The sequence below is a fragment of the Lissotriton helveticus genome, chromosome 4_1, assembly GCF_964261635.1.
Source record: "Lissotriton helveticus chromosome 4_1, aLisHel1.1, whole genome shotgun sequence".
Lineage (NCBI taxonomy): Eukaryota > Metazoa > Chordata > Amphibia > Caudata > Salamandridae > Lissotriton > Lissotriton helveticus.
Window position 1 is genome coordinate 1,742,643,245 of NC_136063.1, and position 1,153,433 is coordinate 1,743,796,677.

General features: G+C 42.9%; 1 protein-coding gene and 1 long non-coding RNA gene across 3 annotated transcripts; both read left to right on the forward strand.

The window, feature by feature from the left end:
- Nucleotides 1-110,317: 110,317 nt before the first annotated feature.
- KLHL4 (kelch like family member 4) lies at nucleotides 110,318-914,369 on the forward strand. The gene is made up of 11 exons (XM_078688422.1): nucleotides 110,318-111,161; nucleotides 463,915-464,088; nucleotides 556,287-556,423; nucleotides 603,930-604,126; nucleotides 697,493-697,705; nucleotides 707,748-707,934; nucleotides 758,227-758,451; nucleotides 870,577-870,739; nucleotides 879,187-879,399; nucleotides 901,033-901,204; nucleotides 913,499-914,369. Exons 1-11 carry the CDS (start codon nucleotides 110,743-110,745, stop codon nucleotides 913,559-913,561), a joined length of 2,163 nt encoding a protein of 720 aa, XP_078544548.1. The 5' UTR covers nucleotides 110,318-110,742; the 3' UTR covers nucleotides 913,562-914,369.
- Nucleotides 914,370-1,054,498: 140,129 nt separating this feature from the next.
- LOC144827676 (uncharacterized) lies at nucleotides 1,054,499-1,056,292 on the forward strand. Of its 2 annotated transcripts, XR_013610300.1 has the most exons (5): nucleotides 1,054,499-1,054,594; nucleotides 1,055,074-1,055,158; nucleotides 1,055,379-1,055,473; nucleotides 1,055,592-1,055,705; nucleotides 1,056,229-1,056,292. It is a non-coding gene; the product is annotated as an uncharacterized LOC144827676 (long non-coding RNA). The 2 variants fall into 2 exon arrangements; XR_013610301.1 differs by lacking the exon at nucleotides 1,055,074-1,055,158 and having other exon boundaries at nucleotides 1,054,530-1,054,594.
- The last annotated feature ends 97,141 nt before the right edge of the window (nucleotides 1,056,293-1,153,433 follow it).

Below are 1,153,433 nucleotides of genomic sequence, written 5' to 3' on the forward strand. Positions count from 1 at the left end.
ACATGTGTCAGTTTCCCTGGATCCACAGAGGCTGGTAGAGCTCCTTAGGCTTACTTCCACGGGGCCCAGGCCCGGGGTGGCACTACTTGGCAGTGTAGACACACAGATAGCAGAGTCCAGGTGCTGTGGTTGAGGTTTTTGGAGCCTTCAATCCCTGAGGCTCATTCAGGGGTCAGCCAACAAGCACTTGGAATCACTCTGGGATCCTGGCAATAGGGCAGCTGGCAGGTGGTAACCACAGCAGGGTAGCAGTCCTTCGGAGCAACAGTCCAGCAGAGTGGTAGTCCTTTCAGCAGCATAGCTGTCCCTCTTCCTGGTATCAACAGGTCCAAAGGGGTACTGAAGAGCTGATGTCTGGGGTCCAATATTTAAACCCAGTTTTGCTTTTGAAGTGGGAGTAGCTTCTAGAGGCTTGCCTTTGATGTGCACAGGTGCCCTGCCTTCCTTGCCATGGCTCCAGACTAACTACAGGGTGCATGCAGTCCTTTTATGTGGAGGCAGGGCACAGCCCATTTATGTCGAAGCTCCTCCCTTTTACTTGTGGCACACAAAGCCCAAATGCCAACTACACGTAGTCAAGTGACCCATGGACAGGCTATAGGCACCAAACGGCTAAGGCAAAAAGGTCAAATTTCTAAAAGTTACATTTTCAAAATTGGAATTGAAAATCTGACTTCATCATGAGTTAGATTTTTCATTACTATTCTAAAGACATCAAACATGAACTGGCTACCTGTTTCCATTTGGAAATTACAGCTTAATAAATGATATAAGGTAACTCCAGTGCTATCCTATGGGAGCAGTAGGCCTTTCAGTTGTGAAAAACGAATTTAAGATTCTTTTTACTACAAATTAAAAGTACTTGTCCTTCTTGTTAACTACATTGCACCCCACCCTATGGGCTGTCCATGTCCTACCCTAAGGATTACTTATATTTATTTATTTATTTATTTATGCGTTTTTATATGGCGCGGCCTTACCAGAAGGCGTCAGAGCACTTGACACAAGGAGCAGAACTCTTACATGAGGATACTTATATGTATTAAAAAGTAAGGTTGGGGCCTGGCAAAAGGTTTTTTTGCAAGGTCAAAATGGCAGTTTAAAGCTGTACACACAGGCTGCAATGGTAGGCCTGAGACATGTTTAAAGTGCTACTTAAGTAAATGGCACAATCAGTGCTGCAGCACACTAGTAGCATTTAATTTACCGACCCTGGGCGTAGCTAGTGCCACTTTACTAGGGACTTACATGTAAATTAAATATGCCTGTTGGGGTTAAGCTAATTCTACCATGTTCAAAGGAGAGGGCCAAACAAAGTCAGCAAAAGGGAGGTCAAATGCAAAAAGTTAGGGGGAAAACCACGCCAAGGATGCCAGGTCTAAAACTAAGGTATAAGGATATTCTGGACATATATCATTTCTTTTAGCAAATGCTTTATGATTATGTACAGAGATATGGTATTTAAGATATCAATCTTATTTTTAGATATCCACTACAACCCAGTAGACATCCCTACCAGGAGCATGACAAGTCAGAATGGTGATATCCAGAGTCTCTGCTCTCTCGCTTATCTCATTCCCCCTTCTTCGGATCTACTGTTAACCATCATTATCCTTTTGTACATTGTTGACTGTGGATATGGAGAAGTGCAGAACAGACCATCTCTGTCATTGAATCAGCAATTCAGATCAGTGCATTGTGACTAGTCTGATAAAGATAATAACCACCATCTATAGTGCTATCTTGTGGAAGATATAGCATTTCTTCTCAACACATATTGTGGCAGGGTGTTTCAAATATCCTGTGATGGACAGTTTATGCTTCAACATTTGAAATCATAGACATTTAACTGTAAATTTTAAAAGCTCCTGGCTGCTCTTACGATTTTCTGTATTTTGTTCACTATGAAACACCACACAATGGGCCTCATTACAAGTGCCCCAAATGTGAGGATTTTTATTAGGGGTGTGTGAAATCAGCATTACTTGCTTTGTGTAATGACCTGAAATTTCAGGAAGATTACATGAAATTAGGCATAATTATAAAAAAAGCACATGTGTCATTTACCTCTATATTTTAGAGCAAAATGCGCACTCACATCAATTTTTGACGAAAAGGCATATTTAGTGATAAGGAACAGCATGAAAAACCAATGGCAGTGTGGGTTATTCTCACCCACTTGCTGTTAACTTTAAGGGGATAGACATGCCATTATGCAACGTGGTTTTATTTCAGGAATTTCATGTAACAAGCATATGCAATCCCCGAAATTACACAAATGATGCCAGCATGATTTAAATGTTGCCTGATCCTACTTTTGTTCACACACCTGGAGTTAATGAAAATGAAGAACTACTGTGGAGTCATTAATTCTGTAACTGATTCCTCCAATAATTCCTCAATTTACCCTTTACTTTCAGTGGCAGAAACATATCCATGATACATCTGCAGATTTGAAAATTCCCAAATGGACAGTAACTGCCATTACCCACCCCACCAGAGTTAAGTTGTCCCTTTTAAAGAGGGCCTATTTGTGAAATTTATTTATTTATTTATTTATTCAGAGTTTTATATAGCGCGAACAAGATCTTTACAGATATCAGAGCGCTTCACAGAAACAGGGGGTGACGATAGCATGAGGGTGACGCGATATAATATTGGGTGCAATATAAACTTCAGTAGCATGATCGGATAGCAGTCATGTTCTAAAAGAATGTCAGTAAACAATCAGATAAGCGAAAAATAAAAGACGATACTGAGTCTTACATACAATTACGATAAAAATCAGGAGAACTTATACTATAAGTATCTAAAAGTTACAGGGAGCAAGGGGAAGGGGTCTCGATATACAGTAGGCTAACATGAATAGTCTAATAATAGATATTTAGTGAGCAGCATAGAAGGATCGACTGACCATCATGTACTTGTGGCAAGCAAGAGGAATAAACAAATCTAGGTCATGCAAAATATGACATTATTTGACATTAGACAATCATGAAACCAGTAATACCCAAGCAGCATGAAAGTCAATGATGTTACTATGTTAACAGACATATTGAAAGAAAGCAGACCTCCATATGATCGAGGTCACTTACCTTACAACATGAAAACAGAACAACACTCAATGCAAGCCTTCCCAGTGTTGCTGCCGAACAGACTGCATTATGCTCAAAATACAACACAACATCTTCTCTGCAGCTTCGCCAAACTGAGCCTGGTTTCCTCAACCTCACCAAGCAGCACTTTCTTTTGGTACACTACCTGCTGGGATGAGAATATAACCCCCTGTCCTTAGTGTTCGACTGCATGTGAAACTGAAATCCTGATTTCATTTTGCAATTGACATCACACTAAACTAGCATGTGTGGCGAGGCCTAGGCCAGGATCTGTCCTCTTATCTGGAGGGGAGCACTAAATGTGTCCTCATAGTAAACAAGGGACTGCTTTCCATACCTTGGTTATATCACGTAAAGCAGTGATGTCAGCATACTGTGTTTTTAATCTATAGTTTCACCAGATATTTTCATGTGTGATGAATGCAAACTACTAACCGACTTTTGTAAGTTCTGTTGTTCTGTGAAATCCAGAACCTTGCACTGATATTATGCGCTCATGTTAATGCCAGTGTGTGTGCGGCACACATGTTGCACATGTATAGTAGAAGGGCTCTGTGTTATGTGAGACTGAATACTGAGGCCAGTGGATTATATTTCAGATTCCCTGATTAAGAATGGTACAAGATGGAAGATGAGGACAGCTTCCTCCAGACATTGGAAGTTACTGAGACACTAAAGTGAAGAGGATGACTATATGGTTCCCTTTAGAAATCACATGTGGCATTGTTAGAAAAAGACTGCTGGTTATTTCTTATTGCCCATTGTCATTTGGTGGAAGGTAGGGATGAGGGTACAACTACAGTTTCTGTTGTTCAAGGTAAGGACGTTTGAATGCAGAGTCTGCCTTTTTATGTCTGTTCTGATGCTCTGAAATACTTTATTGTAGGATTAATTAAAATCCTTTACAAAAACAGAAGAAAATACAAATTAGAAAAAGTTTAAAAATAAGATGCATAAAATCAGAATAAAACAACAAGAAGTTAAAAAGCAATAATGCTATAAAGTGAGTGTACATAGGTGACTTTGTAACAAAAATAGACCGTTTAGAAACCGCTCATGTGAATACTGCTTTGGGAAGGCTGATGACATCTAGGTGCAGAGACATTGCATTACTTTGTTTCTATGTTGTGGATACACCTGTTGGAAACATATCCCAATGCCACTTGCTGTGAACACCATCACTTTTCACAAAGATTGTGTCATTACAAAATGTCTGAAATTGACATTCGAAAGTGAGCAATCCAACCTAGTTCTGAAGCCTCGTACAATGGATACAAGACTTTGTCTATAAAGTGTGCATAAAGGAAAGCTACAAGTAATCCCACCTGTTTCAAACCTCTTCTTGACCAAGGAAGAGTGTGATCCACAGAGTACTTGAAGAGGTGCTGTCCAACTAGTGCTGGTGCCTACCTGGCAGCCAGTCTCCTAGAGGTGAGACAACATCACTTAATGTCAACAGTTTTAGCTGGAAGAGTGGAAGAGAAGGAGGAGTGGAGGGTCTGCCTAAAAAGCTCAGATCCCTGCCTGCCTGGAGAGAGGGAAGATGTGTTCCTGAACCTCCAGCAGGAGAAATTGTCCAGGAGGAGGAGCTGGCCAAATTCCTCGTGTGAGGAACCTCAGAGAAGCTGACAATAGAGGAGAGTGATCCTGGAGTGACCTATGCTATAAAGTGGTACTTCCGTCTTGCAGAACAGTTTCTGACTTAGATGTATCAAGATTGTAACAGAGTGTATTCTTGAGAAGCCAGGCAGTCCATTGCAGGAGAAAAACAAACTATTTTGGAATCTTTGCAGTACACCTGCTAAGTTGAAGGGGGAATCGCCATTCCATTGTGTACCTTTCTGCTGCAATCTTGAGATTTTTCTTTCTTTCTCCAATTCTCTTTCCTTCCTTTTCCTCTCCTTCCCTCCAGTTTTCTTTCATTTCTGACCCACTCCTCCTGTCCATTTCACTTCCTTTTGAGTTCATCTTATGTTTTCCTTCACAAACTCCCTGGTCTTACATTCTTCCTCCACCTTAGCTTTCTAGAGAGCCAACTGCAAGTTCAAAGTTTCATTTATTTTTAACCTTCTCAAGAAGATAACTCTTGGATTGGTGATAGTGCTACCTTTGAAAATGGGGGTCTATTTCTTGGGGGAGGTCACTGTAAAGGGATTATGGCATCACACTCAGGTTGTGTCTTGGGAAAACTGTTCTAAGAGGCTAAAAGAGCCTCATTCATCAACACACCATCCCTTGGAATTTAACATGGTATCTACCCCAGAATGCATGACCATTTACTCCTTACCACCCAGTTTCCTAACTGAGCCTTAAATAAACTAACAAGGACCTCAAGTTTCTTGTTGGTGGGATCCCTCCACCCTTTTTACCAAAACAGATACCTTAATAGGGTGTTGTGGTCCAATTTCACCAACCTTTGATCTGGCATTGTACATGTCTTATATATATTTTATTATTATGTTTGAGAACATTGGAACTGACACTGACGGAGCTACATCATCTGTGCTGACTGTGGCAGCTGAACCTCAACCATGCTAATTGAGAACATTTTCCACTGGTGTCCTGGGATCTTTCCTGCTACAGTGCTGTGAACTATATCAAGTACAAACTTTTTTATAATTGACTTCGAGGGTCGTAACGGAGAGCAGTCCAAGGTTTCTCGGGTAGGTAGTGTGAGGGTCAAGAGTTCAGAATTCACTACTCAACCAACATACACAACAACATTGTCTTCCAGCACCTCAGAAATGTACAGGATTATGGCTAAACTAAGGAGTGTGCCATGAAAAGCCTGAACAGGTCCTAAGGATAGTGGGTTACATTGGAATAATACAAACCTTTACTGGGCTGGGCTGGGCTTTACACGGACTGCTTAAGGGAATAATAACTCACATTATACAAAGGACTGCAAGTTGTTGTAGGTTTGTGCTGGACACTTTTAAATGTTTCATTTTCTATTTTCTATTATTTGTTTTTATTTTTTATTACTACAATTTTCAGTTTACTGAATTTCCAAAAGTGGTTTTTACGTAATTATATTTGAATTTAGTGTAATATAATAGGTTTGTAAAGTATCTAGGGCCAGATGTACGAACCTTTCATTTATCACCTCGCAATTAGCGACTCATTGCAAGTCGCAAATTACGAGGCGCCTAATGAAATGTAGAACAGTGTTATTACACTGTTTTGCGATTCCCATTGGGATGTATGACGTTACAACGCATACTTTTACAACGCCTACCTTTACAACGCGGTTTTTACCACGCATACCATTACAACGCATAATGTTTTTAGGCGCTGGATAGTGAATAGTTTAATTTACTATTCCAACTCCAGTCCCCGTGGATAGTAGGGAAGGTTATTGGATAGTAAATTAACCTATTCCCTATCCTAGAGCGCCCCCCAGAGCAATGCGTTGTAATAGTTTGCGTTGTAAAAGTTGCGTTGTAATGGTAGTTCGTTGTAAAAGTTTCGTTGTAAAGGCTGTTTCCCTCCCATTGGGGTGGCAAATTGGCAAATTGAGTCAAGTGACCCATGGACAGGCTATAGGCACCAAACGGCTAAGGCAAAAATGCCAACTTTCTAAAAGTTACATTTTCAAAATTGGAATTTAAAATCTGACTTCATCATGAGTTAGATTTTTTCATTACTATTCTAAAGACATCAAACATGAACTGGCTACCTGTTTCCATTTAGAAATTACAGCTTAATAAATGATATAAGGTAACTCCAGTGCTATTCTATGGGAGCAGTAGGCCTTTCAGTTGTGAAAAACGAATTTAAGATTCTTTTTACTACAACTTAAAAGTACTTATCCTTCTTTTTAACTACATTGCACCCCGCCTTATGGGCTGTCCACGTCCTACCCTAAGGATGACTTATATGTATTAAAAAGTAAGGTTGGGGCCTGGCAAAAGGTTTATTTTGCTAGGTCGGAATGGCAGTTTAAAGCTGCGCACACAGGCTGCAATGGTAGACCTGAGACATGTTTAAAGTGCTACTTAAGTGGATGGCACAATCAGGGCTGCGGCACACGAGTAGCATTTACTTTACTGACCCTGGGCGTAGCTAGTGCCACTTTACTAGAGACTTACATGTAAATTACATATGCCTGTTGGGGTTAAGCCAATTTTACCATGTTTAAAGGAGAGGGACAAACAAAGTCAGCAAAGGGGAGGTCAAATGCAAAAAGTTACGGGGAAAACCACACCAAGGATGCCAGGTCTAAAACTAAGGTGTAAGGATATCCTGGACATATATCATTTCATTTAGCAAATGCTTTATGATTATGTACAGAGATATGGTATTTAAGATATCAATCTTGCTTTTAGAAATCCACTACAACCCAGTAGACATCCCCACCAGGACAATGACAAGTCAGAATGGTGATATCCAGAGTCTCTGTTCTCTCGCCTATCTCATTCACCCTTCTTCGGATCTACTGTTAACCATCATTATCCTATTGTACTTGGTTGGCTGTGGATATGGAGAAGTGCAGAACAGACCATCTCAGTCATTGGATCTGCAATTCAGACCAGTGCATTGTGACTAGTCGGATAAAGATAATAAGCACCATGTCATGATCTGCCTTTGACCTGCATAAAGCGCCTACATGAATACAAGTTCAGCATTGCTTAATGATTGCCATATGCGATTATTTGACTACATGTTCCACAATGCCTAGCGACTGGGAGGAGTTGGGTAAACTATTAAGGTGGCCATTTTTGTGCTGCGGGTTGTCCGTGATTTTGCTACCCCGAATTTGGATCTGTGTTCTAGGTACTGTTCGAAACCGTTTCAGGAGTCCTGGTGTGCCTACACGGTATCTTCTGTTTTATGGATTTTACAAAAGAATAGAGAGGTGCACTCGATAAAGTCAACAGCATAAAAAGTTCATTGATTATGTGAGTCTTCTGTTCTTTCTTTAATGTATTCTTTATTTTCTTCGGTACATTCCTACCACAATTGGGAGAGAAGGCAACCGAAGAGATATAGTGTGGTTGAGGATCAGGGGGATACCGAAAAGATATTGTGTGGTTGAGGATCAGGGGGATAAGTGTCACAGAAAATGTGGTCAAATTGACCGTGATCAAGATGTGAAAGAAAAGCGTCAGAGTAACGGTACCGTCACTAAAACCGCCTCAAGAGGCATAGGGGATAGAATATAATCATAGAGATCCTCAACCACACTATATCTCTTCGGTTGCCTTCTCTCCCCAATTGGCACGGGTTGGTGATTGTATCTCATGCCAGACTACACGGTTGGAATTTGCATTGGGGTAGGAATGTACCGGTGAGGGTGTACCTGCCTCCACAATGAACTGGCAAGCATGCCATTTGATATGTAATTTTAATATAATTAGGTCTATTGGTATAGTCTTTTAGACGGTCTCAATTTGAATTTTGTATGCTACTTAGACTAATGTTGTTTTAAATTTTCACTTAAACACAAAACAAACAAAATGCTTATGCATGTCAAAATCTTTTTGCAGCCCTGACGAAATTCCCAAGGCACGAAAGGGAATGAAACGCGTTGGCTGTGCCTGTGTATTTTAAAGAAAATAAAGAATACATTAAAGAAAGAACAGAAGACTCACATAATCAATGAACTTTTTATGCTGTTGACTTTATCGAGTGCACCTCTCTATTCTTTTGTAAAATTGCTCTGACGGACATCCTTGGCAGCGGATGGTGAGAGTGGCTGCACCACTAGTTACTTGGAAACACAAAAAAGTTGATGTGCTAAACCTTGGTCTGCTGCTGTGTGCTTTGGTTTATTGTTTTATGGATTTTGTCAACGTTCGGCGGCTGCTGGACGTCCTTGTTTCATTCCGGGGAAGTATTGTGTCTTGACGGAGACACGAGAGCAGCTGGTTGCTGTCAGCTGTTGCTAGCGTTTGGCAGCTGCCGAGTGCCTCCCTGGACTCTCCCGTGTTTTGGCTTAGACACGAGAGAAGCTGTTTGTTTCAAAGCCTTTATTAAAAGCGTTCAGCGGCTGTTGAACGCCTTCCTGGAACCGGTTTCCTTCATTTGCGGAAAACAGGGGTTCAAGGAACGTGTTTGCGGCTGAGACACTTCTCCAGCAACAGTGGAGTTGCCTGATGTGTAAAACCAACATTGGAATCCATGGGTTCTTTTTCTATGCTGAAATCAGCAAGTGTTGTCTGATTAACGTGAGTACTCGCGTTCTCGACTGAGACGCGCTTCGATGTTTTGTTGCATTTGACTGGACAAAAAGAACTTGGCAATTAATGTTAGTGGAACTATATATTCGGGACTTGGTTCTATTTAAGGATAAAGAAACTTGTCAGTTCTTCCTTTGATTGGAGTCAGTCGTGCAAGACTGTTATTGACCTCTGGATTCCTCCACGTTTATTTTTGTCCCCTTATTTTTGATGACTTTGAAGAAAGGTTTTCTTTTCAGTTATTATTGGGAAGACTGGATGGTATGCATGGAACTAGAGAGAGGTGATTATAGGTGCTTGGTGTGCTGAACCCCATGTATGATTGCTTCTTTTTGTTTATGTATTACAGAAGCATATGTTAGGGTATAGAGGCGTTTATCTGATACCTACCAAGAAAGAGGAGGAGAACAGTCCACAGCTAGTCGACTTGGTAGGTGGTGTTATAGCAAGAAATGAATGAGAGTAGTTAGTAATTTACTGTACTTACCTTTGTGTGTTTTCTTCTTTTCTCGTTTCAGCCTCCCTTTCCCGTTCCAGACCCTTCCTTACCTTTCCCTCGCCTGATTTCCTTTATGCTCTGTGTTACAATACAGTCAGAGTGTAGGGCAATCTGGAGGTGTACCCCTTTTAAGCATCATCCTGATCCTGAGGAAGCCTGGTCGTGAAAGAATATTCTTCCTCCCGGTCAGGGGTGTTTGGAAGATGGCCACTATGGAAGATGTGTTGCATGCTTTGGGTTTGGTGCAACAAGAGTTAGAAGCATCACTGCCTGAAACTGCCGCATTGAGAGAACCTTTGGACAGACAAGCGAGGAATCCATTTGATGCAACTACTATTGTTTCCCCTATACAAGTCACAGTGTCACCTCCCATACCTTTGGCTAGTCTGGAACGATATGCTGGTGATCCTAACAAAATACAAACCTTTCTAACTCAGATAGCGTTACATTTTTCATGTAGACCGGCCTCATTCCCTACTAATATATCCTGAGTCGCTTTTGCTATATCATACCTGACTGGGGATGCGGCAAGTTGGGCTGTGCCATTAGTGCGTAATGATGATCCGCTGTTGACGGTTTGGGATGACTTTCGTAGAGAATTCGAAAGAGACTTTGATAGGCGAGCTACTACACTTAGGGGTCCATTATGATGTCGGGCGGATTGCCTCCGCCAGGCTGGCGGTAGCCACCGCCGGCCTGGCGGAGGCAATCCGCCCGACATCCATTGCCCAATTCCCCCCCGCCACATTAGGATGGCGGGGGGGGACCGTTGCGGTGAAAAACACCGCCGCCTGTTCTCCGCCCCGGTCGCCTTGCGGCCGGGGCGGAATGTGTTTCATATGGTGTCGGTGTCTGTTAGACACCGCCAGCCATATTACCATGAGCATATTGTCAGGCCTTTCGCCACGGAAAGGCAGGCGGTGATTGCTGCGGGGGCCCCCTGTGGGCCCTCAGAGTAACGGCCAGAGGGGGGTGGCACACGGGGGGTACCTGTGGTACCCCCCTGCATTTGCATAATCGCAGCGGCAGGCACCGCGCGGTGCCTGCCGCTTCGATTATGCAAATGCGTGCATTTTGTTTTTCACATTGTGGCGGGCGGTGCAGTGAGCACCGCCCGCCACAATGTAAACTTGAGGAATGCGCCCGCCACTGTGGCGGGCGCATCCTAATGCCAATGTCGGGACCCCCGCCCTTTAGGCGGGCGGTCCCGATCTCCGTTGGGGTGGCGGGCGGACTAATTCCGCCCGTCATCCTAATGGACCCCTTAGTGCGGATATGGAGCTGTTGGGGTTGTGACAGGGCAATAAGGAGCTTGTTACATACATGACTGGCTTTAATAGGTTGGTAGTGGAGACATGTAAATGTTTTTGTACTTGTATAGCGCACAGCTACCCTCAGTGGGTTTCCCGGCGCTTGTGCGAATACCGCAAGGGAACCCTTCCTGGCTTTCCCTGTGAAGTGTCCACTCCTGGGTACTCCCATGGTGCAGACCAGGCATCCCTCGCGATGTGGGGGCCGTTGTGGAGACTAAGCAAGCTATTGCCCAGAGTTGCAGCGCGGGACCCATGATCAGAATAGGCACTGAGACGAGAATTTCCAGTCAGGGGAATTAACGAGCCCGAGACCCGCCGAGGCGGTAATCGAACCCTGGTCCCTGGCCAGAGCTCTGCATCGAGGTCTGACTGCTCTAACCATTGAGCCACACTTCTCCACATCCTGGCCCGAAGAAAAAAGAATGGCCTTATATTATCAGGGTCTGAATGAAGACCTTAAGGACGTGTTGGCGCAGATCGATCCTCAACCCACCAATTGCACTGACTTAATACATCTCACTCCGAGGTTAGATCATCGCATGTCTGAAAGAGGAGGAGAACGCAAGAAGGGTGATAAATTTGGAGGGGGTTTGGAAATGGCGGGACGCACCGGGATGAAAGATGTGGGTCCTGAGCCTATGGAGAAAGGGGCCGTTAGACCTCCATAGACCATGGCAGAGAGGGAAAGCAGGCGTGCTCAGGGTCTCTGCATGTACTGTGGTAGAAAGGGGCATTATGTCCGGGAATGTATTATGAGACCAAAGAAGAGTAATCCCTTTTCCCCCGGTAAAAAAGTTGCAGTAATGAAGGCGATCGAAAACCCTGTATGTCCGCTAGAAAGTAGGAAAGAACTGACAGACTTTAAGTCTTCCCAGGAATGGAAGATACCTTCTTTGGAGGTTTCCAAATGTAAGAACACAGAAACACATATAGTGTTATCCATGTTGTTGAACACTGAACATAATAGTCATCCGGTATCGACCATGATCGATTCCGGAGCTACTGGAAATTTTATCGACCAAGGACTGGTGGACAGATTGGGGTTAGTGAGAGTGCCGACCTTTAAACCTGAGTTAGTCTTGGCTGTGGGTGGCACGCCGTTGAAGTCAGGCCCCATTATTGCACATACTGAGGATCTGGAACTCGTTATGCCGGGGGAGGTAAACAATCACAGGGAGATGATTATGCTAAACATCATTGAGGCTCCTCAATATGAGGTGATATTAGGTATGCCCTGGTTATGGCAACATAACCCTTCCATAGATTGGAAGAATAAATCTGTTGGTTTTGAGTCAGAGGGGTGTGTGTATCATTGTTTGCAGTCTTCTATATCCCATGTGTCCTCATTGGCCCAAGCTTTTACCATTGCTACTGCTGCGGAAAAAGAAGTAGAGTTCCCTCAGGAATACACAGGTTATCATGATGTATTTAGTGAGGTGAAAGCCGAAACTCTTCCCCCACATAGAGAGTACGACTGACGGATTGACTTGGTAGTCCGGGCAGTGGTGCCTCCATGTAGGGTGTATGCCCTGTCAGTTTCAGAGACAGCTCATTTGAAAAAGTATCTGGAACACTTCTGTTCTATAGGTTTCATTCGTTCCTCATGCTCTCCTGCAGCCTCGCCGCTTTTTTTTTCATTTCGAAAGCTAACGGGGAATTGCGGGCGTGCATTGATTATAGACAACTTAACAAGGTTACCATCCGAAATCGATACCCACTTCCACTCATCCCCGTCCTGCTGGATCAGGTTCGGAAGGCTGCTATTTATATGCGCCTGGACTTGAGGGGGGCCTATCATCTGGCCCGTATCAGGGCAGGTGATGAGTGGAAAACGGCGTTTAAGACTTGTTTCGGTCTTTATGAGTATTTTGTAATGCCGTTCGGGCTTTGTAATGCCCTGGCGGCATTCCAATTCTTTTTGAATGACATCATGAAAGAGTACCTGGACCACTTTGTTGCCATATATATCGATGACCTGTTGATATACTCTGAGTCCTCAGCCCAGCATGTTAGCCATGTTCTCATGATCTTTCAGAGGTTACAGGAAAACAGCTTATACTGTAAATTAAGCAAGTGTGAGTTTGATGTGGATGAGGTAGAGTTTCTGGGAGTGATCCTTAATCCGAAAGGGTTCAGAATGGCGGAGAGAAAGGTGAAGGCGGTTCAGGAGTGGCCAGTGCCTATGACTGTGAGGGATGTCCAGTGCTTCCTAGGGTTTTCAAATTATTACAGGTGGTTTATTTCCCGTTTTTCACAGCTAGCATCTCCAATCTCTCGTTTGTTGCGAAAAGGTGTTCCTTTTTCTTGGACACTTGAAGCCTCGGATGCTTTTGAACAACTTAAATCAGCTTTCAGCACTGCTCCTATCCTGACGCATCCCCAGATGGATGTGCCCTTTGTAGTGGAAGCAGACGCTTCCGATGTGGCAATCGGGGCGTTTCTGTCGCAGAGAGATGAACTGACAGGCCAGTTGCATCCTGTAGCGTTTCTATCGAAAAAACTCAATTCTGCAGAAGCTAATTATTCAATCGCTGAGAAGGAGCTTTTGGCAGTGAAGAAGGCGTTCCAGGAATGGAGACACTATTTGTGGGGTGGGCATCATCCGGTAACTGTGTGTTCCGACCATCGTAATCTCCAGTACCTGAAAACAGCACGACATCTGTCTCAACACCAGATGCGTTGGATGCTCTTTTTCGCAGAGTATGAGTTTACCATCACTTTCCGTCCAGGAGTAGAGAACAGGAAAGCGGACTCGTTATCTAGACAACTGGATTCAGAAAGTCATCATAAAACAGATCCACGGCCCATTCTCTCTCCAGAGGTGGTGTTGTGTTCCATACAAGTGGACCAGTTTTTGGAAGTGGTGGCTAAACATCGGCCTTTGCAGCAATGGAAGGAGTGGGCCGCTGCAAACGTACATCGTTCTCTCAAACATGGCTTGCCAATGGTGCTAAATCGACTGTTCCTTTAAGTGCACGCCCTTCGGTTAATGGCTTTCAACTGGTGCCATAATGCATTGGTGGCAGGGCAGCAGGGTCATCAGAAGACTGTTCATGCGTTACAACGTCACTTCTGGTGGGAAGGCATGGCAAAGGACGTGAAATTGTGGGTAAACCAATGTGAGACATGTGCAAGAGCAAAAAGTGTTCAATTGAAAGCTTCGGGTTTGCTTATGCCACTTCCGACTCCCTCCAGACCATGGCAGGTCATTAGCTTGGATTTTGTGTTGGGTCTGCCTTTGGATAAAGGTAGCGACGCCATCTTGGTGGTAGTGGACAGTTTTACAAAAATGGGACATTTTATCCCCTGCAAAAACCTCCCCACTGAATCTCAAACCGCACAGTTGCTGTTAACCCAGGTGGTTCGTCTTCATGGAATCCCTCAGGTTATCATCTCTGACAGGGGTCCGCAGTTCATCGCCAGGTTTTGGCGTACTTGGTGTAAGGCGTTGAATATTTCTGCTGCCCTATCGACAAGTTTTCATCCGCAGTCTGATGGCCAGACAGAGAGGTTAAATCAGACCTTGAAGAAGTATCTGCGCTGCTATGCCGATGAGGCGGCGGACTCATGGGTTTCTCTGTTATGGCTGGCCGAACTGTCATATAATAACGCTTGGCATTGTTCCACTGGTGAGTCACCATTTCGCGCTAACTCCGGTTTCAATGCGAACACTCTGCCTGTGACAATCCCGAGTGATGTGATTAACCATCCCACGGTGGCTGGCCAGGTGAAGGCTCTTCTGAAGATCCATAGGAGGATGCAGGTGCATCTGGATAAGGCCAAGGATACATATAAGAAATGGGAAGACAGGCATCGGCGGGAAGGTCTGGTGTATAAGGTGGGGGACCATGTGTGGCTTTCCACCAAGAACATTAGTTTTCGTCTCTGGAGTATATTCCATCCTCGTTTCATTGGGCCTTATACCATAGTGCGCCATGTGAATCCGGTGGCGTACAAGCTGAAACTCCCGGCGTCGTTGAGAATCACCCGGTGTTCCATTGTAGTCTGTTGAAACCTGCTCGATCGGCTCACCGGAAGGCAGTTCCTCCGGTTCTCCGTGACGGGAACCTGGAATATGAGGTACGTCGGATTTTGGATTCCCGCTTCCGGCAGGGACACCTGTGGTTTCTTGTGTCGCGGAAGGTTTACGCTGCTGAGGACAATTCGTGGGAACCGAGCTCTGGTGTCCATGCCCCTCTTGCTATTCGCCGGTTCTATGCCCGACATCCGGAGAAGCCTGGTGTTAGGAGGCGCTAGAGAGAGGGACATACTGTCATAATCTGCCTTTGACCTGCATAAAGCGCCAACATGAATACAAGTTCAGCATTGCTTAATGATTGCCATATGCGATTATTTGACTACATGTTCCACAATGCCTAGCGACTGGGAGGAGTTGGGTAATCTATTAAGGTGGCCATTTTTGTGCTGCGGGTTGTGCGTGATTTTGCTACCCGAATTTGGATCTGTGTGCTAGGTACTGTTCGAAACCGTTTCAGGAGTCCTGGTGTGCCTACACGGTATCTTCTGTTTTATGGATTTTGTCAACGTTCGGCGGCTGCTGGACGTCCTTGTTTCATGCCAGGGAATTATCGTGTCTTGACGGAGACATGAGAGCAGCTGGTTGCTCTCAGCTGTTGCTAGCGTTCGGCAGCTGCCGAGCGCCTCCCTGGACTCTCCCGTGTTTTGGCTTAGACACGAGAGAAGCTGTTTGTTTCAAAGCCTTTATTAAAAGCATTCAGCGGCTGCTGAACACGTTCCTGGTACCGGTTTCCTTCATTTGTGGAAAAGAGGGGTTCAACGAACATGTTCTCGGCTGAGACACTTCTCCAGCAACAGTGGAGTTGTCCGATGTGTAAAACCAACATTGGATTCCTTGGGTTCTTTTTCTACGCTGAAATCAGCAAGTGTTGTCTGCTTAACGTGAGTACTCGCGTTCTCGACTGAGACTCGCTTCGATGTTTTGTTGCATTGGACTGGGCAAAAATTACTTGGCAATTAATGTTAGTGGAACTATATATTCGGGTCTGGTTCTATTTAAGGATAAAGAAACTTGTCAGTTCTTCCTTTGATTGGAGTCAGTTGTGCAAGACTGTTATTGACCTCTGGATTCCTCCACGTTTATTTTTGTCCCCTTATTTTTGATGACTTTGAAGAAGGGTTTTCTTTTCAGTTATTATTGGGAAGGCTGGAAGGTATGCATGGAACTAGAGAGAGGTGATTATAGGTGCTTGGTGTGCTGAACCCCATGTATGATTGCTTCTTTTTGTTCATGTATTACAGAAGCATATGTTAGGGTATAGAGGCGTTTATCTGATACCTACCAAGAAAGAGGAGGAGAACAGTCCACAGCTAGTCGACTTGGTAGGTGGTGTTATAGCAAGAAATGAATGAGAGCAGTTAGTAATTTACTGTACTTACCTTTGTGTGTTTTCTTCTTTTCTCATTTCAGCCTCCCTTTCCCGTTCCAGACCCTTCCTTACCTTTCCCTCGCCTGATTTCCTTTATGCTCTGTGTTATAATACAGTCAGAGTGTAGGGCAATCTGGAGGTGGACCCCTTTTAAGCATCATCCTGATCCTGAGGAAGCCTGGTCGTGACACACCATCTATATTGCTATCTTGTGGACTGACACTGACAGAGCTACATCATCTGTGCTGACTGTGACTGCTGAACCTCAACCATGGTAATTGAGAACATTTTCCTCTAGTGTCCTGGGATCTTTCCTGTTACAGTGCTGTGAACTATATCAAGTACAAACTTTTTTATAATTGACTCCGAGGGTCATAAGGGAGAGCAGTCCAAGGTTTCTCGGGTAGGTAGTGTGAGGGTCAAGAGTTCAGAACTCATTATTCAACCAACATACACAACAACATTGTCTTCCAGCACCTCTGAAATGTACAGGATTAAGGCTGAAGTAAGGAGTGTGCCATTAAAGGCCTGAGGATGTATGATGTTACAACGCATTCTTTTACAACGCCTACCTTTACATCGTAAGTTTTACAATGGATACCATTACAACGCATAATGCTTTTGGGCGCTGGATAGTGAATAGTTTAATTTACTATTCCAACTCCAGTCCCCGTGGATAGTAGGGAAGGTTATTGGATAATAAATTAACCTATTCCCTATCCTAGAGCGCCCCCCAGAGCAATGCGTTGTAATAGTTTGCGTTGTAAAAGTTGCGTTGTAATGGTAGTTCGTTGTAAAAGTTTTGTTGTAAAGGTTGTATACCAAAGCCTGAACAGGTCCTAAGGATAGTGGGTTACATTGGAATAACACAAACCTTTACTGGGCTGGGCAGGGCTTTACACGGACTGCTTAAGGGAATAATAACTCACATTATACAATGGACTGCAAGTTGTTGTAGGTTTGTGCTGGACACTTTTAAAAGTTTAATTTTCTATCATTTGTTTTTATTTGTATTACTACATTTTTCAGTTTACTGAATTTCCAAAAGTGTTTTTTACGTAGTTATTTTTGAATTTAGTGTAATATAATAGGTTTGTAAAGTATCTAGGGCCAGATGTAGGAACCTTTCATTTATCACCTCGCAATTAGCGACTCATTGCGAGTCGCAAATTGCAAGGCGCCTAATGAAATATACAACAGTGTTACTACACTGTTTTGCGATTCCCAATGGGATGGCAAATTGGCAAATTGAGAGGCTCATTAATATTAATGAGCCTCTCGCAATTTGCAAGCCCATTGGGAATTCCAGCCCTCCAAGGGATGGTTGCCTGCTGGGCTCAGCAGACCACCATGCCAGGGACTGTTTTTTAATAAAGCAGCTTTTTTTTAAAAAAAATGCAGCCCATTTTCCTTGAAGGAAAACGGGATGCATTTAAAAAATAAAAAAATAAATGTTTTCGTTTCATTTTTTGAGTCTAGGCTGTTGACCCTGGGACCACTGCCTGCCCTTAAAAAATATTTTTGAGGACAGTTACAAAGTGGAAGGGGTCACGTTGGGCCCCTTCCAAATTGCGACTGCATTACCACCCTCTTGAAGAGGGTGGTAATTTGTGAGTGTTTTGCGACTACAATTGCGGTCACAAAACATTCACACATAGCAATGCGGACGCAATTAGGAAGGGAACACTCCTTCCTAATCGCAAATAAATTGTGACTCGCTATATAGGAATTGTACATGGCCAACAGTGATTTTGATTGTGCAAACAGGTTCGCAAACCCGTTTGCTCATGCAAAATCACATTGTACATCTTGCCCCTAATGATTTATCATATGTAATAATACACCTTTATGCTCAGTGATGTATGGCTTTGTGTGTATAGTTATTGAATAATATGAATCAATGGCCAGTGGGGGTATGTATATGGTATACACAAAGACATGTTCAGCAGCCCATCGCTACAAAGTCTTCATTGAATTTTTAAATGTAGCCCTGTCTTCAACCTCCTCAGTTCATTGTATGGCTCTCCATATTCCAGCCCCAGGGATTCAGGCTATAGAGTTCCACTGTCTGGAAAAGCTGTCCTCATGCTTGAATTGGTGGCATGCTAAATCAGTGCATCCATATGGATACTACTGGCTTCAATCCTCGACTCACAATGCAGAAATTCTTACTCCCATGCAGGTATCACGGTCCAAAATACACGCACAAGAACTCAACATACAGATTTAATGTCAGCTAAAGTATCTTGATGACAGTATGAAGGTGCGCGTGGTGCACTGCTCCAAGTCACAAGATGAGTCCTAGGGAGTATCAGAGTCTACGCTCTGTTGGTGCTAATAATTCATTTGGGAGGCCGCAGAATGAACATAGTAGACTCTGGGCACATCTTTTGGTGTATGAGGACCAAAAAAAAGATGAGTCTTAGGGACAGTCTGTAGTATCTTCAGATTTGTACATATGTTTCGGTACTCCTCTTCATCTAGCTGCTCAGCCAGTGTGAGTGTTCCGGGTAGAATGCTAGTGTGATTGACATGAGTGGAATGCTTGGGTGCCTGGTGTGAGTGTTTTCAGTTGGGAGATGGGCTGAGCAGCTAGGAGGTTGCTCCTGGTGGGGCTACTTGTTCCAGATCTCTACTTCCTGTATTTAAATTATGGACTTAACTCATGGACTTATGGACCTTCTACTTAACTCAGCTTCATCTGCCTCGGCTACATCATTATATGAATATATGGACTAACACACTACATATTTCTTGGCGACGATCTTGAGGAGACTTTCCTGCCCACAACGTGCCATCTAATAGGAATTGGGAATATCCAGTAACGAATATGGAACAAGCAACTAGTATCTCAAGAAGAAGGAACCTCTACAAGCACGCAAAGTAGCCCCACCAGTGTCAACTACACCGGGCAGCCCTAACCCAGGCATGTTGTCATCAAAGCGGCAAAAAGGACTGTCTACAACATTAAGCTTTAAAACATGCCAACATCCTGCAGAAGAATCTACGCATCAAGAAACGTCTGCAGCGCTTCTCGTAATCTCTACAGCGCAAATACATTTGTCTACAGTTCCACTAACATTGTTTACACTGCCAGTACAAAAATATGGTAATCACTTGCTGTTTTAGTTTCTGCCTCTTGTGCTTTATCAAGAGATTCTGTTTGGCGTTTGTCTGTGTACAAGCTTTTGAAGTCTCTTCGTGTGGGATTTGAGGTGATTTTTCTCTCCAAGTTAACGCACCACCGTCGTTAAAAAAAAAGTTGGACTCTGCTTTTGTGTTAGGGTTGGTGTTCACCTATATGGACCTGTCTGCCTTCCACCCTGCTACGGATATGCCATCAGGGAGAGTTTGTTACAGTTTCATGGTTTCCAACACTTTGTAATAATGATGCCTCAAAACGACAGTTGTCAGCGATTAAAAATTTTAAATGGGCTCTTCCATCACACCTTACCACGTATGCCGCGCGGAGCCTTTCTTCAACCTTCGGTGACGTTCTCTGGCTTCGTGGTCCTTGTGGCTGCCTTAGGACGTTTTGAAGCAGGAGCGCGCCGTGAGCCACTCGGCGTGCATCTCCTGTGCGTCCCTCCATCTTGTGTTTGGTGGATCAAGGCTTTCGACATTGATTCACAATGGAAGTGGTGAGTTTTTTTTTCCGATGTCTTGCCAAACTTTGTCAATTAAGTTTTTCTTCAGTTCAAGTTTGGATCATCTTCGACACGATGTGTAATGTAGGCGCAGCACCGGCTTCATTTTTCTGCACAGGTGAGAGAACGAGTTTTTGTGACTGAAGCATGACATCGGGTGCACAGGTCTTTCACCAATTACTCCCAAAAATTCAGGATGTCTAATTTCAGCTGCATTGACTTGGATTCAAATACGGGTAGAACTTGTATATTGGTCTGTTGATTCTGGTGTATTACAGATTCTGTATGTGTCATCTACTACTTTTACACAGTGTCTTCTCTAACTTCGTGTGACGCATCACTCACCTTTCATGTTTGGACTCCCTGTCTCTCAGGATTGCGTTTTATCAAGCTTCGCGTGCTGCACCATTCATTTTCACTGTTTGGACAGTCTGTTGCTCGTTATCTCGGTGACAGGCACACCTTTGCCAGTTTTTCATATAGCTCGCTGTGTTGTTTTATAGTACATTTAAAATGTTTTAAATTGCACAAATTCAGAAAATGCTGCATAATTCTAACGTCATGTCATATTTACGTTGGTTTTATTTTTCTTATGTTGGGTTATCTTACCCTCATGACTGAGCTACAATGTGGTGTTCATGCATTTCAGATTTTGTATCCCTGTCTAGGGATGGGAGTGGGTTCTCAGTCCCATTTCCTCTCATTCACAGTTTGTGTCAAGGGGGGTTTCCCTTGTCAAGTTTGGGATGGGTGTCTGCCCCTTTTCAAGGTCTATCCATGCTTCTTTGCTGTTAACCCTCAAGTTTGGGTTGTAGGGTGATAATCCCTTCTCTACATTTCATGTAATTTCACCATTCACTCTGTTGTTAACCCTTATGTCTGGGTTATAGGGTGATAATCCCTTTTCTACGTGTGTTGGACACTTTGTTGTGTGTCATTTGTGTGTAAGTCGCCCTGCGCGTCATTTTCTAGTGTGTCTAGTGTGTAAGCCGCCCTGCGCATCACTTTTCATTGTCGTGTGTAAGTTGCCCTGTGCATCACGTTCTCTTGTTTGTGTAGTTGTTCAATGGCTCACTTTGTCTTGTGTGTGTAAGCCGCCCTGCGCATCACCTTGTACTCCTACGTTGTCTTGTGTGTGTAAGTCACCCTGTGATTCACCTTGACTTTATGTGTGCGTTTGCCACAATGTGCTGCACCATCCCGTGTTGCGTGTGTTCTTGGGTTTCTGTCCCTTGTTACACCTTCAATTATTTGGTTATGGGTTAGCCCCATATTTTCTCAGTCCCTCAGATGAGGGGTGGCATTTAGGGTTTCTTTTCCTTTTGCCACGGTCTCCTTTCGTGAGGACCTCCTCTTCATGTTAGGTCTTGCTCACTTGTTATTGTGAGTTTTTCTTTCTCCCTTCACATTTTTGTTCAGTAGTAAAGGAGGAGGATAGTGTTAGTGTTTACTGTCTCTTTCTTTCTTCTTTCTTTTGTTGTTTGTCTGTTTTCCCTCTAGTGCTGTGGTGTCATCCTCATCCCTGGGTTTATGGATTTCTTATTTCGATTGTTTATTCTTACTGTGTATAGTTTTTCCTCCATTGTTATTTTCTCTTTTGTTTTTCATTTCGAGAGGAAGAGGATAATGTAGTATCCTAAGATTTGTACATATGTTTCTGTACTCCTCTTCATCTATCTGCTCAGCCAGTGTGAGTTTTCTTGGTAGAATGTTAGTGTGATTGACATGATTGGAATGCTTGGGTGCCTGGTGTGAGTGTTGTCAGTTGGGAGATGGGCTGAGCAGCAAGGAGGCTGCTCCTGGTGGGGCTGCTTGTTCCAGATCTCTACTTCCTGTATTTAACCTATGGACTTAATAAACCTTCTACTTAACTCAGCTTCATCTGCCTCGGCTACATCATTATATGAATGTATGGACTAACATACTACACAGTCCTAGGCCTGTCTGTGCACAAACAATAGATTAGTGTCATACCTGGCCCAAAATAATAGGATACTAGATTTGCATGCAGCCAGTCACTCGTGGCAGGGGCACGAGCCTAATAACTATGCAGGGGACAATCCTATCCTAAAAAGCTTTCTGCATGACCATCATGCACACTAATTCTTGTGGTGTTATCCAACTATGCAGAAAGTTTGGACCATGTGCTCCTTCCAGGCTCTCAGTTCCACATCATGCACTCTTTCATTCTTCAAGGTCTCCTGCTTCTGTGGCTCTGGGTGGGTGTGGTGTTCCTTCTCCTGTTGAGCTGTAGTCTACTAAAGTTCACTCAACCACATGTTTTGCTGCATAACTGAGTGTCATAAGCACAACAATCAATCAATCGGCCATTGAATCAAATGACATTGCATGACAGGCTTAAAGTAGTAAGGGTGTGTGATAGTCATGTATTTTGCTATCACGTAATTACGCAAAATGTTGGCAAAATTACACAAACGACAAATCTGTTACTCAGTGCTATATTTTAGCACGAAATGTACTAGAAAACTTTTTTTTCTAAAAATAATGCAAGAGAAAAGCACCACGAACAACAGTGGCTCAGGTTCCATTGTTCTGGTGCATGCACGTTATATTTTACCAGGAATAATGCATTCGCTGCAAATGTTTACTGAGAATGGTGCATAATTATGGGAAGTGGCGTAATGGCACCTTCAGTAAGTAACACGTAATGTGAAATTCCCAAAACTACGGGAATTTGATCTGCGGGATTTAGGGGGCCTATTAGCAACAACTTGCAATAATTATGGCAAACCTTGCTTAGCGTAAATATTTTTTATCTCCTCCTATTGCTGGATTTTATCGTGGAGATAACGTAGTATTACCAACGTTTATCTCCAATGCGATATAAAATCCAGCGATAGAGGCGAAACCCATGTTTAACGTGAGATTTCCAGCAATAAAAATCCTATCGCTAAGGAAAATCTCGCTAATAGGCAGGTGGGGACTTAGCCGTAGAATCCACCTCCCATTGACTAATATGGCTAAATCAGGTTTTTACCAGGTGTAAAATCCTGGCACTAATCGCGGTTAGCGCGTTTTTTTATCACATCGCGGGTATTGCTAATAGGCGATAGCTGTGTCAGTCGCTAATAGGTTGAGTTCGCCTACTTTGCATGTCATTAGCGATAAATATCGTTGACATGCAAAGCGGGCCCCAAACCAGTCGCTATCGCCTAAAAGCTCTCGCTAACTGCTGTTAGCGACAGCTTGCTGATAGGGCGGTAAAAATATCGCCACTTTAGCGGGAAAAAGTCCCGCTAAAGCGGCGATATTGCCCTTGCTAATGTGCCCCTTAATTTTTACTAATGCCTAACAAGGAGGCTGATATAATTTCCTTGGACATTACCCAATCAGGCGTCATTCATGTTTCAAAATCATGCTTTGTCTGATCTTAGAATCTCCAACTCCCCCTTATTCTTATTTCGAGTGACAGAATGCTCATCATTTGCCCTAACAATGCTCTTACACCCTTAAACCCACCCCACACCAAGAACCCAAAATGTCTTTCCCGGAGCCTCTACAAACCCATATGCTGTGCTCCGACTTCTAAGTGTTTGTGGTCCTTCCACTATCAGACACTAGCTGCCATCAATCATACCTCTCAATCTGATATTTTATTCCTTCAGTTGTAACAACCCACTCCCCATCGCGTGGCTTGCTTGGCTTCTTGACTGATCACTTTTCCAGAAATACCTGTAGTTGCAGGTGAAATACCTCGAGTCGGGAGCTATAGCTTACAAGGATGTGTGACTTAGAGGCTCTGTCAGGCAAACAAGCGCCCCAGCATACTAAGAGAGGCGTTAAGAGTTAACTAGGCTGCATCATTGTAACCAATTGCTCATATCTTTTTAGTGATTATTTCTCCAGCACTGCTTATTTGGCAGGCACCTTTTCATTTGACACCTCTGAGGCATATATTACCTGGGAAATCACGAGAGAAAGATGTCTCTGTCGCACTGTGCTTTGTGTCCGCAGCCGCTGTGAGGCTGTCACTGTGCGCCGGCCTGTAAGTACATTTGGAGGATTTCAATTGCTACCGTACGCTTGTGTCAGCTTTTTAAAAAGTTAATTAGAACTGCCTTTCAGCACACAATGAAAGAAAACTGTTTAGCTTACAGTATTATTTTATTCTGACCTCATTAAAAAATAACGTGAACGTGCACTGCTAGGAAATCTAAGCAGCTATAAAATCGTTTGTCTGCCCACATCGGAGAGTGGAAACAGAGCTGGAGGGCAGCTGGCTAAAGCCTTGGAGAGTTGAATAATGTTCAAGAGGGGCCCCATTAGCCTATGGTTGTGAATGGTGGCGCAAGAGAGTAAGGATCAGTTCAGTTCAAAGACTTTATTCGGTTATATAACATTGATAACCATGAAAGTACATGAAAACACATGTTTATACACAATTTACATACTGTAGCACAGTTGAAATATATATAAATTGTTAAAAACCTTAAATTATTAAAAACCATAGACTCGATACAGTAATCTTTAAAACATTATCGATTTTCTTGAGTAAAAAACATTTCTGAGAAATATAGAGACAGATGCTACCGTGAATATATCTCCTAATTTCCTGATAGCCAGAAAGGCTGGTCGGCTTTGTCTGAGGTTCATATATTTTAAAATTGGCTTAATCCACCTTGCCCTCGGTACTGAATAAAATGTACAAAAAAATAAAATATGAATATCCGATTGGGTAGATATTTCATCGCAGGGGCATTTGCTTATATTGTGTGACCAATCATTATTAACAGGGAAGCTCAATGTTCTAAAAAGAATCCCAAGTCTAAAACGTAGCAACAAAAACTTTTCATGTTCCCTCAACCGCAAGGTTAGGTATGGTTGAATAGACTGCGAGATTAAAATCGATTGATGAGACAACACTGTTTTTTTAGTCAACTCAGTTTGATCTCTTAGATTCGTAAGATACATGATACAAAGCCTTTTCTATTCCTTTCTCGGGGTATTAACCATTGACAAAGGGTCATCATAAAATTTGGGATGATTAATATTACCACAAAAGCTTTAAATGTATCTCAGCCAATTTCATTCGAGAAACACCCTCCAGTTTTAGGGCGTCCCCTAGTATAAGACGGTTAAAGTGACATTCATTAGTAGTCCAAGCCCGGTGCCACAAGAGAACCGTCTGGATTCTAATGGTGTCCTCAATGTATAGCATACCAAGTTTCGCGTGACAGTTATATGTAGATGTACTCTCGGGCGTGGTTAACAGGTATCTCAAAAAGCTGTTCTCTGTCAGCTGCAAACTACTGACATTAGAGATGCCCCAAATTCCCGCACCGTAAGTTGCCACTGCTACACAGCTAGTTTTATAAATGCGTAAGAGCTCATTAACTGGTTACTTTCCCTTCTTTTTGGAAAAAAGTTTAAGGGCCATTATTGATTTAGTAAACAACATATTTCTCCTCTTGACTGCGATGTTCCAGTGTCCTGTGCAGTCAAACACAATTCCTAAATAAGGAAAGGTAGAGACAAAATCTAGTGGCTTAGAGTCAATGAACATAGTTCTTTTCTGTTGCTTGGTTTTAGCGCCGCAGTTCATAGAGAAGGTTTTGGTGCAGTTCACCTTCAGATCCAAGCCGGTCATGAAGGTGGAAAAGGAAGTGATCATAGATTGCATTGTTACGGGGGTCCGTGCCATCAGAACGGCATAGCTTGGCACCTCATAAAGCATGTGAACAGCACAAAGTGTCAGTGCTAATTAAATACACATCACGAGCACAGAGAGTAACTATCGTTTTCTAGATTTAAGGCTGCAGTGACACTATGAAGAGCACCATACAAACGGCATGAGCATGGTCACCTTGGGACTTTTCGAGTACACAAACCACAATGTTTGTACTGTTATGTGACTTGTGTTGTCTTTCTGTATGTTTTCTTTTCTTCACAGATTCATTCGGCTTTCATTAATGCTGAAAGCTCTACTCAAACCGCAAGTCAGACCGGTTTCTTTACACCACAGGTTAGGGTGCGCCTTACCGTGTGAATACCGCCGTGGTGCTTTGGTCATGACGAAAGCCTCGCAAAAGGTGATTTGAGGCAGAAACATGTTGCCACCCTCCTTTTTCTACACCACAGATGTATCTGGTCAATTTAGCAAGTTTCAGAAACATCCACCACACTGCTTTTAAGTAGTGCCTAGTTCTCCACGAATGAAGTTTGTTTACGGACGAACAAAGCATTTACGGACGAACAAAGCACTTTTTAAATCACTTTCACTTTTTCACACTTGCATCACCAAGAAAACCCGCTCCGCTGTAGTCAGGCGTCGTAGCACACCAGGGAGGCAATCGGCCTGTCTGGTGGGAACCCAATGACGAAGCATGTCACCAACTAGGTTGGTGTGTGAGGGTTCTTTTTACAAACAAGATTGAACTCTTTTGCCGGCTCTTCTTTTCTTTTGGTTGCACTCTTTTGTTGTTTATTTGATATCACCATTAGAAGATCAAGAGTGACTCCTTATACTTCTCCCTCTCTCTCTGGTTGATTACCTATAAACTATGTAGACATGCATGTCAACACTCAGGTAATAAAAAAGCATGGAGTATAACCATCTAATTATACCAAGAAGATGAAACATACACTAGCTTGTGTTTTACATACACATGTTTGTCATCGCTATAGATGATACATCCACAGATCTAAAGAAATGAACACATGAAATCACATTTGCTTATTATCTTGGAATACTTGCTGTGTGCTTTTATGTCAGGGGTACAATTCACTTGGATAACTTGCTTTCTGCTGCAGGACTGGCAGACAAAACTTGACTGAGTCGAGCTGAACAATGGAAATTGGGATGAGTGCATCATGTCCTGTTCATTTAGAGGAGCATAATATGATATGATCTCATATTTATCATAAAATGTTTATTCAAGAGAAAATGAATTTGTTCCTTTTGTTTCATGCTTTCACAATTGCGAGTAAGCATGCAATGGTGTTGTTTGTTTTATTTATATTTCACATAAGCTATTTTTATTTTCAATAAGTTGTATTACGATTTGCATCAATGAATACACGCCTTCCAACACTTCCCATTTCTAAGCATTTTGTCTGCATTTGTTCTGTTTGAACATTTTGAGCCTGAGGTAAAATTATTTTTGAGTAGGTTTACTATTTTTTGCTATTCACAAAGAAATAGTATATTTACAACGGCGGAGTCTCTGCCAGGAGTGTGGAGGCCCACAGTGTATTCTACTTTACTAACCCACTGTATATAGAAGCACGGCAAACATTTCGTATTTGAGTAATTGTTTCGTGCACACTCTGACAGGTTTCCGAAAATCTTGAACATATGCTACTTTTAGCTCTCTGTCATTTGTCCACGGCTTGATGCACGCAGCCTGCGTCATATTTGTTTTTTTATGGACACATCGGTATTCATAATTAATTAAACACAAACTTCCGGCGTCCACGGGAAAGTGATGGCGCTACCAGTGAATGGATTGCTGGGGGAGATAACAATAGGATTGTTTTTGCAGACAATTGGCCAGGAAGCTGCAGTCACCAGAAGTAGAGACAGCTGGAGCAAACACGCCTGTTAATCCAGTGGCACATCACAGCAAGCTGACCTTAGCATCGGTGCGGAATGACTGTGATGGATGTGCCCTGCTGCAGTACTCCTGTGTGCCTGCTTCCCTTCCATGGTGGAAACTGGGCCATCCTCCTGCGTGCAGGCAGGGGCTATGCTGGGTCCCGGAGAGGAGTTATGGCTTTCCATGTCTCTCAGGTTCCCGTGTATCTGGAATACTCCCCACCAACGGCTTCCTATGGTCTCTTGGTGACATCACTTTGACCTGGACAGTCTTATATGGCACAGAATGGAGATGGCACGTGCTAAATATATATATATATAATAATAATATCCAAGGAGGGTAGTCTTTTGTTCTATTTCCTCTACTTGTGTTTTTACGATTAAGTAACACATTTGCGAGTTGCCTTGTTCCAGGGCAGCGGTGTCTACAGGTGCAGTGAAATTGGCTCTGATCTGATGTTAAATGATGTTTGAACTCTATGGAAGACACCAGCTGAAGCTGCATTATTTTTTCTCGTTGTTATTTTTTTATCGTATAAGATTTGTGCCAGCCCCAGTCGCTTGCCGGTGATCTTGCCAAGCTCGGGAAAAGTCTCCAGAATGTAATGCTCCTGCCTGTTTCCAGCAATAGACATTCATGCGTTGATTTTCTTGGACGACTTGCTGCTGCTAGACTGCGCATTCGTTTGCTTTTATTCATTTGACTATTACTGGTGTGAAGCTGCGTACTGTGGATTTTTACTGGGCCAAGTTGTGCGCAGATGCAGGGTGGCTCACATTGGCATTAGGCGTCGCTTTCCTGTACCCGATACCACTCAGTTTACAACGGGTCTCCACTTACAAAAAACCTTAATAATGTTAAAATGACCCGCCACATCCCTAAATGCCGATTGTAGTTTTCTTTGCCCTCTATTTTTACTATGTTGTTTTATTTCATTTTTCGAAAGGGCAAACTAATATCAATTTTGGCTGCACGACAAGTATGCCATCACTACACTCATGTTTGTCTCTCGTGCTTCAGATTAAACAGTCCTTTTTGTATGAAAACATTCATAATAAAGAGGGCAGTGACGGAAAAGGCACAATATGTATAGATGCTTAATTCACCTATCGCTAATTTGACCACATATGACTGTTTTGAGCAGCTAAATCTACTATTTTCTGTCTGAGAAAAAAACATTTTTCGACCTTTTTGGGGGTATTTGTTAAACATTACTTCCTTCAATTATAAACGGCCCATTCGAAGTCATGGTGTTTGCAAGTTTTTCCACTAGTGTATGGGTTTTCTGCATTAATTTTGTTTGGGAATTGCAAATTGATAGCTTTCAACATAACGTTCAATGTGTATTTTTTAAGGATGAATTAACTTGTCTTTAAAATACACAAGAATGTATTTTGTGCTTTGGCTGACAGATTGGTTGAGATGGCACTTAAGTCGCTCACTCTACGCTATAGCTATTCTATGCCTGTATTTCAAAGGGCAAATTGATGTCTAATGGGTTCATCTAAGTGTAGGGTGCCTATGGGTACATTCTGTAGGATGGCTGGAAATGGGCACACATGGAGGTATGAAGTTCAAGATAAGGGTTTGATGGGATGTCCAGAGATGCAGGCAGTATGCAGGAAGCAAGTGATATAGCAAAGGCATTTTCACTCAACACGTCCTCTATGACCTTAGGAGAAGCCACACAGAGATCTCAGTATATTAAAGCCCTCACATGTTCTTTCAAGCTTAGGTGCCCTTTGGTCACAACCGGGAAAATATGGCACTAGATAGTTCCTGTAGATGTATCAACTTCTTCAAAAAGTAGTCTAGGTTAGTGGGTAATACACAATTGGCTGGCTCGTCTGTTTGGTCTTCCCATGTTCAGGAACTAATGAGTACATGGCCGGGATATGTTAGATCATAAAATAGACAATAGATTTAAGAGCAGTGCCTAATCAAAAGCATTACCAGTCTTTTCCCACTAATGTGAGCTTATACTGTTTTGTCCCATACATGAATACTTCTTTGCTGTCTGCCAGGATGGAGCCAGAGCATGCATTCTAAAAAACAAACCCCACAATTTTTTGAGTTGGTGACCTGTTCTTTTAGACAAAATCACCAAAATCCATGACTTCAATTTGAGAAAATCACAACCATTGCTATAACCTTTACTCATCACACCTTTACTCCAATCTGCATTTCATATGTTGTACAAAGTAGCCAAGGAGATGTTGAGAATGCAATACACTGTCCAACCTGTCTATGGAGATATGTCCTGCTGCATGTTTAAGTTAGTCTTTCTACCTTTTGTATCCAAACTCACATCTATGATTGATTAATGTCTCCTTTCCCAAATAAGTCATTCCCGCTTTCTAGAAATACGTCACCTTAATGTATTTTCTCAAGAAACCATTGGCAGCTCTAACGATCCTAACTAACTACCAGTCAATCTTCGATTTACCCTACCCTAGTAAAATATTTTAAAGGGAAATTACAAATCAACACCAAAGTCATGTGGATCTTACTCACATGCTGCATGAACATGAATCTCGATTCAAGCCTCCTACGTGGGCACTGCACCCACTTTAGCTACGGCCAGAGAATAACTTGAGCTCTCCTTGGATAAAGACAGAAACTCAGTTTCAGGCTCCCCACTCTGCTAAAATCCTTCACTGTTCAACCACAACATCTTACTGAGAATGCTGTAGAAGTAGACTGGAGTGTCCAAATCTGCCAGTGACTTTTTCCAACCCTTTCTGGGATCAAAGGCAGTCGTTTTGGAAGGATTGGGGTCATGGAATTATTTTCGCACAAGGTGTCACAGAGAGTCCCATTTGATTCACTAAATTCCTTTGTGCTGTCCAATATTTTCACCCTTTAGAGATGTCTACAGCAACAATTTGAGATCCTGGAATAATAACAAGGACGAAGGAGGGTATTAACTTTCACAATGTTGGAAATGCAGTACTTTTTGAAGTACAGCAAGTTTCACTGCAGGCATTCTCAGCTTACCAGGGCTTAATTGGGGAAATAATAAGTTATGGTGTTTAAGATTTCTCAGAAGCCCAGGGCCAATTATCGAGGTTGCTGAATACCAAGGCAGTGTAGTTTTGATTCCACTGCATACCTCATTTTTTTAAATCATTCTCTTCCTCCTTTTCTCTTTTTCGCGCTCTTGTTTTGGGTCAATGTCTAAATAGGAAAAGTAAGGTCTACATCCTAAAAATGAGTGCACTTTGGCCCCACCTGCAACTAGAAGTTCAAATAAACGCTGGGACTTACACCTGTTAACTGTAGCTCAAGGTGATAGGTTTTTCTCAAGATAATTGTGAGTACATTATTTTTAATTACCACCAAAACAACATGAACGTCAGGATTTTAAACAGTAAAATTCACAAAGTAAGTAATATAAGGAAGAATAACAAATATGTCAAGTAAAAAAAAATCAGATCAACAAATACCTTTAAGAGGATCATGATTTATAAACGTTTTACAAAAAATGTTGAAAAGTGCTCATAGAAAACAATGCAAAAGTCAAAGTCACTCTAAGTCTCTGGGGCATGGGTGTTCGGGTCTTAGTCAACATTTCACGCAAATCGTGATGGAGTGTGTATCTGAAAAGCCTGGGGACTTTAGCTCAGCTAATAGTTTTACCTTCAAAAGGATCCTACCAAATTAATGTCAAATTCCTCCACTGAAGCGAGGCAGGACATTATAGCTGGTGGGGTCCATGAGGCCTGACATGCTGCATTTGAGGTCTCTCTAACAATTCAAGTTTTGGTGCAGAATGTTCCATGCTACCAACATTTAGGGGCTGATTCACAAACATAATTTTGGTATTTTACAGACTACAAGTTTAATTTTACTAATAGTAGTTTTACCAGGGTTCAGTACATAACAAAATAGATCCGTCTTCTCTGTTGTAGTTTGTAAATACCCCAAAAAATTGTAAACGTACACAAAAGTGTAGGTTTACCTTGGTGAATCAGACTAGCAGGCACCCTCAAGATCACTTAACTGCATTTTTCTGCTGTAATGCTTGTTCTAATTTAGTTATACTTCTGGAGCATGTAGCCATTAGGCGGGCCAAGACGTCATGCTCGCCAACGAGGGCTTCCCAAGGCGACATACATTGCATTTAGGGTGCAGATGCCTTTGCCCATTCCTGCTGTCTTGATTCAGATGTATTTAGTTTTTGGGAGTTAAGAACCCTCTAACCTCATAAAACTGAAAGCCGAGGCTATTCAAAACTCCACAATGTGAGAGATCTGTTTTTGGTGGTTTTGCCAAAGCCTCGAACTTTGCTGCAAAATACTCACAACAGGACAAACAAGGAAATCTTGCCCACCAAGGGGGCACATTGGTCAGATAGCTTCACTATCTTGTTCAAGTCACCAAGAGGATACAAAATCTCCCAAGACCAAACTTTTTCAGTAACTTAAAACCACCCTCATGGTCTTTCCCAAACACACCAATTGCTAGGAACACTTTCTATGGTATCAGTTAATACATGACAGAGGGAAGTGACAGATGTAAGTATCAGCCGCGGTCGGTAGGGGAGTACCTGCCGGGGCGGTGACGTGGGTAGGGGGAGGGGCAGGGTGGGGGGTAGTAATCTATGGATAATGGACGTTTACAGGTAAGTAAACATATACATAAATCAAACAAATTTCGTTGTGCGAACTGCATCCCTAAATGCAATGCAGTGCACGCAACCAAATTCGTTTGATTTATGTATATGTTTACTTACCTGTAAATGTCCATTATCCATAGATTACTACCCCCACCCTGCCCATCCCCCTCCCCACGTCACAGCCCCGGCAGGTACTCCCCTACCGACCGCGGCTGGTAAGTATGCTGAATCACTCTCCTCGCAAGCATTCAGCTAAAGAACGCTCCTAGCTATTCACCTACTTATTTTTTTTAAATTCCCAGCATGTTTTTATCTCCCTAGATCTGCAAAAGAAAGCCTAGCAGGTCTAACTCTTTGAAGTACTTATAAAACTCAGATGCAAGAGAGAGAAGGTTTCAAGGACTTAGTGCCCAATTTAGAGTTGGTGGCGAGGGTACTCCATCGCAACAGTGACATGGTATCCTCTCTGCCAAACTGAAGGTCCCCCCACCTCATTTAGAGTAGTGTGAATACAGTGAATACTACTCTGTCTCTGCCACAGACACATGCCTCCAACGGCCAAACAGACTATGGAGATTCAGAGCTCCTGAGAATGCAGCCAGACTTCTGCCATTTTGAATGGAAGCCTCTGGGAGAATTTGCACTATGGGCCCGATTATGATGCAGTTAGGAAATCTTCCCAATCGAATTGGTTTGGAAATGGTTTCCGACCGGCTCGGATCAGGAGAGTCCGACAGACCGAGACTGATGCACCCGGATGCTTCGAGATATGATATGTTTGGACTCCCATTGACTTCTATGGGAGCCTATGTTCCTAACCGCATCATATTCTGGCCCCCAGTAGGGAACACACGTTCCCGATCCAATTCAGAAGCAGCAAATGACGTTAGGAGGCCTTCCTAACCACATTGTAATCAGGCCCTAGGCGGGAATGCTTTCCTAACCACATCGTAATCAGGCCCTTAGTTGAAACAGGAGGTTTTGAAAAAGAGGGTTGCATTTTGGTGGGAATTCTGCCAGGATTGGGCCTCAGGAAATCTTTGATCACTGCCTAGTGCTTCTCCAAGGCCTTTGAACCTTATGCCTAGGGGGAGTACTCTCAGAAATCCGTTTTTTGGAGGACCCTGGGCGACTGCACCTTCCAGCTCTTTTCTCACCTAAAGGAGTTCACTGCGAAGAATGTGTGTGATGTCGTTGTCACATTAGGCCTGGGCAGGAACACCACCATTTTACCTGTTTATGTTTAAACTTGACATTTTTTCTTGAATATTGACATTTGACACACTTTTTGCTTGCATGCTGGTATGGATAATGTTCCATGAAATAACATTTAGACATCTTTGTAGGTACATTTTCTGAGGCTAAAACATTCTGTATGAAAGCTAAAGTTCAGTGTGCAAAATTATGTTGTTTATAATTGTTCGCTCGGTGACAGCTTTGTCAAGGTTGAAACAATAAGACAACATGGCTGGGGCTTCAACATGGCAACATGGGTGAGTTTTAATATATAAATGACATCACTCTTTTGATTAGTCCGTAGAGCATTTCGCTGACACTGTCAAGGCCAACCCATACCAGAATTCTAGCCCAGCTGAATCCTGTTTACCTCCTGAAAGGGATAATGCCCAGCTCTGACGGGCTCCCTGATGACACTTACCCACAGGCAACAGGGAGTTAGATCACCCTACAGGGATGCTGGCAGATTCACCCGCCCTAAGGACACTAGGATAGGGAGCGCTAGGTAGGTAGAAGCATACATAGCATTACGCATAGCTGCAAGCATATACTCTATGTAACAGCACAATGGTTGAATTGTTCATCTTCTTTCCCATTCTCATAATTCTGACTACTCAGTCTTGTTTCTTTTTATTAATTATAGCAGTGCACTCATTTTACAAAAGAATTGTAGAACTTCAAAACAAATTGAAATAGCACCTTGTGCATTTCTTATGGATCTATTTTGGTATGCACAAGTTACCAAACAAAAAGTTTCTAGAACTATTTCCACAATTTTCTTGGGGAGTGAGAGTTGTCAAGTTCTGAGGTTGCATATACCGCCTGTTACCATGCTAGGTTAGGGGTATGGATGGTGCACTGAGAGCTAGCCAGGACTTAAGCCAACATATCCTGATGGCATGAAAGGACTCTGTCTCACACAGTTTTGATGTTTATGTTGTCCAACAAATACACAGTTTTACTAAGGAAGAATGTACTGTATGACAAAACGGAAAGCAAGTGACTCTGCGAAGTTGACTGATCAAATAACTACTTATCTTGGCAGTGCCAAAATCCCTAACCTTTTACTATCTCAGGACTTGAATCAACATTTAATGGAATCATCCAATGACATTGGCATCTGCCTCCAATCCTCAAACTACAACATACCAACACAAGGGACCTTTATGCATGGGAGGCCTAATAGGGAAAACAGATTCTTAATGGAAGAATTAGAACATCTTAATCTCAGGGCCTTAATGGAAGATCAGTCGACAACACTCCTCCAGTGGCAAGCTTTTACACAGAACTAACAAGCTTGATTTTAGGCTATACGCTTGTTAGTTTCTCGCTGTTCTCATACGTAACAGGCTTCAGAATGGGAGACAGGGGGGAGAGCGATCACCGTCCACAAGTAATCCCTTCAGCAGCCACTGCTCGGTCTGGCATACATTTTGCCCTGCACAGGCTCAAGCTACACGATAAATTATAAGAGGATTAAGTACACAGTAGAAAGCATAGAGTCCTTAACAGACACAGCAATCAATCTATTACTCACACAACCATTTGAAAAAGACCTGATACAAACCTGGGAAGGCTTCACCACTAACCTTAGCAATTTGAAGGCTATAGAAATAAAAATGAGGAGTTCTCCAGTTCCCTCACTAGAGGAAAAGATGACTAAGGCTCAAAGAGTGCAAATAAAAACCTTAAGAGAACGATAGACGGCTTTGTAAGATCTCTGCGACATGATCCAGGGAATACACTGCTCCTTTCATCCCTGTGGCAACTAAGAATCAAACTAAAGAACAAGACATCTGGGCAAAATTATTGTACAATATAAAGCAAACGTCAGTGATCGCTTCTGGAAATCAGTAAACACAATTATTCACCCGCATCATGGAGGACTTATTTCCTATATTTTTGAGGATACCTGGGCAAGCTACTTAAATTACCACTTAAATAGTCAAACCATTAGTCTGCCTAAACTAGAGCAGAGTAGAGCAGACTTGGACAAACACAGTCAGCAGTGAGTTTGTTTACGTGGTGTTGAAAAGAAAGGGTGGTGTCTGTGATGACTCCTAGATTTCTTGCCTTACTAACTGGTGCTGGGAGGGTAACCAGTTCTGCCGGCCATCATTCTGAGGACCAAAAGGAAGTGTTTTTCCCCAAGAGAAGTACCTCGGTTTTGTCCGAGTTTAGCTTAAGGCAGTTCTTGGCCATCCGTGAGCTGACACATCTCATGTACTCCTTAAAATTCTGAGCTATTTTTGGATAGTTACTAGAGATTGATACAATAATTTGGGTGTCATCCGCGTATGACACCAATTCATACCAATGGGATTTGATCAGACGTGCAAGAGGAGCAACGTACAAGTTAAAAAGGGTGGGGCTCAATGATGAGCCTTGTGGCACCCCACAAGGAAGCTGGAAACATTTGGATTTCTAGCCACCTAATTCAACAAATTGTTCTCTGTTTAGCAGGAAGGATTTGAGCAGTGCTAATGCTAGGTTTTCTACTCTCACTACCTGAAGCCGCTGAATCAGAATGCTGTGGTCCACCGTATCAAAGGTGGCCGATATATCTACTAGTACTAGGACTGCAGATCCTCCGTTATCGACCGCCAATCTGACTTCCTGCGTTGCAGTAATCAATGCCAGTTCAGTGCTGTGTCGGGCTCTAAAGCCGTATTGAGTGGGATCCAAAATGTGATTGTTCATGATGAGAACTGTCAGTTCCTGATTCATATGTTTCTCTAGTACTTCCGCCGGTAAGGGTAGCCTGGAGATAGGTCGATAGTTTCCTGCTTCTGTTTTATCAAGGTTATATTTCTTCAACAGGGGTGAAATTGATGTTTTCTTCCATATTAAGGGGAAGATCCCTGTTTCTATGGCGAATTGAGGACTTTCGTGAGTCGCACGTCAATTGACTCCACTAACAGATGTGTTATTCGTGGGGGCTAGGGATTGAGGGGGGAGACGGATTTTGTTGCTATTAGAAGCTTTGGTGTTTGTTCGTGATGGAGTAGTGTAAAGTTAGAGAAACAAGATTCAGTGATATTGGTTACGGAAGTGGGCTGGGCTGGGGTAGCACATGTGACGACAGGTTGGGAACCCTGGTCTTAGGACAAAGGTATCGTAGATGGTACTAACTTTCTTATGGAACGAGGAGGCCAGTGTATCACAAAACATTTGGTCTCTTGTGTCATTATTAGTCTCATGTATTTGACTAAGTTTCAGCCCTGTTGCAAAAAGCTCATTTGAGTTATTTTTTGCTCCCTCAATTTAAATAGCTGATTTTAATTTTTTTAATCAGCTATTTGTATTTTGCCAGAGTTAACTTCAATATTTCCTTGTCTTTAGGATCATAATATTTTTGGCAGCGTCTTTTGTAACTGCAACATTGTCTTCTTGAGATCTTTAGTTCTTCAGAGAACCAAGGTTCAGTTGGTCCTGTCCTGCTGATTTTCTCCCTGTTCTAAGAGGGACTGTGGTGCTGGCTGCTGCAGCTATCCAGTGATGGTATTCTGCAGAGGCAGCATCAGGGTTTTTTGTAAAGCATGGCTTGTTTTTATTCAGCTGTGTAGAATAGTCGCTACTATCTAGCTTATTCTATTGATAGCTTGATACATTGCTCACAGGAACATGCCGAGGGATCATGGGTGGGGGAGGGGTGAGGGTAAACTTCACTGCATGATGGTCCATCCAGTGAAGTTGTATGGTATTATAATATTTCAGCAATGGACAGTCTGTAAATATAGCGTCTAGGAGGTGGCCTGCCCAGTGGGTTGGGCCAGTCACCATTTGCTCCAGACCTGTACTTGTCATTAGGTCAAGGAGGTACTTAGAGTAATTAGCAACGGGATTATCTAAATGGAAATTAAAATCATCCAGAATGGTAAAGTTCTGAGATTTTATTTTCAATTCCAGAAGTTGGCTCAAGGTGTGTAGAAAATGTGTTCTTGAGTCTGGCCGTCGGTAGACCAGTATTCCATTAAATGAGTAAACATGGCTGACTGACATTTTAAAGAGAAGCACCTCTGCTTCCTTGTCTAATTTGGTGTCTTTGAAGGATGCTTTTAGGTGGTTTCTGTAAATTATTGCTAGTCCTCCTCCTTTTCTGCCAGGGCGATCCCTTCTGGTTATCGCAAATCCTCGTGGGACTGCAGTCACCAAGTCGGGACCTGATGCCTCATCTGCCCAGGTTTCTGTGACAAATATTCAATCCACGGTATGGGAGTCAACAAATTGATTACATTTTAATTGATGTTTAATTAGTGAACGTGCATTTAGTAGTGCACATGACAATCCTTGGGATGATTTTATCTTATGTGCAGTGAGCTTATTCCCTGGTTGTACAGAATGATCCTTATATATATATTGGTAGGGGCATGCTCAGTATAGCGCTTACACTTGATGTCTGAGAGCCTGAGGTCGCAGTATTGACAGATCTGCTTCCTCGTATTCTTTGTGCCTCCTCAGATTGGTGAAACAACGGATACTAGAGCACAAAAGTACTTTCCATTGTAGAAAGACCAACACAAATTTAACGAGACATTTCGTTGCATTTAACCATCCACCTGAGAGTTTTTCCTGGACAGTCCTAGAGAAACCTTACATACGATCACATGTGAGAGACAGAGCAAAGTTCCTTTTTTATCAGAGAACAGAAATGGGTGTTCAAACTAAGCAGTGACACCAAAGGCCTGAATGACACACTTCCGTGGACTATGTTGTGATACATCTAAGCAGTACTAGTCAATTTATTTCTGGTGGTACTCAAATACATACAAATATCATACCCCGCTGGCCAATTTTAGATAGCTGCAGGATGAGAGTTAACCACTCAAAATAATAATTTCTGACCCAGGACATGCCCATTTTGCTTTCTTTTCCTTTTCCTTAAAAGACTATCCTTCAATATGAGAAAGAATAGTGGTAAGGAACCATCATAACTGTTAGCATTGCATCGTTCTCATTATATCAAGATTGACAACTACATAAATGGGTTGTTAGATCAACTAATCCCGCCAGCAATTTAATCATATTCTGAACCTAATAGCACAGCAGGGAGTGTCTAGTGGAACAAGAATGCTGTGGAGCATTATTGATTACATGTAGTAGTCATGCACTAGGAAAGAGCTCTTTTAAAATCTAATTAAAATCATCATGGTGGACCAGGTTTACTTAAACATGACCTTGGATAGTATGAAGTTTGACACAAAACATAATTTTATTATCGCGGGCTAAATTTCCTAAACATTAATATCAGGATTCTTGTAGATTTACAAAACACTTAACAGTACATTGTAGCTCGATTTGCGATCGAACTACGGGACCGCCGAGTCTGACGTCATCCTGTAGTCCGTCGCCTAACGGTGACGTTGTGCGGTGAGCAGACGCGCTAAAAGGATCAACAAGATGGTGCCTCGGGACCTCCCACACAATAAGGTGGAGCCCGAGGCACCGACGGATATGTAAGAGACATTGTGTAGGCTTTAAATGCGAAATACTTTGCGCTAGCACTAATGCGCAAGGCGCTTCTGTTAGTGAGGATCTCTTTTTCGGGACTTTGTGTGCATAACGCTAAGCCCGACGTGCAGCAGCGGAGATAACTTCTAACCGTGGGAAGATTGGTCCGTTTATCCGTGTGTCGCCGAGTACACTGATAAACAGATTATTTCAAAGAGGGTGTTCTTAGTGGATACCACGAGACAGGTCACTCTCCACAGAGGTGACACCATCGTTTTTTGAATAGTGCATAGACAGCAATGACTAATAGAGACACTGCATAGTATATACCATAGTCTACTACAACAAACCTTAAAGTGGTTTTACTAGAGCTATATATATATTAGCAACAACACCGTGTATAGGACATTCAATGACACACATCTTTAAGTTAGGCTTTGATAGGAAGGTGGGTCTGTTCAGTCGTTTGCCAACGTGTAAAACAGACCAACAAATATATATATATATATAACTTTTCCCCTATAAGTCGACTTTGGCAGATACCATGAGATACGCGGTAGGTCACTCTCTACATAAGTGACACCAGCGTTTTTTACAAATGCAGAGGCGGCAACTAATAACCACTCTGAGTGATACTATCTGTATAGCGTATACCCAAGTTCACTACAACGAATCTAGTAGTGTCTAAATATACATCAGTAGTAACACCGTGCCACAGAACACTCATAGATATACATTTTTAAGCTAGATACCGTGGAGTCTATAGGTTTGGCCACAGGATGAGGCTACCTGTTTGGGTTGTTTATCTGGGTTTGAGATCGAGAGTGATGGTCTATATAACGTTTTTGTATTCTACTCCTTACTTTGAAGAGTTTGATCCCCCATGAAAACGTATTCACCTCATTTACAGGGCGGGGTCTCACACACCTGAGTGGTTACCGGGTGAGGTGGGGTTGATACCTCATATAGGACAGGTGAGTGGACCTGTTGTTGTTCTTCTTCTTTTATTAAACAAACCGTTGAGATGAGTATATAATTGTAACTGAGTAAATAAATACATTATTGCCATGTTCTGGTACAATTTATGTGATATGTGTGCAAATTCTATCTTTTAGGTGTGACAATCACTCTGCCTATATGCAGGTAATATGTCAAGTCAAGTCAAAAAGGCTTTATTTCGATAAAAAGTTATCATAAAAGCTTCACATAAAATTCATGAATACATTTAAAAGAACCAAAAATAAACAAAGTACAAGAAATGTATGCATAGACAGTTCTTTAAAAAAAAAAAAAAAAAAATTTCAATGTTTTTAAAAGCGATCTCTTCATTAATTATTTAAGAAAGAATTAAACAATTGAATTAAGCCTTTTGGCTCTAATGGACCAGGCCCATGATAAAAATTTGGCAAGAACACAAACATAAGTGGTACGGCTATCAGACATTAGTATGCGTATTGCGTCTGAATGACACCTAGTGCCCAGCTGGCGACATAAATGTTTAAGCCATATCTTCCTGGGTAAGGTATACTCTCCACATTCGAACATGAAGTGCGCCACTGTCTCTGGTCTAGCTAGACATACTGGGCAAAGTTCTGCAGTTTGTGCAGGCAATTTCCATCATGAAGAAAAAGCATACAAAGGTAGTGTTCCTGCTCTGAATTTAAAATAAAGTGCCCTATCAAAAGGTTTTTCAATAACGTCTAAGTATAGTTCCCGTTTTGGTAGGTCCTTAAACTTCAAAAAATCTTCAGTGAGTCTGCCCAAGGAAGCATTAGTATTCCGTTGTAGCGCAATCCAATTCCAATAAAGTTTCTTGAGGGTTGCCTTTGGGGGAGAAGATCTATTTGCCCACGCATCACTTAGGCCCAGATTGAATAGCAAGGTTTTCATGTCACTCAGCCATTTAATTTTGTGCCACCCTGATAGTGACATGATTTCTGCGAGGCCTTGCGCGTATTTACTGAGTTCGTGCACTCGCCACAGTCGTGCCCATAGTAGAAGTGGGCGAAGTTTAGCTAAATCGTCGATAGGGGGACAACCTAGATCCAGCATTAGTGGGACCGTAGGGGTACACTGAGGGAGTGACATAATCGCCCTACAGAATTTCTTCTCAGATCTTGGCAAATCATTGGTAATAGATGAACCCCATAGCTCCGCCCCATACAGAGCAGAACTAACCCCTTTAGCTGCATAAATATCGAGGACAACAGCTATTGGTCTAATTGCGCAGGAGCGTTGTTCTTTCAAAAGGGCTCCTGTTATCCTCTTATGGGTTAATAGCATTTTGTCAAGATGTGGGGTCCATTGCATTTTATGGGATAAGCGAATGCCGAGGTAGTCAAACACTTCTACCCTCTCCAGAGGTTCTGCGTTCAGAGTGGGGGAGCGTACTGTTTTTTTTGGGGGGTTCAACACAAGGTATTTCGTTTTGCCCGTATTAATTACCAGGCCCCGTTCAGTACAGAAAGATTGAAAGTTGTTCAGAAGCCTTTGAAGACCTATTGGGGTTTTTGATATTAAAAGCGTATCATCCGCGAAGAGAAGGGTAGGTATACGTTCTCCGGCCAGGGATGGTTCATCTGAGGGATGTTCCCGAAGGTGCTCAACCACCCCGTTGATATAGAGGGAAAAGAGGGTGGGAGCTAACGCATCCCTGGCGGACCCCTCTCCCAACCGGGATACTGCTAGTTTTTTCCCCTCCTGAACCCCACCTTATCTGGGCAAAACTATTATCGTGGAGCCTGACAAGTAATGAAAGTATATGATGTGGCAACCCCACATCGGCCAAGACTCTCCACAGGGTCTCCCTCGGTACAAGGTCAAAGGCAGTCTTTAAATCGATAAACGCGAGATAAAGACTGCCTTTGCCTATAACCACGACCTTCCAATACACCATCATCAGCCTAAAAGCTTGTTCAATTGTCCCAGTACCCACTCTAAAACCTGCCTGGTAGTCAGAAAGGATTTTATTTTCTTCTATCCAGTCCAGTATTCTGACCAGTAGAACCTTGCCGACTACTTTTTGACTAATGTCCAGCAGGCTAATGGGTCTATAGTTGGACGGGTCTTCTCTGGCGCCTTTTTTAAAGACAGGGACCACCTCCGCCCCTTTCCATGATGAGGGGATCGGAGCACCCCTGCAGATGGCAACAAGTAGGCAGTGAATAAGTTTCCCCCACTTCAGGATGTCTAATCTCAAAAGGTCACCAGGAATACCGTCGGGGCCAGCGGCCTTTTGAGGCATGATGGTGCTTATAGCATACTCCACTTCTTTTATTGTGAAGTCAAATTCTTCGGGGTAAATACCCCAGTCTGTTTGGTTCGTTGTTAAGGCCACTTCCCTCCCTTCAGCATCATTGGAAACATCAATAGTAGTGTGATCATCTTGGCGGGAGTATAGCTTTGAAAAGTGGTTAACCCACGCCTGACTTGGGATGTTGCATGTTATAAGATCACTATCTGGCCTATTTCTGGCTCTAATTGTATCCCAGAAACATTTTGGATCTTTTTTGAGGCTAGCTTCTTTAAGAGTATACCAGTACTCCTCTTCCCACTCTTTTTTTGCGTGTGCCAGTGTTCTCTTATGCTCTTTCCTGGCTGTCTGAATCAGTGATTGGGATTTACTTTTAACGGCCTCTAGTAATAGAGACTTTGCCCGTCTGCATGCTGGAGTATACCAATCATGCTTTCCCCTGGGTTTGTGATGAGACGAGTTCCTCCCTGCAGAGCCCCTTACCCAAAAGACTTCACCTATGGACTTGACAGCTGCTTCGAAAATAGGTGTTGCCCTTTCGGTTAGCAAGGCTGGGTTAGTGTTATCTAATTCTATTTGTGAGGCCATAAGTAATCCGTCTATGGTGGAAAGTTTTGCAGCATCAGTGGCAATTTTATTCCACTTTAGACGTCTTCCACAGGAAGAAACAATGGTTTTGTATGGGCAATTAAGTGAGGCTATAGATGCATTACTAAGCAAGGGATTCGTTAAGGATAAGGAAAGTGAATTGTGGTCGCTCCCCACAGTAGGTATAACTACCATGTCTTGGACCAGTCTCCAAAGTTTTAGGTCCAACAGAATATAATCAATCCTTGAGGAATGATCAACTCTGTTGAACGTAGGAGCATCCAGGCGATCTGAAGTTGTACGACCATTCGTAGCTCTTAAACCAAACTCTAGTGTCAGCGTATTTAGCTGTATTGCGCTACGGGACCATCTTTTTATCGGGGGGATAGTGAGTGTAGGGATACCCCATCTGCTGTCATACTCACCTAGGTCTGAGATGCCCTCCATAGGGAGTGGCTCATAGGTGCAATGAAAGTCACCTGCTACCAGGGTATGGTCAGCTTCCGCATGGTCTCTAAGTTGTGCTTCGAGGTCAGATATCACCAAAGAAATACACCCATTTTTTGTGCCTCTGGCATAGATATTATATATGGCAAGGGATAAGCCCCTACTAGGATTAGTTAATAAGATTCCTAATATATCTGGGCTATTAACCTGCCTAGATGTTATACAGCAGTTAAGGGAAATGCTTACCCAGATAAGAAGACCCCCCGAGGGACGTCCCTTCCCATGCGTAGCTTTCTCAGCAGGGACAAAATGGGTTACAAATCCAACCCGATGGAGCGGTTCAATACTCCAGGTCTCCTGGAATAGGCAGATTTTGTGTGCCTCAACCAAATCGTTCCATTCAGGTAGGCCCAATTTCCTATGAATACCTGCAAGGTTCCAACTAAGGATTTTTATTGGTTCCTTGACGGGTTTACTATTATTATTGTTAGTTTCAGTAAAGCTTTGGGATTCCAGGCAATCGCTTGCCAGCATAGAAGGTGTTTGCTGGGTTGTGCTAGTGACTATCATGGTTGGAGGATTAGAGCACGTGGGTTGTAATACAATCAGCGCGCGCTCCTCATCGCCCCAGTTAAGGTCCAAGTATGAGGTGGTAGTTTCCTCGGAAGTGAGTCAATCTACCTCGTCAAGGGCGCAAAATCTATTCCAATGTGCAAACTGGGATAAAGAAGGGTCGAATACAGGGGGGCCTTGCCAGGGTGGCTGGCAATGTTGGATAGTATGGTGGGGAGCATATGTATAAGCCCCATTGGTTGGGAAGCTAAATCTCGGAAGTTGTTGTCTTGGTGCCACTGGGTAAAAGTAAGAAAGAGGAAATGGGTGGATTTGGGTATTGGGTCCGCTACTGGGTGCGTTACATATGTAATTTACTACTTCTATATCCCTGAAATTAATAGTTATAACATCCCCTGCTATAGTCTTAGTGTTTCTTCCAACCCACTCTCCTCTTCTAACTGCAAGTATTTCACCATACATGTTTTGGGGTAAAGGTCTATGTAGCTGAAGCCACTGTGCACATTTATTTCTCAGCTCAAGAAAGGATTCCCTTCTTCCCTCCTTGAGAGGTGGTACGCCCGCTAACACAACCACAAAGGGTGAAGCCTCCGGTGGCAAATTGATTGTTTTAAAGCGAACTGATCTTGTCTTTGGCTCTTGAGTTTTAATTGGAGAAGAGGCTATTGTAGCATTTTTTCCAGTGCTTTGAGCACCCTTCGCTGATTGATTGGGCGGTTTACTAGTACCCAAATCCTGTTGCGTCTCCGGAATGGAGCCAATAGTGTTAGGATTTGAAGGAGTAGCAGGAGGTTTTCCCCCAGTTTGGATCGGGTGTTGAGTAGCTGCTCCTGTGATTGCTGAAGGCAGTTTAGGCTTAATGGGGGCATCTTTTGATGATTTGCTAGTCGTTCCTCCCAATGACACCCCTTTCGAATTTCCTTGAGAAACTGTTGCCATATTTCCGCTTCATTTATGTGAGCAATAATCGTGGCTTCAAGATCTGATTTTAGATCAGCTACCATGTTTACTACCCAACACGGTATGCCTGGTGCGGAGTTGGGAGCGGGAGTCACTAAGTTATGGTTCCGTATAACATTTTTGGGCTTTTTCTTTGTCATTGGTTTGCTATTTATAGGACCTATACTCCCTTTTCCTGACAATAAGTTACTTGTCGATCCATCATCCCTTGTGGGGCTTAGGTTAGGTGGGGTATTTTGCGAGCTCCCTAGTTGATCAATGAGAGGTTGTCCACACGGAAAATTGGCAAATGAGGTGCTGACTCCAAGGCTTAAGTCCCGCTCATCATTAACATCCTGAGGTAAAGCCAAGGGATCATCTGCTACCTCCTGGGAGTCAGACACAAATATTGTTGGTGGCAAAGATAACCTCCTTTCAGTATTAGCAATTGCGGAAGATACAACCCCTATAGTCTGTTGTAACATGATATCGATTGCAGTGAGGGTAGGAACCGGTTGCGGAGTAGGTTCTTTTAATCTAGTTTTAGATCTTAGAACAGGCATTCTACCGGGTTTCAAACCTTTCCTCATACTGTATCAAGACAAGGGGGTAGAGTCAGTGAGCGCAAAAATGTAGAGTATTAGGATAGTAAATGATCCTGACCTTTATAGCTTGGTGATCGAGGTGAAGGAGGGGGGCCCGACCTGACCTCCTCTGACCGATGAGGACCGTAGAGGACCCGCCCTTTGCCCGGGCTTCGCTCCGGGCATCCCGCTCGCGTCCCGCGACACTGGGGGCTCGCTGGATTTGTAGCCCCTCCTGGCGCGTCTAGCGCGTCAGGGAACGCGCCGCCGCAAAGGCTGCCGGGATTTGGAGTCCCGGAGCGGCGGCGTGCCTGGTGGCGGCGGTCGCTGTGGTCGTTTGGCGTGGATCTTCAGGCTGCCAACTCCTCTTGTGACTCGATCCTAGTATTCACTCACTCAGGTATGGATTTGGATTTGCAGGTAATATGATAAGCACATAATTACATGTTTTATTGTATGTTTTCACGTATGCAGTAGCTTAATGTCAGAAAAGGTCCTGAAGAAAGCCTCGGCTACTATCCCCTGAAGGCTGAAATTAGTCGACCACTTCTTTACAAGCAGTGACATATTTGGTTAATGTTGTTTATGCAATTATTTTATTAGGTTTGTGAGAGTTGTTAGAATAAAAGGTTTTTCTCCCACATATCCTTTTTAGATCACCACGTCACTTGCACTGCACTTAATTTTTCTTCCATCACACAATTGAGATACCCTTCAGATATATCAGCAGATTCAGCACTACAGGTTACTGGTGTTTTCTTCTGTGTTATTACATATAAAGGTCACATAGACCGATGCAAAATTCACACCATATCATCTCTTGTTGTGCTGAAGAGGTTGAATGGTGAGTAAAGAAGGATATCCAAATGATGACACTGGCCTTATGTGGCAGTTGATGGAAATCTGACTGATTCACAATGGTCTTAGAAAGATGGTTTATGGTAGTTTTGTCTCTTTTTCTTTGTCGTTTTCTCAATGGTTTTTAGAGTGACCTCCAGATTTTTATGTATTGTGTATAGTGGAATTGGGGATTGAATCTGGTGAGGATGGTAAACTGTCCCTTAGACCCTTGTCCCCTTGTGGATGTGTAGAGACCTCCTAGGATTGGGCCAGGACATACCGGAGATCTGCTTGAGAGTGCCAGGAGCTTGCCTCTATTGTAAGCTATTGTAAGGGTCATTTTGTCTGAAGAAAAACCAGCAGCGTTTCTGGCACTAAGCGTGACACGAGCGCGGACACGTGCCAAAGGCAAACCCGTCTGTGCCTGTCCGATGCGCTTCCCCTCAGTGGGAGTTTAAATAACCTTCCTGTCAGGAATGGAGCGTCTAGAGAGGCAATCGACCTAAAATGGCGGCCGTTGCACGCTGGTTTCAGTGGTGCTTTGCCTGCCTATGTTTCCCAGCTCCCTCCATAACAATCGGCTATTCAGAAGCCATGGTGGACCGGGGAGAGGGACTTGAGAATTACCCTAGGTGAGCAATCAAAACGATGGACGCTCGCAGATCCGCATTACAATTAAAAACAGTTTAAAAAATGCTTAAAATTGATAAGTGGAAATAACGAGGGAGATGTGCAAATTCAGCAATGAACCTGGCAACAGCGGGGTATGACAGCATTAGTGCCTGTGTGCTACATTCTGCTCTGTTAATACTTTTACACCCCCCCACCTGGGTACAGGTGAAATTAGGATCAGGATCTCATCTCTCAAGAAAAACAAAATCAACAAAAGGACCTCAAGCAAGGCTGCGCTGCGGTTGGCTCCTATTTTATTTAATTTATTCATGGCAGACTTACCACAGACACTTAACATCTGTAACTCCCACGCGCCCAGCCTGGGGCTATGACTCTGTCCAACTTATTATACGTGGACGATGTAGTCCTGCTCAGCCATACGTTAGTTGGCTTGCAACACCTCCTTAATGGACTGCAGGAACACGCAGAAGAAAATTTAGATTTTTCACAGCCTGCTGGGCAGAAAATCTGGATTTTATTAAGGACACAGAGGCTAATATTATGCAAATCTGCTTTATTATCACAGCTCAGTAGCAACAATTGAAGAATACAGAACTTCAATGAACATTCTGAGTAAGAATAAACGGCCACATGCATCATTGTTGCCGTTTGCGATTCCTAAATTGCGAAAATTAAGGAATCGCAATTTAGAAATCGCAAACGGCAATGCATGAAAAAATCGCAACTTTTTTTGCGATTCCTTATTTTTCCTTAATTGTGATTCACAATTTGCGAATCGCAATTACGGAAAACCTTCCCATTGATTCCTATGGGCCAAAAGGCCCATAGGAATCAATGGGAAGGCATTCACATTTTGGGATTTTCAATTTGCGAATTCACAAAATGTGAATGCAATTTCAAGGGTGTAGGGGGGGTCCAAAGAACCCCTCCCTGCACCCCTGAAATTTAACTTTAAATGCAATTTACACACACACATGCCCCAAGGACATGTGTGTGTGTAAATTAAAACTTTCAAATATGTAACTTGTGCATGTTTGAAAGTTTTCGGTAAATTAGCATGAAGTTCAACTTCATGCTAATTTACCCCTTCCAATTTGCGAATTCGCAATTTAAAAATTATCATGCATTGCATTTAAGAAATCTAAAATTGCGATTTCTTAAATGCAAACGCAATTTTAGAAATCCCAACATGGTTGCGATTCCTAAAATTGCGAAAAGCATGATGCATCCAAAATTTGAGAATTGCATTTGCAAACGGCCGAAAATTGCAATTCGCACCGTTTGCGCATGCAATTCTCAATGATGCATGTGGGCAAAAGTTCCTTAGAAACCATCTCTCATCCTTCTTTGTCCAAACTGCGAGGAAAGATCAACGTAAGATAAACTTGAGGATCAAAAGTTGAAGATCCAAACTCCATAACCGAAATCCAGAACGAATTTATTCTGAAAGAAAAAAGTAAACATCGTAAAATCAGTCAACTGGGAGGGTTTGAGAAAAAAGAGGTGGGATAATATTAGCCTCCGTTTCCTTAATAAAATGCAGATTTTCTGCCCAGCAGGCTGTGAAAAATCTAAATTTTATGGTACGACACGGAGGCCATATTATGCAAGTTTAAAGTGCACTAAGAACATTATCAATCACATTAGGTATTGGTTTGAAATAACATGCTTTAAACATACTATCATTTGACCAATCTGCAGCCCTAAGGATGTCTTGTAACCCTCCTCCTAAACAAAATCCTTTTGAGGCTGAAGCACCTCTTATGGAATGAGCACCAAAAATGGATACATCAACACCACTTTCATGCATAACGTTTTTAACCCACCTGGCTAAGGTTGGGGAAGAGACTCCCTTATAAGGGAATCTATAAGAAATTAACAGTTGTGATTCATTCATCCTTAGATGTTTTGTCCTTTTCTCATACTCTTTCAAACACTTGACCACACAGAGTCTATCATTCGCAGATAAAAAGGGTAAGAAAATAGAAGAGGACAAGGTGTTCGTTCTTTTCTTTAGGTAAAAGCAAACTCCTTCGGGTTGAAAAGCCCTACTTGAAATGTCTAAAGCCTTAACGTCTGAAGTTCTACGGAAAGATACCAAACATAAAAAAACAGTAATTTCACAGTGTGGTATATTTTGGGCCAGGAGGGTTTATAACCCTCATGCTTCTCATCATCTTTTTAGTTAGAAGATTTTGTCCAACTGATATTCCATTAATTAAAGAATGACCTGCTGAGATTGCTGATCTATAAACATTAACAGTTCTGTAAGACAGACCTGAAATAAAAAGATCTGAAAGATAATTGATAACATTAACTAGATCGGTTGAAATGGGATCGTAACATCGTTGAATGCACCAGTGAACCCATTTGTTCCATGCCAATCTATAAGCTTTCCTTGTGCCAGATGCCCATGATTCTGAAATGAGTCTGAGAGCATTTGACAAAAGTCCAGGGACTCTCCGTTGTCTCCTGAAATCTTCCATGCCGTCAGAGTTAGAAGGTTCTGGTCTACAAGGGGATGTGTATGACCCTCTGGATCTAGGAGGATTTCCTTGAAAGAAGGAATCAAAATTGGAAAATCTATGCTAATTTCCGGAATGATTGGAAACCACGCTTGGGATCTCCAAAGAGGAGCTATCACAACCATGCTCTGTTTGTAACGTCGAGCATGAAGGAGAATGCGAGGGAGCATTGAAAAGGGGAGAAAGGCATAAGGTGCTAGGTTTGTCCAGTCTTGCAAAAAGGCATCTACTTTCATGGCTTGAGGGTCTGGTCTCCAACTGAAGAACTCCTTCAGATGGGTGTTTATACGGTCCGCAAACAGGTCTGTTTTGAATGGGCCCCATCTCGACTGGATGGTTAGAAACACATTCCTGTTCAGTCTTCAGTTGCTGGAGTCACTGAAATTTCTGGAGTACCAATTTGCAACTTTGTTTTTCAGTCCGGGAATATGTTCCGCTACAACTGAAATATCTTTGTTCAAACAGTAGTTCCAAAGGCGCGTCGCTAAGTCTGTCAAATCTTTGGAGTGAGGGCCGCCCAGTTTGCTGACATAGCGAACTGCGGAGACATTGTCCATTCGTAAAGTTACCTAGCATTTCTTTGAATCTTGAGTGAAACAACGAACCTCAAATGAACCTGCTAGTAACTCTAAGCAGTTGATATGCAATTCTTTTTCTTGTTGGGTCCAGCGACCCCCTGTTGACGAGTTCCCACATCTTGCACCCCAGCCTTCTAAACTCGCATATGATTCTATTATTAAATCTGGTAGTTCTCCGAAAATGGCTCTTCCATTCCATGCCTCTAAATTCTTGAGCCACCATAGTAGTTCGGTTTTTGATTCTTGGTCTAATGAAATTAGTTGGGAGTACGATCCGTTGGATCTCAAGTGTCTCGATTTGAGTCTTTGTAGTGCTCGATAATGTAGGGGTCCTGGAAATATCGCTTGGATCGTGGAGGAAAAAAGGTCCAGGATTTTCGCCAGATATCTCAGGGGAAAAACTTTCAAAAGAAGTGTTTTCCTTAGTTCTTTTCTCACTTTCCTCACTTTGTCGCTGGGAAGACGGAGTTCTGTCTTGACAGTGTCTACCAAGAAACCTAGGAATTGGATCTGTTGAGAAGGAATTATACATGACTTTTTTAGATTTATGACAAAACAGAGGTGTTGCAAAAGGCGTATCGCAAGATCCGTATGGAACAAGACAGTCTTTTTTGACTGGGCCATTATAAGGATATCGTCGAGGTAAATAATCATCCTCACTCCCCTTTGTCTCAACCGAGTCGCGATGGGTCGAAGTACTTTGGTGAAACACCAGGGGGAGGATGAAAGGCCGAAAGGGAGGCTGCAAAATTGATATAAATGGGCTTCCCATGTAAATTGAAGAAACCTTTGATGGGGTTTCCAGATAGGTATCGTTAGGTATGCGTCCTTTAGATCGAGTCTTGTCAACCAGTCCCCTTTTCTTAGTACGTCTCTTAGGAGGTGAATTCCCTCCATTTTGAAATGCTGGTAGACCACCCATTGGTTTAGTTCTTTCAAATGTATCACCGGTCTTTGCTCTTTGTTTTTCTTTTCCACCAGAAATATATTGCTGAGGGAACCCACAGAAAAGCTCTCGATGATTGCGCCTTTTTTCAATAGTTCTTGAACTTCTTGAGAAACTAACGTCTTGTCCTTGCCAGAGAAGGTGATTTCTCTTGGGGTTTTTGTCTGAAAGGGGGTGTTTATAAAATCTATTTTGTAACCCTTTACCGTATTGAGTACCCACGGGTCTTTGGTCACCAAATTCCAGTTCCCAGCAAACTGGAGTAGTCTCCCTCCCACCTTTGAAGGGGTATCTGAAGGGTCTGACAAGGTTCTTACCTGCAGAGAAGGAGCGTTGTCTTCTCTCGCCTCTGAAGTTTCTTCCACGGGATCTTTGTCTCTGGGGATAAAATTGTCCAAAGTTGCCGGAGTTGTTGGTGTTGAATCTGCCACCTCCACGAGACATGAAGGGTCTTGAGTTTGAGTTCCCCCGGCCGGGAAAACGACCCCGCATTCTCCCGGCCCGTGTAAAAACACGATCTTGGAACACTCTCTTTATATCTTTCTGTGACTTTTGTATAGAGCTAAATGCTCCGACATATCTGGCCATATCTTTTATGAATTCTTCTCCAAAAAGAAAACCCTGAGTATTTTGGCCCCTGTCATTTTTTGCTAGCTCAATTAGTTTTGGGTCGATCTTAAATAAGACCCCTTTTCTTCTTTCTATAGATAAAGCGGTATTGGCATTACCAATTAGACATATAGCCCTTTGGACCCACTCTCTTAATTCTTTAGGCCGACTTGTCGGTCCTCCAAATATGCTGTTTCCGCCATCTCAAATATCTTTGTTATTGGGCCAATTGAGTCTAATAGGTGGTCTTGGCAGGACCTAAGGCCTTTATCTAGTCCCTTTCAAGGGTCTCGAGAGGTTTTAGAAATAAATGCTACCACTTTAGGGTCAAGCTCAGGTGTTGTGGTTATTTTATTAGACAGGGAGGGTCTGGGACATTCTGATAGTAGCCTTGCCCTGACCTCTTGTGGGATTTCCCTTTGTAGCCAGAATGAGAGGTAATCTCCTACATGTTGGGAGGGAGCCCACTCGGGGGACAGAGGGTGTTTAATCAAGAGTGGGTCGAACATAGGATCTCCAAAAAGGTCTAATAGGGCCATATTTTTCTCTAGGACCTTAGATGTCCCATCTGAGCTCCCTGTTCCCCTTTTTTGTGCCTCATACTCGTCGGTATTAAATTCAGACGAATAAGATAGATCTATCTCTGGATCTGAACTATCTTCGGAATCAAAATTGATAGGGGGTTCTGGGCCTTCATCTTGCCCGAATGGGGTGCACGAGGCACCATTCTTGTCACCACCCCGAGGGCGTGAAGGGGCGGAGGTGGTCTTAGGTTTCTTAGAATCTTTGCGTTCTTTTCCTCCAATTGCCCATTTTTTGGAGCCTTAACTGCTCCTGACTGATTACCGCTAGTAGAAGGGCGCGGGGATTGCAAGGCTTCAAGCCTCTTGTTAATGTTTTCGTCAATGGAATCAAGGACCTTCTCAAAGGCCTTGTTACCTAATTTTTCTAGTTGTCCCTCAATGTTAGGTATAGGGTCTGACATGTTAAAGTCTTACCCTGAGTTGTGGAGTTAAGATAGTATTATGTCCACTTATTGATTTAAGAATAAAATCTCAAAGGTATTAGATTATTAAGCTCTTTGCAATAAAAAACGCTGTTATTTCTTGAAATCCGAGGGTGTGTGAGAACAAACTGTCACTCGATCGAGACAGTATTTGATCCCAACATCCTAAAATGGCCGTTCAGTAAAAATCATATACTGAATGCCCAATCACCTAAAATGGCCGCCACGCACGTAATACGCGTGCGTCGGCCGTTGCGAAGGTTAATTTCTCGAATCCGGCCCCTTCCGAGTGAAGTTATCGAGGGGCCGGAAAATTAGGAATGAATGCGGGACGCGTGGCATGGTAAACATGCGAGTGGTAATGGCATAGTCCGAGCGCGTTTATGAGGGAAAGAATCACGGAGATAAGCGCGTTTAACCGCGATGTGCGTGCATGTATTTAAAAGACAACAAGCATTGAAACCGGTCCGAAATAGAACCGGAGAGGGGCATTTTTTGTGAAGGGTGTAAGGAAACCGATCATCAAAAAGAGGGAAGCGCTATGAAGTTACAGGCATAACATGGTTATTCAAGGTTAGCTTAAACATAAAACATACAATAATCGATAAGACATACAATAAATCGATAATTATGACCCTCTGTGATCTTGTAGGGAGAGGTTCCCAAAGTAGTAGTTTCCCATAAGGTAAATATACTATCAAATAAGAGGTAATTAGTAAAGTAAGTCAGAGGATAAGGAAGAGCTACTTATCTTTCTGAGCAGCAGCAACAAAGAAGGTTGAGAGATGGTTTCTAAGGAACTTTATTCTTACTCAGAATGTTCATTGAAGTTCTGTATTCTTCAATTGTTGCTACTGAGCTGTGGTAATAAGGGAGATTGCATAATATGGCCTTCGTGTCGTGCCATAAAATTGCCTTTTAATCAACATGAAAAAAACTAGAACTATGACAATTAACAGCAAACGAAGGAAAAGGCACCTCTGGCATCTGGGCGTCACACGTATTGAATCAGCAGAGATTTATAAGTATCTGGGTGTCCACTTAGACAAAGAACGATCATTAACCCATCATCAAGTAGAGATCAAACGGAAAAAGATGATTCTTGTCTTAACTATGAAAAGTGTATCAGTCAAACTACTGGGTCCAATGCTGAGCCCTCTGTTAATGGTAGCACAAGCTAAAATCCAACCTACAATCACCTATGGTAGCGAAGCTTTGCAAGGGAGAGATGCCAATCTTTTAGATAAAACAATAGTAAAAGCATGCAGAACTAAATTCAGCCTCCCGAACTATACCTCACCAGTGCAAATAAGACTAGAGTGTGGCCTGTTAAAGCAAACTTGGGCCAGATATGGAGCATACATCAATTGCTGGAAAAAAATTAGAACATCAACCCCTAAATCACTAAACCTTCTTCTGTGGCAAGATCTCCAACAGAGGGAGAATTCCCCCGCAAGAATGTATCGTCAGGAGGCACTGGCAAACACAAGCTTATCTTCCTTATGGAACACACAGTGCCACCATTCAACTCTGAAGAAATTAGTCTGGAAGTCGCTGACAAAACAGTTACTGGTGGAGGATAAAGCAGCTTTTTCAGCTAGAGCACATGCCTGGATGACTCTGAATTCTTATAAAACCTTAGCCCAACAACAATATTTCAACCTGGGCTATCCAAAAGCACAGAAACTAACATTCTTAAAGCTACGTCTGGGAGTGATACCATGCACACAGCATCTGCCACCATGGAAAAGGGTGCATATTTTTACAGCATGCAGTTTGTGCAAAAATGGCCAGGGTGACATTATCCATACCGTTTGTTCTTACATAGAAATGCTTCAGGAAAGGAGGCAACTGCTAAAAAAAACTTTAATCAAAGGGAATTCAGACAAGGCGGCAAGCAGCTCTCGCTTGCAGAGATCCAGTACTACCACAATTGAACTCCAGATTAGTCAGATTTCTTGAAGCAGCCAGGGCCAAAATGCCAAATAGTCACTAATGACTTTTTCTTTTTTTCTGGGGCAATGGGTCCATTGGACAATCTATTTTAATTTCTTAGAGGGAGTAGCATTTGCTGGATTGATTGGACCACTTACTGTGGATGTTCTTGGAATGTTTAATTGGTATTTTTTAACCTGTTAGCAATGGAAGTGTTTTTATAATTTAATTATGATTACATTTTATCATTGCGAATTAACCTTTCATACTTGGTTTTCTTCTTTCGTATGTATGCAATGGTTTTAAGTAACTCTGCAAAAAATAAATAAACTGAAACTGAAACTGTATGACATGGCACCACCAACATTCTAGCTTGGGTTCTTATTTAATGGATCGCCTGAGTAGTTTTCTTTTGTGTACCCAAAGGCCCTACTCAACAAATTACTGGAGACCTGCAAGTCATTATCGAGACATATTCAGTACCCATATTCCATTTGGATCAGGGTGCTGCGTTTGCCTCCAGGTCTTACAGAGACACCATGGGAAAATTGTGTGTGACTGTGCAGTACTTCTCCTGCTATCATCCCAAGGAAACGAGGTAGTTGAGAGGAAGAACTGGGACTTAAAACAGTCTTTACAAGCTAGAGAACTAGGTTCAAGTCACAGTTGGGTTCACCACCTGTATGGGATCCAGAGAGACCTAAATAATCTGCCTACAAAATCTCTGGGTGATCGGACTCCCTATAAGAACATGTTCATGTTTAAGATGTGGGTTCCAGGCCTTGATAGTTCCAGTATAGTGGCGGTGGAAATGCCTTTTGAGATAAGTTAATGTTTGGATGTTTTACAGGACCTGAACAAGTTCAGAGAACCTCCAAGCAGCGTCCAAGAAAAGCATTCTGCCACTGATGAAGTGAAGGAAGCGCCAGCAACTCCTGGTTGTATTCCAAAGAATGGTGATTTGGTCCGGAAGAAAATTGTTGACAAGGTGGAATTTGGAACATCCTACAGCACCTGTACCTATCCTGGCTGTTGAAGTTACCAGAACTGTACTTTTACTGCCCCTTGTTGGTAGCAAACACAAGAGATTTGTGTCTATTGATCACACCAAACCAGATCATGTGGCCTGTTCTACATAGTAAGCCTCGAGAATTACCGGGTAGTTACTGCCTCCTCTCACTACCATACAGGAAGTCCTGTTAACATTTTTGACTGATGAAGACGTTTCTTCTCCACGGCTGGGGACAGCTAACACTTAAGTATCACTTCTTCCTGTTACACCAACAGATACCATAAAATCATCATGTACGGAAACACAGTTTTCAATTCTGCAAACAGTCAGTGATGGTATCTACCACACTGTTCCTCCATTAGAGTCATCTACCAGTTCTACACAGCTACACAAGCCTCCCTCTGGCTCCTTTGTCAACTTTGATGACTTCTCTTTGGATTCACCAGACACAGATCTACCTCCACATCCCCAAAGAAGAACATGTGAATTTTACATTTGGCTCAAAAAGACATACTTTATCCCTCCATGGAAAAAACATTTCGATTATAATTTCATTACTTTTCCAGTTCATCTGGATTGGTTTTGGGACTGTCTTTTTCCTGCTTCTGAACGGACACTATCTCCCAGAACGCTCTGCTGTTGAACTGTTAAACACTGTTTTGAAGCCTCATTCTTCATAACACAAAGTGCCATGAGACCTTTCCATGGTGAACATTTTAACTGTTCTGGTCCCTGGTGGAATTGTTTGAGATAAGGTATCCTAAGATATATTTAGACAGGCTAAAAGTTTACAAATACCTTATGTATTTCATATTTCTTTGAATGATTTTCACTCCTGGCACTATCTCCGACAATTTAGACATTAACAGTGAATGAAATGCTTGCTGATCTGGAGCATTACACAGTTTTTAATTGTAAAGAAATGTATGATGGTGCATCTAATTAAGATTAAATGTTCTGTTTTCACTATTATGGTCACCATTATTTACATAAAGCAAGTACTCCACATGCTGTATTTATTACACACAATGGGAACACTCCCCTGCACCACCACAGGGTAGCTGAAAAACATTTGCATATTGTTCTGGTCACAATCCACCTCACCCAGAGTCTTAATATTATAAACTCACAACTTCGTGGGCGAAGAAAACTTTGCTCACTGATACCAAATTGATTTATTCTGCATATTTTATTTTAACATTTGTCTATACAAGGATTTGACTTTTGGAAAGGCAATGTCAATTTAAAATCCATATGGGGAATTTGAGATTGGCAGGTTCATGGGAACAAAACTGTATTTAGAGTATGCCTTATTCCACACAAAATGATTATCCCAAATAAAACTGCAGCAGACATCCTGTCGAGGTTTGGCCAAGAAAAAGGATTTTAATAAACCAAGCCTTCCCATATTTGCATGCTTTGTGAATTGGCAGTGATTCACAAACTACACGGAGGACACCTTTGTCGACATGCTTAGAAATGGGAGATACAATTCTTCTTGTGTCAATCAAGAGAGATATGGTTAGTGTGGCAGTTAGATACCAACAGATGTCGGGCATGTTTTCTTGACATCACGAAAGGGTTTAGGATAAATAGGCCAGACCTGCGTTACATGTAGACAGAACATGCAGGAGTGGTCACAACATACAGCATTGGAAAGTTGTGTCTAGACTGGCTAAAACATTCAACATTGTCTGAGGTGAAAGTTCACCTGTCTCTTCTTTTGGATGACATGCAATACAGGATTTTTGTTAGGTCCTCAAAATTCATGTAAAAAGTGCTTACTGTATGCAATATACAATGCAGTGTGGAAAGTTTCACAGCAGGAGGCTGCTGAGAGACTACATGAGATTGACAGAGCAAATTTAGAGAAGACTCTCGCAGTAGTTTACAATGGCATGGCTACATTATCCACCACAATGAATTCCCTGGGTAACATTGTGCTCTCTGCTATTGACATCATACAGAGTAACAAGTCCTCTTTGCAACATGCACAAACGCAAGTTAGGTCTATTATGCTACTAAGTAGGACTCTACTGACACTGCACACTGGTCGCATTCCATGGAAACACATGAATGCCATTAATTTGTCCTTTCCCTAAAACTTCAAAAAGGAACAGACCAAGATCGCTAAGAATGACATGGCATACACTATGTTACACATAGAAAAGTTAGAAAAATTATATTATCATTTACTGTTTGAGAAGTGCCTAGTGGATGCTGGATAATACACAGGTGTATTTCTCTGCCTGTCTCAACCTTTCACTTCAAATACTGCTTGCAACAACATCAAGTAGGCAGATATAAAGCTCTAAGAGAAGGGTTAGTACATGAGGCATGGATCCAACTTTTTACTTATCATTGTAGAAATGGTGCAACTAAGGTCTTTCTTAGCGGCCCTAACTGCGAGAATACTTTAGGCCATTATCTAGTTTGCAAGGACTTTACACTCCATGGAGCATGTAATGTGCCCAAGGCGAAATTGTCATGTTATCTGAAAAGTACCAAAGCTGCTATGGGTCGCTCAGCATTCAGATTGCTCTCTAATAGGAGTTATTTGGTGCTGAATAGTCGAGATTGCTGTAGGATGAGAATAAAAATATTGCATATGGTGATGGTTTCTGGGGTCATGACCTGTTGTGCACACTAGTACTGTTTCTAACTGCCTGCACAGTTAGGGATGCAACAATGTGGACTTCAATACAGATTTTGAATGTGAACTTTGATGCTTTACGGAAACTGAAAACCTTATTGTTTCAGAAGGAAGTAGCCTCAACATCTGCACAGGAGATGTTTGCTCTACAGTTGCAAGGTCTTCCTCTGAGACACATTCACTACTTCGCACCAATCTTCCACACCATTTTGGACCATTAGCGCACCACATTTTAAACATTTCCATTACTGTGGGGATAGCACACTTTTTTAAATCAATTGACTCTGAGTTGGTTAGTACCTTCCAGGCAGTCTTCGGAGTTATTCGATTTTTCATACACTCCATGCTTTGAAGCATTTTGGTAGGCATGCCGCTTGTCCTGGTCCTGATCGTTGGGACACAGATTTTTATCATATTTGCTCCGCAATCCATGTTCTGTCATGCAGCTAAATGGGGATGGCACTATCACATGTGCTACTGTGTCATGAGAGATTGACACCGTCCTTTGGCACACCCTTGCATCAAGAACTTAAAGACAAGTGGTTTTTGTCCTTTCGGCCTGTCTGGCTTCCCTGTGTGCAGCCCATATTCCCCTGTCAGCTGGGCACTTTCAAGTGTGCCCTGGATGTATGGTTTGGGATGCAGCTGATCCATTCTGTGGACATGACACTACTGGTGGGTCATATAAAGAAGCACCTGTACAGATGTACTACATGACTGCTGCTGCTTCAGAATGCATATTATAAGCATTCCTGGAATTCTTAAGCACCTGATGATGTGGATCCAGGCTTTTCCTGGGCTGATGCACTTCTGCCTATTACTCCTTCAGTGACTGTTGAGGGGGTTGGATTTGAACATATTTGTTCCCAGTGCAGGTAAGCGCAGTGGAGTTGGTTGGGAGGGTGGAAGTTGATATACAATGGGATACTGTTTACTATCCCGTTGTATGTCGATTTACACCCCCAAATCCACCACGCCCCACCACCCCAGCACCCCACCACACTTACCTGCAACAACCACAACTGTGTGTTCCATGGAGCTGGTGAGGGGGGTACAGCACAATCATGTGAGCTTCTGGGAACAATAATGTTTTGTCTACTCCTCAGAACATTTAAACAATCTGGCAGTTTCGAGTAGTGGTGATTTTTTTATTCAGCTATTTTTTTTAGCAAAATTGCTTTTAGAAATGAAGTGTTTTATTGACCGTTTTTCTACTACCTTTTTGAACATACATTTTGGTTTCTATATACTTTTAATATTAAAGAAGCACAATTTTTGTATGGTTTTAGATTTTATATTAAATATATATTTGCAGCATATATTTTAGAAAGCTTTTTAGTTGCCTCACGTCCAAGGAGTGGGTGTCATGTGCATGTGGTCACATTAGGCCCGGGCAGGAAGACCCCCATTTTACATGCTCTCATTTAAACTTAACATCTTTTCTTGAACATGGACACACTTTTTACACCAAGTGGATTTGTTCTGGTTCATGTTTGGAGCTCAAAAAAGTTTAAAACATTTCTAAGTGGCACTGGTCCGGAGGAAACGTTTTAAATCTTTTAAATCTCTCTTCTAGTGCCCACACAACCATAGGGTTTACTTCTAAGGCCCCCGGGATCTTAAAGGGTACTTAAATACTTCCTGAGTGTCAGGCAGAAGCCAACAGCAAATTCCAGTCCAAGGTTTAGTTGCCACTGGTCAGCATGGAATTTACAGGAAATGCAGATTGTTTTGTTTCCTGGAGCCACACAAGAGGTCAGGCAACTGACACTTGGAACCTACTTCTTTTTCCTAGGTACAAGGGGCAGTAAGTCCAGTCCTTAAGGGCTAACCTCAGGTGATAGACAACAGGACCAGTCCTCTTCTGTTCTTCTGTAAGTCCAAAAAGTGTCCAGGGGAAGGCTGGGTGATAGTCCAGCTTTGTATGGTTTACCTGCCTGTGGTTAGGGGACCCTCTAAGATGCTACTAGTCCCTCTGTGAACAATGGAGTAAACATTCCTATGCCATGGCTTACCATCTTTTTGTCAATAATTTCTATCTGTTTTACTGCAAACAGGTTCCAAATGCAATGTGACAGGGCAATCCTAAGATGCCTGTAGTCTTCAGCCACACTAAGTTTGGACTATGAATGCTAGGATCTGTAGGAGAGTGGAAATCATACACATCCATCAACGACTAAAATCCAGTTTGAAGAAGGACCTTTGCCCCCAACAACCTAGAAGGTAGAAGTCTGGTAGGGCAAAAGTAGGGTCCTTCAGCACTAGAAAGCAAATTCATAAGAATCTTCTTAGCAACCTGTTTGCTTCCTTTTTAGGACACATATATTTTACAGGTGCCTCAAACAGACCTATCCTTCAGAATTTGACACTGTGGTATCAACTGGAGGGGCACATTCCCCACCCGTCCGCTGAGCAGAAAGGAGTCACCCCTACTCATTCAGGTCAACCTGTCAATCACAGGGTCTTATTGTGCAGTCCTAGGGGAATTTCACACCTTATTCAGATGGAGTACGAGCTGGCAACGGCTGGAGAGCTAATGTAAATAAGCTTTAAGGAACTTCAGGAAGGAAAAAGGGAATGTTTGGGATTTTTCAAATCACTATTAAAAATAGTGTTTTCATTATTATGACAGACTATACCATTTCAGAGAAAGCAGACTTAATACTTTAATCTATACTCTGATTCTTTACACAGGACAGCTAGGCCTGTCACAGTGAAATCAGGTCCTTGTCACTGTAGGGACAAGTTAACATTACTTTTGTAAATATTCCACTTTTAAATACCATACACACTACCTTGTGGGCTACAAGGCCTATAGACTGGTGATAGCCTGATATTAGAAACTGAGGTTTTTACTCATTAAAATGGGTAATTTAACAGCTAACATTACAGGTTTTACAGTGCAGCAGTTAGTATCCCATGGCAGACATGAAGGTATGTTTTCCTTGTCACACTAGAGGATGGCACAATAAGTGCTGCAGTCCACAGTTGGCATTTCATTGAATGGAGGTTAAGAAATCCAACCGAGCCATTCCAAGGAGAGGTCCTGAGCCTAGATGGAATTCCAGGGGATTTGTTCAAGTCTGAGGTGGATGTATGGGCCCCCCTGCCCATTCAGCACTTCAATGCAGCCACTAGAGGGAAGATACCTACTAACTGGAAAAGCACCATCATAGTACCAATTTTTAAGAAAGGGAGTGGGACTAATCCAGCCTGCTATTGTCCTATATTCCTGGTGGACAGCAAAGTTAAGGTTCTGGGGATGGTTTTGTTGGATCGTTTGGTATTGTGGGCTAATGAGGAGAACATTCTCACAGAGACCCAGTAGGGGTTTAAGCCTGGCCGGCGGACAGTGGATCAGACCCTTAACCTTATGTTGTTGACAAACAAGTATACCAGAGCAAAGGGAAGGTAAATCAACTTCGCCTTCATGGACTTTAGTTCAGCATTCAATTGTGTCAAATAAGATAAGTTGTGGGCTGAATTTGGGTCCATGGGGGGTCGAGCGGGCCATGCTTTTTTTCCTGCAAGCCCTCCATGAGGACACGGCCAGATTTGGATCAGAGGGGAGTGCACTTCATCTCTGGATTTAAAGAGAGTTGTGCACCAGGGGTGTATCTTGGCCCCCTTTATCTTCACTCTATATATCAATGGTTTGGACGTTGCCTTGTTGGAACAAGATCTAGACAGCCCATTAGTAGGTGCTCACAGTTTACCAATTTCTTTTATACGCGGATGATGTTGTCCTTATGTCTAGAACTGCCAATGGGCTTCAATGATTGACAGAGCTGTATTTAGGGTATATGGAATGTGTGAACCTTTCCACAAACCATCTCAAATCCCATGTGATGGTGGTGGGACATAGGGATACCAGGTAAAAAGCTTAGTGTGAAAGGGTCACTCCATCTGTAGGGTAGAGCACTTTTTCTAACTGGGGATTCTTTTAGATTCCAGGTTTTCTTGGCAACCACTGGTGAAGAAATATTTGCTGAAACTTAAATCAGCCTCTGCAAGGGTTGCCCTTTTAGCTAGACGCTTGGGCCAAACTAATATAGAGGTGATGTTAAAGGCCTATAAGTCTAAATGAGTGTCATTGTGCTACAGAAACAAATGATGGATGGAATGCAGTGTAAATCATACATTTAGCCCCAGTCAAGAGATCTAGGTTAAATCCATTGTTCTTTTGCTTGCCATGCCACCCCAGTTTAGACCCAACCATATGCAAATCAGTCTTGACCCTGTCCCTCATGGGAACAGTCCAGACCGAACTACCAAGCCAGGTCCTCCCTGGACCAGAAACAAGCATCCTGCGACCGGTTTCTGGGTATTAACCTTTATCAGCCAGGCCAGCTTTAATCCAGTGGCACAGTGAGCAAAGGATCCACTTCTGAGCATACCCATCCCACATAGTGTGAAAAGTGCTACGCAAACAAATGAGAAACAGAATGCTGAGTAAATAATACATTCACCCCCAGTCAAGAGATCTGGGTTGAATCCATTGTTCTTTTGCTCACCATGCCACCCCAGTTTAGATCCAGCCATACGCAAATCAGTCTTGACCTTGTGCTTCATGGGAACAATCCAGACTGAATTGCCCTACCCTGATTGGGAGGGGTATGCCCAGACATGGTTCCCAATGCTCTCCATTTTAGTATTTATTTATTTATTTATTTATTAAGCTTGTCAAGCGCGCTGCTACCCCTAACGGGGGGGTCCAGGTGCTCGGATAAGCGGTAAATGCGGGTACTCATAGAAGGCTAAGAGTTGGAAAATAGCCAGGTCTTCAAGTCACTTTGGAAGATAGATTCAGATTCAGCCATCCGCAAGGACAATAGCAGGCTATTCCGTGCTTTGGTCGTGATCACTGTGAAAGCTCTGCAACCCATTCTGGAGCAGCGAAAACGGGGAGTTACCAAGAAGCGAAGATGGTTTGATCTGAGTGAGTGGTTAGACTGAGCATGTTTAATTCGAACTATAAGGTGGGCTGGGCCCTGACCCTGCAAAGCTCTAAAAGCCAAAACCAGTGACTTAAACTGAATGTGCCTGGTCACTGGAAGCAAGTGGAGCTTCTTCAGGTAGGGAGAGATCGAGCGCGGTGTGGAATGTTATACATCAACCTGGCCACCTCATGCTGAACAATTTGTAAGCGTTTGATCTGGTAAGCAGGAGCCCCAGCGTACAGACTAGTTAGCATAGTCCAGATGTGAGGTGATTAGGGCATGAACAATGGTCCGGCGAGATTCCTGAGGTAGAAAAGGTTCAACTCCAATGGCCACCGTAATAAGGGTGGAGGAGGGTTTTTTGATTAAAGAACAACACCTCAGTTTTATCAGAGTTGAGTCTAAGCGTGTTTAGTGCCATCCAGATGGAGATATTGCACAAGCAGCGTCTGAAATTTAAGAAGGTTGCTTCAGAGTGGTCCCTAACTAAGAACACCAAAAGAGTGTTGTAAGCATAGGAAATCACTCTGACTCCATAAAATTCTGCCACCGAAGCCAGAGGAGAGAGATAGATATTAAAGAATAGCAAGCTCAATGCGGAACCCTGAGGGACTCCACAATTCAGTGGTTTCACCTCCAAAACAAATTGCTGAAGGGAGACCTGTTGAGTGCGACCATTTAGAAAAGATCTGATCCAGGTTAGAGAGGTACCATGCCACGCCAGTCAAGCTATCCTGGCTGATGAGGGCTGTAGGCCCAAAACCAGTCCAAGGATGTTTGTTTCCAGTCCAGGGAGGACCTGGCCTGGCAGTTCGGGCTGACCTGTTCCCATTGGGTGCAGGGGCAAGACTGATTTGCATATGGGAGGATCCAACAGGAATGGCATGGTGAGCAAAAAAACAATTAATTTAGGCCCAGATCGCTGTACTGGGGTGAATGTATGACATTGTTCTGCATTCTGTCCATCAATTGTTCTTTTTGCAAATGAGTGTCATTGGTCAGCTATAGCTTTGAGATTTGGGATAATGTATCGTGTCACCAGCTACAGGTGGTCGAAAACTCTTTTCTCAGGGGCCTCCTCAAAGTTCCTGCAAGCATCCCCTCAGAAATATTGCATGAGGAAATAGGCATTGGTTACACAACAGACTGGATTCCCCTTCGTCCCCTGACCTTCTGGCTATCAGTCTGGTTGAAAGAAGATCTCTCGCTTAATAGGTACTTAATACATGATTGTGTGGTGTTGGAAGGAGCGATGAGTATATCTTGGCTAGCCTATATGAAACTTGCTTTTAAGTCTTTGGGTAGACCTGAGCTGTATTCCAATCTTGAAGGGATGATCAAGAGGGACATTCCCTCGGTAAAACAGTGTTTTTTTGAAAGGACGGCTTCGGAACGGGAAGCCTTAGCCCTTCATAAGATTTCCTTCCAACAATTCATTGTCTTCATATTATAGGAGGCTTTGATTGCTCTATATGATATGTTCAAAATGTAACTGGCTGCACCACATCTTTGTCCGGCCTCCACTGTTGAAAAATAATTTTATTCAAATGCGGCCAGCTTTCTACTTTCTCCAGATGTTACAAAAACGCACTATTTGTTACTATTTAGCCTGTTTCTTTATCAGGGGTTGCCAATGGGTGCTGAAAATTAATTAGAGAGTCAAATACACCAGCCAAGGATTAGCCAATTTACACATATTTAGCGATCAGAGCACATGCACTGGACAGCACTGCCTCAGTGTGCAGAGTCTAAAAACAGCAATAAAATTAATTTAGTGAATTGGGATGACCACACAAAGAGAGACTTTTTCTTGCATCCAGCATCAGTAAATATTGGAAATTAGTAATTTTTCTGACTTATGGATTCCAAGAAGAAGACACTGAAGCTACTGGAGAAAGGTGTGACTAGGGTACTATAAGTTGCCAGTGTGTCTCATTTAAAGCTTTTTCACCCGGCATTTGATGATACCACGTGATTTCTGAAAACCAGCTTGTTCCCATGGAGTTCTAGTCAGCTACAGGTTCTATCTTGCCTCACTGGAGAAATCCAAGAACTAAAAAAGTGACAAAGTCCGGTTTAAGCACTAGAAGCCAAGGAAATAATTAATCCCATAACTGAAGTGACCTGGGCATCTAACAAATCTGACTTTGTACCACTTCAAGATTTTGCCATCAATACTGAAGGCTTCAGTATGACCGCATTCTGCATCTGACTTCATTAAGGGCCACATTCATCTTTAGCATCCTGTCTTTCCCCACTGGAACACACTGAGAACCAGAAAAGTAACAAAGCCCCAGGATAAAAGCTTTACTCAGTGGGACACTCATGTTGTACCAAATCAACGCTCCATCGTGGCTGGCCTAAAATCAGGCGTAGCTCATGATCTACCACAAACATTGAGCTTGATTTGTATTTCTATTTCTTGCTGCCTTTGCCCTAAATCGTTAAAAATCCATGTCTTTGTTGTAACTTACATTTATTCATTTAGTAGCATTTTGCCTGTTTAATTGATATTAATTTTAAGAAATTGGTTTGAATATTGTATTGTGTTCTGTTCTTAACTTTGATGTTGTTTTTCGCTGGGGAATTGCCTCATGCTTGGCTTGTGTACTGGCTACCAGGGACTGAGCAAATCATCCCATTAACTTGTGTGATATTCAATTTTGCTTCCATTGGTTCAAAGGGTCATCTGCTTTTGCTTCCAGATTTATAAACTACTTCATGAAAGCAGACACTTGTGCTTGTTTACTAATTAATTGATATGCTAAACTCCTGCATATTTCTTTGTGTTGTGGTCTTAATGTATTCTGTCTTTTTGTTGGCACATAACAGTACTTTAGTTGAGGCCACCGATCATCAACACTAGATTCTGTTTGATGTACTTGTTCTGATTTCAATTGTCACAAAAAATCCCTGTATTTTGTAGCAGCCTTAAATTACTGAGGGAAATAATCTCTAAGGGGTTTCTACAAAGAATATATTAAGGGGCGAACTCAACAATGAACCAATGACAGTAAGCAACAAAATTTAACTGTGATTAAGTAATAGGCATATACAAATGAATACAAAATCAATTTGTGATTTATTAGAACCTCCCAACTGGGTTACAATCTAAAATAAATTAAAAACAACTAAAAGAGCCTTTTTGTGAAAAGGTCAGAAATTCAATCTATTTACACTATAAAAGTTTATCAAGACAAATGAATGTGCAAAACAAGTCGACGCGGCGTTTCGGTGTCTTTCAATCTTTACACCTTCATCAGGACAAACATATGTATTTCAGGGTATCTATAAGTTAAACAACAGAAGTTTAGTGTCATTTTATGTCTAACAATTTCGTCACCACAGTTTGCTTACTCTTTTTTTTGGACTGTATTACATCCCCTTAAGGCTATCTATCACCATACGTAGTAACCAAATATTGCCTAAGCAATTTCTCGTACCCCACTTTTCTACAACTGTTCACTGTGTTAATATTAATGAGCAAAGTCTGATACCTGCAATGTGGTTACAGACTCAAGTTTAGTCAATATCTTCAGTTATTTTCTCTTGGCTTGGACTGGCTTATGATGATTGAGTCACACTTGGAAGCTATAGAGAGTATAAAATGATATGTTATAGCCCCAGATCATGTAAGTGACTAAATCTTACTTCTTGATGTCTGAGTGGCTTTAATATTCTCGATGGGCCATTTACCTCTTGATTATGCCTCAGCGTTTTCACATTGCACGGAGGAACCACCGTGCATCAGTAAGACAGGATCTCTCAAGTCTGGAATTATATTTGATGTCCTGTGAAAATAAATACATGCCTTCCCTCAGTTGCTATTGGAATGTAAGAGGCAAAGAAGAGGGAATTTATGGGGCAAGAGGATCAGGTGGGTATTAGGCGGGGGCGAGTGCTTATAGTCCCTCCACAGTGTACTCACCAACTCAAAATTGGTTAGATTTGCCGGTGTGCTCTTTGAATTATGCACCTCCACTTTGTAGTTTCATTATCAGGTCAACGATATCTATGAGAAAAAAGTTTATTTCGACCTGGTCAATATAATGTTAATTCTTCGATTGTTTACTCAAAGTTTTAATCTTTTCTGGGCTCTATATTTCTATTTTGAACATTTCTTAGTTTTTTTAAACTTTAGTGTCATCAAGAGACTTGTATTCTCGTGTATTTGGTTGACCCATTGTATTGCCTCATGAGGGATACTTCTCAAATTTACCCCGGACATGGTATAGTGAGCATAAAACTATTCCTCAAAATGTATGTCCTTCCCACTGTTTGGCGTGTCTATCTTGGCCAGAGACAGTTTTTTAAGAAAACAATTAAATTTAAGGTTTACCCTTCTGGGGGGTTGAAATACCCATTTTCCTTAAACATAGGGGCTCCTGTTCTCAAAATGGTCATAGTGCTACCCTTTCATACTTCCATTAAGTCAAGGCCCTCTCTAAACACATACCTGTGGTTTCTTAGCCGGCCTCCCTGTTCCTCCGTGCGTTCCCCTTCGTGTGGATTCAAAGGGTAAAACAAACTATCTGGCACTGCGTTTTTATGCTAGCTCTGCTCGTCTTAACCCGGAAGTTGAACTCAGCTCTCTATAATGCGAGGCTGTTTTCGGCCAATACCTCGAGTATATTGGGTTTCGGTTATTCTTCTGCTGATATTACACTTAATTGTTTCACCATATCTTTTTAAAGATATATTTAGGCTCTTACTTATCGCATTCGCGAGCCGTCATCCCGGAAGTACTTCTCGGGCAGCCTCGGGGATAGTCTAGTAATTCAAGTCTGTACTAGACATAATACATCCCCCGATCCTATCAACTGATTATTTAGACAGCTTCGCTATTCCGCTTTCATTGCATTATTTTTTCGATTACAAATATTTCAATCGAAATATACCGCGGCCATCTTAGAATGGGAAATTTAAAGAGGAAGGACTAAACAGTCACGTGGGTTGTGTTAGAACGACCTCGTAGATAGTTTGGTCAAATTGGATAGGGAAACATTTGCGTATTCCTCATCTGCCATGATGGTGTGTTTATATACAGTTTGTCACATTACTCAAATATAATAAAACATGTACATATCATGAATAAAAAATATTTTGAATAGAAAAAAAAATTCTTTAGAAATTACACATTGGAAATTACACAGTGTATTTGGTAATGCAAGAGCTATTGAGTTTTTACATGCCCCATATCTGTGCACTAAATATTGTCGATATTCATACATACATGCATACATTGCGTCACAATTTATATCGAGCAGGGTTTTCAATGCAGTGATTTAATAAAGGACTCAATTATCTATGGACCGAACCATATCAATGTTACACCATTAAAGTATCTCATTGGGTAATACATTCCATATATATGCATCATCGCTTGTCAAACATATTGGAAGAAATAGATCCAACGTCAAGTTTTCATTCGGCGACTATTTGGTCAGAACAGAATGGAAAGCTAACAGTGCTCGATCTACCGATGGTCAATTGACAGAATCTATAATTGATACACATATATTATTCAGCATTGTTAATTACATGAGTCACTTTATACAGACACAAACCAATTTATAAAAGACCACCAGTTTTACTCCAACATTAGTAAGCTACAGTTTCCAGTTTTGTATCATCTGTCTGACCATCTCAGTTTAATACATGAGTCTCTGTTTGTCATATTATAAAATAAGTCTCTCCCATTCCTCTTTGTTGTTCAAACCGGTTCTAAAGGTGTTAAATAAGGACATATAAAATTGTTCCCTTTTCTTTCTTTTGGTGGTATTATCACCACCTCTTATATTCTGAGTGATGGCTTCCACCCCACACCATTTTAAATCATCGACACTGTGGTTCTGAGTAAGCCAATGTTCCACTAGGGGGGCAGTTTTTTTCTTAGTGCGAATTGCGGATTTATGCTCCGTTATTCGTGTTCTGATCTCCCTGGCTGTCTCTCCAATGTAGACTTTGTCACATGGACATCTGATCATATAAATCGCGTTCTTGGTCCTGCAATTTATAAAACTTTTAATGTTATGATTTATGCCATTGTGGGAGATAGTGTTCCCTTTTAATTGGGACTCACAGTTGGAGCACATATTACAAGCAAAGTTGCCTGTTGGGAGAGGTGTTTTTTGGATTGTTGTGTGGGCTTGTAATATGTGCTCCAACTGTGAGTCCCAATTAAAAGGGAACACTATCTCCCAGATAAGTATAATTTGGAAAGAGACCTACAAGGGTTTTTTTAGGAAAATAAGACTCCATGAGTTCTTTAAAGATAAACCTCCAAGAGAGGGCCCTAGCAATAAATCTGGCCTGAAACCAAAGTCAGACTGGACTCCAAATATAAGCATGGTAAGCAAACAAGTAGATCTCTTTGAAAGAGCAGTAGAGAGTAACATCACTGATCTACTAACTCATCCAATTAAAGGACCGGGCAACATGAACAGGGAAGAGAGATTAGCTCTAAAAAATTTGGAAAATATTCAGAACCTGACGATCAAACCAGGTGATAAGGGAGGAAGCATAGTACTCATGCAAACAGAGGAATATAACAATAAAATGATGCTCCTCTTAAATAATTCTGAACATTATTATAAATCCAACAGGTCAGAGTGGGATGCATTGATCCATAGGGTAAATACCCTCCTCAACTACGCTAAGGAAGATGAAATCATCTGTACGGATGAGTACAAATTTCTTAAAAATGAGACTCCGGTCATTCCTGCCCTATATGGGCTTCCAAAAGTACACAAGAATATAACTAATCCCCCCATGCGGCCCATAGTGTCCAGCATTAATTCTATAACTGAACCCTTAAGTAAGTACATAGACAGGTTTCTCCAACCCATTGTTAAGAACCAGAAAGCCTACATAAAAGACACCACCCATATGATTGAGAAAATAGAAGGCATACCATATAATTCCTCAACCCAATGGCTGGTAACTTTAGATATAGAGGCCCTCTATACAAATATCCCACAAGATGATACCATCAAAATGTTAGAGGGCCTACTAAAAATAGGGGACGAGGATCTTAACGACCATTCAACCTTCATTATAGAATGCGCAGAAATCATTTTAAAAAATAATATTTTTTTATTTAAAAACGATTTCTTTAAGCAAATCAAAGGGACCAGCATGGGCGCAACCTGCGCGCCGAGTCTGGCCTGTCTCTACGTGGCAGCCTTCGAAGAAAAACATATATACAATGACATGGCACCCTTCAGTGAAAATATAACATGTTGGTCGAGATACATCGACGACATTTTTTTCATCTGGAGTGGTACGGAGGAGACATTGATTGAATTTATTGCATGGTTAAACTTAGGCGATCAAAATCTGAGATGTACCTCAAATTACAATAAAGAGACCATTGAATTTCTCGACATCAAGATTAGAGTAGAAAATGAAGTCCTAGGGGTAGATCTTTACACAAAACCGTCTGATAGAAACACCCTTCTACATTATAAAAGCAATCACCCCAGAAGTCAAAAGGATAATATACCATTCGGACAATTTTTAAGAATAAGACGAAATTGTAGTAATATTAAAGACTTCGAGAAACATGCCAGTACTCTATCAGAGAAACTAAGGAACCGAGGATATCCCAGGGGTCTAATTAAAAAGGCGTACAAACGCGCAAGATATTACAATAGAGAAGCGCTGTTTGAAAAAGACAAACAGAGGTCTGACAAAACGAAAGACCAATTAATCTTTGTGACCAACTATAGTGTGGCTAGTAATAAAATAAAGAACATCATTAATCGCAACTGGTCCCTCCTAAATAACAGACAGGGAGCAAAAATTCCAAAACCAATGTTTAGCTTCCGCAGAAATAAAACTATAAAGAACTGTTTGGTACATACCTTCAAAGAGAACAAATTGGAAACCCACACAACAATCCAAAAAACACCTCTCCCAACAGGCAACTTTGCTTGTAATATGTGCTCCAACTGTGAGTCCCAATTAAAAGGGAACACTATCTCCCACAATGGCATAAATCATAAAATTAAAAGTTTTATAAATTGCAGGACCAAGAACGCGATTTATATGATCAGATGTCCATGTGACAAAGTCTACATTGGAGAGACAGCCAGGGAGATCAGAACACGAATAACGGAGCATAAATCCGCAATTCGCACTAAGAAAAAAACTGCCCCCCTAGTGGAACATTGGCTTACTCAGAACCACAGTGTCGATGATTTAAAATGGTGTGGGGTGGAAGCCATCACTCAGAATATAAGAGGTGGTGATAATACCACCAAAAGAAAGAAAAGGGAACAATTTTATATGTCCTTATTTAACACCTTTAGAACCGGTTTGAACAACAGAGAGGAATGGGAGAGACTTATTTTATAATATGACAAACAGAGACTCATGTATTAAACTGAGATGGTCAGACAGATGATACAAAACTGGAAACTGTAGCTTACTAATGTTGGAGTAAAACTGGTGGTCTTTTATAAATAGGTTTGTGTCTGTATAAAGTGACTCATGTAATTAACAATGCTGAATAATATATGTGTATCAATTATAGATTCTGTCAATTGACCATCGGTAGATCGAGCACTGTTAGCTTTCCATTCTGTTCTGACCAAATAGTCACCGAATGAAAACTTGACGTTGGATCTATTTCTTCCAATATGTTTGACAAGCGATGATGCATATATATGGAATGTATTACCCAATGAGATACTTTAATGGTGTAACATTGATATGGTTCGGTCCATAGATAATTGAGTCCTTTATTAAATCACTGCATTGAAAACCCTGCTCGATATAAATTGTGACGCAATGTATGCATGTATGTATGAATATCGACAATATTTAGTGCACAGATATGGGGCATGTAAAAACTCAATAGCTCTTGCATTACCAAATACACTGTGTAATTTCCAATGTGTAATTTCTAAAGAAAATTTTTTTCTATTCAAAATATTTTTTATTCATGATATGTACATGTTTTATTATATTTGAGTAATGTGACAAACTGTATATAATAAACACACCATCATGGCAGATGAGGAATACGCAAATGTTTCCCTATCCAATTTGACCGAACTATCTACGAGGTCGTTCTAACACAACCCACGTGACTGTTTAGTCCTTCCTCTTTAAATTTCCCATTCTAAGATGGCCGCGGTATATTTCGATTGAAATATTTGTAATCGAAAAAATAATGCAATGAAAGCGGAATAGCGAAGCTTTCTAAATAATCAGTTGATAGGATCGGGGGATGTATTATGTCTAGTACAGACTTGAATTACTAGACTATCCCCGAGGCTGCCCGAGAAGTACTTCCGGGATGACGGCTCGCGAATGCGATAAGTAAGAGCCTAAATATATCTTTAAAAAGATATGGTGAAACAATTAAGTGTAATATCAGCAGAAGAATAACCGAAACCCAATATACTCGATGTATTGGCCGAAAACAGCCTCGCATTATAGAGAGCTGAGTTCAATTTCCGGGTTAAGACGAGCAGAGCTAGCATAAAAACGCAGTGCCAGATAGTGTGTTTTACCCTTTGAATCCACACGAAGGGGAACGCACGGAGGAACAGGGAGGCCGGCTAAGAAACCACAGGTATGTGTTTAGAGATGGCCTTGACTTAATGGAAGTATGAAAGGGTAGCACTATGACCATTTTGAGAACAGGAGCCCCTATGTTTAAGGAAAATGGGTATTTCAACCCCCCAGAAGGTTAAACCTTAAATTTAATTGTTTTCTTAAAAAACTGTCTCTGGCCAAGATAGACACGCCAAACAGTGGGAAGGACATAAATTTTGAGGAATAGTTTTATGCTCACTATACCATGTCCGGGGTCAATTTGAGAAGTATCCCTCATGAGGCAATACAATGGGTCAACCAAATACACGAGAATACAAGTCTCTTGATGACACTAAAGTTTAAAAAAACTAAGAAATGTTCAAAATAGAAATATAGAGCCCAGAAAAGATTAAAACTTTGAGTAAACAATCGAAGAATTAACATTATATTGATCAGGTCGAAATAAACTTTTTTCTCATAGATATCGTTGACCTGATAATGAAACTACAAAGTGGAGGTGCATAATTCAAAGAGCACACCGGCAAATCTAACCAATTTTGAGTTGGTGAGTACACTGTGGAGGGACTATAAGCACTCGCCCCCGCCTAATACCCACCTGATCCTCTTGCCCCATAAATTCCCTCTTCTTTGCCTCTTACATTCCAATAGCAACTGAGGGAAGGCATGTATTTATTTTCACAGGACATCAAATATAATTCCAGACTTGAGAGATCCTGTCTTACTGATACACGGTGGTTCCTCCGTGCAATGTGAAAACGCTGAGGCATAATCAAGAGGTAAATGGCCCATCGAGAATATTAAAGCCACTCAGACATCAAGAAGTAAGATTTAGTCACTTACATGATCTGGGGCTATAACATATCATTTTATACTCTCTATAGCTTCCAAGTGTGACTCAATCATCATAAGCCAGTCCAAGCCAAGAGAAAAGAACTGAAGATATTGACTAAACTAACACAGTGAACAGTTGTAGAAAAGTGGGGTACGAGAAATTGCTTAGGCAATATTTGGATACTACGTATGGTGATAGATAGCCTTAAGGGGATGTAATACAGTCCAAAAAAAAGAGTAAGCAAACTGTGGTGACGAAATTGTTAGACATAAAATGACACTAAACTTCTGTTGTTTAACTTATAGATACCCTGAAATACATATGTTTGTCCTGATGAAGGTGTAAAGATTGAAAGACACCGAAACGCCGCGTCGACTTGTTTTGCACATTGATTTGTCTTGATAAACTTTTATAGTGTAAATAGATTGAATTTCTGACCTTTTCACAAAAAGGCTCTTTTAGTTGTTTTTAATTTATTTTAGATTGTAACCCAGTTGGGAGGTTCTAATAAATCACAAATTGATTTTGTATTCATTTGTATATGCCTATTACTTAATCACAGTTAAATTTTGTTGCTTACTGTCATTGGTTCATTGTTGAGTTCGCCCCTTAATATATTCTTTGTATAAACCCCTTAGGGATTATTTCCCTCAGTAATTTAAGGCTGCTACAAAATACAGGGATTTTTTGTGACAATTCTAATTCCCCCTCCCTGACATCCGTCATTAGGGGATCCTCCATTTTTTGAGCCTTGTTCTGATTGCACAAATTAAGTTAAGAATACCAACTAAATATTTTAGCCACCAATTTCAAATTCCATCACATTTACAGAGCATGTTAACATTTTCAATTTTCAATTTTTATTTTTACTTACTTTACAAAGCTGTTAAAATTATTTCTTTCCAAAACAATATAGCAGAAGCCATGATTAGGTTTTATAGATCCCCATGGCCTACACGTCACAAATTAAGAACCGCTTAATAAACTCATATTTACATAATACGTTTACCCAAATCACTTTACTACGAAGATATGAATACACTTTTATTATTACCCAATCAATATTGTTCCTTTTTTCAACCAATCCTGCATGGATGAAATGTTGTATTGCTCTTTGAAGAATTCAAACCTGTAACTTGATGATCAAACACAGATCTCAACAGTGACCACTTAGCTCCCACGTGGTGTGAAAGCCGCATATGTGTTCTACTTCGGAATTGATCAGGGTGAGTGGCCCACAAGTCTATGTCATAGCCATGAACACCTAGCTATGTGTACATTGAAACTGTTTTATAATATTTGCCATTGAACCAAAAAAGGATAATCATTTTCTTTTTTGGAGGCCTACTGTTAGAAATGGGGGTCTCTCGTTGGCGTTAGTATGCTCCCTGTCCAAACAGGAACCTTTCCTTCTAGTCAGGGTAAGGGAGTTACACACAGAAGATACCCCCTACTCACTACCATGGTAGTTTGGCATGAGCAGTCAGGACTATCTCAAAGGCAATGTGATAAGTATTTGTACAAACCACACACAGTAACACAGTGAAAACCTACAAAAGGACACCACACAAGTTAAAAAAATAAACAACCTTTATTTAAACTAAACAAGACTAAAACGACAAAAACACAACATACATAACAAAAAAGATCACTTTTTAAAGGTTTAAGAAATTCTGACTATAGAACTCTATGGATGTGGAGGCTTTACACAAAGTACCGTTGATGCATCAGACTCCACAAGGAGTTGGCCTAACAGCTAGAGCAGTTGATCTAAAATATGGGGAACCGGGTTCGAGTCTCGGCAAGGACACGCAACATCCTCTGATTCTGGGCAAATCACTTAATATCCCTCTGCCTAACAAAAATGAATGTGTCCTCATGTAACGCAAATGGTGCTTGTATAAAGCGATCTGATACCGGATACCTTCGGGTCAAATTTGCGCTATATAAAACTCTGTAAAGAATGAAATTAAAAAAGAGCAGCAGAGGAGGGAAATGTGGGAAAACACAGAAATGCATCAGTTCTTGAGTTCCTGGGGAAGCAATGTGTCAGTTCTGCTGCAAGCAGGAGAAGTGCTATGTCGGTTCCTGATGGTAAGGAGAAGAAATGCATCTAAATCCAAAGACGGTTCTGGTCTGGTGGTATTGCCGTGGAAACCTTAGCACACAGGTGCGATGCCTGGAAATCCGGATGCACTGGAGGTCGATGCGGCAGTGGCAAACAAGCCCTGCATCGATTCTTTAAGCTGCACAGCAGGGCCTACTTCGGAGTGAGTGCGGTGGTCTCAGACGTCAGAGACAAGGTGCGCTGAATTCAGTCTGTGGTGGTTCTTTGGGCCAAGAACAAGTGCTGCATTGATTTCTTGGCTGCACAGTGGCGGTGCGTGGAAACTTCTCACACACAGTGGCGCTGCTTCGGGAGAGCAGGCGCTGGAAAGGGCAGTGCATCGATTTTGCAGTCTTTTCAGCAGGAACAACCTCAGAGGGCCCAGAACTGGAATTGCCGTAGCTTGGCAGTTCAGAACTCCCAGAAGTGGAGTTCAGGGATGCTGCGGGTAAAGTCTTTGATGGCCCTGAGACTTCCAACTGGAGGCAAGCACACATAAACCCTTGGAGACCTTTGGAAAAGCAGGATTCAGAAGCAAAGGCCAGTTCTTTCCCAGTCCAGAGACAGAATCAGCAACTGCAGGCCAACCCAGCAAGCAACACACAGCATAGGGGCAGTACTCCCCCTAACAGCTTTTCAGCTTCTTCTGGGCAGAGTCCTCAATACAGAAAAGTTCTGAAAATATAGGGTTACATCTACAATACTTATACCCCTTTTGGCCTTTGAAGAAGGCAGACTTCAAAGGAAAGTCTTTGTTGTCCACACGATCCTGCCTTGCACTGCCTTGGCTGCAGACACACTACAGGTGGGTGGGGACAACATTGTGAGAGGTCAAACACAGCCCTATTCAGGTGTCAGTGGCAACTCCTCTCACTACTCAAGCTCAGAAAGGCCCATCAGCCTTGTGATAGGCCATATGGATATGCAGGGCACACCTCAACTCCCTTCTTTGTGTGACTGTCTAGAGTGAATGTACAAATGACAATTTGTCAGTCTAAGCCAGACATTGATTCCACCGGCAGGCAGAGCCACAGGGTGGTAAAGCAAGCAAAGTCCCACTTTCTAAATGTGACATTTTCAAACACACAGTTTAGAAAACACCTTTTTGAAAAGATGTGTTTCTAAATTCTGAGCTCATGGAGCCCAAACTCCAAATTTCTAGCTTTTCCCAATTTAAAGTTACACTTGTAAAACATTGCAAGGTAGCCCCAATGATAACCTATAGAAGAGGTAGTCCTTGCTATAGTAAAAACGATATTGGCTGTGTTTAAATATCAAGACATGTAAAACACACCCATGCATGTCCTACCTTTCACATACACTGCCCCCTGCCCATGGAGGTACCTTGGGCCTACCTTAGGGGCGCCTTGCATGTAGTAAGAGTGATGTTTTGGGCCTGGCAAGTGGGTCCACTTGCCAGGTCAACATAGTGGTTGAAAACTGCACTGGCAGACACTGCAATGGCAGGCCTGAGACAAGTGTACAGGGCTACTGGTACTGTTTCCAGGGTTATCCCCAAATCTTTTGCTCTTACCTCTATTTTTCCTGACCTGTTTTTCTTGGCTTTAGGACTATGGGCACGTTGCCACTGCTAATCAGTGCTGAAGTGCACATGCTCTCTGTGTAAATTGTGATTATGATTGAACATCCATGATTGGCATATTTTATTTACAGGTAAGTCCTTAGTAAAGAGCACTGAGTGTGTCAAGGCCTGTAAATCAAATGCTACTAGTAGGTCTGCAGTATTGATTGTGCCAACCACATGAATAGCCCTGTAAATGCATCTCAGACCTACCACTGTAGTGTCTGCATGCACAGTTTCCAACTGCCATGTCGACCTCACAACTGCACCCACTTGCCAGGCTCTAACCTTCCCTTCTCTTACATGTAAAGCACCTCACAGGTAGGCCCATGGTACCCCCATGGGCAGGGTGAAGTGTATCTACTAGTGTGTGCTACCTGTCCTGATAATGAAATACTGGCAATTTTGTTGTCACTATTGAAAGGATATCTGTCCCGTAGAGTAATGTGAGTTGCTTTGTAAACTCTTACAGGTAACAGTTTCCATAGGGACCAGATGGAGAAGTGGAGTTTAGTCTCTCTGAACTCAGCATTTAATAACTCTTTTGTTAGAAATGGGACCCCTGGCTGGTCAGGGCTCGCGCCAAAGTCAGTCAGAGACCACCACTTCCACGTCAGGGCAAGGGAGTTACACGCCAAGATAACCCCTGCTCACCCCCTTGGTAACGTAGCATGAGCAGTAAGGCTAAACTCAGAGGCAATGTGAGTTAAGTGTTTGCGCACGCATCCCCAGCAACAACACCCAAGGCCTACCACAAAGGAAACTCCACACAAGGTTATATGTAAAAATAGCCTTTGTATTATACCAAAACACATTAGATAAAAACACACACTTTACAATGTGCCAACAGGCACGGGCAGAATTTGCAGGGGATATGTACAAGGCAGGGTCACATTGACCACTGTCAGGAATAGGCACTTTTAGAACTAGAAATACTGTTAGATTCAGCACTTAGAACATAGAATATAAATCACTTTAGCACACAACCAGTAACTACTGGTAACCGGTAAGTATCACCTACGCAACCCTAACCACCTTAGGAAAATGTCACGCAGGAAACTAGTACCTCACTAACAACACCTGTACTAGGAGAAAAACAACCACCTAAGTATCACCATACATTTAGGGGTATAGGCATAGGAACAAAACACATGATGCATAACCATACATTCAGCGGTGTAAGGAACAAGGCACATGATGCATCAAAACACATTCAGAGGTGCAGCACAGGAGAACACAGGATGCATAAACAACACATTCAGAGGTGTAAGAACAAGGAACATGACGCATCAAAACACATTCAGAGGTGCAGCACAGAAGAACACATGATGCATAAACAACACATTCAGAGGTGTAAGAACAAGGCACATGACGCATCAAAACACATTCAGAGGTGCAGGAGAAACACAATTGCGCATAAATCATATTAGCCACAACCCGTGGCAGTCCCTAGGCCAACTGGCCTCTCTAGGGCTAGGACGCCCTGTGTAGCAATGTCAGGGGCCTAAACGGAGCAGCTGCCCACTAAGTGCTGGGCAGCTGGAGATGATGGGTCCAACGTGAGAGCCTCGCAGGCTCTGAACCACTGAACTGCCCCCTGAGCCTTGTGGGCTCTTCAGAACAACTGTAATACCCCCTGAGCCTCGTGGGCTCTTCAAAACAACAGTGGCGCCTTGAGCCTCTCGGGGCTCTGCAACTACTGTGGCGCCTTAAGGAGCCTCTCTGGCTCTGACCCAATATGCCCCCACGAGCCTCGTGGGCTCTCAAGGATAACGGTGGCACTCACGAGCCTCTCAGGGCTCACCAAAGAAAATATGCCGCCCGAGCCTCTCGTGGGCTCAAAAAGCAATGGGGCCTCACAGGGGCCTCTCGGCGCCCCCCCCCCCGCAAGGACTCTGCCACTGGAGGGGGGGCCCCTAGGTTACTATGTTGACCATTTTATTAAAGAATTTGTGCCAAAAACCCAATGCTAAGTAAGGGATAGCATGGGAATGATCAATTTAATAGAGGACTATCCCTTTGATCCCACATCTGAGGTAATGTGTGGAATCACTTTATACTAATATTCCTCAAAGAGATTCTCTGTTAGTTATGGAATGAATTCTGGATACTAGACCACGCCCACACACAGTACCGACTTTATTTATTTTGCAGTTACTCGAGATTTGTCTTACTAAGAATTTCTTTGTATTCGATGATCAGTTCTATGGACAGGTGAGAGGCACGTCCATGGGAGCAATGTTTGCTCCCAATTTGGCAATCCTTTATATGGACTTCTTAGAGTGCCATCGCATTCTTTCGCCTGTGAATCCCTTCCACAGTGGCATTACTGTGGAGGAGATACATAGATGATATCTTTTTGATATGGCACGAGTCCACTGATCTCCTGGTACAATTCCAGCATTGGCTTAATAACAACTCTAATGGCCTGCAATTCACTTTAACTACTAACAAACAAGAAATCCCTTTCCTTGATATAAACATTATTCATAACGATGGGAAGTTGGTCACAAGCCTCTATCGCAAACCAACGGAACGGAATACATTACTTAGTTATCAGAGTCATCACCCCCGTGCTTTGCGCGATTCCCTTCCATTTTCCCAGTTCCTTCGTCTTCGAAGGAACTGCTTTCATAAGGAAGACTATTTTAGGGAAGCTAACATCTTGACTAACAAATTGTCCGTGAGAGGCTATCCTAAAAAACTGATACGACGATCTCTCAAAACGGCTTGGTATTGCCCTAGGGAAACACTGCTTGAACCCAAAGAAAAAAAGACACAAAATCGCATTGTATGTGTTACCACATTCTCTCCAATTTCAAATGCTCTCAAAAAAAGCATAAATAAGCACAGGCATACCATCAATGTAGGCATTCTGAATCTCGAGCGCCCTTTATTCGCCTTTAAAAAGTCTAAAAACATTAAAGAGCATCTTGTATGAGCAGTATTGCCATCGGCAAATAACAGAAATACTCTTGAAGACTTATGGGGGCTCCCTCGAGTAATTGGGCATGTAAAATGTGGCGCATGCAGCGTCTGTGATAGTACAATTGAAGGAAAGGATTTCCTGTTTGAACAGATCATTTTCCGAAGACAACACCTTACTAATTGCAACAGTTCTAATGTAGTTTATGCAATTTTCTGTCCATGTGACTTAAAATACATAGGACAAACAACTCAAAAAGCAAGACTACGAATTGGACAACACAAGAGTAGAATTCGGTGCAGGACACCTAATGCACCTCTTGTGGACCACTTTGTTGAAAAGAACCACAGTGAATCTGAACTAAAATGGACAATCATCGATGCCATAAAAAGCCCTCCAAGAGGAGGCGACTTGGGTGCCCTGCTTAACAAAGAGGAACTTAAGTGGATCCTGAGACCTAAAAGTATCCATACTGGGCTAAATCGCATGGAGGATTGGACCCCTTTGTTATAAGGACAATTGGTTGGACCCATTGGATGGTTCTACTGGATGTACACTCTGGAATATGGCTCCTGATACACTTCTGAATTTTTGACTGTGTCGAAATGGAAAAATGTATGGAATTTGTTCAGATCTTGAATAACACTTGCTCACCCCTTTTGGATTGAGCCTTGCCTTGTTGGAATTCGCAATAATCTTTATATGTTTTTTTGACGGATATGCATGACAACTGTATAATATTGCTTTTCACTTGGGATTGTTTAGGATTGCTTTTTTCGGAAAATAACTCTGGAATTACTGTTTGTGTATTGTGAAATGCCAATTCATGTGCCAAAAAGTTTCCTGCTATCTTCCTGTTGATGGATGCAAATTTTAAATATGCACTCATGATACACTTATTCCACACTATCTATCTGTAATACGCTATTAACTGTCCTTCTTCTATTTCTTTGGTCTAATCACTAGTATCCACTCCAATATGGCCGCCTTTTTGGAAAAGACTGAAATAGTTGCTCGGTTTCAATATGACCCTGATTGGAGCAACGATTTTCAGCATTGCTGTTCTTAAGGGCCACTAAATTCTGGCACACATTCGCTTTGCTTATTTCTATCCATTATCTCCTCCTTTTACGATGTTTTAAAGGCATCTTATAAGAGGGCCGCGCTTTTACGCTACTACTTTTGCGTGTCCATTAGTCACATGACCGCGGATCACGGATATGTTTTTTTTTTTAAAAACAGCTTTTCCGCTAGCGGTCACGAAACGAGCATTTACTCGATCGCCTTACAGACCCCCCATTGCGGCGGACTTCTGTAACACTGCTGGTAAGCTTCAGGAGTCCTTAGCGGGTTGTCAACCTTCCGGTTCGATAAATATTAAGTTTTTTGGAAATAGACCACTTAGCACTTGCTAAATTTATTTTGCCAGGTATCTTCATTGCTTATGACCGGCCACTGACCGTAATATGGGTAAGCACATTCACTATAGATGCCTCCTTCCTTTCTCTTTAGTTTCAGACCGTTTATTGATAGCCCGCATTTTTTGAATTCTAGGACCTGTTCCCCAAATTTGGAACGGTGAATTGGTAAGCCCCTTGAAATTTTATGTTTACACTAATTACCCCCTATTTATTCAAAATTAGGACCATATATATGAAATAAGCTCCCGGTCCCACCTTTGTTATGTAGACGACTCTGTCCCCCTGCTTAAACATCGAGGTATGCCCTTTCGAATTTTGAATAGAATGACACTTCAAGGGCGATCACGGCTGTTTCCTTATACATTTCTTCTTTTCACCGATTCATGTCTATTTTGTTTCGAGACTTTCGGTAAACGGTATTTCCTCTTAGCACCTTTAACATTTCATTCCAGTACCATTCTTCTTACACGGCGTACTTGCTGCACTATCTTTCTGGTTATAGCATGCACCTTAGAAGGTTTCATGGTATTTCGTGATTATTTCTCAGGATCACTTGGGTCTTGCACGCGCTCAAACTCTCCTTTGTAGCTATGTCAGATTTTTTAAAATACAATATATGATTATGATTTACTCTAAGATGTTTATTGTTCTCCCCCCTTTTTCTCCCCTTGCATTCTTTATTTTGGAATGTTTTGTTTCTGTAATGGTTTTTCCCCCCTTCCATTCTTATTTTTGAATGTTCTGTTGTTGTAATGTAATTTATATTCTGTTTCTGTACTTCTATGTTGGGCAACTAATATTTTAGGCATGCATCTATAAGTCCTGATGATGATCTTAAATTTAAAAGGATCGAAACGTCATTGACATTTTACACTTGCTGATTGATATAATGTACTGGAAAGATCACAAAAAAGTGTATTTTTCATATTATTGTCTGTTATAACTGTGAAATACTTACAGACTGCCCTTCTTTGCCTTTGTATGTATGTCATTTGGTTTTGTATATGTGATAGCTGGACACAAGCTGTGTCCCGCTTGGTAAATTGCTCTACTATTTTTGATATATATTACCATTTATGCTATTAAAAACCTGTCCGGCTGGACAGCAAAATATAGATTTCAATTTTGGTCTATATTCACTTGGATTGTCCTATCCTTGTTAATGTTTGGGACCATTGTTTTTTTAAACACGATATACTCCCAAAGGTCCAAGACCAATTGCTACTTTTGGGTTCCCTTATTTTCTGTAATGACTGGATGGGGGGCGGGCACCGGCAATGTGACCCGACACCCACCCCCCTCCTAAAAACACACACTCACCGGCTCTGGGGCGGTCTGCGGCTCTCTCCTCAGCGGCGGTAGCGCGTGGCGGGGCTCTCTCTCCCCATGGGAGCCCCGCCTTCACAAGGCGCCCGCTTCGCTTTTTGATCTTCACCTGGTCCCCCATCTCGGGACCGGGACTTAGGGTGAAGCCGCAAGGCTCCGGGACATTTTTTCTCTCCGGGGCTCCCTCCTGGTCATGGGAGCCCCGCGACATTTGGCATCCTGTTCCTGGCGGCCCCGGGGCTCTCCCCAGCTCATGGGAGCCCCGGGCGGCCATCACTCGGCCCGCCTTCCTTTCTCCAGCCGGCGGCGTGCAGCCAATCGTGGTGCGGAGGCGGGCGGGACTTCCTGGAGCAAGCGGAAGTCCTGCCCCGCTCCAGGCTCCCAGCCGTCTGACTTCCTGTTTCGCCGCAGCGGCAACTTTCCTGAGGCATAACGAGGCACCCTCGAGGTGGAACCACAAACCAGCGGCAAGGTCCCTGGCGGGGTGGACACCTGCCAGGGGACTCAAGAGGCCGGAGTATGGCCACAAGCGGCGTGGGTAGCCGCGAATGTGAAAATAAAGCGCTCGGAGCGCTAGGGGCTCAATACAGCGCTTCCAGGCGCTATGGGCTCAAAAGTAGAAGCGCTCCCAGTGCTAATGGTAAGATAAAGCGCTCCCAATCGCTAGGGCAAATAACAAGTGCTTCCAGGTGCTTAGAGAAGGAATCAAGCGCCCCCAGGTGCTAGAGGAACAAAAAGTCCAGCAACAAGAGTCCTTCAGGGGTCTAGGACATCAGCAGCCCAGCGGCTGGGCAGGGTCCAGGGAGGCAAGCCTTCCCCTGGGCCCCAGCAGCAGCATGCTCCTGGTAGATTCGAGTTGGAAATAAGAAAAAATTGTAAGGGGACACAGCCCCTTATTATACTACTAAATCCTTTGTCTGGATTCAGGGTGAGGGGGCAAATTCAGTCGCAGCTGGTTTGTGAGCACTCTTGATGTGCTCAGCCCCTCACTCTATTCACTGGCAGGGCTAGGGTCGTTAGACGCACCACAGGGGGCGGAGCCAGCATTGTGTGGGGAAAGCCCAGCCCTATTCAGGACCCAGGTGCACCACTCCCTCACATCACACATGCTAATCTCAACACTCACCACCGGGCAGACCCATCATGACTCATGGAGCCTGGCACGCCAGCCAGCTCCAGCCAATCACACGCCAGCACAGTCACTGCACAGACAGGCACACTTTTAGAAGTGGCACTTCCATATTAGACACAAACATGCTGCACGCATCATTGCGCAGCATTCAATCACACGGGTCCGCACATACCAGACTCGATCCTGCACACCCCACGCATCAGGAACTACCAGGGACACATACATTACCCATGCATTCCTGTGGCAGAGCAGGCCTATCTCACCACACGCACTCAGAGTGCGCACGCACTTTCCACTGGGATACAGTGAAAGTGCGCAGAAACCAAAAATCACCATCATGTCACAATTAAAAGCAAAAAGTTCAGGGGTGAACCTGCCAGAAGGGCCAAGTCCAACAAATTTTATATTTAACCATTCTGTGTGCCTCTGCTATTTTGTGTATTGACTATCTGTGTTTGGAGTGACAGGGGCTGGGGATGTGCATTCACTGTAGACTGCCACAAGGGGGGTTGACTTATGTCCTGCCTTTCCTGTGTGACTCAGAGCTGAGCTGAATAGACCTTGGTTACATTTAGAGTGGTAGGAGGAGTTTCACTTACACCTGATTAGGCAGTGGTTCCTCTGCTCAATGCTGTATCCACCTCCAGTAATGATGCTGCACTAGAAAGGGGGGTCCGTATAACTCTGTACCTAATGCCGCACACTTCGGGGTCAACGCCATACTTTGGATTATTGCCTGTCACAGCGTCGATACCAAAGGGGATGATGGGTGGAGCGTTTGAGCAAATTAAGTTTGGTGAGTATTTGATTTGCTCAAATGTTCCGTCCATCATCCCCTTTGGTATCGCTTTGTACGCCCTAAGTTGGCAGGGTATGCCCAGACGTGGGTCCCTTTCTCACTGTGCCACTGGATTCAAGATATCCTGGCTGATGAGGGTTATGAACCTGAAACTGGTCCGGGGATGCTTGTTTCTGTTCCAGGGAAGACATGGCTTGGCAGTTCGGGCTGGACTGCTGCCATGAGGCACAGGGTAAGACTGATTTGCATATGGCCATGTCTGAACTGGGGAGGTGGAGTGAGCTAAAGAATGATGATGGATTAAACCCAGATCAGTTGACTGAGGGTGAGTGTTTGATTTGCTCAAACGTTCCGTCCATCATCCCCTTTGGTATCGCTTTGTTCGCCCTAAGTTGGCAGGGTATGCCCAGATGTGGGTCCCTTGCTCACTCTGCCACTGGATTCAAGATAGCCTGGCTGATGAGGGTTATGAACCCGAAAACGGTCCAGGGATGCTTGTTTCTGTTCCAGGGAAGACATGGCTTGGCAGTTCGGGCTGGACTGCTGCCATGAGGCACAGGATCAGACTGATTTGCATATGGTCATGTCTGAACTGGGGTGGTGGAGTGAGCTAAAGCAAGATGATGGATTAAATCCAGATCAGCTGACTGGGGGTGAGTGTTTGATTTGCTCAAACGTTCTGTCCATCATCCCCTTTGGTATCGCTTTATTTAAAATGATGGCACTGCCACCTTTTCTATACTCCTTGCAAAACACACCGTACGCGATTGCCGAGGCATACTACAAAACAATAGATGGGGAGGTCAGGAACCTACTCTGCGATGGTAAGCCACCTCGCATTGCGGTTCAAAAACTGGTCAGCGGATGGTATGATTGATGGAGAGATCACTCTACCTAACATCCAAGCATACTATTGGGCCGCGCAGTTATGTGTCATTAATAAATGGATGCAGCACTCACAGGATGAGCCGTCCTGTCAAATCGACTGATGGCTGATGGGCACCGGGTGACATAGAAAAGCCCTATAAACAAACCTGAATGATCCCCCTATGGCACAGAGTTACCAAGAAACTGGGTTGGAATAACAAGGTAACTTTAGCTTTGTTCCTTTGGGAAGCAGAGAATTTAAGGAAATTGGGCAGATGCCAGGGCTTTGATTAAAGGGACATTATTGGAATATCAAAAATATGTGATCTATGGGTAAGGGGGAATGTAATCTCTTTTTGAGACTTAAAGAAAGAATATGAACTATCTGACAGGGAAAAGTTTAGATACTTACAAATACGACATGCTTTAAGGGCAGCCGTGCAGGCTGAGGATGAAATACAGGAGGCCTCGCCACTAGAAGATAGACCCCTGACAGGCTACATAGACAGAAGGGCCACTTCACTCACATATCAGAAAATAATAAATAATCTACCTGATCCATTTCGCCATCTTCGCGAGCACTGGCAGACAATGTGGGAAACCTGGAGGAAGTAGACTGGCGTGATGCATTCGCTTCCCCACATGAAGTAGCTATCTCGTCAAGGTTAAGACTGATCCAACTAAAAATACTTCATATAACATAATTCTCCTGAGCTACTCTGGCAAAAATGGGAAGGAGAAAGGAGACAGGGTGTAGAAGACTTTGTGGGCTAGGGGGCACATTTTACCATACACTGTGGGACTGCCTGGCAATTAAGATATACTGGGATACAGTGGTGACCTGTATACATTCAGTGGCGGAGATTTTCAGTCATCCCCTAAACTATGTTTACTTAACATATGGTAAGCAGCGGATATGATCCGTATGGAGCAACTTTGGACCACTATGGGACTTATAATTGCCAAACGAAATGTAGCTCTGAAGTGGGGAACGGTGGAGTCACCAACCCTGTTGGAGTGGGAAGGAGATATGGATTGGTGTATGAAAGCTGAAAGAGCAGTATATACAAGTAGAGGGTGCCCCTGGAAGTGGGACCGGATTTGGGGAAAATGGGATGCTCAGAGGGGCAACATTTGCATCTCGCCCTCAGTTCAAAGGAATAGTCACGGGGATGAAAGGAATGATAGTGAATATGCGATGTTACATCCCATGCGATACATCGCATCCCATTACAACGCGGTTGTTACAACGACCGCGTTGTTACATCGCATACCATTAAAACACAAGTCGTTACAGTGATCTGCTGTAGAGGGCGCTGGATGTTGGAAAAGTATAATTTACTATTCCAACTCCAGTCTGTGCAACAGTAGGGAAGGTGATGGATTTTAAATTCAACACCTTATGCCTCCGACAGCAAGTCGTTGTAACGACTTGCGTTGTAATGGTTTGCGGTGTAACAATGCGGTCGTTGTAACGACCGCGTTGTAATGGCATGTGATATATCGCATGCGATGTAAAGGATGTCTCCCATGATAGTAATGTGAACGAAACAGAAATGTAAATGGTCTTGCTATTTAAGAGGAAAGAATGTAAGCCATATGTTAAGTTTGGGGGTCTTTAGTTGGCACAGGTAGGTACTTGTGACAAATAGGGACCCTTGCCTCTAGTCAGGGTAAGGGGGTACACTCCTAAAATAACCCCTGCTCAACCAGTTGGTAGCTTGGCACAAGCTGACAGGCTTATCTCAGAGGCACTGGGTAGGGCATTTGTGAACACATACAGTAAGCAAGTGACAACACTACGGATGGACACCACACAAGGTATTATATAAAAAATAAGTATTCTTTATATAGACTTATCACAAGACCACAAACAACAAAAATCCACAATACTGTACTTAAAATGGTAGTTTTAGCTTAGTTCTCTTTAGTTCTTAAAATGTAACACTTTTGAGTCAATGTACCTTACGATGTGTCACGTTTCCACAACAAAAGTGTTGCAGAGGCGCGTGTAAGGCAAGCCCGTCTGCACCCGTCCGCGCTCGGCCCAGGCTCAGGGCCAGGAACCCTGATTCTTTGCTACCACACCGCCTGATCTATTGTAGCGATTCTTTGAGGGAATTAGACCCACTAGGGGGCACGGCTTGTTGTCTCAGATTTCAGCCGTGTATTGAACTCGAGGCCATGGCAAAGTACTGCACTGACTGCTGCCACTCACTCCCCCAGATCCTGGCACTTCCCTACAATTCTTTGGCCAGGGGCAGAATGGAGGCAAGGAGGCAGGTAGGCAGAATCCGATGGTCAAGCCTGAGTTTAAATGCCATCTCTTAAATGCCAGATCACTAGTTAAACACAGCGCCAAATGCTCCCTGCTTATCGAGGAACATAATGTCAAGATGGACTGACAGTGCTTCAGGGCCTGACATTGTTAAAGCCTCTCCCCCAGAATTTCTTTGTCATACGCTAGACAGACCTTTAAGGAAAGGAGGGGGCCTAGCTGTTATATATCACAAAAGCCTAATGCCCTCATTTGCGGCTGCTTCTAATGCAGACTGTGAGGCACTATCAGTTAGTGTGAGTTATGCGCCGCAAGATACGTTCAAAGCTATGCTCATTTATCGACCCCCAGGCCCCAAAGGTGTCTTTTTGGAGTCTATGAGCTCATTGTTGGAGGAGGGGTTCTGTGCCAAAGCCTTTACCATCTTGGGCGATTTCAACTTTCATCTTGAGGACACCTCCGACTCAGATACCTCCAGACTGCTGCAAATATATGGGGGAGGGGTCCTTTCGCGACGGTTACAAGGCCCGACACATAAGGCTGGCCACACGTTAGACAGAATCTTCACAAATTCCTCAAGACTTTCTGTTTTGGATATATTGCCACTCCCTTGGTCGGACCATGCTGCAATCATTTTTGCTAGTGCTCTGTCCCCCACCAAAGTATCTAACTTGAAGCCCAGGGAGAAGATAGCCACACGAGCCTGGAAAAATATCAATGGTGCTACTTTGACAAAGCTTTGATAGACTCGATTCCTAATCTTCCCTCTAACATAGAGGAAGCCACAATGGCTTTTGAGGGTTGGATTGACTCCGCCTGCCACAGACTGGCACCTGTCAAACGGTGCTCTCCTAGACGTGGACTTTCCTCGGCCCGTGGTTCTCTCAGAACCTACAGGACCTGAAATCAGAGTGCAAGAGGCTGGAGCGTCTGTGGAGAAATGGGTACAGCCTGACTAACAAAAAAGCTTTTAAAAATAGTCATATAGCCTATAAAAAAATACTTCAGGAAGCAAAAAAAGCCTATTTCTCCCAACAGATCGCCGGAGCAGAATCATCGGTGAAGGAACTTTTTAGAACAGTGACTAATCTCACAACTCCCCCCAAACCCACTACTCATAGTAGCCCATAATTCTGTGACTTCCTAGCTTCTTTTTTTCTAAACAAAGTTGAAGTCATTTTCTTCTCTTTTTGCAACAAACAGGATCAGGCTAGTGATTGGGCACTCAGGTCTATTGAAACTAACCACCCCCCCAAGCTCAATAATTTCACACCATTGGGGAATAAGAAGGTTAATAATGTATTGATGGGTTGCAGATCGGGCTCCCCTAAAGACCCTTGCCAAGCTGTGGTAATGAAAATCTTGTTGATCATTATCTCTAACACCCTAACTTCCTTACTTAACCAGATAATGGGGGCAAGGCACTACCCTATTGCTTGGAAAACTGCGTTAATCCTGCCACTTATAAAAAAAAACAATTTAGATCGCAGTGATCCCAATAACTATACACCCATCTCCCACCTCCCCTTACCTGCAAAAATGTTGGAGAAGGCCATGAACATGCAATTAAGCTTGTTCTTGGAGAATAACAACATTTTGGACCCTTCTCAATATGGGTTCCATATGGGTCATAGTACGGAGTCAGCTTTGATTAAAGCTACGGAGGAGGTGTGCGAGGCGGTGGACGAGGGAGGCTCAGCCATTCTGATCATGCTGGATCTGTCATCTGCCTTCGATACGGTCAATCACGATGTTTTGATGAATCGTCTATCGAAGGCTGGGGTCCAGGGTGTCGCCTGGAACCTAATAAAATCTTTCTTAGCCGAGTACAGACAGTAGATCTTGGTGGAGATAGATCTAAACCATTTTCCCTCCCCTGTGGGGTTCCACAAGGCTCCTGATGCTCTTTAACATTTATATGAGACCACTGGCTGCCCTTCTAAGATCTTTTGGGCTATTGTTAACCTCTTACGCTGATGACACTCAAATCGTGTTATCTCTGCAGAGAGGCAAAGAAGCGGAAAAGGCCCCAAGCTGCCACGACTGCATGGTAGCAATAACCAGCTGGATGTCTGCCAATTGCCTGAAGTTGAATGCAGGCAAGACAGAGGTGATTCTTTTTGGGAACAGTCCCAACCTCTGGTCTCCAGCATGGTGGCCCAGTGAAATGGGCCCCCCGCCACTACCTGCACTGAAGTTTAAAAATTTGGGAGTGATTGTGGATAACACTCTCACATTTGGGGACCAGGTTAGTGACGTGGTGTCTACCAGCTTTTTTATTTTGAGAACACTGAAGAAAATAAAACTCCTCCTCACGGATGAAACCTTCAGAACAATTGTATCAGCCCTCATTCGGTTCCACCTGGATTATTGTAACAGCTTGTATCTGACTATCAATAATAAACATCTTAACTGATTACAGATGGTACAGAATGCGGCAGCCAGGCTGATTACAGGCACCACAAGGTTTATGTCGGTCAGAAAGGGACTACGCCACCTTCACTGGCTCCCAATTAAGCAACAAGCCCAATTCAAGGCTCTCTGCATGGTTTTCAAGGCCTTGAGGGGGACTGGCCCGGAAGATCTAACAAAACGCATCCAATGGTATGTCCCCGGAAGAACATTGCGTTCAAAGGACACAAAGAGGGCATCCGTTCCAAGGGCCAAAAAACCTAACTGGGGTGGTAAAAGAGAAATCACACAAGGTTGTATTGGATATAGTGTTGCACTTCAAAGAAGATGTGGTCAGATACAGGTACAAATTAGGTAATTTTGCTGTATAACTCAACAATTCTGGTAGGTGCCACTCAGAGTAAGATAACCCACTACCCAGAGTATCAGTTGAAACAAGATACGGAGTGACTTGTTCAAAGTATACAAGAGAAAGAACCCCAGCACTCTAAATATTTTGTGTATAATTTGCAGATAAATTGTTACAGCAATGAAGGCACCAAAAGATAATGAGAGAAATGTTCTGTCACAGGAATTATGCATAAAAAACAGTGATTTATTTCCTCATAAACACATAAATAATTTTTCAAACAGTATTGACATTTACAAAGAATAGATTCTGTAATGTAAATAGAAATCCTGTTCCTTGTCTTTGTAGCATGAAAACAGCCAACGTGCGTTGCGTCACCACCATGTCTACCTCAAGGCTATAAAGAATAAACATGTATACAATAGTTGACACATGTATCCAGAAAAGAAAAATCCAAGACCTCATCATTGTCTATTAAGACAGTATAAAACATAATAGAATAAGTGAGGGGGAATTAGTATCACACATAAAGGAAAGAATGAAAAAGAAGAACACCCAGAGCAAGAGAACCATGAAGTGTGGGAACGCCGAAAAGATAGGTGGGACTTAGCGTCACATTGCTTCAGTAATATGAAGCTTTACCAGGTATAGAAACCTCTCCTCATAAAAGACTAGCAGAAAGAGATTTAGATAGGTTAAAAGAAGAACCATGTATGTCCAGAAACACTAAATATAGCTCCAGAAGTGACCCATAAACCGAAAGCGAATTTGAGCAGAAAAGTATAGTAACCTTATATTGTAGCGTCATTTGAGCCTCCAAAATTGCTCTCACTTTGACTTCAAAAATCTTGAACTATTGGCAATCCTTTGTCAAAACTAATAGCGGACAAACTGAAATTATAAAAACAGACACAATTAGTGCCAAAATGACATTCACACGAATATGAGCCCATAGTCAAACATCTAAGGTGTAATTTATATCTAAGGAAGTTCATTCCCAATGCTTCAGATCCTATCGTGTTTAGTTCTGTCCTAGGCACTGAACATTGACGTTGATTGTTTGTTGTGGAGCTGAGACCTATTAAAAATAAATTAAGGTCAGAAAGTTCCTTCGCGATTTAAGCTGAAGTACTTAAGAATAATCTCCCTATTATCAGAAATTTACTCACAGTCTATCAACTTGTAATTCTTCCAGTTTAAGTTGTTTTATAGATTTAGAACTCAGATTTCAAACATATAGTAAAGTTGCTAACGGAGAACTCCTGAATAGCAAGAAATAATAAATCACAGAACAAAACTTAATTATTGTAACTTGACTACAGACCCCGATGCAATAACATAGTCTTATAGATATCAGGACTCATATTGTCCCGATAGACTTACACCAAAAAACAAGTTCAGATCTGTGTTGTGGTTGTCCGTCCCACAAAGAAAAAAGGTCCAGATCTTTGGTGTATCATGGTAAAGCCCTGTGATCTAAAATAAATCAATAAATACGTTGAACCTTCAGAATAAAAAGCCACAGGGGAGATCCATGTATACAGTACATGTTTACTAAAAACGTACACTCGTGAAGTAGTAGTCTTTTCTTTAGTCAGATCAGGAAGTAAGAAAGTTTCAGTATTTCGGGTCCTGTAATAAGACCCTAAGTGTCAAAAAGATGTGAGACAATAAGATTCATGTACAGGTTGTTGGGTCAAACTTTTCGGGACGCAACTGACTCAAAATTTCTACTAAACAATAGCCAACAATTAAGTGAATGAGGTATCAGGCTGATCAACGCATGATAAAACATCTTTCATATTATGCGATTCTTGTCTCATAAACACACGCACCTTATTTGGCAAGTGTGAAAGGTAATGATACCCCTCTGAGAACTATAAATACACAATTAAAATCAGGTGCACATAACACAGTGTTTGTGCCCAGTCTGTCAAACTCAATAGATAAATCCTCCAATATCAAAACAAAGGTCAATAGTCACGTACGTTAACACAAATAATCTCTACGTTATGGAACTCCATCCCACATCAATGTTAGATATTATGTCTGACTTAGACATCGTACCAAATCTTAATCTAGTTAGCGGTCTCAAACAGAAATCCTCCTTCATACCGCCACTTCCACCTGATAACTTGGTTGATGCATTTTACCAATCTGTCACTAGTGACTTGCATAAACTAGAGGATGCCTCTGTACTCTGTCGCAAGTCCCCTAAATTCAACCTCACAAGACAAGAACATCAGGCCCTTAAGGTACTTTCCAGTAACACAGATGTTGTTATAAAGGAGGCGGATAAGGGTGGAAATATAGTTATAATGCACCATACTGACTATATTCAGGAGATTGAGAGACAACTTTTTGATGGATTAGCCTATACCAAACTTGTGAGCAATCCAATGAATGAGATGAAAAGTCTAATACGAGGTAAACTAACGCATTTCAGAGCTCAAGGACTCATCATAGACATTGAATACAAATATCTTTTCAACTCCTCCCCCTCAGCTCGGTGCCTGTATATTTTGCCTAAAATCCACGAGCCCAGCAGGTTCCCGCAGGGGAGATCAATAATTTCTGGCATTGGTTCTCCCACTGGGTGTATTTCTGAGTTAATTGATGTTTATTTACAGCCGCTAGTACACAATCTACCTTCCTACCTCAAGGACACTGGGGATCTTCTCAACAAATTGAAGGATGTGGAGTGGACAAATGAATTCACCTTAGTGACGCTAGATGTCAGATAACTTTATACATGTATACCATTGGAAAAGGGACTGCATGCCTTTAGTGAAGCTCTTTGTCAAAGGGATGCAACACTCTATGAACACACCCTTATGACACTAGAACTGACCCACCTGATACTAGAAAAGAATGTGTTTTTACACCAGAGTGACTGGTACAGACAGGCTGTAGGAATCGCCATGGGCTCAAAGTTTTCGCCATCATACGCACATTTGTATATGGGGAACTTTGAGCGAAAACATCTTTGGAGAACAGGCCCCCCAGAAGTTACAGAACACATTATTTATTGGTCACGTTACATCGATGAAATTTTTATGATTTGGTCAGGAGACGGGGCGGGTTTACTGAGACTTGTGGAACATCTTAACAACAATGAATACAACTTAAGTTTCACGCATAAGTCCAGCACACTTGAGATTGACTTTCTTGATGTTGTCATATACATAGAGGACAACAGGATCATGTCCAGATTCTTCAGGAAGGAGACAGCGTGCAACTCTGTCTTGCATGCGACCGGTGCTCACCCCAATTCTCAAATCAATGCCATCCCAATGGGGAAAATGACAAGAATCGGGAGAAACTGCAGCGATCAGTCTGTGTTTCTCTCTGAGTTGAAGAACTCAGAGGAACTCTTTGTCCAAAGAGGATATTCGCAAAAGGCCAAAACATGAATTTTACAAACTCCTAGAGACTTACTAATAACACCCACAAAAAGAGAAACAAACGTAATAGTGATAACAAATTGGCCTTTGTCACCGGCTACAATACTCAGAGTCACGAGATCTATAAAATCTTACATAGACATTGGCATTTATTGCAGTTAGACAACTCCCTATGCAAACATATCACAAGGAAACCGAGTGTGGCACACAGGAGAGGCACCACCTTACGCAACAACTTATGCCCGAGCTATCTTCCACTGTTGAGACAGACTGTAACTTGGCTAGTACCAACCAAACCAATAGGTTCTTTCACATGCAAAAGTGCAGTGTTTGCCCTTATGCTTTGAACAAACTTGTCGACTTCCAATACAACACACCTATCAGACACCGTGTACGTGAGTTCATAAATTGTAACACCAGATATGTGGTTTACTGCCTAATCTGTGTAGGTGGACTCATCTACATAGGCAGCACACTATACCCCCTGAAAGAGAGGATTCAAGAACATATTAGGGCAGTCCGAAATAACAACACAGACTACCCTTTCACAGTACACTTTAATGAATCACACCCCCTGACCAGTATAATGGGTGTTAGGTCCAAGGTATCACCCAGACGCAGTCGAATCCTAGAGGAGGAGACCGACTTTTAAGTCTACGCAGGTCAGAAACCCAATGGATCATTAAATTGAGAGCAGTGGAACAAGGTCTTAATTCCGACAGGGAGTTACATGTGTTCCTATCTGAATAAGTTGTTCTCTATAGCAGTATGTATTGTATATGACTGGGATAGGGCCAACCTAGGATAGAGTCTGCGATTGTGAGATCAGGCCCTACCAAGAAAATCCAAACTGTATATACCTGTACAAGACTGTAGAAAGAACTAATACATGCTTGTAAAATTAATTCCACCATGAAAATCTGAATTATTTGTATTTGTGTTTAATTGCAATAAGAACTAACATACCAGGTCATTGTCAACCAGATCTGTTTGAGTACCCATGAGATTGCAAAATGTCTTGAAGTAATATATTAAGTGGCTGTTAGGGGTACCAATAACTTAAATATCGATTGTATGAGGGATGTTCCATTGATGTATGTAAAATATTGCCTTTATTTTTTATGAGGTTATTTATGCCCTGTTACATTGTGGCTGTAACATGAAATTAACACTGTCAAAAAGATTTCAACATGTTTAAACCTGTGTGTCAGACTATTCCTCGAATATATATGTACATACTTCATTCGCACCTCTCCCCTCTGGTCTATTTACAAAATTCCCTGGTATCTTACTCTTTCCCCCTTTTCTCCTTCTAGATACTACACTCTCTTGTCACATTTGTATACATTTTCCGCCCTATATATGACCCTTGAACATAGCTTCCCAACCTGGGGTTGGTTGGAGATTGGCAAGCGTATACAATTTGTTACGATATTCAGGGAAGTGTTAAGTGTAGATAATGGTAACATCACTCCCAAACTAAACGCTATGTGGTGTTACATATACTTTTACCTTACACGCCATGAATTCACCACTTAAAAATGGCCGCATCTTTATACCGCTACACACGAGTCCAGCGTTGCTCTCTATGTATGCCAAAAGAGCAGACCGACGACTACTTCCGGGTTACTATGTTCATTTAAACCTGAGCGCGTCTGCACTCTCGGGTACTACGGGTGACGGTTGGACAAGGACTGCTGTGCTTGCCTCTTTACATCTCTACAGGTGAGTGTGGCTGCTCCCTTGTCCCCTAATGGGGTTAGAGTCTCATGGTTACGGTTTCGGTTCATTTGTGGCCGACGTCCTAACATTGATTTGAATGTGTGGCAGCAGATTTACTTTTGCAACGCTTTTTACTTGATGGCATGTTTCTGAGCCCCACGGGAGGGACGCTACTATTTCCTTAATGACTGTGTGCCTCTTTTTATTTTACTGTGTTGCTTTGTTTTTTAACACTATTTTTGAGACATATAGTTTTCCCTCACATGACCGAGGATTAATATGGAGGATGGAGTTCCATAACATAGAGATTATTTGTGTTAACGTACGTGACTATTCCCCTTTGTTTTGATATTGATGGATTTATCTATTGAGTTTGACAGACGGGGTACAAACACTGTGTTATATGCACCTAATTTTAATTGTGCATTTATAGTTCTCAGAGGGGTACCATTACCTTTCACACTTGCCAAATAAGGTGCGTGTGTTTATGAGACAAGAATCGCATAACATGAAAGAGGTTTTATCATGCATTGATCAGCCTGATACCTCATTCACTTAATTGTTGGCTATTGTTTAGTAGAACTTTGGAGTCAGTTGTGTCCCGAGAAGTTTGACCCAACAACCTATACATGAATCTTATTGTCTCACATCTTTTTGACAGTAGGGTCTTATTACAGTACCCGAAATACTGGATCTTTCTTACTTCCTGATCTGACTAAAGAAAAGACTACTACTTCACGAGTGTAAGTTTTTGGTAAATATGTACTGTATACATGGATCTCCCCTGTGGCTTTTTATTCTGAAGGTTCAACGTATTTATTGATTTATTTTAGATCACAGGGCTTTACCATGATACACCAAAGATCTGGACCTTTTTTCTTTGTCGGACGGACAACCACAACACTGATCTGAACTTGTTTTTTGGTGTAAGTCTCTCGGGACAATATGAGTCCTGATATTTATAAGACTATGTTATTGCATCGAGGTCTGTAGTCAAGTTACAATATTGAAGTTTCTTTCTGTGATTTATTATTTCTTGCTATTCAGGAATTCTCTGTTAGCAACTTCACTATATGTTTGATATCTGAGTTCTAAATCTATAAAACAACTCAAACTGGAAGAATTACAAGTTGATAGACTGTGAGTAAGTTTCTGATAATAGGGAGATTAGTCTTAAGTACTTCGGCTTATATCGCGAAGGGACTTTCTGACCTTAATTTATTTTTAATAGGCCTCAGCTGCCCAGCAAACAATCAACATCAATGTTCAGTGCCTAGGACAGAACTAAACAAGATAGGATCTGAAGCATTGGGAATATGCTTCCTTACGTATAAATCACACAGTAGATCTTTGACTATGGGCTCATTTTCGTGTGAATGTCATTTCGGCACTAATTGTGTCTGTTTTTATATTTGCAGTTTGTCCGCTATTAGTTTCGACAAAGGATTGCCAATAGTTCAATATTTCTGACGTAAAAGTGAGAGCAATTTTGCAGGCTCTCATGTTGCTACAATATAAGGTTACTATACTTTTCTGCTCAAATTCGCTTTGGGTATATGGATCACTTCTGGAACTATACTTAGTGTTTCTGCACATACATAATTCTTCTTTTAACCTTTCTAACTCTCTTTTTTCAAGTATTTTATGATGAAAGGTTTCTATACCTGGTAAAGCTGCATATCACTGACGCAATGTGACACTAAGCTCCATCTATCTTTTCGGCATTCCCACACTTCCTGGTTCTCTTGCTCTGGGTGTTCTTCTTTTTCATTCCTTCCTTTTTGTGTGATACTTATTCCCCCTCAACTATTGTATAGATGTTTATTCTTTACAGCCTTGAGGAAGTCACGGTGGTGATGAAACACGTGTTGGCTGTTTTCGTGCTACAAATACAAGGAAAAGGATTTCTATTTACATTACAGAAACTATTCTTTGTAAATGTCACGACTGTTTGAAAAACTATTTATCACTGTTTTGTATGCATAATTCCTGTGACGGAACGTGTCTCTCATTATCTTTTGGTGCCTTCATTGCTGTAACAATTTATCTGTAAATTATATACAACATATTTAGAGTGCCGGGGTTCTGTCTCTTGGGGCGGTAAGAGCTTTGTCCTCAGAGCCACCACGGCCTGGAACGACTTTCCATTCTATCTAAGGTCTGCAACGGAATTCCTATCATTTAGGAAAGGTTTGAAGACATGGTTTTTTCCCATCTGTTAGAACTGGGGGTCTCTAGTTGGCCGGGGTAGGTACTACTGTCCAAATATGGACCCTTGCTTCTAGTCAGGGTAAGGAGGAAACCCTCTGAGATAACCCCTGCTCACCCTCTAGGTAGCTTGGCACGAGCGGTCTAGGCTAACCAAAGGCAATGTGTAAAGTATTTGTACCAACACTCACAGTAACACAGTGAAAACACCACAAATTTAACTCCACAACAGTTTAGAAAACTAAAGGTATTTAATCTAAACTACAAAAGACCAAAACAACAAAAACCAACAACACAGTTCAAGAATATGGTTTCAAAAGAGTTCTTAAGGTTTGCGATAGAATTCTCTAGGTTGCGATAGAATAATCCACAGATGCGTGAAAAGTTCACAGTTGCGCCATGTTTACTCCCAGTACCTTTTAGTTGCGACAAAGTTCCAAAAGCAGAAGCTGGTGTGGTGGAAAACAAGCGATGCGTTGCTCCTGAGACCCTGGGGAGGCGTTTGCGACAGCCCCACTGCAGCAGCGGGCGTGTTGCGACGAATCCGGTCTGTATGGGGAGGAAGGCCACTTGTATGGATTCCGGTGCATAGGTTCCGTAGGAAGTTTGTTCTCGCAAAAGGCACGATGCGACGATCTCGTAGGGGCTGCGACGATCTCCGGGGTGACGATGCGCAATCCAGCGGTGATCCTCTCTTTTGCAGCTCCTCGATGCGATGGTTCTGCGATGATGCTCGCAGCGACGTGATGCGGTACGCAAGCAAGCGGTGCGGCGATCTCACCCAGCGACGACAGGCTCTGCGACGACACTCGCAGCGATGTTCGACTTTCCCGCACCGGTCTGGTGCGTCCCGCAAACAAAGGATGCGACGGCTCTGGCAGTGGCGTCAGGCGCTGCGACGATCTCGACCTTCGTCGCGGTGGGAAACTTCTCGCACTGTCGGGGATGCGCTCCGCAAGCGAGCGATGCAACACTTTTCAATGGCAAAAGTCTCTCAAGCTTAGTTTCAAGCTGCCCAGCACAGGTAAACTTCCAGAGGCCCCACAACTGGATCAAGCACTCTAGGAAGGACAGAACTCTCTCAGAAGAGTTCAGGGAAGCTGGGGGTGAAGTCCTTTTGTTCCTGGGACTTCAGAACAGGGAGCCAGCTCTTCTCAGGCCCTTGGAGATTCCTTCAAGACAGGGGACACAGCACACTAGCAAAGTCCTTCCCCTCTCCTTGGAAGCAAAGCAACAGCAGGTCAGTCCAGCAGAGCAACAGCAGGACAGTCTTCCTTCTTCAGATTCAGCTTTCTCCTTGGAAGAGGTTCCTTCTTGATTCCAGGATGATCTAATTTTCTGTTGTCAGGGGTCCTGTACATATACCCCTAAAGTCTTTGTTCTCTCTGTGCATGTGGGCCCTGAGCCCGGTCTGAACCAGTTCTGGGTGTTTCCTGAGTACTTTGTTTTGCTGGCTTCATCTTTCCTTTCAGAGTGAGGGGCAGGGTCCTCAGCCGCCCAGCAGGAGGTGGAGCCAGCATTGTGGATGGCAGGCACAGCCCTATTCAGGCCCAGGTGCTAACTCCTCCCACCACTCCAGTTGCAAATGCAGTCATTCAGCCTAGGGCTGACTCAGCCAGCCTCCTGGGGAATCCCCAGCCCCTGTCACTCTCAAACCAGACAGTCAATACACAAACAGGCCCAGGCACACAGAAGGGTCAGACAAGAGAACAGCAACTTTCTAAAAGTGCTGTTCTCAAACACAGGATTTAAAAACAACCTTTCCTAAAAGATCTGTTATTGAATTCTGAGTTCAGGGATACTAGATACTTATGTCCTATCTTGTTCCTATGGAAAGAAATACTGGAAGCCACTGTAGCCAGCAGTGGCAGAGTGTCCAAAGCATTTAACCAGCAAAAACGAAATCCAGCACAGCATCAAAAATACAGGAGGTAGAGGCAAAAAGATAGGGGGAAACCACGCCAAAGATGCCAGGTCTAACACCATCCATCCCTCTATTGCAGGAATGGATGCTCTCAGGTAGACAGTGCTCAGCGCCAGGACACCTTTGGGTAACAGTGCGCTTTACAAACTCATATAACATAACATAACAGAGATGAAGATGCGACAAAGATTTGGTGCAAAATAATAAAAGACATGAAGTTCTTCCTGATGCGGCACGCTTCTCCAATGTTGCGAGAAGTCTCGACTCAATGCGGCAGCTGCAGTGGCGACACCCTTGTTCAGTGATGCGATGACAGCTGCTTCAGCAGTGACTCTCTTCTCCGATGATGCGAGATGCTTCCGCTTGATGCGACAACTGCAGTGGCGACACCCTTGTTCAGTGATGAGACGGCAACAGCTCCTGACAGCGGCACGCTTCTCCGTGGATGTGAGGTGCTTCTTGTGATGCGGTGCAATGCGACAGCTACAGCGGCGACATCCTTACTCAGAGATGCGACAGCAGCGGCTGCAACGGCAACATGCTTCTTCCTCGAAGCAAGACGCTTCTCCTGAGGAGGTGCAATGTGTCAGCTACAGTGGCGACATCCACGATGCGACGGCAGCGGCTGCGATGGTGACACGCTTCTTCGGGGTTGCGGGAAGTTTCTTGAGATGCGGTGCAATGCGTCAGCTACAGTGGCGACATCCACCATGCGACGGCAGCGGCTGCGACGACGACATGCTTCTCCCTCTTGAGTCGCACTTCCAGCTCCTTGCGACATGCAGTCCGTCAAAAGGCCCAAAACAGCAGCAGGCACTTCCAAAGAACTCTGGGGAGATGGGGTTGAAGTCTGTTGTCCCTGAGACTTCAGCAGGAGACATGCTCTGTTCAAAGCCCTTGGAGATCCTTCACAAGTTTAAATAAAATAGACAAAGTTCCTTTCTCCTTCCTTTGGCAGTCAGGCAACCACTGCAGGCCAATCCCCAAGCAGCACTTCAGCTTAGGGATAGTCTCTCCTCAGTCTCTCTGGTTCCACTCCTCAGCAAAGGTTTCTTCTTGTTGTCCAAAAGTGATCTAAATACTTGAGATCAGGGTCCCAATACTTATACCCCAAAATCCTTTGTCCTCTGAGGGCAGAGGGGCTTTGCCTAGTCCAAACCAGTTCTGGAGCACTCTGTTTACATGACTCCTTCTTTCCTTTCACAGTGTAGGGCAGAAACAAAGCAGTCATTTATGGAATCACAAATTCATATATTAATTTACAATAGGTAGCACTTGTACTGTGGCACTGGATAGCAGTGGCACAGTGCCCAAAGCATCTAACACCAGCAAAAACACATGAGGCAACAGCAAAAATGGAAGGGAGACACACGCCAAGGTGCCAGGTCTAATACCATATATTGGTTCAATAATGTGGTGATCTATGTTTTCTGCTGTATTACTACTGCTGGACTTGGCCCTTTTTGCAGGGTCATCCCCAAATGTTTTGCCTTCCTCCTGTATTTTGTCTGACCTGTTTTTGTTGGTTTTATGACTCTGGACACTTTACCACTGCTGATCAGTGCTAAAGTGCATATGCTCTCCCTATTATAAATTGATGTATTAATTAGTGATTCCATGATTGGCTGGTTTGTTTTACCTGTCAGTCCCTAGTACAGTGCACCAGGAGTGTCCAGGGCTGGTAATCCAAATGCTGCTAGTGGGCTTGCAGCACTGGTTGTGCCACCCACAGAAGCAGCCTTGTAAAATGTGTCTAGGGCCTGCCATTACAGAACCTACGTGCAGTCTGGTACTGCCATGCTGACTAAGCAAGTGCATCTACTTGCCAGTCCCTAAACCTTCCCTTTTCTTCATGTCCGACACCCCTATGGTAGGCCCAAGGGCAGGGTGCATTGTAAGTATAAGATAGGACAAGCCCTGATGTGCGTGGCATGTCCTAATAGTGAATTACAGCCATTTTTGTTTTTGACTATTGCAAAGCTACCTGTTCTCCATAGGCCAGAATGGGCAGTTAGATTATGACATCTTATAATCCTAACTGACTCAGGAAACATGGTAGAAATTTGAGTTTAGTATGCCTGAACTCAGAATGATAAAGACATATTTTAGTGAAGTTGGTTTTAACATTCTGTGTTTGAAAATACCACTTTTAGAAAGTAGGTATTTTCTTGTCTAATTATCCAAGCCTGCCTCTGCTAGGCTGTGTATTCTTTGTCTGGAATTTGAGTGACAGGGCTGGGGGATTGTAAGAGACAGGATGAGTCAGCCCAGTGGTGAATAGAGAGATCTGCATCTAGATGGGAGGGAGGAGTTGCACCTTGGACCTTGACGTGCACAATAAACGGTTATATAAATCTACCCAAATCAGTGCAATAAAGTAAAAACAACTATTCTAAAAGAGAAAAAAAGAGAGATATTGCTTTAAGAAGATGTGTGTCGCATCTCTATACATGAACAGGGTATATGTGTATAGTCTAGCCATCAGTCCGAATAGGTCCTGAAATAAAGAAAAGGGAATTCGGCAATTCAAAGCCCAGAGACCTACAGACAGTGTGTAAGATCTCTGTATACTGATTCAACATAGAATACATGCGGCCGTAGGTCATCAAGGTTTAATAGCTTAGACTGGGCATCGGAAAGTTGGCACAGGGGAACGTTGGTTTGTAATCTACTGCTCAGGAAAAAGTAGATCTGAAATATATATCCAAGGAAGGGATATCCATGCCGATAATCACTAAGCAGGCAGGCCCACAAAAATGTGTGGGGAAATTGTTCTAAAAGAATGTACAAGAGATCTTAACATGTCATTCCTAAGCTGATGTGCTAATCTTTGTATATATCTCAGGTTGTTACTACCCATACTTTTTCTTCATGTAATCCCTTACGAACCGTATCCAAAGATAATACGTCGAAACACCGATTCAGAGATATAGAAAAGACATCCATTAATTTCTTGAAAACATGTAGGTTACAGTTAGACTTTAAATCTACTCTTGGTGTAGGTTGCTAAACAGCACGGACCATTATATCTGTACTTGTGGTGTTATCTATTAGGTCTTTGACCAGATCTTGGGAATTTCTGTTCCTTGCTCTTACTTTTCTCACCATCACACCTATGAGGTCTCTGATCAAGATGTGGAGTCTGAAGGTTCTTTGAGTGGTCACACCTTATTATTATTTTTCTAGCACATAAACGTATGTTCTGAAATGAGATAACAATGCTCCTGGCTCTAGATATAGCACAGAAATTTATATACTTATTGTATTATTGCAGATATCAAGAACCCCCAGTTTTAATTGGAATTGTATGTTTTCTGCCCTATTGAAGGTGATTGCATCTTGCTTTCATGGAAACGTGCGTAGGCCAACTACACACATCTGAGAATTCCATCTAGGAATCAAGTCAAGAAAAATGATCATTCAAAAATTAAAATGATGGACTGATGCCTTTTGAATGTACAGACATAGAACAAACAGTATCTTTGTAATAGCTTTTTGTCGCAGATGTTTTTTTCTCTATAAATATGTTTGCACAGTATGAGAGCTGGTATGTCTGAGAGGAATGAACGGTGAGAACGCCTGAATGAGAGAATGTGTTTGATTTCACTTGAGTTCTCTATTTTTTGTGGGGGTTATTGAAATAATAACTTATGAAGTTGTAAAAATATTTGATGTTTTTCCCTCATTTTCACATGTTATTGTAAAGATTTATAAATCAATTTTACCCAAAAAAGAAAAAATAGATATATTTATACAAAAAAAGAAAGAAAAAATGCATTTTGAATAATAAAACACAATTTAAATGAAAGTCACTTCTTCTTGAAATTTTGTATCTGCGCTGTATATTTGAAATTGTTAGCAGAGATATAACCAATTGGTAAATCAGATAGGTCTGACAAGAGGTTTTGCATATATTGTGTACCTAATCCCCCTCCTCTTGTACCTCAATGAAATAGGGGGTACCTTAGCTATATAGCATTCCAGCAGAATTCTACAAAGAATTTCAGTCACACCTATTGCCTTTTTATTCAAACTTTTTACATTTTTTGGCTCCACAGGTACTACCTCGGGATCATTTACAGAAGCTTTAATTATAGTACTTCTGAAACCAGATAAAGATCCCACTCTTGTGTCTAATTATCGTCCTATTTCTTTAATCAATCAAGATTGCAAATTATATGCTGAAATACTTGCTTCTAGACTAGCCCCCATATTAGATTCTATTATACATCCTGACCAATCCGGATTTATGAAGAATAGATACTCTGCTAATAATACTAGAACTCTATTGAATATTATTGAACAAAACTCTACCCTTTCCTTACCCTCTGGAATTTTAGCTTTGGACGCTGAAAAGGCGTTTGATAAAATTCACTGGCAATTTTTATTTTCGACATTGTCATCATTTAATTTTGGAAATAATTTTATATGCATGATTTCAGCTTTATATGTGGCCCTTATGGCCCGTTTATTTATTAATGGCCAAGTATTGAATCAATTTTCACTTTTTAGAGGTACACGACTGGGATGTCCTCTTTCTCCTCTGTTATTTTTCATTGGTATTGAACCGTTTCTTATTTCTATACGAAACTCTGATAATATTAAAGGGATCAACATTAAGGATTTTATTGTAAAAACCCTTGCCTATGCAGATGATGTGCTTCTATGTGAAAGTGATCCTTTAGTTTCACTCCCATTTTTAATGACTATTATACAAATGCATTCTAATGTTTCTGGTTATACTTTAAATACCAACAAAACAGAATTTTTTTATCTTAAATGTCTATTGCACTCCTGATATCCTTCCAATGCGTAACATTATTTGGCAAAAAAATAAGTTAAAATATCTTGGAATCTTATTTTATTCTTCTGTCAAATCAACAATAAATTTAAATTGTGATTTTATTTTAAATTATATTAAAAACAAGACGTATAAATGAACGTCATTACACCTTACATGGTGGGGCAGAATGGATTCCATAAAAATGACTATTGCTCCCAAAATCTTTTATACTCTAGCTATGATCCCTGCTCAATTTCCATTAAAGTTTTATAAAGATGTTGATACATTTTTATCAAAGTATTTATGGAACAACAAATCTCCTCGTATTAGTTATCAAAAATTAAAAATGCCTAAGCATAATGCTGGTTTTGGTATCCCAGATGTTTTCCTGTATCATAAAGCTTTTATTTTAAAGCAAAGTTCATTATGGTTTAATCACTCTACTTTACATAATCTTCCTGCATGGTGATGTATTGAGAGGTCAAAAGTATATACGTTCCCTTTACCTACTCTGGTGTCCATGTCTAATAATGCCTCATTTTTCCAAAAATCAGTTATTATTAAATCCACTAAAATATTATATAACGATCTTGATTTAATTTTTCTTGTTCCCATGAGTAAAACTAATGAATTATGTATTTGGTATAGTAGTGTTATCAAACTGAATAGAAATATTAGTTTCTGGTTTTCATGGATTAAAGCTGGTATTTTCTATCCTAAAGATGTTTATTTCAATAATACCTTTATTTCTTTTGATTTGTTAAAAGCAAAATGTGTTTTATGTAAATCTGATTTTGTTAAATACCAATATTTATGTAATTCAATCTTTGATTCCCTTCCCAATGATATTCCTTCTAATGCTAAAGCTGATTTATCAATTTATATTCAAACACTTTCTATTTCATCTCACAGGGTTTCTATTTCATATTAAAAATTATCTGATACTTTAGGTAGCAATTTAGAAATGATTTCAAATTTTTGGAATACTGAACTTTCACTTTCTTTATCTATTGATACATGGAGGGATATTTGGCCTAATAGTATATCTGGTTGGCTACCTATTTCAATATACCAAACCAATTCTTATATCCTATACAATCGTTTATGGGCACCATCACGTTTATATAAGACAAAACTTCTTCCCACTCCAGACTGTTGGCATTGTAATTTACATATAGGTACATTGCAACATATGCTATTTGATTACCCTTTAGTTTGTAAATTTTGGTCAGAAGTATGGGACGTTATAAAACAGATTTTCGATATACACATTGACGTCTCTTATCAATTATTCATATGTAAATCCATTCTTATTTCAAAGAATTTACAAGATTTGGATTGCAAACTTTTCAATTTCTCAATCTCAGCAGCATTAAAATCAACTACTTTTTGTTGGAAGGATATATCTTCATTATCTGTTCATGCTTGGTCCTCATGGGTTATTTTTACCAGAAGAGGTGCTCAATTATCCATGAATGGGATTACTCATAACTCAGTTTCTTATCAGTATTTTTGGTCACCAATAGATGTATATTTATCCTCGTATAATTGTATTTATTACTTTATTTATGATTATTAATCCAAAAAGAAAAAGTTTATTTGTACTGTATGTTACAGCAGCTGCCTGTATGTTTGATGATTAATTATATATTTATTCCCTTCTCCCTTCCCCTCCTTTCCCTCCTTTTTGTTACATATATATGTATTTTATCCAATTACCTATTGTATTTTTTATTACTGATGATTGATTTATACTTTGTTATATAGGTATTGCTTTACCAAATAATGCTATTTTTGTATTGTCTTTATTAGTTGATTTTATCTAAAAATGTCAATAAAATAATTTGAACACAAATTGAAATGAGAGTGTGAAAGGGTATCAGAATTGGAAATTGTGATGTTTGTGCACTTTCTAAAAGTGACATTTTCAAATACACAACATAAAAATGATATTCACTAAAAGATTTATTTTTAAAATTCTGAGTTCAAGAAGACTAAACTCAATTTTTCTATCTTATCCCAATGGAGAGTTCTGATTGTAAAATGTTACATAGCAACTCCCATGTTAAGCCCATGGGACAGACACCCTTTCAATAGTGAAAAAGGAAATACACAATATTTCACTATAAGCACATTTGCCACACACCAGTACATGTCCTACTTTTCACATACACTACATCCTGCCCATGGGGTACCTTGGACCTACCTGAGGGGTGCCATGCATGTAAAAAAAAGGAAGGTTAGTGGCTGGCAAGTGGTTGCATTTGCCAGGTCGACATGGCAGTTAAAACTGTGCGCAGGTACTGCAGTCGCAGGCCTGAGAACCCTTTGAAGGCTACATGTGTGGGTGGCAGAATCAGTGCTGCAGTCCCACCAGCAGCATTTGATTTATAGGTACTGGGCACCCATGTGCACATTACTAGGGACTTGGTAGTAAATCTTATAGGCCAATCATGGAAACACCAATCCATTCACACAATTTACATGGAGAGCTTATGCACTTTAGCACTGAATAGCAGTGGTAAAGTGCCCAGAGTCCTAAAACCAACAAAAACAAGGTAAAAACCAGGAGGTCAAAAAGCAAAAAGTTTGCGGTGGACCCATTAAAAAAGCCAAGTCTAACAGGATCAATCTGAAAATCCAACAGAGCATGCAAAGTGTGTGAAATCAGGATGAGGTGCCCGTGTGAACTTGTTGTTTCATGGTCAGCTGGCTGTTGAGGATGATGCGGAGGTTGCGTGCATGGTCGGGTGGTGTACGTGAGGGTCTGAGTTCTGCAGGCCATCAGCTGTGGTCCAATGCAGAGATGTTCTTCCCAAAGAGTAGTACCTCAGTTTTGTCGGAGTTGAAAAGGAGGCACTTTTCTCTCATTCATTTAGCTTTGTTAATCATGGTGTTGCAGAAGTTGTTTTTGGAATTTGAAGGGTCCTCAGTGAGCGAGCAGGATCAGTTGAGTGTCATCTGCTTAGGAGATTACGTTGAGTCTGTGGGATCTGGCGATGTCTGCCTGGGGGGTCATGTAGATATTGAACAGGGTTGGGCTGAGGAATGATCCTTGGGCTACACTGCAAATTATGTCTTTGGATGAGGAGGTGAAGGAAGGCAGGCGGATGCTCTGTGTGCATCCTGTGAGGAAGAAAGTGATCCACTTGAGGGTATGCCTACACTGTGGAGTCTGGTGATGAGGATGTTGGGGAGACTGTGTTGAACGCAATGGAGAGGTCAAGGAGAATCAGGACTCTTCTTTTGTCATCAGTGGCGGCAATCAGCGAGGTCTCAGTGCTGTTGTTGGCACGGAATCCTGATTGAAAAGCGTCTAGTAGGTAGTTTGGTTCCAGGAATTCATGGGCTTCTGCTTGATGGCTTTCTTGAGAACTTTGGCATGGTACGGGAGCACTGAGATTGGAATGTAATTTTTTAAGTTGTTGGGGTCAGCGGAGGCTTTCTTTAGGACCTCTGACGTCTGCCTGTTTCCAACTGTACAGGAAGGTTGCTCCTCCTCATCAACATGGTCACTGAGCTGCTATTTACTCGAGTCTGCACTAACATTGAAAAGATGTAAAGAAAACAGGCAACACATTAAGTTAAAGAAAGGAAGTAACTAGGGTGTTTTGCACCGCTTAACTGTAGAAATACCTTCATTTTTAATTATATCTTGCAGCGAAAGTGTAAAAGTATGGTAAAGTCTGTTTAAAATTCAAAAAGCGTATTTCATTCACAAGCAGAACTGTTTCACCTTACTACATCAGATTATATCCGGGCATTAAGAAGTTTTTTTTCTTAAAGTGATATTTTTCAAACAGGAATTTAGAAACATTATTTCTTCATCCCACTCTAACAACAATGCCAACAGAGAACTAAGAGGCAAGTCGGTTATTATGTGCTCTCTTTGGGTGCCATGGGTTTCTATTATACATGAACAGCATTATGATTTATTAAATCAAACACAGGAGATGGTTTTGTACAGCGCACATCCTCAAGAGGTGTATTTCAAGGTCCTCCTATATGATAATGAAGAAAAAGACTGGAAAGTGAAATAAAACAATTGACTAGGGTCACTCTGTTTGGTTAAGTGGAAGAGACGAGATTATTCCCAAGATTCTGATTTCACATTGTGCAGGTAAAACACTAGGGGCCAGATGTAGGTAGAATTGATTTACCGATTCTTAATTACCGAATTTTACCGATTCGGTAATTAAGAATCGGTAAATCAGAGGGGTGGAGATGTAGGTATTCCAGATGTGCTGGAATACCAAATCGGAACAATTCGGTATTTACCGATTCGGTAAATACCGAATCGGTAATGCCCATTCATTCCTATGGGCTTTGAAGCCCATAGGATTGAATGGGCATTACCGATTCGGTATTTACCGATTCGGTAAATACCGAATCGGTAATGCCCTTTCATTCCTATGGGCTTTGAAGCCCATAGGAATGAATGGGCATTACCGATTCGGTATTTACCGAATCGGTAAATACCCATTTTCACAAGGGTGCAGGGGGTGTCACTTTGACACCCTCTGGCCCCCCCAAAACAGGCTCGGGTGCCATGTGGCAGGCATACATGCCCTAAGGGCAGGTCTGCCTGTCATATGGCATAGGTGTGCATGCACACATGTGCATGCACACCGGAATCGGTATTTTACCATCAAATTGGATTTGATGGTAAAATACCGATTCGGTAAGGCTTGTGGGACTCAGAAGAGTCCCACTTACATCTCAGATTTACCGAATCGGTAAAAATACCGATTCGGTATTTTACAGAATCGGTAAATTTACCGAATCGGTAAATTTACCGATTCTGTAAAATAATGCCCCTATATACCATTTCTGAAATACCGGTCGGTAACGGCCGAAAATACCGATTTTCGGCCGTTACCGACCGACCTACATCTGGCCCTAGATGTATATGCCTCGCTCCCCCTACACCCACCTCAGGGCCAACCCTCGCCCGTCAACCTGCTGGCATCAATGCGTCCCTCGGTTACATCACAGCCCAAACTGTGTGGCCCCTGGGAAAATGTTTGCAAGTACCCATGCTTTAATCCATCGAGCAGCTTCACATGTAATCAATGGTCAAAGAAAACAAACAGAACGTATGGAACGCAAACTGATAAGCTGGAAGCATGTAGATGCTAGTTTCATAATTGCATTAAAAATGGTATATTCCTAAAGTGTGTTGCTTTATGATCTGTACTTAAATCATCGCTTTCCACGTGCCATCGATGGGATAGCGCTCTATATTTACACAAATGCAGAATAAGGCGAGAGAGACATCGTGCTTGCATTGCGCATTATCATATTTACGTTCCTCTCAGGAGGTGGCTTAACACGTGTGACGATGTATTACGCCGCTACACCTGATCGTAAAACACGTTAAGATTCATAAGCAGAGCACTCCCCAAACCATTTATTATACAACTTCCTAATGCGTTTTCCATGCAAAGTACGTTCTAATTGGAAGGCGCGAAAACCTGGAAAGCCTGAAACGACGTGAGTGACTGTGAGCAACGATTTCTCGATGAATCATTAGGGACATTTGCCGTGGCAGAATGTGCGCAGTATAAATCTCTGGCGAAGCGCAGCCTGGTGTATTAGCCGGCGCGAGCCCCGGGGAGCGCGTGTCCTGCCACTTTGTTTCTACGCGTCCTCCTGCATCTCTAAGTCGCCGGCTCACATCTCCCGGGATCCTGTGAGAGGGGGGCTTTGTGTGTGAGAGCCCGTGTCATGGGGCTGCGAGAGAGCGCGCTTTAGCAGCCGGGCAGTGTTATGGGAGCCGCTTTCCTGTGCTAAGCTGGTGTACTTGTTTCAGGTCTGACCTCATCATCCTGTCAGTATGGGTTCCCACCTACACAGCAGCGGCTTAGCCTCGGCGTGAGGGACTCACGGCGCACTAGCCAGGGAAGCGAGGCTTCAGCACCGGAGAGAGACCAGGAGCCCAAGTGACAGTAACAGAGGCACTATTTCCTCCCAGAGACCACTCTCCGCTGTCGCCTTCTTTCTTCCTCATGCAAAGATGTCTGTGTCTGGGAAGAAAGAGTTTGATGTGAAGCAGATCCTGAGGCTGCGCTGGAGGTGGTTCAGCCACCCCTCTCAGGGCTCCGCCGGCACCGGAGGCTGCCTGCAGCAGGAAGGATATGAGCACAGAGGCACTCCGGTTCATAGCCGGCTGAAAAGCCATTCGCGGGACAGGAATGGACTGAAGAAAAACAATAGCCCCGTCCACAATATACTGGCACCGGTGCCAGGGCCCACCCCTGTGCACCACCGGGCCGTGCCGTCGTGGCCCCCGCAGAACCTCATAGAGCACATCCAGGCCAGCGAGGAGACCCCGAAGAGCAGCGCCGAGGAGCCGCCCGACAAGGAGGCGCTAGACAAAAGCAAGCCGGACTCGCAGCTCATCACAGATGCGAATCCAGATGTGTCTGCTGAGAGGTAGGAGGCGTGCGAGGCTCCGCCGAGAAAGATGTACTGCAAAGCTCGCCGCCAAATAAATCCGCTTTCTGTCGCGGCCCCCATCGATTGCGCTTTATATACATAAAACAGAGTGCAGCGCAATCAATTCTCTTGTAGGAAACACAGATTACTGGCCATAAAACTCCTTCATCTAGCACACTGTCCAGAAAGATAGGACATTTGTGTATATTTGTATTGTCTACTATTCTTTCTATGTTTAAAGCGTTGCATGCCTCTAGTCGACTCACCTGCTTCACAGCACTTCACTCCTCCAAGGGAGAGAGCGAAGAAAGGGACGAAGTAAAACATGCAATGAAATCCTTTACGTTACAGTGTCGTTCACGTAAAACCGCATTGTATATTTTAGCATTTGTTTATTGGTATTTGGTATATTATTAATAAAGTGCTGGGTGATTCTATGTGACTTCTTCCGAGTACTTGAATAAAGAAGGGGAATCCCACAGGCAGGGGTTTTAGATAAAACATACCATGGAGGCCTTTTAAGATTCTGAAATTTTCAGATAGAAAAGTATTATTCATTTATTTATATTTATACAGACTATCTCCAGGAGCATAAAGTAAAATGAGACACCACGCAGAATGTGAAGAGGGACCCCCGAGTTTCCCTTATCTCACAAATATTCATTGGCCTTGGTGGGCGAAATGCCGCACCTGTGAAGGATTTGGGGACCCTTGAAGGGTTATCCCCCCTCACGCCGCAGAGGTCTATATTACGCCCCAGCATTTCTCTATGGAGCTTCTTGTGTTCAGGTGATACACATAAGAGAGTAACTCGAGAGGGAGAGCTTCAATTGGAGAGGACACATGCTGCGCTAATATTACCACAGCATATTTCGCATCATTCTAGATCACCTGTTAAAAGTGCTAGAACCAACACCCCATCACCTGACCCTAATAGAAACCCTCAGTCATGTTTCACTTCGATTTTCCAATTCAGACTTTATTGGGCAACGTACTTTATGAAACAAGTTATTTTATGGGGTTTTTTCTCCCCCAAATGGCTCAAAGCTGTCAACATCCTCCCCTGTCCCTTAGCCAGCCACAGTGTGCTGTTCCACCCCGGTTGAAGTTTTCCTCTAACAAGCTGTGACAGCCCGGCTGCAGTTAGCTAGTCACAGCGAAGCTCCTGGAGGCTGCTGTCACTGTGCAGCAAGCGCACTCTAACACCCGCCCCTCCACCCATCAACCAGCATCAATCCCTAGCACGGCATTGTTCTTTTTCTTAAATGTTTATATCCTGTCACCAGAGCGCGAAAGGGAAAGATGGACGGCCCCGTGCCGCGCGCAGGAGCTGGCGTTGGGATCGCGCGCTTGGCGACTCTCTTATGGGCTGCAATTAACCTTGGAACTGCGAAATGGAGCGTCCTGGCTGGACTTTAAGCACGGGTGACCCCGCAGTTGGTCCGCTGCATCGGAGGCTCGTGATCATGTCTGCAGCGCAGACAGGGAGAGGCTGTTCCGGGAGAGGACCCCTTAATGTATGGAGATTAGAGAAGCCAGATATATAACTTACATATTAATTAAACACGGCACGCGACAAGTAGTTACAGTGATTCGACCCTGGGAGACACCGCACAGTAGTAGGTGTAATTGGGCGCACATGTTAGTCATGCATCTGCTCCCAGGTGTACACACGGAGCTCAGGTGCCTACAGAAATAATGGTGCATTTAATGTTTACATTCCTTATACTGGTGTTAGGATTTTCCGAGCGCAAAACAATGTCCCGCTTGAATCCCATGTCCATGAGGGTCTCACGGGCATACCCTCGTCTGAGAAGGAGGGGGTGTCCTGGACCGCGTGGGCCCATTCTTATGTTCTTCCAATCACAGTGGAACTACATATCTGCATAACATTTTTGGCCAACTACAACATATACAGTCAAATAATGAATATATAAAGACGTACACATTAACTTCTGAAGTCCAACCTGAAACAACAAAAAAAAAAATGAAGGCGCAGAGCCGTCGGACAAGAAGTTTTTCTTTGGCATTAACTGAAAACGTGCGCGATATTCAAGAGGTGTCACAAACCCATCCGAGTAATGAAAACATAATGACGTTCATTTTAGAGTAAGTCTGATCCTGGGAGCACGGCAGAGCTGGGGCACGGGCCGCCGCTCGTGGGGTGTGAAGCGTAAAATGAAGCGGCCGCACGAGCGCCCGGGCTGTCATTAGTGCAGCCAGCACCGCTGATGAATGTAATTAAGGGAGCTGCTGTGCGCTCGGCCTTGAAGCTGTTGCTTCGCCTGCACGTGCTCCCCCGCCCCCTCTCCGAAACCAGGTGGTGCTGCGCGTCGTCTGCAGGTCTGAGGTGGAGGCGCAGCCGCTGCACATTCACATCCGGGTGGCACGAGATGCCACCGCACAACCGCCCTCTAATTGTGTGTCATTAAAAATATCCGCAGCCAGATGTGGTTAGGAAGCCTCAGTTTACCTCGAAAAGTCACGATGTGTGAATTTGTAACTGATAAAGTATGCAGCAGAAAAATAGCGTGCCGAGTGATGGGTCCCTGAGTTCCACAAAAGACATCACACAGGCAAGATGCCACACACCGAGGAAATATTTGTGATAATCTCACAAAACCAAGTAAATCGCGTACTTCAAAGAGTTTTCCCAGCTGTGGCTGAATTTCGGATTTTCAAACTGAATTTTGCAGGTTAATTTCAGCGGTACCTCTGAAAAACAGGGGCCCTGAACGGTCCCAGAAACAAGGCTTGATATACGCACATTTTGCTGTTGTGTTGTCAGCGGTGTATAGGTGCACAACAAAGTGACCACATGCCCACCTCTGCTTATGCAATGACATCAGAAAGTCCCAATGCACCACTGGCCTCTACAGTACTTCTGCAGCAGTACTGCAGTGCTCCGAGACAGCTCAATACCTGCATTTACACGAGGCTAATAGTTTGCATGACCTCAAAGAACGATTGGAAGCCGTTATTGGCATTTCTTAACCTTTCCCTAAATTTGTGGTAGTTTGCGGTGGTTATAAATAATCACACACCGGAAGTTCTTGTCAGACCATGGCCAAGATGTTCCGAGGCCTCTGCTCCCATCCATCTAAGCCCATCTCTTACCATTATGGCACTAACAGGAAGTACGCTGTCAGATAGGTCACGTGCTCTCCTCCTCGTGCATCCTGCCTGCCTATAAAATGTCTCATCGGCAGTGAGGGTATTCACAATCTGCCCCTCGCAGACCAACCAGGAGGGAATCTCCGTGTACAAGATAGATTTTGGCCGACGTTTAACCATTTCAAGTTCTAGTTATCAATGACTGTTATTTGTGTAAACTGGGCATTAGGCCATAAGCTCCTCTTTCTTTACTTGCCACATTCCTCTGTCACTTTTTTGCCTTGATTCTTTGTGGACCTGCACGTCTGTTTGTAGCATTGGGTCACTGCCTTGCTGCTTGTTCCGGATTACCAAATAGCCAAAGTAAGCACCGGCCTGTGGGCCCCACACCTCTTAGGGGCCCATGACAATGGAGCAAAATATAACTTCAAGTACCTAAACCAAAGACATCAACTCCACAGAACAGTTTGCCTCTTCAGATCTCATTTTCTGGCAGCTGGCAGTTTGTAAAAAAAACAATCCGATGCATTGGTTATTAGGAGACCATTTTGGGGGGGGGGGGCGAAATTTCAACTGCCTAGGCATAGCTGGCTGTCGGTAACAAGTGCATGCCTACAGATTACTTTTCTGTCTCTCTTGGTTAGACCTCGAAAGAGGATTCACTGTAGTTGAAGCCCGCCCCTGCATGGCTGTAGCTTACTTTCTCACTCATCAACAGGACTCTGTGATCTATTAGGATGCTGGCCTTTAGCCTTCCCCCACCCGTCCTGGAATGATCCCATTAAAGGACATTCACACTGGCTGCCTGTAAACTGTCTGTGCTGGGGGCTATCACACTGTTGTTTCTGGGTGGATCCTTTGGCCCAGATTTACTAAAAAGTCCCTGGGGACAGAGAAGCATAAAAGTCTGCAGCGCTTAGTTGTGCAAATTCGAGAAAATTGCACTGCACCAAACTTACAGAGCTTTGCATGCCGATGATGTAATTGGCCAGTTCGCACAACAGGTCTTCTAGTACACCACAATGATTTGCATCATCTCTGTGTAGTCAAGGCAGTTGTTTCGTGTGAGATTTGTATTTGAGGTACACCTTTTCCACTATAACCTTCTATGTACAGATAATCACCAAAGGGTAAGCCATGTAAAATGTGTAATTTCACTGAAATCACGTTACGCTTGAGAAAATCACACAGTTTTCCACTTGTTGATTTGTTTTAGCCATGTTTCATTTGTGCTAGGATTTCATGCAATGCCAAGTCATGCTAGTTAAGTGGATTTAGATCTTGTAATCTAGTTGTTAGTAATTATTGCACTCCTTTCAGTCACAGCTTTGTTGCTCAGGACACGTATTGTGAGACCTTATGGCTAAGTTTCTCTCTTGTTTGCCCCACTGAAAACAACTGGCATGAATGCCTGTGTTTGGTGCATGCCATGGGCTGCTCTTTGGTGCCTTGTGGATGGGTTCTGCAGAGACAATTCAAGTAGGTACAACCCAAAATTAATATACAATGCAAGAGTCTTTCCCCTCACTCCTTTTCCTGCTATTACACATCTTTGTACCGTGGCATGAAATAGGATAAGAGCACAGATGTGGGCACTCTGCATAACTCCAACAGCTTTACACTGCATTTCAACACTCTTTCAAACACTTTTCCATGGCCTTATGTGCTAAATAATCACTAATGCGCTTCAAGACCTTGTGAAGGATACATAGTTCTAAATAAATGCAATTACATTACAATTGCAAATTTCACTTCCTATGGATGTTCCCTGTCACTCCTAGGTGAACTCCTAGTAATTTCCATGATTGCTTATACAATACCCATTGACTTGGGTAATTCCTGGGAATTCTCCCTCCGACAGACCAGTTCCTAGTTATACTCCCCTGCACACACTACAGCAGGTTGTATGATACATATTTGACATGAGTTGCTGCTCTGCCACTACTGGGTAGACGTCCACCAAAGCCCTGGTTTTGGAAATGATATCAAATCATGGCCCTAAGATGGAATGATGTGTCCATGTGCATTAAAACAATGATTTGAAAGGTACAGCAAAAAAAAACTAACAACAAAAATGAATCATATTAGATTACACAAATATAAGATACAAATGTAACATAAATTTGCAAACAATCAAAAGGATTAGGATTGGGGTAAAAAAAAATGTGGTCAAAGAGACGTTTAGGATCATATTTAGGTTATGCTTTAGAATAGGGCCTGAGTTAACAGTACAGTGTATAAACTAGTGTCACAGTAGGCAAAGGTTTAGGATTGGGATAAAGTTAAGCATGAGGTAAAATATTGGCTTTGGTTATCTTCAAGGGTTTGGTTATGGTTAGGGTTAGAGGAAGGGGTGGTTTAAGGAAAAATGTTACTGTTAAGGTTGGACAATGGATTTGTGTTAGGATCGGGATAAGGATTATGGATGGGACAAGGGTAGGATGAAGGTTAAATTAAGGAATTGGTTAGCAGTTAGGGGTATGGTAAGAAAATTACATGTCTATGAACAATTCATTAATGTAGTGCTAAATCTCTGATTTTGCTTGTGTATATTTTGTATTTTTGTAAATATGCATGCCACAACAGTTTCACTACTTTTTTGTCAGTTATATTGTAATATATTTTTTGTGTACAACTTCAATATATGTGAATTAATTCTGGAATGTACTTTTCTTATCTCCTGTGAGGAATTTCACATGCATTTGTCTTGGTTACTATTGGAGCTAAAAAGAATACAAGGTTTAATACCCCAATTAGGGTCTTTGTTGCTTTACGTTACTGGTCAACTTCTTTATACGACCAGGATTATATCCAGCTTAATCGACTTCACAGAGGTGGCACATTGATATATGTCGCTCAACTTTATTAAGGTAATACATAACAGAGTTTAAAAGCCTTTGAATTTTGTAAGCAGTTTGAGATGGTAAAAAATTGCAGAGAGGGCAAGCCCATAAAATCTTTACAGATTAATGTTTGCTTGTCAGCACCAATAAGAATATGCAGCTCTTTAAAAACCATGCACACAAAACTGTAAGTTAAATGCACTTTTCATTCATCTGATGCCTTTCTATGAAGAACTCTGTCAGGCAAGATAGAAACCACAATCAGCCCTAGCCAATTTGTAATGCAAGCCTCATATTGTAACAAGAAAGCATAGGGAGTCTGACCCTCTGCAGCAGTGTTTGGAGTGGGGTCTTTGCATAATCAGCACATCCTCAGTGCAAATCCTCCATCTTCCGGGCCTAGTGGTTAGCTCACAATTCCAGTAACTCATCAATTAAGACATAAATACTTCTCATTATATTGAAAAAAGTCTCAATCCATTTATTGATGAACAAAAATGCATGGTGCAAATCGCAATAAGTGATAAGGTGCTGCCTGTCATGTTTTGGCCCTTAGTCTGGCGTTTGTCAAAGGAAACGTTCAGTCAGCATTTTTGGTGCATGGGTAGAGGATGTGTCCACTTTATCAAAGGCAGCTAAGGGAGCTCAGAGCAAGTGCATGCTTGTTCTAGCAAATTATCTCACATTGTGACTAGGGTTTTTGCATTTGAGGTGGTACAGACTAGAATGAATTTAGGATTTTGTGAAAATATACACGATCCTAGAACTGGGCAGTGAATACTTCTTTCAGGATTGCAACGTTCAAATAGAACCCTTTAATAAGGTAGTTGCTGGTGGGATCTGTTTAGTCAAGTGAGTTTTTCACGAGGTGCGGAAGATGAGTGAATTCCTTCAATGGGGCAACCCATTGCAATAGAAATCACTATATGAACCTTGCCACTGGGTCAGATAGGTCATCTGCTAGGGCTGTGCAAATGAACAACAATACTTCTAAACACTTGGTGTAGGGTGCCTGACAAATTACTTTACACTATCAACATAAAAACAAACATACAATTAGCAATTTATGTAATTCAGCGAACCAAAATGGATGCCATACCAATAATCACATCACTGCAATTATACTTGAATGCAGATTAATCAAGTTATTTAGCAGATCAGAAAAATGTTTAGCAACGTCTCGAAAGGAAATTGGAGTTTTACACTACACATACATAGTCACATATGCTGCAGCAAGATCAAAATCTAAATGTAAACAAAAACAATAATTCACTTGCTAAAACTGTAATAAACTTAACCAGAACAATATTGAATACGGATTGCAAATTGATTTTGCGTTATCGTTCTGTTTAAATAACCAGGAAGGGAATACATATATTTCACTGCTTTTCAAACCTAAAATAATTGGACTATAAAGAAGGTAGTGTCATTTGTCTCTGTTTCTTTGCATGTAGACTGCAAAGGTGAAAAATGCATTTACTCCTTATTCCTAAGTGCACACATATTTATGCATTGTTCACTGGTGCAAAATCTCGTTACTTTAGTCCCAATTTTCTGAAGTTGTGGACATGGTGGAAAATATGTTTTGTAGTATTTTTGCCCCTGTGTAAGAATCAGGTTTGATTGTGAACAATCACCAATTTGTGCATGACCTCAATGACATCATAATTCAACTTGGCTTCAGAAAAAATACAAAAAAGTAACCAAATTATTAGAATCTTACATTAAAATGAACCACATGACACAGTGTTTCAGTGTGCTTCCTAATTGCTATGATAATTATTGTATATAATGCGCCCTAAGTTAAAGAGAGATCACAATTTGGAATTTAAAACGGGTTAAAAACAAATGCGAACATGCTTGAAAAAAGGAAATAGCACATAAAAAATATCTCAAAACTTTTCTTGCCTCTAAGAATTCAGGTTAGGTTGATGACAAAGAATTCTAACACACACCTGTATATGTATCAACCGGTGTTTTACTACTGTCAATACCGAGCAGCAGTACTTTTTTAACGTGAAAGGGAGAGTGCCTGCACTTTTCAGCACTGAAGCAACATATTAAATCGGAGAGTATATGCACTGATTCTACACCCATCATTCTGTCTTCTCATTCCAAACACGTCTAGATGTCTGACCTGAACGCCCATTGGTGCTGGTGCAGAAAATGCACCTATGACATATAATTTAAATGTCCTATCTGGGATCCAGAGTATGTTTACACCACCCACGTATATGACGAAACAAATGTCTGCGAAGAGCACCACTGTACCCTTGAAAAGTACCTTTGGCATATAGAAAAACCTGTTTTTTATATATTAAAATGTCACTCCAAAAGGGCACCTTGTAAACTGACAGAGGAGGTTGCTCATATATAAAAACTGGGCACATTACATATTGAGGTTGGTGTTAGTGTGCTTTCAGAGTGGAGCAAAACCTATAGGCCATTTTATTGTGAATACTTTGTTGTGGTTTTTCCCCTGAACAGGTCATGTTCCGCAATGCTGGGGGAAAATGCTAGAAAATACTCCAAAGTTATTTTTTACTCAGTGTTCAAAATCTGAATTAATGGTCAAATCAGAGTTTTGAAAAAAGAAGTGGAAATGTTGCTTTCAAGAAGTATACTATGTGCGGCCTAAGCCAAAAGTGGCTTAAACCAGTCTCTGGCACACAGCCGCCCCTGTGCTGGAATACAGATTTTTGGATTGTAGAGTTAAAGATCCTGCCATAGATGGAATAATTGCCTACCTCTTAGACCAGAAAGAGCAGATGGGAGCTAATTGGTTACTCTTTAGTAGATATTTATTAACTGGAAGTGGACAGGAAAAGTGGACAGAACAAAGGGCAGCTATAGTACTACCCCTTTTTACTCAGAAATGCCAGGTAAGGTTTTGGGATGGGAATGTCTCCTGTATGATGTACAGTCATGTCCTCTGCACTGTGTGCATGAACTGCATGCACCCATGACACTGAATTTTGATTTTTGATTATCCCACACAGTAATCCCACATGCATGCATTCACCTAGTCTGGTCTTTGACGACTATATGTTCTGGACAATGACCAAGTATACACTCTCATAGTGATAGAGGGATACAATCTCTGTTGTAAATTTCATGCTTGGGGCATGATGGTAGAAGAATAGCATGTTAGGTGAAGTATAGTAAGTCATGAATGCACACATACAGGCCCATTCTTTTAAAGTTCTGGTGCTCACGATAAACTCAGAAATCTGAACACAACATCCAATGCTTGGTACATGTTTGCTATGATTGATAGTGTGTCATGCACAAGTGATGTGGGCCTGGGGGTTCCATTTTGGAAGATCACAGCCTGGACCAGTGTACAAGATAGATGGAGGAGAAGTTGCTTTCCCCAGACAACATATATGTATTGCTGGCATCTGCTAGATGGGATGGGGTAACATCAGATGCTATAAAGAGGGAAGAGGAGGCAGATTTTCCTTAGAAGTGCCAGGGTACTTTCCTGTAATATTGGGCTGTAAATGACTAACTGCAGCTGTGGTTAGGTAAACAGCATGGGGTACAGGGTGAGGTCTGCATTGTCTATTCATTGTTAAAGGAGTTGTCCAAACGGGTCACAGGGATTTCCCCTACAGGAGACCTGGCTAGACAGATACCTGGTCCCTAGAAACCTAACCTAGACTAGACTAGACTGACGAGGAGGAACTTTTTTAGCACTTTCAACAAGGTGGGACTCAGGGCCTGATTTAGAGTTTAGCAGATGGGATAGTCTATCACAAACATGATAGATAGCCTGCGGTTGGTCCTCTGTATTACAAGTGCCTTAAGAATATTGAACTTATAACCCAGTGGACAGGATATCTGTCACATTTGTGATCGAGTCTCTCATCCACCAAAGTCTAAACCAGGCCCTTAGTCATTTTTTCTACCTCTTGAATGAACAAAGTGCTAAGGCTTGACCCTGGGTGTACCACCGAAGGCGGGCATGAAAACCAGGTTCATCCCACTTGGAGTTTTTCGCTATGCCGAAAACTGGATCAGCTGGATCTTGTGGTGAAAATATCCAGGCTTGTGGAGCTCTGCCCAGCTGCAGCTTCCAGCCTGCCCCCACTGAAGAATTATGACTTTAAAAAGTCACTAAGTCTAAAGGTAAATCCTTAGAACAGCAAATCCATCTGACCCATGGAGCGACCTCAGTGGCTACAAAACCCAGATTTGTCCTGCTCTATGTGTTTGGCATGAAAACCAATAGCTTCGACTGGTACTCCATGATGGCTTACTTAACTACATTTGACCATTACCTACCAATGCTTTGATTTTGAGTTCCATTTCAGAGACTAAAGCTAAAGATAAAAATATTGACCAGGGCAAGCTGCTTGTAATATCCAACATCAATTCCATTGCCATCAGCCTGAAATCACGCCTATGTGGTGGTCAACAATGAACATTAACTTGCCTTGTGCGTACGTTCTTTGGTAGTTTCTGCCGTAAAACTTTGAAAAATCATATTTTCGTTTCTTCCTAACCTATTTCAGCGATCTTGGTGTGTTTTCCCTCATTAACGTTTTACCTATCTTTCTAAATTGGTTGAGGAATGTTTTTGTTTTGTATTCTTTTCTTTACAGTTGCTTATACTTCTTGAATTTAACACCGTTTTCACTTGGAAACTGCCTGCTGCTTGTGCCACTGCTAACGAAGTCTAAGAATAGATTATCTTAGAAATGTATTTTGACCTAACTTGAGTGTTTTTTTTAAAGTTGGTAGAGGTACCCACTAGCAAATTAATAAAGCATCCCTAACACTTGTTTTTACCATTTATCTTTTACTATCCTTCTGCCTCACACTCTTGATAATGAACCTGGGATCCACAATGTCACTACAATTTAGAATTTCTGCACCTTCTTGTAACCATTCAGCCCTGCTAGCCCATTCTAACCTGAACAATGGCAACATTCAGCTGGTCTTTTACAGACAAAGGACATATATGGTGCTTTCCCTCGTGTTTTTTCCAGTGGTTCTGTGTTCTCTTATCTGATACAAACGATAGAGCTTGGAAGTAGACTTCAGACAGCTACTAAGGGACAACGTCATTTAACCAGAAAAGACTTTAGTTCAGTTTTTCTATTTGCAGGATTGATAATGTATGAAATATTTTCACAGTTAATAAGGAAGACAGGTTGGCTATACAGTTTCCTGAATTCCATTTTTGGTGCTCCCCTATGAATCACTTCTTTTACAATATGTTCTGCTCTTAAATCTACTACAAATGAGATGGGAGAAATATGCAAAGCTTTTCTAACGCATCCCATCGTTCTGTAACTATGTAAATCTCTGCTTCACAAAGGGCCTTAAGTTCTTTTTTGTCTGTCCTCCTGATTGTAGAGGTGTGAGATGAGCTATCTGTGTGAACCAGCAACTCTTCCCCAAAGCATCCAACCTCATGTACCTCATATTGCTGCCCACCAAACATGCCCACTCTTGCAATATCTAGACCCGCACATGCAGCTCGGCCACCTCAACTCAACATACTGCCTTAATCCTCCGATCCTTTATTACGATGCATTTCCTCTCCCTCCTGTCTGCCCACTATCTCTCTTTTAGCTCATTTTCCTCCTTTCAACTCTCCTGCTCAGATTTTATCCTCTCCATAGACTTCCTCTTCAACTGAGTGCTGCCTTTTCTCTCCTGTCTCTACTGTAAATCCTGCATTGCAAACGTGATCTGCAACGTAAGCAATACATTCATTCATGCACTGAAGTCCGTCCCTTTGATACTCCCATATTAGGGTCTTCAAGTTCAAGTCTGCCAATGCCTCTCAACCCTGTAATCCAGCCCTTCACTAGAAGACTGGGCCCTCGCAATCAGCTCTGCGCCTTAATCCTGAGCTGGAACCACCCCTTCAGCCAGGTCTAGTAAACCCCTGTTTTTTCTGATTAAGCCAGCTGTTTGAGACATGGAATTTAATTTAATTTTCGAATCAGGCAAAGAAATATATATATATATATATATATATATATATATATATATATATAACTCTCACCTGGCAAATACATATTGCCAGAGCACCTGGGCCCTGGACAGACTACTTCATTCTAAAAGTATTTTCTTTCGATTCCTAGGGGGACCAGTATTGGCCTGAAGTTAAAGTCTCTTAAATATATTTGGTTATTTTGAGAACCGTCACAGTGCCACTTTTATGTGCGCCCTGATGTTTCAACATGGTGATTAGGAATGCTTTACAAAAACCCCAAACTAAATTAATAAAAAAAAATACAGTTGGAAACTGTTAGACTTGGCATCTTTGGTGTGGTTTTCCCAGACTTTTTGCTTCTACCTCTTGTATTTTTGATGCAGTGCTGGATTTCGTTTTTGCTGGCTTAGATGCTTTGGGCACTTTGCCACTGCTGATCAGTGTCAAAGTGCAAGTGCTCCCTGTGTACATTATGATTACAATTGGTTATCCCTAATTGGCATATTTGATTTTCTGGCAAGTCCCTAGTAAAGTGCACTGAAGTGTACGAGGCCCTGTAAATCAAATGCTACTAGTGGACCTGCAGCACTGATTGTGCCACCCATATGAGTAGCCCTGTAAAAGCATCTCAGACCTGCCACTGCAGTGTCTGTGCGCTGTTTACTAAACTGCCATGTCGACTTGGCAAGCACACCCACTTTCCAGGCCCTAACCTTCCCTTTTCTTATATGTAAGGCACCCCTATGATAAACCCAAGGTACCTCCTGGGCAAGGTTGCAGTGTATGTGAAAGGTAGGACATGTACTGGTATGTGTGACATGTGCTGATTGTGAAATCCTGCCAATTTAGTTTTTTAGTATTGAAAGGTTATCTTGCCTCATAGAATAGAATGGGAAATGCTTTGTGACATCTCACAAGTGTAAGTTCCCATTGGAACAAGATAGAGAACTAAAGTTTAGTTTAGCCCCTACATGTAACACTAGCAACTCTCACACAGTGGACCAGCTACCCCCAATTTCTGAGGAGGAATTTCTTGCCTTACTAAAAAAGGTGGGCTCTGGCTCACCTACGGACTGCTGCCCCCTCCCATATTCTACGTGAGGTTTTTACTGTTTGTCCCAAACCCCCCCTGGCACTTCTTATCCCTCTGGCTTGGCCAGGTCCCTGATTCCTTCAAAACAGCCGAAGTGATACCCATTTTAAAGAAACCTACTGCGGACCCCTCTCTTATGAGCAATTTCCGTCCCAGCACCCTGCTCCCCTGCCTCAGTAAAGTACTTGAGACCTATGTCACCAACTTCTTGAGCTTATTCATTGAACGCACCCAGTTTCTCGACCCTCGTCAGGCTGGGTTCAGACCGGCCCATTCGACTGAGTCAGTCATCTTGTCAGTGATGGAGGAGTTGAGGAGAGGAGCGGACCTTGGGATCAGCCAGCCCTTGGTGCTTCTGGATTTGTCGGCGGCCTTCGACGCGGTCGACCATGATATTTTGGTCGACCGTGTCGGCGATGCCGGCGTCCGGGGGCCGGCTCTGGGCTGGATTCGCTCTTTTCTGAGCAACCGTCATCAGGCTGTGCGTCTTTCCAACTTCTCAGCGGATGAGCTCAAGCTGTCATGTGGCGTCCCCCAGGGCTCCTCCCTTTCCCCCCTTCTTTTCAATCTATACCTGACTCCCCTTATTCAGGCTCTGCGGGGGTGCAATGTCACTGCATTCAACTACGCTGATTACATCCAGCTGGTCTTCGATATTGACTCCTGCGAACAATCTATTTATAATTTCCAGTCTACCTTATGTCTCATCAGTAATTGGATGGAAGACAACCACCTAAAGCTTAACCCCGACAAGACCGAGTTGGTCTTGTTCGGAGGTACTTCCAATCCCTGGAACTCTAATTTTTGGCCTTCTGGCCTTGGTTCCCCTCCTTGCCCTGTCAATTCAGTAAAAAGCTTAGGAGTTATCATTAGTAAGGACCTCTCCATGAAGCCTCAAATTAGTGCCGTGGTATCTTCCTGTTTTTTTCATCTCCGGAAAATCCGGAAGATCTCTCGATTTTTAACCACGGAGGCCCTGACCCTGGCTTTGCTGGCCCTGGTAGTCTCTAGAATTCATTACGCCAACTCCCTCTATGTTGGCATCCCGGCGTACCAGCTGAATCGTCTTCAGCTGGTGCAAAATCAGGCCGCAAGACTAGTCTTCCATCAACCTAGACACTCCCATGTTCGTCCCCTACTCAAATCCCTTCACTGGCTTCCAGTGGCCAAACGCAGCGTATTCAAACTTGGCTGTCTGATTTTTAAAGCCCTGGCCGGCCTTGGTCCTGTTTTTATATCTTCTCTTCTCCATTGTTACTCTCCCTTGCGTCATCTCCGCTCTTCTCACTTGGCCCTTCTCACCATCCCCACATTCAACCGAAAAAAACACGGTGGTCTAAGATTTTCATTTCTTGCCCCGTCTCGGTGGAATGCACTTCCCCGGAGCTGTGACTCACTCCCTCTTATCCCCACTTTAGATCCCTTCTGAAAACTTTACTGTTTCGTCAAGCCCATGCATAAGCATTTCCTTTTCTGATCCTTATTAAATCCATTATACTGTCTTAAAATGTTGTCCACTCTGTGCTCACAGCGCCATGAAACCGCTTGGTGTAAGTGCGCTATAAAAGTACTTTTAACATAACATAACATAACATAACATAACGTAAGTTCCCATTGGAACAAGATAGAGAACTAAAGTTTAGCCTCTCTGAACTCAGAATTTAATATCACATCTTCTAGTAAATACATTTTTTTAATTGAATGTTGAAAATGCCACTTTTAGAAAGTAAAAAGAACATTTGATTGACAGAATTCAGAACAATGTCATACATTCACCCCAGTACAGAGATCTGGGCCTAAATCCATAGTTGTTTTGCTCCTCATGCCATTCCAGTTTGAACCCAGCCATATGCAAATCAGGCTTGACCCTGCGCCCAATTAGAACAGTCCAGTCCGAATTGCCATGCCAGGTCCTCCCTGGACTGGAAACATGCATTCTAGGACCGGTTTTGGTCACTAGATTTTCACTTGAGGCCAATTTAGAGTCCAGCCCTTTTAACAAGGAAATTATCCTGTTAACAGCTTCTCGACCCTTCGAAACTACTATTGCCATCATCCATGAGCCTTTCTGACTGCCAGTACTCCTCTCCATTATAGGAGCCCTATGTGAGTATCCTTCTTCCTTTTCACTCCCACACGGTGCACACCACACTATCTGACAGTCATCTCCAGGTGCCCCTTCATTGCTAGGACCTGATGGGACCCCACATTGGTAAGTGGGTCAAAACGTCGTAGACTATTTGAAGCAAACCATTTCTCAGCTACTATTATTATAATACTAGGCTGCATACACATATCATGTATTGATTTAATGGTCGTCTTTGTACATTTTGAAGAAAACTTGTTTTTATGTCACAAATCGTCACAATCTTGAAAGATAGGTTTTACAATCACTTGGGACACCTTGCACTGGATTTAAAATAATGTGATTACATTATATAAACAACATATTTTCATACAAAATTCGATTCGTGTTATGTGCCTTTTCGCTTTCAGACATCTCTTTGCCTTCAATTATTGTGATTGTGCAATTATATATTAAGTATCACTTGTTGATTAAATTAAGCTAGAACATGCCAACATTTATTTTTATTTTGTTTTTTAATGTTTGAAACATGAAAACCATATATTCTGCAGCATCAGGATGGTGATCTCTGCTTAGATGGGTCTCCATTGCTGGTCAAGGATATTTTATCATATTTGCACTGCATTGGAAGCCCTCTTTACATGGACCAACACAACTGCAGGCTAGTCAAATAAATTGCTGCAGTAATCATGCAGAAGAAAAAGGGGGCAGAGCTATACCCTCTTCCCCAGACACTTTTTCTTTTTTGGTTATGGAATGAAATCTAGTAAACAGACATGGCTGACAATAGTCAAAGCTAAACAGGAAAAGCAAATGCTACATGTGAACAAGTAGGCTCCAATAAGATGTAACTCAAACTCAGTAGAATATATAAGCTTCACAGAAAGAGGCTAAACTTAGAAGTCTACTTTTAGAAGTCTGGGGGCATCCTTGGGGACCTTAAAGGAAGCCTTTCAGTGAGAGATGAATTGCAGATCTGTTTCCCGCTGGAAACTTGGGAAAGCACTTTCTGAAATATTACAGATGAATCACCGAACAAAAAAAAGAAGCAATAGATGCTGAAAATAGAAGCAACCATAATTAAAAAAATTGCTCCAACCCGCTTCACTGCAAGTACATTAAAGATTCTAAAAGCATACTCAATAAAAATGTATGTTTGGAATATTCAATATCCAATTAGTGTTCTATGAGAAATTGTCAGTTTTTGCATGGTCAATGGCATTTTTTTTGTTGCTGAATTCTAATGCTGGTTTTGAAGCTTTGCACACTGAGGCATTGCTATTCAGTGGCCAGTGCACATGGTCTGATCCCTAAAACATGTAGAAATTGACTAATACATGACTGACATCCTAAACTTTTCCGTAAGGCCATAGTATATGTTGCTGAAATATAGTCAAAGCATGAAAAGTTAAATGCCACCTCTGGTTGCAGCACTTGTGTGCCATCCACTAGTCTGACAAGTTAATTATGGCTACAAGCCTCTCATTAAAGACTGATTGCTGCATTGCCAAACCTGCAGCTGCAGCTCAACCTGTTAAAATAGCCCTTTTGAGTGCATAAAAAGCTCTTCTATAAAACTAGTAAGTCACCCCTAAGTGAGTGTGGTGAGTGGACAGTGGCAGTGTCCCTGCTGCTTGTACGGCGTGAGCACTAGCTGTGGTGCGGTTTTAAAGCTGAGTTAATAGCTTTTTAAAACCTGATTTTAAGAGCGATATTGAGCTCATTCATTAGCGAAGGACAGTGGGAGGAGAGCGATCCGGCTCCCTCGTGTGCTGTGTTATTATACTGCGGGCACGGCAGTATTGCCGAGGTCTTGGGCAGCTAGCCTGTTTGTGGAAGGTTAACTGGGGGCAGTGTTCACGGCTAAAGTCTCCTACCTGACGGCAGTGGCTGCAACATCACGCAGGAGGGCTGGGCTTGTTTTCTTCCTTTCCGCCCCTTTCTGACGTCGGTGACCAGCACCGTTCGCGCAGAGGGCGTGGAAGGTCCAAGACAAACCCCTGGTCAAATGGGGAGCATGGTAAGATGGAGTAGAGATCAACTCTTGGCTCTACGTAGTAACACCCCTAACGTGTGCCTGCATAGCATGAGAGTGGAGGTGGACGTGGACTGCAGGCATTGCAGGTTTTGCTGCAAGACGAGAAGTAAGGGGAAACAGGAGCACACTAGCCTAATCTGTGGGTTGCTGAATGTGAGATCTTTGCGCAAACATAGATTGGATGTTTACGACTTGCTCACGGAGAAGCATTTCGACCTTCTGTTCCTCACAGAGACATGGTTGGATGGGGACTCCGCCTCAGATGTAGTTGAGGCCCTACCAGAAGATTAGGCAAGATAGGCTATTGGGCAGAGGTGGGGGCATAGCCATTGTATTTAAACAGCCGCTATGCTGCCAAATGGAGCGAGCGCCAACCTCTGATAGTGAGGCAGGTGCTTTCACCAATAATGTGAACGGTGGCAATACAGTGAAGGGCTTCCTGATTTACCGGCCACCTGGTCCCTATACTAGGTTCATGGACAGTCTGGTAGAGGGCAGTACTGAGGCCGCGCTACGTAGAGATAAGTTCCTCGTGCTAGGGGATCTTAACATCCATCTTGAAGATCCCCTGGACAGAGGGGCAGTGGATCTCTGTCAGGAACTACAGGCCCTGCAGCTAGATCAAAAAGTAAAGTTCCCCACTCATCAAATGGGCCATTTATTGGACCCGATATTCGCCAACTGGGGGGAGGTAGAGGTCAAAGATGTCATCCCAGTCCCCTGGTCGGACCATGATCTGGTGCCCTTTCTTGAGCGGGATTCCTGGCAGCAGAGCAATGGAACAGGCACCCCTTAACTATCTCAGCCGCAAATGGACAAAATGGACGGGAGGGGAGCCGGGGGGTGAGGATGTGGAAACAGCCAGTCACAATCTGACCAAATGCATTATGGAGGCATTGGACTGCACGGCCCCTCTATGCCGGAAGAAGGAGGGCCACCGTACTCAAAGAACGGCCCGTGGTACAACGATGAGCTGTGGGCAGCTAAGGCGGAGTGCAAGCGTTCAGAGAGGCAGTGGTGGGTGGGCTTTGGGAGCCAGGTCAAACAAGAATATCTAGCAAAGAGGCGCATTTACCATGGGAGGATTAGGAAGGCTAAAGCAGCATACTATGCTGATAAAATCAGGGAGGCAGAGAACTCCGCGAAAGAACTGTTCTTGATTTATAAGACTCTTTCGGTTGTAAAGCCCGCTGGTGTACTAAGGGAGTACTCGGTGGACTCGTGCAATCGTATCGCTGATTTCTTCGCGGAAAAAGTCTCTAAAATCTACTCCTCCTTCCCTAGCCAGACCATAGCAGGATCCGAGTTTGTTGAAACTCCTAGGGAAACCGAGGGCCTACATGTACTGGCAAATTTTATTACTCCCCCTCCAGATGTGCTGATACAGATCTGTAGGCTGGTAAAATAGGGTTCCCCCAGAGATCCGACATCCCCTAAACGTCTGGCCGATAGCCTCCCACTTTTGGAGCCCTACATTAGGCATCTACTAGATGTCTCTTTTAGGACCCATTCCGTAACCAAAGACTGGAAACAGGCAGTAGTGCTTCCCCTGCAAAAGAAGCCAAACATTAGCTTCGAAAAATTGGAAAATCTTCGCCCAATCTCCCTTCTACCCTACATGGCCAAAGTGGCGGAGAAGGCCGTGAATATGCAGCTAATGGAGTTCGTGGAGGAGGCAAGCCTCCTTCACGACACTCAGTTCGGATTCCGGCCCCGGCACTCCACTGAGTCGGCCCTACTTAGGGCAGTTGAGACCATGAGGCAGGGGGTGGATGAGGGCCAAACCAAGGCCTTGATCCTGTTGGATTTAAGCGCAGCATTCGACACTGTAGCTCATGCCACCTTGCTACAGTGTCTGAATGAAGGTGGGATCTCTGGCGCTGCGTTGAAGTGGATCCAGTCCTTCCTGACAGATAGAGGTTTTCAGGTCAGGCAGGGAGACTACTATTCGAGAGTGGTTGATTTGGGTCAGGGAGTGCCCCAGGGGTCATCTCTGAGCCCAACTCTATTTAACCTGTATGTCTCCCCAGTGGGTACCATAGTGGAGGGGCATGGGCTTTGCATAGTGTCGTATGCCGACGACACGCTGCTGGCCATCTCCCTATCGCGCGCGCCCGGTCTTGCTGCAGAGAACTTTAGAGTTTGCATGCAGGAGTTGGCAGCCTGGATGTCTGCCAACTGCCTAAAGTTAAATGGCAGCAAGACAGAGGTGCTCGTGGTGGGGGGAGGCCCGTCCATGTGGTCGTCGGCATGGTGGCCATCCTGTCTGGGGGTGACACCTACACCGTGTCAAGAAGCCAAAAATCTTGGTGTATGGCTTGATGCTGACCTCACATTCGGACCCCAGATTAACCGAGTGGTGGGGGTATGCTTCGGCGTCCTAAAAAGCCTACGGAAGATCCTTGATTTGCTTCCTGCGGAGGCCCGTAGGATGCTGGTGCATGCACTGGTAACAGCGCGACTGGACTACGGTAATCTGCTGTATCTGGGGGCGACGGGAAAGAACATCAGTCGTCTCCAGGTGCTACAGAATGCCGCGGCCCGTCTGGTTTTGAGATTACCCAGAAGGTCGGCCTCAAGGGAAGCGCTCCAGGCACTCCATTGGCTCCCAGTGAGAAGTCTTATCGAGTACAAGGCACTGTGCACATGCCACCGCATCCTACACGGTAAGGCGCCGATACCGTTACGGGACCTGATTTCTCGCTATGAACCATCTCGTGCCCTGCTCTCCACCGGTGCGGGGCTACTAAAAGTCCCCAAAGTAAGAAAGGCTCGGATGGGGGGCAGGTCCTTCTGATATCTGGCAGCCAGAAGCTGGAATAGACTGCCGGGGGAGCTGCGCCGGGAGCCATCTGAATCCAGATTCAGGGTGAAACTTAAAACCTATCTCTTTATCCGCTAGACTTTCACTGACATTGGCCGCATGATTCTGTCACTCCCACTTGTCACAGCGTGGGGACACGCCGGTGCGCGTAACCAGGCACTCTATAAATCTCCCTATTATTATTATTAGGTAAGCCCCGGAGCCCACAAGGTAGAGAATTTTAATTCTAGCTTGTCCCTACAGTGACAAGGCACTAAAGCTATTTTCACAGTGGCAGGGCTGCTATCCTTTGTAGAGTGCAGATTAAAATACTAGGACTGCTAACTCATTAGAAAAAGTAATTAAACCACTATTTTAGTTAATAAACAGCCAATTCAATGGTGAAGTTGGAATTTTAACAAATAAATATGAAGGATAAGTAACGTTGAGTAAGTTACCCTTTGCCTGCCTGAGCTTTCAGGAGGCCAATTTGCAAACAACCAGCCAGTGCTCAGTCTTGAATGAAGTATGCTGAACTGAATGACCAGAGATGAGTTTTCAGGGCTCAATAGAATTTACAGGGTGGGGCTGTGCCCACCTGTTGATACTGCAGTGTCATTTTCTGCATGATAGGTTTGTGTGATGCACATGAAAAGGTGTTCTGCCATTTAAAAGGAAAAAAACAGGATTCTAGGGCATTTCTCATGTATTGCCTGTCCAGTTGCTGAAGGACTCAGCTTTTGTCTGACAAGACTTGTCTCTGGGTTTGTTGCTGGCACAGTACCTGCTTTAAACTAGATTTTATGTGTGAGATGTGCCAGAACACTAGAATTACCTTAGCACACTTGCTACACACACCCATCCCTCAAACCTCAACTTTAGTGAAGTGTGTCAAAAGATATTTACCATCTTAGATTTCCCTTCATACATGAGATTTTGGGCTTCTTTAAAGTAATGCAAACAGTAACTATTGCAAAAGCATGTAGGTCAGGTCCTGGGAACATTTATTCCATAGGTCAGAGAGGAACTAGGAGTGTATTAAGGTTTGAGACACCCATAGACTGATGAACCCTACAAAGCTGGACCATCACCCAGTCTTCCTCAGAACACTGCTTAAGCTGCTAAGTGATAGCAGGCCTATTGAATCTGTTGCACTTGGCATCTGTGACCTGTGAGAAGGACGTGAAGACTTGAAACCCAAGGACAGAAAGATGTCCAAGGATCAAAAGACTAATACCCTGGGCAACTCCAGGAACACAAAAATCTGAGGAGAACATTTCGGTTAAGAACCCAGCTGACCAGTGGCATCTGGAGCTGAACTAGACTTTGTTGTTGTTCTTTGCCTGACACCCTGAGAGTCTCTAAGTGCTTTGCCTCAGGTCCTTGCGGTCTTGGAACTGTACTCTTGTGGTTGTTTGAGCACCTGAAGCAGTTGGAACAGTTTTTGAAAACTTTTTCTCCAGAGCTTCAGAGTTTCTAGGAGATCAACAAAAAAATAGTATCCAGCCATCAGTTTCTCAGTATCAGATTAAATGTCATGTTTGTCTCACACGGAGAAGAGTTTTTCCTCAGAAAGCAACAGTCTTTTTTCAGATTGGGACTTAGAAACTTTTTTAAACTTCTCTACTTCCAATCCCTCACACGGCCAATCTACTTGATGTGTCCGATTTGTGCTTCATCACGGTTGGCCTCAAATCACACTTAGGGCCCCCAATCAATGACTTTTATTGACACTTTTTGCTTTGTACTTTTTTGTTGATATTTTAACTTCTAAATGCTTTACACATTTTCAGTAAGTTAAGGCTGTCTGCTCTGTGCCATAGTTACCTGGGATTGAGCTCACGGTTAAACTACTGAAACATTGGACTGGACCTACCCAGATAGTGATTTAATACATATGATGGATATAAATCCAACCTAACAAATAAACCACTTTCTGATATCTTTCAAGTAGGGAGCCTTTTTATTGGGCAAAGCTCCAGTAAACAGGGTGGTCTTTACTGTTGAAAAAAATCATATTAAGGATGGTGTTAGCAAGGGGCTGCTCTCTGCATCCAAAAATCACTGCTCCCTTTTAAAAATGGGTAAGGAAAATTTCTACACGTGGTGGCTCATTCAGATTTCTCATGATTGAGCAATCTGGGGAGAGTGTAGACGTTATTTGCATTGATGCTTAAGGGTTTGAATTTAAAATTGTTTTACAAACTATGGTTAAGAAAGTAAAATTTCAGTTGAAAGTTCTAGCTACTACATATATCAACCACTGCAGATACCAAAACACTTGTGGAAGACATTATGAGTTTGTCATCCGGTGAGCATACCTTAACCCCTACACACACAATAGATATTGATTATCATTGAGAGCAGAAATGCAATTGCTTGATAAACCAATGCAAGTGTTAAAATAGGAAGTACAGAGAAAGAAAACAAGGAGCAGGTAGAAGCTGTTTGATCCATACAGTCTAAGAAAATTGAAAAGGTGAAGTGTGGAATGGATCCATCTCAGCCACTGGTGATTCGTCTGAGCCACATTCCAGTTGTTTATTTTCTTCCTCACTGTACCGCTGCAGACAGGCTCCAAATTGTATGTCAATCAGTCCTGATCCTCCTCCACTATGGCTCATCCAGCTCAAACTGTCAGGCCACATCTGCTTTGGATGGTAATAAAAGGAGAATCAGGCCATTTTTGACAAAATTTGCAGATAGTAATTTCCAATTGCTAAGAATTATTGAAGCATTCCATCCAAAATGTCTGTGTTATTCAAGAGGATGCCCAGAAATTAATTTCGATCTTGCTAAGCCATACAATTCATGATCTACTTCACTGATAAGGACAAACAAGATACCAATCAGAAGTTGAAAATGTTCCTATTTCAAGAGACTGGCCTAGCAGTGCGGGCTAAAATTAACCTTATGTGTATCCAAGACGGATTTGCATATCATTGAAAACCGTATTTAATGGCCCAGATTAGCTAAACATAATGGCATAAAGGCAAAGCAGAATAATTATCAGTGGTGGAGATTAATTGAAGCAATTCATACATGAATTTTTGTGCTGCCTAAGCATTCAGTCTTATAGAATGTTACAGATATTCTTTGAAAACATATTTTAGGTAACGAAATGCAATGTCTATATCATATTATCTTTGAAGATTTTAAAGTTCTCAGCATTAAAATGCATCATACTGCAGTTGTAAACCATTCAGTCCAGCATGACTTGGTACCACTCACGGAGCAAGAAGTAATGTGTGGTGGGGTTTTACAGAACCTACTATACCTCATGACTGTTCAAAAGTTCTTATCTATCAGTACAAATTCCAAGCCCAAGCAATTTTCTCTTTTCAAAAATATCTTACCTGTTAATATAGTAATTCCAAAATAGTTTCAATTGCAATCAATGGCAATGCGAGTTAACACTATAGTTTTTTAGACCATACCATTTTGTATACAGCTGAATTGGTGGGTCCGACGTGTCAAATGTATAAGGATGAACATGATGAGTGAATTATATTATTAGTGGATTATTTTATCAACATGGGAACATTTTATTTCCTGGGTCAGGACACTGTTTTTTTCCCTTCTCTATAGTTAGCCCTTTTTTCTACTTTTCTCATAATGCAGTGCATGGCACACAGTGCGTGGAGGTGCGTGGGGGCACTACATGTGCCCCCTGGGGAACTTTCCAGTGGCGAACAATGGAAGAAGGCCCTTTTTAGGGTCTCAAAATCCGATTCCGACAGGCTTTTTTTCTTGCAGTCTTTCCGACATGAAAAGGCTGTTCGAAAAGGATATTGTAATCCCGATAGTGGTGCCTGCCTCAGCACCGCCTCCATTCGGGATTGCAATTTTGACCACCGCCCGACAGGACCCCTGATCCTGTCAGAGGTAGCGGTCTTCTCCCCGACCATTTAGGGTCCGACCACCTGGATTGTAATCCAGCGTTCTTACCGGTGGGCCGTTGGTGGTGGTCTGACCGACATCATAATCAGGCTCTTAGAAAACCCTACTCAGTTTTCAAATCTGGTTAAATGCTGTCTTTATTACTCGCAAACACAAGGAGATGATTAACGGAATGCTGAAACATTTCAAATACTCACCCCCAGTCACAGCTCTGTGTTGAATCCATCATCATTCTTTAGCTCACTTTGCCACCCCAGTTCAGACACAGCTATATGCAAATGAGTCTTGACCCTGTGCCTCATGGGAACAGTCCAGCCAAAATTGCCAAGCCATGTCTTCTCTGGACCGGAAACAAGCATTCTGGGACCGGTTTCGGGCTAACAGCCCTCATCAGCCAGGCTAGCTTGAATCCAGTGTTAAAGTGAGCAAAGGACCCACATCTGGGCATACCGTGCCAATTTGGGGCAAACAAAGCAAATACAAGGAGATGATTGATAGAGTGCTGAAACTTTTCAGACAATCACCCCCAGTCACAGATCTGGGTTGAATCCATTATCATTCTTTAGCTCACTTCGCCACCCAAGTTCAGACACAGCTATATGCAAATCAGCCTTGACCCTGTGCCTCATGCGAACAATCCAGCCCGAATTGCCAAGCCATGTCTTCCCTGGACCCGAGACAAGCATCCTGGGACCAGTTTAAGGCTAACAGCCTTCATCAGCCAGGCTAGAATGAATCCAGTGGCAAAGTGAGCAAGGGACCCACGTCTGGGCATACTTACTCGGTCATTGCAATGTCTGTTATAGGATTTGGAGCAATAGGATGCTTGTGAAGTACAAAGTTCCTGTGTCTGATCCAATGCTTTCCTGGAGCTGGTGGTTGCAGGTCGAGCCCACTGGCCCTCATTTGTAGGTAGCAGTGCTTACTTGAACTCATTATACTTTGATCCAGAGCAAGTGAGAGAAAATACAAAATTGCAAAAAAGGAGAAAGATGAAGACAGTAACAAGGGAAGAAAGTAGGTACAAAAAAGAACCTGCTAGAGTGAGATAATGAGGCAGGGAATATCTGTTGGTGGATGAAAGCGGCATGATGTGGAAACAAGCCTGGGCAGCATGGAATTTGGCATCCGGAAATTTTGAAGTGCCAGCTGTGGGGTTCTGAACAATTTCTTAGATCCTGACTCTTATTCATTGATCATGATCACAGAAAGGGCTAACATTCTAATGATCAACTTTTAGTGGAAAAGGGAATCATGTCAATGCTATGGGCAAGTTTATTTATTTGTGAAAATATGACTGGTAATTGTCATAGCAATGGATGATTTATAATAATGTTATTAAATAAGGAAAAGCTATATGTATGACATTTAATTTCTAATTTGGTTGCTAATACTTTCATCTAGGCCAGGTTTTAGAAATACTGTCTATTGAAAAATAAATTTCCATGACTGCCCATTGGCTGAATCTAGTAGCGCTACGCTATGTCACCAGAAGAGAAGATTCCCCCTTTAAAGGAAGTGATATGTGATGTTATGTGTGTTTGCAATCAGTTTTGTTTAACCTGAAGCACACCCTTTCCTTCTTGATGCTCAAGTGTATTGCTTTCTCATTTTTGGCGTGCAACACTCCTGTGCGCTCCGTCCCAAAATAAGCGCCAGCATTACAATGAGTGAATTTTGTGAAAAAATAATTGCGTGTCACAAGGAGTTGCACAGCGATATACACATCAGTAGACAATATTAACACGCACTCCATAGTTTATCCAAGTTAATCTAGTTTATTCCAAGGTTTCATTCTTTTTTAACCATCACGTCAAAGGCAAAAAAGTTTCCATGCTTCATGCATCTTAATACGCTGGGATTGCCCATATTAGTTTTAAATTTTAAAGGGGTTCTAGCGCGATGTTTACCAGGAGGGCGCATCGAGTTATGCGTCATGGGAACTGGGAAAGTTTCAGCGGGGAGTTTAAAACTGTAGGATGGGGTCGTGAATATTTTGTTAAATGCCCTTTGGCGCATTATGTTTATATTATCGAAAGGGACACAAGGGAGAAGGGTTGAAATGTTTCGTTGTAGACTTAATTCATATCTGAAATGTTAGTTGAAATATATATTGATTTATATTTTTTTAAATACCATAGATGCCCCCGAAGAAAGTTGTAGGGACCGAAATGCATTGGGGAAAAGTACACGTTTGAGAATCATGAAGTTTCAGCACTTGCCTGTGAATAGGCCCAGATGGGCAATCTCAGCGTATTAAGATGCATGAAGCATGGAAACTTTTTTGCCTTTGACGTGATGGTTAAAAAAGAATGAAACCTTGGAATAAACTAGATTAACTTGGATAAACTACGGAGTACGTGTTAATATTGTTTACGGATGTGTATATCGCTGTGCAACTCCTTCGTGACACGCAATTTGCATGTCACAAAATTCACTCAATGTGTGTTTGCAAAGCAATCTATCACCAGCATGGGTATTCTGGTGCTGAACGGTTAGACGGGCCTCGTCTTGAGGGTGGGTGTTTGAGGGGGGTGGTTACCAGTGGGGCAACCGAGGGACTTGTAGGTTTTATTTGCAGAGAAAGCAACATGTTGATGCTGTTTTGTACTTTAATTGGAATTTCTTATCTACACCTTAACTTTAATTTAGACCTATTCCTAACTTGAATTTCTCTTTATTCTTCTGAGTGGTAGTGCTATGTTATTTATATGGTACTGACTAGAGTCTTCTGATACCTGCAACAATGAATGACACTAAAGTATATAGCGGGGAGATCCTTTCACACTTTGAAACTGAGGATACCAGTCAGGTGGCAGTCCTAGGAAAGCCCTTTTTCAGCAGCAACTATTCTGGGTGGTCTCAATGCCTTTAATGATAATATTATTCTTCCACCTATATCACTTTAAGAGTTCTAGAGAAAAGACTAAAAATCGTTTGATTAAGAAAAACATTAAAAAAAACTGCTTTCCGTCATCAAAATATGAAATATTTACACAAATATAACATTTGTATTATACTGTAAACACCTATACAACACAAAGGACCCCTATTTAGAGTCCAGTTTGGACTCAGCAATCAAAACTCAAGTTCTTAGAGTCAGACTGCTATATATTCTAGGCCTGGGTGGAGTTCACAGAGTTCTGCTACGCAGAATTGTGTGAGTAGTGACAAAAAAACTCAGTCGGGCTACATGAAGTTTGACAAGCAGCGGAGTGAGGTAAGTCGTGCTGTTCGTGCTGATTTTTCGCACTATGAGTTTGTCCTGTGCTGTAAAATCAGTGTGAAGAACACCACGTCCAGTACAAGATTGCAGCAGCTTCTTCAGCATGAGCAGCAAATTTCTAAACAGAAGCAGTCGCCACCTGACGCAGTGCCCGTGTTGAGAAATCTTGCCAGGGGGTGGTCTAGTGTTGGATTTTTCTCTCTTGCATTTGCCTACTTAACAATGGAATTTTTCTAAACTTTACGCTCTGCGCTAACCGTGGAGTGGGAAAACCTCTGCAAACTCCGCTAGCAGAGGGGAATTTTACACTCAAGCCTAATAATATATTCCCAAACTGCAACGGGAAGGATCTTGACTACAGCCCTCAAACAGTGGCCTGTGTAAACGGGCCGCTGAAGTACTCGAGCAAATCCTTTGTCTCTGCTCCTATGTAATGAACTTGAAGAAGTATCTAAAACCAGGGTTCCTAGCAAACGCTGTAAGGACTGACAAAAATGTCATATACATGTGTTTCCAAAGCCCAACTAATAGACATTTCGATTGTACAATAACATTTTTCACTGCATCATTTGCACGTGCACAGACAGCAAGAACATTAAACGGCATACCACAAAAGCACTATGGCCGATCAAAGTATATTATATTCTACATTTATAGCGTGTTCCAGAAGTTAAGGACGGTTCATATGTAATTTTATTTTTCTCACTTATTACAAATAGTTTTAATGACCAGGTACTAAATTATTTACCTACCTACATAAAGCTTAGCATATACAGTAAACGTATTGACTAAAACTGGTCCAGTAGTGAAACCGCCATTGCATTTCTGCAGGTGCATGTTTTTATTGGGCAAGCAGACCAACTCTCACTCCCAACTTCCTGCACCCAGAAGTCCAAACAGTGGCTGGTAAGTTTCATTACAGTTTAAAATGCGCAGCTTTGCCTACATTAACGTCGTGTGTAGATAAGCAATCTCACTTAAAGAGCAGAACAACAACTTTGGTGGTGCATTTCTAGTCATCACATTTGATTTGTCAGTAATGTTTTCAAGCAGCGAAACAGTCCCTCAATTCCTCTGTAATTAAATTGTGCATTAAACATCTCCATTTGAAATTAGTTACAATTACATCAAAAGGTATTTAGCCAGGATCCTTTCTTACTTCCATGCTGTGCAAATGATCTTTCAATCCCGCTTTACCTTGATTAGCGAAAGTAATAATATTGTCAAATACGCAGATCACAAATGTTCTTTGCAGCTCAACGGACAGAAGGTAAAATCTCACGGTCATGGTATCAGCAATGGATTCAGGTTTCCTAGCTTTAGAAGAGCAATAAAAAGCAGTAACTAGGGGCTGTAGAAGAATAGAGTCTCCGGCGTTTGCTTTCTCCCTCCGGCCCCCACCTGGTCGCTCCACTCCCCCCATCTCTGCCTGGCTCAGGTGCTGCATTTTAGCCGGGCCAGTTTGAACGGGCTTTCTTTCAATATATCTGGCTCTTAAACTCTAGTATTCCTTTCCTTTACAGTTATGGAGCTGCCCCTCAGGGGGCTGTGTCTGCAAGAGGCTTACAACATGGCTTTTCTAAGCTTTCCTTCTGAGGATTCTGGGGGGCGTTGGTCCATGCAGCGCTGGGAAGCCTCCTTGGGTGGCCATGCCCTTTATATATTGTAGGAATAGAAATAGTTTTACCAAATTGTGTAATCCTTTGCAAATCGGTGTGTCGCCCTTTAGCCCGATTCTCTTATTTGGCAAAATTATTTAAAAAAAAAAACAGGTTGGAAACAGACTAGCTCCCAGGATTAGAAGCTATGCAAATGCTGGTCATTTAGATGATTTATGACACGTAATTTGTTCCAAAAATCGCATTTTAATCCCATGAATGGTCTCTCCGGTTCATGCTAAGGCCTCCAGGATATGATCCCTCTGCCCACTGTGAAATGATGCTTTCTAGTGACTCAACCAACGGCCACAGGCACATTTCACATCTGCAAGTGCGCACATGAAACGCAGCAACCTGCCAAAAGAATACATAATACACAGGTGTTTTCACTTGCGCGCTAATTAGGTTTCTCTTTCCCCACATCTGCCATTCACGGCGCCCCTTGGCTCTGGCTATCACCCTGTATCGTCTTTTAAGACAGGATCAGTGACTTCTAACTTTAAATTATTAAAAGTGGTAAAGGTGTGAGGATTTTCTCCCCTGCAATTAACTTACCACGTATACTTTTGGGCTTTTTCGTACAATTCCAATCTCTAAAGTGCCCATTAATACAGCGAGTGGCTGTCCTTGCTTGAACTTGGCACACTCTTCTCTTTCCCCGAGGACAGTAATAATTAGGTTTTCCGGGCACATAATCTCTGGTATGGTTTGAGCATCAAAATGGTGTTCGGATTCAGAACTAAACCTTGAGGTCTGTTGGCCTCCCGTTTAGCGCATTTCTGTAATGCTACTTGAAGGAGTCAAGTGAGCGTTGACTCCTTCACCAGGCTGTTAAACCCTTGAAGTCCAGGGAAATCTATTTCTGTAGCAAAGCTGGAGGCTGGGTACATATTTTTAAAGAGCAAGCCTCATTGTCTTTGAACGTTGGTCAGGCTATGTAAAATCTATTTAAAGAAAAAACGAATGCATTACTATATAAAAGGCAAAGCTAGAATTTTAAAAAAGAAAGCTCATGGTTAGGTTTGGGGGAAAGTCATCAGCACAAAAAATTACACTGCATGTACCTTCACACATAAGGGCAACTGGTCAGTAGACGTTATAAAGTAAAGGGCAAAGACTTGGGCACATAGCGTTATGTATTTGGAAAATCCTAGCAAAGAGAAGCAGCACAAATGGCACAGGGCAATGGTCTAGGGCAGGCTTCTCCAGCGAGTAGCTCGTGACCTACTGGTATCTCTCCAGCTACATGTTGGTAGCTCTCCTATGAGCCATTTCTAAATTAGAATTGTTTGCTTGGTTTTGAATAAATATACTTAAAACAAAATTGAAATATGTGTTTTCGAGATGAAAATGTGTGTATTTTGTTGGGCTAACAAGTGGATGTTTGGAGGAAAAAGGATGAATATTGAATTCCAAGCTTCTAATCGTTGACTTGGGTTACAATAAACATTCAGGATGAATGTGTACTTCACAAATGCATGTTATGTTATATTTAAATCTGATCTTCGAGTGATAAATCATGCTGTGTTGTGGAAACTTATTAGAAACTTAGCGCACTACAGCTATGGCTGTTCTGTACCAATTATGAGTTATTCCAACCTGATAATGCCATTTTTACATTCCTGATGTCAACCCTGCCTGATGCATTGGGGTGATGACTGCTGATAATCTTGCATGCATGCCCAATAATGTGATCTTGTATGACATGGTCACTAGAACAACACTGATAATATTAGTAGCTCCCAATGATTTTCACTGAATATAAGTAGCTCTTATTACAGAAAAGGTTGGAAATGCCTGGTCTAGGGATATGATTACTATGGTAAGGCAGGGGGAAGTGTTATCAAATGGCTCCAAACTGAAGCTGAAACTGTTTATGTCTGATCTTAACTCTGACAGTAACATGTGTCATCTCACATGATGCTACCTTATGTAATATGATATCAGCTAGATTCACATGGTTCATGGTGGCAAACTGATAACACATGAAGCACAAAGAGAGTTGGAAAGACCTCATTGAGAGCACTCAACCAACCTACACATGGTTGTTTGCCCCTGAAACAATATGACCTAAATATTGTATTTCAGTGACACTGAAGGCACATTTCCCCTTTTATACTTTCAATACCATCTTTTCCAGCACTTTCAACATTGTATCAATCCTCTTGTTTACTAAATGGTCTTCACCATTACGAGAATGTTATGCTGAAAGGAAACCCTTCCTTCCCTCAACCATGGCATGCATCATTATCCGCTGATGCTAAGCTGTCCAGCATTAGAAGAAATGGAAAAAAAAATCAGGCATTATGAAAGTGGTGAAATATCTAATTTTGTGTTTGTTAAAACGACTCTGTGGTAGGTTTAAATTAGGTCCAGTTTCGATAGTATGCATACAGAGAATAATATGATCACCATACCATATATTCTCGTCAAAGATTCACCATCCACTAATTATGTCATTACCCCCAGGTCCCTTATGTCCTCGTCCCTTTCCTTACTATGTGGAGATAACCATCTCCCGACAGAAAAAAAGATCAGAAGAATGCTGGGACACTAGCCCCACCCCTCCCACCGGTAGTACATAAGGGGTACTTACCCAGCATTCCACCTGTACTTTTTTTCTGTCTGTCGACAGAATGGTCTTGGATGCTGGTGCTGCTCCTGATCCTGCTGGTACAAAAGGGGGTGGTGATGGCACAGGGTCAGACTGATTTGCATATGGCCATGTCTGAACTGGGGTGGCAGAGTGGGCTAAAGAACGGTGATGGATTAAACCCAGATCTTATGACTGGGTGTGAGTGTTTGATTGGTTCAGATGCTCCGTCCATCACCACCACCTTTTGTACCGGCTCCTGCTGGGCTGGGGTGGCGTGCGTTTCTTCTCTCCTCCCCCCGCCCGGCTGTCTGGCTTCGTGGGCGGGGGGTGTTTTTTCTGTTGGTCTGCCTCCCGGCCTGCCGGGCTTGCTGGGAGGCAGGGCTGTCCCTGGCTGGAATCCTGGTTGCCGGCCCTTTGCGGCTGGTGTGCCGCCTCCCGGTTGCTTCTGGGTCGCTGAGCGTGTCTTTCTATGGCCTGGCCGATTGGAAAGTCGCGCTGCGCTGGATGTGCCTTTGGGTTTCCGACGCTGGATGTTGGTGTGGGGGTCTTGTTCCTGTTGCGACCCCCGCTCCGGGTAAGTCCCACGTAGCGGTGTTTTGTTTCCTTGGGCTGGGTTCTGCAGTTGTGGATCGATGTTTCCCTGCCGTGCCGTGTACGTGTGGACACACGGCTTTCCGCTTCTCACTCTGCGTGGCTGTGTCATGGGCTGCTTCTTCCTGTGTACAGAGTGCGGGGTCAGTGGACCATTCCTGTTCATGCGCTTCAGCGCTTCTCCTGTGGTACTGTGCCTATATTACTGACATTACAGTGCTTTGCTGTGGTTTGTGCCCTGTGTTCCTGCTGTTCTTTTGCAAGCAGTGGTTGTCTGTCAATGCTTCACAAACACTTGGGAAAAAAACACAGTTGATGGACAGAATGTAGAACAATGTCATACATTCACCCCAGTACAAAGATCTGGGCCTAAATCCACCGTTTTTTTGCACTCCACACCACCCTGGGTTAGACACTGGCTATATGCAAATCAGCTCTGACCCTGTGCCTCATGGGAACAGTCCAGTCCGAACTACCAAGCCATGTCTTTCCCAGACCGGAATCAAGCATCCAAGGACCGGTTTCTGGCTATCAGCCTTCATCAACCTGGATAGCTTGACTCCAGTGGTGTGGAGAGCCTGGGACTCACGTCTGAGCATCCCCAGCACACTCAGGGTGAAATTGCAAAAAACACAGTTGATGGACAGAATGTAGAACAATGTCATACATTCACCCCAGTACAAGGATCTGGGCCTAAATCCATCGTTTTTTTGCACTCCACACCACCCTGGGTTAGACACTGACTATAAGCAAATCAGCTCTGACCCTGTGCCTCATGGGACCAGTCCAGTCCGAACTACCAAGCCATGTCTTTCCCAGACCGGAATCAAGCATCCAAGGACCGGTTTCTGGCTATCAGCCTTCATCAGCCTGGATAGCTTGACTCCAGTGGTGTGGAGAGCCTGGGACTCACGTCTGAGCATCCCCAGCACACTCAGGGTGAAATTGCAAAAAACACAGTTGATGGACAGAATGTAGAACAATGTCATACATTCACCCCAGTACAAGGATCCGGGCCTAAATCCACTGTTTTTTTGCACTCCACACCACCCTGGGTTAGACACTGGCTATATGCAAATCAGCTCTGACCCTGTGCCTCATGGGAACAGTCCAGTCCGAACTACCAAGCCATGTCTTTCCCAGACCGGAATCAAGCATCCAAGGACCGGTTTCTGGCTATCAGCCTTCATCAGCCTGGATAGCTTGACTCCAGTGGTGTGGAGAGCCTGGGACTCACGTCTGAGCATCCCCAGCACACTCAGGGTGAAATTGCAAAAAACACAGTTGATGGACAGAATGTAGAACAATGTCATACATTCACCCCAGTACAAGGATTTGGGCCTAAATCCACCGTTTTTTTGCACTCCACACCACCCTGGGATAGACACTGGCTATATGCAAATCAGCTCTGACCCTGTGCCTCATGGGAACAGTCCAGTCCGAACTACCAAGCCATGTCTTTCCCAGACCGGAATCAAGCATCCAAGGACCGGTTTCTGGCTATCAGTCTTCATCAGCCTGGATAGCTTGACTCCAGTGGCGTGGAGAGCCTGGGACTCACGTCTGAGCATCCCCAGCACACTCAGGGTGAAATTGCAAAAAACACAGTTGATGGACAGAATGTAGAACAATGTCATACATTCACCCCAGTACAAGGATCTGGGCCTAAATCCACCGATTTTTTGCACTCCACACCACCCTGGGTTAGACACTGGCTATATGCAAATCAGCTCTGACCCTGTGCCTCATGGGAACAGTCCAGTCCGAACTACCAAGCCATGTCTTTCCCAGACCGGAATCAAGCATCCAAGGACCGGTTTCTGGCTATCAGCCTTCATCAGCCTGGATAGCTTGACTCCAGTGGTGTGGAGAGCCTGGGACTCACGTCTGAGCATCCCCAGCACACTCAGGGTGAAATTGCAAAAAACACAGTTGATGGACAGAATGTAGAACAATGTCATACATTCACCCCAGTACAAGGATCTGGGCCTAAATCCACAGTTTTTTTGCACTCCACACCACCCTGGGTTAGACACTGGCTATATGCAAATCAGCTCTGACCCTGTGCCTCATGGGAACAGTCCAGTCCGAACTACCAAGCCATGTCTTTCCCAGACCGGAATCAAGCATCCAAGGACCGGTTTCTGGCTATCAGCCTTCATCAGCCTGGATAGCTTGACTCCAGTGGTGTGGAGAGCCTGGGACTCACGTCTGAGCATCCCCAGCACACTCAGGGTGAAATTGCAAAAAACACAGTTGATGGAGAGAATGTAGAACAATGTCATACATTCACCCCAGTACAAGGATCTGGGCCTAAATCCACCGTTTTTATGCACTCCACACCACCCTGGGTTAGACACTGGCTATATGCAAATCAGCTCTGACCCTGTGCCTCATGGGAACAGTCCAGTCCGAACTACCAAGCCATGTCTTTCCCAAACCGGAATCAAGCATCCAAGGACCGGTTTCTGGCTATCAGCCTTCATCAGCCTGGATAGCTTGACTCTAGTGGTGTGGAGAGCCTGGGACTCACGTCTGAGCATCCTCAGCACACTCAGGGTGAAATTGCAAAAAACACAGTTGATGGACAGAATGTAGAACAATGTCATACATTCACCCCAGTACAAGGATCTGGGCCTAAATCCACCGTTTTTTTGCACTCCACACCACCCTGGGTTAGACACTGGCTATATGCAAATCAGCTCTGACCCTGTGCCTCATGGGAGCAGTCCAGTCCGAACTACCAAGCCATGTCTTTCCCAGACCGGAATCAAGCATCCAAGGACCGGTTTCTGGCTATCAGCCTTCATCAGCCTGGATAGCTTGACTCCAGTGGTGTGGAGAGCCTGGGACTCACGTCTGAGCATCCCCAGCACACTCAGGGTGAAATTGCAAAAAACACAGTTGATGGACAGATAGCCAGAAACCGGTCCTTGGATGCTTGATTCCGGTCTGGGAAAGACATGGCTTGGTAGTTCGGACTGGACTGTTCCCATGAGGCACAGGGTCAGAGCTGATTTGCATATAGCCAGTGTCTAACCCAGGGTGGTGTGGAGTGCAAAAAAACGATGGATTTAGGCCCAGATCCTTGTACTGGGGTGAATGTATGACATTGTTCTACATTCTGTCCATCAACTGTGTTTTTTGCAATTTCACCCCGAGTAGGCTGGGGATGCTCAGACGTGAGTCCCAGGCTCTCCACACCACTGGAGTCAAGCTATCCAGGCTGATGAAGGCTGATAGCCAGAAACCGGTCCTTGGATGCTTGATTCCGGTCTGGGAAAGACATGGCTTGGTAGTTCGGACTGGACTGTTCCCATGAGGCACAGGGTCAGAGCTGATTTGCATATAGCCAGTGTCTAACCCAGGGTGGTGTGGAGTGCAAAAAAACGATGGATTTAGGCCCAGATCCTTGTACTGGGGTGAATGTATGACATTGTTCTACATTCTGTCCATCAACTGTGTTTTTTGCAATTTCACCCCGAGTGGGCTGGGGATGCTCAGACATGAGTCCCAGGCTCTCCACACCACTGGAGTCAAGCTATCCAGGCTGATGAAGGCTGATAGCCAGAAACCGGTCCTTGGATGCTTGATTCCGGTCTGGGAAAGACATGGCTTGGTAGTTCGGACTGGACTGTTCCCATGAGGCACAGGGTCAGAGCTGATTTGCATATAGCCAGTGTCTAACCCAGGGTGGTGTGGAGTGCAAAAAAACGATGGATTTAGGCCCAGATCCTTGTACTGGGGTGAATGTATGACATTGTTCTACATTCTGTCCATCAACTGTGTTTTTTGCAATTTCACAAACACTTGGGAGCGTGGAACCATGTGAAGAATGACGGAAAGTTGTGGGAGTCCTTGCTACGCACACAGTGTCATGTACATGCATTTTAACCTGTTTATGTGTGTGTATGATGAGTTTCGCTCTGCTTGCTTCCCCTTGTGCTGTTGCCTGCCTAGCTTTCTGCCTCCATGCGGGATCCGGGGGCCTGGTTACGCAGGGCGAAGTGTCTGGTACTGCCGGGGTTGCTCCTCATTCACTCCCATGTAATAGCTGGTTGGGCTTCTGATGTGTGCCACGTTGTGCATCGGTGACTCCTGGAGTTGTCAAGGTTTGGACCCGGGGCCTCGTCCATGCGTGGCGTGTGCTCTGCCAGTGTGCTATGTTCCCGCTTATGCCCTTCAGTGTTTCCTTTCTTGGAGTTGTTGTCTTCCAGATGATAGATCCTTGCTGTGACGGGCTGAGTCTCTTCTGATGTGCAATGCCTTGTTGGTGTAGGACTTCCAAGCGGCTGGTCTGCTTTCTGCCTCTTGCGCTACTTGTGAGATGCAGTGTTTCCGGCGGCTTCGTTTGGTGTTGGAGACGGTGCTCTTGCTTCGGGATCTTGGGTTTCTGAGCACGTCACTTTGTCTTGCTTGTTTCTGTATTACAATTGATGTGTGGGGTGAGCTGTTTTTGTGTGCTCCCTGCTGTGTGTGCTTGCTTTTGTGTCGCCCGTGGTTGTAGCCTTGAGGTTGCGCTCGCGCCTTTGCACCATGTGCCTGGGTTGTGTGTTTCATGTCTGCCCTGAGTTCTGGCCTGGTGGGTTGCGCTTACAGAGCGGGCTCCCATGTTTCACCGGTGGTGTTTTGCAGGTCTTCCCTTGGTCTCCCGGGTGGCATGCTGCTCTCCGTTTCTTTCTGTGTAGCATGCTTTTGATTTGCCTACACTCTGGCTGGCAGGGAGTCCGTCGTTGTTGCCATGGAAGTGCTGTGTTTTTTGCTTCATGTTCCTTGGGCTGCTGAACCTTTTCAGCGGGTGTTTCGGGCTCCTCTGGGCTGGGGCCTGTTGTTGGGCTCTACTCGGGTCCTGTGTTCTACCCCCATTGTGCCTTTGGCACGGGTGCTGTTGCTATTGTGTTTCCCTTTGTTACTTCAGGACTGTGCTCTGTCTTCTCAGCTCTGCCATTGCCTTTGTGGCTGCCTTGGGCTGCCTGTTGGGGGTGGCCTTGTTCCTGGTGGTGTTCCGGCCTGCCTTCCGGGTTTGCGGGGGCTGTGGCCTCCGTGTTCCGGTGGTTGCTCTCTGGGTCCTTTGTGGGATTTCTCGACCTCACATGGGCTTGGCCTTCCCTGTGTCTCGGGATTGGTGCTCTGGGGTCTGGTGCCTCTGGGGGACTCTGCCTGTGGCTTTTCATGGATGATGTGCCTGTGGCTGCAGTGCCGGTTGTTGTCTCGGTCATCCTGCTGCTGTTCTGCCTCTCATGGTCCCTTTCCATGTTGCCTTTTTCTGCGCTTATTCGCGGTTCTTGGCTGTGTCCTGGTCCTGATTGTTGCGGTCCTGGTTTCCATGTGACCTTTCCTCCCTGGGGATGGATAGTCTCCTGAGTGGGGTCGCCCGCTTGGGTTTCTGGTTGAGGTTGGTTTCTTCTTTTTCTGCCCCCTGGGCTGCTGGTTCTTGGCGGGCTCTGTGGTGCAGGTCTGACCTCCTTTCGGGGTCTGTCTCCCTTTCTAGTGTGCTTGGGTTGCCCTGCTTATTCCTCTCTGTTCCTCGCTGCTGTGTGGTTTTCTGGGTGCCTCGTCTGTTCTAGTGCCTTGGTGACTTTTGGCTTCCCCTGGGGTGTCTTGTGTTTGGCCTCTTGACTGTTGGATTTGCCTTTCCACCCTGCTTCTGCTGGTCTCGTCTGGTTTCAGTGGTGCTGCTGGGTGGTCGTTATTTGGTGCCTGGATGGTTTCCATGGGTTCTGTTGGCCTCCGCTGGGTCTCTTCTGGCCTGCGGTGTTCTTCTCCAGCTTGGTTCCCTGAGTTGGGGCAGGGGGTGTTGTCCCTGCCCTTTCTGGAGGTTCTGTTTGCCGGTGTTGTGCTTCGGCTTTCCCTGGGCTCCTGTTGTTCCGGGGGCCGTGTTTCGGTGGCTCCTGGTCTGCAGGCTTGCAGTTGCTCTGCTTGTCCTTTGGCCGTTGCTTCTTGGGGTTGCCTGTTGCCTTCGCCCTTCCTCCCTGTTGGCTTCTGTTCTTGGCTGGTCTGCTGGTTTCTGTTTGGTACGACCTGCTCGGGGTTGCCTGGTTGTGCTGTTGCTGCGGTCCTGGACTGCCTGCTGGGACTGTGTTGATGGTTTGTTGGGTGGCCTGGCACTTCTTTGCAGGTGTCCTTTCTGCCTGTGGGGGGGCTGGTCCCTCTGCTGTCAGGTTCCAGTCCCTTGGGGGTGTGGTGTGTTCCTGCTGTTGTGGCATCTTGGTTCTGGCTGAGCCTGTTTGGGTCTGTCGCCCACTCCTGTTTTCCCTGCTTGCCTCCTCTTGGGATTCGTTTGGGTGTCACCGGGGCTGTTTGCTCTCCGGCCTGTGCTCTGCTGGGGCCTTCCCTTCTTTGGCTTTCCCCTGGTTTGGGTTGGTCCTTCAGGTCCTTCTGGTCCTGTGGGTTGCTTTTGGCTTCAGCTTTGGCTTCCCGGCTGTGTCCTCGGTTGCTGTTTTGTGCCCTTGGGGTTCGTACCCTGCGCATGCCCTGCCTTGGGTCGTGCCGGGCTGTGGGGTTTGGTTTTCTGGTGCATTCCTCCCTGGCTTCTGTTGCTTCTGCGGGGTCCTCTGGGGTTGTTGACCCTCGGTCCCGCTGGCCTCTGTGTTTTTGCCCTGGCCTTCTGCTTGGGCTGTTTGGGGTCGTCTCTGCCTGGCCTTTCTCTGGTTGGGCTTGACTGTGGTTGTTGTTGGCTCCCTTTGAGCTCCCTTGCTATGGTCTTGGGTTCTCCAGGTCGTTTGTCCATCCAGTTGCGCTCCTTCTCTGGTGTTCGGGGTGTGCCTTCTTCGGGCTGTTGCTTTCTGCTCCGGTTTTCTCCGATTTGGCTGGTGGTGTGTTATGGGTTCCTGTGGTTCATCCTGTTCCCTTTTCCTCTTTTTTTCCGGGTCTCTTTGTCCTGGTTGGTTGCCCTTGTTGGGTCTTGCTGCTCGGGTTTCCTGGAGGTGATGGTTCCCTTTGGTGCCTTGTTTCCTCCTCTTTCGACTTGGTGGGTTGGCTTCCGGGGTTTGTTCTTCATTCCCTGGTGCCTTGGTTTTCCCTCTTTCCCTGTCCGTGGGCTCTGTCTCGCCTTCCGGGCTGGGTGCTGGTGGACTGTCGGCTGCTGCTGGCCCTTTCTCTTGTGGCCTGCTGGTCTTTTGTGAGGATCCGGGGGTTTGTCCTCTGTTCTCTCTGGGGTCAGGTTGTTTGCTTCCCTTCTCTTCTGGTTTGGTCCTGCCCTTGGTGGGCTTCTCGGCCCTTTTGTTTTCCGGGGTCGGCTTTGGTTGTGACTTTGCGTTCCTCTGGCCCGCTTGTCCCCTGGGTGTTTCTTTTCTTTCCGGGGCCTGGGTTTGGCTGGCGTGGGTTCTCTGGGCCTGGGTTTGGCTCCTTTTGCCCGGTTCTGGCTTGCTGGCATGGTGGCTCTTGGCTTTTCTCTTTGGCTGGCCTTCTCGCTGTTGTTTTCCTCTTGCCTATGTTGGCTTGTGTGTCCATGTTCTCCCCTTCTCTGGTTGGCTGTGGGGTGTTCCTGCTATGGGCTGGTTGGCCTCTGTGGTTGACGGTCTGGTCGTCTGGTTGTGCTCCCGTTGTTTTGTTGGGTGCGTGCTGGATTGATGGTGGTCCCTCTTGTCGGGGGCTCTGCTTGGGGTTTCGCCGGTTCTGCCTTTTGCTTCCTCCGGTTGCTGCCTTGGTGTGGTTTCCTGGGTTGGCTTCTGTTTGGTTTGGGAAGGCCGGCTTTTCTGCTTTGGTATTCTCCACATAGTAATGAATGGGATGAGGACATAAGGGACCTGGGGACAATGCTCTATTACTTACCGGTAATCTTCATTACTCCGGGTCCCTGTTGTCCTCGTTCCATTCATACGACCCGCCCTCCTTTCGGGATGGCCAGCCTTCCTGTTGGGGGCTTGGTTGTTCAGGTGGAATGCTGGGTAAGTACCCCTTATATACTCCGGGTGGGAGGGGCGGGGCTAGTGTCCCAGCATTCTTCTGATCTTTTTTTCTGTCGGGAAATGGTTATCTCCACATAGTAATGAATGGGACGAGGACAACGGGACCCGGAGTAATGAAGATTACCGGTAAATAATAGAGCATTTACCCTCGGCAAGGTTTGACCATCCACTTAAATGGTACAATAAACACTGCCAAGATTTATGCAGATACACACGTTATTGTTGCCTTTGCACACAACCACAATGAGGATCAGCCAAAGATTGCCCATGTTCAATGACGTCTTGATGGCTCACTCCACGGATTGCTGACATAGAACGCATTATTGTGATGGCTACAAATGTGTAAAAAGAAAGACTGCCACAACAGTCAAATATTAGCAGAATCCGTGATTAGGAGGGTTCCATGTTCACCTTCGAAATGCAGTGAAAGTCCAGCTTAGAAGGTGGCTACCTTTCACAGATGTTCTGTCTGCCGCCAGGAAATTGCAAATTGAGGAGTGATAACAATCAGTGTGGGTTCTTAAAGGGCCCACATTTCCACTAATAAGAGCACAGACGCTAATCATATGAAGAAATTTACCTTTATTGCCCCCTACACAGAGGGGCACAGTGCTGTAGCCACCAAGACAGCTGCCTGAAACTGTCCATCAGAAACCCAACTGAAAAACATAATAATTTGTTGCTCTATAACACAATCTGATGATGTCATAACACCCCACAAGCAAACATAACGCCATAAGAAACAGCAGTTACACCTTCCAGAACAAACTGATATTTCTATATTTTAAAACCTTGTAGAAAAGCACATTGTCGTTCAAGATGCACTGATATATGATAGAATAAGGATATTTCTAGAGTGCAATCAGCTTATGTAATGTGTTCATGTAAAAAAATATGATAATGGTTTAACAATGTGAAATTATCGCTTGGAAATGTAACAGTTTGACGTTACTCTTCTCAAAACATTTAAAATGCTCACAACTTTAATAGAGTACACATTCAAAAAGGTTCTAAAACATAGAATATGTAACTGGTGCAGAAAAAAGAAGTATTGCCATGAAAAGGGGCATTAAGCAGACAAGAGGAACGGGACAGACAAGAACGAGTGAGAGAAAAAGAGGTGTCTGTTGTTCACGCAGGGTCATTTGGGTACAGTGAGGATTCAATTGGAACATATATCACACAGAATTATATTTCACTATTAGTTTGTCAGATTTTGGAAGTACTTAATGAATATGGAAATGGCATTAAGACCAAAATACCATATTTTCCAAGGCGTCTAGCAGTCAACTGCATTCAAGCCAACTATTAAGCATTTGCCTGGTCTGTGCGCCTTAAAGGTGGCATTTATTAATCTGTGTTTTCCAAGTAGTTCAACCAGAAAATCGTTATCCATCTCTATGCAATTGTATATAAGCCAAGAATCGAATGGCTTTGGTCTCCCATATCAAATTATATATTTCAAAATAATGATGCTACCTTTTTATAATTGAGTATAGATCTTAACAAACACAATCTAATATTCTGTAGAATTGTTTTTCCAATCATGTCTTTGAAGGGTATTGATTGCAAAACTGATCCAATTATATTGGTAGTGCTGTGGTTTTTATTTCTTTCACAAACAATAAGCGTTTTTGAATGAAAAATACACGCCAAAAGTGCAGTAAATATACCATGAAGACTTCATTGGTTTGTTGTGCTATTTGTTTTTAATTTATATGATTTGGACACAATGCACACATTTGTGAGTCAGGAGACCCTAAGACTTTGCCACCCACTGATATGATATACAATTTTCAGAGATATTTGTGTAGAATAAGTGTATAATTGTCGGTGGAACTGAATGTGATAAGCATGCTAATAAACATTATATTCCTTTCCAAAGACACTGGGCAAATGTTTATGTGCGTTCCCTATTATGTTCATTACCAAGTTATTATACTTTAGATAGCTTTGGCTTTAGCATTACAATTTTGCTGCAAATGGAGGTGAACTAATAGGACCTTTGTGACCTGCTGCACTCACACAGAGGCTACCACATAGCTGCCTCACAGCTCACATCCACCACATATTGCATTGCCCATGACTACTGCTATCCCAATAGAAGCACATTTTATGCTTTCCTTGAAACTTGTCTACCACCAAATTGATATTTTCCAATTTAAAGCACAACCTTATCTTATCTGCTGTGTTCGGCCTCCATTCATTTGCCAGTGCCTTAGGTGAATCCTCCATCTTGAAAAATGTCTATGAATCCTTGAGATCACACTTAAAAGTTCTGTGTTGATTGGTGTACTAAATAGCTAATCATGTGTATAATCAAGCACCTACAAACCTTCACATATAATTCTAAGCAGTATTTGTACCAGAATACAGCACTGAGCAAAGGTCGAATAGATGTCTTTGCTGCTTAAACTAAAAAATACTGGTCAGACATAGTGTTATGCCCCCCAAAAAAACACACAATCCCTGGGCATTGAACATTCAAAACATTAATATGGTATGTAATGGGGATTAATTGCAAAAGAACTTTCTTCAAAAGCGAAACATTAATTTACCTCTGAGACATCAGCATCAATTATCTCAAATTATAAGGATAAGAACAAAATCACCAAAGCATTCACAATACAGGCAAATGCAATTTAAAAAAGCAAAACGATTATATGGACGTCCAAATAATGAACGGGGCATCATTAACCTTTAATGTGACGTTACTTAAGAACTGTCTCCTTTGTGGATTGCACATATAAGTGTTGAGTGCAACAACATTTTGTTAGAATACAAGGAAGACTGAAGACATGATATATTTTGTTTAGGCTGTCATTTTGAGTTTTGTATGCACTGTGACGTTTCCCTTTTCTTTTAATAAGTGCTCCAGGTACTTAGTATGTGGAGCAGGAAATACCAAACATAAATCTGTTGCATAATTGTTTGAGAAGATGGATGCTGATGTCCCGGAGGTAAATTAATGTTTCACTGAGGAAGAAAGAAATTTTGCAATTAATCCCCATTACATACTGTGTTAATGTTTTGTATATTAAAAAATACAGCACATGAACAAAGTGGAGCCATATAAAATAGAAAAATATACGTGATAATAATGCATAATAGGTTTATTTAATGATACTTGGAGTGAGACGAAGAGTCTATTCCAAACTGCTTAGTATATGTAATATGGTGCAATAATATCTCACAGTGGAAATTACTACTACTGCTATGTCCCTTGCAATTAACACCACTCACTGTTTATGTAATGTAAGTGCTGAAAAACATGCAACATAAGTCAAAGAGTAGATGCAAGCATTAAGATATAGCATAAAGCATGAGGACTTAATCAGTAAAGATTGTAAAATTAGTTAAGTGCCCCTCTAAGTACATTGTAATGTATGATTGTACTGACTTTATATGAGTTAATAAGGCAACTGGCATTATACATGGTTGTTATGCATGCACATAAAAGCTGTGGTCAACATTCTCATTGCATGCATTTGTAGAGTACTTAGTCATACGAAGAGTTTAGAACTCCCTAATAATGTTGTATTATGTTAGTATAGGTTGCATGTGATATAACTGAAAAACAATTTAATTGAATACTATTAGAGAGAAACCATTTCAACTACAATGTTTAATGAACATTTACTGGATGAATGGCATTTACCATTTCAGATACCATTTCATTGAATATCTTTTTTTTTTCAAAATTGGATTTTGCATGCTTATTTTTTAAGGCATAAATGCAAATGGTTGTTGTTCTCAGTTTCAGAAACATTTTTGTTGGAGGCATTTATATCAGTGCTTTACTTCAAGGGAAATTATTTTGGATTTATATATTTTACATTGTCCAGCACATACTTAAGATGCTTTTAATTCGCGGATCCCTCGCCACTCCTAAACCCACCAATCCCTGACCCCTTCTGAACCAAAAATACACCTATCCCTGAACTCTAAAACCACTCAATAACCCTACACTTCACCTATTCCTGAACTCTAAAAATCTCTATTTATGTACAAACCCCAACCACCCAAGAACCCTTAAAACCCCTCACTACGCTAAACTCTACCCAACCCTAAACTCTAAAAAATATTCTCCACCACCCCTAAACACCACACATCTGTAAACCCTACAAGCCTCTCCCCACCCCTATACTCCACCCATTCCTTATCCTATCTTTTTACACCTAAACTAAACCCATCCCTGACCCCAAAACACCCATCATCACTCCAAAATATCACCCGTCCCTGAAGATCCAAAAGCCTCTTACTTCCCCAAAATTTTACCCAAGTTTAAAGTGAGTTTGGATTATTCCTTAATTTTACCTTTCCTTTAAATTATTATTTTGTTTTATTTTCTTAAAATTGGTTTTCTTTGGTTTGGCTTTCTCAGTTTTCATTTTTCCATAAATTGACATTAATCAACTTGGCACATCTATATCTGATCTACACATATTTGGAAGCTTTTTGGTATAAACTAACCATCTTAACCTGTCTAGCATGTGATATACATTGTGAAAAATGCAAACATATGCCACATTCCCTAAGTGACTGATGATGATGTCAATACTGTCAAATGCTGCCACTAATTGTGAAGTTATGTGGCATATCATTTGCAAAGCTAAACATAACAAATTGCTTTTAATGGCTTTTAAGCTTTTCAGGGAAATAGACACAAAATATATTAACAATAGTGGTTCATATTCCAAATTTTAAGGCAATGTTCTCATTCTTATTTTCCATACTTTGTGTGAAAGATGAAATTCCCATAAATTTTTAAGTTCAGCCAAAAGCAGTGCTTGAAAGGGCTGATAGTCCCAATCTAAATTTTTCATACCAAATATTTCGACTCTAATCATAACAGTGCATTGTAATAATAAAAAATCCAAACAAACTGTCCAGTTGATTCACTGTCATTGGCGCAATCATCATTCACTACATAAAAAGTAATACAAAAATGAGCATTCCAAACCCATTTCTGTACAGACAAAAGGTACGTTTTAAGACTGCAAACTAATGCCTTTTTCTAAACACACCTTCTGTCTGGCAGAGCATAACACCTTGCTCTATTCATTTTATTGCAATTTCAAGCAACCAAATGTCAGAGTGCAGAATGAAACTTATTCTTTTATGTACTTTTGTAAAAAAAAATGTTTTTTCAAAGCCAAAATAAATATGTAATACAAAAATACAACTAACATGTATTATGGTCCATCAAACCCATCTTGTGGTTTTAGAGACAGCAAGAAGTTGATCAGCATTCTAATTAATTAGTTACCGTCATGCCACCAGAACTGGCATACATATCCATCCATGCATGTGTCCATCCATCCATCTATCCATCCATCCATCCATCCACCCATCCATCCATCCATCATACACGCATCCTTGCTCCTACAGCCCTACCAAGCATCAGCATCGTGTGTTCAGGAGATCTTGGTGTTGGGTAGTCCACAGTGATGTAATGTACAATGGTTGAGCCCCTCTGCAGTCAGTTTGTGACGAGGGGCCCCTGAGTCTCCCACATCTCACAGATATTCTTTGGCCTGGGGCTGCACAGTGGGGTCTTGAAGGATTTGGGGCCCCTTAAGAGTTGCCCCCACCCCACACCATAGAGGCTGCAGGGGCCCGTGTTATGCTCCAGGTAGTCCAATGTATACAACATTTATCATTAGTAAAATGAAACAATGCAAAGAGCATAGAGAAAAAAATGGGACGTTCAGGAGAGTTAAAGATTTATGATCAGCAAAAAATAGGAATTTGTGATACCACTGTGTAAATTATTGGTAATGCAAAGGCTATATACTCCTGAAGGCATCTCTCCAAAAGGATTAAGAGTAGCTAGCCACAGTAAATAAAGTGCTGCAGAGATGATGTGAATTCTATATTAGGATTCCTGTGAGGAAAAAGACTAATAACTGTACAGTGTGTAATAAGAAGGGAAAGGAAAGGCACAAGAAACAACATAATCCCTCCAAGGATTACATACCATGCAGAATATGATCATATTACAGCTAAGGTAGGGTTCGAGGAAAGAGTAATAATATACACAGCAAATGTTTAGGTGCAACAAAAGAATATTTTAGGTCCAATTCACAAAATTATTTTATTCTTTATGTATACGTTTATGGCTGAAAATTGCTCGATTTATGTTTGCTAGGAGAACATCTTTTTACACTTGCATAATTATTTAGCACAATTACTGTGTACAAATACTCAGGTGTAAATCCCATTCAAGAGGTGGGAGCAGAGTGCAATATACTGTAATTTTACTTGTTATTTTCTGAAAGGGAACATGACACACTCAGTATCTGTTCCGCTCTGTATTTCAGTTAGATCTTGACAAGTCTTGGCAAGTCTAGGCAAAAACAAAACTATAGTCACCAGTGTGAAAAATGCTGCAGAAAAACCTAACTAAAATACTGTGCTGACACTGATGACATTTGAAACCAGACACCTCAGTGTTTCTATAGTGCTTGAAAATGGCTTAGACATCATCAAGGATATGATTTAATTCAATCATAATATTTTGAACAGTCAAGTGGTGCTCGCTGCAGTTGAAACAGTTGGACCGCAGCGAGCATAAGAGAGACTGGTCTGTAAGTGGAAGGATACTCAAAAGATAATTTGTTTTGAAGCAGACAAGATAACTACCGTTTTAAATTCAGTAGCTACAGTACTATTCATGAAGAAGTTGTTCAAACGTTTACAAGGAGCAGTAGTTAGCTCCTGAGTCAGGTACCTAAGAATGCTAAGGGCACAAATCCATGGGCGAGAAGTCTCTATGATATTGCAAAAATAATAGAAGTTAAGATTGGAGGAAAAATGAAAGAGTAGTTATAGGATTAGGGGAGGTTCAAGATATGGCAAAGCTCTCGTCCCCAATAGACTGCTAATAGTCTATAATTTGTTACAAAATAAAATGGACAGATCTTCACAGAGTTGGTGGAAGAGCGCCATCAAATATTTGCCAAGGCCAGGATCAGGATAAGAATGTTCTTAAATGATTTTAAAAACAGCCCTGGAATTGATTTTAGCCAGAGCAATCTTTGAAGAATAATATGCAGAGGGTGTCTTAGTCTTTCTGTAGGTACAAAGAAAATTGTCTCTAGGAATACCTAATTCCACCACCAGGATCTCCTGGCATGTTTGCACGTTTGCGTGAGCGTGAGGAATTGCGCAGGGATCCATGGGGCTGCTGCGAATCTCAACGGCTTGAAACACAAGGGAGAACTTGCTTAACCATTTAGTACAAGTTTCATTATTTAGGTGACACTCATTGCCCAGTGGTGGCTAATCCAATTTAGTTTCTTAGTGACATTAGACATCTTGACATTATGCCAATACAAAGACACGAAGGTAACGCTTGGGCATCAAATTGGCCTAACTGAGAAAAGAATGGGAAACAAAAGAATAGAGAAGCGAGATCATAAAGCAGGTCTGATGAAGCACTGAAGCAGAGGAGGACGTGAATTGGGATCAAAATCAGATCAATGGTGTGTCTGCCACATGCATAGGCTCTTTAATAAGTTGCAACAAATTAACTGCTTCTTTCAAATTAATTAAGTCAGTGGCAGAAACATTGCTACCTTCCTCCTACTAACCAATAACATATTCTAAAATGATAGGAAAGTGAGAGGGAATGAAAAAAAGAGATTTAGAGATAACTCGAGCTGTAGGGTCATAATGTTCTGGAGAAGGTTCAGGAATTGTGAAACTGCAGTACTATCCTTAAAAAGTATGGCAAGGTCACCTCCTCTTTTGTCAGAAGTCTACTGCCCATGAAGGAGCGAAAATCGGCAGGGAAAGACTACAATATAGCATACTCGGACCTCTCTTTCTTCCAGGGCTCTGTCAGGAACAAAACTGCAATATTATCCGCCAAGTGAGACAGAAACACACATCTAATTATAATGTCAGAACAAAGTATTTTTGGGGGATCAATAGAAAGTGACAGGCATAGAGTGTTGTCTACATTACTTTATGATTTACATATTTGTCTATGCATGGGGCCCCTGCATCACACATAGAAATTGGACAACTATACTATTTTCAAGAAGTCAGCAAACAGCACAACTCACAAATACATAAATCTAAATTGATGAACGATGAGACCCACACAAAATATAAAGATTTATTCACTGCTGTGTATTCTATTCCTAAATAGAACCCATTTGCCCTATAACCATCATTTATCTTGTAATGTTATGTCTTGAATACACGAATGGACACTAATTTTGTGCCCAACCACACCTACTGGGCAGAAATGAAACAGGCTCACCACTGTTACAACAAATGTAGCATTATTACTATCTCAGATAGAGCTTACATTCCAAGGCCCAGCTAAGGATCAGGGGCCAGATGAATGAAATCATTTTGCAGCGTTTTTTGCCGCAAAATATGTTGCTGTGTACTAAATCCATGTTATGATTCAGAAAACCTGTCCGAATCCCAGAATGGGTTTACAAACTCATTCCATACCACAATTAAGAAGGGGCCTGAGCAAAGTTCCCCCTTATAATTGTGCATCTCATTGAGAAGTATTAACGATTTGTAACCGCAATTGTGGTAAGAAACAATTGTAATATTGCTGACTCCCAAAATGAGTTGCTAAACCATTTGCAAAAGGGAAGTTGTCCTTGAATGAGGATAGCTTTCTATTCAGGAATTGTTTCAGCTGGCTAAGGAGGAGCAGGCAGTGTTTTCCTGCTCTCCCTGGTGTATACTCAAACAGAACATATTTTAAGCAGCACTGTTTCTTTAAACAACATTGGCCGATTTAAATAAACTTCCCATTTGGCTGGTCTCTTGCAGGGCACATCCCTGTTTTTGTAGCCAATTACACAAGGTTTCAAACAGCCAACTTCCTAAGTAATATTCATTAGACAGGTCATAATGCGATCCCGTGCAACTGGAAATTTTGCACTGCAATCTATTGCTACATGATTCACCATGCAAAATTACAGAGCTTTTTCAAAAAGGCAGTGCTCAATATGCAACCACTATATGTAACTTGTAATTATGTACATCGGGCCCCAAATCAGTGACGGGCCCCTCTGTAGAATACGCTCAAAGGGGGCCCAGTGAACAGTTTGGCCTCCCCTACACTGCAAGGACCTGCTCGTTAAGGCAGTGTGGGTTTCCCAAGAGTTTAATTATTTCGTATTCCATGTTGTTGCATGCATTATGCAAGGCATGCAATGGCGTGGTGAATAGGGTGAGGGGTCCCGTCGCTCTGCAGGGGCTGCGGGGGCCTCCGATATACCCCTACCCCAAAGATGCTATTTTAGCCAGGGAGAATTTTATTTTTCAATTCAATCAACAGTCTATTTAACTCAGTACTTGAATGCAGTTGAAAAAATGAGAATCACCTTACTTTGTAGTATGAATAAATTACAGATATCCTACACCCCTAATTTCTAAAACAGATATTCAGTTGACTCCCAGTCTTATGCTCGATCTATAGTGTGTTGAACACTTGATATTTCTCTCCCAACTCTCCAATGTGACCACCATGCTCGCGGGTGAATGTTTGGTTGAGAATTGTTTTCCATCTGATAAACTATTTTGAGCTACTGGAGTTTTCACCTTCAGAGCAAGCTCATCACAAGATTGGAGCACATCTCCAGCCCAATACACATGCCTCCATCTCTTTCTATGTTGGATAGATGGAATCATTAACATGTCCCTATATAAAGCAAGATGGAAACCTTTAAATTGATCTTACCTCTCAGTGTTTCAGGGAATCTGCGGAGTCACAGAATTAATCTTGGGACCATAGAGCCTTAGTAGGCAGGGACTGAGTTATCCCACCACCTTATTTCCCTTGAGCCCGGGACCGACTAACTATAGTGTCTCACTTGCCCTCCTACCCACTCACAGAGGAACAAGTGATTAGACACCCAAGAGCACAATACTCCTGATGCTCTCAGGAAATGCGGTGACAGGACACACACTTTCACTCTCACACTCGTACTTGTCCACAATAAGATCTGACAGAGACACAGGAAAAGTTTAAAATATTTATTTTAACAATCGTGCTCTAGTATGGAGTATGCATACCACAATAAGTAAGAAAATGCCTAATACAAATACGATAAGCATAGAAAGTAATCAATAAGTCATAAAGGTAGCTGTCATGATATTAGACGGGGTAAACTAAAACCCCTCCCCTTCTACAGAAGCAAATTGATTATATATCAGAAGATCCCTGGGTGTTTTCAGCAGACACCATGCCTTAGCATGCACAGATGAAAGTTCTACAACTCAGGTGTAGTCACGATCTCCTCTCTGTAAATCTCTCTCCAAGTATGTGTTCTGCATGTCTGTGCACACTTTTATGACAAAAGCTGCGTGTTCCCAAACAACAGCTGCATTTGAGTGTTTTCTTTAGGTGCTATAGCCGGACAAGAACAGATTTTGTTTGACCTTGTCTATGGTGTTCAAACTAAATCCCAGGAAAGAACGGAACGCAACTCAACAGCAGGTTTCTGTGTGAAAGTACAGATTGGCAGAAAGCAAAATAAGTTTGTATAGTAACGTGTGAAAAGCAGAGTACAGCTTACAATGTCCCCAGGCTAACATAGGGAAAACGACAATGGGCCTGCATGGGTCATATGACATTAGGAGCCATCACACTTAAACCACCCTCACAAGTTCATTGCAGCACAGTTTGAGACCATCTTGGCCCCTATACACTACAGCAAAACGTCCATTGTTATTTACTTATCTGAGTATTGACAAATCACAAATATTCACCTATACACGGTTTCTTGGTGCACAGTGAGATTAACAATGCCTGTTCAAGTGCACTGTAACTAGAAGAGCCAGGGTTACAATGTTATGCTAAAGTGTACCAGAGGAGGTTATGGTTGAATAAAAAGAGGGATGGGTTTCCAAAATATTGGGGTACCCACTCTGAAGGATCAACCTTAGCACTTTGTTTTACAAGACTATAAAAAGCGAGGAGCGAGATCTCAGAAGTGTCAAATGCGGAGAGCGTATGAAAATATTCCTACAGAGCATTAGTTATTTCTTTTTCATACTAGATTCACTTTATACGAATGTGGCCTAATGGCTAGGACGGTCGACCTCAGACCTCGGACCTGGGGAACCGAGTTCGAGTCTCGGCAGGGTCGCTCAACAATCTGTGATTCGGGCAAATCACTCCGGGCCATACGTATGAAGGCAATTTTCCTATCACAAACACAGAAAAATTCGGCGTTTGCGATTGCAAATCAGCAGTGTCCAATGTATGACACAAAACACCCCTTCCAAAATAAGGAATCGCAATTTTTGCGATTCCCAATTTTGCGATTCCATTTAAGGAATCGCAAATTGTGATTCCTTAAATGCAATGTAAGAAGCACAGAAAAAGTGCAATTTGGACTTAAGGAATCGCAAATTACCACCAACTTCAAGTTGGTGGTAAATTGCGATTTCTTTGAAAAATGCACCTTTTTGCCTTTTTCAAAGTGTCATGTGACTCACATACATGCCCTTAGGGCATGTATGTGCGCTACACCTGCACCCATGCTCATTTCAGGGGTGCAGCAGGATGTCCTTTTGATACCATGGCACCCTTGAAATTGCATTCTCAATTTGCGATTCTCTAATTGAGAATAGCAAATTGAGAATGTCTTCCCATTCATTCTTATGGGCCTCTGGCCCCCATAGGAATGAATGGTGGAGGTATTCCTTAATTGCAAATCGCAATTTGCGATTAGCAATTAAGAGATATGTAGGATTAGCAAAATGTATTGCAAATCCTACATACATAGCGTTTTGTGATTCTCAAATAGCGATTCGCAAAGAAATGCTATTTGAGAATCGCAAATGGACATTTTCATACATATGGCTCTTAATCTCCTTGAATCTAACAAAAATGAATTTGTCCATCTGCAATGTAACTGGTGCTCATGCAAAGGGCTCTGATAACTTCGGTTCTAGGTCACGCTATATAAAACTCCACAAAAAAATTCTGCTAAATAGAATATGCTGGTTATTTGGGAGCCTGTGTGAATGGCATTCGAAACAGGGGCTAACTTTTTCAGGTTTAATATCAGTCTCCCAGTTGCATTTGAATTTGCTCCATTATTCAGATAGTTTTCTTCAGAAGCCCCAAATAGACTGTTACTTTGACTTAAGGATCATAGATATTATGCAAAATGTATCATTAACACCAAATAGGCGTCTGGTTTAAAAAAAAAATCTGATGTATCTACACCTAGAATCCTAAATCCACGTTTGCAGATTTGAAATCTAGTGCAGATATCAGATTATTAATAGGACATTAGCATCAAAGAATTAACTTTTTGTAGATATTTAAGAAATACGCACATCTTTTAAAATCAGACAATATATTGAAGATTTGTATATCTTCATATCATAGTGTAATATTCTTTAGAACAGAAAACCTTAGGGTTCAATTAAGTAGGAATCTTTCTACCCACAGTGTTACTAAAAAAACTGGGGCAACAGAGTCAGAGAAGCGCAGACTTTAGCAGGAATGGCAAATAACTTAATTTTAGGACCTTTATTAATTACAGACGTATGTGTATAATGCAATGGTTGTATGGTTTGTTGTATGGAGGTTGCACAAGTAGACATTTACAATAAAACAATTATGTAATATATATGGGCCACCAGTAAAGGAGAGGTGGTATCTTGTTGCTATTTATTTCAAATAATATGACAAATCATATTACAGTTTACTAATATATTCTGGTACTTATCACCCCGAAAGATATCTTAGATGTGGTAATAGGGAGCTGAGGGATGGATATACAAAGACATTTAGTGGTCACAAAGCCTGTGATTTGCTAAATCACAGTGTTTGCCCACGCAAAATGGCTTTTTAAAATGTATTACACCTATTGTAGGCTTCTGTAACAGGGTACCAACCTGCTAAATGGGGTTAGAAAGGTACAACTAATTACACTTTGGAAAGGGGTGTGTTTACTTCGTACCTTCCAAAATGCAATTCTGAATGCAGCATATCAATAGTTTGGGACAAATTGTTTTGGGTGCAAATCATACAGAGGTTGCATATTCCTCTGGGAGTCAAAGGAGGGAGCAACCCATTCGCAAAGAGGGTTTTTGTGTGACTCCTTCCTATTTGCAAATGTAAAGAAAGTGCTTTTGGCAGTGGTCACTGGGACAATCAACCATGCGCCTGAGGAAATGCATTTTATGAGTTGCACTTTCAACAATAAACAATTTGGGAATGCGAGAGGATGAGATGATGGGCACTACATGGATTGTTTTATAAATAACAGCCGTCTATTTATTCTCAACTCTGGTACTGAAGTCAAGATAGAACTAGACAAACAATTGATCACGATGAGTTTCTGAGGAAAAAGCAAAAGGACATATATATCCCAGAATGCTCAATGAAAATAAATACGATTTAATCAAAAAGGCTATTTGCAAATCCTATATTCAGCTCCAACTATTAAAATATCAAGGTTTCTCACTGTTTTGATAATGGAAGGACTGGGGCTCATGCACTGTGTTTGGAATATCCTTCCACCCTGCTCTGGCTCCAGCTTGTCTGGGACACAAATGACTAGTGTGAAACCCTTTATGAGTGTGCTGAGACAAAACCTTTGTGATGTGTACGTGCAATCGGTGACAGCTCTCCACCTATCAAGCCAAAAATGGCCCATCCAGTCAACATCTATTCCCCCTTTATCTCACTCTCTGGGAGCAATTCACAAAGGCCAAGTGTAAGATACACCTAGTCATGTGGCCCAAGATACATGCACCTTGTGCTTGAGACAACAACATGTCAACATTTCTAAAAGTGGCATTTTCCGAATTTTGATTAAAAAGAGGGGTTTAAATTACAATTATTTATAATAATCCACATTTGTGAAGCGCACAATCACCCGTTAGGTTCTCTGGGCGCTGGGGGCCGTCGGGAAGATTAAGCAAGCTATTGCCCAGAGTCACATGGTGCTGGACTAATCTGCCGCCGGTGCCAGGGATCAAACCGTGATCCCCAGCTTCCGGAGTCAGTTGCCCTGGCCGCGGCGCCACACCTCTTCCTTTGGACACCAAACATGATATTCCCACCTGCTCCGAATTTAAAGTTATAAAGAATTAAATGTAATAAGGTAACCCAATGTTATCCCATGGGTAGAAAGGCCTTGCAGTAGAGCAAAATGAATATAAGAGTTTTTCACTACCAGGACATGTAAAGGTTAAATGTACATGTTGAATATTTTTAAATACACTGCACCATGCGCTGTAGGCTGTTAGGGGCCTTCTCTAGGGATGACTTATACGTCATATATATTAAAGGAAAGGTTGAGGCCTGGCAAATTTGCTGCGTTGAAATGGCAGTTTAAACTGCACACACAGGTTGCAATGAAAGACCTGTAACATGTTTAGCAGGGCTACTTGAGTTGTTGGCACAATAAGTGTTACAGGCCCACTAATAGCATTTGATTTACATGTCCATGTACATGTAGTACCACTTTATAGGAACTTAGAAGTGAACTAAATGTGCTAATTAGGTGTGAGCCAATTTTACCATGCTTAAAGGAGAGGGCAAAGCACTTCAGCACTGGTTAGCAGAGGTAATGCACAGAGAGTCATAAAAGCTAACAAAAACGCAGAGAGGACCAAGACCAACAGTTGTCAAAGGCAATGACAATGTTGATGGCAGCATGTATCATAGGCAAAGAGAGAAAATGCATCATGTTAAATAATGGCCTTTATGCTCCCAGCCTAGCCTGAAAGTAATGCTATTTTACTTTGCAATCTTACTGTTAAAAAGACAGCACACTTCTGATTTTGAAGTCAGTGCATACATAGATATATGCTCCTACACACACTGGGTCAACCCTTATATCCATCTAACTAAAGAGTGGTGACAGAGAGGGGAGACATTGACAGTACAGTTTTATTCGCTTAGATCTACTACCCTCTTGCAGACACTGGAACTCAGCAGCACGCGATCAGTCACACATGAAATGGCCTTTGAAAACAAAGGAACAAATGTCCCAAGCAGTACTCAGCAAGTCTTCAACTATGCATCTGCATGTTTGATTCTATCACTTCACTTGAATGTTATTTTCTTGTTCAACGGCAAGCTATATACCAGTAAAACATTTTAAGAACAACACTGATCTTGCTTTCTTTTTTTCCACCCGGTTTCCAATGCAGTGACAGTCTACATGCTTTTATTGGATTATTACATACCTAGTTTTTTATTTAAATGGGTCATCCAATGAATAATATCACAATAGATGTTGACATTAAGTAACTTTCTAGAATGTCTATTAGGGTTTGTTAGTGATTCATTAAAGAGATGGTTATTCTCTATGCATAATGGTTGTGTAGAAAATGGGTTCCAACCATTTATTACCCTAGGATGTTTCCTCATTTGACTACCCAGTTTTTGGACCTTTACGTATAACGAGTGTGAGAAGCTGGCCTGGTATATGATGTTCACTAATGTAAGTGGGCGCCTTGCACCATTTCAGTCAACCCTTATGGTGATTTGATTGGTCTTAGACACCCTTAGATGCTCTCTCAGTGGTAGCTGTGCAGAATAGTCTCCAGGCTTAGTTCAGTAGGAGTTTAAAGCAGCTTGTCTTACCAGAGTATAATTTTATAGTAAGGGGGTCAGTGCAATGCTCCTTCTTTACCATTTTGGGGAAGAGGGCGTGCATGGGGCCACCTCCCTCAAGCACAGATTTGTGCCTGGGGACCCCAACTTCCAGAAGAGCAGTGCATCAAATGTATGCTCCGATTCCCCAGGGCTACTATGAATTATTTTGGTTGGATGTGTTGCCAATGTCTTAGGGAGGGGCATGCCATTCTTTCATTGAGTTGGTGGGAGCAGAAAGGAACTACTCTCGCTATGTGGGAGCAGAATATCAGATGTGTTAGCTTTTGCTTGCTGCACAGGAGGTGCACACTCATGCAGGAATCCGACTGACACCATGGGTGTCTTTGGGCTCCTTCTAGAGCCCCCAACAAACAAGTCTGAGAGAGCCTTAGTGGACCTGGGCACCCAGAACTCAAGAGAAAATATGGTGCATTATGTGGCTTATCAGGAAAAGTTGCTCCTTTATTATGCATGCTGCGAGGTGAGGGATTGCCCCATAGGCACCTGCGTACTTTCAAAAATCTAAAATAATGGACTCAAGGGGCCCCCAAGAAGGGACAGGATCATTACCACTGGGGTTTAGTGCTGTAGGAGGGTTACTGGAGGTGCAACCTCCCACCCGAAGAGTTTTCTGAGAAATCTCCATGAGTTTCCTGGAGTCTTATAATTATGAACCCAGGAGAGGCTTTTTATCATTTCAAAACTCACTGAACCAGTGATTTTGAACAAGGACTCTGGAGGGTAGAAATATTTAGTCGTTGGTTATACAGATTTAGTTGCAGCATAATCAAAGTAAAAGAAAGACTCAGAAACATATGTTTTCAACCCAATGCAGTGTTGACAATGGTGATAGTTAACAATGCAAGGTTTTCCCCATGTATTGAATGTTGTTGACTTTTAGTAATTTAGTTGACTTGAATGGTGGGTTATTGATATTGCCCCATTGATTTAGTAGTGTTGTAATGGTGAAAGATAACATTCCAAGCTTTTACTGATGTTGTGATAGCCTGACACAGTCAGTAGGCCTACCTTAGTGATGACACCTTCTTAAATAGTGATATTACTTCTAGTATAGGTGGTCGGGGGATATTGCGATTATATGATTTGTAGCCAAAGAAGGGTGTACCATGATATTAGGGGTCGGCAAAATTGACGGAGTTTCATTCTGCAGAATCATGCAAATTTACATAAAAATTCTGCGATAAGCCGCAGAATCCTGCTGCAGGGGGAAGCGGGCCTTTGGTTCTAATTTCATAGCGCTAAATGCATCCTCCATGGAAAAATGGATGCAATGGTGCATTTTGCTCTATAATAATATCGCAGCCAAACATACTGAGTGGTATGTAGTACTTTCTAACTGCATATATCACTTGGCAGCCTTACAATACTCTGCAGTGATTAAAAGTTAATTATGAGAGTAATCAAGTGCGCCTAGAAGTATGCAGTGGTTTCTAGACACCACTGTATACTTTAATTCTGTCAGCAGAGCAATGGAATTTAATTAATCAAGTAATTCTGCATTACAAGAGTAACGTGGCATTACTGAAAGTCCACTGACTCAGTCGGACGAATTAAAACCTCCACCCAGGCCTACATAATATGAGGTTGTCACCAAAGGTTTTCCTCCTGCCTGATTGTACATATTTGTAATTGCATGCACAGTATTTGATAGTGAGGATAATAAAATTGCTTTTCCATTTTTGAAAAGAAAAAGCACTGACTAGACAATGAACTATTGAGGGTTGATTCCGAATACTAGTGAGCTGTGGTCATAATCCCACACAATCTCCACTGAGTAAGCACCCTATTGCTCTACTTCACTACCCTGAGAATGTCAAGTGCTGCAACGGGGTACTTGGTTTCCAGCAAAAAGACTTTTGTGGACTTACTACTTGTGTGAAGGACTCACATCCTTTGCAACTAATAACTCAACTTGTATAGCCCCCCTTCTGTTATGAGCTCATCGGCTTCCTCCAGTCTTTTCATCACTTTGTCTGAATTGCAAGGCAGCTGCAATAACGAGACAACTTCATAATCTTAATGAATAGCTGATGTACAAAAAAAAACACTGTACGTCACGCTCTGTTGGAAAGAAATGGATACAATTACGTCAGTATTCTAATTTTGTGAGTTGATTGGGAATATGCCTTACTGCAGGAGTGAAGACTGAATGGATATGTAAAGCTCCAGCAGCAATGCAGCACTGTAGAATTACATGAAAGTGCGCTCCCCCATGCTTATGGGATTCACAAATTCTATCATTTAAGTAGCAATGAATTACGTGTCATTTATACTGTTTTTATTTTCAACACATTTTACACTTTTGCTGTGAGTTACTCGTGTCAGATCAGAGAGTTGTTCATATGTACACATAGAAGCACGTAGCACAGTGGTCCAAGTTCTTATTCAATCAAGCCTAGACTACAGCAACTTTCTTTATTTAGGCAGCCCACTATCAGTTGTCAAGAAATTGCAAATCATTAAGAATGCTGTAAAAGAATACAGTTTAAGGCACTCTGTATTGCACATCGCGCAAAAGACAATTCTGGTTTGCAGAACCCCTGTCAACTCAGCGATCCCAACAGTGCCAACAGAAAATTGAAGTTAAATAATCTATGTCTCATTGATGTCCAGAGAATCAAAATAGCCAGAGGCGGGAATCGTTCGTTTGCATATGTTGCTCCAAAACTTTGGAACTCCCTAGTGATCAGCCTCAGGAAAAATAAAACCCTCTTCGACTTTAGAGAGCAATTAAAAACTCATCTATTTACCTAATCAGCCCTCCATGTTTATGGCCAGTCAGTGCTTGGAAGACTGACTCTGGGTAGCCATCGCGATTTACAAATTTGAAAAATAAAATATGTGCAGAATCATGTAAAATACCATATACATTTTGTACATTTAGACAAATAATCTATTACATCAGACATATGTGGGTAGAGGAAAGAAGAACAATACTATTTGACAATATGGATCTGAGTCACAAAGATATACATTTAGACTTAACCCTATGACAGATAACCCAGAAACCACACGTAGATATTCACACTATGAAGGATTTTTTTACATTTCCTCAACACTCATTAGTAAAGCTGTAACATGCTCACTCTATTCTGCTCCCCATCCACACTCACCCATTATATTCATAAACAGTAATTAGTTAACATTTTACAATAACTGTACATGTGCAAAAAACATGAGAGGTATAACAATTGTAGACTATTTTATTACTTGTAGCATTTTATATGATATATGTATGTATATATATATATATATATATATATGACTAAACTTCGTCCCACAAATCACCACGCTCTCAGACAACAAGTAAACGCCACAATTGTGCACAATTTGACGAAGCCCGATGGCGAAACGCGTCTTGTTGCTGTGAGCGTTCCAACATTAAACATCTTGGTTGGAACCACCCCTGCGTGTGCTGCATTCTTTTGGATTTAACATCCTGTGGATTTTTGGAGCTTGAATATATATATATATATATATATATATATATATATATATATATATATATATATATATATATATATCCACAACACCACTTTGCCACTTTATGTTCACATAGATAGGAGGTTCTTCGACTAAATTCTAAGGGTAGTAAAAGTGACATTACATAATATAGTACCTTTATAACAGTTAAGATTTAACTGTCTTTTCTACTTTGAGTGCTGAGCCTTTTTAATGTTTAAGGCACTTAACACTAAGGCTTTCACACTTCTTTTCATCAACGATGTCCCAGAGTTTGTGGTTTTCCCTTAAGGAATTGGAGAGATAGCTCTAATCTAGCCAAATTGTTGTTTGTTTGTTGGAAAAATGAGAAAGAAGTGATGTGAAAGAAAGCATATGGGTTCCCTTAAAAATTGCAGTACAAAAGGTTTGCTGTAAAAGGATTTCCATCTTTCCAGCTTTCAAGGACGAGAAGAGTTGTAAACGAGACTCATGTTTCTAACCATCATTTTTGCATTCTTCTAAATGTTAGTCTATTTCTATTTTTTTGCAGTTTCAACCTACTTTTTGTGGTTGAAACAGGTGTGAAACCCATGGGCAAATCCCAAAAACTATTTATGAAAAATTTCCAACATTCCAAATTTAGCTATTGTTAATTTACGTAAACTGCTCATGTTTACCAAAATAAACGAATCATTGAAATCAAAACATAATGAAAATACATAGGAAAGTATCACAATTTATGACGGTTTGCTCTGTAATGTTTGCGCCAATGGCAGGTTTACAAAAGTACTATACGATTCCTCCAGTCAGACCTTTCTGGTTGCAGGAATATGTAGAGTTTGCGGGTTGTCCAAAAATACACGATATTCAGAGCCAACAACTAAGGTTCAGCCATTAATGCTTTCTCATTATAACTGACCATGCAGCAATTCATATGGTAAAAGACATTAACATTTCCTGTCGATAAATTATCTGTTTTGGAGATGGGATAGCTGCAGTATTTAGGCCCGGTCTCAGCCACCACCCAGGGAAACCTACCAAACTGAGACATTTTTGAAAATCTTGTGAAGTCCAGGGTGGTGTGCTTTGCTTGGATTACATGAAGTCTTCTTTTCCATAATGCCTGGCAAACATCAAATGTTGCCTACAATTTTTTTATAAATCCACATGTTCAGCTGGGGCAAGGCTTGTTGTGGAAACTACATCAAGCTAACTGTTTTTTCTTGCCAAGATTAATTTCTTTTCCTGTTACTACTGCCTTCATGTCTTCTGAGACCATGGTACCACTAACTGCAGTTCATGTAAACATCCTCAACATTTAAATAAATCAAACGAATTTCGTTGCGTGCACTGCATCCCCAAATGCAATGCAGTGCGCGCAACGAAATTCGTTTAATTTATTGAAATGTTTACTTACCTGCAAACCTCCATTATCCATACATTACTAACCCCCAACCTGCCCCTCCCCCTCCCCACGTCACCGCCCCGTCAGGTACTCCCCTACCGACCACGGCTGGCCACCACCCCACCAAAATCTTATAATAGGGCCGTAAATGTAGATCTGTTTCAGGTCTCTGGCAGAATATCGATTCCAACAATATCGAGGGACATAAATATTGTGTTAAAAATGTCGGTTACAAAAATATTGTTTCCCTATACTTATAATGGCAAGTACAAAATTTCGATTCACACTCATGTCATTTAAAAATATACAAAACTATCATTTTTAATATAAATAGTTAAAAATAGTACATCTTAAATATTTTCATATATAACATTAATAGAACATAAATAAAATAGATTTCAGTAACATTTAATACTATATATAAATGTAATTTTAAATATACAAATATACACTATTATTAAAAGTATGTTGTATATTATACTATTTTTAATTTACTACTAAAACAAATCTATATATATATATGTATATAAAGAAAAACATTAACACATCAAAATTTTAAATCAATTAAAAAATTAAATATCAATTTTTGTTTACTAAAAATATTTAAAAACTCATTAATACAGACAAATATGCATTATATATACACAATTATTATAAAATGAAACAAAAAGTGTGTATATATATATATATATATATATATATACAACACGAACAGATGGCGTGCTTCTGCCGCTTGTACGGCGGGCGCTCGACAGGATCGCCGATCCTTCAAATATAGTTAAGAAAACTGGTATGGTCCTATATGTAGAAACCAGAGTCGAGGCCCAAATTAAGTTTTAAGTGCTCAAGGTTTAATTGGCAAAAATAAACAGCCCCAACGCGTTTCGAGGTAAGCCTACCTCTTGGTCACGGGTGGAGTAACATCATTTCGCCATACTTTTAAAGTAAACACCCAGATGCATTCTGTCATGCATCACATGCCCATAGACACGGAAGAGATACTACAATCGGGCTACAATGTATCATGGTGTTTGTTTACACAGTCATTGCAGCTGTTAACGTAGTATCTCTTCCGTGTCTATGGGCATGTGATGCATGACAGAATGCATCTGGGTGTTTACTTTAAAAGTATGGCGAAATGATGTTACTCCACCCGTGACCAAGAGGTAGGCTTACCTCGAAACGCGTTGGGGCTGTTTATTTTTGCCAATTAAACCTTGAGCACTTAAAACTTAATTTGGGCCTCGACTCTGGTTTCTACATATAGGACCATATATATATATATATATATATATATATATATATATATATTCACTCAAAAAACTATAAGTTTTAGTGGTGTTATAGTTAGCTGGACATTTTACTCATACAAAACCAATGAAATTGCTCCTATATAGTTAGTTGTACTAACTATATTTCGCGCACCCGCAATCCACTGCTGATGATGTCACATATTAGATCATTCATGACATGGTCAGTGACATCACTGATGACATCTCAAATGACATCACTGATGACATCACTGATGACATCACTGATGACATCATCCAGTGAATGTGGTTTGCTTCGTTATTTAACCACTTGGATGCTAAGGTACCTGATATTCTCCCATGTAATTTCCATTGAAATCAATGGAAACTCCATGACGAGCTGAGCTCGTCATGAGCGTCGAAGGGGTTAAATATGCATTATATATATAGCAATTTACATTGAAGAATGAGTGGATATATATAAATAAATATTTGGATGGAGGATTTAGTAGCAGTGTAATTGACTGTTTACTTGACCAATTTATAATGTCTCACTAAATATAGTGGATAGTGACTGAACTGTGTGAATATCTGTATCACTTTGTCAGTTGTTGTGTAAACTGATTCTACAGTTGGTTACTAGCTATGTGAAAGTCTATATTAGTTATTGATTAGTTAACTGAGAATTTGTATGGGAGTGTGAAAGTGTGTGTGGTTCGGTGGGGGTGTGTGACTGTCCAAAGATGTGTGAATAGTTGATTCAGTAGATATATGAAGTTAAAACTACATGTTCTAACAGTTTGGGTGAGGGAATCTCTTTATGGGTGTGGTGATGAGCAAATATATTTCTCAAAGGTACAGGTCCAACAAACTAGAAAAATAAAAGGCAGTGTATGTGTCAGTTGTTGTATATAAATAAGTATACATAAGGCACAATGATTGTGTGAGTGACTGTATGGATAACTGTATACTTGTAATAATGATTTTATAATTCACTAAGTATAACTTACCATCTAAATGAATAGAAGAAGTGGTGTTTGTATAAGTGTTTTGCTAAGTAAATATGTAAGTATGATCCATTGTTTGCATAAGTGAGTAGGATGACTTCATATGTGAATAGGATGCGTGCTGTTGTTTAATGTCGATATAGATGTATAAGTATTTTTGATAGTGTTCTATTGTTCATTGACAGCATGTATGAGTGAATCCATAGGTAAGTGATTAGATGTGTGTATACATCTATGAATCACTGAGTGGATTTTTAGATACTTGTATTGCTGTGACAATGGATTTAAATATGATACTCTGTATTTTACAAACAGTGATGAAAAATTGTAATAGTGTATGAAAAGGTGTATGTGATTGTCACGTGGATGATGTCATCAGTGATGTCATCAGTGATGTCATTTGAGATGTCATCAGTGATGTCACTGACCATGTCATGAATGATCTAATATGTGACATCATCAGCAGTGGATTGCGGGTGCGCGAAATATAGTTAGTATAACTAACTATATAGGAGCAATTTCATTGGTTTTGTATGAGTAAAATGTCCAGCTAACTATAACACCACTAAAACTTATAGTTTTTTGAGTGAATTTCAAAGGTTTTTTTAAAAACGAATTCCTAACTATATAACTCCTGAAACCTATGGTTTTTTCAGTGAATTTCAAAGGTTTTTTTAAATGCGAATTCATAACTATATAAGGCCTGAAACCTATGGTTTTTTCAGTGAATTTCAAAGGTTTTTTAAATGCTGATTCCTAACTATATAAGGCCTGAAACCTATGGTTTTTTTCAGTGAATTTCAAAGGTTTTTTAAATGCTAATTCCTAACTATATAGGGACTGAAACATATGTTTTTTTCAGTGAATTTCAAAGGTTTTTTAAATGCTAATTCCTAACTATATAAGGCCTGAAACCTATGGTTTTTTCAGTGTTTTAAAAAAAAAATTGATTTGTTAACTGGCTTATTAAGTGTATCTTAGTGAATACATATATTAGCGAGTAATGTTTAAATATTTAAATATATGCATGAGTGATGTAATATGTGACGTCATCAGCAGTGCATTGCAGACGTGCAAGTTATAGTGAGTCCAACTAACTATAACGTGGGAATTTCAATGGTTTTATGCAAGTAAAATTTCCAGCTAACTATAACTGGTGTGAAACCTATGTTTTTTCAGTGAATTTCAAAGGTTTTTTAAATGCTAAATCCTAACTATAACTGGTGTGTAACCTATGTTTTTTTCAGTGAATATATATATATATATAAAATTTCTATGGCAAAATGAAACCCCTCATTTTGTTCCTTTTCAAATTAAATGTATTAAGTGTTACCACTTTATTCCAATCAAGATGACTTCAGGTGTGCCATACTTTTGTCATAAGTAAGACTGTTAGCATTCTAGTTGTTCTTTAGAACACTCTGGGACATTCTGTCATTGGACTATAGTTGGGCTACATCTGACTGATAATTGGGCTACATTTGTTTTTTTTTGTCTCTGGTGGCCATCTTTGGGCTACATTGGGCTACATTTGGGCTCTAACATATATATAGCCCAATGTAGCCCAATATATATTTTTTCAAAGTTAATTTTCGTAAAAACCACTGGAGCATATATCTTGAGATATAGCAAAGGCACATCGGGGTACCAGTCCCTACAATTTTGCCAAGTTTGGTGGAAATCCATTCAGCCGTTCGGGCTAAAAGTGAGTCCAACCGCCCTATGGAAATTAACATGGGGAAAACACGTTTTGGGACCCCCCTTTTATCTCGTCCCCCGCTTGACGGATCCCCCCGAAACTTTCAGGGAAGGAGCGGAGCACAGCGAGGCAAAGTTAAGGAAAATTACAGGCAGATCGCTCATTCGGCGCCAAAGTTATTCCCAATAGAATGTTGCAGATTTCCCATGGAAAACGATCCTAACTATAACTACCTTCTGGCAACCGCCAGTAGGTAATATATATACATATATAAACATACACACACACAAAATATATTAAAATCTGGGTGTGATACATATACTATACCAACTGCAGTCTGTGCAACAGTAGAGAAAGCATTGGACTCCATAGGGGTAATATTTACTATTCCTACTCCAGTCTGTGCAACAGTAGAGAACGCATAGAACTCCGGAGGGTTGAAATTTACTATTCCCACTCCATTAATTGTAAAAGTAGAGGTGTAAAATGTACTAGTCCCACTCCTGTCTATGCAACAGTAGGGAAAGCATTGTATTTCAGGAAAGAAAAAATTACTATTCCTGCACCAGTCTTTACAACAGTAGGGAAAGCACTTGCCTTCGGATTGGTAAAGTTTACTATTCCCAATCCAGTCTAAGCAACAACAGGATAAGTACTTCACTTGTAACATATACCATATGGAACGTATTCCTATTCCCTTAACAAAAATATACAACTCTTAATATAAACTATAATAATTAACCCCAAAAAATATATGAAAAAACAACATAATTACTATCCAATGTAATAATGAATCAATTAAAAGAAATTGGCCTTTATTTATTACTTAATTTATTACACTATACAACCTAGCATCCCACAGTAAAATAAATAAATGTAACAATTACCATAATAGCTAAATAAATATTTAATAAATTAATATGTAATCAGTTAATTCTTAAATCAATTATGTACTAATTAATTCATAATTAACCCCTACTGACCCTTCAAACTGCACCTAACAAATAAATAAATATAATATAATTACACAATTTACATAATTAATAATCAATTAAATAGTCAGCAATAAATTAGTAATTATTAATTATACCTAATTAGCTTCCCATTTTACATCCTACAAACAAGCTGACAATATAAATTAGTATTATAATTACATTACCTGTTTTAATCAGTTGAAATATAAACAACAGTAAAAAATATTATTAACAATTATACAAACAATAAACCAGAAAATAAATGTATAAACTAACATACAAAAGTTATTAAAAAACTATTTCTTTATAACTATGGGGGTCGGAAGCATCGTTTCGGGCATGGGACCATCAGACAAGGTTTAGGTAGTCCCAATAGCCCAATTACAAAACGATCACCGTGCAGGTGGTCGTAAACATGCCTTTTTCTATTGTGGCTTGTGCTTCAGCCCTGAAAAGGGCTGCAACACAACCGCAACAGACAGAGAGTCTCCTGGCCTCATAGCGGAGGCCCCTTAGGGTCATGTAAATGCTGAGGGAAAGAGCCATCCTAATCTCTCTGGCAGTGCCTCTGCAGGCACCGCCCCCATTGTAGGGATTGGGATCCAACTGCCGCCTCGACTGGCCGTCTGAGCCTGTCGGAGGCAATGGTCTTCCCCAGACAGAAACTGCCAGACAGACCACCGCCGACGAACTGTCGATGGCGGTCTGCCTGACATCCTAATCCTGCCCTATATTATTGAAAATGATATTTACAACAAAGATATTCTTGAAAGCGACATTACTTACCTAAAGAAAAAAACACTAAACCAAAAATAACATTGATATTATTGACAATGATATTCCTGCATTACGATATTATTGTGTCACAGTTTTTTTCTGATATTTCTGCATCCGATATTTCAAAATCCATATTTTGGCCAAACACCTCTGTTTGATTAGCCCAGTCCACTAACAGTCTCACTTCATCTCTGATTATCCTTCCCATGATGAAGACTCTGACTATGTACTGATTTCATTAACCACTTCTATTGCGAAATGGACTGGTGGTGTAATATACATTCTCACCTCAAGATTGTGGCTATAAAGGTGTTCCAGAATAAGGGCTAATGTACTGCTTATTAAAGTGCCACTATTTGGTGAATGTCTTTGAGAACCAGAAAACGTATTTTTTTAAGGCTATCGTAGCCAAATACATCACCAATTATATTTGAATTTAGTGTTGCCAATCTGTATCTCTTAGTATCTTTCTCACTACAGTTAGTATGGCATCTTGCAGGATATTAGTGTAATGTGTAATGGGACTCTACATCCATGGTTATCAAAATGTCATTATAGGTGTTGAAAGAAAGATCCTTATTTATGCTGAGTACAGCTTGTATGTTCTCATGGTTTGATGGCACAGTCTTAACAAAAAGTCGCGAGAGCCAATCATAGAACTGTGACAAGTGTATGTATGAATCCTGTCCTGGATACAATTTGCCTGTCGGTAGTGGACACCATCCTTAGGAATCCTGGGTAGATTAGCCGCTGTATGTAGGTGAATCAACCACTGTGACTGGAACTTTATCTCCACTCAGAGTGGATGTCAGAGATATTCCTGAGGCAAACCAACCATCACTCTAATTTTCCAACTTTTGAATGGAGCAAAGAGGCTATGAAAAGGATAACCTGGCTTTTTTCTAGTCCAAGAAGTACACTGCAAGATGTGTTTTACTACCGGGGTCCAGTCACTCCCCTTCTCGACTGTGAAATGTACTTGTGGTCTCTAACTACAGCGCGGAATGCAAACTGGAAACTTTGTAAACCAAAACACTGTGAAGATACAATGCATTGCTTTGCATGCGTTGTAACAAACCACATGGTAATTGTATGTGTTGTAACGGGACATTTGTTTATAACTATTTGGAAGCGGGCTGCAGATAAATGGCAGGCATCAGCAAGCGTCTCCGTGCAAGCGTCAATCAATAAGCTGCATCCATCAGGAACATGACTGTTGGAGGCGCATGGGCAGTGGTATCATTTTATGAGGTAGCCCATATCCCCTGGGAACTGTGTAAGCACGTCAGTACAAAGACATATCTCTAAAGGGATGTATGGCTGTGGATGATTCAGCCTGTGCTACAATGGCAAGAAAGCCAAATAAATCTGAGTCAGTGATTATTTTTAGTCTCACTGGAGGAGGGATGGAGAGTTTAGTTTGAGCCTCTGTTAGATGGGGATAATGATTTATTGTGCTGGGAAGACCAAAATGTGCACATACATATAAGTACAGAGGGCTTCATTAACAAACACATATATGACCAAATTAGGACTATAAATACGAATACTTTATGCTTGCAAAAGTTATACTGTACTTACGATGTACCTAATTTACACATGCTTATGTTTTCTCTTAATTTGTTGACACATCCCATGGTGTGTCAGGAAAGTGACTGGGGAACCCCATACAAATGTGTCACTCGGGTGTGATGTTTTGCTTTACACAGCCCGTATAGGTGCATCTCCAATGTTTATTTGTACTCTCCATTACAACCAGGTCTTTTTGTAACTGCTGCAGAGAGTAGGAGAAGGAATACCAATCCCTCCAGTCAATATTTCAAACAATAGGAATTGTAATCATAATTACCATACATTAAATAGCAGTACAGGTAGAATTAAACTCCAAATGACGTGACTGAAACCTACTAATGGCAGATGGGAAAAGCCGTTTCGAATGTAAAAGGAAAACACGGTTGACGAGGTGAAATGAATAATGTACAGAACTCCACTCAGAAGCACTCTTTTTCCAGAGGGGTGGCCTGCTGTATTATATTGTAAACTTACCTTACAAGAGGCGCACGCCGCCGCAAAACGAGATGGACCCAAAGAGCCTCCAATGGATATAGAACCTTATTGTGAATTACTGTTAATAGGTTTCTAACGCTGAACTGTAGAGCACTCTTCTGGACAAGTGATTGTAATGAATTTATTACAGCCCATCACATACATTGGCGCTCTGGTAATTTGTGTCCGGATTCATAGGTCATGTTTTTGTGTCTTCGATTACTTTTATCAGCACAAAATATAAGAAAAGCATTGCTTCTGTAAAGAGCTACGAACTTTCCATCCGACTGACTCATTTTTCATCGATAAATGGAGATTCATTTGACTGAAACTGCAGCGCTCGATCAAGGGATTAGGGAAGACGCATGCCAGCACGTGAATGTAAGGAGTACACCTGGAAATAACAGGTGAATCATCACAAACGTGAGCATAGAATTACAGCAGAAAGAACGTCTTAATACGACTCGGGCTCTCCTATGTTATCACCGATGATGTTTAATAGCATTAATAGGTTGACCAGTGCTTGATTAATATAACTATAAGCTCTTTTTTGTTGAAAATTAAAAACACAACAAACTGCTTCCTTTCCTATAGGCTTACATTGCTTCCCCCTTCCCCTAGCATTACACTGCCATTAGTGAGGAACCTAGGACTGATTACGAGCACGCTGCCAAATCACGGGGAGGATTGTCAAACACCTAACTGTAACTCACGAAAATATTTGACTAGTACTTAGAGCTGCGACCAGCTTTTTTTTTTACCAGTACTGTCAATAAAACAGGTTCCCTGCCTTGAAAATTCTCTTACACTTCTTTATTTTCAAAATATTCATGACTTTCTTGGTAAAACACTCAGGGGCATATTCTCAAGTCCCTATCGCCACGGGAACGTCACTTTTTTTGACGTTCCCGTGCGATAGGGCCAGAGCCATATTCTCAAGGCAGCATTAACGCACTTAACGTGGCTTAATGCCACGTTAAGTGGCTTAACACTGCCTTGAGAATAGGGCTCCTTAACGCTACAGTTAGCATGAAAGGGGGCGTGCAGTGGGTGTTGCAATGGGCGTACCACCGAGACACCCATTGAGTTTGACGCTATCGCCTATTATCAAAGTTGGTGATGATAGGTGGCAGCACGAAACTTAAGACCTAGAAAAATCAGGTCTTAATGTGGCTAAACGAGGAGAAAACCTTTATTTCTCCTCGTTTTTGCTTTTTCCATATGTGCTGCATGTAGCTGTAGCGATTCAGAAAGGGGGTGGTGATGGACAGAGCATCTGAGTTAAACAGACCACTCATACCCAGTCAAAAGATCAGGGCTTGATCCATCACCGTTTTTTAGCTCACTGCACCATCCTAGTTCAGAACCTGGCTATATGCAAATTAGTCTGATCCTGGCCCAGTGCATCATGGGAACAGGGCAGACCAAACTACCAAGCCAATTCTTTACTGGAAAGGAAACAAGCTTTCGGGGACCGGTTTCAGGCATTACAGCCGTCTTCGGCCCGGCTTGCTTGAATCCTGATGGTGCAGTGAGCAAGGGACTCACATCTGAGCATACCCTGCCACTCCTATAGTGGCCAAAACGATTCAGAAAGGGGGTGGTGATGGACAGAGCATCTGAGTTAAACAGAACACTCATACCCAGTCAAAAGATGAGGGCTTGATCCATCCCCGGAAGCTTGTTTCCTTTCCAGTAAAGAATTGGCTTGGTAGTTTGGTCTGCCCTGTTCCCATGATGCACTGGGCCAGGGTCAGACTAATTTGCATATAGCCAGGTTCTGAACTGGGATGGTGCAGTGAGCTAAAAAACGGTGATGGATCAAGCCCTGATCTGTTGACTGGGTAGGAGTGTTCTGATTAACTCAGATACTCTGTCCATCACCACCCCTTTTTGTAATTATTTTGGCCACCATGAGTGTGGAAGGGTATGCTCAGACATGAGTCCCTTGCTCATTGCACCATCAGGATTCAAGCAAGCCGGGCCGAAGACGGCTGTAATGCCAGAAACCGGTCCCCGGATGCTTGTTTCCTTTCCAGTGAAGAATTGGCTTGGTAGTTTGGTCTGCCCTGTTCTCATGATGCACTGGGCCAGGGACGGACTAATTTGCATATAGCCAGGTTCTGAACTGGGATGGTGCAGTGAGCTAAAAAACGGTGATGGATCAAGCCCTGATCTGTTGACTGGGTAGGAGTGTTCTGATTAACTCAGATACTCTGTCCATCACCACCCCCTTTTTGTAATTATTTTGGCCACCATGAGTGTGGAAGGGTATGCTCAGACATGAGTCCCTTGCTCATTGCACCATCAGGATTCAAGCAAGCCGGGCCGAAGACGGCTGTAATGCCAGAAACCGGTCCCCGGAAGCTTGTTTCCTTTCCAGTGAAGAATTGGCTTGGTAGTTTGGAATGCCCTGTTCCCATGATGCACTGGGCCAGGGACGGACTAATTTGCATATAGCCAGGTTCTGAACTGGGATGGTGCAGTGAGCTAAAAAACGGTGATGGATCAAGCCCTGATCTGTTGACTGGGTAGGAGTGTTCTGATTAACTCAGATACTCTGTCCATCACCACCCCCTTTTTGTAATTATTTTGGCCACCATGAGTGTGGAAGGGTATGCTCAGACATGAGTCCCTTGCTCATTGCACCATCAGGATTCAAGCAAGCCGGGCCGAAGACGGCTGTAATGCCAGAAACCGGTCCCCGGAAGCTTGTTTCCTTTCCAGTGAAGAATTGGCTTGGTAGTTTGGTCTGCCCTGTTCCCATGATGCACTGGGCCAGGGACGGACTAAGTTGCATATAGCCAGGTTCTGAACTGGGATGGTGCAGTGAGCTAAAAAACGGTGATGGATCAAGCCCTGATCTGTTGACTGGGTAGGAGTGTTCTGATTAACTCAGATACTCTGTCCATCACCGCCCCCTTTTTGTAATTATTTTGGCCACCATGAGTGTGGAAGGGTATGCTCAGACATGAGTCCCTTGCTCATTGCACCATCAGGATTCAAGCAAGCCGGGCCGAAGACGGCTGTAATGCCAGAACCGGTCCCTGGAAGCTTGTTTCCTTTCCAGTGAAGAATTGGCTTGGTAGTTTGGTCTGCCCTGTTCCCATGATGCACTGGGCCAGGGACGGACTAATTTGCATATAGCCAGGTTCTGAACTGGGATGGTGGAGTGAGCTAAAAAAACGGTGATGGATCAAGCCCTGATCTGTTGACTGGGAAGGAGTGTTCTGATTAACTCAGATACTCTGTCCATCACCACCCCCTTTTTGTAATTAGCATGTAGCTGTAGCAGCACACATGGGAAAAGCAAACTGGCATTTTCGGTTTGTTAATGTGCAGGTAGGGACACCTCCCTGTGCATTAACAAACCTCCCTGCTCGCAGACACCCTTGCGCTCTGGGGCAAGGGTGCCTGTTCTGGCGTCAAGTCATGAGATTTAGTGCTGGCGATTGGGGAAACGCCAGGCTGCACCACATTCTTGAGAATATGGTGCAGCCTGGCGTTTTCGAATGGCTATGAGAGGCGTTAAGCCAAGGAGGCTAACACCTCTCACTGCCACTTCTTTGTGAATATCCCCTCAGGTTATTACTTTGAAAGTGGTATGGTGAAATCATTGGGTGAAAAACAGTGTGATACCAATTATGAATAAACGATAAAACTTTTGTTGGGACAAGAATGGTCCCTTCATGTATTAGTGTGATGTGCACCCCTGTCCCCAGTTCACCTCAGTACGTGATAATCCCATGTGTGTCGTGGGGCCTGTTTGAAGGACTGAGGCGCAGGGAGAGTCTCGGTGGGGCACATCGAGTGCACTCATGGCCGGCTTTAGAGCTTTTGGTGCCTGGTGCGACAGTATTTTTTGGCGCCCTCACACCACATGCCCGCCTCCTCGGATTCCCTCACTTTCACCGGCCAAAAGTGTCCCCCATCGCAGCTCCCCCACCTAAGGTCGGCGCCCCATACACAGGCCAGCGCCCAGTGCAGCGGCACCAGTTGCACTGTCCTAAAGCCGGCCCTGAGTGTACTCCTCCTCTGCTGAGTGGTTGCTGGTCTCTGGTCAGGTTGAGAAATGACAGGAGGCGTGTGTCAGAGCCGAGGATTGAGAGTGAAGTCAGTGAAGGAAGTGTGCTTGAGAGAAGGGCATGAGGGCGTGAGAGGTTGTGAGGAAGGGGAGAATGATTTCAGTAGGAAGTTTCAAGATCGAAGGCATAAAAGAGGATGAAGAGGGATATCAAAGATATAGAACGGCTTATGCTAGGGGAAAGCAGCAAGCGGTATTCCACAGGCAATTTAAGCCGCCTTATTTATACTCCAGTAGAAGCTGCCAGCTTTAGTACATTACATTATTTTCTGATATGACAATCAAAATGATTTTTTCCATAATTTATACACGAATTTCACAAAACAACAAAAAACTCCTGTCCGCGCTGTTTACAAACGTTTTGTAATTTACTGTAAAACAATACATTTGTAATTTTGCTCCTGTCTAGTTTTTACATTGGTTTAATTAGTGATTTATGCCTTTGTAATTAAAAATCTATATATATAATAAACAGAAGAAGGGCCCTGCCTGCAAATATGTTTGCCAGCATCATTTTGTGTCTGTTGTGCATTCTTGTTGCCTGTTTTTTAATATTCGATTAATTAACTCGTGATTATCTATTCCGCACCTTTTTTATTTTGAAGCATGATGCTTTTTAGTCTTTGTAGGTGTTAGCTTTCATGCCTTATCGAATAGAAGAACAGAGGTAACAGAACAGAAAAGTAAATTAAGGAACAAGCGGTGCATTATTTGGCATTCAACCTTTAATCAGTGGGGAATGTGTGGGATGTTCACACTGCAGCACGTGGTAGAAGCTCTGTTCAAAAGAATGTACTTGATACCAAAATTACACAAAACGAAATTACCATCTGTCCAATCCGCAGCAAGCCTCTGGTAATCCATCTGTGGTATGCACAACCATATGTCTTTCTTACAAATTCGACGCCTAAACAAGAAAAAAGATGTATAGCAAAACTAATGGACACATTTTAATTTCTCATGCATTTTTCCTAAACCACATTTGCATTACTGTACCTGCTCTCCTTCTCATCCGCGCCGGGAAATGGATTGCAGTCTCGAAATGAGCACTTGAATCAATCCCAGAAAGTCGTTTGCAGGTAATTCATTTGGGTTCTGAGCATGAAATGAAGTTTTATTTTGATGCAATCATTCTGAAATGTATTTCTGCAGTCTACAACTAGGTACAGCGTGCAAGGTTGGATTTCCTTTTTGTGTATGTATGCTGCAGCATTGCAAGAACATTAATATCTGCTATCTAGCTAAATTTATTAGATTATCGCTACCTAACACGTGATAAATCCCGACTATAGTAATCACTGGAAGACGATGCTGAATACTAAATAGCTGTATTTGCACTCTATTACGCTTTGAAACAAAACGTCAATGTAGAATACATAAGCAGTATTATTCAAGGGAGTGGGCTACCATAGGCAGGTATTGCCAGGTTGGAGATAGAGAGCTAAAGGAAAACTGTACCACTTCGGTCAATATCTACCTGGGGGGGCACTTCCTCTTTTAAAATATACTGCTATTATAAACCAAAATCTTACAATTTGGGGTGAAATTCACAAAATTGATTGTAGGATGCTATCTTTTTTATACCACTATTTAGGAGAAAGATTCCAAGACGCATACCTAATAGGTATATTTTCGGTGATTAGTCTTTGTCATATTTGTTCTTTTAAAATGGATTGCAGTGAATGCCTGGCTTTGATGGTCACAAAAAAAAGAAACATGTAGGAAGGGTGTGAACTAACCATAGTCACAATCTAAATAATTTTATTGGTGGTGAGCACTCATTTTTGGAATCATAGTAAATTGTAAGATGATTTTACCATCAAAAAAGCAGATCTTCTGCTGGGATGTTATGATTATGAACCACAACATCTCACATTTTTTCATGGAAAATATGGTTAGTGCACCTGAGGCTGAAATGAGGACACTCTTTCAATAAATTCACAAATATCTTCCTCATCCATGTCAGAAAAAAGATGCTGCTTAAAATCCAGCTAATAGGCCCTAACCTGGTTGACCTAAGGTGCTGCATAAGGCTTGTTTTCCTCACTAGGCATGCCTGGAGGGAGAAAGGGGAACAGCAGAAGCCTTCTGGGAAGCTAGTAAACATGGTAGGAATCGCTCAGGTAAGGCACAATGAGGCACAGTGAGACTCCTGTTGTTCTGCATTGTGGCATTATTTTCAAATGTATCTGAAGTCTTACACATCTGAGTATGCTAAAATATAAATTGGGTAATAATCCACTGGGCTCCCTGTGAATCAAATCTGGATTCCTGCACAAGGAAAAAGGTCAGGGATGCGGGCAACAAAAAAAAACGCTCTGTACCTCTGCAAAAAAGAAATTAATTCCTCCTTAAACTAAAGGAGATAACTGCTCTGGAGTAGAAGGCCTCAACCATATGGAAAAATGTGAAACCTCTCTGCTAGTATTGAACTCTCTCAGATGTACCAGATTACATTGGATTCAATGTTAGTAACCACCAAGAATGCTGGGGTCAGCCAGGGAAATCAACTGTTTCAAGAAAGAGAAACAGTTCAATGGCATGACCCTAAATTCCAGTCCTGAGATAGCATTGCCGCAATAGCTATGTCGGGGAATAAGGAAGGGAGCAAAGAAGGGGCAATTATGGAGGGGACCCAAGCCAATGGTTGGACTCAAGGATTCCAGTGGGTATGACAAGGCCCATCAATAATGACATTTGTATGGGGGACAGATGTCAAAGGCAGAAGACTACTATTCCCCGCTGGTATCAACCCTGAATTCCACCCGTTTACAACAAATCCAACCAACTCTACTGGAGCAGAGGCAGAACAAGTCTTTGATAAAGCAGAAAAAACTGCCACAAAGTTTGTTGGGGTGGAAACAGTGCAGCTGAAAAGGGCAACAGTCCAGTTGGGAGGGGGATCAATTGGTACTTCAGTTAAGGGATCAAGACTCGGGGCAAATGCCTTCAATTATGGAAAGTGTAGAGATCTGACCCAACCTAGAAATTTACCACGGCATCCCAACTGACTAGAGAAGCTAGAGTGCCACATGACAGATATAAAGATAGAATCTTTACTTCTGACCATTTTGGCTGAAGTTAAGGAGGTTAAAGCTTGTCAACACTCTTTAGCTCATAATCTGGGTAATAGGATGGCAGAAACTGAAAATAAAATGTAATGTTTTGGGATACAATTTAAAGTAAACACAACTAGAATATTGTATCTTTAGGGCAGCCAGGGTGGGCTGTCAAAAAATAACTATATCATCCAAAAGTAGCTTGCCTCTGTGAAACAGCAATTGGGGGACCAAGAAAATTCTTCAAGTAGGTCTTAGCTTAGATTTCTTGGCATGCCTGAAAAGGAGGAGGTGAATGATTACATGGGCAATTTGATTAATACTTATCTTTTGAAAGGAGCCACAGAGGTTTTGACTGTTACTCATGCACACCCAACGTAGATTTTAGAATGCCGGGATAGATCCCATCCTCATATGGTACTGATGAACTTTGGAGCTTACAGGACGCATGAGAAGATGTTGAACTGTGCAATAAAACAAAGAGGCATTAAAAACCGAGGTGGTTTTGTTGAACAGGTTTTCCCTGTTATGTCCTTTGAGACCTCATAGTGACAAAGGGAATTTCAGCAAATGGTACCCTTATTCAAAGTAGCCAGTGGGCAAGCAAGGATTCTAAAATACTCTAGATTGAGAACTCTGTTTAATCGGAACTTTAAAGTGTTTAGTGATGTTTTGATTGAATAAAGGAATCTTCATGAAATTAAATCTAAGAAATAGTGATGGGTTTTGAACCTTTTTGGTTGAAAGTATAAGAGTACCTGGTTTGTATTTTAAAATGCTTAAGTTTAATTTGTATGTAAGGATTTCTTTGGGGGGAGGGATGGTCTATGTAGGCCAAAGGAGGGAGTGGGGGATGTGCTCTGGCCAAGTTGGATCCCAAGCGGGGTGCAAGAATTGCAACTCTTGTAGTTAGGGGGACACCGTAACAGGGAGATGTGGTCCGGACAGGGGTGGATGGTGAATGTGTGCTGGGGTGCACTGTTTGCAGGGGGGACAATGTTGTAACCCAGCAATATGGCCATGACAGAAGGTGTCAGGCACAGGGGTGTGGATTGGTGATGATTTGAATGCAGCAATTGGTGGCTGGCACAAGTTTGTGGGGTTGGGGAGGTGTGGGACACCATTGCTTCTTGCAATATTTGGCTGAATAAAACAAATCAAACTTGAAATGTGGAGTGCAGATGGCGGCCATTTGTTGAAGTGTCTGATTTCAGAAACTGAGCATGTCTAGTGGGGTTCCTGGCTGGAACTGTAGAGAAGTCTCCTTTTTTTAAATAATGTTTTATTGAGCAGAGTTATCAGGAATCAAACAGAATTAATAAAATAACAAACAATGGATTAAGAAATACAGATTTTGATTTATTAAACAACACAAGCAACATAAAAAAAGAAAAAAAGAAAAAAAAGAAAAAATATATACAATCAAGTTCATCATCAATTCAACAGTCAATAAAATATTTCCAAATCCGAGCAAATTTCGTAGTTGCCCCCACTCGTTTATCATAAGCTTCTTCAAAAATCTTAGTACATTTCATTTTCATATGCCATTTTTCGAACAAAGGTGTTTCAAGTGATCTCGAGTTCTGTAAAATGAATGAGCGAGCTACCAACATTGAAAATGCGAGGAAATGACTCTCAGTTTTCATAAGAATTACCTCCCTACTAGTTATCCCAAACAGAACCGCTTCTACTATAGGTTCATATGTTTTTTTAATCGCACTACTAAAGTATTCAAATATTTTCTCCCACAATGTTATCAACTTAGGACAAAAAAAAAATAATATTGCGTCAGCCCCTTCTGATAAGGTACCGCAACGAAAACAGCTATTTTCACCCTATGGGTAGATTTTATTCAATGTTTCTGAGGTATAGTATACCATCCAGTGAGCAAGAAATGCCATTCTTTTAAAATTAGAAGCCCTCGGTACCTTATTTCCTGTAATTGAGGTGTGGGACACCATTGCTTCTTGCAGTAATGGGCTGAATAAAACAAATCAAACTTGAAGTGTGGAGTGCAGATGGCGGCTATTTGTTGAAGTTTCTGATTTCAGAAACTGAGCATGTCTAGTGGAGTTCCTGGCTGGAACTGTAGTGAAGTAGGGGTATTTATCAATTTTAATGCTAGCCAGTGTCTACTGAATTGGTCCCAAGGGGTGGGTCAAGGAGGGAAGCGACATCTTAATTGGTTACGTGACCCTCATGGAACATAGGAGATCAGGCCAAGTTATAAATCCCTGGTACCAGCGTCTCAATCGACTTCGCGGCTATTCTCCCTGCTTCAACTCCAGGCACGTAACCAATTAAGATGTCGCTTCCCTCCTTGACCCACCCCTTGGCACCAATTCAGTAGACACTGGCTAGAATTAAAATTGATAAATCCACAATAAACACACGAGAATATTTTTGGTTCCCCTTCCAATTGAGCTAATTTTAGAGCATCACTTGGGCTCTATGTCGTACTACACCAATCTAACATACCGACTCCGAAGACTTGCCCTTCTGTGGTAAATAAATAAATAATACCCTATTTTTGAATGAATAAATGAATAACAGATAGCTCAATAAATAAGAGTCAAGATTCGAGGTAGTAGGAGTTTTGCAGGTTTAATACAGCATAAGGACAGGAACAGGATGACCTGCACGGGAATAGGATGGCAGCTGCCGGGGACAGGATCGGGAATGACGGCGTCTAACTTTTAATAACAATACATGAGCATATATACATAACGCAAACACATAGCATTACATTGCAATAGGCGTAGCAGTGGGTGGAGCAATAGGCGTGACGTGTAGCAGTCGCGAAAGATAAGGGTGAAAAGAGGTGTAACAGGGCGTATTCATAGACATGTGATGCAAACGTAACAGAATATGTCATGAATGGGGCGGAAACCATGGAGGGGGCTACCTGAGGAGCCGGGACCTCTAACCTGATGGTGCGCGCAAACTAGCAATGACCTATCACTAGGAGAAGCTGGGGGCTATGAACTCTGTGCTAGGAGCAGAGACTGAAGTCTGGAGAGTCAGGGCGACATGTACCTAAGCAGTATCTAGTATCTGATGTTTAGAGAACATGTTGATATAAACTAGAAGTCAGGAGGGGAAAGGCTAACTTGATTCTAAGACTGGACCATGCATTATTCTACATGTAGTGCGTGATGAAGAATATTGAATGACCATTAAATGCAGTGTTTCTCTAACGTGGAGACGTGAAGGCTAGACAATGACGGAAACTATCGATGCGATTCAGTAGCTTTAGGAATGTAGAGAAGGAGGACTGAACTGATAACTGAAATCATAACATATTCTTGGCAGACTCAGAGGCAGAGCCAGGGTGAGCCGGGCACTGCGAGGCAGGAAGTAAGTGAAGGGTCGAGGATACAGGTGGGGGCTGTATCGCTCCTCAGCGAGGGTTCAGGAGACAGAAGCCGGATCTGGTGTCCGGGCCCTTTTGAGGCCTAGAAACGGGGACCTTTCAATAGAATAACGTGCACACTGAGAAGCGTGGCAACGTAGTTTTACATAGGCCTGATATTCGTAGTATTCACGAGAACTGGAAACTGGCATACTAGAGGTGGACACAACTGTAATTGCGTCATTAATCGAACATAGGGAATGCATATGCATATTTAATCATGCACACATAACATATGATGGATGACACGTAGGGACACAGAACATGGCAAAATTTACTTTTCCACATTCCCTCCTTGTCACTACGTTTCCATCAGGAAACATCAATATTCATGATACCATCTATCATTTCATACAGTATCATTTGCTCGTCTCGAATTATCCTGGAACGGGATTTAGAACGGGGCTTGGGACTAGGAATACAAGAGGTAGCACAAATGCCGCAAATCGCAGGGCCACATTGTATACAGAGACAGCAGCTGAATATGATCGCTACTGCAATACCTAGAAAGGACAAGACTTTCCATCCCCAGGCGGAAATTATATTCCAGAACCAACCGGACCATGTCCAGGTGCCTGGATCTTGGTGTAACAGATGGGCAATTTTATGGAGTCTGGTTATAGCTGAATAAACAGACGGCGCATTATTTGGAATGAAAATGCAGCAACTAGATCCGATGACTCTACAGGCCCCGCCCCTATCGGCCAGTATGACGTCAAGGACGAGACGATTCTGTAAAACGACAAATCTCATAGCAGATTGCTCTTCGGTTAAGTTACCTAGAGCAGAGGCAGTCTCATTGACTACAGCTTCAAGGGTTCTGGTTAACCTACGGATTAGTTTACTATTCTGGATAGGTCCTATAAAGAAAAAGAAACCTCTGTTGAAATCTGTATACTGTTCTAGAGCAGTTTCAGTATAATCGACAATTGGGGACTCCCTTCTATGTCTAATGTGTACTAGATGTGTGTTTCTATGATAATCAGGTGGGGCTAGGAAAACTGGTGGCAGTAGGAAGGCAATGTAACAGGTTCCCTCCCAATCGAGGGGCAGACGAACATATGCAGTTTGACCACAAATAAAATAAGAATGACGTGAAGCTTTGAAAACAGATTTCCCACTGTCACTATACTTGACAATAGTAGTACAATCACTATGTCCTACGTATACAGAACCATAATTTCGGACACATAATTCACCTTTGACTGGTAGTACTGAAATAGCAGGTAAATCTGGAGTGGAATCAGACTGAACATTCAAGACCATGAAATTCGAAGAATAATTACCTAAATTATACACTTCATTTTCTAGATCTAACCCGGTTCTGTGGGGGAGACCTTGCTTGTCTGGAAAACATGTACTGTTAAGAAAAGACATATCTGTTGAGGATGACGTTAACGTGGACCATGCTCCACACGAACCATTATGTGAAAAAGGATAAGGAAAGAGTGGCAGAACTCCCTTCGGTATCTGGAAAGGGGGGAGTCGACCACATACCCAACAATTAGTGGCATTGCTGGTCTGATGTGAGTAATGTAACATGCGGATGAAAGAATTATTTTTCATAGCGAGGCGGTAAGAGAGTTCATGAGGAGGCAGATCACTAAACGTGTGCTCTACTGTAGCATTAGCAGACTTATTTACATGAAGAACTGGGAAATACAAGAAAAATGCATAACTGGTGCAGGAAATCATAATGCTGAGAAACAATATGAAACATAGAAAAACGATACATCGAATAGAGTTTTGACTAACTCTCTCACTATGGGGGTCTATTTTATACATGTCAGAAACAGTCTAACCGTTTCACCTAGGGGAGGACTTAGACAATCAAACTGGCTGACTTATTTTACTAGACCGGAGTTTCAACTTATACTCCTGTTGCGGAGTTTTCTCTAACAGGGGAGGGTTTGTAGCAATGTCTTTTGCGGGACAGTCCTTGAGAACAATATTTTGGCAATCCTTCAAATCCTGGGAAATGTTCTTTGAGACGGGTTTCAGTCCATAAAACTTTTTTATATGCGAAAGGTGCACCCAGCCTTTGCGACCTTCCAACTTCACGGCTGTACGGGTGGTGAGGAGGACCTGTCGGGGCTCCTTCCAGCGTGGCTCCAGCGGACTTGAGCGGTCAAAATTGCGGACAAGAACCATGGATCCTGGAACGATTTCATGCGGTGCCACCTCGGTATTGTCTGGAAATGCGGCGGCAACCTGTGAACGACAAGAGTTGAGGGCAGACATCAAGGAAGCTAGGTAATCTGTCAGCATATTACTTGAAACATCGGTAATACTTCGGGGTCTAGGAGTACCCCACATGTTAGGGGGGCGGCCGAAAACGACCTCGTACGGGGACAGACCTGATCTGGAATGTGCGACCATGCGCATATAGAACAAGGCAACTGGCAGAGCTACTAGCCAGTCCACACCTTTCTCTTTACACACTTTAGCGATGCGGATTTTCAGGGTCTGGTTATGTCTCTCTACGAGACCGGCTGCTTCAGGATGGCGTACACAATGGAACTTCCACTGGTACCCTAACAAAAGGGAAACATGCTTCATCAACTCAGATGAGAATGGCTGGCCGTTGTCAGAATATACGACTCTAGGGAGTCCATAACGGGGAAAGAACTCACGAACCAACTGCTTGGCAGTGGTCGCGGCTGTGTAATCTGGGACTGGATATGCTTCTGTCCACCTGGACAAAGCGCATACAACTACAAGGACATACTTGAAACCTCGAAATCGCTCCATCTGAATATAATCCATCTGGAGGACTTCAAAAGGGTGGTCAGGAGGCTGGAATCCACCTTGTTCCACCGGGACACTTTTACCTGGATTAAACTGACAACATATCATACAGGTACGGACTTTTTGCTTGGCTGCAGCTCGTAAATGCTTGTTGAACCAAATGTTCTGGATACTGTCTAACATAGCTTTTTCTCCTAAATGTGCTGGACTATGTGCGGTATTAATAATGACTTGAACCATTGAGTCGGGGAGAAACCATGTGGCTCTACCCTTCGTTAACCATCCTTGATCTGTCTGGACCCCTCCTTGTTCGGACCATTTCTTGATTTCATCGGGAGTAGCGTGTAACTGGATATCTATGACATCTTGAGGAGGGTCCTTAACTGTCATGCATGTAGTCGGATCTGGAGTGTGTGTCATGTTAACTGGAATGTCTGGAGTCTGTGCTGTAAGCTTGGCTGTGCGATCTGCTAGATCGTTACCTTGAGAAATGGTGTCAGTAACTTTCGTATGTGCTTTGCACTTCATGATAGCGATAGATGTCGGTAAATGTATGGCATCTAACAGAGCTTGAATAAGGAGACCATGCTGAATCTTGGTTCCATGAGAAGTCATGAAACCTCTCTCCTGCCAGAGCACTCCAAAGTCGTGTACGACTCCGAATGCGTAGCGTGAATCTGTGTAAACATTAACTTTCCGGTTCTTAGCGTGTAGGCAGGCTTGTGTCAGAGCAACTAGCTCTGCTGCTTGAGCGGACAGGGTGTCAATACGGTGTGTTTCAATAACTTCAGTGTCAGTAGTCACTGCATACGCGGCGACTAGTTCTCCTGTACTTGTTCTCATACATGAACCATCCACATAAAGTGTCAGGTCGGGGTCTGGTAACGGAATATCTGTCAGATCTTGTCTTGGCTTGGTCGTAATGTTAACTACTTCCACACAGTCATGTGTGGCAGAATTCGAAGTAACTGATGGTAACAATGTAGCAGGATTTAAAATGTTGCAGCGTCTGATTTCTATGTGTGGCTGGAACAGTGTCAATTCATAACCTGTTAAACGTGCAATTGTCAAGTGCTGAGTTTGTGTTCGGTTTAAAAGAACTTCCACGGAATGTGGAACTTGTACTGTCAAGGAATGTCCTAATACTATGGAATCACTTTGTCTGATAGCTAGGGCTGTGGCTGCAACTGACTTGAGGCACGCAGGCAGAGCCTGGGCTACAGGATCTAATGTGCTCGAAAAATAAGCACAGGGCTTGTATTGTCCTGCTTGATCTTGTGTGAGAACAGATAATGCTGTACCTTCCCGTTCAGTTACGAAAAGTGTAAAAGGCTTACTGTAGTTCGGTGTCGCTAGAACTGGAGCTTGGCATAGGGCTTTCTTTAACTCATTGAAACTGAGTGTATGTTCAGATGTCCAAGGGAGGACAGTCGATACGGCTGCCTCCTGTGTCGTTAACTGTATCAGTGGCTTGGCTAGAAATGCATACTGAGGAATCCATTGTCTGCAGTAAGAAGTAAGGCCGATAAAAGCACGTACCTCCTTCTGGGTCTTGGGCTGAGGAAGACTCGCTATTAACTGGATACGGTCTGGTGTCAACTGCCTACCCCTCTTGGACAGTAAGTGTCCTAAGTAGACCACTTGCTGGACACAGAATTGAAGCTTCGAAGGGGACACCTTGTGCCCCATCTCGGCTAGGAAATACAAGACTGTAAGGGATGCTCGCTCGCAAGCACGTTCAGAACGGGCTGTGATCAGTAGATCATCGACATACTGGAGCAGGGCAGTGTCAGTTGGCATGTGAATGTTGTCTAGTTGTCTCTTGAGTGCTTGACTGTAAATACTAGGGCTTTCTGTGAAACCTTGAGGAGCTCGTGTGAACATATAGCTCCTTCCATTTAAACAAAATCCGAAAAGGAACTGGCTGTCTGGATGAATAGGGACACTGAAAAACGCGTTCTTGAGGTCGATTACAGTAAAGAACGTGGCTTCGGAATCAATGGCTGTCAATAGGGAAGAGATATCTGGAACGACTGGGTACTGAGGAATAATACATTTATTAAGTTCTCGTAGGTCAATCACTAATCGATATACTGGGGGTGCATTTGGATCAGTACGTTTCATGACTGGAATGATCGGAGAATTGCATACGTTGGAGTCAGTTTCTACAACTACTCCTTGAGCCATGAGCTCGTCAATAATTTTGGATAAGGCTGCTACAGCCTCAGGTGGCAATCTGTACTGTCTGATTCGTGGTAACACTACACCTGGCTTAAGAGTCACACGATAGGGTGTGATTTGCATATAACCAACATCAGTTGGACCTTGCGCCCATAGATGCTGCGGAACATTAGACAATCTGGGATCAAAATCTCGTAATACATAGTGACCCTTAAAGTCACGTAGAAACAATCGTATTCCCTCTGGGGAACAGCATATAACTGCACCTAACTCTTTCAGTGTTTTAATGCCTAATAGGTTTTCTGGACATGACTTAGTAAGTAACAGATCAGTAGTGCGGGACAATGGACCTACTTCTAGAGTAACTGGCTTTGAAATTTCATTTACGATAGGTTTTCCTGAAAATCCAAGGGAATCATTTCTTGAGCCTGAGAGCGGAGCCCCTGGAACTTCGGCGTGACTAATTGTGGTCCTACTTGCCCCTGTATCAATCAAAAACTTTCTGTCTTTCCCTAATACTTGACTGTGAACATAGGGACCTTCTTGATCTACAGGTATCTCGATGAGAGGCAAGCCTACCTCCCTCTCTAGGCTGTTTCATGAATACTGTTGGTACTCTGGATACTCAGACTGTGCATACTGGTACATCTGCTGTGTAACTTGCTGTGTTGCAGCGATAGGCTGCGGTGCGGTAACTGTCTGTGGTGCATTCTGTGGCTGAGGAGTCTGTGAAACTTGTTCTTGTCTTTCTTTAGTCTTACCGGTAGCTATATTATGTTTCAGAACTGCACACTCATTTATAAAATGACCTGGCTGTTTACAATAATTGCACTTCCCTTTAACAGGAGCTGCAGGATGACTGGCTTGATTTGGACCCCTCTTCTGACTGTCTTGAGGAACAGATTGTGCAACTAGTACTTTCATTTTCGTGTCTTTCATACGTTTTCTCTCGTGTTCTTGTTCTTCCCTGATCCTATTCTGGTGGTATTGGAGCATCTGCAACATCTGGGACGGGGTATTAGCTTGCCAGGTACTTTCGACTTTCAAAACTCGATTTTTAATTTGTGGACTTGAATTCTCGACTAATTTAGTAACAAAAAGGTGAGGGTATGACTCACTACTTGTCTTGAGGCCACTGTTGATGCTAAAACATTTCTCAAATCTAGAATAAAAATCACTAATATCTTCGTCTTGTTTCTGTTTACAGGCTGAGATTGCATCCCAGTCTTCTTTTCTAGTTGTCAATAATCTAGGTAAAACTTGTATTAATAATTCTGGTAATTCTTTACATTTCGCTCCAAGACCGGTACCTGGTACTCGTGCCTTATCTTCAGCTTCTAGAACTGCCCAATCGATCTTTTTCTCTCCCACCTCCCATTCTTTTTCCTTGAGCTTTTCATACACCCCTGCGGGCAGCAGAACTTTTAACATTTTAATTATATCTGGATACGTGTATTCTCCCATACGGAGCATGTCTTTTAATTCTCGATGGAACCCTGCTGGATCTTTATCATGACAGGGGATTAATTTCTTCATCTCTAGGAGTTCCATCTTTGTAATCGGAGTGTAAACAAACACTCGTTCTAGTTCGCCACCCGTTCCTCTAACTGGGTGGACTTCTCGTAACGGATTCTGTCTCTCCATGTAAAATGGTTTACTTTCTGGGGGTGAGACATGAACAAAATGCGGGTTCAAAAACGTTCTATATTTGTGACGCTGTTCTAGAATGACACTAATTAAGTCGGTACCTAAACCTTTCCATCTATACTGGAGTAACTCGTTCAGGATATCATGTAACGGGCCTGGATCAGAGTGCTGACCCTCATACAATGTAATGAGGTGCTGAATCATATACATACCCGCCAGTCGTTGCTCGGCTGGGGGCATTTTCAGAAACATTTGTGCCACTATTTCGTCTGGAAAAGTGGTAGAATCAGTAATCCATCGGACTGCTGATCGGACTAGTTCTTGTTCATGCATGGTACTCAACTCACTGTAACCGATTCGTGATTTCAGAATGTGATCGGTAGCTTGAAACACTTGTTCTAGAGAACCTTGTTCTGGTGCTGGATGATGAAAAATAGACTTGTGTTCTAGGCGTAAATGGCGATCTGGAAATCTAGATTTTCCTACATACGCTATTCTGTCGGGATTCTCGTCCTCTACCTCTTCAGTATCAGAGTTACTTTCTTTCTCGCTTACTTGTGCTGCTTTACGTTGATCGTGTAACCTTATTATTTCTTTACGAATTTTCTTGTACATACTGTCCATAGCACTGATAGTCTTGTGCTTACCCTCGGCTATACTATTACTCCACTTTGTCAGGGTTTTCATTTCAGCCGGATTTTTGGACGGGTAATCTTGTTCTCTTATTAGACAATTAATCAGAAACTTTAATATCATGAGCTGGGTCTCAGCTTTCCTTTGGGACATGACATCACTAATACTTTCTGGATCTTCCCCTGTACGGATGAAACAATATATTCTGTCTAGATCTTCTTTCATATTCGGTAGGGTGACTAGATACTCGGCCACATTTCTTACGCGTAATGAATATAAAACCATATCATCCTCGCCTGGGACTGGGTCATAGCAGCATTCGGCAAGGGATTTTCTTATTTCTGCAACAGACTGATGTCTGGGCGTACGTTGTGACGCCTGCATATGTAATTCGGCTGTCGTTAAACGCTTATGTGGCGGCGGGGTTCGAGGAGGACCTCCTCCTGCGGCCCCTAAACTAGAATCATCAACTGATGCTTTTCGTCTTTGCACGGCAGGAAGTTGAAATGCGGGCTGGACCTGTATGGCGGGCTGGACCGGGGGTACCGTAACAGGTACTCCGGTGTCTGGAGGAGCGGGAAGTGCCTGATTTACAGGGACTGGCGGAGCGCGAACAGGATTTGCATATTCTGGGACTGTGTCGTCCAAATAGGACGAAATAAAAATATCAGCTGCGGTCTGTTTGTGACGTAACTTGGTCGGAACTAATGGTGGCGGGAAATTACTAGATGTCTCTGGGGTCGCTTTTGGCAAGCCCTTGGCAAGAAGAGGATACATACCCTTAATGAGGGCATTCCTCTGTCTGTCTGATTGTTCAGTTCTAACTCGTTCACCTATCTCGATTAATTCTTTTTCTTGTGCTCGTTCCAAGGATTCTCTACTTAATTCTGACTTTCTGATTTCTTTTTCGGTTCTTTTATGAGCTTCTTTGCGCCATAACTCGATGGCATCTTTCTGTGACTGTCTGGCTTTCTTTTTCCATAATGCCTCTTCTACTCGCATGATGCACTCGGCATCCCATGTACCCGATACGGGCCATCTATACTTTTCTTCTAACTGTTTGGTATACTCTACCCATAAATCTAGATACAGTATGGCGCTTATGCCATGCTTCTGATACATAAAATGACCTGGACTGTCCCTAGGCGGGACAGGAACTGCTGCTTCCAGCAGACCCTTTCTAGTCTTTAACTGGCGTAACTTAGAAAACAAGGGCATGACTGGACTGTAATCTAGACACAATACAATACACAATGAACACGATACTTATTCCCCATTCATACCACGACATTAAAATACATGAAGAACATTTAAAAATAACAGTTCGAACAGAATACTACCTGGAATACGGAACACAGAATACATGAATTTTCTCGAGAACAGAACTGACTAGAACAGGAACTAGATGCACTGCTGAAACAGTACGAAACTTACCGGTCTCATAAAGAGACACGTCAGGACCCGCATCCACCGAAGTGGACACTTCGTTTGTGGGTCTGTGTACCACCAACCCACGGACCAGAGTCAATTAAATTGACCCTGTCTAGATACTACCCCAGTAACGGTACTCACCGGGCAGCAAGAACGGAAGGCCTCAGACTGGACGGGACTGCCTCGACGTCGGACGGACGAACTTCGGACTTCTGTTACGGGTGGGACTCCGGATACCTCGGACCTTGAACTCTCGGCTTGGGCTCTGGTCGGGACTCGCCACGTTCCTCCACCGTCTCGTCTGGATGCTGGACCGCCTCCTCCGTCTCCTCCGTGGGCCTGAGGGATACTTGAAGCAGAAATATCTGCCGGTGCGCAGAAGAGTTCCGTCACGACTGCAGAGGGTCAGGGGGTCGGCGTGGCTTCACCGACGCGTGGGGAAAGGGCAAGTCCCTGTTCGGGCGCCATTATGTGGTAAATAAATAAATAATACCCTATTTTTGAATGAATAAATGAATAACAGATAGCTCAATAAATAAGAGTCAAGATTCGAGGTAGTAGGAGTTTTGCAGGTTTAATACAGCATAAGGACAGGAACAGGATGACCTGCACGGGAATAGGATGGCAGCTGCCGGGGACAGGATCGGGAATGACGGCGTCTAACTTTTAATAACAATACATGAGCATATATACATAACGCAAACACATAGCATTACATTGCAATAGGCGTAGCAGTGGGTGGAGCAATAGGCGTGACGCGTAGCAGTCGCGAAAGATAAGGGTGAAAAGAGGTGTAACAGGGCGTATTCATAGACATGTGATGCAAACGTAACAGAATATGTCATGAATGGGGCGGAAACCATGGAGGGGGCTACCTGAGGAGCCGGGACCTCTAACCTGATGGTGCGCGCAAACTAGCAATGACGTATCACTAGGAGAAGCTGGGGGCTATGAACTCTGTGCTAGGAGCAGAGACTGAAGTCTGGAGAGTCAGGGCGACATGTACCTAAGCAGTATCTAGTATCTGATGTTTAGAGAACATGTTGATATAAACTAGAAGTCAGGAGGGGAAAGGCTAACTTGATTCTAAGACTGGACCATGCATTATTCTACATGTAGTGCGTGATGAAGAATATTGAATGACCATTAAATGCAGTGTTTCTCTAACGTGGAGACGTGAAGGCTAGACAATGACGGAAACTATCGATGCGATTCAGTAGCTTTAGGAATGTAGAGAAGGAGGACTGAACTGATAACTGAAATCATAACATATTCTTGGCAGACTCAGAGGCAGAGCCAGGGTGAGCCGGGCACTGCGAGGCAGGAAGTAAGTGAAGGGTCGAGGATACAGGTGGGGGCTGTATCGCTCCTCAGCGAGGGTTCAGGAGACAGAAGCCGGATCTGGTGTCCGGGCCCTTTTGAGGCCTAGAACGGGGACCTTTCAATAGAATAACGTGCACACTGAGAAGCGTGGCAACGTAGTTTTACATAGGCCTGATATTCGTAGTATTCACGAGAACTGGAAACTGGCATACTAGAGGTGGACACAACTGTAATTGCGTCATTAATCGAACATAGGGAATGCATATGCATATTTAATCATGCACACATAACATATGATGGATGACACGTAGGGACACAGAACATGGCAAAATTTACTTTTCCACACTTCATACCCCTACTTCACTTGAAGCCAGACTCTGGCCCCTGAAAGCCCAGAACCACTTAATCTGCTAAGTTTATCCTGCTCTAAGTCCTTTGCCATCAGTACCAATACCGAAGCACGACCAAGATTCTCACTATAGAATTAAATGCTCACACAGTCCGGATGATGATCTAAAATTACAAAAGATCGAAACGCCGTCGACCCCCTGTTGGAAATCCCTCCACTTGTAACTATGAATATGCATACTATGATTAAATATTCATATGTTGCCCTATGAAGCTTGCTCCCAGAACCGATTTGTTCATTTGACTAAATAATATTTGACCTTCTGTCCCTGGACCTTTTTCAGGCCAACCCTGAACCACTGTATTTACCATAAATACTTAACCCTAGGTTCGCTTTACGGGGTACCCTTGTTTTCTCAAAACAAACGTACTAAGTATTTGGGCATCAGTTCAGCCCTTCTACCCTGTTGGTGGTTCATCACAATGTCAGTGGCAAGTTTAATAATTACTGCACTTTGGAAATCAGCCAAACCACCTAAGCTGCAAGCATGGTTGAGAAAATGAATTGTGATACCCTAAGGTGTTGGTGTATGCAAAATGGATACGGAAAGGAAGTCGTTTTTTTTTAAAGTTTGGAAGTATTCCACAACATTTATTAGTAGTTAAAGTGGCGGGGGAAATAAGACTCTGGAGGTTGAGATCCGAGTGTCTGAAGTAGATCTCTGTCACATTTTATTGAAATAAAACTTTAGCATGGTCTACTTACACTGCCCGCACTTTAGAATGTGGCTATTATGGAATATTGGTTGGAATTAATTTGTTGCAGGAGGATGGAAGGTAGTGATTGTAGGCTGCTTCAGTACATTTATGTTCTGGAAATTTGTTTGTAAATCTATTGTGAAATGTACACGGTACAGGTGGCACTTTTGATACCGAGGGCTTAATTTGGATGCCAGTCTGAGCGCCAAGGACAGCCTGTTTGTGCAGTCCAACTGCCGGATTATGGTACTGGTGGTACAACCAATTGCTGTTTGGGGAAGACCACTTCCTCCCACAGGATCCAAGACACCGCTGGGGTGGAGGTTGGAATCCTATCCCTACAAAGAAGACGGTGCATGGCATGCCTCGCTGTAGGGATTAGGATGCCCCTTTCTGACAGAAATGGACTTTCAGGGCCCCAAGCAGGTCCCTGTCCCCTGTGGGCCACTGCTAGGTGGCCTGGGGCCACATGTAGCACCCCACACAGTGCATGGATGTGCATAAAGAGCTTTTTTCTAGTGCGGCTTGTGCTGTGGCTCTTTTCCTGCACCACAGCTTAAGCCGCTGTAAAAGAAAGCACTTTCCAACTGCCACCATGGTGCTCATATTGTAATAGGGTAGGTAGAACTGCTGACTCATTGTCGGACAGTCTCCTGCCCAATACCTTAACATTTTTCAAGATCATTGCTGCAGAAAATCCAGGAACACAACCACAAAGGTTCATCACTACCTATATTACGGAGCATACTAAGGTACGAAAAATTCTTCAAAAACATTGGCATTTGATAAAGAATGACCCTCACTATTGGATCTATGGTAACAAGTAGATGCAGATAACTTTTAAGAAATCTAAATCCATAAGAGACCATCTAGTGAATAGTGAATAGTGATTTGGTGATAGAACAGCCAACCCCAATATGGCTAATTCACAAAGAAGGCTTTGTAAAATGCACCAATCACAAAGAATGTAAAGATGGGAAAAATAGCACGAAAATTATGAATCCCTTTAAAAAACCATCCAAATTAAGGGCCATCTAACATGCAAAACCAGCTTTGTGGTGTATATACTGGAGTGCACATGTGCAAAACAATATGTGGGGAGCACAATGCTTCCGGTGCACAAGCGTATATTAGAGCACTTAAGAGCCGTCACGATAAGGATCGTAGCTAACCAGGCGTCTGCCACTTTGAAAACATTCATCAAAGTGACCCCACTGATTTGACATATAGCTGGTTGGCGCATGTCATGAGAGAAAAATAGGGGGCGATAGAGAAAAAGAATTATGTAGACTTGAAACCTACTATATATTAGAATTAGACAGCAAGAACCTTGAGGGTTTAATATGGATGAGGAAATGTACACTTTTCTGGATTAGCCTACTCCCTACCTGCACCAGCCAAGAGTAACTTTATATTATTTTATTTTTTTCTTTTAGTATTTTGTATGCACTAACACATCTCTCTTTAGGTATTACATAGAAGCACATATGAATTAACCCTGGGCGAAGCACTACGCTACGCTCGCGTAGTTCGCGAAATTTGTGCAACTTCAAACTACGCGAGCTGCACGTAGCACAGTGCGAACACCCGTAGCGCAGCGGTCATTTTTTGCTTGTTCGCGGTCCTCAACGTCATGTTCGCGACCGCGAGTAAGCAAAATGACATCCCGGCGAGATTCTCAATGCGGGGAGGTCAGGTTTCTCATTGCGAGTGGTCGTGCATGCTCGCGACCGCTCGTGATGAGAAACTACCAGTTCGCGTTGAGAAAACTGCAGCTCGAGTAAAAATCTACTCGAGCAGCAGAAAACTACAGCTCGCACTGTGCAAGATGCCGTTTTCAATGATTGCACAGTGCCGGATGCTTGTTCGCACTGTGCAATCATTGAAAATGCCTCTTGCACACTGCGAACATGCTACTACGCAGTTCGCTCAGTGCTACGTGAAGTTTGCGTAGTGCGAAGTGCACTTTGCGTAGCTTCGCGTAGCGCTACTTCGCGAACTACGCCCAGGGTTAATATGAATAGCTTTCTTTTACTTTTTAAGCACACATTCTATAATTAAGTAACGCTATTCTGGCTAGCACAAATTAAGGTGGGCTGTTGAATATTTCTCACCTACTTGGGTTATATGATTGATTTAAGTATTATTAATAAAAGTTGTGAAATATATTTAGGTACCAGCTGTATACATAATTGGAATATAGCAAAGCTTTGAATGTTATGAGGCTGTCTCACATCTATGCTCTTGCACTCTATGTTTGTCAGTTTTAGCGTCTCATGTATTTAAATTATTGATGTGCATTGTAATAAAACTTTGTATGGTTTGAAGCCAAGTTGCTTTGACATGCTACCAATTTAATAATGAATTATATAGAACATGCTATGGAGCATTTGTTCAAAGTTATAAGATGGGGCATGAATTAGCAACAGAAATATTCTAGTTGTACCTTTGTTAGTTTCCATGAATTCTGTTTTGACCTTATGATATAAATGTAATGTGTAGTGGCGCTCCTTAGTCGTTAACCAGGTTGTAAGCTACAACCAAAACACGTTGACTAGCGCTCACCCAGAATAAAACCTTTGGGATTCACGTTGGAGTGCGGTGCCTGTTTGTCTGGTTTGGAAGAACGAGGTTTCTGATATACACGTGGAGTCGGTGGACCCCTCTCCATGACGGCACCACCGGATGATATATGTATGTGTATCAATATTAATTTAAAAATAAATACTATTGAGAAAAATAATAGTCAATTAAGAAATTGCTATTCAATTATTAACTAATCAACATCCCATCCTATACCACTACAAACCTTGCAAAATGCACCTAAATTTTAACTTAAAAAAGATGCATTCCATAATTTATTCCACATTTATAAATCAATTAAACACATATTTGTTAATTTTTATAATAACCAATTAACAGCCTAGACCCTTTACAAAGATAGCCATCCACAAAAAATATATTTAAAATAATTACATATTTTATAATTTACATATTTCAAAATTAATAGAATAACAGCTTACAAATAATAATAAAAACAATCATTGCATACCTTCCCACCCTATACCCTACAAACCTAGCATTTCACAACTACAATTTTAGGAGAATATTTCAGTATAGCACAGTTTACATCATTAAAAATCAAATACAAATAAAAAATTAAGAAATCATTAATTATTTCTTAATTTCTTACCCTAATCCCATACAAACCTAGCAGCCCGCAAACATAATATAAGTAAAATAAATAGGTATTCCATTAACATAATTAAAATGAATTAAATAATGAACTACTAATAATTAATTGTAAATTAATTACTCAATTTACTTCCCACCCTAAACCCCTACAAACCCTACAACCCACAAATTAAATATAATGAAAATAAATCATTATATAGTTTACAAAATAAATATTAGTCATAATTAAAAAAAGATATTACATAATTCATAAATATTATTAACTAACTTCCCACCTTATTCCCCTACAAATTCAACAACCCACAACACTATAAATTACCCTAAAAAATTAAATAATGCATTCCAAATCACTCAAAAGTACAGCTACATTTTAAAAGAAATTTCAGCTATATAAACAGTAATAACAAATACAATTAATATATAGTTAAAGCACGTTCAAATGACCAAAGAAAGATATTTTTTACCACTATAGTATTGAAAATTACATTGAAGAAAATTGATATTAAAAATATTACTTACCTAAAAAAATGATAATCTTGTCAACAGTATCTGTGCATATCAATATTTTTGCTTCACGATATTTATTTTCCCATGTATCTGTCTTGTGATATTTTTAATCTGGTATTTTTTCCAAATTCCCTTCTGCAGCGTCACCACAGTGTTTTATTGAACAACTAGACTGTTCTATATTTGTGATACAAGTGAGGCATTCCGAAATTGTAAATTGTTGGCATATGAGCTTTTGAATTTAAACCCTTCCTGATGGAGCAGGATGAAACAAATGAGCATTAAGAGGTTAATGCATTTATGAAACCAGTTATTTAAGAAAATGTAATGGGGGTATTTATTTCTAATCAGATATGGCATACTTCATTTTAAATGGCTAAAATTAGTAAACAGGAGAGATGTCTACTTTAGTCTAGCATCCCCTTGCGCATTTGTTTCCTTAGAGGAATTATCATCTCTGCTGTTTAACCGCATGCGCGCTAGCGGTTTTTCCGCTGCGCGCTGCGTTTTTTAATTTACCGCGTTACGTGACGAGCTCAGCTCGTCATCCGCGTAGGGCACGTTACGCTCATGACGAGCTCAGCTCGTCATCCGCCCCGAAGGGGTTAAGAAAACCTTGATTTTAAATTAATGACAGTTTGGCATACCTCAAACATAATGGTTCCGATGCTACATAAGGCACTGGTGGGATGTATGTCGATGCTTCACTCCAATTATTTTGGACGATTTTTGTGCAATGTTTTTACTTAGCATGAACCATTACTTCGCAAGTTTTAGTGGAGTAGTGTGGCTCACTGGTTAGAGGCGGCAGGCCTGAGAGCAGAAGTCAGCCTGGGACCAGGGTTCAATTCCCGACGTGGCAGGGTCGTGGACCTTGGTCAGCGGACTCGATAATTCTCGCTTCGGTGCTTACTCTAATCAGGGGTTCCACTCGGCAACTCTGGGCATTAGCTTGCCTAATCTCCACAACGGCCCCACCAATTCCGGGGATGCCTGGCTCCACCTTGGGGACTCCCAGCAAGGGACCATCCCACAGGGAAAGCCAGGACGGGTTCCCCAGAGTTATACAGCGCCGGGACGCCCCGTTGCTGGGGCAGCTGTGCGCTTTACAAGTATACTACATTTACATTTACATTTACATTTAACTGTGCATGCATTTATAACACAAATGGTTAGAAATGTACTTTAAATGCTTTTATTCTGCATTCTATTACTACACATAGCACTACTACATTTTTTTTCCTGTAATGGTTTACGCTAATTAAAAAATAATCGCACTAAAATCATGCGAAGGGCTTTAGGATGGGAGAGTTTTTCTTAAAATCGGCTATTAACTAAATAATCGTGAATTATAAAAAGTATCCTTGTCTTTAAAACTCACATATTTCATACATTTTTCACAATTAATATGTCCTTTGCCCTTTTACAAAGTTATTTGCTCGAAAACAAAACATTTTTTATAATTAATTTAATAATTTATCCTGTGTACATAAATCGAACATACAATGTATATATTATATATATTATTATGTATTCGATTGGTAACGTCTATATGTTTTTTAATACAATATCTTTTCAAAATGAATTGTACATCCTCCTGATATTTTTACACATTCTCATTAACCCATAAAAATCTCAACACTACCCAAACCCTCACACACTACACTACCCTACACTACTGAAACACCACTACACTGCCCTAAACCCTAATACACTACCCCTACATGATCTTCCCCCTTCCGCCTGCATGGACCCTACACTCTAACACTACACTTGACGACCCCCTGACACTACCCTAAACCATAAAACACTACACTACACTACACAAACACAACAACACTTCCCTAAACCCTAAAACACTACCCCCTGCCCATCCCTTCCCCTCCCCCTACCGACAGTCCTGTCCCTACTCCCAAACACTACCCTTCTCAACCCCGTCACTACCCTAAACCCAAATTACACTACAAAAACACAACCGTTAAACACAACCCCCTGTACGACTCAAAAAAATACACTGCCTCAGTTACCTCTCTCAACTCGTGGTCCCTCTCTTCATCTTCACTCTTGGATCTACTCTTCTCCTTCTTCAAGAGTCTTAAGAGCAGCATGTCGTTGTTGAGAAATGGAAGCACCTCCTTTTCCAAACAACGATGTGGATAGTCTGCAAAGTATTTCACTTTGCGAAGTAACGGTAATTGCGTAGTAACAGCATGCTAAGTAAAAGCATGCATACTAAAAATTCCTGCAAACTAAAAAATATGCACTAATAGTAAACCGTAGAAATGCCTGCAAAGTAAGAGTAGATTACCCACTGAAAGTTGCCAGGAAGAAGCACTAATGGAATGCATGTAGAACAGGAAGCACACAACAGGGGACTGGTAGTACTTGAGTGTGAGTATTAAGCTTTGTGTGTATTAAGGTGTGTGTGAGTATTAAGGTGTGTGTGTGTATTAACGTGTGAGTGAGTGTTCTAAGGTGTGTGTGCATGTATTAAGGTGTGTGTGAGAGTATTAAGGTGTGAGTGTAAGTGTATTAATGGCCGGTAGATTTAGTGAGAAAACACCTTTGGGATAGTCATACAAAAAATGTTGTGAAGTGATAATAAATAAATAAGGCCAATGCAATATTTTCCTGAAATTAGTTCTCGCTTTATTAGAGGTTGAGAATCTCTATCAAAATTTTACAGGGTCCTATTCGGAAATCAAGGGAGGCACAAGTGAAGTGTAAAAATAAACTGTAAACTAATTTTAAACAAAAGTACTCCAGATGAGTTCAATATGATGTTGGGCATATAATAACAAATGACACAGTTAAAGCTGAGTTATCCCAAACCAGCAGTGGTGCGCGGTGCAGGTTTCAACATAGGCTTTCATGGTCATGCAGAAGCAACCAAAGTTGGCAAAAAAGAGGTTTGAGTTTTATGTATGGAGTGAGAACCCAGGAAGATATCTATATATGGAGTATTGTGTTGAGCCTCAGTAGTTGGCAGAGTTCAGCTCATTGTTAGTGATGCTTTATGGCGCGGTAGTGTATGCGGAAGATAGGCAACGACTCTTGCAGAAGGAAGGCAAATGAGGCTGAGGAACTCTCTAGATTGGTAACAGTTAAGTTCGGTGTAAATCTGTTGCTTAATTTTGAATCAGAAACTAGATACAATATCATGTCTTGTGGTAATATATGCAAAACACACAAGATGATGGATGGAATGTTGCACAATGGCAAAATATTCACCCCCAGTCACAGATCTGGGTTTAATCCATCGGTATTTTGCTCACTAAGCCACCCCAGTTCAGACATGGCCATATGCAAATCAGTCTTGACCCTGTGCCCGAATTGCCAAGCCATGTCTTCCCTGGACCGGAATCAAGCATCCTAGGACTGGTTTCTGGCTATCAGCCGTCTTCAGCCAGGATAGCTTGACTCCAGTGGCGTAGTGAGCACAGGACCCATGTCTGGGCATACCCTTCCCACATAGGGTGAACAGCAAAACACACAAGATGATGGACGGAATGTTGCACAATGGCAAAACATTCAGCCCCAGTCACAGATCTGGGTTTAATCCATTGTTATTTTGCTCACCAACCCACCCCAGTTCAGATGTGCCTCTTCTGCTTTAAAGTACATTTATAGGCCTGTGCTGCTCAAACAGAATCTAGATGGTGGAGTACCACCTGGTTGGGACCACCTGTGTTAAGGCTTTAAGTAGACTCTTTTAGCACACTGATTGATCCTGTGATGCTTTTGGGTTTTGTGTGCAAATCCTGCAAGATGACACGGAACAGAATGCAGACTTCTACTTTCTTTTTGAGAAAATCCTGTACAATTAGGTGGTTGCAAGGAGCTGAACATAGCACTCTGAGTGATATTGCATCCACCATGATTTTGGCTAGTGCTGTGTGAAGTTTGTGTTTTGTCTTTCGCTTAACTACATGAAATTTCAGCAAAATTGTGTGTAATTTCACGAAATACAAATCCGTCATTTCACACTATATTTTCTGTGAAATGCATTCTTGCATCAATGTTTGGAGTGAGGACACATTTAACGAAATCACTGTGAATAACCAAAAATAATGTTTTGTTATTCTCGTCCCTTTGCAGTACATTTTTACCGCGAATGTCATGTAATTACACAAAGTGGCACTACAATGTAATTTAGATAATTTTGCATAACAAGCATAATTGTGCATCTGTGGCACAGTGATAGCTGAAAAATAAGGCCGGCTTGGAACCTTTCTATTCGACTTGACCCTCACAGAAGGGTCACCCCATACTTTTTGCCTCCACCCCTCCTGTTTTCTGAACCCATTTTTTTGGGCTTTTAGGACATTGTGCAATTTACCACTGAAAACAAATTCTAGTAATTCTGCTCTCTCATTTAAACTATGTGAAATTGGCTTGCACCCAATTGGCACATTTAATTAATGTTTAAGTCCCTAGTGAAGTGACTACATATACCCAGGGTCTGTAAGTTAAATGCTAGCAGTGAACCGGCAGCAGTTTTTGTGCCACTCACTTACATAGACTTTTAAAATATGTCTCAGGCCTGCCATTGCAATCTGTGAGTGCAGTTTTAAACTGTCTTCGCACCTGGCAATGCAAACATTTTGACAGGCCCAAACCTTTTCTAATACACACAGGTCACGCCTAGGTTAGGCCCTAGGCTAATACAGCCCATAGTGCAGGGTGCAATGTATTGAAAAAGTTGGACATATACGTTTAGGTTTTACATGTCCTGATAGTGACAAACTCTTAAACTGCTTTTTCACTACTAGATGGCCTATCTTTTCCATAGGATAGCATTGGATTACCATTTTATCTTCAATAAGTGCTAACATTTGATTGGAAGAAGGCAGTAATATCGAGTTTGGTGTCTAGATTATTGCAATTTAAAAGCCTCTTAAATGTTAAAGTTCATTTTAAATCACAAGTCTGAAAATGCCAATTTTGGAAAGATGGCACTTTCTTGCCCTAACTATTTGGTGCAGACAGTCTGCTCCTGGGTTACATGATTAGGTGCATACAGCAGTTCGCCTTTATGTATTCCTCAATGACAGCCACACAATAGAGAGACTGGGTGGTGGCAGGCTGAGCCATCTAACCAGGATTGGGGCGGCTCCAAAAGATTCTCCAACTTCAAATGGGATACCAGATATAAACATAGGACCCTCCGATTAACATTTTAGTTCCCTTCTGGACTTGTGGAAGGATTCCCAGAGGAATGCCCTGATATCTGTGGTCTGCTGTGTACTTCAGAGGACTGCCTTGCTGCAGCCAGAGGACAGCCTTGCTGCACCAAAAGGACTGACTTGCTGCCTAAAAACTGCCTGCACCATTAAGGACTGCCCTGCTGCTTGAGACCTGCTATTCTGCTTGTACCCAGGACTAATAGAGTGGCAGGGGGTACGTTAATATATGTTAATAATATTAACATCATTTCAGCAGCTGCTGATGTGCTGGAAGAGCTACCCCTAACTCCGCAAACTCGGGAGGCTCCAGAGCAGGTGCTGAACTGACGTTAATATTATTAACATACCCTCCACCAGTCCCTCGAAGGAGCTAGTGAGCCACCCAATTTGGTTTGGTGTACTAATAAGGTACCTCGTTGCTAGGTTGCTTAAGTGATTGGTTTACACTTGACACTAAAGCTGTAACCAACCCCTGTGTAGATAGTATACATTTGGTCCTGAAGAATTGCCATGTGATCCTCCGGACACATTAGGCAAGAAACATGTTGACCACTAGTCCATAGCCACCACTGGTGACACATTTTTCTGATTTAAATTGGGACCAGTGGGCTCGCTGATTAAAATTGATTTGGAGTACCACTGCGCCCCATTTTAGCCCTTTCTGCACAACTCCCTCACACCTTGCACTCACATCTGCACTACGAGGCAGGATGAAAAGATCTCCGATAAAGAGCCCGTCATAGGGTGCCATCAGGCATTGTAGCATGGCTCGAGATGAAGCATGACACCCAGCCGGGTGTGTGAGGGACCCAAATCCCAAAGTGGGAGACACCCTGTCCCCACCAAAGGGTTACGGTGTTAGACCGCCCAGGCCTCTTCCTCTTCTTTTCTCTCTAAAAGAAACTAAATACCATAGTTGCTTGCTTGATGCCCCCGGGGGCACGTATGCTGGAACAAGCGCCCCTAGTCACTCCCATTTTAGAGATATAAATACTCCTGACATGAGCCTGAGGGACAGAAAAGGCTTTAATCATCTTGAACTTGCACCTGGACTCAGCCTGAGTGAGCCCTGACCCTCCAGTCCATTGCCCTTAATCCCACATGGGCCTATCCTACACCCTTTCAGTCAAATTCTGGGCAATCCAGCAACAAACAAAACAAAGAAAAATCCAAAAGGGAATAATAATGGTGCCTGCTGTCCTTCAAGCATCAAACATTGTGCCAAGTGCTGCACTGAACCACTTGATTTTCCCCAAAATTTTAAAAACTCCACTGGTGGATGATGTAACAGAGAAGGCACACAAAGGATGAGTGACACTTTCACTCCAGAATGCAAATCCAAAATCACCACAGCCGCAACAAAGGACAGGAAGGAATCTTCAGTACAGGAAGAGAAATTTGATACCGTATGTACAGTAGACTCACTCTCTATGGTACTTTCATGTTATAAAAAAATAAAATAAAAGGTGCATTTCACTCACACAAGAAATACCCACAACGTCCACTCAAATATAAATTCAACTCAAAATTCGTTTTTATGTTTTTTAATGTCATTATTGGTGGCTGGCGTTTGCTTCTTTAGCATCATTCCCCATGCTCTTGCGATAAAACTTTTACACAAACAAAATCTTGGTGATGTGGCTTAATGGCGTGATCTCGGCCATTATGCAGCCACATCCTTAATGTGGAATAGTGGAAATTATGCAAGCTTATCCCAGCATAAAGGAAATTTCAGTTTGGGTCAGTGTACACTTATTATAGGAGTTGGTGCTTAAAAATCTGCAATGCATAAACCGTTTTAAAATATTTCCTATGTGTTAAAAAATAATCAGTCTACACGCACGTTTTGAGTATTCGCTTAATGAATGTGTAATTTTGCAAGACCAGCTTTAGAGTCACAAGGTTCTGCGCCATTGAGAATCCACTTGTTGGCAAATAATTTCATTTTCAGAGTACTAACATCATGCGAGAACATACAGTTTTGATGATCAGATATCAGCAACTGTCCTAGGATTATAACATAATTTAATGATAAAATGTAAAGTGTGAAATATTGTGCCTTATTCAAAGTACTCTCGATTGTCTTGTGTATTAATAGAAATATGTCTGGAAATGCCGACTATTTTAACGAAATGATCGGTTCATTTCGAAGCAATATTGCATTCTTTAACTATTGCTGAGCATTTTATTCAGATATTACCCACTCCATACATACTGGATAACGATAATTATTAGCACAAGTAACACCATTTTCATATTTTTTTGCAACTCCAAATGCCAAAGCCTCTTTCCTGATCACATAAATAGGTAGGGATGAGGACGTTTTCGCCCATCTCTGTCTCTATTGGATGATGCAGAAGATGCATTAAAATTCCTTCACCCACACTATTTCTTCCAACACAACAAAGATATACTTAAAGAAAGTTACTGATCAGAAAATGTCTTTCATGATATCCCATGAGACTGTAAACTGCCTGCCCAATCATTTCTTCAATATGCAATTACATTCTGATTCGGAACTCTTTGTGCCTTTGGACTACCATCACTATTATGCAAGTGCTTTACGGGTTGACATAATTTGCAATATTAGCAAAAATCACAGTCTCATAATTTAAATCTCTTTGTAATCAGAACAAAGAAGCGGATGTATCAAAGTGTGCAATTTTTCATGAAATGGAAATTGACTATACATTTTGCTGTAGGCCCGGCCGCAGACCATAGGCTACTCCCTTGTAGATCAATAGGAAAATACATTTTCTTTTGAATGTTTTAAAAAGGGAAGCAGAGGGTGCTTTGCAACTTATGTATTGAGGAACTATCTACATAGCAATAGAATAGGAATAGACAATTAGGCTTATTTTTATGAACAAGCTGGTTGGTTGCGAGGTACGTATTTGAGAAGTTATTGCTGTGATCAATGTAGGCAATCAGCTTTATATCCTAACTGCTGTGTGACATACATTAACTGAGAAATGTGTGCCACGGTTTAAGTGTAGGTTGCATTATTCGCCTCGAGAGCAAAGAAATTGCTGTCAAAGGCTCTTGAGTACTTTTTCTGCGTTTTTATACTTTAAACCTCTACTCGGGAATGAAAATGATATAATTAGGGGTTGCAACACTAAAGCTAAATGCATGGCACTCACTTGATTTAAAACGGGGCACCCACTGATTTCTTAGTGTGTCTGTGTATGTAAAATATGTCACAGACCTCCTGACTGCTTCTGTCCAACAGTTTAACAATGGGAAAACCTGTTTGTCTCACTTTGCTGACCTTCTCGTTACAGAACATCACATAAATTGTGGTATCTTAGTAAATGTGGTATCTCCCTGAACTGATTTTAACGTAGATAAAAGTAAAAATGAATGAACAATAATTTGCAAGACAAAAAGCTAGGCGTTGGGACCTTGGTGAGAGTGACACTGAGTTCACATGCACAGGTAGAGTACGTGCCATCAGAGGGATTTTAGGATGCTGGAAATGCACTACACTTTAGCAGGGCAGATCCAGTCAAAAGGTCACAGGTTGTAAAGGATTGAAATGAATCCAGTCTGAACTGCTAGGACAGGTACTCTCCAAGTGGGAACGGAAACAACCCCAGACCTAGTTTCACCTTATTTCGATCTCAACAATGAGAAATGGCTTGTTACCTAAGGCTTTGTGAGCACACGAGCAATGCACTTTTGATGTCACACTGAGGAAAACAAAAAAAAGATGATGAGTGCAATGCTTCAAGGAATCTGAGTAATTGAGAAAGTGATAGGTGCATTCCAGACCATATGTATTGCCCTCTGTGTTATTTTAGACCTGGTTCTAAGTTTAAAGTAAATGTCCTGTAAGGAAAGTAGAAACCTGAAAAGATCTAAATTTTGGAGCCTTCTTGTGGAAATAGCAGTGTTAGCTGCCTTGCATTTATAAAGAAGGCAGTTTTCTTCTAAAATCCTTAAATAAATGTTTGCTGCACAAAAGTGGACCCTCAAACTCTAAGGAGCATGGAGAACAATAAACTCTATACCCTCTCCTCCCTCTGACGTCACTGCTCCAGTCAAAAGAAGCAGTTATGTTGGTAGATATTAGACCTGTCAGCCTTAGGGTGGTCTTCCCTGAAATGTTTTGCCTTCTTTCCCTGTTTTTGCTGGCCTTAGGACTCTGTCCACTTTACCTCTGCTAACCAGTGCAAAAGTACATGTGCTCAAACCTTTAAAAATGGTAACATTGGCTTATCCCCCAATTGGTATATTTAATTTAGGTATAAGTCCCTGGTAATGTGGTACCATGTGCACCCCAGGCATGTAAACTAAATGCTACTAGTGGAACTGCTTTTACCAAAAAGAGGAGTGTGGCCCAAGCGGACAGAAGTGGGGTGAGGGCCCAAATGCTTTACAGAAAAGACAAAAACCCACACTTCAATGAATTTCACACCATGTAATTTGGGGATTTAATCACGTATTCTTTTGACTAAAGGTTTTTCATTGTAAATATTGGACACTAAAACTGTCATGGTCATTACGTTTAAGGCTTTGATATTTCTCTTGACTAGAGTGATATTTGTTCTTTTTGATAAAATTGATGAATAAAACTGGCGCAACTAATCGCCAAGGTAAACATATTAAATAGTGTTTATCTTTTTTCATCCCCAAATTACATGGTGTGAAATTCATTGAAGTGTGGGTTTTTGTCTTTTCTGTAAAACTAGTGGAACTGCAGCACTAAATGTGCCACCCACTTAAGTAGCTCTTTCAAACATGTCTCAGACCTGCCATGGCAGCATGTGTGCTCAGTTTTAAGCTGCCATTTCAATCTGACCAAAAAATCTTTCGCTAGGCTCCAACCTGCCTTTATAATACATATAAGCCACTCCTAGGGTACACCCTAAACAGCCCATAGTTCAGGATGCAATGTATTTAAAAATGTAGGACATATACTTTTAAGTTTTGCATTTCCTGGTAGTGAAAAACTCAAATGTGTTTTCCACTATTGGTAGGCCAGCTTCTCCCATAGGTTAACACTGGAGCTACTTTATTACATTTAACAAGCTGTAACTTCCAAATTGAAATGGGAAACATTTTGGGCCAGATGTAGGTGGCCAAATACCGAGCGGTACCGACTGGTATTTGGCTGAGTGCAATGCAGGTGAGTTGAAACCTACTTGCAAAATAAGGAATCGCAAAATAGCGATTCCTTATTTTGCTCTTGCATTTAAGGAATCAGAAATACTGATTCCTTAAATGCAATGTACGTAGCACTAAAAATAGTGCGCTTCAGCCTTAAGGAATCGCTAATTACCACCAACTTCAAGTTGGTGGTAAGTAGCGATTTCCTTTACAAAAGTACTTTTTTGCTTTTTTAAATGTGTCATGTGGCACACATCCATATCCTTAGGACATGGATGTGTGCCACATGTGCACACATGCACATTTCAGGGGTGCAAAAGGCTGTCCTTTGGACACCCTGGCACCCTTGAAATAGCTCCTGCTATTAGCGATTCGGTAATACCAAATCGCTAATAGTTAATATCTTCCCATTCATTCCTATGGGCCTCCTAGCCTAACGAATCTCAATTACCGATTTGTTATTAAGTAATGTTAAGGAATCACTAATATTTTAGTGATTCCTACCTACATTCAATTTAGCGAGTCCTTAATAGCGATTCGGTAAAAATCGCCATTAAGGACTCGCTAAATTGAAGTTACCTACATCTGGCCCAATGTGTTTTTTTTAAACTGTTTTTATTGTTTGCATTGATATGCAACTGAGTGTCAAGAACAATGTTTACAGCATTGAATTATCAATATTCCCTTATTATCTTCATCCCCCTTGCCATAGGTAGGTCCCTTCCCTCCTCCAAATCTTTTTATTATATTTTTTATTGTTTTTGAGCCATAAATGCAACACCATAAAATACAATCGGCAAGGAAGAAAGAGAAAAACAAAAAAAGGAAGAATATAAGTAATAAGTCAATTGGATACAAGTTATTTATTAAAGTTGGAAAGATAAACATAATTCCACTATTAAAAACGAATTAATACTTTCCTAATTCAACTAGTTAGACCAAAAAGCAAAATGACTAAGATATATGTAAAATACTATATAAATCTGTAATCAATAGGGGAGCCATAATACAAAACAAATATGAGTATACTAGAGTGGCAGTGCCTCATTAGTCCCTTTAAAGGCTAGCCCATGTCCTATTAAGTTTTAACCAAGAAAGAGACCCTCTGGCCCATCTCGTATACCTGTCCAAGTAAAGTCCACATCTCGCAAATACTTGGCCAGCCTTATTAATCCAGACTCTAGCAATGCATAATCGGGCGCATACTAAAATGATACTTACTAACAAGCTCTCGTGCCCGGCATCATCACATTTGGTCCCCAAGCATATTTCCTACTCAGTAAGCTGATAATTTTGACCCCAAAACGTAGTAAGGATATTGGAAACTTTAGTCCACAATCTATTGAGCCCCGGGCAGTTGATAAACATGTGCCTTAAGTCAGCTGCATATAGTTGGAATTTCTGACAATATGACTTGACGGAGGATCGAGATCCTGCCCACTTAGCTGGTGTGTAATGCAGCATATAAATTGTACGATGCTGCTGTAATTTTAAGTTAACAGAGGTTACTGCCCTATCCAATACCCCTATTGACTCCTGTACTTTCTCAGCCGCTATATCAGCCCTGAGAATCCGGCTTAGTTTGGTAGCTATTTGCAAACTATCATCGTTAGCAGCTGCTAAAAATTTCTGATAAGCCGCACAGATTGCGCCACAGCCAAAACTCTTATATATTCCTGAGTATTTCTGATGAGTTTGGCAATACTAATAGCTTTTGACCTCTGATGAAGTAATCCCTGATTTGTAAGTACTTGAAAAAAGTACTCTGCCTTAATCCAAACTCAGCTTTTAATGAGCTAAAATGCCGAAACCCACGTTCGTCATACAATTGCCCAACCTGATTAATGCCGTTTTGTTGCCACCCCTTCTCAATCATATCATGGAGTATATCAGGGAACATAGGGTTACCCCATAGCGACGTATATTGATGTACATGGGGCAATGAGTATTGTTTGCAAATATCCCGCCAGACCGTAGTAATATTTCTGACCATCTTGCACTTAACTTGTTTAAAATAATTCGAGTCAGAGGTCTTATATAACAGAAACCGAATCGATGGACCGAAGGCTTACTAATAGAAAACAAACGCCGATTCTGCTTCCGTTCTGGACAGCAAGCCCCTAATCTGTCTGAAAAACGAAGCCTAATAATAGAGCTTGAAATCTGGGAGCTTAAACCCCCCCTTGTATATATGGTAGTTTCATAAGCCAGCGATCACTCCTAGCAGCCTATACCCACAAATAAAGCTACCTATGGCACTGTCTAATCGTTTAAAAAAAGACTGAGGAACCTTTAAAGGTATCAAGCGAAATAAATACAAAAATCTAGGTAATACATTCATTCTAATTATCTTGCATTTTTCATAAATTCTAATAGGAAGCTGATTCCAACTACGCAATTTAGCCAGAAATATTTTGAGTAGTGGCTCATAATTCAAAGATACAATGTCATTGACTTCGCTATTAAGACAGACACCAATGTATGTAGCTCTTTGTGTAACCCCTAGTAAGGGAGAGATATTTTCAGATTGAAAGTTTAGAGTTGTTTTTGTCTTGACTGCATTCAACTTATAGCCCAAAAAGAAGCCAAATTGTTCGACCTGTAGTATAATATTATCTATAGCTTTTCCAGGATTAGCGGAGAAGACTGCAATATTGTCTGTGTACGCAGAAACTTTAAGTTCCACTCCATTAAGAGACACTGGGGGAATCCCTCTATCCTGTTGCAAATGCCTTATAAACGGCTCGATGTACGAAGCAAACAGCAAGGGGGACAGTGGGCACCCCTGCCTAGTCCCCCGTTGGACTGTGAAACAAGCAGATGTAACACCATTCAGTTTAATAGCTGCTACCGGCTTCTTATACAGCTTCTGCGCTGCAGAGATAGACTGAGAGCCAAGTCCACATGTATGCACAATTGACCAGAGAGCTTCCCAATCAACTCTGCCAAATGCCTTTTCTGTATCTAACATAATCATCCCTACCCATTTATCAAGTTTGCCAGAGACATCAAAGGCAGTTATTGCGGTACTAATATGAGCTGTTGTATCTCACCCAGGGACAAAGCTGTGCTATTGTTCCAAAACTAATTTGTGGATTATAGGAGCGAGACGTGTAGCCAAAATCTTCGAGCAGACTTTGGCATCAGCATTAATTAAAAATATTGGCCGATAAGAACTTCTATCGTCACTTGGCTTTCCCTTCTTAGGGAATATGACAATATTAGTAACACTCCATGAGGCAGGTACCTCTAGTACTTCTATATCCTTTGGTAACTCTACAGCTAGTCCTCTGTTGATTTTAGACCTAACTTTTAAAAGCCAAAGATATATTGCCTGTGCCATCGGATCCCTCGCACCAATTGACCTAGCATGTTGGTGTTCCAAGTCTAAATATTCCTGATGATCCAGCTCTACTACCACAATTTCCTGCTTATTTTGTGCCAAGACGAACTGTAACAGCACCCCCCTAATAAAAGCTTTCATACAATCCCACACTATTGAGATATTAGGGGTTCCCAAATTTGTATTAAGGCATTCCTTTAATATCCCTCTTGTGTGGTTAACATATTCGGGCATAATAAGTAAGTGTCTGGGAAATGAAAAAACGCGGACTTCCTTTCTAGTACCCAGTTGTTTCTGCAGCGTTAAATTTACGGGGTTGTGGTCAAATGTAATTCTGGGACACACTTCTATACAAGCGTTTTCCAACAGGGCCCGTTTAACAAAAATCATATTGATGAAGGAATATTGCTTGTGTGGGTAAGAATAGAACGTATACCCTGGAAGTGATGGGTAGAGTATCCTCCAAGCATAATCAAGCTGATGTATATGTAATAGTGATAATAAAGCAGCCCTATTCTTGGTCATTCTAGCCCGTGCTTTACTATTAGCAGTATCCATTTTAGTGTCCATAATACAATTGAAGTCTCCCATGATAATCAAATCCCCGGACCACCCTAGTAACTCAAACCTTAAATCATCAAAGACATCAAGGCAATCCAAATTCCGCCCATAAACTACACACATCGTAACCTTATGCCCCGCGATCAATAACTGAGCAATCGTCCACCTACCCTTGGTGTCAGCTAATGTTCGTAATACGGTACCTGCTCCCTTCTCCAAATCAAAGCACATACAGTTGCAACTCTTTTCCATATTTCGCAGAATTTACCAGATGTTTCCACTGCCCTTCCTCCTCCCCATAATACCTGCTGCGTCAACCCTCCAGTTCAAAAGGTCCCACCACCCCCAGTTCTTCATTCTTCTCTTCAGTTTGTGAAGTTGTTACACTCTCTTCCTCAAACTTTACACCTGCCTTCAATTCCCCTGCTTCTGCCTCTGCCACTGGAGGGTCTCTAAGAGCCCCGCCCAGAAGTTCAGACCCTCCCTCAGTTTGTCAATAATCCTTGTCAGATATGCGTTTTCTCAGCCAGGGTCCATTCAATTGTGTCCCTGCTCCATAAGGACACTGATGGGATTCTCTGCCCCAGCCATCCTATTGCCATGCATCGCTTGGCAACTACCAGCACCAACTGTTAAAACTTTCAACGTATCGCATCTCTCCAAGTCTTCTTGATTATACCCAGGAGACATCCTTTTGGGGTCTCATCTACCACAATACCAGTCACCCTCTCTATTCTCTCCCTTACAGTTGTCCAAGGTGCATGCGCTGTTGGACACAACCTCGCTATGTGAAGAAAGGAGGGCCACACCGCCCACATCACGGGCAGTCTACAGCCTTGCCTACATATGATCTGCTCAAATTGTTTGGTGTCAGATAATTGCGATGTAGATAGTTGAAGTGAATCAACTTAAACCTGGCATTGTTGGACACACATCGGGTAGGTGCACAAGCCTCCTTCCATTCTTTGTTAGTCATGTCTTCTTTATCATCCCACCAGGCCTGCCTAACAGGAAAGCTCCTTTTACCATGAACCCTTTTAGTGTACCCCATAAAACAATGACACAGAGTGCCAAGCATCATCAATCGACAGTAACAGCAGCAGTGTCTCCGACCAGCAGAGGGCTTCAGGAAACTCCATCCCGATCTCCTGGATGGTACTGGCAACTTCAACATGCTGCAGAACTGGCCAGGCCCTATTGAGAACAATGAGCAAGCATTCTCAAAAGTTATCAACCGCTCATCTGGGTATGATCTCCCAGCTTCTTGCAACCCCCTGCTCTCCAGTGAGCCAACAACATTGATACAATTAAATGGCACCAATGACCAAAAGCTCAGCTCTCTCATGAACACAGGTCATTTTAATACCTTGCTAATCATCCTTTCCCATATCCCCACCTCCTGATGCACCAGGTAGGGGAAATGTCCTGGTATACTAGCTCTGCTAATCAGTAATTACTAATAAGAAGTGGTCCAGCAGTTGTCTCAGCAGCCCTTTTTCCCAGTTATCCTCCACCATGACCCACCGCACAACATGCTGTAACTTAGTTGCATAATAATACAGCAAAAGATCAGGCAAACCCATGCCCACCTCATCAAGATCTAGAGTAAGTGTTGCCAAAGCAACTCTGCTCTGTTTCCCCACCCAAACCAAGTAGATAAAAATATTATCTAGAGTTTTAAATATGATACCTGTGATTGTGAGCAATGAATTCTGCACAATGTGCAGATATCTGGGAAGGAAAACCATTTTCACAACTGCTATCCAACCAGCCACTGAGAGTGGCAACATGCTCCAAAATGTAACATCTCACCAACCCATCCAGCATCTTCCTCTTGTTGCAGCGCGACGTTACCACCCACCCCTTGTGCCAACATTATCCCAAATACCGAAAAGCATCCGGTGGTCAACCGAGCCTCAGCTAAGGCAGCTCTGGACCAGACACTGTGCACAGCGCCCCCAATGGGAAAAACATCATCTTGACTCTATTGATGACCTTTAGCATAGCCACAGCTCCAAAATCATCCAATATGTCCAATAACAGCAGAAAAGGTGCCCTGGGCCTCCTCACGTACATTGTCACCCTATAATGATAATAAGTGTATACTATCCCCAACCTGCATTCCATAGTCTCTCATTTCACTCTGAATATTCACCGCCAGAGACTCCGTAGCCAATGCAAACAACACCTGGAAGAGAGGACAAACTTGCTGTGTGCCCATCTCCACCGCCCACTCCACCAACACCAGTCCATCGTTACGCTCCCTATCTTGAGGTGCACTATACAGTAGTTTTACCCATCTAGAGTAGCCTGGCCAAAAACCCATCCATTGCAGGACCTGAAGCATATACATCCAATCAAGTGTATTGAATGCTTTCGCGATTGCCAACATACACCAGAACTAACTCCTCTGCTAGCTTCCACCGAATTCAACACATGTGCCAGTCTGTGTAAATTCATAGCCATACTTCAGCCCAAGATGAAGCCACACTGATCCTCGTGAACCAGTGCTTCCACTATGCCTTGCAGAGGCTCTATGAGGATCTTGAAGGGCGCCTTTAGGTCTGCATTAAGCAGGCATCAGGATCTGAAACATTAGCCCTCTCAGCTTCAGGACGATGCAGGATGATGCAGGCCACTCCTTCTCTTAGTGTGGGAGGTAGCTCAGCCCTATGTTTTGCTTCCCTATAGAACTCCAACAGTGGTTTTGGTAACAAAGCTGCATAGACCTGACAATATTCCACAGGGAACCCGTCTCCCCCCGACGTCTTCCCTTTAGTCATCTTCCCCAGGGCCTCCATTAGCTCATCAAATGGAACTCTGCATCTAGTGCCTCACAAATCACCAGTGGGAATACCAGTAACTCTAAGCAATTCAGATACTCAGACACTGCATTCTGGCTGGAAACCCACTCTACACTACACAATCCTGCTAGATGTGCTTTGAGCACACAATTAATCGACTTTTGTGTATTTGCCAGCGTCCCATCAGCCATCTCAGTGACATAATGGCGAACCTCCTGTCCTCCCTTTTGAAAAACCATACAAGCGGACTAGTGATCTTGTTTCCCTCTCTGTTGATCCTCTGTCTGTATTCCTTTTGCGTAAGCGCATCCAGTCTATCAAAAGTTTCCCCAATCATGCATTGAACCATCATGACCTCTGTTCCCAAAGCTGGGTCCACGGCCTGCAGAACTGTCAACCTCCCTACCAATGTCGCCACTTCCCCATTCAACTGATGCCCAACATCACACACCTTTCTTATGCAGTACCCCCTCTTGACCTTCTTCATCGCCACCCACTCATTTGCTCTACTAGCCATCATGCCCCAGTTGCGGGCCATATACTTTGTCAACACCACACCCAATGCCTCCCGGAATGCAGAATCCATTAGGGCATCAGGGGGCAGTCTCCAGTAACAAGGGTCTCCCCTCGACCTCCCACCCATCAACTTTAGCAGTAAAGGCGAATGGTCTGATAAATATGGCCCCACTATTTTTGCAGTTCAGACCATGTAGGCTATTTCTTCAGTGCCCAGCGCTCTGTCCAGCCTACTGTAGGTACCATGTTTTAGTGAGTGGCATGAGTATTCTCTAGACGCCAGGTGAATCGCCCCCCCAATGTCCAGATTCTGCACTAAGGTGCTCAGCGACTCCACGATAGCTGGCTTCGTTGAGTGCCTCAGGGGCTTCCTGTCCAACTCCCAAACTATCCAACAGTTAAAATCACCCACCCACCCACAGTGTCCTGGTGGCCATGTCGTCCATCAACAGGCCCTGCATTTTCAGATAAAAGTCTCCATCATCTGTGTTAGGTGCATACACATTCAAAATACAATGTTCCATACCATCTAAAGTTCCATCCACCAAGACGTGTCTGGCACCTGGATCGGGACTCAGAATATTGCAGCCTGAATAGGACATGAGGAGCCACCACAGTGACACCCTACATGCATAGGTAGAGTATGTTGAGGACTAATACTTACCCCTACACTTCTGTTTCAGCTTACAGTCCTCTGCATCTAACAGAGGTGTTACCTGTACACATGCTATGACTACCCCATGTCTCTGCAAGTAAGTCATCATTCTGTGTTTCTTTACATATCCCCCTAGTCCTCAGACATTCCAAGTGACTATCTTATAACTTTGTGCCATACCACCACATCCTGGTCTGCCCAGGACCTATCCCCCACCCAAAGCAGTGCCCCATATCTGTCAACTTGCAGCACCTTGGCACATCACATACATCCTAACCAGCATCTTTCCCCCACATCCCTCCCCGGATAAACGCAACACAACACCAACACGTTGTGCATATCCGCCATGTTCAGTTAGCATTGCCACTCCGACCTACCCCTTCCTATCCCCTGAACACTTGCCTTTTCCCAAAGGGCTTACATCTATCCAGTCTCTAGCTAAATATGAAGGAGCTAGATAACACCCAGCAGGCCTCCAAATCCAGAGAGGAAGAGACCGAACAATGATCCACACTCCAGCTGCCCTAACATTGCCTAACTGAGCATCTCAGTAACCCACATCATTGCTTTCACTCATTCCTACCTCTACCACCACATGCCATTTTTTCATGTTCTAATGTTCCCCCTTCCAGGATAAGGTGCAGCACCTAAACAATTTAAATCAGACAACACTTCTAATCACCAGGCAGGACCAACACCACCATTCCCCCCTCCTTGCATTTGTTCACATCCAGCTCATGTTTAGTGGCTTTGGAATTGTAATGAAAAATCTTTTTTTATGGTGAAGTCGGATTTTTTATAACAATTTTGAAAATTACACTTTTAGAAAGTTGGCAAAATTACCTGCCTTAGTCATTTAGTGCCTGTAGCCTCTCTCTGGGCCACATGACTGGGTGTAGTTGGTAGTTGGATTTGGTGTATCCCTCCTAGACAGCCACACATATAATAGAGCGCTTAAGTGTGCCCCTGCACTGGCAGAATGAGTGGGTGCAGTGAAGCACAGCCTCACTTCCACCTGAATAAGCTGGGTCCTGCATCCATACAAAGAATTGCATAAACTTTGTAATTAGTCTGGATCCAGGGAAGGGGAGACGGGAAACCTATGCACTTGAAGTGGAAACCACTAGAAGCTTCTCCCACATCAGAGGAGGCACCATATATAAATATTGGAACTCAGACAAGAAACATTCAGTACACTACTGGACCAGTGAAAGACACTGTCAGGGAGAAGAAGTGCTGTGCTGCTGAAAGGACTGATACTCTGATGGACTTCTGTCCTGAAGGGCTGTTGTCGGCTGTGCTGACCTGCTGCCCTCTCACCTGGGTGAGAACATCTGGATCTGCAACCTGTACCCAGGACCAGCAGAGTAACTCCAAGGGATAGACTCTTGTAATAAGCACCTGGACTCTGAGGCTATTTGTCCTACCCTACCAAGTGGTCCTGGACCCTTGGAAATGGGCTTGAAGGTGTTCTGCCAGCCCATATGTGGATCTAGTAGAACCTATGTATCGCTTCTGCTTTGAGTAATCTTTGAGTGTAATAACTCCACATTAATCTCAAAGCCATTTGTGGAACCGATGCATCAGATCGGCTGCATGATGTATGATCAATGCTAGACTTTGCCTTTCAAGTCCTCGTTGACAGGATCCTCAATGACGAATCAACGCATCGCCTTAGCTGCATGACACATCTTCGACACTGGACTTCACATCACAAACTCACCCCAAAAGAATCCTCGACGATGATGCTAAGCGTCTCATCGCATCCTTTCCTGTCCTAGGAACTGACTGAAAGCTTCGGCTGTGCAATGTACCTCGAAATGGGACATCAAAACGCTCCACAACCAATATTTAAGATACTCTTGGTCAATGGGCCCCTGTAGCAGTCCCATGTTCCATCACAGTCAACCTAAACTTGTGACTTTGTCCTGTTGTAGCACGGCCAGAGATCCACAGTTGTGCTTTGTGCTTTTTAGCGCTATTTACACTTAAAACTTTAAAGTTTGATATCTCTCGTTGTACTGATTGATATTTTGTCATTTTGGCCTGGTTTACTTGTGTGTTTTCACTGTGTTACTGTTTGAATTGTTGCACAAATACTTTACACATTGCCTCTAAATTAAGCCTGACTACCCTGTGCCAAGCTACCAGAGGGTTGAGCACGGGTGAATTTAGGGTTTGCTTGTGACTTCACAGCTGACAAAGATTGTGGTTCTTGCTTGAGTAGGTTTCACCCCCCATTCCAAATCAGCAACCCAATTTCTTACAGTAAAGATAAGAAAGGGTGAGTTGTAACTATTCCATGCCCTACTCCACCTCAGTATTCAAAGTGTTTTGAGAAAGGGCTTGGCTTTTATCTTTAATTCGTCCCTTACGTTCAACAGTTGCAGCTCATTTACTGTCATCAGTGAATCCACTGCAATTTAACCAACCATCTTGTGGTGAATCACACCAGACAATGACAGAGATGCCTCTCAGGTTCTACTTTAATTTGACCATTTTGCAACATCTGGGGACCTTTGGAGATATTAGCACCAAATCCATTTCAGGCCCTAAAAAGTCGAATATTATGACATCATACTCATACAGAGACATATGGCTTCATTACAAGATTCCTGGATTTAAATATATAGGACCAGGGGTCTGAATCTCCAAGTCTGACTGGTATTACCCACACACAAACATGGGAATTAAGAGTTATTGCCCCAAGAATGGAAATACAAGGTCCAAATCTGTCTCCCCGCCCAGGAGCCATTCCATTTCCAAATCCACTGGGTGCCAGGTCATTATTGAGGTGGGTGGCCGGGGGAATGAGTAGGGGAGAGCAGGTGAAGGGAGGGCATGCTTAAGGAATTACGGTGCATCATGTTTAGGTGCAGAGAGGGCAGGTATTTGGTGAAATAGCTACCCCTACACCCACAGTTTCACACATCAATTAAGGTCCAGTGTCTCAGGGCCTACAGCTACCTGGTTCAGAGTTACCAGACATGGGATTACCGGGTCTAGTCTTTGAAGACATGCTAATTCTGGATGAAGAGACACTGGAAAGTTGGAATGCCCCACTCGAGATTACCAATCCAGGCCACTTCTCATGAAGTCCTTTATAACACAATATTTCTTTCATTTATTAGTTTCAATTATTAATTATTTTTGCAATATAACTGGGCAAAATATTGCTTCCTAAGACTGCATTTTGGAAACCCATATTTGCACTGAATTAATGTCAGTATTTTACATTTTGGTAAGCAATTGAATGACTTGAACTTCATCCCCTTCAGATGTATTTTTTTTTAAAGGCTTAATTAGGAACCCAATCACCAGACACTGTAATACCATGGGTGCAACTACATGAATGGCACTCTAGTTAGTTCGTTTTAGGTGTACATTGTTATATTTAGCCAAAAGACTTCATATATATGCATCCCGCTGCCTTCCTGTTACCGGACTATAAATCCAGCCCTTGCAGATGCAGATGTGTAGTGGTCACCCAAAACCTCTACCCCTGACAAATCTCTCCGAAGCTTTTGTTGTGCAGCTCGCCAGTCTCCCTTCACAGTGATAAAAGGTCACTTGAGGCATACTATGAAGGCGCTGCACAGTGACTCCACACCAAAAGGTTCCCTAGCGGCAGGGCTAACATTCCAAACACCCCCGGCAGTGCTCAAGTCCTAAAAAAAGAAGTGGGAGGACGCTCTAAGTTAGGTGGTGTCACCGGAAGTGACTTCACAAAATGTAGTCCCCTCTAATTATGAAAGGTGACAAGGCGATGGGGGCAGGTTGAAAGGGCAAAGCAGAATGTTTACCTTGGAATTCATCACCGTAGGGGAAATTAAAGCTGCGATTGCTCAGTGCGTATTTATTGCCCACAGTAAAATTGCCGGTCTCCGTCAATAATGGGGAATACATACTGACCTTTTCTAATATATGGCCACGAGCGCCCGTCTAACATACTGAACTGCTCCATCAACGTGAAACAACTTAAAGAGCTCTGTTAGGCTTCTCTCGACAGTAGGAGGTGAGGTTTGGTGAGTGCTGAGCGCGTGTGCAGGTGCAGACTCGGGTACTGGCTCTATCTTTTGGGCAGGGGGGACGGCGTCCACCCGGTAAAAACCCAGTAAAATAAGTGGGGGGACGCCATCCACCTGTGTGGTACCCCAACTCGAGCCCTGACCCCCGGGATTAGACTGGGGAATTCATTGATGATATGGGAGCAACTGCGAATAAACCAGGAGCCCCAAGGAGAGAAAAGAAGTGAGGAAACTGACCTGAATCACATCCTCAAAGCCTAAGCTGGAGCATGGCCCATTGAGACCGAACCAGGCAAATGGGGCAGAGGCGGGTCCATAGGGTTCTGTGAGGCAGCGAACCAACCAACACTGTGTACGCTTCCACGAGTGTACCTATTCAGTGGCATAACAGAAAACTATGCCTCCCTCTAAAATTTGATGAAGGTTCCTCCCAATTTTATATACGTGGACTACCTCGGTACGAATAAGAAGACCATCGGTAGAGCACAATTTTGTCCATGGCCAGCTAAGTACATTTTTTGTTACTTTTGCCACTTTCTTGTCAAGCGATGACTTATTTATACATTTCTTTAATGTTGTGCCATTTAAATATTGTTGTTAAAGAGTCGAGGAATTAAGAGACAGTTGGAAAGTCAAAATGTTAATTCTATTTTGGAGTCTAAACTGGAACAGAATAGAGGTAAACTATCTTCTAAAATGTATTTTCACCACAAAGCATGGTCATACACTGTGTCAGTGTGTGATTTGCTAGTTCACCCATGCTTAATCATGCCACGCGGCAAGGTACTAGGTAGTGTGCTGTCGTTTTGTTCAAGCAGCAATGCCAGAACTTTGAGAATAGCAGTGAAATCAAAAAGCTTTTATCTGTATATTAGCTGAGGTTCATATAGTTGAGGTACATGTGTTGATGTAGAAAACAAATCTTATTAAAGGAAACGGTTGTCATTTCAGTTTATGCTTGTAGTCCTATGCAATATAAAAGTGCATATTATAAATTATTTCAGGTAATAATTTGCCAATTAATGTTATTTTGACAACTTCCTCTCAGTGTAATTGTTGCCGGTATAATTCACATGTTTTCTCGCGTTGAGATGTGTACGAAAAGGTTGATCAAAATAGAGTGGATACACAGACAGGTTTAGAAATAAAGAGACGTGAGAATAAACAGAAAGCGCAAGAGAAATAAGGACTTTTCCACGCACCTTGCATCAAGCCACTAATTATTTTTGGCGGTGGAACAGAGCACTGTTTAGTTTGTTAAAGTAAATATTTATTTACTGTCACCGCCAAGGGAAGAGATTTCTGAATTATCTTTGCACACTGCAGTCTAGTAAAGCAGGCAGCTCGGTGGCGACAGATCTACGGATTTTTCTGAAGTATAATGCGCCGCTTTGAAGGCGTGTCATAACACATAAGGGCTGTGTAAGTGAAAGTGGCCAAATATTTTATTTGTTCATTTGACTAAGTGTGCGTGTGTGACGTCACTTCCTTAAAGCAAGATAGCAAAACGTCATCTAGACTTCTGTGACACCCCAGTGAGGACAGCAACAGCAGTGCCTTATGGACAGTTTCGAGAAGGTGTGCAATTCTGCGCGGGCCATATTTTGATCTAGTCCTGTTCCTTTTCCCAGACCCACAGACTGGCATTTTTGTGGCCTGGCTTGACAATGCAGATGTCACCAGGCACTAATGCTAGCATCACTAGAGAGGGGAGCACATGTTGAGAGCCAGGAGTACATGTTTTGATGTGGCAGAACTGTGGGCTTCCACAAAAAGTCTTTTCCTCAACACAGTTGTAATGACTTTTTGTATTCAGCTGCCTAGGTTGAACTTTAAGGGACACGCACATGCCATTAGAATGCTATTGATGTGTCTTAGATAGCAAGATAATTGATGTTTTTCTCTAGAGGAAGCATGAATGGGAGGAGGGCAGTCATTGTCATTAACCTACATGGACTTTTAGGTCTAACTTGACAATGAAACAATCCCCTGACCTTTAAACTTAACGCCACCAAGACGGAGGTCATTATCTTCGGTAGAGACAGCGGGCTCTGGGGAGACCAATGGTGGCCTTCTGAACTGGGTCCTGCTCCCACTCCTGTAGCCGAAGTCAGAAATCTGGGCGTATGGCTTGATGATAAACTGTCCTTTATTCCTCACATCAAGCGTGTCGCTGGAACATGTTTCGGCGCTCTACAGTGCCTACGGCCCATTTTTAAATTCTTTGACGCGGACACCAGGCAGATTATAGTCCAAGCTCTGGTGTTGACCAGATTGGACTATGCTAGCTCCTTGTTTCTGGGTGTGAATCAAGCTGAGCTAGCCCGCCTTCAGCGGGTACAAAACGCGGTGGCCAGGATGCTGGTCGGCCTTCCTAAATTTGTTTCTGCTCGCCGCACTATCCACGACCTTCACTGGCTCCCAGTAGGCCAAAGAATTAAGTTTAAGGCTTTGTGCCTTACTTTTAAAATTCTTAAATTGGCCTCCCCTCCTATTCTTGCCCAGACTATTTTCCACTATGTCCCCTCAAGAGCTCTTCGGTCTGCAGGGTCTAACTTAGCCATTATTCCTCGCTTTAAAAAGTTCAGAATGGGTGGACGTTCCTTTTCGGTGATGGCGGCTACACTGTGGAATTCTTTGCCTGCATCACTTCGTTCCATCCCAGATCTGTTTCAGTTTAGGAAACTATTAAAAACTCATTTATTCTCCTCTGCTTAGCTTTACTGCTACCTGGTTTTCTCTGTTGTGTTGTGTGCTTCATCTCCAAAAAGCGCCGGGACGCCTCTTGGCTGCGGCATCTGTGCGCTATATAAAATAAAATAACATAACATAACATAACATAAACCTACACTAATATTATTCTGCAGCTCTTGGTTTACACACACAATACATATTTATTCCCATGCTTCTATTGGCCCTTTTTGCAGGGTTATCCCCAACATTTTTGCTTTCCTTCTTTATTTTTTCGGATCTGTTTTTGTTGGTTTTAGGACTCTAGGCACTTTACCACTGCTATTCAGTGCTAAAGTGCATGTGCTCTGTCCTTTAATCCCGTGGGCTTGAAACTTCAGTTTTACTACAAATAGGTCACCCCAAAGGTAGGGCCCAGGTAGCCATGTGGGCAGAGTGTTTTGTAGGTAAAAGGTAGGTAATGTGCCTTCATTTTGTGGTATGTGCAGATATTGACAGACACCATATTTCATTTTTCAGTATAGTGAGTGCTGCTCCTTTCATAGGTTAGCAATGGGTATTCCCTTAACATTTTTAAGAGGTCAAATCTGATCTGAAAAAACGTAGCATTGCCATATTTGATATGTTTGGAATAGTGGTGATAAATCCTGCATATTGCTGTAAGTGGATTTTTTATTACTATTGTAGAAATGCCACTTTTAGAAAGCGGTACAAAAGGGGGTGGTGATGGACGGAGCATCTGAACTAATCAAACACTCACACCCAGTCAACAGATCTGGGCTTAATTCATCACCATTCTTTAGCCCACTCTGCCACCCCAGTTCAGACATGGCCATATGCAAATCAGTCTGACACTGTGCCTCATGGGAACAGTCCAGCCCGAACTGCCAAGCCATGCCTTCCCTGGACCGGAAACAAGCTTCCGAGGACCGGTTTCTGACATTTCAGCCGTCTTCAGCCTGGCTTGCTTGAATCCAGTGGCAAAGTGAGCAAGGGACTCACATCTGAGCATACCCTGCCAACTTATGGCGAACAAAGTGGTACATAAGGGGGTGGTGATGGACGGAGCATCTGAACCAATCAAACACTCACACCCAGTCAACAGATCTGGGTTTAATCCATCACCGTTCTTTAGCCCACTCTGCCACCCCAGTTCAGACATGGCCATATGCAAATCAGTCTGACCCTGTGCCTCATGGGAACAGTCCAGCCCGAACTGCCAAGCCATGCCTTCCCTGGACCGAAAACAAGCTTCCAAGGACCGGTTTCTGACATTTCAGCCATCCTCAGCCTGGCTTGCTTGAATCCAGTGGCAAAGTGAGCAAGGGACTCACGTCTGAGCATACCCTGCCAACTTATGGCGAACAAAGTGGTACATAAGGGGGTGGTGATGGACGGAGCATCTGAACCAATCAAAAACTCACACCCAGTCAACAGATCTCGGTTTAATCCATCACCGTTCTTTAGCCGACTCTGCCACCCCAGTTCAGACATGGCCATATGCAAATCAGTCTGACCCTGTGCCTCATGGGAACAGTCCAGCCCGAACTGCCAAGCCATGCCTTCCCTGGACCGGAAACAAGCTTCCGAGGACCGGTTTCTGGCATTTCAGCCGTCTTCAGCCCGGCTTGCTTGAATCCAGTGGCAAAGTGAGCAAGGGACTCACGTCTGAGCATACCCTGCCAACTTATGGCGAACAAAGTGGTACAAAACGGGGTGGTGATGGACGGAGCATCTGAACCAATCAAACACTCACACCCAGTCAACAGATCTGGGTTTAAACCATCACCGTTCTTTACCCCACTCTGCCACCCCAGTTCCATCATTTGTTGTTTTTGCATTTGTAACCCCGAGTGGGACGGGTATGCTCAGACGTGAGTCCTGTGCTCTCCATGCCACTGGAATCAAGCTATCCTGACTGATGATGGCTGAAGCCAGAAACCGGTCCTAGGATGCATAATTCCGGTCCAGGGAAGACATGGCTTGGCAGTTCGGGCTGGACTGTTCCCATGAGGCACAGGGTCAAGACTGATTTGCATATGGCCATGTCTGTACTGGGGTGGTGTGGTGAGCAAAATAACGATGGATTAAACCCAGATCTGTGACTGTGGGTGAATGTTTTGCCATTGTGCAACATTCCGTCCATCAATTGTTGTTTTTACACTTTTAGAAAGCGAGTATTCCTATGTGCTTATGACTCTTTGTGTTTAGCAGTCAAACTCAAATCCATGTCTAGGTCAGCGTAACAGCTAGGCTTTGTGTACACTTTCCAGACAGCCTTCACACAGGAAGGGTTGGGTGTAACAGGGTTGCATCGGCATTCATTTGAATACTAAATAGTCTTCCTGGGCTTGGAGAGAGGGAAAACATCATTAAGTGTAAGTACTTAGTGTTCCTCTGTTGCACACCATTGGTGGTTGTAAAAACCTTATTGAATTAAAAAAAATCCACAAATCGATTCGAAATGTTTTAATTCCAAAAAAGTCTCTTTTTTATTGATTTATTGCAGATCATCATAATGATACATCTCATGTACGATTTTTTCTTCATTTAAACATTATTTTTGAAGTTCCAACACTGTGTATGGATAATCCCATGGATAATCCCAATGCAATTCGAGTTAAAGACTCTTCATCAGGGGACTGTTTATCCAAAAAAATAAAACAACATCTAAGGGCACAGGGTAGAGTTACCCAAACCGCTGGCCTTTGCTGGGCAGTCCAAGAGGGACCACCCTTATGGGTCAAAGTGCAAAAACAAAGTTTTCACATCAACACAGACTGACAGTACGCTCGAGGAAGTAACAAGGGAGTACTGAGGGAGAAGAAAAAAAGCAGCAAATGAAACCCTCTTATTGGTTGGTTCCATAGGGCAGGGATCAGTCTCACGATAACAAACACTGTAACTGGCTGACCACAGTACAAAGAGAAATTTTACAGCTGCTACTTTTGGTCTGAGCGACTCTCTCCCCATATCCTGAAAATGACAATAAAACAACATATCATAGGGCAGTGTAGTGGTTAAATGGACCACCCCTTGGTTCAAAGTGCAAAAAAAAAAAAAGTTTAACAACACTGAGGCCCCTTCCCTGAAAATAATCAAGGAAGTACAGCAAAATTACCACAAGATTACTGTGGGACCCAAAAAAAGAAAGATTTGAAAAAGTTTGGTGGTTGTCCATTGGTGTTGCACGGCAGGGGAGTTGGATGTTCTCTTTGCTTAGGAATAGAGTCTGGCTCCAGGCCATGTCCTGTGCCCGACCCTCACTGTGTAGTGCTACAGACTGTGCACTCCAGGCAGTTGGGATAGTTAAGTTTGATATATATTACATATTACTACACTCATGGTATGTTCTATAGTATCATTGATGACATCACGGATGACATCTGAAATGACATTATTATGCATAGCAATTGTGCAAGTTATATTTATTTCAGTGAACTATAACTGATTAATTTCAGTGTTTTTTTGTTTAAAATTGTATTTATTTCAACAGACAATGTCACCTATATATAACTTTTATTTAACCTTTGGTTTTTTCAGTGAATATATAGGACTTGATCAACCTGCTAATTACTAAGTCAAAGGCTGTTCTCTCTTTGCATGCTAAATGTAATTGTGTTTCTGTTAACTTATGTTCTTTAGTTTTCTATTTCTGTTGAGATTAATTCATAGAAGAGATTAAATATATTCCCTGGTGTCAAAGTTGGACAACAAATGTTGATTTTTCCTTTACATTACTATATACATGTTGATTAGTATCTACATTTAATTTCTCCAAAACGTAAGTTTCTGTACTTTTATCGTCATTTTCCCATGCACTAAACCATAAATATTTTTTTAGTAGCCATTTGTTCTATCGTCAAATCTGTTTTTGAGATTCTGCGCTCATTTGTTTTATCTGCAGACTCTATTTTTTTGTGGCAGATAGTTTTAATTTTCGAACACATTTATAGGTGCCTATTTTGCTTTTAACATATAGGAATTGTGTTTCGGGGTAAATAAAAAGACAGCCCTCTGTTCTTTCAGTCAGTCATAATAACTTTATTTCGATTCTTAAAAACAGAATCATAAAAGTACAAACATAGTATATTACACAGTTTAAAAGGACCGTACCATTATGTTTACGTCCTTAGGCATTATTATATTACCACTAAGTAATTTACAGATATATTTAAAAAGATCACATATATTAAAAGAAAGAATTTTAATCAGTACAAATGCAATTGGTATTGATACCAATCTGTGCAGTGTTCTCATAGTAATAAATCAACAAATATTCCATGATGATAATCAATATCGATTTCTAATAATGCCACTCTAATAAAAAATAAGCACAGCATTGCATATTGCTGGGGTTGATAATGAGAGTAAATGTTCATATCCCTCTTTATAGTTGCGAGATCCAAAGGATAACAAAACCGGCCTGATAAATCGGTTTCTTGGATCTTTGCACAAAAAACAAAAAAGTACAAGATGGACAGTATTTTGAGAAACTTTGTTATTACAGGCACAAAAGGGTAAGCTCTCACACCAACCAACTTGCTTTGGGAAAGCAAATAAAAAATGCAGTGTGTTAAGACGGAACCTGGTCAAATAAAAGCGCCATTGTTTGTGCCCTATATATGAAAGGTAAGGTTGATGCTGCAACCTTCCCCTGTGGTAAACCGCACTCTCGCTATTTCTCAGCACACCTAACCTGGTGCGATAGGCCTCTTTAATTAATAGCTTTGTCTCACTACCAACGGACTCAGGATTCGAGAAAATATGACCCAAATCTATCTTGGAAAAAGTTTCCCTGACATATGATAGCCATGGGTTCTTCTCGAAATGCTCAAGCTTGAGGCAGTCTTGTAATATTTCCTTTGTGAGTTTCAAATCATCCGAACTCCAAACCTTGTTCCAAAGCAGCAGGGGGGAGACATGGATGATGTCACTCACAAATTCAAGGCCCACCTCAGTATGGCAGAAGATGTTGGAGGTACCTGTTGAAACACATAAAAGGCGTTTTATGAACTTATTTTCCATAATTTGAATTTTATTACAGGATTGCGTCCCCCACACGCCCGCACCGTATGTTGCAACTGGGATACATTTTGCTTTATATAGAGATTTTAATTCTGCAACCGGCTTCTGGCCCAATTTGCTAGAAAAACGGAAAATGGCCTCTACAGTTTGGGTAGCCATTTGCACACGTGCTGATACTAGAGGATCTGATACTAGTGGATCCCAACTCAAGGTTTTGTTAAATAAGTTCCCCAGGTAATTGAAGCTGTCAACTTTCCCAATAATTGAGTCCTTCACCATAAGCCTGCGAGATTTTACCCCTTTTGGGCCACAGACCATAGTGAAGGACTTTGTGAAAATGACCCTTAAGTCTAGCCCCTGCATGAAGGTTTCAAAAGCATTTAAGCTAGATTGCATGCTGTTAGCAGTTAGGGTCATTAGAACCGTGTCATCTGCATAAGATAACATCGGTATCTGTTTACCATTAACCTGGGGAAAATCTACACAGCTTTCCTGCAGAAAAGCTTCCAGACCATTGGTGTACAACAGGAACAGAAAAGGGGCCAGTATACACCCCTGGTGAACACCCTCAGTCGATGGTATGGACTTTGTCTTCTCACCGGCCGGGCCAAATCTAATCTTTACTGTTGTGGCAGCATGGAGTCTACGAAGGAGGGTGACCAAAGGCTCCTCAAACCCCATAGACTCCATCATTTGCCAAAGTTTATTTCTACATACAGTATCAAAGTCACTGGTGAAGTACTGGGTTTTTCAGAACCCAGCGGTGCCAGGGACACACCCTAAGACTTCGGGTCCTTCCTGTTTCAGACTACAGAAACTCAGAGTCTTCTAGGTGAAGCCAAAGATTGTGTTTATTGGCTGCAACCAAGTAACAGGCGTCCTAGAAGTACAACACGGTGTATATTCTCAGGAGACTGCTCAATCTTACAAAGCCAGCCTTCTCTTTTTATACAAAATATTATGCTTCAGGCAAACATTCCTTATTTTACAGTAGACCATTCACATATTTTCAATACAAAGAAAAAGCAGAGTCATGATGACAAGCCCATATTTTAGTTTGTTCAGCCCACAATCAATTACCCGGCAAGGCCCAGTATTTTCATCAGATATCGACGAAACCCCAATAAAAACGGGCGCCTCCTCCTCGTAAAGCAAGTCATAAAGAAAGAAACAGAGGCATGTGTGTGTAAGATTAGGAAGGGTTTGTGTGCGATGAAAGGTTTATGGCATGTTGTGCCTTGATACTATCTCGCCCGGCCACTGGGAGAGGAACTGACCGAACAGGTTTGGCCTTGGGCAGTGGAGTCAGCTTGCCCAGGTCGTGCAGAAGTCAGCAAAGGTGTACGTGTCCTTCAGACTCGTTTTTGGCCTTAGTCACCGGCCTATGTGAGGGCAATCACAAAATGGCTGCCGTTCACAAAATGGAACCCGAGGGTTCAGGGCGAAAACTCAGAATTCAGGGTGTTTTCGTCACTCGAATGTGACGAAAATGCTTGTGCATAGTCTACTCGTCATTCTCGGTCTGCTGATATCAAATTCGTCATGATTTTCAGTACCACTCTGGATAAGTCCATGAAGGCCAAGTGGATACAACCACGCTGCCTATTTTGCTTTTAACATATAAGAATTGTGTTTCGGGGTAAATAAAAAGACAGCCCTCTGTTCTTTCACTTTTAATGAGTGGTTCGATAGATTGATGACTAGGTTCTCGTTACATAATGTGCTGCTCTCTTTCACTTGTTACAATTGTGTAGAAGGTATTGCAGTTTTCCTACTCCCTATTCCTGTTTTTCTTTTGATTACTCGCCTACCCTTACCCTTCCTCGACCTTGAGCACGAGCCCTTCATTTTTGATGATTGCTAGTCTAAACATATTAATCTCATTTAGTCTAAAAAAACACCTAAGGGTTTTTAGAAGTTGATGTACTTTATTTTTCACTTAGTTTGATGTCTGATTCGCTTGTTTCTTCGGCTAGCAGTGATTTTGTCATTGTTAAGTCTATGAGATGTTTTTGTTTTAATAGTCAAATCTTGTAAACGTAAAGGTTACTCCGTGAGGTAGGTAGTCCGCTCATTTTGCACAAAATGTCTGTGTTTTTGCATCTCATCTTACTATTTATCTAATCTTTCTTCCATTTCCATTATTAAATTACTTTTATTATTTTATTTACTTTCCTTAATTATGTCCTCTGGAATTGTGATGGTCCTGTGTTTTTCCTCCACATCCATTTTTGCATATTTATTTAATTTCAACATCATATTCTTAGAGCACCTCATGTTGTTCGCACCCCATTCGTGGAACATTTTCGATTTGATGCCTGGATGATTTGACATTGTAAACACTCGCAACCCTCTTGGGACAGTTCAACCTCTATGTTTATTTAAGGTGATTATTTCCCAGCTTCTGTTTAACTCCTTTCTATACATGCGTTGGAACTGTGTAAACATCTGTTGTAATGTCATTGTTTGATTCATATCACTGTCTTTGTTACCTTCCAATAACGTTGTATCATCCATCTTTGTGATGAAACATTCCGCTTTTGTTGAGCGTTTTGTTGCTCTTCCTGCCATAATTCTGTTTTAAGCAGACGACTTGTATTCCCCAAAGGGCTGGTGAAACACTGCTCGTTAATATTAGCACGATATCCAGGCCCTCTTAATTCGTAATGAGGATGCACTTTCAAATTGTTCGGGTCTCTGGGAGTCAGTTTAAACTCGGGTCTCTTCAGCAAAATTATCTGTAAAGCATTTCCTTCGTTACAGCATTCGTGTTCCATTTTTATTACCTGAAGAAACCCTCCCAATCTTTAGTGATTTTGCCGGGTGCCTCTGTTTTCTGAAATACGGTGCAGCAATGTGGCCATCTAATGCTGGCCGTCAGTAGCGGTCGGCAGTAGGTGTTTCTGTAGGGCGGTGACGTGGGCAGGGCAGGGTGGGGGGTAGTAATGTATGGATTACGGAGTTTTACAGGTAAGTAAACATTTAAATATTTACTTACCTGTAAAACTCTGTAATCCATACATTACTACCCCCCACCCTACCCTTCCCCCTGCCCACGTCACCGCCCTACAGAAACATCTACTGCCGACCGCTACTGCTGGCCGTACTTACTGTTATGGCGGTTCGCCAAATGCCTCTCACAAATCCACTCCAAAAGCTGAAAAACGCCACACTCCACGAAACCAAATATCTATTGGTTAATTATTGCATCGGCAGTACAAATTGTCACGTTTCGAACAAGTGTCTTGATAACGGTGGGTGTGCGCTTTGTCTAATTCATTTCTATACCAATAGTCCATTCGATCCATTAAGACGCATTCTGGGTGCTGTAGTTTAATAAGAACTGCATTGCGCCATGTAGTTCTCTCTCCTGATTACAAAGTCAATGCAGTTCATATGTACAATGCATCTATTAATAAATTACTTTGCAGTCAACGAAACTAGAAAGTACTACAATTATTGAGCAAGAATCAGCAGCATTCCTTAAATAATATTTAGTTGGAACATGACGCCCTCGTTAAAGCTTCTATGTACTATTTTACATTTGGTTATTATGCAGTTTCAAGTCAACGCCAGTTTTTTTTAGGCGGACTCTCTATAGGATTTATGTAGGATGAATGTACTATCTCATAATCAGATGTGAATCAATTAATTTTGTTTTTGATTCGTCGATCTATTTACATTGCTGTTGACAGTAGCATTTTATTCTAGGCTTCAAACTTGTGATTTTGATTATTGTAACATTGTTATGTTTCCGGTGTTGTGGATGGAATTATGTAATATTTTAAAATAATCTCATCATTATTTGATTACTATTAAACCTCAATTAGTGGGTAACATATTTTTTTATTTTTTCGCTTTTAAGTTTACGCTCCTCGACCTCAAATTAATTTTGTCTTTAGTGGTTGGTAATTTGGATACTTATAACTTTTGTTTTGATGAGAATCTTTTTTCTAATTACTGTATTTCATATTTTTTATGTCCTTACTACCGCGAGATCTTCCAAAAAGTCAGCTGTGGTCCTTGCAGGTAACAACCGTGGGGCCGGGTAAGGGGGGGATTCGAGGGACAATGATGAGGGAAAGTTAAATATTTCATTTTCCCTCGGATCATCCCTCGAAATCCCCTATTACCCGGCCCCACCGCCAAACCACTGTTACCTGCATGCACCTCAGCTGCAAAAAGTATCATTCATATTCTTGCTCCTTGTTACCAGTTAACTGATATATTTTTTATGATTTATTGCATGTTCGATTTCTTCATTGATTATTACTAAACCTATCACTGTCTGCACATTTGTCATCATTATTCATGCCAAATGGTACATTGGTTTCCAATTAAATAATGTACTTTGATTCAAATTGGCTGGACTTTATCTCCACCTCTTTCTGTTGCTAGAATCATGTCAATCCCATTGTAAGTCATTGTTAGGCAACCTAAGTATGTGTGAGCCCTGGTCAAACAACAGCCAAAACCCCTGGTAGGGCAAACCACAAAAAATAACTAAATTAGCCTGGTCTCAACTCAGGGTAGCTTGGAAAAAAAGAAGTCAGGCTTAACTTAGAGGCAATTTGTAGAGTATGTATGCAGCACACAAACGGTAATAAAATGAAAACACAACATAAGAAAAATCCTACACTAATTTAGAAAAATAGAGTACATTTCTTATAAATTATTGGATACCCAAATGACAAAGATCCAGTCAATAGATCGGGAGTTCTGAATTTTTAAAGATTTAGGTAAAAATAGCAGCAAAAAGCACAAAGCGCCACTTGGTACTATCTGGTCGTTGGAGTCCGAGTAAAAAGTCACAAGATCAGGCTGACTGTGATGGCAGAGACTAAAGAAAGGGACCAAATTAATCCTGCTGAAAGAGTCACCTTCATATTCTAGTGCAAGGAGTTCAGTTCATGATGGATGGGGCTGTGAGGAGCAGGGTGAGTATTGCAGATGGCCGTTGAAGTTGCGTAAAGTACTGACCGGCTGTCACTGTAGTGCAAAGATTAGGAGTCATGGATTGTCAGGGTTGGAGCTTCATACTGACGGTCACCATGTAGCACCCGTTGGTAGTTGGTGCTGGCAAAAAGGTTTTAGTGCAAATTGTCCCATTGCAAAGAGCCCAAAAACTTCAGGAGAGTTCAACTGAGGCTACACTGAGTACCTGGGCCTGAGGGGCACCACTTGAGGATCATGAACTTACTCCAGCTTGGTCTAGGTGCTGGTTTATGATGGTTGTTGTGTCCCTGTAGCTCTGAACAGGGGGCCATCAGACTAGCCCTTGGAGTCGCTATGGTAGACCTGGATTCAGGTGAAGTTGCGGCTTAAGCATTAGGGCTATCCTCTGAACATTCAAGGCAGACATCAGGAAGCAAAACAGTCCTTCTGGGTGAAGCAGAGCAGCCTTGTGGAGTACAGAGCAGGCCATAGGAGCAGGCATACCTCTTAGAACCTTTCCAGAGGTCCAGAAAGTGACGTGAAGAGTGGGTTTCAGGGCGCTATTTTTACACCTGGTGCCTTCTTTGAAGTTGGGAAAAGTTTCTAGAGGTTTTTGTTTGAAGTGCTTGGAATTTCCTGACTCTTCTCCACTCGCTCCAAGCTGGCAGCAGGAACAATGCAGTGGTAAACAAGCCCTTTGTGTGAAGACAGAGCACAGCCTATTCAGTTGCAAGTGGTGCTGTGCACAGCACTGCCCTCCTGTCCTGCCAGCATATGGCACAATCAAGCACCCTTAATCTATCTTTTGTGTAACTATCTGAGAGGAATTCACAAAGTCTAACTGTCAGTTACGTCCGGTCATGTGGCCCAGGGGAAGCTGCAGGCACTAATTGGCTATGGGTAGGAAAATGTCAATTTTTTTAAAGTGCAAAAGAAACAAATTGATGGACTGAATGCTGGACAATGCAAACATTCACCCCCACTCACAAGGAGCTGGGTTTAATCGATCATTCTTTTGCTCCCCACACCACCCCAGTTTGGACCCAGCCATATGCAAATCAATCTTGACCCTGTTCCTTGTGGAGACAGTCCAGCTCGAACTGCCAAGCAAGGTCCTCCCTAGACCGTAAACAAGCAGCCTGGGACTGGTTTCAGGGCAACACCCTTCTTCAGCCAGGCTAGCTTGAATCCAGTGGTGTAGTGACTCAGATATGGGTACCATGCTCTCCATGCCACTTTAGTCAAGCTATCCTGGCTGATGAAGGGTGAAAGCCCGAAACCGGTCCTAGGATGCTTGGTTCCAGTCCAGGGAGGACCTGGCTTGGCAGTTCGGGCTGGACTGTTCCCATGAGGCACAGGGTCAAGACTGATTTGCATATGGCTGGGTTCAAACTGGAATGGCAGGCTGAACAAAAAAACAATGGATTTAGGCCCAGATCTCTGTACTGGGGTGAAAATATGACATTGTTCTGCATTATGTCCATCAACTGTTCTTTTTGCATTTGTCACCCTGAGTGGGACAGACATGCCCTGACGTGGGTCCCGTTCTCTCCATGCCACTGGAGTCAAGATATCCTGGCTGATGAGGGGTGAAACCCCCAAACCGGTTCTAGGATGCTTGGTTCCAGTCCAGGGAGGATCTTGCTTGGCAGTTCGGGCTGGACTGTTCCCATGAGGCACAGGGTCAAGACTGATTTGCATATGGCTGGGTTCAAACTGGAATGGCATGGTGAGCAAAAAAACTATGGATATAGGCCCAGATCCCTGTACTGGGGTGAATATATGACATTGTTCTGCATTCTGTCCATCAACTGTTCTTTTTGCAACTTTTTTAAAGTGGCATATTTGTAATTTTTTTTATATAAAATCTGGCTTTACCGCTGAAGAGAATTTGTAATTACAATTTCATAGATACCAAACATGAAATACTAATCTGCCTGAATCAAACCGTAGCACTTATTAAATGTAATAAGGGAACCCAATGTTATCCTATGAGATGGATGGGCCTCACAGTAGTGAAAAACGAATTCAAAGGTCTTTCACCACCAAAACATGTAAAACTTAAAAGCACATTACCAACCTTTTAATCATAATGCACCCTGCCCTATGACTTACCTGGGGCCTACTTTAGGGGTGGCATATGTAATAAAAGGGGAGTTTAAGGCTTGGCAAATAGGTTATATTGCTAATTTATATTGTCAGTTTAAAACTGCATTCAGGCTGCAATGGCATAACTGGGACATGTTTTTAAGGTGATACTGAAGTCAGAATGTGTGATGGTAAGATCTTTGTGCCCTGGGGTAACACATTATTCAGAGCAACATCACTCATTTTAAAGCATTGAAGAATTGTTTAGATGTCTTCACTTGTTTGTAGGCACATATGATAGTTTTATAATGTTTATAACTTCCCTCACTTTATACCATGATTATTGCACAATGCATCAGTTTTCAGCAACTATCCAATGTAGGAAATTCCATTTTCCCAGTACCAGCACTGCTATAATTGTTCTTTGTTGTTAACTCAGTATGGGAGCCTCAACCCCAAGTAGAAAAGAAGATACTCTGATATTTAGTTCAAAGGTTTTCACTGAGAAGTACAATGCTCCTATGTGGTGGTGACAGTCTCTCTTTAAACATTTTAGATGCTTTATTTGTATTCATTTGGCTACCTATACTATTAGTCCACTCCATTTTCCATCAGGAACTATGCTGTACCTTTGTGCACGCAGCTCAAAGTTCAATTTTCACAGTAATTGGTTGTAGTATGAAATGTGAGTCCCCTGCTGTGCATTATAATGTTATTGCAAGTCACAGAGGAGTTCTTGGAACACATTGAGGAATGACGCCAAAAGTTGAGTTCCTTTTGTAAGGTCATGGAACCGGAAGTGACTTGCAATATCCTTATAATGTATAGCTTGGGCACTTTATTACTTATAATACATGGTTACACCATTCAGATAAAACCTCTAGTGCAAAATTTAAGACCCAAAAAGCCTTTAGATATTTGTTGCAAATAGATCTTCAAAGCAATTTAATCCGAGTCAGATTTTAAACAACACTGTAGCTCAGAACGTGTAGAAACATGCAGAGAGATTCTAACTTTCCTAAAATGTCCTTGTGTGTATAAAATAAACACGTTGCCATGATGTCAGAACTCAACTGTAATACGTTATTATGGTTGAGCAACTACGTTATTTCTTTATTAGAGGCTACTCGTTGTGTCACAAGTCGCCCGTAATAAAGGTGATTACAGATGGCCTTTTACACAGAGACTGCAGGATCCCATGTATTCACATCCTTCTTTCCCAGGTGTTTTGCCTATATTTATGACAGGAATTCTAAATTAATATAGATTCCTTGCTGTGCCTGAGGTGGCAGTAGAAAGAAAGGCTCCTCCTCTTCCCCACAGCCCAAAAATATTTTTCTCATTTTAGGGACAAACGGAATTGGTAACTAGAGAGGCTTCTTTGGGGAATGAAATTAAAATTTCAGTTGCCCACAAAATATTTTTTTCCATTGAAGTTTTTTTTTTAACCACAGTATTCTGCTACAGAGGAGCAGAATCCGGAATAAGGATTACTTAAAGCACAGCAGCCTCAGCGTGTTCATGGAATTCAGACTGCAATACAACAATGCACACAACAAATATGCTGCCTGCCATCAGTGACAGGTGAGAGCCACAAAAGACATGCAGAAGGATCTTTGAATTCACAATACTGGGTTGCTGCTCTTGTTCAGTCGGTGAGGGGTGGTAGACAGAAAACAACAGACCTTTGCAGTGTAAAACAGTAAAGGCGGATGCATAGAAATGTGTCACCGCGTGGATCTCTTGTCTTCGTTTCATAGCTGATAAAGCCAGGCCTTCTCCTTCCAAGGTTCTCTGATGAAGAGGTCCTGGGGAAGAAGAATTAGGTTTAGACCTTCCCTAAAAACATAAACGACGTTCTCTTGAGACATTTATGTCTGGTTTTCTAATCAGTCCTGACAGTATTTTGCTGTCAAATTAGGTTTTGGATTCTGATCCGTAAAAAATGGTTTTGTTTGTCTTTTGTGTCAAACATCTTTTTTCAGCACATCTTCAGTTATGTTTAACACTCCTGTATGCTTCTCAACCCCTAGTTACTCCACGTAATCATTATTTTGTTTTTGAGACATCTGATGCATGTTGGCCAGTTAAGGATTGCCAGGGATGACAGATGCTATACCTGATTTGCTGCTTGTACCCTCGACACTGTTCTATACCTACAACAGACATAGCTAGATAACAGGCTTTTAGTTATTTTCTGTAGTTTACAGCCTTGGCTTTCCTCTGTCGGCTCCTCAGCAAATTTGTTGAGAGAACATTTTGAAATATGGGTTAACCCATTTGAAGTCATCAGGGATATAAGTATCCTTGACATCACTTCAATACCCCTGATATCTTGGTGAATCAACGTCAATGATTGGGTATCGCAACTCTTTAACTTTCATGTTGAAATCAATGGTAGTGTTCTATACCTAACTTCCTCATCAAGAGGAAAGCAAGGGAGGAAATCCCCGTTGACACCTTCATCTATGTTAACATGTGACATGAAAGATTCACTGAGTTATCACCTTCATCATTTGACTGCCATGACCTTTATTGCAAGACCAATTTTTGGCATCCTGCTTGAGGTCCATGCTAGCTTTGTGTGTCCTGAATCTTGTGTTTATAGCCAATGTTTCACTTGTGATCCAACTTAACGCGATTCGCATGGTTGTTATGGTTAATGGAGAGTGGTAAGTATTTCCTAATCCTTACATCCTTTCAGTTTAAACGAAGATCATCACTTCCTGTCTCCATCTGAGCCCAGAGATCTTCCATGGATCAAGCACACTATTACTGTGGCTGGCAGCTCCTGCCTCCTGTTGATCCTCTGTGCACTTCATTTCGTGTGTTTCATCAATTGCATCGGCCTAAAGCTTAGTAGGTGAAGATATTCATTTGTGGAAGGATTTCCTACCCATGTTTTTGGAGACTTTCTTCTAAAACAATGCAAGAGTGAGCGCCTTCAGTAACTAACAATCCAGTTGCCAAATGTACTATAAACCTCATCATTTGCATTCGACAATTAACCAGTATTAGCTCGATGTGATTCTAGTTATATGTTCTGTTCCTCTGTCGTCTGGTCAGTTACTGTTGTCATCTCCGTTATCTCAGGGTGTGTAACGGTAACTATAGGTGCGATGATTTCCATGCATACACGTTTTTGAGTGGATGTACGACGGTACAACGCGTGGTATTACCACGCGTACCGTTACAACTCGTTTTTACAACGCAAGTCGTTACCACAACTTGCGCTGTAGGGGTGCTGGACTTAGAATAGTTAAATTTACTATTCCAACACCAGCCTACGTACAGTAGGGAAGGTGTTGAAATAGTAAATCTACTATTCCTTGTCCTTGAGCGCCCTCCAGCGCAAGTCGTGGTTACGACTTGCGTTGTAAAAGACGCGTCATAACTGTAGTGCGGGGTAACATCTGCGTTGTAAAGGATGTTCCCCTTTTGAGTTGTGTATCTGGCGTTCACAACCAGTCCTAAAGCTTTTCTTTTAAATTATCCCATACATTAATATGTATAAACATAACCTGTTCACTGTTAAAATTGGAAATACAAACTTTCTTCACGTCTAAAATTGTATTGAAAGTTAAAAGTACTATAAATATCAGAAAAAATATAAGATTGTTTGCGTAATTAATGTAAACACTGCTTATTGAAACCGCCTTTTTTTGTCACTTTAGATCCAGAATAAGCATGATGATACTTTGTTAGGTTCGACTTCTAAATACTGCAAAGGTGTATTTCTATGCCAGAAACGTATGAAGATAACATGGGAGAGATGCTTGAAATTGAAATACTGGTTTTTCAATTAACTAACCTGCCGGGTAAGGCATCATGAATAGAAATGTAGGTCTTTACTATTTTCTTTCAACATTTGATGTTTTATTGGTATGTCAAAGGTAGAACATAAACTTACGGCCTTATTTAGTGTTTAGTGGGCTATTTGTAACAGGGCGGTGGTACGTTTGTGACAGAGTATTCCTTCCACCAAAATCTAAATCTAATATAGCCCCTGGTCTTTACAGAAAGCATTAAACTCAGGCAGTTCATTGGTTGATGGCAACAGAGTGAGCCCTTATGTTTCACACACCCTCTTGCAAAGATTGATTGCTTGATGAAATTGTTGTCTAGTGTGAAATGTAGAGAATGGCTAGAGTGCGTTTTAGAGAAATAGAGTAAATTAAAGTACATAAAAAAACACGTTTTTGTTTGGGATGCATGACACGAAGAGTTAAGAAATCTTTAAAGCAGCAAGAACATGTGAAATCCATAAAAAGGTCAATTTTCATTTATTTTCATGCTTCCATGTGCGTAGCTTTCACATAGTCACTTTCAGCTAATGTTGGTATTTTAGGTAGTATAACTGCAAATTCTGAACATGTGGTTTTCAGTTATAATTATAAATACAGGCTTAAGAATCCCATCGGACAAAAGATTTCTGAACCAAAGTCTCAGATTAGATGGAATCCCAAACATACTTCCTGTTTTTTGTTCCTCAAAAATGTCCACCTCCCTGTGCTCCTCAAATCATCAGCTACCTGTGATCCCTTGATGCACAACATCTGCTACACGCCTTGTGCACAACACCCCACACACATCATGCACAACACCCCGCACACCCAGCACTGCCGTGTGCTTTAAAGAGGCCCCATGACGTGGTGTGGTGTGTCCCATCACTAGTGCCCTGAGTCTCTAGTCAATGCTTCCCCTGAGGTGCACCAGCGGCCCTCCACTGCCACAGCACTTTGATCTCCCCTAGTGCCCATCACTGTGCCTGATTCATGATGGACTCCTTTACCTCAGCGCAGATCTTATGCACCCGCAATGGGTAAATGAAAAATACATTTATTAATGAAAAATACTTTATTAAGCGCATGGCTACCCGGGGGCATCCCAGCACTGAGTAGCAGCAAGTAGGGGAGAACCAGCCAGACAAGGGGAAATGCCAGATTTTTAACATTTTACGAAAGGCAAGATGGTTGGGTTCCTTGTGCAAATGAAGAGGGAGAGTATTCCAGAATTTGACGACATTGTAGGAGAACAGACGACCCCCACTTCTGGCTTTCAGAATCCTAGGAATTGGGGCAAGATGCAGATCGTCTGAGCAGAGGCGTCTGTTAGCACGATAGGGCCGAACAATAGAAAGATTGATGGAAGGGCCCTTTCCGGCTAACATCTTATGTACAATGCACATGGCCTTGAAATTAACTCTCCCCCTGATTGGTAGCCAATGGAGAGATTCCAGGACTGATTTCGCCGATTGGCATTTCAGGATGTCCAGAAGATTTCTGGCTGCCCAATTTTGTACCGTCTGGAGTCTTGAGAAGGTCGCGCATGGGGCCCCCAGGTAGAGGGCATTCCCGTCGTCCAGACGCGATAGAATGAGCGCCTGGACCATGAGCTTCCTTGCCTGGAAGAGGCGTAATGAGAGGACTTTGCAGAGCATTTTTAAGATGCCATAGCAGGAGGCTGCAACATTACGTGCTTGGACCTTGAATGTCATGTCTCGATCCAGCTAGACACCCAGGCTATTTATTAGGGTCTTAGGGGGCCAGAACGGGGCCCAGGTTGGCCGGCCACATTGTATTAAAAAATCAATTTAAATATCAAATATTTCTCTGTCCGAAAATAAAGCTGTAACTCAGGAATATCGGGTTAGAGAGGACTTTGTTCACTGGAGGTGCACAAAAACAGGCGCTCAGCTCTGCGCTGTGCCACAAAGCCCATCTCGATAAGCGCCCTGTTGTGCATGGTCACGGAAACTGTTGGTCTGATCCCAGTATATAACTGTGCACAGCTATCTGTATTTTTTGTTGAAATTGTGAAACGGATGTGTATAGTCGTTTTGCCGCGTGCGTGTGTACCTGTAAGGTTCTTTGCATAGACTTTGCAAAGGCCAAACGATTGTCTATCATTGTTTGCTACAACGTGTGCTCTTATCACATTTCAAAGAAAGCCAGTGCTGGTTTTCAGGACAGAGTTTCATCTGAGTAACACGTGGAGGTCAACCATCCTTCAAAACTAGAACTACTATTTTTTTCGGGGCGCACAACATGGTTTTGTGTCAGTATGTTTCACTGACTTCAACTTTGCTCTTCCGGCGCGCGCACAAAAAGGGCGCCAGGCTTTTTTTCAACCCTAGACAACAAATGCACACATTTGGATGCCACTTTCACACCCTTTGACGTGCAATATGTATTTCTAACAGCCTCACGTGCGAGAGGGTGGCCGATCTCATATAAAAGCCGAATTGATTGTGCCAAGACAGGCTGTGTGGGGCCCTCTGTGAAATTCTGTGGTTTGCTTATGGTGCCATCCAAGTGCCACGTCACCGCCTTCTGCAATACAATGCTGGGCATTGTTCCTTTTCATCATATAGCCGCTTTCGACCTAGGACATTAGGCACAGATATCGTGATATCTGCACAATGTATCAGGTGCGCCTGCTTTGTGCACTGCGGTATTTCTGTCACCTGAACAAGCTGTTTCAGCCATAGAAGATAAGACCCCTTATAAATGCAGGGCGCAGTCAGTGCGCTGTGAACCCACGGGCATGTTCTGGAACATTCGTCCTCCTCTTGCCTCGCTAGCAGAGCGGATTAGTCATTATGCCACAGATCAGTGGGGAATAGCAGAATACACGGCCTTGAGAAGAATGCCCTGGAATACAATAGGTCTGCGGCAGAAGGCCTCTGTTTAGTATTGTGCAGCACTGCAGTGTAGCACACTTAAGCAAGACATTGACAAATCCGAGGCTAAATGGATCTGAAGAGCTGATCGAACAGTACTAGAATTTTAAAGGTAGCTAATCTTCTAAAAAATACCTTACTATCTCAGCTTATCTCTTACACCGTTTTATCCTTGATTGCAACCCAGAGCTCTGTCACATGTCATGGATATGTCAGAATTCACAATTCCATAAAGTGTTCTGTTCCGCAACACCACAGTGTCTCAGCCTGTGACAGGATATCCGAGGTAGTGTGTACATGGAAATAGAGAGATAACGTTGTTAACATCCTACCACCATTAGCTGTGATCACGCATTGCATACATTTGCAGTTATTGCATCAAAATGAATATGGTGCGAAATGATGCCACATCAGGACATACTATCCCATTTTGAAGTGTTACATGCTGTATTTGTCCTTTCTTATTTTACAGGAAATGGGGCACCAAGGACTTTTTTAAAGTGAGATCTGATATACGTTTTGCCTGTCACACACCTTTTTACTATTTAGGCTACATATGGGCACCTCCTTTACATTGTTGGTGTTGAAACCTAACCAGTAGATTAGGGTTTCCTTTTTACAAGTCCTTAGGAAATGCCCTAGACCCTAGCCATGAAATATGTTGACCAAACAGCGCAAACACGATACAATACCCAGTTAGTTCACCATTTTTTAAAAATCTTGGCACAGACATATGCCAGGGATAAAAAAATAGTAAACAGGGATTGCCATAGCAAACTTTAACCACATCATCACCGAATCTATCACTCCTTTCATTACCATCAACTAAGGGCATCATCCTTCACTGTGTAAATACAGGGCATGGATGATAGAAAAACAAATGGTGGTGTCATGGAAAGCACTTCAAAACAAGGCAAAGTCTGCTTCTAAGTTCCTGCTTATGGAAAAGATTTTAGGAGTGAAGACATCCCATGAAACCATATGTGATGCTGATCTCATATCTCCCAAGACAATGAATTAGTTAAAGGCACAAACCTACAGCACTCTGGACTCTGTAATATCCAAACAGTTTTCCACAATGACAGTGAATTGAAATAAAATATTCCTAGTAATGGTATACTTAGACTATTGCAACATCATTTGCACAGATTTCATGTGACTTATTGCCAGGCTATAAAGACTTCAAACCAGGGGGTCAGAATTTGCCTTACTTGAAAAAGTATGAGCATATCAGATCTGCTCCAAGAGTAATCCACTGGCTCCCAGTGGATGCTTAAATCAAGTTTATCACATCGAAGGCCCTGCAAGGGCAAAAGGCCTACCATTTTTTGTAACAGTGGTATAGGAAATCTACCATTTCCGCATAATCATATCAGATAATTTGCATTTTGTTGAACTCTGTTTTTGGTGGACTTACAACTCTCTACACTGTTGCCCCTGCAAAACAGGAATACTGTAACATGGTCCCCCTTTCAACATGGTTAAATTGGCTCATGTCAAGTTAATGTATTTAACATTCCCAAAAGTCCCTATAGAAAAAGTACCCAGGGCCTGCAAGTTAAAAGTCACAGGTGGACTGCACCACCTTTTTTGCAATTTAGAGTGGGCAGTAAAAACATAGCTTCATCACTATCTCGTGTAGCCTGACAGCAGCATCTTGAATCCTGCTGTACAGATCTGTCTATTGATGAGTGTGAAAATCTGATTTTAAATATCAAATGTCACATTTAGGCACACCCTGCTGCCCACAAGGTAGGGTGTATCATAATTAAGAAAGGAATGTGTGTGACATTAGAAATGGCTGCACAGATGTGCACTCCTTGCAACCAATGCTTGACAATGCAGAGCCCCACAAAGCCTCACCATGCAGGCCCCAGCACAGACGCCAGATGATGTGAAGCCTCACAAAGCGATGTCTCCCTCCCGATGCGCAAAGCATCGCACCTGGGTGCCAAATCTACTGCAATGCCGGGGCCGCTGTAAGAAACCGGCGCATCACCTCCCCACACTGTAAGAAACAAACGCATCACCTCCTCTTCAGTAAGGAACTAATGCACCCCCCCTGTGTAGCAATAAGGAACCAACGCATCACCTCCCCTGGAGCAAGGAACCGGCAAATCACCTTCCATGCATGTAAGGAACCTACACATCACCTTCCTTGCGGCAGGTTTTGCTTGTGATTTTTGATGCATCCCAGGTACTTTGTATCGGAAGCAACACATCCATAGTTTGTTATGGACAGAACTGTTTTTACCTTTTCAAAGTAATATCCTGATAAATATATGGTGGATTTTTGTGGTTTTGGTTTAGATAACTATTTCATATTTTTTTAAACTAGTGTGGTGTCCATTTGTAGTGTTTTCAATGTGTTACTGTATGTGTGTACAAATGCTTTACACATTGCCTCTGAGATAAGCCTGCCTGCTTGTGCGAAGCTACAAAGGGAGTGAGCAGGTGCAGTCAATGTGCGTAACTCCCTTACCCTGACTAGAAGCAAAGATCCCTATTTGGACAAAGGTGCAAACCATTGCCAACTATAGACCCTCATTTCCAGCACTTATTAAATGTAATAAGGTAACACAGATTTACTCTATGGGAGAGGTAACATTACAATGGTGGAAAAACATTTTAGGAGTTTTTTAGTGTAAGGACATGTAAAATGTAGGCAACCATGTCCTGCTTTTTAAATACCATACACCCTGCCTTATGAGTCTTTAGGGTTGACCTTAGGGGTGACATATCAAAATTAAAAATGAATGTTTAGGGCAGGCAAAAAGGTTTAGTTTGAAATGGCAGTTTAAAACTGCACACACATGCTGCAATGGCTGGCCTGAGACATGTTTTACAGTGCCAGGTTAGTGTTTGGCACAATGTGTGATGCAGTCTTCTAGTAGCATTTAATTTACAGGCCCTGTGTACATGTAGTACCATATACTTCTAAGTAACTACATTCTCTGATCTGCGAATTTAAAGTGCTTTTAGTATCAATACCAAGATATTTTAACTGGTATTCATTATTGTGATGTTGTTGGGCTGGTCTAAGACTCCTTAGTGATTCAAGTACAGGATATCATCAGTAGGGCTGTGGATGCTAATTGACACCCATATTCAGATTGTATTTCAGTTCTTTTGCTAACAGGTTTGTTTTTATAGATGGCAGATGTTAGAAATGGGATTTCTGGTTGGCTAGGGCAAGTGCCTAAGCCAGACAGAAGCAGGGCTAGGGAGTTACACACCAAATATAACCCCTGCTCACACCCTTGGTGTCTTGGCAGAGCAGCCAGGCTTATCCCAGAGGCAATGTGTTAAGCATTTGCGCACCACACTCACACAGCAGCGACACACTAGGCATACCACAAAAAGAAACTCCACACAAGGTTATAGAAAAAAAGCCTTTGAATTATCCATAATACACATCAGAGCATAATCACATATATACAATGTGCCACCTGGCACTAGGTATCTCTGTACAGGGGATTATATACATTACAGGGCCAATCAGGCCACTGCCATAACCATTAGCACACACCAGTAGTGAGAAATCAACACAACCAGTAGTTACTGGTTAAAGCACTTAGCATAAACACATTATGCATAACATCTTAGGCATACATCCTAGATTTACTAGTGCACCACAGTAACACTAATGAGGTGAAAACATCACCTCAGGGCCTTACGCCCCACCAAAACATAGGATGAACCCTAGGACGACTGGCCTTCCTCGGGGCCTGTCTTGGGCTTCCCCGCAATGCCCTCTGTCCCAAAAAGCCACGGCTCTCCTAGGGTTGTGTGTCACTACTTTCCGTACACAGGGCTTCCACTAGCCCCCTGGCCGTAGATACAGCCGAAACAATGCCACAAAAAGATACGCAAACTAATTGGGGGTAGGTTGCAACTCACCCTTGTCTCCTCTCAAACCGGAGTGCCCCCACATTGCAGCTGCCCGCAATCTGGCAGCGCAGCTGTGCAAACCAACAAGCACCCACCGTGTGCCTTGTAAGCCCCTCTTGCTGGGGCATACCCTTGCAGAGAAATATGCACAAATGGGCATCAACAGTGTGCCTTGTAGGCCCTACTCACAGGGGCTTCTCTTCTAGGGTGATCAACTGGCATGGGTGCAAATTCAGGACGGTGAGTGTAAAAATTCAGGACAAAGGTCAAAATTCAGGACACAAATTCAGGACAGGAGGTCAATATTCAGGACAAGACTTCGGGACAAAAGGTATGTTTTACAGACACATCAAAAGAGGTCACGCAATTGTATATAAGTAAACTCATCTATATCCAAACATATTCATCCGTTTGCAAACCTATCCATCATGTATCCTTCCATCCATCATTTCACTCATCCATCCCTCCATACACACTTTCACTCATCCATCCATCCTCCCTTTCACCCTATCCAGCCGTACACTCATCCACCCACTCTTCCACCCAGCCATACTCTCTTCCATTCTGCTATTTACCCTTTCACCCATCCAGCCATCCTTTCACTTACTCATCCATCCACCCAGTCACTCATCCTTCCACCCATTCACCTTTTCAGTCATCTATCCATCCTCCCTTTCTCTCTCCATTGACCATTTCACTTAGTCATCCTTCCTTCCATCCATCCACTCATCCTTCTGCTCTTCCACTCATGAATCCATCCCTTGACCCTATCACTCATCCATCCTTTCACTCATCCATCCACCCATTCGCTCACCGATCTTCCACCCTTTCACTCATCCACCCTTCCTTTCACTCATTATCCATCTATTCACCCTTTCATTCATCCATTCACCCTTCCACTAATCCATCCAGTCATCCACCCAACCCTTCACTTACTCACTCGCTCACATTTTCATATTAATTATGAGCTGAGCCTTTGTCTGCTGAGTTGCATACAGAAAAAGCCCATCAAGAATGTCACCCTTGTTGTAGTTTCTAAAGCAAGGGGCGGGGTGGGGGTGGGGTTCATTTTGCCCATGCACATTTGCAGTCTTAACAAGTGGAAGTCATGAGTCATGCATGATGCACAGTGCCATGACATAAGGTGACTGACATGGTGTTGTTTCCAGGGCTTTAAGCAGGATGAAAAAAGGGGGGGGGTCTCTCAAAAGGGGGTGTTTGATGTAATTAAGGGCGGGCTTAAACACCTAAGCTAAACATCTGTGCTTAGCATAGTGTGCCGCTGGACTGGTATTTTGCCTCTTCTGTCATTGCATTTAGATATATAAAACAATAAGTAATATTACACCTACAACAAGCCAGAACTATTGGCTTTGTCAATGGTTGTTAGTTGCATAAAATAAAAAAACAGCAACCATGACTTCGTTGAATATAATATCATTTTGAAACTGCACTTTTCTAAAATGATGAGACTGAAAAAACTCAAGCCCCTTTTCAACTTGTTTCACCAGCTTCTTTGAATGACCTGAATTCTGTAGCAGCATTTGCGTGTTTGCACATTCCTTCCTTCTAACAGAAAACCTGCTCCCTTGACCTTGGCAGGAAGAGGCCACACATGTAGTGACACTCCAGACTGCCCCATTGTCATTCTGTATGTGACAATCAACCGTAGACATAATGACAAAGGGTGGGGTGGGGCAGCACTTGTGCTCCGAGGAGTGCAAGGTGGCCCCATCAGGGAGCTAAGGCTTCATGCAGGGAACAGTGCTGTTCCCTGCAATGCCGAAAATTACGGACAAAAGGCATCTGTAAAAGGGATCCTCACGGACAACGGACGTGAGGTCCAAATTACGGACTGTCCGTGAAATTTATGGACGGTTGTTCACCCTATTCTCTTCTCTTATTGGGTGGGACCTCCACAGTGTGACCCGTGACAAGAGACACTCTGCCCCCAAGGGTCTCATCCTCTTACTCTGGGGCATTTTCACGGGGCCCCCTGAGGACGGTTCCGGTGGAGGCACCACGCCTCCAAGGAGAATTCATTGGCTGCTGCTTCCTGCCCAACAGGTGCAGGACCCAGAGCAACGTCTCCAACATCGTCGTCTGCGGAAGTCAGTTCCGCCCCCAACCAGGCAGCTGCCGCCTGACTTCCTTATCGCGGTTGCCAGTTCCTCCTACCACCAAGCTGGGGTGGCATGCATGGCTCTCGCCTTCCTTTCAGGAGCCACATCCACGTCCAGATGTCTTCAGGTGTGCCTAGAAATGGCACAGTGGCTTACTGCAGGCTCACTGACGAACAACCTCACCTCCCACTTTCTCTCTCCTTACGTTGTGGGGGTAATCCCCAGCCGGGATTCCTTGCCACTTGAACCCTTCTCGCAGCCCAGGGCCACCTAGCAGAGCCCCGGCTGCAGGACCAACCTTTTAGCCACAGAGGAGAGGGCGCACATGGCCAAGAAGCGCTCCTCTTGTGCTGCACTGAGTGAACCCCCCTCCTGGGGCACTCTGCCTCACAGCACGCACTGCCCCAAGAACAAAGACAGAGAGCATGATGCGTTTCACCAGTGCTGCTGCTGGTCAAGCCCTTGCCAGGGGCTCAACACCTAGGATTCCTGCAGTGCCTCAAGTCCCAAAGTCCAGAAGGGCAGAGCTGGGCACAGGCAGGCCAGCACAAAGGGATCCCCGGGAGACAGCAGCTGGGTACTACAGCGGTTCCTTCTTGCCCAGCAGTACTTCAGCTTTCAGTCAGCACAAAGTTCACCAAGCAAGGATTCACAACCCCAATATTTATACCTCACATGTCTTTGTTTTTCCTCTGGCAAAGGGCTCTGTGCCTTGTCTAAACTACGTTGGGGGGTCACTGGAAAACACATTTACAGTGCACAACAACCTTCTTTGTTAGTGTAGGCTCTGGCCACAGACACAACTCAGGGGGGCGGAGCCAGCATTGTGGAAGGCAGGTCAGTCCTCTTCGGGGTCAGGTGCTACTGCTCCCACTACTCCAAATGCAGATGGGCCTATTCGGCCTAGCGCTGACTCACCCAGCCCCTCTGGAGCCACTGCATCTCTCTAGCCCCTGTCACTCCAGAGCCAGACAAAGACACATAGCACACCAAAATGCCCACTTCTAAAAGCGACATTTCTAGTGATGATAAATCTGCGGACACCAATTATTGCACTATTTCAAACATACCAAATTTGATCATACCAGGAATTACCAATGAAACACATCTCAGGGAATCCCCAATGCATTCCTATGAGAGGGCAGCCTCACAGTACTGAGAAACCAAAATGGTTGTTTGTCACTACCAGGACATGCCACACATTTAAGGCACATGTCTATCCTTTTACCTACAGCGCACCCTGCCCATTGGGCTAGCTAAGGCCTACCTTAGGGGTGACTGATATGTAGGTAAAGGGGAGTCACAGACATGGCACCCACTTTATGTGCCACATCACAGTGGCAGTAACCTGCGCGTGCATGCCCTGCAATGGCAGAGGCCTGAGACAGGTTTGAAAGGCTAGTTTAGTGGGTGGCGCAAGCAGCGCTGCAAGCCCACCAGTAGCTTTAATTGCGCCTTTGTTTGTGTATGAAGAAGAATAAATAATTCAAAACATAAGAAATCTCTTGATCAAAGTTATGAATCTGATTCGTTATATTTTTTTACTTTGTTGGGTGCCACTCTAATTAAACAAATTATCTTTATGTTGGATTATTTGGTAGCTAACATATAGAGGTGGGCAGCAAGTGGACATATTTAATGGCACTTACAGGTGGTGTGGTACAGTGGTCCTTAGCTATGTTTTGTCTCTTTACACATATACTACTGAGTAATAAATAATGCTTTCCTTTCCATCATGTTTGCTATGAAGATAGAAACCCAGCAGAGATGCTATCATTTTATCGTATAGTTTGGCATATTATTTGACTTTAGCCAAAGTCACAGGATTCAACCTACTAAGGATGCTATTTAAGGGAGTACCAAAAGATTTTGGCAGGGTCATCCCCAAGCTTTTAGCCTTCACTCTCTTGTTTTCTGAACCTATTTTTGTTCACTTGTGGTACTCTGCGCACTTTACCACTGCTAACCAGTGCAAACGCGTTATCTCATTAAAACAAGGTAGAATTGGCTTGCACCCTCTTTGCCCATTTAATTTACTTGTATTTACTTGTATATTCCTAGTAAAGTGGCACTACATGTGCCTAGAGCCCGTACATTTAATACTACTAGTAGGTCTGAAGCTCTCATTGTGCCACCCACTTAAGTAGACCTATAAATATGCCTCAAGCCTGCCTTTGCAGCCTGTGTGTGCAATTTTAAACCGCCATTTCAACCTGGAAATTAAACCTTTTGCCAGGCCTAAACCCTCCTTTTTAATACATATGTCAGCCCTAGGGTAGGCCTTGTACATCCAGAGGGAAGGGTGCAGTGTATTTAGAAAGTTGAACATGTACTTTTAAGTTTAACATGTCCTGGTAGTGAAAAACTCTCAATTTCTTTTTTTGCAACTGTGAGGCATACCTCTCCCACAGGGTAACTTTGAAGTTACCTTATTACATTGAATATGTGATAACCTTCAGTAAAAAGCAGGTGGACAGATCAAGTTTGATGTCTAAAGAATTGTAATTAAAGGTCCTCTTTAATGGTGAAGTCAGAATTCCAATCACAATTCTTAAAATACCTTTTTTATAGAAGGGTGGCATTTTTTTGTCCCAATCTTTTGGTGTCTGCTGTCTGTATCCTGAGTCACTTGACTAGGTGTATCTGGCAGTTGGTCTTTGTGTATTGTTCCCAGACAGTGAGACAGAGGGAAGCTAGTTGTTGGCAGGATGTGCCGCTATGAGTTATCGAGGGAGAAGAGCTATCACCTACCACACTTGCACATGACAAAGGCCCTGCCTGGGTATTCCGACAAAGACGTTTGACACTAGTCTATTGTGACCCCAGGGAATCTGGTGCCAGGGACGTGAGCAGAAGATCAAGAAACTGAGGGGGTGAGGAGTCCTTTGGAAGCTTCTCCCACTTCAAAGTGGGCACCAGGTATATATATTGGGCCTCAGACAACAAATCTTCAGTACACTTCTGGACCTGTGGAAGACTCTGCCAAGAAGAAAGACTGCTGTGCTATGAAGAGACTGCCACTCCTTAACTGCTGCCCTGAAAGACTACTGCCCTGCTGTGCTGACCTGCTGACCAGCTGTTCTCTTGCCTGGGGGAGATGGACTAGAGCTGTAAACTTTACCTGGGACCACCATAGTTACGCCAAAGGATAGACTCTTCTAACCAGTGCCTGTACCCTGCAAGTGGTGCCACCCTAGTACTGAACACTGCAACTGTGCGTCCTACTCTGCCAAGTGGTGCCAGCCCAGTCCTGGACCCTGGAAGTGGGTATGAAGAGGCTCTGCAAGCCATCTGTGGACCCAGCAGTACTGACTCATCTCCTCTGCTGAACACCAACAACCCCCAACAGAAAAGCTGCATAGCCTCTGCAATGTAGACTCGCCCATGGCAAGGACTTCGCATCTACTTCTCCGCCCACAGCCTCATCAAAACTACAGCTGTGTGATGCATCCTCAATGCAGGCCTTTGCATCGCAAGCCCCTCATCAATGGCTTCTTCAAAGACGTCACAGGACTCCATAGCTACCTTGGAACCAGTGCATGACGCATCCTTGTTGCAGGACTTCACATCAAGAAGCACCCTTATAGACAACATTCTAGATAATGACACAGGACCTCTCATCGCTGTCTTGCAGGTCCTCAGAACTGGTGCTGCATGACGCATCTTTGACCCGGACCTGACATCACCTCGGCTGCAATACCCATCCTCAATGCAGGTCCTCGCAATGCTCAGCAACCAGGATTTAAATTAATCCTATTCAGTGGCCCTAACTGGGTCCCTGTAGCCGGCCTGCAATCCATAGCAGTGCCGTGAACTTGTAACTTTGTCCAAGTCTGGTGCGATCAGATAACCACAGTTGGAACTTGCGCTTTTTGGCAAAGTGCATGTACATCTTTTGATCTTCCCAATACAAAGTGAAATATCATATTTTGTTCAAGTTATGACGATTATCTCTAGCTACCATTTCAGGAATAAATCACAATAAATCCTACCAAACAAAGCATAAACTCTGAATTGGTGAGGTATGTGACTACTGCAGTTCTCAAACTTCTCTAGGAAGAATATCTTGCATTAAAAAATACCACAGAAATCCATACCTGTTTTTAAAACATGAAAAGAGCTTAGAGTGGCACTAGTACATTATTAAAGCAGAATGTCATTAATTAAAGCTGAATTTCAACTGGAAAGTGCGGTATGAAATTACTGACTAACAAATATATCAGAAATGTAATACACATGAGCAAATATATTGGATTCATAGATATCAGGATCGTAAAAACACAATGGTATGTATGATTACATCACTGGGACAACAGAGAATCAGAGTTGGGGAGGTTTGGAAATTGATCCAATAGTAAAAAGTAAAAGACCAGCTGTTAGAATGTAATAGATGAGCTTTGTAGACAGCATTCTTTAAACTCTGCATGGCTGAAAATGTAACCTATAGGGATTTTTGCATGGTTTGGTAGCGAGGGAATCCCACAGTATACTGTTGATCCTTCCGTAGGTTAAGGCTAGTGGTTAGCCCAGTCCATTTAGAGGTGGAGGAACAGCCGATTGTGCATAGTGGAGCCTCAGCTGGGTCCACTGGCAAACCACCCTTGCCCACAGTATCTTCACCTTTCTAGCACAGAGAGAGACCTACCATATTTAGGATGGACTGTAGACCTAGAGGCAGACTTTCCTGCATGGAGAACCCGGACAGGGAATCATACAGAATTAGAACAAAGATTTGAAAATCACAACAAAACAGTGACATCTCAGTCAACATTTTTTTTTTTTTTTTTTTGTCCTCATACGCCGATAAAGATTTGTGTTTGATTGTACCGAGAATCTTTATGGGAGCTCTTTTTGCAGACACCCAATATAAATCTCACACTGCGAACATGTGGATAGTCAACTCAGTCTCTCACTATTCCAGACCCTAGACTGATCTTCGGGTGGATCATTCTGCAGAAAGGGCTAATCATTGGACAAAGTTGTTATAAACCATCGAGCCAAATAATGCAGGGAGTCCAAAAATGCTTCCTTCTCTTCCATACCATACTGTCCAAACTGAGAGTGTGCCTGATTGCCCTGATCCAATTTACATATATCGGTATGGTGGAACTCACCCATAGTTTACATATTTCCCTACGAGCTAAGACAATTAAATACAAAAATAACTTATTATTATCTCGTGATACATTCTCATAATTAGAAGGAATTCCCCAAAAAATTTGTTGCGTACTAACCTGTATTTCATACCCAAATAGGGCTTTCATACCTTCTTGTATATCAAACCAAAATTCTCTGAGTGCGGGACAGGTCATAAACATGTGCAGGTCATCTGCTTTTTCCAATTTGCATTTTGGACAACAAGGAATAGGCCCCTTCGAAAATTTAGCGAGCCTGGCTGGAGACCAATATACTCTATGAAGAGAAAACAGGTGGTTCCGCTTTAAATTGGCAGGTGAGACTGTAAGATGTAATAGATCAAAAGATACTTGCCATAAATTCTGCAAGTCGGAATCCGGTACTTGATCCCTCCATAGCTTATCTGGGAGGGCAAATTCTCCATCTTCTTCCTCGAGTATTGTCCAATAAAGGACTGATGTTTTAAGTGTTCTGGTTTTCTTCATTAGAAGCTCATCAAGAACAGTCTTGACACCTTTATCCCCTGTAACCGCCTGAGTCCAGCTTTTAATTTGAAGATACTTGAATTTAGATAGGTTCTTGTCTGTTAGATCTGAAATATCTTCCCAGCTTAAAAGATTCCCTCCCGGCAGTAACTGGCCCCATGTTCTAATATTCGCATTCTGCAAAGCGATAGATAGTACATCCTTAGTCCATTCAGGAGAGCCAGGAGAGTCCCATATTGGGGCAAGAGCGGAATAATATGAGATATTCAACGCTCTTCTAACTCTGGCCCACACATATGACATGTCTCTGACGACCTTTAGTCTTACTTTTCAAATCAATTCCCCTCTTATATAAAGCAGCAGAGAACTTTGGTCAAGTGTCTGGGTACCTGATTAATCAATCCAAATCAGAATGTATGTGCTGGAACATTACCTATGCAAACTCTATCCCAACTTTAAAACATCAAATTAGATATTTGGGAATTCAAATCACGCAGGACATAAATCAACTTGCAGAAAAAAATCTCTCTAAAATTCAGAAAGAAATTGAGGAATCCTTGAAAAGTTGGTCACTCTTGCCTCTGACCCTAATTGGAAGAATCAATGTAGTAAAAATGATGCTGCTACCGAAATTAATATACATATTTCAGAACATTCCACTTGCTTTCAATGAAGCCAAACTAAATAAGATTCAAACCAAATGGAACTCCTTTATTTGGGCCTCTAAAGGAATAAGGATTTCTTGGAAAAAGCTTCGCAGGAAGAAAAGCAAGGGTGGATTATGCGCACCAGATCTTAGAGTATATGCCTGGACCCTATTATTGAAAGCGGGATTAAGGTTATTTGACACCCTAGGGGAGACAGAAACAGACTTTATGTTTCAGAACATGTTATCAGAGATCCAGGGAGGATCTAATGCATTTTTGTTTAAGTTTGGAGATATGCGGTACTTTAAAAAAGTAAGACATCTCAGTCAACATTGTTAAACACTAAGACATCTATCTATATTTACAGTACATGCCATTGATGACAACTTCAGTCCCTTCAAAATTAAAGATCTTCATTCTTTATCATGAAGTGACATCAACCAGACATAAAGCATTCATCCCTTAATGAATGTGTCTATGTAGAATACTAGCAGACTCTTTACATATGAAATAACCGAATTGTAGTATCTTCAGGTTAATGCAGAGTGTAACAAATGTCTGATAATGATAAAAACAGGCACATCTGCTTTCTTCTCAGGCACCATTCATCGCATGAAGCAATTCACAAACTATGCTTTTCTTAAAATCATTTTCCCTTTATTCTACCAAACATTGGCTCGAGTTTCTTTCTTGTTCGCCCCGGAGGTTGCTGCCTTGAAAAAATAATCTTCATTATATTAGATAACCATTAGTGCTTCAATGCCCATAAGGATCAATGTGTTGCCTGTTACAGTATTAAATATTAATCCACAATAAACAGAACAGGAATTTTATGTATGAGGCTGGTTCTTGTTCTTTTCCCTCAGGCAAGTCAAATGTATCTCTGTTGTTAGTGTAGCTGCAATTTTCGAAAGTTGAAATAAAAAGTTAAGGAAATGTTAATACTGTAATGCTCTTCTTTTAATTGTTCAATAGCTACTGTTGACATTCTGCAATAAAAATAAAGTGTGCCTTCTGTGCAGACATAATATTAATTTTCAATCTTTCAATCCGCGGACCTTCTGAATTCTTCGTTGATGATGGTTTGACATTATAAGAATGCCAGAGATGGGGGCCTACACTTTTTTGAGAGTCAGGCTAATATGTACATGATTCAGTTGCCTTTTCAGCCAGGGTCACACATAATGAACACCATCAAAATATATAGGAATTAACACCAATATGTACTCAAAAGGCACTCAAAACATTTGAATAGACTGTCTTCCCGATGTTAAGTTAGAAAAGCGTATTCCCTGATTTGGTCAAGCTTATACATATATTATGTCAAGTCCTCTAATATTTTTCTAAGAGTAGGTGTGTTTTACTCCAGGCTAAGGTGACGTGTCTGGGAATTACCATTAGGGAATCACTCCCGAATATTCAGTTATTGTTGACTCCGGAGACAGAAGTAAAACACAACTGCTCATTGAAAAGAATTTGCATGTAGATCAACTGTCTTTTGAAAATGACAATTTGAGTTACTAAATATGCTTTATTTCCTCCCAGGCTTTGCAGTAGTATAGGAAACTAAACTAAAACATTGTGGTGATCAGTGGACTTATAAATAAGAAATGGAGATCACAGCTTCTGGGTAGAACAAACCCCCACATGAAGGCAGTAAGGTGGAGGATGAATGAAAGGATGGGAAAACATTGCGTTCTGAATAAAACATAGATTGCATTAATGTTTTATAGAAAATACAAAGGCGAAGATATGGTGCATGAAAACAGAAATGGAATACCGATTTACTGTGCAGGTGGTAATAGAATAATTCTGATATGGCCAGTTATCAGTCACACGTAACACACAGAGCACCCTGATTTAGTGCTGATATTTTTTTTATTCTTAACAATTACAAGGTCTGCACACAAACACTCAGTAGGGAAACCTCAATTCATTCTTTAGATATCCTTTCTTTGATTAAATATGTTAAAGCATCACTATTCTATACATTGTGTCGCAAAGGCTTGGAGCACAGGCAAGAGTATGGATGCAAAACTCTGTAGTCAATTTTCAGGCTCATGACTTGGATTCAGAAGCTGCAGAGTTTGTGTAGGGATTGCCTGACATTATTGCATTGCAGGCAATGCGTTGGTAATCAAAACAAAATAAAATAGTTATCCACGTTCGACCTACAGAAGAGGTAGAGATGGTCCTGTAATCATTCAGCTACAGTTAGTTACTTCAGTGGCTATTTTTCACCATGTGTTATCAGTTGCAGCTCTGATTGCCGGTTGAGTGATGCAAATGAGAAGAGAACATTAACACATGAATGTAGTTTAAGAAGTTCTTGCTACACCCATAGTAAAAGCATGCAAACCTGGTAATTTATCTATTTTACACAGCATTAACTTTCCCAGTGTTGTAATTTAATAGCAATGTAAACAGCGGGCGCTACTACTAAACAGTTTATTGTCAATTAAAATGTCAGGACTACTTAACTAGAGCCAGAAGTAGGTACACGGACAGTGGTGAATGATAAATCTGTAATTAGCTGAAGAGATTTTACTTTAGAGTAAACACCAGCCAGTCTCGAGTAAAAACCACCCTACCAAAACATAAGCAAATGAAATATTGAGATGCAAGCACGTTGGTAACAAATAAACAAAAATCCATTGACAACTAAATACAGTGAAAAGTAAATGCTTAAGTTAAAATTCAGAGATAAGATGAGGTAACAGTCAGGACATTTGCAGATCATGAATAATGAGAAAGAATAAAGATGTGAAAATCAAAACGAATGCGGCTAAGAAGCAACAAATACTTATAAATATCATTAACTATCACAGGCTGGTCACTAGGCTATATATATATATATATATCGCGCAACAGTTCCGGTATAACGCCAGTCACACCCACGGGTGGTTCGAGGTAGGGCTCCCAGTCACCCAATAATTTCCAACAAGCAATCCATTCGTAAAATATACGTACTCGGAACACTAGAGTTGCTGGTGCACGAAAATTTATTTGGCAGGAAACAACGCGTTTCACCTTTCGGCTTGATCACGTTTCAGCCGTGAAACCAAAAATGTGTCCTTATAATTCATTAAACAAAATAAAAGTAGGACTAATCACCCTAAGTGTATACAAACAATGAGTCATCGTGGCGGCCATGACTAGCAGATGCATGACGGAGTATACATTTCTCATTTATAAATCAATTTTTATACGGTCTTTTCACTCGTAGAAATAAACATTATAAATTCTAAAAATATCTAACAGAATTTCATAATTTTTAACATAATTGAAATATAATCAAATTATTCCGGAAATATACATGAGCAAAGCGCAAAATTGTCGCTTTATATTGATAATATATCAGTTAGTTCATTTCATGAGTTACAGGTCTTAACATGTTTTTCATTTTGCTCAATAAAGTTGACATATTCAAACCCACGTAATGCTCTCAATTTCGGTTGTACATTACCTCCAAAACCAAATGAAAGGTATTTGCGATAATATCTGCAATAGTTTCAAAGAGTCCTTGCCCAAGTGGGCATATCTACACAACTCATTCGGAACATAACCATTATTTCAGTGTTCAATCCAAAACTGCTATGGAAGGGAGAAATATAGCTTGGCTTCCATGCCCAAGTGGGCGTTTAAGCTAAATCCGTGTAGTATCACTTTGTTTGATCAAACAAGCGCTACATTTTTATTTCCAGACTTCAATGTTAGAAAGACAAGTTTTAATCCACTGCCATGGTCCAACCGATTCCATCAATCATACATAGAAAAGTTAAAAATATTAAAATCAGACACCTATAGAGGCAACTGTAGAATTTCTCATAGAATTTCATACTCACTTATTTCATTCAGCAAGGTGCACAGCCAGTTCTTCATTTGAATTTAACCCATTCGGAGTCATACATTCAAAATCAATTATATATCTTGACTCCAATTTGCGTAATACCAGTTTTCTATTCCCACCTCGAATTCCCAAGTGCACCATATATATAACCACCATTCGTAAAAGATCTACATTCTGGAAATGATGGTCATAGAAGTGACGTGCTACAGGGTTCTGTTGATTGTTATTTTTATTTGCCCTTGCATGTTCCATCACTCTCTTTTTGGCTATATGGATTGTGCTACCCACGTACCACCTGTCACATGGGCAGATGAATACATAGATACAATACATAGAGTTACATGTCAGGGACTTGCGGATTGTGAATTCTCTCCTTGATGTGGGAATGGTGAGAGTATCACAATCTATACTCTTCTGGCACGCCTTGCAATTTTTACAACATTTGAAGCCAGCCTTTACATTTCCCAGCTCTTTACAGGTTACTGAATTGTGGCTTAAATCATCTTTTAGGGATTTACATTTTCTGAATGTGATCTGAGGGTTAGAATTTAAGTAAGGTTTTAGATGTTGGTCTGTTAAAAGAACGTGCCAGTGTTTATTAAAGATCCTTTTGATTTCATTGGCCTGTCCTGAGAATGTTGTTATAAATCTTACCTTATTGTCTTCATCATTTTACCCGATTGGGATTCAACAGTTAATTCCTGACAGTGGCATCCGCCCTATTGCAAACCTGTCTGATGGTTCTGTTTTTGTAACCTCGTTCCCTGAAGCGATTGCACATTGTTTCTTTCTCAAGTTCGTAAGCAGAGTCTGTGTTGCAATTCCTCTTTGCCCGTAGCAGTTCCCCATAGGGTATACTTTTTACTAGGTTCCGAGGATGAGAACTTCTGGCACTTAATAGACTGTTGCCCGCTGTCTTTTTGCGATAAAGGCTAGTGTTTACAGTGTGTCCATGAATTTCTACTTGTACATCAAGAAATTCAATCGAGGTCTTATGAATGTGCTCTGTGAATACAAGATTCAATTGGTTGTTATTTAGTTGTCGCACAAACCTTTTTGCTGTTTCTGTGTTCCCATTCCAAATCATAAAAATGTCATTTATGTACCTAAGCCACAGGACAACCTCGTTGTTAAACTCTTCCAGCTGCATGGACACCTGCTCCTCCCACCAGCCCATGAATAGATTGGTGTAACTTGGGGCGAAGCAGGTGCCCATCGCCGTGCCCTGTAACTGTCGGTACATCGTGTCATCAAAGATAAAAAAATTGTTAGTGAGAAAGAAGTGGATCAGTTCTGGCAGCATTTTGGAATGGCTGAGAAAAGAAATAGATCTTGTTTTTAAAAAATGCTCAACCGCTGTCAGGCCTAGATCATGACATATACACGTATATAAGCTACTTACATTAAGGGTTACTAACGTGTATGAAGGTTCCGAATGTATACCTTCAATGATCTTTAGGAAATGGGTTGTATCTTTCAAATAGGCAGGGAGAACGATCAGAAAAGGTCTTAAATAGTGATCTATGTATTGAGAGGAATGTTGGAACATACCTCTCAATACATAGATCACTGCTAACCAGTGCTAAAGTGCATGCGATCTTTCCCCTAAACATGGTTTAAGAGTTGAATCCACAATTGGCACATTTAATTTACTTATAAGTCCCTAGTATAGTGCGCTGCATATTCACAGGGTCCTAAAATAAAATTCTATGACTGGGGCTGCAGCACTGTTTGTGCCACCCACTCAAGTAGCACTTAAACATGTCTCAGGCCTGCCATTGCAGAGCCTGTTTAAGCAGTTTAAAGTGTCATGTCGACTTGGCATTTAAAACTCATTGCCAAGCCTTAAGCTCCTCTTTTATTACATACAAGTCACCCCTCAGGTAGCCCCTAGGTAGCCGATAGAGCAGGGTTATATGTTAGAAAAAGGTAGTACATATGCTTTTACGTTTTACATGTCCTGGTAGTGAAAACTTCCCAAATTTGTTTTTCCCTACTGAAAGGCATGCCCCTCTCATAAGTTAATAGTGCAGATTTCTTATTACATTTAATAAGCTCTAATTTGTAATTGAGAGAAGGAGAGTGGTCAAGTTTAGTACCTACAGAATGGTAATAATAAATCTCTCTAAGTGGTAACGTTGGATGTGTTGTTACTATTCTGAAAATTGACACTTTTACAAAGTTAGGCATTTTGCTTTCCTTAGCCGTTTGTTGTCTTCTGCCTGTCTCTGATCATTGGTGGGATGGGTTACAGCTGGACTTTGGGAACACCCCATAGACAGCCACACACAAATGAAGCCAGCGTATGACTTCATGCATCTTCCTGGGAGGATGGGATGGAGTTGCTGATCACAGCCTCACACTTATACTTGTCTATATTGTGTTCTGTCCACACACAAGAGTTGCATCACCCACTGTAGTTGGTCTGGTGCCAGGGAAGGAAGGAACGACCTCTGTGCACATCAAAGACCCTTCTTTAAAGACACCCCCCACATCAAATGTACAACTGGGTTTAAGTACTGGACTTCTGACCCTACCAACTTAGTACACTTCTAGACCTGAAACCAATATGCCGAGAAGAAATAGTGTGTGCTTAAGAACTGTCACTCTTGGTCTGCTGCTCTGGAAGCCTGCTGCTTCATGGTATTTCTACATGGCTATTGGTACTATGATTTTGTGTGTGTTTTTTTTAATGTGTCTAGTTATAGTGTAAACTAACCTCTCTCTAAATATTGTCCTTTCTTAGTACAGGACTAACAGTGATTGGCTTTGCTGTGGGTTGTGAGTAACTATGTCCTTAGCCTTAATCACTCTCATTTAAATTCAATTTCAGGTTTTAGATACAGCATGATTATATAATTGTAAACATGCTGACCTTTATAATAACAAAGGATTAACAACGAAAGTGAAGGGAGAACAAGTGAACTAAATGTGTTTTTCTAAGGAAATGATTGAAAAAATTAAGGGGTATCAGAAATAATTTGCGCATAAAAATTCCAGTAGCTAAAGCGAGCCAGGTACAGTGTAAAATCACCAGACATGTGTTGGAAGCCACAGAAAATTTCTTAACAGGACGATGATGGACCTGAACAGGGATGGGTTGATCTGAAGGTGGCACCAACTCTAGAGAGGGAAAATAGTTTCCCCCACGTAAATGAGGGAACACTTACCATTGAATTTGTATCTACCACAAGAGTCTTGAAATTTACTATATAAAGAAGATGCTTCAGACCCTTAAGGCATATGAAGGCTCCTTCCTGCACAAAAATATTAACTTCAGGCATTTTTCTCTTTCAATGTGTGTTGTAGAGTGCAGCACACATTGAAAGAGGAAAAAACGAGGAGAAATGACAATATTTATCCTAGTTGCGCCTCGCTACGCAACCCCTAGGGTGGAGTAGTATACTGACGCATTTCCAAATTTACGATTCCTCGTAAATCTGGAAATTTGTCTGGTTCCATGGGTGTTGCATGGGAACACCCACAGTAACACGCAAGGGATGCCCCTTTCATGCACAGTGCTGCGTGTAAAGGGACCATATATACAAGGACAGGAAAAGCCACGCAGGATGGCTTTTCCTGTCCTTGTAAATATGGAGCAGTGAAATACGCCACCAGTATGTTACTAAAAGTGACATACTGGTGGCGCAGAGGTCTTGTAAATCTGCATCAGACAAGGGGAGTGCAGTTCCTAAGGGGTGGAAGAAAGGGGACATAGGTCCTGAAAAAGTGCAAACCGATTCCTCTGGAACATTTAGGCATGAAACATGTTGAGCCCACATTAGTGACTGCCTGGTAGGATCATTGTAGTCCGACAGGGCGTCCAAAATCTTTTTTATTAGGCAGGATCTACCTTACCATTACATTTATTGAGCCTAGGACTGACCCTGACCTTTTTTAGACCACTTCATACGTGCACCACTTCTGATTGCCCCCTTACCCACATGCACCCAACGGCTTCTCCTAAAAAGATCTCCGACAAAGATCCCCGGAAACAGTGAGCCCGTCGAGCATTGCAGTGTCGGCCCGACGAGGAGCAAGGCCCAATGATGAAGCATGACACCTCTCGGGGTGTGTGAGGGCAACATGACAAAAGTTTTGTCTTTTCCCCTTCCCCTTCATTTCACCCCATAGGAACTGCACTCCCCTTGCCTGATACGTTCTCCTTGGAGCCATGAGTGCAGGACCTGCTTAAAGATTGGCTCCTGGTCCAACCCTCTTCTTTTCTTGTAAATCTGCCCCAGAAAGTGTCATTTGCACTCAAATAGGAAATGATATACTCCAAGATTAGAGTTCATTATGTCTGCAGACAGCTACATGTGAAAAGTATATCTCGTGTATTCGTAATGACAATGAATCCTTTTGTATGATTGATACTAATTTCAATTGGTGATAAATTCATTTAATTTTAACATTACTGTATATTTTAATAAAAAAAATAATCCAATGCGCAGTAATTCATACGGCACTGTTAAGTGTGAACATGACAACATTATGCCACAGATGTACTTTTCTTGAGAATAGATTTTGAACTCTCAAATTTGCTCATCCACATATGTAATATGCCAAATATTGATAGTGTTGAAACTCGAAAAAATTCACCGTGCTTGTTTCACTGTCCTGGAAATAGGCTTTCTCTTGCTGTTCAGTATATCAAAAGGAGTCATATAGCTTAACGTCTATCTTGCCATTTTTTTGCTTTACATTTTTCATGTTCCGTGCCCCAAAGTATCAAGGCTGCTGTCCCTCATGTGCCATTCCACCATGATATTCCTTCTTTTATGTCTAACCTTTTGTACTTTTCTGCGAATGGTATGATGTGCCTTTCCAATCTATGTACGTTTAATTAACCTCTAAGCAATTAAAAAAAGGATGTGCTTTCTCCTTCATGCATCTCTGATTTTGTAAAGGAAAACCATTTTGTACTTGAATTTGACCTTATGAGTTGTTCGCCTAGTGCCATCTTTCCTGATAGAGATTTCTGATAAAGGACATACTGTCAAATAGTGCACATGTCTTTGAAGTAATGCAATCTTTACCATTGAATGAGGGTGGATTACTAGATACATCTCATATTCTCCAGCAAAAAAGGTGCTTAAAAGCACAAATAGTTGTTTTGAAAATGATATCTCTCTGGCTTGCATTATGTTTGAGTCTTTGGTATAGAAAACTACGCATTCTTAAAGAGTATATTTCCCAACCGTCGTATTTAATTGAGGCAAAAAAATCAATTCCAAATGCAAATGAAAGACCATATTACGCTATAAAAAGCAATACATCTGTAAAATGTGTTTCCATTATTTAAATGAATTGTCTACAGCACTGAGGACAAAATTAGTTCCTAATATAGTAAAGGTGAGAAATGTTGTTGTTAATTTAGAGTGGTGGAAACCCTACTCAAATTTTTAACAAAATCCTTGCCAGCATGAACTAAAAAAAGTCACTAAGTGTACATGCGCTTAACTCCAGGCGCAGCCCATGCAGATAAGGGCAGTGGGGTAGGTGTGCAGGGTGTGGGGGATTCTCCATACAACGACGAGGGAAACTTAAATAGAAAAAGACCGTTTTTCTTTTTTTTTAAAGTTTTCCTTGTCTTCGTATGTCGAGTTCCCCTCACCCTGCCTGAGCCCCACCGCTCTCACCTACATGGGCCGAGCATGCTTAACTATCTGGTAGTTTTCCACAAAAGTAGTCAGGCTGAACTTTGACGCAATGTGTAAAGTATATATGCAACACTCAAACAGTCATAAAGTAAAAGCACGACACAAGACAACATCCAATACAATTTAGGAAAATAGAGTAAACTGTAATAAATAAAATGATACCATAAGCATAAAAATCCAATAAGTAGAACTTTAGATATAAGTGTTTAAAGATTTTGGTAAGAATAGCGCCAAAAAACACAACACTTCACACACGGTTATGTGGTCGCAATGGACTTGGGGACCATCACAAATTCAGGCTGACCTGTATGGAGGTTGGGTCAAATGCAGGGACTAGGCTTGTCATGCCGTAGAGTTACCTTTTCAAGTCTGTGCGAAGAGCTGCTGTTCGAGTTGGCGGGGGCCATAATGAGCTCATCTGCCTGAAGACCAGGTCGGGCATCACTGATGGTTCCATTTGTAGTATAAAGAGCCTGTTCTCACTGAACCATCATGTTGGCCATTGTCACAGCCTGCTGCTATGGGTGTGAAGCACAGATCTCACTTTGGCAGGCATTGCAGATTATCACTGTCAGCGCAAAGAGCAAGCCCCGCTGGAGCTTCTTTATGGCCGTCATTGCAAACGTCAATTATCAGCGCAAAGAGAACACTTTGCGGTTATAAGTACCTCAAAACTTCTGTATCTTCCCCTTTTCCTAAGAAGGAATAGACTATGATGCCAGCCAATGATCCAGGACCTGGGGCTACCTTTCGGGATCAGGACTTACTTAAGCAGAGACCAACAGCAGACCTCTTGCAGGTCCAGTTAGCACTGGTCAGCTGGGCAGTTGCGGAGAGGCCTCTGTAACCTTGTTGTGTCCTTGTACATAAAAGAGGAGGTAAACTACCTGACCCTTGTAGTCACTTCCAGAGAGCCTGGGGTCAAGACAAGCAGATCCAATCTTCCTTCTTCAGACAGCAGGACAGTCTATCTTCTGAATCTTCCACAGATCTTGGAGTGTTCTGATAAAAGGTTAAGAGGGTGTTGAAACTGGCTCATTAAGATTGGCTGAGGCAAGGTTCTAGGCAGGCATAACCTACTACTCCTGTCAGGGGTGGGTGATAACACTCGCTGTATAACTTGCGTTCACCGTTGGGTAGATTGGCACTGAGTAGTCAGGCAGTCTGTAAAGCATTGTCACAGCACTCCCACACAATAAGTACACTGAGCGTCACAAAAGAGACTTGACATGGGGTGTTTGTAAATACATTTTTTATTTAACACACACTAATACAACACAAGCATCATATACTTTATCCCCAGTACCCTTATGTGTTGCAAAAAATTGCCAGAACAAGGCCTACCATGGCAATCATTCTAATTCTATACAACATCGTTATAGGGTGTATCCCAGTTCACAACAACATCAGAAATGTGTACATACAGATAATTACAACACTTTAAAATTGCCCCATGGGCCAAGGCCGCATAATTTTAACCAATGTCAAACATAATATTCTTTTGGCAAGGAAACAACATGTACAGAAACACCGCCGTGAGATGTAATTCATCACTCCCACACACTCACTGAGCACCGATATGTGGTTCTACGGATATCAGAAAGATCTATGTGGAGTGCACTCACACACACATACACACAGCACCACGATGTAGTACACTGATATCCAGCAGGTCAGTTGATAATGCACTTGCAGACCCTAAAGCCCAAGCCCTCCTCCAACCTTCAGCTGATCGAAACCACCCTACACCCACGAGCTGGAGATAAAGAAAACCTTCTCCCTGACATTGGGCAGATTGCAGCCGAAATCATACTTAGTCAGGGTTTCAGGGAAAAAGATGGGGATCGGTAACAGGCTAATTAGGTGGCAGTCGACAAATGGAGGTTTGGCTACTAGTCCGGAAGTTCGATTAAAGGGGGGTCACGCAGTCTATTGACCTGCTTCTGATCACTCTAAGAAGCGTTCTTTAGCCTAGTCATTTACTTTCACCACTTAGGCCCGATCCAGGCAATACTAGCTGGCAACATGAAGTCATCAGGCTACGTGAAGAGAGGGCAGTTGGTCCGCTGCACTGAGTGTACAAAAAGGAGGAATCGATGAATGGGGTATAAAGCAGGGGAGCCTTTCAGAAGAAGGAGCACCCCATAGGTTACATGTCTATCAAAGTAGCACCCAGGCAATTAAGGCACTCTGGAACACAAATCCGCACCTCCCTGGAAATGAGGCACAATGTCGCACCAGAGAGTTCTGGTCATAGAAAATGCAGAGTCACATACTCATCACATCCCTGGAAATGAGGCACAGCGTCTGGTGCACATTGAGCTGAATTGCAAAAGAAAATTCCAGTCACACACAGTGAAGAGTTATCAATTCTGCACCTCTGTGGAAATGATGCACAATGTCTGGTGCGCCTTAATTTGAGTCGCAACAGACATTTCCAGTCATATACACAGGTGCAAGTTCAGCTGTCCTACACGTGGTAGAATGACACACTGCTTCGGGTATGAACCCACCTCCGAGGGTCCCAACCTGTGAATCAAACACCACACTGAATGAACATGCAGTCCGCATGAGAGATGCACCATTATTGACAAAGCTGGTCACACAGGGTCCGAATCTGCTCACCACTAAAAAGACACTTATGAGTATTTAGGCCCCAAGGTGCAGGGGCCACACTTCTGAGCAGTGCTTTTGGGGCTCTGCCCCAGGTAATCCAGTCTCCATGCACAATACTTATTTCCACACTCATACCACACTCATACCTTGCTAACAGTGAGAATCCTCATAAAGAAACAAGAGCGATCCATATGTCCTTGAGAATTGGTGAGTACTAATAAGCAGAATATAATGTTCACAAGGAACTCATTTAGCATAGACAATAATTAATTCTAGCAGCGATTAGTGTATTCTGCTTGACTCAATCAGCACAAACAGATACAGAATAACCCCTTGCTTGAATAAGGCATTCCAATGTTTTAGCAAAGTATTACGTCAAGGCCAACAGAACAAGATTTATTGTAGACCTCACATCAGCTGAAGTGAGTGTTATTTATTTTTCATAATAAATTTACACATACAAACATAGCATGAAGTATTCACTGTCTGTGTATTTACATTATATAAATTAGCAAATTTGAAAGTGATTTGTGAACCCCGGTGAAGTGACCATAACCAACGTAGTGAGATAAATGTGGTGCTATTGAAAGATTTGTGGTGATGGTTATTGGTAAAATAAAAGAGGAGTCGGTCTGAGATTTTGTAGAATTAAATTCTTCAAGAACAACTAAATGTGTTGTTGGGGCTCTCCCTTTCTAATTAGCCGACAACGTTTTGACCCTCTCACAGTACTGGGTCTCTTCAGGACAAAGATTCTAGGGACGAGCAACTCAGGAGGGTGTCACAGGTAGATGATGTTAGTCCCTTGCTGGTGGTCCTTGATGTCCCTGAGACCTCCACAAGAGGGGGCAAGCCAACAAGCCCTTGGAGAGTGCACTTTAGGGAGCCACACAGCAACTGGTAGTCAGCCCAGGCCACCCACTATTTAGGAAGGGTGCACGGTCCCTTCCAATGGCAGTAATCCTCCTTGAGCACAACAGATTTCTCTGGCAGTGTGCACCATGCAGTTCTGGGATCTCCTGTCCAACGTCCCCACTAGTGCATCTCTACCTTGCTGAAGTATGGCACCAGTAGTTATACTGCAGTGGTCCTCTGAAGTGGGGTGTGGTACGGAGGGGTTCCCTTTGAACCACAGATGTCTCCCCTCCACCTCAGTCCAGTCTGATATGGGGCAGTGGAAAGCAGAACTTAATTTTTTTGTGGGGCCTTGATCTGGCTCCCAGAGGCCGAGGGTCAAAACCTCCCTCTTCCTTTTATCTAGTCAGGGTCTCAAATGGCAGAGGTCTATCACTCCAGTTGCATGCTCAATATTTATAGCTGTTTCTGTGCAATATGCAGATATGCTCCCCAATACTCCATGGTAGACTAGAGTCAAACTAAAAAGCGCACACAGAGATTTCAGAAGAAGTTGCATTTCTAAGCTATTAATGACATATCCTGCTTTACCACAGGAGAGGGTTTACCATTGTGAATCTAATGATAGGAAACATTATGAGGTTACCCCACTGAAAGCCACAATTGCAGCTTGAAGGTATTTAAACTATGCCCCCATGTTAACCAGACCCTCCAGCTTATCGCGATTTCGCGATTCACGAAAAAATCGCGAAATTAGCTCACGAGCGCGATGGCCGCGATATCAACAACTATTGCCGCGATATTTACAGAAAAAGGGTCGGCAAAACAAACAATGCTGTTTCATTGGTTGTGGGCGCACACGTCACTACGTGCCGCCGTCCAGCCGTCCAATACCTGCTTCCTTCTGGTATTGTACACGCGCGAAGTAAGCATTTGGTTTGCAATTACTCAAATCTAGCTTGCAATTCCGAACTGGTAGACAAGAAAGGAGTGATATTATCTAAGCGCTGCTTGTTCACATGGTATGTAACTCATAATCTGCAAACCGGAATCGAGACAGGCTTCACAGGCTTCAGTTAAAATTAAAATATGCTGGGTCACTGCAAGTACTGCTATCAAACACAGTGTTGTTTTAGAAGGAGCAGACATAAGCAGCGCCGTGTTAAGAAAACATTCGCTCGGCAAAAACAGAAGGGACTGCATGGTTTAAATACTATTAAAATAGCGACCCCTGGTGGAAAATAAATGGTTACCTTTTATCGGTTAAATTCAGAAGAGAGCGCGATGAATAGTTGGAGCTAGCTCAGCAGCAGAGTCCTCGCCTTTCATGCATGAGGCTGAGACAAGTTTGAATATGCAAGACGTCCAAGCATGTCAGTCTGACCCTGGTGTCTCCTGTGCATTACACGCTCGCTAGATCATTTAATGGATCAAGTGCTCGATTTCTGAATTGTGGTTCCACCGGACCTTTTACATGTTCTGTTTACTTGCTGTAGGGCATAAGTCCTAAAAAATAGAAGTGGGGTACCAAGCCAGTTGGGCAGTATGCATGTGACATGACGCGTGGCATCATACAGTCCATGACTTCACAGGAAGTGATATCACAAATGACATCAGATCTTCAGACCTCACGTTTTGAGCAGGTCTATCAAAAGTACATTTAAGCGCATTAGGAGATTTTGTGTTGGGTTTGTGCCAAATAAGTGACGCAAACTTGACACAAAATCTAGGCCTCAGCTTATACATTATTTTTTTTATAAACTCAGCAAAAATTACATTGGCAACACGGAGAAATGTGGTAGTAAATCTGTTCTGTTCAATTGGTTGCAAATGTCTTGATTTTAAATTATCCGTTGGGGTTAACACACCTGCTGCAGAGGTCTTTGTGTGCCCAGTAGATCCCAGGGAATAATAATAATGAAAAAACTCTGGGCGTTAACACATTTGGTGGAGAGATCTTTTGTTTTGTCTAACTGCTGAATAATGCTCCTGCTATTGCGAGATAGACTTCATTGCTTGATTTTGTTCAGGAGAAAGTGTCGCTCATAGTCGTTGAATGTCACTCATAATTACACTGAATTTATGAAAATGTCACATATAAGCAATCTGAACTGCTGGGGATATTTTAAGGCCCCTTTTAGTCCATTGGGTTTCAGAAAAGAGGATAGTTTTTAATGAATTTTCTTGCCTTTGCCCACTCACAAAGTGTCACTCATATTGCCACACTTAATTTGCTACATTACTTTCTAGAAAAGCGTTCTAGCAGCAAAGCAGGACTTTCTGTATGGGTAATATTGGTATTGTCAATATATTTTCAATGTTAAAAAGGGTGATAGAAATTACTGTTTTTTAAAATGGACGGGTCCAGGAGGCAGCGGTGCCCCGGCAGGGGTGCATACATAGGTGCTAGAACACCACAGGGGAAAATAGGGCCCCCTCTCATGAGGTGCAGATTGGAGCTGTGCTTCTGTAGAGCTGCAAACACTTTAAACATGCCTGTTTCACAGTGGACTACCTTGGTAAATCAGTTTACATTGATTTAAGGCTGAAAGGGAATGATTACGAGTAAAATAAATTGCCGCAATAATGCCGCTAAATTTCCACTTTTGTGCCGCTAAATTTCCATTTTTGTGCCGCTAAATTTGGAAATCTATGCCGCAATATCCTGGGGGGTCTGGTTAACCTTTGGAAAGAGCAAACCTCATAGGCAGTGAAAACACACATGGATATACTTCACTACCTGGGCATGGAACACACATGTGTACCAGCCCTGCCTTTGACCTACCACTTGCTTCATCCCATAAGACTTATGCTAGGAGTTCTAGTGTTAGTGAAAGGCACCCTCAGCTTTGGTCAATGATTTAGACAGGCCAACCTAAGCATAAGTGCAATAGCGCACCCAATACTGGGTGAAACAGCAATCCTGCAATGCAGATTTACCCTAGGTTTACAACTTTTTCCATGTAGAATAGGGAGTTACTGGGCAAATTAGTATTATTGGACTCATTTTCAATGCTACTTCCTCATTTGGAGCCTTTTCCCTGTGACAGAATCTATCACGTCAGGTCTAACAAATGTGTTGCTGCAACAACCAGTTTACAATTGTATGAGACACTTGAAGAGGAGGGCTTTAAAGTACAAGTATGATGAGTAACTAACACAGTTTTAAAGACAGCGATTAGCAGGGCAGATGTTTCCAAGTCTTTTATTAGAAACCACATTTTCCAGCGTCCATGAGTGCCACTACTGGTAGCAATAATTCACACTGTTAAATTAGAAGCTTCAAAGAACCACCTTTGCTACTCAAGTGGTAATAAATGAAAACTAGAAAAACAATTGTAAATGAGAAGCTTGACATTTGTAACACTTTATTGAATGTTATAGTATCTCTCAGGAAATTGAAGTAGAACTTAAGAAAAGTGATCTTGATTGGCATGTATATGTATATTTAGAAAATTTGGTGTACCAATAGGTCTTGCAGACAGCTGTGCTGTCTGGGCAGACATAAATAAGCTTTTTGCAAATGCAGCACATTTTTTAGGGAAAGTCACATTTTACCTTGCTAAAATTTAAATATCACAGATGTCCTTTCCTGGGGAAGATACAGTAAAGTTTGAGCTGCCCCCCTTACTTTGAAAGGTTAATAGAATTACACATTACAATGTGAGTTTGAAATTTGAAGATTGTTTAGAACAGGAATGGTGGAAACCTTCTCTGTTTCTATGCTATATCTAAGTGTATTTTACATCCAGCTGTATTTGAAACAAATTGGTTGATTGGCATGATACATGTATTGTCCTGTTATGAACAGGACTGTGTACTAACAGACAGGCCTTCTCAGGCATACAAATCAGGGGGCAGATTTACAAGCCCCTTGCGCCACCTTTGCATCACTTTTCCCATGTTAAAAATGACGCAAAAGTGGTGCAAAGGCCTTGTAAAACTGCCCCCAGGTGTTTTCCTGTGTACAGACACATAAATTTAAAATACTTTTGTCATTGTTTTTCTTGGAAACTGACAGAGGGTTGAAGGGGCACTGCAAAGATAGGGGTTAATTTTGAAGTTTGAAAGAAGTGCTCACTCTGTTTAATTCAATCAACAGAGTCCAAAACACATTACCCATTTTGAATGTAAGTGTTCTCCTCACACTCTGCATTTTGAAGTTCCCATTTATGAATATCGGAAGTATTCCCTAAAGTTGTGTCCTAGAACTGAAACACACTCCCTTGATGTTTTTGTTTAGCTATATGAACAATGTAACTGTGCAGATTCATTCTTTGTAATAATAAGGTAAATATTTTTTTCTGAATACACACACAAACACACACACTTAGGGGCAGATTTACAAAAAAGTCACGCTATGCAGCGCAGCCCCCGCGAGGCTGCACTGCGTTGCGTGACAGGGAGGGAGCAGGAGAGTGCCACATCTTCAGAGATATGGCTCCCTCCTCCCCTTTTCCTAGCACCGGCGCTGATTTCAGCTGCTGTGCGCCATGCATACACCTTAGCACCGCAGCGCTAGGGTGTGTGCATGAGTTTAGCATAGGTTTTGTACAGGAAGGGAACCCTTCCCGTACAAAATACTATGCAAGGCATGATGCAAAGCTTTTCCCACTTTGCATACGTGCTGCACAGTGCAGCACGCATGGAAAGTCGGAAAAGCACGGAGAAATGAAGGCATTTCTCATGTAATCTTCTCCTTTGAAGGGGAGTTAACTTTTGGAGCAAAACAATGTTTACAAATCTTTGTAAATATGGTTTTGCGTCAAAGGCATGGGTGATTGCATGGGAACGCCCATGTGCCACCCAGGTAATGCCCCCTTGGCGCAAAGTAAAGCAAAGCAGGGCTTCTCGCTGCTTTGCCCTATTTAGAGGGTGCTTTCAAGCACGAAACAAGTTTGGAGCTGGAAAGAAAATAGAAACCCAAAAAAATGTGCGCTAGTTAGCGTCAATTTTGTCACGCTAAACCAGTGCAAAAAGTTTGAAAATCCGCCCCTAATAACTCTAAAAGAAATGTCAGATAAATCACTAAATTTGAAACCATATCGAGGGTCAAAGCAACATAACTGATCAGCATTAAGGCTTGCAAGTATGGAGGAAGACGCTGCTCTGGACTTCATGGCCTTGTGCTCCTATAATACAGCCTTCTGAACAGAAACGAAACAAGTGTTTTCATACGAAACATGAATAGGTTTACATGTGCTGCCAGGGTAGAAACTACTTGAGACGTTAATGTGAATATACATAAACTTATGAGTTTGCAGAAGTTGTTTACATTTTTCATATCTCCCTATGCCTGTGAAATTATTGTTTTTCTGTCTCTAAATCTGGCTGATTAGAAAGGTCGTATTTTCATATTGGATGGTTTTCGCCCACTTTGCTCCATGAAAGTGCAAATATCCTGCACCTGTAACCCAAAAACGGGAATTTAGAGGTGCAAAAGGCCTTTTTATGCATCTTATTTACACTCAAATCCACATAACCGTAATGAATTATGCAGCCTTCTTCTTTATTTGACATATGTGCTCTATTTTCCCACCGCCACTTTTGCGAGAGATACCATTCATTGGCGAGTTTTATTGGAGGTTCGGTTCATGATACTGCATCTGTCTGCCTGGCAGATTGTGCTTTTACCTGAATTGGGGTGACATCATATGCATTTCTTTTCCTAATACTACAGAGTGCTTGAGAGTTGTTTATATGATTTTGATTTATCTCCTGCTGATAGAATGGAAAATAATTAATAAAGATGGAAAGCTTAATAACAAGAGTCTGGGTGGTGCAAGTCAGATACAGTGACTGTAAGGAGCCATCTATGTAAACCAACAAGGCAAAGGCCACATATATGCACATTTTAATTCATCTCCTTAGTTTGAGTTTCTTTTTATTCCTCTAGGGTCCTTTCATCACTCAGTACCAACATTTCCTTGAATTCTGATAGAAACATTTAATAATATAACTTACATCCTTTGTTTGAAATTTGTGTTTCAGATCTTCCCCTGTGGAAATTCCAACTGTGCACTTACAGATGGTTTCGAGTGAGTTCAAGGTGCATAATTGCTTTCTGATATGTCATAGAGCCATTCATAAAACAAACACCTGTTCTTTGAGCAAGAAGAACAAACAGGGCAAGAAATAAGGGAACACAAAGTTGCTGAAAGGGGATATTCCTTTTAAAGGACGATTTCCCTAAGCCACCAAAGGTGGGAGGCTTCATCATCTGGACTCTCCTCATACCGTGATAGCTGATCATTGTGGGGACTACAACTCCGTCGTTGTGAAGAAGGAGCTCTGCATATTTTTTTTATAGAATGATTTTAGGTCCCTGTGGTGAGCTACAAGGTGATGAGGTATGCAGAGCGTGCAGGTGAAAGTGATTAGAACTGACTCCAGGGTGCACAAGCAACTTTATTAGTGTGCACCCTGGGTAAGGATTAAAACAGACGGAGATGGTAGACAATAATTAGCCCTGCTTCAATGTGTCACAAAAGGTCAACATGTTTCGGCCATTTACCCGCAGCAGCAGTGTACTGGCATTCTTCAGGACCTGTGAATAAAGTGCTACGTCTCCAAAAACAAAATTGCTCATGTGGGGAGATACAAAACCAAACAGTGCTCTACCGTAAAGTCCAGAATGGATCCACTGTCAGCCAACCTGTTAGTAAATTAAAAACAGCTAGGTTATAGTACAGATTAACATGGCAGTTATCCAGTTGTGCCACTGGTAACCCCAATAAATGTCATAGAATAAATCAGTCACCGTGTTCATACACAATTCACCAGGATGTGGGTAATTACTAGTGACCTGGTACACTGTATGTTATATAATCAATCATGACCAGCCATCCATACAAAACGCACAAACAAAATAAGACTTAGCCTCAATCGTAGAATGAGGTAACTCAACTTGGGGATCCTGGCATGGGACTCAGGTTGCACTCTACCCTATAATAGGAATATAGGCGAGAGTAGGAGATAGAAGATGAGGCTCTCATGTACTGGGGCATTTCAAAAGCTACTATGAGGGAAGCAGCATAATGTCATTTATATTGTGACCATCTAATGAATGTAACAATCAAACATGATATGTCCATTAGAACAATGTGTGGGGAACATCCTGATGTGATAATGGTCGAGATCAGTATATTTGTCAGTGGATGACAGATGGCACAGTCAATGCTGGTGAAGACCCACTGTTGGAGACAAACTAGAGGGCCTGTGCAGTGTGTTCTGGTCTGTGGCAGTCCAAGCATGATTAGATTGAAAGTGCTCCTGTCATAAAGTGCTGGTGTATTATCTTATGAACAGGAGGCTAATGTGTGAGGCATAATATGAAGAGTGAGAGCTTAAGCTCAAACCCTCTATCAGTCATAAAAACCGATCAATAGACCATAGTAAGGCAGCAAATGGTATACCATTATAGAGCTATTGGTAGAGATCACAGTAGTGGAATTCTAGCTTGTGGGCTGGAGCATTAATTTATGTGAACATACAGTGGTGGTCTAAAAGCCCAAAAAGACGTGCTGCTTTAAGAAGATGAGAGAACAAGGACAGCAGAATGCTCTCGGCTGTTAGTTTCTTTATCTGGAAGACAAATGTAAGCTCACCACAGGGACCTAACGTCTTTATAGAAAAAGATCCGCATAGCTCCTCCTTCACACTTAAAAGCGTCTAAATGGTGGTGACCGGATTCACTGGTTGCAGGACCCCACGTGGTCTGTTTCATTAATTGTGCTGCATCTCTCTAGTGCAACATGCCAACTACATGCTCGTTGCATGCATTTCCCAATTCATAGGGTCACAGGGAGCGACTCTCGGAGGTGGTGGTCTGGAGCAACCTGAAGCATTGTGCATCGATCATAGGGCCCGAGTATCGACTGCCAAACATGGGTGGAGCAACGGTGTCAGTGCGCACAAGTGGTCCGACTGCCATATTCTTAGTTCAGTGATCATATTGCCTTTGGACTGCCGCAACTGCCGGGGATCCATGATCCCTCGGTGGGAGCGCCGCGGTCTAAGGATCGCAATATGCTGGTGGTGCCACTGTGTCACTACCAAGCATATTAAGACTTTCCTCATTGCTACCATTTTCATGGAACCTGCCATGAAAAGAGTACAGATGGGGAAACTAAGGGGGCCTACAGGGCCCCCTGTTGCCTCAGGGCCTGGGGATACATACATGAACCCTCCTGTGTGCATGCACCCCAGTTCCTGCATGGCATGGACTACAAAGTCCATGCTGTGCAGGAACTTGGATCAGCATTCTTTCGGTGCTGCAGCTCAGAGGCTCACATATAAACCTTTGAACTGAACCACCATAGAACCACTGCACCACACGCAGCCAGTCCACAAAATGACTTGTAATCTGGCGGGCGATGGTCGACTTTGGTGGTGTGGGAGAAGGGTGCTTGCATGGTGTCCTGCTCCCACACAGCTAAAAATTAGGCCCATACCACCTAATTTATAGGGAGGTTCGGAATTGCATCTCTTCACCATTTGTGGCCATAATTGCGTGATGAAACCCATATCAACCAGCAGCAGCCGGTGCTGGTAAGCGCAGTGGGGCAGAGCAGAGGGGATGTCAACAGACGACAGACTAGGAAAAAATTAATTAATTAAATAAATTAATCCTTTTCTGTTGTCTGTCGACATCCGACCCACCCTACCGCGCTTACCTGCACTGACCGCTGCTGATCTCAACGTGCATTGGTCGCTGTGTTTCCTTTCCTGGGAGGTGCAGACTTTGCAACTCATCGTGTTTGAAAACTAAAGTGCCTGATACGACTCATTCCAATGTGCATCAGGTGCTCTGGCTGAATTGCCTAGGCATGTACCGATTGGGGCACATCATCCCATCAAGAGGCTCTTTCATGTTACTCCCCATTCAGCGGTTGTTCCCTTGTTGAACCTCATTCCCGCAGCCAACTGCCCTCTCCACACCTGGCCTCTCCCGAGGACATCTTGGTGCCAGGTAGTAGCGAAAGAGACGGGATGGGATGAAGAAAATGCTTCTGAGACAGTTTGGAGGCGAGTTAAGAGCCGGCATGACTCCTTTGTGTTGTTAGATCTGTGGGTGAACTTCGCAAGTGGCTGCTAACCTTCCCTAACTGAAACTGCTACATATTCCCACCTGGAGAGTGGGCAGAAAAAGGTGTAGTCTGTCTTGTACTTTTGGGAGCACTCACAACTCCAGTTGCAAGTTTTGATCTGATACCAATGATGTTTCACTACAGAAAAGGGCTGGAGAAAATCTCTTCATAGAGACAATTGGCCACACATCACCTCAAAACTTGCAGAAGATGTGGGGAAAAGATTTCGCAATAAGGAAATATTTTTTTCCTGTAGAGAAAATAAGAAAACAAATTACATTGCACTACTGGCTGCAATTTCCCAATTTGTAGTTTTATGCTATATACAATTATTCCCTGTGCAAATGAAAGCATGAGGAATATGTCATAGGAAATTGTAACTAATACACCAGGAAACCTGCACCCATCATAGATTTCCAGGCGAACTTGCAGAAAAATTGCATATTGCAAAAAATCATAAAAGTACATTAAAACAGAGATCTAAATTTCACTTATGTGTGAATCATACCCCTAGAGTTGCAGACAGTTCTAAAGCTTGTCAGCGACTCTGCTTAAGTCGGCATTGTGAATAATTCAGATGATTTGAAATGTAATCTTGGCCTCCTCTGGATAAAAATAAGGGGTTTGGGCTTGCTTTAAGGGGGGCATTCTGTTTACAAAAACATAATTCAGTTACCAGTCCTACATCTTTGACAATCAGCAATAAGAAACATTCTGCAAATGTCATGTTTTAATGACTTCGGCTTGGGTTTTATGACCCATTTTGACATCATTTACCAGATGGGTCCTTTGTTATTTATTAATTTATTTTCTTACTCCTGACAGTACAGTTTAGCTTTGCATGAACATGATTCCGTTTCTTGTTTTGACTGCAACGACATTGTAAACAACATTACAGTACATTTTCTGTGGCAGCAATACAGCCATTTACATTGTATTTGGAGAAGTGGCTTTGTTTTTCCAAGCATGAAACATGTAAGTTTATATCTCAAGCATTTTATTTACTCGTTGTTTGAAATTGAGGACTGAGTCAAAGATTACACCTCAGCATTCGACTTTTGAAGATCGTGATTAAGAGACTCAACTTTTGAGACCCCAAATGGGTCTGAGCAGGTAAAACCCCAGACTAAAGATCCATCTTTTGCAGCATCCATGATCATGCCATATGTCTTGAGCACATCAAGGGAGATGCATTTTTTCAGAAGAGTCAGTGATGAAGGCACGGGGAGGGGTTTCCGATGTTCACCATTCTGTCTGCCAAGTCAATATAGATAAGAGTATTATGAGCTCACATATGAAACTGAATATTGTAAATGAATTAAGTGCTACGTGTAAGTATGAAACAAAAATGATCAGAGGGCAGAACCCTGTAGTACAACCCAAATGCGTACTAAAAGATTTTACATCCATAAATTATCCACAGACATGGGAAAAGGTATAACGTCCACGTTTGGTATATAGACTTGCTTCAATATGCAACAGGCATGGCAGGGCAGCATGGTGGATTTCATTGAGTGTGTGTAACTTCGCCATTCATCGAATTTCCATGTGTAAACAGATATGGGCATTTCCACGGAGAAGCCAGAGGAGTGGGCGGAAAATATGAACATAAGGTTAAGATCCATAGTGGCACAACATTTTGGGCATTCACGGTCATTTGCAATTCATTTCCCAAAGCAATTTACACTTCTAAATTTACAGCTGAATAATCATTAGTGTTATCAGGGCACCTGGTGAAAGTATAACCCACTTAGTAGAAAACATTTTTCATGAAAATGACTATTCTTCATGCGGATTACAGACACATGCCACGATTGTTTGTGAATTGAATACACCTTTCTGCATAACATTTACAAGTTCTATGCTCTTCTTGCAGTAATTGTGAATTAATAAACTAGTCACAAACAATTTCGAATTGTTTCCAGTGTCTCCTTTTTTGCTGCATGTGTAGCAGGTGTTTTGACATTGAACTGTGTACGATCAGTAGAAAAGAGTATTCCCTTCAGCAAAAATACAAACACCATGTTAGAAACCTTTAACCAATTACAAGATGCAAATTGAATCACCATTGCTTAGCTCTAAAGTATAGGTTCCAATACACATATACTATCATCCTTATCCATTAAAGAAAAAAACATTGTGACATATCAAATTTAATTTCCTATAGATTATAAAATGGACTTCTTTAATGTTTATAGCAAATACATCGTGATGTCTTTCATATACACAATATGTGATTCTCAGATTGCAGCTCCTTTTGGAATTTTATTTTTTATTGTCAGCATTTCTGGTTATTACTTGAGAGCAGGGATCAATACTAACTTCATCTCTGGTGTTGTGTTGTCTCTAAGATGATCACATCCTCTCCATGTGTTGGGCAGCCAAATGCTTTCTGCTGAGTTGAGCATGGATATACGTTAACAATAATGTTATTGCTTCCATTGGATCAGAAATGCCAGACATTATCAACAGTGTTTTAAGTATATTCTTGTGCACAGCAGTGTCTCTCGAGGATTCAAGCCATTATTTCTTAATATCAGTGACTATAATGAGCAGATGTTCAGATGGACGAGCACCTTGTATTGATTTTATGAGTCTGTTTTGGAGAGTCATAAGTTTGAAAGATAGTCTAATACTGCTGCCATTTAGATTGTGCAGTAAATATTGCCTGTAGAGTATGTTCTGAATTGTCATGATATGTTTCACTTTTTGTCTATCATACTTTCTCTTGTTTGATTTATTTCACAATGATGAGTCAATATAACTAAACCACTTAACTAACTGAGACTTTCCCTCCCTCAGCTGAGCCCTTTTATTCATGTTGGGGACACTCTGAGCTTAAGCCTTTGGATTTATTTTTCTCCACAAAAGGTATCCATGTCAATTTGCATCCTTTTCCCCACAATGGGTGAGAATTCTAAATGTACACAGGGTTTGTAGAATGCCCAGGATGGGATAGTAAAAATAGGCAAAATGGAAAAAATATTGTTTTTCTTTAAAAAAGTGTAAAACAGTGCTGTGCAAAAACGTGTTTTTTGTTTCTAAAAACAGCACCAACAAAAGGCTTTCTGTGCTAAGATTACCATCATCCAGCTTTCAAGAATAGGTGGAGTGGTCCTATTTTTTGTGGTTTTCATCTACATGAAGTTTATGGTGGAAACAGGTATAACATAAATGGGTGAACATAGAAAGCTATACATTTCTGAAAACTAGACAATATTCTGAATTCAGTATGTGGCAATTTATGTAGACCATTTATGGTTTACTCAAAGAAACACATTCTTGAAATAAAAAAATGATAAAAATGGGAAACAAGTTGCTGAAAGTGTGGTCACTGGGATATTTACAGTTTATTGGCTATCCATAAACAAGCAATACCCAGATCCATCGACTAAGCTTAAACTTAGAATGATTTTTCATTGTGTTCTGACTAGGCTACAATTTCTTTGTTAAAGTCTCTTCAATGAAAGATGAGCATGACACATCTTAAGAATTTGTGAAGTGTGCCAAAATACTGAGTTTAGGAATTGCGATAACTTGTACATCTCGGATTTTAGCCATACATATACTATCATGTGATTCAAAGAGCATTTTGCAAAATATCTTCATTCTTGCACACCAACTTAAATTTGGGAGCAAAAACGTGAGAAAAATTCAATTGATTAGAACAAATGCTCTACAATTTGCTGTTCCCACCCTTTTCCCGATAAAAATAGTACCCCACTTATGTGGGTGGGCCGAGCAGCTGCACCAGAGAAACATGGAAACATCACAGTTTTGCATCAAAATTGATTCTTTTGGGTGATGTTGGCTGCTTCCCAGGGAATCCTACTAAACCCAGATATTTCTTTAAACTAGACATCCCAGGCTAGTCCATGAAGGTGTGACCTGCATAGACTCCACTAGGTTTTCTCTACCAGAATGCCCTGCAAAATTCACACTTCGGCTATTGTTAGACCTGACATCATTGGCGCGAGTCTCCCATTTTTGACGGATTGCCTCCTCTGTTTTGATATGTTTTTGCTGGATTTATGCTTTGGGCACTGTGCCACTGCTAATCAGTGCCACAGTGCAAGTGCTCCCTATGTTAAATTGATATACTGATTGGATTCCATGATTGGGTTATTTGATTTATCTGTCAACCCCTAGTACAGTGAACCATGTGTACCCAGGGTTGTAAATCAAATGCTGCTGGAGGGCTTGCAGCACTGGTTGTGCCACCCACAGAAGCAGCTTGTAAAGTGTGCCTCAGGCCTGCCATTGCAAGGCCTGTGCGCAGTCTAGCACTACCTTGTCGACTTGGCCAAGTGTACCCACTTGCCAGTCCCTAAACCTTCCCTTTGCTTCATGTTAGACACCCCTATGGTAGGCCCAAGGGCAGGGTGCATTGTAAGTATAAGGTGGGACATGCTCTGATGTGTGTAGCATGTTCTAATAGTGAATTACAGACATTTCTGTTTTTCACTATTGAAGGCTACCTGTTATCATAGGTTAGAATGGTCAGTTAGATTATTACATTCTTATAATCCTAACTGACTCAGGGAACATGGTAGAAATTCAAATTTAGTATACCTGAGCTCAGAATAATAAAGTACATCTTTTAGTAAAGTTATTTTAATATTCTGTGTTTGCAAATATCACTTTTAGAAAGTAGGTATTTGCTTGCCTAACCATTTGACCCTGCCTCTGCTGGGTTGTGTATTCCTTGTCTGGGTTTGTGTGTGACAGGGCTGGGGGATTCCAGGAGACAGGCTGGGGCAGCCCGGTGGAGAATAGAGAGATCTGCATCTAGATGGGAGGAGGAGTTGCACCTGGGACCTGAATAGGGCTTGGCTTTCCCTCTACAATGCTGCTCCACCCCCTGTGGCTTGTCTGATGTCTCTGCCCTGCACTGTGAAAGGAGAGGAGGAATACTGTCAACAGAGTGCTCCAGAGCTGTATCTTCCCTCCCCTGTGCTGGCTCCACCTCCTGTGGGGCGGCTGATGTCTCTGCCCTGCACAGTGAAAGGAAGAAGAGAGTCATGTAAACAAAGTGCTCAGGAACTGGTTTGAACTAGGCAGAGGCCTCTCTGCCTTCAGAGAACAAAGGATTTTGGGCTATAAATATTGGGTCCCTGATCCCAAGAAATTAGATCACTTCTGGAACAAGAAACCTTTCTGCCAAGGAGAAAAACCAAGGAAGCTGCAGGAGTTTGGACTGCCCCTCTGCCAGTGTGCTGTTTGCTGGGTTGGCCTGCAGTGGTTGCTTCAAGAGAAAAGAGAAGGAACTTTGTAAAGACTTTCATCTACAGAATATTCTCCATGGGCTTGAACTGTGCTTGCCTCCTGCTGAAGTCTCAGGGACAAAAGACTTCACCTCCAGGTCCCTCCTGAATTTCCTTGCTGGGAATTCTGACTCCAGTCACATGCCACTGGGAGCTGGAAGCGCGACGCATCAAGAAGAAGCGTGTCGCCGCCGCAGCTGAAATCATCGCAACGCCGGAGAAGCGAGCCTCTGCCGCATCTCCCTGGAAGCGTGTGTTCATCGAAGCTGCCTGCTGTCGCATCACCGGAGAAGCGTGACTCTATCGAGATAGTCGTCATCATCTCACCGGAGAAGCATGTTGCAGGGCCTGTCATGGTTTCAAAGTACAGAGTCGTTGCAAGGCTGCCAGGGCGTCATCGCATTGCCGCATCAAGGGAGCCATCTTCTCGCATTGCAACCGGATCATCGCATCGCATCAAGGTGCCATCTTGCGCACCGCAACAGGCCCACAGGCCGAGAATCTATGCATCACCTCCGCACCGGTAGGGCTCACGACGAGTCCCCTACTCTGCGCAAGCTTTGAGGAAGGACGCAACTGTTTCCCCGGGTCACGGAACCGACGCATCTCCCCTTTTGCGAGCCTTTTGTTCACTTTGCGTTACGCATCCAGGTACTTTGTTGAGAACTTTGTCGCATTTACCATCAACTTGAACTAAGAGACTTTAATCATCTTTTAAGTAATCTTAAGTGTAGTATCATGGATTTTTGTCGTGTGTGGTCTTGTGTTAAGTCTATATAAAAAATACTTATTTTTATAAAACCTGTGTTGTGTCCATCTGTAATGTTTTCACTGTCTTACTGTTTATATTCACATATGCTTAACACACTGCCTCTGAGATAAGCCTGTCTGCTCATGCCAAGCTACCAAGGGGGTGAGCAGGGGTTATTAAGGAGTGTAATCCCCTTATCCTGACTTAGAAATAAGGGTCCCTAAATGGACAAAGGTGATAACCATTGCCAACTAGAGACCCTCAGATCTAACAGCTATAATCATGCATTTTCCTCACAATCCTGTAAGGGAAAGTTGCAGAATTGATGCCTACACTTATCCCAACAAAAGATTACCCCACTTGTGTGACTAGGCCTATTGCCCATGACAGACAGACCCTAAAATATATTGTTGAAATATCAAATTCTTGCCATCAAATCAAACCATTTTGGCCATGTATTTAGTAGCGATATTTGGGCATGGGCTTAGCTGATTAATTAGCAGAGGAGTACCCTGAGCTAACTTGGCAGCTCATTCACCAAAACGACTCACTCTGGAAATTTTTTCTCTGTCACATATCTTCAGAGATTAGGTCCTCTTTCTTACCATTGTTTTTTTTTTTACCAGGTCTATTGACCCGTTAGTAATTTATTTCATATTGCTGTGATTACCCTGGTTCAAGCTCTACATTTTGTATTCCACAGTTTGTTTTATGACATCCTTTTAACTTTGGGAACTGGCAGGTACTGAGATAGCCAAATAGATAAATAGGGTTTCTCATTCAGCAGGCTCCTTCCCTCTCACCTAGTGTTTTGAATTCCTAAAGGTCACCAAGGCACTTCCTAGTCCTGACTAGACGCTTGAATTCTGTTAATAATAAATAATAACAATAGGTCCTTTTTAGAGTGCCTGGGTACCCCTATAGGTGTGTCCCAGGGCTAGAAGCCTATAAGTAGGAGTAAAAAGGGATTGGACTAAAGTTGATAAAGTCAGTTTTTCAGGCCTTTACGAAAGATGGGCTCAGATTTCTCTGCACGTAGCAGTGGTGGGAGTGCATTCCAGTTTTTGGTCGCTAGGTAGCCAAATGAGCGTGCTCCCATCCTTGCCCTATTTATCCTGGGTACTTTGAGTAGCTGCGCTCCTGTTGATCTAAGGTGCCTGCTGGGATTGTGTGGTATAAGAAAATGGTGCAGATAGCTGGGGCTTCCCCTGCATGGTCCGGTGATAGAAGCACATAGGTTTGAAAAGAGCTCTCTTTCCAATTGGCAACCAATGAAGGGCATCAAGGGCTTTCGTCATTGAGGCACGTCTTGGAAGGTTAAGGAAAAGGCGTGCAGCCGCATTTTGGATGCTTTTGTAGTTGTTGTATGCAGTATTTTGGTTCACCCAAGTAAAGGACATTCCTGTAGTCCAATTGCGAAGTCACCAGGGTGTGGACTATGATTTTCCTTGCTGATACGGGAACAATGTCTAAGGTTTGTTTTAGCATCTTGAGGGTGCTAAAACATCTCCCAGCTACCTGTCTGGTTTGGGACTCGAAATTCAATTTTGGATCGAGCCACACTCTCAGATTCTTCAAACTGTTTTGGTCATAGGGACAGGCCCCAAACTCTGGGGCCACCAAGCCGAACCCCACAGGGAGGGAGATTTCCCAACGATCATGACCTCCGTCTTACTGCTATTCAAATTTAGGGAGTTGTTGGACATCTGTGAGTCCAGATCATTGAGACAAGAGGAGAACTGTGATGCTGATTCACCTGAGAGTCACTACAAACTGAATCTCGTCAGCATATGACACCATAGAGATCTTGTAGTTATGCATAACATCAGCCAGTGGGCCAATGTACAGATTAAAGAGAGTGGGGCTCAGCATAGAGCCCTGTGGAACCCCTTGGAGGAGTGGCAGAGTTTTAGATCAATAAGGGTGCTGTACAACCTAGAAGCTGCAGTGTTCAGGCAGGACCGCATCCATTTTAGTGCCATCCCATCAAGTCCACATGCCTGCAGATGCTGAAGGAGTAATCTGTAGGACACGGTGTCGAAGGCGGCACTCAGGTCCAGCAGGACTAAGGCCACCGTCTAGCCGACGTCCACCCATTTTCGTATATACTCAGTTGCAAAAAGGAGTGCTGACTCAGTTGAGAAGGATGGTTTAAAGCCTGATTGTGTAGGATGGAGAAGAATGTGTGAATTGATACGTGCCACTAATAGTTTATTCATGACCTTCTCTGCAATTTTTGTGATGTAAGGGAGTAGGGAAAACGGGCGGAGATTATCCAGCAGCTCAGCGTTTGTTAAGGGTCAAAATGTCAACAAATACTGCAAGAAAACTGTCTACTGTTCCATGATACACATGTACACATGCAACTATGGGCCTGTTTTGATGGGTTCATTTACTCACAGTAGATTTTGCACCAACACACCTTTGAAACCTTTTTTTGCATGTTTATTCACTGACTTTTGTGGTTGTGGGTTTCTCACACGGAGGCCACTTTTCCCTTATGGCTTTGCAATGCCAACCTGGACATGTGGTTTATGCTTTGAATTAAACGTTGTTTGTAACTGGAACCTGTATATTGTATTTGTGGTGAATAATGCCAAAGACCGTAATCTTGCTGTTTTATATATGTTATTATATAGTGAATGAGATGAGTTTGGTGTGAACCACTTTTGTTCATGTTGATTACTCTGTCTCACATAGGCATTTGGGTTGCTCTTCTTTGTAAATGACACAGCAAATTCTCAAAGTTAGGCATAGGGTCTCAAGATGGCAGTGGTTAGAACCCTATCCAAATAGGGACCCTCACCCTAGTCAGGGTAAGGGAGTCACACAGCTAAGATAACCACTGCTCACACCTTTGGTAGTTTAGCATGAGCAGTCAGGTTCATCTCAGCGGCAATGTGGAAAGCATTTGTACATACACACAAGTAGAACAGTAATAACACTACAAAATGATACCACACCAGTTGAGAAAAATAGCCAATAATGATATGAATACAACAAGACCAAAACAATAAACATTCAACATAAGCAAGTAAAGATATCACTATTCAAAGGTTAAATAAGTTCTGTCCATAGAAATCTATGGATGCGTTTCTTTCAGCTCAAATAACCTTGAGTGAGTCAAACTACAAAGATGAAACAGGCTCAGCGGAGGTGAGATGCCGGAAAAGCAAGGTGATGCATCGATACCCTAGTCGGTTCCTTACTAACAGGGGAGGAGATACAATGGTTCCTTCCTGCTACACAGAAAAGGTGATGCACTGGTTCCTTACTATCAGGGGAGGTGACGCGTCGATCTCCAGACACACAGCCTTGGTTCCTAACTGATGGGCAACATTGATGAAGAAATCGGTGCCCAGGGAAAATGTGTCAAAAATCCAGACAAGCTGCATCCATTTCACTGCAATGAAGCAGGCACAACAGACTTCGGTGATGCAGTGCTCAAAACTCAAGATGCGGCAGTTCTTCTGACATGCTGCGACAGAAAGCCAGGGCTTGCAGTGAAAGCAGTGGTCAATGCACCAATCGGGAACCATGCTCCGGTGCTGGCAGTGGCGGTGTATCAAAGTTTGTAGTGATGCATTCATAGAAACAGACAGTGGAAGTTGATGCATGGATTTTCTCCTTCAGTTCAACCGATTCTACTTCCAAAGGCCATGGAACTGGATTTCAAACCACTTGGCAAGTCAGAACTCTCAGCAGAAGAGCCCAGGCACAGGTAGGTGAAGTCTTTGATGACCCTAAGACTTCTTAACAGAAGGCAAGCGTCCACAAGCCCTTGGAGAACATTGGAAAGCAGGATACAGAAAGTAAAGTTCAGTCCTTTCACTCCTAGGACAGAAGACACCAGCAACAGGCCAGCACAACAAAGCAACAGGCAGAGTGGCAGTTTCCTCCTACAGCATCTAGCTCTGCTTCCTGGCGAATGTCCTCAGTAAAGAAGTGTTTCGATTTGAGTGTCAGAGGTCCAATATTTATACCCCTTTCTGGCTCTGAAGTAGGCAAACTTCAAAGGAAAGTCTTTGTATTACTCAAGACCCTGCCTTTCCCTGACCTTGTCCAGACACACGCAGGGTGGAGACAGCTCTGTGTGAGGACAAGCACAACCCTAGACAGGTGTCAGTGACCACTCCCACCACTCTTGCTTAGGAAGGCCCATCAGCCTGGTGAAGGATCACCAGCCTGCACAAGGCACGCCTCATCTCTCGTTGTGTGACTGTCTAGAGTGAATGCACAAGAGCCCAACTGTCATCCTAACCCAGATGTGGATTCTACATAAAGACAGAGGTACAGAATGGTCCAGCAAGAAAATACCCATTTTCTAAAAGTGGCATTTTCAAACACACAATTTAAAAACCAACCTCAGGAAAAGATGTACTTTAAATTGTCAATTCATAGCCCCTAAACTACAACTCTGTATCAGCTCCCAATGGGAAATTACCCTTAAAAGATATTCCAGAGAAATCTCAATGTTACCCAATGGGAGAGATAGTCCTTGCAATTTTGAAAAACGATATTATCAGTATTTCACTATTAGGACATGTAAAACACACCGGCACACGGCCTAGCTTTTAAATTCACTGCACCCTGCCCATGGGGCTGCCTTGGGCCTACCTTAGGGGTGACTTACCTGTAGCAAAAGGGAAGGTTTAGGCCTGGGAAGTAGGTACAATTGCCTGTTCGAAATGGCAGTTTAAAATTACACACACTGACACCGTAGTGGCAGGTCTAAGACATGTTTGCATGGCTACTCATATGGGTGGCACAATCAGTGCTGCGGACACACTAGTAGCATTTCATTTACAGACCCTGGGGACATGTGGTGCACTTTACTAGGGACTTACTAATAAATCAAATATCATGGATAAACCAATCACCAATACAATTTACACCGAAAGCATATTCACTTTAGCACAGGTAAACTCTTGCTAAAATCACAAACTTTTCTCAATTTCCTGTGAGCAAAGGCTCGGAAATCTTAAGAGATCCTTAGAATTTCCACCACCCAGTGTTCCCACATTTCTCGTAATAAAAAGGGTGCCCCACTTGTGTGGATGAGTCTAGCCCCTGCAAACAGAAAAGCCCAAAAACACAATGTAGTGTACTCTGCACTACCTAGGGAAAGCTACAAAACTCAGACGTGTCTGAAAACTAGACACACAGGGGAGACCAGCGTGATTTGATGTGTATGGATCTCACTATATTGTATTACTAAGAATTCCCTTTGAGCCTCAAAGTTTGGCTAAAATCACACTTTTCCTCAGATTTCAGAAAGGAAAAGTTTCAAAATTTCAGGGATCCACGAAATTCCTGCCACCCATCTTTCCCACACTTATCACAAAAACAATTCCCCACGTGAATGGCTGAGCCTAGCATTCACAACAGGAATGGAGAATAACTGATACCATATGAGGTCAAAGTGGTCTTCACATGCCCATGGTGTAGTCAGATGAGGGTAAACCTCCCAATCTGCCCCCGGAGGGGCAGAGACATTGTTGGGGCTTTTTTGGGATGGGTGCACAGTCTGATGCAAAATGGGCCACCATAACCCCTTTTATATGTCATACCCTGGCGTCTAGTGGGCTTTTTGCAGGGAAACAACCTTTACAGTGCAGTCATTACATGGCAACATCCTTTACATTGCATGTCACTACAACGCATGTCATTACAATGCCTGTCACTATAATGCAGGCATTACATTGCAAGTCATTACAACGCATACCATTACAATGCATAGTACCCTTACACTATCCAACACTTATCCTACTGTTGCACTCACTGGAGTTAGACTACTAATTATTACCCCTATACTATCCAACACTTACCTTAAATGCGATGTAATTGTTTGCTTTGTAATGGCATACGTTGTAAAGGTATAATGCAATGTAATAGAATGTGTTGTAAAGGTAGTGTCTGAAAATGCAATGTAATGGCATGGGATGTGAAAGAATGTGTTGTAAAGGATGTTGCGATGTAAAAACTGTGTTGTAAAGGCATGCGTTGAAAATGTATGCGTTGTAACGTCATATACTCCTCTTTGCCCCCCAGTGAAGGTTTATTTGAGGTAAATTTGACCAGTAACCCTTCCAGGAAATAGAAGGATAATGCCATTCTTAAAATTGGAGGGAGGACTTTCCCCAACAAAGAGGGACAGCTCTCCCACATGAGTGTCTAGTTGTGGATCACTGCTTGCAGACAACCGTCCTGCAGTAATCCCCAAGCATGAATCCATTTTGCAAAGGTACCTCTGGAAAGGGAACATTGTTCCCTCCCCACCAATAACTGTCTCTGCTAGTCTTGTTGTGAAATGTGTGCACGGTTGACATATGTGAATTCATAGTGGCTCACTATACTCAGAATTATGTTGAAGGTCTGGCCATGTCGTGAACCAGTCCACTGACTCACTTGCAGAACCAAGTCACTGTTTTATGTGTATGCACTATCTATTGTGCATCCAATAAGCTCAGAATTTCTTAGAACTAATGCATGAACTGCAGACAGCAAAATCAGAAATACTGAACCATGATTTCTACTCTGCTTCTGTGCTATGCTAACTACAGCTAACACATTAACTTGGATAAAGTCCAAATGTATATGAATGCATCTTAGTTAGTGTTAACACAAAAAACAGGCACTCAGCTCTGTGCTGCAACAGTGCAACTGTTCATCATCCTTCCCATGTTTTGGACTGGGGAGACAGATAACATGGTGGTGAGCAAGAGCTAAAGCAAATCTCTCATAACAGTGTGCAAAGCTAGTGTACATTCCACAATTTTTCACCATTTTTCCTTCGTTCTTTTGGTTGATAAAAATAACTACCAATCACCCACACACAGTTTATGATGGCCGATGGCATGCTTAAAGCAAAACAGCTGCATGAAAACTTCCTTGTGACCAAGGATGTCTAGAACCGTAGCAAATTATTTTTGCCTGGTCAAAATGGGCAGTTGTAACACGCTGCCTCTGGCACGCCAGTTCAGTCATTCAGGGTTGGGAATCTATGTGACAGAAAAAGATACATTAACAACCAGAAGCACTGTGGCCTCCTAATATGGGTTAGTTTAACCATTATGTCCAGCTTTCAGGTAGAACTCATAGGTCACAGGACACTACAAGTGTTGGGCATTATGCTGTGACACTGGGAATCAATATTGGAAGGGAGGAATTGAGGGTTATCAAGTTAAAAGAAGAATTGGGGATCTCATTTCTTTGTTTTTGCTGGGTGCATGTTAAAGAAACCATTTTACCCATCACCACTCCCCCTTGCCTTTGCACCCTGGGCCTAACGTGCAGAAGGTGCACCTTAAAACCCTGTTCTTCACACATCTCTCCTGCTTCAGTCCTCGCTTGACCTAGGCCCATGTCTAAGTCCAGGACCAGACAGTATACCAAAATCAGCCCTGCAAAAATGTTTAAACAAACCCCACAATGAAGAAGTCTGTGCGTACAATGTAGCCTTGGGGGCATGGTTGAGTCATAGCAGACTATCCTTCTCTGATAACAGCCCCCCTAATCTGCAGACTACCCAGAAAATGTCAGAGTATAAAAAGGTGATATATGATATGCTTGAATTAATCTCAGCCACTGACAATCGCTCGGTCCACATCCCAACCTATCGTTATTTTGCACACCAAGGCACCTCAGTTTGGACCCAGCTGTATGCAAATCAGTCCTCACCCTGCTCCAATGGGAACAGTCCAGCCTGAACTGCCAAGCCAGGTGCTCTCTGAACTTGAATATAAGCAAGCTAGGACGGGTTTCGCCTAACGTGCTTGTTACATGGGCTATCAAAGAAGACTTCTGCTCTCTATTTTCCTTATCTCTGTGATGCTCCCTCTGCACTGCTAATTCAGCCAATTCTTTCTCAAAATTCATACTTCAGAATACTGCAAAATTGATGTAAAGTGGAGCTCCGTGGGAACATCTGAGAGGCAAATGAAGGTACATTTTGACATGTCCTACGGAAGGCACGCAGGCAACTGAGGCGTGGCTGCGGAATCCCAAGAATTCTCTTCCACATACACGTGAACGATTGTGCATTCTGCCTATTACATGCACCTGAAGGCATACACTTTCACTTGTTGATAGGGGGATTCGATTCTCTTTTGGTTGAGATTCATGTATTCCATGTGTAGTGGTGTATTAAATCTACAGCCAGCACTCCCTATGAAAACCAGAAATACATACACCTGTTGAGCCTGGTATTCCGATGCTGCATAAGTGATTGTGCAGTGTACATCACAGATGATCAGCACATATATTCTGTGCTTGTCACGTGGATAGGAGTACAGATGAGCATAGACACCAATTACCCGACTGAATGTGCCAAGAGTCTATCCAGCCAACAGTTTTTGGCCTGTGTGTGCCACAGGACAGCTTTTCGTGCCTGTTGGATGTCATCCTAACGTCTTCCATCTGCCTGTTCAGGGATACATGCATAGTTTGGATAAGATGATGAGCTGGTTGGTGGAAAAATGCTATGGCACGGGTCATTATGTCTGGGAGTAGGGCACTGTGTAGGATGTGATATTATGCGGTGATTCTAACCAGTGCTCTCTGGAGTGCATTCCCACGTCTCCTTGCATCAGTGTGCCCTTGAACTGTTCCTGAGTGGGTGAGCACTTTTATTAGACCCATGCTATAGAAGTTGTGGTACCAATGTGTGCACCCTGCAAAAAGGTGCCAGTAATTTGCCCAAGTGGCATCAGTTTCTCATTTGAGTGGGTCTTACATTTCTATAATTTAGCTCCAAAATATAACACCAAATTAGAGGGTAATGATGCGTGCGCAGCGAGTAGAACGTGCTTTTTCATATCATAAGTAAATTAAAGCACATTTCTACATCAATAAACTCCATCTCCCTTTTAAGGCTCGCTTCTCTTTCGATGGAAAGGTATTCACGCCTTTTTAGAGATACTGTATGTTTTTCCATTTTTTTCTGCTCTTACCTCAGGGGAAGTCATTCCCAGCTTTTCTGCCTCAAGCTCCATTCTCTAAATCCAAGTATCTGGAAGGATAGAAGAAATAAAATGAAGATTGCATTATTTATACGGGTTGCTACTGATGTCATTTTCCCCAAGGACGCTGAAAAAACAAAAATCTAATTATCTATGTCTGTCACTATCATAGTCGCATATTCCACTGAAACCCACATAAAACATGCATCTGGCTTGTATTGCAGAGTTCTTGAATACAATTTCTCCCATTGAAACAGATGCGAACATACCTTTGTGAATTAATGTATTGAAAAGCGGAAAATTAAAATTGTACCCACATACATTGCTGTAATCCCAGAGGTATCCAAGTTTTCAAATAAACGTCTGCAGTGGTATGCTTATTGAATTAATATTCACAGCAAAACAACATTAAACATTCCAGTGAATTGGTATCCACTGTCATTAATGAACTAAATATGTGGCGTATGTAAAGGTTTTTAATGACGTTTAAACACATTTTAAGAGTGAACGGGAAAATAACAACTGGAGCTTCTTTTCCTGGCATCAATAAGAAATGTATCATTTAAAATCTCGTGATGGAGTTACCTACAGCAAAAAACAGACTAATCAGTACTATTTTAGTTACACGAGATGAGTGGTCACTAGTACAAAAGACTGGTTAAAAAAAAAAAGTTCATATACTTCACGAGGGCTCGCTGACTCTTCATGAGAAAATCGAATATATTCGATGAGAGGTTAAATCTGATTCATTTAAATCATCTAACAGGTTGTTAATGGAAAAAGAAACATTACATAGATTATTTTTTCAGAAAATATATCACAACTATATGACCTACACGATTTCTCAAAAGAAGATCAAAAATGCACCTCCCACAAATACAGGTGAACCCTACAACAGATGCAAGGCTAGGAATTAAAATATCTTAACAAACCACTTATGGACAGCCAACAACATAAAGAATTATAGCTGAGTAACAGTTACTGAGATGTTTTAACCGAGAGGTTCAAAGTGATATCAAAAAGACGAGAGCAAGGTTGGACTTGTTATGATGTCACTGAGGACGCTGAGGTCAAAAACATCTCAGCGATTCTCTGTCTAGCCACCTCTAATTGTATGTTATGTACGGCCTCCAAAATGAGATGCCCCTGCTTTCACCTGCTGCATGGGCAGAGGAGTGATGGGAGAGCCATATATACCATGGTCTCTCTCTCCTGACCCAAATGTGAAAATAATGCCTTACCTGCCATCCTTAACAAACCCCCATCCCCTTCTCCCCTGGGTTCTTTACGGCAGCTGTGCTTTCTGCTTTCAGGCAAAGCAGCCAGCCCAGCACTAACAATCACTCAGTGAGCCATGACAGCCTGGCATGGAAGGCCTTTGTGACATAGCAATAGGAGGCAACGAGTTTGATTATAAGCTTGCTATGTCATAGCAGTGAATTACCAGATTTAGAATCTGTTGAAAATAATATAGGCTTCCAATGGAAGTCATTTCTAACAAACTATTTGTCCTCAAACACTCATTGGACTGAACTGGTAGCACCACACGTCATTTCATGATCCTCCATGCCTCCACAATATAATATAGCCTTATAGTCCACTGTAGCAGGCTATACCAGCTATTAAAGGCCCGCTCCAGTGTTAAAGGCCCGAGTCGAAGGCAGGGACTTTAACAAGGGAGCTGTAGTTTAATAGCCTTTATAGCCCAGCTATGAAGGGCTAAAAGGCTATAGAAAATTCTGCCACTAGAGGGCAGAATGTTCTAACAAATAAAAGAAAGGTTTCAGGAAGCGCAAGGGGATTGAAATCCCCTCAGGGTCCCTGAAGCGTTTGTTCACAGCCACAGCTGTGAACAAAGAAACACTGGAATGTTGGTGCTCCGGGCTTATACACGCCATTATAAGCCTGGAGCTACTCCATTGTTTTCATTTGAGCTCCCAACATTCCAATGTTCTAATACATACAAAAGGTTTCCGCAAAGGAGGGGAGAAAAAGTCTATTGAAGACTCTAAGGGCCTGATTATGATATCAGGCGAAACGCAAGTGACCAACCATCGGTTGCGGTCAGCTCGACATCTGCCCCTGCGGTCTGCTCATCGCATTACGATGTGGCCAGTGGAGTCATCGGGTAGCGGGACCGCCTGCTGCTCTTCTGATGGGCTTCTTGATCCTATCGGAGCATCAGAAATGTTCATGATCCCTTAATGATGGCAGAGGCAACATCGGCTCCGCCGTCGGGGTTATGATATCATTTTCTGACAGCCTTTCCATGTCGACCCTTCCGACATGGGAAGGCTGTCAGAAAAAGACTTTGGGAGCCTCTAGAAGGGCCTCCTTTCATCCCTGGCCCTCCACTATGGGGCCTGGGGCTTACCTATGGTGCCCCCCTAAACATTCCTGCACCATGTGGCAGGCACTGCATGGTGCCTACCACACAGTGCAGGGATGTGTAAAAACATTAATTTTACAAAGGCAGCTTGTGCTGCAGGCCTTTTCCACCTGCCGGACAAGCTACTATTGTAAAATGGATGTTTCCGACTACCCTATGGGTGGTTGCATCCTGATTCAGCGCTCAGAACCGCTGACCTATTGTCGGACGGTTCCTTTCCGCAACTGTGTCCAGCAGACGCAAGTCCTTCCGACATCTTAATGAGGCCCTTAGTATCTTAATGAGGGAAAGACTAATTTACCTCCTACAGGAAACTGATCTCAAATCCAGCAAATATTCACCATACAGTGACCTAATGGACGAATATCGTTCAGGTGCTAAAAGGCTTCTGAACTCTTCCTTCTATCACACTAAAGTACAAAAACATAAAATCATATAAAACAGGGTATCCCAGTCCCTAAACATTAAAGCAAGGGAAGCATGAAGACTTGTGAAAAATTTGTGCAATTTAGAAATCCTGCTGGTCCGGGCTATAACATGTCCCAAGACTCTTCAGTGTCCCATACAATCTTCTATCTGTACATTGAACTAATTTGAGCTTGCGTCGCTTGAGAGCCTGGTGTGGCCATGCACCAATATACAGATGGGATACTCTATTCTGAAAATTGCCCTCCTCTGAACACACTGAAAAACCGAAATTGTTTCTTTCAATTCTCAAGATTTTAATGTCTGCCCTCTAACTAAAAATATGCTTACACAAAACTTCTTTTACACAAGTAATGACCCATAGATATTCTAATGCATTCCTCTCGGAATAGCTCCAATTATGTAATTTCAGCTACATGTTTAGAATTTATAAGTGATGTCAATCAGAGAACCACAAAACCAAATTCACAGAGATTGCAACCTTCCAACTGCACCAACTCAGGAAAATAAATTCTTACACAAATGTCTACCAACTGGCGCAGTCTTTAGTCCTAGCACTTATTGCATTGAACCTTGCAATCCTGACAGGCCCCAACAAAGAATTCATAGCCCCAGTCAAACTAGTCCTGCTTGCCACTGCAAGTCTAGTATTACGTTCAAAGCAATTTGACAATGTCTTCACCCACCATATTCAGGAAATCTCCTCGCATCAGGTGGAAGTCAGAAGTCAGAATTGTAAGCTCTATACATCACATATAAGGCAGACTACCTCCAGCAAGTTACAGCCTCCATGAAAAACAGGCCTAGCTACCTCTAAGAAAAAAACAACCATAAGAGGAGGAGTCTGGAACACCAGAATAAATCTGGTGTGCCATTGGACATGTGAATCACCAAACAAGTGAAAACCTAGAGCTAAGTGTTCTCCAGGTGCTCACTAAATCTTTTCTAATCCCTACTCGAAGAACCCAGACCCTCACCACTGTCACAGCCTGTTGTTAGTCTTCAAAGTTTACTATTTGTAAGCAATATCAATCAAACCATTGATGTACCACTCTTCTCTCTGTTAAGTTGTCACTGAGGTGTTTTTATGAATCTGCTACTTCTCTGCAACAGTTGCATTGGGTTTGTGCTCTCTAAATGTATTCATAAATACCTATAATAAATGAATAGGCAACGATAACACTTTACAACAGTTTGGCACAGATAAAAAGCAGATGACAACAAATACATGGGAATCACCTGTAAATCTTAGAAGAAAACAGTGTCCGTTAATAATGAAGAAGCAATTTTCTGTAACAATGAACACAAGCAGCAAGAGCTTAATCATAGCATATGATGTTCATATGATGTGGTTCGGAAAACACTACCATATGGAAGAAGCAATAGTAAATTATTTATCTCTGTTTTTTGTGCCAATTGCGTAGTATAATATCAATTAAACTAATAGCATATTACAGCTCTTAATCAGGGAAATCAGATTTTATGGGAGAACTGCAGCAAAGAGGACATGCTCTGCTTCGCACTCTGACCCTCTCTCTAAGACTATCCAGAGCAATTCAATTCGCATGTTAATTAACGCATACTTATTAAAGAAAACGCTTTTTGGACCGATCTACTCAAGTATCAACGTACCTGCAATGCTTCAGGCATAAACGCAGAAATGTGTTTTTCTTTAATCATATGTTCTGTTTTTATTCTATTCAAGTTGCCTTTATTTCATGGTATTGGTGTAGGCGCACAGGCATGGTCCTTGAATGTCAAGGCTATTATAGTCTCCGGATCGTTTTGCTCCAGGGTGGAAACAAAATCCGGGTGTTCTCTTGCCAGTTTCCAGATGGGATCTAAACTGACTGTAGAGGGCCAGTATAGAGGTCCTTTAAGGATAGGCGAAGATGACCTACTTAATAATACTCTGTGCTGTTGGTGTCCTTAAAAAGCTGACAAAAGGTGGCAACTACAGTTTTAACTAGTCAAGAATGTAATATGTTATAACTGAAAGACACCCTCTTGGTAGATTTTCTTGTGACTCACACTGACAAGAACTGTTGTTTCCTTTTGAGTAGGGGTTCACCCCTTCAACCAGAAACTCAGTCTCCTACACCAGGGGCATAAAAAATGGATATCACTGGTTTTAGTACTCAGACTCATACGCACACAGAATCCTACTACTAAACATGCAATATATGCATACTATATATGCACACACATTCAACATACAAAAAAGATGTCGGCCAAAGTTTCTTAGTTTTCAAATAACAACAGAACTTTATGCAAGAGGGGCGATAGGCACAGATAAAAAAAACAGTCTGCTCAACTATAAGCAATCTCAAAATATGCCACCACCCCCTTATGTGTTGAAACAAATACTTGGATAGCAGACCTCTGACCACTATAATGGTACGCTCCTCCAAGTCAGATGAAAGGTCTCATATTTTCATGTTCATGCTTAAGTCTCTGTGCATAACCAAAACCAGATACACACACAATGGGGCATTCAGTACAGGGGTACACACTATCTTATGCAGGGGTCCTTTGTATCCCAACAGTGGGTTTGCTGCAAAGGAGACATTAAAAATATCCTAGTTTGTATTTTGCCAAGACTCGTGTTCACTAATTGACAACATCCTGTGTTGTGTATACATTCCCTGATTATGTTTGAGGTTATGTTTATAATTCGAAAACAGAGATATATTTTCAGTTTATAATTCGACAACAGAGATATTTTGAAGGATAAATTAAACACATTTGTATTCTACAAGAGCTTCCATAAATCTATCCCCTCCAAGGCCAGTTAGGTATTAAGAACCGCAGCAACGGGAGCAAGCTGTCTCAAACTAGGAAGAGTGCCTGCGGCTACCTGACCCATTGCTTTCCTTATTAAATATTGAATTTGATTGCAAGGCTGAGGGAGACAAAGGCTCTCTCTTCATAAAAAGAGAAATACTGTGGTGGAAGCCGCGGACGAGGGAGGATGCGAGGACTGCTCGAGGTTTAATGGAAGTTCCATTTACCCCTCATCCTGACCGGCTCATGGGGCATTAACCCTCACTTTTTGCTGCCCATGTTTCAGAAATACTGATAGGACTGTAAACTCTATTGATAATCCCATACCACATAGGTAGTACATTGTTTCACTTGTATATACACATAGCACATTCTGTTGGCAACATTAGTGAGTGATTGAGGAATCAGACCCCGTCCTGACGAAGAGGCTTTTAGCCTCGAAACATGTTGACACGGTTAGGAGAATAAGCTCATTGTTAAGCTCATTTTTCTCCGCTACACAAATTTTAACGATACCAGCCTGTGACTAATAAATCATTTTTTGCCTTCACAAGGCCAGGTATCATTTTAAAAACTCACTTTTTCCAATCACCCCATACCCTACTTACACTCACTCAAAACGCTCACATAGCACTTACAATACTAAGGTGCTCCAGCGTAGTCGCTAGTCATAGCACGCCCCGTCCCGCAGCGGGGCGGGAAGACCCCGATGATGAAGCATGACACTAAGGGCCCTTTTGGTGTGTGAGGGTTATTTTAACAAATACTGTGTATGCCAGTCACATCTTGGCATACAGTCAACCTCTTAAAGGTGGACCTTTTTGATTATCTATACCATTTACAGGAGGAGGGTGTGCCCACCTTGGTGCTGTTTAGCACTACCTCTTCAGTCCCCAATTCTGATTTTTGTTGACTTTATCCATTGGTCTGTCTAATTGTCATTCACATTTTGCTTCTGCTCACCTGGGAGTACGACTTGGGGTAGTGGGTCACTCCACTTTACCCATTTGCACCCTTCTCTTTGAGTGATTGAAAAAGCTTGTGAATATTATTCACATTCACTTAAAAATATATATTTTGTCTTCAGTGACAAAGCTCTTTTGGAGAGTGTTTTTTCATTTTGCGTTTGTGTATAAAAACAGCTTTTTATTAGGCTTGCTTTTCTGGTGCCGAGACAAATAGCAATTTATTTTGTCTCTTTGTCAGAGTTGCTGCTAAAAACGTTTAGGTGACATTGTGACATATAGCTACCTGAAATTTGAGTGCTTGGTTGGGTGATGATTGACGGCTTCACAAAAAAGTAATAGTAAAATACCTTACACATCTGAAAGGCTTGTTTTTTTTTTATACCCCACTCTGTGGATATTTTTTAAATGTAACGTTTTTGCAAAGAATATGGTGGCCACATTTAGGTTGTATCTGTTTTCTTTTGTTTTCTTTTTTCTTTTTGTGTCATATACTTGCAATATAAATGTACAAAAACGTCAACATGGCACAGGCAAGACAATGCCAGATCTATTGGCTTTGCTAATGCTTGTTTTCGATGTTTGCGGATAATAGTGTCTAAGCTGTTTCATACAGAGCAGAAACCTCGACAGGTGATATAACAATGACTGTTCTGTCTTCATTTTCATATATACTAATAGTCTACAAGAGGAAGGAATTAAAACCACAGCACATAAACATTCTATTAGATTTGGGTCCTAGGTGTACAACTCATTGCCATAGACTTCTAAAAACAAACAAAAGCTAGACAATCCTTACACTATCTAATTAAATATACAGGTTTCTTTTATTCAGGATGATGAGCAGTTATCACTTGTTGATGAATCTGTTTTTTTACATAGCACCTTCACATAGAACAGTGCCTTCACATAGAACGGTACCTTATAACCCTGGTGCAATCGCTGGTCCTCTCCAGACTAGACTACTGCAATTCTCTTCTTACTGGCCTCCCCAAATCTCACCTGTCCCCACTTAAGTCTGTTTTCCATTCAGCAGCTCGCTTCATTTATGGGGCCAAAAGAAGCGATCACATCACACCGATGTTATCCACCCTCCGCTGGCTTCCCTTCGAGGCTAGAGCTATCTACAAGACCGCTTGTATCACCCACAAAGCCTTGCACTCCTCCTCTCCTCGCTACCTGGCGAATAAACTGAAACTCTCTGGAGGCTCTAAACCTTCACGCAATGTGGAGAATCTACTGCTTGAACCTCCCACTTTCAAGAAGGAGAGAACAATGGCCCAATCCTTTTCTGGCAACGCAGTGAGAATCTGGAACTCTTTTCCACCTCAGCTCCGGACCACCGCCTCCTCCCAGGCCTTCAAAAGGGACCTCAAAGTTCTCCTCCTCCAGAGACACCTCCAAAAGTAATTCACGTCCTCATGTTATTGGAGGAAGACTTCCCACTACTGAAAATTTCTACTTTCCATGACCATGGAAGTGCCTTCCCAGTGTGTTCTTGTGGTTGGAGTGTCTGCCTTTTTGCAGTATTTTCCATGTACTTGTGTTTGGTGCCCTTTTGTAACATGCACACACCACTTTGCCCTTGTATCACACGGTTTGCTACCTCTCACATGTTTTTACCTTTGATACTTGCACAAGTGCCACCTTTGCCTACGTAACGCTTGTTTTTGTGCCTGAGTGTCTAGCACCTATTGCAGTATTATACCTCAAATTATACTTTGTTTTCTCTTGTAACTGCACACTTGTCACTTTTTCCTCTTGTGCACTTTTTACTACCTCATGTATTTTTGGTTGCTCACAATTTTTACTACCTCATGTATTTTGTTTGCTCACAATTGTCACTATTACCTTATGTAACGTAATGTATGCTTTTGTAATCTGTTCTTGTGTAATGTTTCTCATTATGTTTCATTTCTGTTCCTATTGTGAAGCGCTCTGACGCCTTCGGGTAAAGTCCGCGATATATAAAAATGCATAAATAAATAAAAATAAGTGCCACTATTTACACTTTAATAGAAACCCGTTGGCCATTGCTGTTTCCTACTTTTCCTTCCTTGCCCTAAACCCCTCTGCGTACATGTGCAGAAACGATTCATGCTGGAACTGTGCAGGTCCATATCCTCACCTGTTAGGTACTCACCTTCTCTATACCTGGGTGTGAACCTTGTAAAAGATTTTGCCCTGTGCCCTCGTGCTCCAATTCGAGCTCTTTTAACAGGAAACAGCCTTTACAATGAAGCCAGAAACCCACATACATTTACCACGCAGGTTTTACCACGCAAGTGGCACTACCATGCAAGTCTTTAGCATGCAACATTTTACAACATTTACAGCGTTTACCACGCATGCCATTACAACTAATTCTGTTGTAAAGGTATGAATGGTGAAGGCATCTTCATTGTTAAAGTTTTAAAGGTAAGTATGTGATAGTATTAATTGTTTTGAGTATTAAGGGCCTGATTATGATGTCGGTGGGACGAGTGTCCGACCGACACCATAGCGGGAATGAGACCGACCATTAGTCAGCAGTTCCAACCACAGTATTTTGATGGCCGTCAGAAACATCAATTTTTTTACTGCAGTTTGTGTGGTGGCCAGAGAAGGGCATAGAAAAAACATTGTTTTTAAACATCACTGCACCGTGTGGCAGGGACCATGCAGTGCCTGCCACATGGTGCAGGGATGTTTAGAAGGGTAACATTGGTGCCCCCCAGGCCACATACCGGAGGTACAGGGGGTAATAGGGCCCTGCTAGGAGGCCCAAACATGGGCGTCTGCAGGGGGGGACAAGGGGGGCACTTGCCCCTCCCCCCCCTGATCGCCAGTGCTTCCGGTGTGGGCCCAGTCCATCATGCTTTGGAAATGGTGCAATTGTTCCAGGTGGCAGCCCCCTCCATTGGGTGGGAAGGGTGCAAGGGGGTAGCCAAGGAGGGTGCAAGTCAGAGGGCGAGTAGGGTGCAAGACAGAGGGTGAGAAGGGTGCAATGCAGAGGGGAGAAGGGTGCAAGGCAGAGGGGAGAAGGGTACAAGGCTTAGAGGGAGAAGGGTGCAAGGCTTCGAGGGAGAAGGGTGCAAGGCAGAGGGGAAAAGGATGCAAGGTAGAGAAGGGTGCAAGTCAGAGGGGGAGAAGGGTGCAAGGAGGAGGGGAAGAAGGGTGCAAGGCAGAGGGAAGAAGTGTGCAAGGCAGAGGGGAGAAGGGTGCAAGGTAGAGGGGAGAATGGTGCAAGGTAGAGGGGAGAAGGGTGCAAGGCAGAGGGGAGAATGGTGCAATGCAGAGGGGAGAATGGTGCAAGGCAGAGGGGGAGAATGGTGCAAGGCAGAGGGCGAGAAGGGTGCAAGGCAGAGGGGAGAACGGTGCAAGGCAGAGGGGAGAAGGGTGCAAGGCAGAGGGAAGAAGGATGCACGGTAGAGAAGGGTACAAGTTGGAGGGGGAAAAGGGTGCAAGGAGGAGGCGGAAAAGGGTGCAAGGCAGAGAGGAGAAGGGTGCAAGGCAGAGGGGAGAAGGGTGCAAGGCAGATGGGAGAAGTGTGCAGGGTAGAGGGGAGAATGGTGCAAGGTAGAGGGGAGTAGGGTGCAAGGCAGAGGGGAGAAGGGTGCAAGGCAGAGGGGAGAATTGTGCAAGGCAGAGGGGAGAATGGTGCAAGGTAGAGGGCAGAAGGGTGCAAGGCAGAGGGGAGAAGGGTGCAAGGCAGAGGGGAGAAGTGTGCAAGGCAGAGGGTAGAATGGTACAAGGCAGAGGGGAGAATGGTGCAAGGTAGAGGGGAGAAGGGTGCAAGGTAGAGGGGAGAAGGGTGCAAGATAGAAAAGGGTGCAAGGCACAGGTGGAGAAGGGTACAAGGGGGAGAAGGGTGCAAGGGGGATGGCGAGAAGGGTGGAAGGGGAGAAGGGTACAAGGGGGAGGGCAAGAAGGGTGCAAGGCAGAGGGGAGAATGGCGCAAGGCAGAGGGGAGAATAGTGCAAGGTAGAAAAGGGTGCATGGTGGACGTGGAGAAGGGTACAAGGGGGAGAAGGGTGCAAGGGGAGGGGAAGGGGAGAAGGGTGCAAGGGGGATGGCGAGAAGGGTGCAAGACAGAGGGGAGAAAGGTGCAAGGGGGAGGGTGAGAATGGTGCAAGGCAGAGGGCGAGAAGGGTGCAAGGCAGAGGACGAGAAGGGTGCAAGGTAGAGAAGGGTGCAAGTCAGAGGGGAGAAGGGTGCAAGGGGGAGGGCGAGAAAGGTGCAAGGCAGAGGGGAGAAGGGTGCAAGGGGGATGGTGATAAAGTTAAAAATGTGCCCCCCCCGGAAACATTTCTGTGGACGCCCATGGGCCCAAAGTTTGCTTTTAGCCTGTCTTTCTATGGTGGTCCGACCCCCATAGAAAGACTGACCAAAAGGAACATCGTAATCCCTACAGTGGCGCCAGAGATGGCACCACCCTTACTGTAGAGTTTACATTTCCAACTGCTGGGCTGACAGGCTCCTTAGGACAGCAGCAGTTGGTCTCTCTGCATGCTGCCTCTGAACACAGAATCATAATGAGGCGAATGGAATGCAGGGGCAGATGTCGGTCAGAAAGCAATCAACAGTACGTCGGTTGCGATACGACTGACATCGTAATCAGGTCCTCAGTGTTTTATATATATATATATATATATATATATATATACATATATATATATATATATATTCTCCAAAAGTGTCGATCCTTAAAACCAACAAACGTGAGCCGCCACGAAACAACCAGTTTTCTTGCCAAAGAAAGATTTAATTTGCACAGAAATCCAACGCGTTTCGGTAGTTACATCTACCTTGTTCACGGTCAGTTTAAAGCTTACAGAGAACATTATTTAAATTACCCCTATGTACCCAGGACGTTATTATTTCACTTCCGCCCGCAGGGAATTCTGGTCCATGTGGTTTACCTTTTACTGACATCATTGTCAAAGTATCTGTGGGAGCCCCCATATATAAACTTTTCAAACAATAGACTAAAAATAATTAATGTGTAAATTAAAGCCCTCCAGTGGGCTTTTAACCAGAAATTGTTCTCAATGGTCTATTGTCATTGGTATTGATTCATAAATTCAAGTGGGCTATTTTTAATTTAAAGTATCTGTTGCGAACAGAATCATTACCATAAAATGATTATTTTAAGGAAGGGGGGGGAAAGGGGGGAAAAAGGGGATTTTCAGGGTACCAAAGAAAAAAAGGGGGGAAAGAAATCAATTGAATTCAGTATCAAATGGAAAGGAGTAAGCAATGTTCAGAGTTTATAAATGAATGTACATCTCTTCCGACTGGTTCAAACCCAAAGGTGACAAGGTTCGAAAATTCAGGATGTGGCGCGACTCTCTCTGTCTTAAAAGCTTTTCCCGGTGGCCACCTCGATCTGATAGGGACATTGTTTCCAAACCCCAAAACTTCAGGAGTTTCCAAGTGCTGTTATGATGTTTTTCCATATGTCTGGCTACAGCATTGTTTCTGTCCTTGTTGGTAGTTGCACGGACGTGTTGCAGGATTCGTGTTTTTGATTCACATATGGTACTGCCTATGTACCTCAACTTGCATGGGCATTCTATCATATATACCGTATATGGACTTTTGCAAGTGATGAGTTCTTTGATTTTCCAAGTTTATTGGTTGGCCATTGTTAGTTCTTTCATTGGTTTGGCAATATCACAAATTTTACAGTTAAAACATTTTACGAATCCTTGTGTTTTCAGCCACAAAGTTTTCGGTTTGATGCTTTGGAAATGGCTGTGGACCAGTTGGTCTTTTAAATTGGTTGCTCTCCTGTAAGTAATTACTGGGTGGGTCCCCATCTTTTCCCCCCATCGTAGGGTCTAATTGGAGTATCTTCCAGTTTTTTCTTAAGATCTGTGAGATCTTTTTGGATTCTTGACTGTAATCCAATATCAGTCTTATTGGCTCATTTTCCGGGTCATTTTGCTTCACTTTGTTTGTAAGGCAATCCTCTCTAGTTTTTTCCGCTGCTTGTTTCCAACATTTATTGATTAGCCTTGTGCCATATTTTCTATTTTGAAAGCGTTTAATTGTGCCTGCACTATGTTTTTTCCACTCCCGGTCTTCACTGCATATTCGTCTTAGACGGAGAAATTCCCCATAGGGGATGCTCGAGATCAATGAGGGCTGATGGAAGCTGGTTGCTTCTAGGGTTGCATTTGTTGCAGTAGTTTTTCGATAAAGTGTTGATTCCAACTGATTGTTATTAACATATACCTCCGTGTCTAAAAAAGTCACTTTGCTGTTGCTGATTTCATAGGTGAATTTAAGGCACGGTGTACTGGTGTTCAAATAGTCAAAGTATTGTTGGAACTCTGCTGTGCTTCCACTCCAAACGATAAAAAGATCATCAATAAACCTTTTCCAGGTCACTATTTTGCGGGTAAGGTGATGATTTTGATCGTTCCAAGCCACTGTTTCCTCCCACCATCCCATCGCTATGCAAGCATAGCTTGGGCTGAAAGAAAAGCACATTGCGGCTCCATTTCATTGTCTGTATATTTTTTCTCCGAATAAGAAGATGTTATTTTCCAAACAAAACGAAATCATTTCCTATAACATTTCGTTGTGGTTCGTGTAGTGGATATTCCGATCTTGCAAAAAATATTGGCAGGCTTGCTTTCCCAAGTTGTTGTCAATATTCGTATACAGGGCGATTACGTCCATTGTGATCATCTGATAATTGGGTTGCCAAGTTAGTTTTTTTATCGTACAGAGAAAGTCAGTGGTGTCTTTTATATAGGATTTTAGATTCTGGACATACGGGTTGAGAAAGTAATCGATGAAGTTGGCCATTGGTTCTAATAATGAATCCTTTGCAGACAGTATCGGTCTCCCTGGTGGTCTTTTAGGATCCTTATGTATTTTTGGCAAAAAATACATCGTTGCAGTTTTTGGAAAATCCACCACTAGGTATTTCTTTTCATCCAAATCGATTAGATTCTGTGATTCCCAGATGTCAAGTTTTTTGTCAATCTCCCTTTTGATCTTATCTGTGGGGTTCTTAGATAGTTGTTCATAATGAAGGGGGTTGGATAATTGAGACATTGCCTCTATGATGTATGCATTTCTGTCCCATAGAACCACATTTCCCCCTTTATCCGCCATTTTTATTTCAATTTCTTTGTCATTGATCAGTTTCGAGAATGCTGCTCTTTCTTGAGGGGTTAGATTATCTTTGCCTTGGGTTTTGGAGATGTTATACAAATCATGTATCACTGCTTCTTGAAAAATATCTATTTTATTGCCAGGGGGTAGTTGCGGGTAAAATTTCGATTTTGCCTTTTTCTTGCTTGTCCCAGCTCCCAATTGTGTTATAGCAGTGTTTAGTCCAATTTCCTCCCCTTCCTCTGAATTGAGGTTTAATAATGTGAAATTGCTTTCAGCATCTTTGACTTTTAAAGAGGATGTTAATTTTGGAAGCTCTTGGGTTTTTTGAGGTTTGTTTTTCATTTCCATGAAGTATTTTGCCAGTTTGATTTTGTGTATGTATAGATAAAAATCTATTCGTGTTTGGGCTAAATCCATCCTTTTTACGGGACAATAGTTAATGCCCTTTTTGAGTAACGATGTCTCTGCTGGTGTTATTTCTCTTGTAGATAAATTCACCACTTGTAATTCATCCTTTATTTGTTCTGCTTCTGTCTCATACTGCGCGTCTTGGTGCCAATCCTTTCTTCGGATCCACCTTAGTCTCCACCCTCTTCTGGTTGTTGATTTCCTTTTCTCTGTTGCCATGGCCTGCCTCTTCCCCTTCCACGTTGTAATCTTGGCGCCCCCTGTGTTTGTTCCCACTGTTGTTGTTGAAGAACGAGGCGCATATCCCCTAAAAAACGGTTTTTTGCACTGTCTGCTGTTAATTCTTCCTCGCTTTGTTCATTGGAAGTAAGGGAAGTAGCCGAGGACAGGCTGGTGGATGATGTGCCAGTAGTACTTAATTTTGATTTGACAGGATCGTATTTACGAGCGAATGTGAATATGCGTCCCTCCGCATAGTCATTGGCGTCTCTCACAAATTTATATATAAATTTATATATATATATATATATATATATATATATATATATATATATATATCTTTTTCATTTAATGGGAAGTTGGATACAGTGGTAAAGGGCACTTGCTCAGTCAATATAATGACAAAAAGAAATAAATAGAGCAGTGAGGGGTATAAAATAGTGGTATGGTACTTGCCAGTCAACAATGGGCCAAAATTGAAGATTATGTGAGGGAGTTGATAAATAATTCAATGTAAAGTTATAAGCGTTTTTATGAGAATTTTTTGCATAAAATGTCAACATACTAAAATAGAAATGACATTGTGATGGCCTGTACCTTATTAAGCAACATTAATGGAGTGTTATTAATGCAATATAATTTTGCCTATATATAATATACAATGTGTTGGAATTTTAAATGTCCGAAGCAATGATGGTCATGAAATTAATATATTCTCCTGAATGAATTGAATTCAGTTAAGGAAGTATTATTTTTAAGCACAGCTATGCATTTGTTCTACGCAAAGTCTTGTTTCACTATTGATGATCTGTGGCACGTAAAATGAATGACAAGATGCATTCATGTCATGTGATCAAGGCCGCTGGGAAGCTGAAACGCATTATGCGAAAGGCAAAAATATTCTGGATTTGTTTCTGCTTTGTCTAGTCTGGTGGAAAAGTAAAGAGCGATAGTCAAAGGGGTGATGTGTCAAGCGGGGGCCGAGAAAAAGAGGGGATCCAAAATGCTTTTTCCAATGTTAATTTCCATAGGAAACTTTAGACACGGCTACAGCCCGAACTGCTGAATGGAATTACACCACATTTGGCAAAAAGTTCGCGTTGGTCCAGAAAGCACCCTTTTTGTTAAGTGGTGTGTATCTGTTCAGTAGTTCCCAGGAAATATATAGATTTCTCAGATATACAACCGTGGCTGCAGTGGATCCGTGACCCCTCCTGATCTCGTGTTGAGATCTGACTGGCTGCTAACACTTCAAATCAGGAATTATTGGCAGCTATCTTGTACCCAGTCACAAGAAAAAAGATTAAAAGAAAAGAAAATGGGAAAGGTTGAAACACCCTGTCCCACAAAAAATATTTAGGTGGGTGTCGCGCTGGATACGATACTCTCACTGGAATTTGTTTTTTAAACGAAGTGTGGTCTCCTGTGCTTTGTTAAATAAAGGACCCTGGGTGGGCCAGGTCCCGGTGGGCAGTTTATGAGTTAATGTGTGGGTGCCTATGTGGCACCCCCACACCCTGGGGTCCGCCATCCCCTAGGGCAAACATAAATATAAAGGCCGGGGTCCTCAGTGCCGAAATTGGCCTAAGGAGGGTCGCGCGGCCCCCTTTCTTTTTTTTTTTTTAAAGGGTAGCAGGCCCTGGAGGATGGGGTCCCCAGGACCATTAATGTCCAAAGGAAGGGGAGCCAGGCAGCTTCTCTTCTTAGAACATAAAAAAAGCTGGCAACTCACTGGAGGCCCTGCCCCCTTTCCCCACTACTCTGCAAATGTTCCTCCTGCCGTGATGCTGGTTGGGGGGTGAAGTCCCCTTGGCTGCTGATGGTCCTTAGGGGCCAACAAGACCTTCTATTTCCTCCACCAAGCCCCAAATAGTGGAATCGCTGAGAGATGGTCAGAGGTCATGCCCCCTTTCTCCAGCTCTCTGTAAACACGCCTCCAGGTGCACTGCTGGTGGGGATGAGGTCACCTGTTCTCCTGAGGGCCTCAGGACTAACATGGACTTCTTCCCCAAGCAGCATTGTGCCAGCAAGTGTGTTTGCAGAGCGTTGGGGAAAGGTGGTGTGGCCTCTGACCACCGGTCAGCAATTCAGCTGTTGTGGATCTTACTGAAGGTCACAGGAGGGCTAGCTGGCCCCCAAGGACACTCAAGAGCCAAGTGGACCTCATCCCCGAACTAGTAGTGTGCCAGGATGCGCTTTTGCAGACTTGAATATCAAATGGGCGTGGCCTCCCAACAGGTCTAAGAAATTCTGCTGTGTGAGACTTACTGGAGTTAACAGGAGGGGTAGTTGGCCAAAAAGAACATCCTTGGGAGCCAACTACCTCTCCTGTTATCTCCTATAAGTTCCACACCGCGGGATTGCTAGGAGGTCTTTGGAGGCCAATCCCCCTTTAGCACCACTCTGCATACGCAGCTCGTGGTGCACTACTGGCACCTCCTGTAAGTCCTACATAGGGGGATTTCTGAAAGTAAGTCAAAGGCCCAGCCCCCCTTTCTCCACCACTCTGCAAACTTGACAACAAGTTAAAAAACCTTAGAAATTCACTGGAAAAACCAAAGGTTACAGGGACGTTATAGGTAGGAAGTAGGATTTAAAAAACCTTAGACATTCAATGAAAATATAGGGCCGTTATAGTTAGGGTCAGATTTCACTCAAACAAAACCATTGTCATTCAGCAGTTATAGTTAGCTGAGCTAACTATAACTTGCGCCCCGTAATGCACTACTTATTACCTCACATATTACATTTAATTTTAAATTAAATCACTTCAGAAATTATTTAATTGCAGCATGCTGCGAAGCGCAGCCAATGAACACAGTTGGCGATCTGGCAGCCTGGCAGCAATACACCAAAACTAGAGAGCATATATTACAAATGCTCTTGCCTGCTGAAAGCAGACCAGAATTTCTTTTGGACCGAGGGAGCTGCATGTTCAGCAGCTCCCATGTCCAAAAGCAATGCTGGCTCCCGCAGGAAGCAAGGAGCTGGCACGGAATGCGGGGGGCCTTGAGGCTTCCCTTTAGGTCCCTATCAGTGATCAGTGGGTGCACTGGGTGGGTCCAGGGCACCCACAACAGAGGCTGGGGTATGAGGGATGGGGTTTCCATGGCCAAAATCAGCCCAGGAGGGAGGCAGTGTAGCTTCCTCCCTGTTTAAGAAAATTATAAAATAAAAAAAGGGGAAGGCCCCGGGGGATGGGGTCCCAGGGGCTAAAATCGGCTTGGAAAGGGGTTCCGGTCCCCAGTCCAAAAATGCCTGGCCTGAGGGGATGGTGTCCCCGGGGCTAAAATTGGCCCAGGGAAGGGGGGCTGTGCAGCCCCCTTTCCATGAAAAAAGAGAAAAGAAAAATGCCTTGCAATTCGCTGTAGGCCTGCCCACTTTCTCCACCACTCTGAAAAAGGATCTCCTTGTGTGCTGCGGGTTGGGGGATGAAGTCCTTTTGTCCCCGGAGGCTCCTTAGAGGTCAAAAAGCCCTCTGGTTTCCTCCACTAAGCCCCACACAGCGGGATTGCTGAGAGATCTTTGGAGGCTACAGCCCCTTTCATCACCATATGCCAATGCACCGCCTGGTGCAATGCTTGTTTTGGGATGAAGTCCCCTTGGCTGCTAGGGGTCCTTGGGAGCCAACTACCCCTCCTGTTACCTCTAGTAAGTCCTACACAGTGGGATTGCTAAGAGATATTTGGGGCCATGCCCCTCCATCATCACCACTTTGCAAATGCTCCTCCTGGGCACTGCTGGTTGGGAGATAAAGTCCCCATGGTTGCTGAGGGTCCTTGGGGCCTAGAAACCCCTTCTGTTACCTCCAGTAAGTCCCAGACAGTGTAAGTGCTGAGAGCTGGTTGGAGGACACACCCCTTTCTCCACCACACTACAAACCCAACTTCTAGTCAAAAAACCAAAGAAACTCACTGAAAAAAACAAAGTTTACAATGGTATTTTAGTTATGGAATACAAAACGTCTTAGAAATTCATTCTCACTGACCATGTCATGAGTGATATAATATGTGAAGTCATAAGCAGCGCATTTCAGGGGGCACAATTTATAGTTAGCTCAGCTAACTTTAAGTGCTGAATTTCATAAGTGAAACCGGAGTCTAACTATAATGTCCCTGTAACCTTTTGTTTTTGTTAATGATATATATATATATATATATATATATATATATATATATATATATATTTATACACACGCACACACACACACACACACACACAGAGACACGTACGCGCACACACACATTGAGGACTACTTAACTGTTAAATTTTTACCTCGTGTGTGCCTTTACCATACATGTGTTTACAACGAGTTTTCGCAGTAATGGCATGCGTGGTAAAGGCATATGCATAGTAACATTTTCCGTGGTAAAGACTTGTGTGGTAGTGGTGCGGTCATTGTAATGACTGTGTTGTACAGCCATGTGTGGTATGGCTTGCATGGATCCATCATACATCCTCTTTAAACACTCACCTTCGCCCTGGATGAAGCAATGGAAAATGCACTACACACACACATATAAAGCAACGCTAATTTACAGGCTTCATAAATCAGGAGAATGGTTTTTGCTCTAATGTTTGCATATATTTTGGCACAGTATCTAATAATAGTTCAAATACATTTATTTGGGAATACAATGGACTACTGCATTCATCATAGAACTGACCTCTGTGCAAGTGGAACTAGCTTACAGATCACTAGGGGGCATATTATCAAGGGGGTTTATCTCCGCTTTTTGGCTTTAAAAGCCAAGAAAGCGGAGATAAAATTATCTCCCTATTACCAAGCTGTCGCTAACACCAGTTAGCGACAGCTAATAGGAGATAGCGACCATCTTGGGCCCCGCTTTGCATGTCAGTGATATTTATCACTAATGACATGCAAAGTGGGCGTGCCAAGATGTTAGCGACTGGAAACAGTCGCTAACATCGCTATCTCCTATTACCAACTTTTGGAGATATTCGCGCTAAGCGCGAATATCTCCAAAAGCTAACACCTGCCCTGAGCAGTTCTTAGCCATGTTATCCAATGGGAGGTGGATAACATGGCTAAGAGCATTTGCTCGATAATGCATGAATATCGCTGACTTTTCAGCGATATTCATGCATTGCGGGAGTTTTTTATCGCATTTGCGATAAACCTTGCTAATAGCAAGGTTTATCTGCGATAAAAATCGCCGATGTGCGGCGATAATTTTTGTCTCTAAACAAGTTAGAGACAAAAATTATCGCTAGTTGTTGGTAATATACCCCATATGTTTCTGTGGCTAGGCCTGCTACTGTTTGTAAATGGTATAAGATCATGTGTCCAAGGTTTTCATTCCATTTAGAGACTTGGAAAATCTATTTTTTTTCTGTTATCTGTCTGTTTAAAGTCGTACTGGTGTTCTGCATCAGAGTATTCTCTTAAGCTGTCTGCCAAATTTAGTCTCTGACTTTCCATTTCTCTCTCTGATTGGCATGTTCTGCTATGAATAGCTGACTGCTGCAGTGTGAGGCCAGCTCAAGTCTGTGACTCAACAGAAGTCACAAAGCTGTCTTCACGACAGCACCTCCTGCGATTCAGGTTTTCAAAGTGCAAACTGTGCACTGTTAATTCTCATGTGCGTGAAGGAATACACCTAAGCATCAAATTAGTGCTGCACCACTGGTAATATTGACCCTTGATTTGTAATCCATTTCTGTACAAAAACAATCCTGCAGGCAACACTGAAACCCTTGCACCATGGTGCAAGCATGCCTGCCTTGGCGCTAGGCAGCAAATTTTGCACCAGCACAGTGGGAAAGGGCAGGTATTCATCGTATTTCATAAGTACATTTCATTCCTGCCCTTGCGCATTGGCATTAGGGAAGTGCAGCAAGAAGACTTGCAGCGCTGGCCTACCACAATTCCCCATAAATGTGTCCCTAAATGTATATCTCAGATAATAGACAAGCGTCATCAGGTGAACTTCTCACTCCCTGCACTTCAAGGGGTAAAAAAAAAGAATAACACCTACTAAGTGACTTAATAAATGAGAGGCTTGCGCCCCAGAGCATCATTTTTTCTAATGGTCCAGCGACGCAAACCTTGCAAACATATCTATGAGGCCACGCAAAGCCACATTACTTGGCTTTGCATGGTCTCATAGCTATGGATTAGGACAAGGTAGGTCAGGTCGCTGTGTTGCCTTACTCTGAACCAGGGAGCATTGCGGTGTGTTTTCCCATGCAACACCCATGGATTTTGACACTTCCCCTGATTTACTTAATCACCTAAACCTGGGGCAGCACCAAAACCTTATGCCTAAACAGAAAGGAAAAATATGTTTATATCTCCTTGTTTTTTCTTCTTTCCATGTGTGCTGCATTCTTCAGAAAAGGAAAAAGCCTCTTGAGATTGTTTTTGTGCAGGAAGGCACACCTTCCTGCACCCCAGCGAACCCCAGCCAGTCTGCCGACAACCTCACAAAGTGGATCAGCATCTGCGCGGACGAGCTCGCCCCGCTAAGGACCCCGCCCAGCAGACCCGGCAGCAAGAAAGCCCCGTGGTTCACCGACGAACTCAAGAGCTCCAAGAAGAACTGCCGAGCCCTCGAGAAAGTCTGGAGAAGGGAACCTACACCGGACAACAGGACCACCCTCAAGCTGGCCACCCGGAAGCACCACCAGCTGATCCGCGCCGCCAAGAAAACCGCATTTAAGGACCGGTTGGACAACAACGCACACAACTGCAAGGAACTCTTCAACATCGTGAAAGAGCTATCCAACCCCAGTGCAGGAAACAACGACATCACCCCATCGCAAGACCTCTGCAACTCCCTCGCTACATACTTCCACAACAAGATCGCAGACATACACAACAGTTTCAACAACCAACCAACGCACACCAGGACCGAACAACCACCCCCCACCACCACCCTCCACGCCTGGACCCCGATCAGCACCGAAGACACCATCCAAACGATGAACTCCATCCACTCCGGATCTCCGACAGACCCCTGCCCTCACTACGTCTTCAATAAGGCCGACGCTGTCATCGCACCCCACCTGCGAGACATCATCAACACATCCTTCGACACCGCCACCTTCCCTGAGTGCTGGAAGCACACCGAACTCAGCGCTCTACTCAAGAAACCCACAGCGGACCCCACCGAACTCAAGAATTACCGCCCCATCTCGCTCCTCCCATTTCCAGCCAAAGTCATCGAGAAGACCGTCAACAAGCAGATGGCCGCCTTCCTCGAGACGAATGGATCCCTCGACCCCTCACAGACCGGCTTCCGAGCCAATCACAGCACCGAGACCGCCCTCATCGCCGCCACCGATGACATCCGAACCCTGATGGACAACGGAGAAACAGCGGCCCTCATTCTCCTAGACCTCTCCGCGGCATTCGACACTGTCCTCGGATGCTTGTTTCTGTTCTGGGAAGGACATGGCTTTTGTAGTTCGGACTGGACTGTTCCCATGGGGCACAGGGTCAGCGCTGATTTGCATATTGCCATTGTCTAACCCAGGGTGGTGTGGAGTGGAAAAACGATGGATTTGGGCCCAGATCTTTGGACTGGGGTGAATGTGTGACATTGATCCACATTCTGTCCATCATTGTTGTGTTTGCATTCGACACTGTCTGCCACCGCACCCTAGTACAGCGCCTCAGCAACGTCGGAATCCAGGACAAGGCGCTGGAATGGATCATCTCCTTCCTCGACGGAAGAACACAGAGAGTCCGCCTCCCACCGTACAAGTCAGAGGCATCCAAAGTCATCTGCGGCGTCCCTCAAGGATCCTCTCTGAGCCCCACCCTCTTCAACGTCTACATGAGCCCACTCGCGGCCATCGCACGCCAACACAACCTCAGCATAATCTCCTACGCCGACGACACCCAGCTGATCCTCTCCCTGACCAACGACCCAGCCGCCGCCAGAGCCGACCTGCACGAAGGGATGAAAGAGGTAGCCGAGTGGATGACGACCAGCCGCCTGAAACTGAACTCCGACAAGACGGAGGTCCTCATCCTGGGCTCTTCACCCTCCGCCTGGGATGACTCCTGGTGGCCTCCCGCCCTGGGCACCGCACCCAAACCGACAGACCATGCACGCAACCTGGGCTTCATCCTGGACTCCTCCCTCTCCATGACCAGGCAAGTCAACAACGTCTCCTCGGCGTGCTTCAACATCCTACGCATGCTACGGAAGATCTTCTGGTGGATCCCCACCGAGACCAGGAAGACCGTCACCCAGGCCCTCGTCACTAGCCGACTGGACTACGGCAACGCCCTCTACGCCGGTACCACCGCCAAACTCCAGAAAAGACTCCAGCGGATCCAGAACGCCTCTGCCAGACTCATCCTCGACATCCCACGAACCAGCCACATCTCCGGACACCTGAGAGACCTTCACTGGCTCCCCGTCAACAAAAGAATCACCTTCCGCCTCCTCACCCACGCACACAAAGCCCTACACGACCAAGGCCCGAGCTACCTCAACAGCCGAATCAACTTCTACGCTCCCAAACGCCACCTCCGATCAGCCAACCACGCCCTCGCCGCCATCCCCCGCATCCGAAGAGCGACTACAGGAGGAAGGTCCTTCTCCTACCTGGCCGCCAAGACCTGGAACTCCCTCCCAACCGACCTGCGCCTGACCCAAGACCACCTCTCCTTCAGGAAGAAGCTGAAGACCTGGCTGTTCGAGCAGTAGCGGCACCCCCCCTCCCCCAGCGCCTTGAGACCCTACGGGTATGTAGTGCGCTCTATAAATGTCATTGATTGATTGATTGATTGATTCCTGCACAAGAAACAATCCTGCATGCAACGCAGACACCCTTGCATCATGATGCAAGGGTGCCAGGATTGGCGCTAGGCAGCAAATTGTGCACCAGCACAAGGAAAAAGTACTGGAATGCACTGCATTTCATAAATACGGCACATTTCTGCCCCAGTGACGGCTCCTCTGCTAAGGCAGAGAAGCATTGCCCCACTGGGCAAAAAGGAAAAATAAAATGACAATAACGTATCATTATTTGCATTTTATTTTTCCTATTGCATGCAGTCAGTGGCTTGTGTGGAGTGTGGGGCAGGGCTGGTCAGAGTACGGAAGGAGCGGTTTACACTCCCAAAGTGTGCAAATTAGGCCAACCAAACACTTCATGTGCACTTTGCATGTTCCTACCAGGCTGCATCACACAGTCTGGTCATGAACATGCACAGAATCCCTGTTCCCGTCTGAGTGCCAATCCACAGCGCTCAGAACAAACAGAACGCTGCATTGCAGCATTGTGATTGGCTCAGGGGAGCCTGTGTGCAGGTGCTTTTCTGCTGCCGCCGGACTGCAGAAAAGAAAAAGGAAGAGGAGGCAGGTCGGCCATTAAAGGGAAGTGATTTCTTTTGTTATTTAACGCCTACCAACCCTGTCCGGTAGCAGCCACTACTGTTATGCCCAGGGCCGGACTGGCTACCGGGCAGTTGTGTGTGCTGCCGAGCTGGGGGCTAATTTCTCTGTGAGCTGGGCTTATTTCGTTAATGGGGACGTGCGTGCGCTTTGAAATAAAAAAAGCAAAACGAATTTTGTTTTGCACACACAGGTCCCCATCAACGAAATCATCCCCCTGCTCGGCAGGACACACAACTGCCCGGTAGCCAGTCCGGCCCTGGTTATGCCCTTTCACATAGGGCAGAGCAGCAATAAGACTTGCAGCGCAACTCTACGCCAATTCCCCATAGATGAGGACCTAAGTTTGGGTGACTGTAAAAAGCTGTTAAATGAAGAGCATAAATTCAAATTTGATCAATATTTTGAAATATATTTAATTTTGAGTGATATCAATAGACAGAATTATGTATTATTTTCTGGAGACCTAGATATTTGAAGAAAAGCTTTGGTTAATTAATTTAAACAATTTTTGTCAACAGTTTTTATTTAGAGTAAATAAATATTATCATTGTGCCAAATTCCCAGAATATGAGTAAACCTACTTTTAAGAGCCCTTAATACTTGTTCAATTGAAAAATGTCCCATTTGAAATGTACGCTTTACTGTAAAGACATACATATTTATAACAAAACAAAATACCAAGGTTAATTTTATTATGATACTATCATGTCAAACAAATGTACTATGCGAAAGCTGCACAGAAGCTTCTTCAAAGTACTGTGCAGGAGCCCAAGAAGGGAAGATTACAAAAGACTGGCATATTCAGAGACTACTTGCTGCGCAGAATGACCACTCGCTCCAATTTCGTTGATTTGGGAACTTACCCAAAAGGCAGCCAGATTTTCAGGGCTTTCCTCAATCACTGAGCAATAGCAAATTATTATTATTATTATTTTTATTATTATTGTTGTTGTTGTTATTTCAAAAAGATACTAATATTAATAATTTGTTTGTATTTAGTGGTTGATATATGACATTTTTAAGCACTTCAAGTGAGCGGCGGAAATATTGCAGGATATAAAGTTATTCGAGTTCCTGATCTCAAAAGGATAAAAGGATGAATTGGATGTGCAAGCATTTCAACTCATGTCCTGCTGGTCATATATAGACGTTGGTCATACATACATGTCAGCAAAGAATGCTTAATTCACTAAGACATTTTGTAGGCCACTAAGGAATCGAGAACCACCCATGTTATATCCGATGGAGAGCCTGTTTTGGCTTACTGTCTTTAGGTATTATGTCAATGGATGGGTCAGCATCAGACCGTAGGAATAGGAGGCTACTGAACAATAAAGGGTCGGGCTTCATGTATATGGCATAGGTCCGTGAATTCAACACAATGTTTGGTCATGAAATGGTGGTGTGGCATCCGTGACGGTGAAGTGTGATCTCATGGCTGTAATAAATCTGCTTTTCACAAAAAGGACAGATCCTAACTGCAACATCCCCCTTAGGCTGAACCAAGACCCAGCACTCACCCAGGGCGGGTGCTTTTTACCACTTCACCCTTAAATAATATACACTTTTGAGCATATAATGAATGTCTTACCACCCCTGGCACAGCAAGACTTCAACACAAAACAAACAGATTGCAAAAACTCTATCTCTTTTAGAATAAGGCTTGGGGTGTATTACATAATACTCTATAAGAAAGACTATCTCAAATGCCAAATGCATAAGATTCAAATATATGTAGCAAACTATAATCTAAGTGCATGAATTATACAGATTAATACTAATTAAATGTATGAACTACTGATTAATAAACAGGCAGCAACTGTTATAGGATACCTGCAAGAGATCAGAAAGATATATATATATATATATAATTACAGCGCTAAAAGTCCGAGAGGGTAAAGGCTTGATACACGAAACGTTTACCATTAAGGGAGTGTGATCACGAAAGCAAAGCGGGCGGAAGTTTACATTTTCCGCGATAATCAAAACTAAATCTACAATGGCTTCTAATAGGAACCAACGGCGGTATGAAGCAGCAAGCCGCATGTTTACTGATCTCGATTCTCCTGATACCAGCAGTCCTTCTGAGAATGTTAATCAGAGGAATACTGGCCCAAACAAACAAAGTCTTTGGAACACCTTATGGAAACTACTGGTGACAGAACAAAGTAAGTGGTGGGAAGCAACCACACTTCAAAAATACATCGAGGTGAATAGAATACCCAGAGGACTACGAATATATACTACCCCAACATTCACAGACCCTGATCCAGATATGGTGGAGGAATGGGCGGGGAACAGCCATGAATGCTCCATGAGAATGCTTAAAATTCTCGTGAAAGATGCCAACAAACGCTGCGAAAAACTGGCTGAAGAAATCGAAACAATTACAAATCAATTGAAAAGTCTTTACGAGGATGAAAAAGACTTTGAAAGCGAAATGGCAAAATTTGATATAAAGTTGGAAAAACTGGAGAAAGAGATACGGGACAAAAAAGAGAGCAAGTTCCTTAGAGACCGAAACGACTATGAGCAGGGCCAAGTACTGACCTTTGCCAAGAGATATGATCATCTGCGAACAACAATCACTGCACGTGAAAGTACGCCACTTCCCCAGACTGAGGGAATCAGTGCAACAACAGTTCCAAGGGATCCAGGTGATACAAGGGAGCAAACTATCACTCCTAGTATACCAAAAGTACAAAATCCAGGGCTGATGAGCCCAAAAGACAGAATTTTAATGGAATACGCTATGGTGGCCCAGGGAAGATTAACGGGGCAAAACAAACCAATCGGAGGAACAAAAGGACGAGGTCAAGGCGTGAAAGGCGCCGGAAAAAGCAACACAATGAATATTACCAGCATATCGAGCCCAGTGGGATCAAGGACAAGGGGCCAGAGAAGAGGAAAATGATGGATTCGAATACAGTAATCAACCTATCGACCCGAGAGCTGACCACGGCTGAGAAAGAGGTATTGTCTCTCGGATTATCCTTCTGCCCCACTTCCACTTTTGACTATACCCAAAGTCGTATTGATCTTTTTTATTTTACACGTAAGCTGCGCTTAAAGAAATGGCATGCTACGAAACTTACTACTGAGACCCGTGAGCCGGTACAAGTGCCCACCAGTATCACAGGCGCAGATGTGGAAACGCTGCATCTACTCCATGAACTGGAGGGAGACTTGGACACACTTGACAGTCCTATGTTAAAACTGATTTATGATGACATTGATATTGGTTTGAAATATAAGAGTAACTTTAGACCAAAATCTGTATTCTTGCCACAAATAGTGAACGAATCCATTGACATCTTTGAAAAAGCGATGATCAAAGAATTTGAAAGATTGTCTAAATGTAATAACTATGTAAATTGTAATCTAACAAGTATACAATTTAAAGCGATCAAATCTCTGAGTGATGACAAAAATATTGTCATCAAAAGGTCAGACAAAGGTTGAAATATTGTGGTGTTACCTCGTGACCTATACATTAATGAAGGTCTATCACAATTGAGCGACTGCACTAAGTATGAGAAAAGCAGTAAGGCAATCTATCTAGACTGTGTTTCAAAATATACAGAACAACTCAATAAATGGAAGGAGAACGAGTTGATCAGTAGGGGGGAACTGAATTTTATCCTTAATAAACACCCTAAGATACCCGCACTCTATCTCCTACCAAAGGTCCACAAAAGCATGACTGACCCCCCGGGGAGGCCCATCGTATCATCTAGAGGGAGTTGCTGGGAAAATACCTCTAGATATGTAGATTTTTTCCTACAGCCCTTGGTGCAAGATTTACCCTCGTACCTTAGGGACTCGGGCCATTTTCTACAAAAAATCAATGATTTGTCCTGGAACCCCAACTGGCTATTTATGACCCTTGATGTAAATAGTCTTTACACCTGCATCCCCCACCAACAAGGTATCGAAGCTTGTAGACATTTTTTAAGAACAAGATCTATTTCCTACCTTCTTCATACCGAGATGCTTCTCGATATGGCATATTTATGCCTTACCAAAAATTATTTTCTTTTCAACAACACAGTCTACCATCAGCTGCTGGGGACCGCGATGGGGACTTGTTTTGCGCCCAGCTTCGCCTGTCTGTACCTAGGACTGTGGGAAGAGAGAGTGGTCTATCAATCCCAAATATTTGCTACTAAAATTGTACGTTGGCTCCGCTATATAGACGATATTTTTATTGTCTGGAGCGGAAGCCAACAAGAAGCACTGGATTTTGTCAAAGACCTAAATACTAATGACTTTAACCTGAGTTTTACATGTCAGATCAATCCCACCAGCATTGAATTCCTAGATGTAAAAGTTGAAAGTCAAAATAATATTTTAACTACTAAACTGTTTAGGAAAAGTACAGCAGGCAACAGCTTGTTGCATGCCTCTAGCTGTCACCCCACAAACCTAATTAACTCTATTCCAGTAGGAGAGTTTCTTAGAGCTAAAAGAAATTGCTCTAATGATAATGACTACAACAGAGAAACAACCCTTATGAGCGAAAGATTTGGAGAACGGGGATATGGACGCAAATGTATAACTAGTGCCCTAGCCAAGGTAAACAAAAGAGAAAGAACCAGCTTACTTAATTCAAAAAAGAAAGAAAATCAACCATCACCTAATACGATGAGTAGATTTATCACTGATTACCACTGTGATTCCAAAGAAGTGAGAAAAGCACTTAACAAATACTGGAACATACTTAAGCTAGACAAAGACTTAGCTCCTGAAATCTCGGAACATCCCCAACTCACCTTTAGGCGACCTAAATCGCTCAAAGACCTTCTCTGCTCCACTGTTTTACCTAAGACTGTGAAGCAGAGAAATCCGGTGCAAGGTTTTTACATTTGTGGCAGGTGTAAAGCCTGTCGCAACAATAGAAACATAAAAGAAATACAGCTGTCCAAAGACACCAACAAATTCAAAATCACCAAACACGTAACATGCCTGACTGACCATGTTGTATATGCCCTCCAACGCCCCTGCCAGTTAACTTACATTGGCAGTTCCAAACACCAGGCTAAGAAAAGAGTGCTTGACCACATGCGGGCGATAACGAATGTGGATAAACAATATCCTATCGCGAGACACTTTGCGATACACCATAAAAGCAATGCAAATATGCTGTCCTTCTGTGTACTTGAGACGGTTCCCATGAGGGAAAGAGGGGGAGATCGTATTAAGGAGATGAGGAGACTCGAATCGAGATTGATTATTAAATACAGGACGACCCAACCGAATGGTCATAATCTGCATGAAGAACTTAGTGTGCATCTGGGTTAACTTGCGAGTCTAACTGTGTATATATACCTGCTGTTTTTTAACCAAGCACTTTTTTTATCATTTTATCACATTTAAAACAGTCACTGAGTTCATGTTTTTTAATGTTTGGTTTACAGAATTTGTTGGTGATCATATTTGGGAATCTGTTCGACTTTTGGGAGCACCTGATCACATAAGACTGTCTGAATGGACTACTTGAATTGGGAATATGAGCAATCTATGCCCACTTGGGCTTTACTGAAAGAATATGCTGACCGAACTATGGACAGTTTGATGTGGTACTATACAAACCTCGTAAGATAAGCCCACTGGGGCCATATTGGATAATAATATACTTAGAATTAGCCAAGTACCACATATGCCTCAATCAAGAGTATAAACTACTGTTGATAATCCACATATTCCCTAGAATGTTAATTATTCATTCTTTCTGGTTGAATGATTTAATTTATATTGCATCTTGCGTGTTATCCTAACGTTTTTTGCAGCTTCTAAATTTTGTTGCTTAAAGAGGTCTGTCAGTAACGAACTCAGCCCGTAGATATACCGACTAGTCTGTCTTCCATGTATGTGAATTGAACAACATGTGACTGTATATAATGAGCACTTCTTGTTTGGTTTCTGTCTCGTGAAAAAGCAGGTTTCACCTGCGAAACGCGTCGAGAAAGCCATTAAATAAATACGCTTGCATTTCTAAGTGGCCCGGATTTCTTTTCTCAAACTGGAGAAGGTTTTTGGTTGTGTACATTGGGACTCGCTATCCCATCCGAGGCCCGCCTTTGAAAAGCGGCAGGGTTCTATAGCGACTTGTTTGGTTGGATATATATATATATATATAACTTTATTAGCCGAACTGTGTCACTCCGAATGGTACAATTCAGGCTCAGTGGGCATGAGACTTCCATATTCACCCACAGGAATACTCTGAATGAGTGAATTTGGGTGACAGCTTTTTTCTGACCAAAATCTGCCACAGTGTATGGTCCACTGAGAAAGAGGTTTCTAAGAAACACCAAGGTCTATGCCCAACCATGGTTATGCATGTGATCTGACTCATTTAAAACATGATGGAGGGCACTGGTTGACGGTTTATTCCCAGGATTTCTGAGATGAGACATATGCCAGTTACAACGAGTGGCCAGTCTTACATTTTTAGGGGTGCAAGCATGGGCGTAGGAAACACAAAATTTCTGGGGGGGGGCACAAGGACAACCTTGTGGACATTCCAGTGAGCCTGAACAAATCACCCGCTGTGTGAGACCGTACACCCATTGAAACAATGCAATTGCATAGTTTTTAAGTGAAATGTAGAGAAAGGCAGGCATGTAGTCACAGTTTGCAGGTATGCTTTATCATTACTCACATTTACAAAGTAATTACACCAAATGTGGAAAAATCATGTATAGTTTTTCATAGTGCTACTCATAGTTCACTCACACTCAGTTCTATGATCTGCATGGTACACATTTTTGCAGCAGGCACACTTTATAATGAGCTAAAACTTCCGCTAGGCACAATTCCGAACTTTCATTAGTGGGAATATTAAACACCAGATTTATCTTGACATTTTTATTTTTATTGTTGTCTGAAAACTGCCTGATGCACAAGGAAGTTCATGTGCTTAAAACAAAAATTATTTTTAAGCAGAAACGGGGTCAGAGCTAACATCATAGCCATCAATGGGAAAAAACATCTATGTAAATAGTGGGGTGCAATTTCCAAGCAGGCAAAACAATGTAACAGGTTTCTTGTAGATGATTTAAGGGAGAATAGACTTCTCCGCAGAGACTTTTTTGAAATTTCTCGGATCAAATTTCGAAAACACTGCAGACACTTATAGGGCATTCATGTAATATTCCAGTACTTTCATGCTGCCCCAGAGAAATCTATAGTTTCCTAGGAGTAGATCTGATTGTTTTCAAATGTCTTCAATATGAAATTACTCCCACTTTACTAAAGTCCTCATTTTTTCATGGGTGAGTCCCTTATGCCAATGAGTACATTCAATATGACAGTGCCAGAAGTTCACCATGGATACTTCAGTCACCGTCATGGGTACCTCTACAAATTTTCTCCGGTATACAAGGGTCAGCATTTTGCCATTGACACCCCCAATATTCTCTATAGGCTATTCAAAAATTTGAATATATTGCCTAGTCAATGTTTGTTACAAGTATGATGTGAATAAAAAGTGCACTTTCTTAAAATAGCTGTGTAGGACTTCTATTTGGTTTCATGTTGGATCAAGCAGTTATAGTATTGAAAATGAACTAATCCAGGTTCTAACATGTAATATCACAGCATCCAACTGACCTTATGAAATGCTTGACTTCTTCGGTGCTATTGACTTTATCCAGTAACACTTTACATTTTTGTTTTTTTGAGACACAACTTGCAATGAATAAAAAACTATGGGCCCATTATGATTGCGGGTGGAACACCACCGCCGGAGGCTACCACCAGCCTGGCGGTGGCGATCCGCCCACCAAATGTCCCTTGTACTACCCCCGCCATATTAGTATGGCGGGGGGCACCGCGATGAACGGAAAGACCGTCTGCCGCTTTTCCGCTGGTCGACTTGTCAAGTGGGGGGAAAAGGCTCTCAATATGGTGGCTGTGCCTGGCAGGCACCGACATCCACATTAGGGTGTGGCATTTGCAATGCTTTTCCATGGCCAAGACTCCGCCATGGAAAGGCATGTAGTGTTCACATTGGGGGCCCGTTGCGGGCCCCCAGGGAGTTTGGGGGTAGGGGGCTGCACTTGGGGGAGTACCTATGGTACCCCCCAACATTTGCAAGAACAAGGTGGCAGGCACCGCGCGGTGCCTGTCACGTTGTGCATGCCAATGCACAACATGCATTTTGGACATTGTGGCGGGTGCTGCTTACAGCACCACCCGCCACATTGCTCAATATGCGGGATCCGACCGCCAGGGTGGTGGTCACATCCTAATGGGCACAGCAGGACCGCCGCACCTCTGGCAGTCCGTCCCGTATGCCGTTACGGTGGCGGATCGTAATGATGCCCTAAGTGTCCCGGAATAAATCATTGTGGTGGATAGAAAGCCAGAAATGGCTGAAGGTATCACACAATCCTCAATCCCGAAGCCTCGGCCTTAGTCTCCCTCCTTGTGCCATTCCACATTCTCAGTTCATTCTAACCCTCTTGCACCAGCCCAGTTGGTGTAGATGGAATTAAGTAGATATCTAGTACTACGGAAAGAGCAGGTATTCTATGGGTGACACTGTAGAAATATGTGTACATTCATTAGAGTTGTTTGTGTAATGTTTTGTATGGGCACAGTAAGAGTTGTGCTCATGTAAGTGTTGGGTGAAGGCGAATAGTTTGAGTGAATGCAGCATGAGTGGTGCAAGTGTTGGGAGAAAAACATGCAGATGTGAGTGTCAGGTGAACTACATGAATGCAATGTGCTGAGAAAAGTGCATGCAGAGTGAGAGGGGAGGATGCAGGGTGGTGTGAGCAGTGTAAATGTAGGGTGAGTGGTATGCCTGTGTATGGCGCAGGATGAGCGGTTAATGCAGTGATGTGTCAATATGAGTTCTGGCAGACTATTGTCCCTGCATGCAGACAGGATTAAGAGAGTGCCTGTATGAATGCAGGCTGAGAGGTTTGTCCGTGTGAGTGCAGGGTGAGAGAAGGAAGTGCAAGGTACTGGTGTGACTCCAGGGTGATTGCTGTGCATGGTTGTATGGTGTTAGTGCGGGGTGAGGGCTGTGCCCATGTAGCGAAGATGTGCATGAAGGGTGAGCTGTGTGAGTGGTAGGAGTACCTATGTGACTGCACAGTGAGCGATGTTATAGTGTGAGAATAGGATGAGAGAAATGACTGCAGGGTGAGTAATGTGATATACAAGTTTGGGTACGGGTGAAAGTGCAGAGTGGGAGGAATGAATGCATGGTGTGAAATGTGCTTGTTTGAGATTGCAAAGTGAACCGTGAGAGTGACAGGTGAGTGAAATGTCACATGAGTGCAGGGTGAGTGGTGTGCTCATGTATGTGCAGAATGAAAAGCGTGAGTGCATGCTTTGAGTGCAGTGTGATCACTGTGAGTGTAGGGTGAGCTGTGTGCTGATGTGAATGCAGTGTAAGTGGAGGGAAAAGGACATGAGTGTAGTGTGGTCACTGTGAGTGCAAGGTGAGCGGTGTGCTTGTGTGAGCAAAGGATAAGAGGAGGATGAACGGTGGGAGTGTAGAGTAACATCGTGAGTGCAGTGGGATCACTGTGAGTGTAGGGTGAGCATTGAGAGTGACAAGTGAGTGGAGTGTCATGTGTGTGCATGGTGAGCAGTGTGCTTGTGTGAGTTCAGGGTAGGAGGAGGGTGAATGCCGTGAGTGCAGTGTGATCGCTGTCAGTACCGGGTGCACATGAAAGTGAAGGGTGAACGGTGACAATGAGGGTGGAGTTGTCTGAATGCAGAATGTATTCCCAGACATCAAGAGTAACTCAGTATTGGATTGACTGCTGCGGTACGGTTTCAGATATGTTGGACTTTTGCTATTATGGCATCAATCAGGGATGGAGGGTGGATGAAATAAATAATGTGCTGTTCCTGCCACAAACTTTCAGTCTCCTGACTGGGTTTGACAACTGATCGGATTTATCCTGGCACCACTTGTATCCTGATGTCCCAGTCGGTACAAAAATGAAGAAAATTGCCCAAGGCTGGTATTTTTTGCACTTATTTTTGCATACTTCAAACAGCAAATACAAATAGAAACCACTTTTAAATGTGTTCTAGGATGCATTAATGATCCAGGACTAATAATTATAGTTTAAGTTTACTTAAATAAAAGGAAACTAAGACAGAAAAGTCATGTTACAAATGAATACATACCTTTTTATTTACAGCCCTGTTTAGTTTCAAGGAGAGGCCTTTGCAGACCATTTAAACAACAACAAATAATGGCCAGTATTTTTCTTTTTTGATAAGATAGCATCCCTACTCATGAGATGCCTTTTCATGAAATGCATTCTCCTACTGTGGGAGTAAAAATAAAATACAAATGTAGGGATTAGTGAATAGGCAGAGTGGGGACCCACGGGGTACCAGAACCAATGAATAAAACAAAGTCTCCTTAGCTAGTTCCAAAGGGATGTAAATGATCTTTAAAGACCTGTGAAAAACTCAAGTGCTGTGAAGATAAGACTCAAGACACTGCCAAGTGGAGCCCACAGCAACTCACGCTGCAGCAGCTCAGGCTGAGATACACAATCACAGGTAACTGGGGAAAGGTCACAGGTCAGGTTCAGTGAAGTTGACAAATGGTTCAATACAATTAAACGGAGGAGGGATTTCGAGCAAGCTTTAGTTTGGAGGGTTTTTCTGGTTAATTATATCATTTTAGCACTAGCACTTTAGTACAGAGTTATTTTCTGGCTTCTCTGCACGTACTCACTTTAGCTCTTAGAATACATCAGCAGATAAATATGATTGCTTTATCTAAGACGGCTGCTCTGCTTTTTATTAATATAATATATGGGTGCAAGGACACTTGCAGGCAGGCTTTTATGAACAAATACTTTGCATCGTGTCCAATTTCTTCCAAGTGCTCAGTATTCAAGTGTGGTTGACTCGAATGAGTAGAACATCTCTACATTCGACTGGTTAGACACCTGAAGGTTACCCACTTGTTACTAATAAATAAAAGGCGATTGAAAAATATCCCTGCCTTTTTAGATCATTTATTTAGGTATTTATTTATTAATGCATACCCATTGTCCAGTCCCAGAAGCTCCGGTGCACTCTCACAAGCTCAGGCTGCATATATGTGGAACTGCGTATGACATAGACCCCGTAAGTGATCTGAGTAAGTATTGGAAATCTGCCTCACCTGCATTAACTCAACACTATTACAATGCTCCTGGGATGGAAAGTATCCCAACAGTCACTTTAATAAATATTTTGAAAAACTAATTTTACCTGAGACAGAAAACATTACGGGGTATATTCACAAGAATGTGTGATAACTACCGCAAGAGTATTGTAACGCAACTTTCAACATTGTAGCCTATCGCCGAAAAATAACCCCGTGTCATCGTGGGATTCACAAGAAGGTGGTAGCATGCGATTAAAACCAGATAACGTGAAAATCAACGCCACGCCGCAAAAATGCGATACGCGAATGCAAAAAAACATGCGATGAGGCCAACCGCGGTACAGAAAGTAGCAAAAACCAGCCACAGGCCTGTAAATCCCACACGTCTGGCAGAACAATGCACCATAAAAACCCCGGAAAAATACACCAGAAACAAGCCAAAGCACGTAGCAACATGGATGCATCCTGACCCAGCGCGGAGGCCAACTTGAACTCCACAACTCCCACAGACTACCAGCAAGGAACAACAGGGTCGGGGAAGGCCAAGGAGAAGAGGGAGAGGAAGACGGGGTGCAGACCACAGGATAACAAGACCAGCATCACAGAGGTGACAGAACACTACCCGCAAGTGACCCACAAGCAGAAGAATCCAGCACCCCCCAAACAATCACAATGTACACTGCCATACTATCTGCATGCAACCTAGCACAATGCGCCAACATATATGTCAACACAAAGTCAACACGCACCTCCCCTTCACATCGAAGAGGGCCACACAACACCTGCAGCAGAGCACATAATACAACATATCAGTGATGCTGGAGAGGACCACCACACCATCGACACCGATACCCTACAACAGCACATGGATATCCCACCCAACTCACCACCAGGACCCGGACTGCCATGCTACTCAGAGCAGAACACCGAGCCTGCAACAGACCACAAAGCAGGAAGTACCCGCAAGCAGAGCTGGCTCACAACACTTCACCCACCCACACATGGCACCCCAATGGCTTGTGTCAGCATGCCAAAAGGAGGTGGCCCAACAGTTGTGGTAGGAGGCCAAACCCATGGAATGCGAATCAGGATACATACATAGGAGTCTATCACCCATCAGGGCCCACCCTCACCCCACTAAGGAGACCCACGCTGCCATAGAGGCACATGCAGATGCACATTCACAGCACAGAACCACGCCCAGGGGTGCACAATTAGCAGTCACACACCCATGTTAGCTGTGGGTATGACGGCCCTGGCCACTCCCCTTACGAATTGAGTGGGTGACGACAAAGCTACATGTACAAGCTCCAACCCGCCACCTGCGGTGACATGTCTGCATTCAATGTACACTGCACAATGTAAAGTCGTAGGGCCAAGGGCCCACATGCATACTACAAGACCACAGGGACACATGCAGAGATCATGTTTAACTGGCTACAGGCACATGCGCCCAGCCCCTTTATTGGCAGGGTCACATGTACAGTGACACCTGTGCTGGATGTGTGTGGGGTGAGTGTAAGCCAACCAGCACAGAATGTCTGGTGTTGTCAACCACTTGGACATTGGACACCAGTGCAAAAGAAACAGAAAACACATGCAATACAGAGTCAACTGCTGAGCAACATGGAGTGAGCCGGATAAAGTCCAGAGGACAACCAACATGCAAACAGAAATGTCCGTGAGTCGTAGTGCACTGGGCTGTGGAAACTAGGGATGAATGCGCGCATGTGCAGAAAAAGTCTCGTATTGTGTCCCTTCGATTCATTCCTGATGCAGATGCAGTGGTGTGTGTCAGACCTGCATCATCTTCACCATCAACGTCTCAGGACCCCCACACTGTTTGAGGTGACATACCTGCGCAACCGCTCCACAGCACAAAACACAATAAGCTACGAACAATGGCCTGTGGTGCACTGAGTCACTGGCACTTGGAGGGCTGAGCAGGGAATCAGGCCGATGATGACATCCACGACAGGCCTGAGCAACCCCGAAGTCTGCCAGGACCACCGCTTCAACTCTGGCAGATGGTGTTTTGAGGTGCTCCTTGCGGTGGTGGCGTATGCCTCCTTCAGTGATGCGTCATTCGGGCGGTCTGGACTTGCTTTAATGTGTGAGCCCTGGCGGGCCACATTTGGGCCCGGAGGCTGCGTACAGCGCAAGGCCACTGAGTAATGGCATTGATGACCCCAAGGCCTACGCCTCAGGGGCCAGCCTATGTCTCCGGAGAAGGGGTCCCGGACAGGACCAGCACAGAGTTAGTGGCCCAGGATGCACTGCAGCCGGCACAGGCACCCAGCTACGGGACAGTGACTTGCGGTGCAGTCAGATGAGCCATGCGACCTGAACGGGCAACCCTCATTGTCGAGGTGTATGTATCGGAGTGTTTCATTGAGAGTGGAAGGGGTCCTCCAGGACAAGACGCCAAAAGGTTTGATTTTATCCGGAAGCAGCAAATGGAGGAATGGAATGCGACAGCCCGTTGCCACCACCAATTACCTATCAGCTACATGGGGGTAAAAATGGCCCATTAGTCCACCACTGTTCGACAAGAAAGTGTCCATGAATGTCAGGGAACAGACTTAGTGGCACCGGGGCTGGGTGGGGATGCAGACTGAATGATGCCGTTACACTGATATGGACTCCGCCATTGTTGAATCATGACTCTGTGCCCTACTGAGCGGTCAGCAGGGACCCACAGCCACGTGTCTTTGGCTCGCGATGCACAGCGCTAGTGACACCAGGGCAGTTTTCGGTAGTGTACGAACACCTATGTAACAATGATCCTTTTCTCTCCTGCGGATGCAAAGCAACATCCTCTTAGGCCTCTCCTTGCAAGCAAGGATGTGTAATCTGTCTTTGCGTACTCGATCTTCAGTTCGAGAGCAGTGTAGGCCGGAGGCAGCGGTCAGTATGGGTCATTCACTGAGTGTCGCCGCCATAGGTTGGTGGCCCCAGCAGCCTGCATAGTTCAGGTTCAGTGGCACCACATGTTCGGTCACCTCCGTGACTGTGTCCCGGCTTTCGTCCGCACTGAGCCACATCTACCTCTTACTCCACTCCTTGCGACCACTGGTGTGGACTCAGCCATTTGTGAATCACGACTAGGTGCTGGATGTGAGACCTACTGGTCCGCAGGGTAGTCCTGGTCCCTCATCCACGAGTTGCTGGCTGGCGATAAACAGGGGTAGTGGCATCACGTGTCGCCATCTGGCACTGAACAGGGTTAGTGGCAACACGTGTCGCCAGCTGGCATTGAATTTAGTGGCACCACGTGTCGCCGGCTGGCATTGAACAGGGATTGTGGCAGCACGTGTGAGAAGTTGGCCTGGTATATGATGTTCACTATTCTAGTGAGCAACTTGCACCAGTCCAAACATCCCTTATGGTGATGGTTGTAAAGTCAACCTTATAAACCAGCTATCCTAGTGGTAGCATGGGCAAAAGCAGTCTTAGGCTTAACTCAAGAGGGCATGTGAAGCCAGCTGTTTTACCATATGCAATCCCTTTAATACCAAATGAAAGGACACCACACAGGTTATATATTCAAAATATATATATGTATTTATTTCTAAATCAATCCTCTGAACTCTTTATGAGGGCAGAGGCACAAGCGCATAACAAGTAACTCAAGATAACATACAATAAGTTGCACAAATATGGATAGGCCCTGGTGGCCCGCTAAACCATATACTAAAATAGTGGTATAAGAACCACGTCATGAACAGTTGGAAGGCCTAGGGCCTTGGGAATTGCTGGGGCTACACTGGACTAACAATAGTTAGAGAGCAGGAGGCCCTCGGGATGCGTGTGCAGTGTCTAACTGCGCACGCGTGCACACATAGAAGTCAATGGGTGCGTAAAGTTAGAAAGTTAAACATTTAGGAGTCTTCCGACTGGACTAGGAACTAACCACTTGAAACTAGGACACTAGGATAGTCAATCTTCACAGGAGCACTGAAGTACTCACGTTACCTCACCCACAGGAAGCGGGTGCATAGGTCCCAAAATGTGTCGGGTTTCATCGTGGATTCCTATGGAGCCTTGGAGAAAAGATGCTGCAGGCGACCAGGAGAGAAGAGTCCGGTTGGATCCAAGGGCGGATCGAGGATGAAGAGTACCTGAAAGCAGAGGGGACAGAGTCTGGGTCACTAGCCAGTGACCAGGATGGAACCAGGAAGGAACCAGGCGATGTCGGGAAGCAATCAGGTGATGTCGTGAAGATTGTCTCAGCAGCCACGTGGACCAGGAGGTGTCAACGATGACCAGGAGCTGGGCACGGACTGTCCCACGAAGGATCTCGCTGTTGGCGGTGTCGGCTTCCGGATTGGAGTAAACAATCCTTGGCAAAGGCAAACTACAAAGAAAAGAAAGATGGCTTCTTAATCAGACCAGCAAGGTCTGATGGGCTGCTCCTTTTCAGGGGAGCAAGGGCCAGTCTGGAGCAACCAGACCAGCATTGGAAATTCAAGGTTTTGTCGTCACAGATGCCACTAGTCAAAAGGCAAGTGACCGGACAGACGTGTCGAGTAGGAAAATGCAGAAGGGCCCCACGCAGAACTCGTGGAGTGTGGAGGGCTGATCTTCGGTGCAGTTGGTGCTCGGGGCTTCTCAATCCACAATGCACAACTTCGAGGGTGCCTCAGAAGTTGCACGGAAAGCATTTCGCTGGCTTTCCAACATGGCCGGTCCCACGTCTCTCGTCGCCTCCACGGGTCTCAGCTTTGCTGTGGCTGTGGATCGGGCTGTTGGATGTCTGGAAGTCCGGGTCTTGTCAGGCACTGTGCTAGGGCTCCGGCAGGAGCGTCGTCAAAGCAAACCGTTGATCGCTTGATGGTGCCTGCTTGTGCAGGGTGGTCACTCCTTGACCACAAGGGAGATTCTTCAGTCTTCTACGTCGAGTAGGATGTCAAAGGTCTAGAGTTTCGTATCAGAGTTACAGTCAGGATAAATCTAAAGTCTTGGGACTCAGCTCCTACCTATATACCAAATCTAGGGGCTGGATTACCTGCTAGGTCCCTCCTATGGGTGGGACACAGGAAGGGGGTGGTTACACCCCTTTCCCTTTGTCCAGTTTCATGCCAAAGCTGGGGCTGGAGTGCCCCAGCACCGGTTTGAACTGGACTATGCATGGGACACCTTGTGTGCCCCAGGCAGTGTCTCATTTCATTCAGCTCTCCCTGCCCCAATACACTATAGCCTGTCTGGGGTGGTGCTAGCACCTCCCTGTGACAGGAAACCTATTGTCCAAGCCTCCCTCACTGGAAGGACTCCCAGCAGCAGGAGTTCAGACTTGTGTCTGTGGCAGCAGCATCCATTTTGTGATGCTGAGGCTCTGGTTAACTTTAACCGGGATTAATGGAAGTAACATGTCTTCTCCCTCTAGAAGGGTGGAATGCTACCCCCATCACCAGAACTGGCGAGGGGGTAGTATTCCAAAGCGCATGACACCTTACACGACATTACAATTGGGGGTGGGGTCGCACACTACTCACACACCAGCGGGATCGCCCCTAAGGACTGTGGTAAGTGTAGTTCGTGTTCCGCGATGCATCTTCTTTCGATTCTCTGCTATCTTCGCTATCTTCGCCATCCCTGGACACGTGTTTCGGGGTATTTACCCCTCATCAGTAGGGATTAGGCCGTGTTCTGGGGTTGCCGGTGGCTGCCAAATATTGCCAGGTTTAGTACCACTCAGGCGCGCAGGTGCGGGGTCCCAGGCTCGTCAGCCAACTGCTCGAGGGAGCTTTAACATTACAATTGGGGGTGGGGTCGCGCACTACTCACACACCGGCGGGATCGCCCCTAAGGACTGTGGTAAGTGTAGTTTGTGTTTCGCGAGGCATCTTCTTTCGATTCTCTGCTATCTTCGCCATCCCTGGACACGTGTTTCGGGGTATTTACCCCTCATCAGCAGGGATTAGGCCGTGTTCTGGGGTTGCCGGTGGCTGCCAAATATTGCCAGGTTTAGTACCTCTCAGGCGCGCAGGTGCGGGGTCCCAGGCTCGTCAGCCAACTGCTCGAGGGAGCTTTAACATTACAATTGGGGGTGGGGTCGCACACTACTCACACACCAGCGGGATCGCCCCTAAGGACTGTGGTAAATGTAGTTTGTGTTCCGCGATGCATTTTCTTTCGATTCTCTGCTATCTTCGCTATCTTCGCCATCCCTGGACACGTGTTTCGGGGTATTTACCCCTCATCCCCCTTTACCCAGCTCCCTTGAGCCGCGGGCTGACGAGCCTGGGATCCCGCACCTACGCGCCTGAGTGGTACTAAACCAGGCAGATATTCGGCAGCCATCGGCAACCCCAGAGCACGGCCTATCCCTGCTGACGAGGGGTGATACCCAGAAACACGTGTCCAGGGATGGCGAAGACAGCGAAGATAGCAGAAGATCGAAAGATGATGCATCGCGGAACACTCAACTACACTAACCAGAGTCCTTAGGGGCGATACCGCCGGTGTGTGAGTAGTGTGCGACCCCACCCCCTTTTGTAAATTTAAGCTCCTTTGAGCCGCGGACTGACGAGCCTGGGATCCCGCACCTACGCGCCTGAGTGGTATTAAACCTGGCAGATATTTGGCAGCCATCGGCAACCCCAGAACACGGCCTATCCCTGCTGACGAGGGGTGATACCCCGAAACACGTGTCCAGGGATGGCGAAGACAGCGAAGATAGCAGAAGATCGAAAGATGATGCATCGCGGAACACTCAACTACACTAACCAGAGTCCTTAGGGGCGATACCGCCGGTGTGTGAGTAGTGTGCGACCCCACCCCCCTTTTGTAACCTTACACTACATGTTTTGATAAAGCCAAACCAAAGTTAGCAATAACCGCGAGGATTATAATGTACTTAGGAGTATATGGTATTGCTATATCATAGAACAGCTATAAGAACATGGTTCCGAAAGCTGCAGACAGGCTCAGCTCATGCTCATCTCACATAAAACCAAGCACACTGCCTTCAGGATTGTTAAGGCCTGCCATAGGAGTGACTTATAGGTGTACATGTGTCTATATATAAGGGTAGGTATAGGAATACTACACCTAAGGAAGGGGTGATTACACCACCTTGCCCCAGCTGAGTGATCAGCCAGTTGTGTCAGTTTGGATGGCCAGCCAGGGGTGTCATAAGACATGCTGCAGCCCCTGGTAGGCCTTGGGTGCACCAATGCCCTGGGTACCTATAGTACACTGTACAGGGACTCATGAGAGTGACCCAAATCCCAATTGGTGATGTACCTAAAGTACATGGTGCGAAATTTAGAGAGAGAACAGCAGGGCTGTGGGTCTGATTAGCAGGCCTACAGCCACATTAAGTCGAAAACCAGTGAAGCAAAAAGCAAAAAATGGGGTGACCATAGGAAAGCAGACCCTACTCTCCTACAGCACGGCTCACCGGATGGCGTTGTACAGGGTTTGTGACAGCATGTGTCGTAAGATGCCCATTTGGGACTATGCCTCACTGATCGGGGGTCTGGTGCTGTGGCTGCTGTCCCGGATTTGGGGTCACTGCCATTCAGGAGCCAGGACACACTTTCACATATGAGACCCACTGGGCATCAGAGGTTGCCGGTAGAATATGTAAACTAGAAAGGAGTAATGTGTATCTGCATCGGTGGGACAGCGGTGGTCTGAAAGGCTGGCTGGGTCGCAGGTCACATGCTTAGAGCTTACACTGGCACGTGGTTGGCCCTCCATGACACATACCGGCAGGTATGGCAGGTGCACAGGATCTCAGGCAACTCCGCTAATGAGGACGGCGTCAGCCTCGTGGCAGGGTGTGAGACACCACCCTGGCAAAGATGTTGGGCTTTCCGGAAGACAACAATGCCCAGGTCTACGTGCTTTTTATTCACACCCCTACGCTGGACTGGCGTACATCGGCCCATCCCACTCTGCTCACGCATACGGGGGGCGTAACTGGCAACATTTCCGCAAGGACCTGTACTGACTGGGGTGACATGGTTGCGTCTATTGTCCACGACACTCCATACACCAGAGGTGTATGTCGCTGTGGATATGGGTATGTTCTGCATACTGCGGTCTGTTCAGCACATCGCCACCACTCATGGCATTATGTACTTTCCCAATCATCGTTCTACTGCATCCTTCACACATGCCTGGTGCCTCCTCTCCCCACATTCATCTATTGTGTGGCTGAGGTGCCATGCCGTTGATTAGTCATGTTCACGGCTTGCCCAAGTTACCATTATGAGTTGTTCTATGGTGTCTGGTGGGTGGGCATGTTTTTGTGCATGTTGGTTGTGGACTTGAGACATGTGCATTGCCAGAGTTGTGGATTGCATGGTTGTGGAGTTGAGGTGAGTGGGATGCTAATTGGGAAATTGCCACGGGGCTGTGCATTTCTCTTGGTGCCATCTTGGGACGGCTGATTGCTGTTGGACTGTCAGAGGGTGAAGGGATCATGCACATTGGCTGTGTATTTGGAGGCTAGATTGGTGTGGGTCCCACAGTGTTCTGATGTTGCCTGCACATTGATGTGTGCTTCCTGTTGCGCTGATTGTTTGCTGTGTCACCAGGGGGCACAGGTGGGACATGTGTGCAGTGTCCCAACATGTGCATGCATCCGGCTATTGCATATGGTCCTTGCTTGGTTTCCAGCGGTTCCTGCGCATTGAGTTGGCCGTACATGTACTGGGGTGCCAGGGTGATGGTGATGTCCAGGACAAGTGTGGGGGTCTTGGATGTGGCTTGTTGTGAGACTCCGCCGACTCAGTGTTGGTTGGGGTGTGTCAGGGGACAACAGGTGGTGCACAGCCAGCAGCTTGGTGTGGGGTGGGATGTTGGTTGTCCGCTGTGTTGGTGCAGTTGGCCTTTTGGGCGATGATGGTAGGATGCGAAGGATGGTTGCTCCTTTCAGCTTGTAGTGGACAGTGACATTGTCAGATGTTGTGCCTGTGAGGCAGGTGCGTTTCCTGGGGAGCCGCTGTCTTTGTTGGTGCTGCCTCTGTGGTGGTCCGGGGGGGAGATGTGCTGGATGGGTCTTGTGGCCCTCTTGGGTGTCCGTGCTGCGTGTTCATTTGCCCCATAGCATCTGTTGACCTTCCGATGACGCCCTGGGCAGGACTCCCTAGTGTGGTGCAGGCTGCTGTCCGACTTTACACCAGGTCAGAGCAGGTGTAAAATTCTTGCTGCTAACGTGCCTTATCGTGTGTTTTGTGTTCTTATTGACGATCTGTCTGGTTGTTGTGAATGTTGAGGTTTGGTGTTGTTGCGGGTTTTGTCACGGGAATGCCTACTCTGCATCTCATTAGCAATAGTTGCGGGGGTCCTCTGTGGTGATTTTTTTGCTGCTGCTATCACGGGAAAACTGGTGCTGTGGGCTGTTAGCACCTGTTTGTGAATGGTGGGGTAAATTTATCACGACTTTGGCTGCACAAAATTGCCATTAATTGGGCAATAGCCGCTTGTGAATATGCCCATAAGGGTCTTATTCCATAAGGCAAAGGTGCGCTGTTTTGCTCTGTTTGTGTTTTGTAGCAGTCAGTGTAGTTTTGAGAAAGCAGAAAAACACTGGGCTTGTTTTTGGAATCTTCTCGGGCACAGTTCAGATGAAATGGACACTCTTGGTCTTGCAGCATTACAGTTGATTTTCTTGCAAATGTAAAATGGCAAAAAAGACTAGAAATCCTGCATATAAAAATATACAATAATTTATAACATATTGTAACATTATGGAAATATTCTGCAAAGGCAGCGTGCTGTAAATTATCTGATAGAGAAATTAATGTGCTGGAATTCTCTTGTCATAGTAAATATAGCCGCGTAAAACGGAGCTTTCAGGGAAATTCCACAAAAATATAGTTTGAAAAAACATAACATGCTCTAAGCTTGTGATAGTACTCCCACTTTTTTAATACTACATATTAATGGATGATGAGTTTGTAGAGTAAATACGTTTAATTATCATGAGACAAGCCACGAAGGCCAATAATCCGCAAGATATACAGAAGACATTTTTTCAGGGTGTCTCACATTTTGAAAATGTAAATCAAGACATTATGCAATTGTTACTGTTGTTGGTTTAATGGGAGTTGCACAAGATTAATGGCTGACACTCTTATACCACCAAGAGCAAAAGTCCCATAAATGTGTCACTTAACGATTAGCTGTAAAACAGGACTGGTTTGTGCTTTGTGTAAAACATTCTCCGCTGGCCTATAATTTTTCAATCAAGCAGGGAAGACGATTGTGAGTAAAATGAATGCATATTTTATATATGACCTCATTCATTCATTGGTTGCAAGAGCTGGCGCAGGGAAAACATTTAGGGCTTGTTGCTGAATATATGGACCTAATAATAGAAGAATATTTCCGCAAATTATACCTGTTCTTGAGAATTATTATACTCATCATTATATATAAATCTTCCACGAACATTACGTTCAATGTCCTAGAAAAAGACTTCATAAGGTGGGCTAAACAATAATAATAAGCAGCCCAACAGCGAATATATAAACTCATACATCATTCAGAAAGTAATGTAACAGTTGGCAGCACTGAAGTCTGATGGGTTAAGCGATCTCTAAAGATAGTGTATGAGGTACCGAAGCTCAGTCAATGAGAGTTCAGGGCGTTCTGAAAGCACGTCAGTAAAATGTCTCAGAGAAGGGCAATCGTGCATTGCAAATAATGACCGTGGAAAGTGTGTCCTCCAGCTCGCCTGCTTGGCTTCCACACTCTGCCTGCCCCTCCCCTGCACAGAAGACGCACTGCTGCTGCATTACCTTTACGACACCTCTTCCCACCCCCTCCCCCCCAAAACAGCTGGGATTCTTTACTCCTGCATGTCCAAAGCAGAAACATCATTAAGGACTTCAGGGCAAAAAGGATTATTAATTTTCAAATCGGCAAAGAGATTTTCTATTGATTGTCAATCAAGGGGATGGAAGGGAAAATGGGAAGGATGATGCTAGGCCAGAGAGAGGTTGTATGTCTAAATATAATTAGCAAAAATATTGCCTGACAAGAAAGGAAAGGAAAGGACCTAAATATATTTTTCAAAAATATCATTCTTGTTAGCTGTATATTTTGAGTTAGAAAAAAAGCAGGGCGAATATTTTTTGCATATGTTTTTAGGACAATTGTATGCTGGTACCACATGGTTTGGTTGAGGTAGGGGAAATAGCTGAGTGACCAGCGGTGGAGGTGAGGTCTGGCTATTGGGACAGATTATGTTTAGCTTCTCTTTCTTCTTTTAATTATTTAATTCAAAATGCAGACAGCAATATAGCATATCTGAAAATGCAATAGTATATCTAGCAACATATTGTTAAAGAGGCATGAGTTCCTCTTTCAGCAAGGAAGCTAAATGCCCCTGCTCCTTAAAGAGCATGCATTCATTTTGTTTCATAATCATATGCGCTACTTGATTGAAAAATTATAGGCCATCAGAGAATGTCTTGCACAATAAACAAGCAAGTCATGTTTGACAGCTAATCTTTCAATGGCATATTGTACAGGATGTTTCACTTGGTGATATAACAGTATGAGTCATGAATCTTGTACAATTTCTATTAAACTAACAACCCAAACAAACTGCATAATGAGTGACTGTTTATGGTTCATCACCCATCCAGTGATTTTTTTCTTCGGAAACTGAATAAAAAAGTCTCTAGGTAGTTCCATAGCCAGTCAGCCTATCAGATATCAGCACCTACTTGCCATTGAAGATTGAAGATTGAAGAAGTATTTATAAAGCGCTCGAATGCCGCGGCGTCTTGGCGCTAGAGAGACTAAAGAGAGCGGTGCGAGCAGGTCTTAATGCAACGAAAAAAGCCATGTTTTCAGTGCCTTTCTAAAACATAGTTTAGACTTTTGTGAGCGTAGTGTAGGGGGCAGAGAGCTCCATAGTCTGGAAGCTTGATAGGAAAAAGATCTGCCCCCCCCCATCGCATTCTTCTTATTTTAGGCTGGCAAATTAGATCTAGATTGGCTGACCTCAGTGTACGCGATGGCACATATCGAGGAAGAAGTTTGGGGAGATCGTCTGGTCCCATACCGTGCATGGATTTGTGGACCAGGCAGAGGGCCTTAAACTGTATTCTACACCTAATTGGAAGCCAGTGAAGTTCCTTGATGGCTTTGGAGGTTGGGTGGCGATAGGGTAGGTTCAGCAGCACCCTAGCTGCGGCATTTTGAATTGCCTGTAGTTTATTTAATTGTTTTTCTCCTGTGCCCAAGTAGAGTGAGTTGCAATAATCCACTCGGGACATTACCAGGGCAGCCATTACGTTTTTTTTTACGTTGGAGGAATGTAGGGTAAAACTTTCCTAAGGACCTTGATGGTATGGAAGCAGGTAGAGGTTACCTGGTTAATCTGTGCCTTACAGGAAAGCTCTTTGTCAACCAGGAAGGCCATTAGATGACACTCAATAGCTTTATGTAAACATAAAATTATAGGCCCCTATCATAAGTAATTCCTGTTACAGCACATATTGAAATTCAGAGTACCACACTAATTTCCTTACCTCCTGCAGTTTTTCCCTGGTAAATTTACATGCCCACAGTGTGAGTTACCTAGTCATACTTTTGGAATTATGTGCAGTAAGCACCACATTCTGGATGTTATTTCCTATTTTGACTTGTCTTGTCTTGTCATCGGGCCATGTTTTGTTAATGAATAGCAGAATAAATGTTAACAGCCATCTTCACTCTCTGTCTTCTCACTTATGTGTAAATTACATTCATTCAAACAGTCCTTGCAGGGACTTTTTACTTAATACTAAGTACTCTCACTCCCACACATAGCGGTGATTACTTTATTTAATTGCTGATACCAATTAATGTGTCATTAAAAGCTCTTGACTAAAATATATGCCCTGGTTCACTGACCTTTTCCAGATGTAAGCCTGACAATTGCATGAACCAACTGGAAACTGCATGGGATATCCTGATTGTTAGACCTGGCATCTTTTGACATGGGTTCACTTTTCTTTGTGCGTCTGACCTCCTGTTTTTGACTGTGCTCTGAACTTAATTTTTGCTCGTTTTCGGACTCTGGACACTTTACTACTGCTGATCAGTGATAAAGTGCATGCACTCTGTATCTAAAATGTAATGGCATTTGGTTTCAATTGAGAAAAACAAGGACCCCCTGAACCATGGATTACTGATTCCTAGGACAGGGAAAATAATGTTTGAGAAATAACAATCCTAGGCAATCCACATATATAAAATAAACTACAATAATGTGATCAAAAACACTACAAACAATAATTATGAAATACCCAAGTGTGCAAATGTATCTAAATTTAATAAGGAATTAAAAAAGACAATTTATACATTTCATTATAATACAGTACTTAATATGCATTTCCATATAATAAGAACATTAAAAATATATAGTGGCAGGTAGAACAAAATTCTGTATCCGACGCGCGTTTCAGCGTACAACAAACGCCTTCTTCAGGAATTGCCACACAATTCTGATTAAAAAGCAGCAAAAAAACCTCAGTGTGTATCATTTAGATTGACCACTTTGAAGAAAACGACTCCTAACAAAAAGGAAACGAGCTGCAAGTACCTCTTTTATGATATATCAGGACAAAAAATTAGATAATTATCCTGCTGGTAGTTTGAACGGAAGGAACAGCGTAATTCCAATCTATTACCAGATAAAAGGATGTTTCAATAGTATTTATCCTATTGAGCCTGATAAAAACTGTAATAGATTACAAATGGACTTGAAGATGTAGATATCGGACCTTGCGAATGATAAAAAGCGCGAGACTGGAAGGCGTCTTCTAATCACGCTATTCTTTCGTGTTCTGATGCACGATTTCCCTTTATGCCTGATGTGGCTTCTTATTCCAGTACAGATGGAGCCGAGTGCTTCCAGTTAGCTGGCGTTCGTAGGAAGTTGATTTGACCCTAAATCGTGCATCAGAACACAGATAAATACTATTGAAACATTCTTTTATCTGGTGATAGATTGGAATTACGCTGTTCCTTCCGTTCAAACTACCAGCAGGATAATTATTTAATTTTTTGTCCTGATATATTATGAAAGAGGTACTTGCAGCTCGTTTCCATTTTGTTAGGAGTCGTTTTCTTCAAAGTGGTCTATCTACACGATACACATTGAGGTTTTTTCGCTGCTTTTTAATCAGAATTGTGTGGCAATTCCTGAAGAAGGCGTTTGTTGTACGCCGAAACGCGCGTCGGATACAGAATTTTGTTGTACCTGCCACTATATATTTTTAATGTTCTTATTATATGGAAATGCATATTAAGTACTGTATTATAATGAAATGTATAAATTGTCTTTTTTAATTCCTTATTAAATTTAGATACATTTGCACACTTGGGTATTTCATAATTATTGTTTGTAGTGTTTTGATCACATTATTGTAGTTTATTTTATATATGTGGATTGCCTAGGATTGTTATTTCTCAAACATGGCATTTGGTTTCTCCATTATTGGCATATTTGATTTGCTAATAAGTCCCTAGTTCTGTGCACTACACGTGCCCAGGGACTGTAAATCAAATGCTACAAGTAGACCTGCAGCAATGAATGTGTCATCCACCTGAATAGCCCTTCAAATCTGTCTCCGGCCCCCCACTGCAGAACCTTTGTAGGCAGTTTAAACTGCCATGTCGACTTGGCAAGTTTCCCTGACATGCCAGACCTAAACCTTCTCTTTTTCCACATGTAAGGCACCCCTAAGGTATGTCCAATATAGCCCCATGGGCAGGGTGAAATGTATGTGAAAGGTAGGACTTGTACTGTCCTGCTAGTGAAATATAGCCAATTTCTTTTTTCACTATTGCAAGGGTTATCTCTCTCATAGGTTATTATTTGAGCTGACTTGTAACATCTTACAAGTGTAACTTTCAATTGGGAATTTGGGATCTCTGAGCTCAGAATTTTAAAATACATATTTTAGTAAAGGTGGTTTTAAAATTGTGAGTTTGAAAATGCCACTTTTAGAAAGTGGGCCTTATCTTGCTTTACAATTCTGTGCCTCACCCTACCTGTGGAATCAACGTCTGGTTTAGACTGACAGCTGGGTTGTTTGTGCATTCACTCTAGAATGGCACACAAAGGGGTTTGAGGTGTTGCCTGTTCACGGCTGAGAGAACTGCCACAGCCCGTGTTCAAAGCACCGTGTCTTCGACATCCGAAACTCTGACGCAGGCCCCGCATGTGCAGCTGAAGGAATCAATGCATCACCTGCCCACAGCTGGAAGAATCGACGCAGCACCTATTTTGGCACCGCCGCATCAACCCCAGCAAGTCCAGATTTTCCACACATCGGACTTGTGTGCCAAGTTGACACCAACGCTGGGCTTCAGTAAGCTACTGAGGCCAAGTGTCCCGAGAATCGACAAATCACCTCCCCTCGCAGAAGGATACTAATGCATCACCTCCCCTCGCAGAAGGAAACTGTTGCATCACCTCATCTCTCAGTAAGGAACCAACGCATCACTTCCCCTGAGTAGCAGTAAGAAACCAACGCATCACTTTCCCTGGAGCAAGGAACCAACACATCACCTTTCCTGTGAGTAAAGAACTGATGCATCACCTTCCCTGTGTGTAAAGAGCTGATGCAGCGCTGTGCATTCCGGCATCTCAACTCCCCTAAGCCAGTTTTGTCATGTGATTTTGACGCATCCGATTTTGTTTTTGCCTTGTTTGCTTAGATAAACATTCATTATTTTTCTAAACTGGTGTGGTGTGCATTTGTAGTGTTTTCACTGTGTTACTGTGTGTTTATGTACAAATGGTTTGCATATTGCCTGTCATATAAGGTTGACTGCTCATGCCAAGCTACCAAGGGGGTGAGCAGGGCTTATCTTAGTTGTGTAATCCCCTTACCCTGACTAGAAGGAAGAATCCCTACTTGGACAGGGTGCAAGCCACTGCCAACTAGAAAGCCCCATTTCTAACGACATGGTAGGGAAAAGTGACTTTGCCATATAGGTAAACATCTTTTCGTATATGTCACCCCATAAGAGTGTGTTATAGGCCACAGGGTTGGGTGCCTAGTATATACAAATGTGAAGTACTACATAATGAAATTATTATGACCTTATGATGAAATTATCCAAAAGCTATTTCAACCATCTAGAAATAGCTGGATATTCCATGAACAGGCTTATGCGCAAATAAAAGCATATTTTATAACTTCGCTTAGGAAAATGCAAGAAAAATTATCCTTTGTTATTTTTCGCTTAGTTTCAAAAACCTAATTTAATGGTGAAATTAGATTTTTTTATACCTGTAGTGGGAAAGTAACCTTAATAAAAGTGTACTTTATGGTATGAGAGAGAAAATTGGTTAAGAAACAGGTTGTCATTCATCCCCACTTCAAAGAAGGGCCTGATTACGATGTTGGTCAAAGTTGCCTCTGACCGACATCGGCACGGAATCGGACCGACCGACCTGCAGTCGTCGGTCCTGACCACATTATTACAATGCGATTGCACATGGTGTAATCGCACACACTCATTTCCCTATGGGAGCATGTGCTGACGTCAGAAACTAGCTGTCAGCACAAGCTTCCATAGAGAAATGGATTTTGTATAAATCTCTGCACCCTGTGGCAGGTACCACATGGTGGCTGCCACACAGTGCGGGGATTTACAGTGGTCACCATAGGTGACTTCCTGACCCACAACCATAGGCAGTGGAGGCAAGGGGGCTCTGCTAGGGGCCTCCAAAGTATCTTTCCGACAGCGTTTCCATGTTGGAAAAGCCGCCATGGCACGGCAGTGTGAAACCAAGTCATAATCCTTCCGGCAGAAACTCCATCCTAAAGGCATTATATTGCGGTTCCGACTGGCCGCCGGTCTCTTTTAGCCAATAGGAAGCCAGCCGTAACGACCGGCCTGTTTGACTTCCGACTGCCACCATTGTAATTAAGGGGTCGGAAGTTAAACCTGGGATGTTGGTCTGACCGACGTCATAAAAGGGCCCTTAATGTACATTCCTCACTTGGAGTTAACAACCCTACTACCAGAGTACAATGGCTTGAGCTTTGTGCTCAGGAAGGCAGAGAATGTATCAACATCAGGCCGCAAAACAGGCATTAGACACCTTAGAGGGGCAAAGGAACTGTTAAAAGAACAAAGGATAGTTATACTACTTCTTTGACTTGATAATAGTAAAGGGGGCTGTCAGTGACTGCTCCTTTTACTTCTAGGGCCACCCTAGATTTTCTGGCTCCAACCCCAGCACGAGGGAAAACTAGTCTGGTATCTGACAGAGGAGAGGAGACATCATCTGAATAGGGGAGTGTAAGAGAAAGGCAGAGCCTCACCACATGGGAGAACGGGTTAGCCATCTTGGATGTAGGACTTCTGGGAATTTTTGCAGTAAATCACAGAGTAAGTGCTGTAAAAGGAGGTTGTGAAAAAGCTACGATTGGGTGGTGGGAATTTTTCAATCACTGGCTACTACATAGGACTTTCATCTCACTGCCACCTTTTTAGAACTTTTCCAGATTTGGGAAGACAACATCAGAAGAAACAAGACCCCGCTTGAAGACAAGAACTCAAGAATTCCTGATCCTGCTGGCACACAGGGAATAGAATGGCTTTTAAAGGTCAACTAGTCAGCCTCCTGTTGCCTGGTTCAAGTAAATAAAAAGCAGAATAATTTGAGAATCCAACAATGCCCAGCTGACCACTGAGGACTATGCCATGGAGGAGTTTATTAGGTGTGAGAGGAATTCTTCTGCAACAACAACATAAATTATTTTCAGTCAAATAATAGGTACTTTAAAAAAAAAACTAATTGTTCTGCAGTGAAAACGCATAGAAATCGCAACCCAATAAGGAAGTGTATTACTGCAAGTGGGCAAGATGAAACCAACTCTTTTTTCCATGGTGCAGTATGTCAAGAAATTCAGGATAATGAGAAACACATATATTTCCAAAAAGGGATACACTAGTATGTTACTCAAAGCTAAAGCAAGCGGTGGCAAAGTGGCTTAATTTATATATCTGTTATGGCGCTTTATACAGCGAAAAAACTTGAGTTTGAGACCTGTAAATGAAACTGTCAATTCTACAGTAGTATTTAGGCGTGTGGAATTGTAATTATATCAACAGTTTATTGAGTACTGTAGTCGACATAAGGAAAGATGATAAAACACGTTTACTAAAAAGAAAACACAAATACCTTATAGAAAACATCTAAGTTCTTAAAGGAATTGAAAGGAGATCACGGGAGTAATTTTGTCACTGGTGTACTCAATTACTTCGCAGAAGACAGCTCTACACTTTCTCACTAAGCTCCTTTATATAGGTTTGGAGGCTTTCTAAGTTAATCTAGCATAAAAACAGCTTTTCTAGCACTAATATTCAAGTGTCTACAAATGCACAATAAAATCTGTGTTTTCAGATTTTTAAAAAGGAACATTATTTCTAAATGTTCATTTACTCAATATTTGACCCCAATGTTTTTGACATTTCATTGAGTCCTAATTCCTTATCAAGCAGGTTTCCCGGAAGCAGTTAGTTATCTAAATGCAAAGCACCAGCTTTCAGAGATCATTAATATTGCACGCTGGCCAATCAATTCTGTAATGAGTGCATTCGCTGCAATTAATTATATAAGCCTGTCATTTTTAATTTCCATGTGGACACTGTCAGTACCACGCTCACTGAAAGACGGTGCGGAAGGATATTGCGGAGGCTCAAAAACATTATCTTAAAGCTGTCTTATCTTACATTCAAACAAAGACAAATAGCGCACAAAAGGTGTCTGTTTTATTGTCCATTGTTACCTTCATAACACAACACCTGTCTGCCAATTGGCGCTTGAGTGATTAGGAATGGATAAACTGTGGGTCTCACAACCTGATTTGGTTAATATTCCTGCTTATCTTAATCTAGCATGTTTTCTGCACTGCTTGAAATACACATTACTGCTCAATCTGGAAATATCCAAACCGACAATAGGTTATCAATTAACACCAGCTCTTTACACTATATCATAGAAAGTTGTTCAATATGAGAGAGCTTTTGCTTACATTTAGTAAAATATTAAATCTTCAGAAAATATACCACAAAGTGAAGCTCAATGGAAACATCAATGACCAGAGTACATTTTGTGATGATTGTCTCAAGGCCAACAAGCTTAACGGGAGAAGAAGCAAACATCTTGAAATTTCACTGGCTGTTGCAGTTTTCTCTGATCAGGTGCTGTTTTCTTTTTTCTAATGAGGCAGTTAAAGGTTAGCCATATTTGAGAAAATTAGGTCTCTGATAAGCACATTACAAAACATTTCATATTAATGTGATACGTGTATCAACGTGCTGTAGTTTTATGACCTCTGTCATGTAAAAACATCATAGCTTATATTTTTTTTTCTGAGTGATCTTACAAGAAGGCGTTGTCAATTGATTTTTTTTAATTCATTTTTGTCACTAGGTTAATTACTACAATAGGTTTTGGAATATTGTGGTCTGTTCATGAATGAGGCCGTATAGCTCCTGGGGTGCACAATTAACATACTAAACAGGTTATTGAAAATAAATGTACTTATAGATTTGCCCAGGCAGCAAATTATGTTTTATTAGACCATGATTGTTAGACCTGGCATCTTTGGCATGGTTTCCCTTGACTTTTTGCCTCTACCTCCTGTATTTTTGACACTGTGCTGGTTTTCGTTGTTGCTGGTTTAGATGCTTTGGGCACTTTGGCACTGCTGATCAGCGTCAAAGTGCAAGTGTTCCCTAGGTAAATTGTTATTGTGATTGGTTATCCCTGATTGGCATATTTGTTTGACCAGTAAGTCCCTAGAAAAGTGCACTGAGTGTGCTGGTGATTCAAATGCTACTAGTAGGACTGCAGCACTGATTGTGCCACCCACATGAGTAGCCCTAAAATGGTGTCTCAGGCAAGCCACCGCAGTGCGTGTGTGCAGTTCCTAACTGCCATGCTGACCTGACTAGTGTCCCCACTCGTCAGGCCCAACGCTTCCCTTTCTGTGCACATTGGACACCCCTATGGAAGGACCAAGGTAACCCCCTGGGCAGGGTGCAGTGTGTGTGAAAGGCAGAGAATGTACTAATGTAGGTGACATGCTCTGATAGTGAAATACTGCCAATTTCGTTTTTCACTATTAAAAGGCTGTCTTGCCCATAGGCTGTAATGGGGAATGCTGTGTATAATGTTTGCCTGCATATCTTCCCAAAGTAGCAAGATAGAAAATTAAAGTCTGGCATCCCTGAACTCAGAATTTAATATCCTATCTTTTCGGAAGGATGTTTTTTAAATCCTGTGTTTGAAAACAGCACTTTTAGAAAGTGGCTGTTTTCTTGTCTGACCTTTCTGTGTGCTTTTTTGTTTGTGAATTGACTATCTGGTTTGTGAGTGACAGGGGCTGGGGTGGCTCCCAGAGGCTGAGTGAGTCAGCCCTAAGCTGAATAGCTTCATCTGCATGGTGGGAGGGGATAGCACATGGGCCTGAATAGGGCTGTGCCTGCCATCCACAATACTGGCTCCACCTCCTGTTGGGCGGCTGACGACCCTGCCCCTCTCTCTCAAAGGAAAGAAGGAGTCAGGTAAACAAAGTGCTCCAGAACTGACCAGAACTGGTTTGGACTAGGCCAAGGCCTCTCTGCCCTCAGAGAACAAAGAGAATATTGCTATAAAAAGGAATACCCAGGCCTCATAAAATTAGATCATCCTGGATTCAAGAAGGAACCTCTGCCAAGGAGAAAAGCTGGAAGACTGAAGAGGAAGGACTGTCCTGCTGTGTGTTTGTGGGCTGACCTGCAGTTGCTATTCTGACAATGAGAGGGGAAGGACTTTGCTGTTGCTGTGTCCACTTGCTTGAAGAGATCTCCAAGGGCCTGAGAAGAGCTGGCCTCCTGTTAAGAAGTTCCAGGGACAAAAGGACTTCACCCCCAGCTTCCTTCCTGAACTCTGCTGTGTGAGTTCTGACCTGCCTAGAGTGCTTGATCCATTTGTGGGGCCTCTGGAGGTTGTTGCCTGCTGTTTGGGAAGCTGGACAAGAAGAAAGGAAGATCTACAATTTGCACGCATCGCTCGCTTGAGGAGCGCATCGTCAACAGTGCGAGAAAATTCCCATCGCCGCGAAGATCGTCGCAGCGCCTGTTGCCGCTGCAAGAACCGACGCATCGTTCGCTTACGGAGCGCATTGCCCCGGTGGGGGAAGATTCCTGTCGCTGCGATAATCGTCACAGAGCCTGACTTTGCTGGGAGAACCAGCGCACTGCTTGCTTGCGGACCGCATCATGTCGCTGCGAACATCTTCGCAGAGTCCAACGCCAGCGCATCGAGTGGCCACGACAGAAGAGGATCAACGCTGTGCCACGCATCGCCGCTGCACTGAAGTTCGTCGCCGTCCTGAAGATCGTCGCATCGTGCCTGTGCGAGACGCTTCTACCAGGGAACCTGCACCCTGGAATCCATACAAGGTATCGCATCCCTACCTATACAGACTGGATTTGTCGCAACACACCTGCTGCGTGCAGCGGGGTTGTTGCCTTGCCTCCCCAGGGTCTCAGGAGTGACGCATCGCTTGTCACATGTACTTTGGACTAAAACTGACACAACTGTGGATTATTTTGACGCAAACCCTAGAACTCTTTTAAAATCATATTCTTGAACTGTGTATGTTGGATTTTTGTTGTTTTGGTCTTGTGTAGTTTAGATAAAGATAATTTATTTTTCTAAACTGGGGCGGAGTCGGTTTGTGGTGTTTTCACTGTGTTACTGTGAGTGTTGGTACAAATACTTTACATATTGCCTTTGATAAGACTGTCTGCTCGTCCAAAGCTACCATTGGGGTGAGCAGGGGTTATCCAAAGAGTGTATCCCCCTTACCCTGACTAGAAGCAAGGGTCCCTATTTGGACAATGGTACCTACCTCTGCCAAAGAGAGACTCCCAGATCTAACAATGATCTTCTATCTAGGGCTGATTTGGGTCCTATTGGGCATTTGATAACTGACATTAACACAGTAATGTTATGGAGTGTCGTTGGGGGACACAAAGAAAGCATTGTCTGAAAGTATCCAAAGTCATCAGATGCAATGGTTAGTCGTGATGCATTGAAATGAAGATTGACCCTCTGACAAAGTATTGGCAGAGATTTCACCTCATACAAACCCTTTGTCATGTTATTATTCCTCAAAATATTTTACAGTTCAACTTGTGTTTTCAGTGATGGGTCCGGTAAATTTAAAGGGGGAGAGTGTTTGAGAGGTATGACAGCTTGGTTCACCAAATTCTTCCGTAACAATATCAGCAACCTCAAGGAAATCAGATGCCATATACAGCCCACAGACAACTCCGACCCACATGTGCAATAACTCATGGAAAAGGCGCATGATTGACTGCATGACTTAGGGCCCCTTAAGCAACCATAAGCCAACCATTTATAATGGACATACAAAGACCATTATACATCCAATCAGCCACTGTTCGTGCCTCATCGCTGACTAGAGCAGCCCATGGTATGGTAGGGTTGTAACATGCCTTCCAGTGGCAACACTTCCTGTAATAAAGTGACTCATTGTATATGCTAGGAAGTTTCCCCATCTATCTTTAGGATTTCTTTTTCTCTGCTTTTAGTGTCTACCTTCAAAGGATGGCTGGGTGGAAGTAAAGTGCTGGTTGGTTTTCACTATCATACTTCCTACATATATATGCAGTAAATATTTGCATTTAAAAATAATGCATAAGTAGGTAAACAGTTAATCGTATTTGTCATGCAATACACCTCACAGTGAGGAGTACAGAGATTGCTTTAAGAAACAATTTGCTCTTAAGCTCTGTCCATTGAAAATCATCAAGTTATTATCAGTGATGATTTGATACTTTAGGAAATGAATGCACTTCTTTCCTGCCAGCAGTATCATAATCGTCTGCTCATGCAACAGTTTTAGTTGTGCTGTAAAGTGTGTGCTAACACAAATAGTGCTAGACACCTGAAAGGGACACTCTGTTAAATCACAAGTATCCTTCCCTAACACACAGGAATATTTAGCTTATAAATGACTGGAAGAGTCAATAACTGCAAGGAGAGTTTGGTTGACTGAGTAAAGTGTTTTTGACAACGTGTATTCAAGGAATCTATGACGTTATTCCGCAGCCTTTTCCCCCCGTAGGGAAATCGATTCCGCATACCATTTCTCCAATGGTTGGAACAACGATTTGCGGAGGGGGTGGGGGCTGGATGTTGGAATAGTATAATTTACTATTCCATCCCCAGTATGTGCGGACACTAGGGAAGGTGTTGGATTTTGAATCCAACACCCCCTCCTCCGCAAGTCGTTGTTCTGACTTGCGGAGTTATGGTATGCGGAATCACAACGTGGTCGTTGTAACAACCGCTTTGTGACTCCCTGCGTTAAAAAAGTTTTGGGGTAAACGTTGTTTACCACATTCAAGAGTTAATGCTTTGGTTCTATTGTCTACATACACGTTAGAGGCAGCTTTCAATAACAGCTTCGCTAATAAAACTATTTATCACCATTACTCATTCACAGCTACGACCCCCCTGTCAAAAATAATCAACTCAGCCCCTCACTGAAGGAAGTGTTTACTTGAATGGTTCCATGGGGACATGATTTGGTCATGGCAGTCCCTCCTGCTCTGATAGCAGCCGTCTGCTTCCAGCCTAAGGAGGCAAGCATAATGTCCTCGTCTCTGTATACATTCCCTCATAAAGCAGGTACCATGACATTGATTTATTGAAATGGGGATATAAGTTATTTCTACCGTTTTATTTAACTGTACAGTTCTCTCCTACTTGCTTTCTCTTTTTCGTCTCACAATACAGAGAGACACCACCTCTTGCCCTCTTTCACTCTCAGGGAGTTCAGGTGCCATTGAGCCTTGAGCTATTAAACGTGAATTATTGTTGTGGCTTCGAAACCATGGGCTGATGCAACTTGTTAGCTATTGAGAGAGCAGTGGAGACTGGTGGTACAAGTGACAGTGAGAGAAGGAAGGAGTGAAATGAGGAAAGGTGGGAATCGTTTATACTCACGAATCCATCCTCTCAAACAATTGTTTGTGTGTCTAAAGGTTCCCTGTGGCCGTACTGCCAATGAAAGGGTACTCAGGCTGTATTTCTGTTTTGATCACGTATTTACTGTTCGGTTTTGTGTAGATTAAGCGGCATGCTGCTTTAAATGAGTGGGAAGTATATATATTATTTATCCTTTTATCTCTGGTGTAATGTAAAGCATTGCATGACAACAGTAGCAATGTACAAACCCCCATCTGTGATGTGTATGTTGTCTTCCATTCAGACATCTAGGAACACATCATTAATGCAGACATGCCAGAGATGTGTGTAGCTCTCAACCCCATTCAGCCATCCCAAAGTGTAGATGTGTTTATTGAAGCAGATGCCGCGTTCGCGGATCAGTGAAAAATCATTTTGCATTTGTAAAGCTTCAACACTTGGTGCTGTCAGTTTGTAGAAGGGTGTCAAGATTCCAAATAAATGTCTCCTTAAAAGTTATAGAATGTCATTTATTCCGCGTTGTTACTTCGGCACAATGCTGTTTACGTGCCTGAAGAACCGCTGTGGTAAATCTCTTTTTCTAGCTGTGTAGATCTTGTGGTTCTGTTACGCACTGGCCTGGCATATTTGGGAATTATTATATTACAGGTAATCGTATGGATACAAATGATCTGTTAGACGTAGACCCTGTTGTTAATGTCCAAATGTGTGCATGGTGTATGCATCTGTGAACAGCCTGAGTATGTTGTTCACTACAACCTCCCTGCAAAAAAGGCTGCCTTGTGGCAGCAGTGCTGTGTGCTGCTAGTGACACAAATCAGGCTGACTATTGTATTCCATCCTGGTCACTGGCTGAATAGGAACTGGCATACAGGAAGTAAGGGACAGATGTATGAAGCATTTTCTTGGTCACAAACTGCCCGATTCGAGGAATCAGGCTGCTTGCGCCCACAATAATGCTTTTTGGTATGAAGAACCACCAAACAGCGATTCTACAGGTTCGCAGTTTGGGATAACAAAGTGGTATTTTGTAAGGGAGGGCGTCTCTTCCAAAACACGATTTGCAATAGTATGTAATAATGTTTTGCTACAAATTACTGTTCAAAAACATGACTTTTTGACTGACTACTGAAAGGTAATGGTTATTATTCTTAGTATGTAACAACCCTTTCAGATTGTAGAACTACATATTTTTTGTCGGAGCAGGCATTGGTCTCTCAAAGAAAAGGAGAATGCTTTATTTAAAGGCAGTCACAGATATGGTGGTATGCTGAACCTAACAGGACACCGTATCTGTGATGGCTATGAATTTCTAACTGGTTACAAACTGCAATCTACCTCATAATTATTCATGAGGTAGGTTGATTTGCAACTGTTTGAACTTGATCCTTCCTAGGCCTCACAGTGACCTTCTAGGGACTGCTCATTTTAATGTAAAACTATCACACATTAGGAATAGTGATTTCCTAATTTTGATTCACAAAAAAATATTGCAATTAGGAAATTGCTATTGTTAATGTTTGTACCTGTGGTACTAAAACCAAAATGCAGAAGCCAAACCTGAAGTGCTTGTTATAAAACACCATTCCTGTGGAGTACAGGTGACTACAATGGCCAATGCAACCAAAATCAATAGAGGCAATAATAAACGACCAACATTTCCTCTGATTTTACCGTTCGGCATTTCTGGCGATTTATCTACACGAGTCAAGAATTACCAAGCATATTTGTTCTCTCTTTTGTCATCTTTTGTAAATGTGCAGCTGCACTTGCACTCTCCTGTTCTTTTTCCTTCCAGTGGAAATATGTTTTTTGCTTTCGGACAAATTTCTTTACCTATTTATTCTAGCACACTTTAAGTGCTTTGGGCTTTTTTCACTCTTTGCGCAACTTTACAGTACAGGATTTCTTGCACTAAAGTGAGTACATTTAAATATTTTTTTTTATTGAAGTCCTTTAATGTCATTACAAATAAATACAAATATACATTCCAACGTCATTTCTTAAACTCAAAATATTAACATAAGCCTTTTTTGGATAAAGCAAGGTCTATACACCAAACATTATATCACAGCACTTAATTACAATATACTCGAATCATCAAAATCCCTCAAAAAGAAAAATAATTCCTCTCAGATCTAATCAAAAAATGTCCCCAGATCCTATAAAATCTTCTGATCCCCCTACCCGCAGTGCAAAAATCTGCTCACTAGCTTTAACTCGTCTCATCTTTTGTAGCCATTCGTACATGGATGGAATTTGTTCTGTACTCCATTGCTGTAGCAGGAGAGATCTGGCCACTGCCATAGCAATATAAAATAATTTAGCCATCAGATCGGAAAACAAGAGATCAGGGTCAAAACCATATAGGATTAGTTTCTCGTTCACTGTGATTGTGATATTACATTCGATCTGACAATAAGTAAAAATTTCTTCCCAAAATTTCTCAATCTTAACGCAATGAACCATGACATGTGACCAGTTGGCTGGTGAATGATGAGTACATCTGAAACAGTATGCAGAATGATTAGAATACATTTTAGAGATGGAAGCAGGTGTACGATAAAGTAGCCATTTACTAAAAAATAACATTCTCCGCCAATTAGCCCCACGCAATGTACTAAAATTAAATCTATTAATGACTGACCAAGTATTCAAGGGCATTGCGTGGTTCTCCTGATCCTGCCATTTTTTAATTGCCTTCTGACTTAGATCAGCCCTCCTACTCTGAGCGAGACAACGCTTCCAATCCCCAGGTTTTTTATTGGGTTTGATAATTAAGAGTTCATTAATCAATTGACTTGATTGACCTAGCTGAGTAATGTCCAATTGGACAAGAAACTTATGCAGAATATTGTAAGACCCTAAAAGAATAAAGTTCATAGGGATTAATTGTGAAATTTCCACCAAGGTAATCCAAACCCCATGTCTCAGGAAGTCTGAAACTTTAAAAAATCCTGCAGCAGCCCAGTTACCAGCTGGATCTAAGCCTTCCTTGTATAACCCCAATCAAAGGGAAAATGCTGGATAGTAAAGTTGTTGAATTAATAAAGGGAACCGAATATCTTCTAAACAGAGCCTGACGTCTTTTAAAAAACCATAGTAAAGACTAATAACGGACTAATTTAGGGGATTTAAGCACATACAGAGGGACCGGTATCTGAGTTTCTTTACACATTAAATCAAAAAAGAAATGAATATATAGTTTTTTACTATAGGCTTGACACTTAAATCTTGATAGATACTGTGCAAAGTATGCATTATAATAGTCCCTGAGATTTGGTAGGGCGAGCCCTCCCTTATCCAAATCCTCATATAAAGTGCTGAGTGCAAAGCGAGGAGTCTTCTTTGCCCAAATGAAGGCCTTAAACATAGATTCTACCCGAGTAAAAAAGTGTGTACATTGAGTGTGAAAAAACATTGGTAATATTTGCGTATACAAGCAAAAAGATACAAATGTCAATGTTCAACAAATTCACTGCTAGAGACCCATTTCCTTCTTGGAGACATTCATTTTTCCAGGCTAACACTAAATTAGGACTTCTAACAGTTGGTGTATTTTCTGCAGTAATAAGTTATATCTGCAAATATATCTCCTAGATTGAGAATCAAAGGTACAGGACCATTTACACAGGTTAATACATCTGGTATTTTTTTTATGAATTGGACCCTTAGCATTTTGAATATTTTTTAATTTGTGTATTTAAAAATATATTTTCTAATTTACGTTTTTGTTGACAGCTGTGCAGAAACTGCTATGCAATCATACATTCATTGTTAAAATATAATACCTAGTTTTTATGTGGCACCTGCAATTACAATTTTTCTTTTTTTTTGCTTGCACTGATAAAAACTGTCACAGCTCTAAGTTTACCGTCTCCACGAGCTTGAAAAGCTGAGTAGACAGGGATATAATTGGAACCTACAACCTGCAGTTACCCGCAGATCTTATCTAACAGTTCTTAATTTAGGTCGCTAATTTAATGGCCATCCATTACAGAGGTTTTTTAGTTTGCTTAAGAAAAGCAGAAAGGTGGGTTTAGGCCTTCTCAAAGGTAAATGTAACTTGGCCTACACAGAGAAAACCAACTTGTGCTCTGTGAGGAAATGCCTTTCTTTAACAAGTAGCATGTCCCAGTTTTCTACAACAAGAACCCATCGTTGTGAGTTTACAGGGTACATCTATGGTGGAGCAAACGCATAAAAGAATATTTTTCTACATGACAATACACTTTTTTTTCTGATGTGGTTATTAATGCAGTGGTTTCAAATTTTAGTCAGTACAGACACAATAGTGTTCTCTGGAGAGATGTATTTTCGCAATTCACTTGGGTGGTGTCAATATACACTGCAGTCCACATGATATGTAAACCACATGCCTCTAAAGTATAAACATACAAAGTGGGTGTAACTATATTTACATTATGTTTTTGAGGAAGAAGCACAGCCGCTGCAAAACTGAGTGCCCGTATCACAGCACACAGAGGTTCTGATTTAGATCTTGGTGGATGGGTTATTTGGTCACAACGATGATGGATATTCTGTCTGGTGAAATACAACTCCCATAGGATATAATGGTATTTGATTTTTTAGCGAATGGGATATCCATCACTGTTGTGCAGCAGTAACCCATCTGACTAGATCCAAATCAGGCCTAGAGTCCCAATGCCTGTAAAATCTATATGAACAATCAGGGGACCACGAAAAAAACATGCCTATTCTTATACTTATTGTATCCCCAGTTCTGAATGAAGCAGGATTTCATGGATAATGTAGGAGCATGCTGTTTTTGCATGATCACTTCCATTTTCCGTGGACTGATGCTGCTGTTTTTATTACTCTGTGCACTATGACTCTGCTAAGCAGGCCCAAGTGCATGTGCTCTGACTCCTAAAACATGTCAGACTTGGCTAGACTCCTAATATTCATATTTACTTGATCTATAAGTCCATATCACATGGTGCAAAGTGTCCCCAAGGCCTGAAAGTTAAATGTCACTAGTGCCCTGCAGCACTCATTGTGCTACCCACTACACTGGCATTGAAAATCTGATGGTAGGCCTATGTTTGCAGCCTGTCTGGACAGTTTTAGCACTGTAGATTTGACTTGTCAAGATAATCCCTTTTGACATGGTTTTTGACATGGTTAAATCCTCTTTTCAAATATAAATAAGTCACCCCTAAGTAGGCCTTAATGGCCATAAGGCAGGGTACATGGCATTCAAAGGTAGGACATATGAAAATCTTATGTTAAACATCCTTCTAGTGAAAAGGCATTAAAAACTATTTTCACTGTGGCCGAGTTAACGTTTAGCAGACCAAATTACATTTAATTATGTTATTGCTGCCTAGGAAAAACCTACATATTTAATTCTTAAATATTTTTTTAAACAGATTTATAACGTTTTCAGAGATAAGCAGGGTACACATTACAACTCACGTGTATCAGTGGGATATATTACGTATTAACATAATGGTCAGTATATGTCTTCATCATTGAAATTAAATAATATAACACCCTCCCTCCCACATGAGTCAGTACACCACCTCTTCTGTAATAATCAACTGTGGAAACAGAGAATGAGCTAGACCGTTAGGCTTCAGGCCAGGGGAGCGTTCAACTTGGCTTTTAGAGCTAGCCCTTGTCAGACTTAATGAGAGATCTGATCCTAGGCAGGACTTCCACTGTTAGTCATAGAGGCTATCATGGGGATCCCGCAGGGGTACTCGCTGGTGTGTCAGACTCCGGATTAATTAGGCAGTCCGCTAGTGCATTCCAAGCCCGGACACCCTCCATTTTGCCTATGCACCTCTGCACCTCTCTCAGGAGGACTCTCCCATCATAGCCTGCACACTTTATTAACTCCCTTCTCCACACTATTAGTTGTGGGTCTCTTACCATTATCTTATTACTAGCTATCTCACGTCTGGCAAGAATATATCATAAGTACTGAAATCTCCGTTATTTTCGTCTTGGCAGGGTGGGGGAACAAACTTAGTAGGCAATATCTCAGGGTACGCGGGATCTCGTTCCCAATGCACTTCTCAGTCATCTGTATGACTCCCTCCCAGAAAATGTTAATGCACAAAACATATGGAGGATGTGGGCCCTTTCTTCCCTGCAGTGGGGACATGCTGATTCAGGTACATGGAAGAGCCTGCCTATGCATTCAGGTTTCAGGCCAGTATAGTACATAATAATGTATAAGTTGAAAGCATTTGTTTATAGAGACCTTTATTGTCTGTTCCATAATCCTACCCCAGTCTTTCATCTCAATATGGTTATTCAGGTCCTCCTCCCATCTAGTTCTCAGTGTATATAGGGGCAGATGTTGGTCCGTTTGCAGAGCTCTATAAAGTCATGAGACTGTTTTAATGGTGCTTGCTGATAGTGCTATATACTGGCAGCTCTGGGAGGGTGTGGGTACGGTGGTCCCCCCACCCAGTGTTTCTTCATCGCCGCCATATGTCCCCTGCGAAGGAGAAAAGGTGCCTGTGGTAAGTTGAACTCCACTCTGAAGTTTTCAAATGGGAGCAACTCTGAATCCGCTATACAGGTTCCTCAATGTCTGCACTCCTTCTACCACCCATAGGGCCAGTCTCTACCAATCTCCCCCATGCGCGAGTGCATGCAGATGATCCAGACGCATCTCTGCAGAGTATGGAATCTTAGTGTGTATCCTTTGTAGCTCTCTACTCCAGCAACTTGCCAGTGTGCAGAACTCTACGGAGTCATCTAAGTTGGCTCACTGCATCTGGAGGAGAATCCGAAGGAGCTCCCAAAGTGGTGGCACAAAAAGGCCAGGGGTTCGATCCGGATTGCGTCTATGAGCAATACCCTGGATCACCCACTATAGTTGAGCGACTATGTAATATAGCTCAAAATCTGGGACTGCAAGGCCCCCTTACGTTGTTGGACATTGAAATGTGGTTAGCACCACTTCCCGGTGTCTCGTCCCCCAAATGAACTCCATTCTCAGGGTTTTCAGTTCATGAAACTGCCTTCCTGGTATCCACAGGGGAAGTGTAGTAAACAAATAAATGAGCTGCGGGAGAGCCACCATCTTCAAGAGGGCTATCCTTCCCATCACTGAGAGCATCATAGAGGACCTGAAAGAGCTGATCGCATGCCCCACATTGCCCTCTAGCAAGTCATCTCTGGCATGATAGATCGCATGGGGTTCTCATTGCTCAGTTGTCAGATTCACTAGTGGGTCCTCTCTATTCGCCATAGGAAAGAGCTTGGATTTCAGCCCGTTGACCCACAGTCCACATAGCTGACCAAACACCTCCAACATGTCTATGCACCCACAATCTTATGCAGGAAGAGCAACAGGGAATCCGCATATAGTGCTATCCTGTGGCAGTGCCTCGCTATTGTTAGACCCCTAAACGCCCTACCAGTTCTTGCATATGGTGTGCAAAATAATGATTGATTGGAATGTGGCCTGAGTGATTTCCAGTGGCTGAGATTAAATCATGCATTTAATCCATTGTTGTTTTTTATACTTATTGTGTCACAAGTATGTCCAGATGTGGGTCCTATGAACGCTGTATCACTGGAAGCAAGCTGTACCCAGCTGATAAGTCCTTAACAAGGGTGAAATACTTGCCTCCCACCACCTCCAGCCCCCTCTGTGCCTTACTTCCACTCCTTTCTCATCCTGATTTCCTCCCTGCTCAGTCTCTGTAAGTGGTCCGTCAGAGCAGCCTGGAAATCCTTTATGAGGTAGCATTAGTGGGTAACCGCTTTTGTTCACAGCTATTGTCACTTAATTGGCTGCCAATTCAAAAGAGGATAAGATTTAAATCTCTTTGTTTGGTACACGTGCCACAAACAACAAAGACCCCAGCTCATCCAGCATCTTGTAACCCCATTTGTGCCTAATTGGAGTTTGCGTTCAGAAGGTCAAAAACTACTCCTTGTCCCGAAGGTAAAGAAAACAAGTGGGGGTAGTTCCTTTGCATTTCTGGCTTCCAAACTTTGAAACATGCTCCCTGATCACATAAGGCTTAAGAGTTCGTAAGTCAGCTTCAGGAAACAACTCAGAACTCATCTATTCTAGCACTCAGCATGCATATAACACCTGGAGCAGTGGTTTACCAGTGCTGGGATGCCTGTTGGGTAAACATGAGTATTAGACCTGGTATCATTGGCGCGGGTCTCCCTTCCTCTTTTCGCTTCCTATCTTTTATGTTGGCTGGATTAAGATGCCCTGGGTGCTGTGCAACTGCTAATCAGTGCCACAGTGTGAATGCTCCCTGTGTTAAGATGACTGTATGAATTTGGATAACCATAATTGGCTGATTTGGTTTACCTGTCAGTCCCTAGTATAAGTGCCCTGTGTGTGCCCAGGGCTGGCAGACCCAATACTGCTGGTGGGCCTGCAGCGCTGATTTTCGCTACCCACAGGAGCAGCTTTTAAAGTATGTTTCAGACCTGCCATTACAGAATCTACCGGCAGTCCAGAACTGCCTTTGTAACGGTGAGGTGCCCTCACTTCCCTGTCCCTGAACCTTCCCTTCTCACCATGTAAGACACACTTACGGCATGGTGCGTTGTCTGTGACAGGAAGAATATGCCTACGTCTGTATAGCATGTTCTAATAGCGAGTTCCCCTCCATTTCACTGTTTACTATTGTGAGGCTATCCGCTCTCATAGGCCAGAATGGGCAGACTGAGTATTACATTCCATAATTCTACCTGCCCCCAGGAACCTGATAGGAAATTCGAATTTGATATTAGCTTTGGACATTGAGATACATTTTTTAGTAAGGATCATTTGTATATCCTGTGTTCGAAAATGCCGCTTCTAAAAACGAGGTATTTTCCTGTCTAAGCTTTCCAGTAGGTTTTGCTAGTATGTGTATTGGCCGTCTGGTTTTGGAGCAGCAGGGCCAGCTGGGTCAGACATGGCTGGAGAGGGAGATCGGCATTCCGAGCATGGGGAGGGGTGACTCTTTGATCTGAGCAGGGCTGTGCCTGACTAGGTGAATGACGGCTCCACCTGCCACTGGGTGTCCGTTAGCAGAGCCCCTGATTCTCAAAGGGCAGGATGTCACCTCGTAAACCAAGTGCTGCCTGACCCCACCGAACTGGTTCTGGCTGGACTCAGTGATTTGTGAATTTAGGGAACAAAGACTTTTTAGGTATAAAACACTGCGCTGAAACCTTTTTCAAGGGTGTGTTCCTTCTGGATGTCAAGACAAAATTCTGTCCGAGTGAGGAAAGGACTTTGAAACTTTCAGCAAGCTTGCTGAAGAAACTACCCGAGGGCTCTAATTGAGAGTGCCTCCTGCTGAAGTCTCAGGGACATTAGACTTCACCCGGTCATCTATCTGAATTCCTGTGTGAGGAATTCTACTTGCAGGTGAGGCCCCCATCGAGTAATCCGAAGCCTCTAGTTCTACTGTGAGGAATGCAGACTGGTAACCCTTGTTAACTCTGTGTGGGTCACTGCAGCTAAGAGAGAGCTTCTGCCGCTGAGAGCCTACCTTAATTTGAACCTTCTGAACCTTCGCTGAATCTGTGTGGGCCACCGCAGTTAAGAGAGAGCTGTAGCCGCTGAGTGCCCACCGTTGTGCCAGCCTGGTTGAGATCATCTTTTGTCCTGTGGGCCGCCTCAGCTAAGAGAGAGCTGCTGCCACTGATTGGCCACACCTTTGCCAACTTTACATCATCGTGATTTGTTCTGTGGGCCGCTGCAGCTAAGAGAGAGCTGCTACCGCTGAGTGCCCGCACCTTTTCCAACTTTGCATCATCGTGATTCGTCCTGTGGGCTGCCGCAGCTAAGGGAGAGCTGCTGTCACTGAGTCCCTGTACCTTTGCCAACTTTGCATCATCGTGATTCGTCCTGTGGGCTGCAGCAGCTAAGAGAGAGCTGCTGCCACTGAGTGCCCGCACCTTTGTCAACTTCACATCATCGTGAGTCGTCCTGTGGGTCGCCGCAGCTTAGATAGAGCTGCTGTCGCTGTGAGCCCACCACGGAGCTGCACAACAAGAGTCATCGCCACCACCAGCCCGGGCTGCTGCAGCCGCTTGCTGCTGCTGAGAGCCCACCTGTCCCGAGTGCCCGAGTCATTGTGAGTGCACGCTGCGGACCACTGCAGCCAAGAGTTGTGGTCACTGGGAGTCCGCTTGTCACCATTTCCGCTTCTTCGAGAAACTGCGTGCTGTGTCTGGTGCGCAACGGGTCACGTAGACCCCTGCCTTGAACTCAGTCAGTGTCACGTTCTGTGAATATGTTATTGCATTTTTAAATCCATACTGATTTACGTGCATTGTGGCTTGCTAAAATGCTTTGAGAGTCTTGTGTTAAACCTTAGATAAGGATACTTTTTTTGCTATAAATACTTGAGTTGTGTCCTTTTGTGGTGTAGTTACTGCCTCATTATGCATGGTCATAATGCTTCACACACTGCCTCTGAGAGAGGCCTAACTGCTTGTGCTATGTTACCACAGGGTTTAGCAGGGGTACTCAAAGGGGGTAGCCCACTTGCCCTGACTTCGGAAGAAGGGTCCCTATTTGGACATTGGCGCCAGCCATTGCCAACTAGAAACCCACATTTCTAACAATGAGCTTTTTAAATTCCAAGAATAGAATAGAAGTGTTATAGCAGAAAATGTTCCAATTTATAATCTGGTGTTCATGCTAGTGACTCTCAGTGAGAGCCATACATATCATATGGAAATATAGATGGCGAACAGTGAATTACAGGTCGGTTTTTCACCTAGGGTTTCTCATCGCAGCTCAAGTTGTCTATGATGTCTGTACCCATCTATATGTTTATGTGATGTATCGCCTGAAAATCATCTGCCCATGCTTTACAGAAATAGAGGAGTAATGGTCAGCCATTGATAACATTGTGCCCCCTCCCTGTCTCAAATAAAAAAAAATACATGGCCTTGTGCTACCCACTGTAGTGTCCTGCTGGACACGTTCTAGTTTTTCACCCTGTATTACACCCACATTAACACCCACCCATCACAAGCGTCACTGGTCAGGTGACCCTGCTAATAAAAGAGGGTGGGCCCACGTGCCCTGGGCCTGTTCCAGTATCTCACTACTGTGTCCGTGTCCTCCAGCATGTGGGCTTCGGGCCCAGCCCAAGATACTACACCCACCACCACGGCTCTCTGTGCCTTCCCTCCCCGCTGCTGCAAAAGCTGTGCTCCGTGTTTTTTTCTGCTGGTCGGACAGTATCTCATGCAAGGCACTCCTTAACAGAGCCATACATAATCCCTCAACTCAATCGTTGCATTTTATAGGAGCCTCCTTTGGGATCTCTGTGAGTGTAAACATTTGTAATTCTCTTGTTGTGGCAGATCCTTTGAAAAATGTCAGGAGACACTCTGTCGCATATTATTTTTAGGATTACAGAGTGCTTCATCCATTCTAGACAGTAGAAAAATAAATGAGTTAATATTTCTGAAATGATTTTCCATGCTGTCCAGTACACTGTGCAATACCAGTAGGAGATAGGTAACATTACAGGCTGCAAATGATCAGGCAAGAAAACAAATGATCACTCAATGTCTTGGAACCGCTCAGTGGCAGAAAATGCCACCCTCCTTTCAAGCCTGACTCCTAGATAGGTTTATCCACTCAGACAACATCGTAAAAAAGAAGCTATGTTATGGGCAGACATTTTCCTTCACTGCCAATTCCGAATCCGAAGACGTTGGTGCACAAATGTGACACATAACAAATAGGACTTATTGGCTTTTTATGTGAATCTACTGCTTTTTATAACATTCATCATCAAGTGTATTTCTGCATTTTAAGATTAGCACTTGAGATGCAAAGTAGGCCGGGTGAAAGAATCTCAGATGACAAAGCACACCATTGTCTTTTTCGACGAAGGAAGGCAATAAATCATATGCCCTGGAAAACATGTTTGTTGAAACCTGCTGTGAAAAGTGACACCACGTAAAAATCCCCAAGGCTGCAAAATATATACTGTACGGTGACAAATACAGGCTGACATGCACCCTGGGCTTGCAGACTACTACCCATACATTTCGGGAACCTTTCACATCTGGAACCATAAAGAAACTTACAAAGACACAAAGTCCATAAAACTAATAACCAATCCTTCACGAGGAATCATACGGAAGAAAAGCAAATATACGGAAGGGTACTGCATGAACTCGCTGTTCAATGGAAACAGCTATCAGAATCATCTGCTATGTATTCTGAAGATTTCATTTCACATTGTCAATACGGTATTTATTCAGTGGGAGGAGCCTGATGTGGGTACAATATTCTCTGAGCAAAAATTTCCAATACAAATGTATTCTGTTATTCTTACTTCACCGTTTGATATTCTACACTGCATCACACTTCAAGTCAATAAAACGGGTTTATTGAAAAACCTTCACTGTGGCTTTAATTGGAATGGAAATAATATTGTTGGCAGTTTCACAAGGCCGACTCAACACTCCATTTACGACTGAATGAATTGGATAGCTTTATTGGAGCTCCAGTGGCGGGGGATTAGGAGACATTCACAGTGTCAGAAAACTGCCATGATGCTGTCATTAAATTTAAGATTAAAGATGGAAAAAGATAAATTGCTTCTCTCTCAAGGTGCTGTCCATGTTGTTCAGGTCACAAGCTGGCTACTGCGGTGACACATATTCGGATGAAGCCAGGAAGCAATAATAGGTGTAAAGCCTATAAAAGGCCACAAACATTTATATCCAATACTTCTTCAGAAAGATTGACTTCATAGTGAATTCCAATATATATGTACTCCTCTCACCAGCAAACTAAGACAATGCCTAATGTTGCTGTTATGTTTTATTACCCTTCATTTACAGTCTTGATTCTGGCAGTATGTAGGAAGTTGTAGGGATTAACATCCCAAATGTGCGTCTGAGCTTTGAGAAAGAAATAAAGGGACTGTATATCTTTCTGATTAAGAGCTAGATTTCACATCAGAAGCTGTAGCCAGGCGGCTCCCCTTGCACATATATCTGCTTAGAGACTGCAAAAAAGTTAGGTATTAAAGAAGGGGTCGGAAGATGCATGAGCGGACCCGTCTGTAATAGAGATAGAGGTGGTGCACATATAGCACAGATGCTATCCTAACTGGCCTGCCCTCATTTGCATGGGGAGCAAAGCCCTATTCAAATGAGAGAAACACTTTGCCTCTGTGCCCGCGCTGCATTAGGGACACGGGTGCAAAGACACAAAGAAGTAGCACTCAGTCATTGTGCCTAATGAGGGAGCCACTCTTGAGGGAGGAAAAAAGGTCCCCTGGAGCCCCCCACTGCAGGCAGGTGCAGTCACTCACTTTACCCACCTGCGAAAAATCTCTGTACCCTTTCAAAGTGCAGGAAGGGTACCTCCTGCAGTGAAAAATACAGACTGGCTGCTTTAATCAGCTGACCCATCTTTTACTAATGCACAACCATTCAGGCAGCATGAGTTTGTGTCCGCCCATTAACAGTAATAGGGCACAATGATTTCACCTCATGTGTGACTTTGGAGGTCAACTTTGCATTTAGTGTGACATTGCCATTTTATCATATTACTCTGCGTTCTGTGATTTTAATGAAACAGTAGCTTCTTGTAGGCAGTACTGCAACTTCTTGTGGATTCAGTATGGTGTGAGATCCCCTGATAACTGAATGTATGAGGCCTCTGGAGCCTTCGAGGAATATAATTTACTCATGTTATATGGATGTACCCCCTTCTTGCAATTGGTAATGTTAAGTTGCAGTAACTCAGATGTTGCATTGAAATTTACCGTTGAACTGGGATATGGATTGGAGAGAGAAGTTTGAATACAAAAGATGTGATGGAGTCTTCCCAAAATTAAAGGATAACAGCTATATATTATAATAGATGAGTTGGGACGGAAAAGTCACCTGCCTGATGACTCGCTCTCACGCAGTGAGACAGTGCAGAGCCACATATACATTCTCTCATATACTCAGAAAGTAGTTATGTTTCCAGCAGTATCAAAGACAGTTGCAGATACAGTTGCAAACCCTAGTATTCACCTACATAGGCACTCATGTATTCTTTCAGCCACTTACATACACATTTAGAGAGTCATAGAGTTACTGAACCAGACAGTGATATAACAGCATACTTATTTAAACATCTGATCCCAGCCCTAAAGATGGTATCCTACACTCGCTCAGATATATAGCCAAGTACTAACACAACCTAGTCACACATGCAGACATGTAGTTATTTAAGCATGAGTGAGGTCTACTGCTGGAGAGATTATGTCTGTATTTTTAAGTCAGACCAACTACTGTAGAAGGCTTCTGTGCACTTGTAGTGCCAACTTGACCTGGCATGAATAAGCTCTTTGCTAAGTCTTTAGCCCTCATTGTAGTACATATAATTCACCTCTGAGATAGGTTGTTGGCATACTATAAAGTATGGTGATTTGTGCTTAAAATGGAAGAGATGTCATTTTGAGTTTCACTAAGTTACTCGTGCACTTGCAGACCCAATGCCTAGTACTATATAGATCATTCCACCCATAATGCAAGTGATTTTCATGTTCTGAAATGCATAGAGTATCTGTCTCAGACAGCACAGAGGCACTAATGCATTCATTTGCATGCTCAGACACTCGGTATGTTTCCAGCACCATCAAAGACAGTTACTGACACACTTGTATACCCATGTATTCACTAACAAAGGCAGTGAGCTATTTCTTCAGCCAATTACATACAGATTTGCTGAGCCATAGCGTTAGTTAGTTATACAGAGAGTCACATACCAGCACACTTACTTAAACATCCAATGACACTCCTATAGGAGTAATCCTCCACTTAATTAAATATGCACTAAAGTACTGATGCAACCTAGTCACACCAGTTCTGTACACAAGGGTCAGGCCTAGTACTGCAGAGGGTATCTCTGCATTTTTAGATTAGGCCAACTGCTGCAAAAGCTATCTTTGCAATTTTCATGTCAGCTGCACTTGACATGTGAAAACCTTCAAACACAAGGAGATGGTGGAAGGAGTGCTGAAACTTTTCAAACACTCAACCCCAGCTGAAGAACAATGATGGATTCAACCCAGATCTGTGACTGGGGGTGTGTCTGAAAAGTTTCAGCGCTCTGTCTATCATCTCCTTGTGTTTACTTTGTTTGCCCTAAGTTGACAGGGTATGCCCAGACGAGGGTCCCTTGCTCACTTTGCCACTGGATTGAAGCTATCTTGGCTGATGAGGGCTTTTAGCCTGAAACCAGTCCCAGAATGCTTGTGTCCGTTCCAGGGAAAACATGACTTGGTAGTTCGGGCTGGACTGTTCCCATGAGGCACAGGGTCAAGACTAACTTGCATATAGCTGTTTCTCAACTGGGGTGGCGAAGTGAGCTAAAGAACGATGATGTATTTAACCCAGACTTGTGACTGGGGGTGAGTGTCTGAGAGTTTCAGCGTTCCATCCATCATCTCCTTGTGTATGGAAAAGTTTTTTGCCAAGCCTTAAACCCACCTTTTAGTGTACATAACCCAGTTGTAGGTAGTCAATAATATATGGTGCTTTGTGCTGAAAAGATAAGATATGCCCTTTTCAGTTTCATTAAAGTACTCATACACATATAGAACTCTACGACAAGTGCTATGTGTAGTATACCACTGATAATGTAAGTAACAGAAATATTCTCAAAAACAGAGTCTCTCTCAGATGCAGTCAGACAGTGCAGAGGCACTTATGCATTCACTCACATGCTCGGATACTACTTATATTCCCAGCATTAACAAAGGCAGTTGCAGACACACTTACATACCTCTCTATTCACCAACACAGGCACTGAGATATTCGTTCAGCCACTTATACAAGCAGTTAGAGAGCGATAGACTTAGTAAAATGGCCAGTCATATATTATAACTTATTTAACCATCTGATGGCACTCCTACAGGTGGACCCCTGTTCTCACTAAGATACATAGCCAAGTAGTGATACAACCAAGTGACCTATCCAGACAAATAGAAATGTAAACATGGGTCAGGCCTACTTCTGCAAAGCCTGTCTGGGCACTTTTATGTGCAACTCACTTGGCATGGAAAAGTCCCTTGCCAAGTGTTAAATCCACCTTTTAGTACACATACCTCACATCTGAGATAGGCTTTAGATATGCCAGAAAGCACAATTCGTTATGTTTAAAGGTTTCCAGACGTCCTTTTCAGGTTAACTAAATTACTCATGCACTTGCAGAAACCTATACAAAGTACTACATAGAGTACATCACCTGTAATGCAAATGACATATATGTTTTCAATAACATTGAGGCTCTCTATCACCCGTTCACATAGTGACAGAGGCCCTTATACATTCACTCACATATTGAGAAACTACTTATATATGTAGTAGTATTAAAAATGCAGTTGCAGCCACACTTACATGTCACTCAATTCACCAACACAGACACTAAAATATTTATTCAGCTACTTATACAGACATTTCGAGCCATAGAATTTTTAAAATAGAAAGTCATATATTGGCATAAATAATTAAACATGTCACAGCACTCCTATAGTTGGCCTCCTACACTCACTGAGATATGTGGTGAGGTACTGACACACCCTAGTCATCCATCCAGACAAATAGTCCTTTAAACAGGGGAAGATACACAGGAACACAGTAATGGATATGGTAGTACACATAGTGATAGACTAATGCAGACAGTGACACAGAGACATAAACATGAGTATTTATAGAGTATTGTTAGCTATAAGACAACTGTTTATGTTGGCAGTTAAATACTTAACTTCTTCCGTGCTCATGATGACCCCCAGCTGTCATCAGTCATGGTGGGTGTTTGCGCATGACGGCCGGGGGCCGTTCAAGCCACGACCGCGAATGGAATGTCCCAGCACTGTGGTGGAATTTGTGCCGCAGTGAATAGGTTAAAATATGTAGTCTGATAGTATGTAATTGTTAGAAATGGGGGTCTCTAGTTGGCAGTGGCTTGTACCCTGTCTACTTAGGGACCCATATTCTAACAGGGGTAAGGGACTTACACACCCAAGATAACCCCTACTCACCCCTTGGTGGCTTGGCATGAGCAGTCAGGCTTATCTCAGAGGCAATTTGTAAAGCATTTGTACATAAACACAGTAACACAATGAGAACACTACCAAAGGATAACAGTTTAGAAACACATTTATCTGAATAAACACAACCCAAACTGCAAAAATCCTACCTACACAATTCAAGATCTCACTTTTTAAAGGTTCAAAATAGTAAAGGCCATAGGAAACTATGAATGACCACTTTTATCCCAAAGTACCTGGACAGGGGAGGTGAGTTGCCAGAAAAGCAAAGTGATACGTCGATTCCTTACTCTCAGTGGAGGTTATGCATTGATTCATTACTCTCAGGGGAGGTGATGCATCAATTATTTATCGCCAGGGGAAGTCATTGGTTCCTTCCTGCAGGGGAGGTGATGCATTGATTCCTTACTGTTGGAGGAGGTGATGTGTTTATTCCTTACTGTGAGGGAAGGTAATTTATCGATTACTTACTGCAAGGGGAGGTCATGCGTAGGTCTCCGGAAACACTGCCTCAGTTCCCTACTCCTGGCCCACGTTCATGAAGAAATTGGTGCACAGGGACAATGCATTGAAAATACAGACATGCTTGGTCAATGTGGTGGCAGGGGAACAAGTGATGCATCGATTTCTTAATTACAAAGTAGGTGGTGCGTTGATTTTGTGCCATGGACACCAGTGACACAGTGCTTGGGACTCAGTCTACAGCGATCCTTTAGTCGCATGACAGGTGCTGCATCAATTCTTTGACTGCACTCCAGCGATACATTGGTTTTTTAACCCCATGGCGATGCTATGTTTTTTAAAACAGGTGCTGCGTAGTCGATGTGTAGATTTTCTTCATTCTAAGCTGCGAACCACCTCCAAGTGCCCAGAACTAAAATTGGCACTCCTTGGCAGGTTAGAACGCCCAGCCAAGGAGTTCAGGGGCTGCAGATGAAGTCTTTAATGGCCCTGAGACTTCTTAACAGGAGGCAAGCACACACAACTCCTTGAGGAAACATAGAAGAAAGACATCAAAAACAAAGTCCAGTCCTTTCACTCCCAGGATAGAAGCAGAAAGCTGCATGCCATCAAAATGAAGCAGGAAGCAGAGTGGCAGTTTCTTCCTACAGCATCCAGCTCATCTTCCTGGCAGAATGTCCTCTTAGTCCAGAAGTGTTCTGCAGTTATGGTGTCACAGCTCCAGTACTTATACCAGTCTCTTCCTGTGAAGTAGGCAACTCTTCTGCTGACGAATAAGTTCTTTTTGTTCAGATCCGGAAACTTTAGTTTTCGGAGATCTTCTTTCATTTCAACAGGGGTTGAATCCTGGCTCATTCTGAACCGCAGCAGACACTAAAGTTTCACGATCTTAACAAAAAGAACTTACTTGGCAGCAGAAGGGGTGCTCTACATGACTGACGCCTGTGCACCAAGGACGAATGATACACAGGCAGATTAAAAAAGAACTTAAACTGCAGCAGAGGGGTTGCTCCACGCGCCTGATGCCGGTGTACAAAAAAAAAAGAAAGATACACAGGCTAATTCAACGTTCTGACCAACAGTCAAGGGATTTTCTTTTAAAATACCAGAGATGTAGAATCTGTTAGTCCGGTGGCAAAAGAGTCCACATAAACCAGATTACACAAAGTCAAAGCCCTGAAGAGAGTCCCACGAGTGTCACTGGGATCTGAAACGCGTCAGGATTTTCATTCCATTGAGGCATTGACAATTTATGAATGCAAGCAGTGTTGAGGGATATTTAGCGTTGACTCAACCACAGCTTCTCTTACGTTTGTTCCCAATGGCTAGCATCCCTCTAAGGATAATATGAACTCTATACTATGGGAGTGCTTTATGTATGATATTCTTGAAACAACCGCCTGGTGTATTGTTTTGTCGCATTATTTTGAAATTATCTGTATACATTATTTGTAAAGTTGTGTGTTTAGTGTGCTGTCTTTCATGTTCACAACCTATTGTCTTGCACTTGTCTCAAACAAATAGTGTTTTCCCCATTTTAGACTTGTATGAAATGAAAAAAATGACAAAATGAAATAAAGAAATAATGGTTAAATAAATAACTAGGACCAATGAAAGTTTATATCAGCCCTTTGTCTGTCTAAGTAGATAGCAGCACAAAAAATTGAGCTAGGTTCTCTGTCATGCTACTTTAACCAGGCCCTATTTAGCTACTGGTATTCAGGCCTACCCCCTTTATACGACAATTTCTAAAAGTGGCATTCCCAAACACGCAATTTAAAAACCAATTTCACTAAAAGATGTATTTTTAAATTGTAGTTCAGGGTCCCCAAACAGCAATTCTCTATTTCTTTTCAATTGGAAGTTTCACTTGTTCTCTATTTCTTCCCAATTGGAAGTTTCACTTGTAAGTGGTTACAAGGTGGCTCTAATGAAAACCTAAGAGAGAGATAGTCCTTGCAATAGGGAAAAATGAAATTAGCAGTATTTCACTATCAGGATATGTAAAAGACAACAGTACATGTACTGCCTTTTAAATACACTGCACCCTGCCCCATGGGCTACCTTGGGCCTACCTTAGGGGTGCCATACATATAGTAAAAGGGACGTTTTAGGCCTTGCATGTGGGTGCCCTTGCCAGGTCAACATAGCAGTTTAATACTGCCCACACAGATATTTCATTGGCAGGTCTGAGACATGGTTGCAAGACTACTCATGTGGGTGGTACAATCAGTGCTTCAGGAACACTAGTAGCATTTGATTTACAGACCCTGGGCACACACAGTGAACTTTACTAGGGACTTACCAGTAAATCAAATATGCCAATCACGAAGAACCAATTACAGATACAATTTATACAGAGAGCATATGCAGTTTAGCACTGGTCAGCATTGGTAAAGTGCCCAAAGTTCCTACACAAACAAAAACACATAAATAAAAATAGGAGGTTGAAGGTAAACAATTTGGGGAGAACCCTGCAAAAATGGCTAGATCCAACAGTAAGTGAAAGGGAAATGTACTTTTGTTTTTCTTTTCAGGCATCAATTTCTAGCTAAATACAAACAGTTGCAATGCTATCAAAAAGTGAGAAAAGAAAGAAACAACAGCAAGGATGCTAAAACTTGACAAATGACAAACAAAAGGGGAAAAATGCAGAGAACACGATGAAAGAAAAAATAGCTGCTGATAAGAGAACAAAGACATTTCTTAAATTAGTATTTGCAAATTTGGAAAGTCAGCAAATCAAGTAAATAAAGAAAGGAGAAAAACTACATGATATGCTAGAGTAAAACATAAAGCAAAACTGAGAGAATAACAAAAAGACAGAGTCAGTTTAAGGAAATAAGAGGTCAAAGTTCTGTGGTAGAGTAATTCAGAATCTAAGAAGAACAATGGAGAAGTATAAAAGAAGAAAAGGAGAAAAGAAGCAGTCAGACAAAAGTAACAAAGGAAATCTAATTAACTACCAACAGCTTAGTTGCCAAACTGCAGAGAGAAGAGAGTTTTTCTACTTACCACTTTTGAAGTTGTTCAAGCCATGGTGTTTTGAATCAGATTTACTTGGGCACTATGACTGGTACAAATACTCTTTCAACACTGTCAAAGACCACATTGTGTGTTCAGTCATCCCAACCTCCTTACAAATATTAAAAGATGTGATTGCACAGGAAGAAATCATTGCTGCTGAGATAGTCAAGAAGAGTTCACAAAGCAGCCAAAGGTCTGGACCACTGACTCAAGATCATCTTGGAGACCCAATTATTCAAAATAAAGCAGCTACAGCTATGAATGAGGTGGAGAGGGTGTTGCAGCAACAAGTAAGTGTGGAAACAGTTTATTTTCCACAGTTATTAGAACAACTGAACAATGAACAGAAAATATGTTTTAGCAATGATAAAGATAAAATAGAGCATGGATTTCTCCATGAGAAGAAACAATGTGATTGTTCTTAATATAAACAAATGTTACTATACATCCGGGGTCAAGCTGGCACTGGAAAAAGCTTTCTAATAAACGTTATCACTGGTTTTCTATCGAAGACTACAGAATCAAACTTTTCATTTGTAGTAACAGCGCCAACAGAATTAGCTGCACATAACACTAAAGTCCCCTTGGTCCTTCTGAGACAAAATTAATGACACAAAGATAATCGCATAATAAACTGCTTAGTTGACATCCAGGTAAGAACAAAGATTGTCTTAAACTTGACCATATTGCAGCCCACATAAACACGGACTCTTCTGTACCGGCTGTGGCAAACTAATCATAAACAACACAGCAATAGCTACGCACGCCCACTCCTTTAACCCACACTCAAATAACACTCCTCCTAAGAGCACCTTGCTCTGCGTTCTGCTTAACCCAAGATCCTTAATCAAGCTCAGTTTGGAATGTAATCTATTCATGGAAACTCACAGGCCTGCCTTAGCATTCATTATTGAAACGTGGGCTGACTTTGCATGCATTCCAGACTTACTAGAGGCATTACTCAGAGGTTATTCCACCTCCAGATAGGATACACTGAATAAGCGAGGAGGCGGCTTAGTGACTGTCTATATGGGCGAATAAAAAATCAGTACACTACATTGTGAAGTGCTTTCTTTCAAAATTGCACTTACCAATACCCACAACTATACTGGCATGCTCTTATATTGACTGTCTGGTCCTAAGTAAATCTTTTCCAAGGAAATCATTTATCTCCTGGAAGGACATATCCTGTCCACTGATTTCACCATTATAGGTGATTTTAATTTTCACCTAAAAGCATTTCATGATCTGGACCCATTAGCCCTCCTCCAGACCATGTCCAGTCTGGTCTTCCCTTAAATTGTAGAGGGTCCCACACACCAGGAGGGGCACACCCTAGATGAAATCTTTACAAATTACACATCCTGAACCTCCCCTAACATTCTACCTCTAGCCTTTTCTGACCACAGTGCTATCTTTTTTAAACCTACACACAACCCCCCTACTCACAGGCCAACATCCATATCGAGTATGTTCTTTTTGTGAGCCTGGCATAACATTCAGCTGGATCTTTTCTCAGAATAACAAACTACTTTGCTTCCTACTATATCTCGGGCAAAACTGATGCAGCAGCAGTACACTACTTTGCTGGATAACGTGGCACATCTTTTGGCACCACCCAAACTGAGGAAAACCAAAACGGAACAATTCATCATCTGCCTGGTTAACAGTTGGGCTAAAGGCACAAAACAAAGCTCCAGTAGACAGGAGAAATATGAAGGCGAAATTACAATGAGGCGGAGAAGGCTAATTATAGGCTCTGCCTAGTCAATTACAAATATCTAATTATTAGAGAGAAGACCTCCCACTTCACCAGAAAGCTTGACAAAGCAAAAAATTCCTCAAAAGAACTTTATCAAACAGTGACCAAGTTAACTTCTAACCCCTCTAATAAGATTAACCCCAGCAGCCAATCCTTTTGCAGCATCTTTTCTGATTGTTTTCTGCGCAAAGTAGAAGCAGTAGACAATTTATTTTCCTCCTCTATTCCTCACTCAGACAATATTAAGGTCTCCACTGCTGCAACTCAAAATGGGCCTTCATTCAGTGATTTTACACCGCCCACTCTAGAATAGGTCACCAACACACTGAAAGCCACATCTTCTATATTCCCCCATAACCCATGCTGGCCAAGTATTGGCCATCTTGTGGCAAGGACTATTGCCCCTCAGGTCACAGCTATTTTCTGGCTCATGATCTCAATGGGTAGGTATCCTTCCATCAGGAAGACTGCTTCCTTACTTCCACGCAATGCTAGATCTCTAAGATTTCAGCAGCTAACATCCTATCTCATTTCTTTTTCTTTGCAATCAAAGATCATAGAAAAAATCATGAACATCCAGCTGATGAAACATATTTAATCCAATAGTCACCTAGACACCACCCAGTTTGGTTTCCACAGTGGACACAGTAGAGAAACAGCTTTGATCAAGGCTAACGAGGTGATCAGGATGGTGCTCGATCAGGACAAAGGGGCAGCCCTTATCCTGCTTGATCTCTCTGGAGCTTTTGTAATGGTAAATCATGGTCTGCTGCTGGACTGTCTGACGGAAATCAATGTCACTTGTCAGGCCCAGGACTTACTTAAATCCTTCCTATTGAACAGAGAACAGCCTGTCTGGCTGCATGAATTTGCCTCTCATCCTTTCCCTTTCCCATGTGGGGTCCTTCAGGGGTCCTCGCTCAACCCACATGTATTTAATATTTACATCCTACTTTTAGGTGGCATATTTAAAGATTTTGGCTTATCCTTGACTTACTATTCAGAAAACACCCACATCGTCATCTCTTTGAGTGACTTAGGCTTAAGTAATACATTTTGAGATTGCATGCAGGTAGTCAGTACGTGGATGGGCAGGCACCGCCTTAATCTGAATGCAGGAAAAATGGAAGTGATGCTCTTTGGTAAACAAACTTCCTTCTGAACGCCGTCCTGCTGGCCAATAGACATGGCCCCATTTCCAACTACTGCCTCCAAGACCTGCTAATTTGTTTTGATTGACAATTTAAGCTACACAAATCACCTCAATGCCCTCTCCTCTTCCACATTCTTTACTTTGAAAATACTAAAAAAGATTCTCCCATTCATTCCTGTCCACCTCCAGAAAACTCTCAATGCATCTCCAGTAATGACTAAACTGGATTATAGTAATGAGTTACCTCCCTGCACACCAGAACATCCTCAATAAACTGCAAATACTGCAGAAAACTGCGGCAAGACTTCTCTTAAAAATTCCTGAACATCATTCAGTAGCCACTGCTATCAAAATGTACCTTGGCTCCCTATCCGACAGGGGATCTTGTTTAAGGCACCCTGCATCAACTACAAAACACTCCATGGTTCAGGTGCTGTCTTTTTCCAACAAAGTTTCAATTGGTATACCCCAAGCAGAACCTTACGCTCAGCCACTGCCAAACAAATCATTGTTCCCAAATTCAAATGTTCCACCTGGGGAGGAAGGAGATTTTTTCTGAGAGCGACAGTAACTAGGAATGCTCTCCCTCTACACATCAAGAAGGCACCAAAGTTTATGACCTTCAGGAAGTTTTGAAAACCCGTTTCTTCAGTACCAGTTAGTCCTCTGCTCTTCACTTTTCTGCGTGTCTTCTTGAGTATCAAAACTAGCACCAATAAGCCTCATGGTAATCGTGCACTTTAAAAAATATATAATGACATAACCTTAAATCGACTGCTAATGCTATCTGTTGAATTTGACAATAAACTGGAATATAAGAAGTTATCTGGTGAAGCTTGTCATAAGGTATCACGAGTATTGAAAAAACTGAAGCTTCTCATCACTGATGAAGTGAGAATGGTATCAAACGTAATACCTGCCTTCACACACTTAAGAATGCAGTAGGTTTAAAAAAAAAACTATGATGTACTCTTTGGAGGAAAGCATTTGATTGTATTTAGTGACCTACTACAACTTACCCCATAAAAGGGCAACCTGTTTTTAAAACACATGTCCATAATGAAACAAGAAATTCTTTGGGTAGCATTGGCAATGTAAATGCTTTGAATATATGGACCTAGTGCGAAATATGCATCAAGCATCTGACGTGGATTATGGAAATATTCTGAAGGACATTAGAATAGGATTTCTAACACATTTTGCAAAATGTGCTTTAGAGAGTTAACTTATCAAGAAACTATTTCCATCTAACATTTCAGCAGCAGAACTAATGTACAATTCTATTGAAGAACACAAATCCATAGTCTGTTTGATGCCTACACTTCAAGAGTGCTCCAACTTCAACAAACAATTACTAAAACTGGATAAAGAAGATATTTTGGAAATTACATCTGTCGATAAAATGGAACATCAGGGTGTGACAATTGTACTCATAGAAAACTACAAGAAAAACTGGATTCTTTAGAGAAGTCTGTATGCAGGACTTGAATAGCATTTACATTTATGCACAAACAGCAGACTAATTTTGCGACATAACTTAAATGTTGAAGAAGTATTCGTAAATGGAGCAATGAGCAAAGTTATTGATTTAAATATTTTTCCAAATAGAGATCAGGTTGAATACCTGGCCATGAAATTTGATCAGATTGATGGCATAAAGCAGATTGCCCAATGTGTTGTACATTTTTTGTTAGTGAAAGACATATATGTGCTGCACCAGCAGTTTCCACTTTTGCTAACATATGCTGTTAGGGAAGCGGACCACTGGGGGGACGAATGGTGGCCTCCGGAGCTGGGATCAGCGCCGGCCCCTGTCCTGGAACTCAGGAATCTGGGAGTATGGCTTGACCACACGCTAAGCTTTGTGACTCACACGAAGAGAGTGGCAGCCTGCTGTTTTGGAGTATTACGCGGGCTAAGACCCCTGCTGCGATTCTTTGATGCTCCTACAAGACAGCTGGTCATTCAAGCAATGATCATCTCTCGGCTGGACTACGCCAGTTCACTCCTTTTAGGAGCGAACCAAGCCGAGATTCTTCGTTTACAGCGAGTCCAGAACGCGGCGGCTAGGGCGGTGGTTGGTCTGCCTCGAACCTGCCCTACCTCTAACACTCTGCGGTCCCTGCACTGGCTCCCGATAAGCAAGCGTGTCCAATTCAAGGCTCTTTGCCTGGTTTTTAAAATTTTGAGAGAGTTGGCACCCGGGATACTCAATACATTGATCTCTCCCTATGTTCCTACCCGCTCACTACGATCCCTTGGACAGTCCTTGGTGGTCGTCCCCCGTTTTAGACTTAGTCGGATGGGGGGTCGCTCCTTCCGCGTGAAAGCTGCAACCCTCTGGAATGCGCTCCCCTTGGAAATCCGCCTCTCGAATGACTTAATATCTTTTCGTAGGGCCCTGAAAACCTTCCTGTTTTAAAATGTTTCTTGCTTTATTGTTCTGCTTTTTTGTTACTGGACTTAGTGTTGTGTTGTGTTTACCTTTCCCTGCGCCAGGACGCTCCTTCGCTGGAGCAGCTGTGCGCATTAAAATGCAAATAACATAACATAACATAACATAACTGTCTACAAATCACAAGGTTTAAGTGTAGATGCAGCATTTGCTCATATTGGAAGAACTGTATTTAAAGAAGGAATGTCATATGTTGGATTGTTGTGGGTTAGAACATTGTCTGGTTTGTTTTTGATTGATTTTGATAAGAAAGTTAGTGCTAATGCAAGCTGTGTAAAAGGGTAAAATTGGTTAGGAAATGTATATGCTCCTCGTCTAGGTCAATACCCTATTTATGAGAAACAGATCATCTGTCTTAAGTGGAACATTAAAAAAGAGCGTATGGATGCTCAAGAAAAGAGAGAATAAAATGACAATCTCGTAGGTGTTAAGAAGAGATAACTGGAAAATGATGGAGATACTGTAAGATACTAGTTGGAAAACAGTTCAGTTGTCATCTGCCATGCAACTGTTGTTCTCAAATTAATTAATTAATATTCCACAACTAGTAAACTAAATTCAGCAAAAGCCAGATAAGAGATTGTATTCTACACTGTAGCATTAGATCCAATGTTTACTAACTGACAGAACTATGATATATTCCACCTCAGGTATTCAAGATCTTTTAGATATATGTCACGTATCACTAATATTTAATTTCAACAAGATTCACAATAATGTATTATGGTTATGGTTGGAGTTTTAGAACAAGAAGTTGTAAATGTTAATTTATTGGGACTGAGTTAGACATGAAACCATGACTCTAAAGATTGTGATTACTCATCTAGCACTAAAATAAATTGTGAGTTTTTTCTCTATTTAATATTACCAGATTACAAAACTGTGCCTTTTGACAAATTGTTAAAAAAGGCTAATGAAAATATGACCTGCTCAAACTGCAGATCAGATGTTATGTCTACGTTAATTCTAGGAACAACTGAAAAATTCCTTATAGTATTGCTACCACGATGGAGAGCAGATAGTTCGAAATTGGAAACTCAAATTACAAACTTCAAAGCTGGACAAATATCAAGTTTGGGAAGAACTTTTACTAGTATGCTTATCATCTTTCACAAATCAAATGATACCACCTCTGGCCATTACACTGCCTATTTAAAGAGCAAAAGTGGATGTATGGAATGCATTGACATCAACTTCAAATTCAAACCACAACTTCCTTTCAAACTACCAAACTCTTATCTTTTCTTTCTTCAACCAAACTTCTAAGGAGGAATTCTCGATAAAAAAGTAATTTGCAGTGTTTATTATGTATGATTCGTCAGTGTTTTCGACATTATTTGGCCTATTGGGAGTTATGTCTTTAGGAAGTTCTTCAAACTTTAAGAGTCCTTTAATCTTGCAGAACGGAGTTGCTATAACATTTAAATACTAAACTGTCTGATTAAAGTCTGTAACTGGATGGACACAATTGAATTAGAGCAACCTTAAGTTGAAACCAAAAACTGCCTTTAAAATTAAAAATGGTCCCCTTTTGTTTCTTCATCCAAACCTCTACATACTATTAGTGGAAAAAAACTATTGTATGGGATTTTAATTATATGGATGATCGACAGTTTACACAGCATTTGGCCTACCAGTCATGATAGTTTAATAAAGATGCTCAAAATTAAAGAGTGGCTAAAACCTATTTGTTGTATTGTACCAGATATAAAAATTAAAAAAATATTTTTAACATAGGTTTGTTTAGATTAGTTTAGTAACTCCAGATACAACAACTGATTAATGAATTGTAGTAAGTGCAATGAATAGTGTCAGTTATTTATAGTGATGTACTGTGAAGCTTTGTTTTTTTCTTTACAATCTATATGATTGTTTTTTCTCCACTATTCAAGATTTATGCTTCATACAGACCATCATTTATGGTGAAGAAGTATGAAAGCTGAGAGCAGTAAAAAAGGGAAATCATTTTTATACTATAGTATGATATAGTGTTACAGTATTACCAATGTGTATTGTTATGGTTCTGTAATTTTGAAAATGAAATAACATATATTTATGTTCTTTATCTTTTTAAATAACAGCTAGAATTTTACATCTTGAGATGTCTCAAAACAAGGCCTGGGCAGAGTTCTGCTATGCAAACTCCGCGAAGTGCTAAAAAACTCAGCGCAGTTATGTAATCGGCTGAGTGTAGTAAGTTTCACTGCTTTCGCTGATTTGTAGCGCCGGGAGTTTGTCCGGAACGCTAAAATCAGTGCAAATGGCACCACATGCAGTGCAAGAGGGAGCTTCCTCTTTCTGCCACTCTAGTAGATGTTCTACTAGAGCAGCAGCTTCCTCAATGGAAGCAGCATGTTTCTAAACATGAGCGGTAGCGATCTGCAAGGACCGCCTGCATTGTGAAATCGCGCCAGAAAGTGGTCTAGCGTATGATTTTCCTTGCCCGCTCTAGCCAATTTAAATTTGGTGTGCCGGATGAGATTAACACCTTTGCTCCACAACACTTCGCAAAGTTTTGCGAAACTCCACGATGTATGCAGATGGCAGAGTGAAGAAAACTCCACTAACTCCATTAGTGGAGCAGAATTCATCACCCACCACTACTCAAAGTACTTCTTCTACCACTGAAATATTGATTATTTATATCACGCTTCAAAATAAAAATGTCAACAGAAATACAGTGCAGCTGGAAGTTTGAGCATGATACAGTGTTAAACTCAGGTAAACAAAATACCAATTACAACAATTTTGATTAACAAGGGAGAGGAAATCACATGTGTACAAATACTATGGTGTTGGCGTCCGCGCAGTGGACCCAGGTGTTCCCCTGTTTATCCCAGTACCTATAGGGGTGTGTTGCTGTGGTGGCGGAGTGCCACCGGCATTCTGAGTGGTCAGTAAATAAGCATGGAATGGCTGCAATATGTCAAGGGGTTGAGCAGCGGGCAGCTGTAGTGACGCATATGTGTCGCTGTTCGTGTTGCAATAGACCATGCTGCTTAGCCATGTTGTCAATATGGGCGCGTGTTTGCAGCACCAATTGAGGGCAACTTCTATTTTGGCAATGAGGAGCTTAATGGCGACAAATTGATGCCTGGATTTGGGAGGTTCATGTGTGTACCCCATAAGTACCAGCAATGGTGTGGTTGCAAGCTTCATCTCTATCATACAGGAGATTTTCCCAAAGTTTCTCTCCAATATCCTGCTATCTAATCACATGTCCATGTAATGTGTGCAAAGTCTGCTTCTGGAGAGCAGCATCTATGGTAGGAGTGTGGACGGCATGGGTCAATACAGTGTAGTGTGTTTGGCATCACATAGGCCCTCCAAAGGAATTTAAAATTCAGCAGCTTGTGCCGGTGATTAGGGGAATCTCAGCGTATTCGAGTGCAACAGCGACTCCACTGTGAGTCGGAGATGGGTTGTCCCAGGTCGCGCTCCGAAGCTGCCCGCACCCCAGAGACCCGGCTGGGTAGTATAGACACAGCAGTCCTGTATAGTCTGGACATAAGGTGAATCCTACTTTCTCAAAAATCCTAGCCTCTTGACTTTCACGTATTATTGTCTCAATCGTCTCGCATCGTCAACATGGTTTTATCCCCAATCGGGATATGGCTGATCATGTCAGACGAGTGATCGCGTTAATGGATTGGGCTCGAGGGTCCAATACGGATCTTGGAATCACCCTGTTGGATGCCGAAAAGGCATTCGACAGGGTGTCTTGGCCATATCTCTGGGCTCTGCTTCTGTTAACGGGCTTTGGTCCTAAGATGATAGTAGCTTTAAGAGCACTCTATGAGGCCCCATCCTCATGCATTAAAATCGGAGCGAAAAAATCTCTTCCCTTTAGTATTCACCATGGCACCCGACAGGGATGCCCATCTTCACCGCTTTTGTTCGCTCTATACATTGATATCTTTTTAAACAAACTTAATTGCGCGGAGGACATAATACCAGTTCAAGTCGCTGGTACCAGTTATAGAGCTGTGGCTTACGCGGACGAAATTGTAGTTCTCACAACAGATATCCAAGGGGCAATTCCAATCATGGAAGATCTAGCGAACCAGTTTGGTGCCTTTTCGTGCTATAAATTAAATATACAGAAAACCCAAATTTTGTTTGTAGGTCAGAATCCTCTACCACAATTAAATACTGTGCCAGTGGCGACCTACTTGGGTATCAAAATTACGGTTCCAGTTTCGGCTATCCCAGAACTCAATTTGAACCCAGCCTCGAAAAGTGCAAATTCCTCGTTAGAACGTATCGATCACCTCCACCTATCCCTGTTTGGTCGGTGTAATGTTATAAAAATGATGGTTCTCCCAAAGTTCCTATATATGTTTAGGACAATTCCACTAGAGTTCCCCCCCATTTGTTTTAAACAACTGGAAAGAATGGTTGCTAGATTCTTGTGGGGCTATAAACGTCAGCGCAGATCTTCTAAGAAAATGATGCTTCCTAAGACTAGGGGTGGTTGGGGCATCCCAAACTTTTTGTACTATTATCTTGCCTCGGTGTTACAGTTCATCGCCCCGCTGATAATTGGTGAAAAAGCACGAATTACATAAGCCATTCATCTTCAATTTATGAATTTGTAATGGGAGTGGAATGTCGAGGCAGCTTTCTAAAAATGATTGAACCTAGCTATTTAAAAAAAACAAAGTTTAAGACTTTAAAATCCGCATATGGGGTTTGGAGGATAATAAAACGCCAAATGGGGATCGAGAAAATCTTGTTGTATACCCCTCTGTCATCCACTAGCATTTTTCCTTCAGTCTTTCGGGATCATATAATGAGTAGATGGAATAATTCTGGAATTGTTTGTGTAGGGGATCTTTGGCACAATGATCAGTTAATTCACTTTGCGGAGTTACTGAATAAGTATAACTTAACTGAAAATGATTATTTCAAGTATATCCTGTTACATAGTTTTTTTATCACTCTACGCCCGCAGGATCGCTCTGGCCTCCGGAGGATCCTGCTTATTGACAGCATGTTTAGCAAAAAAACGATAGGATACTATTATAATCTATTCATGTCTTCATTTCCAGATGATATTGAGATTCATCAAAGGAGGTGGAACGAAAAGCTGGGTAGTGAGGACACTCAGTTACATCGCATTGACTAACACTATATTAATTATGGGCAGAGCCCGCACGCAGCACTACATGGCCCTTTTTGATTTATATTATACACCTTCAAAAATTTGTAAATGGGGGACCACGGTAGGTACATCCTGCAGTAGATGCGGATTGTTTGCTGCCGATGCACTTCATATGTTTTTTTCCTGCCCTCGGCTGTCCTCACTCCTATCTTCAATCCAGACTTTTCTTACATTATTGTGCGGTTCCACAATTGTAATGACAGGGGAACTGGTGCTAATCGGGGTATGCTCTCTTGAGCTTCCTGAAGGGCAAAGAAACTTCCTATTCATTTCCATGGCAATACTACGGGCTTGCATCACCCAGGAATGGATCAATCCAGATCCCCCCTCTTTTCTCACCTGGAGAGCCCGTCTGCTAGCCACTTATAACATAGAAATGGCCATCTATAGGACTAAGGGTTGGAAAAAAAGAACTTTGGGTGCAAAGCTCTGGGCGCCTTTAGAGCAATGGATCCAGGGGACTCTGAATTGATTCTGCTTAGGCTCTAGGGTATCGCTTATATTTTTTCTTTGTGAACTGTTTCTGAACTCTTCTTTTTACTAATTATATAGATCTCATTATGTAATGTTTTTTTTTTATTGGACAATGACCTTCCTGTTTTTTTTTTTTTTTTGTTGTGCGGTCTGGATTTGTCTCTCTTTTATTGTTTTCATAAACTATTTGTTACTTATGAGTTATCCCCTGCTTACATAAAATGAAAGAATAATTAATAAAAAAAGAAGAAAAAAAATGAATCCCACTTGTGTGTTTGATAATGCCTGTCAGCAGTGGGAATGCGGGAAGTTCAAGCGGGTAACTAAAAATGTTGGCTCTCAAGGCCCTCTGCAGCCTCTGCAGTATGAAATGATCCATTACTGTGGCCTCTCGAATACGGGGGTCTTCCATACGTTAAAAGATATGGCCACTGGGCAACAGGTCTCCAAATGTTTCCAAGTTAAATTTTGCCAATGTCTGTTTTACCAGCATCTCCTGCAGAATGGGGATCCAGCCATTACCCACTAGTTGTAATGCAGAGGAGTAGAGGAGGTGGGAACCAGTTATTTTGAGTAGTCAGTGCCAGGCCCAGCTGGTGGTGGAGAGCGTCTGGATATCATGTGGATCCCATGGGAACCCAACTGATAGTAATTTAGCAAGAGATGCTGGGAGTGCCAGATCGGCCTCCGGCCTGAAGTATGGAAACCTGGCATCCGCGTGATACCAGTGCCTGGCAAAGCTTGCCTGTGCTACCAAGTAGTAAATGCAGACATTTGGCACCCCAAACTCTCCTCTCTCAGACGGCAACATTAGGGTGTCCTAGCTAACCCTTGGTTGTTTACCTCCCGACATCAGCCAAATCATGTGTGTCCAGAGGGTGGAAAAAAAGCTGTTATACAACGGAATGGAAATATTTTGAAATAAGTACAGAAATTGTGGGAGTACCATAGTCATAGTCATTAACCATAGTCAGGGGCAGTGTCAACCAGCGCTCTATGTTGCGTCCCAGCCACTCACTACCAGGCCTTAATTGAGCTGCAGGATGTGATCTGCATCTCTGTGTATGTGGATACCGAGTTATTTAACAGAGTCCTCGCACCACACCAGTGGATACTCCGCCGTACCGCCACAAGGCGCAGCAGTCAACGGGAAGACCTCTGACTTTTCCCAGTTAATGCAAAGGCCTGACAAGGTACCGTACCTGGTAATTTCACAGAGAAGCGGTGCGAGGTTGTCGTCCGGGTGCCGCACATAGAGTATGATGTCATCTGCGTAAAAGGTGAGCAGTAGCGGACCAGTGTTAAACTGCAGGCTGTGATGGCTGTTCTTCTCCTGCAGATTCCGCACCAGGAGATCCAATGTCAGGATGAACAACAGGGGGAGAGTGGGCATCCCTTCCTCATTCCCCGTGTTAAGGGAAATGCAGAGGTTAAGGGCCATTGAGGTGAATACGTGCAATAGGTATTGAATATAGTAATTTGATGACTGCTAGGAACTGCTCCAGCACCCTGAGGCAGCCCAGTGTGGCGTACAAGAAGGGGTACTCAAGGGAGTCAAAAGCCTTTTCCGCATTGAGCAGAAAGGCCACCACCGGGACCAAATATGATATTCTGTGCAGTGTAGCGAATAATGTACAGAGGTTAAGGGCAGTTGACTTATGGGGGACAAATCCCGACTAGGCGGGTGAGATCCTTTGGTCAACACTCAGGGCAAGCTGTGTTGCCAGTATCTTAGCTAGAATCTTATTGTCGAAATGTAAAAGCAAAAGTGGTCTATATGAGCCGCATTTCAGTGGCTCTTTCCCGGGTTTAGGAAGAAGTATTATAACCGTCTTCCTCAGTGTGGGAGGAAGCACTCATGATTCTACTGCCTCCTGATACATATCTATGAGGTATGGGGCAAGGATCGCTTTGAACTTCTTATAGAAGCATCCAGTGAACCCATCGGGCCCCGGGGCCTAGGAGCCATCCAGGGCATCAATTGCTTCAATTACCTTGTCTTCGGTAAAAGGTTTGGCCAGGAATTCCTGATGTGCTTTTTCTAGCCAGGCCATAGAGATCTCATCCAAATAATCCATGTATACCATTGGGTCCCCCGCAGCTCTGGACGTGTATAAGTTAACATAATAGTTGAGGACCTCCTCGTGGACGCCTATGTTGCTGGTTATCCGCTTGCCCTGCCTCCTGTGTAATTTGGCTATATACGTCAGTTTGCAGGTTTGTTGCATCAATCTAGCAAGGGTTCTACCCAGCCGTTCTCCCTCTCCATAGCGCCTTGCCACTGCATATTGGCCCAAGTAATGTGCCTCCTGCTCTGCCGCCTCACGAAACTCTGCCTTAAGCAATGTGTGGCGTTGTAAACTGGGGGGATGTGAGAGGGCAGCATCGCTCTTATTAATTTCCACCAGCTGTGCTTCTAGTTGTGCTAGCATGCGGCATAAGTCCCTAAGTACACCAGTGCTCTTTGAGATGCACACTCCCCTAGTGTACGCCTTAAAAGCCTCCCATAAGGTGGCATTCGAGCTCACAGTGCCAACGTTAAGTGTAAAATAAGTACTCCAATATCGCATCATGGAGTTCTGTTTTAAATAAGGTGTCCCTCAAGGCCATGTTGGGGATCTCCATGGACTTTCAACACCCCCAGCAGGCGGGATTCTCATCTGCATCAGGACAGGAGAGTGGTCCAAGAGTGTAGGGGGGAGATGACTGATGGTGCTGACCCAAAAGGCTGCCGCAGCGGGGAGGAGTCAGTAATCTAACCAGGTCCATATGTTGTGCGAGGCGGAATAGTGAGTGCACCGGTCATAACTAGGGCAGTGGTATCTCCATGCGTCCACCATGCGTCCACCAACCTGTATGCCTCACTCAAGTCTGAAAGCGAGCGCCTGGTTCTGGGCTTGGAATCTAAAGTGGTTGCTGTGCTGTCTCTCTCTAGGTCAAGGAGTAGATTGAGGTCCCCACCCAAGCAAATCTGGTCCGCCCCCATGTGCTCAATTTGTGTATGAATGGATCATCAATATTTGGTGCATAGATACAGACAAGTAATACCGAATGCTCCAATAAACATCCCCTGACCAGCAAATAATGCCCACCTACATCTCTTTACACCGCCACCACCCTAAAGGGTACACACCTATGAATCTGTTTTGCAACCCCTCTGGCATAGGAACTGTAGCCTGCAAAATATCTATGTGCTCCCCAATTGGCGGCCAAAGTAGACTGGGCAGTGGATGCCACATGCATCTCCTGCAGGAAGGCAATGTCCACCTGTTGCCGTTGTAGGTAATTGGATACTTGCTTACATTTATCTGCATTATTGTGACCCGTTACATTCCACAAAATCATTGTAACTTTGGCTTCTGTTTGTAGCCTGTTAACCATAATCTAAAACAGTGTTACATGAATTGCCTGTACCTGTCTAGTCATTGTTGCACTGCAAGAGGAAAATACAAAGGAACCACATTGCCAAAACTTGCGTGAAAGCCCCATAAACCCCCTCCCTCCTCCCATCCCCGCACCAAACTTTGTGGGAAAAACCCAACCCACAACTAAGAAATTCAGGCATACATGAGAAAAAAGCATTCTACAATGCTGTGTCAAACATAGTAAGTGTATCTGCACTAGGGGGTGGCAACGCCACACCATTTCCTCGGTTCATTTGGCGCCATAGCACCTGAGTGGGTGTAGTATAGTCCACCTTGGGTGGCAGCTACTGCAAAATTAACACTGCAGTGAGAAAATAATGAAACGGGCATTGATATATGCAATGGGGCACAGGACTGCCTCTGTCCTTGGCAATGGCATGTTCATTCTAACTGGCAGTGAAGAGATCCACACTTGCACTAGAGTCAGGGATGTTCTGGGAGCATTGTGTAGAGGGTGTTCCCCGCTGCTGCTCTGATCTGGAGTAGGACTGACAGAATTCCTGGGCATCGTGTGGAGCGTCAAGCACACATGATCGGCTATCCACGTCCACCTTTCAACGGGCGGGGTATAGTATCCCATGTCGCAGTCCTAGCTTACGAAGGTTCACTTTCACCCCCATATATTTCCACCTGGCTTCCTGCCCATTGTGGTGAAGTCCGGATATAGGGATATGGATGACCCCTGCCACTCGAGGGTGCCCTATTCTCAAGCCATCCTCAAATCTGTATCCCAGTCCTTAAAATGTAGCAGGTGGGCTATGATTGGTCTTGGGCGGCAGCCTGGGTTGGTGGGCGGTCCAAGGGTGTAGTGCGCGCATTCCATAACAAAAGTAGAAGTAAAGGACTGCTGTCCGAAGAGGTCGGTTAACAGCGTCTCCATGAACCCGTCCAGCAGCCCTGTATTAGTGGACTTCGGTACACCCACTACCCATATGTTGTTGCACCGCCCCCACACTTCCAAATCCAATACCAGGGTGCCATCCTCCAGTTACAACATTCTGCCCTCTGCCATTGTTAAGCACCCTTACAGCTGATCAAGCCTGATGCCCATGATGTCCAGCCTCTAATCTAGAGCATTGAAGCAGGTGTCCAGAGCTTTAAAGCCTGCCCTGAGTTCCATTAACATGGTGTCGGACCCAGCCACTGCAGCTGTTTGTGTTTCGCCTCCCTCCCCCATGTCAGCTTGCTGTGTTTCTGCGTTGCGGGCCTGTGTCTTGAAGGTGAGCTTTCTTTGTTTGGGGTCCCCCCGGACCATGCCCCAAGCCTGGGAGACAAACTGTGCACTTGTATGGATTCATTATTGCCAACAACACTGCATTGGTGGAGGTGCGGTGCGCCAAATCCGGACTCCGACTACGCCCATAGAGTCACTGGTACTCGGCCTGTATCTTCCCCATCTAGTGAGTGTGTCCCAGTCTGAGAAGGTGCTTATGTTGCAGTCCGTGCCCCTACTTCAGTATTAGAATATGGGTCTATGGGGTTGGTGGCCAGGGGCATGTGGATGCCCATTCAGGATAGTGCAAGGCACGGCAGTGGGCGGGGCTCTGATTTAGCCCCACAGCTCCTGGCTAGATGACTGTTCCCTAGGCTCACCCATGGCCCCTGTCACCATGGGGCCTCCGAGGGAGCGTCTGTGGGGCTCACTGGATTTGTGGCTGACCAACTGGGTGCCTCCACTGCCATTGCTTACCTCTCTGCTGTCCAGCCATGTCAGTTGTGGCAGCTCCACTTCACTCGACCCCTCGGCTTCTCACATGGCGGTAGGCCCCTCCTCTCACGGTACTGGTGCAATCTGCTAGCTCCTAAGGGGTCAGGCTACGTGCTGGACGCCTCTACTGCCTCTCCCGCACCATCGCCTGTCTCATTGTTGCGGTGCCTGCCACCTGAGCGGTCGGACGCCAAGGTGTTATGGCGGAGCTCCAAACCTATGAGGCCATTATAGTCGGTGGCTTGGCCACGCCCCACCAAAATATTGATTAGACATTCCATTGGAGAGTGTTTTTATACATGAAGAAAAGAACACTTGGCATAGCTTGCCGCCACTTTGCTTTGCCCATTTTTTAATTATAACTTTCAGTGTAGCTCAGCAAATTTACACTGCAAAACTATACAACAAGGTTGAGCATTGTACAGCCACTGACACAATCACACATACACTGATTACACAACTCATACACCCAGTCACTTATCCATTCAACTACTAACCAACCCACTAACTCGATGACACAGTTAATAGCCCACCATAGTAACGAATACCTAACATACTCAGTCACTTTTCCATGTAAGTACTGACACACCCAATCACTCAGCCATATGTCTAGAAACACATCCACTACTTCATGTAAACAGTAATACATACATGTACTTACTTACATAAACAGCTACTAACACAGCCAGTCAGCTACTTGTACAGCTACTGCCATGCATATTCAATATTACATACAACCACTGACTAAGTCAGTTTTTCAACTATACTATTCTATAAAGATACTCACACACCCATTTGCACACCGTTTCAGACTGTGACACACCCAGTCACACAATGCTGTATTTTTTTGTATGAAATTAACTGATATTATGTATTTTCATTAAATGTTAGCCCTACTAAACGGGAGGGACATTAATTGAATGTAAGCCAGATGCTCCTTTGAAGTTATTAAGTGGCAGAACCACTCTTCCCAGTGGGCGTGGGAGCCAGCTCTCTTTTTTAAACAGTTTCCTGGGATTCGCGGATCCTCTGGGAATATGTGTCCCCTCCACCAGACCAGTGGTATCCCTACCCTGCCTCATATATATGTTTTTACTTTTTTTCAGGAGTAGGGACTGAGGCCGAAGTCTTATCTTGTTGATGTGGTGGCAGGCATTTTAAATTGAGGTCTGTTGGGTCCACAGATCCTCTGCGGTGTGAAATAAAGAAAGGTTTTAGGCTTAATTACTAAAAAAGTTCCAAACGGATTTACATAAAATCACAAAACACACAGTTTCTGGACTAAGATATAGCTTTCTGCCAAATTTGGGTGTAAATTCTAATTATAACTACCCAATGGTGACTGCCACTGGGTATCCTATTCAGTGCCATGCAGTACTGGTTCACTATGTGCTCTTACATAAACGATATATATATTGTCTTATAGACAAGGCTTGTTTTCAAATAATGTATGCCTCCTTTAAATAACTTCCCAAACAAAATAAGCATTGGCAAAGCTAGAAAGTCATCAGCCAATAAAAGATCTATTGACGTTGCCAATGCTTATTTCAAAGTAATTTTTTTATTGCTTTTGTTTCCAGGTCATTGCTTATTTCATGATATAGCTACTACGCACTGCTGCAGAGCCATTTCTTTTACAAAGGTAACAGAGGTCCCTTCTAGCTATTTGGCTAAACTGTGCTCTTTGCGGATTCACAAGTGATACTGATGGAGCATTTTTTTTTTTAATAAACACATTAAAAGCTCCCTTTTACATCTCTGCAGCGCGCAGTGCAATATCTTTCCCCTCTAACTGCTGGGAAACACACTGAGCGAATACGAATTATGCTTTTCAAGTGCCTAACGTTTGTTCGGGTTCATGTATGCACTCTGAAAGTGCAAACACATATTTTAAATTCTCTGGCATTCAATGAATAAATGATTGGGATAAAAAAAAGTTGACACGCGTGCAGCAGAAACCTCCATGTGGTAGAGGTAGAAATCTAATGCCATACACATACACCTTTTTATTGAGAAGACAATTTCCAATGCTAAAAATTAGATAATGAATGTACTCAAAACTGTTATGCAGATTATGGCTGTAACAAAGCTGTTGTTCCATAGGATAAAATATAATGTGGTGTGAAAACAAAGACACACAAATGTACACAAAGGCGAAGAAGTAGAACAAGTTACGATACATTAGATGAAACACTTAATTATATTGGGCCACATGTATCAAGCGTTTTTGCATTCGCAAACGGTGCGAATCGCAAAATTCGGCCGTTTGCGAATGCAAAAACCTTTTTTGGGATACATCATTTTTTTAAAGTTTTTGCAATTTTAGAAATCGCAATTTTTTGCGATTTCTGGAATTGCGATAGCATTTGAGAAATCGCAAATTTTGCGATTTCTTAAATGCTATGCATGATTTTTTTTTTTAATTGCGAATTCGCAATTATGAGGGGAAAAATTACCATGAAGTAAACCTTCATGGTAATTTGCGAAAAGTTTCAAAAATGCACAAAAGGGCATTTTTGAAACTTACATTTTACACACACACATGCCCTTGGGACATGTGTGTGAGTAAAATGTACTTACGTGACATTTTAGGGGTTCAGGGGGGATCCTTTGGACCCCCCCTGCACCCTTGAAATTGCATTCTCATTTTGCGATTCCTTAATTGCGAATTCGCAAAATGAGAATGCCTTCCTATTGATTCCTATGGGCCTTTAGGTCCATAGGAATCAATGTAAAGCGATTCCTTAATTGCGATTCGCACTTAAGAAATCACAAATAAGGAAAATTAAGAAATCGCCAAAACGTTTGCGATTTCTTGATGCATAGGAATTTGCAATTCCTAAATTGCGATTCCTTCATTTTCGCAATTTAGGAATCGCAAATTCCTACAATGATGCATGTGGCCCCTTGTTTTTAAAAAAGGTGCATTATGCGAAAATGTTGTTTTGTACAAAGCATGCAGGACTGCGACTTTCAGTGACCTATTGCATTCTTCAATTTCATTGGTTACTGAAGTTTAACACTATTTGTTTGTGTTTCCCGATACTGCATATGTCTTAATGATTCACTGCAGGCACAGTAATAAGGACATTGACTTGCACATGTATTAAACGCCCCATATATTTACTTTGAACAGCATAATTCATTATAATCCTCCCGCAGTTCATTTACAAAGGGCCTGGTACTCCCACAGTCTGTAATGTGTTTTCTAAAGAAATTAATTGAACTACAAATCCGTGTTGTTTACATGACCCCTATCTCACTAACCTAAGACTTGCAAAGTCTGGAGCTTCTTAAAATACAACACTGCTGGCTAATTTTTCCATTAGTAAGAGGCAAATTGCTCTCTGAATTTCTGATAGACCAGGTTGGCAGATCAAAGTGATGATAGCTCATTGGAATGCATCAGAGCCGCCTTCCTATGTGGGCAGTTTGAACAAGAAGGCAAGACCACGAGATAGGCTGCAAATGCCAAGGTAAGCTGGGAATCACATGAACACCGCTATTAGAAAACGCGATTCTACAACATTACTTAGCTGTCAGAATATTGAACAGCATGTAGCAGAAATTGTTTATTCAAGGGCGAGAAATGTCACACTCTATAAATCAAAATCAGGCTACAAAACATGAAAAAAGATGTCAAATAAAATGCAGTCATAACAATTCATTATGAACCTAACGCTAAACAGAAAAATAGTATGTAGTATTATTCAGCATGCTGTTTCTAGCCCTTTCATCTGTGGACTTCTATTGCTGAAGGCTAATCAAAATATAGATTCTGTGCATCTCCATATCATCATTTGAAGGCTTAACTCGTTCTGCCATGTGTCAAATGTGCAGCATCCACCTGATCAAAGGGGTGTTAAAGCTGACACAGAAACCCTGCTAACATGAAACGTGCTGCATCGATTGCTTGGCACATTTGCTGTAAGCCTTTGTTACTGAGACGTTTAACTAGGTGTGAGGAGAGATCTACACACAGAAAAGACAGGAGAGGCGGATGCAGGGGTCTCCAGCCGTAGGTTTGTAAATAGCATTTTGTATTGTGTAACTGTAGCACTACTTCCCATTGTTGCAGGGATTCTGCCCCAAAACAGATTAATGCGTAGGATTATGAGACCTTTGTGGATAGGGACTGGGTCATCCTACCTCCTTAGTACCCAAAAGCCTAGAACCGACTAGCTATAGTGCCTCACTTGCTCTCCTACTCACTCACAGAGAAACAAGTGATTAGACACACCAGAACACAACACTTCCAAATCTCTTAGGAATCGCGGTGGCAAGACATACCCTTTCGCTCTCACTCTTGTACTTGTCCACAATAAGATTTGACAGAGAGTCAAACAAGTTTAAAATATTTATTTTAACTAACGTGCTCTAATATGCGGTATACCTGCCACAACAAGCAGCAAAATGGATAATACAAATACTGTCAGCATAGCGATTAGTCCATAAATAATGAATGGAGATGAGACAATATAGCCTAACCTCCCTCCCCTTGCATAGAAGTGGTACTATTATTATACATTAGAAGATCTCTGGGCTTTGTATGCAGACCTCATACATTAGCCTATAGAGTGTAGATCTGCATTATAGGTGCTGTCTCGCTCTTCTCCCTGGAAAGGTCTCGCTCCAAGTTGTCCCAAGTTGTCCCAAACAACAGCTGCATCAGTATGTTTTGTTTCGGTGCTAAGGCCTGGCCAGAACAAAATAACAAGGGGTATTTTTTGTTCGACCTTGCTCACAATCTTCAGACGAAATCCCAGGAACCTGCAGACTGTGAACACAGCAATGGGTTCTAAAGGTCATCATAATGGCTATGGTGCTTTCGTGCCTTGATTATGGAAACATAATCTACAATGGCGCACCGGCCTATGCCATACATCGCTTGCAGCTGGTGCAGAACCAGGCTGCCCGCCTGATCTATGGATTGCCCAAATACCATCGTGCCACCCCATTGCTGAAGGCCCTGCACTGGATGCCTGTAAGAGAACGTTCCCTATTCAAACTGGGCTGCCTCACTTACCAGGCCAGGATGGGCACTGCTCCCGAGTTTATCAACTCAACTATCAGCCCCTACTTACCGGGCAGAGAACTTCGTTCAACCCACATGGCACTCCTGACCGTACCCCGCTTCAAGAAAAAGAAAGCTGGCGGGGCAAAATTTGCGGCCCTGGCACCAACGTTCTGGAACTCTCTCCCCTTGGGGCTCCGTACCTCATCCCCTTACTTAGAGTTCCGGAAAAATCTTAAAACTTTTCTCTTTTCCAGCGCCTTTTCTACTTAAAATGCTTTTGCTGCTACCTGCCTGTCGTAACCCTAAAAGCGCCATGAAACCGCTTGGTATAAGTGCGCTCAATAAATGTTTTTAAATTCAAAATTTAAATTCAAATTAATGTGAAAACAGATGTAGAGACTATTGCAAAAGTAAAGTCTTGTAGTAACATGCGCAAAGCAGTGGGCAATCTGCAGCATGCTCAAGCTAACTTAGAGAAAACGACAATGTACCCATGGGCCATGTGACACCATACTACAAATTGCAGTGTACGAATAGGCCATCTAATTTACAGACCTGTAAATACCAGTGCTTCAGCTTTCCTTAGTTATAATCTAAGTCTATCCTTTGGTAGGGACATACTTACATAGGCTCCAGTGGTTTAGCTAGTGTGGATGAGCGTTTATAAAATTAATTTAATCTCTGTCGAGTATAACACATTTTCTGCATTCAGAGATATAAAGATTACTCATTTTGTAAAGGGGCTGCAATCGGTGAGAGACTTAATGGTCAGAAGCCCAGAATATCTGCCTCAGCCACCTGTCCTCCGTACTTTCAGTTGGTAAATAATATTTGGTTACCCCTATTTAGGTTGACCGCTGTTTTTGTCCTAGGCTACTAAGGAGGCTTTGGTCACATGCTTTCTCTTAAAATTGAGTGGCCCTCTACTCATAATGGAGTCCTCACACTGTTGTTATGTCTCAGCTCTATGTCCAGATAAAAGTCTGACACTGGAAATAGTTTCAAGTTTCTTTATTTTTTGCATAGTTAATTAAAACCATTGCAATATTCATTCTTAAAACACAAAATTAAAAATTTCAACAGTGTGATTTCATCCATCTTTGCTGCCTTTTTTTATTTTTTAAAATAAGGAAAGGCCATCTTCAGATAAAACCCAGTTAAAACCCAAAGGTAGAAAATTGTTTACAATATCAATATTAATTGTAATCACAATGAATGTCATTAGGCTGCTGGATACTGTAAGTTGCGGTCTCATATTTTTTAGCTCCAGCCATATATTTCCTTTTAACAAGTCGTATTAAGCATGTCGTACAAAGTTGTCTTCACTTGTTACAGGGATTATCCCTGTACTGCTGGCGGTGACACTGGAAATAGGTTTGGTTGCATATTTTATGCCAGCATAAGACATTCATTTCATGCTAAGCTGAGTTAGTAAAATTTGAAGAAAATCACAGGTGAAAATGTGTATATGATTTCTCTAGTGGAAAACTGGTTTTCACAGAAAATGTGTTGCAAGAAAGAATTTTATATTGTGCCAGGCTCCTACATGTATTTCCTGAGATGCTTCAGTGTGAGGAATACTCTTACATTCTGTTTTTAGGTGCGACATAAGTCAGAGAATTTCACAAACATTTGCACATTTTTCATTAAATATTGCAAATAGAATTATGAATTAACAAACGCATATTAACTGGCAGCCAAAATAAATATTAATGATGAACATAACATATTGTGAGCACATTGTAATATTTAGGCCACCCTGTTCAATTGCCCTGCCTAACATATGGGCACTGTGAACAATGTTGTTTAAAACATAGCCATAAGCCTCTGTCATTTAGATTAAGATGTTGCCTAGAGAGCTAGCAGCAGTTTCATTAGAACCATGTATGATATGAGAATCTACAAATCAGACTCAAACGTATTTTCGTCGATCAAATGGTAATGCTTGTTATGATACTTACAGTGTGAATGGAAATTGCCATGAGGTGAATAAATCTGGGGTCAGATACTGACATTTTTCCTGTTTTAGCTATGTGACGTTTGACATTGTTTTCCTTTTTGATTTGGGTTTAATAAAATAGCCATGAGCTCTCCTGAGTCAGGGTACCCACTATTCAAACTTCCCAATGGGTTGGACTAAATATCTGGCAGTACTCAAGAATTATAATGGGCTCTGCACAATCCCTAGATTCTTGATGGAAGGAGATGGTATGGACAGGGACCCAGCATTTATCAAAAATAGTTCTACTATTACTAAGGTATTTTTGACCAACACAGACTTTCTGATTACTCTGCTCTGTAGCAAGTTATCTTTTTGGACCCATACTAAAAGTTGTTAAAATGCCTTTGAAGCAATTTGGTAGACCTTCATGCAGTGAGAGGAGTTAATACTAGGCAAGTCCTTCCTGTTTAAATTTAGCTAGAATGAAGGCCCCAAGAGACTTCTTGTTCCAAAATCCATTCTGCATGGGCAGGAAACAATTCACATAATATTAAAAGTGGCATGGGAGAGCAAGAGGTATTTTACTTCATTGAGCTATGGAAACCTACCAATGACACACTTGAAATGTGTTTTAGAAATCTATGTGTGGCTGCTGTGGTATGCTAATCAAAACTGCAACCAAATAATGCTTCTTCCTGCTGTGGTCTAAATAACCCCAGTGGTGTTCAGATAAGCATTAGAAGAGCTGTTCCTCTAATTGCTTGCACCTCACATCTCCAGGATCTGATCACAAAAATTGTCCTAGACCACAGAAACCGTTGGAAATGTATGTTTGGAAATATAGGACTGTTGTGGTTCTTTCTAGTGGAAGCTTCACAGTGGGGAGCGTCAAATCTGACAAGTACTTTTCCAAAAGCACTGTGGTATCATGAACCACCACTGAGGCTCTAAGAAATAACTTTTTTGTGGTTATGCTTACTTCATCCCTTTTTATTCTCTGAAAGAAACAAATATATATATCACACGTGTAAAATCTATTTAAAAAGTGGAGGCAATATTAGACACTTTTCAGTTAAAGTTCTTTGCATGACTTGAACTGGTTCATTAACCCTTTTCTAATTATGACATCAGAGATTACCACCGCTCCAATGATCACTGTATGTACACATAAATCAAGCTTTAAACTAAATTGAAGATCACCACTGTAGGAAGGTGGATATCTGACTATGGTTACCCCCAAACATTTTGGCTGGTGTTTAGCTAGTTTTTGACATAGTTGGCCTGGGATCCTGCTATTCAGGGCCCCGGGCTAATTGCTCTCTCCTTAAAAAAGACTCCATGTACCTTAGGTACATACACAATTGGAACTGGTTCACCTTATTGGCCCCTGTAACAGTGTACCCAGGTACCCAGGGCATAGGTGCTTCCAAGGCCTACCAGGGGCTGCAGCATGTATTGTGCCACCCCTGGCCTGGCCTCCATATTTGACACAACTGGCTGATCACTCAGCTGGGGTAAGTCGGTGTAATCACCCCTTACTTAGGTGTAGTATGCCTATACCTAACCTAAAATGGACACATATGTTCCTATCAGTCACTCCTATGGAAGGCCTCATCAATCCGGGAGGCAGAGTGCTTGGAAATATGTGAGATGGTGCTCTGGCATGAGCTGAGCCTGTCTGCAGCTTTCGGAACCATGTCCTTTAGCTGTTCCATGATATTGCCATACCATATACTCTTAAGGGCATTATAATCCTCGCGGTTAAATGCTATCTTAGGTTTGGCTTTATCAAAACATGTCGAGTAAGGTGTCATACGAATTGGAATACTACCCCCTCGCCAGTTCTGGCGACGGGGGTAGCATTCCACCCTTCTAGAGGGACACGACATGTACCTAGCCTGAACACCGGTTAAAGTTAAACAGAGCCTTAGCATCACAAAATGGATGCTGCCACCACAGACACAAGTCTGACCTCCTGCTGCTGGGAGTCCTTCCAGCGAGGGCAGCTTGGACAAAGGGTTTCCTGCCTGGGGAGGTGCTAGCACCACTCCAGACAGGATTTTGTGTATTGGGTAGGACAGGGCTGAATAGAATCAGACATGCCTGGGGCACTCAAGGTGTCCCTGTGCATAGGCCAGTTCAAACCGGTGCTGGGGCTTTCCAGCCCCAGTCCTGGCGCGAAACTGGACAAAGGAAAGGGGGTGTAACCACCCCCCTTCCTGGTTCCACCCAGAGGAGGGACCTAGTAGGTGATCCGGCCCCCCAGATTCGAATAAGAGTGGGAGCTGTGTCCTGAGACTTCAGATCATCCTGAATCAACTTGAAATACAGAAGAAGACTGGACTTCGACATTCTGCTGCACAGAAGACGGAAGAGAATCTCCCTTGTGGCCAAGGAGTGACCACCCTGTGAACACAGGCACCAACCAGCAACTCGACGTCTGCTTTGCCGCCACCTCCCGCTGGAGCCCGAGCCCAGAGCCTGACAAGACCCAAACTCTCAGACTTCTCACAGCCCGATCCACAGTCCCTGCAAAGAAGGGACCCGTGGAGGCACCGAGAGACGTGGGACCGGACATCTTGGAAGACCCCCGAAACGCTGACTGCGCAGCATCAGAGGCACCCTCGATGCTGTGCTTTGGGGTTTGAGAAACCCCAACCTCGAGTAGCCCTTGCATTGAAGATCAGCCCCCCAGCATCTCCACGATCTGCGTGGGGCCCTTTTGCATTGTGCCACTCGACGCGCCTAACCGTCCACTTGCCACGTAGTTAGTGGCCATCTTGGCGACGAAACCTACAACTTTCACTGCGGGTCTGGTTGCTCCAGACTTGCCCTTGCTCCTGTAAAAAGGAGCCCCTGCTCTGACCTTGCTGGTCCGAGTAACAAGCCTTTTTTGATTCCTGCGTGGCTTGCATTAGCCAAGGCCTGTTTGCTTCAATCAAGTTGCCGACACCGCCAACAATGAGAAGCCTGCGTGGGACAGCTCGTGACCGACTCCTGGACGTCTTCGACCCCTCGTGTTCACGTGGCTGCAGAGAGAAGCTACACCTCGACGCCTGTTTGCACCCGACATCGCCTGGTTCCACTCTGGTTCCACGGTAGTCACTGGCTAGTGACTTTGAACATTGTCCCCTCTGCTTTCAGGTCTTCACCTCTTCAGATCCACCTTTGGATCCACCGGAACTCTTCACATCGAGCCGCCTGCAGCATCTTCAGCTCCAAGCACCATCGACCTGCGTGACGAAACCCGACACTACTTCGACCCTATGCACCCGCTTCCTGTGGGTGAGGTAACTCAGCTCCGCCGGTGTTCCCACACTGGTACACACCTCTAGGGTCTGTGTCTAAAGTTTCATCCATCTAGGTCACTCGGAAGGTTCCTTTCTAACTAACTTTGTACTTTTTACGCACCATAGACTTTGCATTGGTGAGTGCGTGCACTTTAAACACTGCACCGAGTCCCGCGGGCCTTTCCCGACTTCTTCACTGTTAGTCCCGAACAGCTCCAGCGATTCCCCAGGCCCTAGGCCTCTTCACTTTCCCCATAGTGGTTCTTATACCACTATTTTAGTATATGGTTTAGGTGGCCCCTAGGGCTCATCCAAAATTGTGCAACTTTTGTGTATTTTAACTGTGTTTTGTTTTAACGCATTTGCTTCTGTGCTCATAAAGAGTATCAGGGATATTTGTAGTAATAAATCCATATATATTTTCAATATATATCTGTGTGGTGTCCTTTCATTTGGTATTCAAGGGATTGTGTATGGTAAAACAGCTTGCTTCACATGCCTTTACAGAGTTTAGCCTAAGACTGCTTAGTCCATGCTACCCGTAGGATAGCTTGTCTATAAGGTTGACTTTACAACCTGCACCATAAGGGTTGCTTGGCATGGTACAAGATGATCACTAGAACTAGTGAGCATCATATACCAGGCCAACTTCTCACAACCACATTGAACTTAGGCCTCTACTGGTGCTTTTGCATGTATGGAACATCTCCAAATGTGTTCATCTAATTCTGAGAACATTTGAACAGTCCACATCAGCCAGCTCAGCAGGCATAACCCAATCAGACTCACATGAACTGGAAATTATTTAAAGGTAGGAGCTAAAATCCTCCAAGAGTCCTAACCCTCATACCCTCTGACCAGAAGACCATCTAAGACCGCCTAACTTTGATTTCTTGCCAACTGTGACAAGTCTGTATGGCTGTCTGTATTGAACACTGAACTTAATGGCTTACTCTTTCTTTTGGTTATGTATCCTTTTTCATCCATATGATTATAACCCTTTGATCAATTTTCACAATAGATTACTTTATTAGTAATTTCTCTTTGAGTACCTTAGAGTCGAAATGTATGTAATATTGTATTTATTGTTGCTTTATTGGTTTATACATATGCTTCAGTCACATTTTATGTTTAAGGAGCTTTGCTGTTCATGCTAAGGTACCAAAAATAAATCAAAGTTACTGTTACTGAAAAATGTTTATCTCTGTTTGGCTGTAATGGAGCTCACTCGCCATTCTGACATGCATATTGAAACGTGTCCTTTCAATAGCAGCAGCACTGTCCTACTGCTGCTTCAGCAAAGTGTTCTTGTGAGCACTAAAATTCTGCATTTATAACAAAAGTGTGACATACCTGAATGCCGTCTTCTTGAAATTAAAGCTGTAAAAGTGACAGCACTTCCTATAGAGGGAACGAGAAAAGGAACTAAATGAGGGGGTGCTTTTTGTCATAGAAATTATGGATAGTGCTTTAGAAAGCTGAAATAAGGACACATTTTGTATGAGTTCTCAAATATCATCGTCATGCATTTAAAATACTGACATGCAGAGTGAAACATACTTCAAATACAAGCAGCAGTTTGTCAATTAACTCCGTAGAAATCATCTGCAGTTTACCACAGTGTTCTAATGAACAATAGTAACGCTAAGATTTTGCATTCATGACAAAAGGGTGGCACACCTAAAACCATTTGGTGGAACCAAATGTGTAAAACATAAAACATTTCTGTCACAGAAATTAAGCTCAGGGCCCTAGAAATCAAAATGAGGACACATTTTCCAGTATCTTCCTCATCCATGTCAGTACAACACGTTCACATGCAGAGTGAAACATCTACATCCAACACCAGCAGCAGTTTGTCAGTTAACTACCTATCAATCAACTGCAGTTTCCCACACTGTTCTAATGAACAGCTAGAGCGCTAACATTTTGTGTTCAAGACAAACCTGAGACACTCCAGAAAGCCATTTTGGAGGAAAAGGAACGACTGAATTTAAAGCTGTTCCTAAGGAGCAGTGTAAAGTAAATGAGCATTGAAATGTTAATTCTTGGTTGAAATCAATCGACAAAAAAATGCAGAAATACACTGAAAAAACAAAGGCTCTAGTGGCCTTATAGTTAGGTGTTGAAATTAAACAGAAACTAACATTAAAAATACCCTAAATCACTGATATATGCTAGTTATAATTTAGTAAATCAACTTTAACTTGTACCCCCCACATTCACTGCCTATAACCACCAATATTATCACTGATGTTTCATCATTCATTAAATGGTAAATGACGTAAAGCCTTCATTGAAGACATCACTTAAGAACAGTATTTTTCAAATACTAATGAGTTCCACCGCCCGAAGGCAATATGTGTGTATATAGGTGACCATTAGTTTTTGCCTTATTTCAGCACCTTTCTATAATATGTGTATATCTGTATGTATGTGTGGGTGTGGGTGTGTATATATATATATATATGTATATATATATATATATATATATATATATATATATATATATATATATATATATGTTAGCTCCTACTGCATTTCGTTCACGCACTCAGTACACGGGTGCTGTATTTGCGGAAAGTGCCGCCGCAAAATATCTTGCTCCTCGTCCTATTGTCCTTACAAAAAGAGACACAGCACTCGCGGGGGGGAAGTCATAGGTTTTATTTCAGACTTCCAAACGCACCAGACGCGTTTCGGCTTGCGCCTTCCTCTGTGGTACAGGGGTATAGCGGCCATAGCCATTTTTTATACATACACATGTGATCACTTTCAAAATTAAACATAAACACTAAAAAAGGACAAATCACCTTTCGTTACACATATAGTGTGGGCGCCATCTTATAATGGTGTGAATACATTATTCACTTAGCCACAGCCTATGTCGCTGTCACTTAGTACTCATTATATCGCCCTGGATAGGCTTACGCCTTTTCTCAAATCTTTTAAGAACGGATCCAGTGATAGGAGTAGATTTACCATCACGCCCTATGATAACATACAGGAGGGCGAGAGCTTTGAAGGATACATTGACAAGGAGTCATTCAGTAAAACCAGTTGTAAAACCCTTTGGAGATCACCCCCCAGGCTTTTACCCATGTGGGAGGTGTAAAGCGTGTAGGAACAGCAAGAAGACACTAACATACAAAGTAGGGGAAAAAGAAATGAAAATAAGAAAGTTTCTAACATGCACGACACCATATACAGTTTACTGTTTAACCTGCCCATGCGGGCTTAGATACATAGGCAGCACCATCCACCAAACTAAAATTCGCATTTTTGAACATCTAAGGGCCATCAATAAGGGAGATGCGAATTATCCAGTAGCGCGACACTATCAGAAATTTCATGGTAGTAACAATGAATTAATTTCCTACTTTGCATTAGACCAAGTTCCCATGAGCGTAAGAGGAGGGGATAGACTAATGAAGTTACGCAGGTTGGAATCCAGGTATATAATAGATCTCTGTACCAAGGCGCCGAATGGGCTGAATAGTCATGAGGAACTAGCAACACACCTAGGTTAAAGGGCTCTTTAGCCTGGGATATTCGGGAAGTTAAAGAGGTTGGGATGCACTCCGAGATGAAATGAGAACAGAATTGCCGATACAATATTGCATTGCTGAGTGAATAATGTAAAATGAAATTTGATGTTATCAAAAGTATAAGTATTAGTATTTGATATTTTGTATTTACAATTTGGATTTATGATTTGGGAAGCACGTTTTTGAGTAATTGAGGACAATGTAATACACAAGCCCATACAGGGCGTAATTGAGAAAAGGCGTAAGCCCATCCAGGGCGATATAATGAGTACTAAGTGACAGCGACATAGGCTGTGGCTAAGTGAATAATGTATTCACACCATTATAAGATGGCGCCCACACTATATGTGTAACGAAAGGTGATTTGTCCTTTTTTAGTGTTTATGTTTAATTTTGAAAGTGATCACATGTGTATGTAAAAAAAAATGGCTATGGCCGCTATACCCCTGTACCACAGAGGAAGGCGCAAGCCGAAACGCGTCTGGTGCGTTTGGAAGTCTGAAATAAAACCTATGACTTCCCCGCCGTGAGTGCTGTGTCTCTTTTTGTAAGGACAATAGGACGAGGAGCAAGATATATATATATATATATATATATATATATATATATATATATATATATATATATATATATATATATATATATATATTTATTTATATGTATGTATATTATATATTACCTACTGACACTTGCCAGTGGGTAGTTATAGTTAGGACCTAGTATCCATAGGAAAAACATTTTTTGACTGGCCTTTAACTTTGGCATCGTTTGAGCAATCTACATGAAATTTTCAAACAAAAGTGTCAAAGTAGATTCTGTGTAGCATGGAATATTTGGGAGTGATCCATGCAGACTGAGAAATAAAGGCACAAAATGAGGGTGCATTTGTAATGTTAATTCCCATAGGAACGTGTTGTCGAAGCTACAGCCCGAACTGCTGGAAGGAATTATACCAAATTTGGAAGAAAGGTAGATGTTGTTATGTGGATTGTGCTTTTTCTTATTTGGTGCAAATCTACTCCTATTTTTTGAGGGAGAAATTAAAGCCGAATAATATAGGGATATCTCTGGCTGTGGATATTTTGCGGCACTTTCATGATCGTCATGGATATTATAGCATGAGCTATACTAAATTGGCGGTCTAGAACTAGACCTTTCATGCGCGTGGCCCCTCTTTTTTGCAGAAATGAAGACCTAACATGTTGACAAATTGCAATACTTATTATTTCAACTATCATGTATTTGTGACACAATGTTGATGGTTCGCTCATACTAAACATAGCTGGGTGTTTAAAGATAGCAAGCACTAGTCTAATATGCACCATTCTAATTAGAGATGAATATAATAGAGCCCGTACATGAATATTATAACTGGTATTGTAGGCACTAGACCGCCAATTTAGTATAGCTCACGCTTTATGACCAGTTAAGTGGTTGGTTCTTCTTGCTTTTCCAGCCCATTATTTTCTGAAATATGACCTAAAATGTTTTTTTCCAGTTTATATATGATTTGTTGTATTAAGCACATTCGTAACTGGAAACCTATGCTTTAATTATATAGAGAGTATACCACTCCAAAATGGCTGATCCATTTACCTTAAGTATCAACAAGCCAGAATACGTGTACCTTTTCACTGTTTGTCAAACTTTTTCCTTTGTTGATGTTTATTTAAACAAGCCAAATGTCATGTTGGTTAACGTGTGAACAAGACACATTCTGTGTCGAAACGCGTAACGTTTTCTGAGAAATAAATATCTGAGCATCCATACTGCTGAGTGCGCGTTATGCTTGCAAGCAAACTGAGGATTATAATTAATCGTTCGGCATTTGGGTTCGCCGAAAAACGTGCCACCTGACCAAGGGAGCAGGATCCCAGAAGGACCTTTCTTCGGAGCAGACTGATACACATATATATATATATATGAGTTCAAAAGGTGGGAGGAGGTGTTTCCCAGGTAAACCAGCGGCATCTGAGGAAGGCGTAAAGCCGAAATGCATAATGCTTAGCTGTTTCCCGTGAATAAAGGCTTCCTGACAAGCACCCCGCTGTATCCTTGGATTACTTGTTGAAGGTGATCGTTGTGTGGATATTTACGCGTCTGCCAGGAGCGCGTTACAAGGACCCGCCTTACAAGTGTCCCGGGAGCTTGCTGGCAAACAAACTGTGGCTTTCAAGATATTGAAATTCTCCCGAGACCGCCTCATGATCGAGCCTCGCAAGTGGCTGCTGTCACTGACAGGCCGTGACTGCACGGGGAAGAGGGATGATTGCACTCTCTTCACAGCTCGGCTTGTTTTGTGTATTGAGGCTGAGGCGTTGGGGGCCCGAGGGACGCCTTAGCACTGCAATTAAGGGGACACCAGCTGCTACACGGCCCCACCTTGGAGAGGCAATCTTCAGCGTCCACATGGACTGTGATCCGGCTGTGGTACTTACCATCGAGATGCACATTGGGAACTGAAGTTTTTACATGGACTGTAGTTTCCCTCGGCAGTTGGGTCAGCTGATCTCCCGCCAACGGGAGTGCCATAATGAGTTCAAAAGGTGGGAGGAGGTGTTTCCCAGGTAAACCAGCGGCATCTGAGGAAGGCGTAAAGCCGAAATGCATAATGCTTAGCTGTTTCCCGTGAATAAAGGCTTCCTGACAAGCACCCCGCTGTGTCCGTGGATTACTTGTTGAAGGTGATCGTTGTGTGGATATTTACGCGTCTGCCAGTAGCGTTACAAGGACCCGCCTTACAAGTGTCCCGGGAGCTTGCTGGCAAACAAACTGTGGCTTTCAAGATATTGAAATTCTCCCGAGACCGCCTCATGATCGAGCTTCGCAAGTGGCTGCTGTCACTGACAGGCCGTGACTGCACGGGGAAGAGGGATGATTGCACTCTCTTCACAGCTCGGCTTTTTTCGTGTATTGAGGCTGAGGCGTTGGGGGCCCGAGGGACGCCTTAGCACTGCAATTAAGGGGACACCAGCTGCTACACGGCCCCACCTTGGAGAGGCAATCTTCAGCGTCCACATGGACTGTGATCCGGCTGTGGTACTTACCATTGAGATGCACATTGGGAACTGAAGTTTTTACATGGACTGTAGTTTCCCTCGGCAGTTGGGTCAGCTGATCTCCCGCCAACGGGAGTGCCATAATGAGTTCAAAAGGTGGGAGGAGGTGTTTCCCAGGTAAACCAGCGGCATCTGAGGAAGGCGTTAAGCCGAAATGCATAATGCTTAGCTGTTTCCCGTGAATAAAGGCTTCCTGACAAGCACCCCGCTGTGTCCTTGGATTACTTGTTGAAGGTGATCGTTGTGTGGATATATATATATATATATACATATTCACTGAAGAAACCAAAGGTTACAGGGACGTTATAGTTAGGCTGACATTTCACTCGTACAAACCAGAGAAATTCAGCAGTTATAGTTAGCTGAGCTAACTATATGTTGCTCCCCCTGCAATGCACTGCTTATGACCTCACATATTACTAATGACATCTCAAATGACATCACTGATGACATCTGAAACCAGTAGTTCACAACACATTTCAGAGAGGGTAGACTAGTTTCAAAATGAACTACAGCAAGTGTGGTTTACAGCACATACTTTAAAGCATATCCAACTCTATTACATTTTTTATATGTACCAGACCTGATAAAACATCTATTTACTAATCATTTCCAAATGCTACCTACTTTTTTCATCTGCATATGCCCTCCACCTAATCACCAGCACACATGCATTTTCACTGTCTTTCATAGTACCAACTATGATATACAGCCGCACCCCTGTCCTGTGTTCTACTCCTCTTTCCTATAAAACGTTTAGAGTGTGGATTGTGGGCCACAGCTATGTCTATTGGGCTGCTTAGTTTGCAAGAAAGATAAATATTACCCAGGACTTGGGTTTGGCTAATGTGGACCTTACTTGATTTACGCAGAGAGGATTTAAGTTTCATTAATTGGCGCCTATGGTTCAAATCATTGTGAATTCACAAGTCCCTGACCTCATGATTGCGCACTGGGGTGGCAATGACCTGGGCACATTAATTGGAGTAGGACTGGAAAACCTAATGAATGATACCTTTGCTAAACTGATGATACTTTTCCCTCACACTGTCTTGGTGTACGGTAACATAGGCCAATGCCAGAAATGGAAGTGGTCTAATCAATTCTGTCCACTGATTGACAAAACCAGGAAGCATGTTAATAAAACTGTTTCTGCTTTCCTCTGAGACCTTAAGATATGCAATCAATGGTGACTTTTTTGCAAGATTAAAGAGTTATTTGCATCATTCTGGGACATTTTTAGGTTAAAACATATTAATATGCAGGCAAGATATGGCCTTTTATTAATCAAAGCCTTCTATTTGTTCCTTTGTTCTAAACAATTGCAGCTTTTTAAAACTGCAAATAACTGTACTTGATTTTTAAAGTATTAAACATATTTAAGCAAACCATTGCATCTTTTGAAAATAAAGAATATATTCTTTAACACTAGTTGCCCTTAAAAGGGCATTTAAATACAATCAATAGTTATAATTTAATAAGCTTGTAGTAATTAACGTGACCATTAATAGAAGAGAACAATGCTTGATAAGAGAAACATGTACACAGTTGTCACACTTACACATTAGGTCTCAACCTGTTCTATTGCAATGCCAAAGGTTGCTCATTTAGAAATGTTAAAGAGACAAATTCCTTTTGTGAAATGAGCTATGTACAATGAAAATATAACAAAAATGCATACCTTTGACTATCTCTGTTTCATTAAAAAGATTAATGTTTTATAACATGATTCACATATTTTGTAGGAATGCTGCTGTTTTGTTAAAAGCTTACTGGTAATATTGACTATGATATAGTTTATAAACGGTAAAATGTGCAACCTTATATGAAGAATTTGCAAAATCCTGAATGCTGACACCTTGAACTAAATTGTTTATACTTTTAGGTTCTGTCATTGTGAAATGCTCATATATGTTTTCCTAGAAGACGTTTCAACTTCTAAATAACTTACTTTAGTTTGAAGGCTAGTCTAGTATTTGTGGAAAAGGTTAGCCATAAGCCCAGCTGAACCTTGCTCGTTATTAGTTGCAATAAAATTGGCTAACAATGTTGATAGTTCATTGTTTCTTGAAGATACAGAGAGGAATAATCTGGTTCCCAGGAAAGCCTCGGACAAACAGTGGATTGAAGAAGACGGAAGATGCAACAGTTGCTGATACTGACAAAATGTGTTTTTTATATAGGCCTGTGTTCCTAGATTAGGAGACAAGACTCTCGTCTCCCAATCATTTTTCTCTTCAATTAATGGTCACTTTAATTACTCCACGCTTATTAAAATATAAGATACCACATTTATTTAAATCCCCTATTTAGAGCAACTAGTGTTTAAGTCCTAAAGTCCATACTTGCAGTGGTTCAGAGGTCTTCGTCCTTCCAGCTAGGCATTATTCTGGTGTCAGAGCCCCAGGTTCAGTGTCTTTTCAAGAGTCTTTTCCTTGTGCAGGGGCTTTAAAGTGGGGGTGGAAAGCTCTAGGAGCTAGGCACCACTGACCAACACTATGGTGCCACATCATCCTTCCAACCTTGCCCTAACCCCCTGCACAGGATTCTGAGGCACTTAAAGATAGTGACTTCAAATGGTCAATAGAAAGGTCCTTAACTAGAACTCCCTCCTCTGCCTCCACATGACGCATCATCCTGATAATGTTTCTCCAAAACTTCAAAGGGGTGGCCACTGCTGTGTTTGGCGCCACAAGTCTTGGCTACCCCCTTCATTTTAGTGAGGCTAGGCTTTCACAGCTTAGGGGCAGTGTGAGCAGGTAATTAACACATGCAGATTTCCTCCTCATCAATTCCTTTCCTAGGAACTAGGTCAAGCACTGTAAATCATGCTATTTGTGGGAGGTCTTTGATCCTCCTGCTGGTCAGCAGAGTAATTAACTTGGTTCAGTAGAGGAAGGCAAAGGCTGGGATTTGATTGTGGCGGAGTTAGGGAAATTTGAACCCTAAGATTGATACCTCAATGGACCGTGAAGGCCTACGTGGGGAGACACTACAGATTTCACATATAAAGTGTACTTGAGTTGAGCATCACAGACGTCCAGTAAGCACTGAAAACCTACACAATGAAAACCCACTTCCAATATAAGGCCTCCCTCCAATCCTTGAAGGGTCCCTTCTACTACAGGCTACCAGTGGGCAGATACCGATCTATTCTATTCTATTTTTGTGGTTTTATAAGTGCAAGGCTACCCAGGGGCCTCCCAGCACTTGTACAAGATAGTAGTCTCACACGCGCAGCCCACACAATTACACACACAGAGGTGTTCATGTGTTTATTTGCAATCAGTCCAGAGCCTCTTACCATAACTGCGCAGCAGCAGCATTATCGTAAAAGACACTGGTAGTTAGCATTCTCATTCTGTTACCATAGAATTTATCATGGCAAAGATTTAGGTGTGGATACTCACACACAATAAGGGACTAAAAACCAGGTAGTCTTATACACAGAGCCAATTGTCTTATAGTGTTTTCACCATACTCATAACTGTATGCTCTGTGGACTTGACATTTTTCATCTATTTACTCACTGTAGTAGCAATCTATCTTGGCCTTGATGACTACAATCATTTGTTTAACCTCCTTATCATCCTCCCCCACCACTATCAACTTAGCATGCTGTAGTTCTAAACTTGAAAGCTCTTTACGTAGACACCGGACTTCACTTCCCTTCTGTTTCTGTTTATATAAGCGATTGCTCAGTGTTTTACTTCTAATTCCTGCCTTTAATAAATCCACACCGTGTTACCGGTGGCAGTGCCCCTCTTTATTACCCAAAAATTTCCAATTTGTAATCTCATATGTTCAAAATATAGATAGAGGGAAAAAGAACAGTTTTCTTTCAAAAGTCCAATTCTGATCTGGCTTAGACAGACATTCTGACAGATCGAAGGGGTTAACTGGGTGGAACCCATTCGCTACACATGCACTTAATTTAGAACATTATCTTGTGGGTACTGCAGCCCATGGTAATTTTGTACTTAATTTAACTTGCATGGACTAAAGTTGTCAGACTTTCTTCTAAGAGATCATACTACAGAAGAAAAATATATTTTAGGTGAAGCCCTGGTATGTTGGCTGTCAGGTAGTAGGAAGAGGACGATGAGGGTGAGTGAATGTTCCTCGCAAACTTACACTGCAAGGAAAAATATTCATACCTGTCAGTGGAAAACAATAGGAATAAGGTGCACACTTAAAAAAAGCACAAGAATGTTCCCAGTGTCAACATGCGCTTCAAAATGAAGGGTCTACTATAACAATGGGACGCATCATTAAATGAGGAGAGTACTCTGCAAAACAATACTGTCTCTTTATGTTAAACTATCAAGGAAATTAACCATTAACCTCAGAGTGTCATAAATAATCAATTTTATGGCAGAAGCAACAACTGTAGTTGCGCACATTCAGAAATGTGGCGGTGCAATAAGCACGTGTCTTTCTGCATTACCAAAAGCATTTAAAACATTGTACAGGAAATTGAAGTAATACAAATTGCCTTAGGATGGCATCTGTAGCTTTGTACAAAATACAGGAAATATCAACAATAACATAAGATAACCAGGCAATTTAAGTACTAGGCTAATGAGAAAAACAATTCAAAAAGACAATTCCTCGTTCTCTGGAGATGGCATCTAAAATCAGACCAAAGATCTGGTTCATAAACAATTAAATTGTTCCATAGCTAATCAGTCTTTCACAATGCGACCACCCAACAAAGAACAAGCATTGTTCTGACATGTAACTGAAAATAGCATATGCTGCTATATGAGAAGGCCCTCATCATCCACCCACTCAGCCATCCATTCATTCGTATGCTCCTGTATCTATTCATCGACTCATTAACTAGTTTTTTCATTCACTCACTTGTTCATCCACAATAACACATACACAAATTCACCAATCAGCGAAGTTGCAATTTCAGTAAAAGTTCAGATCAATTGGTCTGCTGCTGGTCTGTGAGCGGCATGTGAGTACTTCTGGTATTATGAGACTACTAGTCCATCAGGGGTGGGAGTGCTGTCTGTAGTGTGAGACTGCTACTCTGTGAGGGGTACGAAAGCGCTCTCTATAGCAAGACGCAAATAGTCTGTGATGGATGTGAGTGCTGTTGGCCGTCAGAGGCTGTTACTCTGTGAGAGGTCTGAGAGTGCTATTCTTTGTGCACCTGCATGTCTCCAAGGGTGTAAGATTGCTGTCGTTGGTGTGTGACTGCTTCTCTTATGCATTAACAGTGTTACCAGCATTGGGATGCTGCTATTTTGTTAAGGTGTAAGAGCCATCTTGGGAAAAGGTGAATGTTAATCTCTGGTCGAGGGCGTGAAAATGCTCCTGGTAGTCTGGCATTGCTAGTCTGAGAGGGGTGTGAGAGTTGTGTTGCTAGTGTGAGACTACTATTTTTGAGAGTGTAAGAGTGCTGTTGGTAATATGAAACTACTATATTTTTGTGGTGTCAGCGCATTGCTTGTAGTGTGAGATTGCTAGTCTGTGAGGGAGGGAGGTCTGTTAGTAATGAGATTGCCACTCTTTGAAAATGTGAGGGTGTGGTCATAGGTGTGTAACTGCTAGTCTCTGTGTCATGCAAGAGTGCTGTCCAAAGTGTGTGAATGATAGCCCTGGTGGGTATAAGTGATCTGTCTGTACTGTGACTTCTGTTCTTTAAGGGATGTGATAGATCTTTCAAGGCAAACTGGATGGATGAGGTGATTAGGGAATTTACATGCACAAAACCTGGCAAGCATAAGTAGTCTGGATCAAATTGAGCACACATTTGTTTTCCCGACCCGATACCCCATACCCAACCGAGAAAGTATCTCTTTCACAATCAGGGTATCACATGTTTGCACCTTTTCTGGTATTTTAGTATATCACCCCCCAGGCCCTCTCAACCAATTTTGTAATGATCTGCTCGATATTGTGGGTAACCTCGCCAGTCCCCTACCCAATGTCACACTATTGGGAGATTTTAATATGCATTTGGATGACACTTAACATACTACCACGTCAGAACTGGTGGATGTGTTGGTGGCCTTTCAGCTTAAACAAATAGTGGTTGGCCCAACACAGTCCAAAAACCACCTGCTGGACCACATATTTTCTAACACCCAGAGTCTTCTGGCTGCTAAGCCTATTTCACTGCACTGCTCAGACAATGTCTTACTCCTATTTACCTGGGATTTGCAGGACACTATTACACCTGTTGTGAGGACCAAAAAGCTGACCCGCACATGGTCAAAACTCCCGTTGGAGTCGTGGGTGACAAAGTTGGGGAACACCACCACAATATCTCACCCAAATCCTATTAGTGCAAATGATAATCTCAATAAATGGCTTGAGTCAACCCTCACCACTGTACTTCCCAAAAAAGTGATCTACATAAAAATAGGAGCCAATAAAAACCCCTGGTATTCCCCTAAACTATGAGAGCTCAAACAAGCATGTAGAAAATGTGAAAGAAGATAGAGAAAGGACTTTTTAGCAACCTAAATACAGATAAAATCTGCCCAAGCTTGCTATTACCAAGAAAAAATGTAATCGCCTGCAAATTCCTCTATTGAAATTTTTCACATAGCAAAATCGATCTTGACTCCCCGCGCTTCCCTCCCTATCTCTGATAATGCCCAACTTCGGTGTAACCAATAGCAAACTCTTTCTCTGCTGAAAAACACATTTATATGTCCTTTCCTCAGACAATGGCCCAACAAATGGTATTACCAACAGACACAATAAATGAACAGGACTTGTTGGAGGAATTCCCCCACCTGGACCTAACCTCTCTTCTGAGGATTCTGAGCCATTTAAAATCTGGTTCCCTCACAGATCCCATCCCCCTCATTATCCTAAATAGGATCACTGAGACTGTATCTCCAGTTATACTGGATTTGATCAATGCCTCCCTCCTGATAGGAATTGTACCAGCGCTATGGAAACAGGCCATGGTCAAAGCACTCCTAAAAAAAAAAAGAACTTGGACACGGAGGAGTAGGCGAATTATCAACCCATATCTCTGCTGCTGGGTATAAATAAAATAGCTGAGAAGCATGTGAATTTCGGTGACTCTGCATTCCTGGAAAATAACAACTGTCTCCATCCCACACAGACAGGATTTAGATCACAGCAGGGTAGGAGACTGCACTCCTGTCTGTAGTAGAGGAATCTAGAAAAATCCTAGACGGCAGAGGCTATAATTCTGTTAGACCTCAGCGCAGCCTTCGACACGGTAAATCGTTCACAGATGATTCAAAGATTCAGGGATGTGGGAGTGACTGGAGTAGCGCTGAAATGGCTGCAGTCCGTCCTGGAAAATAGATTATTTACCATCTTTGAAGATGAAATCATCTCAAAGCAATTGTCCCATGAATGCGGGGTCCCTCAGGAATCTGCCCTGAGCACCACTGTATTTAATATTTACATGAGCTCTCTGGCAGAAATAGTAACTCCGTTCGGGATACAGATTGTTACATATGCCAACGACACCCAGTTGGTCGTCTCTATCAATAAACAGGATAACTCTGGATCTGGCATAGTGTCTTGCCACAAGAAGGTTTCCAGATGGATGGACAGCTCATTTCTGAAGCTTAATGGGGCAAAGACTGAGGGGCATATTATCAAGGGGGTTTATCTCCGCTTTTTTGGCTTTAAAAGCCAAGAAAGCGGAGATAAAATTATCTCCCTGGTACCTAGCTGTCGCTAACACCAGTTAGCGACAGCTAGTAGGAGATAGCGACCATCTTGGGCCCCACTTTGCATGTCAGAGAAATTTATCTCTAATGACATGCAAAGTGGGCGTGCCAAGATGTTAGCGACTGGAAACAGTCGCTAACATCGCTATCTCCTATTACCAACTTTTGGAGATATTCGCGCTAAGCGCGAATATGTCCAAAAGCTAACACCTGCCCTGAGCAGTTCTTAGCCATGTTATCCAATGAGAGGTGGATTTCACCGGCTGTCCTGCGATCTCGCCGTTGTGGTAGGGGTAGGTGCTTACAAGCTTAGTGCCCCGAGCGAACTAGGTACATTTCTAACTGCTCAGGCCCCACAAGGACAGTCTGTGGGGACCGTCCACCAGGGATCAAGGGGCGGGAACTCACGCAGGATTCCTTCCTGCCTTGACATGCAGGTTGTATACGAAATTTCTTTCAATTAGGTCTGAAATTTCCCGCTAGTTGATGAGCATCCATAGGTCCTGAAGAATTGCCTTACAGGCAAGAAACATGTTGACCGCACCATAGGCGAGGGGCGAACGAGGCCAAATTACCTGACTCTTTGTGCTTCGGTACCCCTCCCTTCACCAATTTTAACGAGGCAGTGAGCCATATCATTAAAGTTTTCTCAATGGACTCTACTGACCTATTTTAATCCTTCACTCACGCTCACTACTGCACTTCTTAGGTCCCTCACACGCACGCATCCATTGGCCAGGAATAAAAGAACTCCGTTAAAAGAGTAGCACTCCGTGCTACCCGGCAGGCATTGCACCGCCAGCCTGTCGCTGGAGCAGGAGGCCAATGATGACACGATACAATCATTAGGTAGGATGGCAATAGTCGTCCAGCCTTTTAATTGTGTGAGGCATCCTCAATTCCGTCAAGGGTTTACCTTATTCCCTGCTGCACGATTCAACCCTTTCCAGAAAGAGAATTACTCCCTTATTTAATTCACTCCAATTCTTTTGGGGAACTCTGTACACACTCTTGATACCCTGAGCAGTTCTTAGCCATGTTATCCAATGAGAGGTGGATAACATGGCTAAGAGCATTAGCTCGGTAATGCCTGAATATCGCTGACTTTTCAGCGATATTCATACATTGAGGCCGATTTTTATCGCATTTGCGATAAACCTTGGTAATACCAAGGTTTATCTGCGATAAAAATCGCCGCAACTCGGCGATAAAAATATCGCCGCTAAACCAACATAGCGATAATTATCGCTAGTTGTTGGTAATATGCCCCTGAGCTCCTGCTTCTTGGTAAATCTTCCCCTCCTAACATATATCCTTTCTGGCCTAGCTGCATGAGCCTACCCCCTGCTCCGAAAAAGCAGATTAAGAGCTCGGGCGTATGGGTCGACTGCAACCTTGATTTTAAGGAACAAGCCCGGAAAGTTGCAGCCAGTTGTTACTGTCTTCTGAGGATGACTAGGAAGATCCATCCCCTGTCACCTTTTACGGCCAGAAGGCCGCTAGTTCAGGCATTGATTCTGTCATGGCTTGATTATGCCAATGCCCAATACTTAGGAGCCCCACACTCCACAACCAAAATATTACATACCGTGCTTAACTGTGCAGCCTGTCTGCTCCTGAACATCCCTAAGCGCCTTTCAGCTAAACCTGCTTTGGCCACTCTGCACTGGCTCCCATTACAAGAGATAGTCCAGTTTAGGCGATGTACATTGCATATAAAGCACTTTCCGGAGAAGGCTCACCAATGATTCGTTCCATGATCCAATCCTACCGGCCCAATAGAGCTTTGAGATCCGAAAATAAGCATTTGGTGGCAGTCCCGAAAATACGACAAACTCGAATTGGAGGTCGCCTCTTCTCATACAATACAGCTAAGCTATGGAACCACCTCCCCCTCACATTCGTCTGAAGTCAAACTACTTGATCTTCTGTAAGCAACTGAAAACTTTTCTCTTTCCTTGATATGCTCGAAGTGTGCCTCTGCGTTACTGTCAGCACTGGGATGCCCCCCGGGTAACCATGCACTTTAGAAATGCTATTTCATTCATCCATTCATCCATTTACATCAAAATGCAGCAGATGCCTTTAAACTTCTAATGTCAAAAAACCACTTACAACTGTCTAACTGTCTAAAGTGGTGAATTAGACCGGCTCTTTCTTTTCAACAATTTTGTGAAAGAGACCCAGGACCAAATTTAGAGTTTGGTGCCATACCCTGCATCTGTCTATCTCATTATTGATGGGCAAAACATATGTTTTCTGTTAACAGAGACCCCATTGACTCTGTTGGTGGAAACATCCTATGACCGCCTGATGTAAGAGGGGACGTCATAGGAATGACATTACTCCACTCCCCTATTTAAGGTGGATGGTGTAATATCCAGCTTTTTCCTGTCTGTCACTTCCAGGAAAAAACAGAAAGAAAAATAAGAATGAGAATAAAAAAGGAAACTTGATCGTAATACCAAAATAAAAAATCCCCAGGGTGAGACATCATTTGTTTTGTTTAGTTTTTCTGAAACAAACTCCCACCACAGTAGTTTGTTTCTAAAAAAAAAGAAAAGGTTTAAAGTTTGGTGAATGGCCATCAAAATCAAAGATGGCCATCCACCAAACATTTTGTACATTGACAGGAACCACCGTGATGGCAGTTGCTTTCAATGCACACAAATGACCACTGGGCCAGCGATCATCTCAGGATGGCCGAGGTAATGTCCGGCATCAACCTGACAGATGGAGTACTGTTTGTCAGACACTAAATCAGGCCCTGTTTCTTAAATTAACACTTTCAGTGCTCTCATTATACGATAAGGCCCTGGATCCTGAAGTTTCTACTTCCCCATCATAGATCTGGATCTAGATTCCTAGCCTGCAAAGAGACTTGGGCTTAAAATCCAGGACTGTCTGAAGATGTAATACATGACATTATGTTTCTTCCTCATTATACAGAAAAAGTATTTGCGGTACATATAATATGAATTCGTCTTCAGAATTCAAACAAACCATTTACCTGGCCCGCTGTATCTATGTATAAATTAGAGTTGTGTATTGTGCTATGTCATTCAGGTTAAAAATTCTAATAGTCTTAATAGTGAGATATTGAGATACTGCATGGTTCGGTTGGGGGTGTCAAACACATGAATATCTCAAATTATTGAGATTAAATAACCCAGAATGGGAATCCCTAAAATAACTTGGGGACATATTATCAAGAAACAGCGTTAAAATTATTGCCGCTTTAGCGGCAGGAAACTGCCTCTAAAGCGGCGATAATGGACTTGATAATATGCCCTTGTGAATTCCCATAGAAGTCCATGTTCTGGTGTGAACATGGGCTTCTATTGGAATTCTCAAGGGCATATTATCAAGCACATTATCGCTGCTTTGGCTGCAGTTTCCTGCCGCTAAAACGGCGATAATTTTAACGCCGTTCTTGATAATATGCCCCTTTGTGGTTTTAATACGTTAATACGACTTCACTGAACATTTTTAATCCAACAGAGTTCAGGAATTGAGTTAAGGGATGAGGGATTCAGCCCTGTTTTCTCTTTGCACTCTGGGTTGTAAAGCCCTGTGCCTCGCTCAAGTCATGATTAAAGTTGTGAATGGTAGAGCTATTAAATCCATATCACCAAATGGCTTAATTTTAAATTATTTTGCCTTTTTTAGCCATTAAGAGAAATTGTGAGAGTGGCGCTTTTGTTCTTCTTCTTATAACAATGGGCGACATGTCCTCTGTAAGGTAGAATATTGTAAGTCCCAGCGTTCATAGCACTGTCTGTAAAACCATATAGGTTTTGCCAATGGCGACCTTGCTTACAACGGGCTGCTGAGTAGCAAAAGTAAAAACTCCAATTCATAGCAGACCACATGTTGTATTGTGAAGACAATAATACATTCAACTTAAATCGAGGGTTCCATTGGTATTATTTCCCATCAAGAAAAATGTTGTAGTAAGAAACACGTGACTGTCAATGACTTGCTTCACAAACAAGCATTGGTAATACCAGTAGGATTGATGATAATGTGCTAATACATGACAACACACGCATGCGCAAATGCACACCCACGTGTCCCCCTTTGGCTGTGCAGCCCACCTCTTTCTTTTCCTCCCATATCTGTGTCCTGTGTTCTATTTAACAAACGTGTTGTGCTGCTGATTTTTAATCACGGAGATTGCAGATCTTATAGCAATGAAGTAACCGCTGGTCGGTTCATAAAAACACAGCAAAGTTGTAGGAAGCACAAAAAGAAGCAAGTTGCACAGAGACACAATACAAATAGCATATGAAGTGTCCGCATGCATTAACACGCTGTAGTCAGTCAGTTCACTTTGCTAATGCTTGTGTTAAATGTTGTCCTACTCTGTGTCTCAAATTAAATCATCATGTAGCACTAAACCACTTCCATGAAACAATCCTCTTTACAATTTGTTATGTACAATTTGTAGCCATGCACAACAAATCTGTTAGAGGGCTGAAGCTGCACATTTTATATAAAATGCGCATATATGCAGATATAAGAAAGAAGAAACATATCTGATAATGCGTTTAGTAAAAGAAACGAGTGAAATAAAATATTTCAAAACACAGTTCATGTAGCAGAATTGACATTGTTTGCTTCCATTCTACTTAAGTTGATTACCGTTTCAGAATGATTTCCAGCAACCCTTCACTTTATGAGCATGCTCCTTTATTTAGTTGATATCTTTTCAGCACTGTGGTGCCAGGCATGCAATGGGCAATTAAGTTCTATCACCACAGAGGAATCAAAATGAACCGTAAAAATCTATAGTACCCCAAGTGGGAGCCTCTGCTATCAAAATGATTAATAGGCTGTCTAGTTCCACCTGTTAATCTATTCGAATTTAGGTATGAACTGTAATGGATGAGGGGACCGATGAAGTTGCTACTGTGCATTGCACCTTACAAATATTGACGAGTGTATTGATTATACACATAAGGCTGTATCTTCATTCCTGCTGAGCTATTTTACACTTGAAGATGTAAAATAGAAGTTCTAATTTAGAGCTTCAGGTACATGTGGGTATATGTTTGACACAATTCTAGGTGTATGAATTGAAACGGCTAAATTCACCTACATTTCTCCTAATTTGCTTGTGTGCCAAATGGCACGTTTTACAGTTGTGATAATTCGTAAAAGCCAGGTTGATAAAACAGTAAATGTTTGTTTGAACGCCTGTGTTTGTGATGTTTTATGATCGATCTGCTTAGGGAGACTTCTATTTGTTTATTAATGTTTCCTATTTAGCTAGAATGCTCCCAACCCAAAGAACTGCCAAATTTTACTGGATTTCCACCTGAAAGGAAATTCTAAGGAGCATAAAAAAAGATGTGTGTGTTTTTTAGTGGGTTTTTGCTTTCTAATGAAACCGTCTAGGGAAGAAAGACAAGCAACCATCACTGCTATTTAATGGATCACCAATAATTCAACTTGTTTCAAACCAGAAGCAGAACAGTAAAGCAAATGCATTACTGTAACCTTTACGACCTAATCCCTCGCTTTCTCTGCCTCGCCCATCGTGCCTCTCACTGCCACAGCAAAAGCCCACCCTAGACAGTCTCAAGTCACTTAAGTGCCTTGTCGCAGCATCTATGTAGCACCACCAAATCTCTCAATTAAGCGTGAACAACAGCAGCTCACCTCCCAGAAGGCTTCTGACTGCATCATCACATTCCTCCCGTGAAGACCATAGAATGAAGATGAAATGGAGACTGTGGTAACTTTCAACAGCATGTAGAATGTTACTGATGCTCAATGTGCACTGAGACGACTAGTGGGTCACAAATAGCACTTCGATTTAAGAATTTGCCAAATTAAACATTTCATATCCCTCCATTGTTTGTTCCATCCAACTAGAGGCAGAAATATTGGGTGCCATTAGACTGCTCGGATTGCCACATCACTTTAATATGGGTGCTGCTATTTTTTTACCTTTTCACAGTGATGAATTTATGTTATGTTCTTATGAAGAAAGTTTTCATCATGTGCTTTTATGATTTATTTTTATATCGAATAAAGCTTGGTATTTACATTAAAAGAAATAAACGTTTAATGTATGAAAAGTGCAAATGTTCATTTGCCGCAAATGGATGTGTACATATCAATTGTCCTCATTATCCATTACAAAACTATTGTCCCATTGGGTGCAGATTTCTATTATCATCTACTTTGGGGTGATATTTGCGTAACCTGTATTTAGTACACACATGATTATCATATATTTTCAGTACAGTATTCTAGTACCATAACACTATGGATACATTAGTATACAGCAGCTGCGCTTTCTGTTTGTTGGGGCTAAGTCGCAGCGTTAGTACTTAATGACTGCCAAGATAATGTGGTGAAAGTAATGTCACGTGAGTGAGGTACCAGTGTTTGTCTGTGACACTGCTTTGTCATGGTGCTAGTTTGAGGTCCTAGGACATTCTCCTGGTAATGTTCAGGTGTAGATACAGAGCAAATTTAAGGCTTGATCCATCAGAGGGTTTTACCAAACAGTGCGTATGAGGAAATATGCAGATAAATGAAGGCAACAGTCACTAGTCTATTTGCCAAATAATGTGTCAGCAAAGTAAAAGCACAAACAGTTATGGCCACATGACCATAATAAAAAGTAAAGCAAACACAAGGAGATGATGGATGGAGTGCTGAAACTTTTCAAACACTCACCCCAGTCACAGATCTGGGTTAAATCCATCATCGTTCTTTAGCTCACTTCGACAAACCAGTTCAAACACAGCCATATACAAACCATTCTTGAGCCTGTGCCTTCTGGGACCAGTCCAACCAGAATTACCAAGCCATTACTTCCCTAGACCGGAAATAAGCATTTTGAGACCGGTTTCGAGCTAACAGCCCTGATCAGCCAGGCTAGCTTGAATCCAGTGGCAAAGTGAGCAAAGGGACCCACGTCTGACCATACCCTGCTGTTAGATTTGGGGGTCTCAAGATGGCACAGGTAGGTACTTGTTACAAATAGGGACCCTTGCCTCTAGTCAGGGTAAGGGGGTACACTCTTAAAATAACCCCTGCTCACCCCCTTGGTAGCTTGGCACGTGCAGACAGGCTTATCTAAGAGGCAGTGTGTAAAGCATTTGTGACCACATACAGTAACCCAGTGACAACACTACAGATGAACACCACACAGTTGTATATTAAAAATAAGTATTCTTTATTTAGACATAACACATGACTGCAAATGACAAAAATCCACAATACTATACTTAAAATGGTTAGCTTAGTTCAATTCAGTTCTTAAGATGCAACACTTTAAGTCAATGTACCTTACGATACGGGACACTTCCACAACAAAAGGGTTGCAGCGATGGTAATGCGGCAAAGTTCCGGTGCAAAGAAAGAAAGACGTGAAGATCTTCCAGATGCGGCACGCTTCTTCGATGATGCGTTGACTGCAGCGGGGACACCCTTGTTCAGCGTTGCGACGGCAACAGCCTCGGCTGCAGCACTCTTCTCCAATCTTTGCTAAACGCTTCCGCGCAATGCAGCAACTACAGCTGCAACATCCAAGATGCGACGGCAGCAGCTCCGACTGTGGCACGCTTCTCCGTGGATGCGAGGTGCTTTTCTTGATACGGTGCAGTGTGACAGCTACAGCGGGGACATCCACGATGCGAATGGAGCAGCAGCGACGGCGACACACTTCTTCCTCGTTGCAAGACTCTTCCCTCGAAGTGGTGCAGTGCGACAACTACAGCCGTGGCATCCAAGATGCGACGGCAGCAGCAGCAACGTCAACACACATCCTCTTCATTGCGAGATGCTTCTTTCGATGCGGTATAATGTGTCAGCCACAGCGGCGACATCCTCCTTCGGATTTATGATGGTAGTGGCTGCGACAGCGACACGCTTCTTTCTCTTGAGTCGCGCTTCCAACTCTTGCGACACGCAGTCCCTCAGGAGGCCCAAAACAGCAGCAGGCACTTCCAAAGAACTCTGGGAAGCTGGAGTTTGAAGTCTGTTCTCCCTGAGACTTCAGCAAGAGGCAAGCTATGTTCCAAGACTTAATTGTTCTCTTCTATTGCAATCTTGGTTCCCTCAATACTGTTCTAAAAATGCCTAGGTTTGATATACACACCAAGACCTTGGAGATCCTTCACAAGTTGAAAATAAAGCTCACAAAGTCCTTTCTCCTTTCTCTGGCAGTCAGGTAACCACTGCAGGCCAATCCCCCAAGCAGCACTTCAGCTTAGGGATAGTCTCTCCTCAGTTTCTTCTTGTAGTCCAAAAGTGATCTAATTTCTTGGGATCAGGGTCCCAATATTTATACCCCAAATCCTTTGTCCTCTGAGGGTAGAGGGGCCTTTGCCCAGTCCAAACCATTTCTGGAGCACTCTGTTGAAATGACTCCTTTCCGTTCACAGTGCAGGGCAGAAAAATCAGGCGCCCCACAGGAGGTGGAGCTAGCATTGTGGAGGGAAAGCACAGCCCTGGAGCACTTTGTTGACATGATTCCTTCTCTTCTTTCCCAGTGCAGGGTAGAGACATCAGACGCACCACATGGGGTGGACCCAGCACTGTGGGGGTCAGGCACTGTCCTATTTAGGTTCCAGGTGCAACTCCTCCCTCCCATCTAGATGCAGATCTCTCTATTCACCACTGGGCGGACTCACCCTGTCTCCTTGAATTTCCCCAGCCCTGTCACTCAAACTCCAGACAAGGAATACACAACCTAGCAGAGGCAGGCCTGGATGGTTAGACAAGAAAATACCTACTTTCTAAAAGTGGTATTTTAAAACACAGAATGTTAAAACCAACTTCACTAAAAGATGTATTTTATCATTCTGAGTTCAGGCATACTAAACTCGCATGTCTACCATGTTCCCTGAGTCAGTTAGGATTATAAAATGTAATAATCTAACTGCCCATTCCGGCCTATGGGGAACAGGTAGCCTTGAATAGTGAAAAACGAAAATGGCTGTAATTCACTATTAAGACATGCCACACACACCAGGGCATGCCCTACCTTATACTTACAATCTACCATAGGTTTGTCAGATATGAAGAAAAGGGACGGTTTAGGGACTAGCAAGTGGGTGCACTTACCCTAGTCAACATGGCAGTACCGGACTGCACACAGGCTCTGCCATGGCAGGCCTTAGACACATTTTACAAGGCTGCTTCTGTGGGTGGCAAAAACAGTGTTGCAAGCACACCAGCAGCATTTGGTTCACAAGCCCTGGGCACACTCAGCGCACTGTACTAGGGTCTGACAAGTAAACCAAACCAGCCAATTATGGAATCAGTAATTCATACAGCAATTTACAATAGGGAGAGCATATGCACTATAGCACTGATCAGCAGAGGTAAAGTGCCCAGAGTCATAAAACCAACAAAAACAGGTCAGACAAAATACAGGAGGATGGCAAAAAGTTCAGGGCTGACCATGCAAAAAGGGCCAAGTCCAACACCTGCCAACTTAGGGTGAAAAAAGCAAATACAAAGAGATGATGGACAGAGTGCTGAAACTTTACAAACACTCACCCCAGTCATAGATCTGGGTTGAATCCTTCATCGTTCTTTTGCTCACTTCGCCACCCCACTTACGACACAACTATATGCAAATCATTCTTGACCCTGTGCCTTAAGGTAACAGTCCAGCCTGAACTGCCAAGCCATGTCTTCCCTGGACCGGAAACAAGCATCCTGGGACCAGTTTCATAATAAAAAGTAGGCACTGCTGCAGACAACATACTTGCATGAATTCTTTCTGCATATTGTTGATGTGCAGTTTTGCCATCTCCCTTAAAGACTGCACTGAATGGGGTGGTGTCTATCTGATGTTGGGTTCTGTCATACGGTTCCTACTTTCGCAATAAGTCTGTGCATTTAGGAAACATAAGCTTCAAAACTATATGGCATTGAGTCCACTCATACCATCAGAATATGAAGATTTAATTCCCGGCTAGCTCACAGAGAGTCATCTGGTATCCTAAACTGATATGGCACCAAATGGTGTCTGCAACCTGAGAATATTGACAATCCTAATTCCCCAAATGAAACTGTGGTAACAGATCTTACCCTTCCGTTAGTAACTCAGGCATGCCCAAAGTGAGACACAAGAGGTAGGCTTATTGACATTTCAAACATTTATTGAACCAATTTTGCTCATGTGTAAAATATGTGTGATGCAATAATTAATAGAATGGTGCAAAACAATGTTACCAGCATTACAAGAATGATGAACAGAATGAATAATTCAACTATCATGCCTTTGCATTAGATTGAATGAACACATATAATTGCACACCTACCTTGTGTTTCCAATGCTATAAAGTATAGCATGTGCCAGAATACCTTAAAGTGATCTAACTCACCATTCATCTGCAGGTGTTTGTCATCTGGAAGTCAGCCGTCCTCTTTAGGATGGTGTTGCAATTCAGCTGGGCTAGAATTCAGGCATGGAGCATCCTTCGATAATCCATCAAGATGCTCCTCTTCCTAAATAGAGGCATAGTGCCATTTATATAATAAATTGGAACCATTTGTTCAGTGCCTGAGTTCTGGTCCTGTTATCATGTTGAATCTATCCACCCAGAGCTGGTGCCAAACGGACAACAAAAATGACATTTTGTGCATTGTACTAAGTCATTGTACAGAATGTTCAAAGGCCAGAAATATGCCTACAAAGAAGTGTAACAATAAGCAGTTCATTTCTGAGTACATTATCATATGAGGCCTTGCAAGCAAATAAGTGTTCAATGTTGTTGTCTAAAAGATGTCAATATTTTCATCATGAGCCTGTAAAATGGCCCAATTCATTCATTTCATTTCATTTCATTTTCATTTCAACTTTACGGCTTTCGGTATGAACAAAAGGCATTTGGTAGTAGTAAAATTAGGATTCCTAACTTTACTACTACTAAACTAAGACAAAATCCTAACTTTATGACTTTCGGTATTCACCAAATGCCTTTTGTGAATACCGAAAGTCCTAAAGTCAGGATTTTGTCTCAGATCACTTTTGTGAATCGGGCTAGAAGTGTTTGCGCCTGGGGCATATGTAACATCACAACAGTTCTTAAATTAACCCATCCAAATACAACATTAGCATTACCATTCAAATTTGGCTACATTAATGTTTTTTCAGAGAAGTGATTTATAACATTACAGCATCCATACAATGCAAATCGGCTAGAATTTTGCCAGTGTTTACAACACTTCCTGGATTTATTGGTTTGTAAAAGTGTCAACTTGCATACTTTCACCAGTAGCTAATTTATGTAGAAGTAGTCACATATTTCTGTTTACCAACAAGTGACTAGTGTGGTGATCGAGTAGTTAGGTACGTCAGGGGAGAGAAATATCCACATGATAAGTGATATATATATATATATATATATATATATATATATATATATACACTGAAAAAACCATAGGTTTCAGGCCTTACATAGTAAGGAATTATCATTTAAAAAACCTTTAAAATTCACTCAAAAAACTATAAGTTTTAGGGGTGTTATAGTTAGCCGGACATTTCACTCATACAAAACCATTGAATATGCTCCTCTATAGTTAGTTGTACTAACTATATTTCGCGCACCCGCAATCCACTGCTGATGATGTCACATATTACATCATTCATGACATGGTCAGTGACATCACTGATGACATCCAGTATGCGCCAGGGGGCTGCATTGCAGAGGTGTAATGAGGCTATGCCCCTTGTTACACCTCTCTGCAACGCAGCCCCCTAGCGTGTTTGCAGAGGGGGAACTAATTCCCATTGCATACTGGGGGTCCCTGGGGGCCAACTAGCCCACCAGGAGCCTCCAGTATGCGCCAGGGGGCTGCATTGCAGAGAGGTGTAATGAGGCCACACCCTTTTTTATACCTCTCTGCAACGCAGCTCCCGTGCATGTTTGAAGAGGGAGAACTAATTCCCCTTGCATACTGGGGGTCCCTGGGGGCCAGCTAGCCCACCTGGAACCTCCAGTATGCGCCAGGGGGCTGCATTACACAGAGGTGTAATGAGCCTATGCCCCTTTTTACACCTCTCTGCAACGCAGGCCACTGGCGCGTTTGCAGAGGGGGGACTAATTCCCCTTGCATACTGGTGGTCCCTGGGTCATATCTGCCCAAACGCCGATATTCCGAACGATTAAAAATGACTTTTCTTGAGAAACATTTGGATTTGGATTATCATGTCCTATACTTTGGAATTTTTGAAAGACTGACTTTGAGGATGCTATAAATTACTCAAATCTGCCCGAATTGTGTGGGTAAAATTGATACCTAGTCACTTTGAATAAGAATGTACTTACGTCTCGTCTAACATTTGGAAGAAATATCTAGTTATATAACAACAGGATACCGACATAACTTGAAGGAAATAAGAACGCCCTGAAGAAGTTCTGTTGTACAGAACGAAATGCGTCGACTGGCTGTGGTACATAAACTTAAGAAAAATAAAAGCATTTGAATATACACCAAGATTCAGCGCTTCAATAAGGACTCTAAGTTATATGATTTGATTGGACTTATTGTGCAAGTGGTGCTGTGCCAAACTTTGGAATATTCTCCACTACTCTCTACTACTTACTCTCTACTACTCCACTACTCTCTAATACTCACTCTCTACTACTCATTCTCTACTACTCTACTACTCTCTACTACTCTCTCTCTACTACTGACTCCCTACTACTCACTATCTACTACTCTCTACTACTTACTCTTTACTACTCTCTACTCTCTACTACTCACTCTCTACTACTCTCTCTCTACTACTCACACTTTACTACTCACTCTATACTACTCTCTACTACTCACTCTCTACTTCTCACTCTCTACTACTCACTCTCTACTACTCACTCTCTACTACTCTCTACTACTCTCTACTACTCACTCTCTCTACTACTCTCTACTACTCACTCTACTACTCACTCTCTACTACTCTCTACTATTCTCTCTCTCTACTACTCACTCTCTACTACTCTCTACTACTCACTCTTTACTACTCTCTACTACTCACTCTCTACTGCTCTCTACTACTCACTCTACTACTTACTCTCTACTACTCTCTACTACTCACTCTCTACTACTCACTCTCTACTACTCTCTACTACTCACTCTCTGCTACTCTCTCTACTACTCACTCTCTACTCTCTATTACTCACTCTCTACTCTGTACCTCTCTACCTCTCTCTACTTCTCTCTCTACTAGTCTCTACCTCTCTACCTCTACCTCTCTACCTCTACACCTCTACCTCTCTCTACCCGCACACATACACATATATATATATGCATATATATGCATATGCATTTATATATATGTATGTGTATATATATATACATATATAAACATATATAATCTGCATATCTATATAAATACAAATATAAATGCATGCATACATATACATATATGCATACATATGCATGTTATTTACATGAAAGTTTTAAAAACACTAATAAAGCAAAGCTAAAAAGCCACCTCATTACAAACAGAATGACTTTAACTTAAACGAGGGCGAGATCTATTGCATTTTCAATGCTTGTTTACTTTGGTTCCATCAAGAAGGCATTCAGATGTTTCACACATTTGCCATAAATTCTGAATGTTAGCACTCTAGTTGCTCATTAGATCACTGTAGTAAAGCTACTGCTCACCAGGGAAGTCTGCTGCTGGTATTCAAAGTGCATGTTTCAGTCTGCATGTCAGAATTGTTTTAATGAAATAGAAGAGGATTTGAGAAGTCACTCAAAATGTGCCCTAATTTTTCTTTCTGAAGCACAAATCATACTTTCTATGGCAAAATGAACCCCCTCATTTTGTTCCTTTTTAAATTAAATGTTTTCAGACTTACTACTTCATTCCAATCAAGATGGCTTCTGGTGTGCCATACCTTTTTCATAAGTAAGACTGTTAGCGCTCTAGTTGTTCTTTAGAACACTCTGGGACATTCTGTCATTGGTCTATACCAGGGCTACATCTGGGTGATATTTGGGCTACATTTGGGCTCTTTTGTCTCTGGTGGCCATTTTGGGAGACTGCATGTCAGAATTCTTTTTGAAATAGAAGAGGATTTAAGAAGTCACTCAAAATGTGCCCTAATTTTTCTTTCTGCAGCACTAATCATACTTTCTAGGGCAAAATATACCCCCTCATTTTGTTCCTTTTTAAATTAAATGTTTTAAGAGTTACCACTTTATTCCAATCAAGATGGCTTCAGGTGTGCCATACCTTTGTAATAAGTAGGACTGTTAGCGCTCTAGTTGTTCTTTAGAACACTCTAGGAGGCTGCAGTAGAACACAAAGGAATCAACTGACAGTCTCTGTCCTTGTTGGATGTACATGTTTTACTGAGAATGTCAGACTTCATTCTCACGTGACTGAGAAAGATAATGTGAATTTACAGAAAATATGCTTTCAGTTTAGCTTATAGATCCCCTTCCAAACCACTGTGGGAAAAGCATGAGATAATAGTTTTCTTTCAAACATGATTCATGATATCTCAGCAGAAGGCCTTTTCACATGGTAAAATCACCTTAGAACACACCACAATTCCTAAAATGAGTAGGGTACCTTCAACAAATGATTATAATGTAACTAAAGTCCTAAACCCCTCTATTAACTACAATGTTTTTTAATGAGGTGCTATCATGTATATTGGTCCCAAGATGAAGTGCTGATAGCCAATCAGATCTCACGATGAGATGTGTGGTTAGGCTCCGCCCAGATATATACATTTTTTTTAAAGTTAATTTTCGTAAAAACCACTGGAGCAATTTTCACCAAATATAGAAAAGGCACTTCTGCGTTCCAGTGCCTACAATTTTGCAAAGTTTGGTGTAATTCCATTCAGTGGTTCGGGCTGTAGCCTTGTCTATTCGTCTTATGGAAATTAACATGGGAAAAACACGTTTTGGGACCCCCCTTTTTTCTCGGCCCCCGCATGACGAATCCCCCCGAAACTTACAGGGAAGAAGCGGAGCGGAGCTGGCCTAAATTTTGGAAAATTACACGCAAATTCCTCAACCGGCGCTAAAGTTATTCCCAATAGAATGTTGCGGATTTCCTATGGTAGCTAGGTCCTAACTATATATACCTACTGGCTATTGCCAGTAGGTAATATATATATATATATATATATATGTATAGAGAGAGAGAGCCATATACTCTAGTTCTGTGAGAATTTGAGAATAACAATTCCAGCTGGAAGTCTGAAAATGGAAACAGTCAAGTCAAATAGGTGCAGTATGTTTTATACATTTGACAACCATTACCAGCTTGAGTTTGGACTATGTGACTGCTGTGCTGTAATTGATGCATTGATTCAGAAAAGGGGGTGGTGATGAACAGAGTGTCTGAATTAAGCAGACCACTCTTACCTAGTCCAAAGATCAGGGCTTGATCCATCACCGTTATTTAGCTCACTGCCCCATCCCAGCTCAGAACCTGGCTATATGCAACTTAGTCTGTCCCTGGCCCAGTGCATCATGGGAACAGGGCAGACCAAACTACCAAGCCAATTCTTCACCAGAAAGGAGACAAGCTTCCGGGGACCGGTTTCTGCTATTTCAGGCGTCGTCGGCCCGGCTTGCTTGAATCCTGATGGAGCAGTGAGCAAGGGACTCATGTCTGAGTATACCCTTCCACGCTTATGGTGGACAAAATGATTCAGAAAAGGGGGTGGTGATGAACAGAGTGTCTGAATTAAGCAGCCCACTCTTACCCAGTCCAAAGATCAGGGCTTGATCCATCACCGTTATTTAGCTCACTGCCCCATCCCAGCTCAGAACCTGGCTATATGCAAATTAGTCTGTCCCTGGCCCAGTGCATCATGGGAACAGGGCAGACCAAACTACCAAGCCAATTCTTCACCAGTAATTGATGCATTGGCATAGACTCTGCAAGACCAGGCTCCGTTTTGTAGTCATCCAGTCATTTACAAGTGATAATATTTTTTCGGAGTGTAATGTGCTATTCATTACTAATGTTCACTAAGGGAGTAGTGCCTCTCCCGCAACAATTGTAATACCATGTCTGCTAGGCACTTGTGCATATATTTGACCATTTAGAGGCATTTAACCTAAATCAGAGCATAAAATGAAGGTGTACTACTATGTCTAGCTAGCATGTACTATGGTAATATGGTGAAAATTGCCTTTGCCCTTTGACCTGAATTAATGCATGTGTGAATAGAAGGTTTTTAACACACTTGCTCCAAGTAATAGACTTTACTGGGGCATGTGTATTTTCATTAGCATGACACAGATGTAGTTGTTCCTCAAAGCTGTATGTTTACCACAGTACCTGCTTATTTTAATACTTCTATATTGCTTAAAATATCTTGACTTGGCCAGTAACTTATTTACCATCAATTGACACCAGGCACCAATAACTTAAAGTTTTCGAATAACAGATCGACCCTACGAGAAATACAAGATAATTAAAAATATATATACCCTGACTCTCTGACAGTTTACACAAATTCTAGCTTATTTGTTAACATCTTTATTTCTCGTAGTTCAATAATTGTTTCTCATCCTAGTGTACACTATTGCACTTCGAATAAGTTGTAGGGATTTGTTTTTTGAATGCATATTAAAAATCTTTGTTCCTGGCCCTGAGACAAAATTTGAGTATTAGTCGGTATCTATGCATAATGAAGATCCTAGTAAAAAAGCCAGTATCTTAATATCAGTACGTGCATTATAAATTGGCAAGGTTCAAAATCTTTGTCTTATATATGTAAACATGAATCAGGTTCTAATGCAAACTAAATATGATATAATTGTTATAAATAACTTGTTGCCATTCCCCTTCCCTAGCTGTGTCTTCCCTACTGCTCAGCCAGGATGAGTGTTGGAATGTGTGATGATGTCACGTAATGCTTGGGTGCCTGCTTATGTCTGGAGTGTCAGTTGGAGGATGCAGGCTTAACAGCAGGGAGGCTGCTCCTGGTGGTGCTATACTTCCATCTACCTATCTTCTACTAAACTTACCCTTGGAAATACGCCTGAATAAACCTATCCTGTTTTATATATCTGGCCATTGGACTTTTATTTACAACAATAATATAATATAATATAATATAATATAACATAATATAATATAATATATTATAATATACTATATTATGATAAGGTACACTATAAGGATATTGAGGGTCACTGTGTTCCAAGGTCATGGACAGGTAGAAAGGCTAAATACTTTTAGGTACAAGGTGAGTTTCTTTTACAGAGTTGGGGTATTTTGTGCCATATAATTTACGCTGGCATGAAGTTTGTGCCTGGCCACCGTTCAGCTATTCTTCCATCACTAGATTGCAGAAGTTGCTGGCCCACTATTCACCCCCACTTCCTGTGCCAGAGTGCGTGAGGCAGTCGAGACAGCATGAAAGACCACTTGTGAGAGCTTGCTCCTGGTCATATTCAGTCTCTTGAAAACCTTGGATTCGGCCCATCTGCTGTCTATGTCTCTCACCCTGTTGTTGCTCTGCGGTTGCCTGCTGATTTCCTAAGTATGTTCTGTGTACCTCCTCCTGTGATTGAGGTTGCGGAACAGCAAAGGAAGGGACCGTCTGCCATTAACAAATATTGCACACAAGCGATATGCGATATTTGCTTGTAGTAAACTAATACAAATGACTTAAGATATATTTTCTTCTTGTAGGTGCTTTCTGATGTGATATCACACCTGTAATAAGAAAATTATCCACACCATGAGATAAAGAGATTATAATCTTCAACTAATTATAATAATATATTACATAGTATGCAGTACAGGACCAGAGCAATTAAATAAGGAAGGTATAAATCACCCACTTGTATATGGAATGCACATGGGTGATGGAAAGCATGTGTCGGCATGCACAAACCATTCTGTTCCTGCATTTATGAACTCGACAATTCTGAAATACAATAGACCTTTGTTTCAAATAGCAATACTCTGGTTAAGTGAAGGTCTTCCCACCACTTCCTGAATGCTGATGTTAACAGTTCAAGGAGGAGACTGAAATTTATGCACTGCACAATGTCCCAGGAGAGGCAGAAAGAAGAGCAATTGATTTTATTTGCGTTCACATCATCTTTGTTTAAGAATTGTCTCTTTTCTTCATCAGCATTCTCTCATTCTTTCTCCTGCCCTGCTCAAAATAACTTTCTCTGCAGAAGAGAGATTCTCTAATTCAGAAAATACATTAATTTGCAGCACAATTCCTACATTCATCCACAAGTGTATAATTATGTAACCTTCTTGAAATATCGAAGTGGTGTAACCTTCAACAGAGGCCGAAGACAAACAAATTAGATGTTTAAAACATGCAATTTAAAATAGTGACAATCATTTACATTACAATGTGTTCTACAGGGCTTCTGCTGTGTTAAGTGGTTGGCTAGTAGTAGGTTCTGAATATTTAGATTAATAATTATATATACATTCAAAACAGCATATTTTTACGGAACAATTTTGAAATTATACATCTATACTCATTTTTTTATATCGCAATTATTTATTAGTTTACACACAATACAGAGTACGTGTTACGTAACATGCACAAAAGGACAATAAACACAGTCCTCTTGCAAATTTCCAAAGAAAAAACACAAGAAAAAAATATAATTAATCTCCCAGCAGTGAAAGAAAAAAGGAGGAACACATGCAATCAAAAGGTATAACCCCCTTCTTTCCCTTATTGTGGCTATAACAGAGATATTAGTCAATAGTATGTAATAAACATGATTAACGTCTTAGGTGATAGTTGGGCTCCCCAGGTCAATCCCCCTGAAATGATGTTATGTGTATGGCTTCGATCCTGTGCTACCTGGTCCATTGTCAGAGGGTTACCCTAATAATATCAGTATCGCTCCATGTATGTAAGAGGTTGTACGGTTCCTGGCATTTTGGATCTGTGTGGCTTCCGCGAGTTGCCTAAGCGGCAAGGATAACATCAGATTCAGATCACCGTATCATATGATGATTCAGAAATGTTTATAGGCGAAGGAATGTACCCAATACCTCCTCAAATTTCTGTAGTTAGTCAATTATTTAATATTTATTCTTTTCATACGAGGCCCTTATGTGCACATCTGGAAGCCATGTTCGGTCGAGGGTAGCATACCTATTTTACAGTGGCATAAAATCTCTCCTTTTGCCACTACCAAAGCCATTAGGAGCCATCAGACTGCATGTTTGGGCATTGATGGCAGGATTGAGGTGTAATGTAGTGATATTTTTATATTGGTTTAACAAGCACATTTACGTGGGCGTTCAGCAAATTTCAGAGTGTATTTGGATGTAGGTAAATGAGTTTCCTAATTGTTTTATCTGAAAAATGCTTTGCTACCACAGGCTTCTTTTTCTGGGAGGGCTCACAGGGGTTTAGTTTCTGGGTAATGACTTCACTGACACAGAGCATGTCAACTCGATTTGTAAACCAAGTCACATGTTGTAGTTTTATTTTATTTTCAAAATGAATTTAATGGGCGCACACATGGTGTTTTTTTTTTGTTATTGGCTGCATGACAGTGATTACGCTTGTGGAGGGGTGCATTAAGTAACAATAATGCAGATGAGCTAGGATGGGGAATAGTTATTGATATGTTATTTGTTTAATTCACAGTTACCCCTGCAGAAGTGCAGCCATTGCCCGAAATGCATTGGGTTATATAAACTGTTGCACTAAGAAGAATGATGAATACCTATCTGTTTAATAGAAAAGCCTGGATAGGCATTTGTTGAACTTGTTGATGAAACATTCTGAATGAAGATGCTGGACTAATATGGATTACTGATAACGAGAGGAAATAAAAGGAATTAATAATGAAAAAATTGTCGGAACTCAGTTGTTTGTGAACTCACTTTACATTGAGCAATCTAGGTTGGGACCTGACTCGGCTCCACTCTATATTTAATAGTAAACCTTTTGCCAGGCCCAAACCTTCCTTTTTAATACATATAAGTTACCTTGAGGTTAGACCCTGGACAGCCCTGAAGGAAGGGTAAAATGTATTTTAAAAAAAGTAGGACAAGTACTTTTAAGTTGTACATGTCCTGGTAGTGAAAAACTCTTAAATCCGTTTTTCTCTACTGCAAGGCTTACCCACTCCAGTAGGATAACATTGGACTTACCTTATTACCTTTTCTAAGTGCAATTTCCAAATGGGAACAGGTTCCCAGTTCGTGTTTGGTGTCTCTGGAATTGTCAAAATAATCCTAAATTATGGCAAAGTTGGATTTTAGTTTACTATTTTGAAAATGCCACTTTTAGAAAGTTGGCATTTTCTTGCCTTGGTCATTTGGTGCCTGCAGACTTTCTTTGGGTCACATGACTGGGTGTAGGTGACAGTTGGGATTAATGTGCTCCTTCTAGATAGCCACACACAATGGGGAGCTTAGGTGTGACTGGATGGGCCATCACTGGCAGGATGGGAGGCAGGTCTGGGCCTAGCGCCACTTACACAAGAATATGCTATGTTCTCTCTCCACACACAAGTCTGCATACATTTTTGAATCAGTGCTAATAAGGAGAAATTGTACTATCTAACAAGAGGATGTATAGAAAGGATTTAGCTTACAAATCATTTTACATCTGTAATAAAGTTTGTAACAAACCCTAAGGTCCTTGAATGACGTTTGTAAAAAGAATAAACAGTGTTAGATCTTTTAAACAGCAGTAGTAATAACAGCAAATGCTGTAACTTTATTTTGACCCAATCTTGGATTTATCATTTACAATTTGAGACACATTTTCCATTACTTTCATTTACAGATAGCAACATTATCGTAAATTCCGCGTTACAATGTTATTCAAAGTGTACAAATTGTCATTTAATAAGGTAAATAGAAACAAAGTGTAAAAGCAAATGTGCTTTATTTTTGGAGTAAGCCAAATATTATTTGATCCTTCTCTTAGGAGGAATGTTTACATTTAACATTATGCCCTGCTTCATATTCATAGTAACAGCTCATGAACTATTTTTTCCATTTTCATTTACTTTATAGTCAAAAGGAACTCCTCGTGCTTTAGTTGCAAAATAAAAAGAAATAAGAGTGTGCAATGTTCCAAAGTCTAAGGCCTCCCAACTTCATACACACTGAAAAATATCACGTTTTACCCAGTGTGACGTAGGTGTATCCTAAACTATAAAAGGGTAGGCAAAAAAGAGGTCTAATTATAGCAGGGATGTACTTTGTCCCGCGTAAGGCTATGAAGCACCTCTTGGAATGAGCTTACCTTCAACATTATATGGGCGCAACACACTTTTTTTTCTCCTATACCAAAATGTCTGGCATCAGGTAAGGAAATGGTGCAGAGGCCCAGCAGCAGCTACTTTGGGGCTTATTTATAGGAGTCTTGCTCATCCAGAGTGTCACTTTTTTTACTCTCCGGCAGTGCACGCCTCTCATTCATATCTATGAGGCCATTTGAAGCCTCTCTGCTTGACTTTGCATCACCTCATAGATAAGTGGTAAGAAAAAGCAGCACAAGCTTCTGCGTTACCTTACTCTGTGCCAAGGAGGCATCCATGTGCATTGCAGTGGTTTTCCCCATGCAATACCCATGGATTTTGTTGATGCCCAGATTTACTTATTCATGCAAACCTGAGACAGTGCCAAAACCTTACGCCTCCCCAGAGCAGATGTAATAAGGAGAATTATTTTTATGTCTCCTTGTATTTTCCTCTTTACATGTGTGCTGCACCTCTCTGGGTTGTTTCTGCCCAGGAATGTACCCCTCCCTACCCACAGAACAGCAATTCTGCCTGCAACAGCGGCTTGGTACAAGGGTGCCTACATTGGCACAATGCATCATATTGTGCCCTAGTGCAGGGGGAAAGGATAGGAATGCAAATTCCTGCCCTTTCACATTGGTGCAGGACAGCTCAAGAAGACAACTCGTGTCACTGCAATACACCAACTACTCACAAATAAAGCCCTGTGCTTTCCTGTTGCCTGAAGGTGAGACATGGGGCTGAAGGGACCTTATGGGTGAATTTACAGCTCCACCTTGCACTTTTTCTGGAACGTTTGCCAGACTAGGGGCTTAGGCTTTCCATTCCCCCACTGTAAGAAATTCAGGAAAAGGTCAACAAAGGTGTCCATTGTTCAGCCCTCAGTAAATCGATAACTATTACATTTGGCTGTAGTATAATCTATTACGTGCAATGCCTACAAACTGTAGAAGTGTGGTATTGCAGAGCACGGGCACAGCTGGCATTACTGCTGGCAAAAAAAATAAGTTCTTGCAGTGCTTTTTTTGCATTTCCAGCCCTGGCATCAACTTCACAGTCAAACGAGATCATTCATACAACATTGAAATCTGACAATTTGTTCAAATTGAATGGCATTTTCACTAAGTTGTGTGCATAGGCAATTACAGTTAATGATATGCGCAGTGAAATATTGATTTGCATTGGGACTAATTCAGCCGTGAACAGATTTAAAACTTTGGAAGTGTTTCATTTGGACGGGGATATGTTTTTTAATCTGCTGAAAGGGCAGATTTTTCACAGGATGCGCTCTGCTGGGTGTCAGCCTGGCACAGGCATATACATGCTCTGCCCTGCACCCCTGAGGCGCTCAGCGGATTGGCAGTCAAGTTGTGTATGAAGGGTTTTTACACATTTATGGATGCATGCTAGTGGCCAAGGTATTGTGACAGTTCTTTCGTTTGCTCATTTTTGTTTTGATTGGCACCTACATGCCACTCAGATGTTCACCTTGACGTGACTGACAGTACTGCATGAGAAGCCCTTTTTCACAGTCATTTAATTATTACCTCACTCATCTATGATGCATAGACGACAAATACTCTTTCCGTGGCCTTTTTGGCAGCCTTAATAAAATCAACACAAAATAAATTGATGCTGGCACATTGAACAGAGCTGTTTTTCCCAACTTGCAACTAATAGAAGTTAAATACGGAATCTACAATAACACTGTCAATGCTGAGAACATCCTCAGAACAAGAATTGCACGGTTAGAGAACAGATATTAGATGTGACAACACCTCTGAAAACACTATAAATGGCTCTTCTAAACTAACATGCTCTGCATCTCCGATTAGGCAGCTGCTGCTGTAGAGGTGTGCAGTTATAAACCCATGTGACATACATTGTGAAGCTAAAATACTGCGTTTTTTAAAAAATATTTTTGTTTTTGAAAAGACAAACCTGCTATAATGTTGTATTTAATGAATGGCATAAGCATCCTGATTGTATATATTAAGCATATATTAAGTTACAGAGGGATTTGTAACAAAAGACTGATGCAGCTGCGTTTTTTTACTCTGTGCACCAGGACACTGCTAACCAGGCTCCATTACAGGTTACCCCTTGGACTTTTTACCTTATTGGCTAGAAAGTGGTCAGGAATCAGCCCCCACTCACTGGCCACTGATAAGCATAAACGTGGCATGCGTGGGCACCTTCGCAGAACACTATTGGACGTCAGGAAGAATGGAAGAAGTAATACACCTGCTGTTGTAGACTGTGTGGAGACCTGAAGAGCTGAACTTTTCGCATTTGTATGCAAGATAAAGAAGTGGCCTCCAAGTGTTGGTTGGCTGATCTCCTGTGTGAGCTACAGGGTCACAGTGAACTACAAGAGGCCTTTTTCTGAAGAGTCTAGATGGCAAATACTGGCTGCACCGGAGTGAGTCTTGACACTCAAGTGCTGCCTATGAGGTCCTGGGACCTTTGGCTGTGTTTAACTGGACTACTCCTAACCTCCCTGAAACTTAAGAATCATTTTCAGCTTGAAGATCTGTGGAGGACTGGGACAAACCTGCCAAGCCGATCTGCCCAAGAAGTGTTGCCGCTGGGATAAAGAAACAGGATTGCACCACTCTGAACTTCTCCACAGCAAATCGGAATCAGCGGGACTTGGCCGAGAAAATATCTGGCCTCATGTCCCCACTGGAGGAGGTGGTCGCTCCGTTCGGGGTAAAAATAGTGAGCTACGCCGACGACACCCAACTCGTCGTTTCACTTACCCAACGGGACCAAAGTTCTGGAACCCTCCATTCATGCCTTGCCGAAATACATACGTGGATGAGTAAGTCCGCTCTCAAACTTAATGGCTCAAAAACTGAGCTAATGCTCTTGGGGCTTAAGATGACATCATTGCCCGACGCCATTTGGCCGGCCTTTCTGGGTGACCCCCCGCCCCCTAAAAGAGAAATCAAAAGTTTGGGAGTGTGGATTGATCAGGACCTCTCATTTAAAGTTCAAGCCAAGAAAACTGCTGGCATCTGTTTTGGCTTGCTTCGTTCAGCCCGTAAGGTCCTCCCCCTTCTTCCCGCCCCCTCTAAGAACCTTCTGATTCAGGGATTGATCATTTCAAGGTTAGACTTCAGCAACGCCTTATATTTGGGCGCTCCTGAAGCTACTTTTAATAAGCTACAATATATCCAGAATTCAGCAGCCAGGCTGCTAACAGGTACTCGAGCAAGGTCATCAGCAAAACCAGCCCTTAGAATTCTGCACTGGCTGCCTGTCCGCGAAAGGATAAAGTTTAAATCCCTTTGTATTGCCCATAAATCACCACAAGGCAAGGGTCCCCCTATTTTGAAAGACCTAGTACTCCCCTATAAAGCTAATAGGGCCCCTTCGCTCAGACCATGAGTGTCGAGCCAAAGTCCACAGAGCGAAAAAGGCGCGATCAGGTGGCCGGCGGTTTTCCATTAATGCAGCAACCCTGTGGAATTCCTTACCGCTTAAGCTCCGAGCAGAAGCTAGCCTTCTTCGGTTTTGAAAGCTCCTAAAAACATTTCTGTTCCCTCAGGGCCTTTAATTCCCCCTCCTGTCCTCAGTAGTCTGGGTGTTTGCAGCGCTGGGACGCTCCAGGGTAACCACGCGCTTTATAAATCCGCTTCCAATGGAGCCTTGCCTGTTGGGGATTCTGAGCTCTGAAAAACAGACTAGACTAGAAAACAGATTTAAAGTTGGCACACAGGTTGCCCGGCCACCTTATTACAAGTGCCTTGGGATATAATGGCACTTGTATTAATGCAGAACGAATATCCGTTACATTTGTGACTTTTGTGAAAGCACCAAAAGTATCCAAGTCACAAGAGGAGTTCCCTGGGTGCGACATTCAAATTTTCCAGCCCAGAGCATTTTTCACCAAAACTAACAGCTTCACCAAGAACTCATCCAACACCTACCATCGCTATGGAACCTCGTTGGCCGCTGCAACAATTAAGACTTCCAGAAAAAGATCTCTCACGAGTCGAACCTGATTAGTGTATCCAATGTGCACTCCATTGAGGTTAGAATAAAATCATGCCAAGATACTGGTCATCTGTGAACATTTACTACCATTGACACTTTGAGCTTTTTGGTGCTACCTTTTCTTAAAACGTTAGGAATTCATATGTTTAGTTGTACTGGATTTTGTTGTTTTGGCGTCATTTTGTTCATTAAATGTTCCTATAGTGTTCTAAAATGGAGTGTCATTTTTACTGTGTTGTGTATTTAACTTTTTTACTGCTTTGTAAGTTAAGCCTGTCTGTTCTGTGCCATAGCTACCCGGGGTTGAGCTCAAGTTTACATTACTGAAACTTTTATCTGGTCCTAACAAGACAGTGACTTAATTACTTCTGGTGGACTACCATCAACCCAAGTTAATAATTCTACGTTCTCACAATAAGGTTAAGCAAAGTACCCATCAATGCCAAAAGCCATTTTGGCAATAAAAGATAGCATTAATAAGTCCACCAGCACCAGTCCATGCTGTTGTGGGGGGGTCTCTTGTCACTTAAAACGTTTTCAAACACAAAAAAAATACTTACAGTGAAGGTGCACCCTCGGAAATAATATACCTAATAACTCCCATCAGTGCTGGGTTTGCAACAATGTCTGGTGGCAGTGACAGCATTTTCTCCAATACAGAAACAAAGGATATTATCGGTGCAGAGGTTTACAAACGTGGGTACATATTTTTTTTAAAATACTAGTTTACCCATCGCGCGTTGCTGCGATCTCCGAAGAAAGGAAATTCAAGGAAACTCGTCATGATAACATTCAATTTACACTGTGTCATTTTTATTGAAACATTCATTTTAATATGGAAAACATTTCAAAGTGCCGTTTTAATTCTATTTATTTATTCGAGTGCTTGTGGATACACGATTTGTTGTTTTTCCGTCTGGTGCGTACATCTGTATTTGAAAGATTATGAGGGCCCTGGGGGGCCGATATTTAAAAAACATTTATGGTATAAACCTTCGCGGGAGTGTACTCAACAACTTCCCAAAGTTTCATGGCGATCGGATGAATGGTGTTTTAATTCTATTTATTTATTCGAGTGCTTGTGGATACACGATTTGTTGTTTTTCCGACTAGTGCGTACATCAGTATTCGAAAAATTATGAAGGCCCTGGAGGGCCGATTTTTCAAAAACTTTTATGGCAGAAACCTTTGCGGGAGTGTACTCAACAACTTCCCAAAGTTTCATGGCGATCGGCTGAATGGGGTTTTAATTCTAAATATTTATTGGAGTGCTTGTGGATACACGATTTGTTGTTTTTCCTGCTGGTGCGTACATCAGTATTCGAAAGATTATGAGGGCCCTGGGGGGCCGATATTTTAAAATAATTATGCCAGACACCTTTGCGGGAGTGTACTCAACAACTTCCCAAAGTTTCATGGCGATCGGATGAATGGTGTAGTAATGCATAAAGGACAAACAGACAGACAGACAGACATACATTTGTTTTTATATATATAGATGGGAGGAACAAGGGGGAAAGGCTTGATAAAGGGAATGCATATTACTAACTAGATGGGGTTTAGGGAAATTGAAAGAGGGAGTTGGGGAGGGTATGCTATTACAAATGCACATTCACAGAAGAGTAAGGCCTATGCTATTCTCAAACCTCTAAAGCTATTGCAGCCCTAAAGTTAAAAAAATCAGGGGCAAGTGTACTCCAGCCCATCCTTGGGGTAAATCAAGCACCACCCACACATCGCTACAACACACTCCGATAGAAAACAATGGAGGCAGAGAGATTAAATAATCAAATAACACGATTAATTACATTATTTCAACATTTTCATTATAAATATATATTTATAATTGAATAAAATTAAAAAAATAATGAAAGTCTAATTTATTATTGCATTTATTACATAATAAAGTTGTACATTTATGTATGTACAACTATATATATGTATTTTTATATATATGTACAACTATATACATGTATGCACAACTTTAATATGTAATACATGTAATATTAAATTAAAATTTAATTACAAAATTAAATGTATCCAACATACAACCATTACTACGTTTTTAAACATTAAATAAGCATAACAATGTAAGTGATGGTACAATTATTGTAAAACAAATTAAACTTTTTAATTAAATCATCAATATATTTATGTTCATTAAATATAGAAAACACATTGAATTTTCCAGTTTTTTCAATTTTTTTTATAATTCCTTTTTTTTTAAATGTTCCCTATTTTTCCCCATAGGGAGATTTCGCCGCAGTGATGGAGATTATATTTTAGGAGGCTCAGGGGACTGATTTGTGAGGGTGGAGATGTACATCTACACCAACATTTAACTCTAGACTTTTTTGTGAATCTACACTCTGAAATGGTGAATATTAAAAATATTTCCACACAGAAATGGTGAATAGCATCGGTCCCCATGTTTCTAGTTCACCATATAGAGATCTGTTGTTTCCCAGCACTTACCACTGTTTTCACCTTGGTCTGATAAAACGTTCATTTTGCTGGATAACACCACATTCCTGTAAGGCTATATAAGTATTTTCCTTGTGTCTCATACACTTTTCTGACTGAAAATGTTCCTTTCCATATTAGATGGTCCTGCTTTACAGCAGAAACAGCTCTGAAAGGGTAATTGGGAACATGGATACGACATTTCATTAATATTAGCAATACCACTGGTGTTATTTTGTATATATTTTCTGAGGCAGGAATGCCTACTAAGGCTGTATGAATCCATATGGAATGCGGAATCTTTTGGAAATTCTACTAAACTACTGTCCTGGCACGGTAAAAAAGGAGAGAGGCTAGACAAATCCAGACATTTCTAGCTAAGCTGACATGACGCTCTTCTTTGGCACTTCTTCATTTTTAAATTGGCTTAGGGACTTCCTTCCTATGAAGAATCGATTTGCTCTACCATATCAAAGCGGAGTCAGCAATTTAGAAGCCTAGTTAGGTGCTACAAGGTGTTCATGGTGAATGGCCTAGGCTTGTCCGCATAGAGAGATTATTGTTCCACCCGGGCTAATTAGTGTTTCTACTGGTCTTCTTGAAGTTTAACTCCAAACTAGAAGTTTCACAAGAAGACTAGTTAGCTTCTGAATAGGCCCAATCAGGAACTTCAACGGCCAGAGATATATGTACTTCCTGGGGGACTGCCCTAAAGTAGTTATTTTAACGTTGTACATATTATGAGTTTCATTACTTTTAAATAAAATACCAGTTAAATATGATATGCCAGGGCCATGACAGATGAAATGTTTTCTTACCCCTCACTCACGAACAGATGCGTTGAAATGGGCACCTAACCAACTTTAGGGCTGCTGCATCAGAAAACACAATGTAGGCAAGGGGCAAAAATATTCCTACCTGTTTGCAGACCAGTATTGAACCACTCATTGTAACAAGAGTACAGATTTTCTTCCCTTCCCCAAAAGGATTATCATTTATGCTCCGGGGGCGGCTTCTTAATGGCTGTACCTGTGAATACAGATCGTATGGGGGATGTGGCTCAGGGGGCAAGGCACATCTGACATCAACAGCTCTCCATCACCATTCTCGCTGCATCACAGGAGCCAATGTGTATCTGTGCTGCGGGTGCCCTCTTTTACCACTTGGAAATCGGAAGCTGTAGCAACAGAAGTGTGGCTGCTCATTTTTGTCAGGGATTTTGCCCTTTGCCAATGGGTTTCCATATTTTTATGAGTGGGGCACAAAGTGCCAAGACAAAAAGTATTTGAAAAATGGCAAATTATTAAAAACGCTAAACCACTGATAAATGACAAGCAGCAGAAATGTATAACATTACCTCAGCTGGGGTCAAAATAGAATCAAACAGTTGATATTAGTTTGGGGTTATGGCCTAATCATAAAAATGGACTGTCTGTCCCTTGATATTGTTGTAATTAAATGTTCTGCTGTTCGATATTCCCAGCCTACAGTAAGACAAGCATGTTGTCTCAGCACTTATTACAAATGGCAACGAGGTGGTGCAGATAACTGACTTGGATCCTTGTAGTCCTGTTAGTCATTGCCACTTCTTCCCTCAGGACAAGGGGTGATTTGCTTCAGCATCACAGGCCATCGTAGGAATAAGCAGAGGCAGCAACAAATACTGCTGCCATCCTTTTCCATCTAAGCAGAATGTCTTTGCATTGCAGGACTCAGTCATAATGAAGTGAGTTTACTTTGGAGATAACCTACTGCTGAATGATGCTGGGGTCCCCACTCCTTCCAGGTAAAATATGTATTGCATTGGGGAATCATTTGTCTAATGGTACATTCAAAAAACAAACTTGTAACTGACGTTATGGCCCTTCTGTCTGTAAAGAAGGCGGTATCAACTTCCCTAAAGAGTAGGGGTTAAGGAGGCACAAATAATGAAGCAATGAAACCCACCTCTTCTGCTACATCATCCTCTTCTTACTCCACAATACTATAGGCAGTGCCATCACCAGAGTAATATAAAAGTTACATTAGGTGATGGGAAGAATACTTGCCACAAGTCTAACCACTTGGAATTCTTGCCACAAGTCTAACCACTTGCAATCGTTTGGGGTAGCATTCCAATCCATTGTTCTTTGCCCACCATTTCACTTCAGTTTAGACACAGCCATACGCAAATTAGTCTTGACCCTACTCCAATAGGAACAGTCAAACCTGAGCTGCCAAGCAAAGTTCTCCCTGAACTCGAACACAATCAACCCAAGACCAGTTTCACCCTTGATTGGGGCTCATCAATCGGATTTAACATGGTTCCAGTGGCACAGTCACTATACCTATTACTATACCTATTTATAATTAATTAACAACCAATTAATTTTCAACACCAAAAATGTAATAAGTAATACAAAAATGACCAATTAAAAATAAATTAACAATAAATTATTTATCAATACTCAAAAATAATTTAAATAATTATTTAATTACAATTACATGACTTCCCACCCTATTCCCCTAAAACCCACAACCCACTCCAAATAGTAAATTAAAACAATTAACATAATTACCAATTAAACAATTAATTAAAATTAATGACCAATTAATACAAAATAATTGCCAATTAATAATTAATTAACAATTAACTAATTATCAATACATATAAATAAAAATACATATTTAGTAAATTACAATTAAATTACTTCCCACCCTATTCCCCTATAAACCCACAACCCGCTACAGAATTAAATTACGCAAAAATTAAATAATATAAAATTCATTACCTAAAAAAATTTAAACATACATTACAAAAATATTATATATGTTTAACACATATACTAGCATACATAACAGTAAAAAAAATGTGATATTATTTAAAACTATATTTTTAATTCGATATTATGGAAATCGATATTTCTTACCTCAATTTCGATATTCTATCCAACTATATTTATTGTAATTCGATATTCTGGGCTCTCTATATTTTTAATTCGATATTCTGGGCAGTCTATATTTTGGATTCGATATTTAGGTTGTTCACCGAAATATATATCTGCTTCTCACTGCATGGATGGAACAAGTGCATGCATCTAGTATGTGACTTTGCGTTGTCCTGTAACACGGAGTCGCAAGTGGTGTGTGAAAAAAGAAATCTTGATAACAACTAACATGCTATTGTGACATCTTTCGGATGTCAGGTGCCTGGTTTCTACGACTCACAACAGATAATCACTCTTTTCTTTATCCATGTCCTTTAGCGGAGTATAGAGTGTGAACCTAAATGCTGAAAAATGCTGTCGTTTTGGACTCCTGCAGTGTTTCCTAGCAACAGAAATCACATGAATGTTCTCAGGACCTCTCCTTTTCCCACCCTTATTGTGTTTTCCTGCTCATGGCTTGAACCTGTGCATAGCACAGAGGAAGGTATTCAGCAGTAGATAGTGAGACATAATGACTTCAAAGACTGCAATTCCAGAGTCAGTGATGTATTCCATTTGTCACATATGTTTAGAGAAAAAACATAGGCCCTGCTACTGTTCCTTTTGTAAACATGTACACTTATTCCATATTCTCTGCTGACTCAAAGCCACCTGATTGGTAAAATGTAGCATGAAGTAAATACACATTTTATGTAAATTTAAATTTGTAGTAATCTAATATTCAACGTCACGTCTTTATAAATGATTTTGGCAAAAGGAAGGGAAAGGGATGTGCATGTTTAAGGGAAACGGCGAAGAGTGTATGGGGTAAAGGAGCAGAGGAAAACAATGAGTTGAGAGGTTAGAAGAGGAGAGAGAAGGAACGTGGTAGATGAGGAGGAAAGACTATGAAAGTCAAAAGTGAGAAAGAAGCGATGGAACTAGAACAAAGATAAACGGTGGACAATAAATGGGAGAAGACCAAAAGGCATTAGTCAGATGCTGGGAAGATTAAAGAAATAGAAATGACTGGAAATGGCAAGACGTAACGAATGCGAGACAAATGAAAGAGAAAGGGGAGAGTCAGTTTGAGGGACAAATTGTGCATCATAGGCAAAGCCAGAGAGGAAATGAGGAGAGGGAAGAAGAGGCAAGGGAAGTAAGTGAAAGGGCAGCTGTTAAATAGGAGAAGCCAAGCATCATGATATGTAATGATACTTGAGCAGAGGGTGGACAGCTGGAACGAGGGACAGAGGGGTTTTATTATAAATTAAAGAAGACATTGAACAAGAGGATACCGGAGAATTTGCAAGGGTGCCTAGGAGAAGAGAAGGAAGAATATTACAGTGATCACACCTGAATAGAAAATCAAGAGAGATTTCTGAAAAACAAAGTAGATGGGTCGGGAGGAGAGAGAAAGAAACTACACGTGGAGGTTGTCTCAAGAGCCTGGTGCAGCAGTGTTTGCCTGGAAAACTGTGCTGAACCCATCGTAATTTGGAACGTATTTCGTTTTTTGAGGATTAAAGTGTTATCATGAAAATCGAAATTTTTTACATAAAATTGTGCCTTTTTTCAGAAGTACAGAATGATTTCAGTGGAATCACGATTTTTAGGAACAACTTTAAGAAGATTTTACTATCAGTTCTGGGTCTGGAGGCTCAGTCATCTAATGAGTCCACTACAGGGTCCAGTGTTCAACCTCATAATCACAGGTTCAAATCCCAGCGGGCCCACTCAGCCTTTCATCTTTTTGAGGTTGATAAAATGAATATAATTAAGTTGGGTAGCAATAAACATCTGTCATTCAGTGCCAAGATGCCCTTGGCCGAACATGTACTTTATAAATACATGTTATGTTATAGCAAACTCTAATGTTTTAATTTTTTTTCCTGAAATTTTCCACACCTCTCAATGCCCCACCAGCTCTTCTCTGGGGTTGTGCACCTCTCTTGTTGCCTCCCTAATGCTGTGTTTTTTTTTCTCACAGTGTATAGAAATTGTGATTATTTAAAAAAAATGATGTATTTATAGATGGCAGAAAAATAATAAATCTTCTTCAGCCAATAACTTTGAGTAAATAATGACATGATTCATGATTTTCTGAATCACATTTTGTTTTTTGTTGAGATGTATTGTATTAATTTTATCCACTGTTGGACCTGGCCCTTTTGGCAGGTTCACCCCGAAGCTTTTTGCTTTTTCCTAGCCGATTTCTGTAACGTGGTGTTGGTGATTTTAGGCCTCTGCGCACTTTTTCACTGTGGTACAGTGTAAAGTGCGTGAGCTCTCTGTGTATGTGTGGTGAGTGACCTGCCCTCCCATAGGAACGCATGGGGAATATGTGTGACCATGGTAGTTCCTGATGTGTGGGTAGTGCAGGGTTGAGTTTGGTATGTGCGAACTCATGAGATTGAATGCTGCGCAATGATGTATGCGGCATGGATGTGTCTAGTGTGGAAGTGCCACTTCTAGGCATGGGTGTGCGTGTGTAGTGAGTGTGCTGGCACGTGATTGGCTGGAGCTGGCTGGTGAGCCTGGCTCCAGGAGTCTGGATGGGTCTGCCCAGTGGTGAGTGTTGAGATTAGCATGCTGATGTGAGGGAGGGGCTGCACCTAGGACCTGAATAGGGCTGGGCTTTCCCCACACAATGCTGGCTCCGCCTCCTGTGGTGCGACTGATGACCCTAGCCTGACTAGTGAATGAGAGGGGTAGCTGAGCACATCAAGAGTGCTCCCAAACCAGCTGCGCCTGGTTTTGCCCCCACCCTGCACCTTTAGACAAAGGATTGTGCTGTATAAAAAGAGGCTGTGACCTCTTGTAAAAGGTTCTTGTTTTTTCTAACTTGAAACTACCAGGGGCGTGCTGCTGCTGGGACCCAGGGGAAGGCTTGCCTGCCTGGGCCCTTCCCAGCCCCTTGATGCCTGGAGGATTTCCCTTACTAGGTTGGTGTGCTACCTCCTTGATGCCTCAGGACTTCTGGAGCCCTGTTCCCCTGTGTCTGCCTTTACCAAGGGTTGATGTTTCCTGAGGAGCGCTTTATTTTTACTGCAGCGCTGTGTTTCCCTTCTGTACTGAGGGAATCCCCCGGTGTGGGGATTCCCTCCTCCTCCTTGTGCCTTGCGGGTGCTACCCCGCTTATGGGATCATTTAGGGGCAGGTGCTACCCCGCTTATGGGATCGTTTAGGGGGCGCAGGTGCCTACCCTGCATCATGCCCGTGTTCCCGATATTTTAATTCAACATTGGTTGGCGGATTGAGGGAGCCTATCCCTCATCTTATCGCAAGGAAAAACACCGCCGCTGCAGGGGCGAACAACCGGAAGTCAGGCGCCCTTGCCCCGAACGTGGACGGGGCCTGCATTCCAGCCGGATGTCCCGCGCACGCCCGGCAGCCTGGAGGGATCGCGTGGAGCGGCCCGGCGAGAAGAGGATGGCGCCTGCCGTTGCGGGGTTCCCGTGACCGAGGGAGAGCCCCGCAGGCGCCAGCAGAAGGTGACTGAAAGCGGAGGGGGCTCGAGGCACATTGCCGGTGCCTGCCCCCACCGCGTGTCCTGGCGAGGCCCGCAGCATGAGAGAGAGCACCCCTGAGCGGCCCAATGAGGTGAGAAGGGCTGGGGGGGCTTCAGGCGGGTGGATGTTGGTCCCTGATAGGAGAAGGGCCATAGTTTTGAGCGGCCTTGTCGTGCAGCGGGCCGCTCCTTCAAAAGTGGGGCAAGTGTCTTGTGGATAGCCCCAGAAACCCTGTAGTGCCCGTGCTTATTCTCTGTGGGGCACATTTTTTTGTTTAAAGAGCCTGCGTGGCTCTACCCGAACCTTATTTGTGTAAGCGCTATTGTGGGCTTGGGGGCATATGCCGTTCTAAGGGGTCCCATGAACTTTCACAGAGCCCGAGGGCTCCAACGGGCACATTGCACCGTTTAGGTGCAATTTGAGAGTCCCTGAGAGGTACAGAGATGGCACAGTGGTGCCAGGCCTTCTACAGCTGCGCAGCACTTAGTGCCAGCTGCAACGTTTAGGCCCTGTTACTGTTCTCAGCTGCCCAGCAAGTAGTGGGCAGCTGCAACGTTTAGGTTTGCGCCGGTGGTGCACCCCTGACTGGAGCTGCATTGGCAGCGTGCCCTGACATTCTGGACACAGGGCATTTGAGCCCTTTCTTGATATGGCCAGTTGGCCAGGGGGCTGGTATTTGGGTAGGGCGCAAGGCCCTAATGTGATTTAACTATGTTTATGATGGTAATTGCCTAATGTGATTTTTGCGCAATGTGATGTTACTATGATTATGGGGTTATTTTACCTATGTGGGTTTATGTCAGTGAGAGTTTACTTCACTGTGAGGTATGCCCCTAAATGTGATTTATTCTTAGGGGGAGGGTCTAATGTGTTTAGACTAGTGAGAGATTGCCTACTGTAGTTATACTGGCTAGGCCTAAATATGATTGCTGCGTAATGTGCTTTGCCTTTATACTTGTGTTATACTTCTAAATGTGTTAATGCTTAGGAGTTTACTTTGCCTAGTATGTTATACTAGAGAGGTTATGTGTCCATGCGTGATCTAGGCCTATGATTATTAGTATTGCGTAGTGTGTACCTACCGTTACCAGTGGTTACTGGTTGTGATCTATAATTGTTATTTGGTATTACAGTTATTCTAAGTGCTAGTTCTACTAAGTGCTGATTCTGACAGTGGCCCACGTGGCCCTGTCCTGGTGTAAATAATCCCATGTGAATATTGCCCGTGCCAGTTGGCACAATGTATATTGTGTGACACTATCTGATGTGTGTTTACAATACAAAAGTTATTTTTATATAACCTTGTGTGGAGTTCCTTTTGTGGTGTGCCTGGGATGTTGTTTCTGTTGTGTGCGTGCGCAAATGCTTTACACATTGCCTCCGGGATAAGCCTGTCTGCTCGTGCCAAGCTACCAAGGGGGTGAGCAGGGTTTATCTTGGCGTGTGACCCCCTTGCCCTGACTAGAATGGAGGTTTCTGCCTGGCTCTGGCGTAAGCCTTAGCCAACCAGAAAATCCCAGTTCTAACATCCACCAAGAGAATAAATGAGCCAATGTGCTCCACTTTCCTCGGGTTACAACCCGGCATGTCACTATTGTGCGTTGCAGGCAAGAACAACAACAAAAGATAAAACAAACACCCTCACCCACCCCTCTCTTCCTCCTCTAAAAACAAAAGGAGAGAAACAGGACCATCTGATGAGAAAAGAAAAACCAAAAGGGAGTGTTGTGACCCAGCAAGCAGATCTCGGACGCGGCTAGGTGCAGATGTAGCGGCGGCAGAAACAGGAGGAGGATTCGCCAGTCTAACCAATCTAAGAAATTTGGGGCAGGTGAGCTCTGTAAATTCAGATGTCACGAGCGTGAAGAGGGGTGCCCATAGCTCATGGATGGAAACCCCAGGATTGGTTAATGAGAGGGAACTCTTCTCCATCCCTAGGATGGACCATAGGTAATGGAGCCAGCCTAATCGTGTAGGGACTGGAGGGGAACCCCAATGTGTGAGGATGTTTTAAACTGCTGCACCTAAAGTTAGTACCATCTGTTTACCTTTCCTAGAGGTGAGCCGAAAGGTGATGGTATTGGGGAGGCCCAGAAGAACATACGCCGGGAATCTCGGTATGTGTGTATCAAAGTGGAAATCTATTTCATCTAGTGTTTGTTGCCAATATGTCCCCAGTTTAGGGCAGTTGCAAAGTAAGTGGGTGAGGGTGCCCAGTGCACCACAGTCCCACCAGCACAGTGGACCACAGGCCCGCCAGCACAGTTTACTGAATTGCAATTTTTAATGCATAGATATGCTGTTTACCCCTTAAAGCCTGCTCTACAACTTTTTAAAACATTCATATCTCAAATAATGCTGACTAGATTGACACCGACTAAAATACAATTTCTGAGTAATATTCTGTTACTATCCCAAGTTTTGTATAAATCTGAGCAGCAGCTTCGAATGTAGGAGTGGACAAAATCTCCTATGGGATCTAAAATCAAAATAATTTTGGGGTTTGCTAATAACTCTGACACCATTTGATGACTCTTCACAAAACGTTCCAAAGATAAAAGTTCATCCACCTCAGCTCCGTCCTTAAAAGTTTAAGGGTGCTCCATTGAGCATGAGCCAAGAGCAAGGGGGTCCCAAATCAAATTTGAGCAGCAATTCCACAAAAATGGCTGAACTGAATTACACCAAAAGGAGACCTGAAATAAGTAAATTTATATAGCCTAAAATGATAAGTGTGAATTTGTATGTGGTTTGAATACGATGCAAGCCAATAGGTCCTCACGAGTTTCAAATCTGATCAGCTTTGGCTCATTGATGAGGAAAGATATAAACTTGACAAGGGACAGTCCATCTTAATTTGGACAATGATTCTAGGTGGTCTAATAGATGTAGAACATCTATTTCTAACCATGTATGTACTTTAAATACATATTTTAGCACAAGTTCAATTCACGTTTTTTTGACCAGTTACATAGAGGCCGATTACAATGAAAAGGCTCCGACCGTCGGTCAGAGCCTGTCCAACAACATCGTAATGTGCCGGTTGGATTTCTTTCTACCTGCCTCATTACAATAGAGGCTGTTAAAAAGGAATCTGACCAGTCATTCCAACTAGCTACTGATGGGCTCGGAGAGCCCGTCCGCCAGTCGGTATGCAGTCAGTAATCCCAAGGGCAGCTTATCTGCCAGAGGAATTGCGATGCCAGATTTCAATAGCCTTTCTGTGCTGGCCTTTCCGACACAGAGAGGTTGTTGGAACTTAACATTGGGGCCCCCAGCAGGACCCCCATGGGTGCACAGCCTCCAGTTGGAGGCCAAGGGGGCACCAATTGTGTCCCCTGTTGATTCCTACACCCCGTGGCAGACACCTCGAGGTACCTGCCATGGGGTGCAGGGATGAACTGCATCTCCTATTTTACAATGGGAGCATGTTTTCCGGCTGGAATACATGCTCCCATTGTAAGGTATAGGAATGCGACTGAACAGTGTTCGGTCATATTCTAATTAGTCGGTCGGGACCAGCGACCGGGAGTCGGTCGGTACCAAGACGATGTTGGGCGGAGTTTCCTCCCCCCAACATCGTAAGAGGGCCCCTAGTTTCTTTCGTAAAATCATAATGCAAGACATAATATAACAGTTTAACCTTTGTGGTATATTGAAGTCCTTTTCAATAGAGCTCTTTGTTATTTGCAATCCTCAATTATGACATCCTTTAAATATTTTCAACCAATAAATCAGAAACAATAAATACAGGTGAAGTAAACAAAATATAAAGACCACAGCCTCATCTATCGCAGTGAATTGACATAGGTGAAAACGTGCTAGAAATATTCTACCTTCTTCATAGTAGTGCACTGTGAAGCTAGTCTTCGAAGCCGTTTTCCATTGTCTTTCTCCTCATATCTTACTCTCTGTGGAATCTGCTCTCTGCACTTTCAGATCCTATCTCCTCTTCTGTATGATCTACAGGTTGCCACCTGGGAATGCATAGGAATCTAGGACTTAAAAGTGTCACGTTTAGGAGACTGAACAATGCTTATCTACTATCTTTCTTGTTGTCTACTAATATGGCAGGACATAAAGTGGGATGCAGGTATAAATTTGGCTATAGCCTTTCATTTGAACCATTTGAACCTGGATCATTAGTGTAATACCCTCCACATGAATCTAGTGGCACAGAGGAGTTTATAGTGGCAGTTCTGCTGAATTAGGGGCCACTTTAATAGTTGTATTTAAATTGGTAACTACATCCAATTTTGCTGAAGCTCTTGTGTCTATAGTGATCAAGTACTTCTTTTTGCTTAATTACAATGGAGCCAGCGACTCTCTTCTTGGTTTCCGCACACCTCTACCCCGGGAATGGGACTCTAGGCAAAATTCTTAAGAAAGCAAAACTTCAGGGGACTTATCTGGGACTGTATTCTACCCGCACTCCATCGTGGTCGGCTTGAACTTTCTGATTTGACCCAGTGCACAGCGACCAGATATTCCCAGTTGGCGCTTTATGCTTTTAGACATTTTGGGGCACAGTTTGCCCGCCATACCAGTGGAAAAAGGAACCACCCGCCATCGGTGTGGGGGTCCCATTGGTGGTATTAGGATGCGCCCGCCACAGTGCCGGGCGTATCCTGCATACTTGACATTGCGGAGGGTGGTGCTCTCAGCACCGCCTGCCACAATACCAAGAAGGCATGTTGTGCAGTTTCATGCACAACGTGGCAGGCATCGCGTGGTGCCGTGTGGTGCCTGCCACGCTACGGGCCCTCAATGGCGAAAACCGCCTGCCTTTCCGTGGCGCCCGCCATAATGCTGGTATGGATGGCGGTGTCTCCCAGACACGCCACCATGTCAGCAGCTTTTCCGCCCGGTCGACTCCTCGACCGGGCGGAAAACCGGCGGATGGTCTTTCGGTCCGTGGGGCTCCCCCCAGGGTTATGTGGCGGGGGGAGAAATCAGAGCGGGCGGAGGTTTTTGCAGGCGGATTGCCACTGCCATACATGCGGTGGCGTTCCCACCACAATCATAATGGACCCCTTTATTTCAGCTTATTCTCTCAAAATTCATAACTCTGGTCCCACATATTGGAGTTGTGTTGCTTTTGTTTGGTTATATTTATTAAATTAGGATCAATTTTTCAAACTTGGTGTGGAATCTTTATGTGTGGTGTTTTAGCTGTTTTATTATTTGGAGTTTCGCACAAATACTTTACACATTGCCTCTTAAGTTAAGCTTAACAGCTCAGTGCCAAACTACCAGAAGGGGAGCACCGGTTAATTTAGGATGCATTTTTGACTTGCCCTGACTAGGATTGCTGTAACTGCTTGACCAGGGCTTGTCCCCAGTCAACCAGGAACTAATTTTCTAACACACTGAAATACAGCTGATTTGCATAAGGCTGGTCCAGGTCTGTAGTCGCACTGTGAAAATAAATGGAGTGCATTGCAGCCCAGCGTTAAAAATACTGGTGTTTGATGTAACTTCAAACTCTTCTTCAATGTTTTGGGTGGAGAGCATGTACTAAGCATAGACACAGCCTTTCAGCTGCACATCGTAATGCAACCATCATGATTTAAACAGTTTCACTGGATCATTGAAATGGTGTCTTCGCATTTCAGAGCAGATGAATTTGTTAATTCACCCTATCCTTGGTCGTACCTTCACACCTGGTAATGCAGTAACTGCAAATGTGAAGCCTTTTAATAATTCTGACAGGAATCTCCTTCCCTTTATATGACCACCTTGCATTTGAACTGTACAATTGTAATTTCTAGTTAATACCTTATCTCGCATCGTTTCCAGTGGTAACATTCCTGGCAACCGCATTCATTTTGAACCTTCACTTATTTAACAAATGAGATGGATCGAAAAAAAGTGAAAGTAAAAATTATTTTGAACTGATTACTGTCTGTGACAAAAGTTAAGCTAGGCATACATCAACCCCCAGCCTCCTGAAGCCTGTCTTTCAGGCTGCTGAATTGCACACAGCTGTGACTTCCATTTGTTGCCAAAAGGAGCCTGGCAATTATCATGCATGGTTCACAGTAGGTGAATTTGCACATCGTCCTCCTGAGCTTTCAGGTAATTAATCTGCATTAGCTAACTACAACACAGAAATAACTGTTATTTCTGTCCTCGTTCTACCAAGCCCACATTTCTCCTTGACACACTATAAAATGGCGTTTGAATAAATGCAACAAATAATTTTAAAAAATGTTTACGGATCTTCCTTTCCTGTTTTATGACAAATGGGTTTTCACACGCCTCGAATTGTCATTCAGTAGTTCTTCCTTCTCGAGGCAGGATCGGTGTTACATTTAGAGAAACCGGCTTAGGATATGATCTCTGTGGTCTGTGTGAAATATAACAGCTAAAAATACCAGACACTGAAAAATATGTAAGCTCTGTTTGAGTTCACGTGTTTCTGCGTGAAAACCACAGGAATAGAAAGCATCCCAGATTAGACATTTGAATCCCTGGTATAGGACATGAATGAGGCAATCTGCGGTAAGAAAATTCCACTTAAGTACCGAGAGACAGAGATCCCGGAGATCACATGAAATACAGGGATAATCAGCCAATCTGGATCTCAGATTTTACGCCATTTTTTCTATTTTCATTTTAAACGGTTAGGAGGATTCGGAATGCACAAAATAAGCACTGTGAAACGGCATTTGTTTTTCGCTTTGATCGGTATACAGAAAACTTAAATCATTCTAATATTCTAATATAAAGTCATAAATACACACAGCATCCAAGATAGCACCTAAACTAGGCGCCTATTAGGCATTGCCGCCACGGAAAGGCATGTCCTGAAGCACATCCTAATATGGCTAGCGGTGTCTGATAGACACCGCCACCATATTAGAGCTTTTCTGCCATGGTCGGAAGGCGACCACGGCGGAAAAGCGGCGGACAGTCTTTCCGTCCGCCGATGACCCCCCAGCCATCCTAATGTGGCGGGGGGTGTTTCCATTTACCGCAGCGGTGAATCCGCATCCTCCAGACCGGCGGTGGCTTCCGCCGGCCCGAAGGATGCGGATTCACCGCAATCCTAATCGACCCATATGTTTGAAACCACATGAGGATTAACATTGGGGCAGTTTGCAACACAACGATCTGTGGTAAAATGACACGTGTGTAGCATTACTGCAGCTTTAATCTGGTAGTTCATCTGGTAGTGGATCACAAATGGGATGTGTTACAACAAGTTTGAACAAAAAGACACAAAAATCGCCTTCTTTGATGTCATAATTTTCTGAATTTGCCGCAAAAAGAGGGACAAGGGGCTTGGTAGGTCCAGAATACAGGCCTCAATTAGATATTCAAAAGCAGAGGTATGCAGTTCCTAAGGGACGCGAGGACCGGAAGGGTTAAGGGGGAGGGGAAAATGGGGATTAAGAATAATGGATGCCAGGTGTTCCAAGTATAAGGAAGGAAAATAAAAATGGAATAGCTCCGATTAGGAGAAAGGGCCCTCACACACCTCAAAGGGTGTCAATCTTCATCGTTGGGCAGCCCCTCGTTGTGCCAGAGCTGCAATGCCCAATGGGCCCCACATGGGAAACAAAAAGTGTGAATAAAAAATAGCTAGAGGGCTCCTCGGTGATGTCCAGATGCAGGTATGTCCTGCGCTTTAGAGGACCTCCAACTGAGTTTCTCTTCCCTCGCCAATTTGCAAGCATCCTGGACGTCACTGTTGGGGTCTAAAATACCTTCCCTATAGGTTTTCTCCGTTAGGTATAATGCACTTTTTTCCTTCTTTCCACATTTTCACCTTCACGCAGGACTACGACACAAGTCCAGACTATAGGGGTCGTGATTTTTACTACATATCATCCCCTTACGTCCCCATAGAGTAGATGAGGATCCCCCGGTCCTCATGAAATGCCATGATCCAACCGGGCGATTTAGGGCATAAAACATGTCAACCATCTCCACCCCACACATATCACTCTGAGCTGAAGCAGGTATCATTTTCTCTCCTCAGCTATGACTTTTGTTGGTTGTTTTTATCCATAGCATAGAAAGAAACCTAGTGAATAAAATTGTGTTTTTGGGAGTCCTCTAGCTATTTTTAATTCACACCTTTTGTTTCACATCTCTACTCACTACACATAGGCCCCCACACTACTTTCTAGCTTCATGTCAGCAACCACAGAAAACCTCCGGCACAGAGCCTCCTGCGGGGCCTGTTGGGCATTGCTGCACCGGCCCAACGAAGAGCTGCCCAATGATAAAGCATGACACCCTTTGGTGTGTGTGATGACCTGTTCTCCTAATTGGGACTATTCCATTTTTAGTTTCCTTCCTTATAACTGGGACACCTGGCATCCACTATCCTCAACACCCTTTTACCCCTCCCCCTTCCTTTCTTCGCCCCCTTAGTACCTGCATGGCTCTGTTTTGCCATATCATTTTCAGAATGGCATAGTGCTGGATCTGTCCAAGATCATGAATCCAGCACCTATATTGGCAGAACAATGGAACCAGGTGACTGCTCAGACCAGGATTCTAAAGACAGAAAGACCCAAAAGGGGCATGGGAAGAAAGTGGGGTGAAGACTACACCAAATTGACCATAACTACTATAACTAAATATGTTGCACATCATTATCAATGGTACGTATATCAACTCTTATTATATGACTATTGCCATGCCTCTCAATAAAACTTATAACACTACCTTCAGGTGGACATTTTGGAACTGCCAGGTGTTTAGGTTCCTGTCTTATGAAGGAATTTTTGTGCATCTGAATAGAGTCATACCATTAGAAATCAGGATATTAAAGGAAGGTGAAAGAGTGGGAGCAAACGTTCATTACAATTAATAATTATCAACATTTAAAACTGCAAAAGCAGAAGTTAAATTATGTTGATCATGCCTGCATTATCAACCAGAATTCTGGTTGCTAACCACAAACGTTGTTTTTATGCCAAATACTTTCCCTAACCATGACCAATTGTTTTGTTATAACACTAGTCTAGCCAGGACCTGGACCTTAACTTTTGCTCCCCAAAACCCAAAACTTGACCCTAGTCATCACCTTGAGCTTAACTGTTTTGAATAGTCTACAATTTCATGTCTGACATTTGTGTTGACCCCAGTCTGGTCCTAACGCTCACCATTACCCTAAACTCATGTTTGATCCTGACCATAACCCCCTTAAAAAACTGACATAAACATGGTAAAAGCCGTGCCTTAAAAATATACCACACCACATTATCCTAATTCTGACTACAACATAGTACTATGATTTGCATTTCTGAGATGTAATTTCCAATTATGTATTGTTTCAGTTTCATGCTTTCACTGAAACGTTTATCTCTAAAATGTACTCCGATAAAATACCAGGCTATCATAGATATCATGGTGGTTGAATCACACTTTCTCATTCCTCTTAAATGGCCCTGTTTTCCATGGTATTTACCCCTTCCCTCTCTCTCCATAGAGCAAGAGACTAAAGACTAGATTAGGGCACTGGGGAAGAGAGACAGCAGATCAGTTTCACCAAATGATCTCTAGGCAGCAACACATTTTCTTTATTTTACTCACCTTTACCTGAAGTCTTTCAAAGTGTACACATATTTTCTTAGATATCCTCCACATGAACCTAAATTCCAAAGAGGTTAATGATGTCACTACACCCACTCAGGCAGTTTTCAGGAAAGAGATATGTCGACAATATCTAAATAGTGACATCAGTATCCGGTAATCGAAAAGGCACTGCCTCAAGATTTAGCGCCTGCCTATCTCAGATAAGTAGATGGATGAGGCTAAACTGTTTAAATCTTAACTCTAGGAAATCAGAGGTCCTTCTCCTAGGCAAAGACAACTCATTATGTTGGCCAAGCTGGTAGCCTCAGGAAATGGGGGCACTTCCCTCACCAGTACTGAAAGTGAAGAACCTGGGGATTGTTTTTTACAATAAAATCAATTATGAAAATAAGGTTAATTCCCTGATTTCATCTCTATTTTTACCTTAGGACTTCTTAGGAAAATGTGTCCCTTCATTTCCTCAGACCTCCAAAAAATTGTTGTTACCATGCTAGCTTAGCTAAGTGTGACTATGGCATTGCCTTATTTATGGCCATCCAGAAAATACTTCTCCATAATCTTCAGATGCACCAGAATGCATCGGCTCAGCTCCTGTTCGGTATACCAAAAAAGTGCTAGGTGTCCCAGGCCTTGATTAAGCTACATTGTCTCTGATTGTCTAAGATAATAGAACTTAAGGCTTTCTGTATAGCTTTTAAGGCACGGCATAACATCGGCACACACTAGTTTCAGGACAGATAAATCTGGTACACCCCATCCCGGAAGCTCAGATCCACTGAAGTTAAGCTGCAAGTGCTACCCAGGGCCAAACGAACATCATAGGGAGGTAGGAATTTATTTCTGGGGACGGAAACATTATGGAATTCTTTTTCCGTGAATCAAAAGAACTGTCCAGACCAATTGTCCATTAAGAAATATCTTAAGACCTGGCTCTTTTGTCACTAGTGTAGCTCTCTTTGTTTTTCTCCACCACTTTCATTCTATGACAGCAGCAGCGCCAAGATGCCACAGAGCATTTGAGCGCTATATAAAATTAAACATCAAGTCAAATCACATCTTGGCATTGGCGATACAATATTTAATTTGCTGCAGATAACATGTATGTTGCCACTTCTGATAATTCCAACAAATAATTTTAGGAGTGGTAAGAGTTGAGGTACAATAATTTCTATATTTCATGACTTTTCTAAGTTCACATTAACTGACACACCCCCTGATCTGGATAGTTTTCCGTAATTTGCTCCGTTAATTATGTATTATCGGCACACTTTGCAGAAATGTATTTGCCCTCATATTCATGATACCCCACACAGTGAACCATGATAACCAAGATTCGCCAAGAAACGCTACCGAAGCAAAGGGAAAATATATATGAAAAGATGTTCAGAGGAAAGTGTAGAGGGAGAGGATGTGGTAAAAGATAGTGAAAAAAGAAAAACAGCCATATTACCAGTAATGTGCGCTCCTCTAAATTAAAACTGTGCATGCACATGAAGTTACAAACTACTCACTCTATACTGTCCACAAATCAAAGTAAAGGTGTGCTAGGTTATAAATGTATGCATCCGATTTGATGTACATATTAGGACATTTAAATGCAAAACGTAGATTAATAAACACGGGTAAAATGCGCTGACAAAAACCTCGATTAGATTAAAGTATATGATCCACAGACCATTAAAAAATACTAACAAAACGGCATTGATCCACAGACTTGACATCAGTCACTCAAACCTGCAGAGCTGACTGCAACTGACAGGCACACGCTTAAGATAGCAGCACGTGTCAGTCATAGGCTGTCCACTTTTACAAATAACAGGTTTTCTTTGCATGCTATAATCAGTTCAAGGATGTCTGTTTGCTCTGCAGTGTTCCTGCTGCCGACAAGGAAAACAGCTGCAGCCCGAGTTAGTGACAAGTGTCCAGCAAACATTGAATGAGCTCGCACTTGTAAAGCATAATATAAAGATGTACCTATCTTTATCTGATAGTTCACACATTTAAACATATTGAGAAGTAAAGTTCAGATAACGCAAACATTTTTATCAACTTTTGTTAAGACTAGGTCTGGTGAAATTTAAATTACGCCCGCATAATTTGCCATTATGCCACATTGTTTAGTTACATCACCGTTCGTGGCAAAATTATTTACATTGGCCACGCCCCTTTGAGAGACCCTCCCCCCAGTTCATTTATCCCACTTGAAGCCCTGCTCCCGTCTCATTCTCAGCCCCTGCTCCACACCAGTTAAAAACTCTTCCCCGCCCCTTAACAACAGCTGTGGGCTATTCGGGTAGGTGTGGGAGGAGTGGAGGATGCGTGTGTTCAGAAGTCAGTCACTGTGTGACACAACCAGCAGCATGGACTGACCCGTGAACACAGATAGGTTCTGCTAGGGTACTATCAAGAAAAGGCCTGCCCTGCTATTGGTCTATGTTATGGAATACGTCAGGCCTTGCTCATGCCATACTTGTGATTGATAAATAACTGAGCATGCCGTTAACTTGCCTTACTCTTTGCTGGCTGCTTTTTGGGCTAAATCTAAAAACTTGATATCACATTAGCAACGAAATTAAGAACGTTTTTTCCTACTGGTCTCTGAGGTGCCACTTCTTGTGATATTTTGTCTAATTCGTCGTTGACTAAACCGCAAGGCATGGTAAATGGATGAGTGACGGGGATGTGTTTATACATTTATCGCCAACCAATAAATGTTAAATACTCGAAGCTGATGTCAGCTCTCTCTTTCTTTTCGCAGATTACCAGTGACAAGCTGTTCGCCTAGTAGAATGAACTCAAATGGCTCGGATGAGTACTTCCAGTCCACAAATCATGCAGAACAGACATTTCGTAAGATGGAAAATTACCTCCAGCAAAAGCAGCTCTGTGATGTCCTACTTATTGCTGGAGAGCACAAAATTCCTGCTCACAGGTAATCTGTTTCAAGTTTCAAAGAATAATATATGTACCATCTGACATTTTACCATTAGAGAGAAAAAGTGAGAAAAAGAAACGTTATTCTGTGCGCTATGGGAACCATGAAAATTGCTGGTCGAATTCTCTCCTCAGTACTGCAATAGATTTGATAGAACTGTAAAAGCAATACGTTGATCCATGGTGAAATGAAAGACTCAAGTTATTTATCTTTTGACATCACTCGATGTCCCCTTGCCGTACTCTTCCCGAACAACCCAGAATTATACCAATGCAAGCTGCAGCGAAAATCAGAGTTATATAAATGTTCAAAGCAAACAGCCTGGGATCTTACAAGCCCATTTATTTCATAGCGAGAGAAGTACCTGCTTGATCTTGCATGATCACAGGGGTGTCTGTGTGCAGAATTGCTTTGTGACCACACGTGGCTTTGCTTACTTGCAGACACATCCAGGGTTGATCAAACATGCCTGGCTGCTGTGTGGCCGCATGGCATGGTTCATCAATATATATATAAGCTGGACATTTTGCATGTCTTACTCTGCAAAGCAGCAAAAGCAGACCATAGGTTAGCAGGGGACATCATATCACAGGCTCTGGACAATCCATGAGCAGAGGATCACCTTCATAGCTCACCTACACCTACCAAAGCTTCTAATCTCTGCTTCAATGTTCTCACTAGAACTGCTGATCTCTGTGCACCTCTCATTAGCTCAAGCTCTCTATAGAGGAGAGAGGAACTTGAGTCTCAAGGCCAGAATAGGGGCAGAGAGTATAGTAGCTTTAAAGGGAGCTAACATACACAGCCATGCCAGAATGCCAGAAGCGACAATCTGGGGAGCATACAGCCACCCCTGAGAAGTTTACAATGTTGGCAATTAAAATCATAATAGACATTGCAGAGCATAAAGGGCCTTGTGGAACAGGTTTAACTCCAATGTTTTCAAAGCAATGTCTTTCTTCTCTAAATACACCTTTTAAGATCTTACCAGAGTTGAAAATCCTTTAAATTCTCACTCTTCATTTATGAATAAAGTCCCTTGATGAGTAACACATGGTAAACTTGTCCAAAGGAGGCCAAAATACATTAATAAACTTTTTAGGATGTTCAGGTAATCTGTGGATGTTTTGATCTGGAATGTTGGTGTGGGTGGGAGCTTGTGGGTGTTCCTGTACGGAACGTGGAATGTGGGTGGGGGGGACAAGTTATTGCCAATCTACCTAAGCCTTACTTCCTTTCAGTGGCTCAAGTTCAGACTCAGTCGGTAAATGTTAGATCTGGGGGTCTCTAGTTGGCAGAGGTAGGTACCACTGTCCAAATAGGGACCCTTGCTTCTAGTCAGGGCAAGGAGATAACCCTCTGAGATAACCCCTGCTCACCCTCTAGGTAGCTTGGCACGAGCAGTCTAGGCTAACCAGAGGCAATGCGTAAAGTATTTGTACCAACACTCACAGTAACACAGTGAAAACACCACAAACTGACTCCACAACAGTTTAGAAAAATAAAGGTATTTTTAATCTAAACTACACAAGACCAAAACGACAAAAATCCAACATACACAGTTCAAGAATATGGTTTCAAAAGAGTTCTTAAGGTTGCGTTAGAATTCTCTACGTTGCGATAGAATTCTCTACTGATGCGTGAAAAGTTCACAGTTGCGTCACGTTTACTCACAGTACCTTTTAGTTGCAACAAAGTCCCAAAAGCAGAAGCTGGTGCGGTGGAAAACAAGCGATGCGTTGCTCCTGAGACCCTGGGGAGGCGATGCAACAGCCCTGCTGCAGCAGCGGGTGTGTTGCGACGAATCCGGTCTGTATGGGGAGGAAGGCCACTTGTATGGATTCCGGTGCGTAGGTTCCGTAGGAAGTCTGTTCTCGCAAAGGCACGATGCGACGATCTCGTAGGGGCTGCGACGATCTCCGGGGCGACGATGCGCGGTCCAGCGGGGATCCTCTCTCTCGCAGCTCCTCGATGCGTTGATTCTGCGACGATGCTCGCAGCGACGTGATGCGGTCCGCAAGCAAGCGGTGCGGCGATCTCACCCAGCGACGACAGGCTCTGCGACGATACTCGCAGCGATGTTCTATTTTCCCGCACCGGTCTGGTGCGTCCCGCAAACGAAGGATGCGACGTCGCTGCGACGATCTCGACCTCCGTATCGGCAGGAAACTTCTCGCACTGTCGGGGATGCGCTCCGCAAGCGAGCGATGCGACACTTTTCAAGTTAAAAAATCACTCAAGCTTAGTTTCAAGCTTCCCAGCACAGGTACAACTTCCAGAGGCCCCACAACTGGATCAAGCACTCTTGGAAGGACAGAACTCTCTCAGCAGAGTTCAGGGAAGCTGGGGATGAAGTCCTTTTGTTCCTGGGACTTCAAAACAGGGAGCCAGCTCTTCTCAGGCCCTTGGAGATTCCTTCAAGACAGGGGACACAGCTCAGCAGCAAAGTCCTTCCCCTCTCCTTGGCAGCAAAGCAACAGTTCAGTCCAGCAGAGCAACAGCAGGACAATCTTCCTTCTTCAGTTTCAGCTTTCTCCTTGGCAGAGGTTCCTTCTTGATTTCCAGGATGATCTAATTTTCTGTTGTCAGGGGTCCTGTACTTATACCCCTAAAGTCTTTGTTCTCTTGGTGCATGTGGGCCCTGAGCCCGGTCTGAACCAGTTCTGGGTGGTTCCTGAGTACTTTGTTTTGCTGGCTGCATCTTTCCTTTCAGAGGGAGGGGCAGGGTCCTCAGCCGCCCAGCAGGGGGGTGGAGCCAGCATTGTGGAAGGCAGGCACAGCCCTATTCAGCCCAGGTGCTAACTCCTCCCACCACTCCAGTTGCAAATGCAGTCATTCAGCCTAGTGCTGACTCATCCAGCCTCCTGGGGAATCCCCCAGCCCCTGTCACTCTCAAACCAGACAGTCAATACACAAACAGGCCCAGGCACACAGAAGGGTCAGACAAGAGAACAGCAACTTTCTAAAAGTGCTGTTCTCATACACAGGATTTAAAAACAACCTTTCCTAAAAGATGTGTTATTAAATCCTGAGTTCAGGGATACTAGATGCTTATGTCCTATCTTGTTCCTATGGGAAGAAATGCTGTTAACCACTGTAGCCAGCATCCCCCATGTTAACCTATGGAGCAAGATAGCCTTACAGTAGTGAAAAACGAAAATGGCTGCCATTCACTACCAGAGCATGTCACCTGCACTAGTACATGCTCTACCTTTTACATACACTGCACCCTGCCCAGGGGGGTACCTTGGGCCTTCCATAGGGGTGACTGATGTGCACAAAAAGAGAAGGGTTAGGCCTGGTCAGTGGGGACACTGACCAGGAGGACATGGCAGTTCTAAACTGCCCATAGGCACTGCAGTGGCAGGCCTGAGACACCATTTTAGAGCTACTCCTGTGGGTGGCACAATCAGTGCTGCAGGCCCACCAGTAGCATTTGTCATCACCAGCCCTGGCACACCCAGTGCACTTTACTAGGGACTTCATAGTGATACAAATATGCCAAACATGTATATTCAATCAGAATAATAATTTACACAGGGAGCACTTACACTCTGGCACTGATCAGCAGTGGCAGAGTGTCCAAAGCATCTAAACCAGCAAAAACGAAATCCAGCACATCATCAAAAATACAGGGGGTAGAGGCAAAAAGATAGGGGAACCACGCCAAAGATGCCAGGTCTAACACGTGTCCCCTCCAGCTGAAAGTGGGGAGAACTGCCCACCCTCTTGGGAGTTCTCTTCACTAAGGCAGAAAAACCTGGACAGACCATCAGCATTGGCGTGTTCTGTGCCAGGGCGGTGTTCCACCGTGAAGTCCATTCCCTGTAGGGAGATGGACCACCTCAACAGTTTTGGGTTCTCACCCCTCATTTGCATTAACCATCTGAGGCGCCTGTGGTCGGTCTGAACACGGAAGTGAGTCCCAAACAGGTAGGGCCTCAACTTTTTCAGAGCCCAGACCACAGCAAATGCCTCTCTCTCAATCGCACTCCACCTCTGTTCCCTGGGGAGTATTCTCCTGCTAATGAAGGCTACCGGCTGGTCTCCTCCCTCCTCAGTGATTTGTGAGAGTACTGCTCCCACACCATGCTCTGAAGCGTCTGTCTGAACTATGAACTCACTGGAAAAGTCAGGTGCCTTGAGCACCGGCGCTGTGCACATAGCAGTTTTCAGGGTTTCAAAAGCAGTTTGGCAGGCGTCAGTCAAGTCAACTCTTTTGGGCAACTTCTTGGAAGTGAGTTCTGTCAAGGGGGCGACAATGGTGCCATATCCCTTGACAAACCGTCGGTAATACCCGGTGAGTCCTAAAAAGGCCCTCACCTCTGTCTGGGTCTTGGGGGGCTCCCAAGCCAGAATGGTATCAATCTTTGCCTGTAGGGGCGCCACCTGGCCGCTCCCCACTTGGTGTCCCAAATACACCACAGATCCCTGCCCTATCTGGCACTTGCTGGCCTTGATAGTGAGGCTTCAACACTTCGCAGAGGTTTTGCAAATGTTCCTCCCACGTGGAGCTGAACACAGCAATGACATCCAGGTATGCGGCGCTGAATTCCTCCAGCCCGGTCAGTACCTGGTCTCTGGAATGTGGCAGGGGCATTTTTCAACCCAAAGGGCATGACTCGGAACGGGAAGTGCCCCTCTGGCGTTGAAAATGCTGACCTCTCTTTGGCCCCATCAGTTAGGGCAATCTGCCAGTACCCCGAAGTCAAATCAAATGTACTGAGGTACTGGGCAGCTCCCAACCGATCCACAAGCTCATCAGCTCTGGGGATGGGGTGTGCGTCAGTCTTCGTGACCGCATTGAACCCACGGTAGTCCACGCAAAACCGGAGTTCTGGAGGGCCACCGGGCGTAGCAGCTTTCTTGGGCACCAAGACCACTGGGCTAGCCCAGGGGCTGCTGGAGGGCTCAATCACCCCTAGTGCCAACATCTTGGAAACCTCTTCCTTGATGCTGGCCCTGACCTTGTCAGCCACTCTGTAAAATTTTTGTTTCACAGGCGGACTGTCTCCAGTGTCCACATCATGGACGCACCAGTTGGTGACTCCTGGGGTCAGGGAGAACAGGGAGGAGAACTGACCCAACACTTGGCGACAGTCACTCTGCTGTTCTGGGGTCAGGGTGGGCGAGAGGACCACACCATCCACTGACCCATCTTGCTCCTTAACTGCCAGGAGGTCAGGGAGAGGATCACTATCCTCTTCCATTCCTGCATCTGTAGCCATGAGCATGGTTACTTCAGACCTCTCAAAGTGTGGTTTGAGGCGGTTCACATGCAAGACTCTCAGGGGCTGCCTGGGAGTCCTCAGGTTAACCAGGTAGGTTACCTCACTCTTCCTTTCCACCACCTCATATGGCCCAGTCCACTTGTCTTGGAGCGCACAAGGCTCCACTGGCGCCATCACCCACACTTTCTGCCCAGGTTGAAATTCGACCAAAGTGGTATTCTGGTCATACCATCTTTTCATTTCTTCCTGGCTTGCTTCCAGGTTCGCCTGAGCGAGCTTCCTGAAGCGTTGTGTCTGGTTGCGGATGGCCAGCACATAGCTGAACACATCCTGGGGGGTTTTCCCACGGGACTTTTCCCAACCCTCCTTCACCAGTGAGAGAGGTCCTCTAACAGGGTGGCCGTACAGAAGTTCAAAGGGACTGAACCCTATGGACTTCTGAGGCACCTCCCTGTAGGCAAACAACAGGCATGTAACAAGACGTCCCACGTCTCATGGGCTCCGCTAGGCCCATAATCATACCTTTCAGGGTCCGGTTGAACCTTTCAACCAACCCATTTCCTTGAGGGTGGTAAGGAGTGGTGAACTTATAAGTTACCCCACACTCCTCCCACAGAGACTTCATGTACTTAGAGATGAAGTTGGTACCCCGGTCGGAGACCACCTCTCTGGGAAACCCCACACGGGAAAAGATCCCCATCAATGCACGGCCCACCACGGGTGCTGTGATTGTCCTGAGAGGGACTGCTTCCGGGTACCGAGTGGCATGGTCCACTAAGACCAGGATGAACCTGTTGCCTAAGGCTGTCTTGGTGTCCAGGGGCCCTACAATGTCTATGCCCACCCGCTCGAAAAGGGTGCTCACTACTGGGAAGGGTTGAAGGGGTGCCTTCAACTTTGTTCCAGTCTTGCCACTGGCTTGACAGGTTTGGCAAGATCTGCAAAAGGAACCAGCGTGTTTTCTCATCTGGGGCCAGTGGAAGTGGGTGACAAGCCTGTTTAGGGTCTTGTCTTGCCCCAGATGTCCTGCAAGAGGCACGTCATGAGCCAGACCTATTAGGAAGTTTCTGAAGCGCTCGGGTACCACCAGCACACGGGCTGCACCGGGCTCAGCAAACTTAGGCTCGCTATATAACAAGTCATCTTCCCAGTAGATGAAGTGATCTCTGGCTGCTCCACCTGCTGCCTGATCTACAGCCTGTTGCCGCAGACCAATGAGGGAAGGGCACTCCTTCTGCGCTTTGCAGAATTCCTCCCTGGAGGGACCACTTTCCTGCTGCCAATGGGTCAGCTCAGGTAAGTCTCCCAGTTCGGCTACCTGTTCCCCTGTAGGTTCCAGGGCATCCCCCTCAGGTTCTGCTTCCTCCTGGACCGTGGGAACGGCTGGGGCTGGTTTCCCGCACCCTCTGCCTCTTGCTCTCCTGGCAGGTCTCTGGGCCACTGTTTCAGGCTCCAGTTATGCTGACTCCCCCCTACTGGCTGTCATAGCACGTGTGGACACACAGATCCACGCAGGCAAACCCAACATCTCCAAGTGAGTTTTGTGTTCTACATCCTTCCATTGAGAACTCTCCAGGTCGTTACCTAACAGACAGTCTACAGGCAAGGCATCACTGACAACTACCTCCAAAAGACCAGAGACTCCCCCCATTCAAAGGGAACACGCGCCAGCTTGCTGAAGCGCACTGAACTGTCAGCTGCCACTACAGGGCGGAGTACACCAGGGATGATTTGCTCTTCAGACACCCACTGACACCTCACGGATGTCACGCTGGCTCCGGTGTCTCTCAGAGCCTCAATCTCCCTCCCATTGATGGCCACCTTCTGCCCATATTTCTTAGTGTTAGAGGGCAGTAAGGTTTCATGGACCACTTCTTGGTCTCCTAGAGAGACAAGGGTCATAACTGCTAGCTCCCCCCAATCACTAGAAACCAAATCCCCTCCCAAAGCTACACTAGCTAACGCTGGGGCACCAGTGGGTGCTTGCTTCTTCTTGGGACATTTTGGAGCAATGTGGCCCACCTCATTGCAGTGATAGCAGGTAGGTGGACCCCTGTTGTCTTTATTGTCCCGCCTGCCCTTAGAGGGCCATGGCTGTTTAGGTTTGGGGGGTTGGGATTCCTTTCCCTGGGAACTATTTTGGGGCCCTTCTGAGAACTCCTTTTGGTTACCCTTGTCCCCCCCACTCTTCTGCTGGGGACCCTGCCCACCTTTGGCTGTGGTACCCACAATTCCTCTGTGGGCCCTGGTACTGGTCCAGCGGTCCGCCTCTTTAGCAAGCTCAATGGGGTCTGTCAGCTTGCTGTCTAAAAGATGCTGGCGCAGCTCTGGAACACAAAGACTACTCAAGTGCTCCCAACTGATTAAATGCAACAACCCCTTAAAATCAGTTACTTTACTGCCCTTCATCCAACCTTCCAGTGCACGCGAGTACGAATTCACATACTCCATCCAAGTCTCAGACTCTCTCTTCTTGGAGTTCCTAAACTGCAGTCTGTACTGCTCTGGGGTAAGGCCATACCTGAGACATAAGGCCTCCTTCATATTGGGGTAGGTCATGGCACCTGCTAATTCTAAGGGCTCTAGAGCACTCCTCCCAGAAGCCTCAAAATGTTTCCACAGGCCCGCCCCCCAATGCTGATCAGGCACACCATTCATCTTCAATGCAATTTCATACGAAGTGAACCAGGCATAAATATCCTCACCCCTATGGTAATTCTGTACCAGGTCCTTGGGAATATATACTTTACCCCCATGCACTGGCTGCGCGCTGCCACCATTAGAACTGGCATCCACCTCCTTGGCTTTAAGATCCAGTTCTCTCATGCTCAACTCATGAGCCAAAAGCAATTTCTTCTCTTCTAAGGCACGGGCATTTTTGCTCTCCTCCGCCGCCTTTTCTACTTCCAATTGCTTCATTTTCATTTTCATGACTTCCAACTCATACTCTCTTACTCTCTGATTTTCTTGTAACTCTTCTGGGGAGAGGCCCCTGCTGGAATGGTTGCTGCCAGCTCCTGCACCTACTTTGCCCACTGGCAAATCTGTGACTTGAAAACTGTTTTCTACATCCACATCATCCTCTCCCTCTTGTGCCTCCCAATGGGCCTTCAAGATTTTCTGCAGCTCCTCCTTTCTGTAGGCGCTCTTTATGGGGCACTCAAACTCAAGGCAGAATTTCCTAAGTTGCTTAACTTTGTATGAATACAAATCTCCAATGGCAAACTCCATCTCTACTTTTGCCTCCTTACTGGGTGCCTTCCCATGCAAAGACATGCTGTATTGAAGAGTTACTCAAAAATAGAATCAAAAATCAAAAACCAGTAGTATGCGGTGGCGTAGTGGTCTGCACTCACTAGTGATGTACACCAATTACTGTGGGTCAAGTACAAATACAAGTTCAAATCCCACCGCCTGACCACCAATGTTAGATCTGGGGGTCTCTAGTTGGCAGAGGTAAGTACCACTGTCCAAATAGGGACCCTTGCTTCTAGTCAGGGCAAGGAGATAACCCTCTGAGATAACCCCTGCTCACCCTCTAGGTAGCTTGGCACGAGCAGTCTAGACTAACCAGAGGCAACGCGTAAAGTATTTGTACCAACACTCACAGTAACACAGTGAAAACACCACAAACTGACTCCACAACAGTTTAGAAAAATAAAGGTATTTTTAATCTAAACTACACAAGACCAAAACGACAAAAATCCAACATACACAGTTCAAGAATATGGTTTCAAAAAGAGTTCTTAAGGGTGCGTTAGAATTCTCTACGTTGTGATAGAATTCTCTACTAATGCGTGAAAAGTTCACAGTTGCGTCACGTTTACTCACAGTACCTTTTAGTTGCAACAAAGTTCCAAAAGCAGAAGCTGGTGCAGTGGAAAACAAGCGATGCGTTGCTCCTGAGACCCTGGGGAGGCGATGCGACAGCCCCGCTGCAGCAGCGGGCATGTTGCGACGAATCCGGTCTGTATGGGGAGGAAGACCACTTGTATGGATTCCGGTGCGTAGGTTCCGTAGGAAGTCTGTTCTCGCAAAGGCACGATGCGACGATCTCGTAGGGGCTGCGACGATCTCCGGGGCGACGATGTGCGGTCTAGCGGGGATCCTCTCTCTCGCAGCTCCTCGATGCGTTGATTCTGCGACGATGCTCGCAGCGACGTGATGCGGTCCGCAAGCAAGCGGTGTGGCGATCTCACCCAGCGACGACAGGCTCTGCGACGATACTCGCAGCGATGTTCGATTTTCCCGCACCGGTCTGGTGCGTCCCGCAAACGAAGGATGCGACGTCTCTGGCAGCGATCTCGACCTCCGTATCGGCGGGAAACTTCTCGCACTGTCGGGGATGCGCTCCGCAAGTGAGCGATGCGACACTTTTCAAAGTTTAAAAGTCACTCAAGCTTAGTTTCAAGCTTCCCAGCACAGGTACAACTTCCAGAGGCCCCACAACTGGATCAAGCACTCTAGGAAGGACAGAACTCTCTCAGCAGAGTTCAGGGAAGCTGGGGGTGAAGTCCTTTTGTTCCTGAGACTTCAAAACAGGGATCCAGCTCTTCTCAGGCCCTTGGAGATTCCTTCAAGACAGGGGACACAGCTCAGCAGCAAAGTCCTTCCCCTCTCCTTGGCAGCAATGCAACAGGTCAGTCCAGCAGAGCAACAGCAGGACAATCTTCCTTCTTCAGTTTCAGCTTTCTCCTTGGCAGAGGTTCCTTCTTGATTTCCAGGATGATCTAATTTTCTGTTGTCAGGGGTCCTGTACTTATACCCCTAAAGTCTTTGTTCTCTTGGTGCATGTGGGCCCTGAGCCCGGTCTGAACCAGTTCTGGGTGGTTCCTGAGTAATTTGTTTTGCTGGCTGCATCTTTCCTTTCAGAGGGAGGGGCAGGGTCCTCAGCCGCCCAGCAGGGGGGTGGAGCCAGCATTGTGGAAGGCAGGCACAGCCCTATTCAGCCCAGGTGCTAACTCCTCCCACCACTCCGGTTGCAAATGCAGTCATTCAGCCTAGTGCTGACTCATCCAGCCTCCTGGGGATTCCCCCAGCCCCTGTCACTCTCAAACCAGACAGTCAATACACAAACAGGCCCAGGCACACAGAAGGGTCAGACAAGAGAACAGCAACTTTCTAAAAGTGCTGTTCTCAAACACAGGATTTAAAAACAACCTTTCCTAAAAGATGTGTTATTAAATTCTGAGTTCAGGGATACTAGATACTTATGTCCTATCTTGTTCCTATGGGAAGAAATGCTGTTAACCACTGTAGCCAGCATCCCCCATGTTAACCTATGGAGCAAGATAGCCTTACAGTAGTGAAAAACGAAAATGGCTGCCATTCACTACCAGAGCATGTCACCTGCACTAGTACATGCTCTACCTTTTACATACACTGCACCCTGCCCAGGGGGGTACCTTGGGCCTTCCATAGGGGTGACTGATGTGCACAAAAAGGGAAGGGTTAGGCCTGGTCAGTGGGGACACTGACCAGGAGGACATGGCAGTTCTAAACTGCCCATAGGCAGGCTGAGACACCCTTTTAGAGCTACTCCTGTGGGTGGCACAATCAGTGCTGCAGGCCCACCAGTAGCATTTGTCATCACCAGCCCTGGCACACCCAGTGCACTTTACTAGGGACTTCATAGTGATACAAATATGCCAAACATGTATATTCAATCAGAATAATAATTTACACAGGGAGCACTTACACTGATCAGCAGTGGCAGAGTGTCCAAAGCATCTAGACCAGCAAAAACGAAATCCAGCACAGCATCAAAAATACAGGAGGTAGAGGCAAAAAGATAGGGGAAACCACGCCAAAGATGCCAGGTCTAACAGTAAGTGATAGAAAATCTTTCAGTAGCATAACTTCAATGTGTTATGGTTTATTGCTACAGGAAGGGAGAGACATTGTCCCTCAAAATTGACAAGTTGTGGATCCAGTTTCACCCACCACATAGTCCACTTCTGGTATAAAGAAAACAATGAAAAAACCTTTCTGGTACTGGCTGATGATGGTGCCCACATATTATTGGCCCTGGTATTAAAGAAAAGTCAGTCAGCAATTAAGAAAGCAACTTAATGACAAAAGCGAATTGTAGTTGGTTATGAAATACATACAAGTAAGGCTGAAATCTAGTCTATATCTATCCGCTTTCTAGTTTAAAATGCTCAATGTCAGAACCTGAGATGTTAAATAATCGTTATATTTTTCTTCAATATTACAGCTGTATTTGGTCACATTAACTGAAAACTTTCCAAGGCTAATCAGTTAGATTCACTTTTCAAGGATACGTGGTTGCACATGATGCATTTCACTGTCTTAAAGATTGTGTCTGAGGAGGAGCTTGGCGGGCATCCGAGATGGCCGCGTGAGCACAGCGCTCTCCGGACCCCCGCCGCTCCCGGCTTAATATCCTGCTTTAATCCTGATTTTTTGCGAGGATTCATATAGAGGACGTTGGGCTGATCTACCTGGACCTTTCAGAAACTGATTTGGACATCGGGTGCCTGAATTATGTTCAATTGAACTTTTGGGCTCCACCCTCGCAGTACGCCCGGGACTGGGTGAGGTTCGGTGGCCGTCTTGGAGTTGAACAACACCGGCAGGGGGATTGGTCTTGCGGGTCCCCTTATTAAGTTTCGGTTTCGTTTCTGCCTCAGACTGGGACACTGGTGAGAGGGTCGGGCCAGAGCTGCGGCCGGGACACGAGTGGGTTGTCTGGCCCTTGGCTGCACTGTTCCTGGAGTGGGCTGCCTCTATCCTGGTGATATCCCTCTTGTAGTCCTTTGGTCCCGGGGCCTCCATTTCTGGTGCCCGGTCCGTCGACCCTGGTGACTTTACTCGTGACGCATCTTCAAAATGGCGGGCAGAGGGGACCGAGAGACGCGCAAGACGAAGACACCGCTGCGCGGGGGTCCGGTTCAATCCAATGTTATGGATCGTTATACCCACTCTAAAGGGTCCCCCGGAGCTGCCCTGCCCGGTCCCATCGCGTCCGATCAAGTAGTGGATGCGTCGACGGAGCCCTCCTTGCAGGACATCATGGGCGCCATTTCTGGCATGAGGGAATCCATAGGCCAACAGTACAAAACCTTGGCCCACAAACTTGACACTGTGGCAATTGAGGTGAATTTGATTCGAGCCAATCTCTCCAAGACGAACGAAAAGGTGAAGTCGTTGGATATCAAATCATCCAGCCTCACGACTGACGTCTCTGATATTCAGACGGAGATTGGCAATCTCCGTAGGGTGAACGATTTCATGACCCGGCGCTTGGAGGATTTTGAGAACAGGGCACGTCGCTGTAATGTTCGCGTGGTGGGTGTGCCGGAGAATCCAGAACCCCACTCGGTTGATCTCCTGGTTGAAGACCTCATCCAGAACCACCTTTCTCCGTCTGGCCTTAGTAAATTTTTCGCAGTGGAGCGCGCACATCGTGTTCCAGGGGGCCAGGGCAAGCCGGGCGCCCCGCCGAGACCTATTATTGCAAAGCTTTTTCACTATAGAGATCGGGACGCTATCCTGCAGGCCTCGCGGGTGAAGGGCCCGGTGGCCTTTGAGAATGCCACGGTGAACTTTTATCCGGACTTTTCCCAACAGGTCCAGAAGCAGCGTATGGGATTTCGTGGTGCCAAGAAGCGTCTTAGGGACATGGGGATGCGTTACGCAATGCTCTTTCCGACTAGGTTGCGGGTGGAGTATAATGATCGTACTTTCTTCTTTGATCGGCCAGATGCTGTGAATGACTGGCTAGACTCCCTGCCTCATCGACCTCCTGAGACTGAGTCCGAAGCCCACCCGGGCGGTGCTGAGGGTGGCGTAGAGAGCTGAACATTTTATCTTTGACTGATGCCTTGTTTTGTATACCTTCTCCAGGGATGTAAGCCTATGTTCCTCTACCTCACATGTGTTTTGATGTATGATCTTTTTCTCGTCATTGGTTTGATCGGGGGGCGGGCGGGACAGAGCCTTTCCTCCTCCGGGGTCTTTGTGTAGAATAGGGGTTCTTGGGCGACAGGCACACTGCAGGTTGGGGTGGCTTTTTAGCTTTTTGCAGGGGTGCAGGGTGGGGGGTGTTTTCTTGTTACCTGGGGGGTGGGTGGTTGGGAAGTTTGTCGTTTGTGTGTTCTGGGTTCAAGGCGACTTTATTCTGTATCTGGATTGCTTTTTATGGTCATGCTCATTGGTGGGGGGTTTGGGCTTTTTCGGGTGGGATGGGGGGTAGCGGGTTGAGATTTGTCTCGTGGAACGTTAATGGTCTGGGAGATCGTATCAAGCGAAGTGTGGTGTTGAAATGTATACGACGTTTATCTCCTGACATTGTTTTCCTGCAGGAGACTCATTTGATAGGCAATGTTTGTCATGCAATGAATAGGTGGGGCTATCGCCTCGTAGCGCATTCGGGGTTTACCTCGGGTTCCAGGGGTGTGGGTATCCTTGTCCGGGCTTCCCTCCCCCTGGCTATTGATGATGTTATTCAGGATGATCGGGGGCGGTATGCTGTTCTTGTGGGTCGATATGAAGGCCGTGCCCTCTCCTTGTTAACTGTTTATGTGCCCCCCGGCTTGCAGACTTCTACCTTTTCAGATTTGGGCCGTGTCTTGTTGGACCTCCCTGATAGTACTCTTTTTCTGGCTGGTGATTTTAATTCAGTAGTCTCCGGTCTCCACGATCGCCACCCCCCTAGGGATACCCCTGCGGCTCAGCAGTGGTTGGGTGGATTTTTGGATACCTTTGGCCTGGTGGATTGCTGGAGGCTTTTGCATCCTACGCAGCTTCAGTACACCTTTCACTCTGGGGCCCATGGGAGTCTGTCTCGGCTGGATTATTTCCTGATGCCTGCGGCTCAGTCCCCAGCGGTGCGTGAGATAGTACACCTGCCCAGGGGTGTCTCTGACCACTCTCCGCTCTGGCTTCGTTTTGAGGTTGGAGTGGAGGCAGTGGGCCGGGTGGCCCCCATTAATCCGTGGTACCTCACCTCCCCCGAGACCCGCACCCTTCTGCTTAAGTCCTTTGACTCGTATTTTCTGGATAACGAGGGGTCGGTTTCCTCTGCTGTGTCCCTATGGGAGGCCTTTAAGACCGTGATTCGTGGGCAGGCCCTCTCCCTTATTGTTGAGGCTAAGAGAGCGAGAAATAGAGAGGTGGTTGATCTTGAGGGGGGGATTTCTGCATTGGAGGAGGGTTTGGAATCTGGTGTCACGCCTGAGAAGCTCCATGCCCTGGGTCTGAAACAATTTGCTTATAAGTCCATGGTCACAGATGCCGCCAAAGTGATGTTTCGGGAGCAAAAGGGTCGTTTGTATGATGTGGGTGACAAAGCGGGTAAATTGCTGGCATGGCTGGATAAGAAGGAGAGAGCTAATCGTGTGGTACACGTGATTCAGTCTGCGAGTGGTGTGAGTGTAACGGACCCGATTGGAATAGTTGACCGGTTTGCCGATTACTTCCGTGTGGTGTATACCCCTGTGTCTGAGAGGGATGTGGTTGACTCTCGCCTTTTGTTGCGTGATATAGCCCTGCCCATTGTTTCCGATTTAGACCGTGTGGCGTTGGACTCCCCCTTTACGGTTGATGAGATAGCTACTGCCATCCGTTCCCTCCGTTCGGGCAAAGCATTGGGCCCGAACGGGTTGCCGATCGAATTGTACAAGTTGCGTCCCGATAGGGTGGCTCCGTATCTTCGCGCCATGTTTCTGGAGTCCCGGGAACGGGGTATTCTCCCTTATGATCAGAGACTGGCCACAATAGTTGTCATCCCCAAGGAGGGTAAACCACGTGATCTTTGTTCCTCCTACAGGCCCATATCTCTACTAAATGTTGAACCCAAGGTGTTGGCGAAACTCCTGGCATCCCGTCTCTTGACGGTCATTAGTGACTTGGTCCATCCGGATCAATCTGGATTTATCCCGCATCGCAACACGGCTTTGAACCTGCGTCGTCTTCACGGCGCGATTGCGGGGGCGGGGCTTCTGACGGAGCCGGCCATTTTGGCATCGTTGGATGCTTCCATGGCCTTCGACACGGTGGAGTGGCCTTATCTTTGGGCGGCTCTTGAGAAATTTGGTTTTGGGCCTGAGTTTATTGGTTGGGTCCAGTTATTGTACGCGGAACCTCTGGCGCAAGTAGTGGTGAACGGTAGGGTCTCGGTTCCTTTAACCCTTGGAAGGGGTACCCGTCAGGGATGCCCCTTGTCTCCGTTACTGTTTGCGCTCGCCATGGAACCATTGGCTGCTTGGCTTCGGTGGGAACCTTCCCTCAAGGGGATCCGCTGGTCTCCGGACTTTGAGGACCGCGTGTCGCTTTACGCGGACGATATCCTTTTATATCTCACCTCCCCGCGTAAATCTCTGTCTGTTCTGTTCGACGTTCTTGCTTCCTTTGGAGCCAATTCGGGCCTTGTTATTAACTGGACCAAGTCCTGTGTATATGTTCTTTCGGGGGTTTTGCCCCCCTTGCCGAGCAGACTTCCGATTCAGGTGGTCCACTCGGGTTTCAAGTATTTAGGGATTTTTATTACGTTGGACCCGACGCTCCGCTTTGAGCGTAATCTCCTCCCACCATTGCTTAGATTGCGCCTGGATGTGGCCCGTTGGCGTAAGCTTCCTTTGTCTCCTCTGGGCAGGGCGGCTCTGTTTAAAATGATGTCCTTGCCGCGATTCCTTTACGCGCTCCAAAACTCCTATGACGCTATTCCTAAGACCTATTTTCAAGAGATTGAGAGTCTTCAGCGGCAATTGATATGGGATGGGCGTCCGCGTATCGCACTCGCAAAGCTCACCATCCCTTGGTATGACGGGGGCATGGCGCTCCCCGATATCAAGCGATATTACTGGGCTTCCCAGTTGTCTGCCATTAATCACGTGATGTTTTCCCCGGGTCGTAATCCTGCATTCGAGATGGACAGATTCCAGCTCCCGGGTGGGGACTTTACTAGAGTACTTTATTCTCGATCGGCCGGGCGCCATCTTGTGGGCCCATCCAAGATCGCAGTAACTGTATGGCGAGCTGCGAATGTGAGTTTGGGGTGGGAGGATCGCTTGACGTTGGCGACGCCGCTTTACGCCTCGGAACGTTTGGGCGGACTTTGGTCCACCAAGGGTTTCGACCGCTGGGATATGATAGGGATTTGTAAGGTGGGTGATGTGTGCTCGAACGGTAGTGTGAAGTCATTCCAGGCCCTCCAGGCGGAATATGGTTTGAGTGGTAGGGAATTTTTTCGCTACCTGCAGGTCCGGCATGCCCTCGCCTCAGTTTTGGGTCCTAATGAGGCCCTGCCTGAATCTTCCCCCCTCGAGGACCGTGTCCTTGATGGGCATCTTCCCGATAGTACTATTTCTCTGATTTACAAGAAATTGATCAATAATCGGGCGGACTTATTGGTCCGACTTCGGGAGACTTGGGTTGGCGATGGGTTGGAGCTGGACGACGAGGATTGGCAGTCGGCACTCTCTTCTCCCAAGGAGGTGGCCATTCCTGCCCGTCTCCGTTTGGTTCAACTTAAGATTCTTCATCGAGTTTATGTCACGGGTCCGCGTCTGGTGACGATGGGCTTTTCTTCGGATGGGCTATGCAAGCGTGGTTGTGGTTTGAATGCGACCTTTTTACATATCCTTTGGGAATGCCCGGCTGTAGCGGCTTACTGGACTGCTGTGCTTGAGGTGATGACTGCTGTGACTGGTGTTGCCCTGCGGCCGGAGCCGCGACGGTGTCTGTTGAATGTGTGGGAGCCCACTGACTACTCTGTGGCCCAGACCAGATGGGCTACCCTGGGATACATGATTGCGAAGCGGGATGTTGCGCAACTCTGGGGCGCTTCCAGGCCCCCTGAGGTTTCGAAGTGGGAAGACAACATGGACTGGTCCATGTTTCGTGAGAAGACGGTTTATGTGGCCAGGGGCAGACCCAGGGCGTGGACGAAGGTTTGGGGCCAGTGGAATGATTATCGTGGGGATGTTTGCACCCCTCCCCTTGTAGGCACTGCTGAGGTTGTCCTATCTCCCTAGACGTGCGTTCCCGGAACCTCCCCATACGGGTTTTTTCTATATTTCCGGTTCTCCCCGCTGCTCCCCTCCCCCCCCTTCCGACTCGATTGGAGCCTTCGGGCTCTAGGTGTGTTCTCCTGATCGTGGACCGTCCCCTCCTTTCTTTGGGCTGACCTTACTTATCGTACATTCGCCTTTTAGTGTTTGTTTTTCTTTTGTAAAATAAAATTCGAGTTGCTCTGTGATATTTGTGGAGCGATGCTTTGTGCTCGAGCTGTACCCGACCGCGGGTGTACGTTTCTGTTTCATGCACTGTGCCTTGTTATTAGCGGCCAGCCCGTGCGGTTGTAGGCCCATTTTTGTACTTTTCTATGCTTGCTCCAATAAAGGTTTTTGGAAAAAAAAAAAAAAAAAAAAAAATTGTGTCTGATACTAGAATCATTCATTAGTCCCTGGTTACTTCTGTATCGGAATGAAAGAAAAACAATCATTGGAAAAAAAACGTGCTGGCCTTTCTGTGCAACATACCTAAGCACAGGCATTCAAAAAGGCTATTCACATGTGCTGCATTCATAAATGCAGTTTGTCACATTAAAGTCCACTCTACTGACTTCGCCAGTGATGGGAAAAAATAGAAAAACAAAGATTGTTTTACGTTGAGCATATATGTAAGAGAAGTGGGAAAGTGAAATATAAGTTGCACATAATATTGTCACTGTTCTTAATAGGTTCCATAAAAGTTTCAGTAATTTAATACTACTCTCACCTCCTGATAGAAAAGGCACAGAGCAGACAGGCTTTACTTAAGAAAATGTGTAAAGCATTTAGAAGTACCAAAACAGGTAAAATGTAGAAAACATAATACAAAAAGAGTTCTACTCCAATTTATAAAATTTGACTAAAAGTTTTTGAACAAAATGACTCTAAAACAACAAAAATCCAACAAGGGTCACCAGAGAAATGAATTTGGTAAAGTTTCAATTTAAAATTAGTGTCAAAAATCATGGACCATGGGCAACTAGAAATCCTAGACCTGGACAAGGATATGTTTATTCCAACTCCAATGGATCACTGGCTTACTTACGAGGTCTGGCTTGGTCCAATCAATGAGTAGCTTTTGGACTTATAACTTATTTAAAGAGAAAGTTGTTGTTGATGAGTCATCAGTGGGGCTAGCTTCTCGCTTCATCTAAAGCGACGCTTGGCTACGGTGGGTTGCTGAGGCACAGAGCCCCGATGCGGTTTTCAACAAAGGTGGGAAATCTCTGAGCGGGCGAAGTCTGTCGTCCATGACCAAGAATGCCTCAACACTGATCAGATGCTGCTCAGCACTGGTTATGACAAAGCTCTCTATGGGGCTGATTAAGATTGCAGTGAACCCGTGATGGAGCGAGATAGAAAACAAAATTTTGTTTAAACTCGTGAAGTCACATTTCCATAACATGAATAATAATATTAATGATTTGTGATATGTCGTGCTAATACAACTTAGATTAAACTTTACACATGGGGGGACTAACATGTGTGCTCATAAACGTGCATAATTGTTGCATCTTTTTGTTCGTGCAAAATAATAAAATAATTTATTGTTTTCGTTTTTGTCATTACTAACTGCTGCAAACTTAAAAGAAGCATGTGCTTGTTTTGCTTTTCCTTGTCTGTGTGATGTCATTTCTACTATTCTAGGTGCATATGAGTCTCATGGAATAACGGAGACTGGTAGATATAAACGCTGCTTTATTTGTTTGCAATGGCTAGGTAACATTTTGATTAATCGGGTGGGTTAATTAATTAGTAAATCTTGGGGTGGATACAGAATCTACATTATTTCTTACATTAATACTTTTCTTGTGTTTGTTTATTACTAGAAAGCTTAAGTTGCCTGCTTTTGGGCCTAGTCACTTGAGTCGCAGAAAAGAGCTGACTTGTAATTCTGCAAAAGTCACGAGACGCCCATTCTGAATTAAAGCGTTTATCAAAGCTGCATTCACAAAGCAAAAACTGATGTGCTGTCATCATTCTGTCGGACATGGCCAAGGTCGAAAGTGAACATTTTGTCAGCCTTAACTTGGCATCCGCGGAAGTTGCTTGAACGTAGTGAGAACAAATTTGAACATTTGTTGCAAACTCAGGAAGCTCCTGGTTTCACGTGGAAGAGACAATGGTCTTTATGAAACATGATCTAATGGAACTTTTGAAAAGTGGGTGACATGTCACTTGTCACTCTCAGCCAATGGGACGTCGAAGATTTCTGAAAACTTTCCTTTGCGTAGTTTAGTTAGCGTAGAAAGGTATAAAAAGTCATGCCCCTAGGGATGGGCTGGCTGCTGCTTTCTGACTTTCCGATGAGGGTGAAGTGCTGTCGGACTTTGCGTGGAGCACGTAAGAATCCTCAAAGAACTTTACTTTAAATTCTATCTATTTAGCTCAGTTAGGGAATTAGGTTTTAGAAATGCTAAACTTTATATATTTACTTTAAATTTGATTCACTTACTTAAATTGTATTTTCTCACATTTCTTTACAATCATGCTTGCTTTATTGCTAATAAAATTCATTTATAAAACTATCAACTTATATACCATAATTTAGTAAATAAAATCTTACTTTTGACAAACAAGCTGGTCTTGGTTATTCAGGAGTGTAGGTTACTATTAGCTAGATCACGTCGCCAATGGTGGTCATTTAAATGGTTAAGTTTTATTCTAATGACAATATTCTTTTCGCAGATGTATAAAAATGTATATAGTTTGTAGATAATGTGTATATAGATTTAATCTGACCACCTGATTCAGTAGGCCCAAAATATGTCAGGTTTATAAATGGGTCCATATTTAGTATAGAATTTTGTTTATAGGTTATGAAGTTGGGTAGCGTTGTTTATGATATATTTTCTATAGGCCGCTGGATCAATTCTCTGGTAGCAGAAATTGATGGTTGCTAAGAGTAACCAAGGTAATATGGTGGTTGCTAAGGGTTACTAAAATATTATGGTATGGAAATAGGATCGATGTTTTAACACATGTTGAGTTCGTTTTTCGTGCTATCTGTAAGCTATACCGGTATAGATTGTGTGGCGAGAAATTAGTCACGCAAGCCATCTGTTCTGTTTGTAGTGATATCGCCGAGTATCACAAGAGGTATCGCCGTGTACCATAGTGTTGTCGCCGAGCAGCACAGTTTTAGGGCTAGGTCTGAATCTTGTAAAGTGAGGGTTTTCTAAGAAATTAAAGCAGCATGAGAATAGGGACAAAGCGCCTTCCATAAAACTCACTGTGATGAGAGTATTAGTTATATCCGAGCTTGAGTGAAGGGTAAATTAGCGTCGGTACATGATTATCTATAAACAGGTGAGAGTCCTGTACGGGTACATGTTTCATATCTATAAACAGGTGAGAGCCCTGTATGGATAACGTCGTTATTTTGCTAACGGTGCATGATTTCTATAAACAGATTAGAGTCCTGTACGGATTTCATGTGTGTTTGAAATTAGGGAAATTTCAGTGTGAAAGTGCGAGTTTGAATTGTATTTTATGTTCAAGTGGAACTCTTAGAACTTTCACTTCGCGGTGGGTTCAGAGCAAAGCGAGTTCATAATTATACGTGTTAGAAGGGTGGGGTAAGGTTACTCTACTAACAATTGAATATTATCCTTAGTGTGAATAGCGCCGTCTATTCCGAAGTGTGGATACTTGAATGTATGTAAACTATCCTAAATAGTGAAACGAACAGATGTTGTCTTTATAGTCATTGTTAAGAATTAATTTACACTGAAAAGTGTTCTTAAAATGGCGCTGTGAAAAGATTTTGTGAAGGAGGGGTAAGCGCCAGTAGTGAGAAACGAGAAACCGCAGCTGCTGTGTACGTCACAGAGCCGCGCTGGGATTGGGTGACCTACGTCACAAGCTATATTCTGATTGGCTCTTGAGTCTCTGACGGCCTGTGAGCTGATTGGTCTTTCGGAAAAACTCCAAATTTATTGGTTGAGCAGAAAAGTGACGTAGCTCAACTGTCATTGGCTTGTTGGTGTGTTTCGCGCACGGATTGGTTGTTTTACGGAACATCCCGGAAATATTTTACGAACGATTTTGTGAATTAGATTTAACTCTTAAAAATGAGTTATCATTTTAAACATGTTGAGAAAAAGCCAACATTATTTCAGAAGTTTAAGAATTTATTTTCACCTGACAAGAAAATCGAAACGCGAGGTGGTAAACTACTTCATAAGTATAAAACACCTGCAGCGTATATGGAAGGTGAATATGGATATCATACTGTCTTATGGTTCGATAGTTGGAAACGCTATACTAAAAACGACGGTGTTTTAACTTGGCCTGATGATGGTTCATTTAATGTAAAAGTCTTAAGAAATTTACGAGAGAAAATGAATGCTCTTGTTCCGAAACCGAGACCAACTCAATTTGAAGCTTTAGTTGAGTGGGAAGACGAGATGTATCAGTTACAAAGAGAAGCTAGTGGAATTAATAGACCTTCTAAAAATCCACCTTGGAGAAGAGAAACTCATGAAGATAGATTGCGAATGTGGAGACAGGGAAACATGAGTGAAGGATTGTATTTAATTCATGAAATGGTAATGGGTACTCCTACAGGGAAATCTATGGAAAGTGAATCTGAGGATGCAGTTATGGAAGAAATATATACAACTGCTAGAAAGAATCAGCCTTTGAGACCTCCTAGATCATGGTCTACTCCGATGGTTTCTACTGAAACTTCACCGAGTGCACCTCCAATTAATGAAACTCCTAAACTTTATCCAAATAATTGTGAAATCATTGAAACTCCTAGAAGACCAGAATTCGAGAATGCTCGAAATGAAGGTAGACATTTTACAATGGCTCCAAGAGCAAGAGAACCTCCAAAAGATTATACAAGAGAGGCAAGAAATGTTGAAGATGTTGATTATAATGAATATTTAAGATCAAAAGAAGAATTAATAAAAAGAATGACAAAAGGCATGGAAGCTGTGACAGTTCCAGTAACAATTGGTCCTGTTCAACCCGTATTTGACCAAAAGGAAACAAACAAAACTGGATTAACTATTCCTTTAAATACAGAAATTCAAAAGGCTGCTGAAAAATTTTATTCAGACTTATCTGAAATAAACTCTTCTAAATCGAGAATGCCTGATTTAACCTTTAATGAGGATTTATCTCCAAAAACACCAATGGGTGCTATATCAGATATAGGGAGTCCTGAAGTCAGGGTAACCACACCAAAACTTGATGTGGCCAAATTAAAAGCGAATATCGAAGAATTAATAATTGGAACAATTGGTCCAGATAGTTTAAATTACTATCGAGATGATGAACTACTGTTCATTTGCAAAAGCATTCAGTGGAAAACGAAAAACAAATATGATCAACTAGAGGATCTAGCAGCAGAACTTGAAATCGATGTGAGTAAACAAAAGAATTTTGCGAAACATTACAGATTAGACTTTTCAGAAAGTGACATCGAGAGTTTAAACTCAATGGGAAGAATAGTTCATATTAAAGATTTGATCGTCTATATCAAAAAGCTAGGAGAACTAAATAAATGGAGAGTAAAATGGACGAAAAAGAAGGAAGATGAAAGATTGGAAAAATTGTCAAAACAATTTCCAATGAGAGAAATTGCAGGTGGAGGATATGTTCATGTCCCTTGGTCGAGACAGGACATTCTGTTATTTACAAATGACTTTCCGAAATTGAGGGAGAAACCAGTTGAGTGGTACAGGCAAGTCGATAGATTTATCAAAGTATCAAAAGTTCTGTGGATTGATTTAGATGGATTTTTTGACATTGTCGTTCCATCAGATCTTTGGACAGAATGCAAGATATCGATTAGTTGGCCAAAAACAGAACCTGAGCGAATCAAAGAAACAGGTGCTCCAAATCCACTTGTATTGGATTTTTATGAAAAAGTAATTGTTTGGATGAAAAACAAAATTCCACCCAAAGAAGTCGATTGGGTTAAAATAGAAAGAACAGAACAGGAAACAAAAGAATCAGTTCATTCTTTTTATGAAAGACTACTGTTAATCTTTAAACAATACAGTGGTTATGAAAAATTAGATGAAAAAGACATGAGCCATTTTGTCTATAGATTTGTTTATGGACTAAAACCTGAAATTGGAGAAATGATCAGAAATAGTATTGTCGGATGGCAATCACTATCTGTAGATGATATTCTAAGAAAAGCAAAGTATTGTAGCGATGAAATAGAAGTAAAACAGAAGAAGCTGAAGGAGAAAGCCATGTGGGCTCAGGTAAAGGTGGCTGAGCAACAGATTGCCAGCATGGGAAATAAGAACACTAATTTTGTTCAAACTGGAAATACAAACCAGATACAAGGAAAGTTTAAAGGTAATAATTTCCCAAAGAAATTTAGCCCAAAGATTGAGGAGTTGAAACAAAGATTACCTTGTTTTAATTGTGGCGAAATTGGACATTGGAGAGACGAGTGTCCTCATCCTCCTAAAAACTTAAAGAATCCCTTATTGAATCCACAGATGCAGAATGGTGTTGACCTGCAGCGACAGCTACAGATACAACAGGGGTTAAACGAATTAAATATTCAACGACAGTTACAGCAACAGCAACAACAACAGGTGAATAATCGTCAAGACCAATTGCCACAACCACCTTTTCCGAATTGTGGGGGAGTTCAAAAATATAATCCAAACGTGGGATTTCAGGGAAGTGAACAGGTAATAAAACCACAAAAACAGCAAAAGCAGCAAAGGGTTCAAATGCAAAATGCTTCACAACAATTTTTATTAGCAGAAAGTCAAGACAGCGATTCTGATGATTATTGTTGACGGTGCCCGAGAGAGGAGGAAGAGTGTGTTGTTGGAGCCACTCTTGAGGTTGACCAGTCTGGTCCTTTTGTAAACGGGAAAGTTAATGATGTAGACATCACTTTTCTAGTGGACACTGGTGCTACCCGTTCTACTGTTAGATCAGTGGAAATTGAAAACCTACCTCTCTCTGGGGATACCATCCAAGTTGTCGGAGTAAGTAATCAACAAATTAAAACTGACTTAACTGATCCAGTACCAGTTGAAATTGGAAACTACAGAGATAAACACAGATTTGTGGTTTGTAATAGTAGTCCAGTAAATCTATTGGGCAGAGACATCCTATGTAAAATGAATTGTAGAATATATTGTTCTCCTGATGGAGTTGAGTTACAAACAATGGAGGAAGATGGTTTATACAGAATGACAATGATGATGATGGAAGCAGAAGAAACAAAATTGTTTCCTGCATTTGAAGAAAAAGATTTACCTGAAGAACTCAAAGAAACAGTGAAATCTGAAATATGGGATTTTACTGGAAATGAGATGGGTCTAATGAAAAACGTAGATCCAGTAAAAATTACATTGAAACAGGGAATAGAATTTCCAAACACTCCACAATATAAAATGAAAACAGAAACAATTGAAGGTATTACACCTATAATTGAAAAATTAATCAAGCAAGGTGTATTAAAAGAAACGGAGAGTAGCTCTTGTAATTCACCAATTATGGGAGTTAAAAAGTCTAACGGAACATTTAGAATCGTACAAGATTTGAGAAAGGTTAATCAAATTGTCGTTCCATGTTGTCCTGTGGTTCCAAATCCAGCAGTAATTCTATTTCAGATTCCACATGATGCTGAATGGTATACAGTCATTGACCTTTGCAATGCATTCTTTACTGTTCCCTTACATCCAGACAGTTATGAAATCTTTGCTTTCAGATTCCAAGGTAAGACCCTCGGATGGTCAAGAATCCCTCAGGGCTATACAGAAAGTCCTTCAATTTTTAACGAATTGTTAAAAAGATCATTAGAAGACCTAGACTTACCTGGTAGATCTACGCTAGTGCAGTATATTGATGATTTGTTAATAGCTGCAAAGACAAGAGAAAATTGTGTAACAGACACAATAATTCTGTTAAATCGCCTTGCAGAAGAAGGACATAAAGTGTCCCCAGCAAAACTACAGTTTTGCAAACAAGAAGTAAAATATCTTGGTCACAGAATTGCAAAGGGAAAAAGACAAGTAACAATAGAAAGAATAAAAATGATTCAAGCAATGTTACCACCAAGAACACAAAGACAGGTAAGAATGTTCTTGGGAATGGTTGGTTACTGTCGACAATGGATAAGTGGATTTTCAGTAATTGCAAAACCACTACAAAGACTGACAAAGTCAGATGTAAAAGATCCAATTATTCTCAATGATGCTGAGATGGACTCTTTTGAGAACCTGAAAAAGAGCTTATGCCAAGCTCCTGCTTTAGGTATGCCAAATTATGAGAAAGATTTCGAACTGTATTGCAGTGAGAGAGAAGGATGTGCATTATCTGTGTTAATTCAGAGACACGGAAATTTAAAGAAACCTATTGCATACTTCTCTGCAGTTCTTGATCCAATTGCAAAAGCATTACCAGGTTGTTTGAAAGCAGTTGCAGCTACAAGTATCAGCCTCGAACAAAGTGAGGGGATCATTATGGGATTTCCTGTGAAAGTTTTTGTGCCTCATTCAGTTGAAATATTACTGACAAGAGGTAAGACTCAACATCTAACAAGTAGTAGATTGACAAAGTATGAGAAAATCATACTAGGAGCAGATAATGTTTCGATTTCAAGATGTTTAAATCTGAATCCTTCTACATTACTGCCTGATTCTGAAATTGTTGATGACATTGAAACAGAACATGAATGTTTAGATGTCATGGAATTCTGCACTAAACCAAGAAAAGACATCAAAGACAGACCTTTGTCTGAATCGGATTTTGTCTACTTTGTAGATGGGTCATGCTTAAGATCCGAAGGAGGTGTCTTAAAAGCTTCATATTCAGTTTGTACAGTCGTAGATGTTGAAGAAGCATCATGTCTTGAAGGAGTTCGTTCAGCACAGGTGGCTGAATTGATTGCTTTAATTCGTGCATGTGAAATATCAAAGGATATAAGAGTTACCATCATTACTGATAGTCAGTATGGGTACGGAGTTGTGCATGATTATGGACAACTCTGGTCACAGAGAGGATACATGACATCAGCAGGATCACCAATTAAAAATGCAGTTTTCATTAGGAGATTAATTGAAGCAATACAATTGCCAAAAGAAATCGCCATTGTTAAGTGTGCAGCGCACACTAGAGGAACTGATTATATTTCCAAGGGAAATGCCTTCGCAGATGAAACAGCTAAATACTGCGCAAGGAAAAATTATTCATACAATCGGGAGAGGAGTAAAGAAACTGATTCAAATTCATTAATGCTAACAACTGTTGTAGAAACATGGCATGAGATTAGAGATTTACAAAATGAAGCAGAAGATGAAGAAAAAGACTTATGGTTAAGATCAGATTGTAGACCACGTGAAGAAGATGGAGTGTGGGTTTACAAAGATGGCAGAGTAGTCTTACCAAATTGTTTGATCGCTGACATGGCCAGATTATATCATGGTCCAGCACATCTAGGAAGAGATTCTATGGTTAGACTTTTCAGAGAAACATGGTTCAATACCAAGTTTAGAACTATTGCAGAATCCTTTTGTCAAAGGTGTTTGTCATGCCAACAAATGAATCCAAACAGAAAATCAGTGGTGGGGACAGGAATAATTGGTCGAGAAGGTGGTCCCTTTACCAGGTTACAAATGGATTTCATTGAAATGCCCTTACACAATTGTTTGAAATATGTGCTTGTAATTGTATGCTTATTTTCAAGATGGGTAGAGGCTTTCCCTACACGACATTGTGATTCAATTACAGTGGCAAAACTAATGCTCAGAGAAATCTTCCCAAGATACGGTTTTCCAGTCACTATTGAGAGTGATGGAGGAAGCCATTTTGATAACAAACTGATGAAGTTAATTTGCGAAGCTTTGAGCATTGAGCAGAAAATACACTGTGCATACAGACCAGAGGCATCAGGAGTAGTTGAACAAATAAATGGAACAATTAAAAACAGAATTGGAAAAATGTGTCTTGAAACAGGTGTAAAGTGGACTGATGCTCTTCCACTTGTTTTGATGTCATTAAGAAGTACACCAGATAAAAAGACAGGTTTGAGTCCTCATGAAATATTAATGGGAAGAGTTATGAGGCAAGCTTTTGTACCTGTAGGTAAACTGTTGAGCATAAATGACAGTGCTATTTTGGATTACTGTAAAAGGTTATCTGATATGGTAACTTCTGTGTCTAATCAGGTGGGAACTGAAGCTCAATCAGATGAAAAGGTTTTGACACATGATCTGAGACCTGGCGATTGGGTCAGAACGAAAGTACATCGGAGAAGGAATTGTCTAGCTCCTAGATGGCAGAAACCTAGGCAGATAATTTTGATCACTACTAATGCTGTAAAGTGCAGAGGATTGAAACGTTGGATTCATCCTAGTCATACTATTCCAGTACCAACTCCTGAGAGTTCTGATGTTGAAAGTGATACCACAGACGATTCTGATTCTGAAGCAGAAGGCGAAACAGAAGGTGAAATAATTCCAGATTCTGAAGATCGACAAGAAAGTCGACATCTGGAAACTGTGCCAGTGAATGGAAATTTGACAAGAAAAGACTTGGAAATAATTGAAATAGATTCTGAAGGTGAAGAGAATCTGTTAAAAGGAAAGATAACTGAGGATTCGGTTGTCTCCATTGAAGACAAAGAAGCAAAACAAAAAGAAGTTTCAGACCAGGAGAGTATCGAAAGGCAGAGAACAAACTCTGAAGTAAGGAACAGAAATCCGAAATCTGGGAAGTTGGGGATAATTGAGGAAGAGGAGGAAGACGAATTACCGAGTACCAGTGATGGAAGACAAAGTGTTCCTGAAGGAGTGAAATTGCCGAATAGAGAAGTTCCTGAGTCAATTGAAATTTCAGACTACGAAACTGAAGAAAGTGACGTGGAAGGTGAAAGTGAAAACAGAAAGAAAAGGACTTGGAAGTCAGAATCAAATAATTCTGAACCAAAGAAGAAGTACGTGAGAAAAGCAGACTACTGGCCAGGTGGAAGATTGAGAGTCAGATTGATCAAAAAGCCAAAAGAACAAGTTGAAGAAATTAGTAGTCAAAAGAGTCCTGGAAAAGAAGTTGGAGTTGGAAGAAAAATTGAAGTGATATCGAGAAAAGGGAAGAGAATAATAAGACCAAACCAAAAATACAAGTCTCCTGAGTGGACTTACTTAGTAATTCCACCTGTTATTGACATATATGATAGTAGTGAAGAAGAAAACGAAATCCAAGAAATTAGTGACAATGATTGAAGTACAGAAATATTAAATTGGCAAAAGGCTGAAGAAAATTTGTTAGTTGACACAAGGTCGAAGAAAAACTGTTTAGTTGAAGAAAACTTATGTATGACATAAGGTCGAAGAAATCTTGTTTAGGGTTTTAAAAAAAAAAAAAAATAAAAAAAAAAAATATTTTAAAAGGGGGGTGTAAATATAAATTTAGAATTTTAAAATTTATTTTAATTTTTTTTTGAGGCTAAAATTAACCAAGAATGCCTTATGTTAAGGAGAGCACTTCAAAGTGTTCTGTTTTTAAAAGATGCTGTAAGATGACTCTGGTGTGTCTGCTCATTTTTAATTCTGCTCTGGTTGGTTCTAGCTGTGATTATCCCTTTGGAAATGAATAGAGAATTACACAAAGTTAACATAACAAGCAAAGCTCTGGTTAGCCAAACTAAACATAGTGCGTCTGCAAAAGTTATTGATCATCAGCCTAACATTCATCAAGATAAATCAATTGGTGATTTCTCAAGTAATACATTCACAAAGCTATTGAGTGAATATGTTAAGGTAATGAATGCAAAAGACTGCTACGTCTGCGTTAAGTTACCTGCTTCTGTTTCTGAGGGAGTAACATATAATATGCTTCCTCTCACTTATGCTGTAACATGTAGTGTATTAACTAGTTTATTTTATCAAACTGGACGTTTAGAATATTACTATTCAAATTATGATGAAATTTTTGCAAATATTAAGATTGATAATGCTTTAAATAAGCATAAGAAAGCAAAACAAATGAGAGAATTTTTCCTTGTTACTAACGAACTCACTTACGAGTATGCTTACAAGAATAATCTAACATGTAAATTAAGTGCTGAAGGAAAGAAATTTTTGAACATGGTTGAGGAGAGAAGAGCAATTTATAAGAGGAATGAATTAGTCAAGCAGACTAAGTCAAGTTTCTGGCAGAAAGAGGATGAGAAATTAAATGGCAAAATGCTTGAAAATATTGCAATTCACATAGACAAACCAGTTAGTGGAAAACTTTGCATTAGAAGAGATAATACACTTTTTGATAATTACTTTGTAGGTGCAAGTAACTGTGAAGATACTTATCAGATTTTGGGAGGTTGGGGATTTAAAGGTGGAAAAGATCCTATCTTTCCTGGGATTTATTTTGTTTGTGGTGACAAAGCCTACTACAACCTTCCAGACCACTGGTATGGAACTTGTTATGTGGGAATTGTTTTTCCTAAAGTGTTTCATGTTGACAGAGATTCAGAAGGATTGTTTAAAATTCATAATTATGTAAATAGAGTTAAAAGAGAAACTTTTACTGAAGTTCTGGGAGATATTTTTCAAGCTGTAATACCTTTTGTTGGTATAACCCTAAATGCAGGGAGAATCAGAAAATTGTCCACTATAGTTGATAGATTATCAACTGACACAGCTGATGGATTTCAATTAGTGAATGTTGAAGTTATTGCAATTAGATCTATGGTAATACAAGACCGCCTTGCTTTAGACATACTCCTAGCAAAAGAGGGAGGAGTCTGTGGCATTTTACATGTACAACATTGTTGCACGTATATAACTGATGAAAGTAAGAATATTGAAATGTATATTAAGAATATTACACAAATGCATTCAGAGATAATTCCTTTAGAAGAAGATGATTTTACTGGGAAACTTTCAAAAAGGTTTCAAGCAATTAAAAACTGGTTTCATGATATTGGAAGTTCAATTCTTGGCAAGATTCTGGCACCTTTGATTATAATAGTATTCATTTTTATTTTGACCAAAATAGGTTGTTTGTTACATAAAAGAAAGAAACAGTTGAAAGAAAAGAAAAGAATATATAAACTCAGAAAAGAAGAAGAAAGAGAGATCGAATTACAGGAGTTACATAGAGAGCGTTATGCTAATTCCAAAGATTATGCAGAAACAGACTTTTAGGTTTACTGATACAAATGAATTTGAATCGATTTCTTAGAAATTTAAATTATCAAAATTTTGAGTGCTGGTGTGGTGATTTGTTAATCACCAGATGAGGGAGTTGATGGAGCGAGATAGAAAACAAAATTTTGTTTAAACTCGTGAAGTCACATTTCCATAACATGAATAATAATATTAATGATTTGTGATATGTCGTGCTAATACAACTTAGATTAAACTTTACACATGGGGGGACTAACATGTGTGCTCATAAACGTGCATAATTGTTGCATCTTTTTGTTCGTGCAAAATAATAAAATAATTTATTGTTTTCGTTTTTGTCATTACTAACTGCTGCAAACTTAAAAGAAGCATGTGCTTGTTTTGCTTTTCCTTGTCTGTGTGATGTCATTTCTACTATTCTAGGTGCATATGAGTCTCATGGAATAACGGAGACTGGTAGATATAAACGCTGCTTTATTTGTTTGCAATGGCTAGGTAACATTTTGATTAATCGGGTGGGTTAATTAATTAGTAAATCTTGGGGTGGATACAGAATCTACATTATTTCTTACATTAATACTTTTCTTGTGTTTGTTTATTACTAGAAAGCTTAAGTTGCCTGCTTTTGGGCCTAGTCACTTGAGTCGCAGAAAAGAGCTGACTTGTAATTCTGCAAAAGTCACGAGACGCCCATTCTGAATTAAAGCGTTTATCAAAGCTGCATTCACAAAGCAAAAACTGATGTGCTGTCATCATTCTGTCGGACATGGCCAAGGTCGAAAGTGAACATTTTGTCAGCCTTAACTTGGCATCCGCGGAAGTTGCTTGAACGTAGTGAGAACAAATTTGAACATTTGTTGCAAACTCAGGAAGCTCCTGGTTTCACGTGGAAGAGACAATGGTCTTTATGAAACATGATCTAATGGAACTTTTGAAAAGTGGGTGACATGTCACTTGTCACTCTCAGCCAATGGGACGTCGAAGATTTCTGAAAACTTTCCTTTGCGTAGTTTAGTTAGCGTAGAAAGGTATAAAAAGTCATGCCCCTAGGGATGGGCTGGCTGCTGCTTTCTGACTTTCCGATGAGGGTGAAGTGCTGTCGGACTTTGCGTGGAGCACGTAAGAATCCTCAAAGAACTTTACTTTAAATTCTATCTATTTAGCTCAGTTAGGGAATTAGGTTTTAGAAATGCTAAACTTTATATATTTACTTTAAATTTGATTCACTTACTTAAATTGTATTTTCTCACATTTCTTTACAATCATGCTTGCTTTATTGCTAATAAAATTCATTTATAAAACTATCAACTTATATACCATAATTTAGTAAATAAAATCTTACTTTTGACAAACAAGCTGGTCTTGGTTATTCAGGAGTGTAGGTTACTATTAGCTAGATCACGTCGCCAATGGTGGTCATTTAAATGGTTACGTTTTATTCTAATGACAATATTCTTTTCGCAGATGTATAAAAATGTATATAGTTTGTAGATAATGTGTATATAGATTTAATCTGACCACCTGATTCAGTAGGCCCAAAATATGTCAGGTTTATAAATGGGTCCATATTTAGTATAGAATTTTGTTTATAGGTTATGAAGTTGGGTAGCGTTGTTTATGATATATTTTCTATAGGCCGCTGGATCACCCGCCACTGGAAGGCTGCCAGTGGCGGGTTCACATCGATCTTGTGGCCGTTTCCTGCCCGCCATATTATGATAGCGGGTTGGGTTCATGGTGGTTGGGAACTCCAACCACCAGAATTGGGACAGTAATCCGACAGACTCGTAGAGCCCGCCAGGGCGGCAGAGGCCCTCAGCATACAATGCATGCTGGCAGTGCCTATCAGGCACTGCGGGTGTGATTATGCTGCTGGATCCCCACCAGCCTTTCTGTGGTGGTTCACCTGCCATGGAAAGGCTGGCGAGGATCGTTTTGGGTGCCCATTGTGGGCCCCTCTTGACCAGGGGAAGTTTGTTTTTGCACTTGGGGGGCACCCATGGTGCCCCCTACATTTCCCTGCACCATGTGGCAGGCTCCACGAGATGCCTGCCATGTAGTGCAGGGAAAAGTAAACATGTAGCAGATATAGCAGATGCGACCACCACGGTGGCGTCGCATCGTAATACCCCCTGTGGTACCGCCGCCTTGTAGGTGGGCGGTCCCCCTCCCCGACGGCGACGGACTGTAGTCTGTCTGCCTTCGTGATGACCCCCTATATTTGGAGTTAGAAAATGTTCTGGAAGGGGGTTTTCATCTGGTGGGGCATACCAAAAACTTTAGGCTGACCGTAGGTTTTACATCCATGGCTGCAGCTGCAACTGTGACCCCGATCTCTGTTCTCCAGGCAGAAAGTTGGTGAAAAGTTCCCAGTTTTTGCAGTTTGGCGTGGATGAGTATACTCTAACAGCCGCCAATGGTTCCAAGACCTCAAGAATAGCACTTGGGGGTCAGGACTCACTCCAACAGAAGCCATCAGCAGGGTCAAGAAAGGTTGAAACTGGTCAGTTGAGCTCTTTCAGGAAAGTGATCTTCTAGCAGCTTGTGTCCCTGTAGCTTACACAACGTCAGCCAACTGACCCTCGCAGTCTATATCTTTTTCCTGGGTACAAGTGAGAGCAGGTCCATCTTTTCAGTCCTCCTTGCAGGTCACAACAGCCGGTGGAGTCCTTCTTCTGTCTTCCAAAGGTCCAGTAGTGGTCTGAAAGGGGTGCACAGGGATGTCACATTCATTCCTGGCACTAGCATGTGGGTGTGGTGACTTCTGGCCCCTCTCTAACCAGGAAGGAAAAATTTCCCTGGGGTAACCCTACTTACTTTTGAAGATGTTCCTGTGTGCCCCACTGCAAACAATCACCATGTGTCTCTCTCTCTACCTAAATCCAAAATGTCAGAACCTTTTCTCCCTAGTGCAGAATGCCCAGACGCCCATGCCCACCATAGAGGTTTGGCCAAGGAAATGAGCAAACCCTCCCCTGCGGTCACTCAAAACATGTTCTTGAACAGATTCTCTCACACTGACATTGGTCCCTGTCTGCCTAGTTAGACAAAAGGTTAGCAGGCCCAGGTGTAAGCTACATCTACCATTGACAGAGTAATAATCCCCGGAAGAAATTAAGAAAGCTGAGCACAGCCTCCAAGCTATCCTGTCTGGGGAAGGTCAACTTCTCCCTACAACCAAGGCCTTTGCTTTAGCTCTGGGGAGCTAATTTACATCTAATCAAGGAGCTATTCAGCTCCTGGGTGACAGTTGGAAGTTCAGGCAAATGGGTGTCAAGAATCTTAAGGCATGTTGAAGATAATTTTCCAAAAGTACCTTTTGTGAAATATGTGTTACAAAACGGACTTAACCAATGAATTGGATATGTAATAAATATTGTGTAAAAGTCCAAGGAGGAACTTTTTTGTCTTGTTTCTTGGTTTAGATAACTTTATTAACTTTATTAAACTGACAATCAAACAATAGGTAGTAGTGTCCCCTTCAGGGAAAAACCGCACATCAAATTAACAAAATGTAGCAAATAGCAAGTACAAGCATGAATAGTAATCAATTGCAGAAATATTGGTGTGCTCATATAGCTACAGCACCTACTACCCAATAGTGCTATCAGCAGGTTCCAAGAAACATGCACATAAATATTAACAAAGAAGATTCTTACAGCACACCCTTATCAGTTGCAATAAATCCAAAATTAAAGGTATTAGATATTCACATTTCATAACATATAGTAATCACTCCCAATCTTGTAGAGGTTTTCAAAGATAATCCACAACCATCTTCCATTGAAAAGTTCTTTTTATTGTAGTATAAGAGCTTCCCAGCAGTTATTGAAGCCAACACGTGTTTCGTCTGTACAAATCTGTATTCAGACTTTTTCAAAGCGCAATGGCAGTATCGTAGTCAGACGGTCGGTCGCATATCGGGTACTTCAAACAGGGTGGTGATCTGTTGTGATTCTCAAAACAATCCTGAGTTTAGATCATAAATCAATATTTATATGTAGTAGCGATTGTAGAGCTATCATATGTCTTCATAACATATCCATATCAGGCCATAGCCCGTTAATCCCGAAAGTCACTTTGAATCGTGTATTCTTCGGACAGCCACACACACGACCAGTGTGCTGGCGATTTCCGTTACTTGTGAGGGGACCAACTTATCAGGGTCTGGTTTCTCGATGCTTGGCTAATTCTGCTGGAACTGGGTTTTATGTTACCATACACGTATTCCATACAAATTTGATTAACATTGGAGCGGACATATTAGGGGACTGCCTTGGAGTTGGCCATGATTAACGGGGTATGGCCTGATAGGGATATTTAAGTATGTATTTTTGAAAACTTTGATAAGTGGTAGGAATTGGCTCTAGCCCCTGTAGAGATTGTCCTGGGAATATCAGCTTCTCACAATGGTAAGATTCCAGCTTCTGCAATGAAAAAAAAAATCTGAATTCCCTAACACTTTTCTGAGAGTCATGCTCTGAAAAGATTTTGTTCTAGTAACCCAGGACCACCCCATACCTAGCACCAAGCAATGCATGTAGAACAATACATTTAAAAATAAATCATTGCGTCCCTAAATCAACTAGAACCAAGATCATGTGTCCATCCAGAGATTGTTTTAGCTTCTCTTTTGGTTCAGAGGAGTTAGGACAACGGGTTGACCTTCAAATTAGCGAGATTTCTCTAGAACGTACAATGAGTGTAAGAAGGAAACAGGATAGGGAGGTAATGAGAATCACTTGAGACCACAGAACAATATGACAATTAGCAGATCACTGTAGGTAGTCTGTTTAGTTTTCCCAAAGTAGCAAAGTAAAACTGTCTCGAACCAGACCTGGTTTTGCCGTTTTACTTTAGTTCACAAACTTATCTCTGCATAATTCCGCAAAAGACATCAACAGAGGGGTTGATAAGTTGCAATTTAAATATGTCACGTCCACGTGCCAGGCATTTTACTGTAATACAGTGGAAGTACTGTACGATGCAAATGGATGATGGGCAGCAAATAGTCATTTTTACAGTGGCACTTACTCACCTATGCTCCTCTGTTGTTCACATGTTTTATTCAATTTCTTATGGATTCCACACTGTTCCTTTTACATTTCAAATACTGTGAAGTTAATCTTTGTTATAATAATTAATCATGTTCTCTTACATAGAGAATTTAGTTTGCAGGCCTTCCAACAAATCACAGTTAATCGACTTCTCATGTATCATAATATCTATTATTGATTTTTAAATTTAGGATTTCATTTACAATCTTTCTTGACCCTATCCCTGTCTCTCCCTGTCACTTCCCTGCCCAGTATAGAATTTACTAACACAGCCTAGCAGGCCTGTTATTCACTATTACTCTTCTATGATAACTTATAAGTGAAACATAAGTCCCTGTTAGACCTGACATCCTTGGATGGTAGTCCGCCCAACCTTTTGCCTTCACCCCTCCTCTTTTCCTGTATTTGGATTTGTTGGCCTTAGGACTCTGTGCAATTTGCCACTGCTAACCAGTTCTAATGTACTTGTGCTCACTTCATAAAATTTGGCAAAATTGGCTTACACTTGATTGGCATATTTAAATCACTTATGCATCTCTAGTAAAGTGGTATACCATATACCCAGAGCGGGTAAATTAAATGCTACTAGTGGGCCTGCAGCACTTATGGTGCTGGCCACTGAAGTAGCATGTCTCAGAATTGCCTTTGCAGCTTGTAGGCAGTTTGCCAGGTCTAAAACTTTCTTTTTAATTCATATAGGTCACACCTAACGTAGGCTCTAAGCTTCCCATAGGCAGAGTGCAGTGTATTAAAAAAGTTGGTCATGTACTTTTTTTATTTTTTTTTATTGAAAAACAAAAAGTAATCATTGGACATTTACAAGGTTACAGTGCACTTAGTAATCATATACAGTAATGTGAAAACATGAAGTGGAATAGTACATGCCTACGAATGGAAACAAGTATTATGGTTAGTATGCCGCAGCAACATAGCCCCACCTCCCTGGACATTCCCATCTCCCCTCCCTTAACTATCTGAATCCGAGTCGCTTTCTAACTGAGGTGGTTCACAAATGTCCCCCCTATATTCGTTCCAGGCTCCCCAAAGTGCCCCCCACTTTTGCAGACATTTCCTATTCAGGTATACTGTCCGTTCGGCGACCATTGCTGAGTCCAAATCCGTGCTCCAGTTTCTTAGCGCCGGTGGCACTGTGGATCCCCAGGCCATGGCCACATTCCTTTTAGCGTACATAATACCTAACTTAGCCCAAGCCTGCTGGTGGTTATTGAGGTCATTAGGCTCCCAGATGTTTAATAGGCACCGTCGTGGCTCAGGGAGCAGCGAAACTCGTAACACTTGGGATACAGTTCTCATTACCTGGGTCCAATAAATAGCAATCACTGGGCATTCCCAAATAGTATGGTAGAACGTACCCTCCTCCCCGCAACCTCTCAGGCAATATCGGTGTGTGGCTCTTCCCATCCTGTGTAGTGTGACCCTAGTGTAATATATTCTGTGTAAAACTTTCAATTGCACAAGTCGGAGTCGTGATGATATAGCAACCTCTGGAGGCGAGGAGAGTGCGGTCTGCCAGTCCGAGTCGTCTAAGTCATCCAGTTCTGTGGTCCAGGTGGTTCTTAGTCTGTCCATGGGATCAGGCATGTTGTTAATTAGTTTACAATAAACTAATGAGGTCGCTTTCTTAAGCATATGCTCCGTAAGTAATCTATCCTCCAGAGGAGTGGATTCAGACAGCTGTCCCTCCGCCGGTAGTACAGAACGCAGGGCGTGAGAGATCTGCAGATAGCGGAAACGTTCCGTTTCTGCCAAACTAAATTGAGCCGCAAGTTGGTCGAAAGTTAGGATTTTACCTCGTCTATAGATGTCACCGATCGTCGAAATTCCTATGTGGTCCCAGGCCTCAAACCCTTTGCTGTTACAAAGTCGGCCGAGACGGCGCGACACCCAGAGTGGTGTCATCTGTGTGATTGCGTTCTGACATTTAAGACGTGCTGACGCCAGGTGCCAGAGCTTCACCGTGTGGGACGTAGGGCCCATCAGGGTAGCTACACTCCGGGGATCATAGAGCATAGAGCGCGGTCATCACTCCCTCAGCCCCTAGGTCATACCTGTCCACCTTGAACGCGGGCTCCGTCTGTGGCGCATGAAGCCAGTCATTTATTATTTTTAGTTGTGACGCCCAAAAATACAACTGGACATCGGGAAGTGCGATACCCCCGTCAAACCACCCTGTCACCAACTTTAGTCGGGAGATGCGTGGAGGCTTATCCCCCAGAGTAGACCAGTGACTAACGCGTTGATGGACTGAAAATATTTCGGAGGCACCAGAAACGGGGCGTTTTCTAGGATATAAATAAATCTCGGCAATGTCATCATTTTAAACAAATGAACAAAATAATGCCACTACTGTTTCACTATTTTTTCTCAATCTTGGAAACCATATGGATTAGACACTATGGTCCATTGAACAGACAAAACTGAATAAATCTTTTTGTTTTATTTTTTCTATTTCAAAAAAGTCATTTGGTTATTATTTCACCAAATCATCACATAATACAAGACCTCCTCTACAAAATATACAAATTTTACAAAAATGGTAACATACACATCTTTACACACTTCAAAGAAAGTTAATTGTTTGGTTTCACACTGGTATCAAGGTATCATAGAGGTAAGAGAAGGGAACATGAGTGATGGAGGTCTGAGTAAGGTTATAACCATTTTCTGTCATGCCCCTAAAGGAAAGTTTTATTCTCCTTTCCCTACAGCTTTCTGTCCTGATGAGAACTCCCCCACCAATGTGAGTTCGAAACGCGTAGACAATTGATGCCATCTAAACAAAAAGGAGGAATTTAAAACTTGTTTCAAAAGTTTATTGATGGAAATTTATTGATTTTTATGGCTTACTGTGAATATTGCAATTCCAGTGTATGTATATATATGTGCATATATATGTCCTGATGAGAACTCCCCCACCAATGTGAGTTCGAAACACGTAGACAATTGATGCCATCTAAACAAAAAGGAGGAATTTAAAACTTTTTTCAAAACTTTATTGATGGAAATTTATTGATTTTTATGGCTTACTGTGAATATTGCAATTCCAGTGTATGTATATATATGTGCATATATATGTAAAAATTTGTTTTTGCTGGGTATGTATGAGGGTACGATTGTGTTTGAACGTCTGAAATTTGATAATCTTTGAAGTGTGTAAAGATGTGTATGTTAACATTTTTGTAAAATTTGTATATTTTGTAGAGGAGGTCTTGTATTATGTAATGATTTGGTGAAATAATAACCAAATGACTTTTTTGAAATAGAAAAAATAAAACAAAAAGATTTATTCAGTTTTGACTGTTCAATGGACCATAGTGTCTAATTCATATGGTTTCCAAGATTGAGAAAAAATAGTGAAACAGTAGTGGCATTATTTTGTTCATTAGTTAATTGTGGCTCAGCCTTACTGTTGGGGGCCCAGACCCAGTGGTGATTTGTTTATCATTTTAAACAAAGCAGCTTTCCCCAACAAGGTCAGCGGCAAGGAATGCCAACGCCTCAAGTCCGCACGGAGTCGCTCAAGTGGTGGCAGCAAATTATGACGGTAAAAGAGCTCTGGACTCGGCGTCACCCATATCCCCAAATACTTGAAGGGTTCGGTAGTAATCCTCAAGGGGCAATCTTTCGGGAGGACAGGTGGGGGCCCAGTGAGGATGAATAACACCGACTTGGCTCAATTGATGGTGTATCCCGAGGCCCTCCCAAAGATCCTACATATGTCGAGGAGAACCATGAGAGAGCGCCCTGGACGTGTCAAGTATTAAAGAATATCATCAGCATATAACGATATGCGGTCCTCCCACGATTCAGTCCAGTTAAGTCCTTTTATCATGGGGTCCCATCGTATCCATGCCGCTAAGGGTTCAAGAATTAATGCGAAAAGCAGAGGCAACAGGGGGCATCCCTGACACGTACCACGACCCAGCCGGAAGTCCCTGGAGATATGGCCATAAACCACTACATGTGCAAGTGGCTTCGTATAGAGAAGTTTGATTCATGCGCAAAATTTCGCCTGGAAGCCTAGATGTCTCAGGACCGTGAATAAATATGGCCATTCGACCATGTCGAAGGCCATACGTGCGTCTAGTGATAGGATCACTGCCGGCTCAGATATTGCTGGGATCTGTGCCATAACCGCATGAATCCTTCTTAGATTTAAAGCAGTGCTCCTGTTTGGCATGAATCCGGAGTGATCCGGATGCACCAGTGTTTCCAGATGAGGGGTTAATCGCGCAGCGATCATTTTGGCCAATATTTTTGCCTCCGCGTTCAATAACGAAATAGGGCGATATGACGTACATTCGTCTGGGGGCTTATTGGGTTTCGGTATAGCTATGATTGTTGCCGTCCGTTGATCCCTGGGTAATTCTCCCAGGGTCAAGCTATCATTAAACATTTGCAATAGATGTGGGGCTATATGATCCGAGACGCACTTATACAGTTCAATCGGGATTCCATTTGGCCCCGCCGCCTTACCCGATTGCAAGGAATGGATAGCCCCCACGACCTCCTCCACAGTGAAGTCTGACTCCAACAGGTCAGCATCCATATCTGAGATGGAGGGCATTTGGATATCCTGAATGTAAGTCTGTGCCTCCTCAGAAGACATCTCCGAGGAAGACGTGTACACCTCCTCGAAATAATCAGCCAGAATGTTAATTAGAGTTGTGGGGGAAGTGTGTACCTCACCGTCAGTGGAGCGAAGTTGTGCTATTGTTCTCTGAGCCCTGTCTTTCTTTTTGAGCCATGCCAAGAGTTTCCCCGCTTTGTCACCCTCCTCGTATACTATGTGTTGAGTGCGCAGGAGCCGTTGTCTGACTTGCACTTGCTGATATTCCGTGAATTCCACCTTTAAAGGCATAATTGTCGCTTAGCCTCCTCAGTAGGATCTCGATCATGTTCGGCCTGCAATTCTCCTATGTCCCGTTCTAATGTCGTCAGGTCTTCCTGCACAGTCCTTTTATAACCGGTCACGGAGGCAATCGCTTGGCCCCTTAGGACCATCTTATATGCTTCCCAGAGGACCCTAGGGGAGTCCACGGTAGCGACATTCTCTTGGAAGTAACATTTCGTGGTCACGACTAGGTCCCGTCTGATCTTGGAAATCTGTAAATAGTGGGGCAGGATCGGTAAAATACGCCTCCGGGTTTTTACCCGAGAGGTGTATACCAGACGAAGCGGGGAGTGATCCGATATACCCCTCGGACCTATCTTTACATCTAGTAAGTGTGGCAAAATGTCAGTTGAAACAAAAAAATGATCTATACGGGACAGGCTGTTGGGAACCCCTGAGTAAAAGGTGTATCCACGCTCCCCGGGGTGTTTGAACCTTCACCCATCCATAAGACCCAAAGCGTCTACATAGCTCTGCAGCCTCGCTCTGTTCCCCCCTGTCCTATTGGGGTGGCGGTCTAGACCCTCATCAATAACTGCCTAAGATAAGCTCGCCTTCAGGGAGCGTGAGCAAGAATGCACTGAGGGCGGGGAGAGCCACTGAGTGTAAGGCAGGGGGAACGTAAACCGATACCACATTAAATCTCTTCCACTCCCATAAGCAAGAGATAGCTGCAAATTGCCCACGTGCATCTTTCCAAACATGTTGCACTATTACGGGAGAATTTTTAAGCTTCAGGATTCCCACCCACCTGGACCCGGAGGATAACTCAGAGTGTTCCACTATCATGTATCCCCATCGATCCAAAGCCTTACATGTCGACCCCACCAAGTGTGTCTCCTGAAGTAGCACCAGTGCTGGGGCCGCTCTACATACATATTGTAACACTAAACCCCTTTTGATTTTGTCCCCAATCCACGCACATTCCAGGTAAGCAGGGTCAGGGGGTACCAGAGCCACTATCGGGGCAACGCTACTTGTCATCACTTCAGCCAGTACCCCGTCTGCCATCATTACTGAAACATCTTTGAAAGCTCATCCGCAACCCACACATGCAATCACTGATTCCCTTGTAGTACAGTCCAAAACTAAAGCACCAAACAAAATGCAACCAACCCTCCCTCCCCCTGAACTTTGCAATCTGAATTTGTACACCATTAATGCAGTCGTGTTCAGATGTTTCGTAATTAGCTCCTCCACATAGAGGTCAGCCGCGTGCCCCTCCGTTTTCTCCGGAACCCCGAGAATCCTGACGTTGTTGCGTCGGGCCCTCCCTTCGTAGTCATCGAGCTGCTGCGCCATCCGAGCCTGTCGTTTTCCCATTTCCGACACTTGTCGTTGGAGCTCGGAGGTATCTTCTTGAAGTGCCGCCATCACCACTTTGAGCTCACGCACCTTCTCGTTTGTCTGCCTAAAATCGGCACGAAGTAGTGAAACTTCTGTCGTCACAGGGTCCATGGATGATTGCCCCTATGGCAGCCAGGACGTCATGAAACGTGGGCTCCTTTGGGTGGGGAGATGACCCTTTCGCGCTATCTTTTTCAGTCCGGGGCGAGTCAGTTTTGTCTCCACCCTGCTGCCACGCATATTTGGACAGCTTCACCTGGGCGTTGTTCTTGGAACTCCTGCTTCCTGACGCCATTTGTTCCTCCCAGCAGGGACCAGCCGAGAAGGCGTGTTGCAGGATATGCGGCCGCACTGCAGCACCACCTCCTAGAGCCTGTGCAATCGATATATGGCCTGCCCCACAACGACAGACCGCCGAAGGACCCCCGGTGCCCCGCAAGGGCCCGGACGCAGCAACCAGCACTGCACAGTCAATGGAGGAGCGAAAAAGGGGGTGCACACAGTTCTCGGCCCAACAGGCCGTCTGGAGTCACTTGAGCAGAGCGGGAGGGGCCGGGGCTTGCAGGAATCCCAACGGTGCCCAACGGGCCCCCAGAGTCCGTTTGCTGTTAATATGAGCCCCAGGCCCTCCCTGGGCATCTTCTTCCGTGAGCAACGGGAGCACTCCAAGCAGTTAATAGAGGTCCCCCGCAGTTCTTAGCAGGGCAGCGCAACCCAGTCTGTCGCTTTCCACCGCCTCAGCGGCGCCGCCTCCACAATCGCCCTCACGTAGGCCGCAAAGCCGGGGCCTAAAGTTGCTCCCGGGTCTGGGAGCTCTGCACCACTGCTTCTGACAATTATCGGAAGGTCGCCGCCCCTTCAGTTCTGCCGCCGGGCCCCCGCAACACCGCCCGGGGCCAGGCCCGCTCCCTCACCTCGCTCGGTGGAAGGGGGCGAAGTTGTCAGAGGGCCGCCCGTAGGGGAACAGGGTCGCACTGTCCTCAGCGCCTCGGGCCGCAATCTTGCGCTGTTCGGGCGTCCCCCACGCTAAGTGCCCGATCGCCGAAGATGCGTCCGCCGTGCCAGAAAGTCACTTCAGAGCCCCCGCAGGGGTGCCTGCCGCGTGGATGAGCACCACAGGAGAGTTTGATTCCGGGTCCGCAGGCTGCAAGGCGATGTAACGCCGCGGGTCGGGAAGAGCCCGTTCAAGCCGCGGCCGTCTCGCACGACCGCCTAGCCACGGCCGCCTACTTTTAAGTTTTAAACGTCCTAGTAGGGAAAAGCTAAAAGATTTCTTTTTACGGGCTCGGCGACGTCACCATTTCGTCAGAAGTGGGGAGGAGCTGCGAGCCATATTGTAGCGGGTTTCTGGCTCGTGCTGGAAAAATTCATCTTTGCTCGTGCATTTGCAGTGCTTTATTTTCTAATCTGAATGGTGATTGGTCCTCGTGGTGCTGTTTTTTTAGTAGTCTTGATGCGATAGGGCATATGTAATGTTCGTCCGCCATTTTTGGCATTTTCTGTGCGGTTTCGCGCACAGCAGTCCATTAATTTTAATTAGGAGCTGTCAGGGTGCCCTTCTAATGCAATCCAGATGGTGGGAGCGCGTTCACCATTCTGCATTGCATGTATCGGGCGCGCGTTCGTCTGCAGCGTGTAATGTGAGTGCTCAGGCTAGCGCGTACTGTAAGTGTTCTCCATCACGCTGTCGCACTGGGTATTCTCGATCACACTACACTGTAAATGGCACTGCGTATTACACGCATACATTGCGCACCCAAAGGGTCGAAACGGGATACCGAGTGTAGCACTGTGGCCCGACAGTGCTTACAGTCGCATGCAGTTTGTGCGTGAGGGGAAACTCCTCCAGGTAACCGAAGTGGCAGTTGGAAAGGGGGGGCGGGGGAAGTCACATGAGTAGAAAATAAGTGAGTGGGTGGCATCTTTTTCCCGCCTGGTGGTACAATAGAGGGTGTGTTGGCCCAACACCCAATCCCTTCCCTCCGATGTGTCACTTATAGCGTCACACCACCTACCCGCACTAAATGAACGTGTTTTGGCGGGGTATTCAAAGCGCTTCCCTCTCTCAGCGCGGGCAGCCTTATTTCTCTAGAACCGATTGTGTAGGTTTAAGGGGCTAAGAAAGAGGTCACTCGTGTCGGGTCGCGGTGCAAGGGCGCATGTAAGGGTCAACATGCATCTAATTATTTTGAGCTCTTAATTGTGATGTGGTCTAGTCGTGTTTCTGAAGTGATACAAGGATTGAGTTAAGGGGGTTCGGGGACTGGCAGTCTTGCAATGCGTGCACTCGCATCGGACACTGAACATGTGATGGAATCTGACCTCATTGTGTTTACCACAAAGGGCTTAGATATTCAAGACTTCTAAGCGCTAGAAACTTTGATGATTTAGTCGTTGTGACATCTCCCCTCTCCGCTTAATATACTGCAAGGCTCATCCAGGGTGCGAAAAACGTCTTAAATGATTACGCTTCCAGGCAGCATGTAGATGAAATTCCCCAAAAGAGCCTTCGCATGGAAGAGGATTGCACCTCTTAACGCACGCAGTCCCACAGCACTGGGCACCCTGAGATCACAAATGGAAACATCCTAACATGAGACATAGGGGGTAATTGTTTGGATGCGTTATTAACATATCATACTTTATAATTAGCCCCGTATCGGAACGTGTATGTTGAGCGGAAAGCTTGTTTTGAAGGAAGAGCGAAATTAGAACCCTGAAAGACAGGCAGCCGAAATAGGGCTAATAACACAGACTAGTTAAGATATGAATGTTAACAAGCGTGAACTAGCGCTAAGAGCTGCATGTTCAATATTCAGTGTAACGCACCACTATTACCCACCTCCACCGCGCGCGCACACACACCACTACAATCAAGCCAAAGGTATTATTTTTTTTAAAATAGCATTTCATTTTCAGATAAAATCCGACGTATGGAAATGCAAACACAGTAATGCTGTACCAATGCGGTAGGTAATCTTAATGGAACAACAGTTTAGGTGATGTTCCAGAATAGAATGAGTAAGGTGTAAAACCAGATGTGGATTGTTCCAGGGCATAGCTGACAGGGCTGTCATCGCGTTTCCTTTGCTTTGTTCTGTTTTCCTGTTGACCTGTTTTCATATGGCGTAGCTTCCTGTCGCCCCCCGTTTCTTTTCATCTCAGTGTACTGCACAAGCGCCTAGATAACCCCCATCCTGGCGGAGTACCCCCACCAGAAACTTCACTTGTTCCTCTTGATCTGTGTATGGGGAAACGTTCCTTCTTCGAAACCAGACAGCGCCTAAAGCCACAAGTAACTACTTCTAATGTCCTGCCCTTTTGAGAATGTAGCGCCTATGGTCCCGAGAGTTGTGCGATTAAACTGCAAGCCCCCACGCTCGGTGTCAGCACTCACTGCATAAGGTTCTTCCCCCTCTGTTAATTGACTAACACTCATAATTCCCCGCCCCCCCTACCGAAATCACTGCCACTCTGGCTGTAGTGCAATACACTAGGTGCTATACGAACAGATAAGCACCCATCCCCTGAGTCTCGCGGCCCGCACAGTTGGACTGGAACCACTCATAACCTCGCCTCTCCTTGTCCCCCCCTTCTATATCACCTCGGATCTCACGGGTTCCCCTGACTGTTCCGTATATGAGCATCTAGGCGCTATGTGACTCCACTCACTGCTAGGCTTGCCCCCGCTCTCACTGAATTTACTGCGCTACACCTGGATACCTGGGAGTGTAGGCACTATATGGCTCGATGGCTCATAGCGCTGTGTGCGAAAGTTCCTTTTCTAGAAAGTGCTGACAGTGAGTTCAGAGTGACAGTGAGTGCAGAGTGAGTGCAGAGTGACAGTGAGTGCAGAGTGAGTGCAGAGTGACAGTGAGTGCAGAGTGACAGTGAGTGCAGAATGACAGTGAGTGTAGAGTGACAGTGAGTGCAGAGTGACAGTGAGTGCAGAGTGACAGTGAGTGCAGTGACAGTGAAAGCAGAGTGACAGTGAGTGCAGAGTGACAGTGAGTGCAGAGTGACAGTGAGTGCAGAGTGACAGTGAGTGCAGAGTGACAGTGAGTGCAAAGTGACAGTGAGTGCAGAGTGACAGTGAGTGCAGAGTGACAGTGAGTGACAGTGAGTGCAGAGTGACAGTGAGTGCAGAGTGACAGTGAGTGCAGAGTGAGTGCAGAGTGACAGTGAGTGCAGAGTGAGTGCAGAGTGACAGTGAGTGCAGAGATAGTGAGTGCAGAGTGACAGTGAGTGCAGAGATAGTGAGTGCAGAGTGACAGTGAGTGCAGAGTGACAGTGAGTGCAGAGTGACAGTGAGTGCAGAGTGAGTGCAGAGTGCAGAGTGAGTGCAGAGTGACAGTGAGTGCAGAGTGACAGTGAGTGACAGTGAGTGCAGAGTGAGAGTGAGTGCAGAGTGACAGCAAGTGCAGAGTGACAGTGAGTGCAGAGTGAGTGCAGAGTGACAGTGAGTGGAGAGTGAGTGCAGAGTGACAGTGAGTGCAGAGTGACAGTGAGTGCAGAGTGACAGTGAGTGCAGAGTGACAGTGAGTGTAGAGTGACAGTGAGTGCAGAGTGACTGCAGAGACAGTGTGTAAGGGTGCAGGTGCACATTGTGTGAGTGTGCAGAATGAGTGTGCAGGATAAACAGTGTGTGACTATGCAGGGTGACATTGGGAGTGTGCGGGTGAGCAGTGTGTGAATGTGTGGGGGCAGTGTGTGAGTGTGCAGAAAACACCACACACACATACACCACACACACATACCACACACACACACCATACACACACACCATACACATATACACCACACACACACCACACACACATAACGCACACACAAACCACACACCTCAGTCTCTCAACACCACAGACTCGTCACCACTCAACACAACCCACTCACCACCACACTTACTACCCAGGCTCACCCCCACAGACTCACCCCCACACACTCACCAGTACACAGAAATGCTTTCACTATCCACAAACACCAACAACCATCAGCCATCTGTGCACGCTTTTACCAAGCACACACCCACCAGCCGTCAGTGCACCCTTCCACCAGGCACACACACCTCCAGCCGGCAGTGCACTTTTCCACCAAGCACACACACCACCAGCCATCAGTGCATGCATCAATTGTTAACGCATCCACAATTAACTATTGTAGCAATCGCAGTATGGTACACTTTACTTTTAAACACATTCATCTAAAGCACAGCATGCAACCATTGGTAAAATTACAATCCAACCCACATAATTCCACTACACACCACATGCACACACTCCATAACACATGGCGAAAAGACATTGCCATTTACAATGCCATTAGCTCAAACTCAAATAAATCCGAGCCCGATTGCATTTCTAATGCTTGTTTTACTTGATGTGAGGCCTATTTCTCTCATAGGATAACATTGGTCCCCCTTATTACATTAAACAAGTGATAACTTTTGTTTAGGAGTAGGTAGAAATGTAATGCTTGGTATCTAAGGAACTATAGTTTAAAATCATCTTTAATGTTAAAGTCACAATTCTAAAAAGACACTTTTATAAAGTTGTCATTTTCTTTTCCTAACTATTTGGTCCCTGCAGCCTGTTTCCTATCTCACATGACAAGGTGAATTTGGCAGTTGGCCTTTGTGTGCTCTTCTCAGACAACCACACAATAGAGGGACTCAGTTTGGCAGATGGGCCAGTCTGACTTGATGGGAGGGGCGAAGCTGTCACTTGTCATACTTGCACTTTAAAGACACTGTGTAAGCACACACACAAAGAACTTCACACTAGCCTATTGTGCCCCCAGACATTCTGGGACCAGGGCAGGATGGTAGGAAAATACAGGCACTTCTGTGCGGAGAACACTCCAGAAATGTCTTCCACTTCAAAGCTGGCACAAGGCATAAACATATAGGACCCTCAGTCCCAATCTTGAGTATACTTCTAGACCTGTAGACACTACAGAAGTAGGACTCCCTACTACTTGAGAATGAAGACTGGAGCTGGTCCTTTCATTTCTGGATATCTGAGTGACTCTAAAGGCTAGTTAGCTGGCCTCCTGTTCTGATCTAAAGGGACACAACAAGCTCTAGGGGCCTCTCTGCAACTGCCCAGCTGATCAGCTGCACTGGATCTGCATGGACCTGCAACTGGACCTGCTGGCATCTGCTGGTGGAATCTGTGATCCCTAGCATGTGCCTCCCAGGTCCATTGGGATGTAGGGTGGATCGCCACCGCCCGAATGGCAGTGGTGATCCACCCTACTTCATACCCCGCCGGCCATCCATTTACCCCCGCCATATTAGTATGGCGGGGGGACCCGTCGACCGGGAGGAGAAGGGGCTAAATATCGTGGCGGTGTCTGCTAAACACCGCCATCCATATTAGCATGGGCAGCGGTGCATGGCTTTCCATGGCGGAGACCCTGCCATGGAAAGCCATGCAGAGTCTGCTTTCAGGGGCCTGTTGCGGGCCCCCAGGGTATTGGGGGGGTGGGGGTGCACATGGTGGCACCTATGTTACCCCCATACATTGTCATGGACAAGGTGGCAGGCACCACGCAATGCCTGTCACCTTGTGCATGACAATGCACCCAGGGCATTCCCAGCATTGTGGCGGGCGGTGCAGTGAGCATCGCCCGGCATAATGCTGGGAATAGAGGATGCCACAGTGGCAGTGGCAGTGGCATCCTAATCGCCGGTGTGGGACCGCCACACCACTGGCAGCCAGTCCCAGCATCGCTAGGGTGGCGGGCGGTCTTTCATCCACCCACCATCCTCATCTGCCCTGTTAGACCTGACATCTTTGGCGTGGTTTCCCCCTATATTTTTGCCTCTACCTCCTGTATTTTTGATGCTGTGCTGGATTTCGTTTTTGCTGGTTTAGATGCTTTGGACACTCTGACACTGCTGATCAGTGTCAGAGTGTAAGTGCTCCCTGTGTAAATTGTTATTATGATTGGATATATATGATTGGCATATTTGTATCACCATGAAGTCAATTGTAAAGTACACTGGGTGTGCCAGGACTGGTGATGACAAATGCTACTAGTCGGCCTGCAGCACTAATTGTGCCACGAACATGAGTAGCCCTAAAATGGTGCCTCAGGCCTGTCACCGCAGTGCCTGTGTGCAGTCTGTGAACTGCCATGTTCGCCTGGTCAGTGTCCCCACTGACCAGACCTAACCCTTCCCTTTTTGTGCACATTGGTCACCCCTATGAAAGGCCCAGGGTACCCCCTGGGCAGGGTGCAGTGTATGTGAAAGGTAGAGCATGTACTTGTGCAGGTGACATGCTCTGGTAGTGAATTACAGCCATTTTTGTTTTTCACTGCTGCAAGGCTATCTTGCTTCATAGGCTAACATGGGGGGTGCTGGCTACAGTGGCTACCAGCATATCTTCCCATAGGAGCAAGATAGGACATAAAAGTCTGGTATCCCTGAACTCAGAATTTAATAACACATCTTTTAGGAAAGGTGGTTTTTAGCTCCTGTGTTTGAGAATAGCACTTTTAGAAAGCTGCTGTTCTCTTGTCTGACCTTTCTGTGTGCCTTGGCCTGTTTGTGTATTGACTGTCTGAATTGAGAGTGACAGGGGCTGGGGATTCCCCAGGAGGCTGGCTGAGTCAGCCCTAGGCTGAATGACTGCATTTGCAACTTGAGTGGTGGGAGGAGATAGCACCTGGGCCTGAATAGGGCTGTGCCTGCCTTTCACAATGCTGGCTCTACCACCTGCTGGGCGGCTGACGACCCTGCCCCTCAATCTGAAAGGAAAGGAGAAGCCAGGAAAAAAAAGTGCTCAAGAGACACCCAGTACTGGTTCAGACCGGGCTCAGAGCCCTCCTGCGCAAAGGGAACAAAGACTTTTAGGGGTATAAGTACAGGACCCCTGACAACAGAAAATTAGATCATCCTGGAATCAAGAAGGAACCTCTGCCAAGGAGAAAGCTAAATCACGGTGACGCCCGAAACGCGTTGAACGGAACTCTTATGGCAAAGACTGGCCCGAGTTTGTTGAAGTTTTAGCTGCGCTGCAAGCGAAAATAAAAACAAGTCTGACACGGATGTGAGTGGGCCTCCAACTGTTGGTGTTCTCTGGTTTTGGATATGTATATATATATATATATATCGAAATACCTGGTGTAGTCCTTAATTACAAAGATACCAGAGTCGAGGCCCAAATTTCTATTCAGTGCTCAAGGTTTATTTGGCAAAATAAACAGCCCCTACGCGTTTCGAGGTAAGCCTACCTCTTGATCACGGGTGGAGTACAAACAAATGCGCCATTCTTTTAAAGTCAAAACGAATGCATTCCGTCATGCATCACGTGATGATAGACATTAAAGACACACGTCCGAGTGATGATAAAATCCGTTTCATAACCAATTATGACAGTCAGTCTTGGGAAGTGAGACGGAGTTTACATAAATTCTGGGATATCCTAAAATTGGATAAAGATCTATGTGGAGTTATACATGATGTACCATCACTTACATATAAGAAAGCAAAATCACTCAGGGACACTTTAAGTACCACATTAATCAAAGATTGTCCTAAAGCTATACAAGGATTTTTTCCCTGTAAAAGATGCAAAGCATGTAAAACGAGCAGAAATTGTAAATCCATAAAAATTTCCAAAGATCAAGTGGCACACAAAATCACTAAACATCTGAGTTGTACCACTGACTATGCCATTTATGCATTACAATGTCCCTGTGATAAATTTTATATCGGCTGCACCACAAAACAAGCAAAACTCAGAGTTTTGGAACATCTGAGAGCCATCAAAAATCTGAACCACCAATACCCCGTGGCGAGACACTTTGCCGCGGAACATAATCAGAATCCCAACCTATTAACATTTACGGTATTGGATTGTGTTGAAAACAAAGAAAGAGGTGGGAATAGATGGCTTGACCTACGAATACTGGAATCTAAATATATAATTAAATATAATACCATCCAACCCACTGGGCATAATCTCGGGGAAGAACTTGCAATCCACCTTTATGAATAATTGGTGCAATATTCTGAAATATGAGTAAACTGTTGTCGCATCTCTGTATAAATTTTCAAACTTTTAAAGTAATATAATTTTAACTTGCACTGGTGAATGTAAAATATATATTTTTCTTCTGGACACACAGGCTGAAAATACATTGTTTCTTGTTGCAGGTTTTGGACTTCAGGCCCACATGGGCGGAATTGAAATAATGGCTTTCAACTATGAACATTGTTTCAGAGACATAAGCCCACTGGGGCGTGATTTATTTTGGTTGTAAATGAAATCATGGCTTTCTACGATAATTATTGTTTCTGAGACATAAGCCCACTGGGGCGTGATTTATTTTGGTTGTATAGAAAACTGGCATGCCAAAATTAAGAATGTTTTGATACCTTTTTCGTAATATCATCAGGATATATGATTACGAATGAAAATACACGCATATATATACATGCAGTAATACTTTATTTTTGAGACTGACATGCCACATATTCTGTATTTGAAGATGTGTTTATGTGTAAAGCCATGAAATACGATAGACGGAAACATTGTTGCTGAAATAGAGTGTGTCTTTAATGTCTATCATCACGTGATGCGTGACGGAATGCATTCGTTTTGACTTTAAAAGAATGGCGCATTTGTTTGTACTCCACCCGTGATCAAGAGGTAGGCTTACCTCGAAACGCGTAGGGGCTGTTTATTTTGCCAAATAAACCTTGAGCACTGAATAGAAATTTGGGCCTCGACTCTGGTATCTTTGTAATTAAGGACTACACCAGGTATTTCGATATTTGAAGGTTTGGCGACCCTGTCAAGCGCCTGCCGTGCAAGCGGCAGAAGCATGCCGCTTTTCGAGTGGATATATATATATATATATATATATATATATATATATATATATATATATATATACATACAAGCCAAGGGATGCCCCAAATGAGGATGTCACACCCGGAGGGATGAACGCACACAGCTGCAGGCAGCAACAGCCGCAGCTACTCTCCTTACTGCCACCAATAACAAAATAGCCAGACGCGTTTCAAGCGGTTGTCGCCCTTCTTCAGTGGCTGAATAAACACAGAAGCAGCTGCGTGTAGTGGAAGCCTTTTTATTTCAATATGGAGTTCCTCCCCTTTGGGCGCATGGCATCCTGGATATAGTAGTCCAAAAAATGGTTGCCCAGTCCTTAGCTTCCATAGCAAACCCCAGTGGGTGTGACTGCCTCTCGTGAAATAACTGTCACCAAGTGGAGTATTGAAAACAATGTCTCTCCCCCTGTGGGTGATGGTACATAGAAGAAACGCTGTGCTGCTGCCAATATTTTCTCACAGCTAGGCCCCCTCCGCTCTTTACTGAGCCCGCGTTTGCGAGCTTATGGATCCGCCCTGTAAGGCAGCGGGACGTCCTCGCGGCCGGACCAGCCGCTATACAAACAAGCCAAGGGATGCCCCAAATGAGGATGTTACACCCGGAGGGATGAACGCACACAGCTGCAGGCAGCAACAGCCGCAGCTACTCTCCTTACTGCCGCCAATCACAAAATAGCCAAGCGCGTTTCAAGCGGTTGGCGCCCTTCTTTATTGGCTGAATAAACACAAAAGCAGCTGCATGTAGTGGAAGCCTTTTTATTTCAATATGCAGTCCCGCCCCTTTGGGCGCATGGCATCCTGGATATAGTAGTCCAAAAAATGGTTGCCCAGACCTTAGCTTCCATAGCAACCAAGTGGAGTATTGAAAACAATGTCTCTCCCCCTGTGGGTGATGGCACATAGAAGAAACGCTGTGCTGCTGCCAATATTTCCTCACAGCTAGGCCCCCTCCGCTCCTTACTGAGCCCGCGTTTGCAAGCTTATGGATCCACCCTGTAATATATATATATATATATATATCAGCTGCAAAAGTCTCCTTCTGGATTGCCAGGGACCCGAGGTGAGGAGGTGAGTGGCGCGCACCCCAGCGGAGTACCGGCAAATTCAAATCCATACACCACAGAGTCAGCGCGCTCTCAGTAAAAGAAGATCCATCTTCGTAGAAGTATCACTAAATGATTTATTTCGCAATGTGTTTCGGTTACATCCGTAACCTTGTTCACATGAAACGTGCCAAGCAACAAACAAGTGAACATATAGCCATATATAGCTATATCCCTTAACCCTACTGCTCCTATTCTTGGAAGGCACCTGGTCCATTATTCCAGAAACCAGGGCCTGTTCAGTTTTAGACATTTTGTCCTGTGACCTAGTAACAGCAAACACATGTGCAGAGATCCCGAACATTTCTGCATGGGTCCTTAACTACAATTCAGACCAGGCTGAAGTCTCAAAATCATTGCCAAGCAAGCATTCAACAGGGAGGTCTGCACTTACCACAACTTTCTTGAGGCCAGTTACCCCTCCCCAGGAGAAATTAACAACTGCCAGGGCATGGTTGGTCCAGACATTGCTAGCATTTGTCACTTGGTAAAGTTCACCAAGTATGATCTGTCCAGGGTTTACAAGGTCTTGTGTCACCATTGTGACACTTGACCCTGTATCCCTGTAGGCCATAGCCTTTTTTCCATTTATCAAAGGCTGCTGTCTGTATTTGCCCAAGTTACTGGGACTCACAAAGGAGGACATATCCATGCATCCATCACAGATCAGTACAGCCTGATTTAGAACTCTGACTAGGCCAAAGTCCATCTCAGAACCCAGGGTTAACCCTACTACACCCTTCTGCTGAGTACTACCATTTGGAGCTGAACTAGGGGAAACAGTTTCCTTAGGTGAAATGGTGGCTGGAGTTGAGTCTTTGGACCTATTACAGTCACTAGTCCAATGGCTGTTGTTTTTACAAACTTTACACCATGGTTTCTTTTGGCCTTTCTTTTTGGAAGATTAGGAATCCCCACCATTAGAAGATTTTTGGGGGCCTTGTGAAGACTTCTGGTCTTTATTCTTCTCTCCACCCTTATTAGGATCTTGCATCTTCTGGTCACCACCTTGGTTCTGTACCTTCTGCTTCACCCTGTTTCTGACCTATTTGGCTACCTTCCTTCCCAATTCTTGGGGAGAGGTCAGATCAGAGTCTACCAGGTGCTGATGCAACAGCTGATTCTGACAGTTATTAAGGATCTGCTCCCTCATAATCAAGTTGTATAACCTGAGTCTGAGCCTTTTGGGTATCTCTGAACTTTATTCTAGATTGCTCAGTGGTTAGGCCAAACCCTCTTCTCTTACTGTGAGGAGCTTGTCTCTACCTTTGTCCGCAAAGGAGAGCCACAAGATAGCTGCCCACTGCTCCTAGGGGACCTTCTGAACTTTGCAGGCCCTTTCCAGTGCAGTTATCCATTTGTGGATGTCATTCCACTCTGGTAGGGAGGGACACTCTTGTTTGAGTTCTATGGTCATAAGACCTTTTCCTACCACTAGGGAATTTGCTGCCACCATGGGGCTCTAGTCCCATCTTTTTTCTAGCTTTTTCAAGCTCAAGTGACTCCCTTTCTAAGGCTACTCTTTGTCTCCTTATTCTCAGCTGAGCTTCTTCGAGTCTCATCTGTCTCTCCCTCTTCTCCTAGGAGGTGTTTCAGAATGGTTAGATTCCTGTGAAAGAGATCTTGGCCTCCTAGGTACACCCCAAACTCTTCCTGGTGGCACAAAGATAGGGCCACCTTGGCCTTCTTATTCATCTCCAGTAGGAGCTGGATTGTCCAGGTTCAGGTCACCGTCACCTGTTTGGTCAGCATCAGAGTCTGAGACCTGGTGGTTTGGACCACTGGACTCTTCTTCCTCTGCTGTTCCCACCCCACTGCCTACCCTTTCAGGCTCTGAAGCCTTCCTAAGGTCATCTAGCAGTAACACCTCTATGAGGCGTTTGACGTTGGCACCTTGGCCTGTCTTCAATTTCCTCATAGTACACAGAGCCCTTAACACTTGAAAAGGGAATGTGTCATACTTGGATGCCTGTACTATACTGACATCTGGCAGTGACCCACTGGTTCCTGGCCTTGAAGATATAACTAGTGAGATGTGATGTATACACTACCTACTCTAGTTGCTACCTACTAAACTCTCTTGAGTTGTAGAAACGGTGTGCTAAGCCCTGAACACACAACTTTAAGTTCAGCAGAACTCACTGTATTTAAGCTTGTATTATATGTACCTCAGGTACCTTTAGAGGTTTTCAAATGATCAATCACTTGAGATTATCTGGTAAAACAATGGCAAGCTGGAATCCCACACGCTGCACACCAATGTGAGAAGTTGGCCTGACATATGCTGTCCACTATTCTAGTGGGCACCTTGCACCAGTCCAAATGACCCTTATTGATGGTAGGTTAAAGACAACTTTCATAGAAAGCTATCCTAGTAGTAGCTGTTGAGAGCAGCCTTCAGGCTATGTCTTGAAGGAATGTAAAGCAGCTTGTTTTCCCAGTCTATAATCTCGTGAATGACCAAATGAAAGGAGAAACACAGCAGGTGTATATATAAAATATATACATTTATTCTAAACACATCCTTCTAGTCTCTTTATGAGGCTAGAGGCAAAAGTACATTCAGTAAATTACAGTAAATTAGCACAATATACGTTGAGCCCTAGGGGCGTACCAAACCATATGTTAAGAAAGTGGTATAAGAACCACGACTGACATAGAGACAAGGCCAAAAGCCTGTAGACCCGCTTGGGCCACCAGGAACCACCCAAGGTAGTGACACAGGGGACCCATGGGGGACAAGTGCAGTATCTAAACGCAGCACTGAATCACCATTAACTTCTATGGGGAAAGTCAGGATTGGAAATTTAAAGATAAAGGACACTTTGAAGAGGACTTGGAGCAAACCCCGTTTAGAACTAGGAGGTTCTAGAGGCAACACCTATGGGAGCACCTGGGTACTCGAGTTACCCCCCCCAGGAAAGCCGGGTGCATAGGTGTCTTTCCGTGTCGGGTTTCGTCATCATTTTCAATGGCGATCTGCTGCAAAGTGCTGCTGGCGTCCAAGTGGAAAGCGTCCTTTGTGAGCTAAGCATGGATCGAAAATTAGAAGTACCTGAAAGCAGAGGGGACAGAGTCTGGGTCACTTGCCAGTGACCAGGAATACGATAGGCGGATGCCCACCGATGTCGGGTGCTTGCAGGAGAAGAAGGTGGAACTTGACTCTTCAGCCACGAGGACAGGAGGCCTCAAAGATAACCAGGTTCTGGATTCAAGCTGTCCCACAAACGATGTCGAATGCTGCAATGTCGGTTTCCGGATAGGACCCAACAAGCCTTGGCAACAGCAACCCATGCAGGAATCAAAGAAAAGCTTTGGTGCAGACCAGCACGATCTGAGGGACTCCCCATGTGGTGGAGAGTCAGGGCACGTCTGGAGCAACCAGAGAAGCCCAAGGAAAAGTAAAGTTACCTTCGATGGGACCCACCAGTTGACAGACCAGGGATCGCGAAGGGGCCTCAAGCCGAAATGTAAGAAGTTGGCTCACGGAACACTCGTGGAGTGTAGGCCCACAATCTTTAGCGTAGATGGTGCTCGGGGCTTGGGCTACAAGGAACCAAAATGCACAACGTCAGGAAAGCTCGGGAAGTTGATGCACTAGGAAATGTGCATGGTGTCCAGGAGTTCCGGTTCCACGTCACTCATGAGGGCTGCGGATCTCAGCTTTGATGGGATCTCGTGTTGGCCTTCGAGAAGTCTGAAATTCCATGTCCTGTGTCACAAATACTTCAGAGTCTAGCGGAAGCTTTGGAAATGTAGACCAGCAAGATGCTTTGTTGGTGCCTGTTTGAACAGGGGAGTCACTCCTTGACCCCAAGGGAGATTCTGCAGTCCTTTAATCGTTAGGAGTGAGTCAAAGTTCCAGGATTCAGCTTCAGAGTGTTGTCCAGGTATAATCTAAAGTTCTGTTTCTAGGGGTCCCTTACTTATACTAAGAAAAGGGGTTGGACATACGCCGGGGACCCACCTATTGGAGAGCCTGGAAAGAGGGGTGGCTATGCCCATTTTCTTTGTCTAGTTTCACGCCAGAGCAGGGGCTGAGTGCCCCTGCAAATAGTTTGAACTGGGCTATGCACAGGGACACCAAATGTGCCCCCAGTGCTGTCTGAAAATCACTCTCTGAGTGCCCCACGCAGCCCCAATACACTAAAGCCTGTCTGGGAGGTGGTTACACCTCGCTGTGACAGGAAACCTATTGTCCAAGCCTTCCCTGCCAGAGTTTCATCCAGCAGCAGGAGGTCAGACCTGTGTCTGTGGCTGCAGCATCCATTTTGTGATGCTAGGGTTCTTTTAAACTATTACCGGTCAGACTAGTGTGTACATGTCTCTCCCTCTCGAAGGGTTGAAATCTACCCTGTTGCCATGACTGGTGGGAGGGGGTAGGATTCCAGAGTGTTTGACACCAAACACGACATGTTTCCATGCAGCCATTACAAAGTTATCATTTACAGCGAGGTTATAATGCACTTAAGAGTATATGGTCTGGCTGCATCACAGAACAGCCTCAGAGAATAGGCTCCGAAAGCTGCAGAGCGGCCCAGCTCATGCATGGCACCCTCTCACACAAAACCAAGCACTCTGACTTCAGAATTAATAATGCCTGCCATAGGAGTGACTGATAGGTTTATATGTGTCAGTGATTTAAGGTAAATATAGGTAACCTATATCTTAGTAAGGGGTGCCTGCACCACCTTACCCAGGCTGCAGTAGCAGTCCTGTGGTATCATTTTGGAAGGCTTACCAGGGGTGACATATACATGCTTCAGCCCCTGGTAGGCCTCTGTGGTAACTATGCCCTTGGTACCTAAGGTACCATATACCAGGGCCTCACAAGGGTACCCCAGTAACCAAACTGGAATGTACCTAAAGTACATGTAATCATTTTAGAGAGGAAGCAGCTAGGCTGGGGTCCTTATTAGCAGGGCCCCAGCCAGACTAAAGTCGAGAAACAGTGAAATACCAGCAAAAAGTAGGGGTAACCATAGTAAGCAGATCCTACTCTCCTACACCCAACCTTCTGACTCATCTCAAACTTCTTTCTACTACTCTTTCCAATGCACTACCCTATTTCTCACCCTATACATCTATCGATATATCCTCTACATCCACTCTCTCATTTATCCCAAACCCCATAGCACTACTATGATCCCCAAATAACCCTTTCTAGACTCTCTCCTATTGTACCCCTCCTTGCATCATCTGACACCTCTTTTACTACACCTATCCCCTAAAACAAACATTTCTAAACGTTTCCCTCTTTTCTACCCCTCCCCAACTCTTCTCAATCCAAATAATTGACTAACATATCCACCACTAAAATTAGTTTCATGTTTCACCATACTATTTCAACACTAATACTGATGGGTTCCAGAGTAGCATGCTACTTGCGCTTCAAAACCCCATCCGGGGTAGCAAGCGCTAAATAATACAAACCTCATTCCCTCTTCCATCCCACCACCTACCTTTTTCTACCCAAATAACTGAATAACATATCCACTACTCAAATTACATCATATTTTGCTATTCTAATTTTCAACACTAATCCTTTATGGGTTCCGGAGTGGCGTGCTACTCGCCAGAAAAGGGCTTCAACACCCATCAGGGGTAACAAGTGCTATATGAATGCAAACCTTTCTTTCCCTTTTATCCCTCCACTATCCTTCTCACTCGAAATAACTGAACAATATCCACCACTGAAATGACTTCATATTTCACCATATTAATTCACTACTAATCTTTTATGGGCTACTTGAATAGCGTGCGTCAACACCCAATCAGGGGTAACAAGCGCTACATAAATATAAACCTTTTTCCTCCTCTATCCTTCTGCTATCATTCCAAATTCAAATAACTGACTAACCTATCCACCACTTAAAATGTACTTGCATGTTTCACTATACTAATTCAACACTAATCCTCTATGGGTCTCCGTGTAGCGTGCTACTCGCCAAAAAAGCGCTTCGACGCCTCGTCAGGGGTAGTATGCACTATATAAATGCAATTACAATACAATACGATACAATATGTTTGTATGTTCAATTGTTTTTTGCTTTGCACGTTTTACGTGAACAAGGTTACGGATGTAATCGGAAAGCGTTGGGAAATAAATCATTTGATGATACTTGTACGAAGATGAATCTTCTTTTACTGAGAGTGCTCTGACTCTGTGGTTTGTGGATATATATATATATATATATATATATATATAAAACAGAAATCCAGTAAAACGTGCTCTCAGTATTCTTAGTGCTCAGGAAAAATGTAATCGAGGTTGACTTCATTGTTCAAACGGAATTACACGAAATTTGGCAAAGAGTAAGCGCCACTGCGCTGCGTTGCAGAGAGGTGGTCCAGTCCGTGCCACTTTTGACACCTCTCTGCAATGCAGCTCTGTGGCGCTTACTGGAGGTACCTAGTAGGACCCTAGGGACCCTGAGGATTCAAATGAACTTAATCTCCCAACTTAAAACGGCCACAGGACGTGTTTACACAGTGGTGAAGGGATGGGATGGGGTCTGATGTGACATGTGTGAACACGCCCTGTAACGCGTTTTAAGTTGGGAAATAATTCCCCTTCAATCCTGAGGGTCCATGGGGGTCAACTAGTCCACCGGGTGCTTCCAGTAAGCGCCACTGCGCTGAGTTTCAGAGAGGTGGTCAAGGCCTTGCCCATTTTTACACCTCTCTGCAATGCAGCTCTGTTGCACTAACTGGAGGTACCTGGTGGGCTAGTTGTACCCAAGGGACACTCAGGATTCAAGGGGACTTTATCTACCAAATTAAAACGGCCACAGGGAGTCTTTGCACATGTCAGCTCAGCCCCTCCTCTCTCCACCAGTGTTCAAATGCGCCCTGTGGCGCATTTTAAGAGGTAGTTTTAAATCCTTTTGCCCTATTATATACTTGGGGCTTACAGAGGACATCATGCTCATAACAAAGGTGCCCCAAAGCATTGTGTTCTATAGTGTATGTAGGTGTTTTAACTGTATTCTAAGTGTCTTTCAGCATAGCAGTGGCTCTAGGACTGGTTAGTCAGAATCAGTTACCACCAGTACCCATCTGAAAAGTTGAGGGTACAGGATGATTTTGCAACAAGGCCCCTTTCTGCTCCTCTGTTTGTTCTTTCTGTATGTCTTCCTTCTTCCTGCACTTTTCTTCGTCTTTGAGGACTTTTTTTTCATTTCTTTTTGTTCTTTCTGTGTGTTTTTTCTCCTTTCTTCACATGTCCTACCTCTGTAAGCATAATTAGAAACTAGCATTTAAAACACCTTAGAAATTAACTAAAAAAACCATAGGTTTCAGGCACGTTATAGTTACAAATTAGCATTTAAAAAACCATTGAAGTTCACTGAAAAAAACCATAGGTTTCAGTCACGTTATAATTAGGTATTAGCATTTAAAGAACCATAGAAATTCACCATAGGTTTCAGGGGCGTTATAGTTAGTTGGACATTTTACTCTTAAAAAACCATTGAAATTCCCCCGTTATAGTTAGTTCAGCTAACTATAACTCGCGCGCCCACAATGCACTGTTGATGACGTCACATATTACATCACTCATGACATGGTCAGTGACATCACTTATGATATCTCAAATGACATCACTGATGACATAACTGATGACATCATCCTTGTGATAGAGTGGCAGACCTCCTCTCACCCTAATGTAACCTTTGATACACATACTCAAAAATAGAAACTACCATTTTCAAAAAAATGGACATACCAATACCAATTACAACACACCTATTTAGTAATTCCAAGATCTACACATACATCCACTCATTCACCAATAGTCCTACACGGTCACCCATATATGTACTCACTCATCATATGTAGTCATACACCTATACATCCTGTTACCCTTCTCCACTCTTCCATAGAGTAACTCACACACATATTCGCACATGCAAACAAAGTTTGAAACATCCATTTACTTGCATATACAGTTATACATACACTAATCACGTCACCACCAGCGCTCTCCTTCCCGATATTGAGGAAAAGAAATACACAGGAGCCGCGGCCTCGGTTGCAGTGCAGATTTATTTTCAGACACAACGTCCTACGCGTTTCGGAGTCAACAATACTCCTTCATCACGGGCAGAGAATGTGCATTTCAACAACACTAATAAAGTAAAGTAAAGTGTCACGTGGTAAAACAATATAGATAAAATGTTTACTACTTGTACTTTTGTAACCGATGATGTTGTAGATACATAGTGTATTGTACGTTTACTAATATTGCGACCAGAACTTAATTGAACATTCAAAATGTCACAAACCTCAAAAGTTACCGTCCGTAACTTTAAAGGTTAAATTGCATGTGTGCATCAAATATAATTGTTATACTTGCCCTGCGTTTACTGCAAAATAAAGTAAATTAAATTGAGACCACAGTGAGTAATTAAAATTTCTTACTCGGATAACGTGAGACTCGAACCCTCCGTCTCAAAAGCCAAAAGACACCCTGACGGCCTGATAACCGCTTACGCTACACCGTTCGGCACTGTTAAATGTCGAACTGTTGGGATACCTCGTTGAGAATCTTTTCCCACATTTCAAAATAAAGCCCAAGTGGGCTAACGTAGCTCATAGGTCTGATCCAAACAACAGGTTCATATTGTAGGCAAAACAAAGCACCCAATGTCCATTATCATATTGTGACAATTGAAAATAATTGGTCAAATATTGCCCAAGTGGGCCAGTACTATTCCCAGTAGATGTTAGTGACAAATTATGCCCCCGTGGGATATTGGTCTTGGTCAGCAAAGTAGCTTCTCATCACTTATTCTTGTACATACATCGGTAATATCTAGAAAATAAAATAAAGTCCTGTTAAAATCTTCATACCCAAAAAACGGGGTTCCTGAAGCAAATACACAAAATTCTGAAAACACTCAAACGGAATAGCAACAACAGTGACAATGATTGTATGGCATAAAATTAGTGCAAGTGCACTTCCATTTCTTCGTCCATATTCAACCCATGGGGCACCGTGGTGTTGAATCTGATGATAAATTTGGACTCTAGTTTCCTTAGTTCAAGAAGTCTATTACCCCTTCTCATATTGGGAGAAACACAATCAATGGCTGCAAATCTAACAAGATTGGCATTACTTTTGTGATACTCACTGAAATGTCGGGCTATCGGATAGGTTCTATCATTATTAGTGATAGCCCTTAAGTGCTCTAACACTCTCTTCTTACCTTTGTGGATGGTACTGCCAATGTAATATTTTGAGCAGGGACATTTGAGGGTGTAGACAACATATTCAGTGTTGCAATTTAGATGTTTATGGATGACCCACGGAGCCTCATTTTCACGAAATTTCAGAGATTTGACACTACTGCTATATTTGCAGGCCTTACATTGGTTGCAAGTAAAAAAGCCTTGCACTGCATTCTTTTTTATAGGGGGCTGGATCATATTACTGCACAACTGATCCCCTAGTGACTTAGGTTTACGAAAGGTTAGGGATGGATAATCACCTATATAGTCTTTCAGGTCATTGTCTGTTTTTAAGACCTCCCAAAATTTCTTGAGGCTTTTTCTAACCTCCCACGCATGAGTGTTATAGGTCGTAATGAATCTTATTTTCTTTTTGGGTTTGTCTAAAGACTCCTCAGGTTTTGGAAAAATGAGTTCCTGGCGATTCAGAGCATCCACTTTATTAATGGCTTTTTTGACTATTTTGGAACTATAGCCACGGGTCAAAAATCTCTCACTCATAATTTCTTTCTCTTGTTCAAATTTCTCTGGTGAACTGCAATTCCTGCGGGCTCTTAACAATTCACCGTAAGGTATGCTCCTTATAAGATTGTGAGGATGGCAGCTGTCCGCATGCAGTAGACTATTGCCTGCCGTTGTTTTTCTAAATAAGGAGCTTACAATAGTGTTGTTACTTATCTCAAGTTTGAGATCTAGAAATTCCATGGAGTCTTTGCTTATGTTATGTGTAAATTGAAGATTCATTTGGTTGTTATTTAGCACATTCACAAATTCGATTGCTTGTAGTTCAGTGCCACTCCATACACAAAAAATGTCGTCTATGTACCGCAACCAGAGGACGGCGTGGTCTTTGAATAGCCTGATCTTATGGACGACCTGCTCCTCCCACCAGCCCAGGTAAAGACCCGCAAAGCTGGGAGCGAAGCAGGTCCCCATCGCCGTCCCCTGGATTTGTCTATAGATGTTTTTATCAAACAAGAAAAAATTGTTTGTTAGACAAATCTCAATCATTTTGAGTAACATGTTCGTATGCTGAAAGAAACCTAAGGGTCTATTCAGAAAGAAATATTTGCACGCTTCCAGACCTAGAGTTTGTGGAATGCTAGTATACAGACTACAAACATCTAGGCCTAGCATCAGGTACTGTGAAGACCATTCGATTTCACTAATGTGTTTCAAAAAATCGCTGGTATCACGGACATACGAAGGAAGAGACTGGACCAAAGGCTGCAGAAAATGGTCTACATACTTTGAAGTGTTTTCTAAAGCACTTCCACAAGAGGAAACAATCGGTCTCCCTGGTGGTCGTTGGGCGTTCTTATGCAATTTAGGAAGCAAGTACAATACAGGCAATTTAGGATGTTTGCATGCCAAATAGGAAAATTCATCTATACTCAATATGCTTTCATCTTTCCATTTCGTAATTTGGTTAGCAACACTGGTCATAGCTTGATCATATACCACCCTGGTGGTCTGGCAATATCTACTAGTATCAGACAATTGCGAATACCCTTCTTGTTTGTACATGTCAAGTGGCCAGATAACAACATTCCCACCTTTATCACTTTTTTTAATGACAAAGTCACGGTTTGATTCAAGACTGTCCAAAGCTTTTCGTTGTTTTTTAGTCAAATTATTTCTCATTTCAAATTTGCGTGATTTTAAACTTTTCAATTCATTGACCATTCCCTTTTCAAAACAATTAATAGCTTCACAATTTATCTGAGGTATGAATATTGATTTGGGTTTAAATGGAGTCACTGCCATCATGTCAAAGATCAAATCATTATTCATTGCGTTCGAGATAGGGTTATCCACCCTCCCCTCATCGCCAGCCAATTCATACACCTCTTGTAAAGTCTCAATGTCACCAATTCGAAGATCCGGTTGTTCATTAGAACGTTCAGTGACCTGTTTCCTAGGTCTATTTGAAAACCACTTTTTGAGTTTGAGCTTTCTTATATAGTGGAATAGGTCAATTCTTGATTCTGTATAATTAAAACTAGACGTTGGACAAAAAGATAAGCCTAACATTAAAACATCAAGTTCATCCTCACTTAAAATATAATTTGAAAGATTTACCACAGTCTTGTTCTTCATGTTTTCTTCGCAAATTTGCCCCTTGTTCTTGTTCCCACCGGGCTGTCTGACTGAATGGAGTAGTTTTGCTTTTTTCCTCCTCTTCCTCCTCTTCCACGCCCTCTTACCGGGCTGTCGCTGTTGGCCATCGCGTTTGACCTTTCCTTTGCCAGCAACTCGTATTCCTTTAAAAATCGTGCTTTTAGTAATTCAGCTTCGTTGTCCTGATCTTGAGGTGTTATTTCAGAATCACATTGCAGGATTTGTTCAGTTAATTGGGATATACCACTACCGGAGGCTGTATATTCTTCTGCTCCCGTTGGTAAACCCACACTGGATTTTGCTTGAGTAGTATGTTCATTTCTTAATTTTTCAAACTTCTTTCCAAAGGTCAGAATTTGACCATTCCTGTAATCAATTTCATCTCTCTCAAACTTGGATAATTTTTTCATTTTGATTTCTTCTTCCAATTTCTCAAGTCGTTTATTCATCTTTTCCATTTCACTACTGAATTCCTCATCTCCCAGTAATTCTTTTAGTTTGGCAATTATTTCTTCACTTTCTAGTGTTAATTTCACACTTTCCTTTTCCGCAGATTTAATCAGTAACTTTAACATGTTCATAGAGCAGTTGTGGTTATTTTCCTTCCACTGTGTTATTAATTCAGGATCTGGTTGTTGTAAGGTTGGGGTTATAAAAATGCGCAAACCCCGAGGTATTCGGTTGCAATCCACATAATGTTGGAGCGCTGTGGCCTCCCACCACTTAGATTGCTCTTTTTTGAGCACTTTCCATAGAGTATCCCATAATTTCCGTTTGTCCTTTCCTATGTTAGGGGCAATTGTAGACTTATCGCCGCCATTGTCACTGCGGGCGATTTTCTCAAACAATACTGTTGCTGCTGCCTTCCGTTTGGTGTTTCTTGTGTCTGCCATTGTTTATTTACGGTTCCATACAAACACGTAAATCCCGATGTCGTTCTCGGGCTGCACGTTCTTTATAGCCTCGTGAGTTATATTGTTTACTCACTCGCTTATCCGAATAACACGATTGTGTAACTCATTTGTTTGCAGCACCCACGGCGCGTTTGCCGACTCACCAGCTAAGTCCAAGTACGGAGATTGCAGCTCCCTGCCTCTCCCGCTCGTTGCTTCGCCTGTGCTCCGGTTTCACTCGCCTTCCGCTGCTTAATCCAAATGGCTTTATCGTGTGAGCAAGGGATTTTAAAGTTTATACATACACTACCACACTTTTTTCTACAGAAACTTAGACATACTTACTCTCTTAAACACTCACTTATAGAAACACCTACTTATTTGTACAGGAACTCCTCAAATCTCTCACTCTCACATATACTCACTTATATACACCAATACTCACATATACTAGTTTAAAACATATGTAGTTACTCATAAAGACACCATTGAGACAGTCATTCACTCACTAACACACCCATACACACACTCATCCACCTATACAGCTCTGCACACATGCTGTCTTCAACACATACAAACAGTGAGTTACTCATTCATGCATTTATGCACTAGGTAGTACCCTCACCGCACCATACAGACACTCAGACACTCATACTGATAGTCAAAAAACCACCTAATAACCCATATAGACACTCATGTAGCTACTCACCAACCCATGCAGCCACTTATACACAAAGTGAGAGACTGATACAGATATTTACATATTTAAACATTACTCACTAACCCATGTATTCACTAAGGTACACTTAATCAGTCAGTTATACAATCAATTTTACAGTAAGAAATCATCCATTAAGACACTTATATACCCATTTACTCTTCCATCGACCTTGAGATATACATATATAAAACATATTTAATTTTCAGAAAAACACACATTCGCTGGATTATTTCATCAGTGATGTCATTTGAGATGTCATTCAGTGATGTCATGAGTGATGTCACTGACCATGTCTTGAGTGATGTCATATGTGACATCATCAGCAGTGCATTGCGGGCGCGCGAGTATTAGTTAGCTGAACTAACTATAACAGGAGAATTTCAATGGGTTTTTTTACGAGTGAAATGTCCAACTTACTGTAACGCCCCTGAAACCCATTTTTTTCAGTGAATATATATATATATATATATATATATATATATATTATCATACAAATGGAGCGGCACAAACAGAGAGTTTCAGAAGCCTTTATTCAGCGCTGAAGTGGGGTGAAGCGCTGAATAAAGGCTTCTGAAACTCTCTGTTTGTGCCGCTCCATTTGTATGATAAAGTAATAATTGGGTCTGGATCCGACCCCTGAGCCGAGCACACACTGGGGAGCGCTCTCGCAGCCTGCTGGATCACTTTGTGACAGAGATATATATATATATATTCACTGAAAAAACCATAGGTTATAGACCATATATAGTTAGGAATTAGCATTTAAAAAACCTTATTTTACTCACACAAAACCATTGAAATTCCATATATAGTTAGTTGCACTAACTATATATCGCGCACCCGCAATCCACTGCTGATCATGTCACATATTACATCATTCATGACATGGTCAGTGACATCACTGATGACATCACTGATGACATCTCAAATGACATCACTGATGACATCACTGATGACAACATCCAGTGACTGTATTTTTCTGTAAAGTTAAAATATGTCTTGAGTGGATGTATAAGTGTCTGGATGAAGGATTTAGTAGGTGCATGACTGACTGTATGAGTGAGTGATTAAATGTGTCTCACTGAATGCATGGGTTAGTGACTAAACTGTCTTAATTTGTGCATCATTATGTCTGTTGTTCTGTAAACTGCTGCATGTGTTGATCATTAGCTATACGAGAGGCTATATGTGTTATTAATTGGTTGCCCAAGTATTTCTATGGGAGATTGAGTTTGTGTGGGGGTGGCTGGAAGGTGTGAGACTCTATGCATAGATGTGTGAGCAGTTTATTCACTAGGTGTATGAGTTCAAGAGTGCATGTGGAAACAGCTACATGGGCAGTTGACTGTGTGCATGAGTGTATTGATGAGTGAATGGATATCTCAATGCTACATGTCATAGTAAGTACATATGTAAAACACAGTACATGTGAGAGTTGGCATATATAAATAACTGTGCATGAGAGCCACTGAATGAGTGAGTGGTTGTATCGATCATTGTGAACTTGTATCAGGGATTGTATAAGAGAGTAAATATGTGTTAGTATATGTTTCAATAAGTAAGGTGTGTTTAACTGTATAGTTGAAGAAATGGAGGTGAGATTGTTTCTTTGCATGACTGACTGGGTGTGTGAGTAACTCCATGGATGAGTGGCAGTGTGTGAGTGTCTGTATACACTGAGTGTATCTAAGGTTATATTAGAGTCTGAAGAGGTTTATCGTATTAGCACAAGAATGATGTCAAATGAGATGTCATCAGTGATGTCATCAGTGATGTCATTTGAGATGTCATCAGTGATGTCATCAGTGATGTCACTGACCATGTCATGAATGATGTAATATGTGACATGATCAGCAGTGGATTGCGGGTGCGCGATATATAGTTAGTGCAACTAACTATATATGGAATTTCAATGGTTTTGTGTGAGTAAAATAAGGTTTTTTAAATGCTAATTCCTAACTATATATGGTCTATAACCTATGGTTTTTTCAGTGAATTTTCAAGGTTTTGTAAATGCTAATTCCTAACTATATATGGTCTATAACCTATGGTTTTTTCTGTGAATTTCATTGGTTTTTTAACAGCTAATATCTGTAGCTGTAAAATGTATTCTTCTTTAAATCCAAAAATATATTTTATATGTTTATGAATAATTTTTTTTTAAAATATTTTTTTTTCTTCGTTCCCGCTTCGCAAATAGGGAAGCTTCCCGTTAGCTGACCTTGATGCCGCGAAATAGACCGCGAGCCGGTAAACGTTTCTTTACCGCAAGTGCCGCGTTACAAAACAACATCGTGACGCCTCCCGTCCGCATGACGTTTCACGTTGTCGCGTGATACGTCATATGACGTACTACGTTAGCGAACTGGTACGCGAAGCGAGTCGCAAAGCGCAGGTTTCTGGAAGAAAACCGGGAGGCCCTGCAAAGCGCTTAACGTAAACACAGCAAGTCATGTGACTTGGTAATAACACTTTTCATTGGTTCATTTCACTTTTGGTTTCCTAATGATGTAAGACTAGGTCATATAATCTAAAATGAACACTTTTGATTGGTTGAGAACTCTTGTTTTTCCCAAATGATGAAAATCCCTCCTTCTTTCCTCACTCTGACTTTCATCATTGTGAGAGAAAGACCCTTTGTGATCACTGAGCAATGGCTTCTTTAGTAGCTTCAGCTGGTGCTTCCCCACCACCTCCACCACATCCAAGGAAGAGTGGACCACCTGCTCAAGTTATAATTCAACAAGAAGAAGAAGAAGAGGAACAGGAGGACGAGCACGAAGAGAGGCAGTTTTTGCCTGAGCAGCCCAGGACGTCTCACCGGAAAGAAAACTTCATTTGGCAATTTTTTAAAATTCCCAAAGGTCAGAAAAAAGTAAATGCAAGATACGTAACTTGCCTTATATGTCAAGATAGACTGTCCAGAGGGACCGACAAAAAATACAGTTTCGGAAACTACACAATGCATCGCCATATGACTAGGTGGCATCCTAACAACTACAGTGCTGCACAGTTTCGGAACGACCTAGATAATCTCCCTATTATGGCCAGAAGATCTGTTGTACCGGAAGTAACGGGACCAGAGGGCAGGGAGATGGTGCCAAATATACAAATGAGATTTGGTGAAGTAAAACACACCTGCGTATTTTGCGATGGATTCATTTCCTACGGAGAAAGAAGCATCACTCTGATCAACAGAGCTATTGACTATCATATGCAAGTTTGTCCGAAACGCCCAAAATAATAAATACTTCTTTTTTTTGTTTTGTTGCTCCTGTTGAGCCCTTTACAATGAATCGTTTTCATTGCCCCCTCCAAGAAAAACCCCAAAAAATATAAAACTGTTCCGAAAAATTCAAAAACAGTAAAAAAATGTTCAGAAAAATAAAAAAAAAAGTTCTTTTCAGAACTACCTCCCCGTTATTAAAAAATTGGTACAATATTTGGAACTGTGCCAACCTCTATTTCTCTTAGTTCGCTTCCTAGTTCGCTCGCCGGTACGCGAACTGGAAGCGAACCAAAAACAGTAAGTATAAGGGAGGGAAACACACACTTATGTTAAAATAAAGACAGCTATAGGGGAGTAAACTAGAGATACTATTACCCGTAATCCACTGCTGATGATGTCACATATTACATCATTCATGACATGCTCAGTGACATCATCAGCAGAGGATTGCGGGTTTTTTGACAACATGCCTTATCCACGGTTTAATAACGCTGCCTTTTGCTTTATATAAGTTTTCAAATTGTATGAAATATATACCAATAGGTCGTTATGAACCTTTAGGTAGTGCTTTTCTTCATGAGGTCTGGTCGCTTCCATACACATACAGATGTTTCAAAGATGATCAAGAAGTTTATCTGAATGGAGAGGAATGCACTGAGACGCCAGATCATTCACTAATGTGTAGGCACATACAGTTACACGGTTCATGCAACAAACACCGACCAAATATGGCTTGCGTGTTGCAAGGCACGCCAGTTCCTGCTATCATCCCCACGTTCAAGTTGTTGGAAAATGGTAGTTATTTGATGCTCAATAATGAAGATTGTTCTGAGTTAATTAAAAGTATTCCTTTTATCGTAACAGTAAGTGAACGGGTTATTTGCTGCAGAAATGTTCTATTTCCTCCCACACATGAACATAGGGAGTTTTCAATCTGGCCACAAATACCAACCTTGGGACACGTTTCAACGGCATGGCAAGAATAAGAGCTCTTTTGTCTCAGAGAGAGGTGGCCTTGAGTTCGGCCCGTGAAACTTTCGTACTTCACATAGCGAACACCCGTACAGAGGTGCACACCCTTTTCAATTAAGATTTGCCTTTCAATTTCAGCAACATGTTTCCGACTATCTTTAACGCATCCTCCACAAAGTCCCTGACACACTTTTTTAAAGTTGTTACCAGTGGTCTCGTGACTTCATTTGAGAAAATCTTTGGAGTCATCCCTGCTTCCTTTCATTGTATTTTCTGCACTCTGGTTCGTGGATTGGCATTTTTACTTGCATTACCAGCGGACGCTCTTGTGCTTTTTTACATTTTTAAATATGGATGTCCCTCCTATGCAACCTCCGACCCTGCAGCTGCTGACACTGTTCCGCAATCGCATGCTAGAATATTATGGCACAATGCCGTTGGCGATATTAAGCACGGCATATGGATTATCTTTTCGGTTCTCCTACTTAACCTGTGTCCAGCCTGTATTTCACTGCCTGACCTGTGATTTCGATTGGGCCATTGATTTGTGTCTCTGCGGACCGGTTTCTCCTGACGTCGACTTTAATCAGCTGATGACTCCTATCATTACTCACGAGTTGGTTTGTCCTGGCGAAAGGATTATGGCTGTGGCATTGATGCATGGACTACTTGGTCCCTGGAATTTACTGGCGGCAGCACAGTCTTTCTTGGAAGAGAGCTTTCTTGAAAACCCACCGAGCTGTCCTCTGATGGTGATAGAGGATCCGGTGCTGGGAGAGCACGTATGTTCTTTTCCGCTTTTAAATTGGATGGCTGAACTGTTTTCGGATGAAGACGGTGACTTCCTATTGGAGGCTGTTGCAGCTTATTTTGCATACACAGTTATGTCATAGACCTTTTTCATGTTTGATATGCTGAGTACTAGCATTTCATTGACAATTCATTGACTTATTTGTCAAGTTTTTATTATTTACCTTGCCTATTGGCTTAAGACTCGATAAAGTACTTGGCTGTTTTATTTTTCTTTAGCATTAAATTTTCCTAGTTTTTAATGCTTTACCTTGCGGACCGTCCACATATAAACTTGCAATCTGCTCTCATGAGATGGCACTTCTATTATCTTATTCAGTTCGTTTCCGGATCATGAGGAGGTGTCATCTAGGTCCTGGATATCTTTACACCGTGTTAAGTTAGCATGGGCTCATTACCGGTTTAAACGCCATTTTTCCTTTTTTGCAACTTCTGCACACGACACTTAGTTGTTGCTTTAGCTTTCCACCTAGTAGTTCATCGTGGTTTACATGAGAATAATATGTTATTGGTCTACTATCTGCTTTACTTGTTAAACTATATCTGTACAGCGAGTGCTAAAGTTTCAAGAACAACACGATACAGAATTGTTATGAGGTCTGATCTCCACGACTTCATACTCATAACATAAGTGCAACTTCTGCCAATTCTGGGCATGAGGCGGGTTTTATATTGCTTTGCCGAACACACATACACAACAGTTGATGCGGTTCACATGAAGAGAGAGCTGGTGTATGGTGATGTGATTCCTTCAAATCTAAGACACTAAAGTATGGGCACGCCCTAAACCAACACAAAGAGACCTTCTTAGCAAATAATATAATATGTGTATTAGGGAGGGTGAGATATAAGCAGCCGCGGGCCGTGGAGGGAGTTACGATGGGGCAGGGAGGCGGGGAGGGGGAGAAGCAGGGTGGAGCCCTCTCTACCTTGCCCCTCCCCCTCCCCGCCTCCCTGCCCCACCGTAACTCCCTCCACGGCCCGCGGCTGCTTATAAGTGTTGCTAACTCTTATTCATTTACAGCATGTTAACATACTGTCACCATTCGCTTTTTATGTACTAGTAACTATGCTGGTAATTTTGCTACTGATAATATGTGTACTTGTATTCTCCACCCTGCTTCTCCCCCTCCCCGCCTCCCTGCCTCACCGTAACTCCCTCCACGGCCCGCGGCTGCTTATAAGTGTTGCTAACTCTTATTCATTTACAGCATGTTAACATACTATCACCATTCACTTTTTATGTACTAGTAACTATGCTGGTAATTTTGCTACTGATAATATGTGTACTTTTATTATCTAAGGTACTACGCCTGAGAAGACGGCATTAGTAAATAAACATTTCAAATACACATCTGTTCTTCTTAACTCCATGTTCTGGTTTCTAAGAAATCTATAACGACCGACTGTTCATGAGTTCCACGTATCCTGAGGTACTATAAGTTCATATTCTGGATTGTCTAAACATTGAGAGTTTGTTATATCCAATGTGACACTGTACCTAGCTTGCTAAGGAGTTTTTGATTACTAACGTGAGTTTTGGGACACCCTAATTCGCCGAGGTTCCAATCCTCTGTCCACAGTTCTGTGTGACAACAGAAACCCTGCGACAGGGGCACCCCCGACCCTTGCTGGAGCTTCATCACACTTGCGATACAACTCCAGCAATGCATTCGCCGAGGTTCCAATCCTCTGTCCACAGTTCTGTGTGAGAACAGAAACCCTGCGACAGGGGCACCCCCGACCCTTGCTGGAGCTTCATCACAATTGCGATACAACTCCAGCAATGCGCCACCTTTACGGCACAGATACATCACGCATCTGTGCTGTTTTTGCCCCATGATGCGCCGCATTGTAAATGCAGCACACCATAGGTGACGGAACAGCGGCACAGAATGACTAACACATCCCTGGTGATGCGCCAGTCATCATAAATGTATCCCTATGCTTCTTATCTTGTTAGAGATGAACCGCCATATATATCATCAAAGTTTTTTGCATTTCCTAAATAGCGAACTTTAAGGAATAAATAGCGATTCTTTACCATTCCTAGTTTGCGATGAGCTATTTGCTAATTAGCCGAATGTAGCCCAATGAAGCCCAATGTAGCCCAATGTAGCCCAAAGATGGCCGCCAGACACACAAAAAAACAAATGTAGCCCAAATATCAGCCAGATGTAGCCCAACTATAGCCCAGTGACAGAATGACCAATCAGCTTCGCAAACCTCCGTTACGCGAAGCGGAGCGCTGTTACAGATATATATCTTTTTTTGAACGTTAATTTCTCAAAATCCACTGGAGCACATATATTGAGACCTAGCAAAGGCACATCGGGCTACCAGTCCCTAATATTTTGCCAAGTTTCGTGCAAATCCATTCAGCCGTTCAATTATTATTATTATTTTTTTTTTTTGCCCCGCGGGGCCCTTTTAAAACCTCCACATCAAACCTAGGGGGTCAGCGAGGATCTACTATGCCCCCTTATAGTTATTTCCCCCTTTGTTTTGACCTCCTCTTGTCTCTCGATCCTACCGAGAGACAAGATGGCGGCCGCTACGGACTGTTTGGAATGTTGACAGACGCCGGAGAACCAATCAGCTTCGCTTCACAAAGCTCCGTTGCGCGAAAAGTCCGCGAACCAGAGCGCTGCCCGGTCCGCTGTTACAGATATATATCTTTTTTTAAACGTTAATTTCTCAAAATCCACTGGAGCACATATATTGAGACCTACAAAAGGCACATCGGGCTACCAGTCCCTACAATTTTGCCAAGTTTCGTGCAAATCCATTCAGCCGTTCGGGCTAAAAGTGAGGCCAACCGCCCTATGGAAATTAACATGGGAAAAAAGCGTTTTGGGACCCCCCTTTTTTCTCGGCCCCCCCTTGACGAACCCCCCCAAAATTTTCAGGGGCTGCTCAGAAACAAAATGTGCCATTTTCCTGAAAATTTCAGCCAATTCCGTCCACAAACGCCAAAGTTATTAGACATAGAATTTTCAAAAAACCCATAGAGAAAAAATCCTAACTATATATACCTACTGGCGACCGCCAGTAGGTAATATATATATATATATATATATATATATATATATATATATATATATATATATATATATATATATATATATAGCTTACACTGTCTAATATTAATTAGTTGTCATTTTTTGGGTTAATTGCATTTCTAATATCTTTCAACTGAGTGCTAATTTTCAGGCATTTACCTTCTCTCGCCATCTTCCTGCAGATTGCCACAGAGGTTTTATTGGATTAAGTGGTTTTACTCTTGGCATGCAGTCTTTCATTGTGCTTATTTTTCCCAGTACATATGTTCGAATTGGCACAGAAGTATTACACTTGATTCTGGTCCTCAATTCAGGGGCCACATCGGTGCTGTGGAAACATTCCTCCAGGTTAGTTACTCACCATTCCTTGATGAGACTGTCCTGTTCATCACAGAGGTGTGCACGGTATTTGAAAGTTCTGACCTCCGGTCGTGTAGTCTTCCACTGTTGAGTAACTGCAACTGTACTGATATGTGTGATATATATATATATATATCTATCTATATATATATATATAGATATATATATATCTATCTATATATATATAGATAGATATATATATATATATATATGCAAAAGAGAAGCAGAGAACTCGGGGTAGTTCCCAGGGCTTCTGTATAGAGCACCCTCCAAATTTGCTCACCTCAAATGTCTGCTTTTCGATCAAAGTTTTTAAGCATAGGATTAGTACAGTGCTATCCACGCCGAGATAGAAGGGGACAAAGTATTTTGCCATATCTACAGCAAAGTGCTTCAGCATAGGAATAGCACAGCACTATCCATGCCAATATATACATGTCCAATAACATAAGCATTTAAAAAACATAACAATATATTAACAAATAAAAAATATAAACATTTTGATTTACTATAAATAACTTACATTTCAAAAACATTACTAATTATAAGTATTCTTCTTTTTAACTACACAAAACATAATAATGTAATTTTAAACTAAAACACAACTATAAATTACTCAAATAATACATATACATATGTATACATATACAAATAATACATATAGTATAGAGACTTCAATTAATAAAACAGAACAAAAAAAATAAACTCAGGAAAAGTACAAATTACTATTCCCACTACAATAAATGAAAGTGTTGAATTGCACAGGGGTAAAATTGCAGAGTGGTAACATTTACTATTCCCACTCCAGTCAGTGCAACACTAGGGAAAATGTTTGATTGAAGAGGGGTCAAATTTACTATTCCCACTCCAGTAAGTGCAATAGTAGGGAAAGTGTTGGATTGCAGAGGGGTAAAATCTAGTATTCCAACTCCAGTCAGTAATACATTAGAAACAAACACATTCTCTTCAACATAATAAAATAATTTCAAAAACATAGTAAACAATTAAAAATATTATTATGTACAAAAAAGAAATACAAATATATTTTATTGAAAAAAATAAAATAACATAAACATGTATTACAATGTTAAATACATATCTTAAATACCTATAAATATTATTATGATTAAAATAGAAAAGTATATTTTCAACATATAACTAATAGGTAAATTATTATTTAACTTTTACAACACAACCCAATAAACACATACAATAATATACACCATAATTGTTACGTATATTTAATTTGTTATAAATTAAATTTCATTCTACCCTTCACTTCAACAATGTATTTAGCACTTATCTGAAAATGTTATTTAAAATATTATTATTCACACTTGTTCAAAGTACATGTTTCATAATAAAATATTAGTTAATTTATTAATAATAAAAATGCATTCCTAAAATAGGTATAGATATTTACCACCCTAGATTGTATCCTTACAAATAAACTCACTACAAATATATACATTATAATTTTATTATTTTACACATTTTAATATTTAAATTTCAATGAAACATGTATTATTAACAATTAAGTAATAATAAATAATCATATTAAAAAAACTTTCCACTATTTACTCAACAACTCACACAATATATAATCTAAAACATATTTCATGTACATATTTAACATAATGATTTTTCATTTCTATAATTATTATAAATTAACGTTTATCTATTATGTAATATTATTATTTTCATATATACCCTTAACACATACAAAATCTACAAACCACACCCACTCAATTATGTACCATATTAAACAATTTACATAAATTCTTTTCATTTAAATAAATATTATTATTTAAACATTATTTATCGACAAAAAATATTTATTAAATAATTCTAATTTAGTTTCTTCAAGGCCTATACCACAACAAAACTCACAAACCGCACCTCAAAATTAACTAAAAAATTATATTTACGCTATTAACTTACATATTTATTACTTAACCAATTATCGTTAAATACTTGATTATAATTAATCTATTTCCCACAAAATACCCCTAAAAAATGCACAACACGCGCCTAACATTTAACTTGACAAAAAAATGTATTGCACAATTAACATAACTAATTATACATTTGATGATTAATATAAATAAAAAATGGCTTAATTAAAATGTATTTACTTTGCACCCTATACCCCTACAAAACCCACAACCCACACCTAAAATGTATTAGAAAAAGAATTGCACAATTGACATAATTAATTACCAATTGAATAATTAATAATAATTAAAAAGTGAACATTAATTAATAATCCTTAATTTACTTCCCACCCTGCCCTATTAACCCCAAAACCCACACTGAAAATTAAAATTAAAAAGCATTAATTGCACTATTAACATGAGTAATTATGGATTGAATAATTAATATAATGAAAAACGAATTATTAATTATTTAAAAATAATGTACTTTCCACCTGTAAACCTATAACCCCCACAACCTGCACCTAAAATGTAAAAAAAAAACCATTATTTGTACAATTAACATAATGAATTTTCAATTAAAAAAATTATGATAATGAAATACACATTCTTTATTAATTATAATTAATTTACTCAGACCCTGTATCCCTATAAACCCCCAAATTCACACATAAAATTTCAAATAAAAATAATTAATTGTACAATTAATCAAATAATTATAAATTAAATAATGAATATTAATTAAATCTCATTATTAAATAATTATAATTAAGTTATTTCCCACCCTGTACCCCTGTAAACACACAACCCACTACGGTACTAAAAATCACAAAATGTTAATAAATTAAGTTTAATAAGTATGAAACATTTCCAACTATAGTTAAAAACAAACAAATGCTATATAGAAAAAATACATAATATACATTAAAAATATGCATAACAATAATTGAAAAATTATATGGGGGTCATTAGGATGATGGACAGACTACAGTCCGAACACCATGTATCGTATTTGGGACAGCCTGCGAACAGGGAACGGTCCCACAGGGCAAATGGTGGTGGTCGCATTGCTCATGTTTTGTATTGCGGCGGGTCCTGCACTCTGCAGCACCCGCCGCAAAACAAAATGAACACCCCACACATATCCCTGCACTACGTGGCAGGTACCATGCGGTAGGGGGGCACCATAGGTCCACCACAGTGCCTATGCCCCTGGCACCGGGGTTTAGGGCTGCCCCAAATCCATTTCTGCAGGCTGTTTTGCGGTGGGTTGACCGCAGCAGAACGACCAGCAGAAGGGGATATTGTAATCCCTACGGCAGTGCGTGACAGGCACCGCCGCAATTCTGGATCTACAGGGAGGTCTGACAGGTGGTCGGATACAGACCGTCTGTCGAGACCGTGGTGATTGGAGTTTCCAACTGCCACCCATCCAGAAGCCATTATAATATGGAGTATGGAGATCCCTGTTACAATGGTGGGTAGTTCGCCACTGACAGCCTGTCAGTGGTGGTGTCCACGCCATCGTAATCAGGCCCTATATTTCTGTAAATTACATTAATGACTTTGATATTTTCAGAATCGATATTACTTACCTTTAATTCAAAATTCCTGACAAGGGTATTCTTACGGACGATATTTCCATATCATGAGATTCTGTGCACAATATTTTGGTTGGATGATATTTTGGGTTTGATATTTTGTCTGAATACTTTCTCCACCGCAAACTGAACTATTCACACTGGACTTTGAGAAGGTAACTATTTCAGCGGGACTAACCTGGTTTCTGTGTGTGGCCCACGCTGGCCTGAACTTGTGACTTTCCTCTGGCCTAACACGACCAGATAACAGTGATTGGCGTTTTGTGCTTTTAGGTACTATACCTACTTAAATCTATCAAACTGAATATCTTGGGTTCTACTGATTAGATTTTTATTGTTTTGATGTCAAATAGTGTATTTAATTTTACTTGATTTTTCTGAATTGGTATGGATTTTTCTTGTATTGTGTTTTTACTTTATTACTGTTTAAGCACTGAGTACGTATTTTACAGATTGCTTCTAAGTTAAGCCTGGCTGCTTTTTTTATCAAGCTACCAGAGAGATATGCAAAGGTTAATTTAGTGACATTTGTGGCTCACCCTGGCAAGGATTGTGGCTGTTTCTTGAGTAGGGATTCACCCCCAGAAACCAACAACCCAATTTCTCAGTCACAAGTTTAATTCAACCCCAGAAACGTTTGTGAACTACAATTAGTAACTGGAGGTCCTAATTACAATGCCGGTCGGATGAGCATCTGACCGGCATTGCTGTGATAAAGGGACTGGCCGACATGTAGTCGGGAGTCTCGCCGTCAGTAGGATCCGACTGCCATGGAGGCAGTCGGAAACATGACTGTTGGCATTGAGGCTTATGCTGCGGCCCGGAAAAGGGCCGCAGCACAAGCCCCAATGCCAAAAGGCATGTTTTTACACATTTCTGCACCCTGTGGGAGGCACTTTATGGAGGCACTTGTGGTTCCCCCTAGCTTTATAGTGGAGTCTACAGAGATATGGGGACTCTGCTAGGGGCCCCCACAGTCCGTTTCTGACAGCCTTTCAATGGTGGTCGGACAGCCATTGTAAGGCAGTAGGGAAGGGCCATTGTAATCCCTACAGCAGTGCCTGAGCAGGCACCCCCCCTCATTGTAGGGATTACATTCCGACTGCAGGGCCAACAAGATCCTTGAGCCCGTCGGGACTGCAGCGGTTGGTCCCTCACACATGCTGTCAGACTGACCACATTATAATGTTGCGGTCTGACTGCTGCTTCGGATGTGGGTAGGACCGACAGCGACATGCCGTCGATGTCAGTCCCACTGACAACAGAATGAGCCCCTAAGTCAAGATTGCAAATGAAAAACTTAGTGATGTCATGCTCACCATTCTATTACGTGCTATGAAATATACTGACCAACGCAGTCCCACCAAGCATATTATGAGTTTCTTCTCCACCAGGGTTTTCATGGCGGTTCCTCCTCCATGAAAATCCTGGTGGAAAGGAAACAAAGTGGGCCCTTCATTTCCCCCTGTTCCTCTGCGCCCTTTGCATGCACACCAGTTCCAGCACGGCATGGACTTTTCTGTCCATGCTGTGCAGTAACTGTTTTTGGTGTTCCTATTGTGGTGCCTGTTTTTTTATAGGCACTGCAGTGGGAATACCAAAAAAAAGCTATCCAGACATGAGTTACACTCGTAATCTGCCGGACGGCATCACGTCAGGTTTGGTGTTGCGGCGGCAAGGCGGATCTGGTCCCGCACGGCCAAACTCGTAATCAGGCCCTAATCGTGTGAGGGATGTAGACTGTAATGTATGTGTGGTAAAAGTAAGCGTAGTGATGAGAATAGATTTATCATAGGAATAGTCTGATGCACTGTGCGTATAACTGTTGCCTAGGAAAAGCAGAGATCCCCAAATCAGTCAAAGAATTAAAATATGCATGAGCCAGACTACTGATAATTTAAGATTAAAAGAAAATGTGGAAATTGGCCTATTAAAGCATTACAGCAGTCAGTGGCGTGGACACATTACACCAATCCAGTTTACCTCATCAACTAACAGAATTTATTTTTCTTTGTACTAGTTCCCTGTAATACCAATATTTCTTTCTTCTTAGAAATGAGTTGTTTTGATGCCTTCAAGATGCTAAAGTTTATTTGTCGATGAAAAGAGAGGTGGTTCAAGTACCTAATCATTAACAAATACTCATCTTGAATGCAAATACAGAGCCGTCGGTAGCAAAGAACCTTTTTGAATCTTGCAGGCGACAGAAAAGAAAGCCGGAGTCACAATATTTATGAGACACTGAGTCTGCCGGTCGGTGTGAAGAAATGGATGGCTAACCTGTCCTGGATATGCTTGTTACACTGAGCACGCGGAATTCAGTTACAGTGTATTTAACACCCTCCTTGGAGATTCAGACCAGTAGTCTCAGCAGGGAAGTCAAGCAAATATGTTCTCAGTACTAACCAGCTTAAGAGAGATGTGCTGGGCTCCAGAACATTTTACAGAGTGTAACAATGTCTGAAATGCTTAGTCAGGAGTCTCTCTTAATGCCTACTACACTAAATCAAGCTCAAATATACTTTTAATTTCCCCCCAGACTTGCGAAGCAGCAATATGAAATGATACTTACAGAGATAGCATGCTTGCTTGGCAAATGTTTTGCACATTTATCTCTGGTTCGTCTGTTAGCTTCAGTACATAATGCAAAGCTGTTGGAAGGAGTGCGTCATTGGAACGTTCGAGAATCTTCGGCGTAGATTGTGTATACCAATGCACTTCAAAGAGAACTAAGTGTTGCCTTTAAATATTGTTCTCTCTGAGCGTCAACATCCTCTTTAAATGCAGATCTTTCTCGGTTTTTTGCACAATTGAGTGATTAGAGTAAACGTGCTAGTTAGTACCTTTGATGGGAATGGAAGAGAACCCGCCACGGGTTGGCTAAATGTGACAACTTTTAGAAAGAAGTTCTGAAACAGAGCTCGTAAAATAATCCAATGCTTCATGCTCCACACCCATTGCGAAGCATTTAATCATTCCATATAAATGTACGTTCTCTTTACGTGCATTCTGTAATTCACTATTCACAGGTTGGTTCTGTGGTGTATCTGAGTCCTATGTGGCTCAGATACGTTAGGCCTGATTCGCAAAGGTAAAATACACAAGTATATTTACTGATATACATTTTTAACTACTACATCTAAGAGTAAGTACATTTTTTGCTAGTCAGTATTTCAAAGTGGAGAGGAGTTTGGAGCTTACTACAACAGAATTTAAAATTCTAAAGCTACCACATGTTGGTATAAAGCGCTCTATGGGAAAACATAGAGAAAATAAAAAAAGGTTATTTATTTAAAAATATTTAAATAGAAAAAAATAAAATATATTGTTAATTTTAGAAGAATTTATTATTAACTTAGAAATTATAAAATAATCTTTTTCAGCCCATTAATTAATGAAAGTAAATGTGTAATGAATTGTAAAATGTTATATTATTTATTTGCCTCCATTGTTTTCTATATAAGAGTGTGACAGTACCATTGGAAGGGCATATGTGGTGCTTGATTTACCTACTGGTGGGCTTCTGTACATTTAAATTGCAATCGTCTTACTCTGTTGTGGGCTAATTTTTTTATGAGCATGTCTGTTAAGCCTGATAACCTTAGGGTGGTTTTCCTCCAACTTTTTGCCTTCTATCTCCACTTTTCGTGACCTCGTTTTTGCTGATATTAGGGCTTTGCACACTTTACAACAGCTAACCAATGCTAAAGTGCTTGTGCTCTCTCCTCTAAACATCGTAATAGTCGTTCATCCCCAATTAGAATATTTAATGTACTTATACATCCCTAGTAAAATTGTACTAACTGTACCGAGGGCCTGTAAATTAAATGCTACTAATGGGTCGGCAGCACTAATTGCGCCACTCACTTGAGTAGCCCTTTAACCATGTCTCAGGCATGTCATTACATAGCGTATATGCTCCATGTTGACCTGGCAAAATAAACCTTTTGCTAGTCCCAAGCCTTGTTTTTTTATACATATAAATCACCCTAAGGTAGGCCCTGGAAAACTCAGCAGGAAAGGTGCACTGTATTTGAAAGGCAGAACATGTACCTTTAAGTTTTATAAGTCCTTGTAGTGAAAAACTCATAAAGTTGTTTCTCATTCCTGCAAGGTCTATATCTCCTATAGGATAACATTGGGATTACCTTATTCGATTTTATAAGAGTAATTCCCATATGGGAAGAAAGGACGTATTCAAGTTTGGTGTCTCTGGAATCACAAATTAAAATCCAAACTTAAGGTGAAGTCGGATTTTAAATTGTAATTCTGAAAATTCCAACTTTAGTAAGTTGGCATGTCTTACTTTAGCCTGTCTCGGGTCACATGTCTGGGGTGGATGGCAGCTGGGTTTTGCATACTACCCCCAAACATCCACACACAATTAGAGTTTATATGTGACTTAATGGGACATCCTGGCACAAAGGGAGGGACCAGCTGGACCCAGCCTCACCTACAACTGAATAGGCTATGTCCTGTCCTCACACAAAGTGCTGCATACCCACCTATAGTGAATCTAGAGCAAAGGCAGGAAGGGCAGAGTCTCGGTACACTTCGAAGGCATGTCTTTGAAATCTTCCTCACTTCAAAGGCACCACTGGGTGTAGATACTCGACCTCAGACATCACCACTTCAGTACACTTCTAAGCCTGAGGATACTCTGGCAGGAAGATGGACTGCTGTGCTGCTGGTGCTGCTGGACTCCTGCTTTGCTGGTCTGCTGTCTGTTGCCCTATTGCCCAGGTGTGAAGGACTAGACCTGCATCACTTGGCCCCAGAACAGAGTGACTCCAAGAGCTACCTGCTGGCCTCATGATCAAAGCCTCAGGTACATAAAAGGCTTCCAAACCCTGCATTTGGACACTGCCATCTGTGAATCTACCCTGTCAAGTGGTGCCATCCCAGTCCTGGACCTTTGGAAGTGGGCATAAGGTGCTTACCAGCCAAACTGACACATCTTCTCTGCTGAGCAACACATTCCCAAGCAGAACTGAAGCATCTTCTTAGCTGAGCAACACATCCTTGAGCAGAACTGACACATCACCGCTGGTGCGTGGATTGGACCTGTTGCAAAAGATTTGCTTTGCCGCCACCTCCCTCATCTCGGGACTGACGCATTGCCTACAGAACCTCCACTGCGCAAAGCTTTACCCAGTGCAAGATCCTTGCATCCCATATCAACTGCAGCTTTGATGATGATGAAACTCCACATCGCAGCTTCACTGATATTTGGTACCGACACATCGTCTCTACTGCACCCCACATCCTCGCCAAAAGACTCCATATTGTAAGCCCAGTCAACAGGATCTTTTCTGTTGATACAATAGGAACTTGCACTGCAGCATTGTCGCATCTCTGAATGGACACATTGCCTCAGCTGCGCGACATGTCTTCAATGAGGATGCATGTAATGCTCAGCAACCCAGATATAAGGTCATTTGTTCAGCAGGCCAAACTGGGTCCCTGTAGTTGTCCCACGCTCCATCGTGGTCTGCCTGAACTAGTGACTTTGTCCCAGTCTGGCATGACTAGATAGCCTCAAAAGTGCTTTTTTTCTTGGCGCTATTATACTTAAAACCTTTGAAATTCAAAGCATATAGTTCTACTACTTTGATTTTTGCCATTGTGGTCCTGTTTTATTTATTAAAGTCATAGCTATTTTTCTAACTTGATGTGGAATCTTTTTGCGTGGTGTTTTCACTGATTGACTGTTGGATGTATAGTACAAGTACTTTACACACAGGCACTAAAGTTAAGCCTGACTACTCTGTGCCAAGTTACCAGAAGATGAGCACAGGTTAATTTAAGGTGTGCCTGCCTTTTACCCTGACTAGTGTTGTGGTAAAAAAAAAAAATCGACTTTAATCAATAAAACAAGATCAAGACAAAAATTACAAAAATCCATGCTGTGGAACTTGAGATATTGAATTTTAAAGTTTATCGTGAAAAAGGGCCCAAAAGCACAAAGCAGTGTGAGGTCCTGATACGCTGACATCAAGGAACATATCTATGGGGCTTGTGATGCAAAATCCGGTGTTGAGGATGTGAGGTACAGCTGGCGCGATAAGTTGGCTTCAATTATCAGTGAAGCTGCAATGCGTACATTTGTCGTCGTTGTCAAGGCTGTCCTCAACTAGGGATGCGTAGAGCTTATGCTGGGAAAAGGAGGTAACAAAGGTGGTGCATCGTCCCCAGATGCGGGAGGGTATGGCGATGAAAGTCTTTTGCAATGGCTTCAATTCATGTAGCGAGCGTCAGTTCTGCTCAGGGAAGCACATCTCAGTCAAGTACATGCATCAGTTCTGTTGGGGTGCACGGCTCAGCAGAGAAGATGAGTCAGTTCCACTGGCAGGCACCTTAGGTTCACTTGCAAGAGTCCAGGACCGGGGTAGCACTACTTGGCAGGGTAGAATCACAAATGGCAGATTACAGGTACAGATATTGGAAGCCTGTTCCATCCCTCAGGCTTCAGATCAAGAGGCCAGACAACTAGCACTTGCTGTCACTCTGGGCCTAATTACAATGTCAGTCGGAAAGCCTCATTGTAGGTTTAAAGTCTGACCCGGAATTATGATGACCGTGGTCGGTGTTTAAACTGGCTGGGGAATCGGGCAGATGGAAAGGCCTCATAATCCCTTAAGGACTGAGTTTCTGCCGAAAGAATTATGATTTCAGTTTCCTACAGCTAATCCATTTCAGCATTTCTGACATGGATTGGCTGTCTGAAACTGACTTTGGGGGCCTATAGCAGTGCCCCTTTACCCTGGCCCTCAACATTTGGCCCTGGGCACCGCCCCCCTAAACATCCCACTGTGTGTCAGTCAGTCAAGGTTAACTTTATTCGGTTGTTTAAAACCATCAAAGTACAAATAACAAAACACGACCGATCACATCTACAAACATAAAATACATAAATGGATAATCAATTAAGTTCCCTCATTTGGTTACAATAAGACAGACATTTATTTTTTAAAAGAGAACAATAAAACAGTTATTAAACTACGTTGAGTGGCTCTATTCAAGGTCATTATCTGCAATAGGTTAAAATGCGCTCCGTCGTATACATGACACTTCATGCGGAGAAAAGGACACCCTGAGAATCCATAGCAGGGGGGATAAGAATTCAGCCCACCAACACGTAATAATTAGGCCTGGAAGTTAAATAAATAAATAAAATAAAATTAGCCCATCTTGCTCTTGTACAGTGTCACATATAAAAATACATAACAATAGATATTTAAATAACATGGTTCGAAACAGAGTCCACAGAGTGGTTCAGTGGTAACCTATTCCTGTACCTGATTGCTCCTATGAAAAAGCTTGTGGTAAGCTCTATGAGGGGCCTGGGATGTTTGGAAACATCTATGTTTCAATGGGAGCTTATGCTACAGGCGTTTTCTGCCTGCCTTGTGGTCCTTCTGGGGCTATTTACTCCAATGATGGCTCAGACCACCATACACTCATGAAGTCAATGTGCACAAACCATTGTGCTCAAAGTCTACAAAAGCCATCTGGTAGGGAACACTGCTTTGTCCCAACGGGGACAAATCGGTAAAAAGGACCCTCCTGGCCTCTACTATTGGACTCCAGCTAGGTGGCTCAGCCCCTCGCACCGTGGGCCTAGTTTGCCCACCAGGTGGAAGAGGTGAAGGAAACTGACCTCTAGCAGTTCATTTTTCTCCTGAACTGAGATCTGTGGTTATTTCCTGCCACTGACTAGCACCAGCCCTCTTCCTTTAGTACACAAAAGTCCATACTAGTATCAAAAGGGGGCTGCTGCAGCTGAACAGTTCCAAGCCAAAGGATTGTACTTAAGTGCAAACGTGTCACACAAAAAAGGCCCACGGGTGGACCTTATCAACAGTCCATCTCCCTGTGCATGACTGTACACACTAACCCTATCTTAGGCCGTATGGCACAAAATGAACGCTGGAAGCACCAGTTTAATTCATGTTAGTGTGTCACATACAGTGAGCACTGCAAATGCTAATTTAAAAGTGCTTTGAGCGCTAAGTTAGTAAAGCTGTTCGCGAGACCCGATTATTCTCCTGAGGCAGAAGCCGGGAGTTGTACACACACTCTGCACTCAAATCTTGAACAAATTTGTATTACAGCATCGTTTAAAAAAAATACTTTTACATTGTGTTAAATTGTTATTTTGGCCTTCGTGGCATTTTTAATAATATATTCCACACTTGTGTGATTTAGCCGATTCAGGGCTCAGTCCGGCCTCGATCTTAGGAGGCGAAGTGGAAGGAACGGGGCCATCTTAGGGAGGTATCTCCCAGGTTGGGTGCAGTCTAGCTGCTCAGGCGCAAGGCACTCGGCGCTAGTACTTAAGCAGGAAAGTAAAGCTGTTCGCGAGACCCGATTATTCCCCTGAGGCAGAAGCCGGGAGTTGTACACACACTCTGCACTCAAATCTTGAAGAAATCTGTATTACAGCATCGTTTTTAAAAAACTACTTTTACATTGTGTTAAATTGTTATTTTGGCCTTCGTGGCATTTTTAATAATATATTCCACACTTGTGTGACTTAGCCGATTCAGGGCTCAGTCCGGCCTCGATATTAGGAGGCGAAGTGGAAGGAACGCGGCCATCTTAGGGAGGTATCTCCCAGGTTGGGTGCAGTCTAGCTGCTCAGGCGCAAGGCACTCAGCGCTAGTACTTAAACATAGGGTCATGCCTCCGCGCAGCGGACGCGTTTTGCGGACGCGCCAACAACGCGCCAAAGGAGCGCCTAAGGTAAGCCCGTCTGGGCCCGTCCGGGCCAGACCGGGCCCAGGAACCTTACCACTCTGAATCAGGTTAGACCCGTGATTAGGTATGGCCGTGAGGACCTGCTCAAGCTAAGAAGGGACGAAGTCACTAACTGTGTTACATTAGGCGCTCATACGAGCGCCCCTAAATTTTGTACCGGCTGTAACTACATACTTCTTCCTGATAAGTCCTGTCGCGTAGGGGATGCAGTTGGTTTGCATCGACTTGCGCTACTCAACTGTCGATCGTTGCCAAGACATGCGACTGAGCTTTCCTTGCTCCTTGAGGAACGAGACCTCGATGTACTCTTCCTAACGGAAACATGGACAAATGATAGCTCCCAGTCGGACATCGTTCGCGCCTTACCCGCCAACTATGCCATTTTGAGACAAGACCGCTCTGATGGACGGGGGGGAAGGGATCGCTATCATATACAGATGTAGTGTAGTTCCTATTATCCCAATAGGCTCTGCGCATTGGAATAATACCTTCAATAAACCGCCTCTATTTGGGTGATTTTTTGTGCTAACCAGAATGGTATTTGTTCCCGTTTCGCTGGTACCTTACCTAGGCAGGATTGTATGTTCTGTGGTGTAATTTTATTTGTGTTCCCCTGATGAGGGGTCAGCTGTGGAATTTTAATTGCTGGTTGAATTGTTGAAGTCCGCATCACATATTGGACTAATTGTCTATGTAATTTTATTAATTGTTTTAGCTGTGTTAAAAGCTCTGCTGCAGACATCCCATCGATGTCTGGATGTGGTGTGTATCCGGCTAGAACCGGCCACGTTGCTCCTGGTCTACCTAATGGACCGAGCCTGGTGATGTGATTATTATGTTTTAGGGCGCCATTAAATAAGAGCAGATGCTCTTGAAATTTAAGTGGTACTTCCACCTCCTCAAAAGGAGTGTACTCATTAGGAGGTTCCTCTGTTTTGTAATAGTGGAAGACCTTTGTTACAGCATTAGCTGCTGGAAAGTTTATCCATGTGTAGAATACCTCTGTCTGCCGATATTCGTGTGCCTCAATTACGAATATGACTGTGCCACCTCTAGGTGTCAGTCCATTTTCTATAAGTTTTAAAGTTATAGATTTTCTTGTGTTGACCGGGATGATTATTATACCCGGGTCTGCTTCTTGCATAGCAGTATCAGCTGCTGCGAGTTCAGTTGCTATTCTAACTGCCTCTCTTTCTCCTTCATTGTCTGACATTGTACTGTCCAGAAGGTTATTTTTTTTGTTTGCAGATCAGGTTCTTATGGAAACAAAGATTAGATGCACAATATTTTGGAACAGTGTATCCTTCAACGTTGACTAAACCAAGGACCATACATAGGAGTTTCCTCCTGCGAGGTCTGGCGGATATTACCTTTCACCCACTCCAGACGTCTTTGGAGTATTATGGGAAAAAAGGGGTCTGAGTGAAAAAGCACGACTGAGTTACTCTAAATGTCTTACGTTAGTTTTATCGCCTATCCAAACGCGTTGGGCGCCATGTAGTGTAGTTCCTATTATCCCAATAGGCTCTGCGCATTGGAATAATACCTTCAATAGTATAGGCCTAGACCAGACGTTAACTAGGTCTACTACTGTCGATATTAGACTTAAAGTTTTGGGTTTGCCAGCTAGCTCAGAGTTCACTAGAAACTTTCTCGAATAGGCAAGGAGGAGTTGAACCTCCCTGGATAGACAAGAAGGGATTTAGTTTCTGACAACCATAGAACATGACAACTTTGCTCTCCCCTAATCAAGAGTGTATCTCTAGAGTCGTGTGAAAACAAAAGACGACTTATTTTACTCAGTCAGTACGTGCATTCTTAGTCTCACCAGATTGTAGAGAAAAGGAAGAGACGGGCGTGTTCAATAAAAGATGTTATTTATTGATCAGTCTCTTTTCTCATACAAGAGAAATGGATCGATATTATTGCAATACTTATGGTTAAGTAAAGTGCATACATTAGAAGCAGAAGTATAAAATAATACTGTAAAAACATTGATATGGTTTCTAAGCCATATGATGGTTTAAAATTGATAAAATAGATACATACACATATACATTTGACTAATCGTACTCAACTGGTGTTTCTAACTACGCCTACCCCAGATGTACCTGACCTAAGCCTAATACGTGGGCGGGAGTAGAAAGTAGCAGTTTAAGTTAAGTTTGTTTTGGTTACACCTCCCGCTCCCATTGGTGACCTAGATTAGCATAGGGGCGGTGTGAGGAACTTGCAAACTTTTTCTTCACTAAGGTGGCCAATATATTTTCATCCTTCCAATATACACCTACCGAACTAAGTCTATCCTCCTATACTGCTGCAACTGAATTCATGGAATTCGCTCCTTTAGATGTTCCGACAACCCAGCTTCTCTTAAAAAGTCAGGTTCTCCAGCTGACCCCGCAACCCCTGTCATACTGAACCTGGTATCAGACACCGTAGCTCCAGTGATTCGGGAAGTGATAAACGCTTCCCTGGCCTCGGGTCTGGTTCCCTCTGCCTGGATGCAGGCAAGAGTTAAGACCTTGTTGGAGTCAAGCTAGCCGGGCTGAAGAGAGGTGTTACCTCGAAACCGGTCCGGTCCTCGGATGCTTGATTCCGTTCTGGGAAAGACATGGCTTTTGTAGTTCGGACTGGACTGTTCCCATGGGGCAACAGGGTCAGAGCTGATTTGCATATCGCCATTGTCTAACCCAGGGTGGTGTGGAGTGCAAAAAAACGATGGATTTGGGCCCAGATCTTTTGACTGGGGGAGTGTGTGACATTGATCCACATTCAGTCCATCACTTGTTGTTTTTGCAATTGCCGCCCTAAGTGCGCTGGGGATGCCCAGACGTGGGTCCCAGGCACTCCACACCACTTGGAGTCAAGCTAGCCGGGCTGAAGAGAGGTGTTACCTCGAAACCGGTCCGGTCCTCTGATGCTTGATTCCGTTCTGGGAAAGACATGGCTTTTGTAGTTCGGACTGGACTGTTCCCATGGGGCAACAGGGTCAGAGCTGATTTGCATATCGCCATTGTCTAACCCAGGGTGGTGTGGAGTGCAAAAAAACGATGGATTTGGGCCCAGATCTTTTGACTGGGGGAGTGTGTGACATTGATCCACATTCAGTCCATCACTTGTTGTTTTTGCAATTGCCGCCCTAAGTGCGCTGGGGATGCCCAGACGTGGGTCCCAGGCACTCCACACCACTTGGAGTCAAGCTAGCCGGGCTGAAGAGAGGTGTTACCTCGAAACCGGTCCGGTCCTCGGATGCTTGATTCCGTTCTGGGAAAGACATGGCTTTTGTAGTTCGGACTGGACTGTTCCCATGGGGCAACAGGGTCAGAGCTGATTTGCATATCGCCATTGTCTAACCCAGGGTGGTGTGGAGTGCAAAAAAACGATGGATTTGGGCCCAGATCTTTTGACTGGGGGAGTGTGTGACATTGATCCACATTCAGTCCATCACTTGTTGTTTTTGCAATTGCCGCCCTAAGTGCACTGGGGATGCCCAGACGTGGGTCCCAGGCACTCCACACCACTTGGAGTCAAGCTAGCCGGGCTGAAGAGAGGTGTTACCTCGAAACCGGTCCGGTCCTCGGATGCTTGATTCCGTTCTGGGAAAGACATGGCTTTTGTAGTTCGGACTGGACTGTTCCCATGGGGCAACAGGGTCAGAGCTGATTTGCATATCGCCATTGTCTAACCCAGGGTGGTGTGGAGTGCAAAAAAACGATGGATTTGGGCCCAGATCTTTTGACTGGGGGAGTGTGTGACATTGATCCACATTCAGTCCATCACTTGTTGTTTTTGCAATTGCCGCCCTAAGTGCGCTGGGGATGCCCAGACGTGGGTCCCAGGCACTCCACACCACTTGGAGTCAAGCTAGCCGGGCTGAAGAGAGGTGTTACCTCGAAACCGGTCCGGTCCTCGGATGCTTGATTCCGTTCTGGGAAAGACATGGCTTTTGTAGTTCGGACTGGACTGTTCCCATGGGGCAACAGGGTCAGAGCTGATTTGCATATCGCCATTGTCTAACCCAGGGTGGTGTGGAGTGCAAAAAAACGATGGATTTGGGCCCAGATCTTTTGACTGGGGGAGTGTGTGACATTGATCCACATTCAGTCCATCACTTGTTGTTTTTGCAGTTGTTGAAGAAGCCTAACATCAATCCGGAAGATTGGGCAAATTATCGCCCCATCTCTCTTCTGCCCACCATCAGCAAACTTGCGGAGAAACATGTGAATTACCTACTTGCCGCTTTTCTGGAGGATAACAACTCCTTACACTCCACACAGACAGGCTTCAGAAGAAATCAGGGCACTGAAACGGCTCTTATTACAGTGGTTGAGGAAGCAAGGAAGATCGTCGACAATGGAAACCGTGCAGCCATACTACTCTTAGATCTTAGCGCGGCCTTCGACACAGTGAATCATTCCATCTTGATTCACAGGTTAAGAGAAGTTGGTGTCTCAGGCCGCGCGCTAAGGTGGCTGCACTCTTTTCTATCTGACAGGTCCTTTGTGGTCTTTGAAAACGAGGCTTCCTCCCCTCAAATGTGTCTCCCTTGCGGTGTTCCCCAGGGTTCGTCCCTCAGCCCAACCTTATTTAACAGTTATATGAGGCCTTTGGCTGAGGTGGTGCTTCCCTGGGGAGTACAACTGGTAACGTACTGGTAACGTACGCTGATGACACACAGCTTGTTATCTCCTTAACTACCCAGGATGCCCCTTTTGAAAATCTTTCCACATGTCTTAATAAAGTACGTGAATGGATGGACAAATCTTTTTTAAAACTTAATGGAGCAAAAACAGAGGTGATGATGCTGGGACATAAGCCACCCACCAAGGTGGAGGATTGGTGGCCGGATAGTCTCGGCCATCCGCCTAAGCCTAAAACCCAAATTAAGAGTCTTGGGGTGTGGATGGACGCAGCTCTTAATTTCTCAGTGCAGGCTCGGAAGGTAGCAGCCACATGTTATGCCCTTATCAGGCAAGAGTCCACTGGAAAACTGGGCTCTTTATTTTTGGAGACCAGGTTTACAGATACTCCTTACATTATACCTACTTTGAAGATGACGCATTCACAAACCAAAGCAAATCATCAATCCAAGACCTTTTTGCATACAGGTATTAATAATACTAAAACATGGATATTTTAGAACCACATAGTGAATCTTTTATAGTTGCCACAGTATGTGTAACTTTGATTGAAAGCTCACTTTATTGTTCTATCAATGGGAGACATAGCATTCAGATTGATTTTATTGCTGGTTCTTTTTGTGCTGACTGGTATATTGATGTCACCAGATGTGAAAAATGTCTACCATTACCATAACCAGGAAGTACTTTTATACCAGCGATCTCAGTTTTTAAATTATAAAGACAGTTTCTTTAAACGAATAAAGAACAAGTAGATGGACAGCAACAAAAGAACACATTTAACATTTCTTAATGTGTGCTTAATTTATTATAAGTCTAGAACTCTGAATACGCAGATACACATTGAGATCCATCTAACTAATGTGTACAGGTACATATGTGTTTGTATTTGAGTGAGCTGCCGTGTGTTTTTTTTTACACATTTACATACATACACTCACTGCATGCTAGCCCACGGGGATTTAAGAGAGATGCACCTTCACAAAACATTGGCAAACAGCACTGAAGCAAAATAAAATAGAAAGCACTTTGACACAAAATTAGATTACTTAATTAACCTTTTGACTTTCCTGCCCACTGCTGCACACTCCAGTAATGCATTTTTAATGGTCTGCAAACAAATGTGGTTTAAAGTACTCAACCAAATTTCATGCTTCCCTAAGAGATTATAAACTAATTTTGATTCTGTAAAATGTTTTTATTCATAGGTTGGTTTTAAGTGCCGTGTCGGATTATTTTGCTGCAATGTTTACCAATGACGTGCGGGAAGCAAAGCAGGAGGAGATTAAAATGGAAGGTGTGGACCCGGACGCACTCAAGTCATTGGTACACTATGCTTACACGGGTAAGGAGCTATTTGTGTTAAAACATCCAATGAAAAGCTTACCTAGCAATGCTTGCCTCCTATACGTAATACATATAAGAGCTTTTCCATAAATAGAACATCTTGCCTTGCGCTTTGGATTCCCCTCAGCCTTATTACAAATCAGCCTCGAAGCCGCTGATGAAACCTGCGCCCCGCTATTTGCAGACCGTTTGCTAAACATGTGGAAAGGTTTTAAGCCAAATTTTACACCTGTGGGGCTCCCTAGAACTCTGCACATACAAATATAGTAATGTTGTATCTTTCTATGAGTGGTACTACCGCCCTGACTGCGAAGCCTCTGCAGTCGTAAAGTTACTAAGTTGGAGTTTGTGAATTCCATAACAAACGCGTATATATGTATAACCCGAAATCCATCAGTCTTCCGCCTTAAGAGAAAAAAAAACACATTGAGGTTATGGTTACATTTTTTCTCCATGTTGTATTCATAAGTTCAAGAACTTACGTAACAACCACAATTCTTGACAGGGTGAACCGCAAAAAGTCACTAAATTAACCTATGCTTAACCCTCGGGTAGTTTGACACAAAGCATTCATTCTTAACTCATTGGCAATGTGTAAAATATTTGTGCAGTACTCAAAAAGTAATAAAGTGAAAACACAGCACAAGAACAACACCAAACCGATTTCGAAAAATAGATATTTGATTAAATAACATGATACCAGCACAACAAAAATCCAATCAGTAGATATGCACTTTCGAAATATTGAGTCAAAATAGTGCCTAAAAAGCACAAAGCACCAATCCTGGTCATCTTGTCGTACTTGATAGATCGGGGTTTCTTGAATCTCAATCTCTTAATAAAATCATCAAAAAGAATTCTCCACTGTCTCATGGACCTTTGATTGTTGACTTGAAGTGTAAGAAAGGAGCTAACATTAGAAATGTATTTCAAGTACAATGAACCCCATGCAGATGAAAAAGAACAACAAAGAGGTTGGTGTCCAACCTTAAGGGGTTTATTAGTAATTAAATTAAAGTTACAAGTCAAATCACTGCACACATTTGAAGAAAACATATTATAAGTGTTAGAAATGGAGTCTCTAGTTGGCTGTAGTTTGCCCGCTGTCCAAATTGGGACCCTCACTCTAGTTAGAGTAAGGGAGTCACACAGCTAAGATAACCCCTGCTCCTCCCTTGGTAGCTTGGCACGAGCAGTCAGGCTTATCTCAGAGGCAACGTGTAAAGTATTTGAGAACCTTAGATGCGCCAAAAATCAAAGACGAGGAAAGGCACAGGAAAGCTGAAGCGACAGAAAATCAAAATGATGCATCGGTTCCTTACTACACAAGGGAGGTGATGTGTCGGTTCCTCACAGCCTCAGGGGATGTGAGTCATTGGTTCTTTACTGCTAGGCAGAGGAGATGATGCGTCAGTTCCTTACTGCTAGGCAGGGAAGGTAATGCGTTTGCACTGCATCAGAGTCAGAGCGGGCATCACGGACGTCAGTGATGCGGTGCTCAAGACTCGGGCACTGGCGAGTCTTCTGATGCTCAGCGCTGTGAGGTCTCAGGGTAGTCTATGCGCTATACAAATATAATTTTCATTTCATTCCTTACTGGCAGAGTAGGTGATGCGTAGGCTCTCCAGACATTCAGCCTTGGTTCCTTACTGTGATGCGGTACCGAGGAAGAATTGGCACCCAAGGATGATGCATAGAAAATCCAGACATGTTGCGTCAATTCAACCGCAGTGAAGCAGACGCTTCATAGATTCCAAAGAGGTGAAGTAGGCACTGCATCAGAGTCAGAGCGGGCATCACGGACGTCAGTGATGCGGTGCTCGAGACTCGGGCACTGGCGAGTCTTCTGATGCTCAGCGATGGGAATTTGGGCACCGTGGTCGATGCTGCAAGTGAGAACCATGTTTCGTTGCAGACATCAGCAATGCGTCGATTTGGACATATGCAGGGAGTCAAAGTGTGGATTCTCTCCTTAAGGTCACCAGATTTCATTTTCTAGGGCCCAGGAACCGGATTTGGCACCACTTGGTAAGGCAGGGCTTTCAGCAAAATAGCACTGGAAGGTGAAGTCTTTGATGGCACTGAGACTTCTTAACAGGAGGCAGGCTCAGCTCAAGCTATTGGAGAACCTTCGAAGCAGGATACAGAAAGCAAAGTCGAATCCTTTCACTCCCAGGACATAAGCGGTAAGCAGCAGGCCAACACAGCAGAGCAAACATCACAGTGCAAGGCCCTCTAGAAGCAACACAGCTCTTCTTCCTCTCAGAATGTTCTCAACCCAGATGTGTTCTGAGTATATGGTGTTAAAGGTCCTGTACTTTCAGCCTTTGAAGTAGGCACATTTCAAAGGAAAATATCTGTAGTGCACAAAACTCTGCCTTTCCCTGCCCTGGCTTCAGATACACTATAGGGTGGGCTGGCGGTGAGTGGGGGGGTGACAGCTTTGTGTGAGGAGAGGTAAAGCCCTATTCAGGTATGAGTATCTACTCCTCCCACCACTCTAGCTCAGGAAAACCCATCGGCCTGGTGATGGGCCGTCAGGATATGTAGGCGCACCTCAGTTCCCTTTGTGCGACTCAATAGAGTGAATACACAAGCAGCCCAACCGTCATCCTAATAGTTACTATTTCCCTGTTGGACCAAAGTCTAATCCAGTATAGCAAGGGCTTGAGTAAAGCCACAAGGTGTATTGGGTTAAGGGCTAGATCGTATCTTAATGGGGTGATAGGGGAACTTGTTGGGAGATTAAAGAGGACTCTTATAACTTGTTTTCAACCCTTGTCAACACGTCTGCTGGGGTATGACCCCAGGTCTCAGCTCCATAGGCCGCTGATGCTACAGCTGTTGCTCGGTACATGGTAATAAATGGAGACAGAGCACCTCCCGAGGCAGCCCTGCACTTTCTCCCTGTGGCTGAGGTTTTCATTTGGAGGATAGCTTTGCTTTTCTCTAGTTGGACACACCATGTCTGGCTATCATTTAACCTTACTTCCAGGTAATCAAAATACTGGACTTTCTCGAGGGGGACCCCCTCTATAAGTACATTTCCTCTATATGTTCAGTGAGGATTAATGGTCATTACTTTAGAATTTGAGGAGTTTAGTTCTAGACTTCTTTCCTCACGGAAGGAGACAAAGGCAATTAATTTTGCTTGTAGCCCCATTGGAGTACGCGAAATTAGTAGTATGTCATCTGTGAACATCAGAATAGGCATGGACACACCTGCTAGTTTAGGGGCATCATGTTTGCAGTCCATCAGTCTGCCTACTGCTCCATTATTGCATAGGCTAAAGAGGGTGGGGGCAAGGACACACCCTTGTCTTACCCCTTGGTTGATCTCAATCTTATCGGGCAGGTCCCCTGCGTTGTTCCACCTGACCTTTGCAAAGGTTCTTGTGTGTAAGGCTTTCAGTAGATTTAGTAGGTCTGGGGAAATACCATATCCATCCAATAACTCCCATGGTGTTTCCCTTGGGACCAGGTTGATTGCCACTCTTAAGTCTATAAAGGCGATATATGGATGGTCACGCTTCAAGGTGACATATTTCCAAGTTATCACCTTCAAGCGGAGGACCTGGTCCAGTGTGCTGATCTTGGGTCTAAACCCTGCTTGCGCCTTTTCTAAAATGTTGTTCTCCTCTATCCAACACCTGCCTGCAGAAGATTTTCTGGGTGTCATCCTGCAGGCTAATTGGTCTATAGTCGGAGAGATCTGATCTTTCTATCTTTTTGTAGATGGGTATGATAATCGCTCCGTGCCATGTAGGCGGAATAGCGTTACCTTTTTGGTTGCTATTACATACAGCGTTCAGGTATGGTGCCCAGATGTCTGGTTGGGACAAAAAGAGATCACTTGGTGTACCACCCATCCCAGGTGCCTTTTCTTTTTTCATTTGCTTTACTGCTAAATGGGGCTTGGCTATAATAAAGCAGAAATTGACTTTTCGTGCAGGGGATCTACCAGACTCAGCATGGATTGCATTTCCCACATTAGTACTCTTTGAGCCTGAAGGGAGGCATGATAGATTATTTGGTTTCATTTGCCCTTATATAGGCCACTATGTGTGAAACCCATATATCAGGTTTTATAGTTAATTCCAAATGGTTGGAACTAGTGGGATTGACAAAAATGTATCTCCAAAAAGTCTAGTGGACACCCTTCTCTAGTGCTTCACCCATTATTAACCACTGTTCCTGCTCCGACTCTCTTTTGGCCTTTCTTAACGTGGTTTTGTACCTATTTCTGGCCTTTGCGATTTTGGCTCCTTTGTCCCTTTTAGAACACACTTAGTAAGACGGATTTGTCTGGACGGCAGGATTTTGAATACCAGGATGGGGTAATCTTTTGGTAAACCCCTCTTTTTTGGTTCTTCATGAAGCATGAGCTTAATGTGCCTATAAGTTCAGGGTGAATAGAGGCAAAGTTGATACTACCTATATCTGTGAGGTCTACCTGAGAAGGTTTCTGCACAAAAAGATTACATAAATGTATCATTCTCTTTATGTCCATATTCATGACTGTCCATATAAAATGTCTTACATTAGTTGCAGGGACTATGGGCGACATGGTCACTGCTTGATTTAGTTTTGCATCAGCAAACACAATCATAGAGATGGATGTGCTTAAGGCTTGTTACTCACTTTCTGGTCTGGGGACCACCTTCATATCATGTAGGTCTGACCATAACTCACAGTTCATAAACTTTATTCGACAATTAAGTCATAAAAACAGTACATAAGATACACATTTCCCAATATATAAAATTCCATAAAAATGTATACAATAAATAGTTAAAAAGAGATTAAACTACGAAGGACTATTGTCGAATATCATATATCCTTAAATTCATAAAATCCATAAAACTCATCAATGGATACAGTCCAGGGTGATATTACACAATGCTCAATAAAAGGATACATCCCGTATATTTACAGCTGATTTAAGTAGATGAATATTAGATTCTCAATTTACTACCGTAATTGCTTTGTCCGAATTACCCATGCCCATTTTAAAAACTTGGCCACAGTTATAGCAATTGGGGGACTGGGGTCAGTACATAAAATTCTTAATGCCTCTTCATGTCTGCGGGTGCCAATCAATTTACAAATAGGTTTCACCCACATCGATCTAGGGGCAGCATAAAGGGGACAAAAGAAGAGAAGATGGCTTATAGACTCTTGTTCGTCCCTGCACCTAGGGCATTTATCATAGTTGTTTTCTCCTGCCCATTTCGCTGTAAATGACCTTGTTGGAAGGGTGCCTACTCTTGGAAATAGAGTTTACGGTCATACTGCTTCTCTATGGCATCCCAATATAATTCCAGCTTCGGGTGGGCCTTAAATCCCAGAAAACGGCCTGTTAGATGTAAAGAAAGACCCTTTGTACATGCTTTTAGATTAACCATCTCCCAATACTTTGCCTTCAGAGTTTTTTTGGAAGGGAATATCGCATTTGCAGGGTCATCCCAAAGTTCCCCCAATCCCAGGCTGAATAACAAGGACCTAATGGCCTTCAGCCAATGTATTTTGTGAGAGGAATCTTTAGCAATTATTTCCTTTAGGCCCCCCGCATAGTGCTGTAATTCCTCTGTGGTCCATATCCTGCGCCAGTACAGTAGTGGTCGTAGGGAAGCAAGATCTTGGACAGCTTTTTTTCCCCAGATCCCACATTAATGGTGTCAACGGGATACTCTACGGAACGCGAGTTGCTTTTCTCAAAAATTCATTTTCCGCTAGCGTCAAATTTCTTACGTTTTCGACCCCCAAAGTTCAGCTCCGTAAAGGCCGAACTTAGCACCTTCATTCCGTATATTTCTAATAATGGGCTAATGGGTTTTGTTACGGAGGTGTTAAACCTTTTCAGAAGAATACCTGCCTGCTGGTGATGTTTTAACACTGCAAGGTCTAATTGGCTAGTCCATCCCAGATATTTCTGGAGGGTAACCCCCAGATAAGTAAAGGCCTCAACCCGCTCTAGCGGGGATTTATTCATATATATGCTCCCTCTGAAAGGTTTAGCAAGCCTGAGTGGTTTATGGTCAGTAAGGACCATAAACTTTGTTTTAGCTGTATTTATTTCTAAGCCACGGTCTGAGCAAAAATCTTCAAAGCGCCTTAAGGCACATTGTCGCCCACTTGGCGTTTTTGAGATTATCAAGGTGTCGTCCGCGAACATGAGGATCGGAACTCACTTACCAGACATCACAGGGGCATCGGTTGGGACCAAGGAGAGGAACTCCGCCACCCCGTTCACGAAGAGCGAGAACAAGGTAGGCGCCATGACCCACCCTTGCCTCACTCCCCGCTCAACAGGGAAGGATTCCGTAACCTCACCCTGGCGTCCCCACCGAACCCGAGCGAACGTGTCCTCATGTAAGCGAACGATCAAGCTCAACAACTCAGGGGCCATCCCTAGCTCCTCCAGGACTTGCCACAACTTATTACGTGGGACCAGGTCAAAAGCCGCCCTTAGATCAACAAATACGGCATACAGAGTACCTTTCTCCAAAACCACAGTGCGCCAATACAAAATAATGAACCAAAATACCTGATCTATCGTACTGATCCTGGGTCGAAAGCCAGCCTGGAGGTGACTCGAGATGTTATCTTCATCCATCCAGGTCTTGATTTTTCCCAATACCTGCCGGCCCATAATTTTTTGGATGGAGTCAATCAGACTAATGGGCCTATAGTTGCCTGCTGATGACTTGTCTCCTTTTTTATAAACGGGCACTATTTCAGCACCTTCCCATGAATGAGGAACTTCCATCCCTTGAGCTATGGCATTTGCCAGGTACATAATGTAAAACCGCCATCTATTTTTATCATTTAGGAATAGATCGGCGGGGACACAATCCATACCTGGAGCGCGTCCCTCAGTCACTAAATCTAACGCCCTATCTACTTCTCTTACAGTGAAGGCGGCCTCCTTATAAAAGGTGTGGACATAAGTCCCCTTGCTACTGCCAACTTCACTTCTAGCGTATTGTGGCTTAAAATAATCAACCCATGAGCTTTGAGCAACATTATTTTGGGGGCTCTCACGGTGCCCACCCCTGTCCCATTTAAAAAGATTCCAAAAGGGTTTTGGATTCTTAGACTCGCATGCCGCCTTAAGGTCCTGCCACCTACTTTCTTCCCATGCTTTTTTGGCAATACACTGTTTATGCCTGTAGTTTGCTCGAGCCACCTTAACTTTACTAGAATCTTTAGTTTTTAGTGCTTGGCCCAGCTCCCCCCCTGGCTTGCCGGCAGGAGCCATTATACCAACTCTCCACTTTTCGAGTATGGACTCTATTACCTTGACTAGGTTTACAGAAGTATGTTTTAAGTTTGATGAAAAAGTTATCATGAGCTTCCATAAAAGGTTTATACAAGGGCTCATGCGCTATATCCACCTCCATAATTGCTAGCACACCTTCCAAACCTAACTCAATATCAGTCATAATATTCTTATGCTCTGCAACTTGACACCACTTAAGGTGGCGCTCATCATTTGTTATTACTAAATCAGGCGGTATTGATCCCCTGATCATTTCATCCACTTTATGTAGGCCCAGGTTGAACAGCGCAGTCAGGGGGTTGTGATCGCTCTCGATACGGGCTATGACCTCCGTATCGAGAAGAGTATACCACAGCTTAAGGGGAACAAGTAAGTAATCTATATTACTTGCCCTAACACCATTATCGAAAGTTTTCTTACCCATCCTGTCAGACAATGTTCGGCCATTAGCAGCCCTCAACTGATTCCCCATGCAGAGACCCTTCATCTGAATTGCGGCCTCTGTCTATTTTCTTATAGGTTTAATATCCAGTTGAGGGACTCCCCACCTACAATCCTCATCCTCAGTTAGGTGCATGTCATCGAGACCAATTGGTTCGAAAGTGGTATTAAAATCTCCTGCAATTAATCGCAGTACATTAGCAGGGGTGGCCTGAATCGATACTTCCAGAGCTGTTACAACATCGGATTTCCTACCCCCTGGTAGGCCGCTAGCATAGACATTAAAAATATCAATTTTTAAACTTGATGGAAAGCTGAATCTCACAGCAAGAATGTCACTATTTGTCACAGGGAGTAGTTGAATATAACACTTAAGACTCTGCTAACCCATATCACTAGTCCACCCATAGAGCGGCCCAGTTGTCCTTTAACTGCAGGGACAAAAAAATTCAAATAGCCCACTTTAAACACAGGTTCAACTGCCCAAGTCTCCTAAAAAAGACAGATATCAAATTTGTTGATAAATTCCATCCAAACAGGTGAATTAAGTTTGGGCCCCACACCGCCACATTCCAGGAAATAAAAGATGTCTGGCATAATGAACCATCAGATCTAAGAACAAGTTCTCCCGACACTGGAAATACTCTAGGGGCTTGATATGCAAAATTCTGCTTTGCCAATGGTAGCTCCATTTTAGCCACCTCTACAGAACCAACACATGTAATGTTTTGCCTGCAACCACCATTCCCTTCATGCCTGCTTCCCTGGGCAGATACTTGCCCTGCCCTCCTTTCTACATCCTCCCCATTTCCTGAGGCTATGTTATCCAAGATGGGACTTTGAGACACGTACCGTCAGTCGCAGTCCCCCAGCCCCGACAAAGCCTCAAATCTATTGAGAAGCCTGATGTTCCCCAGGGGCAAGGATTAGGTGCCTCTCCCAGGGGAAAAATGTCCCTCTGTATGGAATGGGCGGGGGCCATAAAAGTAGGATAAGGGGAATGCTTGTATCCCGGGGGACCAGTCACTTTGAGACCTATTACAGATGTGATTAACACACCTCCAGTCTCTGAAATTAATGATAACACGGTCCCCCACCATAGACCTACAACTCCTACCTAACCAATTCACTCTCCTGGCAAACAAAATTTCTGCACGTATATTAATCGGCAGTGGTCGATGCTCATTAAGCCAGAAGATGCACTTATTTTTAAGGTCTACATATGACTCCCGCTTTTCCTGAGTCAATGAGGGAACCCCCAACAGGACTACCACATAGGGAGCTGATTCAGGAGGGAGATCAATATTGGGTAAGGTAGCTACACTATGTGCAATAGACGTCATAGGCGATTTTTGCTGTGTGGCTACAGGTCTGCTCCCATCTGCCTGTCGCGTCCTATTACTCAGAGCTATGTTCCCGGCCCCTGTCAAAATAGAAGACGGGGGGTACAACAGTGGACACCATTGTGGCTGTCTGGGTAGAGCTAACACCCCCTGTTACAGCTCCAACAGTACTAGATTCGGTTGAACTTTGGGCTATAGTTGTTTTCTGCACACAGATTGGAGCACTAGTCTGTGTTCCCACCTGCTTCTGGACTGATGCAAGCGAGAGTTCGAGGCACACCAATCTGTTTTCAATAGAGTCCAACCGATCATATATTGGATGACATATCTTCTTAAAGGTTCCCTCCAGTCTTTTCCAGAACAATGGACCCAAATCAAATTGTGCTTCATCCCCCACAGTTACTTGGTGACTACTATGCCCCTCTTTGTCAAGTAATACAGGCCGAGTAGGACTAGTGAATGACGTAACAGCAGGATGCTCAGTGGATGCAGCATTTTTGGAGATTTTTGCTTTCTCCCCCCTGCTTGCATTTGTGTCCCGGGATATTTTCTTTTTGCTATCACCCCCACCTCCTGCTGAAAAAATCTTGATTTTGCATGGCAGGCTGAATGAGTTTTGATATTAGGGGAAGGGACTCTCCTTACAGCGCTTTGAAAGCCCATACCCCTAGGAAAGTTCGCACTTGTTTCGAGGATGATCACTGGCTGGGGTGATAAGCTTCTCTCCTCCACCCCCGAGGGGGGAAGCGTACCCTGAGAGTCATCCTGTTGATGAATTGGCGATCTAGCCCTTGCCAAATTTCCCAGAGAAGATCTCTTATCAAAAGGAGTGTCCAAGGATAGTCTCTTTTCTGTGAGTTCAATATCCTTGGCCAAAGCTGACGATACCCTGATAAGAAAATTATCTAGGGTGCCCATTAATGAACCTCCAGTGGACTTCCTACCATTTAAACCTGCGTTTGGCGAGGTAGCCATGCTTGATGTGGTGGGGTTGCTACGTTGCACTCTAAACTTACAGGCTGTAACACACCAAGACTCTGCAGAAAATCACTGACCTTGAATGGCTGAGGCAGACGTTAGGGGGGTGGCCCATCCCGTCCTTGAACGGGCTTTAACGGGCCCGCCCTTGGCCCGGGCTTCGCCCGGCTCGTCCCGGGCTTTGCCCGGCTCGTCCCGCGCACGTCCCACGAAGCGGGGGGCTGGTCCTGTTAAATGCGCCTCCTGGCGTGGTTTTGCGGCGTCAGTTATGCTGCGCCGCTGGGGCTGCTGGGAAGTGTAGTCCCAGCACGGTTGCGGCGGCTTCTATGGCGTTTTTTCGGCGGCAGTGGCGTCCAAAAGTGTCCCCGCTCCTTCCTTGCTGCCTAAATTGACTCTTGGCAGTGGCGGCAAACTCCAGAAACTCCCCCGCTCTACCGAGGGCTGGTCCGGTTAAATGCGCCTCCTGGCGTGGTGTTGCGACATCAGTTACGCCGCGCCGCTGTGGCTGCTGGGAAGTGTAGTCCCAGCGCGGCTGCGGCGGCTTCTATGGCGTTTTTCGGCGGCAGTGGCGTCCAAAAGTGTCCCCGTTCCTTCCTTGCTGCCTAAATTGACTCTTCAGTACACAAATGAAGGTGTGGGGTCCTACAACTGACCAACCTGGACCTCAATAGTTAAGAAACAGAACCAAATGGCTGATCAGGATAGTTAGAAACAAAGTATATAACCACACAGCCAATGAGTGCCGTGCAGCCAAGGGTTTAGATACTCCCCAACAACTTGAGTATTTTTTGCAAAAAAACTTTTATATTATTCCATGAGAAAAATGGCATCAAATAGACACTCCGTCACAACAGTTAGTACAAAAACATAGAATAATATATACAAATATATACAACAAATATATATATATATTACATTGAAGGCAACATATACTTACAAAAATAATGAACAAACATATAATACAATTATTATGATGACACCAACTGTGATCTACAATGTGAATTCAAAAGCACATGGTTGCAAATTGAACACTTTTTTTTACAATTCATTAAAGAAATAAACCAGTCCTTTGGTAACAAAACCTGTGAACAGGGCGGACACTAAGATGGAATGGCCTGCCTGTCACACAACACCTGTGAATAGTGATTTATAAGAAATTGCAGGTAGGGCCCACAAGAGTGGTATGAATTTATCCCTAGCTGTCTATTTGATGCCATTTTTCTCATGGAATAATATAAAAGTTTTTTTGCAAAAAATACTCAAGTTGTTGGGGAGTATCTAAACCCTTGGCTGCACGGCACTCATTGGCTGTGTGGTTATATACTTTGTTTCTAACTATCCTGATCAGCCATTTGGTTCTGTTTCTTAAATTGACTCTTGGCAGTGGCAGCAAACGCCAGAAACTCCCCCGCTCCACCGAGGGCTGGTCCGGTTAAATGCGCCTCCTGGCGCGGTGTTACGGCGTCAGTTACACCGCGTCGCCCGGGCTGCTGGGAAGTGTAGTCCCAGCGCGGCTGCGGCGGCTTCTATGGCGTTTTTTCGGCTGCAGTGGCGTCCAAAAGTGTCCCCGCTCCTTCCTTGCTGCCTAAATTTACTCTTGGCAGTGGCGGCAAACTCCAGAAACTCCCTGACCATAACTCACTATCCACTAGGATGTAATCTATTCGTAAGGTGCTCAAACCTCTTTTAAATTTTGGACAAGGGGGGCAATCAGGCTTAGTGTTCCCATTAGCCACTCTTAGCCCATGGTTTAGTATTAGGTCTACGATTTGGGCACTGACTTTGGTAATTATTGTTCTTTTCTTGGAATCAGACAGGGGTGTAATAGAAGTTCTTATGTCCATCCCACTATTAATTTCCGAAAGATTCTGCCCAAACTTTGATGGAATTCAAGTGTTAATGTCACCTGCTACAATCAGTAGGGTTTTCTGGTTAAACTGGCCCATCAGGGCATCTAACTTTTCCACTATTAAGGATTGCGTATTAGGGGGAACCGACCTAAAATAATCATTAACCAAGGCTCTATATCTTGGGCCTGTTTGGGTCGAGAGTTGGATTACAATTGCTAATAATTGCCTAGAGCTAGTTGGAACTGATCTAACAAAGGGGAACAAGTCTAGGCGTAGCCAGATTACCAGCCCACCTGATGGACGTCTGGCCAGGGAAGGGATTGCATTTTCACTAATACTTAGGAAACCTGGTTGAGAATGTAGGTTGATTGCCCATGTTTCTTGAAGGAGTATAATATGGTGCAAGTCAACAAATGTATTCCACTCTGGATCTTGGAGCTTGGATTTGATCCCCGCAATATTCCAAGAGAGCAAGTTTAAACAATATGAGTCCATTGTTATTGAGGTCCTCGGGATAGTACCAGTGTGTTCACCCTGCTGTGTCAGTTGATCAGCTATGCTTTTGGGGATGGCAATGACCCTGTCTCTTGTTACAGAGTTCTCGGTGGAAGGTACAATAGAAAGATTCCCTACAGCAATGGCTGGATACTGTGCTCCTGGATCTGCTGAGCGGTTGGGGCTATAGTTTCTGAGTCAGTCGATATCAGAAGTGTTCCTGAGATTATTAATGTCCCTATCCTTAGGTTGCCCCTCGTTTAGGAGTGAATTTTGATTATCTCATATTACAAGATCATGGTTTATTATATAGGTCAACTAAACAGAATTCATAATGAATTACCTGCATGCCTGTAAATTAGACCCAAGTCTCTCACTTTTGGGTGGTCTGTAAATGCAGAGTTCGAAGGTTCAGGCCCCTTGGGATTCTTTTTTATAAAAGCAGCACCTCACCGTTGTTGTTTCCATATACGGTAAACCTTTCATGTGGGACAAAGCATGGGGGAATATCAAAAATGTGTATTTATAAGTATGGACAGCATATGTGCAGAGAAATGATACTACCATGAGCAGCATCTATGGAAAGTAAATACTACCTTATGTAGTATGCTTGTAATTATAATTATAACAAGCACTAAGTATACATATCTGAATATAAATAACATTATGTGCTCAAGTATGATACTAGAATAAGTGGCGTCTATTTGATATAAAGACCACCTCAGGCTGCGTATTCATAAACATAGGTAGTAATAAATATACTAATAACATGCGTAGTCTCTTCTCGAAGCCTAGGGAGTATTGAATATACGCATATGCTAATAACACGTGTGGTCTCTTCTCAAGACCCTAGCCACATCAGGGCGTGTGCTCATGAATATAACGGAAACACAGAATACACAGAAGAAGTGCTAGCATAAGTGGGGTCTATTAAAAGCTAAAGCCACTCTTTCAATGTTGAGTCGAGCAAACAACATACCTCAGTTGCAGAGTAAATCAGGTTTGCGAGCAGTCCCGGGGCGCGGATAAAAACAAACGCATCCACAGGATCAGGGTGTGAATGGTCACGGTAACATTATATAATTGATTTCACCTGATTGAATATGAAAGCTTCCGTTTGCCAAACGTCGCTATGGAATGACGAACGCGGACAAACCCGCAAGTTCAAATTACTGTATAACCTGATGCTATAGCTCAGGTAAAAGAGACATCAATCTCCTTGATGTGTTCAGGATAGGTCTACCGTACTGTTATTAAAACAAACTCTTAAGAAGCATAATTGATTATGAACTCGAAGAGATCAAAAGAACGATCGGAAGTTCAAAAGATTTTGAAAGAAATCACCTTATGGTCTCGATAAATCGTATGAAGAATTCTGAGTTTTAAAACCACATTGTGTCCGATATAAACAATAAAATAAAAATTTACAAAGAGTACATTAATCATAAAACTATCTATTATTTATGCGCATTGACAAAATAGCTGATTCATTATGGGAGATAATACAAATACATAATAGTACATGCGTTTATAATTGAGAAACATTGATGTAATACTATGGCCCTCGTTAGGATGGCGGGCGGACTTTGCCCGCCCGCCATCCTTGTGGAAAATGGGACCGCCTGCCTTAAGGGCGGTGGTCCCGAGGTTAGCATTAGAATGCGCCCACCACAGTGGCGGGCGCATCCCTCATTTCTAACATTGTGGCGGGCGGTGCTAACTGCACCGCCCGCCACAATGTCAGAAATGCATGCATGCATTTGCATACACGAAGCGGCAGGCACCGCGCGGTGCCTGCTGCTTCGTGTATGCAAATGTTGGGGGGTACCACAGGTACACCCCGTGTGCACCCCCCACCCCTCCTTCACTCTGGGGGCCCGCACGGGGCCCCTAGAGTGAAGACTGCATGCCTTTCCCTGGCGGCATCACTGCCACGGAAAGGAATCTGATTTGGCCCATCGTAATATGGCTGGCGGTGTCTATTAGACACCGCCACCATATTAATCCTTTTCCGCCCCAGTCGCCTTGCTGTCTTTCCGTCCGCTGCGGTCCTCCCCGCCATACTAATATGTGGCGGGGGGGGGGGTAATTAACTTACGAACGTCGGGCGGATTGGCCCCTGCCAGGCCGGCGGGGGCAATCCGCCCGACATCCTAATGGGCCCCTAAGTGTCCCTATTTTGTTGAAGAACCACAATTATAATTCCTGTACATTACTATTATTGACTAATGAAACCATACAACACCGTGTGTATATGGAACACATTGATATTAGATGTGTAACTAGTAAGCACCGTCAAACCTATATAAAAACCGGTTACACATCGAATAGGAGGTCCATAACTTAATCTAACTTAAGTCCAATATAGCTCATATCTCTATTTAATCACTCCTATGAGGAAACATGTATAGTGGAGTTATCTGCCCACAAAGTCCAACTGTCCAGACAGTTTTCATTCGGGGGACACAAAACTCCACAACGAACATATAACTATTGTACTCAAAGTTCGAGTCTAATCACTCTATCCAGAGAAGATTAGCACTTATCCCTTTTTGCTAAGGGTGTTCCAATCATTTAATTTATTAAATATTCTCAAGTCTTTCACTTGGGGTAAAGTGCACATTTATCTATTTACCAGAGTTATTACAGTCATTTAGTTTATTAGTCATTCCCAATCCTCTCTTGTATTTAGTCCCTTCCTTACAGTATTGAGGATGGATATGTACCATTGCTCTCGTTGTTTACGTTTGGCCACAATGTCGCCACCCCGTCTACTGATGTTGATTCACTCTAAAATGAACCACTTGATTTCATCACATGTATGGTTCATTTGAATACAGTGGTCTACTAATGGGGCATTCATTTTTTTATTCCGAATTGCAGATCTATGTTCAGTGAGTCGGATCCTGAACTCATGACCTGTCTCGCCCACATAGCCCAATCCACAAAGGCATATCAACAGGTAGATCAGGTTTTTACTTCTACAATTGTTCAAGTCTTTGGCAACTATTGTTTGTTCATTCAAGGTAACACTCTTTTCTTCAATACATAGACTGCAACGATTACAACTACCACATCTATAATTTCCTGTTACTTTGTTACCTTCAAGATTCATCTGTCTAGGCCCTGTGGGTTATCTATAGGTGTGATCCAGATTTCTATGTAAATTATCATTCCGTTTAAAAGCGAAGATGGGGCGATCTAATGTAATAGGTTCATTGTCATTAAGGAGGGCCCAATTAGAGTTAATAATGTTCCTAATTGTATTACTGATACTTGAAAAGTGACTAACGAAAACAATTGTATTCATAGTAGTATTCTTTTGCTACTTGTTCTTAGAATTCTCTAACATTCTTTCCCTATTGTAAAATCTAGCCTGTTTAAAAGAGTGATTAATAAGTTTCTTTGGGAAGCCTCTGTCTTTTAATTTTAATTTCAGGGCATCCGAATGCTTGTAAAAATCTGTCAGGGAGGAAAAGTTCCTTCGGAGATAAAGGAACTCTCCAAAAGGAACATTATCCCTTTGAGCCCTCGTGTGATAACTAGTATAGGGAAGTAAGGTATTCTTGTCTGTAGGCTTAGAGTAATTTTCCTGCTATATTTTTGATATTAAGGTCAAGGAAACTTACCATGCTTCTACTATAATGTTCTGTAAATTTTAAATTTACATCACCTAGGTTAAGCCAGGCGAGGAAATCACTGAGAGATTCTTCTGACCCTGAACATATAAACCAGATATCATCGATGAATTTGTGCAGTTAGACACGTTTTCATAAAACTGAGCTGATTCATTAAATACATGTTTAGTCTCAAAATAACCAACATATGCGCAGGCCAGACTTGGGGCGCAGGTTGCGCCCATGCTGGTCGCCTTTCGCTGCAAATAAAGGTCCTCTTTGAAGAGGAACAGGTTCTCCTTCAAGACCAGATTAGTACATTCAATAATGAATTCTGCACTGGCACCCTTAGTGACACCAACATCCTCCAGGATGTGTCTAATGACTGCAATGGTATCACACTGGGGGATGTGGGTGTAAAGTGCTTCAATATCCAGGGTTACGAGTAGTTGAGATCTCTCATCAAAGTCCTGTCCCTCTACTATGCTAATCATATGTGTGGAATCCCTAATGTAGGATCTCTGTCGTTGTATCACAGGTTTTAAAAAGCTGTCAATATATTTACTTAATTTCTCAAGAGGAGAACCAATTCAGCTTACAATGGGGCGCAGGGGCGGATCAATCTCACTCTTATGGATTCTGGGTAAACCATATATGGCAGGAATCCTAGCACTACTCTGCATCAAAAAAACGTATTCATTATCAGAAGTAACCTCACTCAGTTTAGCTGCATTGTTCAAGTCAGCTACTCTCTCTTTCAAATTGTACCAATGTCTCATCGGGACCCTGGTGTAATGTTACGAAACATTGAGGAGGTTTAAAATCCTCTGCTCATAATCTGGGGTGTCAAAAATGACAACCCCACCCCCTTTAACGGTGGGTTTGATCGTAATCTGAAGGTCATTCTTTAAGGTTCTAATGGCCTCTCTCTGCTGTTCATTCATATCGTTAGGGATGGGCGAGGGATTGTCCCAAATCCCCCGTATTTTGGACTCTAAAATACATTCGAAAATTTCCACATTCTTGATCACCACATTTAAATCGGGGGTGAAAATGGATCTAGGTTTAAATCCTGTCACGCTAACTTCAGGTTCATAATTCCTATTTTGAAAAAAGCGATTTAGTGGAATCTTTCGGAAAAATGCCCTTAAATCTTTTTCTAGGTTAAATTTATTGAGATAGGGAGTAGGTGCAAAAGTGGATCCCTTTCCTAGGACCTCGACCTCTATTTTGGTTAATGTCCTCTTAGAAAGATTAATTATGGGTATTTTATTTACCGCCAGTTTCGTTGATTTCTGGCCTTAAGGTATACCTCCTGTTGTTAATTCCTCATGTATTGTCCTCTGCCATAGTTCCTGGTCTGTCTCCTGGCCCCCCTTGGGCGTTGGTCTTAAAAAGCAGTAGCGAAAGATGTAGATGGTCCTCCATTATAATCTGGTTTATGGGGATATGCCCCATCATTTAGTCTACCAGTCCCCTCTTCCTGCCTACTACTAGATCCAGAAGTTTCTGAAAATGTAATACGTTTTCGTCCTCCTCTCTTGTAGATGGGTCTCTGAAATGGAACTCTCTCCCAGCTAGGTTCTTGTCTCTGTTGCTGATAATAATCGTGACTAAGGAAGGGGTAATTAAGTTCTAAAGTGTATTTATTTACATCTTTTTGTAATTTCTTGGTCTTTTTATTCTGAAGATAGTCCCTATATCCATCTACCTCGATGTTAATTTCCTCTAATTTCTTTTTTGCCTCGTCAAGAGCTGTGTTGTTTCTAAATTCAGCTTCCAATTTCTCAGTCTTTTCTCTTTCTAATATAATAATTTCTTGGGCGGTCTCAATAATAAGCAGGATCCAGTCCCTACTACAGCCGTTGGAAATAAGGGACCAGGTCTCAAGGAATTTTCTATTTTCAATTAACAGGCCTGGCTCATTTTTAACTTGCCAACCGACTGGAATAACACCGGATATAATATATTCAATTAAGAATTCGGCGTGCATTTCAGTTTGGATGATTTTTTTCTTTAAATTTAGAATGTTGCCCCATTTTTCATTATTCCCTGATAATATGGTCACTTTATTACCTTTGCTAGTATTTATATTAATGATTTTGTTAAACGGTTCTTCACTAAATCCATTTGTTTTAATGGAATGCATGATGTGCTATGTTTAAGTGCAGTACAGAAGAATTCCCATTTTGATTGTGATACCCATTGCGCCTGGTTCAGGTAGCATTGTTAAGTCAATTCTGCATATTAGCCAAAAGTGATAATAGTTTTTCACTTATTAGTAATTTGAGGCAATAGAACACTTTACAACGTTAATACCGGTGGTACACCAGTATAGAATTCTTCTACATAGGCATTTTGTTTCTCCAGGCTATCATTTTAGTTTTAGAAAAATAATGCAATATGTTTATTTTACTAAACTTTCATGAGAAGATAATCTCAATGGCAGCCATTACAGTTGATAAATCAATTTTAGTGTGAAATTTTAATTTGGGAGAGGGTAAGATACAGGCAGTGTCTTGTATAGTAAAATGTGACTGGAAAAGCTTTGTAAATGACCCCTAATTCTGACTCCGGCCACAGGAGTGTGATTAATTCAAGCGCAATGTAATAAATGTGTTTGTTGGATTTACACATGCACAATATGACAAAAGTATCTCTGAAGAGAAAGTTCACACATTGTGAATCAAGCCTCTTGCATGTGTAAATTCGGCTTGAACACAAGAGCTTTACCAATTTGTCCCCTAGAGAACAGAGAATAGTTGACTGCCACGTTGGGGCATATTATCAGTTAAAATCATCACCAGTTTAGTGGCAGAAAACTCCTGCTAAAGCGGCGATAATGGGCTTGATAATATGCCTTGGAAAATTCCAATAGAAGCCCTTGTTCACACCAGAACATGGACTTCTATTGGAATTCTCAAGGGCATATTATCAAGCCCCTTATCGCCACTTTAGCTGCAGTTTTCTGCCACTAAACCGGCTATAATTTTTTAACGCCGTTCTTGATAAGATGCCCTGTTGTACGCACAGTCCTTCTGCATCAGCATTCCCTTCCTCAAGGTTATCTGGTACAGAAGTGATTAATCAGCCTTCTCAGTTTTTCAAAACAATTGCATTTTAGAAAATGCCTGCTATGTGAACGTGACCTGTATTTAAACTTTCATCTATAAGGTAATATGTCTATCATGCTATTTAAGTGCTCTCTATTTTTCTCCATGCAGTCATCAGAGGTTTCAAAGACAAACGACGGGAGGCCATTTAACAATTTGAGTTTTAATGACCCAATCCCTCGTGGAATTATCTATCAGTAGAAAAGAATCATTTTTTGTCTAATCATTTCAAAAAGATAAAAGCGGTGCCTTTAGGAAATTATGGTCAAAAATCAAAAGGCACATACAGCCTAATTATTGCTGAAAGGAGAGACAAGTTAGAGTTTCTTTCAGGTCTTTTTCATTAAAGAATGTGAAGCTCTTCATGTGCCATCACAAAAAGGAAAGGCAGGTTTTCGCTTGATTAATGAACAGTGAGCTTGGTTCTTTCTTCATTCTACATTTCCAGGCAAACACTGCAAATTGTAAGGCAAGAAGGTACTATCTAGACCTCAATCCGATTTTCAATCTGTCAAACACTCTTTGCTATATCGTAATATTACTTCGGATGTAATAATATTACAATTATTATTTGATGTTCACAAAAACCTCATCTGTACATTCCACAAGGGTGTCGCATAATAAAAAATGCAAGCATTATTTTCAGATCATGTATTTACAGTTCACTCATTAGCAGTTTTTTCAGCTATTGAATTCTTTCTGGTATGATGCAATCACTTTTTAATTTGCTACTTCCTATTTGGCATTTCTTATTAAACAATTTTCCATGGACAGTTGCTTACCGATTGTTTCTGTTTGCTAAACATAATTAAACAATGTTCTTGCAAAGTAACATCTCAAAGCCCAAGCAAAATCAACAGAGGCAGCTTTTGTTTAAATCTCAGATGTATTTTGAATTGCTCTCATTACACATGCTCTTTTCTTGAATGTCAGGACTATCTAGTTTATGTAGCGAACCTGAGCTCATCAATGCAAAATCCCAAAAGATATTTTACATCATAGCAGAGTTTTTGAACATCTTCCAATGTGTTTTAAATAATGTTACACAGAATATGCATTGCAACAGCATATAGAGTGACATGATGTGGTAGCAGCAAACTGTTCACTCTCATATGTCTTTTGCGCACTTTATTGTCATTTTGAGGAAAACAAAAGTAGGAAAGCAGCAAGAATAGAAGAAACTGAAGGATAGTAATTTGCTACTTTCTCATAAAAACATATGCTGTTGTTCCAAACAATCAAAGAAACTAAAATCATATATTATTTCGGAATGTTTTTTTTTGTCTTGTAAGACTATTGATTGACCATAACTCTCCCAGTATCATATAGAAATATATAACTTGCCTCTCCACCATGCACTCAACCATGCACAATGCTGTCATTAATGATGTCATTTCAGATGTTGCAATGATGGTATCAATGATGTCATACAACATGTAATGAGAGATATAATATGTGAGGCAATTTGCAGTGCATGGTAAGGGAATGAGTTATAGTTACTTTAGGGCACAAGGTATGGTTACTTGAGAGAACTACAATTGGTGCATTTCAGTGTTTTTTTTTAAATTAAAAAAGCATGTTTTAATTAACATTTTCACCTAACGTCCCTTTTACAGTTGTTTTGTTCTGTAAATTCCTAATGTTCTTTTAATATAAAGTAAGATATTATTACCATATCTAGTTATGATGCCACAGTAGCATTTGTTTTTAAATGTAAGGCCAGTTGTCCATTGCTGTCTTCCTTTTAACATTTTTCTGGCTACAAAATGCAGCCATAGAAATAACCATAAGAGAGCCCAGCACTCCAGCATTAGAGCATAACGCTCAAGCTTGGAGTGCATAAGAAATATGGCAAGCTTTCCTGGGGTCATGGATTTAGTGACCCGAGAGGTGTAGTGTATTAACATTGCTGGGGGACAACTGCACTCTTTGGAACCCCCCACAACATTAAAAAGACAGTTGTTGGTGTCCCTGCCGTTTAGGAGGTACCAACAGGTTCTAAACACATGTATCTAAAAGCACTTGCAGGGTTTTATGGGGCACACTTTCTCTGGAGCAAAATTTTGCTCATTTAATATTCACTTTTTATTAATTCCATTTTTGGAAACCCCTGTGCCAAGCTGGGGCACCCACACCTTCTTTTTCAAACTAGGTGGCTGCGGGATGAGCCTCAAGGCTCCAACGAGCCCTTGCCAGCTCCCCAGCCAACTCTGTACAGCAATTCCCCAGTTGGGGCATGTCCCAATAAGGCCTTCAAGCAGTGAGATATTTGTAAATACTGCCTATATTGGGAATGGGCAGTTTAAACTCTCTGCGTAATTCAAAAACTGACTTGTGTCCTTCTCCTTTGAGAAAATGACTTGTGTTCTCCTGTGAGAAGAGATTCTACACTGGTGAGCCTTTTATCCATCCATAATGACCATCCCAATCTGAACCCTCTGGACCTTGTGTCTGCATGCAATTTTGTATTTGCCAATCATCCCTGGGACTCCCCCTTACGAATCAACGAGGGTGCAAATCTGTCATTTTCAATAATGTGTGCAGCAATTTTAATGGTAAGAGTACAAAAATGTAGTTGTGTCAGGGTGTTACAATCATTTTTAGTTATTTGTACTCCTCCCCATAGGGAAAATATCATCATAGACCACTTTTAGAAGTCCAATTTCATTTTGTCAAACAGAGGAAGGATTTTACTATGTACCATCCTTTCTAGGCCACAATTCAGAAAAATCCAAAGGTACACCGGTGAGAAAGAGTCCATTAGTAAGGCCAGGTACCAAGTGTGGCTTTTGTCGTGTACTGAGACAAAGGTAAATCTTCACATTTAGTCCAATTAATTTTGTAACCTGAGAACCATGAGAAGCGCTCAATCAAGGCGGGAATGGATTTCAACAGCTATGACCTTGCCCAGTTCTTTTTTGATCAAGTAGCTTCCATTTACTTCTCCTTCTTGGAGCCTTCTAGGAATGCCCTTTGCCTCAAGCTACGGTTCAAACACTCATCAGACAGCACAAGGCTGCTACAGTTCAAATCCATCGAGCCTGATGAACTGCCTCCCCTGGTCGCGTCTACTCTTCACTCGATCCTGCCTACCCTGACATTCTTGAGGGAGAAGAAGAAGCAGTACTACCTGTGCTCTGTGAATTACTTAATAGCTCTTTTGTAGCGGCCTAGGTTCAGCTTCTATGAAAGCATGCTTCTGTAATCCCTATCCTTAAAAAGCTCTTACTACAGCCAACTAAGCCTGTAAACTTTAGGCCAATTTTTCTCCTCCCTTTTTGTTCAAAGGTTACAGAAAAAATATCTTAGCAAGCAGCTTTCCATGTTTATCAAATCTAAGAAGCTTCTGCATAAGTCACAGTCAGGCTTTTGGCCTCTCTACAGTACAGAGTCTGCCCTGTAGCTTGCCTCTATGTTCATTCTTAACATTCTTGACAGAGGTGACACTGCTGCACTACTGATGTTGGACCTTATCACAGCCTTCAACACTGTTTCCTACAACCTCCTACTTGAGCAGCAGTGGAGCTGCATTGTTGGTTACAAGGCCCTGCAATGCTTTGCCACTTTTCTTTCAAAAATTCACCCATCAGGTGCTACAGAAACCTTTTTTAATCTCAGGATTTTCCACTGCAGCAGGGGGTATCTCAGGGCTCTTCATTGAGACCTACAGTTTTAAATCTATTCATGCGCCCCTTGGCTGACATCATTGAGCGTCACAGCTTTGACATCATATTGTCACTATCTACCAGAATGCAGCCAGTACGGCTGTATTAATGAGGATCTGTTTGTCATAATTGCTAATTGGATGGAACTTAATTGCCTGAAACTAAATGCAGGGAAAATAGAGGTCCTCATCTTGAGCAAACAATCCTTGAACTTGTGCTGCCTGATTCGCTAGGGCCTCTACATTTGCCAAAGACTATGTTAAAAACCAAGGCATCTGGTTTGATGAAAAACATATTCGAAAGCCAGATTACAGCCATGTCAGGCAAATGTTTTGGGATTCTAAAATCTCTTAAAACATAATTTACCTTTTGCCTGAATCCATCAGAAAAACAGTAGTCCAGTCACAGGTTATCTCCAGGCAGGACTACTGTAACACAAACTCAAGGAGAAGATGGACGTAGTTCTGAAACTTTTCAGACACTCACCTCCAGTCAAAGATCTGGGTTGAAATCATCACCGTTCTCTAGCTCACTTCGCCACTCCAGTTCAGACCCAGTCATATACTTTGTTCGCCCTATGTTGGCAGGGTATGCCCAGACATGGGTCCCTTGCTCACTTTGCCACTAGATTCAAGCTAACCTGGCTGATCAGGGGTGTTACTCCGAAACCGGTCCCAGGATGCTTGTTTCTGGTCCATGAAGACCTTGCTTGGAAGTTTGGGCTGGACTGTTCCCATAAGGAACAGGTTCAAGACTGATGTGCATGTGGCTGGGTCTAAACTGGGGTAGTGAAGTGAGCTAAAAAACGATGATGGATTCAACCTAGATCTGTGACTGGCCTTGAGTGTCTCAAAAGTTTCAGTGCTCCGTCCATTATCTCCTTGTGTTTGCTTTGTTCACCCTAAGTTGCCAGGGTATGCCCAGACGTGGGTCCCCTGCTCATTTTTCTACTGAATTCAAGCTAGCCTGGCTGATACGGGGTGTTACCCTGAATCCGGTCCCTGGATGCTCATTTCCGGTCTAGTGAAGACTTGGCTGGGCAATTCGGGCTGGACTATTCCAATAAAGAGCAGGGTCAAGTCTAATTTGCATATGGCTGGATCTGAACTGGGGTAGTGTAGTGAGCAAAAGAACGATGATGAATTGAACCCATATCTGTGACTGATGGTGAGTGTCTGAAAAGATTCAGTGCTCCGTCCTTCATCTCCTTGTGTTTGCTATGTTCACCCTAAGTTGGTAGGGTATACCCAGACGTGGGTCCCTTGGTCACTCTGCCACTGGTTTCAAGCTAGCCTGGCTGAGGAGGGGTGTTACCCGATACCGGTCCCAGGATGCTTGTTTCTGGTTCAGTGAAGACCTGGCTTGGCAGTTCGGTCTGGACTGTTACCATGAGGAACAGGGTCAAGACTGATTTGCATATGGTTGGGTCTGAACTGGAGTGGCAAAGTGAGCTAAAGAATATTGATGGATTCAATCAAGATTTGTGATTGGGGGTGAGTGTCTGAAAAGTTTAAGTGCTCCATCCATCATCTTCATGTGTTTGCTTTGGACCACTGCAACGTCTTCTATCTAGAAGTATCTCAACCTCGCTTAATGAGACTTCAACATGTGCAGGACTCTGTAACTCGTCTGTTGTTGAACGTTCTGAGTAAAGCCTCTATGGGTTCTGCACTCTCTCAATTGCGTTGGCTTCCTTTTAAGAAGCATTTTTGCTTTAAAGCCCAGTGCTACTGCAACAGGGGTTTTATGAACCAGGGAGACCGTCATCTGCACCCCCTGATCAAGTTTGACTCTCCCTTCAGGTGCCACATATATGCGGGGGCATTCTTGTGAATGGCGCAGCTCTAGTAGCTTTTTTAGCACCCACGTTTTGGAACTCCCTTCCCCTTTATTTAAGACAGGCAAAAACAGAAGCATTGTTTCGTAAAAACTTAAAAACCTGTCTCTAATGAGATGAGCATTTAGCATCCTCATCGTAACAGATCTGCCATAGCAGGTGGGAAATGGTTCTCAGATGGTTACTGGATGTCTGTTTTGGAGAAAACCCATCTGGCTCGGATGTCTAAGACAATGTTTTACCTTCTTAAGATGAGGAGCTAGGATTCTCACCAGGATCTTCCTATCTACATTTAACAAATATACGGCCACAGAGTAGCAGATTTTTACAGTATTCGTATGTGACTCAGATATGGTTGTGACTATTCATCAGGAAATTTCTCAGTTACAGCCATCCCTGTGAATGATTTACAAAGTCGGGGTACCACGACTGATACGTTAATATTACACATTTCTATCAGTAATCCAGCATCCCCCTAGGGTCTCATTAGTCACCATACCATGTATTGCTTGTCCTAAGGCAATTTCCCTGGCAGATCTCAAACCTCTTAATCAAGGTGTCAGTCATCAACATAGACTTCTCCTCTAAGCAATCAGCTTTGTCTGAAGTGTAAAGAAATTTATAGCAATCATTAAAAGGTAAAAGAATCTCCTCTTTGTTAGTGACACGTTTATTATTAAGTATATTTTATGTCTGGAATAGTTCTCGAGCTGTTTTGATTGAGTTGCTAGAAGTCTCCATGTCTTCTCTGCCCTTTCATAGCGTACCTGTTTGAGTCAAAAGAGAGTATGTTCTGCACATCATTTTTAGTGCAATTTGGCTCATTTTTGGGAATTAAGCGTGTTTTGGACATGAGTCGCTTTATAGTCAGCATATAACATATTTACCTGATCGGCCACGGTAGCCCTGTAGGAATGATCTCACTGTGTCTTATTTTGGTGGTCCCTATATTGGGTCACATTCATATGCCATTGACCCATTTTTGGGGTAAAGCCTAATTCAAGGGAGAGATCTATCAAGATACGATTCAGTGACTGGACAGGGAATTATGCTGATCCTAGTTAGGTGGTGTAGCATTAGTGAATAGTAAAAAGTTGAATCATGTTTGTGTACCATGAATGCTGCACAATGTAAATGTGTTATCCCTGTCATCAGGGTGTGTCAGTCTCCAAGGTTCTCTCAGTGCATGGTCCGACAATAAATCACTTAAGATTCCTCTATTCCAGCAATGATGATTGTCCGGTCAGTCTGTTCGATCATGGATCATATCAGAAGTCATGTTTCCAGTTTCCACCAAGTAAAACTTTTGTTTTGTCAAACAACAGAAAGAGTCTTGAAAGTTTCAATTAAAAAATTCTATGTATCACCTACTGGAGCCTTATATAGAGCCCATGATCAAGGGCGAACATTGGATTTTTATCTGAGCAAATACATACCTACACTCAGCATCAGCCCACATACTTAAAATATGAAGAGGGAGAGGTCTATGAATTTAGATGGCTTTCTGTCTTTTTCTATGCTCTAAAGTAGTGTGGGTAGGGCACCTTGTTCATGTGCAGAGCAAGCATAAACCACCATCTCAACCCAATCTATTTTCAATTTGTCACATTTAGTCTCAGTAAGGTGTGTCTCTCGAATAAGAGCTATATTCTGGCAGTGAGATTTGAAATACATCAGAATCTTGTTGTGTTTAACAAAGCCAGTTAATCCATTGATACTAAGGGAAGCACTATTTAGGCTGGCTGGAGACATCTTAAAATAGAAGGTGGGCAGCAATCAGTAAATGCGGCTAAGACAGGTAAGGCATGTGAGGGCAAATATGGATATTTGCTCTACTACATGTTGTTAGATTTAGTGGTGCTGGGACAAGACCTAGATTTGGGGTTGAGTGAGAGGAAAGCTGTGCACCTGACAATGTCAAGCCTAGCTACATGGTAAGTGTGTAATAAAACAGGAACTAAATCATAAAACAAATCATTTGAATCCCAGTGAGGGCACTATCTGGAATATAAGCACTTGGGTGCCCTTGTGTGCAAAACAAACTGAGGGGCACTGCAATGTCCTCACCCGTAACACTGCTATCTAAAAAAAAGCAGTGATCTTATCTAAGGAAGTTTCCACCCATCAGCCCTCATTGAAGTCTGCCCTTCAGAAATTACATACATGTAGTATCCTCTGGGATCCATTTGTGAGCTATACAGATTGCTACCATGCACAAATTAAGGGTACACCTGTGCAGGATCACACCCAAACAACGTACAGAAGACAGGTAACATCACTGTCAATCCTTGCATAGCTGTTTCATTGGACAGGTGTCCAGAAGTGACCCTCTCTCAATGAATTGATAGATTGTCAAAAAGTAAGGATGAAGGTCCATTGTCACTATCATTGACATAGCCAATCCCTGAATCCTCCATATCTGAGGGCTCTCAGGGCAGACCTTCAACCATATATACCACTGATGGCTGGAATGCCCTTTTATTTAGACCCCTCAGCCCAGGCTAATCACAAAATTTTCTTAAGCATATACCGTGAGACGCATTAACACTAACAGTGAGACTGCAAGGCCGAGGTCCATAGTCACTCAGGTAGCCCATTGTACGCTATGTCAAATTTTAAGAGACAACCTCGACTTGTTTCTGGTTCGGGGAATGCCTTGATGCTTCTTCCCTGGACCAGGCTTTGCTGACCCTTTCCATTCTCGCAAGTTCCTTGTCATCACCGCTGTGGGTGTCCTGATCACTAAGGAAGTTATTCCCAGTCACCGACAGGCCAGTCATGCCTTCAGTGGATATCTGACTCTAGATATTCTCAGGGTTATTGCATTCCTTCGTACAGCCTTATATGTTATTCAGCATCAGTGCAAGGTCTAATGACTCATAACAAATCTCCAGTTTACATAGCTTCAGACAAAGAGAGAGAAATTACTTTTTTCAGGCATTAGAATCCTGCAAGCAATCTCCTGAGATGTATATTTATTGAGTTCCAAACATTCACCAACCATGAGGTTTGGCCACTATAATGGCCTACTGTGTCTGCTGATAACAAAAGAAAATCACCAGAATGTTCCTCAATTGCGTAGAGAGCACGCTGATCCTCACACTATGTGCCCTCTGAAATTCTACTAGTGGGGTGTAGGTGATCTTGAGCACGTTCTGTGGAATGTTTTCCAGGAATCCTGCCATGTCTTCTTTCTCCAATTGTTCTGGTATACCTGAGATGCACACGTTGTCTTTCCTACTGCTGCTGTACTCAAGGTCAATAACCTTCTTTCAGAGACACAACCGCTTCAGAGAATAGAAGCTGTCTTGTATACTTCACTCAAGACTTAGATACAGCAGTCACTCATTAAGGGAACGCTCGGCCCTACAAATTTCAGTGGATCTCATTCATGTAACATGTAAAAAACAGGACCCCTGCTTAAAGGATTATGGTTCCTGGGGCAGGGCAACAATTATAATTAGAAAATGTCCCCCAGCAACCTATCTATTCAGTTCAACATTTAATCAGTCACTCATTCCAGTATATATGTGGCCTAGACAGCAAAATATGATACGCTTTTGAATATGTTTTCTTTACTATCTCCTTGTCCTCATATATATTTTCATGCAATGCATTGAAAATTCAATTGATATCTTTTTTTATTACAAAATTGTGCATAAACTAAAAAACACATATTATTACAATATCACTTCAATTGAGTCAAACATGTGAGAAGTGTTCTTTTTCTTTATATTAAAACGTTCTCCTAACCTTTACATACTTTCACAACATTTTAGCCAACTAATCATTTACTCGATAATTTATACCCAATGTTCAGTTTCACACTCCTAAATTACATAGCAACAATAAAACAGGTCTTCATATCAGCACTTTGAAAGCATCTCAATATGTTCCCCATATTGACAAAGGATATTTTACCAGTTTTTAGATACCTTTACAATCGTCATGTCTAATCAAGGATATATTATTAACACATCAAATTACTTTCCTGTATTTTGATACAGTTTCATTTATGTCATAATTTGTTATTACCAATTTTTAGCTACATTTTCCAATTGACTCCTAGGCTTTTGCATGAATTCAAATATACGCTCCTTTCAGTGAGCAACTACCGCCTTCTTCAGGATCGCCACATAAAGAGATCCTTTATCACTTCACACCCTAAGAATAATGACACAGACCGTACAAAGCTGCACATGTGCTGTCAACATATTTGTAAAAAAGATATAATCAAACCAGGTGCGTGTGTCACCACATGCTCCACCAATCACCCAACTTTACTAGTTATTGTAAATTCTACTTTATTGTATTTATATTTATGCTTTATAAAGCGCATGTCTACCCGAAGGCTTCCCCGCGCTGGTGAGTACTGTGCTGAAAGTAGGGCCTCTGGTACATTAACGGGGAAACCGCCATGTCTTAAGTTTCTTCCTAAAGAAGAGTTCATTTTCCAGAGCTCTGAGACTCGATGGAAGATTCTTCCACAACTTCGGCACTATATGTGCAAACACTCTTCCTCCCCATGTCATCCTTTTTACTGTGGTTGCACTGAGGAAATGAAGATGTGAGGATCTCAGATGTCTAGTTGGAACATAATGGTTACCACCTCTATGAGCTTTACTGAGCTTTACTGGGCCCTTGTTATTTATAGCCCTATGAGCAATACAGAGGCATTTAAACTTAATCATTGCTTCAATTTGGAGCCAATACAGCTGTTTGAGAAGTTTACTTGCTTGTTGGTCAATTGATGGCCAACCAGATTCTCCAATTTTTTAGCACTTGTTTGGGAATGGGGGAGGGGCAATGTCAACAGGCCAGCTGATCAGAGGTCTGTGTATGACCTGGTTTCCAAGGATCATTAATTCGTCTTTTCACCATTCAGCTTTAGGCGGCAGCTTGACATCCAGCGGTGCAGTTTATCCAAACAGGATGCCATCTTTTTATTTCCTGGATTAGGGCCTTCTGTAAGAGAAACAACCAGCTGGGTACCATCCGCATAGGAGACCGCTGACAGGTTAAAGTCCTGCACTTAGGTGGCAAGTTGGCGGACATATATATTGAACAACGTGGGGCTGAGAGACGATACCTGAGGGACACCACAAATCTTTGGAAAGCTGTCAGAGAGGCAGTCTTTGTCCATGACTTGGTAGGATCTGTTTTCCAGATATAAAGTGAGCCAATCTAATGCTTTGCCCTGAATTCCTACCTTGCACAGTCTATCTCTTAGGCTCTTGTGATACACTGTGTCGAATGCTGCACTTAAATCTAGTGGCGGCTGAGCCTCAGTTATCCATATAGCTTTGAGCTCCTCTGTGACCACCAGAAGTGCTGCTTTCATGCTATGGTAGGTACAGAAGCCCATCTGGGTTGGATGAAGAATGTTGTTATTTTCCAGAAAGTTTGTTAATATCCAATGAACATGTTTCTCTAGTACTTTTCCTAGAAAAGGGAGTAATGAGTTGGGTCGTAAGTTGGCAAGGATTTCTGTATCCAGCTGAGGTTTTTTCAATATTTGCCTAAATACTGCATGATTCCATTGCTTAGGGATCGAGCCCACCTCTAGTGAGAGATTAAGAAGCTCCATAAAGTATGGGAATGTGATCCACTTTGGATAAGTTATGTGGGGAGCAGGATCTACTGGAGATCCGGATTTGGTTACCTTTATAAGAATATGGAGTTTCTCCCTGTCCAGCCTAGGGAATTTTGCTAGAATTGGAGGTGGTGGCAGATCCCTGCCCTTAGGTACCCCCCATTGTGCAAGTTTTGGATTGATCTGGAATTGATCATAAATATCGGCCACTGTTTTGTAGAAGAAGGATGCTATATTGTTGCATCTTTCTTTTGTGGCTTGGAGAAAGGTGTTACTATCAAGTGTAGTGGATAGGCTTTTAACCACTCTAAATAGTTCTTTTGGGGAGTTCAAAGCCTGAGTGATTTTTTCCTCATAGAATTTGTCCTGCGCCTTCTTATTTAAGGTTGTGATAGGATAGGGGTAGGGCTAGTCACGCTAGGAAATGGCCACCCCATAGGTGGGCTCTCCCGATCGAGCCACGATCCTTCATGTATCCTGTGTGAATAACCTACAAATTGCACTTAAGAACTTAGTGACTGCATGGCGGAGAACACCAGCTACAGAACCAGGTGTCTCACTGTGGTATGAACTTCCCGGACTACAACAAAACTGAACAGTTAGTTTCACCGGGACATGGCCAGAAGCTCATTTACCTGCACGCCCCGGCGTAAACAACACGCAAGTTCGGGGGCGACCAGTATGGTGTAGGCTTGTGCTGCGGGCCATTTGAGGTGTTTAAACTTTCCTCCCGCCTACTGTTCGACTGCGCGCAGATATCCACGGCAGGAAACAAACGGGGAGGCTGGGATTGTTGCCGGACGCGGCGGGCGAAATCAAGCATGGTCGCACTGGGGGCATTTACCTCTGCAGTCACTGTGGCATCACCATGTCCGTACTGTGAGAGTGCCTATAGCAGTAGCGACTGCACTCAATACCCAAATACCCCCTCGGCCCCCCTAAGGTACAGAGCTGGGGTGCGCAGGAGCGGCAGGCGGCGCAGATTGACCACAATTGCACGATCTTGCAGACACAGGAAACCCGTTGGCGATCCTGCGAGACTGTTGAAGACAACTGTATAAAATGATGCAATGTGTGAGTTTTCCTTTGTGCAGGTAACTGATTATCAATTCTAGGTTACGACACACTTATTATATACATTTACAGCTCCGCGTGATTGTGGCTTCATCCCCCAATCGCTTTGCCCTTGGGGTTGTTGACTGGTGGCTGCTGCCCCCCTGTGTACACCACAGCTTTTGTTTTTTTGTTTATTAATCAAAGGACGGGTCTGGGTTGGGATAGTTTTTGTCTGTAGTTAAGGGAAATTGTTTTTGCCATAATTGGGATCGCAAAGTGGGCGGGGGGAGGGATAGGGCATTATTTTGGTACATTGGTGGTCACATGCCTGCTGGGATCCTATGTCCATGTATGCACACATACTTTACCTTCAACCACAGCACACACGATCAAAGGTAAGCAGATGCAAAAAAATGCAGCACCTGTCCTATTTGATATAATTGAAGATACAAAAATCACGCACTATGGCTAAAGCTACACCTCAGCAATTTATAACCTGGAATGTCAGAGGCCTAAGTAACCCCGGGAAGATTAGACAAGTTTTCGCCCATTTCAATAGACATCACATTGATGTAGCATTACTCCAGGAAACGCATCTACTTAAACACAGAGCAGATAAATTGGGCAACAGATGGGCCGAACTAGCAACATCAGCAGCCTACTCCTAATATGCACAGGGAGTGACAACCATTATACGAAAAGGCACTCACTTTCTGTTAGACCAGACGCTCATTGATTCGCAAGGAAGATACGTCATTATCACAGGCGTACTGAGAGGTACCAAAGTTGGTATGATTAACGTGTACGGTCTGAATACGGATGACCCTGACGTTTTCATTAATCTCTGGGCAAAAATATTTGACCTGCCACCTCTGGAGCTGATCTGGGGTGGAGACTTGATTGGCGCACTGGGTAATGCACAAGGCAGATCACAAAACACCACATAAAAACATCATCAACGTGTAGTCTCCATTATTTTAAATGGTATGACAGAGTTCAGCATGCATGACGTATGGCGCATATGAAATCCAACAACACTAGATAGCACCCATTCATTGACAGTACATAACAGCTGGCCAAGGCTTGACTATTGGCTCCTTACATTCCAAGCCTGCACATGGGCCATGGACATCAATCATCTCCCCAAAACACTCCCTGACCATAAAACCGTCATATTAACCCTACAGATCCCGACATATATACCCCCACCATTTCTATGGCATTTCAATGCCACTGCACTCTTAGACCCCATCTACAAAGAAACAATCCACTCGGCAATAGTAGATTACTGTGCAGACAATACACACTCAGTTGAAAGTGCAGGTACGCTGTGGGAGATCGTTAAAGCGACTCTAAGAGGCATCTGTATAAGTACAAAGGCTGGCATTTTAAGAGATATTTGAACACAATTGAAGAAGTGTGAAGACTGCATAAAACTTCTAGAAACGGAATATGACAACACTCATAATGCACTCACCCTTAGTAATCTGCAGGACGAGATGAATCAATATACCACACTGGCAGATGATGAAATAAAATATACCTCCCGATGCCACACAGCACGCAAGATAGGTGAAGGAGGTAGACCAGGCCGAATATTAGCACAAAAAGTACACACAGAGCATAAACAACACACCGGTATACAAATAGAAGATGATAACGGGGTGCTACATTATGACACCCAAGGCATATTGAACACGTTCGTGGAAACATACAGCGATTTCTATAGGACACCACATACAGTGCTAGGGCCTGAAATTATGCACTATATTGTAGATATAGTGCTGGTAAGGCTATCCGATACACATCGTGAATACCTAGCCCAACCCATAACGGAGGAAGAAGCACAACTAGCTATAAAATCATAGCCCAATGGTAAGTCACCTGGTATTGATGGGTACACTGGGGAATTCTATAAAACATATTCTGAATTATTGATTCCGCATCTGCTTGAGATGTTTGACGAAGCCTATAATAATAAAATCCTCCCCCCAACGCTACGTGAAGCACTTATAGTGACACTGCTAAAGCCAGATAAAAATCCCGAAAAAGCAGAGTCTTACAGACCCCTACCATTAATACATACAGATGTTAAGATATTGGCAAAGATTATTGCCACTAGGCTACAACCACCCATGTCCACTATAGTCCTACCCCATCAATCTGGATGTATCCCATCTCGTTCAATTGCACATAATCTACGCACCATATTTGCCCTTTTACATCAACTAAATCCGGAGTTACAAGCTGTAGCGGTACTACTAGATGCGGCTAAGGCCTTTGACTCTGTTGAATGGACCTACATGTTCATGATATTACAAAAAATCGGATTACCGCCCATATTCACCAACTGGATTGCCCCCCTATACAATAAACACATAGCCAGCATCAAAGTTAATAGACATATATCAGAGGTAATACCAATACAACGTGTAACTAGACAGGGTTGCCCATTATCTCCTCTGCTTTTTTCTGTTGCATTAGAGCCGCTGGCTTGCAAAATACGTCAGAAATACGCACACATGGCACTGCGGTTTAATTTAAGACCCATTAGCATATCATTATACGTAAATGAAAAGGGTTTATACCTAAGAGACCCTGAAACAATCCTCTCACCACTACTAAGAGAATATATACAATTTGGGCACTACTCAGGCCTGCAAATTAACTGGAGCAAATCAGCGGTGGTACTGTTAATGGCGATTACAAAAGCACCACAAATGGAGTTCCCTCACGTATGGTAGGAAGATCCAGTGAATTATCTTGGAATTTGGATATATTGAGAATCTGAAGTAGTACTTAGATACAACTATGGCACCACAATAGACCGCATAGAAACACAAATATCTAGATGGATAACTCTCCCCCTCTCTCTAGCCAATAGAATATCACTAATAAAGATGGCATTTTTACCTAAGCTGCTATACCTCTTTATCAATATAGCAATACCACCCCTACTTCAATTTTTAATAGGATATGCACAAACCTCATTAGACTGATATGGGCTGGTAATCTGGCCCGCATAAGTCTCAACACTACGTCACTTCCATATGCCTCAGGCAGATTTGCGGTCCCTGATATTTATCTATATTACCTATGTGCTCAGGCATACTACGCATACTATTGGTATCACCCGGTACAATACCTGCCGCACCTTGCAATAGAAGACGGCGACGCTGACCCAATACCACTACCCAGCATAATCACACATACACGACCTCATTTATCAATGTGAGAAATAAATAAAATATGGACAACCTTACAAGCCTGGCAACACATCAGTCAATTAGTGAACAAAACCCCCATCTACGCCCTAATCATGCCGCTGACTCACCACCCTGCTTTATCAGTCACACAAAAAAAAACAGCATGATGATCTTAGAACCAGTAGGTATAGTGCAGATTGGTGACCTATATCCGAACAGAACCTTCATCACCCCGACGACCTGTCCTATATCAGCATACAATCACTGTTATTCCGATTTATTTATCATAGACTGAGGGCTGCTATCAGGGAATTGTATCCTACCTATCCCGCTGAACCTCCTGCATTACAGTCATTACAAATTTTATTAGCCACTTCCACTCACTCTAACATACTTTCACAGCTATATAAGCTGGTACAAGCGGAAATTGGCGCACATACCCTCAAGGCTCGTGACAACTGGAATAAACTTTTAGACACCTCCCTGACAGATGAAGATTGGGCTTCCTGCTGCACACTTACTACACTGCTCACACCCAATGGCAATCTTCGCATTATCCATTACAAATATATATCAAGCTATCACATTCCAGCTAAATTACATAAATATGGACTGCATGAAAATGCACATTGTAAGAGATGTGGGATTGATCAAGCAGATTTTGCACACCTTGCATGGAATTGTGGTAAGATAAGAAAATACTGGGAAGCTGTGATCTGCAATTTTGGTACACTCATGTCATGTAAACTATCAAGCACACCACAATTATGCTTATTGCTTTATCTTCATATACCTGTGAAGTCTGCTAAGAAGACATTGGTTGCTATACTGCTGCTCTTGGCAAAACGTAGAGTAGCGATGCACTGGGATAGTAAGGAAATCCCTACTTTAACATGCTGGATACTAGATGCTGTCTATTGTAGAGACAATTTGTTTATATACGCAGAAGAACTACCAACTGCTTCCAAGCCATTGGATATTTGGGAACCACTTACTGCATATCTACGAGAACATCCTGATATACTCAAGAGTCATTAATTTAAACACTTGAACTTTCACTGTGACACTGCTATGCTGTACAACTGCTCACATGTTTATTTTTTAGAAAATGTGATGTAACGGATTCCTAATGTCTAACAGAATTGTTATAGATGTGACTATTGTTATGTACAACTACCAAAACCTTTAATAGACAAAATAAAAAAATGTTTAAAAAAAAAGTTGTGATAGGATCTGATTGAAGCTTTATATTTTATTTTAAGTGTCGGGTCAAATTCCTTTCTCCAGTTTCTTTCTAATTTCTTGCAATGCTTTTTATTGCAAAGAGCTTGTCATTGTACCAAGGGGCCTGTTTTGTATGTGTTTTAGGCCTGATGCTAGTTTTGGGAATGCATGCATCTAGTGACTGGATGATTCAATGTTCCCATTGCTGATAATCCTCTTCTAGATTACCTGCAAATTTAGGAGTTGTATCCTTCAGGATGGTTTCCCAAGTTCTAGGATCGAGCTTCGACCTCCTTCTTATGGCCGTCATCTGGGTCCTTCTCTTGATGTGTCGAGCAGATTTGGGAAGTTTAAAGATAATAAGACAATGATCGTACCAGGGGACTGGATTATTCTAGAAAGAGTATTCAGAGGGTCACTGGAAAAAATAGGTGAAAAGTATGCCCTTTCTCATGTGTGGGGGTTGATACGAGTTGGGTTAGTTGTAATGCCTCAAGGTCTGCTTTTAACTTTTAGACAGAGGGATCGTCCGGTATGTTGAAGTGCAAGTTAAAGTCCCCCAACATAGTCATGTGGGTTTTTTGTAGAACTGAGCTTGCCAGTATCCCATTAAAGTGTTGAATAGTGCCTCCATTGTGCTTCCCATGTTTTTATGACATGCTTACTTCCTGTAGCCCTTTCTTATATCATTTAAATCTATTTCATGCTCACAAATCTTACAAACGAGGGAAATGCATAAAAACATATCTCTGCTAGTGCTGTAACTGGGCTGTAGTGTAAATGCCAAGCAGTAACACATGGGAATGAAAATGTCTTTCCATATAAGAAAAGAATAATATTACATAGTCATAGGTTACCTCTAAAATGTGCCTTTGTAAGCTTACAGGACAGGGGGTATAAATAAAAATAGGGCACACTGTGATTAGCTTGCTCCCATAGTAAAATAAACCCAAAAGCTATTTCATGATGGAGGTTTTTGTTAGACGTTAGATGGTATTAAAATCTTTATTTTCTATCTCTGCTTAGAAAAATGGTATAAAAATCTTCCAAAGTTATTTGCTACTTAATTTTAAACATTTGATTTAATGGTGGAAACAGATTTTTTATTATTTAAGAGGAAAAGTGACATTGAAAACATTTGCTTTTTGCTGCCTGACACAGGATTAGCTTAAAACCATTCTCCCACCAATCATACTTCCTGAGCTAGAATACATGTAATTATTTGAGCAGTCAAGAACCCTGGCTAATAAGGCAATAGTTGCCGCTGAGCCTGGGAAAAGCAGATGGGAATTAACTGCTAACTACTTAGCAGGGATTAACTATGAGAGAGTGGAATGAGCAGTTGGAAGAGCACTACCTGTTTTGACTTTAAGATGTCAGGGAGGGCTTTTTCTATTCAGTCTCAGGACCATCCCAGACAACCAGCCACAGTAATGGAAAGAATGGGGTGTGAACCTGTCCAATGATAGGAGAGCTTATCTGAATGGGGGAGGCTAGTGAGGGGAAGACAAGTCTGCCTGGTGGCAGATAGGTTATTTTTGCTATCTTGAGCTAAGGGCTCCTAAGTAATTTTATATTAAGGCAGGGAGGATGTGCTACAATTGAAGGACAGGCACTTTGAAACAAAATAGGTTTGAGTGGTGGAATTTCTTCAATTACTTGCTAGTACACAGCATGAATCTGGCACCTCAACCTCCACCGTCACTGGATATTCCTAGGCATGAAGAAGAAAGGCCTGCTGGAAGAAAACTCCTGATTCCTGACTTCTGACTCCTTACTCCAACCAGAAAAAGGGACCTCAAGCAAACGCTCAAAAAACATGTTGTTCCTCTGAATCCTGATGTCCAGAAGCCTTCCATGAGGAGCAAGGGCAGCAGGACTGCGGTGGTAGCATGCTGAAAAAGTTAGGACTTTTTTCCATGTTTGAAGGGCTGGAGAAAAAGGAACAAGATGCTGAGGCTTCCCCAGGAATGTTGTGCCCAGGGAGGGTAAGAAAACCAGGTTCATCTCGCTTGCAGATTTCTATCACTTTGAAAACTAGCTGAGTGGGAACCTGCAAAAAGGTATCCAACATTGTGAAGCCTTTCTGGCTGACAAGTGCAGATGTGCCTCATTTTGATTTGAAGAAAATGACAGTCTCCAAAACAAGCATTGGACCTAAGAAGCAGCCTTAAAAACGGTGAAATTCAGTTTCTCCAACTTGGAGCTTTTGGTGTCAAAATCAATGGATTCAGCAGGAGTTCACTAACTTCAAGGGACCCTAATCAACCATAGTTTTGGACCTTGTCCTGTTAGAAAATGTGACTTCTGTTTTAGACACTATGGGTCTAATTTAGAATTTAGAGGACAGGTAGTCCTTCATATTTGATCAAAGGAGAATCTTTGACCAGAATGACCTGCTTGGTATATTCGCTCTCTGTTCCATCCTGGTTGTCCTGAAATTGCTCCCACGTCTCAGCTAGCCACGGACAGTGATTGTTGATTGACTCTTTAATTTTTCTTGGCACTTTACATCTAACACATTAACACCTCTTATCACTGTTGATTCGTCCTACCATATTTTAATTATCTTGATGTTTTTTTTCATTAAATGTTTTTCTTTATTGGGAATTTTATTCTATTATGTTCTTTACTTTAAAAGTGTGGCTCTTGCTTGAAATTAACACACATTTCTCGCTGGATTGCCTGCATGTGACATAGCTACCAGGGACTGAACAGAGATTTTCTCAGACCTGTGTGTTGACCTAATCACAGGGTATTTAAGTTAGTAGAGATACTCCTTCCCAACTTAATAACCATATTCCTAACATATTGCTACAGGCAAATGGCATATTCAGAGACAGTTTGGAGTGTATAAGATAGTACCCCTTTAGTATTCTTTTAGAGCGGTGGGTGTAATTCGTGTAACTCCATGTAACAATCACATGGAATCATATTAGCCACAATATTATTCTTGAATTACATGAGAAGAGTAATTCTGCATTTAGCCTTATTTCTTAGCACAAAAATACTCCTTTGCATCCAAAATCAAACGAGGATGCATTTTGCAGTAAGAAATAATGCTAAGTGCAACAGAACATGAATAGTTTTAGCAAGCAGCCACTCATGCTCGCTAAATTTGCTCTAGGGGAAAGATTTTCTACCAACGGTTTACTGGTATTTAGTAATATTTTGTTAGCAGAAAATGCACTCTCACGTCAAAAATGAATGTAAGGATGCATTTTACACTAAGAAAGTGCTAAATGTAGAAGAACATGAAAAGCGCGCTAACTGTGCTCTCAAGTTACTCTAAATTGCACAAGCAGGAGTAATCTCATAATTATTAGTAATTGCTATTCAAAGAGTAATGCAGAATTACCCAAATGTCTCTTATTACTCTGCCATAATAGAAATTGTGCCTCGGTCTACTCTTTTACATACTGGTACATTCTGTACTTAATTGGCCCTTTGCCCAGAACATCTAAATTTGCAATACAATCGGAATATGCAAGAAATATTCATATTCCGTTAGTACAAGCAGAAAGGACTGTGCCCTCTTTGAGCAATTACTAATAGGGAGTTGGACATTTCTGGGCTAATTCTCAAAGGTATGTAAGAGTCCATAAAAAAATACTTCTGTTCTACTACTTTTCATAATCAATACTTTTGTGAATTGGCCTCATGTTTAATGCTAAAAGGAGGTCTTCTAAATAGTGACAACAATGTATGTGTGACATGTTAGAAGTTCTATATCCTCTGCCCAGTCTGCAAACTTTGGAACTGCCTCCGGCTAAACAAATTAACCATTTTTGCCACATGATTTTTACAAAGCACTGAAGCCTAGCCATTCAATGCTTACTTTCTTCAGGCATTTCTTTTCCTAAATGGAGTGGCCACATACATGTTTGGGAGGAATACACATGGATGCAGTTTGGACCTGTTCAATGCCAAATTTAAACCAACTCAACCTTTCAGTTTCTGAGGTAAATGACATGAGCACCAGTAGAATTACACATATTACGAGATTATTCCGAGTAATAATAATAATAATGATGATGATGATGATGAGAATAATATTGATAATACTAATAAAGGCAAAACATGATAATAATAATAATAATAATAATAATAATAATAATAATAATAATAATAATAATAATAATAACACTACTACTACTACTACTACTACTAATAATAATAATAATAATAATACTAATATTAGCAATAATAATAATAATTATTGTTGTTATTAATAATATTATAATTATTATTGTTATTATTAGTGTTATTATCATTATCATCATCATATTTTGCCTTTATTGTAAATGGAAATCTAAAAATCAGCTTTCATCAGCTGTTTATCAACACGAGTAGTGTTACACTCTCTTTATTTGGTAATAGAAATCACCGGAAACGTTGGTACTGATTTGTGTGGTGTGACTTATCCAACAGTACAGGTTTATGTGTGGAGAAAAGGAAGGTAGGAGGAGTATAAGTTATTAATAAATATGTCATTTTCACAATCCAGTTCAAAATTATGTTTATCTTGATAGATCTTCTACTCTACTGGCATTGAACCAGGCTTGCTTCACAATACAGACCCTTTTTGTTTATGTACGCAAACCAAAGAATACATGCATGTTTGTAATCTCACAAATGTGCTTTTCTAATGATGGATTCGAAACCCTCCTGTTATTTACTTTGGCCAAGAGTCACCTGTGAACACAGGGCCTGCACTTGATCAAATATTGTGATGCATGCCTCATGCTGAGGGCCCACACTGAGTGCTCACATGAGTGCCCACTTACTTCTATTGAGTTAGAAAGCTTAAAATATCACTGCATCATCTCAAGCAGGGCACCGCACTGCTGCCTTGCCTGTAGCCCAACCAACATGGATATTATTTTTACTACATCTAGAACTCACAAAGCATTATTGTATCATTTAATTCTTGCCTCACACTTGTCGCTCCCCCTCATCAAACAAACCTATTGCATTTGAATGTGATATACAGCGTAACTACGTCATTACCTACACATCATTAATAGCTGGAAATAATAACTGCTTATAATCCACAACATTATGAGACCATGCACTGTAATCAACTAAGACATACTTCACCATACATGTCTTGCCCAAAATTACCAGTTACCACATGTGTCTCTTCCTTGGATTCCTGAAACTCCATCTAGCCCCCAGCAAGAGGCCTTCTTCTTTGCTGTCCATAAAACCTAATGCAGTCTACAGTGGGCCTTCAACTGTTCGCCCTGATTTGGGTACTGAATATGACAATATTACCATTCTAGTACACAAGCAAATTCATGGCCTTGTCCTTCCCTTTACCTATCCATGCAGTCTTGCCTCGCTAAGCCTATGGTACATTTAATTTCCTCCAGATTGCAGTCCTTCTCTCTTTTTTAGCTGTTCTACAGACAGGTTTGCCTCCGAAATTAGAGGTCGGAAACTTCATCACCTTGTTCAAAATAGATCTGAAATACCATCCTTGTTGACTTGAAGACTCCCTCAAGCAATATCTCTGTGGGATCCCATTCACGATCCATAATAGTTATATAACAACTACATTCCGTGATACTTTTTTTCAAATATAAACATTCCACATTAATACATATCACAAGTGATGTATAGAATTGAATACAAATAATTTAATTATATTTAGAACATTTATTGTTACATTATTTTAAAGTGCAAACAAGTAATTAAATCATTGATTAATTAAATAAAAATATGTACTATTCTCATAAATTTTTACACATTAAATTAGGAAACTATGTTAAATAATGTAATTTAATATAATATTGTTTTGGGCCCCTTTTTGGTTGTATTCATTTTAAAAGTGGCGTTCATGAATAGCAAAGGGCTTACTCTTTTGTGGGTAGTTACAGATGCCTCCCTGAAGCCCTTTCTGGTCCTCCCTTTACCAGACAGATTTGTGAACAGCATTTGTAGTACGCAGTAGTTTCTAAATAGACCCATGGATATTCATGTATTAAAACAAACAACAATAAATATGAAACATATGATCCCTCCTCTTCCATGTCAAAGGACATGCGTTATCTTAGTTAAACAATTAGTTTCCTTCCATTGGCATACTTACAGTATTGAAAATGATAGACCTAGTGGTCTAACTGAGGTAAGTTATAGAACTCAAATGACAGTTTACCCATGCAGCAAACATTCATATTTAGGCTTCTGTTCTCTTGGAATGCCTATTCCCCATGAGAGTGTTAGTTAATTATTTAGATGTACATTATTATTGCATACAGTTATGAGGCCATTAGAAAGCACATTATTTCTCCCAAATTTCAAAGAGAATATTTGCAGGGACACTATTGATTTCCATAGGGCATTTACAATTTTAAAAGCTTCACCAATAATGCATTAAATACATACAAAAAACACTAAGTGGAGCAGGCTTTCATAATTAGATTTTTATCTACTGCACGGGTATGTTGTCGATCTTTATCTAAACATATTATTTTGAATGGTTAACAGTGCCTGCTACAGATAAATTGCAGAGTTCAACTGACGTCTGAACTCAATAATATAATTAAGATGCATCCCAGTTTAAAAATTAGTCATGATCATTTTATGGTGGGTAATTTCCTTTTTTCCAATTCTACTCTGTGAATTTTTTACTTCTGCTCTAGAATGAGCTCTGAGAAAGAGGCTCCAAATCTGTGTGCTCTGTAGATACAATGAGTTGGTTCAAGAAGCAGGCAGCACTTGTAGGTTTAATGCACTTGCTCAAATGTCCTCATCATTGAATGCACGGTTAGTTTGCACTCATACCTGCATTTACCCTTCTGCAATATTGCCCCAAGATAAGTTAAGACCCACGTTTCCGTGAGGCTACAGTTATGGATCAATTCATATTGCAAAGGCTACAGAGGGCTCTTAGGACCAACATTCCCAGCTACCAGTTCGAACCCACCGAATTTCCTTTTTTGACAGGTATTATTAAAGACACAAATGGGCTTCACCTTATGTTCCGGCTATACAGGGCTGCTGTGTCCTTACTCCCCAGCCGGGATGCTGGGGTGCATGCGGCCTGGGAGCAGGACCTGGGCTATCCTATCACTGACTCGCAGTGGAGTTGCTGCTGTGCACAAATACGCTGAGTTACCCCCAACCACAGGCACAAGTTTCTGCATTTAAATTTCTCTGGAGGGCATACATGACGGCAAATAAATCACACCACATTGACCCATCCTGTCTGAACACTTGTCTGCACACTTGTCCCAGATGTTGCTCTCCAGATGCAGACTTTGCACATATAACCTGGACATGTGATAAGATTGCTAGGTATTGGAGGGTGGTCTTTGCAGAAATCTCCCATATGTTAGAGATGGAACTCACACCCTCACGGTTGCTGGCACTTATGGGGTACATGCATGACCTCCCCAAACCGAAGCGACGCTTTGTCGCCATTGCACTGCTCATTGCCAAAAGTGAGGTAGCCCTGAATTGGGGCAGCAAGTTTTCACCCACATTGAAAACATAGATACATACCATTCTGCAACACTAACAGCGACACATGTGCTCTGCTGCAGTCTGCTGCTAGGTCCCTTGATATTTGGCAGCCATTCCACTCTTACCTATTGGCTGTACAGGATACTGGAGACACCCCGTCCCCACAAAAACACACCTCTCCAGGTACTGGGATGAACAGGGGGACACTAGCGTACAATGGGTAAACACTGACGCAATGGTGACTTGAGTGCACCCAACCTCCCCCCCTTCAGTGAGGATTGTCGTAATCAACTTTTGTTTTGTAGACTTCTGCATGTCTATGGATCCGAAATTTAACATTAACCATGGTCAAACACCAAGTTGTACTGTATTTCTTTTTAATTGTTTATTGTGAAAATAAATAAATAATTTTTTTTTTAAAGATGAGTTATTAATATTTGTAACAAAATCATGCTTCAGCATTGAGGAGAGCATATATCAGGGCACAGATGCGTGGGAAAAATTCAGAACACACAAAGGGCAAGTGTAAATCTTCTCCTAGAGTAGGACCACAAGTGAAAAAATATTAAATCTGTACGGTTATAGAGGGGAGGAGTTTCTCCAAGGGAAAAATATTTTCACCAGAGTAAAAATAGAGAAAAAGGCGTGATGGCGCATATGCAAAATTGTTTACAAATGTAGTTAGGAAATGTCAAAACATTTATAAGATTTAATCGGATAACAAGCAACTTTAACAGATTTCGAGGAATACCCTTCCATGTTTTATGAATTCCTCATGTCCATACATCTACCACCATACTAGGGTGTAAACGAGTTAATACAAATAACTATATAGTAAACCAGCCGCAACCTGTTACTGTCTCCTTGGCTTAGCTCATATTTCTGTTGAGTCTGCCCTGACTCTATCAGAAAGATTTGCTGCCTTTCAAGTCTACCAGTATTATTAAAAACTGATTTTTTGTATGTCAGCCGTATTAATATGGGAAGACTAGATATGGTGTATATGCTATTTCTTATCATACCTGAAGGAGAGGAGGGCATCATGACTCACTCGCGTCTCATGAGTTTTGTTTCTTCCCCACACTCAAGGATGGTAATAAATAGCATAATACACTCCATATTTGTTTCCACTGAAAAAACTCTACAGTTTTAAATCAAGGAACGCACTGAAGTTCACCAGTTACACGTAACAGTGTAACTTCCACCACTATAGATTTCAGATGTGTTCAGTGGCATGATATGTGTAGTCATAGCAGTGCATCATATTGGTACAAGTTACACTTATATCAGTAACATATAGCTGGTAAACATCAGTGCTTTTTTGTTTGAAAATTTTAGTGGTTTTTCAGTGAATTTTTAATGTTCTTTTTAGCAGAAGTTAAAATGTTACGACCTCTTCATGCATAGCTACACTTTAACTGTTGTTTTACCAGTGAATTTCTATGTTTTTTTAAAGTAAAGTAGTCTTTCATTATGATACGTCTGTTGCCAACCCCCTACTGCGCACAAAAATAATCCAAATTTAGAAGAAAACTAGATATTTATGCAGAAAGCATGCTTTTTGTGATTTGGTATAAATCTTTTCAGTAGTTCATTGATAAATGAAGGTTCAAAATGTGGTCCCCCACCTAACAAGGACCTTTCTGGAGGCTGAAGAAGTGGGCATGATGGGGGTTATCGCCAACACGGCCACCATTACCCTTCTCCTTAAGACAGGTAAAGACCCCCGTGACTGAACCAGTTACCACCTGATTTCTCGATGTTGACGCAAAGTGCCGGCCGAGGTGCTGGCTACTTGTCTGGGGAATTTCATACCCCTCCTGATTCATGTGTCTCAGATGAGTTTTGTCGCAAGCTGTAGCTCCCGAGACCATCCCCACCTTTTGTTCCATCTTCTGTGGCAGAAGGATGACCCTTAAACATTTCTGGCACTTTCCCTGAATGACGAGAAGGAATTTGACCATGATGACTTCCACAATATTTTCCATGTTATATCACATGTGTGTCTGGGTAACGACTTTATTCAGAAGGTGAGTCTTCTTCATGATGACCTGGATGCAGTGGTGTCCAGCTGTGGGCTACTGTCAGAGGCCTTCCCTGTGGTGTGTCCACATCCCCTCTTTTGTTTCTTCTCTTCTTCGAGTCTCCAGTGGCTGTTATCCGGCCATCACAGGGAGACGCTGGCATCCCCATCGCCATGGGTGATGTCAAGGTCCTTCTGTATGCCAACCACATCTTGTTGCGTCTGTCCAGTCCCCAGATATCAATTAGTGCTGCCCCTCATTGATGATTATTCATGACTGTCAGGGTATAAAATAAATTGGTCTAAGACTGAGGCCCTTCCCATGTCTTGTTTGACCACTAGTGATTACCCTGTCCACTGGGTTTTATTCTGCCTTAGTCAACAGGGGCCTTGCCCGAATGGTGGAGGATAATTTGCTCCTGCTGCTGCTAAACTTCTTGAAATGGGAGCTCCAGAAGTGGACCTTCCTGAATCTCTCCCACTTCAATTACATGTTTGAGATGTTGCCTCCATTGATGCTGACATCAGCACTTACATCTGGAGCGGTCCCAAGCCAAGGCCTAGGTGCATGTTAAATTTTACTCTCTAGCATTCGTGTTTTCACAGGTGCTTCCTCAGGACGCTCTTCTCTGTGTCATCTAGAGTGACAAGGGCAGGGACGGAACATCATTCACTAATCTGATGTTCCGCCACACCCTTGCCACCCTAACTGTTTCTCTCACTTTGGTGTGGTGTTGTCTCAACTAGCCTTGCCATCGATGGCCTGGTGAGATGTACACCAGTTGCCAGGTGTACCACCGATATTGCATGTGAAGTCCCCATTGTAGCACAATTCTGCTTTGCACATTGGGAGGGGCACCATTATCATAGGAGTCTTGACGTGTGCTGGGTCTGCTCGTGATGGATCAACTGAATGATGGAGCTGCACCCAAGACCTTTCCCGTTCTACATATGGAATTTGCCCTTCAGCTGGTAGACCTCTGGTGGTTCCTCTAGCTGACACACTGCCTGAGGGTAGCCCTTGGTCCGGCACCTTCAGTGCTCTCCACTTCACCTGTAATGTGGAACATTTTCACTCTAAAGAGGTCTGGTCTTGGGCCTTTACGGAGTGCTCATCAAAGCTCTGCATTCTGGTTCTTCAAGCGCTGAGACTAGGCTGTCACAGCTGACGGGTCTACAAAGGCATACTTCCTGGAGACATTGGCTTCCCTCCTGGTAGGGCATGCCTTGGTCCTCAGGAAATCCTGGCTTAAGTTCCTGTATTTCAAGGTGTTTCATGATTGGTAGTGGTCACCATGATAACCCAAATTGATTTCTCATGACCTCTGCTGGATATGCAATGCTGATCACTGTTCCATAACCTCTGAGCATATCCATCTCTAGCAGCCTACTAGGCGAGTATTTGGTCTCAGCTTCGCTGTTACAGATCCTATCCAGTCCCCTCCTGCCTCACCTTTCTCTCATTCTGGATACCTCAGACCTTCCGGACCTCACCTCACATGAACATACCTCACTGTTAGCGAATGGCATGAGGAACTTCACCAAATTGGTGCTCATGAACTGTTGACATGCAAGCTCAATGACAAACCAGATGTCTTTGAGGTGGTCTGGGGTCCTTTTCTCACTTTGTTGGCCTGATCCACCCTGAAGTGGTTGTTGAACCCCCTCCCCAGAGCACCCACAGGCCTTGATTGTTTCCTGCCTGGTTTTTCCAACACTTGGGTGGCACCAACCTAGTTGATTGTTTTCTCTCCTGTCCCTGTGTATGTTGTCCCGCACATGTGCCCTCCCCAAGCACTCCCATGGATTTTCGTTCATGTTTCTCCTGCCCCTCCGGCCCTACATATCTTCTTCCCTGCCCAATCACCCCCTTTCGAGGGACAGTGACCTGCTATTCCCATACTCCCTCAGTCCCTTCCTACTGGCTGTTGAGCAATCCTGACCCTGTTTGAGGGGGCTGGCTCTTGACCCCAGTACCGGGGCACGGCTTGTTCTTTTGTCCGCGTGGGTGTCCTGTGTGGTTCTTTTAATTGTTTTCTACCTCTGTCTCTCTCAGCAGATTTCCTCCCCCCATTTTGGCTGACTTTTGGTTTCTATGCTTAATACCTACCTGTTGTAGAATCTGTTTATGTTTGAAAAACAGAAAAATCCCTAATGTTGCAAAAAAATAAAATGCTGGAGAGAAACAATGATGAATTGCATTGTTGAGATCTCGTGCTTCTTTGTGTAGGTCTTGTAATCAGTGATTCAACTATTGTAAAAAGCAGGGAATACAATCTAATCTCCTTTTTCCTCTTTTTGAATCACCCAGGTATTCTAGAGTTAAAAGAAGACACCATAGAAAGTTTACTGGCTGCAGCCTGCCTTCTACAGCTATCTCAGGTCATTGAAGTATGCTGCAACTTTCTCATGAAGCAACTCCACCCCTCAAACTGTTTAGGGATTCGGTCATTTGGTGATGCCCAGGGCTGCCTCGAGCTACTCAGGGTCGCTCATTGCTACACCATGGTAAGTAAATTCCACAGGTCAATATATTTGATTGAGTCGTGACGTTTTGCATTGTGCTCTCTTGTTTCCTTTTTAATTTCTTTGTTGCTCAAATTCGAGAAGCTTCATTCTATGATTGACCTTCATTTTCGATGTAAAGCAGATCCTGTTAGGTGTGTGAGTTAGAATATTGGAAGCAAATGCGACCTATCACAATATTATGTCCAATATAATGAAGATAAGACCATATTGGTAGATATGGAGCTACTGTTACCATAGACATAAATCTTCTTTGAAGATTTTATATACCGACCGCAGGATAAGCGAGACCAATTGTAGTGCTTTACATGAATATGTGCTTCTTTACACTGTCCCGAGGGAGCATTATTCATGGTGTCCGATGCTGTCTTAGGGATGTGCGACAAAGCACCCCATTAGCTTAACCGTAGGCCTCTACCCCTCCTCCTTCTATGAGCCACTCGTCCAGCGTATGAGATCCACAGAATTTTTTTATCACAGCGCATATGTTAATTCAGTGCATTATGAAAGCTCTGTCTTTACAACTATAACTAGCAGGGAATGTTCCTCAAGAGAGAGGGGGAAGTGAGTGGAAGCTGTTCTAATTGGCGGGACAGAGTCACTGGCAACCCTTAGGCTCAGCTAATTTAACCTGTACCCTATTTTAGTTTACGCTGTCCCACGGCTCAAATAATCTGATAAATAATCTGATGTAGTGACCCACGATGTAGTGCATCCCATGTAGTGAGCTACACCCGACAACACAATGAAACTGGTAGTGCAACATGATCATAAGGATTATTTTAAAGGGAGGAGTCCCAAAAAGATTTGCTGGTGTACCCTAAATTTTACATCGCTGCACATTTACTCCGATGTTGGTTGTGCTGATTCACAAAGGTGACTTACTTTGGAGTGTTGCAAACACCAGCGGCTGCTGCCAAAATAAAATGGTAGGGCAGCACAGGGGCGAATAATACAAAAAATGCACTCACCTGCTTTTCCCTCTGTCTGCCGGATGCCTCGCTGCTCCTCTTCTGGAATTTCTGGGCCATTACTGGCTCCCAGACTCCCCACCCAATCCAGATGCTGATCTCAAGGTGTGAGAGCAGCACCTGGATTTGTCTGAGCGGCCTTGATAGGTGCTCACACAGGGACTGGGAGCCAGTGTAATTTCATTACCCAGTTGGGCCGCCAAACAGACATGCGCACTTACAGATGCCCTCCACGCCTCCTCCCACTCAGTCCCTCGCTAGTGTTGAGAGGATTGCCTGGCCCACCCTACACTCAGCAGCATCAGCTGTCAGAGAAGAATAAATGAAGAAAACATTTTTTATTGCCTATTTTCTTTTAATCTCAGTGGGGCGAAGCTCCTGCATTATTGGGGAGGAGCCGCTGCTGGTTGCACAATTAAACCAGACTTTAACCACAGATCAACACTGATCCTTGTGGGCTGCGCAGAAGCTTGTCGAGAACGGCACATGCTTACCTTCTGATCCACAACATATATTTTAATGATTTTCAGATGTAAAAAATAAATATTGCACCTTTAAATGGGGCATCTTGGCTTTGATTCCATGCCAGTGAAACCTGCAGTTAGATTTCTCGGTATCAAAATGGAAGCAAGAGTCTAGCACACTGTAAGCAGCGCTGAACTGATTCATTGCCAATGCACTGATGTGGTTTAATATGTTCATGTATGGGCTCATTCTCTTTTTTAGCAGAAAACATGTTCTATTTAATTACCTCAAATTTGGGAATTAATCTTATTTAGGTTTAATTAGATTTATTCAATCCTTTCACACTATCTAGGCTGGCTTTTGTTTCAATACTCTCCAATGTGTCACTGCGCCTTTCTGATTTGCCTCCTTTTTCACTGTGTTGATTGTTGCATCCTTATCTACACAGCTTCAGCGTTTTCTTGTTCTGAGATAATCTTGTACTGACCCCATCAATCAGATCAGGCTCACATAAAAGACAAATCCAATGATTTGAATCTTTTATTCTCAATCTCCCCGAGGACATACTTTTTTTTCAAATTTTGTCAAAGAGATGTATAAACAGCTTTGCAACACAAAATCAACATTTTGCCTTTTTCAGGATCCACATACCCTGAGCCAGATCACAAAATATGTTTAACTGGTGTTATTTCATGTCCTTAGTGGTACATTAACCTGTTCTGTGCTGGCCGACGCGAACACTACCTCGCGGGTGCTGCGAATGACCGTTGTCCGACGCAGTCCCACTCACTCTGTAGAACTCCTGCACCGCAGCGGAATGTCCGCCGCGGTAAACGGGTTTAGTAAGTTCTTGCTGCAATCACATTTTACCATTGTAATATAAAATAGCATTCTGGAGGTGATAATGTATGACAAAAAGTGTTTGTTATGTTGGTTTTTGTTGTAATGGTGATGTGTTCTTTTGCTTTTGTCCTGCTGAGTGTTTATGGTACATTATTGCAATACTTTTTTGTGTGGACTGCGGTTGTTGTGTTACCTTCTGTTTTAATGTTTTGTTGAGATGTGCTCTTATGTTTAGTGCTGTTTTGTAACTTTGTGTATTTTCTTATGTTCTGTGCTGTTGTTTATTTCTGATCTGTCAACACATGTTGTAATATTTCCAACCCGAAGCATCAAGTGCCTTGAAAGTTCCTGTTGCAAGCAATCATTTGCCATTATCCAAAGTGATGAAATAGTGTTACTTCTTCTCTTCAACTACTTACACGAGTCAGCCCAAAACTGTGGCAGAGAAAATGTCTTAACTTAGCATTCCCAGTGATCAATTTGCGTGATATAGTTCCATCTATCCTACACAACTCACTCTCCCATATGAGGTTCTGCAGTTTTATTTTACAGCGGTCTTGGGAAGTGTGGAACAAAGCATATTCTGCTAGATACATCAACGTTCGATTTTGCGAGTCCTTAATTGCAAAGTTTAAGGATTCGCATTTAGGGACTCGCAAAATCAGATGCATGTGGGATTTGCTAAAATATTAGCAATTCCTAAATATTCCTTATCTGCGACTTGCAGAGTGCGATTCGCAAATTAGGAAGGACATCTGATTGATTCCTATGGGCCAAGAGGCCCATAGGAATGAATGGGGAGGAATTCTCAATTTGCGATTAGCAATTAGCTAATCGCAATTTGAGAATGCGATTTCAAGGGTGATGGATGTCCAAAGGACACCCTGTTGCACCCCTTAAATTGACCTTGACACTGGTATTGCGCACACACATGTCCCAAGGACATGTGTGTGTGTGTAACATACAAATTTGAAAGATGCACTTTAGTGCATTTTTCACAGTTTTCGCTATTTACCATGAAGTTTGATTTCACGGTAAATAGCGACCCCTATCAGCGAAATCGCCAGCTATTTTACATTCATGCATTGCATTTAAGGAATCTCAATTCGAGATTCCTTAAATGCAATCGCAAATAGCGATTTATGCATTTGGGATGATAGGTCGCAGAGGGGCAGATTCTGAGAATCTGCCCCTTTGCGAACGGTATTTCGCTTGATGCATCTAGCTGATACTTTATTAAGAGGTTTTGGTCCTCATTATGAGTTGTCTAGTTATGGGGAAATCGTTCTTGCTGTAAATAATAATAATGCAAGAGGTAGTATTATTGGAGTGTGTAATTTCAATGTCAGTCTGATATACTGAGGTCGGAATAGACATGACATTTGGCTTCATAGCTTGCACACAGGAATATCACCTGTTTTGGCTCCTGGATGCTCTATTTTCAGAGACAGATTGTACTAGGTTCATCTTGGGGAAAAAGCATACTAGGATAGTCGTGGAGATGCGCTACTTCCAAACACAAAATGGAACCCGATCCCAAGAATACCAGAATATCAATTTGAGTGCAATCTCCCATTTTTAATTTTATAGGGATTTGCAGGTCAGTTCTTTTTCACTGTCTGTTTCATCCAGTGATGTCATTGACTATTTGGTTCATCATTCCATAACTACATTAACACAACTAACAGTCCCATCAATGCCAGGTCAGTTCTTCACCACCAATACCAATATCAGCAATGCTAATACCAACAATATCACATCACTACAGTACCACAGCATCACTAATAAAACAAACAGCAACATCACCATCACTAACATCACCACCATGACCACTACCAATACTAATACCACCACCATGAACACCACCAATACCATTGGTATGAATACCTCTGTTAGTAATACAAATACCACCTGTACCAATACTATCATCACCAAAAACACCACCACCAACTTCACATGATCACCAATAGCACACCACCAATACCTCTATTACCAACCATTGGCAAAACCAATGTGTCTAGTTTTAGAATTTGGGTCTCCAATTGGTAGAGGTTTGCACTTTATCAAAGTGGTGACCACAATCCTAGTCAAGGTAAGTCAGATACACAACCTAAATAACCTGTTCTCACCCTCTGGTAGCTTAGCACAAAGTAGTCAGGCAGTAAGACTGTGAAAACATCATAAAAAGATACCATACCAGAAGAATAGAGAATATTTATCTGAGTAAAACAAGTTAAAAATGGCAAAAAAAACAAATAGTAATTTTTGAAGATGAAATCCAAAAATAGTATTGTAAGACTTGGCACCATTGGCGTGGGCCTCCCTTTCGTTTTTTGCTGTTGCCTCCTGTGTTTTTGCTGGTCTAGATGCTTTGGGCACTCTACCACTGCTGTTCAAAGTGCAAGTGTTCCTTTTGGAAAAAAGTTGTTATGGATTAGAGATTCCATGATTGGTTATTTGATTTACTTGTCAGACCCTAGTACAGTGTACCATGTGTGCCCAGGGCCTGTAAATCAAATGCTGCTGGTGAGCTTGCAGCACTGTTTGTGCCACCCACAGAAGCAGCCTGTAAAATATGACTCAGACCTTCCATTGCAGAGCCTGTGTGCAGTCTGTGACTGCCATGTCGACTTGGCAAGTGCCTCCCCCTGACTCAGTGCCAGCCAGAGGCAACGACGGACAGAGCGGGGTCTCACATGTCCTGAGCCAGGTCCAAGAGAGGGGAGGTCTGTTCCCCGGACAAGCTGGATGTAACTAATACACCAGTTGTCACTGAGGAGAATTAACAGACGTCGGAAATATATATCCTTTGCTGTTAAAGAATGATATTCACGTTTGTTTTTTGACAATTTTTGCTTTAACACATTATTTGCACTATATGCGGTAGCATTGTTTCTGAGAACAGAGGCCCTGAAGAAAGCCTGGGTCCCTTTGTCCCATTAGGCTGAAACATGTTGGCTCCCTTGCAGATATTTGTTTAAACTGCTATGATATTGCGCTGTTCTTGTTTTTAACAGGAAGAGACCTTCCCTATTAAAAATTCCGTCTCTAGGTTCTCTATCCTATTTTAATTCACCACTCTTTATAATTTTGTGCACTGCACTAGATCCCATCAGATCAATATCATATGGTCCAACAGTGATTGCGGGTCGGAACCCTTATCCACCACAGGGTACGATCTTTGTCTCAATGATCCAGAGACACACGACCCTAAGGATGACCAAATGATAACATTGATCATCACAAGTCTTTGATGGGAATCCTACAAAAGGTTTTTTGATCTACAATCACTGGTGGCCCCCGTTTTGATTTCTCGTGTCCTGTGAGAACTATTTAGTCCTAACTCCAACTAGATGTACTATGTTAGACGTCGGGTTAAGGAAATAGGAATTTCCATGATACTTTCCTAGAGAGACCTCTAGGTTGTCTTGTTGTTCAAGTGCACACACTTGCCAGTTCCCAAACCTTCCCTTTTTCTGCATGTTAATCACACCTAAGGTAGGCCCAAGGTACCCCCGTGGGCAGGGCGCATTGTAAGTGAAAGGTACAACATGCCCTGATGTGCGTGGCATGTCCTGATAGTGAAATACTGCCAAATTCGTTTTCACTATTGCACGACCATCTGTTCCCATAGGCCAGAATGGGTAGTGTGCTTATAACATCTAATAAACATAACTGACCCTGGGAACAAGATAGGAAATTAAAATTGAGAATGCCTGAACTTAGAATGTTAAAGTGCATCTTTTAGTGTGAGTGATTTTTACATTCTGTGTTTGAAAATATAACTTTTAGAAAGTAGATATTTTCTTACCTAACCATCCAGTGTGGTACCTCTGCTAGTTTTGTGTATTGCATATCTGGCTTTTGAATGACAGGGGCTGGAGGTGGGCAGCGGCTCCGTCAGTCTGATAAGTCAGGGCTGGGCTGAATGGGCCTGGGCTGAATTTAGAGTAGGGGGAGGAGATTTCCTTTTAACTGCCGGGGCCAGGTCTGCTTTCAACAATGCTGTCTCCAACTCCTGCCAGGAAGCTGTACCAGAGAGGACAAAACTGGTTTTGGCTGGGTACAGACACTCTCTGCCTTCAGAGAACAAAGGATTTGTGTGTATAAAAAGTGGGACCCAGACCCCAGACTTTTAGATCACTTCTGGGAATCAAGAGGAACCTTTGCCAAGGAGAAGAGCCGGAGAAGCTGAGGAGGAATACTGCACCTGTGTTGTTTGCTGTCTGGGGTTGGCCTGCAGTAGCTGCTTGCTGCCAAGGAAAGGAGAAAAAGGACTTTGCTGTTTGCTTTTGTCACCTGCATGAAGAAAAGATCTCCAAGAGCTTGACACTAAGCTTGCTTCCTGTTGTGAAGTCTCAGGGACACAAAGACTTCACCACCAGCTCCCCTGAATTTCATTGTTGGGAATTCCAACCTGCAAAGCGGTGCCTGCTACAGTTTAGGACCTCTAGAGACTGTTTGTCACTGGGAGCTGGAAGGTTGACGCAACAAGGAAGAAGCGTGTCGCATCTGCACTTGTTTCCGAAGCATCGCCGAACAATGAGGAAGAAGCGTGCCTCATCCTCGCCTGGTTGCAACGCCTCGCCGACCAACCAGGAAGAAGCGCACCGCATCCATACCAGGTCCCGACGCATCGCCAAGGAAACCATCGCAGCACCTGTCGTGTGGCAGCAAAGGTTCATGCATCATACAGGATCATCGCATCGCATTGAGGCGCCATTTTGTCGCATCTCACTGGATCATTGCATCGCATTGAGGCGCCATCTTGTCACATCGTAAAAGCAACACAGTAAGAAACAGACACATCCCCATCTCTTTGGTAAGGAACAGGCGCATCGCCTCCCCTGCGCTGCAGTAAGGAACAGATGCATCGTCTCCCCCCGAAGCAAGGAACTGACGCATCACCTTCCCTGTGACCCCTTTTGTTTGTTTTGCATGACGTATCTAAGGTACTTTGTGAGAAAAGTGTTGCATTTACAACATACATTGAACTGAACTATTTCTACCATTTGAAAGCCTTATTTTCAATACTGTATTGTGGATTTTTGTTGTTTGGTCTTGTTTTGGTTTAAATAAAGATGACTTATTTTTCTAAACTGGTGTGGTGTCCATTTGTAGTGTTTTCACTGTATTACTGTATGTGTTCACAAATGCTTTACACACTGCCTCTGGGATAAGCCTGTCGGCTTGTGCCAAGCTACCAAGGGGGTGAGCAGGGTTTATTTTAGGAGTGTATCCACCTTACCCTGACTAGAAGCAAGGGTCCCTATTTGGACAAAGGTGCAAACTATTGCCAGCTAGAGACCCCTGTTTCTAACCTGAGGTAGTGCTAGACTGGGGTAAATCCAATGTTCAAGCTCATCGCAATGGAGGGCAAGATGGCTACAGGACCCACACAGGGCCTCCTGAAAAAGTACCTTGTATAGAGCAAGCATCTGCATCAAGGACTCCCTGCATCATTTTCGATTCACACAGTCGAGTCGATGCGTCGTAGTTGAGCCTCATAGTTGATGTGGAAAGGTCCACGCTGTGTCAAGCCCTGCAACGGTGTCTTCAGATCAGCTCTGTGTCGTCATCTAGCCTCGCAGTCGATACCTATATCGTCATTGAGTCGACACTGCACGGGCACCGGAGGGCACTGTGTTGGTTCCAGTTGGCGTTAAGGGGTCACTGTGCTGATTTTCAAAGAAAACAGCAGAGTCCAGCAGCCCCAGTAGAGTTGCAAGAAGTCTTTAGTGACCCGGAGACTTCAGAGAACAGGAGGTATGTCGACAAGCCCATAGGTCAACCTGGGTTCAAGGCTGTAGAGAACAGGTCCAGTCCTTCTCAATCCCAGACAAAAAGAAGCAAGCCAACACAGAAAAGCAGGTAGCAAAGTGGCAGTCCCTCCAGCAGCTCTTCTTCCAGGCAGAATGTCCTTGGTTTCAGCAACGTTCTGATTTGGTGGTGTTATGGGTCCAGTACTTATACCCAAAAACACCTTTGAAGTGGGAGAGACTTTGAAGATCACAAAGTCCCAGCCTTTTTTACTCTGGCTCGAGACTCACTACAGGGGGGTATGCAGCTCATTGTTTGGGGACAGGCGCAGTCCTATTCAGGTGCCCTGGGGGGCAGATGGGAGTAATTGCCCCGCTCTGCCGTCTGAGGGGGGCAGAAAGCCCAATAGATGCCAGGAAAAGTTTTTTTTTTAATAAAGATGGAGGGTGCCCTTCAGGAGCATGGCTAGGCCCCCCACAGCTAAATGAGGCAATAATATTTCTGCCCCCGTGGGCAAATGGGGTAATTTCCTATAATCTGCCCCCTGGGGGGCTGAAAGCCCAGTAGAGGCCAGGGAATTTAAAAAATGAAAATATAGGTATGGGCATGGCAATGTCCTCAGAAAAAATAAATGAGGCAACAGTCTTTCTGCCTCTGCTGGGTTCAGGTTGGGATATTTACCCACTTAACTACCCCCTGGGGTGCAGAAAGCCCACTAGATGCCAGGGTGAGGTATTTTTAAAATAAATGTAGGGCTGTGGGCTGCGCATCATGGGCATGAGTATGCCTCCACCTCAACTAAATGGGGCAACAGTCATCCAGCCACCCTGAGGGGTAGATGTTGGTTATTACCCCTGATCTACCCCGAGATGGGGCTGAAAGTTCACTAACACCAGGGATTTTTTAACATATAGGGGTAGGGTCTGCCCCTCACGGGCATGGCTTTGCCCCAACCCAGAGTAAGTGGGGCAATAGTCTTTCTGCCCCCCTTTGGGGCAGATGTGGCCCCCAAGAAGGCACCAGGGATTTTGTTAATAAACATATAGGGGAGGGGCCTGCCCAGCATGGGCATGGCCATACTCCCACTCCAAGGAAATGGGGCAACAATATTTCTGTCCCTCCGGGGGCTGATGGGAGTATTTTCCACGGTCCAGCTCCCCAGGGAGGCAAACAGCCTACTCGATGCCAGAGCAATATAGGGATGGGGCCTTCCACCATGGGCATGGATATGTACCCATTCCAACTAAATTGAGTTATAGTCTTTTAGACACCCCGTGGAGGGCTGATGGGGTCATTTCAAATGATTTGCCTCCCTGGGGGGTGCAGAAAGGCCACTAGGCACCAGGATTTAAAAAAAAATAAAAATATATGGTGGGGGCTAGCCAGCATGAGTGTGGCATGCCTCACCCTAAGTAAATTGGGCAACACTTTTACTTCCCCTCCTGGGGGGGCAGAAGGGGTATTTACTCTGAAATCCCCCCTGGGGAGGGAGGGTAGAAAGCCCACTAGATGCCAGGGAAAGTTTTTTTAATACAGGAGTGAGGCTGCCCACCATGGTAATGGCTATGCCCCCATCCCAAATAAATGGGGCTAAAGTCTTTCAGCCCCCTTCTGAGAGGGTCATATTAGGGTAACTATCCCTGATATACCCCACTGATGGGGGCAGAAAGCCTAATGCACACCAGATATTTTAGTTTTTATAAACATATTGGGATGTGGGGCTACCCTGCATGGGCATGGCCATCATCCCATCACAAGTACATGGGAAACAATCTTTCGGCACCCTGAGGGGCAGATGGAGGTAATTACCCCTATTCCACTCCCCAGAGGGGCAAATAGCACACTTGATGGCAGGGATGTTTTTAATATGGGGTGGGGGCTGCCCACAATGGCCATGGCCATACCTGTGCCACTACTAAATAGGGAAACAGTCTCCCTGCCTCCATTGGGGGCTGTTATGCTAATTACCTCCAATCTGCCCATGGGGGGGCAGAAAGCCCACTAGAAACCAAGGATTTTAAAAAAAAGTATATATATATAAGGGTGGAGGCTGCCCAGCATGGATGTGGCCATGCCCCCACCCTAGTAAATGGTGCAACAGTCTTTTGCCCCCCCTAAGAGGCATATGGAGGTGAGTGCCGCTGATCTACACCCACAGAAGGTAAAAGCCCACTGTACGCCGGGGACTATTAAAAAAAATGTAGGAGTAGGGGCTTCCTACCCTAGACATGGTCATACCCCCGCCCCAAGTCATTGGAGAAACAATCTTTCAGCCTCACTTGGGGGCAGATGGGGGTAATTACCTTGAATCAGCCCTATGGGGCAGGCTTAAAGCCCCTAGACAACAAGGATTTTTCTAAATAAAAATATAGGGGTCGGGGTCTGCACAGCATGGGCCTAGCCATGCCCCCACCTCAACTAATTGTAGCCTCAACCTTTCGGCTCTCCTTTGGGGGTTGATAGGGGCAATTATCCCCAATCTGCCACCCAGGGAGAAGAAAGGCCCACTAGACTCTACGGACAGAATTCATGCAGTAGTTTTTGTGGTGAGTGGCAGAGGCCCATGCTCCCTCACTCCGGGGATAGATAGACTTTCTGCCACCCCCCTGGAGAATGGATAGGGTATTCACCTCAAATCTACCACCCTCTCTTGTGGGTTAGTAACCCCACTAGACACCAGGGATATCAAAATTGAGCCACAACAAACAAAAGTATGGGGCAGCTTACCCTGGCATCTAGCCGTACCCCTTTCCTAGTGTGTCAATAGTGTCTTTCTCTCCCCAGGGGGCTGATAGGAGGCTTGTCACAATAGGGGAAGTTGCCCCAAACTTGCCCATGGACGTAGAATATCCACCTGATATCAGGGATTTTTCCTTCTGGGCAAAATAAAGTGGTGCAGGTGTTGCACACTGGCATTGGCCACTTGCTAGCCTACCTCCAAAAGGTATAAATCAGCCTCCCCCTCCCCGGGCCAGAGAGACTGTGGGCCCCTAATTTGCCCCTGAGGGAGCCCAATGCCCACTGTTTGGCAGGAATATATATAAAATAATGGGGTCTTGCTCATCCAAACATCAGACCCCACCCTCATGCTTAGAACATCAACAGTCTTTCTGCTTCCCTACAACTACAGCATCCCATCCCTGTGGCAATCAAGAGGACATTTAATTATTTTGGCTGATATTTTATATATGGGCCAGGAGACGGTGGCTAACTCCCAATATCGTCTCACTTGCAATGATGGACTGCATCACTTTTTGGGCTTGGTTAGGCTGCCACCTGGAAAAACCTAACAGACCCAGACAGTTCTGAAAACTAGATGTCCCAGGTGGTGTACTCTGCATGCATCACACAACATTTTCTTACTCCCAACGTTCTGCAGACATCAAAGTTTGCTTGAAATCACACATTTTCCTTACATTTCTGTGAGAAATGCTTGTTATGTGTGGGGAGCCACACATTTCTTACCACACAGCTTCCCCCCAAGTCTCCTTAAAAAAACATTGCCCTGCAAACCTCAAACTTCACATGAAATTACGCATTTTCCTTATATTTCTGTGTTGGAAACATCCGGAATCCGCAGAAATCCACAAAATTACTACCTTGTTGTGACAAAAACACTACACCACTTCTGTGCTTTAACGGATCAAATCGAGGTCAATGGGAGTCCCACGTGGTTTATCTCACATTTGAATGATTTAACAAATAAAACAGTGTCTGAAAAACTAATTGTACAACATTAAGTTATTTCAGTTGGTTTGTGCATTCCATGTCAAATGCTAAATAAACACACCTCAAAATGAACTGACAATTGTATACTCCTAAAATGGATTAGTTGACAGAACCAAACGTGCGAATTCTGTTTCTTGTGGTTAATCTTGCCACTGATTGCCTCTGCCCCAGCCTTACTAGCGTTCAAATAAATGTTATCCTTATTTTCTACATTAATCATTCTGATTACTGGAAATCCAGGTGTGGTATTATTATATTCCTTCCAGGTGACCATATGATCTCTGAGACAACAGGTTAGGAAGGTTTTATGAATTTGTATCATAATTTTGGAACCCTTGCATGACTCCCATTTATATCCAAACCGGATAAAAGAAATAAAAAAAATAACTTAGAACATTCGGGCCTGCCTTAGAAATTGGCAAACATTCTTTCAGAAACAACGGTTGAGTGATGATTGGGCCAGGAACACCTTTTGATAAGTTGCTTATGTCATTACTCATACTACCATATAAAAATATATTTTATGCATTATTTTGACCTGCTTCCATGTCCAATTAGATAATTAGATTAACAGTCACATATACAAAGAAGCAAAGGACACGAGGAAAACATGAGAAAATGAAAGGAAGTAAAAGCTGCTGTGTGATTGGAGGTGATGAATGCATTGGAAAAAAACTATTGAAGGCCATGGCCAAATGTATTTACAGACTGCTGTGTTTGCTTGTAAGCCGTATAGCTTTCTAGTAAAAGGCCGTGAGAAGTCTGTGCCTAAACTGCATTATTTCATTTTTGGTGGGGAGACTCCCTCAATCAATCCTGTGAAGTGTTGACCTCTCCTTTTGAGACCATGAATTACTGAAAAAATGTGTTTCAATAAATCTAAATGCCTCTTCAGACCTACTTATAAACTCTCTATTATTTTAAGCAAACTTCGTTAGAAAATCGAATTTTAAAACAAGTAATTTGCCCCTTTTTTTCGAAATGTTCCTGGGGAACAGGAGTTTGCAGAGCACCTTCATAACCTGTGCATGAATAATGGGCAGGCGTTCGGCAGTACTAGCTGTCAGTATTGCAAGGATGCTGCTCATACACAAAACTGTGCAGAGACCTAGGACATCAGTGAATTGTGGTGTACCAGAAACTCACCTCAGTACCTAGAAAACCCCCAACCAGCTAGCATCAGTGTCACATTAGTTCGTCCTATAGCAAAGTAACCAATGATTAGACGACCTAGACATGCGACTTAGTACAAACTCAGGAATGGTGGGAAGTGAGAACATTCTTTTGTTATACTCTCGTACCAGTCCACAACAGGAGTAAATAAGGGACGCCCTTACCTTCGCTGGGGTGACTTTGCGTTTGCTGGCCTCACTGCTCCTGTCCGTGTGGGGAGAAGATCCTCGCCTGCTGCTTCCGCTGCTCCCGATCCCGTCTCCCGCCCCACGCTTCACGCGGACCACCGCCTGCCAAAACAACCATCTCCAGGAGGCAGTGCGGCGTGGTCTCGCGGGAACAGAAGCGGCCGGGGATTTAAATTGTTTGGTGGGCTCCCGCGGCGCGGGGCGCCCTTACCTTCGCTGGGGGGACTTTGTGTTTGCTGGCCTCGCTGCTCCCGCTCGTGTGGGGAGAAGATCCTCGCCTGCTGCTTCCGCTGCTCCCAACCCCGTCTCCCGCCCCACGCTTCACGCGGACCACCGCCTGCCAAAACTACCATCTCCAGGAGGCAGTGCGGCGTGGTCTCGCGGGAACAGAAGCGGGCCGGGGATTTAAATTGTTCAACGGGCTCCCGCAGCGCGGGACGCGCGTGGGCTCGCCCGGGCAATGCTTGGGTCAAGGGCGGGGCCGCCTGCGGCCATCCGAGGCCGAAGGAGGCTGGGCTGAGCCACCCCTCGTAGTTCGTTCGTGAGGAACCTCTGATATCTAGGACTGGGTATGCTACTCTGCTGTGACTGTCGTATTTCAGATTGTTGGTTCGCCTCATATTATTGTTTGGCTGTGTTAGTTTATTAAAGGGCGGATGGGTCTCTTTTCGAGTTGCTTATAATAACTGACCCACTCGAGATCAGTGATACCGAAAAATTAAGGCGCCCATTTAAGGAGGTTTTTTTCCCATTGTTTTTTAACACTACCAAGTTTTTTTTTTCCGTGTTGACTCACTACACCTACTATTTTTACTTATATGTCATGTTAGTGTAGTGATTAGCAAGGTGTGCATAGAGAGTTAAAGTTTGGAGGTACACTAGCGTAAAAATAACAAGGTATCATCCAACGTGTAAACACCAAAATGATTAAGCAAAATGTTTAGCGGGAACTTTGGACGGATTTATCCTACGAGCAGAATCACTTCTAACACACGAAATAGCACGCCTGGAAAAAAGGTTGTCCTTGGACCCATCAACCCTGCAAACATATAATGTTCCTAGTCCATCAGCTCACATGAACTCATTGCAAATAACATCAAGCGAGCGTTTAAAATCCCCTGTGCATATCTTAGAGAGTACATCTGTGGTACACCCCCAAACTAATGAGCGGAATCAGTTAGACCTAGACGTGTCCCTAACTTCGCCGATGGCGACTAGACAATGGGGGGCTAGGCAAAAGATGCAGGAAAAGAGTAAACCTAAGCCCAAGATGCAAGGGAAGAGGGTTCACACCAAAAAGGGAGGAGTGGGTGAGCTAAAGACACCATTTAATAAACAGGCTGAAACAACTGATTATACGAGCCCTGGAAGTAGATCATTTGCTACTCAAACTGAGATGGACTACACCCCACCTCCTATTGGTGCAGATAGCATGGTGGAGTCGTTAGAAGCCGTTGTTGCCGATATTTTTAAATCTACTCTAGAATCGGTTAAGGTGAGAATAGATAACCTTATAACCGCTAGATTAAAGGACTTAGATGAAAAAATTAAAGGTATCAATCAGGCTGTAATCAAATTAGATGTTATGATCAAAGAGGGGAAAGAGAACTTGGAGGAAGGTGTTAAATTAATTGTGGATCAATTATTATGCGATAAAGAAGTGAAGCTAAACAGAAATACTTTGCCCCAGTTGGGATTAGTCACTTCTAGTGAAATTGATGCTGGTGGAGAAAGAGTCGGATTATTAAAGGAAAAAGAACCTCGAAGCAGTGTCCCTGGCTTAGGTAGAAGGAGGTTTGATCAGGTGATAGGGAGATCAAATCATCCTAGTAATAGTAATTTACCTGTACCTATATTAAATCCTAGTGAAACCAATGTAATCCCGAACAGTGACAATTTAAGATTACCCCCAGCTGCATGTCCATACGTCCTAATCTTAACTGATGTACCTGCTTTGAGGAGGGAACAATCGGAAAGTTGGTATGATCTCAGGAACAAGGTTGTGGATTGGCTCCAAAAATACAAAGGATTCAGCCCACAAAAAATGAGTGAGATTATTATGGTCCGTAGGGTGGGTTGGGTAGGAGAACAAAAGAAAGATATTGAGGGGGACTGTATAGTTGTAAATTGTAATCGTTCCAACACAGTCCGCCATCTATCGAGAGTATGTGACGAGACCCAAAAATCTCGCACCAACATTCATGCCCTTCCACTGGGATATTTTTACAGACCGATTAAAGAGGGAGTAAGCAAGACATTTGGAATTTCATCCCCTCTTCATACCTTTAATAGATTTCAAGATCTTCCTTCTCTGGAGATGGTTGATTGACTGCCAGCACAAATGGTTGTAGGCGCTGGTCCAGAAGTTGGAAAGAAAACAACTGGGGGAAAAGGGTTCAGTGTCTTCCAAATGGAAGCTGACGCACAGGTATCAGATAGGGTAGACATAGGAACTGAGGCTCTGGTGAGACAGAAACCGCCATTAACACCGGGTGTTGTAGGAGTCTTAATAGGGGTGAATAATGTTACAAAGGATGTAAACATAGATGCCATTCAGATGGATATGAGTGACTGTATCCCGCTAAACTTAAAATTAATATCATGGAATATAGCGGGACTCATGAAAAACCTCTGTGACCCGGACTGGAGTGCCTATATAGACTCTAGCGATATCTGTTTCCTACAGGAAACTTGGGCATTGAGTACGCCTCATAGAGTTGGATAAAGGACTCATAATATTGATGCAGTGCCCTCAGTTAGAGGTAGGCCTTCGGGGGGACTCACAATATGGGTAAAAGTAACGTTGGAGATCCGTGTAACACTATTAGCTATTGACTCTCTAGATATACTTGGTCTGAAGGTCATTACGAAAGAAGGCAGGGTCCTTTTCTTAATAAATGTTTATAACAGACCCTATAGTTTGTCCAAGGAGTCTCCGATATTGGAAAAGCTGGTTAATTTCCTAAACAGTATGGAAGAGAAACCTAGTATGATACTAGGTGGAGACCTGAACTGTAACTATGAGCCAATTATGGGTCTTGGTGATGTCCTTGACGAGGAAGACAGAGCTAATAATATTCCTCTTTTAGACAATGTTGAGCCAGTGCGTTGTACTGTCCTGGCAGTCCAAATTATGAGGTTGGCCACCATATATGGGTTGAGAGCCTGTAATGGTCGTCTTCCCTCAGACCCTTTAAAGGCTCCGACTTTTGTTAAAAATAACTCCCAAAGTAAAATTGATTATATCTTAGTATTCTTTGACATCTGGCCATATTTAAATGACTTGGAGATCATGCCTAGGTTTGAAAGCAACCTCCGCCCACTCCAATTGACAATTGACACCAGCTTATTTTGCTGTGTCACTGTAGAGAACAAGAGTTTTGATCTGCCAAATACAATAATGATGCCCCTTTAGTTAGCAACAACCGACGATCCCTGAAATGGGCACACATACTGGAACATGGGACAGTGTTGGCAGGCATTTACTCGCTTTTAGCAGATACGTTCGCCAGTTATATAAGCCAACCAGTAGGGGATAACACTTTCATTGATTTACATAATGGTTTTTTTAAATGATTAATACCATATGTTACAAAAATACCAAAAAAAACTCAACATAAGGTAAAAAATCCCGTCGATAGAAAACCATGGTATGGTAAGGATTGCCGCATTGGTAAGGCTAGGCTCCTAGAGGCGATCAAAAATAATCTACCGGAAGCGATTAAGGAGGCGAGAAAAGAATACAAGATGATTCAGGCCAATGCCAGATTAAATTGGGATGAGGAATGTTGGTCTGACCTGTTAATGGCAGCGAAGAACATGGATCAAGTAGGGTTTTGGAGACTGATGGCTAATGGAAACCACACAGGGAGAGTGGCCAAGGACGTGTTCCTTGATGAACAGACTTGGGTTGAACATTTTTTATATTTATATAAAGCTCCAGAGGCCACGGGGGTTTGGGAAAATGATTTACCTTGGCAAACCGTCTGCAACTGCCCGTTAGAGTTTGTTATGGAGGAAACTGAGCTAGCTATTAATGCAGTAAAAAATGGCAAGGCACCAGGGCTAGATAAAGTTCCAGGCGACCTATACAAATATGAGATTAATGTGTGGGCGCCCTACATTAATCATTTGTGTAACATATTAGCAGCTGGTGCAGGTTTCCCAGACAGTTGGAAGGGTGCGGAAATCGTTTTAATCTTTAAAAAGGGCGATAGGTATGATCCATCCAACTATTGCCCGATTAGTTTAATGGATATTTTACAAAAAATATGCTCTAGGCATATTTTAACACGTATGAATTTATGGATGGAAGAAAATTCCATACTTACTGTTAGAAGCGGTTGTCTCTAGTTGGCAGAGGTATACACTTCTGACAAATAGGGACACACCTTTTCTAGTCAGGGCAAGGGGATCACACACTTAGATAACCCCTGCTCACCCCCTTGGTAGCTTGGCAAAGCAGACAGACTTATCTCAGAGGCAGTGCGTTAAGCATTTATGACCACATACAGTAATAAAGTGAATACACTACAAATGGACACGACACAGTAGTATTATAAAAATAAGGATTTTTATATAAGGCTTAGCACAAGACCAAATAACGACAAAAATATACCACAATCTTAATAAATACTCTTGGAAGGAAAAATCATAGTTCAAGTATGGTTTCTTCTTAGCACAAAGTCTTTAGTATCAAAAGCAACTCTTCTTCTTTAAGACACAGTTCTTGGTAACAATGTAACCCACACAAGAGTCACACGACGCGAGGCAAAGTTAATCCAAAGGTTCGGCGTCGACCGCGAGGAGCGCTACATCGAGCCCGGAGTCGCACAGACCCCAACAACACAGTACCTTGGAAAAGTGAAGCACTCGATGATCAGCGGCGTCGAGATGTCCGGCGTCGCGTCTTCGGCGTCGATCGGGCCTCGGAGTCGGGGCGATCTGCAGCGGCGTCGACCGAAGTCAGGCAGGAGCAGCGCTCACGAGGTGAAGCAGGATACGGCGTCGTCGATGTCGATGTTGCAAGAGTGAGCAGCGCTCACGGCGTCGAGAGGGCTCAAAGTCGATGCGATCAGCAGCGGTGCCAACACGAGGTCACTTGGAGCTGGAGCCGAACTCACTACTCACTGGCGTTGTTGCTGGCGTCGATCGGGCCCGGCGGCCGGCGTCGAGGAAGCGGGACACTGGAGCCGTTACTCACGATGTCGAGCTGGATTCGGCGGCGTCCGTCGGCGTCGAGATTGCTGGATTCTTTCAGAGGTGCTGGAGTCACAAGTTCCAGCAAACAGCACTTTAAGCAGATGAAGTCCTTTAGCCCTGTGACTTCAACAGGAGACTGGCACTCTTCCAGCCCTTGGAGATTTTCTTAGCAAAGATTGAGAGTACACACACACAGTTCCTCTCTCCTGGTTCCTTGGCAAAAATAAAGAAGCAATGCAGGATTCCCCCAACAAACAGCACTCTGGCAGAAGGGGTAGGCAGTCCTTAGATCAGCAGGCTTCTTGTCCTTGGTTCAGGTTCCCTTGTCAGAAGTGATCTAAATTCTTGGTTCAGGGGTCCTTCTCTTATACCCCTTTTTGGCTTTGATCCCTTTGTCCATGCAGGGGAATTTCCCCCCATCTTGGGTTTGTTGTGGGTGTTGCCAGGCCGAAGCACCTGGCCTATTCACTGTGCAGGGCAGAGTCTTCAGCCGCCCAGCAGGAGCGGAGCCAGCATTGTCACTGGCAGGGCCAGGGCCATCAGTTGCCCGGCAGGGGGGCGGAGCCATCATTGTATCAGGCAGGGCAGGCTATCAGGAGCTACTCTTCCCCTACTCTCAATGCAAATGCCCCATTCACCCCACACTGACTCATTCAGACCTCTGGAGCCACCCAGCTCCTGTCACACGCACACCAGAACCAGCAGAGACCGGTAGACAGTTAGACAAGAAAATAGCTACTTTCTAAAAGTGCTATTTTCAAACACAGAGTCCAAAAACCATCCACACAAACGGATGCGTTATTAAACCCTGAGTTCAGGGATACCAAACTCGACATTGCACCATGCTCCCCGAGCCCGCTAGGATTATAGCATTAATAATCCTGGCAGCCCATTCTAACTGATGGAGAGCAGGTTACCTTACACTAGTGAAAAACGAATATGGCTGTAATTCACTATTAGGACATGCCAACCTTGTCAGGCTTGTCCTACCTTATGCTTACAATGCACCCTGCCCTTGGGCCTACCATAGGGGTGACTAACATGAAGTTAAGGGAAGGTTTAGGGACTGGCAAGTAGGTGTACTTGCGCAGTCCTCGTGACAGTCAGACTGCACGTGGTCTAGCAATGGTAGACCTGTAGACATACTTTTACTAGGCCGCTCTTGTGGGTGGCACAACATGTGCTGCAAGCCCACTAGCAGCGTTTGTATTTACAAGCCCTGGCACTCCTGGTGCACGCTACTAGGGACTGACAGTAAACCAAATAAGCCAAACATGGAATTCAATCAATACAGCAATTTCACATAGTGAGCACTTGCACTGTGGCACTGATCAGCAGTGGCACGGTGCCCAAAGCAATATACCAGCAAAACATCGTAAACAGAGGAGGCAAACAGAAAAAATGGAGGAGAGACTCATGCCAATGATGCCAGGTCTAACACTTACTAAGTTCCAATCTGGTTTTAGAAGCAGAATAAGCACCATTGTTCAAGTTTTTAGATTTTGTTGCCTTTGTTGGAGGTATGTTCATTTAAGGAAAGGACACATTTATGTTGGTTTTGTAGACCTCAGGGCTGCATTTGATTTAGTTTCACGTGATCTTTTATGGGATTCTTTGTATTCACAGGGTTTGCCGGTCTGTTTGCTTCAACAGATTATAAGGTTACATGACAACAACTACGCAAGAGTGCGCTGGGGACCAAACGGGGAATTATCTAAAGCCATTCCTGTAGAGCGAGGAGTCCGACAAGGATGCGTATTGGCTCCTACGCTATTTTCATTGTTTGTAAATGATATCCCAGCCCACCTAGCGGATTGCAACAATGATTTCCCGAAGTTAAATGGAGAAAGAGTTCCAGCTCTGCTTTTTGCAGACAATACAATATTAATTTCTCAAACTCCCAGAGGTCTGCAATCTCTTTTAAACTCATTCCAACTGTATTGTATCAAAAAGGCCTGGAGATTAATACGAAAAAGACCAAATGTATGGCGATAAACCCTCACAAAACTTTCAAGTGGAAATTATTTTTAAATGACCAAAAACTTGAACTGGTACAGAACTTTGTTTACTTGGGAGTTTCATTAGATTCAAAGATTGCATGGAAAACCCAAGTGGAGAAGAGTAAAATGATATTAACTCAGAACACCCTACCTATTTTAAAAAACACGGGACGAGTCTTTGTAAGGCCGTTTCCCCAGCACTTGAAGTATTTAAATTCAAGGCCCAGTCTGCAGTGTTATACGGTGCAGAAATATGGGGGACTTCAGGTGGGAATGTATTCATGAATAGTGAAAATAATTTTTATAGAAGCCTCTTGAAACTACCTAAATGCACTCCATTAATACCGTTAATGCTAGATCTAAACATGAGGCGCACAGACCATTATGCAATTTTACGCCCTTTATAATTTTGGGTAAGACTCTGGTGTACACCAGAGCTTGTAGACTATAGAGAAGGTCTCCAAGAAATAATAAGACTGGATCTGCATAATTCTAATGCATGGTTAAAACATGTGTGTATATGGCTAAATAGAATTGGACTGTCGCAATTCTGGGAAGATCCTAATAGTTTGAAGTAGACTTCAAAAAAATTGGTGAAAACGACATTCTGGGCCTATATAGTGCATAACTTGCCCAATGGCCATACTGGCAGATCAATGACAAGCAATTTCTTGGCTTTCAAGGATGTTCCGTACTTTGAAGGTTTTTTGGATGAGGTCCGTCCACCTTTGGCCAAAAGCCTCTATATAAAATTCAGGTACGGAATGTTAAATCAATATAACATTAGCAAGGTGGTCTAGGTATGGCGAAACAAAAACCAGGGAGCAATGCTCAATGTGTCAGAATTGCAGTATAGAGGATGAAGAACATATCCTCTTTTTTTGTCCAGCATACAGGATGGCCAGGAAAAGATGGATTAAGCCATTGTGTAATGCTATTGGAGTGCGTTTACATAAGGAAGCGCATAGGATTATAAAAACAGACACTAGACAACTGATTGTCTTTGGTGTCAGCAGATTCCTTTTTGCAACAAGTCTGGTACGCAAAAAAAAGGGCTTGGACTTATAAATGGAATTGTAATGAGTTAACAGTTCTGTACTCAAATCTAATGTGCTGTTATTCTGATCTTACTAATTTGGGTGTTACATTAGTGATATTTATTGTAATTTTAACTTTGGAACTGGCGAAATTAATTTTATATAATGTACCATGTTATGCCTTCTTAACTAAATTATGGATTTTATTGTATCGATTCCCAATTGCACCAAACTGTCTGTAAAATCATTTATTCCTTTATTGACAAAATGTGTTATGTATTGTTGTTTTTATGCTTCTTTTATGGCTCAATCGGGCCGAAATAAAGATTTAAAAAAATAAAATGAATAAGAGACACAGTAAGGTTAAAATATTTATTTTGACGACGTGATCTCATGTGCAGTATCTTAGCCAACATAAGCAGACATATGATTAGAAATAATATTGTCAGCATTGTTACAATTCCATAAAATACAAAAGGAGAAATCATATTACAATGATGGTGAAAACAGGTCTTATAGTGCCTAGTTTTAACACCCTCCCTATATAGGAACTATGTATTATAAACTAAAGAAGGTCTCTTAGGCTTGTTTGGGGGACCCCATTACCTTTCCGCTCAGTAAGAGTAAATCACATCCGGATCAGCTAAAGCTCTCTGCACCCCTGGAAACGGAAAATCTTCCAAGTGTCTGAAATCATGGCAAGTGTGAAATAATAAGGGTACCAGAATCTTAGTTGGCTCACAGATACCTAATTGTTGGGTTTAGAAAGCGTTACTCGATCATGTTGAAAAACAGGTACCATGTTTAGATAACCTTGACGGCTTCAGCACTCACTGTGCAGACTAGGGGCACGATGTAAGTCTAGAGATGTCAAAAACAAAACCCTTTCTCATGTGTAGACCTTCACGAAGGATAACTTACAAAAACAGCTATGCAGTTTTGTGTGCAAAAGCGGCAAAAGGTAAAATGGTGTTTAAACTTCTAATAAGCCATGCTAACATAATATACGCGCAAAGCAGGCCTTAGGCCATACTACACCCTACCTTGATCGGCAAATGCACAATAAAGGGGGCACAGAATGCAGAGTTCAAATTCGAAAGAGAAAGAACCAAGGTCAGGAATTTTGTCAAACTTGATAAATGGGAGCAAATATATGAATTTAAAAGTAACCAAGTCAGAGAAAACATCCACAAGGGCCATGGTGTGAATAAGACCTCAAACAATGAGAGAAACGTTAAGGCATTAGTGAAGAAAAAACATTCTCGAGTTCATTACGAGTCTATGAAGCAGAAAAAATCACACTTCAAATCAACAGCGTATAGGCTCTGTATGTTGCAACTGCCTCCAACAGGAAGGTGTTTTGATCATCCATGAACATTTCAGCCATCCAATTAAGTAATGTAAATGAGCATACATGTTCTTCAATAGCCGGGGCCTTTAGCACCATCAGAGGACAACTCAGGCTTTCTTCGAGATAACTGCGTGCCAGAAAGTCATTGGCCGTAGTCCATATGTTCCAATTGCCTAGAACCCTATGAGTCGCTGCACAGGCCATAATCTTGAAACCAGCACAATCTATTTCATGAGCAACTAGGGGACTCATTAGTAGATTAAAATCGGGGTCAGAAGACACTGTTTTGCAGAGACACAAATCCAGGGCCCATTCAAATCCACAATCCAGACAAAGGAAAACAGGCTGCAAGCAAGTAAAATATGAGAACCAGAAAGGTAAACCATACGCCACACTTAGAGTCACCAGAGGTAGCGATCCATAGTATTCAAGCATCCGGTTACGAAGCTGCAGTAGGCGGGGCAGATCGTCGTGGGGCACAGACAATGTATCCATTTTGGAGTAAACAATTTAACAGCAGCACACCTACTCCCAAAGCGAGAATTAACGGGAAACCGCCGAAGACACTCAAAAAAATCAAATGAAAAAATGCTAGGATCACACCAAATATAGCTTGGAATGAGGTCACAAGGCCAGAACTCACTACTTTAAAAAAGTGCGCCAGGCCCATGGTTGACGAGGCATTAAATATTGTGTGAATAAAAGCACCAAAATGCAGGTGCAGGTCAGTATTTAATAAGGCATGTACCTCAATACGAGTGTTTGCAACGTGAAGGACGAATGTTTCACGCGCAGATGTAAGGGCCACTTCATTCTGGAACAAAAGAGCTCTTATTTGACTCATCTTGTTGAACTCTGCTTTCAAGGTCGGAATAGAAGGCCAGATGGAAACATCGAGCCTCCCATGTGGAGGAGGAAACAGGACATTCTTACAGAAAACTATACGTTGGGAAACTGTAACAATATACGGAATACCAGCAAGCATACCACAGCAATCTTCATTATTTATTAACAAATAACTACCATTTGCAAGCAACGTGAAAGTTGGTGTAATAGGTGCCTTTCAAAACACACACAAGATTTGGTGCTGTAATATTACAAGAACTGTGCAATTGCAGATTTCTACAGACTAAAGACTGATCTGGTGTGGAAGTGCAATCTTCACCTTTTAAATAAACTTCTTTTCCTTCTCTCAAGCATCTATATGTAATTGGGAGATTCCACACTTCATGTAGAAAAGCACTACCCGAAGGTTCAAATCTGCCTATGGCATAGTGTTTCATGCATGAGTCAAATTTAAACAAAGGAAAAGGTAGAGTTATGAACCCATGGATAAGCCAAACTGCCGAATTCTACTCGGCCACTGAAAATGGTAATGTTTCCAGTTTTTCAATATGCAGCAGTGAAAACGTGGCATCTTTCATTGACATAAATTGTTGTTTAACAGTCAAATTAAAAGGCAAAAATAAAGCTGTTGTGTTCATATAATCCCAAGGCACCTTCCCAGATTTTAAAGTTTGAAGATTCCAAGCAAACTGCATTATAGAACGCAATTGATTTTGTCCATAGTGCAGAACTGCAACATCTTCTTTTACAATATCAACAACAGATGAAAAAATGTTATCTAATGTGTAAATAAGGAAAGAAAGAATGTTAATGCTAATATCTACAACGGCAAGCACTTTTTCTAAATTGGCCTGATCCATAGCTCTGAGCCTAGAAGCAGCTTCAATTTGGGACAGTTTCCAAGTTCGTTGTAAGCAGCATATATCCATCTTTTCGATCTGCCTGCTGCAGGACCTTTAACAAAATCATTCAAATCAACGGCGTCAGTCAGTTTAGACAAATGCGATTTAACTGACACCAAAGTAGAGTGTCCGAGCCAACTCTGACACAATTTGCCTACAGAGTAGGTGGTGACTGAATGTTGACTCTGAAAACGGGGATCGACTCTAACCAATGTGTAGCCAGGGGTCAGACCCAGAAAACGGTGCTGGCATGAATCTGCACTTTTTTGCCATAGCAACCAGGCTTCAGGATTAATACTGGAAACATGAAAAGAGGAATTTCTCAACAGAGCATTTAAATCACTAAGGGAAGTACTGGTGTAATTATTCCAATGGGGATATTCCCCCAAATCAGGAAATGAAGGAGCATTTAATATTTTAAAAGTAGCCAATCCAAAGCAGGTTGTTTGTGAAATAGTAGCATTCAGAAACAACATATTTTTCGGGATGAGACATGCACGATGCAAAGCCTCGGTGCCTTGCACTTGCCAACTTTTAGAACCCTAAACAGATTTAAGATCAACAGTATGTTTCCACAGTTCATAGCCTCAACAGCCAACTGGTCAATAAAGGACTTTGAATACAGTAATTTAGTGTGGTTAAGTCTAACCTCGGAAGTGGATTTCTCAGTCATCTTAAAAAAAATGCATCAGGGTTTGATTGATCAAAATCAGTAAAATAAGAAAAAAAATTCAAATGAGTTTTAGAGATGCCTTCAACAGGTGCGGGACAATGTTCCCACTGTGTGTAGTTAACCACATTTCTAAATGTATTGTCTTAAGCAGAAAGTGATTACCAAAATGCTAGTAACAGAATAAATCACCATAGTTAGCAGAATCTAGATACAAATCTTCAGCGTCAAAAGCAGCCTAATATTTCAAATCTGAAAATAAAGCCTCTACGGCCTGGATGTCCCAATCATCAGAGCGAATATCTTGTTTAACAACATCCACCATGGAAACACGGAGTACATTGGGAACATTAATAACCTCTGTGGGCCCATGAATCTGGAACTTTACAGCATCCCATACAATCCCATCTAAAATGGGCCAAGCAGTTATATTCACAAATGTCTGGTCCCTCTTCATGATGTGCAAAGAGGAGTGGGGGGCCAAAGTTTAGTCTAATTGAAGTTCTTTCTTGAACGTAGTGTCCATTCACAAAACGAAAAAAATACACCACCAATCCGATGGACATGAATGAAAAAATTGAAAAAAGCACCAGCCAAAAGTCCAAGGGGGATTCAAAAAATATATTTTAAGCCAGGTAGCAATAATCGAAACTTTTGAAGGGGACCTTGATGTGGTAGAGCCAGTGTCAAATGAAAAACATGATTGATTAGCCACACGGGTCTCCAATCAGGCATAGACAAGTCGGTGGGGTAAGTATATTCAGTATCATTAAGAGGATCACCAGCAGTTGAATTCAATAAAGGATTCGCAATTGTGTTCAGTTCAAGGGTAATATCAGACCCGATGGCAGGATACGGGACCAAAACAGAGTGTCGCACCATTGCTGGACATGAAACCACAGGTGTCTTACTATGAATAATTGGCCACCCTGTGTAGTTTGAAATTGTCAATGGAGATGTACCTGTTCCCCTTTCGCCCAGGAAGAGGAGGTAAAATACTGTTCTTGTACCCTGCACGCCAAGCACAGGAACTGGAGCTCGATAGGAGGGACCAGATTCCTTCTTGTTCTCGATCTTCTCATGGACCAGTTCTACAACTTGGGATAGCCAGCCGAATACCAGAATCTGCAACGCAGCATCCGATGTGGAGGGCAAATATTCCTTTGCAAGACTGTCTCTGGTCTTTTGTAGGTTTTGTAAAATATTAGAATGTTCATCTACGTCAAAGGATGCGGCTGCCACTGCCATGTCTAGACCATCAAGGTCCGGAACAAATTTTAAAGAGCATTTCGTGTGGGGTCCGCCCATCAGGAGACCTTCTAGGGAGATTATTTAGTGCACGCTGTACGCTATTGAGGTGGGAAGCCAGTCTCGGCCAGTGCCTAATACCTTAGCTGTCAAGGATTGCTTTAAGTCATGGTTCATTTGCTCCACAACACAATTACCCTCAGGCAGGTATGGAGACGAACATTTGACTTGGACCCCCAAAGGACTCATGGCTTCCTTGCATGCCTTTGAGGCAAACGCTGGACTCTGGTCCGAATGGAAGGTACCACACGCAAAAATTTTCACAAAGACACGCAAATCCCTTACGACAGTTCTGGAATCAGCACTACGTTGGGGCCACAACCACACAAAGCGCGTGCAAGAATCAACTGCTACTAAGATGTAGCTATACACAGTATCAGATGAGAAAGGACCGCAGTGGTCTAAATAAACACACGCAAGTGGTTTATTAGATATGTACAACTGAGTTTGGGGCGGGCGTGCAGCAGTAGAATGTTTAATTTGCTGACAAATGCCACATTGTAGGACATAATCACGCATCTGTTTGTACAAACCCCGCCACCATTATCATTGCTGGAGAAGAGATAAAGTAGCTGACATGCCGGCATGCGAAGAGGCCATCCCAGCGTGGGCTGCTGTCATCAAAGTCTGCCTGCAGTCCGCGTTGGGTATTAACCTGTCACCTACGTCATTAATTCTCACATAAGGAACTTTATCAGGACTTAAATGATAAGAGCACTTAGAAGGGAAACCTCTAGGGTAATTACCTCCCTTCTATGTTGCGGCAATAGCTGCCAAGATGTCATCCTTAATCTTACTTTTGGAACGTGTAACTGCTGCTACTGCATATGCCGCAACTGCTGTTTTAGCGGCTTCATCCGCGAGACAGTTGCCAACAGCGTGAACTCCAACACCCTGGTGACCCAGAGTATGATTTACAAAGACAAGTGGCAGTCATTCTTTAAGCTCAGCCACTCGAACCCAGATAATTTTATGTTTTAATTGTGCGACCCTTGGAGTCACGATAATCATTTAGAGTCCTAAAAGGGTAGATTGTCATTGTATGATTGAACACAGTAGTAAGAGTCACTTACGATAAGTGTAGTCACACAGGGATCAGTGCACTCCAATGCAAGCATCAGAGCACAAAGCTCTGCCAATTCAGCGGTACAGTCCCCTAATGTCTGTGTCTACACGACATCGGACTTGAATTCACCATCCACCATAGTACCAACCACAATTGCGCACGCCAAAGAATAAGCGTTCTTTGAATCCGTAGCAGCTTGCGCGCTTCCGTCAGTGTAAATGATACAATGAAAATCCTCCAGTGGGCGCATCGTCAGAGGAGCAGGATGAACACATTCATACTGCAAGAGCTCCTGAGTCTGCAGGGAGGAATCAAAAATGAACCTGACATCCGAGGATGTCAAGGACGTGGCCCATTGTATCCACCGTGGGTGCAAAGCTTTTGAATTTGGTACACCGGCTTTCGTAACTGCCTCCAAGGCAGGATACGGAGTAACAACCAAAATGCGCTTTCCCTGCGACAGTGCGGGTTGCTTAAGAATCGCCATCTGCACTGCTGTAAAAACTTTTTCCACAATGGAAAACGGCAACTCAGCTGAAGAGTACAAGTGTGACTTGTAAGCGATAGTGACGGTGTCACCCTCATTAAAAGTGAGGTACGTGAAACCCACTGCCCCTGGTACTATTCTTATCACCTGGTTGGTGTGGGTATCACGGGTCAACAAGAATTTAGATTCTAGAAGATCAGCCTGCAAAGATTGCAAGACGGCTGAATATTCAGGCAGCCAGCACGTTTTGGAAAAAGAAGGTTGTATCAAGGTTTACAGAGGCTTGATACACTGGGCATATTTGGGAATATAGGTACACCCAAAATTCAAAAAGCCCAGTAAAGATTGTAATTTCTTCAGTGTTGTGGGTGCGCGCAAAAGTGCGCACTTCGCCAGGAAGTGAGGAACCAAACCTCGACCTTCATTGTTGACTTATAACCCAGGAATAACACTGTGTACTCTGCAATGTGTGATTTTGCAAAGTTCAATTTGTTGCCAAAATCCGCAAAATTGCAAATTATGCAGTTCACACGGCACAGATGCGGCCATAATTCGTCATCTGTGAGATAGATGTCATCCACATGCAAACATGCATCTGCATTGAGCCCCTCCAAGAGAGAGACAACGCGGGCAGCAAAGAAGTCAGGACTGTTCTTATAGCCCATAGACAAACGGCGAAATTGGCGCTGTTTGCCACCACTGGTAAAAGCTGTCCATTGACTACTAAGAGGGGACACATTGTGGACAAAAAAACATTGGATATGTCAAGTGTGATTTTAAACCGTTTGCGCACAAGACTATCCACTAGAGCAGAACTGTGAGTATTCTGCACCGCGCATGTACGACAATGTGAGTTTAAGTGGCGATAATCCAATACCAAATGGTACGAGCCATCTGGCTTGATCACAGTAAAAAAAGAGGGTTATTCATCGGAGACACAGACATTTCAATCACACTTTGATATTCCAATTATTCAAGGATTTCTGCAACGGAAGCTTTCGCTTCTCGCCGCATGGGTTATTGGGGTTGAGGCTGTGGCATTAACCGCAAAGGAATCTCATGTCGAGGGGAAAATTTGTCCCCCTCCCACAGTGAGTACGGTACAAAGCCGGCGCAAGCGCCATAGCCCAATCTTCTGCAAAATGCAGTGCCTGCTCTTTCAACACTGTGTGAGCGAAACTAGGGAGGATTACCTCCTCCCCTTGGTGAGCAGCTATGGCAAAGGGTGGGGGGCATATCGAACTCTGCCAACAAAATTTCATAGGTAATAGTTAGATTTTCCCCCCCAAAAACTTTTTATGGTATATTCTATGTCACCTTCAATCATAAGGACAATTTCATAAAGTCTGTCAGGTGGAGCCACTCTAGTGTCAGCTGTTTCAACTACAACGAAGGAGTCAGTCGCTGTCACCTTCAGTAGTGGACGCAACACCTCTCGAACTATGGTAATCTCCGCTGCGCTGTCCAACAGTGTCAGCGCCCATGTCAGATTCTGAAGCTGAGTGTTCACTATCTGTGGCATATCTCGCAGTTACCGCAACTTTCTTCTTTTGAAACTGGGGTCTTTGTCGCGGTGACTCGTCCTGCTTGCATTTTCCGTCTGCCTTGCGAGGCTGCTCACGGCTCTGTTGGGCACCTTTTCCTCTGCCTCCGCCTCCTCCACCGGTGGATGACACCAATGTTTCCTGCAATGAGCGAGGAGAACGTTGTTCAGGAACCTGAAATATATCAGGTGACTTAATTGTAGTGCGGTCATATGTATGCTCAGTAGAGGCAGGTGTAGGTGAAGCAGGACGGGACCCCTGTTTCTTTTGTTGTTTCCCCTGTTTTTTGTTCCTACTCCAATTTTGTTTCTGAACTTTCTGGCGATCATCTTCATCAGATGACGCCTGCTGAGTTTTCTGCTGTGTTTGTTTTGTACCAAAAGGCTTAACACTCAAACTTTTACGGCCCACGGTCTTATAAGCCTCCGTAATAATTCTCGGTAACTGACAGGGTTTCTCGGCCTCTGGAAACTTACCGCATCCCCCTTAACATTTGCAAGGACGAGACCGCGAACCATGTGAAATGCTCCCACGAGTCGCATTCCCAACTCGACAGCCGCCTCCGATCTGTGTTCATCCTGAACACGCTTAATGATGGAGGGCAGGACAGCAATTGACGGGATGCCAAAGCACCTAGTATAGACTGCTGAAAAATCACACCCCAAGTGGTACAGTCATTTACGTCTGGCACTAAGTCTTTCTGCAAACTAATTGTAAGGATTCTGTGTTTCTCCACAAGGAGGGGTGTTCGGGAATACTGCCTCCAGTTGGTCAAATTTCTCGACAAGCCAAAAAGGCATATTATCCTTATCCTGGGGACGCTTGCCCATAACCGCATTAACCATAACATGACTAAGCTTCATCCCGTTTGTCCCAACTGGATGTGCCGCACCACCTGAGGCCCCACCTGGGAGGTTGCAGAAAATGTAATGAACCAGACCCCTTATTACTGGTAGTGCAGGGGCATAAAGGGATCCTAATTCAACAGCTGTCAATCGGTATGCATTAGGATGTGTGGTATATCCAGCTAAACAGGCCAAGAAGCGCCCGCGATAGATAACAGTCCTTGTCTGACCGCCGTTATAACATGTGGGAGGGCGCCATTAAACCCAACAGCATAATGCCAAGCAGAAATTGGAACTTCCTGTGTCCTATATGGAGCGAACTCGGCAGGCATGGCAGATGGAGTGTAAGCGTGAAACACACGAGTACCAGCATCAATCACAGGAAACGTAACCCATGAGTAAAAAAGCTCAAACAGGTACGGTTCCTCAGCAGATACAACAAAAACCACTGCCTGTCCTTCCAAAGAGACTAGGAAATCCTGCAAATGATTGCGCACAGCCAAACGACTGTGTACTGGGATATCCACCGCAGCCATAGCGACACAGGGAACGATAAGTACAATGTAATAGAAAATGCACAACTGGGTAGTAATTCAATTGAAAAAACGTTTTATATTATCAAGCTTGAAAAGACCTATGTAACTATAGGTAGATTTATCCGTCAATACTGTCAACCGGAAACAATAGTGAGGGGATTGTTGACTGATACAAGCACTACTCAAGAGTCCCACAATAAAACCACATCATTAGTGGCGCCATGTTACAAGGTTCCTGCTCATACACAGAACAGTTCACAGAGAGCTAGGACATCAGTAAATTGTGGTGTACCAGAAACTTACGTCAGTACCTAAAAAAACTCCAACCAGCAAGCATCAGTGTCACATTAGCTCTTCATCCTACAGCAAAGTAACCAATGATTAGACAACGTAGAACATGTGACATGGTGTGAAGTGAGAACAGTCTTTTATTATACTCTCATACCAGTCCACAACAGGAGTAAATAAGAGACACAGTAAAGTTAAAATATATATTTTAACAACGTGAACTCCTGTGCATTATCTTAGTCAACATAAGCAGACATATGATTAGAAATATTATGGTCAGCATTGTTACAATTCCATAAAATGCAAAAGGAGAAATCATATTACAATGATGGTGAAAACAGGTCTTATAGCGCCTAGTTTTAACACCCTCCTATATAGGAACTATGTATTATAAACTAAAGAAGGTCTCTTAGGCTTGTTTGGGGGACCCCATTACCCTTCCGCTCAGTAAGAGTAAATCACATCCGGATCAGCTAAAGCTCTCTGCATCCCCGGAAACGGAAAATCTTCCAAGTGTCTGAAATCATGGCAAGTGTGCAATAATAAGGGCGCCAGAATCTTAGTTGGCTCACAGCTGCCTAATTGTTGTGTCTAGAAAGCGTTACTCGATCATGTTGAAAAACAGCTACCATGTTTAGATAACCTTGACGGCTTCAGCACTTACTGTGCAGACTAGGGGCACGATGTAAGTCAAGAGATGTCAAAACCAAAACCCTTTCTCATGTGTAGACCTTCACGAAGGATAACTTACAAAAAACAGCTATGCAGTGTTGTGTGCAAAGGCGGCAAAAGGTAAAATGGCATTTAAACTTCTATTAAGCCATGCTAACTTAACATGCGCGCAAAGGAGGCCTTAGGCCATACTACATAGGCATTTCATGAGAGGAAGATAACACCCAAATTGAGGAGGTGGTAATGAGGCAGTTTTTTTCATTAGCAACTAACTATACCACTGACATACATGAGCAGTATTACGAAAATAAGTGTAATTCTGCTCTATGAAAGAATAGTACATATTTCCTTTCTATCTTGGGCGACACCCCCACATTCTTATATCAGATGCCAGTGGAAATGTTTGAGAATTAGCAATAAGTTTAACTTACTCACGCAAATACACAAAACTTGGTCCCTGAGTATTCTACAACTGCTTAGCATTGAATGTCTGACTTGAGCCCATCATATTGCATCATACTGTTTCAGTGGCATCCCCATAATTGCCAAATATAAACATGTATCGAATGGTAATAGAGTAATGAATAGCATGAAAGAATGAGCTATACACGTGCTCCACCACTGTACGGCTGAAAACAGTTTCTCCAGGCAGTAGATGTTTGGGATGGCCCCAATGATGAAGCATTTCATCTAGGGGCAACCCTCTGGTGAGTGAGGGGACTCAAGAAAAGAATTTTCTTTTCTCAAGACAGGGATGTGTTTCACTCATTAAGTGAACCCCCTTTTCCCGTGGCTAGGTTCGTTGATCCATCAACTACGGATTGTTGTTCACACTAAATATTCTTAGAAGGGCGAACCTAGCATATAACCTCCTTCTCCCCTCATTTTTGTTTTGTGTGTTATTTAGTATGTCGTTACTTGTGGCCTCTTTTATGACAAAGTTCACCCTGCCTGCATGCCCTGCACAGCTGTGTGATCCTGCCCAGCTCGTTTATTTGCCTCAGACTCGGTCCAGTTGCTTAATGGCATGGTTTCAAGGAGACTTTACTTAGTTATCTTGCAATGTGAGTGACTTATCACCCCTTAGAACCAGACATGTGCACAACAGGTTATTGTAAATATGAATAAACCTGCATTTGTGACAGGGGCATGGGTAATAGCAGGATCAGATTTTCTGGAATTTCAATTAAAATTGCAATTGTTAAATAACTCGTGAGGTATTTTCATTGTTCTTATACTTTCCAAAGTTACATTTTCTAACGGTCTGAGGTGTTGGTAGTGAATATTTGCTCAATCCACAGCCACAATTTCCTTGCATTAAAAAGATCGATTTATTAACAGTTTTGAAGGTAATTTAGATTGCAGAGTGATGTTAAGTTGGAAATATAAGAAATGCCAGTTTGTCCCTTAAGAAGGAAGATTTAAAGGTAAAGTGTGAGTCATGGGTAGAAAATTTTTAAAAATAGATAAGCACGTAAAGAAATGTTTACATTTTATAAAGAAGCACAGTGTGTGCAATGGTAAATCAATCTCAAAGCGAATTTTGGTTTCCTGTTTAATTAAGTGACCTATATATTCAAAACATTAACCATTTCCCACATGTTATCTTTCGCTCTGGAAAGAGGACTCTTCCTATAAACAGTGTGCTATTTTGGTAGATCCTAGTGGGTTCATCTTCCTGTTACAGTTATGCAGGATTAGAACACAGTAAAAGCAGGATGTGAATTAGGAAGCAAAATGTGTGTCTCCTTTCGCGTCACATGTTTGTTTAGCTATTTTTACATCTCTTTTTGAAATGCATTTTTCTCGTAGGCACAATGCCTACACCTAAAAAGAGGTGACTTTTTTCTAAGTTTGATTTTTGGGTCTGAAGATTCGATCAACAATGTGAAGCATCAGATTCTCTTTTATGTTTCCTTTATCTCTCACTATAGGTTTGAAAAAATTGATTTAATAATGGATCTCCACATATTTTGAGAACATGGGACTCAGAAATTAGGTTATTCAGGAAAGGCTGACCAATTTAAACCTAATCTTGTTCGGTCAAAATGTAGTTCTTAGGTAATCTCTACCCAACCTTTAATAGCAATGGCAAAGAATTAGGCCATACTCAGAGCCATATGTAGTATGTTGAAGCAGTACTAGCAATTGCATAGTTAGGAGCTTTACAAATTAGATTCCCACATTAATTTAGAAAATAGAAAACATTTTGATGAATACAATTGGGCAAGGGAAATAAGGAGTGTTGGACTTGTCCCTTTCTGCAGGGTCATCCCCAAACATTTGCCTTTACCCTCCTGTTACCACTGCAAAGCAGGACTAAAGGGCTTATTCTCGTTATCTTCCAATATGTTAGATTGGCTTGCACCCAATGGCATATTTTATTTACTTGTAAATCTCTATTTAAGTTGCTGTAACTGTGCCCAGGGCCTGTAAATTAAATGCTACTAGTGGGCATGCAGAACTGATTTTGCCACCCACTTAAGCAGCACTTTAAACATATTGTAGGCCTCCAATTGTGTGTACAGTTTTAAACTGCCATTTTGCCCGTGCAAAATAAACCTTTTGCCAGGCCCAAGCCTTCCTTTTTAATACATATAAGACACCCATTGGGTAGGTCCTTAGCGACCCAGTGGGCAGACTGTGGTGTATTTAAAAGGGGGACATTTAGTTGTAAGCGACACAGGACCTCAGATCTAACTACCTCCGTCTAATGTTTACCCCACGATTCCGTCTTGCACGCACTGGAGGCCGGGCCTTTGCAGTGGCCACTTCTAAACTCTGGAATCAATTACCAATAGAACTTAGATTTCTTACATCAGAGCCTTTGTTTCAGAGGAAACTTAAGACCTGGCTCTTTTCTCTGATCTAGCCCTCACTGAACTTCTTTGGCTGTCGCACGTCCACAGTGCCGGGACACCCCCGTTGGGGGTAGCTGAGCGCTTTACAAGCTTCTAAATAAAATAATAAATACAAATAATACGTTTTACCTGTCCTTGTAGTGAAAACTCATAAATTCATTTCTCACTAATGCAAGGCCTAATTCTCCTATAGGATAACATTGGAGTTACCTTATTACATTTTATTGGTGTAATTTTCAAATGGGAACAGGTACCCAGTGCATATTTGGTGTCTTTCGAAATGTAATGAAAAATTCTGAACTTTGGTGAAGCTGGATTTTAAATTACAATTTTGAAAAATGTCACTTTTAGAAAGGGTGTAGTTGACAGTAGCGCTTTGTTCATATTTTCTAAACAGCCACGCACAATGGGGAGGTTAGGTGTGACTGGATGGGCCATGACTGGCAGGATGGGTGGGAGGAGCTGGGCCCACCCCCATTTACACTTTAATAGGCTGTGTCCTGTCTCCACACATAGGACTGAATACCCCTGTAGTTAGTATGGTGCAACAGCCAGGAAGGCAGTGCACCTGTGCACTTTGATGGAATGCCTCTATAAGCTTCCCTCCACTTCAGAGGCAACACTTGGTATAAATATTCGACCTTAGACACCAACTCTTCAGCACACTTCTGGATCTATGGATACTCTGTCAGGAAGAAGGACTGCAGTGCTGCCAAAAGGACTGCCACTCTTCTGGACTACTGCTCTGAAGGAAATGCTGCCCTTCTGTTCTGACTTGCTTCCTGCTGCCCTCTTGCCTGTGCGAGAAGGGCTGACACTGCATATATTGAACCCAGAGTGACTCCAAGGGCTAGTTGGCTGGCCTCCTGATCTGAAGCCTCAGTGTGTCATAACAGTCTTCCAATATCCTTGCACCTGCTTCTGGACTCTGCCATCTGTGGCTCTACTTTGCCCAGTAGTGCTATCCCAGTCCTGGACCCTTGGAGAGGGCCTAACGTGCTTGACAGCCTCTGTGTATCCAGCAGAACTGATGCATCTTCTCTGCTGGATGGCGCAAACCCAGGCAGAACTGATGCAACGCTGCTTTGTGGATTGGACCCATCGCGGAGACCCACATCACATCTTAGTCCCCAGGAACAACTACTGCGCAGAGCATCCTTAGCGCCAGTCCTCACATACCTCATTGACAGCAATCTTAAAGACAATGATGCAAGAATCTGCATTGCAGCCACACAGCTCCTTGGAACTGATGCATCGATCTGACTTTGGAACACATCCCTGACACCGGACGCATCGCACATCTCATCAATGGGATCCTCGACGATGACACGGAGCAATTCAATGCAGCCTCGCCACATCTCGCAACTGGCGCATCACTTCAGCCATGCAGCACATCTTTGACACGGATCCGCACATCTCTCTGCAAACCAGGATTTAAGATACTTTGTTCAGTGGTTCTAACTGGGTCCTTGTAGCCATCATGGTCTGCTTGGTTTGTTCAGGTCAGGCGTGAACACATATCCACAGTTGGGAAACATCCTTTACATCGCGGTGAGTACACCGCGATGCAGTTGCAACGCAGCTGTTAAAACACAAGTTGTTACATCGACTTGCGCTGGATGGCGCTATAACCTAAAGAATAGTAAGATTTACTATTTCAACACCCTCCCTACTGTACGTAGACTAGTGTTGGAATAGTAAATCTTACAATTCCTAAGTCCATCGCCCTCCAGCGAAAGTCATTGTAACGACTTGCATTGTGAAAACTGCAATGTGACATACCGTGATCATTTTGATTGCGTTGTTACATCACCTATTCTCCACATTTAGTGCTGTTCAGGAAAATCTTCAAGATTGAATATCGCCAGATCTACTGATTGGAATTGTGTAGTTTAGCATTATTTGATTAATTAAAAATCACTCTATTTTTCTAATTTGATGTGGGGACCTTTATGTGTGGCGTTTTTTTTACTTTATTGCTGTTTGAAGTGTTGCACAAATATATTACACATTGCATCTAAGTTAAGCCTTAATCCTCTGTGCCAAGTTACCAGAGGGTTGAGCACAAGTTAATTTTGGGTTGGTTTGTACCTCACCCTGAAAGGATTGTGGTTGATGCTTGACCATGTCTCACACCCCAGTCAAGCAATAACCCAATTTCCTGCAATTACCATATTACATTTAACAAGGGATAACTTTCAATTGGGACAAATAGGAAGGTTGAGTTTGGTATCTAAAGAATTTTAATGGTAAAGTTGGATTTGTAATCATAATTCTGAAAATGTCACCTTAAAAAGTTGGTATTTTCCTGCCCCAACCATTTAATGCCTGGTGTCTCTAACCTAATTCACATGACTATGTGTAGCTGGCAGTTGGTCTTTGTGAGTTGCTCCAAGATTGTGAGTAAAAAGGGGAATAGTTGTTGGCAGGATGGGCCATCTATGACTTGTTAAGGGGTAAAGCTGTCACCTACCACAGCTAATCATCACAAAGCCTTTGCCTGATCACACTCAAAAAGTGTTGGACACTAGTCTTTTCTGCCCCAGACAAGCTGTGGCCAGGGCAGGGAGGCAGGAAATTCAAAACACCTCAGGGGTAGGATACCTTAAGGATCTTCTCCTACTTCAAAGCTGGCACCAGCTATAAATATTGGACCCTCAGATCAAAATGTTTAGTAAACCTTTGGACCTGTGGATATTCCAGAAGAAGGATTGCTGTGCTGCTCTGCTGCCAAAACAACGGGTAAACTGTTGTCTTGCTACTTTGCTACCCTGCTACCCGCTGCCTTTATTGCAGAGAAGTGAGATTTGGACATATACCCTTCATCCCAGGTTTAATTGACTCAAAGGATCAGTTGACTGACCTCCTGTCATGAGCTATAGCAAGCTCCCGAGGCCTCCTTGCATCTGCGCAGCTGACCCGCTGCCTGAATCTTCAACTGGATCTACTTGAGCTCATCTGGCCTCTGCTGAAGTTAGGTACAGATTCCCAAGAAATGACTACCAGGTGCTGGAAACTTGATCTGGCATCAGTTGTGCTCCTTCCTCAAGAAAAGGAGAAATTCCAAAGTTTTGGGCTCTTCACAACAATCAAGATCTTGTTGCCTATGCCGCCTGCCAATATAAAGCTCCAGCAAACCTGACTCCTTGCGCTACTGTGTCCACCAGCGACAACTGGTAACATGAGACCTGCACTTTACACTACGGCTTTGAAAGCCTGCGGAAACCACCAACATGAACCTCCAGCAACGACTATCAGCGATGCCTGTGCTACAGTGCTTTCCCTGATACATTGCTCCTCAAGGCCTCTTCATCTAAGAACGGAAGACATTTAAAGGATTTAATACAGGAGATCTCATGAGAATTGCAGAACATATGGCAAATAAATGCCATAAAGACTCAGTAGAGAAATAAAGAATCATCAGAAATATTAATCCCATTAAGAAGCTTTCCCCTAAGCTTGATCATCATACTCAAAAAGAGTTCTGCAGCATTCTAAACCAGGAAAATTCCAATAAAATTGGACAGTGTTTCTCTTTCAGCTCGATTAACCTTGTCCCTATCTCTAGCCGGCGTGCCATTGTGGTAGCCTCAACTTTTGATTTTCACTGGGTCTCGCACAACCAGATAACTTTGGGGCATATTCTCAAGAACGTGTGATAACCATCGCAAAAGAAACTTAACGCATCTTCCAACATCACAGTCTATCGCGGGAAAATTATGCTGTGTTAACGAAGCATTCTCAACACGGCGGCCCCATGCGATAGTCTCCAGATAACGTGTCAACTGACCATGTTAAAATCAATGCCACGCCGCAAAAATGTGAAACGCGAAAGCAAAAAAAGCTGCGATGAGGCAAATTGCGATGCAAAAATCTGTGAAAACCAGCTCCAGGCCTGCAATTCAGACGCGTCAAGCATGAAAAATCACCATAAAAGTAGAAAAAGACTGACAAACAAATGCCAAACAACAGCAAAGCACGATGGACGTTGCCAGAGCAAGTACGGAGGAGAACCAGAACCCCACAAGCCCCCCCGGACGGCCTGCCTGGGCTCTCGGGGTCAGGGAAGGCCAATTAGAAGAAGAGTAGGAAGAAGAGGTTCAGTCTGCAGGAAAACAGGATCCTGATAACGGAGGTGGTAGAATACCATCAACAACTGTTCGTCACTTCCACTGTGTCATTGGCAACCTAAAATGGACTATGGCAGTCCATCGTAGGCAAGGTAAATTCAGTGGGAGTGCTGAAGAGGACAATGGAAGAGGTCAAGAGGCGCTGGAATGGCGTCAAGTGCAAAACCAAGCTGAAACTCACTAACAACCGGAAGGCAGCAATGCAGACTGGAGGTGGGAGTCCTGCACCACAGGAGGAGCTGGACGAAATGGAGGAAATGGTGTCCACAGTCATCAGTGGGGAGATGGTGGCTGGAGTCGGGGGACTGAACACTGCTCAACATGACCGTACACAACAGCAGCAGTGCGAATAATGACCAGGGACTGGGTGGGATGGGTGGAGTAGGGCACAATGGTGCACATGCACAATTGAGCTGAGCACATCTGCGGACAAACCATACCCCAGCCCCCAGCCCCCAACTTCCACCAAGAGACCAATGTACCCAAGTATGCAACATCTCAGCACTGTATAAGCACAGAAGGCAAAGGCACACCGCATGAAAGGGATAAAGGGCAGCACAATCAGAGCTGCAGGGGTGACTCTCCCAAAATGCAGCACACACACAAAACATGCAGAGCACATCAACACTGACAAAAATGTGGCACACACCACAACACATCCACAACAGAACACAGGACACAACTGGTGCCGACTGGCTGTAGACACTGGCCAATCACAATTGGCATTGCAGTGAAATGTGAGTTGACAGTGTACAAGTACAAACACACACACGTCTGTTGTTGAAATGTCCACTGTCCCCCATCAAATAGGCAGCTCCTCCCAAACAGTCAGGATGTACACAGTCATGCAGTCTGTATGTAAACATGGACAATGTGACAACATACATGTGAACACATTGTTAAACTGCATCTCCCCTTCACATTGTAGAGGGACAATCAACACCTCCTGCAGAGCAGGCTGACCCTCTCTTCTCTGATGATGAAGAGGACCACCACAGCTTCGATGCCCTCCAAGAGTTCATTGACAGCCTCCGCAGCCCACCTCCAGGAGCAGGGCAGCCCAGCTGCAACGAGGACACCATTCCCCCTGCACAGACCACACAGCAGGCAGCACCCACCACCATGGCTGCCTCCCAGGACCCCCACGAAGAACACATGGCCTTCCAACGCCGTGTGTTGGGATGTCAGGAGCAGCTGGCTGACGAGTTGCGGGTGGGCTTCGACCGCATGACAGACAACCTAGTTGCCATACTTCGGTGGCTAAGTCCTATCACGGACCACTCACTGTCCCTAACGGACACACACAGTCCGCTCCAAGCTCTCCAATGGACCATGGCAGACATTGCTGGAGCCCTGACTCAGAGACTAGAACAACTGTCCAGTCAGAGTGGCTCTAGCGATATCACCTGGGAGTTGGGACACATGCAGAGGTTAATCAAGACCATGGAGCAGGCCAATGCGGAAAGAACGCCTGCCATGGCTGCACACCAGGAAGTGGTAGCTGGGTTCCTTAATGACCTCAAAACCACCATCCTCGTGGCATTGATGCCACAAGGCCTGGCGCTGATGCATGCAGCTGCTACCACTACATCCAAATCTCTGTCCCCTGAAGTGTCAGTGCAGCACACATTCTACCTCTGGCCCCTATGATGTCACTGCCAGACAATGCTGGAGAAAGGTCATCACCACCCACATGTGAGGCACATGGAAGAGCAGAGCACAAAGATGCAAATGAAACCGCCTTTGTGGTAAGAAGTATGCAGTAGCATTCATCACCACCATATGGCCGGTTTCTGCTTGGTTCTGCCCTCTGAAACATCACCTTCCACTGTCCCCCCAATGCACCCTGCGACACTCACCTTGGATCTCGATATGGACTGCCATATATTGTGTGTTCGCCAAAGACATAGCAGTCAGACTGCGGACTGGACACTTCCTCTTCCTTTGGACTTGTCATTCCCTGAAGGACTCTGGCTGACCCTCCACGGGCCATCATTGTAAAGGGGGGTTTGCATGGTCCGGTACTGCTAAAGATGCAACACTCCACTGAGTGTGCATTAAACATTCCGGATCACACCGATGTGTCATGTCTATGGTCTTACAGTTTATCCCTCTTCCGTCCATGTGGCTCATGTCTTTGGACTTGGATCACAGGGTGACACATTGCCGAATGTTGTCTGGGTGGCGCCGAAGCAACAACAGCGACACGTATTTGTTACTTTCTTGTCCAGGCCCATACGGAACAATGCCCAGAGCCCCGGGGTCATTGTTCACACCCTTACACTGGACTGGCATATGCCAGGCCAGCCCACTATGCTTATGCACAGAAGGGGGGGACAACAACGCAACATGTGCCAGGACTTCCCTGTAGTGAGCTGCTGACCACAGGTCTAGTTGTCAGCATGCCACAGCCACTACCTCACAGCTGGTTTACAACCATGCCATACCCATCCAGCACACGTGTGATAGGACAAGTGACCCTGCCAATAAAAAGGGCCGGGCGCACGTGTTCCATGCCATTTCCAACCTCTCTTGGGGTGTATCCTTGTGGTGTGTGTTAGGAATGAGATTTCTGGTTGGCTAAGGCTTGCGCCAAAGCCAGGCAGAAACCACCACTCTAGTCAGGGCAAGGGAGTTACACGCCAAGATAACCCCTGCTCACCCCCTTGGTAGCTTGGCACGAGCAGTCAGGCTTATCCCGGAGGCAATGTGTAAAGCATTTGCGCAACACACACAGCAGCAACACACTAGGCACACCACAAAAAGGAACTCCACACAAGGTTATATATAAAAATAGCCTTTGTATTACCATAAACACATTAGATCATAATCACTCAGTTACACTGGGCCAACTGGCACTGGGCAGAATTTACAGGGGATTATATACACAGCACAGGGCCACATGGGCCACCGTCAGAAATAGCACTTAGCAGAAATAGAACTTAGTAGGAATAGTACTTAGTAGAACATAGAATAATTGTAGTACAAAATAACCATTGTAGACTATAACCAGTAACCACTGGAAAAAAGTGGATACACAAAACGCAACCCTAATCACCTTAGGCATATATCACGCAGGGAAACATAAACTCCCTAGTATAAAATCTACTAGGCAAAACAACTTCCTAAGCTCTTCAATCTGCAAAAGGCACCCAAGCACTTGTGGGAGCCACGTGGGCTCTAAAACAAATATGCCCCAAACCACGCTGGAGCCTCGTGGGCTCTGAATCACCAGGAAATGAGTCAGTATGGCTGTAAACTCTGTCCTCCAACGTGTGGAAAGTTACAGTAAAAATATGCTCTTCCCAACAGTGGGCACTACCTTGTGCACGGGGTCTCGCTCACACTACGATCGGGTTGGTCTTCATGGCGTTCTGGCCGAAGTGCTGCCTTCACTGTTGTGTTTCTCCCAACAATGCCCCCGCTGCACTGGTAGCCCAAAAAGAATGCGGCGCTTGCAGAAAAATGACGCTGTCCTTCACGGACGTCAATGTGCCCCACTGCCCTCGTAGCGAAGCATACTGCACTCAGGATGGATTTAAATAACAAGATGCCCCGCTGTATCAGATCTCACCACCAGGACGCTGGTTCTACAGGATTGCCCCCCCAGCGCCGGTTACCTTAGACTCTGCGGGGCTTCTGGTCGGCATCAGTCCCGGTTGGCTTTTCTCTCGGAATGCTCTCCGGTTCTATGCGGGCCGCTCTGCTTCCTGGGTACGCGTAGGGAAGCCCTTGAGCCGGAGACCAATCCCAGCGCGGCCCCACAATGACGCGTTGGGAGTTCTGGCAGGCGGGAGCCAATCACTGCACTGTAGGCCGATGACACGGCCGGAATCCCTAAGGCCAGGAGCCAATCCCAGCGCGGTGCACCGATGATGGTGTCGGGACCCCGATTCTTGGTTCCCTTTGCGAACCCGGCCTGCTGCGGTGAACTCAGGGGTCAAAACGAGGGGTAGGCTCCCTCCAATTCAAAATACAAGACGTGGTGGGCACCCGTAACAAAGACAAGCATCAGAAATGGTAGATGTGCGGGGTAGGCACATGCGAGGCATAAACTGGCTAAGTAAGCACAGCAAATACGCGGGGTGGGCTCCCATGCCGAAAATTGACCCAAATTGCGGGGAATCTCCACGCCGCGGATTCCCTTTTGGAAAAGGATTGCAGCGTCGTACTGCCACTAGCATCAGAAGCGCTGCTCCTCAGTCAGGACAAATACAGCGCCTTTCAGGAGGAAAACAAAGCGCTCCCAGGCGCTACAGTCCAAAAAAGATTCCTTCAGAAGGCGGAGGGCAAAGGCTGGGCCCAGGGGCCAGCTCACAGGGCCCTCCAGCAGGGAGGCAGCACCAAGTGGTGGTTCCTCCTGGTGCCCAGCAGCAGCAACATGCTGGGAAACGAAGCAAGTAATCCACAACAATCTCACTGTAGCCCTAAAAATCCTTCACAAACTGTAACATCAGTGGAGTGATCTATGCAATCTTGTGCCCATGTGACCTGATGTACATAGGACAAACCAAACAAAAAGTAAAAAATCGAATCTTTCAACACTGCAGCAGGATCCGCTGTGCAACAGCAGGTGCCCCACTGGTGGATCATTTCAAGGACAAGGACCACACCCCTTAATCCATAAGATGGGTGGTCCTCGAAAAGATCACCTTGGGCCCACGAGGTGGCAACCTGGACTCTATTTTGAACATTAGAGAGTGCAAGTGGATGAACCAATTCAATACTGTGAACAGAGGGCTGAACGAACTAGACGCCAACTTTGCGCAAATGGCAGGGTTAGACCCGGAATAACTCTTCTGTCCTTTGGACTATAATCTTTCCAGAACACAAGGGGGGTATTCAACAGGTTCCCTTAGATGGGTATAACACAATGATAATCAACCTAAAACAGCACTCTGACTCCCTTACATGTCGATTGTATGCCACGTTGACATCCAATACCCTGGGATGATCAATTGCCATACACATTTAGCGAACTGCCATTCCAATAGCTTGTGATGACTCCACATGATAATGCAATTCATATAGCACACAAGGCAACATAGGTTCCAGCTAGGAGATTCAATATGTCAGCATACTATGGGTACAATTGATTGCTATATATGTATATTATTGCAACAATGCTATTCAAATACCCTGTGATGACTGAGTATACATGGCATAATGTTATTTAAATAGCCTGTGATGATCTCATTAGTTGCGACGACATTCTGCTTAAATGCATCAACCAGATGTGAGAATGCCTTCGCCACACAGTCTTCGGGTATAATGTTATTTTAATAGCCTGTGATGATCTCATTAGTTGCGACGACATTCTGTTTAAATGCCTTCGCCACACAGTGTTCGGGTCACACAGAATTGGCACACCCATAACTTCAATTATTACCTAGATGCCCACGTGACGTGGCCCCACACATTCAAATCATACGATATATATGCATATTTCATATCACTTTGGTCACAGTGGTAACTTTTGTGATGCTCCCTAAATCTACTTGGTACACAATCGAGGACGTTTTTAGACGCTCCCGTACGGACGCCTCCCATGACGCATGGGCGATCCCAGGAACAGACAGGTGATTGGCTCCGAGAAGCCGAGCCTCTCCCATACACCCAGCACTCAGCGGCGGCACCACGAGTAAATGCCTCGAGGCAGCGCCACACAAGGGTAGCTGCGGATGCAGATTCAAACAGGTACGGAACAGAGCGCATCTTTACCACCCGAGTCATTTTTTATCCTGCCTTGACTTCACCGGTAGACCGAGTGAATGTAGACATTCAGCCCCACCGTTTTGCAAATCATATGTCTAGGAGGGGTCCCTAAGTCCACTCGAACAATGCTTTTCATGTCTAAGGCTCTACCGCCTTATTTTATATCTTGTTTGGGGTTCGACAGCCAAATGCCAATACCCTACATGACTGATGCCGACTTACCGGCATACCGATGTTTGCCTTATTATAACCTCAGAACCCGCCCCATTGGTCCCTATTACTAGATGTATGTTTTTTCAATTGCGGCCCCATAGCATTTTTGGATCTAATGGAAAACCGTTTTTTTCCAGAATAGTGCGCAAGGTGCACAGAACCTGAGGAATGGCCCATGATACCACACGTGATTTGCTGTACCGCACACAGTGACGAGGAAGACCCTAAAGTAAGTCCTCCCTGACATCTCCCTTACTCAGACCCTTAGCCGTATACAGTCCTCTGAGACATGTTTCCCTTATGTCTTGCACTTTAGAATCATGAGGAGCACATTCAGGCCCAAGACACGACGGCACGGACTCTGACCGTCCTTGGATGTAGGTATATCCTGCATGTCCACTTTCACTGTCTGACAATGCCCTACATATTAATCTAATGCCATCATCCACATTGCTTTATAGGCTCTCTACCTGTTGTCCTGATGAGGACCCCAACATGAGGCATGAATAACCCTTAACAGCACAGGGGGTCGAAATGTAGACTACGCCGAATGAATACACACCATAGGATGTAAAGAAATGACTGTACCTAGCCTATGAGTGATGTAATTTGGGAACATTGAAAATATCGTGTTTTTGTAAAGGCGTTTTCGATTTTAACGTGATGTTGCTAATCTCACACCACCTTTACCCAGTCCCTCACAACCATCTTGCACTCCCTTTTCCTTCTCACTGAGAGCACCTATAATGTAATGAATTTACAATTACGTTGAACATTGTTGTAATATATGAGACTGAATATCTCGATCAAATTACAGAAACAATCAATTGCAGAAATAAATGCAATTTGAATTTGAACATTGCATACTTTATGATTTAAATTGTTGAGTCACATTAATGAAATACGAATGTGTGGCATTTGTCTGTATGGAGTAATATAGAATAACCTGTAAATTGAACATTCTTGAACTTGGACCATTCCCCCTTTTTGTACTTCAGCAGCAGCAACAGGCTCCCCCTTAAGTCAGGATCAGAGAACCACTTCCAGGGGGTCACAGCCCCTTTTTATCCACATTTTTCCTTTGTCTGGAGGGTGCAGGGTAGGGGGAAAACCAGACACAGCTGGTTCTGGAGCACTTTGTTGTGCTCAGCCCCTCTCCCCATTCACAGGACAGGCTAGGGACATCAGTCGCACCACAGGGGGCAGAACCAGCATTGTGTAGGGGGTGCCCAGGTCCCAGGTGCACTCCTCCCTCCCATCAACATGCAGATCTCTCCATTCACCACCGCAACAGACCCATCCTGACTCCTGGAGCCAGGCACACCAGCCAGCTCCAGCCAATCACAATCCAGACAGTCAATTCACCTTTACTACACAGACATGCCAACTTCTAGAAGTGGCACTTCCACACCAGAGGTGTGAAAAATCAGTGAATAAGTGGTGACAGTAAAAGATCCCAACTGGACCCCAACAACTTTATTTAAAGGGCCAGTTGTTCACAATAAAATAGTGAGATCACTGAAGGGTTGAAATTAAAACCCTAGTGATCTGGTGTAAGTGGTCGACATGTTTCTGCTGTATTATGCTATCTTAGCTCAGCTTTCTTCAGGACCAATAATAGAAAAAATGCGTCCTCTGGGGGTCCACCCGCGCTAACGAGTGCCCGCACCGTTAGGACAGTAGAGAGAAAAAATACTAATTTTGTCTTTCCTCGATTAACTCAGGGTTTTACCCGCACTCGATGATCCTGCTATTTGCCTGGATGCCATCTACAATAAAAAACAATAAAAAAACACACAAACAATCTCAGCTGTATCTATGTTAATTAAATCACACGTCTAGATAGTTACTTTGACCTGTATTATCAAATAGTTACTAAACTATAGATATATGACTCATATTCAGGTCGTTTCTAATAAAGTGAAAAATATTTCTTTAAGCTGTGCAACCATGTGGTTACTTTCATATTTAGAATTTTCATATTTACAGTTTTAAAAACCGGGTTTGTAGCTCATACAATCTCTGAGTCCTGACAGCCCCCTCTTAGGAACTATCTGAACCACGGAAACAAAAAAGTTACAGAAGATCACATAGTCAGTCTCAAAACACTCACTCTGTTGGAAGAGTAAGCGTTCAGCATGGACGCTCAGTCTGGCATTCTCTTCACGTCCCGCTTCTATCTGTGCAAAGAAGCCAACAAGGAGCGGATTCGTTCGTAATTCGCCAATGCTCTTTAGGACATAGTCAAAATGCATTTCTCTGCAATGCAGCGAGACAAACACTTACTTCAACAGGTACGACTCGCCGCTTGAAACCTAATTATTCTCCCGCTGGCGTCCGAATGCTACTTTCCATGGCGCCGCGTCTATTTTTAAATCACCTGGTTCGAGCTGATGTCTATCCCGGGTCACATGACCGGAAAAGGATTTTTACCTCTGTACGTGTCTTCTAGCAACCTTCTTCCTTATTTAGAAATACAAATAATACAGTATAAAAGGAAGTTAAGGAATCTCTAATTCCCAGATCAGCCGATCTGTGGATAGTGTTTATCGTAAATACAGGGCACAAGGTTATTCTGATTGTGCTAGTTGCTTCCGTGTTCTCTAACTACTTCCTGCAGTGTAAATCTGACAACTGGACCGCTAACCTCGAAGTTGAGATGATCGCAACCGTATTGTAACAAATATGCTAATTATTTTTCGGTGTCCTGATATAGTGAAGGAAATAACCAACACCATAAAAAGGGAATCACAGAATCTCTCATTCCAGATCAGCCGATCTGTGAATAGTATTAATCGTACATTCAGGGCACAGATTGTCCCGATTGTACTAGTTACTTCCGTGTTTGTTAACCACTTCCTGCAGTGTAAACCTGACAACTGGACCGCTAACCTCGCTGCAATCGCAGGCGTTGAAGCACACAGAGGGACACTTGGTCCCTTCTGTGACGAGCCCCATGATGAAGCATGTCACCACTAGGGTGAGTGAGGGTTCTTTTAGAAAATAGATTTTTCTTTTCTGCACGTCCTGTTAGTTTTTGACCACTCACTTGTTAGATTCAGTCACTGTGTTTTTCATTACTTAGACATATTGTCTCCATAGGAATTCACATAAATAGGCTCTCTTTTGTTGGTAAGAATTGCGATTAGGGGGTATGAGAGTTGCCCTGTTTACCCTTTCTCTCTAGTTGTATTTACACACTTCCACACCAGACACATTAAATCTGCGCACAACCGTCGCGCAGCATTTAATCTCACGCGTTTGCACATGCCAAACTCGACCTTGCACTCCCCACACATCAGGAACTACCATGGACACATACATTCCCCAAGCATTCCTATGGGAGAGCAGGCCAATCTCACAACATGCACTCAGAGTGTGAACGCACTTTACACTGGGACACAGTGTTAAAGTGCGCAGAAGCCAAAAACAACCAACACCAAGTCACATTCAAAAACAAAAAGTTTAGGGGTGAACCTGCCAAAATGGCCAAGTCCAACAGTGTGCATGTAGGGATGGGGGCCCAGGGGCCTGCAACATCAAATTTCGCCTGCCCGGAGGTTACATGATGGCGTCCGCACCAAGAAACCCATTCATAGAGGGTGCATGAGTTGCGGGTTACAGACTTGGTTGCACCGAATGCACTTCGGCTGGCACAGACACACTGCTACGGGACGGTGACTTTCGGTGTACTGAGGTAGGGGCACCTTAAGAGCTGAGTAGGTGTGCAGCCTGAGATGATGCCCCGTCCCGGCAGGCTAAACGGCTCAGGTTTTGTGTGCCCTGCTGGACCACAGTGTAGGCCTGAGCCAGTGGACAGCGGAGACCACGCCTCCTGGATCACAGAGTTAGTGGCACCTATAAGGTTGAGCGGGTGTGCAGCCTGCGATGATGTTGGGTGCACTGGTATGTCCTCTGCCATGGTGAAATCTAGACCCTGAATCAAAAGTGAGACCTGGTGGCCTGTGGTGCATGGCTGCATGATATGGAGGGTGCCATCTCCGCAGGCCCTGGGCTTGTGGCTTGAAGTGGATGTGGTGGTCCCTCTTTTCTACACGCCGGTGGTGGAAGGTAAGCAGTGAGGCCTGGGTGCACAGTGTCTGCACTCTCTCTCCTTGTCTGTCTCTTCTGTTATTTATGTCTCTCTCCCCCTCTTCCCTTCCCTCTCTGTCTATCTCTCTCTCCCTCTCTGTCCGTCTATTTCTCTTTCCCCCTCTCTGTCTGTCTGTCTCTCTCCCTCCCTCTTTGACCTCTATCTCTCTCTCCCCCTCTCTGTCATCTATCTCTCTCTCCCCCTCTCTGTCTGTCTATCTCTCTCTCCCTCTCTTTTTCTCTCTCTTTATCTCTCTCTCTCCTTCGCTTTCTCTCTGTCCTTTGATGTTCACAAGACACACCTTCTCATCATGATTTTTGTCTTGCAGCCTGTGACCTATTGATTGTCCAGAGGTGAGCCGCCATGTGTCTTCATTTCTGTTCTGTGTTTAGTTCAATAAATGTTAATTTGTTGATTCAAAGGTATATGTGTGATGCTCATTTTTGTGACGACACATGCATGTCACCAGATGTGATTGTTGCGACATTCGGCAGATTATTTGGTACATGGTTCCGTGTAGTTGATGTGGTATGTCTTTGGCCGGGGGAGTGGACCTGGGAGGGGGGTTCCTGGTGCTGGTGGCAGTGGGTATTGTGGTCCTGTTGGGGCTCCGAGCTGCATGATCAGTGGCTCCATGGCATCTGTTGCCCTTCAGGTGTGGCTGTGGACTGGGTTCCCTTTTTTGGTTAAGGCTGTGGTCCGACTTTCCACCAGGTCAGAGCAGGTGTTCTTTTCCTGCTGCTTAAGTGCCTTATCGCATGTTTTGTGGTCGTATCGCCGATCTGGCTGGTCGTTGAGAATGTTGCGGATTGGTGTTGTGGCAGATTTTTGCTTGGGAACACCTACTCTGCATCTCATTAGCGATAGTTCTGGGGGTCATCTGTGGCGATGTTTTTTGCGGCTGCTATCACAGGTAAACTGGTGCTATGGGCTGTAGCTCCTTGAGAATATGCCCCAACTGTGAGTTGTTCTGGGTGCGTGCTTTACTTACATTGAAGTTGCACATCTCCAATTCTAGTGATAGAATTTTTGTTGATTTGGTCTCAAATAAGTTATTAGGTTTTACCCTGCGTTTCTAAATTGGTGTGGAATTTTTCTTGTGTTGTTATATTACTATTGAGCTGCATAAATGCTTTACACATAATAATAATAATACTGGGTTTTGTAAAGCGCGACAGCTACCTCGCGAGGAGGTGTCCCGGCGCTAGTAGAACACAGAAGACCTGGGATATTAATTAAAATTGGCAATTAAACTAGCGTGGTTGGATAAAAAGCCAGGTTTTTAGCAGTGTCTTAAAACAGGATTCAGAAGGGGCCTGTTGGATTTCTTGTGGCAGGGTATTCCACAGAGCGGAAACGGTAGCTGAAAAAGTCCGACCGCCAAGTCGAGCTTTTTTCGTGCGTGGGACTGTCAATTGAACACGACAGTTGGACCGTAATGCACGGGTTTGGGAGTATCTAGGAAGACGTTTTTTCAGGTATTCTGGACAGGAGCCATGCAAAGATCTAAAAGCCAACGTTAGGGCTTTGAACTTTATTCTGCTGGCAACTGGCAGCCAGTGCAGGGATCGGAGATGCGGAGAGACTGACTGCCTGAGTGGAATTCGCAGTAACAGTCTCGCAGCCGCATTTTGAACTACCTGAAGCCTTTGTGTCAGGTATTTTGGTAGACCTAGGTAGAGTCCGTTGGCATAGTCCAGCCTTGAGGTCACAGTAGCGTGGATAACCGTTTTTCGGCAGTCTTCTGGTAGGAGTCTGAGAATTTTACGCAAATTTCTCAGTTTACTCATACAGCATCCGGCAACTTGTTGGATGTGGGAGGTGAAGGACATGCAATCATCCCATCTCACTCCAAGATTTTTTGCCGTGTGACTGGGTGATGGGGCAGGGCCCATCTCCCTCGGCCACCAAAGATCTGACGCGGGTGGGGGGCCCTTGCCAAAAAAGATGACCTCAGTCTTATTGGCATTAAGTTTTAATTTGTTTGCATTCATCCAATGAGCTACATCTTGAAGACAGCCTTTGAAGTTTGAAAAGGACTCTTGCGTGATCTCAGAATACGGAAATACCAACTGTGTGTCATCGGCATATGAAATTGCCTTGACACCCCAGTTGGCAATTAGCGTAAAGAGAGGCGCAAGGTAGACATTGAACAGAAGGGGGCTTAAGGCCGACCCCTGTGGGACTCCACAGCCAAGGGTCTTGGGAGCCGACGAGATCGTCCCAAGTGCCACCTTCTGGGTTCTCTGGGATAGGTAAGAATGTACCCAATCCAACGCCTTATCCTGAATCCCTATTTCGGCCAGCCGGCTGAGTAGTCTGGCGTGGTCCACCGTATCAAAGGCGGCCGACAGATCCAGGAGTACCAGCATTGCTGAGTTCCCTGCATCCTTCGACCACCTAACTGACTCGGCTACCTCAATGAGTGCTGTTTCCGTGCTAAAACCGGGCCGGAAACCAGACTGTGTTTCATGGAGAATTTTGTTTACTTCTACAAATTTACTCAGCTGGCGCTGTATGACTTTTTCCAACATTTTTCCCGGAGCGGCTAATAGGGATATCGGGCGGAGATTAGTGAGATCTTCCGGATCCCCATTGGGCTTTTTCTTTAAGGGCAAGAGGGTAGCGTGTTTCCATGCATCCGGAAATATGCCTGACGCAATGGAGGAGTTCCAGATATGATGAAGTGTGGGAGCTACAAAATCGGCTATAGAGCTCCATAGTTTTGCAGGACAGGGGTCGTCGGGCGAACCAGATTTACATCGGAGCAGTTCTTGCCGAACTTCACTCACAGGGATATTAAGAAACTGAGTGAAAGTCTCACTTAGCTCGCACTTAATCACAAGGTCCTGTTTGACTGTTTTTATTACTGGTCCAAAAGAGTCGTAGACCTTTTTTATTTTTTGGTCAAAGAACTCGGAAATTTGCTCACATAGCATAACTGTTGGCGCAACCTCCCTCTCAATGCACTTTGGTTTAAAAAAGGACTGTACTGTTTTGAAAATCTGTTTACTAGACTGTTCTGCCTGTAGAATCAAGTCTGCATAAAAACGTTTTTTATTTTTCCTAATAGCTTTCCGTAGATTTTTTAAAGCTTCTTTGTACCTAGTCTTTTCCTTCAGACCATAGTTTACTCTCCAGAGTCTCTCCAGTTTTTTACAAGCTGATTTCTCTATTCTTAGCTCCTGCGAGAACCAAGGTGCTGAGGGAGAGTCTCTTTTCGATAGTGCACGGGAGGCTGGCGCAATGGAAGAAACCATCTTTCCAACCCACTCGTTGAGGAGTTGAGCATCAATATTGGCGTTGTTTGTCAGGGATGGGGTAGTCATTTCCAGGATAGGGCCCATAGTCTCAGGGGTCAGTTTCTTCCATTGCCTTTTTAGGAAGTAGCATTTGCTGGACGCAGAGATGTTGTGCGCCAAGTTAAGTGTAAAAGGGACAAGTGAGTGATCTGACCAGGTCAGGGGGAGTGGATCCTCGGACAGCACATTTTTGATATTGGAGAAGATGAGATCAATAGTATGGCCCCCCCTATGTGTCGGGCCCTCATTGACCAGTGTAAGATTGGTCGTACTTAAAGTAGCTCTAAGTAGCTCTGCCATGGCACAGTCGGATTTATCCATGTGGATGTTGAAGTCGCCCACCACGATAAAATGGGGGTGAAGAAGCGAGCTCTGAACAATCATGTCCAGTAGAGTAGATAAGTTAGAATCTGCGCCGCCGGGTGGGCGATAAATCACCAGTCCTGCTAATGAGAGCTGAGGACTAGCCTGAAAGCAGAAGTGGAGGCCTTCAATTCCATGAATAGTCGTAGGGGCTGAGGAGGTTAGTCTTAAGTGCTCTTTAAAGATGATGGCTTCGCCACCGCCTCTTTTTGTTCCCGAGCGATTGGCGAGACATATTTTAAATCCCGAAGGGACTGCCAGTGCAATGGAGGTCAAGTTGTCGTCCTTTATCCATGTTTCTGTTAGCAACAGGATATCCCATTCCTGTTCTTCGAGTAAAAGCCAAACATCGTCAGCATGTTTGGCTAGGGATCTACAATTCAGTAGGCCAGCTCTAATGCCTATCTGAAGTGGGGACTTGGGATTAGGAGGCCTCATAGGGTTTACATTGCCAAAAACTACCTCACAATTGCTACAAATCTGAGGAGGGGCGAGGGTCAGAGGGTCTATAGAGTGCGGACAACATTTGAAGGGGGGAGCCAGAGCTTTTAGGTCCTCACCTGACCATATTATCCTTTCGTCTTGGAGTCCCCCGCCAGCAGCATGTCTGGCCCCGGCCGCGGTCTGGTCGCGGACGGGCGAAGACGGGCTTGCCTTAGGCGCGCCTTCGGCGCGCAAACGGCGCCCCCGCTGCGCCCGTCCGCTGCGCTTCCGGTGGAAACACATGATAAATAGTGGCGGAGGGAGGGGTGTGGCCTGTCAGGTGGTGGGCGTGGCCTGCGTGTCCCAGGGCAGGGCGTCCACTCGAGAAAGTATCCCGTGGCAGAGGGGGATGCCTCTAAGTTAAGCCTGATTGCTTTTGGGAAAAGGTTGAGGTTTAACCACAGGATAATTTGGGGTTTTGCTTATATTTCACCCTGAAAAGATTTCTGGTTGTTATTTGAATAGGGTTTCACCCCTTCAACCATTAACCTAATTTTCTAAAAGGAATTTTTTTTTCACATTTTGTGAATAGGAAAAGTATTTTCTATTGAACCAAGAATTCAATGTTGACAGGGCCCTATGTGCACTTTCAGACAGAACATAATGGAATGGTCAAAGATTTTTTAACTTCATACAACGTTTCTGACATGGATACTAAAATCCTTGAGAAGGGCAAAGCACAAGGCTGAGGCTCTGGAGCATACCTCAAAGTCAAATGGGTCTTCATCAAGCCCTGGCTGGAGCTGTTGGTTTTTGTTTTAAAAGCTCTAGGCAGAACTAAGTGGGATTTCGTAGCTGCTGAGATCCCTTCACGGATTGGATACATCAGCTATGTTCATCCAGTCTAAGGTGTTGCCTTCTAAAAATCTTTCAACTGTACAAAACTGTAAGCTATAAGCAGGTAGGGTTCCATGAAGCCATATATATTTAACATGAGGTCTAACTGAAACAATTTTAAGCATGGCAAAAAACTCAAAGTGAGACAAGCCTAGGCCTAGGCCTACTTGCCTGCCTTGTTTGCAACCTCCCTGGGCAACCCTTGGTATCTTGTCCCGGTCCTGCAAAGGCGAAACATGACTAAGTGCCTCTTTTTTCCAATGGCTGCAAATTATCCTTCTAGTAGTCTTTCAGCCCCTATATTTTCAGGTAAGGCACCTAGGTCCACTTCCAGTAACATGTCCTGCAGAGTCTATTCCTGTGTAGTCAGCTGGGTCCACTAGAAGTTAGGAGCCCTGATTTTTGTACCCCTGAAGCAGGCAAACAGGAGGCCGTTCAATTGACTGTCTCCTCGTGTCTAGTAATGTTCTGAAGATGTGGTGATTGAGGAGCCAGATTTATTTTAGCAAATGATCAGTGAATAAATAAGTTTTCACTACACATCCTGGATACTTTCTTGCCCTAATCCGACACACGTTTGCAGTAATTGCACCTTGTGTTTTACCCAGAAGCCCCTGTTTCAAATGTCAGAGCCCTAATCCTACCACGTTGGCTACTTGTCATCTTCTCAGTCACTCATCTCTTTATATTTGCTTTTTTCTACTTGTTAGGCTGCAGAAATGGTGCTCATTCCCACTGTGACTTGAGCCTGGCTGTTTAGGGAGCCTGAGGATGAATAGAAGAAGGCCCTTTTTGGCCCCTCCATTCAAAACAAAGAAGCATCAATTCTTTCTGATGTTCTGCCAGGTGTTCCTGGCCTTTCCCAGATAGCTCTATCATGTTAAGAGCTCAGAAGTTACCACCAGCCAGTTCTTCTTGGCTCAGAATCAGGTCACTCTCTTCTTAGTTAGGAGCATTATTTTTCCAATCCAAGGAAATACATGGTAGCTGTGAAGATGAAATAAGTGTCAAAACTGGTTTATGCCAGCTTCTGCAAGCTTTGTGCTTAGTCTGCTAAAGTACATTTTTATAAAGTAACTTATTCAGTAAAACTAAAAAAATCTGATTTTACAAATAAATTGCATTTTGAAAATTAAATGAGAAATACCTTTTAATTATTTCTCAAACATTTGTAAACTACAGATGTAAAATAAATATTCAAACCACACACTGGCCTGTTCATACAAATGCCTAGCACAGCTTACCCAGTCAAATTTGGCTTTTTGGATTCATTTCATTGTGTAGGCACACTAAGCTCAACATGTAGTGCAGCTTGTTTTTTTTATATTAGTACCCAGTCATAAATTACTGACACAGAACACTTTAGAGGTGAGTATGAATATATACATTAGACCTTTCTACACAGCAAAAATTGGTCATACAGTGACTCAACAAGCTATAAGAGACCTTTGCTGCGACTGCCCAGCTGACCAGTTCCAATTAGACATACCCTGGACGATGCTGTATGCCTCTACTGGAGGGACTTCTGACCACAAAGTACTTTTCCTGAGGTCCTTAATCCCTAGGCGATGTCTTGTTGGACTTCTCTTATCTGCCCAGAAAATCTAGGACCTAGAAGCTTTTTGACTCCAAAGGACTGGGACAAACATGCCAAGCTGATCTGGGCTGAAGGTTCAGGTCCCCTCTACTCAGAGACTTTCGTGGTGGAAAATCTTCTTCAGAAGGACTTCACAGAGATGGTATCTGGCCTCATTGAGCTCTTCTCAGCAACAGGTTGCAGACTTTCCCTGCTTGAAGAATGCAAGTGTCTAAGTTTGATTAAAGAAATATTGATCAGGTGAAGGTGGCAAAAGTATTGACCACAAGAGGCCTTTCCTATGTGCATAATTCTAACTTCTCCCACTCTAAGCTTTCTCATAAAAAAACATCAGCTTCACCGAGACTTCGGCCACTGGCTATCCGATCTTGTGATTGTGCATCCTGATGCCTTGTCCTGCTGAAGATTTTTGACTTTTATTTTTGAGGCTAAGTTCCGAGGAAAATCCTTTTTCTGGGTCAAAGTAAAAATTTTTCTAATTCAGATTAGGATTGTTATTGAGTTGTGTTTGGCTTGAGGTAGGTACCGTATGCCAAACAGGGACTCACAAGCCCCAATGTTATGGAAAAGACAGGTCGCCTCTAGAGAGAGCCCCCGCTCCACCACCTTGGTAGCTTGGCACAAGCAGCCAGGCTTATCTTCAAGGCCAATGTGTAAAGTATTTGCAATTACGCTCACATCAATCCAATGATAACACCACAAATAGACTCCACTTGAGATTTATAGAAAAACAAGTATATGTTTATAAAAAGATATAGGATACGACCATACAATACTAAACCAACACATGCGTTGGGGTAATACTGCCCCTGGCCTATTATTATTGAGCTATCTATACAATCCTACGTAATCCTAATGTCGTAATATGAAGTTTGTTATGCAAGAATCAGGTACTTCACAACATAAGAATAATGAAGATCGTAGTACGACTATCTGGCAAATTTGTACTGTCGCTGCAAAGCAATGCAGAAAGAAACAACGTGGAAAACTGCTATGCCCCCGTAATGCAATGCGTATGGTCCCCTTTTCAGGTACTCTGTGAGGAAAAAGCAATGCAACATGTACTATAGTTATCAGGCAATTCGTTGTGCGAAACTAATGCAATGCGAAACACATATATCTTGCAGTTCGGTATGCAACACTAATGCAAGGTGTAATACGACAATCTGGCAGATTGTGATGCAGGACTAAGACAAGGCGTAACACATCTATCAGGCAGTTCATTATGCAAACCTACTTCAATGCGTAACACATCTATCAGGCAGTTCGTCAGGCAAACAAATGCAATGGGCAAAACAACAAAACAGGCAGTCTGTTGTGCAGGAATAAAGCAATGCGTTATACAATCATCAGATACTCCGGTATGCAGAAGTAATACAATATGTAAGTTACTCCAGCACTGTTCACTGTGCCTCCTGCGGTCTCTCCGCCACTTGTGCTGGCTTGTGGTTAGTCTCCGACCACAATTGCCCCCCCACATGGATAAGATAGAACACAGTAAAAGCAGCTTCGCACTCAGGCCCCGGTGCTGCCACTCCCTTGGAGACGGGCCTCAGTCCGAGCCGAAGCAGAGACTTGTGCTGCAGAACACAGAGAGGGGCAAAGAGCGTTTCCCTCCGAGCCCGCACCCCGCACCAGGAGTCGACACACGTTACCTGGGGGGCGCAAACCCACTCTCCTCTCCTTGTCCAGCGACTTGGGCCTCAGATGCAATTTCTCTGAATTTCTGGGCAATGGGAAAATCCCAGGCTGCACACTACACCTGCACTCAGAGTCAGTGAGACTCACAGGAACTCCGGGTGCACGATAACCAGACAACTCCTCACAGGGTCTCAGGCTGCGCATTGGCACACACACGCAGCGTCGCTGAGATACACTTGATCTTCTGCTGCCCACGATCACAGGGCTTAACTTGCGCAGGTCTCAGCCGGTAGAAAGTACACGCACACAGCGTTGTTGAGACACACTTGCTCTTCTGATGTACACGATCACGGGCCAATCCACACGAAAGTCTCAGGCTGCCCCCAAGCACACGCACACTGCATCGCTGAGTCTTACTTGACTCCCCTATACACACGTTCACAGGACGATCCTCTCGAAGGACTCAGGCTAGAGAAAGTACACGCACACTGCGTGTCTGAGTCTCATTTGGAACTCTAGGTACCCAAAATCACAGGGCACAACTTGCAAAGGTCTCAGGCTAGACAGAGCACACACACCCACAGATTATCTGAGAGTCTTCTCTGGAAACATTTGTGTTTCTGTGTTTCCAAACAGGGAGTCAGCTCATGTTGGGCCCTTGGGGATAGTTACTACAGGACGCAGCAAGGTCCTTCAAGCAGGGGGACACAGCAGAAAGCAAATTCCCTACAGCCTTTCCTTAGTTGAAACAGCAAACTGCAGGCCAGCCCCAGATCCCAAAGCAAGAGCAGCCCTATCCAACAGTCTCTTCAGTTGCTTCTTCCTTGGCAAAGGTTCCTCTTGATCCACGAAGCAGCTCCAGTCTTGTTCCCACTTGATTAAGCCATTCTCCAAAGTTCAGTGGCTTCAGCTCGCATAGTTATACCCCTCAATGGCTTTTAAGTCTTTGTGTTACAGGAGGAACTGACCCCTGCTCAAACCAGTTCTGGGTGCCTCCCTACCAGTGACACCTTCTTCCTTTGATTAGTGGGGGTCTGGATTCTCAATCACTCAGAATGAGATGGGACAATTGTTTTATAGCACCAGCCCAGGCATCCTAACCTCTAGGCCTACTCCTCCCCCTACACACTCCAGATGCAAGTCAGCCTGTGCTATCTCACCTCCTCCCCTGGGACAAGACATTCCCCAGATCCTATTGCTTTCAAAACCAGCCAGTCAATCCACAACCAGGCAGAGACACACAGCAATGTTTAAAGCACAAAAACCCTGGCACTTCTAAAAGAGTGGCTGTAGATCTGGGGTCTCTAGTTGGCAGAGGTAGGTACCAATGTCCAGATAGGGACCCTTGCTTCTAGTCAGGGCAAGGGGGATACACTCTTTAGATAACCCCTGCTCACCCCCTTGGTAGCTTAGCACGAGCAGACAGGCTTATCATAGGCAATGTGTAAAGTGTTTGTACCAACACTCACAGTAACACAGTGAAAAAACCACAAATGGACTCCACACCAGTTTAGAAAAATAAAGTATATTTATCTAAACTACACAAGACCAAAATGACAAAAATCCAACATACACAGTTCAAGAATATGATTTTCAAAGAGTTCTAGGGTTTGCATCAAAATATTCCACAGTTGCCTCATGTTTAGCCCAAAGTACCTGTAGATGCGACAAAAGTTCCAAATGGAAGCTGCAGCGCTGAAAAACAAGCGATGCGGCACTCCTGAGACCCTGGGAAGGTGATGCAAAAGCCCTGCTGCATGCAGTGGGCGTTTTGCGACGAATCTGGTCTGCATGGGGAGGGATGCGTTACCTTGTATGGATTCCGGTGCGCAGGTTCGGTAGGAAGCGTCTCGCACAGGCACGATGCGACGATCTTCAGGACGGAAACGATCTCCGGTGCGGTGAAGATGCACGGCGCAGTGTTGATCTTATCCTCTCGTGGCCCCTTGATGCAATGGTTCTGCAACGATGTTCGCAGCGACGTGATGCGGTACGCATGCAAGCGGTGCGGCGATCTCACCCAGCAACGACAGGCTCTGCGTCGATACTCGCAGTGACAGGAATCTTCCCGCACCGGGACGATGTGTTCCACAAGCGAACGATGCATCAGTTCTCACAGCGGCAACAGGCACTACGACGATCTCATTCCTCACGGAGACGGGAATTTCCTTGCACTGTCGACGATGTGCTCCGCAAGCGAGCGATGCATAAAAATTACAGATTGCCTTCTTTTCTCCTTGCCCAGCTTCCCAAACAGCAGCCAACAACTTCCAGAGGCCCCACAATTGGATCATGCACTTTAGGAAGGGCAGAACTCACTCAGCAGAGTTCAGGGGGAAGCTGGGGTTGAAGTCCTTTTGTTCCTGGGACTTCTTAACAGGAGGCCCGCTCTCCTCAGGCCCTTACGGATCTCTTTAAGAACGGGGACACATCACGAAGCGAACTCCTTCCCCTCTCCTTGGCAGTAAAGCAACTGCTGGTCAGTCCACAAGCACACAGCAGGACAGTCCTTCCTCTTCAGTCTTCAAGCTTTATCCTTGGCAGATGTTCCTTCTTGATTCCAGGATGATCGTATTTCTTGAGATCAGGGTCCCAATATTTATAACCCAACATCCTGTGTCCTCAGAGGGCAGAGGGGGCTTTGCCTAGTCCAAACCAGTTCTGGAGCACTCTGTTTACATGACTCCTTCTTTCCTTTCACAGTGCATGGCAGAAACATCAGACGCCTCACAGGAGGTAGAGCCAGCATTGTGGAGGAAAGGCACAGCCCTGGAGCACTCTGCTGACATGATTCCTTCTCTCCTTTCACAGTGCAGGGCAGAGACATCAGACGCCCCACAGAGGGTGGAGCCAGCACTGTGGGGGGCAGGCACAGTCCTATTCAGGTCCCAGGTGCAACTCCTCCCTCCCATCTAGATGCAGATCTCTCTATTCACCACTGGGCTGACTAACCCTGTCTCCTGGAATCCCCCAGTCCTGTCACTCAAACTTCAGGCAAGGAATACACAACCTAGCAGAGGCAGGTTTGGATAGTTAGACAAGAAAATACCTACTTTCTAAAAGTGGTATTTTTAAACACAGAATGTTTAAACCAACTTCACTAAAAGATGTATTTTATCATTCTGAGTACAGACATACTAAACTTGAATTTCTACCATGTTCCCTGAGTCAGTTAATATTATAAAATGTAATATTCTAACTGCCCATTCTGGCCTATGGAGAGCAGGTAGCCTTGCAATAATGAAAAACTAAAATGGCTGTAATTCACTACCAGAGCATGTCACCCACACTAGTACATGCTCTATATTTCACATACACTTCACCCTGCCCAGGGGGGTACCTTGAGCCTTCCATAGGGGTGTCCAATGTGTACAGAAAGGGAAGGGTTAGGCCTGGCCAATGTTGACACTGGTCAGGTCAGTATGGCAGTTAACAACTATACACAGGCACTGCGGTGGCAGGCCAGAGACACCATTTTAGGGCTACTCATGTGGGTGGCACCATCAGTGCTGCAAGCCCACTAGTAGCATTTGAATCACCAGCCCTGGCACACTCAGTGCAATTTACTAGGGACTTCCTGGTGAAACAAAAATGCCAATCATGGATAACCAATCATAATAACAATTTATACAGAGAGCATATGCACTTTAGCAATGATCAGCAGTGGTAAAGTGCCCAGAGTCCTATTGCCAACAACCACAGGTCAGCAAAAACAAGGGAGGAAGAAGCAAAAAGTTTGGGGATAACCCTGCAAAAAGGGCCATTTCCAACAGTGGCTTACAAACATATAATACAAAAAACATCTTTATACAAAGATGTTTTATTGCAGGATGAGTTCAGGCATACTAAACTGCACCTTTCCGTCTTAAGCCTTTGGAAAGATAGGCTGGTAAACACATTACACAGCCTTTCCATTCTATTCTAATGGGCGAGTTGGCCTTTCAACAGTGAAAACGAAATGGAGATTATTTCGCTGCCAGGACATTTTACACATCTTGGTACATGTTCTACCTTTCACATGCACTGCACCCTGTCCAGAGGATACCCTAGACCTACCATCGGAGTGCCTGATGTGTATGGAAATGGAAGGACAGGGTCTGGTAAGTGCGTGCTCTTACCAGAGCAACATGGCAGTTTAGGAAACTACGTACAGGCCCTAAAATGGCAGGCCTGAGTTTGCTTCTCAAGGCTACTTGAGTGGGTGGCACAATAAGTACTGCAAGCCCACCAGTAGCTTTTGCATTACTAGCCCTGGCACACATAGTGCACTTTCCTAGGGACTTTACTAGTAAAGCAAACATACCAATAATGGACAGCCAATCTCCATTACTCTCTACTCAGGTAGCACTTGCACTTTGACACTGTTTAGCAGTGGCAAATTGTCCAAGACATCTAAGTTGGCAACACATGTCAGAAAAAAGGTCTAGGGGGAAAGCAAAAAGTTTAGGGAACTTTAGCCAAAAAGGGCTAAGTCCCACAGCTCCCACATAAGAACACAAAGCAGGGTCAACTACCATAGAGAGATAAAAAAGTGCAAGCCTACATTGTCAGAAGCCCAGGGTTCTTACAATAGGTGATAAATATCTGTGTCTAAAACATTCAAAGTATTTTCAGCAAAGGTTCAAGTGCATCAGTGTCTGCTTCAATTTCTGCGGTCAGAGCGTAAACCGGCCGGTCAATCTGACTGGCTTCCAACTGGCTCCCAGAGCCCGTCGACCAATTGAAAACCATACATAATCCCTTCAGGATAGCGTTTCCGCTGTCGGGATTATGATGTCAGTTTCTGATGGCCTTCCCATGTTGGCCTTTCCGAGGCTGTCATAAAGCTGTTTGGGTGCCCCTATCCATCTGCGGCCCACGGTTGTGGCCTGGCGGCACCTGTGGTGCACCACATAAAATGTCTAAAGTGATGTCCACAAATTTCCATTTCAGAATTGGAGCTAGTGCTGCGGGTGTTTTCCGCCCATCGCACAAGCTCCCATTGAGAAATTGGTGTTTGTGACCGCACTGTGTGTAGTCATATCATAATAGGGTGTGCAGAATTGCTGAACTATGGTCGGTCTGCTCCCACGCAGAAACAGTGTTGGTCAGAGGCAAATCCAACTTACATCATAATATAGCCCTATGTGCCATACTGACCCAAAGGGAAATAAAGATTGCATCTTTAAGAGCCAAGTCTCAATCAGGTTAATAGTGATCTTTCCCAAATTTTGTTGACCTGGGAGAGATAAGTTTCAGTACCCTGACATGTCTTATACAAAATATAGACTCTCAGAGATGGTTTCTCAAGTTCCTTCACATCTTTAGCAGCAGATGCAATTCTCTAGAACTTCTTCTTGGCCCAACCATCCTCACAGATGTGGAATTAAAAACAACTCCGCTTTTCAAAGTAAGGTAATGTGCTGTTTCAATAGCACTATTTTGTGCACCTTGAATATCAACCACAGAATATCTAATGAGCACAATGTGGAGGATACAAAATTTAGAAAATAAAATATCAACATGTAAGTATAGATTTGCTATATTTAACTTCACATATGTGTACCTTGGTGATATATAAATATCTATAAAGTACTTATATGTGAAGTTAGGAATATTAAATCTGTGTTTCTCTATTTGCACGTATCTCTTGACATTTTGTCCCTAGATACTTTGTTCCCAATATTCTTGTACTATGATATTCTGTGGGTCGATATTCAGTGGTACAACCTAGCAATATGACACTTCTAATATGAACAGTGACAATAATGTGCTTTACTTTAAATGCACACGCTACACTCTTTCAGAAGGAACTACAGCTTAGCTGGTGTCATTGAAGTGATACACAATTGAAGTGACAAACCGTGATTGACATTAGCCACAGCTTGTTATTCTATTGAGGATTTGCATGGCATTAAATGAAATAGAATATCTAATTGATTGGCAGTGGCTGTGTATCCGTCTTCATTGAAAGGCGTGTCACTACTGTGACAAGATAACAAATTGCACGCGCACTATTCCTAATGTGCTATGGCAGCATAATATTAGAAATCAGTTTTTCCATATAACCTTTGACACGTACTGCTGTGAGGCAATTCGTTTTGCCCAGGAGAAGTTCAGTATATATTCTGACAGTCTCAACAATTGAGGAACAGCCTGAACTAATTATGCTCTCAATCCCACTTGAAAGGTCGTTATGACGCTGAGGGATAAATCAAGGACACAAATACCCCAGAACAGATAACATTTGGTCTAGGTATCATCTGTGTTTTTGTACCCAATTAATAGTTATCTCAAGAAATATGGAAAGTAACATATACCAAGGGATTTACACCCTTCACCACCTGTTTCTATTTTATGTTTGGTATAGGCAATTGCCACAAAGTAGAAGCACGAGGTAAGTGTCCTGTAATAGAGAAATTTATTCTCGGCTTTTATGTGCTACTATTACTAAAATAGGCTTAAACTTAGTTTGAACCCATGTTAGAACTAACACATGAGTCTGAAATCCTAGAAATTAAAATAATCAAAATAGAAGACTTGCATGTGTGTTTTAAATAAAAGATTTAGATGTAACGGCCTGGTTCACAAATCATTTTCTGTGTCTCTCTGAGCAGTTTTTTCCTGCACCTGTCTTCAATTTCTATTACTTCTGGATGTCCTGCCTTGATTCACAAAGCATTTCATTTGACCTATTGTAATTTACACCACATTTGGTTGTGAATTAGTCCTTATTTTCCAGGAATAAGACATGCTTACTCACAAAGCTTTTTTTCATGTTTAGGCTTGTGTTATACACAGAAATTCTTTATTAAGTGTGAGACCTCTTTATTAAGTTTGAAGTTAGACGCATCTACTCACAGTAAATACTTTGTGAATCAGGCTGGTAAAAATCAGTAGTAAATAAGACCTCAGACAGTAGTGAGTATGACTCACTGAATAAGCTTGTAAGTGGGAGCTTTGGTTGTAAAGGACTAATTCGGGAAAATCACCAAATCTCTATGCATTTGGTTATGTAGATATGTGTATTTTATCTGTGTAATGCAAAAATTGTGTAATGGAAATATACATAAAATCCCGTGCAAGACCCTGACTCACCTCCTTTCAATCTCAAAATCCAGAACATGTAAAAGATAAGAAAAATAATAGTAGAAGAAACTCATTTTCATTAATGAAAATAAAATAATATTCATCAGTATAAAATGGTGGATAGAACAATAACTGATTTACAGATTATCAGATGCATGTAATAATAGTAAATATTGGTTGATAGCCTAGAGCAAGTGATATTAACACAGAATTAGGGAAGGTGGACTGAAACAAGAGAGCGTGCGAGAAATTTGAAGAAACAGAAAAATATACTAACACTAGTACAAATGCCAAATAATGCTAAAATAAAAAAGTGTGAATCAAAAATCGATAAATTTGGCATCAATATCAAAGCGTATCTTTTTAGAGCAGGGGAACTTGTAAATATTTAAAAACGATTATAGTCAGAATTAGACCATATGTTTACAACGAAAGACACGATTAACAATCTTTCTCATGAGTGGTTGTGAACGGATAACGTTAGATTCCAAGATTTCAATGTACATTCTTTCATTTTAAACTTTTTCATACAAGAGGCTTTGTGAGAAAAAGCATATGATAAGGTCAAATGTTTGCATCCAGACCCAACACGCTTATTCTAGGTTATGATGTATTTTAGAGACAAAGGGCCAGATGTAGGTTGCCCAATACCGGTCGGTAACGGGCGAAATTACCGAATTTCAGCCGTTACCGACAGGTATTGGGAATTTGTAATGTAGGAGCCCAAAAAATACTGATTTGGTAAATACGAATTGGTAAATACCGAATCGGTAGATGATATGTAGCAAGCACATCTAAGAGTGCTCAGTGTATTAAGGATTCGGTATATACCACCAACTAATAGCTGGTGGTAAATATCGAAAACCTTAAAAAAATAAATGTTGTGCTTTTCTCAACTGTGCCATGTGGCAGACATATATCCCTTAGGGCATGTATGTGTGCCACATATGCACCCATGCACTACACAGGGGTGCAACAGGGTGTCAATGTGACACCCTGCCACCCTTGTAAGTCTACCCGCTATTACCGATTCCGTATTCACCAAATTGGTAATTCTCATTCATTCCTATGGGCCTCCAGGTCCATAGGAATGAATGGGGACTACCGAATCGGTAAATACCGAATCGGTATTTACCGAATTTTACCGATTTGGTAAAATTTACCAAATCATTAGCTACATATCATTTACCGATTCTAAAACACCGAATCAGTAAAATTCGGTATTTTAGAATCGGTAAATGATATTTACCTACATCTGGCCCAAAATTCCATATGCCCACAAACCATTTCTTGAGTATGTAATAGATTTGAATATGCTTGATGATTGGCCGCATCCATTGGTCCAAACATTCATTTTCATGTTCTAACTAGTTAGTTGCTTTTGAGAGAAAGAACCACTCAAAGGACACTGAAATGGCAGGGTCATCTGGTGTCATATAGAGTGCACTGCCTTGGTCTGCACCACACCTTTAACTTGCCGCAGAGCTGGTCAGTGTCCCCTATTAGAGTAAATGTACTGTCCCCAGGCCAGCTGTTTTCTCACTGACCCTGGGGTAATAAATAGTGAAAGGGTGGACCAGCTGTTTCAAGCTGACAATCCATCTTTCACACTATTGGTGGAAGCAGCCTGTATTTGGAAAGGGTCAGAGATGCCACTGCAAGCAGATGCAGTGGGAGACTGCACTCACTAACAAGATGACGTATAGGACATCCAAGGGGTTGCCCTCAGGGGACACACTGAGCGTTTACCTTTGCATTGTGATGCACAAACTTTGCACCTCCTGATGTTCTTCTTGCCTGTCCACATTCATAATATGGCAAGGACACAGAGGTAACGTGTAACGTGGTAGCATGGGGCTATGACCACATACTAATGATGTAGCCGCCTGCTTAGAATTGTGCAGGAGCTCCATGTACAGTCACGCGATTTGTATATGGAAAAGGGGCACACATGCATCTGTGACCCCAGTGTCACTGGGGCTTAGGTAACTGACACACACCTCAATTGCTCCCCCGGAGCACTTTATGTTATAAGGAGCCCTGTATGCTCATAAATGTGGACGTGTTTTCATCCTATGTGAACGAGAAATAAGAATTACTCTCAATCGTTGCCTCCAGTGTATTGTTTTGAGCAATTGTTTTCCTTACATACATTGGAAAAGGGTGTCTGCAACCTCCAGGCTGTAATAGGACTCATCTGACTCATTCAGAAGAGCAAAAACGCAATGTTTGCTTTATTTTTAATGTTATAGCCACATTGTTTTTCTTAGTTGTAGATATATTTATTGCTATATTGTTAATTACTTTTATTTCAGCTGCTTCAAATATCGTTGAGCAATTGAATGCTCGATAAAATTATAATTTACATATTTCTGCTATTTGCATGTTTAAATGTTATTATTTTATTTTCATTGCCAATTACGATGATGTATGAGTGCATGTGTTTTGTATTTTATGCATGTCTGAGAACCTGTTGTCAAAACACTTTTGAAGCCTTATTTCTCTCTATAATGAGAGCCCACAAGGTATACTCGTTTCACTTAAAACAACAAAACAAAGCTCGTAGTACTCTTCATCTTCATTGCGCAGAATAATGCCTGGCAGAGCTGGATTCCACTATTGCACTCCAAATCATGGCCCAAGCAATGCAATAGATTGGAATTCCAGTACTCTGTGATGAAGACATATTTTTTATATTCGATTACCTGAAGCAAACATTTATAAAGATATCAAAATCTAATAGCAGGCTCTCATTCAGGAATACATTTCTCAGCAAGAATAATATCAGTGAAATACGGTAAATCTTCAGATCCATGTTTGCCCTTTCTTAGGGCTCGTTAGTGTAGTTTAATTGCACTGCTTCCAGACTTATGAGGCTTGAAGGGTGTCTAAGACACAGCTTTCAAATAAAATTGGAGTTCCGATTTGTGAAAGTGCTTCTGTCGTAGACAGAAAAACAGTTTGGCTGCTCTAATGATTATGGAATTTCACTCCAGAATAAAGACACTTACAAACAATGCCTGTGCGAAATTTCCATAGGAATGGTATTATTTTGGGTAAAAATATTTGTTTTATGGAAAACATTATATGAGATACCTGTTCAGTGTATTTCCTTATAGTTTCTCAAGTCACATGGTGAGCGTAGCTTGCAGGGGCGGCTGTTTTTTTTAGGGGAAAAGGGCTGTGCCTCCCTCCCCCTGCCTCAATTCTTACTTGTTATTTTTAAAACTGCGATAGTAATAGTGAATTATTTGGAGCTTTTGACCATCGCTCAGTGCGAGGCCAGGTAAAAGGAGGTTCTTTAAAAAGACACGTGTGCTAGTGCGCACCTGTCTGCTGTAGCAGGATTTACAGGGCTTACTTCTTTTCAACTCTGTTCCTATGTGCCCTGAAAGGCTGCAAGGCCAATGCCTCATGTGACGCACTGCAGGCTCGCTGATTGAAAATAGCTTGGACACTTAGGGGCAGATTTATGATGGGGATGCGCCACGTTTGCGTCACGCAACTGTGGCGTAAACGTGGCGCATCCTTACAACCCATTTACAACGTGACACATCTAGGCAGATGCGTCACGTTGTAAAGCCCTGAGCCACTTGTGGGCGTTCCGGCGCAGGGTGGGCGTTCCGGGGCAGGTGCGCCTCGCAAAAGTGGCTGAGTGAAATCTATAAGCAGGCGTAGGTCTTGACGCAGAATTGTATAGATGGGGCACCCCCGAGCCTTGCTGGAGCTGCGACACGCTTGCGACGCAACTCCAGCAATGCGCCACCTTTACGGCACAGATGCATCACGCATCTGTGCCGTTTTTGCCCCATGGTGCGCCGCATTGTAAATGCGGCGCACCATGGGTGGCGGAGCAGCGGCGCAAAATAACTGGATGCGCCAGTTATCATAAATCTGCCCCTCAAAGGTTAAGCCCTGGGTTTTTCGAGGCTGTTTGTCAATCAGCGAGGCTGTACTGTGTACCTGTGCAACCCCACCCATTTCCAACTCGTCCCAGGGTGGGGTGGGAACAAGCCTCCATGGCCCCCACCTTGTGCTGGGAGGAGTTAGGAAATATGAAAGTGCACACAAGGCTGTGATTGAAGGAGATCGGAGCCTGCAGCTGCTGCTATTTTGTGTTTAATCCCTTCTGTGTGAAAGACATAACAGTTACATCCTCGGCTGTAGCCCTGGTGTGAAATAGCTGCCAATCTACCCCTGAGAAAACCCGCTAAGAAGCAAGGGACTTTTGTTTTAGTAGTCCAGGGGTAGGGCTGCTCAGAATGGCCATACCAATGCCCCCACCCCGAAAAAAAGGTGCCCAGTCTTTCTGACCTCCCCCCTTGCCGGTCAGGTGCGGGCAATATACCCTGATCTGCCCCCTGGGGGGCAGAACGGCCACTAAGCACCAGGGAGTATTTTTTTAATCTAGAGTAGGGGAGGGCTGTCCCGAATTGGCATGCCAATACCCCCCCCTCAAAAAAAATTAGCATAGTCTTTCTGCCCTCTCAGGAGGGCAGAAAGCCGACTAGGCACAAGAGACTTTTTTGTTTGTATGTTAGGGGTGGGGGCTGTCCAGAACGGGCATGGCAAAGCCCCCAGTCCCCCAAAATACTCACAGTCTTTGTGTGTGTGTGCGAGTGTGTGTGTGTGTGTGTGTGTGTGAGAGAGCGAACTAGAGTTTGACTGCATGTACTGGTGTTTGGTTGGCTGTGTGTGTACCTGCATTATGCTGTCACTGTGTATGGACCTTCTTAGTTCTTAGCTGGTAGTGTGCATAGACTGTCGCTTGGCTAGCAGTCTGCTTGGATGGCAATTGCTTGGCGGCATGCATGGACTGTTACTTTGCAGACATTGTGTATGGTCTGTCACTTGGTCATCGATGTGCATGGATGGTGCTTGGCTGGCGGTGTGCTTGGATGGCGCTTGCTTGATGGTGTGCATGGATGATGCTTAGCTTGCGGCGAGTGTGGATGACACTTGTCTGGTTGTGTGCTGATGGTGTGTGTGGATGGTGGTTGGCTGGCAGTGTGTGTGGATGGCACTTGTCTGGTGATGTGGCTTGCATGATCCTCTAGCGTTTTATCACCCAGAATCCTCTGCAAATCTAAAATTTAGCTAAGAAGTCACACTCTCCTCACATTTCTTAAGTTGTAGGATCACTGTGCTAGCACAAATTTACTACCACCGAGCATTTCTTTTTGTTTTCTGATAAAATGATACCGCACTTGTGTGGGTGCCAAAGCAGAATCAGCCTGAAAACCTATAAAATGAAAAACTGAGGAGAAACCAAAGTGAGGTCAAATGGGTAGTTTTTTCAAATTAAGTTTTTAGGCTGACTCTGCTTTGGGGACCCAGTCAAGTGAGGTATCATTTTTATCGTGAGACTGAGGGGAATGCTGAGTGGTCGGAAATTTGTGCTGACTCAGTCATCCCACAACTTTCCCACACAGAAATGTGAGGAACATGTGATTCTTGTGGTTAATTTGAGGTTTGCAGGGATTCTTGGTAAGAAAGCACTGGGGATCAACTCAAGCCAAACCTTCCCGGATTCCCCCGTGTGTTTAGAAATGTCAGGGTTTGGTAGGTTTACCAAGATGGCCACTGATCATGGGAACAAACATGCATGTTGCCCCCTTGCAAAACCAGGTTGTTTTGTTATAGATCATTTTGATGTCTCCACAATACGTTTCAAGCTGTTTCATGTCACAGGAACGAGGCTTACCCACACAAGTGAGTGACCAATTTTATTAGGAGACCTGGGGATATGATGGGTGAAAGGAAGTTTTGGGCTCCCTTCAGATTCCAGAGCTTTCCTTCACAGAAATGTGAGGAAAATGTGATTTTTTACTAAAATTATGAGGCTTGCAAGAGATTCTGAGTTAAACAGAACCTGTGATAGCCTCACAAGTCACCCCATCCTAGATACCCAGGCTGTCTAGTTTTTAAAAATGTACCAGTTTGCTAGGTTTCTCTAGATGCTGGCTGAGCTAGGGCCCATAATCCATAGTTAGGCACATTGCAAAAAAGGGGTCATTTTCCAGAAGATAAATGTGATGTGTCCATGTTGCGTTTTGGTCTGTTTCCAGTTGCAGACATTAGACCTACCAACACGTGAGATACTTTTTTTATTGAGAGACTTTGGCACAGGCTGTGGTCCACCAGCGAACTTTCCCACTATAGGCAAGATCTGAAGCACATCCTGAGCCTTAACACCTGCAACAGAATTCCATGGGTGGCATACGTGAAACGGGAATTCTATCGATTGGGTCTGGTTGATCTGTGGGATAACCCTGAAAGAGGTTGTCTAGGGGTGTCCTGCAAAAGGCTCTCCAAGACTTTTAAAGACAAGAGCCTAACTATGCTCGTGTGTGCCCGGAAAATTGGCTCCCTTACCGAACAATTCCTGGACATTAAAGACGCTTTCTGCTTTGAAGGATACATGGACATCATATTCTCTGTTACCACAAGGAAACTTTTTATCCAGTGGAGGTTTGGAACATTGCCCCACAAATCCTTCACAAGCAAATGGACTACGCTAGACGACAAAACTTGCCCCGGGTGCAGCAAGAACGTGGAGGATGATTTAAACGTGCTGATTTTTTGCCCTGCCTACAGTAGACCAAGAAAGTATTGGCTAGTGCCATTATGTAGGAATCTGGGCTTCAGAAACTATTTGCAATCCTACAGAGTTCTGAAGACTAGCACCTTGCACTTTATCGTCTTTGCCGTAGCCAAGTATTTAATGGCCATGTGGCAGATAAGGGGAAAAATACTGAAAGGTTAACATCCTAATCTCCAATGTGCAATGAACTATAAATAACTGTTGCTAGTTGGGTTTTTGTTCTCTTCCTGAGTCTCTTATGAAATGATATAATTAGTCCCTTGTTCCCATGCACTGTTTCTATATTGTACATTTTTATGTGTTTTAAATGTTTTTATTGTATCTTTTATGGTCTCAAAAGGCCGAAATAAAGAATTTTGAGTATGAGTATGGGTATTGAGAGACTTAGAGAAATACTGGTAGGGTAGAAATTTGTGGCGTCCTGCAAATTCAAGAACGTTCCATCTTAGAAATTAGAGGAATTTAGACAAATTGTAAGGTTTGCAAGGTATTCATGGAGAAAGAACCTGGTGTGAAGAACATAAGTCCCTTCACCATTGATTACCATGGGTGTCTAGTTTTCAAAAATTTACAGGTTTTCTAGGTTTCCCTAGGTGCCGAAAACCACAACTAGGCCCATTGCAAAAAAGGGTCAGTTTTCAGTGGAAAAATGCGATGTGTCGACATTACGTTTTGGCCGTTTTTTCACGGTTAACTAGTCCTAGCCAGACAAGTGAAGAGCCATTTTTATTGAGAGACTTGTGGAAATGGTGGGTAGGTGGAAATTTTGGCTCCTCATAGACTCACGGAATTGTCAGAAAAATGTGTTTTTTAGACAATGAGGTTCGCAAAGGATTCTGGGTAACAGAGCCTTGTGATAACCCCACAAGTCACCGCATCCTAGATAGCCTGGTTGTCTAGTTCTCAAAAATGCACCTGCTTGCTAGGTTTCTTTAGGTGGAGTACTAGGGCCCATAATCCAAAGTTAGGCACATTGCAATAAAAGGGTCATTTTCAGAGGAGACATTTTATGGGTCCATGTTGCGTTTTTATTCCGTGTCCTATTGCTGGCACTAGGTCTACCCATACAAGTGAGCTACCTTTTTTATTGAGACACTTGGGGAAATGCTGGGTAGGTTAAAATGTGTGGCTTCCCCCTGATTCCAGAACGTTCTATCACAGAAATGCAAGGAATTTAGACAAATTGTGAAGTTTGAAAGGGATTTGGGGTAATAGAACCTGGTGTGAACAACATACGTCACCTCATCCTGGATTTCCATGGATGTCTAGTTTTCATAAATGTACAGGATTTCTAGGTTTCCCTAGTTGCCAGCTGAGCTAGGACCCAAAATACACAGCTAGGCACATTGCAAAAAAAGGGTCAGTTTTCAGTGGAAAAATGTAAAGTGTCCACATTGTGTTTTGGGCTGTTTCCTGTAACGGGCACTAGGCCTACCCAGACAAGTGAGACATTTTTATTGAGAGACTTGTGGAAAATGCTGGGCAGGTGGATGTTTTGGCTCCCCGTAGATTTCAAAACTTTTAATCACAGAAATGTTAGGAAAATAAAGATTCTTTTTACAAAGTTTGAGGTTTGCAAGTGATTCTGAGCAACATACCCTGGTGAGACCCACACAAGTCACCCCATCCTGGATTTCCCTGGATGTCTAGATTTTAATCATGTACAGGTTTGATAGGTTTTCCTGGGTGCTGGCTGGGGGACCCAAAATCCATAGCTAGGCACATTACAAAAAAAGGGTCTGTTTTCAGTGGAAAAATGTGATATGTCCATGTTGCAATTTGGGCTCTTTCCTGGCATGGGCACTAGGCCTACCCACCCAAGTGAGATACAATTTGTATCGGGTGACTTGACGGAATGCTAGGTGGTGGAAGTTTGTGGATCCTCACAGATTCCAGACCTTTCTGTCACAGAAATGCGAGATAAATGTGTTTTGTTTTACAAAGTTTGAGGTTTTCGAGGGATTATTTGTAACAGACCATGGTGAGAGCCACACAAGTAACCCCACCCTGGATTCCCCTGGGTGTGTCATTTTCAAAAATGTACAGGTTTGCTAGGTATCCCTAAGTGCCGGCTGAGCTAGGGCCCAAAATCCATAGCTAGACGCATTGCAAAAAAAGGGTATCTTTCAATGGAAAAATGTGATGTGTCCATGTTGCGTTTTGGGCCATTTTCTGATGCAGGATCCAAGACTTCCAACACAAGTTAGGTCCCATTTTTATCAGGAGACTTAGGGGAACATAGACATGGCCAGACTGGGAATCCAAAGCAGCCCTGGCAATTTTGTAGCGCCAGCCCCTGGGGGGACAGGTGGGAGAGGTGTGGTACAATCGTGAAGCACTGTTGCTTTTGGTACTGGGGGCCAATATTGCAGCACCGCTGCAAAACCAGACACAGTAACAAAAAAACGACCCCCACTGCTCCGAAACCCACCCTACCCTTCCAGCCACCCAGAAAAAAAACAGAGGCCTGTTACGGCCAAAACCAAGCTTTGATTGACAAAATCTACAATATGTCACTTACCCACTCCAGAATGGTCATATTAGAAGAGTTTAACCTCTGGGAGAATGGGAATCTTGTCTCAGCTCTGAAAGAATTACTGCAAGCATGTGAGAATATAAGCTTGCAACAACTGGTGAAACACCCAACACATCATGGTGGCCATATTTTAGATTTAATATTTGCAAACCATATGGAAGTAACAGTAGGAGATATAGTGCCAATGTGTTGGACTGATCATTTTTTAATTCAATGCATGCTAACAGCTCCTAAATTGAGCAATAGAACTACTCAACCCGGCAATTACCGTTTAGGGAAAGGACTGGGCCAAGCTGAGAAAAATGAAATACCCTCCACTTTGATCTGGAGAGCGCTTATTTGACACTAACAAAACGGTGGATGTAAACTATCTTAACCTCTGTGGTCAGATCAATTACACACTCAACCAGATGATACCCACGAAAAAGCTAAAAAACAGGGATAAACCCTCAGCCCCTTCGTACAATGAGAATGTAAAAGAACTAAAGAAAATATGTAAGCAGAGAGGAAATGGCGTAAACTTTATGAGGAAAAGGATAAATTAATCCTACGAAAGTAACTGAATACCTCCAAGGGTACAATTGCAAAAATTAAGGCCGCATATTATGAGCAACTCATCCTCCAGGCACCTGATAGGATTAAAACAAACTTTAACATTGTGAAGGATTTGTCCAAACCCGACAGTATGAAAAATAAGACTGTAGCCACCCAAGAGCTATGCAACGACCTGGCAGTCTTCTTTGAGGAGAAAATTATCAACATTATTACTGGTCTGAAACATAACAATGGGAATGGGATGAATAATACAAGTGTTTATTCAGAACTGGTGACATTAGAAAAACAGAATGAGGGAGCAGAGGATAACACTCTGGCAACTATGGCACAGCTTCAGATCCCAACACAGGAAGATTTTATCAAGATAGCCCTAAGTGTCTGTTCCGGATCACCACTAGACCCACTGCTGCCTAAAGTATGGAAAGAGCTTAATCCAGAGCTATTCCAGCAGCTGCACCAAATTTGTTGACAGTCGCTGAGTAGCGGTATGGTCCCTGTATGCTGGAAGAAGGCGATGGTGACCCATTTATTGAAAAAGGCCAAATTAGACTCTCTATGCCCAGCCAACTACAGACCAATCTCTCTGCTGCCTTATCCAGTAAAAAATGTGGAAAGATTGGTCAGTAAAGCTCTCTCACAATTCGTAGAAGAAAACCACTTATTAGACGAAGTCCAATTCGGGTTTCGGGTTGCTCACGGCATGGAGAGAGCCCTGGTACCAGTCCTGGGTGAAATGAGAATCCGTGCTGACACCGGCCAAGCGGTTATACTAGTATTACTGAATGTGTCAGCCGCATTCGATAAGATAAACCATGAGAGCCTACTTAAAATGCTCATGAAATTTGGAATTCGTGGGACGGCTCTTAACTGGTTTTAATCGTCAGATAGACAGCAAGCAGTGGCAATCCCACAGTTTGTCTCCAAATATAAAGCTATCAGACATGGAGTCCCGCAAGGATCAGCAATAAGTCCGATCCTATTTAATATTTATATGCGCCCTCTTATCTCCATTATAAAGTCATTCGGAATTAAAGTGGTGAACTAACTATGCTGATGACACACAGCTAATTTTCTCAATAGAAGGCTCTCAGGCAGTATCTCTAGCAAAATTCCATGAATGCATACAAATAACCTCAAAATGGCTTGGGGACAACTCTGCAATTTAATGGGGGTACAACTGAGATTGTACACTACACAGCGAATAAGGCACCCTGCCCTCTCCCTGCAAACTTCTGGCCTCTCCCAACAGATACTCCACTGACTCCATCAAGACAGGACGTAATCTTGGAGTACTTTTTGACAGTAATTCACAGTTAGACTCGCAAGTTAACAGAACAATCAGTACTTGCTAGTCCTTGGTTAGAGCCCTTTGGAAGATAGTTCTGTTGCTACAACTGTCTGCTGGGGCACAGATAGTGAGGAGCGTCATCTAGAAAAGATTAGATTACTGCAACTCCTTGCTACTAGAAGCACCATGTTTCTGATCAAAAAATTGCAGAGGATCCAAATAATAGCAGCCAAGCTAGCTTTGAAAAGACCATGCAGATCCACGGAATCGTCATAATTGAAGTTTAAATCTCTCTGTATTGTTCATAAAGCAGTCCACACACTGGGACCGATACTACTGCAGAGCAAATTATCCTGGTATATACCAGCAAGAAACCTCCGCTCAACATCTGCCAGACTGGTGTGCACAGCCAGATTCAAGAAAACCAGATTAGGAGGCAGGGCATTTAGCACGGCAGCGTTGCGTCTGTGGAATAAACTTTTGGTGGCTCTCAGACAAATCGAGAACCTGTTAGAATTCAGAAAGAAGCTAAAAACGTGGCTCTTTCCTAGGGACTAAGTTGGCCTAGTTATTGCACATTTATATGCGCCCGCATACCTACGGGTTGCATTTCCTGTAGGAGAATCTCTACTGCCAGGATTCCCGTAGGGTGACAGAGCGCTATATAAGTCTCTGTACAATCCAATGCAATACAATACGGGCAGTCCAGCCGTGAACGCAGAATAGTAGAACAAGTGTTGCTACCAATTGTCTTTCTATGCATTTCTCCCTTCCCAATGTTAGACAGTTTGTAAAGAATAAGTTATTTTGAAAAAAGACCTCTAATTCACATGCTAGTATGGTTACCAAATATTTCAGAGATGTGCATAGCTTTGCTTCTAAACTCAATATCTTGTTCCCATTTTGGGAATACATAGATTTCCTTGATACCTTTTTTTCACTCTTTATATTTTACCAAATGAACTGCTGTATACTCGGTACACAATGAAAAATTATTGCAAGGTGCAGTTCAATTATTGGCTTTAGATACCTTATGTTCTTGGTAAACATACAAGCCCTATATACCTCACAACCAGAAGGATCGATTGGATGTAATGGTTTATTGCTTTACAAAACCTGCCATAGTTAGTAGAAGTTACAGGTAAAAATGTAGGAACAAATGGCTGTTTTTTATATCAATCTCAGTATTTTGTTTATTTCAATTGTTACTTTCTATAGAAAAAACTTTAAGGATCTACACAAATGACCCCTTGCTGAATTAAGAATGTTGTCTACTTTCCAGAAATGTATAGCTTTCTGGGATCCATTATTGGTTTCACACCCATTTCTACCACTAACTGGAAAGAAGTTGAAAGGACAAAAGATAGGAACAATTGGTTATGTCCCAGTAAAATGCCAAAACTGTGTTTGAAAAACTTGGATTTCTGACAAAAGTCTACTTTCTTGAAAGCTGGGAAGATGATGAGTTTAGCACCACAGACCCTTTAGTGATATCATTTACAAGGAAAAAGCCAGAAGCTTTCTTCTGCAGCACATTTTTCCATTTTCCCTCAAACCCACCACATTTAGCTGTATTGTGGCTAATTTCTCGGTTCTCTCCAGGGTAATCCACATACCCTGTATACCATTTGAATTCTCGTGATGTTGGGAAAAAAGGACGCAAATTAAGCAGAGATTCCTTATGTGGACAAAAAGTTATGGGGCCCCAAGCGGGATCTACCCCAAAGAGCCAAAGAAAAGCTTAGCATGTGTGGTGGGGGAGTCCTGGCAGCAAAGGGGTTAAGGCAAGTGTGGGCAAACAAAAGAAAAGAAAAGGAAAACAGGTCTTGAAACAGGTCCTTAATGGGCCTTGATTTATTGACCTTCATCACAATCACCATCAAAAAACAAAATACAAAATGCTGCCAGCGGAAGACTTTCAAAGTTGAGAGCATTCTCGTGTTGCGGGGTTTGTGCTCCTCTTGGATGAATTGTTGCCTCAAGTTCACTCACGAAAAAGTTAAACAATTAAAAATGTTACATAGAAATAATCATACTCAACGCATGAGCTGCAGTTTCAACACGTTTGCATAGTCTGATAAGTGCTCTTGTCTGTATACCATTTTTTAAATTATTTAACTTTATGGTTAGTGAACAACAGGACTGGCTTTACTCCACCTGGTGTTGAGCTCTGGTGCTGTGCTTAGAAATAACTCATGGGTTTGAACGCATGCACCCACTACAGATTTCCTTGTGTGTTCAGCCATTGTCAAGCAACAATATAAATGTCAAGATAACCTGGCGATTAATGTTCCTGCTGGAAGGAGATGGGGTTTTGTTTAGTGGCAGTTTTGACTCATCAGTGGAAGGTTAATGTGCCTGATGCAAAGAACCTGCATCAAGAAGATGAGATAACTGTATTTTATGTGGATACCTCAGTAGGTTACTGTTTTCGTCACTGAGAATCTTTTCTCACTTGAATTTCATAGGTTTCTATCCTAATATAGCACAGTGACCTATAAACTGTCAGCAAATAGCTGCAAGGTATTGGTTAAACCTCTATGTTTTTCCCAGTCTGTCATTAGCCTAATGTTGCAAAAAAGGTTTGTGCGGGTAAAAATACATTATTATTAGCAAAGGCAACCCCAACCACTGTGGTACATTTTAAATCCTGAATTTGTGCTTCTGCATACCAAACACTCTTCAGATATACTGCCTACTTCTCATTGTCTAATGTAACGTTTCCTATAGACTGATTTAGAGCTGTATGGCTCATTGTCTCTATATAAAGTGTGTGATGTAAAGTGCTCTGACACCTTCAACGGTATGAGTAGCACTATAAAATAAATGAATGCATGGGAGGGAGGGAGGCCCTATGGAGAGAGGAGTGGCACTGTTGAAGGGTGGTGTGAGGGAACCATGCAGGAGGAATCTCAGGAGAGGGGTCACCAAAAAAGAGTGTCACAACGGACACCACCAGTGCTAAAGGCCGGCACTGGGTGAACATGGCCTAAGCAGATGTTTCTTTCAGCAAAGACCCTTGCAGTCTGCAGTTTGTTGCTCAGATGGAAGAGGTAGACGTTCCCTCCCACCTTTTGCTTCCTGATACAGTTAAGAAGTATGCACAATAAAGCATCATATGACTTTGTACTGCACTGCACTGTCAGTGGGGGCTGCAGGACTGCGTTTCTAATAGCCCTCTGAGGATGAGAGTGATGTGACAGTGAGGTGAGGGTTGGGGAAGAGAGCGGAACAATATGCATAAGAAAAAGGGTGCTGCAGTTCCAGCCAAGAGCAGGATCTTATATCTTTATGGGGCTGCATACGGTACACTCTCCCCTATTACATCTGCAAGAAGCGATCAGGACGTGACTGAATGCAGACCTCTTAAGTTTCCAGAACCATGCCTGAGCAGCTCTTGCATTCTAGAACTTGAAGTCCTATAAGGTAGCCCCTTATAAAATTGGGTTCCGAAGTCCCAGCATGCTTAGTAAATATCTGGTCTCAATAAGCTGCTCATGCGTGGGGCAGCTGTGCTCCCTCGTGGAGGCAAATTTTGTATTTGGCTTTACACTCCACGCTCTTTAAAGTTCACCAGCCGCCACGGGTTACTTGCAAAGGGGATTCTTCAGCATCATAGATACAGCTTCACAGATCAAGTTTCCCAGTCCAGCTTCACTGAACCTGCAAAGCATTTCCTGCTAAAACCAGTCTCCATTGGGTGAAAAATACATGTAAAAGCATACACGGGAGAACAATTTGGCAAACTGAACTCAAACAGAGGGATGTCTGCAATTTTACATCCTGTACTAAAATGTGCAGATATGCACTTTTTCAAATGGTTCCCAAAGGCAGATATCCCTCAAACTTTTTTCTGCAATCCAAAGCGAAATGCACCTTTTTGTGAGTTCTTTGTTGTTATTAGGTCGCATGCTTTGATAGATCTTTGAGACGAATGTCTTTGTGGAACAGCTTTGCAGTGCGTGGTTGATCATGGCTGGTGCTTTTTCTAAAGTTCATAACAATGCGTGTTTTTATACTAGTAACGCACTCTTCACCTGCCTACTTCAATTTCTCACTAATCCAAACCTATATATATATATTTTTTTAACAGCAGCTATCTTGTGCAAGCGTGTGCCCCCCCCCTGCCGCCCCCCTCGAGCGTTAGCGTCCTACGCACGTTCCCTACAGCAGCAGAGGGAGAGGATGGACCTCATTTGTATGAGGAATAATGTCTTCATGCAAATGGTGCCGCTGGTGCAGAAACACAGTTATGGTGCTCTTGTAAGGCATTGTTGAAGAGCCAAACACCACTAGGTCTTGTCTGAGTCTAGGTTTCTGTAATGGGGGTGTATGCATCTGCCTCTGCAGAAGTAATGATACACAAGCTTTTAATGAGTTCCAAATGGTGTCACATCATACATGCCTAATGAAATGGATTTAAAGATAATATCCGATCGAGGTATATACTTAAAATGCATCTTCTCAATTGAAATCTAAAATATATTTTCTAATATAACATATAAGTGAGTTTCAATCATTCAGGAGCATTGCACAACAAAGGCTCTCTAGATTGTCAGCATATATGTTTTGTACACAGCATACCTGGGATTCAGAATTGAGACGTGCAGGCACGGAGTGGATGAGGTCGTGAGTGGAGCCCCTTCCCTGTCTTTCTTGATATTAGAGCAGCTCATCCGCATCCACCATTCTAATATTTATTGCCTCCCACGAGTCATGTGAGTGAAAGGACAGAGTCGGTCTGCTGTCTGCAGGCTTTGCTCTGGTGTGTGAAATAGCACATTGACATGCACAAGCCGAAAAAGGGGCCCTGCATGCTTTCTTTTATGTTTGTATCACAGTGAGTTTCACAGGGACTCAGTGAAGTCAGCTATCAGAGCACCCTTCCTCCCAACAGTATATCTGTCAAAAGACAAATGTAGAAATAATGTGATAATTCATGTCTTCTGCTTTTGTCAAAGTAAGACATAACTATCTACAGAAGATTTCAGTTCCTGGCATTGTATCTATGTTTCTTCTAAAAAGAAAATGTTGTTACATACCTATATGCAACACTAATAGACCTGACATTCTTGGAGTGGTTTCCCCTGAATATTTGCCTTTTGAATGTTTTTGCTGACATAATTTGTGCTAACCATAGGAATCTGAGCACTTTACCACTGACAACCAGTGTTAAAGTGCATGTGCTCTCAACGTAAAACATGATAACATTGGTTTATCCACGTAGAGTGCACTACATTTGCCCAGGGACTATAAATCAATTTCTACAAGTGGACCTGCAGCAGTGATTGTGCAACACACTTGAGTAGCCTTTTAAACATCTCAGTACAGTCACTGCAGAGCCTGCATGTGCAATTTTAAACTGCCTATTGGAAAGTAGATTATTGGTAGGGGTAAATGTACATGTACTTCTGGCAATAAGGCCACTAACACAAACTATGGCTCAGAATAGGTCTCAGAAAATTATTCCGATGCTCAATCTTTGGTAGCTTGGCTGGAGGCAAGCAGGCTTAATTTCAGAGACAGGTTTGTAAAGCATTTACAAACACCAATTCAGTCAATAATAAAGATACCACATACAATAAGAATCCAACACCAATTTATGAAAAATAGGAAATATTTTTATATTTTAAATGACACCAAAACGAAAAGAAATCCACAGTATGGAACCAGAGGTATGAATTGTTAAATAGATTAATCACTTTCTAGTGCTTAGAAAACAATAGTGCCAATTCTGGACATTTGGTCGCCTCTGACTGTGACAAAGTGAAAGTTTGAGGCCCATTTAAAGATTTTACTTTCACACTTAGAAATATTTCTGGAGGATTTCTCACCAAACGTCGTACAGCCTCCTCCAGCAGGCAGGATTCAGTGGTGGTTTAAAGTGTCCAAAACACAATCCAAGGATTTGATATTCCCAAAATGATCCTTGAAAGGCTGGACAACAAATCCCACAAGGCACTTGGACAACACCCACAAAAGTCCACTGGATACACTCGAGGCAGGGGACTCTTGGTGGAAATGATGCAGGTGAACTCTGTTAACCTGTAGTTTTCAGGGAGGACACTCTTTATTCCCCTTGAAACAAGATACGTCCAAAGGGCTGTAGTTCCAGATAATGCAGCAGGCTCAGTCTGTCAGAATGCAGGGCCTGATGGTGCATATCAGCTTGGCATCCCCTCGTTATTCCTCATGATGCAAGGTACATCTAAAGTGCTGTCGTTCCAGATAATGCACCAGGTGCAGTCTTTTTAGAGTGCAGGGACTGATGGTGCAAATCAAGTTTCCAGCTTGGAAATCTTTCTTCTTCTTTCAGTTTCAAGCAGCAGAGTTGAGTGCCTCTCCCCCTCTCAAATATTTATTCCAAGCTCTCAGGGTCAAGCAGGAGGTCACTCCTGTTCAATTAGGTGCAGGACAACACCCCAGGGTATGATCACATCTTCCAAAGTGTGGCTCTAAAGTCTCCCAGAGAGCACAATTTCTCCAAAATTCAATATGGCTGATTTTCCAGTAGAGAGAGAAGAGCAAACTAAGCCAGCCTACAGGATGGCTCATCTCGATAGTGTCCCTCCCCTTTGTATCTGCAAATGTCTTTCTTAAGCCTTCCGTCTGGCTGGGATCAATGGGCACGGCTGTAACTGGACCAGACTTATACTATCTGACCCCTCCTCCCTTTGAAGAGTATGTTTTCCGAGCCCTCCCCTTGCCATAGCATTCCTCTGTAGCAGAACCCTTCTTCTCCCATTATGGCTCTCTAACCCTTTGGGCTACTTATCAACTCATCAAAGCAGCCTGGCTAATCCACTTAACTCTGGCCAATCAGGTCAGAGCACTAGAAGGCTGAATGTTGGTTTACAGACAAGAATGGCTTATAACTTTGTGTCTGTACATTTTTGGCCAAATTCAACAATAGCATATTGTTGGATTTATCAATACCATTCTACTGAGTCCTCGAATGGTATTTTATGACACCCTTATCTTTAGTTAATAATCAATAGCTTCTTGCCATGTTCCCCTATGTGGGTGGGGATCTGCGATGGGGAAAATGAACTGGGCATTTTCTCCAACATCAGGCCTTATAAAACATCTGTTATAGGGACCCTGCCTATATCTACAGGTGCCCCTAACCCAGGAACACCTAGAGAAGACTTTAGGGGTTCTAAATATGTACAGATATATTGCAGATCCTCACTCCACAGTGTTCTTAGCACAAATGTCGATTTTGCGAAGCACTTTTCTACACATTGGGGAGTGATATGTGCATTTTTACTTACTGCAGGGCATATAAATCATTTTTTCCAAGGGTCCACTTTATAAGTACCTGACCCCCCATCCCTGAGACACCTAGGGGAGACCCTGGGGGTGCATAATATTACCAAGAATTGTAGTTTTATAATTTTTGTACTGCCCCAAACACCAAAGTTGAGTTTTGGCACAACTTGCATTTTAAAATCAGTTCCGCAACAGAGGGCTGCTTTTAAATTAACCTCAGGCCTCTGCAGTGCACACATGCAAGTGCAAAAAGTGCTTCTGGCCTCTAAACTGCCATGCCCTATTACATGCTAGGGACTTACAGGAAATTTCAATCCCCCTGCTCTATTATATACCAGGGCCTTATAGAGGAGCACATGCCAAACATAGGGGGACCATGACCCATAGTGTATGTAGGTGTTTTCACTGTATTCCAAGTGTGTTTTCAACATTGTCCTGACCTTGGGTCTGGTTAGGCAGAGCCCATGGAGAGTCAGTTACCACCAGTACCAGTCAGCAAAAACATTGGGGGTGCCCAAGGCACAGGATAACTTTGCGATACTTCTATTTCGAACTGGCAAGTTAACCTTCTTGCCGGGCCAAAGCTTTCCTTTTTTCTACATATAGATTACCACTACTGCAAGACCCAGCTCTCCCGTAGGATAACATTGGGATTGCCTTGTTACAGTTTATACGTGTAATTTCCAATTGGGAAAAAATGGGACCCCCCAAATTTGGTGTCTCTAAAATCACAAATTAAAAACACAATTTATGTTGAAGTTGGTTTTTAAATTGCAATTCTGAGCATGCTACTTTTGGAAAGTCACCATTTTCTTACTGTAACCATGCAGCTCCTTTTGCCTATCTCTGGAATACACATATGGGGTGGGTTACAGCTGCCTTCCTGCATTCCCTCTAGACAACCACAGATGGGTAATCCTGAGTATGATGGGAAGGAGGAACTGATACTCACTCCTGAAAGGGCTCTGTGCTGTCCCCACACAAATACAGGGGGGTTGCATACCCCCTGTAGTGCGTCTAGAGCCGGGGCAGGAAAGGCAGGGTCTTGTGCACTTCAAAGGTTTCTCTTTGAAGTCTCCCTGCTTCAAAGGCCCAACTGGCTATAAGTACTGGATGTCTGACACCACCAAATCAGAACTTTTCTGGAACTGAGGACATTCTACCAGGAAGAAGGGCTGCTGTGCTGCCAGGAGGAACTGCCACTTTGCTGAACTGCTTTGCTGTGTTGGCCTGCTAAATGCTGCTTCTTGCCTGGGACTGAGAAGGACTGGACGTGCAGCTCTACATCCCAGACCAACGTATCTCGAGGGCTTGTTAGCTTGCTTCCTGTTTCTGAAGTGTCAGGGATATCAAAGACTTCACCCTGTTTCAGGCGCATCTTTGACTTTGCACACCACAGCACCCACCTACGCATCGCTTTTTGCTGCATGCATCACGTACAGCCTAGCGGTTTGAAGACTACGCACTTCCCTAATGTTCATCACATCTTGACTCTCGACGCATCCACGTCTTTGCCCAGCTTGAAACAGATGCATCGCCCCATCTGCAACAGTGACACATCACCTCCTTTGCTCCACGCATAGACCTCAACGTCGATGCATCCATGATACTGTTCAGCGGGCCAAAGCAGGTCCCTGTATCCGACCACGCTCCACCTGTTGTCCTAAAATGTTGGATTTGACCGGTCAAGTGTGACAAGATAGCCCCAGTTGGCGCTTTCTGTTTTCACAGTATCAAACAGTGTGGTCACGGCAGTAAACAAATCTTTTGTGTTAAATTATAATAGCAAAAACACAACCCAAATTCAGTGTGGTGTATGTCCTCTCCAATTGTTTTATAATTATAGAATTTATCTGATGCGATTGTCATTCAAAGCATTTACAGATAGGAGCAATGGAATTACTTGTTTAAGACAAATGTGCAATATCTTACAGTGCTCTTGGTGTAGTAGGGAAGAGAGGAGGGAATGGGTGTAGAGTGTTTACGTGTGGGTAGGCGACAAGGAACGGTAATTGTGACATATATACATCAGCATGGTTTGTTGTACACTTTTCCCTGAATGATCAAATGTTCCCAGTGTTGTACATAACTCAGATGGACCAGAAGTTAATTATATACAGTGTTGCTAGAGTTTGTATTCCAATGTTGTCGACCCCTCAGGGCAGGACAGATTGTAGTCCTTGAGGTGGGGTCTCCATCAGGACTGGGGAGCACTTGTTGGAAAAAATGGGGGAAGAGATCCGCCATGGTCAATGGGAGCGATGGGCTTTTGTGAGCTCTCCTGGTGACTGGTTGAGGTCTACAGCTGGATCAGCTTGTGACCGGTGGGGAACAATCCAGCGTTTCCCAGGATCTTAGTTGAACAAGGTTTGGCTAATCTAAAGCAGCAGCGTCCGCTTGCAGATGTGGGGAACAATCCCGTGTGGCCTCGAGGTACCAGTTGTAGTCCACTGCTGAGCTACGGCCGAGCAGGGACTCTATTCATGTGAATCCCATATATAAAATAACCAAGCACTGTTGGCCATGTTATATAAATTACACTTATGGTGCAGGACATTAAGGCTAAAATGAAAGAAATACAACACATTTGTGCCACTAGGCAACATTTGGAATTACAGAATGGGGCAGCTGTAATACCTGATGCATTGGGAGGCATAACACAACATCAATGTGATGTAGTGGCTTCTCTTAGTCTCATGTATGTACTGTTAATGGAAATACATGCAAATGAACGAATGTGGCATTTGTATAGCACAAATCAAGCCAAAAGCCACCAGGCGCTGTACAGGGTCAATGGAAAGGATAAAGTCAAGTGGTAAGAGATGTAGCTAAATGCTGAGAGTAAATGTGTACTATTCCTGCATTGAGATGTAGTATTCTTTAAAGAGGTGTGTCTTCAACTCTTTTCTAAATTAAAGCAGCTTTGGGGTGACCCCATTGGATATAGGGATGTTGTTCCAGATACTGGGTGCATAGATGGAAAAGGACTGTTTCTTCTTTTAAAAATGTTGGCATGTTGTTTACACTTCTGAGTATTCCGGCTGATGATGTCCTGGCTGTAGGTGTATCACGAACCACCAGATCACCATGTGAGCCCCCAGAAGTGGTGCATAATGTGCACCATCTATGGGCTAGCCTAGGTGTTTCTCAATCCCTGACGGTCTTTGGGGGTATTAAGGACAGTGCCTCTATGCAGAAGGTGGAAGCAGACAGTTATGAATCGCATTGCCCTAGGATGTCTATTGAGAAGTAAACAGATAGTTTTAATTTGCTTTAATGGCATAAGCTTACAACCTCCTGCCACAGAGCTTACAGCTGTAACTGTCAAAACACTGTAAGTTTAGTCACGGACGAGCGGATCATTCCAAGACGGTGAAAAGGGATGGGGTGGCATGGGAAGGGAAAGGAACATTCCAAAGTTATAGAGAGCAAGGTGAAGGCTAAATTACAACACTTCTCCCTTCCACAACAATAACAGGAAAGGGAGTGCAGAAGAAGTTAGGAAAGGGGCAGTACACTAATGTAAAAGTAGCAAAGAACCCAGGTTACAATATTAAACGGATGTTCCTTAACAAATGAAAATATCAATGAATAACATCATCTTTGTGCCACGGAGGGGCTCTACATGAACGAGAACAAGAAGGTTCCTCATTTGTCATAAGGTCTCTATGAGAGGTTTCAGGATTTGCAACATAGTACCTCATGTGCGGTGAGACTGGAAGTTGGCTACTCTTACTGCTGCTAGCAATGTCATATGAAATTCCGTCCATGCTCCAGGTTCTACCATCATCCAGTGTGACAACCTTCTTTTTGACCTCAACTATTCTCATGGGTTTGGAGAAGTAGCTGTCACAGGGGCGACGGGCCACAGGAAACTTTACTACTACACTGTCCCCAACTTTCCAGTCAGGAACTTTCACTGCATGTTTTACAGCATACCTTTTAGCATACTCATTTTGATTTTTTTTAACATGGCTTAACATCTTCTCTCTGTTTACACATTTGGGTTCACCTCCACCCAACCAGTTAGGGATCATTTTGGTTCCTGGTAACCTACCCTTGAGTGCCAGAAATGGAGAAATATTTGTCACAGAATTAGGTGTTGTATGATAGGACCAGAGCATGTTCTAAAGTGCTTTATCTACAGGTTTACCTGAGACTTGGGCCATTTGAATGCATTCTTTTATCATACAATTTACACGTTCCACAAGACCATTAGCCCTTGGACAGTATGAAGCAGTTTTAAAATGGCAAAAAATTGTGCATTTCATCTGAAGTAAACTGAACTCCATTGTCTGTTATGATGGTACTAGGAACTCCTTCAGTCATAAAGGTATCAGAAAGTCATTTAATCAAAGACAAAGTATTGATTTTAGTACAGACTTTTGTCGTTATCCAATGCGAATGGTAATCAACTAATACTAACCTGAATTTGCCTTCCCACATTGAGATTTTAAGCAAACCAATAATATCTAAACCAAGTTTATCCCATAGTTTTAAAGGTACTTTTACGGGAGACATAGGCACAGCTCTTGTTACCTTGGTTTTATCGCTTAATTCACAGATCATGCACTCTTTTAGTTCGTTCTTTACAATTCTATCCATACCTGGGATCCAGTAGGATGCTCTGACATTAGACTTAGTCAGGTTTCTGCCCAGGTGGCCTTCGTGGACTCAATCTGCAATTCTATACCAAAGATCCTTAGGTGGTACCAGCTTATCTTTCCTCATAACGCTCTCATTTACAATGCTTAGTTCATGTCGAGCTTCCCAAAAATCCTTCAAATCATCATCTAAACACCCTTGTTTCAAAGCCAACCATGAATAATTTTTTCTTTTACTTTGTTGAGTGACTCTTACTGAGCTCATGCCCATTTCCCATTTTTTTTGAGTAATGCCTGGAATCTCCACTAACATGGCTTGTTCTATTATGCTGTCCGCATCAGTTCCCTCTAGATAAGCAGTCAGCTACTACATTCCTAGTACCGGGAAAATAATCAACCTTGAAGTTGTATCCTTCTAAACTCATGAGCCATCTGCTTATGCGAGGAGTAGTATTTCCTCTGCTTTTAGTTGAAAAAATGTATATAAGTGGTCTATGGTCTGTGCTTACTGTAAAAGGTAAACCCCACAGATAAAATTTAAAGTGCATAACAGCCCATGCCACAGCTAGTGCCTCTCGTTCCACAGTGGAGTAGTTGCGCTCAGCTTCTTTTAATACCCTCAATGTGAATGCCTTAATGTTCTCTTCGCCATCTATGGTTTGACTGAGAGTCACCCCAATGCCTTTTCAACTGGCATCCGTTGTTAGTAAAGTTTTTCTTCTTGTGTCAAAATTGCCCAAGAAAGGTGCATTCACAATAGGTTTTTTTGTAAATTCGAAAGACTCTTGACACTCAGGACTCCAGACAAAGTGTTCCCCTTTTTTAAGTAACCCTCTTAAAGGAGCCGTAATGTCAGTAAAGTTTTTTATAAACTTTGTCATATACTTGACTAGCCCAAGGAAGGACTTAACTTCCTCCTTGTTAGTTGGTGCTGGCGCTTCTCTCACTGCTTTCACAAGATCTATTTTAGGTTTAACTCCACTCTTGGAAATGGTGTGTTCTAAATAGTCAACAGAGTCTACATCAATCATACATTTCTCTCTCTTTATAGTTAGGCCAGCATCATTGAGTGCCTGCAAGACTTGTTTTAAAATATCCTTGTGATGTTCACTTGTTTGACCATAGATTAGAATGTCATCTTGAAAATAGAGTACATTCTTAATATCTTTCAAGATATGATGCACTACTCTTTGAAAAACTGCTGCCGTCGATGCAAGTCGAATGGCATCCGGCAGTATCTAAACGCTCCAAATGGCCTAATGAATGAGGTTGTGACTTATAATCTTGATGTAGTTCAATCTGGTGGTACGCTTGGGAGAGATATGTTACACTAAAATGTTTGGCTTCCCCAATCATGCTGATCATTTCATTTATTCTTTGGAGTGGAAATGTGTCTACCCAAATATTTGTATTAAGGTCTCTTAGGTCCACACAGACGCGCAAACCCCTCCCACCAGGTTTTTGGGTGACAACTATGGGAGCTAACCATAAGGAGCTCTCAATTGGTTCAATGATTTTCTGACTTACTAGTTTATCAAGTTCTTTTTTTAAGGGTTCATGCATCAAAAGAGGGATTTGTCGAACCTTGTGTACAACTGGCACTGCGTTATCTTTAAGTTAAATTCTGTGCTGGAAATTATTCAGATGGCCGATTTCTTCACACAAGACTTTTGGAAATTCCTCAAAAATATATGTACAGCTATTACTTCCGTCAATCGCGAACATTTTTCCCGGTGGTTAGGATCAAGGTTCATTCCTAATTCTCATTTGTGAGCCCAACCTAACAAACTGGAACCTTTTTGTGCTAAATACACCTTTCCCAGCCCACTGTACTCCGATCTTTAAAGGAAATTTTCAAGTTCAACATTCCTACAAGTGGAATAGGGTCTTATTTTAACCACTAGGTTTAATGTCTGCTTGTTAAATTGAATATTCCTTTTCAATACATTTTTCTTTAAACATAACATAATTGATCAGAGTAAATGGGGAACATGAGTCAGCAAATACCCTCACACCCACGCCATCCAAACAAATGTTGCACATGGGATAATTACTCTCTGTCACCATAATCCCATTTACAACATGAAAAATGAACATATTACTTGCTTCATTTCCGTCTTCAAGTGCATGTACATCATGTTTTTAAAATTTTACAATTCTACAATGTCTTAAAAAGTGCCCACTCTTGTTGCATTTCTTACAAAATACGGATCTGGCTGGGCATTTAGGAATATTCACAAGATGATTTGCATTTCCACAATGATAACATTTCAATCTTTCCTTCTTGTTGTCTACATCTCTCTTTTTGTTCATGGACCCATTTAATTCTAGTACTCCTTCACTACAGTCTGTTAATTCGCACTTGCCCATTTGGTTCCTTAGTTCATTTACGTTGTCTGAATTGTTGCTCTGTTTCATCTCCCTTATACACTCGGCTGTATGTTCTCTGCTTTTAGCAGCATGGATGGCCTCTTTTAGTTCAACATTACTAGTCAAAAGTTTTTCCTGTATTTTGGGATTATTTGTACGTCTTACAAGTTGATCTCTGATCAATGAATCTCCCAGCGCACCAAATTCATGTTTATTGGCAAGACCACGTAACACTGCAATATAAGTTGAAACTTTTTCACTTGTTCCTTGAATTCTCGAAAAAATCGCATGCCTTTCTAAGACTATATTAACGTTTGCACCAAAATGTTTTTCCAACTTATTGATTGTAGTCTGGAATACATCTTCTTGTAACAATTCATCCTCTTCTTCACTACGGAAGTCTGATAGATTTTCATAAACTTTCGTTCCTTGCATACCAAGATTATGCAGTAATATGTGCTGTTTCCTTATCACAGAAAATCTCTCACCCCCTATAGCAATTAAGTATGACATAAATATTTGTTCCCATTCTTTCCATGGTATATTTGGTTCACCCAATTCATCTAAGAATGGAGGCGGTGGTGTCATATTTGCTATAGGCATGTTAAGATTACTACTACAGTTGGAATTTACGCAATGTTTTGGTACTAAACTACAATTAATGCCTATAAAAGTGAGTATGTGTACAGGTGAACTTCAGGACACAAAAAGGTTAAACATTAAACTTGTGAATATTCCTTAGTATTAAATGTCATCACATGCCAAATGTTTACTAGAGAAGGATGAAAATTAGCATAGATAGTTAAACTCTTTTACTAGCAACGTTTCCTATTATGTTCTACACCACTATGTAGTGTTACATGCCTGTAAGCTCTTACTTAATGAGACAAAAAGTAATGAAGAAATAATTAACTGTGCCAATCAGTGAGATAATTGGCAACTGTAGATAATGCTGTGCATATCAGCGATGAACTCTTGAATGCTGAGGTGATGGTCTGACACGCAGATATATTACAAATTTAGCACTGGCGTTACTTCAAAAAACTTTCAAACTGGGCACTGAACACTTGTGCCTAATAATAATAATGAAAACATCAGCCACGCATACTGTGCGCGTCAGCAGAAGATTTGCCTAAAACTGAGGAGACAAACGGACGCACATCTGAATCGATGGTTTTCTGTCACACAAGCTGTGCGCGTCAGCTGAAGAATTGCTCAAGCTGAGGAGATAGTCTGACATGCAGCTGCTCAAAAATGTGCGCACAGTGATTACAGTTGCCAAAGACACGAACGGACACAGGGGGATGCTAGATACTATAAAAATAAATTCTGATTGTGTCAGGATCAATTACTTGCAATATCCGTAAGTTCAACAACATTTCATGGGCACACCAATAATAATTAATACTTGACTAATTGTGCCAAATGCTGTGAAAATGAAATACACATAGAGCTGTGCATGTCTGCGGGAAGCTCCGTTGAAGCGAGGGAATTAGCTGACATGCTGCGTCACAACGCGCACCAGACACTCTTCCTCACACGGGAGCGACGGGGTCAAAGATATTGAAATAAAATGTAATCAAAGCTGTGCGTTTCAGCGTAAAGCCTCTGTTGAAACTGAGAAGACCAGTTGACACTCACGCCACCTATGCGTTGTCGAACTTTTCCTTACACAAGGGCTTCAGGGTCACAAAATGATACTTCAGCCAAGGCAGCTTATATATTTCAAACCACTGAGCTAACAAGGGACTCATTAGTAGGCCTAGGCGGGAAATTCCGTTCAGCTCATGGGATTTGCGGAATTTGGGTAATTTTGCGTCCGGGGAGAACACGAAATTGGCCAAAGTTCTGCATTCCGCGACTTCGTGAAATTTTTGGCTTGTTAGCGTTCTCAAAATGCGTGTTGGTGAGATATTTCCCCCGAGCACATAAATCACAATTGCGAACATGAAAAAAGCATTGCGAACAAGCAATTCCGCGTGCTGGCGGAATTTCTGACTGTTCGCGGAGATTTTTTACCGTTTCGGGGAGACTTGCGTAACGCGATTACGCAAATTCCGCCCACCCCTAAATTAGTCACATAAGAGCTCGCTGGTGGGAAATGCCAAAAACAACAAAGACAATTCCTGTGCTCCTCACCTCGAGATCCTGATGGAAATAAGGTAAGAATATAAATACTTTTTTTTAGCTTGTCGACAAATTCTTGTTAAAAGCTGCTTCCAACACCTCACATCGAAGTTTCTTGTGCCAGTAATAAGATAATGATGGGAATACCTTATTTTCTTTTTCCTCCTCGCTGAAGGTTCTTTGCCTTTACTATGATGATGCTGATAAATTCTTCACAGATTTAATAACACTACTTCATGGCAATTAATGTTTGGGGAAGAGGCTGTAAAAGCAGTCCCCTGCCAGCGTTAGTCGCCAATATTAAGAAGTAAACACATAGTTTTAAATTGATTTAATGTCATAAGCATACAACCTCCTGCCACAGAGCTTTCAGCTGTAACTGTCAAAACATTGTCAGTTTAGTCAAGGACAAGCGGATCATTGCAAGAGGGTGAAAAGGGAAGGGGTGACATGGGAAGGGAAAGGAACATTCCAAAGGTATGGAGAGCAAGGAGAACAATGTCCCCATCACACTTTTATAGAGAGATGAATGATATAACTTATCTCTCAGGCTACTCTACCCAATATGTGGTATGGAATTCATGTACCAACAGTGGTGGATCCTCCGCTAATGTGTAGGAGCGTCGCTCCACTGCGGAAAATAAAAATAAAATTATAATGACAAGAAGTTATTATCATTTTATTTCACTTTGCGACTGCAGGCAGGGCGGGGCTACAGAGAGAGCAGGAGTGATTTGCACTTCCTCCCTACATGCGCTTGACGGGAAACATCCTTCACAATGCAACTTTTACCACGCAGTGCTATTACAATGCAGTTTTACAATGAAAACCATTACAACGCATTGCGCTGGGGGGCGCTCTAGGATAGGGAATAGATTTAATTTACTATCTAGCAACTTCCCTAGTGTCCACGGGGACTAGTGTTGGAATAGTAAATTAAACTATTCACTATCCAGCACCCCAAAGCGCTAGGCGTTATAATGGTATGCGTTGTAACAGCATGCGTGGTAAAAGCATGTGTTGTAATGTCATACATCCGTGCTTGACGCTTTGACTGACCATCAAGAGCTGGCCAAACAGTCATGCGTAGTTGGCATGTTCTCCATTGGGCTGTGTTGCACAGCCCCATGGGGAACATGCCCAGACTCCCCAGGCACTGCCTGACCAATCACAACGCTTCTCCTGCTGCGTTGTGATTGGCTGGCAGAGTCTGGAAGCCTGGGTGCTTCCAGAGCAGGCAGCAGCCGGGAAGGAGACTGGAAGGTGGAGGAGAGGCATTCGGCGGAATAAGCAGCAAAACAGGTATGTTTCTTTTTTTTTTTCATCTTTTCATCCCTCCCCCCACCTCGCCACCCCCGTTCAGAGGCAGCCGCCACTGTGTACCAATGCATAAAGCTGAATCTACGCTAGAACCAGTGGCACTCCCGCAGCAAAGTCCTGCTGCCAACATGGAACATAACATTGTCACATATTGAAACAAGAGAGCCAAACATATACGTGGGTTTAGCAGAACCACAATAATGAGTGTCTGAGCACGGTAGAAGGTAATTCAGAAAAGCAAATAAAAGTGTATATGGGTAGCATACTTTCATTGTTTTGGGTATTCTGGTGTGAAAATGTTCTTGTTTCTGGAATAACTTCAAGGCTAAATCCATAAATGCATTAAGTACGGATGCAGTAAAGGTAATACTGTTAATGCATTTATCCAGCAAAAAAGAAACTCATGTGAACAAGGCTGAATAGGTAGACAAATATTGAACTTAGAGCCAGTTTTTCATGACGTTTAACCACTCTCTCTTCTTATAGGAACATTTTATAGAAGTAATACGGAATCAAGAGTTTCTTCTGCTTCCAGCCAATGAGATTGCCAAGCTCTTATCTAGTGACGACATCAATGTACCGGACGAAGAAACCATATTCCAGGCTTTGATGATGTGGGTGAGACATGACCTGGCGTCGAGGCAGCATGAACTGGGGATGCTTCTTTCCTTCATCAGACTGCCCCTTCTCCCACCACAGGTACTGTCATCAACTCATCACATTAAATGTATAATAAGATCAGGGAGACTTTCATTATGTAATAAAAACATGATGGTGTCTGCTGTAAATTTAAAATGTCAGATAGCACTGTGGAAATGTGTAACACTTTTAATGAATGCATTCAATTGTAATGTATTTCATGGTATAATTTATATCACGGCCCATCAGTGCCTAATTCTTCTAAAAAATAATTAGCACAGACCGCTGCTCGATGCGAGCATTGCTTTACGCTTTTCCTAGTACCAGAATTTCCATGTAAGATTTTTATTTCCTCATTACTTGGGCTATTAGGGTCCGTTTAACAAAAACCTGACAGAACTGGCCCCTCTCCAACAGAAAATTGCCAAACATATTTCAAAAACGTCTTTAATGATATTTTACTAGTTAAACTGAGGTCTGAAGGGTATGCATTTGGCAAGACTTTTGTCAGTGATTTGGTGGCCCTTTTCCAAACGAGAGTGTCGTGAAAAGGCGGTTATGAAATGTTAAACAATTCCTTTAGGCAGGGAGTAGCTGCCTAAGATGACATTTGCTTTCTTGCACATGCAGTAGGTATGGATGCAGAATAAATATGCTTCAGAAATGCTGCTCAAGCCCTTGCACTGTTGCATCTGGATGGTGGTAATGCCCTCCTGCATGACCTCCGAGGCTAAGCACTGGTACCTGCAGGCAGGAAACCATCAGTCTGCAGACTAAGACGTTTATAAACGAGAAAAAAAACAAGACTAGAGGCCTTCTCCATCATTGTACCCAGAATCTGGAACAACATCCCTGCATACATCAGGCCTGCCACTAATCTGCTTCAGTTTAGGAAAGAGTTGAAGACTCAGTTCAGTTCAGTTCAGTAAGCTTTATTCGATTATTGCAAAACAATCATAAAAGCACATAAAAACATTAAAACATGTACATTTCATTACAGTTAATTAACAACAATCATGACAGGAAATATTAAAATAGCATACTCTTTCTGGCAGCAATTGATTTTAGAATGTAGGTTGCAGTAAAAAAAAACAGATATCTGGCTCATGTAATAAAAACAACAAACTCATAGCAGCATTCACAGATAAAGTGCTGTGCTTTTTAAACAGGGGTTTAAGGAAAGCGATAAGGAAATGTAAGTACAAATCACATATGAGGAGAAAGTGCAGAGTGCTCTGTTTAGTGACGCCGTCACAAGGACAAGGGGCAGTGGGATATTTTTTAATACATGGAAATGCAACCAGATGATGTACAATACCTAATCTCATTCTTGTGAGAACAAATCAGTGTGAAGTTCTAGTTACCGTGGTAAGGTAATGTTGGAAGCCCTCAGTATCCATGTATGATGTATAACACTTAAAAGTTATTAACTGCCCAGAAATAATTTGGCGATCACAGACTTTCTTCCTCAAATAGGTATATTTCATTTCCATTTTGGGGATAGCGATTGCACTGCTGGGGTTTTCCATAATATTTATTTTATATATGTCCTTAAATGTTGACACTATGTATTTGAGCCATGGGATCTTTAGACAGTTGTCCAGGCGAAGGCAATCATTAATAATACTTCTATTAAAAGTAGTTTCTTCCTTCAGCCAAATAGATCTCCATACCAACAAAGGTCTTAGCCCAATGAAATCCATCAAATGTTCCATCCCCACTTCGTTATGTATAAGCTCAGAGGAGGCTAACATAGGTAGGCAGAGTAACTTTTTGAGAAACCTATTTTCCTCTGTTTGTAATTCTATATGACGGTAAGAGCCCCAAACCCCAGCACCATAGAGTGCTACCGATGTGCATCTAGATTGGTAAATGTGCAACACGTCGTATATGCGGCGGTCCCCAAGTTTAACAGCAAATTTAAAAACCCCGTAAACACTTTTGGCCAATTTGGCCCTAACATTCATTACCTCCTGTGTCCACATCCCATTACTGGTGAAGATTATACCAGGTAGCAGAACTTCTCAACAGTTAAACATTTTTGACGGTATACAAAAAAAGGTTTCGTTTTTCCTGCACTTGGACTACAAATCAGGGCATATGTTTTAGTTTTGTTAATCTGCAGCTTTCTGCCCTTAATAAAGTCTGTGAACTTGTCAATTCACCTTTGTAAGCTCAATGGTGTCCTCGAAAGCAGTACCGCGTCATCTGCAAATAGGATCACCTGTACATCCTGGCCCTCCACCTGGGGTGCATCCGACTTTACCGTTTTAAGTTCAGCATCAATTACATTAATAAAAAGAGTAAAAAGGAGGGGCGCAAGGACACAGCCTTGCCTAATACCTAAATTGACCTTAAATTTGGAGGTACATTCACCCGCTTGTCCATAGCGCACACATGTAGACAAATTAGTGTAAAGCCTTGCAAGAAAGCAAATAATAGGCTCTGGGGCACCAAGATCCAATAAAATCGGCCATAGCAGAGCATGGTCTACTAGATCAAATGCACTACCTAGATCTGCAAAGCAGAGGAAAAGAGACCCTTGCTTTGCACGCGTATATTTCCCTATTAAAAGGTCCAAGTTAATGCATTGTTCCAGGGTTCCCCGCCCTTTCCTGAACCCATATTGTGACTGAGCTAAAATCGCATTATCCTCAGCCCACTCCTCCAGCCTAACCAACAAGACCCTGCTCATAATCTTGACTGATGAGTCTAGTAGAGAAATTGGTCGATAATTTTTGGCTTCGGATCTGTTTCCTTTCTTAAATATGGGAATGATTATAGATTCGCTCCATGTAGATGGTGCGCTTTCCATTACCGCAGCATTAAAAACTCTGGTCAAAAAGAGTTAAAGACTCATGTCTTCAAAGAATACTACATCACAATACATAACTGTCCACAACTCAGATCTCCTATCCATTACTTGACAGCTTTGAGTTTGCCTTTGATCACGTACAGTGATTCATTACCTTTTGGCTTGGTAAGTGCTATAAAAATACCATAGTCATACATAAACAGGGAGAAAATAGATAACCTGTTATGCACAGAGGAAAGATTTTTATGCATGTATGCTTATGCTATTTCAAAAGTGCATACCTAGCCAAAAGCCGATGTTTGAATAATCGAATGACAGACATACAGTGCTAAGAGAAATGTGTTTAAATCAAAGGAGACAGATTTGCACAGTGTTTTCAGTGAGTGGGTGTGACTGGCTTCAGTCATAGGTGAAGCTTACTCTGTCTCTATGTGGAGAAAATGCACTTACAGAAAAGCTTTGTATTTGCACCACTGCATATATATTAATAATTTGGGATGTATATTTTCTAAAGCTACTATTGTATTAATAATATTTAACGTTTTTTTGTCAAAAACATCAGTTTTAAGGAAACGTGTCTTCATTCATCTCCCTGCATACAATGAGGCTTATAGTGCAGTTCCAATTAGTTAGGACGTTGATGTATTGCTTGTGCTGGTTTATGAAAAAAGGTCCATTATTGCCATTTTACCCAACTAGAGCCATTATTCTGGCAAGAACTGGCCTCTCTCTACCATTGTGGAATCATGAGTATAAAATGGTCTTTTCAGGATTAAAGGAATGGCACCACAAAAGGTAAGGAGCTTTTCAGTGAAGTACTCCTTTAGAGTCCTGTGGTTTCTGGGAAGACAAGATCAACAACAGAAGTTCCAGCCAGGAGAGGGTCAGCTGGGAATGCAGGTTTGATCCCAGACAGGAGTAAATACGTAGGGCTCGGTTCCATGTCCTGGAAGAACAGCAGCAGCAGTATCTAAAGGGGTGTTTATTTTTCCACATCCCGACAGAAAGGTAGCAGCCAACCTCCATTCAGAGTTAGTGCACCCTTTACAGTTTGGCTGATGCGACATTGTGGTTTTTCAAAGTGGTTGAGCACCTTTTCCTCAGCGTGGCAAGTTTCCTGTGTCGGTGTCCCGGTGTTAGAGCTGAGCAGCATTTGGCATTTTGGCAGCTCGAGTGCTCACAGTCAACTGATTACGTGGAGCAAGTTCGCCACCGTGTAATGCTGGCTGTCCAATTGGGTAAGCATGTATGACTAGACCGCTGACCTATGTTCGAAAACAGATGCCGAATTGACACAACCGTATTGCTGATTATAATCATTCAGACGCGTAGGACAGACATCCTACATCCCACGCATTACTTCACTATTAGTCTGCTAACCTGATAATGGTTCCTGCACAGATGCTTCTTTGGTGCAAGTTTGCCAATCTGAGGTGGCAGTCGCTTTGTTCTTTAATTTATATGCATCTGCCACATTGAGCCGGGTGTATTCTTTGCATCGTCTGAGACATTGTGTGATCGACCTAGTGCAATATACTTTGCCAGGCATACGGACAACTACAACATGGCAGGGCATCAAGCAGTTCACAAGTAAAGGTGGAAAATTATTTTCGTTGAGGGATATTTATCTATATACATTTTTTCACTATAGAAAATGTTGAGGTGACAGTTAGACCTGGCATCCTTGACGTGGTTTCCTGTCTAACTCGTTTTGCCTACAACCCATGTGTTTTGCTTACATTGTTATTTTTGGCCTTAGGACTCTACACACTTCATTACTGCTTACCAGTGATAAAGTGCGTGCGCTCTCTCCTTAAAACATGGTAGAATTATCTCATACCCAATTGGCATATTTAATTTACTTGTACGTTCCTAGCAAAGTGGCACTACCTGTGCCAAGGCCTGTAAATAAATGGTACGAGTGGCCCTGCAGAACTGATTATGACACTCAATTAGGTAGCCCTTTAAACATATCTCAGGCCTACCATTGCAGTCTGAGTGTGCAGTTTTAAAACTCCCATTTCGACCTGGCAAAATAAACCTTTTGCAGGGCCCATGCCTTTCTTTTTAATACATATGGGTCTCCCCTAGGGTAGGCCCTGGACAGCCCAGAGAGCAGGGTGCAGTGTATTTAAAATGTTGGAAATTTACTTTTAAGTTTTTCATGTTCTGTATGGCCTACCTCTTCCTTAGGATAACATTAAAGTTACCTTATTACATTTAATAAGTGATAATTTTCAAATGGGCGCAGGTAACCAGTTTATGGTTGGTGTCTTTGGAATTGTACTAAAAACCCTCTCTCATGATGAAGTCGAACACCAACTCTTCAGTACACTTCTGAACCTGTGGATCCTCTGCCAGGAAGAAGTAAGAAGGGTGGTTGTGCTGTTGAAATAACTACCACTCTGCTTTACTGCTACTCTGAAAGATTACTGCTCTGCTGTGCTGACTGGCTGCCTGCTGCTCCCTTGCCTGAGTTAGATGGACTTGACCTGCATCTGTTGAACCCAGACCCACAGAGTAACTCTAAGGGCTATTTGGCTGCCCTTCTGACTAGAGACTCAGGGTCTCAAGGCTACAACAACCTTGAACCCAGCAACTGGACTCCGCCATCTGTGAGCCGTACCCTGCCAAGTGAAGTCACCCCAGCACTGTTAATAGTGGACCTGAAGGTTCTTTGCCAGCAGTGGATCCTGAGGAACCAATGCATTCCTCTGCTGCATGGCTAAACCCAAGCAGAACTGATGAATCACCTCTGCTGCAAGGATTCTCTCAGTGCAAGGGTTCCACATCCACCTTGAAGCCCACATTGGAACCACCACTGTGCAAATGCGAAGCTTCACCAATGCAGGCCATTGCATAGCAAATCTCTAGTCTTGGCAGTCTCGATGACAACACAGGTTTTTGCATCGCAGCTCTTTGGAACCAATGCATCGCCCTGACTCTGAGACGCATACTTGGCATCACAGTTCATATCAGTCGGCCTGAACCTGTGACTTTTTCCCTGTCCAACACAACCAGATATCCACAGTTGGTGCTTTGTGTTCTTTGGACTGTTTCACTGAAACCTTTAAAATTGCATATCCCCGGTTCTACTGATTGGTTGGTATTGATCTATTTATGAATTTTTACTCTATGCTTCTAAATTTATGCGGGATTTTACTTGTGTTGTGGTTTCACTTTATTACTGTTTAAATTACTACATCAATACTTTACACATTGCCTCTGAGTAAAGCCAGACTGCCCTGTGCCAAGCTACCAGAGGATTGAGCACAGGTCAATTTAGGGTTTGTTTGTTTCTCACCCAGGCAAGGATTGTAGCTGCTGGTTGAGTAGGGGTTCACCCCATTCAACCAGTAACCCAATTTCTCTCAGTGATCATTATCAACATGCTGCTGGCTATTTAAAACCTCACAATACCTAATCTTGTGGCGAGCCTTAAGTATTCCTCTAAGATAGGTCTTTGATGCAAAGGAGAAAGAAAGGAAAAAGAACTGGGATGTTGGTCTTTCCTTGCACTAATTCTCCATATTCTATCTAGTAATCATCATTTACACAAATCGGAACATGTTTGCATTGAACAAATACTTACCTAAATGACAGGAGTTTGTACCATGACTTCCATTTATCTCTGGAGGCCCATGTCCAAATGGTCTCCCTCAATATTGCTAAACTGATGAGCATAACTTAGCAAATATTTCTAAACATACACAGATAGCAAGCAAGGAGGTATTCCCACCAGTCTTACACCACTGGACTTTATTTAACAGAGTTCAAAAGGCAGTATCCATAAATACTGCTACTACATCCCATAAGCTAAATATGCTGCCTTTAATCATGACCTGTGCAGAGAGGTAACTTCCATAATATTGCAGGATGGAAAAACCAATGTAGGATCTAAAGATCTCAGAACACACCAGACGGCATCCTAGATTTGTAGTTCAGTGGGTTCTATAGGAGAAGGTGTTCCCCACTTGCTTACCAATAACAAAAAAGATAAGGGACCTTCCTTTGATGGAAAAACAACGGAGGCTGGAGCAGTAGTGCAGATGATCCTGAACCTTCGCTTCTACAGCTGGAATACAGTTTAAAGAACTAATTGTCACAGAAAATAACTATTCACAGGTATAGCGTACTACCCAGTCCAGGCACTCACCCATGACTACACCACACATGGGGAGTAGTTGTACTTTTCTTTAATCTTCAGCCTGTAAGCAAGACCTCCATGTTCTAAACCTGCATTGATTTCATTACCATCCAATGCTTATGTCACAAATCTACAGAATCCATCAGGAACCAAAAGAGTTCTGTCATTCTTTATTTATACGACAATACAAGAGTAATAGGAAAAGATATAACGTTTTTAGCTGCTCTGCCGTGTAGTTCCTATGGAAAATATCCAGGATCTGTGCGTATAGACAACAAACACTGTAGGATTGGTGTCAGATGTACTCTGATCACCCCACTGGGTATGCTGGCCTTCTTATACTAACTAGCTCACATTGCCACTAGAATCTCTTCTTACCAGGGACAGAATAGTTCTTGGCAATCATCGAGCATGCCAACCCTGATCACTCAGGATCGTGGAAACAATACACTACTTTTCGCTCAGTCACTCGTGCTTACTTAGTCTGTCTCAGAGAGATACACCGAATGAAACCATTTATTGAACAGTTGTTATTTTGATGTAAAATAGATGTGCTGCAACAACCGTTAGACAGTACAGGAAATAAATGAATAACAGTACTATGAAAGTAAAAGGATGGTATAGTTCTACCATCTTACTAAAATCATGAATATATTTGAGTATATAAAACACATGATAAAAGGTGCATACTCCTACCTCCTACCTCCCTATCTGGATATACATAATTGTACCTAGCATGGGTGTAGGTGTTAAGCCAAGAATTCCTCTAGGATCTAATCAACCCCATTACCTTAAGTGAGACTGTGGGAGCCCGTCCTGGTCTCGAGTTGGACACCCCGGGAGGGACGTTAGACCACTACGAGCTGGAGTGTCTGCATGCAGGAACCTCAGCGTCTCTGGTCAGTGTGTTGGCTGGGAAGTCTCGATCTCCTCTAACTATCTTAGAAAGATGTGATGTATATACACCCATAGGTCTCTCCAGGGGTTCTACATTGCTGTATTACTGTGTCAGCCTAAGGATGACGTCGTGCATAAACCTTGAACATAGATTTTATAGAGGAGATGGCAGTCATGCTGTGCTTCCAAGAACCCTCATGCAAAATGTATGAGATTTCGAACTAGGGAAAACCTGTGTTCTGTGTAATATCTAGGTAAAAGGTCAGTCCCTGTAAACCGTGACAAGTGTAATGTAGGGAGAGGATATAGGTGAAGGGTAACAAGTTTACCGAGGCCTATATTATAGTACCCATATGGAACATAACAGCTCCACTTCGAGAACTGCATCATGGCTGAAGATGTGTCTGTCCACTTTCATTACTGAATCCTTTTCAGTTCTAAGTATATCTTTAGTTAAATGCCAGCCAGCTTGGTCTATGATGCATCATACTCATTCTACTAGTGATGCTGTAAGTAAACAGAAACATGAAAACACCTCATTTTCAATTAAAACATCTGGGAATATAGGTAAACACGTTATCTTCTCCAAAAAACAAATAACGGATTCTTGTGAAGAGGATATCCAAGTTGGAATGGATAAAGTGAGGTATACCTTCAAATGTTAGATTCAGATTTAGATTAAGAATGTAACCTGTGCTCCTCAAAGTCTCACACCAGTTTATTTATATTTCACTTTGTGCAGTTTTATATCAACTGACCACTGTGTCTATTTAAGACAAATTTTATTCAAAGAAATTCCATAATATTATATTCTGTAAAAACCACTGATCTACTTTCATGCTTACTGTAAATACCCTGACCACTGAATTCATGTCATGAAAATTTGGCTTGAGCAATAGAATAATCTTGTATTTTTAAACCACTGAAGATTGCTCCTAATCTCTTTGAATATGTGCCCTGTAGTTAAGCATCTTCAAAATAGTATTCACTAGTTTTAAATGCATTTCAGAAGACCAGATTAGCATACATCAGTGCCATAGCTTTTTTAAAGAAGCTGGTCCTAAACAACAGAAATATTGAAGACAACACTTAAAATAAAGATTATTTTTGGTGTTAAAACTGTAGATTAGCTATCCTCAAGCTACCTATTTTGAATGCTAACAAGACACTGTTGTCGAGGTTCATCAATATTTCATGCAACGCACCATGGCAACTTCCTGCGCTGCACTCTGTGAAAGGGAAAGGGCATGAATTTGCCATATTTACCAACATATGCTGCCTAGCACCAATACAGACACTCTTGCGATGATTGTTTAGGTGCAGGAACTGACATCTTCTTGCACAAAAATCAGTCGTTAGAGGTCTTTCCCCTTCCTAAGTCTGTTGTACTGTTCAGCACACTTAGCAAGCCGAAACAACAAGGACAAATAAGGATATTTCTTCTTCTTGTACCTCCCATGGGAAGGCGTAGCATTTTGACACATTTCCATAATTACCAGCCTTGATAAATCTGGGAATGTGCCAAAATCCATGGGTTGATACATGGAAACGTCCTTGCTCCACCCATGGAACGCCTTCCCTGGGCAGAGTAACAGAAGGCAATGACTTCCACTGCCTGCATTACTCCAGATTTACAAAACATCGCAGGGCCACGCACGGTGCTCTTGCATTGCTTGGTGAATCTGACTTAATTATTGTGTTGCCCTTATGACACCATGTGTGACACAAAGGAAACACAATAGAATGATAAATCTGCCCTGTATGTGTCTTTTACCAATCTTTGCTCAGCTATCTAAAATATTCCTGGTGTCCTTTAACCCGCCAGTGCTGCTTCAAGGTCACACTCATTTGATCTAGTAGGAAAAAACAACAGGAACATACAATCCAAATCAACTAGAACTGTGTTTCATCTCCTCTTTCCTCTCTCTCAAAATACCTGTAGAACTCACATTAATATGGTAAAAAAAGATCACAATCAATTGTAACTAACTTAGTCCTTCACTCCTATGCTCACTTATTATGTCTTGTTGTCTGGACTGTTTATTGTTAACTGTTTGTCTTGCCTGTATTATGTACCTCATTCAAAACATAGCATGCATCTAACATCCACAAATATAACTGGTACTTCACTCTATCGCTATGTACAGCATTTCTTGCTGAAATACTTAATTCATGCTTAATAAATAAATTAACAAATGCATTATTAGTTCTTCCATCATTGACACCCAGTTCATTTTTTTCAGTTATTAGCTGATCTTGAAAACAGCCCAATGTTTGCTGATGACTTGGAATGCCAAAAATTCCTCATGGAAGCAATGAAGTATCATCTGCTACCAGAACGAAGATCAATGTTGCAGAGCCCTAGAACCAAACCAAGAAAATCAACTGTTGGCTCCCTGTATGCAGTGGGAGGAATGGATGCTACTAAAGGTGAAGTGGGCTCAAGCTAACTAAATCTCTTAAAGCATTTGTAACTTTTCTTGCGATTTAAGTTTAAATCATTTTAACAATCTGAATGCTGTCTCAGAAGTGAAACATATCCTTAAGGTGTAATTTAGGTTTATATAACTGCAGCAGATAAATATACATGCGCGGTGGGTTCAGTTAAGAGCTGTGGGGAGGGGCGGGGGGAAGTCGACAGACAACAGAATTGGGAAAATAAAATAAATAAAGCCACTTTCCTTGCGCTCGCTGCATCACCCCGGGAAGGAGGCAGTGCAGGCCTCCCACATGAATTTTATATGTTTAGCCCCAGTGAAGTGGCACCCCCTTTGGGGTGGGTGGGCCCAGTGGGCCTGACTGTATAAATATTTTGAAGTGCCCTGGGGAGATGGCAGTCCCTGGGGCTGCAGGGGGGCTGTGTGGGCCCCCCTGCATTACTTTAGAAACATTTGACCCGGGGAAGTGGCGGACCTCGGGCGTGGATGTGCAGTGTGGCACTCCCACATACCTAATAAGCAATGCCCCTGGGAGGTGGCATTCCCCGGGCTTTCATTGGCCCTTTTCTTTACATTGTTTTTTGGGACTCAGCTGAAGCCGAGACCCAAGACGGCTGCCAACACTTCCTGGTTGAAGTGATGGCAGCCAATCAGAGCTCTGCATTTCTCTGCAGATTCTCGTTCTATTTCACAAAGTAGCCGTGGCTACATATATCACTAACTTTATTCTAGATGTGTTCAAAGGTTCAATAGGAAATAATATGGAAAAACACACTTCTGTTTTACACCCCTTTTTCTCGGTCACGCTTGATGGATCACCCCAAAACTTCCCATGTCCACCAAGAATCACGGGTGCACTTTTAAAAAAAAGTTTGTTTAGATTCATCAAACGGTACCAAAGATACAGGCAAGTCAAAAAATGCTTTTCCTATGGATATATATATATATATAAATATATATATAATATATATATATATAGATATATACAACAAAACAGAGTCACCAGCTACAGAAGAGCCCACAACAGGTTGGTATTCGCCATTTCTTTTATTGAGAGGCAGCACTTGTAGAGACTTCAGATGTGTCAGCAGATCGGCACCGGGGCTTGCTTCCACGGCTCAGGCCAGCCGTATATATCCAACAAGCAAGCAAGCCCCGGTGCCGTTCTGGCACCCCTGCGGTCGCGTCAAACGGCGTGACTGTTGAAGGTTCAGGTGCAGAATTGCGAGGAGTTACGAGCAACTGGGAAACCTCAGAATTTTGTCACACTCCACTTGGATTTGATTATGCAACACTACAGTCACAGACAAAGTAGCTCACTGTAGAAATCCGGCGAAAACTACGACGACCAGAACACCATTGAGTTGGTCACACCCACTGAGGCGGGATGTTGCAAGTATTTTAGTTGCCGCCAAAATCACCGAAGCTGCTGACTGTCATCGCCGTTAAGCTCCTGAAGAAGTGGTATACATGAAATGTGTCGAGCTGGTGATTGAGATTTTTTGCTGACACATCTGAAGTCTCTAGAAGTGCTGCCTCTCAATAAAAGAAATGGCGAATACCGACCTGTTGTGGGCTCTTCTGTAGCAGTTGACTCTGTTTTGTTGTGTATATATATATATATATATATATATATATATGTCAATACCAATTGCCCTGAAGCATTTGAGAGCGCACGCGACAACGCTCTGACCATCCGGCCTTCATTAGCAACCTGCCCTCCTGCTTCACTTTGGTTCGTGTGCCGACGCGTTTCGAGGTCTCCACCTCCTCCTCGGGGCAGTAAAGAAGTCATGGCTGCAGTTTGTGGAAAATGCTCGTTTTATTCATCGTTACTCCCATGGGCGTGTCTATGTTGCACAAGTTCTAATGCCTCCTGGGAGATGAGGTCCATTATTGCAGCCATCACTTTTTTTCATAATTATTTACATCGTTATTACCTTTAGTAGGTTTGTGGAGCGTTCGGACAGGCTATTTTGCGTGAAGAGCGCTGTGCTTGTGACCTTGGAAAAGTTCCGATTACAGCCTCAAATAACTGGCGAGAACACTTGCTGTCCAGTTACTGATGGTGCAGCTCCCCACGACCAGGCTGCCGTGTGTGAAATGTCAATACCAATTGCCCTGAAGCATTTGAGAGCGCACGCGACAACGCTCTGACCATCCGGCCTTCATTAGCAACCTGCCCTCCTGCTTCACTTTGGTTCGTGTGCCGACGCGTTTCGAGGTCTCCACCTCCTCCTCGGGGCAGTAAAGAAGTCATGGCTGCAGTTTGTGGAAAATGCTCGTTTTATTCATCGTTACTCCCATGGGCGTGTCTATGTTGCACAAGTTCTAATGCCTCCTGGGAGATGAGGTCCATTATTGCAGCCATCACTTTTTTTCATAATTATTTACATCGTTATTACCTTTAGTAGGTTTGTGGAGCGTTCGGACAGGCTATTTTGCGTGAAGAGCGCTGTGCTTGTGACCTTGGAAAAGTTCCGATTACAGCCTCAAATAACTGGCGAGAACACTTGCTGTCCAGTTACTGATGGTGCAGCTCCCCACGACCAGGCTGCCGTGTGTGAAATGTCAATACCAATTGCCCTGAAGCATTTGAGAGCGCACGCGACAACGCTCTGACCATCCGGCCTTCATTAGCAACCTGCCCTCCTGCTTCACTTTGGTTCGTGTGCCGACGCGTTTCGAGGTCTCCACCTCCTCCTCGGGGCAGTAAAGAAGTCATGGCTGCAGTTTGTGGAAAATGCTCGTTTTATTCATCGTTACTCCCATGGGCGTGTCTATGTTGCACAAGTTCTAATGCCTCCTGGGAGATGAGGTCCATTATTGCAGCCATCACTTTTTTTCATAATTATTTACATCGTTATTACCTTTAGTAGGTTTGTGGAGCGTTCGGACAGGCTATTTTGCGTGAAGAGCGCTGTGCTTGTGACCTTGGAAAAGTTCCGATTACAGCCTCAAATAACTGGCGAGAACACTTGCTGTCCAGTTACTGATGGTGCAGCTCCCCACGACCAGGCTGCCGTGTGTGAAATGTCAATACCAATTGCCCTGAAGCATTTGAGAGCGCACGCGACAACGCTCTGACCATCCGGCCTTCATTAGCAACCTGCCCTCCTGCTTCACTTTGGTTCGTGTGCCGACGCGTTTCGAGGTCTCCACCTCCTCCTCGGGGCAGTAAAGAAGTCATGGCTGCAGTTTGTGGAAAATGCTCGTTTTATTCATCGTTACTCCCATGGGCGTGTCTATGTTGCACAAGTTCTAATGCCTCCTGGGAGATGAGGTCCATTATTGCAGCCATCACTTTTTTTCATAATTATTTACATCGTTATTACCTTTAGTAGGTTTGTGGAGCGTTCGGACAGGCTATTTTGCGTGAAGAGCGCTGTGCTTGTGACCTTGGAAAAGTTCCGATTACAGCCTCAAATAACTGGCGAGAACACTTGCTGTCCAGTTACTGATGGTGCAGCTCCCCACGACCAGGCTGCCGTGTGTGAAATGTCAATACCAATTGCCCTGAAGCATTTGAGAGCGCACGCGACAACGCTCTGACCATCCGGCCTTCATTAGCAACCTGCCCTCCTGCTTCACTTTGGTTCGTGTGCCGACGCGTTTCGAGGTCTCCACCTCCTCCTCGGGGCAGTAAAGAAGTCATGGCTGCAGTTTGTGGAAAATGCTCGTTTTATTCATCGTTACTCCCATGGGCGTGTCTATGTTGCACAAGTTCTAATGCCTCCTGGGAGATGAGGTCCATTATTGCAGCCATCACTTTTTTTCATAATTATTTACATCGTTATTACCTATAGCGTTTGTGGACGGAATTGGCTCAAATTTTCTGGAAAATGGAACATTTTGTTTCTGAGCAGCCCCTGGAAATTTGGGGGAGGTTCGTCAAGGGGGGGCCGAGAAAAAAGGGGGGTCCCAAAACGTGTTTTTAACATTGAGTTTTCCATAGGGCGGTTGGCCTCACTTTTAGCCCGAACCGCTGAATGGATTTCCACGAAACTTGGCAAAAATGTAGGGACTGGTAGCCCGATGTGCCTTTGCTAGGTCTCAATATATGTGCTTCAGTGGATTTTGAGAAATTAACGTTAAAAAAAAGATATATATCTGTAAGCGCGCTCCAGGCAGCGCTCCGGTTCGCGGACTTGACGCGTAACGGAACTTCGCGTAGCGAAGCTGATTGGCTCTCCGGTGTCTGTCAACATTCTAAACAGTCCGGAGCGGCCGCCATCTTGTCTCTCGGTAGGATTGAGAGACAAGAGGAGGCCAAAACAAAGGGGGAAATGACCATAAGGGGGCATAGTAGATCCTCCCTGACCCCCTAGGTTTGATGTGGAGGCTTTAAAAGGGCCCCGCGGGGCAAAAAAAAAACGGGAAGCGTTCTGGGCAGCGTACTATAAGGAAAAAAGAATGATAGACTTTTCAAATACTGTATGTTAATTGATTGTTGGTTTTGTTGATTATTTTTTTATTTTTTTATTTTTTAAGCAATTATTTATTATTGTGATTGTGTTTCAAAATTTAATAACATTTCTAACATTTAACTAGTTTATGAATTACATATAAAAATGATTAAAGACTCAAACAATTTTTTAATATTACATACAATTTTATTTTTCGGATTGTTTTTCAAAATTTAATAGAACGTCTAGCATTTGACTGTCCGATATGTCCTCTTGTTGAGTGAACATAAGTTCCCACATTTGACCGTCATCATAATGAAGTAAATGATCCACAGATTCTACACATTGAACTAATTCATGGTCCCGTGATTCATCCATGAAATCTGAGTCATCATTGTCCTCAATATCTTTTTCTGTGTTGTTCTCCAGAACAATTTCGAAGGAAATATTCTGCTCTCCTTCCATTTTCTTGCTGTAATTTGCATAAAAAATAAATATATCAGTAGAGATAGGGCACTGTTGGGTTTAAGTTCAGACAGGTACTAGTGAGTTTATAACAGAGAAGTAATCTATGGGCACTGTATGGTTTCAGGCGTGAAGTAGTACTATTAAAAAGTGCCTGTGAAAATTATACCACAGAAACCTAAATCAATCCATAATTATAATAAAGAAGCCTTTCTCAATGTCTAACTCTTACAGAGGGATAGTATATAACTATCTGAAAATGTTTACCATATTAACTTATAGTGCACAATATACTTCAGTTTTTAAAATAACAACTTACCTTTACAAAGAAGTTGAAGTGATTAGTGAAAATCCTAATGAAATGTACACCAGGAAGTAGTAGTCAAAATGGCTGTGTTTCCTTCTCTTCCTTTATATATATTCAGGTATATAACCAATGAAATGTCAGGTAAAAAAAGTAGAAAATGAAAGTAACATTTTCATTGGTTGTCAATTCCAACACTTCAGATGTGTTTTGTGAAGTAATTTACCTCAGGGTATTTAGAGAGGTCTACAGGCTAAATGGCTAAATGGAATTTCAATCAAATTTGTGAAAATGGTAGGGATTGGTATGTAGTATGAGCTAATCTATATTTGGTGAAATTGTCTCCAGTCGCTTTTCTGTAAATTAGTTTCCCACCTTTTTTGATGGTGCGCTTCCCAGGGAGCGACCCGGTACGCGAACTAGCCAGCGCCCCGGTACGCGAACCTGAAGCGTTACGGGAGTCCACCATTTTGTGTTTCGGTCGAATTAAGATACAAGATGGAGGGCAAATAATGTTCAGAATGGGTAGAAGGGGGCACGGTAGACGTATCTTGACCCCCTAGGTTTTCTGAGGGTGGCTGAGGAGGCCCATATGTGCGAAAAAAATACATTTTTTTAAAAAATTTCGCGAGGTTAGCTTCCGGTTCGCGTACCGGGTAGCGCTCTGGGGAGCGTACTTTGTTGAAAATTTGTGAAAAAAGTTAGAGTAAAATAATAATTGTGAGTGATCAGATGTAGGGTAGCTCTGAGAAGAGCTTTTGGGTTTATGGTACATTTAAGTACTTATAAGTAGGTACCAATGCACAGTCTTAAATTCAGAATGAAAATTCTGTTGCCCTCATCTGAGAAGTGAACTCCATCTCCTCTGTAGATATCTTGCATGTAGTAACGCAAGTTATTGTTGTACATGGAGCCCATTCCATGGTCTCTCATGTAAGCTGAAACAGATTTGTTTACATGCTTCCTCGACTTCTCAATTTGTGGACAAAATTGGTTTGACCACCTCCATTTCTGTCTTTGGCATATATTTGAATATACCAAGGCAGTTTGAGGAAAAAGTGCCATCAATTGCTCAAAGGTGTCCTTTAAAAGCATTTCCAGACCTACCCCAGTCAAAGTGCCCAAATCATTACCTCCACAGTGCACAATTAACAGGTCAGGTTTTGGCAAATGCATAAAGGTTTTCACCAATGGTATCAATTGGTGACATTTTAATCCTCTGTGGCCAAACCACTTAATTTCCACATCTTGTAAATTGAGGTTAGGTAAATTTCTGTTCTCAGCATACCTGTGAGCCCAGTGGATATAACTATGTCCAACAATCCAGACAGAAAACATGGTGAGAGAAGGTTCTGCTGCAGTCAGATGAAGTGTGGCAATGAAATGGCAGTTGAAAAAATAAGAGTGTAAAATGAAAAAAACTGTGGAGTTTCTGTGTTAATGAAGCAGTAAGAGTGATTGGTGGATTTTGATTGCTGAAAACAGAAAGTTAGGGTGCATGGATGAGTTCTTTGAAAGATGTATTTTGAGTGGTCAAGAAAAAATCATTAAATGAAAGAATGCACTGGATATGCAGGTGCACTGAGAGTTCAGAGTTCAATTGCAACATTGTTGTGTGAACTTGCAAACACCAGAGGTCTTCCAAGAGGTGGTTGCTATGCAAAAAAAGCAGAGAGGGCCGAGGGGGGCAGGGTTTTGATTTGAAAAAAAGTGAGGGAAGAGTTTTGATTGGGTGACATGAGAGATATGTGTGAAGAATTACAGCATTTCTGTGCTTTTGATAGCTGCAGACTCTGGAGTGCATACCTTTTGCTCTGCTGAAGACAAATTGGTGTGTTTCTGAGACTGTTTTGAAACTCAAAGTATTTGCTAAGGTGAGAAAAAATTTCTTTAATTTAGATAGAGAATAGTGTGCTTTAAGGAGAAAATTATGAAGAAAGTTGTGTTTTTAAAATGTTGCTTAGTCTCAACTGTTTTACAAATAGATTTTGTTTCTTTGAGAAATTGTAATTGGAGAAAATGTGAAGTATTAGTACTGACAGGGTTTTTTTGTGCATAGGAGCTGTGGAGTGTTTTCAAATTATGACTTGTAAATCGTTTTTGAGGAAAAGGAATGGTTTTAATATTTATGACAAGGACATAATGGTGTATGCTTCTTTATAAGGCAATTGAGTGTCTCTGATGTTATTTTTCCCATTTTAATGTAAGACCTTTCCCTGTGGAGCAAATTGCTTGTAAATATGCTCTCACCTGTGCATGGCAAATTTAGATTTTGAATGTTTGTGTTACATAGCCATGTTAAAAGTGACCCAAACATGCTGCAACGGCAATCAAAAAAGGCTTTCATGTGTCTTAAGGACATTTTAAGTCATTTCCCCATGTGGAGTGTTTTCAAATTATGACTTGTAAATCGTTTTTGAGGAAAAGGATGGTTTTAATATTTATGACAAGGACATAATGGTGTATGCTTCTTTATAAGGCAATTGAGTGTCTCTGATGTTATTTTTCCCATTTTAATGTAAGACCTTTCCCTGTGGAGCAAATTGCTTGTAAATATGCTCACACCTGTGCATGGCAAATTTAGATTTTGAATGTTTGCGTTACATAGCCATGTTAAAAGTGACCCAAACATGCTGCAAAGGCAATCAAAAAACATTTTCATGTGTCTTAAGGACATTTTAAGTCATTTCCCCATGTGCAGTGTTTTCAAATTATGACTTGAAAATCGTTTTTGAGGTAAAGGAATGTTGTTAAAATGTATGTGCGCCATATGCCCCCAAATTTCTTTTTCAGGGGTGCAGCAGGGTCTTCTTGAGACACCCCTGCACCCTTGGAAAAATTCCTAATTTGCGATGAGCTAATTGCTAATCGCAAATTGCACCTTCATTGCTATGGGCCTCCTGGCCCATGGAAATGAATGGGTAATTTGCAATTAGCAATTTGCTCATTGCAAATTAGGAATGGTAAAGAATCGCTATTTAGGAAATGCAAAATAGTTTGATGATACATATGGCGGTTCATCTCTAACAAGATAAGAAGCTTAGGGATACATTTATGATGACTGGTGCAATGAAGTGGACATCACTTACTTCATTGGTAGACCTTTACATGTATTATCTCCTCTGTATTCTTCATCAAGCGTAACTTTGATCTGCAATCCTGAGTAGGCCTCACCTTAAACAAACCTCTGGATAGGCCACACTTTATCCTCATCCTGAATTAATCATTTAAAATGCTAGGGACAGATTTATGATAGGTGTATGCCTCTTTTGCGCCACTGTGCGTCACTTTTGTGATGCAGCGGCGGTGCAAAAGATTTGCTATGAGGCGACAAAATTACAAATTGATGCATTTAGGCAGATGTGTCATGGTGTAAAAAACACCGTGCCACATGAAACCGATGCAGCAGTGATGCAAAAGATGCACCATGTTGCAAGACAGGCCTCACTTGGGGCCATATGTATCAAGCTAATTAGCATTTGCAAAGGCCGAAATTCTGTGAATTTCGGCCTTTGCGAATGCTAATTAGACAAATGGTATGTATCAAACAAGTTTGATGCAAAATAAGGAATAGCAAAATTTGCTATTCCTTATTTTCTGATTGCACTGAAGGATTTGCAAATTTTGCAATTTCTTAAATGCAATGTATCAAACAAAAAATATGCAAAAAATGCCATTAAGGATTTGCAAATTACCACCAACTTCTAGTTGGTGGTAATTTGCGAATTCTTTTGAAAAAGCTTTTTTTCCAAAAAACAAAAGGTGCCATATGACGCCCATACATGCCCTTAGGGCATGTATGTGCGCCATATGCCCCCACATTTCTTTTTCAGGGGTGCAGCAGGGTCTTCTTGAGACACCCCTGCACCCTTGGAAAAATTCCTAATTTGCGATGAGCTAATTGCTAATCGCAAATTGCACCTTCATTGCTATGGGCCTCCTGGCCCATGGAAATGAATGGGTAATTTGCAATTAGCAATTTGCTCATCGCAAATTAGGAATGGTAAAGAATCGCTATTTATTCCTTAAAATTTGCTATTTAGGAAATGCAAAATAGTTTGATGATACATATGGCGGTTCATCTCTAACAAGATAAGAAGCTTAGGGATACATTTATGATGACTGGTGCAATGAAGTGGACATCACTTACTTCATTGGTAGACCTTTACATGTATTATCTCCTCTGTATTCTTCATCAAGCGTAACTTTGATCTGCAATCCAGAGTAGGCCTCATCTTAAACAAATCTCTGGATAGGCCACACTTTATCGTCATCCTGAATTAATCATTTAAAATGCTAGGGACAGATTTATGATAGGTGTATGCCTCTTTTGCGCCACTGTGCGTCACTTTTGTGATGTAGCGTTGGTGCAAAAGATTTGCTATGAGGCGACAAAATTACAAATTGATGCATTTAAGCAGATGTGTCATGGTGTAAAAAACACTGTGCCACATGAAACCGATGTAGCAGTGATGCAAAAGATGCACCATGTTGCAAGACAGGCCTCACTTGGGGCCATATGTATCAAGCTAATTAGTATTCGCAAAGGCCGAAATTCTGTGAATTTCGGCCTTTGCGAATGCTAATTAGACAAATGGTATGTATCAAACAAGTTTGATGCAAAATAAGGAATAGCAAAATTTGCTATTAATTATTTTGCGATTGCACTGAAGGATTTGCAAATTTTGCGATTCCTTAAATGCAATGTATCAAACAAAAAATATGCACAAAATGCCATTAAGGATTTGCAAATTACCACCAACTTCTAGTTGGTGGTAATTTGCGAATTCTTTTCAAAAAGCTTTTTTTCCAAAAAACAAAAGGTGCCCTATGACGCCCATAAATGCCCTTAGGGCATGTATGTGAGCCATATGCCCCCAAATTTCTTTTTCAGGGGTGCAGCAGGGTGTTCTTGAGACACTCCTGCACCCTTGGAAAAATTCCTAATTTGTGATGAGCTAATTGCTAATCGCAAATTGCACCTTCATTCCTATGGGCCTCCTGGCCCATGGAAATGAATGGGTAATTTGCAATTAGCAATTTGCTCATCGCAAATTAGGAATGGTAAAGAATCGCTATTTATTCCTTAAAATTCGCTATTTAGGAAATGCAAAATAGTTTGATGATACATATGGCAGTTCATCTCTAACAAGATAAGAAGCTTAGGGATAGATTTATGATGACTGGCGCATCACCAGGGATGTGCCAGTCATCCTGCGCCGCTGTTCCGCCACCCATGGTGTGCTGCATTCACAATGCGGCGCAGCATGGGGCAAAAATGGCACAGATGCGTGACGCATCTGTGCCGTAAAAGTGGCGCATTGCTGGAGCTGTATCGCAAGTGCGATGCAGCTCCAGCAAGGCTCAGGGGTGCCCCATCTCCACAATGCTGCGTCAAGACCTATGCCTGTTTCAAGCAGGCGCAGGGTTTTGACGCAGCATTGTCCTATCTGATTGTAAATGCGGCACACCATGGCTGGCAGAGCAGCGGTGCACATTAACTGGTGCATCCCTGGGGATGTGCCAGTTAATATAAATCTGCCCCTTTACATTTAAGTATGTGCAGGGGACACAGAGTCAGTGAGGCTTATCCAAGGGTAAGAAGAGATGAGTCCTGTTCACTGAAAAATTGGACATAGGCTTCACCTCCTCAGCATCACTGGACATGGCTAAATAATAGCTGCAAAATGTTACTCTTGTTAAACAATTTTACTATTATAATCTCTGAGATTTGTCTCTTACTCTGCAACATCTCATTGTTGTTATCTTTCTTTAAAGATAACGACAACATCAACATGAGCGACAATCAGCAATCAGTTGATTTCGACCTCATCATTGAACTCGTAATTGAAACATCAGTGGATGTTGATCCCTTGGATGATTTAAATCCTGAGGATGAAGAAGAACGTGATGAGGATGCAGATTTGTCAGAATTGTATGACATAGGATGGGAAGCTGACGTGCTTGAGCCTATGGAACTATAAACATTTATTTTAAAAATGTATAATAAATAAAAAGTAAAAATGTAAACCGTTTAATTTAAAAATAAAGACACCTTCAAAAACAGGTTATGTGTAGTGTCTTCAATAAAATATTAAAATATGCTCATAAAATTAGATCAGATTCACATATAAAACAGCACAGGTAAAATGAATATGAATTCCATTTCTTTTCTGCTATTTCTGTATTCTAAATTTGCCAAGCACTAAAAAATCTTCTATGTAAAAATGTCAAGTAGTGTTTTAAGTTTTTGATTACTGTTATTGATTTACTGTTGGGTAATAGTGGTTAATAACATTTTTTAATATATTTTACCACAGATTCAACTGCAGATCATTTCAAGATTTCAGCATGCCAACTAAAGAAAGACTGAGAAAGGCTGCAAAACGCCAAAGACAGCAGGTCAATGAAAAAAAGCAGCAGTCCTCTAACAAAAAGATTTCTCAAGTCACCAAGAAAGCACCGGGTAAGAGTACAAAAACATTCATAAGAAATATCTGTAGTAAAAAAAATATTACTACAGAAAATGTTTCAGTCCAGAAAAAGACAAGCAATTCAAACGGAAAGGAAAGGTCAATGAAAAATGTTACTGCTAGAGCAAGAGATAACTCTGTGCATGATAGTAGAAGGAAACAACAGTTTAGGGACATTCGTAAACGAATGTTCCGCAACAGGATAATTGGCAATTTGTTAAAAAATATTAAGAAAGGTCAACAGAAAGTGGTTTTTTATAAGAGAAAAAAAATAGTTGAGAAAGCTATTGATCAGGCATTTGAAATTAAACGTAAGTTATTTATTTTGATAATCAATAGAATTAGGAAGCTAAACAAGGCAATTTATGATTTCAAAAGAAATAGTAGATGGAAGAGAATAGTTAATCGTAGTAATTTTTGTGAAGTTTTTTCTGGAGAATGGATGCATAGTTCAAGCTGTGAGGCATTTTTTAATGAGGAGAGTTATTTCCAGGATAATGATTTGGTGCATGCAGTTGACACCAGTGGTCGAGCTTATGAAGTGAAAGATGGTTGTCCAGTTGAAAAAGAAAAACTTGTGACAACAGAGGCAGAAGAGGTGTTAGGTAATGAGGTTTTAGGAAGACGTCCTAAGGGTCCTGTGTACACCTGGAAGTGTAGTAGTATTTGCAGTGTGCGACAGGATTCCATCAATTTGCTTTGTGATTTTGTACGGTCATTTAATAAGAAAAGTTTGAAGCAGAAAATGAAGTTGTTGCAAGAATTAGATCCTTGCAGAGTGAGAGAAGTGACAGGTTTGCATGGTCATTCACTGGCTTGTCTTTCCAGGAGAGTATGCCAGAGTGTTTTTCATCATTTCAGGATGCTAGCAGTGCATCATAATAAAGTGAGGAAATTAGTTAGAATGTTGTATTATGCTAAGAGTCCAGCAATTATGCTTAAACAATTATGCGCTGCTCTTTTGCATGGTTCTGAAATAGATGTGAAGAATATATGTGAAGAAATTGAGTTTTGTTACTTTGGAAGTAAAGAGGAGAATGTTGAAATTGACCAAGAAGAAGCGGGTAATGTGGAAGATAGTGTACAGGTTTCCAGTACAGATAATTTCCAGAGGGAAATTGCGACGTTTCAGGTCAAATCAAGTGAGAGGCCAAATTTCACTTGTGTGTGTTGTCAACGCACTTATTATAAGAATCAGACTAAGCTAGTGGATTTATATGCAAAAAGTGAAAGGGAAAATAATAGTGAATGGAAGGATTTCACAACATACTTGATGGTAGAAAATTGTTTTGATTTGGGATTGGATCAACGTGTGTGTACTTATTGTTGTAATAAATTAAATCAAAACCAGATGCCTGCTAGAGCAGTTCATAATAATCTGGAATTGGTTGAGATTCCTTCTGAATTGAAGGATTTAAATACTTATGAATCTATTTTGATTCAAAGTATCCATCCCTTTCAGTCTATTGTAAGAATGGAGCCAAAGACAGGGAAATTGCCTCCATCAGATTTACAGAGAGGATTAAAGGGAAGAGTTGTTTATTTGCCTCTAGATTTGAAGAAAAACATTAACACAATTGGAGTAGAAAAAGTGGAAGAGGAACCTCTGGTTATCTTAGTTAATGGGGTTCCGACAAAGAATAGGAAAATATGGCAAGATTTAGTGGATGTTAGGAAAGTTAAAAAGGCAACATTGTATTTGAAAAAAAATAATAAATACTATAAGAATGTATATGTTGCAGAAGAGGAAGTAAGTGAGGAAGAGGATAGTGATTTGTGTGCTGGTCAAATTGAGAAAGTAGAACCCTCTACTAGTGAAGAAATATATGAACATTATAGTGTTCATCCTTTGCATTCCAAGGAAGTCATGGGGAATGCTATTGAGTTGTTTCAAATGAAACAAGCCAAAGGGAGTCCCATTAGTGTTTGGGAGGAAAGTTTGGAAGCTCGGTGTTTCCCACAGCTTTTTCCAACAGGTCAGGGAGGAAGATATGATGAGCGACCTCATCAAATTCCTGCTCCTGAATACCGGACTTTGCGATTGTATGCAGGAGATGCTAGGTTTCGACAATGCATTCCTTATTTGTTTCATCTCCTGTTTGAAAGCGATCTGTCTGGACTGTCATATGCAGTGAACCACATCTTGAAAAGTGGTATACACATGCAAAACATCTCGGCAAGTGACTTTATGGATAAAGTCAATGTCCAAGACAGTATTTTGGATTCTCACCTGATTAATCTCATGGCGTGTCAGCGTGGTAGTAATGAGTACTGGTACCGTCGTCATGGTGATTTAAAATGTATGCTGAGGAATTTAGGAACTCCCACATGGTTCCTCACTCTGAGCTGTGCCGAGTATGGCTGGGAAGACTTACTTGAATTTCTACGAGAGGCAAATGCTAACGTAGAAAACATCGAATTCAAGACACCCGGAGAACTGTGCTCTTTGGATCCAGTCAATGTATGTAGGTACTTCAATCATAGATTTGAAGCTAAGATGTCTTTCATCATGAATAAGAAGAATCCACCTCTTGGAGAGGTGTTGGATTTCTTCTGGAGAAAGGAGTACCAAGCAAGAGGTGCTCCTCATATACATATGTTGCTGTGGATCAAGGATGCACCTAAATTTGGAACGGATCCAGAAGACTCAGTGATGAGTTTCATACAACAGTATTCTACGTGTGCTGTTCCAAACGCAAAGGAGAAGAAAAGCCTAAGAGAAAAAGTTCGACGTTTCCAAAGCCATCGATGTGGAAAGTACTGTCGTCGTAAATTCCGAAACAAAGACAAGTTCTACACCAAATGTCGTTTCGGCTTTCCACGACCGGTGATTTCTAAAGGAAGAGTGAACAGTTTGATGTCTTCGCTGCGACATAATGTGATGAAGAAATCACCTAAAAACACTTACAATTTGAAGAGGAACGAAGAGTCTAAGTACATCAACGACTACAACCCGGTGATTTTGTCCATGTGGAATGCTAACATGGATATACAGTTTGTGGCTGATAACTGTATGGCTGTGGCTCGGTATGTGACATCTTACATCACCAAAAAAGAGAAGACAGAATTGAAGGATATGTGGGAGGACATTTCCCATGAAAAGAGCCTCAGCAAGAAGTTGTACAGTTTCAGTCTGAAGATGTTGTCGCATCGAGAAATCGGAGCTTACGAATGTTCTGACCGGTTGTCTTCAGCAAGTCTCTATGCCAAGTCCAGGAGTATCGTTTGGGCGAGTCTTGGTCTTGCTGCAACGCGTAATCGAGTTCTCAAACCTGTGCGGGAAATTGAGTATTTGGCGGAAAAGGAGCCAAACAGTACCGACATTTTGAAGACCAACATGTTGGATACATATTATCCAAATCGAAGCAGTCACCTCGAGAATGTTTGTCTGTATGAGGTTCTTCAAAATTACATATTCAAGAGGAACATCAAAGAAGATACTGAGAAAGGAGTGTATGCTGTAATAGGAAGTGAGGGATGTCTGGTCAAGCAAAGAAAATGCCACTTGATAAACCATCGAAAATTGAGTGGCGAATCTCCTGAAAAAAAGGAGTTTTTCTATTTAGCACTTTTGCAACTTTTCAAGCCTTGGCGTGCAGAAGAGGAACTGCTTGGAGATTTCCTCTGTTACGAAGACTCTTTCAATGCCGCCAAGGAGACCATATAATGTCCTGCTTTTCCCAAATATGTAGAAATGTTGAATGTGGAAATCGAGCAGGAAGCAACGATTGCAGCCGAGATTGCCAGAGACAGTTCTCAGGACAGTCAGAGTTCTGCTTTATTGAGTCAGGATCCACTAGGAGGACCTGTTATCGAAAATGAAGCTGCCACTGCTATGAATGAAGTGGAAAGAGCCATGGCACATGCTCAGGAGGATGCGGTTAACTTAAAAGAGTTGGAAAGACAACTCAACGTTGAGCAGAGGAAAATATATGACGAAGTTACCATGCAAATTGATCATGGATTAAGTCATGACAAGAAAGAGTGCTCATGTACGTCGTTGAAGCCTGTCCGACTGTACGTGAGTGGAGAAGCGGGAACTGGAAAAAGTTTCCTTATTAAAGCAATTTCATGTTATTTGCAGGAAAGGACAGAGTCATCGCTGTCTTGTGTTGTCACCGCTCCAACTGGACTGGCAGCACATAACATTAAAGGGATTACTTTACATCGTTTACTGATGCTGCCAGTGGAGCATGACAACAAATTACAATATCACAAGCTATCTGGAGATGCTTGTTGTGAAGTTTCAAGAGTCTTGAGGAAAATGAAACTTCTTATCATTGACGAAGTAAGCATGGTTTCCAATGTCATGCTTGCTTTTGTGCATTTGAGAATGCAAGAAGTTCTCAAAACAGAGTATGATGTGTTATTTGGTGGCAAACACATCATTGTTTTCGGAGATCTTCTGCAGCTGACACCAGTGAAAGGGCAACCTGTGTTCAAAATGCTCACGCATGAAGATACCAGGAAGTGCCTAGGGAGCATTGACAACGTCAATATTTGGTTAAACTTCAATTATGCTGAACTGCATGAAAATATGCGTCAGGCGAAGGATGAAGTTTACAAGACTATTCTACAAGATGTTAGAATTGGAAAAGTGACCGAGCATGGGAAAGAAGCTTTACATGCATGATTACTGTCAAATTTATATCCAGAACAAGATGTTGTGCCTGAGAATATTTTTCAGAAAATTACTGAGAACAAATCTGGAATATGTTTGATGCCAACTCTTGCAGAATGTGCCAAATTCAACAACAAAATGTTGCATTTAGAAAAGCAAGAGATTGTGAAACTGGAAGCTATTGACAGAGTAGAGCATATGGGATCAACAATTATTTTGTCTGAGAATTTGAAAACAAAATTGGATTCATTAGAGAAGAGTATATCTAAAACTGCAGGTTTTGAAAAGACTCTGAATGTGTGCTTGAACTGCCGTATAATTTTAAGAAGGAATTTACATGTTGAAAGAGGTCTGGTAAATGGATCAATGGGTAATGTTGTTGATTTTGTGAAATACAGAAATAGAGATGGAATTGAATTTTTAAAAATTAAATTTGATGACATTGAGGAAGTACAGCTAATTGGTCGTTGTTCTGCTAGATTTTTGCTTGTAAAAGACTTATATGTTCGCCGTAAGCAGTTTCCTGTTTGCTTGGCATATGCGGTGACAATCCATAAATCGCAAGGTTTAAGTGTAGACAGTGCATTGGTGAATATTGGCAGTTCTGTGTTCAAGGAGGGTATGGCATATGTGGCATTGTCACGAGTTAGAACTTTATCGGGATTGTACTTGATTGAGTGTGATGTCACAAACATTTTTGCGGATCTAGATTGTGTTAAGGAATACAATAGGTTAAGAAGAGAGTATGCGCCACATTTGCCTCAGTATCCTTTGTTTGAGAAATGTGTGGTAGGCCGGAAACGAAGAAATGTGACCAATACTGGGGAGGTTGTAGCAAAAAGACGAAAAGTCGATGAACCTGAAATTATAAGCAGAAAAAAAAAGGATTCTGTTGAAGATGTTGTTGGTTTTCAATTTGAAAACAGTTCTGGTGTCAACTGCTATGCTAATGTAGTGGTTAATGTTTTGTTTTCTCTAGAAAATGTAAAAGAAGAGATTGTAGTCAATTCTGATCAAAGATTTTGCAGTTTGTTAAATTCTGTGTTAGAGAAATGTAGCACTGATAGAACAAACATAGAAAGTGTGTCTGAAATTCGAAATCTGTTAGACAGATGTTCAGGCCAAACACAATGCTCTCAAAATATTCAGCAAGATTGTCAGGAGTTTTTAATGTATATGCTTGATGTATTGCATGCTGAAGGTGTAGATGTAGATCACCTGTTTGGGCTTTCTTATCAATGGCAGCATGACTGCGAGAACTGTAGGGTATCAAGTACTACTAGTGTAGACTCAGAAAGATTTATATATTTAACTTTGCCAGACAGTAAATCAGTCTCTTTTAATAAGCTAGTAAAAGCAGCTGATCACAACATGGAGTGTAGCCAATGTAAATCTGAAATGATGTCCACATTATTTATACGAACATATGGCCAGTATATCATTTTAATGTTCCAACGATGTAGGCCTGATGGAACAAAATTGACAACTTTAATTAAAAATTTTGTGGCTTCACAGTTGTCAATATCAGGAAGGACTTTTGTAACTGCAGCAATTATATATCATGACGGTCCTTCAATAACATCAGGACATTACACAGCTTATTTAAAGTCTAGAAATGGCTGGTCATTCTGCAATGATTCTGTTTTAATTTTCAAAAAAAAATTGCCATATGACCTTAAAAACTCTTACCTGGTGTTTTTAAAACCAAACTTTTAGGGAAACAATCTCGGGATGTGCTCTGAGGAATTTCAAGAAGTTCTAATGGCTCCTACACAATTTGGCCTTGAGGATAAGTGTAGTACAGAGACATAACTTCTTACCATAACAGTTGACATCATCGAAAAATAACTGCACTTTGAATGAGTTCAGAAAAACTGATTCTTTTTATAAGCTAATTGAAGCAGCCAATCAAAACATGGAGTAGAGGGAATGTAAGTCTGCAATGCTGTCTACTGTTTTATATTGCTTTGTGATTAAAAGTGATGTAGAGAATTAAATAATTGTAGTAGGCATAGAGGTAGTGTAAATCTGCTTCATAGTAAGCAGTATCAGTGTCATAGGAAATGTAGAACATGACTGAGGAAGAAGGGGAAGATATTACTAGTCCAGGATTGTGAAAATGATCTTCAACATTTTAATTCTGAAAGTTGCGGAAATGCCAAATGACGGGATTGGCTTACAAGAAATCCAAGAGTTATAAATGGCTCTGACAAGATTTGGCCTTGTGGAAACTTGTGGTAGAGAGCAAGAAGTCATTTATTGTATGTAACATGTTTTTCAAAACGATGGAGGTTTTCTTTCAGAAAGTGGCGGGCTGAAAGTAATAACAGCACAACAGAGTGTAAGCTGTTCATAGGACATCCTTCGACGTCATGGAAAGTAAGTTAACTTTAAGGAGTTCTGAATTCTGATTTGTTATGTTGTATGGGTTTTTTAAACACAATCATTTTAATTGTGTTTTTTTTTCCCCGCTGTTATATGATGAATACCTTCAAGTCACTGTTTTTAGTGAAATTTGATACATTCTGAGAACAGCAAAAATAAACCATTTAACATGTATAATTAATTCTGTACTGTTTCCATTTATGATGTACATTTAGAACTGTGTAGGAGGCATGGAGAAGGAGAGGCTTCTGTAAGTGTCAAAGTTCTTGCATACAGTGCTCATATTCTACGTAGTCTTTCATATGATAGACTACATTTCCACAATGAGATACCTAAGCAAAGGAAACACAGGTCATATGATTGTGGAATGAGCAAAAAAAATTGCATGTTTTTCAATTATATTACCTGTGTTTCCTAACATTACACACCACATTGTGTAGATGAGGTTTAGGCCTGTTCCTGGAGACAGAGGAGGTCTGACATTTGTTCAAGAGTACAGTGGACATTACTCACTTCATTGGTAGGCCTCCACATGTATTATCTTCTCTGTATTCTTCAACAAACCTAAATTCCATCTGCAACCCTGAGTAGGACTTACCTGAAACAAATCTGTGGATAGGTTACACCTTATTGGCATCTTGAAACAATCATTTAAAATGTTAGGGTCAGATTTATGGTGGCCGTGCGCCTCTTTTGCTCCATTGTGGGTCACTTTTGTGTAAAAGATGCACCATGTTGCAAGATAGGTTTCAGTTCATCTCCAGCAAGATACCATCAGTTTAAAATGTATATAATTAGCATTGTGTAGGGGGCATGCAGAAGCAAAAGCTTTTATAAGTGTCAAAGTTGTTGCATGCAGTGCTGCACTTCTAGGTACTGTTTAATATGCTGGACTACATCTGCACTATGAGATACCTAAGCAAAGGCAACACAGGTGATGTGATTGTGAAATGAGGAAAAGAAACTCCACATTTTTCAATTACATCACCTGTGTTTCCTACGTTTATGAATGACATTGTGCAGATGAAGTTTAGGTCTGTCCACGGACACAGAAGAGGTCTGGCCTTTGTTCAAGAGTGAAGTGGACATGACTTACTTCATTGGTAGGCCTTCACATGTATTATGTCCTCTGTTCTCTTCAACAACTCGAAATTTCATTTGGAACCCTGAGTAGGTCTCACCTCAAACAAACCTCTGGATAGGACACATCTTATTGGCATCCTGAAGCAATCATTTAAAATGTTAGTGTCTTGCGACACTTTTGTGAGACAACAGCAGTGCAAAAGATGCACCATGTTTTAAGATAGGCCTCACTTCATCTGCATCAAGATACTGTTAGTTTAAAATGTATATCTTTAGGACTGTGTAGGGGGCCTGGAGAAGCAGAAGCTTCTGTCAGTGTCAAAGTTGTTGAAAAACTGTTTGTCCTTCAATCTTTTCCCTTGTCTTTTCTAATTTTTAAATACATGTTTTAATATTTTTCAAATGTTTGTTCTCTCTTTCACAGATTGAAAGTATAAAAACAAAAAGTGAGTAATTTAACGACAATTATAAGGTAAATGTTTTGTAGTCTTTTCGTTACATTTATATCACATTCACCTACTAGTAGTTCGACAGCTTCATTTCTTTAACCCTCAATTTCCTGCCTTTGCTACTTTCCTCATTACTTTCTCTATTACCTTCTTACTCAACTCCTTCCACTCTTTTTGTCAGTCCCTCTCTTCTCATAGTTCCTCACTCTTGTTCACTCACTCCGTCTCTATTACTCTTAGTGTCTTTGACTGATCACTCTTTCACTACTTGTTCATAATGCTTTCTCTGTGTAGTTGAAGCACACTAAGGGGCATATTATGAACACAGCCAATAAAATTATTGCTGTTTTTATTGGCAGAAAACTGGTGCAAAAGTGGTTTTAGCAGCAGTTTTCTGCCGCAAAAGCGGCTTTGGTGACATATTTCTGCCGATAAAAGCTGCAAAACTTTTATTGCCTATGTTGATGATATGGCTCTATGTTATTTACATTTCTTTGCTGTTTCAATTAATCTTTTTCTGTTATTTTTTGTTTTCTGTTTTCTATTTTTTCTCTCTGTTATTCCACATGTTTTAATCTTATTTTGAACATTCACTCACATTCTCCAAGAAACTCTTCTTTGTTATTGTTCTACTCTTTTTTTTCTTTCACTTCCTTATCTATTTTGTTTTTCACAATTATACCCTCTTCCATCTTTTCTTCGGTAAATAGATCTATTAAACAGTATCTCTGGTTTACTCCCTATAGCTGTCTTTCTTTTAACATCACTCTCTGTTTACTTTCCTTATACTTACTCTTCTTTTTTTTTTTTTTTTTTTTTTTTTGGTTCGCTCCCGGTTCGCGAACCGGGAAGCGAACGGGGAAGCGAACCAAAAGAAATAGAGCTTGCCAGAGTGCTAAACATTCTAGCAATTTTTTTTGAAAGGGAAGGTAGTTCTGAAAAGAACTTTTTTTTTAATGTTTTTGTTGTTTTATATTTTTTTTATTTTTCTGGACATTTTTTGTTTTTTTTGTATTTTTTGAACAATTTTATATTTTTTTGGGGGGGGAAACAACAAAAAACAGGCATTGAAAAGGGCTCAACAGGAGCAAAAAAAAATTACTGTCTGGGGCGGTTAGGGCAATTATGATTTTCATAAGCTACGTTGATTAACGTTATGCTCATGTTACCACAGGAAAGCAATGCACCGCAATGCAAACAGGTGAACTTGATGTGTGCAAAGTTCTCTTGAATGTTTGGCACGGTTTCCCGTGCCTCTGCTCCTGACAACGATATTTGAGAAGTTGACCTGGCCACAGGAGTTGTTGTTGGGTTCTCCTGCAGGTCACGTATCTCTGCCCGGCTGTAATTCAATGGATGCCACCTGTTCATGTGCCGATGCATGGTATAGTTCCCATAGCTTTACTTTTTATCAGTCCCTCTTGATAACTTGTCTTTGCAAATGAGGCAGGTGACATACCTCGCATTTACTTTCTTCTGCCCTGGAGGGAGTGAAAAAAACTGCCAAATGAAACTGGCTTTCCTATGGGAAACCCGGGGCACCTCTTCCAAGAACTGTGGTCCTTCTGTCTCCTCTTCCTCTAGTTCTTCCTCTTCCTCCTCTGTGTTGGTGATGACCTGGGGAGGTGGTCCTCTCTTCCCATGAGGAGGTGGAGGTGGTGGTGGGGGTGCACCAGCTGAAGCAACTACTGAAGCCATTGCTCAAGTATGAAATAAGGTCTTCCTCTCACAAAGATGAAAGTCAGAGTGAGGAAAGAAGGAGGGGTTTTCATCATTTGGGAAAAACAATAGTTCTAAACCAATGAAAAGTGTTATTTTTAGGTCACCTGACCTAACCTTACATCATTATGAAACCAAAAGTGAAATGAACCAATGAAAAGTTTTATTAACAAGTCACATGACCTCTTACGCTTATGTTACGCGCTGCGGAACGGGCCCCGGATCGCTTCCGGGTCGCTGCGCTTCGCGCCTCGGTTCGCGCTCCGGAGCACTTCCGGGTGCGCTAACGCGGCGCGTCATAAGACGCATTACGCGGCAATGCGATACGTCGCGCTTTCGCGACGCGCCCCGGATCGGTTCCGGGGAGCTGCGCTTCGCGTCTCAGTTCGCGTACCGGAGCACTTCCGGGTGCGCTAACGCGGCACGTCATAAGACGCATTACGCGACAACGTGATACGTCGCGCTTCCGCGACGCGTCACGATGTTCATTTCTAACGCGGCAGTTCCGCAAACGGAACGTTTACCGGTTCGCGGACTGGGTCGCGGCATCAAGGTGAGCTAACGGGAAGCTTACCGGGAGCGAAGAAAAAAAATTATTAAAAAAAAAATTATTAATAAACATATAAAATATATTTTTGGATTTAAAGAAGAATACATTTTACAGCTACAGATATTAGCTTTTAAAAAACCAATGAAATTCACTGAAAAAACCATAGGTTATAGACCATATATAGTTAGGAATTTGCACTTACAAAACCTTGAAAATTCAATGAAAAAACCATAGGTTATAGACCATATATAGTTAGGAATTAGCATTTAAAAAACCTTATTTTACTCACACAAAACCATTGAAATTCCATATATAGTTAGTTGTACTAACTATATATCGCGCACCCGCAATCCACTGCTGATCATGTCACATATTACATCATTCATGACATGGTCAGTGACATCACTGATGACATCACTGATGACATCTCAAATGACATCACTGATGACATCACTGATGACATCTCAAATGACATCACTGATGACATCACGGATGACATCTCAAATGACATCACTGATAACATCTCAAATGACATCACTGATGACATCTCATTTGACATTACTGATCACATCACTGATGACATCATTCATGTGATAATACAATGAACCTCTTCAGACTCTAATATAACCTTAGATACACTCAGTGTAAACAGACACTCACAGACTGTCACTCATCCATGGAGTTACTCACACACCTAGTCAGCCATGCAAAAATCAATCATACCTCCATTTTCTCAACTATACAGTTATACACACCTTACTTTTTCAAACATATACTAAAACATATTTACTCTCTTATACAATCCCTGATACAAGTTCACAATGATCCATACAGCCACTCACACATTCACTGGCTCTTATGCACAGTTATTTATATATGTCAACTCTCACATGTACTGTGTTTTACATATGTACTTACTTTGACATGTAACACTGAGATATCCATTCACTCACCAATACACTCATGCACACAGTCAACCGCCCATACAGCTGTTTCCACATGCACTTTTGAACCCATACATCTAGTGAATCAACTGCTCACACATCTATGCACAGAGTCATACACCTCCCAGCCACCCACACACACACTCAGTCGCCCATACAAATAATTTGGGCAACCAATCAATAACCCATATAGTTACTCATATAGCTACTGATCAACACATGCAGCAGTTTACAGAACAACAGACATAATGATGCACAAATTAAGACAGTTTAGTCACTAACCCATGCACTCAGTGAGACACATTTAATCACTCACTCATACAGTCAGTCATGCACCTTCTAAATCCTTCATCCAGACACTTATACATCCACTCATTCTTCAATATGTAAGACATATTTTAACTTTACAGAAAAATACAGTCACTGGATGTAGTCATCAGTGATGTCATCAGTGATGTCATTTGAGATGTCATCAGTGATGTCATTTGAGATGTCATCAGTGATGTCATCAGTGATGTCACTGACCATGTCATGAATGATGTAATATGTGACATGATCAGCAGTGGATTGCGGGTGCGCGATATATAGTTAGTACAACTAACTATATATGGAATTTCAATGGTTTTGTGTGAGCAAAATAAGGTTTTTTAAATGCTAATTCCTAACTATATATGGTCTATAACCTATGGTTTTTTCATTGAATTTTCAAGGTTTTGTAAATGCAAATTCCTAACTATATATGGTCTATAACCTATGGTTTTTTCAGTGAATATATATATATATATTAGAAAAGAGGGAGCAACCTCATGGGAGGATGAGGATAATCTCTAGAGGGTATTAACAACATAAAAAGTGCCTTTTTGTATATACGAATATGAGATCATAAACTTAAATTGTAGGTCTCCATAAAGTGCTCTTTTAGCTAAAAAATACGTTTTTGATACATTTTTTATATTGAAATTAAATGAAAAGTGTAGATGTTGTTGTAGTATCATGAAATACCTATACTGATGAGTAATGCTCCCTGATCAAATTTTGCACTGTTTTTGTTTGGTGTGTTAACACTTGAGTTTTTATTCTTGCACTAAGGCACTTTATTTAAAACAGCCAAGTTCTAATAATTTAACCATGTAAAACATGTATTCAAAGATGGCCGTTACATTCGTAGCACTTGTACCAATCTCTTTTCTATGTTTATGTAAACTAAAAGGTAGAAATGGCTGAATTTCACACGTGACAAACCGACACTGACGAAGCCGCAAGGCGAAACGCGTCTGTCGGGGGGGGGTGAGGGGTTTGCAATGAAACATCATTGCAAGGATACTGGTGTGCTCTCCTTTTTCGGCTGAAAACGAGCTGTTTGTGTTCGGAATATATATATATATTTATGCACACATACATATATGTATATATTATTATATAATGAAAAAATAAATGAAGGCAAATAATAAATGTACAACTCTTTCACTAAATGTTATATTTAAATGATCTGTTCACCAAATTTAAATAAACTAACAATTAATTAAAAGACAGCAAATATTTGAAATAATGTGTACATTAAATAATTCATATAACTATCACTTAACAATGTAATTAACATAAAACTATAGAAAAAATATTCCTACCTTCGATATTCTGCCTCACTATATTTGGGAATTGGCAATATTTTGACACAATATTCTTGTATCAACATATTTTGCCTTCAATATTGTGGTGGAATACTTTACTAATGCAGTCAATTTGTCAATATTACAGGTTGTCAGTTTTCCATATTGCCCATCAGACTAAGGGCCTGATTTACAGTTCGCCGAACCAGATACTCCACAAACGTGAAGGATGTCCCATCCGCCGTATTACAAGAGCCATAGGATATATTGCACTTATAATTTGGCGGACAGGATATCTATCACTATTGTGACAATGTATCCCATCTCCCGAATTATAAATCAGGCCCTAAATCACTAACCAGGGTGGGAAAGGGAACATCCTAGGTTTGGGGTACGCAGAAATATTTTGCAGCTCCTTTGCAGTCCTGCAAAGTTACTTCGACTAGTAAAGGACCGTCTTGTGTGGGAGATTAATATTTCATGGGGGTGTTGAGAAGTGGTCACTTTGACGAAACAGTTTTTTTAAAGTGTGCTTTTGCACATTCCTACCATGAGTACTGACTCGGATGCCCCATCACTCAGAGAAGCCTCCGGGATGCGCAAAGCGGGCATCAAATATGACGTGAAATATATAGGTTGATTTTCGTTGCATATTTATTTGTATTCTGTCAACCTCTAAAAATACGCACATCCGTGCACGTCATAGTGATATCTATGTCTAAGCTGCCCTGTGTTACTTTATTTTCCGTGAATCGGACCGGGAGCCTCTTCGCGCTGCTCTCTTTCACGCTAACAGCAGACACGCAGCCGACTGCAGCCTCGCCGAGCTGAAGGTTATTTCTTAGGACAGCATTCGGAGTTTCACGACCCAGGTTGACGTCCCCACGAAGCACAATGACAGACTGACAAACACAATCAATGAAATGTCACCTCGCAGAGCCTCGCTGCAGTCTGCAGCGTCCCCTCTACACCTTGCTCTGAATTATACATACCCACGGCACTCAATACCGCTCAGACAAGACAGCTCTGGAGACCCAGCGCGACAGTGACCCGCGGTGAATGCTCTCCGACTCCGAGAGAGGATACCTTTTATTCCCCAGTCTCCTGCTCTTCATGAGGAGAGCAGGTACTAGAAAGCATGTTAATTAATCTCCTCAAAAACCGTCACCTTACACCTCCGGAGCAGGAGCCTGCAAATGCAATTATTAAAAACACTGTCGAACACTCCACAGATCCTTCCTCGTGGGAGATGAGGTGCTATTATTAACTTCAAGTTTGGTGACATGGCACTATATTACACATTACCGTGGGGAGCAGCAATTAGTTCAGGCTTCCTATAGAATACATAGTGTGCTTTTTTTAGCAGAAAAAAGTTTCTGCTTGACTTGTGAATTGGCTACTGGGTGTATATGTACAGGTGTGCGTGTACTGCATACGTCTGTGTGTTCATAACCTGTGTGCAAGTTTGGGAACTCCCTGGACAAAGTTCGAGGGGATTTCTTTCCAGATGGAATAGATAGATTGGGCCTGGACCTGATGTAGCGAAAAAGTCCATGTTATTTTACGCCAGTCTCAATCTATTTTGTACTGAATTCTGGAGGATATTTGAGGTCAGGTTCTTTTCAACGTTTGTCACTGAACGTAGGTTTCTATGAACTGCTTGAAGACGTCCATCTCCACTTTTCTTTTAGTGTGCACCATGGGTTCACGTTCACCGCTCGCACCATACCAGGATATTGCCCACACAGGCTTGATTTCTTTTTGCAGAAGACATTTGTGCATTTGGATTTCTGGCTAGAGTATTGCGTCAATTGATTTTTTTCCTTCTTTAGCACACGTGTCCCATGTTTTTGATTTAGTTTACTATATTTCGGAATAATCGGAATTGCAAAGGTTTTGTCAAGATTAGAGCAACTTTAAATGTAATTGTTCTTTCTTGATCATGTGACTGGTTTTGTTGAAATAAGATTAATGGGTTTCTCAGTCTACTTGAATAGTGGTCCACTTGGGCTTAACTGTAATGAAATATTTTTGCATTACATTGTGTGTGATCAGAACAGAAAGTTTAATAGTATTTTGGGGGAATGTTCTCACTCGAGATTTTGCAATTACTGTGATTGATTAATTTCTGCACATATTTTATCTCATTTTGTTTGAAAGGTTATATAAGTGCATCTGTAGATCGTGAATATTCACTCATGATGGTTTATGAATGGAAGCAGGTTGGTTTTTCAAGTATGTTTTTTATTTAGTTTCTTTCACTTTTACACGTGATATTTAAATGAGGACAAGATGGCGTCTCTAATCGGCGCTGTAACAAAATCGTCTGAAAACCGGCCCTGGCAAAGAGCTCGGTGGCACCCCCAACCCCCTGGGTTTGGCGGCCGAGCACTTTGCCAGGGCCGGTTTTGGTTCCCAGTCCGGCCCTGTTTTTAACCACCTTAAACTTGCGTTTCTCAAAGTCATTGTAGCTAACGGCCGCAACCTCAGGGGAATTAACTGACAGCAGTTGAAAATATTTTCATACCCCTATGTTTGGGCTACCTGTTTATGAATATTGTAATTGTAAATTGAATTTACGTAGCGCTTATCATCCCTGATGAGGCATCAAATCGCAATTTGGCTAGCATGCTACTCCGAAACCCAAAAAGGATTTGTGATGGGTTAGCATAGGAAAATATGTGTTAGTTTGAGTGGTGGACATGTGACTCTGTTAGTTGGATTGAATAGGGTAATGGAGGGAAAGGTGCAGACATATACACTGGAGGCTCTGAGAGTTGGCCCAACAGGCAACAAACATCCAGAAAGTTCAGTGGAAAATCAGAGAGAGCTCCTAAGCTTGAAAGCAGACTTTGATGTGTAAGATCTTAGAAAAGTTATTTTGACTCCCACAAATGATCACTCACCATCACTCTTCTCCCCGCTTTCATTGCTAGAACAGCAGGAACTGTGGCTCTTTCTTTTCCTTCTGTTATTTAGCTTGGAGACCTCGTTGGCACCCGAGAAACCAATCAATTATCCTACTTTATTCCCCTTTTAGATGTAGGGTCGATTCAGAAAATATGTAAGCGTACATAAAAAAATCTACTACATGACTACATTTGTGAATAGAGCCCTAGACCAATTCTCTCCTGCCCGCCTGGTTGAGCTGAATGCGCTCCAAATACGCCTGGCTGAAAAATCGTGTTCAAGTTGTCAATTACTGAAGAGTGAACCAGAATACATGCAGTTGTGTGCTTTTCTTCTTAGACTTAACTCTGAACTGTGTAATCCTATATTATTCAGAGCTAAGTAGTAATGTATCAATAGAAACTGCATACTTTAGAGTTCAAAGGTGAAAATTGGAAATATGATTAGGAGGAAATTAATGCATGTTAGAGCGTTGGAAATGCATGCAGATGCAGGCATGTTGGTAAATATTTGATCAAACACACATCTTCACATTGTTTGACCATACTCATAACACTCAACACAGATATCAAAGTTCAACAGCAGACATTTGAGTAAATAGTCAGAGATTCCTTCTCCTTCTTCTCCAGAGAGACATCAGAGTTGCTGCTCTCCCACCTTATTTATGCCCTAAATGTAGCACCACTATCCATAAGAATCAGGTCCTGAACCGACTTTAAAGTCATTCATTTCACAATGGAAAAACATGCACAGTGCTTTTTGCGGATGAAGTGTCTTTGCATTTCGTTCATTGACCTCCGACTCCTCCCTACCACCAGTTCACAATTACATTTTCTTTGGTTTATTCTTTTTTTGACAGCAGATATATTACAACCAATGAAGCATAGCATTTAAATTATACTCTATAAATATTTGATAATTCATTTTAAACAAATACTTTAAAAACACCCCTAAGCTTTATAGCATTCACACAGCTAAACCATCTTGTTATAACCTGAAAGCAAAAAGGCATATTTAATTCTAAAATTAGAACTGACCTACTTAATGCCTGTTCCTCTGAATTTCGATTTAATGGCTTAGGCTACCTACATTGGAATTTCAAAAATAGACAAAAGTATTGAGATAGCTATTTGAAAAAAATGTGCATGGTGACAAACTGATACAGTTTACAAATTCACAATGCTACAAATATATGCAGCAAGCAAGAAATATTAAAGCATTAAAAATTTTAGATTTATTCTGATCATTGGGGCTACGTATAAATTATATACAGTAATAAGCTGATAACAATACATATATGGTCGAGCTTAAATTCATCTAATAATGTCAACTTTTAAAAAGTAGAAAGTGAAGCAAGATGGTGGCCTTGTGAATGGCCAAACACAAGATCTTTTCTCCACTGGAGCTGGTCAGGCTGTTATGGAGTTATCAGGAGGTTTCCGACGGAATTCACTGTTTAGATATGAACTGAGGGAACGGCTGTAGCACATGGAGGTTGACTTGCTGGATATAGGAAGCAGACAGGCTTACCTCGGCGCATTTGTTTGTTAACATAGTCCGGCATTTGCTGCAAGTGGCTGGCAGCGGCAGGAGCAGGGACAGCAGCACCAAGAGGAGAAGTGGACAGACGCAAACTCATTGGAAACAGAGTTGCTAGATTGCCAAATTTGGAGACCCACCTGAAGACCAAACCCGTCCAAGTACAAGCCCAAATTCAGCCCAACAAAGAGCAGTGTCAGATCAAAAAATAACCCAAAGATGCAACTCTCAAATTATGCAAAAATAGCCTTCAGAAAACATTTTAAGGATAATTCTAAAGCCTATTCAATATGCATATAGTTGGGGAAGGACTATGATCATGAGGGATTTATAAAGAGCGACAAATACCCTGGGGTATTTAGGCGCTGCCTTTAATATATACGGATCAGAGTGGACAAAGATGTAAAATTATGCTGTAAACAACCAAGTTTTAAGGTTCTTTCTAAATTCTGAGAGGCTGGGCTCTTTTTTTAACGTGGTGGGCGGAGTGTTCCATAGGCTGGCAGTTGTGGCCGTGAAACTCTTACCCCCCCATGTAACCCTGTTTACTCTAGGAACAATTAGGTTTCCCAGTTCGGCAGATCTAAGTGGTCTAGCAGGAGTGTATGGCTTTAGAAATGTTGCCAGGTGTGTTGGCCCCATGATGTTAAGAGATTTGAAGGCAATGCATAATGATTTAAATTGGATCCTCTTTCGAACTACCAGTAGCCAGTGAAGTCGGACTAAGGCTGTAGAGACTGAATCAAATTTAGAGATACCCAACTGTACTATTGCTGCTGCATTCTGAGCATTTGGAGTTTGTTAATGCTACGCCTCAGAGCACTGGAGAAGAGGGCTTTGCAATAGTCCAGTCTTGAGGATATCAGCACTGATACCACCGTCTTCCTTAGGTCCATAGGTATTGCCAGAAGTATTTTCCTCAGCATTTTCAAGATAAAGAAAAATGCTGAAGTGGCCGAGTTGATTTGTGCCTCAAAGGAAAGCTTGGTGTAAAAAATAACTCCTACGTTTTCACCTTTGAGCACTCGTTTATGTAAGGAGCCAAGTAGGGCCAGCCACCAGCTATCTGTCCAAAATGATGTATTGTTCCCCAGCAGTAGCCCATGATTAACAGTATCAAAGGCCGCTGACAGGTCTAGGAGGATCAGAGCTGCATTCCCCCCACTGTCTAAGATCTGTCTGAGCTCCTCCTTGGCAGTGATGAGAACCAACTCTGTGCTATGAGAAGCGCAGAACCCAAACTGGGAGGGATCCAGAATAGCATTGTCATTGATAAAATCAGAAAGTTCAGTATTTATCGCCTTTTCAATTACATTAGCAGGGAACAGGAGTCTCAATATTGGGCTATAATTGAGAGTCTCCTTAGCATCTAAGCTGGGTTTCATTAGTAAAGGAAGTATGGAAGCTTATTTCCATTCCATTGGAAAATGACCTGTTCTGAACATTGTAATAAAGATCACCGTTAATGGAATAGCTATAATTTCTGGCGAAATATGCTGAATTTTGGGAGGGCATGGATCTGATGGGGAGCCAGATTTAATTGCAGAAATTAGTTTAGCAGTTTGTTCGACTGTCAGAGTAGTAAAAAAAGAAAGGATTAGGGGAGCTGATTCCAGAGGATTATGTGTGTTTTCATGAGAAACAGATTAAACCTTATTGAGTTTGGCCGGTGTCTGAGGCAGGCAATTATCCTGCTGTATAAACAAGTCAAAGACAGGCTTGACCTTGTGCTGGAAGGATTCTGCTAACGAGTTGCAGAAATCTTGACTAATAATACTATTGGGCGCAGTTGGCAGCTTTGCTAGTTTATTTACTGTGTTAAGCAAGGCTTTAGGACATCTGTTGGATGCTGTAATTTCCTCAGAGAAGTATAATGCCTTTTCCCTGAGGATAAGTTTCTTGTAGGTTTGAAGAGACAAATTGTATTACATTCAAGTATTTGCATTATTTTCAAGTCTCCACTTCCTTTCTAGTTTGCAACATAGTTGTATCTCGGCTTTCAGTGTGTCATTGAACCATGGTTCTGATGGTATCTTCCTGGCTCGTTGACACTGTATAGGGGGCGCCAGTTGTGTCATAGCAGAGTCAAGACAAGAATGGTATTGAGTTGTGGCTTGATCAGAGTGAGTGGACAACTTGGTTAGAGTTTTTAAAAGAATAGAGTTTAAAAATCTAGCCTCTACTTTCTTCCAAGGGCGACTAACATAGAGTTCTCTAGGAGCCTTGAGAGTTTTTTTTTGCTGCAATAGTGTATCAAATAGGACTGCCTTATGATCTGACCAGATCATAGGTAGAGCTCCAGACCAACTTAGATGGGGGTTATCTGACCAAATACCATCTCAACAGTGTCCAGCACTGTCAGTTGAACCCTTCACAACCTGACACATCTCAGTGCTATCCATTTGATCTATAAGTGCTTTTGTATCTGGGTCAGCAGCTTTTTCCAAATTGAAGTTAAAATCTCCTAGCACTTTAAATTGGGGTATTCAGCTTTAGACACCAATGGACTTTTGCAATCATGCACAAATTCTTTTAAAACATAAATTTATTTGGAAGGCCAGTTCCAACTGTGACCTAATTGTCACACACAGTTTTTGTCAGCAATTTACAGTTATAGCGGATTTCTGAAATATTTGTAAATTATTTTCATCAGCTCATTTTTATATATACACTGTTTCTATTAGTCAAAAACAATGCCATGGTTATTTAAACAGGAGCATGAATGTCCAATGCCAAATTTCTATACCTCTAAAAAGATCACAAACAAACCTACAAAAAACATTTCTCAAAGACAGAAGGTAGAATTCATCAATCACCAATGATACATTAAGGATTACAAAAAGTCCTTTAGATTGCCCCCTTCTATGATATTTCAATGTTAATTTATGATAAAAGGTAATCATTTCCTTATTTCAAAAGTGTTCATATGGGGCCATTCAAGAGCATTCCTCGTGTTGAATTTGCCAACACGTTTCAACCTCTTAAAACACAGGGTGTACATTTTATTACGAGGTCTTAATCAAGGCCTCAACTTATTCCTCAGGGGTAGGACTCTACAAGTGCAATACAAATAATGAACAAATGGACAAAGGAACATTTCACTATTCATTTTTGAAATTGGTGTTGCCAGATTTTACACCAACCCCCCAGGGCTCTTTTTTCATGCACCTCTACTAAATAAAAAGATTATTACGGAACCTCAATTATTAAAAACAAACTGTGAACATATTAATATGTCTCGTGGAAGATGTCATGTGAGTTATACTTCGGTGTGTGTCTTTTTAAAGGGGGAAGCAGGACATTTATTTTGAGGGGTCGAGGTTGAGTTAGTCTCACTTGTCTTACATGCTCTTATCATTTAACACTCTTTGTATCATTAAAACAATCTATTTAGAGTTTGTTCTAACAACATGCATATAAGCATATTTTAGGTGCAGCCCAGATGAAAAAATATCATGATTCAAGAAACATGCTTTCGTGCCCCCACTTTTTTCCTCGTAGAAGAATTTGCTCAACATTCCTGAATGTTGATGAATTATTGGAGGGGGATCCCGCACGGAATTTGCAGCGTAATAGATGTTCATTTAAAAAAATACATAGGTTTCTCTTTTCAAGTGAGGGTGGGTTTATAGAGCTAGAGGACTGCAGACTGAACACTGGATTTATCACACCTTATTTTTTATTCCTCTCTCTTCCTCGAGGTTATCTCAGTTAGTGTTTTAGTGAATCCTCACTGCTCCGTTTTATTTAGAGTCATTCTCGCACCCACGTGTAACAAAGTAAAATGGTTTACTTTGGAGTAAGTATGTCATTGTCTACACTATAGGAAATATTGTTGATTTTGCCACTATGTACTAAAGTATAAAAGTAAAAGTGTTGGAGGTATATCATTAGAATTGTAGAGGTCAAGGGGGAATATTTCCTATAGTGTTGTTTTGCTTCTCCTCTCTTTCCCTGACCATTGTAGTAAACATAGAGGGGGTCCCATTCTTATGTTAATAGTATGTCATTGTCTGCCTTAATGATGAGCACTTCCTCTTGGCTCAGAGATTTCAATCTTCCCTTTAGTCTGGTGAATGATAAGACATGTTGTATCACTTCACTAACACCCATTGTGTCATTTTAAGCAATATGTCTCTATTTTTATAGGATACATTGTTTAGGTGCAGTCCATATGGAATAAATGTTTACTTTGAATAAATGCTTAAGCAGGATTGCCTTGATTGTACTTCATTTGGTGGCGCTGCCACTCTCAGGGATTTTGCGCTAAAAGGGACAAATAAAGCCCAGCTTTGTTCATCCCGCCCAGTGAGTTATTTCTCCACACAAATGGGAAAAATGTTGCCCATTTGTGCGGTAAATAGCCCAATCTGGCAACGCTGATGGGAGAATGGCCCCAAAGAATACGAGGGCTGTGAAGACTCTCAGCGGAATGGCTCGCAGTTTAGGAGAGGGCAAGTGGGTTCTTGCCTAGGGTTTCCTTAGTGATGTTTCAGCGAGTTTCAAGCTGGAGCTACTTGCACAGGGGACCTCGACAACAATGAAAATGGCAGCCAAAGGCAAGGCAAGCAACAAGGCAGATGCACTCTCTGCCTCTGTAGCTGGTACTGTCTGGGCTAAACTAATCACTTAGGACCTTCTAAAGAAAACTGTGTGGGAAAAGAGGCAAGCAACAGATCAATCCCACCACTCGGGCACCCCAGCAGTTTCAAACGAGGGACTGGAGTCTGTTTCTAAAATTCTGATTAACTAGACAAACGAAGTGAGAGAAGGTGGTCTGGAACAGGTGGTTCAGGCTATCTGTTACTAGGTCATCAATGGCTAGAGAAATGGAGAAGTTACAGACTGGAGACTTTGCTCAACCCCTGTAATTGCTTTGGAGGAGCCCCCTCTTACTACCAGTATTGGACCAGGTAGTCTCAGGGTGCAGTGCGGAGGATCTCAAAGACATGCTCTGTGATTGCTGAGAAAATATTGACGTTGGAGGGTGGGCAGAAGCTATAGAAACAGTACTCGATCTGGTAAGGGAACATTGTGTTTTGCATAAGGTACAACTGGTGGATACTCAGTGGAATCTAGAAGAATTTGAGATTCAGCAACACCACAATAATCTAAGGATTTTAGAAATAGTGGAGGGTGTGGTGGGTAGCGATTTAAGGATATTTGTGGTCAAGTTGCTCGGAGTGCCTTTCCAACTTGAAGGTTGGAACTTGGACCATGAAATTCAGAGGGATCGCCGATTCCCACCTAAATGAGGTGAATGGACCAGGGTAGTTGCCTCCCAATCTGAAACCTTGGGCCATCTTGGCTTTTTTGGTAATTTCCTTTTCAGAAGGGGATGTTCAAAAAGTGCATCTGATCTCTAAACGCTGTATAGATGGGCACTCTTTTTTGTGAGAACAGACTTCTGTCACACAACAGTCGACACGCGCTAGAGGTTGAGGCAAATGATAAAGCTGTTCATGGATAAGAAAGCACAAGCCTATTTTATTAACCCTGCAGGGTTTAAGATAATCTTTAATAGAAAGATTTGTTTATTTTCATCAGAGATTAAGGCAAAAGATTACCTTGAGAGTATGTGCTGAGTAGTATGATACGAATGCTAGGGGGGCATGCTAAAGGGAGATAATTTGGATCATGAAATGAGTTTTGTAATACTTGACTTATGGGTGGTTTTCTTTTGCTTTTTTTCTTCACTATTTCTTCAAAGAATTGCTTTGCTATGGGAGGAAGAAGGACCCAGGCACACAGAGCAGCATAGGTCTATCCACTTTATGTTGAAGGATGGGGTGGAGGAGTTGGAAAAAGAGCGGAGATGGGAAAGTGTTGTGAACGGCAATAGGGGAACCAGGGTGGAACGGGGGTGCATGAAAAAGGAGAGGAAAACAAAGAGTTTGAATGCTAAGAGGATGAGTATCATCCAATTGAAATTGCCCAAAGTATTGCTCTAAGGAAGGAAGACGACTGGAGGAAGAATGAGGGGGTATCCCAAGTCAAGCATTTGGCATTATGCAGTATAATCAGAGCCTATTTATATCAGGTATGGGTAATCAGCCACACTGTGATGACACTGTTACAAATCTGAATGCCCCAATCAAGGAAACTGCATATATGTACAGGTATTTACTGGTCTACATGACTGGTCTAAAATGGTTAAGGTGGCCTAGGGGCTGAGAACTGTGGGTGCAGACATTATTTGCCTACAAGAGACACATATAAAGGGGGCAGAGAGGGATCTGCTGGAGACTCTCAGAGATACTCTCCTGATATGGACTATGCATGGAACCTGTTGGACTTGGGCCTTTTTTGGCAGGTTCACCCCTAGACTTTTTGCCTTTAGCCTCTGACATGGTGGTAGTGATTTTAGGCCTCTGCGCTCTTTAGCACTGTGGCCCAGGGTAAAGTGTGTGCGCGCTCTGAGTGCGTGTGGTGAGATGGGCCTGCCCTCCCATAGGAATGCATGGGGGTTATGTGTGTCCATGGTAGTTCCTGATATGAGGAGAGTGCAGGGTCAAGTTTAGTATGTGCGTACTCGTGAGAATAAATGCTGCGCAATAGTGTGCGCAGATTTATTGTGGTTAGTTTAGAAATGCCACTTTGGCATTTCTGTGTGCTGTGAGATGTGAATTGCCTGTCTGGCTTGTGAGTGACAGGAATGGCTGGTGTGGTTGGCTCCAGGAGCCAGGATGTGTCTGCCCGGTGGTGAATAGGGAGATCTGCATGTAGATGGGAGGGAGGAGTTGCACCTGGGACCTGAATAGGGCGGTGCCTTCCCTCCACAGTGCTGGCTCCACCTCCTGTGGTGCGTCTGATGTCCCTGGCCTGTCTTGTCAAAGGGAGAGAGGAGCTGGGCCAAACAAAGTGCTCTGAACCAGTTGTATCTAGTTCCCCCCTTGCCTGCACCTTTGAGACAAAGGATTTGGTGGTTTAAGAAGGGTCTGTGACCCCATGTAAAATGTTCTTGTTCTGGACTTGAATCTACCAGGGGCGTGCTGCTGCTGGGGCTCAGGGGAAGGCTTGCCTCCCTGGGCCCTGCCCTGCCCCTGGATGCCTGGAGGACTTCTCTTTGGACCCTTTTGCCTGGCCTGGGATGGCTGGAAGACTTTTCCTCGCTAGGAGCTGTTTTGCTCCATCTCTTTGCCCCAGGACTTCCTATGCTCTTTTGCGCCTTGGGAGCGCTGTGCTTAGTTCCCTTGTGGCCCTTTAAGAGGGAAATACCCAGCATAGGGATTCCCCCGTGACACCGGCAATGCGGGTGCCCTCCCCGCCTATTTTAGGAATTTAGTGCGCAGGTGCCCACCCTGCGTCTTTGTTTTTATTTAATGCTTAATACGGGTGCCCACCTCACGTATTTTAGTCCAATACGGGTCCCCACCCCGCCTCTACATTTATTTTTAATCTTGAGGGAGCCTACCCCTCATTTGCACGCAGGAAAAAATCACTGCCCCGACACCGAAGAGCCGCTGACGTCATTCCGGCACCGCGCTGGGATTGGCCCCAGCCGTCAGGGACTCCCACAGCGTCACCGGCATGCAGCGAGGGGATTGGCCCATCCTTTAGGGCTTCCCCACACTCTGAGGTGGAAGCGGAAGAGACCGGCAGAACGCTCTGACGCGGGGCTCCCATGTTGGAGAGCCGTGGAAGGAGGGAAGCCCCGCAGGCCTGCACCAAGCACGCGGAGGAGCCCCCGCCAGAGAAGTGCAGCCCGGTAAGTAACAGTGGCTGATTGGGGGGGCTCCATTAGAAGCAATTGGTAGTGCCTGAATGAGGCACCGTGTTAGCCCAGTCTAGAGCAGCCCCGCCTGCCAGAGGGCCGCTCCAACGAGTGTCCTCCCAAGTATCTTAGAGCATGCGTGGCTCCCATGGGGGCATATTTGTTTTCAAAGTCTAGATGGCTCCAGCACTAGCCTACGCATTTTAACAGCACCAGCCTACGCATTTTAACAGCAACAGGTGCATCTTTATTTACAGCACCAGTGCGCTCCACAGTGCTTGAGGGCCAGGTCCTGCTCTCTTTGGGGCCATGATTATTTCAGGAGCCAGTGTGCTCCAGGGGACATGTTTATTTTTAAAGCCTAGATGGCTCCAACATTTTGCACATTTGTTTAAAAGGCCTCTGAGAGCCCATGCCGCATTTCTACTTCCCAGCTGCCCAGCAAGTAGTGGGCAGCTGCACCATTTAGGTCTTTCTTTTTAGGGGACATGTTTTTGAACCCAGGAGTAAGACGCACTCCTTTGCCCTACCTTTGCCTGCACAGCTGCGCAGCACTTAGTGCCAGCTGCTAGGTTTAGGCCTTCATTGAAGATTCCCAGCTGCCCAGCAAGTAGTGGGCAGCTGCAACGTTTAGGTTTGCGCCAAGTGCACACCCTTGACTGTCGCTGCATTGGCAGTGCGCCCTGACTGTGGAGAGAAGGCATTTGAGCCCCTTAGAGATGGCCAGTTGGCCCTGGGGACTATTAGATTTATAGGGCGCCAAGCCCTAGTGTGCTTTTTACAGGCGATAGGAAAAGTAATGTTTATAGTAGGTTTTATGCACCTTGATTTATGCTTATAGATGTGATTTTATGCTTATTTCGTTTTACCTACTGCCTTATGTTTTATTTGATTCTCTACTGTGGTCTAGGTATGATTTACTCCCCACTGCAGGTTATGGTCTTAAGTTTATTTCCTAATGCAAGTCATGTTTAGGAGACTGTGGTCTACTATGTTTAGACTTATGAGGTTGGCGCAGAATAGAGTTCTCGCCTTATGTGATACTCTGCTTGTTGTGATTTATGTTACAGGTGGACGTTGAGTTTAGTGCCTGCCAGGGATTACTGGCTGTGTTCTAAGTTCATAATATATTCTTTTTTCTACTATTCTTTACCAAGTGCTAATTCTGACAGTGGCCCACGTGGCTCTGTCATGTGTATATAATCCCCTGTAAATATTGCCCGTGCCAGTTGGCACAGTGTATATTGTGTGATTACCATCTAATGCGTTTTATGATAATACAAAGGCTACTTTTATATATAACTTTGTGTGGAGTTCCTTTTGTGGTGTGTCTAGTATGTTGTCACTGTGTGTATTGTGCAAATGCTTTACACATCGCCACCAGGATAAGCCTAACTACTCGTGCCAAACTACCAAGGGGTGAGCAGGGGTTATCTTTGGCATGTAACTCCTTTTCCCTGACGAGAGTGGTGGTCTCTGCCTGGTTTTGGCGCAAGCCTTAGCCAACCAGAGATCTCCATTTCTAACAGAACCACTGTAGGGCAATGGCAATTCTTACTTGTAGGATGATGACATCTCTGACAAGGTTGGTGGGCACTGGTTGAATGTCAGGTTGGTGGGATATGTTTCACTATTAGTTTCATATATTGTTCTTATCTAGACGAACCAGCTCTTATGGAATATTTGGATGTGAAGCTGGTTTGTGGTCTTCTTCTTTCATATTGTGCGGGAATCTTAACATTTATATAGACTTTGCTCAAAATCTACCACTGCCTGAGATGTATGTGGGTCAGAAATGTAGGGCTTACAGAGCAGTTGAGCAGTCTATGAGGGATCATGGACTCATTGATGTTTGGGATAAATTAAGGGCATGTGACCCAGGCCATATCTTTTTTTCATATCCCCACAAGAAATCCACGTTGTTTGTGAGGGATGTATGCATTGGGACACATCCCAAGATATTTTTAGATCACAAGCCTCTGATAATATAATGTCAGGGAGTGGCTGCATTTTGGGAGTCTCAAACCTTGACTTTCGATAAGGGGCTGCTCTTTAATTCAGAATATATTTTACATATAAAGGGATGGCTGATAGTATTTATGGAAGGTAACATAGGAAGTGCATTAGTAGGTGTATTTTGGGACTCATTAAAAGCTGGTAGAAGGGGGGGGCCCTTAGTGTTAGCCTTTACGTTCAGAGGGCACAGGCTGACAAAGAGAGGGAACTGTATAAGGAACTAGGGATCTCGAAGCTCTGCATGTCAAAGTGCTAGCAGAAGGGAGGAAGACCAGGGGATTCTCCAAAAGATTGAGGTGGACAAAGCTAGCATGAATTGATTGCTTTTATATTAAGAAAATAGCAGAGAAGTATCAAGCCCAAATGGTGGAAGGAGGTACACGACTGTATCAGTGCCATAGCTGACAAGGATGGACACTTGGCCAGAACTCTGAAGCTATGCTTAGAGTTTTAAAGAGTATCATGACACACTTTAGCAGGAAGATCAGTTTCCCACCTTACTGGATGCTGAGTAGTATTTGGGTACATTGAAAAAAGGGGTTTCAGATGTAGAGGAGCAGGCAGCTCCAGGTGCCCCAATTACTCCAGAGGAAGTCATTCTGCTCTTTAGCAACCAGTGAGGTGGCAGGACCAGAAAGATACTGCTGGAATTGGCTGTGGATATTGGTATTATCTTCCTTGAAGCCCAGTGGGGGCTTTCAGTCTCTGCCTCGTGAACAGCCACTAACATTGTGATATTCATGAAAAAGGGGAAGCACCCACTGAATCCAGGCTCATAAAGGCCTATCTAATTGATTAATAGTGACTCATCTCCTATCAGCCTGGCAGATCCTTTCGCTCTGGAGAGAAATCCCTCCTTCTCACCCCCTGCTTTAGGAAGTGCCATGCTGGTGGTACAGTTTTTTTCTATCTTACTCCCTTCTATTAGAATCTCCTACCCGTGAACCTTCGAGAGTGCATGGGTCTCTTCCTTTTTAGGAAACACCTCAAAGCTAAAATCTTCTGAAATGTAATCCACTGTCTGGTTTTCCTCTGCCTTAAGCGTTAAAATACTCCTTAGTATGTTATTCTGGCTCTTCATAAATCATTCATTCATTCATTATAAGATATTCGCTGCTCGGCAGGGTAATAGCCAAAACGCTTTTTCCTTGGCACCACAGGTTCATTCTGGGCTGAGGGACTACCGGCCACGTTAGGCGAGCAATAACATTGTTGATGTGGCAAGGGTATAAGAGACTCCTATGGCTACGATTCTGCTTGACACCAAGAAAGATTTTGATCAGGTAACATGCTACTATCTATGAGGGGTACTCAAGAGAAAGGGGATAGGCTCCAAATTCATTACACCTATTCAGACATTATATTACAAACCCACTGCAAGATTGCAAATAATTGGACACAAATGAGAGAAGATTTGGATCACAAGAGGGACAAGGCAGGTATGCCCATGCTCACCCCTCTGATTCGCTCTCTATATTTACCTTTGCTTTGCAAGGTAGAGGAGAATGTTTTAATAAGCGTGGTTTTGTAAACTCATTTAATACTAAGATTTTGACATATGCCAGCAATATTGCATTAGTAATTCCTGATCCTGTTGGGGCAATAAGTAAGGTAGAATTAGGGGTGGAAACATTTAATAAAATAGCTAGCTACCACCTGAATAAGAGTAAGACCCAAATAACAGGAAATAAAGGAATCCACATGGAAGCCAAATGCTGTGTTTGCAAGGTAGAGGAGAATGTTTTAATAAGCGTGGTTTTGTAAACTCATTTAATACTAAGATTTTGACATATGCCAGCAATATTGCATTAGTAATTCCTGATCCTGTTGGGGCAATAAGTAAGGTAGAATTAGGGGTGGAAACATTTAATAAAATAGCTAGCTACCACCTGAATAAGAGTAAGACCCAAATAACAGGAAATAAAGGAATCCACATGGAAGCCAAATGCTGTGTTGACAGCACATCATATCTGGGAGTGATTTTAGAGGCCAGAGTGGGAAATATAGTGGAATGAAGTATCACTCCAATGTTGGCAAAAAGCAGGAGAGATCTCATGCTTATTAATAGTTTGCACTTAACATTCATGGCCGGCACAATGTAATTAAAATGTTGGTACTGCCAAATGTCCTATATTTTTTAGGGCATTACCTCTGGAACTAGAACAGCCCTGGTATAAAAAATTGGAGACCATCTGCAATAATTTTATAAAGGAGTACAAAAGGGCGAGGAGAGATTACAGATAGTTAATGCTTCCTATGGATAAAGGTGGTTGGGAGGTGCCTAACTTAAATTTTTAGTACTGGCTAGCTATACTACTGTATATGGTGGTTCTAATCACCAGGTGGCAAAGTGAGGATCTGGGGCCCAAGGGATTACTGTCTATGAGTTGATATTGGGGGTGTGGCAAAAGCTTGCTTTTTAAGGACTATATAACCAAGTTATTTAAAAAAAAGTTAAATTTAAAGTATTCAAGACTGCATACAAAATTTGGGTACAACGTAAGCAGAAGTTGGGTACAGGGCTGTACAACTATTATCCTACTACCTGGCGATAATCAAACTTCCCAACCCTATTTCTTGATAAGAGTTGTCTCATCTTCAAAGAGACTATATGATGGGGCTGGGGGAATGGCTTCCATACATTCAATTAGGACATGCATTGTGCAAACACATAAGGAAAGGGTAGACACTAACTGAGGCTGCACCATTAGGGGACAGGATATTGACAGAGCAGATACGCGCAAAGACTATATCCATCTTCTATAAAAGATAATCAACAGTGCCCCGGACCCCATGAGTATTTCAAGGCAGGCATGGGAACGGGACATTGGCTCTTTAGATCTTTAGATGATGAGCAATGGGTAGAAGTGCTCCAGGGCCCAAGGGAGGTGGCGATTCGGGCCAAATTCGGACTCATACAACTTAAGGTGCTACACAGAATGTACTACTCTAGGTCAGTGTTATACAGAATGGGGAGGTAGAAAAGCGCAAATTGTCATGGGGCTGTTGGTTAGAGGTTTCCTTCTATCATTTCATTTGGGAGTGCCTGAGCATTCAGAAATTTGGGATAAAGACTGCTAGGGCAATGTCGACAGTAGTGGGCGTAGAAGTCCCATTAGAGCCCAAATGGTTCCTCCTAATAAGAGAGGCAAATGATGACTGGCCACGACATGTAAAGCAGTGGCTGGTGTTGGTGGCTGTGGTAGCTAACTGTAATGTGGCAAGGAAATGAGGGGCGATGTCCACCCCAACACTGAAGGAATGGGAAAATGATCTGGACTGGTGAATTAACAATTTATAAAAGTAGAGGTTGCCCCAAAAAAGGGGAAACAATATGGACAGCAAGGCAGACATATCGAGTATTTTAGGGGTATACAGGTTATCAATGTGTTCATTATTAACCTGAACTTTGAGTTGCTAGTAGAGATAGATATATGTCAACCTTTAAAAAAGGGATCGATGAAGCAATATAAATGCTCTTTGTATGTACAGCAATAATGTGTATTAATGAAAAGAGTATTAAAAAAAGGGGTTGTCTCATCTTGAAGCAATCAGGGGTGGTCAGATTGGGGATCTATTCAATCTAGAACAAATGTATTTGTAGGAGGAACTGCAAATGAAATTTGAATTGACTAAATGGAGATTTTTTAAGTATTTACAAATTAGGGATTTTGTTTTGAAAATAGACAGGGACACATTGATACTAGCGCAGGTTCTATGCATGGATATACTGGGTCATTCCAGGGGAGGAAAGGTCAGGCTTCTTTATAAGCTTTAATTGATTTATTGCCAGGCGATCTTGGAAAGCAAGTAGAAAACTGGGTTAGAAGATTAGCGGTCAAAAAATACATTTTCAGAAATCGCTGTAGGTAGGCAAGATTGTATTATTTTCAGAATGTTTATAGAGCCAACCTTATAAAAACATTATTTAATCTTACACACCAACTAACATATCTAGTTAGGGGAAAAGGTCTGATGCTAGATGCCCTCATTTTGGCAACAATGAAGCAGATTTAGCACATATATTTTGTAATTGTGCAAAGTTAGAGGCCTTAAGTAAGGAATCCGTAGGTATCCGAGGTCTGTACTTAATATACAGGTCTTGATTACTCCTCAGCTGATGTTGTTTGGAATTGATGAGCGATTTGCTAAGGACAGGGGGAAATCAATTATACTTTATCTTTGTGATTATGGCAGTGGTTGGTATAAGTATTGCCATGGCTTGGGTCAACCCAGATCCTCCCAGCCAGATTGCTGCACATGTATCATGGAGAGCAATTTATATCTATGCAAGGGTCGCAACAAGAGAAAGAGGGGGACCCTGATCTGGGCACCAGTGCCTAAATAGATTGATAGAATGGATTCAAGTGAGTTGAGTATTTAGTCTGGAGAACAGGGCCGTACTGGCCAAGCGGGCACCGGGCAATCCCCCGTTGGGCCGCACGGTTGGGGGACGATTTTGGTCCCCTGGGGGACGTTTTTGTTACAGGGCCGTTTTGGCTGCAAAATCGGCCCTGTAACAAAATCGGCCGAAAACCGGCCCTGGCAAAGAGCTCGGCGGCACCCTCAACCTCCCTGAGGGGGGGTGGGGTGCTGGCCGAGCACTTTGCCAGGGCCGGTTGTGGTTCCCAGTCCTGCCCTGCTGGAGAAGCATTAAATGGAACAAGTATAAATATAGAAAACTGGACACACTATAATGTATTCATTCATCAATTAACCAATCATTTGGGCAATTCGATTAAGTGAGCTGTGTTTATTCATTTTGGATAGGTATTAATAAGTATTAATATGTAATTATGTACTGCAAATGCTACCTCTGTATTCATTTATGAATTTTACTTGGATTGAAGCTCCTCTAATAAAATCAACTAAAAAAATAAAGGAAGGAGAACGAGCAGGTGTACCCTGCCCATAGCAGAGGGGCGCCTTTAGTTGCACCACAGGCATGACAGGTAAGACGTCATCTAAGAGTGCTGAAGCACGTGGTGGGGCTTTTAAAAACCTCGGCCACACTGCGGTCAACATCTCTGGAAGCCCTGGACCTGCGGTAGGAGCCTCTTCATAAGAAAACACTCACCCACCCACACCTGGACCTTAAGGCAGAAATCTGAGCAGAAGAGAATGATTGTACCCCAGAAATTGGACAGATTGGCTGACACTGACTCCTTGAATGGGAGTGATCTTCTTGTGCAAGGGACTGGCTGGAGGGAAGACTGATCTGCTGATGGTCCTGGACTTTGCATCCCTACACTGGATTACCTGGAGTGGTTTATGAATGGGGGCTTCGCTTGGAGTAGAGGGTGCACACACAAATGGACAAAGATTTGGGTGAAATGGAACGAGAGTAGAGGGATGCTCTGTTTGCCAGTACAAAATACCTGCCTACCAGAGAACACAGCAGTGAGAACACACTAATGCTGTGGTGAATCCTTGTGATTGGAGGAGGGGGCTTGTTGTTAAAATAAGAAGCTACATTTGTTTATATATCATAGGTTGTGAAGTGAATGTCCTGCAATGTATACAACATGTCATTTGTAAAAATTCAATGCTGTTCCGAACAGCGGACCCCAAACTACATTTGGCCCATGGCCCCCAAATTCTTTAAGATGTCCCTGTCTGACCTATTCAAAACTTTTTTACTCAGTTGCCGTATATAAAAAAGAGAGAAAAAACATCCCCAGTAACGGATGCCTATCAAATTGAAGCTGACGAAACAACCCACAAAATGTTCCCCAAATCATATAGTAGTGTGGACCAGGAGCATGATCTTATTTGCTCATGTACCAGGGTGTGTTCTGAAATGTTCACTCTTGGTCAGAACTAGGATTTTGATCATGTGTGAAGCTCTCTGATATGACAAACATATGTAAAACGCAAGGCAGCCACTTGCGCCATCTTGCTTTACTCCTGATTAACTAAGCCCCAAAGGACCACGCAAGGTGGCTTTGTGTGCATTGGTAAGCCTGACTTAAGGATTGTGTTGCCCTTGTGTCACCATGCATGATGCAAGACAATTCAATTCTTTCATAAATCTGGGCCTTTATATCCAGGGTAAAAACAGAGGAATTCATAGGTGTAGTAAAAAACCTTGAGGTATGCCAAACATTTTATAGCTGTCAGTGCTCCACATTTCAACTCATTAAAGAAAATTGTATGCCGACCAATAGTAACATAATTATTGTAGCCTTATATCATTCTTCATATTATTCAAATACAGTTTTTTTAAAAATAAGTATCTTTGATATTTTGCTAATCATTAAAATAAATTGAAGTAATGGGAGACGTTAACTTGTGGCATGGAAATCCCAACAAACACCTTGCCAAAAGGGTCTTTGAAATAATGGATAGTAATGGCTTTCCCAATAAATCAACAGAAGCAAACATTTATTAGGAGTGCACAATAAATGTTGTTTACCTTCCCAATTTCAGATTGCAGCATCTTGTTAGTTACTTTAATTCCATGTGTGGGTCTCATCACTATATGAAGGCATTCATACTCACACAGTCAGCTCTATTAATACAATAAAACAAAAATATTGACAATAATCATTCAGCGCAAAGACTGGACAGTAATTACAAAAATGTTGACAAACTGCAATTTCACAAAGTCTAGTATGCTAAACTGATATACCAATAGTGAGAAAGTTGATCTTTTTGCTTGGTCACCCCCATTTTTTGTTGACGGACAGTTTTTGTTTAGTCTGTTTACTGGGACACTGCTAACAAGGCCCCAGTGTATGTGCTCTGACCACTAAAACATGTTGAGATTAATTAAAAAGTCATATTTAACATACCTCAATAGTTGTATCTCCTTCCACAAGCCCGCCAGACAATTCCAATCAGACAGACTCATACAATCACATATCACATAGAGCAGAACCAGACCCAGCAGGAGGTTTTTCTTGCACATTGCTCCAAAAGCATTGAACAACCTGGTGTTACACATCAGAGCCTCCTCCTCAATTCTTGACTTCCACAAGAAGCTGAAGACCTGGGTCATCAATTATACATTCCAGCTAGGTAAGGGTATGCCACACCTTCTCAGTGTCTGCATACTCAACCAGGTGATAGGAAATGCTACAAACCCACATAACATGTAACATAACGTAACATAACATAATATGAAACCAAATAACATAACCATTTGTGCTGTGCCCAGTAATGTAATTTACTACAAAGCAGCCTCCCCTGTCACAAGCAGATGTTAAATGACACCTGGACAGGCCCCTTTTTTTGTCCTCCCAGTTAGTGTTTTGGAGTGAGCAGAGTGTGGGTGGCCTAATGTATAGTTTCCTTATGTCTACAGGCATTAGCTAACAATGCTATATGTGGGGGGGGGGTTGTTTTTGAGAGTGATTGATATTATTACGTGAAAACTAGACCAGCAGATTTCCACACATTTTAAGATGCAGCCATTTTTTTCAAGTGACATACAGAAAATTGTATCTAGCTACAATCAAAGGTGGGTACTGGGAATAACGTGGACTTTTTTTCACCAAGGGCTTCTTGCTGACATAAAATAAACAATACAAATGAAACTTGAGCTTTCGATGAAATCACTGAGAATCCTAAGGAGAAAAACATCTCCTTTATTCACAGGTATATATTTTTTATTTTAGTTAATGTAAGGCCCCTCTATTTCATCTTTGACTGCTGTCATCAGCTGTGCTAGAGTAACAGAGTTATGAAAAACCCCTGCATAACCTGGCCCTATCTGCATCTGTTTTTAACCTAGTATCCTGCCAATCATGCCCCCTACCCTCTGCCCAGCTCTTCCCTCCACAATCCAAATTGTAAAATATTTATCTGGCATCATGGCACTCTAAAACACCATCCTCAGCAATGACCTCTCCTCCCAATTATTCAAAAGGCACATGTGTTGCCAGAAGCACCATACTCCCCAACCTCTGCATTTACCCTCCACTCCAATCTAGTGGCCTTCCACCTAACCACATCACCCTTTCTTCCAGTCCCGTCCCAACCCTGTCCAAATACCAAAGAACAAAAAGTTTGGCCTTCTGTCACCCACCCCTAAAACACTGTACATGTATCCTCCCGTCTGCTTTAATTGTGAAATAATTAGTAACAGTGCACCACCCACTCTTCAATCAACCCCCTCGCACACCCTAATATATAAAAATAATACCTGGTCTCCTGCCACACTACCCAACCACCCTTTGTGTCTTTCCTCCACTCTCCACACAAACTGTACTCTTTGCTCTCCATTGGAGCAGAGAACTCGGACTACATGGAGAGGCTTTCTTGGATCCCTAGCAGTGTGGCCAGCAATTACTTTATGATGCAAAAACAGTAGGTAACATTTATTTCCCACTGTACCTATCTCACAGCTCTGAATTACCAGATTTAAAAAGAGGTATTCATTCTAATTACTCTTTCGGCATAATAAAATGCATTGTCAACAAATTACTAGCATTAGTATTGCTGTCTGATTTCAAACATAAGATTCTGCCTCTGTTCTACATACACCCCTTTCAACTGCAACATGCTATTTTGAAACATAAAAGAATGGGAGGCTAGGGAATCAAACTTTCTAGAAGACTGATAATTGTGTTATCCATATCTTAAAACTAATACAATACTCTGCAATGCTTTAAAAGATTGTAGAATGTCAACTTGAAGTTCCATGAATCAGATGTGTTAGACCTGTCAGCTTAATGGTGGTCTTCCCCCAATCGTTTTGTATGCTTGCCTCTAATTTTTCTGGATGTTTGCTTCTGTTGGCCTTAGGACCTAGTGCGCTTTACCACTGCTAATCAGTGCTAATGTGCTTGTGCTCACTCTCCTAAACATAGTTTGATTGGCATATACCTAATTGGCATATTTATTTTACCTGTAAGTCCTGTGTAGAGTGGTATGCCATATACACAGGATCTGTTTGTTAATTGCTATCCGTGGGCCTGCAGCACTTATTGTGCCACCCAACTAAGTAGCACTCTAAAGCTTGTCCAAGTCCTGTCATTGCAGCCTGAATGCAGTGTCTCACTGCCAAGTCGATCTGACATTTAAGACCCCCTGCCAATCTTTAAACTCTCCTTTTATTACCTATAAGTAACCCCTAAGGTTGGCCCTAGGTAGCCCATAGGGCATGGTGCTATTCAATTGAATAGGGGGCATGCACTTTTAAGTTTACATGTCCTGGTAATGAAAAACTCTCACATTTTGTTTTTCACTACCATGAGGCCTATCCCTTCCCATAAAATAACATTGGTGAATCCTTATACATTTAAAAAGCAATAATTCTGAATTAAGAGGAAGTAGATATGTCCTGTTTGGCACCTACAGAATTGTAATGATAAACCCTCTTTAATGGTAAAGATGGATTTTTAATTTCAACTTTTAAAATACCACTTTTAGAAAGTTGGCATTTTCCTGCCCCTAGCCCTTTATGCCTGCACCCTGTCCCGAGTCACATGACTGGGTGTAGCTGACAGACTTTGAGAATTCCTCCCAGACAGTCACATAATAGTAGGATTAGCAATGCCTCAATGGGCCATAACAGACAGGATGGAGAGGTGGAGCTGTGCACTGCCCCACTTGCACCTGAATAGGCTTTGTTCTGTCTCCTCTCAATAGGCTTAATGATCCTATATTGTCACTGCAGCCAGTTTGGTGCCTTGGCAGGGAAGGCAGGGAATTCCATGCATGTCAAAGAACCGTTTTCCAGCTTCTTGAAGCAGGGCACCAGGATAAAAAAATAGGACCTTCAGAACCACTCCTCAGTTCACTTCTGGATCTGCAGAATGATTCTCAGAGGACTGCCTGCTGCTGTGACTAACCTGCTGTGCACTCTGTCAGACTACAGCTGTGACTGGAAGGACTGGTTTGCTGCCTGGAGCCTACCTTGAACCCTCAGACCCTTAGACGCCAGCCCTGCGGTTAAGTCCTCCATCTTCTCCTGCAACCAGGGTTGCCAGAAGTGTTGTGAAGGGCTGGTTTGATGACCTATTCACAGCCACAGGGACATAACAGGCTCTCACCATTGTGAACATGCACTTTAACCCAGCCTGAGTCCTGAACTCCAAAGAGATTTCCATCCACTCCTGGACTTTTCGTTGTGGTGCTGAAGGTACCCAGATGGCCATTTTCCAAAACTGAGGAATTTGACAAACTTAGCACAAAAGATGATCTCAGAACCAGGAGGAGACCAGGAACAACCCTCTCGCCTATCCAACAGAGGTACATCATCTGTCACTACTTTCTTCTTTGCAGCAGCAAATCCATTTCAGTGGTCCTTCATCAAAGGGGCATCCAACCTTGTGTACCTGTCTACGTTTGCAGCATTCTGCTTCGCTCCACGCTGGTGATTTTCACTTCCATCTCTACAGCTAAGTCCTACGGTAAAAATCTTTGTAGTGGCTTAGCTCCCCAACCATCTGATGACAACTCTCCCTCCTCAGATACTCCTGCAGCATTGCACCGCTGAACTTCTACCTTCTCAGACATTTTACTTCCAAACTTTTTTAAGTACGAAGGTTAGGGCTGACAGGGTCTAATCCACTTCTTGTATCCAAACCACGGTTCATCGCGGTTGGCCTTAACATTCAAATTTGACCGAGTCTCATGTGACCAGATGACCGTGGTTGGCGCTATAATCTTTTATGTGCTAGATTTTATTTAAAACTTTAAAAATCATAACTATGTTTCTACTGATTGTGTTTTTGTTGTTTTGGTATTAAATAATTTATTAAAATGTATTCTATTTTTCTAAACTCATTTGGGATTTTTTGTGTGTTTTCAGTTAATTACTGTTTGTGTGCTGCATAAATACTTTACACATAGCCTCTAAGTTAACCCTGACTGCTTTTTGTGCCAAGCTACCCAGGGTGAAGCACAGCTTAATATAGTGCGTTTTGTGGTTCTCTTGCTCGGAATAGGGCTCACACTCCAGCAACCAACAACCCAATTCCTTCATTCTCATTTCTCTTAATAGTCACTGGGATCCTCACTGACTTGCAATTTCCCAACAATATATTCCAAAGCGTAGTTTATCCAATATATTATGTAACTGTGTATTAATATGCCACTTTATCTTGCCTTCATGGGCATGCACATTTTAACTATATGTGTGATTTTTGTAGGTGCTACCACAATTGAAAAATATGATCTCAGGACAAACAGCTGGATACAAATAAGTACCATGAATGGCAGACGTCTACAGTTTGGAGTGGCAGTTATTGACAATAAGCTCTATGTCGTAGGGGGACGGGACGGCTTGAAAACCTCTAATACGGTGGAATGTTTCAATCCGATCACTAAAGTGTGGTCGATAATGCCACCAATGTCAACCCACAGGCATGGCTTGGGTAAGTGGTATTTTACAAAGTATATTATTCCCAATATGTTTACAATCAATTCCCAGTGGTACAGAGTTAAATATTACAAATTATTTCTCATACAGATGCAGTTGAAAAGATTAAATTTGATTTCTTTTTTTACTTTTTAATCACTCTTATATTAGTGCTTCATAAACGGATCCAGTCAAACAGTTCCCAGTGAGTAATATGGTAACAATAAATGCTCTAGTACATAGTCACTGCAAATGATTAAATTCCTTGTTTGGCACGCAAATTTGGGACTTTTTCCAGGCTGAAAATTAAAGAAGATAATAATTACTGTTAATGATTTCATAGTATTTGGTTTATAGTATCTGTTTTAGAGGTAACATTCAATATAGATTTGAACTGCACCCTTATAAGAACACTGCACACGTGAAAAATCCATTAGAGTGGTGTACCTTATATTTGATCCTAGGTCTAAAATTTGTGGTTGGTGAATGCTGAAAGAAAAAAAAGAGAAAGATTAAGATAAAATACGAGTCTATAGTATTCTTGAGTGTTGATGAATTACTGCTTGATTTAGTGGAAAGTATTAACATGGACTGGCATGAGGCTGTGTAACAAAAACGGCTGCCGGGGCCCAACACCGGCCCCCACCCTTGCGGCGCACCGGGGGATAGCCCGGTGCCTGCAACGGCCAGTTCGGCCCTGTGAATGTGGTGTTACCTTGAAAATGCCAATAGCATTAACCACTGGCGCGCTCCCGTAACAATGATGAACTTGGAGATTCTTATTAAGGTTTGATTAATTCGTTTACATATATGGCTCTGCAAAAGAGAGTAAAGTCAATAAGATTGCTATTAATATTAATACAAGTATAAACTTATAATTGTTTGTATTTAAAAGCTATTAATTCAAACTGTTTAGGCACTTGGAAATTTAAGATTATATATTTACTCAGTGCAAACTGGGAAAATAACAAAGGACTACGAATAAATATAAGTTTACATGAGCTAGCTGAGGATCATAAATATACTTGCTAGTTTCAGTTTCATTTTAACACAAGTAACAGCAAAAAGTTTCTTAACCTCTAACCTCTAAATTTATCCTTATGATGATTCAATCTGGCTTAGGCAAGCTAACTGATATAAAACCTGCTTAGTATAAACAGGAACAAAAAGCACAGGTTTGCCAATAAGTACAGTGTAAAGTAAGTGGAAAGTATCTCATTTAAGCCAGGCTGGCTATAGGGCTGGTGTGGTCTCTGTGCGCCATGAGGATGCGCTAATGATGTTATCTTCGGAAGCCATTTTTAAATCTAGCGGCGTGTCTGAGATCACTGTGTGAATGTGTAGTCCTACGTTAGAACCAAAGACAACAGCAGATTCACCCATACACCAAACCCAAACTGAACAGTACCCACGCACGTCTGAGCACCTGTGGCACATGCTCATCATTAACTGCAGGTCCCTCACAAAACATAAATCAGAAATCTTTATCTTTCTTGAAGAAAATCAGCCAGAATATCATTTTCTAATGGGAAAATGGCCCAAATATGATTGTCTGCCTGTCATTGCAGTAGCACTACTCTCTGGATATTCCATCACAAGAAGCAACGTAGTTGATAAGATTGGGGGTGTTTGCAGTAAAATCCGTCATAATTTCAGGCTGTGAAAGTCTTATTTTTTATCAAACTTTCACACACCTATACATTCTTGGGCTTGCTTGTTTATCACTCTTCAGGGCCTGCCACCGACTTTCTGCGACATTTTAGCTTCATATAGTCTACAGACAGCAACTTTTACGTTACTAGGGAATCTGAGCATGAACATTGAAGATAAAGCTTGTGTTTATGCGGCAAACTCTATTCAGGATCTATCGGTAATACAGCTTTCTCGATTGATCACCTATCCCACGCAGAACAAGGATCATCTGTTTGATTCAATCTTCACCAATATTCCAAACATGATAGTGAAAAAACCCCTCTCTGTCCGTTGGCCAGAATATTTTATCATTTGTTTTTCCATTCCAAAAGCAGTAAGTAAAGAACCCATAGTATCGCAAATAAGGATCACCCGGTAGTGGTCCAAACTGGACACAACAAGCTGGGAAATGGCCTTGCACAACTCAGTACCGGTACTATCAGGAGATGTCTCCTCATTGTACTTAGTATTCAAGGAATGGATAAACATTGCCTTAGATGAACCATTGCTTCTAAGATCCAGTAAGAAACCCTGGCCATGGGCATAAGCCCGGTGGTTATTGTCAGATCTAATGAAATTAAAGAAAGAATGTAAAAGTGAAACGAAGTAGAGGGTAAACTATGATGACACCTGTTAAACTTATCTACAAAAAAGCCTGAAAAAATATCTGCACGCCTTCTGGAAAGCCTGGATGGATAACTTTGCGGAAACGATTAGTAACTCCTCCAAATCCTCAACGGAGCTTTATACTATTGTAAATTCCTTCTTAAAACTTGACTCTTCAGGATAAGGGCCTCCCTCATCAGAGGCCCACTGTGAGCTATCCTCAAACCATTTCCTTGGAAAAGAAAAGCTTATCCCGATGCTCTGGTAGGGACATCAGATCATAATAACAAGTCCTAAGCAAAGACCATAGCAGACAGAACTAAAAGTGAGCATTCTACCTTTCCACAGTTCGGAAAATATTACATTTTGTCCATAGCAAAAATGGTTGACTTAACTGGCTCCCCTAGGCATTCTGCTGATAGGGATGCATGTCTCTGTTTCAGCCCTCACCAACATATACAACTCCTCTTTATATAGCTGCAGTGCACCAGATACGTGGAAGTATGCCTTTATAAGACCTCTACTAAAAAAAGCGCTGTTGGACCCTGAGCTGGTCAAAAAGTAGTCGTCTATTTCTTTTCTCCCAGGTGTTAGTAAAGTCCTAGAAATGGATAGAAATGGCCACCTCTCTGAGTTTCTGGAATTCAACAACTTACTTTCTGTCAGCAATTGAGTTTTTTGGTTAGTTAGGGTATGCACCTAAGCCAGGCAGACCCCACCACTCTGGTCAGGGTAATGAAGTTACACACCCAAGATAACCCCTGCTCAACCCTTTGGTAGCTTGGCAGATCTGTCAGCCTTATTCCAGAGTAATATATAAAGCATTTGTGCAAAACACACACACACACACACACACACACATCAGTGACACACTAGGCAGACCAAAAAAAGAGACTCCAGACAAGGTTATATAAAAATATCTCATATAATGTATATAAAACACATAGGGCCAGATGTACGATGCACAAAATGTACAACTGTGCAATTCACAATGGGGTCTCAAATTGCGAGGCTCATGAATATTAATGAGCCTGTCGCAATTTGCAAGCCCATTGGGAATGACAGGTCCTCCCAGGGATGGTGGCCTGCTTGGCTTATCAGACCACTATGTCTGGGATTGCTTTTAAATAAAGCAGCTTTTTTTTTTTAAATGCAGCCCGTTTTCCTTAAAGGAAAACGGGAAGCATTTTTAAAAAAAATTGAATGCTTTTGTTTCATTATTTAAGGGCAGGCAGTGCTACCTGAGACCACTGCCTGCCCTTAAAAAATATTTTTAGAGCCAGTCACAAAGGGGAAGGGGTCCCTACACGCATATAATGGGAAGTGTGTTAAATTCTCACGGGGAATCAGGGGCCTCCATCAAGGTTCCATTTGTCCCAACAACCACGCAGCAGTGCCCCAGGTATATGCACACAAAGGGGGGAAGGTATACAATGCCTACACCTGCAGGGAGACCTCACTAGGTCCCCTGCCTGTGAAACAATGGAGTGTGGCTGCCCTTGAACATGTGGAGCTGCTGAAGCTACTTGCGGCTTCTCCCCAATGGCAGGCGCTGAGGTGTGTTTGATGCCCTCCCGGGTCTCTCACACTGACGCCCAGATATATTGACCAAAAACAAAGGCAACCCGGTGCTGCTGCTTAGGGTCTCGCTGTCCCCAAGAGCAGCACTTGTGAAGGGTCTGTTTACATTGCCTGGCTGGTTCACGTGGGGAGGAAGACTCCCTCAGTTGCCGAGGCTACCTAGGATCTACTCTGCATGAATCTCTCGGACAAATTTAAGGCATCTTGCAGCCATATCCATGCACAGACCTCAGTCCTGAAAGGCAGAGAAGGGAGGGCATGGCATGACTTCCCTCACTGGGCCCCGCCCACCATATGACATGAGCAGAGGTACCTGGCTCTTCCTGGAGTCAGACCTCCCTCGTTGCTATGGTGTGTCTCTCCTGCCAGAGAGGTGTAGAATACCTCATGCCCCGCTCACTCAGGGCACTCCACATGCACTCAGGTAGGGGGACCAAGAACATTTCCAAAAGGAAGCGCTCACACTGTTATTAAACTATCCCCAAGCACAGCTCTCCTTAGACACTGAAAGTACCACCTGTAACTTCTCGTTCAAGATGAAAAATACAGCGCTCACCATGCACTTGTGGTTGTGCCACCTCAAGGAAAAGTGAAGCGCTCACCCTGAGCTTCCCTCTTTGAAAACAAGGGTATAAGGATAGTCCAGTCCTTTTCCTGCCTCAGGCAGAAGCAACCACTGCAGGCCATCCTACCCCACACAAGTCAGGGGCAGCGCTCCTCAAACAGCTTCTCTAGCTCACCTCCCGGGCAGGATAGGGTCCCACAAGGATCTTTTGTATGAAGTCTTTGAATTCCCTGAGACTTCCAACAGGAGGCAAGGACCCATAAGCCATTGGAGATTTCTTCCCAAGCAGGATACCCCAGCAGGGCAAAAAGAGTCAATCCTTTTCCTCCACCATAGACAGAGGGAGCAACTGCAGGCCAACCCACCCCTCATTCAGAAAAGGCAGTGCTCCTCACACAGTCCTTCTGCTCTTCTTCTTGGCAAGGTCCTCTTGTTCCAGAAAGTAATCTAAAGTCCTGTGGTTTTAGGTCCAATACTTTTACGCCATGTTGTCATTGTTCTTGTAAGAAATGGGATCTCTGGTTGGCTAAGGCTTGCTCCAAAGCCAGGCAGAGACCACCACTCTAGTCAGGGCAAGAGAGTTACACGCCAAGATAACCCCTGCTCACCCACTTGGTAGCTTGGCACGAGCAGTCAGGCTTATCCCGGAGGCAATTTGTAAAGCATTTGCGCAACACACACACACAGCAGCAACACACTAGGTACACCACAAAAAGGAACTCCACACAAGGTTATATATAAAAATAGCCTTTGTATTACCATAAACACATTTGATCATAATCACACAGATACACGGTACCAACTGGCACTGGGCGGTATTTACAGGAGATTATATACACATGACAGGGCCACGTGGGCCACTGTCAGAATCAGGACTTAGTAGAAATAGCACTTAGAATAACTGTAGCACCAAATAACAATTGTAGAACACAAACAGTAACCACTGGGAAAAGGTAGGTACACACTACGAAATTGTAATCACCTTAGGCATAGATCACGCAGGTAAACATAAACTCACTAGTATAAACTGTACAAGACAAAACAACCTCCTAAGCATAAAAACACAGTTAGAGGTCTCACAGGCATAAAGGCATTGCACATTACGCATCAATCACATTAGGCAATTGTCATCATAAACACAAATCACCAATCACCTTGCGCAAGACTCCCATTAGGCATAGATACAGTGCGCCCCAGGCGGGGGCACAACACTGGCAAATTGTCCCCAGGTCAACTGGCCTCTCAAAGGGCCCCAACGCCCTATGTCCAAAAGTCAGGGCTGGCTGCGCATGCAGCCAAAAGCAACAACGCAAAAGACCAGGCCTAAATGTGGCAGCTGCCCACTAATTGCTGGGCAGCTTTAGAGGCACAAATGTGAGTACTTGCCCTTCCTAGGCCAATTCGGTCCCTCTCAGAGACTCCTAAATTAATCTGTGCCAACCGTAGCCGCTACCCTCTATCAGGCGGGGCATCGCAGAAAATGACCTGAGCCCTGCCCTGGGGCTCTTGAACAATCACCCTGGTCCTCTTGGTGCAGCTGCCCTCTGCAAGCGGGGCCCCCAAAGATAGTGAAACTGGCAGGAGGGGGGCGGGCACCGGCAATGTGCCCCGATGCCCCCTGTACACAATGAACCCAGGGGCCCTACACACCGGGCTCTCCTCCTTCAACCGCGGCGGGGCAGGCGCTAGCAATGTGCCTCTGGCCCCCTCCACCTTAAATGTACAATGCCACCCAACTCACTGGGACCTGCAGGCAGAGACATCCTTCCCTTCTGCTCTGGTCTCCTCCCCCGGTCCCGCTCCTGGTGGCCAGGTTTCCTTACAGGCGGCGGGTGGGGCTATCTCACTCGTGAGAGCCTCGCTGGGGGATCCGGCGGCGTCTCCCTCCTTTACCCGGTCCTACTTCCTGGACCCCTCCAGGACAAGACGGCTTCCGTAGGCTTCTTCCGTTGCCGGGCAACTCCCGGTGCGAGCACCAATCACAGCGCTGCTCCCCTTTGACGGCAGAGGGGAGCCGGCGCGGTGCTCCTGGGACTCCCGGGCCGGCAGCGGTGCGTTAAGCAATGTTGGGGCAATATGGGGTAGGCTCCCGTTTCAGTATAAAGTGCCTGGCGGGGTGGGCATCCGCTAGGGGAAAAAAAATTAGCATAACGTTCCTGGCGGGGTGGGCACCCGCTAGGGGTTAAAACTCGGCAAAAAGTCCCTGGCGGGGTGGGCACCTGATGAGGATATCAAAATTGGCAAATATGCAGGATGGGCACCCGCGCCGAAATCGGCAATTATGCGGCAGGCAGTACGGTGTGGGCGCCTGCGCCGCAAACAAACACAATCAGGTGGGAAACTCCACGCCGGGGGTTCCCTTGTGCAGACGATCACAGCTCGGCGCTGCAGCCCACGAGGACGTCGCTCTTCTGGATGAAAAAAGCGCCTTCTTGTAGGGTTGAGAAATAAGGAGCTCTCAGGCGCTACGGGCAAGAAGTCCAGGGGAAGTCCTTCAGAATGCAGGAGGGGGGCAAAGGCTGGGCCCAGGGGCCAGCTCACAGGGCCCTCCAGCAGGGAGGCAGTCCCCAGTGGTGGCTCCTCCTGGCACTCAGTGGCAGCAGCAGGCCCGCCCTCAAGTCCGGACCAAGAGTGAACAAATACATGGGGTCACAGCCCCTTTTTATACACCATTTTCCTTTGTCTAAGGCTGTAGGGCAGGGGGAGAACCAGATGCACCTGGTTCTGGAGCACTTCGTTTAGCTCAGCCCCTCTCCCTATTCACAGGAAAGGCTAGGGACAGCAGACTCACTGCCGGGGGCAGAGCCAGCATTGTGGAGGGAAGGCACAGCCCTATTCAGGTCCCAGGTGCTGCTCCTCCCTGCCATCAAAAAGCAGATCTCCCCATTCACCACCGGGCAGACCCATCCTGACTCCTGGAGCCAGACACACTAGCCAGCTCAAGCCAATCACAAGCCAGACAGTCAATTCACATTCACTGCACAGACATGCCAACTTCTAGAAGTGGCACTTCTACACTAGACATTAAATCTGCGCACACCATCGCACAGCATTTAATCTCACAAGGGCGCACATATCAAACTCGCCCCTGCACTCCCCACACATCAGGAACTATCATGGACACACATATTCCCCATGCATTACTATGGGAGGGCAGGCCAATCTCACCACACGCATCAGATTTCGCACGCACTTTACACTGGGACACAGTGTTAAAGTGCGCAGATGCCAAAAACAACTAACACCAGGTCACTTTTAAAAGAAAAAAGTTTAGGGGTGAATCTGCCAAAAGGGCCAAGTCCAACAGTTTTCTTTGCAACAAGGAGCTCTGAACCAACTACAAACCAGTCCTGTACTCTCTGGTGCAGCATGACCACAGGGGGTTGAAACTGTTTTGTGAAAAAGGAGAAACAGCCTATTCAGGTGCAAGCGAAACTCCACACACCACTCTACATGCAGAACAGGTCTATTTAGCCCAGCTACGAGTCACCAGGCAAAGCAGGACACCTCAATTCCCCAGTGACTGTCTAGAGTTAATGCACATCCACTGCTCCTGTCACTCTAACACCAGATGCTGAATCAACAAACAGCCAGGGGCACACTGAAGGGTAAAGCAAGAAAATACTAACTTTCTTGAACCGCCAATTTCAAACACACAATTTAAAAACTATCTTTACTAAGATGTGTGTTAATAAACTATGAGTTTAGAGAGCCTAAACTCCATTTTTCAATCTTGTCCTAATGGAAAGTTATACTTATAAGATGTTAAGAAGCAACTCCCATGTTAGTGTATGGGACAGATAGCCTTTCAATAGTGAAAAACAAAATACACAGTATTTTACTATCAGGATGTGTCACACACACTAATACATGTCCTATCATTCACATACATTGTACCCTGCCCATGGGGGTACCTTGGGCCTACCTCAGGGGTGACTTACATGTATGAAAAAGAGAAGGTTAGAATTTGGCAAGTGGGTGCACTTGCTAGGTTAGCATGGCAGTTAACAACTGCTCCCACAGACACTACAGTGGTAGGTCTGAGACCGGGGGCTACTCCTGTGGATGACAAAATCTGTACTGAAGTGGATCTTACGCACCAACAGTCTGCATACTGGACTCAGCTGCATGGAGGATGGGACCAACTTAATTTAAAATCTTATCTATAATTTGCTGTTTTTGGTTTATGTGCTCGGTATTTGTTACTCATTATACCTTTTTGCCCTCACTGTACCTTTAATCTGGGTATGATACTACTTTTTTTCAAGTCTGGCCATATATTCTCCTGTTGCTTTGCCCTACCTCCCTTCATTCCTTACCCTCCGATTCTATTTATTTCGCCATCAAGCGACTAGCATATGTCTGAAAAATGACATGTGGTTCTTTTGTCGTAACATCGCCCTATCTTTTTATGCGGATTTTCATTGTCATAGTTTTTTTACCCATGTATGTCCCAATGAGAGCACTTTGTACATAGAAATAACGTGTATTGCTGTACTCACTTGTGCTATTACAAATGAAACTGTTTCCATGAGTATTGTACCTTTATGCAATCCTTCTTTCTGTCCTTATTACAATGTCCACACAACACAGGTTACCTTCTTTCTATTCCAATATGGCGCCTCCTAATCAATAGCACACGCTTAAATTCCACATGCATGCGCTTTTCCCTACTTCCTCTTAGCTTTAATAGCGCACGCTCAGCCGGGTACGCGTCACACTTCAGCTCTCATCCCAATATCACTTTGGCAAACAGCTATGAATTAACAGTAAAGTAAGCACCCTAACTCGCCCTTAAGGCTTCACAGCCACTACTTAGTATTCGTAGCTTTCATTAATATTTGGCTTAATTGGTTTCAGGACTCATGCGTCTTCGCAAAATCGCCGGTTCCAGCAAGGCTCATGGTCTATACACCTTGACCCTACATTCTTAGTTAATGGCTTCTTGCCAAGGACTCGGGACTGCGAGCATTTTTATCTTGAACTGCTCTTCCCCCCACCATTACTACTAGCGGTACCCGCTTCGCGGGTCCCGCTTCGTTCAGGACTTTGCCACTGGTTTTCCTGTGTTGCTGCTGGGGGACAACTTACTTAAACTCCCAAATCCCATCTTGGGGCGTTTGGAGGTGCAGGGCTGCGAGCGTGGGTAGGCGCAGGACTCCAAGTCCCAGGAGCGCCTGCCCGTCGCAATCACCATCAGCTGAGACGCTCTCCCTGCAGGCTCCTCCCCCAACTCAGCGTTTCTAAAAACCCCTGTGCCTGGGGGCCTCGTTGGATCTCTTTTCTACAGCTTCTTGCCAAGGACTCGGGACTGCGAGCATTTTTATCTTGAACTGCTCTTCCCCCCACCATTACTACTAGCGGTACCCGCTTCGCGGGTCCCGCTTCGTTCAGGACTTTGCCACTGGTTTTCCTGTGTTGCTGCTGGGGGACAACTTACTTAAACTCCCAAATCCCATCTTGGGGCGTTTGGAGGTGCAGGGCTGCGAGCGTGGGTAGGCGCAGGACTCCAAGTCCCAGGAGCGCCTGCCCGTCGCAATCACCATCAGCTGAGACGCTCTCCCTGCAGGCTCCTCCCCCAACTCAGCGTTTCTAAAACCCCCTGTGCCTGGGGGCCTCGTTGGATCTCTTTTCTACAGCTTCTTGCCAAGGACTCGGGACTGCGAGCATTTTTATCTTGAACTGCTCTTCCCCCCACCATTACTACTAGCGGTACCCGCTTCGCGTGTCCCGCTTCGTTCAGGCTATGTAACCCATGTAAGTGATGTGTCATTTCTCACTCAGTCTTGGTCACCATACTGTGCACATGTCTTACCCTTCTGCATGTGCAATTTTAGGCTCATCGTATCCATTATGGAATAGGTTGGAAGAGTGCTGACATCCTAGTCGGCGCCTGCTTACCACGTGGCGTTTTCCATTAATGTAAGTGCGGTTACCTACACCAGGGCTCCCTATCGCACCATCTTCGACTGGATTGCATTGATTGTGCACTGTGTATAATACCCAATGAGCACTTAAGTCATTGTTCACGTTGCTATATGTAGATACCTTGTCACTGAACAAAGTCACCATTTTCACACAATTGTATTGTAAACGCTGCACTTTTTGTGCTGATCCATCGCTGATCCTTCCTCTAACCACCTGACTTTTCTCCTTCTCTCCCCTCCTTTCCCAAGCCGCATACAGGCCACTTCTCAGGCATAATTTTCCATCCTGATGATGATCCCATATCCTAGTTGGTATTGAAACGTCGTCCACACACTGCATCTTGACTCCAATTGCTTTTGCCTTAATTTGTGAGGAGCACAAGATTTTATATAATTTCACTAATGTATTTATGTAAATGTTGTCAAGTCACTGCATTAATGCTTAATGCCTGAGGTATGTAAATCTGATGATTTCCTACCCCGTTTTTATACCCACTGGACTTCGTTTAAATAAGGGTCCACTTTGATTGCTTTATTCTAATAAATCATTCTCTTTATGATTGCAAAATTGCACAGATCATTATGTTTTTCTGTATAACATTGCCTATTCTTATTTGATAGGGACCATTGTTACTTTAAATAGCAGGCCCACGAGTAGCATATGATTTGCAGGCCCTGGCACACTCTGTGCACTTTACTAGGGTAAATCACATATGCCAATCACGGATAACCAATCATATCACAATTTACACAGAGAGCATATGCACTTTAGCACTGATCAGAAGTGGTAAAGTGCCCAGAATCATATAGCCAACAAAAACAGGGTCAGAAAAATAGGAGGCAAAAAGATGAGGGATAAATCCACAAAAAGGGCCAAGCCTTAAACTCCCCCCGGGATTTCCATCAGGATAAAACACAGAAACAGCACTCTTGACCCCCAAGGAGGAACTTAAAAAGGTCCTCGATCAAGGCGGATCCGCTGCGCTTGTTTGACTTGACTTAAGCACAGCATTCGAAATAGTCTCTATTCCCACCTTACTCTTTACACTGGAAGAGGTTGACATCCCAGAATGTAGGATGTGCATTGAAATGGCTATCATCATTTTTAAATTGCAGAAGCTTCCAAGTCAGCGAGGGGTCCTTCCTCTCTACAACCCACCTTCTAAAATGTGGGGTGCCTCAGGAATCCTCCCTTAGCCCCACGCTTTTTGTTTTGTATGTCCACCCCTTATCAGGCATCATCTGCTCATCTGCTCCCTAGGCTTCACCATGGAGTCTTAGGCGGATGACACCAAGATCATCATCTCCTTTATACGCAAAACAGGCTCCATCTCACAAAAATTTTACTCCTGCTTAAAGCAGGTCACCAACTGGATGGTGGCCAGCTATCTAAAGTTAAACGGAGACAAAACAGAAATCTTGGTGGCTGGCAACAACCTGCCGCTCTAGGACCAACTAACCCTCATCTCTGGATGACCGTCCATCCCCCAAGTCAGAAGTGAAAAGTCTGGGTGTCACACTGGATAGTAATTTCACAATGGCTTCCCAAGCAAAGCGGCAAGCATCCAGCTGCTGTGGCCTCCTCAGAGCACTGAGGAAGGTGCTAAACTGGTTACCAGTAGCTGCCCACAGAATAGTGGCTCAAGATTTAATACAATGTCGCCTTGACAATGGCAATTCCCTCTATTTGGGTAGCCTGTTCTCTGTTATCAAAAAACTGCAGGTTATTTGAAAGGCTCCTGCCCGAATGTTACTAAGCAAACACAAGGAGATGATGGACGGATCACTGCAACTTTTCAGACACTCCCCCTCAATCACAGATCAGGGTTGAATCCATCTTCGTTCTTTAGCTCACTTTCCCCCCCAGTTCAGACCCAGCCATATGCAAATCAGTCATGACCCTATTCCTCATGGGAACAGTCCAGACCGCACTGCCGAGCCAGGTCTTCCCTGGGCCGGAAACAACATTCCTGGGACCATTTTCGGGGTAACACTCCTTATCAGCCAGGCTAGCTTGAATCCAGTGGCAAAGTGAGCAAGGGACCCACGCCTGGGCATACCCTGCGAACTTAGGGCAAACAAAGCAAACACAAGGAGATGATGGAATGAGCACTGAAACTTTTCAGACATCCATTTCCAGTCACAGATTTGGGTTGAATTCATCATTGTTTGGGCTGGACTGTTCCCATAAGCACAGCGTCAAGACTGATTTGTACATAGCTCGGTCTGAAAAGGGGTGGCGAAGTGAGCTAAAGGACGATGATGAATTCATCCCATATCTGTGGCTGGGGGTGAGTGTCTGAAAAGTTTCTGCAATTCGTCCATCATCTCCTTCTGTTTGCTTTGCCCGAATGTTACTAGGCATCCCTAAATTTCAATTGGCCTGCCCTGCTCTTGCCATGCTTCACTGGCTGCCAATAAGCAGGATGATTCAATTCAAATCCCTCTGCATCTCTCACCATGCACCAAACAAAGCAGGCCATCATATCTTCCATTACCTTATGAACCCTTTCTGTGCCAACAGATAACTCAGATTAAATAGCCTGAGTCTTCTCTCTCTTTCCATAATAAAAAGAGCCAGGTGTGAGGCCGCTCCTTTGCCCATCTAGCCCCTAAATTCTGGTATACATTACAGCTGAATTTCAGAGAAAAAAACAATCTACTGAGTTTTAGAAAACCACTTAAAACCCATCTGTTTGCTTAAACTCTTGGTATCCAAGCTAACTGACCTTAGCACTGGGAAGCCCATTCCTGGTAACCATGCACTTAATAAAATGTGATGAATTAAACTAGTTTCTATGTCTATGTGCAGCCTCAGGACTATCAGAACTGTTGGCACCATCTTGATACGTAAAGTTATGTTATTAGTGTATCTCTGAAAGCAAAGGTAGTCATTTTAGTACCGTCTAAAAAGTAATGTACTTCAAATTTATTAATGAGACGATCTTTTGAAGAAGCGGTAAAATTGGTCATCCCTTGTTAAAAATGCAGTTAACATATGGTTAGTGCTGTTACTATTCTAGTTGCATCATCTTGGACTGTTAATATCATAAGTGGCTTTTTCAGTCATACCATTATCAAATAAGGTTTCTTGGTTCAAAATATAAATGATTCTGTTGGTAAGTTTCAGGGTCACCACTGACAATGATACAATAAGAACTATAGATGCCAACTCTGCCTCCTGTTTTATGATGATATATGTATCATCAGTGACTTGTAGAGTCATTTGGAGTTTGCTAAGAAATCTCAAGAATACCACTAAAGTAATCTGAGACTCGTCACCATGAATGGGCAATTTTTCAGAAATACTAGTATCCCTAGTTCAATGTATAGATGTGTTATTTTAAGTTCTAGGTCTCTCTGCACTGGCAATCTCAGCTATGGATGCTATCTTTTAATGTTGTGTTCTCATGAAATGTATATCATTGCGAGCCTATAAAGCCATTTAAAGCTTAGCTGAGTGATCTCCAGAATATCCCAAAGTAAGACTGTTTCAAGGTTTAGGATTTAGGTTGAGTGTTAGTCCTGCATTGGTACTTGCATAATATCCTTTGTTACATGGCGATGAATCATAGATAAAGCAAAATGGATAGAATAAAGCTGATAAAAAATATTTGACACATGTACAAGCCTGTTTTATTTCTCTCATCTGAGAAAAAAAAAGGACAAAGATTTTGTTGTAGGTTAGGTGTTCTTTTGAAACTCATCTCAGGATACTCTTCAATGCTATCTTAGGGCCAGATGTAGGTAAATCATATTTACCGACTCTTAAATACCGAATTTTACCGATTCGGTATTTAAGAGTCGGTAAATATGAAGTACCGAGATGTAGGTAAATCCAGATGTGGATTTACCGAATCTTTAATATTCGGTATTTACCGATTCGGTAAATACCGACCGGTAATGCCCCATTCATTCCTATGGGCTTTGAAGCCCATAGGAATGAATGGGGCATTACCGGTCGGTATTTACCGAATCGGTAAATACCGAATTTGACAAGGGTGCAGGGGGTGTCACTTTGACACCCTCTAGCACCCCCAAAAATGGTTCGGGGGCCATGTGGCAGGCATACCTGCCCTAAGGGCAGGTCTGCCTGTCATATGGCACAGGTGTGCATGCACACATGTGCATGCACACCTGAATCGGTATTTTACCATCAAATTGAATTTGATGGTAAAATACCGATTTTGTAGGCCTTGTGGGACTCAGAAGAGTCCCACCTACATATCAATTTTACCGATTCTGTAAATATACCGGTCGGTAAGTTTACCGACCGGTATATTTACCGAATCGGTAAAATTACCGATTTGCCCTGTGTCCGACCCCCTACATCTCGGTAGCCAAATACCGGTCGGTAACGGCCGAATTCGGCCGTTACCGACCGGTATTTCGCTACCTACATCTGGCCCTTAGAGTTGTGGATTGTAATTAGTAATGGCAACTGTCTCCTTAATATTTCCCCAATGTGGTGATTACCATTGTTATATTCAGTTATAACCCAAATATTTGATGGGGAACTCTTAGTCTTTTTTTAGTCTCATAGGATGTCCCTTATGTTAATCTTTTGTACTTATTGCAAGGTATTGGACACGGAAGATATGTCATATGTCTAATGTTTAGTATAGTGGTAATTTCCTCCAATAGTTATATGAAGTCCTCATTTTTGCTACAGTTCCTTGCTCTTGTGTATTCTCCCATTTGAATATTTGAAATAGTACTTCTAGCGTGGCAGCTGGTAGCATGTAGAATTGAGTTGGATGCTGTTGGTTTATTATGGAATTTGCCATGTAATTTATTGCTTTCAGTTTACAGGGTCAAATCCGAGAATGTCATTGTTTTTTTTCGAGACTGTGGATGTTACAGTTATACTTCATTTGTTATTGGATAGCTCCTGGATAAAATTATCAAGTGTGGTCTGTAGTCCTTGCTATATTAGCTATATGTCATCTATATTTCTTCCCCAGAAGTTAATATTAGGATTATAATAACTGAATTCTTCACTCCAGAGCTAGTGTTTTTCCACTTCTCCCATCATGATACAGGAGTACTTGGGTTCCAACTTGGCCACATCGCATTGTCTTGCAGCTGTCAGTAAATGTTAATATTGAAGCAGAAGAAATTGTTATTTAGACAGAACTCAAGCATTTACCTAATTATTTGAATGATTCACAAAAAATGTACAGATCTTTTTGCCAGAGCTTTCTTTATGGCTTATAGTCTATTCCGGTGTTTATTGGAAGTGTATAGATTAACCACATAAATTGTGGCAAGTTGGAATCAGGCTGCCAGTCTACTTTATCTCATTTCAGTAAAACATCTTTTTTGCCGTGGATGTATGAAGTTGGGCTCCTCATAAAGGGATGAAGTGTTGCATCGACAATTTAGCCTAGTCTGGAGCAGATGGAGTCAAGACCTGCTGTGATAGATCTGCCTTTAGGTGGAAAGCCTAGTGTGTTTATTTTAGGAAGTACATACATGGGGGCCATCACTGGGTACTTTATGTAAACTTATTATTTTTCCACTCAAGTGATAAAACCTTTATTATATCATCCATCTAGATGTTCCAATAACTTCCTTTATGCTTCAACTGTGGGGTATAGAGTAGTTTTATATAACTAGTAGTATCTTGTTTTTATCGGTTGGCCTCTGTCTTGTCTTGGGTAAGTGAAGTGCTTATAAAACGTTACATGGAAAATGTCCAATGAATACTAAAAGTGGACTGAGTTTGAGATGTATTGTGATTCCAGCCATTTGGAGTGTTTGAAAACATAGGGCCCAATTTAGAGTTTGGCAGGTGGTCAGCCATACACCTGGGGAGTGGAGTTAAAAACAGAGGCAATAACCTCCACTACCTGTGTGGACTACTGAAAGACATATTTGGAGATCTGTGCCTGCGTCTTTGTTAGACCTGGCATCCTCGGCACGGTTTCACCTTAAATTTCTGCCTTCAGACTTCCAGTTTTGCTGAATTTGTTTTTGCTGGCCCTTTATCACTGCTAACCAGTGCTAAAGTGCTTGTGTTTGTTCTCTGAAACCTGGCAAAACTGGCTAAACCCAATTGGGATAATTTACTTATAAGTAAAGTGCACTGCGTGTGTCCAGGGCCTGCATAATGTAATGCTACTAGTGGGCCTGCAGCACAGATTGTGCCACCCAGTTAAGTAGCCCTGAAACATGGTTTCAGGCCTGCCATTGCAGAGACAGTGCCCAGCCCTAACACTTCCTTTTTCATATATACCCCTAAGGTAGACCCAGGATAACCCCAAAGGCAGGGTGCAGTGCATTTAAAATATTAGACATAGACAGAATAGTGAAAAACTCTTACATTAATTTTTCACTAGGCAAGGGAAATTGGCAAAAAACTCTTGCGTTCATTTTTCACTAGGCAAATGCAGGATGACATTGTGATTACCTTATTACATTTTATAAGTGTAGTTTCCAATTGGGAATAAATAAACCCTTGAAGTCTGGTGTCTCTGGATTCACAATTTAAAAATCAAACTTATGGTGAAGTTGGACTTTAAATTGCAAGAGTACTACGCCATTGAAGACAGGAGTACTCCACACTCCCACTCATTGTAAAATAAATCAGGCCCACTATGTTCTGGAGAATGCAAGTGAATATAATCTTACATTTCACGTAGTACACTTGTGATCCTAAATGAATCCCTAAAAAGGAAATTGTTCCACAGCTGTGTCTTCAAGAAATGGCCTGCATTTTATCAAAGTGTCAGGAAGACATCCCACCCTCGTCACCAGTGTTGAAATGAAGAATCTTCCTCAGATAGGGTAAGTAAGAACGTCTTTATTCGGTCATCCACACTCCGAACTGAGACATGTTCCCCAACATTCTAAAGCAAACTCTACAGGAACATTCCAAAGGGGAAGAAGGGAGGGGGGGAAGGAATCTACCAAGGGAAAGAGAGATGGAGATTACAACAGAAATATTTGTCCCCAAACATATTACTATCAATATGCAGGCCCAATTATAAATATAAATATAATTTTAGAACAAATTATATTTTTAAATGTAGCTTTTTGATTTACTACCAACCTCCAGACCATGAAGGAGGAGAACAGTGGCAGTCCGTGGGTTGAGAGTGGAATGGAAAATGTAGACCAGGAGCATCTGAATCACCTCTCTCATTGCGTCAATGCTACTGTCAGTTACACTTCTTTTCAATAATGAACCTGCTCAAACCTCTTCCATCATACAGATACTATTTTTTTCTCCCTGGACTAACTTAAGGTTGTTTGTAATAATCCCACTGTTGTTGCATAACATCAATTACTGTTCCTGACTGTGTTGTTGTTTAAGGAGGATCCTTCATGGCTTTGTTACTATTCTACTAGAAGGACATATTTCGCCGTCTTTTCTATATCGAAATTACTTAACATGACATCCTCTATGTTAGTGCTAATAATTGATCCCTCACATTTCAGAAGGAAAAGTCTGGAGACTTTTGTGTGCAGGAGTAGAGACTCTAGCGCCTTAAGACTGTATGAAATTCCCAATATTACTACTTTTATCCAAGTGACTCCAGCTCTAATGTATCTGCAAATGCTTTCACATCCACTGGTATGCTATGGAGTGGCACGTTTTCTGGCGGGTGCATTGAGAATTAGGAAAAAACTAGCTATCTGATACTAGACGTTGTGTTTATCTGGATAAAAAGCCTGTGTTATCTGTTAAGATTGTATATATATTATATATATTTCATTCACTTTGATTAGTTTTGTGTAAGGAGTATTACATGGTCCTTTATTGATTAATGTTTTAGATTTTTACTGTTTTAAGCATTTTTTACTGTGTGATTTTATGTTACTTTTATGGCTTAAACAAGCTAAATGAAGTATTTGTTGACTTCACTTGACTTACTACTTTTGTAAACTGTACCTTTAATAGTTGAAGTCACATACCAGGAAGAAAATGTGACATAGCTTCTGAACCACAAGTAGATTTTAAAATAACAGTCCCATGGTAGATAGTTATTCACTGTATAATGCACTCCCCAATACTCCCACAGAACATTATGTAAATAAAGTCCACCAAGACATTAGAGAATTATTGTGAGAAACTGGATTATTGAACATAGTTGACAGGAATGTATGGGCTCCTTCACAGTTAAGATTCCTATTACCCAAGCATTTAGAAAGAAATTTTAATAAGGATCCAGGTGCCTACCCCGTGTAGCTGTAGCTCAAAGTGTCAGTCTTCTCTGAGAGAAAGTGAGTATAATTATTGTTATGAGCAGAAAAATATCATTAATATCATGATCTTAAATACATATCATTCCTAAACCAATTGAATAAAACAGCAACATTATAAACGATGCTTAAAGGGGATGCAAAGTTATTATTTTTTAAAGAAATAAAACATTTGCAAAGAAACTATAAGGAATACTAGTCTAACAGTCACTGTTGAAGGAGTTCTTGGTACACTTTTAGGTCAACCAGGATTAACCATGTTTCAGGTAATGTTTATCCATCTAGCAAAGAGATTTACCCTTGGTCTTAGTTCACAAGGTAGTGATCCTTTATTTGATTAAAAAAATATAATCATAAAAGCAAGACATGCATACCATACATATAAAAAACTAAGAAATTAAAATGACCAAAGTGAAATAAGGATATGTATTTTAAAACCAAATAGCAGCAGAATATCATTAAAAATAATTAATAATGTAAATAAGAGAATGAATGTTGCTGCTAAAAACTACAAGTAAGACACTAAGTTGCAGAAAGACCCATAAGATAAGAACGGTTCAATAAAGCAGCTGACAGCTGTCGATAATCCGTATCAAGTCATCAGGATCGCGTTCCAAAATGTTGCAGGGGCAGTGAACACGGGTTATACTAAGATAGAGCTTCATGGATGTGCTATTATTTCAGTCACCTATGCACTTCTTCGAGATTGTTACAAGACCTGCAGTTTGCTGCTTGAATGTGCGGTATGCACCGTGATTAAGATTGTGAGGCTTATGTTTAAAACTGTATTCACTGGGTTCAGTGCTGTGATAAATGCCTGCCTACAGGACCAGACTCAGTGTTAATCTGCACCAGGCCAACAATGCAGGGCAGAGGCACACAACATGCTCCAGGGACTCCACCAGGTCCCCTCAGCCCCCACACTGTTGCTCATCTGATGTACAACGCCATAGAGGTAAATGTTGTTTTAGTGGATGTAAAAATCCTTCAGTATGAACAGAAATATTCTGCAGTTTTTGAAGGGTTCATAGAGGTAAGATATGTTGAGTTTGGAGTTCCATTAGAACTTTCAATTTTGCCACCAAAAGCTCCGAGGGACACAATTGAATACCATGACCACCAAAGTCCTCTGAGTACTGGGGTCACCCCTTTTCCTGCTCTTAATATATATGTTCAAACAGTGTAACCTTTTGGAGCTTTAGACAAGCTTTAGAAACTCTGTGAGTTGTTGCTTAACAAGGTTCCACAAATTTGGAAACATTCTGCTTAAAGCTTTGTTTCTTATCATCATTTTTTGGGAGGGTAGACTCAGCACCTCGTTTCATTTCCCCAAAGCTAAAAAGAAATAGCCCAAGTACCAATGTTTGTAAAGGGTTAGAAAATATATCATGACTGGCATTGAGCCCCTTGAGGGATGCAAGTTTTGTCAAAAATATTATACTGGGCTACTCCTCCACATACAGACTCCAAAAGAACATTTCTGAAACAGCACATGTAATCTTGCTTGAGACAAAATTAATATACAAACTACCCAAACAGAGAGCAGATATGTGGGTCTTTACTGACAACACAAAATATCTGAGACTGTAAACCTTGAAATCAGTGAATAGCAGTTTTCTATGATCTGTGAGTAATTTGTTGCCAAGTGTGAAGACGTAAATAACCAAACGTGCATGAAAATTACTGACAAATTTCTTTTGTAAGATCAGACGTAGTGGAAGACCAACCTTTGCCTGTAATGTTCATCTGCAGTACAGAATCGTCAGAAATTTCATTCCCATACCTAAAAAGCATTCTACAGTCTCAAGGCAAGTAAATAATACTGCTATTACAATTAGATATTTTCAACTGTGATAAAGCTGCACACACACCTCCTTGTTTAACTTTTTACTGAGAGATTTCAGCCTCCATTGGGGAAAAACAAATTCACCCACTCATCCCTCCTTACATCCATCATATCGGACAACATTTTACTATAACACTGTACTTTCCCTACCAACAATAAGGACTCTACTATGAGCATAGGTTTTATATAGAAACACGACATGCAAATTTCTAAAACTCTCAAACTGGATTAGTTACACCAATTCTTCCTTTCTCTCAAGATCCTGACCTTAATGTATACTTTCCACTGGAGACGGAGGTGGTAACATCTAGACACACATTGAACACAATCATTGAAAGAATGAAAGCATAACCAAGAATATTCTACAACATCAATCTGTGATGCTCTTCTTTGTATTCTGTAATCTTGCAGTGCTGGCAGGGTGTAGCAAGGCAAACTTGAGAAGTAAAAATGGGAAAACTTGTAGCCTGCAAACTAAATGACTGGTTGCATAGAGACATGGATCAAATGGACTTTTCCCATTTGTGAATGTCTTTCTTTATATGCATAAGCACTTATAGACGGACCTACAGGGTTTGCTAATTGCTGTTTTCAAATAGTAACACGATACAAAGGTACCACAACAAGAACTAATTATATAAATAAAGAATTCAAAAGAAAATTAAGGGAACAACCATAGTTGGTTCAAATGAACAAACTAAGAAGCGACAACACAAGTACAGTCAAGAGCTCCAACATGGAGGAGATATTTATTGTGCAATCCAGAACTCAACACATCTGTGAATCATAGAATTTGCTTATGGACACCTGTTCTGATGGAATCCCAGAAGCAGTACCTGGGGTTGAAAGTACCAGGTAGACTACTTTACATAAAATGGACCATTCATTCCATAATCTAATTATAGAGGGGCGGAGCCTCGCCTCGAGCAAGTTGCCCCGTGCTTTTTGTAATGGTCCTACTACCGGCAAGGTTTTTAACACTACCTTATCCCTGAGGCCTGCAATCTCCTCTCAGCCTGCTTAAATCAGTATTGGACGCTCCATGGACTCCCAGGGAATAGTTCCAGCCTTCCACTCAATGGACTGGCATTGCTTACAGCAGCAGTCTCTGGCACAGCTGAGGTTCGAGTAGATAGGTCCTCATGCTGAGAACCTGGGAGTGGCCCGGCATGCTTCTCCTTTGCAACTGCAACTTAAAGTGCAGTGTCCACCCACCTCCCCACCTCCCCACAGAAGCAAGTGAATACAATGTTATGACAACCCCTCCACTGCAATCACCGGTGTGGAGCCTACTTGCTTATCCCGGCCATGAAGGAAAGACACAGAGGCCTACTCTTGCCTGCGGCCCATACATAGCTACCTCCTGCACACCCACTGTCATCTCTCTATAGCTCCAGTAGGTGTTTTAATTACACTCTTGGGCTCTGACACTACAGCAAGGTAATTGCGCAGCCACACAATGCCGCAGAACCTGTCACTCTCCTGTTTTGTTCCTGCTCAGGATGGTGGTTGGGTTGCCACATACAGAAGATGAGGGATGTGTGCCCCAGGGAGTGCTCTTTCGGCCCCCATTGATCAACTTGTAATAGTCCAGGGTGCTATGTAGAAGAATTCAGAAGCTGCCCTATTCAACGAGCCTTAGCCTCTGTGAGACAGAGTGGTGGGTCAGCCAGGACAGGCATATGTGCAGGTAGTGACTGTTGCTCTGCATTTTGGAACGTCAGCCTGGGCTATCTGACCCATTCATTCTCTAGCCCATTCCAAACAAGGGGAGCGAATGTCGAAGAGGAAGTTGACCCGCCAAATTCTTTTTATAGATATAATGGTGGAGAAGACTGATCAAGACAAACTGACGGAAAATACCCTGGTCCTGCTGATGTGTGGACTAATCCCTATTAAAACAACCATAGACTCCATCTGAGACAACACCAGATCAATTGCAATAGACTGTAAGTCATTGCAGGCAGAGTTAAGATCCTTCGAGTAGTGACTTTATGACAGGGACGGGAAATTGGCTAACCTGGAGGATCATGTGGCCACCTTGTAATGTGGACCGGATTGAGGCTAGGAGCAATGGAAGCAAGGAGGAAGTTGGTGGACATGGAAGACCATAGCAGAGGAACAATGTCTGTGTCTTCAGGGTTCCATAGAGAGCTGCAGCAGCAGACATGGAAGGGTTTCTTGAGAATTTCCTGTCTGCATTGACAGGCATCACTTTCACTCCTCCACTTGAGTTACAGCATGCTCACCGGATCCACACCAGGACAGCTAAACACAAGGCATCACCCAGCCACTTCATCGTCTGTTTCCTGAGGCTTCAGCTGCTTGACTATTAAGCAGTCCTTGGATGCTTGATTCTGGTCTGGGAAAGACATGGCTTGGTAGTTCGGACTGGACTGTTCCCATGAGGCACAGGGTCAGAGCTGATTTGCATGTAGCCAGTGTCTAACCCAGGGTGGTGTGGAGTGCAAAAAAAGATGGATTTAGGCCCAGATCCTTGTACTGGGGTGAATGTATGACATTGTTCTACATTCTGTCCATCAACTGTGTTTTTTGCAATGACTATTAAGCTCAGCAGTGCAATGACTCAGAGGTCCCATCCTGTATAGGAACTCTAAGTTAATGTTGCAGCTCACTTCTCACATGACACCATGATTCATTGGAAGAAGTCCCTAATGTTGCTCCCCAACCTGGAGAATATCTATTTTCATTATGTTCTTCTAGAATCAGCCACAATGCTCCTGACTGTGAATGGCACTCAAAGGAATTTTGATGAGCCTGAGGACCAAGAGCGGTTTCTGGGCTACTTTGGCACTAGGGGCCTGGATAAGTAGCAACCCAGAGAGGCACAGTATACCATCACATCCAGGGAGAGTGCAACAACAATGCCTGGTAGTGACAATGCTGGAAAAACTTCTTTGCACCGTGAAAAGTTATATGAGGTGCTCAACACATGGGAGGGGAGGTATAGGTGCAACTCTCCTCAACAGGCATCTATGGATAGAGAAATGTCCCTTTCTCTCTTGATGTTTTGATTGTGGCTTTCAGCAAAGCATGGGCTCTGCAATGTTGGGGACTGGTGATGGCCATAGCAGACTGGGTAAGACCTTTCAGAGAATGATGTGAACTATCCCACTTGGGGTAGACTATCTCCAAGAGCCTTGGCCCCTCAACTGGGGACCATAAGTTGCATACAAATGTCAGTGGCTAGTCCATATGATGGTGGTCTAGTGCTGAGCTCATATGTTTTAATGATGATTTATGTACAGGCCTGGAGACCTTGGGGTTTTCTTTTCTGTCAAATATACCAATATAGTGCCGAGAGGAGGGAGTAAACTCACTTGTTTAAATTTCTTGGTTAGTAGTTGCTTTCTGGAAATTGGTGCGCCTGAATGGACCTTGTTGTTTTCTTAGACATTGCATCCTCTCTTTTTTGTATCACACTTGTTTCCTGCACTGCTTGGGAATCGAACACCTTACCACCCTCACACCACGCCCTCCTACCCTTCTGGCTGGCACCTCTATCAAGGTGGGTTCGATCGTTGAAGAACAGAGATCCAAGCTCCATGCTGTCTCCTCATTTATTTCTCTGGCATGTACTTTGCTTTCCGGTGCCTACGTTGGTTGTTGCAATTTCAGCTACAGTATGGCAATAGCAGTCTATTTCCATCACATAAAAGCTCTTAGGCTTCTTTAGCTGAATATCAACGGCCTTGGCCATTTTACTAAGTGGGAAAGGTACAAGTCTACTTGGTCATGAAACTCTGATCCTAGGGGAGACCTGGTGGAGCATTTTAATCATATTTTGAATCCTTTTAACATAACGAGTGCCCTGGATGGACAAGGAATAGAAGAACCCCAATCTATGGAACAAGCAATCCACTTCAGTAAATCCATTTCTGTAGAAGAAGTGGAGAATACCATGTTTCAGGGTTCCCGTTCTGAAGCCCCGGGTCCAGATGGGATACCCATTGGGTTTTCAAGGAAAATGGTTCTCTTTGGGCTCCACTATAAACATACATAATTATCACTGCCATTGTTGGACCTCTTGCAGTTTCATGGAAAGAGGCAACATGGCTCCCGTCTTCAAGAAGAGACATAAAAATGACCTGGTGTGTTATAGACCCATTTCGTTGATAGATTCAATGGTAAAGGTACAGGGTAGGGTTCTTTTGGCGTATTAAAAAGATTTGGCAGCTGAGAATAACATATTGTCAAAAACCCAATCTGGTTTTAGGCGAGGAACTGGCACAGTAGAACAGTGCTTCAATCTGTCACTGATTTTCAGCAAGTACACTAAGTATATGAGGTGCTCAGTACATCTTGTCTTCATGGACTTTTCTTGCGCATTTGATTCTATCAATCATGACAGATTGTGGACCATGTTGGGAGACATGGGAGTAGAGGCACCTTTTGTCATTTTATTACGCAGGCTTTATTCTAACACTATAGTTAAGATACACCATGGTATTAATGGGGAGAAAACTAGGCCCATAATATAAACAGAAGGGGTCATTCAGAGATGTATCCATGCCCCATTTTTATTTCCTATTTATATAAACGAGCTGTAGGCATAATTGTTGGGGAGAAACCTTGACTTTCCCAAGATTGGTTAAGATTTTATTGCTACCTTATTAAATGCAGACAATGCTGTCCTCATTGCAAGGGCAGCAAATAGTTTGCAGAAATCTTCGGAGGCTTTTGTAGGTTTTATGGCTTCTCTGGAACTTAAAGTGGATTATAAAAAAATCGTATGTTATGGTGTGTGGACTCAAAAGAACGAAGTCTAAAGTATTTGTCATCCAGGGGGATGAGACAGAGAAAGCTTTGGGAGAGGATGTATTCTTACGACTAGAGCGGTTGACCTCAAACCTGTGTGTTAGAACCGGGGTCTCTAGTTGGCAGGGGTATGCACCCTAGTCCAAGTAGGGACCACCGCTTCCGACCTGGTAGCTTGGCGCAGAGCAGCAAAGGCGTAACTTCAGAGGCAATGTGTAAAGTATTTGTGCAACACACAACGACGATGACACAGTAAAAACACTCACAAAAGGAACACCACACCAGTTTTGTATAAGAATAAGAATTTCTTTATCTAAAAATTATGCGAGAACCAAAAGCAGGCAAATCCAGCTCCAGGCAAGATCAATAATAAAAAGGATTCCAGTTTCCAAGCAAGATCAATAATCAATAAGAATGAATCCAGTTCCCAGGCTTGATCAATAACAAAAAAGGATTCCAGTTTCCAAGCAAGATCAATAATCAATAAGAATGAATCCAGTTCCCAGGCCTCATCAAATCACCAAAAGCTCATGTGTGCCAAGGGCTCTTGCTGGTAATGTCTTTCTCACAGTGTCTTTGGATGGTAAAAGTACACTTGAGGTAGGTTCTTATGGTCAAAATTCACTGGGGGAAGGTTCTTAGGCCAAAGTTCCCTTGTAGCGTAATAAGTGTGCCTCTCATAGAAATGATGTTCCCAGCCAAGCACAAAGCTCACACTCCAGGTACCCGGCCAACCCGCACCCCACCCCCTCACAGTAGCCTGGTTGCATTGAGGCGTTACCTGGGGTGGTGGTTACGGGCGCGGGTGCGAGGCTCCTCTCCCCCTGGGGCCTTGGGCTCAGCAGGCGCTGCACAGGTGGGGGTCACAGCCACACAGCGCTCCTTTAGCACAGCGCTTAACAGTGCCTCCAAGTCCGGGGCAACAACGGAGCCTCCTGCCACACAGCGCTTCGCTTCTCAGCGCTAGACAGCGCGCTCCGGTCCCAGTGGCGGTGACCTCAGGGCCAGTTTCAGTCGGCTTGCGCCAGAAGCAGAGGCAATCACAGAGCCCTCGGGAGGATCACGGGGCAAGCAGTGCTGAGGGCAGGCACAGCGTTGCAGGGCAAATCTTGAGAGTGTTGTTGCTGTTCCAAAGGGCAGTCTTTAAAACGCTGTGGTCCAAGGACAGGTAGTTTCCTTTAGCTTAAAAAGGGTGCAGTCCCAAAAAGGCAATCTTTAAAAGGTTGAAGATTCTTTAAAATGTGGTTCAAAGAAAAGTAGTTACTTTGGGGTGTTGTGGAGACACTCTGGTGGTGATGTTGCAGTCTCCCATGCAGGGCAGGATCAGCAGACAGTAGGGCAGCTCAGCAGGTTGTGGGGCAGCAGTTCCTTGGAGCAGTCAGCCTCCTTCCCAGTGGCAATCCTCTTGCGCAGCAGTCCTCACTCCAGCAGGGATTCTTCCAGGTCCAGCAGTGTAACAAGAATGTGAGGCCAGGACCCTCCCTTATATATCTTTTTAGTCTAAGGGCTAGAAAGTGGTGGAAGTCTCTGGAAGGGTCTGGGGGCAGGGGCTTCTGGAAGAGTCCAGGGTGTTCTGGTATGTTCCCCGCCTTCCCTGACCTAGCTGTCACAGTGACGAGAGACAGCCCGTTAAGGCTACAGTGGGCAGCCCGTCACAGCTCATCCCAAGGAAGAAGGTGTGAATCACCACTCCCACCTCCCAACCCAGGCAGGCTATCAGTACGCAGAGGGGAGGGGGGAGTCTGCAGCCTAATCTAAGTGTAGGCAGGAAAAGGTCCCCATTATAAAAGTGGGATCCCTAGAGTAGTAATGCCCAAACCCTATATATCATTGGAAAGGGTTCCCCGCCCCAAGTCCAACAAGACCAAACATGATAGACTTATATGGTCCCTGTCAGAAGTTATTCCCTAAGGGGAGGTTCCCAATGTTAGCCTTTGGAGGATTAAACCTTACTCCGGTAGCAGTGGCTTTTGGCAGATATGCCAGCCTCACAAGGTTTTAGGGAAGAGCACCTGCACCTCAGCACTGTTTAGCAGTGGTGAGGCGCCCAGAGTCCTAAGTCCAACAAAATATAGGATAAACATGGGAGGCAAAAAGGGCAAAAATGTAGGGGAGACCACCCTAAGGCTGACAGGTCTAACACGTGTCCCCCCCAGCTGAAAGTGGGGAGAACTACCCAACCTCCAGGGAGTTCTCATCACTAAGGCGGAAAAACCGAGAGAGACCGTCAGCATTGGCGGGGTCTACTCCGGGTCTGTGTTCCACCCTGAAGTCCATCCCCTGTAGAGAAATGGACCACCTCAACAATTTGGGATTCTCGCCCCTCATTTGCATGAGCCACCTGAGGGGCCGGTGGTCAGTCTGAATCAGGAAGTGGGAGCCAAACAAGTATGGCCTCAGCTTCTTCACAGCCCAGACCACCGCGAAGGCTTCTCTCTCTATCGCACTCCACCGCTGTTCTCGGGGAAGCAGCCTCCTGGAGATGAAGGCTACTGGTTGGTCCCTTCCCTCCTCGTTGAGTTGCGAAAGTACCGCCCCTATGCCATGCTCTGAGGCGTCCGTTTGGACAATGAACTCTTTGGAGAAGTCAGGGGTCCTGAGCACAGGAGCGGTGCACATGGCCTGCTTTAGAGAGTCAAAAGCTTTTTGGCAAGCCTCTGTCCAGATCACTTTCCTAGGGTATTTCTTAGAGGTTAGCTCAGTCAAGGGGGCCACAATGGTGCCATAGCCCTTGACAAATCTGCGGTAGTAACCTGTGAGGCCCAGGAATGCCCTGACCTCAGTCTGTGTTTTGGGAGGCTCCCAGGCCAGGATGATTTCTATCTTGGCCTGTAGGGGCTGCACCCTGCCCCCTCCTACCAAGTGTCCTAGGTAGACTGCCGACCCCTGCCCTATCTGGCATTTGCTAGCTTTGATAGTCAGGCCTGCCTGCTGCAGAGCCTGAAGCACTTCCTGGAGGTGACCCAAATGGTCCTCCCAGCTGCTACTGAAGACAGCTATGTCGTCCAGGTAGGCAGCAGAGAAGGCCTCTAAACCGGAGAGGACCCGGTTCACCAGCCGCTGGAAGGTGGCAGGAGCATTTTTCAGTCCAAAGGGCATCACCCTAAACTGGTAGTGGCCCTCTGGGGTGGAAAAGGCGGACCTCTCTTTAGCTCCATCTGTTAGGGCGATCTGCCAGTTCCCTGACGTGAGGTCAAAGGTACTCAGGTATCGGGCAGCCCCCAGCCTGTCAATTAGCTCATCCGCCCTCGGGATAGGATGAGCGTCAGTCTTGGTCACAGAGTTCAGTCCCCTGTAATCCAGACAGAACCTAAGTTCTGGTGTGGTGCCCGGTGGGGCAGCTTTTGGTACCAGAACCACCGGACTGGACCAAGGGCTGTTGGAGGGCTCTATCACCCCCAACTCCAGCATCTTAGTGACCTCACTCTGGATGCTGGCCTTCACCTTATCTGACAACCTGTAAGACTTGGACTTGACAGGGGGGCTGTCTCCTGTGTCCACATCATGGGTACACAGGTGGGTAATCCCAGGGATAAGGGAGAACACTGAGGAGAACTGCCCCAGGACCTGGCGGCAGTCCCTCTGTTGCTCAGGAGTCAAGGATGGGGAGAGGACCACTCCCTCCACCGATCCATCCTTCTCTTTGGAAGCAAAGAGGTCCGGGAGAGGTTCACTTTCCTCTTCCTCTGCCCCATCAGTTACCATCAGTAAGGTAAGCTCAGACCTCTCATGGTGGAGTTTGAGGCGGTTGGCGTGTAGCACCCTGTGGGGCTGCCTGGGGGTTTTAAGGTCCACTAGGTAAGTGGCCTTGCCCTTCTTCTCCAATATCTCATAAGGGCCTGTCCAGCGATCCTGGAGGGCACTAAGCTCTCCAGGCTCCCTGACCCACACCTTCTGTCCAGGTTTTAGCTCCACAGGGTGAGAATTCTGGTCGTACCATTCCTTCATTACTGCCTGGCTGGCCTCTAAGTTGTCAGAAGCTTGTTTCCACAACTTAGCCATTTGGCTACGGAAGGCCAGCATGCAGCTCACTACATCCTGGGGAAGCCTCCTTGGAGTCTTCTCCCACCCATCCTTCACTAAACTGAGAGGCCCCCTAACAGGGTGACCGTACAAAAGCTCGAAGGGGCTGAAGCCCACCCCCTTCTTCGGTACCTCCCTGTAGGAAAACAGCAAACAGGGCAAGAGGATGTCCCACTTTTTCCTCAGGCCCTCAGGCAGACTCCTGATCATGCCTTTTAGGGTCTTGTTAAATCTCTCCACGAGACCATTGGTTTGTGGGTGGTAAGGGGTAGAGAACTTATAAGTAACCCCACACTCCTTCCACATGGCTTGCATGTAGGCAGACATAAAGTTGGTACCCCTGTCGGACACCACCTCTTTGGGAAAACCCACTCTGGTAAAAATCCCCATCAGGGCCCGTGCCACTGCAGGTGCAGTGATGGTTCTCAGAGGAATAGCCTCTGGGTACCGGGTGGCGTGGTCCACCAGAACCAGGATAAACCTGTGACCAGAAGAAGACGGTGGATCCATGGGCCCAACAATGTCGATGCCCACCCTCTCAAAGGGGGTGCTAACGACAGGCAGCGGTTTCAGGGGAGCCTTCAGCTTAGTCCCTGTTTTCCCACTAGCTTGGCAGGTCAGACAGGTCCTGCAGAATGTATCTGAGGAGATCCTCATCTGCGGCCAATAAAAATGTGGGACAAGCCTAGCAAAGGTCTTGTCTTGGCCCAAGTGTCCTGCCAATGGGATCTCATGAGCCAGTTCCAAAAGAAAGGCCCTGTAGCACTGGGGGACCACTAAAGCCCTTGATGACCCATGCACAGGAGCCTTGGGCTCACTGTAAAGGAGCCCATCCTCCCAGTAAATATGATACTTCGCGGAGGCATTGCCTGCTGCTTGGGCTTCGGCCTGTCGCCTCATGCCCTTACGGGTAGGACACTCCTTCTGTGCCCGGCAAAACTCCTCCCTGGTGGGCCCTCCTTCCACCTGCCACCCTGCAGGGGTAGGTAGGTCCCCTAAGGGAGCAACGTCACCCTCCGTGGACTCCGGTGCAACCTCCTCAGGTGCCCCATCCATCTCACAGGGTGACTGCCCCGGGGCGGGCTTCCTACGCCCTCGGGCTCCTCCCTTCTTAGCAGCTGGCTGGGCCATTTTTCCAGGTTCCAGCCCTGGCTGACTCCCTTTCCGGGCAGCCAAAGACCGTGTGGTAGCACAAATCCACTCCGGTAACCCCAGCATCTCCACATGCGCTTTGAGCTCTACCTCCTTCCAGGCAGTATGCTCTAGGTCATTCCCTAACAGACAGTCCACTGGCATGGCAGGGCTCACAGCAACTCTTAAAAGGCCTGAAACCCCTCCCCACTCAAATAGAACCTGTGCTATGGGATAGTGACCCCCCTGTTGTCAGCCATCACAACTGGATGGACTGCATCGGGAATTATTTGCTCTGGGGACACCAGCTGACTCCTTACCATAGTCATGCTGGCACCTGTGTCCCTCAGGGCCTCCACCCCCCAACCATTGAGGGTGACCCACTGCCTATACTTGGTAGTATTTGAGGGCACATGGACCTTAGGAACCATCTCACTGTCTCCCAGAGACACTAGGACAAGCCCTGCCCCCTCACTCCCATCATCTAGAGACAGCTCCTCCCCAAGCGCTACACTAGCCACCCCGGGGTTTTTACCTCCAGTGGGCTGTGGTGCTCTCTTGCGACACTTGGGATCCCCCTTGTAGTGTCCAAGTTCACCACACTCATAGCACCGGACAATTCTGGGCTGCTGACCTTTGTCAGGATAAGTGGGCTTCTGGTGGCCAGATTGGGGCTGGGACCCAGACCCTTTCCCTTGTGAATTATTTTGGGGGCCTTTGGGAAACTCTTTCTTTTTATCTCCCCCCTCTTTCTTCTGGTAGGAACCCTGACCACCCCTTTGGGAGTCCCCCCCAGAACCCTTGTTGGACACCCTGGTACTGACCCAGGTGTCCGCCTCCTCCGCAAGCTTCCTAGTATTGGTCAACTTGCGGTCAACCAGGTGTTGGCGCAGCTCTGGAAAACATTTCTCTAGAAGGTGCTCTCTTAAAAACAAGTCATACAACCCTTCATAGTCATGCACATTGCTGCCCCGCACCCAACCATCTAAAGCTTTACTAGCGTAGTCCAGGAAGTCTACCCAGTTCTGTGTGGGAAGTTTGTGGCTATTCCTAAACCTCTGCCTATACCTCTCAGGGGTAAGACCGAACCTCTTAAGCAATGCGGCTTTCATGACAGAATAGTTAGTCTGGTCTTCCTTCTCTAGGTAAAGGAGGGTGTACCTAACATCTGGAGGTAGGTACTTATACAAACCACCCCCCCAATAACTCTCTGGGACCCCATGGGCTCTTAAAGATACCTCATAGGCGGCTAACCACTTATCAATATTATCCCCCACCTTAAAACTGGCCATCACATCTTTAGGCATAAAGACCCTGGACTCACGTGAAGCTTCCATAGGTACGCTGCCACCATTCTTGTTGCTGTTGGCCCCTACTTCTAGGGCCCGGATTTCCAGTTCCTTCAGGCTGAGCTCATGGGCAAGTTCTTTTTCCTGCATAGCCAGTCGCTTGTTCTCACTATCCTGCTCCATGGCCCACCTTTCTCTTTCCCGCTCTCTCTCCAGCTTGGCAAGCTCCAACTTGAGCTGTCTCTCCTCCCTCCTGTCCTCCAGGTCCTCTAAGGACAGGCTCTTCACTGACACACTACTGCCTGCCCTGGAAGGTACCCTTGTACCTGGTAACAAATTACCATTTCCCGCCAAGTGCAGTAGGTCAAGATTTCCTGTGGTGTCATTCTCCGGTCCTTGCCCGTCCCCATCTCCTTCTGGGTGGGCTGTTACCCATGCTCTCAAGGCTTTCTGAAGCTCTGCCTTCTTGGTGCTTCGCTTGAAGGGCACCCCTTTCTCCTCGCAGAATTACTTGAGTTGTGCCACTGTGTAAACTTCCAGATTGGCCAGCTCGAATTCCATCTTGCTAGGTAGGGCCTCAGACGTTTGTAGAGAAAACCAAATGGGACTTAGGCAAAAGGACTTTTAAAAAGAGCAGCCAGTCAGGGAGAATTTAAAAAAAAATCAAAAATGCCAATTGGAGAGGGTAGACAAAAATTCAGTAGAGTCAGGTGTAGGGTTGCGGTGTACACTGCGTCGCTGCGTGGTGTTACACAAGCACAAGTCCTATCCCACCGCTCGATCACCAATGTTAGAACCGGGGTCTCTAGTTGGCAGGGGTATGCACCCTAGTCCAAGTAGGGACCACCGCTTCCGACCTGGTAGCTTGGCGCAGAGCAGCAAAAGCGTAACTTCAGAGGCAATGTGTAAAGTATTTGTGCAACACACAACGACGATGACACAGTAAAAACACTCACAAAAGGAACACCACACCAGTTTTGTATAAGAATAAGAATTTCTTTATCTAAAAATTATGCGAGAACCAAAAGCAGGCAAATCCAGCTCCAGGCAAGATCAATAATAAAAAGGATTCCAGTTTCCAAGCAAGATCAATAATCAATAAGAATGAATCCAGTTCCCAGGTTTGATCAATAACAAAAAAGGATTCCAGTTTCCAAGCAAGATCAATAATCAATAAGAATGAATCCAGTTCCCAGGCCTGATCAAATCACCAAAAGCTCATGTGTGCCAAGGGCTCTTGCTGGTAATGTCTTTCTCACAGTGTCCTTGGATGGTAAAAGTACACTTGAGGTAGGTTCTTATGGTCAAAATTCACTGGGGGAAGGTTCTTAGGCCAAAGTTCCCTTGTAGCGTAATAAGTGTGCCTCTCATAGAAATGATGTTCCCAGCCAAGCACAAAGCTCACACTCCAGGTACCCGGCCAACCCGCACCCCACCCCCTCACAGTAGCCTGGTTGCATTGAGGCGTTACCTGGGGTGGTGGTTACGGGCGCGGGTGCGAGGCTCCTCTCCCCCTGGGGCCTTGGGCTCAGCAGGCGCTGCACGGGTGGGGGTCACAGCCACACAGCGCTCCTTTAGCACAGCGCTTAACAGTGCCTCCAAGTCCGGGGCAACAACGGAGCCTCCTGCCACACAGCGCTTCGCTTCTCAGCGCTACACAGCGCGCACCGGTCCCAGTGGCGGTGACCTCAGGGCCAGTTTCAATCGGCTTGCGCCAGAAGCAGAGGCAATCACAGAGCCCTCGGGAGGATCACGGGGCAAGCAGTGCTGAGGGCAGGCACAGCGTTGCAGGGCAAATCTTGAGAGTGTTGTTGCTGTTCCAAAGGGCAGTCTTTAAAACGCTGTGGTCCAAGGACAGGTAGTTTCCTTTAGCTTAAAAAGGGTGCAGTCCCAAAAAGGCAATCTTTAAAAGGTTGAAGATTCTTTAAAATGTGGTTCAAAGAAAAGTAGTTCCTTTGGGATGTTGTGGAGACACTCTGGTGGTGATGTTGCAGTCTCCCATGCAGGGCAGGATCAGCAGACAGTAGGGCAGCTCAGCAGGTTGTGGGGCAGCAGTTCCTTGGAGCAGTCAGCCTCCTTCCCAGTGGCAATCCTCTTGCGCAGCAGTCCTCACTCCAGCAGGGATTCTTCCAGGTCCAGCAGTGTAACAAGAATGTGAGGCCAGGACCCTCCCTTATATATCTTTTTAGTCTAAGGGCTAGAAAGTGGTGGAAGTCTCTGGAAGGGTCTGGGGGCAGGGGCTTCTGGAAGAGTCCAGGGTGTTCTGGTATGTTCCCCGCCTTCCCTGACCTAGCTGTCACAGTGACGAGAGACAGCCCGTTAAGGCTACAGTGGGCAGCCCGTCACAGCTCATCCCAGGGAAGAAAGTGTGAATCACCACTCCCACCTCCCAACCCAGGCAGGCTATCAGTACGCAGAGGGGAGGGGGGAGTCTGCAGTCTAATCTAAGTGTAGGCAGGAAAAGGTCCCCTTTATAAAAGTGGGATCCCTAGAGTAGTAATGCCCAAACCCTATATATCATTGGAAAGGGTTCCCCGCCCCAAGTCCAACAAGACCAAACATGATAGACTTATTAGGTCCCTGTCAGAAGTTATTCCCTAAGGGGAGGTTCCCAATGTTAGCCTATGGAGGATTAAACCTTACTGCGGTAGCAGTGGCTTTTGGCAGATATGCCAGCCTCACAAGGTTTTAGGGAAGAGCACCTGCACCTCAGCACTGTTTAGCAGTGGTGAGGCGCCCAGAGTCCTAAGTCCAACAAAATATAGGATAAACATGGGAGGCAAAAAGGGCAAAAATGTAGGGAGACCACCCTAAGGCTGACAGGTCTAACACTGTGATTCTGGGCAAATCACTTAGGCCCAGATTCATCAAACAAAAATCTGCTCGCAATGGGCAGATTCTCAGAATCTGTCCCTTTGCGAGCGGTATTTTTGCATTTGGGATGCATCATCCCAAATGCAAAAATCGCAATTTTAGAAATCGCTATATTGCGATTAATTGCATTTAAGGAATCTCAAATTGAGATTCCTTAAATGCAATGCATGAAAGTTTTTAAATTAGCGAAATCGCTAATAGGGCACGCAAATTACCATGAAGTACAACTTCATGGTCATTTGCAAAAACTTTGAAAAATGCACTAAAGTGCATTTTTCAAAGTTTCATGTTGCGAACACACATGCCCTAAGGGCATGTGTGTGCGCAACATATGTGCACATATCAATTTCAGGGGTGCAACAGGGTGTCCTTTGGACACCCCTGCACCCTTGAAATCGCAATCTCAATTTGCAAATCGCTAATTGCGATTCGCTAATTGAGATTGTCTTCCCATTCATACCTATGGGCCTCTAGGCCCATAGGAATGAATGGGGAGGTATTCCTTAATTGCGACTCGCAATTTGCGAATCGCAATTAAGGAATTCTAAGAAATCGATATTTTTTAAGTGATTTCTTGATGCGTCCCATTTTGAAATTCCTTAATAGCGAATCAGTATTTTTCACTATTAAGGAATCGCAAATTGGGTTGTTGATGCATCTGGGGGTAAATCTCCCCGTGCCTAACAAAAATGAATGTGTCCTTCTGTAATGAAACTGGTGCGCATGTAAAGTGCTCTGATACCCGATGTCTCGGGTCTAGTTTGTGCTATATAACATTCTTTAAAAATATCTTTTATATTTGGGAATTGTTTTTAACTCTCAGCTTTCTTGGGACTCTTTCCTTTCTGTAAGAGCACTGCAAAGATCGAGAGTAGTTGAGGTACTTTTCAGATCTGCAGCCCAATTGGGTCAGAAGCCAGTGAAAGAGTTGCAGACACTTTCTAGAGCTAAGTGTTTTTCGATCGCCACTTATGGTGCAGGAGTCTGGTGCTATACTACTTGTTCTAAGCTCCAGGTAACAGAGAATACTTTCACCAAAAGACTTCTGATGGTACAAAAAAGTGCATCAACTCTTTTCACTCATTTCGAATTGGGTCTGGAGTTGGGGAGGACCGAGTTGGTCTTGCTCCCTTATTGTTTTGGGGTAAGATTTGGAATACACCCGTACTGGAATTTACTAGATTCATAATATTGTATTGTCTCGCTAATGCCAATGTTCAAACCATTCCATGATTTAACTACCTCAAGTGTACGTTCCAGGAGCTAGGTCTAATTGAATTGTTTATTGATCCTACAAATATGCCCTATCAAGCCGAAGCTGTCACTAGAACCGCTTTTGTAACTAGGGCTAGTTTACTTCACTTGCAGGCACTGAATAGGCAGAAATTAGTGAGTGATGTACTTATAACTGCTGTGACTAATCAGCCCTGTGTTTACCTTGTTTATCTTATGAATCCTCAATATTGATTTTATATGACTAGATGTCATTAATCTCTGGCGCACTTTTTGGTGGGTTTTCCGCCGCAATGTAGTTGGTCTAAGGACTTTTGCCCATGTCCATGTGATAACTTCACAAAACAGAACACTTTGCACCTTACTATCTTTTGCCCTTTCTATAAGTAAGTAAGAGCTAAATATTTTCTCAAATTGCTGAAGTCTTTCCAGCCTGGCAACAAGAAAGAAATATGGGTAAGGGAGGGTTGGTGTACTCTGTATTGGTTGGTCTTAACATTTTTGATTTGATTTACTATAGAAACTTAAAGTGGTATTGATTGTGATAAATCCAGTCGTTTCTCTTTTTATAGGTATTATAAATATGTTTTATGATAATTTTTGGGATAATGTACTTTTATGATTTATTTTAAATCGAATAAAGCTTGCTTGACTGACTGGCCATGAAACCCCCTGACATAGTCTTACAGCAAGAGATACATTTGTCAGAGTCATAGTTAGAGAAACTAAAAAGGTACTAGGTGGGTAGATTCATTAGTGTCAGCTTTATCAGGCAGAAAGGCAGCTCCCCAAGAACTCCTACTTCTGTACTTCCCCCAAGTGGTGTCACTTGGCCATTCTACTTCGCAGTACTCTGCAATGCACGGTGCAGGACACGGGGGACCCGATGGGCAGATGTGTGCTGTGAATGTGAAGACCATGGACACAAATCTATAGTTGGGTGAGTATATGTTCATAATGGTGATAAGGCTGGACTATCTTCCTTCATTTCTAAACTCCTCGCTGAAATTCGGAGAGTGAAAATTGTGGCGGGCAGTGACTGGAACCTAGTGCTACATCCCTATACTTGAAAAAACAGGACCGTATGCCCACCGTAATGCCATTGACCATGCTGTACTATTGAACATTATGGTGGACAATGGGGTGACAGATCTCTGGCTCCTAACTCGTCAGCATTACGAAAACTACACATTTTTTCTGCAGTCCATGGAATGTGCTCTAGAATCGATTACTTAGTTTTGAATCACCTTGTGTAGCAAACACCAAAGGAATGTCAGTCCATAGAAGAGGGAATATCAGATCACACCCCAATGCTGTTAGAGCTTGAGGTGGAACGTGTTGCCCCGACCTTTAAACAATGTCGCTTAACATATCGCACTACAAAACACCCCAAACCATGAAGCAACTAGCTGCACGCTTATACTAGCATTCGGATGACAACGAGGCATCTCTGATAGTCTCCCAACTCTTATGGGTTGGTTGATAAAGTCGTAGTGGGTTGCAAATTGAAGAGAGGCTCTGCCCTACAGAAACAGTTGGCTAGAGAAAGTCTAATACAACTATAGGTGATGATTTGTGACACGACTACAGAATACAACACCTACCAGTCTACCCAACTGCTAAGTCAGGCAGAGCAGGCAAAATTCAATCTCAACACCCACTTCAGTATGCAAGCGGAGGGTGATGTCATGTGCTTGCGATGGAGACATTACAAGCAGGGTGAAAAGTCTGTCCGGCTCCTCACAGCACAGCTGCATCAGTATGAAGTTTGCCTAGGTATCCTTCCTAATAGATATGCGGACAGTAAACTTATTTCCCAACCAGTGGACATACCTGACCCTTTTGCATGCTTCCTCGAGAACTTGTACAGTATTGACTGGCAAGACTGCAACTAGACGGGAATCACCGTTCTTTGCAAACACCCACCTCCCTACTCTTTGGAACAGGGTAGACATTAGTTAGATCAGGTAAAAAAGAAGATGAAATATAGAATGCAATTTTAGCTATGCCCCGTAGCAAGGCACTTGGTGATGATGCATTATCATGCACTGAATTCTATAAGGCAAACAAGCAGCTGATAGTTCCATTATTGCTTAGGATATATAAGTAGGTTGAAGCCTTGGGCGGCTTCCTCCCTGAATACTATAAAGCCTTTATCAGCCTTATTCTGAAAGTGGACAAGGATCTCAACCACTGTTCCTGCTACCGGTCAATTTCTCTAACAAACTCAGTCATGAAAATATTGTGCAAGGTGCTGGTGACGCAGCTCATGCGAGATATACCAAGCCTCATTTAAGATTCTAAGGATGGGTGGTAAACTCCGCTCTGCTGCAGGAGTTCATGGAGTTTGTTTCACTTTGCTTTCTATTTGGAGCCCAGAGATCAGCAAAACAACTCTGCCTCATGCAGTTTACCGGCTACCCATGGCTACAAGGGTCACAGTCAAATGGCTGAATAGTGAATACTAAAACTCACCAGCATAATATGATAACCGCTTCTCTCCAAACTGGTTTTGGGGGGGTTCTGTAACTGTTAAGCATTCAGATGCCGCTGATAAATTACAAACGCCCAGCTACTGACTTCCTAGCCAGTGGCGGCTAGTGAACTTTTAAAGTAGCAGGGCGTACTGAATTTAGTTACACAGCTGAGGGAAGGGAATTCACCACAATGCTCGTGCGTGCACCGGGGCCCGACGGAGGGGGCATGAGTAACTGCTTCAGATAATCCATAGTTTCTAATCAGAGCAGAACCATCTCTGCAACACGTGAATCATTCACGCGTTCCAGTGATGGTTCTGCTCTGATTAGGAAACTATGGATTATCTGTAGCAGTTACTCATGCCCCCTCCGTCGGGCCCTGGCCCCACGGCCAGCTCCCATTACCTGAAAATAGCACTGCAGTGCCCCAAGCGGGGAATACCATGTGCCTGCGCCTATCATGGCCAGCATGACGGGAGGGGTCGCGGGGGAAGGGGGGTAGGGGTTCGCGGGGGTGTTTTAATTTAATTTTGCCCATGAAGACTGGATTACGAACCCATGAGCCACCGTGGCTCTGGGACCAGGCACCAAATCAGCGTCTGGACAGGCCCAGCCGCCTTTAAGGCCCTGCGGCGACAGGGGCAGCTGGAGAGCCTGAGGCCGGGAACGCTGGTGCCGTCCTGGGACCAGTAGCACACTGCTGGCCTGGATGTGAGGCCCACGAACGTGAAGGGCGCTGAGTTGCTCGGCAAGGGCAGCCTGGGCCCGGTGCCACCACCACCTACCGCAGGGTTCGGCTGGAGGCCTGAGAGGGAACATCAGTAGCGGCTGTGGTGCTGGGTGCAGGCCCTTCCCATCGGGACTTCACCGCTCCTGACGCTGTTGTAAAACCGAGTCGGCAACTGGCTGTACTGTGGTAAAGACAGGCCTGCTGTATTATATATGGGCTACACAGAGACCCACAGACTCCAATGAAGCCCCGGGGAATGGCACACAATGGCCCTGGTAGGTGCTGCATGGGGTGATCGGCAGATGCCCTGCTTAGGCCCGGACCTCTCCTACACTATTGGTGTGCAATGCACGTTAGGCCGACCCTTTAATCTTATGTTTCAGCACAGTTTAATTTAATTTAAACAAATTAAAAGAAAGAAAACTTACCTTGCCTCCGGGCCAGACTCCTGTGTTGCACCTCCCGCTCTCTGAAAACAGCAAGCAGTAACAGGCAGCCTCCCTCCTTCCGCTAAGCCAATCACAACGATGAAATGGTAGTGTTGTGATTGGATAGGCCGCCGTCCTTACAGGTGTCTTAGGGGAGGCCGTTTTTTTCATGCAGGCTGCGCTGCTGCCTACATGAAGAAAGTGGAGAGTGCTATGACTGGTTTGGCCGGCCCTAGGGCCGGCCAAAGAGTCAGCGCCCATAACATTGGGCTAGCCACTCCTCCCTGAACCGCCCACCTGCCCGCCCACAACCCGGCAATCAGGCTTACCCTTCTACTTTCTCGCAGTGCGAGAAGCAGAAACGTAAAATAGTATTTATACCAATTTACGTTTCTGCTTCTCGCACTGCGAGAAAGCAGTGGGGCAACGCCCCAACGCCCACGTGGTAGAACCACCACTGTTCCTAGCTGATGGTCACATGCTAATCACATGTTAACTGAGCTCGATACAGCCAGGCTGCTTGTTTTTGACCAACAAAGTGTTAAAAATGCTTCCATATTCTCTACATCATATCAAAGAGCTGCCCCATCTGTACTGGCATGTCTGGGTTTCACACTCAGCCCTCCATCGCATACAGAAAGCAGCGTCCACAGCCCAGCAGCTCCATCTTAGAAGGCCAAGCATGCCATGTGCTGAGGCTGCTGCTGAGACAAACTGTTACCTCCACCACGGCCTGTCCTGAGCGGCCATGTGCAGGAGATCCAAGTTAATCGCCAGTGAATGGTAAGCATTATCGTTGGCTTTCCTTCTTCTTGACTGCTGCGATGTTACATTGGCTCTATTGTGCCTGCATGTGAAGCATGCTGCCCGTATGGTGGTGTGTGTCACAGACCTCTTCAGAATAGAGGTGGGAGAAGGAATGGGGTTTACCCAGACTCTTGCCTGTAGTTTCGAATCCTAACTTCAACCATAATCATGGAGATGTGGCAATGGATGACAGCTGCTTGCGTGACAAGAGGTCGATCGGCGTGCAGACAGGGGGTGTGCTGTCAGCTCGGCTGTCATGCCAAATCCAGGTCAGCTCTGGTGGGAACGAGCCACAGCAGCCAGTAAATATTAATGAGCAAGGGATGCAGAAGAATGGCACACTTAACTGCCTCAGCAGTCAGCAGGATAAATTTCCACTGAAATATCGGCAAACACCTGTATCTTAAGTAAGCTCACCACTCCTCTGATGTGAGTGAGCTCAGCTAGAGTTCACAAACTCTCACCTAAAGTAATGGGTTTGACCCTCTTCCATCAGCAAAGCTACCGCCCTCTTGAGACCCATTGTGCAGTACCAATAAACTGCAGTCATGGCTGACAGACCATGCACGTAACCTTGGCTTTATCCTAGACTCCTCACTCTCGATGACCAGACAAGTCAATGCCGTCTCATCCTCCTGCTTCAACGTACTTCGTATGCTCAAAAAAATCTTCCATTGGATCCCCGCCGAAACAAGAAAGACGGTCACCCACGCACTGGTCACCAGCCGACTGGACTATGGAAACACCCTCTACGCCGGAATCACAGCCAAATTACAGTAAAAACTCCAACGCATCCAAAACTCATCAGCGAGACTCATTTTGGACATCCCTCGCCAAGATCACATTACCGGCCACCTGAAAGACCTCCACTGGCTTCCCGTCAACAAGAGAATAACATTCCGTCTCCTCACCCACGCACACAAGGCCCTCTACAAATCAGGACCCGAATGCCTCAACACTCGACTGTCCTTCTACACACCCACCCGCCAACTTAGATCCTCCAATCAAGGCCTCGCCGCAGTTCCGCGTATCCAAAGATCCACGATGGGAGGTAGATCCTTCTCCTACTTGGCGGCCAAGACCTGGAACTCACTCCCCACTCAACTCCGCCTTACACAGAACCACATCTCCTTCAGAAAAGAACTTAAAACCTGGCTATTCGATAAATAATTATTCCCCCCCCCCCCCCCCCCAGCGCCTTGAGACCCTCTGGGTGAGTAGCGCGCTATATAAATTCTTGAACTTGAACTTGAACTTTAAATAGTGCTAACTGGTGACTGAGTAATACTCAGCTTGCACGCGAACTCCACGGTATTTAGCGGAGAACTTTGGTAACTCCGCGGAATTCCACTGAGTAAAACTCTGCAAGCTCTGCTCACACTGACAACAATTCCCAATTGGGATTTGTACCAGGATGAATGTCCAGACATCATATCATAACTCTGGCAAATGTCCTCTGGCAGGTGAGAGTCGATGACAAGGACAAGATCTTGCTTACTTTGAATGCCAAGAAGGCATTCGAGACCCAGATGTCTCCCTCCTTTCTTTGATCTGCACTTTTAACTCTTTCTCTCTGTTCTCCGACCCCTGAATGAATTGGGTGAAGTGTAAACTATGCAAATCTCTGATTGTCCAACACTTCATGCACCTAATGACTATGGCTTCACCTGGAAAGCTTCCAAATGAATGTACTTAGGGAATTTTGGTCAAAAGAGGACTTGATAACATCGTATCAGACAACCTGCTGCCCCTCGTAACCAAAACTGCCACTGATTTTCAGTGATGGTCTGACCTACACATATCTTTCAGATGCCCGAATACAGATGATGAAAATTGTGACGACCCCCGACGCTCAACTATATCTTTGGCATGCTACCACTCATTGTACCAAATGGGACACTCCGTGGGCTTAAAAAATATGTCAAACTCCTCATTTGGGCGGGCATAAGACCACTACTTAAACCAGCACGACTCCTCGCAGACACCAGGGTGCGAGAGCTGTGATTACCAGATATGTTTCTATATTATTTTACTCTTCACCTATTGCAACTAGTACACCTTTTAGGGACCAATACTGAGTGGTCCACCTGGGTCTCCATTGAGAGGGCTGTGCTGGGGGCCAAATCACAATTGGCCATACTAAATGTCAGGGCACCCTGACATGTTCCTGACTGCCCACTGACAGTGAGAGCGATGTGACAGATTTGGAAGGAGGCACTCAGAATTGTGGGAATTAGTGGCCTGTTGTTTCCTGATGCTCCACTATGGTGGAACGCTACCAACCAAATTGGATGCAGGGTCATCTACTGGCCTCAATGGGAGAGGCTGAGTCCCAAACGATTGGAGACCTTTACAGTGCTAACAGTTCCATCAAATCCTTTTAGTTGCTCTGCATTCTCACCATTAGAGTAATATTCAGTCACCACACTGTCTGACAGGTACCCATGGATTGCGCTCTGAACTGCCCAAGCTCGCTGATTCAGAAGTAATTAGGTACATGTGGGATATCCCGAGGTGGCAATCACTAACTTGTATCAAATTCTCATTGAGAATCATTACTCAGTGACCACAGAGGTAGAAATGAACACATACTGTAAGCAGCGTTAGCTCTGTAATACACAGATCAGGGCTGTACTACTGATATGGAGTACCATTATTGCACTCCTAGGGAAACATGACTAAAACTCACCTACTTTAAAATATTGCATAACAGGTACTGGTATCTGTTCAAGCTGAAAAAGACCTGGCTGGCATTGGACCATCTTTGCTGGTGGTGCACGAACTCAATGTGCGACAGACATTGTGCACATTCTCTGGTCCTTCCTTCACATACACACATACTGGCAGACTGTTTGGGTCAGATTGCATGCTAACAGTCGCTGTCAATTTGTGGTCACCCAACCTGGCTCTTCTACACAACATATCTGAAACAGAGGACAAATCTGTGCATTCCTGCAGGTGGATGGTGTCAACTCTTATAGAGGTGAACATTTCTATCTGTAGGCTTTGGAGGATACCTACCACACCTTCACATGAGGAACGAATGGCAGAACATTTTCAGGCTAGCCACATACAATAGCCATAGCTATAAACTGCATGATTACTTCCCATTGTTTGAGACAATCTGGAACCCATTCTTACATCTCACAGAGCAGCAGCTACTGTTTTGTGAATGGGATGCACCATTGCCAGATGGTGATGGATATTGAAGTCTGATGGGAGTGAACAGGAGAAGTGGCTTCATGAATTTCAAGCCTCTGGTACTAACAGTTTAAGAACCTCCAATGGTGTTATGCAAGTGGGATACTGACACTATGTTATTCTGGTCCGCTGGGATGGTGATGCTGATGAGTGGTGTTCCCACCTCTGGGTTTTACAAATACCAACTGTCAAGCGATTGTTCGGAGGGTGTGTAAGATGTACAATGGCAGATCTTGGAATTGGACCTGAGAACATTGCTAGGGGTGATAACAAAAAGGGCTTGTTGAGAGAGGAGGATTATGTTTAGTTGTATACTATCCTTATTGTAACCCCTGTGTATGTCATGCTATGCTCTGAGTGTAGGTTTACAACAAGGGATGCCCGTTATAGTCCGTACTTCATTGTTGTATAGACCTATTCAGATCTACTATATATGTTTTATGAAATGGAATCTGATGAAAGTTTAATAATAAAAAACAAATCTATATATAGAGCACTCATGGATTGATAAAAGAGGACTACTTAAAAATATATATTTTAAACTGTCACTGTGCTTGTACTGTCCCTTTCTCAGAATGTGTCAGTCATGGACAAGCATAATGTAGCCCCACATTTCATGTAAAAACTTTTTGAAGGGCTAACAAGATATAGTGTCTACAGACTGTATATTTTCAAGATCAATCTTAGGTAAAAGATTTGGGTCTGAGTTAGAGTTTGGCATGCAGGATACTCTAACACAAATGTGAGGAATTACCCTGTCTATCAAACTCTTGGTATGCTTTCCAAATTTGGAGTTGGGTGGACCAACAGCTTTGCCGTGCTGCCATTAGGACTGTTGATGGGAAGTGACTCAGACAGCCTGATTGTACTGTCCGTTAGAGTAAGAATCACACCACCATACCCAGTTAGGTTGATGGTCTGATGTCCTCTTTTCTGTCCTTTAAGGACAAATATGGTGAATACAAACAGAATACTAAAAATAATGACTGCCCTACACCTAGTGAAAAATACCTTGTGTGTGGGAGGTCAGTATTTTTTAGTCTTTCAAAAAGAAACTCTTAGTTTGTTTTTGAAAAACAAAACATTTGGTGCATGACTGACAAAAGACTTATCAACTGCCCACCAAACTTTGTACACAGATCATGGCTGGCCAGCTATGAGATATATATATACGATCCAAATTACAGTATTCTTTATCACCGACACAGCAGGCTGGTAAAGAATCGCACTTTATTTCATGCACTTTATTACTGCTGTAACACGTTTCGGCAGGGTCCCCTGACCTGCTCACACCTATATATATAGTTCTATTATAATATTTTGCGTGCATATTATTCTGCAAACGATAATTTGCTAAAATGGGAATGGCGATAATGTACAGCCCTCTAAAATTTCTCAGGTCAATAGTTGAGCAATTGATCTACTCTATGTTTTTTCTTTTCATTCTGTAACTTTTAGTACTATTTACCCAATTAGAAAATCAGGACTACAATATTAGAATATAGCACAAAAGCATGAACTAGATGAGCTACTCATGAATGGACCTGGGACACTTCATAGCTAGGCAGTGTATGCGAATGCACACAAAGATCAGATTTTGTGGTTGTTCAAAGGACTTTGTATGACCTCCATCAATACTTGCCGGGCCTATCCGTTGCACATGCCTGACCCTGTTGCTCAGTAGACTAAGGCCTTCAGTTCATGAAAGTGTGTGCCCTGAACGTTACCGCATGACTTTAGCTTTTGGGAGTTTTTTCATTCTATAAATCGTGTGCTAATGAGCTGGGTTTCTGTATACATCTGTTAATTACCACCAACACATCACACGGTGTGACCATATGGTTTACACACATTCTTAGAGCATGATAAGCCCCTAAATGGAACAACAAAATGTCTTGTACACTTGAGTGTGTTCCGACCCATCTCCCTTTTGCCATTCTTTAGCAAGATGGCCGAGAAGCATGTGAACACCTGCCTGTCAAAATACATCGAGACAGCGGGAGGCCTGGACCCCTCGCAATCAGGGTTCAGACCCAATCACAGCACTGAATCTGCCCTCCTCTCAGTGACCAATACGATCAGGATGACACTAGATGGAGGGGGCTCTATGATTCTGGTGCTGTTAGATTTGTCCGCTGCCTTCGACACAGTGTCACATGAAATTCTTCTCGGCCGCTTGCGGGGGGTGGGCATAGGGGGTGTGGCGCTGTCCTGGGTAGAGAGCTTTCTCACAGGCCGCTCACAAAGTGTCAGATTGGGCTCCCTTCAATCCATCTCTATGGAGCTCACCAAGGGAGTGCCTCAAGGCTCATGCCTAAGCCTTACACTATTCAACGTGTATGTGGCACCCTTGGCTGACATTGTGAGAGAATATGGGTTCTCCCCGGTGTCCTACGCTGACGACACCCAGCTTCTGTTCCCTTTCCAGTCCCTTACTCCAGCAATAAGGATATCTTTTGCGGATGGCATGAGGGCGGTTTCTAACTGGATGGCTGCAAACTGCCTTCAATGCAATGTAGGCAAAACAGAGGTGATGTTATTCGGAGAGGCCCCGCTTCTGTGGTCCCCAGAATGGTGGCCTCTAGATCTCGGGCCAGTGCCAAGTCCAAAACATACCGTTAAAAATCTTGGAGTGCGTTTGGATCAGGCACTGGTACTTAAAGAGCATGCCAATCAAGTTGCTGGTTTATGTTTCCATAGCATCGGACTTCTGCGACGTGTTTTTCCACTCTTGCCTGACTATCATCGCAAGACTTTGGTCCAGACGTTGGTGATCAGTAGATTGGACTACTGCAATGGCCTGCTCATCTCGGCCAATGAGGAACAACTTAATCGTCTGCAAGTGGTCCAGAACACTGCAGCAAGACTGGTACTCAATGCCCAGCCAGGACCCCTTCCCGGCCGCTTCTGGATAGCCTTCATTGGCTGCCGGTTCGGCAGCGGGTTAAATATAAAATCTGTTGTACCATCTACAAATGCCTCTTTGGCACAGGCCCTAAATACCTAATAGATAAGTTTGTCCCTTATAGTCCTGGACGCTCCCTCCGCTCAAGCAACCAGCAATTGCTTCAGGTCCCTTAAGAGAGCAAGGGGACGTGCCCTCTCCCACAAAGGCCCTATTCTCTGGAATTCACTTCCACTTGCCTTAAAAACTAACTTAAATTTTCAATCTTTCAGGAAGGGCCTTAAAACCCATCTTTATTCGACCTCATAGTTCACTGGTAGTTCTACATCTCTATTATCAGTTCAGCATCTGCACCTATGCGCAAGCGCGGAGATACCCCCTTGGGGGTCGAATCCTGCGCTATATAAGAAAATAAATAAATAAATAAAATAAATAAACAGTCGTAAATGGAATTTGTGCTTAAAACAAGTAGAAAATCATGGCTCTGGAAATCAGAACTTGGATTTTGTGATTGCCAAGTTAATAATTTGAGGACCTAAGTAACAGTAGGCACTGATTATGAATGGGCGGTGTTTTCCGACTCCTGCCATAAATAATAGAGCTTGACTATCTGTGCGAAACTCCTCCCGGGTTAACAATTGGTACATTTTTACCAATATCTAAATGTACCCTTCCTTTCCAGTTGTATTGCTCACTTGTTTCTGTTAGTTCTTTTGAGTTTTGCTAGCTTTACTGCTGCTTCTTTTGTTGAGATTTTGATCTCCGCTTTCATTTACTTCCCGTTTTAAGGACAAATATTCGAAGTTGTTTGGCACTTGACAATTCTCCGAGTTGGAGCTTTGGAGCTTTGCTCTGCTGTAAAGTGCTTGCTTTCTTCTTCTGTACTTATTGTCTTTAGCATTTGAAGGTCTGATCCTGAACATCGCCCTCTAAAGATCACATCAGCACAACAGGACTATAGTTCGAGTGCATTGTGCAGAATAAAATGCAGCGAGCCGCGCGCCATGAACAGCCGCAGGGCGCTGTCATCAGAGGCAGGCACACCTGGAGGAAATGAGCACATATCAGCCTGATCAATTCGACAGGTGGGGAGCAGGGAGGACACTTTGGCTCTGCGCGAGACCGGGCAGAGGAGGACACATTGCAACAGCACGGTACAGGAGACCGTGCACACCTAGACAATTAAACGTGGGCGAACATGACATTGGCAGATGGCTGATGCATCGCACTGCTAGTTATGCTTCCAATCCTTCCAGTTACCATTTCCGCAAGGAATACAAGTATGCCCCAATCTGCAAATCCTTCCATATTTCACTAACCTCAAAAGAAAAAGAAACGAATATATTGTCTGGTAGAAACATTATGTAATATTAAGGCACATAATAGCTCTTAGCAAAACAGACTACTATTAAGAATGAAAATGTACGCCAAGAATGGATTAGAAAAAGGCAACTCGTCGTTGGACAATTTTCTATTATCATTATAAGGCCCCGGACACGCTTTGTTTTAATGCAAGCAAACAAATGCTGATATTACCAGCAACATTAATTATACACAATCCACACTTTAGAAAGTTTGCATGGCTCTCTTCGAGGATACAAGTCTCAAGATACACAAAGGGAAATTAGCTGCACATGAATATGCTAAAAGGAAGTACATAAATGCATAAACATGGAAGGGAGAGTAGATAGCACATACACGGAGGTGGCTTGTCCTAAAGGCATATTTTTTTTGAAGTTTTTTCTCATTATCTCTGCCATGCTCGGGGTAATTGACAATAGGGTTAGGTAAAGTCAGTGCTGAATAAGTGCCACATTTCTTTCGACTACTCACGTCTCTTTGATCAATATGCACATAATTGTTGTTCCTTCTTTACCTCTCAGCACCTAACCTAGACTTTAACATCTGTATTAACTCATCTTTTTTACATGGTAATTTCTTCTCTTCCCTTCCCTTCCACCTCCATATTCCAATATTTTTCATCTTTAACTGTGTCTGATGCATAATTTCAAGTACACCTACGGCCTTAACCCCTTGCATGCTGGTGACGAACCCCAGCCATCACGCTCCGCGGTGCTCGTGTGCTGATGGCGGCTGGGGTTCGTCACGGCCCCGCCCTGTTCGTTTGTTTACCGCACAGCGGTGGAAACGGGCCAGCAGCGAAGGGGTTAATATGAGTTCTGCAGTCCTCCTGTTGGCCCGCCATCGCCATGCAGACAGGAGGACCACCAAGCTCGCCGGGAGCCCACCTGCTGGATTCTGAGTAGAATGCAGGCCTGGCAGTGCTGCAGAGGTCTCACAGCAGCAGTTATGTAAGGCTCATACAAGAGCCTTAACAGCAGACTGCCGACGTGACAGCACCTACAGCACGTTCCTGCTCGGTGTGGCATGCATGCAACACTGTGCAGGAACATGTTCCCCCCTACATTCACCCCCAGGCCAGGTATGGCTCCTGCATGCTCGCCACTCTTTTCAAGGCAGGCTCACCACCATGGAAAGGGCGGGGCTGTGGAAAGGTAGGTCATAATATGATCGGCAGTGCCAGCATTGGTACCGCCACCATATTGAGGTCGGTTGCAGACCACCAGCACAGCGGGATCTATGATCCCGGCAGAGTAGACGATCTTGTTCTGCTCCTACCGCCACACTCATAATACTGCGGATGTACCTGGAGTGATGGCAATGGTCATACCCCCACCAAGAGTACAGCGTTCCTGAGGACTGCTGTGCTCGTAATAGGCCCTTACTATTCAATAATTGACAGTCATCAGTCCCTGCTGGTTATCTGAATGCTCTATATCTCATTGTCCCATGTTCAGTGTACTATCGTTTCTTCTTTTTGCTATATTAACCGAGTGAAACAGTTTTATCTTATTATTCTCTAACGCTTATTTTTGAGCCCTCTGTCAAAATGTTGTGAAAGTCAACACTCCATTATTGTTTACTCCTTGCAATCTATTCCTAGCTTCTGCAGATTTTGCATTACCTCAGCTACTGCTTCTTTTGACCAGCACAACCTATTGCCACACTGCTTACTGGTGTCTGTGATCCTCTCCATACTGTGTACACACCCTAGTAACTTGTATTTCAGCAAAAATTCCCTATTAAACACTGTTCTATATTTTTGTATTTTCGGACAGTAGTATCCTTTCTCAGGGACATTTTCAAGGGCGCAGTAAGCAATTGTCCAGATCCTCCATTTTATAAGGGACCTCCGGAAAATGAGATCTTTCTTTCTCTTTTGTGTGTCTTTATTTCAATCTCCATTGCTCATTCTTTGCCTCGTTTTATTTCTGACGGACTCTACCAAGTTCCATCTCAACAATCTCTATCTTCTCTCCTCACCTATGTCTGTCTTTCATCTGTCTCAACCTTCATGACCTCACCCCTCTTTGGCTCTCTCTTCTTGGTCAACATCTCTTTTAATTGCTCTTCACCTCATCTCGATTCTGTCTATGTTGCTTCTCCTTCTCCCCTCTGCCCCTACCTCACATTTTTATATTTCAACTCTCTCCCTCTCTATACATCTGTGAGACAGATCGCTGCTGTCTCACTAATCACCGAACCCCGACCTGCTCTCTGCCTGATTTTACTATCTGCTCCACTTTCCAGCTAAATCTGACATCTCTATGTACCACCCGTGACCTTTCTCTACCCCGCCTCTCTTTCTCTCTCCTGTTTCTCGCCTAAGTTCAATTCACCTCTTCCACCTTATATCTCTTTCCGTCTTCATTCCAAGCTCTACAATTTCATGTATTTAAACCCATCTCTCTCTCTAATCTCTCTACCTACGCTGTGTTGATGTCCTATTTCTCAAATGCATGTCTCACTACTCCACCTCTCTCCACCACTCTCTCATGACTTCACCTCTGTTCAACCACTATCAGCACCTACCCCCACACCTCTACCTTTCTACTGCATATGTTGAGTTCACTTCTATGTGTACCTCAACACTCTGTCTAAACCTCACTGGTCTGCTTCACTCACACCTCCGTCTATCTTCCTTACCAGTTTCTCAACTTCCTCTCTTTCTACCTCACTATATAGCTGTCCCTCCAACTCTCTCTATAAGTAACCTCTCTTAATCTCAACACTTCCTTATTTGTTCTATCCTACAATCTCACTTTCTAGCCTCCCCATTTACTTGATCATTCATTATCTACCGCACCTATAAACTGCCCATGTTTTTCAGCCTGCTCTGTTTAATTTAGCACTCATAATATTTTGCACTTATTTTACTATTTCTTTTAGCCTACACCTACGTCTTTTTTCTACCACTACCCCTTCTTTCTGTCAATTCTACCTATACCACATTCTACATTTCAACTCACTCTCTTCAACTCTCTTCAACTCTCTATTTACTCGTTTCTCTTACATACCCCTTTGCATCTAATTCACGCCTTTCTTTCTCTACCTCACTCTCTCTCTCAACTTTTATATCAATGCCAACTTTTTTCTCTAACAGACCTGTTTCTCTACTTATCTCTTGTTACTCTACAACTCACCTCTCTTTCTGTACTTCACACCGCTCGCTCTGCCTTTTCTGCTGCCTCACTAGATATTCCTCCAAAATATGGATTTAAAAATAACAAAGGGAAAAAAATTAATTGCCATAATATTGAAATGGCAAGAATATCATGGACTTTATTATCTTAAGAATATAATTTTTAATTTAATTGAAAGAATAAACAATTCAAAGAGAGAAGGAGAGGAGAATAAAAGAAAAGGGAGCAATGGCAATATGGGGATGTGTGCTTAATCTGCGAGACATGCAGGGGAGTTACTACAGACTACCAGACCAGTCAATAGAAGGTTACACAGGTATGAGATGTTGCTTGAAAAATGGTTCTTCAATGCATTCTAAAAGAAGAGGGTGGAGGGAGCCCTCAGGTTATTAATGGGTAAAACATTGCTGATTATGAGTGACTAATTGGAGCAGTCATTGTCTTAAATATTACTTCCTACGGTTTTTGTTCTCAGCCCTGGTAATAATGCTGAAATTGGTGCTGAAGTAGGTCTTGCTTTATGGTTAATTTTCGGTTGTTTGAATCCACCACTTTGGGTTTGATGCAATTGGCGTTAAAGGTAATTTGAGCAGAGTTAAGAGCATAGAAGCCAGTGGCATAATGCAGAAAAAATAGGGTCCATTGCAGAATGCGATTAGGGGACCCTGTGTATCTCATATCGCACAGGCATTCATTGACCTCTGGCTGAATGAGCCTTTCTTGAAGGGGTGGGGGCCTCCTGGGAGATTGGGCTGCCATGCACCACAGGGTCTGCAGGAAGTTGGGTTATGTCCCTGCCAGCAGCATTCCCTGAGGGTGGGGGGCCTTTAATCAAATGCCTGCCCAATAAAAGGATGTTTTGAGGCTAATCAGGTTTGGCAATGGATGCCAGCTAATAGGGCATTACTTTACCCTATATGTGGCAGTATGAGTGATTTACTGACCATTCTAAAGCCAAATCTGGAATAAACACTTTCACTTTGCTGAGGGGATGACGTTGGTATCAGCTAAGTCTAATTTTGTTTGCAGTGTGAGATGTAAAGCTAAGTTTAGAGTTTTCATAGAAGCCCAGGGTTCTTATTTTGCTGTTGATGTATTTTGTGGTTAAGGATTCAGAGTCATTGCTGAGAGCCAGCTTTGCACTTGCTGCTTGTTTCTTGCCAGACATTAGCACAAATGCTATCACCAGAGTTTCGAGTTCGTGTTAGGATTTTGACATCAAGGTTTCTATTGTGGTGAGTCATGTTATATATATATATATATATGATACTCAAGGAGGCTTTCAGGTAGGACTGCCACTTATAGATCATAAAGAGTTCTGGCTCAAACATCAGAGTAAATGGAATGAAATAATTAGAAGTGCAACTTTTAGTCATTCTTACTTTCTTTTATTCATTTTTACTTATTTACGAAGTTTATTTACCACCCATTTAGCTAGGGAACCACACCAGACACCACAAGGGAGGAAAGATGGACTAAGAGGAGAGAGGGGAAATATAAACAAGGCAGCTACAGAAGCCGTGAGGTCATGACCTTACATGAGAGTAAAAGGTAATGCCAAGGTTCAATCTTCTTACTTAACCTATAACCCCATATCCTTAAAGATCCTGGGGCAGATTTACAAGCCCCCTACGCCGCCAGTGCATCAAGTTGGGTGACGCACCAGTGGCGCAGCCTGCTAAGTGATATTTACAAGAACAGGTAAGGTCACCCTGCATGACTTAACCGGTGCTTGTAAATATCGCCCCTGTTCATGCAATACTTTGTGTGTTAGGGGCGTGCCATGGGTGCTGCTGTGGGTGTTCCCATGCAACACCCATGCCCACTGATGCATTTCCAGATTTACGAGATATCGTAAATCTGGAAATGTGACAGAATGCTATGCCAGCCTAGGGATGGCTTAGTGAGGTGCAACGAGGAGAAATGTTTTCATTTCTCCTCGTTTTTTCCTCTTTCAATGCGTGTTGCATTCTACAGCACACATAGGAAGAGGAAATCACCTCAACCAATTATTTTTGTGCAGGAAGGTGCCCCTTCCTGCACAAAAACAATCTTCCCACGACGCAGGCATTCTTGCACCATGGTGCAAGGGTGCCTGCGCCAGCGCATGGCAGCAGTTTATGTGCCAGCAGAGAGATGCAACATGTTGTAAATATGTTGCATCCCTGTGCTTCGAAACTAACACAGAGTGGTACAGAAAAATGACGTGCAACACCTCGCTGTGTTAGTTCCTTGTAGATTTGCCACCCCTATGTTAAAGATTATCAAAAACTAGTTTCCTGTTCTATGCCTACTGTTTTTTTGTTCTGGAGAAGGAACAGCACAGAATGCCTAAGATTCTTTATTGGTGTGAATCATTAACACAGTCCTTTACTTTCTTTTCATGTTCATTACTCATGCGTTTGACCCAATATCCAAGTAAGGAAAACCTTAGTACAGAATTTCAAAAATGCCCATCCATAGCTAATTAAATAAAAGGGATTGTCATTCCCACCATCTTCCTGTACTATACAAGCCTATAACAGTGGTTGAACTTAGCAATGGGGCAGACATGTATTAATGACTGCCACAACCCGCACCCAATCTGTCACAGACAACCTATTCTTGATCACAGTGTTCAGCCATACACAACAGAGTCTGGTGAGAGGGTCTGGCCTCAGGCCTGAACCTGCTACCAAACCTCTGTAGGTGGCCAATCCTTGCCATGGAGCACGATCCCAATACAAGCACGCAACAGCTTTAGCACCATGAAACAGTTGTTACAAGATCGTGTTTTTTTTTTTACAATGTGTTGCTTGAGGGTGAAGTCGGTGTCCAGAGTGAATCCACATGACTGTGCTCTCACTAAAAGATTGGGGTTGAGGCTGTAAAGGTTCATGTCATTGAGCCAGGTTAGTACTGTATTTGTTTTGTTGCTCTTGGTAAATAAGAGGAATTCTGTCTTGTTTTGGTTGGAATTAAGGTAGGCACTGGACATCCAGGTCTTGATAATTTGAAAGCAGTGTTTGAGGTGTTGGATATGTGAAGCAGAGGAGACTTTCAAGTAAAGTTCTGTATCATCTGCATATTGGTTAATATTGAGGCTTTCTGTGTAGAGTACCAAGCAGCTTCATGTAGAGGTTGAAGCTGAGAGTGTGCAGTATGCAAACTTGGGGACCCCACAGGTGATAGCAATCTTTTGGGACCTGGAACTGCTCATGTGAACAAACCATGTCAGATAGAAAGTTAGGAGGAGAGGCAGTGAATACCACTGCCAGTGAGTGCCATTGAAAGGTGCAATGGTCGACTTTGTCGCGGTATTGGAAATGTCCAGCAATATCAGGAGGCAGGGGTCATCTTCAAATGTAGTTGAAAGGGCATCATCTATGATGTGTAAAATTACATTGTCTAAGTATTAGCGTGAGCTGAAGCCAAACTAGTGGTCATGCAGGAGATTGTTACATTAATTTACTACTCATGGACATGATAGGCCACTGGAGATGTCTGATCCTGATTATAGAGTGCCAGTTGCTGTTTAAATATGTGTTTTTTTTAAATCAGGAAGATTGTGATCCATGCAATCCCTTTGCTTCTCAGATGTTTTTAAAAGTATACAGTGTACTTGGTGCTGCAGGAAATTAATTTGCCATTGTTTCCTTCTACTTACTGTACTGCCATAGAGAGAATTTAAGAAGACAATGATATTTATTAAAGCCCAGTACTGACATTGTACTGAAGCTCCTGGTCACTATGTAAAACCAGGTAAACACATGGAGGATGATGGCAATGCTTGCCACTTTCATGGCACCCAGTTCGAGTCATGCAGAGCTTTATTTTCTATATTCTGACTGGACTGATGAAGTGGGAGGTAGGTGTAATTGCAACTTTCTAAAAGCCTCGACCAATACATTTCAGAGCCTATTTCAATGCAGAATTACTGCTCTTTAGGTTTGGGTTAGCTTAAGGATTTTGGCTCATTAGGCAAATATAATGAGAGAGTCCATCATGCAGACTCACGTGTAAGAAGAGGGACGTTAAATGAGAAGCTGGCGGTAAAGGAATCACATAGTAGTACAGAAGACAAACATCACTGTCAAAGACAAATTAAGAATGTCTCATAACACCAAAGACATAATCAATCCTGAAGGTGTGAGTTATGCAGTCAGGAATATAAAGTGATTTGACTGTACTAAATGAGAAAGTCTAAAATTGTCAATTAATTGTGTGTCTTCAGAAAAATTAGCTGTTCTCATTCTAAAGATTGGATAAGATGAGCCATGCAATTGTCAGTATAACATATGGTTTAAACCATGCAGTGAAGCCCCCCTACTGATGCAACCACTGCAAACCCAAGAGAAAGCAGACATTAAGGAACCATAAACATCTGGTTAATCAAAATTCAGAAAATGTGCACAGTTTAGTGCCAAAACTATAAAAGAAACTTCTCATTATTACTCTATATATTCAATTGGACCTATAATTAGTTTAATGAAATATTCAGAAATTGCTATCAGTAAATCACCTGGTACAATTACATTCTTTAATTAGCTCTGTATAACAAACTGACTGCATCTGATTTCCTTACAATTTTCTTGATCAAGTTTAGCAAGACGTGCAAGCATGTGCTGTTTCATAAATAGGAGGGGCCTGTGCAGGTAAGAGCGGAGGAGCGGTGGGGTGGAGTGAGGGGGGAATCGACAGACAACAATTTTTTTTTTTAACATTTTTATTCAGTTTTGCATAATAAATCAAAACATTCTCCATTACATCATGTTCTATTACATCGACCGCTATTCCCTAACAATGAGTCACACTGGTTATTTGGATAATCAGTTCATCCGACCCTTCCACATTTACATCAGATTTTTGCTTTTCACCCCCTCCCGTCTTACTATGGTCTCGTATATCCAGACCGGGCCTTGCTTCTTCCATTACCATCATCCCAGGCTTGTTTCAGGGCTTGATTCTGTTTGTGGAGTTCACATATGTATCCGATAAATTCGTTCCATTTCCCCCAGATCTTGGTCCATTTACTGGGGCATCCCCTGTGTGTAAAAACTGCTCTTTCCGCCACCACTGCCTCATATAAGTCATTTCTCCAGTGCTGGTATGTGGGTAGTACATCTGTTCCCCAATTCCTTGCTATATTCCTTTTTAGCAATTGTCATCTCCAATGTAACCCAGTTTTGCAGTTGCAGGTTCAAGTCCGTGGGTTCCCACATGTGTAGGAGACATCTCCTTGGGTTTGGTAGGACCTCCAACCCGCCCCCCGCCTGTGACATTACATTCATAATTTTCTCCCAGTATATCTGTATCCGCGAGCATTCCCACAGTATATGGTAGAATGTACCTGGGAGTCCACAGTTTCGTACACACAGTGCGTCAGGTGCGCGGCCAATTTTATGTAGCGTGGTGCGGGAGTAGTACATTCGGTGAAGTATCTTTAGCTGTACTAGTTTAAGTTTGGATGGTATTGCTCCTTCGCGTGGTGATGCCAATGCATCCCGCCAGTCAGAGTCTTCCATGTCGCCCACGTCTGTCTGCCACTGTTCCCTTAGGGCCGTTGTTGGGACAGGTAAGTTATTTATGATCTTACGGTACGTTAGGGAAATAGCCTTTTTGTCCATGTGGTCGGTGAGGAGTATGTCCTCTAAGGGTGCGGTCTCTGGTAATTGTGTCCCCGGAGGTAAGGCACTTGTAAGGGCTTGTCTGATTTGGGTGTATCTAAACAGTTCAGTCCCTGCTAGTTCATCTCTCTCCTGCAGTGTTGCAAAAGACACCACCTCCCCTTTTGACCAGAGGTCCCCTATTTTGCTTATACCAATGAGGTCCCATTGCTTGAAACCCTTCGTTCTGGACAAGTTCCCTAGAGTCTGGGTCTCCCAGAGGGGGGTAGCCTGCGTCAGTACTCCTTCCCAGCCTAGCGTCCGTTGCGCCACATGCCAGATTTTAACTGTGTGTGCTGTGGGGCCTGTGAGTGTATTCTTTCTTTTGGTGGTGTAGAGGGCTCTCATCAATTGGTCCGCAGGCAGAATGAATCTGTCCATCCGAAAGGCAGGTTTGTCTTTGCGGTGTCTGTATCCAGTGATTTATCACCATAAGTTGTGCTGCCCAATAATACAATTTTATGCTAGGCAAGGCAACCCCTCCGTCATACCAACTACGGGTCAGCTTGTGTTGTGCTATTCGCGCTGCCTTGCCGTCCCACAGTAAGGTGGAGACCTCTGTTTCAATTGCTTTAAAATATGTGTGGGGGACCGGAAATGGAGTGTTTTGTAAGGCATATAAAAACCGAGGCAGGGCCAACATCTTTAAGAGGGCAGCCCTGCCCAGAATTGTCAACGGGAGAGACCTCCAATGTGTGACGTCCTGTCGCAACTTCAGTAGTGGTTTCAAGAGGTTTTCGTCTACAAATAATGTTTGCTGTGTCGTAGCATAAATTCCCAGGTATTTAAATCCCCGGGTTGTGACCTGTAGCTCACATCCCTGCAGAAGCTGTGGTGTGGGGCCATGCATTACATAAAGAAGCGACTTTGTCTAATTAATTGTGTATCCCAACTAAGCATGGGCGGATTTTGCGAATTGGCAATCCGCGAACTTGCGTATTTACGGATTCGCAATCCGCAAAATCCGCGAACTCTCGCGAATTTGCGGATATTTTTTTTTTGTGTGTTCGCAAGGGTTTCTGCCAGTTCGCGAGGGTTGTGTACCAGTTCGCAATTGCGAACTTACTTGTCGGCTCGCAACGGCCGCGACTATGTTGTTTCTACATCTGTTTCATCATCACAGGTTCACAGCACCCTCTGTTTCACCACTGCCACCCTCTGGTACACCCATGCCACCCTCTGGTACATCACTGCCACCCTCTGGTTGGTTTATCACTGTAGATTATGGGGGTGAAAAAAAGCAAGCACACCTGCCCTGCTTCAACTGACATGAATTAATTTGGGGTTGATTAATGTGTCACTGAATTTAAACTTCCAGTCTGGCTGGCACCTGCTTCCTTATCTGTAATTTGCTTTCTGTTGCAGTGCAATTTTTTTTTCACAGGACCTTTGTGGCCTACTTGTAGCTATTCTCTGAGCCTGCTGTGAGGGTCAGAGCAGGGTCATAGAATAGTTGCAAGTAGGCAACTGAACTCTGAAGGGGCCCCTCAGGAAGCACTACAGGGAATGGTTACTAATGATAAGATTGAACTTTTGCACCTGCTGAGTGCTTTCAGTTTTGTCTGTAATTGCTTTCTGTTGCAGTGTAATTTTTTTAACAGGACCTTTGTTGTATACTTGTAGCTATTCTCTGAGCCTGCTGTGAGGGTCAGAGCAGGGTCATAGAATAGTTGCAAGTAGGCAAATGAACTCTGAAGGGGCCCCTCAGGAAGCACTACAGGGAAAGGTTACTAATGATAAGATTGAACTTTTGCACCTGCTGAGTGCTTTCAGTTTTGCAAAAATCCAAATATCCAGCAGCATCCACAAAAAGTAACCCTTCCAGGTCAAGATCCAAATCAAAGTGACCAGCACATGAAGAAAGCACTGGGAGGAGCCTGCTGGACAGGAACAGGAAGTTGGAGACTGTGGGGCACTTCCTTCCTCCCCCCCCCCACAAAATGGACTCCTTGCAAAGAAAAAGTGCAGGCAAATGTCAACCTGAGGAGTTATTCTGATAAAAATCATAATTTTCAAGGTTTATGCTGCCTGCTGGTGGATTTCTTGTGCGAAATTGCAAATTTTGCAATCTCGCAATTGCGAGATTGTCGCTGCCCGCCGCATCTACGTGTTCGCAAGTGTTTACTCCCGCAAAATTGTATAGTATTCTAGTTGGCAAGTGCGACCAAGCAAAAAATCCGCTTCGCACGGATTTTACGAATTTTCGGCAAGTTCGCGAGAGTTCGCGGATTGCGAATTTACCGAAAATCCGCAAAATCCACGAGCGGATGGATTTTACGCCCATGCTTAATCCCAACACCGTTCTGTACTCAGTGCACATGTTCAACAGGCAGCTCAGTGATCGTGTCGGGGAGGTCAAGTATATCAGCACATCATCCGCATAAAGCGAGATGCAGTCTTCCCATGTCTCTTCCCATCTTCTCCCTCGGATCACCTAGTCCTGTCTTATCCAAGTTGCTAATGGTTCTAGTACCAGTGCGAACAGGAGAGGCGACAGGGGGCAGCCCTGTCTTGTGCCCCATCCTAATGGAAATTCCCTTGAGATACGTCCATTTGCTACCACTTGTGCCAAAGGTGCTGTGTACAGCATTTTAATCCAAGCGCAAACTTTTGGACCAAAACCTACCCTCTGGAGGACAGTAAACAAAAATGGCCATTCAACAAGGTTGAACGCCATTGTTACGTCCAATGATAGGATCGCAGCAACCTCCTTTATGTCCGATTTCCGGGCCAGTACTCCGTGAAGACGTCTCAGATTCAAGGTGGTATTGCGTCCCAGCATGAACCCGGATTGGACAGGGTGAATCAATTTCGCATGGTAAGGCTGTAGGCGGGATACAAGGGCTTTTGCTAAAATCTTGGCCTCTGCATTCAGTAGGGATATCGGGCGATAAGACGAGCAATGTAATTGTGGTTTGCCCGGTTTATAGATCGCCACTATAGCAGCCAAGTGCTGGTCTCTAGGTAGCATGCCTTTTTCTACACTCTCGTTATACATATATTCAATAGTCGGGGCTGGAGCGGCACTGCTGCTTTTTTGTATAATTCTATCGGCAGCCCATTGGGTCCTAGTGCTTTCCCCATATGGAGTGCATTTTGCGCCTTACCCAATTCCTCTGCAGTCAATGCCCTTTCTAGATCCAGACTTTGCGTTTGCAACAGCGTGGCCAGCTGTATTCCGTGCAGAAAGTCCAGATTTTCGTCCACTGTGGCCGTAGCCGCAGACGTACACACTTTTTCATAATGGGATGCTAGCTCTTCCACTATTTGTTGCGGATCTGTCGTCTTGGTGCCATCTTCCCGTGTCAACTGGCCAATCCAGCAGCTTGCCTTCTTATGTCTCTCTAGCCAAGCCAGCAGTTTACCTGTTTTGTCCCCTATCTCATAGAGCAGATGATTTGTGGCTGTGTGTTTAGCTTTAATTTCTTCTGAAGCGAATGTCTTAAATTCTTGGCAAGCTAGCGCTAGGTCATGCGTAGTGATGTCTGTGGTTTTTGCTGCATGTGCCTCCTCGGCCTGTCGGACTTTCTCTTCCAGCTCCTCCATATTTTGTCTACGATCCCGCCTATGACTCGCAACTAACGATATGGCCTGTCCTCTATTCACTGTTTTATATGCCTCCCATAATATGCTCAGCGAGTCTACCGATCTCTCATTTTCTATGCAGTACTGCTTTGTAGACTTAAGCAATGCCTTGCTAATCTTAGGAACTTTCAAATATCCGGGATACAGCGGGAAAGTGCGCCTCCTACTCAAGGTCTGAGAAATGCATTTAAGTAGTATCGGCGAGTGATCTGATATGCCCCTGGGTAGGTGCGTTATCTCTAACCGTCTCCCTTGTGTGACTGCCAATGTTAAAATGTAATCTATCCTGGAGAAACTGTTATGTACTCCCGAGTGGAATGTATATTGTCGGTCCGTTGGGTGTAGTCTGCGCCATATATCTATCAGTCCCATGGAGTCTATAAAGTCCTTTAGTAGTTGAGTGGGCCTATTGGGTTCCCTGGGGGGGCATCTATCCAGGGCAGTGTCCATTACTGTGTTGAAGTCACCCCCTATAATCAGTTCACCCTCTGGAAGGTCCAGTAGAAACCTACTGAGATCCTGGAATGCCGTTTGGTGAAGTGTAGGGGGAATGTAGATCGATAACATGTTGTACATTTTCCCTTCCCCTTGACAGAACACTGCTACAAATTGGCCATGATCGTCCATCCATGTTCCTATTATAAGCAGCGGTGAGCTTTTTAAGACTAGTATCCCCACCCCTCGGGATCCTGTGGTGAATGCTGAGTGGGCACCATCTTAAACCCCCATCGAACAAGCACCCTGCAAGTCGAGCCCGTGAGGTGTGTTTCCTGAAATAGTGTCACCACCGGTGCCTTACGTTTTAGGTATTGAAGTACCAACCCCCTTTTAATCTTATTACCTAGCCCATTAACATTCCAGGAGATTACAGTTAGGGGAGGGGTCGGCTGCGCCAGTGTTTTTGGGTGGGTTTCTATGTCATCAGGTAACTGCGATATCGTATACATACTTTTGTGTTGCTTTTATCCGATGCAATGGGCTGTGAGACAAACAGTGTTTGATTGTGTAGCGGTCAATGTCTACCAAGTAGCCATGGAGAGAAAACAATACATCTAACTTCAACCGAACCTTAATCTTCGAACTTCACCCTCCCTCATCTTCTTCGTTATGCAGACATTTTTACCAGTGTACATGCATAGCTGCAGAGCATAATATGACCAAATCCCTGACGTCCCCAACTGTCTCCCCGTTCCCACTCCCCCCCCTGCCTGCCTGCCCGGCGGCACTGAAACTTCCCGCCTCCCCAACTGAGCAGAGTGCTTTGATTCCCCAACTTTTATCGTTTCACGTGGGGGTGAGTCTATCCGTGATCTCTCAAACGATTCCCCTTAACAATACAATTGTCGTCACAGAGCATAAAAATGAGTCATCTCATACAGTATTGAAGTTGCATCCCCGGCCCCCACAGTTTACGGTGTATAGAAGTTCTTGTGCAGTTCAAGCTATCCATCTCGTGCCTGATCTGTAAACTCAAACTGCGGCGGGTGCCCTCCTCAGACAGCCGCTCTCAGTACCTGAAAAGGCATCCGTACATTTGCTCATTCTTCAAATTCATTCTGTTCCCCAGTCAGTGAGAGTTGCGATTCCTTTCTACTTCGTTGTTAGTTTCCCCCATGTGGTTTAGGACCATTTGCCGGATGCGTTTCTTCTGGTGTCGTGAAAAACCAAGTTTTTCCTTCCACCTCCACGCTTAACTTTGCCGGGAAGAGCATCGAGTATTTGAGTTCCCTTGTACGCAGCTCTTTCTTTATCTCTACCAACCGCGCCTCTGCTTGGTGACCACTGCCGTGTAATCCAAGTAAAATTGAACATCTCCGTTGTCTATTCGTATGGGGGGTGCAATTCATGCCGCCTGTACCCCTGCGTCACGATCACAAAAATTGAAAAATCTCGCCAGTATAGGTCGAGGGGGGCCCCTGTGCGCGGTCTGCCTCCTGGTATGCGATGTGCTCTTTCCACTGAAAAGAAGCTGGACAGTCCACGGGGCTGCAGATGGTTCTTGATAAGATCTTCCACGAAGAGGTCTAGGGCCGGACCGCCCGTCTTTTCTGGCACCCCTATCAAGCGTACGATATTGCGCCTGGAGCGCCCTTCTTGATCGTCCAGTTTCGCCATAATCAATTTATTGTCCGCTTCCAGGCACTTCATTTGCTGCTGCAGGGTAGCCGTGTCCGAGGTCAACGTGGCCGCTGTCTTCTCTACATCTACAAGCCTCTCCGTCATTTTAGAAAAGTCAGCCCGTATCAGGGAGCTGTCCGTAGATATTGACCCAATGGAGGTTTGTACATTATTCAAGGCCGCCATTACATCTTTGAGGGTGACTTCCTCTGTTGAACCCGGTTTGTCCGCTGCTGTGTTGGCTGCGCGCAATGTATCTCTGTGCGCCTAGTCAGAGTCTTTCGTGTACTCAAATTTGTCCAGTTTGGTTATTGTTTGTGTCCTTGGGCCCCTGCCTCCCATTTCAGCTTCCACGTCAAATGCTAGTGCAGTCCTGTGTGGTGGCCAGTACTCGCTGCAGCCTGCTGTGCAGTGGCTTCCGCACCCGGCCTTTCAGGTTTCCTGCCCCCCTACAGCTAGCAAATGGGCGTCGTGTCTATCACCGTAACTGCTGCCCTTACTGTGGTTGCAATCGGGCAAGGCCTATTTTCACAGACTCAACACTGGACTGTGCTGTGGGGGCGGGGAAGAGCAAGAGATATCATCCGCTGTGTCTTGGGGGGAGGTTAGGTCGACGTTTTCTTACAGGTGGGTTTGTTATCCCTGTGTAGTGTTTCCAGCCGAAATATGGAGGTTGCCGCCCCTTTTAAGGGCCAAGGGTCGGCTCCAGCAACCGTTTCCTGCACCGTTCCACCCCCGCTACCTATCGCAGGGCGCTAGGTCTGGCCAGGGTCCCCACTTACCGGCCGTATAGTTCGGGAGCAGCACACTGCGTTTCTTCCGGACTTCCCTTGTTTGAGAAGGTCAACCGAGTTATGGGCTGTAAGCGTTCCGTCTGTTTGATTGCCGCTGGGCCTCCTCCTCATTTACTGGTCTTTCTCCCCCTTGTGCCTCCCCCAGGTCAGTCCGTCGCCGATCGCGGTGTTACGCTAGGCCCCGACTGCAGATGGGCCACATCTTCCGCCTTTCTCGCAGATCCTCACTCCTCCGCCGCCACACCTGCCGGGCGCCAGATCCACCTTCCCAGGGCCGTGAATGCTGCGGGCTCCGATCGTTCCGCACAGTTGCTGTGAGGGCGGCAGGGGTACAGACCGTGCATCGTTGCCTTTGGGCTTGCTGCTAAGCCGCTGACTCCGTCTCTGCTGCTGCTCTGCCTGTGCGCCCTCTCCGGATCACTCCCTCGTGGGTCTCCGCACACTGGAGGCCCCGGCTCTAGGTCCTAACTTAGGCCCTGCCTTCTTCGTTGGCCGTATCTCTGCCGTTCGTGCTCCTACCGGTCTCTGGAGCGGTTCTTTCGGGGCCACGGACGTTGCTGGGCGGTATTCTACCGCACAGTGCTCTTGCGAATACAGGATTAGTTATTGGATTTAGCCGGGGGTATTGCTCGATCACGGAGCTCTAGGCAGTTGCGGCCATCTTGCTCGGCCTCTAACCACGCCCCCGAGAGAACATTTTTTAAAAAAATGATTTAGCCCTCTTCGGCGTCTATCGAGACCCCCCGGCCCCACCCCACTGCTCTGACCAGCACGGGCCGCTCATGATCATAGCGAGTATATATAGCCATTTGTTACTACATTTAGATCAAAAGGTATTTATTGGACGATGGATTATTGGTAGAGGTAAGTATGCACCTACCACTAGCAATAAGGCCACCCACACAATATAAAGTTTAGGCAGGGTCTCACTACATTAGCCCCTGGCTAGCCAGTGGTTTAACTCAGGAGACAGGTATGTGAAGCATTTAAAAACACCAATATCTTAAATAAGTAAGACACAACACACAATGAAAATTGCACATCATTTTAAAATTAGGAAATATTTTTATCTTTAGAATGACACCAAAACGACAAAAATTCAAAATGAGAAACCAGATATATTATTTTTTAAAGATTAGACACTATACAGTGCTTAAAAACATATAGAACCAACCTGCAACGTCTGGTCATGCTTGACCGGGGCAAGTCAAAGTTTGAGGCCAACTACGATGGAGTGCTAGTCGAAAACACTATGCGGAAGGCCTCGGTCCAAAGAAAGGTTTTAAAGGAACAATGAAAGGAATACCAAAAAATCGCCAAACTGTACTTGGCTACTTTAAAGCGACCACCAACCACTACATAACACATAGCAAGTGGAATATGGACCTCTATGGAAACAATAAAACAAAACCAATTTTTCTTCCAACTGTTGCTAACCAAATTTTAGAAATCAAAAGAACAGAAATATTGTAATCGATCTAAATTTCAAGGGCATCTAGAGTGGCAGATCCCAAAGGTATACATATAAATATCCAAAAACTTGACCCGGACCCTTGGATCTCTTTACTTCTGAATTTATGTCCTAAATTGTTTAAACTGGCAGACTCCCTCCATCATGGAAATCTTCAATAATACAACCAATATATAAACAGGGACAAACAGACAATCCCAAAAGTTACAAGCTCATTGCTCTCCTAAATGCAAAGGGGAAGCTTTTAGGCAAATTATTAAAGAATAATCTCAACTAATCTGTCATTAATTCCAATTTACTCCTATTCAGTCAATCTGTTTTAAGGCCAGGCTGTTCCACACTAGATAACATTGTCACCTTTAAATTACAAGTGAATGTGACAGTATAAAAACATCAGATGCTGTAGGCCTGCTACATCAGCATTTGATGAAGTCAAACGTAGAAAGCTTTGGGACAAACTGGTGAAGTGGGGAATTACCTAATAGCTGCTCTACTTCTGGGTGTCCCTTCATGAAAAGACATGGCTTAATGTGAAACTGACAGTAAGAAGACTTTTAATGGCTTAAAAAAGGAATGCATGCTGACTCTCCTACTCTTTTCATTACTTATATCCATCTTGACCGAACCTGTGGACCATGCTTGGCCAAAGCTAGGCCATACACCTATGACTTATTTAGCAGTTGCAGATGACATCATCATTTTCTCATTAACACACGCCAGCCTGCAATCCCAGGTATTAAAATTTCAAGAGTATAACAGAGACAACAACACATAAATCAGGAGAAAACTAAAGTCATTGTCCTTTGGCAAAGCTTGAAAACAAATAGGTATACCAGTGAATAAAAAACTAGCATTGTCCCAACATATTAATGTGAAGTTACTACAAATATTTTCCAAAATCCATGAGGGCAAGCCATCGACCTATCTCTAAACCTCCTGAAGGCAAAGCTCATTCCAAAGCTTCTATATTGAACAAACTCGCATTAGAGGAATCAGATCCTTAATAAACCCTACGCTTATCCACGCCCTAGAGAAATTTGACTTATTATTGACATTGTTCTCATTTATACTTGCAGGGGCCACTCTAAACTTTGTCTGCGACTGCTTTTTTGCTAACTAAAGGTTGCTTAAGCAATTAATATCTATAGCATTAACACGTTGGAGAGGATACACTACCAATGTGAACCTTGCAACCATAAATAAAACTGTCACAGATAATAATATATCTTCATTAATGGATCTTACAAAGATCCCTCTCTCCGAGTGTGAGGAATTTAAGGAACTGAATAATAGCAGTTAGTGGATATTCTCTACCTACAGTCTTCTAAACATGCTGACTATTCTTTAGATACCTACCTAAATCTAAAAGAAGATTATTTAACATTGGCAACTACAGTGCTCAACATCAAAGAACTGAGGACTATGTGGAGGTAAGGGCAAGTCTATTGAGTACCTTGGGCCCAATTGGGATGGTGGTGAGACTGCCATGGACAAACTGCCGATGACGGTCTCACCACCATTGTGAGCATGTTTTCCGCCTGCCACATTAGGATGGCGGGCAGAGGGATGGCTTTCGGAGAGACTGACTGCCACAGATCCGACAGGCTCAAGGAGATTGTCAGACAGTTGGAGGGTACTCTGATACCTACAATGATGGCTGTGCCTGCCAGGCACCATCATAGGGATTATGATGTCCCTCCCCACCAGCTATTTCAAGGAGGGTAAACTGCCATGAAAAGTTTGGTGGAAAGGGACATTAGGGCCTGTAGCAGGCCCCCTTCCCCCCTAGCCCTCAGTATTGGGTTTTGGGGGGCACCTACGGTGACCCCCTACATATCCCTGCACCATGGGGCAGGCACTGCATGGTGCCTGCCACATAGTGTAGGCATTTGCACAATATGCATTATTTTGACGGCCGCGTGTGCTTCAGCCAGCAGCAAAAGCCACAACACAAAAATTATTAAATAATACCCAGGCGGTCACATTATAATTCAGAGTATGGGACCACTGACAGCGTGTCAGGCAGTCCCATCCTGATACGATGGCGGTCGGACATAAGTCCAACTGCCATCATAATCAGCCCTTTAGATTGATATTTCTGTCTTTGTTTGATTTAAGGAGAAAATACCTGAGGGCGACCTTCATCTCAGCTAGTCTAAAAAAACATTCATCAAACTGTTAAGTATTGCTTCTCGCCAAAAGAATGTGGGTTTTGTTAGAAAATGTACTACAGTTTTAGAACTTTCATGTTTATGTTGTTGTCTTTCTATTCCTTGTGTTTCGAAAGGTTTCACTCGTTCTTATTACTTATCTTATTGTGATTTAGTATTATGATTTATTTTTGTAAAATAAAGATTTATTTTTTCCATGCAATAAAAAATATACAAATTGTTAGTCCACAGGAAGGAGAGAAGTGAAGGAAGGCAGGTCCTTTATTGATGCAAAAGAGATGTGTCGGCAGGGTGGGCGGGGCGCCAACTTGGACCTCACGATTTGTGGAGGCTTTTTTGTGCTGCAAAATAAGAAGGTCATGTACAGGACTGCTAAGATTGCAACATATTCAGAAAACGTGAACCAAGACTTTCTAAAGATGCTATGGCACTCATTACACACAATTTTGATCCTGTGCAACCAAACAATTTCACAGGCATTGGAATTATGTGTTATCAAACCCATGGGGAATTCCCCCCATAGAATCTGCCAGAATAAACCTGCAGTAATGTATTAGAGGAAAGGGCCCGATAGAAGGCAAAATATGGAACGTGGTGCGTTAAAAACATGGATCCAAACCTGAAATGAGGCACACAGGAACAAAGTGCTCTGTCCATAAACTTTCAGTGCACCCACCCAGTTTAGAATCAGGCACACTGTCAGGTTTACTGACACACATATACATTTATGAATCTCCAGTAAAGAGGGCAAAATTAATCTGATAGAAGCAAAATTGACCACACTGAACTTGTGCCTCATTGTTGTTTTTGTTATTTAATGCCCGTCACTGCAGTCACCCCATTACAAAACATTTTACTTTTTTGAACAGGCCCACCACACACAATACTGGCATCCCCCTCCTTGTATGTCTTTGTCAGGCTTGCAGTGACTCAGGGATGACCATGATCTTACATTCTTACCTTACCTTCTTTGCCAACCTGTAGTTAGATTTGCAATGTGTCATTGAATGCATAAAGCCTGCTTTTAGACAGCTTGTCTTCCCCCCAATCATATACAAAGAGCATGCAGGAGGACAATGCTCAAGAAGGTGGTGATTCCCGAGAGTTACAGGGCTGCAAATTAACATCCTGCAATGAGAATGCATTTCACAGTGGCACTTCCGAGAAGGTGGGTGGTCTGGCGTTGGGGATGCGTAGTGCGGCGGAGGTTCTTATGCTTAGCTACTTGGCGAAAGCACTACACTGAGCATGTTCTGTGCTATGAACACAAATGAGAAGGCAGAGCACCTTCAGGCCCCCTTCAAAGGATCCAGGACTAGGGTGGCACCACTTGGGGGGCAGGACTTATGGCAGACAGGTGTCCAGTTGCAGGGTTCAAGGTGGTTGGAGCCTTTTCTGTCCCTGAGGCTCTGATTAGGAGGCCAGCCACCGAGCCCTTGGAGTCAATCTGGTGGTCCTGGGTTCAGGATGCAGGTCCAGTCTTTCTGTCTTTAGCAGCAGTGCAGTAAAGCAGCAGAGAAAAAGGGCAGTAGACTAGCAGTCCTTCTTGCAGCAGAACAGCACAGCAGTCCTTCTTCTGACTCCACAGGTCCGGCTGTGTACTGAAGAGTTGGGTCTGAGGGTCCCCTATTTATCCTTGGTATCAGCTTTGAAAGTAGGGAAGGTTTCTAGAGGGTTCCGCCTCCAGAGGTGCTTGGAATGTCCTTCCTTCCTACACTGGCTCAGATGGTTTGTGGGCACAAAAGACTAGTGTGAAATTGTAATAAAGTCTTTGTTTGTAAGTGGGTAACAGATGCCTCATCCAACCATCCATGTCAAGGTGTCCTCCAACTACTCTTCCCAGAACCCTCAGCACATTTACATTCTGACACAACCTTGACGTTCTAGTTCCAACCCTGACCATCTGGTACAATCAGATACCACAGATCTTCCCTATTGCAGAACCAACAATATAGCATCAACATTCTACTTAGTACTCCTTTAAAATGACCTACCTAACTCCCACCTTATAACCTATACACAAACATTGAACATTATAAGATATGTACACTATTGTCCCATAAGAATGTCAAAATATACCTACAATGTTTAATATAACATTTCATGGCATAACATTGCATGGCATCAACCTTATTAGCTTTGATGGGAATAACTGGATCCCAGCCAACAACACACAAAGAGCTTCATTCATACAAAATCCTTGAAATTAGCTGGTACTCTCCCAGCCCTCTTTGAGCACCTTATTCCTTTCCCTTCCCCATTCCTCACAAGAGTGTTTTCTCCTGACATCACCTATTTACCCAGAGACCCTCCATTTCCTTGCAATTCTCCAGATGAAGTAATCTCCTGACCATCTCTCAGAATCATCACCCTATTAAACTTCCAAATGTGACTGTCACTTAATTTTTCCTCATTATTAAATGTCCTTCTTTATTTCATCCCAACAGGTAACTTTAACCTTCCTCAATCACCCACAGACACCACTGCCTGTTTCACAGCCTGTCTCCTGTCATAATGCTCTTTTCTTTGTTGCATTTTCCTTTGCTGTCTGCCCATCCATTCATCATTATTATTTACCTCACACTCAGTCAACTGACCAATCCCTGGGGAGCACACCAAAGAGTATGGCGGTCTTCCCCTGAATAAATCAAATGGCACTCCTACCAGTGACCGATCGTGTAGTAAGACAATATATCTCCACCCTTGATTGAATTACCTCCCTCCAATCCATTGCTTCCTGTCTAGCTAAGAGAATGGCTTCCGTGAGAGCTCAATTTATCCTCTCCCTACACCACTGGATTCCGGTTGATAAAGTGCACACCTCTTATGTTTCATCCCTTTTTGCGTCAAAAACTGTTCCATCTCACATGAGACTAATTGCACACCATTATCCATTAGTAACAAATTAGGCGTTCCTTCTGTCACAAATACCTCAAATAAAAATGTTATTACATTTTTAGTCTCTATACCCTAAGTAATGCATAACTTAGGCCACCTAGAGTAATGATCTACCAACACCAGTAGATAATGTTGTCCAAATTTATTAAATACAGAACCCAGTATAGCTAGTGCCGCCCGCTCCCACTGTCCCTCTTGCTGCTCCACCTTTACCATGGGTTATATTCTTATCATACATCCTTTGTCACAATTTCTACGCAAGTCTACACAGTCCCTGATCACTCTCTCCTCTTGTAAATCTAAACTGGGCCACAAAAAATTGAGTCTTACCCTTTCTTTAGTCTTGCTGAAACCCAGGTGACACTGTTGAGTCTAACCTATCAATTTTGTCCTCAATTTACCAGGAGGAATATGTTTAGTTGCTCTCCACAAAAGACCATGATGCCATGAAATTGTATGTCTAACCTCCCAAAATCCTTCTCATCTCAAACTCATTTTCTTTCCATGACACCTACCCTGCTTCATCATTTGTGAAAGTAGCTTTTACTCCTCATCACTATCCAGGTTCTCTTTCCACTTCTCTTCTGATATAACCCCTTCCTTTACTTCACCTACTTTACAATAATCCAGATTCCACTGATCGACTTCTTGCGACACAACACCCTCAACCTGATTATCATTTGCCTGGACCAGTCTGGACAACCAGTCCGCAACCCAATTCTCCACTTCTGGAATGTATCTCACATTTAAATCAAAATCTTGCAGTGACACCTCCCATCTACTAATCCTACTTCACACAGCATCAAGAACTTTCCTCTCAAAAATTTCATTGAGAGGTTTATGATCCGATAATACTTCAAATTGACTGTTCCCACAAGAGTTTCAGCAATTTATTGACCGCCCAAAAAATACTCAAAGCCGCTCTTTCTATTACAGAATATCGGTGCTCTGAGCCGTTTAAAATCCTTGAAATGAACATTATTGGTTTTTTTCCCATCCTTCTCATGTTTTAACACCGCCCCTAAGCCCTTCAAACTTTCATCTATTATCAATGATGACTTATCAAGCCTTTTAAAACTTTTCAACAAGGGTGACTTTGTCAGAGCCACTTCAAATCAGTGCACTCTTTATCACATTGCATTGTCCATAGAAATGTTACCCTTTTCAATCAACCCCTCCTATTATGTGCTCTGCTCATAAAGTTTGGAATGAACGTATGATAATAATATTCCACCATTTCAAAGAACTTCAACAATTCTGCTTTATTATCTGTAGTATGAATAATTTTAATGGTCTCAATGAAATATTCATTTGGTTTCATGCCAGCAGCCCAAATACACTATCTCCTTCTTCAGGCTCAAACCTATTTCCTTACAACCTTTCAACATCATCTGCAACTTACTGTTATGATCTTCCCTTGACTCACTAAACACAAGCACATCATCTTGATAAATCTTGACGCTCTCAGTCCCTTCCAGCACAATGTCCATCACCCTCTGGAAGGCCGAGGCAGCAGATATCAATCCAAATGACATCCTATGAAATGTATACTCCAAAAAGGTGTTATAAAAGCCATCAAAGATCTATTTTATCTAGTGACATGCACAATGCAGATCAAGGGTTGAAAACACACATGCCCCATCCAGTTGTGTCAGCCTTTCAGGAATGTTAGGCAAAGGACATCTGTCAACCACAATCGCTTTATTCAACACTCTCAGATCCACACAAAATCTAATCTCCCCTGAAGTTTTTTTTGCCAAAACTACAGGGTTGCCTCTTCTACCTTTTGGATTATGCCTTACCTCATAAGTCTAACTAATTCCTCCTTCATATCTTGTTTAATTGATAGGGGAACCCCCCTCACTCTTAACAGCACCGGTGAAGAATTATCTCCCAACTCAATTTTATGTTGATAACCCTTGAGACAACAAGCCCATCATTAAAGACTTCAGGAAAGTCCTCCACCCAGGAATGCGTTAGCGTGTTGACACCCACACTTTGCACATCACCACTTTGACACTCTGCCTGGGTTTTGCACATTCCTGTTACAAATTGTCCAACATTTCCCCTCCTTTTTAAGACAAATGAAGGTTCATTATTTTGAGTCAATATGACCTCCAGTACTCCTTGGTAACCCCAACTAATTAGGCGGTCCCCCTTACATGAGACATACATTTTTCCTGCAGTTAACAGTCCTTTATATTCCAACTTAGCCTGGAAATATCCAGCTAGTATTATAGGTTGGCAACCATTTGCCGATTGTTTTATTTGTCAAATTAAGTCATATTTCTCTAACGTGGTGTGGAATCATTTTGCATGGTGTTTTCACTGCTTTACTGTTTGAAAGTGTTGCACAAATACTTTACACAATGCCTCTACATTAAGCCTGAATGCTCTGTGTCAAGCTACCAGGGGGTAAAAAAAGGTTAATTTAAATGTGTCTGATTCTAATCCTGACTAGGATTGTAGTTGATGCTTGCCTAGGTCTCACATCCCAATTAACCAAAAGCCCAATTTCTGATATTGGTGATCAAGGGCAAGGATAGCACTTGGGTTTGTGCAGTGCCATATAGTGACCTATTGTACACTACCAATCCATATCTAAGACCATTTTGAATTTTAAATGCTCCCTGATTGGCATTTTTTAGTTGTTCCTCAAAATCATACCTTTGGTTGCTGGATCTACAACGGGAATCATTGAATTTGAGCTGGTCAACTTGGAAACCTACACAGTGGCTCAGTGTAAAGACTTTTGCAAGGAGACGGTGCTTCCTGGCAAGAGTGCCACTAAGTAGGTGGAATTTCAAACGGCGTTGAGGGTCTGGGCAGAATCTTCCTCTGAGTAGAATTATTGATTGAAGAGCCTGAGAATGGCTCTTCTGAGGAACCCACTGTAGTGGCTGTGTTAATTTTAGCTCCAACTCAGAGCAGGAAGCAGGAAAATTCAAGCTGCAGATGGTTAAATTAAAGGTGGCTGAGGAGAAAAAGGCTGAAAAGGAGGTAAAGAAGGCTGAGTCAGAGAGAGCCTTAGCTGATAAGAAACTCTTACCGGTCAACTGATTCTGAAGGAGCTGGATATTAAGACTAAACAGGCTGATTTTAGCAGTGATAGTGGCAGCATGTATGCAGTACCTGAAGCAGGAAAAAGGGTTTGCACATCTAAGGATTTGGTACCTAGTTAATTGATGGGAGATAACATTGGAAAATGTTTTTCTGCTTATGAAGTTGCTCTGATGGTTCAGAGGATGCCTGAGGAGCACTGGGGGTTGTGATTTCTGGAAACTCATGCCTACACTGGGGAGGGATGCACTTCTCATGCTAGAAGTTGGACACCAAACCAAGAATACCCATATGAAGGCTATTTTAATTACCAAATTTGAGCTGACCCGAAAGGAGTATCATCAAACATTCAGGGACAGCCCGAAGCTCCCCAACCAATCCTGGGTAGAATTGGTGGACTACCCCAGCAAGGTGCTGAATGATTGGGTTCAGTGTAGTAAGGTTTATGTTTTTAATGGTTTGTACCACTTAATCATGTGAGAGCATATGTTCAGTAACTGTTTTACAAAGTTGCACCAGCACCTAGTTAACAGTAAGCTCACTGACCCCAGGAGGCTTGCTGAGTAGGCGGACTTTTGGGCTAGCACCAGAGGGTCCAAGAAGGTATCCAGGCAAGACCCCCACAAAAGTGGTCATGGTTACCAACAGAAGAAAGAGGGAGAATTAAAACTTAAAAGTAAGGGGTTTTCAAAAGGCCCCCAAAATAATTCTCAAGGGAGTAGTGGTAAACAGTTCCAGTCTGATCCTTAGAATAAGGAGTTCTTTGGTCACAAGACAGGGAAGTTTGTACTCCAATGTACTGAGTGCTGTAAGTATGGGCACTCTAATGGTGACTTCAAATGTCCTAGTAAATATGTTTATCTATACTGAAAACTGTTTGCAATGTATTCAACAGGTGATATTATAGTGTTCCTGTCAGGTTACGCTCCTCAGAATCCAGTTGCATCAAGAAAGGATCCACCTCCTGATATCACCAACACTCTAATATAACCACAAAGTATTCGAGCGATCAGGTGAGGGAAAGGAGAGGGTAGGAGCAGTGGGGAAAAGGAACCTGTAACAACAAAGAGCAAAGATATAAACACTATATGTTAAAAAGGCTACTCTCATAAATTCTCACTACACACTTTCTATACCTTGCTTCGTAAAGAGCAGTTCCTCTAATCTTTAACCACTGGGGTATTACTCTGGTTATGCAGTTTACCTATAATAGAGAATTTCCTCATCTTAGTACACCTTGGTATAACGCATGTCATCAAAGACTATTTCCTCCAGGCATAACTCATACATACCAGTGTTTTCATATGCCGCACGAAGAAGAATAGTATACGTCCAAGTGGAGAATAGATAATTCCCCTGAGATCAGGTGATAATAAAAAAGAACCAAAAACAACTCTGTTCCTAATAAAAGTTATAATGAAATGCTGTTAGCATGTCAATGCCCAAATCCCTGTGTAAAAAGAAAACCAATCTCTAAAAGAAACAATATGGCTCCTGATAGTACCCCAGACACGGTAAGGCGTTGTTACATCACCACCGTGTTCCGCTCTGGTACTTGATAACAAGATCACTGAACTTATGTTTATACACTCAGACGTGGCAATGCGTAGTACATCACCACCGCGTTCCGCTCTGGTATCTGTTATGAAAGAGCTTCAAACTCTGCCAAGCTAATATTGCCAAATGCTGGTGTACTGCAGAAATGGAAATGCATGGTTACTTCACCACTGCATTCCGCTTGTAAGTTCCAAATGAGCTCCGGTCACCGCCGAGCTAAGGAAGTCACTAAGCACCTGTGAGCAAAATCATATTCTGCGAAAAACAGCATCCATGTCATCTGTCGTTGTGACAGATGCCGAGCCAACTTCATATATTGCAGATTCCTATGGTCAGTGTATACCGTGATGGGATAACAGGCCCCCCACAGATATTGCCTCCATTCCTGAATCGCTTTTTCTTATTGCCAGGAGTTCTTTCTTGACGATAGTGTAGTTCTTTTCAGCCGAGTTCAATTTCTTGGACAGATAGGCTACCGGATGAAGCTGTCCGGTATTCTGATTTTTCTGTGAAAGAATGGCGCCAATGGCCTCATCTGAGGCATCCGCTTCAACCACAAAAGGATGCTCCAGCTTAGGATGTGAGAGTACAGGAGCCGTAGTGAATGCTCTCTTCAGGTAAGTAAAAGCTTTGTGTGCCTCACTAGACCATTGGTAAGGTACACCTTTTCTGAGTAACCGTGAATTTGGGACTTCTACCTGGGAAAAATGGAGGATGAACCTGCGATAATAGTTTGAAAATCCCAGAAAGCATTGGACATCTCTCACATTTTTAGGTGTGGGCCATTCTTGCACTGCCTGCACCTTACGTTCTGCCATGTGCAACCCTTCTGGACAAAGCATAATCCCTAGAAACTCAACTCCCCTCACGCCAAACTCGCACTTGCTCAGTTTACAAAACAAGCTATGTTTACTCATCTTTTTCAATATCATGATGACCTGTTTCTCGTGAATCTCAACATTATCAGAATAGATCAGGTTGTCATCAATATACACCACTACAAAGAGGTCCACGTACTACGTTAAGGAAATACTGAAATGCCGCCAGGGCGTTGCAGAGGCTGAACGGCATTACAGTATACTCATACAATCCATAACAAGTCTTAAAGGCAGTTTTCCACTCATCCCCCTCATGGATACGCACCAGGTGGTAAGCACCTCTTAAATCCAACCTGGTGTAGTCCTTGGCCTCCCTCACCTGGTCAAGTAATACATATATGAGTGGAAAAGGGTATGTGTTACGTACAGTGTTTTATTTAACATCAATTCCTCGTTGACTGCCTTTCCTCAAATTAATAGTAAAGATCTCCAACTATTGATTACCCATGTAAAAACTTGGTCCCCTGATGATCTCCTCCCCGCCAAAATCATAGCCCCTTTGAGTACTCTGCTGGGACCTTACATTCAAGATGTTATAAACCAGTCTTTAATGAAGGGACACGTGCCAAATGATTGGAAGAGAGCGGTGGTGAACCCCATCCGTAAGAACGCTGCCCTCCCTTGGACGGAGCTTGCCAACCTCCGGCCCATCTCCCTCCTGCCATACCTCAGCAAACTAGCCGAGAAACATGTCAATACGCACCTGTCCAATTACATCGAGGCAGCGGGCGGCCTAGACCACTCTCAATCTGGTTTTAGGCCAAATCATAGCACAGAGTCAGCCCTCCTTTCAGTGACTGATAACATCAGGATGTCACTTGATAGGGGGGACTCAGTGATTCTGGTGCTATTAGATTTGTCCGCTGCCTTCGACACGGTGTCGCATGGAATACTTCTCGACCGTCTGAGGGAGATGGGAATAGGAGGGGCCGCCATGTCATGGCTGGAAAGCTTTCTCACGGGCCGCCAACAGGGTGTCAAGCTGGGCTCTCACAAATCCATCTGTAGGGAGCTCACTAAGGGAGTGCCACAGGGCTCGTGTTTGAGCCCCACGCTCTTTAATGTGTACGTGGCCCCCTTGGCGGACATAATAAGATCTCATGGTTTCACTCCAATCTCTTACGCCGATGACACCCAGTTGTTGTTCCCCTTCCAAACTCTTACGCCGACAATAATGCAGTCCTTTGCAGACGGGATGAGAGCTGTAGTGGATTGGATGGCCCAGAACTTTCTCCAATGCAATGTGGCTAAAACCGAAGTCATGTTGTTTGGAGGGGCCACTCTACTATGGTCCCCAGATTGGTGGCCTCTGGAGTTGGGACCGGTTCCCGCCCCAAAGCAGACCGTTAAAAATCTGGGAGTGCGTCTGGACCAAGCATTGTTACTGAAAGATCACATCAACCAAGTCACTGGAACTTGCTTCCGGGTAATTGGGCTGCTTCGACGTATCTTTCCCTTCCTGCCTGACATCCACAGGAAGATGTTGGTACAGACATTAGTCATCAACAGGATGGACTACTGCAACGGACTTCTCATTTCGGCTAATCAGGACCTAAATATCTAAAAGATATATTTGTACTGTACACACCCGGCCGCGTCTTGCGTTCCAGTAATTCCCAGATGCTTCAGGTGGCAAAAGTGAAGAGAGCCAGACAAGGAGGTCGAGCTCTCTCTCTCAAAGGCCCAGTTCTGTGGAATTCCCTACCTGCACAGTTGAGACATACCACCAATCTTCTTTCCTTTCGAAAGAAATTAAAAACATATCTTTTTACTCAGGCCTAGTAATTCCTCTTCCATACTGCAGTATTGTCCTTGTCTGTCAACACAACACCACAACGGAAGCAAAAGCGCGGAGATACCCCTTCGGGGCTGATTCAGGCGCTCTACAAATACATAAATAAATAAATAAATAGTCGATACAGGCTCTCAAATCACTGTTCACCTTGGCTATGAAAAAAGGTGGAGAGGCAGCCAGTGAGGTGATCAGTGCAATAGAGAGATTGGCGATGGGGAAGGCCCCGGGTCTTGATAGACTACCTGGAGATCTTTTTAGACATCATTCCGAGATCTGGGGTCCGTACCTCCTTATTCTTTTTAACGCCATCTTAGGAGTTATGGAGATCCCCTGTACTTGGCTGGGGGCGGAGATAGTCCCTATTTTTAAGAAGGGTTCTCCTCTTCTCCCAGCCAACTACAGGCCGATCAGCCTTATAGATGTCCCCCAAAAACTATTCTCTCACCTTCTCCTGGACCACCTTTTAGATTGGATGGAGGCCAATGAAATACTGAGTCCTCGCCAGGCTGGCTTCAGGAAAAACACGTCCACCATGGACCAGATTTTCGGCCTCGTCCTGCTGTATTGGAAGACGGTGAGGATCGAGGGGGGGAGGCTGTACATGGTGTTCGTGGACCTTAGGTCAGCCTTTGACTTGGTCCCACGTAAGAAACTCTGGGAGGTTCTGAAGAAGCTGGGTGTTCCGCACCAGCTACTGCATGCTATAACTAGGCTGCATGATAGCAATTATACGCAGGTTATGTGCAGGATGGATGGCGCGCTATCATCTAGGTTCCCTGTTCTCAGAGGGGTAAGGCAGGGTTGTGTCCTGGCGCCAACCCTGTTCTGCCTCTTTGTTAACAGTGTCATATCCCACCTTGACAATGTTAGGGACAATGACGCCCCTGCTTGGCAGGCAGGAGGGTGCCGGCTATTATGTTTGCTGATGACACTCTCCTGCTCTCCAAATCCCCGATGGGGATCCAGCGAATTCTGGATGGATTTGGCCTTTTCTGTAGACAACATGGTCTAGAGATCAATACAGAGAAGACCAAATTCATGATCTTTAATCCATCCCCTAAAACTAGACCTAACCCCACATTGGGGCTAGCTAGCATTGAAAGGGTAACAACTTTCCAGTATCTGGGGGTAACACTACATGAAAATTTATCCTGGGACCCCCAGATAGTGAGATCCCGGCTAAAGCTGTCCCAATTGTCTGGCGCAATTTTGAAGGTTGTAAACACCTCTACCTTTAAACCCGTCAGCCCGGCTGTAGAACTGTATAAAACCCAAGCAAAGGCGGCCTCAACTTATGGGAGTGAACTTTGGGGCTACAAAGCAGGGCAAGAACTTGCCAGAGTGGAGAATAATTTCCTTAGACGCCTTTTGGCCCTCCCCCGAGGCACACCGCTGTTCCCCCTAAGACTAGATATGGGTCTCCCCTCTATTGCTGAGGATCTTGAGTCAAAGCCACTAAGGTTCTGGCATAGGCTCTGGTCTACTAGTGAACTTGTGCACTATAGGCACCACCTCATTCATGTTTTGAACCTGAATCATTGTGATAGAATCCCTTGGCTGGCCTTCGTGAAGAAAGAATTGTATCGTTTGAAATTATCTGAGTTGTGGGATGATCCTGCACAAGGCTGCCAAAGGGTTTCCCGGAAAAAACTGGTGCAAATTTACAAGGAGGAAAACTAGCACTTTTGGTCTCTGCGCCGGATAACGGCACCCTAACCGATCGTTTTCTGGAATCCAAAAATTCCTACAAATTTGAAGGTTTTATGGATATTATTTTTCCCATTTTGTCACGAAAATTGTTTATACAATGGAGGTTAGGCACATTGCCCATTAAAACCTTTACCTGTAAATGGCTAAAGGGGGATGACAAAATCTGTCCAGGCTGTAACATCCAAGACGAAGATGATATCCATCTCTTGTTTTTCTGCCCAGCATACAACAGACCCAGAAAATACTGGTTGGTGCCGCTATGCAGGAACTTGGGATTTAGGAGTCACCTGTATGCGTACAGAATACTGAAAACTAGCACTCTGTCCCATATAGTTTTTGCAGTTTCTAAATTTTTAACGGCCATGTGGCAGATAAGGAAAAAACTATTGAAAGTACGGACAATGTCAAGAACTGTTTTTTAACCCTCACTTGTGCCTGGACTTAAATGGGAAGTAACTGTATTTAATGTGTTTTTACAATATTTATGTTTTAAATGTGAATATGTTTTGTATCTTTTATGGTCTAAATGACCGAAATAAAGAATTTTTGGATTGGATTGGATTGGATTGGTATGTGTTATGTACAGTGTTTTTATTTAACATACAATAGTCGATACAGGCTCTCAAATCACTGTTCACCTTGGCTATGAAAAAAGGTGGAGAGGCAGCCGGTGAATGGGATGGTCTAATAAACTCTATCTCCAGATAGTGAAATAGGTATTTCCTCAATTGTTTTCTTTCAGGCACCGACAACGCATACACTCTACATGCAGGGATTGTTGCTCCTTCTACCAAATCTATTTGACAATCATACTCTCTGTGAGGTGGTAACTGTTCTGCATTGGTTTCACTGAAAACATCCATGACCTGGTTATACTCCAAAGGCAACACCATCTCCTTCTCTGCTGCAGTAGCCACAACAAACGGATACATCAAAGCTGCTGCCTGCGAGGGAGTTTTCTGAACCAAATGACTCTGGCACTCCTCTGAAAGGAATCAAACCGTTTCAGTCCTCCAATATATGGTGGGATTATGGTGGCACAACCAAGGCATCCCTAAAATCACTTCGTACTGCGGTGCCTCAATAATGTTTAATGTTAGTTTCTCCCTATGTCTTCCATTCGCAACCGCTATAGTCAACGAAACAACCTCTGTCTGTTCAATAATGAGACTGGATTTCAGTGGCTTGCCATCCACAGCCAATACTTCTTATGGGGTCTCCCTTGGCACTCTATTTAAAGCAAGACTTGTTACGAACCCGTTGTCTATGAAATTCCCTGTTGCCCCAGAGTCTAACATAACTAAGACCTGATGGTACTGTTGATTACACTGAAGACACACAAGGAGCACAATATTTGACTCGGTGTCTTGCAAAGCAGTGGTAGACAAAGATGGGAGTCTCCAACCTTTGCTGTCATCACCCACCACTCCTGAGTCCCCTGTTTTATTCAACTCAGGACACATGGCTTACACAGCCACCTTCTTATTCCATAACCAGGCACCGGAGGTCTTCGGTTTCGAGGGACAGTCTCTTACACAATGTCCCTTTTTTCCACAGTACATGCATAATCCCTACACTCTTCTACTCTCCCTTTCTTCTCTCGTTGGTGGGGCCCTAATAGCTCTGATTTCCATAGGCTCAGCCCCTACCTCAGTGTTTACCACTGTTCTGTGGGGAATTTTGTCAGACCTACAACATCCTCTTTCCCACTTTTTTCCCTCACCCCCTCTCTCAGACATCCGACTATCCAATCTCAATGTCAGATTTATAATGTCTGTGCAGGTAGTAGGTTTGGGATCTATTTGTGCCATTACATCTTTCATATCTTTCCTTAAACCTTGGTAAAACAGAGACATCCTTTTCTCCTCTGGCCATGCTGTTTCTACCACTAACCGATTGAACGTAGTCAGGTAAGTTACCAAATCATTCCTCCCTTGTTTCAGGTCTAATAATTCCCTGTCAGCACTGAACGTAGTAGCCCTTCTATTAAATATTCTCTTAAATTCGCCCCTGAAAGCCGACCAGTCTGATAATACCAGGTCATTATTTCAAACTAAAGGTATGGCCCAATTGGCAGCGTAATTACAAAGGCTACCCTGGAATGATTATTTTGGAAAAAGGCAGGTATGCATGAGAAATGTAGCATGATCTGTGTCAGAAACACCTGGATCTTCAGAGGGTCCCAAGCATATCTCTCTGGACTAGCCAGTAGTATTGGGGTGGCACGGTAACCTGTATTTGTAAGGTAGCAGGGAAAGCGTCAAAAGGGTTCCTAGACATTTTGTCTAACTTCTCTCTTAATGCTGCGGTTTCCGTCCTGGAAGATGCCAGATCCTGTTGAACCACCTGACTTGATACACCTGGATCGGGCGGAGTACACTTTGTGGGTGTGTAATTCTGTCAGGTTACACTCTGCAGAATCCAGTTGCAGCAAGAAAGGGTCCACCTTCTGATATCACCAACACTCTAATATGACCACAGAGTATTCGAGCGATCAGGCGAGGTAAAGGAGAGGGCAGGAACAGCGGGGAAAAGGAACCCGTAATAACAAAGAGCAAAGATATAAACACTGTATGTTAAAAAGGCTACTCTCATAAATTTCCACTACATCTTTTCCATACCTTGCTTCGTAAACAGCAGTTTCTCTAATCTTAAACCACTGGGGTATCACTCTGGTTATGCACTGTACCTATAATAGAGAATTTCCTCATATTAGGTCACGCTGTTCCAAATAAAAGTTATGATGAAGTTCCTTTGGCTTGTCTATGCCCAAGTCCCAGTGTAAAAATTAAACCAATGTCTGTGAGAAGCAATATGGCTCCTGATAGTACCCCAGACGCAGTAAGGCGTGGTTAAGTCACCACTGCGTTCCGCTCTGGTACTTGATAACAAGATCACTGAACTTCTGTTTATAAACCCAGACATGGCAATGCGTGATACATTATCACTGCGTTCCGCTCTGGTATCTGGTATGAAATAGCTCCGAACTCCGCAGAGCTAATATTGCCAAATACTGGTGCACTCCAGAAACGGAAATGCGTGGTTACTTCACCACTGCATTCTGCTCTGTAATTCCAAATGAGCTCCGGTCACCGCTGAACTAAGGAAGTCACTAATCACCTGAGAATGGCGTGTTCACAGGAATCCTCTCAGTGACACGCTTGGCTTTACTCACGATTCTGAAGACTCCAAAATATCACAGTACAGGACCATGGAGCAGGAGTTCTGCCTCAAATGAAAACTCCAAGTCCCGGCTGGATTTTACAAATATCCAGGAACAACCACACCAGAAGGAAAATAACCCCAAGAATCCAGAGCGGCTTCTGACTGCCACATAACTCTCTCTCTCGGCAGAGAGAGTGAAAGTCAAAGGACAATGAATTACGCACACCCTCCGGCGTGCGTCGGTCCTTAATGTATCCCCTTCCAGTTACCAGGCATCATGTGATGTGTAGTTCTTGGATCGGTACGGTAGGCGCCCCTAGGATCATTTCCTGACAGTTCCTTTCTAGAATTGTTTCCACTAGGGCTATTTTCTCCTGTAACATGAATTACCCAGGTCCTAGTGATTTGTATGAGTCAACCCCCTTATCCTATAACCCTCCCATAGATAGGCAGATACCTGGGTTGGAGTGTGTAACACTCAGGATGAGGTAGCCCCAGTTAGCTTTGCAGGACAGACAGAGGTGATCCTAGTTTGCCTAGGAGATTAAGAGATGGGGTCAAAACCCCACATGCCTGCAAATACTTCAAATATAGACAGTGGGCCACTATTAATGGGCAATGGGTGGAGCCTCTGTGAGACACAGATGCCAGCATTACTACTGTCAAGTCTCAGCTGCTGTCTGTAGAGCAGGTCCTACCAGACACATTCCACCAATTGTAGTCACTGACAATCGAGAGAGCCATCTACTGGTGGCTCTGGTTCCCTGAGTGTTGGGGGGTCTCAGGTTCTCTGAAAGCTGCTGTAAGCCTTGTCATGCCTGTTATTTTTTTGCTAGGCAACAACCTGGAGTACACTGCCTCAAGGGAGGTACAGCTCCGATCACACTTTTAGATATTGGGATTACCTGAGTGGGTCTGCATGACCACAAGGTCCTTGGCTTCCTGTTAAGGGAGCCAAGGTCATCTGGAGCCTGGAACAATGGCCCAAACAACTGCCAAGGAGAAGGGCAACGGACATGGGAAACCAACCCCTGAAGTTCCCATGGTAGAGGTTGACGGGGTCCCTGAGAAGGATGCTCCGAGCCAACCAACAAAGATATTGCTGCACCAGAAGACCTACCTGAGCTTGCTGACTGGCAAGTTGAGGGTCAATCAATCAATCAATCAATCAGTCAATCAATCAATCAATCAATCAATCAAAGTGGTGTCTGCCCACCAAGAAGGAATTCTGCAGAGCACAGAAAGTGTGTCCCACTCTTGAGGGATTGAGCTGACAGGCCTTAGCCCATGCAGCAGTTGAAGTCTCTGCGGACCACCTAATCCACTGGGAGAATGATCTCCTTTATATCAAACCTAAAGCTCCTAGTGCTGAGACAGCCCATGTACTGCTGGTCCCCCAGTCTTACAGGACCTTCCTACTGGGTTTGGCCCGTGACATCCCCCTAGCTGGACATTTAGGGCACGAAAAAACCTTTGCAGGCTTGTCTTCCACTTTTATTGGCTCTGAATGAAGACATCCTCAGAGGCATGTTTCAGGTCATGTCCTACCTGCCAAGCCAGTGGGAAACTGGGAAAAAGCGAAAAGCTCCAATGGTCCCATTAGCAGTTGTTGGCACCCCATTTGAAAGGGTGGGATTTGCCATTAGGATCTTTGGACCCAAGACAGCCTTAGTAAACTGGTTTGTTCTGGTCTTGCTGGGCCATGCCACCCCCTTCCCAGAGCCCATTTTTCTGAGGTCACTGACTGCCGCTGCCGTGGCTAGAGCACTGATGGGAACTTTACCCATTTTGGGTTCCCAAAGATGGTAGAGTCTGGAAGAAGCACAAACTTCATGTCTGTGTACATGAAGTCCATGTGAGATCTGGGTGGTGTAACTTGCGAGTATACCCCACTCTATCAACACCAAACCAGTGGTTATGTAGAAATTTAACAACTATAACCCATGCATATCAAACACAGTTTCTAGAGCATAGATAGATCCCACCCTCGGACGACGTTGGCGATCTTTGGAGATTATAGAATGCATGAAAAGGTTTAAAGTACCAGTTTTCACTGGCATGTCATACAAGACCAAATGCTACCCGTATTGCTAGCTGCCGGAGGGAAAGTAAGGATTTTACAACCAGAGTGAGAACTTTGGTTAAGGGAGACTTTTAAGTGCTCAATAATATTATGACTGCACAAAACTATCTGTATGAAATTCAGACTTAGAAACAATGATGGGTTTTGAATTGTTTTCTGTTGAAAGTTTAAGATTATTTTGTTTCTGTTCTGAAATGTTTTGGTATATTTTTGTTTCTAAAAAGCTAATCTAGGTGTCAGCCTGGTCTTTGTAGGCCAAAAGATGTGATGCATGGTGGTCTGGCTCATTTAGAATCCCAAATAAGATGCAGGCAGTACACCTTTTGCAGTTAGGTGGGAGATTATGTTGGGGGTTGAAGAGGTGGGGAGCTAAGAGGGGCCGGAGTGTGCATCTATGGGGAAAAATGCTTTCTTGTAGTGATGGCTTAAGCCATACATACCAAGTAGTGAGAGTGCATGGTGTTGGATTGGTGAAGGTTTTGGTTTATGGATGTGATTGTGTCTAGTGGGGCTCCTGGCTGGAATGGCCGGGTTGTTTCATTTCTCGTATATGGGATGAATAATCCTCGGAAGTGCTGGGCAGGTTTTGATTGGCTTATAGAAGAAAGGAAGATCATTGTCTTACCTCCGGAGACACATATTAAAGAATTAAAACTATCATCAGTTAATTGGTCCCCTTTTTAACTTGTAAGTCATTTGTCTGACTCGGGCAATCTTGGAGGTGTTGTGGTCCTTACCAGTAGGAAGTTCGAGGGTCAGGAACGACAGGTGTCATCCGATTGGTCTGGAAGATAGGCCGTGGCGGAAATTCACATCCTCCGGTAGAGCTCTTCCTTAGTCTCTTTCTATCATTCAACGCTTGACAATCTCCAGTCAATGAATGAGCTTTTGCTCCAGCTGCCAAATTATTCCAAGAATATCGTAATTGGTGGCGGTTTGAACCTTGTTAATAAAAAACAATTGCAGATATTAGCAGGCAGATTATTCCTCAGCAAAATCTTAAGATGGCAAGAGCAATGCAAAGGATCAAGGAGGAATATAACTTGTTTGACACTCTGCGGGTCCCTAACCTGATATACAGACAGTACTGTGTTTTCTCCTCTCACCATTGCTCTGCTACTAGGTTAGATTGCTTACTCACTTCTAAGGATATCTTGATTACCATTTCCTCATTTGTCTAAAATCTTCTATCAGATCCTGCTGCTATAAGCATAGATATGTCCATCTCTGACATAGTAGCCCTGCCAAAACAATGGACTTTAACCAGAGCATTATTAGGTGAAGTATATTTTATCGAACAAATGAAGGCACGGCCTATTTTGACCTGGGAGAAAAACAGACACGCTTCTTCCATTGACAATAGCTGAAAAGCTTTTGAATTAACTATGAGGGGGATACTGATGATTATCAAGCTAATTTGAATAAGTTGAAAAGTTTGAAATGTAAGGAGTTGTCTGAGGCTTTCCATCTGGCAGAGCTGAAACTTTCTCAGGTATCTAATCCTCAATATTTTAAGGAGAGAGATTCTCTTTTCTTTGTTGGTCCACTGAGGTATCTTGGTTGCCACTGCTTTCTCTGAACTTTTGCCCATGGTCGAGTGAAGTGTTGAGCGAGAGGTGCATAGGGTGGAATTCAACACAGTTTGCAAATTGCACCTCTCAAGTGTTGCACAGTGTACTGCTTTCTTTAGCATACTCATAAAACCCTCAATGAGTCCATTGCTCATTAGCCAAAAAGGTGTGCTCTTCTGATGCTTTACATTCAGATCTTCCCGAAAATCTTTGAATTCTTGACTGTTGAATGGCAGGTGATTATCAGAATTTAAAATGGCTGGAAAACCCCATGTTTGAAGAATGCAGCCAAGTCTCTCAATGACTTGCTCGTGAGCTGTGGATGACAGATCCTCCATCAAAATCGGGAGTACTTACCATGATGTCCATTATTGATCTGAACAAAGAAAGTTATGGCTTATCTCTCACCTGCATGTTTAGGGAGTTTTGACATGGTAAGTGTATGTTGTATAACATTTGTGGAGAGACAGTTAAATAGACGACAGGCCTTGAGTTCTTTTACAACCGTCTCATCTAAATATGTAAACCAAACTTGATTTTGGAGACCTCTCTTGATGGCAACAATACAGTGATGGCCTTCATGAGCAACTTTATATTATTTTCTGTCTTATACTTTCTGGAATTAGGATTCTAGACTCTCAAAGTATAAGTCCGTCATGAGTTATAGACAGTCCATCTTTAACATTGTACTTTTGGTATTCACCATCACTTGATGAAAGGTTGACCGTGTCAGTTTCACGACTGATGTGCAACTGTAATTGCAGCTTCAGCATGTCACTATAATGGCTTGTGGCGGTGATTATATGGGTTAACAATATGGCAGCTGGCGTTTTTGACTTTACAATGAAATTAATGTAGGCTTCAGCTGTCTTAGATGGATTATCTTGACCTTTTATGGGCACTTTGGAAAATAAGTCAGCAGGATTTTGCTCCTCTCCTAGACGATGTACAATGGTTGAATCATACTCTTGTAATCAGTGTCCCTACCGTTCAATGCGAGGCAGGATCTTGGCTTTGGATTGCCACAGACAGTCAATAAAGTTTTATGATCAGTTACTAGTGTAAAAAGCTTTCCTTGCAGGAATATGTGGAAATGTTCAGCCTCATTATGAAGCTTTGGATTGAAATAGACAATTTCAGTAGCAGTTTTAATGACTTGTTTGGTTTTCTTAAAACTTCTCTCATTTTCTTGTGACCACTTGAATAAAACATTTTTCTTATTAACTTCTTTCATAAGGGAGCATGTATTATCGCAAAGTCTCATATGTATCTTGAAGTGCAATGGCCATGCCAAGAAATGAACGTATCATAGAAACATCTTGTTGGGGACCAGCATTTGACAGTAATTGTACTTTAGCATGATCAGGTGTCATTATCTTATCAGAAAAGATATGGCCAAATAATTTTAACTTGGTCTTGTGGAACTCACACTTGTCTGCATTCAAAGTCAGGCCTGTACAGTCAATAAGCGACATACTTGGGTTAGAGCTTTATCATGCTACTTTTGTGTAGCTCTGAAAATCAATATGTCATGCCTATAGTTTAATGAGTCACACCCGGCTGGATGACACGTCCAATAAAATCTTAGTAAAGTTCTGCAGCCGATGAAGCACCAAAACTTTGTCTTTTATATCGAACTAGACAGACCTGTGAATAAAAGTTTGTAACATACCTGCAATTTAATTCGAGTTCTAACTGATGATTACCATGCAATCTTCTTCGACTTCTAACTGATGATAACCTTTATTTAAATCAAGGTAAGAGAAAATGTTTGCACCATTTAGTCCGCAATATGTGGACCTGAATGTCTTTCTTGTTCAATTACCTTTTTGCTTGCTTCAGTGTCCTTTTTGGGCACTACCACTTTGGGAGAAACCCATGGTGTCGGACCAGTAGAAGAATCAATAATGTCATGCATAAAGAATGATTCCAGTTCTTTTTCAACAGCTTCTTGCAAAAAAAAGCAAATCATCTATGTCTCTGAGCAACAGGCAGGACATTGTCATTAATAGGCAGCTTTACTTTCATAGTCTTTAGCTATCCCAAACCATGTAACAGTGAAGGATATTGACTTATTTCATGGTGAGCATTCAGGTTGTAATTCACAGAAATCATCAGCTGTACTGAAACTGAGCAGACATGCTATTCCTGCTGTACCATGGAGCACATGGATGGGTGTTTACACCTTTGTTTTCTTGTGTTTCAATGTAACTACAAATGAACCATGACTTTTATGGGCTTCGATGCAGTCCAAGCATACACTTTGGTTTCAGTGGCTCAAATCAAGACAATAGAGACAATTCATATTATTTCTTTTTAGTCATTAAGTATATTGATGCTCCCCTGTTGGTGATGAAGGGTATCAAGCAGTCATTAGATTTTAATGAAATTTACAGACAAGGTTTATATAACTTTGGTGCTTTGGCATGTCAAAATTCTTTGACTGGTAAAAAAGCGTTCCCTGCGATAGGGGACGTCCACTTGGGCACAACTGGGTCTCATGAGGGATTGTGGATGGTGTATTCTTAGTATAAACAACAATTCTCCGGTGGATGTTTAATTATTAATATTTTATTATTCTTCATATGAATTCTTTCCATATATGTTTTTTTCCTAAATATTACTTTCGAGTTCTTAGTTCATATTCCTCATGCTCAAATGCATTTTGGGTAGAACACCCAGCTTCAGGGAACAAAACGCTGTAAATTAATGTAAATGATACTTAATACATGAGGGGATTCTGTGCGACTAAATCACGAGTTAATGTTGTGGGTTAGCGTGGTTTAAACTGTGTCATTGCTAGCTACTGGATGTGTTCCAACGAAAACGTAAAAACCATGTGGGAATGGAGCCGTTTAAACTGTGTCATTTAAACTGCCGGTTGCGTTAGAACGAAAACGTCCAAATCGTGTGGGGGTGAAGTTAATTTGTGGCTACATGCTGCTTAAGATCCGGCTAAATTCGTATGGTTGAGACAGACTCACGTTGTACGCTGTTGATATGAGGTGACACAGGTCTTAATAAAATGTAAGCATTTCCGGTACTATCTACTTAATGTTCATCGATATGCGGGTGCTTGAAATAAAAATCAATTATACAGTGTCACATATTAACAAGTCTTAGCATGCCATAGGTGGACTAAACATGCAGTAGGTCAACCCCAGTGAAAATAATTACTTATAGGAGTATTCGCGCCTAGCATGCTCCGTCGGTTTGAAGGTGATATGTTCCCCCAGTTGGTTAGCTAAGTGTTATGTAGCGTACAGGTTATAGACATCGATGAGAGACGAAAATCCTATTTATACGGCCGCGGTGACCATCTTGGAATGGGGTATCAATGTTTATCTACTACTTTTTAAGTGGTGTACTCTATGTGACACCCAACTGTCATTCAACAAATAAATGCGCCATACTGGATTCCGTCGAGATTCGACCGTGGGTACATAAATAATCTATTGCAGTGATGGAATTCGTAACTATGCCATGATGTTAAATCATAATTGGTGAAACAAATAAAAACCTTGAAAAAATATGCAAAAAAAACGTATCTGCAGGACAATACACATATCAGTCTTTTTTCGAGTTAAGAGTGAGTATCCAGTTTGAATACTCAGTAGTCTGAAGTCTGTGTTACACTACCTCTGTACTGGTAAACATAGGTCTCATATGATTATATAAATGAAAACAAAAACAAAAAGGTCATCAATATAAACAATAAAGTCCATACACTCTGCTAACGTAGATCTGCCAGAGACTTCTATAGGTAACAAGTATATTCCATTCTATCATTCATTCCAAATGGTTTCATGGTTTCAAGTTGTTTAATCCAAAAGTTTTCTCTTTGTAAGAAGTATTTGTTGTTGGCATGCCCTTCCTCTTTAGTAATGACTTCCAAAATTACAAATTTTAGTTGACTGATACTGTGCTTCTTTTCAATGAAATGACTGGCCACTGTGGATTTCGGGTTTTTGTTGCGTATTTTGGATTTATGTTCATTGAGTCTTGTTTTTATCTTACGCTCAGTCTTGCCAACATATGCTTGGCCACAAGGGCATTTTAGTAAATAGACAACATTTGTGGTGTTGCATGCCGCTGTCACTCGTAGTTTGATTCTATTGCCTTTCCGCGGGTGTGTTATAGTGTGCCCTTTGATGGCATTATTGGAATTATTACAATTGTGGCCTGGTACGGTGCCCTTGTATGTGGTTCTCTCCTCTTTGATAGAATGTTTAAGTATTTCTCCAAAATTGTTAGTTATTTGATACGCAAAGATCGGTAATTCATTGAATAGGTTGTTAAACTCATGTTCTTGAGCTAAAATAGACCAGTGCTGTTTTATGATCAGTCGATAAGCGTTGCTCATTGTAGAATACCTAGAAACTACAACCATGCGTGTGTTTTCTTTTCGGTCTTTATTAGTGAATGGTTCAGTCAAATTTTGGTTTGTTCCAATACTGTCTTCGGATAACCTTGATTTGCGAACCTTTGTTCCATTTCATTTATCCGTTCGGTGACTACATTAGGTTGTGACACTATTCTTTATACCCTCAGCATTTGGGAATATGGAAGGTGTTGTTTTAAACTATCTTGATGGAAACTGTGATAGTGCAACATGTTATTGCGGTCCGTGGCTATTCGGTAAATATCTGTTTCAAATCCAGTGTCTGTTCTTGTGATTTCTACGTCTAGAAACGTAATTCGTTGCTCTTGTATTTCTGATGTAAACTGGATTCTTTCATCAACCTGATTGAGATTTTGAATTGACTCTGTGAGCTCTGTTTTTATTCCACTCCATAATAGGAAAATGTTGTCAATGCATCTTTCTCTATTGTGACTTGCTGTAATTTATTCAAAAAATCTGTTGTGTCTTTCACATACGTTTTAATTTTCATCACACTAGGTTGGAGATACCTGTCTAGAAATTGCCCTATTGGTTGATGTATACTTCCCTTAGTGGACACTATTGGGCGAAAGGGTGGATGTTGAATATCCTTTTGAATTTTCGGTACCATGTATATGATGGGGCTTTTCGGATTTTCTACTATCAGAAATTTGTTGGTTCTATCATTAATTGTGCCGTTCTCGTGTCCTTTATTGATGATTGAATTCAACAGATTTGTGAATGTTTCTGTAGGATTAGTTTCCAATTTCATGTAGATTGTTTCATCTGAAACATGTTTATCGACTTCACTTTCATGATGCGTGGTATTCAGGACCACGATGGCTCCTCCTTTGCCAGGCCAGGCATGCTGTCGGTGAGGGCGCTTATAAGGGTAGGATTGTGCGGTCGCGGGAAGACCTGTGGGCTCTTAACACCGCGGCTGACTGCTGCGCTCATAGGACAGACCTCTGGACTACCGCCCTCCCTCAGCCATGTGGGGCTTGCGGGATTTCATTAGGAGCGTTGGATGATGTGAGGGTTGAGGGGCATTCTAAACCCAAGCCACGGATTAACAGAGGTCTCAGAGCTGGCCTTCTGAACTGCAGATCTCTAGCCAAGCATGCAGAGGACATCTGGCTGCTACTGGAAGGTCATGAGTGGGATGCTCTGTTTCTAACAGAAACTTGGCTCAGTGAGGACAATATGACCGCAATCGCGCTGGCAGTACCCTCAGGGTATAAAATATGTTTTTCTAACCGGACAGGCGTTAGAAGAGGTGGAGGTGTGGCGGTTATATTTAAAGAGCAGCTTACACTAACATCCTCCGCCCCTACCCTGATTCAGGGACTGGAGGGGCTCCACTTCTGCTTTCAGGTGGGACCTCAGCTATCCCTAGCGGGATTAGTTATATACCGCCCGCCTGGGGGGAGAATCCCAACCTGACAACTCTGATGGATACTATCGTTCAGAGCTCCCTCCTTTATCCTCAATTCCTCGTTGTCGGGGATTTTAACATCCATATGGATAAGGAGGACTGCGTCCCTGCAGAGATATTGAGGTCCACATTAAATGTAGCCAATCTGAGACTTATCAATGATGGCCCCACGCACAGAGCGGGCCATACGCTTGATTTAATTTTCTCCAATATTAACAATGTGGTGGCAGAGGCGCCATTACCGCTAGTCTGGTCAGACCATTCACTTATTCCATTTAAACTAAATTTAGCGGCTGACAGACCTGCGACAAGCAAGTGCTCCTTTGTGAAGAGACATTGGAAGAAACTAGTCCCTGCTTCCACGGGCCCAGTCTGGCTCAGAATATACCTACTCTTACTTCGAATGTCAACACAGATGCACAGCTGTTTAATGACTGGATCGGGAATATGGTGTCATCCATTGCACCGGCAACACACGCAATATCCAAGCGGGATTCCCCTTCCGCTCCCTGGTTCTCACAGGACCTCAGAGTAGAGAAGGCAGCGTGTAAGAGGCTGGAGAGGCTTTGGAGGGCAAACTACGGGCCCCTAGAAAAAGCCCGATATAAGGAAGCATCCAGAAAACTGCAGAAGGCCGTTAGAAAGGCAAAAAAACTGTTCTATGCAGAATCAATTCAGCAGGCAGAACACTCGAGTAAAGAAATCTTTAAGGTGGTACAGTCCTTCTTTAAACCCAGGTGTATTGAGAGGGAGGTTCCCCCGTCGACCACTCTGTGTGATAGCATTTCAGATTTCTTTGACTATAAAATTATGCAAGTCTATGAGTCCTTCGGGCCAGAGAAGAAAACAGTGAAATTGGACCTGGCTGTCAAAGTGGTGGATGGTGAAACTTTGGCACAATTCCAGCCGATAGCTCTGATCGTGGTTATGCAGGAATGAAGCCGCTGTAAGTCAGGGTCACCCGACGACCCTTGTCCACCTAAAATCTGGAGCACTATAGCTGACTTTGTGGCTCCCACAATACAGCAGATTTGGAATATGTCCATCTCCTCCGGGGTGTTTCCGAAGTTATGGAAACATGCCACTCTCCTGCCGCAAAAGAAAAAACCAAATGGGGATCCCAAGGACCTTAGTAATCTTCGTCCGATTTCTCTGTTGGCAGCGCCGGGTAAAATGTTGGAGAAAGTAATCCAGCGCCAGCTAAGTAAATTCATTGAAGAAAACAGGATATTGCATGAGACGCAATCAGGCTTTAGGCCCGGCTTCAGCACTGAGACAGCACTAATTGAGGTGGCAGAGTCAGTAAGGTGGACGATGGATTCAGGAGACTCAGCGATGCTGGTGCTCCTGGATCTGTCCGCCGCTTTTGATACGGTCGACCACCCTAGGCTGCTGATGCGACTGGCTGAGATAGGCATCCAGGACCAGGCACTGGGGTGGATACAGTCGTTTCTGACTCAGAGAACACAGAAGGTGGCGCTGGGGACTGTGTCCTCAACACCCAAGGTCCTCAGCTGTGGCGTCCCTCAGGGGTCGGCACTTAGCCCACTATTATTTAATATATTCCTGGCTCCACTTTTTACGTTGATTGCCAATTGGGGGGGTCAAGGCAATCTCATATGCCGACGACACCCAACTGGTGTTTCCGTATTCGGAGGTGTCGGAGGCGTCCTTTTCGAGTTTCAAGGGATGTCTCCAAGATGTTGCATGCTGGATGAACACAAACAAATTAAAACTTAATGCAAATAAGACGGAAGTGATCTTTTTTGGCAAAGGCCCCCCTCCACCCTCAGAACTTTGGTGGCCGGCATAGATGGGACAGGCCCCTTCGCCTAGCCATACGGCAAAAAATCTGGGGGTGCGGTGGGAGGACAGTTTGTCCTTTGCCTCGCACATCCAGCAAGTAGTTGGCTGCTGTCTGAGTAAGCTGAGGAATCTTCGCAAGATTCTGCGACTCCTACCAGAGAGCTGCCGAAAAACAGTAATCCATGCCACAGTGACATCTAGGCTGGATTACGCAAACGGCCTCTATCTGGGCTTACCTAAGTACCTAATTCTGCGGTTGCAACTGGTCCAAAATGCGGCTGCGAGGCTGTTAATGCGGATCCCTCTCAAGCATTCGGTCTCTCCGCACCTTCTTTCACTTCACTGGCTACCAGTAGCCAGTAGAATCAAATTTAAGGCACTTACGCTGGCCTTTAGAGCTCTGTATGGCCCCTGCCCAAATTATCTGAAAACTCGACTGCCGAGATATACCCAGGCCCGCTCTCTTCGCTCCAACTGCCGCGTTCAGCTTGCAGTTCCACGAGCAAAAAGGGCTCAGTTGGGTGGACGAACTTTTTCTGCCAATGTGGCGGCACTCTGGAACATCCTGCCCCCAGCGCTTCAGCAGGCCCCCTCCGAGCTCTGCTTTAAGCGGATGATAAAGACCTGGCTTTTCACCCAATCGCGCTAGGCGCTAATACTCTAGTCCTCATAGTCAAACCTGTTCTTTTTAGCGCCGGGACACCTCCTTGTGAGGTAGCTGATCGCGCTTTATAAAATGCCGTATTATTATTATTATTATTATTATTATCATTATTATTATTATTATTATTATTATTATTATTATTTGCCTGCCTTCTGGCATATAATCTTTGGATTATTGGCAATTTTCTTCAGAATACACAATTCTTTTTGCGTTAAGTTATTTTTTCTCAATCTTTTAGAGTAGTTTAATTTAGCTAAATCCATGTGAACCAAATGTTCTAATATGTTCAGGGTCTTGTGACTAACAGGTGGCATGTATGTGCTGCGGGGAGTAAGGCCCCGCAGTTGATCTTCTTCTGCGGTGAGTCGTTCTTGCAAAACATTTTCAAAAAATATCTAAGGCGTAGTTTTCTCTACAGCTTAAAGAAACTCACTTCGAGTTCTAAATTGGTTGTGTGTGGCATGGGTATGAAAGACGTTCCTTTTTGTAATGTCCTCAGCTCCATTTCTTCCAAAGGTTCATCTGAAATCTTGATCACTAATTTCAGTTCACTTAGGTTTTCTTCCCCTTGTCCTTTTCCCCTCCAGCAGGAGTGCTCCTGGTATTTGGAGCTTCTTTTTTCTTTACCCCTCTGGGGTCTTCTTTTTCTTGTTGGCCTACTTCTAAAAAAGGCTCTCCAGGAGTGTGCTGGTGTGATTCTCAAGAAGTATGTGGCTGTTCTCTCAATGCAGTCGGTTGCTTTTGAAATCTTGGTTTGTTGAATGTCTCCCTCAGTATGTTACATATGTCACTGCCAGAGGATGATGTTTTCCATTGTTGTGTATCTGGTCTGTCTTGTCGGCGGCGTGCGTACACCTCCGCCCAGCTGTACACCTCTCCCAGCTTGTAGTCCACTGTATCTCGAAGGAATTTTCATATTTTTCTCTCATTTACCTCTTGTGAATGTTTGGTAAGTTGCTGGTTGAATGCTACATAACACTTAGCTAACCAACACGGGGAAGATATCACCTTCAAACCAACAGAGCACACTAGGTGCGAATACTCCTGTAAGTATTTGGTTTCACTAGGGTTGACCTACTTGTTAGTATGTGACACTGTATAATCGATTTTTATATCAAGCATCCGCATATCGATGAACATTAAGATAGGACCGGAAAAGCTCACTTTTTGTTAAGACCCGTGTCACCTCATATCGACAGCATACAACATGGGTCTCTTCGACCATACGAATTTGGGCGGATCTTAAGCAGCATGTAGCCGCAAATTAACTTCACCCCCACACGATTTTCACATTTTCGTTCAAACGCAACCGGCAGTTTACAATGACACAGTTTAAACAGCAAATTAACTCCACTCCCACATGATTTTTACATTTTTGTTTGACCACAACCGGTAGCCAGCAATGACACAGTTTAAACCACTCTAACCCGTGATTTTGCCACACAGAGTCCCCTCATGTTTTAAGTCTCATTTACATTAATTTACAAGGGTGTTCTACCCGAAATGGATTGGAGCATGAGGAGTATCAACTAAGAACTCGAAAGTAATTTTTCGGAGAAAAAAAAAACATACATTGAAAGAATTCATATGAAGAATAATAACATATGAATAAGTAAACATCCACCGGAGAATTATTGTTTATACTAAGAATACAGCATCTACAACCCCTCACAGACCCAGTTGTGCCCAAGGGGACATCCCCTATTGCAAGGAATGCTTTTTACTGATACTTTTGTGTACAAGACTGGAGTACACACCCAAGGAGCACATTGAACTGTTTAAACTCATCCTAAACACAGGTAGCGCGCGAACCAATTCAATCAAAATTCTTTGACTAACAGTTTTACTCGCATACAGCCAGTCCGACATGCACATGTTTCTCTGAGGTAACAATTGAGATAGCGCAACAGTCTTTCTCACTTTCACTGGATTATGAAGTGGATGAAATGTTTGATGATGATTCATTTGACAGTCAACTTCGTTCAGTGTCAATTTGCCTCAATTGATGTCAATGCTTGGCCTTTGTGGGTATATGTCAAATATTGTTTCTGGAATGTTGTGGTGGCCATTTTGTCTTTGCGCTGTGATGCACTTGCTTTTTCCTTCACTTTGCCGATGGCGGGACATTTACCTTCATGCGGAAATGAAAATTCACATCTAAAACATAAATTCTTTTTACTAGTAGACAACACTTTGTGTCCTTCAATCTATTGCTCTAGCTTACTTTTTCTGCACGTGTCTGATTCACTTTAGGCACCTCCAGCCTCCATGTCAGTGGCTTGTTTTTCAGCACGTTCCTCAGCTCTGGCAATCATCAACACTCGCTCAAGACTAAGGGCCCCATTAGGATGGTGGACGGATTGCCTCCGCCAGGTTCGAGGTAGCCACTGCCGGCCTGGCGGGGGCAATCGGCCTGCCATCCTTGCTGCAAAGACCCCCGGCCATATTAACATGGCTGGAGGTCCGCGGTGGACGAACAGACCGTCCGCCGCTCTTCCGCCCTGGTCGCCTTGTGACCGGGGCGGAAAAGGGTTTATATGATGGCGCAATTTTCAATGCCTTTCCGTGGCGGGACATGCGGAGTCTGCTCTGGGGGGCGGGGGTGCTCATGGGGGGTACTTATGGTACCCGCCAGCAGTTTCATGCACAACATGGTAGGCAACGCGCGGTGCCTGCCATGTTATGCATGAAAGTGCACTGCATGCCTTCCTACCATTGTGGCGGGCGGTGCTGAGTGCACCGCCCGCCACAATGGTAGGATGCTGGATGCGCCCGCCACTGTAGCCGGCTCATCCTTATGCCATGCACGGGACCCCCGCCCTTATGGCGGGCAGTCCCTAGTACCATGAGGATGGCGGGCGGGCAAAGTCCGCCCGCCATCCTAATGGGGGCCTAAGAGTTTCTCTCAGCATTTATTGCCGGACTGAATCGGATAAACATCTATCAATAACTCTAAGTCGCATAACTTTCTTATCATTAAATTAATTGAACTTACAGTGTTTGATGAGTGTATCAAGTCTCTTCACAATCTTATCAATGGCTTCACCATCTCTTTGGCATTCTTGATGGAAAATGTATCTTTCGTAATCAACGTTGGGTACTGGATTGAACTTTTAATGCATTTTTTCTTCAATCTAAAAATATGTAATTTCTTCATGAGTTCACAGTATTTTCTTTTCATTTCTTTCACACCATCACCAGCAAGAATTTTGAGGTACTTGGCAATCTTTTTGTTTTCAGTCTCTTCAAGTGCAACAAGGAAATCCTCGAATGTCTCTATTGATGTAGACCACCTATCTTGTTTTTGGCTGTATCAAAAGGTGGTTCAAGAACGCAGCAGCATTGTAGCAAGTGCGCAATGTACTGACACCGCTTGAAAAGTCAGGGATTGTTTGATACAAGAAGCTCTGATCTCTTGGGAAGCAGTTCAACTCTCCCTTACCAGAAGCTCAGTGCAAAATAAGTTGGGATATCTACAAATTATGTCTATTTTGAAGAAATGCCAACCTTTGCCAATTGAACCTACCGGAGAAATAGTTTGAGTACTATTTCATTCTATGGAAGGGTTTAGAAAACAGAGACAATGAGTAAACTTGTTGCGTTCAAAATGGTCTAATTTTAAGCACTAATTTCGAGCTATCCAAAATAAATAGATACAAGAAAATAAGGTAAACTCAACTTGAGAACAGTGTTGGAAGCTTCATTTCTCAGCTTTGAGGTATTACATGGCCACATTTCCGGACGAGGCAGCTGTACACTCAGTGAATGGCATATTATACCCCTTTATTATTTAAATATGCTAGAGCAATGCCCTAGGTACTCTGAACAAGGCAACTGGATCCATAATAAAGCAAAAGCGCAGAGGCAAAGTGATTCCCTCATTTGCGGTGAATACCCTAAATATCGAATCCAAAATATAGACTGCCCAGAATATCGAATTAAAAATATAGATAGCCCATAATATCGAATTACCAAAATATAGTTGGATAGAATATCAAAATTGAGGTAAGAAATATCGATTTCCATAATATTGAATATTTTTTTACTGTTATGTATGCTAGTATATGTGTTAAAAATATATATTATTTTTGTAATGTATGTTACATTTTTTAAAGTAATGAATGTTATGTTATTTAATTTGTGCGTAATTTAATTCCATAGCAAGTTGTGGGTTTATAGGGGATTAGGGTGGGAAGTAATTTAATTATAGTAAATTAAATATTCGTTTTTATGAATTGAGGTACCGTGATTTTCGACTTCGCTTCGTAGTCAGCCGCCATTTTGTGACAGACGCCATTTTGTGTTTCCCTCACTCAGGCGACACGGCGAACATAGTGTTTTTGCTTTTTCAGCTGCTCGCCTCTCCCGTTAAAGAGTAACCCTTTGTCCTTGTCTAAGAAACCGATGTCAGGAACTTGCCGAGTTAGTTAATCCATGTCTAGACTGATTGATCCTTGTCTTAGTTGGCTGTGTGGGTCTCACCATTCTTCCTTTATTTCATCTTGTTTAACTGGCTTTCACTATTCTTTCTGTGTATTCTCTTGTTACACAAATGTCCTTTGAGGCTCGCAAATGGTATACACCCGTTACGACGCAACTTTTACTCCGCACTACCATTACAACGCGGGCATTACAACGCATGGCATTACAACGCATTGCGCTGGGGGGCGCTCTAGGATAAGAGGTAAGTTTAATTTACTATCCAACACCTTCCCTAGGGTCCACGGGGACTGGAGTTAGAATAGTAAATTATACTTACCACTATCCAGCACCCCAAAGCGCTATGCGTTGTAACGGTATTCGTTGTAAATACCGCGTTGTAATGGTACGCGGAGTAAAAGTATGCGTTGTAACGTCATACATCCCTCGCAAATACGTCCTGCCACCTGCAAATTGAATTACATGCACTAGCACTGATTAACTTGAGGGGAGGGGAGAACACGGGGTCTGAAAGAAGGGCGTATACGAGATACCCGATAGCTTGTTTTCAAACTTTTCCCATTTGTCAGTTCTGTATGATTTGGGAGTGAGTATTGTAAATGTGTACTGTATAAAAGACTGTTCGCCACGGAATGAAGTGGCAGTCTCCTAAGAATATACTTCTGTACTTCTTGGATAACTGTGCTTAGCTGCAGCTAATAAACCTGATTTTCTACGCCGAACAGAGTGTCTTGTGTCTCTGTCTGATAAGGCAGGTGAACCCGGAGATATCAGGCGTGCCCTGCGCCGCTAGGCCCATAAGGCCCGGTTATCCAATTGGCGTCACAACGTGGGGCAACTTCAGTGGTAGTGGTTCAGCCCAAAGATCGTGAGGAGCTTCACAAGAAAATTCTGGAGGATTCGCGTATCCCGAGAGCGACCCCTGTATGTTGAAGTGGACCAAAGGTCTTTTACAGCGCGGCTACTCCTTTCCAAAGGCTGCTGACGACGGCTGCCCTGACTGTCGCCCTGCCTTGGCCCTCTGGTGATGATTGGTATTGCGAGACGTTAGATGGACATCTGTTGGCGTGAGAAAACATTTAGTTAAGTATTCGTGGGTAGCGCCCACTCTTTGTTTTGTTTTTTTGTTATTCGATCAGTGCACTTATCGAAGCCGAGGGGTAAGTACGTTTGTGCTGTGACTATTGTCTTAATAAAAAAAAGAAAAAAAAATCTTGACGTTTGTAAAGTCCAGTTCGTTACGAAATGCCTGGATTTAGTAAGTTTAAGAAATTTTGTTGTTTGGGTTGTTCTAGGGATTCCCGGCTAGAGGACTCTTGTCCGATTCCTCCGGTTGGAACTCCCACTTATGAGCTCTATTCGAAACATGGCCTTGGTCCTATTATTTTCAATGAAACTTGGATTCGATACTCAAAAAAGATGGTGTTTTACAGTGGCCACACAATGGTAGTATTGAGCCTGACATATTAGATAATTTAGAAGCAATATTGTTTAAGAGAAAAGCCCGTCCGGCAATGTTTGACTCTGGCATAAAGAAGCCAAACAGAAAGAAATTAAACAAGCAAAGAAAGATAAAAAAGCGCAAGATATGACGATATTACAGGCTGCCCAGCAGTTTAAAAATAATGAGGCTGATCAGATGATTGACGTTTCGGAAAGACAGCATCGTATGGCAATAAATAGATGTTATCCTGTGTTGCCTGCTTCCTCAAAGAATAAGGATCGTGAGGAAGATCCTTTTATGTCCCATTTGTTGAGATTACCTCCACCCTATGTATTGGGTGCTAATGCACTCCCATTGCAACTTGTTGTCCAGCAACCAGCTGCTAATCCGGCTGTTCCGGTTCTTGCCCAATTGCCTCTTCCAGTGATTCCACCTCCGCCACCCTTGCCACCGACTTCTGTCCTCAGTCTTTTATGCCTCAGTCTTCTTTACCTTCAGTTTCTTTTGCCACTAGCTCTTCTCCTGCTGTACAGAATACATTGTCTCCTGTTCTAGTGTCAGATTCTCCTACAGCTCGTCAACAAATAGTTAACACTGTTTCCGGTCTTTTGTCACCTTTTCTTGGGCCGCTTCATTTTTCTCCTGCCTCGCCTCGAAGGCAATCTCGCAGCCAAATTCCGGACTTGGAAGAACAGATTAAGTTAGATTCTCTCGCTCGTAATTGGATCATGAGTGGTCCACAGTATAGTGTGCGTGATATTTTAGACACTTTTCTTCAATGGAATGCGCCTACGCAGAGGTATGGTTTTAATGTAATGTGTAATACTCTTATCAAAGCATGGGGAGATATGGATTTGGATATACCTCCTCAGGGCTTGTTCGAGAAGGGAGTTATTGTGGATTCTGATGTAGAGCACGCTGTCCATAAACTTGTTACTTTCCGGTCTTCCTTTTTCTCTCAAACTCCTCTTGAACCTGATCCTGCGGTTCGGCGTAAAATGAAACAATATCCTATGCGAGAAGTTCCTCCAGTATGGAGAGAAGCGGTTGCGCAAGTAGGTAATGTTCCAGGTGTCCCTGCTCATTTTCAGCGTATATGGGTACATGACCCTTGGAAAAGATCGGACGTTCTGGCGCTTAAACAGTCTTTACCGGACCCTCGTAAGAATCCCGCTGGGTATTATAAAGAGCTGTCCCAGACTGTTGATGCGTGTATTATGAATTTGGCAGATATTGATTTGCTGATGGGAAATGTAGTCCCACAAGCATTATGGGCTAAGATTCGTAAGGAGGACCACGATCAAGCTTTGGATGGTGACTGGGCTGCTATAAGAGCCGCAGATGCAGGACAAATAGGTGGTGCTAAACCCGATGATTTGATTATAGAATTACCTGGTAAAATAATAGCTCTCATAAAAACGATGATGCCTGCTGTACGAGTTAATTGGGATAAGTTAGCGGCATGCAAGCAAACGACTGATGAAAGTGTCTCCGATTTCTTTACTCGTTTCGAAGAAACTTTCATCGACTATAGTGGTCAAGATATGAGTACTGAAGGTGGACAGCGATTATTTGTGGACAAATTTGTCTTTAATTTACTTCCGGAATTATCCCACAAATTGAAACAATCAGAGAGTTCATGGGCCGTTTCATCGACTGCCCAGATATTAGCTACTGCTCAGCATTATGAGAACAGGGATAAGGAAGAAAAGGATAAAGCAGAGAAAAAGACTAAAGAATTGAAAACGAAGATTCTTTTGCAGCAGGCTTATCCTCCTCGTTCCGGTCAGCCCCAATCGCAACAGCCTCCACAGTTTCAGAAATTGTTACAAAACCCTACGCCTTTTGTTCCGCGACCTCCGTTGGGTCCTAATCAATGTGCCTATTGTAAAGAGGAAGGTCATTTTAAAATTAATTGTCCGGTCTTACTACAACGTACTGGTGGACAATCTGTGCCACGAGGTCGTGGTGGTTTCCAGTCAACGCCTAGAGGTAGAGGGCGAGGTGCGTTGTCTCAAGAACAGCGTTCCTTACCCCCGCAGAATACTATGAATTATTTTGATCAACAGAATTATCAGTCTGCGCAATATTATAATGACGATTATTATGTGGAGAGTGAAAGTCCTGATTTTCACACCAGTTAGGACAGCCATAGACAGAGCAAGGGAGTCGTATCAGTTCCAGTGGATCAGAATGGACCTTATGTTGATGTTGTAGCATTGGGTGTTACAGAGCCGTTTCTTCTGGATACTGGTGCAATGAGAAGTTCTATTATTTACTCCAAACTCCCTGGGGCACCTTTGTCTGGCTCAACGAATGTTTCTGTAGGATTCTCTGGCGCCCCAGTTAGCAATCCAGTTTCACGTCCTTTACCCATTTCTATTGGTCCTTACGATTTGGAAGCCCCGCTCATCTTAACGACTGGTAGCGGTGAGAATTTGTTGGGCTTGGATTTATTGAAACGTCTACATGCAACGTTGTATTGTTCCCCCTCTGGTGTACATCTTACGTTGGGAGACAAATTGATTTCTCCTATGTATCTGTCCAAAGATCAGCTACCACTTGAATTGCGTTCACTTCCTGCTACGCTTTGGGCCACGGGTCCGAATGATGTTGGTTTGCTCAGATAACCACCTTATGTGATTACTGTCAAGCCAGATGTTCAGTTGCCACGTATTCCTCAATACAAGATTTCTAGTGATGGTGAAAGAGCTCTGTTGGCTATTGTGCATGATTTAGTTCAGAAAGGTGTCATTGAAGAAACGAGAGGAAACGTTTGCAACAGCACGGTTTTGCCTGTTCTTAAACGTATCGATCCTTCCAAGCCACCTGTGTATCGTTTTGTGATTGATCTTCGAGAAGTCAACAAAATAGTTGTCCCTCAGTTTCCTGTTGTCCCAGATATTACTGCTTTGCTCACAATGGTACCTGCTTCGGCTGCTTGGTTCTCAGTTATCGATCTTAAGAATGCTTTCTTTAGTATTCCTATTGCTAAGGAAAGTAGAGATCTCTTTGGTTTCTCTCTTGGAGGCCGAAGCTTTAGATTTAAACATGCACCTCAAGGCTACTGTGAAAGTCCCTCCATTTATAGCCAAGCTTTGAAATCCCAATTGGATTTCTTCTCTTTGCCTTCCGGTGCTACTCTAATTCAGTATGTGGATGATTTGTTGGTGGCTGCTGATTCGGAAGAGGTTTGTAAAGATGCGACTATTTAACTTTTGGCCCACTTGTCAGATTTACATCATAAGGTGTCACCCTCTAAGTTACAATATTGCCAACAAGAGGTTACCTATTTAGGTCATCTCTTGTCGAAGGAGGGAAGGCGATTGACTCCAGAACGTATTCATGCAATTTCACGAATGTCTGTACCATCCACGCAAAAGGAAGTGCGTGCCTTTTTGGGTATTACCTCCTATTGCAGACAGTGGATCCCAAATTTTTCTCTGCTAGCTAAACCTTTGTTGGCGCTTACTCTGAAAGACACACCCCAACCTCTTCCATGGACTGACGAATGTCAGAAGAGTTTTTCTGACTTACGTACTGCTTTGTGTTCTGCTCCTGTGTTGGGTACTCCAGACTATAGTAAGCCTTTTACACTCTACGTGCATGAACGGGAAGGTTGTGCATTGTCTGTTTTAACACAACAATTTGGAGACAAACAAAGGCCATGTGCCTATTTTTTGGCTACTTTGGATCCAGTAGCCAAGGCATTTCCTAGTTGTCTCAGAGCAACAGCAGCAGTGGCGATCTCTATTCGTCAATATGCTGGATTTGTATTGGATCACACTCTTGTTGTTATGGTACCACATGCAGTAGATACTCTTTTGAATAGAACGAAAACGCAACATATGACGAGTGCTCGTTTGTCTGGGTATGAGTTGACGCTTTTAGCAAGCCACATACACATCAAACGATGCAATGTTTTGAACCCAGCAACGTTGTTACCTACTCCAGAAGAGGAGGGTACACAAAATCAGCATTATCGTCTTCTCCGAACGGAGGAGGAAACTAGAGGCAGAATAGATCTAAAGGATACGCCACTCGTGGATCAGGATGGGATCCTATCGGTAGATGGCTCGTGTTTTAAGCTTCCTAATGGTGATACGACTGCAGCCTATGCTGTTACCACTTTGCATACAATAGTAGAAACTGCACATATCACACACAATTCAGCACAAGCAGCTGAGTTGATTGCGCTGACAAGAGCCTGCGTGTTAGTGAAAGGAAAGAGAGTGACTGTCTACACTGATAGCCAATATGCCTTTGGCGTGGCTCATAGTTTTGGTCGCTTGTGGAAGGAAAGAGGATTCTTTACTTCCCATGGGACTAAAATACAGCATGGTCAGTTGGTTACTGATCTTCTTGAATCACTTACTTTGCCTACCCAAGTAGCGATTGTAAAGTGCAGTGCGCATAAGAGAATCATTGATGATGTAGGTCGTGAGAATGCATTTGCAGATGAAGTAGCGAAGGAGACAGCGAGAAATGTTAAGAGCCATATGTATGTTGCAGGCCCTGCAAATTGGGTCAGAGAAGGAGGTATGTGTGAAGACACAGTGGAAAATGTGAAAATGATTCAAGCAGAAGCAACTGAAAAGGAATTGAGCAAGTGGAGAGAAAGTACGGGAATGTTGGATGAGACAGGATGTTGGACGGAATTGTCGGAAAACCAAAGATGGTTGTTACCAGATGCCTATGTATTACCTGTAGTTACTATGGCGCATGGTCCAGCTCATATCAGTGTGAAAGGAATATGTAAGCTTCTGGCTCTAGTATGGCAGAATTAAGGTATTCCTAAATGTGCGGAAAATGTAGTGAAGCATTGTATTGTTTGTTTAATGCATAATCCAGGAAAGGGAACCCCAACTCCGGCAGGTCATTTTGCTCCTCCTACGGATCCTTTCGAGGTTTTACAAATAGATTATATCCATATGGAACGTTCCAACAACCTTAAGTATGTCCTTGTGGTGGTCTGTGCCTTTTCCAGATGGATAGAGGCTTACCCCCTAAAGGATAATACTGCCTTGTCTACTGCCAAAGTTCTTTTGAAAGAATTCTTCCCAAGGTTTGGTTTGCCGCGCATTGTCTGGAGTGACAATGGAAGTGAATTAGTGGGTCAAATTATGCAGAAGGTGTGTGCGGGTCTTGGTATTAGACCGAAACTCCATGCGTCAAACCATCCTCAGTCAGCGGGTTTGGTAGAGTGCTATAATGGCACTCTCAAGCTCAAATTAGCAAAGATTCAGGCCAGCACAGGCCTCGCTTGGCCTGATGCTTTACCTTTGGCACTTCTCTCTACGAGAACAACTGTGCATTCTCGTTTAGGACTTAGTCCTTATGAGGTCGTTTTCGGACACCCAGCTAACGTTTGGGGAGTCCCTCGACCAAATAGATACTCTGACATTCCATACCCATTGTTGGTTGACTACTTGCATGACCTCACCACTAAATTACGTGTTATTCATAAACAGGTCCAAAACGCTTTACCGGAGGCTTCCTCAGATCCAGGTCACTCCATCCGACCTGGAGATTATGTTTGTCTGAAGAACTTTCAGAGGAAAAAGAATCAGGAACCTCGTTGGGGGCCGCCACGAGATGTGCTTCTCATCACCCGTACAGCAGTTAGTCGTTGGGAAGAAGAACTGGGTCCACAGCGTGCACTGGAAAAGGGTACCCCTGCCTTTACCCTATGATCAGTGGGTTCAAGAAGGCATTGGCGATAACGAATGTGAGAAAGTACCTCGATTTGTACCTTTTAGTAGTGCACGCCTAGACTGGACAAACTCTGAAAAAGAAGATGATGATGTGCTACAAGAAGCTGTACCACCTCATCTAAGATTGGACACTACTAAACCAGAGACTCTGTTTAAGGACCAAACGATACCTGGCAAGACACGGTACAACCTAAGACCCAGGTTGTCAAAAGACAATTGAACTGTGTTTTCTTTTTTGGTAAAGGTATTTCCTTTCCACTATCCATCAAGTTGCAGGGTCACGGTAGGAGTCTTGAGCTGTGACCTGAATAGTGACTAGGTCAACAGGACTTGCAGTGTCATAGAACGGCTTATAATCACAGCCAAGTGATCTAGGAAGATTATCGTGAGCAACGTCTTTAGAGTAGTGGATACTAAGATGGAAGGGAATGATGTTATGATTGTGAAAAGAAACAAATACAAGAAACTGCTATTTAGTCGATGTGGCGTGGCACTATGTATTCTAGTGTGTTTATGTATTTCATTAGCTTTTGTATGTTGGATTGTCCACACTATGCAGCAAGCACCTGTTCCAACTTCTGTTCCTCTGCTCTCTTTTTCTACTGACTCTCCGCATAAGTTCTACACACTCCCAGACCATGAACAAGTTAGGAGGCTAGAATATTTTAACAATTCTTTTATCCAGTTGTTACATCAGCATCAACTGGTAGTTAACACTACTGATTGTTGGGTTTGTGGGCTTTTACCCCATAACGCTGAGAAAGGGATGCCATATTTAGTTCTCCCGTTTTCATATGAGGGTTCCGCTTGGGCTTATTTGGCTATGTTTTCCAATGCATATCAGAACCAACTTCGATATCCTCCTGGTGATCTATATGCTGGTGGATCAGACTATAGTCATAGTCCTTTCATTAAAGGAATAGTGACTATGGCCAAAATTGCTGATATTAGTAAGATTCCCGTGGATGAGAAACGAGCATATGATGGTTGGAATGCGACTCGATACATTACTAGCCTCACTGATAGAGCGAAAGAAAGAAGATCCTTACCAATTTGGACAGTACCGCATAGAGGCACCTTGTGTTTGCAAATAACAGGTCAGAACAATAAGAATACACAGGAAAAGAGTGTTTGTTCCCATACCTACGTTTATTCCCCCTCGATTTCTTCTCCGCTAGTACCATCACAAGGTACATATTTTATCTGTCATGATAGGGCCTACACCTGGCTTCCAGCCTATTTTTCAGGAACATGTTATATAGCTTTCCTTCTTCCTCCTACATACACTGCTCCTTCAGGACATCACAGGAAAACATATGGTAGAGGAGTTATTGATTCTGGAGACACAGCTGGACAAGAGGGAGGAAACTTCATTAAAGGGTTTCTCCCCTTTTGGGGCCCAATGGTCAATAGCAGAAACATTAGACAGTTGGTTTGTGTTGTCGAGGCTACAATAAATGTAACTTCTGGAGCCTTGAGTAATTTGACGGCTGAACTTCAGGCGGATCGTCTTATGACTTTACAAAACAGAATGGTGTTAGACATTGTCCTTGCTGATAGAGGAGGAGTTTGTAAATTGATTGGGTCTAGTTGCTGCATTTACATTACGGATAATGCTCCTACAGTATACCAAGCCATTTCTAAGCTACTTGTCATTTCCGAGTCTATTCATCAGGACTCAGGAGATTGGTCTGTGATGGGATGGTTTTGGGGACTACTGTCCACATGAGGATGGAAAGTGTTAACTTTCCTTGGAATTATTTTAGCCATCATTTTCTCCTGTTGTCTCTGTGTGCAATGTGGCCCCGCTCTCTGCGGTTTTTGTGCCACCTTGTGTGTTCCAAAGCCTGTGTCACAGCAAACAGAAAACATTAAGATGATGTCGCAGCAACAGCTCAATGACCTCATGACCATTGACATTGACTCAGACTAGCGTGAGTCCTTTGTGTTTTGCCTGAGTAATGGCAAAAGGAGGTCTGAGGTTCCGTGATTTTCGACTTCGCTTCGTAGTCAGCCGCCATTTTGTGACAGCCGCCATTTTGTGTTGCCCACACTCAGGCGACACGGCGAACATCGTGATTTTGCTTTTTCAGCTGCTCGCCTCTCCCGTTAAAGAGTAACCCTTTGTCCTTGTCTAAGAAACCGATGTCAGGAACTGGCCGAGTTATTTAATCCATGTCTAGACTGATTGATCATTGTCTTAGTTGGCTGTGTGGGTCTCACCATTCTTCCTTTATTTTATCTTGTTTAACTGGCCTTCACTATTCTTTCTGTGTATTCTCTTGTTACACAACCGTCCTTTGAGGCTCGCAAATACGTCCTGCCACCTACAAATTGAATTACATGCACTTGCACTGATTAACTTGAGGGCAGGGGAGAACACGGGGTCTGAAAGAAGGGCGTATACGAGATACCCGATAGCTTGTTTTCGAACTTTTCCTATTTGTCAGTTCTGTATGTTTTGGGAGTGAGTATTGTACATGTGTACTGTATAAAAGACTGTTCGCCTCGGAAGGAAGTGGCAGTCTCCTAAGAATATACTTCGGTACTTCTTGGATAACTGTGCTTAGCTGCAGCTAATAAACCTGATTTTCTACGCCGAACAGAGTGTCTCGTGTCTCTGTCTGATAAGGCAGGTGAACCCGGAGATATCAGGCGTGCCCTGCGCCGTTATGGCCCATAAGGCCCGGTTCTCCAGAATTATTAATTATTTTTAATTTAATTTTGCGTCTTAGGGCTAGATGTAGGTAAACTACATTTACTGATTCTAAAATACCAAATTTTTCCGATTTGGTATTGTAGAATCAGTAAATGCTATGTAGGTAATTACTCGGTAAGTATTACCGAATTGGTGCGATTCGGTAGGGGGGAAACATTCAAGGGTGGCAGGGTGTCACTTTGACACCCTGTTGCACCCCTGAATTGTGCATGGGTGCACATGTGGCACAAGGGCATGTATGTGTGCCACATGGCACTGTTATTAAATGCAAAAAATTGCTTTTTTTAGGGTTTTCGTAATTTACCACAAACTTGTAGTTGGTGGTAAATATTGAATCCTTACAGGTGAAAAGCACTTTCTTGAGTGCTTCCTACATTTCAGATTCGGTAATTTACCGAATCGGTATTTAAGAATACTGTAATTTACCGAATTCTTAAATACCGATTCGGTAAATTACCGAATCTGAAATTTAGCCACCTACATCCCAAATGCCTAATACCGGTCGGTAACGGCCGAAATTTGATTAGGGTTCCTACATCTGGCCCTTAGTTCAGTAGCGGTTTGTGGGTTTATAGGGGAATAGGGTGGGAAGTAATTTAATTGTAATTAAGTAAATATGTATTTTTATTCATATGTATTGATAATTCATTAATTGTTAATTAATTTTTAATTGGTAATTAATGTTAATTTATTGTTTAATTTGGAGTGTGTTTTGGGTTATAGGGGAATATAGTGGGAAGTAATGTAATTGTAATTAAATAATTATTTAAATTATTTTGTGTATTTATAAATAATTTATTGTTAATTAATTATTAATTGCTATTTTTTAATACTTCTTACATTTTTGGTATTGAAGATTAATTGGTTGTTAATTGATTATAAATAGCTATTTAATTTTCAATAATTAACATTTATTGGTATTCATAATTAATTATTATAAAATATTTTATAATTGGTAATTAATTTTAAATTGGTATTGAAAATTAATGTATTCTTATTTAAGTATTAAATCATTACTTTCCCTATTTTTGCACTCACTGGAGTGGGAATAGTCATTTTTACCCCTACGCTATCCAACCCTTTCCCTACTGTTGCACTCTCTGGAGTGGGAATAGTAATTTTTACCCTCCTGCTATCCAACACTTTCCCTACTGTTGCACTCTCTGTAGTGGGAATAGTAATTTTTACCCTCCCGCTATCCAACGCTTTCTCTACTGTTGTACTCTCTGGAGTGGGAATAGTAATTTTTACCCCTACGCTATCCAACGTTTTCCCTACTGTTGCACACACTGGAGTGGGAATAGTAATTTTTACCCCTACGCTATCCAACGCTTTCCCTACTGTTGCACTTTCTGGAGTGGGAGTAGTCATTTTTACCCTCCCCCTATCCAACGCTTTCCCTACTGTTGCACTCACCGGAGCTGGAATAGTAATTTTTACCCACCCACTATCCAACAAATTCTCTAATTTAGTAATTGTTCGAGTGTGAATACTAATTGTATTCCCTTACCTATGTATTCTTTTTAATTTTCTTTTATTTAATGCAGTGTAAATTATTAATTAACATAAAATTATTACTTTAATTAAGCAAATTATTATATATCATTTATTTTTATATTTAGATAATATGTCTATTTATATATATGTAAATATATTTTTAATAATGTTCTAAATATTTTATAATTAAGATTAATATTTATTTTATAATAATATTAAGTAAATATATATGTTAATTTATACATTTTAAGCTTTTTTACATTATTTTAACTATGTTTATTTAATTGTGTTTATTATTTAATTACTTTTATACTGTTTTTAATACATTTAAAAAATTAGATGTTTTAGTTCACTATATTTTAACTTTCTATATTTTGGAATCGATATTTTAGTACTTACCTGTTTGTAGATAGGCATTCTATATTCGGTCCCTCGATATTTTGGAGTTGATATTTTGGGCATTCTATATTTCGTCCCAGGATATTTAGTCACTGAACCCTCATTTGCATGGGCCTACAACCCCATGCAAATGAGGGAATGCCCTCTAATGATAGTGCTGTAGTTGCATGTGCACCAGTGCTATCAGTATTACAGAAGCAGCTGCACACGAGTCTGTGGCCCCTTCTCTAATACCAAAGTGCCCCAGGTGCCCACAAAGAGAACACACATGCCCGTTGGGCACCCGGGATACTTTCCGTAATATGGCCCCTGGAGAGCAAAGTGAAAATGAACTATTGCTTAATTGAATTTTTTTTTATAATACATCGAAAATAATTGGATGTGTTGTTATGGTAGAGGTTTCTTACATAATAGGAGGTAGATCAGTTTATAAATATATTCACAAGAACTCTGTCTAAAGTACGCAAAGAAATCCTGCCTTGCAGTTAGTGTGCAGTATACACCTCCATAGAAACACAAATACAGAGCAAATTCCTCAACATTATTGCAAACTGCTGTAAATATTTTAATAAATTAAAAATGTCTACTAAGGCTTGCCATTCATGACAAACCTAATTTATTTTAAAGTACCCTGCAACATTCAACATTCTGCATTGTTTATCATCTTTCACACTGTGCTACTTCCAGTGAGTGTGTTCAACTCCTCATATTGGTTCAAAGCAGTGCAGAGAAGGGGAAGTCAATCAGCTAATAACCTTATCAGGATAAGGGTCACCATACCCACATAGAAGGTGAGCTTTGTTTCTTCCACACAGTGCCTACATAGGAAATAAAACAGGGGTCCTACATTCTTCTTAAGTGCCCACAACTTCTTTTGCAAATATTGGAGTCTGGATAATAAGGCAGCATAGTCTTGATTCCATCTCATACTGCTTACATTCACCACCCTGCCTATTCTCACTTTACCTCAATACTTATGGGGTCTCTATAATCACTGCTCTCTCTATTTTCACTGTTTTCCTGTAGGACTCTTCCTCCTTCCTTCTCTATTTTGTGCCTTTCTCTGTTTTGCTCTGGGTCAAAGATTGGTGATGACAACTAAGTTCTGCTTCCTAAACATTAGTACAAGTGGCCACTGCCAGAAGTCCCCGGCACAAATTAACCACTGACGCCACAGTGGGGGCACCTTCTTTTCTCTAATATGGCTTCATTAATCACCTCAATCCTATGTGTCATTGATCTATACGGAGGTAATTTGCTACACATTTTTAAGCAGGGTGGAAAGATTAGTGCCTACTGATTGCACTATCTTTCATGTGAAACCTTTGTGCCAACATGACTGCACGAAGCTGCCTTGTCTAAATGAGAAACATAACATTATCTTTACAGAGATAGGATATTGGAACAAGTAAACAATCCTCCAATCACAGTACCACGGTATTACTAATGATTTCTGTAGTGCAACAGAATTGCCTACGAAGTACAACCTTGAAAAAATTAAAAATGGTATATTAGATGTTACTGCCTTTATTATTTTAATGCAGACCTGCAGCCACACATAGCTTCATTGTCAGCAAGTTGCCTGTGGTCTGCTCAGTCTTCTAGGAATCACAGACACAAAATGGTGCTTCCTGCAGGGATACTCTATTCAAAACATTATGCTGAACAAAGCAGGAAAAAGCAACCCTTTCCGCTACTGGCTGGTTGTTGAGACTCAAGCCACGTACAACCCCCAACACAACGCTCCTTAATCCCGTGTAATCAATCTCAGGGTTGTGAAGCCACAACTCCTGTGTGCCATGTTTAAAGACAGACAGACAGTCTCTTTGCGAGCAAAGGCCTGCAGGAGCACTGTGCTTTATTAAAATAAGCTTGCAGCTCAGACAAACAGACTCAGCATGCCCGCTCTCAGGTTTAGCAAAAGAGAGAGAAATGCAGTTGCCACCAGCAGAAGGCGAGCAAGGTGCTAGGGTGGCTAGACAAATTGTGTACCACTGCATCCTTCCCTGACACTTCTGTCAATCTCCCAGCACACTCAATATGAGCCCTCACGGGGTATGCAGAAGAAAGGGGATCGGTGTGGGGAAGAGAGCGTAAGTGGACCGTACTCTTCTGAATAGTGCGTTCTACTAAACATATATTAATTGTCCATTCTATAGTGAAACACAGCTAGCGATACAGAGTGGTTTTTCTTTATTTGTATGCCAATGCTGTTAAACGCATGGGATTCTACCGCACATGCCTTGAAATGGATTGCAATCTCAGTGATGAGCAGATTACATACATGGCTGGGTGTTAATTAACTAATTACCATGATGCTTCTTTTGCAAACAGGAGTGGCGGTGCTTGAAGGCCCAATGTATGCCGTTGGAGGGCATGATGGATGGAGCTATCTCAACACAGTGGAAAGATGGGACCCGCAGGCACGGCAGTGGAACTATGTGGCCAGCATGTCAACTCCCAGGAGCACAGTAGGGGTTGCAGCGCTAAATAGCAAGTATGTAGTCACACAAACATAAAGCCAGCTTTTATTTACTTGTTTGACATATGGCTAACTGTATTAAATATCGAACAAAAGCATTTCCGGAATCTATTATTTTACTTTTGGTATTTGTTGTTGTTGTTACAACTCCCTCAATAATAGCATTCTAAAACAAATTATTTATAATCCAGAATAAAAGTTGCTGCAATCTAAAATTTTGGAACAGTTCTTCTGTGTCGATCTCCCATTATTTCCGGGATAAAAGGCTATTATTTTCGGTTCCTTGAAATTAAATTGACTTTCAGCCTGTTATATGATTGCTTTTTAAACTACAGATCGTATAACCCAGCATCAAGTCTGTAAACAAATAATTGAAAAAAATACGAAAGCAATCAGTAAGAGGAATAATAATAAAGACCTTGATTTACTGCATAGTAAAAACAACTAACGGTTGATTGAGATGTTTCCTAACAGCCAAATACAAAAAGCAAAATAATTTTTGGTTTTACTTTGTCCTAAAACATATCACATTGTCATTTATAGACCCACTGGAAATATATACCAAATGTAAGAATTGGGCTGTTAGTTGAGAGGAATGAAAGCCCCACTCAAATAATAAACACAATCCTTGTCAGGCTTAACCCTCTGGTAGCTCAGCACAAAAGCAGTCTGGCTTAATTTAGAGGCAATGTGTAAAGGTTTGTATCCAGCACTCAAGCAGTACTATAGTGAAAACGCAAAACAAGGAAAATCCCAAACCAATTCAGAAAAATCGAGTAAATGTTATGAATAAAATGACACCAAAACGACATAAACCTAGTTAGTAGAACCAAAGATATGAGTTTTTAAAATGTTAAGTGAAAATAGCACAAACAAACTCAGAGTGCAATTCATGTTCATCCGGATGCACTGAATCGTATAAAGTCACATGGTCAGGTCAAACATGATGGACTGCAGGTCAGATACAGGGAGCAGGTTAGTCCCACTAAAAGGTTACCTTCTCAAGTCTGGCTCGTAGGCTTCTGTTTGTGTTTGCAGGGCCTGTGAGAAGGAGGCTGTCAGCGCAAGGAGCAGGTTGAACATTACAGACAGTCGTTGCTGTAGCGCGAAGTAGCAGGCATTTATTGCAGATAACTGTTGCTGTAGCTTGAAGAGCCCGTTGATGCTGGAACTTCTCATTGGTGAATGTCGCTGGCCATCGCTATTATTGCCAGTTGTCATGGACGCTTGCTATTAGCATGAAGAACAAGTCCCGTGGGAGATTTGCGTTGGCAGTCATTGCTGGCCCTCAATTCTCACTGTGAAGAGGTCACATCACTGCCACTATGAACCCTAAACTTCTGTATCTTCACCTGCACTTCAGGAGGAGTTCACACTGGTGCCAGTCAAGGGGTCAGGACCTGAGGGGTGTCTCTTGGGGCATTAGTGCAGAGGCCAGTAGAAGGGCCCAGGCAGGTTCAGCCTGGACCAATTAGTGATGGTTAACTGAGCAGTTGCGAGAAACCCTCCGGAAGCCTGTTGTGTCCCTGTAGCTCACACAGGAGGTAAGCCACCTGACCCTTGGACTCACTCTGGGTAGACTGGGTTCAAGGCAAGCAGCTTCAATCTACCTTCTTTAGTCAGCATGGCAGCACTTATTCCTTAGACAGTAGGGCATTCCTTCTTCTGAATCTTCCACAGGTTCAAGAGTGTTCTGGTGAGAGGTTCTGGAGGTCTCACTTTTATACCTGGTGCCAGTTTTTGTATGGGGGAATTCACTAACCTACTCAGAAAACGGGTTCTGGTCAATTTTAACCCTTTCACTAGTCTTGGCTCCAAACTGTCTAGGGTGACAATGTGAATGTAAATTCATCCAAAGGCCAAGGGTAGCAATAGTGACTTCATATGCCATTTGACCTTTACGTTCATTCACACACGTGCTTACACATGCACACACATCACACATACACACACTCTCTCTCACATAAGCAAACTCTCACCTGCAAGCATTCACACATCATACATTTAAAAGTATTTTTATTAACCTCAGCTGTCAGGGATGGTCATATTCCAGTTAACTGAATTTAATTTTATCATACCAATAGTGAATAATATAATATCATTTACTATTAGTATTATAGAAATTGATAAGAAACAAGAAAAGTGTAGCCCCATCCAACATCCATAAGGGTGAGCTGCCCTTGTGTTCTTGACACTGATTTTGACACCTTTGAGGGAAGAAATCACAAATGCCGTGCCACGGGTTAAAAGGAAGAAGCCAGGGGTTGCAGCTGCCATTGGCCTGTAAATACAGCTGCTGTAAAAAAAACAATCATTGCCTATAATCCATTGATTCATGGTTTACCATAGAGATCCCAAGCTCAGTGGCTCAAATATAGATCTGATTCAGCTCAGTAGCGAACAACATCTTTCCCTGCTATATCCAACTTATGACTATCACCCATTCTTAGCAAAATCATTAAATAGTGCAGCATACCTGCTACTCAATGAAGATGATCTATTCCTAGATTCTAGCTATGGTCACAACTTGTGCCGCTGCAACATATGACTTCTAAATCAGCTTCATTCATTTAAGGATACCCTCCCTGGTGACAGTGTGCTCAAACAAATCTACATGATATAACATCTGCAAATTCCTAGGTACTATATGTCTCACATTCTGATGGTTTGCATATCTGCCACGTGACAACCAGCTGAAACCAAACAATTAAAATTCATCTCAACAAACATGCATAAAATACTATGACTTGTACGACCGTGTGATTGTTTCTTAGAGTATTCTGCTACCTTACACTCAGTTGCATCAGTAACCCTATATGGTGCTCAAATCAAGTATTATTTCCTCAGCACACACCAGGACATACCACCTGCTCCTTAAATCATAAGCACCTTCATACCCCATTGAGCAATAACCTGCATGCTATGCGCTTTCATTTGCAGAGCACCTTTCACTTTATTATACACCAAGAACGCACCCACCTGACATTCAGGAGTAAGTTGGGGTATGCGAAATTTGCTTAATTTTCTTTGCATAATTAAGTAAAATTACACAAAATGAAAATCCATCATTCAGCGCTCTATTTTAGCATTTAACGCTTCCTCGTGTCAATACTTGACTAGAATACAAACTTTGTGCTAAAAGAAAAGCATGTATGAAATATCTGCAGCAAACACCATGCACTCACGTTTTGTCAGTACATGTTGTTACTTTGCTAAACCTTTGCCTCGAACTGCTTCATAATTACGTGATGTGGTATAGAGGCATATTTTAAGGAATTCAATCAGCAAGAGTAGTATGAAATTCATGAAATTCCATGAATTATACCTGCGCAAATAAGCATCCACCCATGCCTTGGAATAAGACATTAACCCATTTATTTTAATTTCCCACGCAACCTTCTGTGGTGACCTGCTGGTCACTGTTCTAGTTGTTTGATATACCAGCCACTCTCCGAGGGCTGGGTCACACCCCACCCCACAGCCATCCAGCACAGGCATCACAGGACATGTGACCCTGATAATAAAAGGGGGCGGTTTCACGTGCCCAGGGCCAGTTCTACCACCTAAACAACTGTGTTTGTGTCCTTACCTTTTATGCATCGGGGCCTAGGGCCCCACACCATTACTCCTTCCACTTTAAACAAGGAGCATGAATTTGAAGTGTTATCAGTCACCTACTCAACTTCAAGATGTCTCTAAATGCAGATTCTTAGCATGTGAATGCTGGTGAACAGATATCAATGCTTCTCTGCAAAAACCTATTAGAATCAGTGATAGAATATCTCCAGGCTGCCCATCAAAGCCAGTTGTTTCACAGCTAGGTTTAAATGGGCAAATATAACAAAGTCCCGGATTTAATGTAGATGTTGTTCCTGGCTGCTGCCTGTCTCTCCCAAGGAAAAAAATACAATTTATTGTAGCATCGCAGAATAAATAAAATAAAATGCATATACGCAAATGCAACATGATAACAGACGCATTGGCTTAGGCCCTGCATGTTAGACATAACTCATCTACAATTGTAGTATATTGCAATCATTTAACTTCATTTATTTTTGATCCTACAGCACATATACAGAGTGATGCAATCTATATTACCAACTTAACCTTGGATAATTGGAATCTCTGTGTTAAAATGAATTATACATTGCCTAATTTCTGTGTTATGTCATATGAGACTAATGAACTCTTAATTGTTTTATGATGAAATCTATCATGTTTCTTTGCATTAAAATGGCTGTGCACCAGTTAGAACTGTCTGATAATTGTATGTATGGCTCATATTCCTAATATATATTAAAAAAATATTGTCGTATGATCTAAAATATGGCTCAGTTTAGCTTACATTTATTTGATCAAATATATTTGCATATGATGAACAAACCAATGTAATCCTATCTGTGTTCAATATTTTAATGACTAAATAATTCACAGTGATTATTCAGGTTACTATTTAAATTATTAAGCTTATTGATTTTTCCATGTGTTTGCATGCCTTTGAGCAAAGTATCTCAGAACATGATTTTATTCCATACCCATAACATTCAGGGAGTTGATATCACTTTGATATTCTACAGTGCACTGCTGGTTTCAATCCAGTTTCAAAGATACCATAGAAAGAAACTAAGATTGAGTATGTGCAAGCATCAGAAACATGGTATGGTCTAGACTTTCTGGGGGTGGGGAGAGAAAAGGTAAGTGGTTCTGTAATGCCACATATTGAGAATAGAAATTGCAAAATAATCACGTGTGACAGTAGTCTTTTCATGAAAGAGGGATTCAAGTAGAAAAGTATCTCCCATTTTCAGTGTGAACCAGTCAACTGCACACAAGGATTAGGCAAAACTATGTTTCTGTAAATTTGTGAAAGTTCCCCCAAGTCTAGTGTAGACAATGGGGTTATTAATTCGGGAGGGGCACCACTGCTGAATCAATAAACCCAAAACTGGTTACCTGAAAACACAGTTCTGAGAGAATATTTACTCAATCATTGGTAGTTATGAAACAAGCAACAAGCAAGCCCAAAGAGAAGTGTTTGCTAAGGTCAATCAGTACCAATATTTTTGAAGTACACAACACAATAAAATTCACAAACCAATGAAAAAAACAGTGCACAATTGAATGAGCAAAAATATAACAAGATCATTAAAATAGGTTAAGGGGAACTGGAGAACATATGGTTAATGTCTCAGGCAGAAGCGCCAAGAAAGTGCCACTCTAAAGTTAACCAGGACCTATGTACAATTTCAGGATTACTGTGATGGAGCAGAGACCAGGTAAACCAAGCAGGTTGCCTAGGTCAATGTTGTTACCTTACAACTTAGGGCCTTATTTACTGTTTGAAGAATGGGATACTCAGTCACAAGGGTAGTACGTATCCCCTCGGGCACAATGAAACTGCTGTAGCCTATAATGCACTTGTAATACAGTGGATAGGATATCTGCCACATTTGGGATGGAATATCCTGCCTACCAAACTTTATATAAAACCCTTCATCTTTTTATGGAAGCTGTAATCTGCCTGAAGGTTATGGCCCAATGCTTTGGCAGGGTAGGAGCTCTGAAAGTTGGCTACATTGCTGTGAAACACCATCTGAAGCTGTTGGTTTTGCCTGCAAAAGCTTCTGAGAGGGACTAACCTGAATTTCATAGCCAGTGAGATCACTTGACTTTTCAAAAGTCGAAATCCTCCAACAGAAAATGAATGGAAGCCATAGGTGAATGGTGCTTCATGAAGTCAAATGTCTTCACTGCAATACGTCTTAGAACTAGTTTTCAGTGCAGCAAAAAACTCCAAGTGGGACAAACCTGGATTTCTTGTCTGGTTTAATGTGACCTCCTAGTAATAAAACAGGATCTTGTTCCAGTGGATCATTGACAACAATATTGGAGCAAACAATATAGAGGCACCAAAATATTGCGTCAAAAATATTGTTTACAAAAGTATTCTTTCCCTATCCTTATAATGGGAAGTACAAAAATAAATTTTTTTAATATTGTTTCACAATAATAATGTTTATTTATCAATTACATATTTAAATATACATCAATGATTATTATTTTTAAAATATTACTTAATTAACTCCCCACCCCATACCCCTAAAAACCTACCAGCACTCTACTAAATTATAACTAAAATAAATCCTAAGTCCCTAATGTACATAATTATTAATCACAATGACTAATGAATAATTATTACTCAATTAACTTCCCACCTGATACACCTACAAACCCAGCAGCCTATTCCTAAAATGTAACTAAAATATAGAATCATTACACAATTTACATAATAAGTAATCAAGTAAATAATTAATTAATGATAGATTAAAAGGGATTGTTAAATAATTATTACCTAATAAACTTCCCACCCTGGGCCATTACATATATAACAACTCATACCTAAAATAAAAGGAAATTAAGTCAGTATTACATAATATGTATGATAATTATCAATCACATACTTACTTACAAAATATATAATAAATAGTTAATTATGACTTCATTCACTTCCCACCCTATCCCATCACCATTACTATTGTCAGTATTAACAATTAAATTAAACATTCTAAATCACTTAAAATTACAAAATATATTTTAAAAATATAATAACAATATTTAAAAAACGCAAAAAATGAACATATGAACTAAATCACATTAAAATAATTAAAAGACAATATTTTGAATAACAATATTACTTTCCTATAAAAGCAATATTCTTGGCTATTATATTTCTGCATCGCGATAATTTTGTATCACAATAATTTTTTCCAATATTTCTTTCTCACAAACAGAACTCTGTCCTCTGGTAGCTGAAACATTTAATAAGTCTCCACTTTTTCAATGTTCTAGAAAAGTTCCTCCTTTTAAGTCCTGCCGCCCCCATATAGTCAGGACAAGATTCTAGGCACTCGGTTTCCTGCAAAATCCAGTCCTCAGAGGTCATATAGTAGCTTTTCAGATCAAGAAGTCTTCTGCTTTTTGTGCCTCGGAAGCTGGAAACAGAAGGCTCATCACAATTCTACAACCCAGGTGTTGGCAGGACTTAGGAGTCCTGAAGTCTTTGTGTCCTTGAGTGCATACTCTTCTTTGAGCAGAAAGCATGAGTCATTTTTCAGGAGAGCACCTTATTATTCAGGTGGAGTGTTTCAAGGTCCAGGAATGTTCGGAGGAGTTGGTGGTAGAGGTAACATATATATCGTGTACATTAGCCCTTGATTGGAGGAATTATACCAACCAGTCCTTTTCTCGCAGTGTCTTCCCCAGCCTTTGCAACACTTCCTTTTGCCGTACCGTAAAATGACCCAGGAGCCCATTTCGAAATGGGGAAACCCATCTGCCATCTGGCAGACCTGTCCTCAGCTCATAAGCCAATCCCACTAAAAGGAGCTCTCCTCCCAAATGATGAGGTCAACACTTGTTTTCCCTCTTGCTATGACTGAAATCAGGTCATTTGAGACAGTCCTTGGAAGTAACAGAAAGCAGTAGTCTTAAACTAGCTCTTGTTTCTGGCAATTGATTCTGCCTACTCATAGATAGTTCATCCATGATAGGTGGTCATCACTTACCCTGTCGGGCTGTCAGCAGGGTGTAACCATGGTGGCGACGGAGTTGCAACAGAGTACCTTTTTAACCAAAATATAAATTAGGCTCTTTACATAGCACATAAAGAGATTTAAAGAACAGCATTGAAGGTAAACCAGAATCAACCAGACATACATTAGGATCTTTCTAGATGAAAACTTTGGCTGACTTGCTTAATAATTGTCAACCTATTGGGTTTTTGGCTGCATTGGGTGAAACTTTAGTTTTATTTCACATAACTGTCAAACATCAGTACCTGAGGGGAAGTCTGCACCTTATTTTTGCATTCTAGCCAATTACATAGAAGTAGGAGTAGCAGTGCATATGTCTGAGTCAAGGATCTTAATAGAGTACCTAGAACAAAGTAACATTTACATAATTTGGAGTAGATTATCTCATCATTCGTAAATCTGGATTATTTTGTAAATTAATGGTAATGGAACTAGAAAACATTGGTGATACAAGACAGTTGGAGAGAGAGAGAAAGAGAAAGAGAGAGAGAGAGCAAGACTGTTACCAAGAGAAGCAACGAAATAAGAGGAGTAAGAAATGAATGGGGAAAGGTATTTGCTATTACAACTATGGGGGTTACAACTGTGATTCTGCTCCTGAGCAAGCAGTACTTGAACCTGCCTCACTAGTAAAGTATCCATACTGACTTTGCATTGAGCTTTAGGGCCTAGTCTGCCTGTAGACTTGTAATGATATCACATGATCAATAGCATTTAAGGGTACAGTGGCCCTGACACTGATAGCTCACACCCACTTTAGCATCTCAGTAAGTATAGTTGGCTTGTAAAGTCTTGCTCTATAGAGGCAACATGGTGAAACCTCGATGTGTGTCTATTTTGCTTTACAATTTGCCATATTTGTTGTTTTAGGCTTTATGCTGTTGGTGGACGAGATGGCAGCTCTTGCTTGAAGTCCATGGAATGCTTCGATCCACATACTAACAAGTGGAGCATGTGTGCTTCAATGTCAAAGCGGAGAGGAGGAGTGGGAGTTGCCACATACAATGGATTTTTATACGCTGTTGGGGGCCATGATGCCCCAGCTTCCAATCACTGTTCCAGACTGTCAGACTGTGTTGAAAGGTAAGTCTGAAGAGGATGTTTTTCCAAAGTAAACTCTGCTATTTAGGCACTTTATAAACTCTTCTTGTGTTCAACACATATGTAGAGAGGAACTCAAGTAGGCAATATGCATAATGCATTGCCTTGTCTGAGGTGAGAAATAATGTCCAAGGAGCAAATTTCAGAGGCACACATTCGAAACACAAATATACATTAAAATTGCAGGGAAGGGCAGCTGGATCTACCTGTAGCTCTGTGGTGCTGGAGCAATTTTCAGAGTAGGAGTGCTGCTGTCAATGTTACATCACTGAACTCATAGGGACTGGGACGAAAACCAAGCATCACATCAAGAAAAAGTGTAGCAAATGAGCCATGAGCATTCAGTAGCAGAGTGGTAAGGGTGTAGTATGTAACTGGTGGTAGATTTTTGAACATCCTGTACAAATATATTTCTAAAGTAATGCGTGATAGCACAGGGTCATTTACAGACGCCACATTTTCCAATAAAATGGCCACTAACTTTTTACAGTTTTACTGATAAAACCATAACACGCATTTGTGAAGCACGTGGTAACCAGGACAGGTGTCTTGATGCTGAATAACAGATGTTTATTGTTACCCAACTCAATGGTACTCATATTATCGGCCTCAGGAGGATGGAAGGCTGAGTGGACCCACTCGGATTTGAACCTGTGACCAGGAGGTCAAACACAAGCCCTTACAGTGGACACATTAGTCCACTAAGCCACCAGGTCATAATACTGAGTATTTTTAAATATTTGTATAGTTCATTTACAAGTTTTTAAATATTGCTGTGTCAGAAAAAAATTGACAAACAACCTTTCTTTTCACACCAGCAAAACTGCTACATATATTAATTTAGGAAATTCTCTCACTCTGCAATCAGAAAAAGAAAAGTTTACACCAATCTCCAAGTTGAGAGAATAGTATACACAGCAATATGTTAGGAGACATATCCTGACATTTGACCTCTGCCTTTGAACATACCGAATGTGACCAGATAAAAACAACATTCAACGTTATCTTTAAAGGTAACTATATCACTCATTCACTTTGGAACTCCAGCCTGGATAATTTGGGGGTGCTCCAGTGCCATGGGCAGGTTTAAACAGGTGCATCAAACATCGTACCCTTTTCAATATACCCTCATTCAGAATATGTGCGTATTTTTATGGTAAATTGTAATGTGCAACCTGTCCTTAAAAACATTAGTAAATGTACCGCTGTTTCAAAACAAAATGCAAAAGAGCTTTCTGCTCGCTACATCCCGATAGCTGCACGCATTGCTGGGAGTCCTAATCCTCTGTTATCACTTGTTATCACAAGAGAGGAAGTTGGAGCACGAGGAAAGGAAAACACTCGCTGCACAAAAGCCATTTAATGGCATTTGCTTTTCGTCTCGTCATGTGAGGGTCCCGAGGCAGGAAATCTGTCGGCCTGGAAACGTGTTAGGCTTCTATTTCCAAAGATCTGAAAACATCAACATCAACAGAGAGCAGGAAAGCGTCTCCCGTGTCGAGGAAATGGCCTGGAGGAAACACGGCCGGGCAATTTGATTGAAGTGACTGCTTTTAGGAAGCACTGGGCGCATTACGAGGAATGTTTATGCACTGTAAATGTGCTTTATATCCGACTGAGTATTGTTTTCGTTCTGCTACATTGCTGCACATGCGATTATTTATTTGATGTTAACAAAAAAAAAGAAACAACAAAATAGAAACGGTAATGGAAAATCCAATATATGATCCTACTGGCACTTAGATTTAGTGAGAAGTGCAGCTATACCCTTAAGGGCATATTTATCATGTGTTGCGTTACTTTTGCACCACACATTGGGGTGCAAAGGTGATGCAACTCTTGAGATGCGATTCATCAAGGTACACATGGTCACCTTGCGTGGCCTTGAGTGGGTTGGTAAATCCAGAGTAATGCGACGCAGCGCAAATCACTATGTTGCGTTACTCTGCCCGACTGAAGCGTTTCATGGGCGGTGTGTGGGTGTTCCCATGCAAAACTCATGGATTTTGATGCATTCCCGGATTTAACATAAGTGGAAGACCTGGGAATGCACCAGAGCTGCTAAGCCTCCCTAGGTGAGGTGTAATGAGGAGAAATATGTTTATTTCCTCGTTTATTTCCTTTCTATGTGTGTTGCATTCTGCACACACAAACAGGTAGACCTCATTTAAAGTTGGAAAAGCCAGGTTTTTATTTTTTTCTAAAAGCAAGGAGATACCGCGCCTTATTCCATAACTGCGAGGCCACCACTTGAAAAGAGCGACCACCCATGCGTGAGCGGGAACATTTTGGAACGGTCGACAGACGCTGGGCAGAGGATCTCAAGGTCCTTAGTGGGGCATAGTGCTGAATTCTATTCCTGATGTAGGGAGCATCTGTGTTGAAAAGGGCCTTGAAAGCCAAAACCAAAGCTTTAAAATGTATTTTCTTCCGCATCGTGAGCCAGTGCAAGGACCTCAGGTGGGGGGCGGGGGTCATATGCGTCCTGGGGCCTACCATGAGTATGGCTCTGGCTGCCCCATTCTGCACCACCTGCATGTGGCCAAGTAGATAGTCTGGGAGGCCAAGTTACAGAGCATTGACGTAATCCATCCTGGATATAATCAGCGCCTGGACTACAGTCTTCCTGTGTGAAATTGGGAGTAATGGTAGGAAATTCCTCAACATTTTCAGTAACCCAAAACACGTGTCAGCCACCGATTGGACCTGGGACTTCATGGACATGTCAGCGTCCAGTTTAACCCCAAGGTTTTTCACGGTGGTTATTGAGCTAGCAGGGGGGGGCATATTCTGAGGCCACAATTGGCGCCATTCCTCAACTGGGTTGTAGCCAAAGAAGATAATTTCTGATTTTTCTGAGTTGCACATTAGTTGGTTCTGTCTGAACCAAGCGAACACCTTTGTCAGGCACGCATTTATCTAATTTCCTGTAAATGTGCTCTCCTTCGCGTAGGTGAACAGCAATTGTGTGTCATCCGTGTAGGATATTATGTTTGTGTCATGTTCTTTTGCAAGGAGTGCAAGGGGAGCCATATACACATTAAACAGAGTCGGGCTCAAAATTGATCCCTGTTGAATGCCTACTTTCATAGGGGGCATGAGGGCCGAGAAAGGAGGAGACCATACTGTTTGTTGGCGATTATCCAGAAAGGAGGTGAACCAGCTCAGGACCGTGCCACCAATACCGCAGTGCTGGAGTCTTTGCAGGAGTCGGTCATGGGGCACGGTATCAAAGGTCGCAGAAAGATCCAATAGTACCAGTACTGCTTTGCCCTCTCTATCAAGCGTTATTTTGATGGTTTCTGAGACTTCCAATAAGGCAGTCTTTGTATTGAAGTTTGCTCTGAACCCTGATTGACTAGGGTGCAGTACATGATTAGCCTCTACAAAATCTGTGATGACAGTATTTACATATTTTCTAGGAACTTGGAGAAGAAAGGCAGCAGCGATATTGGCCTATAATTACTGGCTACCAAAGGGTCTGCTGAAGGTTTCTTTAAAAGCGGGAGAGTTTTCCTGTGCTTCCAGCTTTCAGGCATTAATCCCTCGGACAAAGAGGTGTTTAAAACCAAATTAACTGCTGGGTTGATCACCTCAGTGATGGACGCCAGTACTTTCGCTCGCCAAGGATCCGAGGGAGAGACAGATTTAAGGGCTTTCATTATCTTAAGTGAATTGGCCAATGAGATGAGCGGAACTGCAGGAGGGTTCCTTCTGAAACTGGAGTGGCACAGGGGTGAACTTGTATTCCATTCCATTGCTAAGGGTAGCTCCCTAAAAGAGTCTTGTATGATTTTAATTTTGTTGAAAAAATAGCCAGCAATATTTTTTGTCCATTTACTGGGAGGGGTGAATGGGCTATCCATTGCGTTAGGGGAGGAGAAATCTTTTACAATCCTGAAAAGTTACTTTCTGCGGTTCCCAGCTTGTTAAATTTTCACCATTAAAAAAGCTTCTTTTCCTCACAGACTTTGCTATAATGGGCTTTCAGAGCCAATTTATAGGTGATTTTGTCGACGGCAGTGACGTTCTTCCTCCATGCCCTCTCCAGGAGGGCATGGAGAGGGCATGCTTTTACTAATGGCCTCCATGAACCATGGGGCTGATGCTCTGCAAGCTTTTGCTGCTCGAGTTTTGGGGGAGGCTAATTCCATAACTCGATCCTGAAGCCAGCTCTCTAGTGAGAGCACATCGCTCTCCAAATGTCCACTGAAAGGAATAGGAGAATGCCTAAGTGCTCCAGCCAGTGTCTCCAAAGTAAGCCGATCAAACGGCCTAACACTACTAGCATGCTGTTTGTCTTATGACTGAGATCTACCTAACTCCTTACGCACTATAAACGTAAGCAAGAAGTGGTCTGACAAAATAATGGGGAGGGGAGCATCCATTTCAATCCTGGTAGAGGTAAAGCTAGTGTCCCTGGGGATAGAGAAATGGTGCTAAAAGCCCACGTATATGTGCAACAATTCCTAGGCAATTCTAATAAAAAAAAGAGAACTAGTAAGGGAAAGAGGAGGACATTCAAGGCAAAGGCCCGTAAAATCATATACTATTTAATAGACAACAATAAATTATACAAATATTTTCAAATACAACATATTCATTACAGTTTAAAATACACAGAATATATATGAATATATGAATATATCACCTTGCCACTTTTTTAATTATATAGTATTTTCTTTATTTATTATTGTCTATTTTTGCCACATTCTTGTTTTATTTTATCTGTGTATTTTAAACTGTAATGAATATGTTGTATTCGAAAATATTTGTAAAATTTATTGAGTATATGATTTTACGGGCCTTTGCCTTGAATGTCCTCCTCTTTCCCTTACTAGTTCTCTTTTTTTTATTATAATTGCCTAGGAATTGTTGCACATATACTTATTTCCCTGTCCTAGGAATTTTTATCACTATTCAGGGGGTCCTTGTTTTTCACATATGCTAAAAGCCCACGTGCCTGCAAATACTTTAAAGTATAGGGAGTGCATCATCATCAATTGGCAGCGGGTGGAGTCTCTGTGAGACACAGGAGCCAGCATGACAACTGTCAAGTGTCAGTTGATGTATACAGAGCAGGGCCTACTGAACACATTCCACCAAGCCATAGTTGCCGAAAATCACAAGAGTCGTCTACGAGTGGCTCTGGTTCCCTTTCAATGGGGGAGTCCCAGGTTCTCTGAAATGTGCTGTGAGCCCTGCATTTAATGTTAATTGTCTTTCAGGCAATGACCTGGAGCATAGTACCTGGAGGAGGGTATTGCTCAGGTCTCACTTGGAGATGTTGGGATTGCCTGAGTGGGTCTATATGACCACACAAGTCATGGCTGCCTGGAAAGAGAGTCAAGGAGGTCCGAAGCCTGGAGCAATGGCCCAGACAACTACCGAGGGTAACCTCTCCCTCAAGTTTGTGCAGTGGAGGTTGATGGGGTCCCTGAGGAGTAGGTCCTGAGCCAACTAGGGAAGACATTGTCACGCTAGGCAACCTACCTGAGCTTGCCAGCTGGCAGGTTGAGGGTGGGCCTACCAGGGAAGATTTCTGCCAAGCGCGGAAGGGATGCCACTTTTGAGCACTTGAGGCACCAGGTCTCAGCTCATGCATCAGGTGAAGCCTCTGGGGATTACATAATCTACTGGGAGAATAATCTCCTTTACTGTGGGCCTATGGTTCCTGATGCTGGGGCAGCCCATGTGCTGGGGGTTCCCCAGTGCTAGCAGACCTTCCTAATGGGCATGGCTCATGACATTCCCCTGGCAGTGCATCTGGGACAAGACAAGACCTTTTCCAGGCTTGCCTTCCACTTTTATTGGACCTGAATGAAGACAGCCACAGATGCATTATGCAGGTCATATCCCACCTGCTGTGCCAGTAGGAAATCAGGGAAAAAGCAGAAAGCTACCCTGATCACATTACCTGTCATTGGCACCCCCTTTGAAATAGTGGACATCAAAGTCATTGTACCCTGGGACACCAATACAGCCTTAGGCAACATGCTTGTCTTAGCCTTGGTGGACCATGCCACCCCCTACGCAGAGGCAATCGCTTTCAGGTCAGAGACTGCACCCGTAGTAGCGAGAGGTCTGAGTGGGATGTTTAACTGTGTTGGGTTCCCCAAGGAGGTAGTGTCAGGCACTAACACCATGTCAGGGCACATTAAGTGCATGTGTGATGAGTATGGTATGACTTACAAGTTCACCAAACCCTATCGTCCACTAACCAATGGTCTATTTGAAAGATTCAACAAGATCTTGAAGGTATGAGAATGAGCCTACCTGAGATCATGAGGCGTAAGTGGAACATTCACTTGCCATGCCTTTTTTGCCTACAAGAAGGTGCAACAGAAAGAAGTATGGTTCAGTTTCTTTGAACTCCTCCATGGACACCCTGTTTGGAGACCTCTTAGCCTTGTCAAGGAGGGATGGGAGAAAGCTCCCTAGAAACCTGACCAGGATGTGATCAGCTACATATTGACCCTCCACTACAATATGCACCCCTTCTTGATGAAGGCAAAAAGTAACCTAGAGGCCACCCTAAGGGTGATAGAATAGTGGTACAAGTACGACCAGAAGGCCACACTGGTGAAATTCCAGATTGGCCAAAAAGTTCAGGTCTTGGAACTAGTAGATCCCAGAGCTCTTCAGGACTGCTGCACTGACCCTTCTGAAATAAAGGAGTGGAAAGTGGAGGCCACCTACTTGATGGACCCCGAGACCCCTAGGAACTCCCTAAGGGTGCTCCATGTAAACCAACTGAAGTCTCACTTCAAGAGGTCCGAAGTGAGCATTCTCCTAGTGACAGATGAGGGAGTGGAAGAGGAGAGTGAACCTCTCCCTGATCCCCTTTTTGTACAGGAATATGATGGGTCAGTCAAGGGTGTCAACCTCTCTACCACACTAACCCCAGAACAGCAAGCGTACTGTTACCAGTTACTGAAACAGTTTGCCCCATTGTTCTCCCTCACCCCTGGACTCATACATCTGGGCATCCATGATGTTGGCAATGGGGACAGCACCTCGGTACATAACACAATTTACAGGTTGTCTGACAGGGTGAGAGCCAGCATCAAGCAGGAAGTCTCCAAAATGCTGGAATTAGGGGTGAATGCACACTCTAATAGTTCTTGGTCTGGTGGTGTGGTATTGGTACCAAAGGCTGCAACACTATGTGTAACACCAGAACATCAGTTCTGATTGGACTACATGGGAACTCAACTTAGCACAGCTGAATGAGGAGGGCTTAGACTAACTGGTAGCCTTCATTAGTAGGAGGTTACTTCCACTGGAACAGAGGTGAAGTGCCATTTAAAGAGACGTTTATTGATACATAGAGAAGTATTGATGACTGGGAGTAACACAAGTGAACTCATATATCGAAATCCCAGTCACTGTGTAGATTAGGTTTTTATGGTCCTGAAGAAAAGCTGCTAGATCATTCACATGATAAATTAGGCTTGAAACATGTCGACCTTCAGCTACCTTAGATAATCACTTCTAGTAGGAGGCACCACTTATTTTAATATAGGCAGTAGGACTCAATATTTAAAATATTTATGTAGAGAACCCCCTGTCCTATTTTATCTCACTCTTTCACATATGTATTTAAAATACACCAACCTACTATTTTACCCACACTTCACCATACAGCTTATAAAGAACATCTCTGGTAAAGAGCCCCCATATAGGGTACCCGCTGGGCATTGCAGCACCGGCCCTCATTGGAGCAAAAGCTCAATGATGAAGCATAACACCTATTTAGGTGTGTGAGGGCATTTGTTCCTACAGACTATGGAACTTAACTGACCTAAGTAGACTTACTAGGAACTGCAGACCCTGTGATCTTGATTAGCTAATTGGAGCATGTATGCTGGACCTTTATGCGCTCCGAGTCCATCCCTCTTGATATAAATATATATATAAGGTAAGTAAAGACCCTGAACTACGATACCTGAGAAGAGAGATAACATAACAGATGAGAGTCACCTGTTCTTGTAAATTAAGCCCCATAATTTTCAGGTAATTTCATGCAAAAAAAATTGTACAGGCCTCTCTTCTTTACATGCAGATACTGCTTTTAAAATACATTTTTGACTAGTAAACCATTGTAAACTTACACAAAAGTGTAAGTTTACCTTTTTGAACCAGGCCCTGTATGTCTACAAATAAACAATAAATGTCAAGGCAACATACTCATGGTGTAAATATGTTAATTGCTCACTGTTGTCAAATACCTTTATGAATGGTAAACCATGTAAACTTACACAAAAGTCTAAGTTTACCTTTGTGAAGCAGGCCCTTTATTTCTACAACTAAACAATTAATGTCAAGGCTATATACTCATGTTGTAAATATGTTAATTGATCACTGTTGTCATATCATTAGAGAAAACAGTGTTTTGTATTTGCTATACATGAATATCTACCAGTAAAATGCCACTACGGGGTATACGAACTGCCCTATTAGAGCTCAGACAAAAAGATAAACAGATTTTATTTTCGGAGGCTTCTAGATGGAATTTAGCTTGTATGCAATGCATATTGCTGCAAGCATGAATACTAAAACAGAAAATATTTATAACAAGCAGCCGAAAACAAGATCCTGAAATTACATGCATTTATTTATGAGAAAAATGTACTACATCATCATGCAAAATTCATACTGTGTAGACAGATGATGACACTTTGTACAAGCGCACTTGTTTGCTGTAGGGTGTGTGTTAATGTCAGGGTCAGACCAAAAGAGACAAAAGCAAACTTTATGCCCTATGCTTTCTAGACGTCCCTGTAAGGCCAAAAGCAACACTAATGGCCAGACTTAGAATGGATTCTTCCAGATGTCAATTATGGTTATGTCTCGAACATGGTGTAATTTATACATGTATAAGTAGAACATGATTTACTAGGAGTATGTGTAAATAAATGCTTGCTTTATATATATATATTCTTGTTTAAAAATATCCGAACCCTAAAGGTTCATACTGTACTCACAGCATAGAGTATGTGCACTTGGTGTTAGAAATTAAACCTGTCAGCTTCTTTTTTGTGAATTCTGTGATTTGCACTAGATAACTCAAAAATGCTGAAGTTAGGCTATGCACATTCAAAAGCCTAGTAAATAAGGCAAATATTGATATAGGCATTTCATAACATACACCTATTCTTGTGAAGGGGACAGGCATGCTATTTTAAGGTTAGGACAATGCAACACAGATCAGCCTTGAAGAGCATATGATAATATGAAGCAATATTTTCCCCCACCTCGTCCATAACTACAAGTGATTTTTTATGGAGGTATGTGAGGAGGTAGATTATTAGGTGGGGTGGATGATAATTCTTTGACCAAGGGGCAACGTACCTTCTTTGAATGTACTTGATAGGTTTGTCCTGGTCCTTTGGAGGTCTTTGAATCCAAAATGTTTCAAAGTCCTAGATTGTGCCGCATGTTTAGAAGGGTACAATTTGACCCAGCCAAAGGGAACAGCATTTAGTGGTCAAGAGTTACTCAAGTAGAAGCCACCAGTAGGGCAGGTCCAATTGGAAACGGTCAGCTAGACATTTCAGGAAAAGGACTTCTAGTGTATTGCTGTGTCGGTGTAGGATTAAAGACCTGGTTATTTGCAAATTAATACTGTTTCTGATGTCAGAGTCTGCCGCAGGCGCCATGAGACTTCCTGGAAGTGATTTGTGCGCCATATAAATATCCATGACTTGACTTGACTGACTAGCTTAAAAGGAGGTAAGCCAACTGTCCATTTTGGAAATCACTTCTTGGTTCTGGGTACAAAAGGGGACAGGTCCAGCATTTCAAGTCTCCTCACAGGTCTCAACACCAAGTGCAGTCCTTGTTCTGTCTTCCACAGGTCTTTTTGTGTTCTGAAGAGGGTGCCTGTGGGTGCCACGTTTATGCCTGGCATTACACTGTGGTTGGGGATGACCCCTGGCCCTTACCTGACCAATAGAGAAAAGTTCATAGGAATAACCCTACCCACTTTTGAAGCATTTCCTTTTGAAGCTCATCCAAAGGGGCTTCTAGAGGCTTTGGTCAGGGGAAAGGTAACTTTCGAAAACTGTCATTCCAGTATATTTAATACAAATTCAACTTCACCAGTGAATTGAGCTTGCAATACATTTTGGAAAAGTCTAAAAATGAATATTGTTACTGTTTCTTAGGGGAATGTAAAACTGTTAAATTTAATATTGTATCACAATATTTTCCTATGGAATAGTAAACCCTGCTACAGTGAACATAGCTTTTGGGGCCTTTCCACTGTATGGACCTGTTTAACATTAACATTTACGAGTCCTACTTTTAAATACCATGCACCTTGTCATATTGCCATTAAGGCCTACTTAAGAGATGAGTTATTCATATTTAAAAGGAGGGTTGGGCATGTCAAAAGGGGTCACTTTGATAGGCTACAATGGTAAGTCTGCACTCATGTTTGCACTATCACTGTAGTGGATAGCAGAATGTGTGCTGCAGTCTATTGGTGACATTTAACGTTCAGAGTCAAGTCAGAGTATAGCCGCTTCCAACATGTTTCAGGGTTCAAGGCACATGCACTGGGGCCTGGACTGTAGAGTTCCTGTGCAGTTCTGCTAGTGTCAAAAAACTAGCAGAATCAGTTCAAAACTTGGGGGTGATCCTGCCAAAAGTGCCAATTTCCTACAAGGAATTTATAACTTTTATCTGCTGTAATGTATGTCTGTGCCTATTCATAGGTTGCACACATTGTTCACACTTGCTTCCATTCATTTACAAACAGATTGAACTTACAACTGTTACAAAAAGCATGCATATGTTTAGAGGATTTTCTAAAAAAAAACACACTGTCACCTGTTTTCCTAGCCTCATATTTCCTACTTTATGCAGCATGAAAAATACACATGCTTATGAAAAGAGAGTCACATTTTATTTCACTTAAAATGTGTACATACTTTCTTCTCTCACTTTAAAGAAACACATATATTTTCTTTAACCAGACTTTTCTTCCTACACCTCCATGTGGAAACTGGGCTAATTATTCCTCATATCATTAGATGCAACTACAAATGGACATTTCAGATGTAACTTATGTGTGCAGATAAGCTTAGATTATACATTCATGAATGTTTGTGAATATCCAATTGAATAAATTACATCTGAATAGGTGTTCACTAAGCCAGGGCATACTATCAATTATGCAAAATACATTGTGATATTCCTGGGTTTTTAGTTATGAACAATGTGTATAATGTAAATTCACCTTAATCACTTGTCCATATATATTTTATTTGCCTGCAAGTGTTGTTCAAGCAGGAAATGTATTGCAAAGAAAAATTTTCTACAATAACTATTATGTTGCCGTTATAATGAGAAAAGTCACAAGAGATACCACCTACCCACATTTTGGTCTGAGAGTTCATTTTTGCATAATTTTACAAACTTCTCATGGAATTTAGTGAACTTTTGTCGGAAAATGTTTTCACAATTTTGCAAATCACTCTTGTTCACCAAATTTGCATGGAATTTCCCCAGCCACCCATGAGGTACAGCTTAGGCAACACGCACATGTGCAATTTTGTTGAAAACTTTTATCTCACTAATTTCAACACATATTTATTTAATTTGCGCTCTCAGATTTTATAAAACTTTGCCTGTACTTACTTTTATAAGACTGAGTTTTCTCATTTGTTTGTCTTACTCATCAACTTCTCCCTTACCATCCCAATCCAGCCTGTGAACACTTTAAAGTGTAACAGTAGAAAACATATGAATGTCTATGTTGAGTAAGTTTCTTTAGTTTCACAGATCCGTGTCACTTCTTATACTTGTATATATAAAATATACCTTTTGGAAGCTAAGTTATATTTTTTTGTGTAACTCAGCCGCAAATCAAGCTATTTATCAGTGGCTTAAGATACCCTGAAGCAATGAAGGTCAGTGGCAAGTTAGGAAAACATTTTCTTACAGTAGTTGTTCCTTACCCTGCCTTGATGTAAATTACTCCTGAAAATAGTGGACTGATTCAGTGGCCCCTTCTGCAGCTACTGATTCAGTCCTCCATATTGAGGAGTCATTTGCATTCAAGGCAGAGGTACAGAACAACTACTGTAAGAAAAGGTGTTCTGAACTTGGCTCTGATGTTCATTGATTCACAGTGTCATAAGCCAAGGGCCACTAAGTATATTAAAAGAAAGGGATGCCCAACTCGACCACCCTACTACAGAAGGCCTATCAATCTTAAGCTCACTGGGTTTAATCAATTCAGAAACAGTACCAATACTTATCTTACTGTGCTGAAAGAGATACAGGACCATGACCAGACCATTGGATTGGCTCATGAGACAAACAGCAGCCTGATGATAGCTACTTCGCTATCTAATAATGCAACTTCCTCCCGGACCCCGCAAAAACTTCAGAGGATACACACTTAATGGTAAGCCCTTCCCCTGGGAAGAAGAAAAGTAAAACTAGATCTATTAAAAGCTTTAAAAAGGCCATTGATTCCCAGGGAAGCCAACAATATATTAGTGCTGCCCTGATGGCAACCCTCTGTGTAAACGGGTCACATCTAAGGGAGAAGTTAAGGCAATGATATCTCGCTTATCAGGCTCTGGATTTTGTTCAGATCTAAAATCTACAGACAAAGTTGGAGCACACAACTACTCTATCAATCAGATGAAAATTCCCAACTCTTTGGATAGCTGGCCGTCATTGTTTTTTTTTTTCTTCAGTAGTGATGGGAACTACGGTGACGACTGCCTCGAAGGTTACTCCTGACATTAAAGAGCCTTTACTTTCCCTAATTCTTGAGATGCTGCATGATCAAAGGTTTCGAAGCGCAAGAGCATTATGCGCTGGTTAGGATGAATAACCTTTTAATTCAGCAATCTCTATCAGAGGTAACTAGCAAAGTGGCATCACTCAAGTGTGATATATCGGAGCTACAACAATGGGTCACTGATACAGAAGAGATCACTTCATTGACGGCCAGGACAGTTCAAACGCACGATGGCCAATTACTATCTCTGCAGGGGAAAGTCGAAGACTTGGAAAATCGGCAATGCGGAACAACCTAAGGCTGTTCCGAGTTGCTGGAGGAAAGGAAGGATCTGACCCAGAGCTTTTGTACTGCAACTATTTCAAAAAGCATTTCCGGATCTCGCAGACTGGGACTGTCAAATACAGCATGCTCATAGACTACCCTTTTTTCCAAATAAGGCTAGTTCACGATATCCTAGACCAATGCTTCTTTTCTTTGGTAATTTCCTACTGAGGCAGGCTATATCTATCAAAGCTCGTCCTGCCACTCCTATATTGGTAAAAATCTTTTCCATCTTTGTTAGATCGGATCGTGCAAAAACACGATGGACAGCCGCTGAAAGCTCTTCCAGCTCATCGATCCACTAAAAGCAGGGGCTGCACAGGTCTTTCTACAAGAGCCTGCGCGCCTATAGATCATCAAGGACAGCCACTCTCAGGCTTTCTATACAGACCTGGAGGCTAAGCAGGTCCTAAGTCAATGGCAACAGGCGGCTGCTAAATTGATTAGGTTAAGCTATGGTATAATATACTAGCCTAGATAGCGTATTAAAGCTCTTTCATCCTTTTTCTTAGTATGCTACTACTTTTCTTTTTTCTGGTACTCTAATTATATTTCCTACCCTTTTTCTTTTTCTTATTGTTATTTTACTGCATTTGATGCATTGTGGGTGGGTGATGCACTCTGGGTGGGGTACCTCCTGATAGCTGTCAGTTCACTGGCAGCATAAAGGGGGATGATTCCTTTTTTGGGGCATGGGGGAGGAGTGAGTTAATGGGTGGTAGCAGGGGGATTTGAGGGAGAAAATGTCCAAGGGGTGGTTACAAGGTGATAAATAATGTGGCAGGGACGGCAGTAGAGAGTGCATGAACATATACAAACGTGTTATCTATTCTATCGAAGGTTTTAGGCTAAGTGAGTATGGGCTGGTATTCAACGACTATGCTAACTCTATAATATTCCAATGGGGGTAATTAGATGTATCGGTTGAAGTATATTGGGTTTAAACATAGGAAGTAAATTCCAACTAGTGTAGGAGGAATTGAAAGTGTACAGGCCCCATATTGTGCTTCTTACAGAGACTCACTTGGCTTATAAAGACAGGGGTCTGTTTAAACATTTAGGCTATCAAATAATTGTCTGCACATCTCAGAGTGTCTCTATAAGAGAGGCAGCTATTCAGGTGAACAATTCAATCAAGCATAAAGTTCTTAGGGTTTCTGACGATCATTGGGGGAGATTGGCAATTTTGCAGCTTGAAATTAAGGCTATAAAATATGTGTTTTACACTATATACGGACCCAATTTTGATGATCTTGCTGTATTGGACGTTTTACTAACCAAGCTGCAACTTTGAGAATGGTGAAAGTAAGGGCCTTAATCCTCGAACTAGTTTGGCTGCATTGTCTGAGAGATGCATGGCGGGCACTTCACCCATATTGTCAGGGTACACATATTATTCTGCTTCACGCAAACAGTATTCCAGGATTGATATGGCCTGGGTCACTGATAAAATACTGCTATCTGCAGATATAGAAGGTTGCCCCAGGATACCTTCTGACCATAACCCCATCTTGCTTTCCTTCCAGTCCCAAGTAGAAGACAACGTGGTGATGCTTTTTCATTAATCAATAATATGGCATCACTATTTTTACAGAATACGATCTGAATTATGATCAGTCACTATTGAACCACGAGTGTATTTTTGTTTACGTACAATTGGATTATCATTTATCGTTAAGAGATACAGTTTTACGAAAATTCTACCATTTCAAGTTCTTGGAGTGATTACGTTAAGGTGAGATATATTATAGGATCAGGTACATGTGGATTGCACAAGGTGACGGATAAGGTGCATATGTTTGGACGTAGCCCACAATATATAAATAATGAACTATTGTATAGATATAGGGTATGCCTTCTAAAATGCATTAGGCTCTCATCGTTTTTGAAAAACATCTTTCCTATATTCTTTCCACCAACACAATTAGACGGTCTCTGGGAGACATTGTCCACAAGGGTGTTTTCTTTTCTTTTCTCTGTAATATAAAACTGGTTATATGTGTAATAACCTGGTTGATTACTTCCTATCACAAGGGAATTTGCATGCCAATAGATGGGTTAAATGTTTCAATCTGATTGAAACTGATACAGTGTCTGATGGACATGTATAAACATCTTCTTTGTAGCCTTGAGAAAGCCCTGTGGGCGAAACGTGCGTCGGCTGTTATGGTGCTTCTTGTGAATTGTGGAAATTAAAAAAACAGAACTCGAGACAGAAGATCTGACTGGACTACTTAATTTTCATGTTTGGCTTTTTTGAGATACTTATGGATCTATAGGATATAGGGCGTTGAAAAACTGTGGACCTGTCTGGAGAAATACCTATGCCCCTCCTGCTTGGAAATAATGTTATTGGTGTGCTTAGGTATTCTTTGTTTACATGTGTGACCTGGATTCGGTTGAATCTGAGGACTAATTGACACTTTGGTGGGTAGGTGTCACATACCTTGAAAACACCCCGGCCTTAGTTACCAGGAATATTATCAGATTCTCTTTCAAAATTGGCATTACTCTGAGATGTGCAGCTCGATTTAAGCAAACCCATAATCTGTATATGCATACTTCTAATTTTGCTGAACCTGCACTCTATTAATTGCCGAAACTGTGTTTACAATTCTGTTGTGAATAAGAATTTTTGAGATATGGAAATGTTTTGAATCATATGTACACAGAAACTGTGGAGTAAACAGTACGGATTGATTAATCACTGAGCTTTTTAGCTAATTAGTGACATTAGAGTAAGAAGTTTTCTCTCTGACAAGAAAAATTCAAAATGGCTTCCTTTGATGACAACAGAAATGCCCTTATGGATGATCTGTTTAATGCAAATTCCAACAATAATACCAACAGTACTACTAATACTGGAAAAGAAGGACTAAAACAGAAATTCCTACATCTGGGGAGGCTCAAGAAGCAGGAGCTCTCCCGATGGTGGGATGCAACTGTCCTTCGTAAATATATAGCCACGGAACAAGTACCTATAGGGCTGCGCATCTTAATTTTTCCCTCATTTGGGGACCTGGATAGGGGTCACCTCAAGGAATGGGAGAAATTATTGTTCAACTCCTCTGTGGGCATGATAGACATCTTGATTAGGGATGCGGAGCTAAAGAGGGATAAGCTGCTAACAGATATCGCAGCATTAGAAAAAGAAATTGATGATATGAAATTAAAAAAACAGACCTCAAGACAGAAGATCTGACTGGACTACTTGATTTTCATGTTTGGCTTTTTTTAGATACTTATGGATCTATAGGACATAGGGCGTTGAAAAACTGTGGACCTGTCTGGAGAAATACCTATGCGCCCTCCTGCTTGAAAATAATGTTATTGGTGTGCTTAGGTATTCTTTCTTCACTCATAAAAATGTAAGGGAATTCTTGCAATACAATGTGGGTACTGCCTCCCCTTGTATTGTGTGGGACGCAACGAAGGCTTATATAAGAGGGATCATCCAGCAATATATCTTACAGCAAAATAAAAACAGGCAGTACACCCCTAGAGCTGCTTGTTAAGCACTGATGAAGCTAGAATACCTTCACACAGAGGCAATGTAAAAAGGGGGTCAAAATCATGAACAGGTGTATATTTCATCAATATGTGAAATTTCATCCCTGGGTAGGATGCTTAAAGAAAATATTGCTGCTAGTTACAACAAGCATTCAGTACAAATATGGAGAACAAATCGGAGTGTGCTGGTGCATCAGCTTGCTGACAATAAAGCTAAGAGGCAAATCAAGGTTATTAAAGGGGTGGACGGCACATTACACATGCATCCATATTCAATAGTTGAGCAATTCTCCCAGTCCTATAAAAAACTCTATACACAAAAGCATTCACTAGACTAAGAAGGTCTGCTTAAGTATTTAAAAGGGTGCAACCTTCCATGTTTGAACGAAAAAGAGAATGCTTCTCTTAATCAAGAAATCCTGCATGGAAAAATATCTGAAGCCCTGAAAATGCCACCTTCTGGTAAGGTAGCAGGGAATGATTCAATACCAATTGAGTTTTATAAAGTCTTTAAAAGCATTATAGTGCCATCACTGGGCGATGTCATACAAAATATAGGCATCAGAGGAACAGTGCCTGGAACATGGAATGCAACAAATATCTTTTATTTTTCTAAAATAGGATAAGCCACCTGAGGAATGTAGTTCCTATTGTGTGATATCCCTTATAAACACAGATGCAAACATTTTTGCTAAAGTTTTGGCAACCTGATTAGCACCTATGATGCCAGGATTTGTGTTGAGTCAACAAAATAGTTTTATTCTGGGTAGGGATACCACAGCCCATGTTAACACCGCAATTGTGATTTTCGATATAGTAAAGATATCTATGATTAATTTAGGGATGGTTTTGCTGGATGCCGAAAGGGCATTTGATCATGTGGTTGGGCTGCTATTGGGCAACACTTTCATCATGTGGCCTGGGTGGGAGATATAGTAAGTGGCTAAACTGCTCTATGCCAGTCTAAAATGAACTCCTTTACCAATATATCGTGGCACTTGACAGGGGTGTCCTCTCTCCCCACTATTATTTGCGCTATATATTGAGCCATTGTATCGCGCGCATGACACTTTAATATCACATACTGCCATTGAGATCAGGGCTCTCTGAGCTGAAAGTTATTGCTTATGCTGACGATATAGCCATTTTTACATCCGACCTGGCAGTTGCTTTAAACTTTATTAAACTTGAAGCAGACAAATTTGACTTTTTTTCCAGATATTAGCTAAATGCTAATAAGACACAACTGCTTCTTAACTTTCACTATGACAGACCAATGCCGGGGGTGTTTTTAACAGTCACTTCCCTGGGGTTTGGTATTTCCCCACAGATTGAGCACATACTGAGACTAAATTGTGTTCTATTGCTGCAATCTGTTATCAAAATTTTGAGAAGCTGCCATAAATTGCCAATCTGCATAGTAGGAAGATGTAATTTTATAAAAATTAAATTATTACCAATATTTTTATATTTCTCTTGTTCTATTCCCCTATGTATCCCTAACTCTATTTTTAAGAAACTAGAGGGGGTAATAAGTAGCTTTATTTGGGGCTATATGCAAGCACAACGTGCAATAAGATTTATAAAGCTTCCTTACAAACAAGGTAGGCTAAATCTTCCAGATTTTAAACTGTATTATTCTGCAGCGTTTGCTGGCTATCTTGGAAGCCTTTTGGTACCTGCGTATCAAGACTTTTGTCATTGTCTTGCTCTTGGCTCTGACAGTAGAATGTTTCTATATAGAATAAATTATCCTAATTACTTCAAGAGAGTTTGCTTTAAGACTATCTGGGATTCTGTGTACATATGGTGGGAAACTTTAACTAGATGCTCTCTGTCCCTTACTCCTGCTAATCTTCCTTTGTGGGGCAATCTGATGCTTCCGAAGGTATTTCATGAATCTGCCTGTAGGTCATGGGCTAGCTATGGGGTAGATCGGTTTGGACACCTATACAACTTAAATGGCTTCTGAACATTCGAAAGCTTACAACTTTCTTTTGAACTTCCCCGTCAGTTGTTTTTCAAATACCTGCAGATCAGGGACTATTTCTTGAGAGGGCAAGTGATAAAGACATCGGAGAGCTCCAAGGTATTGGCATGTTTGCATGGAATATCTTGGAAATCACTAATAAGTACTATGTATCAGCATTTCTGTCAGCTTAGAATGAACGGAAATGCAAAAATGGCGGTAAAATGGAGCAATGCTTTGGGGTTAGACATCACCCCAGCAGCAGTCAATAATGCATTAGAACCATTAAATGGATCCATACATTCTATCAATCTAAAGTTGCAACAATTTCAGACGATCTGCATGCTAAATTACACTCCGGAGAGGATAGCTAAATGGGCCCAGAAAGAAGGAAGGTATGGGGCAATAGGAGCAAATGCCCAAAATGCAGGCTGATTGCTGTAAATATAGTGCATATGTCTGCTACCTGCCCTGAGCTACAGACATTTTGGAACAAAACAAGGCATATTATGATTTTTTGCCAGAGTTTAGGTAAAGAAGCAAGCTCTGGCCCGAGATCCCTTTACTCCATTATTCTTGTTGCTGTGCACATGGATTTCTCTAAAGCCACCCTCGAGGCGAGATGGTGGGCAATTATGATGGAAACTTATGAAAGGGAGAAGGCTTTGACCAAAGCTAGAGGGACACCCTCTAAGAAGAAATGTGATTCTATATGGGGCAGACTTGCACAAGATCGTCAAGATAGGACGGGAGATTGGTTACTTATTTCTTGTTTTCTTTGTACACTGTAGCAATGTGCATTAACCTTTGTTAGCTGGAATTATTACTAATTATTTGATCTATATGTAACCTCAAAGCACTGCTGAAATGCTACACTATAAATGCCACGGGGCAGATTTATGTTAACTGGCGCATCCCCAGGGATGCGCCAGTTAATGTGCGCCACAGTGCGCCACAGCTCCGCCACCCATGGTGCGCCGCATTTACAATGCGGCGCACCATGGGGCAAAAACGGCACAGATGCGTGACGCATCTGTGCCGTAAAGGCGACGCATTGCTGGAGTTGCGTCGCAAGCGCGACGCAGCTCCAGCAAGATGCGTCACGTTGTAAATCATTCGTAGGGATGCGCCACGTTTACGCCGCCTTGCGTGACGCAACAGCGGCGTAAACGTGGCGCAAGGCCTTCATAAATCTGCCCCCAAGTGTTTTTAATGACTGTCCCCTTTTGACAATTGAAATGTTTTCAAAAAAGAGGACTAATTCACAAAAGTTTCTTTTACCAGCTGTGTCTTACTCGATACGAAGATGTGTCTTATTTTAACATTATCAGAGTCAAACATGCTTGCTCATGTACCTGATTCACAAAGTTTTTGTTTTCTGAATAAAGACTGTCTTGGCTAGAAAACACTATATTGCAACTATCTTGACCAGGATAAAACTCTCCAGCAACAGCTTTCCTAGTATAAATCTTGACCATCAAGGATCGGTGGTCATTTGACTGATTCACCTACATAAACTATCACTCACGCCTCTAATTTATTCTGTGTTAAAATGTGAATGTTACGCCTATCTCATTATGTATCCGTATACCATGTCGTCACCATTCTATGTCATTCGTGTTGTGAAGCGCTCTGATACCCACGGGTCACACATTCGTCTGCCACGGATATAATATTCTCATTTAGAGAGAAAACAGTTGCATATAAGAGTAGACTGAGGAGTATAATTTGCATGCGCTGTCTTTGCCCGTGCTTTATACCTTGTAAGACTTGCCTATTTGTTATCTGTCCTGAACTACCAACACGTTTGAAGCAGAGGCGGGTTTCTAGTACTACTAGGATAGGTGGGGAAGGAGACTTTTGATTATTTTTGCAGAATGCTTTTGTCGCCACCATGTGGAAGATTGAAGAAGTTCATATGTATTCCATCTTAGCTTTATGAAATATCTAGAAAAAAAAGACCATTCTCGCCGCACATTTTACCATATTTGTGGGTGTTTATACTGAATAAATAGAAGAGGGCGCTAGGTATTGTTATTATTATTTTCATGAGATATTTATGTTTGTACTATACAATTAGACAATATTAGCTCTTACCCGTGGTAAACTGGCAATGCGTCAAAATCCAACTTTGCGGTCCAGTCAGTTTTACAGAACTGCTTTGTAAGATGTGAAGTACAGCTTACTTATTTTTGCAATGTGCTTTGGTTGCCATCTTGTGGCAGACTGAAAAATTGTACAAATATTTCCTTTTACCTTAAATTTTTTAAGAAAACCTATTCTGAGCATCTATTCATGATGGATTGTGGAATTAACACATTAAGCCCAGAAAATGGCTGATTATAGTCAAAACGTAGGAACATGTTTACTCATACTTTGCGCAGCTCAGCAAGTGAAGTTGTCACGCTGCATTGTGTGAAAAAGAGAGAATAGAACAGTGCCATATTTTCAAATATATGGGGCAGCTCTGCTCTCTACTGGTGCTGGTGAACATGTGGGTGTCCAGAGCCAACGCAGGTCCCCTTGCATCATGGCGCAAGTGTGCTTACCTTGTGGTCAGGATAGTTTTTGTGCAAGAAGGGACACTTTCATGGACAAAAAAGATCCTTTTAGGCTATTTCCTCTTTCTATGTGTAATGCCGAGTGCAGCACGCTGACAAAAAGGAAATAACAAGGAGAAATACAGATTTTTGTCTTATAACTACAGCCTCAGGCATACGCATTATTATGTTTACAATCCTTTATAAAGATGGGTTTACATGAAAATACATGGGTGGATGCATGGGAGCACCCATGTACAGTCTATATCAAACCGATCTGTAACAAGATAATGCAAGGCAGCACTGTGCTCAGCAATGCATTACTTTGTATGCATTTGTATGTCCCAACATGAATTTTGCGACGGGCTGTGCCAAATAAGTGGCACAACCCTGATGCAAAATCTTACAAAATCTGGGTCATAACGCTTATAATTAGCTAATGTAGCCGAATTACCAAACTCATTTTTTGTCAGTTATTAAATATTCTCATAAATACTCATTTTTTTCAGATACGACCCTAAAACGGACAACTGGACTACTGTGTCTCCCCTGAGTGTGCCCAGAGATGCCGTTGGGGTGTGCCCACTAGGGGATAAGCTCTATGCTGTAGGAGGGTATGACGGAAATTCATACTTGAACACTGTAGAGTCGTATGATGCACAGACTAATGAATGGACACAGGTAATCATCATTATTATCGTTCTGTTGGCTATTTCAAACAAATATTCGAAAAGCAATATGTACGAAATGTGAAAAAATGTATGCGCTCGATTATTCCTTTAGACTAACATGTTATTTAACTATATTTTACATATCAACTTTACAACATTAAAAGCTGACTAAGAAGGACAATGTTAGTTCATTGGTATATTCTATTATACCCAGGGGAACCACAATTTAAGACCTAAATTGATTAAATAAATTGAATTTCCCTCAAAAACAAGAATTCCCTATATAATTTATTGGTAAAAAAAGCCCTATTAGTACGTGTTTTCCCACAATATTGACAGCTCTGCAAAGTGGAAGACGCCAACATATAGGATGGCCACGAAAACCGAATATAGGCCTCCGTTTCTATAATTACAAGTTACTAAAATGTTACACACCATACTACATAAAATTGCACTTTGTGTGCACTTTTAGGTGTAATATTGTGTAACAATTCCATAACTTGCAATGAGTATATTATCACTATATGGCAATTATTCACCAAATGCACAGGCTGTGTTTCTTCAGATTTCACATGCAGTGTTATATATCACCACTGGAGTGAAAAACTCTAGCGAACATATGGATAAAAGTAGTTCCATGTTCCAAATTTCAAGTTACGTTATGTGCTTGATTTGGGCCACTATAAGCAAAGCAAATATATAAAAACAGCCTAAGAATTTGTACACAAAAAATACAGTTCATGTATAACCACCCATTTTGATTATTTGCTCAAAAGCAGTAACGGACTTTGACACCTTAGTTCAACCCAAATATGCTTTAATTTCCTTGTATCTGATACAAGTTAATTTCATCAACGTTTGTTTCTTACTGTAAAAGCTGATAAATTATAAAAGTCTATGACAATCAGTCAAAGACTGCAGAGGCTATACTCTTCAAGTGGGTACAGGCACTTTCAACCCTTGCTAAAGGTGTACCATATGAAAATTCCTCCTATTTTATCTTATGCCCTTGAATATATACACATCAAAACCTGCCAACCGGTAAAAGTGAGAGAAGGGACTCTTTTAAGTAAATTCTAAAAAGTTAATCAAGCTGTCCCGGTCCAAGCTATTCGCCTAGAGTTATCCTAAGCTAGCACATACGCTAGGGCTATTTACAACATAATAAGATTGGTGTATAAACTTTTACACACCGACCTAGGCTCCCTTAGGCACATTTTAAAATTGGAGACTTTTAGAATTGATTTGTCGCAGTTCACTTTTATTAAGAATTTTAGTATAGCCCTTAACTTGTCTCATTCCAAAGTAGCACTTTCATAAACCTGGACACCAGCACATTTGAAGCTTTTCTTAAAGAACCTGTTACCAAGAATAAGTATTGATTTGGAGGTAGAACACTGCTCCCAATTAAAACACTATGTACAATATGTAAAAAGCAGGGAATGTAGATCTCCCAAGCAATACAAACACATTCTACTAGACCACAGGATATGACGCTGTATTCTTTATGGCCAGGGACTGCCGAGGACCCCCACCCCTTCGTTAACCAACATAACATTATTAACAGGACGTGACAGGGCTTTCTTTGGAAGGCGGGGGATCTTTCGACCCCCCGGCCGTATTTATTAAAACATTCAAAATAAATCAAAATTGAAATAAACAATATTTACACAATTACGCAGAGAATTTTACAATTGATATATACAGGTATTCAGATGCCTAACCTTAACATATTTCTAGTACAAGGTATTTCCTATCCAAAAACTAACATATCAATTACATTATACCATCTTTATTTTCTGCGTACCTATTTGGGCCTACTGCAAGGTCAATAACTGGTGTCAGATCCTTATCACTAAACCACACCCTCCTGAAAGGAGTGTGCATGCGCAGGGGGGCCCGTTTACTGTGGGGTTACATGCCCTACCCGGTTACCCCCGTACGCCCTATTAACCACGCCCTCCTGTTGGAGTGCACACGCGCATGAGGGCCCTTTTACCGTGGGGGCACCCCCCTCCCCGGTTACCCCTGTACGCCCTAATAACCACACCTTTCTGTCGAAGTGCACATGCGCAGAGGGCCCGCTTACCGTGAGGGTACTTTGGCCCCTCCCGGTTACCCCGTACGCTCCATTAACTCCATTAAAGGGGGCCCTTGCATCTCTGCGCCGTTTACTGGCGTCATTGTGCTCGTGCGGGGTGGCCAAACAGCCTAGAGAAAGCGTGACTGTCTCCCCCGAACCCATGTACCCAACAGGCTGTACCTGCCCCTGGAGTTCTATGAGAGACCACTTGTCTCTCTCTTTGGGCGACCCCATTCGAGAATGGCGCCACCCCCTAAGGACCTTAAATTAACTGCTCACCAATCATGACCTTACCGCCACAGGCCAGCGTAGTTGACCGACTATCTGCCCCCCCTATCCTCTTACACTGAAAGGTCATGCCCTAACCTTCAATTCTCACACCTAGCCATTATATGTTTAGTCCAACTATCGGTCCCTACCAACTCCTTGCAAGATCATACCTTGTCCCTATACTCCCTTTCGTAGGCAAGAAAAAATTCTCTGCAATGGTTTCAACCACAGACGTGTACAAACGGATGCCGTCTTTATAGAAGCACGACTCCCCCAGATGCACCCCTGGGCTATGGTCTGCAATTAGCGAGCCTCACTATTGTTGTTACTAGGTATTTGCTTCCATGGGCACAATATGGCCTTACAGACTCGCTTTCCAACTTCGGGAGATCTGAAATGTCTGCGCCAGGGTGTACCCCGAGTATGGACATGTCAACCCCCTTCTACCCAGGCATCCTGATGTAACATGTTAATTCAGCCCCCCCCCCCCAAATGCTTGCTAATTATGCTAGGGCTGACTGATCTAGGGAAATTAGACGTGCCGCCATAGGCCACCAGATGGGCTTAATTGAATGGCATTTCCTGCGCCCGATAAGACACGGCGCTCATGACGCTGCCACCCACTGTCATTGCAACTGAAAATGCTACCCGGGGAACCACAGGCCCCCAAAAGCTCCGATTGGCGTATCGTGAAGTCCTTGAACCACCCACACCTGACCATTACGATCTGGGAAATGTTCAGTGTATGTCTACCTCCTAACTATGGAAGTCCCCAAACGCGCTGTGTCTACTAAAATGGCAACTGGGAGCTCGGGCCCCCGTAAAGGCAGAGTCCAGCTTCCCGACAAGGGGTGCTGAGGTGTTGCATAGGCCCATTACTCCTGGGTTTGGCAAGCTGGCCAGGCAGACCCCTGTGCACTGCCACATTCCTCTCGTTGGCCCCACCAATTGGTAAGCTATGTATATACTATGACGACTACGGTGGCCCTGCGAGCACAGGCGCCGTTACTGTAGCAATACAGTTTCCTGATAAGGAACATACTGCCATCTTATTTGAAGCAACATCCCGCTACATTACTGCGGCCAGCCCAATGTAGGGTTAACACACCAATAAACAATCATTCCAGTGTTGGCACCTCTTGAGTCCTTGATCGATCGCCCATCACACTTGATGTCATTGCTTGGCATTCCTGTACCTGACGTACGCGCCCCTTTGGCTGTCCACCTGTTGCAGTTGTTGCGGTGTGGAGCACTTCCCAGATATCTGCCATGGGCCTCACCATACATAAATGGAAAAGACAAAAACAAACGATTAGTGTTTCTGGCTTCCTGACGATAACTACAGTGCACGTGCCTGTATTACAGTGCCCTCACATGCTAAGTCTTAGCTAAGATTAGCGCCAGATGCATTCCCATTAACACTTCCAACTGTAAGGGTTTAGGATAGCATTAGTCTGTGTCCCATGTGGAGTGTTTGAATTAGTGTTACAGAGAGGGTGCCCGGTCGTATGACCTTCATTAAAAACTAGTACACAGTGTGAAGTGCAGTGACACAGCGCATTCATGGTTATCAAACAATTATGCCGCAGCCAAGTACATTCCTAGCCAGGCTGATGCTAACGGTACTCACCAAGTCCAACAACACATACATGGTAGTGTACCAGCACACGGTGCCAAAGGCCCCCAAATCCTTATTTAGCTTACTGGCTATGACGTGTGCAGTTTAGTCCAGTAAGAACATTGTTGGGACGTCCTGTCCAGTAAGAAAATTGTTCGGTGACGACATGGTGCTGTCAATTAATTAGCAATCTACTGGTGAACCTATGTCCCTATTTCTCTTCCCAACATCGTCCCTGAGATTAGAAATCCAAGCACCACAGTGAGGGAACTAATCCTATCATTGCGCCTGCAATTGCATGGGATACAGATAATTGTTTCTCAGTGGTTAAACTAAAGGTAGAAGTGTGCCCTGTCGGCTAAATGTGTTATTAGAACCAGGTGGCGCAGCCCTGTCCTCTGTCAGAAGCTGAATAACTTAGTGCCTGTGCCATAATTACTAAAGTTATTACCCCTTCAGAGCAGCACAACATTTGCCCGTGACCATCGCCTAGCTGATTGAATTTTTTGGCCTTCAATGAGGGTGCCTGGCATAGCCCCACTTGTCTACCCCTAACCTCACTTACAATGTCTGTTTTACTATCAAAGTCTTTAAGCATAGGATTTCAGATCGAAAGGGGCACCGTCTTTTGCCAGTTCCGCAGAAACGTCATTAAGCATAGGATTAGCACATTGCTATCCGTGCCGAGCTGTAAAATGGCTCATAAGCCTTTTACCAGTCCAGGCACCACATTACAGCTTTGGCTTTTGGTAAATTACCATCCAAACCAACCTGACATGATCAAAAGCAACCCCTGACATGTGTTTCACTCTCATTAGAGCACTCCGAGAGGTATGGCTCTGTCCTTACCCAAGGGGGCACCCCCTTTGAGGCTAACTAAAACCACCTAGAGGGACACTGAGTGTGTCTTTGGCACAGAGAGCGGGTCCCTAGGGCAAAGAAGGATGTGCACCTAACCCTCCTGCTATTTACTAAACACGCAATGGGCCAAGTACCAGAGCAATGTAAGCTGAGATGTGTTTAAACATGCTGATAAATTGCGCCAAACCCACACACAACGAATAATTTTATACCCTTGTATAAACTAACTGCTTCGTGTTTAATGTACGCCCAAAACAGAAAAGGCTATTTACATCATACCATATTTTATATTAAAGGTAGATCATATCCTTCTATAATAATTTGGAGAGTGTGAAATAGGAAAGCACAACATCAGAAAATGTAAAAAAAATGGGAGGTGGGGTGTGATGTGATGGAGCGAGAGAGACAGTGCTCCTGCTTGCCCAACGCTTAACTCGTCCCAGTTTATCCAGCTATGCTGTACTTGTGCTCATCTGACTCAACATGCATCCCAATGTGCAGGAGCTAAGGAGTGGAAAGAGATGCTGTAAACGATGGTGTATAGATGTCTGGAATTAAATCCCTGAAACTGAACAGGCACTTCCTGCCTCTACACTGGCTTCTTCTATTGTATACCTCATCCTAAAAACCAAGTAATTGTGCACTCTGTCATCCTCTCCATAGTAATAGTCTTCATATGTCACACAAAGTGCTCAAAACGTAGGATTTGAGGTGTTATATACATGCATGGACCAGCTCCAAGCCATGTTTCCTATATGGCTGCACACAGACGCCAACTGGATTAGTCCACCTAAAAATTTACCTCCTTTCACATACATCTATAATGATCGCGCTCCTGTCATAGAAACAAAACACGATCACATCATGCAGCGTTTAAGAAAATAAAAGTCAGCCGCTCTAGCCGTCAGACCACATCCCGTCCCCAACAAAACAGTGGAATATATAATGCAGTACTCGACCATGGGGAATACTCCCACCCCACTGTGTTCATCAGTGATTGAAAACATGACCTTTAGCGCACGTTGCTCGTGCTCTCGCAATTAAAACAAACAATTAACCAATAATGGCTTGCAGCAGAGACCTCACAAATGCCGATATTATTAAGGGGACAGAGCTTGATGTCACGTGACTTATCAACAATGTTTCATGTGGTCGCCTGGGATGTGTATTTCAACATTATGAACAGTAGTTGGTAAATGCCCTGTCGTGTGAGAGAAAGATCCATGCAATCGTGTTGTGATTATTTGTTACATATATAGCTGATCGGGGCACCTTGGTTTTATGTTCCAGAACTGCCCTCAGCCCCAAAGCTCCTTCACGAGCACACCCAGTCCAAATCATCCGTAGTAATGTTTGGGAGCAGCTCAGTGCTTTGAATCCCTTCCGACATCAAGGGAGATGCTAACCATCCCAATTAGGAGCTAGTCGAACCTTGGATCCTCAGTGGAACTCGGGCTTGCCATCACGATACATGCACCACTTTTACAGTGAGATTGTTTAGGGAGGAAAATTAAGGGCTCTTGAACCCTACCCATGAATGCATTACCTATCCCTGCCTGAGTGAGCTGTGCTAGACTGTGCCCATTGCCGCTGTTTGCCGCCCACCCCCTGTGCTATCACTAAGCAGGGCCTGTAGCATTGCCAGGTGCCCTTCGCCTCACTGTACCCATGTGACCAGCCTTTATAGCGCAAACCTGAACTGAACCTGAATCGGGTCTCCGAGCGCCTTACGAGTTACGTTACCAGTTTTTTGTTAGGCATGGGGAAATTAAGAGTTGTTTACCATAATCACAAGCTGTTAGTCGTCTTCCTTAGGCCACACAGCACATACTCATCGTCTATGGAGACGGAAAACAATTGGGCTGCTGAAGTACAACTTGAAAGATATGAGGTTGAGCCAAGTCAGCACTGCAGCAACTGACCCTTCCGTATGGCTCTTACACCAGCCGACACATGCCGCAGCACCCATTATTTCCCTGATCCTTATGGCGACGCAATAACGAGGCCGAGCTCTAAAGGCATCCCAAGGGTGACATTTTATCATAAGCAGTGCGAGCGCCATGACCGCTCGGCTTTCACTTTACTGATCATAACTCAGTTCCTTGGGACAATACTGGCAGTCTCTTTACCTCACGTCCGAAAGGCGCGCGCTGCGACAGGACCCCTCTCTGCGAGCACACAATATACCAAAGACCAGTCCAGCATCGCCCCAGCAGCCTTACCCATGTGTGTGAGCTCCACAGCTTCGATGCTCCACTTGGCCCCTGTTCATGCTCCCAGCTCCAAGTTGCCAGTCTACCCTTCACATCACCGGCTTGTCGTCTTGATCAGCACCCCCGAAATGAAAAACAGGTGAGACGAGGCGCCATCAATCCACCGCTCCGACGATCGTCCCCTGAGGGAACAGTCCTGTCCTCCCAGCCAAAACACCTGCAGGGAAACAAAAGAAAATTAATTGGAAGGGGCAGGCCATGGTGAGCAGGAGTCAAAGAGGCCAACTCCCGCGCTGCACGTCCTTTTAACCCTTTGCAGGCCAGGCCGGATCTAACCGGCCTGGCCTTTGTTCCCTTCGTGACCCGAAAGTGACTCAATCACTTCCGGGTCACCAGAGGACCCGGGGCGAGTGGGGGCCGGTGCACCCCGCCATAAGTGCCAAAACATGGGGGCAGGGGCACCAACAACTACAAAATCTATAATAAAAAGGCACCAATGGGAGAGCTTTTCCCAAAACAAGCAAATAATGAAACCTCACTTAAAACTTACATAATCCAGTTTTGCACTTGTAAAAGTATTCACTCACACAGAGGTTTTGGTGCAAGTGCATCTCCTCTTATTAGAGGCGTTGGACTTGGCCCTTATTGCAGGGTCACGCCAGAATGTTTTGCCTTCCTCCCATATTGTTTTCTGACCTGTTTTTGTTGGTTTTATGACTCTGGGCACATTACCACTGCTGTTCAGTTCTAAAGTGCATGTGCTCTCTCTTGTAAACATGATAAGATTGGTCTACACCTATTTGGCATATTTAATTAACCTGAAAGTCCCTTCTACAGTGGCATCCCATGTACCCAGGCTTGTAAAATAAATGCTACTAATAGGCTTGCAGCAGTGCTTGTGCCACCCACCGAAGTAGCCTTCCAAACCTGTCTCAGGCCTCTGCCCCTGCAGGACCTACGCGGGTAGTTTACTGCCGCAGTGATGTTTGATGCAAAGTGGTTGCCACATCTGAAACTTCCCTTTTACTACATATAAGTCACCCCTAAGGTAGGCCCTAGCTAGACATATGGGCATGGTGCTGTGTAGGTAAAAGGTAGGACATGTGCCTTAACTGTGGGGCATGTCTTGGTATCTCACTGTTGTGAGGCTGTCCTCTCATAGGTTTGCATTGGGTATTCCCTGATATGTGCTTCAGGGGAAATTTCTGACATGAGAGGGGTATGTGACCATATTTGGTATGCTTAGAATAGCAGTGATACATCTTGCTTATTGGTGAAAGCAGATTTGTCATTACTATTTTAGAAATGCCACTTTTAGAAGTGGGCATTTCTGTGTGCTTATATGTCTTTGTGCCCTGTCTGGATGTTTTTTCACCATCTGGTTTTGACAGTTAGGAGAGAGGGGATGTGCATTCACTCTACACAGTGACAAGGGGGGTTGAGGTGTGTCCAGCCTTTCCTGGGTGTCTCAGCACTAGGCTGAATAGACCTTGGCTGCAATTAGAGTAGCAGGATGAGTTTCCCCTGCACCTGAATAGGCCTGGTCTGCTTTTAGAGTGGTGGGAGGAGTTGCACCTGCACCTGAATAGAGCTGTGCCTGCCTTCTGCAGTGCTGTGTCCACCCCCCTGCTGTGTGCCTGGAGCCAGGGCCTGAGATGTGTATGGGGGTGTTGTGCACTTCTATACAGTGTTTGAAGAGCCCCCCAGAACAAATATGTTCTGACTATAAGTACAGGGGCTGTGACCCCATGAATTAGACATGTTTTGGACTTGTAACCAGATGCTGCTAGTTCTCAATCAGAGGACTGCTGTGTGCCAGGAGGAACTGCCATTTGGATCACCTGCTGGCTGTCCTGAAGGGATGTCTCCTCTGCAGGCTGACTATCTGTGTTGGCCTGCCTGCTTTTCCTGTGTGTGTGCCCATAGTGCTCTCAACAGTGGCCTAGATAGGTGGCTCCGTGACCATCTCTGTCATGGGACTGTTGCCTTTGTGAGTCCGGCAGCAGAGTGATCCAAGCTGGGAGTGAGGGTACTCCCACTTAAGTTTTGGCAACCCAGTCCGTGGCAAGCACTGGATTCATGCTGATGGTGTATGTTTTGCTTGGTGTGCTCTAGCCCAAAGTCAGTACATGGTAAGCGTTCTGCTCCTGCCTGCTTGGGGCAGAGACAGCCACAATGAAGGGAGCTGTGACACCAGGATTGAGCCCCTATTGCAGGCACCCAAGGAGCTCCCTTTCCTGCATCTTGTAGAAGCCTGCGACCCCCTTTTCTCTCCTGCCAGCCAAAGCTGCGATTGAGAGGTCAGGGCCAGTGAGGATCTGCTGGGCTGGCCCCGATCGGGGAGAGAAGCATACTGGCAGGAATATCTGGAAACCTGCCACACTGCCCCGAGGTAGAATGGGGCTGAAATCCAGCCTGCAGCGGCCAGAAGGAAAATGGCCTTCATATCAGTGCCACCCTGTTCCTGTGTGGGTGCCCATGGTGCTCTCAACAGCGGCCTAGATAGGTGGCTCCGTGACCATCTCTGCCATGGGACTGTTGCCTCTGTGAGTCCGGCAGCAGAGTGATCCAAGCTGGGAGTGAGGGTACTCCCTCTTAAGTTTTGGCAACCCAGTCCGTGGCAAGCACTGGATTCATGCTGATGGTGTATGTTTTGCTTGGTGTGCTCTAGAATGGGGCTGAAATCCAGCCTGCAGCGGCCAGAAGGAAAATGTTCCAGGCCCGCCCATCGCCACACAGACTCTCGCTGGTGAGCTGGGAGCCCCAATGGGGACAGGGGCAAAACCAAGGTGAGCCTGCATAGCAGTTGTCTGGAGATCCAGACATAGAGAGGGTTGCCATAGTCCAGCCTGCTGGTGATGAGTGCTTGTAGGATGGTCCATCTGGTATTCTGAGAAGAGGTAGGTGATAAATGTTGCTCCGCCATCAGAGTTGGCAAAATTTCGGCCACTCAGTTATGCATGTAACGTGGAGATCCTGCCATATTCGGTAAGTTGCTGAGCATGAGCAAGATTTGGCATCCCCTAGCATGATTTTTGGTCGTAAGGAGGGGTGATTGGTTATGTTCCCAGGTTGTGGATGTGGTGGAGGCACTGAGTGGATGGTTCATATGATTGTCTTTGTGTTGTTTCTAGTGAGGGTTGTCCATTCGGTCAGGTGGCCATCATGGTTGTTGGTGGGTAGGTTAGCAACGAGTTCTCTGCGGCTGGGTAGTTCTGTGAGGCTGCTTTTGATTTTACAATTTCTCTGTGGAAGAAGTTGGATTTTTCGTCGCAGAGTTGCTGGAAGTGATGTTGGTGAGAGTGACTGAGTGTGAAATGAAATCCTTGATGATTGAGGGTTCCCTGGCACTGGCAGTCGAACATGCCTTTGGCCCACCAGTGGCCTCCCGGACAGATGCTGTCGCTGCCACGCTTAGTAGAGCTGTTTTCTGGGCATTTGGAACTATGGCCATGTGACAGGGACAGATGATGTAAGATACCTGACAGTTGCAGGCACACCAGTGAATCTGCGGAACAGCTGGATCACCGATTTTGTATGACACTGCATTTTTTTGTTATTGCACCTTTATTTTTCTTTCACACACTTGCAGTAGCTTTTATAATTGAGATCTTGAAGAAGGCCACAACACTATTTTAGGTCAATATGGCTGAAACATGTTGATTACTTTTGAGTGCAGCTGTCTCTAATTACGGCAGCCACACTTCTCGACTTTTGGTTTTAATCCTGGCACCACAAAGCATCAATAAACTATAGTAGGCTTACCTTGTAGCTAGTTTTATTTATTCTCACAGTTCAGTTAGCACTATACCCCCACACACACATTCTCTCACATTGGGTCTTAGTAATGCCCCTTTTCCCCTGTAAAACATCCCTGAGCTCCTCCCTCGCAGTGAAGAGGTTGTAGCCTGTGTCACTACTAGGTTTGCGACACGAGGAGGTATCCCCATGATGAAGCATGACAGCTTTGGTGTGTGAGGGAAACCATCCTTAAAAGAGACACACCTCCACTCTTTCCCACAGCACTGTTTTCTCCTCTTTCTCACATTGGAGCAACTGGTAATACATTGCTCGGATCCGAGGGTTTCTTGTGTTATTTATTGTCTGAATTGGGGGGAGTGCCCTTGCTTGTCCATTAAATCTCCTCCAGGCCCCATTGTGAATTACACCAGTAGCGCTCCCACTGGGTGTGTATATTGGACATCTGTGTTGCAGCTGCCAATAAGTAGGTACTGGGAGGGTGGAGGAGTGCAGGGTGCTGTTATGTCATTTACTATGCTGATGGGCGATGGCAAATTAAGTCCTATTGCTTGGCTTCTTCTTTTAAAGACGTTTTTGGTGGGAAAACCACTAATGTCACTTCCTGTCCAAATGTATGATTGGACATTCAGTGATGTCACTTCCAGTGTAAGTGGATGGAGGTTGATACAGTGATGTCATTTCCTGTTCTGATGGGTGATGGGAAATGATGTCCTCTTGCTGGGCTTCTTCTTTTCTAGACAGCTTTGGTAGGAAAGCGTAGATCATATGTGACCGGACAGTGTAAACTGTACCTGCAGCAGTATTGCATCCTTTAATGACAAAAAGTGGATGCGTCCACAGCAGAACTGCCTAATCAGTGGTATTATGCACTGTAATGCTGTCACAAAATGCTAATGCCAGAAGTATAGTCTGAAACAACTGCTCTCAGGCATAGCTGAAGCATTTAGAAGGGGGATAGTAGTCCCTGGAACAAGGGTAGTTGCGGCATAAGACTGTTTCCTTTCAGGTTGTTGGCCTGCAAATTAACAGCCTATCTTGCTCCCCTAGAATTCAAAAGATCATCCCATGGCGGATTAAAATTGGACAGACTGAGAAGGATCATTAAAAACAGCACATAGCATGCCATATTGCTTTACTGAAGCGGGTGGGAGGCACTTTGAAACTTTAAATTCACCCCTAGCAAAGGAGCAGAGCTAAAATGCTTCCACTCTACAACTTGCAAGTTCGATCACTATTACCGAGATGGCCGTAAAGGTCCTTCTTCATTAAGTAAATAATGTTGAGTGACAGCTTGAGAACAAACCTGCTTTTGTGCCTTATATTGGTACTTAGGCCACGTGTATGATACTTTCCTATGTAACGTTTGTCATTTGAGATTTGTTTGTACGTGTAGGCATTTATACCAATACAATTGAATGAAATGAACAATAAGGCAAGAAATACGTTTTTTATGTGAATTGTCAGTTGCTAAAATTGTGTTTGTTGCCTGTCTTGCAGGACGTGCCTCTTAATATCGGAAGAGCTGGGGCCTGCATCGTTGTTGTGAAAATGCCATTGTAAATCTACGGCGTTTCAGGGGAAAAACAGGACAGTTACATGCGTTTGAGGAAAAGGAACATCTTTGCTATCTTTTGGATTTTATATAAATGACTACGACATTGTTTTGTATGCACTGTTCGTTCCAATATGCTTATCTTAAGCCATTGCATGGCATGAACAAAGAAAGTGTGATGGGCACTGCGAAAAAAGCAAATATATGATCATTCATGGCATGCGTACAATTTCTAAACAACGTCGACACATTGCTGTGAACTACACAGCAATATCTACGCACAGACACAGGCACCCACATGAAAACCTATTACATATGTCAATACGTAACCTAATATGTAATTATGTGTTTGTTTATGCATATAGGCACACACGTAACACGTGATTACACACTAGCTTCACACTTTAGTGAATGGTGTACTAATGTTTTGCTATGTTTCATAGAGTGGTACAAAAATACACCCTGCCATGATAGATACATATTTATTTTTTCCTAATATTATCGTAAAAAGTACACAGTACTTACCAACAACCGAACCAAAGAATGTAGATGTTTAAGTGTGTGTTTGATAAATCCACATGTAGAAAAATGACATCAAGCCAGTCTTGATATGGGATGCGAATGAGCACCAACAATGCACAAGCAAAGCATTCTACTGTGTGAAACAGGTTTCAGTAAGGGTAACATTAGCTCCTATTTGTAATCAGTATTGTTCAGAACTGCGGGACAAATCTCAGAGACATGCTTATAGGTGTATGTATCAATTAACCAACAACAGTTACATTAAAAGAAAAAAGATAAGTTAATGTCCCAACCAATGTAAATACCTGAAGTAAATAAAAGCAAAGGAAAAATTGAGAAAATTGGTCCAAAATATTAAAACCAGTCTTTGAAGCTCAGAAAATGCTCCAGTCCCACAGCGGTATGGGAAGAACCCTATGACGAAGCATGCCACCATGAGACATCTTGGCGGCAGAGGGTCATTTTATGGAAACTTTCTGGGGCATATTAACAAGCTGAATATCGCCGCTTTCTCGGCACAATTCGCCGAGAAAGCAGCGATACTTCCAGCGCCCTATTTACAAGGGCATTGCAACGCCTGCCTCAAGTCCACTTTGCATGTCAGCGAGAAACACCGCTAATGACATGCAAAGTGGGCGTTCCCTCATCCTACCACATATAAAATGTGGTTGTAGGTGGGGAACACCCTATCACCAAGGCAGGCGTTGGGAGGAAAAGACCTGCAATAAACTTGTTTATCGCAGGTCTCCCAACGCCTGCTCTGACCAGGCGTTAGGCATTGATAACATGGGGGTGTGGATCATAGAGCTGAATCCACCCCCCCATATTATCAAGGCACACATAGCGCGTGAAAACAACGCTTGTTTTCACGCGTTATTGTTCACTATCGCCGGCTATCGCAGGATTTACTATCGCCTACGTGTTGCGCGTTGATAATAACGCGCTAACACGGCGAAAAAATCTGGCAATAGCCGGCGATAGTGAAGTGTGCGAGGTGCATTTTTTAACGCACATCTTGTTAATATGCCCCTCTGTTTCCAGACTTTAAGGAACAGTGTAAAGATAGCCCATTTAGTGCAGAGGGACTCTTCTTGGTTGTTACTTTGAGTACGGGAGGCTGAGTCCTCTCTATCCTGGCCTCTATCTCCCCTCTTTTTTGATCTACATGCTCAGTAAATGCTGGCAGGCAATAAAAAGGGCAACATTGTGTCTTTCACACTGGGGACTATCAAGGGTGCAGATGATTAAGATTGTTTACAAAAAAATAGCAGGGTGTTTCCATAGGAAGGCTGGGAAGAAGCTATTTATCTGGTTGCTTCACACTATTTGCCATGAGAAATGTGGTCACAATTGGGACACACAAATTTGCACTCTAGCCTCCTCAGTAGTTGTGAAACAGATGTGCTTACTGGAAACTTCCGGACAAGTCTTTAGTGATCCATTCCTCTTGGAAAAGCTGTTTCCTTCAACTGATTTATGTCTTAACAGCTCTCTGTAGAAGACCAGTCACCCGACAGTCTGTGAACTGGTCAGCAGGCTTTGCTGATTCTTGGACTTTTAAGTTCTAGCCTTAAGCTTCAACATTCATGAAATTTCCCTTGCAAGAACATTAAGTTCCCAGTGCTAGAAAGCTTAAATGTGTCTGTAAGTCTGTTCAAGAAATTACCCTACATTAACTCATTGATCTGTGGCAGGGAGTGGGTCTCATGCTACTCATAGTTCCTAGAAGCTCTTGTGGTTGGAAAATTAAACACTGTGTATTTTTCAAACGGTTTAATGCAGAGCTGTGGCAATTCCTCCAACTACAACCACTCTCTACCGGTTCAGCCCAATCAAGAAGATGCAAAGCAGTAGAGGAGTGGCAGAGCTAAATAATTCCAAAATGATTTGCAACTCTCTGCCCAATACCTCTCCTTCTCCTTAGTTTGGTGCATCGTCACTTTGAATCTGAATTCTGGCACCATGTTCGCATGGCGAGTGATTTATAAGTGAGAATAGGCATCTTCTTTACATTGAAGAAAGTGTCATAAAGTCAACAAACTATTTTGCTTACTTTAGACACACTATATTGAATATCTAAATAAATATATATATATGGTTAGATCCGTTATGACTTCAGATATATTCTTCTATGGCTAGGTGTACATCGGATTCACTTTTTAATATATTTGACTCTATCAAGCATTTAATTCAAATAACAAGTTCAACCTTGTATTATAGGACTTGACACAAAGAACCCGATGAAGCATCCAGAAGAGCCAACTGCATGGCATTCTCTTTAGGCTGCTGGAAAAAATATTTTCCCAAGTCTTAAAACTGATCTAACTGCCATGTATTAGAGACATGTGAACTCATAGCTGCCCCACAGTGGTCGAGTTACAAATATTTGTAGAACTCACAGAGTCAGCTTAGCAACAGGCCTACATTATCAAAGACTCAAATGAGAGTTGCACCTTTGTATAGATCCCAGGCCCTGATGCCTGTGGAGCAGAGACCAGGCCACAGAAGAGGCCCAGAGGCTCAAATTGAAATAAATCCTATGCCTTTCCTACACCAATAAATTGTAGTTCATGCATGGATCCCTTTGACTCTACTCATTTGTTTCGTTTCCAGTATACAGCACATGGTCCATATACTTAGTATACTTGCATCTTCTAGGCTATTGTCTTTTCTTTTGGCAGTTACTTATTGAATTTGTGAGAGAATTAGGGTGGTGTTGGGACTGCATTTCTCCTTTTGTAGACTGCCTCCTTTGTATTTAGTCTCTCTTCAAGAGGGCTCAGGTGATTGTAAGAAAAGGACATACACAGCCTACCACATTTGGGGTAGCATTACAATAAGACGGTCCCATGAGTGTGCTGAGTAAAAAGGGAAGTATCATGCAGCCAATGCAGCCTCCAGCCTGGTACATCATCATCAAAAAATAAGTCAGTCAGAAGTGCAGAAAAACACTGTTTTGTGGGCGTTTGTACTGCAACGGACAAGCACACAATGAGAGAGTCATGCTCCCCCTGCAGCACACCAATGGATTTTCACCCTTTGAGGGAAGAGAGTTGGGACCCGTGTTGTCAAGGACAACAACCTTCTATCAAATGACTTTCTCCTCATAAAGGTTATTTGCTGGGGCATGTTGAGGCAGCATTATCTGTGCCATGCTGCCCGGATGCTTGCAGGGATCACCCAGCTTCCTGAAAGAGTGTACCTTGTCATTCTCTGCTGGAGGATAGTATCTCAATATTCACTGTAATCATGGGGAATCTAGAGATCTGTAAGCTCTTCTTTGAACCCCTAAAATACTGGTGGATCTAAAAGTAACTACCCTCTGGGTATTTTTCCATCTGAACTAATCCTGAGCAAAGTGGTTCACCCAATTCATGTTCTATAATTACCTCTTGTAAATGGATATATCCCATAGTCAGATGTAGGAATCCTCAACTCACAATTAGCTAACCTCTGTAGTGCACAGGGAATTGTTAAAGGGCCTCTTCTGTAAACCTAAGATGTGCCTCCATTAGGCAATACAGCAACAAGTGCAGTTTGGGTAATAGAAGCCATATTTAAAAAATAGTCTGCAAAAAATATAAATCATTAACCCCTTTTCCGCGGGAGTAATTCCCACACGGTGCAGGGGAGGGGCCGCGGTGCTCGTGACGAGCCCAACTCATCATGACTCACAGTAGAGGTGTGCTCAAGACGAGCTGGGCTCATCACAACTCTGCCCACTGATTAATTCTCTTGCGCAGGTGGGGAATAAGCATGAGCGTCAAATCCGCTCCGCTCGCGAATTTCGCGGATTTTCTGTAAATCCGCAATCTGCGAACTCCCGCGAATTTACCGAAAATCCGCAAATACGCGAGCGGCGGATTCGGGGGCAAAAGTTCAAGCCTTCAAGCTTGAAGTTTTAACTATTTTAGGATGGCGCCGGCAAGCTGCCAGCGCCATCCTAAAATAGTTACTAAGTCAGCTAAGTTAGCTTCAACAGGACGGTCCCGCTCACACACTTGCGGTGTGCACCGTCTTCCCGCCATTTACCCACTATGATGGACAGTTGAAACTCAAATTCAGTGATGCATAAATCAGCCCAAAAACAATCGTGAGCATTGTCGAGGCTGGGCAGGTGTGCTTTCTTCCCAAATCTACCGTCGAAAATCAGCTGTGATGCTGGATAGAGGCCTTGCATCCTTGACTTTCACGAGAGCAATCCCCTGGCTGTTCCTGTGACCAGGAGCTTCTTTCTCTTCATCTGCTGCTCTGATCGGTCTCTGACCTTTTATACACACCAGAGGCATGTGTGCTCGCATGGAACCCCCTCACGTTTGGCCCCGCCCACACACTTGCGGTGTGAACCGTCTTCCCGCCATTTACCCACTATGATGGACAGTTGAAGCTCAAATTCAGTGATGCATAAATCAGCCCAAAAACAATCGTGAGCATTGTCGAGGCTGGGCAGGTGTGCTTTCTTCCCAAATCTACCGTCGAAAATCAGCTGTGATGCTGGATACAGGCCTTTGCATCCTTGACTTTCACGAGCGCAATCCCCTGGCTGTTCCTGTGACCAGAAGCTTCTTTCTCTTCATCTGCTGCTCTGATCGGTCTCTGACCTTTTATACACACCAGAGGCATGTGTGCTCGCATGGAAGCCCCGAACGTTTGGCCCCGCCCACACACTTGCGGTGTGTACCGTCTTCCCGCCATTTACCCACTATGATGGACAGTTGAAGCTCAAATTCAGTGATGCATAAATCAGCCCAAAAACAATCGTGAGCATTGTCGAGGCTGGGCAGGTGTGCTTTCTTCCCAAATCTACCGTCGAAAATCAGCTGTGATGCTGGATAGAGGCCTTTGCATCCTTGACTTTCACAAGCGCAATCCCCTGGCTGTTCCTGTGACCAGGAGCTTCTTTTTCTTCATCTGCTGCTATGATCGGTCTCTGAACTTTTATACACACCAGAGGCATGTGTGCTCGCATGGAAGCCCCACACGTTTGGCCCTGCCCACACACTTGCGGTGTGAACCGTCTTCCCGCCATTTACCCACTATGATTAACAGTTGAAGCTCAAATTCAGTGATGCATAAATCAGCCCAAAAACAATCGTGAGCATTGTCGAGGCTGGGCAGGTGTGCTTTCTTCCCAAATCTACCGTCGAAAATCAGCTGTGATGCTGGATAGAGACCTTTGCATCCTTGACTTTCACGAGCGCAATCCGCAAATCCGCGGATTTTGCGGATCAACAATACGCAAATCCGCAAAATTCGCGGATCGTGGATCCGTGAAATCCGCCCATGCTTAGTGGGGAATCAATCGCGCGTGGGCAGGCCGGGGCAGTTACAGCTCCACTGTGACTCATGACGAGCTGGGATTTTCATGAGCATGGAAGGGGTTAAGAGGCAAGGAGAAGTGTTCAATATAAACAGCCAATTTTTCGTACACGACTAACTTGAAAGTGTATGGATGGATACGTAAATTTAACTCTTATCAGAAACAGAGAGATGCCTAAAAGTATTTACACTATTAGCTATCATACAATGCAAATGTGCATTACATGTATCAAATATAGATGTACTCATCTGGCAAAGGATAAATAAATGTCTATAGCACAGTTATGTGCTGCCATTTCTCCCAATGAATAGATATAGGGCCAGATGTACGGAGAATCAGGCTCTTAGCGACTGGAAAATAGCATTTTCCCATGTACCAAACCCTAGTTTGCAATTTGGTAACCTATTACTGAACCGCAAAATGGGTTAGCGAGTAGATATTAGGAAGGGAAGTGTTAAGGGTGTCCCTTCCTAATAGCAACTCGCAATGGTATGCATGAATGTTTTGCGACAGAAATAAAGTCAGAAAACATTTGCATTTCTCCACCAAGATGGAGTTAGCCAATTTGCAAATAGGAAGGAATCCCCAAAGAACCCCTTCTTCCTTGTGAATGTATGTGAAAACATTTTTTAAGAGCTGGCAGTTGTCCCACACACCACTGCCTATTCTTAAAAAAGTACAAGAAAACTTTTCATTTTCTTTTTGAAACACATCCTGTTTTCCTTTTAGGAAAAGGGGTTGCATTTAAAAAAAAAAGTTGCTCTATTTAAAAGCAAACACAGACATCGAGGTCTGCTGTCCCCAGCAGGCCACCATCCTGTGTTTTTAGCGATTCCCAATGGGTCGCAATTTGCAAACTACCTCATGAATATTAATGAGTTAGGGCAATTGCTACCTACTGGGAATTGCAAAAAGTGTAAACTACACTGTTGTTCATAGCTGTTTGCGATTTCCTAATAGCGAATCACAAAAATTTGCAATTTCGAAATTGCAAACCCAAAGCTACATACATCTTGCCCTAAGTCTGACGGTGCTGAGAGGCATGCTATGATTACAATAGAACCAAAAGGATACTCTACATATGGACAAGGTGCATATTTCAATCAACTGTGATTGTGAATCCTCTCCACTATAGGAGCATAAAGAGGAGCCTTGCCCTAAGGAGTGACCAGAAAGTGTTTAGCAATAGCCTATAGCGTGGAACGTAATCATTAGAAGGCCATTCAATTGCATGAGCAACTCTTAGATCGAATGGAGGATGATGAAGCACAGAATAAGTACAACTTTTTTCTTCACCCACACTTCACTGGCCTTAAGTTACAAAACTCTCACACTTGAAATTATTGCCCTGTGCAAGGACATCACATCTGTCACGTTTACGTGTAGCCGCAAGCCTGGGCGAACTATCCAAGTCCTGCAGGTCTAGTCACATTTTGAGATTGGCTCACAGGTATGTGGGGGTATATTATCAACAAGTAGCGATATTTATCGCTAACTAAGGTTAGCAACATTTTTTCTATCACCGTGCATCGCCGGATTTTATCGCAGAGATAAAGATAACGTGCAATTAGCAACGTTTATCTCAAATGCGATAAAATTTCCGGCGTTAGCGGCGAAATGTGTGAATATCGCTGGTAATCCAGCGATATTCATGCATTATGCCCAATGGGGACTTAGCCAGAATATCCACCTCCCATTGGATATAATAGCTAAGAACTGGTCTAAGCAGGTGTTAGGTTTTGGAGATATTCGCGCTTAGCGCGATTATTTACATCGCTACGCCTGCCTTGATAATAGGCCATAGTGATGTTGGCGACTGCTTTCAGTCGCTAACAGGTTGGGTACGCCCACTTTGTCATTACCGATAAATATCGCTGACATGCAAAGCGGGCCACAAACCGCTCGCTATCGCCTACAAGCTGTCGCTAACTGCTGTTAGCGACAGCTTGCTAATAGGGCGATAGAATTATCGCCACTTAGCAGCCAAAATCGGCCAGTAAAGCGGCGATAATCTCTTATCGCCCTCCTTGATAATATGCCCCTTGGTGTTTAATATAGCAATTCGTATGCTCCTTGTTTGCCTCTGAGAAGCAGGTTTGGTGCCAAACAAAGACTTTTGGAACAAAACACAATAATATGAGTACGTGTATCTACAGTGCAGGAAGTGAAAGTAACGTTGTAAAGTGAATGAATTTCACGTTCCTTCCACTGCAGGATCGTTGTTATCTTTTTCACCCCTTCAGGTCAAAGAGCAGTGCTATTTATAGCTTTATCTTCGCCGGAAGGAAGGCTATGAATATACCTTCCCTTGCACTGTATGTGCATCATATACAATATACAGCTGTTGTCTCGGAATTCATGCACAGCTCTTTCTCACCCCAACAGCCTACTCATTTTCCAAAAATCCTATTGCACCTGGATTTTTATTGGTGATTTGCGTCTGTAGAACTTTTGTATACATAATTATTCCACTCATTGCATGGACAGCATGGGCAGCCCACATGCTCACCACTAATTACTGGCTGTAAATATGTATGTGCAAATTCATCAATAATGGCGAGTTTAAATCAGTCTCCTAAATGAGGAAATACAAGGACAACGCTGTCAAAGTAATCTGTGCCATCTATATTAGTTTCGTAAACGTTGATCATCTTGTTTCCAGGAGCATACACTGTGTTCTATAAATTATTCTGTCCCGCTGTTTGCTATTGTTTAATGTAGTCATGACGTAGACAAAGATCTCTAAAACTGATATCTGTAAACAAGAAATTAGAAGATTATTTTCTATTGTACAGTCAGTATAGAATTAGGGCAAACAATGGTTTTATGAATTAAGAGACAATTTTACAGATTTTGGAAAATTCGATCAAACTATGACCATGATTGATAGTGTTATAGACCTGTTCTGTCAGACACACCAAGTCTACTACAAACCACAGGGAAATCAATCATGGTATACAAGCAGCCACTTTCTTACTCAGACTAACAGTTTCTTATATAATATTGTTATTACACCTGCCACAACTAATTAAAATGTAAACTTTTTAAAATATATATCATATTGATATACAACAACATGTGACCTCTGCATAAGAGTGCCAAAAGCCTCATACCATATGTACATACTCTAATTCTAGTGTCAGAGGTGTCATATGAAAAGCATCAGAAAGTATGAGTCCCTGGAGAACTTAGATGCTTTTCTTGTATTTTGATTTGGAGTTTGACTATTTAGTAACGCTGATAATAACTTGAAACTGGCATGTAGGCGTGTCTCCTATGTGTAAGCGCAAATTTACTGGAACTGTATTTTGTTACAGCATTTTAGGAATGCTGAAATGTTGTACTGTAGACTATTCAGAAGGAATGTGACATGTTCTGCTCATTGCATAGTGCAGGGAAACAGTTTGCTTGCAGATAATTGGCTTCCATACACGCCCTGCGTGATGGGATTAAAGGGGGTTGCATGTGCTGCCTTCTCCTTCCAAAATAAGCCAGCCAGACATGGTTCATTCACGCATTGTTTACAATTTAAAGATTGTTTTTTTTGTACTGTGAAGTGTGCCAACCTTTTCCAGCGCTAGGATTCTAGCTGCTTACAAACTGTACAATCAATGTTGCTTACTTGAAGCTTGCAGCATGCCCTTTTAACCCGCTCCATATGACAGGCTTGCAGTCGGACCCATAAATCCGGAAAACGGACATATATATGAGTTCATGGAATGACGCGTCATAAATGTTTAATTGATTCCTAGCAGTTCTTTCAGTTTATATGTCTGACGCATTGTACGGATGTATGCGCTATTACCGCTCTACGCTAAAACGCATGCTCCCTGACTCTGTCTCAATGTAAATGTACACTGTTATTTCATTTACTTGTCCGATGTTCTTTTAAAATATATATATCTATTTACAAAGTTCGATGAATAACAGGCTACATTTTGTGAAACATTAGGCAAAATAAATTGTTTTCATTTATATAAATGTTTCATGTGGTCCCTTTTGTTTTCTTGTTGACACGAGCATTAATCCAGCCTAAAAAACACAGAACGTGCAATCACCTTCATCCGAATAAATATTCTGAGTTCATCCTACGATGGTGCAGATCTGTGATCATCCTGCTACTTAAAGTCATAAATATCTATATTTTAGTTACACTCGCATCTTCACATATAATTGATTTTTCTATGATTCGTAAACAACAGTCTGTACAATCTAGTGCCCAGTCACCTCCATGTACACAACCATTATTTCATGTTTTTGTTGTAAGCATAATTTGAGCTGGACTAAAGCTGCTTCCCTTTGACCAGCGAATCAAGCTCCCGAAGATGTCAGTCAGCTGCGGACTACAGGTGAGTAAAATGCATGACACAGGTGTGCATTTAGAAAGTCTTTACTCATTCACCTATCACTCTGAGTCGATATAATGAATACTCTATGGGAGATATTCTCAAGAACGTGTGATAACCATCGCAAAAGTAACTTAATGCAACACTCAACATTGCAGTCTATCACGGGAAATGTATGCCGTGTTAACCAAGTATTCACAACACGGCGGTATCATGCGATAGTCTCCAGATAACGCGTCAACTGACCGCATTAAAATCAACACCACGCCGCAAAAATGCAAAATCCGAACGCAAAAAATCTTGCGATGAGGCCAATTACGATACTAAAAGCAGCCAAAACCAGTGACAGGCCTGCAAATCCCACGCGTCTGGTGGGAAAATGCACCATAAAAGCAGAGTAAATAAACAGTGAGATGACAACGTACAAGCACAACCCCTCAGCTGTGACACAGAACACATTACCATTGTCCAAATCAGATAGGCATTTCCCCACAAACAGCCACAATGTACATTGACATGCATTCAGTATGTAACCTGCGCCAATGCGGAAACAAACATGGAACACACTGTGAAGCCACATCTCCTCCTCATATTGTAGAGGGACAAACAACACCCCCTGCGCACAGACGTGCCATGTCCATGACCAAACAATAATGAAAGCATGGACCAATGTAGGGGCAGTGCTCCCCCTTACGTACATGTCGCTCATGTCTTGGGACTTGAGTCACAGGGTGCATCCCTGCATTATGACGGCACATATCAGAGCCTAAAAGAATCCCTGTTGTCACTTGTAGGCCACAAATGACAGACAAAATGGAATGGATTGGGACATATGTGAAATGCCGAAGAGTGTGATACCCTAACAACGGTGACACACAGAACTGGCAGTTCGAATACGTGACACCCTAAACAGCCTCACTGCACAGAGCTGACACACCGACCATCCATTAACAAATTCATAAATTTTCAGCACAGCATGTCGCACACACACTTGTCTGAGTTGCTGTGCAATTGGTTTGGGGCGAGAGGACGCCTCATCTCTTCACATTGTCAGTCAACATACTGTCCCATTACTGCTAAGGACCCACACAATGTGACATCAACCAGAGAAGAATGTGTCAATGATGTAGTCCCTTCGGGCTATTCCTGCTGTGGCTGCAGTGGGGTGTGGTCCACCTGCCTCATCTTCATCATCATCGTCCGGTGCATCTGGCACTCGTATCCATGGGGCTTTGATGCGCACACATATGTTCTGCTCTGAAGAAACGCACAATAATGGAGCAACCTTAGATGCCATTATCGCTACAAATGATACAGTGACGATCGACCACCTCCTCCCCGTGGACTGGTCCGAATACCAAAACATCCTATTCCATAGCAACCAAAAGGCTCTTCTCCAGCCCCACAAAACCACCCCAAATGGTCCAGAAATCTAACACAGATTCCTTTAACGGACCTAAAGGAAAGGATACGCTCGCTCCTCCCCAGCTTCTCTGATCACCTATCTGCAACTGAACTTACCTAGCATTACACCTCAAATATGATGTCCATCCTCGATCAAATAGTCCCCCCTGAAATTAAAAATAAGCAGGAGCAATCCATCAAGATCGTGGTTTAACTCTGACATCAGCTCCCAAAAGAGACAACTAAAAGCCACAGAGAGACTATGGAGAAGCAACCCTTCCGACATTCACAGTGAGCAACTCAAAGCAGCTCGCTGGAAGTATAAAAAACATATAGAGAACGAAAAAACCTCCTCTTTCTCCACTGCACTGGACAACGCAAAAAACAGGCCCAGGGAGCTCTTTAACATCATTAGAAAGCACACCTCCAAGACTGCTACCTCATCAGTGCAAGCCACCGAAGAGCTATGTGACAATTTCGCAAACTTCTTTGAGGAAAAGATCAACAAGATCAAGCTCTCAGTGGACATTAACATAATTCCCTCAGCAAGATCTTCCCGCATGAGACCAAGGACGCAACATACAAGCCCCCTTCAAAATCCTGGAACCCTTTCATCCCTATAAAGGAAGATGAGATAGTCAACCTGATCTCCACATCTAAGCCCACCTCACATGCTCTAGATCCTCTTCCACCACAACAGGCTAAAAAGCTTAAACTCTGCATTGCCCCGCTCTGGTGCAAGATCATTAACAGTTCCCTGAGGTCTGAAGTCCTCCCTGACTGCTTCAAAGTAGGGCAAATCACGCCACTGCTAAAAAACACCAGACCTAGACAAAAAAGATCTGAATACTTACAGACCAGTCTCAAACTTACCTCTTCTATCCAAAACCCTAGAAGATGCATGCTCCTGCAACTAACTCGACACCTGGATAGCATCAACCTTCTCGATGCCCACCAATCGATCTTTAGAAAAGGCTGCAGCGTGGAAACCGCGATCCTCAATGTCATTGATGACATACACAAATCACTGAATGCAGACAAATGCTGCCTTCTCATTCTCCTAGATTTATCTGCAGCACTCGGTATGGTTCATCACAACTTCCTCGTTAAGGCTCTTCAAGAAAGCGCAGATCTAGATGAGGTGGTCCTACAATGGTTCTCCTCCTTCCTCCACAACCGCACCCAAATAATAAAAAAATAAAAAACGTTACATCTGACCTACACCATGTTAGCAGGGGAGTCCCCCAAGGGTCAGTGCTCTCCCACAACTTTTCAACATTTACAAGGAACCACTCACATCCCTACTCAGAAAAGCCAACATCCCCTTCCACCTTTATGCAGACGACACACAGCTCTATCTGGAAACCACCTCCATTGAGGACATTCAGAGACTCAACGACACGCTCAGAGAAGTCCAACACTGGCTGTCAAGGAACCACTTAAAACATAATCAAGGGGGCGTGGCCAGGATGACGTCGAGGTTGTGCGCATTGTTCAGAGCTCCTGCCCGCCGTCCGCCCACTTTGGCACATACAGGTCCCCGCGGGACTCAGAAATAGCTCGGGGTGCCTTCGGAGTGCCCCCCTGATGAGACTTTGCCCACAGCTTGCCCAAGATCCCAACATAGGCAACGACCGCAGCTGCCTCGCGGGGACCGCGAAGGAGACGACCTAGCCTTCCCCTCGCCGATGCCTGGAAGCGGCCTCTACAACGCGGTGGTCTGGAGTCCGGGCCATCAAGGCCAGCCGCTCTGAACCCAGCCGCTTTACAGGTAACCCAGATGACTCGCGGGTTGACCAGCACTACGCCCAGCTGCCTGTGATGCTGGCCTCAACCCGCCTTGGAGGGCACAGGGGACTTGGGCTCGGCCCCAACCCTGCTCTTCACGCTGCCCGCAGGGTCGGCCGGTGCTCATGGAGACAATCTAACTGCCCTTCACCTTAACTGGAACACTCTTCAGGAGCCAATGCAAGTTGCGCCAATATCCCGAAACACTAAGTTTTTACACGCCGAGAGGGCCCCCGTAGGACGGACGTGCCACCTGGCACCTAGTCACCAGGCCTGGAGATTGGAGGCGGCCTGTGAATTTGCCCTCACTTTCAAGCATATTACCGGCCCGACGCTACATCAATGCCTGGGCCTTACAGCACACATGGAGGTAGGCCTTGCCTTTTAAATATCCTTAACCTTGCGGCCGCCCGGTAAGAGAGCACACCCTGCAGCTGTGCTGGGAGGGAGGCCACGTGACCTGGGACAGGATTACCCCTATGTCTAGGCAGCCATCGTGTGCGCTGTGATTGAGTGCTGCTCATCTCAAATATGGGAGAGAGGCTGGAGGGCTGGGGTCTGCCTGGACTATTTTGGACTGAGGTGTCGTTGTGTAGAGGCCCGGCCTAGCTGTGGCTATCTGGGCCCTTACTCCCACATCATCACGCTGCTGCAACACGTGGAAGTGACGGCCCAATGTGGTGCCTTGGTCTGGCGAAGCTACCCGGATCACTCACCCCGGGATCGGGTGTGCCCACCTACCTTTGCCCCTGTGGCACCTTTACAGTGGTCAGCAACAGACCTCAATGCTGATACACAGCAGAGAAACGCAGGCGTGTGTTGTTCGCCTAGCACCCACATAGATCTGACACACCAGCACCTCCCTTTATCTACTGTGATCTCTCCAACACCCATAACCCACTATCCAGCCCGCCTGGGGGTGTGAGAGGAGTATGCCCTCTTCCAGGACAAAGAAGGTGAAGCCCCTGAAGGACATTTTTGGACGCTCACACTCTATCCCCAACATGGCGACCTCAGCCCCCGAGATGGCGGCCCCAATGCAGTCTGCAAGCCCCAGTGATGAGTCTATTACAAAGGCATTCCTAGAGCGGCTGTTCCTAACTCTCAGAGCAGACCTGTAATCTGTGAAAAATGAGCTCACAGCTGAGATCGGAGTGATATGCAGAGATGTGGATCACGTTGGGGATCGAGTGGCCGCCCTGGAGGAGATTGGTTCAGATGCTCCGTCCATCACCACCCCCTTTTGCATCACTTTGTTCGCCATAAGTTGTCAGGGTATGCTCAGACGTGAGTCCCTTGCTCACTTTGCCACTGGATTCAAGCAAGCCTGGCTGAAGACGGCTGGAATGCCAGAAATCGGTCCTAGGAAGTTTGTTTCCGGTCCAGGGAAGGCATGACTTGGCAGTTCGGGCTGGACTGTTCCCATGAGGCACAGGGCCAGACTGATTTGCATATGGCCATGTCTGAACTGTGGTGGCAGAGTGGGCTAAAGAACGGTGATGGATTAAACCCAGATCTGTTGACTGGGTGTGAGTGTTTGATTGGTTCAGATGCTCCGTCCATCACCACCCCCTTTTGTACCGCTTTGTTTGCCATAAGTTGGCAGGGTATGCTCAGACGTGAGTCCCTTGCTCACTTTGCCACTGGATTCAAGCAAGCCTGGCTGAAGATGGCTGGAATGCCATAAACCAGGACTAGGAAGCTTGTTTCCGGTCCAGGGAAGGCATGACTTGGCAGTTCGGGCTGGACTGTTCCCATGAGGCACAGGGTCAGACTGATTTGCATATGGCCATGTCTGAACTGGGGTGGCAGAGTGGGCTAAAAAACGGTGATGGATTAAACCCAGATCTGTTGACTGGGTGTGAGTGTTTGATTGGTTCAGATGCTCCGTCCATCACCACCGCTAGAGGAGAAGAGCGACACCGCGGTGACTGAGTCCAATATGCTCCAATAGGAGGTACTTCGATTACAGACCCAGTATGTTAACATCCAAACTCACCTGGTGGATATGGAAAACAGGTCTCGCAGACACAACACCTGGATCCGGGGTTTGAGGCTACAGAGGACACTAAAGACCTATTTGCATTTGCTAAGGGCCTGTTCAACCATATCCTAGGTGCCTCCCATGAAGCTGAGATCATTCTGGACCGGGCACACAGGGTCGGACCACCCCGGGCAACTAATGCCCCCCCTGCGTATATCCTCATGTGCATCCAAGACTTTAGGACCAAAGAGGCCATCCTCACCAAGGCGAGATCTCTTCACCCCATCTCTTTCCAGGGACACTCTGGTGCTTTTCCAAGATCTGGCTCTGATCACGCTTCAGCGCCGCCTGAAATTTCCCTCTGTGACTGAACACCTTCGACAGCAAGGAATCCCATACTCCTGGGGTAATCCCTTTTGACTTATTTTTTGTTATAATGGCAAACTCCACCAGCTTCGATCACTCACAGCTGATATATGCCTCCTGCAGGAGACCCATCTCCTCCTCAAGGATCATCACAGGATGAAATCCCGTGCTTTCCCTACACAGATGTTCTCCTCTAATCCCACCAAGTCTGCCTGGGTTGCCATATTGATCTCTCGATCCTCTCTGGAGTGTTACAGAAGGAAGTTGAGATCAGAGGCCGATTGCTCACGTTATCAGTTCCTGATGGGAGGGGTGTCCTTTATAGCGGCGTCTGTATACGCACCTAACGAGGGGCAAGATAAGTTTTTTCATGACGCACTCACTGAGGCGACAGCTACTGCTGAACGTCGTCTGCTACTGGGAGGTGACCTGAACCTTGTCTTCGATAACATTAGTGACCCTTCCTGCCAAAGGACAGGCCAGACTGGCGCTCTCTCGCCTGCTGGACAGTCCGGTCTTCAAGACCTGGGGTTCATAGATCTTTGGCGCCACTTCCAACCCCGTAGTCGGGCCTACACCTTTTATTCAGGAGCACACAAAACATAAGCCAGGTTGGACTACCTCCTTAGTTCTTCCCTACTACATGCACTTGCGACTGACACTGAGATCCTGACGGCCTCTCTTTCAGACCATTCACCTGTCATTGCCACCTTTAAGTTCCCGCCAACATCGCAGCCTATTAGACACGGGTGCCTGTGCGATACCTTGCTCCATCAAGCATCCACAGTCGAACAGATCCAGAAAGCCATCACAAATTATCTTGCCCTTAACACCAACTCAGACACCTCTTTAGCGACACAGTGGGAGGCACTAAAGGCAGTTATACGGGGGGAACTTATAGCTAAATCCACAGCTAACAACCTTGAGAGTAGTCCTAAATGGGCTGAACCCTCCCAGCGAGTTGCGGAGCTGGAGCAGATGCACCAGCGGACGGGTGCTTCCCGGGTCTGGCGTCAATTGTGTATAGAGCGGAAGCAACTTGCAGCATTAGACCAAGACAGGGCAAAAGATGCGGCCCTCCGTCCCCGTCACTCATACTACACGGGTGGTGACAGATGCGGTGGCCTCCGAGCCCACAAACTACAGGAGGCCAGACAGTTCAGGCTTTATCCTGCAGAGACAAATGAGCAATAACACCAATCGGGTCCTGCACCTAATCGAAAAGGTGTCTCACACTCAGGGAGAATACATGCTACTAGCTATCGAAGCAGAGAAGCCCTTCGACAAGGTGCATTGACCCTATCTGGAGCAGGTTCTGACTCCTGACTCATGTCGGTTTTGGTGAGAAAATGCGTACTCGGATCCTCAATTGCTACCGCCAAGGCAACAGTTCGGGTTAATGGCCATACGTCCTTCCATTTTCCCATTGGAAGAGGCAGCAGGCAGGGGTGCCCCTCTTTCACCCCTTTTATTCGTGCTCTATATAGAACCCTTAGCATTACGGATTAGACGTCATCCCCTCATTTCTGGGATCAAGTTTGGAGGAGACGTACACACTATCAGCTTGTACCCAGATGACATTTTGCTTACTCTCTCTAACCCGATTCCTGCGCTGCAATCGCTCTTCATTGAAATGCATTGCTTCGCACAGGCCTAGGGATTTAAGATTAACATGGATAAGTCGATTGCACTTAATAGCTACCTATCCCCGCACACTTTAGCTCATCTACAAGAACTACTCCATACTCCGCGAGCACACACACAAGGAGCTAGGTCAGTGGAAACACTATACATTAGCATAGCTCGGTAGTATAGCGGCTACCAAGATGACCACCCTCCCCCAGATTGTGTATCTTTTTCAGACCCTCCCCCTCCGCCCTCCCTCAGGCTGGATTCAACAGACCCAATCCGACCTGGCACATTTTACTTCGCAAGGCCGTAAATCCCGGTTTAAGCATGCGATAGTAATTCTCCCGCTGGAGAAGGGAGGTGTGGGGGTTACTGATCTCCAGCTCTACGTCTATTTCTCACAGCTTAAATATTTAGTGGAATGGCACCGCCTAGAGTCGGAGAAACATTGGTTGTTCCAGGATCATCCAGTGGCGGCCATGCCCCTACAGGGCATTCCCTTCCTCCATAAATCACACAGACCACCCAATTTCTATGCATCATACATCACAAGCATGATTATGGAGACCTGGGATTGCACTAACAGCGCCCATAATCTGACTGCCTATCCCTCCCCCCTCACACCACTGTTCGATAACCCAGAATTCAAACCCGACATGGGTACTAGGGTCTTCCCTGTCTGGCGCTCTACCTCTTGTAGGTCCCTGGGTCATTTCTTCGACTTGGAGGGGATTATCCCATTCCACAGCTTAAGGCAGATTACGGCCTTCCTGTTTCTGAACGCGTGCCCTACCTACTGCTCCAACACTGGGCACTCCACCTGCACACCCAACCTGAGGCTCAGCGCCTTCTGAATCCCTATGAGAAATGGCTCATCACACGCACATCTGATAAGAAAATCATTTCCGACCTATATAAAATGTCACTAAAGTCCACTATGCACACATATAACGCTGATCGAGCTTGTTGGGAACGGGACCTGGGAAGGACACTTAGCCACAAGGAATGGGAGGGCATATATCATAGGGCTCGGCACTCAGCATACCAAATGGGACTTACTGAGACATTGACTAAGATAGCCACATATTGGTATTATACGCCGGAACACCTTCATCAATTTGATCCATGACAAAGTGCCCTTTGTTGGAGGGTTTGCGGGGAGGTGGGTACTATGGTGCATCTCTTCTGGGGCTGTGACCGTATTCAATCATACTGGTCCCAGGTGCTCGATGAAATAGACACCCACTTGGAGACACAGCTCCCGAGATTTCCTACATATATTCTCTTGGGTTTACCCAATCCCATAACATATCCGCTAAAATTCCAGAGGGACCTACTGTTTGCCATTGCATTAGGCGCAGCCACGCAGAACATCTGGGTACATTGGCGCACCGCCCAGCTCCCAACATTTTCCGGATGGTTACAGCGACTCTGGCTGGTGTTGGGTATGGAGAAATTAACCCTTATGTTAGCTGGCAAGGGGTCTGACTTCCCAAAGATGTGGCGGCCTTTCTTGACCCTACTTGTGCCTGAGTTCCATGAACTGTCATGCCCCCGATACCTCAGACTTCTCCGCCTTTCAGACACACAGCTCCCACATAATGATTCCTCACAGCACCGCAAGCGGCCACGTTGATTCCCAGATTATTCTTTTTTTCTGTTTTTGGTGGACAAGGAGGGGTGGGGGCGGAATGTGGTGTAATGTTGAACTCCAGTTGTTTGTTTTGATTTTTCTCTTCTTCCCCTTATTGTGTATTCCTACAGGCCCACTCCGCACATATTACCTTGGTAATGCTACTATTTGTGATACTTGTTGTCTATATTGCATTGATTCCACGGAGCTGGGGGTCTTGTTTTTCCTCTTGTTTGAAAATGAATACAAGATTTAAACCATAAAACATAATCAAGACAAGACTGAAATACTCCTCATCTCAAACAAAGAAGAGAATCCTTAAATTACAGAATGGCTCTCTGCGATGGATACACTCGACGGAAACATCACCCTGGCAGATTCTGTAAAATCATTAGGCATCACTTTAGACCTGAAACTCAATATGACCAATCACATTAAGAACTCCACCAAGAACTTCTTTCTAAACCTGAAGCTACTGACAAAAATAAAGCCTTTCATCCCAGCCAAGGACCTTAAACAAGCTACCCAATCACTGGTGTTATCTAGATTAGATTATGGGATCGCAACTCTCTCAGGCACATCAAAGGCATACCTAGCCCCCTTAAAACAACACTAAATGCAGTAGCTGGAATGGTTACAGGAGTGAATAATTTTGACCATATCTCACCTGCACTCAGAGAACTAAAATGGCTCCCTGTTGAACCGTGTGCCAGTTTCAGAACAGCCTGCCTCACCCACAAAGCCCTTCACACAAGCAAACCTGAATACCTGGCCTCCAAACTCAAAAAATCCGGTCAAATCGGGGCCCTCTAGAGTTCAAACAATCTACTACTCATCCCACTGAAAACATGCAAACAAAAAACCACAGCCCGGTCCTTCGCAGAAAACGTGCCCCAAAATCCGGAACGCTATCCCCCTCACATCAGAATTATCGCCTCCTTCGCAAAATTCAAAGGACAGCTCAAAACTCTTTTCCTAGATCGGTCCCTAGCGAAGGGACATGAAACACAGAAGAGCCGATGACATTACTCCCTGGATGGATGTGTGACCCTAGACAATGACACCCAGCATTGGCACTACTAGTGCTCATTGACCTTGGTTACTTAACCCACTGAAACTCACTGTGCATGCCTGATACTGTATCGCTATTTTGTACACTTGTATTGATACCTTCACTGTATTTACTGTTTGTGTATGTTTGGTCTCTGCAATTTGACAGTTGTAAACCGCTCCAATACCCCTGGGTCTGGCAAGCGCTATATAAAACTTCATAATAAATAAATAAATATGTTGTGCAACACACAACATGCAATGATCATCTTGCACACGAGGTCTGGGTTGTACAGGAGCTTTCCACTTGTGATGTCGAGGCACCTGAAACGTGACTTCAACATGCCAAAGGTGCACTCCACAATGCCCCTGGTGGGTTTGTGGGCCAAACTGTACAGCCTTTGGGCTGGGGTGTTCGGGCTGGGAGGGGTGTCATCATCAAAGCGCAGAGTGCATATCATTGGTCACCTGTGACAGTGCAGAGAGACATGAGTCAATACTACATACTGCATGATGTGTTGATGTGTTGGCAGGCTCACTGGTTCATTGGTGTGTGATATGTGTGACTTAGTGATTCCTGTATGACATGTACTGCATTTTGCAAATGAGCGGCACCACTGTGTATTATGTAGCCTCATTGCTGCACCTCCCCCCGAGCACATTAACTAGTGTGCGCAGTGCGATTGCATCACATGTACCCCTACAGCACACCATTGTCATGCCTGTCTGCGCAGGCCACAAGCCTGACTACGACACAGTGATGATGCTGCGCAGAATGTGGCCGGTCACGTATGTGTAGGCCCATTGCAAGGACAGGGGTGACACAGATGTAGAGCACCTGCCTGGCTGAACTTGACATGCAGTTGAGGGTACATCTTTGGCTCATGCTGTGCTAATAGCGACACACACAACAGTTGGCTTGTGTGATCCCTGACCCCGAGCGGGAATGCCCTCCCCATGTACCCCTTTGGCCGAGCACACACACCGGGGGCATATCACATGGCAACATTGTCAATTGCGTGACAGGTGGCACAGATATTACAACAGACTCACAAGCATCAGCCACATCCTTGGCAACGCCTACACTGAACCACATCCAGATCCATGTGTGGAGGAGCCACACCCCTACGCAGTACTGTCATACGCCTGTCCACCCCGCTTATGCTCACATGGAGATACAACACCGTTACATGTCCCAGGTCTACACCACTGCCTGTGGTGACATGGTTGCGAACGCTGGGCACAGCACAATGTAATGTGGAATGTCCCCGGTCCCTCATGCAAACATAATGACCACACAGACACACTGAGTGAGTTTGTGGGACTGGCTATGGGCACATGCGCCCGGCCCATTTTATTTCCAGGGTCACATTTCCAGTGACGCCTGTGCTGGATTGGTGTTGGGTAGTGTAATCCACCACTCAGGGGTTGGCTGGTGCTGGCAAAAACCGCAACAGTGAGCAGACAATCAGCAGTACAAGGTACGAACATCATGGGTCCCTGATTTGAGCAGCACACTTTGTGGCCTCAGATGCAAAGTGGCCGGCACAGGCACACCACCACGGCATGGTGACTTGCGGTGCACTGAGGTAGGGTCACGCGAGCTGAGCATGTGCTCCTTGATGTCCAAGGGGAATGTCACAGAGAGTTGGGGGGCACAGTAGAAGGTGTCCTTCCAGGGCATAATGCAGAGGGCAGAAACAAGCAGAAACAGGCAAATGGGGGAGTTGAATGCTACAGACTCTACTTTTCTACTTTTCGACGCTACCGACGATCAAACAGAGATTGCCCATGAATTTCCGGGCACACACTCAGTGGCACCAGAGCTGGAAAGGGATGTAGTCTGCGATGAGGCTTGTACAATGAGATGGACTCTGCCATACAGAGGGCAAGACTCAGTTCAAATTGTGTGAACTTCTTCACCGCAGTGTGTGCAGCAGGGGCCCACAGTCACATGTGGTAAGATTGTGCTGCACAGAATCAGTGGCACCAGTGCAGTTGTTGGTAGTGTCCCTTCACCTCCGTGAAGGTGAGCCTTTTCTCCTCCAGACTGAAGCACGTCTTCCTCTTACTCCTCTCCTTGTGTACTGTGACATGAACACTGCCATGAAGAAATCAAGACTCAGTTCCAAAAGTGCGTAGTGTCGGCTGGAGGCTGCAGTCAGCGAGGGTTAACCTATGTCCAGCCATCTCCTCTTGGATCTCTAACAAACAACATTGGAATGGCATGTGGATTATATTTGTGGCCGATGGAGGTAGGGGCACCAGAGCTGAGCGGCTGTGCATCCGGTGAGAGAGCTGTGTCCTGCCTGTGATGGACTGCATTGGATTGGTGTGAGGCCTGCAGGACAGCAGTTTAGGCTGAAAGCTGCAGTCAACAAGGGCCCTCAGGCACGTTTAGTCATCGAAGGGAGGATAGTGAAATAAACTCAGCCTTAAATAATGTACTCTGTCACGGTGTAATAAAGACTCAGTTCCAAATGTGTGTCCTACTAGTCTGCTGTGTATGCTGGTGGAGTACGTCAACGAGAAAAGGAGTTCCGCAGTCCTGTGTCGCGGAGGCCATGATGGTCCGAAGAGGCTGCCAAGGTCGGGGGCCTCGGGCTTGGAGCTTGAATGGGCAGGTGAGCAGTGATGTCTGGATGCGCAGGGGTAGCCATGACGGCTTCAGGGACCAGCGGCCTGGGTTGCAGCAGGTGCACAGGATCCCAGGCAATGACGCTCACGGTGTAGGCCTCATGGCGGGGTGAGAGGCACTGCCCTGGCAGGTACATTGGGCATTCTAAAAGAGGACCACACCCAAGGCTATGTGCATTTTATTCACACCCCTACGCTGACCTCGCTTACGCTAGGCCAGCCCACTCCGAAAAACCCTTACAGGGGGGGATGTAACAAGAACATTTCCTTGATCTCCCCACTGTCTGGGGTAACATGGTTGTGTCCACTGTCCACTGTACTCTAAACACCAGTGGTGTGTGTTGACATGGATATGTCTGTGGTATGCATACTGCAGTCTGTCCAACACATCCACGCCATACTTGGCATTGTGTGCAGTTTCATTCATCGGTCACATCTCCTCCTTCACACATGACTGGTTCCCTCCTCTTCCCACATTCTGCTAATGTGTGGCTGAGGTGCCATGCCATTGATGGCTCATGTACATGGCTAGGCCAGGTTCCCATGGTAAAGTGTGCTGTCATGTCTGGTGGTTGGGCATGTAGTTTGGCATGTTGTGTGTTAATTTATAACCTGTGCATTCCCAGAGTTGTGAGTTACATGATTGTGGAGTTGAGGTGTGTGGTTTGTTTATTTGGTACTTACCAATGAGCAGTGCATTTCCGTAGGTGTCAGCTTCAAAGCGCTGGTTGATTATGGACTGTCACAAGATGAAGGAATCATGCACACTTCTTGGGTAGTTGGCAACGATGTTGGTGAAGAGTCCCCGGTGGTCCACTATTGCCCGCACATTTTGGAATGCGTGTGCTTACTGTTGCAGTAATTGTGTGCAGTGTTGGCAGGGGGCATTAGTAGGACATGTGTGCAGTCAATTGCCCAGACACGTGTGGGAAACCAGCTATGGCATGGAAGCCTTGCTTGGTCTCCAGATGTTCCTGCACAGTGTGGGGAAAGGATAGTGGAGTAGTGTGGCTCACTGGTTAGAGGCTGCAGGGCTGAGAGCAGAAGTCAGCCCGGGACCAGGGTTCAATTCCCGACGCGGCAGGGTCATGGACCTTGGTCAGCGGACTCGATAATTCTCGCTTCGGTGCTTACTCTAATCAGGGGTTCCACTCGGCAACTCTGGGCATTAGCTTGCCTAACCTCCACAACGGCCCCACCAATTCCGGGGATGCCTGGCTCCACCTTGGGGACTCCCAGCAAGGGACCATCCCACAGGGAAAGCCAGGACGGGTTCCCCAGAGTTATACAGCGCCGGGACGCCCCGTTGCTGGGGCAGCTGTGCGCTTTACAAGTATACTACATTTACATTTACATTTACTACATAGGTAGGGTGGTTCCAAGCTGATGATGGCATCCAGGAGATGTTTGAGGAACTTTGAAAAGGCAGGCTGTGAGACTCCTCCGACTCTGGCCGTTTTTGGGTACAGCACAGCCAGCAGCTTTGTCTGAGGTGGAATGTTGGTTGTCCACTGTGTTGGTACCATCAGCCTGTGGGCAATGATGTTCAGGATGAGGAGGATGGTTGTCCTTTTGAGCCTGTAGGGCAATGACATACTCTGGTGTTAAGTCTGTGAGGCTGGTGCATTTTCTGAAGGTCCGCGGTCTGTGTCTGTGCTGCCTCTGTGGTGGTCCGGGGGGGGTGGTACTGGGAAGGACCGGGGGTAGTGCAGGGTCTGGGGTTAGTGGCGGTGGGTGTTGGGGACCTGTTGGGGCTCCGAGCTGCATGATAACTAGCTCCATGGCATCTGATGTTCTTCAGGTGTGGGGTTGGGCTGGGCTCCCTTTTCTGGTGCCGGCTGCCATATGACTTTACACCAGGTCAGAGCAGGTGCTAATTTCCTGCAGCTAACGTGCCTTATCGCCTGTTTTGATATCTTAACGCCGATCTGGCTGGTCATTGAGAATGTTGGAGAGTGGTATTGTTGCCACCTTTTGCACGGGAGCGCCTACTCTGCATCTCAATAACGATAGTTGCCGGTGTCATCTGTGGTGATTTTTTTTGCGGCTGCTATCGCAGGTAAACTGGTGCTATGAGCTGTTAGCACCAGCTTGTGAATAGGGTGATACATTTATCACTACTTTGGCTACCCTAAAGTGCCGATAACTCAGGGATAACACCTTGAGAATATGCCCCTGAGAAGGATGATAGTAAGGCCCAGGGGCATATTTATGAGGGGTTTGCACCCACCTTGCATCGTGTAGTGTGATGCAACGGTGGTGCAAGCAGTAAGTCATATTTAGAAAATGATGCAGCTTAAAAAATGCGTAGATTTTTAAGGTATGCTTGGGACAAAAGTTGCCCTGAATGCAGTTTCATGACACAATATTTAATATATGCAAGATAGGCATTCCCCCACAAAATCCGATGCGACTCTAATGCAATGGCATTTATGGGTGTTGCACTGCGTCACGCATCCTAGGGTAGCCTAACATAAAGCTAGAAATTCACCAGAATTGCTGCGCATTAGCAAACCAGGCTTAGGAAATTATGCAGTGGCTGTGGTATAAAAGCACCAACATTACAACACACTTTGGCAAGCTCCACTACAACATGGAGGTTGTTATACTACAACTTGAAGTAGTATGGAGTCCATCACCAACACATAGGTAGCGCAGGAGGAAAGAGCGTCTATTTGGGCAGCACATACCTCTCAGCCTCAGGGAGTAGGAGTTCATTCAGTTCTATTGATGCAAGAGGAAAGTGCTAGAGAAGATTGGGCCAATTCACCAGCCACCAACTGCGAGTTCCAACAACATACCACCAAATGTGAAATTGATGGCTGTGCTCCACTTGCTAGCATCACGTTCCTTCAAGTCACAACAGCCAGATAGGCTGGACTTTCACAGGGAGAATGTTCTGCCTTTCTCCTAACTGTTTTGGATGCCATAATTAAACTTACACCCCAGTACCTACTCTTCCCCAAAACTACACGACAACAACTGGATAGCAAACAAGAATTCTATGCCATAGCTTGATTTCCTTGTGGTCCTGGTGCAATTGATTATACACATGTGTAATTGGTGCCCCCTACTGCAAAATCTAACCTATATAGAAACCCTAAGCACACCTGATCTGTCAATGTCCAGGTCATTGTGGACCATCAGTGAATGTACATTAATGAGATTGCAAAATATCCTGAAAGTGTACATGATGCATACACCTCCACCACAATACCATCACTGAGCAGTTTAAAAATATCACATCTGGTAATGGCCTACATATCGCAAGGAAACCAGAAACACACATCATACTAAGAACTTGTAATGTATGACATAATAGCCATCTCTGTGTTTGTGTATAGATCTTGTGTCATCAATCAATCAATCAAGGTTTATATAGTGATGCTAATCACCCTACAGGGCAACCCGGCACCTGCAGGTCCCAGAAGGCTCATTTGAACAGCCAGATCTTGAGGGCTCTTTGGAATTCCAGAAGTGAGGTGATGATCTAGAGCTGTATGGAAAAGCTGTTCCAGGTCTTTGCTGTGACATAGGAGAAGGAGTGTCCTGCGTTTCTGCTTCAGTAAATCTGGGCAGTATGGGCAAGTGAAAGGAAGGCGGAGCATAGTGTTCTAAAAAGGTTGCTGGACGTGCAGGCGGTTAATGTAGGTAGGTCCTTAGTTGTGTTCAGCCTTGTGTGTGTGGGTATTCAGCTTGAATTGGCATTTCCTGTGTGTGGGGAGCCAGTGGAGTTGCCTGAGGTGTGATGTGTGATTGTCGGGGAGGTCAAGGACAAGTCTGGCTGTGGTGTTCTGAAGGGTCTGAGGTGCCTGTAGGAGGTGTGCGGTGATTCCTACAGAGAGAGAGTTGCCTTATTCCAGTCAGCTGATGATGAGGGCCTGTGTCAAGGTGAGTTTAATGTGCAGGGGTAGCCACTTGAATATCAAGAAGGCACATTGCGTGGGATTTACCATAGCTGAAAAAGTGCAACTGTGCCCAGAATCACACAATGTACATTTGCGTAGCAATACGTCAGAAAAATCAACGCAAATGGCAAAAACATGCTGGTTACACCGAGGAAATGATGCAATGGGTGTGGCAGGCTGCATACTAGGAAGTATGAAAGTTACTTTCTCTTCCTTTTACTTGCTGATTGGAGCTGGTTGTTGTTGGCATTGAGAGAGTGTTTTGTGGAGAAGTATGACATTTTAGGTGTAGTTGATGTCTGGTCTTTTCCTGATTTGGCTTTAGTGTGTACTTTTTATGTCTTTGTGATGAAATGTATACTTCTAGCTCTCTTTGTGTTGTCAGGTGTTTGTACTTTTTGGTTTTATTGTGCACTAGGCCTGGGTATTACTTTAAAGGTCTGTTATTTTGGGGGTTAGGGTGTAAAGTAGGGATAGGGTCATGCCTGGGAGTGGTGTAGGAAGAAATTACACTGGGGGAGAGGCCGTAGGACTTATCTGGCTGGCAATGCACTACACAGTCAGATCAAGCACCGATGGCTGGATATGATAGCTCATGAGTGAATTTTGTGAACATGCTGGGTTTGGAGTTTGGATGATCCGTAGGCATGTATTTATGTACCATCAGCAAGTAGTAATATTGCTATATTAGTAAAGGTTAAAAGTTATACATAAAATGTAGCTGCAATGTGTGAAGGCCTTGTGACATACAAGTCAATAGAGAGAGGGGCAAGACTATCACAGGTTAACACTAAGCAGCACACCTAGCATAGATTCTGTCTTGTGTTAGATGGAGCAAGCAGTTGTGGGGCCAAGTAATGTCAAACTGGACTTTCCCCAGTTGGAGGTCAATATTGACCAATTACCTGCCTTGATAAATGTATTAGCATGTCAATGTATTAGCATATATGATGTATTTCCATTTTGGCTCACTTAGCTGACACTTATACAGCACACTATGTCAGAAAAGCGGCCCAATGGCTATATTCAACTTACATATCACCATCCATGTTGAAATATGCCATTGCACTGGGATGTCACTGTGCTTAGCTTTGATTCTGAAATGTATGTAGTAGCACCATTTACATGGCAACTTATAAATAATGTCTTGCATGTAGACATGTGCCTTTCACCCTGGGAGACCCTAATGTGACAAGTAAGTTTAATGAGTAAATGGTAGCAGCTCTGTGACGTCTATGTATGATCCATGATAGTTGTAATAGTGTGAAGTGTAGGGGTAGGTATCCAACACCTGGTAATTAATGCCAACCAGTGTGCCAACACAATAGCCTGTGTCCACAGAGTCTTTAGGAATTGACAAGGAGGCATGTGAATGTGAATGTAGTGTTGACATAGGCAGGGCCACTGGAATTTTGCAATTATGAAGCTGTGGCAATTTTTTAATTTGAATAGATTTGACATATTTACATCAATAATCATCATCTTTCACACATTCTACAGATTTAAAGAATTCTTTATTCACATAGATTGGCATATCAAAGCTTGATTAACAGCCAGGATCTCCCCTATGTGACATGTCTGTGATGAATTCATATAATGCATGGCATGAAGCCAAGTTTCAGCAGTGTGTTAAAGTAAAAATGCAGGGATGCACATTTATACCAGGATATATTGCATTACTGTCCTATACTACTAGTGGTGTGCTTTTGCCTGGCTAGTACCCACACAGGTGTTGCAGGGATTGGTCTTGGAAACAGAACTATGCCTGGTACCACAGGACATCAGAATGTAGGGGCTGAGTCACCATGCCACATCAGTACCGATGGGCCCAAATCTGACTAGATCATAGTGCCTTACCTGCCATCCAAACCTTTCCAGAGTAACAGGTAAATTGCCACCCCAGAACATAACTCTCTAGTCCCCAGGGGAACTATGGAAACAGATAGCCACCTTTTGTTTTCACACTTGTGCATGTCCATAATAAATAAAAAAAGACACATGGGAAGATTACAATATCTTTTGAAACTATTGTGCTCTACTGTGAAGCAACTATGCTGCAATTAGAAAAGATATACAATTGAGCAGAGTAAGCAACATTACAAGTAAACTCTATACAACAAAAAGCCCTACTATGGCGAATGATATAGCTGCCTAAGTCTACCCTCACTTTTTGAGCACAGTGATATATCAGTGGCCTCTGAGATTAGAACCGGCCCCCATACCTGACATTTGTAGTTAGGTGGTCTTCATCTCAGGTTATGCAAAGCTAGCATGCCTGTCATGGGACCTTTCCCCTCTGCAAAAATCCTCCTCTTTGTTTTCAAAAGACACGTCCAGTGTATATGATAGGAAGTGCCTCACTTGAAAACAGCATCTACTCCTCTGTGTTGTGTCTAATTTGCAAGCTATGTTGTTAACCGATCACATAAAAAATAGCGCACAGAATTGTTCAACCTTGTAAGAAATGCTTAAACTGAGTCCCAGAAAGGACAGCTGAATATTAATAACATGTACAGCATATTTCTAAAATAAAATTGTGGCACAAAAACAAGGGTGCTGTGTGTAATGTGTGCAAGCAGCGTACAATGTGCAGTCAGGCTACAATAAGGGAGAACTAAGTGGGATCTAAAGAGAACTCATGACACAGGCACCCTTGCATCATGGTGCAAACTGCATCATGGTGCAAACAGCTCTGCATTGTAGGCAACATAGTACTCCTGCCTGCATACATACACTCCTGGAATATTCTTTGTGCCCTGATGACTGCACAACTGGGAGAATGACTGTCCAGAAAAGTCAAAATCAAGCGTTTTGGCTAGTGTTGGTATCCCGGTATACAGGGTGTATTAAGTCACATTTCCTGGTTAATAAATTATGCTGAATTGGTGATGTTTTCAAAAATGAATTTCTTGCTGCATGAGACACCCATTCGTCATCTAAAGACTCGCTCTCCGAGGCAGAGTAACACAGTTGGCAATGTGTGCTGCCTTGCGTAACTCCGGATTATTAATGAAATGCAGAGGTACAGAATCTGGACCAGCATACTGTAAGACTACAAACATAGTGGGATATGTACTGGGAAGTGGCGGAGCGTGTTGCGAGCCTTCTTGGCTTAATGACACACCCCGCAACTTCTGAAACGCAAGACTGTACCATATTTACAATAATGTGGTTTTGCCTTTCATTTCCCCTGGGATGGCGCTAAGTTACAAATCTTAGCAAGGGTGTGTGTGTGCAGGGAAGGATTGGTTATGTGTAGGAAAGTGTCCCTTCCTGCACATAAACAATTTCTAAATGCCATTTTGTAACTTTATGTGTGCTGCTTCATGTAGCACACATGAAAGTTAAGTTACAAAATGGCATTTTTTTGGTGCAAAGACCAAATATAGAATCACAAATATTGACTTACCTGAACTACATTGCAAAAATCTTGTGGTTCAAGAACATCGACAGAAAATATTGTGGGTGGTGCAGAATATCGACTTTGGGTTATTAATATCGAAAGATGTAGATGTTAAAAATATCGATTTTGTATTAATGTTATTTTTTTTGTATAAGATTTGTTTGTATTTTTATTATATGTGTAAACATTTTAGTAGTTATTAAATTCTTTTTGTTCGAAATTTGTGCTTTTAGTTCCGTAGTGGGTTGTGGGTTTATAGGGGAATGGGGTGGGAAGTAATTTAATTATATAGCATTTATTGAATGTTTTCAGTAGTTATTCATTTTTTTTAATTAGAATTTTGTGTTTTTAGTACCGTAGTGGGCTGTGGCTTTATAGGGGAATAGGGTGAGAAGTAATTTAATTGAATTAATTATATAGAATAACTTTGGTTTAATAATAATTTCTGAGTAAAAAGATTTCATAGTGTTGAATGTGGAAATGCATTTTTATCAGTTATGTAATAATGAGTTGTTAGTTTATTGTAATTAATTAATTGGCAATTAATTATGTAATTGTGTAATTCTTTTTATATGTATGTTGTGCTGTTTATAGGTGGAAATGGTGGGACGTAATTTAGTTTTTAATTGATCATTTCATAATTATTTGTAAATTAATTTTAATCAATTATTTGGCAATTAATTATGTTAATTGTGTAATTATTTCTATGTGTGTTTATAGGTGAAAATGGTGGGAATGATGAGAAGGAATTTAGTTTTTAATTGATGATTTAATAATTAGTTGTTCATTGATTTTAATTACTTGATTGCAATTACTTATGTTAATAGTGTAAAACTTCTAGTTGTGTTGTGGTGTTTATAGGCTAAAATGGTGGGAAGCGTAGGAAGTAATTTATTAATAAATATTAGTTAATTAATTAAAAAGAATTAGTAATTAATTATGGTATTTGTGTCTTTCATTTTAGGTGTGTGTTGTGAATATTATAGTGTTAAAGAATGCATATTAAATCAATGTTTATCAATTATTTTTATTAACAATACATGTTCAAATGATTATTAATTATGTCAATTATTCAAATAAATTATGACTTTTTTGTAATTGGTGTGGTGTTATTGGCTAGAAAAATAAATAAATATGTTATTGTTTTCAAAAATAGTTCTACCTTTCTGATATATGTAATTAATATATTTAATGTTAATGTTTAATATATTTAATCTGCTATTTTTTAAATATTGTTTATTTATTTTTCTATATTGTTTACATTTTTTAAAATATTTAAATATAATTATTAATTTTTGTTTCTCTGCTATCCAACACTTTCCTTACTATGCTCTCACTGGAGTGGGATTAGTTATTTGTAACCCTCTGTCATCCAGCATTTTCCCTACTGTTGCACTCACTGGAGTGGGAATAGTAATTTTTACCCCTCCTCTATACCGCAGTTTCCCTACTGTTGTATGTAAGGATTATTTTGTTTAAATGTTTGAATTCATTGTAAAATGGTTATTTTTGTAATTTTAAATTATTGTTATGTGTATATATTTAATGTTTTATATTTAAAAGTTTAAACATTAAAAAAGATTATAGATAATAAATTATATGTAAGTAATTATATGTTTATGTATACATTTATATGTATGTGTGTTTATATTTTTTGTTATGTTTATTTGTTGTAATTATTTAAAATGTACATTAAATATAATTTATTTTGTTAAAAATATTAATAATATTTAATATATTTATTTTATGTTATATATATGTTTAAGTCAATATTTTATTCATCTATATTTTTTACTTCAATATTTTGTATTCAATATTCTTGTACTTACCTGTTTAAATATAGGGAGTCTATATTTTTGTATTCTATATTCTTACTTTGATATTTAGAACATCGATGTTTGTTACATAGATATTCTATCAGAGAACCCATTTTTCTTAAAGGTTTGTTTACGTATAGGAAGGGAAACCTTCCTATACATAAACAAACAATGGCGTTTTGATTTTTCAATGTGTGCTGCACAATGCATTTCTCCTCGTTTCGCCAACTTAAGACCAGGATTTTCCCGGTGTTCATTTTGGCGCTGCCTCCTATGTATGCCACCCTTGTACATAGGGGGCAGTGTCTAATACAATGGGTGTTGTGGTGGAACGCCCACCACAACACCCACTGTTTGCCCCTTTCACGCTTACCATAGCATGAAAGGGTGACTTATTTACAAGGCAGCGTTAAGCCATGCTAAGTGGCTTACCATGCCTTGTACATAACGGCACAGCCCTTATCGCTGCCACAACATCCGTAAAAGTCATGTTGTGGTTGTGATAGGGTCTTGTACATATGCCCCTTGGTTTTTGGCAAGACTTTGGCCTTCCCCCCCATTGCATGATGCAAGGCCAACACCAAAAGACAACATATTCGGACCATGTCTAAATGTTGCCATATCACATCTTCATGAGTGTGAATCACTGTTATGAGTGATATGCATGTCATCTAATTATGACTACATAGATATATTGTATTCCTCCCTCACTTTGTTCAATTTGACATACTGTATTAGGAGAATTCAATGTATCAATGTATTGAAGGGATAAAGATGAAGATTTGGTGTAGATGTTGACTGACACTTATAATTGAATGTCTTTGTCTCACTAAAATTTGTAATTGTCCTGTAAATTTGCAACTTGAGCTACTATTTGTTTACATTTACTCCCCAAACACCATGACAGCAGACATGGTCAAAACATGTGAGGGTTGACGCGCACTCTGTCTATGTCATGAAGATTGTCACGTTTAGACAACATAGACTGTGAGATTGTTGTCTAGACTGATTCTAGACACCCCCAACGGTTATGTTCGCCTGTATACCAGCTAGCTCACAGTGCCACTGTAAACTCCTCTTAACAAGGAGAGAATAGTTCTTGGCAACTATCAAACATGACAACCCTGATCCCTCAGAATTATGGAAACAGTAAAGTACTTTTCGCTCAGTCACTCATGCTTACTTTATCTCAGAGAGATACACAGAATAAACTGTGGGGACGTTTTCAAAAGCATTTATTGAACCAGCATCATTCTAGTGTAAAATAGATGTGCTGAAACAATTATAAGACAGAAACAGATATAAATGATTATAAGCACCAACAAGATAAAAGGATGGTACATTGATCCTACCATCGTGCTAAAACAATGAATACAGGTGAGTATATAAAAAACCTGACAGCAATAATGCGTACTCCTACGATGCAACCCTAACTCGATGGACCTAAGTGAGTGTACCTAGCATGTATGTAGTTTTAGAGCCAAGAATCCCTCTAAGATAAAGTCAACCCAATTACCTGAAGTGAAAGACTCTGGGACCCCATCTTGGACTCGAGATGGACACCCCATGAGGGATGTCAGACCACTGCGAGCTGGAGTGTCTGCATGCTGGATCCTCAGTGTATTGCGCCAGTGTGTCAGCATGGAAGCACTTTTTCTCCTCTCCCTGCCTCAGCAAAGACATGGCGTTTATATACTCAAAGTGGTACCCTCAGGGGATCCACCTTGTGTGCCATGTCAGACTAGGAGACAGAAGGAATGACCCTTATCCATAGTTATTATGCAGGAGATGGTAGTCCTGCTGAGATTCCATGAACCCTTATGCATAATGAATGAGGCTAGTTTTCGGAGAGAAAAAAACGTTATATAAGCAGTACCGTAATTAGGTAAAGAGTCAGTACCAAGAACCGTTATGCCTAATGTAATGGCAGGTGAAATATAGGTGAAAGGTCTGGTTACTACCTAAACCTATATCAGGTACCTGTTTGAAACATAACAAGATGGTGCATGGCTTTCACCAAATGGGTTGATTTTATGATAAGGCAAATGCCAGTGGAATGTGGGTTTCTGGAAGCAGGTCTGGCCCACAGAAGATGCCTGACCTAGCAGTGAGGCAGTATGTCAAAAAGCAAAAGGCCATCACACAGCCAACTCCAGGACCCTCAAGCGGATGAACGAGGCCCGTCACAGGGAACAAGAGGGTCATGTGTGACCCACCCTCAAATTTCAACTATTCCCTAGTGAAGATGTTGAGATGAATGGACAGGATACTGTGTTGCTTGGAGAATGAGGTGTCCAGTATAAGGGAAATCCTTTTGACATCCCAGGAGGCACTGGAAATACATCAACTCTTCTATGTGTAGTTAGTATATATCTAGGATGTAGGTGTATTGTACTGATCTATGGGGCATATTCTCATGGATTGCTGAGCTAGCAGCACTTTATCACAGCCAAAGTGGCGATAGATTTATCGCCCTATTTACAAGCTGGTGCTAACAGCCGTTATTGCCAGTTTTCCAGCGATAGCAGCCATAAGAAAATCGCCATGGATGACACCGGCAACTAACACTAATGAGATGCAGAGTAGGCGTTCCTGTGCAAAAAGCTGCAAAAACACCACTTCACAATATTCTCAACGACCAGCCAGCTTGGCGATAAGATCACCAAAGATGCCATAAGGCACGTTACAGCAGGGAATTAACACCTGCTCTTACCTAGTGTTAAGTCGGATGATAACCTGCATCAGAAATGAGAGCCCAGCCCACAGACACACCAGAAGAACAACAGATGCCAAGGAGCTCCTGCTCATGCAGCTCGGACACCCAAGAGGACCGCAACACCCACCGCCACCCCCCCAGCCCCACCCTCCCCTGGGCCCTACCCCAGGCCCTCCCCCGTACAAAGATATTTGACATCAACTTTACGAAATCATAAACCAAGCAATTCGCTTGTTGTCGCACAATTACAGAAAAAGGAGAATCATTCATTCATCTTTGAATTTCCAAACAAATTATTTTATTCAAATTAAACTCAAAACAACTATTTGGAAGGGTCATTACAGGTCTTTTCTGGACAATCTATAAGTCACAGCCTGCAAGACAAAATTCAAGATAAGAAGGTGTGTCATGCGCTCATCAAAGGACAGAGAGAGAGAGCAAAAGAGAGAGAGAGAGAGAGCAAGAAAGGGAGAGAGAGAGAGAGAAAGAGAGAGAAAGAGAAAGGAAGAGAGGGAGAGAGAAAGAGAAAGAGAGAGAAAGAGAAAGAGAGAGAAAGAGAGAGAGAGAAATAGAGGGACGAGGGAGAGAGAGACAGTGAAAGGAAGAGAGAGAAAGAGAGAGATAGAGAAAGAGAGAAAAAGAGAGAGAGACTGTGAAAGGAAGAGAGGGAGAGGGAGAGAGAGTGCCAACACAGCGGACCCAGGCCTCACTGCTCACCTGCTGCCACTGGTGTGTCTCCAACCACGTGCCGGTATACACTGCAGTCCACTAGGTCCCTTATCTGAAACAGAGTCCAGATTTATGAATGGTAGAATTTATATCATTGCACAGGCCATCATCGCTTGCACACCCCTGCTCACACAGGCTGCTGCACCCCAGCCCCTCCCGCCACCCAGCAGTTTTCCCTGTGAACCCAGGCCTCACTGCTCACCTTCTGCCACTGGGGTGTCTCCAAGAGGGCCCACCACAAGCCGGTGCAAGCTCCAAGCCCAGGGTCCCTGACCCAGGCAGCCTCCACATCATGTAGCCCCGCACCCCGGCCCACCAGGTCACATACATGATTATGGTTCATGATTTTGTAATGGCAGAGATCATATCAGTGCACATGGCATCATCGCAGGCTGCACACCCACTCAGCTCTCTATCTGCCACTAACTCTGTGAACCACGAGGCAATGCCACATGGTGGTAGGCCAGCGCTGCCCACTGGCTGCGGCCTACACTGCGGTCAGCAGCACCGAAAGTCACTGTACCGTGGCGGTAGTCCCGTGCCGGCTGCAGTGTATCTGGTGCCATCAACTCTGTGCAATGCAAGTCTTGGACCCTTTATGATTGAGTCTCGTGATATGCCAGGTAGTCACAGCCATGTCACCTCCGGCAGTAGGGAAGAACTGGGACACATAGCGTTGTCGTCGTCCCCTTTTTAAGTAAGCCGAGTGGGCTGAGTCGGCGTATGCCAGGCCAGCATAGGGGTGAGAATAATTATCCCTGGGCTCTGGGCGTGGTTCATTCCTGGGCTGGACAGGAAACCAACTGACGTGTGTGACTAAGTTGCAGTGTTGGCGCCACAAGGCCCGCAGTCGACAATGTTGCATTCACCGGGAGGGCGGTCGCGCACAGAGGGATTGTACAAGGAGTGCAAGACCCCTTAGGCTCTTGTTTCATACATGCCGACTGTTGTATGTGTATTGCTATTGGCGCACCATAAGCCTAAGGCCTAGCCTCAATTGCTGCGCGAAAGCCACATCACATTTCCAGAATGTAAGCAGTAGTCATACTAATGTTAGGGGTGAAAGCTCCTTTGTCTCAATACGTAAGGCAGAAGGACATCTGCACCTCCGACCTTGGTCTTGCATGCGGCAGACACACCCTGAGAGAGATACCATAGCAGATGATGACGACTACCACACTATGCACAGCGCTAATGAAAGACCAACGTCTCAAAACCCCACAGACAGAAGTCCTTGCTCGAGGTACTCTTGCAAGGAAGGCCCATGGCACTTACGTCCAAACATTGCACACACATACAACTCATTGCTCCGAGCTTTGGCCTATCATCCACACAACTGCCACAGGTCAGAAGAGTACCGGTTCTACGAGAGCCACCAACGCAATGGTAGAACATCCCGGGCACCTGCACAATGCCTGTCACATGGAACTGTACAATGACCGAATGCTGCCTGTTAGAGTCTAATGCATTGGTCTGCATGTTGAGGTCCTTGTCTTACCCGTAATGACACACACATGCTAATTAAGTCTACGCAACTTCACTAGTGTTCAACTGTGATGAGTGTTGATTAGAATGACAAATCGTGTGCCTCAATGAGCATTGTCCCTACACAGTGAGGGACTGACTGATACATTTTACTTAGGGTGAGTCCCCAATGCCAGCTCCACCTCTGTGAGCCAGACACCGTGGTTGGGATAGTCGCTGATAGACCTGTCCTCTTATGTGTCTTCAGCTATGTGAGTATAGTGTCCAACTTCTTGCCATCTGGATGAATGTGATCCATCACTACAGGCTGTGTCTCCCCAGCTGAGTGTGTGTTAGGAATGCGAAGAGATGTTCTGTTGTCAAATGTGATGGGGGACACTACTTTAGGCCAGCCAGACGACTTTGACATTTCATACACGGAAGGCAAGATAGACGCGGAGCAGGAGCTCCCCTAGTGAAGGGCTGGAGCTTGGGATCACAATTCTGTGAAAATCCCTGTCTATGCCTCCGTTCCACCCTTCCACTCTACATACGTGCACTGAGGAACACTCCCACAACACAACAATACAACGTAAGGCTCTGCAAATCAACTAAGGGATGGTCTAAAAGGACAAAGAAATTCACTTGCACACAATCCTACCTGCAGCCAGCTAATATGGATGTCCTCTCCAGGGTCCATTGTTGATCCAGATAGAGATTGGAGCCTAGGCTGGTCCTGGGGTAAATCCTTCTTGCCTGGTATTGACCTGAACCTTGTATGGTATTTAGAGCCAGCGCCAGTCCGGTCCAAATCCTGCATGCCTGACATCACCCTGTGCCCCCAAAGCAGGGGTGAAGAGTGGGGGTCTCGGCAAGGCGGACTCCTTCCCTTGCTGTGATCTTGCCTTGAGCCCCCCCAGGCTGTGGTGCATAGTGCTGGCCTTGATATGTTGGGGACCTCCGTGGCTTATGCCATCTCGAGTCCCCAAGATCGGATCGAAGAGCTCTGACCGCGATCGGCTGCATCAACTTCCTTGCTGGTGATCGTCCCAAGCTCTCGGGGCTGGGCCGGTGAGTTGGGGTCACAACGCAGTTCTCTTCTCCCCTCTGCAACATGGATCTTGGGGACGAGGGTCCTGGGGGCTATTTGCCCAGCATCGCCACCAACCTCCAGGGTTGGGATGGTGAGCTCGGACTCACCGAGATGGGCATCACCTACCACCCGCTGCGTTCCCAGAGGCTGTATGGGGCATGAAGACCGACTCACAGTGGACGGCGTTTTGCTACATGGACCCCTTGTGCCTTATCTAATAGCAAAATTTGAATAGCTAACAGCACTTCAGCCCAATTTAATCTCGATCACTGAGCAGCCAGACAGGCTGCATTCCAAAAGGTACTTTATACAGAAAACAACGGTTCCAGTGGAGTATAAACTACTATTCATTGGTAACTAAAATGCATAATAGCAAAATTGACAGAGGGTTCTTAGGAATGTTAAAGAGAGAGCGGTCATGACACCAAGGCTAGTATGACAAAATAATTTTATTATTTCAAAGAAATCGCAAAAGATTCTATGTAGTTACATTAGTAGTGTACAAAATAAACTTCTGAAAGTGCGAAGTGTCCCAAGTGTACTGTAAGAACCAAAAAACAACATGGAGGATTGTTCAGCGATCTCAGGGAGCTCGCTCACGGAGCGGCCATTTGCAGGCTCGACTAGCTCCGCCCCCCACCTGGTTACCTTATGTGAATCTGTAATGCTGCATGTAACTCTTATTTACGTTTATTGACTGAACTAGCCCACTTCACATATTCCACATAATATTTATGATTTTCTTGTCACGCACATTTTACATTGTGGCCTAATTCTTTAGTATCCCCCTACCTTTACCAAGGGACCTTCTAGGCTGAAGGCCCACATTAAATAAAACCTGAACAGCTGTCCGGTATTATTATTCTAAGGCACTTTGTGCACCCATACTTATCTACCTCATAGCATAGCTAGAGATGCCTCAGAGTGACGGTCCAGTGATGTGTCTGGGAACTGACGGCATAAAATGGCGGATCGGGAACAGAGCCACCATTTTGTTGTTTCTTGTCCTCTCCCTCAGCCTGTTGGACTTCATCCTGCCGACCCTCAGACATTGCTCCTCGGCTGGACGGCCTTATCTCTTTCTCCCCCCAGGCCCCTGTCTCTCCTGTCACCTATCTCCTCTCCCTCCCCTCCCTTTCTCTACCCTCTTGGATGTCCTATTTCTCTGTTTACTCTGTTGAAAAGTAATATACAATCGTTTTTATCCTAATCGTTGTGAAAATGGAATCCTAAGTGAATTTACTATTTTGCAGTTACAACTCTAAACAATAGTATATGTAGTAGTTCTTTGTACTTAATATCACTATTTTGTGATTCTAAGCTTTCCCGTTTGCATCTCCTTCCTGAGTGACTCTACAACATATACATTTTCTTTTCTGCTATCCGTATCTCTTTCCTTGTGGGACTCTTCAACTTGCTGACTCCCTCCCTTTGTCCTCCCTGACCCTTGCCTTTCGTGGATCCTGTTTTTTTCTGGATCGCTAATTTACCCTGGTATTGAATGTGTTATCTTTCTGTAATTAATGCAATTTTCTTTTGTCGTTTGTCGACCCCTGTTGACCTGCCAGTTCCAACACGCCTCCAAGCCCCCTGTCCCTTGTTGCTCTTTGACTAAGCACTCTTTCTCTCCTTGTTGGGGAAAGATCCAATATTCTTACTCTGGAGTCTCAGTGACCCCTCTGAGAGAGTCCACAGCATCAAGGGGAACAATGCACAGCTGAGGCATGGTATGCGCCCCTTACCAAAGCACTCCCTCTCCCCTTGTTGGGGAAGGATCCAGTAGGTAGGCTTTGGAGTCTCAGAGACCCCTCTGACAGAGTCAACTGCATAAAGGGAGCCTCACGCAGCGGAGATGTGGGAATGATACCACTTCTCCTGGGATCACAGCTTACCGGACCTTGGACGAGGTTTTTATCGGTTTACTGATTTGTGCCCCCTTCACCCTCCCCTTTCATGCTCTCTCTCACCCTACCCTACCGCTTTCCCTCTTTCATGCTTTGTCTACATCCTCTTCCCCTATCCCCCTCACCTTAATCTCTCCCCTTGCCTGCTATGCCGCCTAGCCCCCCTGTCCCTTGTGCCCTTTCACTAAGCACTCCTTCTACCCTTGTTGAGGAAAGATCCAGTTACTTATTCCCTGGAGTCTCAGTGATCCCTCTGAGAGAGTCCACAGTGCCAAGGGAGCCACTCACATTCGAGGTATGGCATGGTGCCCCTTGCCAAAGCACTCCCTCTACCATTTTTGTGGAGGCTCCAATAGGTAAGTCTTGTAGTCTCAGAGACCCCGTTGAGAGACTCCATTGCATAAAGGGAGCCTCTCGCAAGGGAGTTGGGGGAATGATATCACTTCCCCTGGGATCACAGCTTACTGGACTTTCAACACAGCTATTACTCGTCTACCGGTTTGCGCCCCCGTCACCCTACCCCTCTTCATTCATTCTGTGTCTCTCACCCTCCCCCTCCTCTTTCCCTCGTTCATTCGCTGTCTACTTCCCCTGCTCCTACCCCCTCTACAATGAATCTCTCCCCTTGCCTGCTTTTTCCCTTATGCATATTGTCCTTATTGCTTGTCTCGACCTAACATGTAACTATGAGCAATACTCTAATAACTGTGTAACCTTTGTAACGATGTAACCTGTAACTATGGTCTGAAAGTCATGTAAAGTACTCTAATACCTTTGGGTCTAGCCAGCACTATAGAACCTTTCAAATAAATAAAAAAAAGTAAAATACACAGCCCTAATTCTAACATTGCTTGGGGCATAGTTGTGAAATTGAGCGATTGTTGTTTCAGAGAAATGAGGTCACAGCTAGTGTGCACATTCCCAGTCATCTCACCGCTTATGTGTGTCGCGGTCAGAAATGCACATTGCTTTCATTTACCAGGTTATACTTTATGGTGCAATCAATGTCCTTACATACACCCATACTTTCATACTTGATCGATTATGGATATGACACATATGTGGAAATGTGAATGATTTATTCACATTCGGTGGAGTGTCGGAGCTGGAGCAGTACATGGCCAGGCAAACACCACATTACATTGTAGCCCAGTGGAGGGCCAGCCAGAGTCATTTGGGGATTGACAAGTACATCGGAAGAGTACTGTCTGCAGTCTGATTGCTGTGTCATTGGTAAGCAAACAAAATATGGCAGTCCACGTCGAGGCCCAAGGTGAGTGTCGCAGAGTGTTTCGGAGGACAGTGGGAGGTGTTGTTACAGGGCATGATGCAGAGGGCAGAACCAAGCTTAAACAGGGCATATGGTGGAGAATATTGCTACTGGCTCCTTCTTAATACACAGGTGGAATCACCCTCATCTTTGTCCTCTAGGTCATCTTTCTCACATGTGGGTGCTGATGTTTGGTCTGCAGCACTGTGTGCCACTGACATGTCAGGGGCCGGAGATGTGTGTGTAGAAGTACCAGCAGCATTCATCAGCGTCTGCCTTAGTGGCAGCAATGTGATGATGAGGATCTGCAGGGCATGGAAGATACCAACAACTTTTCACTGGTGTGCATCCGTGGCAGCCATTTTTTCTGCATGCATCCGCTCCATGTTCTCCGTTATCCTCAGCATCTGTGCCAACTCTGGGCAGACATCACTGAGGCTACTCTGATTAGACAGTTGTTGTCATCTCAGAGGCATGACTCCAGTGATGTCGGGCATGGATTGTTGGACATCATGGAGCAAACTGTGGGTGTCCGTCAGGGAGTGTAAGTGCGTCCCAGATGTGACTTAGACACCCACATATGTCATTTAGTGTGGCTGCCATGTGGTCGAACCCCACCAGCCACCTCATTCTGGCAGTCCAACACCTGGCCTTGGAATGTGATGTGTTCTTCGGAGAGGTGCTGGGAGCCAGCTGTGGTGGTATGTGCTTCCTGCTGCGTGGTCTGTGCAGGGGGTGGGGTCTCCCCGATGCAGCTTGGCTGCCCTGCTCCTGGAGGTGGGTTGCCATAGCTGTCCATGAGCTGTTGTAGGGCGTCAGTGTCGAAGGTGTCGAGGTCCTCTTAATCATCACTGATGAGTTGTCTGGCCGGCTCTGCAGGAGGTGATGATTGTCCCTCTGCAATGTGAAGGGGGGATGCATTTTAACATTGTGTTGACATGTATGTTGATGCATTCTTCAAATCTACATACAGACTGAATGACAATGTACATTGTGACTGTTTGGGAGGAGCTTACTATTTGATGTGGGACAGTGGACATTTGAACTACATCACAGATGTGAGGTTGTACATGTACATTATCATCTCACAGTTTCCTGCCATGCCAGATGTGATTGGCAGTTTCTACGCACAAGCGGAACCAGCTGTGTACTTTGTTCTGTAGTGAAAGTGTTGTCAATGTTGATGTGCTGTTATTGCTATGTGTGTGTGCTGCCTTTTGGGAGAGTAGCCCCTGCAGCCATGATGTTGTTGCCCCTTATCCCTTTGAGGTGGTGCGCCTTTGACTTCTCTGCTTCTACAGTCCTGAGATGTTGCAGACTTGGCTCATTTTGGCTCTTGTTCGGATTGTGTACTCTTGGGAATTGTTTATCCGCAGATGTATTGTTGTTGACACCAGGGGTTGTTTGTGCACGTGGAGGTGTCAGAGTGTGACCTGCTCCTTTACGGATGTGGTCCACACTCAGCCACCTCAGTGTCGTGACATGCACCATGTCATGATAATTGGACTGCAGCCATGCTATTCGTCATACAGTGTGACTTGCATTGTCAGTGTGTCTCACAGACACGCAGCTTTGCTGCTTTTAACACGTGTGCATGGGTTGGTTGAGATTGGTGCTCTGTGGGGAGGGACCCCTTTGTGCCCATAGTGGACGGTAGCCTACTTGCTGTTTGATTGTGTGCTGCATTGTGCCAAGAGGATCAGGGACATGATCCAGAGTCATTGTGGGTGTGCAGTGTGCTCTACTTGATTGTGCATGTGTGCATGTGTGGCATTGTACCCATCTCCCCCCATTCCCCCAGTCCCTGTTCGGTACTCACCCTGATGCTGTTGTGTCAGGTCATGTCGAGCAGTGTCCAGACCCCCAACTCCTGCCACTGTCTCCCCACTGATGACTGTGGACACAATTTCCTCCACCTCATCCAGATCCTGGTGTTCTGCTGGACTGCCACCTCCAGTTTGCATTGCTGCCTGATGGTTGTCAGCGAGTTTCTTCTTGGCTTTGTGCTCTGCATCATTCCAGCGCCTCTTGACCTCTGCAATTGTTCTCCTCCTCACTCAACTGCATTCACCTTGTCCAGGATAGACTGTCATATTACAATTTTATTTGCCAATGACACGTTGGAGGTGAGGAACAGTTGCTGTTCTGTCACCTCTGTGATGATAATCTTGTTTTCCTGCGGACTGAAGCTCGTCTTCCTCTTCTTCTTCTCCTTGCCCTTCCGTGACCCAGAGGTCCCAGGCTGGTCCTCCTGGGGGGTTGTGGGGTTCTGGTAGTCCTCTGTACTTGCTCCCACTTCCTCAATGGTGCTACGCAGTTCAAATAATTTTGTTTGTGTTTTCAATGCTATTATAGTGCATTTTCCCGCATGACGCGTGGGAATTGCAGACCTGTCACTGGTTATTGCTAATTTTATTTATTGCGGTTGGCCAAATCGCTAGTTTTTTTGTGTTCGTCTTTCGTGTTTTTTGCCATCCCGGTAATTTTATCGTAGTCATTTGACGCCTTAGCGTGAGACTATCGCATGGTACCGACGTGTTGGGAATACAACGTTCACACAGCGTTATTTTCCCGCGATAGTCTGCGATGTGCAAAGTTGTGTTAAGCTAATTTTGCGATAAATATCACACATTCTTGACATTATCCCTATGTGTATTAGGTGTGGAGATGTTTAACTTGTTATTTGTGAATAGTGGATAAGATAGTTATAGAGCTAGATAAGTTAGTATAGATTAGTGTTAAGGAAAATTAGTGTAGGATGGGTAGGCTCAGTTAGTTTTTATAGGTAGTACTTTTACTAGATTAATAAATATATTTTGTTGTTCTCTAGTTGGATGTTATTTTTCAGACAAAAGTTGGTACTATTGTTTTAGGTGAGTAGATTGCATGATTGACACATTGTCCTGAGTTCATTACTGATATATGTTGCTCTGTCAGAGACCTCTGGACAACTTTAAGCCTTCCTCAGATTAGAGTTCTGTATGGAACTGTATCCATGCATAAGACACTAAAAGTGGGGCTGTTCAGAAAGTGAGATTGCAGATTGCATAGCCCAGGTAGTCTCCTTCTGTAGCACCCTGTGTGAAACGGATTGGGTATGTAAGTGTTTAATTTGAATTTTCTTTTTTTTAATGCTGCCCCCTGCCTGCATTGTGACTTCACCCACTGCATATAACTTAAGCTAACATTCTTGCACCATTGTGTAAGTAGGTGTGCATTGTTGTGTGGATTTTATAGGTGACACCTGCCTGGACAACGTCCATCATTAATTGAAATGTATATTGCTTAGTGCGCTCCATCACGCAGCACACTTTAAAAAGAGCAAACCACTACACTGTCTTCACATACGTTTCTCATAGCCCCTACCCTGAGGAGGTGTAGCATTCATACAGCTTCACTAGTCTTCCACCTTTGCTAAACAGGTATGTTCTAATGATTTGATATTTGGATGCACTTATACTCAACACATGTTTAGCCTCTCTGTGGCAGTGTAACAAAAGGTGTCTTTCGTGGCCTGTGTTGAGTTACTCGTTCATCAGTATACACAGGAGGAGGCAAGGTGCACTTGCATGCCTTGTTCACTGTCATTTACAGTATTGGATTGCCCTTGTGTCTACTCCTGTAGTATATTTCTGTAGCATAATTACAAGGCAAATCCATGAGGACAATTGGCATGGATGGCTGGCTAATATTGGAATATCAATCCAGTTTTTTTTTAATATTGTTGATTATGTTTTTTTTTATTAGTGATGTTTTCACACTTGGAAATTATGTTTAATCTTTACATTGCAACATTGATGTTGACATTTGTTACATTGTTTTAACCTTATACAGGATAGGATAGGATAGAAATGTATAAAGTGCACCAATATCAGTGGGTGTCAAGGCGCTAGGCAGACAGAGAGGAGAAGAGGCACACAGATCAGCCAACAATGTTGAGAAAAGCCATGTTTTCAGCATCTTTCTAAACACCGGAAAGGATTCCGCATTGGAGATAGAGGGGGGCATGGTGTTCCAGAGCATGGCGGCCGCCACCGAGAATAAGCGATTGCTCCGTCTGACCCTGCAGGACTTAGGAGAGATCATTTTTTTCTGGGAGGAGGATCTTAGGGTCCTCCCGGGGGGTGCACCATTGAAACATGGATTTCAGCTGCGGTGAGCCTTTACAATGCATGGCCTTATAGACCATACTAAGGACCTTGAAGGAGGTACGCTTCCTAATGGGGAGCCAATGGAGAGCACAGATACCCATCCTTACTGATTGATGCTTTGGAATATTAAGTCTCAGACACCTCATTTATAGTTGGTAAATGTATGTGTAAATTGTCAGAACATTCTCACTGTAATTCAATCAAGAAAATGCATCTTGTTGATATACCCTGACATGACATTGATAAGATGCACATTGCTCATCATAACATTACAAAAGTGTAATTGGTGTATACTAAAGCAGCATGTCCAATTAAGTTGCCCTCTCTCTTCTTCAGCTTGGCAAACGAGGCATTGGGGGATATAGTTACTATATGTTTGTAGACCTTTCAGGGACAACCGCATAGATCTTAATATGCTTTCAAAAAATAATATTTATTTTATTCCAGATGTTCCTATTCACACATTACAACTTGTGAGTAGGTTTAAAAAAATGTTTTTCTAACACACATGTCAAATAAAATAGACATTATATGTAAACATCAATTTGTTTACACATGTTACAACACATTTACATATGTGTAGTGTGATCATTGAGGAGAACATTGCCATTATCAGGGGTTGCATAGGTTTTAGGGGTACAACTGGGCAAAATCAAGTGCAGCAGAAACACAAAGTACTGACCTGGAGTTCAAAGAGAGTAACACACATCTTAGGCAGAGGATGTTCCTCCCATGGTCCCAACAACATTTGTGAGTACCAGTATGGCAGCATGGTAGCCCCTAGCAAGGGTTTGGTGATCATTCAATAAAGCAAAGATGCAGCTGCTGAGGGCACTTGTTGCTTTGAAGGAGTCTATCTTGACCTGTAGGGACTGCATGATTGTATTAAGGCCCCCCAGCTGCCTGACATCACCACTGGTGTCAGATGTAGAAAGTAGTGGACCGCATCAGCCATCCAGTGCTGGACTCGTACCACTCACCACTGTAAAGCAGCTTGGGGACCTCAGAGTCCTCAGCTGTGAAGTTATCAATTGATGGTCCATGCCCAGTTCTTTTTGGTTCATTTGGAGACCCAATAACATTGTCTTCCCTTGCCAGTTCTGGAGGAGAATTGTCAAATGTCAGGGAGCTGTTTGAAGGTGTCGTTGTCCATGAGAGGCAGGATGGTGTCATCACCAGGTTGGCCATCATTGACAGGCTGATCTCAAGGAGGTGTTGTTTGTGGATTTGATGATTATTCATGACATAAGTGATTTCTGTAATATTCGGAGGGTATTTTTCTTAACTTTCAACCACGCAGGGATAATTTGCAACATATGTTTCTACAAGTGGATATGGCCATGTTGTACTGTTGTTAGGTTTCATATGGCAATACATGCACATTGTTCACTCAACCTCAGTTCTCACTAGGGAGGCTATTTTTGTAAGTATCAGACAAGGCAATGCAACTCTGCAGTTTGCTGCCCTGCCTAAAAGAGTGAGTGCAAGAATTGGCCACATTTTACATGTTTCTGCTGTCTGCCCACACTGTTGCTTCATAGCACCTGTGCAGAGATCAATGCAGCATGTTGCAAGGATGTCTGCATTTGCTTTAGCCATCTGTTTGCAGACCAGCACTGGCCAAGACATGTATATTGTTATTATACTTCTCACTATCCTGCACTCTGCCTTTCACACAGCAATGCACACCAAGCTGCCTTGCTGCCCTATCTTGCATGCATTTTGTGTATTATTGGGCCCTTAGGTTCATCTTTCACAAACATACACACACAACACTACACGTCAAGAAAACTTGCTGCACTGCATGTAATGATAAGGGCCTCTACAAGCCATAATCCCTTTTATCTGGTGATTCCTGAAGTATTCTGGCACACACAAAGTAAACTTCAGACTCTTCTACCCTAAGAACTAAGGAGTATCTCTGAAGTGGATATCCTCCTTCAAATTTGGTAGCATGCAACAGCTAATGCTCACTCCATTCCTTCAGAAACCATGGTGCTCAGCTACAGCCATGTACAATTTACTGTTGATAATTGTCTACTCTTTTGCACTAAGCAATATACATTTGCCGAGTATGGTAGGAGGAGATGGTTCTGTAGTTGGAGACCATGGCTGGGTCAGCGGATGGTTCCTGTTGATGCAACATTCCTGAAAGTAAAAGGAATACAAAGTGAAAATGTCTACAATAAATCTCAAAATCTCTGCTTCCCTCATAAGCCTCCTCATAAGATTAAAATTACTCATGCCACCATTGAAAGATAATGAATATTGGTCATTTGTCAATGACACAAGGAACCTTGGCCCAAATAATCAATGAATTTCCCCATTAATACAAAATGTGGAAAATATTTGTATACTGTAGGTCCTTTATTATAATAAATTTGAATCATATTACGAAATGGAAGTTGTTACTGTTGTTACAAAAAAAATGCTTAACATGGCTGTAGAAGACATTTGGACCTGGAGATGTGTTGAACCAGTATCTAACATTTGTGAGCAAGATATGCATTACATATTGGAACCAATCGACTAATTGAATCATTATAATAGGGTGGAGGCACTGCAACTTACTAAGTACCAGTACATTCTCTTTAAGGTGAAGCAACTGTTGTTATTCCCTACAACCCCACAGAATAAATGAGTGGATTATTACCTAAAGTGGATAGTAGTTGCCACTCCTTGTGAGAAAGTGGATCATTACTTGAAGGGAAATAGTAGGTAAGGTCGACCCCACTTGAGCTTGGGTTGGATACAGGTACAAGGTTCAGTAAGGTGGAAAGCTCACTTTCTGACTTAGTTTTTTTCTTGTAGAAAATCCTTGTCAATGAAGCAGTCAGTGGGTCAGGCTGCCAGATGGATCTCAAGAAGGGCTGGTCATCTTTGGCCATCTGGAATGCAAGGCCTCAGAGGGAGCCTCAGCTTCCCTAGCAAGAAGGGTAAAAGTGGGTACAGTTCAAATTAAGTACCCAGGGAGGTCTTGTCCATAGACGACTGTTCCCGGACATCAGCCTCAGTGGAATCCTTCTATGTTTGGATTGGGAAACTCTGCAAATCAAACAATTCAGTGTGACAAACCAGCAAAGTTTGTCTCAAGTTGCAATGTTTTAAAATGCTATTTAAGTTGGTGGCACAACAGGTGCTGCAGATCCACAAGTAGTATTAAATGTACATGTCCATAGGTAAATGTAGTACCATTTTAATAGGGACTTACAAATAAATTAAAGTGGCAATTGTGTAAGACAATTTTACTATGTTTAGATGTGAGAGCACGAGCACTAAACACTGGTTAGCTGTGTTAAAGTGAACAGAGATGTAAAATCCAACAAAAATAGTTTCAGAAAACAGGAGTGGGAAGGCAAATAGTTTGAGTGTGACCCTACATAGAGGGCCACGTCTAATGGGCCTAAATCTTGAGATTCCACCAGCAAGGTCCAGGGCAAATCCAGTTAGAAGAGGTCAGCTGGGTTCAGCAGCATCTAGGGCGTTTTCCAGCTTTCTGTCCCTGGAACTTAACAGGAGGCTAGCCAACTACTCCTTTGAGACCACTCTTCAGTCACAGGTACAAATGGGAGCAGGTCTAGCCCTTGGGGTTTATCGCCACAGGTAAAAGTAGGTGCAGTTTTCTTTCTGAGGTGCAGAGTTCAACAGGTGATGCCGGTCTTCTGTCTCCCATAAGTCCATAGGTGATCTGAAGAAGGCATCCAGGGGTACCACTTTTCTCCCTTGCACTTGCTTGTGGGTGGGTGAAACTTCCTGTCCAATAAGGAAAACAGTACCAGAGCAGTGCTCTCCACTTTGACTACACTTCATGGATGATTGGCCTCAATCACACCATGCCCTGCTCTACCAAAATCTAATCTGGAAGAAACTTTCTTCCCTTTGGTCTGAACTCTAGGCACACCCCTCATTGATGTCTAAGAAACTGAGGAACACCCCCTGCAAAATAGTTTTCGACCAGGTTTTTTCCCACTGGGATTGATGCCATTCTGACTGCTTTGACAATGGCAGGGGAAGGCTTATGTGTGAGCTACATCTGTCTGTGAAAAGGGATGTTACTGTGAAGCTTGGGCAGTTGGTGGGCACATCCCCAAGGTCAACCTGTCAGCAGGAGGGCACACCCCTTCACAGACAAGACTGTTTTGCTCCCTTTCCTTTTGCCATTCACACCTCCCAACAGGCCCAAGGTGACAGCTGGGGATTACCTTTGAAATGGCTACTGGTAAACCTTTACGCAGGAAAATACCAACTCTAAAAGAGGCAATTTCAAAATAGTAATTAAAAATCTGGCTTTACCATCATATTAGATTTTAAAGCACTTTGAGTCCTTGAAGAATGGTTCTAGCTCTTTCCAAACTGAAGTTACACATTATAATGTGATGAAAAATGAATCCCTGTAAACAGTATTGTAGTTGACTTTCACCATGAAAAGCAGTTTAAAGTCATTGCTCAAAATTCAATGCTCATTTTGTCTGAATCCACATAATTATTTTATCATGCGTATTTGATTCATAATATGTTTTATTTTCCTCCTCTTTTCTTGTTATTGTTGTAGGTATGTTGAGTCTAATTCACTGTACATATTACAATCTATTTCGTCACCTTGAGCTTTCAGTGCACTGAAAACCTTAAAGCAGAAAGTGCTAATAATTCCTAAACTCCGCTAGATCATATGTAGTGCACATGTTGAAGGCACTCTTATTTTTCTTTTAAGTTCAGCACTGAGACATAATCAATTGTGTTGTTTTCAAAATAAATCTACTAAATCCAAAACAAAATGACGTGATATCATCAAAACGTGGTAATGCATAATATAGCAAAACCTACCATAAAAACTCAACATAATACAAAAAAGAAAACAACATTTAAGAAAATATAACATAACTAGATAACATAGCATATTCAGCAATGGCTTTACTGAGAAGTATGACAAACAAGAAGATCTTCATAGATCAGTAAGAATTAATTTTGGATTTCTCAGCTACTCGCATAGTCAGAGGAATGTGGTCTGGGTGACTGGAGAAAAGTAACTGTGGTATTATGTATTAAGAATGTTGGATTGCAGATTGTTGGGCATTTCAAGTTGAAGATGATCTGACCGGTGTGTTCTAATGAGTCAGTGGAAGCTGGGCCTGGATTGCCTATATTATTTGGATGAGGTGTTCTAATTAATGGACCCTCTAATCGTTCCTGGAGTGGGCATCCATCACTTCAACAACAATTGAACCTTTTAGCAAAATATGATTTTTTAGACCTTCTATCGTTTTATTTTTTCAAAAAAATAAATAAATAAATGAACCATCGAACAAAGGGCCATATGTATGAAGCCACCAATTTGAGAATTGGAATTAGCGATTTTTTGCGAATCGGTGATTCCGAATCGCAAATTGGTATGTATGAAACAAATCGCAAATAAATAGCGATTCGGAAAAAATCGCTATTTATTTGAAAGAACCCAAAAAGCGATTCCTTAAACCCAAAAAATCGCAAATTCGCGATTCCGTAATGGAAAAATTTGCAAATTAGAGAATTTCGCTAATCAGCCAATCGGGAACTGTGGTGCACCTTGATGACATCACTACCAGGAAGTGACTGACTACCCATGCTGCACCAGAGTTGCTGATGGAGAGTCACAGTGAGGGAGAGTGGGAGAGTGAACAGTGCATCAGAACCAACATGGCTCAAAGTGGAAACATGCCCATGCATGAAACACAGCAGCAGCAGCAGCAGGAGGGAGAATGTTCCAGAAAAAGGAAACTAAAATTCTCAGAGGCTGAACTGGAGACATTGATCCAGGAGATGGTGCCAAATCATGACTTACTATTTGGCAGGAATTCCCTGAAGGTGTCAGAGACCCGTAAAAGGCGCATTTGGGCCCACATACAGGCAAAAGTTAACGCGCTGGGAGTGACACACCGGAGTGTGGAAGTACTACGAAAGCGCTGGGACGACCTGCGCCAGCGCTCCAAAGAGAAGTTGGCTTCCAGGCTGGAGCAGTCACGGCAGACCGTTGCTCAAATGTGGCGGACTCCACACCTCTGGAGGAACTTGTGGAGGGTACCCTGCTACCAGAAAGCGTGACGGGCGTTGCTGACCTAGACAGCTCAGATCAATCAGCATCTAGACCAGGTAAGAAGCATGCCATCACACCCCTAACACCCCCCAGATACCCCCCAGCAGCTAACTAGGGTCAGGGAAGACAGATTTCGGGCCAGAGCAGGTACACAGGCAGACACAGCAATGCATCTTGGGAGATGTAGTCACTTGCAATTCAAAGTTGTGTTTTTTTGAGCCACGCTAGTCAAATATTGCATGTGCAGGTCAGGAAAGGGAAATAACAAAGTAATGTAATCTAAAACTGTGAAAAAATGTATTTTCACATTGCAAATGAGTACAGTTAATAAATGTGTGCTGTTCTGTCCACAGCATCATCTACATCACAGCCTACAGGCAGTGGAACATTGACCAAATGTCAAGACTCTGGAGATGCAGGGCAGGAGCAGCAAACAGATGGGGAGGACAGCCCTGTCATGGCTCGCAAAAAACAGAGGAGGAACATAGTCAGACCACTACCACCAATGGAGGACGAGGCAGAGGACAGCAATGGAAATTTGCAGTCTGAAAACACACTGCCACAGCAAGAGTCCCGTCCACAAGACAGCCAAGTCCCACAAGGCACAGCCAGGCGCAGACATCGCACAACCAGCAATGTTGGAGATCGGGATGATGAATCTGTGTTTGCCGGCCTGGAATTGAATATGTTGCAGGTGCAGGGCCTGCAAGCAAAAAACATCAAAGCATTACAACAAGAAGTGAGGGCAGGGCTCAGGGGAATACAAAGTGAACTGAGGGGGCCATACATTCGCTTTGTGGTGAGCTGCGAGCAGAACGTGCTGCTAGGCACCGAGAAATGGGGCGCATGGACCGATATACACAGGCCATCAACCACCTGGCCTCTGCCACAAACATCCAGACCAGGCGCAGCATTGTGATGCAGTGGGAGTTTGCCCATGGCATCCAGGACATCGCTACAGCACTTGTGCAGGCAACATCTTTTCTTGACGAGCTGCGGGCAGTACGTACTACAGGCCCTGGAGTACTAACTCCCAGTGAAGAGGACGCATAATCAGTGCGGAGCAACAACACCCCACCACCCATCATGGAGAGGCGCCGTAGTGGTAGGAGCAATAGGCCTGCTACGAACAATTAGGATTACACGGTGCAACTACCAGCAGGGGCCTTAGCTAGGCTGCGCCGCACATGGGGGGTTCATTGTGTTAGCATTGGAAGAGGTCAACTACAGACTTGACTTTGCATTCACTCCTGTCTTAATTGTAGCACTGTGACAAAAACATGTGCTTGAGAATAGGAGTGTGACTAGTTGGCATGAAGGACGTGTGGCATTGTTTCTCCTACAATTAAGGAATTAAAACAGTCACACACATAAGAGTTGTCATTGTGTCATTATTTCTTACCTAGAAGTAGTTATGCATGATCTCATCACGCCTCTGGTGCCCAGCTGCAGCACCAGCCACACCAGCTGCCATAGGTCCAGGTCCAGGCCCCTCCACGTCAGAGGATTCAGATTCACTCAGCTCCACTGGTGTGCCTTTCCTGGTGGCAATGTTGTGCAGCATGGCACATGCTACCACTATCTTGCAACATGTTTACGGGCTGTATTGGAGTGCACCTCCACTTTTATGTAAGCAACGGAATCTGCTCTTCAGGATCCCAAAAGTGCGTTCAATGGTGCCTCTTGTAGAAATGTGTGCCCGGTTATATCGCCGCTCCCCAGCATTAGCAGGATTCAGGTAGGGTGTCATGATAAAATCCTGGACTGCATAAGCACTGTCCCTTGTGGGTTGAAATGTCAATGGTTAGTCACTGAACTGCACATGGTAGTCAGTAGAAATCTCCCCTATGTTTATATGCATTTACCTAGTAGGTATCCCTCGCCAAAATCCCCTCTTGAGAGTCTACGGTATAGCCCACTGTGACGGAAGATGAATGCGTCATGTGTGCTGCCTGGATACTTTGCTACGATGTCAGTGATGATGTTTTTGGCATCACACACCACCTGTATGTTTAGGGAATGGTAGCATTTCCGGTTCCGGAATACGTACTCATTGTTTGAGGGGGGCATATTGCAACTTGTGTCCCATCTATGCAGCCTATAACGTGGGGGAGTTGGGCAATTTGGTAGAAGTCCTGCTTGGTCTGGGCTAGTGCCTGTGGGGTGCTGGGGAAGTAAATGTGGTGTTGCATCCTCTGTGCCATGGCATCGAGGAACGCATGGAAAAAGCGTGAAAGGGCACTTTGTTAGACCCCTAAGTGCAGTGGCTATCACCCGCTGAAAACTACCTGAGGCCAGCAGGTGTAGTGAACACAGGACCTGGATGTGAGTGGAGATGGCTTGTGTCCTGTGTGTGGGGTGTTCAAGATAGGGTCTGAGTTCTTCAATTAAATCGCTGGAAGATGGTGATGCGCGCACGGAATATCATCTCCTAGCATCTCCTCCTCTGCGCAGCAGCTCTCAGTCGCATCCTCCTGGCTATCAAGTAAAGCCCGGCCATTGTTGGAAAGGCTCTGTTGCATTCTGGTACTCCTTATATAGTTTGCACTTGGTTACCACCTGCTCCCACTTGGTGGTAGTTGCGAATCTGCATTTTGCGAAAATCGCTAATTGCGATTTTTTCATACATTTCATTGCAATTTTTTGGGCGATTTCCCGTTTGCGAATTTCGCACAATGCGAATTCGCAAAATTGGGAAATCGCTGGAAAATCGCAACATTTTCTGATCTCGCAATTTTAGGAATCGCATTTTTAGCGATTCCCACTTTTGCACGATATTTTCCTACATACATTCCATTTTGCTAATTCGCATTCGCTAATGCTGAAATTCTGCGAATTTTGACGTTTGCGACTGCGAATTAGCTTGATACTTATGGCCCAAAGAGGTGATTTGAGAAAAGAAGTGGGGTTGGAAGCGCACACCAATTAAAGGTACTCAAAAGGTAATCAAATATTGATAACAAATGAACAATCTTAACACAATTGATGCAGCAGTGTAACCCTCGCTGTCTAACAGGGGTCAATAGACAAAAGTGGAAAAATGTTACCAAGACGGTCGCAACACTGCGCACTATCCACAAATGGTCACAAAGTGACCCTCTAGGTCATTGAATACAATTTAACAACCCTATATCAAAAATTAATCACAAGAATAGCAAATATACTTGTAAATGTACATCTTTACAGGTAATTGCTGAAATCCCCCAATTTTTTTTTTTTTACAGTGATATCATTTTTTAGTTGCATTCACATAGAAATCAAAAGCATGAATTCCTTATACATTTATCTTGAGAACATTTACAAAGAGACAGATAATCAATTGTTTACGAAAAAAGTTTTTAAACATAGGCCCGATGCATTTCGGGACCTGAGAGTCCCTTCTTCAGGGGCCAATCTACAAAGAAAACAATGAATATATATCACTTAACATATTTGCGTGAATACGCAGCGAGAGGAAAAAACTGCGGAAAGTTGCATGTAAGTACATAAAAGTCCATGGTTAAATGATGGTATTGTGATCAGAAATTACCAATGCTATAAAACAGCCATGTGTGGAACATATAGAAGGAACCAATGTACTCCACATATCCCAAAAAGTAATGATAATAAAAATAATTATAGTAAAGGAACACGTGAAAAAAAGTCGATAGAACCCTTCACCTAAAGTCTGTGGGTTGGAGAAAACAACAAGTGTGGAAGTAAACCTTATAATAACTGCAAAGAGACCCCTGTACTATAAAAATACCTGTCTGTCCTGTGGGGAGAACTTCTGTAACACAAATGGGGATACCATTCAATAAAGGAAACGAGTGAAATGTGCTGGCTAAACACTACTGCACACCTTCAATGTTATCTAATGGCTACACACCTGAATAACCTAGGATAAGGTAGACAGTGGGGTCTTCAAAATCTATAACGGATACCGGCAATTTTCAGGTGATGCTGTGGGGGGCATGAAATCTATGGATCACCATAAAACTAAAGCTGTATTGCAAGATTAATAACCAATGGTCACTACTAGGGTCAAAATAAAACACTCACCAAGTGAGAAAAACACGAACAGTCACCACTTTGATTTAAAGTCTTTTGTTGAAAACAGACTTCTTAAAAAAAGGGAAAAATAGTAATTATTAGGACTTCAGTACTCAAAGGCTTTAATGTTGGGCTATGGTTTTAAAGGAGGGTTTACTAGAGGGCCAATAAACTTACCGGTTCTAACCGCAAGAAGAAACAACAGTCTGGCGGTCTTCTGAAGGAAAAACGCTGCTGGTCTCCACCTTGCACAATACTTAACCAGCGTTCCACACGGTGTTTGGAGATGGAAATAGGACTAGTGCCAAAAATGAGGCAGCGCCATCTTGGAATGGTGTTTGGAGATGGAAATAGGACTAGTGCCAAAAATGAGGCAGTGCCATCATGGAATGGTGTGTAAACAGAGGAAAACATTCTAAATGGGAAAAAGATACTGGGATGCAAACGAGAAAGAAACCGCGTTTGCGGAAAGAACGAAATGCGCGGCGGACCTAAAGGAGCTGCTTAGGAGGATGATGAAGTAAACTGCAAGTCAATAAGGTGATGGTCGGTGCAAAACAGACCGGAAAAAAGGATATAACTAATGAAAAACGCGCAGATCAAAAATATAACATTGGGTGCCACATTAATATGAAATAAAAATGTGACAAGAACCTATAACAAAAAATAATGAAAAGGTGACATGCACCAAATGTGTGTCAGAGAAGAAAGGTAAGAAAATGTTAAGATGAAGAATCAGGAAAATGTACATGGTTATCCCTTAAACAACAATTAACTCCGTAGACGCATACAGTGATGATAAAATAATGACCTACGGACATTCAAAATACATAGAAAACAACGGAATTAATAAAATTTATCAATAACAGAAAAGTACATACAATCTATATATCACAAAAAAACGTGGACATTTACATAAGATTGATACAATTGGTCCTCAGTATGAGCGCTAAACACATGTAGTGCTGGTGATCAATTAAGATGCTTGTGCTACAAAAAACAGATCATATCGAGCCGATCATTGAGCCCCACTGGATGCATAGTTCCAAGAAATTGAATCCAATATATCTCCCTTTGTAGAAATAATTTGTCAATATCTAGACCAGTTCTAACCATGATTTGCTCAACCACTTGTACTCGCAGTTGGGATATCATGTGGTGGGCTTCATCCCAATGTCTTGCCAAACTTGAGGTGGTACTTTTAGTTTGAATCTGGCTCTTATGCTCGGTGATTTGCACCTTAAGTTTACACGTTTACCTATATAGGCCTTGCCACAGGGGCATTTGATGCAGTATATTATGTTGGCCGAATTGCAGTCTGTATTGTGCTTGAGGTGTATCTTTTTGCCTGATGTGGGATGTGTTAAGGTGTTTCCAATGGTCACGTTGTGACGGTGGGTACAGTTGTTACAACGTTTAGTCCCTGTGAAGAGCCTTGTCTTATCTGTGATGGTTGGCCTTCCTAGAAGTGAGCGTAAGTTAAGCCCTTTAGTGTAGGCGAACAGTGGTCTCTCATTAAAGATACCCTGAAAGTCTTGCTCAGTCTGCAAAAGGTCCCAACGGTTAACAATGATCTGTTTGACAGCCTTAGAAACAGTAGAATATTTGAAAACATAAACCATGCGTTTATTGTCCTGTTTAATAGTAGGTTGTAATAGCTCATCACGTGTTTTCTGAAGGGATTTTTGTAAACAATCCTGCACAATCTACTCAGGGTAACCTCGATTGAGGAATTTCTGTGTGTATTCTTGCATCTTTGTCTGACATTTTGCAGAATCTGAACAGATCCTGCGAATTCTGATAAATTGGGAGTATGGAAGATTCTTAAGTAAACTCCTGGGATGAAAGCTGGTATGCAGAAGCGTGCTATTGCGGTCTGTCGGTTTGGAATATATTGATGTTTGAAATTGATTAAAAGGTGTTTTGAAGACTTGAACATCCAAGTAATGAATGGAATCCGAGCTGATGTTAAACGTTAAACGTATATGAGGATTCAAATCATTAAGTGTGTTGATCATGTTAATGAGTGATTGTTCAGTGTCCTGCCATAACAAGAAGATATCATCAATATATCTGCAAATAGTCTTCAAAACACCTTTTAATCAATTTCAAACCCCATTTTGATACTCATCCAGTTATATCTATGCGATCCGCACATCCGGGCAATTTGGACTGTTGTTGTTCCTCTGGTGAGACTTTTAGTTATTAATACAGTATACTCTTGGTTTCTAGTTCACCATCTTTTGATTGAATAGAATCTTTTGACCTCTATTAAACCTGACCAGGATTAGACAGTTTTAATTTCATTTGTTGCCACTTTACCTTCTAGGTAAATTCTACAGGATAATATCCGTTGACGCTATTATACCCAAGAGTGACTTACATATACTTTAAACATTCTTTTTTATATATATACTTTCTTTCTCCATTTGATTCAGGAGCCTCAAGTTTACAATATCATCTACAAGATTTGATGATACATGCGCCGCATTTGTCAACCTCATTAGGTCAGTCTTTCTCTAGAAATATCATTCTTTGTGGTGGATATCGCTATTTTATAGTTCTAGCTTCAGTTTCACTCTGGGTGTTGTATATATTCACATCTCTTGTGCTTTTATATTTTGGTTTACTTTTTAGTCACTTGTTCATTCTGGTTTTTCTCTCTCCTATTTCTTTAATTCTCCATTAGACCACAGTATATATCTTCTCTTGGATTCCTTTACTTGGCACATTCACTCTGCCTTTCGGGTGTTTCACTGTATTTATCACCATGTGATTACTTATACTTGTGTTTGCTTAGGCCCTTCTATTCTCTTTTTTGTAATTACTTAATGTTTACAATTTTGTAATTTCATGTATATATCTTCTTATCATGTTTTTACAGGCTTAAAAAATTCCTTGTACTAATTCAAAGTACGGACGATACACGTGTCGGCTGTCATTTTATCAATTAGATAATCACTTTTAAGGATCAGTAAAGAAAAAGATGACACAAAATATGAACTTTATTCATCTATTTGTCCTATCCTATATGAGAAGTTGCTGACTCTATTTGGATTCACTGTTGTTTTGACTATAAACCGTATTAGTCTTGTATATATTTACATTGTAGGATTGTTCTCTCCTGACCATTTTTGTTTAGATTTATATTTGTCAATCCTTTTAGCTTGACGAGTTTGTTCCTTCCTGGTAGTGGGGGATACTGGTCCATGTAGCACTCCATCTTTGGTATTTAGAAAGATCCTATTGACTGTCCAGCATTGTCTATCATTTCACCAGTAATAGTGTATGTGCGTTTTTTTCCAATTCTTTGGAAACACCACTACCGATCTATATATGCATCATTGTTAACCGTTGGGACCTTTTGCAGACTGAGCAAGACTTTCAGGGTATCTTTAATGAGAGACCACTGTTCGCCTACACTAAAGGGCTTAACTTACGCTCACTTCTAGGAAGACATACCATCACAGATAAGACAAGGCTCTTCACAGGGACAAAACGTTGTAACAACTGTACCCACTGTAACAACGTGACCATTGGAAACACCTTAACACATCCCACATCAGGCAAAAAGATACACCTCAAGCACAATACAGATTGCAATTCGGCCAACATAATATACTGCATTAAATGCCCCTGTGGCAAGGCCTATATAGGTAAGACCACGCGTAAACTTAAGGTGCGAATCACCAAGCATAAGAGCCGGATTCGAACTAAAAGTACCACCTCAAGTTTGGCAAGACATTGGGATGAAGCCCACCACATGATATCCCAACTGCGAGTACAAGTGGTTGAGCAAATCATGGTTAGAACTGGTCTAGACATTGACAAATTATTACTACAAAGGGAGATACATTGGATTCAATTTCTAGGAACCATGCATCCAGTGGGGCTCAATGATCGGCTCGATATGATCTGTTTTTTGTAGCACAAGCATCTTAATTGATCACCAGCACTACATGTGTTTAGCGCTCATACTGAGGACCAATTGTATCAATCTTATGTAAATGTCTACGTTTTTTTTGTGATATATAGATTGTATATACTTTTCTGTTATTGATACATTTTATCAATTCCGTTGTTTTCTAAGGGCCCGATTCACAGAACTAACTTAAGACAAAATCCTACACTTACTACCATTTTGGTATTCACAGAAGGCACTTACTCATTTTGGTATTCACAGAAGTTAGGACTCCTAACTTTAGGACTCCTAAATGCCTTCTGTGAATACCGAAAGTCTTAAAATTAGGATTTTTCTCAGTTTAGTAGTAGTAAAGTTAGGACTCCTAAATTTAGGACTCCTAAATGCCTTCTGTGAATACCGAAAGTCTTAAAATTAGGATTTTTCTAAATTTAGTAGTAGTAAAGTTAGGACTCCTAACTTTAGGACTCCTAAATGCCTTCTGTGAATACCGAAAGTCTTAAAATTAGGATTTTACTCAGTTTCGTAGAAGTAAAGTTGAGAAAAATCCTAATTTTAATACTTTCGGTATTCACAGAAGGCTTTTAGGAGTCCGAAAGTTAGGAGTCCTAACTTTACTACTACTAAATTTAGAAAAATCCTAATTGTAAGACTTTCGGTATTCACAGAAGGCATTTAAGAGTTCTAAAGTTAGGAGTCCTAACTTTACTACTATTAAACTGAGGAAAATCCTAATTTTAAGACTTTCGGTATTCACAGAAGGCATTTAGGAGTCTGAAAGTTAGGAGTCCTAACTTTACTACTACTAAATTGAGAAAAATCCTAATTTTAGGACTTTCGGTATTCACAGAAGGCATTTAGGAGTCCTAAAGTTAGGAGTCCTAACTTTACTACTACTAAACTGAGAAAAATCCTAATTTTAAGACTTTCGGTATTCACAGAAGGCATTTAGGAGTCCTAAAGTTAGGACTCCTAACTTCTGTGAATACCGAAATGAGTAAGTGCCTTCTGTGAATACCAAAATGAGTAAGTGCCTTCTGTGAATACCAAAATGGTAGTAAGTTTAAGATTTTGTCTTAAGTTAGTTCTGTGAATCGGGCCCTATGTATTTTGAATGTCCATATGTCATTATTTTATCATCACTGTATGCATCTACGGAGTGAATTGTTGTTTAACCACTTGGCTGCTAAGGGGTGTGCATGTAGGTCCATTGACTTTCCATTGAAATCAATGGGCCCTACATGACGAGTTACCCTTGTCATTAGCACTGAAGGGGTTAAGGGATAACCATGTACATTTTCCTGATTCTTCATCATAACATTTTCTCACCTTTCTTCTCTGACACACATTCCGTGCATGTCACCTTTTCATTATTTTTTGTTATAGGTTCTTTTCACATTTTTATTTCATATTAATGTGGCACCCAATGTTATATTTTCATTATTTATATCCTTTTTTCCGGTCTGTTTTGCACCGACCATCACCTTATTGACTTGCAGTTTACTTCATCATCCTCCTAAGCAGCTCCCTTAGGTCCGCCGCGCATTTGGTTCTTTCCGTAAACGGGGTTTCTTTCTCTTTTGCATCCCAGTATCTTTTTCCCATTTATAATTTTTTCCTCTGTTTACACACCATTCCAAGATGGCACTGCCTCATTTTTGGCACTAGTCCTATTTCCATCTCCAAACACCGTGTGGAACGCTGGTTAATTATTGTGCAAGGTGGAGACCAGCAGCGTTTCTCTTTCAGAAGACCCCCAGACTGTTGTTTCTTCTCGCAGTTAGAATTGGTAAGTTTACTGGCCCTCTAGTAAACCCTCCTTTAAAACCGTAGCCCGACATTAAAGCCTTCGAGTAGTGAAGGACTAATAATTACTATTATTCCCTTTTTTTAGGGAGTCTATTTTCAACAAAAGACTTTGAATCAAAGTGGTGACTGTTCGTGTTTTTCTCACTTGGTGAGTGTTTTATTTTGACCCTAGTAGTAACCATTGGTTATTAATCTTGCAATACAGCTTTAGTTTCATGGTGATCCATATATTTCATGCCCCCCACAGCATCACCTGAAAATTGCCGGTATCCGTTATAGATTTTGAAGACTCCACTGTCTACCTTATCCGAGGTTATTCAGGTGTGTAGCCATTAGATAACATTGAAGGTGTGCAGTAGTGTTTAGCCCCTACATTTCACTGGTTTCCTTTATTGAATGGTATCCCCATTTGTGTTACTGAATGTCTCCCCACAGGACAGACAGGTATTTTTATAGTACAGGGGTCTCTTTGCAGTTATTATAAGGTTTACTTCCACACTTGTTGTTTTCTCCAACCCACAGACTTTAGGTGAAGGGTTCTATCCACTTTTTTTCACGTGTTCCTTTACTATCATTACGTTTTTGGATATGTGGAGTACATTGGTTCCTTCTATATGTTCTACACATGGCTGTTTTATAGCATTGGTAATTTCTGATCACAATACCCAGCCACAGCATCGCATTTTGCGATGCAGTGCGCGCTACGAATTTCGTTTTATTAATTAAATTGTGTACTTACCTGCAATTGTCCATATGCCAGTTTTTAGGTCCCTCCACCCTGCCCCTCCCCCTCCTCGCCTCCCTGCCCCACCGTAACTCCCTCCACGGCCCGCGGCTGACAAAACCATCATTTAACCACGGACTTTTATGTACTTACGTGCAACTTTCTGCTGTTTTTTCCTCTCGCTGTGTATTCACACAATTATGTTAAGATATATGTTCATTGTTTTCTTTGTAGATTGGCCCCTGAAGAAGGGACTCCCAGGTAACGAAATGCATCGGGCCTACGTTTACATTTTTTTTTCGTAAACAATTGATTATCTGTCTCTTTGTAAATGTTCTCAAGATACATGTATAAGGAATTCATGCTTTTGATTTCTATGTGAATGCAACTAAAAAATGATATCAATCTAAAAAAAAAAAAATTGGGGGGATTTCAACAATTACCTGTAAAGATTTACATTTACAAGTATATTTGCTATTCTTGTGATTCATTTTGATATAGGGTTGTTAAATTGTATTCAATGACCAAGACGGTCACTTTGTGACCATTTGTGGATAGTGCGCAGTGTTGCGACCGTCTTGGTAGCATTTTTCCACCAAAGAGGTGATGACATACAATCGTAATTCAATTTAAATATAACATCAAACAATGTTTAAGACTACTGTTCATAGATGTTCTGATTACCACAACAGCAAGGCTGGGTAAGCATTGTAGAAAATTGTACAAATAAAGAATCCCTGCTCACAAAGGTGCAGTGACGGGTAGTGGCGTCTAACTACTAATACAGATGCTAATGTCAAACCTGTTTGTGCATTATTGCACTGAACCCATTGTAGGATAAATGTCCTTAAAAAGAATGGTGTATTTGAGATGAATGTGTTAGACATTACAACATAGGCATGTAAGCACTGAGGGAAAAACACAGAATTAAGATGTCTCTGAATGACCAAAAAAGTATAGCCTCAAGCAGGGAGAGCTTCGTGGGAGGCAGCAAGGCGTAGCACGAAGAGCAGTCCAGGAATAGCAGGTGAGTGTTGCTGGAGGTTCGCATTGGTGTCCTCCACTAGCAGACGATGTTGTAGAGTAAAGAGGTGGCTGCAGGAGCTTGGCCTTGTATCGTTGGGCGAGTGACCCAGTCTTGGTTCGAATGGGCCCATTCCTGGTCGTGAAGAGCGCAAAAGCTTTATAACAGGTGCCAGAGCCACACCAAGGGGTCTAGGAGCTAAGGGGCACTATTTGGGGGACAGGAGCTCACTTCAGATGGATCTAGGGGCTGATGTAGGATGTAGAGGAGCCTTTTAGGTCCTAAGGCTCAGATCAGGAGGCAAGCTGACAGGTCCTTGCCATCTTTCTAAAAGTCTCTACAAGCAACAAGGGTTCTACGTAGGGAATAAAAATTAAAAAATCCTTAAATGAAAATTACATAAAAGTCAAAAAGTGCAGAAAAATAATAAAATACTAATGCAATAATTTAAGAAAACGTAGTGAATTACTGTTGAAAACAAATCTTAAAAAAGGAATACATCCATACTTAGTGCTGAACTCATTACATAACAGAAACAAAGTGAATAATATATAGTGATTTAAAAGCAATTAAGCAATGGCAATTGCATAATCAACTGTCCAAATCCAATCTGAAATGAACATTTTAATCCTCTCCCAATTGCCAGTAGCATCAAGAGTTTCCCAGGTTGATGCACCAACTCTGGAATAGCATACTATGGAAACTATCAGGGTAAGTGGCTTCTCATTGTTTGGTGCTGAAATTTGTTTATCAGGCTCGCCAGCAAATGTAAGTAAACTTGTTCTCGCCTCTGATTTCTTGTTGACCTGATTGTTTAAGGGCGTTGTTAAATAAGCCTCCCCATATCTTGTACTGCTATCTTTTTGTTTTCCCAATAAATAGTTTTTGTCCGGATGATGACCCTTTGCCTTGGAATGTTCGAAACGCCATCAATGGTGCTGGCAATTGGGAAATTGGGAAAGGATTAAAAACTATGGGGCATATTATCAAGGAACTGAGTTAAAATCATCGCCGCTTTAGCGGCAAAAAGCTGCTGCTAAAGCGGCGATAATGGGCTTGATAATACGACCTTGAGAATTACATAGAAGCCCATGTTCACAGCAGAACATGGGCTTTTATTGGAATTCTCAAGGCCGTATTATCAAGCCCATTATTGCCGCATTAGCGGCCGTTTTCTGCTGCTAAAGTGGTGATAATTGTTACGCCTTTCCTTGATAATATGCCCCTTCATTTCTAAGCAGAACTTGAAAGTTATGTTTCCCATTGCCATTTGGCTCTGATTTACATCTTGGCATATGGGTTACTCCAGCAAAACATTGAAAAATACTCCCTCCTCTGAAATATAAATCCCATTATATACTACAGGATTTCTATTTCAGCGGATAGGATATCCATCACAACAGATCTAAATCGGGGCCCATGTACTATTTAGTTTGTTTTTGTTGTATAGAGTTGAGAGATAAATAAAAATAATAATAATAATAATACAGACACTTATAAAGCACGATAGCTACCTCAAAAAGAGGTGTCCCGGCACTGAATAGGACAGTCGTGCAGCAGAGGACAGGCGAAAACCAGGTCTCTGGACCCTAATTCACCCGAAAGAGCCGAGTTTGAACCATTTTCCTTAAAAGGGTCTCAGTTTCTATGGCGTGGAAGTTAATTGGGCAGAGAATTCCCTATGCGACTCCTTGAAATGGGGACTGCACAGTAAAAATTGTGAATTGGACCCCAAGGATCTTGACTGCTTATATCCACATAATCTGTGTTTTAGATAGGGCATTTGCCATGCATGGCTCGGAATGCCAGTGTCAAAGCCTTAAATTCAATTCCTTTGGCCACTTGGAGCCAATGAAGCTCTCTTAGATGCGGCGAGACATGTTCACGAAAAGGTACTCACCTAATCAGTCTCGCAGCCGCATTTTGCACCATCTGCTGACACTTGATCAAGTACTTAGGTTGGCCCAGATAGAGGCCATTTGCATAGTCCAGCCTAGATGTCACGAAGGCATGTACTATGCTTTCCGGCACTTTTCTGGCAGCAGGTGTAGAAATTTCTTCAAATTCCTTAGTGTACAAAAGCGGGTAGCTGTCACCTGACGTATCTGTAACGAGGAGAGGTCAGCCTCCCACTTCACACCCAAGTGTTTTATACAGTCTGCAGGTGAGGGCCCATTTCTGTAGGCCGCCAGAGGTCCGGAGCAGGGGGCGGCTCTTTCCCGAAAAACAGCACCTCAGTATTTCCCGCGTTGATCATAAGTTTATTGCTGTTCATCCCCAGCACAATATCTCTTAAGAAGCCACTGAAACTCTTGAAGACGGCCTCGGCCTTCTCTTTAAATGTGAAGAACAACTGGGTGTCATCCGCATAGGAGATCACTTTGATCCCCCAGTTGGCTATAACGGAGAACAAAGGGGCCAAGTACAGGTTAAACAGGAGGGGGCTCAATGCTGTCCCCTGGGGGACTCCGCACAAGAGCTGTTTTGGTTTGGACAGAAATGGTTGGAGCGCAACCTTCTGAATATGGAAGCAATCCTTTAACAATATGCATTATTTATTTTGTTTCTGTTGTGTAATGAGTTGAGAACAAAATATAGATGTAATCCTTTTCAACATTTGTTTGTCTTGCTTCTGTTCTTTTCAATAGTAATTCACTATGCTTTCTTAAATTATTGTGTGAGCACTTTATTATTTTGTTACACTTTTTGTCTTCTATGTACTTTTCATTTAATAATTTTGTAATTGAGATTCCCTACTTGGAACCCTTGTTGCCTGTAGACATTTTACTGACCCAGGTTCTGGGTTGGTTGGGCTGCCCCTGTTGGGGATAACTTTCTAAAAGTAGCAATTTCAAAATTGTAATTAAAAATGTGAATTTATTATTAGATATAATTTTTTATTTCAGTTACTGAGACACCCAACATGATCCTATTCCTTGCAGTGAGTAATCACCAATGTGCTTTCTTGTCATGGACCATGCAACTTTCAACATGCAGAACCACTTTTGTCTCTAGGGGTTATGCTACTACCATTCAATGCACCTATACCTGTACACTCATTGGGCCTGTTTCACAAGGGTAAGTTACACTTATGAGTAAGTTTACACTTTGGAGTAAGTTTTCTACTATTATTCACAAAATGTACTTTTCTTAGTAAAGTACACTTTTGTAGTAAGGCCATCACTAAACAAGGCCAAACAATGGTACTTCAACACCCTCCCCTAAAAAATATTAAAGCAAGGGGTTTTCTTTCAAAGGTATAAGCTACTACAAAACTATAAGTTATTACAACAGTGTCAATTACTAAAAAAGTGCAGTGTATGAATAACAAAAAGTAGGAAAACTTACTAAAAAGTGTAAGGTACTGCAAAGTGCAGTTTGTAAATAGAATTTTGTGGTAGGTTTTGTAGTCCTATCATAATCCTTCACAATGTACTAGAATGTGCAGTTTGTGAATTAGGCCAGCTAACTCTGTGATGTACAGGACTATAGGCCCTTTACTAATAATATCATTTTTTGAAGTAAGGTGAGGGCTAATGGGGAAATGTGATTAGTAAGATCATGGATGATGTCATTTGAGATGTAATCCATGATGTAATCAGTGATGTAACTTAATATTTCATGAGTGATGTAGTATGTGATTTCATAAGCAGTGCATGGCAGGGCAAGTCATAATTAGTTCACTAAACTGGTGAATTTTAGTATTTTGTTTTGTTTTTAAATGTTAGTGCCTGATTATGAGTTTGATGCAGTGCTGCCAGCTCTATGCCAGCACAGCTGGGCCAAACCGGCGCAGGAACTGCCCGCAGTATTACAAGTTGAACTCAAGTGCAGCGGACGGTCATTCACCTTTCCCATGACGGTGCCTGAAAAACAGGCAGCGCAATGGGAATGGTAAAAAAGTTTGATCAAGGCATGGATGGTGACGTCCATGCTGTGCTGGAACTTTGGGGGAATACGGAGGGGGCACATGTTGTGCACGCTTGAATGTATCTCCTTGGTGCCTTCATGGGGGTCCACCATGAAATGCCAGGTGGTGGCAGAACTTGTAAAATGCTCAGCAGGTCTGCGCCACCTCTCGCTGAACATGTTACATTGTGGCGCATCAGTGCCACTGCCAGAGAACAAGTGTTCACTGGCGCAGCCAGTGGTCCTCTGCCCAAACTGCTTTCAGCAGTGGATTCTTAATCAGCCCCTAATTTCTTATCTCATTATAGCACCTAACTATAACAACACTTTAATCCTTGCTTTTAAATAGAATTACAGTTTCTAAAATCTAAGATATGATCTTATTATTCTACCAATGATGCCATTTTAAACTTTTTTTTTTCATTGAACACTTACTTACAGTTAAGACAGACTTTCAATATGAAGACCGTGTTAGAGCTGTCAGCCTTAGGGTGGTCTTCCCCCAAACATTTCGCCTTAACCCTCCTATTTTTCAGAATTCTTTTGCTAAGCTTAGGACTCTGTAAATGTTACGACTGCTAATCAGTGCTAAAGTGCTGGTGTTCACTCTCTACAACATGGTAACATTGGCTTATGCCTGATCGGCATATTTAATTTACTTAGAAGTTCCTAGTGATATACCATACACCCAGGGCCTGTCAATTAGATGCTATTAGTGGGACTCTGCTATCATTTTATCTGTGAATACTCTGCATTCGTAAAGATATTACTAATGAAATACCTTTCTGAATAACAAACAATCATAAGCTTACACAAAAGGGTAAGTTTACCTTTGTGAATCGTGCCCCCAACTTGACTTTGCAAAATAAACCCCTTGCCAAGCCTTACACTGCCCTTTTATTACATATTCCCTAAGGTATGCCCTAGGCAGCCCATAGGGCAGGGTTCATGGTATTTAAAATATTGTACACATACTTGTACGTTTTACAGGGTATTGATAAGCCTCGTAAAGTCATTTTTCACTACTGTGAGGCCTACACCTCCTATAGAATAACAATGGGTTATCTTGCTTCATTTAGAAAGTGTCAACCTTTGATTTGGAGCAGGTAGGAAATTCATGTTTTAAGTCAAAGAAATTGTAATTTAATATCCTCTTTAATTGTAAAGTTGTATTTCAAGTTACAATTTTGAAAATACAATATTTAGAAAGTTGCGATTTTTCAGCTCTACCAATTTTGTGCCTACATGTTGGTCGTGGGTCACATGACTGGGTGTAGTTGGCAGTTGGACTTTGTTTAATAAAAACCAGTGCATAGCTATCAAGCAGATTATTAAAACAATAAATATGCATATTAAGATAACATGTTTAAAATATCTGGCAACTTTTCATTAAAATTTACCTAAATATAAAGTGCTATAATTTTTTAAACCAGCTAGTAAGGCTCGTGGCCAGATAGCTTTGATTGATAGTGTATTGTTACCAAAGTTCTCACTGTTCTATTGTCCCTCCTCCTAGTGCAGAGTAGATACGATCCTGTCAACAAAAAGCAAACAAAATTAAAACCATAGATGTACAGAAATAAAATATGTATATAAAATGCACTAACAAATGTTAGGCAACTTATTCTGTGGCTTTTACTTAGTGCGAAGTGTTGTGCAGTAAATGTATATAAACCGACCATTATTGCTCCTGGCATGATTGTGGGATAGATAGGATATTGTTAACAATGCTCCCTCTGTCATTGGTGTTGTCATACCTAATATGCCAATGCTTTGCGGCACAGAAACTGTGGGGGCTGGTGGAACCATGTACCCGTTCCATTCCATGGCCAGGCACATTTTTTTCCAACTATCATGAGAAGTTTTACCAGCCTACCGTTTAGCTGCGAGTCGTTGGGCTTAAAACAGGCAAGCACTGCTTGCCTCTGCAAACAGATCCCTCTTTGGTTGAAAGAAGCCTTGAGAAGCTGCCATCTTTCCGCCAGGGGCTCCTAACAGGTACATCGAAGGTGCAGCATATCTTCTGTTCCATTGCCACATAACTGGCAGAAAGTGTGTGCTCAGTTCCTTAACCAAGGTGGAAGGTTAAAGGCACATGGGAGTAATCCCATGTGCTGCTGCAGGAATTCTGTTTTAATTGATCTAGGGTAACGTAGTTAGAATATTTCTGAGGTGAAAGAACTCTGTAGTTATTTATGGTCATCCAGGTGTGAGCTCGAGCTGAGAAAATGGCCTTCCCTCCATTTTTTCTTTCCATACGAGTTTGTTGAAGCTTGTATGGTGCATGTGCTTGATCCAGAGGTGAGACAGCCCAGTTGTTGCCTGATCCTGACTCCTGGAGGTATCTTCTTGTGGGTGATGTATCTCTTTGTAGCAATTTGTGCCATAATAGTTTGTTTAAATTGTTTGGCAAGGCTTTCCTGATCTTATTCTTGCAGGTAATCTAAGCTCTTTTTCGATTGTGCAATGCTGAGAAGGGGATTTAAAGTGGGCCCGTCAGTTTTGATTTGACGTTTTATAGTGTTACTGAAATTGCCAGCCCTTCCTTTTTGATGACTTCTTTCTGTCAAGCAAATAGATCTTCTTGGTCAATAACGATGCCCAGGTACTGTTTATTGTTTTTGTATTTTGCCCAGGTGCCAGATCTGTCATCTTTTTCTCTTATTATTGATAGTCATTGTTTGTGTTTTTCCATAGTTTATGTTCAGGCTGTTCTCCATAGTGTAATCATGCATTTTGAATTGATGAGGAGATGTTGCAGTCCCACCTGGGTGTGACAGACCAGGACCATATCGTCAGCATGCAGGAAACTGGTTAAGGGTTTTCCTCCCAACTTTGGTGCGTAGAAGTTGATGATGTTAAGTTCCTGAATCAAGTCAGTCAAAAAGAGATTAAATGTGGTGGGAACAAGCACACACCCCTGCTTCTGGCCTTTGGTTGCTGGTACTCACCTAGAAAAGTGTGTGCCAGCTCCTAGGTTCACCTGTTCCCATGTGTCCATGTGGAGAAGTATTAACATGTTTAGTAGAGGTAGGAGAAGTTTCCAGCAATCCAGACTACCCCACAGATTGCTTAATCAACATGGTCAAAGGCTGCGCTGCAGTCAAAGAAGCAAAGGTGTAACAGGAGATTAGAGGCCTTTTTCACATCTATAAATAGTGAGATGGCCAGGATGTTTGTTGTCAGACTAAATGAAATTACTGCATTCTCTGCTGCCCAAGTTGTAAGTTCTGCTAGCAAAGTACCAGCAAAATATTTTGCCTCGTTGTTAATTAAGGCCATCAAATGGTAGAGACTAAGGGCCAGATGTAGGTAAATGTCATTTACCGATTCTTAAATACCGAATTTTACCGATTCGGTACTCCAGAATCGGTAAATGAGATGTAGGGAAAAATCGGTATTTTTTACCGATTCGGTAAAAATCAGTATCGGAATTTCGGAATTTACCGATTCGGTATTTACCGAATCGGTAATTACCGAATCGGTAATTCCCATTCATCCCTATGGGCCAAAAGGCCCATAGGAATGCATTGGAAATACCGATTCGGTAAATACCGAATCGGTAAATACCGAATCGGTAAATACCGAATCGGAAAGCAAGCAAAAGTGAAACTAATGAAAACAGCCAATTAGGTGCTACCACCCTCCCCCTCCCTACCAGGAAGTGGCTACCCAGGCAGTTGCAACTCATTAGAAGGTTCTGGAGAGGCAGTCAGAGCTGAGCAGAGACACAGAGCAGCAGGGAGAGTTTGTTGGGAGTTTACCACAAGAAAAATGGCAAGCAGCAGTGAGAGCCAGACGGGCAGAGAGGAAAAGAAAAATTACGTTCAGCAGCATGGAGCTGCAGGTACTGGTGGAGGAGGTTGTGAGAGTCCACAAGCAACTATTTGGCAGGCACTCCCTCACTGTACCTGAGTCTGCAAAACGGAAAATGTGGCTTGCAATTGGAGAAAAGGTCAATGCAGTGGGAGTCACAAGCAGGAACATTGAGGACCTGAAGAAATACTTTTATGACATCAGGAGCCTCACAAAAAAGAAGATGGCAGAAATACATAAGCAGGCTGGTGCCACCGGTGGAGGCAGGAACCCAGCGCCCCCCCTGACTGACCTGGAGGAGTTGGTGGCCTCAACCATCGAGCCAGACAGTGTTGTGGGGCTTGGAGATGTGGACAGCTCAGCCAGAGCTTCAAGAAAAGGTAAGACGAATGCGCAGCATGACACCCCATACCAACCTGCTTCCCTTTAGCCTTTGTGTACATGCCAACCCCAGTCCAGTACTGCTAGCACTATACAGGAGCAAAGCATTATGGGAAATATAGTCAGCTAATGTAAGACCATGTGTAACTGCACAGACATCAGCAAGGCACTGAAAGTAATTCAGAAAAACGAAAATAAAATGTGTAATGCATTTATTGTAGTGACTGTGACACAGTAGAACTCAGTTGACATACGCTTATTTATACCTAGGGGCAACATCAGGCAGTCGAGCCACAGCAACAGAAGGGACTGCACCAGCGAGGGAGGAGAGTGAGGAGGCAGGCCCAAGCCATGTACAAGCCTCGCAGGAGGAAGAAGACACGACTGCCATCTCCCATGAAGATGAGACAGTACAGACCCCCGAGTTTCCGCACTCCCCACACCTTTCACAATCCCCTCCATTGGTTTTCTCACCAGACACCTCCCCATCACTGTCCTTGTCTGCACCTGCAACCTCACCAGCCAGAAAGAGAGTTGTGGCCCCACTGCCAGTAATGGAGGCAGCAGAGGGTGAGGCTCAAGCCACTGTACATGTGACTCCTGCTGCACTGCAGTCCACCAATGAGTCATTCACCTCGCGCAGACGGCAACGCCGACCCAGCAGTGCAGGGGGACCTGGAGATGGCACTGTGTTCCGTGGGCGGGAGGGGAGTATGGTGCGCATACAACGGATGAACATATAGGAGACATGGGGAAGGGCATCAGAGACATTGTAGAAACTAATAGGGAGGTAGCAAAAACAAATGCAGACCTTGCAGCAGGAATGCAGCAAAGGAGCAACTCCACCACCCAGCTCTGCTCAAAACGGGACAGCCTGGAACACCCAAGGCGCAGGGATGCCCGTGTCCACAATAGGGCCATGAGTCGTCTGGCCACTGCCACATCCCAGATAAGCCGTAGAGGCATTAATAAGCAGGAGAGCCTCACACAGAACACGGCAGAGGTCACCAGGGGCATGGCCAGGATCACTAGTGCCCTAGAGGCTATGATCATATCACACACTGCACTGAATCCTGCCCTGGATGTGGCAGAGGCAGACAACAGCAGTAGCCGCAGCAGCTTGCAAGCGCTGTAGTTGAGCCACGTAGGAGTAGCAGGCACCCAGCTGAGGCTGCAGGCCATGCGGAAAGCAGTGACCAACATCCCAGTGGCTCAGGGAAGCGTGGGCGCAAATGACATTGCCGGTGTGGGTGAAGTAACCCGGGACATACAGTCCCCACGTTCATTATGTTTATTTTGTTGCACTTCAGTGCATGAACGTTGTGGCAACATTAAATTACGTTCTTCTCATTCACAACCTGTTTGTGTCTCATTACTTACTCAGAAATAGTTGTGTGTAATCTCCTCACGTCTGTATCTGCCATCACTTGGTGTTGAGACTCCAGCAGGTTGCGTTTCTGGCACAGCAATGTCATCGTCATGATCCTCATAGTCTGACAACTCCACCTCAGTACCCTTCTTCACAGCAAGGTTGTGCAACATAGCACACGCGGCAATGATCTTACAGCAGGTGATGGGGGTATACTGCCTTGCACCTCCGCTCTTGTGCAAGCATCTGAACCTGCTTTTCCAGATACCAAACGTCCGCTCCACGACATTCCTTGTGCTCTTGTGGGCCCGGTTGTATCTCCTTTGGCTGGGTGTTGAGGGGTTGAGGTAAGGGGTGAGTATGAAGGAGCGGAGGGCATATGCACTGTCGCCTAAAATATAATGGAAATACATTACTCACATGCATACTTGTACTTCTTACTGCAATAGGTGTTATGGGGGTCGCACACTGTGTCTCACCTAAGAGGTATCCTTCTCCAAATTCCCCTGCAGTCAGCCATACATAGATGCCGCTGTTTTGAAATATATAGGAGTCGTGGGTACTTCCAGGGAATTTTGCAACAAGGTCAGTGATGGCGCACTTTGCATTGCAAATCACTTGCACATTGATGGTGTGCGTTGACTTCCTATTCCTGTAGATGTATTCTGTGGCAGCAGGGGGACAAATGGGAATGTGCGTGCCATCAATGCAGCCAATTATATTGGGGAATTGTGCCATCTGGTAAAAGTCTGATTTTGTTTGGACCAGTTCAGCATGGGTTGCAGGAAATGACATATAATGCTCCATCCTTTGTAACATGGCGTCAAGGAATTTGTGGAAAAACCTTGACAGGCTGCTCTGGGTCACCCCACCTACCGCAGCTACCACACTCTGGTAGCTCCCAGACGCTAGCAGATGTAGGCTGCACAGCACCTGCACGTGGGGTGGAATAGCGTGTGCCCTTGGGGCAGTATGCTCCAACAGTGGGTGGAGGTCCCTGAAGAGTTCCGTGATGGTGTCCGAGGCCAACCTGTACCTCTGGAGTATCTCTGCCTCTGTGAGCATGAACAGGGTGATCCTCTGTCTGTAGACCTGCTCCTCTCTCTGCCATTCCCTCTCTCCTTCCTCCTGTAGCCGTAGCCGTCTTGCAATGACATAAAATGCCGCCATTGTGAAAGTAGAATTGCATTTTGGGTCCATTTTTATAGGTTGCACCTGGTTACCACCTGATTTCAATCCATGGTAAATACCGACTCTTAAATACCGAATTTGAAGCAAATTCAGTATTTAAGAGCTTCCCTACATCTCAATCTTCCTTTTTACCAATTCGGTATTTTACCGAATCGGTATCTTTACTGAATCGGTAAATTTACCGAATCGCAAACCGTTGCAATTTGGTAAATCTACCGATTCGGTAATTATTCCGATTCGGTAACTTTTCCGATTCGGTAACTTTACCAAATCTGACGATTTTCGCTTTCCTACATCCCAATTGCTCAATACCGGTCGGTAACGGCCGAAAATACCGATTTTCGGCCGTTACCGACCGGTATTGGCCTACCTACATCTGGCCCTTAGCTCCTTTTTTTGTTGACTGGAGAGATCGTTGAGCCTTTCCATTATACTGGAGTTATGACGAGGATGTGTCTTCCTGGAAGAGAGGACCAATGATTTTTGCCCAGTCATAAGCCCTGTGTTTGAAAAACGCTGGTGGGATGCCATTCGGGCCTGAGCCCTTGACTTCCTTTTACTATTTGTTGCCTTAACAGGTGTATACTTCAAACCATGGCTTCATACTCCTCTGCATCCGCTACGTCCGTGGTGGGTATTACATTGTTCATCTCTAGTAGGTCTCCTGTATGCAGTACTGTACCGTTTTACTGGATGTCTGGCTTTCCGCTCTTTGCGTGGTTGGGTGGTTGAATTGGTCCCTTTGACCTTTTTGCCTGGTTTGGTGATTGAAGTAGTCACTTAGAAAATGTATCTAGCTCTCCTCTGAAATGTGAGATGCAATTCTTCCATGCGGACCGCGCATTATCTTGTGGTTGATGTAATGTAGTAACTTTGCCCAAATCCTGTCCTTCCTTACTCTGTTACATTCCAATTCAGGTTTTTGAGTGATGATCTTTGTTCTAGGAGGAGTGTGTGTCGCAAAGATCTTAGAGTGCCATTTATGTCTCTTAATTTGCATTAATTGTATCCGTTGTCCATATGTGATCCTGCTTCCCTTGGTGGGGTTCAGTTGGGGGTTTGTTTGTGGTGATGTGAGGGTGTAGGTCTGCCAGACTAGTAGTAAGGCATTCCCATCGGATTATGTGACTGCTTGATGCTTCTGTTTATGCTTGTAACAAGTCCATTGCTGATGCTGACAGGGTTTCAATGTTTTCTCCCGTAAACTTTAATCTCCTAAAGTTGATTGTGTAAATGGAGTGCAGGGCCTCTTCTGGGTGGTGAAATGGGGGTGCGGTTGCTAATAGGTGTATTTCTTGTGGTCGGTGGTCGCTATTACGTTTGTCCCCTAAGCAGAATGCAGTGATGCAATTGAACACCGGGATGCTGATAAAGGTGTCATCCAAAGTTGAGCAAGTTGAGGCAGAGTAGAAGGTAGCCGCCAGAGTGGAATCCTCTCTGACTCTCCCATTAAATGCCCTTAGTTTGAGGTGTTCAGTATCGACCAGTAGGTGTATGCTTTTGCTGTCCATTTTTCCCATGAGAGTTCCCACTTTGAGCAGGTATGTTCCAGTAGAGAGATAGATTCGGCCCTTAAACCTCCAGCAACGTACCTAGGAGGTGGTGGTTCAGATCCCCCGAAAGGATGAAATTTGACTTATGCACTTTAGTAATTGGTTGAATAAATGTTCAGAGTCTTTTGCTTTGAATTTTGGGTGGATGGATGCATTGACTATTACTGCTTCATCCAGGGATGCCTTGAGGGATGAGGGTGATCTTGACTTCAATGGTGGCCTTTGAGGTAGGATTCACTAACTTTGCTGAAGTTGTGTGTTGTAATGTAACATATCTTGTGCATCCTCCTTATGCTTTCCCCTGCTGTACTGCTTAGCCCTTGATGATGTCATTGGAATGTTGGGAGGGTTGAACAGTAATGAAATGTCAGTTGGCATGAAGGGCAGAGCAGTGGAACTGCTCCTGGTGGGGTCTCTAGTCTATCTCTACTCTAACTCATGAATCTGAAGAAGAAATAAAGTTATGATCCTGAAATATCACCTACAGACTATGGATCTTTCTTTATTGTAACATTGTGCAAGTTATGGATACATATATTTCCAGCCCTCATGATAAGTGGCCAAATCTTCCTCTCTTTACTGCTGGTGGCGTGATGAACCCCTGTAGGTCTGCCATGTTTCTTGCAGCATTATTATGTCAACAGACGCTGGGTAGAGTAGGACCTCTGGATCAGGCGTTCTGCTTGGTAGTCCATTTACTGAGATGGGGGCACAGATGGGCACAGCCCCACTTGAAAACCAATAAGCTATGTTCTGCTTCCACACAAAGGACTTCGCATCACTTTATTGTTCAGGTAGCCAGGCTGGAGCCAGGTCAGGGGAGGTAGGAAATTCCAAGGACGTCAAAAGAAATTCTCTAGAAACCTCTCCTCTAGGACACTAAAACTGATTCTTCAGTTAACTTTCTGTACCTGAGGAAACTCTTAGGGGATGTTGTGTAGCTGTGACCTTCTATATCCTTCAGAAGACTGCTTTGTTGCACCTGGAAGGACTGTTTTGCTGCCTGAAACTCTTACATGCCTGCACTCCTGCTAGAACACTGCCCCACTCTTTGAACCGGGAACTACCAGAGTGACTCCAATGGCTACTTGGCTGGCCTCCTGATCTGATCCTCAGGGACAGAAAGGGCTTCAACTTTCTTGAAACCGTACCTAGACCCAGCCTGAGTGAGCCCCACCACTCCATGTGGTGTCTCCTCAGACCTTGACACTCATGAGTGGTGCCAAAAATTCCCAAATAGCCAAAATCTAAAACTTGGGACCAGGACCAACCTGCTCTTCTATCCACCCAAGTTGTATAGCCGGTTGACATGACATCACAGCAGCTCCAACTATGATCTTCTCAGTAGCATCAAGTCCTGTTCAGCAGACCTTCACCAAGGGGTTATCCAGCCTCGTGGAGCCCCCTTTACTACATCCTCCAGCCTCATCCCACTAGAGATTTTGAACTTCCAAAAAAGCCAGTGAGGGCCATATTTATGGCCAGGTCACACAGTACAGGAAAGCACAGCATGCCAGCTTGCTGTGCTGCACTGTGTGACACGGAAAGGGCAGGAATGTGTCATATTCAAGGCAATACAGTGCATTCCTGCTTTTTCCCCGGTGTTGGCACCTTTTGTCTCCTTAGTGCCAGTGCAGGCACCATGATGCACGGGTGCCTGTGTTGTAAAGAGTATTATTTTTGCGCAGGCAGGTGCACCTTCCGGCACAAAAACAATCCCCTGAGGCTTTTTCATCTTTCTTAGGGTGTTTCAGATTGCAGCACACATTGAAAGAGGAATAAATAAGGAGAAAAAAAAATTCCTCCTCAACATGCCTCACCTGGGGAGGCGTATCTTTTTGGGTCATTTCCAAGTCTACCACTTTTGATAAATCTGGGAATGCATCAACATCCATGGATGTTGCAGTGGGACACCCACCAAACACTAATGGAAACACCTCCCTGGCGCAGAGTAATGCAACACAGCAATCTTCCCTGCTTGCATTACTTGAGATTTTTTAAGCCACTCAGGCCACGCAAGGTGGCCTCACGTGGCTTCATAGATTTCAGTTTAATTTGCATTGCTCTTGCACCACGTTGCATGGTGCATGAGCAACACAAAGGGGCTTGTAAATATGCCCCTATGTATGAAAGTGGAAATTGTCCCGACTTCATAGAGTGGCTACCCGACAATGACACCTCCACCTCAAACCCTGCCTGCAGCCTTGCTCCACTGAACTTTTTCCTTCTCAGAACAATTGTGTGGAAATTTCTCCTATGTCTGAAGGTAAACACTGACTGGGCCCAATCCACTTCATGTATCGGACTTGTGCTTCATTGCAGTCTGCCATATTTTTCATCTTTGACCCAGCTTCATGCGACTAGATTTCCGCGTTTTGTGCTTTGATCTTTTAAGCACCAGTTTTTACCTTACATTTAAAAAAATCATAACTCAATTGCTACTGATTGGCTTTTGTCAATTTAATGTCAAATGATTTATTAAACTATTCTCTATTTTTATGAACTGGTTTGGGATTTTTATTGTGTTGGGGCTTTACGTCATTACTGTTTGCATACCGCATATATACATGCCAAGCTAACAGAGGGTTAATCACAGGTTGATTTAGTGATTTTTGAGGTGCACCCTGACAGAGATTATGACGGTTGCTTCAAGGAATTTTCACTAAATGTTTAAAAAAGGTTCATCCACCTCATCTCTGTCCTGCAAAGATTTGTGGTGATCAACAAGTAAGGTCCAAGAATAAGGGGGTGGTGGTCCCAAAACTTAATTTCCCCATGCAATTTCTATAGGGATTTTTGAACAGAACAACGGAATCACACCAAATTTGGCAGAAAGTTAGGTTTTTACATGGAAAGCTTGATTTTTCTGCTGTTGTGTAAATCAGTTCAGTAGTTTATGAGAAGTGAAGGCTCATGCATTATCAATATCCAGGAACGTTCAGCTGAAATTAAAAAATTCAATCCTTCTAATTGGCTTTCAGGGTGAGTGATTCGACTGGCTGTCTGCAACTTGAAAAAAAATGTTGTGGCAGCCGTTATAATACCCAGGTACTCAGGGGCATATTTACAAGCCTCTTTCGCCACAGGAATGCCACTTAAAGTGGTGTTCCTGTGCCGATATGTGCTTCGCTTTCTTCACAATGGAGCGTTAAGCCACTTAACATGGCTTAACGCTGCCTTGTAAAAAAGGCCCCCTTTCATGCTATACTTAGCGTGAAAGGGGAGGGCAATGGGTGTTGTGGTGGGCGTTCCACTACAACACCTATTTTATCGCTACCCCATATTCACAAGGGCAGGGTAAATATGGGGCAGCGCCAAAATTAAGAGAAGGGAAAACCTGGTCTTAAGCTGGCGCAACAAGAAGAAATGTTTAATTTCTCCTCTGTTTTGCTGTTTCCATTTCTGCTGCACGGTGCAGCGCACATCGAAACAGCAAAAGGCCTTTGGTTGTTTATGTGCAGGAAGAGAGACCTTCCTGCACATAAACAATCATTCCCCCCAATGCAGACATCCTTGCACTATGGTGCAAAGGTGCCTGCATTAGCGCTAGGCTGCTGAATTCAGCACCAGTGCTTGGGGAAATGCAGGGGTATGCCTCATTCTTGTGAATTTGGCGCATCCCTGCATTTTCAGAATGGAGAAGGGTGGAATTAGCAATGTTTGCTTAACGCCACTCTCCTGAATACTGTTGTAAATATGCCCCTCAGACACCTGTTCTGAAAATATTTTTTTTTTAAAAGAGATAAGGGGCAGGGTATGGATACACAACCCACAGAAGTAGGGACTGGGGTGGAACAATACTCCCTAGAACACCTATGTACTACACTAAAGGTTAGATGTTCCTAAAGGAGATTCTGGCCTATTGGGCTACGGACTGAGTGAAGGTGGGGGAGTGGAAAAAAGTTGGGGAAAGAAATGTTGTTGGTTTCAGGATGGATGTATATTTAAAGGGAAGTTGTCTTCATACACCCGTGATGGTGTCATGCTTCATCATTGGGCATTTTTGCTTCTCGTTGGGTCGGTGGTGCTTTGGCAGAGATCTTTTAGTAAAAAACACAATAATGGTGATTGCGGGTGTGTGCAGCTAGTGAAATAGTGAGTTAAAAGTACCTCAGTAGTGCCCAAAAAGGCTTTTATTCCTGGGTCCACTGGGTAGAGTAAAAACAGAAACCAAATTGTGGTTTTCCCACTAATGAGGAAATATAGTTTGATTCAGATAGTATGTGCATTGAGCGGGGTCAACATGTTTCACGCCCTATTGGTCCAGAAGGGATATTCAGCATTTCAGCAGGACCAGGTATACTGTGAAGAAATTATTAGTTTAAACAAAAGTTGCTTTAACAACAGGGGGAATACTGCCTGAATCTTAGTTTTAGAAAGACTAAGTGTAATGGTGCTGGAAAAAATACTATTATGTCATCAGTCACCAAAAGAAAAACATATTGGGCCCCATTAGGATGACGGGCTCGACATCCTTACCCGCCCGCCACCCATTTCCCCCGCCATATTACTATGGTGGGGGGTACCGCGGCGGACAGAAAGACTGTCCACCGCTTTGTTGACCGGGCGGAAAAGGGTTTCATATGGTGGCGGTGTCTGTTAGACACTTCCATCCATATTAGGGTGTGTGGGCGGGAACATGCTTTTCCGTGGTGGCTTGCGGGAATGTCTTGTGGGGGCCCGTTGCGGGCCCCCAGGGACTCCTGGGGTTGGGGGGTGCACATGGTACCCCCTGCACTTCACTCTACAATGTGGCAGGCACCGCATGGTTGACATAACGGTTAATGTTTAACATTGCGGCGGGTGGTATCGCCTGCCGCATTGTTACAAATGTGGTATGCGCCCACCAGTGTGACGGGTGCATCCTAATGGCCCTCACCGGACCGCCGCCCTTATGGCGGGCGGTTCCGTTTTACGCCCACCATCCTAATGGGGCCCTTTGTGTATGTATCAGCCACAAGGGCAGCAAAGTGGCTAAAAGAAGGTAGCACATGAAGAACAAGTCTGTGCTACGTATGTTACGGTTGAGACCGTATCACAGCTTGTGTCATTCATCTAGAAAGGGTACCTAAGTGAGAGATCAAATACCGAATGCCAAAAGACACAAATGTTATCTTCAGCAAGATCAAGCGTACTCAGCCCATCATATTTGAGTCCAGGACATATGAAAAAACATGTCGAAAAGGTATCTCGCTTACTCATAAGAAAAGGAAAGGGCCTCTATGGTAAAGCAGGTGTACGCTATAGGCAACCAGTCAGGTGAAGTAACAAGGAAGGGTTTAGGAGCTTCAATAGTGAGTAGGAGAGTAAAGGAGTATAACGCTCAAGAGAGCATCCTAATCGTAAATAAAAACATACTCACAGTGACCTATGGAAGTGTTAGGCATTATCACCTACTCCGATCTGCTACAACCATGAGGAACCAGCACTGAAGCATTGATTAAGGAAGTTGTGACCCCAAATAATGGCTCCACCAGGGGCACAGTCCCGGTACTGTAAGTGACTTTATGTAGGAGGGTGTGGCAAAGAGGCACCCAGGTTTAACTCAGTAATGTAGCGGTCATCTTAGAATGGCTATGTGAGTTGTTAAGACCCTATGGAGTGTCTGTAAAAACCAAGGGGAAGGATGTATGGCTACAAGAAGTAGTTAAGGAAATACATAGTACAATACAGTCTATCCAACGAAATAACCAGAATGAGCGAAAGTTAAAATCAAACGATTGTGAAGTAAGTAACACGAAGGATGTCAAATGCAATATCGACAAAAGGTAGTGTCTAATTAAACTTCAGGAAGGAGGGAGTTGGGCCGATGGGGGGGGAGAGTAAACTAATTTGTTTACACAAGTCCTTGAAGTGTAACATGATGTATGTGCGTGCAAAACATCTGATGTCTGTACTAGAGGAGCTTAATCAGAGGGAGGGTCGGTGGGTGATGAACAGGGTGCTGACTGAGTGATCATTAGAAAAACAGAATAAGAGACAAAGCCTTAGGTTAATTTACCTATATGATCAGATGCATGCATTAATATTTTCATATTCTTAGTTGTAACTTACTCTGCAACTAAAAAAGTAAACCAAATTGTGTTTTAAAGATCTTCTCTGAGTTTAATGTTCTTTTACATCTATGTGACTCAGCTGGCCAGGATGATTGCATCATCTGGAACCTCTTTCATTACCTATGTGAATGACACACAACTCATTATGGACTGGGGTGACCATTTCAGGAGTGTAGAAGACCTTTGTAAAAATTGCTAGCATCCGATTGGCCAACAGTTGCTTGCAATCTGACCTGGCTCTTCTCCCATCTCCAGTAATCATGGTAAGATATACAAGGCTGATATAGTAAGATTTTGCATTGTGATGTGTCACTTTTTTGGTCCAACCCCGACACATAATATATTTTGGTATTTACAAAGCCACGCAATGCCTGATTTGACTTTGTGCAACTTTGAAAAAATAAATTTCTGCAAAGCAGCGCAGAGTCTCTAAACCTTGGTTGACAGCAAAATGGTGCACCTACCTGAGGCCGGTGTAACAAGGAGAAATATCTTTAATTCTGCTTTTTACTTTTTCTTTGCACAAATGCAAAGATGAACACGCATCTAAAGATAATTAATGTACAGAGTTATTTCACCATGTTACCAGTATCTGAAGATGCCCAAAAAAAGTCTTTTGTCTGAGCAATAATCCTGTCTAGATTATTGGAATGTCCTGTATTCTTTCCCCCCACTTAAGCATTGCTATGCAGATTTCCTAATGTCCTTTGCACAAATTACACAACATACAGTAACATTTGTTTTCAAAATGATTAGCTATTTTCTGAAATGCACAATTTCTTTTTAATCAAGAAATGCTTCCTTGCAATAATTTCATTATGGGAACAAGCAACGCTCATGTTCAGTTCATTTTCATTCTTTCTGTGCTCCCATGGTAGGATTTTTATATGATTGAGGTTTCAATTACACAGTATGGTGCAGAGGCATTCACCCAGGCATTTTGCATAACAACGCTGAAAATGACACCTGCATAAATGTGCACAACTTGACTGTAAATGTCCCAAGACGTTCTCATGATTCACCTTTTAGAATTCAGCTTCACTCGCATCCCACTGAGCAAGGCATTCGTCCTGATTCACAAAGGTACACTTTTGTGTAAGTTTACTATTTTCTGCTTTTCACAAAATACAAACCAATAGTAATCCGCAATAGAGGCAGAGAATCCGTACATAAAAAGTTAGTCCTGTCTTATCTTTTCATGTACGGAGTTCTCAGCCACACCTGTGGAATTTCTTCAGTCATGAACTTACTATTCACTTTAAGGCCATGATTACGATGCTGGTTGGATGCGTGTCCAGCCAACATCGTTTGGAAATGGAAACCGATCGACTAGTAGTCGGCTGTTCCATCTGATCAATAAGGATGGGACTGCCCATGAGGCGGTTGGAAATATCCTTTTTCCATTGCGGCTTGTGCTGCAGCTGGAAAAGGGCCACAGAACAAGCCGCATTAATAAAATGGATTTTTACAAACCTATCGGGAGACATAGATATAGTAAATTAATTTTTGGGACACATATACTTTATGTAGTGGTGAGTTTTTAAAGCAATAAGTGCCAGGGCTCTTGTCAGGAGGAATTAGCAACTTGCACTATCCATTGCCGCTGACAGCGGTGCCAATTAGAGTACCACCACAACTGCTAACCATCATACTCCTACAAGTGTGACAATTCATACTATTCAGGGCCCTTAAAGCTACATGAATGGCTTGTGTTGCACACATTAGTGATTGTTAATGTATATTAAATTAATCAACAGTTATTGCTGTGCTCTTACCAACATTTGGCATACAGTGCCACCATGTGGAAGACTATCAAAAACGCCAGCGCTAAGAATTAAGTGCCTGTGCCGAGCACAGGAAACCACCGGCTCAATATAAGCATGAATATTGTGATGCACAAATATCATTGACAAGAATATCATTTTTTGTGGTAAGTAATGTTGGTTTAAATAATATTGATGTTTTTATTATTGATTTCAGTAATATAGGGGCCCATTAGGGTGGCGGGTGGAATGCCCCCGCCAGGCTGGCGGTAGCCACCGCCGGTCTGGTGGGGGCAATCCACCCGCCATGCCAACCAGAATGACCCCCCGTCATATTAGCATGGCTGGGGGGACAGCGGTGAACGGAAAGAACATCCGCCGCTTTTCCGCCACGGTCGCCTTGTGACCGGGGCGGAAAAGGTTTAATAGGATGGGCCTCTGCAGATGCCTTTCGGAAAGGCATGCGTTCTGTACTTTGGGGATCCCCTGCGGGCCCCTGGAGTGAAGGAGAGGTGGGGGTGCACACGGGGGGTACCTGTGGTACCACCCAGCATTTGCATACACAAAGCGGCAGGCCCCGCGCGGTGCCTGCGCTTTGTGTATGCAAATGCATACATGCATTTTTAGCATTGTGGCGGGCGGTGCTGAGGGCACCGCCCGCCACAATGTTAAAAATGCAGGATGCGCCCGCCACTGTGGTGGGCGCATCCTAATACCACCCACAGGACCCTCGCCCTTATGGCGGGTGGTCTCAACTACCGCGAGGATGGCGGGCGGGCAAAGTCCGCCCGCCATCCTAATGGCCCCCATAGTTTTTTAATTTGTTTAATGTGCTTTAATCGATGTATTAATTTTATGGGCTATTACTATTATTCATAAAAATATTAGTTTTCTAAAATATAGCTTGCAATTTTAAGTGATTTAGAATCTTTTTTTAAAATTATTAATTGTAATTTATAGTGCTGTATTGAGGCTTATATAAGAATATTTTTATAAGTTGTATTAAGTATTAGTGGAATTTACTGTTTTAAACTCTCTCTCTCTCTCTCTCTCTATATATATATATATATATATATATATCAAATATGTTTTTTTTTGTATAGTTTTGTATGGTATAAATGTCAATTATATATTTTTTGCAATATTTTAGTATTTACCAATATAAGAATAGGACCACGATATTGTGGCAAATTATATTTTTGACATAATATTTTTATCACAATATTATTTGCTAGATTATCATGTCAGTGATCAAATAAACTAGTGAACTTACACAAATGCGCAGGTGTAACTTTGTGAATCAGGCCCATTGTTTTTAAAATACAATGGGGTCTATTTACCAAGATTTAACGCTGTTTTGCATCCCAAAAGGGATGCAAAACAACCCAAAATCTTTGTTCACCTCTTTACTTTCCAGCGTGAAACCTGTTTTACGCTGGAAAATTCTTTGAAATTAACGCTAAGCCGCATATAGAGCAGCTTTTTATTACCTAGCTCCAAGGGGGCGTTCCAAGGGTGGTGAATAGGCATTCCAACGCAATCATCCAAGGTATCTGAAGCTAAGCACTATTTACTTAAAACAGTAAATGCCATGGACTTTCAATGGTAGGGGCCTCTGCTCCACCATAGATTATATTTTGTTATCAAACAACCATGCACAAAGATTACACTCTTTTCGTGTCTCAGAGAACTCACTTATTGACCATTTCCCACTGTGTCTGATCATTATGTTACCATCAAGTAAAACCTCTAGATTTAATGTTAACAATGATCGGCTGTTAGAAAACATATCCATTGATAGTACCAACGGGTACTATCTTCAATGGGCCATGGTAGACCAAGATGCCGTAACTAAGGCAGTGGTAGTTACATGTAAACCACACATAGAGATATAACAGGAGCACCCTATGCACACACACAAAATATCAGTACAAAGATTATGTAACAGACATGTAACCGTGAACAAATAAACAAAGCAACAGAAAGTAGTAGGGATCTCCTGTGGGAGAGTAGTTCGATGGAATCCTTTATTATGTTAGATAGCCAGCCGACACGTGTTTCATCGCCTATGCGAATCCTCAGGTCTGAAATAACAAATAAGTAACAATGGAGTATCTTGTATATAGTTGTGCAGAAATATTAATCACAACATCTCATGGTGTGTGAGAGCAAGTAATAGCTTCCATTAGAGCGGAACAGAGCATTAAGATGGCAAAAGAGTGCACCCACACTTAATCGTGGCGATTGTGCACATACCGAGCGATTAGCGGTTAGTGCTGGTAGTGTATATGTGAGAACGTGACAAAAGTCCAAGTGAGAATAGTATAGGGTGAAATTTCTTTGAAAATACCATGACGTAAACGGCGTATAATTCTAAGATATAGGAATTAAGTGAAGACATCTCGTGAAAGTGATCATGCAAACAAGTGTGGCTAGAAGTAATCAGTTCATTCATACTTAGTGCAAAACAAACATAAATTAAGGTGACGTGTAGGCGACTTAATCCTGGAGATGACACAACCCTAAACGTGGCTGTGTCACACCGGGAGGTCTGTATAGATGAAATATGAAAGAAAAGACGGGAGGAAGAACAAATAAGTGACAATTCTCTTTGAGAGCTGGGACATAAACGTAAAAATCAAAATTCGTAAGCTTATATCTCACCGCTCAGCTGGTGATATTTCCGACCCGGCAGGGCCCTTGGCCTGGGTTGTAAGTCTCAGGGAAGTGGTGTTCACACTGTATAAGGGTCAAACAATGTGGGTAATGAGATAATATGAGGGTAAAAAATAAGAGTTTAGTATAATCTTTGAGTGGACAGTTACATTAAAAGATTCAGAACATCTATTAATCTGTTACGCAAAGCACAACCGACCTACAAGTTAACATGTTGTACTTAAGAATAAAAATAAGCTTAGCACTCAATACTATTAGCTGGGTGTGCATTAGATGATATCCGAGTGTCCCGGGAGTCCATATATAAACTATAGATCATAGAACATATCTAACATCATGTACGGCATTGTAAAGTCCTGATAAACGTTCCTTACCCGTCATACTGGATTGGGTGATCACTAAGCAAAGTCCCAGTGTAATGCGTAGGTAACAAGTAGAAGAATCATCAAAATCGTGCTAATCTGGAATATTAAATAACATAAGATTCAGTGCCCTATATTTAGGCGGGGGCACGTGTATACAATGAAAATTAGTATCTAACAAGGATGATATTAGTGATACCCTAGGATGCCAGTACAATATCTTACCTATAGCTGGTGTAAAGGCGTGTTGTGCCCAGGAGTCGTATACGATCTCAGTAAAGATCTCAATTGTTTCCGTGGTATCTAGGAACAACAATGACGAGGTATTGTCAGTTGTAAGGCTGAGATCGAGGCTTCAGTCAAACCGAACAGAGATTATAGTAAGAGGAACTAAAATCTTACCCGATTCACATGAGTGCAGTGAAACAGCGTACTCCCGGGTCTCCGTGTTCCTGTATGGACATGTGACCCGGAAGTTGTGGACGTTAAAAAAGGCAACGTAACGTACCATACGTTCATTAGAGACTGGGCCGCTAACCGTGGGCACTGTTTTGTATTACTTGGTCATCACATGACTTGTGATATCCCTATCCATCACTTAATAAGAGCCTTTTTTACTAGTTATCTTTTGACAATTACAGTGGCAATATACACCTCCAGGAATGTTAGGTCATTGTGGTTGTTAAGTCTTTTTGATGGAACATGGCAAATATTTAGGAATGAGTCACTGATCATCATTATACTGTATGGTATTCAGCCACGTATTTGTGGGACCTGCACGCATGAACATACTTGCACACACTTAATACTGCATGTTTGCTCTATATCACAATGAGTTGGACATCCCGTTGTTCTGTTTTACTTGACAGGTAATTGACTCATAAAGCGATCTTCTAGGAGTCCCTTCACCCTGTTACTCTTCTCGAGCGCGGGTTTCTGTATTATAATATCCAAACAGTCCTTCGGGATTAGAACGAGCATACCTGCCCCCACTTCCTTATACAAATATACGACGGTCGCATGCACTACGGTATGCGGGCCAGTCTCTAATGAACGTCTGTTACGTTACGTTGCCTTTTTTAACGTCCACAACTTCCGGGTCACATGTCCATACAGGAACACGGAGACCCGGGAGTACGCTGTTTCAATGCACTCTTGTGAATCGGGTTAGATTTTAGTTCCTCTTACTATAATCTCTGTTTGGTTTGACTGAAGCCTCGATCTCAGCCTTAACACTGACAATACCTCGTCATTGTTGTTCCTATATACCACGGAAACAATTGAGATCTTTACTGAGATCGTATACGACTCCTGGGCACAACACGCCTTTACACCAGCTATAGGTAGGGGCGGTGCGATTGGGTGGTGGCAACTCCCTTTTACCTCCGCTTAGCTTGTGGCCATTATTTAGAGCTGGGGTGATTTTTAACATTTGAAGATCGATTGAAGATCGATTTTTTACTGTGTACATTTTTATCTGCCAAACCCTTTTTTGTTGTGCAGGAACATCGTGGGGGTGCTTTGACTTACCCGTTCTCTTTTAAAAGCCTCTGCTGGCCCCTTCCACCGCGGCTGCTGTTCTGGTCATGTGGAGGGTGGGCGGCCATCTTGAGAGTAGTCATTCTCCCCAGCTGAACTGGTGGCAGCGTTCTAGCTGGGGGAGAGAGGACACAGCATAAATTCAGTGGAGGCTGTGAGTCTTTGCGGTGCGATTGGGTGGTGGCAGCTTCCTTTTACCTCCGCTTAGCTTGTGGCCATTATTTAGAGCTGGGGTGATTTTTAACATTTGAAGATCGATTGAAGATCGATTTTTTACTGTGTACATTTTTATGTGCCTAATCCTTTTTTGTTGTGCAGGAAAATCGCGGGGGTGCTTTGACTTACCCGTTCTCTTTTAAAAGCCTCTCCTGGCCCCTTCCACCGCAGCTGCTGTTCCGGTCGTGTGGAGGGTGGGCGGCCATCTTGAGAGTAGTCCTTCTCCCCAGCTGAACTGGTGGCAGCGTTCTAGCTGGGGGAGAGAGGACAAAGTATAAATTCAGTGGAGGCTGTGAGTCTTTCCGGTGCGATTGGGTGGTGGCAGCTCCCTTTTACCTCCGCTTAGCTTGTGGCCATTATTTAGAGCTGGGGTGATTTTTTAACATTTGAAGATTGATTGAAGATCGATTTTTTTTACTGTGTACATTTTTATCTGCCTAACCCTTTTTTGTTGGGCAGGAACATCGCGGGGATGCTTTGACTTACCTGTTCTCTTTTAAAAGCCTCTCCTGGCCCCTTCCACCGCGGCTGCTGTTCCGGTTGTGTGGAAGGTGGGTGGCCATCTTGAAAGTAGTCCTTCTCCCCAGCTGAACTGGTGGCAGCGTTCTAGCTGGGGGAGAGAGGACACAGCATAAAATTAGCATGCCACCATTAGCGCGCAGCTGTCGCGCATGGCGGGCGCGCCTTAGGCGCGCCGAAGGTACGCCAAAGGTAAGCCCGTCTGCGCCCGTTCGTGCCTCAGACGCGACGGACGCTGGGCGGGCTACCCTACAGGTGTGGAGCCCAGATAAAACATCGAAGGTATATACTCGAGAGAGTCTGCAGGCGCTCCGGCCGCCGGCTGTGGTGGGACTGAGGTGTATAACAATAGATCCAGCTAGTCTTAATTCCTGCTCTGCTTGCGGTTTCCATTGCAGTATCAATCAGTCTATTTCATCAGGCTCTATTTTAGGTCTAGATTCTATTTCTGCTGCCTTAATTAATGCTCGCTCAGTGAGTAAGCATACAGCTGAGATCTTTTCGCTGTTGGAAGATGGCACGCTGGATCTACTGTTTATAACAGAAACTTGGCTGAATAGCTCATGTGCCCCTGACATTGAGCTGGCCATCCCTAGAGGGTTTAAGATCCAGAGGAAAGATAGAGCCAGTGGTAGGGGTGGCGGATTAGCCATTATCTTTAGGGAATCATGGGTCCTTAATGTTGAAATTATTGATGAGATAGTTGAGGGGGGAGATTGTGAACTTTTCTTTGGTTCTGTCGCCACATTTTACATTGGGAGGTTCCCTTATCTATCGACCACCAGGCCCCTCGGGTCCTTTCCTTAAAGCTCTCTTGGAGATTCTGGTTCCCCGTGCAGTGAGGTTTTCGCACTCTCTACTGCTTGGTGACTTGAATATTCATGTTAATCGTTCTGATCTTCAGGAAAGCAAGATTTTGTATGACTCTCTTGACTTGGCCTCTCTTACCCAATGGGTTTCTTCCCCCACGCATATGGGTGGGCATATTCTGGATGTTATTTGCTCTAATTTTCCCTTGAAGGTTGAGGCCCCTCAAATTCTCACTTGGACTGATCATCGGCTGATTAGATTTACATGGTCGGCCATGAAAGATACGCCCAAGTCCTGCAGGAACACGTGCCCTCCGAAGATCAACATAGGCAATTTTATTGCCTGACTTGATCAAAATAGGCCTATTCTGGGGACTGAGTTGGATTCGGCACTTCAATTATTTGATGGGTGGATGGGAGCAGGGATGTCCGCCTCGTCGAAGGGGTCTAATTCGAGTAGAGATAGGTTGACCCCTTCGCAACCTTGGTATTCGCCCCAATTACGCTTACTTAAGCTTGCTTGTAAAAAATTGGAGCGGGTGTGGTGGACGGCTTACTGCCCACAAGCCAAGGTGGCATACCAGACGGCACAGCGGGAGTATTACGCCAGTATTAAACTGGCTAAATCTGAATATTTTGTCAATAGAATTGAGAAGGCCAACAATAATAGTCGTGACATTTTTTCTATTGTCAAGAGTTTTCTCTCCCCCTGTGCAGAACAAGTATCGGGGAAGCCTTCGGCTGAGTGGTGTGAGATTCTTTCGTCTTTTTTCTTAGAGAAAATCGCTAAAATACAGCAGAGTCTCAGAGCTGCTAATGGTGGGAGTAGGATTTTTGATAATGTTAGACCTATAGCGCCTCCCACCCACACGATGGAGGCTTTCTCCCCCCCCTCAGTGGAAGACACGCTCGTAGCGATTAAGTCTTTGAGATCTGGCTCCCCTGGTGACACTTGTCCGGCTTGGGTGCTGGCAGTAGTGGCAGATTCAGTGGCAAAGGAGGTTTCGCAAATAATGGGCTTATCCTTTAAGACATCTAAGGTTCCCGAGGAATGGAAACAGGCAAAGCTCCTTCCCTTGTTGAAGAAGACGGGAGCTGATCCTGCTGTGCCGGGTAATTATCGACCAATTTCCCTGCTTCCAGCGATGGCGAAAATTGGAGAGAAACTTGCTTTTCGTCAGTTGAATGCCTTTGTTGAATCTTCTGAGGCTCTCCACCCTGCTCAGTCCGGTTTTCGTGCAGCGCATAGCACGGAGTCAGCTTTGGTGGAGATCACAGAGGCTATTAGGGAGTGTTTGGACAGTGGCGGGAGAGCGGTTCTAATTTTATTGGACCTCTCTGCCGCGTTTGACACTGTCCTGCACTCTCTCCTTCTGACTCGATTGGCTGAGATAGGTGTGGTGGGTTCAGCTCTGGAATGGGTGAAATCTTTTTTGTCTGACAAGTCCCAGCTGGTTTGGATCCCGCCTTTTTCCTCCTCGGCCAAGCCTCTTACTACCGGGGTACCCCAGGGGTCTACATTGAGCCCCCTGCTTTTTAATGTCTACCTTACCCCGTTCATAGTGATGGCTGAACAAATGGGGGCCAAAATTATGGCGTATGCAGATGATACGCAATTATAATTTACATGGCCTGACACAGCAATAGGCACTGAGGTTATTCGATCCTGTCTTTCTTCGGTTTTCAGCTGGTTAGCGGCGGCGCAGCTGAAATGTAACGAAGATAAAACAGAAATTTTGTTGTATGGCCGATTTGTGCCTAATTTTAGAGAACTCCTGTGGCCTCCGGATTTTCCCCTGCCAAGTTTAGTTACCATCCCTGCAAAGAACCTGGGAGTATGGTTTGGGGAGGATCTGAGGTTTGAGGCACACATAAAGAAACTTACAGGGGTGTGCTTCGGGTCTCTTAAGGCTATGAGAAAGTTCTTTCCATATCTTCCGTCTTCGGCAAGAGAGTCTGTTGCGAGGGCTTTAATACTATCACGGCTCGATTATGCCAACTCTCTTTTCAGTGGAACTCCTGCCTTTTTAGTCGCTAGATTACAGATCATTCAAAAGGCGACGGCGAGACTTCTTTGTAATGTGCCCAGTAGAGAGAGTGTACGCATCCATCTGAAAGAACTACATTGGCTGCCAGTATCACGAAGGATTACTTTTAAAATCCTGACACTAGCATTTAAAGCAGTCAATGGTCTCAGGCCTTCGTATCTGAAGAAAAGATTTAGCCGTTACGCCCCCACTCGATCTTTACGTTCAGCTGATCATAATTTGTTGAGTGTACCTCGCTTTCGACGTGTGCGCCTAGGAGGCCAGTCAATTGCTGTCCTTGCGGCATCTGCTTGGAACACTCTACCACTGTTTTTAAGATCAATCCAGAATTTTGTACCTTTTAAGAAGGCACTGAAAACTCTTTAGATTTGCTTATTAGACTATTCTAATTTCTTCTGTTTTCTTTGGCCACCTGCTTGTTTTTCTTCTCTTTCGCGCCAGGATACTCTGGTAGTAACAGAGCGCGTTATAAAACAGCTATAAATAAATAAAATAAATAAATAGGTAAGATGTTGTACTGGCATCCTAGGGTATCACTAATATGATCCTTGTTAGATACTAATTTTCGTTGTATACACGTGCCCCCGCCTAAATATAGGGCACTGAATCTTATGTTATTTAATTTTCCAGAATAGCACGATTTTGATGATTCTTCTACTTGTTACCTACGCATTACACTGGGACTTTGCTTAGTGATCACCCACTCCAGGATCACGGGCAAGGAACGTTTATCAGGACTTTACAATGCCATACATGATGTTAGATATGTTCTATGATCGGTAGCTTATTTATGGACTCCCGGGACACTCGGAAATCATCTAATGCACACCCAGCTAATAGTATTAAGTGCTAAGCTTATTTTTATTCTTAAGTACAACATGTTACCTTGTAGGTCGGTTGTGCTTTGGGTAACAGATTAATAGATGTTCTGAATCTTTTAATTTAACTGTCCACTCAAAGATTATACTAGACTCTTATTGTTTACCCTCATATTATCTCATTACCCACATTGTTTGACCCTTATACAGTGTGAACACCACTTCCCTGAGACTTACAACCCAGGCCAAGGGCCCTGCCGGGTTGGAAATATCACCAGCAGAGCGGTGAGATATAAGCTTACACATTTTGATTTTTACGTATATGTCCCAGCTCTTAGAGAGAATTGTCACTTATTAGTTCTTCCTCCCGTCTTTTCTTTTATTTTTCATCTATACAGACCTCCCGGTGTGACACAGCCACGTTTAGGTATGTGTCATCTCCACGATTAAGTCGCACCTACACGTCACCTTAATTTATGTTTGTTTTGCACTAAGTATGAATGAAGCAATCACTTCTAGCCACACTCGTTTGCATGATCGCTTTCACGAGATGTCTTTACTTAATTCCTATATTTTAGGATTATACGCCGTTTATGTCATGGTATTTTCAAAGAAATTTCGCCCTATACTATTCTCACTTGGACTTTTGTCACTTTCTCACATATACACTACCAGCACTAACCGCTAATCGCTCAGTATGCGCACAATCGCCACGATTACGTGTGGGTGCACTCTTTTGCCATCTTAATGCTCTGTTCCACCCTAATGGAAGCTATTACTTGCTCTCACACACCATGAGATGTTGTGATTAATATTTCTGCACAACTATATACAAGATGCTCCATTGTTACTTATTTGTTATTTCAGCCCTGAGGATTCGCATAGGCGATGAAACACGTGTCGGCTGGCTGTCTAACATAATAAAGGATTCCATCGAACTACTCTCCCACAGGAGATCCCTACTACTTTCTGTTGCTTTGTTTATTTGTTCACTGTTACATGTCTGTTACATAATCTTTGTACTGATATTTTGTGCCTGTGCATAGGGTACTCCTGTTATTCAATTAATTGGTAGTTTCTTCTACTAATTGCAGAGTGGTTCCAAGGTTTTTTCGACTCACCTAGTTGCACCACTACTACATAGAGTGCTACTTATTGATGCGTCCACTGATGGCAGTGCACTCTTTGCTAATCTGACACTAAAAACCTTTCAGGATTTGTCCACTCATAGAGATATGCTTGACTGAAACAGCTCTCCCTGACATAATTTTAATCTCCTTTATGGCAATAACCACTGCGATAAGAGAGACCCTTACAAGGCGCAAAAACAGGAATAGCTCTCGGAAAGGGTTGTTTGACACTAGATGCACTAAAGCTTACTCCCAACTAAAGAAGGTACTTCATAAAAACCTGAGAAACACATTGAGATAAGGCTAACGAGAGGGTAATATAATCAAGCAATAAGGGACAGGAAAAACACATTAAAGAAGGAGGTATGGGAGGCTCTTTATGTGGCCTCAAAGTCTAAAGACACAGCAGCCTTCTGGAAGGTAATCCAGGCACTATTTCTTACCACCAACATTGGCCTGTTAATTGAGATAGCTATAACGGAAGAGCAGTGGATAGGGCATTTTGCCCAAGTGTATAAGGGTGGGGGAAACCCTGAGGGAAAGGTTTCACCTGACACAATGGATATCCAACATTATAGGATGCAGGGCTCAAATCATCAGTCAAAAAACCACATGGAACATATGTTTACTTTGAAGGAAGTGGAACGAGCTCTAGATGGAAGCCAAGGCGGTAAGGCGCCTGGTCCGGACAGGGTTCCCGTTGATATGTTTAAATCAAACCTTTACTTGTGGGGGCTGCTGGTGGTCCAGGAGCTCAACGCCAACTGTAGCACTGATGTTCTTCCCACTTGGGTGGAGTCCACTATTGTGCCCATCTTTATGAAGGGGGACAGGCATGATCCAGGTTGCTACAGACCAATCTCCCTGCTGGATAACATAACAAAAGTAGTGGGCAGAATTGTTCTTGAACGCCTTCAGGACTGGGCTGATGAGAATTCTGTCCTGTCTGACCTTCAATATGGGACTTAGGCCTACAGGTAAACTCCTCCAAAACTTTTATTATGCACTACAGCTTGGGAATAAAGAAATGCAAAGATATATATGTGGCAGGACAAAAGATTGGGGTTAGAAAGACCTTTTCTTATCTGGACATTCTTTTTTCCCATAATGATAGCTGGGTGCTGGCAGCTGCAGCAAAAAAAACTGGCACTATTATGTACTACCTCTGCTCTTACTGCCTTCGCAAAAGAATTAGGTAAAAAAAAACAGAGGAGCCTATTAGAATTTATAAAGCCAAGTGTGTTTAAGCTGCAGTGTATGGAAGTGGGATTTGGGGGCATGTGACCTCCTACCAATCCAGAGAGCAGAGAACTCCTTGCTAAGATACATCTTATCAGTCCCCGAGTAGTACCTCCGCTTGTATCTGTCACACCGAGCTAGGTCTACTTTTTATTTCAGATCTAATCAGGCTTGAGCCTGTTCTGTTATGGCACAAACTCTGGACCAAAATTGTGGCCAAATTGAACAGGGTCATCCTTATTGACATTTTGAAACTGGAGGTGCAATGAGGATTCCATGGTTAAACTATCTTCTAATTTTTCTGAAGGATCTTGGCCATCTAGACTACTTTACCAATCTTACTACAATTGGGGCAATAACAAGGAAGGAATTAAAGCGTCCTGGTATTCTCCATCTGAACACCATCATAATGTCATCTGAGATATTAAAACCCACATTCCTGCACAATCAGATGGTTATAACTACTTTTAATATTCAACCCTACCTAACTTTTGTACCAAGCGCCTATGATAGATTTATTTTAACTCGTTTTAGGCTGGTTTTTTTTTTACAGACTAGTTACTTTCCCTACAAGGAATGACTGGTCTCAAAACCTCCTACCATGCCCTTGCGATAATACATCCCCACAATCCACAATACATGCTACTTTTTTTCTGTAGGTTTTACTCTCCACCTGTTCCTATTTTGAAACATTGTGGGCTACGTCAATGCCGTCCTGCTTTATTGGCTCTCCAACATTTGGAGAATGAGAACTATGGGGCATATTATCAAGAACGGAGTCAATATTAGCGCCGCTCTATCGGCAGGAAACTGATAATGGGCTTGATAACATGCCATAGAGAATTGGCTTCTATAGAATTTCACAAGGGCATATTATCAAGCCCATTATCGCCGCTTTAGCTGCAGTTCCCTGCCTCTAAAGTGGCGATAATTTTAAGTCTGTTTCTTGATAATATGCCCCACTGTTTTTAGATTAGCAACTATCATGAAATTTTTTTTGAGTCTAAGGAAACAACAGTGTATGTAATTGCTTTTAATGAGTTATGGACTTTTATAAAAAACCTACTGTATGATGGCTTTGGAAATTTAACATCTTTTTAACTTTTATGAATGTAATTAATAATGAAATTATGTCTGTATGAATTGCAAGATTGTTTTTGACTTTGAGTTTTTATGATTGTTTGTTTATTCAATCGAATAAAGCCTCCTTTGATTGATTGATCAAACTCTCTATATATAAAATATATATATAGTTTTGTATGGTATAAATGTCAATTATATATTTTTTGCAATATTTTTGTATTTACCAATATAAGTATAGGATCACTATATTGTGGTGAATGATATTTTTGACATATTTTTTTCAACAATATTATTTGCCACAATATCATGACAGTGATCAAACAAACTAGTGAACTTACACAAAAGCGTATGTGTAACTTTGTGAATCAGGCCAATTGAGTTTAAAATACAATGGGGTCTATTTACTAAGATTTAAAGCTGTTTTGCATCCCAAAATGGATGCAAAACCACACAAAACCTTTGTTCACCTATTACTTTCCAGCGTGAAACCTGTTTTACGCTGGCAAATTATTTTAAATTAACGCTAAGCTGCACATAGAACAGCTTTGCATTGCCAAGGGGGCATACACCAAGGATGGTGAATGGACGTTCCAACACAGCCACCCAAGGTATCTGAAGCTAAGCACTATTTACTTAAAGAAGTAGACAAGGTTCACTGCCTGAAAATAGTACCCATTTCAGATAAGCAATATGAAGGAGAACACATAAAAAGTATGAAAAGGTTTGAAGTTAGTCTGAGCACAGTATTTTGTACTGGATAGGAATTCTTCCAGTACAAAACCTGTGCTAGACGGACAGAGATATCCATGCATTACAGTCCAAATGTGTGTCCGTGGCGCACTGCCACACATTTCTGTGCCCAGTGTTAGGGAGAGGGGAGGAGACTGCCATATTGATGTAAATAAGACGCTCTCCTATTCTCTCCTTCTCAAGTAACACAGCATTTGCGACTGCTGCACTGCACTGCACTGCGTGAGAAACTGGTAAATCTGGCCCTGTCAGTCACTCATTGTGCTCTTTATCATCAGAGACCCAGCTTTTGCAGCCTAAATCCACACAGTGCATTCCTCCTATGCTCCTTAGATCTGCTTTTTAAGCTAAACTTCTTCATCCCTATTACAGGATGGACCAAAATGTGCCCCTTTCTTTTCAGTTAGATAGACAGCATGTGGAATGGTCTACCAAGTCCTCTCCATCTCATCACTTATAACCTGACTTTCAGATCACTATTGCTCTTCATATTGTTTTTTTCTGTCTGTTACATGTTAAGTGATCTTCTACATGTTCAAATACTAAATAACAGTGCCGCATTCGTGGGTAGCAGCCTCGATTTATCAATTAGTATAACAAATAATATGAAGTCACCCTGCCTCAGTGTCTGACGTAAAACGAGGATGTCACCAGCATCTGAAACCAAACTTGATGTGATTTTTAGCTCCGGATTTTGCCTCCAAAATCCACAAAATCCTATTTTGACCGAATCGCAGATAACTATAAAACCACATTTTGACTAGCCTGCAATAACCAATTGGCCCAGGAGATGGTAGTGTTTGATAATTTTTCCCAACCAACGATGGTTTAGCGAAAGGTATCACAAAGTAAATGATTTTTGTTGTCTGCATGATTAACCAGTTTACAGCAGATTTGTACATTTCCAAACAATATTAATGTGCACTTTACTCTGAGCCGTATATAATTCTTTTAATCCCACGGTGGTTTCTAAACACACATTTTATTGGTACCCATTAGTAATGCATACTCATGTTCTGGGCTTCAGACAGTCACAAATAAGCTATTTTCTTCAATAGGATTTAAAACAGTAAGTAGAGCAGAACGGCTTTTGATCTGTTAAAAAGTTAAAACTGTGAAACTACAAATTCGCATCTTCTTGTTGAAATATGAGTTGTGGAGGTTCACACATACACACGCCACACTGCTTTCTCGCATTGCGAGAAGCAAATAGATAAAATGTTAATACCTTTTAGTTCTTACCATTTTATATTTTTTTATGCCGGTCGGGGCTGCTCTTCTTATGGAGCAGGGCAGGGGGGGAGTGGTTTGCCCACTTCTGAGTGCACAATGACTGTTTGGTCTGCCCTCTCAGGCAGCCCAAAACAGTCATGCGCACTCCCCTGTACTTCATGCAGGCTGCATTGCAGACTGCATGGAGAACATGCCCACCCCTCCTGCCCCTGTCTGAGCCTGCGTCAAGGCGCTCAGAACAATCACAACGCTCCCTTGGAGCATTGTGATTCGCTTAGGGGTGGGAGCCTAGCTGCCTGTTTCCTGTTCCAACCTGGAGTCAGACATAAGCGAGCAGGAAAGAAGACACAGGACCGGGCAGCAGCAAGGTAAGTTTTATTTATTCATATTTTTATTAGGCAGCCCGCGGTTTCAACCCCCCCTTGCGCCCGACCCCCACTCGCGAGCCTGGTCCGGCCACCCTTGCACACCTGTCTGTGTGTGTGTATATGCATATATATATAGAGAGCTGGAGAGAAAGAAAGAAAGGTTATATATGGAGGGAAAAGGGGAAGGGGAAGAGACGGTGAAAGAGAAGTGACACTTTATAAGAAAGTTATGCCCAGATTTACTAATGTTTTGCACTGGGTTTGCAATATTTTTGTAAGCTGAACCCAACTCAAAGTGTTATGTTGGTGTTTACTATCAAACACCAAGTAGGATTTGTGTTGGATAGGTTCCCAAAGTAAGGACCTTCGCGCTACGCCCCTTGGGCACCCATCCATCTCTCATGTCCCAAGTAGCACCCTCCACAGGTGGCGTGGGCTTGGCTGATATGCCCAATTTCCCATGAGTGCTAAACCTCACAGGCGCCCAAAGCCCCACCACACACATGCTTCAGCCGCATGCGGCCCAGTATCCAATGCCCTGTGGGTTCCCACCCGCTGCTCCGCATTGCTGATGGTGCGGGGTTAGACGCAAGGTCTGGTTGACTCAACCCCTGGGCAGCGAACACTCTTCTGTTTTTTGGTGACACTCGGTATTGCCTAATCCTCTGTGAATCTACATGTGGGGGCCATGCCTGGGCCCCCAGAGAATCCATGGATCCTCGAAACACCCATAATATTTTGTTCATTTTAGCCCGGGGGGTTCAGGTTGGATTCCCCCATGTGGCCCAAGTTGTAAGGGTACACCTACCATGCCCGTTATGTTTATTAAAATGTATTTCAGGAATTGGACACATGAGTCAAGATGACAGATGTAAAATTGTACATTTTGGCTATGCAGATCCATGGAGATCCATGGGGATCCATGGGGATCCACAGATCCTCCGTGGAAGCATCATGTCGCTCTATAAACATACATTTTGAGTTTTAATTAAAAAAAACCATACTAAACATATTTAAACCAAATTTAAAAATCAGACTTTATGGAACATGATACAGCTTTATGTCAGATTTGGTGTAATTGCATTCAGTCATTTTTGAGATATTGCTTTTCAACTTCCCTTTGGAAATTTGCAAGTGGAAAACACATTTTGGACTCCCCTCCATTTGTTTGACCCCCTTGTAATAGATCACTACGAAACTTTCCAGGAAGAAGCTGTGTTGGCTTAACCTTTATGTGGAAGATTTTGTTAAGGTTTTTCAAAAGGCAGCAAAGTTATTAGCACATAAAAATGCATATTTCATATGGTCCTCACTATAACTACCCAGTGGTGACTGCAACTGTGACTGAGTTACACATATAAATATGGGCATGGATGGCTTTGCATTTGATAATAAACCATTACTTTTACATTAAGAAAAACTAGAAATTCACAGAAAAAACAAAGGTTAAAGTAACGTAATAGATAGGTAAATATGTCAGTGACAACATTAAACCCTTGCCTTCGGGGCTAATTCCCCCGCTGTGCTGGGGGGCGGGGGCGCGCACAGTGCCTCGGTGCTCGCTCGTCATGAGCCACGCTGGCCGTGTGCTCATGACAAGCTGAGCTTGTCACGGCCACACCCGTTTCTTCAGAACGTTCAGCACAGCAGGGGAATTAGCCCCGTGTGCGAGCGTTCTGACCGTTATGACGAGCTCAGCTCATCATGAGCACACGGCCACTGTGGCTCATGATGAGCTGAGCTCGTCATGAGCATGGGGGGGGTTAATGTGTATAACATAATAAAACACAGACATTCACCAGTTATAGTTGGATCTTACTGTAACTTGTTACCTCGCCATGCACTGATTATGACCTCACATATTACACTCGTGGTGTGATATATGATGCGGTCAACCCCCAGCAGACTGCTAACCCCACACCATGCACTGCCTTTGAAGTGCGCAGCATAGGGTTAGCTTTTGTTCCCGGGTACCCCATACCTGGAGCAAAAAATATATATTAAGCGGAGGCAGAATGCAGCCTCCCTCTCCAAGCCATACCAGTCCCAAGGGCTCTATGCCCCTGGGCCAAATCCAAATAAATAAAAGATGATGGTATGCAGCCCCTCTCCCTAAGCCTTAATAGGCCCCAAGGGCCACATAGAATAAAAAGGGGAAGGGACTGTGTTTCTCCCGCCCGAGTCCCCCTGGGACGCAGAGACCCCAAACCTGGGGCCTAAATACATCTAAGGGGATGGTGGAATGCAGCCCCCTCCAGAGCCCTAATAGGTCCCCAGGATTTCATCCCCTGGGGACAAATGCTTTAGAAAAGAGGAGGAGCCTCATGGACCGCACCCCATGCCCTATAGTCCCTATAGGACTCAAACATTCAACACATACAAATAGAGAGGCAAACAAAATCAATTCATGAATGTAATTCAACAATCAAAGTGAATAGAACAAACAGGTCCTGGTTGTCAGGTTAGTTGCTTTTCTTTATTGGGTTTTCTCTTATTTCCTTCTCTGTCAGAACTAGTGCAGCCAACAGGTTTCACCTTAAAGAAGACTTCATCAGGGCAGCAAACATGAAAGATGACATATATGTATAAAACCTTATTAAGTTCTGCATGACACAACAATTAGATCTGTTTACAAAACAGGACATAAACATGACACACTTTACACAAACATACAGTCTCCTTATTAAACTCCTTAAAGAACGTAAATATGAATTTATATCCTCTAAAATAAAGCTTTTTGAGGAAGTGGCAGGTTAGAATAACTATTACATCAAATTAAACCTGTGATTTTAAAAAGCAAAAACGAGTGCCATTCACCAACACTCGAAGCACACGTACGGACAACATCTACAAAGAATATGTAACATACAAAATGCATGACTGAAACATATGCTGTATAGATCTAGAATGTAAGCACTTTCTATTGTTAAGAAACACCCAAGGACTAAATTGAGACAAAACTGAAGGGAAAACATAGACAGTCTCAAAGTGTGCATGTGATCGTTAAGGTCATACGTGAATACACGAGAGAGCGTGTTTCTTCTTTATTTGATTTGAGCGCATGAGTATTGAAAGAGAGTCATAAGATGCCACAATATAAAATGCCCTATAAAGAGGACACACGTCAAATACATCATGCTATAGTGAGTGTCTCTTGCACATACCAGGAACAATACAAGTATGTGGGTAGCTCGAAAGAAAGAAAAATATTAATTACTCCAGGGTAATCTTACCTAAAGATTTTATGATTTATGTACCCGCCACTCGAGAGGGAGCAAGGATTCTCTGCAGTAGATTCTCTGGTTTACTTAAATTCTACAAAAAATCCAAGATCGACAATCACTACAGATCTTTAATTAATAGCTAATCGCATCGTAAATGTATCGCTCAATTTGTTTTAAATCATCTCAAGAGTTACACACCTTTCACAAATGTTACTCGGTGTAGTGGCACTGTTTTTCAAAATTTCACAATTCAGGGACAAGGGCAGATTATACCCCAAGTACATGTTCTCACTTATCCACAGAAAACAAAACTGTGTTGTTTCTATATACAAGAAAAGGAAAACACCATAAATGACTATTACTATAAATGTACATCAATACCAAAGACTGGAAGAATAACTAAGTAAGGTTCCATAAAAGCTTGAGTATTTTGCAAGTTGCAGTGACTTCAAGTAAATGCTGTCAATCAGTAGCTTGTTCCAAAATTTTAAAGTGTGAGAGTTATTGAGTAATTAATCAGTTAGAGATTTTCCATCTATGGATGGAATCATACCAAGGCTATGGTATTTACAAGGTTAACGAAACTACGGTTTGGTAAAAACAAAAGACATAGACTCATTAGCCCCCACCTCAGGGATTAGACCATTTAGCAAATATGTATCACAAACAAAATCAAAAGTCGACGGTGCACCCCCAATCATAGTACTTACTTGAGTTCAAAAGCGGGACGGTCAGGATATTCTTTCACCAGTTATCAAGAGAGCGCTTCGGTTTCGAAGCTTAAGTACATACCCGGACGTGACCACTTCCCATGTTCACGTGGTCGGTGCTACCCGGAAAGGCTAACCATGAAATGCAGTGATGTCCCTAATTCCGCATATGTCACAAGTAACAAGACTTCTGATGCCCAGCACTGAAACATAAAGGAGACATATAGAATGCCCGGATATCCTTTTCACTAAAAAATGCTAGACAGTTACCAGAATCATAACATATAAGCGTCATCACTAGAGGTAAAAAAGCAGTTACTTTCCATAACATAACGGTAACAAATATTAATTGCATATGAGTGGGAATGCTATCCGAACAACAAATATAATATGTAAGCCTCAAAAGGAAAACACACTGAAAAACACATTGTTACTGTCCGAGACACAAAAGGGAACGTGTATGGATGTTCATGGAGTGTTTTGAGTGGCAAGGCGAGAATCTAGCTACTTGGTCAGTATTAAAGGAGACAAACCTTCAAGTGGATCTCCCAGGACTGCAGGCAGACCATCACACACGCACTCATAACCACCAGACTGGACTACGTCAACACCCTGTACGCAGGAATCAACAAGATCCTACTGCACAGACTCCAGACCATCCAGAACACCGCTGCCAGACTCGTCCTCGAAACGCCACGTCACAAACATATGACCCAACACCTGCAAGACGTCCACTGGCTCCCCATCGAGAAAAGGGTCGCCTTCAAACTCCTCACCCATGCCTACAAATCCCTCTACAACATCGGACCCAAATACCTCAACCAGAGAGTATCCTTCACACGTACTCAAAAGGAACCTCTGCTCCGCCGACCTCGCACTGGCAGAGGTCCCCTCATCCTCAGGACGGGCGTAAGAGATTTCTCCTACATCGCAGCCAAGACCTGGAACGAGCTGCCCATGAACAACAGATGCCCCCCTACCTTGCACACCTACAGAAAGGACCTCAGGACCTGGCTCTTCGACTGATCAAGAGCTGCCCCCCGAGTGCCCTTAGACCCTCACGGGTGAGTAGTGCGCTATAGAAACCCGTGATTGATTGATTGAAGTTGTCAGGTCATTCTTACATCTACATGAGTGATATAATATATGAGGTCATAAGCAGTGCTTTGAGGGGTGCGAATCGTAGTTAGCTCTGTTAACTACCACTGCTAAATTTCTTTGGCTTTGTATGATTAAAATGTAAGCCTAACTATAATGTCTGTGCAACCTTTGATTTTTTAAGTGAATTTCTAAACTTTTTTAAATTCTATTTCCTAACTATAAAATTCCTCTAACCTTTTTTTCGCTTTGTCAGAAAACTAACATTGTTTACACAGTTTTGGCATTTTTCTGGGACATAGCCTATTTTTGTTATTTTTTGTGCTTTCAACCTCCTTCCAGTTAATGGTAAAAATGAGTGTGAAAGCAATAATGGATCCTGGAACGGAATACATTTAATAAACGTAGACAAAGTTCTAAATTCAGCAAGGGGTCATTTGTGTAGATCCATCAAGGTTTCCTTGTAGAAACGAATAGTTAAATTTTGGAAAAATTGAAAATCAGTTGAAAAAAACAGTCTTTTGTGTCAACCTTTTCACCTGTAACTTCTTGTAATTATGACAGCTCTTTGAAAGCAATATACCGTTACATCCGATGGACCTTCCTGGTTGTGGAATATATAGGACTTTACCAAGAACCAGACGAACCAAGAGTCAAAAACTGAGTAGCAATTTGCAATGGCTTTTGATTATGTACCGGGTATATAGCAATTATTGTGTGAAAATGTATACATGGAAAAATCGGTATGAAAGACACCTATGTATTTCTGAAATGCGAACAAATTATAGAGTTTAGAAACAATACATATTTGCACATTTTCAAAATTGGGAATACTCATACTAGCATGAGAATTATTGATCATTTTTCAAAATGACTTCTTTTTTACACAATGTCTTTCATTTGGAAGGCAGAAGTGCATCAAAATCAATATGTAATAACAGTTGCTTTACAAATCTGAATTACCCTAAGTCTCCCGATAAAAATTAAGGGTGGGCGTAGCACTTCGCTCCACCCACGGATTGGGCGTAGTGCTGCCTACTTCGCGCTTCACAAAGTAGGCATAGTAGGCAACACTACGCCTACTCCGTGGGAGGAGCGAAGTTGCCTGCCACCCGCCTCCCTCCCGCCCTCCTCTAATGCCCAGAGGATATTTACAAACATTCTAAAAGTAAAAAAATAGACGTACCTGCGATGCGGCGTGCCGGGGATCCTTCTTGCTGGTATCTCTGCTGACTTGTTCACAAATGCGCATGCGCGGGCGCCCGCGCATGCGCATTTGTGAATTAGAAGTTGGCAGAGAGCAAGAAGGAGCCCCGGGATGCCGCATCGCAGGTAAGTGTATTTTTTTACTTTTAGAATGTTTGTAAATATTTTAAGGGCATTAGAGGAGGGCGGGAAGGAGGCGGGTGGCGGGGCTACGCGGAGTGAGGGGATGTGCGTAGATTCCCCCCCACTTCGTGGTGCTTCGCGTAGCCCCACTACGCCCAGGCTTAATAAAAATGGTACCTCACTTGCGTGGGTAGGTATAGTGTCCACGACCGGCAAGGGCTCAAAACCCAACGTGAACACACCACATTTTCACAATGAAAATGTACCCTTTTTTTGCGAAGTGTGTAGCTGTTGTTTTTTAACCCTAGCTCTGTCGGCACTTAGGGAAACCTAGCAAACCTATACATTTTTGAAAACAAGACACCCAGGGAAATCCAGGATGGGGTGACTTGACTGCCTCCTACCATGTTCTATTAACCAGAATCCCTTGCAAACCTAAAAAATTGTCCAAAAAGCCACATTTTCCCCACATTTCTGTGGTGGAAAGTTCTGGAATCTGGGTGGATCCACACATTTCTACAAACCCCGCCTTTCCCAAAGTCTTCCGAGAAAAACGGTACCTCACTTGTGTGGGTCGGCCTAGTGCCTGCGATAGGAAACGGCGCAAAACGCAACGTGGTCACACCTTAATTTTGCATTGAAAAATGACCCTTTTTTTGCAAAGTGCCTAGCTGTAGTTTTTAAACCTAGCTCTGCCGGCACCTAGGGAAACCTAGCAAACCTATACATTTTTAAAAACTAGACACATAGGGAAATGCAGGATGGGGTGACTTCACTTCCTCCCACCAGGTTCTGTTACCCACAATCCCTTGCAAACCTAAAAAATAGTTTCAAAAAACACATTTTCCTTACATTTCTGTGGTGGAAAGTTCTGAAATCTGCGTGGATCCACAAATTTCCACCCATCCCACATTTCCCTAAGTCTTCTGAGAAAAATGGTACCTCACTTCTTTGGGTCGGCCTAGTGCCCGCATCAGGAAACGGTGCAAAACGCAACATGGTCACACCTCAATTTCGCAGTGATAAATGACCCTTTTTTGGCAAAGTGCCTAGCTGCAGTTTTTGAACTCTAGCCCTGCCAGCACCTAGGGAAACCTAGCAAACCTATTCATTTTTAAACTCTAGACACCCCGAGAAATATAGGATGGGGTGTCTTCACTGCCTCCCACCAGGCTCTGTTACCCAAAATCCCTTGCAAACCTAAAACATTGTAAAAAAAACACATTTTCCCGATATTTCTGTGGTGGAAAGTTCTGGAATCTGTGTGGATCCACAAATTTCTACCCACCCTGCGTTCCCCAAAGTCTTTCAAGAAAAATGGTACCTCACTTGTGTTGGTCGGCCTGGTGCCCGCGACAGGAAATGGAGCACAACGCAACATGATGACACCTCAATTTCTCAGTTAAAAATTGCCCTTTTTTGGCAAAGGTTCTAGCTGTAGTTTTTTAACCCTAGCCCTGCCTGCACCTAGGTAAACCTAGCAAACCTATACATTTTTGAAAAGTAGACACCCGGGGAAATCAAGAATGGGGTGACTTCACTGCCTTCCACCAGGTTCTGTTACCCAGAATCCCTTGCAAACTTAAAAAATTGTCAAAAAAATAAATTTTTCCCACATTTCTGTGGTGGAAAGTTCTGCAATCTGCGTGGATCCACAAATTTCTACAGACCCCATGTTCCCCTAAGTCTTCTGAGAAAAATGGTACATCACTTGTGTGGGTCGGCCAAGTGCCCGCGACAGGAAACGGCGCAAAATGCAATGTGCGTCACACCTTAATTTTGCAGTGAAAAATGACACTTTTTTGGCAAAGTACCTAGCTGTAGTTTTTTAACCCTAGCTCTGCCGGCACCTAGGGAAACCTAGCAAACATATACATTTTTGCCCCCGGGTGACTAGTTTTCCGAAATGTGTGGGTTCAATAGGTTTCCCTAGATGGCCGCAGAGCACGGGGCCAAAAACCCAAGGTGATCCCCCTTGCAAAAGCAGGTGGTTTTGAGTTAGCCAATTTTGATATTGCCTTGCTATGTTTTGGGCCCTTGCCTGTCGCGGGTACTTGGGCCTCCCACACAAGTTAGGCACCATTTTTATTGGGAGACCTGGGGGAATGCTGGGTTGTAGGAAATTTGTGTAAGCACGGTAATATCACTCTTTCCCACACAAAAATGTGTGAAATAACTGATTTATTCAGCTACAATTGAGGTTTGTAAGGTATTCTGGGTAAGGAAATGTTGTGGGATCCACGCAAGCCATTCCTCCTTGGAAGCCCACAGGTGTCAAGTTTTCAGAAGTGTGTGGGTTTGGTAGGTTTCCCTAGATGGCCGCCGAGCACAGGACCAAAACCCCAGGTGACCTCTATTGCAAAACCAAATAGTTTTGACATAATTATGTGTTTAATTCTGCATCGAGATTTTTGGCACAATATTGCAAGGAAAATGTGACAGACATTTTCAAGTTTACAGGACATTGTGGATAAAATAACTTGTTGGAATTCACAAGAGAGGCATCACCATGTACTCCCATGGGTTAACAATAATTTCTACATTTGGTAGGTTAGATGGAATGTACACCTTGACAAAGAGACTCAAAAGACAAAGATTCCAGCACAGCCATCTAATCCTCAAACACGCACACATACTGGTTGGAATTGGCACAAGGGAGAGTGATGGTTCAGTACATAAAATTTTATTAACAAGAGATTTCACAAAAATGAAATGCACTGTCAAAAGCACAAAAAACCGAACTAGTGACTCGCAGCTCGTGAGCTGTAAAGCAACAAGGCACCAACCGTTTTACAGGCCATTCACTCAACCTTTATACGTGATACACACAAGACCATTCGCACCACCAGGCACAAAACCAACACATTACAACATTCACAAAAAGGGACAAGTTACACCCTCCTTCAGAAATACAAACATGATAAATATTACTGAACAGCCATCTAATCCTCAACCACACACACATACTGGTTGGATTTGGCACGAGGGTGAGTGATGATTCAGTATATACAATTGTATTAGCAAGTGATTTCACAAAAATGAAATGCACTGTTAATAATTGAAAGAACGAGAAACTGAACCATTGATCACAGCACGTGAGCTGTAAAGCCACGACAAGGCACCAACCTCTTTACAGGCCATTCATACACCTTTCATACATGTGACACATACAAAACATTCACACCGCCAGCCGCGGGCCCATCATATTACAACACTCACACCAGCAAACAGCGCAATTCAAGGGCCCATCACTTTCACATGCCCACATTCCTGAAACAGCAACTACACAAACTGATGGATTGCGAGGAGTGGCGCTCAGCTAGCAGTGTGTGTAGTGACCAGCAGCAAGTCACTATTCACACACCGCCAGCCGAGCGCCAGTCCATGCACACCGCCAGCCAAGCGCCAGTCCACACACACCACCAGCCAAGCGCCAGTCCACACACACCGCCAGCCAAGCGCCAGTCCACGCACACCTCCAGCCAAGCGCCAGTCCACACACACCGCCAGCCAAGCGCCAGTCCACGCAGGCTGCCAGCCAAGCGCCAGTCCACGCACACCTCCAGCCAAGTACCAGTCCAAACACACTGTCAGCCAAGAGCCAGTCCACGCACACTGCCAGCAATCGCCAGTCCACACACACCACCAGCCAAGTGCCAATCCACCCATACCGCAGGCCAAGTGCCAGTCCACACAAACCACCAGCCAAGCAGCAGCCTACACACACCGCCATCACATTTCGAATTTTTTTACACAAAAAAATAACACAAACAAATTGCTAATAGATACAAATTGGCTAACACAAAATCTGAAACTAAATACATTTCACTAATGCCAACCTTGAAACAGAGTAAAAAATGTTAAACAATACAGGCCAGGCAGTTCACTTTACCACTCATGGAAACTCCCCAAAAATATATATTTTTTTTAAATTATTTCTTTATTTAGCAACACAAAAAGATTTGTACATATTGATGACATATTCATAAGCATACATTTTGCATGTATCGACATTAATACTTCTTATTGTTAATACAGGTCATATAATCGTGGAGGCATAAGAACATAACATAGCGGTTATTTAAAAAAATAGGGAAAAAAAATAGAAATAGAGAGTTGTTATTTGTTTTTAGTTATCTGGTCCTATTATTCCAACCCTCAATTGGCTCCCAGATTCTGTCCCCTCGTATCCTGACCTTTTTCCCTCTACATGTGTAGATTGCCTTTTCATGATTATAAATCACTAGGTATCGTGTCAGCCATATTTGAAAGTAAGGGGGATCTGCCTTCTTCTATCGTGCTGCTAAGATTATTCTGTACACCGCTGTCCCTAGAAAGAGGCATGTTTCCTCCTCCTTGCTAAACATAAGAGTATTGTCATACCCTAGTAGATATAAAGTGGGTGATTCAGATATGGCATGGCCGAAGACTTCTTGCCAGAATTCCGCTATCATTTGTCTGAAAGGTGTTAATTTGTCACAATCATAAAACATATGTATCAGATGTGCTGGACTAGTACCGCACCGAGGACATTCGGAGTTTGCTCTTTCCCCCCAGTTATACAGTTTGGCAGGTGTGTAGTATAGATTATATATTGTTTAATTCGGATAGGAGCTGTAGTGACATGTCAATATCCACATTCGGATTGTTAAGTTTATTTGCCCATGTAGATTCAATATGCTCTAAGTCGTCCTTCTTACTTTCTAACAGCATATCATAAAGTGTGCCTATCCTGGATGCTGATTTCGCTATACAGTCCAATAAGGGGATATTTAACATAGAGATATTCGGGATTTTTTTCTTGAGGATAGTATTAATTTGAATAAACTTAAAAATATCTGAGTTCGGGATTAAGAATTTATCTTGAAGGTACTGAAACCTGGTTTCCGAGGAGCCCTGGAGGAAATCTCCTAGAGTTAAAACCCCCAAGTTTTCCCATCTCATTAGCTTGTATTGGTAGCACAGATGAGTTCCATAGTGGTGTGTACTTATTAAATTATGGGATCTCAAGTTGTCTCGCTGTTTTCTTCCAGATTCTCCAAGCACTCTTAATACCCTTGAACTTAACCTTTTTATAATATGTTGGTTCTAATTGTTTTAGCAGCAAGCCTTTTGCCTTGATTCCTAAGGCTAGTTCGTATATTGATGGTATAACACTTTCCTCTAATGTTGGATTTACCGTATATGTATTAAGCAAGGGTGTCATTTGCTGGAGCATAGTGGCCCATAGGTAGAGCATTATATTGGGGATTGCTAGCCCACCTCTGTATGCCGGTAGAGATAGATAGTTAAGGGCCCTCCCTATTTTCCCGTAATTCCAGACAAACTTGCTCTTTTGATATTCTATTGCTTTAATAGCTTTATCTTCAACTATTAGAGGATTAGCGCGAAATAAATACAACAGCCTTGGGTGGATGCTCATTTTTAGAAAGTTTCCTCTCCCGATAATTGAGAGGTGGAGACTGTCGACCCTCTTTAGATCTTTCTCAATGTTTTTTAGTAATGGTGCATAATCTAAATCATTAATGATCTCTACATTAGGTGATATACATATACCTAAATACACCGCGTTATCTACCTTCTTTGGGTCGTCGAACTGAATATTGTCAGTGCAAATTACCATGGTTTTATCGCGATTGAGAGAATACCCTGAGATCTGCCTGTAGGCTTGTGTAATAGCCTCAATTTCAACTATAGCCTCGGAGGGGTAGGGTGTTATTACCGCGACGTCATCAGCATATGCAATAACCTTAATGTTGCAGGAGCCTACCGTGACTGGTATAATTACATTGCTTGCTATCAATTTGAGAATCAACGGATTGATGTACATAGCGAACAAGATCGGAGAACATGGACAGCCCTGTCTTGTTCCTCTTAATATTTAAAACGGTTTTGATTCCTGTCCCATCTCTAGAACCCTTGCCTTTGGTTCATGGTACATTGCCCTAATTGATTTAGAGAGGCAGGGCCCAAAGTTGTTTTTCTCGAGCACCGCCCATAAGAAACCCCAAGAAACGCGATTGAACGCCTTCTCGGCATCGAGATCGGATCATCGATGCCTATGAGTATGGTCTGTGGTGGACTTCCTGGGAATAAATCCGTGTTGTCATGGGGAGACAAGGTTTTCAAGGACCCTCCTGAGCTGATTGGCCAAGATTTTTGAGTATATCTTTGAGTCCGCATTTACTAAGGAAATTGGACGATACGATGAAGGTAAGTTTGGGGGCTTTCCCTTTTTAGGGAAGATAACTATATTTGTTGTTTTCCAGGAGTCAGGAGGGATGCCGCTTAATTGAATCCCTACAAATAGATCTAGTAAATATGGTGTTATACATTCTCCAAGAATTTTGTATAGTTCTAGTGGGAGTTTATCGGGGCCCGCAGATTTTCCCGAGGCTAGCTCTCACAGGGCCAGCAATACCTGTGTGTGTGATATTTTTTTCAAAATGTTCCCTTGAATCGTCATCGATAATCTTATTTGATCCAATCTCGGTTAGCCATATATTAAGGGCATCTCTTACTCCCCAAACATCTTATGCGTGTGGTACGATTTAAAACAAGCTGACTCACACAATCCAGGTTTACAAGGACAGTTGGGGCAGTACATACGAGTCTCCCTCCGCACACCTCTTCGCCAACAGACTCTACATCTCCTAGTGGGAAAGTCTGATGAGGTTGTGGGAGGAATGTATTCAGGAAAGTGGTGATCTTTCAATCTAGCCACGTCCTCCACCACTCCAACTCTAGGAACACTTGCCTGTTCCACTAGAAAAAGGCTGCCTATTCCAGACACCTGAAACTTAACAAAAGTCATCTTTGACTCAGGACAAGAATTCTGGAACACAACAAAAGCATTAAAGGTTGCCAAGTGGAAAAGATGAATAGCCAACTTCTTATACCAAATGTTAGCCTTACGAAGAGCAGCGTAAGGTTCCAACTTCTGATCTACTCTGTCAACACCACCCATGTGCTATTATAGTCTAAAATGCACACAGGTTTGCACACTTCAGCAGTCTGACCCCAAACAGGCACAGTGCTTTCATCATTGATGGTAGTCTGTATGTAGACATCTCAGCTAGAAGCTCCGCACTGCACTGTACCCGCACAAGCTTTTGACAAACAAGTTATTTTGGGAAACCTTTACGGTTACAGCGTAATGTGCCACTAACAACTGTGCCCACTTTGGCCAATTCCTTGAACAACCGCTCTCCAGAGTAGAAGTTATCCACATATAAATTGTGGCCTTTGTTAAACAATCCTCTTTCATGTTCCCACACAATTTGCTCAGTCACTCCAAAAATGGACGGACAACCAGGGGAGGGGGGTTAATGCTGGACTCCTTACCGGTGTACACCCTGAAATTAGAGACATATCCAGTCCCACTGTCACACAGCATATACAGCTTAATTCCATAGAGTGCCCTCTTACTAGGAATGTATTGCCAAAAAACCAAGCGGCCCTTGAACAACACCAAAGACACATCCACTGCTATTTCTTTTTCTGGAGCATAGATCTCAGAAAAACGATCAACAAAGTGATCAAAGATAGGCTGAATCTTAAAAAGACGGTCACAATCAGGGTGATCTCATGGCAACACTGAACCATTATCGACAAAATGCATCATCCTAAGCAGAAGCAAATACCTATCATGCTGGAAATATAGCCGTTGCCATCAAGGGACTAGTAGACCAATATGAAGACATTGATGGCTTCCTTAGCAAGCCCATAAAAAAAGTTAATCCCAAGAACTTCTTCATCTCTTTAAGATTCGTGGGAGTCCACCGGGTAGCTATAGAATGGGGCTTAAGGCTGGCACTGTTGTCCATCAAAAAATGTTTGGCATACAAATTAGTCTGCTCAACAATCATTGCCAAAAACACATCGTCCATAAACAACTGAAAAAAATGTATCGGCAAAAAGTTCTCAGTTGTCATTCTCCACCCTGGAACACCAGTAAAGTCTGGCACTGTTGGCTGCACCATGCCAGGGGCAACCCAGAGGCCAGCACTATCAACAGGAAGAGCTGCAGCCCCGGCCTGCAGCCCAGATGCCTCTTGCCGCACTACACCAATGGGAAGCCTTGCAGCCCCAGATGCCTTTTGCCCCACTACACCTACAAAAAACCTAGCAGCCCCAGATGCCACTTGCCGCACTACACCAACGGGAAGCTTAGCAGCCCCAGATGCCTCTTGCCGCACTACACTAACGAGAAGCCTAGCAGCCTCAGATGCCTTTTGCCGCACCACAGCAACGTGAAGCCTTGTAGCCGCAGGCTGCAGCCCAGATGCCTCTTGCCGACCTATACCAATGTGAAGCCTTGCAGCCCCAGGCAGCAGTCCAGATGCCCCTTGGAGTACTACCGGCACATCAATGACCTCCTCTAACACAGGCATTTCATCAGCACTAGAGGAAGCTTCATCATCCGATTATTCCATGTGAAGAGAAAACTCACTGCCTGAATCTTCCCCTCCTATCTCTGCCTCATAATCAGCGTCAGTCTCTGAACCAAGGTCAAAGGAAGACTCAAAAAGCATACCAACAACCTGCTGAGCAGTAATCCTGCGGCTAGCCATTATCCTTATTAAGAAAGGAGACTGCACAAACAAGTCAACAACAACCAACACTGTGCAAAGCAAGTAGTAAACAAAGTGTGGCTTTAGCACAAAGATCTAAACACTCCAAAACAATATAACTCTTACCAAAGATAGCTACACTCACCAGCACCTACTCTGCAGAGACACAGCAAAAAGCAACGATATCCGCATAGAAAGAAAAAAAAACAATTACTCATAAGACAACAGAGTACACATCAAGCACTAATGCAAAAAAGATTTTGACACTCAAAACACAGAAGCCAAAGAAACTGCTATTACTACACCATTTACAAAAACACATTCATGTAGGTAAATTAAACTAATTTAGAGTAAATAGTAAAAAATAAATTCACTTACCAAGGACATGCAACTACACAAGCTGCAAAACCAGCAGTAACAAAACCGCAACCTACAACAATCCAAACAGTAAAAGCCTTTAACTTGAATAAAATAGAGAAATAAAAAAATGTACTATTACATTTCACAAACAATATGACGATTAAAATTATAACACGAAATGTCGCTACCCAAATGGACATTCGGCCAGATGGGCTTTCAAATAGGGCTGAGACCAATGGGGATTAGGTGAGGTTTCCCACCAAGCCACTGGTTATATTTTTGGATGTTTTTTTCTGCCCGCCCCCCTTGGTGTAAGTCGGTCTTTTTTTTGTCCTTACTGTACCCCCCCACCAGGGGGCAGTAAGGACAAAAAAGACAGACTGCCACCCTGTTGTACCGCTTTTGGCCGCAATAAGTGTGGCAGAGTATGCTCAGACGTTAGTCCCTTGCTCACTTTGCCACTGGATACAAGCAAGCCGGACTGAAGACGGCTGTAATGCCAAAAATCGGTCCTCGGAAGCTTGTTTCCGGTCCAGGGAAGGCATGGCTTGGCAGTTCGGGCTGGACTGTTCCCATGAGGCACAGGGTCAAACTGATTTGCATATAGCCATGTCTGAACTGGGGTGGCAGAGTGGGCTAAAGAACGGTGATGGATTCAACCCAGATCTTTTTGACTGGGTGTGAGTGTTTGATTGGTTCGGATGCTCCGTCCATCACCATCCCCTTTTGTACCGCTTTTGGCCGCCATAAGTGTGGCAGGGTATGCTCAGACGTGAGTCCCTTGCTCCCTTTGCCACTGGATTCAAGCAAGCCGGGCTGAAGACGGCTGTAATGCCAGAAACCAGTCCTCGGAAGCTTGTTTCCGGTCCAGGGAAAGCATGACTTGGCAGTTCGGGCTGGACTGTTCCCAAGAGGCACAGGGTCAGACTGATTTGCATATATCCATGTCAGAACTGGGGTGGCAGAGTGGGCTAAAGAAGGGTGATGGATTCAACCCAGATCTTTTTTACTGGGTGTGAGTGTTTGATTGGTTCGGATGCTCCGTCCATCACCACCCCCTTTTGTACCGCTTTTGGCCGCCATAAGTGTGGCAGGGTATGCTCAGACGTGAGTCCCTTGCTCACTTTGCCACTGGATTCAAGCAAGCAGGGCTGAAGACGGCTGTAATGCCAGAAAGCGGTCCTCGGAAGCTTGTTTCCGGTCCAGGGAAGGCATGGCTTGGCAGTTCGGGCTGGACTGTTCCCATGAGGCACAGGGTCAGACTGATTTGCATATAGCCATGTCAGAACTGGGGTGGCAGAGTGGGCTAAAGAAGGGTGATGGATTCAACCCAGATCCTTTTTACTGGGTGTGAGTGTTTGATTGGTTCGGATGCTCCGTCCATCACCACCCCCTTTTGTACCGCTTTTGGCCGCCATAAGTGTGGCAGGGTATGCTCAGACGTGAGTCCCTTGCTCACTTTGCCACTGGATTCAAGCAAGCAGGGCTGAAGACGGCTGTAATGCCAGAAAGCGGTCCTCGGAAGCTTGTTTCCGGTCCAGGGAAGGCATGGCTTGGCAGTTCGGGCTGGACTGTTCCCATGAGGCACAGGGTCAGACTGATTTGCATATAGCCATGTCTGAACGGGGGTGGCAGAGTGGGCTAAATAACGGTGATGGATTCAACCCAGATCTTTTTGACTGGGTGTGAGTGTTTGATTGGTACGGATGCTCCGTCCATCACCACCCCCTTTTGTACCGCTTTTGGCCGCCATAAGTGTGGCAGGGTATGCTCAGGCGTGAGTCCCTTGCTCACTTTGCTACTGGATTCAAGCAAGCCGGGCTGAAGACGGCTGTAATGCCAGAAACCGGTCCTCAGAAGCTTATTTCCAGTCCAGGGAAGGCATGGCTTGGCAGTTCGGGATGGACTGTTCCCATGAGGCACAGGGTCAGACTGATCTGCATATAGCCATGTCTGAACTGGGGTGGCAGAGTGGGCTAAGGAACGATGATGGATTCAACCCAGATCTTTGTGACTGGGTGTGAGTGTTTGATTGGTTCGGGTGCTCCGTCCATCACCACCCCCTTTCGTACCGCTTTTGGCCGCCATAAGTGTGGCAGGGTGTGCTCAGACGTGAGTCCCTTGCTCACTTTGCCACTGGATTCAAGCAAGCCGGGCTGAAGGCGGCTCTAATGCCAGAAACCGGTCCTCGGAAGCTTGTTTCCGGTCCAGGGAAGGCATGGCTTGGTAGTTCGGGCTGGACTGTTCCCATGAGGCACAGGGTCAGACTGATTTGCATATAGCCATGTCTGAACTGGGGTGGCAGAGTGGGCTAAAGAACGGTGATGGATTCAACCCAGATCTTTTTGACTGAGTGTGGGTGTTTGATTGGTTCGGATGCTCCGTCCATCACCACCCCCTTTTGTACCTCTTTTGGCCGCCATAAGTGTGGCAGGATATGCTCAGATGTGAGTTATTGCTCCCTTTGCCACTGGATTCAAGCAATCCGGGCTGAAGACGGCTGTAATGCCAGAAACCGGTCCTCGGAAGCTTGTTTCCGGTCCAGGGAAGGCATGGCTTGGCAGTTCGGGCTGGACTGTTCCCATGAGGCACAGGGTCAAACTGATTTGCATATAGCCATGTCTGAACTGGGGTGGCAGAGTGGGCTAAAGAACGGTGATGGATTCAACCCAGATCTTTTTGACTGGGTGTGAGTGTTTGATTGGTTCGGATGCTCCGTCCATCACCACCCCCTTTTGTACCGCTTTTGGTCGCCATAAGTGTAGCAGGGTATGGTCAGACGTGAGTCCCTTGCTCACTTTGCCACTGGATTCAAGCAAGCCGGGCTGCAGACGGCTGTAATGCCAGAAACCGGTTCTCGGAAGCTTTTTTGCGGTCCAGGGAAGGCGTGGCTTGGCAGTTCGGCTGGACTGTTCCCATGAGGCACATGGTCAGACTGATTTGCATGAAGGTAAGTCTGAACTGGGGTGGCAGAGTGGGCTAAAGAACGGTGATGGATTCAACCCAGATCTTTTTGACTGGGTGTGAGTGTTTGGTTCGGATGCTCCGTCCATCACCACCCCCTTTTGTACCGCTTTTGGCCACCATAAGTGTGGCAGGGTATGCTCAGACGTGAGTCCCTTGCTCACTTTGCCACTGGATTCAAGCAAGCCGGGCTGAAGACGACTGTAATGCCAGAAACCGGTCCTCGGAAGCTTGTTTCCGGTCCAGAGAAGCCATGGCTTGGCAGTTCGGGCTGGACTGTTCCCATGAGGCACAGGGTCAGACTGATTTGCATATAGCCATGTCTGAACTGGGGTGGCAGAGTGGGCTAAAGAACGGTGATGGATTCAACCCAGATCTTTTTGACTGGGTGTGAGTTTTTGATTGCTTCGGAAGCTCCTTCCATCACCACCCCCTTTTGTACTGCTTTTGGCCGCCATAAGTGTGGCAGGGTATGCTCAGATGTGAGTCCCTTGCTCACTTTGCCACTGGATTCAAGCAAGCCGGGCTGAAGACGGCTGTAATGCCAGAAACAGGTCCTCGGAAGCTTGTTTCCGGTCCAGGGATTGCATGGCTTGGCAGTTCGGGCTGGACTGTTCCCATGAAGCACAGGGTCAAACTGATTTGCATATAGCCATGTCTGAACTGGGGTGGCAGAGTGGGCTAAAGAACGGTGATGGATTCAACCCAATCTTTTTGACTGGGTGTGAGTGTTTGATTGGTTCAGATGCTCCGTCCTTCACCACCCCCTTTTGTACCGCTTTTGGCCGCCATAAGTGTGGCAGGGTATGCTCAGACGTGAGTCCCTTGCTCACTTTGCCACTGGATTCAAGCAAGCAGGGCTGAAGACGGCTGTAATGCCAGAAAGCGGCCCTCAGAAGCTTGTTTCCGGTCCAGGGAAGGCATGGCTTGGCAGTTCGGGCTGGACTGTTCCCATGAGGCACAGGGTCAGACTGATTTGCATATAGCCATGTCTGAACGGGGGTGGCAGAGTGGGCTAAATAACGGTGATGGATTCAACCCAGATCTTTTTGACTGGGTGTGAGTGTTTGATTGGTTCGGATGCTCCGTCCATCACCACCCCCTTTTGTACCGCTTTTGGCCGCCATAAGTGTGGCAGGGTATGCTCAGGCGTGAGTCCCTTGCTCACTTTGCTACTGGATTCAAGCAAGCCGGGCTGAAGACGGCTGTCATGCCAGAAACCGGTCCTCAGAAGCTTATTTCCAGTCCAGGGAAGGCATGGCTTGGCAGTTCGGGATGGACTGTTCCCATGAGGCACAGGGTCAGACTGATCTGCATATAGCCATGTCTGAACTGGGGTGGCAGAGTGGGCTAAGGAACGATGATGGATTCAACCCAGATCTTTGTGACTGGGTGTGAGTGTTTGATTGGTTCGGGTGCTCCGTCCATCACCACCCCCTTTCGTACCGCTTTTAGCCGCCATAAGTGTGGCAGGGTGTGCTCAGACGTGAGTCCCTTGCTCACTTTGCCACTGGATTCAAGCAAGCCGGGCTGAAGGCGGCTCTAATGCCAGAAACCGGTCCTCGGAAGCTTGTTTCCGGTCCAGGGAAGGCATGGCTTGGTAGTTCGGGCTGGACTGTTCCCATGAGGCACAGGGTCAGACTGATTTGCATATAGCCATGTCTGAACTGGGGTGGCAGAGTGGGCTAAAGAACGGTGATGGATTCAACCCAGATCTTTTTGACTGAGTGTGGGTGTTTGATTGGTTCGGATGCTCCGTCCATCACCACCCCCTTTTGTACCTCTTTTGGCCGCCATAAGTGTGGCAGGATATGCTCAGATGTGAGTTATTGCTCCCTTTGCCACTGGATTCAAGCAATCCGGGCTGAAGACGGCTGTAATGCCAGAAACCGGTCCTCGGAAGCTTGTTTCCGGTCCAGGGAAGGCATGGCTTGGCAGTTCGGGCTGGACTGTTCCCATGAGGCACAGGGTCAAACTGATTTGCATATAGCCATGTCTGAACTGGGGTGGCAGAGTGGGCTAAAGAACGGTGATGGATTCAACCCTGATCTTTTTGACTGGGTGTGAGTGTTTGATTGGTTCGGATGCTCCGTCCATCACCACCCCCTTTTGTACCGCTTTTGGTCGCCATAAGTGTAGCAGGGTATGGTCAGACGTGAGTCCCTTGCTCACTTTGCCACTGGATTCAAGCAAGCCGGGCTGCAGACGGCTGTAATGCCAGAAACCGGTTCTCGGAAGCTTTTTTGCGGTCCAGGGAAGGCGTGGCTTGGCAGTTCGGGCTGGACTGTTCCCATGAGGCACAGGGTCAGACTGATTTGCATGAAGGTAAGTCTGAACTGGGGTGGCAGAGTGGGCTAAAGAACGGTGATGGATTCAACCCAGATCTTTTTGACTGGGTGTGAGTGTTTGGTTCGGATGCTCCGTCCATCACCACCCCCTTTTGTACCGCTTTTGGCCACCATAAGTGTGGCAGGGTATGCTCAGACGTGAGTCCCTTGCTCACTTTGCCACTGGATTCAAGCAAGCCGGGCTGAAGACGACTGTAATGCCAGAAACCGGTCCTCGGAAGCTTGTTTCCGGTCCAGAGAAGCCATGGCTTGGCAGTTCGGGCTGGACTGTTCCCATGAGGCACAGGGTCAGACTGATTTGCATATAGCCATGTCTGAACTGGGGTGGCAGAGTGGGCTAAAGAACAGTGATGGATTCAACCCAGATCTTTTTGACTGGGTGTGAGTTTTTGATTGCTTCGGAAGCTCCTTCCATCACCACCCCCTTTTGTACCTCTTTTGGCCGCCATAAGTGTGGCAGGGTATGCTCAGATGTGAGTCCCTTGCTCACTTTGCCACTAGATTCAAGCAAGCCGGGCTGAAGACGGCTGTAATGCCAGAAACAGGTCCTCGGAAGCTTGTTTCCGGTCCAGGGATTGCATGGCTTGGCAGTTCGGGCTGGACTGTTCCCATGAAGCACAGGGTCAAACTGATTTGCATATAGCCATGTCTGAACTGGGGTGGCAGAGTGGGCTAAAGAACGGTGATGGATTCAACCCAATCTTTTTGACTGGGTGTGAGTGTTTGATTGGTTCAGATGCTCCGTCCTTCACCACCCCCTTTTGTACCGCTTTTGGTCGCCATAAGTGTAGCAGGGTATGGTCAGACATGAGTCCCTTGCTCACTTTGCCACTGGATTCAAGTAAGCCGGGCTGAAGACGGCTGTAATGCCAGAAACCGGTCCTCTGAAGCTTTTTTCCGGTCCAGGGAAGGAATGGCTTGGCAGTTCAGGCTGGACTGTTCCCATGAGGCACAGGGTCAGACTGATTTGCATATAGTTATGTCTGAACTGAGGTGGCAGAGTGGGCTAAAGAACGGTGATGGATTCAACCCAGATCTTTTTGACTGGGTGTGAGTGTTTGCTTCGGATGCTTCGTCCATTACCACCCCCTTTTGTACCGCTTTTGGCCGCCATAAGTGTGGCAGGGTATGCTCAGACGTGAGTCCCTTGCTCACTTTGAGACTGGATTCAAGCAAACCGGGCTGAAGACGGCTCTAATGCCAGAAACCGGTCCTCGGAAGCTTGTTTCCGGTCCAGGGAAGGCATGGCTTGGCAGTTCGGGCTGGACTGTTCCCATAAGGCACAGGGTCAGACTGATTTGCATATAGCCATGTCTGAACTGGGGTGGCAGAGTGGGCTAAAGAACGGTGATGGATTCAACCCAGATCTTTTTGACTGGGTGTGAGTGTTTGATTGGTTCGGATGCTCCGTCCATCACCACCCCCTTTTGAACCGCTTTTGGCCGCCATAAGTGTGGCAGGGTATGCTCAGATGTGAGTCCCTTGCTCACTTTGCCACTGGATTCAAGCAAGCCGGGCTGAAGACGGCTGTAATGCCAGAAACCGGTCCTCGGAAGCTTGTTTCCAATCCAGGGAGTGCATGGCTTGGCAGTTCGGGCTGGACTGTTCCCATGAGGCACAGGGTCAAACTGATTTGCATATAGCCATGTCTGAACTGGGGTGGCAGAGTGGGCTAAAGAACGGTGATGGATTCAACCCAGATCTTTTTGACTGGGTGTGAGTGTTTGATTGGTTCGGATGCTCCGTCCATCACCACCCCCTTTTGTACCACCAAGGGGGGCGGGCAGAAAAAAACATCCAAAAATATAGCCACATTTGGAAGTGAACCTTGCCCAGGGGTCGCTTCCACACACTACAAAACACAATCCCCAGGGCCTTTTGGGCCAGAAAGGCCCAAAATAATGGGGAGATATGGGGCCAAAAAACATCAACAAGAAATGCTCCCCTTTGGAGGCGACCCTTGCCCAGGGGTTGCTTCCATCCAAAGTTAAATGCCCCCAAATAAGTCCCTGGTTCCTAGTGGCGTTTATCTGCCCTCTGGGGGCAAAATGGCTGAAAAAACGGGCCGATTTGCCCCCAGGAGGGGCAGTAAAACATTCCTTGACATATGCCCCCTCTAGGAAGCGACCCTTGCCCAAGAAGTCGCTTCCATCCAAATGTAAATGCCGCCAAAATAATCCCTGTTGCCTAGTTGTGTTTTTCTCCCCCCACAGGGGCAAAACAGCCAATAAAACTGGCCGATTTGCCCCCAGGAGGGGCAGACAAAAATTCCTTGACATATGCCCCCTCTAGGAAGCGACCCTTGCCCAAGGGGTCGCTTCGATCCAAATTTAAATGACACCAAAATAAACCCTGGTGCCTAGTGGTGTTTTTTATGCCCCCCCGGGGCAAAACGGCTGAAAAAACGGGGCGATTTTTCCCCAGGGGGAGAAAAATATTCCTCAACAAATGCCCCCTCTAGGAAGCGACCCTTGCCCAAGGGGTCACTTCCATCCAAATTTAAAGGACCGCCTACCAGTCCCTGGTGCCTAGTGGCATTTCCAGGTGGGGCAGAAAATCATTAATATTATTGGCACCCACTTGGAAGCGACCCTTGCCCAAGGGGTCGCATCCATTGCACAAAATTTGAATCCCTGGTGCTAGTGGGGGCATTTGCACCGCACGATCGTGACGCTGTGCATGGTATACAGCCTTTACAATGAAACTTTTACAACAAACTACCATTACAACGCAACTTTTACAACGCAAACTATTACAACGCATAGCGCTGGGGGGCGCTCTAGGATAGGGAATAGGTTTAATGTACTATCCAACACCTTCCCTACTATTCACGGGGACTGGAGCTGGAATAGTAAATTAAACTATTCACTATCCAGCGCCCAAAAGCATTATGTGTTGTAATGGTATGCGTTGTAAAACTTGCGATGTAAAGGTAGGCGTTGTAAAAGTATGCGTTGTAATGTCATACATCTGCTGTGCACCATCGTGAAGCAGAAATGCCCTGCAAAGAGACATCAGGGAAGAGAAAAATCTCTTTCCTCTCTCCTGATGACTTCATGCGGTCCCTAAACCCCCCCCCCCAAGAACAAGGAAACCTACCTTGCTCCTCGACGCTCAGGAAGCAAATGGCTTCCCGAGTGTCTGGTACTTCCTGATGATGTCAGCGCACCCTGTGCGCATCGATGTCATGGCATTCCCATGGGGGGGTCGGGGTGGCAGCAGAGGCTCTTCCGCTGCCGTCCCCCTTTGTTGGGGGCAAAATTGGACACCCGTGGGGGGAGCACCAGCGCTTCCCCCGTGGGTGGGACCCATGACGAGCTGGACCTGACATCAGCACACATCCACTGTGTGCCATGACGAGTCCAGCTCATCATCAGCAGGGAAGGGGTTAATCATCTTATTTCAAAGTATTTTTGAATTTTGCGATGATGTGCCGTTTCTTAAAAGCATTGTGAATTCACCAGCCCCTGACCTCATGATTGTGCACTGTGGTGGCAATGACCTAGGCACATTAACTCCTAATGAAGGACACCTTTGCTGAATTGATGATGTTTTTCCCTCACACTGTCTTTGTGTACTCTAACATATGCCAAATACCGAAATGGAGGTGGTCTAATCAATTTTGTCCACTGATTAACAAAGCCAGGAAACATGTTATTAAAACTGTTTCTGCTTTCCTCAGAGACCATCCATAACATGAGCTTGATCTACAACAACAACCTGCATTTTAACATGCATGGAATCTATAGAAGTGATGGAGATCACTTTACAGATGAAGGGAACAGGGTGTTTTTAAGCAACCTGAAACTCTGCATACAGTCTTATCAGTAGCTGTCTTATACACACTCTCAAAACAAAGGCTCTTGTCAGAGCTACCCAAGAACCTAAAATGTTGTTCATTTTTTTGTTAAATAATTTTTTTTTTAGAATTGTTTTAATCTGCAATGATGTTGCGATGATCCTGATGCAAAATCAGTAAACAAAAGCTGACATTCAACGACTACCACTTCATTCAGAAATTCTAACTTAAAAAACTTAATTCTAAGTCTTACAAAACTTGCATTTCACTGCTTAAAAACAAGATTTTACACACATTCATCTAGTAAGATTTGTTAAAACCATGGGACATATTTGCAAGCCCCTGTCACCATGGGAACATCACTTTTTGCGACGTTCCCGTGGCGACAGGGGCTTTGCCTTATTTACAAGGCAACGTTAAGCCACTTAAGCCACTTAACATGGCTGAACGCTGCCTTGTAAAAAAAGGACACTTTAACGCTGTGCTTAGCGTGAAAGGGGTGGTGTGGTGGGCATTCCACCGCAATACCCTTTGATTCTGACACTGCCCCCTATATAAAAGAGCAGCATTAATAGGAGGCAGCACCAAAATTAAGACCAGGGAAAATCTGGTTTCTTTCTCGTTGATTTAGATTTTTCAATGTGTGCTGCCTTGTACAGCACACATGCAGAAAGCAAAACACCTTGGATTGTTTATGTTTAGGAAGGTGATCCTTCCTGCACATAAACAATCTTTTTAAAAAAATTACATTTTGTAACTTCCATGTGGCTGCATTAAGCAGCAAACATAGAAGTGACAAAATGGCATTTCAAGATTGTTTATGTACATTCATATGAGTAAGGTGTATGTATTACAGACGCCAGCGTTGATGTCTTTACTGCACCACCAGTGATTTGAAGACCTTATGCAATCAGTGAAGGTCATGAATTGTGAAGCATTATCGTGTAACAGAAGGAAAGGAAATGTTTTCCGTTCTGATGACAGAGATATTTTCGGAGCTGGGGCAACTGAAGGCAGATGCCTCGTGAGTAGGGCAAAAAACATGGAAATAATTGGTGAGACTGAAATGGATTTTAAATACTTACAATAGCAGTGAATAGAAAAGGAATGCTGGTTTTATTAAAGGCACATTTGACTTCTGCTCGCACTCTGAAGATATTTGTCAATGAACAATTTAAAGAGACACTGGTCCAAGATGTATTCAAGCAATCGTATTGAGTGCTGATAACTGAAGTATTTTTACTATTTCAGTTTAATTGAACCCATGTGAAAGCTTAAAATATTAAAGAATCTGGCACTCTCACCAGTTGAAAAAGGCTGCAGGGACAGCTGAAACGCGTCCTGGATTTTTAAACTGCTGAGTTTCTTGCCAATAAATAAAATGTGAAATTTGTGCGAAGAGTGCAGATTACTTCTTACATTTGGAGGAGTGAGGTGAATATGTATATATATGTATATGTGTATATGTATGTGTTGGACCTGGCCCTTTTGGCAGGTTCACCCTGAACCTTTTTGCTTTTTCCTAGCCTGTTTCTGGAACCTGGTGTTGGTGATTTTAGGCCTTTGCACACTTTTTCACTGTGGTACAGTGAATGTAAATGTACATGTATTTATATAGCGCAAATCACCGACACGGTATCGAAGCGCTTGCTTAGGGAACCCGTCCTGGTATTCCCCTGTGAGATACCCCGGCAGGGTATTCACAAGGTGAAAGCCAGGCATCCCGCCATGAGGGGCCGTAGTGGAGATTAAGCAAGCTATTGCCCAGAGTCGCAGAGTGTGACCCCGTCAGTCGAGTAGGCACCGGAGCGAGAATTATCGAGTCCGTGGAATTTTAGAGCCCGAGACCCGCCGAGGTGGGGAATCGAACCCTGGTCCACGGCCGATCTCAGCTTCCGGGTCTGCCGCCTCTAACCACTGAGCCACACTTCTCCACCTACAGAGTAAAGTGCGTGTGCTCTCTGTGTATGTGTGGTGAGTGACCTGCCCTCCCATAGGAATGAATGGGGAATATGTATGCCCATGGTAGTTCCTGATGTGTGGGGAGTGCAGGGTCGAGTTTGATATGTGCGAACTCATGAAATTGAATGCTGCGTAATGGTGTATGCGGCATGATTGTGTCTAGTCTAGAAGTGCCACTTTGAGAAGTTGGCATATTTGTGTAATTTGTGCCTGGCGTGTGATTGGCTGGTGAGCCTGGCCCAGAGTGCCTGGGCCTGCTTGTGGATTGACTGTCTGGTTTGAGGGTGACAGGGGCTGCAGAGCCCCAGGAGGTTGTCCGAGTTAGCCCGTGGATGAAAGGCAGCATCTGCTGCCAAGGAAGGGGGAGGAGATAGCACCTGAGAGTGAATGAGGCTGTGCCTGCCTGCCACAATGCTGGCTCCACCTCCCCGCTGGGCGACTGTCACCTCTGTCCCTGATACTGAAAGGACTTCCCTATAACCAGTTCTAGCTGGTTCTCACACTGCCTGCACAACGACTTCAAAGACTTTTCTCTGTATAAGAAGGGGCTGTGTCCCCTTCCAAAATGTTCTTGTTTTTGGACTTGAATCTTACCAGGGGCGTGCTGCTGCTTGAGCCCAGGGGAATCCCTGGGCCCTGCCCAGCCCCTGGACACCTGATGGACTTTCCTGAGGGAACTGGAGGACTTTTCTTTGTTGGGAGCTGCAGTGCTCCACCTCTTGTCCCTGAACTGGACCTATAGCGCCTGGGAGTGCTTTTCCTTGCCCCTGGGAGTGCTTTTGTCCTGCTTTCAGCACTTAAGAGCGCTCTATTTCGCCTGTAGCGCTTGGGAAGCGCTTTTTTTTGGCTGCTAGCGCTTATGAGTGCTTTATTTCATTTATAGCGCTGGGAGCGCTGTAATTTTCCCCTCAGCGCGTGGTAGCGCTGTTATGGCCTTCTGCGGCTGCCCACGCCGCATATTCACTTTTTATTTATTTATCTCGAGGGAGCCTACTCCTCGGATAATGAGACCCCGCCTGCAAGTGCCTGAAGCGGGCCGCCGCGCTGCCCGCGACGGCCCGGAAGTGAATGCCCGGCCAGCCAATCCCTGAGGCCGACCGGGAGAAGAACCGGAAGTCCCGCCCTCGGCACTGCAGCGCGAGGAGAGGAGAAAGACTGCCGGTGCTCGCGGGGCTCCCGTGAGACGAGGAGAGCCCGCGCTGCCGAGAGGGGAGCCGCCGCCGCCCAGCGAGAAGGTGAGAGCAAGGGGGCCCGAGGCGCATTGTCGGCGCCTGCCCTAGGGAGATAGAGGAGCTGCCTCGTGAGTCCCGGTGAGTGGGGCTTTGTCTGGGCAGTTCCCTTGGTCAGAGCGGCCCCGGATGGCAGCGGGCCGCTCCAACGGTGTGTAGAGCCTGAAAAGGCTCCCGGGGGCATTTGTATTTACGAGCCTGCAAGGCTCGAGGCGGCATCTCCGTGTTTTTGAGCCCAGCGAGGCTCCAATGATCGGGAACAGTTGTGCGAGACCCTCGAGGGTCCCGGGGGGCATTTGATTCTTGAGTCCCCCGTGGAGTGGCTCCCACGACGCCGCACGTTTCTTCAGAGCCTGTGAGGCTCAAGGGGCATTTGTAGTTTTGAGTCCTGAGCGCCTCCATAGCCCCACAGTTGTTTAGAGCCACGAGGGCTCTAGGGGGCATTTAGCAGTTTCAGAGCCTGAGAGGCTCCCTGCCCACATGATTGTTTTTGGAGTCACCACGAGGGACTTGGGGCATATTTGTGGCTCCAATGTTTGGGGCACGTGACATGCCCAGAGCCTGTGTGGCTCCAGCAGTGGGCGCAGTTTGCGCCTAAGGGTCAGTGAGGGCCCTGTCGCAGTTTTTGATGATTCCAAGCTGCCCAGAAATTAGTGGGCAGATGCACCGTTTAGGTCTTGGGATGTTCCCAGGTGCCCAGCAAGTAGTGGGCACCTCCACCGTTTAGGTTTTGCGCCAGTGGCGCACCCCTGACTGGCGCTGCATGGCAGCGCGCCCTGACATTCTGGACACAGGGCTTTTTAGTCCCTTTATTAGATGGGGGCTGGTATGTGATTCTATTTAGGCGCAATGTGATTATCTATGTGATGGTAATTGCCTAATGTGAGTTTTGCGCAATGTGATGTGGTGCTAGGAAATGTAATGCATTTAATATGATTATGCACCTTGATCTTACACCTCTGAATGTTTTTGGGCATCATGTGTTTCTGCGCTATTGAGTTATGTTCTGGCACCTCTGAATGTTTTATGCATCATGTGTCTTCCTTGTTATTACACCTCTGAATGTGTTCTTATGCATCATGTGTTCTTTCTTTCCTTACACCTCTGAATGTTTTATGCATCATGTGTTTACCTTTTTCCCTACACCGCTGAATGTGTTTTTGATGTATCATGTGTAATGTGTTCTTGCTTCTACCCCTAAATGTATTTTATTCTTAGGTGGTTGTGTTTTGCCTAGTATACTTTATACTAGAGAGGTTATGTGTCCCTGCGTGATCTAGGCCTATGGTTATTAGTATTGCGTAGTGTGTACCTACCTTTACCAGTAGTTACTGGTTGTGATTTATAACTGTTATTTTGTGCTACAGTGATTTTATATCCTTTATTCTAATTTCTGACAGTATTTCTATTTCTATTAAGTGCTGATTATGACAGTGGCCCATGTGGCCCTGTCTTGTACATAATCCCTTGTGAATATTGCCCGTGCCAGTTGGCACAATGTACATGTGTGATTTCTATCTGATGTTTTTTTGACAATACAAAAGTTATTTTAATATAACCTTGTGTGGAGTTCCTTTTGTGGTGTGCCTAGTATGTTGTTGCTGTTGTGTGCTGGCGCAAATGCTTTACACATTGCCTCCGAGTTTAGCCTTACTGCTCGTGCCAAGCTACCAAGGGGGTGAGCAGGGGTTATCTTGGCGTGTGACTCCCTTGCCCTGACTAGAATGGTGGTTTCTGCCTGGCTTTGGCGTCAGCCTTAGCCTACCAGGAATAACCAGTTCTAACAGTATGTATATATTACCTACTGGCAGTCGCCAGTAGGCAGTTAGTTAGGACCTATTTTCCATAGGAAATCTGCAACCTTCTACTTGAAATAACTTTTGCGCTGGTTGAAGAATCTTCGCAAAATTTTCAAAACTAATGGCCAGCTCCAGTCCGCTCCTATCCTGAAAGTCTCTGGGTGATTTGGCAAGCGGGGCCGAGAAAAAAGGGGTCCCAAAACGTGTTTTCCCCATGCAATTTTCCATAGGAACTGTTCATCGCGGCTACAGCCCGAACCGCTGAATGGAAATACACCAAATTTGGCAAAGATGTAGTCCTTAGGTCAGACCCGTGCCTTTTACTGAAATGGTGTAAATACATTCAGTAGTTTTTGCGAAAATCACAATTAAAAGTACATGTATATATCTATGGCGGCGCAGGATCCGTGCATTCTGAGCGCATGCTAAGCGCACCGTCCCGATCACGTGCTGAATGCTAATTGGCTGTCAAGTGGTTGTCAACATTCGAAACCAGGAAGTGTTGGCAGCCATTTTATGCCTCGGTAGATGCGAGGCTGAAGAAGTCAGTGGAACAAGGGTGCAAAACATATAAAGGGGGCAGGGTAGAAATACCCTGACCCTCAAGACTTGCTTAGGGCGTCCCACAAGGACTCCCGTGGCCCAAACGGCAAAGTGCGCGCAGTGTGCGTGGATCTTGCCATAAAAAATAAAATTAAAGCGGAGCTGCTTTAATAATTAGCCCCCGTGGGGGCCAAATCCCGGGGGCAAAATTATGAAATTATATGGGGGGCCCCCAGGAGCCCCCCAGGGACCGCCACCCCCAGGGTTACAAAATAAATGGTTGGGGGGCTCCAAGGCCCCCCGAGCAAAATACGTTTGTGGGGATCTAAATGGACCCCCCAAGCCCCGGGGACCACACCCCGGGGCTTTGTGTATTGTGTATTGTGGGAGGGGGCTGCTTGGCCCCCTTCCTGGAGCCGTTGAGGGCCCTGGGAACGCCACCCCCAGGGCCAGCTCCTGCAGTGTCCCGGGGTACCCACCCCCTGAACACTGCTGTTTGCTATGGGAGGATGGGAGTCTCGCAGCTCGCGCCCTCCCATAGTAAACTTGGTTTGGAATTTGAAAGAGAGAGCAGGTAAACCTGCTCTCTCTTTCAAAATCCAAACCAAATTGCTTTTCCACATGGGGAGCTACATGTTAGCAGCTCCCCATGTGGAAAAACAATGCCGGCTCCCGAAGGACGCGGAGAGCCGGCTGGGACCGCGGGAGCATTGGGGCTCCACCCACGGTCCCCAACATTTTGTATAAGCCCCGGGGGATGGGGTTCCCGGGGATAATAGAAATTAGTGATAGGGGATATTTTTTTTATGGTAAAATTAGGAGTCGCACACCCAGTGCGGCGCTCAGTGCGCCCCCCTGGTGTGCATGCGTTGGATGCACGACTCCTAATGTGTAGGGTGCGCAACTCCATCGCGTTTGGTGCATGACTTCTACGCGTTGGGTGCACTACTCTGACGCGTTGGGTGAGCGACTTCAAGCAAAAAAAATTAATATATACATCAAGCTTATGTGTTTAGGTCTTGGGTGGCTCTAAAAAGAGCCCTTGTGTATTGAAAGATGTTGGTACCTACAAGTAAGTACCTATGCAGAGTCTAAAGTTCAAGAGGAAGACTCTGTTACCCTCATCTGTAAAATGTACACCATCTTTCCTATAGATGCCATCCATATTGAAACGCAGATTGTTGTGGTAAATGGATACCATCCTATCATCTCAGAGAAAAGCAGAAACAGATTTATTGACATGTTTCCTAGCTTTCTCAAGCTGTGGACAAAATTCATTGGACCAGTTCAATTTCTGCCTTTGGCATATGTTTGAGTAGACAAAGGCAGTTTGGGGGAAAAGTGACATCAATTCTCCAAAGGTGTCCTTCATAAGCATTTCCTGACCTACCCCAGCCAAAGTGCCTATGTCATTGCCACCACAGTGCACAATTATGAGGTCAGGATGTTGGAGATGCAAAAAGGATTTAACCAATGGCATCAATTGGTGCCACTTCAACCCTCTCTGTCCAATCCATTTAATGTCTACATTTGGCACTGACACCAGTGAATACGGTGCGGAATCTGGGGGTCAGCTTTAATGAAAATCTAAATCTGGAGACCCACGTTAACAAACTGGTGGGCAGCTGCTTTACTTTAATGCGAGGTCTCCGGAAACTGCTACCTTTGCTACCGGTACAGGGAAGAACAACTGTAGTCAGGAGTACCATTCTTAGTCGCCTGGACTACTGCAACGCCCTGTTACTGGAATCACATGGATATCTCATTACCAGGCTACAGAGTATCCAGGCGGCAGCAGCTAAGTTGGCACTCTCCGGAACCCGCAGAACCTCAACAATTCAAGTGCTGGCTGACTTGCACTGGCTCCCAGTGCCTCAGAGGATCCTATTCAAATCCCTTTGCACCGTATTCAAAGCAGTGCATGGTCAAGGCCCTAAGCCACTTCGGGACAAGTTCCAGTGGTACGAGCCCACACGGGCCATCAGATCCTCTTCCACCAACCTTGTCAGAATACCCAGGATAAGAAAAGCGACCCAGGGCGGTAGAGCGTTTAGCGTAGCAGCGGCCCGGCTCTGGAATAGACTTCCAATTGAAATCAGGAAAATCAGCGAGTTGCTGCTGTTATAACCCCTCAGGGGCAATATTAACAGACTCCTTATGCTCTCACGACTGACTGTTTTTCGTTAAACCTTTCTCTCAGCGCCAGGATGCCCACAGGGTTACAGCGCGATCTATAAATGACATAAATAAATAAATAAAATAAATTTGGCAAAGCTAGGTATCTGTCAATGCCTTTGTTTTCTACATACCTTTGGCTCCAGGAAAATATAGCTGTGTCCCACAATCAACACTCTATGCATCTTGAAAGGAGGTCTGGATGCACTAAGAAGGTGTCTGTATGTGAAATGGCAGTTTGAGAAGTAAGATTTTTCTAAAATGGTGGATACAATGCAGTTTTGAAAAAAGAAAAGAAATGATTGGCTGTTTGACAACATTCTAGTCTGAAAAGTAGGCTGCTTGTTTCTGCTTTATAAAAGCATGTTTCTTATTGGTTAAAAAAACTTTTTGAAAGGAACATTATATAGGATAAGGTGGTATTTTGAATAGTCAAGCACACTTGCTTTTTGTATTAGCAAAATTGTGTGCTGAACTTGCGACCTGTGTGCTCAGTTGAGTGTTCGATGAACTGTTCCTATGGTAACAGGCAGTAGGCAGATTGGGGGTAGGGTTCACACTTATGTCAATTGGAAAGGGTTGAAATATGTAACCAATAGAAATGTTTGTTAGCTTTTGAACTAATGTGGGAAGCAATGTGATTTCATATTTACATGTCTATGTGTGCAGAATGAGAGGGAAACTTTGCCAATTTCTGGTTTTGTTAAGAGCAGTGTAGTCCAGAGATTCTGTGTAAGAAAATCTGGTGTGTCACTGACATACTTCTTAATCTACAAATCTATTTGAAAGGTGAGTTATTAATTTGTGAGGGGTTGTATGTGGTGTCTTTGTTTTTAATAAGATTATTGTGTTATTTCGTGGTTGAGTCCAGGGAGTACTCTTGCTTGTCTAGAATCACACTCTGAGTCTATGTACATTTGGGAACTATTGTGACAGAAGCATTTGGATACTTCATGTGCTTGCAGATACATAACTGTTTAAAAACCTATGCTGTTCTCAAGTTTTGGTAGAATTGGGAACCAGTCATTGCTTATGTATTTGCAAAATGAGTCAAGCTTCCACACTAAACTACAGTTCTACAATATGTGGAATGTGTGCAGTCATCTTATCTCTTCCAGATTAGTAAATGATTTTTGGTAAAGTGCAAGGGATAGTGTTGCTTGTCTAGAATCACACTGTGAGTCTGTGTGCATTTGGGAAGCATTGTGACAGAAGCATTTGGGTACCTCAAGATTTTGAAGGCATAAAACTGCTTAAAAACCTATCCTGTTCTCAGGTTTTGGTAGAATTAGAAACCAGTTATTGCTTATGTATTTGCAAAACGAGTGAGGCTTCCACAGTAAACTACAGTTCTGAAATATGTGGAATGTGTGCAGTCATCTTACTTCTTCCAGATTAGTAAATTATGTTTGGTAAAGTCCATGGGATAGTGTTGCTTGTCTAGAATCACACTGTGAGTGTGAGTGCATTTGGGACCCATTGTGACAGAAGCATTTGGGTACTTCATGATTTTGAAGACATAAAACTGCGTAAAAACCTATCCTGTTCCCAGGTTTTGGTAGAATTAGAAACAAGTTATTGCTTGTGTATTTACAAATTGAGTTACACATTCACAGTAAAGTGCAGTTCTAAAATATGTGGAATGTGTGCAGTTTTCTCACCTGTTCCACAGTAGTATATGTTTTTTGGTAAAGTCGAAGGGATGCTAATATTTGTCTAGAATCACACTGTGAGTCTGTGTGCATTTGGGAACCATTCTGACAGAAGCATTTAGGTACTTCATGTGCTTGCAGATACATAACTGCTTAAAAACATATGCTGTTCCCAAGTTTTAGTAGAATTAGAAACTAGTTATTGTTTATGTATTTGCAAAATAAGTCAGGCTTCCACACTAAACTGTAGTTCTTAAATATGTGGAATGTGTGCAGTCATCTTACCTCTTCAAGGCTAGTGTGGCTTGCCTAGAATCACACTGTGAGTATGTGTGCATTTGGAAACCATTGTGAGAGAAACATTTGGTAACTTCATGTGTCTTTGTACTACTGTAATCATTCACTCAGTATCCAAGTACTGATGCAGCGATTCAGGGCCTTAGCACATGGACCTTTTCAACTCTTTCAGTACATTTACTAATCCATTCACTAAAGTAAAACTCAACCAATTATGAATTCACCCAGTGTCTCTCCTATAGTACTGTAATCATTCAGTCAGTATGCATGTACTCATGCAGTGAGCCAGGCTTTTGGGCACACAGTGCTTCAAACTCCTATGCACTATGCATGTAGTGGTCTAACCACCTTCACACATGTCTTTCAGGCCTACAATTCACCAGTCATTATCCATACAGTCCAGCAGAAACCCTGTGACTGCTCTTGCAATGCCAAAGTGAGTCTTTCAGTACCATGTACTAATCCATTCACTAAAGTAAAACTCAACCAATTATGAATTCACCAAGTATCTTTCCTTATAATACTGTAATCATTCACTCAGTATGCATGTACTCATGCAGTGAGCCAGGCTTTAGGTCATGGGGTGCTTCAAACTCCTATGCACTATGCATGTAGTGGTTTAACCACCTTTGTACTTGTGTTTCCGGCCTACAATTCCCCATTCAGTATCCATACACTCCAGCAAACACAGTGTGGCTGATCTTGCAATGCCGTAGTGACTCTTTTAGTATTATGTACTAATCCATTCACTGAAGTAAAACTCAACCAATTATGAGTCAAAATCTTTATTTCGTTGCTTTTGCAACATAAAAGAAGTACAATAATACAATGATAAAAACATTATACAAGATACATGTAATCAATGCTACGCGTCATCACTTTGGAAGAATCTATTATAGTTTGAAGTTATCACAAAGTTAATAAATAATTTAAAATACATTATTACAGAATTTAAAAAGACATTAAATAAAGTTTATAACAGCCAAGGCATAAGATTTAAAATTAACAGGAAAAACTTAATCCGTGGTTTGATCAAATACACATAGTGTACTGTTTTAAAATGGGAGGGACAATTTCACTCTGAGAAAATATACAGCCAGAAGAAATCTACTGATTCCAAACACAATTACTTGGCTGGTATCCATTTTTAAAATTCTACCTGCTTCATGGTGGGATCTAAAGCCAATGATGCGACATAAAGGCACTATCCATTTTTTCCTGGCTTTACCGTAACTGGGACAAAAAACAATATATGTAAAATGTCTTCCCTCATATTATTAGGACATAAAGTGCAGTAGTCACTATTAGTCTTCCCCCAGCTTTTCTCTGTTACCTTGGTTCTCAGTGTTCCGTATCTATATTTTAAGTACAAAATGTTGGCCAATGGCGGCTGAACCTCGTCAAGAAATGATTCAAAACAAGCCACGTTTTTAACCATTAAGAATTTTTCGGTCAAAGGGCCATGCGTTTTGACATACACGGAATCATGGCTCACATAAGACCAGAATGACAGTTTGACAATTTTCTTGGAGGCCGTGGTTAAAAACTCCGGCTCACTCCAGAAATGGGTTAAACCTAGTTTGTATAACCAAACTCTTACGTATTTAAATCAATAAATTTGGTTACCACTGTCTAGGTCCAGTACCTCTTTCAACCCATTTTTATAATCAGTCAGTTCAGGGGTTGTCCATAGACTAACCCATAATAATAATGGTCTCAACATGGCGTGGTGATCAGTATGCTTGATGTTTAGGTCAAAAAATAATGGTACCAATGGGGTATTAATTGGAACTTTTAATAATCCCCTAAAAAACTTGTTCTCCAGTATTTCAAAGGTATCCCTACATACTGGTCCCCATAATTCAGCTCCATACAGAACAGCAGATTGCACCTTGTACCTAAAGATCTCTATTGCTGGGGTAACTGCCTTATTCACACATTTATCATATCTTTTTAATATTGGGAGACAGTTTTGTTTAAACACTATTTTTGATTTTTCTAGCTGAGGTCTCCATCCCATTGACGAGTCTAATAGTACCCCTAAATATGTAAAGCTCTGTTCATAGTCGAGCTTATGACCATTCAACGGTAAATTTTTTTTAAAACTTTTATGCGGGTTTAGTGCCATGTATTTGGGTTTTTTTATATTAATTTCTAACCCTTTTGAAGTACAATATTGCTGGAACCTATCTAATAAGATCTGAAGGCCCCATGGCGTTTGTGATATGAGGATCGTATCGTCCGCGAAAAGGAGGGACGGTACACGTTCCCCTCCCAATCGAGGCAAATCATTATCACAATTCTCCATATAATCCGCAATATCATTGACAAATAGGGAAAAAAGTGTGGGGGCCTGTACGCATCCCTGGCGCACTCCTCTTTTTATTGGGATTGGGTCTGTAAGTTCCCCATTTGGGCCCCACCTAACCTTAGCATAGTTCTCCTGGTGTAGGCCCATCACCAGTTTTAGGAGTTCCCCAGGGAGTCCCTGCCTTTCCAAGGATTTCCAAAGTAAATCACGAGGTATCAGGTCAAATGCTGCTCGTAAATCCACGAAGGTCACATACAAGTGGCCTCTGCGGATAATAACATATTTCCAATACAAGCAGCATAACCTTAATACATGGTCTATTGTCCCAGTTTTTTCCCTGAACCCCGCTTGATATTTCGATAAAACTGATTCTTCCTCTAACCACGTGTTTATACGATTTAAAATATGCCTGGCATATATCTTTTGGGTTATATCTAAAAGACTAATAGGGCGATAGTTTGCTGGGTCGCCTCTATCCCCCTTTTTAAAAATAGTGATAATTTCTGCTCCTTCCCAGGTATCTGGGATTTGATCACCAGCCGCAATAGCATTAAATAAATGATTTAAATATGGTGCCCAGACATCAGTGTCCAAGTACTGATGCAGCGATTCAGGACCTTTTCAACTCTTTCAGTACATTTACTAATCCATTCACTAAAGTAAAACTCAACCAATTATGAATTCACCCAGTGTTTCTCCTTGTAGTACTCCCATCATTCAGTCAGTATGCATGTACACATGTAGTGAGCCAGGCTTTAGGGCACGGAGTGCTTCAAACTCCTATGTACTATGCATTTAGTGGTCTAACCACCTTCACACTTGTGTTTCATGCCTACAATTCCCCAGTCAGTATCAATACACTCCAGCACCTTATGACTGCCTTTGCAATTCCATAGTGACTCTTTCAGTACCATGTACTAATTAATTCACTAAAGTAAAATGTAATCAATTATGAATTCACCCAGTGTCTCTCCTTATAGTACTGTAATCATTCAGTCAGTATCTATGTACTCATGCAGTGAGCAAGGTTTTAGGGTCTGGAGTTCTTCAAACTCCTATGCACTATGCATGTAGTGCTCTAACCACCTTCACACTTGTATTTAAGGTCTACAATTCCTCAGTCAGTATCTATATAGAATATGTTTGTATAGTAATAGAAAAGTATAATGTATAAAGTTATTAATATACATTTATTTATGTTGATTTTTTACAGATATTGTTTATCATCATTAAAATAAAGTTATCATGTCTGAAAAATCAAGAAAGACAAAAAGAGAGCTAAATACCAGTTACTTGAAGAATACTCAACAACAAGTATTGAATGACCAACGTAATATGGTTAAAAAGACAAAATCTTCTGGTGAGACCACTAAGGAATTTATTAAAAATCTTTCTAGGCTAAGAAAGAATGTTCAGAATGTTGAAACCACTGACAATGCTTCAACCAGAAAAAATAATCAAAATAATAGGAAAGGAAAAAAAAGCAAATGTACAGTCAAAAGATACGACCTATAGTAAAAGAAGATAAAATCACTATAAAGAAATACGCAAACAATTATTTTATGATAGAGTAGTACATAATTTGCTGAAAGATATGAAGAAATATGAAAAGAGAGCACTATTTTATAAAAAAAGAAGCATATTGAATCCATTGTTGTAAAGGCTTTTGAAGTAAAAAGGAAACTATTCATTTTAGTTTTAAACAGAATTCGATCACTAGATCACTAGAAAAACCAATCCATTTAATGAAGGCCAAAAGTAAGAGGAAAAGAGTAATTAACAGAACTAATTTTTGTGATTTTTGGGGGGGAATGGACACAGTTTAAGTTCAGAGCCTTTCTTTAATGAAGAGAGTTATTTTCAGACCAATGATTTGTTGCATGCAGTTGACACCAGTGATCGAGCTTGTGAGGTTAGAAATGGTTGTCCAATTGAGAAAGAGAAAATGGTTCCCAGAAATGCAGAAGAAGTGATAGCTAATGATGTTCTAGGCAGACGTCCTAAAGCCCCAGTGTACACTTGGGATTGCAGTAGTATTTGAAGTGTATGACAGGAATCTATTGATCTTTTATGCAATTTCTTACGAGCATATACTAAAAAAAAGTGTTAAACTAAAGATTAAGATGTTGCAAGGACTAGACCGTTGCAGAGTGAGAAAAAAATACTGGTTTGCAAGGACATTCTCTGGCTTGTCTTTCTAGAAAACTATGTTAAAGTGTTTTTCATCATTTCAGGATGTTAGGAGTACATCATACTCAAATGCAGAAGTTAGTCAGAAGATTGTATTGTGTAAAAAGTCCAGCACTAAAGTTAAATGAGTTGAACAATGCATTTTTGCGTGGATCAGTATCAGATGTGAAGAAGGTTTGTAATGAAATTGAGTTTTGTCACTTTGGTCCTCAACAAGAGAGTGCAGAAACTGATACATTAATAGAAGAAACTGTTGAAGAGAATGTGGAACATACTATTACAAAGAATTTTGATGATCAAATTACAAAGTTCAAGGTGATTTCCGGTAAAAGGCCACATTTTTCTTGTATTTGTTGTTGGCGAACTCACTATAAAAATCAGACTAGGAGTGTTGATCTGTATTTAAGAAGCGAAAGACAAAAAAATGAAATGTGGAAGGAATTTGCAACTTATTTGTTGGTATTAAATTGTTTTGATTTGGGTTCTGATCAGCGTATTTGTAAATATTGTTATAACAAATTAGATGAGAATAAACAACCCACTAGAGGTGTCCATAATAATCTAGAGTTGGTTGCTATTCCTCCAGAACTGATAGATTTAAATACCTATGAGTCTATTCTCATTCAATGTGTGCACCATTTTCAACCTATTGTTCGTATGGAGCCTAAACCAGGTAAATTGCAGATGTACAAAGAGGATTAAAAGGAAGAGTTGTATATTTACCATTACATTCAAAGAAAAATATTGAAACTATTGGTGTAGAGAGTGTAGAAACTGAACCACTAGTTATTCTAGTTAATGGCATTCCTACTAGGAGTAAGCATATCTGGCAGGAGTTAGTGGATGTTAGGAAAGTGCAGAAGGCAACTTTGTATTTGATAAAAATCAATAAGTACTATAAAAATGTTTATATGGGAGAAGAAGAAATACTTTCAGCAGAAGATACTGGAACGTCAAGTGGACAAATTGAAAAAGAAGTGAAGAAATCTATTAACATTACAGTGTACATCCACTTCATTCAAAAGAAGTGATGGGTAATACAATTGAGTTATTCCAAATGGAAAAAGCAAAGGGAAGTCCCATGAGTGTATGGAAAGAAAGCTTGGAAGCCCGTTGTTTTCCGCAGTTGTTTCCAACAGGAAAAGGAGGATGATATGATGAACGGCCTGTGCAGATTCCTGCATCTGAATATCGAACAACAAGATTATATGCAGAAGATCCAAAATTTCGACAATGTATTCCTTATATATTTCATCTTTTGTTTGAAAGTGACTTGTCTGGACTTTCATATGCAGTCAATCACATATTGAAAACAGGACTACATCAGCAAAACTTTTCTGCAAAGGATTTTATGGATAAAGTGCACCAGAGGGATGATCATTTAGAATCTCAGCAGATTAATCTGATGGCATGTCAGCGAGGGACTAATGAATATTGGTACCCTCGTCATGGAGAACTTAAATGTATGCTAAGGAACTTAGGAACTCCTAAATGGTTCCTTACCCTAAGCTGTGCTGAATACGCTTGGAATAATTTACATGAATTTCTTCGAGAGGCAAATTCCAATATAAGAAATATTGAATACAAGACACCAGGGGCCTCAGTTATGAAAAGTGGCTCATCGCTGCGTGAAAACAGCGATGCGTCACTTTTCACCATTGTCATCCGCGAGGCTGATAAGGGCGGCAACGTGGTCATTATGAATAGGGAAGACTACATGGGCGAAATCGATCGCCAGTTATCAGATACCACCTGTTACACCAAACTCAAGAATAATCCAATTGAGTCCCTCACTTCTTACATCAACATGAGGCTAGTGGAATGGCGAGAGACGGGCCTACTAAGTGAAGAAGAATGTAGATACCTAACTGGTGCAGCCCCATCCTTTCCCTGTATCTACATACTACCAAAAATTCATAAGGGCGGCCTCTTTCCACCAGGCCGCCCGATCATCTCGGGGGGTAATTCACCCACAGAAAAACTTTCAGAGTATGTGGATACATTTATTCAACCCATGGTTCAGAATCTCCCAGCTTATCTGAGAGATACTAAAGATATACTTGGAAAATTGGAGGGCTTTCTCTGGTCAGATATGCTAAATTTTGTCACCTTAGATGTCGTTGGGCTCTATACCTGTATAAAAAAGGAGTTTGGGATAAGGGCCTTGGAGAGTTTTTTGGATAGGAGATCAGCAGACCATCTATTACATAATGGCGTCCTCCTGGAAATGACGGAAATCATCCTGTCCCCCAAAATTTTCTTACATGACTCTAGATGGTACCACCAGACGCAGGGAACTGTGATGGGTTCAAAATTTGCTCCCGCTTAAGCCGGCCTTTTTATGGGCTGGTTTGAGCGGGAGCATGCTTATGGACGCCATGCGGCCAAATGGATGAACAACATAATATTCTGGGGTAGGTACATCGATGATGTGATTATGATCTGGGATGGGCCTACCCCAGACCTGATACAATACTTTGAGTTTCTCAATGCTAACCCCTTTAATGTCCGATTTACAATGGCACATAACCAATGTGCTATTGATTTTTTGGACATTACGTTCTTTGTGGAGAATAACAAAATCCATAGCTGCACACATCGCAAACTGACTGCCTGTAACAGTATACTACATTATGAGAGTGCTCACCCCCGACACGTAATAGAGAACATTCCGTACGGGGAAATGATCCGTATGCGCCGCAACTGCAGCACTGAGGATACTTTCCTCCAGAATATCCAGGAAACAGAAAAACGCTTCCATGATAGGGGTTATCCAAAGAATACCCTCAGGAAGGCAAACAGAAAAGTGTTGCAAACAACAAGACAAAGCACCTTAGCAGCCACATGTACAAAAACAAATAGTAATAGACCTCTGGCCTTCAGCACGCAGTTCTCTGATCAAAGTAGCAAAATATTCAACATCTTGAGGAAACATTGGCACCTCATTGCCGACATACCGAGCCTACAGGACTCGGTGGCTAAGACCCCTAAAATATGTTACAGGAGGGGCAAAAACCTCCGTGACATTCTGTGCCCGAGCTACATTGAATCTGGTAGACAGCCCAACTGGCTTGTGCCTTCGACAAAAGGTTTTTACACATGCAGTGACTGCAACATGTGTCCATTAGGGAGAAACAGAACCAAAGAGTTCTGTTTTAACACCAAAAAAACTTACAAAATAGATCACTTGATTAATTGCAACACCAAATTTGTGATATATATCTTGGGGTGTGATTGCAACAAAATCTATGTAGGCAGTACAAAAAGAGCCCTCAAGATCCGCATTCAGGAACATGTGCGTGCAAGACGCAACGGGGACCTGAGACACCCTATGACTTTCCATATGCGGGAATTCCATAAAGATACGGACAATATGTGGTTCTTTGGCATTGACCATCAGCCTGCCCATCCAAGGGGAGGCAATAGAGAACTTGCCCTGAGACAACGAGAGGCAGGCTGGATATGCAGATTGCGCTGCATTGAACTCGGCCACAACACTGAGGATGAATTACATTACTTCCTCGATTAGTTCTTCCCTTTCCTCACCTTGGCTTAAACTTAATGACATATCAACAAACAGTCCCTTTTGAATTTTGCCGTTAGGAACGGGCATTGAAACCATGAGACATGTGTTTCTCATGAATTCTCAAATTGCCTCACTACAGTTGACATTCACATGGTTATTCGTTTTCCTTTCCTGTATTCCTTATTTCACTTTGGAAATTCAGTGTGTAGAATTAGAAAACATGATTGACTGACTGTATTATGCAAGAATAGAAAACATGATTAACTGACTGTATACAATTGACTTTTGATTTTTTCACTATGAAAACATTGTATAATATTTCCATTGCATTTCATGTCACCATGCATATTTAATGTTCGTTTTCATTTGAAATGTATGGTTATACCATGTCCTTTTCATTTTTGTTTGTCTTCCATTCCTTATCCTTATCAAGTACATACTCTTTTCCATGTATTCTATTCCTCTCTCCCTTCCTGTTTGTGTTGCTCAGAGGACCATTTGATATGGGAACGGTTATTTCCTCAAAAACGTTCTCATCGCTCTCTTTTAACATTTATGCTTGAGACTCCAAGTGTTCTGAGCGCATATTTAAAATTATTAGATTTGACACGCAAGGTGCTGGAGGTGGGTTCGAACCCTGCACCCCAGGCTCCGTAAGTCCGGCCCTTCTCCACTCATCCATCAGAGCGTGGTATAACGGGGGTTGAAAATGATGCAGCTTACCTCTTGTGAGGATTAGATATTTACGGCCCCTTCTGGTATACAAGCTGGGAAAACGAAGAGGATTTTTACCCTTTAGGCTCATTCACGTCCCATTATGCAGGTGGTGCTTTCTAACCCTGCAATACAGGCCACGTAGGGCGTTTCATGTCCCTATTTTTTCATCATGGAATGATGCATTGGGGACTGAAATAAAGAAGTACCCAACCTCAATTTTGTAGAAATGGGTAGCCGCTCTACGGTGGAGTACAGGTGGGACATCAAACAGTATTTTTATCGATCAGGCTCTTATGCGAGCCACTCACATCAATAACTTATTCATGCTCTTAGAATATAAAGCAGGGCATTAGTATATATCCATACGCTATCAGGGGTTGTTTCTTTCCCTTTTTAAATGCCGGAGGATATCTAAAAACTTCTCTAAATACTTATATGAGCTTTTATTCATCTAAAATAGTGTGTTCTCATACATTAAAGATGGCCGCCGTACTTTCATATAAAGTCAATGTTAAAGCTGGGTTGCACGTTTTAGCATCTCGCGCGTCAATTTCAGGTGCACCCAATCTCCCCTTAGTAGTCTGACTATAAATATAGTCAGTTACACTATAACCTTTTCTGGGTGGATCGGTGACGGACTCCAGCAAGGACGAAGGCTCTGTGGATGGCTGCAGGACGATTTATTACGATCGGTAAAGCAACTTTAGAAAGGCTGTTTTTTTAAATTTCCCCTTTTAGAGGGCAGACATTCAAGATAAGACTTTGTCACGAACATGGGTTAGATTAGTTAGGCATGTATTACCGGCCTGTCTCTACACTTATAACTCCCGGCCCATGTTACTTCTAATGCACACAGGGTGCTGATTGAACTTACTTTTTGCTATAGCAGGGATAGCTTATATTACATTGAGTACTATTTTCTCTCTGTTTTTTTGGGTAGGGAGAGTCACCCTTATAGGCTCAGGAGCATTGATCAGCATGTGAACCATTCTACTTTTTAGCTCATTCTATATAGAATGGGACTTGCTTAAAAGACAGACAAAAAATATATTGTGTCACAATACTTATAGGCTCTGCCTAGCGACATATTAACCTCACATGTTACTTGCCGTTTTTGGCTTTGCTGCCCAATTCCTGTCTCAGTCAGCTCATTTATTTGTCTCCCCCCTAGGCCTACTGATGTCCAGTGCCCACATCTTCGTCTAAAGTGGTATATATATAATATTATATCCATTGGACATTTGAATTTAACACAGGTAATAGCCTATGATGATAGGTGAAATTTGTCTTCTCCGCAGGTTATATAATCTATTCTTGTCTTTTGACAGTTGATAATACCATTTAGGGACCATTGGTATTATGACTCCACACATTATGTGAACAATGATGTCTCCACTTTTCTATTTCTTGAGGGTATTTTACACCCCTAGTTTACATTTTGACTTATGAAGCCTCTTTTGGATTTACATGTTTCAGATTTACAGGATCTATAAATATTTTTCTACTACGAGGCAACACTGATCATAATGATTCTGCATCACCCACAGCTGATAGCTTCCGAGACCTAACAAGTAAGTTTAATGCACCAAGAGACTTAGTTTTGCTAAGTTTTATACCTATTCAGGCACCTCATTGTGTATTCTCCTTCTCCTCTTTTCATTTGATTATTAACACTTATCGGATCTGAAGACTCGGCAAATTTATACAACAAGCCTTTACAAAGATTTCCGACACTTGAAAAGGCACCTCATAGACTCTGAATGTGGACTATAGACTGAAAAGCACTACTTTTGAGTAAACAAGGTATTTTTGTTTTGATATTTTTAAGAATCTCGTTCCACCGTACCCATGGTTCTAGTCTTCCTGCTCTTTCCTCTTTCTTTCCCTTTTTGCTTACATCTTTGCTATATATCATCTAATCAAAATCAATAATAGATTCAAAACATGGTTTTTTATATTCCCATATGAGCCTCAATTGTTCTCCATTGTTCTCTTCTCCCAACTCATTTAGCTGAAATGCTTCTAGACTATTATATTGAAGACTTTAGGGAAATGCTCTCCAGGTGACTTGAGAAACTACCTTTCAAGTTACTCTCCGTCTGTCTTTTCAGCATCCGTGGTTTTAATCAAATGAGTAAATTAGGCCTTTTGTTGTTTATGTTTGTATAGGTAGGTGTTTTAAAAATACAGGCCTATTTTTTAATTAAGGATGTCGAATTTACCTTTTCTCAAGCTGAAAACTGAGTTTATGTAAGTGCTGTTAAAACCTTGTGTGTAATTTGTTGTTTTGTATGAATATTTATTGTAAATATGTTTGTATTAACAGCCCTGAAGAAGTCCCAGTGGGACGAAACGCGTCGGCTGTACGGTGTTAATGGTTGAAAATAAAGACTTATTGAAAAAACAAGAAAAACATCATCTTTCCGCGATTTATTAGCAATACTGTGTTTTGATGAAAATTGTGGTGCACCTTTGCGGTTGCTTTTCTGGAAGTCCCATGAGTGTATGGAAAGAAAGCTTGGAAGACTGTTGTTTTCCGCAGTTGTTTCCAACAGGAAAAGGATGATGATATGATGAACGGCCTGTGCAGATTCCTGCATCTGAATATCGAACAACAAGATTATATGCAGAAGATCCAAGATTTCGACAATGTATTCCTTATATATTTCATCTTTTGTTTGAAAGTGACTTGTCTGGACTTTTATATGCAGTCAATCACATATTGAAAACAGGACTACATCTGCAAAACTTTTCTGCAAAGGATTTTATGGATAAAGTGCACCAGAGGGATGATCATTTAGAATCTCAGCAGATTAATCTGATGGCATGTCAGCGAGGGACTAATGAATATTGGTACCCTCGTCATGGAGAACTTAAATGTATGCTAAGGAACTTAGGAACTCCTACATGGTTCCTTACCCTAAGCTGTGCTGAATACACTTGGAATAATTTACATGAATTTCTTCGAGAGGCAAATTCCAATATAAGAAATATTGAATACAAGACACCAGGGGCCTCAGTTATGAAAAGTGGCGCATCGCTGCGTGAAAACAGCGATGCGTCACTTTTCACTGCGCCCTCCTTGCAACACCAATGATAGGGCATATTTACAGTATGACGCATTATGGCGCAAGGAGTTACAGATACGTCAGTATTTCTGACGTATCTGTATGGCGCAAAAGTGACGCATTGCTGGTGTGTGTCACAAAAGTGACGCAACTCCAGCAAATGTGTCCTTTGTCATGGGGCAAGCCCCATGTGAAAGGGCCTGCATCAGTCTTATGCCTGCTGTGAGGCAGGCGTAAGAAATTGACGCATTTGTATCCTAAAAGTGACGCAGTGAAATGTTATAGATTACACTGCGTCACTTCTATGACCCTTTCTTGCGTCAGAACCCCCCCTGCATACATTATGCCTGGCGTAGGTATGATGTAGCGCAGGGGTTTACCAAGTGACGCTTCTACCTAGATGCGTCACTTTGTAAATATGGTGCTAAAAGGCACATTTTTTACGCTGCTGGTGCGTCACAAAAAGTGACGCACCAGCAGCGTACAAGTGACGCTCGGCCTCATAAATGAGGCCCCAGGAGAATTGTGCTCTTTGGATCCTGTTAAGGTATGCAGGTATTTCAATTATATTATCTGCAATAAAAAAAATTCTCCTCTTGGAGAAGTTGTGGATTTCTTTTGGAGAAAGGAGTGTCAAGCAAGAGGTGCTCCTCATATACATATGCTATTATGGATCAAGGATGCCCCCAAATTTGGAACAGATTCGGATGATACTGTTGTATCTTTTATTGAAGAATATGATACATGTGCTATACCCAAAAGCACAGAAAAAACAATTAAAGACAACAAGTCCTACGATTCCAAAGCCATCGATGTGGAAAATACTGTTGATAAAAGTACAAGTCTAATGGTAAGTTCTATACTAAATGTCGTTTTGCATTTCCACGTCCTGTAATATCCAAAGGAAGAGTGAACAGTTTTATGTCAGCTATGAGACATACCTTCACAAGAAAGTCTCCAAAAAATACCTACAATCTAAGAAGAAGCGAAGAGTCAAAATACATAAATGAATACAATCCGGTTATTCTGTCCATGTGGAATGCTAACATGGATATTCAGTAAGTTGCGGACAATTCCATTGCTATTGCTCAATATGTAATGTCCTACATTACAAAATCAGAAAAGAGGGAATTGAAAGAAATGTGTGAAGAGATTTCTCACGAGAAGACTCTAAGTAAGAAATTATACAGTTACAGTTTGAAGATGTTATCCCATCGAGAAATTGGAGCAGATGAATGCTCAGATCGGTTATCATCTGCAAGTCTATACTTCAAATCTAGAAGAATAATTTGGTTGAGTGTAGGTCTTGCTGCAATGCGAAATCGGGTACTGAATCTGTTCATGAAATTAAATATTTAACAGAAAAAGATCCAGAAATTACAGCTATTTTGAAAACAAATATGTTGGATACATATTACCCAAACAGAAGTCATCATCTTGAGAACATGTGTCTCTATGAAATGCTGCAAAACTACACCTTTAAACAGAATACTACAGAGGACATCAATGATGGAAAATATAGAGTGATTGGTTCTGAAGGATGTTTGGTGAAACAAACAAAAGGACATTTTATTAATCAAAGGAAGCTGAGTTGTGACACTGCTGATGAAAGGGACTGTTACAATTTAGCTCTTTTGCAACTGTTCAAACCGTGGTGTTCAGAATTGGAATTACTTGGAGAATTTCAGAACTATGAAGATTCCTTCAATGATTTTAAAGATACCATAGAATGCACTGTTTTTGCAAATTATGTGAAAATGTTGAACGATGAAATTGATCAAGAAGCTACTATTGCAGCTGAGATAGCTTGAGACAGTTCTCAAGACAGTCAAAGTTCTGCTGCGCTTAGTCAAGAGCCACTAGGACAAACAACTGTTGAAAATGAAGTAGCAATTGCCATGAAAGAGGTGGAAACAGCACTGCATCAAGCCCAAGAAGATGTGACAGACTTAGCAAACTTGGAAGAACAACTAAATGTTGAACAGAAAGAAATATATCAGCAAATGAGACAACATATTGACCATGGATTTCTTCATGAAAAGAAAGAAAGATTGCACATGCTCATCATTTCAACCTATCCAAATGTATGTGAGTGGACAAGCTGGAACAGCGAAAAGTTTCTAAATTAAAGTAATCACCAGTTATCTACAGAAAACAACTGAGTCACATTTGTCATGTGTTGTAACGGCTCCAACTGGGTTGGCAGCACACAACATTAAAGGAATTACATTACATTGTTTAGTGATGCTACTTGTGGAGCATGAAAACAAATTGGAATATCACAAGCTATCTGGTGAAGCTTGTTGTGAAGTTTCAAGAGTGCTGAAGAAAATGAAACTCCTGATTATTGATGAGGTAAGCATGGTCTCAAACTTAATGCTTGCTTTTGTGCATGTAAGAATGCAGCAAATTCTTAAAACAGAGTACGACATGTTATTTGGAGGAAAACATGTCATGTTTTCGGAGATCTACTGCAACTTACTCCCGAAAAATGAACAACCAGTATTTAAAACACTTGCGCATGAAGACACCAGAATGTCTCTGGGTAGTGTTGGAAACGTTAACATTTGGTCATATTTTGAATATAAAGAACTCATTACAAATATGCGAGAGGCAAATTATGTGGATTATGGAACTATTCTTCAAGATATAAGAATTGGAGTACTGACAGAAAATGGCAAACAAGCTTTGCAGAGTTGGTTACTTTCCAGTTTGTTTCCAAATGAAAATATAGTTCCTGAGAAAATATATATGAACATTGAACATAAATCAATAATCTACTTAATGGCAACACTGCGTGAGTGTTCTATATTCAACGAACAACTTTTGAAGCTGGAAAATGAAGAAATAATAAAAATGGAAGCCATTGATAAAATAGAGCATGTAGGAATCACTAATATTTGTTTTTGTGAAACCTTTTTATTGAGAGAAAATCAGGGCATTGTAAAGTCACATGGCATTCACATTGATCACTGCATATCAAAACAAGTGTTGGTGATATTACATACATTAAGAATACACGTTGCATTAACCCCACCGCCCCATCCTCCCCCTCAGGCAGACACGTCGTCCATGTCCGGGTCACAGATGTAGCCCCTGAATTTGTTCCATGCTCCCCACACCTACTTCCATTTCCTGAGGCACCCTCGGTTAATGTATACCACCCTTTCCGCCATCATACCCTCGTCCATATCTGTGTACCAGTCTCGGAGGTTTCGGCGATTCCCCGGATCCCCATTTCCTGGCAATATTACGTTTGGCAAACATTATTCCCAGCGTTACCCAATCTTGAGCTGGGTGTGAAAGATCATTTGGTTTCCACAGATTTAAGAGACAACGCCTTGGTTCAGTACTACCACCCAGAGTGGAAACTTAGTGCACTTGCTTTGCTTCCTCAGATGTGGTAGTCATTTCTCAGCCTCCCACTGCGGAATCCAACACCCTGTCTGTATAATTAGAAGGATATCCAACGATCCACTTCCCTAACAAGGCAGTGGGTAGTTTGCGTATCTGCAGCCTTTCTTATTTTTCACCTTATTCATCTTCTACTCAATCAAGACATCATCCACACGTACACACACTTACTTGTGCCTTTTTTGGCTGGGGTTATCAATTACTCTACAATTTCATATTCTGATTCAAACTCATGGCCCTTTATCCAGCCTTTTTGTTGTAACTACTTCCCCGGCTAAAGGCACTGGGTAATTTGCACACTTTTACAGCCTTTCTTATGTTTTACATTAATCATCTTCCAATCAATCAACACATCATCTACACGTACACACACCTAGTTACTGCCTTTCTTGGCTATGGTTATCATCTATTCTTCTATTTCATATTTGTATTCAAAGTACAGGCCCTTTATCGAGCCTTTTTGTTGTAGCAACTTCCCCAACCGAAGGCAGTAAGAGATTTACACATTTGCTGCCTTCCTTGGCTGGGGTTATCAATTATTCTAAAATTAATTCAACTTCAAAATGCAGGCCCTTTATTGAGCCTTCTCAGTAACTACTACCAGTGAATGGCAGTGAGTAATTTGCACACTTGCGTCCTTTCTTGCGTCCTTTCTACCGCATAGTGTGTGTACTTTGTGCACTTGCATTGTTTGCTTAGATGTGATACCCATTTCTCAGGCTCCCACTACAGAATCTGATGCACACTCTGTGTAATGGACTGGAAAACCAAACACCCTCTTCCCTTACAAGGCAGTGGGTAGTTTGCGTGTCTGCTGCCTTTCTTAATTTTCACCTGATTCTACATCCACTAGCAGAAACACACCTTCCTGCTGCCTTTCTTGACTGTCTTTGCCAACTATTATTCAAATTCAAAGTAGAGGCCCTGGAAAGGGCCCGGTGTTGTTATCTTTCAGCACTACCGACCAGAGTGGAAACTTAGTTCACTTGCTTTGCTTCCTCAGATGTGGTAGTCATTTCTCAGCCTCCCGCTGCGGAATCCGACACCCTGTCTGTATAATGAGAGGGATATCCAAAGATCCACTTCCCTGACAAGGCAGAGGGTAGTTTGCATATCTGCAACCTTTCTTATTTTTCACCTTATTCATCTTCTACTCAATCAAGACATCATGCACACGTACACACACTTACTGCATTTTTTGCCTGGGATTATCAATTATTCTTCAATTTCATATTCTGATTCAAAGACAAGGCCCTTTATCAAGCCTTTTTGTTGTAACTACTTCCCTAATTCAACACACTAGGTAATTTGCACACTTTTGCAGCCTTTCTTATTTTTTATATTATTCATCTTCCACTCAATCAACACATCATCTACACATACACACACCTACTTGATGCCTTTGTAGGCTATGATTATCAACTGTTCTATTTCATATTCAAAGTGCACGCCCTTTATCGAGCCTTTTTGTTGTAACAACTACCCCAGCCGAAGGCAGTAAGAAATGTACACACTTCCTGCCTTTCTTGGCTGGGGTTATCAATTATTCTTGAATTTCATATTCTGATTCACAGTCAAGGCCCTTTATCAAGCATTTTTGATGTAGCTACTGCCTCGGCCAAAGGCAGTGTGAAATTTGCACACTTGCTGCCTTTCTTGACTGGGGTTATCAGTTATTCTAAAAGTCGGTACAAACTCAGCAACAATATTTTCATTTGGAAACAAATGACAAAGTAATTGTATCTGTAAAACTTTTTCATGTTCGGTCATTTTTTCAATACTTCTATTTTGTAGAATAGTTCCATAATCAGCATCATTTTGATTATAAGGAATTTATTACAAATATGCGACACGCATATTTGTAATAAATTCCTTATAATCAAAATATGACCAAATGTTAACATTTCCAGTGCTACATTACATCTTTTACTTATACTACCTATGGAGTATCACAACAAATTGCAATACCACAACCTATCTGGAGAAGCTTGTTGTGAACACTCTTGAAGAAAAATTAAACTTCTCATTATTGATGACGAAAGCATGGTGTCAAACGTAATGCTTGCCTTTGACCATTTAAGAATGCAACAAATTCTTAAATCAGAGTATGACATATTAGTCTCAATTTATTTAAGGCAGAGACAACTGTACTATGTCCTCAGATTCTGTTAAATGAACAAAATAGCATTCATCGATCTTTGTGCCCAGTACTACCTTCGATATACATTGCAAACAGCAGACTTCACAAGTTCAATTCACCTGTAAATTTCTCTTCAGTTTGTGTGCTGAGAATTCCTTCAATCAATTCTGTGCTCAGTAGAGTTGACAACTAGATACCAACAGCACCAGAACTACAGAAAACATTCAATACAATCTTGATTTATTTAAAACAGAGACAATTTCACAATGTCCTCAGAGTTTCTTAAAGTTTGAGCATTAGGAAATTCAGCCTTCATTTCTTTAATTCAGAGATGTTTCTACTGTATGTCTTCAGATTTGTTTAGATAAGTGACAAAAAGCATTCCTCCATTTCTGTGTCAACTACTGTCTTCAATCTACACAACAGACAGCAGGGTTCACAACTTGAAATAAGCTTTCCATCTACACTATGCACATAATTCAAATTAGCCTACATTTATGTAAAGCAGAGACAATTTTATTAATAGAAGGCACAAGAAACATTCCTCAATGTCTGTACTAACTACTACCTTCAAATGTACACTATGAACAACAAAGTTTACCTCTTCATACCATGAGTCACATCAGTACTACAGAAAACATTGAATCCAGCCTTCCTTTATTAAAGTTAGAGACTAATGGATTATATGTCTTCCGATTTTGTAAAAGAATGTGACAAATAGCATTCATCTATAACTGTGCTCACTAGAACTTTCAATCTACTTTGCGGACAGCAGGGTTCACTACTTGAATTCAGCTTTGGAACTAAATTTGTCTGCAATTTCTGTGCTGACTACTGCCTTCAATCTATTCTGCGGTCAGTAGAGTTCAAAACTTGATAGCAGGAGCTCCACTACTACAGAAAACATTCAATCCAGCCTTGCTTTATATAAGGTAGAGACTAATTGATTCTATGTCTTCCGATTTTGTAAAAGAATGTCAGAAATAGCATTCATCTATAACTGTGCTCACTACAGCCTTCAATTCACACTGCAGACAGCAGGGTTCACAACTTCAGTTCAGCTTTCCTTCTACACTAAGGACAGCATTGAATTCAGCCTTGCTTTATTTAAGGCAGAGACAATTGTACTGTGTCCTCAGATTCTGTTTACTGTGACAAAATAGCATTCAGCGATCTTTGTGTCACAACTTGAATTCAGCTTTGGAACTAAATTTGTCTGCAATATCTGTGCTGACAACTGCCTTCAATCTATTCTGCGGTCAGTAGAGTACAACACTTGATAGCAGGAGCTCCACTACTACAGAAAACATTCAATCCAGCCTTGCTTTATTTAAGGTAGAGACTAATGGATTCTATGTCTTCCGATTTTGTAAAAGAATGTCAGAAATGGCATTCATCTATAACTGTGGTCACTAGAGCCTTCAATCTACACTGCGGACAGCAGGGTTCAGAACTTCAATTCAGCTTTCCTCCTACACTAAGGACAGCATTGAATCCAGCCTTACTTTATTTAAGGCAGAGACATTTGTACTGTAATGTAATGTAATGTAATGTAATGTATGTATACTTGTAAAGCGCACTGTTACGTGGTGTCCTGGCGCTGTATACCACTGGGGAACCCGTCTGTGTCCTCAGATTCTGTTAACTGTGACAAAATAGCATTCATCGATCTTTGTGTCAACAACTGCCTTCAATCTACACTGCGGACAGCAGGGTTCACAACTTCAATTCAGCTTTTCTTCTATATTAAGGACAGCATTGAATCCAGCCTTACTTTACTTAAGGCAGAGACAATTGTACTCTGTCCTCAGATTCTGTTAACTGTAGAAAATAGCATATATCAATGTTTGTGTCGATTAGTACCTTCAATCTACATTACGGACAGTAGGGTTCACAACTTCAATTTAGTTTTGCATGTACATTTCTCTTCAGTATGTGTGCTGAGAAGTGCCTTCAATCAATTCTGCACTCAGAAGAGTTCACAACTAGATGCCAAGAGTGCCAGCACTACAGAAAACATTCAATACAATCTTGATTTACTTAAAACAGAGACCATTGCACAATATCCTCAGATTTTATTAAAGTTTGAACACTAGGAAATTCAACCTTCATTCATTTAATGCAGACACATTTGTCTATGTCTGTTAACAACTGACTTCAATCTATACTGCACAGGGAACGTACAAGCTCAGCGCCAAAGATACTACTTACTCAGTGTACCATAAATCATCACAAAGACGAGTAAACACTTTTATGTCACAGTGAGAAATACTGTCCCTTTTAAATGGCATTGATGCAGAATTCAAACAACAAAAGACATTACTTCAATTACTGTACCTCCACCCGACCACGCATCATCACAGGGTACATTCAAGCTCAGCAAGGTACTACTAACTCAGTACACCACAAATCATCACCACGTGACCGCATTGAATGAGATGACTTATTTAGAAAAACATATATCATACTTTTTGAAGATATACTTCAACTTACTTCTGTGAATGGAAACCAAATATTTATTAGAAAACTTGATTTTAAAGACTTTGCTACCAATGCATCCTGCTTGGACCACACATCACCGCACACTCCACAGAACTTTGTTGCTTTAGATGTACACTTGCTTCCTTTCTTGGCTGGGATTATCAATTATTCCTCAATTTCATATTCTGATTGAACGTCAAGGCCATTTATCGAACCTTTTTGTCACTTCTACTACCCCAGCCGAAGGTTAATACTCCAAAAGTAATCTGTAAAATGTGCCAAACAACTCTTTCAAAGGGTGATCTATACAAAAAATACTTCTTCAGCACAGCAAATATAGTCCGACACATGAAGAACTTGCACCCCAAACAACTTTGCTTGAGCTGTAACACAAAGATTGAATGGCAACCCACCTGCTGCTGCACCAAGCACATCAACTGCTGTAACAGCATCTTCGGCAACCAGTCCATACTCACATATTAATCTTGATTGTGGTAAACTTACATTTCTATGCATTTATTGCGATGAGCTTTTATGTTACTTGAAATAGTCTATCAACCGCATCAAAAAGTAAAAAACTGGAAATTCGCTGTCCTCAACATCAGTCATTAGAAGTTTATCAAGCTTTTTTGTTCTAAGAACTACCCTGTCCAAAGGCAGTGGGACATTTGCACATTTGCTACCTTTCTTGACTGGAGTTATCAATTATTGTTCAATTTGATATTCTGATTCAAACTCAAGGCCCTTTACCAAGCCTTTTTTATTCTAACAACCCCCCCCGCCGAAGGCAGTAGAAAATGTATACACTTCCTGCCTCTCTTGGCTAGAGTTATCAATTATTCTTGAATTTTATAATACAGTTGTGACGAATTTAATTAAGAAAGTGAATTTTTTTTTTAAAACCCCATATTATAAGAAAAAGAAAACTATAGAAAATCTACTTGACAAGGCTTTCAAATTGAATTTGTTTTTATTTGTTTTAGTAATCAATACAATTTGATCACTAGGCAGACCAATCCCTTTAACCCTTTGCATGCCGGTGACGAACCCCAGCCGTCACGCTCCGTGGTGCTCGTGTGCGGATGAAGGCTGGGGTTCGTCACGGCCCCGCCCTGTTCGTTTGTTTACCGCACAGCGACGAAAACGGGCCAGCAGCGAAGGGGTTAATGAAGGCCAAAAGTAAGTGGAAAAGAGAAACTAACAGAAGTAATTTTTCAGAGTTTTTTTGGGTGAATGGAACCATAGTTAAAGTTCTGAGCCTTTTTTTAATGATAAGTGTTATCTTCAGAGTAATGATTTGTTGCATGTAGATGACACTAGTACTTGTGCTTATGAGGTTACAAATGGTTCTGCTATTGAGAAAGAGAAAATTGTTCCTAGAAATGCACAAGAGGTGTTAGCTGAGGAACTTTTACGGAGACGTCCTAAAGCTCCAGTGAACACTTGCAAGTGTAGTAGTATTTATACTGTAAGTCAATAATCTATTTATTTTTTACGCAATTTCTTACATAACTATATTAAGAAAAGTGTTAAACAAAAGATTAGGATATTTCAAGAATAAGACCCTTGCAGAGTGACAGAAAATACTGGTTTGCTAAGTCATTCTCTGGCTTGTCTTTCTAAAAAAGTTTGGCGAAGTGTTTTTCACTAATTCAGAATGTTACCAGTTCATCATACTCAAATGAGGAAATTAGTAAGAACATTATATAACGAAAAAAGTCCAGCACTAATATTAAAAAAAGTTGAATAGTACTCTTTTCTGTGCATTTGTATCAGATGTAACAAATGTTTCTGGTGAAATTCAGCTTAGTTACTTTGGTCTTCAGGAAGACAGTGCAGAAACTGAGATATTAATAGAAGAAAATGTGGAAAAGAATGTACAATGTTGTACTGTACAAAATTTTGAGCAAGATATTACAAAGTTTAAGGTGATTTCACGTGAAACGCCAAATTTTTCTTCTATTTGTTTTCAACGAACTCATTATAAAAATCAAACCAGGACTGTTCATCTGTATTTAAAAAGTAAAAAGGAAAATAATAATGACTGGAAGCATTTTGCAACTTATTTGTTGGTAGAGAATTGTTTTGATTTGGATCCTGATCAGCGTATTTCTAAATATTTTTTATAACAAATTAGATTAGAAGAACAAAATGCCTGCTAGAGCTGTGCATAATAATCTTTAGTTTGTAAATATTCCTTCTGAACTGATGGATTTAAATATCTATGAGTCTATTCTTATTCAATGTGTGCATCCATTTCAGGCTATTGTTTCTATGGAGCCTAAGACAGGAAAATTACCTCCTTCTGATTTACAAACAGCATTAAAAGGAAGAGTTCTATATTTGCCTGCAATTTTTTTTTAAACAATTGAAACAATTGGTGTAGAAAATATAGAAGATGAATCTTTAGTTATTCTTGTTAACAGTGTTCCTACTAGGAGTAAGAAAATCTGGCAAGAATTAGTGAATGTTAGGAAAGTGAAAAAGGCAACGTATCTGGTAAAAAAAATAATCAATATTATAAAAATGTGTATGTGACCTGTGTTGAGTATGCTTTGGATGATTGACTTCAATTTCTTCAAGACACAAATCCAAAGATACTAAATATTGAATACAAGACACCTGGAGAAATGTGCTCTTTGAATCCAGTTAATGTATGCACGTATTTCAATCATAGATTGGAAGCTATAATATCTTTTATCACCAATAAAGAAAAATTCCTCTTGGAAAGGTTTATGATTTCTTTTGGAGAAAAAAGTATCAACCAAAATATGCTACTGTAGTGTAGTTCCTATATTCCCAATAGGCTCTGCGCATTGGAATAACATAAACAGCAGTTTAGACGTAGGACTGAGGTCATCTGGGTCTCTACTGACTATGTTAGACTTAATTAGTTTTGCCAGCTAGCTCAGAGGTCACTAGAAACTTTCTCGAATGTTCGGGAAGGAGTTAACTTTCCTGATTAGACAAGAAGGGATTAGTTTCTGACAACCGCATAAACATGACAACTTTGCTCCCTCAGAATAAAGAGTATATCTCTAGAGTCGTGTGAAAACAATAGACAGCTATTTCACTCAGTCAATCGTGCATGCTTAATTTCACCAGGAGTGCAGAGAAATAGAGAGACGGGCGTTTTCAATAAAAGGTGTTATTTATTGAGCAGTCTTCTTTCTCATGCAAAAGAAATGAGTTGCCACAAATGCAATACTTATCATGAAGTAAAGTGCGTACAGTAAAAGGAGTATTATAAAATAATACTGTAAAAGCATTGATATGGTTTCTGAGCCATATGATACTTTAAAACGGATAAAATATATACATACATAAAATCATTGACTAAATGTACTCAACTGGTGCTTCTAAAATACGCCTACCCCATTGTACCTACCTAATACGTGGGAAGGAGTAAGGAAGTTGCAGTTTAAGTTAAGTGGGTTTTTGCCAAGAATCTGAATCAAGAATTCTCTCAAGGTTTTAATCAGCTCCGTACCTTGGTTCTAGAATGAAGGAGGTCTTGTATCTCTCTCTCGGGACTCGATCTCCCAGCAACCCCCAAGGGTGACTGGAAACACCAGAGCTGGATTTTCTCGGCTGGAGAAAAGACAGTGTCTCTCCCAGTGCGTCAAATGGGAGGGTCGGCTTCCTTTGGCACTCGCATCAGCTGGGCATCGGGCAAGTAGATAGCCGCTCTGCTCCAAACCACCGCGTGTTTGCTTAAGGCAACGTTGGTATATTTATACCTGGAAGGCGCCGAGTTTGACGTAAGGTTGGACATAAGACGTCACTAAGAACTAACAGTTCTTTCTGGACTCCAGGAGTTCTTGTTCAAATCAAAACAAAAGCAGGGGGATTTCCCGGGCTGCTGGAGGCTTGGTTTGTTTAAAGGACGTGTTGTACTTTCTAGGAGTCTATGGGAGTAGCCTTGCCGTATTTGGACTGCATTGGCTATTACTAAATATGGACATGATTCCTATGCCTTTATAAGGATATGTTTTATTATAACCACATAAGGGCATGAATCGGGGATATCTAATTAGGGTCCTAGATAGATTCACAACACTACTCACATACATATGCTAATATGGATCAAAGATGCTCCCAAATTTGCAACTGAGTCAAATGATACTGCGTTGTCTTTTATTGCAAAATATGCTACATGTGATATACCCAAAAGTACACAAGATAAGGACTTAAGACAACAAGTCTTACGATTACAAAGCCATCATTGTTGGAAATACTGTCGTCGAAACTACAAATTTATGGACAAGTTCTACACCAAATGTCATATTGGACTTCCACATCCTGTAATATTGAAAGGAAGAGTTAAAAGTTTTATGTCATCTTTGTTACATACTATAACACGAAAGTCTCCAAAAAATACATACAACTTAAAGAGAAATGAAGAGTGAAAATACATAAATGACTACAACCCAGTCATTTGTCCATGTGGAATGCTAACATAGACATTCAATATATTGCAGACAATTCCATTGCTGTTCCTCGATATCTAACACCCTACATAACAAAATCAGAAAAGACAGAACTGAAGGAGATGTGAGAAGAGATTTCCTACAACAAAAGTCTAACTAAAAAATTACATAGTTACAGTTTAAGGATTTTATCTCATCGAGACATTGGAGCTTATGAATGTTCAGATCGCTTATCATCTGCAAGTCTTTACTCCAAGTCTAGAAAATCATTTGGCTGAGTCTAAGTCTTCACACAACACGAAATCGAGTACTTAAATCTGTACAAGAAATTGAATATTTAACTGAAAAAAAGCCAGAAAGTATACGTATTATAGTGTATTGGTTCATAACACTTCCTATTCCAACTGTTCAGAGATCCCTCCCTTTTTATTCGTTCTACTTTGACTTCCTAAGAAGGACAATCTCTTCTGAGAATCCTGTCAAATACAAGGAAGATCACCATAATAACAGCAATGGACTCATCTTCCAGCTTTTCTTCCGAAAGAGATTTCATTCCTGAAGAGCCTCCATAGAAGAAGAAAAAAGCTCTATTTTGGAACTTATTTACTATCCCTGAAGGGCAAAAAAAGGTTAATGCTCCGTTAGTAACCTGTCAAATTTGCCAAACAACTCTTTAAAGGAGTGATCCATCCCAAAAATACTCCTTTGGTACACCAAGTATGATGCGACATATCAAGAGCTCCAACACGGAGGATACAGGAAAACCCACCTGCTGCTGCACCAAGCACATCGATTGCCGCAGCAGCATATTCAGCAAGCAATCCACACCCACAAATTGATCCTGATTTCGGTGAAAATAACATTCTATGCATTTATTTTGATGAGCTTTTGTCATTCGGGGAACAGTCTATCGACCTAATAAAATGCAGGGAGCAGGAGCATCGCTATGCTCAACATTACTTTTTTTGACATTATCTTGTAATTGGTATCAACTACCCCAGCCGAAAGCAGTGCTAAATTTGCACACTTGCTGCATTTCTTGGCTGGGATTATCAATTATTCTTTAATTTCATATTCCGATTGAACGTCAAGGCCCTTTATTGAGCCTTTTTGTCGTAGGTACTACTCCAGCCGAAGGGTAATTCTCCAAAAGTAATCTGTAAAATTTACCAAACAACTCTTACAAAGGGTAATCCATCCAAAAAAAGACTTCTTTGACACAGCAAATATAGTGCGACACGTGAAGAACTTCCACCCCAACAACTTTGCTTGAGCGGCAACACAAAAAATAGCAGGATAACCCACCTGCTGCTGCTCCCAGCACATAAACTGCTGCAACATCATCTTCAGCAAGCAGTCCATACCTACATAATAATCTTGATTTTAGTAAACTTAAATTTCTATACATTTATTGCGATGAACTTTTCTGTTACGAGAAACAGTCTATCAACTTCATAAAAAACAGTAAACAGGAACATATCTGTCCTCAACATTACTCATTAGACATTTATCAAGCTTTTTTGTTGTAACTACTCTGACCGAAGGCACTTGAAATGTTGCACACTTGCTGCCTTTCTTGACTGGGGTTATCAATTATTCTTCTTGTAATACAAATTCAAAGTGCAGGCCCTTTATTCAGCGTTCTTAGTAACTACTTCCCGTAAATTGCAGTGGGTAATTTCCACACTTGCATCCTTTCTTCCAACGCACAGTCTTTGTACTGACCTGGGTATCCAAGTATCCACTTCCATAATAACGCAATGGTTACTTTGCTCATCTTCAACCTATCTACATTTTTACCTTATTCATCTTCCATTCAATGAACACATTATCCACGTGTACATACACTTAATTTCTGCCTTTCTTGTCTGCGGTTATCAATTACTCTTCAATTTCATATTCTGATTCAAACTGAAAGCCCTTTATCGAGCATTTTTGTTGTAACTACTTCCCCACCTAAAAGCAGTGGGTAATTTGCACACTTAGCAACCTTTCTTATTTTTTACATTATTCATCTTCCACTCAATCAACACATCATCTACACATACACACACCTACTTGCTGCCTTTTTTAACTGGAGTTATCAATTATTCTTGAGTTTCACATTCTGATTCAAAGTCAAGGCCCTTTATCAAGCCTTTTTGTTGAAGCTACTACCTTGGTAAAACACAACACGACATAACAGCACTATGAAAAGCATCTAAATCTACAGCACTACATCCCAAAAAGAAATGCTTACTGTGTAAGTGACATTTTCTATTGTTAAGATATAAAATCTGTCAATAGAAAATAAACATGTTCTCAGTGAAGTGAAATAACTTTTTGTGATATATTGAAAATATTTTCACAACTTCTTTACTGTGTTGTATGTTGTTACAGTTTTTTTACCTCCTCACGTTCAATATCTTAAGCTACACTGCAACTATTTTCACAACTTCATTACTGTAATATCGATGTTTATAGTACTCACATAAAAATTTTTATGACACCTTGAAAATATTTTTAAATGGGGTATTCAAGGTATAAAACACAAGTTTGATAGTGCATGGAAGAGTGCATCCATAGTCTATAGGAGTTTAAAGCAGTCCATGCCGTAAGGCCCACTTTGCATCATGAGTACTTCAGTACTACCTGAATGATTACAATTCTGCAAGAAGTGTGTCTCAAACCATTATTATTTTATAATAATACATTTATTCTTGTAACATCTAATAATTTAATAGAACTTCTAAAATAATGTCATCATGTATTTCATTTTCCTGATTATCAATTTCAAAAGTCATATAATCATACTCGATGTCATCTAATGCTTCCACAAAATCAGCATCCAATATTTCTTCTACAAAACTATGAATCAAGCATCAGCTGCTATGCCAGCAAACCTCCTCTTTTAAATTCGAGATAACATTTTTTTTTCCTGAAGTTGATATGATTTTAATATCTTCGATTCAAGGATAGTTAGCACTTTTTGCACATACCTTGAACTATTTGCGATTTTTTGCACTTGCTCTCTATTATTGAGTTGTTTCTGAAAGTGACGTTGTGATGGTAATAGGTTCCAAAACTTATAGGGTAACCCAATCTTCCCAAGGAACTGGGAATAATTAATTAATTGTATATATGTCTCTCGAGTACTGTGAAATTCATGTTCACTGTTGTGAGAAATTTGAGAAATTGTAAAAATAATATTGAATGATTCCTTCAGGAACATTTTTCTATTGTGTTAGTGATGGTAATAGGGGCTTGTAATATGCCACAAAGTTTCTTCGCCTTGTCTCCTCCACGCACATTCTGTGGAATCCTGGCAATTACAAAGTAACACAAAAAGTCAGTATTACGGTTATATACCCTTGCCCATTGTCTTGCTATTGGATAGTTTTATCCATGTTTTTGATTGCCCTGTAATATTTCAATACCCTTTTCTTTTCAGGGCAGATAGTAGTCCCCACATATTGATAGGCACATGGACAGACAAGTATATATACCACATAGTAATTGCCAAATGTAATGAATGTACCAATACAGCATTGTTGCCCCATGGGTAATGTGTATTCTCTTCTGTTCTTACTACTGCGGCAGGCTTTGCAGTTACCACATTTAAAATAGCCCATCTGTTCTGTTAGCCAACCCCTTCTGTCAGTGTAAGAACTGGTATAACTGTGAACAAGGAGTTCCCTCAGAGATTTTAACTTATGATAAGTTGCAGCAGGATGGGGTGGCCCAGAGCTAGCGTAGGACAAATGCTAGTTGGCTGCCTACACCTGTACCGGAGCAACAACACGCTCTGGTTTTCTCCATCACCCTTAGACTGTGTTTCTAGGGGTCTACAGTACTTCCAGTACTCCCTACTGTATCTGGTCATTTAACGCACAGAACCTCAATACCAGACGGTAGTGCACCATTCACATTTAGTTTTCTCGGTCCTGATGGAGTTCCAATTGACCCGTTAGTGGCAAACTGGGCATGAAACACATTGACCAATTGCACCTTGGCAGCCCTTTAGGAACATTATTTCCACACAGAGGCACTCACACTGTTTTTAACCAGGCTTGAGCTAACTAAAACATTAAAACTTGACCTCAGTAGGACTGCTCCAGACCTAGTTTTACTTTTCACACTCCGCTGTGCACTATCCAGCACACACACCTGCACGCACCCAAAGGCTTCTTGAAAAAGATCCCCGATAAAGAGCCCCGTTTACGGGAGCCCATCAGACATTGCAGTGCCAGCCTCACAAGGGGCAAACACCCTATGCTGAAGCATGACATCCTTCGGGGTGTGTGAGGGCTCATGAACACACTACCTTTTGTCTTAGTCTCTTTGAGAGCCTGTGTGCAGGGCCTTATAACTCGGCTCCCTGTCCCTCTTTTGTTAAATAACTTTTTCAATGACAGGGTCAAAGTTTTTTTATCAAATGCCAATGTTTTTGCCACCTGAATCACTGTTGAGTGTTGTGATCACCCTGACAGTATGTGGATCCTCTTGTTCTCTCTCTTATGGCTAGCCTGTTTCAATGCCGTATAGGGACATCCCCTGGTTCTAAATCTGGATGGCATCCGATATTCCTCATCATTGAAGCTTTGTGTGGTCCTACGTGCTCTTTTCACCTTTAGAAGTTCCTCGTAGGGGTTAATCCTCCTCAATTTCTCTGAGTGGTGACTAGCCGCATGGAGGATACTGTTACCAGCAGTCTTTTTGCGAAATAAACTGGTTTCAATGTGTCCTTCTAGTATTCCTGGCAGATATGTCTAAGAAGTCCACCTAAGTGTCTTGAAGTTTGTGTGTAAAAGACAAGTTCAAATTGTTCGGGCCAATGTTTGTCAAAAAAATCAAGAAACACACAAACAGTCCTCGGGTCTGGGGTCGCACAAGGCGAGTGTGTGTGGAGGTGATTAGACTAGGAGGAGGGGGAGTCCCTTTTCAGGATGTTTTCCCTCTCACACCAGAGGTGTCCTGCTTCATCATCAGGATACGTCCTTGCTTTACGAGCCTAGTACAAAGGAAAAGGCAAGATCCCTGACATCAGCAAGAATGAGGCCACTTGGACTGTAGCTATAAGTAGCTGCTGGATGGTGAAGAAAACGTGTACCTTCTCCGAAAGCAGGAGCAAGCATCAGGAGGTCTGCATGGTGACTGGTACCCCGTTAGTATCTTGCAGAGGGCGAACTGCCCAAGAGGACCAAAATGAAGGTCACAGCAATTACAATGGGGGTAATGCCCTGATGTGACGGGATGATGCGTTAATAAACAATGGCTAAGTTATTGCAATGAATTGGGGCCCCCGGTAGCACCAGGTAGCAACAATAAACTGTCTTAGGCTAAATTTGTAGCTAGTTTTAACCACTGTTTACCTAGCACTGCACTCCCTTCACCACACACTACGCTCACATTGGGTTTTATGACCACCCCTCATATCAACAAACATCCCTGAGCTCCTCCCTCGCAGCGAGGAAGTTGTAGCCGTTTTGTTGTTTTTTTTTCTTCAAAAAAATCATGCAATTCAAATACAGGTCCCTCCCAGATCAGAAATAAGTCATCTATGTACCAAGCCCAAAAGATAATATGGTTAGTCCATCTCTCATTTTCCTCTGTCCATTCATACAGCTCCTCCCGCCAACCCATAACCATATAGCCTTAAATTAGAGCAAAGCAACTTACAATAGCAGTCCTTATTAGTTGATGGTACCACACATCATTAAAAACCAAGAAGTTGTTTTCAAGGCAAAAGCATAACGTACCTAATAGCACCATAGAATGATAACATCTGTGTATCTACTTATCCCTACTGAAGTCTTTACATGCCTTTAGCGCCCAAACCATGGACAATGCATGTTTAGAGGGATACCACATCTAAGATGACACAATTATAACTGGCTTACCAAGGTATTCCCGCAATTTTAGTAACAAAGTCTGTGAAATCTCTACAACATGATAGCAGTGTAAGGATGTATGGATGAAGGTGGAAATCAAGTTAAATGGTAGTTTGTTCCAGAAAACTGCCATTGTGTATTATATTTTCTCAACAATGTCTATGTATTCACAACTCGTTTGCAATGTGCTGGGCATTAGTAGAGTTTTAAGAGACATTGAATATTCTTGGCAGAGAGGAACATTGAGCGGAGGTACTGGGATAGTTTCACTTGTGCTTTCACTGAGAATGGTGCTCGCAGCAGCAAGTGGTGAATCTGATCAAGACAAATCTCTCTTCGTGAGTACTATCCTGTGCTTCAGCAGACCACTATTCTGTCTTTCTACAAGCATTGGTAATGTTTCTGTTTACAACTCTTGAAAGATGGTGTCTTTTGCCACATTCACAGAGCTAACTACAAAGGTAACTAACTCTTGAGGGTAATTTACAGGTGTGACTTACTGTTACATTTTGTGATAACTTTACTACTTTTGACTATTCGCAAAATTTGAGTGTGAAGTTACTTAAAAGTGCAGACTTACACATTTTCACCTCCTGAAAAAGGGAGCAGACAAATGCATGAGTCTAAGTTACTACTTGCCAAAAAAAAACAGTAGCAAGTCCAGCACTACACCTGTGTGAAATTCATGTCATGCCCATGGAGTATTTATAATTATGATCTTATTTTTAATATGTTGCATGAGCAATATCTGTTACACCCCTGAAAAAGCCCTGGGCACCTATATGGGTTGAAGTATGTGTTGCTGTTCAACAACAATGATGTCATCAACATGAAAATGAAACATTCATTGCACCTTTATTAAAGTAAACCTGTAAATCCATCTTTTTGATATATGGGAACGTTTCTCATTAATAATCTGTCTCTCTGTGGAGTAGTAGACGGTACTCATTCCTGACTAATATACAATAGTATAATGAGCACAGAAGATATACATAGGCAATGGTAATGGCATGGAATCAGCAGGGCCTAGCAATCACATGAAAGAACTTCTCATAGACCCTGAATGCCATAACAGCAATTCAATTATCACATTTGCAATCCACAATTTGATCTTTTTATATATAGCAAAATGTATACACAAACAAGAACAAAGATCAAACAGGATCAATGAGGTATTCAGTCTCTTCCACACAGATACAACAAGTCAGAACAAACCCAATCCATCATCTGCAATATCACCATTTCAAGCCTTAGAAAAATCTTTAAAAAAAAGAAACCGCAAATTGGTAGGAAGGATTATTACTGGAGAAACACCAAGAAGCAGACCTATTTGGAGAGACCTCAGAATTATGATCTTTCCTCATGTTGAAACAACTGCTATAAGCTACAATAAATATTTGGAGGAAAACGTGTGAGAAGCATCCACTACCATGATTCACCAGCTCACTGATATTGCACAAGAGGAGCACCAAAGGTATTAAATAGACGTGGGCACTATTACCATAAAAATAAAAAAGCCAATAGGAACAAGGTTACCAAGATAAATTATTAAATGTTGATTAGGATAATTGAAGCAAATGGAAATGGAAAAGTCGGCAGTTCAAAAGGGATCAACTAGATCAAAACTGAAGGCCCGTAGTACCAGCGGAATTTTTCTGTTATTAGAGCACTATGCCCTTGCCCTCCAGGTTTCCCAGCTGGCCTTTATGTTGCCAGCCCCACCACAAATGGTGCAAGTTGAATGGCATCTACTATCTACAAACATAGCCCTGTCTGCTTTAAATGGGACAAGGGTTTGCCTGCACGACGCCGACCACCTGGTACTATTTCCTATGCACATGGCCTGGAAAATAGCACATCGCTTGCTGGGGTAGTTCCCACAACTTCACAAGTAAGCCCCTCTATGGGGGAATGCAGTCATATGCATCAATGGGCAGAGAATATCCTGGCCCCAATGGAAGGCAGCGGGTATACACACTCTCGATTACGTCCTCCTTAATGGAGACTTCAAACTGTTTGCACAGATAAGGGAGAAGTTTGGCCTCCCCGCATGACAATCGTGGCAACTCTTTCAATTGCAGCACTGTTTGAGGAAATGCCTAGGTCAGCGCCCATGGTCCTTGTCAGCCTCAGCAGTGGTGACATATCTCCCCACGTGATGAAAACACAAAGGGTTGATGTCTGGACAATACTGTGTACTCTCCTCTCACCTTTTCTCACAACCCCTATCACAAGCTATCTGTACAGCTGGCATTTCTTACGAGGAGGACGAGTGGGCGGACGCCCTAGAAGCCCTGGCTAGAGTCACTAGGGAGGCGCAACTGAAATTCTGCCTTTTTGAAACCCTACATGACTGTCACTGGACACTAATGAAACTGAACAGCCCAGGCCTACTTCCGCATGCAGAATGCTGGAGATGCAAGAACAAGTGCTGCGACACAACATATATCATCTGCGAATGCCAGTCGATGCAACTCTTCTGGTCCTATGTAGGCCAGGTCCTGGGCGCCTCTACATCCCAGGACCTGCCATTCAACCCTCCGCTATTCTCTGACTTACTGCATTTTCCAGAGCAAATTGCAACACTGTCTCTTCCACGCGCCGATGGCCACAGCTAAAATATTTATCCTACGACAATGGAGGTCAGAGACACGACCATCACATGACACCTGGCTGGTGGCTATGATCCACACTGCCTTGCACAAATTACTCATTTATAACCTACAAGACCAATCCAATCAGTTTCTACAGGCATGGGCAACCTTCCTGCGCACAGAGAAAGATGAGGAGGAGACCATACTACGGAGGGCTCGGACCCCCTTCTTCACACCCGCAACCCACCACCTTCACCCTCTATGCAATGTACCCAATCCCCTCCTATATCTTCTAATGTGACCACTCTCCTCCCTATGATCCCCCTCCAACCCCACCCCATTCCCCCTTATAGCCCTGCCCCCCTATTTTACTTCCTCCCACCTCCTCTCCCCTGGCCACGCAGACATGTAGATCCGTAGACCCATTGTAAATGGGCCCTCCCACCCACCCTGATGTCTGCAGAGGAGACCACTGACGCCACCAGGTAGTATCGCACACCATATTCCCCCCTCTATACCCACCTCCGACCTCTGCAACCCACACCCACCTCAGCAGTAACATTCACTCCCATCAATGATAGTGGGCATGGCTGAAAGGGATGCTTCACATCAACAGCAACACATCCACCCCACTTATACACCCCACCACAATTGTTGCCCATTCACCCCCACATTCACTCAAGTAGATTCAGCTCCCAAAAATCACAACACCACCCCTACTCGCCTGCTAAGCTATTCACAAGACTGTCCTCTCGGGTATTTGCCTTTCCTCACATCCTCCACGACCACGGACAGGTGCCAACTAGGACATCCCAGAGGACGATCAAGGGAGAGTGGACCAGCCTTCAGAGGTACAGATACCAGATATCCGGTAACTTATCACCTACAGAGGGAAATTGAGATACCCGCACCACACAATTTCACCTCAATGGACATCAATGCTGTTGGGGTTAATGTGCAGATGAGCACAAACTTAGAGGGCATCCAGCCCAGCCCCCCAATCTCGTGGCTCTCGCTGTAAGACAGGTATCCCCCCTTCCAACTCATTCCTCCATCCTCTATCTTTTTTTATTTAATACGATAGGCATATCATCCATGCCATTATTGTATATGGTTATTGTATAAGATTGGAGAATGATGTATCTCCAGGATGTATATCCTCATTGCTCTTTAATAAAGAATTGCAACACAAAAAAGGGTATATATCTTTTACACGAAATATGATATGCTGAATGGTGACGCTATGGAATCTCATACACAAATTTCATTCACATAAAGCCTCAAGATGGTATTGAAGCAGAAGAAAACCTTAACAACCCAATCTTCCCATTTCTGGGAAAGAAATACGATGGTTTTCAACATTCTACAGTTGTGTCTTATGAACAATGACTTCACATTCAATGGAGACATTTACTTACCTAAACAGGGGGTCACAATGTGGGCCAAATGTGCTCCCAAATGCACCTGTATACTGATGGGTGAGGTAAAAAAATTACAGCTCCGGGTTGAAAGATTCCAGTACCTCAACAAACATGTAACCAATTTTCTGGGAACATTACATACTTGACATTTTTACAATATGGCAAGGGTCCAATAAAACTCTGAAAGAATGAATAGGCAAAACTGGCAGTGAAAATCTGGGTCACCCCTATGAACTCTAGACAACAAGCTGATTTCCTAAACCTCGCCATCTATATTAGAATAATCAGATGCACAGTTTAAGAAATTGGGTATTAATTAAGGAATGTAGAAGCTCCAAGCAAGCAACAACCACAATCCGTGTCAGGGTGAACTACAAAAGTCACAAAATTAATCTGTGGTGAGGCCTCTGTTAACCTAGCACAACGCTGTCAGGCTTAACTAAGAAGCCAAGTATAAAGCATTTATGTAGCAGTCAGACAGAAGTGAAGTGAAAACACAACACAAGAAAAATCTCAAACCAATTTTAAAAAATCGAGTAAATTCTAAATAATAAAATGACACCAATTGGTTTTTTAAGTTTTAAGTAGATATAGTGCAGTCCCCTGGGTCTCAGGGAATCCTTCTGAAGTCTTCAACAGGTCCGGGGGCTTTTCTGAGGGTCCAACATTTATAACTGGGGCCACGCATTGTGTGTTAGGGGTGTTAGGGGACCACCCTGTCCCACTCCTACACCTGGTTTGGGAAAATTCTTCCCTTCCCATGTCTAGGCTCCAAAACGTCTGGGATGACAAAGACTGGTGTCAGGCACCTTTGTGTGTGCTGGAGGTAAGCCCCTTAAAGTGCAAGTGAGGCAGGGAACACCTCCACCCCCAAGCCATCCTGTTAGTAGGGCCTGTCCTGTCCACACGTAATACCATTTGTGTCACTGTCAAAGAGCATAGTCATTTACTGTCATATGACCCAGGACCCTCCCAGAAGGCCCATCAGACCAAGGACACTGCCAGAAGACACAAATGATTAGGGTAAGAAAATTACACTTTTCTAAAAGTGCCATTTTCAGATTTGTGGCTTAAAAAACAAAATTCCCAGTAAAGTAGATTTTAAATTACTATTCATTTGAGTCCAGACAGCATATCTCTAACTGCATCCAATGCGAAGTTAGCACCTATGAAACGTAATTAAGGTAACCCAGGCTATGGCAGAGATATGCTTTCAAGTAATGAAAAACAAATTTAGGGATTTTTCAGTACCAGGACAAGTAAATCTTAAACCTACACATCCTAATTTTGACTACAATGCACGTGATCCATGTACTTTAAAAAATAAGGTTTATGCCTGGCAAAAGGTGTATTTTGTCAGGGCGAAATGGCAGTTTAAGGCTGTTTACAGACTGCAGTGGCAGGCATGAGTCAAGTGTTAGGGTGCTACTTTGCTACTTTAGTGGGTGAATAAATTAGTTTTGCTTGCCCACCAGTTCCATTTAATTTACAGGCCCTGGTTACATATAGTACCATGTAATGGGGACTTACAAGTAAAATAAATGTGCCAATCAGGTGTAAACCAATTTTACCATGTTTTAGAGAAAGAGCACAAGCACTTGATCACTGGTTAGCAGTAATAAAGTGCAGAGAGTAGTAATGTGAACAAAAACAAATTAAAAAAACTGGAGGAGTGAAGGCTAACGTTTAGAGGTGACCTTGTAGAGAGGGCCAAGATCAACATATAGGAAAATCCATTGCAAAGAGACTGCATCTAACTCAATACTGCATACTGATTGGTGTCACCCTAGGAACATAATTTGCAACATCTCAAGGGGAGAACTCGCACAAGCTAAAGGAAACTATATAAAAATATGGATATATGCCACCCAGACTAAAAACATGTCAATGCCTCAAAAAAGCTACAACAAACAATTTTTGAAAGACAGTTGCAAAAGTCTCCACAATTGATAGATACACCCTACTTCAGGAATCTACATAGTGTAAAATTTCAACAGCAAAAGGAACAACCTGATTTATTACCAACTATAACAATGGCCATCATCAGATCAGTAAAATACAATGGAAACATTGGCATTATTTGGGAAGCAATTTGGATGGGATCTAACCTTATCACCAATTGTTCTCTGTGATAAACTCCATCAATTGAGAATTGACATGCTTTTCAGCCGATTTTGCCATGAAAGGAAGCAAGGAGATAGGGTAAAAATTCTCAGGCGTAGAGGAGTCAAGAGATGTTTTTTTGTGGAGAGAAATCACCATTGCGTGTTTCCACTCAGCCGGAAGTAAGCCAGCTTCAAACAACAGATTTAATATAGAGCATAATCTGGGAGCAAGTGCAGTTAGCCCCAGTTTCAAAATAGCTGGAGGCAGAGGGTGTAGTGGTGATCCAGATTTGATTTTAGCGGCTAGGGAACATAGATTTTCCACTGAGATGCTCTCAATCTTAAAGGAGCCATCTGGGAAGGGATCGAACTTCCTAATTAAGGAAGGGAGGCAGAAATTCTTTGCAGTTTCACGAAATGATTCATAGATTAATTGGATTTTATCAGAGAAGAAGTGGGCAATCTCATTACAACTGCTCATACTCAGAGCCCTGACCGCTTATACCGTGTACAGAGAAGAGATTTAACAATTTAAAAACCTCTCGATGAGCATTCTTAGCCTTGACATCCTTTTGTGTGTAAAATACCTTCCAAGTCATCCTAATCTTCTTATGGTATTCTTTTAACGCAAGGAGGTAAGTTTCTTTGTCTAAAGAACAGTAGTTCTTCCGTCAATTTTATTCTAGATGCTTGCCTACATTTTTTAGTTTGAGAGAGGTCTTCTGTAAACCATCCAGCCAAAGGTCTGAAGCTAGAAAAATTTTGTATTTTTTGTGACATTATCAGATTTAATACTTCCTCTAACCATGCCAAGACTTGCAGGTTAGCAGTCTGTGGGCAGTTTTCTAGGCATGGAGGACGGCTGCTCAGGGCAGATAGGAAGTCTCCTGACTAACCTTAGTCCAATTCCGAGTTTTCATGAATTGGGTCTGTAAAGTTTTTGGTGGGGAATTGGTGTCCAAAATCTGAAAAGGGTTATAGTGATCGGACGAAGCAATGTGAATCGGGGAAGAAACTATCATTAAGGCAAGATTAGCAAAAATGGGGTCAAGAATATGCCCCAGAATATGTGTGGGTTCTTGTACCAACTGTTGGAGCTAGAATGACTTTAAGTCCTCCATTAAGTCTACACTTGTGAGTGAGGTTGGATAATCAAAATGTAGGCTGAGGTCCCCTAAGAATAGGAGATTAGAATGTTGCAAAGCAAAAGACGGAATAGCATCAAGTAAGGCCAAAGTGAATGAAGCAGCAGCCCCAAGAGGCCTATAAATCAAAAGGCCATGAAAAGAACAGCGGCCTGTGATAGTTAGGGATAAAAAGGCAGCTTCGGTGCCGCTAATCTGGACTTCGATAGATTGCAGTGTAGCTGTTGTTTAAATATTACCACCAGCCTGCCTCCCCTCCCCTGAGACCTATCCAACCTAGTAATTGCATAGCCCATAGGAATTGTATCTAAAATGCCCGGAGAGGACTGCGCATGTAGCCAGGCTTCCACCAAAAAGAGAGGAGTCATTTGAGTAGTCGTTATGAGGTCAACAATTTCAAATCTATACTTGGAAAGAGAGCGACAATTTAGTAGAAAATATTGGGCAATCTTTGGACCACATGAGGAGCTAGAAAGACTCAGGGGTAACACAAAGGTACACCCCGAGCAGGCACTTTGCCCCATATCAACCTTTACAAAGGGCTGACTGGTGGTTTTATTTTCATTACTCAGGGAGCATAACTCATCTGATGAAACTTGAACCAAACCTGGGCTAAAAGAAGCAGGGTGTCTGGCCCCTTGCACCGTCCAGCCCGGTTGTGCCAGGCTTCTCTTACTATAGCTTGTGTAACTAGAATGCACGAGCCCAAGATGGTGGCCCGGCTCCACCCTACTGGAGACTTGAAGTCCCCACAACAGCCTCCCAGGTAAACCGGAAAATTTATCTAGACGGGCAATTCAAATTCAAAGGTATCAACGTTACACAAATAGTTTTAAAATGTGCAAGTTAGAAAAGTTAGAACGTTTCCACATTCAGCTCCTTAGAAAGCAATCAGTCAGCCTCTGCAACTGAATTGACCTCCTGACCAATAATGCTGCGTGGTCGTACCAGGCTTCTATTTTTATAACTTGCGCGACTAGATCACACAAGCCCAAGACAGTGGCCCGCTCTACCCAACAGGAGCATTGAAGGACCCCATAAGGACCCCATAACAGCCTCCCAGGTAAACAGGAAGATTTAGCTAGACGGGCAATTCAAATTTAAAGGTACCAACATTACACAAATAGTTTTAAAATATGCAAGTTAGAAAAGTTGGAAAGTTTCCACATTCAGTTTCATAGAAAGCAATCAGTCAGCCTTTGCAAATGTCTTCCTGGCCGATAATGCAACAATGTTTTTGTTGGTTTTAGGACTCTGGGTGCTTTACCACTGCTGGTCAGTACTAAAGTGCCATATCCTCTCCACGTACATGGTGCTTATGGGTTGGTGTTTCCATGATTGGCTTATTTGGTTTACTACTAAGTCCCTAGTACTAAGTCCCTGCGTATGGAGTAGCCTCAACATCGCCGGCTGCGAAAGCGCCTCCTTTAAGATCTCGGTCAGCCCCCAGTTTACGCTCTCTGGGATGATTGTATACCGTCCACCGGGTAGCGATGTGGTGTTCAGAAACTCATTCCCCGATGCTGTCAGCACATTAGCCATGGGTTGTGCTAATTATTCCATCTTGGGTGATCTGAACCTACATTTTGATACTCCAACTAACCCGACGATACGCAGCATCCTGGCTGACCTTGAGGCTCTTCAACTCTCCCATCAGGTATCTCAGCCCACTCATGTAGGGGGACATATTTTGGACCCCTGTTTTACCAATCTGGCTGAGACAAAGGTTATTTCCATCTCCCCGCTAGGGTGGACAGATCACTTTTTGGTGACCATCCATTATCCTCTACATGTGATCCCCTCCATCCCCTCGGTCAGAAGGGTATCCAGGAGACACTGGAATAAACTTAGGCTGGATGATCTCCATCGTCTCCTAGCGGTAGAGCCACTGGGACCATTGAATGATGTGGAAGCAGGCTACGACCATTTTTGCACTTGGATCGCCAGGGCCTTGGACTCTCTGATTCCCATTGTCTCGAGTAAAATCAGTACCAGAGAGTCGAGCCCCTGGTATGACGGTGCCTTGCGTGCCTTGAAGGGAATCTGCAGACGGATGGAAAGAGCATGGCGGAAGACTTATGAGGCTGATTTGAAAGCCGCATATGTTGCCTCCGTCAAGATCTACCACCGGGCTATTTGTCGGGCCCGTGCGGCATTTTATGCCGCGGAATTTCGTAACAGCTTAAATCCGTCAAAGACTATATTCAAGGCCGTGAAAGATCTTTTGGCGAAGCGGACTTCCTCTGTGGATTTGGGGTCTACCTCCCATTGTGAGTCCCTGGCCTCTTACTTCTTGGGAAAGGTCCAGGCTATTTATCGGACATTCCCTAGTACAGGGACTGACCTGGGAGTTTCAGATGGGGCTTCAAGCCACCTTACCTTGCATTCTTTCCCTCCCCTACTCCCGGAAGGGTTCGACAAACTTGCGTCGAAGGTCAAATCTGGCTCTCCGTTGGATCCAGTAAGATCTGCTCTTAGAGATCAGGCCTTCCTGGGACGCTCTATTGTGTGTTCTTTAGTCAACCTTTCACTGGAGTCAGGTGTGGTTCCAACGAAATGGAAGCAGGCGGTGGTCTCCCCAATCATTAAGAAGCCCACCTTAGACCCCTCGAAGCCCGAAAGTTACCACCCGATCTCTTTGCTACCCTGGCCGGCGAAGATAACGGAGGCTCATGTCAATCTGGCCTTGTCGGAACATCTTGTCCGGACCAATGCCCTTGACCCCACACAGAACGGCTTCCGTGCCGGGCACAGCACGGAGAACGCCCTCCTCGTGATGGTGGAGCATCTGCGAGCGGTGTTGGATGCTGGTCAGATGGCGGCGCTGATATTATTAGACCTCAGCGCCGCCTTTGACACGGTGTCCCACAGCATCCTATTGCACCGGCTCGAGGAGATTGGTGTCGGGGGCCAGGCTTTGCAGTGGTTCCGCTCCTTTCTTGATGGTCGTTCCTTCTGTGTGGCCATCCCTCCCTTCAAGTCCAATTTTCAGCCGCTGGCCATGGGGGTTCCGCAGGGATCCTCGCTGAGTCCCACGTTATTCAACCTATACATGAGACCGCTGGCTGAGGTCGTTAGGCAGTGGGGCCTAACCCTGGTCTCATATGCCGACGACACTCAGCTGGCGGTCACTCTCAGCGGGGACGCGGAACATGATGCCCCCAGGTTCCAGAATGGACTGAAGGCGGTGGCCACCTGGCTGACAGGAAACTGTCTCCAGCTTAACGCCACCAAGACTGAGGTGATGATCATCGGAAAGAGAGTGGAATTATGGGGCGATCAATGGTGGCCGGCAGAGCTGGGACCAACCCCAACTCCGGTATCGGAATTGAAAAATCTGGGAGTCTGGCTGGATGCCGGTCTTACCTTTGTGGGCCACACTAAGAAAACAGCAGCATGCTGTTTCGGACTCCTTAGGGGTTTAAGACCTGTCCTTAAGTTTTTTGATGCTCCAACTAGGCAGCTGGTAATCCAGGCTACTGTCATCTCGCACCTGGATTATGCCAGCCTTCTCCTGGTAGGGGCTAACCTGTACAACGGGTACAAAATACTGCGGCCAGAGCAATTGTTGGGCTGCCTAGGTTCTGCCCGGTGTCAAATGTCCTCCGCTCCCTGCACTGGCTTCCAGTGAGGAAGCGAATTCATTTTAAGGTCCTTTGTTTGACCTTTAAAATTTTGAAAGGCATAGGCCCTCAAATCATGTCTAGCCTCCTGTCTTTTTATGTACCTACACGTACCCTCCGTTCTCAAGGTCAGGCTCTTGCTGTAGTCCCCAGATTTAGGCTCTGCCGGGCGGGCGGACGCTCTTTTAGTGTTAAAGCTGCAACCATCTGGAATTCCCTCCCGGTTGAAGTTCGCCTGTTGGAGGACCTTATGCTTTTTCGGAAAGCTATCAAGACTCTTGTTTTAATCTGCTCTCCAGTGGTCTTAATGTTAAGCTTCTGTTATGTTGTGTCCTACCTTGTCACTGCGCCAGGACGCTCCTTCGCTGGAGCAGCTGTGCGCATAATAAAAATCAATAACATAACATAACATAACATAATGTGCACTTGTGTGCCCAGGGCCTGTAAATCAAATGCTACTAGTAGGCCTGCAGCACTGATTGTACCACCCACACAAGTAGCCTTTCAAAGTGTTCACAGACCTGCCACTGCAGGGTCTACATGAATTTTTTACTGCCATATCGACCTGGCAAGTGCAACCACTTGCCAGGCCCTAAACTTCCTTTTTCTTACATGTAGGACACCCCTCGGGTAGGCCCAATATACCCCCATAGGCAGGGTGCAGTGTGCAGTATATGTGAAAGGTAGGACATGTACTGGTGTGTTTTGCATGTCCTGATAGTGAAATATTGTATATTTCATTTTAACTCTTGAAAAGCCATCTCTCCCACAGGTTAACATGGGAGCTGCTTGGTAATACTTTACCAAGGTAGATTGCCAGTGGGAACTGAAACTTTTAGTAAAGATGGTTTTTATATTGGTTGTTTGAAAATATCACTTGTAGAAAGTGGGTATTTTCTTGTCTAACCATCCTGTGTGCCTCTACCGTTTTTGTATTCCATGTCTGGTCTTAGAGCTACAGGAGGAGGGGATGTGCATTCACACTAGACAGACATAAGGTGGGGTGATGTGTGTCCTGCCTTTCCTGGGTGACTCATAGCCAGGCTGAATAGACCTGGCTGCATTGAGGTGGTGGTAAGAGTTGTCCCTTGCACCTGAATGGACTCTGGTTGGCTCTCCCAAAGCGATCTCCACCTCCTGTGGTGAACCTGGCCTGAGCCATGCTTAACTGGTTTATGTGTGCCAGAGGAACCTTGTTTGTACCAACTTCAAAGGCAAATGTGGTGTAAATATTGGGTCCCTGAGCCCAGAACTTTAGATTACTCCTGGACTAACAAACCTGCCAGGAAGAAGAGCTGGAAGAGCTGTGAGGAGAGACTACCACTTTGATGTGTGCTTTGTGACTGTTTGTCTGTGACTCTGTTTTCAGCCCTTCTTTTGTTTTTGTGCCTGTACCCTTGCTTTCTTTTCCATGCCCATTTCTCGCCGCCCTTTTCCCACCACTGCTCCATGAGGCCCCTCCCCCTGCCATTTTGGCCCCCCCCTCCCAGGTGATGGTCTCTCCCCTTTCCCTATTTAATGGTGGCCGCTGGGCGGCGGCGCCACTGACATGCCAAAGGCAAGCGTGTCCGCAACCTGACTGAGACCGGTGCCAGAGACCCTGGATCTCTGACCACCCACCACTACGACTCTGCTGCCCTGCTCACCCTCAACCCCAGAAGAAACAACAACTGCCATCTGTCCACACTAAAATCCACCCATGGCCAGTTCTCCTGCCTACACTGCCACTGAAACTTCACCACCCGCTCCACCCCCTCAGCCGTCACCCCCATGCCAGATGCCAATATCCCTGAAGCCCTGAGGTGCATCTTCCTCAACGTGTGCTCCCTGCACAGACACACCGTTGAGATCTTGGACCTCCTTGACACCATCTCGCCAGACATCGCCTTCTTCATGGAAACCTGGACCAACTCCATCTCCGCCGACATTGCCACCACCATCCCTGGCGGATACAAGATACAGAGGAAAGACCGCTCCAACCGTTCAGGAGAAAGACTCACCATTGCACAGAAGAACTCCCTGCGACTCACCACTTCCAGCACGAGCGACTCTCCATCCACCACCGAACACCTCCATTTCCAGCTACATATCAGCCCCAGATCCACCCTACATGGCACCCTCGCCTACAGGCCCCCGGGACCTCGATCAGCATTCACCACTACCATTGCTGACCTCGTCGGCCCCCATGCCATCGCCTCCATGGTCTACATACTCTTCAGAGACCTCAACTTTCACCTTGACAACATCAATGACCGCAACTCCTCCACCCTCCTGGACAACTTCGCCAACCTCGGACGGAAACAGCTTGTTACCACCCCCACCCACAAGGCAGGACACACCCTCGCCCCATCTTCACAGGAGGAAAACAACATCCACTTTAGCCACACCATGCAAGCCCTCTGGACGAACCACCGCTGCATCGACAAACCCACTGCTCCCAAACCTGCACCCCGCCCACGGCTAAGGAACTGGAACAAATTCACTGCGGAGCACCTCAACTCCAATGTCAAGCATGATGCCCCCTCCACCTGGACCAACGCCAACCTCACAGCCAAAGAACTACACATATGGAACTCCAGCTGCGCAGATGAACTCGTACCCCTTTGCAACCCCAGTACACAGTGCCCCAGAAAAGCCACCTGGTTTCTCGCTGACCTCCAAGAATCCAGATGCAACTGCAGACATCTCAAGAAAAACTGGTGAAACAGCAAAACTTCGGAAGAATACACCACATACAAGAACACCATGACAGAATACCACCAACTCATCAGATAAACCAAACAAACCTTCATCCACTTCAAGATCACTGCCAACTCCAGCAACTTGAAGGAACTGTTCATCATCATCCAATAATTCACCAAATCCCCCAGCGAGGCCATGGACATCACTACCTCCCAGGACCTCTGCAACAAGCTCAGCTCCTACTTCTATCTGAAAATCAAGTCTCTCTACAACAACTTCAACAAACAGACACTGGACTCCGAAACCACTCCCCCCTCCAACAACACCAGCCAACCCACCACTTCTGCCTGGACCCCAGCCACCACCGAAGACACAGAATCAACCACGAAAGGCATCCAGTCAGGAACACCCATGGACCCATGTCCTCCGCACATCTTCTACAGAGCTGCTGCCACCATCGCACAGGAACTATGATGCACCATCAACACCACCTTCAAAACCGGCACCTTCCTCGATGAATGGAATCATTCAGAAGTCAAGCCCCTGCTCAATAAGCCCTCGGCAGACCCCTTGGACCTCAGGAACTACTGACCCATCTCCCTTTTCCCCTTCGCAGCCAAAGTCACTAAGAAGACCGTCAAAGCCCAACTAATGAAATTAACCGAAGGGAACTCCATCCTCCATCCCTCTCAATCTAGATTCCGTAGCAACCACAGCATTGAGACCGCTCTACTCGCCGCCACAGATGACATCTGCACCCTTCTTTACTAAGGCCACCCGCAGCCCTGATTCTACTCGACCTCTCCACATCCTTTGACACCGTCTCCCACAGAACACTCGCCGCAAGACTTCACGACGCCGGCATACAGGAAACCGCCCTCAAATGGCTCCACTCCTTCCTCGCCGGCAGAACCCAAAGAATCAGACTCCCTCCCTTCCTCTCCGAACCCACAAAGATCAACTGTGGAGTACCCCAAGGATCATCACGCAGCCCAATGCTCTTCAACATCTACATGGATCCCCTCGCCACCATTGTCAGACAGCCAGGACTCAACATAGTCTTCTATGCTGACTACACATCCAGCTCCTCCTCTCTCTCACCAAGGATCCCGTCACCACCAGACTCAGCTTCCAGGAAGGAATGAAGGATGTCACATCCTGGATGAGCAGCAGCTGCCTGAAGCTCAACTCGGAGAAGATGGAGGCCCCCGTCCTCGGACCCTCTCCCACTGCATGAGACAACCCCTGGTGGCCCACCACCCTCAGAAGCCCACCCACCCCCAAGGACTATGCCCAGAACCTCTGCATCATACTCAACTCCTCCCTCTCCATGACCCGACAGATCAATGCTGTCACCTTTACCTGCTTCAACACCCTCTGCATCCTTTGTAGGACCTTGAAATGGATCCGTCCCGAATCATCACCAATGCCCTCTAAGCTGGAATCAACATGTCTCTGCTCTGTAAACTCCAGACCATACAGAACACAGCAGCCAGACTCGTCCACTGCATCCCTCGACATGAACACATCACCCAACACCTGAGAGACCTCCGCTGACTCACCTTAAAGAAGAGGGTAACCTTCAAGATACTCACCCATGCCTACAAAGGTCTCCACAACACTGGAGCCCAATACCTCAACTAGTGAATCTCCTTCCATGTACCCAAGAGAAACCTCCAATCCACCGATGTCGCCTTTACTAAAACCCTGCGTGTCCAGAGAGCCAGAACGGGCGGAATATCCTTATCCTACATGGTGGTCAAGACCTAGAACCAGCTCCCAATCGCCATCAGGCATGCCTCCTCTCTGAACATCTCCAGGAAGACCCTAAAGACCTGGCTGTCTGACTGAACGGAGCTGCTTATTCCCCCAGCAGCTTGAGACCCTCACAGGTGAGTAGCGTGCTTGACAATTCTTCAGCAACGACACTGCTGCTTCTTGCAGAGTGTGCTGTAAGTACCACAATGAGCACCGCTCAACTTCACACCACAGCCCTGGTCTCACTGACGACACTGGATGACCATCATCGAGCCGCTGTCTGTACAGTAACCTAAGGGTAATTCACCTCACACAACATAATAGTGCCAAATTTAAGCAGGTTTTATCTGATGTTTATTATCAGAATCAGTTTACAAAGTCCCACCCCCATTAAGGTAGCAGGATAATTTGCTGCCTAGAAGCTCAAATCCTATGAAGAAGGGTAAATGGTTCAAATGTTAAGTCCATTACCAGAAACAAGGAAAAAAAAGAATGGAAAATGGAAATGGTTCAGCAAAGAAGGCTCAGTCCATCTGGTATTAAATGTTGCGTCAAGCACTTCAAAGGTAAGAGGATAGTTCAAATAAATCAGTCACTATAGCATCCTCTCACAGGGGAAAAGGAAAGTATGGTGTTCTTTTATAAAGTCTCTAGTGATTTCCAATGATGTGGCATCAAACCACCTTTGCAAGAGTGTTGCCTGATCAAATTCACATTTTGCTACCTTGGACACTTGCAACAGTGAAATGGTTTCCCATTCTAGTCATGAGAAATGAAGGATTGAAAGTCCACAAAGGCCTAGTATTGGTAAAAAAGACACAAGTAATTATCTTACATCAATTGATGAAACTCTGTTCCCACGGGAATATTTCACTGTGAACAGTTGCTAGAAATGGGGTTTCAGGTTGGCTAGGGTATGCATCTAAGCCATGCAGAATACACCACTTTAGTCAGGAAAAGAGGATTGCATTCCTAAAATAACCCCTGTTCATCACATTGGTAGCTTGGCATGAGCAGTAAGGCTTATCTCAGGAGCAATGTGTAAAGCATTTGCATATAACAAACAGTAATCCAGTGAAAACCCTACAAAAAGACACCACACCAGTTTTTGAAATATATCCAATATTTATCTATGCGAAACAAGACCCAAATCGATAAAATTCCAACATACAGTGATTCAAATACCAATAAAGCAAAAATAGACTTTATATACAGTTCCTTGAAGTTGATAAGTGCTTAGAGACCCCTGGGTGATAACGCGAAATACAAATGTAAATAAATAAATAAAAATAAGATTGCTCCATGCGGGCTTTCGCGGCGTCAAGAGCAAAAAAAATTTCAACAGTTCTGGCTGACCATGGTGTTGTAGGCCAGCAACAGTGTCGGGGAGACCTGTAAAACAGTACCAGTGAAGATGCAGGGCATCGGACCTTGTGGTGAGCAGTTCCAGGCGTCAGTGCAGGATTCGTTAGGTCCTTGAAGTCACATGCGGTGCAGGTCAAACTCCTTGAATTTGAAGTCAGGAGTGCCGGCGTTGGCAAGTGTCGGGGCTGCGTTGTGAAGCAGAGCGGTGCGCGGTGCAATTAGTTCACAGTGCAAGCAGCAGCTCGGTGATGGTCATGCAGTGATATCAGTGAGACGAGTGCTTAAGCCCCCCAAATGTCCTCTTTCTGCAGATAATGTTTTTTAACAAGATATCTCAACTTGACTGCTGGGAAATCTGAGGCTCACGCTCCCCAAATCTTTAAGCATCAAGCTACACCCCTGTGTATTAATAAACGACTCAGGCTGAGACAGTAACACAATTTACACCGAACCACCTATGAAAGTACCATTTACCAAAATGATTAGTGGAAAGGTGGACTGTAGGTCAACAGGTAGTTAATATCAGGCATTTCTAATACACAAGTTTAGGACGAGGATGTTCTGTCTATTTGGATATGACACTGACAATGGGTTCAACAGCTTCATTACTTGTACTGACATGAAATACTGACCTGGTGGCCTTGCAATAAACCTATTCACAATGGTTGCACAAGTCTGACTTTTATACACTCTACCCCTATTCTCAGAACCCTGAGCTTTTTGCATCTCTTTGGAAACACACAGTTAAGTCTCGTATTTCACTTCGATAATAAATCATGTAACTTCTCTTTATATTACATGATCGGGCCATTTATACCAGTATATTTTTGTCGACATGTATAATATCTGACAAACCAGATTGCTGGAGATCCAGATATATACCTCAACTGTCTTTGTAGAGTTTGTTTTAGCTTATATTAATAAGAAAGGTTTAAAATGGTATACAATAATCAGCATGTTTTCGTCAGCTTATTAGGTTTGTGGAAAATCATTTTGAGTATGTTGCTCAACTTGTTTAAAGGCAACATTAAATAAATTAAGTTGTGAACATCTGTTTTTTTGCATTCAACAATTAACTGCATGGATCCTTGGGGACCTTAGGGCAAAGTAAGCTGTTCAGTTTTTTTGCCGGAATGTATTTTACCGTTCATTAAAGAGGACATTAAAATGTAGTAGTCTCATTAAGACTTTATAATTGGATGTATTTAAATTGAATTCCCGAAAATGAATTTCTGATGGAACTTACATCTTAGCCCATCAAAAGTTGTCCACTGTATAATGTAAGTGATTAATGTAGTCAGCACATATGATAATATTTTCTACATTAGTATACTCCACACAAACTGAAATGCCACTGATGTAAGAAAAAGACATCTACATTGCTTTCCTTTTTCACCAAATTTGTCAGCGCTGCGCTATGACATTTTCAAAATGCAGTGATGCGCCGTATTCACAAGAACACAGTGCACTCTGTGTTTTTCCTAGGGCTGGAGTTAAATTTAGCTGCCTAGCGCCAATACAGGCACCCTTGAACCATAGTACAAGCGTGCTTGCATTGCAGGGAATGATTGTTTATGTGCAGGATGGTGTCTCTTCCTGCACATAAACAATCACTAATGGCAAAGTATTACTCTATGAAGCACACATATAAGAAGCAAATCATCATTATTTAATATGTATTTAAGGGACACCTTCTAGAACATAAACAAACAATAATGGCATGTTGCTCTTTCTATATGCAGCACACATAGAAAAAGCAAAAACGAAGAGAATTTTTTTTATTTCTCATTGTTTCACCATTCTAAGACCTGCAATTGAATTGTGTTAGTTTTGGGCGCTGCATCATATTTACACCTTCTTGTAAAGCTGGGGCAGCGTAAAAAGCAATGGGTGTTGTGATGGAAAGCCCACAGTAACACCTATTTCACGTCCCTTTCTTGCTAACTGATGAACGTAAAGGAACCTTATTTACAAGGCAGTATTTGTAAGTTTTGAGACATATGTTTCTGTTGTCAAATTCACCTGTAGTCATATATTAATATCTATGGGCCAGATGTAGGTGGCCAATTACCGGTCGGTAACGGCCAAATTCGGCCGTTACCGACCGGTAATTGGATTTTGAGATGTAGGAGCATGCTTTACAGAATCGGTATTTTACCGATTCTGTATTTACAGATTCGGTAAAATTACCGAATCGGTAAATACAGACTCGGTAAAAATACAGAGTCTGTAAAAGCATATGTAGGTAGAACATCTTTGAGTGCCGCAGGCCTTTCAGATTCGGTATTTTACCACCCAATCCAATTGGGTGGTAAAATACCGAATCCAGGTGTGCATGCACATGTGTGCATGCACACCTGTGCCATGTGACACACAGACATGCCCTTAGGGCATGTCTGTGTGCCACATGGTGCACATGCCTATTTTTGGGGTGCCAGAGGGTGTCAAAGTGACACCCCCTGCACCCTTGCAAAAATCGGTATTTACCGATTCTGTAATTACAGAATCGGTATTGCCCATTGATTCCTATGGGCTGCAAGGCCCATAGGAATCAATGGGCAATACCGATTCGGTATTTACAGAATCGGTAAATACCGAATCTTAACGATTCGGTATTTACCGACCCTGAAATACCTACATCTCCCCCCCTCTATTTTACCACCTCTTAAATACCGATTCGGTATGAATCGGTATTTAAGAGGTGGTAAATTAAAATTACCTACATCTGGCCCTCTGTGAGCTCAGGGATTTTCAAGCGTTTTGCAGAGTTCTTTCTGGAGAATCCATTGTCATCTTATGACAGTCTTCCTGAAAGTCTTCTACTGTCCATTTTCAAATGTGAACAAGCAAAATGTTATAGGAAGGTTCAGTTGAGAGCAACCCATGGATACTTCTAAAGGAAACAATGTAGTACCAACACATGTATTATCATTTAGTGTGTTATTAAAGTTATTAAAAAAATTAACAATACAGTTTAACCATTTGTGAGACTTTGACAACAACAGAAACTTTCATGGTGTACTGCACAGTACACTCAGGAAGGATAGGAAAGAAGAAAACAACAACAACATATAGATGTAATTGTTTGCTTCATTTGCACTGTGAACGTCATATAGCAAGCATGGGCAAATGGTTCATTGATAGCAAATCATGTTACTCAAGAAACTGAAATTAAAATGAAAATAAAAATTGGTAAAAAATAAAAAATGGAACAAATATAAAAGAATTGAAAATATACAGAAAATTATACAATTTGTAAAAATTAAAAAAATATAATGAAAAATGAATTTAAAATAAACAAGAGATTTTTTTTTTATAAATGAAAAAAAAATTAAAATCACTCTCAAGCCTCTAATTATTAATTTATTTTGCTGCTTTTATCTTATTGATCAACCACCCATGCACGCATATGGCAAAGTGGCACACTGGCTGAACACACAAAATGGCTGCTAGCCTGTGCCACATGGTCATCATCGCGGTACAAAAGGGGGTGGTGATGGACGGGGCATCTGAACCAATCAAACACTCACAACCAGCCAACAGATCTGGGTTTAATCCATCACCGTTCTTTAGCCCACTCTGCGACCCCAGTTCATACATGGCCATATGCAAATCAGTCTGACCCTGTGCCTCATGGGAACAGTCCAGCCCGAACTGCCAAGCCATGCCTTCCCTGGACCGGAAACAAGCTTCCGAGGAACGGTTTCTGGCATTTCAGCCGTCTTCAGCCCGGCTTGCTTGAATCCAGTGGTAAAGTGAGCAAGGGACTCACGTCTGAGCATACCCTGCCAACTTATGGCAAACAAAGCGGTTCAAAAGGGGGTGGTGATGGACGGAGCATCTGAACCAATCAAACACTCACACCCAGTCAACAGATCTGGGTTTAAACCATCACCGTTCTTTAGCCCACTCTGAAAACCCCAGTTCAGACATGGCCATATGCAAATCAGTCTGACCCTGTGCCTCATGGGAACAGTCCAGCCCGAACTGCCAAGCCATGCCTTCCCTGGACCGGAAACAAGCTTCCGAGGACCGGTTTCTGGCCTTTCAGCTGTCTTTGGCCCGGCTTGCTTGAATCCAGTGGCAAAGTGAGCAAGGGACTCACGTCTGAGCATACTCTGCCAACTTACGGTGAACAAAGCGGTACAAAAGGGAGTGGTGATGGACGGAGCATCTGAACCAATCAAACACTCACACCCAGTCAACAGATCTGGGTTTAATCCATCACCGTTCTTTAGCCCACTCTGCCACCCCAGTTCAGACATGGCCATATGCAAATCAGTCTGACCCTGTGCCCCATGGGAACAGTCCAGCCCGAACTGCCAAGTCATGCCTTCCCTGGACCGGAAACAAGCTTCCGAGGACCGGTTTCTGGCATTTCAGCCGTCTTCAGCCCGGCTTGCTTGAATCCAGTGGCAAAGTGAGCAAGGGACTCATGTCTGAGCATACCCTGCCAATTTATGGCGAACAAATCGGTACAAAAGGATGGACGGAGCATCTGAACCAATCAAACACTCACACCCAGTCAACAGATCTGGGTTTAATCCATAATGTCTGAACTGGGGTGGCAGAGAGGGCTAAAGAACGGTGATGGATTAAACCCAGATCTTTTGACTGGGTGTGAGTGTTTGATTGGTTCAGATGCTCCGTCCATCACCACCCCCTTTTGTACCACATGGTCATCATCAGAAGCAACAAGAAGCAAGAAGAAGGCATTTGAGAACAAAGAGAAGATATGCATGCCTATGGCAATAGCACACTGACCACCTTCACAAAATGGCCGCCAGCCACAGGGCCAGGCCACAACAAGAAGCAGTAAGTCAAGGGGAACAAAGGGAAGACATGTAGGCCTATGGCAAAAGCACACTGGCTGCCTTCACAAAATGGCCACCAACCACATGGTCACAACAACAAGCAGGAGGCCTGGAAAACAATTAACACAAATAGGCCTAAAGACAAAGTCTTTACAAAATGTCCCCTGACCACATGGGGAACCAAGGCAAGTGCTGGCCTACTATTGCAATGCAAACACACTCACACACTGACCAGACAAAGAAGGCATGCTAAAAAAACACATCTTTGATGCAAAAATCCCAAAAACAAAAATCCGCAGGGCTAAAAACCTTTGCAAGTTACAACCACACACATTCAACAAAGGCATTAACACACATGAAAGATAGTGAAATACCACAAAAAACACATTTTCTATTTCAATCCGATGCCATCAGTGGCCTAATTGATGTTTAAATTCAACAGACACCACAGAAACAGTTGTTACATGCACCCAGGAGTAGCTCTGGCCCTACTGGCCGAAAATGCATATTGGCAGATTACTGGACTACATAGTGAATTAAATTAATATTGCAAATTGATTTAAAACATCTGAAAACATTTAGTGAACTGTGCAACACTTTTCTTTATACAAGACCAAATATGTTCTTCCAAAGAAATAATTAGCCCCCTGATCAAATTAAAGGACACCCACCACAATAAATTTAAAATATCGATGAAAAGTACAATTAAATTCAGGTGTATGGCCTTAATCAAACAATCAGCACCAATTTTCCAACTTACTTTTGAAATCTCAAATTCTAAGTCCCCAAATCCAATGATGTATTATGCAGCAGACACAAAGAGTGATCCTTCGAGCTCCAAATCCAAATGAAAAGTGACCAGGAGATAGACAAAGCACTGAGAGGAGCCTGCTGGACAGGAACAGCAAGTTGGAGACTCTAGGGCACTTCCTTCCTCTTGAAAAAAAGTAAAGAAAGCAAAAGGACTCCTTGCACAAAAAAACTATAGACAAATGCTAATTTGAGGAGTTATTTTTACTGTAGATTGTCATTTCAAGAAGGTTTTGATGGGGGAGGGGATCTTCTCCAGATTGCAGTCAACCTTTGTCCTGCGCGTCTAGAATCGTGTTCATCACAAAACCCCCACAGAAACTCGGCTGGCATGTGCAAATGATGTGCTGGTGACCGCAAACTCTCGCAGGACCATGCGGGCCCTTAGCAAATTTCATGGCACTTGTTAACGGTTCAGAAATCTCGGCGGCGATTGTGGGCACCCAATAAGTCACTCCAGCACGCGCAAAAATGCATTTCAGTTGTGCTAACACAAATAAAACTCTCAGCTGAGTATATCTACAACTCTGCGTTCTACATCGAATGTGGAGTTGCCAAAACTCCACAAATGGAGCAGAGATTTACGCCCAATCTTAGTTCTAAGGAGGATTGGCATAGGCCCACCAGTTCTGTTCTGTTTACGGTGCTGTAGTCCTTCATACACATTTTTTCCCTTGTTGTTTGACAATTGATTTGAGTTTCTTGGGTAGATACTTGGAAAATAATTTGATGGTGGTAAGGTCAGTCTGTTGGGGTGATGTCTCGCATGTTAATTGATCCTAGTTCAGAAATCATGAGCACAAGAGTGGCACATTTGTTGTGGAGTTAGTCCATTTCATGCTTGAAACTTATTGAGGTCCTGGAGCAGGTTACTATGTGCAACCACCTTGTGGACTTTGTCATTGTTCCAATGTAGGTTGAAATCAACTAGTGATATTGTATTAGAGAGCTATGTATAATTGATTGTGTTGATACCTGGTGCAAGGTATAAAAAGAGTGGTTTCAAAAGAAGTTTCTTTTCAAGCATTATTTCAGATCCCAAGAGTTCAAAAGATTAAATATCTTCTAGTGAGAATGAGTTTAAGGTAAGGGAATTCTTGTAAATTATAGGTAGAGCTCCCCCTGCTTTAATGTCCGTCTAGACATAATATGGCAGAAAAGGTCTCGTATTGGAGCTGAAGTTGGGTTGAGTCACAATTCAGTTAGGAAGAAAACGTTCAGATCATGCACTAAGATCACGTCCTGCTATATCAGTTGAATTTTTAACAGCTGAACTGCAAGATCACATCTTCTATATCAGTTGAATGTTTAGCAGCTGAATTGCAACTGTGCAGCATACATTTCAGGTTAGTTACTGTTTTGAGAGTTACTGTGGTGGACGTTGTGTTCGTTGCTTGCGATCAGGATCCGGTTGTTGTTGACTTGTAGAGAGTTGTATCTTTAGTTTTTGTAGTTGGAAGTCTTGACAATTAGGTTGTTGGATGTAATGTCAATGGACGTTTTCTGTGCGGCCCAATAGTACAGTAGCAGAGTGTTTATCTGAGAGGTGATTATTTGTTTGTCTAGGCCTGTGAAGCTTGTTTTCTCAGAGAGTAGTGAGCCTGATGTTATAGATAGGTTTTCTGCTAGATGGGGATTGGTGCACATGGTAGTGGGCGTGTACATCTTTTCTAGGGTGAGTAGAAGAGTGATTCCTTTCTCCTGCTACTTGCCTTTTTAGGTGACTAAAAGGTGAGTAAAATTCTTACAGGTCATTTTCCATTGCTTGGATCAGGATGTTGGAATTTTTATAAATTGAGATGGTAGCTTTCACTTTGAGGGAGGGTGAGGGTAATAGTATAAGCTAGAGACCATAGGGGATATTCTGTGTAAAGATGACTGGCTTGAGGGTGTAAAACAAATTCCTTCATTTTGCTGCTGTGCATTTCACTTGGAAGATCAGACTGTACTGATTGGCTCCATTTAGTAGGCAAAAATAGGAGTCAGATATGAGAATTTCCAGGTGCACTTTAGTATGTTGTGTTTGCATTTGTTAGCTCCATTTTGGATGAGTCAGGTGGTTAGTTGAATCTGAATGAGACAATTTCTGAGGGGGACGGATAGGGAGCATCTGTAATAATATGGTTTGACATATTTTTACACAAATTAAGCCTGTATTGGATTCCATCTGTTAGGGAAGAGGACCAGACCACTGCCGGGTTCGGGTAGAGGTTTTGACTTACTCACAATGGATATAAAGAAGAGTCTTTAAAACTAGCGTAGTGGTTATGCCGCTTGAGATAGAAACTTCAAGGATATAAGTTGGCCAGTCAAAAATAAAATAAAAAGGCTATGCGCCATAGTTAGGACAAAACATAAGAAGATGAAGGTAAGCCATTATATAAGAGGTTGAATTGAGTCGAGAAAGTGCTCCTGAGAATATTACGGGTAGAAAGACCTATGAGTTGAGCAGATGAAGCAGCTATCTACCTAAATAGGTTGAGCATGGAGTGCACCAGCAACTGTTACTGTTGTCGAACAGCCCAGATTATTGAGTGACCACTCATTTCTCTAACATACTCTTTATAATAATTGTTTCAAGACAATTGTTTCAAATAATTTTGCAAGACTAGAACAGAAAAAGCCGTACATCAGGTAATACTTGCCAGCATGCATGAAGAGAATAGCATGATCTAAATTAAATATCCTGATGTGTTGTGTGATATAATATTTATTAAACTAGGTGTAGATGATCTGAATGTGTTTGTATGAGACTACCTTTAAGTGATGAGGGTGCATTTAGTAGAATTAATTTTCCAATATTAAGTGAAAATCATATCAAAAGGGCATATTTAATTTTGAGAAAATATTTATCGTATGAATTAGGTTACCCTATTGGAAATGTTGGGCATCATTACGTTGCTGTTGGGACTGCCACCGACAAGCTGTCAGTAGCGGTTCCACAGAAAAATAGCCCTTAGTGCCTACCACTGCTTTACGATGCAAGTGGTTGGACGTTGACTGTTGGGGGATGGACTGCCGCCGCCAACGGTATATAATAATCCCAACGTGGTGGCAGTCAAAATCATGATCCTGAATGGAGGAGGTACCTGCTTAGGCACTGCCGTCAGGATTAGGATGTCCCTTTCCAACTGCCTGTTCATGGTGGTTTCACTGCTATTAAAAGATACCCCAAAAGGGACTTTAGGGGCCCCAATCAGTGCTCCGTCCCTTGTAGGACACTATAATGTGGCCCTGGGGGCACATGTAGTGCCCCCATGCAAATGCATGCACTGTTTGCCTGGCACACAGTGCATGAATGTGTACAAAGTGCTCAATAACACTGCTGCTTGTGCTGCATCCCTTTTCCAGGACAGCAGCGCAAGTTGCATTGTAATTGGGCACTTTTCCAGCTGCCAGCCTGGCGGGCACATTGCAAATTGGGAGGTGGGACCGCCGACGTCTTGTTGGGCGGTACCCTGCCTGTGGGGATAGCGGTCGGACGCTCGTCTGACTGGCATCGTAATGAGCCCCATAGTCGTGAGAAAGTGGATTATTAGTTGATGTGGGTGGTAGTCCTCTTCAAGTAATCATGGCACTATGCCTGACCATATGCAGTTAGGCCTCAATTATTTAAACCTGAGCGAAGCCCTTGTTAGCTGTAGCACAGAGCAGGCAGGCTTAACATGGTAGAAATGTGTGAAGAGTTTATTAATAACAAAACACATAAAAAAGAAAATAACACAGCACAATATTAATCCCACTCCAATTTATATTAATAGAAAAAAATTAATGATCAAATAGACAACAAAACAACAAAAATTAAATGTAGAGAACCAAAGATAGACTTTTCCAAAACAATTGAATATTTCTAGAAGCAAAAGCGAAAAGTGACAACCCCGAATATCTGGTCAAGCTAAATCAGGTCAAAGTCCAAAGTTAAGGTTGAGTACGATGAAGCGAGGTTAGGATACAGGTACCCTCTGTACTTAGGAGCTGATTCAGATATTGACGGGACAGCCATCATCCCTCAGTGTTAGTGTTTACACTCAGTGAAGCCAATGGATTCCCGCCCATCCTATTTAGATGTGGGCTGGCTCATCTTCTGTCTGTGTTGATAGAGTGTTTTCTACTGTGTAAGCCGCTCACCTCCATTGAAGCGGCAGGCTCCTCTGCTGGCTAACACAACTCCATCATTGTGGCAGGATCGCACCAAGCCTATTTGGATGTCTCAGCTGTGCTGGCATTGTCCTGGCAGGGGATTCCTGTTTGAGGTATTCTGTCATGGGACATGTTCAACATTGCACTGTTCCTGTGGCTTATGTATGGATTTTAGCACCACACACCTGATGTGTTTTGGCTAATTATTTTCACCTGCATACCACACTAGAAAACACAATCCATTTCAGACCACAATCCTTTGTCATTTCACTGAGGCAGACCATAGTTCACAGGAACGTTTTCAGTAAAGTTTTCTATTTTTTTTTCTTGTGGGCTATCAAATTTATTCAAGTGTATTATTTGAAAATGGCAGGCAGGACAAATCATCATTTTACTGAGGGAGAATTGTCAGTCATGGCGAATTAAATTATTAGAGTAGAGCCACAATTGTTTGGAGCCCAATTACAAAATACAACTATAGCTCAGAAAAGGCAAATGAGGCCAGAATAGTTGACAGGGTGAATGCTGTAGCAAGCAACCTGCAAACACAGGAGGAAATTGGGGAGAGATGAAATGACCTACCAAAGAGAGTGTGTTCCCTGGCCTCCAAGCACCACCTGGAGGCCCAGAGGACAGTTGGTGGTTCTCCTAGCCCCCCTTACAAATATATCCCTGAGAGGAGAAGGTCTTGCAGATCCTACATCCTGAAGGCTTGACAGGAATCGCTGGAGAAGTGTAGACTGGTAAGTTATACTTTTGAATGTGTCAGTAAACTTAAATGTTTTTTTGCTTTTAATTTAGCTGTTGCTAATGTGTTTTGCACCTCATCCACTGCTCCTGTCACTCCAGCTGCACTGAGTGAGTACATATTGATCTCTTATGCAGCATCTCTGTAGGCCAGACTGCGATAGTGAGTGTTGTGGAGTTAGTCTATTTCATGCTTGAACCCTATTGAGGTCCTGGAGCAGGTTTTTTTTTGTTTGTCCTCATTTGCCACATCCTCGTTCCAAGAAAGAGCCAACCACCGTATTGTCCTCTTAGAGAGAGACCAGAGTGTGATCCCATCCTACACCCAGACAGACGTACCGAATTGGCGGGAGGTGCTTTCAGGAAGATCTTACTCCGTCAAGGCATATTTCAGCCTGCTGGCCCTGGATACGTGTCGTCATCTAACCGACCCACCAACTGGACCATTGAGTGTAGGGGCATAATCATCGGACCCGGGAAAAAAACAAAAAAAAACCTGGAGGTCCGAGTAGCTTTTCATTTCCACTTGACTAACAGTTTCCAAAAGGCAAGGCTCCAAGAGCTGCAGGATCTAGATGTGTCTACTCTTGATGTTTCGTAGAGTGATGACAGCCAGTCTGCGTGGGTTGATGGATTGGAGTCGGCCCAATGTTTACATATTTGCCGTCTTGCCAGAAGGATTGCATAGAACAAGAAAGACCTTGCCAACCCCGTAATGCTATCTTCCAGACCAAATATGATTGAGACCAAACTGAGGGGAATCGGTGTTTTAAGAATTGATTCCAAGGTACCCTTCACTTTGTCCCAATACGTTTTAATACAGGGGCAATCCCAGAACATATGGGTATCCGAGGCTGCAGGGAGGAGGCACTTGTTGCAGCACTTTCCTGGCTGGAATTTGGAAAGCCTTTGGGGGGAGAGATATGCTCGGTACGCAGTAAACAGGTGGTTGCGTCTTAACCATGCTGGCTTGACAGTTTTATAAAGAAGACTAAAAGATCTAACCCATAGGTCTTCACCCAGTGCACCTAAGTCACTTCCCCACAAATCCAACGGGAGGTTAAATTCACCGTCTGCCTCCTCCACAATGTACCAATACCAAAAAGCCACCTCCTTACCCCCCGTCTGCCTTTCTACCAGATGTTTTTCTAGAAAGCTGTATCTCCCAACCTGAGCATTTTTCCTTAACTGCTCCCGGGACCAACTGTCCAGCTGTACTCTGGTGTCCAAACTTAAACAAAAATACGTCCAGTGGAAGATTAGCCCCAGTCAGCATGGCCCTAAACATTTTCCCATTTGAGTTGTCTTCAGGGGTCTTCAGCAGCATCCTGGAGTGGGATAGCTGGAATGCCCAGGCGTAATATTCTAGGTCTGGCAATGCAAACCCTCCCTTCTTCCTCTTCCGCCTTAATTTTTTCCAGGCCAACCTTACTGTTTTGTAGCCCCAAATAAAGGAGTTGATTTCCTGCTGACATTTATAAAGCTGTTTAGAGTCAAATGCCAGTGGAATAGAATTAAAGATGAACGTAAATTTAGGGAGAACGGATATTTTTACTAGATTTGTTTTCCCATACACAGTCAGAGGGAGAAAGGACCATGCTCTCAATAGTGCCTTAGACTCACGGAGGACCCGGTCTAAATTGGTCTGAGCAAGCGTACCGATGTCGTGGGTGATTCTAACACCCAGGTACCGAATTGAGGGGGTCACTGGAAGATGTAGATTATCAATATTCCAGGTCATAAGCTGTTTTCCCCGCATTAATTTCGTACCCGGAGAACCGCCGAAATCCTCCACCTTGCTTACCAACGGGAAAGCCTGGGCAGGGTCTGTGATGTAGATGAGAATATTATCGACGTAGAGTCCGACTTTCTTCTCCCAATCACAGAATTTAAAGGACGGGATGTTGCATTCATTTCTCAGAATTTGGACAAAGTGTTCAACATAAATATTAAATAGGAGGGGAGAGAGAGGACAGCCCTGTCTCGTGCCCCTCATAATTTGGAAGGGCTCAGTACGGGTACCGTTAACCAAAAGACTAGCCCTGGGGTTTCTGTATAGAAGATTAATTGCAGACAGAAATTGGCCCGAGATGGAACTTGCTCATTACTGCAGCTAGATAGGGCCAGTTGACCCTATTGAATGCTTTAGTAGCATTGAGGGTCATAATGGCCAGGGGAAGGGCGAAGGTTGAGGCGATATCAATCGCGCCCACTAGATCATGAGTTAGATCTGCTAGTTGGTGCCCCCGTATAAATCCCTTTTGATCCTGGTGGATAATCGTGCCGATCTCGCTCCCTGAGCCGTGCAGACAAAATTGCGGCAAAGATCTTATAGTCGTTGTTTAGGAGCGAAATCGGCCGATACGACCCACAATCGGCCGGGTCCTTGTCAGGTTTTAAGATCACAGCAATGTCCGCCTCGCCCCACGACTTGGGTGGTACTGCCCCATTTAATAGGATGTCGTTGAAAAGAGTCATCAGAGTTGGGGCGATGGCCGGGCTCGGAGCACAGTACAGCTCACCTGGAATGCCATCTGGCCCAGCTGCCTTCCCGCGCTTCAGTTGTTTAATGGCTTTGTTGACTTCTGCCTCTGTTATTTCCTTGTCCAGACGCTCAGCCTGTTCCAAGGAAAGCGTAGGAAGACTGACCTTCTTCTAACCACGCTTCCCTGACCGTTGGGTCAACCATAGTCTCTTCTTTATATATTTTCTGAAAGAAGTCCTGGAAGGCTTTTCCTATATCTGTATTTGAGGTCCTAGGCATATGTTCCCCATCCCCTCTCACTTCCCTGATATACTTTTTGGCCTGGTCTGATTTGGTTTTCCAGGCTAAAAAATTTCCGGCGGCCTCTCCATATTCGAAGTGCGAGAGCTTGCTGGCCTCCCACCTCTTTGCCACCCTGCTTTGTAGTGTAGTGTCCAGCATTGTTTTTAGCTCTTTCCTTCTCTCTTGATCTACTAGGGGTGATATATCAGAGCCTAGTTTCAGATCTAGGAGTGTCAGCTCTCGCTCTATGCCTAATATCTCTTCTCTGTATTGCTTCCTTCTGTATGAGGCTCGATTGGTGATACAGCCTCTTAGGTATGCCTTAAAAGCATCCCAGACGATAGCCAAGGAGGCCGAGTTTAGATGGCATTCTAGAAAAGAGGTGGATTCTCGTAAAAGAAAGACTGTCTCTTCTTCCTCAAGGAGAATGGTCCGATCGAAGGACCAGGAAGAGTGTTTAATTTGCTGACCCAGTGTTAGTGAGAAGAGAATAGCAGAGTGGTCGGACAAGTGGGATGGAAGATAGACCAACTCCTTCAGGGCATCTTTAAGACCATAACTGAAGAGGGCATAATCAATTCGGGACTTGTGCTTATATTTGAGGTTGTGAAAAGACACCCCCAGCTTGATGCCCGGTATCTCGCTCCAAAAGTCTGCTAACCCCAAGTTTGTCATACATGCTATGAGGGTGACCTAGATTTAACATGAGTCTGTGCTCTAGAGTTAGGCAATTTGTCCAATTTAGGGTTTAAAACTAGGTTAAAATCTCCCATCCATATCACAGGGGCATGAGAAGTAATCAGGTGGCTCTGAATTGTATTAAGATAGGAAGGGTCATCATGATTGGGACCGTAATAACCTACCAAAGTGAGATCCCTCACATCTAACTGCACATTAGCTAGTAGCCATCTACCACTAGGGTCCTCCTTATAGTCTACGATTTGGGCCTTGGCCTGTTTCTTAAAAACAATAAGGACCCCACGGATGTTGGCATTGTGATCTGTGCAGAGAAATTTGTCCACCCATATCTGTTTTTTCATTATTTCGTTGACCTCTTGTTTTAATAAATGAGTCTCCTGGATGACAATGACCTGCGCAGGGGAGTCTCTCAGATATTGGAAGATTTTGTGTCTCCTACCCATAACACGCAGGCCATTGACATTCCAGGATAAGACCTGTAGTCCGGTCATTTATTTATCAAATCCTTTCCCACCCGTCTGCTCATCAAACCTGTAGGGAATCAATAATGACCGCTCTTGACCTGGGTAGTATATTTCTTACGGTGGTTAAGGTAGGTGTTAATATATGAACAGAAAAGGAAAAGAGGACCGGTTTATGAGGATTTTTTAGTGCTTTACCACCAACTCCCTCCCCCCACCCTGGAACCCCCCCATATTTAGTCTGGCCAGATGAATTGCCAGATTACATCTCTAACGTAACCCTGACCTAGCCCTGTTTACATTGCTAAGAACTTTTTTTGCCGGCCATAGCAATTACATTGTAACGCTATACATTGGCGCAGAGAGCATGTATGCGCCCTAGATGTCGTGTAGGTATGAGGAGGGCCCCCCGTATTGTGTAAAAAAGAAATTTAATAAGAGTATATTTAAAGTGAGGTACCCCCACCCCCCCCTTTTTTTTATACATTCTTCTGTGTGTTTTTGTAACGTTTTTTTTGTTCCCCTGTTCCTTAATTCATTTATACCCCTACTCATTTCCTGTTATGAATTTTTATTTCACATATATATATTTTATTTTTTTCCCCGAACTTTCCATTTACTATATTTTATTTCTGTTTTCATGGTATTTTATCTTATTTTTAGAAAGACATTTAGATGTATTACCCCATTGTTATTAATTGATAGTAGGGTGGAATATACCTTTTACTCGCTTAATACAATGTTTAGACGGGAATAGTAAGCAGAAAGAGTAATGGGGTAGCCGTGTAAAAAGTTGTGTTAGCTCTGAAAGTGATCTAACTGCCCCCTTGTGCGTAGTTGCTAATAGTGGCTAGGAGCTCGTCAGCATCCAGGGGCAAGCGAATGTTGTGCATTTTGTTATTAAACATTACCCTCAAAAAGGCAGGGAACCTCATCTGCACTGTTGCCCCCAGAGACCTGAACTTGTCCATTCTCTGACCGAGCTCCCACTGTCTGTCTAGCGTGGTTTTAGACAGGTCGGAGCGAACTTCAAAAGAGAAATCAGGGGCTTTCAATGAGTTAGCCTTGAGGGCAAGATTCAAGATCTTTTCTTTAAGGGAATAAGTTAGGAAGTTCACCAAGATTTTCCTAGGCTTCACTCTCCCTGAGTTCAGACGAAAAAGAACCCAATGTATTCTCTGAATGTCTTTCTCCAACTCGGCAGCAGTTTCATCCATGTTGAGGGTGTTCTTTAATAGGGAGACTAAATATTCCTTAATTTCGCCACCCTCCTTCCCTTCAGGAATCTTTAGGAGTCTCAGGTTGTTTCTTCTGGAGTAATTTACCAGGGATTCAACTCTGTCCTTCATAGCGTCCCCTTCTCTACGCAAGGTCTGAATCTTGACCTATGCATGCTCCAGCTTAGCTTTTAACTCCCCCACTACGCCTTCCAGGCTCTCTGTTCCCTCAAAGAGACCATCCTGATCTCATTTTGATTTTGCTTGGATTCCGCGAAACCACATTTGATCTCACTCCTCATTGTTTTCAATAATGCTTCAAGGGTGCCCCCACCCCTGCTGCCCCCAGGTGTTGGATCTCTGCTGTCGCCAATCCCGCCGCTCTTTACTGCAGATTCCACCAGCACCAGATCATGTTTCTCACAGATTTCTACTGGCACGGGTGTATCTGCCTCCATTGTCCCCTCGAAACTAGAACGAAAGAGACCCCGGGGGATGGGAGCAACAGAGATATTGGGGGTAGTCATATTCTGAGTCTTAGTGCCTTTTCCCCCTCTAGGGAATGGGCAATATCAAGTATCTGGGGTAGGACTTTGAAGTATGATTTTAGCAATGGTGTTACTTGGGCTGCGGTCTTTCGCGGAGCCTTGGATTTCCCTTTTCCCCAACTGCGTTTTGAGACTTAAATTGGAGTGAGGGCATGCAGACCCTTCTCTTTCTGTGGCCCCTTGAATAGACCCTGAAGCAACTGAGTGGAGGTCTCCCTCTGCCAAGTGGTCAAGCCTGGGTATTCTGTCTCCCCCCTTGCATTCTCCTGCAGGTTCACTGTGATTAACTTTGTTCTTATTCCCACCCTGCTTATCTGTAGAAGTGTTATGCTCAGGGGCTCCCCCCCGTCTTCTGCCCCTTCCGCCCCCCCTCTTTCCCAGAGTTCTACTATGGTCGGTGCTATCTTTATTACACTCACCCCTCTTAACTGCTCCTCGTGAAAAATCACTGTTATCTGGCGCTTTTATTTTTCTATTTGCAGTAGTATCAGAGTTGGGATCAAGATCGTGATTCAAAATCGAATCTGTATCAGTACTTGTTCCAAAAGCGAGCTCCGCCGAGAGCGGCCTCCCAGACAGCCCTCTCCCTGCTTTTACCTCCACACTCCTCTGCTGAGCAGCCGCCCTGAGAAGTCCACGAGCCGCTGCCCTGCGGCTCCTCCGAAGCTCCACGGCTGCTTCAGACCAGCGTAGGAGAGAGGTGGGGGGTGGAAACGGGCTGACACACATCGGCCGTGCTGAAACAATCCGAGTGACAAACCTCCGATTTTCCCCCTCGCTGACTGCAGTGCTTGACGACCCGGGAAGGGGACAGGAGGGGGAGAGAAACGAAAACAACTACGAGTCCTCGCCTCCAGGGATCGGCGCCACAGAATCAACCGGCAAATTTATTGCATTTCGGAAGGAGCTGACAGCGGTACGTTAGAGAGGCGCGCACCGCCCTAACCAGCGGCCGCCATGTTTTCCCGAGGTCCTGGTGCAGGTTACTAAGTGCAACCACCTTGTGGTCTTTTTCAGTGTTCCAATGTGGGTTGAAATCAACTAGTAATATTCTATTAGAAGGTGATGTATAATTCATTGTTATCATTTCCATAAGTTGCTCCAGGAAGACAGTGTTGATACCTGGTGCAAGGTATAAAAGGAGTGGTTTCACAAGAAGTTTCTTTTCAAGCATTATTTCACATCCCAAGAGTTCAAACGATTACATATCTTCTAGTTAGTATGAGTTTAAGTTAAGGGAATTCTTGTAAATTATAGGTAGACCTCCCCCTGCTTCAATGTCGGTCTAGACATAGTATGGCAGAAAAGGTCTCATATTGGAGCTGAAGTTGGGTTGAGTCACAATTCAGTTAGGAAGAGAACGTTCAGATCATGCACTAAGATCACATCTGCTATATCAGTTGAATGTTTAGCAGCTGAACTGCAATTATGCAGCATGCATTTCAGGTTAGTTACTGTTTTGAGAGTTACTATAGTCGATGTTGTGTTTGTTGCTTGCAATCAGGATCAGGTTGTTGTTGACTTGTCGAGGGTTGTATCTTTAGTTTTTATAGTTGGAAGTCTTGACGATTAGTATGTTGGATGTAATGTCAATGGAAGTTTTCTGTGAGGCCTAATAGTACAGTAGCAGAGTGTTTATCTGTGAGGTGATTATTTGTTCGTCTAGGCCTGTGAAGCTTGTTTTCTCAGGGAGTAGTGAGCCTGCAGTTAAAGATAGGTTTTCTGCAAGATGGGGATTGGTGCACATGTGGTGGGCGTGTACATCTTTTCTAGGGTGAGGAGTGATGACTTTCTCATTGACCCATTCTATGTCTTCACTGAGTAGTAGCAAGTTGTCATTGACTTAGTTTATGGGGATTTTGTGTGTTGTACACTGACAAATTACAATATAGTTCTGTGTGAGTGTTTGTGAATTTACGAGATCTGTCTGCTTTTTTGCGTCTATCCCCTGCTCTTTGTCTGGGGGACGTTTCTTAGGCAGTGACCCACTTCCTGTTGTTGAGTTGCTCCTCGGGCTTAGATGGATGATTGTAGAAGGGTCTAGCTGGAGTGACTGGGGGCTGTGTAGACTGCTAGTTTATTGATGGGTGTGATTCTTAGGGAAAAGTTCGTCAGTTTAGAGTAATAGTTAGGAGATGGAGATGGAGTATGAGATGGGTAATCAGTATTTTTGGCTGGAGCTGCTCCTTGACTTTTTAGGTCACTAAAAGTGAGTCAACTTCTTACAGGTCAGTGTCCATTGCTTGCATCAGAATGTTGGCATTTTTATCATTTGAGATGGTAGCTTTCACTTTGAGGTAGGGTGAGGGTAATATTATGAGCTTGAGACCGTAGGGGATATTCTGTGTAAAGATGCCTGGCTAGAGGGAGTAAAACAAATTCCTCCATTTTGCTGTGCATTTCACTTGGAAGATCAGATTGCACTTAATGGCTCCATTTAGTAGGCAAAAATAGCAGTCAGATATGAGAGTTTCCAGGTGCTCTCTAGTATGGTGTATTTGCATTTGTTAGCTCCATTTTGGATGAGTCAGGTGGTTAGTTGATTCTGAATGAGAACATTCCTGAGAAGGACAGATAGAGAGCATCTGTATTAATGTGGTTTGACATATTTTTTACGCATATTAAGCCTGTGATGGATTCCATCTGTTAGGGAAGTGGACCAGACCACTGCCGGGTTTGGGTGGAGATTTTGACTGACTCTCAATGGATAATAAAGAGAGCGGAGTGGTTATGCCTCTTGAGATAGAAACTTCAAGGATATACGCTGGCCAGACAAAAAGAAAATAACGAGGCTATGCTCCATAGTCAGGACAAAACATAAGAAGATAAAGGTAAGCCATTAAATAAGAGGTTGAATTAAGGCGAGAAAAGTGCTCCTGAGAATATTAGGGGGTTGAAAGAGCTATGAGTTGAGCAGAGGAAGCAGATATCTACCTAAATAGGTTGAGCATGGACTGCAGCAGCAACTGTTACTGGTGTAGAACAGCCCAGATTATTGAGTGAGCACCCATTCATCTAATATACTGTTTATAATAATTGTTTCAAGACAAGTGTCTTAAATTATTTTGCAAGACAAGAACAGAAAAGCCTTTCATCAGGTAATACTTGCCAGCATGCATGAAGAGAATAGCATGATCTAAATTAAATATCCTGATGTGGCGTGTGATATAATATGTATTAAACCAGGTGTAGAAGATCTGAATGTGTTTGTAAGAGACTAACTTTATGTGATGAGGGTGAGTTAGGAAGAATTCATTTTCCAATATTAAGGGACAAATTATATCAAAAGGGCAACTTTAATTTTGAGAAAATATTTATTAGGTTACCTTATTGGGAATTTTGGGCATCATTACGATGCTGTTGGGACTGCCACCGACAAACTGTCAGTGGCGGTTCCACAGAAAAACAGCCCTTAGGGCCTACCACCGTATTACGATGCTCCGTCCCTTGTAGGCCACTATAATGTGGCCCTGAGTGCATATGTAGTGCCACCATACACATGCATGCACTTTTGAATGTGTCAGTAAACTTAAATGTTGTTTTTGCTTTTAATTTAGCTGTTGCTAATGTGTTTTGCACCTCATCCCCTGCTTCTGTCACTCCAGGTGCCCTGAGTGAGAACATATTGACCTATTATGCAGCATCTCTGTAGGCCAGGCTATGATAGTGAATAGCTTCCAGTGGGCTAATCTGCCAAATGCTACAAAAGGTTGCATTTCTGCATGCCATTCACAGTTCAATGTCTGACATGCAGATTGCTTGCCAAAATAGCAAACTTCTCACTCATGTGCAGCTGCCAAACATACAAACACAAGAAAAAATAAGCACATCACCCACTTCAGTTCCCTCTACCTCCAAAATCCAATCCTCTATCATGCCTCCTATCCTTACTTCTGAATTCACCTCTCATCTGTCCTTGACCCCTTCCAAACCTAAACCTTCCTCTCCCAAGAACATGTCTTGAGGTGCCTGGTCTGTGCCCAATAGATGCCCCTCCATGGGGAGGTTACGTGTAGGAGGCAAGTTATGGGCAGCAAAGCCACACAGTGTTAATTTAGAAACCTTTTTTTTAAGTGTAAAAAGTTCTTGAGAGAATTGTCTAAATTATAAATAAAAAATAATAATTTTACAAAGTTTGTCCTAACATTATTATTCATTTACACTCCTTTGAACATTAAAACTGTTAATGATCAAAATGTGAAATACATATTCTTACTCACATTTATAATAGAAAATACAAAAGATGTTTTAAATGACATATTTGTAAAGTTCAAACATTAGAAAAAAAGTGTAAAGGACTTTAACATTTTTGTGCAAACCTTCATTATTATAATGGACACTTACATCAAAACTAGTAACATTTTTATTTCTAAGTGTTAATACAGGTGTGTTACACCTTAAAAAAGGAATCCATTTTATAAAACACATACAATACACTAGACTAGGAAATATTTTACATAAATAAACCAAAAATATGATTTATGTTTAGAACTAACATTGATTTTACATTTATTTTTGAAAAAACATTTTATCTTGTCTAGTGCAATTACAGAGTTACGTTAAACTCAAATTATTCGAAGCTTACATCAAATGTGAAAAAAACATGAAAGGTAATACAATTCCATTTATTTACATGTATTAAACAAAAACAATACACACACATGCATTACACATTAGAAAAAAAATGCTTGTAGGAGAAATTTAGATTTTTCACAGCCTGCTGGGCAGAAAATCTGGATTTTATTAAGGACACGGAGGCTAATATTATGCAAATCTCCTTTATTACCACAGCTCAGTAGCAACAATAGAATGTAGAACATCAATGAACATTCTGAGTAGGAATAAAGTCCCATAGAAACCATCTCCCATCCTTCTTTGTTCAGAAACTGCGAAGAAAGATCAACGTGAGATAAACTTGAGGATCAAAAAACTTGAAGATCCAAAATCCACAGATAAAATCCAGAATCAGGTTATTCTGAAAGAAAAAAGTAAACATCGTAAAATTATTTTAAATGGGAGGGTATAAAAAAGAGGTGGGATAATATTAGCCTCCGTGTTCTTAATAAAATCCAGATTTTCTGCCCAGCAGGCTGTGAAAAATCTAAATTTTATGGCACGACACGGAGGCCATATTATGCAAGTTTAAAGTGCATTAAGAACATTGTCAATCACATTAGGAACTGGTTTGAAATAACATGCTCTAAACATACTGTCATTTGACCAATCTGCAGCTCTAAGGATATCTTGTAATCCTCCTCCTAAGCAGAAGGCTTTTGAGGCTGAGGCGCCTCTTAAGGAATGAGCACCAAAAACAGAAATATCAACACCACTTTCATGCATGACATTTTTAACCCACCTGGCTAAAGTTGGAGAAGAGACTCCTTTATGAGGAGATCTATAAGAAATCAGTAGTTGTGATTCATTCATTCTAAGATGTTTAGTTCTTTTTTCATATTCCTTTAAACATTTAACCACACAGAGTCTATCATTAGCAGAGAAGAAGGGATAGAAAATTGTAGAGGACATGGTTTTTGTCCTTTTCTTAAGGAAGAAACAAACTCCTTCGGGTTGGAAGGCCCTACTAGAAATGTTTAAAGCTTTAACATCAGAGGTCCTACGAAAAGACACGAGACATAATAAGACAGTAATCTTAAAAGAGATCCGTCTAAGGGACAGAGAGGAATTATCTCCCCAAGAGGATAGAGTCCTAAGAACAAGAGTGATGTCCCACAATGTAGTGTATTTAGGGCCAGGAGGTTTAATAACTCTCATGCTTCTCATTACTTTTTTAGTAAGAAGATTTTGTCCAATAGAAATTCCGTTGATTAAGGAATGACCGGCAGAAATAGCGGACCTATAAACGTTAACAGTTCTATAGGAAAGACCTGAGGTAAAGAGATCCGAAAGATAGTTGATAATATTGACTAGATCAGTTGAAATGGGATCGTAACTTCGTTGAAGGCACCAGCGAACCCATTTGTTCCATGCCAGTCTATAAGCTTTCCTTGTGCCAGATGCCCATGACTCTGAAATGAGTCTGAAAGCATTTGGCGAAAGTCCAGGGACATTCCACTGTCTCCTGAAATCTTCCATGCCGTCAGAATTAGAAGGTCTTGTTCCACAAGGGGGTGTGTATGACCTTCTGGGTCTAGAAGTATTTCCTTGAAGGAAGGAATTAGAATTGGAAAGTCTATACCCATCTCTAGAATGATAGGAAACCACGCTTGGGATCTCCAGAGAGGGGCAATCACGACCATGCTCTGATTGTAACGTCGAGCGTGAAGAAGAAGTCGAGGGAGCATTGAAAAGGGGGGAAAAGCATAAGGAGCTAGGTTCGTCCAGTCTTGTAGAAAGGCATCTACTTTTGTGGCTTGAGGGTCTGGCCTCCAACTGAAGAATTGTTTCAGGTGGGTGTTCATACGGTCTGCAAATAGATCCGTTTTGAATGGGCCCCATCTTGACTGGATGGATAGGAACACATCCCTGTTCAGTCTCCAGTTGCTGGAGTCCTTGAAATTCCTGGAGTACCAATCTGCAACTTTGTTTTTCAGTCCGGGAATATGTTCCGCCACAACTGAAATACCTTTGTTCAAACATTAGTTCCATAGGCCCTTCGCCAAGTCTGTCAAGTCTTTGCAGTGAGGGCCGCCCAGTTTGCTGACATATCGAACTGCGGACACATTGTCCATCCGTAGGGTTACAGAGCATTTCATTGAATCTCGAGTAAAACAGCGAATCGCAAATGAACCTGCTAGTAATTCTAAGCAATTGATATGCAATTCTTTTTCTTGTTGGGTCCAGCAACCCCCTGTTGATAAGCTCCCGCATGTTGCACCCCAGCCTTCTAAACTCGCATCGGATTCTATTATCAGGTCTGGTAGATCTCCGAAAATTGCTTTGCCATTCCATGCTTCCAAATTCTTGAGCCACCAGAGTAGTTCGGTTTTTGATTCTTGGTCTAGGGTGATCCATTGGGAGTACGATCCGTTGGATCTCAAGTGTCTCGACTTCAGTCTCTGTAGAGCCCGATAATGAAGGGGACCTGGGAATATGGCTTGGATTGTGGAAGAGAGAAGGCCCAGGATCTTTGCCAAATATCTCAGGGGGAAAACTCTTAGAAGAAGTGTTTTCCTGACTTCCTTTCTGACTTTCCTCACTTTCTCGCTGGGGAGACGGAGTTCTGTCATGACAGTATCCACCATGAAACCTAAGAACTGGGTTTGTTGAGAGGGAATTGTGCAAGATTTCTTTAGGTTTATGACAAAACCCAGGTGTTGTAAAAGACGTATTGCGAGGTCTGTATGAGATGAGGCAGTCTTTCTTGACTGTGCCATAATAAGGATATCGTCGAGGTAAATAATCATCCTCACTCCCCTCTGTCTCAACCAAGATGCGACGGGTCGTAGTACTTTGGTGAAACACCAAGGGGAGGACGAAAGGCCGAAAGGAAGGCTGCAAAATTGGTATAGACGGCCTTCCCATGTAAATTGAAGGAACCTTTGGTGGGGTTCCCAGATGGGTATTGCTAAGTATGCATCCTTTAGGTCGAGTCTCGTCAGCCAGTCTCCTTTTCTTAACACGTCCCTCAGGAGGTGAATTCCCTCCATTTTGAAGTTTTGTTAAACCACCCATTGGTTTAGTTCTTTCAAATTTATCACCGGTCTCTGTTCTTTGTTTTTCTTTTCTACCAGGAATATGTTGCTGAGGAAACCCAAAGAAGAGCTCTCGACTATTGCGCCTTTTTTCAAGAGTTCTTGAACTTCTTGAGAGACTAGAGTTTTGTCCTTGTCCGAGAATGTTATTTCTCTTGGTGTTCTTGTCTGAAAGGGAGTGTCTATAAAGTCTATCTTGTAGCCCTTTACTGTATTGAGTACCCATGGGTCTTTTGTCACCAAATGCCAGTTTCCAGCAAATTGGAGTAACCTCCCTCCCACTGTTGGAGGGGTATGTAAATGGTCTGGTAAGGTTCTTACCTGCGGAGAAGGAACGTTGTCTCCTCTCGCCTCTGAAGTTTCTTCAACGGGACCTTTGTCGCTGGGGATAAAATTGTCCAAAGTTGTTGGAGTTGTTGGAATTAAATCTGCCACCGCCACGAGACATGAAGGGTCTTGAGTTTGAGTTTCCTCGGCCGGGAAAACGACCCCGCATTCTCCCGGCCCGAGTGAAAACACGATCTTGGAATACTCGCTTTATATCTTTTTGTGACTTTTGGATGGAGCTAAATGCTCCTACGTACCTAGCCATGTCTTTAATGAAATCTTCACCAAAGAGGAAGCCTTGGGTAGTTTGACCTCCATCGTTTTTTGCTAGCTCTATTAGTTTAGGATCGATTTTGAATAGGACTCCTTTCCTTCTCTCTATAGATAGGGCGGTATTGGCATTTCCAATTAGGCATATAGCCCTTTGGACCCACTCCCTTAGTTCCTTAGGGTCGACCTGACGGTCCTCCAGATAGGCTGTTTCGGCCATTTCGAAAATTTTGGTTATAGGGCTAATTGAGTCTAGTAGGCGGTCTTGGCATGACCTAAGGCCTTTGTCTAACCCTTTTCTAGGGTCTCGGGAAGATTTAGTGATAAAGGCCACCACTTTGGGGTCAAGTTCAGGGGTTGTTGTTATTTTATTAGGTAAAGAGGGTCTGGGGCACTCCGATCGGAGTCTTGCCCTGACTTCTTGTGGGATTTCCCTCCGTAGCCAAAATGACAGGTAGTCAGCAACATGTTGGGAGGGAGCCCACTCGGGGATAGAGGGTGTTTTATCAGGAGTGGGTCGAACATAGGGTCACCAAAGGGGTCTAGTAGGGTCGTATTTTTCTCTGGGACCTTAGGTGTCCCCTCTGAGCTCCCCGTTCCTCTTTTTTGGTATTCGTCTTCATCGGTGTTGAATTCCGATGAGTAGGATAGGTCTATTTCTGGGTCCGAGCTATCCTCGGTATCCATATTAATAGGGGGCTCTGGGCCTTCAGTTTGCCCACATGGGGTGCCCGAGGCACCATTTTTGTCACCACCCCGAGGGTGTGAAGGGGCGGAGGTGGCCTTGGCTTTTTTTGAATCCTTGCGATCCTTACCTCCTATTGCCCTTTTTTTGGGAGCCTTAACTGCTCCTGTTTGGGTACCACTGGTAGAGGGGAGGGGGGAATGTAAGGCCTCAAGCCTTTTATTGATATTGTCATCAATTGAATTAAGGACCTTCTCAAAGGCCTTATTAACCAGTTTCTCTAGGTGACCCTCGATGTTGGGAATGGGTTCCGACATTTTAAAGTTTTATCGGAGTCAGAATCTGAGAAGAGGAGTAAATATTAAAGTATTAGGTCAATGGGCCCTGAGGTCGAAAAAACGCTGCCGGTTCACGAAGAAAAACGTTATCTGTGTGGGCAACTGTCATCTGGTCGATGTAGACGGCTAAACCAACCATTTAAAATGGGTGGATAATTAAAAGGCATAGGTGTTGCCCAATGCCTTAAGATGGCCGACACGCACGCCTCGCGTTCGCGTCGGCCGTTGCTAGGGTCTATTTCTTTAATCCGGACCCTCTCGAGTGACGTTGGCGAGGGGGCCGGAAACTTCAGAAAATGTCCGGCGGACGGCAATGTCGTTGCCGTAGGTTGCTGCCTAAGCGGGGAAGTGTCTCCAAGAGGAGAAAGAGTCGGTCGGTGAGCGCGAAGGTGAGCGCAGTCTGGAGGCTGGTGCGCGGTGGGCGCGTGTGGTCGGGTAGAGCAGAGGGGCTCAACCGCGTTGTGTGTGCGAGTGTTCAGAAGTAAACAAGGAGGGCAGGCCGGTCCGAAATAGAACCGGAGGGGGCATTTGCGAGGGGTGCAACAGACGATTGGCTGGGAAGGGGAAAGCGCTATAAAATGTAGTGATGCCTGGCACAGGTAGAATAACGAAATACAGTGAGACTATACATCAGGTAGAATAACGAAATACAGTGAAATTGTATATAAACTATATATAAACTACTGGTATTATCTAGGGAGGCGTTCCCACGTTAGTAATTTCCCATATAAGGTAAGTATATCAATAAATAGACATATAGTATAAGAGTTAGATATCACTAAGTCTGAGAGTATAGAAGAGTTACTTATCTTTCTGAGCAGCAGCAACAAAGAAGGATGGGAGATGGTTTCTATGGGACTTTATTCCTACTCAGAATGTTCATTGATGTTCTACATTCTATTGTTGCTACTGAGCTGTGGTAATAAAGGAGATTTGCATAATATGGCCTCCGTGTCGTGCCATAAAATTGAAAAATGCATGAGTCCAGTGCAAATGTAAACAGACAATTCAAAAGAAAACAAGTAAAAAAAAAGTTTACCTTTGATTTCTGTGACGACAGCAGAAAGGACTTGAACAACCGATGGAAATGGAAAAAGAATGAAAGGTAAGTTTCTCTCCCTGCAAATGACTTCTTATCCTTCTCCAGACGTTTCCTTTATGAATAAGAGTCTCTCTGTGGAAAATGTCTGCTCCCTAGCTGCCAAAATCAATGCTGGCTCCCCATTAGACCATGCGCCCCGGCTATTCTGGAGCATGAGCTTACTGCCCTTGCTCCTATACTATGTACTGTGCTGAATCTGTTGATTGAAGTTTGTCAACTCCCAGCTGAGTGGAAGAACACTATGGTGATTCCTCTCCTTTAAAAGCCATGACTGGACCCTTCAAAACTGAAGCATTTCCATTCAATGTCCCTGCTTCTTTTCTTGGCGAAAACGGCTGAAAAGCATGTTTACTTTCAAATAATGAAGTCCATTGGTGAGAACAGTGTCCTTCATGAGACACAATCAGGATTTAGGCTACAGTATAGCATTGAAACTGCCCTGCTTCTAGTCTCTGAGATGCTACAAAGAGTGGCAGATGAACGACAACTGCTGCGCTTATCATGGTCAACCTAAGTGCAGCATTTGATAAAGTCTTGCACGCTGTGCTGCTGGAACGGTTGTGGGTACAGGAGATAGGGGGAAGAGCTTTTGATAGGCTTGTAGATTTCCTTCATAAGCTCTCTTTTCAGGTGCTCCAGAAGCCATACACCTCTGATATTATTCCCCTTCAGCAGGGAGTACCACAGGGTTCAGGATTGAGTCCTACTATTTTCAACCTGTACCTCTGCCCCCTGGCAGACGTAATTGAGCACCATGTCATGAGAATGGTGGCATATGCTGAAGACGGTCAGCTAATCATCGCACTGGCACAAGATGATGACAGTCCCACAGCAAACTTTATATCTTGTCTGCGTGACCTCGTAGCATGGGTGCATGACAGCTGTCTAAAATTAAATGCAGACGAGACAGAGGTCATGGTTTTTGGGAAACAGCCTTCAATCTGGCCCACTGCATGGTGGCCTTGTAAACTGGGCCCCACTCTGATGCCTAAACCAACCCAAAGTGAAAAATATGGGCATCATTTGTGATGCACATTTATCATTTCAGAACCAGATCAAGGCCACGGTGGGCACTTTTTGGGGAGTGTTGAGACTGTTGAGGAAGATTCTAGGGCTTATACTGACAGTAATACAAGCTCTTTTGGTGTCTAGACTTGACTATTGTAATGTGTTCTATTTGGGGGTCACCAAATTCAGACTGGGAATGCTGCAAAGAGTTCAAAATGCAGCAGCCAGGATGCTATTAAGTATTCTGAAATGGCTTGCCATTAATTCGGGTCTTACTGAACTACACTGGCTCCCTATTAAGCAATGAGTCTCTTTCAAAGCACTCTGTAGTGTGTATAGGGTACTGAATGGGAGGGCCCTAGCTATCTCTTTACCCTGATTAAACCCTATATCCCCTCTAAACATCTTAGATCGTGTGGAACAGATCTGACAGTGATCCCTAGAGTGCACAGAATGTGACTGGGGAAGATGGTTTGGACTACAGCAGCCAAGCTGTGGAAATCAATGCCATTGAACTTGAACCTTTATAGGCGATGTTCCATACAAATTTTAAGAATTGGCTCGTTAGTCAGAGTTATTAGAACTAGTGTGTCCTTAACCATTTCTGACTCTGTCTGACAACGACATGGTGCTACTGTTTAGCGCTGAAACTCCCCTCGGAATAACCAGGCACTCTACAAATATCTTACATAAATACAAAAAAATTAGATCACTTGGAAACCACAAACTCAGGTGTGGAGGTTTACCTGTCATAGTTATGTTGACTGGAAGGCACATCGTAATTGGCCAGGTGTAAATATTGTCTGAAGTCCCTCGAGCAGCCTCTTTTGCCAATGACACCATCGACACAGGAGGAAAACTCTGGGAGAGACAGTGGGTTTAGGATGGACTATCATATAAAGACCTACTGCATCTAAATTGAGCAGGCAGCTGCATACAGAATCCTTGAACACCTTACAGAATGGGTAGAGAGAAGAAAGTCCTCCCCATCGAGCAAGCAGGCTTTAGGAAAAATCACTCTACGCTAGATAATATTTTTATGTTGAAATTGATAGAGGAAAAATATACAATCTATCGCAACTTAAATGTTTTTATGGCTTTTATAGATTTTTCTACAGCCTTTGATTAAGTAGATCGACCTCTCTTTTGGAGAATACTACACAAAATGGGTTTGCCGACTCCCCTGCTATCCTTTATTATAGCACTCCACTCCCAAACTCCCTAGATATAGCAGATTTACCCGATTGTTTTGCTCAAGCTGGTGGAGATTTCCCAAAGATTAGTACCCGTCCTTTTGCATGTCTACTATTTGCAGATGACATAGTAGTAATGGCCTTAACCCCCATTGGGCTGAATAGAAAGTTGGCTCTCCTGCAAAAACATACTGTGGCCACTTCTTGAAAATAAACGTATCCAAAAGTAAAATTTTAATTCTAAAAAGTTTTAAAAACAGAAAATCATATGACTTTAACAGGCAAATCGGTCCTGAAAGGCTGGAGTTAGTAGACTCTTACCTTTATTTTGGGAAACTTTTAACAAGCAGCTGATAAATAAACCTCACATTTTACACTACAGTAGTAAAGCTATTTCGCAAGCCAATGGCTTGCGCATTTTTTATAGCGCTATGGGTAGAAGACATTTTTTATATTTATTGACTGTTTTTAAGGCAAAAATCCCTCCAACCCTGCTTTATGCAATAGGATCAATTTCTGTTAAAGATTGGAGTTTTTTGGACAAGGTTGAAGTTCCGATACTCTGAAAAATTTGTCATTTTAGCACTTTAGTTCCAACGGCAGCAATTAGATTGGAATTTGGTTTGATAAGTTCCTATATTCAAGACTTATCCAGGGTTTTATGATGGGGCTACCAGCTAAAACATAGCGAGCCAGATTCACTAGGAGGTATTTTCTGCCATGAAATCTTTGATGTAAAGGCAGGTAACTATACATTTTACCGTGACTTTTCATTGACACTAAAAATCTTTAGTATACAAGATGAATCAGTGCTTACTCTTCCATTATCAGGATTTAAGTCTCTCTTAAAAACTCTGAGTGGCCGAATTGGGTTTGATAGATATATTCAATCCTGTAACTCTAAAGAAAGACTAAAATTAATAATTAGAACAAAGTCTACGAGAACAGCATAAAAATATTTATTCTGGAATTTAGAACTCGGCACTCAACGCTTGCTTATTTTAGGACGCATTAATCTCTTGCGTTTAAATGACCTTACAGCAAACGGGTCTGAGAACCCGAATAATGGGAACATTTGTAGTTTGTGTACACTGAGTAACCAGACTCTGGACCATGTTTTGTTTGTATGTCCAGCTTTGGCATTGAGCTATCATCGCTGGCTTTGTCCGATGTTTTAGCAAAATTCTGTTAAAAATGTAGCACCAGCTCGAGATTATCTCCTCTGTCCTAAAAATGAAGCTGTGTGCAAAACTATTTAATTATTTCAAGGAATTTATGTATATATTTTAATTCTGTAACGATGTTTACACAAAATCGTGTAAAAAGTGTAGCATCAACTTGAAACTGCTAATTTTGGACAAAAAATGAAGCAGTGTGACTAAAACTTTTTAATCTCTTCTACCTTTTTAGCACACTTTTTAAATAGATGGCTATTCTTTTAGCTAGCCTTTTAGCTGGCTTTTCTATTTGTAAAACATTACTATCTTAGCTCTTATTAATTTGCATCTTGTAAAGTTTTTAGTGAGCCGGCTGCTATTGTAATGCTTTTTGTACAGGTGTGAATATACCCATGTTTTATTTCTTTGTCCCTAATTTTAAATTGATCCACTAGATGAATTGGAACTTTAGCTCTTTTATTAAATGAACTGCCAGCTTTTATAATGTCCTATGCACATCCTAGGAGCAGTAATGTGGAAAATCTTAGGTACTGTATGACTTGGGCTCTCCGTTAATATTGTTCGCCTTTACTTACAAAAACGTAGCAAATTTAAGGTAGGCTGTTAACAATTGTATTATAGTTTGTGGATTGTGCTTGTTATGTGCTTCCTCTTTATTTTTAATAACTTGTATGTATTTTATGTGGACCTCCTTGGAGTTCCAAATCTTTAATAAATATTGAATTGAATTGAGCAGGCAGCCACCTACTAGGAGGATGGATAGACCGAAAGAAAATTGAAGGCAGGACCAGATCTGCCAAGACCTAAATCAGGTCCTTAGTCTCTGAAATAGAAGTTTAACATTTTCAGAGGATCTAGGCAGTAGGAAGTGGTCGAAATGAGTTCCATCGAGCTTGATAGTTTTAAAACTAAATTCCAATGAAGCCATTGACATTTGGTGGTTAAGCTCAGAGTGGGAGAAATTTTGAAAAAAACACGCCAGGAAGACCCTCGCTGGCTAGGTAATTTTGGTGCCTTTGCTTGGTGATGATTTCTACATTTAGACTTCGAAACTCTTTTGGAAGTAACAATCTGTTCAGCAGGGCAAAACACTAAGTTGAGTATGACTGACAGTACAACGTCAGTGTTGCGGCTCTGTAGCACTCCAGTCATCCCCTCTTGTTCTTTCAGCAAAAATCCTTGCACAAACTTTTCCAAGTCCAATCTTTTAGGATGAGTAATGATAAGTACTCTCTGCCTCTTATCCAAGGGCCCCAGAGCCTTAGGGACACCACTTGGGAGTTAGGACTTACTCCATGGGAAGTTTCCACCAGTGCCCAGGGAAAGTTCAATTGAAAATAGTCAGTTGGGATCTTTAGGAAGGTGGATTTTTTGCCATATTTTGCATCCTTGTAGCTAAACAATAGGCGAGCCAACTAACTCTTGGAGTCCACTCTATTGTCCTGAATTAAAGTGTGATAAGGTCCAGCACTTGGAGATTTACCCATAGGTTACAGTAGGGACAACCCTCTTTCCGTAGTCAAAAGGGGATTTAAAAGGTGTAGTCCATCTGCCTTCCACAGGTGCAGCAGTGTGCTGAATGAGGTGTCCAGGGGTCCCCTGTTATGCCTGGCACTAACTTGTGCATGGGAGCAACTCCCTATTCAAAAGAGAAAATGTTCCCGGGGCCAACCCTACATAAAAATACATACTTTCCTGGGGGGTTGGCCCCACAGTGCCCTTTTCTGACAACATCCAAAATGGCAACAATTTTCTTCCCTGGCTCAGAGCTCTGGACAGACCCCTGAGTTGTGTCAAGAAAAACGAGGAACTTTCCCTGCAAACCAGTTCTGTAACAGGTTTGCCACACACTAAGATTGGTGCCACTCTGGCTACTTGAACAGGGGTAGGCCTATGTGTGACTTACATCTGCCAGTGACAGGAGATGCCCCTATGAAGCTTCTTCAATTGGTAGGCACATCCCCTAAGTAATCTTGCCTGGTGAAGATCACACCTCCTTTCAGCCAAGCCTTGTTGTTCCTTTTCCTGAAAAGGGAACAATCAATCAGTCAATCAATCAGGGATTTGTGAAGTGCGCTACTCACCCGTGAGGGTCTCAAGGAGCTGGGGGGGTGGGTGTGCAACTCAGAGTCAGCTGAAGAGCCAGGTCTTGGGGCTCTTCCTGAAGGTGTGCAGAGTGAGGGAGCATCTGATGTTGACTGGGAGTTCACTCCAGGTCTTTGCCGCGATGTAGGAGAAGGCTCTTTTACCCATTTTGGCTCTTTGGCTGCACGGGGTTACAGTGAGGGCGAGGTCGGCGGACTGGATGTCTCTCTTGGGTATGTGAAAAGATATTGGGGTCTGGTGTTATGGAATGATTTGGAGGTGTGAGTGAGTAGCTTGAAGGTTACTCTCTTCTTGACGAGGAGCCAGTGGAGGTCTCGCAGGTGCTGGGTGATGTGTCCATGTCGTGGTATGCCAAGGACTTGTCTGGCCGTGGTGTTCTGGATGGTCTGCAGTTTGTGGAATAGGGAATTGTTGATTCCGGTGTAGAGGGCGCTCCCGTAGTCCATTCTGCTTGTTATGAGTGCGTGGGTGATGGTCTTTTTGTATTCAGGGGATCCATGTGAACGTCTTGTGTATGAGTGTGTTGAAGCAAGTGGAGGTGACGGTGTTGATCTGCCAGGTCATGCTGAGGGAGGAGTCAAGTATGATGCCGAGGTTCTGTATGTGGTCAGTGGGAGTGGGGGAGTTGCCGAAGGTAGTGGGCCACCAGGTGTTGTCCCGTGCTGAGGGGGTGGGTCCAAAGACAAGGACCTCTGTCTTCTCTGAGTTGAACTTTCTACAGCTGCTGCTCATCCAGGATGCAACATCTTTCATTACTTCCTGGAAGCTGTCTGGTGGTGTGGGGATCCTTTGCGAGGGAGAGGATGAGCTGGGTGTCATTGGCGTAGGATACTATGCTGAGTCCATGATGTCTGATGATGGAGACGAGGGGGCTATATAGATGTTGAAGAGCGTGGGGCTGAGCGATGATCCCTGGGGTAGTCCGCAGTTGATCTCTGTGGGTTTGGAGAGAAAGGGTGGGAGTCTGATTCTTTGGGTTCGGCCAGTGAGGAAGGAGTGGATCCAGTCGAGGGTGGTTCTCTGTATGCCGGTGTCATGGAGGCTGGCTGGTGTTGCTGGTGTTGATGGTAGGCTGTCGGTGACTGTTGTCTATTTGTTGAAGTTGTCGTAGAGGGATATTATTGTCAGATGGGAGTAGGAGCTGAGTTTGTTGCAGAGTTCCTGGGAGGATGTGACATCCAAGGCTTCGCTGGGAGGTTTGGTGAATTCCTAAATGATGCTGAAGAGTTCCTTCGAGTTACTGGAGTTGGCGAGGATTTTTTACTGGATGAAGGTCCTTTTGGTGGATGTGATGCGTTGGTGGTATTTTGTCATGCCGTTCTAGTAGGTGGTCCGATCTTCTGAGGTTTTGCTGTTTCTCCATAATTTCTCTAATTTCTCAAAACAACTGCAGGTGTGTCTGGATTCTCGGAGATCAGTGGTGAACCAGGTGGCTTTCCCGGGGCACCTTCAGTCAGGGTTGCAGAGGGAGGCAAGCTTGTCTGAGCAGTTGGTGATCCATCTGGGTAGTTTGTTGGCTGGAGAGTTGACGTCGGTCCAGTTGGGAGGGGGATCGTGGTTGAGGGTGAAGTTGAGGTGCTCCTTGATAACCTTGCTCCAGTTCCTACGTGGAGGGCACGGTGTAGGTTTGTGAGTGGTTGCTTTGTCGAAAGACACGTGTACTCAGTGGTGGTCCGTCCAGGGAGTTGCGTGGTGTGGCTGAAGTGGATGTAGTTACCTCCTGCAAAAATGGGGTCAAGGGTGTGTCCTGCTTTGTGGGTAGGGGTGGTTACAAGCTGTTTCAGTCCGATGTTGGCGAGATTATCCAGGAGGGCAATGAGTGGGGGAAAAGGCCACTATAGGCATTAGACAAGAAAATGTCAAGTTTCTAAAAGTGGCAGTTTCAAAATAATAATTTAAATGACTTGACCATTAGATTGTATTTTAAAGTCTTATTAATTTGAGTGCTGGAATTATGGTTCTAGATATTCCTAAACTGAAGTTATGCATTATAATGTGTTATAATGTAACCTAATGAGAGCCACCCTGGCCAGAGTAAAGCAACTGTGGAGATTTTTCACTGCCAGGACATATAAAACCTAAGTACATATGCCCCACTTTTTAAATATCATGCACCCTGCCCTATGGATATTTAGAACCTGCCTTAAGGGTGACTTGCCAGTATTAAAAAGGAAGGTACATTTGTGGTTGTCAAACTGTACACTCAGACTGCAGGAGCATGTTTGAATACATGCTTTACTTTGTAACTTGAGTGGTGGCACTCTAGGTGCTGCAGTCTACCAATGATATTTAACCTAGAGGCTTTGGGTACCATATACTAGGAACTTACTGTTAGGTTAAGTGTGGCAAAATCGATTTCATCCACACTATGTGTGTGAGGGTATACTCAGACGTGAGTCCCTTGCTCATTGCACCATCAGGAGCCAAGCAAGCCGGGCCGACGAAGGCTGTGATGCCAGAAACCGGTCCCCGGAAGCTTGTCTCCTTCCCAGTATAAGAATTGGCTTGGTAGTTTGGTTTGCCCTGTTCCCATCATGCACTGGGACAGGAACAGACTAATTTGCATATAGCCAGGTTCTGAGCTGGGATGGTGCAATGAGCTAAAAAACAGGTGATGGATTAAAACCATGATCTCTTGACTTGGTAGGAGTATTCTGCATCATTCAGAAACTCTGTCCATCACCACCCCCTTTTTCCAAAATCGATTTTATCCACACTATGTGTGGGAGGGTATACTCAGACGTGAGTCCCTTGCTCATTGCACCATCAGGATTCAAGCAAGCCGGGCAGACGAAGGCTGTGATGCCAGAAACCGGTCCCCGGAAGCTTGTCTCCTTCCCAGTATAAGAATTGGCTTGGTAGTTTGGTTTGCCCTGTTCCCATCATGCACTGGGACAGGAACAGACTAATTTGCATATACAAACAAATTAGGTAACAGGGTAAAGGGGGCGCACTGCAATAAGTGAGGCCTAAGTAAAAAGCACAAGTTACAGTAGGTACTCTAAAGCAAGAGAGGGAGGTTACCTCACTCCCCCAAAATTCCTTGAGCAAAACTCTGGATATACAATTTCAAATTTCTTGCTGAGCACTCAAAATTAAAAGTATCATGATTCCATAATTCAATCCAAAATCATTAGAGTTGCAAGTCCGTCTTCATACAATTAGATTCAGGACACCAAAGTCTATAAGTACATGCGATGATTTCAATCCTTTTCCAAATCAAAACACCAAGTTACGTGATGTAGGTCCTTTTATTTCCAAATCACAAACAACTTCTGCAGCCTCCTTTTATTTCCAAATCACAAGCAACTTCTGCAGCCAACACGAGTTTCGTCGGGCATCAATCATATGCCAAGACAACTTCCTCGGGCTGCATGCCAAACATAATACAAGAAATATATATATAACACAGCTTCTTCAATAGATATAAATAATTTAAAGTAACTGTCAGAAGATTATATAACCATTTAAATCTCATCACCACCTAAGTGAAAGAATAAAGACAAAGGTCCCCAAATTGGTGACAAGTAAAGCACATCCAATATCAATATCGTGACTCCCGGTGTCAAAATTAAATTTACAAAACATTCAGATTTTTAGCCAAATTCATAAGTATATAAATGATATTTACCTATATTAAGCAGATCTCGTTTTTATATATAGTCGGAATTCATAAATGTAGAAATTATATCTGGAATGACATAAGGGAACCCTCAGTCTCGACCCAACGACTTGAGCCCAACAAGATAAAAACACCTCTTCACTCAACCTGTTCTAGTGTTTTGTTAACATAAATGTACTAATAAAGCGACAACTATTTGCTCTGAAAGTAAACACAACGTCACTATTATAGTGTTTTGTTAACATAATTGTATTAATAAAACAACAACTATTTGCTCCGATAGTAAACACGACGTCACAATTCTGACGAGTATTTTACCTTATGTAGTTTTCAACACCCGAATGCCAAGTTTTTGTCCATAAAATTCGTCGTCCCAATATCAAAGTCCAGAATCTATTAACGATAGGACACCACATAAGTCTAAGTCTCTTTCATTATTATACCAAACATTAAATTATTACAAATAGTCTATCACCCAGTTTCTAAGCTTAATCATAGCGTGTTCGGGTTTCCCATCTCCGTCCTACCGCGTTCAGCAGACTGGCGTCTGTTACGGCCGCCATGTTGTATAAGTATACTAGGATCGTGATCCTATCGGACCGATTATATGAGGATAAATGTCTTATCGCAAAGAGAATTTTGACTAATCTCAATCCAAATCAAACTACCTATATTAAGCTGCAATTTGTCGTATTTTATTGGTGTTTTTACGGTTTTACGTAAAAATGTATTTAAAATTATATTCCAAGTTCTAAATAATATTCAGTGTGTAATAAACCTATAAAAGCTTAAAATTGCCAAAGAAATTAAAAATGTGAATCTTTATTAGTATAACTAGCTTTTCCCGACTTCGGTTTTCGCCGCCATCTTGGAATGGGCAAAGTGTCTATGTTACGGCCGCTATATCGTATGAGTATACTATGATCGTGATCCTGTCGGACCGATCATATAAGGATAAATGTCTTATCGCAAAGTGTCTATAAATTATAGAGACTCAAGATCATTATTATTGATCTTTCTTCTAATCTTATATCCAACTAGTTCGAACTCAAATATATGTCTCGTGTTCGACTGGACTTTGAAGCTCAGGCTAAATCGTACTATTCCACCATTTAACATAATATTTCATATCAATTACTATATATTATGTTTTATCTATCTTGAAGGGCTCAAGAGTCAGTGTCAAGCCAATGAGCGCCCCTCATCACGCCATCAATTTCTTCTTAATAAACTTATAAAATAAGACATTACATCGTAATGTATAAGTACATCGATATTCAAATGAATTACATTACAATGTGATTCTAGCATCTTGATCCTGATACATAAGGATATGGCATAGGCATGAGAAGGATCCATATTTCACTAGTTATACAGAGATACATTGCAAAAAGTTACTTAACTTAAAAACAGAGAATACTATTTACATTATTCACAAGTTTGGTTTGGTATCATAGTCCAAGATATTACTGTTCCCCTAAGAAATACTGCAATTCTGTATCAACATTAAGTCCCTCTTCTACAGCTCGAAGGACCATAATCCATTTGGCCTCTCTTCGTCTCAGTTTTAGCAACCTATTGCCTCCACGTTTGTCCATAAACACTTGTTCAATACCATGGTAAAAGAATTTATGATTTATAGAATCATTCTTATTTTGAATCATATGTGAGGCTATAGGATACCTGGTATCTCCATTTTTTAGGGCTCTGTAGTGTTCCACCATACGGTCTTTAAGTCTTCTCACTGTACTTCCTACATAAATCTTCCCACATGTGCAGGAAATTACATAAATCACAAATGTCGATTCACAATTGATAAAAGTGTCTATATAGAAAGTACCAGTATCATTATATTAGAATTTGTGTATTTTTTCATCGCCCACCAACAAGAGCTACAATTCCCACAGTGATAGAAGCCCTTTTGTCTTAACCGTAGCCAGTCACTTTGACTCGTTAGTGTTATCGGCTTGGGGTAACTTGGACTCACAAAATTGGCAATAGTCATCCCTTTTCGGTATGTCACACTTGGTTTATCCGTTAAAAAAGGTTTCAGATCTTTATCGGAGCACAACATGTGCCAATATTTACGCATAATATTATAAAATTTTTGACTGCCTTTAGCAAAGTTAGTAATCATTCTCACTTTCTGACTTTTTTTGAGAACATCATTCTTAATTTTTGGTTTCAATGTAATGTCTCTTTGTAATTTCAAAACTTTATTAGTTGCTTTCTTAATCACATCATTAGTGTATCCTCTGTTTTTAAATCTATTCTCCATATCCTGTATATTCGCATAGAAATCAACATCTTTGGAGCAATTCCTCCTTGCTCTAATCATTTCCCCAAAGGGGATAGAATTAATTTGGCTTTGAGGATGGCAGCTATCAGCTCGCAATAAGGCATTGTAGCTAGTCTCTTTTCGAAACATCCGACTGCATAATTTGTTATCTTCCACAAAAAGTTCGATATCCAAAAAGGTAAATTTTTTTCTATCATAATGGGTAGTAAATGTCATGTTCAGTTTGTTAGTATTAAGATACATAAAGAAAGATTCCAACTCCTCTGAAGTACCTCTCCAAAAAAGTAAGCAGTCATCAATGAATCTACCCCAGAAATAGATATGGTCTATCCATTGTTGTCCTCTGGGGCCCCAAATCCACTCCGCCTCCAGTCTCCCCATAAAGAGGTTTGCGAATGACGGAGCAAATTTGGACCCCATTGCTGTACCAAGTTTTTGTCTGTACCAGGTAGATTCAAATAAAAAATAGTTATTTTCCAATACTATCCTTGTCATTTCAAGTAACATTGATGTATGATCCAGATACTCAATGGGTCTATTGTTAAGAAAACTCTCAATTGCTTGAATCCCCATTTCATGATCAATGTTTGAGTAAAGGGATACTACATCCAGTGAGGCCATAATCATGTCATCTTCCCAAACTATATCATTCATGATATTAAGCACATGTTTCGTATCATCAATATGAGATGGTAAGTTCTGAACAATCGGACTTAGGAATGAGTCAACAAATTGTGATAACCTTTCCGTTGGACCACCTATACCCGAAATTATCGGTCTGCCTGGAGGATTACGTCGATTTTTATGTATTTTTGGTAGGCAGTACATACAGGGGGCCCTGGGTGCTTGGATTTTAAGATATAGATATTCATCAAAATCTAATAGACAACTATCATACCACTCTTTAAGTCTATTGTTGATTTTGTTCTTTACCATTTCCAATGGATTAGTTTTTATTTTCTCATAGTATTTACCATCTTCTAATTGGGATAATACTTCATGATTGTAGTCACTGCGATTCATAACAACAATGTTGCCACCCTTATCTGCACTTCGTATGATAAGGTCAGGATGATCTGTAAGTTCACGTAGTGCCTCCCTTTCAGCTACTTTTAAATTGTCTGGTAGAATTTTCATACGATGTTTATCTTTTTTGATTATATTATCAATTTCCATAGTCACAGATTTGTAAAATGCATCTACTACGTTACCAGATGACAGCTGTGGTGTCCATTTCGATTTCTCCTTAAATCCACTCTGTAATGATAATCCCGGATTAATCTCTAAATCTCTCAGGAGTGAACTCATTGTTACAGGATCTTCTTCAGTTTCAGTAAGTGACAAAAGTAATTTAGTATCATGGAGTTCTTGAATTGTTAAATTACTCAATACATGTTTATTTGCTGATCTCACTACAACATTGTCTTGTTTAACAAAAATTTTTTTTAGTTTCAGCAATCGAACAAATTTATACAAATCAATTTTAGTGAGATACCAGTCTATATTCTTAGTAGGACAATATCCAAGACCCTTCTTTAGTACACTATTCATACTGTCAGACAATTCAATAGATGAAAGGTTGATCACTTCAATTTCGTTAATGCCAGTATTTACTTCCTCCAAGACCTCAATCTCTCTCACATCCCTGGGATTCCTTCTCCTGCGTTTGCCACGGCTCCCTCTCCTTGTCTTCCTGTTTGGGTATTCCCATATCTCCCTCCTGTTTCTCGATTCCCCTTCCTGATTCTTTGGACTTCTTCTAAAAAATTAATATTATCTCCTGTAGGGACATTGGGGCCCTCGATACTATCACCATTAGTCGATAGACTACTAGATGATGTATTCACTGCTGAGCTCATAGGAGTCATGGTTTTCTTGTTTCCTTGATCTTTAGTAAATAAGTGATCAAACTTTCGGGCAAAGGTAAATACCCTTCCTTCTGTGTAATCCTGTTCGTCCCTCTTAAGTTTACGTGCCTTTCTTCTTTTAATGTCAGCTTGTAAATTTGTCAATATCTCATCCAACATATTATAATTCTTAATGGTAGCTTCAGGCAAGTTGAGTTGTTTGATCTCTTCTTCACAAGCCTGTATCTCTATCAGTAATTTAGCTATCTTGCGTTCTGCATTATCAATTAGTATTCTAATCAAATTACTTGAACTAGTACTTAGCTCACGCTCCCACTTGTCCAGCAAGTCTGGTTCCAAATCCTCATATGTAGGAATAATTGTGGATCTTAAACCCCTGGGGATGCGATTCAGGGTTAGGTATTGTTTACGCGTTACAGCATTCCACCACTTGTTAAGTTCTCTTCTTTTAAGTTTTTCAAGTCTTATAAATTTGGCTCTAAGACCTTCCTGTTTTGTCTGAGTGTTAGAGGCTACTGCTACATTAACAGAAGAGCCAGTACTCAAGTTTTTGAACAAATCTAAAGCTTCTTGTTCTCGATTCATTTTCAGAAATCTTGCAAAAGCCTAAAGCGGCAGCCCAACCCACTATATATATACAAACAAATTAGGTAACAGGGTAAAGGGGGCGCACTGCAATAAGTGAGGCCTTATTAAAAAGCATAAGTTACAGTAAGTACTCTAAAGCAAGAGAGGGAGGTTACCTCACTCCCCCAAAATTCATTGAGCAAAACTCTGGATATACAATTTCAAATTTCTTGCTGAGCACTCAAAATTAAAAGTATCATGATTCCATAATTCAATCCAAAATCATTAGAGTTGCAAGTCCGTCTTCATACAATTAGATTCAGGACACCAAAGTCTATAAGTACATGCGATGATTTCAATCCTTTTCCAAATCAAAACACCAAGTTACGTGATGTAGGTCCTTTTATTTCCAAATCACAAACAACTTCTGCAGCCTCCTTTTATTTCCAAATCACAAGCAACTTCTGCAGCCAACACGTGTTTCGTCGGGCATCAATCATATGCCAAGACAACTTCCTCGGGGCTGCATGCCAAACATAATACAAGAAATATATATATAACACAGCTTCTTCAATAGATATAAATAATTTAAAGTAACTGTCAGAAGATTATATAACCATTTAAATCTCATCACCACCTAAGTGAAAGAATAAAGACAAAGGTCCCCAAATTGGTGACAAGTAAAGCACATCCAATATCAATATCGTGACTCCCGGTGTCAAAATTAAATTTACAAAACATTCAGATTTTTAGCCAAATTCATAAGTACATAAATGATATTTACCTATATTAAGCAGATCTCGTTTTTATATATAGTCGGAATTCATAAATGTAGAAATTATATCTGGAATGACATAAGGGAACCCTCAGTCTCGACCCAACGACTTGAGCCCAACAAGATAAAAACACCTCTTGACTCAACCTGTTCTAGTGTTTTGTTAACATAAATGTACTAATAAAGCGACAACTATTTGCTCTGAAAGTAAACACAACGTCACTATTATAGTGTTTTGTTAACATAATTGTATTAATAAAACAACAACTATTTGCTCCGATAGTAAACACAACGTCACAATTCTGACGAGTATTTTACCTTATGTAGTTTTCAATACCCGAATGCCAAGTTTTTGTCCATAAAATTCGTCGTCCCAATATCAAAGTCCAGAATCTATTAACGATAGGACACCACATAAGTCTAAGTCTCTTTCATTATTATACCAAACATTAAATTATTACAAATAATCTATCACCCAGTTTCTAAGCTTAATCATAGCGTGTTCGGGTTTCCCATCTCCGTCCTACCGCGTTCAGCAGACTGGCGTCTGTTACGGCCACCATGTTGTATAAGTATACTAGGATCGTGATCCTATCGGACCGATTATATGAGGACAAATGTCTTATCGCAAAGAGAATTTTGACTAATCTCAATCCAAATCAAACTACCTATATTAAGCTGCAATTTGTCGTATTTTATTGGTGTTTTTACGGTTTTACGTAAACTTGTATTTAAAATTATATTCCAAGTTCTAAATAATATTCAGTGTGTAATAAACCTATAAAAGCTTAAAATTGCCAAAGAAAATAAAAATGTGAATCTTTATTAGTATAACTAGCTTTTCCCGACTTCGGTTTTCGCCGCCATCTTGGAATGGGCAAAGTGTCTATGTTACGGCCGCTATATCGTATGAGTATACTATGATCGTGATCCTGTCGGACCGATCATATAAGGATAAATGTCTTATCGCAAAGTGTCTATAAATTATGGAGACTCAAGATCATTATTATTGATCTTTCTTCTAATCTTATATCCAACTAGTTCGAACTCAAATATATGTCTCGTGTTCGACTGGACTTTGAAGCTCAGGCTAAATCGTACTATTCCACCATTTAACATAATATTTCATATCAATTACTATATATTATGTTTTATCTATCTTGAAGGGCTCAAGAGTCAGTGTCAAGCCAATGAGCGCCCCTCATCACGCCATCAATTTCTTCTTAATAAACTTATAAAATAAGACATTACATCGTAATGTATAAGTACATCGATATTCAAATGAATTACATTACAATGTGATTCTAGCATCTTGATCCTGATACATAAGGATATGGCATAGGCATGAGAAGGATCCATATTTCACTAGTTATACAGAGATACATTGCAAAAAGTTACTTAACATAAAAACAGAGAATACTATTTACATTATTCACAAGTTTGGTTTGGTATCATAGTCCAAGATATTACTGTTCCCCTAAGAAATACTGCAATTCTGTATCAACATTAAGTCCCTCTTCTACAGCTCGAAGGACCATAATCCATTTGGCCTCTCTTCGTCTCAGTTTTAGCAACCTATTGCCTCCACGTTTGTCCATAAACACTTGTTCAATACCATGGTAAAAGAATTTATGATTTATAGAATCATTCTTATTTTGAATCATATGTGAGGCTATAGGATACCTGGTATCTCCATTTTTTAGGGCTCTGTAGTGTTCCACCATACGGTCTTTAAGTCTTCTCACTGTACTTCCTACATAAATCTTCCCACATGTGCAGGAAATTACATAAATCACAAATGTCGATTCACAATTGATAAAAGTGTCTATATAGAAAGTACCAGTATCATTATATTAGAATTTGTGTATTTTTTCACCGCCCACCAACAAGAGCTACAATTCCCACAGTAATAGAAGCCCTTTTGTCTTAACCGTAGCCAGTCACTTTGACTCGTTAGTGTGGAGAAGTGTGGCTCACTGGTTAGAGCAGGCAGACCCTGAAGCAGAGGTCAGACCCGGGACCAGGGTTCAATTCCCGACGCGGCAGGGTCTTGAGCTCAAATGTCCATGGACTCGATAATTCTCGCTTCGGTGCCTGACCTAATCATGGGTTCACACTCTGCAACTCTGGGCATTAAGCTTGCTTAATCTCCACAACGGCCCCCCTGCGGCGGGATGCCTGGCTTTCACCTTGGGGATGCCCTGTAGGGGCTATCTCACAGGGAAAAGCCAGGACTGGTTCCCAAGGCAAGCACGGAGATACCCCTTCGGGGGTCGATTCAGGCGCTATATAAGAAACATAATAATAATAATAATAATTATCGGCTTGGGGTAACTTGGACTCACAAAATTGGCAATAGTCATCCCTTTTCGGTATGTCACACTTGGTTTATCCGTTAAAAAAGGTTTCAGATCTTTATCGGAGCACAACATGTGCCAATATTTACGCATAATATTATAAAATTTTTGACTGCCTTTAGCAAAGTTAGTAATCATTCTCACTTTCTGACTTTTTTTGAGAACATCATTCTTAATTTTTGGTTTCAATGTAATGTCTCTTTGTAATTTCAAAACTTTATTAGTTGCTTTCTTAATCACATCATTAGTTTACCTCTGTTTTTAAATCTATTCTCCATATCCTGTATATTCGCATAGAAATCAACATCTTTGGAGCAATTCCTCCTTGCTCTAATCATTTCCCCAAAGGGGATAGAATTAATTTGGCTTTGAGGATGGCAGCTATCAGCTCGCAATAAGGCATTGCAGCTAGTCTCTTTTCGAAACATCCAACTGCATAATTTGTTATCTTCCACAAAAAGTTCGATATCCAAAAAGGTCAATTTTTTTCTATCATAATGGGTAGTAAATGTCATGTTCAGATTGTTAGTATTTAGATACATAAAGAAAGATTCCAACTCCTCTGAAGTACCTATCCAAAAAAGTAAGCAGTCATCAATGAATCTACCCCAGAAATAGATATGGTCTATCCATTGTTGTCCTCTGGGGCCCCAAATCCACTCCGCCTCCAGTCTCCCCATAAAGAGGTTCGCGAATGACGGAGCAAATTTGGACCCCATTGCTGTACCAAGTTTTTGTCTGTACCAGGTAGATTCAAATAAAAAATAGTTATTTTCCAATACTATCCTTGTCATTTCAAGTAACATTGATGTATGATCCAGATACTCAATGGGTCTATTGTTAAGAAAACTCTCAATTGCTTGAATCCCCATTTCATGATCAATGTTTGAGTAAAGGGATACTACATCCAGTGAGGCCATAATCATGTCATCTTCCCAAACTATATCATTCATGATATTAAGCACATGTTTCGTATCATCAATATGAGATGGTAAGTTCTGAACAATCGGACTTAGGAATGAGTCAACAAATTGTGATAACCTTTCCGTTGGACCACCTATACCCGAAATTATCGGTCTGCCTGGAGGATTACGTCGATTTTGATGTATTTTTGGTAGGCAGTACATACAGGGGGCCCTGGGTGCTTGGATTTTAAGATATAGATATTCATCAAAATCTAATAGACAACTATCATACCACTCTTTAAGTCTCTTGTTGATTTTGTTCTTTACCATTTCCAATGGATTAGTTTTTATTTTCTCATAGTATTTACCATCTTCTAATTGGGATAATACTTCATGATTGTAGTCACTGCGATTCATAACAACAATGTTGCCACCCTTATCTGCACTTCGTATGATAAGGTCAGGATGATCTGTAAGTTCACGTAGTGCCTCCCTTTCAGCTACTTTTAAATTGTCTGGTAGAATTTTCATACGATGTTTATCTTTTTTGATTATATTATCAATTTCCATAGTCACAGATTTGTAAAATGCATCTACTACGTTACCAGATGACAGCTGTGGTGTCCATTTCGATTTCTCCTTAAATCCACTCTGTAATGATAATCCCGGATTAATCTCTAAATCTCTCAGGAGTGAACTCATTGTTACAGGATCTTCTTCAGTTTCAGTAAGTGACAAAAGTAATTTAGTATCATGGAGTTCTTGAATTGTTAAATTACTCAATACATGTTTATTTGCTGATCTCACTACAACATTGTCTTGTTTAACAAAAATTTTTTTTAGTTTCAGCAATCGAACAAATTTATACAAATCAATTTTAGTGAGATACCAGTCTATATTCTTAGTAGGACAATATCCAAGACCCTTCTTTAGTACACTATTCATACTGTCAGACAATTCAATAGATGAAAGGTTGATCACTTCAATTTCGTTAATGCCAGTATTTACTTCCTCCAAGACCTCAATCTCTCTCACATCCCTGGGATTCCTTCTCCTGCGTTTGCCACGGCTCCCTCTCCTTGTCTTCCTGTTTGGGTATTCCCATATCTCCCTCCTGTTTCTCGATTCCCCTTCCTGATTCTTTGGACTTCTTCTAAAAAATTAATATTATCTCCTGTAGGGACATTGGGGCCCTCGATACTATCACCATTAGTCGATAGACTACTAGATGATGTATTCACTGCTGAGCTCATAGGAGTCATGGTTTTCTTGTTTCCTTGATCTTTAGTAAATAAGTGATCAAACTTTCGGGCAAAGGTAAATACCCTTCCTTCTGTGTAATCCTGTTCGTCCCTCTTAAGTTTACGTGCCTTTCTTCTTTTAATGTCAGCTTGTAAATTTGTCAATATCTCATCCAACATATTATAATTCTTAATGGTAGCTTCAGGCAAGTTGAGTTGTTTGATCTCTTCTTCACAAGCCTGTATCTCTATCAGTAATTTAGCTATCTTGCGTTCTGCATTATCAATTAGTATTCTAATCAAATTACTTGAACTAGTACTTAGCTCACGCTCCCACTTGTCCAGCAAGTCTGGTTCCAAATCCTCATATGTAGGAATAATTGTGGATCTTAAACCCCTGGGGATGCGATTCAGGGTTAGGTATTGTTTACGCGTTACAGCATTCCACCACTTGTTAAGTTCTCTTCTTTTAAGTTTTTCAAGTCTTATAAATTTGGCTCTAAGACCTTCCTGTTTTGTCTGAGTGTTAGAGGCTACTGCTACATTAACAGAAGAGCCAGTACTCAAGTTTTTGAACAAATCTAAAGCTTCTTGTTCTCGATTCATTTTCAGAAATCTTGCAAAAGCCTAAAGCGGCAGCCCAACCCACTATATATATACAAACAAATTAGGTAACAGGGTAAAGGGGGCGCACTGCAATAAGTGAGGCCTTATTAAAAAGCATAAGTTACAGTAAGTACTCTAAAGCAAGAGAGGGAGGTTACCTCACTCCCCCAAAATTCATTGAGCAAAACTCTGGATATACAATTTCAAATTTCTTGCTGAGCACTCAAAATTAAAAGTATCATGATTCCATAATTCAATCCCAAATCATTAGAGTTGCAAGTCCGTCTTCATACAATTAGATTCAGGACACCAAAGTCTATAAGTACATGCGATGATTTCAATCCTTTTCCAAATCAAAACACCAAGTTACGTGATGTAGGTCCTTTTATTTCCAAATCACAAACAACTTCTGCAGCCTCCTTTTATTTCCAAATCAAAAGCAACTTCTGCAGCCAACACGTGTTTCGTCGGGCATCAATCATATGCCAAGACAACTTCCTCGGGGCTGCATGCCAAACATAATACAAGAAATATATATATAACACAGCTTCTTCAATAGATATAAATAATTTAAAGTAACTGTCAGAAGATTATATAACCATTTAAATCTCATCACCACCTAAGTGAAAGAATAAAGACAAAGGTCCCCAAATTGGTGACAAGTAAAGCACATCCAATATCAATATCGTGACTCCCGGTGTCAAAATTAAATTTACAAAACATTCAGATTTTTAGCCAAATTCATAAGTACATAAATGATATTTACCTATAATAAGCAGATCTCGTTTTTATATATAGTCGGAATTCATAAATGTAGAAATTATATCTGGAATGACATAAGGGAACCCTCAGTCTCGACCCAACGACTTGAGCCCAACAAGATAAAAACACCTCTTGACTCAACCTGTTCTAGTGTTTTGTTAACATAAATGTACTAATAAAGCGACAACTATTTGCTCTGAAAGTAAACACAAAGTCACTATTATAGTGTTTTGTTAACATAATTGTATTAATAAAACAACAACTATTTGCTCCGATAGTAAACACAACGTCACAATTCTGACGAGTATTTTACCTTATGTAGTTTTCAACACCCGAATGCCAAGTTTTTGTCCATAAAATTCGTCGTCCCAATATCAAAGTCCAGAATCTATTAACGATAGGACACCACATAAGTCTAAGTCTCTTTCATTATTATACCAAACATTAAATTATTACAAATAATCTATCACCCAGTTTCTAAGCTTAATCATAGCGTGTTCGGGTTTCCCATCTCCGTCCTACCGCGTTCAGCAGACTGGCGTCTGTTACGGCCACCATGTTGTATAAGTATACTAGGATCGTGATCCTATCGGACCGATTATATGAGGACAAATGTCTTATCGCAAAGAGAATTTTGACTAATCTCAATCCAAATCAAACTACCTATATTAAGCTGCAATTTGTCGCATTTTATTGGTGTTTTTACGGTTTTACGTAAACTTGTATTTAAAATTATATTCCAAGTTCTAAATAATATTCAGTGTGTAATAAACCTATAAAAGCTTAAAATTGCCAAAGAAAATAAAAATGTGAATCTTTATTAGTATAACTAGCTTTTCCCGACTTCGGTTTTCGCCGCCATCTTGGAATGGGCAAAGTGTCTATGTTACGGCCGCTATATCGTATGAGTATACTATGATCGTGATCCTGTCGGACCGATCATATAAGGATAAATGTCTTATCGCAAAGTGTCTATAAATTATGGAGACTCAAGATCATTATTATTGATCTTTCTTCTAATCTTATATCCAACTAGTTCGAACTCAAATATATGTCTCGTGTTCGACTGGACTTTGAAGCTCAGGCTAAATCGTACTATTCCACCATTTAACATAATATTTCATATCAATTACTATATATTATGTTTTATCTATCTTGAAGGGCTCAAGAGTTAGTGTCAAGCCAATGAGCGCCCCTCATCACGCCATCAATTTCTTCTTAATAAACTTATAAAATAAGACATTACATCGTAATGTATAAGTACATCGATATTCAAATGAATTACATTACAATGTGATTCTAGCATCTTGATCCTGATACATAAGGATATGGCATAGGCATGAGAAGGATCCATATTTCACTAGTTATACAGAGATACATTGCAAAAAGTTACTTAACATAAAAACAGAGAATACTATTTACATTATTCACAAGTTTGGTTTGGTATCATAGTCCAAGATATTACTGTTCCCCTAAGAAATACTGCAATTCTGTATCAACATTAAGTCCCTCTTCTACAGCTCGAAGGACCATAATCCATTTGGCCTCTCTTCGTCTCAGTTTTAGCAACCTATTGCCTCCACGTTTGTCCATAAACACTTGTTCAATACCATGGTAAAAGAATTTATGATTTATAGAATCATTCTTATTTTGAATCATATGTGAGGCTATAGGATACCTGGTATCTCCATTTTTTAGGGCTCTGTAGTGTTCCACCATACGGTCTTTAAGTCTTCTCACTGTACTTCCTACATAAATCTTCCCACATGTGCAGGAAATTACATAAATCACAAATGTCGATTCACAATTGATAAAAGTGTCTATATAGAAAGTACCAGTATCATTATATTAGAATTTGTGTATTTTTTCACCGCCCACCAACAAGAGCTACAATTCCCACAGTAATAGAAGCCCATTTGTCTTAACCGTAGCCAGTCACTTTGACTCGTTAGTGTGGAGAAGTGTGGCTCACTGGTTAGAGCAGGCAGACCCTGAAGCAGAGGTCAGACCCGGGACCAGGGTTCAATTCCCGACGCGGCAGGGTCTTGAGCTCAAATGTCCATGGACTCGATAATTCTCGCTTCGGTGCCTGACCTAATCATGGGTTCACACTCTGCAACTCTGGGCATTAAGCTTGCTTAATCTCCACAACGGCCCCCCTGCGGCGGGATGCCTGGCTTTCACCTTGGGGATGCCCTGTAGGGGCTATCTCACAGGGAAAAGCCAGGACTGGTTCCCAAGGCAAGCACGGAGATACCCCTTCGGGGGTCGATTCAGGCGCTATATAAGAAACATAATAATAATAATAATAATTATCGGCTTGGGGTAACTTGGACTCACAAAATTGGCAATAGTCATCCCTTTTCGGTATGTCACACTTGGTTTATCCGTTAAAAAAGGTTTCAGATCTTTATCGGAGCACAACATGTGCCAATATTTACGCATAATATTATAACATTTTTGACTGCCTTTAGCAAAGTTAGTAATCATTCTCACTTTCTGACTTTTTTTGAGAACATCATTCTTAATTTTTGGTTTCAATGTAATGTCTCTTTGTAATTTCAAAACTTTATTAGTTGCTTTCTTAATCACATCATTAGTTTACCTCTGTTTTTAAATCTATTCTCCATATCCTGTATATTCGCATAGAAATCAACATCTTTGGAGCAATTCCTCCTTGCTCTAATCATTTCCCCAAAGGGGATAGAATTAATTTGGCTTTGAGGATGGCAGCTATCAGCTCGCAATAAGGCATTGCAGCTAGTCTCTTTTCGAAACATCCGACTGCATAATTTGTTATCTTCCACAAAAAGTTCGATATCTAAAAAGGTCAATTTTTTTCTATCATAATGGGTAGTAAATGTCATGTTCAGATTGTTAGTATTTAGATACATAAAGAAAGATTCCAACTCCTCTGAAGTACCTCTCCAAAAAAGTAAGCAGTCATCAATGAATCTACCCCAGAAATAGATATGGTCTATCCATTGTTGTCCTCTGGGGCCCCAAATCCACTCCGCCTCCAGTCTCCCCATAAAGAGGTTCGCGAATGACGGAGCAAATTTGGACCCCATTGCTGTACCAAGTTTTTGTCTGTACCAGGTAGATTCAAATAAAAAATAGTTATTTTCCAATACTATCCTTGTCATTTCAAGTAACATTGATGTATGATCCAGATACTCAATGGGTCTATTGTTAAGAAAACTCTCAATTGCTTGAATCCCCATTTCATGATCAATGTTTGAGTAAAGGGATACTACATCCAGTGAGGCCATAATCATGTCATCTTCCCAAACTATATCATTCATGATATTAAGCACATGTTTCGTATCATCAATATGAGATGGTAAGTTCTGAACAATCGGACTTAGGAATGAGTAAACAAATTGTGATAACCTTTCCGTTGGACCACCTATACCCGAAATTATCGGTCTGCCTGGAGGATTACGTCGATTTTGATGTATTTTTGGTAGGCAGTACATACAGGGGGCCCTGGGTGCTTGGATTTTAAGATATAGATATTCATCAAAATCTAATAGACAACTATCATACCACTCTTTAAGTCGCTTGTTGATTTTGTTCTTTACCATTTCCAATGGATTAGTTTTTATTTTCTCATAGTATTTACCATCTTCTAATTGGGATAATACTTCATGATTGTAGTCACTGCGATTCATAACAACAATGTTGCCACCCTTATCTGCACTTCGTATGATAAGGTCAGGATGATCTGTAAGTTCACGTAGTGCCTCCCTTTCAGCTACTTTTAAATTGTCTGGTAGAATTTTCATACGATGTTTATCTTTTTTGATTATATTATCAATTTCCATAGTCACAGATTTGTAAAATGCATCTACTACGTTACCAGATGACAGCTGTGGTGTCCATTTCGATTTCTCCTTAAATCCACTCTGTAATGATAATCCCGGATTAATCTCTAAATCTCTCAGGAGTGAACTCATTGTTACAGGATCTTCTTCAGTTTCAGTAAGTGACAAAAGTAATTTAGTATCATGGAGTTCTTGAATTGTTAAATTACTCAATACATGTTTATTTGCTGATCTCACTACAACATTGTCTTGTTTAACAAAATTTTTTTTTAGTTTCAGCAATCGAACAAATTTATACAAATCAATTTTAGTGAGATACCAGTCTATATTCTTAGTAGGACAATATCCAAGACCCTTCTTTAGTACACTATTCATACTGTCAGACAATTCAATAGATGAAAGGTTGATCACTTCAATTTCGTTAATGCCAGTATTTACTTCCTCCAAGACCTCAATCTCTCTCACATCCCTGGGATTCCTTCTCCTGCGTTTGCCACGGCTCCCTCTCCTTGTCTTCCTGTTTGGGTATTCCCATATCTCCCTCCTGTTTCTCGATTCCCCTTCCTGATTCTTTGGACTTCTTCTAAAAAATTAATATTATCTCCTGTAGGGACATTGGGGCCCTCGATACTATCACCATTAGTCGATAGACTACTAGATGATGTATTCACTGCTGAGCTCATAGGAGTCATGGTTTTCTTGTTTCCTTGATCTTTAGTAAATAAGTGATCAAACTTTCGGGCAAAGGTAAATACCCTTCCTTCTGTGTAATCCTGTTCGTCCCTCTTAAGTTTACGTGCCTTTCTTCTTTTAATGTCAGCTTGTAAATTTGTCAATATCTCATCCAACATATTATAATTCTTAATGGTAGCTTCAGGCAAGTTGAGTTGTTTGATCTCTTCTTCACAAGCCTGTATCTCTATCAGTAATTTAGCTATCTTGCGTTCTGCATTATCAATTAGTATTCTAATCAAATTACTTGAACTAGTACTTAGCTCACGCTCCCACTTGTCCAGCAAGTCTGGTTCCAAATCCTCATATGTAGGAATAATTGTGGATCTTAAACCCCTGGGGATTCGATTCAGGGTTAGGTATTGTTTAAGCGTTACAGCATTCCACCACTTGTTAAGTTCTCTTCTTTTAAGTTTTTCAAGTCTTATAAATTTGGCTCTAAGACCTTCCTGTTTTGTCTGAGTGTTAGAGGCTACTGCTACATTAACAGAAGAGCCAGTACTCAAGTTTTTGAACAAATCTAAAGCTTCTTGTTCTCGATTCATTTTCAGAAATCTTGCAAAAGCCTAAAGCGGCAGCCCAACCCACTATATATATACAAACCAATTAGGTAACAGGGTAAAGGGGGCGCACTGCAATAAGTGAGGCCTTAGTAAAAAGCACAAGTTACAGTAGGTACTCTAAAGCAAGAGAGGGAGGTTACCTCACTCCCCCAAAATTCATTGTGTGGTAAATAAATAATTAAATACCGGTACTATTTTTCTATGCATTTAACTGAAAAGGATAGCTCAATAAATAAGAGGCAGGATCCGTGATATCTGAGTCAGAATGGGCTTTAATCAGATGGCTCGAGCCAATGGACCATCGGGTTCCATCACTTGCAAAGGTTCAGGAAGGGACAGACACAAGGGGGAAGAAAAAAAGCCTAATGTCATATTAACATCATACAGTATATATAGTAAAACAGTATAATTGCATTTGCATACAGTAGGCGTAACAAGTGACAAACGAAAGATAAGAACATATGGGCGTAAAAAGAAGGTGTGCACAGGGCGTGCACGAAGACACGTGATGTAAACGTCATAGAAGTGTCATAATGGGTGGATACATGGAGGGGGCTACCTGGGCAGCTGGAACCTTTAACCTACTGGTGCGCGCAAACGAACCATGACGTGTAACTGGGGAGAGCTGGGGGCTCTGACTTCTAGTACTAGAAGAGGAGACTAAAGTCTGGGATGTTAGGACGACATGTACCTATCGCATATCTGATATCTCGTGTTTGGAGTACATGTTGATTGAATCTAAATGTCATCAGGGCAAAGGCTACTTGTCACTAAGGCTGGTGCAGGCATATATTGCTTAGTGTATTGCGTGTGCTATGAATCTTCTATGGATACTAATTCAGTAATTCTCTTGCATGGAGACAGAAAGACTAGACTATAAATGAAGATGTTTATGTGGTTCGTTAGCTAGGAATGTGAAGCCGGGGAGCTGAACTGATAACTAGAGGCATAACATATTCTTGGCAGACAGGCAGGCAGGCCAGGCCGGGCACCGTGCTGCTTGGCAGAAAGCAAGTGAAGGGTCAGGGATGCGGGAGGGGCTGCATCGCTCCTTGGAGTGATTCAGAAAACTTGAAGCTTGAATCTGGTGTCCGGGCCCTGTAAGACCTAGAAACGGGGACAACTCGATGATTTAACGTGCACAATGTAAAGACGTTGGCATCATAGGCCTAATACTCGTTGCTTTCACGAGGACTGGATAACTGGCATACTAACGTTGGACACAACTGTAATTGCGTCTTTATTCGGGCAAGGGGGAAATATGCATAGCGTGCATGCACATATAGCATATAATGGGGAATACGTAGGGACACATGACGGGGCAAAATTCAATTTTCCTCATTCCCTCCTTGTTCCCTACGTTTCCTTCAGGAAACATCAATATTCATGATACCATCTATCTGTTCATACAGCATCATTTGCTCGTCTCGAATCTTCTTGGAATGGGACTTTGGACTTGGAATACAAGAGGTAGCGCACAAGCCGCAAATCGCAGGGCCACATTGTAAACCTAGGCAACAACTGAATATGATCATTACTACTATTCCTAGGAATGACAGTACTTTCCATCCCCACGCAGATATAATACTCCAGAGCCAACCGGACCATGTCCAGGTGCCTGGATTCTGGTGCAACTGATGGGCTATCTTGTGAAGTCTGGTTATAGCTGAATAAACAGACGGTGCGTTATTAGGAATGAAAATGCAACAACTAGATCCGATGACTCTACAAGCTCCGCCCCTATCGGCCAGTATGACGTCAAGAACAAGGCGGTTCTGAAGAATGACAAATCTCATAGCAGATTGTTCTTCTGTTAAGTTACCTAGAGCGGAAGTAGTCTCATTCACTACTGCTTCCAGGGTTCTGGTTAACCTATGTATTAGCTTACTATTCTGGATAGGTCCTATGAAGAAAAAGAAACCTTTATTGAAGTCTGTATACTGTTCTAAGGCAGTTTCAGTTTGATCGACAATTGGGGATCGATCTCCCTTCTATGTCTGACGTGTACTAGATGTGTATTTCTGTGATAATCGGATGGGGCTAGGAAAACTGGTGGCAGTAGGAAGGCAATGTAACATGTTCCATCCCAATCTAGGGGTAGACGTACATATGCGGTCTGACCACATACAAAATACGAATGACGTGAGGCTTTGAAAGTAGACTTCCCACTGTCACTATACTCGACCACAGTATTACAATCACTGTGTCCTAGATGTACTGAACCATTCTTTCTAACACATAATTCGCCTTTCACTGGTAGGACTGTTATAGCAGGCAAGTCTGGAGTAGTCTCGGACTGAACATTCAAAACCATGAAGTTCGAGGAGAAATTACCTAGATCGTATACTTCATTTTCTAGATCTAACCCTGTTCTATGGGAAAGACCTTCCTTGTCTGGGAAACATGTTCTATTCAGAAGGGACTTATCGTCTGAGGATGATGTTATCGTAAACCATGCTCCACACGAACCATTGTGTGAAAACGGATAGGGAAAGAGTGGCAGAACTCCCTTCTGTGTCTGGAAAGGGGGAAGTCGACCACACACCCAACAATTAGTGGCATTGCTAGTCTGGTGTGAATAGTGTAACATTCGTATAAAAGTATTGTTGCGCATTGCAAGTCGGTAGGATAACTCGTGAGGGGGTAGTTCACTAAAAGTGTGCTCTACTGTATCATTAGAGGAAAGATGTACATTATTATTATTATTATTATTATTATTATTATTAAAACTTATATAGCGCACAGCTACCCTAAGGCATCCCGGCGCTTTGAACAGTACATCCACCGTGAGACCATGAGATAGTAGGATCGACTCACACGGGAAACAAATGTGTTTTCAGACCCCTGCGAAAGCGCAGGGTGCAGGTCTCAGCACGAAGTTTTAGGGGCAGAGAGTTCCAGAGCGTTGCTGTGTGCACAGAGAATCGTCTCCCGCCCGTGCGTGATCTTTTTACTCTCGGGACATGGAGCAAACACCTCTGGTCAGACCTCAGCGCTCTGTTAGCTTTGTAAGGCACTATCAAATTCCTCAGGATCGAAGGTCCGCTGCCCTGAAGATTTTTGTGTGCGATGGATAGTGCCTTAAACTTCACTCTCTCCCGCACTGGTAACCAGTGCAGGGCCTTGAGAGCGGGTCTGGCAGATTCTGTTCTGGGGATGCCCATAAGTAGTCTGGCCGCCGCGTTTTGCACCTGCTGGAGTTTGTTAAAAGTAGATTCAGGGGCGCCCAGAAACAGACCATTGCTGTAGTCTAGGCGAGATGTTATCAAACCCTGAATCAACAGCTTCCTCGATGGAAAAGGAAGGAGCGGGAGAATTTTACGCGCGGCCCGCAACAGGGCAAAACAAACTCCGGCAGTTCTTTTAGCGTGAGTTCTGAGGGAGAGATCTTGCTCCAGCCAGACTCCCAGGCTCTTAATCTCCTCTTTCATGGTTGGGAGGTCACCCATACAACTTGGCCAGCATGTTAATGGCAGTGGGGGAGCTTTGTTTCCAAGCAGCATAATCTCTGTTTTAGAGCCGTTCAGCTTCAGGGCTGAGCTGCTCATCCAGGTGTAAACATCCACCAAGCATGAGTGCAACAAGTCAGGGTTCTCCACCAGTTGAGGAAGGGCGACCACCAGCTGAGTATCATCAGCATAGCTGATGATTTTGATGTTATAGGGGGTCACCACATCCTCCAGGGGGGCCATGTAGACATTAAATAATGTCGGGCTCAAGGACGAGCCCTGCGGCACCCCCCACTGGAGAGAGATGGATGGAGACTTGTTGCTTCCTTCCCAGACCTGGTAAGACCGGTCTTCAAGAAATGAACAAAGCCATTTCAACGCGGCCCCTGCCACACCCACCCCTAACAGTCGTTGAGTCAACACCTGATGGTTCACGGTGTCGAACGCAGCACTCAGATCCAGGAGGATCACTGCCACTGATCCTCCCGAATCTAAGATGCGTCTCGCTTCTTCAACGACTGCCAGGAGGGCCGTGTCGGTGCCCTGGCCGGGACGGAAGCCGGTCTGCGAGTCTCGGAGCAGACCGTTCGACTCTAGAAAGTTGGACAGTCGATGGTTTGCAAGCTTCTCAGCAATTTTGCTGAGACCTGGCAACAGAGAGATAGGCCTATAATTGGCCAACTCCGCCGTGTCAAGATTAGATTTTTTTAACAGTGCCTTGACCACGGCTTTTTTTCCAGGTGGGTGGCACCAAACCATGAGAGAAAGAGGCGTTTATCAGGTCCGTAATGGGCCCTACCACAGCGGTTGCTGCTTGCTTTAAAATTTTAAAAGGAACTGGGTCCATAGGGGAGCCGCTTTTTATGGAGGCTATGGCTTTTAACGTCTCAATTTCTGAAACTGGGCCGAACGTGTCCAAAGAAATAGGACACTCTTTCCCCTGAATTAGGGGGAGCTCTTCTTGGGTCCCATGAGGTTTAGCGACCTGGGGTAGAGAGTTCAATATATTCACAATTTTAATGTGAAAAAAGTCGGCCAACTCCTTGCACCTCTGAGGATCATGGGTGGCTGCTGGTTCGGGAACTTTGAGGAGTTCTTGCACCACCTTAAAAGTTTCCCTGGAGGAATTTGAGGCAAGTTGTATTCGTTCCTCAAAGAATTGTGCTTTTGCCAAGCGGAGGGCTGCTTTATAGGCTCTAATCGCTATCCAGTAGTCCTTACGCTTGGCAGCATCAAATTTCTTCCTCCAAGCCCTTTCCAGTTTCTTGCATCCTTTCTTAAGCAGGCGGAGCTCAACCGTGAACCAAGGAGCAGAACCAATTCTTTTCTCCCTCTTCTGTAAGGTTTTCACCGGAATGAGGGCATCAAGCGAGGCGTTTAACCATCTGTTAAAGTCAGCATCTCCTTTAATCGGGTCCGACTCAGATGGAGGTTGTGAGTTTGCCAGGTTGTGGGTCCAATCGCAAATCGAAAGTCTGGACCATATGCGGTCCACCACAACCGCTTGATGTGTCGGTGTTGAGGGCAGATTGACTTGCCATTCCACCGAGACTAAGGAGTGGTCTGACCATGGAAGAGGAAGGGCTGGTCTGGCCTTAAGCCGAGGGATGTTCGAAAAGATAGGATCCAATAAATGGCCCTTCACATGGGTGGCTCCTGTATTGACTAACCGGAGCTCACAAGCAGTCAGATCTCCTTTAAGATCTGCAGCAATTGTGTCTGTGGTGTCCTCAAAATGCAGATTCAAATCCCCTAAAACAATAAAGGTAGAAGTGGATGTGGCCAAGAGTGTTACCGTTTCCATCACAGAGCTTACAAAATTGCCCACCCTACCAGGGGGTCGGTAAATCAGCAGGCCAGCCAGTGTCACCGTTGGCGATATCTGTAGTGAAAAGTGGCAGCTCTCACACTCAGCCACAAATCCCTTCCGAGCCCTGCATTTAAAGTTATCTCGATAGATAACGGCGAGTCCACCTCCTCGTCCCTCAGGTCTGTCCAAATGAAATATGAGGAAGCCTGGAGGGAGGGCTAGTACGATGTCAGCATCAGAACTGGAAGTAATCCAAGTTTCTGACAGAAACAGGATATCCAGTTCTTGCTCTTGAATAAGGATATTAAGTTCCACTGCGTGACACGGAAGTGACCTGCAATTAAGCAGGCCCCAGAGTAAGGTGCTTTTACCTGAATGAGGAGGAGTCGATGCGTCCGATCCTCGTGGGGGTGATCCTCGGGCACCATTGTTGCTGACAGGGTAGTTTTCAATGGGCATAGTGCGTAGTGCAAGTAGCTCTTCTCGTGAATAAGTACGACGCGGTGGTGGTGTTTTTGGCATAGTGCCAGGCCCTAGGCCCGTCTGAGCCCGGACGAGCCCAGACGGGCAGGACTCTGGCTGGACTCCGGCGTGAGTCCGGCGACTCCGCTGCTCGTCTCCGCTGCGCGTCGTCATGGCGAGCTTTAAGTAGGGCGTGGAGTCCGGTCTGCGAGGCTAGTGCGCTGGCCGAATGTCGCCGCAAGGAATCCCTGCCTCACCCAAGATGGCGGTAACAGTTCCCAAGTGTGTCAAAAAGGCTGCCAAATGTCCTGTAAGCGCGCCTGTAGTCTCAGTGGTGCGCGGTTCAAGTGCCTTAGTTCATGTGAATCAAGAGGAGGAAAAAATACATGTAAAACGTAACTTATACATGTGATCGTAAGACTCAGAAATAACATAAACAATAACGTAATGATACATCTGCTTCGCAGATTTTTACAATAACGTATTTTCTTGGAGTTTCGTCTAACTCTCTCACTATGGGGGTCTATCTCATACATGTCAGGAACCTGTCTAACCGCTTCACCCGAGAGGGACTTAAACAATTAAACTGTCTGACTTGCTAGACCTTAACTTGATTTTATACTCCTGCTGCGGAGTTTTCTCTAACAGGGGAAGTTTAGAGTCAGTATCGGGGCAGTCCTTGAAAAAAGTCTTTGGACGGAGTCCATGAAAACGCTTGATGTGGCTGGAGTGCAGACAGCCCTTCCTGCCTTCCAGTTTCACTGCGGTCCTTGTAGTCATCAGAACAAGCTTCGGCTCTTTCCAGCGGGGCTCCAGCGGACTTGAACGATCAAAGTTCCTTACAAGTACGAGGTCACCTGGAATGACCTCGTGCGGTTTCACTTGAGTGTTGTCTGGAAAGGCAGCCGCGACCTGCGAACGACAAGAGAGTAGTGCAGACATCAAGGAAGCTAGGTAATCTGTCAGCATATTACTGTCAACATCAGTAATTTTACGTGGCATAGGTGTACCCCACATGTTCGGGGGACGGCCGAATACAACCTCAAAAGGGGACAGACCTGAACGGGAGTGAGCGACCATTCTCATGTAAAAAAGGGCGACTGGCAGAGCTACCATCCAATCTACGCCTTTCTCGGCACAGACCTTTGCAATGCGGATTTTCAGAGTCTGATTATGTCTCTCGACGAGGCCAGCTGCCTCGGGATGTCGTACACAGTGGAACTTCCACTGGTACCCTAACAGTAGAGATACTTGTTTCATGAGCTCGGATGAGAATGGCTGGCCGTTGTCTGAATACACGACCCTGGGCAAACCATAGCGGGGGAAAAACTCACGAACCAACTGCCTGGCAGTGGTCGTGGCAGTGTAATCTGGGACTGGATATGCTTCTGTCCATCTGGACAAAGCGCATACTACTACGAGGACATACTTGAAACCTCGACATCGATCCATCTGAATATAATCCATCTGGAGGACTTCAAAAGGGTGGTCAGGAGGATGGAATCCACCTTGTTCCACCGGAACACCTTTTCCTGGATTGAACTGACAACATATCATGCAGGTACGCACTTTCTGTTTGGCTGCTGCTCGTAAATGCTTGTTAAACCAGAGGTTCTGGATGCTGTCTAACATGGCTTTTTCTCCTAAATGTGCTGGACTATGTGCTGTATTAATAATGACTTGAACCATAGAGTCGGGGAGAAACCATGTGGCTTATCCCTTCGTCAACCATCCCTGATCTGTCTGGACCCCTCCTTGTTCAGACCATTTCTTGATTTCGTCTGGGGTAGCATGTGACTGTATGTCTAGTACGTCTTGTGTAGGATCCTTGACTGACATGCATGTTGTCAGGACTGAAACGTCTGTCTTTGTCTTGTCAGCTGGAATGACTGGAGTCTGAGCTGTAAGCTTGGCTGTTCGATCTGCTAGATCGTTACCTTGGGAAATGGTGTCAGTGGCTTTCGTATGTGCTTTGCACTTCATAATGGCAATGGCTTTCGGTAAATGTATTGCTTCTAACAGAGCTTGAATGAGGGGACCATGCTGAATCTTGGCTCCATGAGAGGTCATGAAACCTCTTTCTTGCCAAAGGACTCCAAAGTCGTGTACGACTCCGAATGCATAACGTGAATCTGTATATATGTTTACTTTCAGGTTCCTTGCTCGTATGCAGGCTTGGGTCAGAGCGATGAGCTCTGCTGCTTGAGCAGACAAGGTGTCAATACGATGTGTTTCTATAACTTCAGTTTCAGTAGTCACTGCATACGCGGCTACTAACTCTCCTGTACTTGTTCTCATACATGAACCATCCACGTAAAGTGTCAGGTCTGGATCAGGTAATGCAATGTCCGTTAAGTCTTGTCTTGGCTTAGTCATGATGTTAATAACTTCCACACAGTCATGTGTGGCAGGATTTGATGTAATCGAGGGTAACAGTGTAGCAGGATTTAAAATGTTGCAGCGTCTGATTTCTATGTGTGGCTGAAACAGTGTCAGTTCATATCCTGTTAATCGTGCAATTGTCAAATGCTGAGTCTATGTTCGGTTTAAAAGAACTTCCACGGAATGTGGAACTTGTACTGTCAGGGAGTGTCCTAACACTATGGAATCACTTTGTCTGATAGCTAGAGCTGTGGCTGCAACTGACTTGAGGCACGCAGGCAGAGCCTGGGCTACTGGATCTAATGTGCTTGAAAAATAAGCACAAGGCTTGTGTTGTCCTGCTTGATCTTGCGTGAGAACAGATAATGCTGTACCATCACGTTCAGTAACAAAAAGTGTAAAAGGCTTACTATATTTTGGTGTCGCTAAAACAGGTGCATTACATAAAGCTTTCTTTAACTCATTAAAAACAAGTGTATGTTCCTGGGTCCAAGGGAGGACAGTCAATGTGGCTGCCTCCTGTGTCGTTAACTGTATCAGTGGTTTAGCTAGATATGCATACTGAGGAATCCATTGTCTGCAGTAAGAAGTGAGGCCGATAAAAGCTCGTACCTCCTTCTGTGTCTTGGGTTGTGGAAGATGTGCTATTAACTGGATACGGTCAGGTGTCAACTGTCTACCCCTCTTGGACAGTAAGTGTCCAAGGTATACCACTTGCTGGACACAGAATTGCAGTTTCGAAGGGGACACCTTGTGCCCCATGTCTGCCAGGAAATACAAGACTGTCAGTGACGCACGTTCGCAGTCACGTTCTGTTCGGGCTGTGATCAATAGATCATCGACATACTGGAGCAGGGCAGTGTCAGTTGGCATGTGTATACTGTCTAGTTGTCTTTTAAGTGCTTGACTGTAAATACTAGGACTTTCTGTAAAACCTTGAGGTGCTCATGTGAATTTATAGCTTCTTCCATTTAAACAGAATCCGAAAAGGAACTGGCTGTCTGGATGAATGGGGACACTAAAGAATGCGTTCTTGAGATCAATAACAGTAAAGAACGTTGCTTCAGAATCAATGGCAGTCAATAGGGACGAGATATCTGGAACCACAGGGTACTGGGGTATGATACATTTATTAAGTTCTCGGAG

What these genes read in the sequence shown, in the direction of transcription:
- KLHL4 (XM_078688422.1), top strand. Translation starts at nt 110,743, where the DNA reads ATGTCTGTGTCTGGGAAGAAAGAGTTTGATGTGAAGCAGATCCTGAGG. An exon ending in AGGAATGGATGCTACTAAAG is followed by an intron (nt 707,935 to 758,226) that starts GTGAAGTGGGCT and finishes TGATTTTTGTAG; the next exon opens with GTGCTACCACAATTGAAAAA. An exon ending in GTTGCAGCGCTAAATAGCAA is followed by an intron (nt 870,740 to 879,186) that starts GTATGTAGTCAC and finishes TTGTTGTTTTAG; the next exon opens with GCTTTATGCTGTTGGTGGAC.